General features: G+C 38.7%; 1 protein-coding gene and 1 pseudogene across 4 annotated transcripts; both read left to right on the top strand.

Moving 5' to 3' along the window:
• The first annotated feature begins 358,374 nt into the window (after positions 1-358,374).
• LOC141582719 (large ribosomal subunit protein uL30-like 1 pseudogene) lies at positions 358,375-374,377 on the top strand (annotated as a pseudogene).
• A 44,027-nt stretch (positions 374,378-418,404) lies between these two features.
• On the top strand, positions 418,405-914,125 carry AFF2 (ALF transcription elongation factor 2). 4 transcript variants are annotated; one of them, XM_010349738.2, is made up of 21 exons: positions 418,405-418,771; positions 572,835-572,955; positions 583,263-584,123; positions 735,002-735,046; positions 761,141-761,227; positions 764,188-764,224; positions 764,923-764,956; positions 809,287-809,383; positions 828,867-828,904; positions 876,703-876,862; positions 878,729-879,739; positions 881,471-881,592; positions 885,723-885,945; positions 890,544-890,833; positions 891,385-891,448; positions 895,123-895,259; positions 899,578-899,649; positions 900,002-900,095; positions 902,392-902,444; positions 909,846-910,036; positions 913,678-914,125. In XM_010349738.2, the coding sequence occupies exons 1-21, from the start codon at positions 418,725-418,727 to the stop codon at positions 913,797-913,799; spliced, it is 3,906 nt and encodes a 1,301-aa protein (XP_010348040.1). In that variant the 5' UTR covers positions 418,405-418,724; the 3' UTR covers positions 913,800-914,125. The 4 variants fall into 4 exon arrangements, with proteins under 4 accessions (XP_010348040.1, XP_074248240.1, XP_010348042.1 ...); XM_074392139.1 differs by having other exon boundaries at positions 572,835-572,967; XM_010349740.2 differs by lacking the exon at positions 761,141-761,227.
• Positions 914,126-1,153,433: the final 239,308 nt, after the last annotated feature.

The raw sequence follows: 1,153,433 nt of genomic DNA, 5'->3' as shown, positions 1-1,153,433 counted from the left end.
CTGTTCAAGAAACCCATTTTTCATGCTGTTGATCTTCTGTGTTGTCGTTATTTTAGTATCAATTTCATTTAGTTCTTCTCCAATCTTTATTATTTCTTTCCTTCTACTAATTTTGGGATTGCTCTGTTCTTGGATTTCTAGTTCCTTGAGGTACATTGTTAGGTCATTTATTTGAAGTTTTTCTTCTTTTTTAATTTAGGTATTGTTTCTATAAATTTTTCTCTTAGTACTGCTTTTAATGTATTCCATTGATTTTGGTATGTTGCATTTCCATTTTCATTTTTTCAAGATTTTTAAATTTTTCTGTTAAATTTTTTCATTGATCCTTTCATTGCTTTGGAGCTTGTTCCTTAAGCACTGTATGTTTGTGTAGTTTCTGAGATTCTTTTTGTTATCCATTTCTAATTTAGTTCCATTCTAGTCAGAAAAGATACTTTATATGATTTCTGTTTTAAAATTTGATGAGACTTTTTTTTATTTTTTTGGCTTAAGTTTGTTCTATGTGCTAATGAAAGAATGTGTATTCTGCAGCAGTTTGGTGAAATGTTCTGTAAATGTCAGTTAGGCTTATTTGACTTAGTGTGTAGTTTAATTCTGATATTTCTTTGTTGGTTTCGTGTCTGAATGATCTGTTTGTTACTGAGAGTGGAGTGTTGAAGTATCCTATAATTATTGTTTGGCAGTCTGTCTCTCTCTTTAGATCTATTCATGTTTGTTTTAGATACTTGGGGCTCTAGTGTCAAGTGTGTAAATATTTACAATTGTTATATTCCCTTGTTGAATTGACTTGTTTATCATTACATAGTGATTTTCTTTGTCTCTTTTACTAGTTTTTGACTTTTGGTTTATTTTATCTAGTACAAGTCTAGCTTCTCCTGCTCTGTTTTGGCTTCAAGTTGCGTGAAATATCCATTTCCACCCCTTCAGTTTCAATTTACCTGTGTCTTTATAGATGACGTGGGTTTCTTGTAGGCAATATCTAGTTTTGTCTTGTTTCTTTATACAGCCATTCTATGGCTTTTCATTGGATAACTGAGACCATTTGTATTCAGGGTTACTATTGATAAGTATAGACTTTTTACTGTCATTTTGTTGCTTATTTCCTGGATATTTTGAGACTCTTCTCTTATTTTCTATCTTTATTACTGTCACTCTTTGTGGTAAATGATTTTCTCTGGTAATATGCTTTAATTTGTTGCTTTTTATTTTTACTGAATCTATTATAGATTTTTGCATTGCATTTACCGTGAGGCTTACAAAGAACATCTTTTAGATATAACAAGTTATTTTAAAGAGATGACAACTTAGATCATAAAGAAAAGAATGGAAACAAATAATCAAAGAAACAAACAAACAGACAAAAACCTGTTACACTTTTAACTCCATTTCCCTTCCCATTTAGACTTACAGTTGACTCAATTTATATATTTTTATATTGCCTATCTCTTAACAGGCTGTAATTGTTATTATTTTTGACAAATTTGCCTCTTCAGCTTCATAATAGTTATGAGTGCATTGCATATCACAATTGTAGTTTTAGATTTTTCTGGGATTGTCTGTGTATCCATGTGTTTTATATTTATTTTATTTGTCAATTTAAGTATTTGTTTTACCAGCATGTTTTATACCTTCATATCCTTTTTTTTTTTTCTGCATGTTAGTGGGTTTTGCTTTTTTTTTTTTTTTTTTTTTTTTTCCATTTAGATTGAAGTGCTCACGTTAGCACTTCCAGTGAGACAGGTCTGGTGGTGGTGAATTCTTTGTTTTTGTCTGGGAATGACTTTATCTCTCCTTCATATTTGAAGTATAAACTTACTGGATACAGTATTCTTGGATGACAGGATTTTTTTTTTCTTTCAGCACTTTGAAAATGTTGTTTCATTCCTACGTGGCCTGTATGATTTCCATTGCAAAGTTTGTTGCTAGACAATTTGGAACTTCTTCATATTTTATTTGCTTATTTTCTCTTGCTGCTTTCGGGATCCTCTTTTTGTCCTTGACTTTTGTGAATTGTTTAATTAAATTCCTTTGGGTAGTCTTATTTGGGTCAAATCTGTTTGGTATTCTCTGAACTTCCTGTACCTGAGTATTTATATTTTTCTCAAGTTTTAGAAACTTTTCTGTTATTTTTTTCTTTAATATTTTTAACTGTTGTCCTTGCTTAGCTCCCACTTAAACACGAATGATTTTTAGATTTTGTCTTTTCTGGTAATTTTCTCTATCTTATGAGTTGTCTTTATTTCTTTTGGTTCTTTTTTTTCTTATTTCTCCCTTCATTGTGTATTTTTAAATTGTCTATCTTAGAGCTCACTAATTCTTTCCTTCACTTGGTTCATTCTGTTGTTTAGAGCCTCTAATTAAATTTTCCGTTGAGCATATGTGTTTCTAAGTTCCAATATTTCAGTTTTTTACGTTAATTTTAATCTCTTTATTAAATTTTTCTGAAAGATTTATCAATTGATTTTCTGTCTTACCTTAGTGATGACTGAGTTTCCTTAAAATTGCTCTTTTTAATTCTGGTTCCTTTGTCTGTTTTGGAGAAATGATGGTTTCTTTTGCTGTTGTTTCCTGAGAACATATGTCTATGTCTTTGTGTTCAAGGATTAGTTTTTTATTCTGTATTCTTTGTATGGCTAGGTTTTTATTTATTTTCCACTAGGTCACTACCTCCTTTTTGTCACTAGATGGCACCTTGATCTCAGATTTGCCTCAGCGGTAGTGAATAATCAGATGCCTGCCTGTCCTGAAATTGGAGAAGTTCCTAAGGGGATATCCTGGCAGTGTGGCAAGGCTGGCTAGGGATTTGTGACCAGGAAACCTGTGGAATGGACTTCCACAACCTAATGTTGCTGAATAGCACCTTTGATCTAGTGTCTCTTGGCCAACTAACCTTTGGCCAAGTTACCAAGAAGAGTTTCCAGGGTTGGGGATGATAGTCTGACTTCCCCCTTTGTCTTTGGCTCTCTTCAGAGATATTTCTCCTTTCAGGCAATCATGATGTTTCTTGTGAGTTGAAGTAGGGACAAGTGTCTTTCCAGGGAGCCAAAGGTGGTGGGGTTGCTGGTTGTCTACCTTGATCTTACTTTCCCCTGCATTGAAACTGAATTGGGGAAAAAAAATTTCATGTGCTTGGTGCTAAGTCGATTGGGGTGAGGAGCATGACAGATATGGAAGGCCTATTCTCTACTGTCTGTTTGAAATTTTTTCACTTCTCTATGGTCCTGGGAACTATCTCAATCTCATATTAAACTCTCAGGTATTGCTGATGACAACCTTGTCACTGTATACTTGCTTTTGGTTTTTTATTGGGGAAGGGGAAACTGAAACAAGCTGGCTTCTACACTGCTATTTTGAAATAGAAAGTCCTATAACATTTTATTTCCTAAAAAAAGCAGAGAAAGTTCAGAAGCACACGTGGCAAGATGTTGACATCTGTTAAATATAGGTGGTGAATACACAGGTGATGTTATTTCCTGTATGATATAGATATTTCATAGACAATAACAAAATACTGTTATATAACTAAAAGAGTATGTTGAAGGAATTCAGGACACCAGCCCCAGTATCTAACCTATAGTTTTCACTCAGACAAAAGTTGAAGAGTGTAGGATTCCCCTTTACTTCAAATCAGCTCAGAGTTACTTCCTGTGGTTCCATCTCCCTCTGTGGACCAAAAAGAGGGGACATGCTTGTTAACGCCAAAGCAAAATCTAGCCCAAACATTCATAAAACCCCTCCAAAATAATGCGCAAAGACTTCCTAAATAAATGTCTATTCAATCACATTTCATTCTCTCTGATGGAAATGAGGGCCGAGTCAAAGATCTTATGAGTTGTTTAAAATGGAGGCATGGCATTCTGAAGCTAAAAATGCTTAACCTTTTTATTGGTGGTTTCTTGGCAATTGCAGTGACAAATCACGTGAGGGAGCTATAGGCAAAGGGAACAAAAAGAGAGTGCTGGGGAAGGATATTTTGCCCTGGAGAAGTATACAAGAATTGCCTATCTAACTGCTTCTCTTAGGACATTTGCTATTTGAGCAAGGACAAATGCTTTATTGCATCTATATAGCTGGTCTGGAAATAGAAGGGCAATAGGAATCTCCTATGAATTCCCAATCCCAAACTCAAACCAATGCAAGTCATTCGTGAAGTAGGAACAAAATCCTAAATTTTAAGAAAAGGCATTTTCCTCTGTAATTAAATCTAGGGTGATTTCACTATGTGGTATTACTGGCCAAGAGTCGTAGGATGTGTTAATGAATTCTGAAGCATAGCTATTGATCAACAAATGTAATAATGTTAAAAGACAAGAGTACAAACCCAAAGGCCCTATAAATAGGCAACCTATTACATTTTGTGCCTAATCAGTAGGTTTTTCAATATTATTAATTACTTGATAATTTCCAAGTATTACTCAATCATTAATTAATTATCATAATCTAGTAAACTGGTGAGGAGTTTATTGTGGTTTCCCAACCAAAGCCTAATCAATGCAGAAGTCATCTTAATTTAGATAAAACCACACTCACATGGAAATTTTCTGCTTTACAGATATTGCCATGTCAATTCACCTCCCATTGCATTTCACAGATCAGATAAATCTATCAATATTAAGAACAGAAGTTAAATTTAAAAAGGATTTCATCCAGTCTTCCAAACTAATTAAGCAGCAAAGATTAAAATAGGAGCTCTTCATTTCCCTGTCTCTAGAACCCAAACACAGCAGAGGGCTTTGTCCTGGTTACAAATCTGACCACATAGGAGAAATTTGCTAAAGTGGCTTTCGTACATGCAGTGGCATCATTGGGTCTGGCCACTGCTGTGATTCTTTGCCAACAACTGCTATTGAACATTTGCCACCTTTCCCACTGCTACTGAGGCTCAGGATTAGATGCAGAGAGGCCAGCAATCCTCACAACTTCATCTGTTGGCACAGCAGGCGGGAGCCAAACAGCATGGCAGAAAGAGAAGAAACCTTTGAAATAATCAATTTGAAGGCCCTGACTCAAATTGGCAAGCATGAAGGGGAGGGAAGTGAATAGGACTCCAAGTCAAAGGGCCAATGCTGGCTCCTCAGAGAGAGAAAGAGAGAGTCCTTTGGGAACAGGTTGGGTTGAGTCACACTCTTCTCATGGGGAGCATATAGGAAGCAGACAAGATTTTGTTACTTTAGCACAAGGTTTCCTAACTTGGACACTATGGGAATTTTAGACAGGACACTTTTTGTTTTGGGGGTGGGGTGGGCTGTTCTGTGCATTATAGGATGTTTGGTAGCATCCTTGGATCTTACACACCAGAAGCAAATAGCACACCCGTCCCCATGTTAGGACAATAAAAACGTCTCCGGACATTGTCAACTGTCTACTGAGGAAAATAATCACCCTGGTTGAGAAGCATAGCACATAGTGGCCCTTTTAGCAGGCTACATTTTGGATTTTGTTGCATCAACTGTGGCCTAATCACTTGTTATTCATTGAATTGCAACTTCTCCTGAAATATATTGAAGTCCTAACCATCATTACCTCAGAATGTTACCTTATTTTCAAATAATGTATTTGTAAATGCAATAAGTTAAGATGGGGTTATATTGGTATGAGGTGGGCCCCTAATTCAGTATGACTGATGTCCTGATAAGATGGCCATGTGAGGACAGAGACACACCCAGGGAGAATGCCATGTGAAGACAGAGGCAGAGATTGTAGTAAGCACCAAGGATTGCCTGCAACACCAGAAGTTAAGAGAAAGGGACATTAAGAGAAAACTACCCTGCCAACACCTTGATTTTGGACGTGGAGCTTCCAGAACTGTGAGACAATATATTTCTGGTGTTTAAGCTGCCCAGTGTGTGGTACTTTGTTATGGTGGCCCTAGAAAGCTAATATACCCTCCCTGCTAAAGTTGATCTGTTAATAGTTACTTTGCAGGGAGACATTTTTAGGACAAGTACATTAAGCTCCAGCCAGGGATTTAGCCTTCAGGAGCAGCTCATCAGAGGCCTGCTAGGTCTCCCCCAGCTAAGTCAGTTTACTCATCTTTTTTTTAAATTCAGTTAATCCTTGAAATGAGGTTGAGAGCTGCTTTGAAAGGCCTCAGGTTAAAGGGAAATGGCAAACACAACCAAACCCCTGTGGTGTGTCCATTCCTATCCTTCATCCGTCCCTTGGATCTCCTTTGATTCTTTCACTTAAAAACAAGACTCAGGGGCAGTGGAGAAAGCATCCCATGTTAATCTATGAGAAACTAAAAACCCATCCACTCTTCCATACTTACTTGTCAAACAGTGGCAAAGTTAGTTAGGATCTTGAGCTCCTGGCATGTCTTCATTCTTTCACCGGCTTTCCTCAAAAATGCAGCTCACAGCAAAAGCTATGGTTCCCTTTCCTCCACATCTTCACCAATATTTGTTATTTATGGCCATTTTGATCTCTTAGCTATTCTAATGCATGTAAGGTGGTGTCTTATTGTGGTTTTGATTTGCATTTTTCTACTGACTAGTTATTTTGAGTATCTTTTCATGTACTATACAACGTAGCCATTTGTATATCTTCTTTGGAAAAATATCTATTTATGTTCTTTGCCCCTTTTAATCTCACTACTCAATCGATATCTCAAGGAAATAAAATCAATATGTTAAAGAGATATCTGTACTCCCATGCTCATTGCAGCGCTATTCACAAAAGCCAAGAAATGGAAACAAGTCCACCGACAAATGAATGGTTTTTAAAAAACGTGGTACACACACACACACACACACACACACACACACACACACACACAAAATGGAATATTATTCAACCTTTAAAGAGAAGGAAATCCTGCCATTTGCAAGAATGTGGAAGAATATGGAGAACATTATGTTAAGTGAAATAAGCCAGACAGAAATACAAATACAACATAATGTCACTTATATGTGGAATCAAAAAAGTTAAATGTATGCAAACAGAGAGTAGAATGATGGTTACCAGGCCCAGGCGTTGGGGAAATGGGAAGATGTTGGTCAAAGGGTATAAACTTCAGTTCTAAGATGAATAATTTCTACAGACATGATATACAGCCTGGTGAGTGTAGTTAATAATATTACGTTGTATACTTTCATTTGCTAAGCGAGTGAATCTTAATTGTTCTTACCACAAAAAAATAGTAACTATGTGAGGTGATGAATATGTTAATCAGCTTGATTATGTTAATCATTTTACAATATGTATGTATATTAACACAGCTTTTTACACGTTAAGTATATACAATCTTATTCGTCAATTTTATCTCAATAAAGCTGAAACAAATTTTTTTTTTTTTTTGAGATGGAGTTTCGCTCTTGTTACCCAGGCTGGAGTGCAATGGCATGATCTTGGCTCACTGCAACCTCCGCCTCCTGGGTTCAAACAATTCTCCTGCCTCAGCCTCCCAAGTAGCTGGGACTACAGGCACGCGCCACCATGCTCGGCTAATTTTTTGTATGTTTAGTAGAGATGGGGTTTCACCATGTTGACCAGGATGGTCTCGATCTCTTGACCTCGTGATCCACTCACCTCGGCCTCCCAAAGTGCTGGGATTATAGGCATGAGCCACCGCACCCGGCCTGAAACAAATTTTTAATAAAGACAAATGAAACGAAAGACGAACAATAAGTCTGGGGACTTTGGTATGTTCAAAGCTTCCTTAGCCCTTGGATTCGGCGTCTCCCCAGGTCTCTCTACTGGTTGGAGGTCTCTGCAGGTTTGAGTGCCAAGTCCAGGGAAGGCAGACAGAGGAAAAGGGAAGAAGTGGGACGCATTGGACCCTTGGAGCTGACAAGTGTTCCCTGTCCCCACCCAGCCTGTGACCCAAGTCCAGCTGCTTTCTTAATTTAACCCTTAGTCTGCCTTGGCAGAGTCTTCTGGGCACATAGCCAAATTTATTGTTTCAAAGTGAAATAGAAATGGTGGTAGGAGAAATTATGTGGCTCAAAAGCCTTACTTTTTTCCATAAAAATTAGGGGGTGTGAATGTGTAACAGCCATCATTGCATATGTCCCTTTGATGTGCCAGGTGCTTCACAGACTTACCTCACAGAATCCTGGAAACTATCCTTGGGAGATGGAGGTTTATTAGACCTGTTTTCAGGAGATGTAACTGATCCTCAAGTAGATAAAGGAGTTTTCCTGAAGTTTTCACAAGTATAAGGAACAGAAGCCGATTTGAATCCAAAGCTTTCCCTGTCAGCACACTGCTCGTCTCCAATGAGCCTTTGCCTCTATTGCAAGGCCTGGATGTCCCCAGGGTGTGGTAGGTGTGAGATGGGAAGCCTACAGGGTACCTGGATGTGGTAAATAGAAAAATGCCTCCACCAAAGATGTCCGCATCCTAATCCCTAGAACCCAAAAACATGTTACCTTACATGGCATAAGGAATTGAATTGTGTCCTCCAAAAAGATAAATTGATGTCTAACCCCAGGTACCCTAGCAAGTAAACTTATTTGGGAATAGGATTGTTGCAGATATAGTTAAGTTCAGATGAGGTTATACTGGAGTAAAGTGGGCCTTAATCCAATATGACTGGTCCTTTGATAAGAAGAGAGAAATTTGGACACAGGAACATTTAGAGAGAAGGCCATGTGACTATGGAGGCAGAGATTGAAATACTGCAGCTTCAAGCCAAGAAAGACCTATGGCTATCAGAAACTGGAAAAGGCAAGGAAGGATCTTCCCTCCCCTTTGGAGGGAGCTCAGTCATATTGATACCTGGGTTTTGGAGTCCTAGCCTCCAGAAGCATAAGATAATTAACTTCTGTTGTTTTTAGCCTCCCAGTTTGTAGTACTTTTTCATGGCAGTCTTAGGAAACTAAAACACATGGCAAAAGGGACTTTGGTGATGTGATTAAGGGTATAAACCTTGAGACAGGGAGATTAACCAAATTTATCAGGGTGGTGTCAGTGTAATCACAAGGGTGTCATAAGAGGGAGGACAGAGGGTCAGAGCCAGAGAAGTTTGAAGATGCTATTCTGCTGGCTTTGAAAATAAAGGACGGGGCTGTGAGCCAAAGACTATGGGTGGTCTTTAGAAGCTACCAAAAGCAAGAAAATGGATTCTCCTCTGTAGCTTCCAGGAAGAACATGGCCTTGCCAACACCTTGATTTTACCCACTGAGAACCATTTGGACTTCTGACCTCCAGAACTGTAAGCTAATAAATTTGTATTGCTATAAGCTATTAACTCTGTGGTAATTTGTTATAGCAGCCATAGTGATTAATACACTAGAAAACCTGGCAGCCTCGCCTATGAGTAGCATCCAGCATCCAGCTGCTCTCTTGGACCCTAAGGTTATAATGCAGACCTGCACTATTTCACTCACTTGTCTCTGGGTATATACTATCAAAAAGAATCAAATGAGTTTCCAAATCAGATGTTTCTTCAGACACTGATATTAATATCAAAAAATGTGAGGAAAGAAAGGACAGTATTAGATGAGTGAAAATAAATGTGTAATTGTTAGTAAAACTTAATATGTGTAAAGGGCTTTACATTTTACAAAATACTTACTTTTTTGAGACAGGGTCTTGTTCTTTTGCCAAGGCTGGAGTACAGTGAGGTGATCATAGCTCATTGCAGCCTCCTGGGCTCAAGCTATCCCTCTGCCCCAGCTTTCTGAGTAGTGAGGACTACAGGAGCATATCACAATGCCCAGATATATGTATTTTTATTTTTGTAGGGATGGGGTCTTGCTATGTTTCTCAGACTGGTCTTGAACTCTTGGCCTCAAGCAATCCTTCCTCCTTGGCCCCCACAAAGTGCTGGGATTACAGGCATGGGCCCCTGCACCTGGCTCCAAAATACTTTCTTCTGTTTGATTTCATTTCGTTTTCATAAGGGCACAAGGAGAAAGGACAGGGATCAATCTCATGGATGAGAAAACTGAGTTTCTGATGTTAAATTACTTTCTCAAGGTCACAAAAGTAGTAAGTGGCAGAGCTGGGGCTTGAAGACAGAGGTTCTGATTCTAAGTAGAAACATGTCCTACTAATTCTTGCCTTCTCTCAGCAATTTAGTAATGTTTGTTTCAAAAATGAGTGTATACTAGATACAAATGTTATAGCCCATAAAACTCACTTGTACAAGTTACTTCACTGTTTCTATAAGTGAACTTAGCTTTTTTCTTCAGTCCTGAATCTGCTGGTTGGCACAAAGTGTACTCCTGGTCATTTTCAGGTCACCTAAGTGATTTAAGGTCTTGGCTCACATTAGAAACCTCTTCTGCAGTCGCTTCCATGTACTGTCCCTCAGTTATACAGAGTTTATAAAACTTCATGGTGTATGGAAAGGGAGGATGATGGCAGCCTCTGCTGCAATGTACACCATCCCCTATGGTTGCTCTCACCTCCATGGAGCATCCTCTGAGACAGTTGTATTTCCACCTTGCCTCATGCCCTGTGGTCCATTATCACTTTATCCAGCCTTGTTCTCTTCTCACAACCACATGACTCTTTTGGGCCTACCAGCTGATACTTTTCAGGAGTAAGGGGAAATCTTCCTGTTGTCTCTTTTTCCCACACTATTTGGGGCTGTCTCGGGGCCCAATTTTGTCCCTGACATCTCCAGTAGTTATCTATACTGTTTCCATGATGTGATGGTGCAAGGAACGTCTGTCAGAATGACCTTACTATCATTATTGATTCCTTGTATTCACAAGCTGAAATACAAAAGGAGAACATTTATTCACGTTTCTCCTTTCTACATCTCTTCAGTAAGAGTCCTAACCTGAAGGCAGTGTGTGTGGAATGCTCTAGCTCTTTGGATTTGTGGTACAAGGTTGTGTTGGTGTGGGAAAACATCAATGAATAATTCAAAATATTCTTCCACCAAGTCATCTTAACTCAATTATCAATTATGTGGAAATGTGTTAGAATTCAGAAAATTTTGCCATGACGTGAAAAAAAATATGAATCTCAGAATAACTAAGTAGGTTATGTTGTACACACATAACTTAATGACTGTTACATCTTGGAGAAGTTACTTAATTTTACTTAATTTCACCTCATTTGCTGTCTATAAAATGGGAATTATCAGGACCAGATCCAGGTTTGTGGGGTTCAAAACTTATGCCATTTGGGGGTCCCTCTAGAAGAAAAATTTTAATTACAAAACGGAATTAAGTATAAGAAGGAATATGTGCTTAACTGGCACCCAGCTAATCCAACTCTGGGGCCATAACAACCTCTGAATACAAACCTCAGAATTGGTGAGGAGCTCAGAGGTAATGGATGGGAGAGTGTTTTGTAAACTGTGAAGTGATATGGCTACACAATTGGAACTAACTTTAGAATGGTCAGTTTGGTGTGCTATATAGACATTCTTGGTTTAAGTAACTGCATGTAAGAAAATTTAAACTATCTCTTTTCTAAGGAACATTCTATGTTTTTCTTGAGAATTATAATTTGAATATAAAAAAGGAAACCAGTTAAAATGAGGCCTTTGAGCTAAAGGCTTAAAAGAGATTGAGCTGAATCTAAGCAAAATTAGACCATTGTAAAATAGGTATAGTGACAAGAAAAATGAGCAGGTTTGGGAAGGTGTCAATGTCTTTTCTCTGTGTAATGAATCCAGCATTATTTTAGGATTGGAATGTGATGGAATGGGCCTGGAATTGAGGGGTGGGAAAATTAAGTTAAAAATCTATCTTTGCCCTAACTCACTGTGTGACTTGGAGTTGATGTCTTATCTGATAAGGGTCTCATTTTTTTACATGTAAAATGAAATGATGATACTAGATAGTCCCAGTGTTACTTCTTCATTTTTTTTTTATAAAGTGAAAGCAAGTTTATTAACAAACTAAAAGAATAAGAGAATGACTACTCCATAGGCAGAGCAGCCACTTCTTCATTGTTTTAAAAAATATTATAAAGATTACTTGAATTGTTTTGGTGTAAATGATAATTTCTAATTATAAATAATTTAAAGATACAACAAGGTACAGAAAACCTTTATGGAGAAAATCTCCTTAAAAGTCTGATATTTCAAAATAACCATGTGAATATGAGATGAACATCATCTCAAATGACTCTCCTATACATTGAAGGATGGAGATACATAGAAAGCCCTTATAAAATGGGCTCATATTCTACATGCTGTTTTTAGACAAAAACTACTATACTTAATTTTATTTGTATTTTACACAAAAGAGAAAAACTGAAATGAAGCTATCTTAACTCTGACAATAGGTACGGGGAAAATAAAAAACCTCATGAGAATTTTTAATCTGGTAGCACCTGTGTTTTTTTCAGGCTGAATTCACTCCAGATGTGTGGTCTAAAAAAATTCAAGCAGAGAATTTTATCAAATGTGCCTCCAATTTGGTAGCACTCCAAGGCAAATGGTAGAACCAAATACAATCCTTTATGGAGAAAAGTGTCAATGAACTCCCATAGATAAAATTTAAATGAACAGCTCTCAGTAAACAAACAAGCAACATGAAACAGCAACCAAAAAAATAACAAGAAAATCATAAAATACACAAGGAAAGAATGCACTGTAAACAAGGACCAGCAGCAGAAACAAACAAACAAACAAACAAAAAACCCAGAAACAACTCCTAAAGGGTTTTAAATACTGGTATTAACATACTGTGTTTAACATGTTTAGGGTAACAAAAGTGAAGATTGAAACTAAGAGGAGAGAATAGCAGATTTTAAAAGGAATTACATGTAATTTATAGATATCAACATATGATAACTGAAATTTAAAACTCAATGACTGTACTAGTTAGCAGATTAAACACAGCTGAAAAACAAATTCATGTAATGGAAAATGGACCAGAAGAAATTGTCCAGCACATAGTTAAAAAAGACAGAGATGGGAAATATAAAAGCAAGCACCAGAGATATGGAAGATTGAATGATAGATAGGTCTAATGTCAGTGATGCATCTGTTGGAGATAACAGAGGAAAAGCAACATTAAAGAAGTAATTGCTGACAATTTTACAAACTTACTAAAAGAAGCCAGTCTTCAGATCCAAGAAGTCAAAATGAGTCCAAAGCAGAAAAAATAAATCTTTATCTGGAGGTACTGCAGTGAACCCAAAGAATATCTGTTTTCAAGAAACAAGATATCTTAGAAGCATTCAGAGAGAAAAGACAGATTACCAAAAAAGGAATAGCAATGATGAATGACATTTCCATAGCAATAATTGAAGTGAGAAGACAGTGGAATGATAGTCTCCAGTAGACTGAAAGAAAACAATTGTCAGCCTAGATTGTACACACAACAAAAATATTTTTCAAAGTGAGGCAATTAAAGATATTTTCAGATAAATGAAAATTGGGTATCTATTACCAAAAAAACCCACTAAGGGAAATTTTCAATTCTATACTTCAGATAGGAGAAAAAGGACTGCAGCTAAAATGAAACATAATAATGTGAGTAAAGATATTGGTTAATATGTGTGTAAATCTAAAGGGACACAAATAACAGCAAACAACAAAAACATTTCTAATTTATGAAGTTAAAAATTGTCCAGAAGTAAAATATTGGACAATGATATCATTTAGCATTTTGAACTAGTATGAGCTCTTGATCCCTATACTTTCTGGATTTAATAGTCCAGATAGAGGAATATCCGAACTGCAGGTTGGGACTACTATCTGTTGCTAGGTGTTGAAATGATAGAAAACAGGAAAGACTTGCGAGACTGGCCGCCCTTTGAACCCTGGGCATGGCTTTAAGCTGAGCTGGGCAGTTGTGCTTACATTGCAGCTAGCCTAGCATTTTATCTTCAGTGTTCTATAACTAAGGCTAAATGGAAGAATGGATATTGGATTAGAAACCTACAACTCTCAACCACAGCTGTATACTTACATCAAGTTGTAGCTGTGAAGGGTGAGGCTCAAAGAGGTCACAAGGCTGATGGCTGACAGTAAAGGGGCAAGAGTTTAGTTTTACTGACTCTGAGTTTAGTGTTCTTTCCCAAGGGCCATTAATCTCTGTTGTTACAGCACTTATTTTCCATTCATAACTCTTTGCAACAGGGGTGTTTAGTTAGAGCACGCATCCCCAAACTACGGCCCGCGGGCCGCATGTGGCCCCCCGAGGCCATTTATCCGGCCCCGCCGCACTTCACGAAAGGGCACCTCTTTCATTGGTGGTCAGTGAGAGGAGCACAGTATGTGGCGGCCCTCCAACTGTCTGAGGGACAGTGAACTGGCCCCCTGTGTAAAAAGTTTGGGGATGCCTGAGTTAGAGGATAGCATTTGGATCTGATGTCAGGCACCTGTCTGTGGATTACTGTGTCGGTTATAGCCACCTGAAGGAGGATTAACTCAGGATCTCTGAGCAGATTAGGCAGTTTGAGATTCCAACTTCATGACTTTCAATCCACTGTGAGGGGAGTCTTCAATAAACTGGGAAGTTGTTTCCTTTCTCCCAGGAGTCACTTCAAACACTAGCTCTCAGAAGTCTCAGGCCCTTGTCTGAATGGGGCTCATCTGATCTTGGAGTAACCCAAGACTGTAGTTAATTAATTTTCAACAGAAAATCATTTTAAGTTTATGTCTTTGTGGATGTAGATCGCTTATCTGGTATAACACTAAAGCAGGGTAGCCTTGAAATTTTTAATAAGAGAGTTGACATTTTTCAGAGAGGAGAGTGAGAAACTAGTTGGGGCCTTAGGCAATCAAAATAACAATGAGAATATGGTGGTTGCAGGAGTAGTTTCTGCTGGCTTGAGGCCAGAAAGCTGACTACAGAACTTATAAATAGGCCACATGCAGATTTATCTTCTGGGATTTCAGGAAAGGGGTGCTCTGAGATGCCAGAAATATGACTGGCACATTTTGGAGATAATCAAATTGTCTATTATCTTCATATTAACAACAGCTTGTTGGAGGAAAGAAAAGACTCCTCAAAAGAAGTTGACATTCTGATAACAGGATTTGCTTACACTACTCAATTTAACTCTACATTTTAATATAATGTGTGAATTTTTACTTAAAACAGGTCTTGATTATATATGCTTATTCTTTTAAAAAATCCTCTTGCTGATTATCTCTATTTTTCTCATATTTAGCTTAGATGACACTTCTAATAGGAAGTTATCAAAACTTCATATCATGAGAGATGTCCCTTTTCTGTGCTCACACAGTTTCCTACATTACACACTGTGATGTAATTGCTTATTTACTTGTCCATCCATATTCCTAGTGCCCTACACCTGGCACATAGCAGACTTCAGTGATTATTAGTTGAATGGAATGAATGAATGAATGTAAGTATATTTTTGTGAGGGTTTGTAGAAGAAAGAATTTGTATCTGATTGGGTGAAATATACTCTCTAAAAGATACATCATTAGAGATGTGTTTAAAAATATATAGAGTTTCATAATTTGGGAAGAGGCAAGAAGAATTCCAGACAAAGCAAAAGAAACATCGTGAATAAACCACAAACACAGGAGCAGTAAAGTACAAGTATGTAAGTTCAGATTGGCTAGATCAGGGATTCTCAAACTCGAACACACATTAGGATCTCCTGGAAGGCTCATTAAAATCCTTAAGTTACTGATTCAGTAGGTCTTTGTGAGCCCCAATAAGCTGCATTTCTAACAAGTTCCAAAGTTATGGTGGTCCAGAGACTTTGAGAACTATTGAGCTGCAGATTTGAAAGGAGTGTTAGTAAATAAAGATAGAAAGATAGACTGCGGCTAAACTGTAGAAGGTCTTTAAATGATAAGTTGAATATTTTGTTTTTTTTTTGGTAGGTGCAGGAGAGTGATTGGAGAGTCTTGAATGTAGAAGTAATTTAATCAGAGCTATTTCTTTCTTTTTAAAATTATACTTTAAGTTCTGGGATACATGTGCAGAACATGCAGGTTTGTTACACAGATATACACGTACCATGGTGGTTTGCTAATTTAATCAGAGCTATTTTTTTCTTTTTAAAATTATACTTTAAGTTCTGGGGTACATGTGCAGAACATGCAGGTTTGTTACATAGATATACACGTACCATGAACCCATCATCTACAGTAGTTATTTCTCCTAATGCTATCCCTCCCCTTTCCCCCAGTCCCTGACAGGTCCAGGTGTATGCTATTCCCCTCCCTGTGCCCATATGTTCTCATTGTTTAATTCCCACTTATGAGTGAGAACATGTGGTGGTTGGATTTCTGTTCTTGTGTCAGTTTTCTGAGAATGATGGTTTCCAGCTTCATCCAGGTCCCTGCAAAGGACATGAACTCATCCTCTTTTATGGCTGCATAGTATTCTGTGGTACATATGTGCCACATTTTCTTTATCCAATCTATCATTGATGGGCATTTGGGTTGGTTCCAAGTCTTTGCCATTGTGAATAGTGCTGTGATAAATATACGTGTGCATGTATCTTTATAGTAGAATGATTTATAATCCTTTGGTTATATGCCCAGTAATGGAATTGCTGGGTTGAATGGTATTTCTGGTTCTAGGTCCTTGAGGAACGGCCACACTGTCTTCCACAATGATTGAACTAATTTACATTCCCATCAACAGTATAAAAGCATTCCTATTTTTCGACATCCTCTCCAGCATCTATTGTTTCCTGACTTTTTAATGATCGCCATTCTAACTGGTGTGATGTGCTTTTTTTTTCATATGTTTGTTGACCACATAAAGGCCTTCTTTTGAGAAGTGTCTGTTCATATCCTTTGCCCACTTTTTGATGAGGTTGTTTGTTTTTTTTTCTTGTAAATTTGTTTAATTTCCATGTAAATTCTGGATATTAGCCCTTTGTCAGATGGATAGATTGTAAATATTTTCTCCCATTAATCAGAGCTATTTCTTTAGAAAGTAATCTTGCAGTGACCAAAAGGATGGCTTTATGGGGGTGGGCAGTTGGGGGTTGGATGGAGAGATTGGAGGTGGAAGGCAAGTTAGGATGTGACTCAAATAATCCAGGTTTCAATAAGCCATTCTATATTGCTGAGCTTTACCTTTTAAAATATTAATAATTTTTAGATGGAAATCTTCCTAAAATATGTTACATACTCTCTGCTTTCCTACAGAAAGAACCCTGAGCATAATGCATCCTTTTGATGACTCCAAGTTATCATTCTGAACATCAATGATTTCACTGGGTTGTAACACATTGTGCTCTCATGGGTATGGAAGTGTAAAGAGCTTTTTGCTCAATTCTAAATGCCCTGAAACTACTGTGAATTTTTAGTTTTGTGTCTTCTATTGATAGCATTTCTGACTCTCCCTTGGCAGCTCCTCTCTCCATTCTAATTGGCCGATTCTAATCTGCAATGGGCTGGAAAACCAGATATAATTGTGTGTAATGTAAGAATAAATAGAGTATGGGTGAAGTACTCCTCTATGAATAAAATCTATAAGCTTTGGGGTGTGAACTCTGCAGCATTTATTTGAGCTGCTTACAGGTCTTTTGATGTTCTTTCAATTTTATGGCTCAATTCCAGGTGCGTGAGAGTGCCAAGAAGACGAGAAGTAATGTGTTGTCAGTAGGAGTTTCATGTCTTTTCCTTCCAAATGAGAATACTTGGAAGACTTATAAAAGCCATAATTATGAGAAAATTCACTTCCAGAAAAAGAGAAATAGCATTTTAAAAGTCACATGGATTGTTTTCAGATCACTCTCCTCCATCTCCCCTATCCTGATAGTCATTTGAAGTTAGACTATAGACCACAAATTGTTTGTTATTCTTCTTGAGAAGTCACCATAAAAGGTACAGAAAGCTGTCTAAAATATGAGATGATAGTGTTTATTAAAGTGATAAGATAAACTCTTTCCTTGGAAGACTGTTGGGAGGTAGGAAGACAGGGGAAACCCCATTATGTGCATAGCATATTAAGTCTCCAAACAGCCTGCCTCTTCTCAAAGGAAGCAGAGTGCCACAAAAATCTTCAGGTAAACTGCATGTGAGCCCTGTGGAGTTTATTAACTTGTTTTTCAACAAAGTGTAAATGTTGCAGATATAAATACAGTTAGGGGAGGGGAAGGAAAGAGAGTGTACTAGACCAAAATATTTATTATCATAGTCACATTATAAACCAATTAGAAAACATTTACTCATAAGTTTGATTATGTACGTATATATGCCTGTGTATATATGTGTGTGTGAATATATATATATGTAATATAAACTATTGACAGAAAAAACTGCTTACGAAGTTGTCAAATTTTAATCTTAAAAGAAAGAGCCAGAAAACAAGACCACGAATGACAAAATATCCTAGTTAGAACCCAGATGGCTGCATAAAATAAATAGCCATTTCCTTGATGGAAGCATAGGCAATTTGGCTTGTGAAGCGGCAATTCCAGCAGAGATCCTTGAAACAGATGTTGATATTGCTTGTGCATCAAAACTTTCTCAAAGAGCAAGATGTTCAGGTAGCATGAGAAACAAATAACTGGTACCTTCAAATTCTTGTTAGGGTCACAGTGAGACAGTGTTCCCCCAAAAGGAGATTACCTCAAGATATCCAGAGCAGAACACACAAGCACAACAACTGGAGGAAGATGAATTTTTTCTACGTTTCTGTCACAGACTAAAGCAGCTCCCAAGTCTCCATTTTGCTTATGTTCATTTTGATTCTTCCATTCTGCCTCCCTGTATAGCTCTGTCTCTTCAAAGTCATGACAGAGAGAATACTACCTTAGCTGTTCCTTTGGGGAGGATGAAAGGTGTATAGGGAGGAAAGTGAGGATGATTAGGATTCCGGCAGATGGTGATAAATGTCAACAACGTTACAACTGGAGAGAATGGTAGAAACAGAGACCATAGTTGGAAAAGAGTATGATGCATTCATGGGCTGGTGGCCAGAGAAATATGGCTAGAATATAGGGTTTGTAGAGGGAAAGAGAAGGTTGAGAAGAAGCATGAGAAAATTGAGTAAAAAATAATGACTGGGGAACTTTAAATTCAACAGTATTTCCAGAAATTTTGTACTAGTAATAATTTTCTTAAAAATTTCCTTCTGATACCTTAGTTGAGAAACAACACTTGGATTTCAGTAACTTCAAAAACATTCACCTTTAGACTGGACACAAATATCAGGAATTTTAAAAGTAAGATATTTAGAAAAATTTCAGTTATAATAATAAAAGGGTTTTTTTTACAAACAAGAAAATATCTTATGTTTTTATATCTGTCCTGTAAAATATTCATCAGCAGCAATAAAAAAGATGTCACTACAGATGCCTTAGATATTCAGTGATAAGAAATTCTTATGAACAATTTTGTACCCATAAATTTGAAAATTTAGATAAAATGGACAAACTCCTAGAAAGTATAGCAAAATTAATTGGACAAGAGTTAGAAACCCGAGTAGTTCTATAACAATTAAAGGAATTGAATCACTAATCAGAAGTCTTTCCACAAAGAAAACACTAGGCCCATAAGTCTTCACTGGCAAGTTCTACCAAACATTCAAATAAGAAATAATTGCAGTTTTGCATAAAATTCCAGAGAACAGAGAATGAGTGAACATTCCCCAACATTTCATGAGATGAACATACTCCTGATTCTGATGGACAAAATCAGTAAAATCAAGGAAAAATATAGAGGAATATCATTTATTCAAATAGATGAAAAAATTCCAACCAAATAACATCAAATAGAATTCAGCAACATATAAATAGGATAAATCATTATGGCGGTCTTAGTCCATTTTGTGCTGGTATAACAGAATACCTGAAACTGGGTAATTAATAAAAAACAGAAATTTATTTCTTATAGTTCTGGAGACTGGGAATTTCAAGATCAAGGAGCTGGCATCTTGCAAGGGCCTTCTTGCTGGATCATCTGATGGTCAAAGGTAGGAGGGTAAGAGAGGGAGAGAAAAGGGACTCAAACTGTCCTTTTATAATAAACCCACTCTGGAGATAACAGCATTAACTCATTCATGAGAGTGGAGTCCTCATGGCCTAATCACCTCTTAAAGGTCCTACCTCTTAATACTGTTAAAATGTTAACTTTATTTCAACATGAGTTTTGGAGGGGTCAAACATTCGAGCCATAGCCATGACAAGGTATAGTGTATCCTAGAAATACACGATTACTTTACCTTTAGAAAATCAAACAATGCCATTCACCATATCGACAAATTAAAAGAGAAAAATCACATGATACTCTCAGTATTGCAAATAAATCATTTCTTAAAATTAATCATTTTTGTGTTAAAAATCTTAGCAAACTAGCAATACTGGAAAATACTTTCATCTGAAAAGGGTATTTATTGTTAGAATTATACAGGAGAAGTGGAGATGTCCAGAAGGGAAGAGTAAGAATCTCCATAAATTTATCCCTCCATAAAATAAGCAAAAATGCTGTCCAGAAAATATATCAAAATAAACCTTTTCGGCCCTCTATAAATTAATCAAAGGCTTGAAAAAGTAGATGGGTGCTTACATAAGAAGCACTGCTAAAACCCCAGTAAGAACAGCAAGGACTGTGGCTTTTAAACTTCCCCTATTCCCAACTTCATCTCCCCCACCCTGTGGTAGACTTGAAAACCAGTACCTTCTTCACAATGACTGGGAGCTATGAAAACTAGTATTCTTGCAGCTACTGGAGAGACACATCAGTTTTATAGCTCCTCAAAAAATCCCATTCTCAAGAGAATTGCCACTGTTTGAGATCTCTAGAAAAAACTCATTTATAGGACTTGTCATTACTTGACCTGACTCAGTGCTTACTCCTCAGAAAAAGTCTCTTCCTAGGACATTTGTTGAAAATAACCAATGACAATTCTTCAACATCACAGCTACATGAGGCTATGATACCAGTTGAGGAAAACAAGAACATGGGGGGAAAAAAAACACAAATGGAAGATCTGGGAACTGCATATTAATATGGGGCTTTGAAAGCTGTTATGTATGTTTCAAATCTAGAAGAACAGACACGTGCTGCACTGTGAGAAATCCTGAATTCAAACAAAATGATATCACTTTTAGTGATAGTGAAAACAGGTATGATTACTTTGGAAAACAATTTGCCATTTTCTATTCCAGTGAAAAATGATGTATAACAATGACTTAGAAAGTTTACTCCTATGTATATGCTCCAAATCAATGCATGCTTATGGTCGTAATAGAATTATTCAAAATTGCCAAAAACTAGAAATAAAACAAACGCCCATTAGTAGATTGTATAAGGAAATTATGGAATATTATATGACCATAAAATGAATTAACTGCAGCCACACATAGCATAGATGAATCTCATAACCATTATACTGAGTGTAAAAAATCAATCCAACAAAGAAACTTGAAGTGATTCAATTTATATAAAATTCAAAACCAGGGAAAACTATACTGAAATATTTTAGACTGCGTATATATGTTGTAAAACCATAAAGAAAGGCAAACAAATTGTCACTATACGATTCAAGATGGTGACATCCTTTAAGGGATTATAATGGTAGGGAGGGAAATACCTAACGGGCTGTTAGGAACCAGCAATGAACTTTTTTGTGCCTGGGTGGAGGTTACTTAGGATTCTATTTTATTGTTATTTCATTTTCTTTATAAACTCTATATTTCACAAAAATATAAGAAAAACTGCTCTTAAAATTTAGCAAAAAAACCCCAATAATTATTTATTGTAATATTAGCTTAAGCAAAATAGAACTAGTGAGGTAAGTTTGCTGTTGAAAAAGTTACATAATAAGGCATGTTTTCCCTTTCTCTTCTCACACGGCCTATATACTATATTTGTATTCATTAAATAATACATAGCTATATACCTATTAATTAACATATTCTATGTATATATTCCAAGATGTATAGTGAAATAACAGAAGTTTTCAAGGCATATGTTATACATACGTACATCATCTTCATTATATATCTGGTGGAATACACATACACATACATGTATACCCTATAAAGTTAAACAAGGCACTCTAAGTGTTGTTATTTTTATTAGTTGAACGTGCACTGATATATGCAATGGAAAAGGCAACTTATGAATACCAAGAGAAAATATAGAAGCTAGAGATAAAAACTTGATAAGAACTTACAGAGATTTCCTTTGAAAACTTACTTTTTAATAGTTTTCTTGACAACACTAAAATGTTCTGATGGTTTTACTCAACTCAAAAGTCCATTTATGTTATAAATAACTATGCTATTTATAGTTCGTTTGACAACACTAGAATGTTCTGATAGTTTTACTCAACTCAAAAGTCTGTTTATGTTAATCATTTACCCCATCAATTGCTCATGTTCTACTTTTGGTTCAGTGAGTTTTCTTGTCAGTGGCCCAGAGGACAATATGTTCAAAATGTCTGCTGGTTTCCAGGAATTCTGCAAAGAGAGAAAAAGGCTTGATTGCAGAACTTTTCTACTTAAGAATTAAGAGACATGGGCTGTCCCTGATTCCCTAGATGGCAGTGTAGACAAGTCATACTCATAAGTGAGGACTTTTAATGAAGGGATCATGTTTTTTAATACATGCAACCATTGCACTCAGAATCCCACTTGTAACTCTTCTGATTTCTAGTACAGTTAAAACAATTTATAAAATGCTCTGAGGGCAGCCAGAAAGATTGCTGGAAAAAGCATGGGCATTTTCTGCAGCAGTCTCAAGGGATTCTCAGGGAAAAGATGTCTTGGTGTAAAGACATTATCTTTAAAACACTGGCTTGTACTACCTATCTGATTTGCTGTTTCTAACATTCATAGTTGTAAAACGTTCAACTGCACGTAATGTCTGCCTTTCAGTTTTTTATCTTCAGCTACTAATTCAGTCCAGGAGACTGAAACACAAATTAAAACACATTTTTTCACCATGCAAGCATCTCACCAGGCTTCATTTTCTCAGTAACCAACCTGGCAGAAGTTAAGTGTCTTTGGAGCATAATTTCATTATCATTCCTTCTTTTTACATTCAGAGAGAGAATTATCTCTGGGTTCATGTGAAGGATCTCAAACTATCATATATAACCCCTTAAAAATCTGTACATCCATAAGTTTTTTCCTCTTGATCTTCCGATAGGCACTGATTAGATATGTGATGGCAAGTAACAGAGGTATGGACATGACCATGGACAGATATAAGATATAGAGGGCCAATCAACGAACACCTTGTAGAATAGCTTCTAACTGCATACAATGCAAGTCACTTAATGGAATGCAAATGATCAAACTGGAAGAAAGACAGGTCCTGGGGTCAGCATATATTCTTCATATCCATCATGGCTAGTCACATTCTTGCTCCCATTATTTTTCTTTCTGGGAAAATGTACGTGGATGAAAATGAATCTGAGATCCCACACAAAATATGCTACCTTCTTTGCTGTTATCTAATATTAGTACTTTGCTTTCTCTACTTCTTATTAAAATCTACCACAGAATTATAATGTGGTAGATTTGGGAAGGATTACAAGGATTGTGATGATTAATTTTATGTATCGACTTGACTAGGCTAAAGGATACCCATATAGCCGGTGAGAGACATTATTTCCAAGTGTGTCTATGAGGATATTTCAGGAAGAGATTAGCATTTGAATCAGTAGACTGAGAAAAGATCAGCTTCACCTATGTGAGTGGCCGTCATCCATTTCATCAAGGGCTTGAATAGAACCAAAAAGCAGAGGGTGGACAAATTTGCTTTCTGCTTGAGCTGGGACATTTATCTTCTCCTGCCCTTGGACATCAGAGCTCCTAGTAGTTGGGCTTTCAGATTTTAACTGGGGCTGTACACCATTGGCTCTCCTTGTTCTCAGGGCTTTTGGCCTGGACTGGAAGTATAGCACTTATTTTCTCCCTCTCCAGTGTGTAGGTGGCAGATAATGGTACTTCTCAGCCTCTATAATTGCATGAGCAAATTATTCATAATAAATTTACTTCTGTATATCTGTATATGTACTATTGGTTCTGTGTCTCTGGAGAACCCTGACTAATAATGGGATAGCCGAATCCAGTGGTTTTCCAGTTGTGCTCTGGAGAGACTTCTCTGGGCCACCACAGAGGGGACTTGATCTCCTATTCTAGTATAATCAACACAACTCTACTTCATTCATTTATTAATTGAGGAAATACTTTACATGTACTATATGATAGTCATGCAGTGTGTGTGTGTGTGTGTGTGTGTGTGTGTGTGTGTGTGTGTGTGTCTGTGTGAAGATCCAGTGGCGAGAAAGAAAAGAACTTGAATCCTTGGAGGCACTGAAAGGTGGGCCACCTATGAGAGAGTATAGAGGAGGGATAGGAACAGTGAGAGAGTGATGGGGCTGGAGGAGTAAAGGTCTGTTTTTTTTTGTAGCAGATCCTGGGTTTCTGGACTCAGCAGATGCCCTTTTCATACAAAAGTGTGTCTGCAGATGCTATGCTTTTCCACATGTACCTCGATGGTCCATTCTCTCAGATGGCAAATATATTGCTAGCCTAATTCATATGGAAGAATACCTAGAATAGCATGAGATGCCTTTGATAAATGTGCTTTTGAAAATGAGGTGGTGGTGAGTGAACAGGAAGAGTACTATAGATCGGTATCTTACAAGTCCTTGCTTCTAATAATCTGGATTGAAAAATAATTAGTGAAAATCTACCTGTTATTTCTAGAGACTCCTCATGGAAATAATGTGTCAATGTGGAAATATGTTGCTTTGGAACAATAATACCTGTCATCCATGTGTTCTAGACACTTGGCCAGAATGATTTCATTTAATCTTCATAATAACCCTATGAAGTAGATACTTTTATTATCCCAATTTTATAGATTTTGCAGAGATTAACTTACCCAAAGTCTCATAACTAGTATGTAGCAGAGCAGGAATTTGAACTTAGGTGGTCTTGGCCCTAACAAAGAGAAAAAAAATTAAAGATACTATCATTTCAAAAATATGTTTCATTGAAACTCATAACATTAACTATGTTAGAAACTCTCTAACTGCAGATCATTGTGCCTAGTTTTTATTTTTAATTTCAATTTTATTTTAGATATGGGAGTTCATGTACAGGTTTGGTACATGGGAATATTGAATGATGCTAAGGTTATGGATACCAATCCCATCACCCAGGTAGTGAGCATAGTACTCAATGGGTAGTTTTTCAGCCCATGCCCCTTTCCCTCCCTCCCTGCTCTAGTAGTTTGCAGTGTGTATTGTTCCAAAATTTATGTCCATGTGTGTTCAGTGTTTAGCTCCCACTTAAAAGTGAGAACATGCAGTATTTGGGTTTTTGTTCCTATGTTAATTCACATGGATTACAGTGTCCAACTGCATCCATGCTGCTGCAAAGGACATGATTTTGTTCTTTTTTATGGCTGCATAATATTTTATGGTGTATATATACCACTTTTTTATTATACAATTTACCATTGGTAGTCATCTGGGTTAATTTCATGTCTCTGGTCTTGTGAGTAGTGCAGTGATGAACATATGAGCACATGTGTCTTTTTGGTAGAATGATTTATTTTCCTTTGGGTATATACCCAGTAATGGGATTGCTGGGTCGAATGGTAGCTCTGCTTTAGGTTCCTTGAGAAATCTTCAGGCTGCTTTCCACAGTGGCTGGATCAATTTACCTTCCCACTAAAGGCGTCTAAGTATTCTTAGTTCTCTGCAGCCTCACCAGCATCTATTGTTTTTGATGTTTTAATAATTGCCATTCTGACTGGTGTGAGGTTTGATTTCATTGCGGTTTTGATTTGCATTTCTCTGATTAATGATGCTGAGCATTTTTTCTGTGTTGGCTTCTTGTATGTCTTCTTCTGAGAAATGTCTGTACACGGCCTTTGCCCAGTTTTTAATGGTTGTTTGAGTTTTGCTTATAAATTTGTTTAAGTTCCTTATAGATTCTGGATATTAGAGCTTAGTCAGATGGCACAGTTTGCAAATATTTTCTCCCTTTCTGTAGGTTGTCTGTTTACTTTGTTGATGATAGTTTCTTTTCCTGTTCAGAAGCACTTTAGTTTAATTAGATACCATTTGTGGTCTTTTGTTTTGTTGCAATTGCTTTCGGCATATTCATTGTGAAATCTTTACCAGGTTCTATGTCCAGAATGGTATTTCTTAGGTTGTCTTCCATAGTTTTTATACTTTTAGCTTTTACATTTTAAGTCTTTCATCCATCTTGAGTTGATTTTAGTATATGGTGTGAAGAAAGGGTCCAGATTCCATCTTCTGCATGTGGCTACCCAGTTCTCCCACCACCATTTATTGAATATCACTGCATTTTTGTCAACCTTGTTGATGATCAGATGCTTGTATTGTGCAGTTTATTTTTGAATTTACTATTCCTTCCCATAGGTCTATGTGTCTGTTTTTTACCATGACCATGCTGTTCTGGTTACTGAGGCTCTGTACAGGGTCTCTGTTGAATTTTTACCCTTTGTACCACAATGGGGAGAATCAGCAGTGTTCTTTGGTATTGTAGCTTAGGCTACGATCCAGTAGATGGCGCTGGAAACTAGCGGGCAGTAGATAGGCTCTTAGCAGCCTGGCTCCTTTGTGTATCTTCCAATTTGCATTTGTGCTCTGCAGTGCAGAAAGGAGAGAGGTGACTTTCTTACCAGGTCCACTCCTGGGCGTTGGGGGAGCCACCTCTGATCACTGGCACTGTGATTGAGTGTGTGTTGTTTGCTCGTCAGATGTTTCAGGCTATGGGATCCCCTGGGGCAGAAGTCCAATAGGGAGATAGGCCCTGCCCTTGCCTGACCAGCCCTGTGGAGAGAGGCACATCCAGGTCCCACACCAGGCCACGAACCGGTGCCACTCACCCATCTCAGTTTTCTGAGACTGTGGGATCCTTCCCTTCTCAACTGCTGGTCACACATCCTGGCTGGGCATTCCCAAGCCATGGGCTACAGCTCTGGAGCACCAGGACCAGCTTGTGACTTCCTCCTCTGGACTCATGGGGTTGGGTTCCAAGTGTGCTGGGGGTATCCACAAGCCTCTCAGGCTGCCAGAATACACTCAGGTGGAGCAGAGCACCCAGCCCAGGCAGCAGAGGTTGTACTGTTGGCACATTCCTGTGGGGTGGCCAGGCAGGAGCCCTGGGAAGGGCAGGAAGGCAAGTGGACCTGCAAGACAGACATGACCCAGTCCCACAAGAAAGCTAGCCTTGCTTTCTCCCCATTGGCCAGAGGCTCTCGGATGAGACCGGGAGTCTAAGGGAATAGGTGCCTATGGCCAAGTTGCACTGGAACTTTCCTGTGCACAAAGGTCCCTGACTCTGTACCTGCTTGTATTAGTCCCTTCTTATACTGCTACAAAGAACTGCCTGAGACTGGGTAGTTTATGAAGGAGAGAGGTTGAATTGACTCAGTTCTGCAGGCTGGGAAGGCACCAGGAAACTTACAATCATGGTGGAAGGGGAAGCAAATACGTTCTTCACATGGTGGCAGGAAGAAGTGCTGAGCAAAGAGGGAAAATCCCCTTAAAAACCATCAGATCTCATGAGCAGTCTTTCACTATCATGAGAAAAAAATGGGGGAAACCACCACTGTGATTCAATTATCTTCCACAGGGTTCCCTCCCACGACATGTGGAGATTATGGGGGAAGGGGGGCTTAGCCAAATCAAATCACTGCTGAAGCCCTATCTCTGTCTAAGCCCCAAGGAAATTCCCCTGTTAGCTCAAATGTCTGTGGTGGGTGTAGGGTCCTCTGCGGCTGGGATCCCAGAGGTCTATGGCAAGAGCAAGCGTCCCCACAGTCCCTTCACACATTCCTTCCTCAATACCCATTCAGGGCTAGGAACCAGCTCCAGTGTTCAAGTTTTCCATGAGGAGTTCCCAGCTTTCACCCTCTTCAGCCTCTGTGTCTGAGTCTTTTCTCCATCCATGTTTGGCATTTTCTCTCTGAAGATCTCTTCAAATTATGTTGGTTTAGTCAAAAACGTGGTATCTCTCTTAGCAGGAGCAGCACTTTCCGAGACCATCTTGAAAAAAACAAACACACACCTAGGTTTTTTTTTTTTAATGTTTTGTTTTTTTAACTTGTAAGCTCAGGCAAATCTTATGCTCTGAAGTCAGTTGCAGCAACAGAAAGATGTGCACATGGTGTCATTGCCTGAAAAGTATTGGATAGACCTGGCTGAATTCTCATGTCTGGCATTCTCAGACTGTGTGGCTTTTATCAAGCTCTTCACTATCTTAATCTCAGCGTCCTCATTTGTAAAATGGGGCTCACAGTAGTGCCTGCTTCATATAGGTGCCTTAAGAACTGAATTATGTAAAGTGCCTAGCATGGTTAAGAGCAGCACTGTCCAGTGGAACTTTCTGCAATAATGAAAGTGCTCTAGGGCTCTTCTGTCCAATTTGCAGCCACCAACATGTGGCTATTAAGCACTTGAAATATGGCTAGTGAAACTAATGAGCTAAATTTTAAATTTAATTTAACTTACATTTACACTTAAATAGCCACATATCAGCTACTAGCTACCATATTGGATAGTGCAGATCTAGATACAGAGCTAAATTCTCAATACATGGAATGGTTTTATTATTGTGCAGATATTTTGCCTAAATTACAGATCTTTTAACTTAGGGTCCTTACTTCCATGGACTGTGAACTGACTCCTTTCGTGCATAGATTGATTTACTCTTGTCTGCCTTTCCTGATTTGTCTATGTAATCTTTTAATCACTGAATTATAAGACATATCAGTCTGCCTTCTGTGACCTGGCATCCTTGATGTTACAAAGCATACATCCTTGAATGTGGAAATGATATGACAATTGCGAATTCTGGACTCAATGTTCTTTGCCTTCACATGACTTTTTCCAGAAGTTCCTCAATAGTTTCTATCAAAGGAAGGTGTTATAATTGTCTGTCTCCCCAGTGGACACTCAGTAATGACAAGTTGTAAAAGGGCCCAATGGAGACTGCAGGGATAATCATACCATTTATCTCTTTGAAATAGAGTTTTTGGGTTTTTGATTCATGTCATGAGAAACTGATTTTTAAAAGTTTCTTGTTTGTAGTAGATACAGTGTTTGCTACCTGACAAGGGAATGAAAAGGTAAACAGGAGTCAGGAATCTGTCATTTGTTGATTTATTTGTTAATATCTCCATTCAGTCATCCATCCATCCATGCATTTAACACATACTTATGGAGTCTACTAAGACTTTGTGACTTCTCTTAAGGAGCTCACAAATAAATGTGATGCAATAATATTACACACATCGGAGTGAGTGTTCCCAAATTTTTTCCTTTCCCCCAGCCAGTCAGAGAAGATCATGTACATGCCAACCCAGTTGTCTCTGTCTTTTGAGGACAGTTTATTTCTTTGTTGACTTTTTTTTTTTCTTTTTGTAGAGAACGAGATCTTGCTATATTGCCCAGGTAGGTCTTGAACTCCTGGGCTCAAGCTATCTTTCTGCCTCTGCCTCCCTAAGAGCTAAGATTACAGGCATGAGCTGCCATGTCTGGTAAGGACAGTTTATTTGTGCTATGATTTTGGGATACAGAATAAGAGAATGGGAAAAAGAAGACAAGATGGAAGAAAAAGCAGGGAAGGACTTAGCCTATTTAACTAAAAGCATAAAGTCAATCTATAGATAAAATCTCTGGGGGAGAGAAGAATGGAGAAATACACGGTAAAAGTCAAGGGTAGAGGGCAGAGTTCCCTAGCAAGGGGAGAAGGAGGTTGGTGAGTGCAAGGTATAAAGAGTGTGAAGGGCAAGAAAAGTAGGGAGGAAAGAAAGATGGAAACCAAGAATATTCCTTTACCACTAACTTGAGAATTTTGATGGGATCCTAATTCAAGTCTTTTGAGAGACTAAAGTAAATAATAGAATTTTTATACTATTATTTCTGTGTAGTTTGACTATACTTTCCACTATGTAGTGATGGAGCTACAGGAATCTCTAATTTAATAGAGTTGCACATGTAACATGCCAACTGCTAAATGAAGTAAGCACAGGATTTCAGGAAAGCCTTCATCAAGGAGTAGATTGTTGAACTGAATTTTAAAAGGTCAGAAGTGAGTCAGGTAAGAAGGATGTTCTAGGCAGTGGCAGGAAAGGGTATACCAGTGTGTGCAACAGTGTGGACATATGATACAATGTGACTGAGTCAAGGAATTATAAGGAGCTTGGAATGGCTGATATGGGTGGTATCAGCCCCATGAGGAAAATAGAAAGAAATGAGACTGGAGGGGTGGTAAGGACCAGATCATGAATGGCCTTAATGTCATTGCTGAATTTTATTCTGTAAGCCTAAATTGTATGCTGTAAGCAACAGGGAGCCACTGAAGTGTTTTAAGCATGGGAATGACACAATCAGGTTTGTGTTTCCGAAGGAGTTCCATGAATGTATGGCGAAAACTATTTTGGCTGCATTCGAGAATGGTAAGGCTGGATGCAGAGAAAACAATTATGAGTCTGGAGCAATGCTGTACATGAGAGTTCTGTTTTGGGCATATTCAAGTCTATATGTCTCTGAGACAAGAAAATAGATATATCTAGTACACCATTGGGTATTTTGACAGAGATTTCTAGTGCTCACTCATATCTGGCTCTTCAAACCTTATGAGCACATTGGAGGAGTGTACTTGAAATTAGATGAAGACTTGTGACTTGTTCTAGCCAATTTGCTGTGAGTGAAAGTAATATAAGTCACCTCTGGGCTAAAGCATTTATTTAGCAGTATAATTCTTCAGTCTCTCTTCCCCTGCTCTATTGAACAAAGAGGCTGTCTGTCCCATATGGTATAGATATGAGATAATAGCACTTCTGTCACCTGACTGCTAGAGGACAGTGTCTTGAAGTGTTACCTAGATCTAGATTTTACATACAGAATAAGTGGGAAGCAAACTTTTATTTTTTTGAACCAATGAGGTTTCAAATTTTTAAGACCCAGTCATAACTTATCCTATTTTGACTAAGACATGTCTGAGGCTCAAGAGAGATATGTGAGCTATATATGGTGATTTGGAATCACTGGTATGTAGATGTAACTGAAGCCATGGAGATGTATGGGACTGCCCAGGGGTAATGGCGTAATCAAAGATAAATGGGCCGAGAATAAGAACCAGAACTCCAGAAGCAAGGTGAAATGTAGAAGAAGATAACCCTACAAAGAATTAGAAAGAGGAGTCAAAGACATAGGAAGAAAGACAAATGTGGTGCCAGGGGAAGAAAGTGAGGAGAAGTGTCCAGAAGGGTAGCTAGTAGAATCAAAGGTAGCAGGAAGGTCAAGTCTGATGAAGTCCTGTGAAGCATGCAAATGATTTTTCAGCAAGGAGATAGCTAGAGGCTTTGTAGATACTAGTTTTAGAGGAAAGCTAACTGGCAGAATCCAGGTTATATTCAACTGGTGATTAAGAAGTAGATATGAAAAGAAAGTAAACATAGATTATTATTTAGAAAATTTAATTTCAACTGAAAAAGGGGAGTTTGACAACAAAGAAAGGAGGAGAGGGGAATAATGTGACTTCAATGGCTAGAGGAGGATGTAGGGAAGGATAAGTTGATGATACTGTGATTATTGCTTATGGGGACCTGCTAGTATTGAGTTTGGGGCACTAGTCCAATGTGGACAGGAGAGGCCCCCATGGAGAGTGTTCTTGAACAAAGAGGGAGAGTTCACAGCTGGGAGGAACTGAAATCTACAGAGGACTGCTCATTACCAAAAAGATGATCTTCACAAGGAAAGAAGATCTGCCTGTCACAAAAGTGGGACCAACGTTTAAGGCCCTGGGTTGGGAGTCGGCAAGTAATGCCAACAGTAAGCTCTCTTCAAACGAAACTGAAGGGCTAGAGTGGGGGAAGATGGCTGACTAGGAACAGCTCAGGATTGCAGCTCCCAGTGAAAGCGCAGAGGGTGAGTAGATGCTGCATTTCCAAACGGATTTTTATTGCCCACAAACCAGGAGATTCCAAGCCATTTATGCTAAAAACCCTCAATAAACTAGGTATTGACAGAATGTACCTCAAAATAATAAAAGCTATTTATGACAAACCAACAGCCAATATCATACTGAATGGGAAAAAACTGGAAGCATTCCCTTTGAAATCTGGCACTAGACAAGGATGCCCTCTCTCACCACTCCTATTCAATATAGTACTGGAAGTTCTAACCAGAGCAATCAGGCAAGAAAAAGAAATAAAGGGTATTCAAATAGGAAAGGAGGAAGTCAAATTGTCTCTATTTGCAGATGACATGATTGTATTTCTAGAAGACCCCATCATCTCAGCCCAAAATCTCCTGAAACTGATAAACAAATTCAGCAAAGTCTCAGGATACAAAATCAATGTGCAAAAATCACAAGCATTCCTATACACCAATAACAGACTTAAAGAGAGCCAAATCAAGAACAAACTGCCATTAAAAATTGTTACAAAGAGAATAAAATACCTAGGAATACAACTAACAAGGAACATAAAGGACCTCTTCAAGGAGAACTACAAGCCACTCCTCAATGAAATAAGAGAGGACACAAACAGATGGAGAAACAGTCCATGTTCACGATGAGGAAGAATCAATATCGTGAAAATGGCCATACTGCCCAGACTAATTTACATATTCAATGCTATCCCCATCAAGCTACCAATGACCTTCTTCACAGAACTGGAAAAAACCACCTTAAACTTCATATGGAACCAAAAGAGAGCCCACATAGCCAAGTCAAATCTAAGCAAAAAGAACAAAGTGGGAGGTATCACACTACCGGACTTCAAACTATGCTACCAGGCTACAGTAATCAAAACAGCATGGTCCTGGTACCAAAACAGAGATATAGACCAATGGAAGAGAACAGAGACCTCAGAGGCAACACAACATATCTACACCCATCCAATCTTTGACAAACCTGACAAAAACAAGCAATGTGGAAAGGATTCCTTGTTTAATAAATGGTGTTGGGAAAACTGGCGAGCCATGTGCAGAAAGCAGAAACTGGATTCCTTCCTCAGACCTTACACTGAAATTAACTCCAGATGGGTTAAAGACTTAAACATAAGACCACATACCATAAAAACTCTAGAAGAAAATCTAGGGAAAACCATTCATGACATAGGCACAGGTGAGGACCTCATGACCAGAACAACAAAAGCATTGGCAACAAAAGCCTAAACAGGCACATGGGACCTAATCAAACTCCACAGCTTCTGCACGGCAAAAGAAACAGTCAGTAGAGTGAATCAGCAACCAGCAGAATGGGAAAAAAATTTTGCAGTCTACCAATCTGACAAGGGGCTGATATCCAGAATTTACAAAGAACTAAAACAGATCTACAAGAAAAAAATAAACAAGCCCATTCAAAAGTGGACGAAGGATATGAACAGACACTTTACAAAAGAAGACATACAGGAGGCCAACAAACATATGAAAAAATGCTCATCATCACTGGTCATCAGAGAAATGCAAATCAAAACCACATTGAGATACCATCTCACACCAGTTAGAATGGTGATCCTTAAAAAATCTGGAGACAACAGATGCTGGAGAGGGTGTGGAGAAATAGGAACACTTTTACCCTGTTGGTGGGAGTGTAAATTAGTTCAACCATTGTGGAAGACAGTGTGGTGATTCCTCAATGACCTAAAAATAGAAATCCCATTTGACCCAGGAATACCATTACTGGGTATATATCCAAAAGATTATAAATCATTCTACTATAAGGACACATGCACATGAATGTTCATTGCAGCACTGTTGACAATAGCAAAGACCTGGAACCAACCCAAATGCCCATTGATGATAGACTGGACAGGGAAAATGTGGCACATATACACCATGGAATATTATGCAGTCATCAAAAATGATGAGTTCTTGTCCTTTGTAGGGACATGGATGAACCTGGAAACCATCATTCTCAGCAAACTGACACAAGAGCAGAAAATCAAACACCACATGTTCTCACTCATAGGCAGGTGTTGAACAATGAGAACACATGGACACAGGGAGGGGAGCACTACACACTGGGGTCTGTTAGGGGGAAATGGGGGAGGGATGGGGTGGGGAGGTGGGGAGAGATAGCATGGGGAAAAATGACAGATATAGGTGAGGGAAAGGAAGGCAGCAAACCACACTGCCATGTGTGTACCTATGCAACAATCTTGTGTGTTCTTCACATGTACCACCAAACTTAAAATGCAATAAAAAAAAATAAAAAATAAAAATAAAATAAAATAAAATATAGTGGGGGAAAAAAGAAAAAATGCTCATCATCACTGGTCATTAGAGAAATGCAAATCAAAACTACATTGAGATATCATCTCACACCAGTTAGAATGGCGATCATTAAAAAATCTAGAGACAACAGATGCTGGAGAGGATGTGGAGAAATAGGAACACTTTTACACTGTTGATAGGAGTGTAAATTAGTTCAACCATTGTGGAAGACAGTGTGGCGATTCCTCAAGGATCTAGAAATAGAAATTCCATTTGACCCCGCAATCCCATTACTGGGTATATATCCAAAGGATTATAAATAGTTCTACTATAAGGACACATGCACACGAATGTTCATTGCAGCACTGTTGACAATAGCAAAGACCTGGAACCAACCCAAATGCCCATCGATGATAGACTGGACAGGGAAAATGTGGCACATATACACCATGGAATATTATGCAGCCATAAAAAACAATGAGTTCATGTCCTTTGTAGGGACATGGATAAACCTGGAAACCATCATTCTCAGCAAACTGACACAAGAGCAGAAAATCAAACACCACATATTCTCACTCATAGTTAGGTGTTGAACAATGAGAACACATGGACACAGGGAGGGGAGCACTACACACTGAGGTCAGTTGGGGAGAAATAGAGGAGGGACAGTGGGGGGTGGAGAGTTGGGGAGAGATAGCATGGGGAGAAATGCCAGATATAGGTGAAGGGGAGGAAGGCAGCAAATCACACTGCCATGTGTGTACCTATGCAACAATCTTGCATGTTCTTCACATGCACCGCAAAACCTAAAATGCAATAAAAAAAACAACTGAAGGGCTGCAGGATCACACAGGATTCAAATTAGGACAAGTCAGCCTGTGGAAGGCATACTGGACAGGTTGAAGAGCTGAAACAGCAGAGCCTAACAAACAGATGCCAGAGGTGTGGCAGGAACCTAACTGAGGGTGCGTGAGTCAGAGTGCAGAGCAAAAAGCAGGCCAGGTAGAGACTGGAAAGGCAAGTGGTGAGTGATTCATTGGCAGGAGATTTGGAAGGAGAAAGTGTTCTCAGTTCTTCCCTTTTTGGTTCTCAAGGTAGTGACTCCAGATGCTAGGGCAGAAGCTACAGGATAGAATGTGCTTGGCATCCAGCAGGACTGTGGAAATTGGGAACTCAGGTAAAGCTTTAGCATTGACCACTAAATTATAACATTTTCCTCAAATGTAGAGTATTCTCAAAATAATAAACAATACACTATCGCTTTGAATTTCAGCCAACTTGATAATATAAATTTGATAGATTTTCTGACTAGACTACCAGTTCCATGAGGACAGAGTTTTTGTCCACTTGGGTTCACCACTGTGTCCTCACTGCTAGGCATAGAATGTGGCTCCAAGTAGGTGCTTAACAAATGTCACATGTATCAGCAACATGGCTGAAACTTTTTAAAATAAATAAAGGGAATTTGAGGAAGTAATGTCAATAGAAGATGGACCAACTGTTGTGGAAGATATAGGTGAGCAGCAAACAACTATAGCAAAGTCTTTGGAAAGATGCTGTGGAAGAAGGTAGAGTTTAAGATCAGGACCAGAGAATGGTAGAGTCTTCTGGAACACCTTAAGACTAAGAGCAACAACAGCAGCCTAAACAGACTAGAGAGAACACGCAGATGCAGCTAAAGCAAAAACGAGTACCTAACATCCAGCCCTCTCCAATAAACTTTGCATATTTCAAGTACCATCATGAAACTGATGCAGCAGGATTGTGGGCCTTTTAAAAAATCATCTCCTGTTGCCTGATTGCTCTGGCTAAGACTTCCAGTACTATGATGGATAGGAGTGGTGACAGTGGGCATCCTCTTGTCCCAGTTCTCAAGGGAAATGCTTCCAGCTTTTGCCCATTCAATATGATGTTGGCTATTGGTTTGTAATAGGTGGAAATGTAAATTAGTTCACCAACCATGGAAAGCAGTTTGGAAATTTCTCGAAGAACTTAGAACTACCATTCAGTCCAGGAATCTCATTATGGGGTATATACCAAAAGGAATATAAACCATTCTACCGTAAAGACAAATTCATATGTGTGTTCATTGCAGTACTATTCACAATAGCAAAGGCACGGAATCGACCTAAATGCCCATCAACAGTGGCTTGCATAAAGAAAGTATGGTACATATACATGATGGAATAATACACAGCCATAAAAAAGAATGAGATCATGTCCTTTGGAGAAACGTGGTTGGACATAAAGGCCATTATCCTAACTGAACTAACACAGAAACAGAAAACCAAATACCACATGTTTTTACTTGTAAGTGGGAGCTAAATGTTTTTACTTGTAAGTGGGAGCTCAATCACATGTGATATGATTTGCCTGTGTCCCTGCCCAAACTCTCATCTTGAATCGTAATCCCCATAATCCCCACGTGTTACGTGTGGGATCAGGTGGAAGTAATTGGGTTGTTGGGGCAGTTCCTCCATGCTGTTCTTGTGGTATTGAGTTCTCACGAGATCTGATGGTTTTATAAGCGTCTGGCACTTCCCCTATTTATTCATGCTCCTTCCTACCACCTTGTGAAGAAGGTGCCTTGCTTCCACTTCACCTTCTGTCATGATTGTGAGTTTTCTGAGGCCTCCACAGCTATGCTGAACTGTGAGTCAATTAAACCGCTTTCCTTTATAATTACCCAGTCTTGGGCAGTTCTTTATAACAACGTGAAAATGAACAAATACAGTAAACTGATACTGAAGTAGTGGGGTACTTCCATAAAGATACCCAAAAATGTGGAAGAGACTTCTGAACTGGATAGCAGGCAGAGGTTGGAACAGTTTGGAGGGCTCAGAGGAGGGGGGAAAGTTTGGAACTTCCTGGAGGCTTGTTGAATGACTTTGACCAATATGCTGGTAGTGATATGGATAATGAAGTCCAGGTGGAGGTGGTCTCAGATGGAGATGAGGAACTTGTTGGGAACTGGAAGAAAGGTGATTTTCGCTGTGTTTTAGCAAATAGATGTGCCGCATTTTGCCCATACCCTAGATATCTGTGCAACTTTAAACTTGAGAGAGATGATTTAAGATATCTGGCAGGATAAATTTCTAAGCAGGAACGTGTTCAAGAGGTTACCTCAGGGCTCTTAAAAGCATTCAGTGTTATGCATTCACAAAGAGACGGTTTGGAATTGTAACTTATGTTTAAAAGGGAAGCAGAGCATAGAAGCTTGGGAAATTTGCAGCCTAATGATGTGATAGAAAAGAAAACCCATTTTCTGGGGAGAAATTCAAACCAGCTGCAGAAATTTGCATTACTAATGGATAGCCAAATGTTAATGGCCAAAACAATGGGGAAAATGTCTCCAGGGCATGTCAGAGTCCTCCTTGGCAGCCCCTCCCATCACAGGCCTAGAGTGGGGGGTGGGGATGGTTTCATGGCCCAGGGCCAGAGCCCTGATGCTCTGTGCAAGAGCAGCCTTGGGACCCGGCGCTCTGCATCCCAACCTTTCCAGCTCCAGCCATGGCTAAAAGGGGTAAGATACAGCTCAGGCTATTCCTTCAGAGGGTGCAAGCCTCAAGGCTTGGCAGCTTTCACATGGTTTTGGGCCTGAGAGTGTGCAAAAGACAAGAACTGAGCTTTGGAAATCTCTGCCTAAATTTCAGAGCATGTATAGAAATGGCTGGATGCTCAGGCAGAAGTCTGCTGAAGGGGCAGGGCCCTTGTGGAGAACCTCTGCTAGGGCAGTGTGGAAGGGAAATGTGGGGTCAGAGACCCCACCCAGAGTCCTCAGTGGGAAACTGTCCAGTAGAGCTGTGAGAAGAGGGCCACTGTCCTCTAGACCCCAGAATTGTAGATCCACTGAGAGCTTGCACTGTGTGTCTGGAAAAGCCACAGATACTCAATGCCAGCCCATGAAAGCATCCAGGAAGAGGGCTGTACCCTGCAGAGCCACAGGGCAGAGCTGCCCAAAGCCATGGGAGCCCACCCCTTGCATGAGGGTGACTTGGATGTGAGACATGGAGTCAAATGCGATTATTTTGGAGCTTTAAGACTTGACTGCCTCTCTGGATTTTGGACTTGCATAGGGCCTATAGCCCCTTCAGTTTGGCCAATTTCTCCCATTTGGAATGTGTGTATTTACCCAATAATTGTACCCTCATTGTATATAGGAAGTAACAAACTTGCTTTTGATTTTATGAGCTCATAGACTTGCCTTGTCTGAGAAGACACTTTGGACTTGGACTTTTGGGTTAATGCTGGAATGAGTTAAGGCTTTGGAGGACTGTTGGAAAGGCATTATTGTGTTTTGAAATGTGAGGACATGAGATTTTGGAGAGGCCAGGGGTGAAATGATGTGGTTTGACTGTGTCCCCACTCAAAATATTCTAATCCCCATAATCCCCACATGTCAAGAGCAGGACCAGGTGGAAGTAATTGGATCATGGAGGTGGTTTTCCCCATGCTGTTCTTGTGACAGTGAGTTCTCATGAGATCTGATGGTTTTATAAGCATCTAGCTGTTCCACCCTCACTCTCTTGATCTCCTTCTGCCTTGTGAAGAAGGTGCCTTGCTTCCCCTTCGCCTTCTGCTGTGATTATGAGTTTTCTGATGCCTCCCTAGTCATAATGAACTGTGAGTCAATTAAACTTTGTTCCTTTGTAAATTACGGAGTCTCAGGCAGTTCTTTATAATAGTGTGAAAATGGCCTAATACAACATGGAGACACAGAAAGGAACAATAGACATTGGGTTCTGAGTGTGCAGAGTGAGAGGAGGGTGAGGATTGAAAACTACATATTGGAAACGATGGTTATTACCTCAGTGATGAAATAATATGTACACCAACCCCCGTGACATGGAATTTATCTGTAGAACCTATCTGCACATGTACCCTTGAAACTAAACAGTTAATTAATTAAAATATAATATACTGGAACTTTGGAGTTGGTGTTCTTAAAGAAGAGCACTCTCCAGGGAGAAGTCTTATACTAAGCAGAAAAGGTACCAAATTGTGTTGACAAATGAATGAGTGGCTGCACACTACTGGCTTTCCAGGAACCAAAGAGGATCATACCAATATTAGCCTTTGAGGTGGCAAGGCTTGCATACGTTATTTCTAATTCTCTCAGCAATCCTCCAAGGTGAGTGTCATTATCCCTGTTATACGGCTGGAGAAACTGAGTCTCAGAAGGAATAAATGTCTTGCCTAAGGTCCTGTATTCAGAAGAGCTTGGGCTCTCAAATATAGCACTGTGCTCCTGCCTTATATCCAGACAACTGTCCCTCCAAGAAGGAATAGAAATAGCTGGCATCACCTCATGTATTTACCTTATACGGGTTTCTGATTATAATTGTCATGAACTTGTACTCCCTTTTGAAGACACACAGGTCTTATGCCAGACATCCCCAAACTATGGCCTGCGGGCTGCATGCGGCCCCTGAGGCCATTTATCCGGCCCCCCGCTGCCCTTCAGGAAGGGGCACCTCTTTCACTGGTGGTCAGTGAGTGGAGTACTCTATGTGGCGGCCCTCCAACGGTCTGAGGGACAGTGAACTGGCCCCCTGTGTAAAAAGTTTGGGGACATCTGTCTTATGCAGTGATTCAGGGGCTGTGGGAGCAAATACTCGATTAAAACTTCATGACCCCAAGGGAGTCTTTCCTAACCTCTTGTCCCTCCACGGTGGGGAACACTGGTGCCACACAGCATATACATAAGTGAAAAAAGCAACATAAATACAAAACTTCATGCATTCACTTCATACAGTTGAGGATTAGATGAGCTAATACATGTGAAGCATTTAGAACAGTGCTTGGCACTAGTAATCCCCCATAAACGTTAGCTGTTCTTGTGGCGGTCCTTGTGATAATCATCATTATCATCGTGATTATTATCATTATCACCATGGCTAACTAAGCACAGTGAGCAAGGCTGTACTGTACTTATTTTTTTTTTTTTTAATTGGCATCTCCAGCAGGGATTCTAATTGACAGGAGCATAGGCTTCTGTGAAAAAAATTAAGAAAATGCCTTTGGCAATGTAAGGAAAACAGCGAAAACAATGGCACCACGCCCAGTGAGAAGTGGTGGAGTGAAACAGAGAGCCCTGGGCAGAGAGTGAGGACATCTCATGGCCCTTATCCTGGCTCTGCACCAGGAACTTGTGTCATCTTGGCAAAGGTTCTAACCTCTTCGATCCTCAGTTTCTTCATCTGTAAATTGGAAATAGTTATTTCGAATTATCTCTGCCCCTTGAAATTATATGGTACAGTTACATTGTGCATAGATAATAGCAAGCCAGATTTGATAACGAAATATGGCACACTCCTTGTGTTTGAAACTAATGCATTGCTAGAGACTGACAAAATAATCTAAATTATTGATTAAAGAAGCTGATTTTGTCAAAGGGCCTGAGGAGAATCAAACTGAAAAAAAAACACAATTATGATGTATTACATTTTAAAAATGTTTTATAAGTGGAATAATGTATAACCTTTTGGGACTGGCTTTTTTTTTTTTTTTTTTTTTTTCTCTCACTAACCGTAATGCCCTAAAGTTTCATCCAAGATGTGTGTATTGCTGAGTCGTATTCAATGGTATGGATGGACCATAGTTTTTAAAATCCATTTATCTTTTAGATAAAAGATATCCAGGGTTTTCAGTTTTGGGCTATTACAAGTAAAGCTGCTATGAACAGATTTTTGTGTGAACTTAAATTTTGACTTCCTTGGGGTAAATTCCCAAGGGTGCAGTTGCTAGGCTGTGTGATAACTGCACGTTTAATTTTATAAGACACTGCTACTCTTTCTTCCAGAGTGGCCGTATAATATTACATTTCTACCATCAGTGGATTGTATAAGTGATCCAGGTTCTCTGCACCCTTACCAGCATTTGTTGTTGTCAATATTTTTTATTTTGGCTATTCTGATATCTCATTATGGTTTCAATTTGCATTTCCCTTGTGGCAAGTAATTTTTAATATCTTTTTATATGTTTGTTATCTGTAAGCCATATTTCTTGAAATGTCTCTTTATGTCTTTGCCAATTTATATATTCTGAAGAACAGATCAGTGGCTGCTAGGGATTAGGAATGGAGGTGTGAGGGAAGGTGATAAAGGAGAAAAAGGGGTATGGTTTTAAATGGACAGCACAAAAGATCCTTGGGTTATGGAACTGTCTTGTATCTCGATTGTAGTGGTAGTCACATAAACCTACAAGTTGATAAAAATGCATAGAACTAAATACACGCATGTGCACACTCGCACAAGTGAGTACAAGTTAAACTGGTAAATATAGATAACTGGATTGTATTAACATTATCCCATTTTGCCATAGTTTTGCAAAACACTACTATTGGGGGAAACTGAGCAAAAGATATCTGAAACCTTTCTGTATTGTTTATTACAACTGCATGTGCATCTACAATTATATCAATAAAAATTCAATGAAAAAAGTAACTGGAGACAGTATCTGTCTTAAAAGCCTTGCTCTTTTATCCCGTAAGACATCACCTTCTCACTGAAGACTGGTAGATAGATAATTCAGTATGCTGTGGATATTTACCACAGCCTATATAGATATACTGGTGGTAGGGCCAAGCAGAGTACAGATAACCATCTGTAACGGATCCAGGAATCTTAGGCACTGTGAATAATGAATTCATCATGCAATTTGTTTAAGGTCTGCTGTATGGTTTGGATTTGTGTCCCCACCCAAATCTTATGTTGAATTGTAATCCCCAATGTTGGAGGAGAGGCCTGGTGGGCGGTGATTGGATCATGGGAGCAGATTTCCCACTTGCTGTTCTTATGGCAGTGAGTTCTCATGACATCTCATTGTTTGAAAGTGTATAGCACCTCCTCCTTTGCTCTTTTCCTCCTGCACTGGTCATGTAAGACATGCCTCTTTCCTTTTCACCTTCTGCTATGGTTGTAACTTTCCTGAGGCTTCCCCAGCCATGCTTCCTGTACAGCCTGTGGAACCATGAGCCAACGAAACCTCTTTTCTTTATAAATTACCCAGTCTCACGTAGTTCTTTAGAGCAAAGTGAGGATGGTTTAATACACTTTGTCTAACATAGCTTTATGTGTGCAAAGCCCACATCTGCATATTTTACTTATTTATTGCCTGCCTATACACAACTATGTGCTCAATAAATGTTTACTAGATGGATAAATAAATTAATGAACTGATGAATAAATGCTGTCCCAAAGAAACTTGTCAAATGCAACGAGAACTTCCAGAGGACAATGGAGCATGGGATTAGGAATTACAATGAGACCAAAGTTGTCTGTGGCCAAAATAACTAGGTTTCATTTTTCCTATATTATAAAAGTAATATGTACTCATTGCAGACAATGTGAAAAACACAAAATGCATAAAACTATGAATAAATAATTTAATAGTTTGGCTGCACACAGTGGCTCACACCTGTAATGCCAGCACTTTGGGAGGCCAAAGTGGGTGGATCCCTTTAGGCAGGAGGTTGAGACCAGCCTGGCCAACATGGTGAGACCCTGTTTCCACAGAAAATAGAAAATTAACTAGGTGTGGTAGCACACACCTGTAGTCTCAGCTACTCAGGAGGCCGAGGTAGGAGAATTGCTTGAACCCCTGAGGTAGATGTTGTAGTGAGCCAAGATCATGCCACGTCACTCCAGCCTGGGTGAAAGAACTAGACTCTGTCTCAAAAAAATTAATAATCATTTAATATATTAACCACTAAGAGATACTCACTCATACCTTGACAAATTTCATTTTAGTATAATGTATCTATATCATACACGTGTGTGCATACAAATACACAGAAACACATTTTCTCTTTCATGTATTACTATACCTGTCCTTAATCTATTTTTCCATTAAGGTCATAGCATTTTCCTTTCAATTTGTATTAGCTCTTTATATATTAGGGTGATAATCTTTTGCTGCACTTATTACTAATAGTTCTCTAGTTAGTTATTTGCTTTTTACATTTTATTATGATTTTCAGCATTCAGGAGTGTTAGATTTGCATGCAGTTCATGTGCACCTCTTTCTCTCAAAGAGGCAGTGCAGTGAGAAGTGTCACTTTCAGATGGAAACTGGACTCTGTGCTAACTGGGGGATGCTGAGCCACCTGTCTTCTCTCTCTGTGACTCAATTTTATTCCCTGTAAAATGTGGACAACGATACCTATATTATTGTTCATGAGGACTAGAAATAATGTCCTCATTGGTAACCTGAGGAAAATAATACATTTCTATTTGGTAACTTTGATATGAAGATTAAATGCGATAATGCATATAAAAAAGTTAACACAGTACCTGGGATGCAGTAGTGCTCAGTGTTCGTTATTAGTCCTTTACTGCATTTAGCTATAGAGATGCTTTTTCATTCAGCAGAAAATACTCATCCATATTTTCCATATGTATATTGCCATTGTCTCTTTGATCCACTTGCAGTTTGTATTGGAATGAGACTCTGGTTCTGCTACATGAAGTACTTTCCGTACACAGTTTATCAAACAAATGTTTTTGGTTACTTGAAAAGAGGCCCTAGATTCTTAGTCAGTTTCGAGAATCTGATACTTTTTTTCAAAAGTTGCTGCTGTTGTTTGTCAGAGCAGATCTGACTCTGGTGCAGGTACAGGTTTGTTATGAGGCCTTCATAATGTCAATTTCCTACAACATATCTCCATAAAATGGTTGTAAATGGTACAGTGTTTACTGTTTACTCAGAATTGTTGCAGAAGCATTTGGGCTTGGCTAAGCTAGAACCCTGCAACATCAGCATAGTGTGGGGCTTGTTAGAAATGCAGAATCTCAGGCCCTGCACCGGATCATCTGAATCACAAACTGTATTTTAATCAGAGCCCATGAAAGTCTGAGAAATACTAATCTAGATCATATACTTGAGCATATATATATAATATGTGTATATACTTAATATATATTATATAGACTATGTGATATTATATATCTATATATTATATATATAATATATAGAATATATATTATATAATATGTAATACATATAATATATATGATATATATGTGATATTATATATCTATATATCATATATAATATACAATATATATTATATAATATGTGATATTAACACATTATATATAATATATAGTTTATATTAAGTATACATTTTATAATATGTATATCTGATGCATATGTATGCATATACACACACATACACACTTTTTTCTTGCAAAGTAACGGATGTTCACTGTGTAATATTTGGAAATTGTAGTAAAGTTTAAAGAAATAAAAATTATATAAATTCCAACCACCTAGAGATATATTGTATATACTATATATTCTAATATATGATACATTATAACATATAACTACTTGTTAATATTATGGTTGTTTTTCTAGACTTTTATTCATGATTTTATTTTTTTACTTTGGCATTATAGTATATTTTCGTATATCCAGATTATTACCTCAGATTTCCACACATACCAAATATTTTCCTTTTTCTTTTCTTTCTTGAGATGGAGTTTTGCTCTTGTTGCCCAGGCTGGAGTGCAATGGTGCATGCGATGTCTGCTTAGCACAATGTCTGCCTCCCAGGTTCAAGTGATTCTCCTGCCTCAGCCTCCCGATTTGCTGGGACTACAGGCATGCACCACCATGCCTGACTCATTTTGTATTTTTAGTAGAGATGGGGTTTCTCCATGTTGGTCAGGCGGGTCTCAAACTCATGAGCTCAGTTGATCTGCCCACCTCTGCCTTCCAGTCTGCTGGGATTATAGGCATGAGCGACGGCACCCGGCAATATTTTTCAAAATCATAGTTTTTATTGGCTGCATGATAATCCACCTTAGGGATAAAGCTTAGGCATAACTCCACTGTTAAATAGTCAGATTGTTTCTAACTCATTGCTAGAATGCTGTGAACATTTTTGCACATGCATTTTAAACAACTATCTGTTTAACTCCCAAAGATACATTCCTACAGGATTAAAGAGTAAGAATTATTGTGGGAATCTTAATTATTGCAATAATCTACCTTTCACAGCAGTATTCAAACGTGCTTACTTTGGTATGTTTTCTGGGCAGTATTTTTCCTAATTATTCATGTTGAATTAATTATAGATTTATGGCATGTTGGAACAGTAGTAATAGAGTCTCTTGAGCCCTTCATCCAACCTCTACAATGGTGCAATCTGACGTAACTGTAGTACAACATCAAAGCCAAGAAGCTGATATTAGTGCACTATTATTAGACTATAGACCTTATTTATATTTCACCAGTTTTTATATACACTCTGTGTGTGTGTACACACACATGTCTAGCTCTAGGCCATTTGACTTATCTATAAATTTGTGCAGTAACCATCACAATCAAGACACAGAACTGTTCAATCTCCACGAAGGAACTCCTCTGTGCTATCACTTTATACTCACATCCATCTCCTACCCTCATCTCTGTCTCCTGACAACCACTAGTCTATTTTCCATTTTTGTGGTTTTGTCATTTAAAGGATATTAAATAGTATCATATATTATATAAATGCAATCATATAGTATGTAATCTTTTGATATGGGCTTTTTATTCACTCAGAATGATGCACCTGAATTCCATTCAAATTGATGCACATATTAAAAATTTCATTCTGTTTTGTTGCTGGGTAGTATTCTATTACAGATATGTACCAGAGTTTGTACCAGGGATATTTTAGTTGCTTTCAGTTTTCAACTACTTTGAATAAAGCTGCTTTGAAAATTCATGTACAGGTTTTTATGTGGATGTACGCTTTTTTTTCTCTGAGATAAATGCTCAAGAGTGCAATTGCTGGGTTGTGTGGTAAATGGTTACGCAGTTTTGTAAGGAACTGTCATACTCTTCTGAAGTGGCTGTATCATTTTACATCCCCACCAGCAATGTGTGAATGATCCAGTCTCCATGTTCTCCCCGGCATTTGGTGATGTCACTATTTTCATTTTGGCCATTCTGATAGGTAGTTAATCATGTCTCACTGTAGGTTTAATGTGTGTTTTCTTGATGGCTAATGTCAAACATAGTTTCATGTGCTTATTTGTCATCATAGCTTCTCTTTGGCAAAATGTCGATTCATGTCTTTTGCACAATTTATAGTTATATTGTTTTCTTTTTGCTTTTGAGAGTCCTTTATATACTCTGTGTTAAGGTATGAAGTCGATTTACCAGCGTGGTACCAATTTAAATACCCTGCTTTTGATTTGGTAATATAGTTATATAAGATGGCATCATTTGTAGCAAAGTTGTATGTCAATCCAGTGGAGACTGAATTAAGAGTTCAAGGCTCTACTACTGAAGTAGTTAACTTTTTCAGATATGGGTTTTGCAAGTATTTTCTCCCAGTTAAGTTGTTTTTGATCCTCTTGACACTTTCTTTCACAAAGCAAAAGTTTCAACAGGGTTTAGTGAAAAGAATAGATGAGAAGTAGCAAATGGAAAATGGGCGGATACAAAGGAGCACGACTGCTTACCGATTTGGCAGAGTTCTTTGTAGTTTCAACAAACTACAGTAGTCATATGAAAATATTTCTCGTCACCTTAGCGGGGTTGCACTGATCTCCTCCTCTCTGCTCTGGCCCCATCTCCTGCCTCTGGCTGCAGGACCCACTATGTTGAGATTCTTACCTTTGGCAGGAAATAGATAAAGGGCCTGAGCCACAGAAGGACTTTGACTTCTTGTCCAGCTCCATTATTTCTGTTGGATCTCTTGGTGTATGAGCTTTCGGCCTTGCATCTTGCTTCTAGCAGCCTGGTTTCCCAGCCTCTCGTTGAGGGCTTGCACTAGCTCAGTGATCATTCTCCTGCATGTGCCTACTCTTGTCATGGCTTCTAACACACATGCTTTGTGGTACCTGCTAGTCTGAATGAAAATCACAAAAACTTTTGTTACAAGTAGTTACACAGACGAATAAAACAGTAATTTTAATGCTAGAGACCTGAGGATGGGCAAAATGTCAAGATCATGTTTAAATCTATTTGAAGGCAAAAGATGAGGATGGCACCTATGCCCCACCTATTAGTGACCAGGGATGAAAATGCAAAGGCTGTATAGACAAAGCGCTACAACTTGTAGAGTCCTGCCCTTCTGTACTTGAGAGAAGACAAAATTATGAGAAAGGCAAGAGGGTAAAGGGGAGACAATGTTAATTTTTATTGTTTCTGAGTTCAGGTATCATGAACCATATCCAAATCCAGAATCTGTTTTGTTATGTACATGATTAATCTTACAGATAAATATTTGTTGATGAGAGGAAATGGCATTCCTCTTGCTTGTCTTCCAATTCCAGACTTAAAGTCGTTTTGTGCATCTAAGCAATGTCTCATGAGCACCAACAGTGTACTGGAGCTAGCTCATACCTTTTTGCGAGAACTCATTATGCACATCTCTTCCCAACTCTGTGTTAAGTGACATAAAATTGCCAACTTGAGATCAGCCATGGTGGAAACCTTATAGTTAGGTTCTGAAGTATAAGGGTTGAGAGCCACTACACTAGGGCATATGCTTACCCCCTAACAATCAGCTAGCTCTACTGGGTTCAAATACTCAAGAAGTTCCGCCATGGGCAGTTGGAGCTTAATGCAGTTAGGTATTACAATCCTATGCTCACAAGGGGCTCTGTGATTATTATCATCCTTATTAACAATATTAAAATGGATTAATAAAGAGTTAACACTTATGTAGCACTATGTGCCAGACAGTGTTCTAAGTGCATTACATAAACATACATAAATTAAGGCGTTTAATATCCATAACTTTATGAGGTAGGGACTACTTCTCTTACCCTATTTGGGAGAACCATCTACCATCCTTGTTTTCAGATACAGAAACGGAGACACAGAGAAGATAATAGCTAACTTCACTACCACTTACCCTCTGCCAGTTTCTAGCTTTAGTAAATTCCCCACATGCATCTGATTCTCACAACACTTAATGAGTACAGTGAGGCCTCAGTGACGTAGGTCCTTTTCTAAAGTTCATGCTGCTGGTCAGTGGCATTGCTTGAACAGTATCCCAGGTCTTCACTGATCTAAGAGTCTGTGGGATCTGGCTGTCAAGATAGGTTAGTAGCTTTTTCTTTTAATAGTATGGATATAACCTCATTATTATACTGACTTTATAGATACTTTTATGATGAATTAAAGGAGTTGGGAAAGAAAGCATTCTTTGAAAAGCCTTTGGAAGCTCTCTCTTGATGTAAGTGGGAGATATATGTTTGAAACAAATCCCCCTAAGTGTGGATCTAATAAGTTAGGGTGGGAACTCCTCTCGTTCCTACCTCAATTGACTATGGATTTTTCAGATAATGAAACAGTAGAGAAGGGGTTAGTTGTAAGGGTGCCCTGGCTGAAAATATTTACCCCCCTCTTAAATCTAAGAATGTTCTGAAACAAGCCTCAGAGCACATGAAAAAGATATTTCTGATGCATCTAGATGTGAGAAGCAGTATCTTGGGTGAAAAAACACTGATTTTAAGGAGGCATTTTTGATGGCTTAAGGAGACAGAAAAACCTTGAACTTGGAACTCTCCTGGAAAATCTGTTCACTATGCACTAGCTGGGAGGCTAGTCAAGATGAGAAAAATTTTAACCTTTTCTTCTAGGAATTATGTGTTCTTAGAGACAAGACAGGAAAGCTCTTGCTATAGTTCTTTTAATTGCCTAGGAGACTAAGAATATTGTTCTATTGGGCAGAGTTTTGGATTTCTCCAGCTTTGGATGGGCAGCTGTATTTTGGGACTAGAAGATATTTTTCAGACTCACAGGGTATAAAGAACTAAATAATTTATTTGGAGTGCAGGAATTTCTTATTTTCCAATAAAATCAATGTTATTTTTAAAAGCACAGATAATAATCAGCAATAAGAGATAAATAGATATATGGAAAAGCACACAATAAATAATTTGTCAATGTTTAGCAAAAGAAGAGAAATGTAAGGGTGAAAGGAATAAGTATGCTGACAAAAGCCATATCCATCTGTAGTGACAAATATGGGCTCCTTTACAGGAACGAGTAGAGTATTTTGGGGATAGGGTAAGCATCTTGCTACTCAATACATGATCTGCAGACGAGCCGCATGAATCTTACCCGGAAGTTTGCTGGAAAGGCAGAATCTCAGACTCCATCACAGATGTGCGGAAACGACATTGCATTTTAACAAGCTCGGCGGATGATTTGTTCTGACATTAAACTTTGAGAAGTACTGGGATAGAAGACTGATTTGAAATCTCCTTTTATTTGCTGCTCCATTTTTATGTATTCTTTAGGAGGAAATCCCTTTTGTTTGAGGGGAAAATGTCTCTACTGAGTGGTGAATGTAGAGATCAACCTTGGAAAAAGCCTGGAAGCATGTTATTGTCTCCTTCTCTGGTCCCGACGACAGTGAAACAAAACAAAACAAAACAACCACAAAGCAACACCTAAGCCTTTCTATTTACAATACTCTATATGATTTAAATGAGAACACAAAGATAATCATTACCCTCATTCTCCACACACATACTCATACAGGGCTTTGTAGATGTGACAGTTACTTGGTTGTGACAGTTTTGTTCAGGGTTGAAAAGTACTGAGAAGCATCCCTAAATTGACTTCAAACTTGGGGTAGGTGAGAAATAGCTGGGGGGAGTTGAATGAAGTTGGTAGAGATTCATTCTGACAGGACAGCTATTAAGACTAAACACTTGTTTGATGGTGTGGGAGCCTGGAGCACTGGCTGTAATTGAAAGCCTGAATCTCCCTTTTGTAATACAAGTTGACAGTGAAGTCTGGATAGTTGAAAGTATTCTAAAGTTGTTTTCAACATATATTGGGATTTTCTCTTATAATAAAAGACATCAATATAAAACCATTTGTTTTATTAAGCAGGCTATTGACAAGTGAGATCTTTGTCACTTTCTCATTATGGAACTGAATAAAGAACAGTTAAATGGTTTGAGTTCTGAATGTGGTAAATATACAGTTTAGTAAAAAAGAAACAGCCAGAAATAACAAGGGGTAACTACCCACTAGTGGTGGAAATACAGCTGTACATCTAAATGTAATACTATTATGGAGGACTTCCAGGGACTAAAGGATACCATGAAATATTATTTATGTGGATGTATCCATTGTCAAACTGAGGCAGTTCCTAAACAGAGTCTACAAATAATAGCTAGATCTTGATTCCTTATCAGCAAAATGATCAAGATCATTTTGATCTTGCTAAGTCTATGACTTCTAGCTTTTCAGCTGAGGTTGCAGTTCCTTAGGAGTCCATTAGGAGCCAGGTGTGGTGGCTTTTACCTGTAATCTCAGCTATTCAGGATTACTGTGGTTCAAAACTGCAGTGAACTATGATCTTGGGATCATGCCACTGTACTCCAGTCTGGGTAATAGAGTGAGATTTTGTCTGTGAGAGAAAGAAAGAAGGAAGGAAGGAAAGAAAGAAAGAGAGAAAGAAAGGAAGGAAGAAAGAAAGGAAAGGAAAGGAAAAAGAGAACTTTGGTGGAAAGAGGCAAGGGAATGATATCAGTAAGACAGCTGAATAGAAGTGCCTGGTGCTGTTCCCACCCCCACAAGAAGATCCAAAACAACTACATTTGGACTAAAGTGTGTGAAGGAGTGTGCCAGAGTACAGAAAGGGCATGGCTGAATCCCTGTGGAACACAGAAACCCAGGATGGTAGCATAGAGAGGTGAGCAAAGCGTCACACCTCTGCTACCCTGTCTCCTCCACTGGAATCAGCTTAAAGCCAGAAGGAATTTCTTCTTGTGGGGAAAACATAAGCAGGAGTTTCCCAGTAGTCCCCACTCCCACTGCACATACCTTCATTCCTTACTACGGGAGAATCTTACAGTCCTTACAGGCCCTGAACCCAGTTTGATAATCTTAGATTTTGCACAGTAACATTGCTCCAGAGTATGATCCCAGGTTGTGCATCACCCATTCCCCATGACCCAAGCTGCTGTGGAACAGCAACCTCTGCTAGAGTGTGTCCTCACCTAAGCATCATTAGGGATGTGTGCCTTCATCCCTGAGGCTCCATCACCATTCTACTATGCTCACACAGGTGGCTGCAATTCTGCTACTCCAGCTACTTGTAGCCTAGGCCCAGAGAAACAGCCCTGACCCTTGTGCCTGAAGCCATGTGGTACCCTACCTCTCAAGAAACAGGGAGTTCTGCATAGTGAGGAAGCCAACCTTGCCTAAGGGATCTACCATGCATGCACACCCACGGCTGAAGAACCATCTCAGTGGCACCACATCTGGTGAGCCTAGCTCCAAACCAGCCAACCAGCTGCACATGTGTACCCTTGACCTGAGAACTAGCAAGCCAGCCCACCCTCACAAAGCTACATCACTGCCACAACAAACTCCCATAGCCCAGGCCACTGAAGCACTCACGGGCATCACTGACATGCATTACACATGAAGAAACTATAGACTATACTATTGTATTTTCCCAGAGCCATAGCCAAGATACAATATCCAACCAGCATTCTGGGAACTATCTACAGGAAAAACCTTTCCTTATAAAAGGCATTCCATAAAATTGGAAGAGGCAACTGTTCCACCAAATGTACAGATGTCAGTGTAGGGACACAAGAAATGTAAAAACCAGGAAACATGACACTTTAAAAGAAGCACAAAAATTATTCAGTTAACAAGACAAAATAAAATGCCTGAAATAAAAGTAAAATAAAATGCCTTACAAAATGCCTGAAAGGCAATTTACAATGGTGATCTTTAGGAAATTCAATGAGATACAAGAGAATATAGATAAACGATTCAACAAAATCAGGAAAACAATTCATGATTTGAATGAGAAATTCAACAAAGAGATAAATATAATAAAAAAGAAGCAAATAGAAATATTGGAGCTGAAGAACACAATGTATTAAACAATACTATTGAGAGCCTCAACGACAGACTAGACAAAGTAGAAGAACAAAATTCTAAATTTGAAGGCAAATCTTTTGAAATAACACAGTTAGAGGAAATAATAGAAATAACACAAAAGGGCCGGGAGTGGTGGCTCATGCCTGTAATCCAAGCACTTTGGAGGCCAATGCGGGCTGATCACTTGAGGTTGGGAGTTCAAGAGCAGGCTGACCAACATGGTAAAACCCCGTCTTTAAAAAATAAATAAATAAAATAAAAATAAATAAGACAAAAGAATGAAGAAAGCCTATGGGACTTATAGGACACAATTGAGTAAATAAATTAAAAATTGCATTATGGGAGTCATGAATAAGAAGAGATAGAGAAAGGCACAGAAAATGCATTTAATATAAATACTAATTGAAAACTTCACAAGACTTGGGAGCGATATGATCATTCCAATTCAGGAAGATCAAAGATCCTTAAATAGATTAACCCAAAAAGGTCCTCTCCAAGGCACATAAAATCAAACTGTAAAAAGTCAAAGGCAAAGAGAGAATTCTAAAAGCAGCAAGAGAAAGGTGTCAAGTCACATATAAGGAAATCACCATTAGATCCTCTGCATATTTCTTAGCAGAAACATTACAGGCCAGGAAAAAATGGGGTGATACAATCAAAATGCTGAAACAGAATAGCCTGCTAGACAAGAAAACTATATATGACCAGGTGTGGTGGCTCATGCCTGTAATCCCAGCATTCTTTAGGAGGCCAAGGTGGGAGGAATACTTGAGACCAGGAGTTCAAGACCAGCCTGGAAAACATAGTGTGACCCTGTCTTTACAAAAAATAAAAAAAAAATAGCTGGGCATGGTGGCATGTGGCTGTGGTTCCAGATACTCAGGAGGCTGAGGTGGGAGGATTGCTTTATCCCAGGAGGTTGAGACTGTGGTAAGCCATGATTGCACCACTGTACTCCAGCCTTGGTGATAGAATAAAACCCTGTCTCAAAAAGAAAAAAAAAAAATAGAGAATACTATACCCAGCAAAGCTATCCTTCAGAAATGAAAAAGAAACTCCCTCTCAGACAAGCAAAAGGTGAGAGATTTCATCACTACTAGATTGGCCTCATAAGAAATGCGTAAGGGAGATCTACAACTAGAAGTGAAAGGGTGATCATTACTATCGTGAAAACACATGAAAGTATGAAACTCACTAGTAGAGATAAACTCATAATTAGGCTCAGATTATTTTAGCACTGTAATGGTACTATGCAAATATTTTTAGCACTGTAATAGTACTATGCAAATATTTCAAACCTGTAGATGAAGGTTAAAAGTAAAAATTGTCAAAAATAACTATAGCTGAAATTAGTTGTTAAGAAACACAATATTTAAAGGTCTAAATTAAGGTAACAAAAATATAAATTGGTGAAGAGAGTAAGGTTTAGGGTTTTTACGCAACCGAGGTTAACTTGCTATCAGCTTAAAACATTCTATTTGTTGTAAATACAATATTCTTTATGTTATCCCCAGAGTAATCACAAAGAATGAAATTGCAACAGATACACGAATAAGAAAGAGAAAATAATTAAAACTTGGAATCACAGAAAACTGCCTTGCTACAAAGGTAAACAACAAGAGAGGGAAAAAGGACTGAAGGATCTACAAGACAACCAGAAAACAATGAACATAATGGCAGGAGTAAGTCCTTATCTATCAATAATAACCTTGAGTGTAAATAAATTAAATTCTTGAATTAAAAGGTATAGAGTGGCTGAATGAATTAAAAAAAAAATAAGACCCAACTATATGCAGCCTGCAAGAGACTGACTTCACCTATAAGGATTTATATGTGAAAATGAGGGGATGGAGAAAGATATTGCATGCAAACAGAAACAAAAAGTGCACAGGAATAGCTTCTTATATCACATAAAACATACTTTGTTAAAAGCTATAAAAATAGACAAAGGTTATCATATAATGTTAAAGCAATCTATTCAGTATGATAATATAGCAATTCTACATATATATGCACCCGACACCAGAGCACATAAATATATAAAGCAAATTTTAGATCTAAGGAGAAAGATAACACTGCAAAACAATAATGGCAGTCGATTTCAACACCCCACTTTCAGGAATTGACAAATCATCCAGACAGAAAATCAATGAATAAACATTGGATTGAAACTGCACTCTAGACCAAAAGAACCAAACAAACACTTATAACACATTCTACCCAACAGCAGCAGAATACACGTTCTTCTCAACTACACATGGGACATTCTCCAGGATAGATTAAATTGTTTCAACAAATTTAAGAAGATAGAAATCATATCAATTATCTTTTCTGACAACAGTAGTATAAAACTAGAAATCAAGAAGAAGAGGAACATAGGAAACCTAAAAATTGCAAGGAAATTAAATAATATATTCCTTCGTAACCAATGGGTCAATAAGTAAATTGAAAAGGAAATTAAAAGCTTTCTTAACACAATTAAAAATGAAAATGCAATATACTAAAACCTATGGGATACAGCAAAAACTGTTTTAAGAAGGAAGTTTATAGCAATAAATGCCTACATCAAAAAAGAGGAAAGTGGGGAGGATGCAGAGGGAGGTGGCTGAATAGAACTCGCAGAGTGTAGGAAAAACAGTCTGAAGCTGCTAAGGACACCCCTCTCTATCCTCAGATAGGCCAGTGTGGTGCAGAGAATCTATGTGCTTCTGAGAGAGAGAGAAAAGTGACTGGGATTTTGCATTGGAACTCAGAGATGCCCTATCATAGCAGCATTTGGCAGAAAGATACTTGATATGATCTTTATCTTCCCTTTGCCCATAAAGGGAGCACTTACACCAGCCCTAGCCAGAAGGAAATTTTCGCTCCCAATGGTTGGGAGAGATAATGCCACCTGGGAGTTATAAACTAGGTGGTTGTAAACTATCAGTTAGGACCCAGGAAAATACTTGCTGGTACTGTGTTCAAGATAAACAGGGTGTTGAGAATAAGAGCATAGGCTCAGGCAGACCTGCGTTCAAACTGTGGCCAGTGACACTTGTTCTTTATGTTTGTATTTGTGTGTGTGTGTGTGTGTGTGTGTGTGTGTGCATTTGTGTGCATTTTTGTAATCTTTAAAATATGTATGTATACCTACTTTAGAAGCTCTTGTGAAGATGGTTTGAGATATCACATAAAAAGAACTTCAAACAGTACCCATAACATAGTAGTGAATGAACAAACTGGGATTTAGTAATAGTAGCAGTGCCATCAGGAGTGATACCAAAATGGTAGGTGTGTAGACATTAAATATTAATAATGATAAATTCATTAACTAATAATAGTAAATCTTAATATTTCTGAATAGTGTGGCCTTTATTGGTTGATAGCAATGGGGAGCAATGGATCCTTTTCCTCATGAGTGGCATGAACAGGAGAGGTACACAGGAAATAAATGAGAAAAATTTAAAAAATACACACACACACACACACACACACACAAACACACACACATACACACCTCCATATGGTTTATCCTACAAATTACTTGCTATTCATATTGTGCCATCATTTTTTTTAATCAAGCTCTGTGACCCTGAATGGGAAGTGCTAAGTTACTTTGTATTTAATTGTTATAATTTATTGCTTTTTTTTGCCTTCAGCAACTGACTGTAAATTTTTGTAGAGAAACAAAATCGTTTCCTGTTCTTGACACATAAAGGCCTTTCCCCCCGCCTAGTTATGCTCATAATTTTATGTTGGATGACCTTTGTTCCTGTGGCTTGGTTTTACGTTTTAAAAACGGCTTTGGATGACAGACAGTTCTGGAAATGATTTTTTTTAAACCAATGCAAATTGCCTGAGCCCACGACGTAATGCTAGTTCCTCTCTTTATATTTCCTGTTAGCATTACTAGCGTCATGCCGCCGATAAATCAATTAATCTGCCCTTGATGAGAAGCACAAGGCCTGTGAATATATTGCTTGAAAAACTACCTTTGTCTCTACCGACTTTTATTCCCAACATGAAATTCATGTAAAATCACATTAAGGCAGTTGGAAATTAAAAGCAATCTGCTTGTTGTTGTTGTTGTTTAGATAAAAGGTTTGGTTCTGATATATAACACAGTCAGTTTGAGTGAAAGAAGAATTTTTGTACTAAATATCTTTTTATTGTGCCTGAAGCTTTAACCTCCTTCTCTTTCCCTGCTATGTGTAAAGAAAAGTAAGTATCACAGGTAAAAAAGACTACATTGGTATGCACAGCCCCCATTGGCTTTTGGTTGTGAAAGCAAGGCCAAGGCCTGAGCATCTTGTTGACTTATTTGAACAGATGGAAAGCATGAAGATTCACCCTTAACAGCAGGTTGGAATTTGGCAACTTGAATTTATGAGATTTAATATGCACATGAATAAATAATAAAGAGAAAAACATTCATCTCCAAAAAATTTAAATAATGTTTCTTCACAAAAATCAATAAAAGCAAAATTAAAAGAAGTATCTTATTTCCTCATAAGCACTAATGAGCAAGGGCACAATGGCTCTGGACTTGGAAATATCACTTGTAAGTCTCATTTAAGGCACTATCACCCATGACCCCTTGGGAGACCAATTTCCTGTTGAAATTTGTGGAGGATTCACACACTTTTGAAGGAGATCAAGTCATGGAGAAACTTCTGCTTGTAAATCCATTCACTTCTCTCTCTTTTTCTGGGACATTGATTACAATTATCAGTGGTCCTTATGATTGGAGCCATTTAAGAGAAAATACGCTTGCAGATGATAAAGGATGACCATGTCCAGTAGTGAAGTTATTGAGGTTATCTCAAAGGCCTTACAAAAGCATGGTGCTAACCTGTATACAGATTCATGGGAATTTTGTGCTTATTTCTTTACATATTATCCACCTACATGGAGAACAAAATATGAGAATAAGGAGGCAGAGCACACATTAAGAGGTGGAAAACATTTTCGTGCAGTATCTTGTTAGCTTTCCAGTATCCTCTGATTTATCAAGGCACAAATACTCACAGCTGGTGCATATTTTGATGCCAGAAGACTGGCATGGCTGAAACTGGAAGTCACCATGCCTCCCTGTTTCAATTTACTGTCCTCATTGCCCCATGCAACTTAACATAAATTTGGATTTTGGAAAGAGTGTATTTTTTGAACTGTGGGCTTTTTGAAATTAAGTGTAGGCCAAAGGGATGCATGTCTGAGCAGTTAAATGCAATCAAAATCCTGCTAAGTGCCTGCCTTATTTGTCAACCAGGAGGGAAAGGTCTAAGGCTATTGGCGAAATTTCAGGATCTTCCGAAACAAGAGCAATCTACCAACCCAAGAGCCAAAAACAGCAAAGGAAACATGTGCCAGCTTTCTTCCTATATTGGCCCATTGGGTTTTGGTCACCCATTCTTAACAGGGTCATTTTCTGGCTGCTAATAAAAAGAGCAGGCCCAAATTTCGGGTTCTTGGGGGCCATTAGGAAGACAAGGGAGAAATTACAATACAAACGAGTCGTTGAGACAGATGCAGACAATGGAGTTGTATCTATCTGAGAAAAGATGTTCTACATGTCTGTGATTCTTGGTATGGGTTTGAATAGTGGGAATGAAAACAAAGTGATTTGGAAAGTTTTCAAGTCACATATGTACCAATATGTGTGTGCACATGCACACATGTGTGATGGCTGTTTGGGAATGTGTGTATGCGATGTCATGATGATACCATCTTTTGGAATGAAATATTTATTTTTGCAGCTACCTATGAGAGTTTGAAGGCTTAAGTCCAGTCCAGTTTCTGAGCCTCTTCAGTCTGGGCAGAGTCAAAAATCCCAGTGGTTACTGAATCCTGAATTCATCTCATTTCCATTGACCAAAAACACCTAGTGTGCTTGGTGGTGTTTCCTGTCGCTCATGTGCTTACCAAATTGTGCTTACCAAATTTTTCACAGACTAATAACTTGTGATGAATAATTTCCAAAATGTTACAATGCAACTTAAATAGGTTTTCTAAATATCCAGAAGAAGTGAGGAGTGGCCCTACCTTCAAAACCTACCAGATTTGATTATTTGGGATCTCCTTAGGAACTTCAAGCAGGAAAGGTTGTGAGGCAACCCCAAGTACATCAACACACTCACTTGTGCTGTCTGCAAGATATCTTTCCTGCAGACCTTGCAATAAAACTCTTGATACACACACACACACACACACACACACACACACACACACACTCATATATGTGTATATATATATATATTTGTCCATGTTGTTGATTAAGAGAAGCTTAAATTCAAACGGGCTAAAATTTCAAGCTGGCACATGTTGCTGAACATAGAATTGTACACATGAGGTTATTACCACAGCACATGTGTGCTGGGCTCAGTAATTAAATACAAGGTGCACACTTTCCTTCAGATGCAAGAAGCAACTATATAATAAGAAGAAGGGGATGTGGCATTCATCTCATAGTGACAACATACCATTTTCTTGGTTAGTGCTGAGGCAAGTTTGGGATTCTTTTCTCTGAATTTTAATATGCAGAGGAAACTAATCTGGCAATAGATGTTTCTAAAGTTCCTAAGATTATGGTTGTAGTTTTAGCAATGACAAGAAACGCTAAAGCTAGATTCATTATGGAAAACAAAATAAATTTGCTGGTTTTGAAATTTCCAGAGGCTGCCTAAAAAATAGGTATTGATGTATCTCACATATTTTTTCCAAAATATAACTATTCACTATTAATTTTTTTTATTATACTTTAAGTTCTGGGGTACTTGTGCAGAGTGTGCATGTTTGTTACATAGGTATACACGTGCCATGGTGGTGTTTTGCTGCATCCATCGCCCCATCATCTACATTAGGTATTTCTCCTAATGCTATCCCTCCCCAATCCCCCCACACCCTGCTATTCCTCCCCTACCCCCTACCACCCAGGCCTCAGTGTGTGATGTTCCCCTCCCTGTGTCTGTATGTTCTCATTGTTCAACACCCACTTATGAGTTGAGAACATGCAGTGTTTGGTTTTCTGTTCTTGTGTTAATTTGCTGAGAATGATGGTTTCCAGTTTTATCCATGTCCCTGCAAAGGACATGAACTCATCCTTTTTTATGACTGCATAGTATTCCATGGTATATATGTGCCACATTTTCCTTGTCCAGTCTATCACTGATGGGCATTTGTGTTGGTTCCAAGTCTTTGCTATTGTGAACAGTGCCACAATAAACATATGTGGGCATGTGTCTTTATAATAGAACAATTTATAATCCTTTGGGTACATACCCAGTAATGGGATTGCTGGGTCAAATGGTATTTCTAGTTCTAGATCCTTGAGGAATCACCACACTGTCTTCCACAATGGTTGAATTAATTTACTCTCCCACCAACAGTGTAAAAGTATTCCTATTTCTCCACATTCTCTCCAGCATCTGTTGTCTCCTGATTTTTTAATGATCGGCATTCTAACTGATGTAAGGTGATATCTCAATGTGGTTTTGATTTGCATTTCTCTAATGACCAGTGATGATGAGCTTTTTTTCATATGTTTGTTGGATGCATAAATGTCTTTTTTTGAAGTGTCCGTTCATATCCTTTGCCCACTTTTTGACGGGGTTGTTTGTTTGTTTTTCTTGTAAATTTGTTTAAGTTGTCCGTAGATTCTGGATAGTAGCCCTTTGTCAGATAGGTATATTGCAAAATTGTTTTCCATTTCTTTTGGTTGCTGGTTGGTTCTATTGATAGTTTCTTTTGCTGTACAGAAGCTCTTAAGTTTAATTAGGTCCCATTTGTCTATTTTGGCTTTTGTTGCCATTGCTTTTGGTGCTTTAGTCATGAAGTCCTTGACTATGCCTATGTCCTGAATGGTATTGCGTAGGTTTTCTTCTAGAGTATTTATGGTTTTAGGCCTCATGTTTAAATCTTTAATCCATCTAGAATTAATTTTTGTATAAGGTGTAAGAAAGGGATCCAGTTTCAGCTTTCTGCATATGACTAACCAGTTTTCCCAACACCATTTATTAAATAGAAAATATTTTCCCCATTGCTTGTTTTTGTCAGGTTTGTCAAAGCTCAGATGGTTGTTGTTTTGTATCATTCTTTCTGAGACCTCTGTTCTGTTCCATTGGTCTATATCTCTGTTTTGATACCAGTACTGTGCTGTTTTGATTACTGTAGCCTTGTAACATAGTTTAAAGTCAAGTAGCATGATGCCTCCAGCTTCTCTTTTTTTTTCTTTTATTTTTTTGCTTAGGATTGTCTTGGCTATGCAGGCTCTTTATTGGTTCCATATGAAGTTTAAGGTGGTTTTTTCCAATTCTGTGAAGAAAGTCATTAGTAGCTTGATGGAAATAGCATTGAATGTATAAATTACTTTGGGCAGTATGGCCATTTTCACAATACTTGTTCTTCCTAACCATGAGCATGGAATGTTTTTCTGTCTGTTTGTGTTCTCTCTTATTTCCTTGAGCAGTGGGTGTAGTTCTTCTCAAAGAGGTTCTTCACATCCCTCGTTAGTTGTATTCCTAGGCATTTTATTCTCTTTGTAGCAATTGCTAATGGAAGCTCACTCATGATTTGCCTCTCTGTTTGTCTATTATTGGTGTATAGGAATGCTTGCAATTTTTGCACATCGATTTTGTATCCTGAGACTTCACTGAAATTGCTTATCAGTTTAAGGAGGTTTGGGGCTGAGACGATGGGGTTTTCTAAATATGCAATCATGTCATCTGCAAATGGAAAATTTGATGTCCTCTCTTCCTATTCAAATACGCTTTATTTCTTTCTCTTGTCTGATTGCCCTGGCCATAACTTCCAATTCTGTGTTGAATAGGAGTGGTGAGAGAGGGCATCCTTGTCTTGTACCAGTTTTCAGAGAGAATGCTGCTGTAGTGTAGCGGTTATCATGTTTGCCTCACATTTATATTTTTCAATGATATGGTCAAAAGAAGACATATTAGAAAAGTAATTTTACCAAATAGCAAGGGTTGAGAACTCCAAATTTAGCATGTTCTAGTTAAGAGTTTCTATCAGTTGTTATATGTTTATGATTCAATTTCCAAAAACAAAGAAACAAAAACATTTCTTCTGTGGAAGGCAATATGCTGAATTGGTTAAGAACACAGGTTCTGGCACCAGATTTAGCTGTGTCACCTTGAGTAAATTTCTTACTCTCCTTCTGTTTCCATCTCCTTGAGTAAACTTCTTACTGTTCTTCTGTCTCAGTTTCCTTTTGTGTAAAAAAAAAAAAAGGCCGGGCGCGGTGGCTCAAGCCTGTAATCCCAGCACTTTGGGAGGCCGAGGCGGGTGGATCACGAGGTCGAGAGATCGAGACCAACCTGGTCAACATGGTGAAACCCCGTCTCTACTAAAAATACAAAAAATTAGCTGGGCATGGTGGCGCGTGCCTGTAATCCCAGCTACTCAGGAGGCTGAGGCAGGAGAATTGCCTGAACCCAGGAGGCGGAGGTTGCGGTGAGCCGAGATCGCGCCATTGCACTCCAGCCTGGGTAACAAGAGCGAAACTCCGTCTCAAAAAAAAAAAAAAAAAAAAAAAAAAAAAAAAAAAAAAAAAAAGGTGACTTTAGATGCAATTATCTTATTTGGGTACTTATGAGAATGAACTGAGTTAATATACACACACATATATATGAACAAATTAGCAATAAAAAAGCAAACAAGCAAATCAAAAAATTGGCTTAAGACATGAATAGACAATTCTCAAAAGAAGATATAAAAATGGTCAACAAGCATATGGAAAATTGTTCCACGTCCTAATGATCAGGGAAATGCAAATTGAAACCACAGTGTGATACCACTTTGCAAAAATGGCCATAATCAAAAAATCAAAAAAATAGTAGATGTTGGTGTGGATGCAGTGAACAGTGAACATTTCACTGCTGGTGGGAACGTAAGCTAGTACAACCACTATGGAACACCGTGTGGAGATTCCTTAAAGAACTAAAAGTAGAACTACCATTTGATCCATCAATCCCACTAGTGGGTATCTACCCAGAAGAAAAGAAGTCATTATATGAAAAAAATACTGCACACACATATTTACAGCAGCATAATTCGCAATTGCAAAAACATGGAACCAGCCCAAATGCCCATCAATTAACAAGTGGATAAATAAACTGTGGTATATATATATATATATATATATACATATATATATACACAATGGAATACTACTCAGCCATAAAAGGGAATGCATTAACAGCATTCACAGCAATCTGGATGAGACTGGAAACTATTATTCTAAGTGGAGTAACTCAGGAATGGAAAACCGAAGAAAGGGTGGGAAGGGGATTAGAGATAAAAGTCTACAAATAGGGTGCAGTGTAGTTGGGTGCACCAATAATCTCACAAATCACCACTAAAGAACTTATTCATGTAATTAAACACCACCTGTTCCCCAATAACCTATGGAAATTAAAAAATGAGTTAAATACATGAAGTCTGTAGAGAAACATCTGGTATTTAGAGAATATTTATGAGCAGTAGATATTATTATTACCACTTACTGTTCAAGCTTCTGGATCATTGTAGTTGAAGAATATGTTGAGATTTCTAAGCAATTAAAAAATATATTATTTGCAGAATTTGTGTGTATGAATCATAATTTTTCTGATACTAGGCAAACAAAGGAAGTCCAGAAATAAATTAGACAGTGAGACAAACGTCAGTGCAATTGATAACCATTATAGCAGATTTCAAAATTTCATGTCTATCCAGACAGTTTCATTCTTCTCATGAACCAACTTGATATTATGTAAATATTAGGTTGGTTCAAAAGCAAGGACGGTTTTTGCCATTCCTTTTAATGCCATTACTTTGAACATACTTCATATGTTTTCCATTATTTTTCTTACCATTTTGCTGGTTACCCAAATTTGCTGTATTTAAATACATTTTCCCCCATTCCTTTTAATAGCAAAACCACACTGACTTTTGCACCAACCTCAATAGTTATATATTTGAAATTAACCAACAAAACTCTTCCGATATAATCTGTTCTATCTATTAAGGTTCTATGTAAGATTATGTTTTTAAATGTCCATCCACTGATTAAGAGAAACTAAAAAGCTTTAAAGTTTACTGATCTAAAGAAAATAGTGTTTCTTTTACTGTAATGATAATGCTAGAAATATACTTCTTATGAAGTACTATCTTATCTATGATCTCATTTGTTACAACAACCCAGCAATACAGGCAGGGTTGGAATTATCATTCATATTTTACTGAGGAGAAAATAAAACCTCAAAGAGGTAAAAGTGACTTTCTCAGAGTGACAAGGCTATTGTGATGCAAATCCAGAAAGTATTTTAGTCCAATTCTTGATTCCTCATTCAGTTTTTTATTTGACCTGCCTCGCAGCCGAGAGGCGTAAGTGTTCCTGTTCCAAAGCTGAGGACCTTTTCTCCTGGGCACTCCTGATGCAATGATTTGTAACAGAGGTGTGGGGTCATTGCCTTTCTGACTCCTTCCAGGAGGGAGGTTTTCCGTGCATCTTGGCTTTCGATTGCCCTGTGTAGTGAAGTTTGAGGTGTCATGGTGGCCTCACATGGTAATGTGAGCCTAAGATGAGAAGTTAATTAGGTCTTGCGATATCTAATGAGGTTTCAAATCATTTATCACCAGTAGAGAGCACTATAAGATTAGAATTAATAGCAGGACTTGCATGAAGAAAGTAATGTTCCTATCATGAATCTATTACAAAGGCAGAGTTAAAATGATTGATTTTTAAGTAAGCATGATCTGCCCTTGTAATAGATCATTTCCATCAGTTGAATCTTTACAAAGCAGTCATTTAAAACTTGCATTTAAATGTAATAGCAATATTAAAAGAAGTAGGCGTTGCTTGCTTGTTGAAGTTACATAGAAGAGGTTCAATTCTGAATCATAACCCAGGCTTATGTGCCTTCTACTTGAATACCTTGCTTCCAAACCACTGTTGCAATGTTTATAACACAGAGTTCCTTCTTTCTTCCTGACTCCTGTGTTTCATATGGGACTCCAGACATACAGAATAGGTTCAAAGATCTCATGGGGCTTCATGCTGATCCCTTTTATTTTTCTTACTTGGGATTTGTGGCTGTTGGGCTTTCTTAAGCCTTTTTTGCTGGTTGTAGATATAAACCAAGCTTCACTTCATAAGTAGCCTTCAGTGTATTTGTATTATTTAGAGACATGCAGTAAATACAAATCTGCCCACAGTCTGCAGACTGAAATAGTGGCATTTAGTTGCATCACAATTACAGTATTTTACTAGTCTAATACTCAGATGCATCACACAATGACTTTCATGCTGTGGAAAGCTTTGGAATGGATCTGCCTTAAAGATAGGTGCATTTACACTTCATATGTTTTTCATCATTTTTCTTACCATTTTGCTGGTTCCCCAAACTAGCTGTATTTAAACATATTCTTCCCCCACAGCCATTTTGTTCTCTGATTTCACCCTGCTGTGAAGGCCCAATGCAAAATTGGCAAGAGCAGGATTGATCATTTAGCTGACAGCGTAATCACGAACACAAGGTAGAAACTTCACTTCACATCCAGTAAGAGGAGAAGCTGGAATGCAAAGGTATTAAAATACAAATATCTCCCACGGAAAACAGAGGAAACATGATAGGTTTCATGTTTGAATAAATCTCCCCTATTGCCCCAACCCCAACCACTGATAAATGTGCTCCCTCTTCAATCTTGTTTCAGTATTCAGATTTTCTCATAAATAGTTTATTTATTGAAAAAAGCCCTCTCCGTTTACTCTGTCCTCCATCACAACAGTAAAAGCACCCGCCCCGCCACCTCTTGCAAAAAGTGCCTGTGAGAACGCTTTCCTCTGAGGGCTCAGCTACTTGTTTGCCTAAATGAAGAAAGGACATGTCTGTAGTAATACTTGCATGTTGGACAAGCCCCACTCAGAAGAAAATCACAAGGAGGTTTCTATTTATACAGGTGCTGTTAGGGGTACTTACTGTCACAGTTGTAAGTTAGCTAGCTAAGCAGGCGCACCGCACATGGAGGTCAAAATTCAGATTTTAAAAAATGCAAGGAAGCTAACGGCTGGCACGAGGATTGGGTCTCCCAAACATAGGTTCTATCATTGTAGTTCCCCAAAGGAGCTCTACATACACTTACAGCAGTATACTGGGCCACTATCCCTACTGTTGCTGTTGAATATAAAGTCCATTTTATATACCATACCATTCACAAAGGTTTGTATGGCCTCAAACAGGACTTTTAATTGGGGGTTATTGCTTTTATTTTTGCCCTTTGTGTAGAATTGGCACTTTAGGGCTACTGCTAAAATTAATTTACTGACAGTGACAGCATTTATGAAATATATTTACCTAGAAAATATTAGTATGAATATACATATATCAGAAGAATATATTATAAAAAGTTTCACATTACTTCTGTTAAATATTCGATGACATAATAGATATGAACACATTTGATCTAGAGTCTCATCACAGTAGGGTAGCATTTTTAATATTACTTTTTGAATCTTATACATTTTAAATTTATTATTTGGGGCTTTAATTTTGTGTGTACGTAAGTGTCTTGTAAGTGAAGGAATGTAGCACAGGTTAACTGATAAACTGAAACGGCAGATATGTACTAGGTACTCTCACTCAGCTTGTGTGAAAAAAGAGGTCAAGGAAATGAAAAAAAATACTACAAGATTTTCTGCAAATTACAGAACCCTTACTCTTTCCAAGCCTTTGTAATTCTCCTTTCCTCTTGTTCAGTCATTCAACAATTGCTTATTATTTTTGCTTTGTATTTGAAGTATTATCTTATTTTCATAGTTGAGCTTATAAATGATACATATAAAGCATGAGCAGAGAAACTGATCAGAAGCTTCCATCACTGAGCAGAAACTCTCAGATTTGGGATGTGATCCACTTGTTTCTTTAATGTAGCTTTTGCCTTCTTTGCACCCTAGCTTTATTCTCCCGAGAACTTGTGTTGTTTTTCTCAGTATTTCCTTATTTCGGATTCCAGTGATACATATTATGGGGCTTTAAAAAAATCATTCGTGTACCATGTCCTCTTAACTTATAGCTAAAACTCCTGGGCATCAGAAGCAGTAGGCGACACTTGAGTCAAATCATTTTTTTTTTTTTTCTGTTTGAAAGATCCGTATTACACAACAATAGTAAAGTAGATGGTTTGGAAGCAGGACATGACATATGGTCCTCCAAACATCATGCAACCTTCTCTATGCATGGAACTTGGCATAACACACCTTGGACCAAATCCAATGGCATTCAATCACTGGCAATGCTAGAAACTCTCTGATGAATCATGGACTCACTATTACCAAACAATTTCATGGCCCTTTGCTAGGGATGGTGTAATAGTGGAACTTCAGTATATTATATAAAAAGAGAAAAAAATACATATGCAAATGTATGGAGTAGTCTTGTCTATCTCTAACCTCTACACACACACACACACACACACACACACACACACACACACCCACCCCACAATGATGTCAACACACTCTTCTCTTTAGTACTTCCCATTTGTCCATTTGCCTACTAGTATTACTGTTTTCTTCAGTGACTATATATATGACTCTTAATTCCCACTCAAAATCAATTGCAGGAAAAAATTCATTGCATAATTTTGCCATCACTGGCAAGGCTACGTAATAGGTACTCAGTAAATATGCATTTGAGTAATGAATGACTGCATCTGTCAAGATGAAAATAAGGATTTCCAAATTAGAACTATTTTGTTGGTCTTTCAGCTTCGGTGCCTCTAAGTTATTTTTGTTCTTTGAAAATTTCATTGTAAACAATATTGTTACCATTTCTAATTTTAAAATCGTTGACTCATATTAATTGAGAAAATGTATATATGAAGTGTCTTGCACAGTTCTTGATGCATGGTAGGCAGGCAGTGTTAGAGTGAAAATTTGTTGAAAGTAATGTGATAGGTTCAATTGCATTAAATAAAATGAAAACATTAAAAGGTTACTGATTATAGCACCTACGAGTTGTAATGCAAACAAAGGAGTTGTAGGGATACAGATTAACCTTATAGCATATAGAATAAAAAGTTAAAGGGAAGAAAATTCAAGATGAAAGAAGAGAGGGAAGAGGATTGCTTAAACCTCCTCTCTATTAAAATATTGAACAAAAATAAATGTATTTTATAATCCTTTTTATTTAATATTTGAAAAACTGTGATAAAATATACATAAAATTGACAATTTTAATCATTTAGAAGTATACAATTTCGTAGTATTTATTACACTCTTAATATTGTCCAATTATCACCACTATCTAGTTCCAGAACATGTTTATTACCCCAAAAGGAAACCCCGTGCCCATGAAGCAGTCACTCCCCATTTTACCCCTCACCCAGTCCCTGGAAACCACTCATTTGCTTTCTGTCCTTGTAGATTATCATGTTGTGAATATTTGATATAAATAAAAACATATAATATGTGTCTTTTTGTGACTGACTTCTTTGACTTAGCATAAAGTTTGTGAGGTTCACCGATGTTGTAGCATACTTAGCACTTCACTGCTTTACAGGGATGAATGATACGCCACTGTACAGGTAGACCACATTTTGTTTATCCATTTAGTACTTGATGGACACTTGGGTTGTTTCCACATTTTAGCTATTGTGAAAAGTGCTGCTACGAATATTTGTGTATAAGTTTTAGTTTGAACATCTGTTTTACATTCTTTTGATTAATATACATAAGGAGTGGAGTTGCTGAATATGATAGTTATTTTTGTGTGTCAACTTGACTAGGCAAAGGGATGCCCAGGTAGCTCCTTTACTAATACAGCAGATCATATGATAATTAGATGTTTGGCTTATGAGAGAACTACCCCAGTGTTTTCCACAGTGGCTTCACCATTTTACATTTCTACCACCAATGTAAGTAAGTTCCAGTTTCTCCACATCCTTATCAACAATGATTATTTCTCATTTTTATTGTAGTCACCTTAGTGGGTGTAATTTTCTTACTCTATTTTTTCTCCCATATTCCACAATGGAAGTACGCAATATTGTACAGGACAGACATGAAGTGTCATATACCATTAGTGCTGGCTGAGGGCCAAATAGTAAAGGAGGTGCGATTGGACTTTCATGCCTCTACATTCCCATTGTGTATCCTTCCTTTATCCACCTTTGGCTGTGTCACTTGTTTTTTCAGGTCCTTAGTGTCTGCCTTGCTCAAGATCCGATTTATTTATTTTAAGAGACCTGTATAACATCTCACTCCTGTTGGGAGTATACATATTTTAACAGACTAACTAAACTTCTGGAATTGCCAGCAATTAGTGGGCATGTATTTTAGGAGGCACAGGGTAGACAGTAGCCTTGCTGTGAGTCTCTATCATAGATAATGGATGTGAGCACACAGTCTGTTGACTGATGCCCAGTGTGGACAATGTTCACATAATAAGCACATGAAAAGGAGTCAATTGGTCAACTCTCAGGAGAGTAGTAAGTCATTCATTTGATAAGAATTGGTCAAATGATTATTTTGCATCAGGCACCGGGCATGGCACTGTGGGTTGAATCTGCACTGCATCCTAATTTCAAGGAGCTTATGTTAGAGTTGTATTTACAAGCGGTAGGCTTGATGTTGTGGGGATTCACATTATCCTCTGACAGGACTGCCTTGTGACTAGTGGACAACATATATGCAATAGCTGACCAGGCATACAAATATAGTCTGTGCTCCTGAAAAAAGCAAAATGAACTTAAGAATGCTCACCATGCTCCTGTGACACATACACTAAAGGTTTAGGCCCCCGTTTCCCACATCCTGGACCTACACTGTCCAATACAGTAATCATATGTGACCTTCAGTACCTAAAATGGATAGTGCAACTGAGGAACTGAATTTCAAATTAAAATGAATTTTGATTAATTTATATTTTAAAACTGGTACTTGCTTCAGTTATTGGAAAACTTTCATGTTTGGAACAACTTGGGCATATGAATCTGCTTTGTCAACTAGAAATGTAATGATCTCTAAATAAAGATAAAATATTTTTAATGAACATTTAGCATACATATTGGGGTATGCTAGAAATATACACCAGGTTTTACAAAAACAGACATATGGACCAATGGAACAGAATAGAGAACTCAGAAATAAGATCACACACAACCATCTGATCTTTGACAAGCCTGACAAAAAAAAGCAATGGGGAAGGACTCCCTATATAATTAATGTTGCTGGGATAACTGGATAGCTATATGTGGAACATTGAAACTAGACCCCTTCCTTACACCTTACACAAAAATTAACTCAAGATGGATTAAAGGCTTAAATATAAAACCCAAAATTATAAAAACCCTAGGAGAATATCTGGGCAATACCATTCAGAACATAGGCATAGGCAAAGATTTCATGACAAAATGCCAAAAGCAATTGAAACACAAACAGAAATTGACAAATGGGATCTAATTAAACTAAAGAGCTTCTGCACAACAAAAGAAACTAGCAACCTACAGAATGGGAGACAATGTTTGCAATCTATCCATCTGACAAAGGTCTAATATTCAGGGGCTACAAGGGACTTAAACAAATTTACAAGAAAAAAAACAACCCTATTAAAAAGTGGGCAAAGGACATGAACAGACACTTCTCAAAACAAGACACATATGTAGACAACAAACATGGAAAAAAAGCTCAACATGACTTATCATTAGAGAAATGCAAATCAAACCCACAATGAGATGCCATCTCACACCAGTCAGAATAGTGATTATTAAAAAGTCAAGAAGTATCTGTTTATAACCTTTGCTCACTTTTTAATGGGGTTGTTTTTTTTCTTGTAAATTTGTTTAAGTTTCTTGTAGATTCTGGATATTAGCCCTTTGTCAGATGGATAGATTGCAAACATTTTCTTCCATTCTGTAGGTTGTCTGTTCACTCTGATAACATTTTCTTTTGCTGTGCAGAAGCTCTTTAGTTTAGTTAGATCCAATTTGTCAATTTTGGCTTTTGTTGCCATTGCTTTTGGTGTTTTAGTTATGAAGTCTTTGCTCATGCCTATGGGTATTGCCTAGGTTTTCTTCTAGGGATTTTATGGTTTTTAGGTCTTATGTTTAAGTCTTTAATTCATTTTGAGTTAACTTTTGTATAAGGTGTAAAGAAGGGGTCCATTTCAGTTTTCTGCACATGACTAGCCAGTTTTCCCAATACCATTTATTAAATAGGGAATCCTTTCCTTATTGCTTGTTTTTGTCAGGTTTGTCAAAGATCAGATGGTTGTTGTTTTGTGTCATTCTTTCTGAGACCTCTGTTCTGTTCCATCGGTCTATATCTCTGTTTTGGTACCAGTATCATGCTGTTTTGGTTACTGTATCCTTGTAGTATAGTTTGAAGTCAGGTAGCATGATGCCTTGAGCTTTGTTGTTTTGCTTAGGATTGTGTTGGCTACATGGGCTCTTTTTTGGATTCGTATGAAATTTAAAGTAGCTTTTTCCAATTCTGTGAAGAAAGTCAGTGGTAGCATGATGGAGATAGCATTGAATCTATAAATTATTTTGTGTGCCATTTTCATGATATTGATTCTTCCTATCCATGAGCATGGACTGTTTTTCCATTTGTGTGTGTCCTCTTTTATTTCCTTCAGCAGTGGTTTGTAGTTATCCTTGAAGAGGTCCTCCACATACCTTGTAAGTTGTATTCCTAGGTATTTTATTCTCTTTGTAGCAATCGTGAATGGAAGTTCACTCATGATTTGGCTCTCTGCTTGTCCAGTATTGCTGTATAGGAATGCTTGTGATTTTTGCACATTGATTTTGTATCCTGAGACTTTGCTGAAGTTGCTTATCAGCTTAAGGAGATTTTGGGCTAAGATGATGGGGTTTTCTAAATATACAATCATGTCATCTCTAAACATAGACAATTTGACTTCCTCTCTTCCTGTTTGAATACCCTTTATTTCTTTCTCTTGCCTGATTGCCCTGGCCAGAGCTTCTAATACTATGTTGAATAGGAGTGGGAAGAGAGAGGATCCTTGTTTTGTGCTGATTTTCAAAGGGAAAGTTTCCAGCTTTTGCTCATTTAGTATGATATTGGCTGGGGTTTGTCATAGATAGCTCTTATTATTTTGAGAAGACATTTACTCAGCCAACAAACATGTAAAAAAAAAAGCTCCTCATCACTGGTCATTAGAGAAATGCAGATCAACACCACAATGAGATACCATCTCATACCAGTTAGAAAGGTGATCATTAAAAACTTGGGAAACAACAGATTCTGGAGAGAATGTGGAGAAATTGGAGTGCTTTTACACTATTGGCGGGATTGTAAATTAGTTCAACCATTGTGGAAAACAATGTGGTGATTTCTCAAGGATCTAGAACTAGAAATACCAATTGACCCAGTAATCCCATTACTGGGTATATACTCAAAGGATTATAAATCAGTCTATTATAAAGATACATGCACATGTATGTTCATTGCAGCACTATTCACAATAGCAAAGACTTGCAACCAACTCAAATGCTCATCAATCATAGACTGGATAAAGAAAATGTGGCACATATACACCATGAAACACTATGCAGCTCTAAAAAGTTCACGTCGTTTGCAGGTACCTGGATGAAGCTGGAAACTATCATTCTCAGCAAACTGACACAGGAACAGAAAACCAAACACTGCATCTTCTCACTCATAAGTGGGAGTTGAACAATGAGAACACATGGACACAGGGAGGGGGAAACATCACACACTGGGGCCCATCAGGGGTGTGGGGCTAGGTGAGGGATAGCATTAGGAGAAATACCTAATATAGATGATAGGGTGATGGATGCAGCAAACCACCATGGCATGTGTATACCTATGTAACAAACCTGTGCATTCTGTACATGTATCCTAGAACTTAAGGCAAAGTTAAAAAAAATCAAGAAACAACAGATGCTGGTGAAGATTTGGAGAAAAGTAATGCTTTTACACTGTTGGTGGGAGTGTAAATTAGTTCAACCATTGTAGAAGTCAGTGTGGTGGTCTTTCAATTATATTTCAAGCAGAAATATAATTTGACCCAGGTATCCCATTACTGGCTATATACCCAAAGGAATATAAATCATTCTATTATAAAGATACATGCTTGTGTATGTTCATATAGCACTATTCACAATAGCTAAGACATGGAATCAACCCAAATGCCCATCGGCGATAGACTGAGTAAGGAAAATGTGGTACATATATACCATGGAATACTATGGAGCCATAGAAAGAAGGAAATAATATCTTTTGCAGGGGCATGGATGGAGCTGAAAGCCGTTAACCTTAGCAAACTAATGCCGGAACAGAGAACCAAATACCACATGTTCTCACTTATAGGTGGGAGGTGAATGATGAGACCACATGGACACGGTGATTAAGGAGGTGGAAACAACACACACTGTGGCCTGTTGGGGTGGCAGTGGGGGTAGGTAGAGCATCAGGAAGAATAGCTAAGGGATGCTGGGCTTAATAATTTGATGATGGGTTGATCTGTGCAGCAAATCACCACGGCACATGTTTACCTATGTAACAAATCTGCACATCATGCACATGTACCCCAGAACTTAAAATAAAAGTTGAAGGGGGGAAAAAAGAAGTATATATCAAGTTTCAGAAACTTAATTTAAAAGGGCTCTTTAAAAATTTATATACAGATTACATAGTGCTGAGATCCAGCAAATGGCAAAGAAGTGAAGAAACATCTAAGAATTTCTCACAGTCCTCTTTCTAAATACATTTTTTCCCTTTCAGTCCATGACCAGGTTCACTTATAATTCCAATACACTCAAATCTTGCTCCCCTAGGCTTTACTTAAGTGACAAAACCCTCTAATAGAGTAATTTACACTAAAATGATCTTAGTTTGATATGTTCTTCCTCTCAGGGGTATTTGTATGTTAAAATTTGTTGCCTACAGGGAACAGCCGTTCACTCAAAGGGAAGAATTTAAGAGTGATATTTTGAACACTATGACCAGTAAACTTGATCTAGTTTCCTATTTATAAACAAAACAAACAGGAAAAAATCCTAGGTCTTCCTCAATAGATTCTATTCCTGTTCCCCACTTTTTCTCCATGAGTATGTAGCCACTAATAGAAAAATGATCCATTGCTTTAGGTAAATTTTTCTGTTTAGTACCATAAAGTGAAATATTTATGACCAATCAGAGGTAAGGTTTGAAACAAATTAATGTGCCTTTTATTTCTTTTTTTGTTCTAGATGTGATAATAATGAGCAGTTTCTCTTTCATAAGACTGTCAGCTCCTCTAGGGTTGGCTGCCTGAAATTAAAAATAAGAAATAAATGTTCAGTCAATTCATTTGATTTTATTATGAGCTCATTTAAAAATACACCCAATCTCAATAAGGCACAACTTATTAGCCTGAAGAATCCAGCAGAAGGTATTGGTTTATTTTTTAGTCTTTCTAAGGGGATTTATAGCTGAAAGAACTATAAGACTGTTCTACTGTATAACATATAGCATGGGCCTCTGTTTCTTTATTTTACTAGGAAATATTGAATACATTATCTTAAGTATTAGAAAATGGATGTTTCTCCCAGTGTAAGGATAAACATGTAATCTAATTATGTTTATGAATTTTCTTACGTCCTTGAAATCTTCTCTTTTGGTAGAAGAGTGATATGTTGAATTGTTCTCTGAAAGTCTACAGGGAGTGAAAGAATTTAGGCTCCCCTTCTTTGGACTGAAATGGAAGGACACCTTTGAACTGGAAAAAGAGGAACTGTCTTAGGAGTTTGTAAATATATTGTACCTATTAAGAATACAAGAATGCGATTTTGGAGTATCCTGGAGCCTGCTTATTTTACCGCCCCAATGCCAATGGAAAACTTGAGACAAAATAGGGTTAAGCAGTTTCTTCGTGTTCCACAGTAAATTGGCAGTTGAATTGGGATTAGAATCTAGGTCTCCAAACCTTGGGGACTTCTCTATTAGCTCAGATCATGTACGGCTCAGCAGCTTCTTTCACAAGATCCTCCTGACATGACACATGCCATCAGTCTTATTTTATAACAGATGTTTTGAGGGTGGAGCAGATGGTCTCTTCCCTTCACCCTCCCAGCCCTTGACTCCAGAGAGTCAGAACATGTCAGATATGGCACTCATACGGTTCTTTCCCCAGGGCTCGACTTCCCTTCTGCTCATCCTTCTCATATGCTCCTCTTTCCCATAATCAAGAAAATACTGTTCCTATGGTTTCCTTTATTGATGAGGCTATGTACTTTTCCTATAAAGTTTATTTTGTCATTTATGTTCTTGTTGCCCCGACTCTCCTTTAATTTTTGTAGAAGACAGCATTGTCTGGTTTGTGGGGAAAACACTGTCCTCTAAGACACTGGGCTCCACAGCCCATTATGACTCTTAATGTAATTGATGACCTATGTCCAGTTGCTTTCTACTTTTGTGTTGTGTACACATTGGACTATTTTTGGTCCCCTGGAGTACCCCTATGGATGCCACATGGGGAGCCACTGTCCTAGAGTACTTTGAAATTCAGAGAAAAAAAACAATGCCTTGTCAACAAGTTACAGATGCTCCACTGGCTTTGACATCCATGGTTTACATGTAGCTAACTCTCTGTAGTACCATTTTTATTCTTCAGTGCTTCTCTACTGTACCTGGTTAGCTTTTTCTAGCTAACCAGATAACTTTATGACCTGAGGGAACCCAGTGTTAGATGTGTATGTGTGCATTTACATGTACACACGTGTGTGTGCCTACATGCACGTGTGTTCATGCACTTCTGCCCATTTCAGTAAATTGTATTTAATGGCAGAACCATTGACTCTGGTGTCATAGATGCTTTTATTTCACAGCCTTGACATATACAAGCTGTGTGACTGTGGCCAGGTCATTCTACCTGTTCTGTGTAGATATCCAGGAAATCGCTGCTGCTGTGGAAAAGCAATTAAATGAACAACCTGTGTTAAAAACAATGAAAACCAAAAAGAGGAAAGAAGGTTCTTCACTGGTGAACCATTGCCCCAGGGATGGAATAACTACCAACTGACCTATCCCCTTGCCTTAAAGTGAGCAGTCCTGAGTAGATTGAGCAGCTAGGTTCATGAGAATTTGTTTCATTCTGGGAAATCCTCTAAGGGAAACTAGTCAGGTTTTCTTTCAATATTGCAGACAAACAACCTCATTTACATTTTAATGCAAGAAATGAATGGAAATGATGGCCATTTGCTTCTGACCATAGCCAGAGTCATTGACTTTTAAAAAAAATTTTGCTATGTTATTACTAACAAAACAACGTTATAATTAATCCCAATGTACTTTTCTGTATTGGGTTGAATGGGTATAATCAGAATGACAATGTAGAATCATAAACCTAAAGATTCTTATTTTCCTGGCGAGTCTATCATGAACTCCACTGTGCCCTTTTGCCATAACATAGTCTAACGCTTTTATCTGCAACCAGAAACAGGCCTTGTTTCTATCTTCTGTCCTAAGTTGGGATTCAGTTGCCTTTTACTTTCTGTTTATCTCTGTTTGAGGAAGTGCAGAATGCAGATGAAAAATGTTGATTCTCCTTGGACATAACCTTGAAATTGGACCCTAGAGGGTCCTAGGAATTTTCCAATTATTTATTCCAATGTTAACATGCTTTATGATCTCTCTGGGCTTTTCTCTGCTCACAGTAACTCTGGTTAGGAGATTGGATTAAGTGACCTCTCATTAAGTGAATACCATTGCCCTTGGTTTCTTAATTTGGCCACGAGCCAATATCTGTCCCTTTCTACTTTGGGGTCTAAAGTCTCTCATCTTTATTTCCAAAGATGATTCTGAGATTATTCCAAGTAAGAAAAGTCCATTTAAAACAATTGAAGGGATCAATTTGTTTTAACATTTCATCTTATTTGGTCATTGCTTCATCTACTTTTCAGTCTTTTAAAATAAATACTGGTGTATTGCCAGCAAAATCTTGTGAGAATATCATCTCTCCTAAATCTACAACTTCTTTGAAATATCCTGTCTTTTGTATTGTCCTAGAACTAGAGGAAATTTATGAGGTCTTTGAACCCAGCTCCTATTTTTTAAGGCTTCTTCCATGATAGATGATTGCTCACTAGGGGTGGAAATTTTTATAATAACATTTGATGGCCCATTCCAATGTCTGGACAGTTGTTCAGTGGATGCTCCTAAGACATTGCTGTGTTACATTGAAAATCACATTAGACTTTTGCTCTTCTAATTTGCCTGAGTTTACAAAACACCAGCCAATATTCTATTCACAGAGCCTCAGATGTCAGGGCTGTAACATCTATCACCAGAGTTGATTCACATGCTCTAGCTGACTAGAAGGCTGTCCCCTTCCTCTCTCACTTCTCTGCACTCAGCCAAAGAGGACAACCTTTTCAGATACATACAGTGTTATTTGTATACCAATTGTAATGCCAATTGTACCAACTGGTAATTGGCAGCAATACCAAGCAAGGATCAGCCTGTAAGCTTGAGTTCACAAGAGTCATTATGCTACATTAGAATATCCAAGGGTTTGGGTTCTCATAAGCACCAGAAGGGCTGCATAATGATACTGTCCTGCCTATGTTGACTCCTGTGGAATGCATTCTGCATACAGTTTACTAATGATGCTCTGGGGACTTTCCACTCCATCAGTCCTTTGGCACCTTCTAATATATTTACTGATTCAGGACATGCCTCAATGCCTCCCAAAAGGGTTAGAATTGGTTTCCATGGGCAAGGCTTCTTGGTGGGTAATTTAATACTCTGAGAATTTTTCATGCTGGTTCTCTGTTAATTTTTACAACTTTCAATGTTCTCTGTGAGTGTCATCACAATGAGAAAAATTGAGTGAACCTTGAACATTGCTTTATTTCTTCCACATTCTTGAATGTGGAGAAAATAAAAAGGTGGTTGGTTGTCCCAAACCTGGATTTGGGTCACTGGGTCCCTATTTACTTCTATAACCTCTTCTCTTTACATTTCTTGCACCCTGGGCAAGAAATCTTCCCACCACAGGGTTTCACACCTGTTTTTTTTTTTTTGTTGTTGTTGTTGTTGTTTGTTTGTTTGTTTCTCTGTTTTTGATGCTTTTCTTTTCCTTACTACTTGGCAATTCTCTCATTTGCCCTGCTAGATCCATGGTTTTTACTTAAATGTCACCTCCTCAGAGCTGCCTTTCTTAATTCCAGTGATTATGTCAGGCCTTTCTGGACCATTTATCTCCTTGGTTGCATTTGTCAGAGAGGAAAATTATACCTTTACTTGTAATATCACTTCACATGGTGAGCAATAGATCGCAGCAAAGCTACCATCAGAGGCAGATGCTCATTTAGGCAAAGGGATCTGCTTTTCTGTAGCTCATGATATTAACACATATTTCTGGATGTTTATTGGGTCACTCAAACCTGGCATTAAATCCATGAATGACAACAGTTTTGAGGGTCTGCTTTAATCTTGAGTGACTTTAATCTTTTAATGAGAAATTGAGGAACATTTAATCCATTTGATATCAAATAAATTAATGATCATTTACCAAACACTCATGAGTAGTACTATGCTAAGTTCCTTGAAGTAAAAACAAAAGAATAGAATATGCTATCCACCTTGTGATCCGGTTGTGTACGCCTGTGATCTGGTTAAGATGAAACAAAATTCACACTCAAAAAATTAGTAACTTTTTCTCCCCTGGTTATTACACAAGTCCTCTCTTCTTGAATATGGTATGACTTGCTTCTAACCAATAGAATATGGCAAAGATGACAGGCCCTACATGATTACATGTATGTGATTGCATAATCTAGACTGTATTGCTGGAGTCTATTTTTCTGTTGCTGGCTTTGAAGAACCAAGCTATGATAAATACCATGGCCAGCTTCAAGGAAATGAGTTCTTTTAACAAACTGAGAGACACTGAAAGTAAGTCCTTCCCCAGTCAGGATTTCAGATGACATTCCAGCCCTTGATAGCAACTTTGTGAGAAACCCTAAGCAAAAAGTCCAGGGAAGCTGAGCTGACTCCTGATGCACAGAAACTGTGAGGTAATATGTGTGTGTCATTTTAAGCCATTGAATTATTGGTCATTGTTACATCTCATAGAAAACCAACATTGCTACCTAATAATTATTTGGATGATCAGAGTCAAATGTTTATCCCCCACATTTTATGAGTTCCTTATGCACAGGAACCATGTCTCTCATTTATTGCTATATTGTCTATGCATATTGCAATGCCAGACAGAGATGTCATTGTATAAATATTGGTTGAATACATTTAAAAATAAACATATAAATTGGAAAGTCAAACTTAATTCAGGGCAGCACATGTGGAGATACATTAAGCAAATTTTAGGATCTTTAGTGCAAAGCCACGAGAATTAAGGTGAGAGGTGTGGAAAGCATGGCCTGTGAGGAACAGTTAAGACAATCACAGATATTTGACTGAGGAAGTAAGAAAATCAGATGAGAAGTCATTACTAGGGCTCAGGCATATGAAGATGTGTCCCATGGAAAAGAAGCTGTGCTCATGCACTGTTGCAACCCCATAGGTTAGTTGAACTGGGAAGCCAATAAGTGGGAGATATTGGAAGACAGATTTTGCTTGGTGTAAGGAAGAGTGTATGTATGTATGGTGGTAGCAGGGTTAAAAATTATAGGTGCTTTTTATTCCACAAGGTAGTAGTGAGTTCCACTTCACCTGAGGTGCTTAATCAGAGAAAGGCAACCACTTTTTAAGGATGTAGTAAAGAGGACCTCTTCATTTAAAACGCTTATTATCCAGTTGGGAAAGAGGGCAGAGACAGAAGATGCATATTAACAAGACACTATGCTAAATGTCAAATGAGATACAGATGACAAATCAAATATACACTATTTTAGAGAAAGAAGTGGTCCTGAAAGGCAAGCAATTAAAGGGGAGTTTGTAGAAGAGACTGTATTTGAAAGAAGAGTAAGTCTTGGTTAAGTGAATCCAGTAAGTGTGGGATATTTCACACGTAAATAATAGCATGGACAAAAGGAAAAAGTACATTCCAATCTATGAATTACTAGGTCCACCTAGCCATCTCCTGTTTAAAATCACAATGAGTTGCATTCTCTATCTTTGCTTGCCAAGTATTTCTGCAGATGCTTTGCCAAGGTACCTCTCATCTTTGTATTCATACACCTCAACTTCTTTTGGAGCCTAGAAGTGCATAAACTACCAGAAGCTATTGGTAGATGTGTGTGTCTTTGGTTTTTTGTTTTTTTTTTTCCAATTATAGAAGAGATTATGTCAGAACACCTACCTGAAAGCAAAGTCATTAGTCATGTTCTTTCCCACCCTAAGCAGTGAATTAATGTGAAATTTGAACACATTTCTTAGCTTCTTGATTTTTAAATTTCTGCTACAAAATGATAATGCTTCTTCATTTCTCATTGAAACCTCAGGGTGCCAAATATTAACTAAAGAGAAATAGCAGTTATTGGCACATTCTGTGTTTATTCTATTATAAAGATGTCACCAACAAAAATGAATCCTAGACCTTCACTCTCATCCACCATAGTGGGTTCTTTAAAGAAGAATTACCACCTTCATCAATTCCGGGGTGTGAATTGATGAAGACTAGTGATGAAGTATTACTTCTTCAGATGAAAAAAGAGCTCTTCCCATTTCAGAGTAAATTCTTGCCTTTTAGCATTAGGTAAGTTACTGATTTATGGAGTGGTTTTTGAAAACACTGAGGCTTAAAACTCTCTTCACAGCATGGTTACCAGCAGCCTGAACTTTTCTTTACCCTATTTCTAGGAACTTTGACCCCAGAGGACCATCCTCTTTCTCTCCAAAAGGAAACACGTGTTTCATTTTATGCTGGCAGAACATGTTAAAGCTAAATGATGTAATTTAATATCACCTGTTTGGAAAAATATCCATTTGAGTAACAGCCAGGTCTTTCTTACTATATCATTTTTCTTACTGATTTAAAATTTAGAGCTGTCTTTTATTGAGGGAGAGGGACACTGTGTCTGGGCCCCTAAATGAATGGCCTTTATTTAAAACCCTTCTTTGTATTAACTTCCTTTAACTTTTATGTCAATCTAGAAGACTTCATGAAGTAGTTGTTACTGATGTTTATATTTTTATCCCTGATATCAGGCAGACTCCTTACATTATCTTAACTTAGATGAGGTAAACTGCCTTAGTATCATGAGCTATTTTTAATGGAATGGGCTTCAGTCCCATAGAATAAACACAATTGCTAATTGAAGACCATAGGGATATTGCCACTAAAGGCAAATGGGGAGGTCCGTTCGAGCACTACAAAACAAAGAGATGAATATAGGTGGGCCAATAGTAAGAGAGTCAAAATTCAATCTCTACTATTTGAGCTAACCTAAGTAAGTTTGATCTGGCAACACCTAGACTGGCAGATAGATAACCTCCTACTAGGTAAAGCATGGATCTTCAATGATGAAACACTATTCTTTTATATACATACATATATATATATATATATATATATATATATTTTTTTTTTTTTTTAATTGCATTTTAGGTTTTCGGGTACATGTGAAGAACATACAAGATTGTTGCATAGGTACATACGTGGCAGTGTGGTTTGCTGCCTTCCTCCCCATCACCTACATCTGGCATTTCTCCCCATGTTATCCCTCCCTAACTCCCCACCCCCCACTGTCCCTCCCCTAGTTCCCCCCAACAGATCCCAGTGTGTGATGCTCCCCTCTCTGTAGTCTTTAGTATTGAAACAATAGCACAGAGGTTAATGAGTACAGACATACAATTAAATAGAAGGAATAAGTTCTAGCATTTGATAGCAGGATAGGGTGACTATGGGTAAGAGCAATTTATTGTGTATTTCAAAATAGCTAGAAGACAAGATATGAAATGTTCTCAAACATAGAGAAAAGATAAATGTTTGAGGTGACGGATATAATAAATATCCTGATTTGATCATTACACACTGTATGTATCAAAATTCACATGTGCCCCGTAAATATCTATAATTATCATGTATCAATAAAAAATTTAAAAATTAACATGGCAAATTTTACATTATGGGTTTTTTTGCCACAATTTTTTAATGCAATTTTAGAATGCTACTGCAAGTGTGCTATATCAAATCTCTTGGATAAAGGGACTGGGAATGTGCATTTTAACAAGCTCCCTGGGTATTCTCAGGCACACACTAAGATCTGAGAAGAGCTAAGCTTGGCCCTTACAATTCAGAGCTCTATTCACCCATATCTTGTCATTTAACACATACCAACTCTGTAGGTGAGTATTACTGTAATCACTATTTTACCAATAAGGAACTTAAGGCTTAGAAAAGCTAAGCAAATTGCTTTGGATCATAGAGCTAATAAATGGTGGAGCCAGGGTTCAAATCTGGGTCCACCTGGCATCACATTTACTTTGTTTCATTGTGTATTCCGACTTGTTTCTTATCCATGGATGTGAAAGTTAGACTGAATCTGTCTTCACGTGTCTGCCGAAGTATTAAATGTCTCAAAACAGTATTTGTCTGATCTTTTGTGGTTATTCTTATTAGCATTTTTAGCAGGTGCTCATTCTTATTTAGTGCTGTCTGATTTGTCACTCACTTTGATGCCCAGGTAGTATTTGAGTGAACCTAACCAGGTTTTTCTTCTATTTGCATCAGTGCTCTATATTTTTGGTCACCCTATGTATGTACCTTGTAAAATTCCCTATGTGGATTCATCTGTGGTTTTCTGTATTTATTTTCTCTAATTTTGAGATACAACTTTGAATTCTGTTGATATGTCTCACAAATAGTTTATTTAATTAATTAACGTTGATATTCTGCTCACAAATCTTTAGTGGCTCCTGAGTACCACATTGTTTACTGAGTAATGTCCAAATTCCTTAACTTTGTACATGAGACCTCTATAATCTGCTCTCAAGCTATCTTTCTAGCCTTTTCCCTCTACAGGCCTGATAATACATCCAATTGTATCAAGAGTATTTGTCACTTTTGAGTATATGCATTGGACTTTTCTAACTTCCTGCTTTTGCTGTTGTCATTTCCAAGTGTTGAGAATGCCTTTTCCAACCATATTTACCCATCTTTAGAAATTTGGCCCAATTCTTTCAATTTTCTGCATGATTTTTTCTGCATATGATCCCACCCTAAAGTGACTTCTCATCCAATGTATTTTTAAGGCATTTAATTTGTTCTATGTGTAAGACACATTTTCTCAACTGCCTTGTATTACTGCAATTTGCCTTTGTGGCCAATTTGCCTATTACATTATAAGGACTTTAAGACAGACCATAAACTTGTAGTCCTTAGCTTAACATTACTTTTGAACCTATGTGTGTCACCCACTCATCTAGGTGCAAGGACCAGCGAGATAAAAGACAATTCCAGCCTTCATGGGGCTCACAGAATAAAAGAGGAGAGAGAGAGGTGAACAATTTTATACGCCATGTAACTCCTTGGGTTCACCCTAAGAATTGCCACTCTGTATCTATCTTTTAAATTCAACAGAGTGGTCAGCAATCTAATGTCTTTGATAATTAATGACATATTTCAATCAGATCAAAAACTACTAGTCAGCAATCACTTGACTTCTGAGCTAAAATAAAATATAAGTGGAAGTTCACATAAATGGCCTGAGATAACTTAATTCATGTGTCTGAACTTGGATGGGACCTGCTAATTCCTCTTCAATAGTCAATAAACTTTTACAATGAAAAATAAACATATGACAGTGATTTAGTCAGTGTTTCTTGTGTCAAGAGAAGGCTGGAGGTTTTGTGTTCACTTACTTAGTGGAGTTTTCATCGTAACCTATGATTATACTCATCTGTAACTATGAAAAATATTAATATAGTATTGGCTTGGTCTTGGATGGGAGGGGCGTGGATTGGAGAATAAGAAAATATCATACACGAACACAGTTACTTTATGATAAAGAACTACAAACAGAAAATACAGGGTGATCAAGCCTTAGAATGAAACTGAAATTATTTCTGCATGCACTTGGCATTCTGTAGTATTTATAACAAAGTTTAGCAAAGCCTTTCTTAGCCCCATGGACCATACACTTAAGATAAAATGTCCACCAGTTGAGGAGTATAAGTGTATTCTAAGTGATGAAAAGTTTATTGTAACCTAAAATAACAAGAAGCACGGAGCGTTTGGGGCCACTTGTTATTGAACAGGACAATAGGTAGTATTCTTGCAAGTTACCTTGATTTTTCTTTAGAAAGAGCAAAGGCGTCATTTGGGCTCCTGGCCCTCTGAAGGAGATTTGCTTAGCACTCCATGCTGTCAAAGCCCTTTCTTTGTTCACCTGCTGGCTATGTCAGATGTATTACTGAGATGTTTTAAGTCACAATTCATTGGTTTATTTCCATTTTTGGCTCATGATTAGTGAGATTAGATGGAATTACAAACAGAGGCTGGGTTTAGGATCACAATAATGCCTCTAATTAATGGAGCACCTTGGCAAACAAACGCTTCAAACACAAAGAAAGCTGTATTTTGTGATACTCTTCAGTTTGCTAAAACTCTCTTAGAAAGATTTTCCCAGGGAAATGGATTCCTTTTTAGGTTTCCTTTTGTCAATTTCCATTTGGTTTTTCACTGCTTTGTTTTAATTTATGAAGTTTAAAGTGAATGAGTGATGAGTAAAGATGTTTTCTCACGCATTTTAACCCACACATAAATGTACAAGTCTTCATATGCATATGCGTGCATATACATACACCTCTTTTGTTTTGGCCCCGGCCCTTCAAACTCAGCGAACCCACCTACATGCCCCATATCCTGAAATTGTGGAAAAGCTTAGAGGATTCTTGATATTCCAGTTGCTGCCTAGGCCTTCTGCTTGCCTGCTCCCCGTTTGATCTTGATCACGGCTCTTCTCTCCCTTATTCTGTACCCTGCCTCCATACGTTTCTCTGGTCACCTTTGGTTTTGTCATTCTTCCTTTTAGATGTTCCTCTTACTTCTACATATCGTGGATTTCACACAATGCTCTAGTCTCTGTGCCTCTCTTGATTTTGGTGTTTTTGTTGCCTTGTGAAAGAAACTCCTTACTCTAGAATTTCTGGTTGAACCAGATCCTGGTGTGAGAAAATAAGACAAATAAAGGGTGGAAAAAATATGGCATTTGACTTTGTGTGAAATTTGTATTTAATCGTTGAGAAAATATTTAGTTGAATGACCATATGCAGTGCTTTCCTCCTCCCTCCAGTCCAAGTCACAATTCTTTTGTCTGAACTACTTCAATATGACTGTCCTCTGAGTTTAAACCTTTGTTCCCTACAATCCATGCACCATACAGCAATGGAATGATCCAGTAACATATAAATCAGATAATGCCATTCATCTGGGTCAAAACTCTCTCCTGAGAAACTGGATAAAAGCAAATTCTTGACCATGGTCTATGAGGCTCTGTATGATATTGGCCCTGCCTACCTCTCTGCCTCATCTCCCAACCTCTCCCTTCCCTGCTCCCCCTACTTCCTCTGCTTCAGCCCCATGGGCCTTCTTACTGTTTCACAGAAACACTGCACTTGAAGGCTTTGCACTGGGTCTTTCCTCTTTCTTTAATACCTTGATCCTTGATCACACAAACTGATTTTTTCTTGTCATTCAGATTTCAAGTCAAATATCACCTCTTAGGATGGTTTGCTGGCCTTGCAATTGGATGTGTCTCCCTGCACTCTCCACCATATCATCCTGTTTTATTATGAGTATATGTTCTTGCTCATTCATATATTAACTGTTTACTGTCTGTCTTCCCACCATTAGCATATGAATTCCATAAGAGCAGGGATCATATCTGGCTTGTTCATTTCTGAAAACCCAGCAACTAGAACAATGCCTGGCATTCAGTGGAACTATATAAATATCTCTTTATGAATATTTTAGCTTTTGAGTGAAAGCTAGAGTATATATATATACTTTACATATATTAAGTAAGTATATTAACGCACAACATGTATTCATTCATTACTTCTCACAATGGCCTTATCAGATAAATAACATAATCTGCATTATATAGATTAAAAAACAAAGGTCCAAAGTATAAAGTGACACACATATAAGAAAAGGTGATGCTAGTATTGGACCCCAAGTCTATATGATGCTATATCAATCTTCTGTTGCTGCATAACAAGTTATCACAGCTTCATAACTTAAAACAACATTAATTTAGTATCTCACAGTTTCTGAAGGTTAAATATCCAGGCATGGCTTTCCTGAGTTCTCTGCTCAGGGTGACACAAAGTTCCAATCAAAGTACTATCTGGATTGTATTCTCGTCTGGAGGCTTGCCTAAGGAGGGAGCAACTTCCAAGCTCTCTCAGATTGTTGGAAGAATTTCCTGTGGCCATAGAATTCGTGGCAGCATGCTTATGCATATCCAACAATGGAGAGACTGGTATGAGAAAATAAGACGGATAAACGGTCCATTGTGAAAGTCTGCTCCTTTGAGTCTCTGACTTCCAGGAAGGTCTAGATCCTCTTTTAAAGGATTCACTGGATTAGATCCAGCCCACCCAATATAACATCCATTTTTGATTAACTAAAATGCAATGGATTAGTAACTTTAATTATAACTGCAAAACAAGTCCTACCCAAACTCAAGAGAAGAAGATTATACAGAGATGTGAGACATTAGGGGTCATCTTAAAATTTTGCCTGTCATATGGTACCAAAGATCTTTCTATTTCTACTTTAACCTACTTTGGGTGGAAGATTGGGTGTGAGATCCTTCAGAGTTTTAAGATACTATAATTTCATAAATATGTAAAAGAAGGGATAACTCCCAAGTGAATAAATGGTTAAGAAGAGATTACCCAAACCATTGTGCTTGAAAATACAATACAAATCACAAGAAATAAATGGAGCATTGTATGTGATCAAATCTGAGATTGACCCTCATCTCTCATGTTGGATCACAGTTTGTTTTGCAATTCTCTGCTCCTCTTGGCCATTCCATTTTGTCATTCAGAATGGAGGCACTGCACTTGAAAGGTGAACTCATGTTGTCAGATATGTGCCTTACTGAAGCAAAAACATGTCTTTCTATGGAAAGTGAACAGATTTAACCAGGCAGTTGCATTAAATACATGCCTTTGAATTGCCTTTTTGAATTTTCTGCTTTGGAAACTAGGAAAAATGGATAAGCTGCATCTCAAGAGTCTGCATGTATTCATTCACTGAACTTCTACAGAGCGTCTACTGGGTGCTAAACTCCATGAAGCCTAGGCACAGAGGCCCAAAGATGCACAGAAGAGGATTCCTACCTCAAAGGGCTTAAAGTTTAGTGGAACAAATAGACCGACAAGCTGAGTAGTATGAAGATGTGTGTAGGCTTAGGCTTGGAGTGGGGGTAGAGAGCAACCACTTCTGCCATGCTGAGAAAGAGTTTCCAGAGGACAAGCCAGATCATGAAAGATGCATAGGTGCTCACTTTATAGTTTAAAAGGGCAGGAGCTTAAAGGACATTCTAATAAGGGGGAGCAGCATGTGCAAAGGAGTGAAGATCTGAAAGGGCATAGCATTTGGGGTCTGTGTAAGATTCAGAGGGAAGAGCACACAGTGAGTGTGGGGGCCAGGTGAGCTGAGGTGAGAGACCTAGTTACACTATGGGTGCAGCACTGTGCTTGTGCTGTAAGTGGCCTCTCACTCAGAGGTAGGCAGCCTGATCAGAATGGAGGATATGATGTGGTCTGCCATCGTATGCCTCTCCAAGCAATATTTGATAATGTCAGTATCATAGTGCAGACCATAACAACGGGTGCTCTGTAGAGGGTATACGGTATCTAGGACTTTCCTCTAGAAAGTTAGTTAGTGAAAACCTGAGAAACTCCCACTGCTTCTTTAGTTTTTCATATTATTTTAATGGAAATTATGCAGTTGATTAATCCTAAATAACCAACAATGAATTTTATAAAATTGGAGTGTATGGGAAATTAAAAATTCATTTTGTTTTTCTTTTTTTTACCCAATGAAGACCAAAATGTGTCTTTTAAAACTTGTAATATTAAATTACTTTCAGCATGACTATTTTTATATTAATGTGAAGTATATGAAATTGGTGCAAAGAACTGTAAGAACGAGCAAGTCTCTTGTATGCCTTTCAGTTCTCACAAGGTGGTTCTCATGGTAGCGCTGTAAGTGAAGTGCCCAGTTGGTGTGTAGAGTGTGGGTTTAAATGATGCTAGAACCAAAACCCAAGAGGCCAATTGCCTTGGTATATGTGTGTGCATTTGCAGGGGTGGGAGAGGATAGCAGAAAAGTTGAAAGAAAACTCAAAATACACAGCTCTATGATTTATAAGTAACATTCCACAAGGATTACTTTAATTTTTATTTCTTAAATACTAACTCACACTTTACAGATAACTTTAAAATCTGATAAGGCCAGGATTTGGAGCTAGCCAGATATGGATTCAAAGCCAGATTCACCACTTTGTAGCTGTGTTTATTTGTAGATTTGGGTGTGTTGGTCACCTTCTCCAAATTTCATTTTCCTTATTTCTAAAATAGAAACACAGTAATTAAATTATCTTTTTTATCTTTTTTTGAGATGGAGTCTCACACTGTTGCCCAAGCTAGAATGCAGTGGCACAATCTCAGCTCACTGCAACCTTCATCTCCTGGGTTCCAGCAATTCTCCTGCCTCAGCCTCCTGTAATCAGCTGGGATTACAGGCACGTACCACCATGCCTGGCTAATTTTTTTTTTCTTTTCTTTTTTTTTAGAGACAGAGTTTTACCATGTTGGTCAGGCCGGTCTCGAACTCCTGACCTTGTGATCCACCCACCTCAGCCTCCCCAAGTGCTGGGATTATGGGCATGAGCCACCACACCTGGCCCTAGTAATGAAATTACCTTGAAGTTTTACTAAATAAATTATGTGAGAGAACAAATATAAAATGCCTAACGTATCAGGAGCAAGAGATAGAGATTGGGTCATGGAAAGGCAGCATGTACAGTGGTGAGAGCACACATTTTGGCGTTATTCCTTCATTCAATAAGAACTGATAGAGTTAGACATTCAGTAAGTGCTAGGTATTGGGTTAGGTTATAGATACATAATGATAAATATGTTTACTTGATCTGACTTAGAGCTTGACCCTGGTGATTAAAACAGCATCTCTGCCGCTTCCTAGCTGTATAAGCTTGGTAAGAGCCATTGCTTCTCTCTGAGCTTTGGTTTGCACATGTGTAAAGTGGGAATTATAATACCTGTCTTGCAGTATTCTTGTGAAGTAACATATGTAAAATATTAGGCTTATGGTAGTTGCACAGTAAATCAAGGCAATAGATAGTCATCACCATCATCAGAATCTTATTATTGCCAAAAGAAGTTTAAAGTAGTTGGTTCACTGACAGATATCTGGAGCTGAAACTACAGACTCTTCTGGATTTAAGCATGTTCTGTGGATTTTCTGATGCCTTTCCTGGTTTTGCAGCATATTGAGTCCCCGCCTCCCCTACCCTGCCTTCAGTCCATCTTTGCTTGGGCGATAAACATTAACTTCAACATTATAAGACTGTATAATTGCACAAGCTTAATCCGGAATCTGTTTCAAGCTCCTTAACTGACCAGTGAAAATAAAGGCTGGTTATTGCCATTCAGGAGCAAAGCCTAGCTTTTCTGACTCTAAGTTGAATGCTCCTTCTACCTTACTATTGCTGCTCACAGAATTGAAAAAGCAACGGGGCAAATGTACCTGCCAACTGCACATAACATGAAGCAACTTGTGTCCTAAATGTAACTGACAGTGGACAAATAGCTAAAAAGAAGATGTGCTTTCTAGTGGTATTTTTGTCATCAATATTATTGTGGATGACAACTGCAGTTTTGTAGGTGCTGTGTTGGGAAGGTCAATATATAGCCACTTTTTTTTTTTCTGTGTAGTTGTTGGGTTCTATGATACAACAGAAGTCTTTTTTAGGATTAGCTGATTTATATTTTATCCTGCATATTTCACTTTCATCTTTACTTGTAGAACAGCATCATGGAAATACAAAGGTTCTGGAGCCACTGATAGAGCTGGTGTTAAATCCCAACTCTGTCACTTATTATCTAGAGTGACAGAGGCATGAGGCATGCCACTTGACCTCTTGGAACCTCAGTTTCCTCATAAATAAAATGACAGTAATAATAGTCTTTATACTGCAGGCTCATTGTGAGGATTCAATGAGTTAATCTGTGTAAGATGCTTAGAGTATTTCCTGATACCTAGTATGCACTCAGTACATAAAAGCTATGTAAATTTATTTACAATATTACATATTGTAATATATGTTCAAAATCCTATCAGTTGGCAGTTGCTACCATCTTAGATTGTATGCAAATATTGAGAAGCCTGAGACATTTAAAATAACTTCCTATGGTATCACCTTATACTTGGATGACAGATTAACTTTCTAGTCTTTTAATATATTAATAAATATTGATTGAGAGGTTTTTCTGGGCCAGGTACTGTTTTATCCCAATGAAAGAAGCAGGATCACTATGAGTGTCTCCATCTGAAAAAGGAAAAAGCACATGTACATAGAGGTTAAAGTATTTGCTTAGTGTCATGTCCTCCAGCTTTATTCTGCTACTGTGTCTGGTGCAGCAGGCCTGGCCAGGGGCATGCTGAGTGAGTAGCAGGAATACTCCTTCAAGAGGCAGTGCTGTGTACTTAAAGAGGAAACTGATTTTTTTTTTTTTTTAAATCGGCTAGGAGGCACCAAGAGCTAAAGGAGAGTCCAAAATCCAAAGTTCAGGAGAGAAACAGAGTTCAGATCAGCCGGGAGCAAGCCAGTATCAGGAGCCCACTGAAGGAGCATAGCAAGGTGCAGCCCAGCACTCATAGATGGCTTAGCTGACTTGAGTGCGCTCCCTGTCTGTGTGGCAGTTTTTGTCCTGGGGCATCTTCAATGCAGCACTGGGCTTCTGTTCCAGCCAGCCTCTTTCTTTTCCTTGAGATATTTCTCTGCATGAAGGCAAACTTTTTCTTTTCAAAAGTGATAATATACACTAGCATCACTGTAAATCAATAAAGCGTATTGTAACAGGTAGTCATGTAAGTGCAGGAACTTCAAACCACTTTAGCAGAAATGATGCTTGTGGGTGAAGTTTAGTGTGGGAAGTGGAGAAGACAGCAAAAATGAAACTAGGCTCTTCTGTTTATACCAAGATGGCCCTCCTGACTCCTGGTCATTACTCCTTGGCCACAGGATGGATTTGCACTGGTCTAGCCACGTTTTCTCCTTGACTCTTATTGTGACCAACAGTGCCATCTGCCAGGTCATTCAATGGGTGGGAGGAGAGCATGGGGCTATGACATGGTCAAGTTAACTGATCCATGTGGGAACTGGACTGATAGCCTTCACATGAGGCTTCCAGAATCTCATTTCATATAAACTACAGCATTAAACAAAAGTTCATGTAAACAAATGAAAACCAGTTGACTTTGGAGTGAAGAAACGGCATTTGTTCTGACTTGTAATCCTCATCCAGTTTTTCAGACAGATGTCTGGGTCTAGGAGTTTGAATGAAGACTTAATTTGAAAATGACAAGGCACTGATATGGACAACAGGAAGACTTTGGTACCTATAAATTGCTGGTGAGAATGTACTATTGGCTCTGAGCAGGCAACTTTAAATGTTAAGAGTTTCAGGAGTAAAGGGCTGAATAGCCCCTATATCAGAGTCTCCAAATCTCAAGATCCGCAGTATGATTGATCTTGATCTCTAGCACCTCCACTGAAGAAAAGTACTAGCTTTAAAGAACTCCTTGAATTTCCTGATGTATACATTTTTTTTCCAGGTTGAAAGTTCTTTTACATTTCTGTGCTTCGAATCTATGGAAGTATAAGAATCAAAGTTAGATCTAAAGTCGTGCGTAAAGTTCAAGTTCTGCGTTTGCTGCAAATAACGAGTCGAACATCTGACAACGCTGCTTTGCAGTTACCTCTGGCTCTTTCCTAGTCACACTGTTAGTATTGTGCTAACAAAACTGTCAGCACAATTTTTAGATTTTCTGTTGTGTCAGCCTCTGTCTCTCATCACCCCCCTCCTCCTCTCCCCACACACTGATTTGCAAGGGTATAGCCTGTTGTTGAAATACACTTGTTCTTCCATTTCTATCAATAATTTTCCCCCTTTCCTCCTCTCCATTGTCTCTGAATCCAGCCTAATTTTTACAGTAAGGCTCCCACCTGCTTTCAGTTGCAGAATGACCTTGGAATCTTTTGCTGGGAGAGATCTGCTCTCTTGCCTTCTAGCTAGTAATTAGTGTCAGATGATGTAAACTGCATGGGTTACAAATAGAGCTACGGAATGTGATACATGCCTATTGGTTGAAAATATTCACATCATAGAATTGTTGGAAAACTTGAGTGTTGAGCCCTTGTATATATTATGTGTGTGTGTGTGTGTGTGTGTGTGTGTGTGTATGTATGTGTGTGTGTATATAATTTGTAATAGGATGTGGATGGAGTGCAACTCCTCACTCTCCCGATTTGGAGCTGAGTTTCTTTACACTGCAGTATTCGTTTTGATAACCGTGCAGAGACAGATGGCATTTTGTCCGCCTTCCAGAACAGAGGAATAGTTTGCCGAGCTATAGCTAGTATAATGAGAAGCCATGTAAGTTGAAGATGAGGTAAAACCAGAGCATCTGTCAGTCCTCGCGTGCCAGATTGGAGATGCTGCAGACGAACTAATATTTCAACAAAAAGTTGAAGCGAGTATAGATTTGTGACCAAAATGATTGCATTTGATAACAATGCCATAGCAGATGTCCTAGAGTTCATACTTGGTTTTTATTACTGCTCTGTGAGTGTTTTTGGAAGCGAGACCTACCAGCACAGCTTGTACGGAGCGTGTTCGTTATAAAATTTTATTTTACAGAAGACAATGAGATGGAAAATTTGTAGCTAATTTGGTATTTTCCTACTCTATCATGCTTCTTTACTTATTATTTGGGGAAAGGTTCTATTCTTGTTTGATTTATATTGGCATGTTCTAGCCTAATAAAAGAATATCATGTTAATTCAAGGTAGACAATGAAAACCCAAGTTCACTTCCATTATCTATGATTATGTTTTTGGTTGCAACATGGGAAGATACATCTGAACCTACCTGGGATCCTCCTTTCATCTATTCTCTCTTATGTTTTTTGTTACTTAAGGGTAATTTTGAAAAAGTCCTTTAGGATTCCTGATTATGAGAGAAACAGGAAATATAAGTATTTCAAAACATCATGTCATACATGATAAATATATACAATGTTTATTTGTCAATTTAAAAATTAATTACCGGCCAGACGCGGTGGCTTGCGCCTGTAATCCCAGCATTTTGGGAGGCTGAGGCGGGTAGATCACGAGGTCAAGAGATCGAGACCATCCTGGCCAACATGGTGAAACCCCGTCTCTACTAAAAAATACAAAAATTAGCTGGGCATAGTGGCATGCGCCTGTAGTCTCAGCTACTAGAGAGGCTGAGGCAGGAGAATTGCTTGAACCCGGCAGGCAGAGATTGCAGTGAGCCGAGATTGTGCCGCTGCACTCCAGCCTGGCGCCTAGCGACAGAACAAGAGTCTGTCTAAAATAAATAAATAAATAAAAATAAAATAAAAATTAATTTGTTAACTTTTTAAAAAGAAAGAAAGAAAAGAAACAGGAGAGCCATGGTTTGCCTGCTAGCATCTTTCTTCAACAGTTAGATTAGTAGTTAGTATTTCCTTAAGAAAGTGATTGCTTTAGACTTAGATAAGTTCTTTACATGTTGTGAAGGATGTGTTTCTAAGCGTGCGTGATGCCTGTTTGGCCTCAATGCTATATAAAGCAGTGTTAATGTGACTCGATGAAAGAAAACCATGGGCTCAGAACCCAATTCGCACCACATGTGCCTTATATGAAGGACAACTTCTCTGGGTTTCAGTGAAATAGGAAATAGCTATATAACCTGATTGCCTTAAAACATACCCTTATTGAGAGAAGGCAATTATTTTCAAAGGTTGATGTATGTTAATAAAAGATTACATGTAATAAGTCAAAATGTTACCTCATCGAGTTTACACACAGATAGTCCCATTAGTTACAAAAACGTATCCTATTATAGAGGCTGTTAGGACTATTTCTCTGCCATATCTTATGAGCAAATCATAGTTAAGGACAAGTGTTCCTGTCTCCCTGCAACTCAATGGCTCTTGGGAAACATATGGCTTCACTTCTGGCACTCCTCTTTTTGCTTCCCCTCAAGGTCTTATCTTAGATTATTCCATTTCCTAGAGGTTTGTGGTGTTGGAGCCTTTGGGTTACATGGAAACCAGTAGCATGGTTTTAGGTTTGCCTGCATGGGTTGATATCTGCAATTGTTTTGTAGAGTGCTAAGCCACAGTCCTGGAAAGTCTCCATTTGAATTAAAAATGTTATGATAGAGTAACACACTAGTGTGTTAAAATAGCTATGTGTGTAATTAAATAAACATGCCTAAGCCGAAAGAAGAAAAAGAACCTATTCAATTTACTCTCATCTACTTAAAGGCAATCTTGCTTGTCTGCTGTCCTTATATTGCTTGTTTTCTCAATGCTCTTTTTAAAAACATCTTTCCTATTTTTAAAGGAAATCGAATTTCATATTTTTAAAACATCAAATCTATTATAAATAATTATGAGATAATCTGATATTCTGAATAGCATATCTGAGTTATTAGGCTTCTGAGATTTTAAATTGATTAAAATGTTTTAAAAAATATGTCCATCGTATTGGACACAATTTTAATTATGCTGAAGAGAATCTTCTCATGCATCCCTCTGAATTTGATCACATCACTTCCTTGCTTATGAATTTCCAAGTTTCAGGAGAGAAACATCTTTGTATGATGTTCCAGGTCTTTCATATGCCTTGAGATCCAGTCCTGTCTCCCACTGCTCTCCCTACTCCTTTCTTACACATCACACACTGAGCTCTAACCCTCAAAACCCAAGACACACCAAGGCTTCCTTGTGCTGCTGTGCCTTGGCATATGCTGTAGCTTTGAGTAAAATACTCTTTTATTGCCCACCTTCTGTTTCTTCTTTTAATTGTCCCTGTCAGGCATGACATTCATATTCTGACACTAAAATTATTGAAATTGCCAAATAGGTATGCTATAATAATAACTCTTGCACGTCATTCTACATGCTCAGGGTGCATATATGCCTATGACTGTCATTCATTCCCATTAATTGATCAAGTTCCCACCTGCTCATTGGCAGGAAATACAGTATCTCTCTCGACAGTCTTCTCCCACCTCCATGACATTTCAAGGAACTCTAAGACTTCCCACAGTTCAGAGAGGATGGGCTTCTCCACTCAAATAAAGGAGAAATTGGAATCTAAGTTTTCTCTTGCTATTGCCATACAGGGATGCTTTGAAAAACTGGCAATGGTTGAAGGCTTCGACATGATTTTTCTTGTAACTAACACACACACACACACACACACACACACACACACACACACACGATATATAGTAATATACTTTATATATATGCATATATATACAATATATATGTATATATAAAACTTTTTCAAAGCATCCCCAATAGATTCAATCACCTCTGACACTGGAATAAAGAAAAACACACATTTGATTTCCATGAATTGCCCTCTGCCTTAAAATTTCAAATAGGAAGTATTCAAATGACAAAATATTTGTATTTTAATAATAATCAAAACTTTACATTTGTATAACACTTACAAAGTATTTTCATATAATATCAATAGAGGAGATAGCGTTGCTGCTTGTTATAAATGAAAAAACTGAGGCTCAGAGAAGTTAAGCAATGAGCTTAAAATGACAAAGCAAGAGCCTGTTTTTGACTCTGCCTTTCCTTGAGATTTCTTTTGCTTCTGCATTTTGGATCTCATTTGTTCTGGCTCTTTGGCTGCTGGCTGAACTTCTTCTCAAGGCTTGGGCCTATACAGTGGGCTTTCCCTTCTTTGAGCTACCTGAAAGGGACGCACCTTTAGGCCAGCACCTTGAGATCCAACCCTGAACACTGGGACCAGGACAAAGTGAAGGAGGGAAGAGTTTAGATCCCTTTTAGGCCAAAATTCTTCCTATATGACTTTTCATGTTAGTTTCAAATAAGCATCATGTTTCTTTTTTCTCACTTTTACTTTAATTGACCATCTTAGCCGAAGAAAGGAAAATAGTTTTTACACTGTATCCACCCACATGTGAGTGTGCAACTAGAAACTATGGTGACTTTTCTATGTCCATATGGACAATTACTTTACTCTGGATCTCACCATTTGAATGAATTTTGTTATTGTGCTACTTATTAAGTAATAAAATATGCTAATTTAAAATAAGAAATCAGATGACAATTTGTGGAAGAAGATCTGAGGAGGGAAGAGAGAAGATTGTACTGAATGTATATTCTATCAAGGTCAACAGTCAGACACTGTTTCTTATGAGATAAATAAATGACTTAGAAACAAAGATGACCCAGGAAAACAAGTGCAGCCTCATTTCATATTCTGATCATTTTATCCTGTACATAATGCTAAACTCAGACACTACAATGATGCTTATGCAAAACCAGGACTTGTTTGAATTTCAAATGAACAATGAAAGAGCAAATTAAATTACAGAGTTAAAGAATTATTTGAATCCCTTTTTGGTCAAAATTGGCATATTCACATAAAAATTAAGCTCAATGAGTATAAGACAGTTTACAAGTCAGTAACTGGGAATAATCTTATCAGGGCTTCTCTCAATGTAACTTGTGCGAGCCTAAGATGCTCCTAGGAACACTGTAAGAGATGGAGAATTTAACAAAAAAATGGGTATTAGAACTCAGAGTAATATACTAAGTTATGATGAGTCTTTTTTGGGGGGGGGATGGCGGAGGTAACCCTGAACTATGTACAAAGATGGTGCTACAAGTGAGAGGTCGTACCTTTAATCTGTGTTACCTTTCTTCAAAATCCCTGTGCCTTAATAGGGTGACTAGTGGGCAGTAGCAGAAGAGATTTCCTTAGATAGATGAGCGTTTTAGACAAATATTCAGATGACTAATTTGCATACTGCTGACTTCAGATAGATTGAATATTTTCCTTGCACCAAGTATGGCTTTTCTACATTTTCTCTGTGCTAAATCCTATCTTTAATGATTATTTTCATTAGTGTCCATTGAAATAAATTAGTCTGTTAGGTCTGGAACAAAGGCTTTAACAGTGTTTCCAACAACAAATATGTATCACACACATCTTCATATTTGTGCTTAAGAATATGGAGTCATGAAAATCTGTACAATCTGTGCAAATCAATGGAGAACCATAGGATGTACATATATTTAATGTAAATTGTTACATACTTCATAATTACTTCTGTAATCTAATCATTCAAAACTGAAAAAAGAAAAAAATGGTTACAGGCTTATTTTCATGTCAAAAAAACATCACCATCTTTTATTGGCTGCTTTGTACTACAAGACGTAGCAGCTGTATGTTAATTTATTTAACCTGTCTACTACTAACGTACATTTAGATTTCTTCCAGTTTTTTACTATTATAAATAGTGCTACAATAAACATTCTTATACTGTTTTTTGTGTGTAAATTTTTTTAAAAAACTTTAATTTTAGATTTGAGGGTACATGTGAAGGTTTCTTACATAGGTAAATGTCCCGACCTGCAGGACAACAACAGGAGCTCGAAGGGAGGGAGTGGGGATGGATGGGCAGGAGACGCGAAGAATGGAGACAAGACAGGAGTCTGATCAAGTCTCGTTTATTGTTGCTGAGCTCACAGCTTAAATAGGCCAGGCAGAGAGGCGGGGCAAAGGAAGCTTGCAGTTGGGAAATTCCGGCCTTCCTAAGTTTAAAAACTGAAACTTATCAGCAGGAAAACAGGAACTGAAACTTAACTTGTGCAAACTGCAACAGATCACAAAATGGCGGCTATTGCTGCCCACAGGTAAACTCATGTCATGGGGGTTTGTTGTACATATTATTTCATCACCCAGGTATTAAGCCCAGTACCCAATCTTTTCTGCTCCTCTTCCTCCTCTCACCCTCTACCCTCAAGTTGACCCCAGTATTTGTAGTTTCCTTCTTTGTGTTCATAAGCTCTTAACATTTAGCTCCCACTTATAAGAGAAAATGTGGGTTTTGTTTTTTTTTGTTCCTTTGTTAGTTTGCTAAGGATAATAGCCTCCAGCTCCATCCATGTTCTCTCAAAGGGCATGATCTTGTTCTCTTTTATGGCTGCATAGTATTCCATGGTGTATAAGTACTACATTTTCTTAATACAATCTGTCATTCATGGTCATTTAGGTTGATTCCATGTCCTTGCTATTGTGAATAGTGCTGCAATGAACATTTGCATGCATGTGTCATTATGGTAGAATGATTTATATTTCTCTGGTCATATACTCAGTAATGGGATTGCTGGGTCCAGTGATAATTCTGCCTTTAGCACTTTGAGAAATTGTCATACTGCTTTCCGCAGTGGTTGAACTAATTTTCATTCCCACCAACAGTATATAAGTGTTCTCTTCTCTGGGAAAGTGTTTATGTACCAGCATCTTTTGGCAACTTTGCCAGAATCCATTAATAATAGCCATTCTGACTGATGTGAGATGGTATCTCATTGTGATTTTCATTTGCATTTCTCTAATGAGCAGTGATATTGAGTCTTTTTTCATATGCTTCTTAGCGGCATATATGTCTTCTTTTGAGAAGTGTCTGCTCATGTCCTTTGCTCACTTTTTAATAAGGTTGTTTGTTTTTCTCTTATGTATTTGTTATGTTCCTTGCACATGCTGGATATTAGACCTTTGTCAGATTCATAGTATGCAAAAATTTTCACCTATTTTGGAGGTTGTCTGTTTACATTCCTGTACACCAATAACAGTCAGAGAGCCAAATCTAGAGCGAACTCCCATTCACAATTGCTACAAAGAGAATAAAATACCTAGGAATATAAATAACAAGGGATGTGAAGGACCTCTTCAAGGAGAACTACAAACCACTGCTCCAGGAAATAAGAGAGGATGCAAACAGATGGAAAAACATTCCATGCTCATGGTTAGGAAGAATCAATATTGTGAAAATGGCCATACTGCCTAAAGTAATTTATAGATTCAATGTTATCCCCATGAAGCTACCATTGACTTTCTTCACAGAACTGGAAAAAACCACCTTAAACTTCATATGGAACCAAAAGAGAGCCCACATAGCCAAGACAATCCTAAGCAAAAAAACGCTACAAAACAAAACAAAAGAAAAATAAAAAGCAAAGCTGGAGGCATCATGCTACTTGACTTCAAACTATACTACAAAGCTGCAGTAATCAAAACTGCTATGTTGATAGTTTCTTTTGCAGTGCAGCAGCTCTTTAGTTAATTAAATCTCATTTGTCGATTTAAAGTTTAATTAGATCCCACTTGTGGATTTTTACTTTCGTTGTAATTGTTTTTGGCATCTTTGTCTGAAATCTTTGCATGTTGCCATGTTCAGGTGGTAACATCTATGTTGCCTTCCAGGGTTTTGGTAGTTTTGGGTTTTTCATTTAAGTCTTTAATCCATCTTGAGATGATTTTCATATATGGTATAAGGAAGTAGTCCAGCTTCAATCTTCTGTGTATGACTGGCTTTGTTCTTTTTGCTTAGGATTGTCTTGGCTATATGGGCTCTTTTTTGGTTTCATATGAAATTTAAAGTAGTTTTTTATAATTCTGTGAAGAAAGTCATTGGTAGCTTGATGGGCATACCATTGAATCTATGATTTACTTTGGGCACTATGGCCATTTTCATCATGTTGATTCTTCCTATCCATGAACATGCAATGTTTTTCATTTGTTTGTATCTTCTCTTATTTCCTTCAGCAGTGATTTGTAGTTTTCTTTTAAGAGGTCCTTCCCATCCCTTGTAAGTTGTATTCCTAAGTATTCTACTCTCTTTGTAGCAATTGTGAATGAGAGCTCACTCATGATTTGGCTCTCTGTTTGTCTACTATAGGTGTATAGGAATCCTTTTGACTTTTGCACATTGATTTTGTATCCTGAGACTTTACTGAATTTGCTTATGAGCTTAAGGAGATTTTGGGCTGAGACAATGGGGTTTTCTCTATATACAATCATGTCACCTGCAAAAGAGACAATTTGACTCCCTCTCTTCCTATTTGAATATGCTTTATTTCTTTCTCTTGCCTGATTGCACTGATCAGGACTTCCAATACTATGCTGAATAGGAGTGGTGAGAGAGGGCATCCTTGTCTTGTGCTGGTTTTCAAAGGGAATGCTTCCGGCTTTTGTCCATTCAGTATAACACTTGCTGTGGGTTTGTCATAAATAGTTCTTATTATTTTGAGATACATTCCATCAATACCTAGCTTATTGAGAGTTTTCAGCATGAAGTGGTGTTGAATTTTATCAAAGACCTTTTATGCATCTGTTGAGATAATCATATGGTTTTGTCATTGGTTCCGTTTATGTGATGGATTACATTTATATATTTGCCTATGTTGAACCAGCCTTGCATCCCAGAGATGTAGCCGACTTTATAGTGGTGGATAAGCTTTTCGATGTGCTGCTGGATTTGGTTTGCCAGTATTTTATTGAGCATTTTTGCATCGATGTTCTTCAGGGATATTGGCCTGAAATTTTTTTTTGGTTGTCTCTTTCAGGTTTTGGTATCAGGATGATGATGGCCTCATAAAATGAGTTAGGGAGGAGTCCCTCTTTTTCTTTTCTTTCTTTTCTTTCTTTCTTTCTTTTTTTTTTTTTTTTTGAGATGGGGAGTTTCACTCTTTTTATCCAGGCTGGAATGCAATGGCGCGATCTTGGCTCACCGCAACCTCTGCCTCCTGGGTTCAAGCAATTCTCCTGCCTTAGCCTCCCGAGTAGCTGGGACTACAGGCATGCGCCACCATGCCCAGCTAATTTTTGTATTTTTAGTAGAGACGGGGTTTCACCATGTTGACCAGATGGTCTCGATCTCTTGACCTCGCGATCCACCCGCCTCGGCCTCCCAAAGTGCTGGGATTATAGGCATGAGCCACTGCGCCCGGCCTGAAATTCCTCTTTTTCTATTGTTCAGAATAGTTTCAAAAGGAATTGTACCAGCTCCTCTTTGTACCTCTGATAGAATTTGGGTGTGAATCTGTCTGGTCTTAGCTTTTTTTGTTTGGTAGACTATTAATTACTGCCTCAATTTCAGAACTTGTTGTTGGTCTGTTCAGGGATTTGACTTCTTCCTGCTTTAGTCTTGGGACGGTGTATGTATCCAGGAATTTACCCATTTCTTCCAGATTTTCTACTTTATTTGCATAGAGTTTTTTATAGTATTCTCTGATGGTAGTTTGTATTTCTGTGGGATGAGTGGTGACCTCCCCTTTATTATTTTTTATTGTGTCTATTTGATTCTTCTCACTTTTCTTCTTTATTAGTCTGGCTAGCATTCTATCTATTTTCTTAATCTTTTCAAAAAACAGCTCCTGGATTTATTTAGTTTTTGAAGGGTTTTTCGTGTTTTTATCTCCTTTAGTTCTGCACTGATCTTAGTTATTTATTGTCTTCTGCTAGATTTTCAATTTGTTTGCTCTTGCCTCTCTAGTTCTTTCAATTGTGATGTTAGGGTGTTGATTTTAGATCTTTCCCACTTTCTTCTGTGGGCATTTAGTGCTATAAATTTCCCTCTAAACACTATTTTAGCTGTGTCCCAGAGATCCTGGTATGTTGTGTCTTTGTTCTCATTGGTTTCAAATAACTTATTTATTTCTGCCTTAATTTCATTATTTACCCAGTAGTCACGCAGGAGCAGATTGTTCAGTTTTCATGTAGTTGTGCAGTTTTGAATGAGTATCTTAATCCTGAGTTCTAATTTGATTGCACTGTGGTCTGAGAGACTGTTCATTATAATTTCCATTCTTTTGCATTTGCTGAATGCTTTACTTCCAATTATGTGTTCAATTTTAGAATAAGTGTGATGTGGTGCTGAGAAGAGTGTATATTCTGTTGATTTGGGGTGGATAGTTCTGTAGATGTCTATTAGGTCTGCTTGTTCCACAGCTGAGTTCAAGTCCTGAATATCCTTGTTAATTTTCTGTCTCGTTGATCTGTCTAATACTGACAGTGGGGTGTTAAAGTCTCCCACTATTATTGTGTGGGAGTCTAATTCTCTTTATAGGTCTCTAAGAACTTTCTTTATGAATCTGGGTCCTCCTGTATTGCGTGCATATATATTTAACATAGTTAGCTCTTCTGGTTGCATTCCTTTACCATAATGTAATGCCCTTCTTTGCCTTTTTTTATCTTTGTTGGTTTAAAGTCTGTTTTGTCAGAGACTAAGATTGCAACCCCTGTTTTTTGTTTTCTTTCCATTTTCTTGGTAAATATTCCTCCATCCCTTTATTTTGAGACTATGTGTGTCTTTGCATGGGAGATGGGTCTCCTGAATACAGCACACCAATTGGTCTTGACTCTATCCAATTTGCCATTCTGTGTCTTTTAATTGGGGCATTTAGCCCATTTAGATTTAAGGTTAATATTGAATACTAGTGATTTTGGTACATTGATTTTGTATCCTGAAACTTTGCTGAAGTTATTTATTAGCTGAAGGAGCTTCTGGGCCAAGGCATGTTTTGGTTATCTTAGAGTTGGTCTTGTTCAACTTTGCTAATCTTTTATTTTCTCATGTCATAAGGTACCCTTTGCCATTTTTCTATTATAACCTATTTTTGTTCTTTTAGAAAATTCTTAGTTTATAGGAGTTCATTGTATATTAATAATATATTTTTATCTTATCATATGTAGTTCAAAATGTTTTCCACAGTTCGTCACTTTTTCAAAAATTAGTTTGAGGTGTTGTTTGACTAAATGTTATTTTTAATTTTTGTTTTTTTTTTTATATTTAAATTTTCCAGACCTCAAGTTTATGATTTCTGATTCTTATGACATGAGAGGAATTTCTTACCCTAAGATTTTTAGAAAAACTCAACTAAAGTATATTTTATAGTCTTTATGGAATTGCTCTTTTTAATTACATTTTAATATACCTGACTTGAATTTTTTTTTTTTTTTTTTTTTTTTTTTTTTTTTTTGTGACGGAGTTTCGCTCTTGTTACCCAGGCTGGAGTGCAATGGCGCGATCTCGGCTCACCGCAACCTCCGCCTCCCGGGTTCAAGCAATTCTCCTGCCTCAGCCTCCTGAGTAGCTGGGATTACAGGCACGCGCCAACATGCCCAGCTAATTTTTTGTATTTTTAGTAGAGACGGGGTTTCACCATGTTGACCAGGATGGTCTCAATCTCTTGACCTTGTGATCCACCCACCTCGACCTCCCAAAGTGCTAGGATTATAGGCTTGAGCCACCGCGCCCAGCCTACCTGACTTGAATTTTGATATAAAAAGGTAGAATTTCAACTAGTAATGTAGCTTTTGATTTCATTCTATACATAAACTAGTGTTAGTTAGGGTTGAATGTTTCTAATCTTGATCTTTCTCCCAAGTTGATATCTTGTTGAACAAATATCATATATTAAATACTGTTTCATTTTTTCCCAAGTGATTTTTATCATATGCTAAATTTCCACATATATTAAGTTCTACTTCTAGATTATACCTAAGGAAATACTCATATTTGATTTAGAAGGCTGTGTCACATATAGAGAAAGTATAACTTTGAGGCCAGATCCACGTAAGGGTATGAAACCATTTTGAGGAGAACTTACCTTTCATGAGCATCTACACTTTGTTTAGTACCTTAAATATAACTCTATTATTTCCAAGCTTTCTGATCTTTAATTAAGCACTTAATGTCTCCTTTCTTCTTCACCTGTGTAATTTGTTCTGTAGGTATTTCCTAGGATTTTGGTGGGTTTCAAATGAAATTCTGTAAGGCAGTCCATGCTTTTCGCAAGAGTGCACTTCCATAAAAATGACCATGTAAGGTGAAAACATGTACAGTGGTCCCATTGATTATTGAGATAAATCATTGTTTTGTGTCTTTTAAAAATTATGTCAATATGTCATCAGAAACTCTGTTAGTATTAAATGTATAGGGGAATGTAATAAAATGATAAAAGTAATATTTACTCATATACTATAATTTAAAACATTAGAATATTGAAAATCAAAGTGTTTTATATCTTTGTAAAAAATGTTGTATCAGGAATAGTTTGAATAGTGTTCACCTTGGCTTACAATAACTTTCAATATGGATCAAGAATCTTTTCTTTACCTTGGTGAGTTGTCATACTCTTTTCCATGTTTGAATCAGCTTCAATATTTTATCATTTGCACTGTCAATATTGTGAAATATCTCCAAGAATTTCTTTAATGTGAAGATTTTTACTAGTGTCATTTCTTCAAGGACTCCTCTATCCTTTTCTTAGAGTGACTTTCCTAATTTATGTTGATTAGCTCATCTTCACAAAGTTCCCTCTGGCTTTATATCTAGAGTCTCCTGAATGATGGCAGTGTCATACTTTCCATTGTCGATATTTCTTCTATAAGTCTGTTTATGTTTGATTCTGATTTCACTTTCTTTGTTATGACTTATTGTTTCATTGCTTCTCTTTGCCTTTCTTGGCCAATTCCCTGTTTCAGTCATCATTCATTTATTACATTCCATACACAAACTAGTGTTAGTTGGGGTTAAATAATTCTAATCTTTATTTTTCTCCAAGTTGCTATCTTGTTGATCAAATATTAAATACTATTTCATTTTTTCCCAAGTGATTTTTATCATATACTAAATTACCACATACATTAGGCTCTACTTATAGATTGTATTTAATGAAATATTCATATTTAAAGAGGCTTGTCACATATAGAAAAAGTATAACTTTTATACATCTATATCTATGTTCATAAAATGTCATGAATGTGTCACTGAGAGACCAGGGGACAACACAGCTACACCTTTTGCCGTGTGTGTATGAACTGAATAACAGATGCTCAGTGACCAATCACTGGCAAACTTTGACAGAAGTGGTTAAATAGATCACTAGTCATGATGTACATCGTTATTAATAGTAGTTTTGTAGACTGAAGAGCCAGCAGTGAGGTTTGTACTTGATGCAATCATTGACAGTTAGTATACTGTGAGAACTGAAATCTGAACTGTGCTGTCAGGGGGCTAGTGTTCTCTAAATAAACTGTGGAAACTGAAATATATGTATATCAGAATTTCAAAAAGTTAAGAACTAGATGCAAAGTATATCCTACAGTACTGGACGCAAAATAGGTGCTTATGAAAGTAAAGTTTCTTTTTATTTTCCCCTTTAGATGAATCTAAACATGGCTATACAAATTTTAGTGCTAATTGGGGTTAGTCATTGCGCCCTTCAGCTACCACTAACCTCTTTACACTCCATCCTATAATCATGGTTTCCTTCTCAGTTTGGGGCTCTGGTTATACCTGACATTTTCAAGCATTATTTATAAATATGTGAGTTTTAAAATTAAATGTTCACCCTCAAAAAATGTTCACAAATCGCTTAGACATTGATAATGGAACCAGTGAGTTTTATTGATGAGAGTAGCTTTAGGTAGGTGACCAAGCAGAAAGTTCATTTAAGGGATGATGTTTTAAACTTTTACTTCTAATGATGTTGAATTTGAATTATTTATTGGCTCTAGAAGACTAGGATGTTAAATTTATTGTAGAACCTCTAAAAGTGTTACCTCCTTTTGCTAGCACCTTAGTACCAATGCAACATTGTTGAAGTGCCACTTCCTCTCTGAGAGGTCTTCATAGAGTATGTGAAATGACTCAGAAACACCAACTTCAGACATGCCCATTTTGAGTCATAGTTTGTCTTTCGCAAAGGTAGACCACCATTTTGTCTTTCTTTAGCAGATGCCAATTGCTGTTAAGTTAAACTTGCTATAAACAATTGTAGTTCTCTGGCATGATGACGCTTATGGCCATCTGTTAGGGTGGCACTGTGCCCACCCATAGGGTGGCATGCCAGTTTCAACAGGGCACAGGTGCCAGCCAAACATAGGTTTGGAAGGATAGCCTGCAAGAACTCAGCAAGGAGCTTCTCCAAGTAGTTAGTGATGCCAAATTAGACCCACATGCTTCATTACAAGGGATCACATCTGTTGATGCTTGTGGGCATTATATTGTCAATTAAGGCTTTTCTTTCTGTTTCTTTATTCATTCCAACTTCAGAATGGGAATACAGAAAATCAGGAGCACAATTACTCCTTGGCCAGAAAAAATAATCAGTATTTCCCATATCATTCTCTGATGTCTGTTTTCTGCAGTTCCAAACTTTATTTTAAATTATGTGAAAATCAAAAGACGCATGATGCCAGCTTATGATGCTCTATTATTAAAGATGATATTTAGGAAACAGTCAACTAAATGTATCTCTGATTATCAATAATATTTAAAGAATTTATCTTCTGGAAACAGATTTTGATCCTATTTAAGTGTGTGTCTCATGTATCATCTGTTATTTCTTTATTAAAGAATTATTTTCAACCAAAGACAAGATGGACCGCAATGAGTAATTTATTATCTAGTGTTTTCTTTCATGTCTGGGCTACAGTGCATAGCTTGACTCCAGAATAGTGTTATGACACCTCTGTGTGTTTCAAACTACACTACAGGTTAGGTATATGAGACATGAGGGAAATACAGCTACCTATGCCACATAGAAACATGGAAAGAGTTTTTGGAAATTTAGGAGCAGAGGCAGGGCTGAGGTTAGAGATCTTTCTTCTTGTATAATAGGTAGTGTCTTAAATATGGGATGGTGTTTAAAAGTTCACATCAGCCATTTTCACTTCCCCCACATGTTTATGCACCTAGATTACAGATACATTCATGAAGAATTAATAATACCATAGGTTGTCATTTGAAAGAACCTAGAGGACTTTGGAATATATGCTTGACTTTTATGATTGCTAGCTTAACATGTATATTTTCCCTCTCTCACTATTTTCCCTTGATAACACTAACATGAACAGAAATCAAAATTAGGCATTCTGTTCCATCCCAGTATATTATTTCCTCATAGTACTGAGCATTCAATCTATCAATACTAATTATGAGGCAGATTAGAAGTAACCAAAGCAGGATATATCCCACAGAGGCCCAGAAGTTATAGCATGGAAACAGCATAAAGGGATGTGGGTGATGGTGTGGAAGAGGAAGAGAGTAGAGTGGTGAGTGCACAAGCGTTGAGGTCACAGAGAACTGGGTTTGGATTCCAGCTCTACTCCTAGCTCCTGTTAATACTACTAGTTAGTACTAGCAGATGCGTAACCTTGGGCCAAACATTAAACCTCTCTTATTTTCATTTTTCTCACCTGTAAAATAAAGACAATCACGCACACACACACATAGCTACTGGCACAGTGGGCACGCGGCAAATTGTTATCAACAATAGGCTATTATCGTAGTGTAGAGTCAAGGAAAGGAAGGGGTGGCAGAAGAACAATCTTATTTTGTCAGCATAATCACTCAGAAGGTCCACCAGGTGCTTCTTCAGAATTATTTTGGAAAGCTAAATGTATTATGATTTCCCAGCGTACTCTCCAGAGTGGCTGCCCTAAGTGCCCATTATTCTCTCTCAGCCTCTAATCCTATCATAATGCCTTCACCAGGCACAGCTGATCATCCTTCCTCTCTACATAATTAACCTTTCTCTCTTTTAGAATTATATTTAACACATACATATAAATATACATACATACATATATAAATATATGTATATATATATCTATCTATCTATAAATATAATTTTTGTTGTTGTTGTTGGGGGAAGAAACCAGTGCCCTGCAGCATGTGGTTTTCATTTTTTATTATTATACTTAAGTTCTGAGGTACATGTGTAGAACGTGCAGGTTTGTTACATAGGTATACATGTGCCATGGTGGTTTGCTGCACCCATCAACCTGTCATCTACACTAGGTATTTCTCCTAATGATGTCCCTCCCCTTACCCCCTACCCCCCAACAGGTCCCGGTGTGTGATATTCCTCTACCTGTGCCCATATGTTCTCAATGTTCAACTCCCACTTAGGGGTCAGAACATGTGGTGTTTGGTTTTCTGTTCTTGTGTTAGTTTGCTGAGAATGATGGTTTCCAGCTTCATCCATGTCCCTGCAAAGCACATGACCTTATTCTTTTTTTATGGCTGCATAGTATTCCATGGTGTACATGTGCCACATTTTCTTTATCCAGTCTATCACTGTATTTAATTTTTATATTGGGTATAAAGAAAAGTGTGATGAACATGCATATACCCACCCTGAAGCTTAAGGATCCAACATTACCAACACCACTGAAGTTTCCTGGGTACCACCCCTCCCCTCATTATGCTCCCTCCATCCCCAGGAGGGTAAACACTATTCTGATTTTATCTTATCTTTTTCATTGCTATCTGTTATACTTTTATCACGTATGGGCCAATACTTAAATAATACATAGTACTTTTGAGCATTATATGAATGGTGTCATACTGACTGTTTTTCCCTCTGCAAGTTGCTTTTGTCACTCAATATTATGGTTGTGCAATTCATGTTGATGCATATTTGCAGTTCATTCATTCTTGTTGAAATAGTGTTTCATAGAATGAATGAAACAATTTATTCACTCTTCTTTTGGTAGCCGTCTGTGTTGTTTCCCACTTTTTGCTGCTAATGAACATTCTTAAGCTTGTCTCTTCATATACATGTGCAAAAGACTATTTAGGTATATACCTGGGAGGGAAACTGCTAACATTTAGGGTCTGTTCACCTTCAACTTTTCAAGACAATGTATAACTTTTTTTTGAAAAACTACATTAATTAATATTCAAACCAGCAGTGTACAAAATTCTCTTTGCTCTACATTCTGACTAGACCTTAGTAATATCAGACTTCAAAATTTTTGGCAATCCAGTGGTACAAAACTGCACTCCATTGGTTTTAATTTGTGTTTCCCTTATTAGTAACGAGAGTGGGCATCTTTCCATGTTTATTGGCCATTCATGTTTATTATTCTGTGAAATCTCTGTTAATGTGTTTTGGCTGTTTTCCTCCTGACTTGTCTGAAGTGACCCACTTTATCTTAGTAACACTTTTTGCCTTAAAATTAACTTTACCTAATATCAGTAAACAATTTCAGCTTTTTTTGAGGTAGTATCAGCACAATAAAGTTTATTATTTTCTATTACCTTCAACCTTTCTGTTATCCTATCTTTTAGGTGTGTCTCTTATAACTAGCAGATAAATGGATTTTTAAAAATTCAGATAGACAGTCTTTGTATTTTAACTGGAACATGTAGCTCACTTATACTTAATGTCATTAACTACATATTTAAATCTGCTGTTCTTATGTTTTCAATTAGTTCTGGCTGTACTATTTAATTTCCCTTTTGTTAATTGTGGCCTTTTAGAGCAATCACATGTGTTTTTATTCTATCTCCCTTTCTTGACTGGTTCAGAAGTTTTATATGTTTTATTTATTATTTCAATTATATACTTTATTCCTATTATTTTCATTTATAATGTGCATACTTACTAAAGACTAATGGCAAGAAATACCTTTACCGTTCTCCTTGGGAGTACAAAGAATTTAAAACAGTTTTACTATATCACTCTTCCAACTTATATTGCTATTAAATAATTTTATTTCTGTTTTTTTAAGCCTACCAGATTTCCTTACTACAGTGTTTAAAAATTGATACATCATAGTTGTACATATTTATGGGGTACATGTGATATTTTGATACATGAATACAATGTGTAATTATTAAGTCAGGGTAATTGGGATTACTATGGTTTTATACAATCAGTGTTCATTATATTTGCCTACACATTTACTACTACTTTTTAAAAATACTTCTTGCATCTCAGACCTTCCATCGGTGACTACTGTCCTTCTGCTTGAAGTATACCTTTTAAAATTTCCTTTAGTGAGGTTCTGTTGGTGACAAACATTTTTTGTTTATTTTTATTTTTAAATGTCTTTATTTCCTCTTTGTTCTTAGGATACACTTTATTTTTCTGAGTATAGCATGTTTCTTTAGCATATTGAAATTTTTATTTTACTCTCCTCTGGCTTCCATAGTTGGTATTTCTCTACTCACTTAAAGGCTTTCTCGTTGTCCTATGATGTCTCTGGGTATAGATTTCTCTTTGTTTTTTGTTTTCCAATTTAGGAATTATTGTGTTTCTGGAATCTGTGAATTAGGATTTCTTAGTTCTGGAAAATTATCAACCATTATTTCTTCAAATATTGCCTCTATTTTCCCAGTTTTTCCTTCTGGTTCTGATTAGACTTATGGGTCTGATTAGACTTATGCTAAACGTTTACATACTATATTCCATATCTCTTAGATTCTCTTTCATATTTTTATCTGTGCTCCAATCTAGGTAATTTTCTTAGATACATACTTGAGTTCACTATTTCTGGCTTCAGCTATGTGTATTCAATTTGTTGCTTAAGCCACCCATTAAGATTTAATATCAGTGGTTATATTTAAGTTGTTTCTATTCTTTTTTTTTTTTTTTTTTTGAGACGGAGTTTCGCTCTTGTTACCCAGGCTGGAGTGCAATGGCACGATCTCGGCTCACCACAACCTCCGCCTCCTGGGCTCAGGCAATTCTCCTGCCTCAGCCTCCTGAGTAGCTGGGATTACAGGCACGTGCCACCATGCCCAGCTAATTTTTTGTATCTTTAGTAGAGACGGGGTTTCACCATGTTGACCAGGATGGTCTCGATCTCTCGACCTCGTGATCCACCCGCCTCAGCCTCCCAAAGTGCTGGGATTACAGGCTTGAGCCACCGCGCCTGGCTTCTATTCTTAATTCTCAAATATTTATGTACATTGTTTATGATCTCTTGTTTTCTGTTCATTTTTCTTTTATTTCTTTGAAGATCCCGATTATTGTGAATTCTATTTCTTATCAGTAACAGTTAAAATTCTTGGTTGGGCACAGTGGCTCACGCTTGTAATCCCAGCATGTGGGGAGGCCTAAGCTAGAGGATCACTTGAGCCCAGGAGTTCAAGACCAGCCTGTGAAACATGGCGGATCCCTGTCTCTACCAAAAAAAAAAAAAAAAAAAAAAAAAAATTCAAAAATCAGCCAGAGGCAGGGGTGGGAGTTGGGGGGTGCTGGCGCACGCCTATAATTCTAGCTATGGGGAGGAGGGGATGTTGCTGAGGCCAGAGGGTGGCTTGAGCCCAGGAGGTCGGGGCTGCAGTGAACTGAGATTGCATCACCACACTCCAGCCTGGGTGACAGAGGAATGCCCTATTTCAAAAGAACAACAACAACAACAACAAAATACTTAAAATTCTTAAACTTTTAAATCTGTTCTTTCTTGTTTCTTCTGAGTCTTATTCATGTTAACTTGTATTCCTTTTGTGCTTAGTGATTATTATTGTGTGCTTCTATTTGGCTAAACAATCTGTGGAGCTCTTACAGGTCTGGGTTGAGGATGCTTTATTTATGTGCCTTTGCTGGCCAACAGGGATGCTACTGTACTGAAATAACTTCTAGGCTTGTTGTTTTTTGACCATGCTGGTTGAATAAGTTTAAATCCTGGTTTCTTCTAAAGGAGACCTCTGGAAACAAATTTCTGTGTTTAGGGTGTAGTAGAGATTCATACTATTATTATTAGTTTGTGTTCATCTGCAGCTGTGGTGAAGAAAAGTCTCCTTGTGGGCTTGCTCTGACGGCTGACAGATTTTGTTTCTGGTCTATTTTTCACTGATAATGTAGCACCTTCAAGAGGGCCAGATGTACCTGATGATCTCATGTACAGCTTCTCCATTTGCCTAGGCCCAAGGATTAGGATTTCATTTCCAACTTCCAAAACTCTATGTTACTGGCATGAATATTTTCACTCTGGGTTTTCTAAAGTTTTATGTTGTTTACTACCCTGTTCTGGTTTCAGCTTGTTTCTCCTTCTTTATCTACCTCCTACCCCCACTTCTGTTTTTCCCTCCACCACTACCTTTGATTCTTCTTACTTTCTTCTGAGCTCAGCAATGCATTTAAAAATATATTGTTATAAGTCATCCATAGCATTTAGAAGTTTCAAAGTTGTAGGGCTATTTAGAATATCTTGTTCACAATGTTACCAAAACAGGAGTTTTCCCTTCTCTTAATTTCTAACTCTCAAACTATAGTGTCTTTTTTCTTGCAAATCAATACCTTTTTGTGTGTTCTTGATCTTATTTCTGTCCACCTCCTCCAAAACCTGGTTCTATTATTTGTCCTGTTCATCTGTTTCATCTTCAACATTTTTCCCTTCTGTATCCAAATACCTCTGGGTCCCTTCCCTCCCAAGAAAATCTTCCCACAATCCTAGTAGCTCTCAACCTACTATTCTATCTTTCTGATTTCTGCAACTAACCAATCAAATAAATATTATCTTTCTATGGCTCACACCTGTAATCCCAGCACTTATGGAGGCCAAGGTTGGGTGGATCACTTGAGGTCATGAGTTCGAGATCAGGCTGGCCAACATGGTGAAACCCTGTCTCTACTAAAAAAAACAAAAATTAGCCAGGTGTGGTGGCGCATGCCTGTAATCCTAGCTACTCTAGAAGCTGAGGCAGGAGAATTGCTTGAACCCAGGAGTCTAAGGTTGCAGTGAGCCGATATCGTGCGACTACACTCCAGCCTGGGTGACTCCGACTCAAAAAACAAAACAAAACAAAACAAAAAACAAATAAATATTGTCTTTCTAATCATTTCTGTAGCTGGCAACATTCTTTGACACCAATCCTTTTTCTTCTCTGAATCTTGAAAGCCTTGGACTCCTCTCTCACTTTATATACAGGCAGCTTCCCAGTCCTATATGATAGGGCTTGCTCTGGGACATATTTCTATCCAGTTTTTCCTGTCCCAGGACACAGCCCCAGTTAATTATTGCAACACTCTCTAACCAGTCTCTCCAGCTCCATCCTCACCAAAGCTGTGTCTTCAATTCAGTAATGCTCAGCCTAGATTTTCCTTTAAAATCACCTGAGGTGCTTTAAAAAATGTTAATATCCAAATCTCATCCCCAAGATTTCTGATTTAATGAATATGGTAGGGGGCTGTGCTCATCAGGCTATTGTTAAAACTCCCCAGGTGATTCTAATATGCAGCCAAACTTGTGATCTATGGTTCTAACCCAGTGGTTCTTTCCTGTCATAGTGGATCTGAAGCCACTGGAAGGCTTATTCAAAGTGAATGCTGGGCACCATCGCCAGAATTTCTAATTCAGTAAATAAGCAGGCCTGAATGTCTCACAAGCTCCCAGGTGAAAATGATGCTGGACCAGGGATCACAGCTCTAATTCTATAGCCATAACTAAACAACAGGTCTCATAATATCACTGCTCTGCTCTAAATCCTTTAAGGGTTCCCTATTAACTATCAAAATAAGTACAAGTCACTTTTTATATGGCCTTGAAAGCCCTTTACCATCTCTTCCTAGATTTCTAATTTCTGCTGTATTTTCTGTTACTTTCCCTATGCGCCAACGAAGTGGGACTACTGGTTCTTTTTTAAATACAACTAGTATCTCTTACTTTCATATATTTGCTCATATTGTTTTGTTTGCTTTTTAAAAGTAAACTTTATCGTGTATATTTGAAGTATATGGCATGATGTTTTATATATATATATATATATATATATATATATATATATATGATAATGGTTACCACAGGGGAACAAATTAACATATCTATTATTCCATTCTTTTCTTTCTGGTAAGAGCAGCTATAATCTACTCAGGAAAAATCCCAAATACAATACACTATTATTAACTATAATCCTTATATTGTACATCGGATCATTCAACTTGTTCATCCTACATGTTTTCATTTTGTATCCTTTGATGGACATCTCCCCATTTCTTCCCACCACCCTACCACAAACCCCTAGAAAGCCTGTTTTATTCTGCCTCTGTATATTTGACTTTTTATTTTTAAAAAAAGTTTCTAAGGAATGCTGGGAAGATGGCCGACTAAGAACAGCTCAGAACTTCAGCTCCCAGTGAAAGTGCAGAGGGTGAGTGGATACCGTATTTCCAGACGAATTTTTGTTGCCCACAGACCAGGAGATACCCAGGCAGAGGGGTCGCCAGCGCCACTGTTCTGGCTGGTGCAGCTGTTTTGGCCCCCATGAAGCTGATTTGGCCCACGCGGCTGCTTTGACCACGCCCTGTTGCAGCGGTTCTCCGTACAAAAGTCACTGGTCTGGGAGCCCTCTTAGCTGGCGAGCCCTGAGATGGCAGAGTTGCCGATTCATCTGAAATAGCGAGCGAGGCCAGGAGATTCCTAGGCAAAAAAAAAAACACCAGGAGCCTTGGCGCCACGGTTTGAGCCGACTCAGTGAGTCGCAGCGCGGCAGATCCCGGCGCCTTTTCAACAAGCGACTGGAACGCTGGGTCGTTCAAGAACGAACTGTCATTCACAATTGCTGCAAAGATAATAAAATACCTAGGAATACAACTAACAAGAACGTAAAGGACCTCTTCAAGGACAACTACAAGCCACTGCTCAATGAAATAAGAGAGGACACAAACAGATGGAGAAACATTCCATGTTCATTGTTAGGAAGAATCAACATCGTGAAAATGGCCATACTGCCCAAAGTAGTTTACAAACTCAATGCTATTCCCATCAAGCTACCAATGACTTTCTTCACAGAACCAGAAAAAAACACCTTAAATTTCATATGGAACCAAAAGAGAGCCCGCATAGCCAAGTCAATTCTAAGCAAAAGGAACAAAACAGGAGGCATCACACTACCAGACTTCAAATTATACTACAAGGCTACAGTAATCAAAACAGCATGGTACTGGTACCAAAACAGAGATATAGACCAATGGAACAGAAAAGAGGCCTCAGAGGAAATACAACATATCTACAACCATCCGACCTTCGACAAACCTGACAAAAACAAGCAGTGGGGAAATAATTCCCTGTTTAATAAATGGTGTTGGGAAAACTGACGACCATGTGCAGAAAGCAGAAACAGGACCCCTTCCTGACACCTTACACCAAAATTAACTCCAGATGGATTAAAGATTTAAACATCAGACCTAATACCATAAAAACCCTAGAAGAAAATCTAGGCAAAACCATTCAGGACATAGGCATAGGCAATGACTTCATGACCAAAACGCCAGAAGCAATGGCAACAAAAGCCAAAATAGACAAATGGGACGTAATCAAACTCCACAGCTTCTGCACAGCAAAAGAAACAGTCCGTAGAGTGAATTGGCAACCAACAGAATGGGAAAAAAATTTTGCAGTCTGCCCATCTGACAAGGGGCTGATATCCAGAATCTACAAAGAACTAAAACAGATCTACAAGAAAAAAACAAACAAGCCCATTCAAAAATGGGTGAAGGATATGAACAGACACTTTACAAAAGAAGACATACAGGAGGCCAACAAACATATGAAAAAATGCTCACCATCACTGGTCATTAGGGAAATGCAAATCAAAACCACATTGAGATACCATCTCACACCAGTTAGAATGGTGATCATTAAAAAATCTGGAGACAACAGATGCTGGAGAGGATGTGGAGAAATAGGAACACTTTTACACTGTTGGTGGGAATGTAAATTAATCCAACATTATGGAAGACAGTGTGGCGATTCCTCAATGACCTAAAAATAGAAATCCCATTTGACCCAGCAATCCCATTACTGGGTATATAGCCAAAGGATTATAAATCATTCTACTGTAAGGACACATGCACACGAATGTTCATTGCAGCACTGTTTTCAATAGCAAAGACCTGGAACCAACCCAAATGCCCAATGAAGATAGACTGAATAGGGAAAATGTGGTACATATGCACCATGGAATATTACACAGCCATCAAAAACAATGAGTTCACGTCCTTTGTAGGGACATGGATGAACCTGGAAACCATCATTCTCAGCAAACTGACACAAGAGCAGAAAATCAAACACCGCATGTTCTCACTCATAGTTGGGTGTTGAACAATGAGAACATATGGACACAGGGAGGGGAGCACTACACACTGGGGTCCATTGGGGGGAAATGGGGGAGGGACGGGGGGGTGGGGAGGTGGGAAGAGATAGCATAGGGAGAAATGACAGATACAGATGAGGGGAAGGAAGGCAGCAAACCACACTGCCATGTGTGTACCTATGCAACAATCTTGTGTGTTCTTCACATGTACCCCAAAACCTAAAATGCAATAAAAAAAGAAAAGTTTCCACATGTAAGAGATATCATGCAATATGTTTTTTATTTCTGCATCTGGATTATTTCATTTAGCCTAATGTCTCCAGATTTCACCAATGTTGTGGCAAATGGCAGGATCTCTTCCTTTTTTAAGGCCAAATAATATTTCATTGTATACACACACACACACAGACACACAGACACACACACACACACACACACACACACACACACACACACAGTTTCTTTACCCATTCACCCATTGATGGACATCTATGTTGTTTCCATATCTTGCCTATCGTGAATAATATTGCAATGAACATGGGAGTGCAGGTATCTTAAGTGTCGATTACCGCCGGGCGCGGTGGCTCAAGCCTGTATTCCCAGCACTTTGGGAGGCCGAGGCGGGTGGATCACAAGGTCAAGAGATCGAGACCATCCTGGTCAACATGGTGAAACCGCGTCTCTACTAAAAATACAAAAAATTAGTTGGGCATGGTGGTGTGTGCCTGTAATCCCAGGTACTCAGGAGGCTGAGGCAGGAGAATTGCCTGAACTCAGGGGGTGGAGGTTGCGGTGAGCCGCGATCGCACCATTGCACTCCAGCCTGGGTAACAAGAGTGAAACTCCGTCTCACACACACACACACACACACACACACACACACACACAAGTGTTGATTTCCTCTCCTTTGAATATATGCCCAGAAGACGGATTGCTGGTAATTGATTATGGTAATTATGATAATCATATGGTAATTCTGTTTAAATTTCTTTAGGAAATTATGTTATTTATAATATATCTATACTATTTTTACAATGGCTGAACCAATCTATATTACCATCAACAGTGTACAAGGGTTTCTTTTTCTTCACACCCTCAGGAACCCTTGTTATCACTTATCTTTTTGATAATAGTTATTCTAACAGGTGGGGAGTGGTATCCTATAATGATTTTGGTTTGCATTTTCCTGATAATTAGTGATGTTAAGCACTATTGGTTAACATCATATTGTTATCCTGGCTGGTGCTCTTATCGTCATGTGTGCACCTGTCAAAATTCTATCCAACCTTCAACGTTTATCTCACATACCTCCCTCAATGATATTTCCTTTTCCTCACTCAACTCCCAATACATACTCATACTTGCTCACTCACTCATTCATTAACTCACTCACTCCTTTACTCAGTATCACGGTTTTCCCATCTGCCAACAGGGTCTCCCCAAAATCTTTCTATTATCACAGGCTGCCCAACATGATGCACCTCATATTATATTTAGAAGTCTTTATGCTTAACCTCTTCCACAACTTATCCATCTAAATTATAAATGTCTTGAAGACAAGGAAAGTATTGTATTATTAATACCCTATGTCCTTGCTATTCGAAGTGTGGTCCAAGACTAGAGAGCATTTACATCACCTGGGTGCTCAATAACGATGTAAAAGCTCAGGTCCCACTCCAGAACTTTTGAATTAGAATCTACATTTAAAGAATGTGCAGGTGACTTGCATGCACATTCAGTCTTGAGAAGGAGTCTGTAGTATGTAGAACAGTGCTTGGCAAATAGTAAGTACATGTATGTGCAGCAGAATGACATTTTGGACAATAATGAACAATATATATGACACTGCCCCCATAATATTATAACACTGTACTTTACTGTATCTTTTCTATGTTTGAATATGATTAACTACACAAACACTTATTATTCTGTTACAGTTGCCTGCAGTATTCAGTACCGTACCTGCTGTACAGCTTTGTAGCCTGGGAAGAATAGGCTCTACCATATAGCCTAGGTGTATAGTAGGCTACATCACCTAGGTTTGCATAAATGCACCCTAGGATGTTTGCACAATTGTGAAATCACTTAACGATACATTTTTCAGAACATGTCCCCATCATTAAGTGACACATGATCATACGTGATAAATATATGTTGACTTGAATGATTTAGAACAGGAAATACAGCAGAATAGATCAATGTTTTTTTTGTTTTGTTTTGTTTTGTTTTGTTTTTTCTGTCCTGCCTCAGGGATACAAATCAGATTGCATCCTGTATCTTTTTTCAATAAACCATAGGATTCACTGAGTCAAGATTGAATCAGAAAACAAGGGTAGGTACACAGAGACAATATCAGGAAGTAAGAACACTTCTGTGGAAGAATTTGTAATCTAACTCAGCAGACTAGACAGACTCACTGAGAAGATAATCTCAATTTGGAGTGACTAGATAACAACCTTGTTGTAGAACGTTTCTGCTGAAATGTGCAAAGCCCTCACCACTTGTGGGGCAGCAGCACTGTGAGGATTGCTCAGTTCCCAAGAGTTTCTCTCATTCCTTATGGAGTTTTTGGTTCTTTCACTCTTGAAAATTTTTGACTTTTTAGTTTGAATCCTAAGAGAGAGAGATTGGTCAGGAGTATTGCCTAGTGCTGTTAGTCACTTCAATATAAGAGACCACCTTGGATTAGTGCACAGGTCAGTGAATCATGATTATCTGGCAGACATTTTATTATCACATACTTGATGGTATCATTTGTGTATATATCCATTACTACATTCACTGACAGGACTTAAGTGATCATTTATCAATCATAATTTTAAAAATGTTTACTTCACACTTCATTCTGCAGAGGATTTGAGGCCATTTACAGCATTTATATATACACATGAATCAGATATGGGGGAAATATAAATCAAAATTTTAAAATATTAAGATTTTAGAAAGAACAACACTAGTACCTAGAGAAAAAAGATCAACAGAATTGTCATCACTGAATTTCAAATTTGCTTATGAGCTCCCTGGGAGCTAAAATGGAAAAGGGAGGCATAAGTTCTACCAGTTGTTTTTGCAAATTCAAATAATGAAAAGTGATTTTTAAGGGAAAAATAAATTACCACAAAACTTCTCTGTTAGGCTAATTACTCTTAGTATATTGTTGTCATACTATGGAAAAAATAAAAGTGAACACAAACTTCTCATGTCTATGATCTTCAACAACTATGAAACTGAATATATATAATGTAAGCAAAACTATAGAACCAATGACAGCCAAAATAATTACATGAATTTAATGGACAGATGATGATGTGCTGAAACTAAATTTTGAATGTTAGGCCAAATAGAGAAAAGATGTTATTGTGCTTTATTTTCTGCTTGTTTGTGGACTTGATATTTTAGTGTTTTGCATGATGGACCATCATTCGGGTCATCATTGTCATAATGGTCATTATTTTTCCTCTTTAACAAGGAATTCCTTTTTTTTATTTTTTTGTTTTTTTATTTTTTAAATTGCATTTTAGGTTTTGGGGTACATGTGAAGAACACACAAGATTGTTGCATAGGTACACACATGGCAGTGTGGTTTGCTGCCTTCCTTCCCCTCACCTGTATCTGTCATTTCTCCCCATGCTATCTCTTCCCACCTCCCCACCCCCCCGTCCCTCCCCCATTTCCCCCCAATGGACCCCAGTGTGTAGTGCTCCCCTCCCTGTGTCCATATGTTTTCATTGTTCAACACCCGACTATGAGTGAGAACATGCGGTGTTTGATTTTCTGCTCTTGTGTCAGTTTGCTGAGAATGATGGTTTCCAGGTTCATCCATGTCCCTCCAAAGGACGTGAACTCATTGTTTTTGATGGCTGCGTAATATTCCATGGTGCATATGTACCACATTTTCCCTATTCAGTCTATCTTCATTGGGCATTTGGGTTGGTTCCAAGTCTTTGCTATTGTAAACAGTGCTGCAATGAACATTCGTGTGCATGTGTCCTTACAGTAGAATGATTTATAATCCTTTGGATATATACCCAGTAATGGGATTGCTGGGTCAAATGGGATTTCTATTTTTAGATCCTTGAGGAATCGCCACACTGTCTTCCATAATGTTGGATTAATTTACATTCCCACCAACAGTGTAAAAGTGTTCCTATTTCTCCACATCCTCTCCAGCATCTGTTGTTTCCAGATCTGATCTTCGACAAACCTGACAAAAACAAGGAATGGGGAAAGATTCCCTGTTTAATAAATGGAATTCCTTTTTTAACCACCTAACCATTTTGTGTTAGGCAAGGAAATTTAACAGTGCATTCAAAAATCCACAACTGATTTCCCAACAATTGAATTTAAAGTTACCACTGCATTTTTTTTTTTTACAGCACTTACAGTGAATGAATTTGGAGAGTGGATGGAGTACATACTCTCCAAATATACTGCACTATGTGCCGTGGCATAATGCTGAAAAGCCAGGGTTTGAAGTGTCAGGAGTAGGGTTGAATCCTGCCTCTAATATATATGAGCTGTGCAACTTTGGGGATATTGCTTAACTTTTCTGGTCCTCTGTTTCATCATCCGTAAAATGGAGGTAATGGCAATACCCTATTATTAAGACTGTTGAAAGGAATGAATGAGATAATGCATGTAACATGCTTGTATCAGTCAAGATTTAACCAGAGACCAGAACCAGCAGGAGACATATACTAAGAGATTCACAGAAAGGAATTGGTTTGCATAACTGTGGGAGTTGGCTAGGCAATTCGAATAAATAGACCAGGCTGTTAGTTAGGAAGGGCCTGGAACTCTTGGGCATAGGCTGAAGCCGTGGCCCATAGGCAGCAGAATTTCTTCTTCTTCAGGAAAGCCTCAGCTCTGCTCTTAAGGCCTTTCACCTAATTAAATCAGGTCCACCTATATTATATAGGATAATCTCCTTTACTTAAAGTTAACTGATTATGGACTTTAAGCACATCTGCAATACATCTTCACAGAATGCATGAGTTAGTGTTTGACTGAATAATTGGGGACTGTAACCTAGCCAAGTCAACACACAAAACTGTCACAGTGCCCAATATGGAGAAAGGCTTATACTGACTACTCAGTAGATGGTAGACAGGGATACTGTTGGAATGCTACATGACCATGGGCAAGACATAGAAGTGTTCTGAGAAGTAGCCTGGGGTAAAACATGAGATTCGGAGCTGCACAGACCTGAATTCAAGTCCTATTATAGCAATTTACTAGCCATTATTCAGGCAAATGACCTCTTTTCCAAACCCTTGTTTACTCATCTGTAAATAAATTTGAGATTTGAGATTTTACTCCTGACAGCTACCCTGTGAGGTAAGTGTTACATGAGATTAGATAAAATGCCTGGAATGTGTAATAATTCAACAGTGGTAGAAATTCCACCACTTTTCCCATTTGTTTTCTTTCTTTTGTTTTTTTTTTTTTTATAGGGACACATAGATTTTTATTGTTTTTGGACTGGAAAAGACTTCAATGTTTTTATTTATTTTTTATTATACTTTAAGTTCTGGGGTACATGTGCAGATCATGCAGGATTGTTACAAAGCTATACACATGCCATGGTGGTTTGCTGCATCTATCTCCCCGTCATCTACATTAGATATTTCTCCTAACATTATCCCTTCATAACCTCTCTGGTCATCTGCCTTCTCTTCTATAGCATGAGAAAAAATATAATACCTACACATAGTTTTGTAAGAATGAAACATAGTTTTGTAAGAATGAATGAAATAATGCATTAGATGTTTAAATGTTGCCTGGCACATAGTAAGCACTCAATAAAAGTTAGCCATACGTATTCAGATTACTATTCTCTAACCATCACTTCTTGCAGTTGGGCTTCCAATAAGCAAAGAATAGCAGATAGCTTGAGGTTGTCCACTGAGAAGCCTGGAATCAGGGACTTCTATGTTGCTGGTTGAGGGCAGATCCATATGCTTTAGGGATCTAATCAAAAGTTTGTTTTCTTATGTGAAATTGGTGATCTGCCTTCAAAATTGTAGATATTTTACCTCCTTGTATAGTATCTGCAGGCAGAGTCAGATTTTCCCTTAGGAAGTAGTTAGGAAGTTTCCTTTAGGAAGTAGTTTAAGTGAGTAAGTTTTTAGCGTTAAATCACGAAAGTTGTATGTCATGAAGCTCTTCCCAAACTAAGGCACAATATCATATTGAAATGAAACCGATATTTTGCATTTTGCATATTAACCATGCATACCAAACCTGAAACCTCCTCTTCCCATCTCTTATTTTAAATCTATTCCCAAGTCTTGTAGACTCTACCTCCAATATATTCTGAATCCAACAATTTCTCAGCCCTGCTGCTACCACTGTATTCCAAACTCCCATTGCCACTGACCTAGCTGCTCTCTGCCCTCCACTGTAGCCTCATTCTAATCCATTATTTACAAATCAGCCATAGGATCCTCTAGAAATATAAGCCTGATTATGTCACTCGCTCTTTCTGCTCAACAGCCTCTGCAGGTTCCTTATGATACTTAGGATAAGGGCTGAAGTCCTTTATGACACAATACCCTTCATGGTCTGATCTCCGCTAACCTGTAGTGGACATTGTTGGTTTGGATCAGCTCAATATTCATTCTTTTTTCCTAACTACATTCCAATTTTTTTTAGGAAATAACTTCTTTCCTATTGGATACAGTCTGGGGGGACCATCAGTCAGGCACTCTGTCCTCCCCTAGGTGGGGAGCAAGTTCATTTTGAAAACAAGACCATTAGGATCCTCCAGGAACTGGAGCAGAGGGACTAAGAAGCAGAAATTGGTTAAAGTTTATTCACCCAAGTGGGTAGCTCCCAGATCTCTGGCCATTTGTATGATGATATTCTTCCTGGACTTCCTACAGTCTAGCACTTTGAAGCTTTTCCAATATCCTTCCCCAAACTGTTTCTCTTGTGTCATTTTTGTCACTTTTCTGCTTTCTTACTCTGATCCAGTTATATTGCTTATATTAGTCTGTTCTCATGCTACTATGAATAATACCTGAGATTGGGTAATTTTTAAAGAAAAGAGGTTTAAATGACTCACAGTTCTGCATGGCTGAGGAGGCCTCAGGAAACTTATAATCATGGTTGAAGGGGAAAAGGCACATCTCACATGGCAGCAGGCAAGAGAGAACATGTGTGAACACAGGAAAAACTACCATCTATAAAACCATCAGATCTTGTGAAAATTCACTCACTATCATGAGAACAGCATGGGGGAAACTGTCCCCATAATCCAATCACTTCCCTCCCTATATATGTGGGGATTATAATTCAAGATGAGATTTAGGTGGGGACACAGAACCAAACCATATCAATATGCTATGTTACCTTTGCTCAGAATCCTCTTTTCCCACCTACCTTAGTCAAGTACTCACTCTCAAGATCTGAGCTCAAAGTTATTTCCTTATGATGTCTTCCCTAATTTCCCTCATTAGTTCAAATCCTTCTACTGGAGGTCTTGTGGAATTCTGCTTCTTCTCTACATAGCTCTTAATGCAGCTGTATTTTACTGAGCTGTGTGAAATTTTGTTTCTCTTCCCTCTAGATTGTTAACTCCAAGAAGGCATTGTATCCATTTTGTTTACAGATGCACCCTTGGTAGTGGGGAAGTGCCTACCATACGCAAGCTATTTGCATAACAATAAATATTTGTTAAATAGATGAAAACAAAATTTGTGTGGAAACTTAAGCCAAAGTATGATACTTCTAAAACAATTCATGCTTCTTGTGAGTATAGCCATAGGAAAACACAGTCAGGCTTTTCTATAGCCAGGGGAATCTTAGTGGAAAAAAGACAACTGCTTGGAGATTATGCCTGCAGAAGTCACATTTCTTCATTCATTTACTCATTCCTTTATTTATCTACTCATCCATGTAGTCAATGAAAATGTATTTAGAATTCAATTACTGGGGCTCCAAAGATGAATAATGAGAACAGATAAGCTTTGAATATTAAATATATGTTTTTTTGTTATAAATATAACCAGTTAATATAGAGAAAATATAATTTAACTAGTTATTTAATGTAGATATGGATATACTACCGAGACCAGCTTGGCCATAGAGACCCCCACATAGGAGGTGCTGAAGGAATTGAGAAGCAGACACCCAGATAGAATAGCAAAGTGGGTCTATCTGGGGAGCCAACAGCCTTCCAAGCTGAGAGCCTCAGGTGCTGACAGCATTCCGAGCTGAGGGCCTCAAGGAGACTCTGACCCATGCATTTATTCTCTTTGAACAGGTGATGATTCTTAACAACAGATGTGCAGTATTTTCTCATAATCCAAAAATATAAAAAGTAGGCAGCAGGCACCTGCTTACCACTGATCACAGACAAACTAAAAAGTATTCTCCAGGAGGGAGCCACAGGGGCAGGGTCAGATGTCCCATGCTTAAGGAATTGTTTTAACCGCTGTATGATATTTATATATCGTCCTGTCACTTAAGAATGCTCCAAGTAGTTTTCTACATGGGTAGGGGTGGGGGCGGCTAGGTTTTGCTTGCTATTGTTCTTCTTAGCCAACAATATATTTTATCATACACTCAGCATTTCTCAGCAACCATACAGTTAGCATTTCTCGACAACGTACATATTAACTGATATTTTTTCCTAAGATAATTGCCCTCACACAATCATCAAAATAATGTTCATTGGTTTACTGTTTTTACTTTTACTTTGAAGATGACCTTCCTAATTATTTTCCCAATGTTGTGGATCTTTATCTCAGTATTAGCAGAGACATTTCCAACTTTCATTTCCTGATATTCCCAAGTGTCTCCAGCTAGCTGGTGGAACATTGTGATGATTTTTACTATGTTCATGGTACATAACTAATTTTCAATGGCTGTGTTTCTTAAAAAAAAAAAAAGAAAACCTACATATTTTAAGAGAGAAGATAAGTAGAGAATCGAATAAAATAACAAGATAAGGTTCTATATGCAAAAAGATTGGAAATTACTTGTTATAAGAGTCAGCTTCCGTCCATGGTTTTCTAGTCTCTCTCTCTCACTCTCCCTCCCTCCCTCCTTTCCTTCTTCTCCCTCTCTCCTAGAGTTTAAATAAAAACCCAGCCCAACTCTGTCCATACACAATAAACATGTTACTCTGAATTCAATAATATTTCAGTTTTTAAAAAAGCATAAGCGATTGCTTCTTTGTTGTTAATCACTTGCCCTACTTAATTCATTCATTATACTCAGAGGCTCTGAGATTAAGCCCCCAGGCTGGAGAGCTTCATATGAATCCTTTCTTTTTTATCTATTCCAAGTTAGATTAAGTCTGGGTCCTGTTTAATGAGGTGCCACTGCTGGGTTTTCATGCAGAAAGAATTCCTCATCCTCAGTGGTATGTATATACCAAATAAATTATTTTTTATTTTTTGAATCTCCGACTACGCCTTCCTGTATGAAAGACTATGATTATGAGCTCCCTGGGATCTGGACAGCTGGATTTCTTTGATATGGATTTTTTTCTTTTCATCAAAGCCCTATCTTTTTATTATTATTATATTTAGGATGTGTGAGATGACGAAGAGTTTTCTAGACAGAACCAAGTGCATGCCATGATGAATTGAGTCAAGTTATTGGGTTAGGACTCCCCATGCTCTAGTCAATTTATATCCTTTGGTATAATCTGTTTATAAATCAGCAAAACTACTTTATGTTTCTGCCACAAATCTTATTATGTGTGTATGTTCACGTGTGTTTGTGTGTGCTTTGGTGAGAGGAGTTGCTGTTTTTATTTTTCATGCATGGTTGTGCACACAAATTCAAGTAACTTAATTTCCCCTTAAATACTGCATTTTTCCAAACATTCAGTTTCCAGGTTAAAAATGCAGATATGGGAGTGTTTGCAGTTTGGACTACATTCCGTTGAAGACTAGTTTCACAAGGCTCTCTCATCACAACTAAGAATTGTCATCCTGGCACTACTGAAGTGTTCACTGCTGCTGCTGAGATAACAGTACTGCTTTCCCATGGGCCTGCTTGGATAAACTAGGACTCAGCAACCCCATAGTAAGGTTAGGAAATAGAGAGGCAAAGAAGGCAAAAAAAAAAAAAAAAAAAAAAATAGAACAAAAGGGTGGGTGGTGGAGGTAGAAGGGAGGAGAAGTTCCCATGGAAGGCAACAGGACATCAGTACTGCCAGCACATTACCCCCAGTGGCACCATTCCCAGCCCACTGTAAATAATCTGGATCCACTAGTCTGCCTTTTGGGACAAATTAATGTGTTTGGTAAGAACCCACGAGTAATGAGGCCAGTGTCTTGGGTGATATTATCATACGATCCACTTGGCTTTGTATAGAGGAAAAATAGTTTCCACACACTCTTACTGCTGCTAATTACCAACAAAGAAAACCAAGACAGAGAGTAAATAGCAGAGTACAGATTACTATCAATAACCACACACCAACTGCTGCAGCAGGTTATGTGTAACTGCAGCCTATCCTCACGAAGTCAATTATAAAAGAACAGGTGGATTTTACCAAGCTTAATATTTTGCTAATTTAGAGCTGTGTAGCAACAGTATGCCAGAGCAGTGATTCTCAAACTTTTTCACACCACGCAGCAACAAGAATGTCTGTCCAAACTCCTTGGACATGAACCACATGAGTCTGTTCATGATTAGAAGCTACAGATCTGGGGGCTCCAGCTGTCCCAGGTCTCACCCAACCAATATGAGAACTGAAGGAATGAATATAGGGCCACCCATGTATCTTACTAGTTAGATGATCTCTGTTCTAGAGATTTTCAGCAAAATGGGATTCTACCATTTCATTTTAAAATCAACTTTGGTGGAACTACTCTAATGAGCATATTTATCTATTTAAACTCTTGGATATGTATGTACGTGTGTGTGTGTGTGTGTGTGTGTGTGTGTGTGTGTGTGTGTGTTTGTGTGTTTCTGTGAAAGCATTTCTTTTTGTTTGTTTGTTAAATCATTTCTCTTTCAACTTTACTTCCAAGACGAAGTCATAAGGCTTATTGCCCCAAGCGAGGAGAGGACAGAAACTGCCCCAAACAAAAAGTTGTTGATCAGTTGTAAGTCTTAAAAATTGACTATTTTGAGACCATAGAAAGACCATTGTCTTGAAAATCCAATTCTGTTGACAGATAAAATCATTTGCTAATTTTTTTAGTTCTCATTTAACATATGACAAACTGGGCACAGCTGACTAGGTCATCAAGATTTACTATATTCTTAAAATAGATAAAACTCAGGAAGTGAGAAAAAAAGTTGAAACTGTTTCGTCTGATCCTAGTTAGTAGGGGAAAAAGAGAGAAGAGGGAGGGAGAAGGAAGAGTTGACATGCTGGGATGTTTGTTGTCCCTACTGCTGTCATACTTTGGTTTGGCCTTGGGACTTGGGAAGGCCCACACAAGTCCACATCCAGCATGCTTCAAAAGTAATGATACAGGATGAGCAAAGTAAGGAAGCTGGCCATATGTGTTGAAGGCAGTGCTCAAGGATCCCCATGGACTGGATAAACTGGAAGATTCATCATATCCTCGTGAGGGAGTGAGGAGGGGCTGAAAATGCCTGTAGTTGGAACAAAATTGTCTCTGTAAATGAGGATTTCCAATCTGAAAAAAAGTGATTAACACTATGGACCCCAGTGCTGAGTGTCAGCTGGTTGCCTCGAAAGGTCAGATGGAACTCATTGAAACTTAGATGTCACCAGTCCAGGGGGAAGAATACAGCATGGAAGGCTTCCCTTATCCCTGGTTTTGCTTTCTATAGTTTAACTTATCCACAATCCTGCACAGTCTAAAAACATTACAGTATTTGGAGAGGGAGAGACTACATTCATATAACTTTTATTACAGTATATTATTGTAATTGTTCTACTTTAGTATTCGTAATTGTTGTTAATCTCTTAGTGTGCCTAATTTATAAAGGACAGCTTATCATAGGTATGTATGTATAAAAATGTAGTATATATTGGATTTTATACTATCTGCAATTTCAGGCATCAGCTGGGGGAACTACCATAGCCGTTCTGTTATAGACACCAGCTAGGATCTAGGAAACATCATGTGGATGGACTCAGAGATACTTTCTCCTCTGCCACTCTAGAGCAGAAAGATTCTAAGGTGGCCTTTTATGATCCCCAGCTGCTGGTGGTCACAACCTTGCATCATATCCTCTACTTGATTATAGGCAGTACCTGTGACTTGCTTCCAACCAATGGAATGTGCCAAAGGTGATAAGGTGTTACTCCTGTGATTACATTATGTCATATGTCAAATATGAACGGGTCTCACTTCTGTGATGATTTTATATTATACAACACTGTCTTGCTAGCAAACTGTCTCAAGAGTCTCTTATTTTCTGTTGCTGGCTTTGAAGAAGCAAACTGTCATGAATCCTCCTGCCACAAAGAAATGAATTATATCAAGAACCTGAGTGACCTTAAAAGTGTATCTTTCTCCAGTTAAAACCCACTCTTGCTCAATCCCCTCAATTGCAGCCTTGTGAGACCCTAAGCAGAAGGCCCAGTTAAACTGTGCCCTGATCTCTGACCCACAGAAACTTTAATACATATGTGTTGTTTTAAGCCAAGAAGGTTGTGATAGTTTGTTAAGCAGCATAGAAAACAAATATACCCAAGGTCACATAAGCCTCAGCCCCCTTATACCTGCAGACCACCTTGAGAAAGAGAAGGAGGAGGAGAGACTCTGAAAAAGAAAACATATGCCCAACAGAGACTGCATATTAAAAAGACCATTAAAAGCAGAAGACACTGAATTGGACTGAGTTTACTCAACTGCAAGACATTTTTCCTGATATCCAAGAGTGTGGGGGTTGCCAAGCTCATGTGGATGTTCTGATAAACTGTGGAGAAATAAGGTACTTTTTGTATGTCTGAGTCTAGAGGGAGTGGGAGTAGGTTAGTGATACACACATACTGGCACACACAAATGCTTCAACCACACTATCGTGGTTATCTTGAAATTTACGTTTGGAATCATTTTTGGGAGTTTCAATTCTTCTTGGATCTAGAGCATTCATGTCTATGATACCTCTTTACATTTAACCTGATATTAAATCGAGATCAACTTCTGAACATCGAGGAGAACAAAATATATTAATGAGCCCAATAAAGATACTATTTCTTTCTTTCTTTTTCTTTTTCTTTTTCTTTCTCTCTCTTTCTTTCTTTTTTCTTTTTCTTTATTTCCTTCTTTCTTTTTCTCCCTGTCTCTCTCTTTCTTTCTTTTCTTTCTTTCTCTCTCTCTCTCCATGTCTCTTCCTTTCCCCTTCCTTCCTTCCTTCCTTCCTCCCTTCCCTTCCCTTCCCTTCCCTTCCTTCCTTCCTTCCTTCCTTCCTTCCTTCCTTCCTTCCTTCCTTCCTTCCTTCCTTCCTTCTTTCTTTCCTTCCTTCTTTTTCTGAAGTGGAGTTTCCCTCTGTCACCCAGGCTGGAGTACAGTGGCACACAATCTCGGCTCACTCCAACCTCCGCCTCCTGGGTTCCAGTGATTCTACTGCCTCATCCTCCAAAGTAGCTCGGATTATAGGCATGCGCTATCACATCTGGCTGTTCTTTTTTTTTTGTGTGTGTGTGTGTATTTAGTAGAAATGGGGTTTCACCACTTGATCAGGCTGGTCTTTAACTCCTGACCTCAAATGATCTACCATCTTAGCCTCCCAAAGTGCTGGGATTACAGGCGTGAGCCACTGCACCCAACCTGATCCTGTTTCTTTGAACACAGTTCAATGAAATGAATAAAGCCTAGTATCTGTGACTTCTGTTTGTGGAGTTTGGACTGCTCAATACAATGAACCCTCATTTGGGAAACTGCAAGTCCATCTGTAAGAAACTTTAAGATACAGAGGAAGCATTGAAATGGCCCAATTGATTAATTATACTTGAATGGAGTTCAGAATTGTTTATGGCAATCCATCTGGGAAACACTAGCCACTGTCAGAGTTCAGGTGTCCTTCAACAGTCACACGACTTGTGTTGACAGTGTGAAATGAAAGGTTTGCATTCTGACAGGGAAACTGGCAAGGATCACAGGCAGCATCCAGGATATTGCTCACTTGAAGTTCCCTGAGTGGACTCAAATCTCTCCAAAAAGACAGGCACTGATGAAGATTGTTAGATTCTGGGAGAATGATGGTTGGCACAGTATTTGTCTTTTTTACCCAGCTGTGCCAGAGCCAGTCCTTCCTAAGTAGCTGCTCCGCCATCACTTTATAGTAGAGGAGTTCCCTTATTGGGTACCAGATTTTCCCTGATCCCTTACTCAGTGTACACAGGACCCGCTGAATTTCCATCCATTTGATACCTGAGGAAAGATTCATCTCTACAGTCCTAAAGTGAGGCTAAGAAATGCCTCTGGACAAGAACAGACCAGAAGGAAGTAAAAAGATATACTGTTTTCCTTCCAGAAATGGACATGAGTATGGCTGTAGAGTGACCCATCTTTGAGAGTGAGGTCTTGGCAGTGGTCACACAAGCAGCTGGCCACTCCAAGGGGTTGGCAAGCTACAGGTGCAGCCCAGGGCCTTAAATACAACAATGCTTACAGTGCAAGAAGAGAGGACAATCAAACTGCTGGTAGTGTGGTGAGGTTCTTCCTCTTCTAGTCCATTTTCAGTAAAATGAAATGATCAACTGCTCATTTGATTTATCTCACAAATGTATATACCACTAACAAAGAAGTTACGGAATACAATAGATCTGCACTGAGTTCAGTGAGTTATGCTAATTTCCTCAAAAATTGTGCCTTTTGATAGAGAAAATAATCGTTCTTGAGACAGTATGGTGGTATGGAATAACTTCCTTTAATAAATTTAAATCTATTTTTAAATATAAAGGTTTAAGTTGAGTAGAGTGGGCATGCAGATAGGGAAAAGGGAGATAATTACTTATGCCCATGAGTTCATGGGTGTGATTGTTTTCTTGAAACAGACATGGTGGCTCGGCTACTGCCCCATCCATATGTTATACTTCCTAGAGCTTAAGTAGTCTATTTTTTTCACTAGGAATGGCAAACAGTGTGCATTCCTCTGCATCTGGGTACTATATTGGGGGCACTGAGCAGGCGGCCTGTTTCCCACTGGCTTCTTTGGAGAAAAGAACAGTAACATTTCAGCTACATAGTGGGCTGTTATCAAATATTTTGAACTATAATCTTGTAATTGCTATCAATGTTGCATTAAAAGATTATTTAATGAAGGAGATCATGCCGAGAACAAGCATGGCTCCAAGCAGCCTGCCTCCCACATACCTGGAAAAATTCCCTATTGTAGAGGAAAGTGAAGATGAGCACTGCTTGCCAGTTCTAAAAAATAGCCTTCCCAGTAGAATTATTAATACCTGTTGCTTTTGTTATGTTCTGGCACACATGTACACATGCACACACACACATATACCCCTCATAGACAAAAATACAAAATTGATACCAGTGGCTCACGACAAGTCGAATGGAAGTTTCTAAACTGCAGTATTTCATCTGAGATAGTAGGGGAAGAACTTCATATAGTGAAACTCTGTGCAGTCAGCTTTCAAGTATGTTTTATGTAGAAAAATACTTCCTCTGCCCATCTCTCCCCAGTTTCTAGGTCCTCTTTTCTTTTGTAGCCAGGTTTTCAGAGGGTTGCATCTAAATCTGGAGGAAAAGCCATGTAAGAAACTGGGTGGCAAAGCAGAAGAATTACCTGATTGCAAACTAGTGTACACACTAGTGTAGGTATTTCTTTGGACAGAAATTAGGTTCTGCATGGGGCAAAATAGCTTTTTAGGACACACATCTGGTTAGTGTGTTTTACAACCCTTGTTTTGGAAAGCTACTTTAATCTTCACCTGTGTGGAAAAGCAAAACTGAGACTGAGAAACAAAATTTCTGTAGGGCAAACCAGAGTTTGGCTTCTGGAAGCAAGCTCTGCAAACACCAAGAGCTTGTCTGTAGTTACCAAAGAAAATAAACGATTCTTTATTGTATTTTTGTCATGCTCCAGTCTTTCAGATCAATGCCACATACATATCTGACTAGGGCAAGGTTTCCCAACCTCAGAATTATCGACATTTGGGACTGGAAAACTCTATTGTGACAGGCTGTAGTGTGCCTTTTAAGATGTTTACCATCATCCCTGGCCTTCACTTACTGGATCCCAGTAGCACCACCCTCCCCCCAGTAATAACAACCAAAAATGCCTGTAGACATTGCTCCATGTCCCTGGTGAGGAGCATATTTGCCATCAGTTGAGACCCACTGCTTTAGTGTGATCCTCAAATTCTATGTATCAGGTGTGGCAGAGGTCCCAGGTCCTTCTCTTCTGTGGTGTCTCCAGCCTATTAGGTGATGAGAACAGCAGAGTGGGTGATATGGTTTGGCTCTGTGTCCCCACCCAAATCTCATCTTGTAGCTCCCATAATTTCCCACATTTTATGGGAGGGACCCAGTGAGAGTTAATTGAATCCTGGGAGCAGGTTCTCATGATAATGAACGGGTCTCACAAGATCTGATGGTTTCTAAAACAGGAATTTCCCTATACAAGCTCTCTTCTCTACCACCATGAGAGACATGACTTCCACCTTTTGTGATGATTGTGAGGCTTCCCCAACCACGTGGAACTGTAAGTCCAATCAAACTTTTCTTTTGTAAATTGCCTAGTCTCAGGTATGTCTTTAACAGCAGCATGAAAACAGACTAATACATTAAATTGGTACCAGTAGAGTGGGGCATTACTGGAAAGATGCCCAATAACGTGGAAGTGACTTTGGAACTGGGTAACATGCAGAGCTAGGAACAGTATGGAGGGCTCAGAAGAAGACAGGCAAATGTGGGAAAGTTTGGAATTCCCTAAAGACTTGTTGAAATTTTGTTGGCTTTGTCCAAAATACTGATAGCAATATGGACAATAAAGTCCAGGCTGAGGTGGCCTCAGATGGAGATGAGGAACCTGTTGGGAACTGCAGCAAAGGTGACTCTTGTTATGTTTTAGCAAAGAGACTGGTGGCATTTTGCTCCTGCCCTGGAGATTTGTGGAACTTTGAACTTGAGAGAGGTGATTTAGGGTATCTGGTGGAAGAAATTTCTAAGCAGAAAAGCATTCAAGAGATGACTTGGGTGTTGTTAAAGGCATTCAGTTTTATAAGGGAACCAGAGCATTAAAGTTCAGAGAATTTGCAGCCTGACAATGCAATAGAAAAGAGAATCCCATTTTCTGAGAAGAAATTCAAGCCAGCTGCAGAAATTTGCATAAGTAACAAGGAGCTGAATGTTAATCCCCAAGACAATGTGGAAAATGTCTCCAGGTCATATCAGAGACCTTTGCTCGAGCCCCTGCCATCACAAGCCTGGAGGTTTGGGAAGAAAAAGTGGTTTCCTGGGCTGTGCCCAGGATCCCTGTGCTGTGTGCTCTGCATCCAAGATGCTCCAGCTGTGGCTAATAGGAGCCAAGGTACAGTTTGGGCTGTTGCTTCAGAGGGTGGAAGCCGCAAGCCTTGGCAGCTTCCACATGGTGTTGAGCCTGCAGGTGCAACCTTTCTTTTGTAAATTGTCTAGTCTCGGGTATGTCTTTATCAGCACTGTGGAATCGGCTTAATCCAGTAGGCCTGAGCATCTGTTTGGGGCCATCTAGGAAGTACATTACTCCACATGTTGACACCTGAGTTTCTGTCCAAGCTTTAAAGGAACCAGCACTAGATTTATGGCTGGAAGCTTAACCTAAGGACCTACCCCAGAATCGTTTGCTTCACACTCAGCAGTGACCAGTATCATCATCATCATCATCACAGGAATTGAAGAGATTTCATGTTTGGAAGATTACTTCTTTTCTAGAGCTAGGTCTCGTCTTTCTGGATGTCTGGGTTTTACCTAGAGCCAAATGGAAAGAAAATGAGTGAAGCACCAGGAAGGTTGGGTTCTAATCTTGTGTGACTTTGGACAAACCCTTGCCCTTTTCTGGACCTCATTTAGACATGTGTGCAAGGAGAAGGTTAGACTTTATTATCTTAAAAGGCCATTTCAGTTCTGACATCTTATAAGAGGGCTTAGCCAATATTAACTGTAAGTTTTATCAGGTGTCCTTGGGACTCAGCGTTACTGGCCTAATGCCTATGAATTTGGTAAATAGCTTGGAGAAGGCTTATTGAAAACATCTCAAAAATACCTTCCTTCTGCAGACTTAGGAAGACCTAGGCACAGACTATTTCTGAGAGGGAATACTGAGAGGAAAATTCCTTGTCATCGCTTGTAAAAACATCACTTGTAGAAAACTACATTTTAAAAACCACCGCCATCAACCTGAGGAAATGCCACTGATTTGGCATCATGAAAAGATTAAAAAGACTTTTGCTCACAGTGCTATGGCTTTTATTAGATTTCTGGGGAAAGTACAGCAAAGCATTCCTTATTACATATCTTCAGGTCAGAACTGTATTGCTTTTGGCCAAAAGCCATTGCAAGACTTATAGAGCACAGGGTAGATACAATGTGATTTTTAGAAGAAATTGTAAACATCAGAACAGAACTAAGTTAGAATAAGTCTCTAAGTGTTAAGAATTGGCAACATGATAGCATCTTTTCCTAAAAGGAATAATCATTCTTTGCTGTTTGAACTAGGGTCTACAATAGCTTATGCTTCAGTATTTGAATAATTCAATGTAAGTAGACACTTGAAATAAATGTCTGCAAAATGCCATATGTGGTTAAAATTAGTCCCCAAACTTTTGAGCTATATTCAGAAACACATGACTTTTTGTATAACCATGGACTTAGCCCACATGTACACATTTCCCAAACTAGGATGTTCTGGCTGGTTCTCTTTAATCATGAAAGTCATCATGCCTTGGAAAAAGAGTGTCAAGAAGCACTGGTTCTCCACCTTGGCTGCACATTTGAAACACCTGAGAGAGCTTTAGAAGATACTGTTGCAAAGGTCCCACTACCCAGGATTCTTACTCATTTGACCTGGCATGTGGCTTGGGCATTTGGGGTTTTTAAAAGTCCTGCAGCTGAATGAGCAGCTGAAGTTAAGAACTGCTCTGTAAAGGCTTTTCTGGAAGCTACGTTTTTCAAAGTGATTCCTTTTTACTGTCCCACACTATGTGGGAAATCGTGTGTGGGAATAATAATGGTTTTGGGCATGCAATAAGTACTCAGTCAATGTGTGTTCAATATGAACCTGAATCAGGAAGAAATATGCCTTTAAAATAGCCAGGCCATTAAATGGAGTGTCTGATCAAATATAGTTTTCCATAGATTCTTTTTGCCTCCACTTCTCACCTCAACTCCAGGTCTATACATCCAGTTGTCCAATGGACATTCCTTACATGTCCCATGAGGACCTCATTTTCCATACACTTATGCCTAGGCTTGTGCTTGTCTTTCACCAAACCTGTTTCTCTTCCTTGGTTCTCTCTATATTGGCAGTGAATGACCCCCATCTAACCACACAGCTAACTCATCTTCCTTCTCCTCTCTCTTCCCCACATCCACTCAGGTACAGCCCTTTAAATTCTATGTTAGAAGTTTCTCTTTAATCTGCCTCCTCCCTCCTTTTCTCCTTTTTTCTCTATCACAATCATCACTACTTTAATATAAGGACCTCTCATCCCTTATTGCCTGTCAGAGTGCCAGGACATTTCAATGCTGGCTGCTCAGTAGAATCATCTGGAGGAACTTTGAAAATATCCTGATGTCTGAGATCACCTTCAGATACTGGCTTCAAATATTCTGGGATGGGTCAGCATATAGACTATTAAAAAGTAAACCCCTGCTTTATAATATGTGGCCAGAGGTAAGGATCTGCATCTTATGAACTTCTCTTAACAACTTCCTGCCTCTAAACATATGAAATCTGCTACCTGCTGACATAATCTTATGAAATTCCTGTTTAAACCTTTAGTCGTTCCCTATGACCTCTATGGTAAAGTCCAGGGTCCTTTGGAAGGCATTTGTGGTCCTTGGAGATCTGATCCCAACTGACTTTTATGCTCCATCCCTTACCAAGTCCCTTTTGCATGTTACTCCATCGGCTCACATCCCTTGAGTTTGTTCACACTGCTTTCTCCCCTGAGTGCCTTTTCCTCCTTCTCTGCTCAGCAATAATTCATCTTGTCTTCTGGGATCCCCGAGGTACATTGTTCAATCTTTGTTCTAGCACTGATCACGTTGTAAACTAATCAAAATTGCTGAAGTGTTTGTTTCTCCACTTCACTCTACGTCAGATGGATTGTTATCTCTGAGGTCAGAGACCATATCATATTCATCTTACATCCCTAGCGCCTGGGTCATTGTGTATTGTAAAGATTCAATAAAGTGATTAAACCAATAGACCAGTGCCTACTTCAACCCTGTACATCAAAAAGAATAAAATCAACACAATACAAATTATTAATAAAATTTGTTCTTCCTATTATGAAGCTGAACCCAATATAAGTTTGATATCTAGTTCTCAAGGGAAAAAAAATGACAGTTTCTTCAGGTCTTTTATTATGATCTCAAAAATACAGATTCTGATGTGAGTCCAAAATGACCACATTAGTGATTCCAATGTACTGGAGAGGTGAGGGTGAGGGTAAATAAAAGAGTGCTTTTAGAAAACACTTTTGTAATGTTTCCAGGTTTGCACTCTATTATCCCAGCCCCATTCCTTTATTCAGATAGAATTTGGGTCACTGAATTACAGTATGGAAGAATTTTAGAGGAAGATCGATTAAGTGGCCCCCTTTGGTGCAAGAGAACTTCAGTCTGGCTTCTATAGCTTTAGTAACTTTGGCCTTTACTATCTTAGCATGTCATTTCCAGGAAAGTGCTTAGTTAAGATAAATACCTAGCTATTTAAATACCCAGTATCAATCAATTGCCTGACAATATGGAGCCCATCAAATTGCCATTTGTCCCTCTCCCAATTATCAATTTTTTGGGTAATTAATATTTCATGATGATTAAGTGAACTATTCTATGCAGATATATATTTAGGCTCCTAGGTGAGTATTTTTGTATGTATTTCTGTTATACCTCATTTCACAAAGGAGTTAAGGCAACTTCTAGGAGGACAAAAAATTACATAAAAATTAAGAAAAAATTCCAGGGTTATAACAGTTACAAATTTTTGTAAAATATTAGCAACTGCAGGGATAGAGGTTTCTGGGGTCACTCGAGGGGGTGAAAATAACTGCACAAGATAGCTTTTGAAATTTTGATATTAGATTGTTATTATAGAATAAAAGTAAGGCATGTACTTTATAAAATATTAATATAAAGGAAAAAGTTTCATGACTGCTTATTCTGTACTTTATTGATTTTTATGTTAAAAATATAAACCAAGATTATCAGCAGTATTTATTACATGTATTTCTAGGACTCTGTTATCACGTAACAAACTGAAACATTATCGAATAATACCTCAGTAGGACAGGCCAGAGCCCAGGATTACTCCTCTTTAAAAATGACAGAGAATGGGAGGAGAACACAAGTATACAAGGAGAAATGTCCCCAGGGACAGCCAATACAGTAAATAGACAGAAGAATAACAACAGGCCCAAAACTTAAAGTTTATTACTTGCACACAACAGCGATTTAGAATTTGTACAGAAATAATGAAATACCCTCTAATCAGACTTCCAGATTCAGTGTGTCATTAAGGTGAAGGTTGACTAGAAGCAGGACTCAGATATGCCCATGCTTCACTCATGGTCAAAGAATTGGAAATTCCTATCTTTATTTCGTCTGGGGCGCCAGTGAGAACCTGCTGAAGCAGAACTAAGAGACGCCTATCTATGATGAGGCAAGGCCATTTGCTCAGAGCTGATTTCTGGTGACAGAGCCAGAGGCTCCAGCAAAATCTACAAATGCAGCAGGATAGTGTTTAATAGGGCTTCATATACTTTGTTGTACAAAATAACAAATACTTGTTTTATTGTGTGTAAAATTCTTTGTGCACTGAGAGCAAGTCATACTAAACTAAATGCCTTAAACATCTATTTAAAAAGAGTTTTCAAAATCTGTTACTAGACTCCTTTGATCACGAGAGTGTTATGGATGTAATACATCTGGTTTTCTGCAGTGTTTGATATTTACTCATTCAACAAATATTTATCAAATAGCTGCTATCTGCTACTCCATGCCAGGCAGTTCTCTAGGCACTGGATAAAGAGCAATGGACAAGACAGTTAAAAACCCAGGTTTCTTGGAGCTGACATTCTAGTGGGAAAGAGAGAAAACAGTCAAGTTAATAATATAGTGTGTTTGCTGATTGTCAGTGCTGGGGGTTAGAGAATACTTGGCCACTGGGGCCTGAGATGGGATGGGGGATATTATTTAATATAAGATAATCAGGGCAGACCTCCCTAATAAAGTGACTATGAGCAGAGACTTGAAGGAAGGAAGGGAGAAAGTCATGTGGCTGTCTGGGTAGAGTATCCCAGTTGGAAGGATCAGCAAGTGCAAAGGTCCTGGAATTAAAAGGTTAGTGTTTGAAATGTGGGGAGGAGGCCAGCATGACTACAACTGCTTGTGCTAGGAGGAGAGGGAAAAGAGAGAGGAGGAAAGAGCAATGGCAGGAGATGAGAGGAAGGGACACATAATGTTGCTCAGTCATAGTGAAGACCTTGGGGTTTACCGGGAGCAGAAAGGGATGCCATGTTCTCTTCTGGCATCTTGAAGATGGAGAAATGAAAACTGAATAGAAGTGAATTCCTGGTTGATGAAGCCATTACATCTGATGTTGTGATTAATGGATCAATGCAACAATGAAGCAAGCTATTCAAGTGGCCCATCATGGAGTTCTGCACGTGGTTGTACCATGATATGCAATTCCTGACTTGGATAAATAATCACGATTATATTAATAATAGCTAATACATAAGTAGACAACTAGAACTGCAAGCCAAGCACAGTTCTAATTGTTTTACATGCATTCCCTCGTTTAATTCACACAACAGCTTTATGATTAAGTGCTATTATAATCATTATTGATAAAGCTACAGAAACACTAAGATGCAAAATAAAGTGCCCTGCCTGGTCACAAGGCTAGCATGATGGTGACCTGGTTCCAGAGACTGTCCTCACAATCATCATACCACACTCTCAACATAGAATACATACATGGTCACCAAATTTTCAGATAAAACAAAGCTGCCATAAATGGTAATATGTTAGCTGACAGAAGCAGAGTTCATAGGAGACACATTTTTCCATGGTGATCTAGAACATGAACACACACACACACACACACACACACACACACTCATAGACAAGATTTATATAGCAGTATTCTCTTTTACTATGAGTTGTATCTATCTTTTCTTTTTCTAATTTTAATCTTTTTAAATAGCACATGACAGCCAAACAAATTTTACATCTCAATAACAAGTCCCAGCCCTCAGCTTGAAAAATAGTTATCTAGAACAATGTATTAGTGAAATCTAGTCCTCCCAGAATGCAAGGTATCACTTATATTTATCACGCAACCCACCTATACACATATGTATACCCCCGTCCAGATATTCTCTGGTAGTTGCACTCTCTAACTGAAAAAAGAAGAGCCTATGAATCGGGGATAATAGTATTCTGGCTATATTAGAAAGTTGACTGACAAAGTGAAGGCACAAGCACCCAGTTTTCTCATTAGGGAAATATCACATAACTGAATTGATGGGCAGATAGCAGGAAGGCAAGTTCTATGTCTAGTTGTATAGCATAGACTAGAGCATGGAATATATCATCCACTGATGTGTCAATGACTTTGTGGTTGCACTCGAAAGAAATTCCCTATTATTTTGGCAATAGGTTTGTCATTGGCCCTAGTGTTCTGTGAGTTTCATTTTTCTTGAGTGTCTTTACAGGTATTTTAAGATAAAAACTGCATCAATAGCTGATAATCTTAACCACTATGTGGTAGATAGTTTTTGCTAAAATTCAAATTTTACTGTTGAATTTAATAGTAGAGAAGATAAATTTTATGTTTTATAATCCCCTTCTTTCCTTCGTGTCTTTTTTTTCTTTTTGAGCATAACACACTATCATTTGGGTCCTGGTCATCTATTGTCACTATTTTTCATTTTTGACAGGGAACTGGATCTTAGGTGATCATTGATTTATTTTATGAAACAGTAAATTTCATATCCCTAAATACAACATTGAAAGACAAAACTACCATTTAGGCCAGGCACAGTAGCTCACGCCTGTATTCCCAGCACGCTAAGAGGCTGAGGTGGGTGGATCACAAAGTCAGGAGATTGAGACCATTCTGGCCAAATATGGCGAAACCCCGTCTCTACTAAAAATGCAAAAATTAACTGGGCGTGGTGGCATGTGCCTGTAATCCCAGCTACTCGGGAGGCTGAGGAAGGAGAATTGCTTGAACCAAAGAGTTGGAGGTTGCAGTGAGCCAAGATTGCACCATAGCACTGCAGCCTGGCAACAGGGTGAGACTCTGTCTCAAAAAAAAAAAAAAAAAAAAAAAAAAAAGAAAGTAAAAGAAAAAACTATTTAAAGAGAAACTCATCTTTACATATTTAAACTACCATTAATTTAATGACTTGGTAGGTACATATTTTTGCAATATGAGTTGGTCTGTCCACTGTGTCACAGGCTCTTGAGAACTTGCCATGTCTATAGAACAAAGACTGCATGTCATCTCTTTTCCCCTCTTTGAATTATTCTCTTTTCTTTTGATCTTTCATGATAGCATTTGCCCTTTACTTGGTACCAAAGCTCTTGTATAAAAATGCACCTTCTAAAAGTTATATTAGCATTTAGTTACAAGGTGGCCATTAAGTTACAAAGTGATTCTTTTATAATAATAAATGAAAATATAAAATGAAATAATTTTTATAAAACTTCAAGATCCCTGAACGTTTGTCATTTGGTTCCAGTTTGAGAAACATTGAGTTACACAATTGATATCTTTCTAATGAAAGACGCTACTATTTACTCAAAGGAAATTAAGTATTTTCTGGTGGGAAATGTTAAGTTTATCCTGTGGCTTTCCAGTGAAAACAGTAAAAACAAGGTTGCTGTAATACAGTTCTTTCTCATGACATTATGAGCACACCAAAAGTGACTTTGATGGAGCAAAGGCAATGTGGTTCAAGTGGGCACCATTCTGGTAGACAGGCTTGATCCCAGGGAAGAGTGTAAAGAAGCTAGTAAGGTGGCTAGTGGACTACAGGTCCTTCAGGTTGGTGTCTGGTGTAGCACTGTGCTGAAGAGCATAGGCTGCCAAAAAAAAAAAAAAAACAAAAAACAAAAAAAAAACAGCCTGCAGACTTACAGATCTGGCTTTAAATCCTGGCTCCATATCCTAGGCTGGTTTCTGTTATTTTCTCATTAGCCTGAGGTACTTAAAATATTTCTAATTGGCAACTGTGTGGCTGTAAACACAAAAGCCAATATGGGCACTAAAATCACAAAGCAGTGCCCAGCTATAAGGGGGTCATCCAGATGGTTTCTAAAATTCTTACATTGATATTAATATTTTAGATCTTCTATCAAAGTTAAAATCCACATTTACAACATTCTTGCGAAACTACAGAATCTTGAGAATATAACACGGGAGTTTAGTTTAAGAAAGAGCCTTAAACTTACTAGACCCAGGAAAGTTGGGTGACCAGCATCTAGCTGTAGAACTGAAAAGTGGATTTAGTCACCCTGAAATGTATTAGAAGTGGGTTAAGGGAATATTTTTACACTGTTGGTGGGAATTAGTTCAACCATTGTGGAAGACAGTGTGGTAATTCCTCAAGGATCTAGAACTAGAAATACCATTTGACATAGCAATCCCAGTACTGGGTATGTACCCAAAGGATTATAAATCATTCTATTATAAAGACACATGCACACATATGTTTATTGCAGCACTGTTCACAATAGCAAAGACCTGGAACTAATGCAAATTCCCATCAGTGATAGACTGGATAAAGAAAATGTGGCACATATACACCATGGAATACTATGCAGACATTAAAAAGGATGAGTTCACGTCCTTTGCAGGGACATGGATGAAGCTGGAAACCATCATTCTCAGTAAACTAACACAGCAGCAGAAAACCAAACACTGCATGTTCTCACTCATAAGTGGCTGTTGAATAATGAGAACACATGGACACAGGTACATTACACACCAGGGCCTGTTGGAGGATGCGGCACTAGGGGAGGGATAGCATTAGGAGAAATACCTAATGTAGATGATGGGGTGATGGATGCAGCAAACCACCATGGCATGTGTATACCTATGTAACAAACCTGCACACTCCTGATATGTATCCCAGAACTTAAAGTGTAATAAAAAATGAATTAAATAAAAAAAGAAGTGGGTTAAAGGAAGTCTCAACATTCTGTAGTAAACCTTTAGTCGGATTAGACCTTGCCTTATTTGAGGATGAAGTAACTGAGCATAAGATGTAAGAAAACAATATATTTAAACAGGACTGAGAGAGAATGAATGTACCGTATAGCCTGACTACTCACAGTGTAATATGCATGACAATCCCAGTGTACTTGTAAAATGCAAATTGCCATTCTGTAAGACTAGGCAGGCCTAAGATCATGCATTTCTAACTAAGCTTCCAGATCATGCCATGCTATTGGTCTACAGAGCACTCTTTGAGTAGGAAGGGATTAGAACTCTGATTCTCAAATATGGCTACACATTTGAATCCCCTGGAAAGATTAAAAAAATACGCATGCCTTGGGCCCACCTTCTGAGATTCTGATTTAATTGAAATGGAGTCTGAGCTAGGCATCATGGTTTGAAAAGCTCTCAGGGTGATTTTTATTATACAGCCACGTATGAGAAGCACTGCTTTAGAGACAGCACCCAGAAGTAGTTGAATAGAGGGGTGGAAAGAGGTCTAGAAATCATTCCACATAAGAGACAGCTGAAAACAACCCAGGTTATTTAGCCCAGATTAAGAGAAGTATGTGTGTGCATGTGTGTATATAAGGTCTCTGTGTTCTTATATTTGATGGCAGATGAGTAGACTGAGTGTGACTGTTGCAGAGGATACAGCTGGGGCTGAAGGATGAAAGCTACAGATGATCCTGATTTCAGCTTTCCAGTTCAGCCCAAGTTTGTGCTTTCTGTCCTATTGGGCTGTCCAGTAAGGGAACAATCTCTCTGACAGAGTAGTGAGTTCCCCATCCATCAAAGTGTACATGCAGAAGCCAAGTGCTGATCTGCTGTCTGGGTTTCAAAAGGCTCTGTATTAGTCTGTTCTCACACTGCTATAAAGAAATACCTGAGACTGGAACATTTATAAAGAAAAGAGGTTTACTTGACTCACAGTTGTGCATGGCTAGGGAGGCAGGCCTCAGAAAAATTCCAATCATGGTGGAAGGCGAAGGGAAAGGAAGCACATCTTCACATGTCAGAGCAGGACGGGATTGGGTGTGAGGGGTTGGTGGTGTGAGGTGGGTGGGGAGTGCCACACTTTAATACCATCAGATCTTCTGAGAATTCATTTACTATCATGAGAACAGCAAGGGGAAATTCCACTCCTGTGATTCAATCACCTTGCATCAGGCTCCTCCTCCAACACAGATCTGGATTAGATTTGTGGGATTACCGTTTGAGATGAGATTTGGGTGGGGACACAGAGCCAAACTATATCAGGCTCACTGCAAAGGTCAGGAGTTTGAGCTATCCAACCTCAAATTTCCCTCCTGAGGGCCAGAGCTCTCAAAAGTCCCCTGATTGGACCCCAGTGCCTACCCTAAGCATGTCAGGTTGTGACTCTGGAAGTTACATTATTCTTCAAAAGTTTGAGCAAGTGGAGAATAGATGCAGCCAAAGAGACCTCATTATATGACTAGGACTTTAATTATAAGATGACTTTTTTCCTTTTACATTTGAATAGTACATCATTTTTATGCAGTTGATTAAATAATAAACCTACCTTTTCACCTTTACTTGTGATTGCATTCATAAGCTATGAATAATTAGAAATAATATTTGAAACAAAGGTCTTCTGGGCTTATCTCATGAAAAAAATAATTAAACCATAATGAAATTTCATAAGAATAATCAGCTTCCCTACCCACATTCCCAAAGACCACACACACACACACACACACACACACACACACACACACACTATTTAATATTTCTCAAAAGTAGGAGAATCACTGTGGGTTGTTTGTTCTTCCATGTGCTTCAGCATAGTGCTCTGTGTGTGTGTGTGTGTGCATGCATGTATGTGTGCAGTTTTAGGATGATTCTCTTTATCCCTGTTAGATTCACACTCATTTTGTGTTGACCAAGTGGTCAAATTCGAGACCTCTCAACGGAGGCAGTGTGGGGAAAGCAAATGGGCTTGGGAGTCAGAACAGGAGTCAATCCTGGAGCTGCTATTTCCTAGCTGCCCCATGATCTTGGGCGAAGTGCTCTAAGTCAAGGTAATAATGCCTTCCATGTAGGGCTGTGGCCCTGATCACTGAGATAACACCTTTTAAGTGCCTAGTGCAGTGCAGTGCTGGGCACATTTAGGGGCTCAACAAAGGGCAACTAATATTGATATACCGCCAGTATGATGTATAAGCCCCTGACTCCCAGGCCCTTCATACATATAAATGAGCAGTATGTAATAGTGAATGGGCAGTTGACATTCCACAAAATGGCAACTGTTTTTTGTTTGCTGATCCAGAATACCTGAAAAGTGATTTACCTAAAGACAATGCAATTTTTGGACAAATAGGGAGAAATAACAAGTCCAGATGTCTAGGATTCTCTGCCACCACGTAGTCCCTTCTAGTTTCGACTGTCACAGAGGGTAAAAATGATACTAATGATGACCTGAGCAGCAGCAGCTATGGAGATAACATTTCTTAAGCTCTTACCATTGTCAGGTGCTGCTCAAAGCTTTCCATGCACTGGTGTTTTAATATGAGGTAACTATTGTTGATTTGATTTTACAGGTGAAGAAAATGAGGCTCAATGAGATTGGGGAGTTGCCTGGGACTACTCAACTGATATGTACCTGAAAGAATAGGTTCACAATCTCTTGTCTGTAATTATGAAATCCAGTATGGATTAGAAACTGAATTTTTTTTTGCAAGTTTCCAGCAAACTTCTTTGGTGTCCGAACCCCTTCAGAATTGACTGTGTAGGTATTTGCAGCCTATTATTCTACTTAAGCTGAGTCTTAACGTGTTTCACGCCAGAAAATTACTGTCTTGATTCTAGGGTGCTACTCCTGACTTCACTAGTCGTGTTACATCACATACAATTACGTACATTGTATTACATTTCTAAGACCTAAACAATTCTGATTTTTGAAACATTAGGCACCAAGTGTTTTGGGTGAAGAATCACGATCCTGCTGTTGAAAAGACCCATATTTAAGTCACATGTGTATTAATTAACCATTTGTGAGCTCGACTAGTAGGCTTACCATGGAAGGGATTGACTTACTCATGGACTTCTGCAACATAGCCCTCTAAGCTTCTGCCTATAAAACCCAAGGAAGAGAAATTGTCAAAGCCCTGCCCTCTGTGATATGCTGGTGCTATTTGGAGGAAGTGCCTAGAAGGATACAAGGCTAAGGAGAAGGAAACCTAACTTGAGAACAGCTGGAAACAACAATCTAATTTTCATAATACATTAAATGAGACATTTGGGAAAGGTGGGAAGCACAGTTTCATTCCCCAGCTCCTTGAAGTACTTTCACATTTCTCTTTCTCTTTTGCCGCCATTGTTGGTGTAGAAGCTTGCTGATGTGTGTTGAGAGGAGGCCCCAGAGCTGTCCTTTATCCTAGGGCTATAGCCGTTCCTCTGCTCATAAACAGCTGGTTCTTGGGGATTCTTCAGTGCCTCCCCTTGGATTGGCACTAGGAAAATTCACTGCTGTGAGTTGCCACAACCTGACCACAGCTATCCTATATTTATGCTTCTACTGTGCAACCTTAAAGGTAAGTGTTTGTTTGAAGTACGCAGACTTTTTAAGGGAGAGGGAAGGCAGCACATAGAGGAGGGGCAGCACAGAAAAGACATGAGCAGAAACGTCTTCCTGATGATTGATCAATCCTCCAAATGCAGACGGAATTCTGTATTTTCCCACCACAGGTGATATTTCCCACCAAAATAATTGCTTTATTTAGCTTTTTTCTCTTATTTTTTTCCAATGTAATTTGGCATGTCTCAATTTGTGTTTCACATGACAGGATACAGAGGACTTAATGACCTTCGGGAAAATACAATAAAATCAGAATGAAAATTGAATATGATTTCTTGTGGTGCTCAACCAAAAACCAATATCCTTAGTCCGTTCTGGTACATTTTTTTCTAACTTTTTAAAACATAAAAATAGCTAACTTGTATTTGTGCTGACCATGTACCAGGCACAGTACTTGGCATTTAATTAATTTATGCCACACAACCACCTCATGTGGTGAGGCAGTATTTTTTTTTTTTAACTTTTGGGTTCGGGGGTACATGTGAAGGTTTGTTACATGGGTAAATTCGAGTCACGGGGGTTTGTGGTACATATTATTTCATCACGCAGGTATTAAGACAAGTACTCAATAGTTTTCTGCTCCTCTCCCTCCTCCCACCCTTCACCCTCAAGTAGACCCCAGTGTGTGTTGTTCCTCTCTGTGTGTCCCTGAGTTTTCACCATTTAGTTCCCACTTATAAGTGAGAACATGCGGTATTTGGTTTTCTGTTCCTGTGTTAGTTTGCTAAAGATAATAGCCTCCATATTCATCCATGTTCCTCCAAAAGACAGGATCTAGTTCTTTTTTATGGCCTGAGACAGTATTTTAAAAAACAGAATTATTGAGATATAATTCACATACCATAAGATCCATCCATTTAAAGTCTACAATTCAGTAGTTTTTAGTGTATCTACAGATGTGTGCAACAATCACTGCAATGAATTTTAAAGTAATCCATCACTCCAAAAAGAAACCCCATACCCATTAGCAGACATTCCTTCTCCCCTCAGTCCCTGGAAATCTCTGGTCTATTTTCCATCTTTATGGATTTGTCTATTCTTCGCATTTCATATAAATGGAATCATACAATATATGGCTATTTATGAGTGGCTTCTTTTACTTAGCATCATGTTTTAGAAGTTATCCATATTGTAGCATGGATCAGTACTTCATTGTTTTTGTTTTGTTTTGTTTTGTTTTGTTTTGTTTTGTTTTGAGACAGAGTCTCACTCTGTCACCAGGTGCCAGGCTGGAGGGCAGTGGCGCGATCTTGGCTCACTGTAACCTCCACCACATGGGTTCAAGCAATTCTCCTGCCTCAGCCTCCTGAGTAGCTGGGACTACAGGCAGGCACCACCATGCCCAGCTAAATTTTTGTATTTTTTTAGTAGAGACAGGGTTTCACCATGTTGGCCTGGATGGTCTCGATCTCTTGACCTCGTGATCTGCCCACCTTGGCTTCCCAAAGTTCTGGGATTACAGGCATAAGCCACTGTGCCTGGCCAGTGCTTCATTGTTTTTAAGGCTCAATAATATTCCATTGTGTGGGTAGACTTTATATTGTTTACCCATCCATTGAAGGACATCTGGATTTTTTCTAGTTTGGAGCTATTATCAATAATACTGCTGTAAACATACACATATTTGTGTAAGCATATGTCTTTATTTATTTTGGGTATAGACCTAGGCGTGGAAGAGAGAGTATGTATATTGTCCTCATTTTACAGGAGAGGGAACATAACCACTATCATCATATGTCTCTCGTTCATGAGAAAGGCAATGCATTCAGTCACACTGATCTAGTTGATCATAGTGGCTTTAAAGTCACACTGATGTGGGTTCAACTTCTAGCTGTGTGACTTAATCACTGTGTGACCTTTGGTTAGTCAGTTAATCTCCATGAATGTTGGTTTTCTTTTCTGTGGAATAGCAGTGAAAACAATAGTAGCTATATTATGAGTCACTGTTATTGTGAAGATTAAAGGAAATATTACACGTGACTTACTGAACATAAGACTTGCCTAGCACACAGTGCTGAGTAGATTTTAGCTGCTATTATTATTAGCCTCTCCTGGAGCACCTAGAATATTACTGATAAAACCTAGGTCAACGTGACATTAATAATGAGTTCTGTGGTATATGAGTTGTCATTGAGTCCCAGAAAATGGTGAGACTCTTCAGAAATAATTGCAGAAACGAAGCATCTTCTAAGCTTAGAGACTGACATTTGGAAAGGCATCCATGACTCAGAGTCAGGCTGACCCAAGGGCAGAACAGCTCATGACTACACTGTCTGGAAGCAGCACTCCAGATGGATTTAGTGGGCATGAACAGGACCAGGAAGCCAGCTCTGCAGCCATCATGAAGGCTCCCTCCCTGCAAACCAATGATTCAGGAGGTCCAGGCACATTAGTGAGATTTCTCTTATATATTAGATATGAGTGAGGTTGTATAGTGCACTGCCTAAAGGTAGAAACCCTTACACAAGACCGCCTGCATTTAACCCTGCTTTATCACTTACCGACTATGGGATGTTGGACAAGTGACTTAATCTGTCTGTGTCTCAATCTCCTCATCTGTGAAGTCACTAATAATAGCCCCTACCTCACAGGGCTATTATGAAAATTAAACGAGTCCATATACATAAAATAGTAGGAACAGTACCTGGAACAGTATAAGTCCTATCTACAAGCTCATTGTTGCTGTTATACTATTGTCCTCTTGTCTTGTAGCCGGGGGTCTTTCCAAGGGCCTGTTGACCCACAGAAACGATGCTTAAGTGGGTTGCTTCTTATTTCTATTATTGTTGCATAACAAATGGCACCAAAACATAGTGACTTAAAATAACAACCATTTTATTAGACTCATTTGCTCCCTGTGGCATCAACTAATGTCACTCGGTAATATTCAACTGGTATATGGGCTAGTATGAAGAATTTAAGATACCTTATTCCCATATCTGGTGGATACCTGGGGATGACTCAAACATCAGGACTACCAGCAGAGGACTTTCACCTGGCCTGTTCTTGTGGCTTGGGCTTCCTTAGAGCATGACAGACCCAGGGTAGTCAGCCTCCTTCCATGGAAATTCAGGATTCCTAATGCAAATGCCCCAGTGGATGGGCAGAAGCTACATGACATCCTATGACTTAGTATTGGAAGTCTTGCAGCATCATTTCTGCCACAGAGCTTGTAGGGAATTAAGCGAGGATTGAACCCAGGACTGTTTGTCAGCCAAGTTTGTGTTCAGAATGAGTCTTTCTCCTTGTTCTGGGGCAAAATGGGATGTGTAGAAAGATGTCTCATTGGCACAATACAAAGCTAACTGCATATGGCAATTTTCACTGAAATTATTCATTTGGTTTCCTCCCATGGTCACTTTATTACAAATAAATACAACTGATGTCTCCGCAGCATGTGATATGATTTTCTGAGAAGGGAAAGGAAATAAATTCCTTTTTCTCTAAGACAATCAGGTTTATTCTTACTCTCAGAGAACTCATAGTTTTCACTTGACTTAAAAAGGAAAAAAGGAAAAGTACTAACCATGAGCCAACTTGAGGCAGCAGCAGTTGGGAGCCATGAAGACATTTCTCTGAATTACCAAGTGTTGTGTGTAGGGGGAAAATGGATTTATTTAAATGCAAAAATATACAGTACATGTTATGCTGAAAAGTGCCTATGTTGTAATTTAAATTTCAGGACGCTATAAAAAATGTGGAGTAGGGCCACTTTCTCTACATTCAGATTGAGTCTGCCCTTAATATAATAATTACAGTGACTATGCAGTCATTGTTTAAAGGGATCAATGATTTTAATGTGACTGATGTCATATGTAGCATAGTCACTGGAAAACCTTATGCTTGTGAATGCAACAAGGCCAAGAACTATTGAAATTCAGATATAGGCAGCTTTCTTTGTTTCATTAAGATGGCCTTGTCGGATAACATGGAAAAATGACAATTCATATCATCTGTTCCACTCTCTTAGTGCTTTTGATTATGAATGTGAGCTTTACCAAGCCCTCAGGAAGAAGAGGGCTGAAAATTTAAGGGCTGAAAATACAATAGTATTTTCTTAGGTTACGGTTCAAGAGAAATTCTCAGTAAATTCAGAATCAGGTTACATTTATTTAGTTCCATTCCTGTCCCCGGTATCATGCTAGGCATTTTTACCTCACATTTGCTTAATTAATCTTCCTAACAAACTGTTGGTGATCAAGATCCTTAGCTCCGGTTTTATAGATGAGGCAACTGAGACTACAGCCCCTTTTGGAGGGAGGTATACTTTGGTTTGTGCTCTGATCAAATTTAACTCTACCAGTCTCGTTCTACCCTTTCCCCCTCTTCAACTGCTTCAGAATTCTCAGTTTTTCAATGTACTCTTCATTTTCAGTTCTTAGCTTTGGACCTGTGGTTTTCTCTGCCTGGAAGACTATTCCCATCTTACAGAGATCCTTTAAGTTTCCATTTAAAATGACCATTGTCAAAGCCCTTCTCTGGTTCCTTAGATGGAGTTAGACCTATCTTCTGTCTGCTTCCAGAAAGCTCATGCTCCATATTCATTCTGGTCCTTTACAGACATAAGTATTAAAGTATCTGAGTGATTCTTTAGTTGTTAGTTTGTTTCCTGCGTTAGCATTGTAACTGTAATAAGGCAGGGGGTTTTGTTTACCTTGCGCTTCACCATATCCTTGTACCTGGTTTATTTCCTGGCACATAGTAAGTTCTCAATAAACATAAATTGAGAGGTTGATCTGGAGAAACTATTGACTTGCCCATAATCACATAGCTGGCTACTGTAACAGGGAAGAGCAATGAGCAAATTCATGATTCATTCTCCTGTTTATACTCTAGCAAACAAGCTAATAGTTTTAGTATTAGATTCTGCATTATCAGAAATATGACTGGAAATAGCACTGGCTGAGTTAGATTTTCTGCATGAGAAATTGAAATAAAATTTACCTTTTAGAGTTATTCATAGTAGAGCACAGTCTGGAGCACAGTTTTTGGAGCCAAGCTGTATTGGTTTGAATCAAATGATATGTGACCTCAAACAAGTTACTTAAACCTCATTGTACCTTACTTTCCTCATTTGTAAAATGGGGATAATAATAATGGCATCTGTCTCATAGAAAAATTGTAAGGATGAAGTGATTTAATACAAATAAAATGCTTAGAAACATGCCTGGCACATGATAAGTCCTATGTAAGTTCTCTTTGTAATGCATAGTATCCCTCAGAAAAATCAAGTCCACCTAGAACCTCAGAATGTGATCTTCTTTGAAAATAGAGTGTTTCCAATGTAACTAGCTAAGAACCTCGGGATGAAATCATCCTGAAATTTAGGATAGGCCTAGCATTCCGTGGTTGGTGTTCTCATAAAAAGAGGAGAAGACACATGCACACAGAGATGAAGGTCACGTGAAGACAGTGGCAGAGATTCGAGTAATACATCTATAAACCAAGGAGTTCCATGGATTCTCAGCAACCGTAAGATGCTAAAAGAGAGGTATGTAACAAACTCATCCCAGTGAGGGTGAGAGAGGCCAGAGTGCCATGTGGTGACCTGAGGCCAGGTGCTTCCCATGTTACCTCAGTATCCCTGCCAGGGCCCAAATTGTGGACCTCTCTGGCCAGAGGTTGACTGCCCGCTTTTCTCAGCAATCCTGCTCTGTGTTCCCTTCCCTGCTTATCATTCTATGGTGACTTTCCTTCCAACGTTTCTTCCTTAGGACGTTTAGAAGCCTCGTCCTGAGCTTAACTATTTTTCTTATCTAACATCCTTAACTAACATCCTTCACAGAACGTTCTGCCCAACTCCTATCTTGCTTCAAATCTGTCTCCAGTGCAGGCTGCTGGTTTTCCATGAGGATAGGAGCACTTTCCTCAGACCCCCATTGACACTTGTTTCCTATGGCAGCTGTAACTAAGTCGTACCAACTTAAAGCTTAAAACAAAAGACATTTATTCTACAGTTCTGAAGGCAAGAAGTTTGAAATAGGTTTTACTGGGCCAAAGTCAAGGTGTCAGCAGGCTGGACTCCCTCTGGAGGCTTTCAAGAAAAATCCTTTCTTGCCTCTTTCAGCTTCTGGTAGCTGCTGGCATTCCTTGGCTTGTGGCCACATCACCCCAACCTCTGCCTGAGTGGATGCATTGCCTGCTCATCTTCTTTGTCTCTCCCTTTGCCTCTCTCTTATAAAGACATTTGAGATGACATTTGGGGCCCATCTGGATAATCCAGCATCATCTCCTCATCTCAAAATTCTTAATTTAATCACATCTGCAAAATCTGGTTTTGCTAAATAAAGTCATGTTCAGAAATTCTGTAGATTCAGATGTAGATATGTCTTTGGGATCCATTCTCAGCTTCCCAGAATCCTTCTGACCCTCCTCTCCTCCTTGTGAAAGATGTCCTTACCTTAGTAATAGACCACCTTCTGACTGCAGTCACTGTGGTCCCCTTCTCATGCCCTCACAGCTCATTGTTTGGGGTCTTCCTCTCCATTATAAGGTCTGCCAGCATCCTTCCTGGGTGGCTTCAGTGTTCTTGCAGAAAGCCCACCCATCACCCTGGTCTCACAGCTCTCAGGCCCCTTTTGTTCCCATGACCTCTGTACTCCAGAGGCTTCCATCTTCATGGTGAATTTCTCCTTTGAAATTGGAAACTTTAATATTTCATTCTCTTGCCACAACTATCAAACTATTCTGGTTTCTCATGTCCTCACTTACCTCTTTCTGCTTTTATGATCTCAATTTGATCTCTGGTCCACTTATCCCTCTCTAATATCCCTTCACTGCCTTCCCTGTTCAGAAGTGGCCTAGCACACCAGTAATCCATTTACCTGTTGCCACCCATGTATTGCATTTTTTTCTTTTGTGGCACAGAACTCCAACTCTGGGAATCTGAACTATCTGGAAGTTTTATACATCAGAACCCTTGACCTCACCCATATCTGAGCCTATACTGTCTGTAGGCTTTAGATATTCTTAATAGTTTTAATCTTTCCTAATGTACTTTTTATAAGGAGTGTTTATATTTTTTTCCAGTAACCTTCCCATTAGCCTATAGAGGAAAGTAGCAAGTTTGTCCCATTAAAATACAAAACAATGAAGCTGAACTGTGTGATATTTGAATGCCAGCAGAACTTGGGTAACGCTTCAAATACTTTGAATCTAAATTGGGATGCTTAGTCTGTCCTTTTTTGAGAGGAGAAAAGTAAACATGGTTAGAAAATGGCAGCTCTGTTTGAAAATAACTTTAATGCCATCAGTAGGTTCTTCTAGGTTGTGTTTGAAATATTTCCAAAGAAAGATAGTTTCTTCATTTTGCAACCTCATTTTACTGATAGAAAGAGAAGTCAGAATGTTGGAGTCTAAGCAGTTTTCAGTGCCATGTGAACAATGAAGGGCCACAATGTCATCCTCTGTCTCTTTGTCCCACCTTTACTACTGTAAGTGGCGTTTTGAAACAGCCCATGGCAGTTTCATTGAATAATCTTGTCTCATCCCTTGCTATCCCCATTCCTTGACTCACACATGGGGACATTCCAACAAATAGGACAAAAATAGCCCAAAGAATCCCTGAGACAATAACATCAGGCATCCGAGACCAAGTTGCAAGTTTGTTCCCCTGGCATTTAATCCACCCTGCCCCTTCCCTTCATCCTGGGGCTTCAATGGTAGCTCCTTTTAGAGCTTCACTCCAGGATACAGATTTAAGTGTCTGTGTTGGGATTAGGACTTATCTTGTGCAAAGTCTTGAGTTGGGTGCATAGAGGTAATTGAGGGCACAGTATCTTCCTTCAGGGAGTTTACATGGTCGTGTGGAGAATGGAGACAGTAGCATGCTGGAACTGCCTTTAAAGACATTATAAGGGCTGAACATTACATTTTTAAGAATTTTGAAAGCTGGTTGTTAAACACAATCACTATTAAAAATTAAATCATATAAACATGTAATGAAAGGAATTTTATTTAAAATAAAGGTAGTTCATTAATTTCTAATTATTTTATGATATTTTATTATTTGCATAATTGAGATTATTTACATCTATTGGTGTAGTGGAAACAGTATATAATCATCAACTACTGTGCAATCCTCACAACTCTACATTCAGTGGCATCATACTGGTAATTTGAAATTTACCATGGAGTCATGCTAGGAGTATTTACACCATTGAAATCAGCAAGCACTATAAATCAGGACTTTTTTTCCAGAGAGTCAGTTGTTCAATGTTTACAACGTCACTCCTGGATTGGGCAGGGAGGGAATGGGTATAGAACTTCAACCGAGTTCTCTGTTTGTGTTGAGAAAATGCTTTAAAATGGTGACTATATTTGAGAAAGGCCTTGAAGGATGAATCAGATTTTATCAGGCAGAGATTGATAGATATGCTATCCTTGAAACAGAAAATAATGAGTAAGGTCACAGCAGCGATAAAGTATTGGACATACTTGAGCAATAGCCATGAATGTATCTGGCTGACATACATGACCTGTGTAAGGCAGTAATGAAAATGAGGATGAGCAAGTCAGTCAAAGACTAAGCGCAGAGGGTTTAAAAGCCGCAGTTAGGAACTTGAACAAAATTCAGAGGGAAATAAGGGGCCAGGGGAAATTTTAGAGTGGAAGCATAACATCTTGAGAGCTGTGTTTTGGAATGTTACTATACCATGAGCATACAATAGGGCCAGAAACAGGAGGCTGATTAGGAAGTCACTGCCTCCATACTGTGGAGCTAACGAGGACCGTAAAGTGGGATTCTGACTCAGGAGAAAGGAGGCCCCTGATGCAAGAGACATGTTGAATGTATATTTCACAAATCTTGGCTAAAATATTGATTCTCTCTTTGAATGTTTCTAATGCCAGCTTTTGTATAAGTTTCTACTGTTACCTGAGTGGTCTCTTAGCCATGTTATAAAAGAAAAAATATATAGGTAGATGTAAAATTCATGCTTTTAATGGCAACAATTGACAAGTGTTTCACTAGTTATCTTCTGATTCAACTTCCCCAAAACTGTGCCTGATATCTTCAATGTGCATTCAGGAGGATAAATAACAATATTTTAAAAGTTTTATGTGGCTAATCTAATTATAGGAGCCAATAGCCAATGTAGTAGGCAGCTTCTGTGACAATGGTTTTGTAGCTTGACCTTTAGAAAATTAGTATGGAAAAAGATTAAAGATTTTTAAAAAGATTAAAAGATTTTTTTCAGGAAAAAAAATCTCTGTCTCTCTGTCTCTCTCTCTCTCCTTCTCCCTCTCCCTGTCTCTCCCTCTCTCTTCCTTCCTCTCCGTCTCTCTCTTCCGTATCTCCTCCCCTCTCCACTTCCCTTCTCTCTTCCTCTCTCATTATCTGTGAAAATTAAATCAATATATTTTTTCATTAGCAATACTCATGAAATTTTGTTGTGGAGATATGGAATTCCAGGAGAGAAATTTGGTTTCCTCACCATAGTCTGAGAGGGAGAGCTGCATCAAGTATGAAATGTTTCTATCTAGGAAGGATCATTTAGAGACAGGATCTCTTTCTCTCTCTCCCAGGCTGGAGTGCAGTGGCACCATCATAGCTGGCAGCCTCAAACTCCTGGGCTAAAGCAACCCTCCCACCTCAGCCTCTCGAGTAGTCAGGACTACAGGCATGCTACCACAACCAGCTAATTTTTAAATTTTTCAGAGAAATGAGGTCTTTTTTGCCCAGCTAGTCTTGAACTCCTGGCCTCAAGCAATCCTCCTGCCTTGGCCTCTCAAAGTACTGGGATCATAGGTGTAAGCCACACAAGTCCCAATTATTATGTCTTTCCCTTCTCTCAATCACCTATTTTTTTTTGAAAACCCAGGATTCTCAGTTGTTTCAAAAAGTGCTTGAAACTTTTGCAAAGTAGTAGTTTAGAAAACTCATAGACTTCAGCTGACTTGAAGTTAGCACATCAGCCACCCAACCTTCAAAAAAACCAAGTTCACACCTCACTTCTGAGATTTCTTAGAAAAGGCAGATCCCTGTAGTTTTCCATCTTGAAATATAATGGAGATAAGGCTGCTGCTGACACCAATTTATGGTGGTTGTGATTAAACTTGCTGGTGTTTGTATGTGGAATTTACATTCACCCTGGGGGATGAGAAGAGTATGTGGCAACGCTGCTTTTCAGTTGGAGGCGGTCTTTGAAAATGCTGGGTGGGTGGGAACAGGAATAACTGAAGGTATTCAGAAGAAGTAATGGGAAAGATTGGAATGGGTGTTCTAGAGGTAGAGTGGATAAGAACTGGAGAAGAATAGGTTGGATGCAGTGCGCTGTGGGTGATAAGGGCCTGTGGTGTGATTAGAGGCATGGGGTGTGCAAGCATGCTGTTCAGGAGGCAATTAAATAATTGCTTTATTTATCAGAGGCAACCTTTTGGATGTGATACTGGGAAAATGCTATGAGAATGATCTGCTGGCCCTGGACATGGTTTTACTTAGATAATTAGTCATTTATAGAAGATTACTCTGGGAAATAAATTGAAGGAAAGATAATAATGGGTGCGGGTATAACAATTGGGGAACTATTTGTGACAGTTTTGGTGAGACATAATGGGGACCTGAAGCTCTTGTGTTGATGATGCAATGGAGAACCCCAAAGGTGGAAGGAAATTGTGAAGAGAGACGCTAAGAGGCATGAGGAGAAAAGAAATTTAGAATGAAATTTTAGAAAGAGAGCCTCTGATACATTCATTTGGTGCCAAAAAAGGGTCAGCTTCAGACAAAAAGCTGGGAACCATGGCACCAGAATGGAGTGATTTGGGATAATTACTACTTCTCAGTTTTGGTCTCTGACTTTCAGAGTTCACAGGCAATGGGCAATATTTGAACCCCATTTTCCCCCGAACTCTTCAGGAGCAGATGTGTTTCCAAATGTTAGTCTCTTCTAGAGTAGGCAATAACCTTTTCCTCTTTGTGTGTGTGTGTGTGTGTGTGTGTGTTTTTCCAAAACTGACCCCAAGACCTCACTCCTCATTGTTTTCTAACCTCCTGACCTGATCACCTTGGGGCTATTGCCCGGAGAGGCCCAGAAAGCCTCAGCTGGAAAAAAGAGAGGTCTTTGATTATCAGAATCCCAAGTACAAAACACCTTGTCTTCCATTTGTATTGAGCTGGCTTTGGTAGCTACATGCTAACTTCCATGGACAATTCAAGAAAACCTTTTTGTCCATTATTTTCACAGTTGACCCAGTGACAAAATTCTCTTTCCCTGAAGAAAGATTTGTGCCTATTGTCATTGTTTATAATTCAAAATGCAAGCTTTACACCTCTGATTCTCAGAGTAAAGCACACATTGCAATGGAAATCTCTATATGACAGTATTCCCAAGTCTAATCAATGGCACACTTATTTCAAGTAGCAGTTGATGTGATTGCTCTTGGGACAACAAAAGCACTTGGACAATGTCTAGGACTTCTTAATAATGAAATTGGATATAAAATAATTCCCCACTGTGTCAGACCATGGTTCTAACTGGGGGCTAAAAGGGATGTCTGTGAAATTCTGTCCTTAAATTATAACTACTGTATGAAAGTTAACTTTTTCCAATGTTACATTAAACAATGGAGATAGTTGCCAAGTAGTCTTTAGTATATCCTACAGCCAGACCTTGGACTTGCTTGTGTTAGTCCAAGGGTAACAGCCAGGGAGCAATGAGAAGAAAAGAGGAGCTTGGCATCAAGCACTGTTAGTGGAAATTTTCTCCTGGGCAGGAGTTGGGAACAAAAAGAGGGCCTCTAAAGGAATGTGTGTTTCTTGATCCTGGACATTTCAAAGACTGGGAGCCAGGCAAGCCAGTATTGGAATTCTTATGGTGTGACCAGAGAGTCCGTTTTCTTACCAATAGAACAAGGATATGACATTTTCTCACAGTGTTCTTAGATATCCCCATCCCATCCCACACTTATTCTTCCCTCAGTGCCTCATTGCTGCCCATCTCAGAAAATGATACTACTGTCCAATAAGTTGCTTAGACCCCAAACAATTTATTCCCTTCTTGTCCCTCCACCCACATCAAATTCATCAGCAAGTCCTGAAAATCCCACCTCCAAAGCATAACACAAGTTAACATACTTCTCGTGAAAGAGCTATATAATGAAAACTATAAAACACTGATTAAAGAAATTGAAGAGGACACCAAAAAATGGAGAGATTTCATGTTCATGGGTTGGAAGAATCAATATTGTAAAAATGTCTGTACTACCCAAAGCAATCTGTAGATTCAATGAAATCCCTAAAAAAATACTAATGACATGCTCCATAGAAATTAAAATAAAAAAATCCTAAAATTTATGTGGAACTACTCACAAAAGACACAGAATAGCCAAAACTATCCTAAGCAAAAAGAACAAAACTGACTTTAAATAATACTAGAGAGCTACAGTAACCAAAAGAGCATGGTACTAGAATAAAAACAGACATATAGATGAATGGAACAGAATAGAGAACCTACAAGCAAATACATTAATCTATGGTGAACTCATTTCTGACAGAGGTGCCAAGAGCATATACTGGGGAAAAGATAGCCTCTTCTATCAATGGTGCTGGGAAAACTGGATATGTATCTGCAGAAGAATAAAATTAGACCCCTATGTCTTGCCATGTACAAAAATAAAATCAAAATGGATTAAATACATATAAGTCTATGATTATGATACTACTAGAAGAAAACATTGGGGAAAGTCCAGGACATTGCCTAGGCAACTTGAGCAATGCCTCTCAAACACAGGCAACCAAAGCAAAAATGGAAAAATGGGTTTACTTCAAGTTACAAAGCTTCCACACAGCAAAGGAAACAATCAACAAAGTGAAGAGACAAACCACAGAATGGGAGAAAATATTTTGCCAACTACGCATCTGACAAGGAATTAATAGCAACAATATATGACGAGCTCAAACAACTGTAGGAAACCTAATAATCTGATTTCAAAATTGGCAAAAGGTTTGAATAGACATTTCTCAAAAGAAGACATACTGAAGACAAACAGGCATATGAAAACGTGCTCAACATAATTGATCATCAGAGAAATGCAAATCAACACTACAGTGAGATAATCATCTCGCACAGTTAAATGCCTTCTACCCAAAAGAAAGGCAAGAGCAAATGTTGGCGAGGATGTGAAGAAAAGGTAACTCTTTTACACTGTTGGTAAGAATGTAAATTAATACAACCACTATGGAGAACAGTTTGGAAGTTCCTCAAAAAACTGAAAATAGGGCTACCATATGATCCAGCCATCCCACTGCTGGATATACACCCAAGAGAAATGAAATCAATGTATCAAAGAGATATCTGCACTCCCATGTCTGTTGCAGCACTGTTCACAATAGCTAAGATATAGAAGCAACCTAAGTGTCCATCAACAGATGAGTGGAGAAAGAAAATGTGATACTTATACACAATGGAGTACTATTCAGCCTATAAAAGAACAAAATCTAGTCATTTGAAACAACACAGATAAAACTGGAGGACATTATGTTGCATCAAATAAGCCAGTCACCGAAAGACAAACTTCACATGTTCTCACTTATTTGGAGGAGCTAAACATTAATACACTGAACTCATGGAGATAAAGAGTAGAAGGATGGTTACTAGAGGCTGGGAAGGGTAGTAGTGTTCTGAGGTGGAGGTCGGGGTAATTAATGGACACAAAATAGTAGTTAGAGTGAATAAAACCTAATATTTGATAGCACAACAGGGTGACTATGATCAATAATAATTTAATTGTATATTTAAAAATAAGTAAAAGAGTGTAACTGGATTGTTTTTAACACAGAGGATAAGTGCTTGAGAAGGATACTCCAGTCTCCCTAATGTGATTATTATGAATTGCATCTGTGTATCAAAACATCGCATGTGTCCCATAAATATATATACCTACTATGTATCCACAACAATAACAATTTTTAAAAACTTATTGTAAACGAACGTCTGCCTACTTTTTAAAATCTCCAGCCATACAGTATCCAGTCCCTGGAAATCTCTCACCAGGTCTTCCACCTTAACTGTTCAGCAGTCACCCACTCTTATTCCCCTCCAATCTATTTTTCAGAGTAATCTTCTAAGGATTCAAATTGATTTACAATCCTCCAGTGGCTTACTGTTGTACTTAGAGTACAATCCATACTCCACACACTTTTCCATTAGTTTCAAGGCCCTCACCAATCAGTTCCTGCCTGTCTCTCTGGTTTCATCTCATGAACACTTCCATCTGGCTCGCTAAGTTCCAGTCACCCTGGTAACATTCTTCCAGTTGCAAGAACACAAGGGACTCTTCCCTATATCAAAGCATTTGCCTGGCTATTCCCTTCACCTAAAACACTCTTGTCCCTACACCAGCCCACCTCCCATCTTGGCATGACTGGCTCCTTCAGTCCTCAACTCAAATATAACCCTCATCCGTATACCCTCTATTGCAGGTGTCCCCAAACTTTTTACACAGGGGGCCAGTTCACTGTCCCTCAGACTGTTGGAGGGCTGCCACATACTGTGCTCCTCTCACTGACTACCAATGAAAGAGGTGCCCCTTCCTGAAGTGTGGCGGGGGGCTGGATAAATGGCCTCAGGGGGCCGCATGCAGCCCGCGGGCCATAGTTTGGGGACGCCTGCTCTATTGAAAGGAACATCTGTCCCCTGACACAATCTATGGCATCACCTGATGTCAGTTATATTCATAGGACTTATCCTTTGTACATATTTTTATTTGTGTGATTTTTATGTTTATTGCTGGCATCTGCTCAGACTATAGGCTGTATGAGAACAGGGACCGTACTTGTCTTATTCTCATGGCTTTTCCAGCATCTAGAATGGTGCCTGACACATAGGAGGTACTATATACGTATTGGTTAGAAATGAATAAATGAATGAATATAACTATGTGTAAGATGAATAAAATTTTGTGAGGATCAAGTGAAATAACAGAGGATGGAATCATCTGTAGAGTGCCACATTTTCCGGTTATTTTCCTTAGTCCCATTAAAATCCTTGCACCACCTATTCTCAATAGCTCTTCTCCCCGGAAGATGGACAATGGGAAATTCTTTGCTACTGCTCTCTGCCTTATGCATTGACCACACAGATGCTGTTCATCTGTTTGGTGAATTTTCAGTAGTTGCTTCTTTCGTGCCCCAGCATATCCAATATTTATTTTGGCTTAATGATCCATCACCCCATTTTATATTTCTGAACACTGTAAAGCCTGAATTATTAGGTAAAAGAATTAGAATTTACCTTAGGGGATAGTTTCTCCATTCATAGTGGTTTTCTGTCCCTTTTCTAGATAAGCTGGTTTAAAGATGCCCAAGGCTCATAAACCACAAATTTTAAGATGAGCTGTGTCAACAGAACCTTTTATTCTTCGATGATTGAAAGTGACCAGTTGATTCTCTCTGTTACAGAGGGTCTTTGGAGAGTAACTTAAAGATAAAATGCTGTCATCTTTGTTCAAATAAATATTAAAAGTCCTAGGGCTCTTCTCCCAAGGATGCTGCTTATGCCTCTCAATTGTGTCCTTTTCCAAAGCATGGAACAGAGTACGTCCAATTGGTTGCAGAGTCACCTGCTATGGGCCTCTCCAAATAGATATTCTTAGCTTGCTTTATCAGCCAAGCCAATTCCTAACTCCATACCTAAAGGCACTGGTTGAGACAATGGCTGCTGCTGTCCTGAAACATAATGAGGGAGGCTGAGCTGCCTAGCAGACTGAACATCAGCACAGAGGCAACAGTGACAGTGCCATGTCATCAATATCACCGAGAATCTCATGTGCTTTCCAAAGCTTTCCCATAAACCAGATTTCCTCAATGACAATTGGAAGAAGCTGCCTCCAGAATAGGATAGCTGGGCTGTTTTCTGCCTGCACAGTGTATCAGTAAGGGAAACTAATTGCATATTTCCTAAAGCCTCTAACCTTTGACTATGAGAAAAATCTGGAAATTCTAATTTCCAGCACTCAGGTGTTTGCTGCTCAGGGTACAAGATTATTCTTGTTGGCCTTGAATTTCTGTTTACATTCCTCTAGATACGTTTGTCTCATTTGTTTGAATTCAGATGTGGCTCTCAGGAATTAGATTTTCTTTTGCCTGATTCCTTTGGTGTTTGTTGTCGTTACCCATGGTAAGCCTTACAGAAAGACATAATATCAATTCCAGGATTGTGTTCATTTTCAATGAAATAAAAACAGAGAATAATATCAAACTCAGGCAGCCCATGATGTGAGCTTAGAGCTACAAATTTCTCATAATCTTAATTATGATCTTTTGCATTTTTCATTGTTTATCACTTTTCAGATTACATTGTTAAATCAATGAAGACTCACAAGTACTTAAACATTTAAAAATCTCATTCTCTATCTGAAGAGACTGACAAATGACTTCATTTATTCTGAGACCCGACTGAATTTTGGCTTCTCAGCCAACATATTTGCAACCGTCTCTTGCCTTTTCACTGTTAATTTTAGGGATTACCATAGTTAGCATTCTGCCAGTCTTCACTAGAGAAATAAATGTCCCTTGTGAAAGCGAAAGTGTACACTAAACTGGAAACTGCTCCCTAGCTATAAAGATTCTGAGGGTCAGGGGAACAAAACTCCAAATCTTTGCTAAAGCAAGCTGTTCTGATCTATTGCCATGAAATCTCTCCTCACTGTTTCCTCTTAACCCCAATCTTATATATCCCTAAGTCAAACGCCTCATTGCTATGAAAAAAGAAATTCTCTTTTATAATGTGCATATATCCTAGCAGTCAGGAGAGAGCCTGGTCTGGCTATAGCTGCAGGGGCCTCTACAGGGTTGAGGTTAGTGGGAGGAATGTGTCATGCCCTGAGTATCTGGGACTAGGGAAGTCAAGGAATGGTAGCTGGGGTCAGTATACTAAAGGGAGTAAACAAGTCATCAAAAGAGCAGAAAGGTTGAGATACTACTGTGAAGATAGAGAAGAATGGTGCTGGGGAGAAGAGGATTAGAGGCCATGGGTTGAAAGCTATTTGAATGAGTGGGCCTGGGAACATTGTTGGTGGCAGAGGTAGTGGGCTATGACTTGCATCTGACTTTTTATTTGAATTCCTTGTTATGTGCATGGGAGAACCTGATCTACTGTATCTTGGACTTGGCAAGAACGTGCCTTCCTCTAATGATGAGCAAACTTTTGTGCATAGGGAAGAATTATTTTTGGAAATAAAGATATTCATTAACCTCTTTTCCCCATTAAAATGAAAATTGTTATATAGTTATATAGTCTTATGACAAAAATGCCAATATAACTTAGATTAGCTACTTTATTGAAGAACTTCAGTGAGAAAATTGGCATTACTTTTAGTCACTGAAATTAATATCTAGTCATATCTGAGAAATAGCACACTAGGAGGCAGTCTTCTAATATTTTCTCCTAAGATGGGAGAACACATCACAGTAAGGACACAAGCCCACCGTGGCCTACTGCTCCTGAGTTGCTCATCACTCTTAGGTATACTACAAGGAGTGATGGATATACTCTAAAATGGTTCCTGACTGAATGTGGGGACATCCAGTGTTCTCCAGAGCTCTAGAAATTAGATCTCATAGAGCAGGTGACATTTGAGAAAAGACTTACAACAAGTAAGGAAGTGAGTCAAGAGGTTATCTGTGGAATATCTGAGACAGAGAGACCAGTAGGTACCAAGGTTTTGAGACAGAACCTTGACTGGCATGTTAGAGAAACAGTAAAGAGGCCAGTGTGATATGTCCCCCAGGCATTATTCAGGTAGATGAGAGTGCTGCCAAGCAGGAAAAACCTTTGGCCAAAACTACTTTTCATTGCTGTCAGTGGTACCTTCTGAGGCCCTCAGTGGATGAGAGATGGAGGACTCTAGAGATCGAGGGTGACAGTTAAAGGGAACATATATAGAAAAATGGGATAAAACCCAAAGGCTTTGTAATTTTTTAAGTTGCTCTATAAAAGACACTGTTCGGAGGATGAAAAGACAAGCAAAGACGAGGAGAATATATTTGCATGTCACATATTTGACAAAGAGCTGATACAGCAACATACAAAGAAACTCAACAATAAACAAAAAAGAGGGCAAAATATTTAAACAGACACCTCACCAAATACCATATATAGATGACATATAAGCACATAAAAATATGCCCAACATCATTTATCATTATAGAAATGTAAATCAAAATCACTATGAAATACCATACCTATTACATTGGCTAAAATGTAATAGGTATGGTATTACATTATAGAAATGTAAATCAAAATCACTATGAAATACCATACATACCTATTACATTAGCTAAAATCCCCAGCACGGACAACACCAAATTCAGATAAGGATGCAGAATAGCAGGAACTTTCATTCACTGCTGGTGGGAATGCAAAATGGTGTTGCCACCTTGGAAAGCAGTTTGACAGTTTTTTATAAAGCTAAACTTTGGTCATTTTAGTGTTACTTCAGCAATCACACTTCAAGGTATAATCCATGTGAGTTGAAAACACATATCTGCAGAAAAACTCATGAATGTTCATAGCAGTTTCATTCATAATCACTAAAAACTGGAAGCAGTGAAGGTGTCCGTCATTAGGTGAATTAATAAACAAATATGGTCTACCCAAACAATGACATACTATTAAATCAGTCTGAACAGAATGAATAAACAAATATGGTCTACCCATACAATGTCATATTATTAAATCAGTCTGAACAGGTGTGATTCCATTTATATTATACTCTGGAAAAGGTAAAATTTTAGAAAAGGAAAACAGATTATTGCCTTCCAAGGGTTGGAGAAGTAGGGAGGGTTGAATAAGTGAAATGCAAGAGATTTTGTTAGGCTGGGAAAATTAATGTGTATGATACTGTATTGATGCATTTGACACTCTGTACATTTGTCAAAACCCACAGAACTTTATGGCATGAATAGTAAACTTTTATGTATACAAATATTAAAAAATCATTTTGGAGACCAGAGAATCCCAGAATGGAATACAGAACATGACAGAAGAACCCAACTGTATTACAAATGTATGAAATATCCTCACTGAAGGGGTGGGGGAAAAGGTGCTGCCCTAAGTAACAATGAAATAGAGTCTTTAAGACTAAAGGCAAAATAAACTGTACTTAAGCATTAACTTACAGTTAATAAAGTCATTCCCTATAGAAGTGTAGATGAACAATTATGACACTGCTATCCACATGCACTTTAACAACTAAGTAAATTTATGGTAGATGATGGGAACCAGGATTTTCAGTATTGGAATGGGAGCTTACAGATAAGCAAGGGGAAGAAGCTAGAATGATCCATCTGATAATGAAATGGAGTTGGAGACACGGTATGAACTCATGTTTAGCTTAATTTAGATACAAATGGTTACATATAGAACTCTATGTAGATAGGTATATATACAGGTGTTAGTAGAGAAATATAATCCCTTTCTCTGCTGCGAGTGTCAGTAAGAATGAGCATACCTAGTACTCATATTTCAGTTTCTAATACTACCCTCCAATCAAAGGAACCCCGAACTACTTGGAGAGACAGCTAATTCTAGAACTGGGACAGAAAATATCTAAGGTGAACCTGGGACATTTTGTAGTAACAAAGTAAAGAAATATTTAAACTAATTTGATAGGTCTATTTCAAAGGGGCACAGAGGCCCAATGAAAGCACTCCTATTAGCTAAAGCCAGAACAATATAGCCAACAAAATAATGCTGGATTATAACTCAAAGGGTAAAGTAAATATCTACCCATGCCGATCAAAATAAAAGGTTGTATAAATAAATAAATTAGGGAGAGAGACAAATCTCCCATGTAGAAGAATTATTTAGATACCCTGTTCTCCAGAAGGTGGAGCATGACTACCCACTCCCGCAGTGGGTAAGGAGTGGCCATACAGTAGAAAAACTTGATATCTACATTAGCCAGGTCATCAAGGTTAACATCAACACTGATAAATCATCTTCACAATATGTTCCATTGATAGGATGTGATAAGAATGGCACTTTACCTCTGTGGTCTTCCTCCCAAAAAACCATATACCCAGTCTACTCATGAGAGGAGCATCAGACAAATCCCCATTGAGAGACATCCTACGAAATACAGGATTGATACTCTTCAAAAATATCAAGGCAATTAAAAAAATAAAAAAGAAAGCTTGAGAAACTGTAACAGCCGAGAAGATCCTCAAGAGACATGACCACTAAATGTTATGTGGTATTTTGGATAGGATCCTGAAACTGAAAAAAAGACTTTTAGGAAAAATCTAAGGAAATCTGACTTAAATTGATTAATAATAATGTTGTGTTTTTACTAGTCCATTAATTGTGACAAATGAATCATACTAATGCATTTGGCAAGGTGGGTATTGAGGGTGGGTATACACAGGAACTCTTCATGCTATCCTGGCAACTTTTCTGTAAATCTGAAAATATTCTGAAGTAGAAATGTTTATTTAAAACAACAACAACAAAGCCCACATACAGCTTGCGGAGTCAGATTCACCTAGGTTAAGATCCTGCCTCTGCCACTTACTAGCTCTATGAACATGGGAAAGGTACCACATCTCACTTGGCCTCTGTTTCCTCCTGCATAAAATAGAATATGAAAATCGACTTGATAGGGTTGTTGTGAGAAATGTCATGAGGCAAGTGTGATGGCTAATATAATGCACATGGCTATTAGGAAGAACTCAGTGAATGGAAGGTATGATTAAAAGCCATGAGTGCTTTTGCTACCTGGTGGGGAGGCAGCAGCTTGCAGGGTTCCTGGAATATGGCAGAAGAAATCATTAAACTTTAAAAAATTTCTTAAGCCAGAAAGAGAGCCAGCCAGGAGCATCTACCAGGAGCCAGAGTATGGAGCTAGGAAATGGGAGTGCAGTGAGATGAGAACAAGGGGCATTAAGTTAAACGGGTTCTCAACATGAGGCTGAGCTGTTACCCAAGCCTCATTTTGAGTTTCTCTCCATACTTTCAAACATGGGAAAGCCACCTGTGTTTAAAATCTCTCAAATGGTGTAAACCATTTGAGGCAAACCCCTTAAAGTGGCACTATCATTATCTTAATTGATATTTCTCTCACCTGCTCCTCTCTTTCATTATTGTTCAATCTTTTGGTCTGATTCAATTTTATGCCAATCTTTCTAAAGGGATGAAAATAAGCCATGGGTTAGAGATCTGGAGATATGTTGCTTATTGATATTATTTGAAAGGAAGTGTCATTGACTATTATCCAGTCCCATCTTGGGAAACAGTAGAAAGTTTCTCAAAGGTACATGGAGGCCAGGATCCAAATCTGCATGTATAGAGTTACTCTTTGAAAATTACCTCTAGTAGTCCCTGCTTCATTAATTTTGTGGTGTTTACTTCATTAATTAATTTAGTTTTTGCTTCATTAATTTGCTCAGAATCATTTTAACTTTTTAAATGCCAGTAGCAGTTCCTCTTCCACAACTATACGATGAAAACGTGTGCTTATAGTTCCCCTTTCCACTTACTCTCTTACTTCTGCAATCTCATATGCACGTCATACTTGATTTTCCAATTTGCTAATTATCCATGGGAAATATCTGACCTCATCTTTATTCTCACTCTCCCTAACACAGGCTTCTAGTGGTTTTTATTCTTTTCCTTCTTTTTTTAGTTTTCAACACTCAGGGACAGAGCCTAAAGAAGATCTAAAATGCTTTGGCTTTATGATCGAGATCAACACCTCTCAATTAGAGGTTTCTGAGACCTTTGAATATGGGTTCTTATCTCTTCTAAGAAAAGAACTGTGACATACTGCTCTTTTGAATTCACACTGTGACAACCATGTAATACATGCACAGCTACTACACAACAGGCACTAAATCCTACCATCACAAAATCCAAAGCTAACTAGTAATGGAAGAAGGGAATTATAGAAAAGCTCAGAGTCTGTACTTGAAAATGATGTGCAGGTTCTACGATTTTCTGTAAAATGTATGACACTGGGCATGGCTAAGAGAAGATACAAAATAGTGAAAAGTCAGTTGTACAAGTTCAGTGCTGTGTATCTATATGGACTCTCCCTGTAAGACAATAGCTACTCTGGAAAATATGCTAGTTTATTAGTCCGTTTTCACACTGCTGATAAAGATATACTCAGGACTGGGCAATTTACAAAAGAAAGAAGTTTAATGGACTCACAATTCCATGCAGCTGGCGAGGCCTCACAATCATGGTGGAAGGTGAAAGGCACATCTCACATGACAGCAGACAAGAGAAGATAACTTTTGCAGGGAAATTTCCCTTTATAAAATTATCAGATTTAGTGAGACACATTCACTGTCACAAGAATAGCATGGGAAAGACCTGCCCCATGATTCAGTACCTCCCACTGGGACCTTCACATGGGAATTCAAGATGAGATTTGGGTGCGGACACAGCTAAACACTATCAGCTGGTATTCTTAGCTCTCAGGGGATTCAAGTTGCCTACAAGCAACAAGAGTTCCCATTTCTCTCAATACTGCACAGCAAATGCTTTTCAGTGATGGCAGAGCTGAACTACGAGAAGCCTCAAGATCTTCTTCAGTGGGCCTTCATAATTTAGATTTAATTATATACTCTTCATCAGTGCTGCCTGTTTTGTTTTTATTTTTTGAAAGAACGTTTTTTGATGCAACCCACACCTGAAATCAAAGGCTCAATTTAGCATGTTTCCAATGAAATATCATATATTTGAAGAAATTACTATGGGGAAACCCCAAATAACAGAGACTATTTTTCTGACAAAGCAAGGGCTTCAAAATAGCCCACCGTAATGTGTGTTTCTTGGCAACACTGTTGTCTTATTTTTTTAAAAAACAGTACATATACGGGCACTCAATCTTTGAGGAACACATGAAGCTATCATAGAAATGTGTTTATTACCTATGCTACAGAAATTGGAATATTTTTTAAAGTTTTACAAATTTGCATCCTAGCTAAAGACAAATAAAGGAATAATAAGTAGAGGAGTAATATTTTCTTTATTTTCTTTCTTCAACTTTTAAGTCCCAGGGTACGTGTGCAGGATGTGCAGGTTCATTATGTAGGTTGACATGTGCCATGGTGGTTTGCTGCACAGATCAACCCATCATGTACGTATTAAGCCAAGCATCCATTAGCTATTCTTCCTGATGCTCTCCCTGCTCCTACACCCACCTTCCAACAGGCCTTGTGTGAACTCCAATGTGTGTTGTTTGCCCCTATGTTTCTGCGAGTCCTCATTGTTCAGCTCCCACTTATAGGTGAGAACATGCATTGTTTGGCTTTCTCTTCCTGCATTAGGTAAAGTGATAAATCTCTATCCTGTGCAAGTGAGAGCCTGTGCTAAGGACAATGATAACTGCTCTTAATGATAACTGCTTTATTTCCTAAGTAAGTTTGATCATCGCAAGTCAGGCATTCATAATCATGCCAGGATCATCCCATTTTCCTTCAGTTTAAGACATTTTATAAGGCAGAAGAATATAATTAAACAATGATTGACCTTTGGACTAGGATTAAACTCACAAACAATGTGAATTAATTCAAAAAATTAATTTGAGCATTTTCCTGCTGTGGCTAATATTTGACATTTGGTACCTTTATTGTAAAGTTATCAATTCCAATTTTTTACTGAAAACTGAAATGGCTATTTTCTTTTTATCTTATTTTATTTATTTTTGTACTTTAGGTTCTGGGGTACCTGTGCAGGTCATGCAGGATGGTTGCATAGGTACATACACAGCAAGGTGGTTTGCTGCATCCATCCCCGTCACTTATATCTGGTATTTCTCCCCATGTTATCCCTCCCCAATCTCCCCACACTCTGCTGTCCCTCCTCTAACTCCCAAGACAGACCCCAGTGTGTGATACTCCCCTCCCATGTCCATATGTTCTCATTGTTCAACACCCACCTATGAGTGAGAACATGTGGTGTTTGATTTTCTGTTCTTGTATCAATTTGATGGTTTCCAGATGCAGCCATGTCCCTACAAAGGACACGAACTCATCATTTTTTATGGCTATATAGTATTCCATGGTGTATATGTGCCACATTTTCTTTGTCCAGTCTATCATTGATGGACATTTGGGTTGGTTCCAGGTCTTTGTTATTGTAAACAGTGCCACAATGAACATACATGTGCATGTGTCCTCATATTAGAACGATTTATAATCCTTTGGGTTTATACCCAGTAATGGGATTGCTGGGGCAAATGGAATTTCTATTTCTAGATCCTTGAGGAATTGCTATACTGTCTTCTACAATGGTTGAACTAATTTACACTTCCACCAACAGTGTAAAAGTGTTCCTATTTCTTCATGTCCTCTCCAGCATCTGTTGTCTCCAGATTTTTTAATGATGGCCATTCTAACTGGTGTGAAGTGGTATCTCAATGTGGTTTTGATTTGCATTTCTCTAATGACCAGTGATGATATGTTTGTTGGCCTCATATATGTCATCTTTTGAAAAGTGTCTGTACACATGCTTTGCCCACTTTTGAATGGGTTTGTTGGTTTTTTTCTTGTAAATCTGTTTTAGTTCTTTGTAGATTCTGGATATTAGCCCTTTGTCAGATGGATAGATTGCAAAAATTTTTTCCCATTCTGTCAGTTGCTAGTTCACTCTAATGATTATTTCTTTTGCTGTACAGAAGCTCTAGAGTTTAATTAGATCTGATTTGCCTATTTTGGCTTTTGTTGCCAATGCTTTTGGTGTTTTAGTCATGAAGTCCTTGCCTATGCCTATGTCCTGAATGGTTTTGCCTCGGTTTTCTTCTAGGGTTTTTATGGTGTTAGGTCTTATGTTTAAGTCTTTAATCCATCTGGAGTTAATTTTGGTGTAAGCTGTCAGAAAGGGATCCAGTTTTTGCTTTCTGCACATGGTTAGCCAGTTATCCCAACACCATTTATTAAATAGGGAATCTTTTCCTTATTGCTTGTTTTGGTCAGGTTTGTCAACGATCGGATGGTTGTAGATATGTGGTGTTGCCTCTGAGGCCTCTTTTCTGTTCCATTGGTCTACATCTCTGTTTTGGTACCAGTACCATGCTGTTTTGATTACTGTAGCCTTGTAGTATAGTTTGAAGTCAGGTAGCATGATGCCTCCAGCTTTGTTCTTGTTGCTTAGGATTGTCTTGGCTATGCGGGCTCTCTTTTGGTTCCATATGAAGTTTAAGGTAGTTTTTTCCAGTTCTGTGAAGACAGCCATTGGTAGCTTGATGGGGAAAGTGTTGAATCTATAAATTACTTTGGGCAGTATGGCCATTTTCACGATATTGATTCTTTCTAACCATGAGCATGCAATATTTTTCCATCTGTTTTTGTCCTCTCTTATTTCCTTGATCAGTGGTTTGTAGTTCTCCTTGAAGAGGTCGTTAACATCCTTTGTTAGTTGTATTCCTAGGTATTTTATCCTCTTTGTAGCAATTCAGAATGGGAGTTCACTCTTGATTTTGCTTTCTGTTAGTCTGTTATTGGTGTGTTAGGAATGTTTATGATTTTTGCACGTTGATTTTATATCCTGGGACTTCGCTGAAGTTGCTTATCAGTTTAGGGAGGTTTGGGGCTGAGAAGATGGGCTCTTCTAAATATACAATGATGTTGTCTGCAAATAGAGACAATTTGACTTCCTCCTTTCCTAATTGAATACCCTTTATTTCTTTTTCTTGCCTGATTGCTCTGGCTAGAGCAATACTATATTGAATAGGAATGGTGCGAGAGGGTATTCTTGTCTATTGCCAGATTTCAAAGGGAATGCTTCCAGTTTTTGCCCATTCAGCATGATATTGGCTTTGAGTTTGTCATAAATAGCTTTTATTACTTTGAAATATGTTCTGTCAATTCCTAATTTATTGAGAGGTTTTTGTTTTTAGTATAAAGGGCTATTGAATGCTGTCAAAGGCCTCCTATGCATCTATTGAGATAATCATGTGGTTTTTGTCTTTGGTTCTGTTTATGTGGTGGATTAAGTTTATAGACTTGCATATGTTGAACCAGCCTTGCATCCCCAGGATGACGCTTACTCGATCATAATAGATAAGGTTTTTGATGTGCTGTCGCAATCTGTTTACCAGTATTTTATTGAAGATTTTTTTATCTGTGTTCATCATGGATATTGGCCTGAAGTTTTCTTTTCTTGTTGAGTCTCTGCCAGGTTTTGGTATCAGCATGATGTTGGTCTCATAAAATGATTTGGGAAGAATCCCTCTTTTTGTATTGTTTGGAATAATTTCAGAAGGAGTGGTACCAGCTCCTCTTTATATGTCTGGTAAAATTCAGCTATGCACTTTTCTGGACCTGGACTTTTTTTGGTTAATAGGCTATTAATTTCTGCCTCAACTTTGGCCCTTATTATTGGTCTATTCAGGGTTTCAACTTATTTCTGGTTTATGCTTGGGAGGGTGCAAGTGTCCAGGAATTTATCCACTTCTTCCAGATGTATTGGTTTAAGTGCATAGAGTTGTTTGTAGTAATCTCTGATGGTGGTTTGTATTTCTGAGGAATCAGTAGTGATATCCCCTTTATCATTTTTTATTGCATCTATTTGATTCTTCTCTCTTTTCTTTTTTATCAGTCTGGCTAGTGGTCTATTTTGTTGTTCTTTTCCAAAAACTAGCTCCTGGATTTATTGATTTTTTTGAAGGGTTTTTTGTTTCTCTATCTCCTTCAGTTCTGCTCTGATCTTAGTTTTTTTCTTGTCTTCTGCTGGCTTTTGAGTTTTTTTTTTTTTTTTTTTTTTTTTTTTTTTTTTTTTTGAGACGGAGTCTTGCTCTTGTTACCCAGGCTGGAGTGCAATGGCGCGATCTCGGCTCACCGCAACCTCCATCTCCTGGGTTCAGGCAATTCTCCTGCCTCAGCCTCCTGAGTAGCTGGGATTACAGGCATGCGCCACCATGCCCAGCTAATTTTTTGTATTTTTAGTGGAGACAGGGTTTCACCTTGTTGACCAGGATGGTCTCGATCTCTCGACCTTGTGATCCACCCACCTCGGCCTCCCAAAGTGCTGGGATTACAGCCTTGAGCCACCGTGCCCGGCGGCTTTTGAGTTTTTTTGATCTTGCTTTTCTAGCTCTTTCAGATTTGATGATAGGGTATCAATTTTAGATCTTTCCTCAGTTCTCATGTGATCATTTATTGCTATAAATTTCCGTCTAGACACTGCTTTAAGTGTGTCCCAGAGATTCTGGTACACAATGTCTTTCTTCTCATTGGTTTTGAAGAACACCTTTATTTCTGCCTTCATTTCATTGTATATCCAGTCGACATTCAGGAGCCATTCATTCAGTTTCCATGAAGTTGTGCAGTTCTGAGTTACTTTCTTAATCCTGAGTTCTAATTTGATTGCCCTGTGGTCTGAGATACTGTTTGTTATGATTTTCATTTTTTTGCATTTACTGAGGAATGATTATGTGGTCAATTTTAGAGTAGATATGATGTGGTGCTGAGAAGAATGTATATTCTGTTGATTTGGGGTGGAAAGTTCTATAGCTGTCTATTAGGTCTGCTTGGTCCAGATCTGAGTTTAAGTCCTGGATATCCTTGTTAAATTTCTGTCTTGTTGATCTGACTAATATTGACAGTGGAGTGTTAAAGTCTCTCACTATTATTGTGTGGGAGTCGAAGTCTCTTTGTAGGTCATTAAGAACTTGCTTTATGTATCTGGGTGCTCCTGTATTGGGTGCGTATATATTTAGGATCATTAGCTCTTCTTATTGCATTGATCCTTTTACCATTCTATAATGCCCTTCTTTGTCTCTTTTGATCATTGGTGGTTTAAAGTCCATTTTATCAGACACTAGGATTGCAACTCCTGCTTTTTTTTTTTCCTCTCTATTTGCTTGTCTTCCTTCATCTCTTTATTTTGAGCCTATATGTGCCTTTGCATGTGAGATGGTTTCCTGAATACAGAACACTGATGGGTTTTGACTTTTTATCCAATTTGCCAGTCTGTGTCTTTTGATTGGGGCATTTAATCCATTACATTTAAGGTTAATATTGTTATGTGTGAATTTGATCCTGCCATTTTGATGCTAGCTGGTTGTTTTGCTCATTCGTTGGTGCAGTTTCTCCATTGTATCGATGGTCTTTACCATTTGGTATGTTTTTGGAGTGGCTGGTACTGGTTGTTCTTTTCCATGTCTAGTGCTTCCTTCAGGAGCTCTTGTAAGGCAGGCCTGGTGGTGACAAAATCACTCAGCAATTGCTTGTCCATAAAAGATTTTTTTTCTCCTTCACTTATGAAGCTTAGTTTGGCTGGATATGCTATTCTGGGTGGAAAATTCTTTTCTTTAAGGTGTTGAATATTGGCACCCACTCTCTTCTGGCTTGTAGGATTTCTGCTGAGTGATCTGCTGTGAGTCTGATGGGCTTCCCTTAACCAACCTTTCTCTCCGTCTACCCTTAGCATTTTTTCCTTCACTTCAACCCTGGTGAATCTGATCATTATGTGCCTTGGGGTTGCTCTTCTTGAGGAATATCTTTGTGGTGTTCTCTGTATTTCCTGGACTTGAATATTGGCCTTCCTTGCTAGGTTGAGGAAGTTCTCCTGGATAATATATTGAAGAGTCTTTTCCAGCTTGGATTCATCCTTCCCATCACATTCAGATACACCAATCAAGTGTAGATTAGGTCTTTTCACATAATCCCATATTCTTGGAGGTTTTGTTCTTTTCATTCTTTTTTCTCTAATCTTGCTTTCTCATTTTATTTCATTGAGTTGATCTTTAATCTCTGATATCCTTTCTTCTGCTTAGTCAATTCAGCTATTGAAACTTGTGTTTGCTTCACATAGTTATCATGCTGTGTTTTTCAGCTCCATCAAGTCATTTATGTTCTTCTCTAAGCTGGTTATTCTTGTTAGCATTTCATCTAACCTTTTTTCAAGATTCTTAGTTTCTTTGCATTGGGTTAGAAGAGGTTCTTTTAGCTCAGAGAAGTTTGTTATTACCCACCTTCTGAAGGCTACTTCTATCAATTCATCAGACTCATTCTCCATCCAGCTTTGTTCCCTTGCTGGTGAGGAGTTGTGACCCCTTGAAGGAGAAGAGGTATTCTGGTTTTTGGTGTCTTCATCTTTTTGCACTGATTTCTTCCCCTCTTCATGGATTTATCTACCTGTGGTCTTTGAAGTTGGTGACTTTTGGGTGGGGTCTCTGAGTGGATGTCCTTTTTGTTGATTTGAAGCTATTTCTCTCTGTGTTTTAGTTTTCCTTCTAACAGTCAGGACCCCCTGCTGCAGGACTGCTAGAGGTCCACTCCAGGCCCTGCTTGCCTGGAAATTACCCACAGGGGCTGCAGAACAGTAAGGGTTGCTGCCAGTTTATTCTGTTATCGTCATCCCAGAAGGGTACCTGCCAGATGTCAGGCAGAGCTCTCCTCTATGAGGTGCCTCTTTGGATATACATGAGTCAAGGAACCACTTGACGAGACAGTCTGTCCCTTATCAGAGCTCAAGTGCTGTGCTGGGAGCTCCATTGCTTCATTCAGAGCTGCTGGGCAGGTATGTTTAAGTCTGCTGCAGCGGAACTCCTAACAACCTCTTTTCCCAGGTGCTCTGTCCTGGGAAGGTTAGGCTTTATTTATAGGTCCCTGATGTGCTGCTGCTTTTATTCAGAGATGTCCTGCCCAGCAAGGAGGGACTCTAGTCACAGTCTGCCAGCAGAGGCACTGCTGAGCTGCCGCAGGCTCTGCTCTGCTGCTGTGTAAACTTCCTTGTGGTTTTGTTTATGGAGCTACAGTTAGAAGTGTTGGGGAGAGATAGCATGGGGATAAATGCCAGATATAGGTGATGGGTAGGAAGGCAGCAAATTACACTGCCATGTGTGTACCTATGCAACAATCTTACATGTTCTTCACATGTACCCCAAAACCTAAAATGCAATTTAAAAAAATCACCACTCTAAAAAAAAAATTACCTTAGTAATGGCAGACTGCCTCAGTAATGGTGAACTGCCTCGGCAATGGCAGACAGCCTCAGTAATGGCGGACTGCCTCAGTAATGGCAGACTGCCTTGGTAGTGGTGGATACCCTTCCCCTCACAGAGCTCAACCATCCTGGGTCAGGCTAAACTTGTTGCACTTGCTGCAAAATTCTCAAGCCAGAGCATTTCAGATTGTTCATCTTTGTGGGGGTGGGACCTGCCAAGTCAGATCACCTGGCTTGATGCTTTCGGCCCCCTCTTTTTCAGTTGAATGGGCAGCTCTGTCCCCAAGCATTCCAGGTGCAGTTGAATTGGCTGCCCAGCTTTGTATGAGTTTCTGTGCAGAAACCTGCAGTCCTAGCTGAAACAGCCATGCTGGAAACTCATGGTGCTTTTCAGCCCTGGAATCTACTGATCTGTGGGTGGTAGAAACTGTGGGAGAAGCGCAGTATCTGAACCAGAGTGCTGGAGTGGCTGGAAAAGCCCCTGATGGCCTCCGTTAGGTAGGGAGGGGTGGTCCTCTGGGGATTGCACTTCCTGGGTAAGGCAGTGCCCCACCCTGCCTTGGCTCACCCTTCTTGGGCTACACCCACTGTGCAACCAGTCCCATTGAGATGCACCTGGTGCCTCATTTGAAAGTGCAGAAATCACTCACCCTTTGCGTAGCTCTCGCTGGGGAGCTTCAATCCAGAGCTATACTATTCTGCCGTCTTGCTTTTCTCTACCCTCTTTTTCTTTTTAATTTTAAACAAATGTACCAGAATTATTTTATTTCTAAAAGAGTATTATCCTTCAGACTAATCTCATCAGTGAAAATATACTCATTCCAGTATTGTCCCAATTGGTCAAATCATTTTTGTTGCTCCTCTCTTCATTCATTTATGTCATAAGTATTTGTGCCAGGCACTGGGTAGGTCCTAGAGACAGAGTGGAGAGCAAGGCCTGGCCTCGGACTTTCCAGAGTTTTCAGTCTAGTCTCATGGTGCTGCCCTCAAGACAGTTGTGATTCTCGTAAGAAAACCACTCATTTAATACTTTCTTTCTCTTGTTAGATCCTTCTGTCAGCCTGATTACACACCTGGTATACATATATCTGCATGGGTTTTTACAAATCAAGTAAAACCAAACCAAAGCAAACTGCCATCTTAGTAGCTTTACTTCTATCCATTAGCCTTCCTCTCCTGGGTTATCCCCACTGGTCTACCTGCTCAGTATCTTAATCCACTACCATTTAACACCCTTTAAAGATTTTATTTCTTCATTGTTCTTAAGAGAGGGCCAACACTACCCTCCTGATTTCATCTCTTGCCTCATCTTTTCATGTTTAGTAATCTAGGTGACTTCTGTAATGGGATTTCTCAGGCTACTCTTCTGTTGCTTTTACATGTGAAAGACAGCTTTGCTGAGTCTAAATACTTAGGCCACTGGCATTCTCCCTCAAAACGTTATAGACATTGCTCCATTGTCATTTGCGGTTTTTTGTTGTTGAAATGAACAAATCATAGATAATTTGATTTGAGTCTTGTTTGCTGCTTGAATGCTAGCAGGAATCTTTTTAATAATTTATCAGGACATATCTGGATTATATATTGATCTTAGTTTGAAAATTTTGTTTGAAATATGGAAAATTGCAATCCTCTCCAAATTCAACTTCAGACAATTTTTCTGAGCTAAAAAGTTTTCTTTGATTATGTTTGATTGCTATTTCTAATCCATTTGCTCCATTTATTTCCCCAAAAGCAACTGGTGCTGGCAGGTAGAATATGTCACCTACTTTCCACAATGATTATTTTGTTCTCTAATCCCTACCAAGCATTTTAAAGATGTTTTTCCGTATATTTCTCTGTTTCAATGACTTAGCTTTCTGTTGTGTCAAGTTTACTTCTTTTGATTTATTCTTTCATCTCGATTATTGTATTATTTTGTTTGGTTGCATCATGGGAATCTGGGATGGGAGATTGTATACATTCCTAAATGATCATGGAATATGTTTGCTCCTTTATTTTCACTTTCATTGCAGAGAAACCTCATTTTTTTTCTGATTGTCTCATATCTGTGTTAAAGACAATTTGGGAGGATTTCTGGTGACCTCACTAATCTCATTGTCTTCCTGGAGGATAGACATATGCATTTAAACAATATAAATGCGGACTTCTGTGAAATTTTTTTAGCATATCTTTAAAAGCACCAGCCTGTATTTACTGCATTAGCCATAACCTGGATAGGTCTCCCATATTTTGTAACTATGTTCACAGTCCTTTTCTATAAATTGTAGTAATTTACGTTGATTCTGGTTTTTAAATTTAAAGATGCATAAAACTTATTTTTCCTTTCCATGTTCTTGATGTTTTCTTGTTCTTTCCATGGCTCTTTACCATGTCTCTTAGTAAACGTAGTACCTTATGTAGTTTTGCTAATAGCTCAATTAAAACACTGCATTAAATTTTGATCATTAATTTTATTTCTTTCAAAATGAAGACTTTTTTTCGATCACAAGAGTAATACACTATAAAAACTCAGGCAATATAGAAGCAGTTCATGTGTTTTGAAAAGAAGTTCATAGAAGGGAAAAATGATACGGGTGATGATGGTTCAAATTCTAGGGAGAAGTTGATGGAACTAAATTATGCCACCCGGGAAAGAAGTAGTTAGATACGTATATGCTATTTTATTCGTTTTATGAAATTCTTAAGATAATGTCCAGGCTTTTAGAAAAGGAAGAAAATCTTTTGCCTAATAACTCTCGGAAACTGCTAAATACTTAGGAAATACAGTTATGCAATGCTCAAAGAGTATGTAGTTCAACTATCCATTTAAAAATCAGATGCTATACATGTTTCTAACTGTCTGAAATGCCTGCATGTTTATGATAGAGGGAGCATTTAATGGGGTTGGACAGACTGGATTTCCAGACTCCAAAATACAGATGATGAATTGCAAATTCCTTCTACTTTATCCCTATGGGTTATGGCTTCCTCCTTAAAAGCTGTATTTGAATGATATATAGTGGCTGGTAATAGCATCTAGCTCCAACCTTGGAACTCCCTTTGGAACTCTGTAAAGCTTATGGTTTTTGTTCATATTCCTTTCTTTTAAAAGAATAGACACCATGTTCTATTCTGAAGGACTGTTAGTCAGAGCAGCAATTAGTTGAACTATTAATAAGTTCTTTCAAATATAAATGTGTATATATGGAGTTCCAGATGTGACCGTAACTGTGAAATGTATATATAAATAATGTGTATTTTCAAGAAAAATGCAAACTTTCCTTTTTGATTTTTTTTGAAACTAATAGATACAATTGTACATATTTGACATATGCAACATGATGTTTTGGAGTATACCTACATTGCGGAATGACTAAATCTAGGAATTTAACATATTTATTAACTCACATAGTTATCATTTTTGTGCTGAAAACATTTTGCATCCACTCTCTACATTTTTCAAGAATATGTTATTAACTATAGTCAACATGTACAATAGATCTCTTGAACTTATTTCTCCTATCTAACAGAAGTTTTATATCCTTTGACCAACGTTTCCCCAGCCACACTATAGCCAACACAGCCCCTGGTAATTACCATTCTACTATACTTCTATAAGATCAACTTTTTTAGCTTCCACATATGAGGAGAATCGTGTGGAATTTGTCTTTCTGTGTCTGGCTTATTTCACTTAAGGTAATATACTCTAGGTTCATCCATGTTGTTGCAAGTTACATGATTCCTTTTTTTCTTTTATGGCTCAATAGTATTTGTTTGTATATATACCACATTGTCTTTAGATAGTCATTCATTGACAGACACTTAGGTTGATTCTATATCTTGGTTATTGTGAATAATGCTGCAATGAATATGGGAGTATAGGTATCCCTTTGACATACTGATTTCATTTCCTTTGGATATATACCCAATAGTAGGATTGCTAGATCATATAACAGTTTTATTTTTAATTTTTTGAGGAACCTCCATACCATTTTTCATAATGGCTCTACTAATTTACATTTCTACCAACAGTGTGCAGGTATGTCCTTTTCTCTCATCCTTTCCAACACTTGCTATTTTTTGTCTTTTTTATTATAGCCATTCTAACAGGTGGAAGGGGATATCTCACTGTGGTTTTAATTTTCATTTTCCTCATCATTAATGATGCTGAGCAATTTTTCAAATACCTCTTGGCCAGTTCTATGTCTTCCTTTAAGGAGTATCTACTCAGGTCCTTTGCTCATTTCTAAATTGGGCTACTTTTTTTTTTTTCTATTGGGTTCAGTTTCTCTTATATTTTGTATATTAACCTCTCATCAGATACATAGTTTGCAAATATTTTCTCCCATTCTATAGATTGTCTCTTCACTCTGCTGATTTTTTTCCTTTGCTGTGCAGAAGCTTTTTAATTTGATGCAATGCCATTTGTCTATTTTTAGTTTTGTCACCTGTACTTTTGAGATCATATCCAGAAATTATTGCCCAGAACAATGTCGTGGAGATTTTCTCCTGTGGTTTCTTCCAGTAGTTTGATAGTTTTGGGTCTTTCATTTAAGTTTTTAATGTAGGTTGAGTTAATGTTTATATATGGGGTGAGACAGGGCCTAATTGCATTCTTCTGCATGTGAATATCCAGTTTTTCCAACAGCATTTATGAGAGAGACTGCCCTTTCCTTGTTTTATGTTCCTGATACCTTTGTGAAAAATCAATTGGCTAAATGGATGGATTTATTTCTGGGTTGTCTATTCTGTTTCATGTGTCTGTTTTCATACCACTCCTATGCTGTTTTGGTTACAATAGCTTTGCCATATATTTTGAAGTCAGGTAGTGTCATGCCTCTAATTTTGCTCTTTATACTGAAGATTTATATGGCTAATCAGGGTCTTTGCAGCTCCCTACAAATTTAAGGATAGTTCTTTGTATTTCTGTAAAGAACATTATTGTTATTTTGATAGGGGTAGTGTTGAATCGTTGAATCTGTAGATGACTTTGGGTAGTAAAAATGTTTTAAAAATGTTATTTCTTCCTATTTGTGTACAGATGATATCTTTGCATTTATTTGTGTCTTTTGTTTCTTTCATCAATATTTTATTGCTTTCAGTGTACAGATGTCTTACTTCCTTGGTTAAATTTATTCCTAAGTATTTTTGGAGCCATTGGAAATGGGATTGTTTTCTTGATTTATTTTTCATAATGTTTGCTGATAGTGTATGTAAATGCTACTGACTTTTGTATATTATTTTGTATCCTGTAACTTTACTAAATTTATTAGCTGTAACAGTTTTTTTTTTGTACAGTCTTTAGGGGCTTCTATATATAAGGTAGTATCATCTGCAAACAGGTAATTTAAATTGTTCCTATCTAATTTGAAAACTTATATTTCTTTTCCTTGTTTTATTGCTCTAGCCTCAGACCTCTGTTACTATATTGAATTAAAATGGCAAGATTGGGCTTCCTTTTTTGCTATGATTTTGCCCTGTCCCTACCCAAATCTCAACGTGAATTATAATTTCCACAATCTTCACTTGTCCTGGGAGGAACCTGATGGGAAGTAATTGAACTGGGGGGGTGGTTTCCCACATGCTGTTCTCATGATAGTGAGTTCTTGTGATATCTGATAGTTTTATACATGTCTGGCTATTCCCCTGCTGGCACTTCTTTCTCTTGCCACCATGTGAATGAGGAAATGTTTGCTTCCACTTCTCCCATGATTGTAAGTTTCATGAAGGCTCCTCAGCCACGTGGAACTATGAGTCAATTAAACCTCTTTTCTTTATAAATTACCCAATTTCAGGTATTTCTTCAAAGCAGCATGAGAACAAACTAATACAGTAAATTGGTATCAAGATAGTGGGGTGCTGTTATAAGGATATCCAAAAATCTGGACGCGACATTGGAACTGGGTAACAGGCAAAAGTTGGAACACTTTGGAGGGCTCAAAAGCAGGTAGCAAAAAGTGGGAAAGTTTGGAATTTCCTAGAGACTTAGAGGGCTCAGAAAACAGAAAGATGCAGAAAAGTTTGGAATTTCCTAGAGGCTTGTAGGATGGCTTTGACCAAAATGCTAATATTGATATGGACAATGAATTTCAGGATGAGATGGTCTCAGATGGAGATGAGGAACTTGTTGGGAACTGGAGTAAAGGTTACTCTTGCTAAATTTTAAGATATTGGAGGCATTTTGCCCCTGCCCTAGAGATCTGTGGAACTTTAAACTTGAGAGAGATGATTTAGGGTATCTGGCAGAAGAAATGTCTAAGCAGTGAAATGTACAAAAGGAAGTAGAGCATAAAACTTAGGAAAATCTGCATTCCAACCATGCAACAGAAAAGAAAAACCCATTTTCTGAGGAAAAATTTAAGCTGGCTACAGAAATTTGCATACAAAATGAAGAGATGAATGTTAATCACCAAGACAATGGGGAAAATGTCTCCAGGGCACATCAGAAACCTTCATAGCCATCTGTCTCATCAAAAGCCCAGAGGCCTATGAGGGTAAAATGGTTTCATAGGCCAGGCCCAGGGCTCCCCTTCTCTGTGAACACTAAGGACATGCTACCTTGCATCCCAGCTGCTTCAGCTCCAGTGGTGGGTAAAAGGGGCAAAGCTACAACTTGAGTAATTGCTTCAGAGGGCACAAGTCCTGAGCCTTGGTGGCTTCCATGTGGTGTTGAGCTTCTGGGTGCACGGAAGTAAAGAATTGAGGTTTGGGAATCTTCACCTAGATTTCAAAGGATGTCTATAAATGCTTAGATGTCCATGCAGAAGATTGCTACAGGGGTGGAGTCCTCATGGAGAACCTCTGCTAGGGCAATGCAGAAGGGAAATGTGGGGTTGAAGCCCCTACACAGTGTCACCACTGGAACACTGCCTAGTTGAACTATGAGAAGTGGGCTACTGTCCTCCAGACCCCAGAATGGTAGATCCTCTGACAGCTTACACCATGCACCTGGAAAAGCAGCAGACATTCAATGCCAACCCATGAAAGCAACTGGGAGGGGGGCTTTACCCTGCAAAGCTACAATCCCCACAATCCCCACAGAGGCAGAGCTGCCCAAGGCCATGGGAGCCCACCTCTTGCATTAGGGTCATCTGGATGTGAGACATGGACTCAAAGGAGATCATTTTGGAACTTTAAGGTTTCATAACTGCTCTATTGGACTTTGGACTTGCATGGGATCTGTAGCCCCTTTGTTTTTGCCAATTTCTCCCATTTGGAATGCGTGTACTTACCCAATGCTTGTACCCCCATTGAATCTAGGAAGTAACTAACCTGCTTTTGATTTTATGGGCTCATAGGGTGGAAAGAACTTGCCTTGTCTCAGATGAAACTTTGGACTTGGACTTTTGGGTTAATGTCAGAAGGGATTAAGATTTTAGAAGACTGTTGGAAAGGCATGATTGTGTTTTGAAATGTAAGGACATCAGATTTGGTAGGGGCCAAGGGCAGAATAATATGGTTTGGCTCTGTCCCCACCCAAATCTCATCTTGAATTCCAATCTCCACAATCCCCACGTGTCCTGGGAGGAACCTGGTAGGAGGTAATTGAATCATGGAGATAGTTTCCCCCATGCTGTTCTCATGATAGTGAGTGAGTTCTCATGAAATATGAGGGTTTTCTAAGTGTCTGGCATTTCCCCTGCTGGCATGTCTCTCTCCTGCCACCATATGAAGAAGGATGTGTTTCCTTCCCTTTCCACCATGATTGTAAATTTCCTAAGGCCTCCCAGCCATGTGGAACTGTGAATCAATTAAACCTTTTTTCTTTCTTTCTTTTTTTCTTTTCTTTTCTTTTTTTTTAGACGGAGTTTCACTCTTGTTGCCCAGGCTGGAGTACAATGGCGCAATGTCGGCTCAGTGCAACCTCCACCTCCTGGGTTCAAGCAATTCTCCTGCATCAGCCTCCCAAGTAGCTGGGACTACAGGTGCACAGCTAATCTTTGTATTTTTAGTAGAGATGGGGTTTCACCATGTTGATCAGGATGGTCTTAATCTCTTGACCTCCTAATCCACCCACCTCAGCCTCCCACAGTACTGGGATTATAGGCGTGAGTCACCGAGCCCAGCCAAACCCTTTTTCTTTATGAACTACCCAGTCGTGGGCATTGATGACAGCATGAAAAAGAGCTAATATATTTTCTTATTTTGAATCTCAGGGGAAAAGCTTTCAACTTTTCCCCTATGAGTGTGATGTTAGCATATCATATATTACTTTTATTATATTGAGGTATACTGCTTTTATATCTAATTTGTTGAGTTTTTACTATGAAAGGATGTTGAATTTTTTTCAAGTACGTTTTCTAAATCTAATGAAATGATATGTTTTTTCCTTCATTCAGTTAGTGTGATGCATCACATCTATTTATTTGCATACGTTGAACCATTTTTCATCCCTGGTATGAATCCCACTTAATTATGGTGGATGATCTTTTTAATGTGCTGTTGAATTCCATTTGCTATAATAGTATTTTGCAGAATATTTTTGCCTCTGTGTTTCTTAGGGATATTGGTCTGTAGGGTTTTTTTAAATTTTTTTGCAGTGTCTTTATTTGACATTGGTATCAGGGTGATGCTGGCCTTGTAAAATGATTTCGGAAGCATTCCTTACTATTTGATGCTTTTAGATAATTTGGGAAAATTGGTATTTAAAAACAAATTGGTAGGATTCAGCAGTGAAGCCATCATTTCTTGGGCTTCACTTTAATGGGAGACTTTGTATTGATTCAATCGCTTTACCCACTGGTATGTTAAGGTTTTATATTTCTTCACAATTAAGTCTTGGTAGGTTGTATATATCAAGGAATTTATCCACTTTTTTCTAGGTTATCCCATTCACTGGTAGATAGTTCTTCAAAATAATCTCTAATGATCCTTTGTGTTTTCATGGTATCAGATGTAATGTCCCCTTTTTCCTTTTTTCTTATTATAATAAGTTCTGGGATACAAGTGCAAAATGTTCAGATTTGTTACATAGATATACACATGCCATGGTAGTTCGCTTCAACCATCAACCCATCATCTACATTTAGTATTTCTCCTAATGCTATCCCTCCCTTAGCCCTACACACCCTGACAGACCTCTGTGAGTGATGTTCCCCTCCAGATGTCTATGGGATTTCGTTGTTTAACTCCCACTTATAAGTGAGAATATGCAGTGTTTGGTTTTCTGTTCCTGTGTTACTTTGCTGATAATGATGGTTTCCAGCTTCATCCAGGCTCCTGCAAAGGAGATGAACTCATCTTTTTATGGCTGCATAGTATTCCATGGTGGTATATGTGCCACATTTTCTTTATCAAGTCTGTCATTGATGGACATTTGGGTTGGTTCCAAGTCTTTGCTATTGTGAATAGTGCTGCAATAAACATACATGGGCGTGTAACTTTATAATAGAATAATTTATAATCCTTTGGGTATTGCCCAGTAATGGGATTGTTGGGTCAAAATGTATTTCTCGTTCTAGATCCTTGAAGAATTACCACACTGTCTTCCACAATGGTTGAACTAATTTATACTCCCATCAACAGCGTAAAAACGTTCCTATTTCTCCACATCCTCTCCAGCATCTTTTGATTCCTGAGTTTTTAATGATAGCTATTCTAACTGTCACGAGATGGTATCTCATTATGGTTTTGATTTGCATTTCTCTAATGACCTGTGATGATGAGCTTTTTTCATATGTTTGTTGGCCACACAAACGTCTTCTTTTGAGAAGTCTGTTTATATCCTTTTCCCAGTTTTTGATGGAGCTGGGTTTTGTTTGTTTGTTTGTTTTTTCTTGTAAATTTGTTTAAGTTCCTTGTAGATTCTGGATATTAGCCCTTTGTCAGATGAATAGATTGCAAAAATGTTCTCTCATTCTGTAGGTTGTCTGTTTACTCTGATGACAGTTTCTTTCACTGTGTAGAAACTCTTTAGTTTAATTAGATCCCACTGATCGATTTTGGCTTTTGTTGCCATTGCTTTTGATGTTTTAGTTATGAAGTCTTTGCTCATACCTATGTCCTGAATGATGTTGCCTAAGTTTTCTTCTATGGTTTTTATGGTTTTAGATCTTACATTTAAGTCCTTAATCCATCTTGAGTTAATTTTTGTATAAGATGTAAGGGGTCCAGTTTCAGTTTTCTGCATATGGCTAGCCAGTTTTCCCAACACTATTTCTTAAACATGGAATCCTTTCCCCATTGCTTGTTTTTGTCAGGTTTGTTAAAGATCAGATGGTTGTAGATGTCTGGTGTTATTTATGAAGCCTCTGTTCTGTTCCATTGGTCTATATATCTGTTTTGGTATCAGTACCATGCTGTTTTAGTTCTTGTAGACTTGTAGTATAGTTTGATGTCAGGTAGTGTGATGCCTCCAGCTTTGTTCTTCTTGCATAGGATTGTCTTGCTCTATGGGCCCTTTTTTGGTTTCATATGAAACTTAAAGTAGTTTTTTCTAATTCTGTAAAGAAAGTCAATGGTAGCTTGATGGGGATAGCATTGAATCTATAAATTACTTTGGACAGTATGACCATTTTTACAATATTGATTCTTCCTATCCATGAGCATGTAATGTTTTCCCATTTGTTTGTGTCCTCTCTTATTTCCTTGAGCAGTGATTTGTAGTTTTCCTTGAAGAGACCCTTCACATCCCTTGTAAGTTGTATTCCTAGGTATTCTATTCTCTTTGTAGCAATTGCGAATGGGAGCTCACTCATGATTTGGCTGTTTGCCTATTATTGGTGTATAGGAATGCTTGTGATTTTTTGCATGTTGATTTTGTCTCCTGAAACTTTGCTGAAGTTGCTTATCAGCTTAAGGAGAGTTTGAGCTGAGATGATCGGGTTTTCTAAATATACAATCATGTCATCTGCAAATAGAGACAATTTGATTTCCTCTGTTCCTATTTGAATACCCTTTACTTCTTTCACTTGCCTGATTGCCCTGGCCAGAACTTCCAATACTATGTTGAATAGGAATGGTGAGAAAGAGCATCCTTGTTTTATTCTTGTTTTTCTAATTTTATTAGTTTCTTGGGGTGTAACATTAAGTTGTTTATTTAGTATCTTTCTTCTTTTTTGATGTAGGTGTTTATTGTTATCAACTATCCTTTTAAAACGGATTTTGCTGTATCCTATAGGTCTTGATATGTTGTATTTCGATTTTCAGTTGTCTCAAGAAATTTTTTTAAATTTTATTTTAATTTTTTTCTTGACCCATTCATTAATCAGGTGTATATTGTTTAATTTTCACACATTTGTGAATATTTCAATATTCTTCCTGTTATTGATTTCTAGTTTCATACCATTGTGTTCAGAAAAGATACTTGATACGATTTCAGTATTCTCAAAGTTGTTAAGACTTGTTTTGTAGACTAACGTATTACCTATCCTGGAGAATGTTCCATGTACAATGGATAAGAATGTGTATTCTGCTGCTATTGTAGTGAATGTTTTGTATATATCTGTGAAGTTCATTCAATCTAGAGTATAATGTAAGCCCAGTGTTTCCTTATTGATTTTCTATTTGAATGATTTGTTTCTTGCTGAAAGAAGAGAGTTGAATTCCCTTAATATTGTTGTATTGCAGTCTGTGCTCCTTTAGATCTATTGTTTGCTTTGTATATTTAAGTGTCCAATGTTGCATGTGTATATATTTACAATTGTAATATTCTCTTGCTGAGTTGGTGCCTTTACAATTATATAATGGCCTTCTTTGTCCCTTTTTACAGCTTTTTACCTAAAGTCTGTTTTATCTGACACAGGTTTGGCACTCCAAATCCAAAAATTCTAAATCCCAAAGTTCTCCCAAACCTAAAACTGTCTTCACACCAACATTATGCTCCAAGGAAATGCTCATGGTGGCATTTAAAATTTTAATTTTTCAGATTGAAGATGCACAGCTAATAAGTATAATGTAGATACTCCAAAAGTGGTCCCAAACATTTTGGATAAGATATATTCAACCTGTTTAACTAGATCTACTCTTGTAGTTTTAAATATGTGTGCACCCAATGATGTAATATATTTTCTTATCCCTTTACTTTTTGTCTATGTGTATCCATATAGGTGAAATGAGTTTCTTGTAGGCAACATATAGTTGGGTCGTATTTTTAAAAATCTGTTTAACCACTCTGTGGCTTTTGATTGGAGAATTTCATCCATTTATATTCAAGGTAATTATTGACAGGAAAGTAATTACAGCTACTATTTTGTTAATTGTTTTCTAGTTGTTTTGTAGATTCTTTGTTTCTTTCTTTCTGTGTTTCTGTATTCCTTTGTGGCTCAGTGATATTCTCTAGTAGTATGTTTTGATTCCTTGTGTATCTACTATAGGTATTTACTTTGTCATTACCATGAGGCTTATAGAAAACATCATATTATAACTGATTATTTTAATTAAGCTTGTGACACTTTAACATTGACTGCAAAAAGAAAACCCACCTTTACACTTTTAGTGCACTCCCTCTCCACATTTGGCATTTTTAATGTCAAAATTTACATCTTTTTATATTTCATATATTATAACAAATTATTGTAGCTATTATTATGTTTAATAGTTTATTTTTTAATTTATACTAACAATATCAATGATTTAAAGACCACTATTACAGTATTAGAGTATTCTGAATTGACTGTGTGCTTACTTTTACCAGTGTTTTATACTTTTAGATGTTATCTTATTCGTTAGTTTTATTTTTCCTGTAGCTTGAAGAACTTCCTTTAACATTTTTTTGTAAGACAGGTCTGGTGGTAATGAACTACTTTAGCTTTTGTTCATCTGGGAAAATATTTATCTCTCATTTCTTAAGAACAGCTTTGCTGGATACTGTATTCTTGATTGGCAAGTTTTTCTTCCCTTCAGCAATTTCAATATATTATCCCACTCTTTAGTGGCCTGTAAGGTTTCTACTGAGAAGTCTACTGTTAAACATATTGGATATCCCTTATGTCATTGGCTTCTTTTCTCTTGCTGCTTTTAGGATCCTTTCTTTGTCTTTGATCTTTGACATTTTAGTTACAAAGTCATGAGTTAGTCTTATTTAGATTGAATCTTATTGGAGACGTTTGATTATTATTTACCTCAATATTTATAATTTTATTCATATTTGGAAAGTATTTTTTCTATGATTACTTCAAATAAGCTTTCTATTCCTTTATTTTTCTCTTCTTTTTATGACACCTATGACTCAAATATTTGTTCTTTTGATGCTCTCTCATTAATCCTTACCCTTTCTTTATTACTTTCTACTTTTTCCATTTATTTTCAAATAACCTGTCTCTGAATTCACAAATTCATTCTTCTATTTGATCAATTTTGCTGTTGATGCTCTCAATACAATTTTTCATTTTGTTCATTGTGTTTTTCATTACCAGGATTTCTGTTTGATGTTTTTTATCGTTTCAGTCTGTTAAATCTTTTGTTCTGGTCACTTATTGCTTCTCTTTTTGTTGAATTGTTTCTCTTTATTTTCTGGAATTTTGTTGAGCTTCCTTAAAACTGTTATTTTCAATACTTTTTCAGCACTTCATACATCTCAATTTCATTAGAGTCAGTCATTGCCCCCCTCCCTTTTTTTTAATCCATTTTCTGACATCACATTTCCTTGATCCTTGTGGTTGTGCATTGATGTTTGTGATTTGGAAGAGGAAAGTACTTATTCCACTCTTCACAGACTGGCTATATCTGGAAAAGTCCACTTGCAAATATGTCACTGAGGTGCATCAGAAGCCTGGGGCAGCTGCAACCAACACGGCACTGCCAGAAACTTGGGACACCCTCTGGAAGGCTCAGCACTGGGTTGGACCAGAAGCCCAAGGAAGATGCAGCTAGCATTAGACTGGGACACAAATGAAGCCAGCAGCCAGTGAGGCCTGCCTACTGCTGAAGGCTGCCTGCAGCTGAGGCCTGTTGATGATGGCCCAGCAGTGGAATAGGCTACAGATTGAGTTTGCCATGTAAGGCTGATGCCTGTAGGAGCCGTGTGGCACTGTCTGGCACTGGGGCAGGTCTAGGGGCTCAGTTTGTGGGTATTGGCCTGGCATATGGAGCCATGAAGGTCTGCCCAGTGCTGGGTCCCTCTGCAGCAGTCCCACTTTTGGGGTCCCAGATAAAGTCCTGCACTCACTGACCTATCTTTATCTCAATCAAAGGGTATCTCTCTTTATATTGTGCTGCCTGGCACTGGGGGAGGGTGACATGGGCTAAGGTAAAACTGTCCTCCCTATCCTCTTCAATGTGTGTTTTCTAATTATTGTGGTAAAACCAGGTACAGGTACTCTGATATCTCACCTGGTTTCCTTAACTCTTGTGAAGGTTTTTTTGTGTGTTTGAATAGTTGCTTAAATTGATATTCCTGCAGGGGGGCAATTACAAGAGAGTACTACTCCATCATCTTGCTCTGTCCCTTCTCAAACTTACCTTTTACTAGTCAAATGATATCTTAGTACTGAGCAAGTATCCAATAAAACCATTCTTATTTTCATATAAATTGATATCTTTAGTTACGTGGCTGATTATTCATTTCCAAGAACATATACTTTACTGTGGAAAAGTTATTTCAATACTCATTCATTCTTTCACTCATTCACTATCATTCATTCTTTCACTCATTCACTATTTTATTGAGAATCTGTTGTATATCAAGTATTGTACTAGTTTCTAGATAAATAAAAACAAAAAGGGAAGAAGAGGCTTTATTTTCTTTGAGCCAATAATGCTCCAGTGAAGTCTACAGATAATTATAAAATTATACGATACATACAAGGGCAGAAATGGCTACATGCTGCCAGTAGAGCACATAGTAGAGACATCTTACTTAGAATGATGGACTAGAATGTAAAAGGCATTTTAATCAATGGCATTAATTGGCTCAGTTTCTATCACAAGGAGGGTTTCATGCTGAATTCTGTGTATTCAAGAGGTATATGATCTCAATGGTCTTAAGATCAAATTGGTGAGGAGGAATATTTACATATTTAGGGAATAACAAGAAGACAGAATTCTTGTGGGACAGGAGTAGGAAATAAAGTTGAAGCGGTAGTTTAGAGTCATGTTGTAAAGAGCCCTGAATGCTACAGTAAGAGGTTTTACAATTTATTCAATGTACTAACAAATAAAAAAGGGCAGTGAGGGTTTGTAAGAAGGCATGAATGAAAATGTCTAACTTCTCTGCTATAATATAAGCTCAAAGAATCCAGGAACTGTGCCTCCCATGTTTGACACTAAGGAAGATAACTCTGACTGAGGTTAACAGCAAGTATTGGGTGGCAGACTAGAGTCAGATGAAAAAAAAAAAAGTTTGGCCATTCTTGAGTAAAGTAATGAAGGTCTGGGCTATAGAGAGAATAATGGAAATAAAATGAGGAAATGCTTGCAAGGAAGAAGTGGGTAGCACTTAATGATTGGATAGGTTAATAGGCAAGGCAAATGGTGGAAATAAGGATTATTTTAAGGTTTTAAGAGGATAATAGAAAAGAGCTGTTGGCAGAAATAGGGGAGTCTAGCAAGGAAACTAATTTGGGGAGAAAAATTATGAGTATGGGCTTTACAAATATACTTGTCCAAAAATTTTCAACTAATTTCTAATAGACTGTGTCTAATAGATTATAGACAACCAATTTTGTGTGTTGTTACACTACATAGTGGTTATGTTCAAGCCATCAGTTATAGAAATGGTCTGATGCCAAGGCCATGTTATTTTCCACACACATCAGTAGGCAGAAATTCCACTATGCCTTTTAAGATGGAAGCTTTCTGAATGTGGAGTGTCTTCATCTGTTTTGTGCTTTTAGCATAACGGAGACTGGGTAATTTATAATGGATAGAAATTTATTGGCACACAGTTCTGGAGGTTGGGAATTCCAGGGTCAAGATTCTTCTTAAAGGGCCTTGGCAAGAGCCTTCTTGTTGCATTAGCACGTGGCTGAAGGCAGAAGGGCAAAAGCACAAGAAATGAACCCATTTCTATGAGTACTTTTTATATAAGCATTAATTCATTCATGAAGGTGGAGTCCTAAAGACATAAACATCTCCCATTAAGCCTTACCTGCCAACATTGTTGCATTGAGAATTAAATTTCCAACATATGAATTCTGGGGGACACATTCAAACCACAGAATGGAACAAATGAATCAAATGAAAGTGTAAGTGACATCCACAGCAACTCAATAGTAATAATAAATCATACAGAATTTTTAAAATACCTAACTATTGAAACACTATCTTTTGAAATTCAGTACTGCAATTTCAAAGTCCAGTTTCATTAACTAGTATACTGAAAAAATAATGGTATGTATGTCCTTGCAGAGGACAGGCAGTTGAATGGTGTTTAAAAAAATAGTAACAAAATACAATAGCAATTTACTAAGCATATGTCATAACTTCGATTATGCAAAAAGTGAAGTGGAGTGTAGTGAATTTGAGGTCAACTTTTCAAACAAGTCATCAGGGGGAAAATAAGAAAAGTGGCAAAGAGCTAAATATGCATGAAGCTGCTATTGAAGTTTAATGGAAAAATGGGGCTCTTGTCAGCTAGCTGAGTACTTAATAATGTTAACACCACTACAAACAAGTTGTGGTTTATTGCTTCAATTTCCTACATACTGGCAAGAGAATTAACAAGACTGATGCATTAAGATCTTAGATTTCAGTCAAATTAGGTGACTAAGAGGGTGATGAAAAAACACTTGTTCTTGAAGGGAACACAACTCTATCAGGAACTTGTTACATTCTGCATCAGATCATTGGATAAGCTGCTGATTTAACAGTTACACTGAAAAGGAAAACCTTTAATCCGTCCTTTCTGTACGAGAGTTACTAGGTGTTAGGTTATTTAAAGGAATCATATGCAGAAGTAGGAAGTGTAAGTACATCTTTAAATGTTTGTGTATGAATTCAGAGATGAATAAAATACAATGCCTTTGTGAATATCCCTGATTCATTCAGAGTGTAAGATACTAGTGAAGTAGACTTTTTAAAGGTGAATATACTTTAATTTTTCTTGTAATTTAATGGACGCTCTCCAAGCAATTAAATGGCTCATCTGCAATGTCTTAGTCAAATAGAAACTTTCTACTTCAAGCTCTTTCTCAGCACCAGTATGGATACTACCCAATGGCAATCATCACTGTTTTTATCTACTTTTTCTAGCTCATAAACCAGATTGAAAAAAGAGACTGGTCTATTACAAAATAGCATGTACAGGCCAGGCACGGTGGCTCACACTTAAATCCTAGCACTTTGGGAGGCTGAGGCAAGTGGATCACGTGAGATCAGGAGTTCGAGACCAGCCTAGGCAACAGGGTGAAACCCTGTCTCTACTAAAAATATAAAAATTAACTGAGCGTGGTGGCACGTACCTGTAGTCCCAGCTACTCAGGAGGCTGAGGCAAGAGAATCGCTTGAACTAGGGAGGTGGAGGTTGCAGTGAACCAAGATCGTGCCACTTGCACTCCAACCTGAGTGACAGAGCAAGACTCCATCTCAAAAATAAATAAATAAATAAATAAATAAATAAATACTTTTTTTTTTTTTTGAGACGGAGTTTTCGCTCTTGTTACCCAGGCTGGAGTGCAATGGCGCGATCTTGGCTCACCGCAACCTCCGCCTCCTGGGTTCAGGCAATTCTCCTGCCTCAGCCTCCTGAGTAGCTGGGATTACAGGCACATGCCACCATGCCCAGCTAATTTTTTTTCATATTTTTAGTAGAGACGGGGTTTCACCATGTTGACCAGGATGGTCTCGATCTCTCAACCTCGTGATCCACCCACCTCGGCCTCCCAAAGTGCTGGGATTACAGGCTTGAGCCACCGCGCCCAGCCAATAAATAAATATTTTTAAAAAACAAAATAGCTGGTACATATGGCCTCTTTAGAAATGAGTGAAACAAGAGGTAAAAATAGCAGACCAACTGATGAAGAGCTGAAGATGTTGCTGAGGAAGTATCGCCGCAGCTTCAGCTTATTCAGTGAAAAATACCCATACTGTATACAAACTGACTCAAATAATAATAGTAGATGGAGAAAAAAACACACTCTCATTGTTTAAAATATTAAGTTTCTCCATAGAATATGGGAGGCTTTTTAAATTTGCAGGTTGATTTTTTTTTACTTTAAGTTCCAGGATACATGTGCAGAATATATAGGTTTGTTAACAGAGTTACATGTGTGCCATGGTGGTTTGCTGCACCTAGATTTTACAAAAAACATTTTTTATTATACCTTAACTTCTGGGGTACATATGCAGAACGGGCAGGTTTGTTACATAGGTATACACGTGCCATGGTGGTTTGCTGCATCCATCACCCCTGTCACCTATATTAGGTATTTCTCCTAACGTTAGCCATCCCCAACCCCCCTACATCCTGTGCTATCCCACCCCTAACCTCCCACCCCCTGACAGACCCCAGTGTGTGATGTTTCCCTCCCTGTGTCCACGTGTTCTCATTGCTCAACACCCACATATGAGTGAGAACATGCAGTGCTTCACCTAGGTTTTAAGCCCCACATGCATTAGGTATTCATCTTAATACTCTCCCTCCCCTTAGCACCCAACCCCTGACAGACTTCCGTGTGTGTTGCTCCCCTCGCTGTGTCTATGTGTTCCCTCCTTGTTCAACTCTCACTATCAGTGAGAGCATGTGGTGTTTGGTTTTCTGTTTCTGTGTTAGTTTGCTGAGAATGATAGCTTCTAGCTCCATCCATGTCCCTACAAAGGACATGAGCTCATTCTTTTTTATGGCTGCATAGTATTCCATGGTGTAGATGTATCACATTTTCTTTATCCAATCTACCATTGATGGCCATTTGGGTCGATTTCAAGTCTTTTCTATTGTAAATAGTGCAAATTTATGAAAAAAAGAAAACCACATCAAAAAGTGGACAAAGGATATGAACAGACATTTCTCAAAAGAAGACATTTATGTGGCCAATTAATATATGAAAAAAAGCTTATCATCACTGATCATTAGAGAAATGCAAATCAAAACCGCAATGAGATACCATCTCACGCCAGTCAGAATGGCAATTATTAAAAAGGCAGGAAAGAATAGACGCTGGCGAGGCTTTTAAGACATAGGAACACTTTTACATGCTTGGTGGGAGTGTGTATTAGTTCAACCCTTGTGGAAGACAGTGTGGTAATTTCTCAAGGATCTAGAACCAGAACTACCATTTGACTCAGCAATCCTATTACTGGGTATATGCCCAAAGGATTATAAATCATTCTACTATAAAAACACATGCACATGTAGATTTATTGATTTTTTTTTTTTTCGGATTTACCTGGTTTGATTCTTTTTTTTTTTTTTTTGAGACAGAGTTTCGCTCTTGTTACCCAGGCTGGAGTGCAATGGCGTGATCTCGGCTCACTGCAACCTCCGCCTCCTGGGTTCAAGCAATTCTCCTGCCTCAGCCTCCTGAGTAGCTGGGATTACAGGCACGCGCCACCATGCCCAGCTAATTTTTTGTATTTTTTAGTAGAGACGGGGTTTCACCATATTGACCAAGATGGTCTTGATCTCTTGACCTCGTGATCCACCCGCCTCAGCCTCCCAAAGTGCTGGGATTACAGGCTTGAGCCACCGCGCCCGGCGGTTTTATTCTTCTATTGGAGTAGAGGTTATAGATTCATTGACTTATAGGTTATTAGACCTTAGAAGTCCAGTAGTTTAAAAATTTTAGCAGCAGAATTATTTTTTAAGTGAAATCTTATGTGACACTCCATTATAAATATAAATATGTATGAAAACAGAGTTGCCACACCAGCTGCCCCCATTATCTCTGCAGCAGCAACTCCTAAGGCACATTAGAGGATCCCTAGAATAGTAGGTGTGATTAGAAAACCCATAAATTTCACAAATGATAAAACAAATCTCAGGGTTAATAAAATGACTTGGCCAAGGTCACACAACCAACAAGTCAGAGGTAGTATTTTGGTATTCTAAGTACTTTAGAAGTATTTAGTCAAAATACTTAGCTGGGCTAAGTCAAGATGTTTACAGCCACCCACTGGATGTTAAAACATGGCTTAACTCATCAGACCTCTCAAATTCTCACTTTTTGGCAATTTTTAGAAATAACACAAAAGAAAAAGTTACATTAATTTTCTTCCCATTAAATAGATGGCTTAAGAGTAAAAGGCAAAACAACTTTTGTCTAGTGCTTGGTAGCTCTCAATTCCATGGAGGAAGGAAGAGGCTAGGCACAGTCGTTAGGAGGGCTTCTTACAGAAGCAGAAGTTGCTTGGGAAATTATAGAACAATTGACTAGAATACATCAAGTACAAAAGGGATATGTAATAATAGAAAATAGTTATGCACCTAAGTCCTGAAATGTGGTATTACATCCATCCTGAGAGGTAATCACTCCTGTCATTACTAAGCTCTGCAATCACTCAGTTTAGCATGATAGATGGCTTCACACTCAGCCCCATCACAGGCAGATCTTGCTTCAGAACCCTGGGCTCTTATGGCTCAGCTGTGGTTCAGGCAGAAGAGAGAAATAGCCACTCTGGCAGTTTTTCACTAACCTTTAGGTATTGGTTATTGGCCTACTTAATTAAAATAAATGATTTTTTTTCATTAGTGCTTTATGGAGCCATTTAAAATTATAATCTTTCCTGTCTCAGAATTAGTTTAATATGATCCACTATGATTGCCTCTAATTGTATTTAATTTAGATTAAAATGTTTGAGCTCATATAATAGATAAGGCTCTATTGCAGTGTGTGTGGGGAGGGGGACATGTGGGTATACATGCTTAAATTTCAGGAGATGGATTTCTCTTGCTATTGACTGCTGCAGTTGTATGTTACTAAACTCTGGACTAGCAAACAGTCAGAATGTCATTTTACTGCAAAAATAGTTTGTCCTTGTTGAAAGTTGTAGTTAGAGAACATAGAGTGTACTGAAATTCTATCTTGGGAAGGAATAAAATAGAGCTATGCTATTTTCTTCTATTCCCTCCCCCAACTGCCAACCCTAAGTATATGCTGCAACTTTTGCCCTAAAATGTGTATTTTTACCTATATATCTCTCTAAAGCTCTTGAGGTTTGGTTGGCCATCCGTCTTGTGAATACTGAAGAACCCTTGTTAATAGGCAAAATGGTAAATGGCATAAGAATTTAATTCAGGGAGTAATCATGGTAGAAACAGTCTAGGGCTCTAAACAATAGATAAAACGTTACTCATTGTGAAAGAGTGGGGGCTGATGGCTGGCATCGCATGAGAGCCCATTGCCAGCACCTAATAGTGGTATTTGCTTTCTGCTTGCTTCTATGTCCTGAGTGGATCCTTGTTTGTGTCTTGCTACTTCCTTCCTCCATTAGGGCTATAAAATGACTTAGTTCTGCCATAATCAGGTGACTAAAACATTGTGGTACTTTTCCAAACATGCATTTTTAAAGCCATTTACACAGTGACACTGTGTTTTAAGAGCTCAGTGTGTCTCACCAGGGGCCTGGCACTTGCAGCTCACTAATGCACTGGCTTAGTTCCCTTTCTAACAGGAGGCACCAGTTAAAAGCCTGCTCCCACCTCAGGCCCATTGAGTCTGAAACCTGATTGGCCCAAAGGAGGCTTACTTTAGTGATTAAGACTTCAGATGGATTACCCTTGATTTGAATGCTGTGGATGGATTTGGTTATCACAGTGTGCAGATTTAAGGTTGCTATTGAGAACCACAGAGATGAGTTATCAGAACTGTTCCCTGTAAAACTGGAAGCATTATATACTGACTAAACATGTGCATGAAACCCAGAGAGGGTAGGAGAAGCAAATCTATTTCCAAGCCTGATGAGCGGAATGCCTCTTTCCTCTGGTTTCTTTCCAATCTTGCCTAGCATTCTGGGAGCTAGAATTTACAGCCTTGGGAACCTATTAAAATGAGTTTCAGAATATTATGGGATTAAAAAATGAGGCGTTAGGAAAATTTGCTTACAACCAAGCAAATTTATTAATACTTGTATTCTCTTTGATTTTGCTCCACCTTTAAACATCTGAGCCAGATGATACAAAGTGGTAGAAACATTGACTCATCAGAAAAAGTGAGATGCTAACAACTGAGAAGATGACCTTGATAACCCTAAAGGGGGAGTTGGATGTTGGTGCTTCCTCTTTTATCCTTCAAAGCTTGAGTCCCCTTAGAAACTGTTACTCTTGGGGTGAGACATTGATTATAATCAGACTTTCCACTTGACTATGGGTTGTTATGTTCTTGTTGAAGGATAGACAGGAAACATCAAGACAGACACCATTGTTGTCAAGAGGACTGGGTAATCCCCATTCACTATCAAGAGAAGGAAGGAAGTCCAATTTTCATTTCCTTCTGTGAGATGGAGTATACCACAAATATGAAACCCATCAAAGAATCTATGCAGGCTTCTGTTTCGTCTATAGCAAGTCTCAATGTGAAGGGTAAAGATATATCTTCAGTAATTCATATAATTTAATAAAGCAGCTCCTGAGGAAAATAAATGTGAGGAAGTGTGATGCGAATCTTAATAGAAAAGAGGAACTAGTAGCACAAATAAACAGTTTTCTGGATTGTCAGGACCCCTCCATGTTCATGTAAATCCAATCTAGAATATGAGCTAGGGACTCTCAACTCTCCTTTAGCGGAGATGCTCTCTTACTTAACAGTCTCATGTCCTACCCCCATTCCTCTGAATACAAGTAGTGAATGACATTTGTTTGTTACGTTTCAGATTAAAGTGAGGATGAAATTATTTTTAATGAGGGGTAATATAATTTTACAGTGCTCCTTAAGATCACTGGGGACATTCTGAGGTGTCACAAAACCAATATTGGGAAACTAAACTAACTCTTCCGTTAAATTTGGTTTAAAGAGTTGGCAACTTTCAAATGTGTAATAAGTATGTTTAGAAATCATGAGGACAAACTTCCTTTTGGTTTTTACCAATTTCACCTTTTACCACAGCTCTTCCAACTCTGTGGCCATCTGTTTTGAAGTGGGGACTGATAACTCCCACAGGAAACTTTAGATTCTTATCTATTCTTACTGATGTAAGAGACATCTTAACTTCAGGGGAATTTTGTGGTCTAGTTCTTTAAATAAGAGCATCCATATTAAAATTAAAATGTACGTTTGGTGATTTGGTGCATCTGAATAGACAAAATAAGAGGCTACATAGAATTGGTTGATTGTTAGTACAGCCAGCCAAAGAGAGCACAGACAGCAACCTACTGTAATTTTGGAAAGGGTGAAAATAGCCAGTGCAAGCTGTTATTGTCTTTATTATTATTATCATTGTCATTGTTATAAAATAATACACATAAAAATATAATAAATAGTATAAAATTAAAAGTAAAGTTTTATTCTCTGTCCCCTCAACTCCAGTCCCATTTCCTAGAGAAGTTGCGGAAGCAGAAGGAGGTAGCCTTGGTGTGGGCCTTGCTGGCGTCAACCACCACCAGGCCTTGGTCCTCTGTGAGCGCCAGGTACCGCCCGGTGGTGACATGTCGGACTCGGAGTGGCTGGCCCCAGCGCAGGTGGCTCCCACTCCAGCTGTGGAGGATGAGGGCCAGGAGAGTCAGAGGACCCTCAGTTCTCCTATGGACATTATAGTCTTTTCTTTTTTTTTTTTTTTTTTTTTTTTTTTGCGATGGAGTTTCGCTGTTACCCAGGCTGGAGTGCAATGGCTCGATCTCGGCTCACCGCAACCTCCGCCTCCTGGGTTCAGGCAATTCTCCTGCCTCAGCCTCCTGAGTAGCTGGGATTACAGGCACGCGCCACCATGCCCAGCTAATTTTTTGTATTTTTAGTAGAGACGGGGTTTCACCATGTTGACCAGGATGGTCTCGATCTCTTGACCTCGTGATCCACCCGCCTTGGCCTCCCAAAGTGCTGGGATTACAGGCTTGAGCCACCGCGCCCAGCTTTTTTTTTTCTTTTTTAATAGAAACCAGGAATTGATATATTGCCCAAGCTGATCTCGAACTCCAGGACTCAAGCAATCCTCCCGCCTCGGCCTTCCAAAGTGCTAGGATTACAGACTTTTTAAATGATTCTAGAAGATCATAATGCTAAAATATGGTGATATTTCTTGATTTTTCATTGTTAGTATAAATTGACAATATTTTCTGTTGCTCTTATAGATGAGGAATTTAGCAAACTACACTCATTGTTTTCCATATTTCATTTCAACTTTCTGATTTTATTTGTTATATTATTTTTAAAACCACCAATGATTTCATTTTCAAACTTGAATAATGTATATCCAGCTCTATTTCTTGTTTCATCAAATTTTGACACTATTTATTTATTCCCTACTTTGTAAACAAAATAAATTAACACATACACACATTCTACCTCTCTGTGTCTCCCTGTGCCTCCTGTCATCTCCTGTATCATTACTCATGTTGTCAAGGTTTGTAACATTTATGACGTATTCTGTAACTACTGATTTTAACCATATGAAATTGTCATTTATGATAGTCAAAACTAGTCAAATATCAGCAATTTTATGTGGTCCATTCCATGTTTGCAGATGATATAATCTTATATTTGGAAAACCCTAAAGACTCCACCAAAAAACTATTAGAACTGATAAATTCAGTAAAGTTGCAGGATACTAATACAATTATATTTTCTGTGCTTGCCTATAGCTTGATTCTCAATATTGAAAGCCAATAGACATTCATAATATTAGATATATGTATGTTTCTCATGACAACAAACTTTCATAGGATCCACGGTTTTAAATAGCATTTAATAACTTTCATAAATAAATTCCCAGTCTCAACCTCTTCCCTGTGGTAAAGGCTGATATCTAACTACCTACTTGTTACCTATGCATTCTAAAATGCTATCTCAAACTTCACTTGTCCCAAACGTCTCTTTTTTCTCTTTAATTTTTTATTTATAATTTTGTGGGTACGTAGTAGGTATATATATTTATGGGTACGTGAGATGTTTTCATACAGGCATGTAAAGTATAATAATCATGGTCTGGGGCCAAGGTGGCTGACTACAAGCAGCTATAGTGCGTGACTCTCATGAAGAGGAATGAAAAGGGCGAGTAAATATGGCACTTTCAACTGAAACACCTAGGGACTCAACATTGGGACTGATCAGGGAAAGAGCTCAACCCACAGAGAATGGAGAAAAGGAAGGGAGGATGACAGCCCACCTGGGAGTGACATGAAACCAAGGAAATTTCTGCTGCCCATAGAAGCAGTGAGTGAATGTGCAATCCAGGGAAACTATGGTTCTCCTATGGATCTTTGCAACCCGTTGGTCAGGAGAACCCTCTCCTCTAGAACCTTCAGTCTGACACACAGAGGTGCATGGAGTCTTGGCAGAACAGCCACTCAGGCATGTGTGGAAGCCCAGGAGCTTTATCTACTCTGGCTCTGGGCTTCCCAACAAAAATGACTGCCACTCTGGCAAGGTAGGAGGTTAGACCTCCATACATACCCCTACATAGGAGACTGAATGCAGGAGATGGAGCAGTGATGGTCTGCAGGCCCCACTTCCACTGTGCCCTGCAAGATAAGACCCACTGCTTTAGAATTCCAGCCAGCCACCAGCAACAGTATTGCACCTACCTGGGATGGCGTTCCGAGTTGGGCAGAGCAGGAGGGCCACACTGCCATCTTTGCTGTTTGGGCAACTCAGCCATTCTACCCTGTGGGCTTTAGAGAGTCCAAACCAACTGTGGACCAAAGGTATCTCACGACACAGCACAGCTGCTCTACCTCAACATGCCTAGACTGCTTCTTTAAGTGGGTACCTGACCTTTTCCTCCTCATTGAGCAGGGCCTCCCAACTGGGACCTCCTGTCACCCCCATTGGTGTTCTCTGACTGACAGAGATTTGAATTCTTCCTGAGATAGAGTTCACAGAGGGATAGGAAGGCTGCCATCTTTGTTAACTAGGCGACTTAGATATTCCAGCCTGTGGGCTTTGGAGAGCCAAAGCCAACTGGGGTAGAAGCAATACACTAGCATAGCACAGCTGCTCTACAAAAGTGTGGCCTTCCTTAAAAGGGTCCCTGATCCCATTTCTGCTCACTGAGAGGATCTCTTAACCCGGGATTCTAGTTACCCCTGCCAGTGTTCTCCTGGGATGGAGTTTCTTGGTGGAGGGATTGGCCACCACCTTTGCTGTTTGGGCAACCCAGATGTTTCAGTTTGCAGGCTTTGGAGAGTCCAAACTGATCAGGGTTGGTAGAGATCCCCCATCCCCGCATAGCTGCTCTACTAAAACATGGTCAGACTGCTTTTTAAAGCCTGTTGCCAATCCATTCCTGCTCACTGGGTAGGACCTCCCAACTGGGGCCTCCAGCCACCCCCACTGGTGTTATCTGGGTGGCAGAGATTTTAAAACTTCTTGGACAGAGCACCCAGAGAGAGGGGCAGACCACCATCTTTGCTGTTTGGAGAATTCAGCCATTCCAGCCTCCATACTTTGGAGAGCCAAAGACAACTGGGGGCAGAGGCAGTACCCCAGCATAGTGCAGCTGTTCTATGAAGGTGTGACCAGACTGCTGCTTTAAGCAGATCCTTGATCCCATTCCTCCTGACTGGGCAACACCTCCCAACGAGGGGCTCCAGTTACTTCAACAGGTGCATTTGGGCTGGCAGCAAGTTCATACCTCCCTGGGCTGGAGCTTCCAGATGGGCTTCCATATTTCTTGTTTTGCAGCCTTCACTGGTGATACCTCCAGGTACTGGAAAATCCAAGGCAACTAGGGGCTGGAGTGGACCCCCAGAAAATGGCATCAGCACTACGGAAAAGCAGCCAGATTGTTAAAGAAAACAAAAGCCACCCAAAGGTCATCAACCTCAAAGATTAAAGGGAGATCAGCCCACAAAGATGAGAAGGACTCAGTGCAAGAATGCTGAAAACTCAAAAAGCCAGAGTGCACTCTTTTCTCCAATGACCAGATCACCTCTCCAGCAAGGATTCAGAACTGGGCTGAGGCTGAGATGGCTGAAATGACAGAAGTAGAATTCAGAATATGGATAAATACAATCTTCACTGAGCTTAAGGAGTACATTGTAACCCAATACAAGAAAGCTAAAAATCATAATAAAATATTTCAGGAGGTAACAGACAAAATAGCCAGTATAGAGAAGAATGTAACCAACCTGATGGAGATGAAAAACACAATACAAGAATTTCATACTGCAATATAAGTATTAATAGGAGAAAAGATCAAGTGTAGGAAAGAATCTCAGAGCTTGAGGACTGTGTTTTTGAAATACGACAGGCAGATAAGAATAGAGAAAAAGAATGAAAAGGAACGAACTAAACCTCCAAGAAATATGGGATTATATAAAGCGATAGGATCTACGACTAATTGGTGTGCCTGAAAGAGATGGGGAGAATGGAACCAATTTGGAGAACATATTTCAGGATATTATCTAGGAGAACTTCCCCAACCTAGCTAGACAGGCCAACATTCAAATCCAGGAAATGCAGAGGACCCCCATGAGATACTCCATGAGAAGATCATTACAAAGACACACAATTATCAGATTCTTTCAGGATGAAATGAAAGAAAAAAAGGTTAAGGGCATCTAGAGAGAAAGGCCAGGTCACCTACAAAGGGAAACCCATTAAACTAACAGCAGACCTCTCAGCAGAAACCCTTCAAGTCAGAAGAGACTGGGGGCCAATATTCAAAATTCTTAAAGAAAAGAAATTTCAACCCCGAATTTCTTATCCAGACAAACTAATAAGTGAAGGACAGATAAGATCCTTTTCAGACAAGCAAATACTGAGGGAATTCATTACCACCACCAGACCTGCCTTAAAAGAGATCTTGAAAGGAGTACTAAACATAGAAAGGAAAGACCGCTACCAGCCACTACAAAACACAGTGAAGTGCATAGACCAGTGACACTGTAAAGCAACCACAAAAACAAGTCTGAAAAATAACCAGCTAACAGCATGATGACAGGATCAAATCCACACATATCAACACTAACCTTAAATGTCAATGGACTAAATGCCTCAGTTAAAAGACACAGAGTGGCAAGCTGAATCAAGAACCAAAAGCCATTAGTATGCTGTCTTCAAGAGACCCAACTCACATGCAATGATACACATAGGATCTAAATAAAGAGATGGAGGAAAATCTACCAAGCAAATGGAAAACAGTAAAAAGCTGGGGTTGCAATCCTAGTTTCTGATGAAACAGACTTTAAACAAACACGATAAAAAAATTCAATGACATTATACGATGGTAAAGGGTTCAATTCAACAAAAGAGCTAAATACCATAAGTGTATATGCACCAAATACAAGAGCACCCAGATTAATAAAGCAAGTTTGTAGAGATGTTCAAAGAGAGTTAAGACTCCTACACAATAATAGTGGGAGACTTTAACATCCTCTAACAATATTAGATCATCAAGACAGAAAATTAACAAAGATTGTCAAGACCTGAACTCGACTCAGGTTCACATGGACCTGGTGGATATCTTCAGAACTGTCCACCCCAAAACAACAGAAATATTCTTCTCATTGCCACATGGCACTTGCTCTAATATTGATCACATAATTAGAAGTAAAACCTCCTCAGGAAATGCAAAATAACTGAAATAATAGCAGTCTCTTAGACTACAGTATAACCAAATTAGAACTCAAGACTAAGCAATTCACTCAAAACCACACAATTACGTGGAAATTGAATAACCTGCTCTTGAATGACTTTTGGTAAATAATGAAATTAAGGCAGAAATCAAGAAGTTTTTGAAACTAATGAGATGAAAGATACAACATACCAGAATCTCTGGGGCACAGTGAAGGCAGTGTTAAGAGGGAAATCTATAGCACTAACTTCCCACATCAAAAAGATCTCAAGATAACAACCTAACATGGCAACTAAAATAATTAATGAACCAAGAGCAAAAAAAATTCCCAAAGCTAGCAGAAGACAAGAAATAGCCAAAATCAGAGCAGAACTGAAGGTGATAGAGACATGAAAAGCCATTCAAAAGATCAATGAATCCTAGAGATTCTTTTTTGAAAAATAAAGAAAAGAGAAGATTCAAATAAACACAATCAGAAATGAAAAGGGGTATATTACCAATGACCCCACAGAAATACAACCAACCATCAGAGAATATCACAAACACCTCTATGCACACAAAAACTAGAAAATATAAAAGAGATGGATAAATTCCTGGACACATATACCCTCCCAAGACTGAACAACGAAGAAACTGATTCCCTGAAAAGACCAATAATGAGCTCTGAAGTCAAGTCAATAATAGTCTACCAACCAAAAAAAAAAAGCCCGGGACCTGATAGATTCACAGTCAAATTCTACCAGATGTACAAAAAAGAGCTGGTACCAGTCCTACTGAAACTTAAAAAAAAAAAAAAAAAAAAAAAAAAAAGAAAAGAAAAGAAAAGGAGGGACTCTTTCTAACTCATTCTATGAGGCCAGAATCATCCTGATACCAAAACCTGGCAGAGATAAAACAATAAAAAGAAAACCTTAGGTCATTATCCTTGATGAACATTGATGGAAAAATCCTCGATAAAATACTGGCAAGCTGAATCTAGCAGCACATCAAAAAGCTTATGCACCACAATCAAAGAGACATTATCTCCAGGATGCAAGGTTGGTTCAACATATGCAAATCAAAAAGTATGATTCATCACATAAAAAGAACTAAAGACAAAAACCACATGATTATATCAATAGATACAGAAAGGTCTTCAATAAAATTCAACATTCATTCATGTTAAAAACTCTCAATAAACATGGTACTGAGAGAATGTACCCCAGAAAAATAAGAATCATGTGTCAAACCCACAGCCAATATCATACTGAATGGGCAAAGACTGGAAACATTTCCCCTGAAAACTGGCACAAGACAAGAATGCCCACACCACTCCTATTCAACATAGTATTGGAAGTTCTGGTCAGGGCAATCAGGCAAGAGAAAGAAATAAAGGAATTCAAATAGGAAGACAGGAAGTCAAACTATGCCTGTTTGCAGATGGCATGATCCTATATCTAGAAAACCCCATCATCTCAGCCCCAGAGCCTTTTCGACTAATAAGCAACTTCACCAAAGTCTCAAAATACAAAATCTATGTGCAAAAATCACTGACATCACTATATACTACCAGCAACCAAACTGAGAGCCAAATCAGAAATGAACTCCATTCACAACTGTCACAAAAGAATAAAATATCTAGGAATACAGCTAACTAGGGAGGTGAAAGATCTCTAGTAGGAGAACTACAAACCACTGTTCAAAGAAATCAGAGATGGCACAAACAAATGGAAAAACATTCCATGCTCATGGATAGGAAGAATCAATACTGTGAAAATGGTCCAACTGCCCTAAGTAATTTATAGATTCAGTGTGATTCCCATTAAACTACCATTGACATTATTCACAGAACCAGAAAAAAACTATTTTAGAATTCATATGGAACAACAACAACAAAAAGCTCAAATAGCCATGGCAATCCTAAGCAACAAAAATGAAGCTGGCAGTATCACACTACTTGACTTCAGACTATACTACAGAGTTACAGTAACCAAAGAGCATAGTACTGGTACAAGAACAGACACATACACGAATGGAATAGAATAGAGAACCCAGAAATATGACCGCACACCTACACCTATCTGATCTTTGACAAACCTGACAAATGCAAGCTATTAGGAAAGGATTCCCTATTCAATAAATGGTGCAAAAGATTGAAACCGGACCCCTCCCTTACAACATATACAAAAATCAACAAGATGGAATAAAGACTTAAATATAAAACCAAAAACTATAAAAATCCCAGGGCACAACCTAGGAAATACCATTGAGAACATAATCACTGGCAAAGATTTTATGATGAAGACACCAAAATCAATTGCAATAGAAAAAATTGACAAATGCGATCTGATTAAACCAACCCCTGGACTGCAAAAATAAACTATCAACAGATTAACAGACAACCTACAGAATGGGAGAAAATTTTTGCAAACTCTAATATCCAGCATCTATAAGGAACTTTAATTACAAGAGGAAAAGCAACAACATCGTTAAAAAGTGGGCAAAGGATATGAACATTTTTCTAAAGAAGACATACATGTGGCTAACAACCATATGGAAAAAAAAGCTTAACATCACTTATCAGTAAAGAAAATTCAAACTACAATGAGTTATCATCTCACACCAATCAGAATGGCTAGTATTAAAAAGTTAAAAAAATAGCTGCTTGCAAGGTTGTGGAGAAAAGGGAACACTTACACACTGTTGGTGGGAGTGTAAATTAGTTCAACCATTGTGGAAAGCAGTATGGCAATTGCTCAAAGAGCTAAAAGCAGAACTACCACTTGACTCAGCAATCCTATTATTGGGTATATACCCAAAGGAATATAAATCATTCTTTTATAAAGATACATACACAGGTATGTTCATTGCAGCACTATTCACAATAGAAAACACAGGAGTCAAACTAAATGCCCATCAATGATAGACTGGATAAAGAAAATGTGGTACACATATGCCATGGCATACTATGCAGCCATAAAAAACAACAGAATCATGTCCTTTGTGGGGACATGGATGAAACTGGAGACCATTATGCTTAGCAAACTAACATGGGAACAGAAAACCAAATATTTCATATTCTCATTTAGCAGGAGCTAAATGATGAGAATACATGGACACCAAGAGGAACAACATACACTGGGGCCCATTGGAAGCTGGAGGGTGGGAAGAGGGAGTGGATCAGGAAAACTAATGTGTACTAGGCCTAATACCTGTGTGACGAAATAATCTGTATGACAAACCTCCATGACACACATTTATCTATGTAACAAACCTGTGCATGTATCCCTGAATTTTATTTTAAAATAAACATATATTTAAATATGTGTGTGTGTATTAATCACATCATGTGAAATGTGGTATCCATCTCCTCAAGGGTTTATCCTTTGTGTTACAAACAATCTCATTATACTCTTATTTTAAAATGGACAATTAAGTTATTATTGACAATAATCACCGTGTTGTGCTATCAGGGTTGTGTTGATCTTATTAATTTCTACCTCAAAAAACTATCTCTCGTTTCTAGTAAAGGATGCCACAAGCCATCAGTTGCTCAAACCCCAAACCTGGGAGTCATCTCAGATTCCTACCTGTTTTTCACTCCCTAGTCTATCTTCAATAACATCTTCTATTGTCTCTTCCTTCAAAACATGTTCTAAATTGATCAGTTCTCAACCCCTCTAATATTACCAGCCACATTCAAGCCATTATAATCTCTTGAATCATATTCTAGCAATAGTCACCTAACTGGTCTCCCTGTTTCTATTCTTGATCTCATACCTACAGTCCATTCTCCAGAGGGTAACCAGACAGATTTTAAAGCAGAGTCTGATCATTTCCCTCCCCTGCTTAAAACCCTCCAATGGTTCTGTTGTATTTAGAATGAAAGAAGAAAACCTTCTGCATGGCCTGCAAGGAAGGCTCTGCATAATTCAGCTGCAAACAAACCTCTCTGATCATGTGTTCCATCACTCATGTCCCTCATCTGTGATCTTTCAGCTGTAGTGGCCTTGCTGTTTCCGCCACATACCATGATGCTTTCTACATTAAGGCCTTAGAATGAACTGTTTTCTCTGCCTTCAATACTCTGCTTTCAGGTATTTCCATGGTTGGCTCTTTGCTGTCATTCAGGTCTGAGTGCAAATATCACTTCCTTGCCTGATCACCCAATCTTAAATAGAACATACCGCCCCATCATTGGTCACTCATAACCTGCTCTACCACCTACCCAGTTTTATTTTCTTCATAATATTTAGAAGAAGTTGAAATTTTCTTGTTTATTTATTTGTTCATTATTTATCTTCCACTATCTGAATATTTGCTCCATTACGACAGAATATTTTTTCTGTTTTTGTTCAGTCATGTATCCCCCGAACACCTAGGACCAATGTCCATATGTAATATGCACTCAAAAAATTATTAAACAATATACTTTGTAAAGAAAGATGCCACATTTAGTTTGCTTCACCATTTGAAACATAGCTCTTTTGTGCAGCTTTTGTTTTGCTTTTTGTGCCAGAATTTCTAATTGCCTTTTCTTCCCTCCATCTCACCCTCCCTTCCTTCCTTCCTTTCTTCTTTCCTGTCTCTGACAGAAGAGGCACTTGCTACTATTTCATCACTAAGAACCTCAAAGTTCTTACACATACAGTTTGTGGGATAGATTTATTTTCTTCTTAAAGATATTTTTCAAGCATTCCTCTAACTTCATGTTCAGACTGAATGAATCAATTACGTTCTATCGTTCTGGGATACATTTTTGTTTCCCACTTTAAAAGTACATCCTCAAATGTCCCCCCGCCCCACCAAAAAAAAGAATGAAAATTAAAATTTCCAAATCTTTTATGTGGAAGATGGCTTTACTTTGTTCTCTCAGTTTATTGTTTTTTCTAGAGATAAAATTTCAGGTTTAAACTTACTTTCATTAGAACTTTAAAGACATTGTCCTTTACAGTTTTAGTAATGAGAGTAACATCAATCTGATTTCGCTCCTTTAGAGATGACTGATTTAATTGGTTTTCTTTTTATATCAGGAATCTTTTCATTTGCTCACTCATTCCACAAATGTTTATAATGTATCTACTATATGTCAGGTAGCATTTGAGTAAATAGATTTATAGAAGTAAATAAAGCATTGTTCATTGTTTTGTAGGCTAAAATCCCTCCCTCATGAAGCTTATTTTCTAGTAGGTAAAGAGAATAAAAAGTATATTAAATTTGTGGTACATAAAATGGTGATAAACCCTAGGTAGACAAATAACGCCTGGAGGGATAAGAAGCAGTAGGGGAGGCTGGGCACGGTGGCTCAAGGCTGTAATCCCAGCACTTTGGGAGGCCGAGGCGGGCAGATCACGAGGTCAAGAGATCAAGACCATCCTGGCCAACATGGTGAAACCCCATCTCTACTAAAAATAGAAAAAATTAGCTGGGCGTGGTGGCATGCATCTGTAGTCCCAGCTACTCAGGAGGCTGAGGCAGGAGAATTGCTTGAACCAGGGAGGCAGAGATTGCAGTGAGCTGAGATTGTGTCACTGCACTCCAGCCTGGCTGCTGGTGACAGAATGAGACTCTGTCTCAAAAAAAAAAAAAAAAAAAAAAAAAAAAAAACCGAAAAGGAAAAAAGAAATACTAGGTACTCGGGGAGGGAATTAAACTTAGATAAGATGGTCTAGGAAGTCTTCAGTTGGAAAATGACTTTTGAGTAAAGATTTGAAGGAAACATGAGGATAAATCATGCCAATATCTGATGGGAGTGATTTCCAAGGAAAATGAATAGTCATAAAAGCTCTGATTTTAAAGCCAGTCAAGTTCATTTCAGAAACAGTGGGAAGGTCAGGTAGATCAATAGATTCAATGAATGAGTAGTGGGAGATGAAGTCATGGGCAAGTCATGAAAGATGTGATAGGTTAGAATAAAGACTTTAGTATTTACTCTGAGTGAGATATGAAACCACTATCAGATTTTGAAGAAAGTCTTCTGGATTGAAAATAGATTACATGTGGGCAAAGGAAGAAGCAAGGAGACTAGTGAGGAGGCTATTGTAATAATCCAGATAAGAATGATGATGGTTTGGGTCAGGGTCGTGGCAGTTGAGGTGGTGAGGAGCATCTAGATTCTGGATATATTTTGAGACAGACAACAAGGTTTTCTGGATCTGAAACATGGGCGAAACAGACGAGTCAAGGATAAATCACAGTATTTTTTCTTAAGCACCTAAAAATACGGCGTAATTAAAGAATGTGAGGGAAATTATAGGAAGGTATTTTCTTTGGGTGGGGTGGGTGTGATATCAGAATCTCAGTTTCATATATTAATTTTGAGATGTCAAGTAGGCAGTTGGATATACCAATTTGGATTCAGGGGAGAAATCCAGGATGAAGATATAAAGTTAAGACTTATGAGCCTGTAACTGGTATTTAGATTCATGGCACTGGGTAATTCCACTTAGGAAGTAAGAAGAGATAGAAAAGAGGACCAAGGCCAGGCTCGGTGGCTCATGCCTGTAATTTCAGCCCTTTGGGAGGCTGAGGCGGGTGGATCACGAGGTCAGAAGTTTGAGACCAGCCTGGCCAATATGGTGAAACCCCGTCTCTACTAAAAATACAAAAATTAGCTGGATGTGGTGGTGTGCGCCTGTAGCCCCAGCTACTCAGGAGGCTGAGACAGAAGAATAACTTGAACCTGGGAGGTAGCGGTTTCAGTGAGCTGAGATCGAGCCACTACACTCTAGCCTGGCAAAAGAGTGAGACTCTGTCTTAAAAAAAAAAAAAAAAAAAAAAAAAAAAAGAAAGAAAGAAAGAAAAAAAAAAGATAAAAGAAAAGAAAAAAGGACCAATAAACAAGTCCCGGGTTGTTTCAATGTTTACAGTCTGTGGAGATGAGAAACCGAAAAGAGACTAGAAAAGAATTACTTGCTATCAGGAAGGGAAATCTACAGTGAATGATGTTTCCTGGAAGCTAAGGGATTTTTCTCTTTATCTTTCATGAACTGAAATTTCAACATGAGTAAGTATGGGCCTTTTTGTAAATTCTGTTTGGCACTCAAAGGGTTCTTTTTATTTTATCACCCAAGTGTTCACCATAGGACTTGACAAGGAGTTTTTTGATCCTCCCACCCTCTACTAAGTAGGTCCTGGTGTCTGTTGTTCTCTTCTTTGTGTCCATATGCACTCAGTGTTTAGCTACCACTTATAAATGATCTCAGGATTATCTATTTCCCCTCTAGGGTCATTTTTTTTTTCAATTTGGGGTGGTCTTTCTCTTTCATGGTGTTGTTTTTCCTCAAACATCTGACTATCTATTGATCATTTATGGATGAAGAACTATTTTGATTAGAACAGTTGCTGGCACAGGTTTCTTTTACGGGTATACATGTACATAACTTCAAAAAGCTACTCTCTAGATTGATACTGAATATTGAATGTAGACTCTGTGGAAATGGCTTGACAGGCTTCTTTTTAGGATTTCTTAGTGGGAAGTGGGCAGGCTGCCTCAAGTCTCCTCCATGTAAGTGCTAAAGTAAGGAAGTTTCTACTTTGGGAGTAGAGTAATTCAGAGTTCATTTTAGAAGTAGAAGACTTTCATGTATTTCACTCCTTGGTAAAGTTAGCTTTTCTTGTTTTTGTTGTTGTTTTTAGCTGAGGCTACAGGTGCATGCCACCATGCCCTGCTAATTTTTGTATTTTTAGGAGAGACAGTATTTCACCATGTTGGCCCAGCTAGTCTGGAACTCCTGACTTCAAGTGATTCACCCGCGTTGGCCTCCCAAAGTGCTGGGATTACAGGCATGAGCCACTGTACCAGAATTTTCTTTCTTTTTTTTTTTTTCCACTTCTTATGAGGTGTAGTGTCGCAATACTCTGTACTCTGCCTCTTTACATAGCTACAATATTCATACTATTGGCCTTCTCTAGGAAAATATTCTACTCCACTTAGGAAACTGTTCTTAGAACTCCAGACAGGAATAAATATTATAGCTAGCTACTTTGTATGCATAGAATAGGGGGAAGAGACAGCTAGCCTTATTATCCATTGGCAGTTTCCAATGTGACTACTCTGATTTCTCTCCTACAGCTCATTTCTGCACTTAGCACCTGCTGATTATGAGCTTGATGCCTTTCAGGGTCTCTGACAAGTTATCTCCACCTCCCTGAGCCTTCTTCCATATGTATTTTGGATGACACCGGGCAGTATGGTTCTGATCAATACACTATGCTGCTTCCCAATATGTCTTGTCTTTGATTTGGTTGGATCTACGAAGAATGGGGAAGTAAACACAAGTGCTCAGTCATCTGGAACCAGAAATCCTGAGGCTATTTTCCAACTTTCAACACTAACTACAGTACTTTACTCACTTTTCGGTTCATTTAAAAAAATGTTTGTAGTATTAGACAGCTATGTATGATACACTCCTTTCAACAACCTGTTCTTATCTTCCAGATATCCTGCCACATGCTTACATTTTCTTCTTTTACCTGGTGGATGGAAATGGTAGCTAGGGAAGGGAAGAAGACCTAAGATACTTCATTTAATATCCTTTACAGGTTTATGAGGTGGATAACATTCACATCTTACAGATGATAAAGCAGAGGCTTAGAGAATACAGTAACTAGCCCAATGCCATTTGCATTGTCAGTAGTAGACTTGGTATTGGAATCCAAGTCTATTTTACTATAAACGTATATTTGTGTTACAGCATGCTCCCTCTCCACCTCTCTGTCATTGTCCTCTATCATAGAAAAGAATTCTGCCCAATTTAATGAAAAATATTTGTAGGCATGAAAAATTTAAAATTTCAGCGTGGTGTGTATGAGAAGCATTGTAGTTATAGGACTTAATTGGTGATTAAGTGATTTAGTGATTTATAATCTTTTTTCTTTGTGAAACACATGTTGCTTTTCAAATGTTAAGCATTCTTTCTCAGTGGGAAAGCTGATACTTTGTGCCTTTCATTTCTCTCATAAGTTTAATTAATAACCAGTAAAATTCTGCTGGAGGTAGTGGTTATGTGAGTAATTTTTGTTGTTCATGGTCTGAGTTTGCATTTCAGGCAATTGCTCATTTTTTCTCAATCAGTCAGATTTAATAGAATAGAAGAGCAGCTATCCTGAATGCAGTTGACTCTTACTGTCCGGCTATAACAGCTAAATCCCATAGGTATTTACTCAGTTGTAGAGCTGTGAATGCACCTGATAAACAAAGATCTGACCTGACTGAGGGAAGTATATTGGAGAACTCAAGGAGCAGGCTGGCTGTAGCAGGATAGACCCCCTCAAACCAGGGCCTTAGTGAGAAGTTTGTCACTCCTTTCATTTTACAGCCACTCCTCCACTGACTGTCTTAGTCCATTTTGTGTTGCTATAAAGGAATACCTGACTGGGTAATTTGTAAAGAAAAGAGTTTTATTTCACTCACAGTTCTGTAGGCTGGGAAGTCTGAGAAGCATGGCACTGACATTTCCTTGGCTTTTGGTAGGGCCAGGTGCTAGGTCAAAACATGGGTGATGAGGTCAAAAAGGAAGTGGATACATGCAAAGAGAGAAATCCATTCTCAAGGGAACTAATCCATTCGCAGGAAAGTTAGAGTTAATCCAGTCCCATGAGAGTGAGAACTCACTCACTACTGTAAGAATAGCAACAAGTCCTTCATGAGGGATCTGCCCCCGTGACCCAAACACCTCCCACTACGTCCCACCTCCCAACACTACCACAATGGGGATCAAATTTCAGTATGAGTTTTGATGGGGACAAACTCAAAGCACATTAAAACCATGGCAGACTGCTACCATATAATCTGCAGTTCAACATGCAGGAACACCAAAACACAGGAAAGCATATTCTAGTTACAATAGCGTCCACTCCTAGCTACTAAAAAAGTACACTTGGGTTCTGGGGAGAGTGCATCTGACCCTCTTACCCTCTGTAACTCACTTTCCACCCCAGCTTTTCTGTCCTTCAGTGAGTTTGCAGAGCTCAAGTATGATGTTTTCGTCTATGTACTGGGTCACCTTATGATAAAAACATTCAACTGCTCATCCCTTGTGTGATGTCCTGATACCCATTCTTAGACCAGAGCACTTCAATCTTGATTCTTTCAAGGCTCATTGGACTTTCCCCCCCACAAAAAATTTGATTATTACTAAATGCAGAAATAAAACTCCTTTCATTATGAGAAAAATACTAAAATGTTTATGAAGACAGAATCTGATAGGCCTGGAATTTGGGAGAGGTGAAAGAGATGAGCCTTGCAAGTTTTGGATCTGCTCTCACCAAAATGTTTTCTTAACATTTGAAACAAGGACAAGAAAAATTGCTGTTTTGCTTTTATCACTTCAAATGAGAAGTACAAAAATGGGTTCAAAAGGTCTTAAGAGTGATATAAATGCAAACTATGACTATGTAACTAAGTCTGGTTAATTCTTTGACTCACTAAAGATTTACACTAATTTGACCCTTTTTTCCCCTAAGTCATATAGAAAACAATAAGGTAGCAAATATATGCCACAAGTGTCACTGCAAGCAGAAAGAATGTGACCTGCTACTGGCGAGCATTCAGTTCAACTTTCCAGCCTTCCTTTGTTTTCTTAGTTGCCATTTACTTAGAACACAAAACAAAGAGAAACGCAGTGTCCAGCTCCCAGTCACATTTAGGGAGATGCCTTTTACAATCCCGAACTGAGAAAGGATAAGATGGCAGTTGCATTTTATAAGCAATTAGAGGAATTTCTGAATTTCCACACACTCTATGACTTGGCATCATGATAGAATCTAAAAGATTTTAATGTTAGTCCTGAAAGATGATAAAAGTCATGTCTTGTGATGTAGAAAATGGAAGTTTCCTCCAAAGCTACATTAATGAGCCTATTTCCCTGAACCTCATTAAGCCAACCATAGATGCTGTTCACTTTCAGCCTATCTTACAGTTATTAGATAATGTCACAGTGACAAAGATTTAGAATTTACAAGTTAAGACTAAGTGTTCAACTCTGGCCTTTGAACTACCCTGAAGTTATCTTCTAATTTGATTAAAGGCACATAACTAATTCAATAAGCTACACATATCCTGGCTTGGAGTACATTGCAGGTAGTCTAGGAAGAGAAAAGAGGAATAAAGAATACAATGTAGTACAGGTGTTACTGGCTCCTGGAGATATTTAATTCCCGTGAATTAACAAACCAAGGTTGGAATTTGAGAGAACCATAGAAAATTACAGATTCAATCATAGTAAAATAGAAAAAAAAATCTAAATCCAATGTAAGAAATTAAACTCAGTGAAGGTGTTCAACTGTGTGTGTGTGTGTGTGTGTGTGTGTGTGTGTGTGTCTGTGTGTGGTTGGCCTAAAGGTACAAAAGAAAACTTGCACCTTAACTGGGGTAGCTCAAGTTTTTGTCTACAGAAGCATGATGTTTTTCTGTCCTCTTTCATATGGGATTGCCTAGGAACATTCAGAAGGGAGGATGAGAGTCAGCCATTTGACATTATATCAGTTGCTGTTTTAAGGAAGCCATCTCTTAAAGGTGCTCATTTCTATGTCCAAATTTAGGAATAAAATAAATACTACAAATATCCATTAAAACAATCCCATTTTTCACACTGCTTTACAGTTTATGAAGCACTTTGATCTCCCATCATTTAATTTAACATCTGAGAGGCAGGAAAGTAGCATAGTAGAGAGTTTGGACTCTGGGTATCTGCCTAGCAGCTGTGTGCTCTTGGAAAAATAAAATGCCATGCTGAGCCACCATATCTTCACTTATCCTAAGGGGATCACAGCACCTACTTGTGAGAGGGATTGTGAAAAACAAACGAATGCATGCCAAGTGCCTGGTGCTGTCCTGGCACAGAAGGAAGCCCTCGCAAACATGAGCTCTCGTTGTTAATACACCAAAGACCCTATAAATTGGACATGATTATTTCTAAATTACAGCTCATAAATCCAAGACTTGGGGAGGTGAAATGACTGGCCAAATTAGCAGAAAATGAATTTGAACTCAAGTCTTCTTATTCAAGTTTAGAGTATACTCCAATCTCTATACCACAACAGCTTACCTGGTGTTTTTGTTTCATATGGCTTCTGTAACCAATTACAACAAACTTCATAGCTTAAAACAACATACATTTATTCTCTCACAGTTCTTGAGGCCAGAAATACAAAATCAGTTTCACTGAGCTAAAATCAAGGTATCAGCAGGACCCAATTCCTCCAGAGGCTCTACAGGAAAATACGTATTTTGCCTCTTCAGCCTCTAATGGCTGCTTACGTCCCTTTGCTTGTGGCTGCATCACTCAAATCTCTGTCTCTGTGGACACATTGCCTTCTCCTTTTTTGTGGTGTTAAATGTATGCTGCTTCGCTTTTATAAGGCTACATGCGATTCGATTTAGGACCCTCCTGGATAATCCAATGTAAACTCACCATCTGGAGATCTTTAACTTCATTACATCTGCAAAGTAACAGAGACATGTTATAGGGATTAAGACATGGATATCTTTTGAGAGCCAGGTATTCAGCCTACCACAGCTAGTATGGAAAAATTTGTCTGGGCAACCTGTTCCTAGCTTGGTTTCTACCCCATGCCAGTTTATTCAAATGCAAATTCATCTCTATTCTCCCACTGGCTTAAACATCTGGAGCCCTGCCAGCCGCCAACCTGGTCCCCTAGCCTGCTTTTGCATAAGCCTAGAACTTCAAAAGTCTGATTCCAGCTTCATCCTCAAGATCCACAATTGCTTTTCTGCTTGGGTCTGACTCTTACTGTTTTGTCATGCCTCTCCCCAACTTATGACCTGTACGCCCAAGGAATGCTCCTAAAAGTCAGGGTAATTTCATCTCATTCAACAAGGGTTGATGTACATTTTACAGTTAGAGAAGGAGATAGTGGTGGAAGGTTCTAATGCACTCAGATTGACTGGGATGTGAGTCAGGAATTTCAGGACCTACAACCCTAGGCACCTTCTCTAGGATAATGATGCTCTGAGGAAGTTCTGGAGGCTACTGCTCCATGGCCAGTGCTGACTGCTCTGTAGGCCCCTGTATAATTTTACTGATGCTTATCGAAATACACACATACACACACAACATACATGTATATATGCACATGTGTATATGTGTGTATGTATAATATAATCATATATACACACGTAGGATAGAGTATTTTGATGAAAAGTACAGGATATATGCATAAATATATAAGTATATATATATATATATATATATATATATATATATCCTATACTTTTTGTCAGAATAGTTTATATATTTTAATTCACATGACAACTCAAATAATACCATCAGTGGTTTTCATGCTTCCATTTACTGAGCACCTCTTCCATGCCAAGCCCCTTTGCTTGGGGTTAGGGATACAGAGGTGAATCTCCTGTGGTCTGCACTCTTACAGTCATCACAGTTTGGGGAGTAGACAGATTTCGATACGAGTCACTAAAAAATAGAGTGATTGTTGATATTAGACCATGCAATCCTGGGATCAGGGTGAGGTGAGTGAGGTACACACGTGGGGTACAAAATTTAAGGATTCTCCAAAATCTCAGTAATCAATGTAAATCACATTTACTGCAATTGTTTGAAAAAAAAAATTAATGGAAAACATCCATGATGAACAAAAGTGCCTTCTTTTGCCATGTAAGGTAACATATTTAGAGGTTTCAAGAATTGGGTTATGAATATGATTGGGGAAGGAACATTATTCAACCTACCACAAGTACTACCATGTAAACGAGTGGAATACTTTGAGGAATAGTGCCTGTAAAAGGGGAAGTTGGGAGAAGGGTGGCAGAAGTGAGTCCACCGCCCACATTTATAGTTACCTGTCTTCCCATTGATTCTTGTAAGGGTTTGGAAGGTGTTGGCAGTAGCTGAGCTTTGGTAGGATCTTTTGCCTTGCCAAAATAGACTAGGCACTGGTCTATTTGGCAGTTGCCGCTCTAGGAAATCAAAGCAGGAGTTTGAATAGAAATGTTCCACCTTAACAGGGTGCTAGCCAAACTTGGCATTATGGCCACCTGGAGAGATGACTAGTGATGGAGGTTCCATATGTGCTGGAGGGTGTCCGGCCTGCCTGGACCACTTGTTTGCTGAGACCCCAGGAATTAAGCCAATTGAGCCAAATGGAGCCGAACGAACAGAATGTTTAGGCTTTATTGGAAAAATCCCCGGGCGGACTGACTGGACCCGTACCCGTACAGCAGGGGAGAGTCAGCAGTCTCGCGCCAGTTTTCTTTGTTCCGTGTTTTTTATAGAGATGGGGTAACCGGGAAGTGGAGGAGCTGATGCAACAGATGGTGATTGGTCAGTTTGACCATCAGGCGGGAAGTCAGCGAAGAGCCGGTGAGGCGGTCGGTGATTGGTCTGATCAGTTGCTGGGCAGAAGGTTGCTGAGTCACCCAGGGTTATTTGTGCTTGGGGCTAGGACGCTGGGCAGGGTAAGATAAAGGATTTCCACATGGTGAGGTTAGATATTTTCCACATGGCCGGGGCCTGGGTGGGAGCAAGAGGGGATTTAAGGGTCCTCTGCCAGACAGAGGGAATATTTTTTTGTATTGGTCAAAGCATCGACTGCTGTGGTGTCTGCAACTAGCAAGCTTGAAATTTGTGAGTTGATCAGAGCTGATGCCTTCAGGATGACATCCTTGGAATGTTTCACCAAGCAACTGAGGGTTACAATGGACAAAAGAGTTAGTGTAATGCAAATGTTAGAGGTAGCTCCTAATAGGCAGCAGATCAACTTGAAATCTCTAAGCATATTTTGCTTGCATTGGAGAGAATTTGTTCTAGCCTGCTTCAACTTCAAGATAAGAGCCAGGGCAGTGCAAATCTTGATTAAGTTAATGCGAAAAAAGAAATCGAATACTTAGGATCAGAAAGTACAAGAAGGGCCAGGTTTACTAGCCCACATTATACCTCTCCTCTCCTGCCCCCACATTTCATCCATGTAGCATCTACCTGTTACAGCTTCCTCTCAGAAGGTACGTGTTTCATTTCTCAAACAGAAGCAATTTTCATAGTCTTCTAGCAGATCTTCAGTCATATTTCTGTTTCCAAGTCAGGGCTATATCATGGTCAGCTAAGAAATATATCTTGTTTTAATATAGTTTTTTAATTATAAGAGTAATAAATATTCATTCTGAAAAGTTAAGAAAGTATAGGAAAATGAGATAAGGGGAGAAATCATATAATCAGATCCCTGAAAATTGATTATTGAAGCATATTTTCTTTCAGCTGTTTTCAATGAATAGTGACTTTTCTATGCTTAGTTATATACATGCCTGTGGATATATATATATATATATATATATATATATATATATATATATGTGTGTGTGTGTGTTTCCATGTAGAAATATGTGTATGTGCATATATATGTGTGTGTGCCTATACAGGATACACACACATCATGTACGCATACATACACACACACATACATATATATTATTAAGAGTTTTTACAACTTTTACAACTTTGTACTCTGGTTATTTCTTTGTTCTCATCTGTTTTAACCTGATGATCAGCATCTGCCCACACAGTCAACCACTTCCTTCTCAAAACACTTACTTCCCTTGGCTTTTCTTTTTTTTTTTCTTTTTTTTTTTTTTTCCATTTGAAGGATAAATTGGTCTTTTTTTATTGCATTTTAGGTTTTGGGGTACATGTGATGAACATGCAAGATTGTTGCATAGGTACACACTTGGCAGTGTGGTTTGCTGGCTTCCGTCCCCTCACCTGTATCTGTCATTTCTCCCCATGCTATCTCTTCCCACCTCCCCACCCCTGGCCCCTCCCCCATTTCCCCCCAACGGACCCCAGTGTGTAGTGCTCCCCTCCCTGTGTCCATGTGTTCTCATTGTTCAACACCCGCCTATGAGTGAGAATATACGGTGTTTGATTTTCTGCTCTTGTGTCAGTTTGCTGAGAATGATGGTTTCCAGGTTCATCCATGTCCCTACAAAGGACGTGAACTCATCGTTTTTGATGACTGCGTAATATTCCATAGTGTATATGTACCACATTTTCCCTATCCAGTCTATCATCGTTGGGCATTTGGGTTGGTTCCAGGTCTTTGCTATTGTAAACAGTGCTGCAATGAACATTCGTGTGCACGTGTCCTTGTAGTAGAATGATTTATAATCCTTTGGATATATACCCAGTAATGAGATTGCTGGGTCAAATGAGATTTCTATTTTTAGGTCCTTGAGGAATCGCCACACTGTCTTCCACAATGGTTGAATTAATTTACATTCCCACCAACAGTGTAAAAGTGTTCCTATTTCTCCACATCCTCTCCAGCATCTGTTGTTTCCCGATTTTTTAATGATCGCCATTCTTACTGGTGTGAGATGGTATCTCAATGTGGTTTTGATTTGCATTTCTCTGATGACCAGTGATGATGAGCATTTTTTCATATGTTTGTTGGCCTCCTGTATGTCTTCTTTTGTAAAGTATCTGTTCATATCCTTCGCCCATTTTTGAATGGGCTTGTTCCCTTGGCTTTTCTATTACCGAACTCTCCTAGTTTTCCTGTGATTCACTTCCCATTTGTTCTCAGAGTCCTTTGTCAGCATGGCTTTCTTTATCTGACTACTGTATGTTGGAATTCTTCTGAGCTAAGACCTGCTCCTCTGTTCTTCTGGCTTTGTATTTCTGACCCAAGTGGTTTTTCCCATTGTCATGATTTTAAATACTATTTGGATGCAGATGCCTCTCACATTTCGATCTCTAGTATGAACTTCTTCTTTAAAATCCAGGTTCACACGCCCAGCTGCCATACTTGATATATCTACTAGACTGTTTCACAGGTGTCTCACACTCAACAGGTTTACACGGAGCTCTTGACTTCCCCTTCCCACACCTGCCTCCTCCAATCTCATCCATTTCAGCAAATGGGTGTGGTTCAATCCCAAAATGAAGGAGTCACCTCACTTTCCCTTGCCTCTCACATCCAATCCATCACCAAGTCCTGCTTAGCCTATCCCACATTAGGCTTTGAATTGACCCATTTCTTTCTATCTCCATTGCTATCCCTTGGGCTTAGCAAATAGCTAATTTTATCTGACTGTGACAACGGTCTCTAATTCTCGCCCCTTCCGATCCATTTTTTACACAACATCTATAATCATCTTTTAGAAAATAAAATATGTGATAAATATTCTTAAATGTCTAGCTATTGACCTGATAAATGAATTACAGTATAAACATATGATGAAATACTACACACTTATAAAAATGAATGAGGAAGGCAGCTATGTACTGAAATTGAAAGATCTCCAAGATATATTATTAGATGAAAAAAATCAATACATAGAGTAGCATATAATAGCAAAAGTTTTAATTCAACCATTGTGGAAGGCAGTGTGGCAATTCCTCAAGGATCTAGAAATGGAAATACCATTTGACCCAGCAATCCCATTACTGGGTACATACCCAAAGGATTATAAATGGTTCTATTATAAAGACACATATAAACTTATGTTTACTGTGGCACTGTTCACAATAGCAAAGACTTGGAACCAACCCAAATGCCCATCAATGATAGACTGGATAAAGAAAATGTGGCACATATATACCGTGGAATACTATGCAGCCATAAAAAAGGATGAGTTCATGTCCTTTGCAGGGATATGGATGAAACTGGAAACTATGATTCTCAGCAAACTGACACAACAACAGGAAACCAAATACAGCATGTTCTCACTCATAAGTGGGTGTTGAACAATGAGAACACGTGGACACAGGGAGGAGAACATCACACTCCAAGGCCTGGGGGGTGGGGGGCTAGGGAGGAATAGTAGGGGGTGGGAGGATTGGGGAGGGATAGCATTAGGAGAAATACCTAATATAGATGACAGTGTGATGGATGCAGCAAACCACCACCATGGAACGTGTATACCTGTGTAACAAACCTGGACAGTCTGCATATGTACCCCAGAATTTAAAGTATAATTTTAAAAAAAACTGACATAAAAAAAAAGAAACAGAGATAAAACAACAATATCCATTTGTATCTCCATTGCATTCTAAAAGCATTCAGAAGAAACTAATGAAATGGTTATTTGTAGATGGGTAAGGGAAATATATAGTAGACATGCCACAGTAAACCTTTTTTATATTGTTCGGATTTTTGAACCATGTAAATGTATTTCCTATTCAAAAAATAAAACTAGAAATAGCTTCCCATTGCACTTAGAATAAAACTAATTTTCCCTGCCATGGTCTACAAAGCCTGTGCCCACCCAGCCCCAATTCCCTACCCTTCCTATCACTCTCTCACTGTTTTTCAGTTCAAACGATCTTCCTTAGTTAATCCTATACATTCCATCTCAATGCCTTTGGGCTTCCTTTTTTATTTGCCTTGACTGCCATTTCACCTGGTCTTCACATGGCCAACTCCATGAAATCTCTGTTAAAACATAACTTCAGGCCAGGAACAGTGGTTCATGCCTGTAATCTAGGCACTTTGGAATGCTGAGGCAGGAGGATCACTTGAACCAGGACTTTAAAATCATCCTGGTAAATATAGCTAGACCACCATCTCTAAAAAATAAAATTGGCCAGGTGTGGTGGTGTGTGCCTGTAGTCCCAGCTATTGGGGAGGCTGAGGCAGGAGGATCTCTTGATCCTAGAAGTTTGAAGCTTCAGTGAGCCATAATCATACCACTGCACTCTAACCTGTGTGATAGAGTGAGACCCTCTTCCCCCGAAAGAAAAAAAAAAAAAGGCCACATCAGAGATCTTGTCCCTGAGGTGACTTGGTAGGTTGGTTCACTGCATCCTACCTTTTATTTATCTCAATCACAGTACCTTGGTCTCTTACTTCCTAGCACACTCCACTGTTTTTCATTATTTTGTTTAAATAAATAATTTATTTGGTTGTTCATTATCTATATCTTCCACTAGAACCCAAACTTCATGAGGATGTATATCTTTTTCACTCTTGCATAGCCAGCTTCTACCCTCTCTGCCTGATGCATAGTAGATAATCAGTGAATGTAACAGCATGTGTGAATGCTGATGCTTGTCATAAGCATTTAAGCCACATCACTATAATTTTTTCAGAATATCTTTGTAACAATTGTATAATATTCCATCCAGTTGCTACATAATAGTTAACACAGCCATTTTCATGTTGACATGTAGGTGGTTATCAAAAACATATAAAAATATGCTTAACCTCAACATTGTCAGTATTGCATAGTCATGTTTAAACTTTTTTGATTTATGTGATAGTTTGAGAATTGATAACTTAAAATTTTAATTTTTATTTCTTTATTACTTTATTTCTTTATAAAGAAATCTACATTATTAATTTCTTTATTACTTTATTATTTATTTTATATTACTTTATTTCTTTATTACTGATACAGTATTACATGCTTTCCATATGACTCACTTGCATTTTTTTATGGATTGTCCTAAACATCTTTTGAATTATACCCTTCTCTTACCCCAATGCTAATGTCTTAAACCCAGGTCTTATCATTTCTAGCCTATATTGTTTAGTAGTCTTCCTACAAGTCTTGTGACCTCTAGCCTCACTGCCTTCCTTTCAGGAGAATGTATCCTTTCCCCTAAAGCCAGAGTGTTTTTTTGTTTTTTTTTCTAAAATGAATATTGTTTACAGTATTTATAGTATTACTCAGAACTCTTCATCCCATTGCCTCGAAGATAAAGACTAAGGTCTGCCAGGTTATAGCTCATAATTATAGTTTCAACAAAACCAGCTAGAAGTCTTACCCCATCCAACATCACATACTCATATGCAAACCCCTGCCACACATACACATCATGTTCATGTCTAGTTAGGTTGCTCTCTTTTTGTGGAATACTCTTACATCCCATCTTTCATCCAGCTGGGAAATATCTGCTCATCTTTCAAGATTAGATCAAGTGTCAGTTCTTCTATGAAGACTGAGTCTCCCAGTCTTGGTAAAACTGACCACTATCTTCTTTATGTTCCACTTATACTTTATTCAGATTTCTATCATAGCAACTGTAATACTTGTTTGTGCTCCTTATTTCATGTATAATTCCTAGTAGATTTTAACTACTTTAAGAGACAGACCATTTCTTATAAACTTTACCTTCCTCAATGCCTAGCACATTTCTTGAAATACGTAGTCTATATCCGATGAATATGTGTTGATAGTATTTGCCATTATTTATTAGTCTTTTCCTTTTAGTTTTATATGAGTTATTTATATGTAAAAGATAATTCTTTGTTTTACTTATGAAGTTTTTTTTACCAGTTTACAAATTATTTTTTAAGTTTGATTATTATAGGCTTGAATAAGTTCGTTGTTTTATAGGAGTTTTATATCTGTAATAAAGTCAAATTTATTATTGTTCTAAGATTTTTTCCTATATTTCTAAGTTTAGAAATTCCTATTCCCATTAGAGATTTGATAAATATTTATCTCTGTTTTCTTCTGGTTTTATTGTTTGCATTTTTTATATATTTAACTCAATAATCTGTCTGGAATTTACTTCATGGTTTATAATAAGTATTTCATCTATTTTTCCCTAGTTAGTTAACTACTTGTCCCAATATCATTTATTAATAAACCCTTTTCCCCCTTGATTTGAGATACTTTCTTTGTCATATATTTGTTATAAACTTTGCCTTCCTCAATGCCTAGGATATTTCTTGAAATACATAGTCTATATCCAATGAACATGTATTGAGAGTATTTGCTGTTATTTGATTATTAATCTTTTCTTTTTAGTTTTATATGAGTTATTTATATGTAAAAGATAATATGTTTTACTTATTAATATTCAACTTATTTAAGCACATAATAATCAAACTTTAGACAGATAGATAGATAGATAGATAGTAAGATCACCATGGGCAATATACATGATTTCATTCCGTTGTGTGTCTACATTTGTTCTACTACCCTAATGCTTTAATAATTATAGATCTATAACCTATATTTCAAATGCAATAAGGTATAAATAAAATTCTTAATATCTGATATGATGAATTTCCATTCATTACTCTTGTTTTTCAAAGTTTTTAGTCTTCCAACTCAGAAACATGGTGTTGTCCCCTACTTATTGAAGTCTTTTTTTAATATATTTTTCAATAAAGTTTTAGAGTTCTCTTTTGTAGGTCTCACATGGTTCCAATTAAATTACTCCTAGGCATTTTGAATTGCATTCAGAAAACCTCTGGTATGACTGAAAATGTTAATGCAACCCATTGGTAAATCTAAACCAGAATATTGGGGCCAATATAGTGTAGTGGTTACGTTTATACCCTTTGGTGGTCTGATGGCAATTGAGGCCACATAGTGTAGTGGTTACATTTATATGCTTTGGTGTCTAGATAGATGTGATTCTGAACCCTGGCTGTCCCTTATTACCAATGTGACCTTGGGCGAATTATGTAATCTGTGGTCTCAGCTGCTTCATCTAGAGAACAGAGATACTAACAGTACCTCTCTTCATAGGGGTTTGGTAAGGAACATGCAGGATAATAAAAGTGAAGGCTGAACATGGTGCTTCAGACATAATAAGTGCTCAATAAATGTGAGCTATAATAGCAGTGCTGATCAATGGTGACAATGCAGTAGAATTGGAAATAGAACTATCTTGAAAATATCTGATTGCCAGAAATCACAGGAAAATGGAAAAAAATACCCAAAGGAAATTGAAGATAAACAGGGAGAGGAAGATGGGGAAGGAATAGGTGCTTGTGTTAGGGAGTTATAAGACTCCCTCTTCTGGTTTGAAGAATATGGGAAAAGGGCTGTATCATTATTGGAAGTAGCAATAAGAACTATGCTAGAGTAACTACTGGAAGCCAAGGAGAGGAAAAGGGAAGCAGTGGCATGCATGGTTCGTTATTCCTCACATAGCTACTCTCCTGCCTATTCAGCTGGGCCCTAGACCCAGGGTGAAGACAGAAGATGACCTGAGAACCACTGTGTTGGCAAGATTTAGTCCAGTGGTCATGGGAACCCCAGGCACCAGATTTTCTACTTACAAGAGATGCTTGTTCAGGACACTGTAGATCAAAAAATGAAACTGAGTGATTCTCTGGGGGTGGCTGCAAAGAGAAGTGAGCATGGCCCTTGGTCTTTGGAAAGAGATGGAAAAATGTTTGATAACCCAACCCCTTGATCTGGGGGTTTTTTGGCCCTAGATTTGATCCATCATTTTATTAATCACAGCATATTTTGTTTGAGAATGTCAGTAGCATTCAACTAGAAGGACAGATCACTTTTCAAACGTGGATAGGCATGGAGTAGAGAATGGAGAGGATGGAAAAGAGGGTGGCAGGGAAATAAAAGAGAAGAGAGGTTGGTGCTTATATGTGAATGCCTGCATGAATGTATACTTAATTATGCCATGTGAACAGCAGAGTTTCCATTTTAATCTGGAGGTGATTTGGCATGGTCCGCTGCAAGGAGGAAACTATTGTGTGTGACCTTCTTTGGGGACAAATCAAATTAGCATCCTTAATTTTAATCTGAAGTACAAACAGGAAGCTGAAGGCTGAGTAGCTCTGTAAAGAGAATAATGGGAAAGTGGCATGTTGCCTAATGGTTCCTGTTCTAACTCCTTTCTATTCTCAGTAATATCCCCAAGGTGCAACTCAGCAATGATATTGATATGGTTTGGCTGTGTCCTCACCCAAATCTCATCTTGAACTGTAGCTCTCATAATTCCTACATGTTGTAGGAGGAATCTGGTGGGAGATAATTGATCATGGGCGCGGTCTCACAAGTCTGATGGTTTTATAAGGGGAAACTCCTTTCACTTGGCTCTCATTCTCTCTTGTCTATCACCATGTAAGATGTGTCTTTCACCTTCTGCCAGGATTGTGAGGCCTCCCCAGCCACGTGGAACTGTGAGTTCATTAAACCCCTTTTTCTTTACAGATTACCCAGTCTTGGGTATGTCTTTATTAGCAGCATGAAAACAGACTAATACAGTAAATCGATACCAGTAAAGTGGGACAATTCTGTAAAGATACCCAAAAATGTGGAAGCGACTTGGAAACTGGGTACCAGGCAGAGCTTAAAACAGTTTGGAAGGTTCAGAAGAAGACAGGAAAATATGGGAAAAGTTTGGAACTTCCTAGAGGCTTGTTGAATGCCTTTGACAAAAATGCTGATTATGATATGGGCAATGGAATCTGGGTTGAGGTGGTCTCAGGTGGAGACAAAGAACTTCTTAGGAAGTGGAGTTAGTTGCAAACATAGCAAACGTGACTCTGGCAATGCTTTAGCAGAGATTGGTGGCATTTTGCCTCTGCCCTAGAGATTTGTGGAACTTTGAACTTGAGGGATATGATTTAGGGTATCTGGTGGAAGAAATCTCTCAGTGGCTAAACATTCAAGATGTGACTTGGGTGTTGTTAAAAGCATTCCGTTTTAAAAGGGAAACAGAGCATTAAAGTTCAGAAAATTTGCAGCCTGATGATTCGGCAGAAAAGAAAAACCCATTTTCTGAGAAGAAATTCAAGCCAGCTGTAGAAATTTGCATAACTAACAAGAAGCCAAATGTTAATCCTCAAGACAATGGGGAATATGTCTCCAGAGCCTGTCAGAGACATTTTGGAGCAGCTCCTCCGATCGCAATCAGCCCCTCCTATGCTCCTCAGAGGTTTAGAAGGAGAAAATGGTTTCATGGGCCAGGCCCAGGACTCCACTGCTATGTGCAGCCTAGGGACTTGGTGCCCTGCATCCCCACCACTCTAGCCATGGCTAAAAGGAGCCAAGGTACAGCTCAAGCTGTTGCTTCAGAGGTGCAAGCCCCAAGTCTTGGAAGCTTCCACATAGAGTTGAGCTTCCAGGTACACAAAAGTCAAGAATTGAGGCTTAGAAATATCCATCTAGATTTCAGCGGATGTATGAAAATGCTTGGATGTCCAGGCAACAGTTTGCTACAGGGGTGGGTCCCTCATGGAAAACCTCTCCTAGGGCAGTGCAGAAGGGAATTATGGGGTTGAAGCCCCGACACAGAGTCCCCACTGAGGCACTGCCTAGTGGAGTTATAAGGACACCATCCTCCAGATCCCAGAATGGGAGATTCACCAATAGCAGGCACTGTGTGCCTGGAAAAACTGCAGACACTCAATGCCAGCTCGTGAAAGCAATGAAGAGGGAGGCTATAACCTGCAAAGCCACAGGGGTAGAGTTGCCCAAGACCATGGGAATGCAGCTCTTTCATCAGCATGACCTAAGACATGGAGTCAAAGGAAATTATTTTAGAGCTTTAAGATTTGACTGCTCTGCTAGATTTTAGACTGCATGGGGCCTGTAGCCCCTTCGTTTTGGCCAATTTCTCCCTTTTGGAATGGGTATATTTATCCAATGCCTGTATCCTCCATTGTATCTAGGAAGTAACTAACTTGTTTTTAATTTGTACTGGGGACTTTTGAGTTAATGCTGAAAGAGTGAAGACCTTGGGGAACTGTTGGGAAGGCATGATTGGTTTTCAAATGTGAGAACATGAGATTTGGGAAGGTCCAGGGACAGAATGACATGGCTTTGCTATGTCCCTACCTAAATCTCATCTTTAATTGTAGCTCTTGCAGTTCCCACACATTGTGGGAGGGACCTGGAAGGAGATAATTGAATCATGGGGGCAATTTCCCCCATACTGTTCTTGTGATAGTGAATAAGTCTCACGAGATCTGATGGTTTTATAAGGGGAAACCCCTCTTGCTTGGCTCTCATTCTCTCTTGTCTTGTACCAGGTAAGATATGCTTTTAACCTTCTGCCATAATTGTGAGGCCTCCCCAGCCATGTGGAACTGTGAGTCCATTAAATCTCTTTTTGTTAATAAATTACCCAGTCTCAGGTATGTGTTTATCAGCAGTGTGAAACAAACTAATACATACATATTTTAGCTACAAGGTCCATTGTTAAATATAAGATATCCTAGATATTCTGCAGTATCATGGTATCCTCTAACATTAGTGCTGTAAAAGCCCTTCAAAACCAACGAATCGAAGAGCTTCATTTGAGAGATAGCATCACTAAGGCCCAGAGGAGGGAAGTGACTCATGCACAGTTGTGTGGTGAGCTAGTGGGCAGAGCTACAACTGACAAAGATCTCCTGATTCACAGTGCCTTTCTTTCCACCATAACACAGGGGCTGCCTATTTTTGGAAACCCCCTAGGACATCTATCTCTCAGAATGTACTCATCCTTTGCCCTGGGACCTTCTGGTGCATGTAGGAGATGTTTTACAAAAACTTACCAATGTCATTTTCTTTCTTTTGGGGACTAGGGTTATAGGAACATAGAACAGACCACATATGGAGAAGGAAGAATATTTTCCAGAAGCTAAATTGTATTTTTATCTTTTTTCCCTCTAGAGGTATTTCTGAAAAGATTTTTAAAATTTTAAACATTCTCATTTCATAGCTTGAAAGGCTGGCCTGCCTGGGCAAGGTGTTCAAGATAGGCTATGCCAATTCTGCTTCCCTTCTAGGCATCCCAGGGGTCTTGAACATATCTTCTGATATTACTTATCTCACTGTGTAGTAATTAGGTGAGTTGACAGCACTACAGCACTCTTTCTCTCCAAGGTTAACTGTGATCTCCTCCAGGGCCAGGACTAGGCCTGATTTCCTACTCAGAGTGAAGGGCAGGAACCCAGGGAATCTCTATGGATTAAATCCAAGGAGCAGAGAGGGTATGAAAGAAAAGCTCGGATTTTAAGCTCTGGGCTTCTATTTTACTGTGTGACCTAGAGTCAGTCAACAAAACACTCTCAGCATTGGTCTTTTTCGTATAAGGAGTTGATGATGATAATAGTGCCACCACTACCTCCCAGAGGATTATGATGAAGGAGGTAATTATCACCAAAGCTCTTGGTGACCTGAAAAGGACTATAGAAAAAGCAAGCATCTGAGAATAATGGCTAATATTCATTGAGAACTTATGGTGTGCCAGGAAGCACATTCAACCTGTACAACTCTACTAGGAAAGGGCTACTGTCATCTCTATTTTACAGTGGGAAAATTAAGGCAAAGGGAGGCTAGACAACTTTTCCAAGATCACATATACCCATGAAAACACAGAACTAAAATTCAGATCTCTTGTTTCAGACACTACTCTTTCTATTGAACTTATTGTATCTTGTCCTGGGAATATCATCCCGAGTATCTCCTACGGAAGCATGCTTGGAGCATAAGACTGCTGCTTTGAATATGTCCTCTCATCTGGGGAGAAGGTACAGATTGTGGAAATGAAAAGTTCTCCCTAAAGTTGGAAGATTTCAAATTATGTGTCAGTTTTCAAAATGGGTTACTGAAGGGCCTGGGAGAGTCTGTCATCCCAGCTGGGTCGTTGAAAGTGAATGAGTACGGACCAATCTTGGTTTAGAAATATACACATTACTATCTCTTCTATATTTCATCCCAAACAATCTAAATCTATATCATATATATATATATATATATATATATGTGTGTGTGTATATGTATATGTGTGTGTGTGTGTATATATATATATATATATATATATATATATATAGAGAGAGAGAGAGAGAGAGAGAGAGAGAGTGCACTGACTTGCTGAAAGGTTGTTTAAAACAACTTTTTTAGACTTGCCGTCTTGCTATGTTGCCCAGGGTGGTCTCAAACTCCTGGGTTCAAGCCATTCTCCCTGCTTCAGCCTCCCATGCAGTTGGGACTACAGGCATACACCACCACACTCAGCTGTGAAAGATAATTTTTATTTATTTTTTAATTTTATTTTATTTTATATTTTTATTTAATTTTTTATTGCATTTTAGGTTTGGGGGTACATGTGAAGAACATGCAAGATTGTTTCATAGGTACACACATGGCAGTGTGGTTTGCTGCCTTCCTTCCCCTCACCTGTATCTGTCATTTCTCCCCATGCTATCTCTTCCCACCTCCCCATCCCTCTCCCATTTCCCCCCAACGGACCCCAGTGTGTAGTGCTCTCCTCTCTGTGTCCATGTGTTCTCATTGTTCAACACCCGCCTATGAGTGAGAACATGTGGTGTTTGATTTTCTGCTCTTGTGTCAGTTTGCTGAGAATGATGGTTTCCAGGTTCCTCCATGTGCCTACAAAGGATGCAAACTCATCGTTTTTGATGGCTGTGTAATATTCCATGGTGTATATGTACCACTGTTTCCCTATCCAGTCTATCACTGATGGGCATTTGGGTTGGTTCCAGGTCTTTGCTATTGTAAACAGTGCTGCAATGAACATTCGTGTACATGTGTCCTCATAGTAGAATGATTTATAATCCTTTGGATATATATCCAGTAATGGGATTGCTGGATCAAATGGGATTTTTATTTTTAGGTCATTGAGGAATAGCCACACTGTCTTCCACAATGGTTGAATTAATTTACACTCCCACCAACAGTGTAAAAGTGTTCCTATTTCTCCACATCCTCTCCAGCATCTGTTGTCTCCAGATTTTTTAAAGATCGCCATTCTAACTGGTGTGAGATGGTATCTCAGTGTGGTTTTGATTTGCATTTCTCTAATGACCAGTGATGATGAGCATTTTTTCATATGTTTGTTGGCCTTCTGTATGTCTTCAGACCTAACACCATAAAAACCCTAGAAGAAAATCTAGGCAAAACCACTCAGGACATAGGCATAGGCAAGGACTTCATGACCAAAATGCCAAAAACAATGGCAACAAAAGCCAAAATAGACAAATGGGACCTAATCAAACTCCACAGCTTCTGCACAGTAAAAGAAACAGTCAGTAGAGTGAATCGGCAACCAACAAAATGGGAAAAAATTTTTGCAGTCTACCCATCTGACAAGGGGCTGATATCCAGAATTTACAAAGAACTAAAACAGATTTACAAGAAAAAAAACAAGCCCATTCAAAAATGGGCAAAGGATATGAACAGACACTTTACAAAAGAAGACATACAAGATAATTTTTAAATAAGATATGACACAAATGTAAGTTGGCCAACAGTCAGCTCCTTTGTAATACAATCAGACATTTCTAATAAGTACCTAATGGTGTGGGGCTTATTACTTGCCCTTTGTGTATGAAACTAGGACATTTTTACTGTTTCCAAATGCAAAGTCCACCATTCAACACTAATCTAGAGATCCTTTAGGCACCAATAAGTAAGTCCATATTGTGTACACATGTCTGGGCCACCTACTCTGTACGTGTGTGTGTGTGTGTGTGTGTGTGTGTGTATGTGTGTGTGTGTGTGTCTATCTATGCGTTAATGTATGTCTCTGTGTATCTTTGTGTCCATGCTTGTTTATATGTGTTGAGAATACAAGGAAGGTACATACAGTCCCTGTCCTGTGAGAGTAAAATGACTTACATCTACAGAACACTAGTTTTCTTCAAAGTATGTAATAACAATGATAATAACACTTACAGAACCCTTTAGAGCTTTTAAAATGCATACATACTATTTTAAATAGCTATATTATGTTTCTGATTATACACCTTCTTGCTCTTTAAAAAAATCAAAACTATAGAAACATACATTATAGACAGTGTGCTCCATAATCTTATACCACTGGAGATAGTTATAACTGTTAGCCATGTAGTGTCTGTTTACTATAGACCTTGTAGTCTACATATATAGATGTATAGTTCATTTGTATTACAAAAGGAAACACCTAATAAAAAGAGTTTTGCACTTGATTTTCTTCACCTCTTTTAGTGTGTCCTGGATACCTTTCTATCCCCATCTATGTATCTTATTATTTTTAATGGACATGTAGTACAGTTGATCCTAGAACAACATGGATTTGAATTATGTAGATCCACTTACAGTTTCTTCTACTTCTGCCAGCCCTGAGACAGCAAGACCAACTCTTTCTCTTCTTTCTTTTCCTTGACCTACTCAACACGATGAGGATGAAGAGGATGAAGAACTTTATGATGATTCACTTGCGTCTAATGGATAGTAAATGTACTTTCTCCTCCTTATGATTTTCTTAATAATATTTTCTTTTTTCTAGCTTACTTTATTTTAAGAATACAGTATAGTGGTAATCAACTGTTTATGTTATTGGTAAGGCTTCCAGTCAACAGTAGACTATTAGTAGTTAAGTTTTGGGAGAGTGAAAGTTATACATGGATTTTCAACTGTGCAGGAACTGATGCCCCTAACCCCTAAGTTGTTCAAGGGTCAACTGTATTCCATTTCATATACATATACATATGAAAGGTAGTAGAAGGTAATATATATATATATATATATATATGAAATGGAATACAGTTGACCCTTGAACAACTTAGGATATATATGAATAAAGACCTGGTTGTGGTGATGTGTGCCTGTAGTCTAGAATACTCAGGAGGCTGAGGCAGGAGGATTGCTTGAGCCCTGGAGTTTGAGAATGCAGTGAGCTGATATGATGCCACTGCACTCCAGCCTAGAAGACAGAGCAAGAGCATACCTCCAAAAAATAAAAAGGTGGGATGCATTGGATTTGATAGATCCATGAGCTTGAAGGTAGGAAGAACATTCAGTGGAGTGAAGAGCAAGAAAAAAAAAAAGTTGGAAGTGTGATGCCCAGATGAGGAGGGAACAGGAGACTGGAGGCTCTCTAGAGAAGGCTAGCCTAGTGGAGAGACCTACTCCCATTAAATCGGTGGTTTGTGTTCTGGGGCAGAAAGGGGGATAAGAAGCCACTGGCAGGGCTATAGGCAAAGTGGAATGGGAAGACCAAACATGTGGAAAAGGTTAAATGCTTACCTGCTTACCTTAGTTAAACCAGTATTGGCCCTTCCCCTTCCTAGCTGAGCAATTTCAGCTGAGTCACTAAACCTATCTGAATCTCCCTTTCCTCATCATAGGATGGGAATAATAATGGCATAGCCTTTCTGGTGAGTTAAATACTTTTAAAGTGATTAGAGCATTGCTCAGCACTTACACAATAAATGTTAGCCACTGTTATCTTTGTTATCATAATTTCTTTTCCTATGACATGGTGCTCTTATGATTGCCATTTTACAGATGATGAAATAGAGGCTCAGGGAGTTCACATGACTTGTCTAAAGTCTCACAGAGAGTACGCTAGAAGAGCAGGTTTTGGATCTCCAGTGAGAGTTCTTAAACACTCTACTCCAGGCTTCTCCATCTTCCACTTGCAGATGGATCACCAGAGTATCCTATTAAAATGCATACTTTTAAGTCTGCAGATCTGGAAAGGGGCTTGAGATTCTGCACTTTTGAGGAGCCACCAGGGGATGCTGCATTGCTGGTCTTTGGCCACATTTTGAGGAGGATGATTCTATTACCTTTCTATTAGACACCTAGGTCTTCAACTGGGGCGATTCTTCTTAAGAATGTCTGTCTGAATTTCTCAACTCTCTCCTTTTCTTTTGTTTTTGTTTTTCACCTTAGATATGAGTCTCACAAAATTCAGTGTCGTTTATTCTATAACTTGTCATCATTTTCAGACACATCATTTGAATCAGCAATACATAAACACTCACCAAGTTATCCTAGCTTTGACAGCTAATTGCTTTTAGTGCTTATCAAATCAGTTTCTGAGATGCCAGTTTCATATTGTTAATGATTACCTTTTTACTTTTATGAAAGGTAATATATTTTCTTTGGTTCTTTTCCTAACCTTCCATTCAATAAATATATATTACCTCCTTACCATGGGCTAGGCACTGTTGTGGACACTCAGCATAGAAAAATGAACAAAAACTGGCAGCTTATCCTCAGGGACTTGAAAACCTGTTAGAGGGAGAATAAAGAGAAAAATAATCTGGTAAGCTAGCAAGTTGTTGATAAATTACAATAGAGAGGAGTAAATCCAGGCAGGCGGGCAGGGGGAAGGTTGGGGTCTTGGGGGGTGAGAATGGGAGATGCCGTTTTCTGTAGAGTATCTAGGAAAAGCCACACAGATAATGTGTCCTTTAAGCACAGCCTTCAAGGAAATGAGAGCACACTATGTGTCTATCTGGGGAAAGAGTATTCTAAGTAATTATTTGGAGAAAAGCCAGGAGGAGATTGTGGAGTCAGAGAGTAGAAGGTAGTAGGATTAAAGTTGGAAAAGTCATGGGGTGGCATTGGCTAGGGATTACCTTAGAGAGCTGTGGAAGAACTTGGGCTTTTACTTCCAGGAGATGGGATCGGTGGCAGAATATTGAACAGAGGAGTTTTTACAAGATGACTCTGGCTTTGCATAAAGAATAATGAAAGGGGAAGGATTAGGGTCAGGTAGGAATGGGATGTACACCAGTTAAGAGGTTGGAAATGTTTGCTTTACAATATGTTATGATATAAGTAAGTATTTAACCACTGACAAGTTTACAGAGGTGAAATCTGGCTAAAGAATCAGCAATAAGGAGGACAAAAACTACAATTGACCAAGGATCTACTCTGTGTCAGGCACTGAGATAAAGGCTTCACATGGTGTGATCTCACTGAATCCTCATCACAACCCTGTCAAATAGGTCATGGCCATTTTCTGAGAAGGAAACCAAGGTGCAGAGAGGTTAAGCCACTTGCTCATGATCACACAGCAAATAAAGGGCAAAGTCAGGATTCAAGCTTAACTCTCTAATTTCACAATACTATCCTTCCTCCCATAATCAAGGATCACAATAAAGATAGATCAAAATTACTGTCAACTGTAATGTATCTTTATTCTATCTTTATCAATATGCTAACAAAATTCTGCTATTCCATGGCTCTATGACCAACTTTTAATTTGGAACAATGCAAAATAAAACTATTAGTATAAGGTCCTAGGCTGATAAATTGGGTCCAATTTTATCAGATGCCTCTCTTGCCAAAGGAGAAAAGAAGTCTGTTCTTAGCTGAACTGTCAGCTTTTCAAAGCTTTTTGAGACAAACTCATTTTTGAGCCTCTTTTCCTCTAATTCTGACAGTTTCATCAGCTACTTGTATTAAAGGGAACAGCTCAGTCTCCCCTTTCCAACACTGCTGATTAGTTTATGCTGGCGGCCATTTTACGTGCTTGGTTGTTTAGGATGTCTGGCCTCTGTGAAATGGCACTTAATGCAAAACAAGGTTTTAAAGGCAAAACAAGGTTTATATTGCTCTTCAACCCGGATGTTAGAAAAGCCTCTACCATGGATCATATGCTCATTGAATTAACTGCAATTTTTTAAGAACTTTACAGTGAACCTACTGCATCTTGGAAATTCAATTTAGTAGCCAAAAGACAAAGTTTTTGCTGTAATTTTTAGAATCATATTACGTTGGAAACACTGGAGTAACTTAAACAGGGGAAATATATTTGACTTCTAGGTAAAACAAATCTACTAATAGATCCATGTAACTCAGTGATACTACCCTTTCATTCCTTCCCTGCTCTCCTAAACATGTATGCACACTCATGCTCACACATGCATATATACACACACACACAGGAAAGGCTGCAAGCTGTCTTTATAGACTTTCTATTGCTTCAGAAGCCACTTCCTGGCCTGGTCTTTCATCTGAAATCTCAGTATGACATCTCAGCACTGAAGGCAGTTATTTCTGTTGGTCTCTGGTTGAGAGATAGGCAACGTCCCATCTCCAAAGCTTCATTCTGTGGGTTGGGTAGCCATGCTGCCCCTCACCCTCTCCCCACCCTGCTCCCCACCCAACATCCAGGAAAGAAGATGAAACTCTGATGTGTAGACTTAACAATATATTTTCAAAGACTGTAAATCTCTACTATATCTTGTTAGCAAATAAGCATCCTGTGGATTCACATATATTTTCTGGCAAATGCTCAGGGATACATGGCCAGCTGTTCCCCAAATTAAAGGGCATAGAGGTGTTCCCTGTGAGCAAAAGTTGCAAGAACTTTATCTAGAAACTGTAAAGCAAATCTTAAGGCTTTGCCACTTAACTGCCACATGACCACAAGCAAGTCACTTCAGCTCTCTGAGCCACAGGGTTCTCATTTATAAATGAGGTAAATGGCATTTCCTTCATTGCCACTTGCATTGGCCCCCGTTTGCCCCAGTGCAGGTCCTCTGCTTTGGTGGTGCATTGTTTTCCCATCTAGATGCTCTTAAGCGCTGTTTCCAGGTAATGGGAAAGCAGAAAGCCCCAGGTGAGAACAGAGAGCTAATTGGCCACATTCTCCCTATTAACCCCGTGGGAATCCTTACGCACATTCCAAATACTTTGGCCAGAATGCAGGCCACCTAAGACCCTGCAGGGGCTGAGGGACCAGCCTTTGGGAGAAGGGGTGCTGCCTCAAGAGGCGTAAGGAAAGAGTGGCTAGAATGCCATCTATCAAAGGGAAAGAACAGAAGTTATGTGACCTTGAAAAGTACCTGGAGTCTCCTCTGGGACCGCTGGGAGATATTTTGAACTTAGCAGGTTCCAAACTGAAATCCTGATATTCCCTACCCCCTTCCCAAACAGGCCATTCTTACAGCTGCTCTGGCCAAAAGGCCTGGAGTCACCTTTGACATCTCTCCTCATGTCTTTGACATCTCCCACGTCTGAGCTATCAGCAAAATATATCCTCCCACCTAACCATTTCATCCCTTCCCACTTCAGCCATTCGGGCCTGAGTGGATCTCATCTCTCCCGTCCATCACTGCAATCCCCTCTCGGTTCCTGCTTGTCCTTTCCTTTTCCCATCTATATTTTATTCCTCCCAGAGGGAGCCTGATCACATGTGAGTCACAGCATAGTCCTCTTCTTCTTAAAACCTTCCCATGGCCATTCAAGTCACTAAAAGTCTCCATAGTGGCCTCTGAGGCCTTGCATGGTCCAGACACCCTGTAACTTCTGAAACTTTCTTATTACTCTCCTTTGGCTTCTCTCTTTTTCTTCTTTTTTGTTAAACTTGTCACTGACTTGATGCTCAACCCTTGGCTATTCTCATCATTCAAACTACACTGCCCACATAGCTGTTCCAGAAACAAACCAGACTATTCCTACTTCAAGGCCTTTGTCTTAGCTGGTTCCTATGCCTGGACCATGTACACTCTTCGCCCAGATGTCATCAGGGCTACCCGACAACTCCCACAAAGCAGTGGCTTAACATATTTTGTTGAATGGGTATTTACTGAATGTAGAAAGTTGGAGATAGAAAGCCAGTGAATGTCAGAGATGAGGAACTAAGGGCACCAAGTCATCCAATTCACGCTGAGACCTTAGTCCCTGCCCCCAGTGCATTATAATTTATAGGTTTGCATGCCTGAGTAAATCAAGGTTAGGGTAATTATTAGGGACAGGGTTAACAGTTGCTCTCTAGGACAGGGACCCATATGCGTCATTTTTGAAACTCTAGCTACTAGCATAGCTATTAAGGCATAGTGAATGCTGAGGAAATGTTTATAGAGTACATGAAGAAATAATGGGTGATAAAAACGCTGGTGAGAGAGAGAATAAACATCCTTAATGACAATAATAGCAAACAGTGTGCAGCATTTACCCCATGCCTGGTACTGTTCTAAATATTTTATACTTGTTAACTCATGTAGTTTTCACGTAACTTTCTGAGGTATATATTTCCCCATTTTTCCAATGAAGAAATGGAAGTACTTTGAAGTTAAGTAGCTTGACCATAACCACACAGCTACATAAATTTAAAGCTGGGATTTGAACCCAGGGAATCTGATCCCAAATCCATGGTTTTAACTCTGACATTATACCAAATCTAGAATTTAAGATTATTATGAATGTCTATTTTAATATGCTGAGCCCTGGTGAGAAGATTAAGGAGAGAATAACACTACTAGAATTCACTATTGTCCACTGTTTTTGAACCTTTATTAGACCAAACTCTTAGACTACCTCATTGACTAATGTTTAACAAGTCATATTTTAGTGTATTATTTTACTTGTTTTTTTAAAAGCTCAATGTAATTTATGAGTTTGCATACCTATATGAGTCAGCTTTAGGATAATGATTACAAATGAGTTAGGGGTTTCCCCTCAAGAGGAGAACCTCATATGCTTCATTTTTGAAACTAACTTTTAGCCCAGAGGAGATATTGTTCAAATAATATAAAAATAAAAGGTTTTGCTCATGTGCTCTACTAAAAATATCATGGCCGGGGCATGGATTGGGATGACTTTGACCTGGGCTAGAATGCCATCTATTAAAGGAAAAGAACAGAAGTTATATGACCTTGAAAATTGCTTTGACAACCAAAGAATAAATTGCTATGGACTCATTCTACAGGAAAGAACTCTGCCAAGATAGGTACATATTTATGCCAAGCAAGCAGAAATTAATGTTGGTTTCATTTTGATTATGTTCTTTGAACATCCTGGGGAGATAGGCTAACAAGATGTTTGTGTGTGTGTACATACATATGTTTATATACACACATATATATTCATATATATGAATATATAAAAGGCCTTTAATATATATGAATGTATGTATATTATTCATACATATATTTTTATATGTATATATATTCAAGAGCTTTTAAACACCTATCACTATTATTAGAATGACAAAGAGACTTAGAACTGTTCGATATTGTTATGTTTAGATTACATTATTTAACATATGGGATTTCAAAACTATATTCCTATTACACTGTTCCTTTCAGCTAGTAAAAACATTAAACTCTCAGTGAAAATTGAGTCAATGAGATCACATAATATATACTCAGCTGCACATCTCTATTGACAATAGTCAATGAAAACGTAGTTTTGCCGGGCACGGTGGCTCAAGTCTGTAATCCCAGCACTTTGGGAGGCTGAGGTGGGTGGATCACGAGGTCAAGAGATCGAGACCATCCTGGTCAACACGGTGAAACCCCGTCTCTACTAAAAATACAAAAAATTAGCTGGGCATTGTGGCGCATGCCTGTAATCCCAGCTACTCAGGAGGCTGAGGCAGGAGAATTGCCTGAACTCAGGAGGCGGAGGTTGCGGTGAGCCGAGATTGTGCCATTGCACTCCAGCCTGGGTAACAAGAGCGAAACTCCGTCTAAAAAAAAAAATAAAAATAAATAAAAATAATAAAAAAAAGAAAACGTAGTTTTATATAGATCTTGGTAGCTCACAGGAATAAGTAGATTCTTAGACATTTTAATACATTTTGTTAAATATATGAAGACAACAGTGAACTATAGGTCCAGTAGATTGCTACCTATGTTTTGTGATACAGTCTGTATTAGTGGCCATCTGTGTCCCAATATAATTAAGTTATTGGATCAGGTGATTCTGACATGGGGTGACCTATGCATCAATTTGATGGACAAAAACAACAAGAATTGAATAATCTTCTTGGATAGTAGTTGCCAAAACTTGCTATGGTCTTGCAGTATAAGAGAGGGCTCTAGACTTGTGAATATACTCTATGAGCTTGGCAGAATGCATTTCTGTAACATGCAGTCCTTGATGCAGAAGTAGTCATCATAGGGATGTTGGGGAAGGACAGTGACATCATTCAGCATCATTCAATAGCCATTCACATAGTACATGCTGTGTGCCAGGCCCTGAGGCCTGGGGACACAAAGATGAAGAAGTCATAGTCCTGCCCCAATTTGTAGCATTCCCTTTGGCTTTAAAATGGTAGCTAATAGCTTTAGCATTCAATGGGAGGTTTATTGTGGCATTGGAATGTACAGGTTTTGTTTGCTTTGAGAATGCAGGCTTCATCAGGTTGTGCTAATTCAATTACTTGACATTTTCTCTTTTACTTTTCAACAGGGAACAATGGATTTCTATGCAGAAATTACATGGGTTGCCAGTTTGTAATTTGGGTGATTAGGATTTTCCTTCAAAATGTGGAGCTGATAACAGCTATAAATAAAAGTTTAACTATTCATAATTAATTTAGTCGTAGTTTATGTATTACTACAAATGTTAGTAGCATCACTTGTAAATATATCACTGACTTGGAAATGAGAATGACTTACTGAATTTTCTAGTCCATTCTCTATTAATGCAAAATTTTTCCCTCCTGTAATTTTTTAATTGCTTAAGCCAATCTGCCATGTTTTTAATGACTTGATATGCTAATAAATTAAGGTTTGGGGCCAACAGAGGGGAAATGTATATACATATTACAGTTGATTATGTTCCTTACAGGAGGGTTATACTCTTGCCAATATAAAAATTATTTTCTTTTTAAAAAGAAAACAAAGGAGACTTAAATTTTTCAGAGAGAATTTTGAGCTCAATATAAAGGCTAGCAAGAAAATTATAGTTATTCATAGGCCTTCTATTTCAGTAAAATGATCACAATTTAATATTTAGCTTCATGTATTTTGAGGTTTTCCTTAAATGTCCTTAAAGAAATTAATGAACAATTGACTCTTTTGGCACCAGCTGATTCTTTATCTTTAATACTCCTGCTTTTATCCAAGACACAGTAAGCTCCAACTTTTTCACATTTCTCCTGCTGTGAACTCCAATATCCTATATTTTTACCTAGAAGCACAATTCTGTTGTGTCCTCTAGTTACCAATCCCTGCAACCCCCTTATCTCTCTCTCTCTCTCTCTCTCTCTCTCTTTCATTTGAAATGTAGTTCCCTTCTTTCAGTACATTTTTTTCCCTTCCCAAACTAGTGCCAAAGGTAGAAAAATGACATGTGATTGGGACCAATGAAGCAACTGTTACTAGAAATCCCAAGAACTGGGCCAAAAAGGAAATGAATAGAAAAGCAACAATTAGACTTGAGTATAATTTAAAAAAAATAGAAAATACAAATGAATTATAACACTTTTTGTCTTTTTAATATGGAATGCTGTCCAATAGCCCAAATCACTTAACATTTATATGTGACTTTGTTTTCACAGACCCTTCGAGTAAAAAGAGTTTTGTGAAAATTAGTTGGTTATTTATGTTCATGTTCTGTGTGGGAGTTCAGCGTTATATCAAGATCTCCTTTACATCAGGGGAACTTGAAGATGACTTAGGAAGGCTGAGCTTTTAGCACCACTGACTCATGGAAAGTACAGAGGAAACCAAGAACAATGCTAATCTAAACAGCTCCACCTCCCAACTTGGACATGGTTCTCCTTGGGATCAGTAATATAGAACCATTTATTGTTCATTTCTTGAACTAAGGAACAGGCAGTTTTTTCCTTTCTTGAAGTTTGAGATGGGAGACTTCATATTCATACATTCAGATTCATGATTACAAGATTTTTACTTAATTTATCTTACACATATATCTTTTTTTTCTCATGGTGAAAATTTCAGTAATTTGGAAAGAGGCAGGTGGAGTCCTGGCAGAGTTTATAGAATGGAAAAGACTGGAATTCACTTAAATGCTGGTAAGTAAGAGGCATCAAATTTGGAAAAGTTGAACATTTTAAAAGGAAGAGATAGTCAATAGTGTAAAATTCCAGGAAGAGGGACACTCTATCCAGAGTATTACTAGGCCACAAGCAGGGTTCTAGAATACCGGTGGAGGAATCCTGCAAAGTCCTTGTCACTTGGAATATCTCTTCCTCCTGGATTCTGTAGGAATGTATGTCTTGCTGTAAGTTGATCTCGTCATGACCATTTAGGTTTAAGAGATGGCGTCATATATTGGTTCTCTACTGTCCATGGCAACACACTTAGGAAAAGAGCTAGCTTAGATTCCCAGGCCAATGTTCTTTCCCTACATTACGCTTTTGTTGTTGAACATAGTGTTCCACAGTCTTATGCTACTTATTACCCTTTGAAAATATCTTGTTAGGTTGTTTAATTGTTTATGATCTAATTAACTCCTCACTAGACTTTGAGCTCCTTGAGGATATAACATTTCTTTCTTCTGGTGCTATGACCATACCCCATGTTCTAAACAGTGATCATCACACAGAAGGCCTTGGATAAGGCCATCCTAGAAGTTTGTGAGAATTTCATATTTGTCTTTTCCTCTAGAATAGAATTTGTAATAGATAAACACTAAATTCATTACACGAAGTCACTGCAATAAGGTAGCATGTGTTTATTCATTCATTTTTTGATCAAATATTTACCAAATTACCATTTTGGCTATGCACTGGGCTAGGTGTTTAGAATACAACAAAAATAAGGTGTCGCTCCTGCCTTCAAAGAACATATAGTCTAGTAAAAGAAACAGACATGTAAACAAAAATAGAAATATTGGGTAAAAAATACTATATTCAAAGTCGATAAAAATCATCTCTTCCCTCTCTACCCTGGCTTCACTGGAGTCATAAAGGGATATTTTAAAAATACTGATGCCTGAGGGAAGTCAGACACAAAAGGCCACATATTATTTGATTCCAGTTATGTGAAAATTTAAAATATGCAAATGAATAGAGAGAGAAAGGGATTAGTGGATACCAAGGGCTGAGGGGTGAAGGAAGGGAAGAAATGGGGGAGTGACTGTTAAAGAGTATGAGGTGGTTTTTTTTGGAGTGATGAAAATGTTCTAGAATTGGATAGTGGTAATAGTTGTGCAACCTTGTAAATAACTAAAAACCTCAATTTTATACTAAATGAGTACATTGTATGGTATGCGAATTATATTATGTATCAATCCAATTTTTTTAAAATCTGATGCCTGACTTTCACTCCTAAAGACTGTGATTAATCAGCCTGAGGTGTACTGTAGGCATTGAGGTTTTCAGAGGCAGATCTGGGGACCTAGGTTGAGGACCATTGGTCTGACTACAGTGGTAGGACAGAGAAGGCAGGGATCAACTGTGTTTAGATAAATTAGAAAGACTTCTAGTGGCAGAAGATGGAATTAAAGGATAAACAAGTCATTTGACTTTCATAGATCTAAGACTTGATTCGACATAGAAGTATTCTGTTAGTTCTAATTTGCCAAGATTTCATCAATATCTAAGCATCAATTTAAAGTAGTGTCACTTTTCAAGTCTTCATTACTTACAGTCAACCATGGTACAACAATATTAAATGTAAAATTCCAGAAATAAACAATTCCTATGTTTTAAATTGCACACCATTCTGAGTTGTGTGAACAAATCTTGAGCCATCCAGCTCCATGCTGCTAGGAACAAGAATCATCCCTTTGTCCAGCATAGCAACGCTATGGATGCTACTCTCCTATTAGCCACTTAGCAGCTGTCTCAGTGATCAGATTGACTGTTGTAGTATAGTAGTGCTTGTGTTCAGGTAAGCCTTGTTTTACTTAATCATAGCCCCAGGACACAAGAGTAGTCACGCTGGCATATTGTTAATCACTGCTTGTGTTTAATTTAGAAATTAAACTTTATAATAGATATGCATCTACTATACAGGGGAAAACACAGTATATATAGATTTTGGTACCATCCGTTTGGTTTCAGACATCCGTTGGGGGTCTAGAAACATATCCCTCAAAGGAAAGGGAGTACTACTGTGTTTCTGCAGCATTGTGAATATGGCTTCTAGGTGGTCAAGTAGGTGAGATTTCTTCCCTTCAAATGTAGAAAATGGAATTTTATTTTTCCATATGTAAGCAGTCATACATATTCTGCTTAAATATGCATGCTGACCCTGATGTAGCAAAGTTTTTGGAATTTCACAAGGGAGTTGATGAAGCCAGTGAGCATAATACATTTTGAATAACTTGGGATCATAGATGATTCACTGTTTGATCAGAGAGCTTTCTAAAATTTGGTGATTTTCTGCCTCATAGCTGGTAAGACAGTAGACATACAGAATCAGTACAATTTACAAAGGAAATTTCTTACATATTAGCCTCCATTTGTGCTATTTTCAAAGTTACCTTAAACTACTAAAACAACACTAGTCAAAAGCTGTTTAATTTTGATTATTTTTAGAACAGAAAATGGCAATTTGCTCAAGGGGAGAATTTGGAAATTTGTTATGAGTTAGAGTCACCACCCCACTTCATATTTTACAACCTAAAATTTAGATGACAAGGCTGAATTATCCAATTACTGACTACAAATTCTTATCATCTCAGATGTTGATTAATGTTCTTGTGCTTCTCTGCCTCCTGTTACTTCAGCGTTTAGAACTTGATTATAGTAGACAAGAGCTTTCTTGTTGGCTGATGATGACTATAGAAACTCCACAGGAGCAAAACCGTTGGGAAAGATGACAAGAAAGAATAAGAGAAAGAGGAACACAGAGAAGGTGGTAAAGATGGCAGAGCTACCGAAATGCAGATTAGCAGTGGCAGCTCACAGACTCACAAGGCAATAGATGACCACTTCCAAACCTTTGTACTTATCAACCTGACCTTTGTCCTTATTAAAAACACAGATCTCTGGTCCCACCACTAGAATTGAGCAGAAGATAAAGGGTGAGGCCCTAGAATCTGAATTTTTATGGTCTCACCCAGGTCCTAATGGTTCCCAGCCCACACTTTGAGAAACCCCACAAGAGAGATGACATGACTGATACTAGTAACAAAAACCATGTTTTGTAAATAGAGCATTTTCACTGCATTTTTATTTTTGCTTCTCATATGATCTTAGAAGGTAGATCAGGTAGATATTGTTTTCTTCATTTTAAAAATGAGTACACTAAAGTTCTAGGAAGTTTAATTATCTGAAATCCAACTTTTTCTACTCTTAGAAAATTCCTTTTACGAAATCAGGAAATATTCACTAAAATAATTTAGTAATATAGAGTCATTCAATGTAAGGGCAAGCCTGACTCATTAAGAAAATGGTCTTTAATGCAGAGTACTATTAAAGGGTAGAAGATAATAGAATCTATTGTGCAAAGTTGTTTTAAAGTTTTAAAATGTCAAAGTTTAAGATACTTCAAGTGCTTCCTTTCTTTAGTTTGAGCCTTCACTAACATAGAATCATCTAATGATATATTTATTCATTTATTCAATAAATATGTCACATAATCAAGATATTACTTGGATAATATTTACACAGCTTTCCATTGGTAACCCTTTGAAAACATCTTCACTTTTATATATATTATTTTATTCTTATTCTCCTTTATTATTTTAAAATGTATTTGCCTCTTACACATAACGATACTGTGATGCACGTGTAAACACAATAAGCACATAAGCAGCATTCAGCAGTTCCTCAGTAAGTCAGCACTCTTCCACACTTGTTGTCTTCCTACTTCATCTGCTACTTTAGAAGATGTGGGTCACCCATTCAGGTGCTCACTTTTTGTTTCATCCACAAAATTGTAATTCTTTGTTTTTGATTCTCATCCCTTTACTCCATTGAATAGGACCCTATAAGCTTTCTTTGTGGCCATTAACTTGTTTCTTCATTCGTCCCCACATAATCTTGGCTGAAAGCCTCTTGTGTGGCACACTGTGAACTTATGTTGCTACATGGACTGGTGGGTTGGAGCTAGACTCTGATCATTTTCTTCTGCCTTCATAAACTTGAAGAGCTAAAACATGAAACTATAGCATAATTCTGTATTGATCATGTTCAGCCCTCCCTCCTCTGGTGACAAGCTGCCTTCTGCCTGTAAATCAAGAAGGCTACGCCAACAGTACCTCCTGGCAGGCCTATACATTTTTAAGGGAGCCATGAAATGAACAGAAAACTAGTGCGAAAACGTTCTTGATCATTCATGTTATTTCTTAATGAAAAACTCCCAAATCCTTCAGATGGTCCCTTCCTTTATTGATGTCTTTATTGACATGAACCAATTTCTTTTAACATCTTCCCCTTCAAACAATTGTCAAAAACCCTGATGAGCCTTTCTTCCATCTTTCTATTTTAAACCCTGGCTTTTTTTTTTTTTCCCACTTGAGCGCCTATGTTTATAGCTTTATGCTTTGCTTCATGAATTTTGGCTCCTACTTCTTAAGCTTGCTCTTTAGAGATGTTTAATCCATGCTGCCTTTCATCTGCTTCTTTTGCCAAAGTAATATAATACGTCATTTGTATCAGCTATGATTGGTGTGGTTGGCTATACTGGGCCCGACCAAAGAAAGCCCCCAAATGGACCAAACTGTAAGACTTTTAGTCCAGATAATACTCATGCAGAATGGTGGAGCTATCCCATCAAATTCAGAAAAGCAAGTGTTTCAAGTTTTCAAAAATGACAGATATTGGGCCCAGACGACATGGCTTTCTGAATATTATATTATGTCTCATATAAGGTGTTCCTGGGTGCCGAATACTAAATATCTTAGTTCACACTGCTATGACAAAATGCCACAGGCTGTATGGCTTAAACAATACAAATGTATTTCTCACAGTTCTGGAAGCTGGAAGTTCAAGATCAGGGTGCCAACATGGTTGGATTTCATTGAGGCCTCTCTGCCTGGCTTGTAGATGGCTGTTTTCTTAGGTGTATTTGAATGACAGGGAGGAAAAACAAAAGATAGAATATGAATGCAAGCTTTCTCTTGTCTCTTGTTATAAGGAAAAATCCCAATCTGAGGGTCCCACCTTCATGACCTCATCTAACCCTAATTACCTCTTAAAAGTACCATCTCCAAAGACCATCACATTAGTGCTTTCACATACAAATTTTGGAGAAGGGGACAGAAACATTCAGTCCATAACACAAAGGATGGGAAAGACAGCAGACTCATTTCCAATATTTTTGGTCTGGTGGACATCTCCATGTGAGCTGCCAATACTACAGAATTCAGGGCATGCCTTTGAAAGATGTAAGGGAAGCCTGGGAAGCTGAACCCATCCTGGCATCCTTATCTCATTTGATCTTTGGTACTGCTGATCTTCTGCTTTGATAAACCAAAGTGAAAGTGATCTCAAAACTGGACCAAACTTCATAGTTTAGTCTCCTGCAAATGTAATCAGCTATTCCTTTTTTGATCCCCATTGCTCTGTAGACCTTATCAGCAGGTCCACATAGAGGAAGAGGCTCTGGGAGAAGCTTTGCCTTACTCTTCACTTTAGATTCATTTCTATTCCCCACCCCGTTTTTTCTAACTTTTCTAGTTATTCATCCTGACCATGTGATTGCCTTGACTTTGAATAAAATCATTCTTTAAATAATTTAAGTTCCCACTGTGTGCCAGCTACTGTTCTAAGCACTGAATATACAACAATGAACAATAGAGATAAAAACTCTGCCTTGATGATGCTGACATTAGACAGAATATTAGATGGTAAGACGTACCAAGCAGGGAATGGTGATAAGCAGTGCTAGTGGCCACTTCAAACAGGAACTTGAACAAATTTACAAGAAAACAACAAAAACCTCATTAAAAAGTTGGCAAAGGACATGAACAGACGCTTCTTAAAAGAAGACATACATGCAGCCAATAAGCACATGATAAAAAGCTCAACATCACTGATCTTTAGGGAAATGCAGATCAAAGCCATGTTGAGATATCATCTCATGCCAGTCAGAATGGTGATTATTAAAAAGTCAAGAAACAACAGATGCTGGTGAGACTGCAGATAAATAGGAATGCCTTTACACTGTTGTTGAGAATGTAAATTAGTTCAACCATTGTGGAAGACAGTGTGACAATTCCTCAAAGACCTAGAACTAGAAATACCATTTGACCCAGCAATCCCTTTACTGGGTATATAGCCAAAGAAATATAAATCATTCTATTATAAAGATGCATGAACATGTATGTTTATTGCAGCACTATTCACAATAGCAAAGACATAGAACCAACCCAAATGCGCATCAATGATAGACTGGATAAAGAAAATGTGGTACATATACACCATGGAATACTATGCAGAATATATACCTTCTCTGTAGAATCTGATAGAAATGTAAGAAGATCATGTCCTCTGCAGGGACATGGATGGAGCGTGAAGCCATCATCCTCAGCAAACTAACACAGGAACAGACCTCATCTTATAAATAGGAGTTGAACAATGCAAACACATGGATACAGGGAGGGGAAAAGCACATACTGGAGCCTGTTAGGGTGGAGGCTGCAGTGGGAGGGAGAGCATCAGGAAGAATAGCTAATGTATGTTGGGTTGAATACCTAGGTGATGGGTTGATAGGTGCAGCAAACCACCATGGCACAAATTTACCTATGTAACAAATCTGCACATCCTGCACGTGTATCTCGAAACTTAAACTTTAAAAATAAAAAAAAATTAAAATTAGATAGTGGTAATCATTCACAACTCCGTGAATGTACCAAAAACCACTGAATTTTGCAATTTATATGGATGAATTTTATGTGAATTACATCTCAATAAAGTTATTTAAAAAAAGAGGAAGGCCTGGCCAACAGGACCTCTAGAGCTCTACTTGAAGTAATAGATTGTGAAAACTCAGCATGTGATACATGTGAAGGGCCCACTCTTTAGGAAAAAACATGGAGCACACTGAGTGGTGAGAGAGTGAGTGAAAGAAAGATGGTAAGTGTTTCATCTCCCCTCCCCCACTCCATGTTAATAAGGATGGACTCTGTGGGGAAATGGAGGTTTGACAAAAATATTTTTGGAAAAGTTGCCAACAGAGAAGATTCATGCCATCTTCACTGTCTGAGACTCTGGAAGATCACCTTTAAGAGTGTCCCTCATCAATAAGGAGTGATCATAACAGAGGGGAAATGGATACAAAAAGGAAGACCACTTCTTCCATAGCTCCTACCTGGCATAGAGGGATCTAGATGTCTCTATATGCTCCCAGTGGGGGACATGGAAGGTTACTGAATATTGAGAGCCAAGGTGACTCCATGGCAGAGATTATAGATGACCAGCCTAATCCAGGGGCTGATAGAAGGGTATGGCTGAGACTCAGAGGGCCTCAACAGCAATTATAGGCTAAGACAGGCCTTACTGGGCAGGATGGAAAGCAACATCATGCCTGGAATGAGATGACAAAACAAGTGGTATTTCATTAGCCCTATACCTCATTGTTAGATGCTAGAACGGTGGAGTATCTCAGGATATTACTGTAGAGGCCAGTGAACATTTGAACAAGGATCTCTTTGCCAACCTCTGTTGTTAGCTTGGGGAAAAAGGGTTATAGGGATGGGCGGTGAAACTCTGGACCACTGAGAATTTACCTAAAGGGACTAAGTTGAAACAAAAAAATACTATTTTTGATGAATGGAGACTACATACCCCACTAATTAGAAGATTTTAAGGTACTCCCCATCACCATCACTTATTGTAATAGGGACTTCAGATAGAGGTGAAAACACTTATCAGAGTTTCTTGACCAATCATTGACACTCTGGTTAAGATAATCCTTTGTTATGCAGGGTTGTCCTGGGCATTTTAAGATATTTAGCACCATCTAAACCCTCTACCCACTAGATGCCAGTAGTCACTCTCCCCTCCATTCTGGAAGTCACAAAAACCTCTTCACTCAAGAGTAAAATTGTCCCCAGCCAAGAAACATTGCATTTTATGCACCCTATACATATCTAAGAACAGAGGGTTCATTTTCCGGCCCCTCTCTCTACCTACATGTTCTAGCTCAGGCCTCAAATATTCTACATCATGTGAGACAAGCATGCTTCCTCTCTTGCGTGACTTCTTCCTCTTGTTTAACAATGCAAAGAGCCTGAAAGCCATACCCTTTCCTGCATAATACATGTCCTTCTTTGTATTCAGCTTTGTTTCTTATACTAAAATTACATCCTGTTTCTTGGCTCTCAGAGTCCCACAGGCTGTGTCTTGAGTTCCTGTGTTCTGATAAGATTGTATTATGTGTTCTAAGATGTGCTTTCTCCACTCATGTGATTATAATTCATCCTTCCAGGTTTCTTTCCTTTGCCCTCCTGCATTTTATACCCCTTCTGCACTGCCACCCATAGCTGCTACTCTTACCTCTACACTGCTCTTTGTTTCTTCTTTTTTGAGTTGGGTTCATTTCTCTTGGCTCTACTCAGCCCTTTTTCTCTTGGTTTATTTTCCAATGGATTCTGGGAGGTGCCCATCCCCTGCCTGCTCCACTGCCACCATGCTGATCTCCTCTGTAGAATTCGATTAGCCATTGCTACTGAATGGGGAAAGGCTTGCTTTCCATTTCCCCAACCGACATTCCTTTCCCTGGAACCTCTTTTTCCTCCATAGCTTCTATCTCTGTTTTTATTCTTTGTTTCTTGTCCACTGCAAGCTGAAATTCAGCTTTATCCTTTGTTCCTCATCTCACCCTTTCTCATGGAGGGCTAATGAGAGATGCCACTGACAGTGCTCCCTTTTTACCTCCTCCCTTATCCCCGTTATTTTCTTCCTCTTGCCTCCACCCTGCTGCCATTCGTCAGACGTTTTTCTTTTTCCTCCGATTATTAAAGTTAATTTAATCCTGCTAGATAAATTGAACAGGTGGTATTAGCTCCATTGACAAATGAAGAAAGAGTGGCACATTACCACCATTGTTCAAGTCATAGAATGGCACAGTACTGCTGGAATCTAGATTAGAAGTGAAGGTTCCGCCTCTGAGCCTTTGGATTTTGCTCTTTGTCAAAGCCATATTGACTTCAAACAGTGTCAGGGATAGCATCAGTGGACATTACCAATCTCTACAAAATCTGAGATATGTTATGTTTTTATCATTAAAGATTGCTACCCATAATGAAGAGAGGATTCATATTTGTCTCTCTAATACTTCTGTGGAGCAGTGTTCAAAATCATTAGTGTTTTACCTCCATATTTGTCATTTGTTATTTCAAAAATTATGTATGTAAACAGGAAACAGTAACTACAAGTTATAGCACTTGAAATTTACAGTCATTTTATAACCCATGGGGTTCATTTGCATCCTCAAAACAATGTTGCAAAGAGTGTATTGTTAACCCTGTTTTACAGATCATGAAACTGAGGCTCAGAAAACTTCAATAATTTAATGTGAGACACTCAACTAGGAAATGGCAGAACCTTAAGTTGGAAATTTTCTTCTTGATTTCAAAGCTCATGCTCTCAGTTTGAGCATTTTATGCACACATGAAAGGGCTGCATTTCTAAAACCGATTTAGCTTAGTTTATAAATATTTATTCTTAAGAGTAGAAATGCATCAAATATACAGACAAACAATGTAAAGGCAAATCAGTAATATTATGTTTAGCTATTGATATGAGATGAAGTTGCTTGCAGAATTAAAATTCATTACAGGCAATAGATCTTTTTCATAACTAGGCTCTGCTAGATCTTATTTTGTAAATAGCATCAAAATAAAGGAGTTGGGTTTATTAGGGTAATTAAACAAGTTGATTTAGTCCCCAGTTGAGCACAGTGGGCTAAGTTTCGCCTGACTGCTCACTCACAGTGCACTAAAGGTCTGTGATAGGGCATCGGGAAAACGCTGGGCTTTGCAGAGCTACATGTGAGTCACCTGCATTTTCAGCATTGGGGGCTTGATCAGGCTTTCCATAATGAAGTTAGAAGACAGCAAGATCTGAGACTAGATTATACAGCTTAGTGAAAACTCAAAGTCTGTTTCTATGAATTATTAGCACAGATTTAATCCCCAAGTTAAAATGGTACATGCCTGAAGTCATTTGGTACAGGGAGATGAGGTTCCCTTTCAGTCTTGGGTTTGCAGATGGACCAGATGGGCTGTTGATGCCCAGAACGTCAGGTGACACATTGAGGAGATATATGCATATGCACATGTTTTTGCATAGAGGTTTTGTAATTTCCATGAGCTTCACAAAGAGGGCAGAGATTGTTTAGCCACTGATAAAGAGGGCAGTTGATGCCTTGGGAGTGAGTAAGTCCCTCTGGAGGGAGTGGGGATAGAGGAAAGTCCCAGGCAGAACCTAGAAAATCGACCAACTATAATACATATCAGGCATTTTAATAAAAATATTCTCAAATAATGTCACATAAATTACAGATAGTGTGATTGGATATCAGGTCACAATGATAAAGGTGGTGGTGATTACTGGTGATTTTTAATCTCAAGCATATGGATGCATCATATGTGATGCATAAACCCCTTCAAATTGAATGCGTAACTTTGTGTGTATGTGCATATGAGCATGTATAGGGAGAGGAGCTCTAGATCATCAAAGTCTTAAAGAGGGTACTTGACCCCTTTGAAGGTTGGGAATCGCTGTGAGGCGGGGAGCAAGATGGCAGAATAGAAGCCTCCACCATTAGTCCTCCCCAATGGAGCAACAAATGTTAGCAATTATCTGCACACACAAAACCACCGTCACAAGAACTGAAAATTAGGTGAGCAATCACAATACCTGGATTTGACTTCATATTACTGTGAGAGACATTGAAGAGGGCAGGAGAAACATTATTGAATCGCCAGCACCACCCCTTCCCCATCCTGCAGCAGTGGCCAAACAGCACGGAGGGAGAATCTGCACTGTGGGGAGGGAAAGCACAGAGACTGGGGGTTTTTACATTGAAATCAGTGTTGCTCTGTCATAGCAGAGAATAAAGCCATGCTATGTTCAACTAGCACCTGTGCATAGAGGGATCATATGGAAAAGACCTGGCCAGAGGGGCATCACCCATCCCAGGGGTTTGAACTTGAGTTTCTCGGCAAACCTTGCCACCATGGGACGAAGTGCTCTGGGATCCTAGGTAAACTTGAAAGGTAGTCTAGGACAAAAGGACTGTAATGTCTAGACAACTTCTAGTGCTAGACTGGGCTTAGAGCCAGTGAACTAGGATGGCACATGAACTGGGGAGACACCAGCTGGTATGGCTAAGGGAGGGCTTGCACCATCCCTCCCCCAACCTCAGGTAGTACAACTCACAGCAACAGAAGTGACTCCTTCCTTCTACTTAAAGAGAGGAGAGCAAAGGGTAAAGAGAACTTTGTTTTCCACCTTGGATACCAGCTCAGCCATAGTAGGATAGGGCACTGGGCAGAGTTGTGAGGCCCCCATTTCAGGACTAAGTTCATGGATGACATTTCTAGACACACCCAGGGCCAAAAAAGAATCTGCTGCCTTGAAGAGAAAGACCCAGTCCTGGCAGGATTTATCACCCAGTGACTAAAGAGCCCTTTGGCCCTGAATAACCAGCAATGATGCCCAGGGAGTACACGTGGGCCTTGGGCTCTAAGACCCGCTGACTACAGGTGGCACTCAGCACATTCCCAGCTGTGGTGACTGTGGTAAAAGATTCCTACTGTTTGAGAAGAGTAGAGGGAAAAAAGTAAAGGGGACTTTGTCACTCACCTTGGGAATCAGCTTGGCCACATTAGAGTAGTGAAACAAATAGGCTCTTAGAGTCCTCAAGTCCAGACCTAGGCCCTTGGACAGCATTTCTAGACCTGCCTTTTGCCAGAGGGGAGCCCACTGCCCTGAAGGGTGAGTCCCAGGCCTGGCAGCATTCACCACAAGCTGATGGAAGAATCCTTGGGCTTTAGGTGAATATTGCCAGTATTCCTGTACCAAGATATCTCATGTACCCCATAAATATATACATCTACTATGTACTCACAAATATTGAAAGAAAATAATGTTTTTAAAGATCGCTACGGTGAAAGAACCATTTGCGCAGAACCTCCATCAACTGGTGGTGGTGGTAGCCACAGGCAGAGGCTCCTCTACCTGTGGAAATGCGAGGGCAAAGTGGGAGGGACTTTGCATTCTGCTGTAAGTACCAGCTTAAACTCAGAATAGAACAGTAGGTAAACTGCTGAGGTTTTTGACTCCAATACCTAGCTCTCAGACAGCAGCCCTGGACATGGCCAGTTCCTGAGGGAATGTACCACCTTGAAGAACAGAGCCTTGGGCAAGGTCCTGTGCTGTACTGGCCTCAGGTCTTATCCAGTGCAGTGCAAGTTGTAGAGGACACAGGGGTACATGCATCACCACACCCTCAGCTCCAGGTGGACCAGCACAGACAGAGAGACTCTATTTGTTTGGGAGAAAATAAGGGAAAAGAACAAGAGGCTGTTCCTGGAAATCCAGAAAATGCTTCCAGATCCAGACCACCAAGGCAGTACCTCCACAAGTCTGCAAAAACCACAGTATATAATTGGATTGCTCGTAACACAAAGGATACATGCTTGAGGGATGGATACCCAATTTTTTAGGATATGATTATTATACATTGTATTCCTGTACCATGATATCTCATATACCCCATAAATATGTACATCTACTATGTACTCACAAATATTGAAAGTAAAATAATATTTTTAAAGAATCACTATGGTGAAAGAACCATTTGTGAAGCTTTCAACTCTGACAATAACAGTGATTCAGGCTTCTTCCTATGTCAGACTCCCAGATTTACATAATCTGTTTTCCATCGCTCTCTTTTTTGTTTATTTGACAAAGTAGTCCATTAATTGCAGAATAATGCAGTCCAATCTGAATACATAAGAGCTGACAGGGGATATGTGAAAGGAGTGTGTCTGAAGGGATTACTCCATGAAGACTCCCCCAGAAGATGTCTCTCTTAAAGTGAGATCTAACAGGTCTTTTTGGCATGTGAATCTTGAACTGGCATGCAGGAAGAAGGCTGCTTGGGCAGAAAGGTTTGGACAAGAGGGCTTTGGATGACCACATAATTGAGTATTGAGTTCACATGCAAGAAAAGATATTTCCTTTTTGATTGTGTAAAACTCTATAAATGAGGAAAGTCATTGCCAGACAGAAAACTTATGGGCTCTTTTTCATTATAAAGTGGGCAAAAGAAATTGACTGACCTAGTGGCTTAATCAGAATTGTGAGCAATGGCTTCATTAAATGATAATTCCGTGCATGAGATTTACATAGCCCTTGTCTTCATTAACAATATAAATATTTCTTTAAAATAACATTTTGGAAAAACATAATAAAATAAAATAATTACATTCTGGAATTGAACACAGTATGGTAATAAGTTTCTTCCCTCCCCAAGCTTCTAGCAATTGATTCCTACCTAGTTGTGTAGATGACACTTAGGCTTTAGCCCTCTTAAGAATCAATCATGAGACATGAGTTACTGTGCTGTAATTCATATTTTGCCAGGGTTTCTAGATTTTATAAAGGAAGCTGTCCTTGGCATCAGTGGGAAATCTCCAGGAAGAGACTGGATCTGTGAGAGGATAGCCTCAGAATATTCTGGAATACAAATGGTGCTCTTGAGCTCCCCAGTTTATTCCCAGCAAGAGGCTGAGGCTGTTGCAGGTATACCTCCATTTATGTAATGGGTGTGCTTCTGAAAATCACGGTGGAAACACACCCACATACCTAAATAATGAAGCTTTAAATTAACACAATATGGTCACTATTGAAGACCAAGTTTTTGTAAAGTGAAATGTCTTTTTTAGTGTGAATAGTATCAGTGGATTTATAAGCATGGTTTCTGGTAGATTCAAATTCTTTGGAAGTGAAACCTATTCATGTGTGAGCCCAGGGAACTAGTAATTGCAGTCTTCATGTGTTCAGGCTGATTGGGTCAATATTTTTACAGGGTCTCTCTAATTCTTTTAAGCTGGGAGCAGATGGCCCTATTACATGAATGATAAATTGTGAAAATTCAGCATACAAGAAGAAGTAGTATTAAAATCAAATAAAACTTGTTACAAAGTTAAAATGAGATATGTCTAATGATTTGTGTGGTAATTGGGCCAAAATATTAAGTGGTTTCTGTAAATGGCTATAATTAGTATGGCTCCTGAAGGCTAGTCAAACATTTCTAGGAACAGAGGATGTTGATGAGAGTGTTAAATAAAACTGACCAGACCTTTTTGAGAACCCCTAGAGTCATGACTCAGAAGGACTCAGGGCTTTCTCTCCTTCAGCTAGGCATGCCAATAGCCCAGTTTTCAAAGAATTCCTGATTGACAGAGATTTATTGTTGTCAGAGCCAACCCTGTAAGACCAAACCAAGCAAATCATACTTATTGTGGACCACTTGTTTCTCAACTTGAGCATAAGTCAGACTCCCCTGGAAAGCTTGTTAAAGCATACATTACTGAGACCCATTCCCAGTGCTTCCCATTCAGTAGGCCTAGGATTGGGCTCAATAATTTATATTTCTAAGAAGTTCTCATGTGATGCTACTGCTTGGGGGAAACACTCTTTGAAAATCAGTGACTTAGAGAAAGGGTGCACATCTTAGTCTGTTTTCTGCTGCTGTAACAGAATACCTGAGACTAGCTAATTGATAAGCAGTAGACATTTATTTGGCTCATGGTTCTGGAGGTTGAGTCAGCATCCAGTGAGGGCCTTTGTGGTACACCATTCCATGGTGGTGGGAGGAAGGGCAAGAGAGGGCAAGAGTAAAAAAGCAAGAGAAGGCTGAACTTGCTTTCATAACAACTGATTCTCACAATAACAACCCACTTCTGAGATAGTGATATTAACACATTCATGTGGGTGGAGCCCACATGGCCTAATCACCTCTTAACAGTCCTACCTCTTAATATCATCTCAATGGCAATTAGCATTCAACATGAATTTTGGAGGGGACCTTCAAACCATAGAAGTGCCACTGCAGGAACCTCAGGAACAAACGGCTAATCAAGAGAAGAAGCCCAGTAAGTTGTCATTTTTACCTCATGACATGGAGAGAGAACTGGGTACAGGGGTGGATGGGCTTCAAGAGCTATCAACGCTCCTCAGAATCCCTCTCCCCATAGTCTTACTTGCATTAATGGATTCATTGGAGACATATCAGTCATGGGAACTGCAGCAAAAAACATTACAGTTCAGAGATATGGTGAAATGTGCACACTGATGAGAATCTAAGTTGACAATGCTATGTGCATACAGTAGGTACAACTCCTAATACAACTATACTTTTCTGTTTCATTCCCCTCCTGTTCTCCAATATGACAATTTCCCACACTCCCTCTCCATAATCACCCAACATATCTTGATTCATTCTCATTTGGGGGATGACTTTACGTTTTATTTCACCAAAAACACTGAAACAATCGAAATAATTTTCATAAGCTTCCACATCTCCCCAACCACCTTCACCTGAGCCATGTATCTGGTCTTCTATTTCATTACACTTGGTTAATTAGAGTTCTCCAGAGAAACAGAACCAACAGGATGTGTGTGTACAACACTATATGCATAGATGATAGATAGATAGATAGATAGATAGATAGATACATAGATACATAGATAGATACATAGATACATAGATACATAGATAGATACATAGATACATAGACAGATACATAGACAGACAGACAGCTGGATTTTAAGGAATTGGCTCACACCATTGTTAGGGCTGCCAAATCTAAAATCTGTAGGGCAGTTTGGCAGGCTGGAGAACCAGGAAAGAGTTGATGTTGCAGTTCAAGTCCAAAGGCACTCTGGAAGTAGAATTCCCTCTTGTTTCGGGTACCTCTGTTTTCCTTAAGGCTTTCAACTGATTGCCTGTGGCCCACTCATATTATAAAGAGGAATCTGCTTTACTCAAACTCTACTGATTTAAATGTTAATCACATCCAAAACACCCTCAAAGAAATATCCAGGATAATGTTCAACCAAACATCTGGGTAATGCAGCCCAGCCAAGTTGGCACATAAAATTAACCATCACCCTAGGTAAAATGGTCATGCTCTTTCCTGGGCCAGTCCTTCCAGTGGTGCCCTACCTTGATCCCATGCTCCTTACACATTTCTGAACTTCTTTCCTGCCATCTGACCTTGTTTTCCTTCCTGATCAAATTTTTTCTGATACTTCTTGATCTTTTTCATCAGCTATAATAACTGTCATCATTATAATTTTTTTCTTGACCCCTATATCCTGCTCTAGCTACTTCCCAGTGGTTCTGCTCCCTCCTTTACAGCAAAACTCATCCAGAGAATTGTCTATAACTGCTCTCTCAATCTCTACTCCTCCAATTATCCATTGAACTCACTGCAGTGAGTTCAGCTGAAGGCCTTAAGTGAAAGTAGTCAGGCTTTCATTCCCAAAACTACACTTGTCAAAGCTACCAGTCACTCCCTTGGTGTCAATGTCAATGGATGTTGCTCAGTCCTCATCAAGCAGCAGCATTTGGCACACTTGGTTTCTTCATTTTTCTTCAAATATATTCATTACTTGGCTTTTAGTACACCACACTCTGGGTTTTGCTCTACCTCATTGACCACTAATGTATCAGTCTTCTTTGCTGGTTTCTCTTCATCTTCCTGATTTCTAAATATCAGAGTACCCTTGGGCTTAGTCCTTGGCTCTCTCATCTATTCTATTTGTATTCACCTGCTAGGTGATCTAATGTGGCCTCATGACTTTAAATACCTTGGATATACTAATGACCTCAAAGTTACTCCAATAAACGTGTAACTGCATGCTGGAATCAATGCAATGAAGGAAAGATATACTATGCTATGATATCACATACCAGGGGTTCTTGTCCAAGTCTGAAATAGGTGTTTGCAAGCTTTGGCCTGCAAGCCAATATTCAGCTTGCACATCTGTTTTTGCCAATGAAGTCTTATTGGAACAGAGCTACACCCATTGTGTACTATAAGGTTACTTTTTACACTACAATGGCAGAGTTGAATCTTTGTGACAGAGATTATACAGCCAGCAAACCTGAGAATATTTACTGTTTGACCCAGAAGTTTGTTGACCCCTGGCTGGGAGATCAAGAAATACATGATGTTTGAACCGAAGTCAGAAATATGAATAGGAGCCATCCAGGCAAAGGAGAGACAAGATCATTTCAAGCCACTAGAATAGCACTGTACAAGCCTTGAGAGGGACAGAAGCATGGGGAATCAAAGGACCTAATAGAAAGCTAGTATGCCTGGAGAATAGATTCAGCATACCAGATAAGGCTGATTTAAGGTAGAGGCAGTTCTCTACCTCACAAACACTGCCTAAACCAGTGCTTCCAATACTTTAGTATGTATTAAAATAAAAACGCCTGTTAAAATGCAGATTCTGATTCAGTAGGTCTGGGATGGGGCCTGTGATGCTGCATTTTAAGCAAGTTACCAGGAGACACATAAGTGGTGTGTCTCCAGATCACATTTTGAATAGGAAGCCATGCTGAGTGGTTGGATAAGAAGCATGGGCCTGGGAGGAAGGAATCAAGGATGATTCCAAGTTTCTAACTTGAGAAACTAGGTAGTGCCACTCATTGGGATAAGAAGACTGGGGACCAAGAACGTTTGAAGATGGAGATGATGAATTAAGTCTTGGATCAGTTAAATTTGTGGTGCCGATGGGACATTTAGGTGTAGACCAGCAAGTAGTTGAATATTGAAAGTTGAATTCAAAAGGGGAAATTGGTATTAAGAGAGGGCTTTTCAAAATTGAATGAATGAGACTTGAGCATTTTGATAGGCTGAGAGAAAGGAAGGTTTCATGAGGATGTATCCAGAGGAATCACTCCCCTTGGACAGGAGGAGGTGGGGGTGTGAACGGTAAGAATGTTTGTTTCTGTAGATGTGGTAGGGGGAGGGGAGCTTGAAGGCATCTCACTGTTTGGCCCTATTTCCCTTGTGAAAAAGGTAGCAAGGCCATCTGGTGACAATTAAGAGATAGAGTTGAGAATAGAATAACAGAGACACATTTATGGTATGTGTGAGTATATATGAAATGTCAATAATTTGCATCTTCAAATAAAACTGTATTTTATTTTAAGCATTGTGGCTATACAGTGTAGTGGAAAAAGCCTGAAACTTGGAGAGAATTAAGGAACCAGGGTCTTAGTATATGCCTTAATATTGACTTACTATTTGACGCTTGACAAATCACTTTCCCTGTCTGGGCTTTAATTTCCTCATTTATAAAATGAGAGGGGTGGGAATTTATCCCTAAGGTGCCATCCAGTTTGATAGTTCTGAGTCAATACCAAAAAGTTTAAGTTTAGCATATAAAAAAGAAATATTTACATTATATATAGGATACTAATGAGAAATACTCAGTATGTCAAGAATTGGATGAAATTCAAATACACATTTTTATTTCAAGTCACCCTAAAGGTAATTGATGCATTAAAAAGATACAAAATTCTATAGAGATTTAGGTCTGTTAGGATTTCTGACTGAGGGTTTGCAATAATACGTAACACTTATAATCTTGAAACTGTTTGGTAGTCATAAATCTATCTTCACAAAATACCCTGGGAGATTGTTTCCCTTTCAAGATGGTACAGAAACTTAGGCAAGGCAATTGTGACTTGTCGAGAGCCTCAGAAGGAATCTTGCAGTCCTGTTCATTAAAGCCAGGACATGAGAAGGGTCATATTTGGCTAGTTTTCTTTACTTGAAGTGAAACTGCTCTGGAGGAAGCTGGTAGGAAAACTGGGTCATGTCACCTTCACCCAATGACATGAAGCATATCGTATCAACAAGATTATCTTCTTTTAAGGGATATTTTAGAAGATTCTTGAGAGCAGAAAACTATATACAACCTGTCTAGATATTTTTTACAGTTTCTAGAACACATAGTAGGAACTAATTAAGTAGCAGTTGAATAAGATTTTCTTTTCAAGCATTGTGTTTTGGAATGAGAAAATTAGACTTTTCCCAGTAATATCTGGCTGTAATCAGAAAAGTAACAGCTGATCCTCAAGGTCAGAGTTTTGCTCACAGACAATGTGGTTCTGATACTTTGTTCCTGGCAGAAAATTGTTTCTTGCCAAACTTACTCTCTGGAATGAGAAAATGTGCTTTGGCCTTTTACTAAGTTGCTGTGTGCCAAGGTAACTGAAATTTTGCTTTACTGTTTTCCCATCTAGATGTTCAAAACAATGGTGCCTCTTCCTATCTACCCCAAAGGTTTCTGTAATGATTGATCTTCAGGACGATGAGCTCTTAGAAAAAGGTATTATGTATATGAAAAGTATTATCATATACCCAACAGATACTTTTTAGCCAAGATATTTTATTTTTTTGTTGTTGTTTTGAGATGGAGTCTCCCTCTGTCGCCCAGGCTGAAGTGCAGTGGTGGGACCTCAGCTCACTGCAACCTCTGCCTCCCTCCAGGCTTGAAGTGATTGTCCTGCCTCAGCCTCCTGAGTAGCTGGGATTACAGGCACGTGCCACCATGTCCGGCTAATTTTTTTTTTTTGGTACTTTTAGTAGAGATGGGGTTTCCCCATGTTAGCCAGGATGGTCTTGATCTACATTTTAAAACCAAAATAAATACAGTTTCTGGAATGTCAGTTAATTAATATAAATGAATATACTAAATTTATCTGCGTCATAGGGGAACTGAAAGAAGCAATTGATGCTTATAAAAAGTCTTTGAATTAAAGAGTCTAAAACTTGTAAGGTATGATTACCTTCCTTATTATAAAGTTATAATTAATACACATATTTTTCAATTCAGATGCATAGCTAAGACTTGTTTAAAATGAACAAACACTTTAAAATTAATATCCGAGGAGGTAGCCTCTATTTCCTCTAGAGTTCTGACTCATTTGGCTGGCCACAAACTTACACAGCTTCTAGTCTCACCCAAGTACATTCTGCCACCTGAAACGGAGCTTCGCTCTTGTTGCTCAGGCTGGAGTGCAATGGCGCAATCTTGACTCACTGCAACCTCTGCCTCCTGGGTTCAAGCGATTATCCTGCCTCAGCCTCCAAAGTAGCTGGGATTACAGGCACATGCTACCATGCCTGGCTAATTTTTGTAATTTTTGTAGAGATGGGTTTTTACCATGTTGATCAGGCTGGTCTCAAACTCCTGACCTCAGATGATCCACCAGCCTCAGCTTCCCAAAGTGCTGGGATTATAGGTAGGAGCCACTGAACCCAGCCCTGCTAACTGTATTTTATAATTTTAGTAATTTGCCTTGCTCTAATGGCAGGAAAAACTTAAATAAGCCTGTGTTATCATTTATTTGAGCTTCACAGAAATCAGAAGCCAAATAAGAGGGAGGAGAGATATTTCTACATTTAGCAAGGTTACTTCAGATGGCTTGATGTTCTCTGTGACATTTGCTTTAAAACATTCTTCCAGTTTCATTAAACTGTTTTTGATTGATATCAACCATATATTCCCTGTAGTCTAGATTTTCACATTCCTAAATGATTGGCATTAGAGTTAGAAGGGGAGAAGGGATATATGAGTAAACGGCCTGAGATGGGGGACAGACAGTTGGAAGAACTTATGGGGCAGGGCAAAGGAGTGACCACTAGTCATTAAGCAACAAAAACCTCTGGAACTTTTCAGAAGTATACTGTATTTTCATTCATTTGCTGAGAACATAGATACAATTTGTTCAGATTACAAAGGAATGTCCCACTTAAGTGCATACTGTTCAGAAGGACAGAGAACAAAATGCTTCTGCCCAAGCTCACTTGGTCAGGGTGTGCTAGGGAAAAGATTAAAAAATTACCATTTTAATAGTTCAAAAACACTTGAATAGTCTCCACTGTAAAATTCTTTTAACATTGCTGTGGATTTCAATTTTCTACAATAAAATGTCAGAGAAAAAAATAGAAATGTCTCTTTGCTCATATTCTACTACCACCCCTCCCTACTCCAGACATCAAGCACATAGAATCAGAACTCGCTGAATCTATTTAATTATTTTGTAAATTATATATTCTAGAATGTTCTTTGCCATTCTAAAGTGAAATTTAGGCATTTCTCTCTCACCACTTAAGGAGGCGGCAATAATATTATCAGAGCCAAACTATAGTAAGAGGCCTTTAAACACATTGAATCATACAGGACATAGAAAAGTTGATAATGACAGACCCATACACACACATTAATACCAAGTAGCCAGAGGTGATCTGTGGTTTTCCTCTTTGGAGTTGACAGACCGAGAGGTACCCAGGGAAATAGTTCACAGTAAAAGAAAAGAAAAGAAAAAAGTAGTGGTCTTCGTTATGTGGTGTACCCTGAAGGTTCTTAAAAAAAATGTGGATTGACTATTTAAAAAGTGAAGTAACCAAATCTCATTGTTCAATTACTGTTGCAATTATGAGGATTGTAGTTTCCAAACCTAAAACTGGGACACACACTTTGAAACTAGGACTGCCTAGAAAATTCAGAATGTGTGATATATCCAGCAGTCTGATTCTGGTCTCTTCCTTTGTACTCCATAGAACTAAAGGAAAGCATTTCAGATAAAATTCTATGAAGGTTTGTCATGAATCTCATTTTCTGTTAAGGGACAATTGGCATTTTTGAATTGGAGTCCTAGGGCTGAAAGCACATGTGCATAATGTAAATACCTTAATTATCATTCATTATCTTCAAGAGGTACATTATTATACATAATTATGCATATGCCTCTAAAGAGGTATGATTTCTACCTACAGTGACCACAGTTCTCAAACTAAGAAGCATAATCAGCTTGATTTAACAGGAGATTGGATTTCTTGAAATCTGGGCTGTCCTGAAAAAGCTCAAATATCCCTTGGCAGTATCTGTGTCAAATATGCATGCACCTTTTAACTAAGGCAAGGCAGAATAGGCCTGTTGTTCAGAGGAAAAAGGTCAGAAGAAGGTCAGGGCTGGGTAACCTTGGAGCCATTTGGTCATATCTCTTTTGCAGCTGAGAAGAATGAGGAAGGTTAACGGCAGAAGCTCTAAGAAAAAAAAAATAATAATAAACAAGGTCTCCATTTGGCATTGGAGTGAAAGAGCATTTCACATTTTGAAGGGCAGGCAGTACCGTGGGAGGATTCTCTCCTAGGCTGCGGACTTGGACCCTGGGCTCACTGTGTGTGAGCGTGTAAGCTGTGATGGGCTGAATTATATACCCGGAAACTTATATGTTGAAATCCTAACTCCAAGTACATCAGAACGCGACTGTATTTAGAAATAGGATGTTTAAAGAGGTAGTTATGTTAAATGAGTTTAATTGGGTGCAACATAATCCAATCAGACTGGTGTCCTTATAAGAAGAGATTAGAGCACAGACACACACTCAGGGAAGACCGTGTGAAGACACAGGGAGAGGACGGCCATCTACAAGCCAAGGAGACAAGACACCAAAGAAAAGAAACCTTGATTTCAGACTTCTAACCTCCAAAACTGTGAAACAGTAAATTACTGTTGTCTAAGCCACCCAATCTGTGGTACAATCAGTCTTCTTTTCCATGGGTTCAGCAGGTGCAAATTCAATCATGGATCAAAATTTCTAAAACGAGCAATACAAGAGTAAAAATAATAGAAAATGTAAAAATATACAGTATACCAACTATTTATATAGCATTTACATTCCACTAGCTATTATAAGTAATCTGGAGATGATTTAAAGTATATGAGAAGATGTGTGTAGGTTATATGCAAATACTATGCCATTTTATCTAAGGGACATGAGTCTCCAAGGATTTTGGATACCAAGAGTATCCAAACCTCCATGGATACCAAGGGATGACTGTACAAACTAGCACACCAACATAATGTTGATGCAAAGCAGGTCCTCCAACAGAAAGGGAACCATGTGGGCCTGGAAGGGAATACGTCCTTTGGAAATTTCTTGCCCTTGGTGTTGTATTTCTCTGGTTCTTGGAGCAAGCCCCACAAAAGAAACTTAGAAAATGTGACACGCTCTGAGACCTATAGTCTGTGAGTTTTCTACCCCTGTTTCCAGCCTCTCCACAGTGATTTGGGCATTCTGTGTAACCAGTATGAGGCTTTACCAGGACTTAGATGAAATCAGCTTGCAAAGACCCTAAGAAGGCTGGTATCATCAAAAAGATTCCTGATAATAACACTGATGGATGTTACCCTCTAGTACCCCTATAGAGAGTTACAACACAATGAGATGGCATTATCTTCAACTGACACCTCAATAGCTATGTGAATTTGATCATGCACAAGGACAGTATTTGGTTGTAGTTGTTAAGAGTGCTCTGGGTTATTGTGATCTCCCAGGATAGAAATCAAGAGAGATCACCAAACACCGCAGCAAAAGAAAGTTTATTCAGCTTATGCAGAGGGAGTCATCACCAAGAAGGGAAAAAGGAATGGCTGCTTCTTGAAGGTAATCTGTTGGTTAGGGCAATAGGGATTTTGTAGAGGAAAGTATTACATCAGAGCATGTATAGGAGTAGGAGCATTTTTCTAGTGCTTGTGCATTGGCTCAGCATACTCTTTCATACATCATATGTAGCATTAGTATTTTAAATCTCCACCTGAGGCATAATTTCTGGCATTAAAATGAGGAGGCATTAACTATTGTTGGGAGTTTAAGACTAAGTGCACATGAACAGCCCCAGGGAAATCCCTAGCTTCCTGAAGTAGAAACTTTGTACTAATAGCTTCTTGGGTCCTTTGTTACTGATTGGCTTAAAGTTAGGTAAGCTTCAGCTTGAGTATTAGACTCTTGTTATTTTCCTTCAGACCATATTAAAACGTGAGTAATTCATGACCAAGAACCCAAAAGCAAATGCAACAAAAATAAAAATAAATAAATAGAAACCAATTAAACTAAAAAGCTTCTGCACAGCAAAAGAAATAATCAGCAGAGTAAAGGGACAACCCACACAGTGGGAGAAAATCTTCACAAATTACACATCTGACAAAGGTCTCATATCCAGAATCTATAAAATCCAAATAAATCAGCAAGAAAAAACAATCCCATCAAAAAGTGGGCAAATCCCATCTTCTTCCAAAAGAAGATAGACAAAGGGCCAACAAACATATGAGAAAATGCTCAACTTGACTAAAAATGCAGATTAAAACCATAATGAGATACCACCTTCAAGAACTGTCATAACTAAAAAAATCCCAAAATAGTACATGTTGGTGTGGATGCGATAAAAAGGGAACACTTTACACTGCTGGTGGGTATGTAAACTAGTACAACCACTATGGAAAACAGAATGGCGATTCCTTAGCTCAAAGTAGAACTACCATTCAATCCAGCAATCCCATTGCTGGGTATCTACCCAAAGGAAATGAAGTCATTATATGAAAAAGACACATGTACACACACGTTTATAGCAGTACAATTTGCAATTGCAAAAATATGGAACCAACCTAAACACCCGTCAACCAACAAGTAGATAAAGAAAGTGTGGTGTATATACACCATGGAATAATACTTAGCCATAAAATGGAACAAAATCATGGCCTTTGTAGCAACTTGGATGGAGTTGGAGGTTAGTAATCTAAGTGAAGTAATTAAGGAATGGAAAACTAAATATATGTTATCACTTATAAGCGGAAGCTAAGCTATGAGAACACAAAAGCACGAGAATGATATAATGGTCTTTGGGGACTCAGGAAAGGTGGGAGGGGGTGAGGGATAAAAGACTACATATTGGGTATAGTGTACACTGCTCAGGTAATGGTGCACCAAAATCTCAGAAATCACCACCAAAGAACTTATCCATGTAACCAAAAATTGCCTGTTCCTCAAAAGCCTTCTAAATTAACATTAAAAATAAAATAAATCAAGGAGCCAACCAGCCTGCCTATCTCATTCCTCCCTGGGAGATTGTATCCCCCTTATTCTTAAGGAGTTCTGCATGAATGTCTTTTTTTCTGTAGCTACTTTCTGCTGAGCATGAGCATATGTCCTATCTTTATCCCTGGGAGGAACAGTAATCTCTCATAGCTTGGTAGAGGGACCAATATGTTTCTGGGCTGGTGGCCTCCAGAATTGGCTGGAAGCCTTGTATGACCGCTAACTTGACATAAAATTGTTCTCATCCGGAACACAAAAATTTTACTACTAGGTGAAACAAACATTAAACAAACAACAGCCCAGAAATTAAGAGAAAAAGCATGGCCAGTAAGGGCCCCAAGAAGGGAAGAAACCAAGTTATATAGGGTAAGGCTGATTTTACAGCATTCTATATCAAGTCAGTTATTGGATCCCCTTTACCTAATAGTGTGGCCAAAGACAGTGTCTTTGGATGTTAACTTCTACTTTCCCTGTAGTATTTATCCAAGTACAGCAGGAGGTGTTGGCGACTGCTCACATGTCTCTTTGTTCTGCTGATAGATAGTCTAGGTCTAAGTGTTACCCCACAACACGTTAGCAAGGAAATTGAGGGAGGTCTTCAGAACTTCCAGAGCCTTTCCTGTCTTGTCTACTATATGACCAATCTGTCATGTCAGATTATATAAGTTTACCTCATGGTAAGTGAAGACTCTGCAAAAGGCTAGTAGTCCAATATTTAGGCCTATTCCCACTGTGACCATGCTGAGGTCTGACCTTGTTCAAATAGAGGCCTGATGTTGGCAGGTAGAGTTACAGAAGGTTATTTCATTTATCGTTTTCAAGGCACATTTACCCAGGAATTGTGTATTGTCTATGCAACAATAGGCCTGAGCCAATGGAGAAAATGTGTAAGACAAGCAGGACGTGATCCGTGGAAGGTGGTTATTATCATTATTTGCATATATATGGAAAAACAATTCTCAGAGGAGTCCAAATACAAATGTCCTCCTGGGTATTATTGAGAATTGTGAGGTTTAGGTTATTAACTGTGCAATTCAGGCCTTGATAATTGTCTGTGTATTGTTCCATGATTTAAGGTATGAGGTGGTCAGGGATGACCTTTGAGGTGTCTGGGAGTGTGGCAGATTTGCCCCCATGGCTCAGCTTGTAATTTACTGTGAATCCTTGGGGCAGTGTAAAGCCATATTTCCAAAGTGGTGGGATATTACCCTGCTGGTATTCACATTGCCCTGAGTAATCGGAAGGCATTTTGCTAGAAGGTTTGGGCCCATATATTTTTAATAATTCTATAGGGAACCAATGAATTAACTTATATGTGCAGAATTTTAAGTGATGGGTGGGATACCAAGTAAAATAATGAGAAGGAAAATTGCAAGGACTACATCCTGCTCAGGTATAGTTTAGTTCCTCATTTCCTATAGTGAGAGAATCGTTTTTAGCTGTGGGAAAGGTATAACAAGGAACTTGATGGTAGGAAGCAGTCTGACAGTTAAAGGATAGGGTTTAGAAGCTGACTATCACTCTATTTAAGTGATATATATCAGATTTAGGATAGACAGGTTTAAAGGATCTGCAAAATGAACACCCAAAGAGAATCGAGGGTGCCTGTGACAGATACAGCAGCTAGAAAGGGATCCTCCTCTACTGATGATTTTAGAGAAGTTGACCAGACTATTGCGATTCCAGGGGCCTTGCACCCAGACTAAAAGGAAGAGGGAATAATGAGAGCATGATTAATATTCAAGGCGGGATATAAGTTTGGTTAATAATTATGCACTTGTAAGCGACTTGATTCTAGCTAATAGGGAGCAGACAGAGGGATGCCAACCAGTAGATTATTAAGAAAACTATTAGGAGCAGTAAGCACACCCGTATCAGTTATTTATTTAAGAGTATTACTTAGCTTTGGCAGCTTCCTAAACAAATACTTGAGGTCCTCTGCACAAGTAGACTGTTTCCTCCGAGAAGGGCTATTCATCAGGAAAAGCAAAAGGTTTTATTCTAGAGACTTGGACTCAGGTTAGAAGTCCTTCCAACTTTATGACTGTTGGAGTGGACAAGATAAACTGGTAAGGACCCTTCTGTTTTTCAATTAACTGATCTGCCCGGCTTCCTTCTCACGGTGTCTTGAGTAGTACCTATGAACCTGGTCTAACACAGAAATGATCTGAAATCCCCTTTCCTAGCTGAGGTAATCTTATTACTATACTAAATGATTGCCTGCTGAAGTCGTCCCAAGTTAATGATGTATTTTAGAGCCTGATGTAAATCTTCATCTAATAGAAAGCTTGTTTTGAGAAAAGGATGCCTATAGATCATTTCAAAGGGGCTGAGCTTTATGTTTCCCTTCGGGACAGCTCTTAATCTTAGTAAGACAATAGGGAGAAACTTAATCCATGATTCCTGGGTGTTTTGGCCTAATTTAGCCAAGGTTTTTGCTTGCTTGGTTGTTTCTTGAAGAGTTTGGTTTATTCTTTCAACCTTCCTGGAATACTGAGAATGATGGGTGGAGTGAAGTTTGTACTGGATGCCAAGACTGCTAGACAGTCCTTGGGTGACCCAGGTGATAAAAGATGGCCTGTTGTCACTTTGTAGGAAGGCTGAGAGCCTAAACCTAGGAATTATTTTTTTTAAGCAGCCATTTACAAACTTTGGTTGCCTTCTCTGTTCACATGGGAAAAGCTTTCTCCCAGCCTGTGAAAGTGTCTGCCAAAAATAAAAGAGATTTTAATCATCCTTTGGGGCATCTGTGAAAAATTAGTTTGCCAATCCCTCCAAGATAGGTCCCCCAATGTTGTAATAGAGCACTCAGAGGTGGAGCTGGTAGATGGCCTTGGAGATATTTCCAAGACAAATTTATATGCCTGAATTACCTGATCCACTGTGATTTTTAAAGCCTTGCCCAGTAGGAAATTTTGAATTAAATTTCATGGTGAGCCCCTCCCATAAGTTTCCTCATGAAGGCCCTTGATGATTTTCCACCAGTCAGCTTCTGGCAGGAAGAGGCATTTTTGCTAATCTTCTGGACATTCCTGACCATTTAAATTGTATCCCTCCTCCTCTGCCAATTTTGAAATTGGCTATACTGGGAATTTGAAGGCAAAGTAGAGGGTCCGATTACAAGGGCCAAAGTGTCAAGTTACCCTATGCATGCTGCCTGTTTGGCACTTTATCAGCCTGGTTGTTTCCCTGGCTGATTAAAGAACTGTCCTTTTGGAGACCCTTAAAGTGTATAACAGCTATTTGGTCAGGGAGTTGAACTTACTCAAAAAGGGATAGAATAACTTCCTTATCTTTTATCGGGGACCTCCTAGCAGTCAATAGTAACTGCTCTTTCCAGACGACTGCATGAGCATGGAGCACTAGAAATCTATATTTAGAGTCAGTAGATACATTAAGTCTTCTTCCTTTCCCAAGTTGAAGAGCCCTGAGTAGGGCTTTGAGCTCTCTTCCTGAGCTGAAGTGCTCAGGGGAAGTGCTTTTGTTTCTATGGCTTAGTTTAGGCTGATAGCATAGCCTGCCTTCCAGACTCCATTCTCTACAAAGCTACTGCCATGTAAATTGTTCTCCATCTGGATTTTCTAAGAGGGAGTCCTGCAGGTCCATTCAGCTAGAATAGGTCTTCTCTAAAGTCTTCACACAGGTGCGTTCTGGTGTCCCCAAAGTAAGCTAGGGAAACAAGGTGGCAGGATTCAAGGTCTGGCTTACCTTTAAGGTTAAGTCTGGACTATCCAATAGCAGGGCCTGATATTGAGTTAACCTTCCCCCAGTCAACCAGCGGTGCCCTTTTATTTCTAACACATCCTGGACCTGGTGGGGAGTACCAACATCAAGGAGTTGCCCAAGTATAAGTTTGGAGACCTCTCTGACCAGGAGGCTAGTGGCTGCCACTGCCTTAAGGCAGCTGGGCCACCCCTAGGCTACTGGATGTAATTGCTTTAAAAAGTAATCCACTGGCTTTTGGACAGGCCTTTGCTTCTGAATTAGGGCTCCCAGGGCTTGTCAGGCCTCTCATGTACAAAGAAAATGAAAGACTTCCACAAATCTGGGCATCCCAAGATAGTCTGCCAAAACTCAGACTTTAGCATTTCCTATGCTTGCTGGCAGGCCTTTTCCCAGTGGAACAGTTCTTTTTCTCCACACTTGAGTACCTCATAAAGGGGTTTAACTGTGAGGTTAAAGTTCGGGATCCAAATCTGGCAGAACCTGTCCATCCCAAGAAATCCCCACAGCTCTCTTATATTAGCAGAGACCAATAGGAAGCAATTGCCTTTCTGTAGTCTGGGGTGAGCATTCTAGCTGCTGCAGTAAGTATGAATCATAGAGAGTAAACCTGTGTCTTGGCGATCTGAACCTTTGAATAGGAACTGTTTTATCCCTAGTCAATCAAGAAACTTAAGGTTTTAATAGTATTTTGTTGAGAATCATGGAAGTCCTCATGGGGAGCTAGGGGAGGACAGAGGAGGGCAGGGAGGCTGGGAGGGAAAACACTGGGAGAAATGCCTGATGTAGGCAACGGGGGGATGGAGACTGCAAACCACCATGGCATTGTGTGTACATATGCAATAACCCTGCGGGATGTGCACATGTACCCCAGAGCTTAAAATACAATAAAAAATAAGAAAATTATCCACATATTGCAATAAGGTACCACTTGTAAGTTTAAGGTCTCAGGTCTTTTGCTAGGGCTCACATACAAAGGTAGGAGGTATCCTGAAACCCAGGGGGTAGGATGGTCCAAGTATATTGGAAAGTTTCCTGGGTCTGTGGATCCTTCCATTTAAAGGCAAACATGTAGATGGAGTCAAGATGCAGCAGTATACAAAAGAAAGCATACTCTAGATCCAGCACAGTATAGAAATGAATACACACAGGGATTTGAGAGATAAGTGTGTGTGTTTAAGGAGCTGTAGTATAATGGGGACAACTGAGTCATTCACTGCCCTAAGGCCTTGAACAAAGTGGTACTTTCTATTTGTTTCTTTCACAGGCAGGATTGGGATATTACAAGGGGGCTGGCAGGGCTAAATTAGCCCATGCTGTAGGAATTTTTCCAGAAGGGACCATATCCCCTGTAGGGCCCTTGGCATCAAATGGTATTAAGGCTTGCATGGGTAAGATATAGTTGGTTTCAGCCCTATTTTAATAGGCTCTGCAGTGATGACTCCTGCCGGTATACTGGTATCCCACATGGACTTTGCCACTCAAGCCAATGTCTCTTCTGAGACACAGGGCAGCTTCTGATCTTGGGGAGCCAAAAGGGTTAGTTAATAAATTTCCTTAGTATGGTATTCTGCCAGAGGGAAGGTGAGGCTCCAGGCTTGTATAATAAATCATGACTTATTAAAGGAAGAGGACTCTCAGAGACATATAGAAACGAATGAGTAATAGCCTTATATCCAACTTAACAAGTTGAAGGAAAAGTAAGCTGTCTAACCTTTGGCCGATCACCTATTCCTGTCACCCTAAAGTCAGCATTAGAGAGAAGTCTGATAGGTTGGGTCAGCATGTCGAGGGTGACCTGAGGCTCCAGAATGGTGATGATGACTGGAGCGAGATGAGCAGGTCCCGTTAAGCAGATAGGGTAGCCTACTCATCTGAAAGGCTAGCAAGGAGAGTAACAGGTTGCGGAGAGTCATTCTGTCATGGCTTCCTATGACAGAATTGACAGTCCCTTTTCCAGTGCCCCTTTTTCTTACAGTAAGTGCACTGGTTGCACACCATTTCTATTGCTGTTGGTTGAGGTCTATTTGTACCTCATCCAAGGTTTTTCTATTGCCTAGGGTTGCCTCAAGGCAGACCTATAATTATGGCACCCAAAATGTGTGCTTTTTTTCATTCTCTCATCCTTCTATCCTTCTTTTCCTCCTCTGTCTAGTCTCAATTGTTAAAAGCCTTTAAAGGCCTAAGGAGCCTGGGGGTCACATTTCAGTTTCTGAAGCTTTCTCTGAATATCTGACACAGTTTGAGTTATGAAATGCATGACCAGAAGTGTTTGACCCTCATTGGTCTTTGGTTCTATATTGTTAATAGCGTGTTTTCTGAACATTTCAGAGAACCTATTAAGGTACACAGCTGGACTTTCAACCTTTTTCCCGAGTAATTTATTTTACTTTGTCATAATTTGCTGGACTTTCTGGAACTTTCTTGCTCCCTCCATCTTGCAGTTGAGAAAATGACCTTCCTTTGACTGTTGTCTTCTATCTTCATAAACCCACTGGGAGTTTTGTTCTGGTACTACTTCGCTAGATTTATGGTAAACGACATGACCAGAATTAGATTCTGCCATCTTTTCTGCATATTAAAAGTGGGTCAGAACTATCATAACATCTTGTCAAGTTCAAAAAACAAAAAAAGATTAGATCCAATTTAGTAAATTCTTGACTTTCCAAGAACCAGCCGAACCGCTCCTTGTATTGACTTATAGCTGACATTGAAAAGGGCACAGGGGAACGGCCAAGATGGACAACCAGAGGAGCTAGTGTGAGTGACTTTCACAGAGAGGAATGGAAAGGGCGAGGAAATACATCACCTTCAACTGAAACATCCAATAACTCGCATTGGGACTAATCAAGGAAACAATTTGACTTACACAAAAGAAAGAAAAGCAAGAAATGACAACGGCCTACTCAGGAGCAACATGAAACCAGGGGATCCTCCCTCATTGAGGGAAGTGGTGAGTAAATGTGCAACCCCAGGAAACCATGCTTCTTTCACAGGCTTTACAGACTCCAAACCAACAGGGGCAGAGGCAGTTCCGCATCACGACACAGCTGTTTTGTCAAGGAATGGCAAAACTGCTTCTTTAAACAGGACCCCAATCCACTCCTCCTCACAGGGCAGGTCCTCCCAGCCGAGTCCTCCCAGCCAGGGCCTTTGGCCACCTCTGCCCATGTTCTCCCTGGGACCACAGTCTAGACTAATTAAGAAGAAGGAGAAAAGATACAAATAAGCACCATTAGAAATGACAAATGAAATGTGACTACTGACACCTAAGATAAAAACAAAAATTACTACTAATACCTCTATGCACACAAACTAGAAAACCTAGATGAGATGGATAAATTCCTGGACATGTACACCCTTTCAAGACTAAGCCAGGAAGAAGTTGATTCCCTAAACAGATCAATAATGAGCTCTAAAACGGAATCAATAACAAATAGCCTACCAACCAAAAAAAAAAAAAAAAAAAAAATGCCTGACACTTGATGGATTCACAGCTGAATTCTACCAGATGTAAAAATAAGATCTGGTACCATTCCTACAGAAACTATTCCAAGATATTTGAGGAGGATATACTCCTCCACAATTCATTCTATGAGGTCAAAATCATCTTGATACCAAAACATGGCAGAGACACAACAAAAAATGAAAACTTGAGGCCAAAATCCTTGATAAACATTGCTGCAAAAATCTTCAACAAATACTTGCAAAAAAAATTCATCACCACACTGAAAAGCTAAATCACCATGATCAAGTAGGCTTCATCCCTAGGACACAAGGTTGGTTCAACACATGCAAATCAATAAATTTGATTCATCCCATAAACAGAACTAAAGACAAAAACCATGAGTGTGTCAGTAGATGCAGAAAAGGCTTTAAATAAAATTCAACACCCCTTCATGTTAAAACTCTCAATAAATTAGGTATCGAAGGAACATACCTCAAAATAATAAGGGGCATCTATGACAAACCCACAGCCAATATTCATACTAAATGGACAAAAGCTAGAAGCATTCCCATTGAAAACTGGCACAAGACAAGGATGCCCTCTCTTACCACTTCTATTCGATGTAGTATTGGAAATCCTAGCCACAGCAATCAGGCAAGAGAAAGAGATAAAGCACATCCAGATGGGATTAGAGAAAGTCAAACTATCTCTGTTTGCAGATGATATAATTTTATATCTAGAAAATAACATAGTCTCAGTCAAAAACCTCCTCCAGCTGATAAATAACTTCAGCAAAGTTGCAGGGTATAATATCAATGTACAAAAATCACTAGTATTCCTATACACCAACAATAGCCAAACCAAAGCCAAATCTGAAAGGCAATTCCATTCACAATTGCTACAAAAGGAAGAAAATACCTAGGAAAACAGCTAACTAGGGAGGTTAAATGTCTCTATAATGAGAATTACAAAACACTGCTCAAAGAAATCAGAGAAGATACAAACAAATGGAAAATCATCTCATGATCATCGATAGGTAGACTCAATATCATTAAAATATCTATACTGCCCAAAGCAATGTACAGATTGAGTGCTATTCCTATTAAACTACCGAGACCATTCTTCATAGAACTAGAAAAAAAAACTATTTTAAAATTCCTACAGAACCAAAAATAAGCTCAAATAGCCAAGACAGTCCTAAGCATAAAGAACAAAGCTGGAGGCATCATGTTACCTGACTTCAAATTATACTACAAGGTTACAGTAAGGAAAACAGCATGGTACTGGTATAAAAACAGACATGTAGACCATGGGACAGAATAGCCTAGAAATAAGGACATACATGTATGACCATCTGCCCTTCAACAAAGCTGACAAAAACAACAATGGAGAGAAGACTCCCTATTCAATAAATGGTCCTGGGATAACTGGCTAGCCATGTCCAGAATTGAAGCTGGAGGCCTTCTTTATGCCATACACAAAAATAAACTCAAGAGAAATTAAAGACTTAAGTGTAAAACCCAAAACTCTAAAGAATTTGGAAGACAACCTAGGCAATAGCATCCTGGACATAGGCATGGGCAAAGATTTCATGATGAAGACACCAAATGCAATCATGACAAAATCAAAAATTGACAAGTGGGGTCTAATTAAACTTAAGAACTTCTGCACAGCAAAAGAAACTATCAACACAGTCAATAGACAACCTAGATAGAGAGTGTGGGAAAATATTTGCAAACTATGCATCTGACAAAAGTCTAATATCCAGCATCAATAAGGGACAACTTTACAAATGAAAATCAACCTCATTGAAAAGTGGGCAAAGGACATGAACAGACACTTCTCAAAATAAGACAGTCATGTGGCTAACAAGTACATGAAAAAAAAAAACCCTCAACATTATTGATCATTAGAGAAATACAAATCAAAATTGCAATGAAATACCATCTCATGCCAGTCAGAATGGCAGTTATTAAAAAGTTAAAAAAAAAATAGATACTGGGAAGGTTACCAAGAATAAGGAATGCTTTTACACTGTTTGGTGGGAGTGTAAATTATTTCAACAATTGTGGAAGACAGTGTGACCATTCCTCGAGGATCTAGAAGCTGAAATACCATTTGACCCAGCAATTCCATTATTGAGTGTATACCCAAAGCAATATATATTGTTCTATTATAAAGATACATTCATGTGTATTTTCTTTGCAGTGCTATTCACAATGGCAAAGACATGGAAGCAACCTAAATGCCCATCAGTGACGACATTGGATAAAGAAAATGTGGTACCTTGGAATACAATGCGGTCATGAAAAGGAATGAGATCATATCCTTTGCAGGGACATAGATGGAGCTGGAAGCCATTATCCTTAGCAAAAAAAAAAAAAAAAAAAAAAAAACAAAAACAAAAACAAACAAACAAAAAAACCACAGGAACAGAAAACCAAATACCACATGTTCTCACTTATAAGTAGGAACTTAATGATGAAAACACATGGATACATAGATGTGAACAACACACACTGGGGCCTATCAAAGAGTGGAGGGTGGGAGGAGGAAAGGGAAAAGAAAAATTAACTATTGTGTACTAGTCTCAGTACCTGGGTGACAAAATAATATGTACATCAAACCCCCATGACATGTATTTACCTATGTGACAAACCTTCATATATACCCCAAACCTAAAATAAAAGTTAAAAAAAGATATTAAAAGACACACCACAGACTGGTAGAAAATATTTGTGTATTATAAACTTGCTAAGAATTGTACTTAGAATGTATAAGTACCTATGCAACAACCCTGAATGATCTGCATATGTACCCCAGAACCTAAAGTACACTTAAAAAAAAAAAACTCATTCAACTCTATAATAATATAAGTAAAAATCTATTTTTTTTTTTTAAGAAAAGGGTACATGTGTCTGAACTGTTTTTCCATTGCCATCTGTTACTTCCCAGAGGGGAAAGCAGCTCTGAGCTGGTGGAGAAGTAAAGGAAGGTGTAAGCTAGGAGCCTGATCAGAGCCCCCCAATGGGGATAGCACTGGGGGTTGTTGGGAAGTGAAAGAGGAAGTCCTCCCTGACCTAGTCCAACATGGAGGAGGCTCCGAGTGTGAGGAGGAAGGACCCACCAGGACAGAAAGACTCATTGCTCCTGCATGCCCCTGGAGAGGTGTTAAGAAAACAGCCATTTACAGGGTCAAAGTCTGAAACAGAAATTGGCTCCTTTTTCAATTGTTTAAGAGATGCCACACAGACTCCATAGGCGTCCCACAGTTTTGAATCCTGGTTTAATTTTATAAAGACCAGCACATATGAGATCTCAATGCATTTATTAGAATTTCTGCAATACAATTTCAATTGTAAATAGGGTAATAACTCAAAGACCCCATTCCTAGGCTGTCTCTTTGTTCCCCAGTGGATTCCAAAGCCAAGCAACATTTCAAAGAAACATCAGCTTCTTTTTCATTAGAGTATCCAATTCTAATTCATCTCAATTACTGAGGATGCATCCTAGGGAGGAATCTTTTGGTATGCCTGTAGTGTTTTCCATGGTAGAGCTGGTTTCCTATGATTAAGTAGCCTGGAGAAGGATGGATCCCTTGGCTCTGATGAACCACTCTTCTTCCCATCCAACCCAGACCTTCAGAAACCTGGTGAGAACCAGGCAAGACAAGGAGGACAGAGGGAAGGGAGCTGACTGAGAGAGCTTGAGATACTCTAGCTCTCAAATTTTCTGCCCACAGCCCTCAAAATAGCGTGTAGGTTTTGCCCCAGCTCTAAGCAGAACCTACAATGTATTTACATTCACCAGCACTGACTCTATACAAAGCTAAAGTGATGGACAAACAAAAAGTGTGAAGTGGCGATCTGGTCTAGTGAGTAAAGCCTTCTCCCAGGAATTGTGAAGCGTCAGGCTCACATGCAACAAGGACCATTAAAGGAAGTACATTTTCACTTAGACAAATGGCAAAACAAATTTCCAGCTTCCAGACCCCACAGAGAAGACAAACGTTGAGGAAAGTACTGAGAAATTTCAAAGTCTAAGACAAACGAGAACTCCAGGTTGCTGACTGCTTTTTAGTCAGCTCAAAACCAGGGGACAATTGTTACCAGCGTCATGCATTCTTGTGACTGCCCAGGATAGAAATCAAAAGAGATAACCAAACATAGCCACAAAGGAAAGTTTATTCAGCTTGTGCACAGGGGGGTCAGCACCAAGAAGGGTAAAGAAATGGATTGCTTCTCGAGAGTACTCTGTGAGTTAGCTTTATACGAGTTTTCTACAGGAAAGTATTACATCAGGGCATATCTAGGAGTAGGAGGGATTTTTTTAGTGCTTATGCATTGGTTCAACATGATTCTTCATGCATCATACACAGAATTAGCATTTTACATCTCCACCTCTGGGCACGATTTTTAATGTTAAATAAAATAAGGAAGGGGCAAATATAGTCTGAAGTCTAACTGTACATGCGGAACTGTGAGGAAGTCCTTAGCTCCCTGAAGCAGGAATCTGCGGTTAATATCTTCTTGGGTCTTTTATTACTGATTGAGAGTTAGATAAGCTACAGCTTGAGTAGAGAGCTTTCATTCTTTTCCTCCAGACCATATTAAAACAGGGAACCAACCAGACTGCCTGTCTCATAGCTAGTTTGCTTTTATCTATTCCCAGCTTACCTGCCTTTTCCCAGATGAAATGAGACTCAGGTTAACCAAAATGCCATCCCATCTTTTTTGCCCTTTGACTAGACACATTGTAGAGCTTTGGATTTGTTAACCTGGGATGGGAAAGGCTGAGAGGGAAAATGATCCTGGGTATGCTAATGAGAAGAAAAGAAACAAGGATGGCATGGATACCTCTCTCTCTCCCTTCTACGTGTGTCCTCTAGCTGTTGTACATTCATATGAGGTAGGTATTAATGTAACCTACCCTTCGTAGGTGAGGAAACAGGCTCAGAGAGTGAAAGGGAGTTGACCAAACTCACAGAACCAGTGAGCGACAGGGTAAGGGAGAGAAGCCATGTCTGCATGACTCAAAGTTTATATCTCTAATTACCCCACATACTACCCTGCCGCCTTTGCAAGTTATAAATAGGTCATGCTGGATTTACTCATTAAGTCCTGAAAAGTGAAAGAACTTTTCAGGACTTAATGAGGAAAGTGAAAGAACAGCTTTCTTCCCAGTATGCCTTGTATACATCCTGAAACTGAAAAGGAAGCACTTTAGAACAAATTAAAGACAGTCATCTTCTGAGTCTTAGGGAACAAAAATACTAAATGTGTTTTTAATCTCAAGTTGTAGAGCCTGAAAAGATTGGCTTGAGAAGGAGCCTAGATCGTTCCCTGTACACCTAGAGGTCTAGAGGGCATAATAGAAGTTCACAAGTTTTTCTCAATGTGAAACAAACAACAATCCTCTCAACCAGACAGACAATTTACATATACTCCCTTTAAGTCTGGGCAGGCAGCCAAAGGCACAAGTGCTTTGACTTTGGGCTAGGATTCTGTCAAGTCCATCAATCCTTTAACCTCACCTTCACAGCCATGATAGCCGACCCTGACTGAGCACTTTCTGTGTGCCAGCCACTGTTCTACTTCCTATACTCCTCATAACAACCCTGAGGTTATGACTAGTATCACCTCTAGTTTGCAGATGAGAAACTTGAGGGCATCTCATACTGACAAGAAACTGATTGGGAGTTATCTGATCCTTTCAATTAATTCTTTACAAGGGAAAATTTATTTAATTATGACCTCATAAATGCAGGTGGCAAAGAAGACTACTCAAATAAGTGCAGTTTGATATGGCAAAATATTTCAAAATGTGTCATCTCCAGTGGGGAGAGTTCTTTATTATAAAGGTGGCCTTGATGATGAGAAGCTTTGGGCTGTCGATTGCTTTCGATTATACAATGAGTACTAATCTTACACAATTCCAGAGAATTCCAGGAATTCTAACGTAAATCTTAACCTTTGGGGGCCCATCTCGGGAAGATCAGTGACCGTTCTTGCTCAAATTCATCACTTAGAGCCTCTGGGCTAGGTCATTGGAATGACCCATTTCATATGTAAAGGCTTTGAACACAAGAAATCAGTCATCTTGTACCACTAAGACAATTCAAAACCCCCAAAAACATGCAAGAAGGGACACACATGCACAATAAATCTGTGGCTTGGGCCCCATTTCTACACTAAAATATATCGCTCTTGCCTTCTATTCTACTTATTGTCACTGGCTGCACTTTGCTAGAATGGTCAGATCCACTGGGGGTAGAAATCCCAAGCATAGCAACAGTGTCCAAGCAGAAGCAGCAGTCAAATGTTTTTAACTAGCAGAGGAAAGGCCTGAGTACCAATAATCAAACTCAGAAGCCAAATCAAAGTGGGTTCCACTGTAGCAGAAATGAAATTGGGTAGAAATGACAAGGACGGGCAGGCGGGCCCTATCTTTTAGAATTTTGCACCAGATCTATGGAAATCTCGGTTCAGCAAAATGTATCTTAGCAAGCTAGAAAAACCCGGGCTGAAAGTTTAGTGGCAGAAAAATGTGACCTTATTTTCCTCAGAAATAATAATGGTCATTGAGTGATAACTGACTACATGTCAGATACTATTCTAAGTGTATGTTATCTCATTTGATTTTGTAAAGGGATACACAGCAACCCTAGATGGCAGGGACACTTACTATGACCCATTTTGCATGGAGGGAAACTGAGGCTCAGGAAGATTCAGAAAGGTGACACAATTTCAAAGTAGCTGGGCTAGAATTCTAATCTCAGTGTGTGCAAATTCTAAGCCCATGAATTTACCAACTAGACCAGGGAATAGCAAACTTTTTCCGTAAAGAACCGTATAAATATTTTCAGGCTTACATGGTCTCTTGGACCATGTAGACAGACTGCATGGTCTCTCACAATGATTACTCTGCTGTCATAGTGCAAAAGCAGCAAAGGACAATACATAACTGAATATGCATGACTGTGTTCCAACGAATCTTTATTTTAAAACACAGGCAGTGGGTCAGGTTTCACCGTAGTTTGCCGACCCCTGAGCTAGGCTATAACACTTCCTTAGTTGTCTGAAGCAACAAGTTGTCCTGCTCTTACACTTAAGTGCTCTGTAATCAGAGACAGTGGGCTATTGGAGGGAAAGGGAACTGAGCTTTAGGGTTTGGGCTTGAGCCTCAAAAGTGTCACGTTTTGTGGGAACTTGGGCAAGTTATGAAATGCCTTTGTGCCTTAGTTTTTCTATTTACAAATAAAAATGAGACTTACTCTTCTATGTACCTCACTGGAATATATGTTTTCAGGAAGATAGGGAAAACATGGATGGCCTGCACCTTGAAAAATGTAATTACCATGTAAATCTTATGTGCTTACTTTTCCTTATACCAGGGAATGGTTATCTGGAGCCCTGTTGTCTTTGGAAGGAGGAGACACCCCATAGATTTTCTGCAGAAGCAGGTGAGTCAGGGGCAGTTGTATGCGCCTGTGAAACTCGATGCCTATGGCAACAAGCAGAATCAGAAGCAGCTCCCACGCTGTGCAAAAGAACAATGGGAAGACAGCAAACTAGGAAGGGAAAATCGCACAAGATATGGAATTGCAAGAAGAGTCAGTTAAGCTCATCTTAAGTGGCTAATGCTGATACCCAAATAAACTGCTGATGTTGGTAATGTACTGTCACTCTCAATGATACGGATTGTTTACATTGGGTGAGAGAGCTCTTGCCTTGTTGAAGTATGTGTTTGTGACACCATTAAACAGTTAAATAATATACTCCTTCCTGATAAGGTGCTTCTCAGTGCTCTCACATCTGGGCACTAGGAAGAAGCTTTCCAATTAATCCCAGAAGCTTCCACCCCTAGCAAGAGGCTGCAAGGAGGCTGAGTGCACTTAAGCTAAAATGGCCTATACAGATTATTTGCTCCAGCTCATCATGCTTCCAGGAGGGAAACAGACCCAAGAGGTGGCCAGCTGAAGGTCCTTAGATGTAAATAGCAAGAACTGCACTAGAACTTGCACAAGACCTAACTCGTTTGACCAATGAGTCATCCCATATTTGGAATTTGAAATGTCTGCTTCAATACACTGCTATGTATTACCATTATTTTCATTGAAATATCCTGATATTCACAAATGAGCCTAAGGCAAGAATTTTCTTACTATTTTGCAGAACTTCAGTTCAAAGCCAATGACTTGGCCTCCTTCATTTCAAAGCAATAAAGAGCAAGGCCTTCTACACCTCTGTTTTCTCATGCAATAGTTTAAAAAATTAGGAGGTAATCAGTAGCTTGCTCTTTTCTCTTAGTTCTAGTCATTATTACTTAGGGTCACATTGTAAATAGTTAATACTGATTTTCAACATGTTTTAAGAGAACAAGTGGTACCTATTTTAAGACAACTTTTTTTTTTTTTTTGAGACAGAGTCTCTCTCTGTCAACCAAGCTGGAGTGTATGTAGTGGCATGCTCCAGGCTCACTGCAACCTCTGCCTCTAGGGTTCAAGTGATTCTTTTGCCTCAGTCTCCCAAGTAGCTGGGACCTAAGGTGATCCTCCTGCCTTGGCCTCCCAAAGTGCCGGGATTATAGGTGTGAGCCATTGCACCTGGCCAAGACAACCTTTTTAAAGCTTTTCTTTACTAATAATATCTAGACCCAATCAGTGTGTATTATCTCTTAACAAATATTTTGTAAATTTTACCCTTAAAGTTACCAAAAAATAAAATATTTTATTTTGTTAATTTTTATGTATTTTGTTTTTTATGATGCTTTAAGTTCTGGGGTACATGTGCAGAATGTGCAGGTTTGTTACATAGGTATACACATGCCATGGTGGTTTGCTGCATCCACTGCCCATCGCTTACATTAGGTATTTCTCCAAATGTTCTCTCTCTCCAATCCCCCTAGCTCCTACTATCCCTCCCCTGACCCTCCCACCCACCGACAGGTCCCATTGTGTGATGTTCCCCTCCCTGTGTCCATGTGTTCTCATTGTTCAACATCCACTTATGAGTGAGAACATGCTGTGTTTGGTTTTCTATTCTTGTGTCAGTTTGCTGAGAATCATGGTTTCCAGATTCATCCATGTCCCTGCAAAGGACATGAACTCATCGTCTTTTTTTATGGCTGCATAGCATTCCACAGTGCATATGTGTTACATTTTCTTTATCCAGTCTGTCATTGATGGGCATTTGGGTTGGTTCCAAGCCTTTCTATTGTGAACAGTGCCACAGTAAACATAAGTGTGCATGTGTCTTTATAATAGAATGATTTATAATCCTTTGGGTATATACCCAGTAGTGGGATTGCTGGGTCAAATGATATTTCTATTTCTAGGTCCTTGAGGAATCGCCACACTGTCTTCCACAATGGTTGAACTAATTTACACTCCCACCAACAGTGTAAAAGTGTTCCTATTTCTCCATGTCCTCTCCAGTATCTGTTGTCTCCAGATTTTTTAATGATCCCCGTTCTAACTGGCTTGAGATGATATCTCATTGTGGTTTTAATTTGCATTTCTCTAATGACCAGTATTGGTGAGCTTCTCTTCATGTTTGTTGGCCACATAAATGTCTTCTTTTGAGAAGTGTCTGTTCATATCCTTTGCCCACTTTTTGATAGGATTGTTTGTTTTTTTTCTGGTAAGTTCTTTGTAGATTCTGGTTATTAGCCCTTTGTCAGATGGACAGATTACAAAGATTTTTTCCCATTCTGTTGGTTGCCGGTTCACTCTAATGATAGTTTTTTTTTTTTTTTTTTTTTGTTGTTGTTGTTGTTGTTGTTTTGCTGTGCAGAAGTTCTTAAGTTTAATTAGATCCCATTTATTTATTTTGGCTTTTGTTGCCATTGCTTTTGGTGTTTTAATAGTCCTTGCCCATGCCTATATCCTGAATGGTATTACCTAGGTTTTCTTCTAGGGTTTTTATGGTGTTAGGTATTATATTTAAATCTTTAATCCATCTGGAGTTAATTTTTATGTAAGATATAAGGAAGGTATCCAGTTTCAGCTTTCTGCATATGGCTAGCCAGTTTTTCCAACACCATGTATTAAATAGGGAATCCTTTCCCCATTGCTTGTTTTTGTCAGATTTGTCAAAGATCAGATGGTTGTAGATGTGTGGCATTACTTCTGAGGCCTCTATTCTGTACCATTGGTCTGTATGTCTATTTTGGTACCAGTACCATGCTGTTTTGATTACTGTAGCCTTTTAGTATAGTTTGAAGTCAGGTAGCATGATGCCTCCTGCTTTTTTTTTTTTTTTTTTTTTTTTTTCCTTAGAATTGTCTTGGCTATGTGGCTTTGTGGACTCTGTTTTGGTTACATATCAAGTTTAAGGTGTTTTTTTTTTTTCCAATTCTGTAAAGAAAGTCAATGGTAGCTAAATGGGAATAGCATTGAATCTATAAATTACTTTCAGTAATATGGCCATTTCATGATACTGATTCTTCTGAACCATGAGCATAGAATGTTTTTCCATCTGTTTCTGTCTTCTCTTATTTCTCTGATCAGTGGTTTGTAGTTCTTCTTGAAGAGGTCCTTCACATCCCTTTTTAGTTGTATTCCTAGGTATTTTATTCTCTTTGTAGCAATTGTGAATGGGAGTTCACTCATGATTTGGCTCTCTGTTTGTCTGTTATTGATGTATAAGAATGCTTGTGATTCTTGCACATTGATTTTGTATTCTGAGACTTTTCTGAAGTCATTTATCAGCTTAAGGAGATTTTGGTCTGAGACAATGAGGTCTCCTAAATATACAATCATATCATCCACAAATAGAGACAATTTGACTTCCTCTTTTCGTGATTGGTTACCCTTTATTTATTTTTCTTACCTGATTGCCATGACCAGAATTTCCAATACTATGTTGAATAGGAGTGGTGAGAGAGGACATCCTTGTTTTGTGCCAATTTTCAAAGGGAATGCTTCCAGTTTTTGCCCATTCAGTATGATATTGGCTGTGGGTTTGTCATAAATAGCTTTTATTATTTTGAGACACGTTCCATCAATACCTAGTTTGTTGGGAGTTTTTAGCATACATGGCTGTTGAATTTTGTGGAAGGCCTTCTCTGCATCTACTGAGATAACCATGTGGTTTTTATCTTTGGTTCTGGTTATGTGATGGACATTACTTTAACTTTACCAGTCTAGGAAAACCTCAAACAACAAAACCTTCATGTGCTTGGATTTGAAACTTAATTTTTTCCTTAATTAGCTTTTAGATATCTGCACCTATTTGCAGAGAGCTTTGTATTTATATGACGTTTTCAGTTAAGGCATTTCCTCAACATTGCCAAAGTATTTAATTTTATCCTATGCATTGTACACATGAGGAAACATGGGAGCAAGGAGAGTTTAAATATAATGGTAAAAACATGGGATTTGAAGTCACTGAAATTCAAGTCATAGCTCCTTTATTTTCTAGTTGTATGATCATGGGATAATTACGCAAACTCTCCATCCTCAGTTTTCTCATCAATAAAGTAGGGAAAATAATGGTACCTGTCTCCTAGGATTGAGTTCCAGGTGAAATGATCTAATGCAAGCATGCTTGGCAAAGGTATGCTTAATAAGTGTTAGCCATTATTTCCTTGGGGATCCTGGGACGTTTATACCACTTACTTTTTATGATACAGGAAAAAAATGTGAAATATTTATTTTGAAGCCATGAATAATGTTAGAGAAAAATGCAGAAATGCCAATTGTTAGTGCTGACATACATGCACCTTCTGTGTTAAACCAACTTAAACTCAATTTCTTCTTCAAAAATTCTGTACTGTGAGAAAATTTTTTCTGTCACCCAAATGCTTTCCCATTTTGAATGTAACTGGTATGTTTTATTATTGCTACATAATTTCCCACTGAACCGTTTTTCCTCCAGAGCATGTGATGTCATTTATAGCTACTGGCACACACATTTCTTCCATATTTTGTCAATTAAGCATGTCATCGAATTTAATATTTACAGTCTTGTATGGTTCACTGAACTAATTGAGGGAAAGAGAAATAATAACATGGGGAACAAAATAAGACATTCTACTTTCACCAAACAACAGGGATAGAATCCTACCCTGTTGATTTCATTAGTGAATATTAAATGTAATTATAAGCCTTATAATGAACATACTAATAACTTTGTTAAGCATTTCAAAGAACAAATTAATATTTAAATATTTAATATCTGGAACTCAAACTTTCACACTCATGCTTGCCAATTCTCTCATAACAGACAAGATTTGCCTTAGGAAGCAGATGGTACAGCATGTTTGTGGAAGGTAATGTTGCTTGTTGCCAAAACCTAGATAACACAGAGGCAAACTCATTTGTGTCAGTGAGATTGGTATGGTAATATGCACAGGTCACAGAAATTTTTAGTTTTGGTATAAGCAACTATGAACAGAAATGTGTTACCCCAAAATTCCTATGATGAAGTCCTAACCCCAGCTACCTCAGGATGTGACTGTATTTGAAGGCAGGACCTTTAAAGAGATAATTAAGGTTAAATGAAGTCATAGGTGGAAGTTCCTAATCCAATCTGACTGATGTCCTGATAAGAAGAGATTTGGACACAGACACACAAGGAAGACCATTTAACGATGCAGGGAAAAGGCAGTCATCTGCAAGCCAAGGAGAGAGGCTTCATAAGAAACCAACATTGGTGATACTTTGGTCTTAGACTTCTAGTCTCCATTAACTATTAGGAAATAAATTTCCATTGTTAATGCCAACCAATCTGTGGTGCTTTGTTATGGCAGCCTGAAGAAACAAATATATAAGTCCAGTTATTGATGACTTGATCCCCTCAGCTGAGGCAAGGAATCATAGTAAGTTCATATATGTGTATCCTTCCACCTTATTGACTCAATGAGTGAGGAGCAAAGCTGTCAGTATATCCAGAAGGCCCTGTCTGAAGGTCTGCTTCTTAGGTAGCAGAAGAGCTGGAATTTTCAAATAGAAGTCAGGCACGGGCCACCAGAGTACAGTCAGGGGTTCAGAAACTGAAGTATCCAAAGCACAGGTTAAAGAGACAGCAAAGTGTCAGGAGCCATGACAGACAGAAAGGCCATAATACAGGCCAATAATAAATCTAAGCTAAAGTAAACGTATCAATGACCAAATGCCAACATGTGAACCTGATTCAGACAGTGATTTCTGCTTTTGCAAATGGTTTTCTATATTCTCTCTGTAGATGCATGAACAAGTTCTGAGATGGTTAATGTTGAGCTGGAAGAAAAAGCATGGTACAGCGAAAAGGACATTGGGCCTCCAGTAAGTAAGTCTGATCTCACATTTCTGGTTTCAAATTATTCTGGCAATTCATTGTTCTAGAATATGTTAGATATTTATTTACAGTGTGTCAAGTGCTGAGCAAGGTGCTAGGGACAGAGAAGAATATGCCATCCAGAGGGAGAGAAGAAGGAGATAAGGGAAATTGCAGCAGAGGTTAATTATGTTATAGCTATAACAAAGCATGTGGTGAGGACTTTCATTTAAGTTTCATCAGAATAAACACTCTGGTGACAATTCAGAATACTGGATGAGGAAGGGGCCTCGGTATAGGTAACTAGATGTATCTGGTACTTGCCTTTCCCATGGAGAGAAATCAAAATAGTCATTAGATAATCACATTTTGAGTATATCATCTAAGAGAGAACATTTTAGTTCAACAGAGAAGTGATGGGAAGCACTGAAAGCAAGGAAGGAGAAGAAAACCAGGCAGCCTGTTTGACTGGAATTGACAGAGGGTCTGGAGAGGTTCCTCAATGTAGGGAAAGGGTAGAGAGACCCACAGCAGTCCACATTTTCTCTGCAGATAATCTTAGCCACAGAAAAGCACCTCTACCCTCACAGGCCCTGAGACAAACATAGGGATCTGCCTGGAGACCTTGTGAAGGCATTGCTCCAGAGAGAGAGCTCATGCTGGGTCCCACAAACCCCTAAGTCCTAAGCAGCTCCAGCATGGTACCATTTTGAGAGATCAGTCCTCACTAGACAGTGTTCTTCCCTGGGGCTCAACAGCCCCTGTATCTCCACATCCCTGGAGCCCCGCTGACATTCCCTACTCATAGCCACCACCACAAGGATTGAGATGAGACCCATAGTCAATGACTCCAAACCCCACAGCAAAGGGGTGGCCACACATTTTCACATACTCAAAGGGCAAATTTGGAGTTTGCTCATGCCTTGGCTCTACACTGGTGACAAAGCCCATGCCCTCAGCCACCTGCCTACCTCTGTTCTCACTTAAAGTAACACTGCTCTCCTCAGTAGTGAGGCCACTACACAGCTGCTGCTACCTTTACCTAAGCATTCTGCTCAGGACCTGTGGATCACCCATCCTTGCCAACCATAACCAGTGCCTATACACACCAACAGGGACTCTGAGGACAGGTCTGTTTGGACCAGCTTTACCCATTCCCAGTATCCAAGCACACCATCCAGGGGTTTAGAGATGACCTAGCCCAGTTCACCACTGGTGGGACCTGAGCACACCTCCTGGTGTCTGACGCCAGACCCATCTAACCTGCTGCTACCGTCACAGATGAAACTCAACTGCACAGGCCATGTGGAGGGCTGGGGAGTGGCCCACCCAAGACAGACATGGGCAACCACCAACCCCAACGTGGACTGCTTGTATGCCAGAACATGTCTTACTACTGCCACTGTCATTGCTCAGGTTGCACCTGCTGCCCAAGAGCTGGAAAACTCTCTCACCTACTTAGGCCCCTACAGCCACTCCTGGCACATGATCAAGCCATCCAAAGGCCCCCAAATCAGCCCACCAAGACTTGCTAACAGAGGCGGTAGCATATGCCCCTGGGACCTAAGAACAGGAATACATAACCCACTATTGCCACCACTAGGGCCCAAAGACTGGTGTTTCAGTCCCCAGGAAAACATCACCACCCCCTTTATTAACAACCATGCCCTAAGCCATGAAGGAAATCACAGACACCACTGGCACCATTTACAGCTGAAGAAATCTTACAAACAACACACTACTGTATGTGTAGAATCAAAGCCAAAGTGCCCTCCCAAACCAATACCATACATACATCTTCAGGAAAACGTCCTCCCCTGCAAAAATAAATATAAAAAAAATAGGAAGAAGTGACTGTTATACCAGATGTGAAGATATCAATGTAAGGACACAGGATACATAAAACAGCAAAGAAATATAACATTTCCAATGGATAATAATAACTCTCTAGCAACTGATCCCAATCAAAAAGAAATTTACAAAATTTTAGAAAAAACTCAAAATAATCATCGTAAAGAAGCTCAGTGAGATACAAGACAATTCTGGATAACAGCACTAATGAATTAGAAAAACAATTTATGATATAAATGAGAAATTTACCAAATATATATACACATCAAAAATGAACCAAACAGAAATGCTGGAACTGAAGAATTTATTGGATGAAATACAAGATGCATGTGCTTCAACAATAGACTAGCTCAAGCAGAAAAAAATCTCATAACTTGAAGATACTTCATTTTAAATAACCCTGTAAGAAAGAAATAAAGAAAGAATACAAAGTGACCAAAACCTTCACAACATATAAAACATCACAAAGAGACTAAGCATTCAAATTTTGAAGGCAAAGAGTAAGCAAAAGGATTAGAAAACTTATTTAATGCAATAATAGATTTTAAAAAAATTCCCAATCCTAACAAGGGACTCAGACATCAAGATACAGAAGATACATATCAAAAAGGACTTCTCCACAGCACATTCTCAAACAGTCAAAAGTCAAAGAGAAAAAAAATGTGTAACATTACTAGAAAAGCATCTAGTCACTTATAAAGGAATCTCTCTCAAACTAACAATATTTATCAGCAGAAACCTTACAAGCCAGAAGAGAGTAGTGTGATATATTCAAAGTACTAAAATTAAAAACAGACAAACAAACAAACAAACAAACAAAACACCTGCTAGTCAGTCAGGGATCCTATACCCAGGAACATTATCTTTTATAAATGAAGAAAAAACAAAGTGTTTCCCAGACAAGCAAAAGCCCAGGGAATTCATCACAACTAGACTGATCCTACAAGAAGTGTTTAAGAGAATCTTATAGCAAGAAATGAAAGAACAATCATGAAAATATAAAAAAAATTGATACAGCAACCACTAAAAGAAGGAAGAGAAAAAACTGAAATGTTACCATGACAGAATGCCACCAAACCACAATGATAAACAAAAGAGAAAAAGAAAGAAATAACAGAAATAAAAAATAACCAGAAATTAATTAGTACAATGAAAGGAATAAGCACTCAAATGGCAATACTAACCTTGAATGTAAACAGATAAAACTTTTCTCTTACAAGATATAGATTGGCTAAATGGACAAAAAGTATTACCAACTATATGTTGTCTACAAAACCTCATCTTACCTGTAAAGACACATATAGACTAAAAATAAAGCTATGGAAAAAGATATTCCATGCAAATGGAAACCAAAAGCAAGCGGCAGTAACTAAACTTATATTGGATAAGGTGAATGATAAGTCAAAAACAGTAACAAGAGACAAAAAATGTTATTATATAATGATAAATAAATTTATCAAGATGATAAAACAATTGTAAACATAAATGCACCCTACACTGGAGCACCCAGACATATAAAGCAAATATGATTAGATCTAAAGGAGAGATAGACTTCAAAAATACTTGGGGATTTCAACATCCCACTCTCAGCAGTAGGCAAATTCCCCAGACATAAAAATTGACAAAGAAATGTTGAATTTAAACTGCATATTAGATAAAATTAATCTAACAGATATTTACAGAACATTTTATTCAATAGCTACAGAATAAGCATTCTTCTCATCAGAACTTGAAAAGGTCTTCAGGATATATCAAAAGTTAAGACACAAAACAAATCTCAACCAATTTAAGAAAATGGAATCATAACAGGTATCTTCTCAGACCATAGTGGAATAAAACCAAATATTAATAACAAGAGAAACTTTGAAAATTGTACACATACATGGAAAGTAAACAACACGCTTCTGAACAATCATTGGATAAAGCAAGAAATTAAGGAAGAAATAAAAAAATTGGGGGAAAAATAAAAATAAAAATACAACTTACCCGATTCTATAGTATATAGCAAAAGCAATGGTAAGAAGGAATTTTATAACAATAAATGCCTACACCAAAAAAGTAGAATGATTTCAAATAAACGACCTATGAATATACCCAAAGGAACTAGAAAAGCAGGAGAAAACAAAATCCCAAATTAGAAGGAAAAAATAATAAAAATCAGAGCAGAACTAAACAAAAAGTATGCACTAACAAACTAGAAAACCTAGAGCATCTGGAAATAAGTTTAACCGTTTCTCATAAAACTAATCATACAGTAAGCATGCACTAATCAGGCAAATCATCACTTGCACTCACGGGCATTTACCCTAGACAAACGAAAACTTATACCTGCACAAACAGATATATAGGAATGTTTGTATAGACTTCATTAATAAGAGCCAAAACTAAAAATAAAATTTACATGTTCTTCAACAAGCAAATCATCAAACAAAAGTCCTGTGATATATCCATACCACAAACTGCTAGTCAGCAATAAAAAACAATGAATTGTTGATGCCCAAAACAGTTTTCATGGATTTAGAGGGATGTATGCTACATAAAAATCCAAAGGTTACCTGTTACATGTACATTTTGATGACATCTTTGAAAAGACAAGACTAAAGCTATAGTGATAGATAACTAATCAGTAGTTTTCAGGGGTTAGTGGTAAGGTAAAGGGACAATTCTACATTTTTATTGTGCTGGTGGTTATATGAATTTAAACATGGGATAAAATTCATGAAACTCACACCAAGAAGTAAAATTTACTATATGATAATTCTTAAATAAATAAAATACCTACATCAAAAATAAGTTTACTTCATACTTTACTGTATATTGTAAACTCATGGAAAAGTGAAAGAATTTTGTTCATGGTGTTGTGTGGATTAATAGCTTCTTCCTTTTAGTCACTGAGTCGTATTTCATTGAATGGATAAGCCATAGTTGATTTATTCAGCTATTGAATGAGATCTTGGTTGCTTCACGTTTGGGGTAATTATAAACAAAGCTGCCCTTAAATATCTTCATACAGATTTTTGTGTAAACATAGTTTTTCAGTTCATTTGAAAATACCTTAGAGTGACATTATTGGATTATATTGTAAGCATATGTATGAAGTTATAAGAAACAACCAAACTCTGTTACAAAATGACTATATCATTTTGCATTCCCACCAGCAATGAGTGAAAAGTATTTTTGCTCTGAATCATTGCCAGCAATGTTATCTTTTTTGGTGTTATCTTTTTTTTAATTTACTTTAGCCCTTCTAAATAGACATGTAGTGGTTCTTATCAAGGTTTGATTTCCATCTCCCTAATGACTAATTATGTTGAATGTCTTTTCATGTACATACTTGTTTATATCTTCTTTGGTGAAGTTCTAGTTCGAGTTCATTGCTCTTTTTACAATTGGGCTATTGTTTTCTTACTATGGAGTTTTAAGAGTTTTTTTTATATATTCTAGATACAAGCCATTTGTCAGATATGTGGTTTACAAATATTTTCTCTTAATCTGTGGTTTATCTTTTCATTTATTTGACAACGCCTTTAACAGAACAAAATCTAAAAATTTTTGGAAGAGCAATTTATCTCGTTTTGCAGAATTATGCTTTGGATGCCATATCTGAGAACCTATCTCCTAACCCCATGTCATAAATATTTTCTCCTATCTTATCTACTTAATATCTTATGATTGCACATCTAACATTTAAATCTATCATCAATTTTGAGTTAATTTTACATAAGGTGTGAAGTTTAGATAAAGAGCCATTTTGTTGTTGTTGTTGCTGCTGCTATTTAGGGATATCTAATTGCTCCAGCATCATTTGTTGAAAAGACTATTCTTTCTCCATTGAATTGTTTTGGTACCTTTGTTATAAGTCAACTGGTAATAGTTGTTTGGGTCTATACCTGGGTTTCCTATTCTGTTCCATTTATGCATGTGTTTAGCTCTCAGCCAACAGTAAACTGTATCAAATACTGTAGCATTATAATAAGTCTTAAAATTAGGCGAAAGAATTGTTCCCAAGTTTATTCTTCTTTCAGTTTTTGTTTGTTTTTCCTTCTGTTCTAATTCCTTTACCTTTCGATATATATATTTTAGAACTGAACTGTCTGTATCTGCAAAATGATCCTGCTAGAATTTTGATAGGAATTGTGTTAAACCTGTATATCAATTTGGGGAGCACTGACATATTTGCTTTGTAGAATCTTTTTATCCATAAATATAGTATGTTCCTTCATTTATTTAGGTCTTTGGTTTCTTTCATCATGTTTTTCTGGCTTTCAGATTACAGATTCTGTGCATTTTTCAATTGTTTCTTCTGTAGAGGTGGGGTCTTATTATGTTTCCCAGTCTGGTCTCAAACTGTGGCCTCGAGCAATCCTCCCATCTTGAACACACAACGTGCTGAGATTACAGGCATGTGCCATGATTCCAGGCCTCTGTGCATTCTTTAAATCGAATGTATACCTAAGTATGAAAAGAGCAGGATAATGAAGTCAGGGATTGTAATTTTAAGTAGGGTAGTCAAAGTGATAGTTGAGAAAAGACCTAAAAGACATGAGGGAGTTAGTCATGCTAATATCTTGAAGAAAAGAATTTCCAGTACTGCCAAAACTCTACCATTGAAAAAACCTTTAATGCAGGAGCATTCTAGAAATAGAGAGAGGAAGGAGACTAATTGACTGGTGTAGGGCAAATGAAGGGGAGGGTAATAGGAGAGGAGTAAGAAAGACAGAATAAATGGACAAGGCTGTATAGGACCTTGTAGGTCAGGCCTTACACAAGACTTTGGCTTTTATCCTGAGTGAAATCGTAAGCTACTAGAGGAAACTGTACAGAGAAGGGCCATCATCTTGTTTTGATTTTAAGAGAATCTCTTTGGCAGCTATGTTGAGAACAGACAATAAGTGATCAAAGACAGAAGAAGCCAGGCCAGCTTAGGTGACTATTGCAGTAAAACAGAAGTGGTTGTATCTTAAAGAATTTGTTCATTCAACAAATAAACATTGAGTAATGGTGGAGGTTGTGGGAAGTTGTCAATGATGCCACCAAAAGCTCAGGCAGTGATCTGGAAAGTGACAACTGTGAAATCAAATTTGGAAAAGAAAAATATATTACAACAGCATGAATAAACCATCTAATTACAAGTGTTAAAATCTAATTAGTATTCAGTTTATAACACCTAAGGTGCAAACAGCAGTGTGTGGGAAGCCTGGGATGCTATTGGACTCTTCCTCTTTGCTTCAATGAACAGTCTCTATTATCTACAATAAGTCTCCACAGAAATATGTATGGCATATCTACCAGCTTTGCAAAAGTTATAAGAACTCAGTGTTAGGAATTGGGGAATTTGATACAGCTGAAATGGTACTACACGGTAGGTTTATTTCTTAAGGAAACCAAAACTTGAATTAAACTGTCAGTCTTGTTGATTGGGGAAGAGAAGCAGAATTTTACTTAGTGTTGTTTCTGCTGCTCAGCCAATAATATGTGATCCCGAGTCACACTTCTGTTTTTTGATGTGTGCATTCATAAATGTTTGTCATGGGACCTGATATAATTAAATGGATTTTCAAATGTTTTTCGAGGTACATTGCCCTCCATCCTCAGAGTACTCTGGCCATTATACTGTAGATCTTCATTAGGCAAAGACTTACAAGTCTTTAGTGACTTCGTAAGGTTGGATTAAAAATTAAATTGGAGTCTTTAATGTTGAAACTTATGAGCTGTTATTTTATTGGGGCATATTTTATTCCTCCTACTGCACATATCTGCAAATAGCATATACACTTTGTATAATCCCAGTACTAGTTACAGACTGTTTACTTGTTTTAAAAAGTAATTTAAACTAGAATGAGTAACTATGCCCTAGTTGATATAAAACAGGTTGAAGTTATTTCTTTGATTAGTTTATCCTTTTTTTTTTTTTTTTTTTGCATGGGATTATCCATAAGGTGACCTATAACCTAATGGAAGCCTCCTGAAGTCAATAATAAATATAGATCTTCTAGCTTGTTATAAAGTCATCAGGTAATATCATCTTAGAGGTAGAAGGATCCCTATTTTCCAAAGGAGGGAATTCGCTCCCCCACTTCCCTAAGAATTGGTTGTTGAGCCTCTGCTCAGTTTCATCATTGGGGAGCTCCTTCATTTTGGATCAACCCAGTTTTATCAAATCTGTCTCTCCAGCCCTTTCACCTACTGGTCCCACTGGAATAAATCAGAACTGGTCTACTCCCTCTTCCACTTGAGAACCCTTCAAATACTTGAATCTCACTGTCCGTGTCCTCTAGACCTTTCCCTAGTCTGGTTTTCTTCCTTGGGATGTCTATATTCTACTTGTCTATTGACATCCTTGGTTTTGAATACCAAACACCTTGCCATCCCAGCTGGGCCTTTCCTGGAGTCCCTCGAGGTTTCTGTCTCAGCTTGTCATTTACCTTAATAAGAAAAAGTTTTCAGTGTTTCTGCGTCAGAAGAGGAGTTCTAGAAGGGAAGAGAGCCCAACCATCTGTAAGCCAGACTCTCTCAGTCATACAGGACACTCTTCAAATGTGGTAGGGAGGCTAAATAATGCAAACATCATAAAATTTGGGGGTCATGCTACACAGTCCTGCTCTCCAAGTATAATCAGCCAAAGGGATTTGTTGGATTCTTCTGAAACCTCGCTATTCATTCTGTCTCCTCATACATTAACTGATTAGTTGTTAGCAGGTACGTCGGATAGTAGCAAATTAGTCCACTAAATGCCCCCATTTGATTAGTAAGGTGGTGTAATTGGCCCACAAATAGAGTAAGGTTACTCGGGATTTCTCAGGGGCCTACCTAGATCAATTAGTCAACCATTTGATCAACTGTTCAATGACTGACTACCAGAAGCAAATGCTAATTTGCCTGGATTTGGTTCATTAATAATACCTAATACTGGCTGGGCGTGGTGACTCACGCCTGTAATCCCAGCACTTTGGAAGGCCGAGGTGGGTGTATCACCTGAGGTCAGGAGTTTGAGACCAGCCTGACCAACATGGGGAATCCCCATCTCTACTAAAAATACAAAAATTAGCTGGGTGTGGTGGTGTGCGCCTGCAGTCCCAGCTACTTGGGAGGCTGAGACAGGAGAATTGCTTGAACCCAGGAGGCAGAGGTTGCAGTGAGCCAAGATTGCACCACTGCACTCCAGCCTGGGTGACAGAGTGAGCCTCCATCTCAATAATAATAATAATGATAGTAATAATACCTAATATTTATTGCTTATTATATGTAAGGCAGTGTGTTAAGCATTATGTAATTTAATCCTCATAATAACTTCATTAGGGAAGTTTCATCATCCACATTTTACAGATGAAAAACTGAACATCCATATAGCACAAGTGAGTTGCTATGGGTCACACAGCCAGTAAATAGTGGAGATGTGATTCAAATACAAACCTCTCTCACTGCAAAAGCCCAAGCTCTTGGTCATAATATTATTCTGTAGTGGTCTATGGAATGCAGCTGTGTAGTTGTAACATCAGGCTTAGGACTCATGATGCAAGCCTGGATGATGAAGATATGGTGTATGTGGTGAGGTTAGAAGTGTAAAGTTCTGGTGAGTAAGTAGGCCATTTCAGCAGAGATGCTGTTAGTCCATTATTATGTATGCCTTCATATTTATGCTCAATGTCATTATCCAGAAGTGGCCAAGGCCTCCTTTCCAATCCCTCCCACTGATTCCTGAACCTCATCCTTCACAACAAAAAAGTTATCTCTGGATTCCAAGGTGTCAAATATGTGATAGGATAGACAAATTCATCTCAATATGTGAATAAAACAAGACTAGAGCACCTATGCCCCAGAATATTTCTTTCTCTCTAGAGTGTTATAACATGTTCTCACTTAATGGAAGACTTCTGGGTGCATTCTTCTGCATTAGCTGTCAAACCTTGAAGAATCACTGAAATTATGGGAGTTTCAGAGAAACTCCTAGACAAGCAGGTGAAAGACACATGTTGGATAAAGTATAACGTTGGGGAACCTCATTGATTGCAGCTTTCTGTAGTTTATTCTACAGATGCATGATGAAGGCCATCAGTTAAGAATTCAGATATTAAATTTGCTTTGCATAATAACATACACTTCATAGGCAGAGTGGGGGCAATGTTGTCATCTGTAGTAAAACTGCTGATTAAGTCACTTAATTAGGTTAATCAGGTGCTATGCTTTCCTAACACAAAAAGTTTTACTGAATGGTAATACTAAATTATTGACAGCAATATCAAAGATAAGCTGGTGTGTGTGTGTGTGTGTGTGTGTGTGTGTGTGTGTGCATGTGTGTGTGTGTGTGTGTGTGATTAAATGCATTTCAGATAAGATAATCAGATTACTGTCACAATATTCTAGAGTATCTTGGCTGTAAAATGACATATTAAATATTCCTTTCCAATTTTCCATTGTAATGCAGGAAAGAGGTAAGCACATACTTTCATCAACAGCAATACAAAATGCAAATCTATTGTACTGATAATAACTACTTAATGTTAATTAAGAGAGAACTTTTTAAAGGAAATAATTTGGTGTTTGGAACTCTTTGATACCAAAGATCTGCTTCAGAAGTTTAAAGGTTATTTTTGCAATTGATCCCATATAGAGAATTGTCTCCCAGGACTGTTTTAATATTGTTCCAAAGTGAGCATAGAGGGAAATGTAGAAGCCAGGGATCAAAAGAAACCGAGCAATGTGAAAATGATAAAGAAGTGGGGCAGGTGGAATTAATTTACCAAATAGAAAATATGTTAGCTTGAGTGTCCAGTCTGCACAGTGGACATCTATAGATAGCTTATTATGAACAAACAATATAACATAATTAAAGTTTCATCCTAGTGTTTTGAGAAATGATGTGGTTACTCATTTGGGAGTATCCATCCAGAAGGGATTATTATTAGTCCTGAATTCTTAGACACAAGAGCAAAAAAGTTTGTTCCTTGGAGGACTAACTTTATTCCATAAGGTAATCCAAAGTAATGTTGTCTTTATTAGTTTCCTGGGACTATCATAACAAATGACCACAAATGTGATGGATTACAACAACAGGAATGTATTGTCACATTGTTCCAGAGGCTAGAAGTCTGGACTCAAAATGTTGGCAGGACCATGCTCTCTCTAGAAGCTCTAGTGGTCCATCCTTCATTGTTTCTTCCAGCTTCTGGTGGTTGCCAGCAATCCTTGGCATTCCTTCCAATCATTCCAATCACTGAGCCAACTGTATTAGTCCGTTTTCACACTGCTGATAAAGACATATCCAAGACTACACAATTTATAAAAGAAAGAGGTTTATTGGATTTACAGTTCCACATGACTGGGGAGGCCTCACAATCACGACGGAAGGAAAGGAGGAGCAAATCATGTCTCACATGCATGATGGCAGGTTAAGGGAGGAGCTTGTGCAGAGAAACTCTCATTTTTAAAACCATCAGATTTCATGAGGCCCATTCATTATCAGGAGAACAGCACAGGAAAGACTCACCCACATGATTCAGTCATCTCCCACCAGATCCTTCCCACAGCACATGGGAATTATGGGAGCTACAAGATAATATTTGGGTGGGGACACAAAGCCAAACCATATTACCAGCCTAATCCGGCATGACATTATCTTAACTTGATTACACCTGCAATGATCCTGCTTCCAGATAAGGTTACATTCACATGTATCTTTATTAAGACTTTAACATACCTTTATAGAGGACACAATTCAGTCCTTAAGAGTATTTGATAAAAGCACTAAATTTTTAAAAATCTCTTGATTAAAGGAAGAGATTCCAACTGACTACACTTCAGTGATGCTATATCTTCAGTACAGACTGTAGAAACTTGAATGAGTTCATTTTCACACTGCTGATAAACACATTCCCAAGACTGCACAATTTATAAGAGAACGAGGTTTATTGGACTTACAGTTCCACATGGCTGGGGAGACCTCACAACCATAGCGATGGAAACCATCAGATCTCATGAGAACTCACTCACTATCATGAGAATAGTGAGGTCCCTCCCTCCCATGACACGTGAGGATTATGAGAACTTACAATTCAATATGAAATTTAGGTGACAACACAGCTAATATGGTTTGGTTTGGTTGTGTCCCCACCCAAATCTCACCTTAAATTATAATAATCTTCACATGTCAAGGGTGGGGCCAGGTGAAGATAATTGAATCATGGGTTGGTTTTCCCTATGCTGTTCTCACAGCAGTGAGTAAATCTCATGAGATCTAATGATTTGAAAGTGGGAGTTTCCCTGCACAAGCTCTCTTGCCTGCCACAATGTAAAACATTCCTATGCTCTTCATCTTCCTCCATGATTGTGAGGCCTCCCCAACCATGTGGAACGGTGAGTCTATTAAACCTCTTTCCTTTATAAATGACCCAGTCTTGGGTATGTCTTTATTAGCAGCATGAGAAGAGATTAATACAATAGCTAAACCATATCATTCTGGGAAGCCGTTTTCCTATCTACCACCTCTGCTGCCTGATATATCCCTAGAGTTGGTGGGGAGGGTGGGTGGTATCTTCAAATCACACATCCCATCCCTGAACTTCATCTGAACTCCATTTCACACATCATTCTTGGTTAAGAGGACAGGCTCTAGAATCTTGTTTAGATTCAAATTTTTGCTGCACCCCCCAACCCCAACTGGCTCCACCCCTCAATACCAACTAACCCACAAATTGAAGGAGCTGTCACCATTTTGTTAGCTGGGTTTCTTACAGTGAAGTTGTTTAGTAAATTATATCATTTGATGTCAGACTCACTGCCACAGCCCTATTAACTTTGGAAATATTTTTTTAATGTTTTCGTTAAAAGACAAATATCCTTCTCGATGCATTACGTTATTTTATTCATACATAATTAGATATTTAGCTCTTCATTTTGAACGTAATGCTCATCGTGGGATTTGCTCCTTTGACCTTTATGATCATGTGGAAATCAGCATACAATATTTTCCGGGAGTTCTTTTTTCTAAATATTATTTTTGACAAGTGCTAGATCTTTTAACTGATCTTTGACTTAAACCCTGGCAGTTTTATCTTTTATGTCTTCCTTTGCTCTTGTGGATGAGTTAGGGTGGTTTTTATGAAAAGAATGTCAAAACACAGCAAATGGTTTAGAATAACTCTGTTTATATCTCTTGGTGAGAGGGGAAAGGTCTTGGGAGAGAATTAATAATATCCTATTGCTGCTCACAAAGCACATCAAACAAATTGATAGTGATCTTGTTTTCCTGAAAGATAGTACTGAAATTCATAAGGATCAACTAGAGCTGAAGAGGCTAAAGCCTGAACCTTATGAAAGGGCTATTCTGTGCAGGTCTGGGTTGTTCATTAGCGCAAGATGAGAATTCAGAGACAAGATGGCTGGTCAGTGAACTCAGAGGAGAAATGTATTTATGGATGGAATGAGGGTATAAGAATTCATAGTCAGAAGCAGTATATGTTTGCTTTTGTCTATATTGTAATATTATTCTGAAAATGTTTGAAAATCACTTGCTTCCATCTGCATCTCAAGGAAATTCTTCCAGGCTACAAGATCTCTCACTTTCTTCTCCACTGGGTATCAATGGGACAAATGATCACTCCAGAGCATCAGCCCATATATCAAGAATGAGAAAATCACTCTTTAATAAAGCTAGAAAACACCAACATTTTCTCAGAATAAATTGTAAATTTCATTTTTAATCTGCCTTGATAAAGTTGTTCAAGACTTAGGACTTTCATTTCTCTCAAGTCAGTAAGGCTCTTTCACTATTGTTTCTAGGGTTTTGCTGAAACCCTTCACCTCTTGGCCTCCCAAAAAAACCAAGCTATACCCAGGCAATCATATATCATTTATAAAGCACAACATGCTATGAAAGCTTGACTTCTAGGGCAGGAAGTGGCAAGAATATACCTGCAGTTTGATGCAAGTATTCTAGGAGAATAATAGTTCTCATTTACAACCAACACATGTACCCGGGAAGGGACAAATTTTCAGAGCCCCAGATAAGAAGGCAAGTGGCCAGGGATCCTGACTCAGCTGTCCCACAGACTCTCTGTGTGACCATGAGCAGGCAGCCTGCAATTTCCCCATGTCTAATATGAACAGGTTTGAATAAGTGAAACCTAAGAGACTTTGCTGCGCTAAAGTTGAGGTGCTTCCCTACACACTATGCAGCTGTGTCCCAATGTGGCTTTGGGGAACCATTTCTGTGTCCAGGCTCTTTCTCATGCTTCTGCACTATACATTTCTATTTCTTCCGTTCCTCTGCTCCTTACTTATCATTTTTCTTTTTCTCGTTGTTTCTCTAACCCCATTTCTTCCCCTTCTCCTCACCCTACATTAGGAGTAAATAAATTCCCTTAGGGATCTTTTTAACGTTTAAGTGGCATTTAGATGTTAACAAGGTTCTTCACCTCTGTTCTCTTAACAAATCAGCGTTTTTTTATTTTAAATCAAATTTTAAAAGATATCCAAGAAGTTCTTAATGCCCCCAGGTTATGATGAGGCATTCTAAAGATCTTGCAGTAATGCTGTTTCCACCTGGCACTCAGGGAATGTTTTACCAGGCTGCTGACAGCTTGCAGTCAGTAGTTCCCTAACCTCATTGTTCCCCCTACCCCAAGGAGTGTCCCAGGGCTAGAGAGACAAGCTGATTGTATGGGACCCTTCTGGAATCCAAGATGCTCTAACTTGAAGAGAGTACAGCTGTCACTTGGCCAGGAGCCACTCAGACAGTCTCAGTGGGCATCTCCACAATGTGACCCTTCTAGCCTTGTGTAGCCACTACTTTGAACAACGTGCAATGCTCCATCTCTCATGTGCATGTGGAGTAAATCACGTTCTTATTTGTTTTATAATTTCACAGAAGGTATCTGTAGTCCTTTAGGTCCTCAACAATCACAAAATATTCCCTCACCTCTGATCGGGGACATTGGGAAATTAGTATGAGCTAACATCTATTTACCTAGCACTGAGTCCCTCCTCACCGCAACTCCATGGGGGAGATGCTATTATTAGCATCCCTATTCTGCAGCTGAGGAAATTGAGGCATGCAGTTGTTATGCAATTTGCCAAAACATGTACTGTTAAGCAAGGAGCTGAGCTGGAGATCAAAGCAAGATAGCCTGGATGATAGCATAGGTACTTAACCACTATAACATATTCACATTTTCTTTTCCCTAGTTCCACAGCCAGTCAGTAGTGGGACTAGAATAAGAACCCATGTCTGTCCAGCAATAGAGCCCACATTCTCAGCCAGCATGTCCTGTGGAGGCATGTTGGGGTTATGAAGTGGGCTAACCACGATGTGCCTTCTTTCTTGTGATTCAGAGGCTGCAGTAATTGAAGTAGGGCAGGAGAAACACAACCAATAGTTGTAGCTATTCAAGCTTTAGAGTATCACTTTGTAAAGGAGAAACCTGAAACTAAATGCATACCATGAGAATTACAGAATTACCAAACTAAAATGCAGGGAAATAGTAATATCTAAAAATCTCAGCTTGAGGCAGAATCTAATAAAGAAGAGTGGAGGTTCAGTAAAATAGACTTCTAGCATTCACACAGTAAACTAATAAACTTGGCAATTGTCATAATATTTGGTTTCATTGAGAACACAGCCTGTTAGCAACAGGAAATAACTTAATCTGTTAATTAAATACAAATTTTAGTTCTCATAAAAGCATGATGATTAACCTTTTCTTACCTTAGGATATCTGCATCAGCAAATATTGGAATTTCTCAAGAAAGGAAATACGGGGGTACTTATGTCTGTAATGCTCACTATTGCTTTGCTGCTGTAGATTTGCAAGTTCAGCACTCAGGAGACTTTTGTTTAACTTTTAGACCCTTTTAATTTATTTACTTGCAATTAGTATATGCTACTACCTGGCAACAGTAGATGACTCAGTTAAATTCATGTTACTTGAGCTGTAAAAGATTCCTAAAGGAGTGCTCTGAATTTCTACTTCTTTAAACCCAACTAACTCTTCCACCCCCCAAATTCATTTTTAATACTGTAAGAAGCAAGTCAATTGATCATTAATTGGTATGGTAGAGAATTAAATAGAACAAGATTGAAGGGATTAATGCTTGAACATAGGGCCAATCTATCTAGAGTGGTGCAGTGGTTAAGCACCCAGGTATTCAGATAGACCTGGCTTCACAACCCAGCTTGTCCACTTGTTTCGCTGCAGAACCATAGCCCAGTTACCTAACATCTCAAAGCCTCTTTCCCTTGTTTGAAGTTAATGATATGTTCCTATTTCATAGTACCACTGTTGTAAAGATTAAACAAGACAACAAGATGGAAGAGCTTGGCCCAGAGCCATCTACATTCTCCCTTTGATGAGCTAGACTGGACTAATCTTGTGGTTTTCCAGAAGAGACACGCTCTCTCTAGTCTCTTTTAAGGGCTTAGAGTCCCCTTCACTTGGCCAGAAACACAACCTGCTGTGTCCATTGCCTTCTCTAGACCCCTCCTGCGTGTATTCCAGGCATGTATTCAGATGTGACTTTCCTTAAGAAGTCTTTCTTATTGTTACTGTGTTAAATGTGATAACAGTTCAACAAGTTTTTAAAGTTAAAGATGTGCAATAAAGTATGTATGGATGAAATGAAATAATGTCTGTGATTTGCTTTAAAATAATACTTCAGGAGAAAATGGGAAGAAGAAAATAAATGAAATTAGGTTGGCAAGATGCCAATAACTATTGAAGCTGGGATATGGGTACACAGGGGTTTAATTTACAATTCTCTTTACTTTAGGGCATATTTAAAATTTTCTATTAAAAAAATTAATCTTCCTTAAATCCCCTATTGAGCTGATTTAGGTATCCCTCCTAGGTAATCCTTAACAACAGTATTATATTATCCTCTAACTGCTACCCTAATTATCTGTTTCCTAGATGGTCCCCACTATTAGACCATGAAATCCTTGAAGGTAAGAATCTGTATATTATTCATTTATGTATTACCACACCAAATCAAAACATATAAATATAAGATGAACACTGTGAAAAAATATTCATTGAGTTGAATAAACATTTTGTTTAGAATGCCTCTTTCATGCTTTGAAGGCTTATTCTCTGAGGAGCTTGTTGTCAGGACCTTCCTAAAGCAGTCTTAGGTGCTGAGAGTTCTGTCCTATATCAGGCACTGGCTTTTAGAACTAATTAAAGGGAAAAGCCGTTATAACACGTCCTCGTGCTAAGAATAAAAAACTCGCTGTCACTAATTGTGTAGTTAGGAAGAGGTGAATTTCCACTTTGTCCAAAGACTGCAACATTCACTTTCTCTCAACAGCTTTAAGTTGCAACTTTGACTTAACAGATGTGTGCATAGCACTTTCTTAACAGCTCCCCAGTAATGACTGGAGCCTCCCAAACTATCATTACCTAAATAAATGTAAAGATGTTGTTGAGTCTATATTTAAGATATATTTGTGATAGCATTGATGTACTGCTCCTGTCTCCAAAACATTTACTTGCCTGTCACTTATAGATTATGTATACAGGTAAGAACATATTTTTAGAACATATGGTATGTTTCTGAAGATCAAAATTTGATGTTAGCATACGCCCCACTAAATTGTTAAAACTTTATAGCATGGCAGAGGTGAGCAGAGTTTGGAGAGATGTTGTTCAAATGATACTAAATTTTAGTTAAATAGGAGGAATAATTTCAAGAGATCTACTGTACAACATGGTGACTATAGTTAATAACAATGTATTGTCTTTTTAAAAATTGCTAAGAGAGTAGATCTTAAGTATTCTTACTGCAAAAAATAAATAAGTGAAGTAATACATGTGTTAACTAGGTCAATTTGGGCATTCCACAGTATATGCATATTTCAAAACAACATGTTATGCACAAGAAATATATACAATTTTTATTTGTCAGTTAAAATAAACAAATGTGTTTAAAAAAACCCACAAAACTTCATAGCACTATGCAGCCCAATCTTGAAGCACTGGGGTCATTCATCATCAAGTAATTAGAGGCAAGTTATTCATCATTCAATAAATATCTGTTATGCTCTCTTCATACGGTGCCAAACCATCATCTAGGCACTGGGAATACATTGAAGAACAAACCACATAACACTCTTGCCATCATGGAGTTTATATTTTAGAGAATTCAACTAGTCCTGTGTTAGAGCTGCAGACAACTAGTATAAGAAGTTCTCACTGGGAGCTATTCGCTGAGGAGCTTGTTACACTACACTCCTCCCGTCTCAGCTACTAATTGAGGGCCTTGTCCCTAATCATTCTCCTCTCTGTCGCCTGAGTCATCTCTTTTATTTTCTCTATTAGATCATTTTCACAAATGTATACACATATTATAATGTATCCCAATTAAGAAAAAATGCTCTTGGCCCCACATTTCTCTCTAGTTGCCACTCTACTTCTTTGCCCCTTTATAGAGTAAAAACTCCTTTAAAAGGTTGCCTGTATTGATTTTCTCTACTTTCTCTCTCCCTAAATGGTCATTTTGTCTCCTTTCATTCTCTCTGGAACCTGTTCATATCAAACGTTCCCTTCTACCAGAATTGCTTTTTTCAAAGTTACCTATGACCTCTACTTTGTTAAACCTAATGATCGACTCCTAGTCAGTATGTTGCCTGACATGTCAGAAGCATTTGGCTCAGTTGATCAATTTCTTCTCTTTGAAAAACATCTGGGACAGCACATTCTCCTGAGCTTCTTCTTCCCTCACAAGCCATTTCTTCTCAGTCTCCTTTGCCGATTCTCCCTCTTCTGCCCACCTTTTACCTTCACTCTATCTACACTCATCCCCTTGTTGCTATCGTCAAAATTCCTGGCTTTACTATCTATATGCCAATCAGTGCCAAATGTCTATCCCCAGCCTGGACCTCTTCCCTAAACTCTAGGCTCATACATCCACCTGTCTGCTCAACATCTGTACTTGACATCTTAAAGTTCACATAATCCAAACTGATCTCCTGATTCTTCAGTTCCCAAATATGCTCCTTCTAGAGTGTTCTCTTTCTCAGTAAATGGCAACTCTAACCTCCCACTTTCCCTGTCAAAAAATGTCAAGCTGTGCTTTACTACTGTCTCTCTCTTTTTTTTTTTTTTTTTTTTTTTCACCTGGCATACTATCGTCTAGCAAGTCCTTTCAGCTTCACCTTCAAAATTTATATATAACGGGATAACTTATTCTAACATCTACTGATCTCATCTTGGTCCAAGCCCCCATCATTTCTTGATTGTGTGTTCTCTGAAGTAGCCTCCTATATGATTTATCTGCCTCTATGCTTGCCTTCTCAGTATATTTTCTTCATAGCAGCCTGAGTAACTATGTTAGAATATGAGTCAGCTCCTGTCATTGTCCTCTTGAGATCTTTCCAAATTCCTGCAGCCACCTATAAGACCCCCTAAACTTGTTCCTTTGGCATGAAATAGTCTTCTCACAGATATCCAAATGGCTTTCTCCTGCCCCTCCTTCTGCTCTTTGCTCAAATGTCACCTTCTCAGTAAGACCTTCCCCAACTGCCCTATTTAAAACTACAACCTTCCTATTGCCCACACTCTACCTCTCACCTCTTTTGTTTTTACCAAAGCACTGGTCATCATTTAAATATTGTGTCTTTTTACTTTCTTGCTTATTGTCTATCCGTCTGCTGCTCACCCTGAGAATATAAACACTAAGAGAGTCAGGGATTTTTGTCTCTTTTATTCATTGTTGAATATCTAGTGTATAGAACAATCTTGGACACATGGTAGGCACTCAGTAACTGTTGATTACTTGAATGAATGAATAAATGAACATTTATTTTTGCACAGGTATAAGAGATACAGTAAACAAGACATGGTCCTTGCCCAAAAAAATTCACAGTGGAAAGAAGAGAAATAGAAAAGTTAACAGGATTTCTATTCAATGTGTTAATTGCAGTCCTAGTTATGAATGTCCAGAAGGCTCTAGGAACACATGGTAGACAATAAGTGCTTACCATACTTTAATGAATGATATCCAGTTAGTTTTACTAACAAGAGAAACACTTCTCTGGAGACACTGACAGTCTCCTAATGACTCCTGTCCTTTACAATCCCTAGGGAAGGACTGTAAGCTAAAGACAAACTGTTGATATTACAGTGTCTAGCTTTACCATGGGAAATGTAAAGCATTGATCTTTGTTACTTGTTAAAGTCACAAAGTAAAAATAGAGTTAAACTGAAAGCAAAAGGCAAAAATGTACCAGGATAGGTCTACCCCAGAGAATTGCAGTGAGACTTATTACCCTGCATTAAGATGTAAATTGCATAGTCCTCTGAGTCAATATTTGCTGATTGTAGATTTCCTTTAGCCAAAGGTGAGTCAGTTTGAGGAGTAAAAATAAAACAACAAAAGCATGAATTGCGGAAATGAAACCATCCCCCTGCTGCTAAAACTTTGCACTGACACTGTGTCTGACAACAAAGCAATAGATTGGAAAATGAAAAAGTGAGTCAACCAATTGTTCTGTCCACATGACACATATGCTTTTACTTCTTTACCCACTGAATTGATACGGTGTATAGATGGTTTGAAGGGTAGAAATGGGACAGCGGAGGGGAGGGTATTTTGAAAAGCATTTGGTTCCACGTCATTCTCTTTCCCATAATCTCACTTTTCCCGGGTGGTGAATGATTGAGAGTCAGCATAAACTATTCTGCAGCTATCCCAAACATAGTTTGCATACTGTGGTTAGAAAAACTCCTGTTTCATTTTTCTTCACATCCTGGGAATAGTACATTTTGATCTGTACTAGAAGCAGGCAAAGTCATCACAGGGGCCATTAGTAATTGGTACTGTGGAGTAGGTATGCTCACTCAAATAAGTGGAGTGCAGAGAATGAGAAAATCAGATCAAGGCTGGGCTCTTTGGAATCCTTACATTGAAGAACCCCATGAAAGAGAGAATGTGAGGGTGATGGTCAGATAAGTTGGAATAGTGGTCCGTTTCAGTAGTGAAGGAAAGAAAGGATTTATAATAGAGATGAGCAATGTCACATGCCTCTGAGAGGTCAAATCAGATGAGAACTAGCCACAAAGTGGAAGCAACCTAAATGCCCATCAACTGATGAATGCATAATCAAAGTGTGGTAAATCCATATAACATAATATTATTCAACCTACAAAAGGAATAAAGTACTGATATGTGCTACAACCTGGATAAACCTTGGAAAAAGTATGCTAAATAAAGGAAGCCAATTACAAAACACCACACATTGTATAAATTCACTTGGATGAGATGTCTAGGAAAACCAAATCTATAAAGACTGAAAGCAGATTAATAATTGCCAGGGGCTGAGGGAATTGGGGGGAAATGGGGAGATACCCTGCTTAATGAGAACAGGGTCTCCTTTTGGGGTTATGGAAATATTTTAGGACTAGAGGTGATCATCGTACAACAAACGAATGTACTAAATGTCACTGAATTATATACTTCAAAATGTTTATTTTACGTTAATGTGAATTTTACCTCGATTAAAAAAAGACAAGGACGGAGCATGGCCCTTGGATTAACAGGTCATTAAGATTTCCATAAGAGCAGTCTCAGTGGTACCGTGAGGCAGAAGTCAGACTCTGGTCAGTTGAGTAATGACTGGATATTGAGAAAGGGGATGTATGAAATATACAGAAATCTTTCCAGAAGTAGAAAGATAGATTTGAAGGGTTAAAGGAGGATACTGTTTATTCACTCAACAATGCAGGAGACTTAAGCCTTTGTATTTACTAAGGAGAGGCAACTAGAGGAGAGAGAGGGGCTGAGAATACAGGAGAGACACTGGCTGACAAATAGAGTGAGGTTCCTACAGAGGCAATTGGGATGGAAACCAGAGGTAAAGGGGTTCACCTTAAATAAAAGATGAAACTATGCCTCCTTTGAGAGGCAGGGAAAAGTGATGCTAAGGGAGATGAAGGTACGTAGAGGAAGTTGAAGATTTTCCAATCTATTCACTTTCTCTCTATGAGACTGGAAGCAAGAGTAATGTATAGAAGAATGATTAAAACTGGCTAGTGGAAATAGCCCCCATGTCATTGCCAGAAATTGACTGACTTTTCCTTTCCTATAATCCTTAATGAGGGAACAAAGACCGGTCTCAAGAGTCTTTCATTTTTAGTTATTTCAGTTGTCTCTATTGGGCTCATTTTAAAAAAAATTCTGTAACTTCTTACTTCCCCGCATACACATGAATTTAAATTTTGAATTCCCTTTTTCTAATGAGTAAATATATTTATAACACTAAAATAACAGTTAACCCAGTGAGCTCTCCAATTCTAATAATCTTAAAGTACAGTATCTGAGGAATCTAAAGTTCAGTACCTTAGAGAGTTAATTAAGTCAAGTTAATTGGAAAAGATCTAATCTCCAGATAGGTAACATGGTTGATTATCTTGTTTATGCTTAAACAGAATAACGGAGCTCATTACAGTACTTTTTAGTGAATTATTGATTGATACATAATTTCTTAATTAATTTTGATTGACAATATCTTGCCGCTTGAATTCACTGTTTCATCGGAATGTCCTTAGCACAATCGATCATTGAAATGATGATGATTTAGCAAATGATCATTTGTATAATTTAGTTTTAACATACAAAATACCCTGGCATTTGGCATTTTACTGCCACTCTGTGTAAGCCAGCACATTCATGCATATTTGTGACGTACTACCAAGGGACAAACTGAAAGTTTCTGGGAGCAGTAGAGGTACCAGTGAGTAGTTTGGACAGGATTTTTAGCCCCGCTTAATCTCCATAGATTTCTCCCACTTCGAAGCTACTTCAAGTAAACACATACTCTAGGTAAAAACTATGGGCTTGGTCAAGTGCAGTGGCTCACACCTGTAATCCCAACACGTTGGAAGGCTGAGGTGGAAGGATTGATTAAGTCCAGGAGTTTGAGACCAATGTAGGCAACATAGCAAGACCCCATCTCTACAAATTTAAAAATTAGCCAGGTGTTATGGTGCATGCCCATAGTTCCAGCTACTTGGGAGGTTGAGGTGGGAGGATTGCTTGAGCCCAGGAGGCTGAGGCTGTAGTGAACCATGATTGTGCCACTACGTTTCAGCCTAGGTAACAGAGTGAGATCCTATCTCTCAAGAAAAAAAAATGCATATTTGCTTGGCAAATACAACTTCAAGACAAGTTTTCTAATGACTTCTTCCAACCAGTTTGCAATCCTCAAGCCACTGCTTTATAAAAATGCTGGAGCTCTGCATAAGATAGTCATTTCTCAGAATGAAGCTGGGCCATGCTGCTTTGTGACTGGAAGGTACTGTAAGTAGGGGAATCTGCTCAAGAGACTGTAGAGGGAGTTTCTAGTTTCAGTAGAAGTTCAGACTAATATGATCTTCTAGGTGCATTTAATTATAAATTCTTAAATTCCAAGATTTGCAATAAGGTCAAACTACCAAAGAGACCTTGAACCCATTCATGTTTCAATTATATATGTATATTAACTATATATATAGTTAACATATAGTTAAAACATACATGTACATATATATACAAACATGTACATATGTATATATAGTATATACTGTATATATTGTATATGCATATTCTGTATATATGTATGTATATATACTACATATGTATGTATGTATGTGTGTTTGTACTGAAATACAGCTGTGTTTGCAATGTATATATATGTACATTTCACTGCAATCTCAGTTTTACAATATTACAACTATTAAAGTAGTTATCTATAACTCTGTATTTGTCCCCAAATATTAATTAACAGGAAACTTAGTTACAGCAGTAGCCATTTGTAAAAAGATACCCCCAAATAAGTTCTGAAGGCAAATTATCTTTCTTTTTTGCAATATTCCATAAATTAAGGCTAATGATTTTACAGCAATTATCTGGAATAAACCATGGGCTTTTAGAGAAAAGGAGCTCGTCTGGATTCTAACTCACTTTGGAGAATGTTCTCTTGCACATTTGTGAGTTACCGTCATCAAATGTCTACTATTCTGACCATTTTTGAAACATAAAAGATGGAGTTCAAAGGTTCAAACTGAAGAGAATGGAGAAAATTGACAATAATACATAAAGCAGCTGTGTTTAAAATAAATCTTCAAATATTCTCCACCTCACCACTGGCACAGCTGTAGGGGAAACTGCTGTAAATGAGCATGTTTTACATTTGGACAGTATAATGAATTTTCCCATAATACTTAAGCAATTAGCTAAGTGTTAGTGTTTTGCATAGAATTTTGTCCTTGTCATAATAATTTCTTGCATGTTTATATCACTTTAGAGTTTGTAGTGTTCTTTGATGTATATCCTTTCACTTTAATAAGTTACCCGACAGTTTCTCTGTGCTAGTCATTTGACACGTTCTACAATTTATCTCATTTAGCCTTCACAAAACTCCATACGGAAGGCCTGTGATGTCATCTTGTGGATAAGCAGACAGGCTTGGATTGAATACGTTATGCCTGCTGATGTAATTTCAAATTAGGATATGTAGCCTGGCTTCTACCTCACATCCAAGTTACCTGGAGCCCATGCTCTTTGCCACCATCCATTGTGGCTTCTGAACTTTGCCTTCTCTTTCTTCTTATTTGACTTTTACCTCTTACTTACCTGTGGTCCCACATTGTTTAAAACATTTATTAGTAGTCACGATGGGAAGTAGTCATAGAAGATAGAGCCACTAAACAATGCAATCATAACAATAACAATAATAGGAGTAGTTACTAATATTTAGTGAGCTAAACTGACTGTATCTGGCACAGACTAGGGGCTTTTGACTCTTTATTTCCTTGAATCCCCACATCATACCTATATTTCATTTAAAACTTAGTCCTGGGAGGCTGGCAGAACTGGTGTCCATATCTATGGTTCTCTAAGGCTAAGAGACACATCTAAGGTCACTCTGCTGGTAGGATAACTACCAGAATCTAGATCATCTCTCTTCCCATCAGATACTCTTACTTTCTCTATTACACACCTTACAAATACGAGTGATTGGCCACTATATACCCCCAGATGATACTATTTATGTTTGTTTTACCAATTTATTTCACAGCAGGCACTAATACTGCAGTAAAATTAATGATTGTGTTCCTCTTTAGTGCTCTTCTATTCAAATTACTTTATGCCCCAAGGATAGAAAAGTGATGGCCTCTCTGTGAATCTGTGTCTCTTTTTCATTTCATCTTATTCCTGACAACAAATTGAACTTCTGATGTGGATAGATAAGATTCTGACTCACTGAGCTGCAAGGCAGGAGTGACTCAGTAGAATGAATATGTTTTTACGGAATCCTAAAGAAGTGATCTTAGGGCAGAAAAGAGTATGTACTAAGAAAATTACGTTTATCTCCAAGATGAGTCATTGTGTCAACACCTCATCACAATTAGTCCACTTTGTTCTAAGTTCTGTGAAGCAGTTAGCTACTTTGCTTCCCTTGTCTAGAAGGAATTATGATATAATGGCAAGAGCATAGGAGGCCAGAAAATCGGGTTCTAAACTGATCTCTACCACTAACTAGCTGTAGGACTGCTTCCTTTCTCTAAGCCTAAGTCTCCTCATCTGCAAAAGGAGAATGTCATACTAACTCATCTATAAATGCCTTTTTACTTGAAAAATAATGATACCTAAATTTTGCAGAGGGCTTCATGAACCACTTCTATGCACCTTATCACATTTGCTTACAGGCTTGTCAGGGAACCATTTGTCTTTCTTCATTTTACAGATGAGAGAAGGACCGGGGCTCAAGAGCCTAAGTGACTGACCCAAGGTCATACAGCTAGAAGTGGTGGAGCCAGGAATCAAACTCATATATCTTTGATCCTGAATTTCATCTTATTTTCACTGCCCTACATCTACATTTGCTTATGCTATGTCTGTGTTAAACATTTGTCTGGTCCTTATTGATTGACATGACAGTCTCAGTAGTTGATTTTGTTGTATACATAGATTCTTTTCTCAAATGGCCGAATATTACCTTAATTTACTGATTTCCAACTAAAGTAATGTGTTATAAATTGTAGAGAAAAATAATCTTTTATGATGGGGTAACAGAGAAAGTAAATAGTTTCTTGAATAAAGTTTAAAATTTATAAACATGCCATTATATTTAGAGCTTAAACTTACTCAGAAACCAATATTTCCCCCAAATAATTTATCCTTCTGAAAGGCCAGCCAAGACCTGCTTCTCACTCTTTTACAATGTCTCTTTCCATACACAAGTCTGAGATAGATAGAGACTTTGGGTGATATGTGGCCAATCAACCACACCTTATGGCTGAGCCCTGGGGGAAGTAGACCTAACTCGAAAAACACCCAGATGGACTTTTGGCTTGGTTTCAGTAAGGGCATTCCATCTTCTCAGAAGCAGAAAACTGGTAAGTCTTTCCTTCTTTTAGGTATTTGATGCAGTCTGTGGATTTAAATGATTCTGTTTAGTTTCTGACTCAATAAGCATGCACTGATCTCCTAGAAGGCAAGCTTGTGCTGTGTGGGAAATAAGAAGAATGAATAAAGATGGATGGTTCCTATTCGTAAAGAGCTTGCATACAAGTGGGGGAGACAAGCAAATCGTGATTACTAATCCATATAGGATCCAGAAATAAATAGGAACAATAGATGGGCTATGGAAACCCAAATAAAATAAATCTGACTTGGTGGAGGCAGGGAGTGGAATTGATCAAATGATCAAGGAAGTCTTCACAGAGGAAGCGAGACTTGAGCTGTGACTTAAGGAAGGATATGATTGCAAGAGATGGAGAACTAAATGAACAGCAACCCAGGATGAGAGAACAACATGTGGAAAGTCACAAAGGCCTAAGTGTTTATATTGACATTTAAATTGTCTTGAATTCCATGCTTTATTCTGTAGGCATAAGGAGGCATTGCATGTTTTGGGGCAGGAGATAGATATGATCTGTCTGGAGGTTAAGTAAGAAGATGTAGGTGGTGGTATGGAAGGATGGATGCAGGGACAGGGGAGATACAGGATAAATTAGAGGTCATCATGAGGTTATGAAATGATGATCAGATATTGAGAGCCTGAATGGTGATACTGATGGAAAGGAAGACATGAATGCAATTTTTTGTAGTGTTTCCACACTGAAGAGGGAGAACTTGATCACTTGGATATGGAAATGATGAAGAAAGACGTGACCATCTGGTCTTCAATAAAGCTAACAAAAGCAAACAATGGGGAAAATACTCCCTATTTAAAAAATGGTGCTGGTATAACTGGCTAACAATATGCAGAAGATTGAAGTTGGACCCCTTCCTTACACCAAAATGTCAACTCAAGGCAGATAAAAGACTTAAATATAAAACCTAAAACTATAAAATTCCTGGAAGACAACCTAGGAAATACCATCCTGGACACAGGAATGGGTAAAGATTTTATGACAAAGACACCAAAAGCAACCACAACAATTGACAAATGGAATCTAACTAAACTAAAGAGCCTCTGCACAGCAAACAAAACTATCAACAGAGTAAGCAGGCAGCCTAAAAGAATAGAAGAAAATATCTGCAAACTGTCCATCTAACAAAGGTATAATATCCAGAATCTATAAGGAGCTTAATTCAACAAACAAAATGCAAATAACCTCACTAAAAATGGGCAAAAGACATGAACAGACACGGCTTAAAAGAAGACATACAAGGAACTAACAAGCATTTGAAAAAATGCTCAACATTAGTAATCATCAGAGAAATGCAAATCAAAACCACAATGAGATACCATCATGCACCAGTCAAAATGGCTATTATTTAAAAGTTTTTAAAAATAGCAGCTGCTGGCAAGGTTGTAGAGAAAAGGAAATACTTATACATTGCTGTTGTGGGGTGTAAATTAGTTCATCCATTGTGGAAAACAGTACAGCAGTTGCTCAGAGAGCTAAAAGCAGAACTACCATTCAACCCAGCAATCTCATTACTGGGTATATAACCCAGAGGAATATAAATCATTCTACCTTAAAAACACATGCATGCAAATGTTCATTGCAACACTATTCATAATAGCAAAGACATGGAATCAATATAAATGCCCATAGACTAAATAAAGAAAATGTGGTACATATATGTTATGGAATAATATGCAGCCATAAAAAAGAATGAGATGATGTCCTTTGCAAGGACATGGATGGAGCTGGAGGCCATCATCCTTAGTAAACTAACTCAAAAACAGAAAACAAAATACCACATGTTCTCACTTATAAGTGGGAACTAAATGATGAAAACACATAGACACATAGAGAGGAACAACACACACTGGAGCCTATCAAAGAGTGAAGCGTGGGAGGAAGGAAAGGAGAAGAAAAAGTAACTATTGGGTCCTCGGCTTAATACCTGGGAGATGGAATAATCTGTACAGCAACCTCCCGAGACATGAGTTGACCTATATAACAAACCTTCACATGTACCCCTAAACCTAAAATAAATGTTTTTAAAAAGCCAAAAATAAACAAACAAATAAATTACATAACACTTAACTGTGAGCCAGGCCCTGTTCTAAGCATTTTACATAAATTAACGGTTTAATCGTCACAACAACTTTTATGAGATGGAGACTGTCAACTTTAAACATCAGCAAATTAAGGGAACAGAGAGGTGATTTTCTGCCCAAATTCACACAGCTAGCTTATGGTAAAAATTATATCCTGTCTTTATCCCACATGGTTACAAATTCTAGCCATATTAACTACTCATATTTATTATAATGCAGTATGAACACTCATGTCTTAGCACATATTGCACCCTATGAATAGAAGGCATTTCTGTCTTATTCCTCATCTTCCTGGGAAATGACCCTTCACATTGAAATCCAGGCACTTTCGTTTTTGAAATTCATGTTTTTTAACAACCACCCTCAAAAGCCAATAGGTTTTGGGTGTGCCTGTAACCATATAGCCTTGTAAATGCTTAACATATTAGCATAAATTATTGTCAATGTAAGTCCAAAATAATACCTCATAATTATTTTAATTTATATATTTTTGTTAGTGATATAACCACTTTTGTATACTTATTGGCCATTTAAAATGTATTCTGCTTGTTTATTTGCTCATTTCCTTATTAGGATGTTTTTTCAGCATTGTAGAACTATTTACATATGAAGAACACTGCATCTTTGTCATATGTTAGGTTGAATCACATAAAGTTGCCAATATTTAACCACTTTTGACCTATAAAAATGTCAATTTCATATGGTTCAATGTAATGTATTCATTAGTCATAATAATAAGTGATATTTATTTAACACATGCAAAGCACTATGTTTTATTTGCATGTATCATCTCATTTAATTCTGAACACTATTCATCTCCATATACAGATGAGAAAACTGAGAGACAGGTTACGAAACTTGCTGAAGTTCATGAAGCAGTAGTAGTCAAGTATGGGGAGAGTTATCAGGATTTGACTATGGTCTTCCTGACTCAAAGGGATATGATTTTAACCACTGTGCTATATATTGTTTCACATGTTTGTTCTTCCAGATAACTTTTTACACACAAATTTCTCCAAAATTTTTTTGGTGGAATTTTAATTTGGATTACATTAAACTTATAGATTAATACATGGGGAATAAATATCTTTACAGTATTGAGTCTTCCTATTTAAAATCAAGGTATGTTTCTGTATTAATTATTCTTTTAGCCCTTTATAGAGTTTTATATGTTTTCCCACAGGATTATTCAAAATGATAATTCCAAGGATTTAATAATGTTCATCCTTTGGGTTTTTATCTTTTTGCTGCTAATGTGATGGAATTGTTTCCCATTATATAATCTAAATAGCTACTATTTGTATATAGAAAAGTATTGATTTGGGTACATTAATTTTGTACTTATTCATTTTACTGAATTCTTTCTATCCCTTGAATCTGTTCCCTTTTTTTCATCACAAGACCACCATCCTCTCTTACGTGGATGACCAGTCTCCTAACTGGCCTTTTTGCCTGCTAGCTTGCCCTGCTAAAATCTTTCTCACACTGTTGCCACAGTGAGATTTCAAAAGTACAAATCTCATGCTTGCTTTAATCCCTTAAGTGGATTTATCCCCATAGTCTTCAGGAAACATTTACTCCCCCTCACAAGGTTTCCAAGTCTCTGTGTTCTAGACTGATTTACTTACCTTTCAGTGTGTCTTGCTACTCACCCACATGAATACAACATTCTAGCCATATTAGCTACGCATATTTATTATAATGTAGTATGAACACTCATGTCTTAGCACATATCACATCCTACGAATGGAATGTATTTCTGTCTTATTCCTCATCTTCCTGGGGAGTAACCCTTCATATCTCAATTCCCTAGCTCTTCTTTGAAAACTTTTGAGTTATCCAGGCACCTTCTCCATGCCATTCACTGTGTTTCCACATCGTGCCGTTTATATGTCCCCAGTATAGCACTTACCATACAGCATTGACATGTTTCTCTACACAGATTAGTAGTTAAGATGACTTTCAGAGAGTTCATGTCCTTTGCACGGACCTGGATGAACCTGGAAACCATCATTCTCAGCAAATTGACACAAGAACAGAAAACCAAACACCGCATGTTCTCACTCATAAATGGGTGTTAAACAATAAGAACACATGGACACAAGGAGGGGAACATCACACACCAGGGCCTGTTGGGAGGTCGAGGGCTAGGGGAGGGATAGCAGAGGGTTGGGGGGGACAGGGGAGGGACAGCATTAGGAGAAATACCTAATGTAGATGATGCAGCAAACCACCATAACATGTGTATACCTATGTCACAAACCTGCCCAATCTGCACATGTACCCTAGAACTTATAATAATAATTTTTTAAAAAATGATAGCCTTTAGAACCAGACAGATCCAAGTTCATACCTCATGCAACAACTTATTACCTGTGTGACCTTGGGAAAGGTGTATGATCCCTTGTGGATAATAATACATACCTCAAAAGGAAATTGTGAGGATTATTTAGGACAAGGTGTGCAAAGTGCATAGTGTAGTATGAGGCACACAATTGATACTCAGTATTTTTTTGAATTTAACAATGCAGAAGATGAGAAGAGGCAAGACTAACCAGATGGCCAAGGCTTCAGGGACAGAGAGGTTGCTAAAGAAGATTTATGGAAGTTATGCCGGAGAACAGGGAGAGAGATAGCTTATATTTTATCCCTGAGGAGTAAGTATTGTGGAAAAGTGAGCAGCCTTCACTGAAGAGTATTGCTAAACAGTGACATTTTAAAGGAAAATCATGTTTTGGTTAAGACAATGATTGCTGCAGAGGAAATGTTTAAGATTTTCACTAGAAGTTACATATGATATCGTACCTGGAAACCCTCAACTCTCCTGCTCTGGAGAACAGGTTGCCCTAATAGGGTGAGGTAAAAATGTACTCGATGGTAGTTCATAGGAGGGATGCCAAGTGTGGAACCACCACAGATGCCAGTTGAGGTTCAATGTGACCAGCTGTTCAGGGTGCTTTGACAATCCAAAGGCTTGAAACTACCTAAAGGCTTCTTCTGAGTCAAGTATCAAAAAAATGGATTCCCAAATTATGATTCATAATAGGATTTCTTCAGATGCTCTTTCTGATAACTTTGTTTCCAATGTTGATGTCTGATGTTCTCCTAATTACTTTGGACGACTTTCTTCCTGGAAGGCTCTATATGGCTCTTATCATTGAGCAGCTGCTTTGCAATGAGGGTGGGAAAAGAGCTCCACTATCTTCTGTTATGATCTAAGACCCTCAATGATGTACACATTGCCACCATGTATCTTCTTGGGAAGGCCTTTCTGAGGCTTTGGCTGGTATCTTAATTCTTGTGGAATATACGTACTGATATTCTGGTGCTGTGATGTGTGGATATGTTGAGGTATTGATCATTCCCTGGCCGATGGTTTTCCTTTTGTTTATGTAGAGAGAGTCTCTGCTCTGGCAAAGGAAGAGATGAAAGGAAGGTAAGGTAGAGGAGGGGAGGGGAGGGCAGGAGAGAAAACAATTTTCCATGCATTTTTAAAAAGAGATCAGCCAATAACAATGTAAATTTTGAAGACAGACAGATCTATGTATAGCCTTGCCTTCATTGCTTTTAGGTCTGTGGTGTGGGGCTGGTTAATGTTTCTGAGCTTTAGGTCATCTGTAAAATGAAGCCAATATCATTTCATGTGCATGAGCAAATAGACATACAAAAATCTCTGGAATTTTTTTTATCTTGTTAAACAGAAACTTTTAAGCAAAACCAGACTCAGAAGTCGTCTCACTGATAGCACAATGAATTTAGGACCCACCAAGTCCTGGGCTGGAGTCCTGGCTTGTGTGACACTGAGGAAGTCACATTGCATTTCTGAACCTCAATGGTGTTCTGAGTGTTAAACTTCTTAAATTGTGTTAAAGTCAATATAGAGTGCATATTGAAGTGCCTAGTGCAATTTCTGAAACATAATAGGCTGTTTTAGTCAGAGCTCTTCAAAGAAACAGAACTAATAGCATATATATATATATATATATATATATATATATATATATATATATATTTATAAGATTTCTTAGGAAGAATTGGTTCACATGATTATGGAGGATGAGAAGCCCTCCAATCTGCTGTCTCCAAGCTAAAACCTAAGAAAGTTAATAGTATAATTCCAGTCTGAGCCTAAAGGCTTGAGAACCATGGGAACCAATAGTGCAATTCCTAGTCCGAGAGCAGAAGATAAGATGAGATGTCCCAAATTAAGCCGCAAAAAAGAAAAAAAAAAAAAAAAAAACGCAAAGTGGGGGCTGGGAAATTCCTCCTTCCTCCACCTTTTGTCCTATTCAGACCCTCAATGGATTGGGTTATACCCACCCATATTGAGAAGAGCAATTACTGAATCTCTCTAACTGCTAATCTTATCCAGAAACGCCCTTGAAGATATACTGAGAAATAATGTTTAATCTGGGCACCCCGTGACCCAGTCAAGTTGACACATAAAAGTGACCATCACATAGGCCCTTAGTAATGTTTAGCCATTGTTATCATCATCATCATTATCACCAACGGACATGTTTACTTTTCTGATTTTGAGGTCAACAGAAGCAACAAACGTTTATTTGATACTTATTCTGTCCAAACAGATATCCTTTCTTGCTTATCTCAGTTGTTACTTAAATTTTGAATAGCCTTGAATAGTGGAAGCCAAAGCTATGGTTTTGGTGGTAACATCTAGTCATCACTTATCAGTATACACACCATACTAAATTTAGAAAGCCCCTAAAAGTTCTTCGTCGTCAGACACAGGCATGTTCTCAGAGTCACAGGGAAAGATAGAGTGCTCTAAGGTCCTGAAGCAGTTGCCATGTATTTTTCGTTCCTACATTAAAGTGTTTTTTTTTTTTTTCTCTCTTCTGTATGTACATGTGTGTTAAGTGGGATGGTGGAAGTAAGAGATCTTGAGATTGAAAATGTGCTAGATTGTCTACTTTCTTTGCCATTTAAGAAAGTGATTCACCTTTCCATTTTGGGACCCTTTCCATACTAAGGGGTACCTTCAGCCAATTATGACCCACTTTTCTATTTTTGTGTTATACATTCAGATTTGAAACGTTATACAAATGCAATTTTGATTTATGTTTTCTTAATAGTAATGGTGACTAAAACTCACTATAAAATCAAAGATCTTTGTGAAAATGTCACCAAAATGGAAAAAGAAACCTTTTATAGAAAAAGAAACCTTTTATATGTAGTAGCAGTTTACTCTCATTTAGCAATGCCAAGGAATTGAAAGAATTATCTCGAATATTTTTTAAAAATTGATGGGCTTAATTTTTTACATCCTGGATTGTTAACAAAAGAACAATAACAAAAAATATTTTAATAGGCAGACATGCACACACACCTGGGACCAATTAAATCTTTTTCCTTCATCTGAATCAGAACTCTGGGGCTCCTCTCTTTCATAGTAGACCTACATTTCTCAGTTTTGAAGGTTTTCTTTTCTAAATGCAATTTTTAATAAACCAAATATACTGATATTGAGGGTTTGTTTAAATCAAATAAATTGCTGGTTTTAATGGTAGTAATGATATTTCACATTTGGATTGATTTTACAGGTTTCAGATTACTTCCATACATTATTTTACTTGATCTTTACAACAGATAACAGTCTTATAAGTTAAGCCAGCCAGTCTATATTCCCATTTTATAAATGAAGAAACTGAGTCTTACACTAACTAGTTCAGGATCATACGTTAGCATCAGATCCAGAGTCAAACTGAGGTCATACGTTAGCATCAGATCCAGAGTCAAACTGAGGTCATCTGATTACTTAACCCAGCGTTCTTCCAAATGCACTGTCCTACTACTCAGCCATTCTTTGTTTCCTTTGTATTCCTTTAAAATGGCATGAAGAACTCTATTAGTTTCCTGCAGCTGCTGTAACAAAATACAGCAGCTGCTGTATTTGGTGGCTTACAGCAATAGCAATTTATTCCCATATAATGCTGGAAGCCCGAGTCTGAAATAAAGGAATCAGTAGAGCCATACTTCCTCTGAAGGCACTAGAGGAGAATCCTTCTTTACCTCTTAGCCCATCAGTCCTTGGTGTTTCTTGGCAGGTAGTTACATTACTCCAATCTCTATCTTCACTGTCACATGGCCTTCTCACTGTGTGTCTCTGTACCTTTGTCTAGATTTTTGTCTTCTCATGAGGATACCAGCCATATTAGATTAGGGGCCACCCTATTCCAGCATAACCTCATCTTAACTAATTACATCTACAGTGTAACATGACATACCTGAGATACCTGGGATTAGGGTTTTACAAATTATTTTTGGCACAATTCAACCCATAACAAGTACAAGCCATGGCCTTCTTTTCCTGGGTATAATTTGATAAATTACACTAAAAAAATGTTATCACACCAAGCATCAAAAGACATATATAAATATTGACAGAAACACACAAAATATCTTCATCAGTGGTATATTATTTGGTGATTTCTATCTTTACCAAAAATGGCTGGTGGGTTGAGTTTTATGTGTATACTTTTGAGGCATTTTCTTGTGAGTGGGCCTGTGTTCTCCCATAAATAATCTCTCATTTTTGAGGGATACCAAAACCTCTTAGCTCCTAAGGGGAGGGGAAGTTACTAAGTCTGGACATTTTTGGAAAATATCTTCAGGTATATATTGGTGACTTTCATAATGTGGATCTGGATACCATAAGAGCTGGAATTGGATCCATGTTTGAATGTGATTCTCAGGAGCAGTTGCTTTTGGAGGGTACTTAGGGATATTTTGTGATTAGAGAGGAGTCGTCAGAAGGCATTTCCTTTCAACTGGGGCAAGAGTATAAGTTTAGCTTTGGGGAATGGCCTTGTTCAGTGCTTTGTAACAAAAAAATATCCCCATTACTTTCATAACAACAGGGCTTGCAGGAGTAAATAATGGGTTCAACGTAAGGAACATTTAGTGAGCAGTTACTCCGTGCAAGGTCCTTTATTATGTTCGACACAGAGTGGAGTCAATCATTACACTCCAGGGAATCTAGCATAGTTGTTCGAGTAAAAATAATACTGGCAGCCTACTTTGTGCAAGGCACTGTAAAGACACTGGTGATATAAAGGGGATGGAGAGGGGAAGGAGATGGAGGAGGTAGAGGAGGAGAAAACATCACGGGGGCATTTAATTTCTAGTGAAAGAGGGAAGGCAAGTAGCAAGCCTTATATAATTCTGCAGATTCAGGCCTCTGGGAAGACAGACAAGGTACACCTAACACAGCCTGGGACTTCAGGCAGGACCACCACATTACATGATTCTGAGGAAGATTAGTCACATAACTTGCAATATGAGGTTCCTGTTTCTGGGAGGAGGTGCTGCTGCCTTAGCTGATTTAATAGTGAATTAGAGTTGACCAATAAAATATGGAGAACAGATCCACCTGCCATTCATACTGTTCCACAAATTAGACAAAATACCCCTTTCTCTAGGTGTGTGCAGCCTTGCAAATAGAATATAAGAAATTTGGACCTGATTCTGCCAGTGAGGAGTGGGGAATTGTTGCCTTGACTGTACTGGGCAGAGTATTCAAGTAGCAACATTAGAATGGTTGCTAAGGTAGCAATACAAAGAGCAGTGGACGGGGAAGCGTGTGGAAGCAGTGAAGCCAGTTAGAGGCTATTACAAAGGTTCAGGAAGAGGAGGATGCTATCGTTTCTGACCAGGTCAGTAGCTTGGTCTTCTCATTCCTTATCTAGTACTGCTACAACCTATTTTCCACCCAGCAGATAAAGTCAGTGTTTTAAAGCATAAGGCAAATCATGTAATTCCCCTGCTTACAGCCTGTCAGTGGCTTCTTATTGTCTCCTCGTATCACTGACCTTGATATCCAAGGCGTGGAGATGGCATAGTGTCCCTCTTCAAGGTTACCCCATCCCACCCTTCCCTTTGTTTTCTGGGATCTAGCCAAACTGCCTTCTTTTCAGCACTTGAAACACAAAAGCTCTTAACTGCTTTAAGACTTTTGCATGGACATATTCCTTCTGCTTGGAAAGCTTTTCCTCTGATCTTCTTATCATCCTAAGCTTTCAGAGCTCAGATAAAATGCCTTCTACTCAGAGAGATTTTTATTACTCGATTTAAAACATCATTTATATTACTCTATCTCCTCATCCTACATGGTGGACACTGTTAATTGACTACATAGCATGAATTCCCTCTTCCTGCCTGAATGGTACACTGCTTGTGTTCATGTGTTTAACTGTCTCCCATTGAACTCTGCGTCTTAAAGGGAGCTGATGCTGCCACAGTGGCAAGAATGGGCATGCTAAGTATACAGGTAACAGTATTTTACTTGCTAATTGTTGGTTGAGGAATGGACATAAGACCCAACTTTAGACAATTCATTCATTCACTCAAGAGATGTTTTCTGCACACCCTCTGCCTTTGTTTGTGCTGCTATAATAAAATACTATAGACTGGCTTATTTATAAACAATAGACATTTATTTCTCATAGTTCTAGAGGCCGGGAAGTTCAAGATGAAGGTACCAGCAGGTTTAATTGTCTGGTGAGGGTCTGGTCTCCGCTTCCAAGATGGTGCTTTGAGTGCTGCATCCTCTGGAGGGGAGGAAAGCTATGTTTTCACATGGCAAAAGGTAGAATGGTAAAGGGGGTAAACTCCCTCCATCAAGCCCTTTTATAAAGAAGACCTAATACTACTCACAAGGGAGGACACCTTATTGCCTAATCACCCCTTAAATGCCACATCTCTTAATGTTACCACATTGGCAGCATCTGAATTTTGCAGAGACACATTCAAACCCTAGCACCTTCTGTAAGTATACACTTCTATGTCCTGGGGATGCAGGAATAAGAAAAGCAAATTTTAAAAATCTGCCCTCATGTATTTTACGTTGTAGTAGAGAGAACAGGCAAGGAGCTAAGGCAGAAATAGGGAGAGCAGCTTATTTATCACAATAATCCAGGTTAGAAATGGTGACAATGAATTGGTGAGAAGTTGTATGTCTCTGTATATATTTTTAAGGCACAATCCAGGTGAGAGATGGTGACAGTGAAGTGCTGGGAGGTTGTATGATTCTGAATATATATATATATATATATATATATATATATATATATATATATTTCAGGTACAATTGATAGAATTTCTTGGCAAGTTGAATATGAAGTATAAACAAAAGAAAGAACAATCCTGAAGATACAAAGATTATTTTTCCTAAGAAACTGAAAGAATGGAGTTACTGTTAACTGGATTAGACAGATGGCAGGATAAGCTGGTTGAGGGGGGTGGTCAGGAATTGAATTTGGATCATTTAAGTTTGAGATACCTGTTAGACACACAGATGGAGATATCAAAAGACAGTTGATTATAAAGGTTCATGGGAGAGGTAGAGATTGGAGTCATAAATTTGAGAGTCATAAGCATATAGATGATCTGAGTCTTGAGACTGGATGTTATAATCATGAGACTTGCTGTAGAAGAAAAAAAAAAAAAAACAGTAAGAGAAATGAGAAATAAGACCTTTAGCTGAAATCTGCAGAAGATGAGGAGAACCAGCAAAGGTGACATGCAAGGAATAGTCAGAAAAGTAGGAAGAAAACCCTAAAAATATGGCTTCATCAAAGTCAAATGAAGAAAGTGTTTTAGGGAGGATAGAGTGATCATTTGTGTCAAAGGCTATAGAAAGGCCAACCAAAATGGAGTCATGAGCACTGGATTTCGTCACATAGAGTTTATGATCATTTGGGATTGCAGGCAGTGTGAGTCTGATTAGAATAGGTGGAAAAGAAAAAAAACAAACAAGCCCATCCAAAAGTGGGCAAAGGATATGAACAGACACTTTTCAAAAGAAGACATTTATGTGGCCAGCAAACATATGAACAAATGCTCATCATCATTGGTCATTAGAGAAATGCAAATCAAAACCACAATGAGATACCATCTCATGCCAGTTAGAATGGTGATCATTAAAAAATCTGGAGACAATAGATGCTGGAGAGGATGTGGAGAAATAGGAACACTTTTACACTGTTGGTCAGAGTGTAAATTAGTGCAATCCTTGTGGAAGGCAGTGTGGCTTTTCCTCAAGGACCTAGAAATAGAAATACCATTTGACCCAGCAATCCCATTACTGGGTATATATCCAAAGGATTATAAATCATTCTATTATGTAGACACATGCACACATATATTCATTGTGGCACTGTTTACAATAGTAAAGACTTGGAACCAACCCAAATGCCCATCGACGTTAGACTGGATAAAGAAAATGTGGCACACATACACCATGGAATACTATGCAGTCATAAAAGAGGATGAGTTCACGTCCTTTGCAGGGACATGGATGAAACTGGAAACCATGATTCTCAGCAAACTGACACAAGAACAGAAAACCAAACACTGCATGTTCTCAGTCATAGGTGGATGTTGAACAATGAGAACACATGGACACAGGGAATGGAACACCACACACTGGGATCTGTTGCAGGTGGGGTGCTAGGGGAGGGATAGCAGAGGGTGGAGAAATTGGGAAGGGATATCATTAGGAGAAATGCCTGATGTAGATGATGCGGGGATGGAGACAGCAAACCACCATGACATGTGTATACCTATGTAACAATCCTGCAAGATCTGCATGTGTACCCCAGAACTTGAAGTATAATAACAACAACAACAACAACAACAACAAAAAAAAAAAACTAGAGAAAAAGAAATTGAAGACTGCAAACATAGCTCAATCTTTCAAGTGTTTTGCTATAAACAGAAGGAGAGAACTTGGGTATTAGCTAAAGGAGAAATCTGAGTCAATAGGTTATTTTACTTAATTGTGTCAAGATAAAAGAAATAACAGCGTATTTATACACTCATGAGAATAATTCATGACAGAAGAAAAACTTGATGATGCAGAAGAAAGAGATTTATTAGTCCTTGGTTAAGTGAGAGGTGATGAATTGTACTGCACAGTACATTCATAGAAATGGGAGGAAAGGCAGGCTGTGTGTAAATGCAAGTAGGTGTGAGCTCATGGAAGGTTTCTTCTGTTTTCTCATTAAAATAGGAAGCAAGGTCATGAACTGAGAGTAAGGTGGTGGAGGAAGAGTTCAAAGCATGAAAAAAAGAAATGAACGTATATTACTCAAGGTTCTCCAGAGAAATAGTACCAATAATTTATATATAGATTATAACTTACATATATATAAATAATATGTATATATATAGTATATATGTAGTGTATATAGAATGTATTATATAGTATGTATTTATAGTTATATGTATAATATTTAAATGTATATAATATATAAATTAAAGATTTATTATGGGAATTGGTTCATGCGATTATGGAGTCTAGAAGTCCCATGATCTGCCATCTGCAGGCTGGAGAACCAAGAAAGTCAGTGGTATAATTTAGTCTGAATCCAAAGGCCTGAGAACCAAGGGGCCTGCTGGTTTAAGTTATAGAGTCTGAAGGCCTAAGAACCAAAAGCTCCAATGTGTGAGAAGATGAGCATTTCAGCTCCAAAAGAGAAAGAATAAATCCCTCCTTCCTCCTTCCTCCACCTTTGTGTTCTACTCAGGCACTCAACAGATTGCATGATGCCCACCCACACTGGGGAGGGCAGGTCTTTACTCAGTCTAATGACTCAAAGGCTAATATCTTCCAGAAACACCCACACAGACAAACCCAGAAATAATGTTTCACCAGCTATCTGGACATACCTTAGACCAGTCAACTTGTCACATGCAATTAATCATCACAGATGTTATAAAATAGTTTTCCAGAAGAGTAGAAGAAAGAATGGACTCAGGAAATCTGATTGCATGGCAACATTAAGAGTTCACCTAAGGCAATGGCCATTAATTTCAAGTGAGACCAGTTCTTACAGGGTAAGGTTATCTCTTGGCACATTCAGCTGAATGGGTAGAGACATGAGTAAAAGATGGATATAATGAGACATAAGGAAAAGCCTTTTGCAGAATTTCTGGGAAGACTTTCCTCTCATTTATTTGAGTAGGAGTAGATCCAGATCATGTGGGAACTGAAGTGTTTACAGTTTCAGTGGAGTACTCTTTGATAAAAGCAATTCAAAACTGCAAATATAAAATTGTTTATGGAATTTCATACTTAAAACGAGAACATAAATCATAAGTTATAGCTTTTTAAAATCTGACATCACAGGTTTGGTAAAACAACGTATTATTTTTATCAGCTGCCTTGCAGACTGTTAAATATTTTTCCCTAGACTTTTTGGCTGATATTCTTTGATCACCACTTTTAATGACAATGATTTTATAATATTTTCTACAGAATGATAAATCAGTATTTCCTCTAACATGGTTGATTAAAATTTTATTTTTTTATCATTGGTAATTTAGAAGCATTACTTTGAGCATCAAAACTTGATGTTAGTAATATCAGATAGATTTTTAGAATTGTCAAATTTGGGGAAAACATTTATCAAAGTTCTTTCATAAATGATGAAAGAAATGTTTTTAAGGTCTTCTTGTGCAAAGATTACTGTTTGAATTAAGACACTCATAGACCAGTTTGTGGAATATCCTCCTACAAATGGCAAAATCAATTTTATATTCACTGTCAGTGTCATTAGTTCATGGCAAATTACAATAAAATTTAATTTTTTCAAATATGTTTATGTGATTCACTTCTCTTCATTAAGTGGAATATCAAAAAACCCAAGTCTTTCTATTGGATGTTTGTAATTATGCTGATATAGGAGAATTTTTTTGTTTTGATAAGTTTGAATGAGAACCAAAATTTCCCCTTATAATCTTATGTTTTAATAGTTGGAAGAATTTTTCACAGACTAGCTTCTGGCTCTGATTGTTTCAAACCTTGTTTGTTTTTCAATTCCACATATTTCTGGTGTCAGGCATGGTACTGTAATATGATCTCTGTCCAGCACCTTCATTTCCCTAAAGTTCCCAGTGCAACCCGACCCAAGGGAAAGTATAACAGAAGAGATTTTGGAGTAGAAAGAGAGAGTGGCTTTAACTGAAAAGGTTAAAATCTTATCTTTTCAAATTTTATGAAAACTTATGACCATGTGAATACATTGCTAGCCCCTACCTAGAGCTTTGAAAGGAGCCTGTTCAAGTGAAGGACCCTGAATCTTAATTAATCTTCATCACCATAACAATAAGGTTTCCCCTGTTTTGTGAGAGGCTCAGGAGAAAAATGACTTTGTTGTATCTTCAGGTGATACCTAAAATTGCTGCAGCATCTTGCTCCCAGGCTGAGGATGAAGCTAGTTTCAAAGATGGCAGAGAAGTGATGGAGACTTCTTGGATTCTTGGTATTATTGAGCCATTATTGAAGCAATTCTGGAGCCTACCTTACCTCTGGATTTTATTCTTTAAATGACTTTGAGTTGGAGTTTCTACTACTTATAGCTGAAAACATCCAAATTTCCTTTGTCTACTATCCTTTCCTGCAAGTACTTACTAATTTCCAAAATAATCTTTTGAGTTTACTTGTTTGGGGCTTTTCTGTCTATCTAAATGTAAGTTTTATAAGACTTTATCTTGTCTACTATAGTATCTACAAAACCAAAACAGTGCCTAGCTCATAGTAAATATTCGACAGTATTTGTTGAATTAGATGAATGGAATGAACTCAGTATGGTGTTAACAGTGACTGAGGCTGGCAATGAATCCTCTTTCATTATGTTTTACACTCTCAAATATGTACACTACAGGAAAGAGCCGGTTTCAGTGAAAATATTCACCTGGTTATTGTGGTTGCTACGCTGAAGCACTGCCATTGCAAACATTTCTCCATTCTACTCAGGACCAATGGCCCACTGATTTCCTCCTGCCAACAAAGGCCAGGATGCTCTGGGGACTGAATGTGAAAGCCCAAGGGTTGTATTGTCTTATTTCCAAATGTAGTACTAAATTGTGGCCTATCCAACTGTTAAAGAAGCTAGACCTCTTGGTAGGGAAAAGAAATAAAACATTTTCTTTGGAGAGTAACTTTTGGCTCCTAAGTATGCTTTGTTCTTCACAACCCATCTGTCACTATGTTCTGACATTTCTCTCAACAGAACATCATGTGTATTTGCCCTTGTCTCTTTATTCCCTGAGTAGGCTTCTTCCTGGAGTTATCTGGTGTCCTCAGCACTTTCACAAATGTTCTTCAACAACCCACTCTCCATCTCTGGCCAGTTTTATCCTTAATTTCTCACTTTAATGACTGCTTTCTACCACGGAGACTTTAGTGACTTCCTGGGGTCCTGGAGGTCAAGGCTGTATTAGATTCCTTGGATACAATTGGTAACTATAGTCTTGGTGCTAGTGACAGCAGCCAATTCCTATTAGAGGATTAGCAAGGCACAAGACCACTCCGTAAACTAGAAAAAACTGCCTAGGTACTGATTCATCCATTTACTCTTTCTTTTCTTTCTCTTTCTTTCTTTCTTTCCTTCTTTCTTTCGTTTCTTTCTTTTCTTTCTTTCTCTCTTTTCTTTTTTCTTTCTTTTCTTTCTTTCACACTTACTGTGTACCAAACACTATAGTCAAAGCTGGAGATACAGAATCAAGCACAGTCCTTGCCCTGAAGGTGCTTACTGTCTGGTGGAGAAAACAGACACATAAACTGATGTTTACATTGCAGTGTAATGCAGGTAGATTCAGTGTTAGAAGAGCCCTTTGAAGGGTCATCTAGCCCCCTCATGATGACTCAGGGAGAAGAATCCTATGGTAATCTAGCAAGGTTGAATACAAATTAGCCCTTTTTGATACAGTATTGAAGTAAGATATTCCAGAAAAGGGAAGAGCATGCACAAAGGCCTGAAGGAAAGAATGTGTGTAGCACATTTAAAGAATGAAGAAAATCAGTATAGTTGGTGAAAGCTGTGAGAATAGGGTTAGTAGACAGAAGAAGCAGGACAGGTAAGAAAAACAAACAGAGCATGAAAAACTATTAACATTTTAAATGTATCTTTAAGAATTTAGACTTTGCCTCAAGACTTTGCTGCAGCATCTTGCTCCCAGGCTGAGGATGTATCCAGTTTCAAAGATGGCAGAGCAGTGATGGCGACTTCTTGGATTCTTGATATTATTGGGCCATTATTGAAGCAATCCGGGAGCCTACCTGGTAGAGAAAACAGACACGTAAACTAATGTTTATGTTGCGAGTTTTCAACACGGGAGTGGCATGATTACATTTGCATTTCAGAAACATCACTATGGCTTCAATGAGGAAAACTGATTAGAGAGAATTCTTGTCATAGGGAGCACAGTCAGGAGACTGGTACAGCAGCTCAGGTGAGAGATAATGGTGACCTGATCTATGATTTTAAAGGTGAATATGGAAAACATGAACATATTTGAAATATATTTTGGAGGCATAGTTTACAGGAATTGGTGAGTAGTTTAGTTGTCTGGGAGTTGAAGCATGGGGAGAAATCAAAGTAGCGATGGGGGTAGGCAAGAATTTTTTGAACAGAAAACAAAAACCAGTAGAAAATGAAATTTTAATAAAGATACCTCCATTGACTTTATGTTTTATTAAGAACTTCTGTTTGTCAAAAGATACTATGCATAGAGTGAAAAGGCAAAGCAAGGTCTAGGAGAAGATAATTTGAACTAATATCTAGACTATATAAAGAAATTATTTACATTAAGAAGAAAAAGCCAACCCAATTTAAAATTTGGGTAAAAGACTTGAACAATCACTTTACAAGAGGATTTCTAAATGGCCAGTAAGCATATGAGAGGGTGCTCAACATTACTAGTCATGTGGCAAATTTACATTAAAACCACAATGAGATATTACTACACTCCCAGCAGAATGGCTAAAATTAATAAGGCTGACAATATCAAGCCTTGGTAAAGATGTGGAACAATTAGACCTCTTGTATACTGCTGGTAGGATTATCAATCGGTATAGCCAGTTTGAAAAACTGATCAGCAATATCTAGTAAAGTTAAACATATGCCTATACTGTGACTCAAAAGTTCAACTCCTGGGATAGAGGACTATGCTTACCAAAAGACAATATAAAAATGTTGATGCCATTCTTTTTTTTTTAATTGCATTTTAGGTTTTGGGGTACATGTGAAGAACACGCAAGATTGTTGCATAGGTACACACATGGCAATGTGGTTTGCTGCCTTCCGTCCCCTCACCTGTATCTGTCATTTCTCCCCATGCTATCTCTTCCCACCTCCTCACCTCCCGTCCCTCCCCCATTTCCCCCCAATGGACCCCAGTGTGTAGTGCTCCCCTCCCTGTGTCCATGTGTTCTCATTGTTCAACACCCGCCTATGAGTGAGAATATACAGTGTTTGATTTTCTGCTCTTGTGTCAGTTTGCTGAGAATGATGGTTTCCAGGTTCATCCATGTCCCTACAAAGGACGTGAACTCATCGTTTTTGATGGCTGCGTAATAATCCATGGTGTATATGTACCACATTTTCCCTATCCAGTCTATCATCGTTGGGCATTTGGGTTGGTTCCAGGTCTTTGCTATTGTAAACAGTGCTGCAATGAACATTCGTGTGCACGTGTCCTTGTAGTAGAATGATTTATAATCCTTTGGATATATACCCAGTAATGGGATTGCTGAATCAAATGGGATTTCAATTTTTAGATCCTTAAGGAATCAACACACTGTCTTCCACAATGGTTGAATTAATTTACATTCCCACCAACAGTGTAAAAGTGTTCCTATTTCTCCACATCCTCTCCAGCATCTGTTGTTTCCAGATTTTTTAATGTTCGCCATTCTAACTGGTGTGAGATGGTATCTCAATGTGGTTTTGATTTGCATTTCTCTGATGACCAGTGATGATGAGCATTTTTTCATATGTTTCTTGGCCTCCCATATGTCTTCTTTTGTAAAGTATCTGTTCATATCCTTCGCCCATTTTTGAATGGGCTTGTTTGTTTTTTTCTTGTAGATCTGCTTTAGTTCTTTGTAAATTCTCGATATCAGCCCCTTGTCAGATGGGTAGGCTGCAAAAATTTTTTCCCATTCTGTTGGTTGCTGATTCACTCTACTGACTGTTTCTTTTGCTGTGCAGAAGCTGTGGAGTTTGATTAGGTCCCATTTGTCTATTTTGTCTTTTGTTGCCATTGCTTTTGGCATTTTGGTCATGAAGTCCTTGCCTACACCTATGTCCTGAATGGTTTTACCTAGATTTTCTTCTAGGGTTTTTATGGTGTTAGGTCTGATGTTTAAGTCTTTAATCCATCTGGAGTTAATTTTGGTGGAAGGTGTCAGGAAGGGGTCCTGTTTCTGCTTTCTGCACATGGCTAGCCAGTTTTCCCAACACCATTTATTAAACAGGGAGTCCTTTCCCCATTGCTTGTTTTTGTCAGATTTGTCGAAGATCAGATGGTTGTGGGTATGTTGTATTTCCTCTGAGGCCTCTGTTCTGTTCCATTGGTCTATATCTCTGTTTTGGTACCAGTACCATGCTGTTTTGATTACTGTAGCCTTGTAGTATAGTTTGAAGTCCGGTAGTGTGATGCCTCCTGCTTTGTTCTTTCTGCTTAGAATTGACTTGGCTATGCGGGCTCTCTTTTGGTTCCATATGAAGTTTAAGGTGTTTTTTCCAGTTCTGTGAAGAAGGTCATTGGTAGCTTGATGGGAATAGCGTTGAATCTGTAAATTACTTTGGGCAGTATGGCCATTTTCACGATGTTGATTCTTCCTAACCATGAACATGGAATGTTTCTCCATCTGTTTGTATCCTCTCTTATTTCGTTGAGCAATGGCTTGTAGTTCTCCTTGAAGAGGTCCTTTACGTTCCTTGTTAGTTGTATTCCTAGGTATTTTATTCTCTTTGTAGCAATTGTGAATGGCAGTTCATTCTTGATTTGGCTCTCTTTAAGTCTATTACTGGTGTATAGGAATGCTTGTGATTTTTGCACGTTGATTTTGTATCCTGAGACTTTGCTGAAGTTGTTTATCAGTTTCAGGAGATTTTGGGCTGAGATGATGGGGTCTTCCAGATATACAATCATGTCATCTGCAAATAGAGACAATTTGATTTCCTCCTTTCCCATTTGGATACCCTTTATTTCTTTTTCTTGCCTGATTGCTCTGGCTAGAACTTCCAGTACTATATTGAATAGGAGTGGTGAGAGAGGGCATCATTGCCTATTACCAGATTTCAAAGGGAATGCTTCCAGTTTTTGCCCATTCAGTATGATATTGGCTGTTGGTTTGTCATAAATAGCTTTTATTGTTTTGAGATACGTTCCGTCAATACCTAGTTTATTGAGGGTTTTTAGCATAAAGGGCTGTTGAATTTTGTCAAAAGCCTTCTCTGCATCAATTGAGATAATCATGTGGTTTTTGTCTTTGGTTCTGTTTATGTGGTGAATTACGTTTATGGATTTGCATATGTTGTACCAGCCTTGCATCCCCGGGATGAATCCTACTTGATCATGATGGATGAGCTTTTTGATATGCTGTTGCAATCGGTTTGCCAGTATTTTATTGAAGATTTTTGCATCTATGTTCATCATGGATATTGGCCTGAAATTTTCTTTTCTTGTTCAGTCTCTGCCGGGTTTTGGTATCAGGATGATGTTTGTCTCGTACAATGATTTGGGAAGGATTCCCTCTTTTTGGATTGTCTGGAATAGTTTCAGAAGGAATAGTATCAGCTCCTCTTTGTATATCTGGTAGAATCCATCTGGACCTGGGCTTTTTTTGGGTGGTAGGCTCTTTATTGCTGCCTCGACTTCAGACCATGTTATTGGTCTATTCAGGGTTTCGGCTTCTTCCAGGTTTAGGCTTGGGAGGATGCAGGTGTCCAGGAATTTATCCATTTCTTCCAGGTTTACTAGTTTATGTCCATAGAGTTGTTTGTAATAATCTCTGATGATGGTTTGGATTTCTGTGGAATCTGTGGTGATATCCCCTTTATCATTTTTTATTGCATCAATTTGGTTATTCTCTCTTTTCTTTTTTATTAATCTGGCTAGTGGTCTGTCTATTTTGTTGATCTTTTCAAAAAACCAGCTCCTGGATTTATTGATTTTTTGAAGAGTTTTTTGTGTCTCTATTTCCTTCAGTTCTGCTCTGATCTTAGTTATTTCCTGTCTTCTGCTAGGTTTTGAATTTTTTTGATCTTGCTCCTCTAGCTCTTTCAATTTTGATGATAGGGTGTCAATTTTAGATCTCTCCTTTCTTCTCATGTGGACACTCATTGCTATATATTTTCCTCTAGAGACTGCTTTAAATGTGTCCCAGAGATTCTGGTATGTTGTGTCTTCGTTCTCATTGGTTTTGAAGAACATCTTTATTTCTGCCTTCATTTCATTGTTTATCCAGTCAACATTCAAGAGCAAGTTGTTCAGTTTCCATGAAACTGTGCGGTTCTGAGTTAGTTTCTGTATTCTGAGTTCTAACTCGATTGCACTGTGGTCTGAGAGACTGTTTGTTATGATTTCTGTTCTTTTGCATTTGCTGAGGAGTGATTTATTGCCAATTATGTGGTCAATTTTAGAGTAGGTGTGATGTGGTGCTGAGAAGAATGTATATTCTGTGGATTTGGGGTGGAGAGTTCTGTAAATGTCTATTAGGTTTGCTTGTTTCAGGTCTGAGTTCAGGTCCTGGATATCCTTGTTGATTTTCTGTCTGGTTGATCTGTCTAATATTGACAATGGGGTGTTACAGTCTCCCACTATTATTGTGTGGGAGTCTAAGTCTCTTTGTAAGTCATTAAGAACTTGCCTTATGTATCTGGGTGCTCCTGTATTGGTTGCGTATATATTTAGGATCGTTAGCTCTTCTTGTTGCAGTGATCCTTTTACCATTATGTAATGTCCTTCTTTGTCTCTTTTGATCTTTGTTGCTTTAAAGTCTATTTTATCAGAGATGAGAATTGCAACTCCTGCTTTTTTCTGCTCTCCATTTGCTTGGTAGATCTTCCTCCATCCCTTTATTTTGAGCCTTTGTGTATCCTTGCATGTAAGATGGGTTTCCTGGATACAGCACACTGATGGGTTTTGGCTTTTTATCCAATTTACCAGTCTGTGTCTTTTGATTGGGGCATTTAGTCCATTGACATTTAGGGATAGTATTGTTATGTGTGAATTTGATACTGTCATTTTGATGCTACCTGGCTGTTTTGTTGGTTAGTTGATGCAGCTTCTTGATTGTGTTGATGCTCTTTTACCATTTGGTGTGTTTTTGGAGTGGCTGGTACTGGTTGTTCCTTTATATGTGTAGAGCCTCTTTCAGGAGTTCTTGTAGAGCAGGTTTGGTGGTGATGAAATCTCTGAGTGCTTACTTGTTCACAAAGGATTTTATTTTTCCTTCACTTATGAAGCTTAGTTTGGCTAGATAGGAGATTCTGGGTTGAAAGTTCTTTTCTTTAAGGATGTTGAATATTGGCCCCCAATCTCTTCTGGCTTGTAGGGTTTCTGCTGAGATATCTGCTGTGAGTCTAATGGGCTTCCCTTTGTGGGTAACCCGACCTTTCTCTCTGGCTGCCCTTAGCATTTTCTCTTTCATTTCAACCCTGGTGAATCTGACGATTATGTGCCTTGGGGTTGCTCTTCTTGAGGAATATCTTTGTGGTGTTCTCTGTATTTCCTGGATTTGAATATTGGTCTGCCTTGCTAGGTTGGGGAAGTTTTCCTGGATAATATCCTGAAGAGTATTTTCCAGCTTGGATTCATTCTCTTCATCACATTCAGGTACACCTATCAGACGTAGATTAGGTCTTTTCACATAGTCCCACATTTCTTGAAGATTTTGTTCATTCCTTTTTGCGCTTTTTTCTCTTTTCTTGCCTTCTCTTTTTATTTCATTGAGTTGATCTTCGACCTCTGATATCCTTTCTTCTGCTTGGTCAATTCGGCTGTTGAAGCTTGTGCATGCTTCACGAAGTTCTCGTGTTGTGTTTTTCAGCTCCATCAATTCACTTATATTCCTCTCTATGCTTTCCATTCTCGTTAGCATTTCGTCCAATCTTTTTTCAGGGTTCCTATTTTCTTTGCGTTGGGTTAGTACATGTTCTTTTAGCTCACTGTAGTTTCTTACTACCCACCTTCCAAATTCTGATTCTGTCATTTCATCACCCTCCTTCTCCATCCGGTCTGGTTCCCTTGCTGGTGAGGAGTTGTGATCCCTTTTAGGAGGAGAGGTGTTCTGGTTTTGGGAGTTTTCATCCTTTTTGCGCTGGTTTCTTCCCATTTTTGTGGTTTTATCCACCTGTTGTCTTTGTAATTACTGTCTTTCAGATTGGGTCTCTGAGTGAGCTTCTAGTTCATGGATGCTGAAGTTACTTCTTTTTTTTTTTTTTTTTAAGCTTTCCTTCTAACAGTCTGGCCCCTCTGCTGTAGGACTGCTGAGGTCCTCTCCAGGCCCTGCTTGCCTAGGAATTACCTGCAGCAGCTGCAGAACAGTAAGGGTTGCTGCCAGTTTCCTCTTCTGCTATTTTTGTCCCAGAAGGATGCTCGCCTACTGTCAGTCCGTTCTCTCCTTTATCAGGTGAGTCTTTGGATCTATGGGTGTCAGGGAGCTACTTGAGGAGACAGTCTATCTTTTATTGGGTCTTAAGTCCTGAGTTGTGAGCTCCGTTGTTCGTTCAGAGCTGCTGGGCAGGTACGTTTAGGTCTGCTGCAGCTGAACTCATAAAGCACTTTTTGTTCCCAGGTGCTCTGTCCCAGGGAGTTGGAGTTTTATGAGCCTGCCTCCGTAGCAGTGGAGAGTCTCAGTAATGGCGGAAGCCTCTCCCCCACCGAGCCGGACCATCCCAGTTCAGCTGTGCTTGGTTTGAAGGGCGCAACCCAGAGGGTTTCCAGTTACTGTTTTTGTTTTCGTTGTTGTTGGGGGTGGAGGGGTGGGACCAACCGAGCCTGATCACCTGGCTCCCTGACTCAGAGTCTTTTCTTTTAAGTTGAACGACCCCACGTTCCAGTCGCTTATTGAAAAGGCGCCGGGATCTCCCATGCTGCGACTCACTGAGTCGGCTCGAACTGCGGTGCCGGCTCCTGGCGGATTTTTTGCTTAGGAATCTCCTGGCCTGGCTCGCTATTTCAGATGAATGGGCAACTCTGCTGTCTCAGGGCTCTGATCGCTAGCTAAGAGGGCTCCCAGACCAGTGGCTTTTGTACGGAGAACAGGAGAACCGCAGCAACAGGGCGTGGTCACAGCAGCCGCGGGGGTGGAATCAGCCCCGCGGGGGCCAAAACAGCCGCACCGGCTGGGACTGCGATGCTGGCGACCCCTCTGCCTGGGTATCTCCTGGTCTGTGGGCAATAAGAGTTCGTCTGGAAATACGGCGTCCACTCACCCTCTGCACTTTCACTGGGAGCTGAAGTCCTGAGCTGGTCTTAGGCGGCCATCTTCCCAGCATTCCGCCTGATGCCATTCTTATGAGCCCCAACTGGAAACAATGCAAATCTCCATGAATAGTAGAATGGATAAACAAATTGTGGCATATTCATAAAATAAAATACTACAGATAAATTAAAAAGAACAAATAACTGATAGATACAATCACATAGATACATCTCACATATATAATGTTTATGAACAACAAATGAGTAACTACAATATGATCCCATTTATCTGACCAGGCACAACTAATAACTTATAGATGCCAGAAAAGTGATTATCTTTAGATGCTGGTACTGACTGGGAAGCAGCACTAGGCAGCCTTTTGGGTGCTAAAAATATTCCACATCTTCATAGAAACAGTGTTAACGTGAGTATACCCGCATGCAAGTATTCATTGAACTTTACACGTAGATTGTTTGCACACTGTTTGAACATAATTATAGTACATTGGGGCAGGCCTAGGGGTTTTAGGGAAAGGATAAGGTCACATTTGGACATTTTGAGTTGTAAGTACCTAAACACATTGAAATATACCAAACCAAAGCTTGGGAGAGAGATCTAGACTTGATTCTTCAACTAGAAGCTGTTTTCTACACACAAGTGTATATTGAGGCCATAAAACAAGATAAAAGCATGCAGTTCATAAGATTCAGAATAATGAGAGATCTTTGATTTTAGAAACCCATATGCAAAAATATAGTGTGGAATAATTAATAACATTGTTAAAATATAGATCACTTGATGGAGAGTCTTAAATGTTAATCTGGAGAGTTGGAACTTGAGTAGTGGGAAGCTTTTGTGGGTTCTTGAGCTTGGGAGGAAGAAAATTAGCATGCTTTTAAAAGTAGATAATTCTTGTGGCCATCGGAAAGATAAACAGGAGCAAACCGAGTGTATTTGTTTCATTTCCATGTTGCTGATAAAGACATACCTGAGACTGGGCAATTTACAGAAGAAAGAGGTTTGATTGGACTTACAGTTCCACGTGACTGGGGAAACCTCACAATCATGGCAGAAGACAAGGAGGAGAAAGTCATTTCTTACATGAATGGCAGCAAGCAAAGAAAGCTTGTGCAGAAAAACTCCTTATAATAACCATCAGATCTCGTGAGACTTACTATCAGGAGAACAGCACAGGAAAGACCTGGCCCCATGATTCAATTACCTCCCACCAGGTCCCTCCCATAACACATGAGAATTCAAGATGAGATTTGGGAGGGGACAGAGCCAAACCATATCACCAAGTCTGATGAGGGAAGGGCCAGTGAGGAGGCCAGCTGCCATCATTTAGGCTTGAGGTCAGAAAGTGCTGGCCAGAGAAGTGCCAGTGAGAATGAAAAGGAGAAGATACAAGACCAAGAAAGTATCAAAAAGAACCAACAAAACTTGGTGGCTAATGATGTATGTATATGAAGGGTAAAAATATAAAAGCCTAGCTCCAGCTGAAATAATATGAGTTAGCAGACTTCTTCAAACCAGCACTTAAACCTGTTTCATAGTTATTGAGTGCATTTAATGAGGCAACATGTAAAGTGGTTAGCACAGTGCATCACACATGCTAAGTATTCAATTAAGTTGGCTGCTATTACTCTATCCACAGTTGCTCACTGCTGGAGAAATTTGTGCAACCAGGTAGACTGATTCCTTCTTAAATTCCTGGTTACCAACCTCAAATGAGTCCTTAATGCAGCTTACTCCTTCACCCACTGTACCCACTGTTTTTAATCTTTTTACCCTCCTCAAGCACCTTGCCCTGCTTCACACTTTCTGTCTAAGCATGACCTCACCTGTCACATTACACAGAAAATAAATGCCATCAGAATATCTGTTGACCCTCTCTTCACAGTTCACCACCTTAGTCTACATATGTGAGTGTTTCTTCCCCATCCTCTCCTCACCTGCTGTTACCATGAAGGCGTGTGCTGTATCAAAGACCAGTACTCTAGAGAGCACCACTTCTTCTTCTTCTTCTTTTGTTATATATATTTTTTTATTGTACTTTAGGTTCTGGGGTACAAGTGCAGATCATGCAGGATTGTTGCATAGATACATACATGGCAATGTGGTTTGCTGCCTCCATCCCCCCGTCACCTATTTCTGGCATTTCTCCCCATGTTATCCCTCTCCAACCTCACTACCCCCCACTGTCCCTCCTCTAGTTGCCCCCAACAGACCCCAGTGTGTGATGCTCCCCTCCCTGTGTCCATATGTTCTCATTGTTCAACACCTGCCTATGAGTGAGAGCATGTGGTGTTTGAATTTCTGTTCTTATGTCAGTTTGCTGAGAATGATGTTTTCCAGGTTCATCCATGTCTCTACAAAGGACACAAACTCATCATTTTTTATGGCTGCATAGTATTCCATGGTGTATATATGCCACATTTTCCCTGTTCAGTCTATCATTGATGGGCATTTGGGTTGGTTCCAGGTCTTTGCTATTGTAAACAGTGCCGCAATGAACATAAATGTGCATGTGTCTTTATAATAAAACGATTTATAATCCTTTCGATATATACCCAGTAACGGGATTGCTGGGTCAAATGGTATTTCTAGGTCCTTGAGGAATCGCCACACTGTCTTCCACAATGGTTGAACTAATTTACACTCCCACCAACAGTGTAAAAGTGTTCCTATTTGTCCACATCCTTTCCAGCATCTGTTGTCTCCAGATTTTTCAATGATTGCCATTCTAATTGGTGAGATGGTATCTCAATGTGGTTTTGATTTGCATTTCTCTAACGACCAGTGATGATGAGCATTTTTTCATATGTTTGTTGGCCACATAAATGCTTTCTTTTGAAAAGTGTCTGTTCCTGTCCTTTGCCTACTTTTGGATGTTTTTTTTTTTTTTTTTTTTTTTTTTTTTTTTTTTTTTTAATCTGTTTTAGTTATTTGTCAATTCTGGATATTAGCCCTTTGTCAGGTGGGTAGATTGCAAACATTTTTTCCCATTCTGTTGGTGGCCGGTTCACTCTAATGATTGTTTCTTTTGTTGTACAGAAGCTCTGGAGTTTGATTAGGTCCCATTTGCCTATTTTGGCTTTTGTTGCCAATGGTTTTGGTGTTTTAGTCATGAAGTCCTTGCCTATGCCTATGTCCTGAATGGTTTTGCCTAGGTTTTCTTCTAGGGTCTTTATGATGTTAGGTCTTATGCTTAACTCTTTAATCCATCTGGAGTTAATTTTAGTGTAAGGTATGAGGAAGGAGTCCAGTTTCTGTTTTCTGCACATGGCTATCCAGTTTTCTGAATACCATTTATTAAACAGGGAATCCTTTCCCTATTGCTTGTTTTTATCAGGTTTGTCAAAGATCAGATGGTTGTAGATATGTGGCATTGCCTCCGAGGCCTCTTTTCTGTTCCATTGGTCTATATCTCTGTTTTGGTACCAGTACCATGCTGTTTTGATTACTGTAACCTTGTAGTATTGTTTGAAGTCAGGTAGCGTGATGCCTGGAGAGCACCACTTGTAACCCCCACACCTGTCTCTTTAACATCCTGATATCTACATCAGAGAAGGTAAAAGCAAGGGCTCTTACTGCTTGGGTTTGCATACTGGCTTTGTCATTCACCAGCTGTGGAACAATGGGTAAGCCTCTTAACCTCTTGGCACTACTACGTCCTCAACTGTAAAATGCGGACAATAAATGTATCATCTTGTAGGGTTTCTGTGAGGTTTCAGTGAGATTATACATAAAAAGTGAGGCTTCAATGAGATAATACATATACCAGTCTATGTTAGCTAATGATAATATGTATTGCTCCTTGAGTCTTTCTATCAGAATTCTAATATTCTCAAGTGTATTTCATCTTAAAAACAGAAAAGCTCCCACATAGTCTTTCAACTATTGCCTTATTTATTTACTGCAATGTAACAACTGAACAAATAATCTATACACATTACAGTCATTTCCTGTCCTCCACATTTATTCTTCAAATTCTTCCAAACTTGTCAAGGTCATCAATAATTAAACTGTTGCAGGATCCAACAGACACTCTTCTGTCTTCATATTATTTAACCATTCAGCAGAATTTCCATGGCTTCTTGGGCATGACCTCATCCATTAACCCCTCACTGCCATTGATTTTAGGACTCTCAGTGATCTTGGTTTTCCTCCTGCCACTTTACCAGATATTGCATAATCTTCATTGACCAATCCACCTCTACCTGAACTTTAGTTACCAATTCTAGACCCTCCCATAACTTCAATTACCACCTGCTTTAGTCAGGATGAGCTATTATACTATGGTCACAAATTATTCCTGTAATATTAGAGATTGAAAAGAAAAAAAAACAATTTATTTCACACTCGTGGCCAATGCAGGGACACTGGATGACATTTTATCATGTCCCAATCTCATGATATGGCTTCATTGTCCACAACATAAAGGAATCTCGAACATGGAAGACTCCCACTCCCCCCTTAACTGCTTCCAACTTTACAGTGACAAGCGTCACTTTCAGAGCCAAAACTAGATATATTATTCGAATTCACTTTAAGGGGGGCTGAGAAGTCATATTATGTGCCAAGTAAGGAGAAAAGAACCAATTAGGGTGAGTTCTGTGTATTTGCAGCAAACCATGTATATGCCAATTAACTTGCCAAATGATATGTCTAGCTCAGACCTCTCTTCTGACTTCCAAATCTATTTAAGTTGGGATTCCTGGTTGCAAGTAATAGAAATCTAACTCAGATGATTTATGGATATAGCATAATTTGTTTTCCAGATTATTCAATTGTCTTGAGAAAGCTAGAGTCTGGGATATCTGCCAGAAATGAACTGGAACCAAGAAAACAAGAACCCAAGAAGGATTCCGTCTATCTAGTATTGTATTCCTCGTGTGTGCATCTACTTCATGATTTCCTTTTGCTTATACCCGAATGTTTCTGCTCCTAGTCTGCACTTCAGGACATGGTCACTGCCATCCTTTGGATTTCCAAGTCCTCTGTTTATCTGGCAGAAGAGAGTGTGACTCCTCTTTATCAGCTCTGTCTCTCAAATGCGAGGAGAGAATGTTGATTCTTTCAGCCTAGGCTAGATGCCAGCTCCCTGGCTGTGTCACTGTGTGTAGGGGCTCTGTAACTAAGTTAGTGATGGGGGAGTCAGCAGCAGAAGGGCAATTTGCAGGAATCAAGGACAATTTGGGGGTAAACAAGACAATAGATGTCAAGCAAAGAACTTAGTAATGTGTTTAGCAAAGAGTTCATGAAAGTCTATTATACACCCAATCCTGTTCTAGGCACTGGTCATACATTACTGAATGAGATAGAGCGCCTGTCCTCAAGGAGCTATATTCCCATGGAGGAGAATGATAACAAAGAAATAAATAACATAATTTGAGCTGACAAGAAATACTAGAAAGGAAAATAAAATGAAATAAATAGAAAAATGAGTGATAGGTACTGCTACTTGAAATAGGATAATGAAGGACACGACTTCTGAAAAGGTGACATTTGAACAGAGCCATGAAGGAAATATGATAGCAATGCATAAGAATATCTGGAAGGGAGAGTGTTCCAGGCTAAGGAAAGAGAAAATACAAAGGCCCCAAGGCATAAATGAGCTGGAGGTGTTCTAGGAAAAACAAGAAGAGCAAGCGAGGGTCAGAGTGGCAGGAACTGAGCTTGGAGAAACAGGCAGGGTCATGTTATGTCTAGTTGGCTCTGTTAAGGATTTTGAATTTGAATCTGAATGCAGAGGGAAGTCTTTGAAGAGTTTTGAGAAGCGGGAAGATATGATTTGATTTACATTTTTGAAAGATCATTCTGGCTGCACTGTTGATTAAAAAAAAAAAAAAAAAAAAAAAAAAAAAACCTCTAGTGAAGTGAGAGTAGTAGAGGGCTGTGGCAGTTGTTCAAGTGAGAGACCACAGTGACTAGAGATAGAGGGATCACAGTAGAGGTACTGAACAGAAGTGTTTAGACTGTGGATGCATTTTGAAGAAAGAGCTGCCAGAGCTACCAACATATTAGATGTGAGGAGTGAGAGACAGGGAGGAGACCCATAGGTTTTCAGCTGGAGCACCCAGATAGATGGTGGTGCCATTTACTGTAATGAGGAAGATGAGGAGAAGCTGTTCATTCCTGCGGGAATGATTCAAGTTATGCTTCTTTGGATAAATTAAATTTCAACAGATGGATATTATCAATAAGGTGGGAGCCATTGGCATATAGATAATATAAATCCAAGGGACTCAGTGTGTCACAGGCACACCAAAAGGTGGATGCTTGAAACCAAGCTCACAAGCTTCCCACACCCTCACGCCAACCTGTGTCTCACCCAGTAATCCCTAGTTCATTAGAATGTATCACCACATACAAGATTGTTCCTGTGACAAAACCTGCACATCATTGTTACTGTTTTCCTCTTCATACCCAAACACCCAGTTTTCACCAAGTTGTAATTGATTTCAAAAGCAAAATTTTTCTTAAATCCTACAATTTCTCATAAAAACAATTATGTTTTTCCATGCTCAAAACCATTTGAGGGCTTCTCACTGCTTGAAGAAAAATCCAGACCCTTCCCACAACTCACAAGACTTTCAATGAGTGAACCACTGTGGTCCTCTCAAGCTTTATTTTAGATCTCACATGGTTCTTCCTGGTGCCCTCCACTCCTGTCACAGCAGCCTTCTCTCAGTTCCTTGAACATGCCATCAACTCTCTCCTGCAGACCTCATTCATTGTTCCTGAAACACTCTTTCTCCGCCTCTGTGTAAGTTAATTTCAATAGACATTGTAGCATAATGGTGACAAGGACAGGCTCTGCAGCTGCAGAATCTTGGAGAATTACATAAACATGCTGTGTGCCTCAGTTTCTCCATTTGTGCAATGACGATCACTGACTTTTGTGAGGATTAAGTGGGTACAATCATGTAAAGCCTTTCAAATATTACCTGGCATGGAGCAATTGCCCGGTAAACAGGTGCTCTTATTCATTCTTCCAGGTGCAGTTTCAATGTCCTTTCCTCAAAGAGGTCCTTTTATGATGCCAGCTGCCCCAGACACGCTTAGGTCTCCCTGGTAGATGTGCCTATGGTCCACTGTACATATCTATATCTCTCTTATCACGGTTATAGTAATTTTGTGTAACCGTGAAGTTACAGCTCCTCCAATCCTGGGCAGTCTTGTTCTATCTTTCTCTAATAGTTAACCACAGTGTTTCAACATATATAACTAAACAAAGTAATACATATGTCACACACTGCTAAACATGGGGATTCAAAGATATCATCATACTCAGTAACACACACAGATACTGAGCTGTTAACTGAGTTCTAACATTCATCATTAATGTAGTACATGTAAAAAAGTAATACTATGTGAAACATAGTGTCTCACACAGATATTCCTATAGTGAGTTATACACACACCTAGCTCTGTTAAAATAGTTTCAACATGCATACCTAAAGAAGTCTACATGTAGTATATGTTGCTAAACAGTGTTTCACACAGATATCACTGTAGTGAGTCATTCATGCACCTAGCTGTGTGGAGCAGTTTCAAATATGCCACTAAAGAAAGCGATACATGCACCCACACTGCTAAATACAGCATTTCACAGATATGTCGCTGTACTTAGTAGCACATGCCTCTAGCTCTGTAAACAGAGTATCTTTTACGGAGCATATTTGGGAAGGTTAGAGTCAGTCTATTCCAGAGGTCACCGTGACTCTCTCTTGATTGTGCCTTCTTGCTGCTCCCATTTCCACTTCATTTCACAGCCTGCAATTCCTGTGGACCGTTTCTGTAGTGCAAGGGGTGAACACACATGCTCTCACAGGAAATCTACTTATGGGTTCACTCCAATGCTTAATATTTTTTATTGCCCAGGGCCTAGAGCCTTGCACAGCCCCAGTCTTCACAGAGAACATCTCCACCTTCACACCTTCTCTGTACATATTCCCATTCAGCTTTAGGGAAGGTCCTCAGAAGAATCCATTCCTTTCCCTAGGACCTCCAGCTAGGTTCTGACATTCCTAAGTCCCTTTCCTATCCCCCTCTGTGAAGGACTCACAGGCCTCTCTTTCCAGGTGATCCAATGGGAAATTATTAGGAGACAAGGTCTCCATGTGAACATATCTGCAGCTCCAAACAACAAATATAAATTCTTCAAACAGGGTTGTTTGAGACCTTTTTAAGGGAGAGAAACACTTCTTGACTCCACAGCGATCAGCCCAGCTGACCCAGGATGTACAAAATTGTGCTGGAGGTAGAATTTTGCTCTGCCCTGCAGTGCTGTGTCAGTTCCCTTTTGTTCATTTTAATGCTTTCAATACTGTGCCCAGGGAGCCTGTAGGTGTGTAAGAAATGGGAGCCATTACTGGGCAGTTGGCCTTTTAATAGCCACTACTTAGCTACACAAACACCTGGCAGAAGCTTTGAAATGAAAGGGTTTCCTTTGTTTTGCCTTGTTTGAATGTGGTCACTTTGCTAGGCAGGATCCTCAGCTGTAATCTCAGCCTGATGAAGGAGGTCCAAAGTGAGGACTTCGTATTCTCTAAGAAACTGCCTGGGGTAGAGATGCTGATGGGACAGCAGAGAGATGCTTTTGAATTTACCTATAAAATGATTTGAATAACTAACATTTATTTTTGCCTCCGACTGGAAGCTCTGTTTGTCCCCATATCCTAGTTCCTGGCACATAGTATTTGATGAATATTTAGTGAAAGAATGAAACTTCCAGAAGTGTGATTAACTGCTCAAGTACTTAGATAAGTTATGAGAGAATTCAGAGAGCTCAAGTGGCAGATTACAATGTGGGCAGAAAGTACACCAGCCAAGTTCACCATACATTAAGGACGATGCAGTTAAGAACCCTAACTAGGAGATGAATTTGTATAGTTTGTCTTGCCGGTTACCATTGGTTCAGATGGGAAGTCACTGTCTTGAGGCAGAGGGCTAGAACCCAGACAAAAACAGTATTGTGAAGTGACACCATTCCCAGGGATCACATAGGGGAAACAGGTGAGTTCTAGAGGCCTACATAAGCACCCTGGTAGGGAAAAAGTCCTGAAGAACATAGAGGTGGAATACTGGCAATGGGAACTTCCTCTGCTCAGGGCAATTGGGCAGAAGGAAGCAAACCAACAAATCTCAATGAACTCAACAACAGAAGTCACCTCTTTACGTATCCAGAATATGGATCTGAAACACAAAAGTATGGGGGCTGAGTAGCATGCCAGCAACTGGCAGGAACATTTGAGTAAATATCATTTTAAGACAGAGGCTCTGCACTCAGTCTAAGGCCAGAACAAGGCTCCAAGCATTGATGGGCTAGAACCCACAGGTGGGTTCAGGAAATGGACTTGACTCAGGGAAAGTTTACAAACTAAGGTCTGGATGCCAATCAGTTCCTGACAGCAGAGGGTGGTGATGGAATTAAAAAGAGTGCCTGCATGATTTTGACCTCCTGGACACAATCCCTTCATTCCTCTTCATGTTCCTTTGCTTTTGCTCTTCTTTTTTCTCCATTATCTCTGTCAATTCCATTCTATTATTTTTATCATACTTTTCCTCCTCCTCCTCTTCTTCTCCTTCTCCTTATTCCTATTCTTACTCATATTAAACAGATAATATCTGAATACCTTTTCTTTATACAAGATTCTCACATTACCATTATTTATCTGAAGCCCAATTCAAGATCCAAGACAAGTATGTTCTAAGATGTCTTTCTGATCCTGATACCATTCTCATGTTTAAGTGTTTCTCTTTGAAACTTATAATTCCTTTTTTTTTTTAGTCCCATTGACATGACCTCAATTACTGACACATTCTAGAATTCATTTATGCCCATTGCAAACTTTTAAGGACAGGGTGTATTTCCTTCTTAAACCTTATCGTCCATTCATTCATTCAAAGCATCTGTTGAGTGCCTGGGCTGTCTAGGTGCTTGTATAATCTATAGATGAATTGCTTTCAGAAAGGGAAGCACAGAAAACATATTTATTAATAGCATCTTAGTCTGTTCAGGCTGCTGTAACAAAATACCTACAGCAATTTACTTCTCATAGTTCTAGAAGCTAAGAAGTCTAAGATCAAGGGATCTGCAGATTCAATGTCTGGTGAAAGCCCACTTCCTGGCTCTTACATGGCACCTTCTAGCTGTTTCCTCACATGGCAGAAGGGGTTAGCCAGTTCTCTGAGGTTTATTTTATAAGGACACTAATCCCAATCATGAGGGCCCTGCCTTTGTGACCTAATCACATCTCCAAAGGCTTCACCTCCTAATACCATCACTTTGGGGGTTAGGATCTCAACATATGAATTATGGGAGGACACAAACATTCAGACCAGAGCAGTCAGATATCTTTTAAAAAGAATGAAAAAGGACAATGTTTAATATTCTCAATGTTGATTAAGCAACCAAACACAGTGCAATTTTATTTTAGGACTGATAGTTGGTCTAGCCTAACTGAATTGGCCTTTTTCCAGCTCTTTTTGCACAGCCTCAACTTTAGCCTTCTGATACCTTTTCAACTGACAAGGAACTTAGCTCTTCTTGCTAAAGGTCATCATCATTGCAAGCTGCTGTAGTTTATTGCTCTTAACCTGGGAGAATTCCCTTTAACAGGTTCAATTTTCATAAAGTCTTTTCTGCTTTTCTGGAGCAGCCATAATTTAGTGTCCCCAATTAATTGAGGGAACTAAAATTTCATACATAGTTAACTATATCTTCAATCAGTATTTGGTGCCTAGAAAATCAGTCCCCAGTGGACATTTGCCCTGGCAAGTCATGTTGCACAGAAAAATTGGTGCCTGTTCACAGACTGTTTCTCCTTCAAATATTCAAGTTCAGCAGTGATAGCAGTCAGCTAAGTAGACAGTGTTTCTAAGAAAAAAGAGTGCTTAATGCTCCTCTGGGGTATCTGACAAAGAAATGGAAGTGACTTTAACTTCCTCCAAGTAGATGAGTCAATAGTTATGTTATTCACTCTCCAACCCATGTTAAATAAATGAGGGTCCCCAAGAAGGTATACATTCTCTTCCAATGGGTTGTTACTGTTGTGTAGAAGCAGTCACTCAACCCAGTTGCTGTCAGCACCTCACCGATTATAGATGGTTCATATCTGGCAGCTCACCCTGTACCCTCCTCCAAATCCCTGGAAGAACATCTCTGAAGGGTTTGCACGGATTTCTGACTGGGATGAGCACTTCGGCAAAGGGATAGAGTCCTGGCTGGAGAGTCAGGAGGTCTGAGCTCTGGACTCAACTCTGCCATTGATTCCTTGTATAAGCTTGCACAGGTCCTTTCCCCAAATCCTGCATCTGTTTTCCCCACTCCAAATCTTTGATTATTGCCTGCTATCACTACACACTGCAAGAGAATTAAAATCTGGTATCTACTCAACAAATGTCCATAGAATCATTATTCATAATAGTCCCAAAATAGAAACAACCCAAATGTCCATCAAATGGTGAATGAATAATCAAAATGCAGCATGTCCATACAATAAAAACTTATATAACCAATAAACAGGGATGAAGTACAGATACATGCTATGGTAAAAATTAACGTTGGCCGGGCGCGGTGGCTCAAGCCTGTAATCCCAGCACTTTGGGAGGCCGAGGCGGGTGGATCACGAGGTCGAGAGATCGAGACCATCCTGGTCAACATGGTGAAACCCCGTCTCTACTAAAAATACAAAAAACTAGCTGGGCGTGGTGGCACGTGCCTGTAATCCCAGCTACTTAGGAGGCTGAGGCAGGAGAATTGCCTGAGCCCAGGAGGCGGAGGTTGCGGTGAGCCGAGACTGCGCCATTGCACTCCAGCCTGGGTAACAAGAGCAAAACTCCGTCTCAAAAAAAAAAGAAAAAAAAAAAAATTAACCTTGAATATATTATGTTAATTATGCTTATTGAAAGATGCCAGAAACAGAAGGCCATAAACTATATGATTCCATTTATGTTAAATGTGCAGAATAGACAAATCTATAGACACTGAAAGGAGATCAATGGTTGTCAGAGGCTAGGGGAAGGAGAATGGAGAATGACTGCTTCATGAATATGGGGTTTCCTTTTGGGGGTGATGAAGATGTTCTTGAATTTGTTAATGGTAAGAGTTATACAACCTTGTGAATATACTGAAAACCACTGAATCATGCACTTTAAAATAAAAGAATCACCATAATAGCTTGTTTGAATTATGGATTCCAGTCAAGAGTGCAGACCAGATAATCTATATTTTTAACAAGTGGCCAGGTAACTCTAACGGTCACACAAGATTATAATGACTTTTTCCTAAGGGCCCTATCCAGTCTCTACTATTTGATTTCTTGCTGTTCAAATTATTCATTTGTTCTTCCATACACCATTCACTGTGTACTTGAATAAATGTTTCAGACAGCTCATGGGAAAGATATGTGGAATAGACAGTTCTCGTCCTGTTGAAATGTACATCTAGTGCTTTGGTTACAAGAAATGTTTCTAAATGCCTTTTACATTTTAATTCACATTCTATCAAACACCCAAACAAACTACTATAGAGAGCTCAGCTCATCTACTTAATGAAGTATTTTTTTTAGGTGGAAAACAATCATGATGTTAAAGAGTGGCTTCTCACCACATTACCCTTATTGGAGCTAGCCCTGCAGGGTCTATGACTAACTTCCAGAATCCCTTTGGTTATATTAATAATCAAACCACTCCATGGTCTTTCGGAGCACAATAACATGGAAGACTCTACACTGAGATATCGTTTCTGTGGCAGCTCTAGTTCATGGCAACACAGAAGGCTGAACACATTCAAGGTTTGGGAGAAAGCCTTTCTAACTCATGAATTAGGAGGGTGCCTCACAGTAGATGCCTCTCTTGGCACTTGGAAAAAAGCTGCTTCTCACACAATCACTTGCTGTCATAAAGCCTTGACAATTCTGTGATTGGCCTTGAAAAAGAAATAAAATGGCTATACAATGGTGTGACTGAAATTTCAAAAAGGGTGCCACACTAATTAGTGCTTATGATTTGGAGACAAATTGCCTGAAATGATGCTGATGTTTTTGAATGCAACAGAAAAATGTATATTCTAAATCAATAGTAGACTCTCCAAAAGGTTTTTTTGAACTGAATTGAAGAAGACAGGAAGGTACATAAAAAGAGGTAGCAGAACAAGATTCTCCCATGCACACTTTTAGAATTCTGGCAGATTCTGCTACTGCCTATCTTCTCTGCATTTGGGGTGCTCCAATGTCTTCAAAGTCATCTCTTCATACCAAGAGGAATGAGATGTAAGGAGGAGGAAAGAATGATGCAACCAAACCATTCACTTTTTGGCAAAAATGTTTCTACTTTAGATACAGATAGAGAACACCATCCATTATTGAAAAATAGAATGCTGGGAGCTTCATGGGACTCTTTTGTTCAAGCCTCCAGATCTCTTAGCACAACTAGATAAGGCAAACCAGAAACAGAAAGCCGTCTCTAGGGACTTCTGTCTATCTGGCTGGCTGCAGCAGATACTCCCACTTATTTCTTTCCTCCTCTTTTTCCTCCCCTCATCTATCCTCTTCCCTTTCCTTCTGTTACCCTTTGTCTACCCTGCCTCAGGCTTTGTTCTAGGTTCTATGGAACCAGAAATAAGTTACCCTTGTTCTTGTCCTAAGGGAGCTCACAGCCAGTAGGGGGAAAAAGCATGAATATCAGGCCCCCCCCCAAAAAAAATGCCATTTCAGAGGTGTGCATAGGAGGGAGCAAGTACTGGTAGGTTTACTCAGTAGTGGTGTGGCAGAGGAGATGGGCAGGGGCCAGCCAGGCTTCTCTTGGAAGAGGAGAACTGATGAGGCAGATGCTATGATTTCCTGCAGAAGAGAGGTATATTTTCAGTGCAAAGGGCTTTGGCAGTCCACATGTTTGTGGGAAGGTAGGAGGAAGTCACATGAAACCTGGCCATTTATGTGTTTGGATGGGCCTTTTCAGGAGGGTGGGGTGCAAAGGCTGCTGACGTCCTGATTCCCAGTGGGGATGCCTGGTTTGTCTTTTTCACTTCTGGTCCTGCAATTTTGCCATTTAGTTGCAGCAAACATCCTAGGACGCATTGTTTGTGGGAAATTTATTAAATATTTCAAACTAAATGTGGTGAGTGGAGGATTATAGAACATTTACTTTAGTTAAGGGGCAGGGGAGGATCTTTTTTTTTTTTTTTCTTTCTTCTTTTGCAAAAGGCTACCCTGATTCTCAGAACCCCATGAAATAAAATAAGGGCACCTGTTTCCTTCATTGGAGGAAATACTTTTTAAAAAGTAGGACCCCTTCCAGATTTCTAAGGGCTCCCATGTTCTTGGATGCTTATGAAATAAATGTTATTTTCAGGATAGAATGTACCTGCTAAAAATCACAGAGCAAGAAGGCATCTCTCTGCCTACTAAATACTTAGGCTGTGGTGTAGTGGACATGACAGGCTAGAATTTTAGGATGGGAGTCTCTCTTTCCTTCTTTCTTTTGTGCTTTGGGATATAACAGTGCTGGATAGCTTGGTTATTCATACACCAGTCTTGTGACAAGAAGATCATGCAAGGGTAGCTCAGAGTTTACATTGATTAATATTTGTTCAGATATTATCTAATGGAATCAATGATTTTGTAAAATGGGAAAATTAGAGAAGGACAAGTTTGTTTGTTTTGTTTGGAGACCAGATCATCTATATTTTTAACAAGTGGCCAGGTAACTCTAATGGTCACAGTTTCTTTTTGGAATCGAGGCTGTCTAATATGCCTTTTATGTCTAGCTGAAGTTCACCATGCATCATTGCTTATATATACATTATTATTTTCCTCTTTAGTGTATAAAATCAAAAGAGATGGTAATACAGCCATGAAATATTGTTAAGTAATCTGGTGATGAGAAAAACAGAGACATATTGCTTATTTCTCACTTTTTTCTCATGTTACTGAATGCCCTTCCCTCCTCTAGTTGTTTCCTTGTGATTTTGTGCCACAGTTTAACACTGCACATGTCCTAATTCTGCAAGACGGTTTGCTGAGTATCTCTAGGCGTGGAGAATAGAGCTGAAATAAAATGTATTTTTAGGCCATGGTTAACTCCTGCTTGCTCGTGTACAGAGATGTGGTGCTGAATAGGACATGGGCTTTGGAGGGAGCAGAAGTTACGTGAGATCCACAGGCTTGCCCTACAGGTACCAATACTCATGGATAAGCTGCCACTTTTCACTTACTAGATAAGTGAACTTGAACAACATGTTTAACTTGCCAAACTATGGCTCTGTCATCTGTGAAATGGGAATAATCACTCCCATGCTCAAACCCCTGCACCGTCTTCCAATCACACTCAGAAAAATATCCGGGGCCTTTACTATGACCCTAGGCAGGACTTGCAAACTATCCTAAAGAGAAGAATCACCCAGAGTTTTTGTTAAAATTTTCGATTTCCTGCCAGAAGACATCTCCCCTGTGACATGTTGTAGTCCTCTTCTTCCAGTCCTGTGATCACTTCCCCTGGTTTCTTTTTTTTCTCCTTTGATGATTTTAGCTCCTGGATCACTGTTATTCTCTCGAATACTAGTCTTATATTAATTATTGGTGACTTCAACACCGATGTAGAAGAAATTCAAACAGCTTGGCCTTTCAGTTCCTCTTCTTCTGTGACCTTCTTCCCTACCCCCTCGGCCAGTCACTCCCATGGCATGCCTTAGTTGTTCACATTACCGGTTACTGCAACCCCTACAACCTCAGTGTCATGTGTTCTACTCTCTTTCTACCACTTCCCATCTTTTTGCCTCATTCCATCTAATGTGCTATCTCCAGTCATCCCTTTAACCATGGTGGATCGTACAATCCGTTGATCCTACAAACTTCATTGTGATGTCCCCTCTTCCCTCCTTAATTGCATGGACAAGCATTTTAATTGCTTCCTATATATAGCCTCAACTCCCTTGCACCCCTTATACTTTGCTTAGCAAAACCACAATCTCAGTTAAATCTATCTCTATGCCTACTCTGTGCTGTACTTGTGCAGTCAGTCATGACTGGGCAAAAATCCACAACTGTGCTGGCTGATATCACTCTAAATTCATGACCATTAACCTTAAGTGGACCCTTGATGTTGCTCAGTAATTGTGTAACATTTGCCAGGTTCTTCTACTCTCCCACTCTCAAAGATGATGATTATATACTTTTTCCTATTCATCAAGCTTCCACCTCCTCCTTTCCATATTCATTTTCAGCTGATAAACATGCTTCCTATTATTCACTGAGAAAATTGAAGCAATCAGAACAGTTTACTCACATTCCTTCCACTATAGCTGCCAACCTGCCTTCCCTCCTATTAACTTAATAAGCTGTTAGTGCTCAACCTAATGGTCAGTGCATTGTTTTCCTCTTACTTGATGTAGCAAGAGCTTGTTGGCACAGCCGACCATTTCCATCTCCAGGACAACTCCAAACTCGTGGTTACCTTCTACTTCGCTGATTGCTCCCCACATAATCTCCTTAAGCTCTTTGCTGGCTCCTCCTCACCTCCCTATTCTCTAAACACTATAGTTGCAGAGTCAGTCCTTAGACCAGGCGTCCCCAAACTACGGCCCGTGGGCTGCATGCAGCCCCCTGAGGCCATTTATCTGGCCCCCCGCCACACTTCAGGAAGGGGCACCTCTTTCATTGGTGGTCAGTGAGAGGAGCACAGTATGTGACGGCCCTCCAACAGTCTGAGGGACAGTGAACTGGCCCCCTGTGTAAAAAGTTTGGGGACGCCTGCCTTAGACCTTTCTATCTATACTTATTTCCTTGGTGATCTCATCCAGTTTCATAGACTTAAATTCATCTATTTGCTGACAACTCTCAAATTTATATCTCCAATCCAGACTTGATCATCCTATATAAAAACAGTGCAGCCTAACTGCATCTACAGCACTGACAATTCTACTTATGGGGTTATATTTTGTTTGTTCTTCAGCATGTAGCAATATCTAACATACCTTGTCATTGTTTAAAAGCCAGAATCTTACTCTGTCATCTAGGATGGAGTGCAGTTACACTATCCTGGATGCCATTGCTCTGTCATCCAGGATAGTGTAATTACAGCTCACCGGAGCCTCGAACTCCTGGGCTCAAGAGGTCCTCCTGCCTCAGCCTCCAGAGTAGCTGTGACTACAGGTGTATAAAATCACACCTGGCTATATAATTTTTAAAGATGTTTATTTTCTGTCTTCCCCTACTAGAACATAAGCTCCATTGAGAATATAAGCTCTTTTGTTTGTGTGTGTGTGTGTGTGTGTTTTTAACTGATATGTTACTAGTGCCTAAAATGCTATTTTCCATGTAGTAGGTTGTTAGGTAAAAGTAGCCCATCCCCATATCCGGGGCCCACATCCAGCAGGCCGCCTCTGGAGGTTGGTCTGCCCAGCAACAGGACTAGCCAATCGCTTTCCTGTGTCAGCCCGCCAAAACCCGTACATGCCCCGACAGCAGCCCGCCAAAACCTAGCCACAGGGCTCTTCCCTCTTCTTTGTTTAGCCTCCACCAATCATCTCACTTTAGCCCGCCAAAGCTAACCCAACCCTTGCACACCACAATATTCCCACTACGCCCATGTCCAACCTCCACCAATCACTCCACGACACCCCACCTATGCGGGCCCCCTCCCTATAAAAACCCTCTCTGGCAGCTGCTGGGTGCAGCTCTTCCCTCTCCCGCTCGAGTTGCCTGCAGATCCCAATAAACCTGGACTCGGCTTAACAACTCCTCGCTCTTATTTGCTTTGGGAAGGGTCTCTGCGGGTCACACATTTGGTGCCGAAACCCAGGAGGTGTGGGCGGCTGGTCCACCAGCGGCCCCCTCCCTCCGGCGACCCCCTCTTCCTCTGAATTGGCCTCCACGCTCCGGATAAGGTAAGTCCATTTACTTGCCTATCTTCCCCACGGTGCGTGTGGTGGCCTCTTTTCCTTTTGCGTCTCCCACTCCACGGATCCCTCGCCAAGCGCCAGCCGGCCCAAGAGTCAGATCCTCCAACCAGGCTCCAGGAGCCTTGGAAGTGATCAGACGAGGGACGCCTCCTCTGGTCCTTCCCCCACTTCCACTTCCACCATAGGAACGGTCAGACGGGGGGATGCCCTCTCTGACTCTTCCTATCACCCTCTAGAGGGCCTGTGGGACAGACGGGACGCCTCTTCCCACACCACTCTAGCCCAATCACGCTAAAGGAAAGGTCCTGCCACACGCGCCATGGGGAACACAGAGTCTCAAATTTCTAACAACACCCCTCTCGGGTGCTTACTCCTCAATTTTTCTCGGCTAGGCTACTCCCAGATCCTCAAACGAAAGAAGCTTATCTCTCTGTCCCAAGTGGCCTGGCCCCAATACCAGCTTGATAACCAGTCACATTGGCCTCCGACTGGTACTTTCAATTTTAACATCCTACGAGACCTAGACCATTTTTGTCGCCGTACTGGCAAGGATCGCGAGGTGCCGTACGTCCAGGCTTTTTGGGATTTGCGTCCCCACCCCGACCCCTGCTCCTCCTGTTCCACTCACCAAGTTCTCTTAGCTCGCACCCCTCCCAAGGTCAGCTCTCCCCCTCCTTATGAACCGCAGGAGGAGCTGCCTGACCACCTATCCCATCCCCCTCCTACTCACCCCAACCCCCTTCCTCCGCCAGTTGCAGACCCTGCCCCCACTCCCACAGCTCCTCCTCCTCCTCCTTCCTCGTCCCCCTCCCCTCCGACCGTAGCGGCGCCGCCCCCTTTAAGTTCTCCAGTTGCAGCCCGTACTCGTTCCCACCCACCAACTGTCCTGGCACCACTTCGTGAGGTGGCCGGGGCAGAAGGTCTCGTCAGAGTTCATGTTCCTTTCTCCCTCCAAGACCTGGCTCAAATCGAACGCCGGCTTGGATCTTTCTCGGCCGATCCCTCCACCTATATTAAGGAGTTTTGGTACCTTACTCAGGCCTATAGTCTCACATAGCATGATATCCATGTCATTTGCACCTCCACTCTTTCCGCCGAAGAGCATGAGCGCATCCTAGCAGCAGTTAGGCATGCAGCTAACAGGGACCATGCTATAAACCCCAACCAGGTCCCCGTTGGAACTGAAGTTCTCCCTAGCACAGACCCCCAGTGGATTTATCAGGAGGGGCCAGGATCCCACATCCCAGCTCGTGAACGCATGCTCCAATATCTCCTACAGGGCATGGATACTGTCTCCAATAAGGTGGTAAACTATGACAAACTCAGAGAAATAACTCAAAGGCCAGATGAAAATCCCGCTCTCTTTCTCGGCCGCTTACAAGATGCTCTTGTCCATTTTACCCGGCTGGACCCCGCGTCCCAAAACGAGGCAACTGTTCTCGCCTCCCATTTCATCTCACAGTCTGCCCCTGATATCTGGAAAAACTAAAAAAGGTTGAGGATGGGCCGGAAACCCCCATACAGGACCTGGTAAAAATGGCCTTTAAAGTTTTTAACGCCCGGGAGGATGCGGCAGAGGCAGCCCGCCAGGCCCAAATGATGCAGAAGGTCACTCTACAAACCCAGGCCTTGGTGGCAGCTCTGCGGCCGGCAGGAGGTGGGAAATCTGGTGGCAGTCAGCGGCCCCCCCAGGGAGCTTGCTTCAAATGCAGAAATGAGGGTCACTGGGCCTCCAACTGCCCACAACCCCGTACGCCCACTAAGCCTTGCCCCCTTTGTCAACTCACGGGACACTGGAAGTCAGATTGCCCCAGTGCGTCCAAGGCCTCGGCCGCCCTTGGCAGAGGGATTGGATCACGCGGGGCAACTCTGGATGATCCGGTTTCCGACCAGAGTGCACGGAAGTCGAATTCTTCTGGGGGTTTCTGTCCCGAGTTGCTGGGGCTCTTAAATGACTAGAGAGGCCCTGGCTCCTCAACCCCAGTTACCCTTGCCTAGCCCAGGGTGTCACTTCAGGTAGCAGGTAGAGTGTCCCCTTCTTACTTATCACAGGGGGGAAGGGGGCTGCCCGCCCCGCACCTTTAACCGTGGCACAGCCCGTCCTTCCCAGGTTCCTGTTATGGCCGCCATAGTTCCCGCCCACCTCCAACCACCCTCTGTAACCACAAGCACCCCTTCTGTCTCTCCCTCTCTCTCTCTCTCTCTCTTTCTCTCCACTTCCCCCTTCCTCTACTCATCGTTTAGCCCACCATCTAATCTAAAACATTACCTCCCACCATCTAATCTAAAACATTACCTCTTGTTTACTCCCAAAGTCACTAATGCTGCCTCTACCTCCCTAGGAGTCCAGAAAAAACTCCACGCTGCCTACCATCCTCAATCTTCTGGTAAGGTAAAGCAAGTCAACGGGCTCATCAAGGAGCAGCTCACCAAACTCTCCTTAAAACTCCAACAGCCATGAATCCCCTGCCTCCCTTAGCCCCTGCCAGACTGCGGGCACATACTCGGGTCCACCTGTCCTAAGTAAAAAGGTGTCCTAATGCCCCCCCCCCCCCGTTAGGAGTGTACTCCTACTGGCCCTCTATCTCTCAAACTTACCAAAACTTAACTCCTCTCAGTATGTCTGGAGATTCTTCCTTACTGAAAACTATACCAAAACACATCATATCTGTAACTCCTCCCCTTACTCTCACAACCGTCTTTTAGCCACCTCTAACTGCCCCACAACGGGGTGCTCACACTCCATCCAGCTTAACTTTTCTCATTTTCATAATTCCCTGGTCACCCTCCCCGTCATCTGCCTCCACTACAAACAGTCTAAAAGCTGTAAAACCTCTTCCTGGCACTCTTGTCTGGGCTGTGTCTGGTCCTCCTATACCCTGGATAAAACAACACCATACCCAAGCGGTAAAACCCGTTCCTCACCTTTAGCCAAAACTCCGCAACTAAACGCCCAGGGCACCCCTCTGGAAGCAACCCAATTCACCCTAACCATCTCTGACCCTTGGGACCAAAGATGGACCAGCCCCCAAAAGGCAGCACTCTATGACTTCCCAGGGCAATCGTACCCCTCCTCACACCTTTACATATGGCACACTTATGTGCTCACCTCTGTAAGCGCCTCTATACAAAAGCAGGAACAAGAGCTAACCACTCAACTCCAATCCCACAATACTCCCTTTTCCTGGATTGCCCTCCTCAGGGAGGGGTTAGCACTTGCTAACCAGTCCGGACTTACTAATTTAGCCTCCTGCCTTCTGTGTGCCACTCTTGGGCAGACTCCTCTCGTTGCGGTACCGGTTCCCTTTCCGCGTAATGCTCCGGAATCATCTAACCCCTTTACTCCCATTCCTAACGTACAACTCTATGCCTTACCTGAGTCTCAGCTCCCGGCCTGCTACTCCCTAGGCCACAACTATTCCTATTGTAACCACACCAAGCGGGTTTCAACCAGCCTAACCGCTCCAAGGGGCATCTTCTTCTGGTGTAATGGCACCCTAACAAAAACCCTGTCTTCCAGCCAGCCTCCAACCCTCTTATGCCTTCCAGTCACCCTAGTACCTCGACTCACTGTCTACTCTCCGGCCGAGTTCCTCCTACTACAGGTCCCACAGGCTCCGTCTCATCGCACCCGAAGGGCGGCCTTCCTCCCGGTGGCTGTAGGCCTGTCCCTTGCAGGCTCTGCGTTGGCCGCTGGATTGGGAGGAAGAGCATTGTTCCATTCTCACCAAGCTCTGGCTCGCCTTTCCTCACAACTTCAGGCAGCCATCGAGGACTCAGCGGCGTCTCTAGCATCTTCCCAACGACAGATCACCTCGGTCACCCAGGTAGCCCTACAAAATCGGAGGGCGCTGGATCTACTTACAGCGGAGCGTGGAGGAACCTGCATCTTCCTACAAGAGGAATGCTGCTACTATGTCAACGAATCTGGACTGGTAGAAACGCAAATCGAAAATCTCCAAAAAATCAAAACCAGCCTCCAGAATTACAAGTTTTCAACAGAGGCCTCCGCATGGTGGTCGTCTTCCATGTACACCCTTCTATCCCCACTACTTGGTCCCTTACTAATTATCTGTCTTCTTCTGCTCATTGCTCCTTGTTTTTTCCAGTTCCTCCAATGCCGGTTTCAAGAACTAACCCGAGTTACCATCAACCAAATGATGCTACAGCCAGTCTTCCCCCTCCCGGAGCCGAACTACAATAGCACCGCACCAGCGCCTGTTCCCCAGAACAACTACACCACTTCCCCACCAACCTCCCCAGAAAGCTACGCCCTTCTGCCCACTTCTCAGGCTCCCTAAAAATCAGATCCCTCCGCCGCCCACTTTCAGCAGGAAGTAGCCAGAATGACCTCGTCACCCTTTTCCTTTTTTAGGGAGTCGGGAATGTTAGGTAAAAGTAGCCCATCCCCATATCCGGGGCCCACATCCAGCAGGCCGCCTCTGGAGGTTGGTCTGCCCAGCAACAGGACTAGCCAATCGCTTTCCCGTGTCAGCCCGCCAAAACCCATACATGCCCCGACAGCAGCCCACCAAAACCTAGCCACAGGGCTCTTCCCTCTTCTTTGTTTAGCCTCCACCAATCATCTCCTCACTTTAGCCCGCCAAAGCTAACCCAACCCTTGCACACCACGATATTCCCACTACGCCCATGTCCAACCTCCACCAATCACTCCACGACACCCCACCTACGCGGGCCCCCTCCCTATAAAAACCCTCTCCGGCAGCTGCTGGGTGCAGCTCTTCCCTCTCCCGCTCGAGTTGCCTGCAGATCCCAATAAACCTGGACTCGGCTTAACAACTCCTCGCTCTCATTTGCTTTGGGAAGGGTCTCTGCGGGTCGCACATAGGTAAAGAGACTATGGAATCAGAATTTTCAAGGAAAAGCCCTGGCAATTTGTACATGTGACATGGGTCCAAGGTCATTATTCCCCTTATATTGGGGAATTTAGAGGAGAGAGTTCTGGCCTAATCAGCCTTTCCATTATCTCCTTCCTCCTCATCAGCTCGACCTAATTTTAGCTACTCTCTGTACTTCCCATGGTGTTTTACCACACTGGTCTTTTTAGGATTCTTATAACATGCCAAATATCTTCCGAACTCAGCACCTTTGCACTTGCTGTTCTCCATGCCTGGAATATTCTTTGCATGACTTGCACCATCAGTTTATTCAGGACAATATTTAGTTTATTTGGTTTAATTTGGTTTATTCAGGACTGATAAATATTCGGGGTTGTGCTTAAAAGACCGTCCAAGAGGGATTTCGTGCTCCCATCATTGTCAATCCTCTACCTTTTTTCATAACATTTAGAACTACCTGGAATTAGATAATCCTTTTTTTTTTTTGTCTGTCTGGATTGCTATGTGAAAGTAGTAATAGCTAACACTTGACACCTGCCAGATACTATTAAAAGTGTTTTGCATATAATAATTGTTTTAATATTTACACCAACTCCAATGTTGTAATTTTTTCATGTCCATTTTGTATACATGGAAAACTGAGGCGCATGGAGATTAAGTAACTAGCCCAAGGTCATACCACCAGTAAGTAGTGCAGCTTTGGCAATCTGGCTCCTGAATCTACCTCTTGTTACATGACTTGAAAATAAAGAGGTTTGTCTATTTTCTTTACTGTTGTATCTCCAGGGCTTAGAACAGTGCTAGGCACATAATAAGTGTTTCATAATAGTTAAATGTCGAATCAACAGGGCTTGTACTAGTCTTTTAGGGCTGCTATAACAAAATACTGTTTTTTAAAATACATCAGGCTGGGTGTCTTACACATCAGAAATTTATTTTCTCACAGTTCTGGAGATCAGAAATTCAAGATCAAAGTGTCTGCTGGTTTGGTCTCTCTTGAGGCCTCTCTTCTTAGTTTACAGATGGCTACCTTCTCTCTGTGTCTTCACATGGCCTTATCTCTGTGTGTGTCTGTGTCCTAATCTTGTCATTTCATCAAGATACCACAGTCCTTTTGGAAAAGGGCTCTACCCTTACTTAAGGCTTCATTTAACCTTAATCACCTCTTTAAAATCCCTATCTTCAATTACACTCACATTAGGCATTAAGATTTCAACATATGAGTTTGCGGAGAGGTATATAATTCAGTCCATAACAGGCTGAAGCTCAGTTCCTAAAGAATCGGGATACCAAGATCAGAGTCACTGCCTAAGACCAGATATGCCAGGGAAGAGAGAAATTCATGTGCCATGTACTCTATTGGTTTTCAAAGTCTGTGTGTGTGTGTGTGCGTGTGTGTGTTTGTGTGTGTGTGTGTGTGTGTGAAAGAGAGAGAGAGAGAGAGAGAGAGAGAGAGAGAGAGAGACTGAATCCCTTTCTCAAAAGAAATCTTCCATCTTTTATGGAAGCCTATTATAGCGAGCATGGAAACAGGGATTCACTCACTGTTGGGACCTGAGGTGGAAGCCTGAGTGGACCCCAAGCATTCACTGGGGACCCACAGACCCTGGAGGTCTCTTGACCAAAGCCCAGCACCTCACTTTACAGAAAAGACTTTTGAGTCTGTAAAGGAGCTAGAACACTCTGCACATTCCTCATGTCTAGCAACAGGGTAGATCTCAGCTTATAGAGAAAGCCAGAATGTCTAGTTCAGCATTCATGGACTCCAGCAGGAAGCCTGAAAGCTTTGGCAGCAGGAACAAGGCCAGGCCTTAAACCAAGAGAGTTTAAGTTTAAGGTGGCCATCACAACTATGCCAGATATAGTTGAGGAGGCTCAACCCCACCTCAGTCAGAATAATGTCCAGGCTGCTGCTGCCTTTGTATTATTGGCAACTAATCATTTTTAATGAGAGGTTTAGGCTATTTGAATGAGAAAAAATCCTGCAGTTAAAGTTCTCTGATTGTATAGATCTATATTGCCTTCCTTCTAAAGCACTGGGACTGTTGAAAACCCTATAAATCACTCCCGAGTGCCTCAATTCAAATATTATTTCAATATGCAAATTACAGTCATAAAGCATAATGAAGCACATTTGAATATCAAGTACAAAAGTAACCATATAAATATGAAATAGGAATGAATGAATGTGGTCAATGTTTTATTTTATAAATGCAATTTGCCTCCTGAATACTTTAAAGAGCCTCTGACCAATATTTGTGTGTCTATGTGTGTGTGTAATTTTGTCTTGTTCTCCATATTTCTCCATACTATCTTATTTTTAGGTAGGCTGTCTGGCTTGACCACTCCTTGCCTCAAGAACTTTTACAGGTTTGAAGTCAGATGTATGCCCTGGACTACCTTCCTACGAAAGGACTATGAGGATGGAAGAACTCAGGGAAATGGCTGCAAGTGTCATGTAGAAGAGATGCCCTACTGAAGAAGAGTAAGGGCCTCAAGTAACAGAGCTATAGCCCTGAAGGGCCCATGGGGACTGAGACAATATTTTTGCTAGGAAAAACTAGCTTCATGACCTGGAGTTCTCAATGCTTTGGTGTTTAAGCCCCTGGGGTTTTTGTATAATCACTGGTGTGGTAGAGTCCCCAACGATGACTATATTTAGACAGTCTACCATTCCAAAAGTATAGGACCTCAGGAGTAGAGTTAAGATGGTTTAAACAGACTGTCAAAGAAATATTCTCTCTGTATAATATATATAGAATAATAAAATTTCCCTATAACATATAACACATAGAATAATATTTCTACATATAGAATAATATATATAGAATAATATTTCTATATAATATAAATGTAGAAATATTATATATATATATATATATATATATATATATATATATATATATATATATTTGACTATCTGACTTTAACCCAAACCTGTGTCCAGCCCAGAACATGAATGGGAATGAAGGCCTCATCTTTGTCAAATGCATTGCTTCTGCTCTTCTCTTTTTTTCCTTCTTTTTAACAGTTGTGTCCCATCATATCTTTTAAATTACGTAGATAATACAAGAGTACATTTTTGTTAAGTAAAATTCTTAAATTTCAATTGCTTCAGTCAAGATCCAGTTCAAGATTTCTATTTTGTAGGAAGTCTTTCCCATCCTTATTTCTGTCTAATGACTTAACTCTGTCTTATTAGAACATCAGATATTAGTTTGTTTCTCATAAGCAGGACTCATTATTGATTATTTAAAAAATATTCTAGAATTTCGTTTACATACATTTTATCTGAGTAGATTACCATCTTCTCAGGAGAAAGGGTTATATAAGGGCCTTTATTTCTTTGATAAAACTCATGCTCAATTCAATAACTCAAAGCATTTGCAGAGTGCTAACTTCTATGCAAAACTATGTATCAGGGATTTTAAATTAATGAGCAAATTAATTGCTTTTGGAAGGTGAAGTTCTGACCAGATTTAGAAGAGAAGAATCTCAAAGACATAAGCACCAAAGCTGCATAGCCTTCACTGACCTTGTAGTCACTCCCTTTGCACTTGGATATGAAACACTGTATGGTTCTCAGCTTAGGAAAGCTACTCATTCCTGCCCTGTTCTCTGTCTTTTTCTATTTGTCTGAAACCAAGTCTCTGTACATTGTTAAAAACAGCCCTATCCATTAAGAAATGTATCTTCACTATTTATTTTAGTGTATTGTTTGGGTCAGTCTCTCTAGTATAGATTTTCTCAAAATGGGGCAGTCCTCCTGGGTGCTTGATAGAATGCAGATTCCTTGGCACTAGACCTTCCAAATAATATTTGTGATGGGCCTGAAAATCTGTATCCTAACATATCTACCCCAAGTGGTTCTAAAGCACAGCAGTATCTGAGAACGGTATCTCTAGTACCTCTGTGGCCACTGTGGTGAATGCCATCTTGGCTCTCAGTGTCTTCACTTCATCTCCTCTTCCTAAATCACACAGAGAAGACTGTCTTCTCTTTCTGAATGACTTTCTCTAGATTTAAGAGTCAGTTCTTACTCAGATGCAAAGCAGATCTGCCTAACAAAAACTGAACTCAGTAGCCAAGCCAGCTGATCATTTATATAACTGCTTCTATTGTCCAATTTTTGGCAATTCTCCACTAATTTCAGAAACTCGATATCTTCAGGGGCATGGTCTTCCATAAACTTTCATAATTTGAGCTATATCACAATACTTTAAATGAACATTAGTAGTGATGTAGGCAACAATTCCACCAATGGAAAAGGAAGTTATGTGTACATTCAAAGTGATGTACACACATAGAAGCTGTTTCCCACATACTCAAAGTATTAAACCTGTGTATCAATTCCAGTGGTATTTATGTCATAATTATGTCACATTTTGAGTGGATTATGGTGCTCTTTATTGCTCTGAAAAAGACAAAGCATATAACATCTGGTGGTAGTTGTGCTGAGGACCAGAAAGCTTTAAATTAGATATATTATAGTTGACATGTTCTATGAGAAATGCAAGAGTATATTTTGACATGTAAGCATAAAATTCAGGGAAGGACCAGGGCTGGAAATACAACATTGGTAGTCATCAGCCCAGATGTTGGCTAATTTAAAATTCCTGGGAAGAGAATGTGGATAGAGAAGAAAGAGAAACCAAAAGCTTAACAAACATTTTTTTGGAAAATACACTCAAATGCACTAGTTATCTAGGAAATATAAATCAAAACAAGAATGAGATCATCCAATGGACAGGTAGACTCAGAAAAGTGAAAAATGTCAAGTTTTGGTGGGGATGTGGCATCAAAGAGCCCTCATGTACTGTTGTTGGCAAGTGAATACTGGAGCAGCCATTCTAGAGGGCAACCTGGTAGTACTCCCTCAAATTAAATATACTCCATGACCTAGCAATTCAGTTCCTAGGACTGTAGCTCAAAGGAATATTCACATGGGCCAAATAGGGGACACAAACAAGGATGTTCATGGAAATGTTGACAATCACAAGGTGGTGGTAAGTTGGAGATAATTTGTGCATCTACAACTGAAGGACAGAATGGGCAGGATGTGGTGTGAGTGCTATGCAATGCTCAGTAATGGACCAAAGGCATCTAACTACTGCTTGGTAAAAACAGCCTGCCACATATTATGCAAGTTAAAATATATGTCTACGGGTAACTATGTGAAATGATGGATATGCTAATCAACTTGATTGTGGTAATCATTTCACAATGTATACATATATAAGATATGTTGTACACTGTAAATATATAGAATTTTTTGTCAATTATACCTCAATGAAACTGGAGAAAAACATGCATACGAAATGACTCTCTGTTTTATAAAAACACTACAAACAAAAGGATACACATTGACTATATGAGAATGGTTATCCATGAGGCCAAAGGGAAATGGGATTGGGAGTTGGTGATGAGTGGGAACAAATTCGTAAATAAAGCAAGAGAAGGGCCTTGTGCAGTCCAATTATAAGGGCCATGATTTGAGAACAAATAAAAACCAATACACCTGAGGTCCAAGTCAAAAGGAAAGAGATGAGAAAAGCAGGTAGTAGACTGAAAAGAACCAGCATTTAGAGGTTAGGTGAGGTGAACACCTGAGTCCACCAGGTAGGCTTTGTGTGCACCATGACCTCAGAATAGATGCAAGGTATATTCACATATTTGTTTTCTGCTTGACCTCAGAGATTCTCTCTTCTTGTTGTCAGGAACTTCAATCCATCCCCACCTCAGCAAAGGTTTTGTAAGTTTTAACACTGGACATATATAACACATAATTAAGAATAGCTATTTCTGATTTGTTTCAGGAGATACTTTCCTTCAACAATTTAGGAATAAAAGGGGCTACAAAAATATATTGTTTCTCAGTTTTTTTTAGATATGAAATGGCTATCATTTGGTTTTCATCAACTTGTGCCTGATCTATATTGTCAGCCTCCTGATTTCCTTGCCTGAGAGCTCTCCTTCAGTCCTCCCTTTATGTTGCCACAATGATGTTTATAAACATAAAAATGGGATCGAGTTATTTTCCTCATTAAGTGTTGCATGACTCACCAGTGTCTTCAGAAATATATCCCCTGCCAGGAGCAAGGCAGCATGATGTTGGAAGAAGCTCAGGGGCTTGGGGGTTAGACAAACAGTTTGAAAATTAACTATCTATATGATCTTAAACAAGTTACTCCACCCCTGAGTTTAGTTTCTATATCTGTAAAATGTGAACAATAATTATCACCTTACAGGAGAGTGGTTCTCATGATTTAGTATGTATTAGAGTTACCTGGAAAACTTGTCAAAACACAGAGTGCCGAGACCCACCCCTAGAGCTTCTGATTCTTTAGGCCTGGGGTGGACTTAAGAATCTGCATTTCTAACAAGTTTCCAGGTGCTGCTGATGCTACTGGCCACTTGACTACACTATAGAACCATTATTACAGGGTATTGTGAGGATGAGAGATTATGCATATCGAGTACCTGAAAGTTGCTATTGTTTTTTTCATGTCCCTCCAACCACTTGGTCTCTACTTCTCCAGTTTCATAGCCCACTACCAGCCTGCACACATCCTGTGTGCCAACCACAGCAAACCACTCACTGTTTCTGGAAGCTCCAATGTCATTTTGCCCTTGGGGACCTATGCCTGTACTTGTCTTTCTCCCAAGAAGTTCCCGGCCCCTCCTCCCACTACACCACCACCACACTTTGGAAGAATTTCCTCCTCTTCAGGACCTAGGAAGTTTCTGTAAATCAAATGCCCAGGAAGTTTCTGTACATCTTGTTCAGTTGAAATTAATTGGTCATTCCTACAACACTGCACCCATCTATTTATTTATTCATTAGGTAAATGTTTATTGAGTATATGCTAGGCTATGTTTTGGCTGCTGGAAATGCAATGTTGAACAATACCAGATATTATCCATGTTTTAAAGGAACTTAAAGTCTTTGAGGAGAAAAGAATTGTTACTCAAATAAATATAAATGAATGTAAAATTACAATACTGACAAGCAACAAAAGAGGAAAGAGCAGGATGCTTTGAGCACTTTTAACAGAGAAGGATTTATAGAGGATTAAAATTCCTCTTTTTCTATATGAATTGTTTTACTCTGTAAGGTTAGAATGCAAGAACAATACAAAAATCACTTGGGTTTCCATAGCGCCTTTTATAGTGAACTTATATTTCAACCCACTATGGAGATAATTTCATTAATTTTCATAATAGCAAAATATGCAGTCTCACAGCTAACATATTGAGTACATACTAAGTTCATGCAAATATTCTAGCTAGTATCAGGGGCTGTCAAAATAAATAAGATGTGGCTCCTACTCTCAAATTGCTAATACTCCAGTGGGAAAGGTTATATTGCACAGAAGTCTCAAACCCAAAGCACAAGAAAAAAGTATAGGTAAAGGCATAATCATCTAGTTCTCTCCTCCGCCGCCAGAATGCAGATAGTGACACTTTCTCTCTTGTGTACCAGTGTTGCCCAGGATCAAGACCAGTGCCTCGTGTATGATGGACATGCAATATCTGTTAGGTGAATGAATACATCCCCACACTCAATGTGCCTGTTCAGGCTTCCATCATAACTACACTGCTACAACCTGACCTTCCTGACTTTAGGCATGCCACCTTCAAGTCATCCCCCTTACCACAGCAAAAACAACAACAAAAAAAAACAACAACAAAAACCACCACTGTGCAACTTGCAGGTCTTCTAACTCCTATTTAAAACCTGCCGGTACTCCCTCTGCTATTGGGAAAAGTCCATTATGTCTTATGTGGGCTATAAGGCCCTTCGTGATCTGGGTCTGGTGTATAGCTTCTGCTTTGGCTGCTGTCCAGCAGCACCCCCCCACCAATGTGGTCCAGCCAGAGTGTGATACTTGTGGTTACTTGAATGTGCCAAACTCCTTTTCCTCCGGAAACTTCATCCCCTCACTTCCGTTCCCACTGCCCGCTGTTGATGAATATAAGCTAAAAGTTAAATTTCCCAACTTTGAGATAAACCTGCCAATGACTTCTTTATATCCCTTCTTATATCCTCAGCTTTCTATCTGAGGGTAGGAGGATGAAGTTAATTATTAATGATGATTAACAATTGAGATAGAATGCTAATGGTTTTACAGAACCCCAGACAGACACTTGTATCTCCTGACCTAACAGCCCTATTTTCTAATTAATTTTGGGTGAATATGTGATTGTTGGATGAGTGAACACAGCAGCTTTCACAGGAAATCAGGTTAAGTAATAGTGGCCTGTCTTTAAAAACAAGCTCCCCTATTTTGTTAATCAATGAGGGACTAAGAGTGTTATTGCTTGTGACTCTGCTAGGAACAGATCGTATCTGCACATTTTCGTTTTCCTAATTTACAAATTGAAAATTAATATGTCCTTATCAACAGTGCTTAAGGACTCTGGATGGGTCTGCCCCATAGATACAAAGCATAGTAAAGAAAGGCAAACTGGAGGCCATAGCCCAATCACATGGCTGCTCCTCAAGGGAAGCCTCCAGTCTCTTAGGAATGTCTGCATCCTCTCCGGCCATGCTGTTGACTGCTAACACCTGGACTTTCAGTGCCATCAGAAGAGACTTCATTAAAATATTTTGGCACTTCTGCTTTTAGTAAAACCAGAAAGCCATGAAGCATGCAAACAGAGCATGAAAATGAAACATACCCTGAGGATGGTTATGAAACTTTTTCAGACCTAAGAAAAGTTTTACTTCAGTCTGCATTTTGGTTTTGGTGGGACTCCATGATTTCCTTCACTTAAAGCTATAGATCCATGCCTATTTTCTAACTAGCTCTTTCTTGGTTACATGGCTAATTGTCTTCCACAGAGCCAACGTAGGCAATTCTAACGAGGTCAGGCAGTGGAAATGTCCAGGCACAGATAGACCTCTGGTGCCCATTGCCCATTGAAAAAAGTCAAAATGTGAAGGCTGATTTGTAGATTTCTGAGCAAATGGTCACTGAGCTGAAACACCCTGGGAGACCGTGACTATATCCTATGAGGATCCTCAGGCACAAATCAGTTGTTCTATAATATAGTTGTATGCTTAGCTTCTCCATAAGCATGTGACTATCTGTAAGGTGAGAATTCTGATCAATCTTCTCTTTCAGTCTCCCTTTATTCCCTCCCCCATCCTTCTCCTGAACATGTGTACAGCTTCTGACACAGTGCCTTACAGGACTTCAGAAAATTTCTTGAATCAATAAATGGCTTATATTCATGTTTGTGGAACTAAGCTATGCTAACCTCTCACCACAGTTCAACCCATGTTAGTTGAATGCCCTAGACAACTTTCTGACATCTCACCCTTCTGGGGGGTTAATACTGAATTTCTAGAAGACTTCCCAAAGCACAACTCTGAATCCAACAGAGTAGGGAGGTTTATAAATAGCAAACTTACGCCTTTTTCTGATAAAAGTTGCTTTTCATTCAATTAGTGAAAAAAAATCAGTGTTCTCTTTTTCTTACTTTCTTTTAATGATAAAAATATGGCCATCATGTTATCCTTTTATATGTATATTGCTTATTAAATATCCTGATTGTTATTTTTCTGCTTCCTGTCATATCTGAATCCTATTTATGAAGTCAATTCATCTAAAAGGAAATCACCCCTGCCATTTCTCAGTTCCTGCCTGTCTCTCAGGCGATATATGAGTTTTTGGATACATTCAAGTAAGACCTGAAAGTATAGAATGTTCCAGGGTTGTAAATAATGCTAGAAAACCATTCTGCCACAGTCCATGGGGACAAGTAAAAGAAGCCCTGGACACTGCCGTTCTGCTAAGCTACTGGCAGTTGAAATGCACACAACCTTCTGTTCTCTCTGTTTCTAAGAAAGGAGTTATAAACATGAAAGGGCAAACCAAAACATTTGGATGCTTAGATGACTGTATCTCTAATGAGAACCCATGCTGTCTAAAAGTAGGCTAGGAACTGGTTAAATGAAGAGGTCCCAGAGATTCCCATTCAAGAACCCTGGAAGGACAGCATGAGTAATTTTAATCTTAACTATTTATTGTTGCTGTGGATACCAAAGGCCGTTAGTAAAAACTAACACAACAGATTCCTAAATCATAAAGTTGAGAAATTGTTGGCTCAGGCCTGAGCTGATGGTTTCTATTCTGACTAGATCCCTTTCAAGTGAAAATCATTTGTCATATTTCAGCTTTCCATTTTCTCTAGCCAAAAACCTTGGAGTGATCCTTGAAGCCTTTCATATTCCAAATCCAAACCATTAGAAAACCTTATGGGCTTTACCCTCCAAATTATGTGTAGAATCTGACCATTTCTAAACAACTCCACTGCTAACTACTCCAGTTTAAACCACAATTTATTCTCACCTAGATAATAAATAGCCTCTTTCTTTGATTGTGGGTTTATATTTTTTATCAAAATTGAAAATTAATTGGCTGTTTATCAAACAGGTTTTCTTCCCTCCTTTTCTTCTTTTTTGAAGACTTCAATTACTCATGTATTAGGGCACTTGAAGCTGTCCCACAGCTCACTGACACTATTTTATTGGTTTATTTTTTAATTCTTTTGTCTCTGTGTTTTACTTTGGATACTTTCTATTTATATATATAACAAATTTATTACTTTTTCTCATGCAATGTCTAATCTGCTGTTAATCAAAAATCCAGTTTATATTTTATTTTAGTCATCATCATTTTCATCTATAAAATTTCAATTTGAATCTTTTTGTATTTTCCATCTTTACTATATTCAGTCGTTACTCTAGCTTTTTGAGCATATGGAATATAGTTTTGATATTTTTACCTATAATTTTATCATCTGTGTTAATTCTGGATCAGTTTCAATTGATCGAAATTTCTCTTTAGTATAGGTGGTATTTTTCTCCTTTGCATGTCTGATAATTTTTGATGAAATGCCAGATTTTGACTTTTTTTGTTTGTTTGTAGGGTATTGTACATTTTTATTTTCCTGTGGATGTTCTTGAGTTTTATACTGAGACATAATTGCGTTATAACTTTTGGGGGGACTAAATTTGTGGCCACTAACCTTCATGGTACCCATAACTTTGCTACTAGACAACTTATGTTTCTGTGGAGTTTGGTACTTAGAAACAAATGTCTACACACTACCTCATGAGGTCTCCTTTGATATTCATATATAGTGCTCCTCTGTCACTTTTCACATCTTGAGTTGGGAAGACTTTATACTGCTATTGACACTACAGTAAGTCCTCACTTAATGCCATTGATAGGTTCTTGGAAACTGTAACTTTAAGCATAATGACGTATAGCAGGTTTTCAAGTAATATAATTTCCTTCAACACTGTTTCCTTATAATGTGGATTTTAAAAAATTGGTTTGTTATATGTAATTTCACTTGAAGTCAGTTTCCAAGAACTTATTGCCAATATTAAGTAAGAACTTGCTACAGTTGCCTCATCTCATTTCCATCTTTGTCTCTCCCTCACCTTGTTACACCGATTCACACCCCAGGCCTACTGTCCTTGCAATTGTTTGGAGCCCTGGCCTATAATTGTTAATGAGAATGGCTAAGGGCCTGTCTAGATTTAAACTCTATGATACTGTACATGTAGACATCTGATAGCCCCTAATGGTCCAATAATATTAGAAGTCTCCTTTTCAATTAGAAAATTTAAGGCATCATTAAACAAACAAACAAACAAAAAACTTGATGTGGACATGTTAATAAAAAGAAGATCATTATAAGCAGGATTTTCCAAATTTCTAGTGAAAATCTATTTTGCTTGCTTCTGATGCATCTATAATATAGCATAATCAGTATTTTTAGTATGAATTACAACTGAAATACATGTCATTTTCAAGTAGATGCAGATCATGTTTGTTAAGGGAGAAATAAATGATGACAAATGGAATTGGACCATAGCATTTCCTGAATCCAGACTATTGAAATCTGCTCTAAAGTGTTAAGAATTAGGTGGTACAAATGTATTCCCTTTTGAAAAGCTTTTGTTGCATAATTTCTATACAGGGGAGAAAAGAAGGATAGATGACAGCTAATATATTTTTGTAAATGAAAACAGCATTTAGAGTCTGCCTGAGGAGAAATTGTCTATGAAGATCATATTTCTGAATAAAAACAGGATTTTCTTTGTGATTTAATTCAATGAGCAATTATGGCAAAACATCATTAACTCAAATATACTCATTTTCAAAATGTGATCTTTTGGACACAGTGGACAGACGGTTACTTCTGTCTAGAAAATTTCTTCTTCCTTTTTAGAAGATAATTCTTATCACTGCCATTTGTTTGGCCATTACCCATAACTTTGTCTTATTAGGACCCATCTTTCTTTGTCCTGTTTTGCTTATCATCATCCCAGCTACCCACACTTTCATGAAGTTCATTTGTGGCTCATGTTCTGATCCTGATCTCACAAAGCATCAACCCCATGACCTAACTGGGTAATGATCTTTTACCTGTGTATAGCACTTCTCGCTTTATAAAGACTTTTATTTTTATATTTCATTTAATCTTCATAAGAGGTCATTTTTCTCCCATTTTACAGATGTGAATATTCAGGTTCAATGTAGCAGTCATTAATACTGCTCGCCACATGTTTCTACTTCTCCCCTCCTATACAGATGCTAAGATGACACTTCCTGGCTTCTTTATGGTTTTGTGGAGCCAGATGACTGATACCAATGAGTGGTTAGTGGCAGTGGCATGTACCACTTCTGGGCAGACAAATTAATTGTCAATATCATACCCTCCAGAACTCTCCTTTCTATTTGCCACAGAGACTGACAATTGCTATAGCAGCTGCTAAGTGACTACAATGGGCATGGAATGTGAGCTTTGCTGGTATTTTCAAAAATGTCCTTGAGCTAAAAGAGTTAATTTTCTGCACCACCGTTTGTCCAAGTCACTAACTACCAAGATGCACTGCGAATCTGCAAGAATAAATTGTATGCAAAATTTTCTACAATTATTTTACCAGAAAAACAACAACAACTATCATTTCTTGTGTAAAAACTTGGAGGGTTAGCACTGTGCAGAACACACTTTGGGAAGCCTTGTACCCTTTTTCTGCTTCTCTTCATGCATGCTCCTTCATCCTCCTCGGGTTAAGGGCCTTGGTTAGAGATGTAGTTAGGGAAGTTTGGTGGAGGTCTAGAGGGAAATTAGAATTAGATTGAAGATCTCTTACCAGCAATATCAGCATAAGCTAGGCAGGAGGTAGTGGCCATTAAGAGTATCTAAAGAAACAAGCCCAAGGCCAGCTGTGGGTCCAAGCCCAGTGTAAATAGTGAAGAGGAAAAAAAAAAAAGGCAGTCGCCTAGAGAAAGGGACAGTCAAATGAGCCTCCAAAGGACATGGATGGTGGAGTAATCCATAGATGAGCCAGACTGCTGAGCAGGAAGTGAACACGAGAAAGGCAGAGATACAGCCTTACTAACAGCTACTGTAACAATTATTAAATCTTACAGAGAACTCACCAACTGCTAGGTAATTTGGTTAGCACTCTTTACATTTTCCTCACTTAATCCTGTAGGCATTATTAGTATCCCTACTTCATAGGTGAGGGGCTTGCATAGTGTTATACAAACATTAAGAAAGCAAGTTGGGATTTGCATCCATATCCCCTCAATTTCAAACACCAGGTTTTTAGCTACTATTCTCTACTGCCTCTCTATAGCTCATGAGGCCTACCTCTTAAGAAATATTTCTGTGAGTAGCTTCAACACTAGAAAGAGCAAGAGCAAAGAAAAATCCCTTTGGTTCCAGAAAATCTCCTGGAAAAGAGGAAGGCTTATCAAGCCCTCAAAGCCACCCAGGCAAAGCAGGCACTTTTGGCAAAGAAGGGGCAGAGGAAAGGAAAAGGGCTCAGGTTTGAGTGACTGGAATCATTCCTATATGATTCTTGGTGGCAGAAATGTGACAAGCTGTGTCTCAGATGACTAGAAGTGAAACCTCACGCCTTGAAATTGCCAGATAAGCATTCCTTGGCCTTTGTTGTACACATCAAAAGGATCAACGATGTGAGTTTACTGGTGAAGAGAACCATTGCAAGACTTCGGCTAAAGTAAATTTTTAGTGGTGTCTTTATAAAAGTCACTTCCTAGAACCTAAAAATGCTGCATCTTGTGGAACCTTATGTGACCTGGGGATTTCCAATTCTGAAGTCTGGCCTGGAAATCATTTTGAAACGTGGACAAGCCAAGGTCAAGAATAAGACCATCCCTCTGACAGACAACACTGTGATTGAGGTGCACCTGGGGAAGTTTGGTGTCATTTGCTTGGAAGACCTCATTCATGAAATTGCCTTCCCAGGGACGCATTTCCAGGAGATCTCATGGTTCTTGCACCCTTTCCACCTCTCAGTGGCCCATCATGCTACCAAAAATGGAATGGGCTTCCTCAAGGAGATGGGCACACCTGGCTAGTGGGGTGAATGTGTCAATCAGCTCATCCACCAGCTGAACTAGACCTAGGTGCCAAACTACAGTACAATGTTATCAATGAAGTGGAAGCATGTGATTTTGGTGATTGGGTATTTTTGTCAAGTATATTCAGAGAAGAATATTTACTGCTTTATCTTCAAAAACTGGAAAAGAAGATTCAAAGAAAAGACAGTAGCTCATGTTCATGACAAACACCACTTATCACAGTCCAGCTCCAAGGAGAACTTCCCAACATTTTCTACATTGGCCGCTGCCCACCTGAAATCAGCACATTCCATGGAGTAAGGAGACCTGCTTTGTTGCCTCTTCTATCCTAGGGTTTAATGTTGGTATATGAGTAACTCTAGCATTTGTATAACGCTTCCTAAGACTACTGCAGCAGTCGACCAAGTCCAGGGACATAATTGAATCTGGAGATTCCTGGGGCCTTGTTTTGGAAAAGACTTGAAATACACATAGGAATAAAGACCCCAAAATAAATGTTCACTTGTCTCTTCAAAAAAAAAAATACTTTCTGCTACATTGACTTTTCTCTTTACTAGCCTAATTAGTGAGATTTGAGTGTATTACCAATGAAGAATCTAGAACAGTAGACCTGTGGGATATAATTTTAGGGGACTTCCATGTTTGTATAACCAAGTATTCCAGTTATTTTCTCAAAAGTCAATCTCATAGATAAATCATCTTCCAAAATGGTCTTAGTCAGTAAACAAAAGACTTTCAAAACATCTTAATAACTAAAATCACTTTCTAATATAAGGCAACACCATTTTTTTTTTTTTATTGCATTTTAGGTTTTGGGGTAAATGTGATGAACATGCAAGATTGTTGCATAGGTACACACATGGCAGTGTGCTTTGCTGCCTTCCGTCCCCTCACCTGTATCTGTCATTTCTCCCCATGCTATCTCTTCCCACCTCCCCACCCCCCGCCCCTCCCCCATTTCCCCCCAACGGACCCCAGTGTGTAGTGCTCCCCTCCCTGTGTCCATGTGTTCTCATTGTTCAACACCCGCCTATGAGCGAGAATATACGGTGTTTGATTTTCTGCTCTTGTGTCAGTTTGCTGAGAATGATGGTTTCCAGGTTCATCCATGTCCCTATAAAGGACGTGAACTCATCGTTTTTGATGGCTGCATAATATTCCATGGTGTATATGTACCACATTTTCCCTATCCAGTCTATCATCATTGGGCATTTGGGTTGGTTCCAGGTCTTTGCTATTGTAAACAGTGCTGCAATGAACATTCGTGTGCACGTGTCCTTGTAGTAGAATGATTTATAATCCTTTGGATATATACCCAGTAATGGGATTGCTGGGTCAAATGGGATTTCTATTTTTAGGTCCTTGAGGAATCGCCACACTGTCTTCCACAATGGTTGAATTAATTTACATTCCCACCAACAGTGTAAAAGTGTTCCTATTTCTCCACATCCTCTCCAGCATCTGTTGTTTCCCGATTTTTTAATGATCGCCATTCTAACTGGTGTGAGATGGTATCTCAATGTGGTTTTGATTTGCATTTCTCTGATGACCAGTGATGATGAGCATTTTTTCATATGTTTGTTGGCCTCCTGTATGTCTTCTTTTGTAAAGTATCTGTTCATATCCTTTGCCCATTTTTGAATGGGCTTGTTTGTTTTTTTCTTGTAGATCTGCTTTAGTTCTTTGTAAATTCTGGATATCAGCCCCTTGTCAGATGGGTAGACTGCAAAAATTTTTTCCCATTCTGTTGGTTGCCGATTCACTCTACTGACTGTTTCTTTTGCCGTGCAGAAGCTGTGGAGTTTGATTAGGTCCCATTTGTCTATTTTGGCTTTTGTTGCCATTGCTTTTGGCGTTTTGGTCATGAAGTCCTTGCCTACACCTATGTCCTGAATGGTTTTGCCTAGATTTTCTTCTAAGGTTTTTATGGTATTAGGTCTGATGTTTAAGTCTTTAATCCATCTGGAGTTAATTTTGGTGTAAGGCGTCAGGAAGGGGTCCTGTTTGCTTTCTGCACATGGCTAGCCAGTTTTCCCAACACCATTTATTAAACAGGGAGTCCTTTCCCCATTGCTTGTTTTTGTCAGGTTTGTCGAAGATCAGATGGTTGTAGGTATGTTGTATTTCCTGTGAGGCCTCTGTTCTGTTCCATTGGTCTATATCTCTGTTTTGGTACCAGTACCATGCTGTTTTGATTACTGTAGCCTTGTAGTATAGTTTGAAGTCCGGTAGTGTGATGCCTCCCGCTTTGTTCTTTTTGCTTAGAATTGACTTGGCTATGCGGGCTCTCTTTTGGTTCCATATGAAGTTTAAGGTGTTTTTTTCCAGTTCTGTGAAGAAGGTCATTGGTAGCTTGATGGGAATAGCGTTGAATCTGTAAATTACTTTGGGCAGTATGGCCATTTTCACGATGTTGATTCTTCCTAACCATGAACATGGAATGTTTCTCCATCTGTTTGTATCCTCTCTTATTTCGTTGAGCAATGGCTTGTAGTTCTCCTTGAAGAGGTCCTTTACGTTCCTTGTTAGTTGTATTCCTAGGTACTTTATTCTCTTTGTAGCAATTGTGAATGGCAGTTCGTTCTTGATTTGGCTCTCTTGAAGTCTATTACTGGTGTATAGGAATGCTTGTGATTTTTGCACGTTGATTTTGTATCCTGAGACTTTGCTGAAGTTGTTTATCAGTTTCAGGAGATTTTGGGCTGAGATGATGGGGTCTTCCAGATATACAATCATGTCATCTGCAAATAGAGACAATTTGATTTCCTCCTTTCCAATTTGGATACCCTTTATTTCTTTTTCTTGCCTGATTGCTCTGGCTAGAACTTCCAGTACTATATTGAATAGGAGTGGTGAGAGAGGGCACCCTTGTCTAGTGCCAGATTTCAAAGGGAATGCTTCCAGTTTTTGCCCATTCAGTATGATATTGGCTGTTGGTTTGTCGTAAATAGCTTTTATTGTTTTGAGATACGTTCCGTCAATACCTAGTTTATTGAGGGTTTTTAGCATAAAGGGTTGTTGAATTTTGTCAAAAGCCTTCTCTGCATCAATCGAGATAATCATGTGGTTTTTGTCTTTGGTTCTGTTTATGTGGTGAATTACGTTTATGGACTTGCGTATGTTGAACCAGCCTTGCATCCCCGGGATGAATCCTACTTGATCATGGTGGATGAGCTTTTTGATATGCTGTTGCAATCGGTTTGCCAGTATTTTATTGAAGATTTTTGCATCTATGTTCATCATGGATATTGGCCTGAAATTTTCTTTTCTTGTTGAGTCTCTGCCGGGTTTTGGTATCAGGATGATATTTGTCTCGTAAAATGATTTGGGAAGGATTCCCTCTTTTTGGATTGTCTGGAATAGTTTCAGAAGGAATGGTATCAGCTCCTCCTTGCATGTCTGGTAGAATTCCGCTGTGAACCCATCTGGACCTGGGCTTTTTTTGGGTGGTAGGCTCTTTATTGCTGCCTCGACTTCAGACCATGTTATTGGTCTATTCAGGGTTTCGGCTTCTTCCAGGTTTAGGCTTGGGAGGTTGCAGGTGTCCAGGAATTTATCCATTTCTTCCAGGTTTACTAGTTTATGTGCATAGAGTTGTTTGTAATAATCTCTGACGATGGTTTGGATTTCTGTGGAATCTGTGGTGATATCCCCTTTATCGTTTTTTATTGCATCAATTTGGTTATTCTCTCTTTTCTTTTTTATTAATCTGGCTAGTGGTCTGTCTATTTTGTTGATCTTTTCAAAAAACCAGCTCCTGGATTTATTGATTTTTTGAAGAGTTTTTTGTGTCTCTATTTCCTTCAGTTCTGCTCTGATCTTAGTTATTTCCTGTCTTCTGCTAGGTTTTGAGTTTTTTTGATCTTGCTCTTCTAGCTCTTTCAATTTTGATGATAGGGTGTCAATTTTAGATCTCTCCTTTCTTCTCATGTGGGCACTCTTTGCTATATATTTTCCTCTAGAGACTGCTTTAAATGTGTCCCAGAGATTCTGGTATGTTGTGTCTTCGTTCTCATTGGTTTCGAAGAACATCTTTATTTCTGCCTTCATTTCATTGTTTATCCAGTCAACATTCAAGAGCAAGTTGTTCAGTTTCCATGAAGCTGTGCGGTTCTGAGTTAGTTTCTTCATTCTGAGTTCTAACTCGATTGCACTGTGGTCTGAGAGACTGTTTGTTATGATTTCTGTTCTTTTGCATTTTCTGAGGAGTGATTTATTGCCAATTATGTGGTCAATTTTAGAGTAGGTGTGATGTGGTGCTGAGAAGAATGTATATTCTGTGGATTTGGGGTGGAGAGTTCTGTAAATGTCTATTAGGTTTGCTCGTTCCAGGTCTGTGTTCAGGTCCTGGATATCCTTGTTGATTTTCTGTCTGGTTGATCTGTCTAATATTGACAATGGGGTGTTAAAGTCTCCCACTATTATTGTGTGGGAGTCTAAGTCTCTTTGTAAGTCATTAAGAACTTGCCTTATGTATCTGGGTGCTCCTGTATTGGGTGCATATATATTTAGGATCGTTAGCTCTTCTTGTTGCAGTGATCCTTTTACCATTATGTAATGTCCTTCTTTGTCTCTTTTGATCTTTGTTGCTTTAAAGTCTATTTTATCAGAGATGAGAATTGCAACTCCTGCCTTTTTTTGCTCTCCATTTGCTTGGTAGATCTTCCTCCATCCCTTTATTTTGAGCCTTTGTGTATCCTTGCATGTAAGATGGGTTTCCTGGATACAGCACACTGATGGGTTTTGGCTTTTTATCCAATTTGCCAGTCTGTGTCTTTTGATTGGGGCATTTAGTCCATTGACATTTAGGGATAGTATTGTTATGTGTGAATTTGATGCTGTCATTTTGATGCTACCTGGCTGTTTTGTTGGTTAGTTGATGCAGATTCTTGATTGTGTTGCTGCTTTTTTACCATTTGGTGTGTTTTTGGAGTGGCTGGTACTGGTTGTTCCTTTATATGTGTAGAGCCTCTTTCAGGAGTTCTTGTAGAGCAGGTTTGGTGGTGATGAAATCTCTGAGTGCTTGCTTGTTCACAAAGGATTTTATTTTTCCTTCACTTATGAAGCTGAGTTTGGCTGGATAGGAGATTCTGGGTTGAAAGTTCTTTTCTTTAAGGATGTTGAATATTGGCGCCCAGTCTCTTCTGGCTTGTAGGGTTTCTGCTGAGAGATCTGCTGTGAGTCTAATGGGCTTCCCTTTGTGGGTAACCCGACCTTTCTCTCTGGCTGCCCTTAGCATTTTCTCTTTCATTTCAACCCTGGTGAATCTGACGATTATGTGCCTTGGGGTTGCTCTTCTTGAGGAATATCTCTGTGGTGTTCTCTGTATTTCCTGGATTTGAATATTGGTCTGCCTTGCTAGGTTGGGGAAGTTTTCCTGGATAATATCCTGAAGAGTATTTTCCAGCTTGGATTCATTCTCTTCATCACATTCAGGTACACCTATCAGACGTAGATTAGGTCTTTTCACATAGTCCCACATTTCTTGAAGATTTTGTTCATTCCTTTTTGCGCTTTTTTCTCTGTTCTTGCCTTCTCTTTTTATTTCATTGAGTTGGTCTTCGACCTCTGATATCCTTTCTTCTGCTTGGTCAATTCGGCTGTTGAAGCTTGTGCATGCTTCACGAAGTTCTCGTGTTGCGTTTTTCAGCTCCATCAATTCACTTATTCTCCTCTCTATGCTGTCCATTCTCGTCAGCAGTTCGTCCAATCTTTTTTCAAGGTTCCTATTTTCTTTGCGATGGGTTAGAACATGTTCTTTTAGCTCATTGTAGTTTCTTACTACCCATCTTCTGAAGTCTGATTCTGTCATTTCATCACCCTCCTTCTCCATCCGGTCTGGTTCCCTTGCTGGTGAGGAGTTGTGATCACTTTTAGGAGGAGAGGTGTTCTGGTTTCGGGAGTTTTCCTCCTTTTTACGCTGGTTTCTACCCATTTTTGTGGGTTTATCCACCTGTTGTCTGTCTCTGTCCCAGGGAGTTGGAGCTTTATGAGTTTCCGTTGCACTACTGCCTTTTTTGATTTTTTTTTTTTTTTCTTTTTTTTTTTTCAGGTCGGACCCGCCCAGCTAGCAGCACGCCTAGCCTCTGCCTGCCCGCAGGGGCTTTGCTGAGCTGCTGTGGGCTCCGCCCAGCTGTCCTGAGCTCTTCCCTGTAGTCCTTTTTATATGGGCTTAGTTAGAACTGTCTGGGCAATGGTGGCCCCGCCTCTGTTATGGCGGACTCTCTCTGTTGTGGCAGGTTGCCTCGGCAACGGCAGCCTGCCTCGGTAGCGGTGGAGAGTCTCAGTAATGGCGGAAGCCCCTCCCCCACGGAGCCGGACCGTCCCGGTTCAGCTGTGCTTGGTTTGAAGGACTCAACCCAGAGGGTTTCCAATTACTGTTTTTGTTTTCGTTGTTGTTGGGGGTGGAGGGGTGGGACCAACCGAGCCTGATCACCTGGCTCCCTGACTCAGAGTCTTTTCTTTTAAGTTGAACAACCCCGCGTTCCGGTCGCTTGTTGAAAAGGCGCCGGGATCTCCCGTGCTGCGACTCACGGAGTCGGCTCGAACCGCGGCGCCGGCTCCTGGCGGATTTTTTGCCTAGGAATCTCCTGACCTGGCTCGCTATTTCAGATGAATGGGCTATTCTGCCGTCTCAGGGCTCTGCTCGGCAGCTAAGAGGGCTCCCAGACCAGTGGCTTTTGTACGGAGAACCGCAGCAACAGGGAGTGGTCACAGCAGCCGCGCGGGCGGAATCAGCCCCACGGGGGCCAAAACAGCCGCACCGGCTGGGACTGCGACGCTGGCGACCCCTCTGCCTGGGTATCTCCTGGTCTGTGGGCAATAAGAGTTCGTCTGGAAATGCGGCGTCCACTCACCCTCTGCACTTTCACTGGGAGCTGAAGTCCTGAGCTGTTCTTAGGCGGCCATCTTGAAAGTCCCGTCCCATTTTGATATTAAAATGAAACTGTTGTGTTTTGTGACAGGCAGAAACTGGATACAGACTGATTTCTTATATAGAAAACTGGAGAAATCCATTTCAAACTGTTAAGCCTCTAAAAGAAGATGATTTCTAATTCAGAAAGTTTCTTTTTTTCTTGCACTGCTCAAAGATTGGATTTGGATCATTTCATTTTCTCCTCTGTTTAGTTTCTGTGATTAGGTCCACAGAGTTCAAGAGAAATGAGTCATAAACTTTGAAACACAAAGACCTCTGATTCATCTAGATTTCTTGAGTAGATGAGTCAGTATATTGATTAACTTGAGTGGCTACTGACACTTTTCCCTTTCATTACTAGTCATTCAGACACAGAATTGTTGCTGAGATACTTTTTTATACTTCTTTATCATCAGACTTTGTTTTCTGTGGTTTGCTAGCTTTTTTTTTTCTTGGTTATCTGTACAGAGATGAAAACCAAGCTATAAACAAAAGCATTGATTGAGCCTGAGTTGAATCGCTTCATCTTTAATTATGAACTACTTGGAGACTGTTAAAATTTCATGCAGTCTTGTATTCATAGTGGTACAGGTTTAAAAGTCATTAAGAAACAGCATGACCAGCTTAGATAATTAATATTTGGCTTGAAAAATGAAAACATTGCAATTATGAACAGCATGACCCATGGTCAATTATCTATCACATTTTTCCCAAGTAAAGCCTATAATCCAAATAATTTTATTATTAAATTAGCCATTCATTCATTCATTCGTTCATTCAACAAACATTTATTATTCTTAACTACTGGGTGTCAGGAACTCTGTCAGAAACTGTCAAGGATCAGAGATGAAGAAAATCCCATTCCTACTCTCAAAGAGCTTATAATCTAACAAAGGAGTTAATACCTCTGCATACAAAATGGCCTTTAATACAAGATATATGTAGAAAATGAGCAATAGAAACATCAAAGTAATTCAATAAGAGATATTATACTTTCACTGGAGGAATATAGGAAAAGCATCATAGAATACATAGAGTTCTGAAGAGCAATAGGGAACAGAGAAGGCATGATCAGAAAGTAAAATGTTATGAAATATAAGATATATTCAGGGACTGAAACTAGGATATTTTAACAAATGCATGACATAGGGCACTGCCTTTCAAACTCTATCATTTGTAAAAATCATTTGAAAAGCTTGTTAAATGCAGAGTATTTTTGGTAGGTCTAGGGTGGGTTATGAGATTCTTCATGTTTAGCTAGCTCCCAAGTACTGCCCATTCTGTTGGTCCATGGGCCGCATTTTGAATGCCACTGTACTAGAAGTCAAAGACTGAAGAGTATTCACAGTCAACAGTGTGATACAAACAATAAGGGCTATAGGATCTTACAGGAAGGTGAAATCAGTAAGCACTGGAGTAGTTATAAAATGTTTCTTAAAAGAAGTAGAGCTAGAACTAAGATGTGAAAGTACAGAGGACTCACTCAGTCAAACATGTTGGAGAGGCAGAGATTCTAGGTAGGTAAAATATGGTGAGCAAATATGCAGAGGAATGCATATAGTCTGTCCAGGCAACAATAAGCAGACCAGTTTGTCTGGAATGGAATTTTTTTGGAGAGGATTAGTGGGTTATAATGCTATAAGCATAGGGTTAAGACGAGATCATGGAGGTACTTAAGAGTCAGACTAAGATGCTTAAAAGTCAGCTTGAATGCAGGCTTGGCATGATGGAGATACAATACTGAAAAGTCAACAACAGCAACAAAAACCCCACAAAAGCACCATCCTGTCACTAAGCCCTGTACCCAGTAGCACTGGACCTCCCTGAAAGGTGCACTTTTAAACTTTTTGTGCAGAGCTGCCATATGGATACGTGGCAAGGAGGGCTGGTCAAGTGAGCGTCTCACTGATTGTAGCTTCCATAGAGTATATATTTACTAATGTGTAATGTGTAGTACTACTGTTTACCAGGAGGAAACATAAAGAATCAAAGATACTTAAAAAACTAAAAAGGTTAAGAGGATGGTCAGGTGGAAGACTGAGATTTGGAAGGCAATCATTTCAGCACTGGATGATGGTAAAATTGTCCAAGGAGGAAGTATAGACCAAACATTAACATTTTCTGCAGGGTACTGGACTCCTTTGCAATTCAATTAAATTATGGCCCCTTTTACTCAAATGCGTAAATAGGTATACACACAAAATACAACTTGTCATGGACTTACCAAGATTTCCTGGAACCCTCAGAAGTTTTTCCATTTTCTTTCTAAGACTAGAAGCCTTGCTTCTAAAGAGGGGGAAAGAAAAGGTGAAGGACAAAGTTTTGGAAGAGGAAGTAGTGAAGAAAAACGAGGAGCCCTCAGGTAAGAGGAGAAACCACACATTTCTGTATAAGATTGCCTGAGCCAAGGGAAAAGAGTTTCTAAAAGGAAATGTCAACATTGCAATAGGTCATAGTTCAATGAGGAAGAGCATGTTGATGAAGAGCATGATCCATCATGGTTGCTTGCAGAAGAGAATGTTGAGTAGCATGTTTAGAATATAAACCCTAAGTTCAGGAGTAAGTAGACAATGAGGGAGTAGAGTTGGAAAGAAAGAGAATTGTCAAAAGAGAAATGATAGAAGAAATTAATAAGGTAAAGAGGAATTTTAGCATGAGTGAGAAGAAAATTGAAGAAACTAATGTCAGTAAATTAAGGTGTGAGGTTGCCAACTCGGGAGGGTTTGTAGAGTTGGAACCTTGATGAAATGTTGGAATTGACTGTCATGAACATAGGGAGTCCAGAAGGGATGAAATCAAGATCTGTAATCCGTATTTGATATTTGATATATTACTGATGATGAAATGTATGAAGCTTTTGAGCTTACAGTGTTTCTCTCTGTCATCATTCCCCAAGGATTGACAATTTATATTTGACATGGTCAATTGCTGGGCTAAATTCTTGAGACAAAATGCTGGATGTATCTGCTTCAAGTCATAATCTTCTCATGCTACTGAAAAGCTGTTTTCTGTAAACAAGTTTCCAAGAGTGGTTTACGTCACCCATCATATGAAATTTCTCCCTTGAAAAGGCAGTGTTACCTGTATAAATCCACTGGAACAGGCAGCCACTGACAGTAAAATAAATTAAAAACTTCATTGAAATTACTGTACACACATGCATATGGGGAAGAATTTCATGTTAAAATGTGAATGTAAATCATGAATATGAAATATATAACAGTTATTGTCATACTACCCAGGGTAGTGATAGCCCACTGGAACATTTGTGATAGTGATAGTGAGAGTGTGATAGTGTGATAGTGATAGCCCACTTGGAACATTTGAATACAGGAAGATTTTAGTTTCCTCTGCTTCCTGGCAAGGATCTAAAGGTCTTGAGAGGAAAGTTATATGGATGAAAAAGAACAAAGACTGATCCAGGGGAGCATGGTGAGACACAAGCACATTTTGAAGGCAAAATGTGTTGCTTGTGTCTGCCACAACTGTGATTGGGTTTGTTAGATGGATTGAAATGTAACAACTACCTACACATTAGGCAGTCCCAAAATCATCCAATTCACTTTTATCAGGTCTGATATATGGCATCCATTGAGATTACAGGCATAAAGTACATAGTACATAGTACAGAGTCTGGTATGCTTAGTAGCTTGTCAGAGAGGGCAATTTCCCCTTTTTCCTTTTGAATTGGTGATTGCAGGGAGGAAGTGTTGCTGTTTTGATAATGACACTGAATCTAACATTTAAGGTTTCTACCCATGGCAACACTTACATTTAATTTTAATTCATAAATAGTTAGATTTTTGTGCCTCCACATGAATTTTGTCGACATTTGTCCACATTACAAAAATGCAACACCAGATGACACATTTTGGCACTGCATTTAATCTCCATTTGAAAGACAGAGAATTGTAATGGAGAGTTGGCAGAGGTGTGTATCTGCATTTCTAGCTGGTTGTGGCATTCTGATTCTCTTTGAAGCTCTAAAAGTCATCACTTTTCATAAGCTGCATTAAAAAATGGCTGGACTCTCTGAGATGTCAATATTTTACCATTGTCAATTCATCCAGAAGCTGAGAACACACTAATCAGTCATCTCTGGCATTCTTACAAAATAACCAAACCAGAGAGCTATAAATATAGGGTCACAGCCCACCAGCCACTCAGTTATTATGTATAATGTGTAGGCAACATCACCTCCATTGAGAGACCTTTTCTAAAAACTTAACTGCCCTTCTGGGGTTATTCTAAGAAAAGAAGGGCATAGAACCCTAGCCTTTGAAAAGGAGGACATGAACTCTGAGCCCTCAGAAGTCACAAATATCACACAGTGACAGTGGAGCACATCAATGAAGAGCAGAAGAAACATGCTCAGCCATGCATGACCATCCAGTCAAGCATATGGCAAGAGCAATTTTCCTATTTGGCATCTTCCCTGCTTTTGGGCATCTCACAATCAATCAACCACTATTTTTGAAGGCCTACTACGTTCAGGGCCTCATGCTTGTATCTGTGGTGATCTACCAAACTGGCTGGATTCAGAAAGAACAGCACAGAGGCCTTTGCTGTAACTTGTCCTCCTTTCACCAGGTTTTCCAAGGTTTCTGAAGATTTAAGTGTAACAAGGGGGGCAGGCTTAATGTTTTCTTTAATTGAAATACAAATATATAAAGGAAGCAGAATCTTGTCATTAGAAATTGAATATTAGGCCGGGCGCGGTGGCTCAAGCCTGTAATCCTAGCACTTTGGGAGGCCGAGGCAGGTGGATCACGAGGTCGAGAGATCGAGACCATCCTGGTCAACATGGTGAACCCCCGTCTCTACTAAAAATACAAAAAATTAGCTGGGCATGGTGGCACGTGCCTGTAATCCCAGCTACTCAGGAGGCTGAGGCAGGAGAATTGCCTGAACCCAGGAGGCGGAGGTTGCGGTGAGCCGAGATCGCGCCATTGCACTCCAGCCTGGGTAACAAGAGCGAAACTCCGTCTCAAAAAAAAAAAAAAAAAAAAAAAAAAAGAAAGAAATTGAATATTAATGTTAAAACATTTTTGTGTAGAACTAAGTTTTGTGTGGAGCAAATTTTTGTTCTGAGGACAAACTCCATGATGCAGAAGTTAAAGACAGAGATGGGAACTAACTTATCTGTGCTTGAAAAGTGTAGCAGAATACCAATTATGAAGAATTAGCTGCTATCCTCCTGACAAATGGGACACATGTTGTACTGCGTTCCCATTCTGTTCTTTTCATTGCCACGGGGAAAGGATGCTACAACAGAAATGAAAAGGAAATGAGAGCCAAATTCATGGCTTGTGCATTTCAAATGCTGAGATCTAGAATGTTCAGGCATGTGACCAGCCTGAATCAGCCTCCTCACCCACTCCCTTGGCATATACTCTCTGAGGGGACTGTAGTATCATTATCAAAGCGTGACCATCACAGACAGGTTGCATGAATGAAAATCCCAACTCCACTGCACACTAGCCATGTGATCTTGGGCAAGGCCCTTAACTTCTTGGTGCCTCAGTTTTCCCACCTGCCAAAATAGTGCCAACAGTAGTACCTGCCTCACTGGGTTATTCTGAGGTTTAAGTCTGTAAAATGTTTAGAACAATGCCTGACGTGTAATAATAGCAACCACTGGTTAAATGTTAGTTGTTCTGAGGGTGAACTCCATGATATGAGCTCACAGCTTACCCTGTGGGGGAAATGAGAGAGAGTGAGTGGAAATAAGAGCTTATGTCTCTGAGAAGAAGCTGCCTATAGCCCTGAGGTTGGGGACAGAGATAATGATATGGTTTGGATGCTGTTTCTCTCCAAATCTGTTGTTGAAATGAGACCTCCAACACTGGTGGTGTGCCTGGTGAGAGATGTTTTCATGGGAGAAGATCCTTCATGAATGGCTTGGTGCCATCCCCATAGTGATGAATGAGTTCTAGCTCAAGTAATTCACATTAGAGCTTATTGTTTAAGAAAGCCTGGAACCTCCCCACAACTCTTGCTCTCTCTCTTTCCATGTGGCACTCTGGCTCCCTCATTATATTCTGCCATGATTGTAAGCTTCCTGAGGTCCTCACAAGAAGCAGATGCTGGCACTATGCTTCCTGTACAGCCTGTATAACTATGAGCCAAGTAAACCTCTTTTCTTTATAAATTACCCAGCCTCAGGCATCCCTTTATAGCAACACAAATGGACTAACATGGGAAGGGTTGGATTACAGGAGCTGTAGGCAGGTTCTAGGGATTCAAGAAGAGATGTGACTTGTGCCACACTTTGCAGGTAGTGGAACAGGCAGTAGTGAGCCTCAAAGACCTCTCTGTTGAAACCCAACATGGCTCAGGAGCAACAGATTTGAAAAGGATGAGGATGTACCTAGGCTAAAGATGCAGAGGTAGCCTCTCAGCCTCTTTCAGTCTCAGAGCAGCAAGAAATAGGAGTTGGATGGTTTCCCATACACCAGAGATGAAGTCCAGAGCTGAGAAAGCCAGAATGTGGAGAGAGCCCACAGTGGAGAGTGAGGTTCAGAACAGTGACAACTTGTGTGGGTGTGCTGCGGTTTGAATGGTTTTCACTTCCAAAACTCATGTTGAAATTTAATTGTCATTGAAACAGTATTATGAGGTAGGGCCATTAAGAGGTTATTAAGCTATGATGGCTCCATCCTCATGTATGGGGTTAATGCTGTTATACAAGGGCAAGTTCAGTTTCTTTTTTGTCTCTTCTTCTGCCTTCTGCCATGTGAGGACGTAGCAAGAAGGCCCTTACCAAGCCTCTATAATTGTGAGAGAATACATTTCTGTTCTTTATAAATTACTCAGCCTCAGATATTCTGTTGTAACAAACAAAACATACTAAGGCAGGATGCCAACATGACAAGATGGTGCCTGCTGATGATCAATACACTTGATTTGGGAACTCCAGAGGTAAGTAGAAAGAGAAAGCCCCTGACCTGACTGAGATGGTATGTCTTCCATCTAGCAAAGACCAGTAAAAAAGGATGATGTCAGCACCTTGACCTTAGACTTCCAAGCCTCCATAAAGAAATGTTGTTTTGTGTTTTCTGTAGTTTATAAGACTCTCCGAGGTATTCATGCACAAGACTAAGCAGGCATAATTTTCACCTTTTGAATATAGTATAATAGAATCAATGCCTGATTATCCATATGTACTGTATTCTTTTTGTGAATTGTTTGCATTACTTTTTAATGCCTCTATCAGCTTCCCACAACCCCATGCAACATTCCTCCAAATCAACTTCCCCCATTGACTGGAATTATTTACATTCTCATTTGCTGAAAAGACTGACTTACAAAACACAATTAGGAAAGTAGGCTTAATTAAAAGACAAAGTATTCTAAGCTAAGCTAGAGAACACTTCCAAAGTCAAACAAAAATGACTTTAGGTTTTTTGGACTTCTTGAGTTATCCGTACTACAATGCTCCTCTCTTTTATGGGTTATTGAGAGTTGGCTGTAATTTCCATTTGGTGTTAAATCATGAACATATGAGTAGACATAAGCCAAGAAGCATGTACATCATCCATATGGAGCTGTTACAGAAAATACCCTGCTGATGCTGAAACAGTGAAAATAAGAAGCCAATCTTGCTGGAACAGTAAAAATAAATGTGAAGATTGTGAAGATAAAAGACCAGAGTATAGAAAAGTTGACCTTTATTTTCTTATTTTTTCCTATGCTATTCATTGTTTTAACTATTTTTTCAAACAAAATTGCTGTTGAATACAGAGATTTGGATAAAATTCATGAAAAGTTGCATTCTAGATGGCAGAGCAAGAGAGCTTTTCAGCATAAGTGCACATATTTGTATCTCTCAGAATAATTAGTCATAGTGAACCCAGCATATTATGTTTTTACCATGGTGAACATTGCAAACCATTATTCATTTATCTGTGAAAACCTCAAGTGCCCTTTTCAGAGACTTAAAAATAGAATAGTGAAGCTGTGTATTTGAGAAAAATACAGATAAGAAGATGCTATGTATTGTCCAAGTAAATTAAGTCTTAAAATAATTTTTCTTGAAGACTAAGCATATTTTGTAAAATTATACAGACTTAAAATGCAATAAGCTCATGTTTATCCTAGAGAAATTTGGAAACTGATGTTGGTTGTAAATGTTGGCCAAATTTATTCTTGCTTCTTGACTGGGTCATTTTAGTAGTTCATTTAAAAATTATTTTAAGTACAGTATTATTTGCATTATTAAGGAGAATAAAGGAGAAAATCAAACAGTGAAATATATATTTTTCTATCACTGTTTTATTTGACTTTACATGGCTTACATGGCTGAAATATCAAGGTTGGGTTTTTTTTTGCATTATCTGTTTATCTTTCTTTTATAGGTAAATAGTGTTAGGATTGTGCTATTGGCAAATCAGCTCTTGCTTTTCATCATGGTACAAGTTAACTCCTAGTTTATGTCTAGCTGGAAAAAAAATGGAGACTAGCATAAGAATGGCAAATGCCTTATTTATTGACAGAAACAGTGGACCAAGACATTTGAAATCAGTTAACTCCTCTGAAATAGTGGTCCCACGTAGACCCAGATTTGAGACTTCAATTCTATTTAGCACAACAGGGGTATAAACTACTCAGAAATATATTATTTCAGAAACCTGAACTGCAAAGCGGTCCAGGAAACAGCCTGCAAAGGTGGAAAGAGCAATGGATGAGGACTCAGGAAACCTAAGGTCAAGTCCTGCTACTTTCCCTAAGAAGCAGGGAGACTGTGGGCAAGTCACTTCCCCTCTCTGCGCCTATGTTTCTCATCTGCAAAGTAAGGACAATAATACGTCTTCTGCTTTCTTGGGAGGATCAAATGAAAGTTTTGCAAACCATAAAATGCTATAGCCTTGTACTAGATTCTCAGTATTGAGAAAATTTATTTCTATTCTCTTATAAGAATGAATAAACCATTGGTTGTTTATCTTTATGTCATGCGTAATATGTAATTTGTTGCTGTTTAATAACTATATAGAATGTTCACATTCCACTAGAATGCCAGCAGGCATAGTTTACGCTGAAGTCAAAACAGATAAATAAGGAGATGAATCATATCAGAATGAATAGTGGAAGCATTCATAAGTGTTATATGTTAATGGTTATGCCCAAATCAGTTTCCATACCCAATATTTCCAATTAGGAATTTATGAAAAGTGATTTGATGTCTTTGAGCTTCTAAATTCCATTTGGATGCCTTGTTGTTCCCTAATCCTAATTCCCTCATTTTGAAAGCCTGTAAGTCACCAACAGTCTTTACAATTCATTGCCTAGAACATGTAGAGCGTACTCTGGATAATGTCACTACAGTGACATTATCAGTCTGTTAACCACTCAGGTCAGACAAAGTCACCATCTCCAAGCACTGAGCAAGCTGGCAGAGCACTATAGCTATGTAGGCTGTGCCTTGCTTGCACACTCCCTACAATTCCACTGAGTACCCCACACCATCTTTCCAAACACTCATGCAAGTAGGGCTTTGTACCTATTCCTTAAGCCAAAGGGCATAAGTACAACAGAATGGTCAGAATGAGGAAAACTTTAACCACCATATCTTGGTTATAATAAATAGCCTTAAAATGTCAATGACAATCATTGTCATTTAGAAAGTATTTGGACTAGAAGTATTCCTTGATGTCTTTCCTAGAACTGCTAGTGGCACCACCTAACTATTTTGGAATCATTGGTGTACACATTGTTGGCTGGCAAATTCAAAAGCCATTTCCAACTCTCTTCTCCCTGCTTCCTACAAATGTTGGAAGGCTAGGCACTTATCGCTAGGTTTGGTCAGAATTTGTTTGGGACTTGAGAAAATTATTTGTGGTTTCCAGATAACAAAGTACATGTGTCCTCTCCTTTTCATTCTTTCTGCTAAATCGAAGACATAATGTCTGATGCTGTAGCATTGTTGCTATAGCAGCAACAATGTGACCATAAAGTGATAAAACCTTATGACCACACACACACACACACACACACACACACAGAGAGAGAGAGAGAGAGAGAGAGAGAGAGAGATAGGCAGGTCAAAACTTTGAGTGTAGCAGAAAACAGAGATGGAAAGATCCTGAATTCTTGAAGATACTGTTAAGCTATCTGCTTAACGATGAGACTACCTTACTTCATACTTCTTTTAAGTTCATAGTGAATAACCTCATAGATTCAAACTATACTCATCATCAGGTATTAGTTACTTTCAACCTAAAGCATTCCTAATGAATACAAGAATGTTCATAAGGAATATTAACAGTTTTAGAAAGGCAAATAACATTTTTCCTTAGAAGTGCCCATGCTGTACATCACTTAGATTGGAAAAGCAAAAGATCACTAAAGTATATTTGAAGGAGGAGCCTGACAGAATTTTTTATTAGACATCATTTTTGTATCTAAAATTTTGAATTTTCCATTGCTAATGGGCAGTCTCTCACCTGAAATTTAAATTTTATATTTTAATCTCTATTGAATTATAGTAATATTTTTGTTATTTTCTACCCTCCATAGAAGGGAGTAAAGTTTGTATTTACAATATTGTGAAAAAGACAGCCTTAATTCTCTTTTAAAAAGATAAACATAAACAGACATCTAGTAGTAATTGTAGTACAGCAACCTGCCTCCTACTGTAGCCTACAAAAATGCCAAAAAAAGAATGAAAAAATGAATCAACATAAAAACCATGTCCTTAGCATAGCTTAAGGACAGAGAATGCCCAAACTTCAAAGTAACTAACTGCAAGTGAAAAGAGAAAATTCACCAATTCCCAGAGAGTGATCTCTCATGGCCCTGGCCCATGCCTGTCCTTCTGTAAGGCTATGACCAGCAAAGGCAGACTTTAAACAAACAAACAAACAAACAAACAAACACCAGCCTGATGTGAAGACAAATCAGGGAAGCTAGAAAAATGTGCTAAGTTTATTTTAAAGCTACTTCCAGAAAGACTAAGTCCACTTTAATCCTGAAAATATTAAAACAAAAAGTTTCTAGAAAGATCAGAACATGAACTGTAAGGAGAGAACTTAAAATTATACATAATCAAAAGGGGCACATATGATTTAAAGGAGTCAGGCACTATTTAAGCAGGCAGGCATGATGTAACAGGAATTGGCTTCAAAACACACAACTTTGGCAGGGAGAAGAAAAGTAAGAAGGAAGGGAAAAGAATCATTCAGCAATTGGGTAGTCATAAGGAATACAAAGGCAAAGAGGGGAATTTTACAGCCCTGCAAGACAAAAGAGAACCACATCTTCTAAGCACTTACAACTCCATCATTATAACCAAAGTACCTGGTCCTTGCTATACTGACAAAAAAAGATGGCATTTAATTTGGAGTCTTATAAAAATAACTCAATACCATAAAAAAGAACAAAAGACAAGTGAAGTTAACAAAGCTATGGCAGAAAATTAGGAAACAAAATAACATACATATGAACTGAGGAACTCCCCCTCAATGAAATCCTGTGAATCAAAGAAGTAAGTCAACACACCAAACAGAATTAAATATATTTAAACAAGCCCTTGAGGCTATAAAAAACTACCTTGAGTCATAAAGTCAAAAACTAAAAGTAGAAATGGACTAAACAAAGGAAAAAATAAAAAGACAGATGAGTAAACTCTGCAAATAAATGGAAGAAAAATACAAAATTATCTTAGGAGAATAAATTATAAGGGATCCAAAGGAGAAGGAATAGGTTGAAATGAAAATGTAATAAGGGGCACTGGAAAAGGCAGAGGAAAAAAACAATAAGATTAAAACAATAAAAAATAAGTAAAAAGAGTCAAAAAGAAGGTAGTAGAAATGGGAGAGAGGCAAAGAAGGAATAGTATTTGTATTATTGGAGTCCCTGAAGAAGAAAATGCAGTAACACTGAAACAGGGCTAATATTTAAAACTATGAAACAAATATCTGCCCCAAAATACAAAAATGTCTACATTCACCCATGAGTCCTTAGGGAAATTAACAAAGAATTTTCAACTCTAAAACAGACCTGGTAATATGAATAGATTTAATAAATAAAAGTAAAATCTTCAAGGCCACTAGGCAAAAAGATCAATTAACTTACAAAACAATTAGATTGGCACAGAATTTTCATAATCAACATACAAGCAGAACATCAATGAAGCAGCATTTTGAAAAATAAAACACTCAATGAAAGAAACTATACACCAAGAATTCTGTATATTAACACAATCAGGCTGTCTTTCAAGTTTCAAAACTAGAAAACCAGTTTTCAACATTCAATAATTTAAGGAATTTGGTATTCATCAGGTTGTTCTGTGGAGTACACTGGGGGATAACCTTCATCCAATCGTTACGACTGTGAAACTTCTGTAAAATAATTTATGATGACATATTAAAACTATAAAAGTACAGCTAAGACAAAAAGTATGAATGAAGGTGACATATACAGGCATAAAAATAATCAATTGTGATAAAGTGGAAATAATGTAACTAAAATTGGAAAATTGGAAGGGGGAAGAAGAGTAAAAGAAAAAAATACAGAAGGGTCCCTGCTATGTAGGCGATAGATGTATACTGAAGAATACAAATTAATTTTCTCTGTTGTTATTTTTTTAATTGAATAGATCTTTCTTCTAATTTTTATTACTTCCTTCTCTTAACTTTGGGCTTAATTTGCTCTTTATTTTCTAGTTATTTAAGGTAGAATCAGGTTACTGACTTTGGATCTTTCTTCTTTTCCGATGTGTACATTTAATGATATATTTTTACCTCTGGGCACTATGTTAACTGCATCGCACTGATTTTGATATTCAGTATCAAAATGTATTCAGTTCAAAAGACTTTTTAATTTTTCTTCCAACTGCCTCTTTGATCTATGTGTTATTTAAAATGTGTTTATTTTTCAAACATCTGGGTAGTTTACAGATTTCTTTTGTTATTGATTTCTATATTAAGACCATTATAGTCCAAAAATGCACTTTATTATTTCTATTCTTTCAAATGTGTTGAGCTGCTGTTTTATTGTTTAGAACATGGCCTACCATGTGCACTTGGAAAGAATATGTATTCTGCTGTTGCTGGGTAGAACATTCTATTAATATCAATGAGGTAAAGTTGGTTGGTAGTGTTGTTCAGATCATCTGTATACGTTCTGATTTTCTGCCATCTTGTTTTATCAATAACTCAAAGAGGAATATTAAAGTCTTCCACTCTAAGAATGAATTTACCTATTTCTCCTTTCAAATTGATCAGTATTTTTGCTTCATGTATTTTCAAGCTCAGTTATTAGATGCATATACATTTTCTAATTGTTATGTCTTCTTGAAGAATTGGCCTTCATCATTATGTAGTTTCCCTTTTCCTCCCTAATGATATTCTGAAGTTGACTTTGTCTCAAACTAATAGTTTCCTTTTAGTTAGTGTTTGCATCATATATCTTTTTTCAGCTTTTAATTTTAACCCAACAATTCATTTGTATTTAAAGTGGGTTTCTTATAGACATAAGGATACATATTAGTGCTAAAAGTCATAATTTATAATACAAATATATGACTTATAAATATTTATGCACCAAATAAGATAGCAACCACCTTTATGAAGAAAAACTACAGGAGATGGCATTAATAATGGGAGAGAATAATAAGCCAATTCCAGTACAAGGCAGATCACATTGACAAAACATAAGCAAACAGAGAGAAAATCTAAACAACACAATCAAGAGTGTATTTTATGGATATGTATTGAATTTCCTTATAGTAGCAAATACACATTTTTTTAAATCAATGTGGCACAGGCACAATACTGATCAATACTGGAATCTAAAGTATAGGTATACTGTTTTGGTTACATTCAGAAAAAGCTATAACAATAGTTTCCGTGAAGTAAAAATATTGCATACAATACTCTAATCACAATGGAATGAAATAATACATTGTTTTTTAAAAAGCCCAAAAATAGAAAAGGATCTTCGACTTGAAATTCAAAAAAATATTCTATTAAACAACTATTTTTTTTTTAATGGAGTCCTGCTCTGCTGCCCAGGCTGGAGTGCAGTGGCATGATCTTGGTTCACTGCAATCTCTGTCTCTCAGGTTGAAGCGATTCTCCTGCCTCAGCCTCTGGAGTAGCTGGGACTACAGACGTGAACCACCACGCCTGGCTAATTTTTGTATTTTTAGTAGAGATGAGGTTTCATCATGTTATCAAGGCTTGTCTTGACCTTCTCCTGACCTCAGGCAGTCTGCCTGCTTCAGCTTCCCAAAGTGCTGGGATTAGGGGGGTGAGCCACCACGCCTGGCCAACAACTCTTGAATGTAAGAGAAAACGTAAATTGATGTTATAGAATTAAAACATAAAATAATGACATTAAAAATATTTCTTATCAGAATCTATGGAATGCACTCAAAACAGTGAATTAGGGGATAATTCACTACATTGCACACTTATTGATAAAAGTGAAAGTTTGAAAATAAATAAAATGTCCAGCTCTAAAAAAACTAAAACAAGAAAAACCAAAAAATAAACAACAAAGTAAACAAAACAAATGAACAAGGAAGAATGTAAAGTTAGAAATTAATGAAGCAGAATATAGAAAAAGTAAGTCTAATTAATCAATAAAAAAATTGGGGATTTTTTTCTTAATGTTACCAAAACAGCAAAATCAGTAACTAACTAAAGAAAGAAACAAAGAAGAAAGTAAAATCATACAAAATAAGAGCTGATAAGAGGGAAGAAATTTGAATAAAATCTAAAGATAGTACTTTTCAGACGTCTTATAAATACATTGAAAACCTAGAAAAATAGATAATTTTTAATGAAAACCCATGTACTAAAAATAAGTTCATTTGATTTAGAAAATTTAAGCAGATCAATTTTCATAGGAATAAAGTTTTAAGAATTTACCTTGTATTTTAAAAAATGCCATAATCAAATGGTTTTATAGGGGAATTCTACCAAACTTTCAAATATCAGATTGTCCCAATGCACTATAAATTCTTTCTAAGCATTGAAAAGGAAAGAAAACTTTCTAATTACTTTTATGAGGCAAGTTTAACATAAATAACTAAATCAGATGAATATAATATTAAGAAAGTAAACTAGAGAATAGTCTCACCTATGATTATAATGCAAAAATACTAAATAAAATATTATTTAATTGATTGCAATCTCATATTATAAAAATAATATGCCATAATCATGTGAGATTTATTCGAAGCATATAAGATTGGTTTAACAATAGAATATTTATTAAGATACTATATTGGTAAATCTAAAAAAATGCAATTATCTCCATAGGTGCTAAAAAAAAACCTTCAACAAATGTCATTATTAATTTATAAAAATGAAGAAAATAATAATTTATGATGAAAATGTTAAGTCAAGAAGGTAGGATGGAATAAAGGACTTTCTCATAAGTAGTTCTGGAAAACCTGGGAAGCCAATTGATGGAAAAGAAAAGATTAATTACATCCTCATTTCACATAAAAGACATTAATAGACTCCAAATGGATTGGGATCCAAATGTGAAAAATACAACCTTACAAGTACTAGAAGAATACTGAGAGAATTACTCTTTAACCTTAAGGTAAACTAACTAAGACCCAAAATCCAGAGCCAAAAATGAAAAGGTTGATGAATTTGTCTACATACAGTTAAAAGAGACCTGAAAAATATTACATAGAAAGTCAAAGACATCTGATAAGCAGGGAGAAAAATATTTGCAACATACACTACAGACAAATGGCTTATATCCTTATTATATAAAAACTCTTAGAAATTGAGGAACAAAGCTTCTATACAACAAAAGAAACTATCAACATAGCAAACAAACAACCTACAGAATGGGAGAAGATATTTGCAAACTATGCATTCAACAAAGGCCTGATATCCAGAATCTACAGGGAACTTCAACAAATCAACAAGCAAAAATAATCCCATGGAGAAATGGACAGTGGACATGAACAGACACTTCTCAAAAGAAGACATACAAATGGCCAACAAATATATGTGAAATGCTCAATATCATTAATCATTAGAGAAATGCAAATCAAAACCACAATGAGATACCATCTCATATCAGTCAGAATGGCTATTATTTAAATGTAAAAAGAAAGAAAGAAAAAAAACAACAATAGATGCTGGCAAGGTTATGGAGGAAAGGGAACATTTATTCTTTATTTATTTATTTATTATTTTTTATTGCATTTTAGGTTTTGGGGTACATGTGATGAACATGCAAGATTGTTGCATAGGTACACACATGGCAGTGTGCTTTGCTGCCTTCCGTCTCCTCACCTGTATCTGTCATTTCTCCCCATGCTATCTCTTCCCACCTCCCCACCCCCCCGCCCCTCCCCCATTTCCCCCCAACGGACCCCAGTGTGTAGTGCTCCCCTCCCTGTGTCCATGTGTTCTCATTGTTCAACACCCGCCTATGAGCGAGAATATACGGTGTTTGATTTTCTGCTCTTGTGTCAGTTTGCTGAGAATGATGGTTTCCAGGTTCATCCATGTCCCTACAAAGGACGTGAACTCATCGTTTTTGATGGCTGCATAATATTCCATGGTGTATATGTACCACATTTTCCCTATCCAGTCTATCATCGTTGGGCATTTGGGTTGGTTCCAAGTCTTTGCTATTGTAAACAGTGCTGCAATGAACATTTGTGTGCACGTGTCCTTGTAGTAGAATGATTTATAATCCTTTGGATATATACCCAGTAATGGGATTGCTGGGTCAAATGGGATTTCTATTTTTAGGTCCTTGAGGAATCGCCACACTGTCTTCCACAATGGTTGAATTAATTTACATTCCCACCATTAGTGTAAAAGTGTTCCTATTTCTCCACATCCTCTCCAGCATCTGTTGTTTCCCGGTTTTTTAATGATCGCCATTCTAACTGGTGTGAGATGGTATCTCAATGTGGTTTTGATTTGCATTTCTCTGATGACCAGTGATGATGAGCATTTTTTCATATGTTTGTTGGCCTCCCGTATGTCTTCTTTTGTAAAGTATCTGTTAATATCCTTCATCCATTTTTGAATGGGCTTGTTTGTTTTTTTCTTGTAGATCTGCTTTAGTTCTTTGTAAATTCTCGATATCAGCCCCTTGTCAGATGGGTAGGCTGCAAAATTTTTTTCCCATTCTGTTGGTTGCCGATTCACTCTACTGACTGTTTCTTTTGCCGTGCAGAAGCTGTGGAGTTTGATTAGGTCCCATTTGTCTATTTTGTCTTTTGTTGCCATTGCTTTTGGCGTTTTGGTCATGAAGTCCTTGCCTACACCTATGTCCTGAATGGTTTTGCCTAGATTTTCTTCTAAGGTTTTTATGGTATTAGGTCTGATGTTTAAGTCTTTAATCCATCTGGAGTTAATTTTGGTGTAAGGCGTCAGGAAGGGGTCCTGTTTGCTTTCTGCACATGGCTAGCCAGTTTTCCCAACACCATTTATTAAACAGGGAGTCCTTTCCCCATTGCTTGTTTTTGTCAGGTTTGTCGAAGATCAGATGGTTGTGGGTATGTTGTATTTCCTCTGAGGCCTCTGTTCTGTTCCATTGGTCTATATCTCTGTTTTGGTACCAGTACCATGCTGTTTTGATTACTGTAGCCTTGTAATATAGTTTGAAGTCCGGTAGTGTGATGCCTCCTGCTTTGTTCTTTTTGCTTAGAATTGACTTGGCTATGCGGGCTCTCTTTTGGTTCCATATGAAGTTTAAGGTGTTTTTTTCCAGTTCTGTGAAGAAGGTCATTGGTAGCTTGATGGGAATAGCGTTGAATCTGTAAATTACTTTGGGCAGTATGGCCATTTTCACGATGTTGATTCTTCCTAACCATGAACATGGAATGTTTCTCCATCTGTTTGTATCCTCTCTTATTTCGTTGAGCAATGGCTTGTAGTTCTCCTTGAAGAGGTCCTTTACGTTCCTTGTTAGTTGTATTCCTAGGTACTTTATTCTCATTGCAGCAATTGTGAATGGCAGTTCGTTCTTGATTTGGCTCTCTTGAAGTCTATTACTGGTGTATAGGAATGCTTGTGATTTTTGCACGTTGATTTTGTATCCTGAGACTTTGCTGAAGTTGTTTATCAGTTTCAGGAGATTTTGGGCTGAGATGATGGGGTCTTCCAGATATATAATCATGTCATCTGCAAATAGAGACAATTTGATTTCCTCCTTTCCCATTTGGATACCCTTTATTTCTTTTTCTTGCCTGATTGCTCTGGCTAGAACTTCCAGTACTATATTGAACAGGAGTGGTGAGAGAGGGCATCCTTGTCTAGTGCCAGATTTCAAAGGGAATGCTTCCAGTTTTTGCCCATTCAGTATGATATTGGCTGTTGGTTTGTCGTAAATAGCTTTTATTGTTTTGAGATACGTTCCGTCAATACCTAGTTTATTGAGGGTTTTTAGCATAAAGGGTTGTTGAATTTTGTCAAAAGCCTTCTCTGCATCAATCGAGATAATCATGTGGTTTTTGTCTTTGGTTCTGTTTATGTGGTGAATTACGTTTATGGACTTGCGTATGTTGAACCAGCCTTGCATCCCCGGGATGAATCCCACTTGATCATGGTGGATGAGCTTTTTGATATGCTGTTGCAATCGGTTTGCCAGTATTTTATTGAAGATTTTTGCATCTATGTTCATCATGGATATTGGCCTGAAATTTTCTTTTCTTGTTGAGTCTCTGCCGGGTTTTGGTATCAGGATGATGTTTGTCTCGTACAATGATTTGGGAAGGATTCCCTCTTTTTGGATTGTCTGGAATAGTTTCAGAAGGAATGGTATCAGCTCCTCCTTGCATGTCTGGTAGAATTCAGCTGTGAACCCATCTGGACCTGGGCTTTTTTTGGGTGGTAGGCTCTTTATTGCTGCCTCGACTTCAGACCATGTTTTTGGTCTATTCAGGGTTTCGGCTTCTTCCAGGTTTAGGCTTGGGAGGATGCAGGTGTCCAGGAATTTATCCATTTCTTCCAGGTTTACTAGTTTATGTGCATAGAGTTGTTTGTAATAATCTCTGATGATGGTTTGGATTTCTGTGGAATCTGTGGTGATATCCCCTTTATCATTTTTTATTGCATCAATTTGGTTATTCTCTCTTTTCTTTTTTATTAATCTGGCTAGTGGTCTGTCTATTTTGTTGATCTTTTCAAAAAACCAGCTCCTGGATTTATTGATTTTTTGAAGAGTTTTTTGTGTCTCTCTTTCCTTCAGTTCTGCTCTGATCTTAGTTATTTTTTGTCTTCTGCTAGGTTTTGAGTTTTTTTGATCTTGCTCCTCTAGCTCTTTCAATTTTGATGATAGGGTGTCAATTTTAGATCTCTCCTTTCTTCTCATGTGGGCACTCATTGCTATATATTTTCCTCTAGAGACTGCTTTAAATGTGTCCCAGAGATTCTGGTATGTTGTGTCTTCGTTCTCATTGGTTTCGAAGAACATCTTTATTTCTGCCTTCATTTCATTGTTTATCCAGTCAACATTCAAGAGCAAGTTGTTCAGTTTCCATGAAGCTGTGCGGTTCTGAGTTAGTTTCTGCATTCTGAGTTCTAACTCGATTGCACTGTGGTCTGAGAGACTGTTTGTTATGAGGAAAGGGAACATTTATACACTGTTGGTAGGAATGTAACTTAGTCCAGTCACTGTGGAAAGCAGTCTGGAGATTTCTCAGAGAACTTAAAATAGAGCTCCTATTCAACCCAGCAATCCCATTACTGAATACATACCCAGAAGAAAATCATTCCACCAAAAAGTCATATGAACTCATAAGTTCATTGTCGTGCTATTCACAATAGCAAAGACATGGAATCAACCCAGGTGCCAATCAATGTTAGATTGGATAAAGAAAATGTGGCACATATATATCATGGAATACTATGCAGCCATAAAAAAGAAAAAAAATATCATGTCTTTTGCAAAGACGTGAATGGAGCTGGAGGCTCTTATCCTTAGCAAACTAATGTAGTAAAAGAAAACCAAATACTGCATGTTCTCACTTATAAATGGACACTAGCCATTGAGCAAACGTGGTCATAAACATGGGAATAATAGACACTGTGGACAACTAGAGGGTGTTTGGAGGGAGAGGATTGGGTTTAAAAACCACCTATTAGGTACTATGATCACTACCTGGGTGATGGGATCCAAACTCCAAACCTCAGCATCATGTAATATTCCCATGTAACAAACGTGCACATATACTCCCTGTATCTAAAATAAAATTTGAAATAAAAAAAATTGAGGAACAAATGACCAAGACTTTGATAGAGATTAGAAAAAAAGACAAGAACAGGCAATGCACAAATACACACACACACGTGCACGAGCGCGCGCACACACACACACACACACAGACACACTTCCTACTTCTGTCTGCTGGAGACCTAGGAGCAAGAATACCCCCCTAGCAATGAACACATCCAGTGCCCACATCTCGGTCTCCAAACTCCTTGCTTCCATAAAGGAAACCAGGAGCTCTCAGTGAAGTGATTGATTTTGGAGATGGGGCAAAGAAAATACAAGATGATCCTGGAATATCTTGTGGTAATCAAAAATAAGGAGGTGCTCAAGAAGGATGGAGGCATATCAAAAGAAAACCACATTCTTAAACTAAAGAGCTTTTGCATGGCAAAAGGAACAGTCAGCAGAGTAAACAGACAACCCACAGAGTGGGAGAAAAATCTTCACAATCTATACATCTGACAATAGACTAATATCCAGAATCTACAATGACAAATTAGCAAAAAACAAAAACAAAAACCCAAAAACATCAAAAAGTGGGCTAAGGACATGAGTAGACAATTCTCAAAAGAAGATATATAAATGGCCAACAAACATATGAGAAAATGCTCAACATCACTAATGATCAGGGAAATGCAAATCAAAACCACAATGCAATACCCCTTACTCCTGCAAGAATAGCCATAATCAAAATATCAAAAAATAATAGATGTTAGCAAGGATGCAGTAAACAGGCAACATTTCTACACTGCTGGTGAGAATGTAAACTAATACAACCACTATGGAAAGCAGTGTGGAGATTTCTTAAAGAACTAAAGTAAAACTACATTTGATCCAGCAATCCCACTACTGGGTGTCTACCTGGAAGAAAAGAAGTCATTATACAAAAAATATACTTACACATGCATGTTTATAGCAGCACAATTCACAATTGCAAAAATGTGGAACCAACTCACATCCCCATCAAGCAATGAGTGGATAAACTGTTACATATATATATATATATATATATATATATATATATATAATATATATATATATAATATATATATAATTATATATATTATATATATATTATATATAATATATATATGATGGAATACAACTCAGCCATAAAAAGGAATGCATTAATGGCATTTGCAGTGACGTGGATGAGATTAGAGACTATCATCTTCATCTTAAGTGAAGTAACTCAGTGATATACATATATATATGACATCTGTGATGGAATACTACTCAGCCATAAAAAGGAATGAATTATTGGTATTTGCAGTGACCTGGCTGAGACTGGAGACTATTATCTTAAGTGAAGTAACTCAGGAATGGAAAATCAAACATCTTATGTTCTCACTCATATGTGGGAGCTAAGCTATGAGAATGCAAAGGCATATAAATGACACAATGGACTTTGGGGACTCAAGGGGAAAAGGGTGGGAAGAGGGTGAGGGATGAAAGACTACCGGTTGGGTGCAGTGTACACTGCTCGGGGTGATGGGTGTGTAAGAATCTCACAAATCACCACTAAAGAACTTACTCAAGTAACCAAACACCACCTGTCCCCAATAACCTATGGATATTTTTTAAAAAATCTTAAAAGAAAGACAGAAAACCAGATTCCAAAATGACAGGACTCCCAATGGCCGAAAATGGAACAATTTGGAAATAAAATACATAATGATGGTATTGAAGTATAATTTGTAGAATAAAATTAACATCCATGAATCCATATTGATATAAGTAATCCAAAAAAGGAGGAGAGGGGTTAGGTAGTTCAATCTAACAAAAGAATGCCAATTGATAAATGTAGAAGGAACTAGAGAAATAGAAAATCACCACTAAAACATCACAGTAAGCTAGGCATGGTGATGTGTGCTTGTAGTCTCAATCACTTGGGAGGCTGAGGCCTAAATACTGCTTGAGCCAAGGAGTTCAAGGCCAGCCTAGGCAGCATAGCAAGAGCCTATCTGTTAAAACAAACAACCAACATAGTAAAGAAGTCTAGATGACCTAGAGTTTGATGGTGATATTTTTAGATATGACACAAAAGGCATGAAAGAAAAAATTGGTGAGCTGGGAATGATTAAAATAAAAAAATTCTGCTCTGTGAAAGACACTGTCAAGAGAATGACAAGACAAGCCACTGGTTGAGAGATAATATAACTGAACATACTCTTATCATACGATCAAGCAATTGTGCTTCTTGGTATTTACTCAAAGGAGTTGAAATCTCATGCCCACACAAAAACTTGCACGCAGATAATGTATTTATTCATAATTGCCAGAACTTAGAAGCAACTAAGATGTCCTTCAGTAGGTAAATGGATAAATAAACTGTAGTATACCCAGATAATGGAATATTATTCAGTGCTAAAAAGAAATAAGCTATCAAGCCATGAAAAGGTATGGAGGAAAGTTAAATGCTATTACCATGTGAAAGAAGCCAATATGAAAAGGCTACATATTGCATAATTCCAACTGTATGACATTCTGGAAAAGGCAAAACTATGGAGACAATAAAAAGACTAATGATTGTCTGGGATTAACTAAGGAGGGAAGAATGAATAGGCAGAAGACAGGGGATTTGGGGGCAGTGAAACTACTTTGTATGATGCTGTAATGGTGGATGTACGTCATCATACATTTGTCCAAACCCATAGAATGTACAATGTCAAGAGTGAATCCTAATGTAAACTATGGAACCTCGGCAATAATGATGTGTCAATATAGGTTCATCAATTTTAACAAATGCACCGCTCTGTGGAGGATGCTAATAATGGGGAAGGCTGTGTATGTGTGGAGACAGAAGGTGTGTCAAAATCTCTGTACTCTCTGCTCAATTTTTCTGTGAAATTAAAGTGTTCTAAAGGATATACTTTGTTTAAAAATAAATAAGTAAATAGCTTTGGGCATATATCATTTAAAAAAAAGAGAAATACTTGCTTATCCCTAAAACAGGAGATGGTGAGAGCAAGCATGGAATAAGCAGAGAAGGAAATTCAAATCCACAACTATTAGGTTGGCACAAAAGTAATTGCAGTTTTTGCCATTACTTTTGATGACAAAAACCCCAATTACTTTTAAGCTAGGCACTGTTACAAATTTAATAGTCATTTTCCATTTCAACATCTCAAGAACCTGAGTCGATATTTTGTAAGTGAACAAAAAAAGATGTTAAAAAATGTGGAGTAACTTGCTCAAGGTCACATAGCCCTTAAATTGGAAGATTTCTGGTAATACTTATTTTTTATGTTTATTTGTATTTTCTACGTTTTTCTAGATAAAACATATATTTTGTTGGGGAATTTTTCAAGCATCAAATAAATATTAAATTATTTGAATTCGTTTAGGTCTTTTAAAGCAATTGTTTAAATATTCCTAGAGTACTATAGAAAACTTGCTGATCAAGCTATAGTTATTTGCAAAAGGTCAGTGAGCAGGTAGAGCACTACTGCATAGATGTAGAAAAGGAAGGGATTGGGGATTCCAGTTGACCCTTGAACAACATGGAATTTAACTGCATGAGTCCACTTATACACGGATTTTTTTCAGTATATTACATCTAGTGTGCCCACCTCCCCTGCTTTCCCTTCTATTTCCTTCGCCTCTTCTGTCTCTGCTACCAATGAGACAGCAAGATCAACCCCTCCTCTTCCTCTTTTTCCTCAGACTACTCAATGTGAAGATCATGAGGATAAAGACCTTTATAATGATCCATTTCCACTTAATGAATATTAAATATATTTTATCTTCCTTATGATAGTTTTAATAATATTTAATTTTCTTTGACTTATAAGAATGCAATATATAATGCATATAACATGCAAAGTATGTTAATTTATTGTTTCAACTATCAGTAAGGTTTCTGGTCAATAGTAGGCTATTAGTAGTTAAGTGCTGGGGGAGTCAAAGTATATGTGCAGATATTCAACTGTGCCAGGAGTTGGTGCTCCAACCCCTGTGTTGTTCAAGGGTCATATGTACTTTGAACCAGCTTAGTCCTCTATCATAACAGCCCCTCATAATGTAAGGCCTCCTCAGACTTGACAAACATGATCTTTAGGTCTTAATCAAACCCACTGATTAAAATGTTAAATTTGAATACAGAGTAGCTAATAGTGATCCCAGTATACCTCACCATAGGATATTTTTAGGTCCTGTGAAGAGCTACAAAATCCTAGTCATTTTTTGTTATCAGCAGATAGTAAACTCAATTGTTTGTTCAAATCCCTCCCCTTCTAATGGTTCATTTGGTACTGACCCTTGGCTCTCCATTGGAAAACATACTTAGGGAGACTGTGGGTAAAGGACTAGCTATAAGGAGAGATTAAGCCGAAATCTTCCAAAACAATGTGGTGGAAAGTGAGCTGTCAGTAAACCCTGGATATTGTGTCATCCCAGCCCACTTTGTGACTTCAGCAAGGCTTTTGCCTTTTTTGAGTCTTCTCACTTTCTAAATGGCGGATGTCCAGGAAAGGAGTGGAACGTTATAGAACAGATCTTGATTTGAGTGTTAGCCCTGTGACCTATCAGCAGTGTGATATTGAACAAGTTAATGAAGTTCTTCAAGTCTCAGTGACCTCACCTGTTGTGATGGTTAATTTTACATGCCAACTTGACTAAGCCATATGGGTAAAGATGTGAGGAGAAACTGATTATTTTCATAGTCTCAAGGCATTGGCCACAAGGTATTTATTAATTACAAGGAGAAAACTACAGTGGAGATAGCCAGCAGATACTTTATCAAGGTTAACATTACCAATGATAACATCACCAAATCCATGATGAGACATACTGAGAAAGTTACAGTATTACTTATGTGATATTCTTGTCAAAAATGCATAGCCTCAATCTAATCATGAGAAAACATAAAATACACTCAAATTGAAAGACCTTCTAAAAATAACTGACCAATATTATGAAAATCAGGGACAGACTAACTATTTCAGACTGGAGAAGACCAAGGTGACAGGACAACTAAATGCAGTGTGGGATCCAGAACTGGATCCTCAGGGGGAAAAAAAAAAAAAATCATGAGAGCAGAAAGTAGTGACATTGGATAGTTTATACAGTTTAGTTACTAACACTGTATCAACTGTAATTTCCTAGTTTTGATAAGTTGTATCAAAATACAAACAAATTTTATGATTATATAAAATATTTACATTAGGGGAGGCTGTGTGAAGGGTAAACAGCTAATTTCTGTATTATTTTTGCAACTGTTCTGTGTGTCTGAAGTTATTTCTTAAAAAAAAAAAAATTAGAAAGACACAAAAGTACCTGCCCTTCTGAAGCTATCATTCTGAGGGTGGGAGGGGGGGAAGGAAAATAAAGAAAAAGCATAATTATATAAGTTAAAAAAAACAAAAACTCTGAACCTATCCACCAGGAAATATAGTAAAAACCTGGGGTAAAGTACAGCCTTAAGCTTTCGAGGGGGTAAATACACAAGCATAGATTCTTACACTTTCATAGGTTGTTTGATGACTTGAGATGCGGTAATGGTTCTTTTATGGTTTCTTGCTGTGTTTTCAGTATTCGTATGAATATGTTTGAATCAGGTGTAACAAAAACATCATCTGTGACTTCCCCACCCCTTTCAATTTCTTTCAATGGTTTTGTCTCCAAAATAGATTGTCTTTTCTACTTCTTCACAGGAATATACCTTACTGAGAAGATTTCTACTAATTTACATGTCTTAGATAACATAAGGCAGATTTTTGTGACCCAGTGGGGATTGGCCTTAGGGAACGTCTGTGGATAACCTATCCCAATCTGAACGCAGAATTAACCATTTTTTATAAATAAAATAAAATATATAGGTATAGATTTCATTTAAAAGGTAATACAGGAGCATTATAAAAATTTTTGGAAAACACAGAAAAGTAGCAAAACAAATCACCCACATCTCCCTCCCTCTCCTCCAACTGAAGACTATATTTACTTTTTGATTCATTTGCTTCCTTCCAGTCTTCTTCTTATGCATCTGTTTCATGTATGTTTCTTATGTTTATATGATTTCATAATATACATTTTCCCTTCATAATAAAACATTTTTTCAGGTTATTACAAACCTTTTGTAAGTATAACTGTAATGGCTGAGTAATATTTCTTCATGTGGCTCTTGATTCAGTCACTTCTCCCCATTTTTTGATATTTCATTTGATGGAATGCCTTGATAGTTTATGTGGCTTTAGGAGTTGTGCTACTCTTCTAGGGGATGCTGGCTACTGGTGTGTTTTCAGAAAAGGCATTGTGATGGAGAGGAATGAGCTCTAGGTTTGTAGAAAAAGACATGGGTTCAAATTATGAGTTTTTTATAAAGCTTTTAAACTTCAATTGCTCATTTTTCTTTTCTGATTCATTTCCTCAATTGCAAAATGCCATAACAGATTCATAATCTTCAAGTTTCCCTTGAGCTGTAACATTCTATGATAAGATTATGTTTTCCTATCGACTTGTGTGAGTTCCTTATATATTCTCGTTATTAAATCCTTGTTGGATGGATAATTTGTAAATATTTTCTCCCATTCTGTAGGTTCTCTTCACTTTCTTTGTTTCCTTTGTTATACTGGAGCTTTTTAGCCTGATATAATTCAATTGTCTATTTTTTTTTTTAAGTCTTAGTAAAAAAAAAAAAAAAATTGTTTTTTACCCAGACCAATAAATATCCTGTAGTGTTTCCCCAACGTTTTCTTTTAGTGGTTTCATAGTTTCAGGTCTTAGATTTAAGTCTTTAATTCATTTTGAGTTGACTTTTTTATATAATGAAAGATGGGGATCTAGTCTCACTCCTCTGAATATAGATTTCCAGTTTTCCCAGCACCGTTTATCAAAGAAACTGTCCTTTGCCCAAAGTATGCTCTTGGCACCTTTGTCAAAATGAGCTGGCAACAACTCAAAAACAAAACCAAATAATCTGATTTAAAAATGGGCAAAAGACCTGCATAGACATTTCTCAAAAGAAGACATACAAATAGCCAACAGGTATGTGAAAAGATGCTCAACATCAGTAATCATTAAGAAAATGCAAATCAAAACTACAATGAGATATCCTATCATTCCAGTTAAACTGGGATTTATCCAAGAGACTGTTAGAATAGCTATTATAAAAAAAGACAACAAATAGCAAATGCTGGTGAGGATACAGATAAAGGGAAGTGCTCATACACTGTTGGTAGAAATGTAAATCAGTACAGCCACTATGGAAAGCAGTATGGAAGTTCCTTACAAAACTAACAATAGAACTACCTCATGATCCAGCAATCCCACTGTTGAGTATATACCCAAAAGAAAGGAAATCAGCATATTGAAGAGATCTGCACGCCAACATTTAGTGTAACACTATTCACAATAGTCAAGATACGGCATCAATCTAAATATCTATCAATGAATGAATAGATAAAGAAAATGTGTTTTATGTATATATATATATATATATATATATATATAAGCACACACACACACACAAAATGGAATACTATGCATCCATAAAAAATGAAATCTTGTCATTTACAGCAACATGGATGAAACTGAAGGGCATATGTTAAGTGAAATAAGCCAGGTACAGAAAGACAAATACTGCGTGTTTTCACTCATATGTGATAACTTAAAAAGTGGATCCCATGGAGATAAAGAATAGAATGGTGGCTACCAGATGTTTAGAGGTAAGGGGAAGTGAACTATAAAGAGAAGTTGGTTAATCGGTACAAAAATACAATTAGAAGGAAGGAATAAGTTCCAGTATTCAATAGTACAGTTAGGAGACTGTAGTTAACAATAATATATTGCCTATTTTAAAATAGTTAGAAGAATTGGAATGTTTCCAACACAAAGAAAAATATTTATGTTGATGGGTATCCCAATGCTTTGATTTGATAATTACATATTGTATACAGGTATCAAAATATCAAATATACCCTCAAAATATATACTAGTATTATATATCAACAAATTTTTAAATGTTTGTAGTCAAAAAATTTTATTCCGTTTTCAGCAATTTTTAAAATTTTATATACCAGTGAATCAATATTGATGTTTACAATGTTAATGCTTCAACATTTATAGAAGACATATTTATATAGTTCAAAATGCCAGAAAATGCTACCTACATTTTTTGTCAGTAGGCATACTCCTTGGCATCTGGGACCTCTAAATGAACTCTACAATTTTTCTATATTACCCCAGTTTGAATAGAAAGCCTCTGTTTACATGTCACAATGACCTACATACTCTGAACCAAATTAATTGCTGACTGAAGTACTGTTGGAGGTCCAAGAGGAACCCTAGGCCCTTGCCTAATGAACCTATTGTAAGAAGTTTCTTCCTTATTTTATGGTTTTCTTGTAAATCTCACAGAGATTATACACTTCTTCTTCCTATAAATAATCCTGATGCCTGTTCAACCTTTAAAAAATGTTAACTATAAACACAATTACTGCAGAAAGTTTCTATCATCTTTTTATCAGTGGACTTCTAGAAGCTACACTTTGGTGAGTGTATGTAATGGTTCTAACTGGCTGCTTGAAGGCCTGTAATAGAGGTTAATGCATCGAAAAAAACAACTCATTTAAAATGTGCTTTTGGTTAAAAGCAGATACCTTGACCAAAACTGGGGCATGTGAAAATGGAAAGAAAATACTAGGTAACATTTCCATTCTTCACTAGCTCTCGAATATTAGATCAAAAGATTTTCTTCACACTCACATTTGCCTCTGATGTATTCGAGGTGAATGAGAAAAGTAAGCAAAAGTTTTGTGCGCTTCAGAGATAGAATATGGTTTCCTTTCGACCTAGGTGAAACATTTTCCTATACACAATTCAGCAGATCAGAATGAGGAAGGAAGGATTCTATCATGAAAGGAGATTTGGGGAGACAGAAAGGGGGCTGCATGTAGGACTTTACATATGCTATGTAAATGATACCATGTTGGAGAAAATACACATTACAAATGAGGATAATAGAAAATAAAAGTACAGCCAGAACTTTTCCAATCCTAGAGCCTGTGGCTTTATTTTTGGTTTTATTCTTTAACTGAGAATTACTTTGGCACCTTACACTCAATAGAGCCAGTATAATTCATTCCAGGAAGGCATGCTTTAAATAAAGAGAATTGTATGTGCTTTCCAAGTAGAACTGACCATTTTCTCTTCCAAATAAAGTGTCTACTTAACCTTGGACCTTAAACTGGGAGCTTAATGAGCACTTCTTAATGATAGTTGATTACAGAGATAATCAATCCTCAAAAAAAGTAAATCATTCTTTTACAGACTATTGGACAGAATTTTCTTTTTTCTCCAAAGTATAAAGTTTCCTTAATATATAGTTAAAATGACAAGTATTTTATAACATAAAATGGTATAAGATGCAGTGGCTTAAGATTTCAAGACTGCATAATTTGACTTAGGAGACCTGGTTATGGTTTTGATTCATATGGCTAGCTGTGTGATCTTGGTGAGTAATCTGGGCCTCCATTGGACTATAGATAATCAATAGAGTTCCTGGTAGTGCTGATATTCTATTATATATATATTTTAAAAACTCTAAATGCTGACAGAAAAGAAATAGGCTGTCTTGGGGCCATTATTCTGCTGAGAAATTTAAATTAAAGGACTAAAATGTCATGATCTGATAAGTAAAGTCTCAAAGTATGGCCAGTTGACCTAAGGAGATGCTGTTGAATGAGGCTCAAGTGTGACACCTGGAAGTGCAGCTGGGTGAGGGATATGGCCCTCCTCTAAGCTGCAGTCTCTCAGAAGTTTGTGAAGGCTTTTTGGTCTGAAGTACATCTTTAAATTGGATCCCTCATAGCAATGCAAAGTAGACTGTGGGGTGGAAATGGGTGGATACTTGTTTGCCCATTCATAGTAGATCCCATTATCATTGGTGGTGGATCCAGAGACGTCTCATTCATTGAGGAGGTTGCAGGTTTATGGAAGAAAGAGCCTAAGTAGGGACCACTGGGATAGTGGTGGAAAGTCTCCTCGGCTATTTAACTGTTGCAATCCAGGCCAACCCTGGGTCATCCTGATCATCCAGATTTGGTTTGATTCCTGTTAAAGGAGGAAGGACCAACTACCTAGTGGCAGGGAAGCATGGCCTCTTTGGAACAGCAATTCCCAGGAGGTGAAGTGATTAGGCAAAAGTTCTGGAGGCTGAGGCCTCTGCCCTCCTTTCACCCACAGAACAACATAGCCTAATTGTATCTCTGATGGCCATCACTGAGCCCAAGCATCAAAGCTTTCAAGAATAATTCAGAGCTTGAGGGGTTTACTGCATTTCATTTTCTGAAAATAAAAAGGCAGAAGCAGCTAAAACTTGACTTTAGGCAGTCATTTCATTTCTATTAATGACATTGCCAAGGATTTCGTTGTTAGCAACTTATTAGAAAAATAAGTTTCTCATGATGCTAATAACCAGGAGGCTTTAAACAAAGGCACTGATTTCAAACCTTTTCAGTGTTTCAGTTTGAAAATCAGTGATCTGAACTCCCTCCAAAAAATGATTACCAAGTAAAGTTTATCCATCTTAATAAATATTACTTAAAAAGCATGAAAACTTGCAACTGGAACCTATGCCTGGTTAATATATGCCCTTTTGTAAACAAACTAACAACAACCCAAAAAAAAAAGCCACCTAGAATTAAACATCCAAGTACAGCTAGTACACTTAGCACTGCTGATGTCACCTGATGGAAAAGCCTCTAAGACAGGCGTCCCCAAACTACGGCCCGCGGGCTGCATGCGGCCCCCTGAGGCCATTTATCTGGCCTGCCACCGCACTTCAGGAAGGGGCACCTCTTTCATTGCTGGTCAGTGAGAGGAGCACAGTATGTGGTGGCCCTCCAACGGTCTGAGGGACAATGAACTGGCTCCCTGTGTAAAAAGTTTGGGGACGCCCGCTCTAAGACATCAGCTCTAGGGATGATGAGAGCACATATTTATCTGGGGCTTTTTGCCATTTACAAAGCACTTTCATATACATTAGGTTTCTTCTCTGGCTGCTGTGAAAATGCTTGACTTCCCTCTGGAATCTAGTCCTTCAGCCCTGAAGAGCTGGCTCCAGGAGGAGACTCTTGGCAGCCATGCTGCTGAATGGGTTGATGAGCACAGCCCAGGGATAGCATTTGGAGCTCCAGGAAGTAGATTTCTCAATCACCATATCAGACATGGAGATGACTGATCAGGGCAATTGAGGTGACTCTTCAGTTTGCCTCCCTCATCATTATAAATTCCCAATCTGCATTTTGCCATGGACTGGAGGTTGTATAAAGGGACTTCAAATCAAGGAGCCATAGAATGTCAGAGCAGGACTGTTTCCAACTTCCTTAATTTATATACAAGGACATGGAGCCCTCAAGAAGTTGGGAGAGCGAGCCATGGATTCGTCATTGTGTAGCAACATAGTCATCTTCAGAAGATAACTCCCTGTGGACACCTTATAGCCACCCCACCATGTGTTCCCCAACAGTTGGCCAAAGAGGTTTCTTAGCCCTAGATTTATAATCTCCAGGAAAAAGGCCCATCTGAGTCTCCTTAAATGATGAAGCAAGAATTGCTCCACCGTATTCTTGCTTCCTGTTGCCTATTAGATTGACTTTCTTTAATACAAGGGCATGGCTAAGTCAACTGCCTTCCTCCAATTCAGCCACAGTTGAGATCAGGGAAATTGCACCATGAGAATTTATTTTCTAATCCAACAGTTAACTGATGCCACTTCAGTCCCAAACTTCCAGGGTATTATAGTTCATCAGGGTGACCCTGAGACTATAAACAACAACGTGGTAAGTAGAACAAGCACTGGACTTCATGCACAGCCTCTGCTGTTCAGCTGTCCTACCATGTGCCTTTGGTGAAATCACTTTAACTTGTTTCCTCTGCTGTCAAATGCAGATTATGTTAATTCTTTGTTTACCTCTCAGAGGTAAAGTGAGATGAAATACTTTGTGAATGCAGAAAGCGGGTAGTATGACTGTAGATTAGTACATGGGCTTTGCCAGCAAACCAACTTGGTGACAAAATCTGGCTATAGCACTTAGGAGCTCTGTGACTTTGAGTAAGTACTCAGATTCTGTGAGCCTTGGTTTCTTCCTACAAAATAAGTAAGTACAATACTAGTATCTACCTCAGAGAATTATGCTGAGGAGTAAATGGAATAATGTATAGACAATGCTTAGAGCAGTGCCTAGTATATAGTGGCTCAGTCATGTCATCTGTTTTATTGTTATGCTAAATATGTACAAGGAATTACAGAAACATATAATCTAAAATCAGAATAACATGAACTCTCAAGTATCGTAAACCTAATTAAGCAGATGATCGATGTAAGGTCAGATGGTGTTTGATATTTAAGACCTAATAGGAATCCAGAGCCAGGGACTTAAGAAGAGCTCTGAAATGGGATAGTTTTCTATGATAACCGGAAAACTCAAGGGTAGGGTCTTTCAATCATAATACATGATTGAGATCCAAAGTATAACGTGATAGAAGAGTTGTGGAAAAGATTACATAAGCATATTCATGAAGTTCAGAGAATTGTCCTGACCCAATTTGAAATCAACTCTTGAGATTGCTACCTACACAGAGGATGGTTAGAGAGATCCTGGAAGGGCCTACTATGTGTCAGATACCATCTTAGGCTTTGATGACATAGACTCAGGCCCTGCCCTCATGAGGCTTACAGTTTCTGGGGAAAACTGAGATTGAAATAGGCTGGGCACTGTGGCTCATGCCTGTAATCCCAACACTTTGAGAGGCTGAGGTGGGCAGATCACTTGAGGCCAGGAGTTTGAGACCAGGCTTGGCCAACATTGTGAAACCCCATCTCTACTAAAAAATACAAAATATTAGCTGGGTGTGGTGGTGCATGCCTGTAACCCCAGCTACTGGTGAGACTGAGGCAGGAGAATTGCTTGAATCTGGGAAGCAGAGGTTGCAGTGAGCCGAGATTGTGCCACTGCACTCCAGCCTGGAGTGGGACTCTGCCTCAGAAAAAAAAAAAAAAAAAAAGTAAAGAAAAGATTGAAGTATCATTCCGGATGTTGCAGCCCATGTGTAGAAACAGCCCCAAGTTCAGAACCTTGTCAGTCTATTCTAAAATCAGGGCGGCACCAAGTGGTTCTGTCAGAAGTGGAGCCACAGTCATGAAAGGTGGTAGTCCCCATGGTGCCCATGGAATTCTTTCCAGCAAGCTTCCCCAAATGAACTGTAACTTGGATCGTAGTTTCTTCCTAGAAAGTAAATAGGCCTGACAGCATACCAGGTCAGAAACAAATGCTTAACATTTTAAGTGGAAATCTGGTGTGACATGATGACACGTATATCACATGCTGTCAATTTGTTCATTTCGTGTAACTGATATGCACAGTGCAACTTTCTTAAATTAATCCTCATTTTTAGACACTATCTACTCTAACCTGCATGACAGTGCCTTTAGCACAACTATGCAAATGGAGGATTTCAAGTTCTTTAAAACAAGGATTAGTACCCGGAGACTACAAATTAAACTCCTTTAAAAGGAACTCAAGCCAAAAATCTCACTTTAGAAAATCTGAAAATCAGCATTTCTATAAAACCAATATCTATTAAAATCAATTTCTAGTTTTATCTCAATGGATTGTGTTGTGGAGTCTCAGTTTTGACCCTTTCCTGTCTGAAAAGATGGCTTTCTATTGGCCCAAGAGTTCTCCCAGTAGGTTCTGTTTGGTTGGGGTTTTGTGACTAGGGGAAATTGATGAGGTACTGGCAGGGGTGGGCAAGGCAGTCCGAATGGGAGAAGGCAACAGAAGGAGAAGGGTCAGAGGGAGAGAAGGCTGTTCCTGCAGTTTCTGAAATATTGGGGTGAACTGAGAGTTCAGAAACTGGGGCCTGAGGTGGGTTTTGCTAGGTAAGAAAGGAGCTTTTCCAGCCAAAATCAGGGCAACAGGCTGGTGAGGAAGAGTATTACATCTTAGCTAAGATGTCATAGGGAGTGCAATGAGAGGGAAGCAATTCGATCCCCACCCCAGCCTAGAGGACAGCTAGATGACCCCAATGTGACAGCAGCAATGGGCCCGCCCTCCAGATACCCTTTTAATTTCCTCTTGCTACTGCCCTCCATGCAAAGTGCTTTCTCCTCCCTACTGCTAGCTTTTTGGTGGAGGAAGCATGGCTTGGATCCAGCATCCTGCCCACATATTTGAGGGTTCATTGAAGAGCTGAGTTCTAGAGTCCCTGGCCCCATCAGAGCCAGGGAGGGATGCACACGGTGAGGAGGAAGAGAGAAAGCACCCCTTGGATCAGAGAAGACAAAGCTACCTTGCTCAGTAGCTGATGCTCAGTGAGCATGTGCCAGGCCTGGGCCAAGAGACCTCAGGAACAGCCTGGCCCCTTCAGTGTTGCCTGTCTTAGCCTCATCTCTGTTTGAGGAGAGTGGCTAGGAAGTGGGGGCTCTTTCCACCCAACCCAACCTTCCTGCTTTGTTTTTGATCTCAGGAAGGGAAAGCCCCTGTCCCTCTTTTGAAGCAGCAGCCGGCACCACTTGTCTCTTCTCTCCTTCCCGCAGGCACTTCTGTTCAGAGTGCTGCCTCTTGCTGGCTCCTTCTGCTTCTGCTTGGTCCTCCTGCTGATTGGGAAGAAAGTGCACCAGTGGGGTGATGGGGGGTTGGAACTCTTAAAGGAGCAGCTTTATTTCTGTTGAAAATTTGTTTGCCTAGCATATTATTTTTTCTACCTTCCCCCAATAAATACAATTTTGTGAGAAAAGTAAGCCAGAAATAAAGTGACCATAATCACCATTTAAATGTTAATAGTAGATGTTCTGGCTTTCCTTGAAGGATTTTCAAGCAGATCAAGTACTAATGCTGGCAACAATCATTACTAGCAATCAAATCCAATTCGAGGATCATTTACTGAGCGTAGAAAGGTTGGGAGCCGCAGATCTGAGCGAGGCAGTCCCTGTTGCTTTAAGGGCTCACGGTCTAGGGCTGAATACTAGAATTCCTTGAATAAACAAGGCACAGAGATAATTTGAAAATCGGCAGCGCCATTTTTGCCAATAGCTCTTTCGCCATAGCCTTTTTGACCAGAGAAGTTTACAGGTAGCCAAATCTACAAGCCACTTTGAGATGTAGTCTCTCCTTGGCTGCCCACTTGTTGATTTTCCATCGATCAACCACTATCTGTTGAGGACTTGGTACCATGCAATATAAATAGACATGTAAACAAAGCCCTACTGGATGCTTGAGTTGCGGAATCATAGAACCTTGTTCCTTTATGTTAATGTGCTTTTGTTTTGTTTTTCCATAAAAGAATGTAAAAGAGACCAGACCTTGGCCCCTTGTAGCTCAAATGCCAAAGTCATTCATGGTTAGAGCTGAGGCACCTTCTACTGGCTCCAGCCCTGGAAGAGCTTCCCAGGTTCTAGGTTCTAATCTGGAATCCCTCTCTCGGGGAAAAGTCAGATCTTGAGCATTTTACTGTCTTGGGGCCCCTGTTTCTTCTGGAAAAAAAAAAAAAAAAAAAAAAAAAAAAAAGAAAAGAAGTTAAAAGCTATTTGGATGATTTTGACAGTATGAGATAATACTGTAGAAGCATAATTCAGATAGAAGGGAGAATGTCAGAGCAGTATAAACCAGAGGGCTGCTGGGTGTTTTATGGGGAAACTGAGGCCCAGATAACTGTGACTTGCTTGGAGTCACACAGAGAGCTACTGGCATCCTGCTCTGACAGGGCTCAGTCTACTGTCCTTCCTAAAAGAGTTCTAGCCTTAGAATTTGAATAATGTGCCAATACTATTCCCTCTGTATAACGACAGGAAGAAGCCAAATTAGATGCCTCGGACTTCAGAATGCTCAGGTCCTGATGTGCCAGAAACTGGTCCCGCCCCTTCCCACATGCCTTTCTCTGCAGGGAGGCCAGGGAACCTTTCCCTCCAGGGAATTGGCAAAGGGATCTACCCCTTCCTGGACCAGTGGGGGAGGTTGAAGGGAGGAGGAGGCTCGGTTAAACCCTCCACGTGCAGAAAGACAGAATTTCAGGCCAGAAGGGAGACGTGCAGCTGGTGCGTGGGATACTGGGCATATACCCAGTGGTTTTCCCATTTCTCAGAGGAGGAGCGTGCAGAAGTCTTTTGCTCAAGGCACCTGGTAACTGTGCAAGGAAAGCGACAGTGGAACCCAGTTTAACGGTGTCCCAACCCCGAACTCAAGGATCACACAAGGGCATTCATTTCTGCCTATCCTTGCAGCCCACTGAATCCAGGGCCTACAGCTTGCTGACCTACTAGGTGCTGACCTACTAGATACCTGGAGGATCTGCGTGCGGGCACGTGGGGCAACGGGGAAGGTGAAGGTGACCGCTTTCTCATTTCTGCATCCGCGTGCTGTGGACTGCAGACCTAAAGGGTGCTTGGGCCCCCAAAAGTTTGCACCGTTACTGGGGGGCTCAAGGATCTGTCTTTGGACAGAGACTATTTCACGTGGCAGGGGGTGACCTTCAACCCCACAGCAGTTTTTGGTGTCTTTTCTAGTTCCAAACAGTAACTGTTAGCGGTGGGGGGCGGGGTGGGTCCTATTACCCAAGCCCGCGTCCCGGTCCCGCCAGCCCACCTCTGTATCCCTGCCACAGCCCCTGCGTCCCGACTCCGGATCCGGGTCAGGGTCCTCAGCTCTGCGGCCGCTCGCACTAGCTGATTTTGACAGTGGAGGGTGAGGAGGGGTTCCCGAACGGCGGGGGCGGGCGCTGCGAGCCCCTGCCAGATCCGGGGATGATAACGTGCCTGCTCCATGTCGCGGCTTCGAGCTGTCCAGGCTCCGCCCCCTGTGAGTGTGTAAGTGTGTGATGCTGCCGCGGCCGCCGCCGCCGCCTGTGCAGCCGCTGCCACAGCCGCCGCCGCTGCCGCGCCGCGCCGCGCCGCTGCCTCTGCCCCGGCCGCCCCCGCCGCCCCCGCCCGCCCGCAGCCCGCCAGGCGGGCGGCCCAGCCCGCCTGAGCCCGCAGCGGCTACCACCGCAGAGTCGGGGTGCTGGGTGCGCGGACTACCGCTGACCGAGCGGACCCGAGTGGGCGGCCAGGCGCTTGCCCGCCGAGTGCCACTGCAGCCACTGCCTCTCCAGAGCTTAGGACCAGGCACCTCCAGCGCCCGCCGCTGCTGCCGATGCGGTCCGGATACTTTTAGCTGGGCGGGAGGACTGGAGAGACGGGTCGCCGAGAACCGCCTGCGAGCTGTGCGGAGAGCCGCGCCGACCCGCTGCGAGCAGGGACAGGCGCCTGCCCGCCACCACAGCCCGGCCGCTATGGATCTATTCGACTTTTTCAGAGACTGGGACTTGGAGCAGCAGTGGTAGGTGTTGATTTTTGCCTTTTCCTTTGATGAGCGAGTCCCCTAGCGAAGTCTCAGGTTTTCGCCTTTGTTAAGAGAAGCTGGAGCTGTCGTGGGGGTCGCCCCGGACTCCCTCCCACTTGCTCTCAGCCACCTCTGGCCCCGGCCGCGCGGACTTCTAGGTCGGATGCTGGGGTGGGGGGAGGTGTGGGAAGAGGGAGGGATGCGGACCCGAAAGCGTCGCTTTTCGCTCGTAGTCTAAAGAGTTGCATTTGGCTCACATCGAATTCGGTGCCGCCGGAGGGCTGAACCGCACGACCTCCCAGGATCTTTTCTTTTGGAGCGGCTCGCGGATCTGGCCTCCCTCAACCCCAGATGCCGCCCGCTCGAAATGCCTCAACTTTCCAGGTGCCCAACGCCCGCGGCCAGCCATGGGGGAAAGACAACGGCCAGGTGCCTCCAGTAGCCCTCTGCTTCCTCGGTGGCCACCGCCCCCGCTGCCACAACCTCCATCCCTGCGCTGCGCGGCGCGCACACCTTTCCTTCTGTTGACTCACCCCAAGTTCCCTGCACTCCGGGGTGGAGCAGCGGCTTTGGGGGCCACCACACAGGGGACCTCGGTTCGGGGCCGACTTCGGTGCTTGGCTTTTAAGACTCAGGCTTTTTGGAGTTGGCCCCCAAAGTCCGCTTCTCTTGTCAGTGAACATTTAATTACCGGCTGGACCCACTTTGGGCTCCCACTGGGAGGCAGCCGTAGGTCTGTGTAGTGGGCACGCAGCTCAGATTCAAAGGTTTAGTCAGCTCTTCACAAAATACCCTAAACTTGTCGTCAAGACATTTTGAAAGATGGTAGAAAGGTGACTGGGGAGCCGGAAAGTTGTTACTCTCTTAGAGATGTGCATGCGCGTGTGCATAAATACTGATATACATACCTATTAACTTTTCAAAAACTTCACCTACTGAAAACCTTATCACTGTTAATTTGTCATAATATTTAACATATCCGTTCACCCCAGCCCCTGCAGTCTAAGAAATTAGATTCAGGGGAGGGCCCAGTGGTAACCACTTAAAATTGCACCCTTGGTTATTCCCTTTTAAAATGTAGTTAAAACGATCTGTAGTACCTACCAATAGTGGGAAATATTTTGCAATGTTTAACTACTAGCGGCCGTTGGTTATGAATGCTATGTATTTTTTACAAGGATTTCCCCTGTTGATGTGATATTTTAGGCAATTTCCTTCTTTAAAAAAGGGTCATACACTTAGCCAGCAGCTTCATTATGCCAATCATGACTCCTTTAGTTGCAGATCCAAGATAATCAGAACTTAAATACATTTTATTTTACAACAATTCCGGATAAATCCTTGAAACACAAATTAGGCTGTATCAGTATTAATCTATAAGGCGTTTTTGAAACCACGTTTTTATCAGCTTTGCAGAAATAACATTGTTACATTTAAAAAAAATCATGCTGTTATTTGAAAGTAAAAATTACAATAAAATTATTGCTCAATTAGATATTATGTTCCTGCACACAGTCTTTACTCTGTTTCCCTATTTTATTTTGTAGACAACTGATGATAACCATAGCACTACTATTTGCATGCAATTTGCCTAATATACGGTGTGGGTTACATCGTTAATTTAACAGACATTGTAATAATTAATTTCATGGGTATAGTTCAAATGTTAAACATATACGAGGTATCAGGTTTTTAGAAACATGCTTTTTATATCAATTCTGGTTTCATCTTATGCACATGCAATTGCATATTTAAAGGGAATGCACTCTTTTATGTTTGATTTCTTTAAAAAAAAAAAATATGCTCCCTCACCCCTTGTGAGAGGCTGTCTTTTCTTATCTTAAGGAAAATGCAAAACCTTTTTTTCCTCCAGGTCCCTAACTGAGCCACATCAGTTAAGAAGCATAGACTTGGACACTTCGTGAAAACTATATGAAATACTGATTAATTACTGTAATGCATCTGCATAAATAAGCCTGTCCTTTCCTTCTGTACATGATCCAGGAAAATTTCTCTTCTTACTGCTTGTGAGTGGCACACTTCATTATGCATCTCTGTTTATAAACATTTGTAATGTGGTTGTGCTTCTGTGTTTTGTACGGCTCCACAGAGAAAAGGAACATAAATGTGACAATAGTGGATGAACTGAAAAGCTTGACATTGTCTTGAGTAGAAATTGGTACCTTTCCCACTTCTCTTTGGAAGTCCAGACCATGCCAGTTATATGTTCATTATATATTTACTTCTCTTCCTTGGGAGTAAATAGCTACTTAAAGTGATGGCCTCCACTCCCCACACCTCCAACCCCCAAGGAGGACCAAGTAAGGATAAAAGACCAGCAAAGTTAAGGATCTTATTTACCTTGAATTTATTCTTAACATTCACTTGTGGAACAGTAAGGTCTGAGCTATCTCTACTGAAACCCTAGATGTCTGACAATAAATGGATCAGGACAGCTTAAAAACAAACTCATTTTCCTAGACATAATGAAGAAAGACTTTATATACACAGGCATATGTGTTATTTGCAAACATTTGATTGTAGTAAACAAAAAGCATGTGGCCATTTATAAACATGCATATTTGTTAGGACAAATGGAAGTGGAAAAGATGGGATACTAATGATGCTGCAGTGTTCATGTTACGTGCAGTGTTTGGGAATGCTCACGTGCCTAATGCAACATACCACTGGATTTCACAAACTGCTAGAATAACTTAATGGGTCATGCTCTGGACTCGATTAAAGGGCCAAAGCTCAAGTTCTTTAGGATTCCCGGATGAATGAGCAATGTTCACCTGAGTTTGAATTTAATATAAACCATTCTGTGAAAGAAAAAAGATGGCACAGATGTGTCTGTGTGTGTGAAAGACATCACTTGCTCTTAAAGAAAAAGATAAATTTTAAAACTCAGATTCTTCATTTAAATCATTCCATAGACTTGTTTTTGATAACCAAGTAAATGAATTCTTGAGGTGACTGAAGATCATGTAATGATGTCATTTATCCCCAGTTAAGGGTGGGGAGGGGGTGCAGAACAGATTCAGAGGGCCTACAAAGTGTACAGCCTTTCATTTCTGTTAGCACCTCCCACCCAGTATTGATTAGGCATTGCTTTGTGACACGCCAAGGTTCTTTGTGGGGATGCTTACCTTTTCTTCATTGGAAGGAAGGAAAGGAAAGAAAAGAAAATACAGAAAGGGACACATTCTTAAAAAGAAGAAAGAAGAAAGGAAAACCACCATGATAGCAAAATCAAAACGTTCAAAAGCCTAGTTAAAATTGTAGCTAAGTGATTGTGACAGTGGCTGGCTTCTCACTGCAAGGGACAGCATCAATTGTTTGTAGTTTTTATGTGATGTCTCACAAGTAGCCTAATTAGGGGCAAGCTTGCAAAGGGGCAGTTATACAGGAAGAGACTTAAACTCACTAAACTGTTATATAAATAGAAAGTTCAAAGGTCTGTGTGGGGCTGTCAAGGCTGAGAAGGGGCCATGTGCCGGCCAGGCTTCTCCTCCTCCGGTAAAGGCAGCCCCCAGGGCCTGCCCAAGCAGTCCGAACTGCACTTTCCCCAGTTTTCTTCGACCTTGCGGGGGCGGGGCGGTGCCAGAGAGGGGGCGGGGGGGCTGCTTTTCAGACAAAAGTGAACTGTTTCAGCTCCAGCCAGGCATGGCCCATGCACTGCAGCAACCGGCTGCCTCCTCCTGCTCTGTGCACACAGGTCTTCCGAGGCCTCGTTAGCTACAATCCTCCAGAAGAGCGGAACAGGACTGTTTATGGATGGGAAGGTGTGGGAGATGGGGGGAATACAACCTTTGCCAAGTTGGAGATACTAGGACTGTGATGGGATGGGGGGAGGGGAAGTCCTGTTTTGACTAAGGCTTAGAAATTCCCAGCATTTCTTGTTCTCTACCTCCATCCATTTATCTTTTCCCTTTTCCCTCTGTGGTCTCTTAAAAGGGAGACTGCCTATGGTCTGTTTTCTTTGCTAGTATAATATGCATTCTGCTGTGTGTTTGAACATTCATTCAACAAACCATTTTGTGTTGTGTTTCTTAAGGGAATGTGTGGGTAGGAGAGATTTAAGTCAGTGAAATTCGCTAGTAAGATCTCTTCTGCAACCCCACCCCCAACCCCTCCAAAGAATAAAAGCTATCAGTAAATCTTAAAAGGCACATCTTTTGGACAGGGAAGAAAATTATCTTATGGTAGAAATCACTTTAATGATACATGAATTGTTTTGCTAATGATTCAGTCAAGCATTTAACAACTTTAAAATATACAAATCAAGATAGAAAATGACTGCCTGGAAAATGAATCCGTCATTATAGACATAAATGAGATTCTATACACTTAAGCGTGCTGTAGATGGCTAAAAATTATATTGTATTTAAACATGCTAATTATTGTTGAATAGAAATGGCTTTGCTGTGCTAACCTTTAACATAAAATTAATACCCATTATTCGTAGCTAATATTATTTTTGCTTGCAAAATTTGCACATGTTTAACATAATTTCAAAACTTTGGCAGTCCAATGAAGTGGCCTTCTTTGGAACAATGTAGAGCTGTGGCCTTAAGAGCCTGTAACTGTAGGTCATACCTCAAAGAGGAAAACTGACATATACTTGATTAGCCTGTCATTTAGACAAAACAATTTTTGCTGCAGTGACTACATTTTTCACTTTTAATTTTTTCTTTTTCTGATTACTGTTAGGTAAACAAAGATTTGAAAAGCTTGCTTACTGATAAATGGAAAGAAATGTTACTGATTAAAGAGCTCAAGACCAAACTTGGAAAAACCTTTTTGAGTGATGAGTGTGAGTGTGTGTGTGTGTGTGTGTGTGTGTTTCACTTCTGATAGAACTCATCATTATCATTGCTGCTATAATTTGGGTGTTTACTCTGCTACAAGCTTGGATGAAATTCTGTAAAGACTCAATTTCGTTTAATCCTTCCAGCAACTTTCTGAGATAGGACCTCTTATGATCTCTGTTTTACAGATGAAGCAATGGAATCACACAGCTACCCACTCATTGATGCAGTCCAAGTTTCAGCCTAGACGGAGCTGACCCCATAGCTTGCATCATCAACTTTGTCTGAACCTTTCCAACATGTGGAACGCTGTTTCACATGCTTTCTCATTTGATCATTGTGAGTTAGAATGTTCAGGTATTCTTCCCATTTTGCAGAATGGCAAATTCAATCCTAGAGAGGTTGTGTGACTCACCTAAGTTCACACAGCCTATTGGTAGTAGAGCTTGGTCAGAAATCCACATCTCCCTATTTACGAGTCAGGTGCCTTTCTACAAAAGCTCATTGCCTATTATGTGTTGTGTGGGTCCGAATATTTATTTAGCCATCACTGAAACAAATGGATTGGATTGTGTACGTTGTAGTTGTGGATAAAAATCTGTGGAATTGCCATGTAATTTGACCAGGCGTGGAACTCTGCTTTTTCCTTTTAATTAGAAAGGGAACAGTCTGTATACTGATACAGTCTTTTAGCACATCATTTGTGTATGCCCCTTTCATGAAAATGTGAGAATGGAAAAATTATATGTATATGAGACAAATCTCAAGTCTTTGAGAATTGTCCATTTAAATCTGAATGCCCAAATTTTGAAGATTTGATACTTGAACATAAAGAGGACCTTGGTATTTTTTTTTTTTTTGGCTCATTTGGAGCCTCAAAACTGGAGGTGTGAGGTTGATAACAATTCTTTCCAAACCTTTCTAATTTTCCACATGTATTGATTGATTTGATCCTCACAATGACCTTAAAGGTTTGTTAGATTTGGTAGTTTAGCTTCATTTTGTTGATAAGAAAAGGGAACTTCAGAGAGGTTAAGTTACTTGCCTGAGTTTACACAGTAGGTGGATGGTCTTAGGATTTGTGTGTATTGCTCTTTTTGCTGCATCACCACTGTTGCATTAAGTTGTTCATGTTTAAATATTCACATTGCTTCCTAGAGAATGGTGTCTCACCCTCTGGCATAATTTAGCACGGTGTTTTTCCATCACAGGTACTCAATAGACATCTGTTGATTGATGTTATAGTCAAATTCAACTCAAAGACTGTTCCATGCAAATGCAGGTCTCTTTCAAGGATAGTTGTTTAGTAAATCTTAGTGATAATACTGTCCCTCTGCCTGTGTGATCGTGTTTTAATTATTTGTAATTCTTTCATTTCACTTAGCCAGTATAATCTCTTTTGCAGAAAATAAAGAGAATAACCAATGGTTACAGAAGAAGATTAATAGGAAAAGGCAAAAATAGAACCCATGTAATTGGCGTGATTTACAAAAATAGAATTTCTATGAATTCCAAGATATGTTTAGCACAGAAAAAAAAAAAAAAAAAACAACGAGGAAAGAATATCCTTTAAGGTACAGCACTATAGGAATTAATCGACTGGTATTGTGTCTCAATCTGCATTGAGAATGTTAATGAAGAATGTGTAACAAAAATCTGAGGAAAAAATGAGTGGTCAGAGGGTTGGGATTCCTCCAGCTTTCCTTGAGTTTCAGCCTTTTTGACTTGTATTTCATCATGAGAAGGCTGTTTTTCTACTTAACTGTAGCTGATCCACACCATAAATTATCATGACTGTTAAACAAAGGTCCAGCCCTGGGTTCTTCTAATGTAAAACTTTTATGTTACACTTTAATGAAATTTTATATGCATGTTCAAAGCAAGGCACACTTTACACCGTAGAGAGGGCGATGCTCTGAATTGTTGAATTTATTTTATTTTAAAGTAAATCTTTTAGATGACCTTAGCTTCTAGCATCTACCTACTTACTGAGCTGAGAAAAGTTATCTGAGAACTGAAAAAAATGGCATGATTTAAGCAGAGCTGACAATAGCACTATAACTGGAACCTGATTTTGATTATGGATTGCTTAGTTTATGAGATGCTGTTTCTCAAATATACCTGTGTATTTGCTTCATTTGAAAAATAAAATTGGCTAACATTTCAAAGTAATTTTTTATTTGGTTCTTCAGTAGGTACGTTCTCTTATATGAAGGTGTGAAAGCCACACTTTGAGGAATAAGCTAAGGAAACAGGCTTTGTTTTCATTACAAAATCAGAATCACTCATCTGTTTATTTTTCAATGTTTCTTTTGTTGGAGAAGAAAAGAGACATTACTGCTATCCTATGAGGAACATTTTGTTTTGTTAGATTTCCAAATAATAGTTCTCGGTGTCATCTACCATCTTCAATGAAAACCAGATCTCACTAGCAGATACTGGTTCACTTGGTGACCTTATTAAACCATTTTCCCGGAGTCAGATTTTTTTGTTTTGTAGGCAGCATTATCTCCTGGAAATAAATAGCTCTGAAATGATTTCTTTTTTATATAAATAAAAAATAATATGCTACTTGTCTTGTAGTGCTGCTGAAATTGAAATCTTAGCAACAATCATTGGAGAAAGTTGTTTGCTAAAAAGTGTGATGTCTTCTTGGTGTTTAGGTTTCTAGCATGGTTTGATGAAACCAACCAAGCAGATTGAACATGTTGTTATGAGGTTACTTTAACCTTTAGAGTATGGCAATATGTACATGACAACCTGACTATCTGTTGAACAATGAAAAATGCAATCACGTAGGCTTCATTTCCCCCTTCAGGACATCAGTCAACTAATTTTTTAATAAATTAAATTTTCCAAAGGGACTGATTGTTTTCATGCCAGGTCGGCACAACCATAGTGACTAAATTAGAATCAGCGTGATGGATGTGTCTGGTGAAGTGCCATGGAGAGGTCTCATCAATTCACTATTATTTATTTGCTGGCAAAGTGCTTGGCTTTGGTGTGTAGACATTAATCAGTTCCTAGAAGCTAGAGTTTTAAGGCTGGAGGGCCCCCTTTGGATCATGTGATCCAACATCCTCATTGTGTAAGTAAGGACACTGAGGCCCAGGATGGGAAAATGACTTGCCCAAGGACATCTAGTCAGTAATTGGCAAAGCTGAGTCAGGAGCCCTTGTACCCTAGTTCAGTGTTTGTCACCTGTCAAGAGCTGCTTGTATTGCCTACCTACTCTGTGCCCAACACTTTCCTGGTCAGTCCTTTTAGGGAGAGGTGAAAGGACTGTAGAAGATGACCTGTGGCCTCATTTTACATTGGAATGTATAATTAGAATTAGGAAATAGTATGACATGGACTGTAAGTAAAATAGGAATTCTGTGTGTGTGTGTGTGTGTGTGAGAGAGAGAGAGAGAGAGAGAGAGAGAGAGAGAGAGAGAGAGAGAGAATGAAAGCTAAATAGGCAAACCAATCCTGGTCAAGGACCATAAAACTGATTACTATTAGTGCAGTTCAGAGTGAAATGCCAGAAATTTTGGTTGTTTGGGGGACCGGGAACATTGAATATTCAACATAAGACAATTGACTTTGGACCCTGAATTATCTGGTTTGACAGTAGCTCACATTCATCACGTAATTGCCTGAGTCCTCTTTTGCTGTGTGAATGAAGTATTCTCATTAACACTGACCACCATTTGCTGTGGGGCAACCACAAAACTATCCCAACAATTATTTTTACTGTCTGAGCTATGGAAACATTTATGCAAACATTCTTCAAAGAAATGCCAAATGAAAATGTGTTTTTTTCCGAAACAATTGAAACAAATGTTTGTAAATTGGCCCAATTGCTAGCAAAATGGCTGTTTTTCAAAAGAAGTTTATTTCGTAGCTCTTGAGACGTTCACAAATATATTGCTTTTGCTTTTTCTCCTTTTCTAAGAATATAACTGATTATTTTGTTTGTTAGGTGTGTACCAATATTTTACCATCAGTATTTCTTTTTCCTTAAAAGTGTCTCAGTACTGTGTGATTGGTGTTGACATCTGTGTTTACGATTAGCTGTTTGGCTACCAAGTAATTCTTTGTCTGGCTATGTCGTTGTTCAAATCCCAGCTCTATCTTTGGGAAGCTGCTAGCGAGCAGCAGACCTCCTGCCTCCTCCACCCCTCAAACTCCCATGCTCCTACCCAGTCTGTTCAGATGCCTCTCCTCTGTGCTTTCATACCTTCCTGAGCTGACTTCTGCCTTTGCTGGATCCTGCTTTCTCCCTCCCCCAACTCCTCCCATGTACCTTTGTTGTTGTGAAAGATGAGAATGTGTCTTTTATTTTTGTGTTCCCAGTGCCTGGCCCAGAATAATAACCTAATGCTGCCAGTTCAGAGTGCAGCATCATTCATTTATTCAGTTCATTCAGGCACTATACTAGCTCTTCATAATATTAAATCTAGGTGAGGAGACCTAAAAGCAGTATCAATAATAGTAATAATTTAAGCTAATAATTAGAGTTAACATTTCCTATGTGACAGGTTCTGATTTGTGCTATCCGATTTCTCTATTCAACAGACCAGGAAACTGGGACAGAGGGGTTCAGCGACTTGCCTAAGGCCACACGGGTAATATGTGGCTGAGCTGGAATTAATACACAGGACATGTGAATCCTTAACTTTTCTGCTCATCTATAAGGATACCCTAGGATAGATGCTATAACAGCAGAAAGCTCTGCTTGTGCTGAGGGCTCTGTAGTAGGCTGGGCTAATGAGGACTTTGCCCCCCCATCCTTAGTATTTACAAATTGGGTTTAAGTGCATTACCAAATATGAGGCATGACTTTCCAGATATCCACTCCAGCAAGAGACACACAATTCCATTCCTCTTTGGTGTAAGTGGCAGATTCTGTGCTTGGGAGGAAGGTATACTGGTCCATAAACCTGAACTTAATTCAAACTTGACGAGAATGTGAGCTCATTGAGGGTGGAGTTTTGTTGGTTTTATTCACTGCTGCCACTGCAATGCTTAGAACAGTGTGTGGTGCATAGTAGGTGCTCAGTTATTTTTTGCTGAATACATAAATGGAATGATTTAAAAAAACCTGCTTTTAATGCTTTGTGTGATCAAATTTGTGAAGAGATGCCTCAGAGGTATAAGAATGAGCACTGAGAGAAGTGCTAAAAGCACGATGGGTGGACAGGTAGGTACAGGTAGGTGTGTTGCCTAGCCTTCAGTAGATATGATTTCTGAAATGGCATGCTTATTGAAATGGTGTAAATTAAACACTCTTTGTGTGCATCTTACTTGCCAGAGATACTGTAGGGAAGTCTTTGTTGATGAGTAAAATCTTTCCCAAACAGCCCTAAATTTATCAGATTTGTGTTTGTGTCCAGCATTTTTAGATTTTAGATTTTTGGGTAGAGGATTTTCTTTTCATGAGGTGTACCTACATTGAATACCTGCAACAGTGTTTTAAGGGTAATTGTGAAGCCTTTAAAAAAAGGAGTAGTAACTTGTTACCATCCCTGAATTGTAGTTTTCATCTAGTACAAAGGGGGAGAACATAACTTCAACATTTGTTAAGAGTTTTTCTCTGCACTTTTGTAACATTGTCTCCTCTTAGCTAGCTAGATATCTTGTTTAATAGTTCCTGCTTTGGAGGTTAACCTGGGATTTGGGTTTTCCTACCACGTTTTTACACTGAACACATTTTCTATTTATGCCTCTGGAGGATTCAGATTACAATTTCATCCCAAGAATGTGCAGCGAAGTTTCCACGTGTGTTGATTTTTGAGAAATCCGTAAGATAATTTGGTAGGGAAGGGGGATTAATTAGCATTTACAGAGCATAATGGCATATAATTTACATACATCGCCTCATTGAATAAGGCTCCTACAAGGTAAGTGTTTTCACCCCCCATTTTACAGACAAGAGAGATGAGGATCACAGGGATGCCCCCCTACCTTTCTCAAAGTCACACAATTAGCCAATAGCAGAGCCGCAAGTCCAACTCAGGTTTCTTGGGCCCAAGGCCCACATCCCTTTTGCTACAACCTGCCTTCATAGAGTTAAAGATGATCTGGTAATAGAGTTTGTTGGGTACCTTCAAAGTATTACAAGTAATCTGGAAAAACACCCCTGAACATTATTTTGTTATTTTCAAATTGCAAAATTAAAGGTGGTGGGATGCAGGTCCAGAAGATACACAGAAACATGAGATGACAAAGAAATTTAGGAAATTTTAGTGAAAATGAAACATCCAGTCAGTTAAATGAACCAGAGTTTAAGGTACATACTAGGAGGACAGACAGTAGATAATTGATGGGTCTTTAATAAATTTGGTCTCATAATGAGAAATGAAACTTATCTGAAAATTAATTACAGATCCAGAAAACATGCAAGAGCCATGATGGGTCTTTTTAAAAAATAACAGTGAAACGTTAATTATATCTCTTTTGCTACAATTAGGCATTTTGGCCATTTAACTTTGAAGTTCTGTAACAGTTTAAACTTCAAAAGTGCAAATATATTCAGACTGTAAGTAGTAAAACTTCATGTCAAGAATGATGAAGACCGTTTTCATTGGATTCTGATTAGCATCATACTTAGAAATTACAGTGAAATGCCAATGAGCACTCTAATGCCATTGAAAAAGGACATCCATGACACGTCTGCCATACATACTTCAGTAAACAATTTCAGTGACTCATATATCTTGAACAAAAAATAGAAATTCGATCAACCTATTTCAAAAAGGTTGAAAGTTAAAGCGAATTTTAAATGTGGATTAGTAGCAAATGATGACAGTCAAGCCAGCATTACCTCAGTTGATTAATTTATAAAGATACTGGTCAATGATTTTACCCAACAGCTAGGCATAGTAGAATCCTAATGGGATCCGTCTGTTAAAATTACATAAAGTAGGGCATTTGATTTATTTCATATTTTCTCAGGACTCAATTTTAACTTCATACAAATAATGCATTAGTCACCCAGGATAAATGACATGCTGAATAAAGTTGTGATTTTCTCTGCTTCTCATAAGCAGATTTAGCAAAGGAATACATCTGTCTTCCTAGTTTGTTCCTATCCTAAACATTTGTAGGTAGAGTGGGATCTTTACATCTCTTGTTTCGTATCTCATAAGATGACATTGGACCATCCAGCCCTTTCCCTGCCTCTGGGTTTCTGGAGTGTATAAGGAACATTCACTGATTTAGGGGTAGTACTAAGAACTACCACATCTATAGTGAGGCACACAGAAGGATTTAAAGACATTGTTACTCTAAATATGTCATTAAGAGTATATTTCTATCTATATATTGCTGCACTATTTTATTTCATTTTTGAGATTTGGTTACATTCTTAAACCTGGAGTACATATTGTTATAAAGCAAAATCAGTAAAAGAACACCAAAATCACTCAAATTCACTAAAGTAGGTGAAAATGTGGGGATCACCAAACTTTGCCTAGGTGCCTACTCTAAACCATCATCTCTAGTCATGCCCTCACCCTTGACCCTGGGGTTGGAAGTCTTTTCTCTGTGCTGTGAATGCTGCAGTGGCTGCTCCAGGGATGTATATCTCTGAGCCCTACAGTGTCACCCCAAATATTACTTCAGTGCCAAGAACTGGCTGACTTTTATACTCTGATCACTGTTATTTCTGTCTTTTAGTAGCTTCATTGCCTTAATGGAGGATGGAAAGGTGAGTTTGCCCAACTGAAGAACTTTGAAATCTGTTCAGCCTACACTTGCACACCAAAATTAGAAGAAGGGGGAGGTTTTAAATTCGTGGCTGGCTGGAAATATGTGGGTTTGTATTTTTAAGATGTAAAAAAATATGATTAGGAGAAAGTTCTCAGAACTTCATGGACATCATGTAACTCTTAAAAAGTAAGGTAAATGATAAAATATGGGATAAGTTTCCTTAAATTGAACATAATCATAAAAATTCAAGGCAAAGCAACATATTCTGCAAAATTTATGAGATTTGAGGGTGGGGGAGAGTTTGCAAAGCTTGACAACCTCCAGTGCATCTGACCTGGCACATTCCTGTTGGTAATGAGAACCTTATGGGGTGCTGGGCCCTGGTTTTCTTAGGCAGGGCCTGCTCCCCAAGGGTATCATAAATGATATGCAAGTCAGGAACTTCATGGCTCATGGTATTTCTCAGGGATGTTTTAGTTAAGCTATCCCTCCCAGCTATGGTGGCAGAAGTGGGGAAGAGGGCCCACACATAAATCTTTATTGAACATTAATTAATTAATTAATTAATTGCCATTGTTCATAGGAATTTGAAAGGGAAAGACATATTGAATGACCATGCCTATCTGACTTTATAGAAATGGTCAAGGTTCTTGGGGTTAATGTGACTTTTGTTACTTGGTAGGCACACATTTGTTTAACAGTGAGAATAACCAGAAAACCACAGAAGTATAAATACCAATAATGGAAAGTTTAATGTAAAGAGGAGAAAAAAGAAGAAAAAGTGCTTTGCCAAAGTTAGGGCTATTTCTTCAGGTGTTTTCTTGTTTCGTCTTTCCTTTTCTTTCCTTTTATTCCCACGTGCTGTGAAAGTTTGGAGGTGGCCACAATCTTATTTGTGAATTCTGGTCTTCTACTGTAGGATGTGTAGGGTGGTAGCTTATGAAATGTGTATTTGTAAATGCATGTTTGTTCAAACACATTTTAACACCCAGATTTCCTGAACCTAGTTCTGATATGGCTTTATTCTCAAAAGACTTCCAGCAATTATTCTGCATTTTTTTGGTGACTTTTGGAGGCAAGGAAATGTCCAAATTGAATTGATCTAATGATGTTGATCCTTTAACTATGAATGTTTACTGCCTTCCCTGGGAACTTGGAGCTTAGCCGACCTGAATCCGGAGCAACTGTTGCAAAGAACCAATGGGAGACAAGCCATAGGAGACAAGCCTGATGTTGCTTTTAAATACACAACCCTCAGATCGCTGTCACCTACACTCCTCTTTCACTATCTTTTAAATCTTTAAAATTCCTGACATTTATCATATAAACAGTTTACTGTTTTATTCCATTCCTTGAATAGGGCTGACAGCATTTGGAAAAAGACAGCTTATGACGTGGGCATCATGGTCTTACTTCATTGTCTTCCTTTTAATCATATTACTAACAACTAATAAATTTTCAGATTTTTGCTACCCTTTATTAGTGATCTAGGATACTAACGGCAGTGTTCTGAAAGGTGAATAGTCTACCACTGCTTTCTGGGATCCGCTTAACTAATTTTTTATAAAGACTATTGTGCATTTCATGAGTAAAATGTTTAAAACGTTGATGTGAATGAGACAGCCTACACTGAGTGACTGAGGAGACTGGACAAAAAGAAACCTTGTTTTAAAGGAAAAATAAGCCATTTTTACCTTCTATGAGTTTATTTTGAAAGGGTAATAAGCAAATTGTTTCCTCACTGGAAAAAAGGGATGAAATAACATATTCAGGAGACAGAAGCCGTTAATATCTTGCAAGCTGTTTTACTGTATTCTGATTTTCAGATGCAAAACTGTCATAGCTAATGTAGATATATGACCCATCATTTTTAAAAAATCCAAGGAGGCATCTGGCATTTAAATTGTTGAATTATTAGACCTTAATTTTTGATGAAATAAAAAGACACTGGAAATTTTGGCTGTTTTGCTTTAGCTAATATAGCCGTACTTGTTTCTATTTCCTGTGTCTTATTTCCAGTAAGACTGAATTTTCATAAATAGACAATGGATAAGCAAGCCTTCTTAGCTTTAGTACTAATACTTTGTATCACTCCATTATTTATTAACAGGACAATTAAGGCCCTCTGTGAGCTACATTTTTTTTCATAATGATAGTCTCCCATTTAAAAATAGAAATATAAAAATCATAAAAGCTATAACAATATAAAAAGAAATGTGATCAATTTTTATGAATCAGTATGAACTAATTTCAGTGGTGTGCAGGCAAAATGATAAACGCAGCTATGGCTCAATTCTCATGCAATGTGTGATGTGTAAAGAAGAGAGGAGAATCTCCCATTGGTTCTTTGCAACATTTGCTCCTGATTCATGTTCCAGCAGTGGTATAGAAGCTTAGAACTTCAGATCTGTAAAAGTCCTTAAGGGAGATGAGAGCAAGGCCAACCCCTTGCTCCCCACAAGTCGTTACCCAGCTTCTGGTAGTCAAAAACCAAAACCAAAAACAATAGGAGAATGAAACTACCTCCTATGGTGGCAAATTTCTTCTTTTTTGGATAGGTCAAAACAAATTCCATTGTATGTGGGCAAATAAGCCTTCTTTGAACTTCTAGTCCTTGGTTGTAGTTCTGCCCTGGAGACCATACAAAATAGTCTGAGCTCTTCAATTCACGTCAGAACCTCCCAAGGTCAAAGGACAGCTTGCCTATCTGTGTTCACTGTGTTTTCATTTTTTAGGTCAGAACGTCCCAAGCCACGCTTGGAGAGACTTCAAGAAACTCTGTCTAGATATGTACGTGAGAGGTGGCTGGGTCCTGAAGGCTGTAACTCTACTTTTAGATTAGATAGAGCAGGGAGAGGCCTCTTTATCTCCTGCATATAAACTTTTTCAAGGCAACTTGGGCTGAGAAGCAGATATTCAACAGCCTTTTCCCAGGAAAACTCCCCTCTGAATATCCCTTCTCATTGCAACACTATGAGAACCCCAAAGGATCAAAAGACTAGCAGGAATGTTTCCAGGAGGAATCAAATAACTAATGTGGAAGCCTGATACTTCCTGTGCAACCATACATCTCTCACTGTCACCATATTGGCATATACTTGGCAGATGACAATGACCCTCCGAGTTTAGCAACTACTGCACATCAGACTTTCATCTGAGCACTTTCCATACGCAGACCGTTAATACTTCCAGTAACCTTGTGAAGTAGTAGGCAAGCTTATCACCATTTTTATGATGGGGAAATTGAGGCCCAGGAAGGTTGAGTCACTTGCTTAAGATCACATAGATAAGTAGTAGAGCTGGGATTTTAAGCCTGGCACTGTAACACTGAACAGTGATATAGCTTCTCAGAGATCAGTCCTGAGATGTTGCTCAATGTGGCCCCCTCTGAACAAACTACTACTCCAGATGTTATGAAAAGCCAGTCTTCTGGCTATAACCATCACTCCATCCTGTAAGGTCAGATTGGGTCCTAGTATTATTTATTCCATTCTGATACCACATCCTTGAATAGCTACATTCTCTTTGCCGTCTATTTGGTAGCCGAGCACCAGCTTTGTGATGGGTGAAATCTTAAGCGTCGTGCCTCCTGAAGAGAGGAATGGACATTCATTCATTCCTTTATTCATCAAATATATTCTGGGTGTCTACCATTAGCCAGGCACTGGGGATATCACAGTAATCTTTGTGTAAATGGCCCCAGGAGTCAGACCATTAAATACTTGAAGTAGAACAAGCATTGGGCAAAAGTCCAATGTTTCTCTAAGATGTCCCAGATCATATCTGAAAATCCGAGACTGTGGCACTTTAAGATGACAAAAGCAGATACCCATTGCCCAGTCCTACCCAGCCTTCCCTTCAGTACCACTGCCCTGGTTGATTCATGATGGAGATTTATGTAAATGAGATCAGCATAAGAGATGGAATTGGTCAAAGCCACAGCAAACCCATTTCCAATGAAAGGGCTTGAGTCATCTGTCATATAACAAAACGCATGACCCAGGGCATCAGGCTTTCTTTGTGGCTGCCAGGATGCCAAGTGGACGCAACACTGCCTTGAATGATTTTTTGTGTCTAGTACTCATTTTTTTCACTTGCTGTACAAGAGGCATCTTAAGTCTAAATCTAGCCTTTATTACATTGTACCACATTGTTGAGTACTGCAACCTTTTAGTCATTATTCAACAAATCATTTCTTGTACTGCACTATTGATTAGTTATTATAAAACCCTGAATTCAGCTGTACAGTACTGGTTCTTTTTGCCAGAGACTCTAAATTAGAAAATAATTTTGTCAAATACTATTGTCACAGCTATTAATGGGGCATCCCGAGAGGAATAGTTTCTTGCTACCAAATACTTTTTATAAATATTGAGTTTAGAATTGATACTAGAGATTCATCTTGACTTGAGGGGAAAAATCTATTAAAGATACTTTATATTTCATTTTGTTTTGGTCTGGTCTTCGCACAAGAGTGTGGATTTTGCTAATAAGACTAAACAGAGTCAGCTGTTTTCTTCCAGAGAGCCACCTTGACTCTCAGTGTGGGTGACGGAGGACAGCCTTTGTGGTGAGAAGTTTTTGTATTTAATCGGGTGGTGGTCTGTAGTATTCACAGAGCCTCATTGGCATGGTGTCTCACTTCTGCAACAGAAGTTATCCACGACCATTTGTCATTTACTGTCTGTCAGGTGAGACCTTTATAAACCAATGCCTTTTGTGCTCTGCCCTGAGTAATGACCCCCACATGTGACTGAGCTTTTATGGAGAAAGGAAAGAGTGGTGTGTAGTGTTTGGTAACTTTCCACTTGAGTGGCGGTTACCTGGTAAAATTTAAGGTGGAAGAATATGCCTGTCTGTGTTTAAGCAAAGACTATATGACCCTTATTAGGAATGCTGCAGAAGGAATTCCAGCATTAGATAAAGGTTGAACTAGATGACCTTTCAGGTTATTTCAGCTGCTGAGTTTTTATGGTGCTTTAAAATCCCTTAGGAGAAAAATGGTAGTATAGGCCATTGGCTGTGAATCCCAAGCTTGATATTGTCAGAAAAAAATACTCAAATCAAATCACATTAAATTCACATCAAATTTTAGAAATATATGACTTAAAATATTTTGCCCGTTGTTGGTTGGGTTAAGGGGGAGAATGGGAGGAAGATTATTGCAACATAAAATACAACAAACCATGAAAACGAGATCATACTTCAAAATTATTTTTTTTTCAAAAAAACTAAAAGTACTGGGAATTTATGACCTATATATTGCCTTATTTTTCTTGGCTAATTTGTGAGCTAAACAATTCGAGCCTATTAATTACTGTTGCCTCATATTGGCATTTTAATGGCACCTTATAGAAGTAGAGGCAGTGAAGCTAGTTGCTACTCTCCCAAAACTCCCCATATTTTGCATTGCTGGCTTAGTGCAGGGACCCTTCTCCATTTGGTTATTGGCATGCTTGTTGCAGAAGTTGGTTAACTGTTCTTCAGGTCAGAAGTGAGATGATAGCATTCTCACAATAAAGAGTGTGTGTTTATCTCCCTCTTATCTACTCACTTTCTGTGTGTTCTTAAAATAAAACCTAACATCTTATTCTTCTTTGTTCATAGCATAATGGAGTAAATATTACAGTCTGTGAACACATTCTTAGTGAAATCACTCGCAGCTTTGTACTAGATGTCTCCCACTCATGTAGACACGAAAATAATGTGAAGCGGAAGAAACTACAAATGAAAAAAGAAAACCAAAACGAGTGTTTACAAACTCAGAGAAGAATCGAAACAATTCCTGTGCTTATGCTTTAAGGGCACATACTATTCATGTGACATCATGTAATGACATTAGAATGTACCATTCAGACACCGGAGGAAGTAAGTTAATAAGAATGTTTACCTGTGCATATATACAGTGTGTATATATACACACATATGCACTTACGTGCACACTGTATATGCATATATATTCAGCATGTATATATACATATGTAATTATATATATGCTGTATACATATATACAAACACATACATGTATATATCCATACATATGTACTGATATAGATACTATATATGCATATATATACAGAGTGTGCATATATACATACATATGTACTTATATATACAACGTATATACACACATATACAAACACATACATAAGCTAGTTGTAGGTCTAGGCTTTTGTGAAACTTGAACTCTTAAATATATGGTCCTAATACCCCATCCCACCTCTTCCCACTCCATATACACAAATAATCTTTTTTACTCCATTAGCCTTTTTGTCTGGTTGAAGGCTGTTTTGTCTAAACACATTATAACATTTTATTTTAAACATTTTTTAGAATAAAATCATTAATGCTAGCTGCCCTGAACATTTGTGCATTTAAAAGTAAAATAAAAGCATATAAATCTAGTTTATATCTGAGAAGCTTCAAAGAAGGACTTTGACTAGCTAACCTGTAAAAAACTTACAAAATCCCCTTAATGTCCAAGATGGACACACCTAGCTGTATTCTGGTCCTGCTGCTTATCTAGAACTATTTTCAAATGCTTTTGGATTCAGTGAAACGCCAAATGCATATTGCCTCAAGCCCTTTTTCCCTCTTTAACTTTGAGACCCCTGTGTATTTGGAGGGAAGTGAAATACATATGTTTCTGATTCATTTACACTTAACTCATCAAAATGTTTTGTAAGACCACTTGATGTTTTAAAAGCTTTTGTGAATTTTTGAAAATAAACTTTTGCAAACCTTCCTCACCACCCTCACTGCTGCTTTCCATAAGAAACTAATATTTCGCTGAGGGTAAACAAATTGAAATGCCCTACAGGGTTGAGTTCAATTCTTTGTAGGTTTGGCAGAGTGTTCTGGGGTCTCCAGGTGGCAGGCACTGGGCTCCTACGTTTTTGTGCTAGTGTAACTGGGCTCAGCAGGTCACAGTACTCTTCTGGTTCTTCTTAACACTGGCCCAGCTATTCTTTGTTTTGGATGCAATAGAAAGAATTTCCAAATAGATTTAAACTGAACAGAGAATTGACTCCTGTAACGAGAACTTTCATTGAACTCTTCGTAGAAGAAAGGCCTTTATCCTTATTTGTTATGTGAAATAAAATGTCTTAAGTGGGAATAACTTCCATGTCTCACAGTGCCTTGTACTTTAGACATTACAGCTCTGTTAATAATTTTACTCGATACACCTACAGTTCCTTTTTGAAAAAAAATTATGGAATCTCATATACAATAATCAGAAACAGTTTTGATCAATCTCTTTCATTGTGACTGGTGGCTCTCGCCTATTTTTTAAAGTAATTTGTTTATTGTTAAAATTTCAAAACCCTCTAACAGCCCCATTCTATAATGACCCAAACAGTGCCTCTGAGAAGAAGTCTTTGTGTGGAAGTCAAACAGGTTAGTGGAACATAAAGACAGCAAACATTGCCAAGGCCAGGACAGCCATTTATCAGTGCATGGCCTCCTATGCACTGAAAATGAACCTTAAGTCTGCTTCCTTCTCACAGGGGTTGCAGTCATATCAGTGTGTCAGTGGGTCACCAGGTACCATTTGCATGGAGCCTCAGATAACGTCACTGTCACCATTCTTGCACCTTGTGACAACGCAGAGGACTGGCCAATTACAAACCCAATACAGCCTCTAGTAATTATTCAAATTCACGGTACATTCAGGTATAACATCCAACCTGAATGTACCACATTCAGGTTCCACAGATACCTGAAAACACACACACACACACACACACACACACACACACACACACACTCACACTTTTGCCTTGATCTTGCAAAAGGTTACCATGAAAAATAATATGTCTACCTTTGATGGTAACTAACACTGCCGTACCTTTCGTAGGAGGTAGTTTTGGTTATCAAGATATACCCCCCTCTATCTCATAAACCTTAAGAAGGTATTAGAAACAAATTACATTTCACAGTTTATATATGGATATCTCCAAGGATTTCTATATGTCAATAAAATGCCAATCATCAGATTTGTTCTGATGTGAAAGTCAGGAACAAAATGACCACCTAGCTTCTCAGTTGAGGCTACATGGAATTACCTATGGATATTCAGATCAGATCAGATCTGATCATAAACTATTTTTGTAGCATGCGATTATGTGGATAATGTGTAAAAAAGGAAGTCATAAGTCCAATGTGTTGCATCTGAGACTCTCTTGCACTGAGGTTGAAAGGGCATTGCATCCATGAAGCAGCCCTTGTGCTGTATACAAGCACTGCTCCTTTCTCCTCAGTTGCATCAACTTTCTGTGGGGCTCATACCGTTGCCAGATTAGGGCAATCAACAGGGGCAGAGAACTTCAAATGAAACTTCTGCCACAGTACAAGCATTTGTCACCATATTGCCAGTGAGCCAAAACATTTCCCCTTTGTGCTGATGGCTACACAAGAATGCTCTTCACAATCTCCTTTGTTGTTCTTTTTCTAAGTGTGCCCCGAAAAAGTTCTGATGCAAAATAGTCAAATCATGGCTGTATTTGCTTGCCACCTGTCCTGATGACAAGAGGAAACATGGGTTGCCCTTACTGGACCTAAAGTCTTCACTTCTTCTCCAAGGATTGCAGGTGCACAGCTTGCTATATTTAACTATGTGGGCTGTCCCAGAGGCAGTTAAGAGGGCTTGTGCATGCATTTGCATGGGGCAGAATGATCAACTCTTGCCTCCAGTCCATCTGGTGATAGGGACAGTTTCATATTATATGTGTATTTTCGGGAACATTTTGTATTAAGAGGTGAGAGCGGACTTTCTGGGCATGTAATTGTTTATGGAAACAGGTATACATTGTGTATACAAAGCAATAGGGAAAAGGCTTTGAGGGAAAACTTCAGTCTCTTCTTGCTTGGGGAATATGCTGTGGGGACCTTTTAAGTCTCCTATTCACTATTTTACTATTCTAGATCTGCATTAAGTGGGATTAAATTTTAAATGCACATCAGATCTTTGCGAAGACTTTTAGCATACAGTTCCTGGTACAGTTGCTCATACCATTCTACAGTTGCACAATAATTACTTATGATTGATGTGTATTTAGATTGACTTTGGCTAGGCAAGAGTGCTATCACAAAACCATGTTCCAATTTTGAGAAAAAAACTACTTTATTAATATATTCCTATCTTGTTGATATTGTCATATTTACACATTTGTTTCTTGCAACTAAAGCCTTCTGTATTCTGATAACTTAGTATAAAGGTCTGCTCTACATGGTCACACACATGGGCATGCAAACACTAATAAAAGCAAAAACTGAGGCAAGGAAATCATGCAAATTTCCTGGGCTTAAATCTCGCATTGGTGATAGTATTGAGAATACATCTTTAAAACTGGAATTCAACTCGAGTGACTAAAACACTTGCTGTCTGTACCATCTTTGTGAAATGCAGGGGTGATATATATGCATATATATCATCTTTATTAAGAGCAAAGTGAGATATTTATGGTAGCTGCCAGTGTTAATATCAATTTTCAACATTAATAACAAAATGAGCAGAATGAGGCCAATAGATCCAGGTCCTGTGTATGATTAAATTTATTTATTTTCATTTTAAGTGAAAGTGTTAAATCAATTGCATGATTTCTTTTGAATTTGTAATAATGACATTATAAAACATATACATGCACGTATACCCCATTCATATAATTAAACAGATTTGTCAAACATATTGTTGAAGAATCCTGGAAATGTGTGGGACAGAGGATTAATTAACTCAGAAGCATGTAAACTCTAAAAAGTTTGTTAATCTATTTTCATTATACATATGCTCTTTCATGTATGATTTGTGACAGCTTAAGGACAGATGGCCGAGTAATTTACAACTCTGACTTCAATTATATACCATGTTGTTCAAGTGAAAATAGCTCTCTTGCAGCACAGATAGAGATGTTAGTAACCATTTATAAGAAGTATTTGGAAATTAGGATGAAAGACAAAGCCTGCTTTGTTTGATTTCATGCAAAAAAATTTAGAGGGCCTGTTCATAAAATAATTTTCAAATATTAATCTTCAGCCCTTGACAGTTTTAAAATTGTGCAAGGTTAAAAGGGAATTATAACTGCTTTTCTTTTCTCTCTCATGTAGTTCGTAGCAGATATTTTGACACTGTCAGTGCTCCAGAAAATCCTTGGATCCAGTTCTTCCAGACTGAGAAAGGAATGACATACTCCTTAGGGTAATCATGTAGGCAGGGATGAGGAGAATGGTCGAAGAGAGAATTCTGTGTTTTGACTTGTAAAGGCACCCACTCCACCTTTGTATTTTCAAAGTGGCTGTTAGATGTCAGACAGTGTGATTCTCATTCAAAGCCTGGGATACCACAGAAGAAACTCTGCGTCTTGCCACTTAAACTTACTGTTAGCACTTTAGTACTGATGTACAGCTTTGGATGAAGTCTGTCTGTCTGTATCTCTCTCTTTCTCTCTTTCTCTGTCTCTTTCTATATGTGTGTGGTGTGTGTGTGTGTGTGTGTGTGTGTGTGTGTGTGTGTGTGTCTGTGTGTAATTTGAAAACTGTATCACCCTTTAGATTATAACCTAGTCTTTTAATGTGCATGAGGAGGGTAAAAGTAAATATATGCCCCTATAGAGAAAAGGAGGTAATTTATTTATTGCTTTTCCATTTTTAATCTGCCCATTCTAAATAATGTTCCAGAAGGATTTGTATGACTTAATACGTTCCAGAAAATATGCTATTTTTGTAGGCTAACGGTTCAGTTTACTTCTTATTTCTTCATTGCCTTTCAGATAAGTACTTCCACAGGAACTTAGCATTAAAATTTGCCTTTTCAAATGTACCATATGGAATTCCCAAAGGAAATTATTTTTAAAGTACCAATCTCACTCGTTAATTTGGCTGTAGAACTGAGTTATTTTCCTCTTACAAGCCCCCTCCCTAATTTGAAACACTTTCATAAACTCAGAAACAGAGGAGCCAACAAAAATCTCTGGATCCATTAACATTTAGACATGTAGAATTTCTCAGAATATTCCCATCCTAAAGGGAATGTAGAGACATTTGAATGGATGACATTATGTGTGTTTCAGAAGCCAGGTGTAAAGAGCACTTCCCCATACATTTTGTATCTGAGCTACCAATGCCCCATCTTCCAGAGCGCAGGCAGCAGGCATTATGTATGTCTTGGGACACTGAGCTTGCCTTCCTTTACTAAGGGCTGTAACCGCCACATCACCATTTGGAGTCATGACTTATAAAGTGCTCAGTCTTCTTTGTTGACAACTGTTGTGGGCACCTCTCCCTTATAAGTGTTCTAAAGGAACAAGTTTTGAGAAATTAGGTCAGCTGAATTTTCTAATATTTTTGGAATGTAAATTAACTGTACAAAAAGCTTCAACTGCAGTTGTAATTGTAGCTTGTTAAAAATGAAAAACAGAGATGTCAGAATTCTATTAGGAAAAAAATAATAATTCTGGTACTACTTTCCTGCTATATTGACCCTGCTAATTGTATAAAAGGAAGTATGTTCAAAATTTAACTTATGTGTGCATATGTGTGTGCATGTGCAGTGGGGTGGGGGTGGAGAGAGAAAGAGAGAGAGAGAGAGAGAGAGAGAGAGAGAGAGAGAGAGAGAGGTGCTAGAGCCACCAGTTTGCTGAATATGTAATAACTTTCCTTTTCTTCTTTTCTGTAACTAAGCATAAGATATTGAGAGCTTTGACATAACATTTAAAGTCTAAACTCCAGCCAATGTCAATATTATATAGCAAATATTGACTTTAATCAAAAAGGTCTGACTGATGTTAAAGCTTGTAAGAACAAACAAAATTGTAACATTTATCACTAAATTACCAGTATATAAGTATGTAGATGATAATCTCCGCCCAGTGAATGGGCTGATTCTCCATAGATAATGGTGATATTAGTCAGATGTTATCATCTAGCTTATCTATATTACTTATGAATAGTTTTTATTTAAATAACCAGAATAGAAGACTTCATAAATACACGTTAGGTTTTGGGCTATAGATTTCAACACTATCTATCTAGAGATAAAGCTATAAATAGATAAATATTAAATATGTTAATTTGACACTTAACTAATTGTATGGTATTATTAAAAGGAATCACACTTGAGCCATTAATTGTAAGGATTCAAAATGTTAGAAAAAATAATTGTGAAATTCACAGAGAAACACAGGAGGAACATTCTGAACATTATCTATTTTGGAGCTGGAAAACAGCATTTGCTTTCACGTATATATAATGTATCCCATAGTACAGACCCAGTGTCTGTGGGCTGAGATGACATACAAGGAATTTGGAAGTTCTGACTGCTGTTTGTGCTTAGAACCTCCACAGGGTACCAGACTTTACCAACTTCAGGACTTCTACCAGTCTGAGTAGCCAAGGCACCCCAGTCACAGCTTAAAGACATACATTCTTAGCTTTGTTGAAAATACCTGTTTCTGAGAGAAATCATAGTATAATCATTTTGACTCAATCAAGTGCTCTTCAGTGAGCAAGAAGATTAGTTGGCAGAAATGGAATAGGAAATGTGGGCCAAAAAATTGGCACTTCACTATAAGAAAGAACTTTACCTTTGTTAATTCATGTAATCAGTGGATTCTTATTTAAAGAGTTGTAATCCATTGCTATCATCATTTATTTATTTATTGCTAAATTTTGAGATAATTTTAGATGTGTACGCACTTGCAAGAAAGAATATGCTGAAGTCCTGTGAACTTTTATCCAGTTTTCCACAATGATAATATCTTGCAAAACTATGATACGATACAACCTTGTTATTTTTCTGATGCACAAATTTTCCCAGACTTGACCAGTGGGAGGCATTTCAAGCTGGATTCTGTGTCCTTTTGATTTTTAGTCACTTCCTTAATTTCTGGAACAAAATACTTCAGGTTCATCTGGTACTTTCTCTGCTTCAGCCCTGGAATCATTTCTCTTAGGAGCCTAATTTCCTTCCTGGAAAATGGTACTTATAGAACAAGATGTGGGGGATAGGTATACTTTTACTACCAGAGTGCCATTATTTTTAGGCCATCTCAACAAATAGAGCTAGAAAATATATACATGTGCATGCACCATACACATATATGAACACACATCTCTTTCTATATCTGTTCATCTGTATATACAGTACATTAAAATATCATGAGGTTATAATGATCTCACCAATTCCAATCAAACACCACATTCCATTCTTTCCTGCTTTCTTACTGGTAACTCCTTTCTCTACAACTGAGAAATTTAACTTACATGATCCACAATATACTTAGTCATTTGCTCAATCCAAATGTGCTAACCCCTACCACTGTGAAAAATCAGATCAGGTAAGAGTCATCAATGGATTGTAAAAGGTGGGTGAAAGTTTGAGGAGTAATGATATATTTACATAATTTCTAACTATTTTCTTGCAAAAGATTTATTAATTGCAAGGGGAAGAAATAGCAAATTGGCAGTGGAGAAACCTGGCAGACACTACCTTAACCGACTGATCAAAGTGAGCATCATCAGGAATGAGACATGAAGACCTCCTGCGCCTCCTGATGAATTGCACTGAGGGGAACACTGTGGTATTTCTGCCAATAGTGGATAACTTGGATTTAACTGTGAGAAACATCAGACAATAAACCCAAATTTAGGAACATTCTACAAAATAAGTGCCCTTTTTCTTAAAAAAAAAAAAAAATTCAAGATAGTGAAAAACAGAACTGGAGAACTGCTCCAGGGTAAAGGAGGCTAAAGAAATATGACAACTAAATGCAAGGCATGAATCTAGATTGGATCTTGAAGCTTTTCTTTCTTTTTTTTTCTATAACGTATATTATTGAGACTGTTAGGAAAATCTAAATAACGTTTTTAGATTAGATAACGGTAGAATATCAACATCAATTTTCTGATCTTGATAATCATATTGTGGTTATGTAGGAGAATGTTCTTTTTTTTTAGGCAATATACAACGTTGGGTTTACAGGTAGAGGGCTGTCATGACTGCAACTTAACACTACGTGAAAGATATATAGGCTCTTGTTTTAATATTCTTGCAGCTTTTCTGGAAGTCTCAATTTTCTTTCAAAATGTTTCAAAAAATAAATGAGAAGTGTACCCCTGCCACCTCATTCTCATCGTATGCCTTGACCTTTGTCATTTCCAGGACCAGTAATTGGGTCCCTTCTAAGTCACCTGAAGCCTTCTTGTTTGCTTGCCCTAAGTCTAGTACTGGCTCAGGTGAGCCCACCTCTGTACCTCTGTATCCCATTTCTCCTGTTGATTTCATTCTTCTCCTGACAGCAGAAAATTATCTGAAGGACAATGTACAGATTATCCTTTCTCTTCACTCTTTTTACTAGCTCTCCAATGACCATTTGTTTTTATCTGACCCAGTAAAGTGATGCTGCTCCTAACCATAGGTAGTGTCCTGTAATTGCAGATTTCAGCTTTTTTTGATATGTTCAAGATAGCCTAAGGCAAGTAACAATCTGTGATAGGAGAAGAGCAAAGATACTGTAATTCACTTTACTTTTTAAATTTACCTCTGGAAAAGAAAGAACAAGAGAGCCAATAAAAACTTGAGGGATTTGTTAATTTGTTAACTTGGTATTTGATTTCCTCTTGCAGGTATACCTCACCGTATAGATATTTTTCTACTTTGGGAACACTTTGGCACATTATTAAATTATACACTATTTTAACTTACTGAGGTGAGCTTCTCATTTAAAGAGCAACTGAGAGAAATTCTTTTGTAAAATCAGTCATTATTTCCTACTCTTGTTAAAGGAAATATTTTCTATGTTCATATGTCTTTAGGTGTGAAGTGCATGTATATGTTATAGAAATTCCCATGGTGTTCAGCCTTAGACCTTTGACAAACTCCTGGTCACATGATCTCTTGACAGGCAGAGTGGAAACTGGGGCTAGGCATGATGTTATGGCAATCATCTGGCTCAGGAAAGCTTCTGGAACTGGGGAGGGAAGTGCCTTCCCAATTACGTTTTGGATTCATTCCAGTTCACATTTTGGATTCATTTCAGTTCATTAATTTTTTTCCTAAGCACTATAATACTTTAAAATAATAAATATTTCTAAAAGAAACCATCCGTCCTCAACTCACTTAAACCAATGTATTCAAAAAGCCATGTGAATGTTATTTTCATTCAGAAAATTACACATCTGGGTATGGAATTTGCTTCAACTTCAGCATGTTGAGTATAAGTGGTCCCTATTGTTTTTTAAATAAAGGGCTTTTCTGTAGTGATCTGAGCACAGTCATACAAATATCTTTCAGATAATTAAAGTAAAAAATATGAGTCATGCTGATTAGTTATTTTAAATACCTTTAGGAACAGCTTCCATTTTCCTGCTGTGCTCGTAAAGTTGATAATCTTAACTTAAAATTATATTGACACAAATTTTGTCCCAGATTCCAGATCTGAAATATCACCAAACATAAAGATTTATACACACACCGTTAAAAAGAAGTCCATCTGTTTTCTACTCCAAGGGTGCCAATGTTAATTCTGAATTAATTCTATGCATTGAGATTTCTTAAGTCTGATGGCAATTCTTGTGAATTTGCACACCAGTGTGATGTCCAGGACATTTTGTCTGCCTTCTTAATTAGCGAAAAAATCTGTGGTAGCCCTGTGCTGGCTTTGGTAGGTTGACGGCGTGGACTGTCATGCATGAGCCCATGTCCCTTCCCATTCCATTGAAACTTTTCTTCACCCATGATGACATGAGGCAGTGTGTTATCGTTCAAGGAACACTGAGAGCTTCTGTCAGGCACCTTTTTTGCTCTTATGAAATGGGGCTTTTATATATAAAAACAAAGTATAGGTAAACACAGCTACAGCAACTGGCTAATCAGTAAATGAGTAGATTGTGCTTGTGTTGATACTTCTGTTCTCAACCTAATCATTTGTTTGTTTAGCTGATAGTTGTTAACAAATCAAAATTAAGCTTGAGAAAGTGATAAATTGGATGCATATTTGTACAGTTGTCTCTGATACAAAATATTTTATCAACAACCTTTTGATATGCACAAATTCTCCGATGAGGTTCAAGGAATAAATAAATTATTCTGAGGGCAGGAATACTCCCACCACATGGCAACCCATTTTGAAGTTTCCAGCACCCTCATGACCAACTTACCAAACCAAAGAATGAGGCTTCTTGAAAACCCACCCATATTTTAATAAGTATTACCGGATGGTTGTAACAATTATTAAAACAAAATTGGAAATGTTTTTCCTCTACTGTTGGGAATGAAGTGACATAAGTGACTCTGTTGGAATGGCTGAATTGATGAGGAAGCAGCAAATGTGTAGTCAGCAGTTGCTGGAGGCACACTATTGACCATTTGAATGTTAGCTTAACCATGTCATCCTGTGATTTTGGGCAAGTCACTTCCTCTCTTGGTGCCCTTGTTTCCTTATCTGTAAAAAAGGGTGGTTGTGCTTATCAGACAGGTTAATATGTGAAGGGGCTGAGAAGAGCGCCTGACATGTGATCATACCTGTGCCTACTTGGTGGGGCAGTCAGGAACATTAGATTACTTCATACATGTCAAGTATCCAGGATGGTGTCTGACTCATATTGAACATCCAAGAAATGTTAGCTACTGTTATCATTATTGTCATTCTCAGGTCCTCTGTGGACAGATTTGCCAGCCTTTTCCATTGAAGAGCAGATGCTTGATATATAGTAGCTATTCTTAATATTATATAATATTATGTTTGGCACATAATAAGTGCTCAAAAAAGTATCAGAATGACTACTATTTAAAATTGTTATTACATCATGAAAATGCCCAGGAATCTTCCATTTGGTTGAATTAAAACATTTTCCAAGTTAGGTGACTTGGCAAGTGTTGCTTTGGGGTAATTCTTGCAGTCTGTTCATAACTTCAGTATTTAATTTCCATCCTATGCCTTCCTCTTTTCATATGAATTAATTCTATGCATTGGGATTTCCTAAGTCTGGTGGCAATTCTTGTAAATTTGCTCCTTTTTTTTTTTTTCCTCCTGCTTGCAATGTCTTATATAGTTAAGCTGCAATTCCCCACATCACCAGCAGGTGCTGACACATAATATGTTTCAGTCTCAAAATTTTGAAGATTGGGAAGCTTGGAATTTAGGAAAAAAATTAGTGTTATACTTAGGAAATGAGAATATTGGAAATTATATAAAATATGTTGGTCTACAACAAGTAGATCCTATAGGTATGGTACCCTGACTATTCTTGAGAGAGAATTTAAAGCTTAAGACATCCTGTTTTTGTCTGTTTAGTTATTTACATTTAGCACATATCTGAGTGGCTCTGCCAGGTGCTCAGCTGAGTGCTGTGGGACCAGTGATGAGGAAAAAATGGAAAACAGACATTAGCTTTGCCCTGGCTTTCTCTCTCTCTCTCTCTCTCTCTCTCTCTCTCTCTCTTTTTAGGCATTCAGATAGTGAATTGTTCATTAAGAAAAATAGAACTTCTGTTTATTAAAATGGACTTTCTTTATTACAAGTATATCAGAAAGATTAAAGCAAAAAATATATAGTAAAGCATGAACGTAATATTCAAAGGCATCTTGGGATGATGAGGTAGAGACAAACACAATTCTTTCCCTATCCCCTAGCTGACATAGTCTTCACTATGCACTGTATTTGCAAGGAGGACTGAATATTTGCTTCACAAAAGAAGGCAATAAAACAGCACTCATCCAAATAAAATGAAATCTCATGTTCCAGAATTCTGAGTATTTATTTTAGGTACAAGGTAAAGAGCAGGTTGGAAAAATGTGGCTTTTTAAATCATCATTTCATAGAAGATACAGTAGGAAAACATTCAGCATTATGGAATATGAGATTTCATCTTCAGGAAAGTTACCCTGAGTTCCACTGGAGCAAAAGGAATGTAAATCTGTATTCATTTATGCATGATTATTTATTACAGGTAATGCATAAAGTAGAAGGAGGAGCATGGGACCTCTCTGAGCCTCAGTGTCTTCATCTGTGTAATGGGGTTGTTGTGAGGCCATCTGTGTTGGGGTATAGTGTAGGTGAAAACATTTGTAGACTATTAAACAGTCTACAAATCTGGAACGTGGTTAAGGGGTTAACATGTTTCCAAATATTGAATTTATGTTTGTAAGTGTATACAGCATCTGCCTTTCTACATATTAAGTTGGAAATATTTATATTTTTATTAGCAGGAATCAGATATTTGACTGTGTTAACAGCTACACAAGTCAGCTGGATTTCCTGAGCTTTTATTTTTATGTATTTATTTATTTTAGAATGTGTATGTATGTGAGAAGAATAAGTATTGATAGGAGATCATTAATTCTATTTTTTTTTTAAAAACCCAAGACATTGAACTAGCTCCTTCCTGTCATATATGTTCAAGTGTTATTAACATTCTTTAATGGGGGACTTTTAATCAGTTCATCATCACCACCAAAAGTATATCACTGAAATCTAGATTTAGTAGCACAGCAAAGGCAGAACATACTGATTGATATTTGTATGTTTTCTTGATTCCCATTTTGTGCAACGCTAACTGAAGATGTCAGTGACTCACAAAACATATTGTTTAAACATGTTCAGATTGCTAACAGACCATACTGTTATGCCTTTTAGATTCCAATAAAACATATGAAAATGCTAATTATTGAGTCTACATTAATTTGTATAAATTATGCAAATTGAGTAGCAATTAAGTATTACTGTAGTTGAGGTGGATTCCATGCCATTTTTTAACTTAATGTTGGACTGACAGAGACACTGTTCACTGAAACAAATTGTTTTATTGTTGAGTGTTTACAAAGCAATTGCTGATGGTAATTGGTTGTAGATGACACTATTATGTATTTCAGTAAGATTTATTTAACCATATGCACCACGATGAAAACACACAAACACAGGAAGAATGGTCAAGGAATGGCTTTAGACAGTTCGTTCAGAAAAAATAGAGTTTCTGTCCATGAAAATAGGCATTCTATAAGAAAGTTATTTTAGGAAGATGAAAATGGACAAATAAGATAAAGAAAATCACTTGGAGAGATGTAATTAAAGAACATTTGAAAGAAGTAAAATTTAGCAAAAGGTCAAGCCATCACATTCAGTCTTTTAAGCAGGATATTGGGAAGTAATTATAATTTCAGCTGCATCCACAGTATATGGATGAATAATTCAGCCCTGATTTGTTCAAACTAATTGTGTATACTTTTGCTATGGCACACAATGGTTCTGTCCAAATTATTTAGGCATACACAAATATTCAAACCAAATAGTGAGCCTGGATATGGTGTGTGTGTGTGTGTGTGTGTGTGTGTGCGTGTGTGTGTGTGCGTGTGTGTATTCAACAGTGGGTCAAACAACATCTTCATACTTTATCACACATTAGCTAAGTTATGAAGTGTTGGCATCTTGGGAGCAGCTTAGCCAATTTTTAGTGATGTTTCATAGAAGACTAATTCTGGGAGTGATCATTTCAACCCATTTCCATGGAAACCAGGAATCTGTAGTCATGCTCTGTCATCACTGAATGGAACTCAAGGTCAACTATCTTCTGTCTCTGGGATTCAGGGTGGGTTTCTTAAATGTAAACGTTAAGCACATTGATGCAATAATTATGAAAGGAAAACAAATCCTTCTTTCACCAAAAATTGTTGTGTTAAAGGGTGCATAAATTATGATTCACAAGTGCAGTAATGGCTTTAATGTTGAAACATGGTATCCAGGTGTTAGTAGATTTTGTCAGTCTTTGGTCATTTATTTTATGTTCATTTGTCTAATCAGTGGTGGATGTGGGGAATCTGGATTCATGACAAGTGATCTTCAGGAAAATTGAACCAAAGTAAACAGAATATGTTATGAAATTTCTACTAGGGTCACATTTATGCCATCATTCTAGTAAGAACTTTAGTAAGGCAAATTGAAATTGATTAGTTTTACTGGTTTCATAAATTTGTCTTTCATAGTCTCCAACCCGATTTTCATTTGTTTTGGCTTAAAATATATCAGCATTCTGAAAATTTTGAAGAGTGAATCATTACATTCCATATTTATTACTTAATATCTTAATAATAAATGTTAAATCTCCTAACAGACTGTATTTCAAATAGAGCTTACTAAGTCCTCTGGTTTTCTTTTAAAAAACATGCTTCATTGTAATCCCCCATTGCCACTTTTGCCAGGCATTCCATTTCCCTGGCAAATCCAGGGAGGAAAAATGAAGTTTTAAAGCAAGGTCTGTGCTTGGAAAATTGAATTCACAGTAACTCACTAGGTCACTTAGACCTAAATGATTCAAACAGAATTCTATCTACAACAAAAGAGTGGAAGCTGTATGTAGAGATGTGAGTGAAAGCCTTGCCGCTTTTATCAGATAGGATGATTGGGTACAGCAGTGGGCCAGCACTTAGCCATGAGTCTGACCACCCCTACCTAGGACCAGCTTCGTGGCTCTAGGCAAGTTGTCAAACTCTGTGCATGGGTGTTCTCATCTGTGGCTACCATGAAGATCAAATGATATGCAAATGTGAAGGTTCTTTGGAATATGAAAAGGATGTATACATGACAAGAATTACGGCTTACTTAATAGGGCAAGGCATTTAAAATCTGCCATCACATGTTGATTTTGGCTCAAACTGTGGCACTGCATAGTCTACATTTGAATTCCAGAACTACCCCTGTTGAGCTGTGCAACCATGGACATGTCATGTAGTTTCGTAGACCTCAATTTCCACCAGTGTGAATTCATTAAAATAACGGTATCCACCTCTTAAGGTTGTTGTAATGGTTAAACAAAGTAATGTCTGTCCCAAAAAGTGACTTAATAAAGGTTAGATGTTACTACCGGGATATATTATATTAATGATGACAGAAAGAAAAAAAAAACACTGTTCTTATTTTGCAAGTAATAGAAGATGTCTGACTAAGCTTTATTTCTTTTTGTATTCATTATCCTCCTACTGGAAGTTTTAGTCCTCAACACTTTATTGAATTATCACAAGTAGCCCACATTTGTCCATGTAGTTTTGTTTCATTTCTGAATCACATATCCAATCTTGTTAACTGTTTGCTCAATAGACTAGGATGTCTCCTTAAATGACACCCTGAGCTATTGTATAAGGAAACGATAAAAGGTGTGGCTTTGTGGTCAGAGAGACATGAATTTGAATGCTAACTCTTCCCCTTACTCATCACGTGGCCTGGGAAAATTTACTTAAATTCTCCATGCCTCAATTTCATCATTTGGAAAACAGAGATAATCATAGCACCTAAGTCATAGGGTGCTTGATTGTGAGGTAATTTACACAAGGACTTGGCCCATAAGAGTCAGTCAGTATGATAGTTGCTGCCACCATTACTGTGGTTGTTATGATGATTGATTATTATGATTATTAATCCAAAACTCTTGAGGCTGGCACTTAGAAGCACTCTTTAATGTGATCTACCTTTATTCTTTTCATTCTTCATGCAACAGTTTTTTTTTTTGAGTATTAATATGGCCCAAATATTGCATGAGGCATACTTATATTAGCTAATCATTCACTATGTATCTGAAATTCAAATTTAACTGGGTATCCTGTATTTTCATTGGCTAAATCTGCCCACCCTATTCACACATCTATACCTCCTACCAGTACCTCCACCTCACCTCCTGCCAGGGGACAGAAAGTCTTCCAGAAAGGCAGAGTTTCCTAAATGTACCCATTTCTGGAGTCTACTCAATGCGGCATTCAGGCCCTGTGCCAGCCATTGTAACAAGAAATCTTTGTTATTTCCCTTTATTTATTTTTATTAACATTTGTTAATTCTTACTTGCCAAATGTGTAGTGTATAGAAGATTGGTGGGCCCGCTTACTGTCCCCATGGCTGTAGCCTTAGTTACTCACCCCATTCACTGCCCTGCTCTGCAGCTCCCTAATTCTCACTGTGGTTCTCTGCTCTGGCTGCATCGTAGCCGGTGGCATCAGATTTTATGATGGTATGACTCAGCATTGGCATGCTGTAAAAAGCTCCCCTAGGCAATGCTGATGTGCAGGCAGGGTGCTGAATAATTGCTAAGCTTCTGCTTCAAGCTGTTCCTTCTGCCTAGAGTGCCCCCCTCATTCCCATTCCCACATTTTTTCCTTTAAGAATTTGACCACCCATGTAGATCAGATCCTAAACCATATCACTTTATTCATCTTCCCCAGACTCAACAATATCTGCCTTCCATCAGCAGGCAATCTTCTTGTGCCTAGCTATTGGTCCTGCAAGATTGGGAATTCTGGAGGGCTGGGGGTGCCCGATTGGATTCAGTGTCCCTCGCCCCAATTCCCAGCACAGTACTCTCAGCATCACTGACAAGCCATTGAGGGCTGCCCAATTGAATTGACTGTGATATAGAGGCCCAAACTTTCTATGAAGCTAATAGAGATAGAAACTCATTATAGCTTCTTTAAGTATATGAAGAATCCTATGCAGATATCTAGTAACCATTTTATCCCAAATTGAGATAACTATTAACTACCTGTATTGAAACTTTAATACAGAGAATGCTAAATATCTTCATAGGAAACATTAACTATTATCAAGCTTTGGTTTTTAGTTTTATGTTGCTATCAAAAGTCCAGTAAGGTTATTTCAAAACCCAGAGAGCAGACATTGAAGTGGCTTAATTATTTAGCAGCAGTGAACTTTGGGAATTTTGGTCTCTGTATGTGATTCCTAGACACCCATTGTGATATCCGCATTTTTGTTTAAAACAGATTAATAAGCCAATAGATTTTTTAGAAGATCTTTTCCCATCTCAGTGAACAGTGAAATCTGAATCTATAGCTTGCAGTTGAAGTTATTTTTCCCCAAAGCCATTGAGGGCTTTTGCTCAGCCTGGTGTAAACAATTTATTGTTAAAGTCTTAGAATATTTGCATTTTAATTAAAGAAAATTTTAATTAAATTCTAAACTTTGCTCAGAAAAGGCAAGTTTGGGCAGCTAATGCATGCTAAGGTGCCTATTCAGAGATGACTTGAACCTCCGGAATTCTATGTTTGGTGCCATTTAAATAGCAAAATGGAATGTGTGTCTTTCTTGCTTAAAAATATTTTCCTGATGCCTTTGGGGACCCTCTCCAGGAGCAGACAAAGGGTTTGGAAAAGCTATAGACTGGCTAGATGTTGAGATGTTTTAGACAGACAGATGGATACAACAGATTCCATGGTCGTGGAGGTGGGGAAAGAGTTGGTGGAAGGTGTTGCTCAGGAGACAGGTATGTATGAATAGGTACAAACATTAACTGAACACCTTGGATGTGCTGGTACCAAGTTACCCTGAATTCAAAGATGAGTTTTGCCAAGATGATCTGCATGGTCCAGTTATAAGTTGTTGAGAGTACCTGCTCTGTGACGGAAGCTTTGGTAATGAAAAGGAAAGGAGGAGAAACTTATTTCTAAATTGTGATTTTTTTTAAGTTTTTTTTCTTTCTTTCTAGCTAATGCTTATATAATTGGAGCCTCCTGGATCCTGCCATTACGCTCTAGGGAAAATAGTTTGCAGTGTATGTTTTTGTTTATTTCCAGGACCTTTTACTGAGATCCATTCACTGTCAATCCCCTGGCTGCATGTGTTGCTTTTCCTCCCTGCTGCTTAGCTCATGGCTTCAGATAGAGCTGCTTCATTTTGGGAGGTCAGGATAATGATGCTGCCCCTTTGTTCTGTTCTCCTGAAATGAAGCGCTGATAGCGGAGGGTAAAAGGCAGTGGCTTAGGGAGAAGCAGAAATGGCCCCATCAGTCACATCAAGATTAAACAATTCTCTCATCTAATGGTAGGAAATGAGGCATTTTCTGTGAGCCAAACCCTGATAGCTGTGTCCTTGTGCCACACAGGATGTGCGGGGGTGTAGGTACTTTGTAATGAAGCAAGTTAAGAAATAGACTCAGACGTGGGCCATCCTTCCCCTCCCATCAAGGGCAGACATCAGTGCCGTTAGACCAACCTCCTCCCTAGTAGCAAAACCTCTTATTCAGAAACACTGACGGGTATTTGACTGAATCCAAGAAAATCTGCTGTTTCTAATCGTGTAACTGTTTATCAAGGCATTAAGCAAAATTATGGGGACATACATTAAATGTTTCCCTGCGTATAAGGCATTGTGACTAATACCATTGTTCTCAGGTATAGGTAAGCATTGGAGTCACTGGACTGTTAGAAGCATGCAGACTGCTGGACCTCACCCCAGAGTCTCTGCTTCAGTGTGTCTGGGGTGGGACTTGAGAAGCTGCTTTTCTGACAAGTTTCTAGATGAAGGCCATGCTGCTGGTCCCTGGACCGCACTTGAAGTATGAGGTTGAAGGGCAACATATGAGGTCAATGCTTTCAAAACGTTAATGTACACAGAAGTCATCCAGGAATTTTGAGGAAATACAGATTATGCCTCAGAATATCTGGCAAAGCAATGACTAAATTTACCTGAAAGTTTAAGCAAAGCCTGTGATTTATTTGCCTGAGAATTTTAATTTATCCAAAACAATATTTAAAAAGAAAATAAGCCTTTGATCACAAATAGCTACTATTTCCTAAATCCTTACTATGTGCAAGGTCTTGTGCTGAGTGCCTTGCATGTCTTATCTTATTTAGTCATTCCAATAACCTTATTAAAGTGAAGACAATCCCCATTTTACAGATGAGAAAACTGAGGGCTCAAGAGAGATTACTCAAGTCATACAGCTAAGTAAATTACAGATTCCAAATCTGAACCTAGGTGTGGCTGACTTTGAAGCCCTGTGACTTCTCTTTTGTACTACACTGTTTCTTTTAATAGCTACCCGATAGTATCCACTCTGAAGACATTAATTTGATATTTAAAGTGTCTACCTCACTGTCAATCATGTTCCTTGCTGATTTTTCTTTGACTTGTCCTCTACTGAGCAGAGTGTTTATGGCTTGATGCAGATAAGCAGACAGGCTCTGCTAACCAGAAATTTAAAAAATTTTTTCAATAATCAAATGATGGGTTATAGAGTTGTAATTTTTCTTACACTTTGGGCAGCCTTTGAATGTAGTACGTCCTGCGAGAGTTATAGGAAGACAACGTAATCTAATTCACTAAGCACGTATTGTGTACCTTGTCCTTTAATATCTTTTTTTATCTTGTAACTCTCTTAACCATCTGGAGGGTAGGAATTACCCTCCCCATTTTATGGATGGCATTAGAGAAGTTTACTAACTTGTTTAGCATCGCAGAGCTAAAAAAGAGACTTGAATTGTGATTGGAATCTGATTGTGTTAGATTTCTAAGCCATGCTATTTTTGTAAGGTCATAGTGTTTCTTGGTTTCCTCATCTGCTCATCTGTACAATGAGGAGAATGATACTCATTACACAGGCAAATAATAATGTTTGACATAGATCAGGTGTTCAGTACACTGTACCTGCTTATTATTTTTATGAGAATCAACAAGAACTGGAAGCAACATAGATCCACAACACTCTACCTCCTCATTTCACTTTCTTTTGCTCTTCTGTCCTCTCTATTGTCCTCTCCCCCTTTCCCTTTTCCCCATCCAACATTCTCTAAGATTGAATTATCTTTTTTTTTTAAAAATGTAGCATTGAAGTAACTCTTTCCTGTCTTATTTGTTCAAGTGTTGTTAACATTCTTTAATGGGGGTTTTTAGTCAGTTCATCATCATCATGAAAAGCACATAATTGAAATACAGATTTAGTAAGCCCTACTAAGCCCTGCTTAGGCTGCAGTTTGGACACAGGGATTTTCAGATCAGTAGTGTTCACCTTGACCCTCACAATTACAAAGAGGAGTGCCATTAGATTTCCTATTAATTAAGGGCAGACGCTACCTGTTTTGGTGTTAGAGTATGTCTGTATCTCCAGTTTAGAAAGACATGATCTAAGTTGCTAGATATAAGATGTCATTTCTTGTCTCTTCTGCTAGCCCTAAACACCAGCTTGCTTTCATTAGAAATAACTGTAAGGCATCTGCTGAAAATATGTGCACTTTCATTAATCTAGGGTTACTCAAGAGAATGGCAAAGGGGTTTCTATATTACATTTGCTAATAAAGAGAAATGTTAAATATAAACAGTATTTCAAGATGAGAACTAAAATGAAATACCTAAAACCTTACCAGGTCCAGCTGGTTCATATTTACATTGCCAGAAGGAGGGATTAGGGAAGCACTGCAAATGTGCAACACCTTCTGCATTCTTAAAATTAAAGGGACAAATCGTTATCTGAAATGAGCTGGAGGCCAGAGGGGGGAAAGATAACAATATCAGCAGGAACAAAGGTTGTGGCTGACCAGCTAAAAAGTGACCTTTTTAAAAAAAATTTTTCTCAGAATCTAAAAATGAAATCCCATTAAAATGCATTTAAAAAATAGAAATAAAATATAACACAAAAAAGCCAATGCAGTAGCAGGTGCTAAGTTTACACTTCCCACAACAGAGATTGTGCTTTAGTGTCATTCCCATCAACCCATCAACCCATCAACCCAGCTTCCCTCTAAACAGACACCACTTCCTGGGAGTAAATGAAGGATTTGGGGAGCTGCTCTCCCAGTTGGTCTCAGGCCACTAGGGTCTCATTCAGTTGGTTATTACTTCAGGACACTTACTGGTTCCCTAGTGGCCCCAAATGAATAATTGCAGCTCCTAAAACATCCTGACTTCCGGAAGTAGCTTGTGCATGAGGAGAATGTGCAAAACTCATCCAATGAGATAATTCTAAAGCTTCCAGAATCCTGTTACATCCAGTATAAAGCTGTGAAGTAGCCATCGTTGGTGCCTTTCATTAGCCAAAATCATGAGCATCCTTCACGAAAGCAGAACTCTATCCTCTCACTGCTACTTTCCTTCTCCGTAGCCAAGACAGGAGAAAAAATAAATGTCTAAAAACTAAAGATCTTTCAGCTACATGAGATGTCGTTGAAAAGAAACAACTCAGTCATTCAAACAGCCTGATTTTATGAGGTGACATTTTAGATTATGATATGACATTGCAGATTTGACATGATTGTGCTAATTGTGAGAAAATATGCTACTTTGATCAAACTAGAATGAAGGAAATAAAAAGACACTGTGGCTCAACTTGTAATAAAGAGCAGCTCATCCTCACAGCTTTTTGATTGTTGCTATAGTTATCTCTTCAACATGGGGTGCACAATACAGTTAACGTTTCATTACCAGTAGCCTGTTACGTGCTTATTGTTAAAAGGAATTTAACATACAAGTTTTTGTATGAATTGTTCGCCTAATTCCGATTCCTCGTGCTGACTGGCATGAGACAGGGAGCTGGATTGTATTAAACTGGTTTTATTGTGATGTGACTATGATGGATGTGACAAGGGCCTCTATTATTCGCTGGGGAGTGTGGCCGTTAATGAAGCCATTAGCTGAGCTAAGGCAAGTGAAGAAAATAGGGGAATTACCATTATTCTGAAGCCATTAAGTTGTAATCCACCACTTTCTCTCCTTATTCAAAAAGGCATCTTCTTTTTAAGGCCTCCCTGACTGTCCTTTAAAGATTCATTAATTCATTAACTTTCCAAGGAGATGGGGGCGGATAGCACAGTTGAAATTTTAATCAGTTCAGCGTATCATATTATTAACATTATGGCAGCGTCTGTGCTCATTGCTGGACCACATCAGGTTAATTTTAAACAAACCACATTATAGCAGATGTCTTTCTGTTCTATGCATAACAGAAGAGTTTCCATTTGTAGACTACTTTAGATTTCAGCAAGCTCTTTGATGTTTGGTAGATACCAAGGGCAGGCACTGTATATGCCCGTTATACAGATGCATGAACTGAGGCTTAGTGAGGCTATTAACCTGAGGAATGAAGGTCAGCCAGATACTAGATGGGCAGAAGTGGGTTGCAGCCTTAAATTGTCACTGAACCTTTGTATTATGAATTGTGCTTTTCCCATATATAGTCTTTGCTGGAAAAAAAGGGAAACCTCTGGTGAGCAACTTGTGTTGTGTTCTGTATTAAATGTTTAAATATATTTGTTTAGCTAATCAAGGCTTTGCATCTTTTTAAACCATGGTGATGTGCTCTGTGTGAGTCATACATGTTACATACTATCCTATGGGTGGTTTTAGTTTACTCATAAAACGTTTAGGCCAGTCAAGTTGAGTGAAGTCTACTTCTCGGCAAAGCAAGAGTGTTCTTAAAGATACAACCTTTGGCTCCACAGCCCTTAGAAAACCAACATTTTCCAAGCAGAAATTGGGACAGTTTTTTCTTTAAAGGGATAGTGATGTCAATAATCTGCTCAATCCTTGCCATGCTAAGAAAATTTGGGACCCAGAACCAGTAGCTCATCCCCAAATTGATGCATCTTCAAACCTATTTGTGTAGGTATGTTGCACATATAATTGTTATTACCTATTGCGAGGTCCAAATGGGTAAAGGATACACATTTTGATATTCTACACTAGGATATTCTTGAGACCTCCTAAAAGGGAGCATGAGGAACTGAGGCTTGGCTGGCCCCTGGGCAGACCACTTTGCTTAGCAGCCATCCATGCAGACAGGTGCCCACAGGCTGAAGGGCTCTCAGGGGAAGGCAGTCACAGGAAGGAAGGAGGTGGGATAGGAAGTGAAACAAAGATTATTTCTCCTCATATATTTATGAGTTTCTCTAGGTGGGCTAGGGCCTAGAGCAAGGAGAAACTCACTATGTAGTGTTAAACAGAATGGATAAAAGGAAAGGGACTGTGGCTTAAGAGTTCGTTCAGCAGTCTGTGATCTTTTGGGCCATCCCCATCTTCTTCACAAGTAAGTCCACACTTGGAAATGGAACTTTTTCCTCCAATCCAGAGTGGATCACCGGGGAGACAGCTGTAATGAAATCTCTGTTTCTGAAACCAGGTGGCCTTACTGTTTCTGTGTGTTGGTGTTAGCAAATGGTTGCATGAAAACCTTTCTGATGACTTCACCCTCTAGAGGGCAGAGGCAGGACTGGATCCAGGCCTCCTAAATTGTGGACCTGGGTATTCAAAAGGGGGTCCATGGAACAGCAGCATCGGCCCCTGCTGCTATAACATGTTGGAAATGCCTAATCTCAGGTGCCAGCCAAAACTTCCTCAATCTGAGTCTGCAGTGTCAAAAGATCCCCAGGGAATGCATATGCAGAATAAAGATCAAAGAGCCCTGCTGTTGAGCTCACACTGCTGATAGGCTTGGTTCATTGAAATGTGAATCTTATGTGCAATGAGTAAACATTGTGTTCTTTTGCCTTACTTTTACAAAAGAAGAAGAAGGGAACTGATCTTGATTGGACCCCCTACCCTGTGCCAGTAACTGAATGTGTCTGGCATGCTATATTTCTGCTTGTTCAACCTTCACAACTACCCTGGGAGATAAGCATTGTCTTCCTGATCTTATATACAAGGAATTCTAAGCTGAAAAACAAAGCATCTTGCCTAAGGCCACAGGGTAATTGTCAAGGCTGGGGTTTGAACCCTAGTTTGTGTGATTTCAGAGCCTTCCGAGTGACAGCATGCTGTAGTAGAAAGCACAGAGAGAAAATCTGGAAGAGATGAAATTGCTTAGTTCCTCGGGGAGCATCTCTAGAGGATTGATTTTATTATTGTTGTTCAATAACCCTAATTATTTGGGTATATTTTTTATGGTGGCTTAAAGCCTCTCTTGATAAACATGCAAGAATTGGTACTTGGCAGTATTATGAAAAATAACATTGGGCTGTAACAGTTTTTTAAGTTTAGATATTTTATTAACAGAGTTAAAGTAAGTGAACAACTCTTCTGCTGCTCCCATCCAGATCGCTTATTTATTTTTGTCCCTCCATGTTCTGTGAAGGCAGAAGTCTTTTTTTTTTTTTTTTTTTTTTAATTTTTTTTATTTATTTTTTTTTTTAATTGCATTTTAGGTTTTGGGGTACATGTGATGAACATGCAAGATTGTTGCATAGGTACACACATGGCAGTGTGCTTTGCTGCCTTCCGTCCCCTCACCTGTATCTGTCATTTCTCCCCAGCAGAAGTCTTTTAAATCACAACAGCTAATTACCTCCCCTGGGAGAAAGATGGGAAGACAGGAAACATCGGAAAGGTCAACTCAGTTTAAGCTGGTGATTTGCCACAACGTGAGGTGAGGTGGTCACTTTCGAACTTGGAGTAAATGGTCACTAAGCAGGGACCTTGCCAGACAGCAAGATAAGGAACCTCCCAAGGCCACCCATCTGTTTCAGGCCTTGTGTTTTATTTCATAGCCTGCTCGAATTCATTATATGGTTACATTTTTCCCAAACATAATACTCACTGCTTAAATATAAACCAATCCTTTCCAAGTTGAAGTAATTTTGGTATTTGCCATTTGAATTACCCACAAGACTTCTTTCCTATATACTCATGACTGCTTCTTAAAAGTATCCCAGTGGGGAAATGATTTTGCTGCCCTAAGAAAACAAGGCGGGTTTACATACCCCCGCCTCACCCCCGCTTTCTCTTTCTCTCTAGTTTCTTCTATTCTTCCACGAGGGCCAACTGAGAATCCTCCCAATGTGTGAGTATGTACACACATGTGTGAGTGTGAGTAGGTACCTATGAGCAGGTACACATATATCAGTTTGCCTCTGTTTTAGGGATTGGAGGCTGCTGTAAAGCAGCCTTATAACTGGCAGGTTTTCCTACATGTTGATTGTTAATGAGATTAATATTTTCTCCCTTGTTATGTAGGGCAATTCTGTATTAACAACCTGTCATCTTTTTCTTTTTGACTGTGGGACTTTCTCAGCTGTCATGCTATCAGGCTCATGAGCCTTTTGTGAGAAAGACATGGTCCTCTTATGAGTCCACTGAGCTCAGTCCACATGAACAGCCATTGCAGTCACTGGCAGAATTTTTGGTACTCTGTTAAATCACCACAGTCATGAGTAAATTTGAGAGGAGATGCAGTGAGACTCTGCAGATATCCCATTGTTTCTTAGAGCTTCACCCACTCATTTTAGCATCAATTGATTAAAGTTGCCTGGAAGAATGATTATTTTGGTATTCTAATAATGATTTTCTATTTCCCTTCTTCCATCAACCTTTATTAATTGGAATTATTCTGTGAAGAATCCCTTCTACTTTATGCGTTATTCAGTTTCTTTATATAAGTTGGGACTCATGGGTATTTATTTTATTCTATGAGTTATAATCACATACTGTTGTTATTTATTTTGTTGCTCAAATATTTCTAGCTGTAGCTGGGGGTTTTGCACCCTCTACATTTCTGGTTGAGGAACAGGCTGGAGAGGGAAATGTCTTGCCCAAGATCATGCCTTTGGAGGGCGTGCCAGGATTAAAACACAGATCTCTTTTTGAACTCACAGTTCAGGCCTGTCTCCATTATATTGTGCCATTTTATGAAACATTAAAAAGTATCTAGGTACACACTCTCACTTTGTTGTGTTTTTTGTTAATCTTTTGATTAATACAGTTTTGATTGTCCTTCAGAGTTGGGAACAAGAGGAACTTTTGGGTGTCAGCCTGCTGGGTTGGAAAGTCTTTTTGTCACAGACAAATAACTTCACTAGCTTAATCTACTGTAGAGTGGAATTTAAAATAAAGGGGATGCCTTTTGTATCCCTTTTAGGTTGTTATCCAGTAATAAGGCAGCATAGGTAGGGTGACCGTGCATACTGGTTTGCCATGAGTAGTCCTACTTAGTACCTGTTTTTCAGGTGTAATCATCAGTAGTACCTTTTCCCCCTCAAAAGTGTGCATATTTAGATAATCAGTTATATGGTCACCTCAGTCCACTGGTTCTCAAACTTTGGCTCCACATCAGCGTTACCTGGAGGGCTTAAATAAATTTGAAAAAAAAAAAAAGGGTCACCTCAAGGGCTTGTTAAACTACAGACCTCTGGAACCCACCCCCAAAATTTATGATTCCTTGGGTCTGGGGCGGGGCCTCAGAATGAGCATTTCTAATAAGCTCTAAGGTGCTGCAGGTGCTGCCTTTTAGGGGACTCTGCTTTGAGAGCCACTGCCCTAAGCATTGGACATACACTGGTTAATGCACAGGTGAATAGTTCAGCAAATCAATAGATGAAGGGATGAATGAATCTATTGGGTGCTCACTATGTGACAGGCAATGTGCTGTGCTAGTTGGTGGAGATAATATTCAGTCTAGTGGGAGGAGATAGACAGGCAGTTATCTGATGATAGTGGAACTGCAGGGTGCTCTGTAGTTAGACATCAACAACACTGCATAGATTTGTGGTCTCTCTTTCCAGACTCTGAGGGTAAGATTATATTGGGGTTTGAGTATCTTGCTAAATCATGTTTTTCTTAATTGATTATATAACCGTAGTAATAATTCAATTAATTGGACACCATCTGAGAGTCTAAATAACTTTTCTACTCTTAACCTTTTTGGAATTCAAGAGCTAAGGAAACAACTGCTATCAGTTTCTGATAAGATCAGAATGCACAATGCATAAGATCTCAGATGTAAGAACAATAAATACATAAATAAAAAAGTACTCTTTAGATTGAATTGGATTAAATTTCCCAGATATGTCATGGCCTTAGGATGATTCATTCCAATCTACTATTTGTATCTACTGGACTGAATAGTGTTCAGTAAGGACCTGAATCCCTGCAGAAGGCAGAATGCTATATGCCTTATTACTATACTTAATGAAAGTCAGAAATCTGAAGGGATATGGCCCATTGCCAAAGGAATTTTAGAAATAAGAGAAGAAATAAAATATTTTCCTTGAAACCTCAACCAGAAAGTATACTTCATTGGAAACTACCTACCAAACACTTTAGTACAATTTGGTTTCCTTGAGTGTTCATTGATTGTGTATAGTGATATGGGTGCTTTGTGTTTGCTTTAGCATTAGGAAGAATCTTACATGGACCAACCGGTCTAGCTATGGATGTTGGCCAATGAGAGTCTAACCTTCAAACTCTGGTCTCAACCTGCTTTAAATCTGTGTTGGAATCTGACAATGAATGTGGTTTATCCTCATATAAGCTGGTTTCCCGACGTAGTGAGAGCTGAAGCTGATGCCATAGCTGTTGAATGTCTAGACTTTTGCTTGACATTAGGAACATTGCTCTGCTTTTTTCGGGCTAAGTATTTTGCCCTGGCCTCCATCCATGTCATGTTGAACCAGAATTACCAACAGATATCCTGGGCACTGTGCCATATTTTTATAGCTAAAATGTAAACAAAAGTGGTCTCATCACCTACAGAGCTAGAAACATACTGCATGATTAATGTGTTGATTAACATCAATAAATTTCATAATATTATAATATTTTATACCTTGAGATGATGCTATGGAATAGATTTATATTGAAGATTCTTTACTTTTTCTATCTAGTAAATTATGTTTATAGAGAGGTAGTTACTGACACAAAGGTAAGATAGTAGTAATAGCACTGGTAATCATATTGCTGTACATAAAAAATGACATCACTATTATCAGGTACTGTTAATAGTCCTAAATGCAGTTGGATATAGTAAACTTTGATTTGAATATTCCCTGTAAATCTTGCTGAATCTTTTTCTTCCCTACAAATTTTAAATTTTGCATAGGCTCCATAGCAGGGGTCCCCAAACTTTTTACACAGGGGGCCAGTTCACTGTCCCTCAGACCATTGGAGGGCCGGACTGTACAAGGTGTAACACCCTTCACAGCCAGCGCTGCTGCCTCCACTGTCCCAGACAGCGGTATACAGCGTCACAGGCCCAGCAATGCCTCCAGTGCTGTATACAGGGATGGTGGTGATCAGCCTGTGACACTGTGTATACAGCGTCCTGGACATCTGCAGCTGTGGTGAGCCTCTTCTGTGGGAAGCCCACTGCTGCAGGTTTCCCCATTATAAGACACCTCCTAAAAATAAGACAGCCCCCGTCTTTTGGGGGTAAAATTAATATAAGACAGGGTTTCATAATAGAGGAAACACGGTGTGTAGTAATGTGGGGGGAGACTTTTGGGCAAAGGGAAGTTATAGGGGCCATTATGTTGTTGTACATTTGGGGTAGTATGGGGACCATTGTACTGTGTAGTAATGGTTATAGTGCTGTGCCTTTCTTCCTACTTCTGCTGTTGTTTCACACTGCTTCCAGTGATGTGGGGAGCCGCAGCCACAGACCGGATGTGCGTCATATGATGCACTTCCGGAGCCATGACGTGTGCATCCCACGTCACCGGAAGTAGTACTGTACATGAGTGACGCCGTGCTTTGCGGCACCGCCACATACAGTACTCCAGGTACTGACCACCAGTGAAAGAGGTGCCCCTTCGTGAAGTGTGGCGGGGGCTGGATAAATGGCCTCAGGGGGCCACATGCAGCCCATGGGCTGTAGTTTGGGGACCCCTGCTCCATAGTTTTTATTTAAAGAGAAATGGAAGTGGTAGGGGAGCCAACATAATTTTCCACTCTTTGTAACACTGACTTTGGGACAGATTGACACCTGCGCAGGTGGAGGACCTTTTTGTCTGATAGGCTAAGGGCATAAACTGACCTCATGATATGCTCTTTCATATAAAGAAGACACAAAACATGCATGTGTGCATGCAGACACACTACCAACTATGATGATGACAACAAATTTCCTTTTTTTGCCTTCTCTTGTTACAAGCCAAAGTTCAACAGTGGTATCTCCGGCTTTTTGGTGACTGTCATAGGCTTTCTTTCTGCATCAGTTCCCCATTTTAGTAGAGGAGTATGCATGAATGCCACAGTGCAAGAACTGAATTTGAGACCAAATGTGTATCATTGTATCATGCTGTGTTTCCACGTTGTTATTCCCCTGACAGTTCATTAATATTGTTTCATTAATACTACTTCAATAGTATTATAAACATAGCTCATTTTCTTGTCTATGCTGGAGAGAATCTCTTGGATGGGTACATTACAGTGGTTCTAATCATGTAATCAATAGTAAACCAAGTCTTGAAGCTCTGTGCCTCAGTGTTTCCTTCTCTGTAGGCCAATATATTTAGTGTTTTGGTAGTATTTGGTTTAGATGTATGATACTGCTTTGTATTTGCTGTGGCCATATGCAACAAGATATTACCATTTTAGCACTGATTGGTCCTCAGTTGCTTGTGTGTCATCAGCCATGTATTTAACTGAGCAGCTACTATGTACAAGGAGCTGTGAGAAATAAACATGAAGCCAAGATATTGACATTGCCCTCAAGGAATTTACAGTCTTGTCAGAGAGGTAATCCATACCCACAAACACCATAAAAAGTAGACAGAATTAAGAAGTATGAGAGCTGCACAGAGAACATGATGCAAATTCAAAGGCAATACTAATCCTTTATTACACTGAGGGGTCAAGAGTGGCTTTGAAGTTGATTTTGTACATGAAGAGAGGAGAAAGGACAATCTACGTAGAAGATACAGGAGAAAGACGCAAACAAAAGAATGTCCAAGGAACTATTTGCAGATCCTTTGGTCTTGTTGCATGACACGGAATACAGCAGAAAGCCATGAACCAGCTGAAAATAAGAAGGATTTGACTGTCTGCAGAAAGGCAGCACCAAAACTTAAGGGCATACTACTTCACTGTGGGCCAGTTACTACACTAGGAATCTTATATACCTTCTCTCATTTCATCCTCAAAATTTCTCTGAGGAAGGGAGTGCTTTTATTTTACCTTGTAGTAAGGCCTGTGAATATATTTCAGGAGCGGAGCTTCCAAATTACTTCCAATAAATATGTGGGAGGGTTAAGCAATGGCACAACAAATTTAGTTGCCATGACCTAGGTCTGTCCAAAGGCCCCTCTAGAATTCAGAAACTCTCAGGAGATAAATGTCAATTTCCCAAGTGTCCAGGTTTAATAACATTTGAACAAAGAAAAAGCTCTTCCTGAGAGACCTCCAATTTACCTGGAGGTATTTCCTTTCTATTCGTTCTACCTGTCTTGTCTATGTGAGTACCAAGAAAAGGGTCACATTTCCCCTTCATCCTGCACCTGTCACTTTCCACTGCTCTCACCGCTAAGCTCTTTCATCACCCGACATTTACTTGTGATTTAACAGAGGCCGTGTGCTAAGCAGGACGTTGCAGTATTTGGCTGGCCAGTTTGACTCAGCTGTCTCCCCACTGCAAGTCAATTGTTTTTGCCTGAAAGTGTTTCAGCAAGCTTTGTGCTGCAGCTGTGTCACACTTTTGGCTAGTTTGTGAATGTAAATGCTCCTTGTTAGTAGGAGTAGGATCAATTCCCGCTCCACCCACCCATGGACTTTGGACAGTACCCTGTACCCAGTGGGTTTCACCATTACACATTTTGTGGTAGGCATATTGGCAAAAATATTTGACTCCCAACCACTACTTCCCAAGGTTTTGCCATGCACCTAGCTCTCCTTATTTGCACACTGGGGCTTTCTGCAACTACAATGTCCATCCATGTCTAAGGATGCAGCCAAATAAAGAAGCTGCTTCCCGTTTATTTTATTTTATTTTTTTGAGACAGAGTCTTACTCTGTTGCCCAGGCTGGAGTGCAGTGGTGCAATCTTGGTTCACTGCAGCCTCCGCCTCCCGAATTCAAGCAATTTTCCTGCCTCAGCCTCCCGAGTAGCTGGGATTACAGGCACGTGCCACAACGGCCAGCTAATTTTTGTATTTTTAGTAGAGATGGGGTTTCGCCATGTTGCCCAGGCTGATCTCTAACTCCTGACCTCAAGTGATCCACCTGCATTGGCCTCCCAAAGTGCCTGGATTATAGGCATGAGCCACCACGCTTGGCTTGTTTCCCATTTACTTTAAAACATCTGTTCTAGTCTTCCAGTGTAGGCATGGTCATAAGGCAGGGATACCTTTAAAAGTTAAAGTGGATTCTTACCAATTCGCTCATGAGATTAATAGAAGATAAAAATGTAATCTTTTTAGTATGTGTGCCAAAATAAATACTGGCTAGATACATCTTTAATCATTTTTAAAGTCTTGAAATATCATCTGTCATGAAAATAACTCTGCATTGCTATAAAATATTTGTTATTCATGACGTTTTTGTTTTAGTTAAAAAGAGTCATACAGCTAAAAGGAACTTCTAAAGGTCATCAGATTTGTTCTCATAATCTAGCAATCAGCCATTCTAGGCAAATGAAAATGTAGTTTGCTTCTAACAGTGTCCTGAAAAATAATTTTTCAACCTTGAGGTAGGACTATGTCAACTATTTCCATATCCCATTCCTTGCCTGGAAATAGTAGAGACTCAACAAATATTCACTGATTAAGTGAATGAGCCTTTAAAGGAAATGCATTTAGGTAGAAAGCAAATTCTGAACACTTATTTGTAGCGTGGATGCATGGAAGAAGTAATGGACAGACAAAGCACTAGTAAATTTTCTGATATAGCTAACGTGATTTTCCCATGTTACAGAGGAAATCAGTTTCTTCTCATTCAGTTTGCACAGTGTAAGTGAGTTTCTTCAACTAGTCATCATACCCTCTCTATTTGAAGGAAGTTGTTAATTCTTCCCACAGTCCTGTCTCTTCTGGCTGTGTAATCAGAGCCTCGTTTACCTTTCCTCATAGGTTCATCTTTCCAAGCCTGTGAGAGTCTCTGTGGCTCTCTGATCCTCAAATGCATCATAATCTTCTCTCTGTTGTAGAGCCTAGGCCTAGATATGCCAACGTGAGATTTACAGAAGGATTAGTGAATATTTTGTATCTAAACCTGGATGATGACAATCACAGACTTCATTAGTGGATGAAGAAAACCGTAAGACAATAGGGGTTTTGTTGGATTTGTGGTGAGTTTGTTTTCAGAATTATGTTTGACCAAACTTTGCTCTTCTTTCCCCCAGTTGCTATTTATAGAACTCAACAGTTGTGATTAGACAGCATCAGTAAAGGAGGCTGCTACCTTTCACTCTTGGTTATTAGAAACAATATGTCTATTAGTTTATTACATATTTTCAAAGAGCTTACTCTAAAAACTGGAGAAAGATTTCTCCCATCCCCATACAATTCTGTGGCTCAAAGATTGTCTTTTGGCTAGAAATATTGATTTGCTGTTGTTTAGCCCCCAATGGATTACTGCTTATCTCTAAGACTGGATTTTTGTTAGAATGAGAGTTGACAGAATTCAGATTTAGTCAAGTGATGTATGTCAGAGTTGGTTAAATGTTAAAGTTTGAGGACAGATTGGATATTAACCCAGGAAATTTTGTGTGAATTCTATCAAAAGAAGTGATTTCAGGAACAGGACCCTTGTGGTGTATTTTTGCAGAGAGAAATTATTTAATTGCAGAACATAATAATTCAAATGCCTAGGTCTCCTTATGGGGGAGGAGAATGAATTTCCACAGATTTGTTTATATAGATTTAGTCATAAAGTAAATCTGAAATGAAGAAAAAGTCCAAATTTTGAACAGAGAATTGCATCACGTTTGGTACATTCGTTTACTGGATGATAATTAATTTTTCTTCTTTGTACTTTTTTGAAATTTCTAGTTTTGTTTTATAATGAACCTGCATTACTTTTATACATGCTCATGTAACAAGTAAAAAGAGACACAAAAATATTTCAAATATGACTCCCATTTTATCAAATAAAAAAATATACAAATACTCCCCCATCAAGCTATGATTTTTTGACCTTACAGTTGTTTGAAAGTGGTAAGCATTCAGTAGAAACCATACTTAAAAGTAGTAATTGAAGTGCATTTTCAGCTTACAATATTTTCAACTTACGACGGGTTTATCGAGGGGCATCTGTGAATACATACGTGCAGGAAAAAAACTAGAAGGAAATATACCAAAATGTATCGTGTTAATGGTTATTATCAATGATTGCTAAGATTATAGGCTGCTTTTATGTATTTATTCTCTGTATTTTTACAGTTTAAAGAACATGTATACGTGAATCAGGATTTCTTAATCTTGGCACCACTGACATTTGCAGCCAAGTAACTCTGTTGTAAGGGGCCATCCTGATCAGAATCCTGAGTTTCCCTCATCTCTACCCACTAGATAACAGAAACACCTATTCCTCCATAGTGGTGACAACCAAAAATATCTTCAGACATTGCCCAATGTCCCCTGGGAGGGGCAAAATCAGCCCTGTTTGAGAACCACTGATATAAATTAAACAAGTGTTTCTTTAGTAAGAAACTTTCAAGCCATATAGAAATAAAACTAAGGCTTACATAACTACAAATAAGGTAAGCAACAGTGTGGCTCCCCCATACTACTCTGTTCTCTTTCCATTCTCCGTAGAATGTGAGCATCGGATAATGGCCTGGTGAAAGTTTCCAGAGTTTTCAGGTGATGAATGGTTGATAAGTCACCAATTCCCTCCCCATAAAATAAATAGATGACATAAAACAATGTAAGCATAAAGATTTCTTATATGTTTAGGCACACAATTAGCACTTAATGCATGTTTAATAATAAGCAATGAACCTCTTACCATAGCAATGGAACTTATGGTCCTTATCTACTCTAAACTCTCCTCCAGATGCTGAGAAGTGAAAAAGAAAAAAAAAAAGAAAGAAAGAAAGAAAAAGAGGTTGGGCAAAAGTCAAGGTGCTCTCTGCCTGTGATCCTTGGAATGACAACTCTGAAAGTTTGTTCTGGAGACCCCGTGTATTGCAAAGGTCCCATTCAGGAAGAGAACTTCTTTTCCTTTGGAGAGCACCTTGCAGTAAAGGTTGACTTAGCAAGCTTGGAGTGTTCCAACTCTGCATATTCCAAATATAGGGCCAGTCAGGGGCTTCTGGGAGAGAACCTTTAGGTCCTTGAAATGTTCTGCCTGCTGAGAGGTTCTTTGTATACCTGGGGCCTTGAGCCACACAAAATAGTTTATGTTAACAATGTGGGTTACAATAGGGACCTTGGGCCACTGTTTATCAGATTGACTTCTGTAGGGCCTGAAGTCTGAATAGCTAAAGTCAGGCATGTGGGTGCTTCATAACTACTGACTAGTCCTCAGTAAAAATCTGAACACCAATACTCAAGAGAGCCTCCCTGGTTGGCAATATTTTGTACATTTTGTGACACATCATTGCTTGGAGAATTAAGCACTGTCTTTACTACTCTCCTGGAAGAGGAAAACTAGAAACCTGCACTCAGTCTCTCATGGACGCCACCATGTGTACCTTTTTCCTTTGCTGATTTTAATCTGTATTATTTCACTGTAGTAAACCATAACCATGAGTATAGCACTTTCTGTGACTTGAGTCCTTCTAGCAAAACATACTTGAGGGTGGTCTTGGGAATCCCTGACACAGCTGCATGTCCTTTAACTCACAGAGAGTGATGGGGAAGTGATGGGTTCAAGTGTGATGTGAAAAACCCTAATCTATGGCCTTGCCCAGTGTGTGTCAACTCTGACTTGATGTATAGCTTGAACTGGTTATTTGGCCCTCTAATAGGCACGGTCTTCACAAGCCAGGTGAATATTGGAACTCGAGGACCTGACTGGGGGACAAGCTGCATTTCAGAGCTGGGGGGTTCTATCCACCTGGGGAGGATATTGATCAGTATCCCATTCTCTGATAATCAGACACGTGTGCATTTGCCAGGGTTTCCTTTGCCAGGCAAGCATAGCAGAGGTGTGGTCTTTAATTGCCTTTGGTTCTCAAAGTGTTCTGAGCAGTGTATCCGAACCACTATGCTTGTTGGTTTGCTCATTTGCTGTTTCGGTTTTTGAGTAGAGGGAACAAGTTTAATATTACAAAACAATTCTTGGTTTCATAGCACAGATATGCTCCTTTGCATGAAAGAAAAAGTCAAATCTGGGAGAACGGAGAATGGAAGGCCTTATGGTTTTATGTTTTTCTCTAACATGTTTCATTCAAAGCCTGTTTACCTCTGGATGTGGAAATTGGGGACATTCTTTACTTAAAGTTTCTGCAGTGACAGCTGCCCCTAAGTTAGTCAGGGACCCAGCTCCACTTTAGGTATTTGTTGCTTGGTGGGAAGAAAATAAAAACAGTAAGAAATGAGAGGTTTTTACCCCTAGTAGTTTGATGTGGTGGTAAGATAAGGGAATTCCACCAAAGATCTGAAAAATGGTGGGGATTTAAAAAATTCTAAGGGTGGTTCTCCCTTCTATGTCAGAACACAGTATTTGAGGCTAAAAAGAGAGGATGCTTTTCTGTATGTAATTTTTAAATTGAGCTATAATTAACACAGTAAAATGTGTGAGTTTTGACATTTGCTTACACCCAGGTGACCAATACCCAAAACAAGATACAGACCAATTCTGTCCAATAGCAATATAATACAAGCCATATCTATAATTTTGAGTTTTCTAGCAGCCACATTAGAAAAGGGAAAAAGATACAGGTAAGATTAATTTTAACACTATATTTTCAATCCAGTATAATTGAGTCATCATTTCAACATGATTAATATAGAAATTATAATTAAAATTCACATTTTCTTTGTAACAAGTCTTTGTTATAAGCATATTTTATACTTATAACACATTTTATTCAGATGCCAACATTAAAAAAAAATGCGGTAGAAAACACATAACAAATGTACTGTGGCCTTCTCTGAAAGGGGTATAAAGTTCTTAAGCTGTGAATGAGTAGAGACTTCTGGAACAGAGCACTCTCCTTCACTTCTCAGTGACTTTGAATCCTGGATCCCTGTGGTCAGAAGGCAGACTCAGAACTTGATCTGAAGACTGAAACTATACCTGAGCCTCCATCTGTGCCCTCAACTCATTCTTTGCTGTTTGTTTATTTCTTCCATGTCCCTAAACACTAACTTCCGTCCACTAATATTACTGAGAATTTGCCAATGCAGGACAATCTACACAGTTCTCCCAAAAGACAACAGCATTGCAATCCCTGGAAGAACTTGTAACTCAGTACAAGAAGACACTTGCAGACACCATTTCAAGCTATGACATAGCTCTCATACTAGAGGAAGCCTATGGTTAGAGGAAGCTTCCTCGGGTTAGAGGAAGGTTCAACCTGGAAGTATGGTTAGGCGTTGAGAAGGCAAAGAACAGGGTCTAAGAATGAATATAGTGTGGATTAACTGTCAGATGGCCAGCTCTACCATTTACAGGCTGTGTCACCTTGAGCCAATTGCTTCATCTTTTTAGACTTCTTTTCTATTATCTGCAAAACAGGAATAATAAACATATTTACCATAGCTGTCAAACATGAAACAAAGAAGAATATTAAACATTTGTTTCAATTACTGACTCATTTACTCACTCATTCATTCAATAGATATTTTAAAACATCAACCATATGCCAGGTGCTGGGCTAGCTGCTGGGGATGGGGTACAGCAGTAAAGTGAGGTAGGCATGGTCTGTATTCTCTTAAAGCTTGACATCCAGTTGAGGAGTTTAATTAACAGTATTTATTATCATCAGGAGAGGCAGACATGAGAAAGACCATGGTGCCTGGTGCAGTTGAGGAAAAGTGAGGGGCTTAAATCAAGTTTACCTGTGCCTGTAGGGAGACAGGGCTGGAGGTTAGCAGAGGGTGATAAAACTGAAGGTGTTACCTTGGGCTCCCCATCACAGCCTCAATCCTGCTGCAAAAAATTTGGAAATCTTCAATACATTTTCCAATATTTGAGATTATTCAAGTATTTGAATAAAACTAGAATAGCATATTATGTTTCTTGTGAGGATAATGAAAGACACTTCAATTGAATTTGCATTTGCTGTGCCTTACCGTCCAGATTTCAGACTCCTTAAGATTAGGGAGCATGCTGTACCTGAATCTTCCACCCAAACTGCTTTTGCAGTGTAGCTTAGACTTAGATTCTTCTTGACTCTTTGCATGTGTTGGCCAGAACTAGGTCTGGTGCAGAATGAATGTTCAATAGATGTGTGTTGAATGGCTAGATGGGAGAATGGATGGATGCCCAAGACATTGGCAGAGTCAATCTGGCTATTCCAGGCTCCTCCCACAAGTCAATCGCTGCAGAGAAGAGGCATCTTTCCACTCAACAGAAGGAGCCCTGTCCTAGAAATTAAGATATTTGGGTCCTAGCCCTGTCCGTGCCATTCATTTGCATTGTGATCTTGGGCAAGTCACTTAACTCCTCTGGGCCTGTTGCCCAACCGCAAACCTAATGGGCTTTGACCTCTGGGATCTCTTTTGTGTTTCACATTTCATGATTTTCTGGCTCCCAAGGTTCATTTTCTCCTGTCTCCTGGCCCCTGACACTCACATGTTATGTAAGCTGCTCACTAGCCTATGTTTTGTGGAACTGAACTCAAGCCAATTAAAACCAGAGTACATTAACAAGAGTTTCAGTGAAGATGTCTGATCCTATTGTTGTTGCAAAGGATTAGTGAAGGGGCTGTGAGAGGATTATGGTCTCTGTTGAAACCTGTGTTTAATTCTTCTTACCTTTCTCTGTATTTTCATCATATACTCACTGAGTACTTGACCATTGCTGTGTGTGAAGAAGAGGAAGAATTAACCATCATCTGACCTCTATTTAAATGATACATTTTAGTTTTGACATAGAGTGATTCTAAGTTCTGCCCTGATAAGGCTGGTTTCTGCTACCTTTTTGATCTATAACATGTTCTGCTTCCTGGTTTGAGTATCGGACTTGGATTTTTCAAGACATGCCCCTCAGCAATATCAGCATTTCTTTTTTTGGACAGTTACTGATTAAGCTCACAGCATTGGGGAGAAAGAGCCGAACAGCTAGAAAGATGACAGCCAATGACTATAGGGTTCCCATCCCATTTTAGTCATCCCACACAAAACTAAAATCACCATAAGAAATCTTTCTGCATATGTAAGAGTCTGTATTTTCAGCCTTGGAATATTCATTCAGTTTTTATGCATCTGATTATGCACATACCAATAGCCCTCTAATTTATGGATCCTTGCTATTAGGTTTTGTTTAAATGAGTTCCTTCCAAAAGGAACCAGCCTTCTGTTCTAAAGAGACACATAAACCACATGAGGTGAATTTTTCTGCAACCGATTTCAAACGTGGAGTTTTCAGGGTGTAATTTAGATGTAGCTGTGGTGGTTTATGGCCACAAAAAGTGTACGTGTGTGGGTAGGAGGCGACATGGCACTTATGAATGACTGGAAACCAGAGAGCAGAGGGAGAGAGAGCCAGCGGTGAGGATTTTAGCTCAGTTTCACATCTCTACCCTAAGGCATTAGATGCTGCTAATTCTTCAAAAGCCAAAGATTTGTTTTACAGAAGAAATTCTGATTTGATTAAGATATTGCTTCCAGACCTAATGTTCCTTTAGCAAAGCATGCCTACATCCATGATTAGAAAAAAACTGCATGTTATCTAAGCATAGAAAAGCCACATGATTTGAAAGTATTCTACAGAAGTAATATTTAGTGTAATTACAGTACATTTAGATTAATTATAGCCCTGGTTCTGGGCGCCACCATACTTAAGGTCGTATCAGCATTTTTGTTTTTGACCCTGTGTGGAATAAGTTTATCTTCTGGCTTCATATTTTTTTTTTCCTCTAGAGAATATTTGAGTTCCACATAATGAAAGATCAAAATTGAATGGCCTTTTCTACTTTTAGGCTAACTTTAAAAAGATGTGCTGTTTGTGCACAGAATCTCAAAATAGGAAGAGATTAATTTTGAAAAAAAATTGGAAATGGTCACGATGCTTAGATAGGAAGTTGACTTGCTATAAATGGCTTGTGTTTCCCTTGGAAAGGCCTTATAGAATTAGCCATAAATTAAAAAAAATATTTAATTGCCATGTCCATCCAGAACTTACCTGTCTGACCTGAGTGTGTGTGGCTCCATTCAAATTGGGCCCTTAGGGAGTCACTGTCATATTCCAACAGTTGTACCTTAGGTAACAGTTTGAAATTCCATCTTTATGAATGGCTTTTGGAATCTGTGGCTGGTTCTTTTTTAGTATCCTTTATTATAAGCCTCAGATTTTCATTTCTTGATGGTAGTGGTGATTGTGATTTGTTTTGAAACAACCAGAAAGTAATTTGGAGCCAGATTTGGTGAGTAAAGAGGCTGATAAGGTCGAATACAGGTTTTACTAAAAAATAAGCTATGGCTCTAAGATAATGAATCTCATTTTCATGCATGATTCACAATTGTAGCTGAAGGTAATTCCCCCAGAGCAGTTCTAAATGTGGTTGAAGAATGCATGTCTCCTTGAAGGCGGTGTATAGTTTCCTCATAATGTTTCTTCTAAGCGTCAGCATTCATTTAAATGTTAAATGTCTGGTAGTTTCTCTTATGAACAGTCTCGTGGTCTTATGGTTATACGCTATGTAAAGAAAGGGAGATTTCTTTAAATTCTAAGTATTGGACTGTAATGACACTAAAAATTGTTATGACTTATGGCCTTATTTGGCTGTTGTTATCATAGAATACCAGAGAATGGGTGATCTGTAAAGAACAGATATTTATTTGTTACAGTTCTGGAGACTGGGATATCCAAGATTAAGGAGCTGCATCTGGCAAGAGCCTTCTTGCTGTGTCCTGCCGTAGCAGAAGGTGGAAGAACGTGGTTCATAGCTGTTGCTGAAGATGATTCCCTCAGAGAAAGCATGCATGAAAAAGAGAGAGAAAGAGAGCAAGGTGGGAGCAAGGAGAGGGCTGAAGTCTTAAAAATCTCACCTCTGCCATGTGGAGAAAGCAGAAACTGGACCCCTTCCTGGCACTTTACACTAAGGTTAACTCCAGATGGATTAAGGACTTAAACATAAGACCTAACACCATAAAAACCCTAGAAGAAAACCTAGGCAAAATCATTCAGGACACAGGCATAGGCAAGGACTTCATGACTAAAACACCAAAAGCATTGGCAACAAAAGCCAAAATAGACAAATGGGATCTAATTAAACTCCAGAGCTTCCATACAGCAAAAGAAATAATCATTAGAGTGAACTGGCAACCAACAGAATGAGAAAAAATTTTTGCAATCTACCCATCTGACAAAGGGCTAATATCTGGAATCTATAAACAATTAAAACGGATTTACAAGAAAAAAGCAAACAAACTCATTCAAAAGTGGGTGAAGGATATGAACAGACACTTCTCAAAAGAATACATTTATGTGGCCAACAGACATAGGAAAAAATGCTCATCACCACTGGTTATTAGAGAAATGCAAATCAAAACCACATTGAGATACCATCTCACTCCAGTTAGAATGGTGATCATTAAAAAATCTGGAGACAACAGATGCTGGAGAGGATGTAGAGAAATAGGAACACTTTTACACTGTTGGTGGGAGTGTAAATTAGTTCAACCATTGTGGCAATTCCTCAAAGATCTAGAAATAAAAATTCCAAACATTGTGGCAATTCCTCAAAGATCTAGAAATAGAAATTCCATTTGACCGAGCAATCCCATTACCGGGTATATACCCAAATGATTATAAATCATTCTACTATGAAGACACATGCACATGTATGTTCATTGTGGCACTGTTCACAATAGCAAAGACTTGGAACCCACCCAGATGCCCATCGATGATAAACTGGACAGAGACAATGTGGCACATATACACCATGGAATACTATGCAGCCATTAAAAAACGATGAGTTCGTGTCCTTTGCAGGGACATGGATGAATCTGGAAACATCATTCTCAGCAAACTGACATAAGAACAGAAAATGAAACACTGCATGTTGTCACTCATAGGCGGGTGTTGAACAGTGAGAACACAGGGACACAGGGAGGGGAGCATCACACACTGCAGTCTGTTGGGGGGAAATAGGGGAAGGACAGTGCAGGGGTAGGGAGGTTGGGGAGGGATAACATGGGGAGAAATGCCAGATATAGGTGACAGGGTGATGAAGGTAGCAAACCATATTGCCATATATGTACCTATGGAATCATCCTGCATGATCTGCACATGTACCCCAGAACCTAAAGTACAAAAATAATTTAAAAAATCTCACCTCTCAACACTGTTGCATTAGGGATTGAGTTTCTAACTTTGGGAGGCACATTGAAAACATAACAACCTGTCACATATGACAAAGACATTTCCTAAAATCTATTATCTTTGTACAAATGAATGGAAACATTCTCAAAAATATTTGTTAATGCTAGTGAATAGTTGGCATTTTTTTGAACACTTATTATTAGGCAGTGTGTTTCCCATGGTTTAACTGGTTTACTTAAGACTTTTTGAGAACCTTAGAGAGCAATCCTTTCAAAAGTTGCCAATTATGTTCACAGAAAGGTTAAGTAACTTGTCCAGGGTACACCGCTTGTAAAATGCTGAGCTGGGATGAGAAGTAAGGCCAGTCTAACTCAGAGTGTGCACATTTTGCCCCATCTGATACTTCACTACATTTGATAAACACATGCATCCTGAGCAGAGCCACAGATTACTGCCTTACAGCATTCTAGCTGTTCTTTTTGTTGATCCAGGCAAAAATAAGGACTGTTCAGCCATTTTTTTAACAAAGCAAGTTATATTAAATGAACAAAAGAATCAAGGCAAAAGCAGTTAATTTCTCCATTCCTCACTTGTTTTTATTTTTCTTTTCCCTTTCTATTTTGCTCTGCTAGGTTGTATTTAACCTTTTTGTGGTAGAGTTGTGCAGGTGAGTGGCTCTTATCAGGAACAAATGATGCCATAAATCTGGGATAAAATCAATGAGTTTATGAGCTCTAAGAGTGACATGCAGTTCTGTGGGCCCAAGTGTTTTCCTTTCTTAACATGGTGCACCTTGGAAGCCAGAAGGCAGAGGCTTGGGTGCTGTTCTACAAGCGGTTCGTTGTCTCATTTACAGACCTATATATAGCTGCTGTGCTACTGAGCTGGGTGCCCAATACCCATCTTCCCATTTTAAACAAGAGGAATTTCAAGAAGAAATAATGGAGAATACGTATGCTCTCATGCCTGTCTCCAAACATATAAGAAAAGAGACAGAAAAGGATGTGCCAAACAAAACCACCTCTTGGTAATAACACTGTAATGTAAAAATTATAGCCTGGAATTCTTGCAAATGGCTTCATCTCTCTCTTTCTGGGAGCGACTGGTACCAGCTCTTTAGCTTTCCTCAGCTAAAGGGAACTGATTTTCCAGTGCCAAATGCATTACTTTAGTAAGAAAGAGAAAAATAGCAATGAATGCCATTCAGTTTTCTGATGACTGGTTGTGGCCATTTTCTGAAGTACTGATTTCACTTAGAGGAAACCCATTAACAGACACTGGGTATCCTAGGCAGTGGCTGTGAATGAGAAACATCACACTCAAATGCTGTGTTTTTCATTCTCAGCTGTTGGTGTCCTTAGTGTGTGAGATAGTGGAAGGGTAATAGGAGTGACCATTGAGATTTCCATTCCAAAAAGATAGGTTCAATCCTGTGAGAGTAACTAGTTTGGCAGTTGGAATTGGCTTATTCTAGTTGAAAAGGTGGGAAAATGGGCTTATTTTCTACTTCCTCATCACACAGATTTCTTGGCTTGGGGAAGGGCCATTACTAAAGTCACAATTTTTTTAAAAAATCAGTAATCAAGATGAATATTATTTTAATATGCTATTTGTGAAAAATAAAAACCCATGCAGAAAAATCCACAATGGGTAAAATATCTGATTTTTGTTGTTGTTGTTTGTTTGTTATACTTTATGTTCTGGGGTACATGTGCAGAAGTGTAGGTTTGTTACATAGAAATACACGTACCATGGTGGCTTGCTGCATCCATCCCCTCCGTCATCTACATTAGGGATTTCTCCTAATGCTATCCCTCCCCTAGCCCCCTACCACCCGACAGGCCCCGGTGTGTGATGTTCCCCTCCCTGTGTCCATGTGTTCTCATTGTTCAACTCCCACTTATGAGTGAGAACATGGAGTGCTTGGTTTTCTGTTCCTGTGTCAGTTTGCTGAGAATGATGGTTTCCAGCTTCATCCATGTCCCTGCAAAGGACATGAACTCATCCTTTTTATAGCTGCATAGTATTCCATGGTGTATATGATCCATATTTTCTTTATCCAGTCTATCATTGATGGGCATTTGGGTCGGTGCCAAGTCTTTGATATTGTGAACAGTGCTGCAATAAACATACATGTGCATGTGTCTTTATAGTAGAATGATTTATAATCTTTTGGGTATATGTCCAGTAATGGGATTTTTGGGTCAAATGGTATTTCTAGTTCTGGGTCCTTCAGGAATCACCACACTGTCTTCCACAATGGTTGAACTAATTTACACTCCCACCAACAGTGTAAAAGTGTTCCTATTTCTCCACATCCTCTCCAGCATCTGTTGTTTCCTAACTTTTTAATGATTGCCATTCTAACTGGTGTGAAATGGTATCTCATTGTGGTTTTGATTTGCATTTCTCTAATGTCCAGTGATGATGAGCTTTTTTTTCATAAGTTTGTTGGCTCATAATGTTCTCTTTTGAGAAGTGTCCACATTTTGATGGAGTCGTTTGCTTTTTTCTTGACTTCAAACTATACTACAAGGCTACAGTAACCAAAACAGCATTGTACTGGTACAAAAACAGAGATGTAGACAATTGGAAAAGAACAGAGGCCTCAGAAATAATGCCACACATCTACAACCATCTTATCTTTGACAAACCTGACAAAAACAAGCAATGGGGAAAAGATTCCCTGTTTAATAAATGGTGACGGGAAGCTGGCTAGCCATATGCAGAAAATGGAAACCGGACCTCTTCCTTACACCTTATACAACAATTAACCAAAGATGGATTAAAGACTTAAACGTAAGACCTAAAACAATGAAAACCCTACAAGAAAACATAGGCAATACCGTTCATGACATAGACATGGGCAAAGACTTCATGACCAAAACACCAAAAGCAATGACAACAAAAGCCAAAATTGACAAATGGGATCTAATTAAACTAAAGAGCTTCTGCACAGCAAAAGAAACTATCATCAAAGTGAACAGGCCACCTACAGAATGGGAGAAATTTTTTGCAATCTATCCATCTGACAAAGGGCTAATATCTAGAATCTACAAGGAACGTAAACAAATTTACAAGAAAATATATGATTTTTAAGCAAAGACAGGATCTGTAACAGTGCCATTGTTAGCCGTATTGAAGCCTGAGGCAAAAGGAAAATATAAGACATTTTGATGTTTAACAGTATTGCATTAAAATTTCATTTATCTTGATGACAGTTTTCTTCTGAGCAGGGGTCACCTCCTGTTCTTCTCAAAGTTCAGCTCTAATGCTATCTCTCTGGGGTTTCACCTGATTTTTCTCTGTACCCCTCATCACTTCAGCGTCAGTATATTTCACCTCTGGTCATCCAACAATACTTTCTGCAGATCTCCTTATGGTTTCTGCCTTGGTAGGCCATATTTTTTATTTATTTGAAGTATTTGCATCTGTCATATGACAATGGCTTCCTTGAGGATGAAGTCTATGTCTTTTGCTTTTTTATCTATAATGCCAGCCAGACATTTCATAGATACAAAAAACATATGTGTTGATTGGTAAACAACAAAAATAAATGAGTGAATGAATGAGTTAAATGAATAAATGAATATAATAACCTTTGAGATTTCTTTTAGTACTTTATTAATGGCTTTATATGTCAACAATTATTCCTAAATATAACCTTGGGTCAATTTTGACCCGAATTTGGGAAATCAAAGTCACAGGGAAAGAACTGGCTCTAGGATATTTTCTTTTATAACCATCAGGCAGGGAGTCTTGTTTGCTAAATGGGCAATGATAAAGTCATCTTCATGAACCCATCCCAGCATTGAACTCAATTTCATTACATAGAAAAGTCAAGATCAATTCAGCCTCAATTTAGCTAAGTCTTAGGACTGAGATGGTATTTTGTTGAATGTCAGCTTTCAGTTGATGCTTTAGTAAGCCTTATCTGACTCTTCTAGGGTGTGGTCCTTATTTGGGTCCCTGCCTGAGGATCAGGGGTGGGGTGGGCTTCTTTTTCCAGATGCCAATCCATACTTGTACCTTGCCTCACTCCTACTGAGCCAGGATCTCTAGGGGTTGACTTCCTTGGTCCTAGAAGGACTGTGGTGGAATATACCACAGCCCTTACTAATTTTACTTAAAAGTTCTGTGTGGCCAAGCTGTTTGGAAGCCTGCTTTACTTTTTTGAGAGCTACATTTTTTAACCCATTTTTATGATAGTGATTCAGTGGTAAGTTTCTTTTAACTGAAATAGTTCAACCTAGAGGAAATAATCTTTTTTTTCCTAAAAGGAAAAAAACCAGAACCAGAGTGGAGCAAGTTATACAATATTCATGATCACTTCAAATTAGAGAAGGAAAAGTCAGTATTGAAGTGCCCTTTGCATGTGGAGCTATTATGATTAGGATTCAGGGTCTGTGACTTCTAATGCGAGTTGCAGGACACTGTGAAATTATTGAACTTATATATTGGAAAATGTTAACGAAAGTGATAAGTTCCCACCCCCAACATTGCTACTTGTTTTAGAAATTTAATACAACAGAGTCATGCCAGCAAATGACAGCTTTGTTCAGTCTACCTGATGTCGAATGACTGGTCTGACTGATTTCTTTTTAAACTACTTTTAATCGGTTGTCAAGTTGCTTTGGCATCATACAGACACAGCCTGTGCTGTGCTGGGAGCTGTATATTGATTTAGTGTTAAGAAGCCATAGCTGAATGGTGAGTAAAAGTCATGCAACACCAGAATACAAACCATGGAAAGAATGGAGACTCATAATCGCAGACACTGCTACTCAGCCTTCCCAAGTGGTTCAGAAAAGTACCATCTTCGGTGTCTCCCCTGGGCCCCTTGTTTTCTGCAAGCCGCTCTGCAAAAGACCCTAAACCTCACTCATAGCTACAGTAACAAGCCACCCAAGGGCCTCAGGTTTGTCTTCTCATGTAGGGTGTTGTTAAAACAATCTAACCATGCCTCTTCCTTTCCTTCCCCAAGCCCTCTGGAAACCAGGGCTAGAGACATAGGTCAGCTGAACCATTCCAAAAAGACCCAAACAAACCTGAAGACAACTAAGTTCAGGTTGAAAGGGATTTCATTGTTATTCCCAAGAATGATAGATGTCACTCTTCCTCTCTCTTTCTTCTTCCTCTCTTTCTTCTCCTTTCTTGGCGTTCTGCAAGGGGCCTGCCAGACTGGAGGCCCTGAACTAGCTACAAAGGGCTCAGTGGGGAACGGGGAACTTGATGCCTGGTTGCATGGAGTTTACATTTCAGTCAGGGTATGCAGACATGAGAAAAGCAACTAAGAAAGGCACAATCCAGTTTCAGATTGCAATACGTGATCAGAGGAAACTAAAACAGGATGTTGTAATACAGTTACAGAAGAGGAAGAGTCTGACTTTAACCTGGGTTTTCTGAGAAGGCCCTGTTTGAGCCAAGGTCTGCAGGATGAGAAGAACCTGGTCAAGTGTGGATCTTGGGAGAATTTCAAGAAGATAGCAGTGCAATTACAAAAGGGCCTGAGGCAGGGACATGTCTGGCTTGTTCACAGAATAAAACGAGCCTTGTTAAGGAAGGTAACTTTATAGAGGATGAGGTCAGCGAGGTAGGCAAGGATCAAATCTGTGAGTACTTCAAAGGCCCAGATAAGCAATTGGAATTTTATTCTACCTATAATGGGAAGCCTTTGGAGGAGTTTTAAGCGTGGGAAGGGGGATTGGATTTACATTTTAAAGGGGCGTATTGGCTGCTATGTGGAGAAAACAATTTAGGAAGGCAAAGAAGGCACCAAAGGCCAACTGGGAGGCTGTCATTGCAGTGGTATGCACCAAGTCAGTGGCCATGCGAGGTGAGATAGGTTGGAGGTGCAGTCCACAGAAGTTACTGATGGATCCTGTGTATGTGTGTGCATGCTGGGGGCGATAGAGGTGAATGAAAGGGAGGAGTCTAGTATACCTTCTTAATTTTTGTGTTGAATGGCCAAGAGGACAGTAGTGCCATTTGCTATGCTTTATGCTTATGTAACTAGGACAGTCCATTGAGACAGTTTTTCCTGAAGGACTAATCTTTGCCAAGTAAGTTTTATCTTTGCTGAGACAACAGTAAAATAAACTAAAACTATTTGCAGTACTCAAATAGTTGTCTTTTACTAGCAGATTCACACATTCATTCGTAGAATTTCCAACATCTGGGGACTGATTTTCTGCCTGGGTTATCTTCCAGACTATGAGCTACTTGAGGGTAGATAAGGCACCCTATCTTATTTCTCCTGGTAATTCTAGTGTAAATGTCAGTGACCAGCACATGCCAGGTGTTTTATAAATGCTTGTTGAAAGGAAGAACTTGACAGTCTTTTATTTCTAATGCTTATCATGACAATGAAGAGGATACAAAAAGTAGAATAAAATAAGGGCATCTCTGCAGATAAGGAAGAAAACTTCAATAAATCCTCAAGGGAAAAATATGATAGAACAAAATAAACAGACATGCTGTAGATCAGTTCTTTCCTCATGGTTGAAATATTTGATAAATCTCTAGCAGCACTTACCTGTCTGGCCGTATCTTAGTAATTAGGACTAAATTTCAACTCAGCTGATCCTTTGAATTCAATCCCAGGTAAGTTTTAAATATATGTGTTGTTCATGTCTGAGACACTTAGGATGACAGATATATTATCATTTGGCTATATTCAGTAACTAATCAAGAAATTATTAAGAAAGGAAAGTCCAAAATGCCTATGTAATTATAGAGGAGCTGCCTCATTCATTTGATGCAATAGAGTCAGTGAGCTGTCTGGAAGAAAAACTGTTTTCCTCCAAAGCATTTGTTAGTTCCTTCTTGATTCTGGAAAAAAAAAAAAAGTCAACATTACTCTGCCTGCCATTTTGGAGGCATTTTGACATGGCCAAAACCTGCCTTTTTTCATCCCAGCCTGTGCTCTGCTGTTTTACACCATTTTCCATTTTTAATTGCTTACTCTTCTGTGCCTTTACTCTTGCTCTTCTAGTAGTCAGAAAGGTATCTCCCTCACGTTCTCTACTTCAAGTAGCCTAATTATCCTTCAGTGCCCAACTCAGATGCAGTCTCCTCTAAGTAGCCTTCCTGGATTTCCCTATGCTGAATTCATACCTTCCTGCATGTTTCTCTGCTTTATATTATGTGCAGTTTTTATGGATGTCTCCTACAACTACATTGTATTTGCCCTCCACAGTTCCTACATGGTGCATTCCACACCGTAATACTCAATAGAGTTTTATTGAATGCCTAAGTGGAATTGCAGTAATGTCACAGTCCCGTTTCTTACTGTCTTCCTCTGCATCAGAAAGAGGATATGTAGAACTGGCTGCGTTTTGCTTTTTACAGCAGGTCAAAATAAATGCAAGCCCTGACACATTACATGGAATTGAAATTAAGAAGAAAGAGTATGATGCTTGTTATCAGTGGAATCATGGGCATGGTGGGGAAAAATTACAACAGTGTCAGGACTGCTAGTCTCAACCTAGAAAACTGGCATTGCTTTGCTTTGTGACTGCAGGCAAAGATTATACCACAGTATGTTAGTTGAGTGGTTGAATATATATCTGTTTTTGTAGGAACAGTATGCAATTCGTCTCTGGTTTTTTAATATATTTATGATAAGAACGCTATTTCCCTTGTATTTTATTTTTCTTAGATTATTAAAAAAACAACTACTGACATCTTTCAAGCATTTTACTCAATAGTCCCCCAAAGGCATTAGCAGGAAAAATTTATGAATATTTTTATTAGAGATGGTTTGGGTTTTATTCCTGAAAAACAGAGCTAGAAAAATTTTATGGTCATTAGCCATAAGAGTTTTAAATACATAGACATTTGAGTATCTCCCTCAGATAACATAATGTTTGAATATGTTAGTTTTAGCTTCTAGGTTCTCTGGTATCTTTAGCTTTTCTCATTTTAAGTTAATGATGATAAAAATAAATTTCATATTTACTAGCTTTTTTCATCCTTAAGGTGTTTAACAAACTTTAGGGGTGTCAATATAATGTGTAGCAATCCATATGCTTGCTCATAGGTTTATGGCCCTAAGAACATCAGTTGATTACAATTGTTTTTGTTTCACTGAAATTCCTCACAATCAATAGATGAATTGGGTCCTAAGTTACTGGAAAAATAAAAGTAGAAACCCTCGTCTACTCAGTTAACATGTCTTTGAAGTTAATATGTTACATTAATACCAAACCTCCATATTTTTAGAATCTTAAGTATATGTTTATTTCTATTCTTCCTTCCTTTCAACAATCCTTTGTTACATAACAGCTATGTGTTGGGTTCAGAGCCCAAGACTAGAAGTATAAAGATCAACAAGGTTGTTAGAAGTTCATACATATGTGTGTGTGTGTATATATATATATATGAGTTTATATTTATATGAATATATATATATATATACACACAAAAAAGTTAGGCTCAAAGTGTATACAAATATGTGTGTGTAGTTTTATATATATATATATATATATATAGTTCAAAGTGTATATAAACATGCATGTGCATAGTTCAAAGTATAGATGAGAAGTACATTGTCAGGTGTGTATACATATCCTTAGTAATTTAAATTTCCTGAGTGTTTACTCTCTGCCAAGCACTGTGCCAAATAGTTCATGTGTATCATCTCATTTAATACTTGCAACAAGTCTGAGAAATATCATTATCCCATGGTGTAAATAAGAAAACCAAGACTCAGAAATATTAATATTACCCATTTTGCACAAGTCTACCAGCTAATAGTTGTCACAGTCAGAGTTGAAACCCAAGTGTGTCTGACTTCCAAGCTCATGCTCTTTCCCTATGTTTATAAGTGTGTCTCGCTGAATCAGATGCTGATTTGTTCCTAGAAGTCTAAATTCAGAATAAAAGAAACAAAAGAATGAAAGTATTAAAATGGTTGCTTGAATATCAAAACTGGATGATCGTGAATACCAAGTATCTATTTATTTTATTGTATACATGCTTTGGCAATCCTGAATTGGAGTAGAGAGTCAGTCCTCAGACACTAGTTCTCTATTTGATTCAGAGCAATGAAATGCAGCAATTCAGTGACTGTTGCATTCCCCTTCCATTGCCCAACTGAAGACCACCTTCTTGCTGAATTACTTAATGGTGTAGTCCTTTAGGTACCTCAGTAGCTAAGAAAGTGTTTTCAGATTAATAACATGTTTAAATACCAGATGATTCATCAAGGAGTATGCAAGGTCCCTATCCTTAAGAATCTCCATGTTGAGAAAACTGTTCAACCTAGAGAGCTGAACCATTCACCTCTTGGGATCATTGACAGTTCTGTGATTTTGCATGACATGCATGCTTATCAAGTTAATTTCACCTTAAGCCAAAATCTACTTCATAGTTCTTTATAACCAAAGTACCAGCAAATCAACAAGGTGTCTCTGACTCCCTTAAGCTGGATTAGACTCTCTATCAGGCACTTGCGGTACTTTGTTTCATAGTATTTCTTACCCTTACAGTTCATTGATTATTTGTGTAATGCCTGTCTCCCATGCTAGACTATGAACTCTAGTTGGACAGAGACTGTATTTTTAATGCTCAGTACTCTGCCTTACCTGCAGTGCTTAACCTTGTGGCTGACAAATAGTAGGAAGTCAATAAATATTTATTGATGGAAGAATAAATGAATGAAATTTAATAGAAGACTAGACACATACAACCATGCAGCGGATTTAGTGTTGATTTATGCTGCAGTGATTCCATTCTTAATTTTTAAGCACGCCCCTAGTTCAATACCTCTTTCATGACCTAACAGCTCTAGGGGTTTTATGTGATGGAGGGCAATTCTGTTTGCTTGGTGATTACAAGAGGACAGATACAATATTTACTAGCTTTAGCAACTCCTGAGCAAATGTGGTCCCTGGAGAAGGGCACACAGTAATAAAGCAGGGAAACCTAGCTGTTATCTTGAAGCAAAGCCATCAAGGCTGTGGCTTGCATTCCTGTGGTCAGGAGCTCTGGAATTTTCAAGGATTATTTATGGTGACACTGATGAGACACTTCATTTAAATACTGGAACTGCTGAAGTATCCCAGAATGAAAATGTCAGCTTATGGTGGAGTAAACACCTCGCTGACTCTTTGAACTCTCTGTCTGATATACCATCGTTTCAAGGATTTACACTAAAATACTTGAGTCTTGTACCCTAAAATGACCGAAGAGAGATAAACTGACCATGGCTGCCTCCTTTACATAGGATTTGGTTTCTTAAAATGAAGCTCGCTCTTATCTTTACTCAGCCCATTGTTCTTTGATTGGTTAAATGACGCTATAAATGGAGGACTTTGATAGCAAAAAATAAATGTTTTATACATTGTTAGAAAAAGCTTTAGGGGAAAATTTTAGCAAAAGAACAGATTCTTTCTTGTTTCTATAGAAACCAGTAGCAATCAGGAGAAGCAGAGGAGTTCTTTTAAGTACAGACGTTAGTAAGGCCAGCTCAACAGTCTCCAGTATAGTGGAGAGCTGGAGTCAGAGACCCGCTAGCTGGGGGAATGCCTCTGTCTGAGTCCTTTTGATGTCATTGGGAGTTGGGGACATCTTGCTGGAAATCCCTGCTTCCTCATAGGCCGAGTAGGGTTGCAGTCCACAGTCACTCAGCATCACAGAGCCAGAAAGATTTTCAATAGGAATCCCCTGTCAAAATGGGGAGGAAAAAGATAAACATAAGGAAAGCTTTAATATCAGATGTCAACAGGCCTTTAAACGTGCTCTTTACCACTGAGCAATAAATATCCTGGTTGTGTCCTGACCAGATCACTCATAAACTGTTCAAAGTATGCATTTGAATCATTGGATTGTTGGATTGTATGACGATTTGTTGCCCTTTTGATTTGTCTACTTCCATAAAATCTTTTAAAAATAAAATTAGAATTAAATGTCCCTTTTTAAGTTAAATTTCTTTTTTTTTTAAGGTGGGGTTTCACCATGTTGGTCAGGCTGGTCTTGAACTCCTGACCTCAGGTGATCCACCTGCCTTGACCTCCAAAGTGTTTGGATTACAGGCATGAGCCACCACACCCGGCCTTTAAGTTAAATTTCTAGAGCTGTTACATTCCTGACAAGTGAATGTTGGACAAGAATTACAATCGAATTCCAAAGCAAATACTTTTCTAAAGCCTAATCAATACTACAGCTTTCAATGATTTATCTAGTCTTTTAAATGAAGTTTAGGATGTAATGACAGGATGAAGCAGATGCATTTTACTTAAACCTGACATGCCCCAGAAGGTAAGAGAAATATCTGGTAACTGACAAAAGAGTTTTCTGTTTGCTTGACATTTACTTTGTGTGTAAACAATCCAGTATATTGGCATGTCAATGTATTAGTTGGTGGTTGTCCAAAACATGATGCGAATTTAGATAGTATTTCTTTCTGCTCACAAACACATACTCTTGATCAGCAAGAAAACATTATTGCAATCTTGCCTTGCAGTTGGCAGAGCAGAATGAATCATTTTGAAATATAAACTTCCTCAGATCTAAAATATATCACAGGAAAACACAATACATAAGGGGGATGAATTATGAAATCAAAGGAGCATATTTCATAGTCTATAAGTTATAACCATTAAAGATTGCCATTAGTAAGATGATGGGCTACGACTAGATTTGGCGAGCAGGTATGAAAAGCTCATGAGTTCCTTGAAACTTTTCTTTGGAGGCAACAGTGCATTGTAGAATGGTAAGAAGTGGCCCCTTACTGGCTGTGTGACCTTGGGTAAGTCACTTCCCCTCTCTGACTTCAGTTTCCTCATCTGCAAAATGGAAGTAGTAAAAATGATAGTGATGATGGTGATGATGATGATGAGGAGGAGGAGAAGGAGGAGGAGGGGGAAGGAGGAACAGAAGTAGGAATATGAGGAAGAGGATTTCTCTATCTAGGGTTGTTGTAAAGTTTAGATAAGAAAATCTAGAAAACTCTGCATATAGAAGATGTACAATGTGAGTCATGTTCCTTCCTACCTTCCTTAAGAACAAACCATGTTAGTACTTCTAACATCTCTCTTTTACCAAGCTTTCAGTAGTTGTTTCTCTGCTGTTCAATGAGAACTGAAGTTTTGCTAAAATATGCTTTGGGAGAAAAGTAATCAAACATCTCTTAAAAAAAATACAAGGAATGAGAAATATGCCATATTTTCTAAACACATTTTATTTCAGATTTTTCCCCTAGGTGTAAAGTTAGAGTGCAAAATCTATTAAATTCTTCTATTAATTTTAAATTAAGAAATGTGGAGATTTGCTATGCTAGAACCAAAGTTTTTCTGAGTCTCTGAGGAGAACTGTGTGTGTGTTTGACCTCTAGGGCTGAAGTCATGATGTCAGCATCATGTGACATTAGTGTTCAAAAGCTCTTTCTATGCATGGATGAATCTTGGTTTCCTAGCACAGGGCCTGAAACATAATGGGGCTCAATAAATATTTGTTGAATGAATAAATGAAAATATTATAAAATAAAATTAAAAGTGTAATGTTTACCAAACTATTCTCAGTACATTTGTTTTAGTAATTTTTTCACACAATCATATGTGATATCAGACCACATGTGATATATATAAAGGATAGCTGTCGGTAAAATGGAAAGAATCTTTGTCTCAATCTCACTGGCTTTTTTTTTTTTTTTTTTTTTGAGACGGAGTTTCGCTCTTGTTACCCAGGCTGGAGTGCAATGGCTCGATCTCGGCTCACCGCAACCTCTGCCTCCTGGGTTCAGGCAATTCTTCTGCCTCAGCCTCCTGAGTAGCTGGGATTACAGGCACGCGCCACCATGCCCAGCTAATTTTTTGTATTTTTAGTAGAGACGGGGTTTCACCATGTTGACCAGGATGGTCTCGATCTCTCGACCTCGTGATCCACCCGCCTCGGCCTCCCAAAGTGCTGGGATTACAGGCTTGAGCCACCGCGCCCGGCCAATCTCACTGGCTTGATTGATAAATACTCATATCCAATATTTCCTATGGACAGGCTGCTATAATTAATTTGATTATTCTTTCACAAAATTTTGACTGGATCAAGATGCAGACGATTTACAATTTCTACCAATCCAAAGTGTACAGTGTATGTTTGTGTTGGTCTGTAATCTCTAAACAGCCATTGTCATCATCATCAGCCCTACTTTGAATGTTACTAGCTACATAGTATCACATCTACATAGTTATAGACCCTCAACATGCTTAAGATGAAATTTCATATCACTCAATAAGAAATCTTCATTATTTATTAAGAACGAGTCAGGATGAGAAAGCAGTTGTGATTTCTTGGCTTATTTCACTGACAAGCTCTTCAGTTTGAACCAAGCAATCATTACTCTTCTTTTAATAGAAACCACACACATAGGTGTCCCAAGAGCTGTAGTCTCATAACATTTAGTAAAGTAGAAATACGCATCTTCGTGGAAGAAATGTGAAATGTGTACTTGTAGTCTTCCTTTTCATTTCAAAGATAATGCTGCTTACAGCACTGATGATCTAGGCATGCAGATGTGACTGAAAGGGTCAGTGTAGAATGTTACAAGCCTTCTACTTGAGACACAGAAAGTTCTCCCTTTGCAGAAAGGAAGGAAGGGTCTTGTGTTTTGTATTGGTTTCTTGGAGCTGCCGAAACAAAACACCACAAATAGGTGTGGCTTAGAACAATAGAAATGTTTTGTTTCCCAGTTCTAGAAGCTACAACTCAAAAATCAAGGTGTTTGGAGGGCCATGCTTCCTCCAAAGTTGCCAGTAAAGATGTGTTACATGCTCTTCCCTAGCTTCTGGTAACTGCACACCGTAGACATTCCTTGGATTGTTGATCCATCGCTCCACTCCTCCACCTTACATGGCCATCTTCTTCCTTTGTCTTCCCATTCTCTTGCCTCTCTCTGTGCCTATCTCCCTGTCCCCCCTCCCCCAAAAAACACAAAACCCCACGCTTTTTATAAGGAAACTACCCATACTGGATTAGGGCTGACCCTAAGACCCTCATCTTAATTTGATCACCTCTGTAAGATCCCATTTCCAAATTAGGTTACATTCTGACATGCCGAAGGTGAAGACTTAAACATATTTTTTTGGGGGGGCGGCGGTGGAAACAATTCAATTCATAACAAATTTTGATACCAAAGTGTGTTATTTGCAACTGTACCTCTGGTGCTTGTGGTATAGATGAAGCATTAGCTCAAAAAACCCAACTGCATTCTTTGGAGCTGCTTTTCTGGGCAAGCCCGTGGACTACTTAATTGCCACCCAAGTTCTACTATTAGGCCACTTGACTTGAAGCCATGCTTCTGAGGATTCTTAAAGATGACACTTCTGCCCTTCTACCTGTGATTACTGTGCCTATGCCTAATTAGCTGCGGCATTGCCTTCCAAATATTCCAAAACTTGGAAGTTCCAATAATTTAACATGGACTGGTCTCTACTCTGCGCCACGCCCCACCCCCAACTGCAGCTCATCTAGGTTCGTAAGTTTAACTGGGTCTGAAAGATATCAAGAAAATTTAAACTTTTGGACACATTTTAAGGGAGAAAACAGATGGAATAGGTGTCTTGGAGTGTAAAGTAAAAGATAGTATTGATTAAAGAGAGGAATTCTAAAAGTCTTGCAGCTAAACTTACTCTTGTGGAAAAAGCTGGTAACCGAAATCCTCCTAGACAAACAATTAAAAAAAGCACTGAGTTCACTGGCTTAAAAGCAGCCATTCTCAAGATAATATTATCATTTTAAAGCTTCTAAAAGCTTTCTGGAAAGCTTGAGCAGGTCCATTGTCCTAAGGACAGATGGACACCTGATAAAGTATTTATGGCCCGGTCGAACTAAGGATCAGCACAGTGTCAGAAGGCCAGTGATAATAGGACTAATATCTCTACATCCACCTACATATAGGAAGCACTTTCTAAAAGTTACGAGAAAAAAGATTATTCAGCCTGAGGCATTAGCAACTATTTTGATTAAATATTGGTAGGAAGCTTCAAAGGCCATCATCAAGTAAGTGAAAAGACACATCATAGAATGAGAAAAATATGTGTACACCGTAGATCTGATAAGGTACTAGCATCCAGAAAATACAAAAAAACCTGTTACAAAATAATTCAATTAAAAATTGGGAAGGCATCTGAATAGGTATTTATTCAAAGATACACAAATGCTAATAAATACATGAAAAGACACTGAATATCTTAGTCATCAGGGAAATGCAAATATTAAAGAAGACATAATGAGACACCACTTCACACCCACTAGAATCACTCTGCCCAAGAAGATACACAATAACAGGTATTGTTGAGGATGTAGAGAAATTGACACGCTTTACTTATGGAAATGTATTAAATAAAATGATGCAGATACTGGAAAACAATTTGGGAATACCTCAAAAAGCTAAACATAGAGTCTTCATGTGACCCAACAATTTCACTTCTAAGTATATATCGAAGAATATTTAAGACATACGTCCACATAAAAACTTGTACGGGAGTGTTCATAGCAACACTATTTATCACAGCCAAAAGTGAGAGTGACTCAAATACAAACTAAATGTGGTCTATCTATACAAAGAATATTACTCAGCCACAAAAGGAACGAAGTACTGATGTGTGTCACAACTTGCACTACAATTTGGATGAACCTTGAAAACATTATGCTAAGTGAATGCTAAAACAGACATAAAAGGTTACATATTATATGATTCAATTTATATATACAGAATAGGCAAATCCATACAGTGGTTGTCAGGGGCTGCTGGGAGGGAGAATGGAGAGTGACTCTTAATAGATACAAGATTTCTTTTTGGAGTAATAAAAATGTTCTGGAATTAGATAGTGATGTTTGTTGCACATCTCTGAATATAAAAGGACCACAAAATTATCAACTTTGAAATGGTAAATTGTATTATTGATTAATTATATCTCAGGAAAGTGTTTAGGAAAACAGTTTAACTAACTAGCATTAACATTCACTGATGATTCTTTGAAACAGCAACTAGATCTATTGTTTACAACTTAGACCAACAATTTTTATTTTGGAAAAGAGTATTTTATCACTGGCATTTAGAATTGCTGCTGAGTGGTGGTGATAAATAGCAGACAGACTTAAAAAATTGTTAGGGAAATTATGTTGGACAACATTAATCACTCTAGTTTTGTAAGGATTCACCCAGCTTCCAGAAAAACATACACAGGCTGGTTTCAGTGTTGAATCAGCCAGCAACGACAGTCAAAACGCAGTAGTTTGCTGGCTTTTCAGTTGTAAGGTCAGCCATGTACTCCTTGAAGCCTCTGGGACCCTGATCCCCAGCGCATCCACTAGAGGGGGAGCAAGGGAGATAGAAGAAAGATGCAATGAGTGAGGTCTTGGGGTGGCTAACAGTCTGGGAGAAATGCTATATGGAATGGATAGGAATTCGAACTTCTAGACCAATGTATTGTTTCTTGATATTGTGAATGTCTGTGGAATGCAATAATTGATACTAACCTCTTGCTATTTAAAATGGTGATAAAGACAATTTTTTTTTTCCTCAAGAATCACATGGAAAGCACCTTAAAATTAGAATCTGTTTGCATTAGGCATCAGGGATATTTTAAAATTACATTTTAAGAGAAAACATATGTAGGAAAGTTAACTTTCATGTCAACAACACTTGAAAACCAACTGTAGGCATTTAAGGTTAACATATGTACTATTCCCACAACACAGGCAACTTTACTGTTTTTTGCAGTCATGGAAACAAGTTTGGGTTAAATGATATAGAGATTTGAAGCTTTACTCTGTGAAGTGAAGCTAAAACACAGAACAAATGGAATATTTCTTGTATTGGGGAGAAATAAAAATCATGATTCCACAATAAAGTTAGTATTTGTGGGGCAAATATTCATTTCTGAGACTCCAAACTAAAAAAATCTCAGAGCTGGATTTTTTTCCCCCTTCGCATCATGTACTCTGCCTTGATAAGGAGATTGTTGATAAGCCAACAATCTTAATTTAAGATAATAAATATAGAAAGATAGTTGAGATTTAGCCCAATCTATATTTCTCACAGGAAAATCAGGGGTTTGATGACCTGAATCATCCAAAGGAAGAATAAATATTTCTCAGTAAGGATTTAATAACAACTAAATTTTATTATTGTCTGAGTCATGAAAATCAGTAATCCTTGTCTACAGTGTACTGATGGCTCTTGAAAATATTCATTCTCAACAGTACATAGTCAATTCCCACCAATGCTAAAAGCAGACTATCTAATATGTAGATTATTTCTGGCCCTTCCACCCTAGTGACAAAGAGAAGAGTCGGGCCTTTGTGAATGGATGTGATTAAATAGCTCTGTAAGTGTTGGTGTTGACAGAAACGGCAAAGTTAGTGGATTCTTCATTATGATTCATGGCTTCTTGTAGGCAGCAACACCCAGCAAACTGAGCCATAACCACAGCCCTGGGTTTGGTTGCTTTGATCTTAGTCAATGACCTGGAAATCTGCCTTCATCGTAGGAGCACACGGATTCATTCAGTAGCACAGCAACTTGTTTATTCTTGTTTGGGTCAAATTGTTTAGGGCTGGGGATGTGACTGAGAATCTTGCTTCTGGAGGCAAGGATGGTAGGCTGAATTTATGGTGCTTTTTCCTGCCCTGCCCTTATGCTTCGTGAAGATAACTGCACAACAGCTGTGGCTTTAGTCTTTACCCAACTGCTAATATCTAATAATAGTAACTACCATTTACTGGGTACTGGACTATGACTTTTACTTACCTTGTCATTTAATTCTCAAGAAAAAGCTAAGAAGTACATTATTGTTTCCATTTCAGTGATGATGAAAATGAGAAATCTGTGTGTATAGTATCAGTAACTGCTTTCACTGGAATATTATGCCAGTTCATAAATACATGCATATGGCTGGTGTGTGTGTGTGTGTGTGTGTGTGTGTGTGTGTGTGTGTGTGATCACTGAACACTGGACACTGTGCCTGGGACAAGAGAAGCACTAAGTAAATGAGAGTCGCACTTTGTTTGTCCGACAGAGCACTGACTATTTTGCCAATGCCTACCTAGCAGATTCAATAGATAATGGTTGAATTGAATTAAAATCTCACTAAATAGATTTTTCAAGTTGGCTTTCCTTCTGGAATTAGCTTTCTTACAATTTAAGTGGTAATTAGTTGATAGAAAGAATGATTAATAATAAAGGTTGTTTATTTGTGGAGTGAGCATTAATCACTGTTTTCACTTTTTTCCATCAGCCTTTAATTCACAAAAAGGAGTATAAGTTAACTATAGAGAAATTATATTATTAAATATTTAATAGCAATTACAATATATGATATGTTTTCCTTTTAATTAGCAAATGGTTCATTATGTTTTAGATAATTGTTACATAGCACTTGATTTTATTTCTTTATCATTTATGGCAGGTGATTATGTTTCCAAGGGTATAATTTTTAATCACATTATTTTGAAATTTGATTGCAAGATTATTCAGTACAGAATTCAGTGTATTCAAATCACCCTCAATCTCTCACATTCTTTGCTTCCTGAAAATTTTCCCTTCGTTCTTCTTCCCTGAATATGTAGGATAAGCAAGAATTCAAAATTAATGAAGCCCAGTACTGGTGTAAATTTCTCTAAATTGCCCATATTTAGAGATCTTTGAACTTGAACTCAGGAACTTCAACTTGTGTCCCATTGCAATAGCTATCTCTTTTAAAATCAGTCCTTTTTCTGCGAATAAATGCAAATAATATGTAAATGCAAATAATAATTATACAACAAAATAGAATGTAATATATAATTATTACCTGATATTGTAATATTATATATAATAAATGCAAATAATAGTATCTCTGACCCCTGAAGAAGCTAAATAGCATGTAGTGTGTCACTTCTAGCTTTCCTCTCTCTGTCTTTCAGTAATTGAGCTGACCATGCCCCTTGTTGCTCTGTTATGGGATTAACACTGAAAGTTTAGCTATGACAAGAATTCAGTAGGAGTGCATGGATTGCTTGAACACAGACAGACCTCCCTGCCTCTGCTTTGATAATGTTTATAATAAGGGAAAGATCATAGGCAGCAGCACCTATTAAAATTATTGTTATATTCAGGCATTGGCAGATACGGCATCCAGATGCTTTGTCACAGTTTGTGTTAATAACTGGATTCTCTGAGTTCCTACAGGTTCTACAATGGCAGCCTTTGAGGGAAAGTTTTGTAGACTGAGCAGTGTTTTAGGCAAGGCAGCCAACTTGGTTTAAAATAAGATTCTATCAGAGGAGTGAGCAGAGTCTACAATTATAGGTCATACAAAGATTGTGATGACATTAAATGTGAAGCAAAACTCTTTCATTCCCTTATTTCATTTTATTCTGAGTTGAAATAATATTGCTAATGCTATCAGGACAATGTTAGTACTTCAAGGGAATAACTTTCCTATTTAGACTTGGTCATGCAATCTGTTTAACAGCTATTTCCTTTATAATGGCATGTTGCATTTCCCAGCATTCCTTAGGGCATGCAAGGAGAATGGCACGGACCTCTTGAATAATTAATATGGTTTTCTGAGCAGTAGTCATGGAAACCCAAGCAGTGTCACATATTTCGATTATAAGAATTAGGCACATTTCGAATATAACATTTAACCAAAAGGGTGGCTACCCACCAAAGAGGAAAGCCTTCTTCCCAGTTCCCCTAGTTTAGTGACATGAATGTGGTTTGGGGTGTGTGTGTGTGTGTGTGTGTGTGTGTGTGTGTGTGTGTGACAGAGAAAAGCGTCCTTGCTTCATAATACAATTATTTTTATATTTTTGTGTTTGAATTGCTTCATTGGTTCTCTTTCCTCTATTTTTGAATCCTCTGTTTAATTGAAATGTTTTCACCTGCAAGCTTGTGTTTTCGTACTTTATCTAGGGCTGCTCAGTCACAGGTTGTTACTTTTTTATTAAAGAGAAAATGTAGAACTTAATTTACAATAAAATAGCATAGACCATTCACTGTCTTGAGTGTCTCTAAGGTATCACATCCTTTCTAATGCTGCCCCAAACCTCTGATGTTATTAGGTTGTAAGATTTTCAAGTGTATTAGACAATTGCTATTCATGAAAATGCCTAAAGTGTTACTGCGAAGTTTCTAGACCTGCTCTATTAGACCAGTTGTATGTATGGTTCTTTAATTTGTCTCCAAAAGTATCTCTTCACAATCAATATCGTCATTACTTTGGATGTCTGTGTGTGTGTGTGTGTGTGTGTGTGTGCGTGCACACACATGCGTGCACGTACGTACAAGTCAACCAGGCAATAGCAAAAAGCTATCATCCAGTCTTCAGTAATAGTGTACGTGAAAAGAATAAGAATAACTGGAAGTTATTTATAGAGTGTAAACCCTCTGGTTTCATAAACCATGTATGCTGTTATTTGCTCAGTTTTATCCCACAAACAACTGCAGTGCCTAAGCCTCCCAAACCTCTGCTTTCCTAGACTGATGAAGGAAGTGATTAGTAACACCATTAACAACAGAAGAGTAAAAAGAATACAGGGAAGCAAAGATTTCTTTTTGTTACTACTTCTAGTTTTATGCTTACTATTTAAAATTGTCTTCTCACAAAAATTTGCCATCTCATGGAAGCCTATACATGTTTTAACTGTTTTGTTTTGCACTCTTGTTTGTTATATGTGCTTAAATAGTGGGGATCTTCCCAGAGCTCCAGATTTTTCTCTCATCTTACATTGATCCTTTCTCCCTTTCTCTATGGTGAATATGCTCCGTGGTATCGTCTTTCTTCCCCCGATGCCTTTACAACAAGGCATTACTGTGTCTCACTTGCATTAGGGCCCACCTAGTTTTCACCTCTGAGGCTGCGCCTGTGCTTTCATTAGGATTCCAGCTGCATCACTGGCCCAGCTTCCATCCATCTGTTGGTAAGTTGTAGCTCCTCTGCGATTCTTTTTGGAATTACCAGGCAGAATCTGGACTGATGCTTCAGCAAATCCCCAAATTCTTTCTTCATTTTTATTTGGTCATTTGTTAGCTCTTGGCCTTTAACTTTTCTGTGAACTGATTCAGTCAGAAAATTCCAGCTGGAGGTGTCTTTTCTTATTTATTTATTTATTTATTTTTGAGACAGAGTTTCGCTCTTGTTACCCAGGCTGGAGTGCAATGGCACGATCTCGGCTCACCGCAACCTCCACCTCCCGGGCTCAGGCAATTCTGCCTCAGCCTCCTGAGTAGCTGGGATTACAGGCACACGCCACCATGCCCAGCTAATTTTTTGTATTTTTAGTAGAGACGAGTTTTCACCATGTTGACCAGGATGGTCTCGATCTCTTTACCTCGTGATCCACCCGCCTCGGCCTCCCAAAGTGCTGGGATTACAGGCTGGAGCCACTGCGCCCGGCCTTTGAGGTGTCTTTTCTTACATAGTTTTGTTTGTGCTTTTAGGTTTTGGAAATTTGCAGTCCTGTGCTTATGAAGTTTACCTGCTTGCGAGGGCTTGTTGACTTATTCTCATATGTCTCTACTTTATCCCTTAGGCTCTCTCCCTGACAGTTCCCTTGGTTGTTTCTTGAAGGCCAAACTGTCATTTTGATACCTTCCCAGCATCTTTCTTCTCTCTCATCATTTTTTTCTAGATTAACGCTTGCAGCACTCCACTTAAGAGTCATTTCTTTTTTCACTTAAGAGTGAAAAAGATGACTCCACTTAAGAGTCATTTCTTTTTTACCAGCCCCTCCCAGGCTGAACCAAATGCTTCATGTGTAGAACATGGCATGACACTAACAGGTATGTTGAAGGGATCTGCTTTTATGTTTGCCCTGCTGCCCCAAAACTTTGAGGTTCTTGAAAACAAACACCATATGCTGTTTCGTTTTCTATCTTCAGACCTCTGTACATAGTTAATCACATAGTATGTGCCCAATACATGTTCCTAGCAATGTTGGTTCCATGTTAAAGATCGTTAGGCTGCTTCTTTTTCTTACTTCGGATAATTTTTGTTATCTATAGATGTGTTCTGTTTGTGGGGAGAAAAACCACATCATGGGATACTTGGAGACACGGTGTTTGTCACTTAACTAGCACTTTGCAGGGCAAAAATATTTGAATATGAACTTTGAAACATTGGTTTAACGAATTATTTTTTTTTAATATCTGGATGGCATCCAGGGACATAAATGTTAGACTCTAGCCTCTTAGGCAAATGTTTTAGAAAGACACCCCTCCTCAATGAAAAAAAAAATCACTATTGTCACCTTAATTAATTACAAATAAAAAGGTCTTACCTTGAGGTGGGATTCACTAGAAAGGATGCCTTTTCCCAGAGGCTGAGCTCGGTTGCAGATTTTGTTTCTAGGCTACACATTAGCCATACCTGTTAGCATGGCAGTTAAGCTGTTTTGAAGCGTCAGACACCAGGACTCTTGTTAACTTATAGAAAATGTGTCTATGATCAGGAATGGAAGCATTCTTTGAGTGATCCAGCAGCAGACGGAATCAAATAGTAATTTGGAATAAAATAATTTTTGTTGTGATAATTAAGCACCATTGTTCGATTCTATACACTGAACTGAAAACCCATGTATGTCTGTAATTGATGGCTGAAATGGCTGAATATAGCTTCTGATTTTGTTACCAGATTGGCTCCAATATATTTGGTCTGTAAATAACATTGGATTAGTACACATCTATAGGGAGCTAAATTTTACCTGAGATACACATGCACAATTTTCTTTGAGTTCAATGCAAGGCCAAACACAATTTAGTTTGGTGACTAACAGGCTTTTATCAGCAGCATGTATATCACAGCTACACATGTTTTGAAAAATAAAGTGATTGTTGTCATTTGCCATAGTTAAAGAGAGTTGTCTGTAGTAATATATTTAAATGATGCTGTTAGTCATTTATGCCCCAACGTAAATGCTGTTTCATGTTTGTTTTATTAAATATAGTAGTATAGGAAGAATATTTTGTTGCTCAAAGACCTACATGAAAACTGGACTAAATAAAATTAAGGAGCTATCACTGCATGCAGTGTGTGGAAACAAAGTAAAAATAGTTTGATGTTTTGTGACTGTGACTGGAAAGCTCATCATGATACTGCCAGCTGAGCTTTATTAAAGCATTCAATGTGCAAGGTGGCCAAATAAATATGACAAAGTATGAGGATTTCTTTAGATTAAATAATTTGAGGTGCTATGAATGACATGGAAGAGAGTGGCAGAATTCAGCCTGTAGTTCTTTTTTTTTTTTTTTTGAAAGAAAGAAAGAGGGGAGAGAGAAGAACAGGAGTCTTGCTCTATTGCCCAGGCTGGAATGCAATCTAAAAATAGGTATTAAAAACCTCTTTTATGCCGATAATTGTGCTTAACAGTGGAGACAGGAAGGAATAAGGGAAGAAAATAACAGCCAACCAATATTTCATTTAAGTTTGTGAAATGCTATGCAAATGCTGAAGAGTGATTTACTTCCAATTATGTATGTGGTCACTTTCAAAATAGGTGTAATATGATGCTGAGAAAAATGTATGTTCTGTGGACCTGGGGTGAAGAATTCTATAAATATTCACTGTTTACTTGTTCCAGGTCTGAGTTCAAATCATAGATGTCCATGTTAATTTTCTATCTCATTGATCCGTCGAATATTAACAATGTGGTGTCAAAGTCTCCCGCTATTATTGTGTGGGAGTCCAAGTCTCTTTATAAGTCATTAAGAACTTGTCTTATGTATCTGGGTGCATATATATTTATGATCATTGACTCCTGTTGTTACATTGATCCTTTTACCATTATATAATGTCCTTCTTTGTTTCTTTTAGTCTTTGTTACTATTAAAGTCTATTTTGTCAGAGACAAAAGTTACAACTCCTGTTTTCTTTTTTTCTCTCTCTTTTTTTTTTTTTTTTTTGCTCTCCATTTGATTGGTAAGTCTTCCACCAACCCTTTGTTTTGAGTCTTTGTGTATTCTTGCTTATGAGATGGATCTGGTTACAGTGAACCGATGCGTTTTGACTTTTTATTCAATTTGCCTGTCTGTGTCTTTGATTGGGGCATTTAATCCATTTAAATTTAGGATTAATATTGATATTTGTGAGTTTAATATTGTCGTTTAATGTTAGCTGGCTATTTTGCCCATTAGTTGATATAGATTCTTCATTATGGAGATACTCTTTACCTTTTGGTAAGTTTTTGAGATGATGATAATGGTTGTTCCTTTCTGTGTATAGTGCTTTTTTCAGAAGCTCTTGTAAAACAGGCCTGGTGGTAATGAAATCTCTGAGTGCCTGCTTGTTCTTGAAAAATTTCATTTTTCCTTCATTTATGAAGCTTAATTTAGCTGGATATGAGATTCTGGGTTGAAAATTCTTTTCTTTGAGGATATTGAATATTGACCACCACTCTCTTCTAGTTTGTAGGGTTTCAGCTGAGAGATCTGCTGTGAGTCTGATAGGCTTCCCTTTATGGGTAACCTGACCTTTCTCTCTAGCTGCCCTTAGAATTTTCTCCTTTATTTCAACCCTGGTGAATCTAATGATTATGTGTCTTGGGGTTGCTCTACTTGAGGAATATCTTTGTGGTGTTCTCTGTATTACCTGAAGTTGAGTATTTTCCTGCCTTACTAGGTTAGGAAAGTTTTCCTGAATAGTATCCTGAAGAATATTTTCCAGCTTGGATTCATTCTCTTCATGACACTCAGGTACACCTATCAAACGTAAATTAGGTCTTTTCACATAGTCCCATATTTCTTGGAGACTTTGCTCATTCCTTTTTACTCTTTCTTCTCTAATCTTGTCATCTCGTTTCATTTCATTAAATTGGTCTTCGACCTCTGATATCCTTTCTTCTGCTTGATCAATTAAAGTGTTAAAACCTGTGAATACTTCTCAGCATTCTCGTATTGTATTCTTCAGTTCCATTAATTCACTTATATTCCTCTCTAGATTGTCTATGCTCATTAGGATTTCGTCAAACCTTTTTCCAAGGTTCTTCATTTCTTTGCATTGGGCTAGAACATGTTCTTTTAACTCACAGAAGTTTCTTATGATCCAGCTTCTTAAGCCTAAATCTTAAGCCTAAATGGAACGCACTTGTTCTCCATCAGGCCTTGTTCCCTTCTTGGTGAGGAACTGTGATCCCCTGTAGAGGGAGAGGCATTCTGATTTGGGGTATTCTCAGCCTTTTTACCCTGGTTTCTTCCCATCATTGTAAATGTATCCACCTGTCGTTTTTGTAATTACTGACTTTCAAATTAGGTCTCTGAGTGGAATTCCCAGCGCCGGAATCTGAGCAACCCACTGTGCTGGTCAAAACAGCGGCGTTAAGATTCGTGGTGCTTTTCTGCCCGGGAATCTCCGGTCTAGCTTCCTTCTTGAGTCCCCTTTTCAATCAGCTGAATAGGCGACTCTGCCTTCCCGGAGCTCCAAACGTCCACCAAAAGGGGACCCAGTCCCATTTACTCTGCACCAAGAACCACCTCGCCGGCCAAAAGAGTCACGCTGGCAACCCACGGGGCTCCTCCACTGGGAATCTCCTGGTCCGTGAGCAAAAAAAATTTGCTGGAAGAGTGGCGTCCTCTCATTCTCTGAGCTTTCACTGGGAGCTACAATCCTGAGCTGCTAGTGATCGGCCATCTGGGATCTCTCTCTGGAGTTCTTGTGTGTATTGAGTGAAAGGAGGAGGTAAGTCAACATCTCTTTTGCAGTCCCATTAAACTAATTTCCTTTGGGTCCTGCATCATTATTATACATTTTAGAGATAACATGTAACTTTGCAAGCCCCTTTGCTGCCAGGTTCGTAAGAGCTCAGAGACTGCAAACTGAGCTGAACATGCTATGCTGTTTATAAACCAAGGTGCCTCTGTGGAACTAGTATTTTAGTTACTTGTCCAAGTAGTGCTGGATTTGCCTGGATACACTTGCCCATTCATGTCCAGGGGCCTTGTGCCTGTCCTCCTGTTTGCCAGATGGCTGCTACTGGTTATGAGTCAGTGAAGCCTGTGGTTATCAAATTGAACTCAACTTCTAGGAGGCTCTTAGGGGGCTTATCCTTGGAACCAGCCCATCTACCTTTTGTAAAAGAACCCCAAATAAATATCTGTCATTGGATATTTCTTTAAGGGGAAAATAGGTAAAATAAAATGAAAAATATTGTCTTCTTATTCTTTTAGCTATGCCTGTTAGCATGGTAGCTAAGCTGTTTTGAAGCATCAGGTATCAGGGCTCTTGTAAGCTTAAAGGAAATGTGTCTAGGATCAGGAATGCAAGCACCCTTAGAATGATCCAGCAGCAGACGGAATCAAATAGTAATTTGGAATAAAAGCATTTTTGTTATGAAAATGGAGCAACATTGTATCATTCAGATTAAGTTGTAGCAAAGACCAAAACAAATTTTTAATGAAAATTATTTGAAGTTAGGCACATTTTTGAACAAACAAGTTCATAACAGTTATATATATATGTATTTTTAAAAATAAACTCAGATGAATGGGTTGAAATAAAACAAATTTAGTTCTTAATGTAAATAAATCAACCTTATACTATTATTATAGCTTTTAAAAAACTTTTTATTTTGACATGTAGAAAGTTATAAGAGTCATGGAAAAAATTCTCATATCCCTATTACCTAGATTCCTCCAGTGTTGGTATTTGTACCACATTGCTTTCTCCTTCCCTCTCTCTCACAAATATATACCTATATACACCTCTCACACATACCTATATGTGTAGATATACACACACATGTATATACGTATATGTATATGTATACACAAGCACACATTTTTCCTGAATGGTTTGAGAATAAGTCAAAGACATATTGAACATAAAATTCAATGTATATTTACTAAACACAAAGATTATTTTACATAAGCACAGTATATTGATCAAAATCAGGAAGCTAACGTTGGTACTAATCTATCTAAAGACTTTAAAGGCTTTATTCAGATTTTGCCAGTTGTTCCAATAATGTCCTTTGGAGGAAAAGAAAATCCAGGATCATGTGATACATTGGGTCATTATGTTTCTTAAGTTTCCTTTAATCTGGGAAGTTCCTCACGCTGTCTTTGTTATTTCATGTCCTTGATATTTTGAACACTTTTTTTTTTTTTCAAAGTCTCCTTCATTTTGGGTTTGTCTTATTAGTTTTGTCTTTGTTAGTTTTCTGGTGAATAGAGTCATGTTACGTGCTACTGGGAGGAATACCACAAAAGCGAGGTTGTGTTCTTCTCAGTGTGTCATTTTAGGAGGGACACTGTTGACTTGTCCCATTACTAGTGATGTTTAACTTTAATCATTTGCTTAAGGTGGTAAGGTGGTAGAAAGCTTGTCACGATACTGCCAGTTTTCTCCCCTATAAAGTTAGTATGCTTTTCTTTCCAAATAGTAAATATCTTCTAGGGCATATTTTGAGACTATATAAATGACCTTGCTGCTCATCAAAATTTTACTCACAAACCAATTAAAAAATAAGAGCATATGAATATGCTCATTTCTTCAAAGAGCATATACCAATGTCCAATAAGCATATATAAAGATGCTCAACATCATTAGTCATCAGGGAAATGCAAATCAAAACCTCAAAATCAAGACCACAGTGAGGTACCACATTACCATATGCTAGAGTATGCGCAAGAAGACACATAATAACAAATGTTAAAAAAGTGGAGAAATTGGAATCTTCATACATTGCTGCTGAGAACATACAATGGTATAGCCACTGTGGAAAACAGGTTGGCAGTTCTTTAAAATGTTAAACATAGCATTACCGTGTGACCCAGCAATTTCACTCCTAACTATATACCCAAGAAAATCGAAAATACTTGCTCACACTAGAACTTGTAAACAAATTTTTGTAGTAGAACTAATCACAGTAACCAAAAGGTAAATACACCCCAAATGTCTATTAACTGATGAATGCACAAACTAAATGTGTAATATCCATATAATGGAATATTATTCAGCCACAAAAAAGAATGAAGTACTGATGCATATTATAACTTGTACCTCAACTTGGACAACCTTGAAAACGTTATGCTAAATGAAAGATGGCAGACACAAAAAGCCACATATTGTATATGATTCCACTTATGCATAATGTGCAGAATAAGCAAAGACACAGTAACAGAAAGTAAATTAGTGGTTTTAACTGTTTAGTGATGGAAAGATGGAATGCAACTGCTTAATGAGTACAGGGTTTCCGTGGGGTTAATAAAAAATGTTCTGGAATTAATAATGGTTATGGTTCCATAACCTTGTGAATATACTAAAAACCTCTAAAGTATACACTTTAAAATAGTAAATTGTATGGTGTCTGAATTGTATCTCAGTAAAGCCATTACAAAAATGAAGTTTCCCTCACTAGATTTAGCATTCGTTGACAATTCAGCTGAATCAGTTATTATCATGGTGGATGCCGAATGGTGATTGGTAAAAAATTGACTTTATTTTTAAGAGCATTTTTAGTTTCATAGCAAAATTGAACAGAGGGTACAGAGATTTTCCATATATACCACGTCCCCATACATGCATAGCTACCCACCATTATAGTATCATGCATAGTAGTTTCACTATCCCAAAAGTCCTCTGCAAATACTAAGTCCTCTTAACTGATAGTTAGAAAATCTATGTGTATACATATGTGCATATATGCATACGCAGATACATCTATTATATATTTTTATCTTTCATACAGACTTCAACAAAGACAAAGACACACACTAAAAGCCAGAAGCCTCATACCTCCAATTCCCATCTGACATAACAAGGTTCATTCTTTCTTTTTCCCTTTCCATATTTATAACTCCCTTTTCTGACATTGAGAAACCTGAGTCCAATTATTCACTATATATTAACTATATTCGCTCAATTCTAGAACACACAGAAAAGTACTTTCAGAATTGCTAACCCATGACACAATGGAAATAATACTACTAACTAGTGTACAACATTTGCTCAGAGTTCTTTTTGTCTTTAGCCTAAGGACATACAGATTGAAGACTGCAAAAATCACTTGGGTTAGCTCTTAGTCCTCTTACACCGCCACCCTCACTGTGGTTATGTTATTCATTTGAAGTATACTTAAGTTTGTTCATTTCTGTTTGTATTCCTTTAAAACTTTTGTTTCCTCACTTTCATTTATTTATTTATTTATTTATTTATTTATTTTTTAAGAAAAGAAACACCACTGTGAAACATTAACATGCTTTCAAATGTTAGAACTTTTTCATTTAAAAAGGTATCCTGGATCTTACTTAACATCAGTTTATAGAGAGCTACGTCAGTTTAAAGCTCATTTTAATTAAACAAATCTCTAGTAGAGGATTATTAAATAATGTCTTACTCTCTTTACAAGAAAAAAATCATTTTATTTTCTTTTTTGAATTTTATTTTCCAATTCCTGGATCTGGGAAACTGTTAAAATGTTGACAGAATATGTCCAAGGAAACATTAGCATTCAAGAGAGGAAACTGGGAAAATGACTGATGTAGTAATTAAATAATCAAGGAAGGTATCGAAAAACTGAATTTTATTATGTCTGCTTGCCAGCTGTTAAAATGAGGAGCACAGGTCAGTTTGATCTATTTATTTGGCCCTGGAGTTAAATGAAATATTCTTCTTCTTCTTTTTTTTTTTTTTTTTTTTTTTTTGAGATAGAGCCTTGTTCTGTTGCCCAGGCTGGCATGCAGTGGCACAATGTCGGTTCACTGCAACCTCCGCCTCTTGGGTTCAAGCGATTCTCCTGGCTCAGCTTTCTGAGTAGCCAGGACTACAGGTGCATTTTTTGGGTATTTTTAGTGGAGACGGGGTTTCACCGTGTTAGCCAGGATAATCTTGATCTTGTGACATTGTGATCCACCCGCCTCAGCCTCCCAAAGCACTGGGATTGCTGGCAAGAGCCACCTCACCCAGCGTTAATTATCACTTTTTAACTGAATGCCCGCCTAGTGGCAAGTGCTATTTAGGACATAAAAGAACTTGAGATTTGGCTGCTGACTTTATAGAACATCAGATCTAATTGGAGAAACCAACTGAACATATACAAAAAGAAAATTAAATCTTTCCAAATTCAGAAAAATAGAGGTGCTGTTCCAGGATACTAGATAATTACTTGATTAGTGGATTGTCCCAGCTTCCAAGGAAGTCCTGACTGCTCTGAGAGTAGTTCAAAGGTGAAGTGCTCCGAGAACTGGATTGGTCAGGGCATGTCTGAGGATGAGTTGGGGTTGAGATTATTTTTCAGAGAACACTTGGGTAGGTGAAAGGAACCAGGGGTCTATTGCAGAAGTTAGGACAGCTACTGGGTACAAACATAGGCAGGACTGTCCCGTGGTTTTGAGGAAAGAGCCAGAGCTAGACTCCCTGGATTTCACTATGGTGGCCCTGCCATTTATTAGCCCTACAATTGTGATCAAGTCACTCATTGTTACAAGCATCAGTTACCCTGGTCTATAAAATGGAGTGATAATAGTACCTGCCACCTAGAGATCTTGTGAGACCAAAATAGGATAATCCCTGCAACTTTTAGCACAGTGTTTGGCATGGTAAATAATTGCTATTTATGGTGCAAAAGCATGAGGGCAAGGAAGCACAAGATGTAATTTAAGAAGACTGAATAAAGCAGCCTGATTGGATTAGAATGTTCAAGATGGGAGCAGTGGGAACGTACTGGATTGTGGAAGGAGCAGTATCGTAGTTAATATTTATATAAGACTTACTGTATGCTTGGCAGTCATCTATATGTTTCTTAAAAATATATATCAGTCCATTTCTGCCTCTCGTCAATCCTATGAGTATTATTATTATCCTCAGTTTACTGGTGAGGGAAAATTGAGGCACAGAGATGTTAAGTAACTTTTCCAAAATCACACAGCTTCTAAGTGGAGAATCCTGGGTGCCAGATCAAGGAGTTTGAATTCTGTTACATAGGTAATGGAGAGCTATTGGTAGATTTTTATTTTATGTATAGGTATGTGGGGGTTATTCATATACAATTGTTTGAGTTAAGTAGCCACTAAATCAGCCTCTATTACATGAAGAGAGAGAGGGAGAGAGTGAGAGAGAAAGGCATCAGGGCCAAGCAAATAGATGAGTAATGACAGTTCCCCACTCCTGTTCACCTCCTTTAGCATGTATAGTGGTGTATAATGGCGGAACTACCTCATCAGAACATAGTTTACAATTGCGTGTATATCAAGAATTTAGTTTTGGTATATGTGCATTCAGATGAAGTATATGATATTAGAATATTTTTTTAAACTTGGGAAAATACTATTTTCTTTTCAAAGATTACTAAATTTGTACGCTGAAAACTCACTAATACTGAATGTGAAGTCACACAAATATTCCTGTGTATTGTAATATAAGTACTAGCTCAGTAAATACTCAGTGTTAACTAGCCTTGATAGGGTTTTATAGACACTTGGAAAAACTTCATGACCTCACATCCAGAAGATATGAATATGGAAGTGGAAGAATTAGTGGCAACAGTGACAACATTTATATTACCAGAAGATAATCTCAGCCATGCCATGATGGAAATACACATTAGGCTTTTAAAATTTGAAGAGATTAATATTCCAGAAGTATTCATGTCAGGTGACATTAGCGTTCTTTCCTCTCATAAATATACATTATTACAAGAGGATAATACTCAGATTGTTGAATTAGAGTGGTGATAAGTGTTTTACTAAACCTATGGAAACACTTCTCAATCCGAGCTCTGCCAGTCTGCAAATTAAGCAAATATATACCCAGTTCATCTTTTTAGTGTAGTTTAAATATTTGAGACAAATAATTCTTCAATGTTTAGAGAATAGGACAGATATTGGACTAATAAGGGATACTCCCCTGAATACTCTTACATATTTCATTGATGACCAAAGAGCTTTTTTATTATCTATATTATAACTGTTATAAATGGACAGCTTAAACCTAGGATCACAGACTTACAGAGCAGGCCTTTAGAAATTATCTACCTCACGCTCTTCATTTGATATCATGGGGTAGGCTTGGGTAGAGTCAATTACTTGCTGAAGGTCACACACTCAATACAGTCTTTCTTCCTCTGTTCCCTCCCTCCCTATCTCCTTCCTTTTTGGCTTCCTCCTCCTCTTCCTTTCTCCCTCCATCCTCCTTCCCCCTTCCATATTTTCTTCCAACAAACATTTGACTTGGACACATTCTAGGTGCTAGACCCAATTCTCATCAATGGGGTCCCAACAGTTTATGAGGTATAAGTGTTCTGTGCTCTCATAACTCTAGCCCAATACTTTTAATAACTACTTGTAGACTAGAGCGTATACACTACTCCATTATTCTGCTAAGGATTCACTGGCTTAGATGGTTTAGAAGGGGGGATACTTCATGCATTAAACAAAAACAGTTGTAACATACAGCCAGCATTTTGCATATTTTAGGGGATATGTACAAGAAGGACTATTATTTTTACCTTGATTCTAACCATGTTTCTTTCCAAGGACTGTTAAGGAGCCAACCACTCCAAAATTGAATGACCAATTGGAAATTACTTTTAAACATATTACTCATGATGAAAAAGCATGCATTTTAGTGTATGGATATTTTATTAAGCAAAGTGCCTGTGACTAGCTCCAGAATTTTGTAATACTTAGCGTGAAATATGTAACAAATTGCATAATTGAAAAAATAAAGGTGATTACAAAAACATCGCTTAAGGGGCTAATAACTCCTAGAAAGAGCACCCCAATGCATAACTGCTTGGGCATTAGAGTACTATATCTCGAAAAAGGCCTGTAGTGAAAGTTTGAGTTGAGCCCTTAAAAGGAAACATCACACTAAAGTTACCTTCATCTCTTTGCCAAAGGAAAGTGATTGATTGTTGAAAAGTGGCTGAAGTTGATTGTATGGTCTGCCTGGCCCTAAAGTACCCTTGCAAATGGGACCGAAAATCCAGAGTTATATGCCCTCCAACTGAGAAAGCATATTTGTTGACTTTGAGATGTATCTGTTTTTCAGGCATGCTTAGAGATCTACTCTGTTTTCTTAGGTACTATTCATTCTGTTTATCTTCAAGTCTCGTAATTTCCCAGACACTCTGCATACACTTTGCCCATAGTAGGTGTCACATGTAGGTTTGCTGATAGCATTGATTTTGCATGGGTTTCAGCTTCCCCCAAAAGGCAGTCTTTGAGCTCCTCTTTAGGGAGCATCATGTGCTTTTAACTGGTGGCTTCATTAGTCTTGGTCCCTTCAATGTTGTTAGTGGATTTTAACCGAAGGAAACTAGCCTGCTTCATTACTCTCTCCAGCAGGGTTCTGATGCAGTACATGCATTCACATGGGCTTTATACATAGCACAGCTTTCCAAGTGAATGAAATGTCAACGGTAATCCAGAAGCAGTGATATTTGTTCATATGTGTAAAATGTAGACATTTCTAATACAATTATGTGAGTCTGTCAAAGGAACTCCTTGAAATGATGGTGTCTCAGTAGTGTCATTGCCTTAAGGTTGGCACTAACAAAACTGGCAGAAGCCATAAATGTGTAGTAGACAGTGAAGGTTTCACGGTTGTTGCCTTATCAGGTCTCTACTTTCTTAGTTCCTCCAACAAACCAGAGGGAAACTGTTTATGGAGGGCAGAGATGGGACTATCTTATGAATCCTGGATTCCAATAAAGATCATACTGAGCTGGTGGAGTTGTTCAGTGATTCAACTTGCAGAAATTATCATGTAAATTATATTTATCCAAACCAATCATTCCTGTTCATGATTTTTAAAAAACTTCGTCAAAATCTGGGTCTTTCCTGATTAGTATACTTTCCTTCTACTGTGAAAGTTGTCCTTTAAGTAAAGGCAGCAATATCAAAACATTATGCAATTTGTACTAGCTTTCCAGTGTAGTCATGTTTGTTTGGTCATCTGCATGCCACTGTCTTCTTCTTTCTGATCATCTGCTCTGGATTGTTTGAGAGAGCTTGAACTAGGCTAAATTAAAGTGAGCCACAGCACTCGTCTTTCTATTGTGAGTCAGCATCAGAACTTGTGGAACTGCAAGGACGTACTCAGACTTGTTCATGTTCACTTTGGAGATCACATGAGCCACTGTAAGTTATTGAGTAAAAAAAACTGAATCTATACCATGGATCCACATGGTATATGGACAGTTAAGAGCTGAAATCGGTTGGCATTTGCAGCAGAAGAGTTGGAAAACTGTCCTGGTCATAGCTAGCCCAGCAGGTCTCTCAGTGCAGTGACAAGACAATCAAATTGATAGGCTTTGAGAACTTTCCTCTTTCAACATAAGTGGCGGGGAGCGGACACAGAGGCAGTGAGAGCCATTTAACTGTGCTGATGTGACTTTTTAAATTTGCTGTCATTGATGCCATGGACGTTAATTCTGACAGGGTTAATTATTAGAAATTAAAAAGCTGCTCTGAACAGACTGTACCCTTCGCACTCTGATAGAGCAGACTCTGACATGAGAAAATCTCTTCATTAATATCCGTCCCCAAAGAGCTGCTACATGCAGCATTTGGAATATGAATCCTGAACTTCCAGTGACAAGGCAGGACACCAGGGATGTAGGGTTCAGAGAAGAATGGCTATGCTTATTTCACATTTTCAGGAAAACACTGCAGTGCCTGCCTGGAAATCACCTAGCTGGTGACATTTGGAATGGAGAATTTATTTGTTTGCTTGTTGGCATGGTGAAATATGGTTTTAACTTCATTTCATGTAGACCCCACTGCATCAGGGTTCTCAGTGTTTCTGTGTCATCCATGCAAACAACAACAGGTAGGCTTACTGAAGCCTTGTAACTGTTTACCATTTAGTATGTCACCCAAGTGGCTCTAGGGTATGCATTTCTTTCTCAGGAAAATTTCACCAGCTCCTCACACTAGGCACTATTCCATCAGCCTAATATATTATACTAAATAGCAATCTTGTTACACCAAATACATTGCAGAAAGTAAACTGTGAACAAATACCTATATAAATTGTGCAGCTGTAAGGCAGAAGGTGGGGAAAAAATAAAAGCTTTCCTATACAGTATGTTTAATATATATTATTGTAACCTGAAAGGCCATGTTTTGAAGGAAACTCACCAAGAAATGGAAGTAGGTAAAACAGTCAAATGCCATAGCAGTGTTACCTTTCAGCAGAGATAAAGCCCTATTGTTCAATGGATTGGGAACTGAGACCGGTCACAGAGCAGCTCTTCATGTTAAAGCTCTGTTCCAGAACACAAGTGTAGTTCCCCCTCAGTAAGGGCATCTGCTAATCATTACCACCAAACACGCAGTTGGAAAGACATTAAAATACACTACCTTTTTATACTGCAGAGCTGGCAGTGTGAACACAGAGCTGTTCTTGGATTTGCTGGCTCTCTGAGGAGCTGACAGCCATTGGCTGTTAGAAAAAACAAAATATGAAAATCTATCAATATGTAATTATTTCTTGTCTTTTGTCTGAAGATCATATTGCTCAAAGGGATATAATAAGGCACAACACTGTTGTTTTCTGCCTCTGCATTCTCTTTCATGCCTTTTCCTTCCTAGTGAGTGGGCACCTACCTACCTAGGCCTTGCTTCTGAAAGTCCACTAAGAGCTATTTTCATAGCCATGGTATCTGCATGCGTGTAGGCCTCCCTCCCTTCCTTCCTTTTAAATTTCTCAAGCCCCTGAAACATCAGTGGTTCTCTTTGAGAGGCATCCTCGCTTCTTTACATTCTTAGCTAGGAACTGGGAGTTAAACCCCAATGTTGCCTAATTTAAGACCTCAGGGCATCATACTACATGGAAGTGTTCTTGGTGGCACCCTAGTGGCTTTAAAAAATACCCACATACCCTTCTAGAAGAACCTGAGAATCATGAGAATAAAATAGAAAGGAGCCCAGGGGTTGCTAATTTTCAAAACAAGGAATTGCCTCATTTGTTATATTTGTTTTCCTCAGGAAATGTTTCCTACTCCCAAGATCCAGTAAAATGAATATTTTTCATTATGATTTCATAGAAGGGTAAACACAGAAGGGGAAAGAATCACATGTGCAGAATAACTGGATCATAGCTACTCTTGTGGTTTTTCCATTCAGAAAATACTTGTACACAGAAACTCATTGGGGGAGGAAGGTTGTGGTTTATTATATAATCCTGGTCTGCAATTTCCTCAGAAACACAAGATGGTTGTTTTTGTTTCTCTTTGAATTACCCATGTTGTCCTCTGGGTATTACATAAACGATAAATTTCTATGTTCATTGAAACATTAACAATCTTCACCCAAAATGTTTGGTATAATTTTTCTTCGTCTTGAGCTCATTGCTCTGGCTGTGCTGCTGTCACTGGTAGTGTCATCCAAAGATAATGGACCTAAACGCCATCAGCAGGCATGAGCCACAAGGAATAGGAAATAGGTGGGGGACATATGTCATCATAATTATGTGAGATTTATTGGGCACTGTTTACATGGAAATAACACTTGATGGTGTGTGGAAGCTTGTCTACAAGTGAGCCCCCTAGCTCAACTCTAAAGAGTTCCAAAGCTCTGGAGGCAGAATACCTGGGTTCCAGGCCCAGCCCCGCTACTGATTCATTCTGGGCCTTTAAGTTAATTAACCAGCAAAAGCCTCAGTTTCTTTCTCTCCTTCTGGAATAGAGATAATAATCATTTATGTTCTGCTTTTGTTACTAAGGATCAAATGAAATGCTATACAAATGCTTTAAATATCAAAGTGCCATGCATATGCTGGTTATTCTTGTAGCTTGTATATTATTATCTAAGTTCTTTATTTAATGGCTTCCAGCCACAGTCAACTCTTTCAAGGCATGGACTGGAGTTATTCCATCATTAGTGAAGAAATTTTCTTTTCTGAGAGGGCCAAGATTACATTTTGTGTAATCTAGCCTTCCATAGAAGTGACCACTGTCAAGTACTGAAATGCACTTGAGCATTGGGCAAATGAAGTGAAATACTTTTTTAAAAAATATCTTTTCTTTTGGGACAATTGTTGCAAAACACTGATAGATCATTTCTCATCAGGGTAAGGATATGCACTGTTTTCAACTGCATTTCTTGTTTTCATCAAAAATGCAGCTCATTCGAAACTTGTTCCTGTCTAAGGAAAAGGCTTGTGCTTGCCACATTTCCTCATTAGCTTTGCCTAAGACAAACTCCTGTGTCATGGCTGATGGAGTTCTTATGAGCTTTTTAGCCAAATGACTTATGTTTGCTTCGTTATGTCAGATCTGAGGGCACTCCTGGCATCTCTCTTTATTCCCTGTCTAACACCATCAATCGAGCACTGCTGTGCACCCATGATCAGGCTGATTATGAAAATGTGCTCAGGAGCCTGACAACTCTGAAGAGGCCAGTAGATGCTGGCTAGAGCTTATAGTTATGTGAACAGCAGATTTTGTTCTAGGATTAACAGGTGACAGTCACTGGAGCTGAGTCCATAGCAGCTAGGTGAGGGCCATGAAAACTAGCATTGGTTTATTGTAGAAGAAGCTCCTAGAAGGACTGGTTTTGGACATTTTAGTCATTTTCCCATTCATCCCTTAGAAAATTTTTTTGGCCTTTTCATTTTGGTTTCATATCCTAGACAAGTTTATTATTCTCATGACCATAGGAAAAAAGCTTTTTAAGCCCAAGGCCTGCTAAAAAAAGAGTATTTTTTTCCTAAGTGCACTTTTTAATGAAGATAAATTCTTTTTTATGGGACACATCAAATTTTAGCTGTACCTTCATGAAGTTTCCCTGAATATATGATGACAGGTTTCATTTGCTGCTGAAATTAAAAGTGATCTGTGACCTTCTCTGATCCTGGGAATGCTACTGGCCTGGTAGAGTGGTCTGCAAATGATAGGGCTTGGGCTTCATTAGGGAACTGGCCTACTCCTGTGAGCTAGCTTGATGGGGTTAGGCCCTGAGGCATGTGATGTGGCCTTTGGATGGAGCTCAGCTAAGTGCATCATCAGCAGAGAGTCAGCTCTATAACCTCCCAGCTGAGCCCAGGCAGTATGAGGTTGAAGCAGCCTATTGTTTTTCCTCTTCTAGGCTCTTTTCCTTACCCAAAAGTGAATGGGGATAACAGTTTTTACATTTGCTTAACCCTTTTTATAATTAGTTTATCATGATTGCATTTCTCACTACTGACAAGGGGTGTAGAACATGGGTGTGTGATAAAATACAGTTCGAGGCCACCTGGAAGTGAAAGAGGAAGTTTGGTAAAGAATATAGGTTTTGAAACCCTTGTCTAGTGTTAGAATCACCCAAGTAGGGTTGAGAACAAACCCATGTCCAGAATCCACACCTGAACGTTAAGTCATAATCACTTGGGTGGACCCTACATGGGAATGTTTTCAAAGCTTCCCATGTGATTTGAGTGTGCATGCAGCCAGAGATAGAACCACTGGTGTGGTAGAAGCAGCATGAACTTCTAAGTCAAAGATGAGAGTTTGAGCCTTGTCTTATCTCTGTGCCTTATTGGTGCTGTGGATTTCAATAAATCATGTAACATCTCTGTACCTCAGGATTTTCATCTGTAAAATGGGAATCAGAGTAATAGCTGCTATTTATTGAGTGCTTTCTTGTACCAGCGATTGTGCTGAGCGTATTACACGCACTCTTGTTTAATCTTCACAAAACTTCAAAAGATTTGAGAAAACTGTAGTTATCTCAATTTTACAGATTTAGAAACTGAAGATCAGCGTGTGAATAATTTGTCCAGGTCATATGAACAATCAGCATGGAACCAGGACTCTTACCAGCTGATGTTTACTCCAGGGTCCAAGCTTTTAACCATGATTCTACAAAGTAAGAATGACCACCACCACCACAATTTCTTGACAGGCATATGAATTAAGTGAGTTAATATATGTATAAATCCTCTGTAAACTGTGCATGGATATACATGTGGAAGTTGCCTATTAGTAGTGGTAGGAGTAACAAGAATAGGCTGGGAATTTTGGTTTATGAAACATCGGTGTCAGTTGAAAAGCTATAGACATGCAAGCAGAAGTGAGTGGCATGCGGCTAAGCATTTGCGGGCTCTTGTGGCTTGATTAGAATTACAAGACAGCTCTTTAGAACTGCTTAGTCTGAGCTAGTCAGGACTTACTCGGGTCTGGAATCAATTCAGAAATACATCTGGGACAGCCTCCTGAGGACCTCTTTATCTTATGTTTATGTCTACTAAATTTCAGGTTCTTTCTCAGTTTACAGAAGTAACATCAGGCACATAATTCATGTTTTAAAAGAAGAGAGAAAGAGACATGATTGTCATATGTGAATTAGCTGCTTTGGGTTTTTCAATAGTGGACGGATGACATGCCTCTAATTTAACCCCTTTTTAAAACCACACCAAGACTATGATAAGGAATTTTTTTTTAAAGACATAAACTCAAAAGGACTGGAGATATGGGAGAGGAAGTAGCCAAATTTCAGAAGCTGGAAAGCATTTGAGCAAATATTAGCTGATTTAGCAGATCTGGAAATCCAAATCCTAACAGTGGGAAAGCTAAGAATCAATACAATTCACATTGCAGAACCTTCAAAAAGCACGGGAATTGGTGATAGCAGATATCCCTTGGAGTGGGAGTGAAGAGGGTATAAAATATAGAGGACTGATTAAAAGCTGTGTCAGAAGTTGGATCTCTGATTCCTCTCCCTCAGTCTTACTGCTCTTCCTTTCCCCATCCCTGCAGAAAATTGAACTTTATTTTTTTGGAGAGGGTAAAACAGAGGGTTGTTGTCCTGAAGTACTTTCCTGGAAACAAGGACTTCTAGCGAACAAATACATACACCACCAGCTAGACACAGGGACTGCCAGTTTGCTTCCACTAGAATGCCGGCAGTGAGGACTCACTGTGACATTCCAGAAAATAAGGAGATAAAGAGAAAATTCCAAAAGCCTCAAGAAAGAAGTAGGAAGAGAGGAAGGTAAGAGAGAGAGAGAATAGGTTATCATGCAATGGGAAAGTATGCCTTTGGATTTCACAGCAACAGTGGAAACTCAAAGACGATTCTGAAGGAAATAACTTCCATTTTAATATTTCTACTAAGCAGGTGATAGTTACAAAAGAAACAATGAAGTCCAACAGCAGAAAAGCAAAGCCTTCTTCAAACTTTTATTTTGAAGGAAAAACCATCAAACATCAATGAAATGGGCAGTAGTGCATCTGAAGGAACAAGAGCGCTGCCCCCAACCACTTCATGGCCACTTGTGCCTTGGTGTGATGGCCTAGCCAAGGGGTCAGGGAAGCTGCACAAAGACCCTTTCATCTAGCCAGGTCTCTCTCCTTAATTGCCTGAAAATCCAGTAGAGCTAACCCAAATACAATGAGTACTTGAGATGTGTCTGAAAAAAAGCATAAAGTGGGGTGACTATGTTCCCATCTCCTCTGGCTGCAGGAATCAGAATTTCCCTGGAATTTCCCACGAGCCTCACTTTTTAGTATTTCAGCTCTCCCAATTAGGCCAAGTAGTGATATGCTGAATGCAGGGGCAGATTCTAAATGTCAGTTAGCGAGGTTTAATGAAAGGGAAAAGCTCCGTGCATAGGAAAGTTATATTAACAGATATTTGTAGCTATTTGCATAATTGATATGACTAAATAGTTTAATCAGGAGAATATTGGAAATATCTGTTACACTTTTAGTCTCCTTTTGTATTGCTCTAGGATAAAACCTGTGGAGATAACTGAATGTATTGACGAACTCCTCAGGGCATGTGATACATCTTTTGACAATGAAAACTCCCAGTAAACTCTTAGCACTACTAAGCAACAACTCAATGGACCCTGTTAACACTTCCTGTATGTCACCAGACAACCACCAGGGGTTACTATTGCCAGACTCTATACAGAAAGAGTTAGAACATCAGCTGAGGGGCAGATGAAGGCATTTGGGTTACCCTATTTTCTGTGGTGAAGCTACAGTCAGTTAATTTGAAATGAATAGTGCCTTAGTGGAGTTTACCAAAACCCTCTGCTTGTAGGGCCTTGCAACAAAGAGAATGCTTAAGGTGAAAAATGCTTAATATCTTTTAAAATCTCAAGCCAGGTTGTTTTTGTGTGTTACCTTATGAAAGGCCCTACAAGGAGGTGGAGAAGCTGAGGTGGGCAAACAGGGGAGTGTGGTACTCTCGAAGAGCCGGGTGAACTGGACAGCGATTTCCTTTCTCTATGCCAGGTAAAATCAGCACAGGAGCCCTTAATCGCTTGTTGTTCTAGGGTATTATTAAGTGAATACATTTTTCATGGCCCACCTGCTAGTGTAACTAATTAACAGCCATTCTCATTAATTACATTGATCAGGATCATAAAATAATTTCAAATTGCTGAACATGATCAGCGGGAGTAAAATGGTTTCACTTTAGTCCCTTAATGATTTTTTCATGATTAATCAAACAAAATATATGTAGTTATTTGATCCTCTTTTTTCATCTTAGAACTGCAACTCAGGGCAATTATAGTCGACATAAAGTTGATGCAAACAGAACTACATTTCATGCAGTAGCTAATTAAGCAATAAGACACAATGGGATGGGGGTATCTGATTATCATGAGTTAATCACCCCCCTGAGGAGTCACAGAGCAAAAGGTACAGTTGAGTACCTCTGCTCCCACAGGGCTGTGATTACCTTCCCATAACCATGTATCCCGCCAGCGCCTCATTGCTAATCGGAAACTCTTTTCGTTTTACAAAGAAATAAATTGAGGAAAAATGACTTTGATCATAGGAGATGGCTCACTGCAGTATAAAGGTTTCATCTATTAATAGTGACAATATTAATGCATACTTTGGAAGGTTAAATAATCAATCATGCTGTTCTCACATTATCAATGGGAGTTGTGGGATTTTAAATTGATTGTTTACACTTTGAAGTGTACATACATCTGGTGGTTTCGGTGTGTGAAATGTAGTCTACAAATGCTCATGCATCTAATAATTAATGTTTGATTTAATTGGAAAGTTTTTGCTTTTAAGGTACTAGACATTTTTGAATGAAATTGTAAAAGAATAGTAAGGCAACTCATTTCCAAAGTCTGAAAAAGAGAAAAAAATACATCTGCTAAATTTTGGCCGTAATTTCTCAAATCACTGCCAGCATTAAAACTTTCACACCATCTTCCAGCCAGCAATAAAATGTGACAATGGGAACACAAGGCCATTTAGGTGAAGGAGGTAGTTCTGGCTCTATCTGAGACATGGTTCATCCCCTTCCACCTCCCCATAAATGAATAAACAAAATAAAACCTAAACAAAAACAAAGTAAAATGACCTTGGCCAGGTGGCAGAGTGAGAAGGCCTTGTTCCTACAGTACCACCATCCCAAGGCAGTAGCATTCTCCTATCCTCGCCTGCACACTGTATGCCGTGGGAAACCTGAATTAATTCCAACCACCAGACTTAATTATTTCTTCATCTAGAAACAATAATGGTGTTAGAGTAGGGGTCACACAAAAGAAAAGCAAAATAAACAGACAAAAACCCACTACCCTTACCAGCAACTTCTAAACAATTTACGAGTATAGATAAAATCTAATGGTTGACAAATATACCTTTGGCTACCTTGGCTGGGTAGCATTTGCATTTAATATCTTGAATGATTTTGTTCTTGTTAACTATAAAGAGTTGTAAACTTTAATGATATTGATAAACCAAATTTCCCTTTTTTTATGAAAAAATAACTATATGTATCTGGGTTATGCCTAAAACAATCAGATATATTTCATTTCATATTTACCTCCTGTTGGGTTAATAATTATGGCTTTTTTGGTCTATTTTAACTCTAGAACAATAACAGAGTAGATAAATAGTTGTTAGCTCTTGAAGAGGTTCATCCAAATTTGCCCAAGACTGTTTCAAAATTAGAATGCCTAGTTGACCATCTATGGACTTCCTGAAGGAAATGCATTCGTGTACTTATTGTGACCGTGTGAAATGAGTGTAAATTGTGTCATATGCAGGATCCATTACTGACTTTATGACATGCATATATTGAAAATTGAGTATGTCATATATATATAAAAGCATCCTTCAATTTCTTACGTTTTTAACGTAAGTTGGGTAACAACGTGATGAATTGAAAAATATGTATGTAAAACAATTGGACACCAGATGCAAGAATTTTCAATAATGTGTTAAGTGCTGTTTTTGAAAACAAGAGTCTCAGTTTAACCTTGCTAAACATTCAATTCAAGCCATATGGCTTGATTAATTCAAACTTTTGACTTGATGTGCCTCTGCTTGGTATGGGTTTCCCTACCATAGTGAAACACTTTTTGTGGTCAGCGTTATGAATGACCAAGACTCTACTGAAAAACAAAACAGGCAGAAGATATAGGCAATCGATATGATCTTGAAACATTGGCTTCATACTGAGTCTACTGGTCTCTCGGCTTATCTCGGGTTCACAGCAGCACTCAAGCTTACATTATATATTACGAAGAGGAAATGTCAGTTATTAACTTAAGTAGCAGAGGTACGAATTGTAAAAGGGCTTTTAAAGTGCCAAATGGTGGAAAAAGGAAATTAAATGTAGTTATTTATGATGGAGCTTTAGAAATACTTAGATTTGTTCTTGGAAGACCTGGCATTTAGATTTTAAATCATGTTCAGTCCTCAAACATGAACAACTCATCTAAAAATAAGAATATAGGCATCTTCCCCCATAATCATCTAAGTGCATATATGTTTGGCCATGATTTCAGCATCCCCCTTTCCCCAAGCAATCAACCATCACAACTTTCTCCTTCAATAAAATGTAACACTTTTTTCTATCTGGTGAGTTGAAATGAGGACAGGTGAAAAAATTGACAACTTGATAAGTGAAGGACATTTGTATACCTCTTTCGATTGAGATTAATTTGTGCGAGAGTGTGTGTGTGTGTGTGTGTGTGAGAGAGAGAGAGAGAGAGAAAGAGAGAGAGAGAGAGAGAGAGAGAGAGAGAGAGAGAGAGAGAGAGAGAGAGACTCTTCCACATTTGGTGGAGATTGTCTACAGAGATCTTTGTTCTTGTAAACATTACAGGTGTTTTGATCTTTCCAAGCTAAGGAGACTTGGCAGTCTTGTGTGGAACTTAGCAACACAATAGGTCTTTAGATTGATAGTCCACATGGTATCAATGAGGTGCCATTTAGGAATTGTTCATTGGCCCAAACAAGTGGGAGGACAGCTTGGTGAGACAGATGGAAAGGGCTACTTTAAGAAGGGATCAGAAAACGCATTGCTCCTCCGCTGGCCTAAATCCACTAATCTGATGTTATTATTAGCGATAAGGAGCAGTGGCCAGAAGAAAATCTCATTCTCTGCAAATGTCATTTAAATAGGACTCTGATATTTTCTGGTCAAGTCAACAGGCGTTATTAAAATACTGAGCACTTTATTTGTAAATGCAATACGGAAAGTAAAGCTTCAGTTCAGCAGTTCTTAGGATGTCAGCTTACTAGTATTGATTAATCGTTCAGTAGTGGCAGCTGCTTCTTTATTAAATGTGCAGCTCACCATACAAAAGATATCAGGCGTAGGAAGCGTTTGTTGATAATTCAAATTTTCTCACAATGTGGCAGAATCTACTCTTACTTGTTCAACTCCTGTTCCTAGGAGTTCACCTCCTTCCATATCCAGATGCCTGCCCCCCCCCCCCCGAAACTCCCTGTACCAGCTCCCAAGTCAGTTAGTAGGGTAAGCCTCCATGAAACAGGCAGTGACTGCAACATTTAAAACAAATCTCTGAAAATATTTTTAAACTGTCCCAAACTAAGTGTACAGCAGATGCAAAGGCTCTGGATATGAATGAGCTTGGCAAGTTGAGGGAAGACAAAGGAGGCCATTATTGGCCAGAAGAGAGTAATTAAGTTGGAGAGTGGCATGAAATGATACAAAAGAAGTAGGGAGGACAGATACTGTGGGGCCTGGAGGCCATGGGAAGAAGTTGCATTTCATTCTGAGAGCATTTCTTTTACATTTCCTTTTCTTTTCTTGTCATTGTTTTGCTCTTTGGAAAGATCTTGCTACTTAAGTACTAATTTCAATTATAGATGTAGCACATATATTGCTAATGACTTGTATTCTCAGAATTGTGAAGCTATTTCTTACCTGTGGAATGAGGCATCTTAAGAAGCTGAAAGACCACTACGGGTACTGTTTAGCAAGTTATCTGCTTCACAATTGTACCCCAGTGAGGGTGATTATTTTCTGAAGTTTCCTAAAATATCTCACAGTCAGAGGTGATTTTACACTTTAGGAGAGCCTGGCATATATGTAAATCTTCAACGGGTTTATCTCAAATGAACTTTTAAGAAACAAAAATCCAATAAAAAGGCTTTCTTACTCTTTCCTATCCTTCAAGATCAATTTTAAGTTCATCTTCCTTTAGTATTCTTCAGCTCTTTAAATTTTCTTGGCATTTAACTACAGTGGCCCTCACTTGGCATTCAGTATAAATGAAATGTGCATGTATTACAGGCATATCTTTTTTTTTCCCCCTCCAAATAGAAAGTAGGAATTTCTTAAAGTTATAATTTTAGTACTTGAAATCCATATATTGTGAATTTTTACGAACAATTTATTATAATAGACTTTAAGTTCCATAAATCACCAAAATGTCTTACAAATTTCAATATTTTAATATCCCAGTGACAAACTCTAGATGCCTCTTTCTGCAAACAGCATAAAAATGTTTTGTTAGATCCTATGTCTCCATTCAATACTGGTATTTTTCTGGTTCATCAGGAAACATGGCCAATATATTGATTATTCTTTCCTCATTAAATAAATTTCTTTTGAGTTGTTACTGTGTGCTGTATATTCTGGATACTTGAGGATACAATAAATAACTAGACCAAACGACAATTGATACTGCTATGAATTAAAAAGCATTGGCTAATAGAATAAGGGTGCATGGGGTAAAGTGATGGAGTGAGGGCATTAGCTTTAATAGGGTGCTCAGAGGAAGGCTTTTCAGAGGAGGTTCCATTTAAACAGAGAGCTTGGAGAAAATTGTCCCATGCTAAGTGTACAGCACATGCAAAGGCTCTGAGGTATGAATGAGCTTGGCAAGTTGGAGAAAGAGAAAGGCCAGTATTGGCAAGTAAAGAGTAATTAAGTTGGAGAGTGGCATGAAATGAAATAAAAGAAGTAGGCAGGGACAGATTGTATGGCCTGGCCGACCATGGGAAAGAGATTTCATTTGAGAGCAGTGTGAAGTTGTTGGAGAATTTAAGTCAGGCAGTGACAAGATATGATTTATGTCTTATTAGTAAAAATGTAGTCCTCTTCCACATGGAGGATGGATTGGAGGATGTGGGATTGAAGGGGGTGATTATAAATAGAGGATGAGAGAAGAATTGGGTGTTTATTATGGCAGTTTTCTAAGTGAGAGTTGATTCTGGCTTGGGCCACGATCATAGAAATATAGATGGAGAGCAAGGGAATACATTTTGGAAGTTGATAGATGAAACTTGCTTGTGGAGTTGAGTAAATAAAAAGAACCAAGAAATGACTTGAGAGTGGTTGTTGAGGCCATATAACAAGAAAAGGCTGAAGGAGAAGAACAGGTAATGTAACAGTTAAGAGCTCCAGTTTTGTCATGGAGCAGCCTTGGTTTTGATCCTTGGACATATTCTCTAAGCTTCATTTTCCTAGTCTGTAAAAGGTGAATAATAGTAGCCACTGCAAAGTTTTTTTTTTTTTTTTTTAATGGAATCTGTAAGGACTAATGCAGGTAAAATACTTAGCACAGTGCATCATAAATAATAAATGCTTAGTAGATAATTAAAAAGGAGTCTTAGAAGAGAAACAACTTTGGAACTTCATATAAGTATTTTAGTTAAATAACTGATGGAACTTCTCCCTCTTCCAATACGAAATTTCTGATTTGACACATTAAAAAGTCAAGAATGTGTCTAGTCAAGCATAATGTCAGCAGCACAGCTGGCTAGCTTGAAAGATTTACCTCCATAAATTATAAGAAATAACAATATAGGAAAAGTAAATTCTACACAAAACCAAATGCTTTCAGCATAATTTGAAGACAGACAGTGCCAAATGTGAAATCACTACGTTGTAAAGAGGAAAAAAAATTACCAAATCTCATTGTGTGATTTCATGATTCTGCTCTGACTCTGCTCAGATAAAAGACTTTGCAGTCAGCAAGGGGAGACAGAAAAACTTCAAAAAGGGCCCATATGTGCAGAATTCCCTAAGTTCTTCTATGTTGAAAAGTTTTATTTTCTCCTATATTGGTATTTGAGTAACAACATGGCTAGATATAAAATCTAGCCACTTTCTTGCATTAGGTGTTTTTTAAAAATTATTATTATTATTCCCCATCATTGCCTTGGTTTTAAAAACTCTGATGCCAGTCTAATTCTTTTGCCTTCTGTAGCTTATTTGTATTTTGGGGGTAGGCTTCAAGAGGTTTTTCATTATCTTTGAAATCTACTAGTTTTGCTACCAAATGTGTTGAGCTGATCATTCAGGATACTTTTTCCAGATATGCAGTGAGCCATTTTAGTGGGTTGATTCAGATCTTTTTCTATTTCAAGAATTTTTTTTTGTATTATAATTTTAATTATTAGCTCTGTTCCAGCAGTTTTGTTTTTTTCTTTTCCAGGGACCCCAATAATATAAATGTGATTTGTTTTTTGCCCTTCTTCCATTTACAATACACTCTTCCTGGCTCTTTTTGAATTTTTTATTTGTGTATTTATCTTGGTTATTTTCCTATCTTTCTTCAACTAAGATTACTGACATCTTGAACTCCCTAATGTGATGCACTGAGAAAAGTATGATAACTCCAATATTACTTCTGTGGTATTTGCCCAAATGCATAACTCCATATAATCATGATAAAACATAGGACACATACAAATTGAGGAAACTTTTTCAAAATAATTTAGCAGGATTCATAAAAGTCTGATGATCATGAAAGATAAAGAAAGATGAGGAATTAATTGTCACAGATTGGAGGAAACCAGGGAGACACAACTAAATGCAATGTAGAATCCAAGAGACGCCGGGCGTGGTGGCTCAAGCCTGTAATTCCAGCACTTTGGGAGGCCAAGGCAGGTGAATCACGAGGTCAAGAGATCGAGACCATCCTAGTCAACATGGTGAAACCCCGTCTCTACTAAAAATACAAAAAATTAGCTGGGCATGGTGGCGTGTGCCTGTAATCCCAGCTACTCAGGAGGCTGAGGCAGAAGAATTGCCTGAACCCGGGAGGTGGAGGTTGCGGTGAGCCGAGATCGTGCCATTGCACTCCAGCCTGGGTAACAAGAGCGAAACTCCGTCTCAAAAAAAAAAAAAAAAAAAAAAAGAGACGATTTTGTATAAAAAGAAGAACATTAGAGGAAAATCTTTGGAAATTAGAATGAATACTGTAGTTTAGTTAATTTTGTTGTGTTAATGTTGATGTCCTGTGCGTTTTTTTTTTTTTTTTAATAATTCTATTAAGGTAATATAAGTTGCTAAGACTAAGGAAGGGTGGACAGAGGTTACACCTAAATTCTCTGTATTAAGGTCTAAAATTGCTTCGAAATAGTGTTTTGAAAAAAGTCAAGTCAGCCTTGTGGATAGATTTGTAAAATTTTCTAAACCCAACCCACTTTTTAGTAGCCAGTATATTTTCTATGGTGTTTCCCAGCCTTGTATATGCTATAGCATGTGAAGGCTATATGCCAGAGTTTTCCTTTTCTCTACCATGCAGGAATTACCAATTTTCAAATGATCACTTAGAACTAAAACTAGATTGTATATAACTGAATCTTTGACAATTCAGTAGTCACTTCAGGACTTTGCAATACCTCTGGATCATGATTATGAATGTCAAATTATGGTTGTACAACATGGAAAACTCAAAAGAAGTGCCAATTAACAGATTCTTGATTGATACAATGCCACAAAAGTGAGTGTTTTCCCAATTCAGGCCTGAATTAGTGAAAGTGAAATAAAGAACTTGTTCTCCTTTTTTAAAGCATTAACTCTAAGCTCACTTGAGCTTATTTCTGGGGCTTATACAGCTCTCTTTCTCTAAGGCAACTATTAAGAACTTGGCTTCATGTGCCATGTACCATGTTTAGGGTCATAGATGTTAAGATGTAAAGCAAGAACATTGAGATGTTACTATGGGCTGAGTACTTCAAGATGAGAAAAGAGAATCTCATAAAGGTAATCTAACTGGCTCCCATGCTCATTAAGCTAGTAAAAGCTTTTGCCCAAATTTTCCAGATTCCAAAACTCAGGTTCCTTGAATTAGCCAATATTGTCTTTAGTACAGAGGTATAAAATCATTTGAGAACTTGGCCTGTGATATGTTTTGTCTGTGTCCCCACCCAAATATCACCTTGAATTGTAGTGCCCATAATTCCCATGTCATGAGAGGGAACTGGTTGGAGGAAGCTGAATTGTGGGGGTGGGTTTTCCAGTGCTGTTCTCATGATAGTGAGTAAGTCTCACAAGATCTCATGGTTTTCAAAAGGGCAGTTCCCCTGCACACATGCTCTTGCCTGCTGTCATGTAAGATGTCCCTTTGCTCCTCCTTCACCTTTTGCCATGATTGTGAGGCCTTCCCAGCCATGTGGAACTGTGAGTCCATTAAACCTTTTTTTTTCTTTAGAAATTACCCAGTCTTGAGTATTTCTTCATTGCAGTATGAAAATGGACTAGTCCAGGCACAGTGGAGTGGCTCACGTCTATAATCCCAGCACTTTGGGAGGCTGAGGCGGGTGGATCACCTGAGGTCGGGAGTTTGAGACCAGCCTGACCAACATGGAGAAACCTATCCCTACTAAAAATTCAAAAAGTTAGCTGGGTGTGGTGGCACATGCCTGTAATCCCAGCTACTTGGAAGCCTGAGGCAGGAGAATCGCTTGAACCTGGGAGGCGGAGGTTGCAGTGAGCTGAGATCGCACCACTGCACTCCAGCCTGGGCGACAGAGCAATACTCCATCCCAAAAAAGAAAAAAAGAAAAGAAAATGGACTAATGCAGGCTACTACATTACAGGGCAACATCAAAGGAGCACACAACCACTCTATACAAATCCTGTAGGAATATCATTTCTCTTATCATTTGAAAATTTGTATCAATTATTTTATGACAAAGAAACTTGATTTTGTATTTAATTATAAGGAAACAAATCCCTTTACAAATGGTTCTACAAATCTGTTTTCTATTTTTTTTTTTAATCAGACAAGCTGTATACCGGCAGGCCCTTGCTATCTCATCAGACCAAAAAGAGGGTTTGCACCCAAAATGTTGCCTAAGCTGCAATGTGCAGCTTTTCAACAGAGTAATAAGATGAGTATTTTGAGAAGTTGATGATGCCTTGCCATCTTCAGAACTGCTGCTAAAAGGGAATATTTAATATGTCATGTAAAGTGGCAGTTGTGTTTTGGATACTAGAAGTCAGTGTACAGCTATAATCTACTTCTGTTGCATTTACAGAGGTCCAGTATAGAAATGTTCCGTGAGAACAGGGTTTTCTGTAAAAAGGGTCAACAAAGCCATGGTCATGTATTGGATTATATAGTCTGGGAAGATGTATTACAGAACTTAACAGACTGGTTTTGACATACCCCATTGTGTCAACTATTTTTTTCCAAATGGTGTTATGAAGCTATCATAAGATCCTCAGAACAAAATTAATTTTAATTAGCATACACACAGTCACATAACTATGCAGTACTTCTATAAAGAAATGGGAAGGATTTCATGAAATATAAGAAGCACAGATATGGAATTGCACCTTCCCAATCCATGGAAAACTCTGGCTACCTGACTTTTGTGTAGTTGCTTGGCTCTAGAGGAAGCTAAGGTTTGTATTCTATATTGGTAGGGGAGTCTGTGGAATACTTTATTTTAATTGATTAATTATTTTTTCAGGGACAAGGTCTCGCTCTGTGACCCCCACTGCAGTGACATGAGTGTAGGTCACTGTAACCTCAGATTCTTTGGTTCAAGCCATCCTCCCACTTCAGCCTCCCAGGTAGTTAGAACTACAGGCACACACTACTAATGCCCCCATGCCGGCTAATTAAAAAAAAAAAAAAAATTGGTAGGAACAGGGTCTCGCTATGTTATCTGGGCTGGGATAAATATTTTAAATACTTCTTCAGACATCCCCAAAGTTTACATTTTGCATTCTTGTCCTGAAATCCAATCTTAGTTTGTAATGGCATATATGTGTAAAGGTGCTTTTAACAACACGAATGTTTAGTGTGGCATAGAAAGTCCTTGAGCGAAATCCTGCCTTCAATGTGAACTTAAGTTTCCATTAAGGGAGAGTGGCAACTGAACTTATAGAGCTAAGGGTAACATTTGAACTCTTCTGTAAGAAATCAGAGTACTAGGAACTAGGATATTGAATTTCACTTTTCCCCGTGCTGACATTGACTTTCCTCTGGAACATCACCAACTAGTGAGATCTAGTTCAGTTGTGTGATTTTTTTGTTTTTCTTCAGTAACCAAAATCCAGAGATACAAATGTAGGGCTTAGGGGGCTCTCATATAGATTTGCCATATTCCTGAGGGTCTGTGGGAGCTTAATCACTGTCATATTTTATTTATAAAGCAAATGTTCCATGACATTGAAACATTAAATGTATTATACTCAGTCATGTGCAATGTATAATTTTCTAAAATCTCTGATTAATTTAATATGGGTGATTTTCCTTCTTTGATATGTGGCCTTGGTGTAATTTATAGCAAGCTATAAATATTTGAAATGCCATGAAAATGTGGTTTAGGGAATAGTATTAACACCTGCCTTCTATTCTAGTTGAGTTATATTAAGCTCTGAATGTACGTGGGTATGTTTCTGGGATATTATTTGATCTGTGGTCTGTCTGAATCTGTGTATGTAGTGACTGGATGAATTAAAAGGGGCTCTCACTATTTTCTTAGCTTTTGATCTGAAACCAAGTCTAATTTTGGGAGTTTTATAGCAGCATTCCTCTTCTGTACTTTTTAATTCCTTGTAAAATCAGAAATGCCAAAGTACTTTGCATGCTAACTCCTCTCCTTGTTACTCCACACAGCCTTCCCAATTCAGTATGTACATTATAAACAGGAAGTAAATAACATGATCCCTGTTAAAGCTTGTACCCAGAGACACAAACATTGGATATGGTCCTGGTGACATTCGTCCTGTCATAGTATGGCTCAGCCAACCTGCCAAGGGAACTACAAGGATAAGGATTGTTCTGGAATCTGATCCTTTCCTGCTTCCTTGGGAAGGCAGGTGAAAGGGGCAGCGTCTGATACTGCTCTCTGAGCTCAGTGCCCTAAGATTTGCCCCTCCCGCATCCATCTTGTTCTTAGGAAGGGATAGAGTGAGTGTCAAGCAGAACCTGTGAAAGCTTTTGGCTTTCCCTAAGCACTTCCTGGACTCCACTACTGAGTAATCTCAATCTCATGAGCCTCACTTCCCTTATCTGTCCATGATGGGTGATAATAGTGCCTATCTCATAGGATTGTTTTAAGAACTAGAGACTGAACATGTGAAGAGAGAGGGGGGCAAAAAGGGTGAGAGCACTCATGCATACTTGGTACATAGTATGGGTGTGTTGTTATTATCACTGTATTTCTTTCCCCTACTATTAATAATTCTAACTGTAAATGACTTGGCATTGAGTCACAGGTGGTGAAACAGCCCGTTTGTTGCTCACTTGGCAGTTAATGGCCAATCCAGTAACAGAATGTGGGATTCCTGACTCCTACTTCAGGGTTTACTCTACCTGATCATGATGCTCTTTGCTCTCTTAGTATTCCATATTTAATGATATCTATGTTTTGTACATTTTCGTTCAAAACAGTAAAAACCAAAGTGAAGCAAAACAGAAAACAAATATTCTTGCAAATAACATTTAGTGAGGGCAGAGGAAATTGAACTTCCCTTTTCTGTGTTTTCTCCTTTCATTCTGAGTGAGCCATAAAATTACACGTAAAAGTTATGTAGCTGCTTCTTTTTTCTTCTACAAGATGAGTTATTTATGATTTATGGAATCAGCTGGGGATTTACTTATGCAAGTAAACTTCTGCCATTTTAACTGCATTTCTAGTGGGTGATGTGCCTGGAGAGGTGTGGGGCTTGGTGTTAAGGCTGCTGCTACAATCTGGCATTTGGGAAATGGCATCAGGTTATCTCCACTTTGTGACATGGGGCTCAACTCATCTTAAGAGCCTTTCCAAAGACTTCTGAGTAATATTTGAGGGTCAGAATAAAACATATTTTAAAATATATTTTATTTCTCTATATAGGCATTACAATCCCTTTAAAAGGTATTGAGGGAGCTTGTTAAATGGGAAATAAAGCTAAGGAGGAAACAATGAATGAATTATATTAGCTGACATTGAAAGCAGTAACTTATTAAAATAATATTTTATAATTATTTTACTTAGCCCAATGTTTTTCAAATATTATTCTGTCTTTCCAGTATTCCTATCAGAGAAATGGAAAACAGGCCCATTTATCAACTATATGATGTGACAGTCAAATGGAAAGTTGGGCTAGATTTTCACTTGTGTGAATTTACACCCTGGAAGTTGGACATTCATGGTCAAGTGGTCTGGCAGGTAGAGGAATCCCTGGGTGAATGGTTGTTGTTTTAGTCAGTGAGATATTTGGAAGGTAAGTTTTCTCTGGAGAAGTTGGCTTTGCTGTCTTGTCTCCAATTTGTTGAAATTAAACGGTACGTTCAGGCAGTATGGTCTAATGTTTACAGTAATGTTTGTGAGGATGAGAACTGTATTTGTATATACATAGCTATATTAGTTTCCTATGGCTTCTGTAACAAATCATCACACACTTAGTGGTTTAACACAACACAAATTTATTTTCTTACAATCCTGAAGGTCAGAAATCTAAAATGAATTAGCAGGGTTACGTTCCTTCTGGAGGCTCCAGGGGAAAAATCCATGACAGCATCCCTTCCCCAATACTTTCCCAAACTCATCTTCCTTTGCTTCCTTAAAATTGCTCTTCCTTCAGACAGGCCCTGCGTGGGCTGGGTGGATTCCTATCTTGGAGCCTTACATAGTCACCCTTCTTCATCCCGGGAGGCTCCAGTTTCAACTCCTCCATGAAGCCTTGCTTGCCCACTCCAGCCTCAAGGATTTCTCCTTTCTTTGAGGCCACCCGTAGTGGGCCTACCCACTCATTTGGCATTTGTCAGGGAGTGTCTACATCAGTTAATTGTCTTTATATGTCAATAGGTCTTATTTCTCCAAATAATTATAATCTTGAGAACTGGGATCATTCCTTGTGCATTTGCGTGCTTTCCACTCAGCATTTAGTACACAGTAAGCCTCAAATAGATATTTCTTGATAACAACGTGTGTGAATATGGATTAGCTTCACAGGGCTTTTGTTCTGGGATTTATTTTCCTGTGCTATTAATCAGGTACTTTATGCCATTTAAATGTATTGACATTTAATTTCTTAGCTTTCACATAGTGGAAACCCCATCAGTCTACCATAGAGAATTATGTACTGACTCATTTTCATGACTGTGAAACTATATAAAAGTTCATGTAAGTTTTGTGGTAAGCTAGACACCTTTTATAGTTCTGACAATAGCGACTTTTCCTAAGCTTCAGTCCATGTATCAGACTATGCCTATTTAAAAAGAGTTTTAATCTATGGAGATTTTTCCTCCCTGCTTAAGATGTCTGAAATCTCTATTAACAAAGCCCTCTCTTCTTGTGCATTATATTTGTAAGGCATAATCTTTGTAATTTCCTCCAAGGATTTACTCAATATGAAAGAGTAAACTGTTTTACCAAAGCTATTGAATATACATTGCTTTTCCAATAGGATATTTTCCACCTGATGGATGCTGCTGTTCCTGCTGCCAAACTGAGAAGTATATGCATGTTAGCAAATGAACGTGCTTCTAAAAACAGACACTGCATATGTGGGAAAAACATTTCTAGAGACTTTCAAGGTAGAAAGGAGAGTTGATCACCAGACCAGTACTAGGTGTGTGGTTTATGTATGACCTGGGTTGGTAAGTTAGTTATTTACTTTGTGGCAGCCCCGTAACTGGAAGAAACAAGCAGTGCTAGCTGAGGCCAGACATTTTGTACGAGAGAATTTTCTGATTGGTAAGAAAAGATAACCAACGTGCAAATATTTATGATCCAGCTGTTGAAATTTCCCAAGTGGTTTGAGACCTTGGAGAATGTGGCCTTCATGAAGTCTTTCGTTGGTTCTCTCTTTCCCCCTTTTTAAAACTTGGCTCTTGAAAAGGAGGAGGAGGGAGGGAGATGGACAATCTTTTAGAGAAGTTACAAAATAATCACTGTGTTTGTGTCAAAGCTGCCTTTTGAGACTATAATAATGATCACATAATAGATTTTAAGACAGTCACAGTTTCTAAATTGGAGAGGCTGTTTTCACTCAGTTTCTGAATTGGAGAAGCTGTTTCCAGGAGACTCAATAGTGACCATAAGTATTGTTGTTAGGCTTCATTACAGCCTGTTTCCATTTTATACCCCCTAATATATTACACCATAGAAATCAGAAGTGTGAATTCTCCCTTTCATTTATGATTGCAGCTCACCACTTACCTTTAAGGCCTTAATTTTGCAGGCTCGAGTGGGCCTCTTGTGCTGGCAATTAGCCAATTGCAGGTGCAAAATCTTGATGCTATCCATGGGGAGGCCTTGGTGGGAATTGTCTGAAGAAATGGATCCCTCTTTATGCACTTGGATGTGGAATTTATGAGGGGATGGGTGTAGAGAATATTAAATGCATAACAGATGACCTCTCAGGAAAATATTGCAAGTGAAAATAAATGTGAAATTGCTTGTCTACAGATTGACCTTCTTTGGTTAGGCAAAAGAGACCCTTCACCCTAAGCCCTTTGCAATAGAAATACCCAGGGTACAGTGGGAATGGAGACATTTAAAGGTGTACTCCATCCTTAGATGGAGTATAATTACAAATACCATAATTACAAAAATGACGTCTTACAATGGCCATCTGCCTAAAGAGTTCAGTAATGGGTTGGCCTTCCATGTCTTTCCATCCCCATTCAAAATCAAGGCAAAATGTTAGAGCTTGGAATGTGAGCACCAGCACAATTTAGTCCCAGCTTTATCTCCCGTCACAGGCCCTCATGAGCCCTGTGCTATAGTATCCTGGTGTCACCTGAGCACGTGCACTCTCTCTCCCTCTCTCTCTCTCTCTCTCTTTCTCTCTCTCTCTCTCTCTCTCTCTCTGTCTCTGAAATTCCTTTCCCTGTTTTATATACTTTAACTGATTTGTAAAGACACGCATCAGCTCCTCATCACTTCTGAGAAACTTTTCTAGATCATTCTAGCCAAAGATAAAATCTTTATTCACCACATTCCTGCTACATTCTGTATCACTGTTTTTGTACTTACCCTTGAATTAGAGTAATTTATGTTTCATGGATTTGTGTGCTCCTATAAAACCTAGCCTGGTGCTTTGGCACCAGTTCATTAAATTAATAACAACTGTATATTCAGTTTAGGAAAAACTTGACATAAGAAAATCTGAGCACATTCTTTTAAATAAGATATGTAAGAATTGACAACCCATTAATGACTTAATTGAGAGGCTGGGTGGGCCTTCAGAGACAGAGAGCTGAATTGTTAGGACAAACTATCAATTGATGATCAATTAGAAATGAAAACAAATCATTTGTAAAACCATAATCAAAGAGAAAGTGGGAAGTGACTGATGGTAGTTTAATTTACACACAATTTTGTGTACCTACAAACGTTGCTGTTTTTTTTTTTTTTCTTTTTGCCTGCTACGCTTTTCTGAAATGTCTTCCATTATTGTAAAAGTAGGTGGAAAGCTGAATTGGCCCACTGAATGAGAGCAATGTCTGTTAATACCATTTATGAATCTAATGCTAGAGGCCAGATTGAAGAAGTGAGATATAGTATTCTATTTTTCAACCTCCTGCACGAGTGATCCCTGCTTGGCAAGGTGAACATATATGAGATGCATTTTTGCCTCATCATAGCCAACAGGATTTGAAAAGACCAACCTTCAGAGTCAGCAGATTCAAAACTACTATAGCAGGCCACTTCATCCGTATGTTTTCCTCCCTCCCTCTCTCTTTTTCTTTCTCTCTTTCTTTCTTTTCTTTTCTTATTTTTCTTTCTTTCTCTTTCTCTGTATTTCTCTCTCTTTATTCTTCCTTGCTTTCTTTTAACTTCTTTCTTTTCTTCCTCCCTTTCCTTCTTTCTTTTTCAGCCTTATGTTTCTTTACAGGCAAAGATAAAGGACTAATTAGTTTTCTTTAATGAATAAATGATTCCATGCAAGAGAAAGGGGAAATGATCATTTAACTTTACATTATTTCCCCACACCTCCCTTCTTTCTTTTCTTCTTCCCTCCTTCCCTGTCTCCCTCCCTGCCTCCCTCCCTGCCTCCGTCCCTGCCTCACTCACTGAGTTCCTCCCTGCCTGTCTCTCTCCCTCCCTCCCTCCCTTCCTTCCTTCTTCCCTTCATTCCTTCTTGAGACAGAGTCATGCTCCGTCGTCCAGGCTGGAGTGCAGTGGCACGATCTTGGCTCACTGCACTTCTGCCTCCCAGGTTCAAGCGATTCTCCTGTTTCAGCCTTCTTAATAGCTGGAATTACAGGCGCGCACCACCACACTCGGCTATTTTTTGTGTTTTTAGTAGACACGGGGTTTCAACATGTTGGTCAGGCTGGTCTTGAACTCTTGACCTCGTGATCCACCTGCCTTGTCCTCCCAAAGTGCTGGGATTACAGGCGTGAGCCACCGCGCCCAGCCCAAAATGAACTCTGTTTCTGTTGACTGGTGTAATTTTTTGCCCTGTTCCAAAATGTTGTCATCAACTATTGAAGGTTTTCAGGTTTGCAGCAAGTTTAAATGTCTTTTGTCACCCAGTACAATTCATGCCTGCTTTTTCCTCCTGTGACTTCCATACTAAGGAAGATTAAAAGCCCATTTTAGCCTAAGCAAAACAAAGTTTTAAAATATGCAGCATGTAGATTAAAGAAATGCAACAGTGCACTCAGAAACCAAGGGCTGAGTCTCCTCAGCTAATGCATTATTTCAAGTCTCTGTCACTGGCCTTCTTACACATAGAAGTTATGTGATAAGTTTGGAGAAGTTATAATGGAATTTTGCATTGACAATGTCATTTTGGTGGTTTAAAGTTTAGATGGAGTTGTCAAACCATTATCATGGCTCTGTGTTATAATCCCTAAAAGAAAATTACTGTATGTGAAATTAAAATGAATAGTTTCTGATTTTCCCATCTCTTTTCTATTTGTGCCTTTAGGGGGCCTTTAAGGACTAGAAGGCAGAATATTATGAAAGGAGATAGATATATTTATTCTACTCATGAGAAGGCCCAATGCTCTTGGCTTCACCGCCTGTGAATCATCATGTCTTTCCTCCCTTGAAGGATAAATATGGCATTCATTCCAACCCATTTAGCCCATTATTCTTTTGTATATAAAATAGGTCCAATTAAGACATTCTTGTGTTAATTTCTGCATTCTACGTATGGCTAGAAAGAATTTAAAAATATCCATCACAGCAAATGTCTCAAAATGTTTCATGCATACTGAGCATACCACTCGTGCCCCCCTCTTCAACCCAAAGGCAATAATTCACCCAATCATGGAGATTTGTGATTTTATGTTTTCCACTTACCTACATTAAGGCTCTGTGTATGCACAATTCAATGTTTAGATGAAGCCATATATTTGTAAATATCTGGCGTTTTTACTGAAAGTTTCCATTTTCATTCAGATGTCTGACATCATAGAAAATCAGTCTGAGTCTGCTCTTCATATATTAACTCACTCATGGTTACTCAACCATACAAACAGAAACAGACATGCTTACCATGTTCTCTGCATCCCCTGACCCTCCTTGATCATTGAGAAGGTGGGATCATCACGTTCTAAAGTGTCTAATTAAAACTTTATTATATGTCTTTCACGGGTCACGGCAATTCGTTAGACAAGCCACTCTGGGCTCTAATCTTCCACCATTTACTAGCCATGTGATCTTGGTGAAGTCATTGAACTTCTCTTTGGAGCTGGCTTCTTTAACTCTTAGAAATGAGAGGAACCCAGGGAAGAATTGGGATCTTATAATTGCTTCGACGCCATTGCAACCCAAAGTTCTGTGAATTTCTTTAGTTGTACCTTGTATGAAAATTAACAGTAAATGAATATGATTGTGAAGGTGTCCCATGTGTAATAATTTAGCATACTTTAAGGTGATGTTGACATCTTGTGTGTAAGTTGGTAGAGGAAACAATAAGCAAAAATGGTGTTTTCAAAATTTCAGAATAAAAGGGCAACGTTTTCAAAGACCCCTTGAATGTTGAATGCTGCATATTGATGCAATTCACACTCACCTCATGTTTACTTATTGTAAAATCTTTCCTGTTTATACCTCTTCAATAAAAGCAGCATGTAAGAATCTCATACAAAATATCTATCCTCAAAATTCTATAATATTTGGTTACTAAAAAGATTCATTTCCAGAAGAGATACAACAAAGCTCCTCTGAATTATGATGTAAAACTTTGAATTTCAAAATGTTGCTTTCCATTGAAAGGTATCTTTCCACTAGGGAAAACATGATAGATCGTTACACAAGAATGACATCTGGGGAGAAGATTGAGGGTATATAGACAATGAACCATACTTATTATTTTTTTTTCCTCTCTCTCTGAGTGTATCTGTACATTTATATTTATGTGTGTATATATTTATATATGAATATCTTGTTTATATTATTATAAGAAGTTGAAAGTTATTTATAACGTGAATTATGTTCTTTCTGTGACTAATGCTTTAAAAATTCTAAATATCTGTTTGAGTCATTAAAATAAAATCTTATTTTCTTACCTAAGGGACACCTGAGGTTTATAGCCTGTGCTAGTCTGTTCTCATGCTGCTATAAAGAACTGCCTGAGACTGGGTAATTTATAAAGGAAAGAGGTTTAATTGACTCACAGTTCCACAGGGCTGAGGAGTCCTCAGAAAACTTACAATCATGGTGGAAGCACGTCCTTCTTCATGTGGTGACAGGAAGGAGAAGTGCCAAGAAACGGAGGAAAAGCCCCTTATAAAACCATCAGATCTTGTGAGAACTCACTCACTATCACAAGAACAGCATGGGGGTAACTGCCCCCATAATTCAATTGTCTTCACCTGGTCCTGACCTTGACACATGAGAATTATTATAATTCAAGGTGAGATTTAGGTGGGACACAGAGCCAAGCCATATAGCCTTGAGATTGAATGGATCTAATTTAAAAGATTATACCATTTCATTCCTTTATAAATATTTTCCTTTATGATGACATTAGCAGAAATTGGTACAAGGCGGATTTTTATAAGAGGACTTCATGTTAGCTGGGACATATTTAGGCATGGCGATCATTTTCTTATGAAGGAAACAGATTGACCAGACAAAGGGATTCTGCTATTTTTAGAAGTGAGCAAGTACTGAGCAGGGAGAAATTTCTAGTCAAAATGGATGCCTACTGAACAATACTTTTGGAACTGAAAGAGTATGTTGCATCTTTTGTCTTGCTTATTAGGCTAGACCCCACTGCCTGATAACTACCAGAAGGAAAGAACTCCCTATGCCACTGAGTGAAGTTATGATGCAATCTGTTCAGAGGCCAAAGAATGTTAAATTGGGAACACCCAAGGACACCAGAAAAATTGAGATCAACATTCTTTTCTTTCTGTTCTTCCTCTGCTTCTTATATTCTATTTTCCTTCACTATGACCTATTATTCATCTTCAAAATCCCTCAAACTGGCAGTTTTGAAGGATTCCACAAATAGCCTTGCATACAGTCCCTCATGGCTTTCATAAAGACCCTGTCATTTGTCCTGCATGAGTCCCTCCTGACCTCTCTTATCCTGGGGCTACAGACTTTCTCCAAGATGGCTCAGGTGCTAATGTCAGCAAAACAAAGCTGAGAATGGTTGGTACTGTGTGTGGGAGTGCAGTCTGACTATTGAAATAGCACTAGAACAAAGACTTTGGGCCAGATACATAGCTGAGCCCTGAGGTTGCATTATAAAAATGAAATTCCCCAACTTCCCTCCCTCACACACTTCACCTCATTTTGTTGGATGGCTCCAATGTCATTGATGAACATATTCTTTACCAGAACTCTTAACAAATAGATTGAGAAAAAGTGGGTTTCATCTTTCATTCCTGCTATTAATCTTCCAAAAGGTAGTAAGACGTCCAAAAGATGAGAGATTGTTGGAAGGTGGAATGCTGTATTAATTTAAGACTTCTCTGTGTTGATAGAATATTCCACATATGCCTACTGTAAACAACTGTGTGAGAAAGATTTATCATAGTCCGGGTATCTGAACTCCCAGTTGCATAAAGTACATACAGAAGTCAAGCGGATGATGTGTACCCAAATATATAACAATAGTTTTTCTCCATCTTGTCTCCCTAGAGGACTTTCCCAAGCCACCGTCTTGGTGACTACAATTTCACACTTTGGCTATGTGATTTTATGAGTTCTGCATGATCTACCAGCACATTTTTGTTTGCTTTAGCAATTTTGCCAAGAAATATGTAATTGGGATTATTGTCCTGACAAAGCATTTATATCAGTGTGATTAGAAATATGTAATTTTAGACAATGATAGTAATTCCCACCCCAATGCAGGCAGTTTTGTGCTTAGCTTAGAGTGACTAAGTTCTCAGAATGCTGATAACATGAGCATGCAGATGTAGTCAGCATTGTCAAACTCTGGAGTTCAGTCTCAACAGAACTGTCACCAGGACTTGAGTCACAGGTGTCAGTTTTTCTTGGGGAAGGGTGTCTTGTGCCATTGGTTGCATAAAGTAAGGCTTGTCTCTCATTGCTACTCAGTGGTCTAGTAAGTTATTTTCTTAGGAAATCCATACTTTGTGGTTTGTGGCTAGCAAATGTGAAGGGAATGAGTTAGGTGGCAGGAGAGCTGTGTTTGTAATAAAGATTGTTTTCATTTTTCCAATAACTTCACCTTCATACCATTGTTATTCATAATATGTGCCATAGAACTCTCAAAATGTAATGTAAGGACCTTTTAAAATATATCTTAATTCACTCATTTTAGAGAAACGGAAATGTACAAATTAGTGCATTTTGTCTCTGCTGGTTAATTTCCGAATCACTCATTATGCCCTGGGTTCAATAAAAAATATATGTATATCCTTGTTACAGTGATTTTTGGGTTGTAACATAGACTGAGCTTACTCTGGAAAAGACATTCTCATCAGGAGAACGGGATTCCAATCTCTCTAATACTTTGAGCATGCTTTGTGATTTTGAGCAAGTCTTTTTGCATATCTCTATCTTATCTTAGCTACTTTTCCCTAGGGGGCCTTTTAAATTTTTTTCCCCTCTAGTAGATTTCTGGACTTTGTTGTCCCCAAAAGAAAAGCAGTGCCTCTTTAACCTCCAATTTTTAGCAACCGTAGCAACCATCCATTTCATGAAAACCTTTTATCAGAGCTGCCAACTCATATCATAAAGGATGAATTAGCATTTTTCAATTCTTCTATTTTCTGGTCTGCCTTTTGTTGGTAATTTCAACGAGTATCAAAATAGAATCCTTGCACAAGTATCGTAACTCTCAGACAGAAAAATAATGATAGAAAACACTCTCAAGGGAGAGCTGTCCAAGGCAGTGAAGGCTTGTGAGCCAAACAAGTACCTGAGTTCAGAAGAGATGATTCCTCAGAGCTGTCCTGCTCTAGCAGCCATAGCAGAAGTGATGGCAGGAGCTAAGGACATATCGATTTTTTTGCTTTCCTGAATCATAGGATCTATGATTAGAGCAGAAGCCCTTTTATTGGACGAGCTTGGGACAAGTTATTGGTTGACTAATCAAAAAGTCATTTCAAGCAAGGAGTTATTTAGAAATTTTAACACATAAAGTATTTTGTTTTAATGTGTATAAAACATATATATTCATTTTCTAATTTTTGGTGGTCTTTTTTAGAGTATTGGATGGCTTATTGAAGTTCCATGTTGATTTTTTTTTTTGCATAAACTATGCCAATAATCCATTTCCAGTTTAAGTTTCTTTAAACTGGAACAGAATTTGCAGACACTTAGGAAATGATCTCAGCAGTTTTTTTAGTCATACATTTTAATCAAGTTTCTCCAGATATTCAACTTAGTTTTTATAGAAACAGTAAGTCTGTTTTGCATTCATATGTAGTCACTTTATCTTATATTTGTTTCAATTATGTAATCATAATAACAACTACAACTGGCATAAACTCTTCTGTGGTAAGACCGCAACTCAACTAACAAGAACATAGCATTCAGGCACTGTCGAAAAGCCCGTTAGTTGTGGATATTTAGCTTTTTTTTGAGTCAAATGTGTTAGGATCATCCATTCATTTATTCTATTTATTGAGCTGCCTACTATGTGCCAGGTAGTCTTCTAGGTGTTGGGAATATGTTGGCGATGCATTAAAATGCCACTGACCAGGAGCTTATATTCTAGTGGGTGAGACAGAAAGTAAATAAGTAAATATAGCTATCGAGGTTTATCCTATTTACTTTAGTCTAATATGCATAATTTGTAAGTACTAATTTATGATGTTAACATGTTGAGAGCATTAGGAATATACCGCTAATTTACCCTTAGTTACTTTAACATTGTCAATTGTTTACTTGAAATTCAGCTCCTGAGTGATTGAAAATTTACATATTCTCAAGCCTGAAAGAGTCAGTGAAGAGGGGCATTTTTGTTGTGTCATAACCTCTGATGCTTATAAAGTAGATGCAAACACCAGTTGAGGCAGCCCTCCCTGAGAGCTCTGACAAGGATTTCTATTCATTAGTGCATATGGGTTGAGACTGCAATTGTCAGGGTCCTTCAGTGAAAGAGAACCAGTAAGGAGATAGTGTAGATAAACAGAGGGAGAAAGAATTTTAGTTTAAGGGATTGACACACACAATTGTGGGAGCTGGTACATTTGAAATCTGTAGGAAAGCCAAGAGGCTGGAAATTCAGTTAAGAGTTTGTGTTGCAGTCTGAAGGCAGAATTTCTTTTCTGGGAAACCTTAGCTGTTGCTTGCAAGACCTTCAACTGATTGGATGAGATCCACCCACATTATGGAAGGTTGAATTTACTTAAAGTCAGCTCATTGTAAACATTAATCACATCTACAAAATCCCTTCCCAGCAACACCTAAACTGGTGTTTGACCAGCCAACTGGGGACCATAGCCTGGCCAAGTTGGCTTCTGCAGTTTACCCTCACAAGCACCTACTCTGCAGGTACAGTACTCAGTCCTGGGAGCTGACAGGCTGTTTCCGTGCTCAAGAGCTCTGAGTCTTGTTAAGTCAAGACTGTCTGCTGTCAGTGTCATAACTGTACAATGTAGTAGGGAGTCAGTTGCTAATGTGTTTTGTGATGTAGTCCCAGGCCAACCTGTGCCAGATTTCTGGCATAGGCTGTTTGCCTGTTCTTGCCACTCTCCTTCCCATGCCACGCTCTCATTCACTTGCTCCTTGAACTCTGCATATGATTTGGTAGCCATGGTTGAATGGCTCCAACTACACTGTAAGCTCTTCAGGGACATTATGTGTTGGCCTCCTGGCCAGGAGGCTGATGAAGATGAAGCAGGGGCTTGGAAGGAACAATTCAGGTGCAGTGTGTTCCCATTGATTCTAGCAGAAATTGCCCAGAGCCCAGAGATTAAGAAATAAAAATAAAAAGCCAACAAATTAGTTTTAAAGGCTATAAAGATGATATCATATAATATAAAGAGATCTACATGCTGTTTCTTTCTGGGCAAATCATTGCTGTTTGCTGACCCTTAGTTTTCTCATATTCAAATGAAAGAGACAGATGAAGTGTTCTCTTTGCTCTAAAAGCCAGTGATTTTAATTGCTTCCATGCAGAAGACCATGAATGTTATTTAGTATTGAAAGAATGGCAAACAGTTGTTTTTCTAAACCTTTGAAAGACTTAGAGGTAGAAAGAAATTGTTCTTCTTCTTTTTTTTTTTTTTTTTTTTTTTTTTAAGACGGGGTTTCACCATGTTTGTCAGGCTGGTCTTGAACTCCTGACCTCAGGTGATCCGCCTGTCTTGGCCTCCAAAGTGCTTGGATTACAGGCATGAGCCACTACGCCCAGTAAGAAATTGTTCTTAAGATCTGTATGAATTGGTGTACCTTAAAAAAGTGAATGTGTGTATCTCCCATTCCACTGTGCCTAGCTTAGTGCCTGGCACCAAGGAGGTGCATATTAATGTTTGCAGAAACTGACTGAAAGCAGAACTTAAATAGTGGAGGGTTTATTTTAGTCCTTTTTATATGAGTGCATTATATAGTTCATATATATGTCCCATTCAAACATCTGAATACATATGTGTTTTTTCACTTGGTATAGAATTTAAACCACCTCAAATTATATGAGGAACAAGAAGAGCTCTATCAATAAATATATAGGTAATTAAAATAAAAACAGATAATCTGTTTGCATGGAAGACCTGTGTAGTTTTTAATGTGTTAACGTAAAATAACCACAGGCTTTCAAACTGCATCAAGCTAGAAGGGCAATACCAGATTCATAGTTCCAAGTGTGAGCCTCTCCTATCCCAGCTCTTTTGAAAATTCCTGCCTCTGTTAACATGACGTTTCATAATTTGGCCAACACATGTGCCTTTAAAGCCAACAGGGTTAGTAGAAGGTCTGCGATAAGCTGGCAGTTTTGTTATTCAGATAGTGATTTTTTAAGTGCAATTTGACCAAAGCTACACATTTAATTTAATTCTTAAGATGTTGCTAAACCAGTAGCTCTACACATAGCAAGCTAATGACAAATAGCATAGGCTTATTTTTTAAGGGCCAAGTCGTTAACATTTCTGACTTACTGGGCAATTTTGAAGTGCTGAATGATGCATCTTCTCAGTTAAGCTGCTTTGAATTGGCAGCAGTTCTGCAGTCCGCAGCCCCTTCCCCGTCGCCACGTCTAAACTTATCACCAGCCACGTTTTGTTTTGAATTCCTCTCCTTTAGCAGCTAATTTTGTCATTCTGGACATAAAAAACTATAATGATCTAGGTTAAAATGTATTTGATTGCAATATAACTTTTAAAAAAGCTTTCTCAGGATTTATCAGCATTGAAGTTGCTCCCACCTTTTAAAGCAATAGAGCCATATTACCAGTGTTATTTTACTTTGTATACCTGCTTCAATATATGTCTTATATTGCCTGTGCAGATCATATTTAATTTGCTGATCATAACAAAATGAGTTTTGAATGATTTATGTATATTTTTTTCTTTATGTATAGATATACTTCTTATTGAACAATGATAACCAGAAGGAAAATAAGACTGGATTGTTGAAAAATGAATATAATTAGTATTCATTTCCTTTTACATTTCTTTTTGCTTACATGTCATTAGTATTTATAAAGCCAACATAATATTCACCGTTACTTTCAATATAAGAGAAATGGCCACTCCCCAAAACCAGACTCTAGGGCACCCAAAATCCAGATGGGAACTAAAATTTCTGTCACATATCTAATTTTCCCCCATATGGTAATAGTCCTTTTTATACTTGGACATTATCTGCATCCTAAATATGTATTCAGAAACATTAATGCATCTAAGAATGGAGTTATAACAATTGTCTGAAGATGTCTGAAATTTAGTTTGTACTTAGCCCATAGCAAAATGAAAGTGAACAGAAGAAAACCACTTCTAACATTTTGAGTCTCTAGTCATGAGCTCCATTTTCTCCCTTGTTCTTACCCTTTGTATGCTAATCAGATGAGTTTTCTCTTATGAGTCTATCTCTGCGGGCTTCTATACTATTTCCTTGTATCTGTGAGGGACCTGTCACTCTTCAGTGACTTCATCTTAATAATTTGCTTTCCCTGTGGGCTTTGCTTTTCCACAGGGATTAGCTACTCCAAAGAAGGGTTACCTAACTTGAGGCTCTAAGCTCAGCAGCAAGACCCTGTCAATAGCTGTGAATAACTGACTTCTGGGCATTCAGCTGCACATGAACTTCCAGAAGTGCAAGACTAATGTGTCCCCTGCTGGCTTAGCATGCTGGTCTGTCCTGAGACTTACGTGACTTGTAGAATTGTTACCTTGTCACTGACAGATTTTGCTTCGTGGTGTTGACTTTCGACCCCTTACCCTCCCGCTAAAGAAAAGGTCAGTGCAGCAAAAGAAGTCTTCAAAGGACAGGAAAGTGGTCACTCTTTCCAGTCAGAAAGAATATGTAGCTCAGTCAGCCTCATTGTCTATCACATCTGGCCTCCCACCAATTAGAGGACACTTCGTTTAGTGATCTGGCACTGCCCGTCCCTTCCTCCTCTGGATTGGATGGACATCAAAAACTTCAGATACCAGTTACCTTTCTTTCATTTCTCCAGTCTTACTAATGTGTTACTTAAAAAAAGTCACACTTTCTTTCCTCCATCGGAAAAATGTCTTTGTTCCTAAAGATAGAGGATTCTTCAGCCATTCTGACTTAGAAGGAGAAGTTAAAATGCATTCGTTCAATTTAAACACCAAAGACTGTTATCGCCAATGACCTGTTTAAGCAGGGCGTATCACAAGGATTAATGATAGACTCAAGGGAGCTGATGACCCACAGCAAAACCAAAAGGCCATTAACCCCCATCAGTCATTTAATTCCTGGGGAAAATCCATTTGGAGGTAACTATTGCTGTTATAAACTGGAAAAGAAAACCAGAGGTGCATGAGTTATATTAATGAACTGATCATTTTATTTTATAATTCTAGTTCAATAAATAAGTAAATATTTAAAAAAATTAGTTTCCCTATTTAATTTCTAAGGAAATGCCCCTTGGGAAAATTTTGTGGTGGCAAGAAAGGCCCAGCAGTTTGGTAGACTCTCCCCCTATTCTCTATCCAATTCTTAGTCTCAGACATGCTGAACTAAAGAGACATGGATGTCAGGTGGCAGAGAGCATCATCTCTCTGCCCTTTGCTCCTTATGGTTATTTGTGTTAATATTTAGCCAGACAGGCCTCTGCTTGCACCCAAGCTATTTTACTCTCCTAGTGCGAGTTCAGGTCTCTTCTTCACTCCCTCTTCTACTCCCACCTTTGTTCAACCATGTTTAGCAAGAATGTACTATGTCCAACGTGCTGTTTTCTACTGGGGGTAGGTGACATGGATGTATATTTTATATAAAAGACAAAGAGGCTAGATTAGGATTTCTGAGATAGAAGGGGTGCATTAGTGTGATAGGACTGCTGTACCAAATTGCCACAAGCTTGATGCCTTTAACAATAGTATTTTTTTTTCTCTTACGCTTCTGGAGACCAAAAGTCTAAAATCAAGGTGTCCAGGGTCACACTCATTCTGAAAGTTCTAGGAAAGAATCCTTCCTTGCCTCTTCCAGCTTCTAGCGATTCCACGTATTCCTTGGCTTTTGGCTGTAGTACTCTAATCTTTGTCTCTATCTTCACACGGCCTTGTCTGTGTCTTCAGTCTCACTCTCCTTTCTCTCATAAGGACAGAAGTCAATGGATTTAGGACTCATCCTAAATTCAGGATGATTTCATCTTGAGATTCTTCATTTGCTGTGCTGCTAAATTCCCTATTTTCAAGTAAGTTCACATTCACAGGTTCTGGGGGAATATATATTTTGGAGATCACTATTCAAAATACTATAAGACTGGACGTAGTGGCTTATGCCTGTAATCTCAGTGCTTTGGGAGGTTAAGGCAGGTGGATTGCTTGAGGCCAGGAGTTTGAGGCTCCAGTGAGCTATACTATGATCCTGCCACTGCACTCCATCCTGGGTGACAGAATAAGATTCCATTTCTAAAAACAAAAACAAAAAGCCAAATGCTACAGGAACCAAATTCCAGGCAGGATCATTAGAAAGGACTTAATGGAAGAAGTAGCCTTTACATATACACATGTTTCCAGGTGGAGAGAATAACGTGAGGCCAGAGACACAAGACAAAGGAGGTATTGTGGCAGGGGTGGAGTTGCAAAAGGATTGAATGGGGGTCGGCTTGCCTGGGCACATAATGTAGATGACAGAGGAGTGAGGGACAAATTTGGGAGATGGGCATGGGCCATATCATAACCATTGGCCTTGGAAAGACTGAACACTGTAAAATAAGACAGTAGGCTTTGGAAGTGCTTATAAGAAAAAGGTAATAAAAACTTAGGGCAGTAGCAATAGCAATTGATAGGAAGGATTGGATTTTGAAGGTAAAATGAATGTTCTGGAAGCTTGTAGATTTCACAGATGGATGAAGTAGTGTAAACAAAGAGCAGTGAAGGAATGGAGGCAAAGATAATGTCCATATGTCATACGTGTGTGACTGAGGGTTTGGTGAAATTGATTAAAGAAATGAGCAACACAGGACAAGCAGCAAGTTTGAGGAAAAATTGGTATCATATGAACTTGGAGACATTGGAGAGCCAGGCAGAAACGACCCTCTACCAGGTGAGCTTTCAAGGCTTGAGTTCAAGTGGGTATCACAGGTGTCTTTTATGTAGATTTGGGTGTCTTCTGTAGAGAGCATGCTTCAGAGCTCTAAGATTGGCCAAGCTGGCCAAGGGGAATCTTATGGTGTTTGGGAAAGAGCAAGCACAAAGAGAACCTTGGGGACTTACTCATTTGAAGGAGGAGAAGCAGAAGGTGGGAAAGGAGATTGTACAGGAGAAGCCAGGGCAGCAAAATTCAGAGCTGATGAGCCCCATTTTCCTGAAGCCAGGCAGGAAGGTGTCAGGAAAGTGTGACTGCTTTGAAGTGAGAGACTGGTGATGGGTGGACAACACTGTAAATGCACCTAATGCCACTGAATTGTACATGTAAAAATGGCTAAAATTGCAAATTTTTTACTCTATATTTTCTATTATATATTAATATATTTTATTTTGAATAGAATATTAATGTAATATACCAGAAAAAAGTGGAGAGGATCAACAATGTCAAATACTGTGGATGAATCTATGGAGATAACTGGGAAGAAAAAGTAACCTGCTTTAAAAATATTTTTCAGATACTTTTAAAATATTTGCCAGAGAGAACCAGCCATGATTAGAAAGGTCATTTAGTTGTCCTCAATCATCCTGGTTATTTGGCACTTTGAAAAACATGTTAGCATATTGGGTTACTTCTTGTGTTGCACACTTGGCATTATAAAACCAATAGATGACCAAAAAAAAAAAAAAAAAAAAGATTCATGGTGCTGTGAATGCATGGCTCACTTACAGTCAAAGTGGTCATACAAATTGGAGCAGAGGAAGGTAGCTATGAGATTTGTTTCTAGAAGTAAAATCCCAATTCTGCTAGTTAATGATATGCTAATTGCTGTAAAGATATAGTGGCAGTTTCGTCAAGACTTTGACACCTTCTCCCGATTGATGTAACAGCCGCACTATATGGGAAAGCTGCATTCTGCCTTGGCAGATGAATGCTGGCAGTCTCCAGCAGGCATCTCTCATGGTTTGCTGAGATATCAGTTTGACTCTAACTTTTTTTTTTATGTGTTGGTTGGCATTGCCCATAGGAATGAGCATTTGCACCGTAAGTAAATGTGACTTTTATGATAGTACTATTAGATATACTGATATAAAATATGTATTTCCTGAAGAGTATCTCATCTTAAAGTAATTATTCAAGGAAAATAGAAACCTCATAAAGAATATTAACTGGCCTCAGATGCATAACAATTATATGACAAGAGGGGTGTGTGTGTGTGTGTGTGTGTGTGTTTGTGTGTGTGTGTGTGTTCTGAATGATCAGGGAGGTTGGAGGAATAGGGGGAAGAAGATGATAATCTCTCTATGTCTCAGCTTTTTCATCTATAAAATGAGGGGGCAGAACTGATTAGCCTCTGAAAGAGTACTTTCAACTGTAAATATTATGTTCTTCTAATATTGTGAATAAAGCAGCAACAGACATACCTAAAAGTCTGAGATAAAGCTTTATATGCTTTCAACTGGCAAATTGTTAGTTTACTTTAATGAATCCAAACTTTACGAAGTCAAATATTTGATTAATTGCATCATTAATCTGTTTCTATTAGCTGATTGAAACAAATTCTCTATTAATTTCCACTTGGTAATATGTAAATTTATAATTTAATTAAAACCTCATTATGTATTTTTTAAGACAAAAGGCACACTGATACAGAGTTTGATGAGTGAGACACAGACAATGCTATAGAATCAACTCAGCTGCAATAAAGATAATTCGTTACCAGACTCTGTGCAGACGAAGAGCTGGGCCTGGGGCCAAGCTACTGGGCTCTCTTAGAATCACGGGGAAGCTTTTTATAGAATGTGAGTTCCCTTTAAACACTGACATCCTTCCTCATTGAGTCTGAAAATTAGAACTTTAGAAGTGAGAAGGCTTCTTAAGATTATCAGGCTCTCGTCTGGCTACCTGTCGGGTATTTGAACCCACAACTCTTGAGCCCGTTCAGTGGGTCAAGCAAAGTTTGCCTCCCTGTGGATGGAACCCAGCTCACCTTCATATACCTTCTTCTCTGTGAACCCCCAGGAAATATGCTTTATCTTCCACAAGCTGTGCTTCAGAGATTGAAAGACAGAGCCCCTGTGTGCCCTGAGACTTATCTTTTTAAAGGCAAAATATACCTAGGTTTTTAAAGAAGTGTCTACAGGACAGCATTATGAGCCCACTCTGCTTCCCTTCAAGCTATTACGTTTCATTTTGCCTAGTTCCCCAGAGAGTACCAGATCCCACAGAAATGCCCCCTGTGAGCCCTGTGAGGAGTTTTCTCTGGTCAGGGTTACCAATTAAAGGTATTTTCCTTAGAGACCTGCATGCAGGTTAGTGAAGCATCTTGATGAGGGAGGAGGTTTCTCACACAAATGGCCAGGAGGTAGCCATTTTTCAGTGGGGATTAAAGTCCCTCACTGGGCTGAAAAATGTGCAGCGACCTACATCTTGGTGATTTGATTTTGATTTTCTGGGTAAATTTGGGGAGCAGTATGGGGGAGATACAACATTTGCCTTTGCCTTTGTAGCATAATTATTGACCATTTGTGGAAATATTTTTATTCTTCGTTTTCCTCAAATACTTCCCTGATTCTTGCAGGTAGGAAACACTGAAGGTCACCTGGGTGCACGTGCCATTGATGTTTCCAAGGTGGCGGACAGCTTGCCTCCGTCCATTGCCCTCACTACTGCCTAACAGTAGAACGTTTAGAATGTTTCTTTTGGGCACTTCCCTCCACTGGAGGAATGGATGTTGCAGACGAGTAACCTCTCTTGCCACTCCTGTGTCCATTCCTGTCCCCAGCCAGCCTGCCCTCCTTTCTATGTTTTATAACTTTTCTGGGCAGAAAGACAAAGAAAGCTGCTGCTGGAGTCCAGAGAACATTTTCAATCTTGCTAACCTTTACAGGTTCCTCGCTCACGACTGTTCGTCAAATACCGGGTTCAGGCTGACCTGTTCTTCACAGTTGCCATTCCATACCTTTCCTCTCTCTGTGAGTTGAGGTCCTTACTTACTCCAACCTGGGCAGATGCATTCACCTTCTGTTTCTCTAAGGAGATCAAGGTCATTTGTCCATTTACATTGAGTTTCATAATCTTTCTTCCTCTCCATCTGTCGTAGTGATGTTCACTGCTTCCAAGTATTTGTCAATCTTCAGCCCCTTCTTACTTTCCCCCACAGAGTAAGAAATATCCTGATGCCATCCCAAATTGGTCCATCATTCTTCATTCTTCCAGTGCTTTTGAGCACCCACGAACAAAGGGATGATTTTTTCTCTTTAGGTAGGTTCAACGTTCCAGAAGACTATATTTGTCTAAAGACTCAATACCAGAGAAGATACAGCCCAAATGAAATGCATCCCTTGTCAGTCTAAGAGTGTAATGAAATTATATTGAATAAATGATTTCTGATTCAATCTATGAAAGGAAAAAAGTTATCAATTTTGTATAAGATTGCTTTAAGAAAGTTTTAGAGAGAGGAAATATATATATATATATATATATATATACACATATGTACATATATATATACATATGTACATATATGTGTGTATATATATATATATATATATATATATATATATATGACTGTCAAGTACACACATAGAAATACAAGGCCAAGGCACAAGCCTGACTGATTGAACTGGGAGAGATATAGCAAGAAATATTCAAATTCAGACAGTTTGGTACCTACACAGACAGCAAAGAGAATAATAAACCAAAGAAGCCAGTTCCCTATTATCCTTTCCCCACACAACAAGGACAACAGAAAAATAAAAGGGGCCAGATGGCTGTAAAGTGAGTTATAGAATACCTCGTTGCTGAGGACATCATTCCAGACTGCAGCTAACTGACATTTTTACTCAGCTCCATTGAAAGGCATGGGGAGGAGGGCATGGGCCAGAACCCAGGAGTTGATGAGAAACTGGCTCATAACAGTCTTCCAGAGAAGTTAGGGAGGTAAGTGGGAGATAGCCTCAGAAGAGCTCTTTTAATAAAGGCCTGACATCCTCTCGTGTTTGGGGAGATCACAAGGCATCCCACAAAGACTCAGCTCAACTATGGTTCAAACTTCTGCTTCTGTGGCTACGTGCAGGGTTGCCAGGGTGCCATGCCAGAGCCACGCCCCAAGAACACTAAGAAACCAGGTAAGGCACAGATGAATAACGTGTATCTTGTGTCTATTTTAAAGCCTACCTCTGTGAGAAGAGGGATTCCACTGAAATGCATCCATCATTTTGGATTTCACTGGTCTATGAACCCGGTAGTGAGAGACTAAAAATGAATTTTTGTTGAACTTGAATGTTAACTTAATAATCAAATAAATACCTTCATGTTTAATGCTTAAGCAGAATTTCATTAAAATTTCTTTGACGTTAAGCCAAATTTTGAAGTGAATTGGAACTGGTTTGCATTTTTTAAATTGGTCTTTCTTTGGAAATAATGAAAAAGTGTTAGAGTCTTGGCCGAATTCCAATGACTGTGACTCAACTTGTTAAAGTTAAATTTTAATATTTACACATTACATAGTATAATATTTATACTAGGCAACAGATTGGGTGTGTAGAATTCAAAATAGGATACACTTTGACTTGGAATTGCAGTGTGGTAGTCATTACACCCAGAGAATTGGGGTTATCAAATGAGAGTGAGGCAGCCCAAGCAAAGGAGTCTGAAATATAAATACTGCTAAGTGTGCAGTTCCAGCTTGTACTTATGTGTTGATTTTCATGACAATGTGTGCTTTGTACTCTGGCTGATCATTGATTTGACTGTTATTGAGATACTTAGGGGAAATCTAGCTTGTACATGACACCATCTACAAGGCTGGATGACAATGAAGTCAGTGAGACTGTCAGTGACCTCCCCTCAGCATGACAGGAGCCAGGCTGGCTCTCTACTGGAAACTAGGGGAACTTATGTAAAGATGAATGTAATCATAGAATTCCAGAGCATAAGAATTACTTAGCACACTGGAAACTTGCCAGTACAAACTCCATGTTTTACATGTAAGGAAGCCGAGACCCGATAGGGTCAAAAGATCTGCTCAAGATCACTGAGCTAGTTAGTGATAGAAAGATGGAAACCCAGGTCTCCACCTCCAATCCATATAGATTAGCTACCCATGAACAGAAACTCACATCAACCTGAGATTGATCTTTTTGAAGACAGAGAAATAAATAATGGAGAAACTCCTGGATCAAACATCCCTAGATTTTTTGGCAATGATGTTGTAAAAGGCATTTAAGAGTCATTTAGAGTGTAGAGTGCAACTGGATGCTGCTGCAATTCCTTTCAAAACTCAGGGTTCCAGGAGTACTGTGAAAAAACAGCAAATACAAGTTGGTGTAATACTAAGATCTCAGGTCTAGGGCTTAGAGGGCAAGGGACTCAACACAATGCCCTTTCTCGCCCACGCGCAATCATACACAAAGGGATTACTGGGCCAACTTGTGAGGTCATTGGCACACTGAAACTGATCTTACCACTTGTCAGAAAGAGGATGTGACATACTGAGTGGAGCATGGGGCAGTTTAACTCCATGACTACACACAGCCTCTCCTACTCTGTGGTACTGTAATGTAAATCTGCCTGCCTCATCCCTAAATCGTGGATGTGCATATGCATGTGCACACACACATACACACTCACACACATACACACGTACACACACACGTACACACACATACACACATGCACGTACACACATGCATAAACACACACACGCCTCATTAGCATTCACTGTACCCTAATACTCAGCCATATCATTGGCTTAATAGTGTCATGTTGTCCCTACAAGATAAAATTGAGACAGCCACTTACAAAGAAAGCATTCCATTCTGTCAGTCACTTGGCCGTTTAGTCTCCACATCCTTCTTTATTTAATAACTCTTTCTACCTTGTGCCAAACCATGGGCTTTCTTTGGAAGGCTTCCAAGTTACTTTTTTCCTAAGCTAATCCCACACAGTCTGGAATATGACAGCCTTTTCACATAGACTGGATTGCTTGCAGACACTATGTCCTGTTAAGTTTGTAGTGATTCATGAGCATTTTAAATGAAACTTCCAAAACTCATTTTCTGTGTTCAGCCTCCTGTTTACAAACCACAGGACTAGAGGAATGATCTTTTTGTTGCCTCTTTCACCTTTACTTTCTCCTATGAAAAAGTGAACTAAGATCAAGGGTCAGAATAACCCAAAGGGTGGTAGAAAGAAAAAAGCACCAAATGAAGAGTCAGGATACCTGGGTTCCGGCCCAAGTCATGCCACTGACCAGGTGGATGACATTGGGCAGCCCATTTCCCTTTCTTGTACTTGATCTTCCCTATAATGGAAAATGACGGGCATGATCTCAATACCCTCTAATAACCCTTTGATTGAAGGTTGTTTCTGCACTCAATTTTCCTCTGTTTTCATGTTCCTGATTTGAACTACAATAAAGTGTTTTGCAGGTGTGTCATGTCTTTCAGGGTAATTTTCCTTCTGTTGAGAGACGTATTGTCTCTCTATTATTGCAATGTCACTGAAACTCCTTATTATCAATAAAATGGATGGGTTAATATGTTAGGTTTTATAAATGAATAACCACAGGTTTCATATGACTGTAATATGTAAACATGACAAATCCATCTTTGATTGTTGTGCTCAAGTGAAATGTAGGAGGACAACTGTGTCCCCACTTATCTAGAGCAGTTGAGCATCTAGTTATTCGAGGTAATTTAAATGCCTTGTGTCAGACTTTTAAGCTACTTGCATATGAATAGAAAACATTTCTATGGTCACTTTTGGATGGTTACTTTTACTGAGTTTTACTGCATAATAATACCTTACATCTCTATGTAAGTGAGACCTGTTCCCTCTTCTCTCCCTCTCTCAAAGATCTAGTATCTCTTCTCTTAGAAATAACAAGCATAGAGATAAATAACATTTATAAAGCAACTTATCTTCAACAGACATTTTCACATACCTTATCTTGCTTGAGGGTCACAGCAATCCCTGGAGATACTTCTGTTGAGAAGAGTCAGCCTTGCAGAGCTGAAGTGGCTCACCTCAGCTCTCACGGGCATTAAATGACAGAGCAGGTGTGGATGACACAGACCTTCAGGCTCTGCCCTGCTTCCCCCAGTGGGCACTCTTCATGTGTGAGGTGATTCTGAGAAGAGACATTTGAAAGCTTTCATAAATAATTTTCATGCATTCATTTACCTCAGGAAGAATTTTAAAGCCCTATCGTATGTCATGTAATGGTTTGAGACACTAGGATGACCACAGTGAACAAACTGTCATACCTATGTTAGGCAAAATAATAACCCACCTCCCCCAAACTGTCCATGTCCATATATATATATATATATATATATATATATATATATATAAAGAAGTATGCGAATGTATTACTCTACAAGGCAAAAGGAACCTTGGAGATGTGATTAAGTTAAGGATCTTTAGCTGGAGAGATTATCCTGGATTATCGTGGTGGGCCTAAAGTAATCATAAGGGCTCTAATAAAAGGAAGGCAGACGGGTTAGAGTCAGAGAAGGAGATGTGATAAAACAAGCAGGGGTGAGAGGAAGAGAGATCTGAAGGTACTATGCTGCTGGCCTTGAAGATCCGGGAAGGGCCACCAGCCAGGCAATAAAGGTGGTCTCTGCAAGCTGGAAAAGGCAAAGATAGGGCTTCTCCCCTGGAGCCTTCAGAAGGAACGCAGCTCTGCCAACACCTTGATTTTAGCTCAGTGAGACCTATTTCAGACTTCCTACCTCCAGAACTGAAAGAAAATAGTGATTTGTTTTGTTTGAAGCCATTGCATTCGTGCTAATTCATTACTATAAAACTGAAATAATACATGTCTCTAGAAACTCATCATGTATTTGGGAGAATCACAAATAAACAGCTCCATCAGAGAGGAATAAGTGATGCTGAAGAGAAGCTGCACAGTGTTGGGGACTCAAGACTCTGAATGCAGCCTGAATGAAAGGCGCAAGGCTTCCTCAAGGAGGCATCTAGGAAGATGAATCAGAAATGTTCCGGCATATCAGGAACTAGTGACTGGGGCACATTGTTTTATATGTCACTGTGCCCAGTATAGCGCCACTCCAGAGGGAAAGGAATAATAGCCTAAGGATTCAATTTACATTTACGAGTGGGTAACAGAGAAGTAGGGGGCACACCATTCATAGGATTCTGTACCCTGGCTCAGCATTGGTAGAGTTAGCCTATCTGCTTCCATGGAATAAGTAAGCCCACAGTGTGGGCTTCAATTATAGATCTGTGTGAAAACTACATATATGCAATATATAAGTGTGTGTGGGGGTGTGTATATATGTGTGTGTGTGTGTGCGTGTATATGTGTGTATGTGTGTATTTATATGTTTTCATCTATAAATATATATACATATATATATGCTGCACCCAGCATATATATCAGCATAATATTCAACATCCATTAACTTAGGGACACACTGTGGAATTTAAAACAGCTGAAGCTTTAAGTAGATCATCTCCTTTCTTTCCAGTCTGTGTTGGACGATACATTACGATGAATAGAGGCAATTATAGGCAGATTCAATGACAGTGCTGTCATTTATTGGAGTATAATTCCTCTAGCCAATCAGTGCTCTAAGTAACAATAAATTATGTTGAACTTCCAATATTACTTGAGCATGTCTAGTGCTATGGATCAATGGGTATTTGATACTTGAAAAGCTTCAGCGTTCAGTACTTGTTGAATCTGTAATTAACAAATGAAACTAAACTAATCATAGTAAATTGTTTGTTTGGTAACATTTTTGTTGTTGAGCACACTGTGTACTGAGAAACAAAAATGTGAAGTGCTGCAGGGCATGGGCCTGCACTTTTGTATGTCAAAGTGCCCAACAGCAAATGAATGCATCTATCAAGGCATCCAAATGGTGAGGTGCTGTGATAAAATGATTCATCCTTGCAAGATGCTGATTTATCTGGCTTGAACAGTGTGTGTTAATCAAAGATTGTTTTACATTAAAAGGCAGAGTTTAATTTTGATACAGATTGGCTATCAATTTTCCAAGAAAATATCAGTAAACTGAGGGGGTTCTAAAAGTTATGTGTGAAATGTATGTGAAACAGGTAGAAAAAAAAATCCTGGTGGCTTATGTGAATCAAAATCCTTTCCAGCTATTATAAGTACCTTGGGAAAAAAAAGACATAAAAGGCTTCAAAACTGTACAGTTTAGATTTAAAGACACAGTTATTGGTAGATTGCCCCACTCAATTATTTAGGATTTTTAGCTTCTATGCCTGAAAAATGACTTCATCTTGTAAAAGGCAATTTACATTAATCCCAGAATAGTGCTTAGGATCTTCAGATATTTCGGAGAAGGGCATGCACTGGTTCCCATATACCAGCATAGTGTTTGTGATGTTCATTAAAAATATTAGGGACCACGATGTTCAAAAACTACTTAGCATAATTTTGTTTTACTAGTTAACTATGCACCAGTGATGCTCAATTGGGTCTTAGCATTAATACGCTCATAAAATACAGTGCACTGCCTCCATATGGTACATTGGATAGAAGCATATTAAACATATTACACAAACAGAGCTCGACACCTCGCATATTATTGATCAACAATGCACCAATTAGACAATACAACAGTCATGAAAATAAACTCTGGCATATGTGTCTCAGGTCTAGATGAAAGTGGATTGATGGGGAGAAATAAAATAGAAAAGGGGAGATAATTAAACAGGATAGCATAAGACGGCATAGGTTAGACTGTTACAACAAACCCAAAGGCACTGTTTTTTATTGTCCTGAGGCACAACACTAAAACCAATATTTTTTAAGCTGTAAATGGCTTATTAAGTAGACCTAAAAAGTTTCTACTTTTAGGCTAGTGCTAACCAATAGAAATATAATGTGGGCCACAGATAAAAGCCATATATGTGTATAAGTTTGAATTGTAGTCACATTAAAAAGGAGTATAAAGAAACAAATGAAATTAATATCTTTTAACTCAGTCTATGCAAAATATTTCATAATGTTGTCTGTATAAAATTATTAATGCTATATTTAATATTGTTTACATATTAAGCCTTTGAAATCTGTTATATATTTTACACTTACAGTACATCTTAATACAGACTAACCACATTTCCAGTGCTGAGATTGGTTAGTGGCTCAGATTGGTTAGTGGAGTTTTGGATTATTTCATTACAATTGTATCTTATCCTCCCTGTTTATTTTATGCTGCTTTGGATAACTGGGTTTTTTTGTTTGTTTGTTTGTTTGTTTGTTTGTTTGTTTGTTTGTTTTTGAAGGCTGTGAGGGTGGGGTTGAATGTGTTAACTGCAGAGACAGAAATTCAGAATAGTCCAGGGACTTGCCCCAGGTCACACAATCTCTAAGTAGCAGAATCACTTTCTGAGGTCTTTCCACCACATGACCTCCTTCTTCTAAAAGTCCATTCTGTGTATGTTCATGCATATCATTGTTTGCCATAAAAGCACAATCATGATCTATTAGCTAGTCAATTAATAATGATGACTCATTCTATTGGTCCATTATTGTATTGCTGTAAAGAAATAGCTGAGACTGGATATCTTATTCCATTTTCATACTGCCATGAAGACATTACTTGAGACTGGGTAATTTATAAAGTAAAGAGGTTTAATTGACTTACAGTTTTGTATGGCTAGAGAGGCCTCTGAAAAGTTACAATCATGGTGGAAGGAGAAGGGGAAGCAAGGCGTGTCTTACATGGTGGCAGGAGAGAGAGAGTAGGGGAAACACCACATGTTAAAACCATCAGATCTTGTGAAAACTCCCTCACAATCACAAGAACTGCATGGAGGAAACCACCCCCATGATCCAATCACCCCCCACCAGGTCCCTCCCTTGATGCTTGGGGATTACAATTCAAGATGAGATTTGGGTGGGGACACAGAACTAAACCATATCGCTGGGTAATTTATAAAGAAAAGAGGTTTAATTGGCTCACTGTTTTGCAGGCTTTACACACATGGCTTGGCTTCTAGGGGAGGCCTCAGGGAGCTTCAACTCATGGCAGAAGGCAAAGCAAAGGCAGGCACCTCAAATGGCAAAAGCAGGATCAAGGGAGAGAGGGGAGTTGCCACACACTTTAAACAACTAGATCTCATTAGAACTCTTTCACTATGGCGAGCACAGCACCAAGCCATAAGTGATCTGCCCCCATGACCTAAACACCTCATGAGATTTGGGTGAGGACAGATATCCAAACTATAACACCTGTAGAAAGGTACTCTCTTAAAAACCTTAAAATAATGCCCCTTTGCTCTAACACTTAGGACCACTTTCTATGTTCTATGTGAACAGAATTTGAAAGCATTTTACAATGAGAGCAGGGCGTGGTATAGAAGAAAAAATAACTGCACTTGGACTCAGGCCATCTGCATTCATATTCTGGTTTTGCCCCTCATTACCTCAGTGACAGTGAATGCTAAGTAGTCAGGCCTTCTGGGTCTCAGTGCCTTCATCTGTGAAATGGGAAGTCAGAGTGCCTGTCTGGCCTATTTCTCTAGATCGCTGGAAATTTTGTGTAAGATCTTATTTCTGTAAGGAAGTGCTCAGTAAAGTGAAAAGTACCATGCAAATGTAAGAGTCTGTTGCTTTTCAAAAGAGAAACATTTTAAAATCCTGGTATGCCCCAGATTTATTCATTTATTTATTTATTTGATAATGACATCAATAATCTGTAAATTTACTCACCTTCAAAAAAATTCAGCCATGACAGATAAAGCGAATATCGTCTCAATATACACCCAGCTCCACCCCTTACTTGCTTAGCTACCTATTGCTAGTTTGCTTGATAAAAGCATTTTTTCAAAGTGAGAACCTTTGTATTAAGGCCCAGTGCTGTATAGGAGACAAGCAATTGGTGCACACAGAGTTTTGAATGGAAGGCTGAGCTGGTGACCCCAGGTAAGCAGAGGCCTTTCACCTCCACAACAGAACACATTTGTAACAGTGGAATTGGTCCTGTGCTGCCAAATATAATGTGTTTATTGTGTGTGTAGGGGTGTATGCATGTGTGCGTGCAGTGCCAAGGCTCAAGAATGAATTACTGACTAGTGGGAAAATCCACTGGATCTACACAAAAGGCAGAGGATAAATGTGGCTCACATTGAGTCAAAAAGAAACAAGAAAATCAAGCATTCTCTGTTTTATATTAATTGGTAGAAATGTGGTCTGTTAAATCCCATGTCGCAGTATTTGGTGCAGAGAATGTTTTCTTTATTCAATGAGGATAGTAGAGGAGAAGACAAATCTGCCCCAAACACTATCATACCACCTTAAGTAGTACTGAAGTTAAAGATTCTAATTATGATAGAAAAAGGAGCTGCTATTTGATCAATAAGTTTTGTTTAAAATATGAAATATTAAAATATTAAATTGCAAGACACTGTCCATTTTTATTCACTGTTCTTCCAAGAGCAAATGCAAGGTGACAGAAGAATTTTTTTTTTTTTTTTTTGAGACAGAGTTTCACTCTTGTTACCCAGGCTGGAGTGCAATGGCACCATCTCGGCTCACCGCAACCTCCGCCTCCTGGGTTCAGGCAGTTCTCCTGCCTCAGCCTCCTGAGTAGCTGGGATTATAGGCACGCACCACCATGCCCAGCTAATGTTTTGTATTTTTAGTAGAGACAGGGTTTCACCAAGTCTAGAGACAGGGTTTCACCAAGTTGACCAGGATGGTCTTGATCTCTTGACCTCGTGATCTGCCTGCCTCGGCCTCCCAAAGTGCTGGGAGCCACCGTGCCCAGCCCAATAATTTTATTAAAAATAGCATGCATACCTAGAAGAAGCATTGTTAACGAAATTACTATCACTGATATCATTTACATGTGTCATGTTTTAAAAGAAGAGTGTGTTGTTTTAATTTGCTTTTCAAACACTATAACAAGGTCTCCAAACATTTAAATAAAACAGAAACAGTTCATTAGAACAGAAGGAAACTAGCTGAATATATTGGTCACAACTTGCTTGCAAGCATTTCTGACAGCACCCCTCTGTTGAAGAGAGAATTGCACAAATTGCCAGTTATTATCATTTTTAATAAATAAGCCTTCTACTTTCTCCCTCCCTCCCTCCCTCTGGCTTCTATGTGATTGTGTTCAACAAGCATATTTTCAATGGGACCATTTCTATTACCGAGTGATTGAGCTCTGATTTACACATCAATTACCCACCTTCATGGAGATTTTCATGCTCCCCTAGCTGACATCAATGAAGCATAACTGCGTAAACGCTTTATTTCATACCAGTTTTAGATAACTGAGACTGATAACTAATCATATCGAGAGACAATGTGCTATAATACACTAAACAATAAATGTTTCTCTTTTAAAATATCATCTATTCTTTATGAGCTAACCATTCACATGCTTATCTCAGTTGTCCATTTCTTTCTACAAAGATCTTCCTGTCACTAGATATCTCAAATAAAGTTAGGGTTTTACCCTAGAATACAAGCATTTGCAAAGGCCAAATTACCATTTTCCAGCTTCCTCAAGGATCAGAAAATCTTACTGTTTTCTTTGCAGTGTGGTAGACCAATTTTGCCAGCTATCTCATGGACAATACACTGCACTAGACTTGGCTCTATCTAATCTCTTGTTGACTCTTCCATGTTTGTCCCATGGTATCATCATTAATACCACTTCATTCATGTGTACTTGAATTAGCTGAAATGTTCAAGTCCCAGCTGGAACACAGCTGGCTGATTTTGTTTCCTACCTGACGCCAACCTGAGAGTGCTCCTATGGCACTTACCTCATAAAGTTGTAACATGTGTTAATCTGCACTGCAATTGTTTTGGAATGAATTTTCCTCTCCTTCTGGGTTATGAATTTCTCAAAAGCTTTTATTATTATTATTTTTTCTGAGCACTAAACATGATAGTTGGCATGACGTAGATATCCAGTAAATGCTTGTTGATTAAATAGACAAATTAATATATTAATTAATACCTTGTCGATATTTGCCACTGAACTTGGGCAGAAAAAAATATGTTTGCCTGTCATTTGTTCATTCATTTTGTTGAAAAATATTTATTTTGAGCTGAACACTGAGCTTGGCATATTTCCAGATAAATGGGAAGCAGAAATGTGTTATTCCTCCCTAGTGACAGTTTCATTTAACACCCACAAGTTCTTTCAGACATAGCAGGAAAGGGGGGAAAGAAGAATGAGTTGGGAAGCCAAAGGAGTTGTGCTAGAGTAGAAGGGACAGGACTAGCATGGATTGAATACAATATAGAGTAAAAGAGGCAAAGTCTAGATGATCTGCGTGCACTGTGAGGAAGCCAGGAGATTTCATTGTGAACTGGCTCAGGAATGCAGTCTGCAGGTGCATGCGTTTGGTAGTTTGAAATCAAGATGCTGGCAGGGTTGGCTCCTTGTGAGGGATAATAGGAAGAATCTACTAATTCTTCCTAATACTCCTGAAGTTTGAATGAAGTATGAAGTTTCTGGTAGTTTGTCGACAATATTTGTCATTCCTTGGCTTGTGGAAGCATCACTGTGATCTCTGCCTTTACCTTCACATGGAGTTCTCTCTGTGCTTCTGTTTGCACGTTTTCCCCTCTCATAAGTGTGCCAGTGACATAGTATTAGGGGCCCGCCCTTGTCCACTATGACTTTATTTTAACTAATTACATCTGAAATGACCCTGTTTCCAAATAATGACATATTCTGAGGTACTGTGGGTAAGCATCTCAATATAGGAATTGTGGCTTGACACAATCTAACTCACAACAGGGTTACCCTGATTCTAGTCAGGCACCTTGTTAGGGCAAGAGGGAGAAGTGTAACCTAGGGGAGAGTCAAACCTGTAGGTCCACATGAGAAAGCAAGCCTACGGTCATGACAGTTTGCTGCTGCCCTACTCTCATAGTCAGACCAGGGCTCTGCAGGAGCGCATAGTAGAAGGAGGCAGGGCCAAAAGGTTAAGCCTATAGGGGGTTGAATTCGCCTGGGTAAAAATTAGTTCGTGCAGGTGGATCAAAGGGTTTGTTGAGACATGAAAACAGAGTCAGCTTAAAATTGTCAATTATAAACTGCTCCTTAAGGGCATTAATTTCCTTAGTTTAGAAGTAATTAAGAATACTATTTCTGAGAAAATATTGTTTTAAATTAAGTAGTTATTGAAATTGCCTTGCTTATAGCTAAATGAAAGTAAAACACCTTTTAAAAATGTCATTTATGAGAAGCTAGAAGGTTATACTAAGACTTTGACTTGGAAAAGAATTCCTGATATTTAATGGGCATAGAGAGGAAATACTTCAGGTAGCTTTTTCCTAATTTGAAAGACAGAACTGTTCTGTGTAAGTTGGCTGCAAAAGCAACTAATATGGAGCTTGGGACGTGGCACATGAGATGAAGCCAGGACACACTGGAATGGGACAAGGGCTCAAGAGCAGAGGGCCAAGCTAAGCCTTGAGCCACTGAGCAGGGCACTATGCCTGCCTCACTACGGCAGGCAGGCCTGAGGAAAGAGGAGGAGGAGAAGGTGAAGGAAGAGGAGAAAGTGGAGAACCTCATTGATGACATCAATTGTGTACTCCTGAGCAGTACCGTAGATTCCATAAACTCAACCTTGCCTCAAGCCAGAATTCAAATAAACCATGAAGTACTTCAGTGCCACCGCAAGTATTCTAAGTTGTCACTGCCTCTCTGCCTCCTTTCTCATAAATCCATGGGACCATTTCTGGTTGTGGAAAGCATCCTCTTGAAGTAAATCAAGAATTAGATCTAGTAGCTCTTTAAAGCTCCGCATTAGTATCAACTTTGACTAATTTAGATAGGGAATTATAAATGAGATTGGTTCAAATTGACAGTAAAGGGTGAATGAAAAAATATTGGAAGAAACATAGACAAATGGGAAATTTATAAAACAATTGTTACCTCTGATTGGCAACAGGGAACAGGGTGGATGCTGATGAGTAGAAGTGGGAATGTGGTATATCAATTTGATTTTTATGTATAGTAGTTTAAATTTTTGATCCTATTCAAAAGTCATAAAATATAAATGAATACATTTACTATATTCACTATCTGATTACATATTTGCTTGGTTTTTGACATCCAGTCAAGGCCCCTACTAGTCTTCAGGAAGTATTTTTATAAGCTTCCAAGTCATGCAGTTGTCTGCAGCTCTCTTGCTTTGGCCATATTGAGTGTGAGTCACTGTAAGGCATTGGTTTCTGTTACAAATGGGTCAGTGACCCATATGAAGTGATAGTGAAGCCTCATTTTTAATTAATAGGCCAGAACTAAAGTTATTTTAAAATGATTTTCTGTAAAAACGAAAATCAGGCATGTAATCTAAGAGCGTGTTATAAGAGCAGAAAAGAAACTCAGGGATCCTTAGATATCTGTTGTGCAACGGAGCTGTAGAAGGATAACATATATATATATATATATATATATATATATATATATATATGTGTGTGTGTGAAAAAAGGACAAGGAAGTGCTAGACATGAGATTTAAGGACGTAAAGGCAGACAGTCCATAGTTGTGAAGGGATAACTGACACATTTTGAGCTGCTTGGGAGAAAAGGGAAGTAACACTTGTTGAGGACATAGGTACACCTCTCAAGCAGTCAGGGATATTGGACCATATCTCTTAACCAGCAGTTATAGTGTATAAGGACAGAATAATTAATTTTCACTCGAGAGGTTGCTTTTAGAGGACTTTTAATTGATATAGAAAGTGGTTGATATGCTGAATACTGCTGCAGGCAGATGGGAACCTTTGGGTTGTTGGAGTCATGGTCATTCTGTATAAAAGTCGCATTTCTATTAAAATGGAATCCCTGAAAATGGAATTTTAGTGCACTCTTACAATATTTTTCATAATCAATATCCATCTGAGTTTCTACCTGTGCTTGCTGTTTTGAGAAGAATGTAAACCATGCTCCCGTAGCACCTTAGAAGCCTAGATATTCTGAAGAGAGTTAAAATTTTAGACACACCTTCTGGATCAATTGCATCATGCATGTTGTGTGAGCAGAGCTTAAATATGTGGATGTGCCTCTCTGTGAGTAGAGTGCCCTTCTCTTCTGTGAGGAAGACCGGAATCTTCTTTATGACCAAGTGGGTGGCCTCTGGATTCTGACAGACTCAGTGGTTATTGTGTTTGTACCACCGGCTAATTGTATGGTGGTGAGTATGTTAACCTCCCTGTGTCTCATATACATGTCTCAGCTTCCTCATCTGCAAAATGAGGATGGTGTATAACTTCAGAGTTTGTGTGAGGATTAAATAAGATAATACTCATAAAATTCCCGGAACAGTGGCTGGCATAAACAAGGAGTCAACAGATAGTAACTATTAGTGTTATTGTTCTTCTGCACAAGTCTATTCTTGTAATAATTGCTTTCACGTTCAGGGCACTTTTCCCAACATATATCAGTAATATATATTTCTACATAATAGAATGCATTAGTTCTGTAAAGGTGTCTGGTCCTTGATTTTCCTTCATAAAATGAAGAGATAAATGATCTCTTCAGATTCAGTTTGTCAGATTTTGATACGCCCAAATGGGTCAAATAAATAAATTTATCTATCAATATAAATGACTGTATTGTGTGAAAGACTACGAGTTATTTTCCATGTGATGCCTGGGGCTTACACTGTGAGATTCTGATGCAGTTGGTCTAATGCAGGCATCCCCAAACTACCGCCCGCGGGCTGCATGCGGCCCCCTGAGGCCATTTATCCACCACCCCCCCCACCCGCCACACTTCAGGAAGGGGCACCTCTTTCATTGGTGGTCAGTGAGAGGAGCACAGTATGTGGCGGCCCTCCAACGGTCTGAGGGACAGTGAACTGGCCCCCTGTGTAAAAAGTTTGGGGATGCCTGGTTTATTTTCATGTACAAAGGAGGAAACTGAGGCTTAAATGTAAAGCAATTTATCAATGAACAAGAAACTTGTAAGTGAAAGAGACAGAGCCTATCCCAGATCATCTGAATCTGGATGCCATCTTTTATGGACACACTATAACATTCCTTTAAGCTTTCTACCTGGGAACAACAGAATCTGTTTCTTCGATTGGTGTCAGGTTAGGTTTTTACTAGGGTTTTACCATTTCTAAGTGTATTAAATATCTTTGCAGTTTGAGTATTTGGTATTTGTTAGAGAGATGACATCTTCTTGAGTTTTTGATAGGCCGGTCAAAATAATTTTGTCCAAAGCCTAAGCCACACACTTTTTTTTTTTTTTTTTTTTTTTTTTTTTTTTTTTTTTGCAAAAAGCAAATATGTTTTCCTCATGACATTTGCATTGGCCATTGCTTGTTTATGTATAGAAAGGTTATTTGTGTTCACTTGGAGGATGCAGTGACTTAAAAGCCTCTAATAATAAGAAGGGAAAAGTCTAATTGGAAACAGAGAATCCTGGTTAAATCATTAGAAAAAAACAAGATTAAGCCCTCTTAATGCACAATGAAAGAGGCCATGCACAAAAGACCACATGTTGCATGATTCCATGTATATGAAGTATCTAGAATTGGCAAATTCATTCAGAGAGAAAGTAGATTAGTGGTTGCTTAGGGCTGGGCTGGATGGTAGGATTGCAGGGCAGGGTGATACCTAAAATGTGCAGAGCCTCCTTTTGAGTTGATGAAAATATTCTAACATTGTATCATGGTGATTGTTTCAAGACTCTGTGAATATGCTAAAAACCACTGAATTGTACACTTTAAATGGGTGAAATTGTATGCTATATTAGTTATATCTTAAGCTGTTATTAATAAAATGAGAGGACTAGAAAGAAGCAAAGCAGGGGATACAGAAACAAGGTAGGAGGGATGGCTCTTGGAGGGTCTGCCTGACTTAATTGGAGGATGATTAGACAGGCTTTGCAGATGGGCTGAATCTTTGCTTCCATTTTCAGAAATGGAGAGGATGAGATAGTCCCAGGGTGCTCCGACATTGAAATATTAAGCCTGTTTCTGCCAAAGAACACAGATATAAAGGAAAATCAAAAACAAATTGGAATTATCAAATGGGCAGCTCTCTAGAGCTAAAAACATGTGTATTTCTCATCTTTTCCTTCTCTTCTTGATTATTTTTCATGATAGACAGTGTTTGTAGGGAGACAGCTCTTTTGTTGGAGAGAGTGGTTGTATGCAGAGCTCCTCATGAGCCTTGCCATTAAATATGGCTGAGGAGGTTCTACTGATTTTGGAAGTTCTTTTCTAAGACCAGTCACCTTCTATTCTTTTGCACGCCTCCAGATCCAATGTTGTTGTGTTATTACTCTATATGTGTAAAATATTGATGGCCTTATAGTAGAATGATTTATAATCCTTTGGATATATACCCAGTAATGGGATTGCTGGGTCAAATGGAATTTCTATTTTTAGGTCATTGAGGAATCACCACACTGTCTTCCACAATGGTTAAATTAATTTACACTCCCACCAACAGTGTAAAAGTGTTCCTATTTCTCCACATCCTCTCCAGCATCTGTTGTCTCCAGATTTTTTAATGATCACCATTCTAACTGGTGTGAGATGGTATCTCAATGTGGTTTTGATTTGCATTTCCCTAATGACCAGTGATGATGAGCATTTTTTCATATGTTTGTTGGCCTCCTGTATTTCTTCTTTTGTAAAGTATCTGTTCATATCCTTTGCCCATTTTTGAATGGGCTTGTTTGTTTTTTTCTTGTAGATCTGTTTTAGTTCTTTGTAAATTCTGGATATCAGCCCCTTGTCAGATGGGTAGACTGCAAAATTTTTTTCCCATTCTGTTGGTTGTCAATTCACTCTACTGACTGTTTCTTTTGCCGTGTAGAAGCTGTGGAGTTTGATTAGGTCTCACTTGTCTATTTTGGCTTTTGTTGCCATTGCTTTTGGCGTTTTGGTCATGTGTGTACCTATGCAACAATCTTGCATGTTCTTCACATGTACCCCCAAACTTAAAATGCATTAAAAAAATAGAATAAAAATAAAAATAAATAAAAAATTAAAAAAAAGAAAATACAAAAAGACTGTACAAAAAATATTGATGGCCTATTTAAGCTGTTTTTATAGTTTTGATTTAGCACTTTACTAAAGTTAAGTTTGAGTTTGAAGATATTGGATAGCAGATATTTTCTTTTCTTAACAAAAAGAAGTTACATAGAGATTAGATCAGTGTCAAATTCAAAATACGACTAGGTATAGAAAAAGTACCACCTGAAACTCTGGAACATGTAATATGGATAAATATCTACACATGTTATAGAAGGCAGTGATTCATTCAGAAGAGCCATGGAAGTGAATGATAGCTTATGTTTGTCCTTTGAGTGGATTAAATATGTGTTTTTATGCTTTTGCAAAGACATTAGCCAAATAAAGTGTTAAGTGCAGTTGGACTGGAAAACAAATGAGGCTGAATTATTTACCTTCATGTACACCATTGCTACAGTAAATCATATAGTAGCAGTATTTTAAAACAAATTTGTCATTTTAAAATATCAATTTTTAAAAAGTTTCCCCAAGTAGCTTTATAAAATAACCAAATTAGGTAAACAATGAGTATTAGACTTCATGAAATATATGAACCAAATGTGCTGAAACTGGTTTATACTCTCCCTCCCCCAGCTCTTCCCTACAGATTCAGTTAATTTTTACAATCCCTTTAGGGTCTGTGCATTTCGATATAAGGAAACTAATGGTTTGTCTATACTCGAATCCAAATTAAATTCCTAAAGTTTTTCCCTACTGGCAATTTCTAATAAAGTGCAGTCCTAAGAAAAGGTGATAAATGGAGTGCATGTGAGGCTCATCTTCATTCTGGAGTATGATGGAAACACAGGAGGCAGAAGGGATAAACCATATAGCATGGGAATATGAAAGCCTGAGTTCCAGCCTCCTAGTTCTCGGACAAGCCTGCTGTGAGGCCCATTACCTTTCCTTAGTTCTATTTCCTCATCTGTAAAATGAGGGCACTGAGACTAGATGATTGCTAAATTCTCTTCCTGTTTTAAACAGTCTTTGTTCTAAAAGACTAGCCTGCATTGTCAGCCTGCGTGGACTACCACTGTGCACTAATGAATATGGCATAACTGAACTTTCTAGATCTCAGGGAATCTACATGTACCCTGTGTTTTATTGTCCCACCAATGTACCTGAGGCTTTTTTTTTTTTTTTTTTTTTTTGAGACGGAGTTTCGCTCTTGTTACCCAGGCTGGAGTGCAGTGGCACGATCTCGGCTCACCGCAACCTCCGACCTGAGGCTTTTAATGAGCAAAATGAGAGTTATCTACATACAAGATAAGGTTCAAGTGTCTGAGAAAAGGAGAAGATATTACTTGAATTTGAAGATGGAAGAAACAGATTCAGACCTTCCTTTGCCACTAGCTTTATGATGGCTTGAGAAAGCTCCCTCTCTTCATTTTAGGAGGGCCTTAGTTTCCTCTTTTGTACATGAGGGCAGTTCATCTGTTTGTGGAGGCCAGGGAAGCATACAGGTGGGTGAAATCATAGCTAATATAAAGGTTCCAGGCCGGGCTCTATGGCTCACGCCTGTAATCCCAGCACTTTGGGAGGCCAAGACAGGTGGATCACCTGAGGTCAGGAGTTCGAGACCAGCCTGGCCAACATTGTGGAACCCTACCTTTACTAAAAATCAAAAAAAAAAAAAAATTAGCCAGGAGTGGTGACTGGTTCCTATAATCTCAGCTACTTGGAAGGCTGACGCATGAGAATCACTTGAACCCGGGAGGCAGATGTTGCAGTGAGCCGATTGTGCCATTGTGCTCCAGGCTGGGCAGCAAGAGGTAAAAACTCTGTCTCAAAGAAAAAAAAAATTATGTGATAGAGAGAAGCTTCTCACCATCATGCCTTATACCAGAATGATTAACAAAGTAGTTTAATTGTAATTAGTCTTCTTTCTGACCTTTTCCAGTCAGCTAGTGTGGATATCAATGAAACAGAGATTCAAAAAAGGTAACCTGGAGAGAGAGAAACCTAAGGCCTTTGGATAATTCATAGTAAATTTGGTTTTGAGTAGTCAGTTTTTGTATTATCATAATGTGACCAATTTTATTATATCCAGGAGAAAAAAAGTTGGAAAAACATCTCAACTTGCTAAGAGTGGTGAATACCTGAGTTGAGCTTTTTGGCTTAACTTCTCAATATGAAGATGAGTTTTTATGCTGCTTGATAGGATCAGTTCAGTTTGTCCTGTCTTCATCACGGAGAATAAACTTGAATTGTTCATACCAATGATACGATGATTAATTCAGGTTTTTGGCTTGAGCATTTCTTTGTGGACTATGGAGGAGGCTCTTTTTCCTTTGGAAAGCAGGCCTGGGTGTATACGATATATCAAATTATCAGGGGACAGACATATGCTTTCCTGCAGCCTCTGCAGGGCTCACAGGTTCAAACACAAACTGCCTGAATCATAAGAAATGTAATTGAGTAGATAAAGAGGTCCTCATAATTATAAACTGCAGTAGGTATAACAAGAGGCTAAATACATAGCTGTGGTTTTAATTAGCTGGTGCTTCAAATTAGTAATGTTGGTTTCAGTCAGAAATCAGTGGCGTTATAAACTGAAAGCCTCATCACCGTGTACTTCATTACTCATTAGACCTCGCTGCGTGAAGCCTTCAATACAACGCCATGCTGAGCAAGAAAGGAAAAAGTTGGAGATATTTGGTTGCCTTCCAAGAGCAATGGAGCTCTGTGGAGATTAAATTCACTCTTGCCAGAGATATGAGAATTAACTGTTCTTTGTTGGATGTGTTAAAAAATGCAGCAGGCAGTTTTGCTTGCAACAGATAACACCCGTGTGCACACTCAATCTGCTATTCAAATTTGTGTCTGGAATTTGGTAGCTAATGAACTGATGCAAAATGCAGCCAAGAGCCTCCTAACAAATCAAAGCTGGAGCTAAAGCACCGAAAGTGCCCTTACTGCTGGTCGTTTGAAAGGTTGTCATGCAAGTTGAAGCACAGTTCCTTTTCTTCTCCTTCTCCTTTATTTTTTTTTTTTTCCTTCAGGGTTTTAATTATATCTTTCCCTCAGAGGAGAAAGAAGGTAGTTTGCAAAGCCAAGAGACCAAAGCACTTCAGTTCTCTTCACGGGAGAATTAAATGTGATGTATGGGCCTGTCATTCTGAGCTGTCAGGTGCACAAAATGAACAGATAGCTAGAAAACTGACATCTCACTCACATTACTCAGAAAGAAAAGACTTTGGTTCTTGCTTGTGTGTAGATAATAATCCGCTATGGAAAGCAAAGAAATTAAGTGCCCTTCTTCTTTGCAACAACCCCACCCTCACTAAAGATCTCTTTAACTTGTTACTCTACTCCCACCCTAACACCCAATCTTTCTTACATTTGGACACATTGATGGGATTGGACTACACACAGCCAATTTATGTTGTTGAGGTACAGTCACAAGCTCCCCAGTTAATGGACTGAAGATGTTACTGTGCCTGATTGTGTCCATGTCAATCTCCAATGTGAAGACATTGAGACACACAGCAATTGTTTGGGGTTCTGATTTCAACTTGTGAATGGAAACCAAAGATGATACTAGAAAACCTGATACATGTGGAGGGCATCTGAGACTACAAATGGTAGGCTGGTTTCCAGTATCTGGACATGGCATCTTCCTTGACCAGGCGAGGACTAGATGTGGGGCCCTGGCTTTGGGTAGAACTCTGAAGGTTTTCTTTGCTTTGCTCAGGCAGTGATAACATTTGTTGAATATAGTCATGAGTGGCCTAGTGAACTTTAATGTATCTGACATTGTTTTTATTATGAAAGTATAATGTGCATTTAAGCATCCTATAAATGTTGTCACTGTTTTTAAATGGAGAAATGAGTGCTCTTTATCCAGGAGGTGAAGTTATCAAAGTCACTTTGAACTTGACAGTTCAATGATTTCTGGGAAGAAAGGTGGAAGATTAAGTATAGTGGGATTGTGTACACTCCATGTTTATCAACAACTAGTTAAGCTGTGCAGATAGTTTATGTTCTAGGTTCTTACTTTGTAAATTAAATTTATGATACTCTGAGCAAACTAGCCTACAATGATGGATATTAAGATTTGGGATATAGTCAAAGCCTATCAACTGTACTTTTATATCAGTAAATCTCTTGTAATTCCTTTAGCTATTATGTTCATTTGCATGACAATTATCTAACTAAGTCTTAACATGGGAATATTAACATGGGGAAAAAAAAACAACATTTATCCAAGATCTGCTAGGCATTTCATGGACATTTATGTAATTTAAATTTGCCCAATATATATGTACCCTGGGTAAGGTTAACACCAAAAGCATGAAAAAAGCCCAATGAATAAAATAAAAGATACACCACTGCAAGACTTATAGATTATGGTTTAATTTGCAGTCTTGCATGATGAAGAAAATAATTGTTTCCTTAGTAAACAAGCAATCCATTCTGTAAATCCGAAAGGCCCAGAATGTATCTTAAATGTTGTTTAGAAGCTTTTGATCCTCCAATTGGAAAGCCTGAAATGTGATGAGAGTCACAGGCATTATAAAACATTTGTGCATTAAGGTCATTAAAGGCTTTTGACACCTTTTTTTCATCCACAGTTAGTCATTTGTTAATTCAAGTCAGATCCCCTTTTTTGTGAAGAGTTTCTCAAAAAGGCTTCCATTCACCTTTGAAGAAAATTATGAGAAGACCAACACCACAACAACCAAGCAAAAAGAAGTGTAGGTGATTTTTTTGTGTGTGGACTTCTGAAAATGTACTTAAATTCCCCTGTGAGTTCATTCAAACAGGCTCACTTTGGCCATGGGCTCAGGACAGAATTTCAGTTTATCTGTAGCTCCACACTTTAATAATTCCTTTCCCTTAGGACTTGGTGACATCTGTGGATTCTGAGCTCTAGGTAGTTGGCAACACAGTGCAACTTTAATTTAGTACCTTTCTGCACCGTGGACTGACTTTTGGGGAGCATGTAATTGCTTATAATAATCAAACAAGGACAAGGGAAGAATATTTTGCTTTACTTGCTTGTCATGAGTATAATTTCAAATAAGCAAGTGTCTGCTTTCTTCTTCATTCTGAAGAACTGGTCAGCATCTTAAACTCAATAGCTGTAATGAAAAGGATTATCTGCTCTCTATGCAGTGTCAACTTGGGCAGCAAGTTGACTTGAATTTTTTTCTTCTTATTGACAACAAGGGGAATGTAAATGACTTGCCTGATTAATCTTTTTCTCTTTTACTTTTCATATCAGCCACTATGAACAAGACCGTAGTGCACTTAAGAAAAGGGAATGGGAGCGGAGGAATCAAGAAGTCCAGCAAGAAGACGATCTCTTTTCTTCAGGCTTTGATCTTTTTGGAGAGCCATACAAGGTAGCTGAATATGTATGTACTTTTTCTTTCTGGAAAATGGTTGCTTATTACATTTTTGAACTGACTAATCAACATTTAATTTATGTTTAAAGTATCCAACTCATTTCCAGGGGAATATATTTTACAAGTCTTCAGAAACAAATTTCATTTTCTTTGGGGAGCACAGAATGATTGAAGAGAGGCTTATGAGACTTCCTGTTTTGAATGAGCCCCTCTCTGCCCCAACACTTCCTACAGCAAGGAATGCCCCCTTGACACTTTCTACTGCTGTGATTGTCAGTAGGCAGCTCCTGAAGACTTCATCAGAATGTCAATGGAGATGTCTATTTCTTTTCCCAATCAGTATCATCCATCGCAAGGCCACTGTTTTTCTTTGCCATTTTGGGCAGCTCTTCAGTGGTTTGAGTGCTCTTTGAAAATCACTGTTCTAGAATAAAGGAAAAAGCCAATCATTTCTCCTGGTGGTTAATAATCATGGGTTAGAAGATTGTCTCAACCAGAGGTGGGTAATATAGCTAGGTTGAATTTCTAGTGGTATTCTGGCTAGTGTGTAGCTCCAATAATCACCAAACTGCTGTGTCTACAAGTATTGATTTTACAATGACTGCTTCTTAACTTTCTATTTGGGGTAGAGATGAGAGGTGACTGAAAAGAGATTATGATGGAAGAAACTTATTGAATTGCTGGCAGCTGGTTCGTTTTTACTGAGATATAGTAGCAGTATAATTTTCTGTAATAAAACAAAAATGATGTAAGAAATACAAAAATGGAGAAAATTTTCAAGAGTTGTGATTTTGGAAGAGCATCCTTTAAGGGACAGTGACTTTTGGAAAAGGGGAGCTCTTAAGGAAGACAACATAGGCACAAATATTACTTTGGGGTGGAGAGTAAGCTGTTTGGATTGGTGACTGGTGAGAGGAGGGTCTCATTGCCTTGTTTAGAGCAAGTAAGGAACTCTTGGTTGAAACATTCCAGGAACTTTCAAGTGTGGTAAACCTGCTGAAGAAACTTAGGTCACCTACGCTTCTGGTTTTCAATCTGTCAGTAATAGTATGATCCACAGAAAAGCAGTGTTGCCATATCAATAGGTTAATTTTTATACTAGTTGGAGGTATACATTTAGACATATAATTAGTTAAACAAAGATTTTTGAAGGCCAACTGTGTGCTAGTCACTGCCTTAGACCTGTGTACAAAGAGAAGTAGCATAGTCTCTGTTTTCAAGGAGTTAGAGTCAAGTTGCAGAGATCATTTGAACCAGTGCTATGGCATGCCTCCATGGTGACAGAGAGATAGCAAGGGAATGATCAGTGAAGACTTTGTATTCAAAGTCATTCTGAGGAGTATGAACATAATTTTTTACATGATGAAAAAAAAAACCACAACATTACATTATTTAAGTCAGGGTATGGCCAGAACAAATGAACAGTTTAGAATGATGATGTTGGGCAGTGTGGAGAGTTGGTTGGAGGGAGGGAAAACTAAGGGAAGATAAAGAAGCTACTGTAATTGATGAAGGGAGCTTATGTCAGGAATGACTTAAGGTAGAGTAAGGAAGTTGAAATGATGGAATTGGGTATCTAATCGCATGTGGGGAGCATGGATTAAGAATTAATCATACCCAAATTTTTTATTTGAGAGGATGGTAATATCATGAACAAGTTGTTCAAGAGGAGAACAGGGTTGGTGCTTGTAGAGAAAAAAATAATTAATTTAGTTTTGAGCATGTTGGCTTTGAGATGCTAGGTAGTTATCAGGGGAGACCTATTCAATAGTCTTGAATATATGGGTCTGAAACTCATGGGAGTGATCAAGAAAGAAATTTAGCTGTTACTGTCTTGTAGGTGTCAGTAGAAGCTGTGAGAATGACTACCATCACTGAAGAGACTATGGAGTTAAGAGGAAGTACAAATAATTCTTGAGAGTAGCACCATTTAAGGGGTAAAAGAGTTGGCAAAAGCAGAGACCAGGAAAGGAAACTTCAAAGGAATGATCGGTGTGGTAGGAAGAGAACTGGAAAAGAAATATTTAATAGAAACCTAGGGAACAAAGGATTTTATGGAGGAATGATTTGCTGTGCCTCAGAGAGGTTAGGAAAGGTAAAAACTTTAAAGTGGCTGTTTGGATTTGGCAGTTAAGGAGTAATTGATGACCTTAGTGAGAGTTGTTTTATTTGTAGATGGCAATGGTCATTGTAGGATGCCAAACTGCCAGGGGTTGGAGAATAGATGGGAAGTGGTTAAGTAAAGAAAGTGAGACAGTCAATGTAGATAAGATCTTGCAGAAAAGTTTTGCATAGAGGAAAAAAGAAAGATAAGTTAGAAAATAAAGAGAGGAATTATATAAAGGGAAGCTTTTTAGAAAAATGAGATAAACGTGAACATGTTCAGAGATTGATGAGGAGCAAAAACTTCAATGGAGAAAGAGAAGATGGAAGATACAGGAGAGAAGGGTGAAGCTAAGTGGAGCAAGGGACCAATGGAGATTAAAAATGATACAAGATGGAGAGCAGTTGAGGAATCATGAGGTATGAGGTGGAAGGTAGATACAGAACATTAGAATGAGAACAAGGCAGGAGAGGGGAAGGAAAATTACGGAAGTGAAAAAAGTCAGGGCTTCTTGCATTTTCTCCAAAAGATGGAAGAGAGGTCAAAGAATGGTAAGTGCCTTGTCCTTTCTCAAGGTGAAGAAGGAACAAGGAGATAAGTTTTACACGTTATCATTGGATGGGTTAGAAAAATGAGCTTTACTCAAAAGGTTTATTCTTAAAATCCAAATCCATACTATCCTTGACACTATAATGAGGTGAAGAACTCCTGATTTATTCTCCCTTCATAATTTTAAGTCATGATGAATTGATGGTCTTGTACTTTTAAGGGAAATGCCATCTTTTCATAAGACCTGTTATATGTAATCATTTTTTTTTTAAATGTTAGCAGTGTATTTTTGAGTAGGCAGTTGGAAAAAAAATCTGTTTACGAACATTTTCAGTTTTCTTTTTTTTTTTTTTTTTTTTTTTTTTTGGGAGATGGAGTCTCTCTCTGTCACCTAGGCTGGAGTGCAATGGCATGATCTCAGCTCACTGCAACCTCTGCCTTCTGGGTTCAAGCAGTTGTATGCCTCAGCCTCCCTAGCAGCTGGGATTAACAAGCGCCCGCTGCCACACCTGGCTAATTTTTGTATTTTTAGTAGAGACGGGTTTTCACCATCTTGGCTAAGCTGGTTTAGAACTCCTGACCTTGTGATCCACCCGCTTCAGCCTCCCAAAGTGTTGGGATTATAGGCGTGAGCCACCATGCCTGGCTAACATTTTGAGAAGCTTTCAAAAGTCATCTGTCTTGATATTATAAGGATACATCAGGTAGAGACATTGATGGGAATATTTAGCATAGTGTCGGGCAGGGCATATTGTGTGATTAGTAGCTTGTTACCTTTGTGCTTCCTGATGGGGAAAAATCTTTGTTATTTTTTATTTTTCTGAGATGGAGTCTCGCTCTGTTGCCCAGGCTAGAGTGTAGTAGTGCAATCTTTTTTTTTTTTTTTTTTTTTTTTTTTTTTTTTTTTTTTGAGACAGAGTCTTACTGTGTTGCCTAGGCTGGAGTGTAGTGGTGCTACACTCAAGAATTATTTGTACTTCCTCTTAACTCCATAATCTCTTCAGTGATGGTAGTCATTCTCACAGCTTCTACTTACACTTACAAGACAGTAACAGCTAAATTTCTTTCTTGATCACTCCCATGAGTTTCAGACCCATATATTCAAGATCTCGACTCACCGCCGCCTCCACCTCCCCGGTTCAAGTGATTCTCCTGCCTCAGCCTTCCTGCCTCAGCCTCCCAAGTAGCTGGTATTACAGGTATACACCACCATACCTGGCTACTTTTTGTATTTTTAGTGGAGGCAGGTTCTCACCATGTTGGCCAGGCTGGTCTCGAATTCCTGGCTTCAGATTATCTGCTCACCTTGGCCTTCCAAAGTGCTGGAATTACAAGTGTGAGCCACTGTGCCTGACCAAAACCTTTGTTCTTAAGTCAAAACTGTGAAGGAAAAGAATAATGCTAGTGCTTGCTGATCTAATAATTATTTTTCTTTCACCCTTGCTTTGATGATTAGTTGTCATCTTGTGCTACATCCACATTCCGGGTTCTCTAAGAGAGCACTGAGGAGTAAGAGAAAAGTAGAACTGATGTTGCACCTCCATAAGGCTCCCCAGACCAAGACTGGATACTGGCATATCCAGTGGTCATGGGAGTCCTAGAGCTGGCTTATGGTCCACTGGTAGAAATGAACACATACCACAGCTCTTCCCTAAGGTGGTAGTGGGAGTGCTTATCAAATTTAGAATAAAAATTCCTGATGGTGGATCAAAACTTTCAGGAACGTTCTTGCTATCCTGAAGCCTAAAACAAGGTCCAGTCACCTGTCCAAAAGCGTCAGTGGTTCATAAATTAGCCAATATGAACACTGATCTTTAGGACCTATTATTCATTTTTGGCAGAGAGATAAATGGTGACCTCTCATGTTCCTGGCTGATTTCTTTCCCTTCTTTGCTTTGCCTCTACCACTGTCAGAATGGAGAGAATGCTGACCACCCCTGGATTAGGTTGTTGATAGGAAACTTCTTTCTGGTCTGCTTTTGTAGCATACGATTTTTAAACTGGAGTTTGTGTTATGCTGCTGAGAAGGATGTCTTCAAATGTGCCTGAAAAATGTGAAACCATTTGACTTTTCTATGTTAATGCAGTAAGTTTGGTGAGGAATGGGCATGTACCAAGTGGATGCCAGCTTAATGTGTGCTAGGCATTGTTCTAGGGTTTTATGTATGTGTTCATTTAGCCCTTAAAACAACTGGAGTATGTAATTTTCCCATGTTTTCCATGAAGAATTTTAACTCAGAGAAGTGAGATGGCTCTTTGCATTTTTATATCCTTATACGTGGCAAATTTAGACCTTGCATCCAGTTCTGTATGATTCTGTATCTGTAACAGGAAGTTATTAATCCTCTGACAGGAAGTCAGAAAACTTGATAAGCTTACCTGCTGAGGGACGGTGGAAAAGAAACTCCCTTTCTCTGATCCAGAGGTTTTCTTTTTCTTTTCTGAAGTGAATCATAGTAATTAATAAGAATAGTAACATTTTATGGCTCTTCATAGCCCAATGAGAATGAGGAAACTGAGGTGCAGAGATAATTATTAAGTGGCTTACCCAAGGTCATTTGTATTGGAGCACATAGAGGTAGAGGCCAGATGGAGGCCAGAGCTACTCTGCTGACTCACATGGTTGTTTTAAGGATCAAAGTGAAATAATCTGGGAAACCTTGCTTTGAAATCTGTAAAGTGCTATATAAATTCAGTTATTATGGTTAGAATTAGGATAAAAAAAAACAAATAGGAACTTAGAGCTTAGAGAGATTAACTGCAAAAATACTAGAATTAGAGAAAAACAAATTGATAAATCACATGTTAGCCACAATAAAATAAAAGAAAAAAAATGAGCTTCAAAACATAAATTATTTTGCTACTTTTATTAAAAAGAAATACTATGGCACAATAGCTTCCTAGCACATTAGTCTTGCATGCAATGAAATTATACTACTTATTTGTAGATAGCATTAGAAGCAAACTGAAGGAAGTTTGCATTTCTTGAAGTAATGAGAGGCAAAAAAGCTTAAATGAAGAAATGCTGTTAATCATGAGCCACAAACCAGACATGTAATTTATGCTTGAAAATACTTGGAAAATGCCGGGCGCAGTGGCTCAAGCCTGTAATCCCAGCACTTTGGGAGGCCGAGGCGGGTGGATCACGAGGTCGAGAGATCGAGACCATCCTGGTCAACACGGTGAAACCCCGTCTCTACTAAAAATCTAAAAAATTAGCTGGGCATGGTGGCGCGTGCCTGTAATCCCAGCTACTCAGGAGGCTGAGGCAGGAGAATTGCCTGAACCCAGGAGGCGGAGGTTGCGGTGAGCCGAGATCGCGCCATTGCACTCCAGCCTGGGTAACAAGAGCAAAACTCTGTCTCAAAAAAAAAAAAAAAAAATACTTGGAAAATGCATTTCTTGATGATAGAGAAATTGTGATTACTTAGAAAATAATCGCTGCAGAGGTTACCTTTAAAGAATCAACCAATTATCTAGACCGGGAAGTAAATAATTGGCCAAATTGAAAGAAGCATATCATTGACTGAAATGGCTGAATTTTATTTTTGTCATGTTTACAATGTTCAATCAAGATTACCAAGACTATTTTGCTTCTTAATAGGATTACTAAAACTCTGGAGAGTGAAAAAGAACATTTAGTATGAATCTGAAGTTGCTATGGTGTATAATGAGAGTACATTGTGTAGGTGTGTATAAATGTATTTCAGGCCCCATTGGGTTTTCTGTTCAGTGGTTCTCATATCTCCATCTTGAGAAATTTTAAAACTGATTGACAGTTACCTACCTCCAATGGTGGGAAGGTGGAGTGCTTACTCTGACAACCTGGACTGGACTGCTAATTATGTGCCAATTGTCAAATGGTGAACTTCTTGAGGCTCTGTGTCCACGCATCCTCTGTGCATAACCCTGCCTCAGGTGGGTCTCAGATTTACCAGTGTCTGTCTTAAGAACTACTACGATAATTCTTATTTGTAGCCACAGAACATCTGTTATGCAAAGCATATGGATCTTCCTTCAATCAGCAACTCAGAAAGCATCATCAGTGAACTCAACCTTGAATTGTGTGCTATGCATTTCCTGTCACAAGTCCTTCTGAGACAATTGCTCTATGATGAAGCTAGTCTAAGGGAGATGACATCCCTCTATTTCTCCAGGTTATCACAGCTTCACTCCTGTGTCATTAGTGTGCAAGAAACCTGCACTCCTGGATTGTATTAGCCTAGACCGCTAAGTCCACATGCAGACATACTTTCACTGAGTTAGTCATCATAAGAAAAAGTCACATGAATACATCTTTGTATCATCTTGGAAAATGAGGCCCCAAATATTGTTTTATTGCTCAAATGTTCTTGTAAACATATCAATGAGAGGAATTCCTTTTCACATGTTATTATCATACAGCCATTTGTCTCATTTAATGAATTAGGATATGCTTCTTTCCATCCAAGATAATTCTGTAATCTACGAGCTTTTCCTTTTTGCCTTAGCTACCAGGAAACTCAAAGTTCAATTTAATGTTGAATCATAGTAACCAAGTTAGCCTGATTTTTGCCTTCTATTTATGTACCTTTGGCTCTAGCTATTGCAAAGTCTTTATTTTGATATAGACAGGGTATGAATTTTAATTTACCCTGTTCAATTCTGTAAAATTTATTGAGTATTTGATAAGCACAAGACATGGTGCTACATCTTGGGTATATAAAAATAAGTAAAATGTGGTCTCTGACCTTTAAGATCTCATAGTTTTATTCAAGAAAATATATCATGAATGTAGTATACACTTTGTAGCAAAGGTTGATTTGCTAGACGTATTGAGAGAAATTTCAATTTTCCTCTAATTTTGTTCACATAGACACAGTTTTAGACATTGGCCAGTTTAGAAGTTCTCTTCATTTCAAGCATATTTTTAAAACCTAGATATGGAAAAATATATCTAAGATTGCTTTAGTAACCCAGATCATTATAAGTAAATGTAAATGAAGAGAGGTTACAAAGTAGGCAAGGTTCTCCCTACTGAGGATAAGATGAACCTCTTTTATTTACTGCTGAAACAAGAAGAAGAATTTGACTAGCTTGCTTGTAAGCAAATGAGGTTTGACGTTCTTGGGTCCTGATTATGTTTCCCTAAAGAGACTAGAATGACTTCTCAGGGCATAGAAGTGTTACAGTGGTCTCCCTGACACCTAGGGACAAGGTTCTGACTTTGCAGAGCTCTGTTTCTGTGAAAGCCATATAATGAAATGAAGGCATTTCCAATGGGAAGTGAAATGGTGCTGTTTTCCCTTGTTGGGTCAGATCCTTGAATATGACCAGGTATCACTATTCATGAGGCAAACATCTGATCCAAGAGGTAATCTGTTTGACAGGCCAAAACAGCCTGCAAATGTTTAAAGCTTGCATCAGATTCTTGTTAGACCTTCAGCACAATGAATTTTTTTGTTTGTTTGTTTTAAATTTAGAGACTGAACAGAGAGCCTGGTTTTGGCTGCTGTCCATGTGGTTCATTGTGCAACTCAGTTGAAGGAGACCACTATATACAAAGAGTTTGTTCTTGTTTGTGCTAAAAAGTAATTCCTGCCATTAAAAATGACAAACCTAGAGACTTCTAGGAAATAAAAGTGACTTCTACCCATCTATAAGTCTTAAACATGTCTTTTGGATGTACTTCTGAAAACAGAGTGATTATTCAGCTGAGGATTATATGGAATGTTAATTGTTTAATCACTACTTCGGTACCAAGGTTGCATATGATGCAATATATGATTGGAAGATAAGCAAACTAAAATCGACATAGTTATTTGATTTCTAAAAATCCCTGTTCCTGACAGAGCTCCCTTATCATATGTTGAGCATACTTTTCCTTAATCTTTGATTTTATATGTCTCCTGGTGCCCTCATTTCTTTGGAAGTGTATCATATGGTTTCACACACACGGTATGAGTTAGATACTTTATGTGGTATATTGAGATGGTGCTAATAATGAGGCCAAGGTTCCCAATTGGATTCTGTCTCTCTCTGATTGTTTCTTCTTGGTATCGTTGGCTGGCTCCTTTTCTCTTAGTCTCTTAAAGGTTGATGTTTCCCAGGGTTCTCTGCCAGTCTCCATCTTCTCATTCTACATTTTATTTCCCCAGGAGATTTCACCCATTTCTGGCACTTCACCCTTTATCCATTTGTATATCCTCCCATCTTCACATACAGAGGAAAACACATAGCCATACACCCTAAGTTTACACTGAGATGCTAGACCTAGATAGGTATACTTCCTGTGTATACCAGGAGACTGGGCTATGTTAAAGTCATGCAAAAAATCTTAGATGTTAAACAACTATCTGCAGCAAAGAGTATATCAATGGTTAGATGGTCACTCCCTCCTGTGCATGGAAAGTGTGCCCACGGCTCACTTGAAGGGGACTTGAAGGTCACATAGGGTGGTATCTTTCCCATCTAGTGGCCTGGTTGGCAGATGGCTCCTTGAATACTGGTAACTTTTTATCATTGCAACATCCTGGGCCAGGATAGTGCAGCCTAGGTACAAAAAAAGTCCTTTGGCTTTTGGAATTCAGCAGCTTGTTTTGATTACCTCTTTAGCGAGAATAAAGCAAGCCGCTTTTGGGGATGAACAACTGAGCTTTCATCAGTTATTTCCAAGTATACAGCTAATCACTGTTTTTAAGTCATGATAACTTTGCTTTCTGTATTACAAAACCCCATGCAGGAACACAATTATTTTAAAAATAATCACAACCGTTTTAACAGGACTAATACTACAGGGGGTAGTGTAGCTGGTATACTCATTGTCCATAAAATGATTTAGTTGCCTCTGTAACTGTCATGCATTAGGCTAACATCACTTTGAAAAGATAACTTTGTTTTGGTTTACTTAAATGACAGTTTAAACACTTGAAGAAATTTTCCTTAATCATTGAAAAGACACAGAAGGGCTTGAGTCACTGTTGATGAACAATTGCACCATTTCAAAGTAAATGAGTATGAATCATCAATATGTAAGCACAGTCATTCCAGAATATATAGGCAGACACTAGTAATTCATACAGTTCTCTGATTGGAAGAAATCAGATTCACTTTAGTCATAAGATAGCTCAATTAGATGCTGTTTAATTACATGCCTTTTCTAAACTTAGTATAGTCATGGTAGCACAATTTAACTGATTTTCTTGTCCAATAGTCTAAGCCTTTTTCATGGTATAATGTGGTGTAAAGGCTGATATTTCAAGAATATTTATAGGTAGAACATTCCATTATAACTCCAATGATTGGTAAGAAGAAGTTAATCACAGTGTAGAATGTAGCAATTCAGCTCATCTGACACAGAATAAGTTATTTTTCTAATAAAATTAATAAATGATGTAATTTAAAACTTTTTCTCAATGAACATGTTTAAGGACTGGCTAGGGAGTATACAAATGTTAATCATACCCACTCATTCCAAGAGGCTTTTTCAATAGTGTTATTGATTTTTTTTTCTTACATAGCACGTGAAAAGCATGAAATTAGATGGCAGCATGACAATTTTAAAGAACCACATATGCTAGTCTACTTAGGGCATCTGTTTGAAACATTAACATTAGGAAACACAAACCTATTCATTCTCTCTCCTCCCACCCCCATCTTTTTGTTATTTTAGACAAACAAAGGTGATGCACTTGCCAACCGAGTCCAGAACACGCTTGGAAACTATGATGAAATGAAGGATTTGCTAACTAACCATTCTAATCAGAATCATCTAGTGGGAATTCCAAAGAATTCTGTGTCCCAAACTCCCATCAACAAAAATGAACCAAGCTTTTTTCCAGAACAGAAGAACAGGATAATTCCACCTCACCAGGATAACACCCATCCTTCAGCACCAATGCCTCCACCTTCTGTTGTGATACTGAATTCAACTCTAATACACAGCAACAGAAAATCGAAACCTGAATGGTCACGTGATAGTCATAATCCTAGCACTGTACTGGCAAGCCAGGCCAGTGGTCAGCCAAACAAGATGCAGACTTTGACACAGGACCAGTCTCAAGCCAAACTGGAAGACTTATTTGTGTACCCAGCTGAACAGCCCCAGATTGGAGAAGTTGAAGAGTCAAACCAATCTGCAAAGGAAGACAGCAATGCTAAGTCCAGTGGAGAAGACGCTTTCAAGGAAATCTTTCAATCCAATTCACCAGAAGAATCTGAATTTGCCGTGCAAGCTCCTGGGTCTCCCCTAGTGGCGTCCTCTTTGTTAGCTCCCAGCAGTGGCCTTTCAGTTCAAAACTTCCCACCAGGGCTTTACGGCAAAACAAGCATGGGGCAGCAAAAGCCAACTGCGTACGTCAGACCCATGGATGGCCAGGACCAGGCACCAGACCTCTCTCCAACACTGAAACCTTCAATTGAATTTGAGAACAGCTTTGGGAATCTGTCATTTGGAACACTCTTGGATGGAAAACCCAGTGCAGCCTGTTCAAAGACTAAACTGCCAAAGTTCACCATCCTCCAAACAAGTGAAGTAAGTAATTTTTAAAGTTTCGTTTGGTTTCACTTTTTTTTAGTTCTCTGCTCTAACCTCTATAATCCAGTATTTACCAGCAGCTCTCATTTACCTTATTGAGCTGTATAGGATTCTCTCCAAGGTCAGAGTCTGAATTTTTTGATCTTCTGTCACTTGTGACATGACTGATTAACATGCTACAAATACAGTTAAATCTCCATAATTTGGAATGGCAAAAGACAAGGTTGGTCTGAGTGAATGAATGACAAGTTGGAGTTATAAAATAGTATCATAAAATACAGTTGTGGTAGTATTATATACAAATTAATAGCATTTGAGATTATAATTGGTCATAAGTAGTATGAGGTTCATGAGAAGATTGTGAGTCACTATAAACCTTCACTACTCAGTATTCTAAACATATTCTAAACTTAAAACACAGAAGTTCCTTAAAGTACAAGACTGTGCAAGTGTGGTTTGCTGGAATCTGAAATAGAAGGCATTCTTTAAGAATCTTAGTTTCTTGAGTTATTACAGGGCTATTCCTTGGCAAGATCTTAATGTTATCTTCCGTATCCATCAATCTTCCCTTCTACATCGCCTTCCTCCACAGGTATCTACATAGCCCTTTTATTCTGCCTTCATCCTTTCTGTCAAAGCAAAAGACATTACGATCAACCAAAACCCCACTGGTTTAGAATGACTATCCTACCCATCTCAGGAATCATTGCTTTGTAAAAGAGAAGTCCAGAGGGACCAAAGCCTCTTCCAAGGAATGAATCGCTAATGATTGGATTCCAGGCCTTGTGGCCCCTGGGTGGGGAGCATATATGGTGCTGCCTCTCAGACACCACCATGTAAGCGGCTGTCTACTGCATCTCAAGAGCTTGATTGGAAGAAGCCACTGCTTTTAGATTGGATTCCTGTCACTGGTGACTAAAGGCTTGAAATGACACAGAGGAAGAAAGTAGGCTTAAAATCTTACTCGATAGGAGTGACAGGCAGTCTGTCTGAATGGTTACAGATTCCAAGTTAGTGGTATCTAGAGAAGTCTGATCCTATAAGCCCCTGAATCTTCCTTTATTTATCCTCAGCAGATGCAGTGATTTCAGAGGACAATGGGAACACAAAGGGAGGGAGGCCTGGGCTGTTGGCTGTATTTTCTGAATGTATGTTTTTAATATTGTTTCATTTCTGAGGCGATTTTGCTTTTTGTGTCATCATTCATCAAGTCTTGTCAAGCTTCCTCTTAAGTATCTCTCTAGTCTGTCACCTCTACCCCCACTGCCTTTGAACCACCTGTGAGCCTTCAGTGGACTGCTGTGAGAGCCCCTCCTGACTGGTCACCTTCCCTCTAGTCTCACCTCTCTTCCAAACCATCCATGCAGGCTCATCTAACAGGCAGATCTGACCATGTCACTCCCTACTTTTGATTCTTCAGTGCCTTCTCATCACTTCCAGGTAAAGTCCAACTTTCTTAGTCACACATACAAGGCTCTTCACCCTTTAGTTTCATACTCCCTTTCTGGCTACATATTTCACTACTTCTTCATGTGCAGTTGAAACCCCAGCCATATGGGACTACCTGTAGTTCCCTGTCATGTCATGCTTTATCACGCTTCCTTGCTTTTTGGCCTGCTGTCCCCTCAGCATCAAATGTCTTTCCCCACCTTCCCTTGTCTTCCTGGTAAAGTCCTGTTTCTCTTTCAGGTCTGGTCGTTTGTCACCTTCTCTGTGCAAGCTTCCCCCATCCTCCCCAGCTTAAAAACCCCTTCCTCTGGCATCCTCTAGCACCTTCTATATGCCCTGATTGGCACCGACTTCATTGTATTTTAGTGATTTGGTTATGTTTCTCTTTCCTTACTAGACTGTGAGCTCGCTGAGAGTAAGGAATATCTCATTCTCTCTGTATCCCAAGCGCCTAGCAAATATCTAGCACATAGTTATATTTAATAAATGTTTGTTGAATGAATGAATTTCAAAAATGGTTACTTGATTACATTTTCCAAGCCACAGTGTTAATCAACTAACATGTACAAAGGTAAACAACTGGTAGGAAATCCACTATGAGTTATATCTTTTTCAGTTGTATTCCGTCAGCCTGTTTCTTACTCTGCTCTACTCCTGTTCAGTCATTGAGAAATCTTAGCCATGATTTCTACTGGATGACTTAATACAGGCTTTAATACTTAAAAACCAAAAAGAGATCTGCTTTGAAAAAGTATAAGTATAACGGGTGGTGGGAATATCATTCTTGTTTCTTCTTTTGCCCTGGTATCTGCTGTTGTTTCCTCCTTGTACAGCCAGAACTGATCTGGAAATAGCACTGCCCCATAAAGCAGTCAGTCAGCCTGTTTCCATACCTCATTAGTGGAGTGACAGATCACAGACCCAGTGAAATCTACTCTGTTGTAATTCTCTCTCTTATGCATTCACAAAATGGCTGACCCAGATTCAGAAATGACTTCATGCTTTCACTCAGTGCTCTGGCACACCAATGAGAGGTACATTTTCAAAGATAGTCTGAGCTGTCATCAGATCTGGAGAAGATTATCCAAGGAGCAGCCTATGTGAATGCAGCCTTTGGTAATGGTACAAACAGACCTGGTAGAGGTCTGCATGAAAAATGGGCCAGGTGCAGTAAAGTCATGATAGGAGATCAGTGAAGAAAGTACTTATTTTAAAATATGGGGTTCAAGGAAGGATTTGACAGAAGAGTAGAGAGATGGTTAAAGCCCTAAAGGCAGGGGCATACATAGAACCCAAGGGTAATGTGAAAACCAAAAATAGGAGGAAAGGAAATGAGAGGTTAGACAGCCCAACAAGAGAGCTTAGGAGGGTGCAGATTAAAATGCCAGCATAAATATAGACAGGGTGGAGCATTATGGAGCTTTGAACCTAATGGAATTTATGTGGCTAAAACTGACCAAGTCTGAAAATTCACCCTATTAAATCTTGATGCACTTTTCAAAAGCACTTAGCATTAGAATTCAACCCCAGTTCCTGGCGCCAAGAAGTTCTGGGCACTGAGTTCTGAGTCCATAGTCAGTGTAGCTCTCTTTGATGAGTGGTAGCATTACTCTGAGTTACTACCAAAAGGGCTTATCCATGGAGCAATCACAGTATTTATTTGAGCATTCTCAACTTTTTCCCTGTCTCCAGTGACAGGAGGTTGATGAGTGTTAGTTAAGTGCATTTGTAGGGAGGGTTGAATGGCCAGAAAACAGACAGCATTCTAAGATGTACAATTAAGCAGATAACATTATATTTATGAACTGAGAGTTCACAAACTACTATTGAATTGTGATGTGCAAGTGTGCATGCCCATGTTTGTTTATGTGTCCACATATTGAGTATATAGTGGGGAAATTTTTATTTTTTATTCTTGAAACATTCCATGCTTCTTAGAATTCCTGTATCAACAATAAGGATATTAGAAGTATAACCAACTTTTTTGCAAAAGGTCAGCTTTTCAATTGAGGCATGTCATTTTAACAAATAATTTGCTTAAAAACTTCATGTCAGCAGGGTGCGGTGGCTCATGCCTGTAATCCCAGCACTTTGGGAGGCTGAGGCAGGCAGATCACATGGTCAAGAGATCAAGACCACCCTGGCCAACATGGTGAAACCCTGTCTGTACTAAAAATAGAAATATTAGCTGGGCGTGGTGGCACACACCTGTAGTCCCAGCTACTTGAGAGGCTGAGGCAGGAGAATCACTTCATCCTGGGAGGCGGAGCTTGTGGTGAGCTGGGATTGTGCCACTGCACTCCAACCTCGTGTCAGAGTGAGACTCCATCTCAAAATGAATAAATAAATAATTAATAAACAAAACTTCATGTCACAGAATTTATCAACATTCCTGGCAACGACAATAACAAAAGGCTGACGTGTTCTGCAGTTGGGTTTAGAAGAATTTTCTGAGAACTGCATCTGAAAACAGTAAAAGGCCTAATTATATCAAGTGGAAACATAGGGTTGCTTGCAGATGGTGTTTTATTAGGAAATGAATTTGTTAATAAATGTAGCTTTATACATGATTTATTTACAGATGTTTTTGTTTATTTTTACCTTAGGATAAAAATCTGCTGGTGTAGACAGTTTTGCATTTTGGTGCAATTTGTTATTAGTATAGTTTGCCAAGTAAATATATACACATGAAAAGGATTGATATTGCATATTAAGTGTCTCCATCCTAAGTCAATAAGCTTTTGAAATTATGAAGCTAATGTGTAGAGTGTCATATCCCTAAAGGGTCATTTGCTTTACATGCTGCTCTTGCCTATGATCTAAGGCTATCTGAGGCTCCAATTGCTGCAAAACTTGATGCCTTAGAAAAGTTTAATAGAAATTATGTAGGATTTGTCTGTAGCTTATTTTAGTGGTTAGCTTTGTCAACCAGCTGAAAAATTATTGCTGACATTTGTGATTGTGCCTGTTTTGTTTTACATCCTGTGCAGTGAACACTGGAAGTACAATTACCTTTATTTATTATGAGATGGAGAATAAACTCAGGTCCCTTCTGTGACAACTGCAGAGAATACTGGGATATTACCATTGGTGTTCTAGATATGTCCATGCAGCTACACAGAAATGAGACAGCTGCTTCACTGAATGGAAGGCCATCCAGTTGCTATTTATAATTCATGCTAAGAATTTTTCACTTGATGTATTAGTCTGTTTTCATGCTGCTGATAAAGACATACCTGAGACTGGACAAGTTACAGCAGAAAGATTTTTAATGGACCTACAGTTCTACGTAGCTGGGGAGGCCTCACAATCATGGTGGAAGGTGAGAGGCATATTTCACATGGTGGCAGGCAAGAGAGGAGAGCTTGTGCAGGGAAATTCCTCCTTATAATAGCCATCAAACCTCATGAAACGTACTCATTATCATGAGAACAAAACAGCAAAGACCTGCTCCCATGATTCAATTACCTCCCATTGGATTCCTCCCACGAAGCATGGGAATTGTGGGAGTTACAATTCAAGATGAGATTTGGGTGGGGACACAGCCAAACCATATCAGTCTGCTTCAGCCCCACCCAAACCTCATGTCCTCACATTTTAAATCCAGTCATGTCTTCCCAACAATACCCCAAAGTCTTAACTCATTTCAGCATTAACTCAAAAGTCCACAGTCCAAAGTCTCATCTGAGACAAGGCAAGTCCCTTCCACTTATGAGTCTGTAAATTCAAAAGCAAGTTAGTTACTTCCTGGATACAATGGAGTAACAGGCATTGGGTAAATACAGCCATTCTAAATGTTAGAAATTGGCCAAAAAACGGAGGTGGGGCTACAGGCCCCATGCAAGTCTGAAATCCAGCAGGACAGTCAATCTTTTTTTTTTTTTTTTTTTTTTTTTTGAGGCAGAGTTTCACTCTTGTCACCCAGGCTGGAGTGCAATGGCACGATCTCAGCTCACCGCAACCTCCGCCTCCCGGGTTCAGGCAATTCTCCTGCCTCAGCCTCCTGAGTAGCTGGGATCACAGGCACGCGCCACCATGCCCAGCTAATTTTTTGTATTTTTAGTAGAGACAGGGTTTCACCTTGTTGACCAGGATGGTCTCAATCTCTTGACCTTGTGGTCCACCCGCCTTGGCCTCCCAAAGTGCTGGGATTACAGGCTTGAGCCACCGCGCCCGGCCAGGACAATCAAATCTTAAAGCTCTAAAACGATCTCCTTTGACTCCATGGCTCACATCCAGGTCATTCTCATGCAAAACGTGAGCTCCCATGGTTTTAGGCAGCTCTGTCCCTGTGGCTTTGCAGGGTATAGCCCTCCTCCTGGCTGCATTCATGGGCTGGCATTGAGTGTCTGTAGCCTTTCCAGATGCATGGTGCAAGTTGTTGATGGATCTACCATTCCGGGGTCTGGAGGATGGTGGCCTTCTACTCACAGCTCCACTAGGTGGTGCCCCAGTAGGACTCTGTGAGGGCTCTGACCCCACATTTCCCTTTCACATTGCCCTAGCAGAGGTTCTCCATGAGGGCCCTGCCTCTGCAGCAAACTTCTGCCTAGACATCCGGGCATATCCATACATCCTCTGAATTGCAGGAGGAGGTTCCCAAACCTTAGTTCTTGACTTTTCTGTACCTGCAGGTCCAGAATGTGGAAGCTCAACATCATGTGGAAGCTGCCAAGGCTTGGACCTTCCATCTTCTGAAGCAATAGCCCAAGTAGTACCTTGGCCTCTTTTAGCCATAGCTGGAGTGACTAGAATGCAGGGTACAAAGTTCCTAGGCTGCACAGAGCAGAGGTCCCCGGGCCTGGCCTGCAAAACCATTATTTCCTCCTAGACCTCCTGGCCTGTCATGGGAAGGGCTGCTGTGAAGACCTCTGACATGCCCTGGAGACATTTTCCCCATTGTCTTCAGGATTAACATTTGACTCCTTGATACTTAGGCAAATTTCTGCAGCTGACTTGAATTTCTCCTCAGAAAATGGGATTTTCTTTTCTATCACATTGTCAAGATGTAAATTTTCCCAACTTTTATGCTCTGTATCCCTTTTGAAACTGAATGCCTTTAACAACACCCAAGTCCCCTCTTCAATGCTTTGCTCCTTAGAAATATCTTCTGCCAGATATCCTAAATCCTCTCTCTCAAGTTCAAAGTTCCACAAATCTCCAGGGCAAGGTCGAAATGCCACCAGTCTCTTTGCTAAAACCTAACAAGAGTTACCTTTGCTCCAGTCTCCAGCAAGTAACTCATCTGCATCTGAGACCACCTAGGCCTGGATTTTTTTTTTTCTGTATCATTATCAGCATTTTGATCAAAGACATTCAACAAGTCTCTAGGAAGTTTTAAACTTCCCCACATTTTCCTGTCTTATTCTGAGCCCTAAAAACTGTTCCAACTTCTGCCTGTTACCCAGTTCCAAAGTTGTTTCCACATTTTCATGTATCTTCTCACCAGCACTGTACTCCTGGTACCAATTTACTGTATCAGTCAATTTTCATGCTGCTGATAAAGATATATTGGAGACTCTGCAATTTACAAAAGAAAGAGATTTAGTGAACTTACAGTTCCATGTGTCTAGGGAGGTCTCACAATCATAGCAGTAGGTTAAAGACACGTATCTCAAGGCAAGACAAGAAAGGAGAGCTTGGCAAGGGAAACTCCCCCTTAGGATAACCCTCAGATCTCATGATACATACTCACTATCACAAGAACAGCACAGGAAAGACTTGCTCCTTTAATTCAATTTGGTCCCACAGTTTCCTCCCATGAAGTGTGGGAATTGTGGGAGTTACAATTCAAGATGAGATTTGGGTGGGGACATAGTTAAACCATATCACTTGATATGTATCACCAGTTTATTTTTGATGCATTCTTATGAAAATAAAATCGTATTCAGTCCAAGGCTGTATCTGGACTATTGCCAACCCCATCAAAATGAAGTGTATCTTTATATTTTGATATCTTTATACTTTTAGGGTGCCAGAAAAGACTCTTGAACTACTTAGCATTTGTTTTATAGCTGTGTGGAATCTAGAAAGCTTTGTATCTTCTTCTCTGCTAGGCCATCCCCTGATAGTTGCATTTTGTTTATGCTTTTTTCTAACTCTTCCAACTCACTGGTCTCATTGGTGTTCAAATTCATTTTCTTATCATATTCCTCCTTTCTCTTCATATTTCCCTTAACTTTAGTGTCTCCCTAAGCTAAGTGAAGTGGTCTCCAACTGAGCATGTGTAGTTGATAGTAATACAAGCAGAATGCCTGGATTTGCATTCTTTGTGATGGAAAGGTTGAAGATGCTAGGAAAGGAGTGATTAGGAAAGGTGTCCTGAAGAGAGGAGACTGAGACCATTCTCACAATAGCAAGAATGATTTGTCAGACAGGGACACGTAGATGTAACCAGCGAGGATTTTGCAGAGAATGAATGGGAAGTTTGTTTTGAACTTGGCCTTTAATATTGGGTGGTAATAGAGTAGTTCAAGAGGCATCTGGAGAGCAGTTCATATGTGTATATATTAGTGATGGATTGAGATAATAGCATATACAAAAAAGAGAAGTGAGAAAAATGTGAACTGTATTATAAGGATAGGCCAGTTTATCTGCAGCTGTGGGCATGTATGACCAAAGTGAGAGAACTCGAAAGCCAGACTGTCAGTTCTCTTGAATTTGTAGGCAATGTGGTAACCAAAATGTTATGCTGAACTTGACACTTTACTTTGGCTTCATAGGAGACTAGGAGTTCTCTCAAGACAATTGTTTTCATCAATTCAAGCAGTAATTTATGAGCTTTTCCAGATTTGTTCTCTATTTCCCTACAAGAAAGGATATCTCATTTCTTCTCTTTTAAACATCCAGTCTTTTCCAGTGTGCTTTCCCAAGGATCTTTCTAAATTAATGCTGAACTGGCTATTTTATATGATACCTTCCTTCCCTTGAAATCTCTGTCCGCCATTCATTCCCTTTCCCCTTCCTTTTTTTTTATTTTTTGAGATGGAGTTTCACTCTTGTTACCCAGGCTGGAGTGCAGTGGCACGATCTCGGCTCACCGCAACCTCTGCCTCCTGGGTTCAGGCAATTCTCCTGCCTCAGCTTCCTGAGTAGCTGGGATTACAGGCATGCACCACCATGCCCAGCTAATTTTTTGTATTTTTGGTAGAGACGGGGTTGCACCATGTTGACCAGGATGGTCTCAATCTCTTGACCTTGTGATCCACCTGCCTCGGCCTCCCAAAGTGCTGAGATTACAGGCTTGAGCCACCGTGCCCGGCCTCCCTTCCATTTTTTTCATTAGCATTAGTCAAACTCAGAGATAGATCTCAAGGAAGGTTTCTTAAAGAGTATGCAAGTACTTGCGATTTCTTTTCTTCCTGTTTCCTCAAGTCCTCTTCTATCTCATATGTATTTTTTTTTCTTTTCTAAGGCTGTATGCAAGTGGTTCTAGCCATCAGCATCCTAAAACAATGTCAGTGATTTTAACATCCCATTTTCTAAGTCTATCAAGAGTATTTGGTTTCAGTGCATCTTTCTTGGCGCTCTTTGCCTTTAAAGCCCTTGTCATTTTTTTTTTTTTAACGCTTTTTTGGCTGGAAAGAAACCAAAAGATTGACTTATTCTTACTCTGTTAAAAAAAAAAAAAAAAAAAAAAAAACAACTTTAATTCTTATGTTATACACATTTCTGTCATCATTATTAATAATGGTGCAATTTAAAACAGCACTATTTGATAATTTTAGTGATTCTTCATGAGACAGCTGAAAGTAAATTTCTATGTTGGAACATGTGAAATATTACAAAGCACAGCTGTAATGAAGTATACTGAAATGTGCATTTCACTTCTGGCCTGGACTTGGTTTGTAAAATTAAAAGAGTTATTTTGCCTTTCTAGGCCTCTTGTCGCATGAGGAGATTAAACTAATTCATTGGTGGGGTTGTTCACAGCTCTAAATCTTCTCTTGGTGATTAAGCCCAAACCCACCTTGCTTGTATAGTAATGTCAGCCATTATCTCCCCTACCCATAACCCTCTAGGAGTATCCACACTACAACAGCATGAAGGGATCTAAGCCCTGCCTGTACACATTCAGAACAGTTTGGGACTTTGTAAGACTGAGTAAATATGGGCAGACCCAAACTGGATGTTTTTAGGGATTGACTACCAGTTCAGCTGGAGTATTCTTATATTTCACCATTTTTTTTCAAGGTAACAACTATATGCTGCATTTTACCAGAAAGTACCAAACTGTAGACTCAGCAAATAAGCTCCTAATCCTTTTGTCACCACCTACTGAAATAATGAAAGATAGAGAACTCCTATTTTCACATTACTTCTAGGAAAATATTTTGACAGATTCAGCGTGTGGTAAAGTGGTAAGCTTTTGTTATGTGTGTTCCAAATCATCTTGTTATCACTGTATATATCGATTAGTTCAGTACTTTCTGAGCCAGTCATAAAAAAAAGACCTCATTCTGCATTAAAGAATGAGAGAAATTGACAGGTAGATAACCATATTGATTCAACCCAAATAGTAAATGCAAGGGGCTTTAGACGTAAGTTATAAAAATCTTTATGGGAGTTCTAAGTGTGTTTAGTGTTTTCTAACTGAAATGAGAGAAAATAATCTCTAATTAACCATCATTTTAAAGTGAACTATGCTTTTATTTAAGTTTATAGTATAGGTGCCAATAACAAAAACCTATTACTTTTATACTTTATAGTTTGCAAATGCCTTCACATACCCTATCTTATTTTGATCCAGTTCTAACAGGGTCTGGAATTATCATCATTTCCTTTTTACAGATGCAGAAACTTAGTCTTGGAAAGGCTAAGGGTCACTCGCCTGAAGACACACAGCCAGCAAGTGGCTGTGGTAGGACCAGAACCCAGACTTTTAGTGACACTTCCACGTGGCATTTGGTGCATGGCGTGCTACTGTATATGTATGGGTTAATTTTCTAAAAGTAGCCCCTCTACTGGCACATAAAAGCAAGAGGATAATGAGCTGAATCCAGCTTAAGTTAAAATTCCCTTGTTTGGTTCATATTTCAAAAGTCTGGGACCAAACACACCAAAAGAACAATTTTTCTTGTGGTATTACAAGTTACAGTCATGTGTTTTTCATTTACAAATATGGTGAGAAGTAGTGTTTCTGCAATATTCCTAAATGAGTAACATATGATATAACTTGTTAGAGGACTTTCTCTTGGTTCATAAAGTTTCTGAGTTTTGTGTTTTTAGTGGGATGACTTTATCAGAAATGCTCAGACAGCACAGCTAAAATATAAATTTATGTGGTTGAAACACAGCCACCCTCAAGATAAACCTTAGATGTAAATGAGATGTCAATAAAAAGTGGGTATGAAACTAATTGCCATAGAAGGAGTAAGACTCCTCTCAATTGTTTGAGCCCCTGAAAAATAGATTAATTTTTAAAAAACTTTCTAGAATCATCAAATAGCAAAAGTAGTTAGCAAGGAACAGAAAGAATTTGTGACTTTTATTGATAGACATTAAATGGATGAGTGTCACTCTATCTCAGCAAGAAAATGCAGATAGTCTGCAGACAATCTACTTTAGAAAATTACTGTGACAACAAATGAACTAAGTAGCTGTGAAACTTCCCTGAAAAGCGAATAAGACTCTGCAAATGGGAGGTGTATTAGTTTCACTTAGCTGCAACAGAATATCACAACTGAGTGGTGGCTTAAAACAAGAGATTTATTATCTCATACTTCTGGAGGCCAGGGGTCCAGGAGACCAGGGGGCCAGGGGTCCAAAAAGATGCCACGCATATTCCAAATACTCAAGAGGAGAATATTTCCTTGACTTTAAGTAGATACTAGTGGTCCCAGGCCTTTCTTGGCTTGTGGCAGTGTTATACCAATCTCTGCCTGCATCTTCACATGGTCTTCTTATAGGTGTGTCTCTCTGTGTCCTCTTCTTCTAAGGACATCAGTTATTGGATTTAGGGCCCACCTTATATCCCAGATGATTCATGTTTAGATCCTTAACTAACTCCATCTGAAAATACTATACCTACATCCAAAAAAGGTCACATTCTGAAGTACTGAGTGGACACGAATTTTTAAGGAATAGTATTCAACCCTATTTAAGAGAGGTCATTCTTCCCACTTTTCAGACTAAGAATAGAGGTATTCCATGCTCTATTCATTGTGAAAAACTGAAGCCAGTTATTTGGAGGGAGGTGGGCTTCCCCAAGTCAGAACTGACTTCAGGTTTAGTCCACAATGCTTCTGAGCCAAATCTTTAAGCTGTTTGTCTTCACTGTGACTGTCACTATGACTTCGCTCTGAGTCTTGGACTTAGACACAGTGAAAGACAATGGCTGTAGGTAAACTGTTGAAATACGAGTATGCAAAAGTGAGATTTGAAAATCTTTTAGGGAAGTATAAAGTTTCTTTTCACTTAGATAATAGATTAAAAAAAAAAACACTTTTTGTTACTACAATTGACTTTTGTTGTGAGCTATAGCCAGGTGGGCAAAACTTTTCTGAAAAATAATTATTTTCCACTATATGGGCTATATGGTTTATCTGTCACAAACACTTATCTCTGCTGTTGTAGCATGAAAACAGCCAAAGACTGTACATAAACGAATGGGTATGGGTGTGTTCCAGTAAAATTTGATATATGGATACTGAAGCTTGAATATCACATATTTCCATGTGTCATAAAATATTCTTTTCCTCTTTTACAAACATCTTACAGTGTAAAAAATACTCAACTTGGGAGCCAAAATACAACAGGCAGTGGGCTGGATTTGGCTGGCAAAACTTAGTTTGCTGAACCTTGGGCTAGATCTAGACAAAGTTTCAGACAGCAGACCACGTTTTGCTTCTTATGCCTGTTATCAACAGGAATATAGCTTTGAGAAAGTGGGGAAGGTCAGTCTTGTTCTTGTACAGAGCAGAATCCTAGAGTCAGGAGAGGTATCTTATAGTCAAGGGAGAACTACCCAATGGAGTGGTGGCTCTCCCAGGCCTAGGCCTACAGACAGGTGGATGTAAATGTTGTATACCCAGGATTTGAAATACTCTTCAACACGACAACTCTCACCCTCCATTCAAAAGAATCTTTTTTCTTAGTTACTCATGGGTTGAAGGTCATTTTGCTTTTTGCTTCCTTAGAGTTTCTGGACTCCCAAGGCAGGAAACTATTTGCATGTCCAGTCTTGGACTCAGAATCACAAGATGTAACAGAGGTGACCACAGAGATAACTGCTAAAAGGAAGCCAGTCCTATTATTTTATCTAGGGAGAAGGTGACCTAGGCCAAACCCAATTGGCATTCTGCCATCCTTTATGGATCAGGAGGACTAAAGCATGTATTTGACTTGGGCATGGGAGATAGCGATTTCTAAGATTCGTGGAAGAACAAATCCTCTTCTATAGCCTAAGATTTTGAGTCAAATTGGGTGAAAGGGTTGATGGTCTGTGGCAGTTCCTAAAGGCTTTGCATAGCTGATATGTAGGGGTGTTTTTGTATGTGTGTGCACATATGCATGTGTTAGGTGTCCATGTGTCTTTTTGCGGGGAGTGCTGAGAAAGCCAGTGGACTTCTGGGTTAGAAGGCTAGAAATTATGGCATTCTTAGTACTTTCTGAAGTTTTTACCCAGCATGCAGGGAGATACCTAAGTTCCTAGGTGATGTAGAATGAAGGAGCGATAACAGATGGGATCTGTTTAGTTAAGGCTTTAAAGATGAGGTGAGGTTCAGCAAGGACTTTGGGAAGCACATGGATTGATGGAAAGTAAGAAAAAAAGAGGAGGCGTATCTTAGATGCAATGAACTGCATAAAAGCTTGGAAGTTAGTGGAGCTCTAAGGTTCATGCTTACTATGAACTGGATCATGCCACTCATGTCTTAAAGTAGGTATCATAGAAGAATGCTCCAGTAATGTTGCCGTTTCATGAAGAAGTTTCGTGTTGGAAGTAGCTGCCATGCTGTATGGTTTCAAGGTCACTGTTCTCACAGAAAACAGGGTGAATTGTGACCCCTGGAGTCCGTTAAGGAGATGGCCCCAGCCAGCTCTAGATTGAACTTGTTCTTTGGCCTTTCTGCTTGTCAGGATCTCTTATTCTTCCAGATCTTAATGTGAACTTACCGTGGAAGCTGATTTTCTCTGGGACATCCAGAAATGCTTTCCTTGGGCATCTGCTGGAGATGCAAACCAGGATGCTCATCCCAAGTGGGGTCTGACCAAATGTTCTCTCTCGTGTGTTGAGACCCCAAAAATGCCTTTCTGCAGTTCTACTCTATTTAACTTGAAAAAGTATGATCTTTACATTCTTGGGAAGATGAGCTCTAACTTCCCTTCCAGTCAAGATTGATGTATAAAAAGGGCCCACACCAGAGACATAAGCCTGAATCCGCAATCCACATAAATTATAATAAATCTGGAAGGCAGTGGTCTTGTTCAATACTGGAAGGAAGCATTTGGCTCAAGGACAAATGTTTTAAAAAACCTAGTGTAATATTTTGAGTAGTTCACACTGAGTTTGATACTATGAATTGTGATTTTTTTTAACTCTGAAAAATGTGATCGTACAGACTGTTGGAAACATTGACTAGATGCCTGTAAAATCTCATACTTTCTTTTTTCATTCATTCATTTACCAAATTTGCATTGAGTGCCCATTTGTGTGCCAGGTACTATGCTAGAAGCTGGAAAACTGAGATGATGATATGTTGCCTTATCTTAGGTAGCTTAAGTCTGGGGATATAGACACAAAAACAGAAAAGTCACAATGAAGTATAATAGAACAGTGGTATTCTCTTTAAGCAGAGAAAGAATAGATATGTGTCGTGTTTAGAAAACTTTCTCGGGGTAGTAACTTGCAGCTAGCTCTTAAAGTGTGATTAGAAGTTTTATTGGGGAAGAAGTGGAAATATAGGCATTCTCTGCAATGTAAACCCACATTAAATTGTAAATTGGCTTGATGGCTTCTGGGATTGATGAGACAAAAGAGTCAGCTGCGTTTGGAGAGAGAAGGGAAGATTGGTTGGGAAGACTGGGGGCTTGGTATCAGCTCTACATGATGGGGAGTCTAAAATCATTAAAAGGTATAAGGTATAAGCATGATAGATAATGTTTTAGAAAAGCCATCTTGACAGGGTGATTGGCAGGGGAGTTGGTGGAAGGGAGTAACATGTTAGGGCTCGTGAGATTCGAGGCAGAAAGATTGAGCAGGCTGTTGAAATATTCTAGGCCAGAAATGCTAGCAATTTGAATTAGGGTCATTTTTGAAATAGATTTTTAAGTCTGATCCAGTGGTATTCAGTGATTAATTAGATAAGCCATTGAAAGAAAGCCAACAGAGAGGAATTTAAAATGGTGCTGAAGTTTCTAGCTTGGGCAAGCCGTAGATGGTGATACCATTACCCAAGATTCCTTTCTTTCACACTGAGAGCTTCACAAAGCAGGTAGGGTTTTCCTTTTATCTCTTTTATTGTCATGCTGTCATGATATAGGCTTTGAATATAATGATATTTGATTTATGTTTGCACAGTGCTTCTTGTTGTAAAGCTATGTTTAAAAAATCATGATTATTTTCCTATACCTCATTGAAAGATTTATTTCCTACAAATGACCTTTTTGGTTCACCACTTAAAAATTAATATTTTACCTCAGAGAGGTTTGATAGTACAGAGAGCATGGGAAAATATGCTGAATATTTTTTTTAGAAATCATAGAAGTGATCATTTTCTATTAGTTATGCAGTATATTAAATATTAAATTATGTTTTGTCTTTTGTAGTTTTTGAAGTCCGATTAACAAATTACCAGTTGAATTTATCTTGTACTGATAGCTGTGGACTTTTCTATGACACTTCCTGACTTTGTTTCCTTTATACTGAAGCGGGCTACACAGTGAACATGTTTACAATGGGGAGTGGGAATGGCTTTGCATTCCATACTGCTCTTCTCTCCCTCAGCCCCTATGATATAATCTTGAGTGAGAAATGATATCCTTTGATTTTGCTGGAGTTGGTGTAGAGTTGTTCTGACTAACTGTCTATATGAATTGTTACCTCAAAAACTGTTCAACTCAGCTCCCCTGCCATTATTTGGTGGACATGGACATGGCCTTTTAGTTAAGATCAGTGAATTTATGGTAGTGGAAGCAGGAGGAAGGAGTGGAATTGAGTGTACAATATTTTTGCACTCCATAGTTTCTAGGATTGCAATTATGTTTTTTTCAAATATAGAGAAATTAGTCATAATATATTTATTTGACTTTACTTATCTAGTCCTTCTCAGTTCTCAACTATTTGAAACTCTCTCTGTAACTGCCATGTACTTTTGTATTTTGAAATTACTGTAAACAGAGACTTTGAGACCTGAAAGCTTCACTTCTTACAATGAAGAACATAGAAGCTTGGCAAGAGGAGGTCTCAACAAGTGCCTCACCATGGCTAATTACAGAACTGAGCCTTGAACTCTCCACCCATGAATCTGGGCATTAAGTGAAAAGGAAAAAATAATCAACATTTTGAAGAACACTTATATTCTATTAATGCACGTGAATTAAAAGAGCTATACTCTGAGAAAACAGAATCATTATTTTCTTTGAGTGGGGGCCAAAGAGTGGCAATAAAACTGTGGATGTGATAGTGGTACTATTTATAGAATTACAGATTCTTGATTCTGAGAGAGCTCTGCAAAGCCAGCCAGTCCAATTGGCTTAATAGAAACACGTTAGTCTGCTTTTAGGCTGCATATTCCTTGCTCAGGAATGAGAAAGTCCTGAAAGGCCACAGGTGAAACCTTCATCTGAGAGAGCTTGCATAAAAAATAATCAAGTGTAGCATGAAACTTGGCTGTTTCCCATAACCCAAAGATACATATGAAAGTTCCTTAGTTGGTAGACTCCAGCAAACATATTAGGCATATAAAAAAGCAACATCTAACTTCTGTATTTTGAATTATGAAGGAAAAGCCCTCCCTGTCACATAAATATGTCCATTTCACCTACTGTAGGGAAAAGAAAGGAAATTATAGCTACACTGTGTTATTGAATCTTTCTGAAATCAGCCTTTAGAGTTTGGGAAGATTGAAAGATTGACTGCCAATGCCTTCCACACACAAAAACCAAAAAGGTATTATATGTTTCCATCAACACAGGTTCAATGCTGAAATACAACTAGTCAAAATCCATGTTAAAATTTTTCATATATTATGTAACACCACTGTATAATACATTAAAAGACATACCGGGTTGGGGATAAATTACTGAAGAAATACCAGATTTAGTTTGTAGGTTTTAACTGCAACGTAATTCATTATGTGATTTACATAGGTAGACATAAGTACATGTCTTTCCAAATTATATAGCAGTATACATACAAAAGCTATAAAATAAAAGAAGCAAAACCATACTAAATGACTGCTGGGAAAAGATGACTGTTAATTTTTTTAAGCAGCAATCTAATAGTAAAGTTAACGTGATACAGGAGAAAAGGTTTTACTAATAGACATTTAAAATTATGTCTTCATAAATCAAGAGGATATAGTACTTAGAGCTAGAAATAACAATGTTGTGATTCCTGTTTTGAATAAACCATTATGCATTTTTGTCTTTGCATCCCTATTTAATTTGTATAGTGTTATTTATTTCAATAATTAGTGTTAATTTTTCTTGGCAGTAGGCGATATAATTACCTTTAAAATTTAAATGGGATAAAAATGCCTTGAGAAGATGGTTTAGGAAAATTCTTAATATTTATTTTCACTTGCTTCTTTAATTACTCATTTATGTAGTATTTCAAAGAAAGTCTTGAAAAATGGAAGGCCATTGACAGAATTACTTCCTAGATGAGCAGACTTGGTTTTTCTACTTGGGTGACATTCTGGACTGCTAAGGCATTAGTGATGCCAAATTGAAGCTCTACTACCCATTCAACATTGCAAGTCATTATTTAAAATAAGTCATTATTCTGAAAGTAAGCCATTCACATGACTTCTGATTTCAAACATACATATGCAGGTGATCATTTTCCCAAATATATAAATTAATTTGAAACTAGTTTATAATCTTAATAAATGCTGTAACTCTGAATAAGTATACTAGTCTTCAAGAAAATCAATGTTTCAAAAGACGGAAGGGATAAATCTAGCCTGTTCTCAGCCATTAAAAATACACAAGCAATGTCAAGATAAGGTTTACAGTATTCATTCATTTATTATGTACTGAGCACATCTACATGCATAATATAGTTTTAACCTTTATAGAGGGATCTAAACACTTTAGAAGAATAGATGACTGGATTTTGGCCAATTCCAGTCATAATACCTGGCACAGAGCAGGTGCTCATTAAATACATTCTGAATAAGTGAATACATCCCCTGCAGAGCTGAAGAGTCCATAGCATATCTGAAGCAATTAGACAATGATAATAAGGAAATGTATATGCAGTTGTGTGATAACAAGTTATAAAATACGTAAGGGTATTGCATATGCAGGACTTTCTTGAAGATGACAGCTCAGAGATTGACCAGAAACAATCTGACACTTGGGGAAGTTAGCCTTCTAGGTGATAGGAATTAGATGACAAAAGATCAAGAGTAGGAGTAAGCATGGTTTTGGTAGGTAACAACCAGTCACTAAATTAAAAACAAAACAAAACAGAAACCTCTGTTTGATGTTTATCAAGCACTTATCATATGCAGAGTATGGTGCTAGGGCTTTGAGAAACACAGTTTGAAAAGATTGTGATCTGCCTTCAGGTAACTTATCTCTAGAAGAACAATTGTGATATATTCACAATAACAACAAAGCAACACAATGAAGTAAAAAAAATCTGGGTTGCAAGAATGTTTAGAGTACCATGGGAGCCCAGAGCAGAGAGAGGTGCAGACTGGCAGGTAGATCTAGGATGACTCTAGGGAAGTATGGTATTGGCATCTGCACTAAACCCTACAAGACCCTGGGATGAAATGGGCATTCATAAACTTTTTGGACCTTCACCCTTTGTGAGAAGCTGGTAAAATCTCTACCTCCATGTCTCAGAAAAATGTGACTTGGAAATACTCAAACTATTTTTTTATGCAATTGCTTAGGCATCCTCAAGTCAAACTATGAACCTCTAAGGAAATTCACGTATCCAGATTTGAAACTTTTGATGGAGTGAGAGAAAACTCGCTTTGGAAAGGGGTAGAGCTATATTCAAGTTGCAGCTGCCATCTCTAGCTTTGTGATTTGGACAAGTTTCTCAAGTCTTCAGAATCTCAGTTTCCTCATCTGTAAAACAAGGATAATAATACTTACTTGAGATTATTTTAGCATAGAACAATTTAACAGAAATCACCTGATCACACCAGGCATCAAACACATTATACTTTTCACAATACCATGGGGCTGATTATGTTTTATTGAGAGCAGGGGAGTTGGCTGCATAGCTGGATTATTATCAAGTGCCATCATTTTTCTTTCCTAACAATCAACAGATTATTTGTATTTTAAAATAATCCTCAATATGCATAAGTTTATGAATACACAGGGCAAAATTAACTGAGAAATATAATCCCTCACTGGATTCTTTTTTTTCTTTTTTTGGGGGGCGCTCCTGTGGTCCGAGCTACTTGAGAGGCTGAGGCAGGAGACTGCAGTGAGCTCAGATCACACCACTGCACTCCAGGCAGGGTGACAGAGCAAGACTCCACATGTGGATAATTTGGACTCACAAAAAGGGAGTGATTTAATTCAATCCCTTTAGCATATTTGCATTGTAACAGAAAAGGAAGTGCCACCAGGGTCTGCTTTTTTATCATTATTATTTTTCTTTTCTTTTTTTTTTTTAGAAAGAAAAAAAGAATAATAAGAAAAAGAATAAAGAAGAGGAAGAAAGAGAAAGAGGGAGAGAGAATGGGGGTATTGCTTTGTTGCCCAGGCTAGAATGCAGTCTAAATATGGGTATGCCTATAATTGTCCTTAATAATGGAGACATGAAAGAAAATGAGGGAAGAGAATAACAAACAAGGAGCCAACCAACATTTCGTTTAAACTTTTAAGTTGATATGATGTGGTACTGATAAAAGTGTATATTTTGTGTAAAATGGAGAGTTCTATAAATGTTAATTACGTTTACTTGTTCCAGGTCTGAGTTCAAGTCCTGGATATCGTTGTTAATTTTCTGTCACATTGATCTGTCTAATATTAATGTTGAAGTCTCCCACTATTATTGTGTGGGAGTCTAAGTCTCTTTATAAGTCTTGTATGTCTGGGTATTCCTGTATTGGGTGCATATATATTTAGGATCTTTAACTCTTCTTGTTGTTACGTTGATTCTTTTATCATTATATAATGTCCTTCTTTGCTTCTTTTGATCTTTGTTGCTTTAAAGACTATTTTATCAGAGGCAAAAAATGTAACTTCTGCTTTTTATTTGTTTATTTTTGCTCTCTGTTTGGTTGGTAAATCTTTCTCCATCCCTTGTTTTGAGTCTTTGTGTATCCTTGAATGTGAGATGGGTCTGGATGCAGCATACCAATGGGTTTTAGTTTTTTGTCCAAATTGCCTGTCTGTCTTTGAATTGGGGAATTTAGTCAATTTAAATTTAGAATTAATAATGATATATGTGAGTTTAATACTGCCATTTAATATTAGCTGGCTATTTTGCCCATTAGTTGATGTAAATTCTTCATTATATTGATGTTCTTTACTTTTTGGTATTTTTTAGAAAGGCTGATATTGTTTGTTCCTTTCTATGTGTAGTGGTTCTTTCAGAAGCTCTTGTAAAGCAGGCCTGGTGGTGATGAATTCTCTGAGTGCTTGCTTGTTCACAAAAAAACTTTATTTTTCCTTCACTTATGAAGCTTAGTTTGGCTGGATGTGAAATTCTTGGTTGAAAGTTCTTTTCTTTAAGGATGTTGAATGTTGGTCCCCACTCTCTTCTGGCTTGCAGGGTTTCTGCTGAGAGATCTGCTGTAAGTCTGATAGGCTTCCCTTTGTGAGTAACCTGACCTTTCTCTCTGGCTGCCTTTAGTATTTTCTCCTTCATTTCAACCCTGGTGAATCTGACGATTATGTGCCTTGGAGTTGCTCTTCTTGAGGAATATCTTTGTGGTGTTCTCTGTATTACCTGGAGTTGAATATTATCCTGCCTTACTAAGTTGGGAAAATTTTCCTCAATAATATCCTGAAGCGTATTTTCCAGCTTGGTTTCATTCTCTTCATCACATTCAGGTACACCTATCAAGCATAGATTAGGTCTTTTCACATAGTCCCATATTTCTTCGAGACTTTGCTCGTTCCTTTTTATCCTTTTTTCTCTAATCTTGTCTTCTAGTTTTATTTCATTGAGTTGGTCTTCGACCTCTGATATCCTTTCTTCTGCTTGATCAATTTGGCTGTTAAAACTTGTGCATACTTCATGTAGTTCTCGTATTGTGTTTTTCAGCTCCATCAATTCACTTATTTTCCTCTCTAAATTTTGTATTCTTGTTGACATTTCGTCAAACCTTTTTTCAAAGTTCTTAGTTTCTTTAGATTGTGTTAGAACAAGTTCTTTTAATTCACAGAAGTTTCTTATTATCCACATTTTGAAGCCTGCTTCTGTAATTGGAACACACTTGTTCTCCATCAAGCCTTGTTTTGTTGCTGATGAGGAACTGGGATCCCCTGCTGAGGAAGAGGCGTTCTGATCTTGGGTATTCTCAGCCTTTTTTGACTGTTTTCTTCCCTTCGTTGTAGATTTATCCATCTGTGGTCTTTATAGTTACCGTCTTTGTAAATGGGTTTCTGAGTGGATGTCCAACTTACTGATTCTCAGCCCCGAAATCTGAGCAACCCACTGCGCCGACTAAATCAGCGGCGTTAAGATTGACGGTGCTTTTCTGACTCTGCACCAAGAACCGACGCTCCGAGGCGCCGGCAAAACCACCTCGCCGGTCACAAGAGTCACGCTAGCGACCTGTGGAGCTCCTCTGCTGGGAATCTCCTGGTGTGTGAGCAATAAGAATTCATGTGAAGGTGTGGTGTCCTCTCGTTCTTTGCGTTTTCACTGGGAGCTACAATCCTGAGCTGCTAGTGATCAGCCATCTTGGATCTCTCCTATTAGGATTCTTAAGTTAAAAACACCAGAAAATGAGCCTAAATGTTCAGTTGTGATGTTGATGATTGCAGTGTGCTAAAAGATGTGTGTCTGTGTGTGAGAGAGAGAGAGAAAGAGAGAAGCAAAAAAAAAAAAAAAAAAAAAAAAAAAAAAGAGAGAAATAGAATATTAAAAGGGAACTTTGGTGGTATCTGTGTTTTTATGTTCCCCATCAGAGGGCTTTGGGATTTCGTAGGCCTCAGGTATTTCCATCTTCACATATTTCCCCATGGTTTATTTTGAGTTACTGATGGATGGCTGAAGATTTTGTTGGAAGCATGCATACTCACAAAGAAACACACAAACACACACACAGACATGCATAGAAGCATATATAATAACAGAACAAAAGCAGCAGGTGACAAATACATACTTTAGCTGTTGTACAAACTTCTAATGTAGTTTTACAAACATGATTTTGAGAAGAAATAAAAGGAGTTCAGTGATGGGTGGTTGGGTTTAGAATCAAAAGTTACTCAGCTGGCTGTTATACAGGTGACTCAGTTTGGCTTTGTATACAGTGCACGTTTTTATTGCAGGACTTAAAAATATGTAATCCTAATTTTAAGAAAACTAATGGAATAAACACTCATTATGCACACAAAAGCCCTTCCATTCAGCCATTCTTTGCTTTGCAGTTATTTTCTCCAAAATAGAATGAGTAATTATTTGGAAGTACTTTCAGCACATGCACCATGTGGGCTAAGCTTGTTCTCAACATCTACAATCCTTTGAATTGAAGTGCCAAAGGCCTCCTGCCACCATGGGCCACAGCCAAGTGTCATGTGAACCTGAGTCTCACAGGTTACATGGGAAATAAAGGACTGCCAGACCAGCCTGCTTCTGGGAAAGATGCGAAATGCAGGATCTAGAGAACAGCGAGAACAGCGAGAACAGGGAAGAGGTGTTTCTGGACACTAGGCACCAAATAGGTATATCTTATGTGTAAGGATGGGTGGACAGGTGGATGGATGGATGGATGGATGGATGGACATTTCAAGCAAACCTAAGGACATAGCAAGTTTAGAATCGACATAATGGCTCATCAGGGCATGGTAATCTACTTAAAGGAATCTTTTTCAAAACATGATACTTGTGATTTGGTTTACCAATAGTTAACATTCTATATTTTTAGCACAAACTTATACAAAGTGTTCCTAACATGTATGATTTCAGTGATTTTTTCTTGTTCTGAGAAATTCCAAAAAGTTAGGTTGCATAGATAGTAATACCTAAACCTCAGGTCTTTGGTAGAGTATATTCAGAGATTTGTGGTGCTCATTAAATGGTAGGTATTATTATTCTCATTATTATAATTGTTAGAAGGATAAATAGTTCTAGAGTGTCAGGCATTAAGAGTGGATGCAGGTTTTGCTATACCACACTCTTGTCTGAGGTGACCTGAGTGGAAAGATCAACAGAGAACTTTGCCATCATCTAGCTGATGAGTTGTGTGGTCTTGAATTTTTGTGTATTGATTACACATACACTCAGCAAGTTGCGTCTACCCTCTGAGCTGACTTTCTCAACTGTATCAGAGGGAGAAGTAATCTTTGATTTTTACTTTCTTTAAAAGGCTGCATAAAAATGTCCTGAGGTATGGATGTGTGAGTGCTGTGTAAACTGTAAAGTGCTTTGTGCTTGCAAGATGAGGGCTTCATACATCTTCAGTAGAGCTCCCCAGATACTTTTATCTGTGCAATTGGAATTACCTATGTGTTCTTTTCCATTTCTATGGTTGCAAAAATGAATGTATCAGTCTACATAGTGCTCAATGACAGAATGTATTAACTTTTAAAATACCATGTTTTGAGCTCTAGGTTTGGATATTTATGAACTTCTGGAGTTGTCCATGTGGATGTGTCCTGTGCTACTCTGCTTTCTTGTGAATAAAGAGGTTTGAAATGCTGCTGGAGTACTTCTATGCCAGTTTTGCTTATGTGCATTTAACATGTTGGTCTTACATGAAAGACATGCCTTTTTAAGTATAAAGCACATATTTCTGGCCTTTTTCTCCCTTTTCGATTGATAAGTTGTAACTGCAGTTTTTGTTTGTAACCTTTCCAAGCCTGGTGATTTTTCATCTGATTTAACTTTTCTCTTGACAGAACACCAGCCTCAAATGCTTTGGCCATTCATAGTCAAGGATTAGACTTGTGCTCTTCCCTAGGGGCAAGAGACTTTAGTTGGCTTGTTGCCTCTCAGAAGAATACTTTTATTGGATCACTGACTTTTTTTGGCTTTGGAGGCTTGGGGAACTATTTAGAGCATTTCTTTTTATGAGGCTGCATTACCCAACAGAAAGTTACTTTCTGTTGACTTTCCATCATTAAGATGGATTTGTGCCTGGTATACATTAATTTCACCCATACCTAATTTCTCAGAAGTTACCCTGTGAGAGAGCCTGTGCAAACATTTTAAATGAAATAGGTCTATGTACAATCTAGGTCTGAAAGACATTAACAATTGTTCAAGTGTTGTCATTGGAGAAGAAGCTATGGAGGCTACTTTTGATAAGTGTATGACAAAAGACATGTCTTTCACATAAGTCCCACATGTTTAGTGCACAGGAGCAAAATTAAGAATAGATCATTACTGTTATAAATTAATTAAAGCATATCATTGGCCTTTACTAATCAGAGGCTTTCAAATTAGAAATAGTCAGCTCTTAGATTTCTGACATTTTTGAGTTTAGCAATGTTCAGCAGTCATAATTTTGAAGGAAGCTATTGGTTGGCCTTTAAGTTTGTACCTTCAGCTTCAAATTCAGCATGTTCATGCAATATTATATGGGAGCGTCAGTAGATTTTACTGAAAATGTAATACATTTCTTCAAAAATATTTTAAAAGGCAATTTCAAGTTTGATTGATAAAGGAAGTACCCATAAGTTAATGAGGCAGTCCCAATTTCTAACTGGGCCCTTTATTATAAGCACAAATTTCTGTAACTGCCCAAAATAGCACATAGGCACTTAGAACAAATATACATCTGGCCCACCTACACACCTGTTTGATTTTCTAAATGTTGGAGCTAAGCTGTTAAGTTTGAAAAGGAACCTCAACAAGCAAGCATCAATTGAAAGAATAAGCACCCCAGTAGCTAAGTTGAGAAATGCAATTGTAATTATTTGGTGAAATAGAAATCAGGTCATTGCAGCTGCACATTGTCATAGAATAAGCTCAAGAGGGAAATGTCTTCATTTTGACTAACACTGCCATATTTTAACTTTGGGTTTGTTATAACTTGTTTTCTGCAGGCATTATCTGTATTATGTATGTTTAGGAACCAAAGTAGTTCTTAGGCTCCAACAGCTAAGTAGAAATAAATGTGTGTTGAAGAGCTTTTCTAGTGTTTAAGGAGAAAGCAATGCTTTTCTGATTTAAGTACCGTAACTCAGACTTGATTCCACAGTAGACATCCTTGACTATAGACATTTCTGTAGGCACTTAAGTGCAAATTAAGCATGCTAAAACCCAAATTAGAGTCAAATCTGTTGTGAGCCAATTGACTCTGAACCGCAGTCCTGGAGAGTGAGAAGTGATCTGCTAGGTTGCTGCTTAGCTTAGATATTCGTGCTGCCTCCACTGGGGAGGGAAGAAAAAGGGGAGATGGAAGGAAGAACACTTACCAGTGGCTGAAGATAATTTAATAATCAGCTTTCCACACTGGTTAGTTTGTGCATTATTTAAACAAAACCAGAAATGTTCTCAACCTAGTGAATTATCCCTGCCCATGGCAGGAATTATTGGAGGATGCCACAGGAATATAAAGGCTATTGAAAGCATCTGCTTAGAGCCTTCAGAGCTTGAATCATGATAGCACCAATGGTGACTTTATTTTTATATGAATTCAAATTCATATAAAAATTTAATTTTTCCTTTTAAAAATATTCCACAAAGCATTCAGTATTATCAATAACAAAATGAATTCCCAAACTCTAGAATGGGAGAGTAAATTCTCAGTGGAGAAATCGCTATTCTTATACATAATCAACAACAACAGTTCTGGTGAAATGTTATTGTAGGTAGGAACCATTTAAGAACCAACATTCATGTATATGTAATAGTTTCAGAATATAATGTTCAAAATTTCCAAATATCTCCCTTTTCAGCATAGCTACCTTCTAGCCCCATACCAAAATATCACTTAATCTTCATTTTCTTAAAAAAAAATTACTGGTCTATTTATCTCTTTTGTAAATTTTCAGGACTTTGACATAGAGTGTGTCCAGGTGAAAATATATTACCTTGTCTCTTCTTTTTTCTCTCTCTCAATCTATTTCTCTCACACACACACATAAACACACAGTCCTATCTGTAACCATTTTTCTTATTATTTTTTGCTTCTCAGGAGATTTTAAGCAAAAATGGCCATTAATTTTTCTATTTAACAAATACCAACGTTGACTTCAGTAGTATATTAGCAGTGGAAATGACTTCAGTAGTATATTAGCAGTGGAAATTTTGAAGTCTGTAATTTTTTTTTTTTTTTTTTTTTTTTTTTTTTTTAGCAAAGCCTAAGTAATTGTGTGAGAGCTAATGAACATGATAACAAAATGTTGCATCTCTTTAATGGTTAGTATTCTGACAAATTCCTTATGATTTCATATATATTTGAAGCAATGCAGAAATCGAGGAATGGGGTGAAACCATTGATCTTATTTTACGTATGCTGAATGAAAGACCTAGGAAGAGAGAGATGCCACAGTTGACAGCAATTCTTCTGACTCTCACATGGATGTATGCAGCAGCAGTGACCCTTGTCTTTTACTCTACCTTCAGTTAGACTGAGTCAGTCCATCAGCACACATTGATTGAGTACCTACTCTGTGCTAGGTAGTGATAGAGTGACTGTATGAGTTATTGTTCTAAGCAGGACAGATTTTAAAGTGAAAGGTGGCATAAACTAGTGAAACAGATGCCCGACTCCAGCTGAGGAACCTTTGACAAGTTACTTAGCCTTTCTCTGTCAGTTTCCCCAACTGGGGACGCTGATAATATACATATCAAGTGGCATGTGTATAGTGCCTACCAGTACCTGCTACACACAGTAGGCCCTCCAGAGATTTTGATTTCTTCATTTTTCCTGGAAGCATTTCCACTTCTGGAATCTTGTGTGTTTTTGTGCAATACTTAGTAGCATTTACTGAACGCTGCCTCCTATTGGGGTCCTTTGCGTACATGCCTGTGTTCTCTTAGTGCTGTTTAGACCAGAATTTCTTGGAGAGCTGGGTCTATGTCTTTTTATTTTTGCATTTACTCTGATGCCGCTAGTTAATTAATTAATTCAATAGCTATTGATTGAATACTCTCATTTAGCAAATAATATATACATTTAAGATGAGTGTAGAAAGATAGGCAAGTAAAACAAACCTGTGTCAAATGAAAAAATAAGAACCTGTGGAGCTTAAAGAGTTGATACCACCTCTCTAGATACTTTAATGCTTAAGCAGTGGCTTGTGACTCTAGGGGAATATTCCTGACTCCATTTAGATGTACAAATCATCAGTTTTATTGTCATATTTGTTGGCATTTTCATTGGAACGAGAAGATAATAAATACAAATAACCATCTCTGTATCACAGAGTTAAAAAAAAAAAAAACAAATTATTGGGTTTCAGTTTCAACTATTAAAACAATATTGCCATTAAGTTATTTTAAAACCTGTAATTTTGTCAATATTGAGATTTATTTGAAAGTTTTTAGATGTCCAAAAAATAATTTATGACGATTTCAAAATTTAGTTTTCACATAAAGGTATTCTTGTTTATTTTTAAATAAAATCAATTAGGTACATATCAATGTGTTGATCTGGTAGCAGAAAACATAATATGTCATACCTTTCATAGTAGAAAAAAATGTTGAAAGACATATTTTCAAATGTCATTTAGCTGATGAGATTTAGAGTTTTCTACATATTTACTTCTTAATGTTATATTGGTACTTAGGTAAGAGCTCATTACTTAAAGCCTTTGATTTCCCTTCTGCTGGATCCTTTTGTGAAACCAAAAGTTTGTGTCTCTAACTTCCTAGTTTCTTTTTATGCCACGTCATTTGTGTGTGTGTGTGGGGGGGGAGCACAACCAAGGATGCCAGGAGGTGTGCTGCTTTCTTTAATATGCATCAGTGTTTACACATTTAAACATTACTAAAGAAAATCCACTGGCAAATAATTTAGACTTATGTATGGTAAGTAATTCCTTTTTCCTCTTTCTCCCCCTATCCCTATCTCTTTTCCTTCTTTCTGTGTTGGATACCTACTATGCACTAGGCATCAGATATGTATATGCAGCTGCCTTGTACACATCTCTATTTAGAGGTTCCTATTGGGACCTCATATTCATCATAACTAATGCTGACACAGTTGATGATGTTAGTATCAATGCCCGAAGTCTGGAATCACCTATGATCCCTCTCCGCCTCATGTTGCATAGCCTATTAATCATCAAATCCCACCTGCCTCATTTACTTTGAAACTGTAGTTCTAACACTTTTGCCATCGCCTTACAATAGGTAAGCAACACGACTCACCTGATTTCTGCTGCTGGTTTTCTTACCTCTGGCCCCACACTGCTGACTTCATGCCTTCTCCACATTGCAGCCAGACTGATCTTTTAGTGCCACCCATTGCCTAAAGAAAGAAGTCAAACCTCTGAAGATCCCCTTTTGACCTGGCCTTTGCTGCCCTTGCCAGCTTCTTCTAACATACTACCCTCCATCTATATGAAGTGTGCCATCATACTTTTACCTGCTAATCTCAGTTTACTCTTGATATCCTTTGGGAAGACTTCTCAAAGCAGGTATTCCTCTTTTCTTTTTCTGCAGTTTATAGTCCTTACGCCACTGAAACTCGACTGACATTCTATTTTGATTGCCTGTTTACATATGTTTCTCTCCCAATAGCTTGGAATCTCCTTGAGGGCAGGGAATGTAGTGAAATTAATTTATCATTGTATCCATCGTGCCTAGCACAGAACCTAGCAGTTAAGTAGGGGCCCAGTAAATATAGTCATGCATCACTAAGCAACAGGGATGCATTCTGAGAAGTGCATAATTAGGCAATTTTATCATTTTGTGAATATGATGGAGCATACTTACACAAACCTAGATGGCATAGCCTACCACACACCTAGGTTGTATGCCATATCCTATTGCTCTTAGGCTACAAACCTGTATGACATGCGACTATATTAAATACTGTAGGCAACTATAACACAATGATAAGTATTCGTCTATCTAAACATATCTAAACATTGAGAAGGTAAAGTAAAAGTACATCATTATAATCTTGAGGGCACCATGATGTATGTGGTTAGTTGTTGACTGAAATGATTGTACTTGCTGTTGTGTTTCTTGTATTAGTTTGCTAGGTTGGCTATAAAAGATTCTGTACTAAAGCCTGTGTGATTTAAGCAAGATAAACATATATTCTCCCAGATCTGGAAGCTAGAAGACTGAGACAAAGGTGTGGGCAGTGCTGGTTTCTTCTGAGGCCCCTCTCCTTGGCTTTTGGGTTGCTATCTTCTTTCTGTCTCTTCACATAATCTTCATCCTGCGTGAGTCTGTGTCCTAATCACCTCTTGTAAGGACACCAGTCAGATTGTGTTAGGGCCCACTCTAATGACCGTGTTTTTCTTTAATTACTTTTCTTAAGGCATTATCTCCCAAAACAGTCACATTCTGAAGCAATAGGGGTTAGGACTTCAATATGCAAATTTGAACTTAGGCGACACAAATCAGCCCATTGCACTTCCCTTTCAGATATTTGCAAACTAGTGCTTGATTGTCACTAAGGTCTGTCTTACGAGATGTGAATAGAAATGTTTGGAGTGGGACTTTCACAATGGCCTCCTGGAGTGTCTGTGGTACGGAAGGCTCCAAGTTCTAAGTGTGTTTGGTCCCCAGGACCACTCCTGGGCAATGAGTTTCTCTTTTTCTAGTTCATGGATTCAGATGGTTTGATTGCTTGAGCAGCAATGATGATAGGCTGTGTTTAGGAAATCAGAGCTGAAAGGATGTCTTTTGGTAATGCTGGCTGTACTGCCAGATCCGAGGGCATTTCCTTTACTTTCAGGGTCCAGTGAATGATATTGTAACTATTTAGAATGTGACTATGATCAGAAACATGTTTCTGTGATAAAATTTAACTACTCACTTTTTGTAAACATATTTGAAAAACTTTACCCTTAGTGAGTTGACTTACTACTGTTAAGGCAAACTTGGATAGTCAGAAAGTATTTGGCTGGCTTTGTTGCATTTTCACCTTCCTGATGAATGGAATCTATTAGTTATTTGCTTATTCAGAAACATGTAAATTATCTATAGCATGCACTAAGCTCTCTTAGTGTATCTGAATCACTGACATTGTTTACCATCTCTCAAGTATTCTTTGTGTATATAAAATCCCGGACTCCCGTGCAGTTTAAATATAAAATTAGAATGTAACCAAAAGACTCAGGTATTTTCAGCTTGGCCTGACAGCTCATCTCATGGAAGGCCTGTTGGAGCTGATGGGCCCTTGATGTTAGCAGACCCAGACTTCTGAGGTCAGAGGAAAGAAAGTGTCTAGGATCACAGATCTTCCAGAGGACAGGGGCTACTTGCCTGCATGGCAGTTTGTACTGAGGGACGGTTGTGATCAAATAATCAGGAAAGAGGATGCCTCAAATTGTCAGAATGTGTAATCATTTTATGCCAAGTCAAGGATAACTCAGTAACTGAGCAAAAAGCTTTTCTTTTCCAGTTAACCAATTAGTTACAACCCACTCTCTGGCAGTGTGGACCATAGAATCATAGAACCACAGAGAATGTAGCAGTAAGTACCCATAGGAACCATCTAGACTAAACCTCATTTAGACATTTAGGGAAAATGAGGTCCAAAGAAGAGAATGAACTTACTCAGGACCATGTGCTGGGCCAGAGACTGAGCTGGCACCTGAATTTAGGTCTCCTGACCCTCAGTCCAGTCCCCTTTCTTCATTATATCAGAGTGTTTAGGCCTCTGCCAGCCCCGTCACCATTTAGACGCACTATGGCTTATCATCTCAGTTGAGAGGCAAAAAGGTTTAGCAGTTAACAGCATGTGCCCAGGGACTAAACTGCCTGGATTTGTATCCCATACTAGCTCTATGACATTCACCAAGACACTTCCTGTCTGTATAAGTTCTTAGCATTACCAGAACAAAGTGCCACAGACTTGGTGGCTTAAACAACAAAAATTTACTTCCTTACAATTTTGGAGGCTAGCACTCCAAAATCAAGGTGTCTGCAGGGTTGGTGTCTTCTGAGGGTCTCTCTCCTTGGTTTGTAGATGGCCACATTCTCTCCATGTCTTCATGTGGTCTTCCCCTGTGTGTGTCTTAATCCCTCGTTCTTAGAAGGGCATTAGTCATTTTGGATTAGGGCCTGCCCATATTACCTCATTTAATCTTAATTACCTATTTAAAGACCCTATGTCCAAACATAGTCACAGTGTGAGGTAGTGGAGGTTAAGACATTAATATATAAATTGGAAGGGGGTACAATTAAGCCCATAGCCATGTGTCTAGGCCTCAGTTATTGTATCAACAAAATACAGATGATAATAGAGTCTACCCCAAAAGGGTGGTGTGAAGATTAGATGAATTGGTCTAACATAGAGTGCTTAGAACAGTGGTAGTGTGTAGACTGTTAATTCATCAACTGACAACAACAGAATCTAGGATTTTCATTTCATTCACAAGTATGAAATGTAAGTGTTTAAAATGTCAAAACATTTTTTTCCTGCTTTCATTTCCTTATTCAACAGTTGTTTATTTTATATCTGTGTATCTTATATTCTGGTAGTTGCCATTTCTCGTCTGAATTAAATAGTAGGCTGGCAGAGGCCTAAACACTGTGATATAGTCTAGAGCAGAGACTCTTGATTGCAATGTGTACAAAGTGCAATGAAATATCAGCAGGGAGCCACTAAGAAGAACTAATTTGACCTAGGAGAATCTAAAAGGCTTCCTGGAGGATGTGAGTGAGGAGCTAAATCATAAAGTGTGAGTATGAATTGGTCAGCAAGCCAAATGCAGGAAAAAATTTAGACTTAGGGCAGAGCGTGAATAAAGGCTAGGGAATGTAGTGGTGAGTGGACCCACTGTAGTTTGGTATAGCTGGAGTATCGGCTGTGTTGGGGAAAGTAGTATGTGATGAGACTGGACATTTTTTCATGCTCAGTAGCTTAGACTCATATTCTGTAAGTTGAAGCTGGCTAATAGTGATGGCTGACATTACTAATTGATTGCATCACTCATTCTCACTGATCCTGATTGAGGGCTTAAAATCCATCTCAACACAGCTCTTTAGGCAGCCATCACCACTAACTGGAGTTGGCATCTATTCCAGCTGTTGACAGTGATAATTATTAATGAATAAAATTAAGTCAGAAATATTCATTTTACCTAAAAACTACTAGACTTGAGATTATTAGTTTAAAACTGCGTATTTTCTTAGGTTGCAAAAAGGTTTTTTTTTTTTTTTTTTTTTTTTTTTTTTTTTTTTTTTTTTTTTTTTGCCTGATTTGTAGATCCAATAGGACCATTCCTTGAAAGAACTGGAATTAGATAACATACAGTAAATTGGGTTTACAATGGTTTTGAAAAAAAAAAAAGGAAAAAAAAAGATAAAATTGTCTCACATTTTGATCTGAATTTATCAGGCTCTTGAAGTTCTGTGAAATGTTCAAATACATCATCATATCATGACCATTGGAATCTTGTCCTAAAACTCAGCATTGGAAAGTTTCAAGGAATGATACATCTTAGTGTTTTTGCTTTTACTAAGGGATACATGATTTTCCTCAAGAATGCAAACAAAACAAAATCTTTAAGATTACCCTCTATTGTAATAAGGTAAGCATTTAGGACTGAATGTATTGGTCAGCATTACTGATTTATATCACAAGATCCACAATATTCCAGAAAACTTGACCTGCTTTTCTGTGTGCCATTTTAATACTTACATTTTTGTTCAGAAAAGAAGAGGTTCCTGTTAAGGAGGTAAAATAGACTAAGATGATTATTCTCGGTTTTGGTGAGTTTTATACAATTTTTATAAATCATGTGCTATTCATTTCTGGCAAGATAAAATCATATTTACTTTAGGGTCATACATGTAATTGTATAAAAGCAAATTAAACTTAACATGTAGTTGCATGTTCTATTTGCTTTCTTAGGTTTTCTCTTATATATGTGCAGAGACAAAGGATGGTATCAATGAAGCCATCTCAGGTCAGTTTCTTGAGGAAGTTGATTCTGAAATGAAGGTTTTTGCATGTGGGCAGGTTCTTGTGGAGTGCATTTATAGTCAACACTTCTGAAAGAGTAAAGAAAGTAAAATGACCCTTTAGAGTTGTCCTGAATTGAGGCAAGGTGCCAGGCTTTTAAACCCCTGCTTCAACTAGTAATTCGATGTTGGCTGCCCAGGAAGTCCGCACAACCTTGAGTCAAGAGCTCTCTTAGGGTAAGAGAAATTCTTGGAATGGTAACTCAGTGGTGGTCAGCCAGCAGCCCACTCTCCCAGCAGATGAAAGAGTTAGTATTTCTGCTCAGAAAGAGACAGGGATCTGGGACACCTGGGATACACCATGAACATGTTCATATGGATACACCATGAACATGTTCATATGGACTAATATGCACATCCTTTGCATCTTATGGAAACCTGTCTTTACATTGATGGTGGTATATTTAATAGATGTTTAGCTTATGACTTCCCACATCTAATTTTAGTTCTTCTACCATTTATCTCCAGAGTGGTCTGATATATGCTTCTTTTGCTTACATCTTCTTCAACTGAATCAATTCGATGTCTGTTTCTGGCCTCCTGGACCAAGCCACTTAAGAAAAGGCCATCATTTGCTATATATTAATATAATTCTCCCTTCTGTACATACCGGATCTTGTCTGCCCAAGGAAAGGAAGTTATTAGATTGCCCAGAAATAAGCAGTTGTTTCAATGGAATGCGTGTTCCTGGCCTCACCTGGCAATAAGTTATTATTTGGCATAAATTTACAATGATTTCAACTTCTTTTCCTCTTACCACACTTCAAAGTGAAAGTAAAAAGCTGAGTCACATTTGAGAATGAAACACCAGCAGACAGGAAGCTGTGCAATTGTCTAGGACCAATTTATTGTTGATGCCTTATGAAGAAGGCTTTATTAGGTGGAGAGGACTCTCAACTTAAGGATGTGGGACTATTGCATACAATTTAATGTTCATCAAGTTTGCTAGTTAGGGGATGGAAGAGAGGCAAGTGGAGTTTATAAAGTTCAATAGCTACCATAAGCACATTTTTTTAGTGTTTTCAGTCTTAAAATAAAACATTGCTTTGTTGTGCCCTAATCACCTGCGGCTCGTTTGCATGTTTTGCTGCTTTAACTCCAAGAGATAAATGCACATAAGCACTATGTATACATCCTGTTACTGTCATTTAATTTAATGAACTTAGAAAAATTACTTGATTATAGTAAGGGTTTTAAAATTTTATGTTTACATTTTAAATTTGAAAATAAAATAATCTGTTTTAAACCGTGAGTAAGGTATCATAAAGCACATTTAAAAAAAATTTTAAGATGGAGTCTCACTCTGTTGCCCAGGCTGGATGGCGCACTGCAACCTCCACCTCTCAGGTTCAAGCGATTCTCCTGCCTCAGCCTCCCTAGTACCTGGGATTACAGGTGCTCACCACCACATCTGGCTAATTTTTGTATCTTTAGTAGATACAAGCTTTCACTATGTTGGCTAGGCTGGTCTCGAACTCCTGACTTCAGGTGATCCACCTACCTTGGCCTCCCAAAGTCCTGGGATATAGATGTGAGCCACCACACCTGGCCTCCTAAAAGCGTATTTTTAACTACCACCCAGCCATTCCAGTTACCATATGTGTGAGCTAGGTTTTACTTCTAGCTTCATTTCAACTTCACCAGTAATCTTTTGAGAGCCTATTAAATACAAATTGCATTTGTATGGTCAGGCCCCATCTGGTGACAGGTAGGAAGACTATGTATTTGGATGTTGCTGACACCTGGTCATGATGGAATCTGTGCCATTGGAAACAGAGGCCCAAGTATGTCTGAGATAATGACACTCTAGTGTAATGCATGTATATAGAATCCAAAGACAGGCTTGATGAATAACAATACCATCTGACAGCAAATAATCAACGCAGGAAATTTAGGCCACAACAGCTTGCTTGCTCTTTACACTGTCATGGTTGATTGGTTATTCTCATCACCCTTTGTTTAAAATCATTTCAGAATTAATTGGCATTCATTAACGAAAGTCTTTGCAGTGGAATTGCAGAAATAGTCATTAATGTAGCTAATAAACATAAAAAAGAAAAAAGGTCCTATTACTGGGTCCCTACAGGCTGTTAACTAACATTTTGAATAAGAATGCATAAACATAAATTAAACATTTTTCAAACTGCTAAGAATGTGAGAATTTCACATGGTGGTCTGTAATAATGCTTTGAACTAATTTGTTCCTTTTTTAACATGTAGTTTAGAGAAAGTGATTCTGTTTAGAAATTATCATCTTGGGTGATCTCTTAGAGAAGCCAGGGCAAAGCCAAACGCAAGCCACCATATCAGCTAGCAGATTTTAACTAAAAGTAGAGCACTCAAATGTCAGTATGACAATAACAAAGTCTGACATCATGAGGTTATTTGATCACTTAGTAGGTAGGTTTCTAAGGTATGAACCTTAATGAGATTTAGAAAAACACTCATTCCACAAGACAAAGAAACAAATCTTTCTTTTCAAGAAGTAATGCTTTATCGATCAGGTGCCTCAGTTGGTGCATCAGTGTTGTATAATGTTGAATCTTCTACCACATGCCATTAGAACAAACTCCAGGGAACATCCACATCATTTTGAAAGGATGAAATAATGCCAACTTCTGTTTCAGTTCAAGGGCCTAGGGCTTATAAATTTTTTTAAAATTAGCTTCTGACTCACATCTTTATCTTCATATACATAGCTCCGGTTAACTCCAAAACGTGCACCATTCTAGCAGTGATCTGCAGCCTGGGTAGATAATCCATCATAATTTCGTATTATTCTGTGACATGACTAGGCATTTCTAGTTATCCAAAGTGAAATTGGAAAAAATGGCACATAGTTTTAAAAGCTTACTTTCCTATTTAAAGGATATTTGTGTCACATGCCAGTGTTGTGTTTTTAAGAACATAACAAGGTATGGAGAGAATCTGTGCTCTAACACCAAATACAGTAGAAACTCCCTTAACTCATTACCCAATTCAAAATTTGCAAGATTAACCAACACTCTGTAAACCCTGTGGGAAATATGCTGGCTGCTCCCCATGACATATACATTGTTGGCCAGAGGCAGCTTTTGGATACACTGCCCCTTCTGCTCCCAACAGTTGAATTGGATGGCTAGTGGGGATTAGCTGTGTTTGCTCCCACCCTATTAATGCCAGTCATACATATTATTGTATTTAATGACATTTAGTATTGCATAAACCAAAGAAAAATGAGTGAATAAAAGCAAAATTGTTTCTCCTATAAAATGAATGTTTTGGAAAAATTTAGTGATATGTTTCCTATCTCTTCTCAAGTGTCTTTAAGTTCCTACTCCACTTTCAGGAATCTCAAATGAGCAATCTTAGAGGTGTGTATGTTGTAGAAATCCAGTCAGCGATCTGTACTCGAAGGCCTTAGCCTTGGGTTAAAAGATTTACGATTTTATGGATGAACTTATAATTTTTAATATACCAAATGTTGTGATACCTCATTTAAATAAACTCCTTTGATTTGATGGCCAACTGAGGGTTGTAATCAATTCCAGTTGAAATAGCTTCTCTAACTAGAGAGTATCATCATTGTAGGCTGAGATTTACTGTCTCATATGAATAATCAGTATTGAGCATTATAGATCTTGCCTTTATGTCCTGCTACAACATCTACAGCAGATGGGTCAAACCATTTACCAACCCAGTCTCCTCAGGCACATTTCTTTCTCTAGGCCATTGTTCATACCATTTTTCCTTGTATACAGTGCTCCTTCTGTTCCCACTTTTTCGATCTTTCCCCTTACTCTTCAGCAGGAGACATTTCCCTTATTCCTTGTTCCCATTAGAAAAAAAGAGCCAATTTAAGTAAATTTATCATTCTGAACTTTGTTAATTTGATGTATCATCTTCGTACTTGAGTAGCTTAGGCCATAGGCCTGCAAGGACCTGGTGCGGTTGTTGCATATAGGGTGCAACAGAGTCCAGCCCAGGGCTCTGAGCCTTTTCTATACTGAAAATGATTTTACTGCATTTATAAATGATATGACTGTGGCTGGTTTGAAATATGTGTCATAGCTCTAGCCTAGAAAAATGTTTTGTTAATGTATTTGAACATAAAATACCAGGACAGGTAATTTATAATGTGATGTTGATACACTTTTAGTAAATTCCAGATCTCCTCAGAAGTCCAAATGCTGAATGTATTGCAACCATGCATAATTGTATTATGGCAACAAACATACACGTGTGTGTCTAGAGTACCCATGTCATTGCAGGTGACACAGTACAGTGGATTTATATTGAACTCTTAGCTATGACTAAAGTCAGTCCTGATTTCATTTAAAAAATTGTGTTAACCTTTGGTAATTAGAATAAAAAACCAGGAAGACTCAAAATTGTTAGTCTAACTTTTGTTTATTGACTAGAACATCTAAATGGCTTTAGGCATCACAAAACTATAAAAAAATGTGGCTTCCTATTGGGTCTTTGATCCATTTTAATTTATTTTTGATGCTGTATGCAGTTTCTGAATATCTTTTGTGGCTTGTAATAAAATAGCTGCAGTGCAATTTTGCATGTATGTCAAGCGACGTGTGACCTGCTATGCAAATTTAATACCAAGGTGCCAAAGCTGAATTCATAATGTTTCCCAGCCACAGAGCTGTTTAAGGCAGTTTAGAAATCAATGAATATGTAATACGAAGGTGATAAGACCTAAATAAAAACCCTATTTATCTACTATGAAAAAGTATTTATACACAGAATACTTAGCACAAGCAGAAAACGGACAGAGTTTCCAATTATATGGTTTGCATAAACAAATGTTAAACTGCGTGCTCTGAATAGATAATAATGTAGCCAGTCCCTCTGCATTGTGCTTTAAACTTCGAAAATGTTTACAGATGTGTTTCCCCTCTTAAGATATAAATAAAACAAAATGTGCAGCTGAAGCAGTGGATCTACTCTGAGTTCTAGCGTTTTTTTTTTCCATATTTTATATTAGCCTAGATTCTATACTTGATATAGGACTGATCTTCTTTAATTCCAGGGTAAGTAGATATGTGTTTCATGAAGTCTTGTGCTTTATTTTGCAATAAAAAAGATCAACTGACAGCAATTGATGAAAGTGAGAAAATTCCGATAACCCAGGTTACTGTAGAATGTGTAATATTATTTGGATCTGAACTTCTGATATGCCACTTTTTCAATCTATATGATGCTACCGTTTCTGTTGGAGTGGTTATGGCTTAATTCTAGTAAACATTTAAGGAGTTTGTGTAGTAGCTGACGACAATGTGGGAAGAGATTAATAGGGAAGACAGGGCTTGATTGATGGGAATCAGTCCTGGCTGTTTATCATGGGAAAAATATATTCGTATTTCTCCCTAGAGAAAAGGAGAAAGCAAGTGAGTGTGTTTTGGTATGTGCAATGTGTGTGGATACATGCATATGTAAGTCTGCATATGTATACATGCACATACATGCATACACACATATACTCAATCTGTACTGTTTATGATACCCCTGCCAGTGATTCCAGACACATTTATATCTACTGGTTGAGAGTAAGCTGCTACAATAATGACTAATAGTGTGTAGAGCAGTCAAGGAAAATGTAGGGGTGAGATTTGAAAATAGCATCTATAATGCCGTCTGGGTGGTGCTGATACTTAAAAAAGCATGAAATACACATATCTAGAGGGCAAGTGCTGTCATAACAAAGTCAGAAGAAAGTCTGTATGATAGGGGAAGTTATGACTCGTTAGATAATGATGAACTTTCACTCAGGGTCTGTATTTAGGTCTTTGAAGGGGGATAGTCAGTTTCTAGAAATTTAGCTTAGTTAAAGCCACAGTTGGTCCTTAGATAAGCTGCCAGAATAGACACCACAGCTAGAAAACTGGTGGGTCCCTGTGTTTGAATTTTTACTCACCATATGTTTCTTTTGGAAAGCAGCATACTTAGTAAGGCAGTAATTCTAAGGAAGGCCAAAATAAAGACCAAGTATATCAGATGAAATGTCAATGTTTTAATGTTAAATCTTATTTATATTGCTTTGGACCATTGTATTTTCTTCTAAAAAGCTTAAGCACACAGTAATGTCTGCATTTCACCTGAAGGTTACGTAACACTTTATAAATGGGATGTGATTTCAGGCACTGTTCATCCTATTTAAGAAATGGGGAAACTGTCAGGGTATGTGATGTGATTCTCAAAATATCAGTGATATATTTGGGTTGTGGAGACTGGTGAAATGGAGATATGGCAATTACCAGGGTCATTTCAACAACATAGACAGCCAAACTTGATAATTCAGTCAAAAAATAACCTACCTTGGCCACTTTCATTGAGCAAATGAGCTGAAAAATTGCCAAATCTCAACTTCCTGATGCTCTATTCAAACAAGCCTTCTCTGCAACAGGACAAGGCAAGCAGGCTGACTCCCAGCGCAGGCTCTTGTTCTTTTTAGCTTAATTAAATGTGCCAGACACCCGAAGTGGTGGAGTTAGCCAACGGAGTATTTGGGTCCCATATTGATCCAAAGGAAGGGAGCACTGTTGAAGAGTGCATGAGAGTGTGTGTGTGTGTGTGTGTGTGTGTGTGTGTGTGTGTGTGTGTGAGACGGTGGGTGGGGGGTGCTATTCTGAAGTACCCACCATGTTTCTAAAAGGACCTCAGTCCTGACACTGAAGCACTCCTTCCTCCACAAGGCCCCATCTCCTGATATATTCCTTCCAATAAGCTCTTCTGTCCTTGGCTTTTTGCAGATGCTTCCGGGAAGAGGAAGTTAATAATGGGTGTTTTGGAATATAACTACAGAAAAGCATTAAAAATTGTTGTTGTTGTTGTTTAGAAAGAACATCTGTAGACTCGATTATTTTTCAAGATTCTAATTTACTGCTGTGCAAACAACAGGCCAAATTATATTATCTGTATTTAGCCCTACTCTGTTGCTATACTCCTGAGGATTTAATTGGCAAGCAAATGTCCTGTCAAAATGCCTTCTGTGGCTGGAAATCTTTCTAGCTCTTAGAGATCATACGGATCAAAATTAAATAGGATTCCCCTAATAAAATTTCAGTTGATAATTTGGGGCCTTTGCCCTTTGTATTCTGTGAGAACCTTTTTGGTAGGTTTGATGAGAGAGGGAGAGAGAGAGAGAGAGAGAGAGAGAGAGAGAGAGAGAAAGAAATATCTGTGTCTGTGTTTTGTGCCATGTGCACATGTGCCCACACCATTATGGTAAAATGCCTTGGTGGATTCCACTCAACTGTGTAAAAATCTGTAATGCTAGCAGGAACAATTATATCGTATCCATAATATTGAAATAGACCTCCTAGATTTAGAGAAAAGTGGTTTCGTGCAGGCAAAATTGTGTTCTGAGTGATGTGCTAGTAAGCATTTTGATGAGTAAAAGCTTATGTGTGGAAAATGTTCGACCCATCTCTCAGCGCCTGGTGGAATACTCACTAGTTTTAAGATTTAACATGCTTTTTAAAAATGACACTTTGAAAAATTTTATAGGGTCTTCCATCTGTTTTGATATCTATTCCTTCATAGATAAGAAAAATATCTTCATTGTTCTAGCATTCATTGCCATGATAAATGACAAAACTTCCAGGGAATTTATGTAATGTCCAAATGAAGAAAGCTAGTCCAAGAAGAATCTGCATTGAAAATATAACCATTATTTGCAACCATTACCAATGATTTTGGATGTTCAAAAATAGCAACAAAATTTTGGAATTATTTGAATACTCTACAAAATGGCACTATTTTTCTGAAGAATAATTTTTCTAGACTCGTCACTTTAGAATGTAGTTTTCAGTGCATCTTAATTGGGAAAACCTTGTGGTAAACTCACACACTCAGTTTTAACACTGAAGTGAAGTGTAATTTACTTAGCACTTAAATTGATTTTATTTGTGGTTGTATGTCTGTGAAGTAGTCTGTAACTTACTGTGAAATTTGTCATCTCTGCCATGACCAACCCATGAAATTTATCATCTGTCTCTCTGATTTACATAAAACTCCATTTATAATCATTAAACCCAATTCACAAGTGAAAACTATTAAACTGAAATACTGAACATTGAACACTTTGACATTGTATTTGCTGTGCATTGAAAAGGTAAATTACAAGTGTGAACCATGTATACATATTTTGACATTTATAGTTTTAGGTTTCATTTGATTTTAAGTGTGCCATTATTGTGAATTCATTTGCTATTACTGGAAAAGTACTTAATATAATGTATTCATTTGGTATCCACGTGGATGTCACATTTTTAATGTATGTTCTAATATGGTTTTATTTCAGTTCCACTCTAGAATTGGTTGATGGACTGTCTCATAACTACAGTTCATTTCTAAAAATCTAAAACTCCTAACTAAATTTTCTCATACTTAAAATTGTTTAACTATATGACTTGGAAATAGAAAATTTTATTTGGTCCTTGTCAGAAATATTGAGTAATGGCAGCTCTATTACAATTACATCCATTGTTGATAACTGGGAACAATGTGTTGCAAATGGTGTTAAAGAGACATTGGTGAGGAGGAAAACAAAAGAAATGCCATTTTCATATAAGTTTTTCTGCACTCTTTTCTTTTTTGATAAATACCACCATCCTGAGCCCTCACTTGTTCTGTTCTTTTCTTAATGTTTTATCTATTCCTTCAGTGCCGCAATCAGGCACAGGTGTTTCCCTTCACCAAGTGAATGAATATTTAGTGCTGTCAGGAGTGTCCCATGAAAGCCCTTCCTGATATTCCCAAACTAGGCTGATTTGTCATTTCTGAGCAGGGGATTCCTGTTGAGTCACTTCTACACTTAAGTGAAACCTAACCAACAGAATTACTAAACACTGCAGTTCAAACCCATACGATTAGTGGTGAATCTTCCTAGGGCATTTTAAACAAAAGTGGCTTCATATCCAATTATACTGGAAAAGGTAGACAGTCTGCATCAAAGCTTCAGATTGTTGAGAAACAATAGCATATAGTTATGATTTTGGCTTGTTTGTACAGCTACAGTGAGCTATTTTCTCGAGATTCGATCTCGGGTAAACAAGCCCCTCTAGACTCACTTTGAAAAGTGAACAAGCTCATTAAAACTCTTGGCCTGTTAGGCTCATGAAGAAAATTGAGGCTGAAATCTGCCAATGTTTATAATAGAGTATTTGATTCAGTTGTTTTATCTTATAGTAAAATCATTCAGAAGAGACAAAGAATTTGAGGGATCAGAAGAGACAAAAGCACATATAAAGGTATGTTTAATAAAGGCATAGTGTCAAAGCATTTAGACCTCTCTATCCTACAGTCAGCATTTCCTGTTACCTTTAACGATGTGGTGATTATCCACTCTAATATCAAATGCAATCTTCTAATTCAGGAATGAATTATATACGAAAGTTATTTTCATATCACAGGGACATGAAGGCAAAGGAATGCCAAGCCTGGACCAAGATACTCAGATTATAATTTGTTTTCTTTTTCTCAATCCTCACTAAACACGAACCACTTCTCCCATTCATGGACTGGTAACAGGTGTCATGCCAAATGATTCCTTTAAAAATAATACCTGTTTCCCATGTTGCAGGTGTGTGTCTATCTCAGGAAAAATGATGGTCATGATTTATATGGATCCCCAAAGTACATTAAACTTGGATATTAAAACAGTAGGTTTGTTCTAGGTGACTCATGGATTAGAAATTTAGTTTTTGCTATAATCCCAGCACTTTGGGAGGCCGAGATGGGTGGATCACGAGGTCAAGAGATCAAGACCATCCTGGTCAACATGGTGAAACCCAGTCTCTACTAAAAATACAAAAATTAGCTGGGCATGGTGGCGCATGCCTGTAGTCTCAGCTTCTTGGGAGGCTGAGGCAGGAGAATTGCCTGAACCCAGGAGGCGGAGGTTGCGGTGAGCTGAGATCACGCCATTGCACTCCAGCCTGGGTAACAAGAGTGAAACTCCGCCTCAAAAAAAAAAAAAAAAAAAAAAAAAAGAAAGAAAGAAAGAAATTTAGTTTTTATTTCAGAGTTTTTGAGAGTAAACCTCTTGCTTTAGAATTACTGATGCAGTGGAACAGACAGCATAACAATGGTTGATTCTAAGGTAATAGAATTTGATAGCGTTCACTGTATGGTTCACAACCTTTTCCTCTACTCTGTTCTTGCAACCTATGTTAATCATTCCCAAATCTGATCTCCCGTACACTCAGATTTCTAACTTCATTTTATATTTTCACCTGGATACTTCACACATACTAAAAATCCTACTAATTTTATTCTTAAAAGTTTCAGTTATTAGTTATAATTATTAATGGAATCCTAAATAAGCCAAAAAGATAAAACTCAATCTTCTTTTTTATTGAGACAGGATCTTGCCCTGTTGCCCAGGCTGGAGTGCAATGGCACAATCATGGACCCCAACATGTTGGGTTCAAATTATCCTTGCACCTCAGCCCCAGCCTCTCAAGTAGCTGAGACTACAGACTACAGGTGCGTGCCACCACACTCAGCCAATATATATATATATATATATATATATATATATATATATATATATAGAGAGAGAGAGAGAGAGAGAGAGAGAGAGAGAGAGATTCTCATTCTGTTCTCATTCTGTCGTGCAGGCTGGAGTGCAGTGGTGCAATCTCAGTTCACTGCAACCTCCACTTCCTCGGTTGAAACAATTCTCCTGCCTCAGCCTCCTGAGTAGCTGGGACTACAGGTGTGAGCCACCACACCCAGCTAATTTTTGTATTTTCAGTAGAGATGGGGTTTCACCATGTTAGCCAGGCTGGTCTCGAACTCCTGACCTCAGGCCATTCATGCTCCTCGGCCTCCCCAAAGTGCTGGGATTACAGGCGAACCTGGCCTGCAATTTTTTAATTATTATTTTGTAGTGATGGGGATTTCACTGTGTTGCCAAGCCGGACTTCAACTCCTGACCTCAAGCGATTCTCCCATCTCGACCTTCCAAAGTACTGAGATTAGAAGCATGAGCCACTGTCCCTGGCCCCCATCTTCTTTTATAACATGATTTGTTTCACACAGGCACCCAAGTTCAAAACCCTACCTTCAACAGCCAATCCAAGACTGCCTGATAATTTACCAATTTGTGTTGCATTCCTCTTTGGATCTTTTAAATATTTTAATCATAACATATATCACACTTCAATTTTTATTATGATACTTCTATCTTTTCTCCTATAATGTGTATTCCTTGAATAGATCCTTTGTATTCATCATGGTATTGCCACTCCCCAACACAGTATCATTTACACAGTAAGTACTTCTTCAATGTTTGTGAATCAAGTCAAATTGAATCAAATGGAATCCAAGTATATAATTATAGAAGGTCAAGGTGCCACACTTAAGACTTCATAGCAGAAGCATTACACATTTTAGTGGTTAACATGGGATGTGGTGATCAAAGAGCAAACAGACTCTTAACCAGGAGGAAGTGTAGTATCTTCCAAAGGGCAGTGATCACATTTCAGTTGACTCTATAATGTTAAGACTGTATCACAGGAGTTTCACTGAGGACTGGGTGCCACCATTAAAGGGACTATGAACTGGAATGAGTAAAGAGGAATGGGAGCAGAGGACTTTGAGCTTCATCATGTCAAGCCAAGTCAGATAACTTAGGGAACAACAAAAGTTCTCATCACATATCTGACAGTCTGTTGAATGGAAGGGAAGAGGATTATGGCTCGTTCTATGTGGCTGTAAGGAATGGAATCCCCATCAACTAATGAAAACTTCAGAAGGCCAATATTGGCTGAGTGGTCAATAATGTATGCCTCATCTTGAGTTAGAGGAGGTATGAGTTTCCTGTCACAGAAAGTGTGTAAAGAGAGGATAGAGAGGCACTTAAGAGGGGATGATTCATAGACGCATCAAGTATAAGATGAGGATCCTCATCAACTAGAGGTCCACAATAAGGAGATCCTTCTAACTGCAATCCTGGGGCTTTCAGCATTTGGGAGGGTCATCCTTATCATCTCATAAAATATTTGTCTACTTAAGTTTTACTTGTACATTTTGATCCTCTGTCAATCAGCTGGGCTTCTTTTTTTTGTTTGTTTTTTGTTTTTTGTTTTTTGTTTTTGAGACGGAGTTTCGCTCTTGTTACCCAGGCTGGAGTGCAATGGCGCGATCTCGGCTCACCACAACCTCCGCCTCCTGAGTTCAGGCAATTCTCCTACCTCAGCCTCCTGAGTAGCTGGGATTATAGGCACGCGCCACCATGCCCAGCTAATTTTTTGTATTTTTAGTAGAGACGGGGTTTCACCATGTTGACCAGGATGGTCTCGATCTCTTGACCTCGTGATCCACCCGCCTCGGCCTCCCAAAGTGCTGGGATTACAGGCTTGAGCCACCGCACCCGGCCAGCTGGGCTTCTTAAACCCCTTAACTTAGTCTAGCTTCTGATGTCACTCTCTTCACTTTAGTGCAAGAATAATTTGTGCTCTCCAGTAATTAACTCCAAAATCTTTCTCTCAGAGCCTTGCTTTAAAATTGCAACTTCAGAGTTGAGTGCTTCTGGTAGCCATTCTAGCTACAGTTCTTCCTAGGAAACTATATGGACATGATGTCTGCCATTTGGGAACCTGTCTGTTCAGCAAGAAAACAAGTGATTCACCTTTGCATATGGAGCAATAGGATTGTAGGTCAGAGGAACTGTTATAGCTTCTGTGAAGAGTTCTCCCACCATTGAATCCACCAGCATCACTATTGCCAAAAAGCTATCTGCCATGGTAAACTCAGCTATTTAAAACTTTGAGAAAGCCCATATGCTATACGACATTCACGGCACATGCTTCCACTATTGTAATGCCTTCACTTTATTGGAGTTGTCCCAGATACGTTTAAGTACCTGTGTACTTCCTTTTCCAGATCAAGAATGTTCACATTAGGATCAAGAGGGTGTGTGGATGTGATAGCGTGCACCAGAATGTAAGGATGCTCTTTATTTAAGGATTGGAATACAATGAGAGAGATCACTTGAAATGCATATGGCTTTCTATGACCCTATTTCAGCTTCACTGACCATTTGCAAGGGTGATCCATAGTTCATGAATGCAACTCACTTTTGTAGTGAGGAAAAATCATTGGCCAATTTAAACAGTCATTGTCTGCAAATATTTCATCAGAGTTATGCCTAAACAGAAGATTCTCTTTTTAAGATAGTTACCATTCTTTCATCCTGTCTGCTGTTAGAGCCAAGCTGTTTCTTTCAGTAGTCTATCATTTCTCTGAGGGCAGAAATTATGTCTTGTCTTTCACTGCATAAACAGAGCCTATCAGAGTCACTTGTACGCACAGTAATGGCTTTGGACCCATTTACTAGATTGAAAGGTTTGAACTGAATTTGGAAAGTTGTGATCTGTTCTAGTTTTTACTTCAGTTTTAGTTTCAAAACAATAGCTCTGATTTGCAAATTGGAAGAATCTAGACTGTTAGAAGACTGTCAAAATAGAATGTGACTGTACAGAAAGTCCATCTAATTCTTATTTCTGTGGACAGTAACACAGTGACCTCTAATGTTGCCCTAAATATATATCTTTGAAGAGTTGAAATCGTTCTGCTTGCTGTATTTGTACAGAGATATATTTTATTCAGTTTTATCTATTCATTGTAGAGAGTAAAATATTTGTATTATAGGCATTAACATATTAATCTTTTTTAGTTCTCCAGAATTGAATCTTTTTGGCACTTTCATGTTTGGAAATTATATCTCATAATTAGGCATATTATCACTTTATAGAAAAATAACTGAAAAAAATATGTATTTATATGTATTTTCTTTTTTGTCATTTGGGGGAAGGAAGGTGGTTTACATTGAGTATCTCTTATATACTAAAAAGTGTGTTAATTTTTTTGTATACATCATTTCATTTATTTTTTGTGATTCTTTGAAGCAGGTGTTATCATCATCCCAATTTTATTAATGTTCAAACTCAGTCTCCAAGGAATTAAAGTGTGTGGCTTAAGGTCATAGAATAGAGGATTTAAACTAAAAATCTATCCAGTTTCCAAACCAATGTTTCTTTAAACTACAATGTATCTATGCAATTGGGCTTGTTGTCTATGGCATCATACTATGTATTACTGTTTTACTTTTGATCCAATGTCATCGTTAAAATTTTGCAATGCTTCTCATTTATTCTAAGAATACCTAAGATTTAAAGAAATGCAGAAAGAATGACCACTCAAATTTAGTGGTGGTAATGTTAGAGGACAGAATTTCAAACAAGTCATTACAAATATAAAATAAACACATAAAATAAAAAGAACAAAGTATACTGTTGGAATTACTCTGCAGCCCCCTAATTCTTTTAAATCCTACTAACTTGCAACCACAATTGTGGGCTTTTCCTTGTTAGTACTCCAGCATTTTGATTGTCATTTTTTTAATGCTTACTCACTCATTGTTGCAAAATGTTCTGTTAATTGGATATTTAAAAAATCTTCAGATTATTATAGATGAGCTTGTTGGCAAATGTGCACATATTACAGTCTGAACTGTGCACTTTAACCATCCTAGAGATATTTAAAACATCCTAAAAAGTTGTGTCCTGCAATAAAAAAGAGCTAAATCAAAGATTTAAGCTGCCTCCTGTCACTCCATTAGAGACAGCTACTCACATGTCCCATTGTGGTCTAAGTGAAAGATAAATCTTAAAAATGATAGCCTTATCCTCATATTCTTTGATCAACTGAACTCATTTGGATCTATACAAGCAACAGAAAACATCCCCAGCAGGTTAAAATTTGCCTTCCTTCTAATCTAAATGAAAATATTACAGTTACTAGAAATATGGTAATATGATGCAAAATGGATCACTTCAGATCAAGATTTCATGGGTCAGCTTGTTTGTTTAAATTTTCAGCTAAATTTTGGATTGACTGCCTTGTCAAATGTGCCACAGTCATTTAACTGCCTCCCTGACCACTTTTAACTAAAATGGGAAAAGATAGGATTAGAATGACCGTTTTCAAGGATGTCTCTTATATACCGTTGGCACCTAGAACAGTGGTTGGCCAACTGTTCTAGGTGCCAAGGATATATAAGAGACATCCTTCAAAATAGTCATTTTATTGAATGTCAGTGTATTGAATGTATAGTGTGTTTAATGTGAGTGCCCACCAAGGGAAAATGTCAGTTTATTGAATGTATAAATTAGTGTGTTTAATGTGAGTGCCCACCAAAGGAAAAACACAATATGTAATTTGTCACCTCTGCAAAATTATAATTGTACCTATCTCATGGAGTTACAGTGTAAGGATAAAATTATATAATCATGTTAAATCCTTCGAGTAGTGTATGAGACATTGTAACCACTCAATAAATATTAGAGTATAAGGGATATAGTAGAGGATTTGCTTTTTACAGTGAGTTTGCTGTTTGAACTGTGAGATACATATATACACGCACTTGCAGGCAAGCTCACACACATAGACTGTGGCATGGTAGAAAAGGTATCATACTAGTGGTCAGGAGAAATGGATTTGAATACATATTGCAAAGTTTGCATGTTCTCTGAAGTCATGAAGGCGTTATTACCTATCTCAGTTGTCTGGCCTGTAAAATGGGAATTGTAATACTTGAACTGCTTAAAGGCAGAGGTTTAAGATAAACTCTCTTTAGAGGGCTTCTCAAAGGTACTTCATGGCCCTGAGTCAATGATAAAGCTAGTATAAATTGAGAAAGCCTAATAGAATAGGTTCATGATCTATAAATACTTAATCTAAAAATCATCACTTAATGATAATGATCATAGAACCAAGAATAGTTATGGATTATTTAAAACTGGAAAGATCCCTTACTCAACAGATTAGGAAATGGAGACCCAGTTAAATTAAGTAAATTGCACAAGCCCAGACACAATTTCTAAGAGGAAGATTCCAATTAGAAATTACACATTCAACTAGTGATGAAATTGATCAAGTTACTCTGATTGCATCACTGACTTGGATTAAAAATATGGCACAACAGAACTGAAGACAAATAAGGCTCTTAAAACATATGCAGTGATAAAATGGATCTCTTTCAAAATGGATGATTCTCTGTACCCTTCCTCTCTGCCTCCCTAGATAGCAGTTTCCATCCATCATATAGCAGGCATCCCCAAACTTTTTACACAGGGGGCCAGTTCACTGTCCCTCAGACCATTGGAGGGCCGCCACATACTGTGCTCCTCTCACTGACCACCAATGAAAGAGGTGCCCCTTCCTGAAGTGTGGTGGGGGACCGGATAAATGGCCTCAGGGGGCCGCATGTGGCACGCGGGCCGGGCCGTAGTTTGGGGACACCTGATATAGACAATATAGATTTGAGAGCAACATTTGTAATTTTTCTAGGCTTTTGCTCCATCTTCCTGCATAGACGAATGGAAACATTTAAATTCTTATGATTTTATAAATAACATAGCATTACATATTTATTCTTGTGGAAAAACATATATAGCATGAAGTTTACCATTTTAACCATTTTTAGTATACAAATCAGTGGCCTCGAGTTTATTTTTGATATTGTATAACCGTTATCACTATTTCCAAAATTTTACTTTTTCATCATCTGAAACAAAAAGTCTGTAATCTAAAACATGTTGAGAAATAAAATATATGCTGATTTTTGGAAAGTCTGTTAGACTAGTGCATTAACCTCATGTAGATAATTTGCACAATGGGTTTATGTTTCTTTTTCTGTTAAATTCAGTTTAAACCACAATTTTATTTGCTCTAGGTATTTGTCATAGCCCTTGGAGGCAAATTTCATGTTATTTGATTCTGTGAAATATTATCAGTTTCATAGGATGGGGTGAGGCACTGGCTTCAAGTCAGTTGACTGGATGAACTGTAAGAATTATCTATCTTAAAAATAATGGCTGGACCGGGCTCATTGTAATACTCTTACTGATGACGATTTTCGTTTATTGTTTAATTATTTAGAAACCTTTTTCTGTAATGAATTACACCTGATTAAATTACTTGCATTACCATGTGTTTAAATGTGCCAACAATAGTGAAATATTATTATTAAAATGCTTAATTTGCCAAGTATAGGGTCAAGGACAAATGAGTAAATAAAGGATGAAGTAATTTTTTCTATGTCGAAACTTTTTTTTGCTTGAATGTATCATAATTAAAATTTTTTCTAATAGAGAACGAAGGCTTCAATTCAATTCAGCCCTGGAAAAAAATTATTTTGTAAAATGGATAAACTGCCATTTTTCTTAGCCAGTCATTCATCATGTGTTTCTAAATTCTGGTAAGAATTATTACAAGTCTTTTCTGTAGCATTATTTGAAAATCTACGTTATTATGTATGACAGACCATGTCAAAATAATTGTGTGTGGGACTAGTCTAGGTTAAGGGGGATCATATTTGATGTTACTAATTTTCACATTATTTCACCTATAAAAATTCTTCTAGCAGCAAAAGTTTTATTGCACTGTACTTCAGAGTCTCTAATTTATTCATGGGATAAATGTTTCATATAATGAATTTTCAAGTAAATGTATTCTGAAATTCATGCAGAGCCATGCCTGCTCTAAAACTATAAAAATCTGGTTAAAATCGAGACATTTTCTTATTCCCCTTGGAAAGCATATTGGGAAACCTGGAAGATTTTATGCTAATGAAAGCAATATTGTTCCGCTTTCCTTTTAATCCAATATATTTATTTTATTCAGTTCAAGCCATTGTCTTAATTAATAACTTTAAATGGAAGCACTTAATTAATTGTATTGAGGCACTACTACTGCTTAAAAGGTAGTATGTGCTAAGTCCACCCTGTGTAATTTAACAAATGTCTTGTGATAGAGAAATATGTTCTGTATTTTCTTTGGAATATTTTGTGTAGTTTAAGAGCCCTCTGCCATTTGGTCTTGCATCTGCCTTTCTTCCCTCACTTACTCCCTGCTTCATCTCCTTCTTTGGATGTTTGTTGTGGTGGTAGTGGTTGCTCAACTCGATGTTGTACTACAGTCTGTGGGCATTGGTAAGAAGCATCTCTCTGGCGTGATCCACACACAATAAACAGACATGAATACATGTAATGAATTAAAGCATGCAGTCACATCTGCCTGTATCTTCACGTGAAAGGGTGGTCTCGGGTTATTTTGGCAGGATTTTATTAAACCATTTGTTCAGTTTACCAATGTCAGAGATAAACATAGGATTTGGAAGTAGAGAGTCTGTGTTTATCCTCAATACCAAGAATTCTTGTGCCTTGGGAATGTTGCCATATGCCAAACCCAAGGTACTATATTTAATGATTAAGTTCCTGAAAAACCCTGATTTTCAAAGAATAATATTATATTGCATTTGAAAAGCTGTAAAGTAGAATTTCATAGTTTAAAAAATCTGTTATTCACTCCCCTCAAGACAGTGAAGAAGGTCATTTTTCCTAGGGAAGAGAACAACACAAATCTTAAAAGATCACATAGTGTATGTTTCTCTGACTAGACAGCCTCTTTGGTTTGGAATCCTTCCCTGAAAGATAGGCAGTGATCAGAATGGACAACCCCTCCCTTAATTAAAAATAAAGAAAATATCAGGCTACTATGTATACTTTTTAATGGGTATAAAACTCAATATGAAGTAAATTCCATATACAATGAAATGTCAAAAATTTGACTTACAATGAAATGTCTCATTTGAAGACAGGGGCTGTTGTGCACTTATACTCACTTATTCATTCAGATATTCAGTGACATTTACTGTGTACCTACTATGTACTGGTCACTTTTCTACATACTAGAAATATAATAATAAATCAAGTCAGGACTCTGCCCTCTTCTAACTTGCATCCTTGGAGGGGTGGGAGATGGGTGACAGAGAATAATCAAAATAAGTGTGTAAAATACAAAATATGTAGGATGATGACAAGTGCTATTAAAAATATGAAAGCGAGGAGGGGGTTAGAGAATGGCTCAGGGGCTCAATTTTTAAGAGTGGTTAAGAGAGGCCTAACTGATACGACATTTCAACAAAGACTTGAAGGAGGTGAGGAAGCAAGCCATGGACTATGTGTGGGAAGAGCCTACCAAAAAAGGGAGAAATATAAAGCACGTCATAGGGGCTGGAGCAGAGTGCTCAAAGGAGAGAATGACAGCAGATGAAACAAGGAGGGGAAGGTTGTTTCCCTTTTGGGTAGGTAGAGAACAGGTTTTGGAGCATCTTGCAGACCATTTATAGGGGCTCTGCATTTCACTTTAAGTGAGATGGAGAGCCATTGGAGGGTTTTGAGCAGCACGAGCGAGGCACCCTTGCATGGCATTTTGGTGTTTATAGAAATGCATCAAATTTAGTCATTTCCCTTGATAGGAAACTTTGATAACGGGATTTTATAAAACTCATATCTCTTAGGGCTAGCACCTCCAGTGGTGGGGGAGGTTGGTCTTGCAGTGAAGAATGTATAATGTGCCTTGATTAACTAATTAGCAATAGATTTTACAGAAAATGCCTTCAGTATAGGATTTCCAGTACTTCCTATTCCAGCCAACATGTAAAATTTCTGAAAATAAATTGTGTTCAAAAACCACTTGCAGTCAGCCTAATTATAGGCATCTCTATCTCTTCTGTCCATTGGCAGGAATAAACTTGAAATGTCTGCCCAGTTATTGACTCTTGATTCCAAAAATCAATGTGAGATAGTCAGTTCTCAAATAAAAGACACTGGGAAGAAAGCAGAAAGAGGATTGAAAAATTGGCCTCCTCAGAAATGCACAAAGGGGACATCTGCAGTCTTAAGGGGCATATTTTCTAGTAGCATGTCTTGTTATGGGCCCTACTGAGGTAAATGAGTTAATCTTAGTCTGTTTAAGAAGTTCCATTATATTGTAAACAGTGCTGCAATGAACATTCGTGTGCACGTGTCCTTGTAGTAGAATGATTTATAATCCTTTGGATATATACCCAACGATGATAGACTGGATAGGGAAAATGTGGTACATATACACCATGGAATATTACGCAGCCATCAAAAATGATAAGTTCACGTCCTTTGTAGGGACATGGATGAACCTGGAAACCATCATTCTCAGCAAACTGACACAAGAGCAGAAAATCAAACACCGTATATTCTCACTCATAGGCGGGTGTTGAACAATGAGAACACATGGGCACAGGGAGGGGAGCACTACACACTGGGGTCCGTTGGTGGGAAATGGGGGAGGGGTGAGGGGGTGGGGAGGTGGGAAGAGATAGCATGGGGAGAAACGACAGATACAGGTGAGGGGACGGAAGGCAGCAAACCACACTGCCATGTGTGTACCTATGCAACAATCTTGCATGTTCATCACATGTACCCCAAAACCTAAAATGCAATAAAATAAAATAAAATAAAATAAAATAAAATATAATATAATAAATAAAAAAAAAGAAGTTCCATTATAATGGTTCTTTCAGGGTATTAAAATGCAAAGAAGTGACTCTTTCGACCACGAGAAGCATGGGAGCATGTTTTAAATGGCTGCAATGTAATTGATTCATGCTGCCATCAGTTGTGACCCAGGTAATAGTGCAGCTAAAATAATTTCAAGTGGGTCAAGATATTCCTGGAGTACTTCCTGCAGTGTTACAAAAATCTCCCAGCAATGTGTCTTAAGTTCTGTAAATCATGTTAAACTTAATGAAACCTTCTAAAAAAGCATTCCATTTCTATGATGCATCTAACTGCAGTTGTTGACATGTTGTATCTTGATTGAAGAAATATGTAAACTTTTGATTAATTGCTGTGGTACTAGGAAGGTAAAATATATCAACCATTGTTTTTCTAAGTAAGATTTAGGGTGTGTGTCTTTATGTATAATTCATTACTCCCTAATTAATTAAAATATGTTCCTTTAGACTTTGTTTTCTATCTCAGACTAATATTTGCATTCCTCTGTTATGGATTTAGTTTATGATGCTTATTTTTTAAGACAGAAAACTCTGAAACTCAAGGCTGAACTGCAGTATGTTCATCACGTTTATTGTTACTGCTTTGGCACAGTTGAGTTTGATAATAATAATGCTAGTTGAGTTCCACTGGATTCAGTGCCTGTGGAGTACCTACTCTGTGTAATACTGTCTTTTGTGAAAGTCGTGCAGTGTCTTCAAAGTGAACAAGTATATACCATGGTTACAACACAAAAAATTTACTGAAAACCAACAGTTTATGCCAATGGCCTGTTGATAGTCTCCTTCCTTTCTAAGATATGGCCTCCAGAAGGTCAGGAGCTTCCTTGGTCTCATTCACTTCTGTATCCCCAGCTAGATTGACTCATCAGGTTAACCATCACAGTGCTGGACACAGAGTAGGTGCTTACTACCTATTTGTTCTCACATGAATAAATGTGAGAACAAACATTTACTGTATACCTACTGTGTACAGGGATCTGAGCCAAGTAGGTCATAGTCCCTCCCATCAAGTAGTTTAAAGTCTTGATGACATGAGAAATGAGGCTGAAGACAGAAATCAGAGAAACAAAAATAAAGGGAAGAGGAGAGTGAAAGTGCAGAGATGAGTTGACGGTGTCTGCCCAGAATGAAACAGGAATGCCGTCACTGCAGAGGTGGGGTTCAAGGAAGCATCTCAGGACCTTGAACAGCACACAGGATGAAGGGTAGTCTGGCTGGGAGAATGATGTTAATAGAAGCACTAACAAAGGAAAGGACACATTATGTTTGCAGAGCAGCAAGTGATCTGAGTTTCTTATCAAGCAATTTATAAAAATGTAGGCATGTTCCTTATCAAGCAATTAGTGAACATGTTCTTCTAGCACCTTTCATGTCACTAGATTTAGCTTCTGGTTAGGTATACAAGCAAAGGAGAAGTTCAGCAGTTAATCCATCAAGAAAGCCACAGATCAGCACATGTATGTACACTGTCCCACTCCCATGAGTGTGTCCTCACTGGTACACACAGACATGCATACACACACACATGCATGCCGTGGATGATTCTAGCATAGCTCCCTCCTGTTGCCGCCAGACTTGAGCTCTTCTAATGGTGGGGAGCAGACCATAGAGAAGTCTCTTGCACACATCCCAATGTGAGGATGACCGGAACCATGTGAACACATGTGTCCAAAGAGAAACTATGAGGTTTTAGTTGTGGTCAAAAGTATTCTACATATAGACTTGAATCCAAATGGATGAATTCACTGGTCAACAGCATAGGTATGAATTTGTTTAATCAACTTCCTAAGAGCCATGTCAGGTTCAGATACAATTATTTTGTAGTCTAATTTTCTAGAGGCCCCAAAATTTTAACAAACATCTTCTCTGATTTCTCATAGGAAATGATGATCTCATACATCTGAAATGTTTTAATTACTCAAGGAATACACGAATACATTATTTTTAAACACAAACACTACAGATAAGCCTCAATTGCCCTTTTGCTTCTGTCTGAAATTCTTGTCTCTTCTGCTTTTGTAGGTAAAAACTGCTATGAATTTGGTGCATACAAGGCATCATTTCTCTGTGTGTGTATTCAAAACCACACCATATATATTATTTTGCATAGTTGCATTTTACATAAATAGTTTTACGTATATACATATATATATATATATATATATATATATATATATATATATATATATACACATACATATATGGTAACTGTTGCTGTTTTCGCCTAACTATATGTCATAGTAATCTACTGGCTCTAACTCAATCCATTGACCAACTGTCCCAAATTCTATGCTATTGAATATGATAATGCACTGTTTATTGGGCCCTCCCCTTGTTGAAGGACAATGAAGTTGTTTCTAGTTTTTTGGCTGTTGGAAACACTGCTACACTTAACACATTTTTATTCTACTCCTAGTGCTCCCATGGAAGAATCAAAAGAATGTTGGACCCTACAACTTAATTTTAAACAAATGTCTTCCCATAGAAGAATCTAAGCCTTTGTAAGATTAGCTTCCTTATTTCCTTAACTTCTTATTTTGGGTGATATGAACAATCTTGGTTGGGGGAGTGTTTCTAGATTTGCCATTGTTGGTCCTACATATATTTTCCCATGGCATACAGGGTGGCAGGCCATTTTCTCTCTGAGTTTACTATGGATGGCTCTGCTGCAGTGTTTTGTGGTGTTGAGATTGTGTATCAGAGGGGAGTTCTAAATGCGGGGAGCCCATGTCTCAGATACCTTATCTATAGATACTCTTACATAGGAACAGTGACTTACTACTTGGTCTCCTCACTCACCACAGATGCCTCTTGGGGTCTCTCTCTTCCTTCTTTCTCTCACAAATAGTTCTTGGGCATCCTTATGTGCCACACACTATTTTAGATAGTGGGGATCCATCAAGGAACAAAACAAACTAAAATCTTGCCCATGTGGATGTTATATTTTAGAGGGAGGAAACAGATAATAAATGATAAACACAGTAAGGAAAGTATAGTATGTTCAAGCATGCTAAGTGCTAGAGGATAAAAAAGACAACAGTCTGGCAGTTCTGCAAAAAGTTAAACATAAATATATCATATGACCCAACAGTTACACTCCTAGGTATACATTTAAGAGAATTGAAAACATATGTCCACACAGAAAAATTGCCCACAGATATTCATAGTAGCATTATTCATAATAGTCCAAAAGTGGAAACATCTCAAATCTCCATCAATGGATAAATGAATACACAAAATATGGTCTATCCATATAGTGGAATATTATTCAGCTATGTAAATGAATGAAGTACAATTACATACTATAACATAAATGAACCATAACAACATTAGGCTAAGTGAAAGAGGTTGGAAACAAAATGTCACATATTATATTATTTAACTGATATAAAACAGTCAGAAATAGGGAAGTCCATAGAGAAGAAAGAAGATTAGCAGTTATCAGAGGCTAGGGGATGGGAAAAACAGAGTAACTGCTTATTTTGTAGAGGCTCTCCTTTTCAGGTGATGAAAATGTTTAAGAATGAGACACTGGTGATGTTCACTCAACGTTGTGAATGTACTTAAGGCCACTGAATTACACACTTAAAAATGGTTGGTGTTTAATTTTATGTCTTATAGTGTTACCTAAATTTTTTTTTTTTTTTTTTTTTTTTTTTTTTTTTTTTTTTTTTTAGACGGAGTTTCGCTCTTGTTACCCAGGCTGGAGTGCAATGGCACGATCTGGGCTCACCGCAACCTCCGCCTCCTGGGTTCAGGCAATTCTCCTGCCTCAGCCTCCTGAGTAGCTGGGATTACAGGCACGCGTCACAATGCCCAGCTAATTTTTTGTATTTTTAGGAGAGATGGGGTTTCACCATGTTGACCAGGATGGTCTCGATCTCTTGACCTCGTGATCCACCCGCCTCGGCCTCCCAAAGTACTGGGATTGCAGGCTTGAGCCACCGCGCCTGGCTAGTGTTACCTAAATCTTAAAAAATAGAGGAGGTCAAGGAGGACCTGGATTGCAGAATAGGGCTGCAGTTTCGAAGGGTATCACTGAACAGCTGCCATCTGAGCTGCAAACATACCAGGTAGTAGCGGCAGCCATTCAAAGGGTTGTAAGGAGGGGCACAGCCTGGTGTGTTCAGAGGACAGGAAAGAAGCAATGTACCTGGATGTGAGTAAAGGAAGGGCAACGGGAACAGAGGCAGTCTTGGTCTACCTCATTCACCTGCTGTTTTAGACACCACTGGCCACAATTGTCCACAGTTACTTACCTGTCTAAAGTTTGCAGTGGTGATGGTACTGGCAGTGGTGAGGAAAAGAAGATGGAAAAAGGAAGAAAAATCACTCCAGATACTTCCCAAGCCCCAGAATTTGATCATACATTATTTCCTTTGACTATGAGGCTCCTTTACATGATACTTCCCCTATGAGTACAAGGTATTTTTCAATAACACCTTATCTCATGTAAAGGAATGTGGACTTACCTTTTGTAACATCAGTGAAGAAAGGTTAAAGTTCCCCAAAATTTGAGGGGATATTATTTCCAGGAATCTCTATGTAAGACTAAATCAACTAAGACAGACATGCAAAAGAAAAAGTGAATTCACTTAGAGAGAGATTGTGTCCCTCTTTCTCAGATGCTTTTGAAGAAAACATAATCATGGATAATCATCCACTGTTGTATTCTCAGGTCTCCTTTGACCCCACAAAATGGGCGTAGAGTCATCATTTCCTTTTCAGAAATACTTATAAATGAGCGAGGCAGTGATGTGAACTGAGAATGTCGATGGACCTAGGACTAGAAGTGTGTATTTGGGGCCCAACGCATGTATTTATAATTTGTACAACCTTTGGCAAGGCACTTAGCTTCATCTTCAAGCTAGAAATGATATCTTTCCTACCTATGTAACTGCGTAACTATAAGGTTCATATGAATCAAAGGTATATAACTGCTTTGAAAAGTACAATTTCATAAATCAAAAGTATTACTATTAGTCATCAAACATAAAAGCTGTTATTAAGAAAACCTAAAATCTCACTTCTTCTGTGTGTGCTTGCATATTTATATATTTTTTAATTTTATGATAGCACACATGTGTAGACTCTCAGCCCCTTGAGAAAAGGGAAACCTGTTTATTCTGTATCCCTGGCACTGAGCATAGTACTATACACACAGTAGGAGCATAGTTAATCAGGCTAGGTTGAGTGAATGGATAAACAAACCAACTGTATTTTGAATTATTCTCATGAGGTAATGGTTTACAGTGTCCCACGATTTACCATGGGCACTGTTTGATAGTTTGAGTGCTCAGGTGTCTAAAAATAGATGGAGGAAGCTAACGAAACAGAATTGAAATTGTGATGATGTCATAATTAGCTTATTTATTGTGACTTAGAATAGGTAAATAAAATAAAATAAAATAAATAAAAGAACATGGTGAATCCACAACAGTTTCGGGGCCAATAAAAATTGGCAGTCTGGGATATTAAGGTGAGATTTAGTTGTAGCAAGCCACAGGAGAGTTGTAATGGCCCATCTATCTGTCCCAGATGAGAGACATGCTTTACCCCTCCTTCTTGGTCCATGAAGTTCAAAAGGAGGCACCAAGCATTTCAGTCCTTCTTGAGGATGAAAGTAGGCAATATAAGTTGGCTGTAGAAGGTCTACAATCAGCCAATGGCTTAACAAGTAGCTTTTCTCCCTCTTTGCAAATGAGTCCTTGATCATAGTGAGGTATTTCCTTTGGCTTAAGGATATCCAAAGCACTGATTAAAATGCAGTTCCTTAGTGGTAAAATTGTATGGATTTTCTTCTCGCAACATGGAGAAACTGAGACAAATACTAGTTAAAGGCTTCAGGGTAGTCAGAATGCTTGGCTGACTGTCCCTTTTGGAACTAAGGACAAACAGAGCATAATGGACTGGATCTGAGATTCTCACATCAGAAAGTGAATAGAAGAAACTGAATGTCATTCTGAGACTTCAGTGTAGGATCATGTCAGTTTTCTCATCTGCCAAATGGGGATAATTATCTGTACCTTACTAAGTGGTTGTGGGAATCAAAACAAAAATAACAGAACAACCTAATGGTCTGCTATTTAAGTGTTCACATGTTCCAGAATGGATGGTGCAAGCCAACATGGGGTTAAATTTGAAGTCAGAATTAGCATATTTATTGTCAGCTAGATTTGTTGCTTTCTAACCAGCAACAATGACGACAAAACTTAGCATATGGAAAGGCCTAGCAGAGTTCCTGGCACATAGTGGATGCTCACTGAATATTAAGAAATACAGACCCCTTAATGAGGGATGCTTGGCATGGGTTTGTAGAATGCTAGAGATAACCACTCACTTTGCCTAGTTACATCAGTTACACTATTGTTGCGATTTGCACCCCCAGCCTCTTCTCTTCCTCCTACTCAACTCTCTCCGCTCCCTCTGTGTTCTCTCATGTCTTTCTCTAATGTTTTTTTTTCAACTCTCACTTTTTTTCCTCCCCTATTTTTGTTTTGTTTCCTCAGTGAGATCTATGAGCACATTACACTCCAACTGCAGTAATTCACCTTGCTGAAGTGGCTGCTGAGTTTTGCTTTGAAGCAAATTTATTTTTTTAATTTTGTTGAGAGAAGTTGTGACTGGACAACTTACAGAAATATAGCTCTAGTTTTCTGGGAATATTTAAAGAAATCATGCACCAATGTGCGTTGTCTTCCTCCCTGTCTCCTTCCTTCCCTTTCTTTCTTCCTTTCTCATTCCCTTCCTCCACCTTTCTTCCTTTCTTTCTTCCTTCAGTTATATATCCATATTCATATATAGATATGTATTTTTTTTTTGCTTGTAGATCTTGTCAATTCTATCTTCATTTTTCTCCTTTGGGCTTATAAGTATCTATAGTCGATGTTCCATAAATGTTTATTATGAGTAACAATGCTGATACTGATAGAAAGAGCAACACGTGCTATTTCTCAGTGCTTTTTGTCTCATGTACAAAGTTAAACACTAATGTTGCCATCAGTTACTCCCAAAAAGTTGGTGGAAGCATATTTGTTAGTAATATTTTTGATAATAACTATATAAACAGATATTTGTCTTGCTTTTCTGACTCCTACATCTTCATTTACAGAAGAACATTTTATTTACATTGTCAAGTAAGAGAGTGGCAATTTAAGTGAGACTTGCAATTTATCACTTGCTTTGCTTTCCAAGGCAAGTCCTGGGAGTTGCATTTTTGAAATGGATCTAGAATCATTCTTTTCTAAATGTTTTCAAACATACTCAGAAGGATAAAACAGATATCTATATCTATATCTCATACCTCTATGGAGGACTCATAGAGATATTTGTCCTCCATAGAGATATGAAATACAGATATTACCTCCATTTGCACCCTGGGACATTTTCCTTGTCTCAGGTACTTTAGTTGATTCAAAGCCACCAGGCTTTACACTATGTCTGTCTAACTGCCTCTTGACATTATAGGCTTAAAGTCTATGTGTGGAGAATCCACTTGGTGGAGGGCAACTTTCTTCTGGATGTATATTTTACAATCAAAGTGAGATGTTCCAAAATGCAAAGGAAAATGTGTGCACAGGAAGTAACATAAAACTGAACAAAATTGGAGAAGCCTGACAAAAAATAGGTGTGGATAAATGACAACTTGAACCTAGCAGTGAAGAGCACATGAGTTAGAGTGGGGCAACACTGGCTCTACCACTTACTTGCTTTGCAACACTGGGGAAAGTCCTTCTCTGGTCCTCAGTTTCCTCACATGTAAATGGAGATAATAGTCTCTACCTTATGGTGTTATTGTGAATCACAAATGAAACAAATGCATTGAAAATCATTGTGAAGATAATACGAAATAATATTTATCTAGTGCTTATTGGATAGATAAGAGCACATGATAAATAAGAGCAGCTATCACTATTGTCCTATCAGACAGGTTGTCTCTGTCAGCCCCTCATTAGGATGGCATCATCTGCTTAGGACCAACAGTGGAGGGCCATGAAGGATTATGGGGTAATGATTGTTTTCTGACCTTTAAGGATGAATAATCTCAGAATCTTCAGGTTTGAAGAGACAGAATAAGCTTCATGAAGGAGACATGATTTTATTTTTACTATTTCAATTTGTAAGTGTATCAGATTGCTAGGGCTGCTGTAACATAGTACCACAAAGCAGGTGGCTTAAATAACAAACATTTACTGTCTCATAGTTCTGGAGACTAGAAGTCTGTAGTGATGGCAGAGCCATGGTCCATTGGAGGCCCCTAGGAGAAGATGCTTCCCTGCCTTTCCCAGATTTTTGTTAGCCCCAGGTGTAGCCATAGCACTTCAATGTCTGTCACCATTGTCACATTATATTCTCCTTGTGTGTGTGTTTTGATGTCCACATTTTCCTCTTCTCATAAGGACATTGGTCATACTGGAATAAGAGCACACCCTAATCCACTAACAGTTCATCTTAATCTCACAAATTACATCTACAGTGGCCCCATTCCAAAATAAGGTCATATACACAGATATCAGAGGTTAGGACTTCAACATGTCTTTTGAGGGGTGAGGATGCAGTTCAACTCATCGTAGCAAGTATCTGTTAAGGTCTTATAGTGTACTAGGTGTTGATCTTGATATGGAAGGACTGGTCAGAAGGGCAGAGGAAAGAGGGATTTAAATGAGGGAAATTGTGTGAGTTCTGGTTCAGGCACAACACCAACAACAACAAACCCACAAGATTTTGTTCAGAAAGTAACACTGCGTTGATTGTCAGAGTACGGATTTCCCAGTGAGCATGGTGGGTAGAGTTGCTGAGAAGACAGGCTAAGTGACACATGTCCACACCTTCTGATATTTGGGGTCATGCTGGCTGTTTTTTGCCTTATTCCCCCACTTAGAGAATGGCCCTTCCCTCCACTCAGGCTTGCAAGAACTTTACCAGCGAGACCTTGTAGAATTCCTCCCTCTTTTCATCTTCATGTGAGATGTCCTCTTTCATCAATCACTGCAGGCAATCAAGCTGGCCTTTGCTTGCGTCATTACTGCTTAGAACATGGCAGTGACTTCTTTTCAACTTGTTTTTCTGTTTCCAGTCTCTTCTCCTGAGTTGGTCCTCCATACTACTGCAAATCTGAACATGTCAACACCCTGCATAAAACTCCATCAAAGATTGTCCAGCACTTAACATGATGAAATTCAAACTCTTTAGTTTAGCATAAATGCCTAATGTGCCTATTCCCTCACTTCCGATGCTTTCTGCAGTGCCATTACAATGAACTACCAATGTGGCACATCAACTGCTCCAAATTGTGTCATGCCTCACTACCTTTCTATACCCCATCCCTGAGGACAATGTTCTCTTCCTTTCTCTCCCTGTACCATCTTGCTAGCTGTTTCTCAAGTCTTCACCACTCAACTTAATTATCACATTCTCCAGGAATTGATCTCCCTCATTGATCTACTGTCTAGTCTGAGATAGGTTCTCATTTTTCTCATGCTTCATGAGTATAGAGCTATGGTCAATCCTCTACCTTGTCATATAGCACAGTGTACCACAATCACTAATTACTGTGGTTTTCCACTCCACCACACAATGAGGAGTGTGGCTTGAAAACGCTTGTGGCTCATGTCTCTCTGTAGCCCCCATGCTGAGTGCTGGGCATAGCCCAGGGCAGAAGGCCAATATAAATGTTCACGGGCTGGAGAGTAGAAAGGCAGCAGGCTAGCCAACCCAATGACTTGGGAGTTACCCCTGAGATGATTGGTTCTCTGATGTCCTCTGACAAAAATGCAGATGAAAATATATCTTCTACCACCTACAAATGCTTTGACAAGGGAGAAATTTAATGCAACTGAGAGATAAGGAGACAAACTTTCTAATTATACAGCTCATGGGCCTAACGTTTGGCAGGGATCATGTGAAGCACTGATTTTTCTCTGTTTTAACTCACCATTTCCCAAAGTCTAATTATTGAGAGCACATTAGGCAGAAGATGAGGAGTGAGAATTAAAAAAAAAAAAATAACTTCAGTAGACAATCACCTTGTAAACATCTTGTGATGAGGCTGGCTGTTAAACAGGAACGTTCGGTACCAACTGAAGCTCAGGCGAGTTTAGCCAAGCAAATCAATGCAAGTTAATCTTTCAGTGTCAGCTGGCTGAGTTTTGGACTAGTGATGAATGCCTTGACTGGAAAGATGAAATGCTGGAATGCCAGCCAGTGTTCTGACAGCTACAGATGGTGCCAATTACTGCCAGTGGAGCCTGTCCTGCTGTGAGCCCAAGATGTCTGATTTGTGGCCACAGGAAAATGAAGAAGAGCCCTTCCAGCTGGGCCTGTCACCTGTCCTTTATTGTTCTGTAACCAAAATTGTATTCAGGTGTGAAAACCATTTTTTTGGTGATGGTGGTGGGGGCACTGGGCATGGGGAGGGAACAATGTTACTCATGTTAATTACCCAGCCATGCTTATTGCCAAGCATATGCCTAAGGAGGTAAAGCAAGTCACTACCAAGGTTGGTTATTTCTTCCCATCCCATTCCTAGCAAACAAAATACTGTCAATTATCCTGAAACATGGAAAAAGGCAAATGAAAATATCCCCAAGGCTTTTGATTGCCATGGGATTTTGTACACACAAGTATGATCTATTGTATCGTTTGAGGAGGGTGGTTTTGCTAGGAGGATTGCTGTGCCTCTCTCCTATGGCAGACCTCAGAACTGGGCTCTCCTTGTGTTTAGGCCGTGGTAACAAATGAACTCAGGTATATATTTCGAGTCTGACACGCAAAGGCCCTCTACTGTGCTCCTCCTTTGAGAGAATAGGCTGCACTCAAACTTTGGAGGCCTCCAAGAATGATATGTTGGCATAATTTGCACCCTCACTGTAAGAGTAACAATACATAAAAATAATGACATCGACAGCAGTAATATCTGCCATCACATTCATTTATTGAGAGCTTTTGATGAATAAAATATTAGGCCACATCTTTTACCTACTTTGCCCTTAATCTTAACCAAATTGCCTGAGAGATATTACTCTCCCATTTTACAAATGAAGGGACTGAGTAACAGAAAGGTTGAATGGCTTGCCCAAGGCCACAGAATTACTGAGTGATGACACCTAGATTTGAACACAATTCTCCAAATCTTACAAGGGAATGAAACCAAAAAGAGAAAAGAACACAATTACTTTAACGTCACATAGTTAAAGAGTAAGGTGCTCAATTTATGTTGAAATGAGCATAAGGGAGCTAACTATAAGCTCTTTGGTAGTAGTGGGATAGCAATAGGAAGAACAGAAGCAACAGCAGAGATAGTAATTAGTACATCAGCTAGATTTTTACTATTATTACTGTTAGCCAAGTTTTGCTTCCAGTAGGTGGTCGCTAAATGTAATGGTTCCAGTCCTAGATAATGGATAGATAATACTAGGCACAGGGGTAGTTATTTTGTGAAGCAGGCAAGGACTGCCCAGCTGTGGTACCCAGCCTGAGTTAAGAAGAGACAACAGCCTAGTGTGGTTGTAAAGCCTTAGGGTGGCATTCGACTCTTACAACACACCTAAAGAAAGCCATTCCAGACAAATCCATCAATTCCATCAGTCTCTGGAGAACCCTTCAGAGGCAATGTGAAGAATGGAAAAGCCAGTCCCAAAAGCCCCACCCCTAGGGGCCCTGCAGCAGTGTCACTCCTGCATGGCCCGCTCTTCCGCTCTACATCGGCTGAGCCCTGTCAGCCTGGATGTTGTCCTCCATCCAGTGTGGTTTCCAAGGAGGTGGAGTGGGTTCTGGGAGCATCTTATCAGGATTTGGTCTAGAAGATCAGGTACTCTAATAAAAGACCATTCCCTCCTTTAATAAAACATGGAGCATAAAACAGGCTCCAGTGCCCTCTGGGAAAATCTCAAAGACTTAACACAGTGTCTTAAAAGGCACTTCCTCTAACTTTGTAGGCAAGCAGAGATTAGAGTTTGGGTCCTAAGAAAACTTAGCTCACTAAGATGTGGCTGGTGCCTTGAGAACATTTTTACTTCTTTGACATAATGTTCATCTTTGATCAACTTTCAGTGCATTTATCCCTTTTCCTGTTTTCTTATTCAACACAAATCATTATTGACTGCACTTCCACGTTTCTGTCTATCTTTGTCAAGACATCTGTGATCTCTAATTGATTTCTTCCCCAAAAGACAATTGATTATAAAAACTTAAGTGACTCAAAATTATTTTACTTGTAATTCTTTAAATTATCATGGACAGTATATCTTGACCACTTTAGTTTGCATTCCTGGCTTTTCAAGATGGTCAAGAGTTTCTTGAAGAACTAGCAACAAATCAAATGACTTTGTAGTTTTGGAAGAACTTTATATTAAAAAAAAATAGAGTGTTGAAGGGCTATTGGCCAGTTTTCCTCAGTAATTTCCATGTGGCGATTGTTTAGGGCGTTTCCCAACACCACCCAGTATTCACTGACTTGCTAGAAGGACTCGTGGAACTTAACATGCAGTCAAATTCAAGACAGAGACACAGCGAGAATAAATATTACAGCAAGAGCAGTAAAGGGAAATACACATAAAGAAGAGCCTTGAGGAATCCATGTGCAGGCTTTCTATGCTCTATCCCTGCCATGAGCGGCAGCACAGCAACCTATCACCATAGCAACAAAAATGCAGCAGCACACATGCAATGTTTCTTCCCAGGAAAGCCCATTTGAGACTTAACGCCCAAGGTTTGTATTGGGGTCTGGTCACATAGGCCCACTCTGCCTAGCAACTACCAAAATTTCCAATTCCCAGAGGGAAAACCAATATTTAGCGCCCCAGGTGGGCAAAACAGCCTTATCACTGAGGGGAAAATTCTTATCAGTATAGGGAACTGTTTACCAGTCAAGTGCCCAGACTTCAGCCAAAGACTAACCTTGTAAGCAAGCCTTTCTAAGGAGAGCAGTCTCAAGCCTGCTATGTTACCTCTGTTTTTGCACATACCATCATTTTGTTCATTGGCCAAAGCATCTTTATAACAAAAGCACTATTGGTATGACCCCATTTGGCAGGGTAAGACCAACCTGCAGTATTGATCTCAGTCATGTCTTTTAGGGGTCATGGATTTAGCCAGTTGAAACAAATCCCACCAATCATAGAGATCTTTGTTAAAAAGCCAGGTGGCTTCCTTCTTAAGTTTTCGTGTGAACCATTTTGACCTGGCCTAGGGTATTGATTCAGGTGTAGCACAGCTCTGGCAGTGTGTTGGCAGTTGACCCAAAAACCTTGCAGGCCTGAAGTGGTATCCTGATAGCCATGGCACACACAAGAAGCACAATGCCCCAGTGCACAAATGGTCCCCATGCAGATACACAACTTACAATTGTTAGGGCATCCTGGGCAGTACAGATTAACAGAGCCCCTACTGTGGCCTCCCATCCAAAAAAGATGTGGCAGGCATCCTTTTTCTTGTGCTTTCTGAAAGGCAGAAATAATGCTTTATAGTCAAATTTTGTCATTTTTTATTTATTTCAAATTAATAATGACCTGTAGTCATTGACTTTATTTAAGCATAATAAAATGGGGATCTGCTTTTTTCTCTTTGGAATTATCTGACTGGAATAACCTAACTGCTAATAGCTTCTAAATTAAGACGGACAAATAATTTTTTTCTCATTTTATTAAATATGTCCTATAGGAATTGGGCTATTTTTATCTCAACTTCAAATATAAATATTTAGGAAATTTTAGGATACATTTAACAATAGAATTATACTAGCAGACAAATAGCCTTATAAAATGACCATCTAAGCATCTGGGAAGCACGTTAGAGTTGTGCATGTTGTATTTCCACCATATCACTTTGCAGAATTGATAGTTTCTGCTCCAAATGACTATGAATGCTAAATTACAGTCTCTTAAATAGGAAATTGGCTTTTACATTAGAACTTTTGGAAACAAAGATAAATGGAGAGAGTGAAAAAGGGGTCAATGATAATACAGCGCTTTACAGTTTGCAAAACACTGTCCCATTGATTCTCACAATTGTCCTCTGATGTTGGCATTCTCATTGCCACTTTACAAGTAAAAAAATTGAGCTTGGAACATGCTGAAAAACACTCTAAATAAACAAGTGGCAATCTATGGAATTAAGCACAGATATTCTGACTCCCACCTCTACTTTTTGCACTGCTATTAATACCACAAGGCTAGCTTTTAAGCCTTCAGCCTCTCGCCTTGCTTCACCATGGAAAAAACGTACAGGACTAGAGGAAGCCTACCCGACAATTCTAAAGTGTTCTTTGTAGCCTTGTAGCGTCTCAAGGCTGATGTTTCTGCTGCAGATGTTCCTCACTTTTTTGATTTAAGATCAATAAACAGAGTTCCTATATATAAAAATATATTGCATTTTGTATGTTTTTGATAATTGATGATGTCTTTGGTATTAATACATGAGGGCTTCTGAAGAGCCATTGGAACAGATAAAAAGATGGAAGACACAAATCTCAACTTACCAAACACTATTCCGACTTGCATAACTAGCATAACTAGCATAACTAGCTGATTTGCATAACTAGCTGAGCTTGGGTATGGCATGCAATTCTCACTCCAAACAGAGTTGCTGTCACAGCCTCATTGGGTTTACTATCCATTTTCCTTTGTTGTAGGCTATTTAACAGCAAATCTCTAGCCTTAGCCTTTCCAGGGACTGGCTTCTTGTTAAAGAAATCTCTGCTGTCTACTGAACTCATTTTCATTTCCTGCCGGCAAGAAGAGAGGGGATAAAACTGGTGCAATCCATAGGCCATAGGCCCCAAGTGGACAGTTTTCTGTAGAGCTGGAGCGGACGATGGGTGGGTTTATGTAACATAAAACCCAGGTGGGTACTTACCCACTTTGCCTTGGTACAGCATGTTTTGGACTTGGCACAAATGAGTGTGTTTGTCTTTCATTCTACTTGGCCACTCGCCAGCAGGGACACTCTATTTTCATTTTGAAATTTCACTTCACAGATCCTTAAAAGTCACCAGAGGACTTTTCCTGAGTTATAAAAAACAACTTTTATTGAAAACTAATTATTTTTTTCAGTTGAGTATGCCAGCTGTTTAAAAATGCTGTGGTCATGTCAAAGCATATTTTAATAATGTACTTGCAAATGCAGATCCAGTTGTGAAGTGCTTTTTGACAGTGACTTGTAAGCACCTTGTTCCAGTGTACCTCTATGTCTAGTTCCATGCAGGTCTGAAAATCTGATAAATGCCAAAAATATCCACTAGGTGAGTGAATCAGTTATTTGAAAATGGGCACATATTATAAAATTCACTATGTAACTAACAGGTTCTTCCTGTTTAGGAGTGAAGACTGACAAAAGAAATGCATACATTATTCATTGAGCAATTCTAAGCTTTTAGAAGGAAGTAGGATCGAATGACTTGGGAAGGTTTCTGTTATTCTGTGTATACTTGGGTTTGTGTGTCACTCTGCATTTTTGGCTGTGTCTACACAAATAGTTGTGTATTTCCTGTGTTCTGGGCTCCACACTAACCACTGAGATAATGTATGAAACACCAAGATGAATTAAACATTGTCTTTGCCTGCCAGGAATTTACAGCTTCATGAGGTGAATCAGAAGAGAAACAAGAAGAGAAATGTGAACAAGACAGAATTATGCACTTGTGAAGGGCTGTCTTGGACTGACACAAAGCCTGGTGCACATTCTGACTCAAGGGACCAAAGAAGAGTGTGATAATAGAGGTCTCATTTGAGCCAGGTCTTGAAGGATGAAAATCACAACGATTAGTGGAATGTAGAGAAAGGACATTTTTCATTCATTGAAGGAATAATAACAAAGACACCAAAGAATAAAAGGGCATGGTCTAGAAGGGAGAATATCAAAGGAGATGAGGCTGGATGGAGCAGATGATAGAAAGTCTCGATGTGACACTACAGAGGTTATTTTCTTTTCTGTATAGATTTGTAAGAAAGGGAATGGATTTGCTCTCTGTTGAGTGTAGACTTGTGGGAACAAACCTCGCATACACAGGCTTTGTTTTGTTTTCATTCTGGTGAAGGGTAGAGAATGAATTGGGGAGTCATAAGACTAGAGACAGGGAAATAGACCAGTTAGGAACTATTACAATCTTTCATGGAAAAGAGGACAAGGGCTTGAAAGGGCCATTAAAACAATTATCCAGTGAATTTAATCAATGCAGAGAGTGATCTGGCTAATTCAGGGGGATAAGAAGAAGGTACTTTACTCTCAATTACTTGTTTTTATTGGCCTGACTTGGTCAGATAATTGTCTCAACTTTCCACTTTGCTATGCCTGTGTCACAGCCATTGTATGGTTTGGACAAACTGCTTAGTATCTCTGGGTTTCATTTTCACCAGCTGTAAGATAGTGATAATAATTCTTGCCACCAATTGTAATTGCCTCATAGGAATGTTCTACGCATTTGTGTCAGTGCTAGCATATCTGTGGCATGCAATAATCATTAATAAGATTTCTAATATTTCTACTAACATGCTTCAAGATCTTTTGAAATATCAGCATGCCCAAATACTAAATATTTTAAATTCAAGGAAACATTTGAAGTGATAAAAGTGTGACATCATTTGATTAAGCAATAACCCCTATGGCTTCTTTCATTTGTAAATCCTCTCTGATTTATTTTCATTTAAAAACTTCCTTTTATAACATGAATGTAATATCCAAAGTTGTCTTAAGAACCTTTCTAGGATTTTTGCAGCAGATTGGAGGCTGCTTTCCACCAGTTCCAAAGCTGTGCCAAACACCAAAGATTTCCTAGACGATGAGTTTGCCTGTCTGTCTGCAGGGGACAGTTGAAGTCCATACGTGTTGTAGAGTTTAGCAGTGGCCTTTACTGATGACCTAAGGATCCAGTGACAGAATTAAGTTTTGTTATTTTTCTAAATCATGATGAAAACTTTAAGAAAAATATGCCTTGGTTGACTGACCTCAGACTATTGTAGAGTGTTAAGAAAATTAGGGGAAGATTTAGATCACATTTTCTTTCAAGAAGTCATCCTACTCCTCCCCCAACCTCTACTCCATGAAACAAGACAAAACTGCACATTCATGAGATGTACATGTGTTGACATTATCCAAATTATGTTTTTCAGAACGTCTGGGGTTAGTTGGCCAGTAGTAGCAGTACTTACAAAACAAAACACCGAAAGCCAATGCTGCCTGTCAGTTCTACTACTAACAAACAAACTAGTGAAACCATTCCTGGGGCTTAAAACTAGTTCAGCAGGAAATTCAGGCAAGTGAGAATTGAACTGCCCATTGCCAGTGCAGCTTTCTGATGGTGGTGTGGTCTCAGGAAGCCAAGGTGTGGAAGAGAGAAACTCCACTTCAGCTACTAACCTTCTAGATGTCTAGATGTTGAAGCATGTTATTCCAAGATGAGGTATTTGGCAGCCAGGAAGATTGTGTACATAAATCTGGGCAAGACTCTAAAGGCCTCTGTCTCAGATCAGCTCTTTCTGACAAGTCATTTCAGTGATACCATTTCAAGGTATGGCATCTGGTTCCTTGAGTCACCTAAATCTCCCAGAAGCTGCTCTACCCCCAAAAAAGATCCCAAAGATTTCATTTCTATCTATGCGTTGCCAAGCATCTTAGACCAATTTATAGAGAAGGGTTCTGCTCCACTTGTGCATACCTCAGGGCTTAGCAGTAGCAAGCCAGGTTGTATCTTTCCCAGCTGGTCTTGGTGAAAGACCCATCCCAAAGGACCTAAACTGAAGTGACAATGTTTGATCTACCTAAATGAGTTGCTTTCATAGGAATGGGAAGATTTTTTCTGTAAGTGTGTGGGGCTGGCCCTGACTTGATAGCTGACTATGGGTTCACTTTTCATACTCCATCCCCAAGCATCTGAGAAATTGCATTTTCCTTCAGATTGCAACCCCTACCTTTGCTCAGAAATAACAGAAGAAAGGAAGCACTTATTTTTGAAGGTAGAAAACTCTTCATTTTTAGAAGGAAGAGTTTAAAAATTACTGGATACAGAGTTAAAAGGCTCAGGTTCAAGGGGAAATTCTGCAATTTAAAAAATTACTGTGATTTTGGGGTAAGTCACTTCGGTATTCTGATCTTGTGTAGCTCTTACATATAGAATAAGACTACCTAGGACCTGCTTCACCAGCCTCTCAGCATTGCTTAGAGGGCCAAAGGAGGTGATCCATCTACTCATAACTTGAAAATATAAAGGATTGCTTATTTGGAAGTTTCTGTTTGGAATGAGGCATGCTTTATGAGCAAATAGCCGTAATTGTCTAGGTTAATTACCTGTCACTAGAGGCAGGAATAATTCAACAACTCAGCGGCCTACTTTCTTATTCAAGCAACACTGAATGATGTGTTGTAGCTTCCTTTTCCTTGTATATAAATCGTACCAGCTTCAAAATGATTTGATCTTTGGTCAAGAGGTTATTACTGACTCTGATTTAGAGATACAATTAACTTCCCATCAATAACTGTATTCAACCTAAAATATAATTATAATAATTATTTTACCTGCAAGATTGTTGTCTGGAGGTAAGGTTCACTATTTTACCCTTGTAAATGAACTGCTGAAAATGAAGTAATAAAGATTAGTTATTTTGACTACTCATGCAACATTGCCTGCCTGCTTGACATTATGTGTCAAGAACATTTAATTATGGATGGGTGAAATTGTCATTCATTGTTTATTAAAATATTTGTGACACAACACCCACATCTCCAGTACTGTCATCTTAGGTACTAAATGCAGTAGGATTTTTCAGCCTGCAAACATTGTATCCCTTTAAACCTAGTATACTTTTCCTTCTTTTGTGCATTCATTCATTCAAACTTTCATTTATTCATCTCCTTGATAAATATTGGGATGAACCCTTTTTCTGTCTAAGAAACAGTGTGGCTGGGCGCGGTGGCTCACGCCTGTAATCCCAGCACTTTGGGAGGCCGAGGTGGGTGGATCACGAGGTCAAGAGATTGAGACCATCCTGGTCAACATGGTGAAACCCCGTCTCTACTAAAAATACAAAAAATTAGCTGGGCATGGTGGCGTGTGCCTGTAATCCCAGCTACTCAGGAGGCTGAGGCAGGAGAATTGCCTGAACCCAGGAGGCGGAGGTTGTGGTGAGCCGAGATCGCGCCATTGCACTCCAGCCTGGGTAACAAGAGTGAATCTCCATCTCAAAAAAAAAAAAAAAAAAAAAAAAAAAAAAAGCAGTGTTAGTGGTCTGGAAGTTGGAACTCAGTAGGTTGTCTATGATAAGATACCTGACACAAAAGAGACTATAAAGTAATTTTTATGAAAAAGAAAAAATTAAAATATTACTTATGAGCAAAAAATACACATTTTATCAAAGCAAAAGCCATACTTCCTGAAACTCCACAATTTGTGTTTTTGTGCTTGCAGGTTTTACTTTTTTTCCTTTATAGTGCTTCCACTGAGTTAGCATATCAATAGACGCAGGACCTACCAGTGGATATAATTTATGCTTGGAAATTGCGGCTTTCAGAAAGTCCCACCAAACACAGGAAAATGTCTTAATTTGACTATGGGTCTGACCAAATGCTACTTTGTTTGGAAAGACAAAACTAGCCAGTTATGCAGTGTATGGTCTGTAATCTGACAGAAGGAGACTAGAACCTACCTACTTATTTCCATCCAGTGGCTTTGGTTCCAACAATAGTGCCATTCACAGCAAGACTATTAAATATCCTTACCTGGCATCAACTTATATAAATATAGTGGTGAGGGACCAGAAGCCTAGGGACAGAACATGTGCTGCAGCCCTCTGTCCGCCCAGTGGGGACCTTCCAGGCCACATTACACTCACACAGGGAGGGTGCTGAAGTGCTTGCTCTGCACTTCATTTGCCTCCAGTTGTCGATGGATTCCTTTCCTGTAATAGGCAGTTATTTGACTACTGTACTTGAGCTCTTGTGTGATTTCAGCTCAAGAGTTTGGATGCAGTAGCCAGGGAGTATTACAAAGGTAATAGTGTGAGACTAGCCATTGAAAATGGAAGAGAAAAGAAATAGTTACTAGACATATACTATGTGCTTGGCACTCTGTTAGACCTTTATGCGCATTATCTCATGTGTATCTCACAACAACACTACGAAGTAGGAACTAGTATTGTATCCCCACTACGTTGCAGAGAGAATAGCCACTATCCCAAAGCTACACAGTAAAGCATGGAACCAGGATTCCATCCCATGTCCATGTAGGTTACACAGCCATATGCTTTATTCACTTTGCCACACTGACTACTACTTTATCTTTCTTTGTTGAATTAGGAGATGACATAGATGATATCTACTGAAGATGGGTCGTTCTCTTATTTGTCTTAGGCTAACCAATGTCATGATTGTGAATTTGTTAACTAAAAACATTTTAGGAATTTTTAAAATTCTACCTCAATATTTATGAATAAGAATTCCTCTTCCTTACCACTTCCACCAACAATAGAGGCAGTGAAACCCAATGTTTGCCAAATGGTTCTTTGTAAATATATTTTTCCATAAGTTTTGTGCATTTGTATTTTTCATGTACCTTCAACTGTTTTGAGTATGTTTGGAGACACAGGTGTGAGAACTGGAAGAACATTGAAAGATCATCTAGCATGTTTGACAGATGCATAAATTTAGATCCAGAAAAGGAGACTGTTATTCTCTCCAAAGTCACCCGGCAAGCAAATGAAAACACTAGAACCTCACCTTGAAGATAATGTCATTGTGTGCCTATAGCTATAAATTAGACCACCCAGACTTATTAGGCATTGATTCATATAAGAATAGACTCCTTAGTTTTGCAGAGGTTTGACAGATATGCACTAGTGGCTTGTATGGGAATTACATGTATCTCAGGCATTAAAGCAAGAGATGGCACATTATTTTTGATGCTGTAAAGACCAAAGACCTAGGAAAATAATTTTTCGTCCAAGAACGGGTACACAAATATTATCTCAGATTCTCTGATGTTCTCTTTGAGAGTCTGCATATATATTTATGTACATATCCACCTTTAGTTATTCTCTCTTTCAATCCTATGTTTAGCTTTTTGGAATGTAAACATAGTGTGAAATTTTTGTTTTGTTTTGTTTTGCATTTCATTAAGGCACATGAAGACTATGTTGGAACACTTGGGCTAAAATGCGGTAATAACATATAGTTTATCAATTTTAAACAGGCCAAATATTCGTACATATAATATTAAAATGTGTTGTTCTAGTACCTCCATCTTTTTTCCTGCTTATGTAAAGAAATAAATGCAATTCATTGAGACTTCTTTATTGTAAAAATAAGTGAACAGTACAAATAAGTTTCCTTTTTTTTAGAATACCTAAATATTTATTTTATTCTATTTTGCTTTCAGTTTTATTGGGGTACTGGTGGTATTTGGTTGCATGAGTCAGTTCTTTAGTGGTGATTTGTGAGATTTTGGTGCACCCATGACCTGAGCAGTATGCACTACAGCCTATTTGCAGTTTCTTATCCCTTGCCCTTGTTCCATCCTTTACCCCAAGTCCCCAAAGTCCATTGTATCATTCTTATGCCTTTGCATCCTCATAGCTTAGCTCCCACATATCAGTGAGGACATATGATGTTTGGTTTTCCATTCCTCAGTTACTTGACTTAGAATAATAGTCTCCAGCCTCATCCAGGTCACTGCAAATGCTGTTAATGCATTCCTTTTTATGGCTGTGCTAAATATACACCACAGTTTCTTTATCTACTCATTGGTTTATGAGCAGTTGGGTTGGTTCCATGATTTTGCAATTGTAAATTGTGCTGCTACAAACATGTGTGTGCAGGTATCTTTTTCAAATGACTTATTTTCCTCTGAGTAGATACCCAGTAGTGGGATTGCTGGATCACATGGTGGTTCTATTTTTAGTTCTTTAAGGAAATCTCCACACTGTTTGTCATAGTGGCTGTACTAGTTTAGATTCCCACCAGCAGTGAAGAAGTGTTCCCTGTTCAGTGCATCCATGCCAACATCTACCATTTATTTATTTTTAATTTTTTATTATGGCCATTTTTGCAGGAGTGAGGTGCTATCACATTATGGTTCTGATTTGCATTTCCCTGATCATTAGTAATGTTGAGCATTTTTTTGTATGTTTGTTGGTCATTTGTATATCTTCTTTTGAGAATTGTCTATTCATGTCCTTAGCCCACTTTTTGGTGGGATTGTTTGTTTTTTCCTTACCGATTTGTTTGAGGTCGTTGTAGATTCTGGATATTAGTCCATTGTCAGATGTATAGAATGTTAAGATTTTCTCCCACTCTGTGAGTTGTCTGTTAACTCTGCTGACTGTTCCTTTTGCCATGAAAACTCTTTAGTTTAATTAGGTCCCAGCTATTTGTCTTTGTTTTTATTGCATTTGCTTTTGAGTTCTTGGTCATGAAATCTTTGCCTAAGTCAATGTCTAGAAGGGTTTTTCCAATGTTATATTCTAGAATTTTTGTAGTTTCAGGTGTTAGATTTAAATCATTAATTCATCTTGAGTTGATTTTTGTATAAGGTTAGAGATAAGGCTCCAGTTTCGTTATCCTACATATGGCTAGCTAATTATCCCAGCACCATTTGTTGCAAAGAGTGTCCTTTCCCCACTTTATGATTTTGTTTGTTTTGTCGTAGATAAGATGGCTGTAAGTATTTGGGTTTATTTCTAGGTTCTGTATTCTGCTCCATTGGTCTCTGTGACTATTTTTATATTGGTACCACACTGTTTTGGTGACTATGGCCTTATACACAGCTTGAGGTCAGGTAGTGTGATGCCTCTGGATTTGTTCTTTTTGCTGTCTTACATTGGCTGTGCAAGTTCTTTTTTGGTTCCATATGAATTTTAGAATTTTTTTTTTATAGTTCTGTGAAGAATGATGGTGGTATGTTAATGGAGATAGCCTTGAATTTGTAGTTTGCATTTGGCAGTATGGTCATTTTCACAATATTGACTCTACCTATCATGGGATGTGTTTCCATTTGTTTGTTTTGTCTATGATTTCTTTCAGCAGTGTTTTGTAGTTTTTCTTATAGAGGTCTCTGGACTCCTTTGTTAGGTGTATTCCTAAGTATTTTATTTTGTAACTTGTAAAAGGGGTTGAGTTCTTGATTTGATTTTCTGCTTGGTCACTGTTGGTGTATAGAAGAGCTATATATGTGTGTGCATTAATCTTGTGTCTGGAAACTTTGCTGAATTCTTATATCAGTTTGAGGAGCTTTCTGGAGGACTCCATAGGGTTTTCAAATGATCATATCATCAGCAAACAGTGACAATTTGACTTCCTCCTTACTGATGTGGATGCCCTCTATTTCTTTCTCTTGTCTGATTATTCTGCCTAGGGCTTCTAGTACTATGTTGAAGAGAAGTGGTGACAGTGGGCATCCTTGTCTTGCTCCAGTTCTGAGTGAATGCTTTCAACTTTTCCCCATTCAGTATTATGTTGGCTGTGGGTTTGTCATAGATGGCTGTTATTACATTAATGTGTGTTCCTTGCATGTCGATTTTGCTGAGAGTTTTAATCATAAAAGGATGCTGGATTTTGCTGAGTGCTCTTTCTGCATCTATGGAGATGATTATGTGATTTTTGTTTTTAATTCTGTTTATGTGGTGTATCACATTTACTAACTTGTATATGTTAAACCATCCCTCCATCCCTGGTATAAAACCCACTTGATCATGTTGGATTATCTTTTTGATATGCTGTTGGATTTGGTTAGCTCGTGTTTCCTTAAGGAATTAAGCATCTATATTCATCAAGAATATCAGTCTGTAGTTTTCTTTTTTGGTTGTATCCTTTCCTTGTTTTGATACTAGAGTTCTGCTGGCTTCATAGAATGAATTAGGGAGGGTTCTTTATTTCTCTATCTTGTGGAATAGTGTCAAAAGGATTTGTACCAATTCTTTGAATGTCTGGTAGAATTCTGCTGTGAATCCATCTGGTCCTGGACTTTTTTTGGTTGGTAATCTTTTAATTACCATTTCAATTTCACTGCTTGTTATTGGCCCGTTCAGGGTATCTAATCTTACCTGATTTAAGCTAAGAGGGTTGTATTTTTCCAGGAATTAATCCGTCTCTTCTAGGTTTTCTAGTTTATGTGTGTAAAGGTGTTGATAGTATCCTTGAATAATCTTTTGTATTTCAGTGGTGTCCGTTGAGATATCTCCTGTTGCACTTAGTGAGGTTATTTGAATTTTCTTCCTTCTTTTCTTGGTTAATCTTGCTAATGGTCTATCAGGCTTATTTATCATTTCAAATAACCAACTCTTTGTTTCATTTATCTTTTGTATTTTTTGTTTTGTTTTGTTTTAATTTCATTTAGTTCTGCTCTGATCTTGGTTATTTTCTTTCTTCTGCTGGGTTTGTGTTTTGTTTGTTCTTGTTTCTCTAGTTCCTTGAGGTATGACCTTAGATTGTCTATTTGGGCTCTTTTAGACTTTTTGATGTAAGCATTTAGGGCTATGAACTTTCCACTTAGCCCTGCCTTTGCTGTATCTCAGAGGTTTTGATAGGTTATGTCATTATTGTTATTCAGTTCAAAGAATTTGTTAATTTCCATCTTGATTTTGTTTTTGACCCCATGCTCATTCAAGAGCAGGTTATTTAAATTCCATGTATTTGCATGTTTTTGAAGATTCCTTTTGGAGTTGATTTCCAGTTTTATCGCAGAGTGCTTGATTTAATTTAAATTTTCTTAAATTTATTGAGGCTCAGGTTATGGCCTGTCACATGGTCTGTCTTGGAGAAACTTCCATGCACTGTTAAATAGAATGTGTATTCTGTTGTTGTTAAATGAAATGTTCTGTATGTATCTGTTAAGTCCATTTGTTCCAAAGTATAGCTTAAATCCATTCTTTCTTTGTTGACTTTCTACCTTGTTGACAAGTCCAGTGCTGTCAGTGGAGTTTTGAAGTCCCCCACTATTATTTTTTTGCTCTCTATCTCATTTCTTAGGTCTATTAGTCATTTTTTTAAATAAATTTGGGAGATCCACTGTTGGGTGCATATATGTTTAGGATTGTGATATTTTCCTGTTGGACACGGCCTTTTACTATTATATAATGTCCCTCTTTGTCTTTTTTAACTGCCATTGCTTTAAAGTTTCTTTTGTCTGATAGAAGAATAGCTACCCACTGCTTGCTTTTCGTGTCCATTTACATGAAATGCCTTTTTCCACCCCTTTACTTGAAGTTTATGTGAGTCCTTATGTCTTAGGTGAGTCTCCTGAAGGCAGCAGACGGTTGGTGAGTTCTTATCCATTTTGCGGTTCTTCATCTTTTATGTGGAGCATTTAGGCCATTTACACTCAATGTTAGTATTGAAATGAGAGGTACCATTGCATTCATCATGTTCTTTGTTGCCTGTGTACTTTTTTTTTTCTTTTTAACTTGTATTTTTGTTTTATAGGCCCTGTGTGATTTGTAACTTAAAGAGGTGCTGTTTTGATGTATTTCCAGAATTTGTTTCAAGATCGAGAGCTCTTTTAGCAGTTCTTGTAGTAGAGGCTTGGTAACAGCAACTTCTCTCAGCATTTGTTCATATAAAGAATACTATCTTTCCTTCATATATGATGCTTACTTTCACTGGATACACAATTGTTGGCTGATAATTGTTTTGTTTGAGAAGGCTGAAGATAGGAGCCCAATCCCTTCTAGCTTATAGGTTTTCTGCTGAGAAATCTGCTGTTAATCTGATAGGTTTTCCTTTATAGGTTACCTGGTTTTTCTGTCTCACAGCTCTTAAAATTCTTTCGTTCGTCTTAACTTTGGATAACCTGATGACAGTGTGCCTAGGTGAAGAGCTTTTTGTGATGAATTTTCCAGGTGTTTTCTGTGCTTCCTGCATATGCGTGTCTGGGTCTCTGGCAAGGCTAGGGAAGTTTTCCTCTATTATTCCCCCAAATATGTTTTCCAAGCCTTTAAAATTGTCTTCTTCCTCAGGAACACTGATTATTCTTAACTTTGGTCATTTATAATAATCCCAGACTTTGGATGTTTTGTTCATATTTTCTTATTCTTATTTCTTTGTCTTTGTTGGATTGGGTTAATTTGAAGACCTTGTCTTTGAGTTCTGAATTTCTTTCTTCTGCTTGTTCAATTCTGTTGCTGAGATTTACCAGAGCATTTCACATTTCTAAAAGTGTCCAAAGTTTCCTGAATTTTTTATTGTTTTTCCTTTAAGCTATCTATTTCCTTGAATATTTCTCCCTTTACTTCCTTTATCATTTTTTTAGATTTCCTTGCATTGGGCTTCTCCTTTGGTTTCTCCCTGATTAGCTTAATAACTAACCTCCTGAAATCTTTTTCTGGTAAATCAGGGATGACTTCTTGTTTTGTATCCATTGCTGGTGAACTAGTGTGATATTTGGGGGGTGTCTAAGAGCCTTGTTTTGTCCTATTACCAGGGTTGATTTTCTGGTTCCTTCTTATTTCGGTGGGCTCTGTCAGAGGGAAGGTATAGGGCTGAAGGCTGTTGTTATTCAGATTTCTTTTGTCCTACGGGGTGTTCCTATAATGTAGTACTCTCCCATCTTTCCTGTGGATGTGGCTTCCTCTGAGGTTGTTGTCCCTCTTCTGGTTCTAGCTACCCAGCTCCAGGCTGGTACTGGGGGTTGTCTGCACAGAGTGCTGTGATGTGAACTCTCTATGGATCTCTCAGCCATGGATACCAGCACCTGTTCCAGTGGGGGTGGTGGAGGATGCAATGGACTCCATGAGGGTCCTTAGCTTTGGTGGTTTCATGCTCTATTTTTGTGCTGGTTGACCTCCTGCCAGGAAGTGGTGCTTTCCAGAAAGCATCAGCTATAGTAGTGTGGAGAAGTACTGGTGGTGGGCAGGGCCCTAGAACTCCCAAGAGTAAATGCCTTTTGTCTTCAAATATCAGGGTGGTTGAATAGGGAAGGACCATCAGGTGAGGTTGCGGTTAGGTGTGTCTGAGCTCAGACTCCTTGAGTGGGTCTTGCTGTGGCTACTGTGGCGAATGGGGCTGAAATTCCCAAGTCATTGGAGTCATGTACCTAGGAGGATTATGGCTGCCTCTGCTGAGTCATGCAGGTAGTCAGGGAAGTGGGTTAAAGCTGGCAGTCACAGGCCTCACCCAGCTCCCACACAAACCGAAGGGTTGGTCTCACTCCCACCATGCCTCCCCCAACAGTCTCAAGTCTGTTTCCAGGCAAAGGGCAAGATGGGCTTGAAAAGTTGCCCAAGGCTTTCCACCTCTCAGCTGCCAAAGAAAAGGGCTTTATAGTTCTTCCCCCAGCCTGTGAAGTTGGCTTCCTGGATTTGCACCCTCCCCTGAGTTCTGGCCAAGAGGCTTCTCACCCCGTTCAAATTGTTAGAAAGTTCAGCTAGAGAATTCCTTCTCCCTGTGGAGTTTTACCCCCTGCTCCTCTGGCCACCCTCCCGATGGATCCCTGTGGTGTCAGGCAAGAATGGGCTACTTGGGGACCCAGAGACCTCTCAGGGCCTTTCTGCTGTTTCCTCTACCCCTCTGTTTCACTTGGCTTGGCTCTCTAACTTGACTCAGCTCCTGGTAAAGTTGGAAATGTCTCCTGAAAACAGACTTTCAGCTTCTCCTTTGAGAGTGTGTGTTCGGTAGAGGAGGGTCTCCCTTTCCCACTTCCACTGTGGGACACTCACAGTGTTTGGGTGACTCCCAGGTCTTGCATGAGCAGTTTGCTTCCTTCAGAGGATCTGTGGATCCTCTCAGGATTGATAGTATGTTCTTGCATTTGATCTGGAGCTAAAATTCACAGTGCAAGCCTCTGCGTGCTACTCTGTCTGTAGCTGCAATTTAGTTCTGCCTCCCATCTGTGATGATCACCACAAATAAGTTTCAATTACTGACCATGAGTTACAATCAAGATAACTCTATACATTTCAAGTCAAGACTTCTATGAATTTTTTTATATATTAAAATATAAATCATCATTTAGCAATGTTTACTGAACATATTTCTGCAAAGAAATCTCTCACTACTTGCTGGATGAAAATTATACTTGATGATCTGTGTCTCATCAAATCTTGGACTTACAGATTTTGTTAAAATGGGAAAGGAGAAAGTAAAATTTTGGCTTAATCGTTACATTTTATATGAGTTTTAGGAGGTATTACACATTATCTGTTTGAAGTACAATAAAAAGCTCTAAAATAAATGTAAGCATTTTAGTTTTAGTTTGTTGAGGACTATAGCATGCTATAGTGGAGTAATTACCGCATCAGAGTCAGAATCCATTGGAGTTCTGTTTTTCTGTCTATAAAATAAAAATGGGACTAATAGAGTCCCTAAAATTCTATCACATTGTTGGAAAACTTGCATGTGCTTTGTAAGTAATGGATTTAAGATTCATATTTGCTGTAAAAAATGTGAGATGAGTATTATTTTTCCACAAGAACAGGATGACCAGTTGCTAAATACCAGTGGGTTATGTTCTCTATTCCTAGACTTCCCATTTCCTTCATGAACTCATAATCAGTCCATTTTTCTGCAATCACTCAAGAGGTCTGTATTGCTTTCCAGATTTCTTCTCTTGGCTTCAGAAATTTTATTTGGGTTTTGTTCCAGCCTACATTTTATTTATTTATGCAAAATTTGTCTCCTCTTGCTTTTCCCTTCTTTAGGGTCTTTTATAAAGACTCTGTTTGGTGGTCAGAATAGGGTGTAGTAGTTATTTTATTTAAAATGAAGTCCTTAATGGCTTCTATCACTGATAAATTCTGAATTGATTATGAGAGTGTAGAATGCTGGCAAGGAATGGAGAAAACTGTCAAATACAGACTGGATTTATTTGAAAGCCTTTTAAAAGAGGGGGCAGAAACATAAGTAAATATGTGTATATGAAATATGTAGAAGGAAATGGGTAACTGTGTGCATATGTTACTACTTTCTAGGATGCCGGCATTTCTATATGGAAACAGCCCAAGGAATCATATCTCTAATTTTTTGTACATGTTATGTACCCAAAGAAAGGTGTAATTAATGGTGCTAAGAATCCAAGCAGATTGCATTTATATTTTTCAATTCTCTGCATTTTATCTCATCTCATTTAGTTCTCACAACAGGCCTGTGAGGTAGAGGCTCCTGTTAAGATAGAGATCCTGAATCTCAGCATAGTTAAGTAGCAATCTGCCTTGAATTACACAGCCAATGAGTGGAAGGGCTGGGGATAAAACATGGGTCATAACCAAGTGTCCTGTCTATTTTTTGTAATAAAGTTTTATTATTTAAAATGATAATTTAGTTAAGAATCTTGCATGTATGTAAATGTGTGAAGAAGAAAACAATGTTAAGCATAATGTCATCACCCAGAAATATCAACTATTAACGTTTTGGTTTATTTCCTTTCAAATACATGCATGCATAGATAAAAGACGAGAATTGAAGTTATTATTGCAATCAGAGTTTTGCGCCTTGTTTTTCTCCTTGTAATACAATATGAACTTTTTAATCATGTCATTAGATAGTCTTCAGAATTATAAAGTTAAACTCTCAATTCCTTTCTCCTGGTTCATGCCACCCCTTTCTAAAGGAATTCATCCATCATTGGTGACAGTCCAAAACAGAAAGATGACACATGCCAGCAATTCTAAGAGCCTTCCAGTACTCATGATCATATTGTCATGTGGATATGTTACTTTAGTGAGTTTTGTTTTGTTTTTGTTTTTTGTTCTGTTTCATGTTTTTTAGGGCAGCAGGGAGAAAAAAAGCCTCTAAACTGTTAGGTTTTAAAGCAGACCCTGCTTCCATTTTCAATCCTCAACTTGTCATGATCATCTCTCTGTGATTTATCTATGAAGTAGGAGTGCCCCTCACTGGTGAGGGAAGGATTGAATGAAGATTCAGGATCCCTTAACATGTAGGACTTTGACTGAAGAAATAAGGGATAAGCTAGGATTTTCCAAGCTGTCTCTACCATGGCACAGGGAATAGTGAGTCTTGTGCCTGGCTCCCGATTTAGGTGGACATGTTGGTGGGTTATTGTTCTTGTAAATATTCTGCTGTATATATATTTTGGTAAATTAACAGGTGGTCAGCACTCCTAGGTTTCCATGTTGCTTTAATTCTCATTGCCGGGTAACTCTGAGCCAGTCATTTCCTCAATGTGGCTTCATCTCTAAAATGAAGATGTTGGGTTAGCTGATCTCCTTATTCCAACAAGTTCTAAAATTGTTATACATCTATTATATACTGTTCTGCAAATGGATGATCAGACATGAGCCCTCTAATGCAGCTCCACAGGCAGTGATGGGGACGTAGAAAACATTTTCTAATTTCTGTTAACCCTTTCCCCCATCGATTCCATCTGTGGACTTATTTTTTAGAAGCCAAGTGCTTCTTGACTTTTTACAAAACAATATTTTGATGAGTTAATTTAAAATAGATCAGCAACATATGGACTCCATTTTACTTGAAATGTCCACTCTTTTAAAAATGAAATGACGATTTTGGCAAATGTATTTTAAAGTATCTTGAAACTTAACCCAGACTTTCTGTGCCTGCGCCTTTATAGGAATGTGATCATTGTTCTTGTTTCTTTAAATCCTGAAGCCTGTAGTGTCTATTACAATTACATGTTCACTAAAGAACAAGTAAACATCAGCTGACAATCATACTGCACTATTATTATTATTGTTGTTATTTTTTTATTGTACTTTAGGTTCTGGGGTATATGTACAGATCATGCAGGATTGTTGTATAGGTACTTACATGGCAATGTGGTTTGCTGCCTCCATGTCCCCATCACCTATATCTGGCATTTCTCTTCATGTTATCCCTCCCCAACCTCTCCACCCCCCGCTGTCCCTCCCCTAGCCCCCACAACAGACCCCAGTGTATTGCTCCCCTCCCTGTGTCCATGTATTCTCATTTTTCAACACCTGCCTATGAGTGAGAACATGCGGAGTTGTGTTTTCTGTTCTTGTGTCACTCTGCTGAGAATGATGGTTTCCAGATTCATCCATGTCCCTACCTACAAAGGACACAAACTCATCATTTTTATGGCTGCATAGTATTCCATGTTGTATATGTGCCACATTTTCCTTTTCCAGTCTATCATCAATGGGTATTCGGGTTGGTTCCAGGTCTTTGCTATTGTAAACAGTGCCGCAATGAACATATGTGTGCATGTGTCTTTATAATATAATGATTTATAATCCTTTGGGTATATACCTAGTAATGGGATTGCTGGGTCAAATGGAATTTCTATTTCTAGGTCCTTGAGGAATTGCCACACTATCTTTCACAATGGTTGAACTAATTTACACTCCCACCAACAGCGTAAAAGTGTTCTTATTTCTCCACATCCTCTCCAGCATCTGTTGTCTCCAGATTTTTTAATGATCACCATTCTACCTGGCATGAGATGTTATCTCAATGTGGTTTTGATTTGCATTTCTCTAATGACCAGTGATGAAGAGCATTTTTTCATATGTTTGTTGGCTTCATATATGTCTTCTTTTGAAAAGTGTCTGTTCATATCCTTCACCCACTTTTGAATGGATTTGTTTGTTTTTTTCTTGTAACTCTGTTTTAGTTCTTTGTAGATTCTGCATATTAGCCCTTTGTGAGATGGGTAGGTTGCAAAAATTTTTTCCCATTCTGTTGGTTGCCAATTTGTCTATTTTGGCTTTTGTTGCTGATGCTTTTGGTGTTTTAGTCATGAAGTCCTTGACTATGCCTATGTCCTGTATGATTTTGCCTAGGTTTTCTTCTAGAGTTTTTATGGTATTAGGTCTTATGACACTAAAATTAACTCCTTAATCCCTCTGGAGTTAATTTTAGTGTCAGGTGTATGAAAGGGGTCCAGTTTCTGCTTTCTGCACATGGCTATCCAGTTTTCCCAGCACCATTTATTAAACTGGGAATCCCATCACCATTGCTTATTTTTGTCAGGTTTGTCAAAGATCAGATGGTTGTAGATGTGTGGTGTTGTCTCCGAAGCCTCTTTTCTGTTCCGTTGGTCTGTATCTTTGTTTTGGTACCAGTACCATGCTGCTTTAATTACTGTAGCCTTGTAGTATAGTTTGAAGTCAGGTAGTATGATGTCTCCAGCTTTGTTCTTTTTGCTTAGGATTGTTTTGGCTATGCGGGCTCTCTTTTGGTTCCATATGAAGTTTAAGTTGTTTTTTCCCAGTTCTCTATGTTATTATTTTTAGAGTCTCATTCTGTTGCCTGCACTGGGGTATAGTGGCACAATCTTGGTTCACTGCAACGTCTACTTCCTGCATTCAAGCAATTCTCCTGCCTCAGCCTCCTGAGTAGCTGGGACTACAGGCGCCCACCACCACGCCTGGGTAATTTTTGTATTTTTAGTAAAGTCAGAGTTTTGCCATGTTGGCCAGGCTGTCTCAAATGCCTGGCCTTAAGTGATCCGCCTGCCTCAGCCTCTTTACTGCTGGGATTACAGTTGTGAGCCACTGCGCCCAGCCCATAGTGCATTACTGTAAGGGAAAAATGCCTGCATAAAAAAACACAATGTAGCTTATAAATTAAAAAAAATAGTAGCCAAAGCAAAAAGAAGAAATATCAGTTGAAACAGCTACTTTATTAGTAGTGTGTGATGGTGCTATAGGCAGACAAGTAGCAATAGTCTTCTACTTACATATTCTTAATTAATCTTGAATCACTGACAGGCTTTTCACTGAAAATTCCATTTTGCTCCTTTCGATATCAGATCCTGTTTGTAAGATGCTATTTAGTTTCTCATACCTTTGGTCTAAGATTTTCTCTCTCAAACCTTTTCAAAATGAATATTTCATAGCATCATGTGCCTTTCTTTATAACTAGAGTGTTTTGGAAGGCTACAAATAAGAAAACACAGGTTGTAAAGTCAGGCAGAATCCTTCCTCTTACTTCTATTGTATAAATCAGAATGTTGGTTTTTCTAAAGGGATCAGTGCCATTTATCTGTTGGAGCACATTAAACCCCTGCCTAAAGGACTTAGGCTACTGCTTTCTCTTCCAGAAAGGAATTACCACAACCATACAAGTAGGCATAGTAAGAAGCTAAGAACATTTTATCAATTCTTCCATTCATTCATTCACTCATTCTGCATTTCCTGCAACTTCCTATCCTGGGCAGGAGATAGATAAGTAAATAAGTAGTGACAATACCAAGCTCTCTAATAGAGGGGTGATGCAAGGAGGGGCTTACTGCTATTAGGCAAGTCTTCACAGAGTCAATTCCCTTCTGGCAGACTGACGACCAGTTCACTGGTGGAGACTAGTTGAGATTGACATCCGAATGAGGGAGACAACCATTGTACTGAAGCATGGAAATGCAGAAGGATTCAGCCCACTTTGGAAAGAAATTCAGCCTGTGTAGTCATTGACATGCTGGCAGCGAGGTAGATGGACTGGGAATAGTGTTCCTAGCACAGAGAAGCATTAGGTATTTTTCTCTAAGAAAAATACAAATAATTTTCAAGTATGATCCTAAGATTTCTACTTGGAGCCCTCCTGATTTACACAGCCAGAAACATTTATATCAATAAAAACTATTGTTGGCAGTAACCTAAACTCCTCATGAACTCCTGCTCATCCTTCAAGACCTAGCTTAAACATCACTTTTGTAAGGAAGCCTCCCTTGATTCTAACTTCATGTCCCTCTCAGAGCACTGCTCAAACATCATCTTTTGTACTAGTCTGATTTGTCTGTATTGTTCACCACCGTATCTCAATGTTCAACATGCTGCCTGCCCCTAGAAGGAGCTTGACAATTTTCGAATGGACAAAAGAATATACATTATGCCCACTAAAACTCTATGAAGGCTACAGGGACAACCTTGAGCACACATGCAAAAAAATATTGTAGTTAAAATAGTAAAAGGAAGGAACACAATTTGAATTTTTATCATAAGACATTTAACTTGAAAGCACCAAGTTGAAAGTTTTTGGTTTTTGATTTGTCTTTCCAAGTCCAGAGTCACTTTCCAAATAATCTGCCTGGGACTATTTTGTCGTTTACACACCTCTTTTTTTTTTTTTTTTTCTGCTGTTATTTTCATTAACAACAAATACTTTTAATATCATTCTAAACTGAGCTATATTAGATCAACTCGAAATCTTTTCAGCTGTCAAAAGCTGGGCATTACATATGCAAAACAGGACCTAATGTTTCAGAGCTTCATATTCTACTATAATTATATGGTTCAATGCAAGTGATTATATCTCTTCTTCAGTAACGGGCTGAAAAGTTTTGGTTTGCTGGTTCCCTCATAATTTACTGCCTAGGTATAATAGGCCAGTCTTGTGGAAAAAAAGATGATAAATGATGCTGGCTAGGAATCATAGATTTATTAAATTTCTATCAAACAGTGCAACAAAAAAAATCTGCTTAAGTTAGAAATGGGCTCAAATTTTTTAATCAAAATTCATGAGTCCTGATGCTTGGTTCAGTAGGTCCAAGGAAGGCTTGAATTGAAGACTGATTAAAGAAAATAAAAGGCTTATTTGAGGTAATTTTTCAATGACGGCTTTTAATTGGATGTTAAATCAAATTCTTATCTGCCTTTCTGCAGATAGCACATTATATAAAATACAGTTAGCAGCACTACCACTGTAACGGATACACTGAATAACAAGTGACTTCTCACTTTACACTGAGAGGGTAGAAGGGCTGTGTTTGTCAGCCTGTCAGAAATTAAGTATGTAAATTAATGCTTAAGTGTATGAATATGAATATGGTTTACAAGAGGCTTGGAGTATTGTTGGGGAAAATACTGAGATTTCTCTTTCCCCTTCAAGGTTAACAAGTGCTCAGTGACCTTTACAGACAGCATGCAGCCATGGGTGTGTTAGTGTGTGTACTCACGTGTGCATTTTGCCACTGTGCTTGGGCTGGGAGCGGGAGCTTAAATACTCCCGAAGAGCAAATACTGGACTCATTCTCTAATGTCCCTTTCTGCCATCCATGAATGTCAGCCCATAAAAGCAATTTCATTAGCATTTCCTCATTTTCCAATATAAGCAGTCAGTGTGGTACTAATAATGGGTCTTTATCCATCCTTTGCAGAGGATGAGTACTGTGCACTGTGGAGGGAAGATGGGCTACCTTGACTGGGGGGCTCAGGGAGCACCCTGGCCAGCAAATAGAAGCACTTGAGATCCTGTTTGGGAAAAATGGTTGGCATTCCTGAAAAAGTGCTTGCCCTTTTGCAGGCCATACTGGGGACGGGGGTGGAGCAAATTCATCTTTCACAGCTGACTGATACGAGGGTGGTTTGCAAGACTTAGTGGAACTTTTGTAAGTGCTGAATTAATTCCCAGGATAGCATCTACAGATTGAAGGAATGGAGTTTGCATAGACTGGTTTTCTCACATACGTTTTTAATGGTAGATCTTTAGTAGACATCTCATTAATTTCATGATTCTTTATTGCCAAGAATAATATCCTTTAGGTTTGGGAAAATTTTCTCCCATTTTTGTTCTAACTTTTGGAGGAACTATAAAAGCTGTGCTTTACAGAATTTAAAAAGGGGAAACCCCAGTACATAGTTTAGTTACAAATACATATTAGTTTCTCTGTTGCCCTAAACAGAATACCTTCTGTGTTGGCTTTCCATGTTTGACTATACACAATATCATCATTTTGCTGATTGAGAATTATTATTTAAACCAGTAAAATTTACATTGCCTTCCTAGTCTTTTTTTTTTTTTTTTCCTAATTTTAGAAACAGAGTCTTGCTCTGCCACCCAGGCTGAGGTGCAATGACATGATCATAGCTCACTATAGCCTCAGACTCTGGGGCTCAACAGATCCTCCCACTTCAGCCTTCCATGTAGCCGGGACTTCTGGTGCATGCCACCATTCCCAGCTAGTCTGTTCCATTGCATATTTTCTTTACCACTTGAGTAAAGTTATTTTAATTGACAAATTCTAAATTGCATTAATAATAATAATACCTACATCTGCTGTATATTGAGTGACTCATTTGGGTCAGGCTAGTTACTTGATATTGATGGTTAACAGTCGCTTGTGGTGAGTGCTATAGCACCTGATGAATATTCCAAGGCCATATGGTCAGAAGTGGCCTATTGACCCCAGACCCTACGTGCTACACCATAATGTAGTGTGCTTCTCTCCATCAAATCTTCACAGGACTTACAAGGTAGGTGGAATTAAGCATCTTTTACAGTTGAAGAAACTGAGGCTCAGGAAGGTAAGTAATGCAGAGCACAAGTAAGTCTTGGTGAGAAATTTGAGCAAAAAGTATTTCCATTTCCACCCTTCACCCACTGCCACCTCCTCACCTTACACTGAGCACTTTCTCCACCATGATGCTGAATGCCTTCACCATCCACCTTTTTCATTAGATGGAGTTTCACTCTTGTTCCCCAGGCTGGACTGCAATGATGCCATCTTGGCTCACTGCAACCTCCGCCTCCCAGGTTCAAGCGATTCTCCTGTCTCAGCTTCCTCAGTAGCTGGGATTATAGCCTTCTGCCAACACACCTGGGTATTGTTTTGTATTTCAGCATGCTGGCCACGCTGGTCTTGAACTCCTGACCTCAGGTGATCTGCCCTCCTTGGCCTCCCAAAGTGCTGGGATTGCAGGCATGATCCCCCACGCCTGGCCGCTTGCAACCTTAACATTCATTCAGAGACTCCTGTGCAGTAGTCCTTTCTGGAACCTCATCTTTGTTGCTTTTATTTTTTTGTGGGGATTAGCATTTGACATTTCCCCATCCTTCTTTTGAAGACTCTTGACTTGACATTGTATTTTCTTGGTTCTCATCCCACCTGTCTGTCATTTGCTGTTTTTCCCGTCCATCCCTCAGCATGAGGTATCATTTTAGTACTTTAGCATTTAGCCTTTTTAGCCATCAGCTGTAGTCAGTCTCTTATCCAGTCATTTCTAACTGTGTCATCTCTCCCAGACTGCTGTCTCACACTTCTAGCCATGCTCTGCTTGTGTCAGATTTGTCTTTAAAGCTGGATCCTGTGGAACCCTGGAAAAGTTAATGAACATTTCTATGTCTCTGTTTGTTCATTTGTAAACTGGGAGTAATAATAGTTCTTCATAGGGTTAAATGAAATGCAGTGTTTATAGGGTTAAATCATTCTTGCAAGGATTAAACAAATGAGATAGTGAAAATAGAGAACTGAGCACAGTGCCTCGCACATAATAAGCACTCAGCAAATGATAGCTCTTGTTCTTGTTATTAGCATCTACCTTTGGGTCATATGGCACAGGTTGCCTTGCATTGTCATTCTTAATGGCCATATCTTGTCTCCGTGAGAGACCATGAGCATTTTGAAGCTGTAGATATCTATATATCATTCTGCCTCAATAAAAAGGCATATTCTTGACTTTTCTTTTGATAGCAAGCATTTAGAATGGTTTTCATTTTGTGAGCTGAGTATAACAATTTATGTTTATTTCCAAATTTTCCAATGTTTGCTGAATATAACTGAAACTACGTAAAGATACTATGTTTAAATCCCTTAAGTAATAATTCTGTGCTAACAACATTTTTGAATATTTCAAGGAAATTGCCAGTTTATCCAGAGAATTGCTAGTATTACCAACATTTTTGGTGAGGTTTCTGTCTTGGTTTGTTTACTTTTGCAGCCAGTTTGAAACCCTGGATGTGGACTGCTGTGGACAGTGTAAAAACCAACAACAAAGTTCTCCAGCTGGTTCATTAGCTTTATTATGATGTACGTGACAGCTAGATTAGCCCCTCTATGCAATAGTTGTATTTTCAAAATGAGGTAGTTGCTTTGGGAATGAGGGACCTGTGGTATTTCCAGAGCATTCAAGATTTCCAGATTTGTAAACAATTAATGTACAATTTTATGCCTTTCTCACCATGACAGAGAACATGTGGACACACTGGTCTTTCTGTAGGAAAAAGCACATTACAAGATAAGAATGTGCTGAACAACCTCTAGTAGATAGGGCTTGTTCTCTGGGGAAATCTGCCTATTGTGATTGTGTGTGCATGTCGGTGGACATGAGGAGTTTCTGATTAGAAAGCCCATCTTGTCTTTAGTACAAATAGAAGGTGCTTGAAAAATGGTGGTATTGGCATCCATCACCATTTCTTAACTAGGCCTCATGGATTTTGCCTGGTTAATTTACCTGCTTTCCCTGACATGATTTGTTTGTTCACTTTCCATGCATGTTGTCTTATTTCAATTGTGGCTGCTATAACAAAGTACCACAAACTAGGAGGGTTATAAACATTAGAAATTTATTTCTCACAGTTCTGAAGGCTGAGAAGTCCCAGATCACAGCACCAGCAGATTTGAAGTCCTCTAACATTCATAGTATCTTCTTCTGGCATCCTCTTGTGGCAGAAAATGCAGAAAAGCAAGGCAGCTCTCTGAAGCCTCTTTTATCAGGGTACTAATCCCATTCATGAAGGAGAAGGCCTCATGACCTAATCACCTCCCAAAGCCAACATCTTGTAATACCACAGTATTAAGGGTGAGGATTTCAACATACAAATTTGGGGGAATGTAAACATTCAGACTGTAGTACATGTACCAGTCCCACTGCCAGGAATACCATCCTTTTTTCTCTGCTAATAATCATCTGCACCTTTGACAACAGAGCAAACAAGTTGTAATATGAACTTTGTTAGTCATTGTCTTTTATCTACTGCTAGGCTTTCCACCTACCTTTGTATCCAGTACTCACCAGGATATCTTGAACCCAGGATGAGTTCTCTTAATGTTTATAGAAGTAAGGAAGAGAAGGGAGAAGTAGGCAATTTAATCAAACAACTTGTTAATAATCCCAATTATGGAGTTTGCCCATCTAGTTTTAATCCTGAATAGCATCCCAATTTAAAAAAAAAATGGATTTCAAGTGAGAGAATGTCATGGTCACATTAGTATTGAATGAGACACAGCACGTCCCTAATTTAATTATGTTATGTGAAAATTTAAGTGATGATGTAAGAACATATCCCTTTTGGAGCATTTGCTGTTTTTTAATTTAACCTTTGTAGCAGCAGAAACCATCTCCTCAGTGAAGACCCCTAATGAAAGCTGGTGGAAATCCATGTTTTTGTTTTAACTTCATGGAAGAAAAATAATATGTTACTTGCAGAGATATGTTTCTAATTATAGCTTTTCCGTTATACTATTTTAATTGTCTTCTTAAATGCAATATTTGACATGCTGCTAGGAACGTCTCAATGACTTCTTCATTGAGCAAAGGGTTTTTAGACATCAACTACATTTCTTAAAACTGTACACTTTTACAACATTAAATCTTTTCTCCCAGAGTCACGTTGCTGCTTGTATTCCTCCCTTCCCAGGACACATCATCCCCCTCTGCATAAATGTGAAGGGTGAGGCAGGAAGAGCTTGAGCAGCCATTTGTAATGCTCACTTCTTTTTAAGCTCTAAGACCTTGGGGATGTTGTGATGATATAGCTGTTTGTCTGTGGGGGAGGAAATAGGATTAAATGAAATGAAACCATACCAGAATCACTCAACTCCACATTTTTATAGTATGCATAATCTGCTTTTTTTCTGGAAGTGATGAAAGAAGTTCTTTATTTCTTGTTTTACAAAAATAGCTGCCTCTCGGTATTGATAATACTAGTTTAAATTCTTCAAAAGAATCCATGAATTGTAACTGCTCTGATAGTTCTGCAGCTATTTTTAAATTTGTGTTTTTTGCTGAGAAAATTATAAGCTGTGGCATAAATTTTAAGTGCAATTATATACCCCTGGAGGAAACTTTTGAGACAATATCATAAATGGACTTATGGGGCAACCTCCTGATGATATCGGACAGCTGATTCCGTAACATATGCATCTGGACTTATATGCTTTGGCACATTTTTCATTTTTCTCGTTAAACCCATTCTGACACATTTTTCATGTAATAGCTTTTCTGATAACTTTGGTTTGTAAAACATTAATATTGTATCTTTTGGAGGAAGACAATGATGTCTCTGGTTTAATCTCCTGTAGCTATGATGTGTATCCTACACTTTACAGAGTGGCAGAAGGTGCAGCTTCTCACCATTGATTGTGACTGGGATATGCTGTTGCTGCTGAGATTCTAGCCAATGTCCTGAACTGAAAAGTTTTCCATAGACCAATGACAAAAAATAGGCCATGGAGTCTGTGTTCCTTCAGTTTAGTTCTACATTCCATGAAAGCCACTGATACCTGGTCTGTTGCTTAGCCTTTCAGACATCTCTCCCATTCCTTCTGAATACATAATTGGCTCTCAATCTTAATAAGTATGTCTAGGTAAGATGTACAGAATATGAACTACAGAACCTCCTAATATTTAAGCAAATCCTTTTGCACTTGAGGGAGCAAGGCGATAAGTGGGGGTTTGTTTCTGATCAAGAGCTTCCCCTCCAATCAATCATGGCTATGATCAAGAGTAGACCACAAAAGAGGAAGGCATAAATATAAGCTTCCCAAATCACTGCACTTAGTAAAACTATGTTCCAAATCCTATTAAAAGAAGACTAACATACAATACACATTTATTATACAATAGACCCTATTATGTCACATACAATATGCAACACACACAAGTAACCATCCTATATTATACTTTAAAACTCTATTAATCTAATAAGCAAAGTGTAACAAGCCTTAATTCAACATTAAGTACCAATAAGTATGTTAAACTTGTTAGAATCTTAAGAAACTTTGGGGGATTGATTTGGTCTTCCATGTATTTTTAAAGCCTTTTTTTTTTTTTTTTTTTTTTTTTTTTCTGGGAAACGTGAGCTGATAACGGTTTTCTTCATGTCAATACATTTCTCTGTAGCAAAGACCATCAGGAAGGCATGAAGAGGGTGAAGAAAACGTATTTGCTTTGAGGATCCAGAGGCTATCTATGGGCTCCTTCTAGGGATCCAAACATCTGACCTTTCTCAATCTCAACTAGCGGAATGAGTCACCTTTCACCTCTTCTTACTTTGTGGCCCCTCCCACTATTCCCTTTCCCCACACCAGCAGGATAGAGCTTTGTTGCAGAATCCATTCAGTGTTTGAATGTTGATTATACATGGTTGAAGGAGCGATTAGCTATTGTTAAAGGGGGATGTATAAAGTGCTGAAAAGTGGTAACTTGTGATTAGAGGCGTTCCCCTTCTTTCTTGTTGAAAGACTGTTCAATTTAACTATGCTATTAAAGAATACAAGAGGAATAACACACATAACCCCTGCCCTCCAGAGGCTCATAATCTATTATGAATACTAAGAGAAAAATACAAAGTATTACAATGAAATAAATAACAGGGTTCTTCCTCATAACATCTTTAAGGATTCTGAATAAGTCTGATGAAGGCATCAACATACTGATTGAGTTCATGCTCTCATAGATGGGTTTTTCATGTTGATTATCATGGTGATTACGTTTTGTAACTGTCATAGCTAGTGTAGGAGTCTAAGAGATAGATTAATATTTGAAACTTCCTGATTGCTTTCCATCTTGGCATCAGGTTATCATTTTACTTGCACTCATACCAGAAACTCCCACGTTCAATCACTTCCTTCCATATTATATATTTAGCTTTATCTTGATTACAACTGAAACTGCATTTGTCACTTTTGTTTTCAAATCATCATGATGTTGAGACAGTTCAATGCTTTGTCTGTGCTTAATTATGATATTCAGTTACAGAAAAATGGTTCCGTTTTTTCCAATTTGCCTTAATCAGGGCCTTAAGTCTGACCTTCTAACTCTGAGTCATGTTGTGTTTGCCCCTCAACAAAATAGCAGAGCAGTCCCTGTTCAGGTTACACTAAAACAGAAAGTGATGGGGAGAAGGTGGGGTGACAGGTTCTGCAGCAAGTTAGAGTCGCATACTGTTAGGTTTTTGCCAGTATGGGCCAAATTCTAACAAAAAAAAGAAGAAAAAGAGGAGATCACTGCATATTTCCAGATACTCTGAAGTGAAATCATAGCATTAGAGTGACAGTATCTTATTCTTCAGGCAAAGGAAGTATGTAGAATTTATTTATTTATTTATTTATTTATTTATTTATTTATTTTTTTATTTTTTTGAGACTGAGTTTCGCCCTTGTTACCCAGGCTGGAGTGCAATGGCGCGATCTCGGCTCACCGCAACCTCCGCCTCCTGGGCTCAGGCAATTCTCCTGCCTCAGCCTCCTGAGTAGCTGGGATTACAGGCACGTGCCACCATGCCCAGCTAATTTTTTGCACTTTTAGTAGAGACAGGGTTTCACCATGTTGACCAGGATGGTCTCGATCTCTCAAACTCGTGATCCACCCGCCTTGGCCTCCCAAAGTGCTGGGATTACCGCGCCCGGCGGAAGTATGTAGAATTTCTAATTAGAAAATCAAAAATACTCAAACATCATTTAAATTATCATACGGTAAAATATCCAGAGATCATCTCTTCTCTCTCTCTTTCTCTTTCTCTCTCTCTCTCTCTGTCTCTCTGTCTCTCTTTCTCTCTCTCTCTCTATCCATTCATCCATCCATCCATCCATCTTTCTGCTTCTGTTTACTGAGCCATCATATGGGGTGTTTCATAAATTTTGCTTGGAACACCCACATAGCTTCCCTGAAACAACATGCTGTTGGTCATCTGAGCCCTTTGCTCCTTCAAGGAAAATTAGTGGAACAGAACAGCTTAAGTTGAAACACTGGCTAGTTTTAATGTTTATAATTAGCGATTGTTTACAAGCTTCATGGACTGGACTTGAGCCAGGAAACTATTAAAAGAGACTGGGCCCGGCCGGGCGCGGTGGCTCAAACCTGTAATCCCAGCACTTTGGGAGGCCGAGGCAGGTGGATCACGAGGTCGAGAGATCGAGACCATCCTGGTCAACAAGGTGAAACCCCGTCTCTACTAAAAAATACAAAAAATTAGCTGGGCATGGTGGTGTGTGCCTATAATCCCAGCTACTCAGGAGGCTGAGGCAGGAGAATTGCTTGAACCCAGGAGGCGGAGGTTGCGGTGAGCCGAGATCGCACCATTGCACTCCAGCCTGGGTAACAAGAGCGAAACTCCGTCTCAAAAAAAAAAAAAAAAAAAAGTAAAGAGACTGGGCCCATAACATTGTGGAGCAATGTAGGATAGAGGATTCATATAAAATAGGCTTTAGAATATAACAGTCTGCATTCACATTCAGGAACTGTCTCTTTCTAGTTGTAGGGAAGATACTTAATTGTCCTGAGTCTCACTTCCATCATCTACAAAATGGGAACAATAATAATGCCTGCCTTAGAGGGTCGTTTAGGATCACATGAAATAAACCATGTGAAGTGCTTAGCACAAAAATTGCCTGTGCTGTATATCTGCTAACATTTATATAAAGCTGGTTTGGTGGAAGAATAGCACTGGCTAAGATTGGTGAAAGGTAAGAACAGTTAGCAAATTAATATAGTGGGCTTCTCTCCTTGTGCTGTGTACCTTGAACTGGGAATGATCTCATATGAAAGAGTTAACTGTGTTTTCCTTTTTGCTGGCAAATTATGAGAATTCTGAACTTTATGATTTTGGAATGTGAACATTTCATTTGAGAGTGGTGATTTGTGTCCTTTATAATCTGCAAATAACCTATTTATTTGAAATCAAAAAGAAGACAATTCAAAAATTGACTTATTTCCCTCTGACATCTCAGTAGCAGTACATTTGAATCTTCACTCATTCACCATGTCTAAATCGTATAAACCTGCCCAGGCATGATGAATGAAGGTATAGTTTTGAATTTTTAAAAATATATGAAACATATTCGTAGCAAGCTTCCTCACTTTCTGAATAATTAGATATAGGTGGTGTGGACTGAATATTTTAAGGGCTTATCTGGCAGCTTAAGCACAATGTGCATGCTTGTAAGTTAGCAACTAGAATAAAAGAAGTTGAGACACATAAATGTAGCAAGTGAATGAAAGTGGTAGTTTTTGATTTATCAAGCCATTACATTTGGCCTGTAGACCCCTGGTCAGGGTGGGAGTTCATAAATGTCAGAGAATAACAACATAGCATGAGCACATGGAGTCCAACAAAAGGATCAGGAGGGGAACATAATATGAGGAGGGTGAATTTTAAAATCGTAGTCAATTTAAATTCATTCTGATACATTTAGGAAATGTTCAGTTCTGTAACAATCCTACCTCAAGGTATAATATGGTACTGGCCACCGTACCCAGGACTATATTAAAGTTCCATTTGGTATAGACCAGGGGTTTACAAATTACAAATGCCTGTTTTTAAAATAAAGTATTATCAGCACACAAATATACCATTCATTTACATACTGTCCATAGTTGCTTTTGCACTGCAAGGGTTGAGTTGAATAATTGTGACAGTGACCATATAGCCCACAAAGCTGAAAATGTAGTATTTGGTCTTTCACAGGAAAGTTTGTTGACTGCTATTTTAGAGGAACAAGAAAAAAAGCTATCATACATGTATATGCTGTATGTGTGTCTATGTATATGTGTGTGTATGTCCGTATATATGTATACAATTTAAAGCACCATATATACACATTAATTAGAAAATTATAAAGAGTACTATAACATGCTACTAGCATGGTAATTGACTCTCAGTAGGTGCCAGATGAATGAGAGTTATTAGTAGTAAAAATAGTCTGCATAAAAAATAGCCTAGATTAGATCTTTAAAAAGTGTTTTGGACAAGCAAGGACTATTTTATAAAGAAACTGAAGAGCAGAAAGACTTGTTCATTTTTGGTAAAATGAGAGCTAACCCCAATCTTTACTCTTTGCCAAAACTGAACACAATCATTGACTTAATAAGACTTAAAAATCCTCAAACCATTTTTAAAATTTATCTTTCACTCTTCTTTTTGTTCTTATGCTTTATAATTATTCAAAAAATTAAACTCTCATGCATCTCTGTGCTTTATAAGCTTGGAAGAGAACCAGCAATATCAAAAAAACAAAAGTCTGTTCACATAGTAACTGTAATTTTGTCAAAACATGCAGTCCTAAATACTACCGTGGAGCTCATTTGGAGTAAATTCGCATGTTTAGATGAGATCAGGTGACATTGATAACTATCTGAGTAATTCATTTTACATTTGGCCTGCTATTATTAAAAAGTACATTTTTGCATTATTTAATATGATCTTATGTAGAGCAAAGCCTCACATTGAGCAATCTGGTTGATTCCAGTGTATTGTATTTGAACAAAATACCATGTAGGTAGGGACAGAAACCAAGAAAGCAGAGTATGAAGCTCTTGAGAGTAATGTATAGAACAAGACTTTGTGAGGCCAAATGTTAGCTTGGAAAATTTCAGGGAAGAATTTAACTGTTAATCTAAATGTCAGGTTATTTGAAACAACATGATTCTTAGGACACAGAAACACGTTTCTCAAATATTGGATAGCTGTTTTTGTGATTTTGCTTGTTTAGTTTTAGGGGTGGCACTTTGGCAGACATTTCCAATAACTTGTTTTAATAAAAGTGATAGAAGTTGATTGTGGAACATTGGGAAACTGCAGAAATGAATAAAAACTAGGATGAAAATTACCCATAATCTCATCAACAAGCAATAACCACTGTAGATAGCTCAGCGATATCTATGTCTCTATCTGGTTATCTATCTCTCCAGAACAGAATCATAGTATGTATATGGTTTTCTGTCATGCCTTTTTGAGCATTTTCACTTATCATTAATTTTTAAAACTTGAAGGAAGACCTTCCATATAATGTTATGGAACATGATTACATATTTGATTTAACCTTTCCCCTTTAGAAATGTCTAAAAACGTTTAGACATTTCCATTCTTTGGTATTGTAAACAGAGCTGCAATAAACAGCATTTTGCATGAATCATTTCATATGTGTTTAGCTTTTCTCCCTTAGGATAAATTCCTATGAATGGAATGATTGGATCAGAGAGTATGAACGTTTTTAAGTCTGTCGATACATACTTCCCAACTGTCTTCCAAAAAGGTGGTAGCATTGCACCTAAATCCCAGCAGAATGAGATTCTCTCCTCCTCCTTGACAGTGCTTGGTAGCATCACTTTTAAAGTTTTGCTATTTTGAAAGTTTAAATTTCTCATTTTGAAATGTGTGTTATGAAATATTTGCCATTACTTACCTATTGGCTATCATGGAGTCATTCAGAAACATAAGGCTGATTCTTTGCTTTTCAGGATACTTTTGTAGGAATAGTGTCTCTAAAAAGTAGGATAACAGTTTCTCATTTTATTTTTGCTGCCTGAAGCTCCTGAAAAAGTGTGTGTGTGTGTGTGTGTGTGTGTGTGTGTGTGTGTGTGTGTATGTGTGTTGAGACAGAGTTTCACTCTTGTTGCCAGGCTGCAGTGCAATGGTGCAATCTCGGCTCAGTGCAACCTCTGCCTCCTTGTTTCAAGTGATTCTCCTGCCTCAGCCTCCTGAGTAGCTGGGATTACAGGCATGAACTACCACACCTGGCAAACTTTTTATATTTTTAGTAGAGACGGGGTTTCACCATGTTGGCCAGGCTGGTCTTGAACTCCTGATGTCAGATGTTCCACCCACCTCAGCCTCCCAAAGTGCTGGGATTATAGGCATGAGGCACTGTACCCAGGAAAGAGTATGTTTTAAGGAATACCAACAACAGTCCTGAATTTTCAGTGCAAAACTTGGCAGTCCTGGGCACATGAGAACAGTTGGTCATTCTATTTTGCTTTGTGTCACCTGGACATAGGACTTAAATCCTGGAAAATGTCAAGACATTGGGTTTAGAATTTGAGAGAATCTTTACAGAAAGCCACAGTTCTGTGGGAAAGTCATTCCTTTAGTTCACATGATCCTTGAAAATATGTACACAATTATAAACCATTCTACTTTCAGAGCCCTGAGGTTTTTGTACTAGACTTAACTATTTCCATGACATTAAGTGTTCTGGATAATTTCTGATTTCTTTTGAATTATGAAATAAACACATTTATATTCCAAATAGAAAGAATGAAGAGTTTTATTTCTCAAGAAATATTGTAGAACGAGTTCTTACTGAGATAAGAAAGAATGAATGCAGTGTGACAATGAAGACCCAGTGAATTCAGAGAAGCAAAATGATTCTGAAAGTGACATTTTCTCACATAGTCCTCTCCACTGACATTATTGTAACCACTGAATGCACAGTGCAAGCATGGTGTTGATTTTAAATCACAGTCAGAGAAATAGGGGCTGGCGAAATTTTTCTTTATGTTTTGAGGATATAAGGATCATTATGTTATCCTACAAACAGTTTTGTTAATAGAAATGCCTCTGATTCTCCCTAGATGTATCATAAATAGATTTAAATAGCTTCAGCGATATTGATCCTGTGCTTCACTCCACTTCCACGATACACTGTGATTATGACAATGCCTGAACTGTGTCTGAGAATTGTAAGTTACATTCAGCCTGGAATAAGAAACTATTGTCTTACCAAGTAAATCCAGTAATGCCATCAACTTTTTGGCACACTGTGAAAGCAGTTGTGAATTAATACTTTTGCTTTGAGCCATAGTAGACGGAGTAGAGAGTGGAAAATTCACCTGAAAGAGTTTTTTCACTTTTCTAACAAATATATCTGCCCAAAAGCCATTTTGACTGTTTCCATAATAATAATGTTTTAAAATAAAAAAATAAAGCATTGAAACTTAGCCATTTGTGATTTTCTTTGTTCCAATTTCCCATAGTTGGAATTTTCATCAGATTGGAAAAATAATTCACTCCCAAAGTAACACTTACTATGCTAGGTTTAATAACCGAGCTTCAAACCCACCCAAATCAGGATTTAGAATGGAAACAGTGACACACTTCCTGAAGTCTTTAAAATAGCATTGAGTGGAGCTGCTTAAAAGGCCAGAGTGGAGTTTTCTATGGGCCTCCTTTCAAAGACCTGCAATCTCTGCATGATTACAGAAGGCAGTGTTCAAGACAAATAAGAAATGCTACCTTTCTTCTTTTCAGACAATTCACAAAAATTTCCTCAAGCTTTCAACAGTGTCTCTCTCAGTGGCTCCTCAGGAAGAAGGATAGCCTTCAGGCATCCTCAAATATTCACAGGGAAAGAGGCTTTTTTTTTTATTTTTTATTTTTTTTTAAGAATTGTGCCAACTGCATGCTCACAGCTGGACTGACTCAATGGGTTATGAGACAATGGAAGGGCAAGATGTTAGTGTTATTGAGAAGAAGCAAAATCACTAAAAATAAATTGGAAATTTCCCATTATTGAAAGAGCGAAGTATGCAGAGGTATAGAAGTGTGTGCCTAGAGTTTGTATCGTTCATCTGTTTGAACACTTACAGCATTTTCCATGTGCCTTACGTGAGGCAATGTTGGATTGTATGTCAATATAATAAATAGTATATACAGCTTTTATTAAAATATGAAGGCATGTTCTTAGAATATAACTATGTACGATTTTAACGTATTCCTGTGTTAAACTGGCATTCAGTGCCAAGTCTAAAATTATTGAACATAAACACCTCTATTTGCCAATAGATTGAATTGCAGCTCTTCTGCATGGGGCTCTTTCCATGTTACCTCATTTATTTATGTGTCCTTAGAAGGAATGTGCAAAGAAAGCATTCTTACATTCAAGAACATTATTCATATGTATTCTGACTTCAGTTTCCTTATATGTAAAATGAACTTTATGTCTCTCTACTGTTTCATGAATTAGTTTTAACAATCAAGGGTTATAATCAAGATTGACATTGATCCTGTGCTTCACTTCACTTCTACAATGTATGAAAGTATGGCTGGACAAAAGTATGGGCAGGTATAGGTTTGACCAGAGTGGAAATATTTAGCTATTTGGAAACATTGAGAGTTTTTTCTATTTTTTTAAATTATTTTAAACTATTATTTAGAATTATTAAATAACATTTTGCAGATAGAATAGTTGGAGGAAAAAGTCACTGTACTCATCGCTTGGTCCTGTGTTTGTATATGAGGAGGTCGTAACAAACTTAATTACTAAAGAGGTAGCTGATTTTGATGGCATACCACTCAACTGTCCTTCAAATTTCATTAAAAAATAAAAATAAAAACTTGGTCCATTATTTCACCAGTTGAAAACATTCACAATCCAGTCTACCTTGATTTTCTGGTTCAACTCCCTATGGCTGACTAGATCTTTAGACTGCAAACTCATTCATTTATTTATTTAAGAAATGTTTACAGAGTCCTGACTCTATGTCAAGCATGATATTAGGTGGTGGTACTACAACAGTGAACAGAGCATACACCTTCTCTATTCTCATGGAATGTGAGTAAGCTGTGTGTCTTTTCTGTTGTGGCTGCCCAAATGCCTAGCATAGTGTCTGCTGCATAGCAGATCTTAGTAAGAATTACTAATGGGTGATAGATGATAGAGTGAATTAGTATATTATTTAAAAATTGAGTTACAACACTTCCCTGCAAGTGTAGACTTTGTAAGCCCCAAGCACTATTCTCTGCCAATAATGAACCTCACTATATACACACCACACACACACACAAACACACACACACACACACACATATGGAGAACTATTGATTTTTTTTTACATTTTTAAAATTTCAGCAGGTTTTTGGGGAACAGGTGGTGTTTGGTTACGTGAATAAGTTCTTTAGTGGTGATTTCTGTGATTTTGGTGCACTTATCACCTGAGCCGTGTACGCTGTACCCAATATGCAGTCTTTTATTCTTTTATCCCTCACCCTCCACCCTTTCTCCTGAGTCCGCAAAGTTCATTGTATTATTCATAAGCCTTTGCATCCTCGTAGCTTAACTCCCACTTATGAGTGAGAACATATGATGTTCGGTTTTTCATTCCTGAGTTACTTCACTTGGAATAACGGTCTCAATTCCATCCAAGTAGCTAAGAATGCCATATTTGTTTCTTTTCATAGCTCAGTTGTATTCTATGGTATATATATGTGTGTGTGTGTCTGTGTGTGTGTGTGTGTGTGTGTGTGTCTGTGTGTGTGTGTGTGTGTGTGTGTGTGTGTATCACATTTTCTTTAAACACTTGTTGATTAGTGGACATTTGAGCTGGTTCCATATTTTTGCAATTGCAAATGGTGCTGCTTAAGCTAGATCTGCCATGCATGTAACATCCCACTGTGAAGATCCAGGAAACCAAGTTCCCTCAGATCTCTGAGGATAGCTGACTGATTTTCATTTCATATAACCTGTGCATCTTATAACTTCTCAGGAGCCCCTCTTTACTCTGGCTGCTAGGGTAGCTGCCCATTTTTACCCACTTGGACTAAATATCCAAGATTCTTAAGAAAGTACTTGTGCTGTTTAATCTTGACCTGATCCCGCCATCCATATTTCTTCCAGTTTTAAATATCATTGTATTTTGTTTGTGTCCACAAACTGCCTCACATCTATTCTGTGGCAGAGCAGGATTGAACATGTAAAATATAAAAGTTCATGTGGCATGACGTCGCTGATCTTACAGCCCAGGCTGACAACACTCTTTCTGAATAGTTAACTTCTTGAACTCTTTGCTCCCATTGCTGAATTACTTTATATTCTAAAATAAATGTACCACATCCCTTCTCAAAACAACAAATATTGATTTCAAAAATATTTTTTAATTTTGAGAATCCCAAAGTATTTCATAGTTTAAAGATATCTAGACTGGACCATACTTTTCTGCTAAAATTTATCCAGCAGTACTTGGCATTGTGTTGGGGACTGATAAAGTATTTAGTGAATTTAATTATACTCCATATTTTTCTTTCTGGGCTTTTCCATGTGAGTACAAATCAAAATAAAAATCATAATCTTTATCTCGGAAATATGTGTAGAACATGGTAATCAAGTGTTAAACTTCAGGTTGACATTCATCTCTGCATCCTGGGACCAGTATTCATTTTAGGACGCTGTATTCCAAACACTTTCTACTTTGAATGAATGGGAAGAGATTGCTACAGGGGTAGTTTGTTATCTTCCACCTGATTTTTTTTCTCTTTTTTAGAGAAGTAGGTGATACGGCATGGTGACTTTAGTTATTAACAATGAATTCTTGAAAATTGCTAAGAGATATTGTAAGTGTTCTTACCACAAATAACTAGCAAGTATGTGAGATAATACAAAAAAAGAAAGAAAGAATAGAAAGGTAGGTGGAACATAAAAGAACAACAACCAACACTGAGGAATATAGAAATCTACCTGATTAATTTTATGAAGTGGCACGGTAGAAAAGTAGTAAGAGAAATTGAGGATGAATGCAACAGTTCTGGACCTCCAGAAGGGCAGCTTTGATTATCAACTGATTTTTATTTCTACCACTGTTTTTATATTGGTGCCAGTTGGAAGTATAGCATGCAAGGTGTCACCAAATAAACGAACTTACCCAGGGAATAAACTAACAGCAATAACGTTTTCCTGGAAGCTAAGGGAGTAATTAGAGCAATAACTTTTAGAGACATCATTTCAAAAAAGTTCATGCTTTAGTATTCAAGTAATTACATTAATCTGTAGATTAGTCAGCTGAAATATTATTATTATTATTTTTGGCACGAGCTTAATGAAAATTGTCATAACGGTGCCAGAAAGAAATCTTATGGTCGCCTTCTATATACAAAAGAAATTCTCCATTGTTGTGCTAAAATACAGATGTGGCTTCGAAAGAAACTTGCATGGTGAGCAAAAATAGAATATATAATTAGAACAAAGAGGGCTTAAATCAAATTAATCTTCATCTGACAGGAACAGTTACATTTACATCATTGAGTGCAAAGTCATAGCCAAAATTGAAATTAGAAACAGATAATTATGATAAGAGAGGACACTTATGCTGACTTTTCTCATGCATAATTGGAAAGCATACACAATGCAATGCTTGTTCTAATTAGAATTAGCATTAAAACATGCCAGTTTTGATTAATTCTGGATTTTTCCATAAAATAAGTTGTCTAAATAATTAAACTATGGACATGCAAATTTGTTTGCCTGTTTGTTCAAGATACAACTTTAATAGTATCCATAATATGATGTCATTAATTTCTTTTGTCAATGGCATATTGTAATTTTGTTGGCTTTGTTTTATTTCTATTTTTTCTTGAAAATCTGATTTTATTCTTAAAACTCTGCTATTCATTTCTTTTGGCAGTCTCTTTTCGTATGTGTACTTACATATACACATGTCTTATAAAAACAGAGTCTAATTTTTCATTTGGCATATACGAAAAGAGTGTGTGTGACAGTTTCAGAAATGCAGATGTCAAAAGACTGTGATACAATCCTGCTTTTTTCACCTTGGGGTTCAAATGTGCTATTTCTGAATTGTCATACTGAAAGAGAAAATGAGCATCCCATTGACAAATTCTTTTTGGAGTATTTCTTCCTGAATTCTTTACTAGAATTGGTCTCTTGACTGCTTGTCTTTTCCAGCGATTCTAGCAGTTGAGAGAGGCAGGGACAGATGTTGGCCATCATCTTGGGGCTTCATTCACTGCTCTGTAGTCTTTGCTTTTCTTTTATTGTTGTCATTTTAAAAAACTTAATTTATTTATAGAGATGGAGTTTCGCTATGTTGCCCAGGCTGGTTGACATTTCCTGGGCTCAAGCGATCCTCACACCTCGGCCTCCCAAAGTGCTGGGATTACAGGCATGAGCCACCGCGCCTGGCCAATCTTAACCTTTCTTGATCTCTTGTTCTGTTACTCTTTTCTTATTTTCCTTTTTCTTCTTCTCTTTCCCTTCTCTAAGGTGAAGCTTCCAGTCTCTACAGTAGTAGCAGTGGGTCTAGTTGTTTAAATTAATCTCCAGGGGCTCTTGGGAGCAATTTCATTCTTTTCCACTAAATTCATTCTGTCATACAATGATGCATATTATTGTAGATTGTGAAATCCCTGATTTCATTTTTCTTGGAAATGCATAAGTTTCTTTCAGGAGAGGTGGACCCAGACCAACCAACGAAAATTCATTTCAAAGCTCCTTATTTCTTGTTTTTGGATAAAGAGTTTTTCTCTGCATAAACAAAATGGATCTTAGTTGTATAGCATACAGGGTTTCTGGTTAGGGTAACATAGAATGCCTTTCCACCTAGGGCTGTTTAAAAACTTGTGAAGGATTACTAAGGGAGGTTGTAGATTTCCTCCCTAAGAAAGTCTTTATAAGCAAGGAAGATTCTGATCCCTCAAGGATTATTTAGAGTGATGCTGCCTGAGGTTTCTCTAATTCTATGATCATGATCATTATCAGATTTCTTCCTGGTTTACTGTTCTCTCAAAATTTCCCAGTACTCAGAAATGCCAAAGAAACATCAAAGTGTAGATTCTCACTTGAATCTTGGTTGCGGTATCTTTCCTTAGCATTCACACTTCTCTTTGAATTGTGTTTTTGTTTGTTTAGTTCATTTTGGTCTAAGGGCTAAGGGTAAAGAACAAAGGAGAAAGTCATCAGTATTTTATTTTAAGGACCACAGTAGAATGATACTTGAAATGCCATTTTAATATAACTTGCCAAATAACTGTATTGTACAGGTAAAACCATTGTTGCCAGGATTAATTATATAAATGATTCATTTATTGTATATTATGTTAAATAAAGGCAACATGGAAGAGGAAAAGGATTTTCAACACCCAAGCAAAAGAAGCTCCAATTTGTATTGTTAATGTGGTTGGTTGATGTATGTTAAATAATAATTGATTCAAAGGTAGATGTAAAAGCTAAACAGTAATAACTTATTAATAACAGGATTTTATTTGAGAAAATGATATCACGAAAGAGAGTGTGATTGTTATGTAACAAGTGGCATCAATGTGACCATCTCAGGAAGATTTTTGCTTTTAAAAGGCAAACAAAACATTTCAAATGATGGACTCAAAAGAGCATTTTCAGTTGAGAGGTTTAGTCATATAGGCTGATTTGCTTCATATAGGCTGATTTGCTTCAAGCTGAATGCAAGGTTTTTCAGGGCATTTGACCCTGAAAGCCACTAGCAGCCTAAAGCTCAATCTTAAGACAGCAAGGCATCCTAAACCCTGTGATTTCATAATATCCTTGCAACCACATGCTGAACAAACTAATTTGCTAAGAACTTAAAAGGGTTGACAAACAAATTACAGCCATCTTGATAGGGGGTGATTATTGGCATTACCGACTCAGTTGGGTATTCTTAATGAACTAAGATAGCTTTATTTTCACAACTTGCCTTGAAATGTAGGTGAAGGATATTTAATGATTTTTAAATTAGCAATATTATGTAGTTACACAGCACTTACATTTGCACATATCATTGAAGTGAACTCTTTATTTTTCCTTCAAAGGCTTCTAGGAAGTAGGTCAGGATAACCAGGCCCATTGTATGTAAGGCGTAATTATAACATGTGCTCTATCTGATGAGCCTTGCCTATGTAGATTGAACTCTTATATACTAATGGCCATTGGCCCTGGGAGGCTGACTGGTGCCTACCACTAATTTATGCCTCCTCCATGCTGTCACTTCTGCTTGGAATACTTGACTGTTGCCACTTACTTCCTCTGCCTGGTGAACTTTTATTCATCCTACAAGAGCCTGACCAAACTTGTGTCTCTTCTGAAGTTTGCTCTGCCCCTTTTTCAGCCCCTTTCCCACCCCCACGTTCACCCTCACCTGCATCCTTAGCAATTAGTCCTTCTCTTTCCTAGTTCGAACTCCCTCTGTTCTGTTCGTATGGCTACTATAGCATCTATCACGCTATAATATAGTGATCTCATCACATATGCTTCCTGCATTTGACTGGTGATCCCCTGTGGTCCCTACATCTGGGACATGTGTCCAGGTTACCTGCAACTGTCTCCTCTCCTGAAGAAATAGGATCCAAACTAAGAGTCCTTAATTAAATGCAGTTCACACCTCCTTGACTTCACTTCCAGGTCTTCAGAGGTGAGGCCTGCTGTTAATCACTCCTGCTGTTCTTGCTGACAATTTTATAGAGGATCTTTAAGGGCTTTCACACTGGGCCAAAAATATGTGCATATGCGCACATGTGCGCACACACCCACCCACCCCCAACACACACACACACACACACACACACACACACACACACACATATTTGCAAGTTAATATGACCTGCAAGAACTTTCAGTTTGAGAAGAATAATGGCTTCGGCTATAGAGAAACTGTCTCCATAGGTCTCTATGTCTTTATTCTCTATGTCTAACATAGAGAATAAAGTTACCTTCTAAGGCACAGGTTAGGGAGGAAAAAGACAGCATTTTGGGTTTATTGACCAAAAGGTCTTTGCTGTGACAGAAAGTTATGAGGACATGTTTTTGTTCATTGCTCTTCTCGTTTGTCGTACAACTGGCCATTAAATTACAGGTGGATCCTCCCAGCCAACAGTCCCATCTATGTCCTGGATGGTGGCAAGTTTGTGATGGTTCAAGATCAAGTTCAAGATCTAGATTAAGAATCAGATGTTGACAAAATGTTACTTCTTTTTTATTGCAAATTTTCTCATTCAGTTCCTCTTTACAGCCCTTTGAAGTAGTTGTAATTCTTTCTCATTTAAAGGTAACAAAATTGAGACTTTGAAGGGACAAGGAGCTTGACATGTGTACAGCTAGTTTTATGCCTGTTGGACTGAGCCTTGAAATTGTGCAGTCTCTCATTTCTTCCCACTGAACACAGCAGGAACCCTGCTTGAGGAAAACTTTGTAGATGAAAAATCATATTACAAGACAAGTACATTTGAATTTTTACTTTTAGAAGGATTACTATAGAAGTCTTTACAATTTGGACGTGCTTTGTGGAAGGCAAGACGTGCCTTCCTTCTGAAGAGGTTCTGTTGAATACATTGGGTAAATGGCAGCTATGGTGTTATGAAGGCTGCCAACAGGCATGAAGTATGAGTGGTTTTCATGAATAGCAAGAATACGAACCTGTGACAGAAGAAACTAAAGTTACAGGGTAATAGGCTGCACTGACAATGATGTATTTTTGTTCCCTGTTGATAAACTGTTAAAACACTTTTGTAATACACCTTTCTTTATGTTCCTCAGAATGTGTCATGGTGAAACTCAGTTAGAAATGTAGAGCCATTTCTTAGTACGTAGTGGACTAAGACCTCAGCCTTGCCCCTTCATCCTGGATTTGACTCCCATTTTGCTCTGGGGTGGGGGAGGGGCGGTCTTTAGTTTCAGTGAGAATCCAGAACAGACATTCTGAATGTTTTAGGAGAGAGCCAGAGCTGCTGGAGTAGTATGGAAAATGATGCTCCTCCGACACAGGACTCTAAATTAATAGAAGAGCTTCCAAACCCAGATACCTTCTCATTAACTTGTTATTTCAGTCTGATTTTCAGAAAGAATCCCCAGATTTGCAGCTGTTCAAAGGGGCAGTTATATACATGTGCATTTTGCAAACCAGTAAAAATGGTTTCATAGCATTGTGATCTGTGCTGCTGCAGGGAGAGCTTTCCATGGAGAGATATGCCTTCTTTAGAAGTCCAGTTATCAGCAATTTCACAGGGACCAATTCAAAGCCTTTCCAGATTATTCAGTCATCCATCCATCTGACATGTTTGCTGAGTGCCTGTTATATGCAAGTACTGTGCTAAACATTGGTGATATGTCATGGGGGAAAAACTGGAAAGGACAAAAATCTATCATGATTGGATTAGACACTGCCTTGGTGTGGCATGATATTCACACAAACATCTGTAGCTCAAGGTAGAAATTGCTAAGAGGTATAGATTAACTCCAGCCAGGGTTACTGGGGATGGCTTCAGAAGCAGATTATATCTGAGAAAAATCAGGAGCCCATTTTGTAAGTGGACATCCTGAATTTGAAAACTGATATTTTCTTCTCTCAAATGACACAAAGAAAATTGTTACTCCTAGATACATTGTAATCCAGTTTGGTGGGGTACCACACATTTGAAATATCAGCGAGATTTGTAATTGTAAAGCTGGGGGGTATCATTTTAAGAGCAGGAGGTACTACAAATGGAGGAGATGTTAATAAAAACATGGACAAAGGGGTAAAAACCCACACAAATTTAAGTCACATAATAAGTGATATTTCACAGTAGTCCATGATCTTTTGATAACTGGGAGAGATTGTCCTGGCTCCTGTAGTCTAGAAGGGCCTCACAGAAGTCTTCAATAGAATATATTCAGAGCTGGGATAAAGCCTCTCACTCCTTCGTGCGGATGGTAAAACATGTTTTAATGCAGATACTTCCTTGATCTGCTTATGATGACCTTTTAGTTGCTGAAATTATTTGCAGCTTAATATGGTGTAAATGTATTTCACTGCAGGAGTATTGGTGCTGAATAGAGTTAACATTGCAGTACTGAAACTGCAATTTTCTGAAGGGCCTGCTTACAAGGTTGGCCTGTGGCTGGCCTCTGGGAATATGGCTTTGAAAATGTTCCTTAACTGAAAAATGTGGCTCACTGTGTCTCAATTGTTTGTACAAATGTTGTGATTCATGGTGAATACCTGCTTTCTTTCACAGAGTCTGGAATTTTGGTATGTGCTAGGCAGAAGCGGCCTATGTGGCTAGTCCCAAATGAAAAGATTCAGTGCTAATTCTATAATGGGCTTCCCCAAGCAGAACTTCTCACTAGATGGAGAGAACACCAGGAAGCCTGCATATGGGTTCCTCCAGACTCTGCCTATTTCTTTTTTTCTTATTTTCCCATCGTAAGCCTTAGCCTTAGTCGTGAGTGAACTATATGTTGAATTCCATGTGTGTTTCTAGTGATTCTCCAAATGTGTGGGTGGTCTTATGGACTCTGCCAAACATAATTAAAGTGTATCTAGGAGTAGCTATCTTTCTTCTTTGTGTTGTTTGAGAGAATAAAATACCAGTTTTCAAATTCAGGATGTCCAATTATAGAATGTGCAGCAGATTTTTCGCAAACAGAACCAGGACCTGCATTTCCTCCGTATATTCATTTCTCTTTCTCTTTTCCATGTGTAACTGCAAGAGAATGGCCCCTGACTTTTGTATTGAACTGCCTAATAATGATCATTCCTTCAACACACTGAATTCTCTGAAAAGAAGCTACCTTTCAGGCTTGTGACCACTTTGTCTGTGTTGTGATTGGCAGTAATCCAAGTAAAGACAGTAGTAAATATGTTTTCTCCTCTCACACCAGGTGATCCTCAGTCAATCTGATTGTTGACTTATTTGCTCTCTCACTGTAACAGATGTTGCTTTTGGAGATGGAAATCAATGTTACAAAGTATTAACAAGGGGAGAACTTACAGGAAAGTGAATGTAAATGATTCTTTGCTGATTTAATACAGCCTGATCTTGGCCTGTTGTTATGTTGGATTTTGCCAACTTATTTTAAAGGTGTAATTTCAAGTAGGAAGTTAGTTCTGTGAAGTGTATATATGCATCCCAGAGAGGCAAGAGTAGTGAAAGTAGGTAGACAAGACCCCAATTTGAAATGTAAAGACAGATCAAAAGTTTACTTGAAAAAGACACCTGCAAAATTCATGCAAGACTGGATGTAGGCAGGAGACTATTGGCCCTACAAATGTGTTTTTTGACCCATAATAGGTTACAGTCTGATTTAATAGGTCACATTTCACTGCTTTTATGGGCATCCTTACATCTTCTTTTCAGGGTAATTATCTCAACACACATCTGATGTGGCAGTGTAATTGACTCCTGCTTTTGTACAGTTATAGGTTAATAAACCAGACTGACTTTTTTAGTCCAAATCACTCATGTTTTGTTTTTGAAATGAAATAGAAATGTATTTAGAAGGTGATGTTTGATATATTAAAAATTCTCAGATGGCTGACAACTTTGATTTCTCATCCTTTATGCATCACAGTGTGTAGCCATGAAGAAAGGATTATAGAGGCATCTGAAAGCAGCTTGGATGTTTGAAATTTAGAATCCAAGGGGAAAGAATGGCAAAATGATGTTTTTGATGCGTTAACGTTGGCTGTATAGAATACCATGTGATTATTATAGAAGAGTGGTTTACATTTTCAAAGTTTTCTTTTTTTTTAACCAGAGCCCACTATTATTTTCAGGTATAATATGTGGTTACTTTAAATTTTCCGTTAAAATTCTTTCCAAAAGGCTGTTTCAGATGTAATTTGTTTGTTCTCTGATGAAGCTGCATAAAGATTTCCTTATTAATAATTTCTAAATGGAGGCAATAAAGATATAAAAGATATTGAAACTTAGAATTGGGATTGAGAAAACAAATACCTTATCATTTATTTTACATTGTCATGGAGTTAGTCCTGTGGAATCTATAACAACAAAAATGTGTAGCAAATAATAACTAATAATTCAACCATTGATCAAGAAGCAACTCATTATTTATAGCATAATTATTTTTGTTTAAAAATGCTTGAATAACATGGACACAGAGAGGGGAACAACACACAGCAGGGCCTGTTGGAGGGGTAGGGTTGAGGAGAGGGAATTTAGAGGAGGGGTGCAGCAAACCACTTTGGTACATGTATACCTATGTAACAAATCTGCACATGCCGCACACGTGTCCCATTTTTTTTTAGGAGAAATAGAGAAAAAATAAAAATAAAATAAAAATCAAGATAAATGATAAAATGATAATAAAAAATAAAAATAAATCAAGATAAATAAAATAAACATAAATCAAGAAAAAATAAAAAATAAAATGAAAATAAATTGCATTTGATTAATAGAAAAAAAACACTTGAATACAGAAGAAATACTAGAAGACCATATGCCAAGATGTTAAATCTAGTAATTTCTAGAAGCCATGGATTCTCCTTTTAAATATATTTCCTAAATTTTATATAGGTATCATACGGGTTTTGTTATAAGATGAAAGAAAATTTATGTATCTCTTTTAAAAAGTAATAATTAGTGTGGGGAGTTCTGAAAGTAGTAGGCACTATATATTTGATTGTAGTTACATTTTTTCCCCCAAATCTTCATGAGAAGAAAGTAATCCTCCAAAGAGGTCTGTTTCCAGCTCTTATTAACTAGCCTCTTATAACCAATCAAGGGCCAGGGCAATTTCACAAGCATTTGTGAAGAGGGCAGCCTCCTGAGTAGTAAATGAGATTCATCTTGGAAATATGCAAAATTGGGGAGAGAATTAATCAGAGTGACAAATGGAAACGCTCAGTATGTTATAGAGATGTAAAGCTGCTGTTCAAAAAAAAAAATGTCAAAGGTTTGGTGGTAGAATTAGCTCTCATTTCAGGAGCCCTTAAAGCTGGGAAGAAGAGGACTCCAAATGCACAGGAAACTGGGTCTCTTATAGAAAATCTGAGCTAGTAGTTGCTCATTTTGCAAAAGGTCAGAATCTAGGAGAGGTGTGACCACCATGCTCCAATAAGTTATTTCATAAACATTCTTAAGATTTTGGGAGAACACCACCAATTCCAAGCATTTCCTCTGAATGAAGAATTAGGATTTATCTTGAGTTATTACAAATACTAGCAGTCCATACTTGTCAGAAATGCCAAGTCAGGGTGACTGCCTATATACTATAATATTTTTAGCTCACTTGCCGTTATTAGTTTACATCCCACCTTTTCCAAAAATGAATCAGGTCAGCCAAAAAGTTAAAATGAATGTCAGCAAAGACAATTCAAGCAAATGATCAAAGAGTTATAAAATTATTTAGACCAAGAAGGAAGAGACATACCAGGAACCTCACCTACAATCACCATCCACAATTGAGTACTTAATTTAGCGCTGGTAATCTTTTTAGTGTGAGATAGATGTCATATTCTCCTTGTATGAACACAGACTGACATGGAAGGAAAGAGTCTGGAAAGATTTGTCTAACACCCTGTAGATCCATACTGGTTTCCTATACTTGATGAGCACTTTAATAATTTTATGTCTTCTTCTCCTTTTCCCTCTTCCTTCCTACTCTGCTGAATTCATATCCTACATTTGTCTCTTATTCACCAGCCTTTCTGCGTGTTTCCCCTGAGATATACATAATTTGGCTCCTGCTATTCTAACATTCATGGCTGCTCCTCTAAAAATAATTCCTAAGAGCCACCTGTGCAATTCTTCCAGAATATCCCTCCCTCCTTCGTACTCATATTTTTGCGAAGATGTTGCTTTTGCTTGAGGAAAATGTTGTTTCTTTGGGCTCGGATCAGTAGGTAGGGACTGCAGTTTATAGCTAACTCAGCAGGCTGTTCTCTATATAACAATAGCCCAATCCTGTGCTTGTTCTTTGGTCGAATGGCAGAAAAGATAAAAATCAGTGAGTGTTTCCTCATGTAATGAACTTATGTGACCTTTTGAGAGATCAAAATGAGTGAGGTGGACTTTACTGGACTTGAACCTGTGGAGTAATTCTATTGATTGTATAGTTCAGCACTTTTGCTTGATTATTTGTAATTATGCACAATCAACACATCCTTATTTTGAATGTTTATTCGTGTAAATGAATACACTTTTAGTGAAAAGCTCTACAGAGTAGTATAGCCCTCTTTCTTCATTTAGATGCATTTGATAATCAGGGGATACATTTGTTATATAAATTGATTAGGTGGCCAGAAAAGAGTCTCATTTATTTTGGTTCATAACTTCTGGCAAGTTTTACCTAAAAGTTCTGTAAAATATGATGTTCTGCTCAGATATCTGAAAATAGCTTATAAAATTAGAAATATCGAAACAGGCAAGGTGGAATAATAATGACCCCTGTGCTGACATGCACTTTGCCTTCTTTGACAGCACTTGGTAAGTTTTATGTAAGTGTTAGCCTTTGTTGTTTTTACTTATTTGTAAAACTTTTCAAATTGAATCTGTGAGGTAGGCATGGTTAGCCTCCTTTGTTAGTGAAGCAAAGTGAGGACCAAAGTTGTATAGATTCTCTATGGCAGGTATAACAAATTACCAAACACTGGGTAACTCAAAATAATGTAAATTTATTATCTTGTAGTTTTGAAGGTTAGAAGTCCAAAATCAATGTGGCTTTAGAACTTTCCAGAAGGCTTTGGGGAGAATCTTTTCTTACCTCTTTTAGCTTCTGGTGGCTGCTCGAAGTCCTTGAATTGTGACCTTATCACTCCAGTCTCTGCCTCCATCTTCACAACGATTTTTTCTCTGTGTGTTTTGTGTGTCTTCTGTTCTTCTCCTTGTATCTGTCCCCAGACTCCTTCTGACTCTCTCTTATAAGGATATGGTTGATTATATTTAGGGCCTATCCAGATAATCAGATAAATCAGGATAAATGCATCCTCTCAAGATCCTTAACACACACATACACACACACACACACACACACACACACACACACACACACACACTTTAAGTTCTGGAATACGTGTGCAGAATGTGCAGGCTTGTTACATAGGTATACATGCTGTGCCATAGGGGTTTGCTGTACCCATCAACTCATGATGTACATTAGATATTTCTCCTAATTCAATTCCTCCCCTTTCTCCCTACCCCCAACAGGCTCCTGTGTGTGATGTTCCTCTCCCTGTGCCCATATGTTCCCATTCTTCAACTCCCACTTATGAATGGAAACATGTGGTGTTTGGTCTTCTGTTCCTGTGTTAGTTTGCTGAGTATGATGGTTTCCAGCTTCATCCATGTCCCGGCAAAGGACATGAACTCATTCTTTTTTATGGCTGCATAGTATTTCATGGTGTATATGTACCACATTGTGGTTTTGATTTGCATTTCTCTAATGACTAGTGATGATGAACTTTTTTTCATATATTTCTTGGCCACATAATTGTCTTCTTTTGAAAAGTCTCTTTTCGTATACTTTACCAACTTTTTTATTTTTATTTTTTCTTGTAAGTTTAAGTTCCTTGTAGTTTCTGGATATTAGCCCTTTGTCACATTGATAGGTTGCAACAATTTTCTCCCATTCTGTAGGTTGCCAGCTCACTCTGATGATGGTTTCTTTTGCTGTGCAGAAGCTCTTTAGTTTAATTAGATACCATTTGTCAATTTTGGCTTTTGTTGCCATTGCTTTTGGTGTTTTAGTCATGAAGTCTTTGCCCACGCCTATGTCCTGAATGATATTGCCTAGGTTTTCTTCTAGGATTTTCAAGGTTTTAGGTCTTACATTTAAACCTTTAATCCATCTTGAGTTGATTTTTTCATAAGGTGTAAGGAAGGGATCCAGTTTCAGTTTTCTGCATATGGCTAGCGAGTGAGTTTTCCCAACACTATTTATTAAATAGGGACTCTTTCCCCATTGCTTGTTTTTGTCAGGTTTGTTGAAGATCAGGTGGTTGTAGATGTACGGTGTTATTTCTGAAGCCTCTGTTCTGTTCCATTGGTCTATATATGTTTTGGTACCAGCACCATGCTGTTTTAGTTCCTGTAGCCTTGTAGTATAGTTTAAAGTCAGGTAGCATGATGCCTCCAGCTTTGTTCTTTTTGCTTAGGATTGTCTTGGCTATATGGACTCTTTTTTGGTTCCATATGAAACATAAAGTTGTTTTTCTAATTATGTGAAGAATGTCAGTGGTAGCTTGATGGGGATAGCATTGAATCTATAAATTGCTTTGGATAGTATGGCCATTTTTCATGATACTGATTCTTTCTATCCATGAGCATGGAATGTTTTTTCATTTGTTCGTGTCCTTTTATTTCCTTGACCAGTGGTTTGTAATTTTCCTTGAAGAGGTCCTTCACATCACTTTTAAGTTGTATTACTAGGTACTTTATTCTGTTTGTAGCAATTGTGAATGGAATTTTGCTCATGATTTGGCTCTCTGTCTATTATTGGTGTATAGGGAATGCTTGTGATTTTTGCACATTGATTTTGTATCCCGAGACTTTGCTGAAATTGCTTACCAGCTTAAGGTGACTTTGGGCTGAGACGATGGGGTTTTCTAGATATACAATCATGTCATCTGCAAACAGACAATTTGACTTTCTTGCTTCCTATTTGAATATCCGTTATTACTTTCTCTTGCCTGATTGCCCTGGCCAGAACTTCGAATACTATGTTGAATAGTTGTGGTAAGAGAGGGAATCCTTGTCTTGTGCTGGCTTCCAAAAGGAATGCTTCCAGCTTTTGCCCATTCAGTATGATAATGGCTGTGAGACTGTCATAAATAGCTCTTATTATTTTAAGATATGTTCCATTAATACCTAGTTTATTGAGTGTTTTTAGCATGAAAGGGTGTTGAATTTTATGAAAGGCCTTTGCTGCATCTATGGAGATAATAGTGTTTTTTTTTTTTTCATTGATTCTGTTTATGTGATAGATTACATTAATTGATTTGCATATGTTGAACCAGCCTTGTATCCCAGGGATGAATCCAACTTGATGGATAAGCTTTTTCATGTGCTGCTGGATTTGGTTTGCCAGTATTTTATTGAGGATTTTCGCATTGATGTTCATCAGGGGTATTGGCCTGAAATTTTCTTTCTTTTTTTTTTTTTTTTTTTTTTTAATGTCTCCACCAGGTTTTGGTATCAGGATGATGCTGGCATCATAGAATGAGTTAGAAAGGAGTCTCTCTTTCTCTATTGTTTAGAATAATTTCAGAAGGGATAGTATCAGCTCCTCTTTGTACTTCTGGTAGAATTTGGCTGTGAACTGTCTGGTCTTGGACTTTTTTTGGTTGGTAGGCTGTTAATTACTGCCTCAATTTCAGAAATTGTTATTGTTCTATTTGGGAGTGGGATTTTTTTCCTGGTTTACACTTGGGAGAGTGTATGTGTTCAGGAACTTATCTATTTCTTCTTGATTTTCTAGTTTATTTGCGTAGAGGTGTTTATAGTGTTCTCTGATGGGTAGTTTGTATTTCTGTGGGATCAGTGGTGATCTCCCCTTTATTATTTTTTATTGTGTCTATTTGATTCTTCTCTCTTTTCTTCTTTATTAGTCTGGCTACCTGTCTATCTATTTTGTTAATCTTTTCAAAAAACCAGCTCCTGGATTCATTGATTTTTTGAAGGGTTTTTCGTGTCTCTATCTCCTTCATTTCTGCCCTGATCTTAGTTATTTATTGTCTTCTGTTAGCTTTTGAATTTATGTGCTCTTGCTTCTCTAGTTTTTTTAATTGTGAAGTTAGGGTGTTGATTATAGATCTTCCTCACTTTCTCTTATGGGCATTTAGTGCTATAAATTTCCCTTTAAACCATGCTTTATCTGTGTCCCAGAGATTCTGGTATGTTATGTCTTTGTTCTCATTGGTTTCAAAGAATTTATTTCTTTCTGCCTTAGTTTTGTTATTTTCTCAAAAGTCATTCAGGCGTAGGTTGTTCATTTTCCATGTGGTTGTGCAGTTTGGAGTGAGTTTCTTAATCCTGAGTTCTAATTTCATTGCATTGTGGTCTGAGAGACTGTTTGTTATAATTTTTGTTTTTTTGCATTTGCTGAGGAGTGTTTTACTTCCAATTGTGTGGTCAACTTTAGAATAAGTGTGATGTGGTGATGAGAAGAATGTATATTCTGTGGCTTTGGAGTGGAGAGTTCTGTAAATGACTATTAGGTCTGCTTGGTCCAGATCTGAGTTCAAGTCCTGAATATCCTTGTTGATCTGTCTAGTATTGACAGTGGGGTGTTAAAGTCTCCCCCTATTATTGTGTGGAAGTCTACATCTCTTTGCAGGTCATAAAGAACTTGCTTTATGTATCTGGGTGCTCCTGTATTGAATGCATATATATTTAGGATAGTTAGCTCTTCTTCTTGCATTGATCCCTTTACCATTATGTAATGCCCTTCTTTGTCTCTTGTGATCTTTGTTGGTCCAAAGTCCATTTTATGAGACTAGGATTGCAACCCCTGCTTTTTTTTACTCTCCATTTGTTTGGTAAATCTTCCTCCATCCCTTTATTTTGAGCCTATGTGTGTCTTCGCACATGAGATGGGTTCCTGAAAACAGCACGCTGATAGGTCTTGACTTTTTATCCAATTTGCCAGTCTGTGTCTTTTGGTCAAGGCATTTAGCCCATTTACATTTAAGGTTAATATTGTTATGTGTGCATTTTATCTTGTAGGTATGTTGCTAGCTCGTTGCTTTGCCCATTAGTTGATGCAGTTTCTTCATAGTGTCAATGGTCTTTACATTTTGGTTTGTTTATGCAGTGGCTGGTACTGGCTTTGCCTTTCTATATTTAGTGCTTACTTCAGGAACTCTTGTAAGGTAGGCCGGGTGGTGACACAGTCCCTCAGTATTTCTTGTCTGTAAAAGATTTTGTTTCTTCTTCACTTATGAAGCTTATTTTGGCTGTATATGAAATTTTGGGTTGAAAATTATTTTCTTTAAGAATGTTGAATATTGGCCCCCACTCTCTTCTGGCTTGTAGGGTTTCTGTAGAGAGATCCACTGTTAGTCTCATGGGCTTCCTTAGTAGGTAACCCTATCTTTCTCTTTGGCTACACTTGACATTTTTTCCTTCATTTCTACCTTGGTGATTCTGGCAATTATGTGTCTTGGAGTTGCTTTTCTTGAGGAGTATCTTAGTGGTGTTTTCTGTATTTTCTGAATTTGAATGTTGGCCTGTCTTGCTAGGTTAGGGAAATTCTCCTGGATAATATCCTGAAGAGTGTTTTCCAACTTGGATCCATTCTCAGCGTGACTTTCAGGTACACCAAACAAACATAGGTTTTATCTTTTCACATAGTCCCATATTTCTTGGAGGCTTTGTTCATTTATTGTCATTCTTTTTTCTCTCATCTTGTCTTTACACTTTATTTCAGTAAGTTATTCTTCAATCTCTGATATCCTTTCTTCCACTTGATTGATTAGGCTATGGATACTTGTGTATGCTCCATGAAGTTCTCGTGCTGTGTTTTTCAGCTCCATCAGGTCATTTATGTTCTTCCCTAAATTGGCTATTTCAGGAAATAACCTCTAACCTTTCTTCAAGGTTCTTAGCTTCCTTGCATTGGGTTAGAACATGCTCTGTTAGCGCGAAGGAGTTTGTTATGACCCACCTTCTAAAGCCTAATTCTGTCAGTTCCTCAAACTCATTTTCTGTCCAGTTTTGCTATCTTGCTGGTAAGGAGTTGTGATCCTTTGGAGGAGAAGAGACATTCTGGTTTTTGGAATTTTCAGCCTTTTTGTGCTGTGTTTTTTCTCATCTCCATGGATTTATCTACCTTTGGTCTTTGCTGTTGGTGACTTTTTGATGAAGATTTTTGGATGGTCTTTTTTACTTGTTACTGTTGATGCTGTGCTTTCTGTTTGTTAATTTTCTTCTAACAGTCAGGCTCCTTTTCTGCATGTCTGCTGGAGTCTGCTGGGGGTCCACTGCAGACCCTGTTTGACTGGGTATAACCAGTGGAGGCTGCAGAACAGCAAAGGTTGCTGCCTGTTCCTTCCTCTGGAAGCTTTGTCTCAGTGGGGCACCTGCCAGATGCCAGCCGGCGCTCTCCTGTATAAGGTGTCTGTCGACCCATGCTGGGAGGTGTCTCCCAGTCAGGAGGCATAGGGGTTAGGGACCCACTTGAGGAGGCAGTTGGTCCCTTATCAGAGCTGGAGTGCTGTGCTGGGAGATCCACTGCTGTCTTCAATGCCTCCAGGCAGAAATGTTTAAGTCAGCTGAAGCCCACAGCCTCCCTTTCCCCCAGCTGCTCTGTCCTAGGGAGATGGGAGTTTCATCTATTAACCTCTGACTATGGCTGCTGCCTTTCTTTCAGTGATGCCCTGCCCAGAGAGGAGTCTAGAGAGGCAGCCTCACTTTAGTGGGTTTGTAGCACTGTGGTGGGCCCCACCCAGTCCAAACTTCTTGGTGGCTTTGTTTACGTTATGAGGGGAAAACTGCCTACTCAGGCCTCAGTAATGGTGGATGCCTCTCCCCCTCCCCCAGCAAGCTCCTGCATCCCAGGTCAACTTCAGACTGATGTGCTGTTGGCAAGAATTTCAAGCCAATGGATCTTAGCTGCTGGGCTCGGTAGGGGTGAGATCCACTGACCAAGACCACTTGGCTCCCTGGCTTCAGCCTTCTTTCCAGAGGAGTGAACAGTTCTGTCTCCCTGGCATTCCAGGTGCCACTGGGATATGAAAAAACAACCCCAAAGCTAGCTCGGTGTCTGCCCAAATGGCTGCCCAATTCTGTGCTTGAAACCCAGGGCCCTTGTTATGTAGGCACCCAAGGGAATCTCCTGCTCTCTGGGATATGAAGACTGCGGAAAAAGCATAGTATCTGGGCTGGATAGCACTGTCCCTCATGGCACAGTCCCTCATGGCTTCCTTTGGCTAGGGGAGATAGTTCCCTAAACCCTTTCACTTTGCGGGTGAAGCAATGCCCCACCCTGCTTCTGCTCACCCTCCATGGGCTGCACCCACTGTCTAACCAGTCCCAATAAGATGAACCAGGTATCTCACTTGGAAGTGCAGAAATCATCTGCCTTCTGCTTTGGTTTCGCTGGGAGCTGCAGATCAGAACTGCTTATATTTGGCTATCTTGCCCAGGAATCTTTAAAATCCTTAACTTAATCATGTTTTCTAATATAAAGTAATAGAAATTAAGGTTCATAGATTCCAGGAACTTGACGTGGAAATATCTTTTAGGAACCATTTTTTGGTCTTCCACAAAGGATTTACACCAATAAGTGACAGAGCTGAGACTGACTGCAATGTATGTATCTTGATAGCCAAGTGTGTGTTCTTCTAATACTCTAGAAAACTACCCCATCTTTGCTCTAGAATAAAACTGGAGACCACTCAATGTTACGTCTATATTTTGGAAGTTAGGAATTGAGTCCCCAAGAGGAAAGATGTTTTGGTATATGGTTAAGAAATAACTATAACAAACATAAAAACAAATTAGATTCACAGTTAATAGAGCAGAATGGTTTTTCCAATTTCTCTATAAGGAAGTAAGGATTTTGCTTGGCATATTTTATTTGAAAGAGTTTTGTATATTATGTGGACTAAACTAAGCTAAAAAGAATATTTTATTTTAATATGCATTTTAGTTAGCTTATTATCATAATATGTTTAGCATAAAATTTATTAGTGACATGCCCTTTAATTTAGCCTATCTAATTGGTGCTAATTTAGTTAGATTGCATTAAATTATGTCATTTAATGTAGCTATACATGGGTCAAGAAATTTATTTCAACAAGTTAGGTAATTTTTCATGCAACTGAACAGTGAAAATGACATTTAGGTGGCTGAAAAATGCACTGTTCCAAAATAACAGTTTTCCTGAAGCCTTGTTAGAAAGGCACACAGATGTTATCTTTCAACATCCCTACTCATTTTCCCAACCTGTAAAAATTGGCCAAAGTATAAATCAGTATAAGGGGACTGATGCTTGTAAGGATACTGGAATCTTTCCAGACAATCCTTGTTCTAGCCTTCATTTCAGATTCCCTATGTTATGGAGCAAATAACATTAAAAAAGAAAGAGTCTGTTTTCTATCCTTGATCTTTATGCCTTCCTATTTGGATTTTGTTGGTTAGGGGATGGAAGTATGATGCTATTGATATTTCCCCCTCAGTGGTATAAAGAAAAAAGTCAATTGATATTCAGAAAACACATACACAAAAACAAAACACGTTGCCAGTGTGCAGCCTGAGCCATTTTCTCAGACTCTGTTTTAACCACTGTGAACCACCAGGAGGTTTGAGTGAGGTTTTATGAAGACATAAAGATCAAAGATGGGAAACAACCATTTTTTTTTTTTCTTTTCTAATGTTATTTGTTCCATAACATAGCAAATCAGAAATGAAGGCTGGGAGAAGGTTTGCTTGTAAAGTTCCTGGTACACTTACAAGTGTCGATCTCCTTTTCCTGATTTGTGTTTTAGTTCATTTTTACAGATTGGGAAAATAAGCAGAGATTGTCTTTCAGGGGATCTTTTCTTGCCCACTTTTGTCACTCATTTCTGTCAACTCTGTCAGTGCCACATGTCTCCAATAGACAACTAAATGGATACTTTAACACTACAGGAGCTCATTCTAGAACTTAACCATCCCAAGATGTGAATTTTTTTTAGCTTGTCTCTAGAAGGAAGCATTGCCTTGGTCTTGAGGGGAGGCGGATCTGCAATAATCCTAATTAGATCCATAGGTGGCTTGCAGTTTGCTTTCAGATAGCTAAAAAACGAAGGCAGACTTGCAGAAGTATAGACAGATTTGACAGAGACTGTACGCTTCTCTTAAGGGGGTCTGTAGAGTACAGGTGAACCAAGCATCAGATACCGCAGGCCTTTTGAACTAAGGGGGCATCACACAGTATTAGCCAGGCATCCCCAAACTATGGCCTGTGGGCCGCATGCGGGCCCCTGAGGCCATTTATCTGGCCCCCCGCCGCACTTCAGGAAGGGGCACCTCTTTCACTGGTGGTCAGTGAGAGGAGCACAGTATGTGGCAGCCCTCCAACAGTGAACTGGCCCCCTGTGTAAAAAGTTTGGGGATACCTGGTATTAGCAGTAGCCCTGGGTCTCTCCGTGTGTTTGCAGCACAACTCAGCTGCTGCCTCTACTCCTTAGCTTTCTATAGTTCTCGGAGCAAATGACCCACAACCCAATTGGTTTTGCCATTTTGCAAGTTAGAAACTCAAGCCTTCACTGAATGTCCTCTCCAGTGGCTGAGGAGATACCAACATGGCCAGGGGGTTACAGGAGTGCAGAGTAGATTAAGGAAACTTCCCTGATGCCAGAAACTAGGAATGTGTGCCAGCCATTGCTCCAATGTCCAACAATGCTGCCACCCCTAAGTAGCCAGGCTGTGAGTACCACTTGGTTACTGCCACTGCCTTTTTGGATCTCTTCCTTGCAAGAGGCAGCTGAGGTGATGTCTTTGTTCAGCCCCTAGTGCTGAGCTCTTGGGTTGCTGAACCCAAGACTCACGAGAAATGGGACTTAATTAGGAAAAGCTGCAGGGAGCCAGAAAAATGTGAGCAGCATTTTGAAGGAGAGACAAGAGAAAGTTTGGGATATTCTAGACTTGAAAAGGCCAAAGGAAAATGTACAGGCTGGCAGCATTATGGCTGGGGTGCCTTTATTGGCAAAACCCCAGAGCTGAATACCTTGATGAGGTGAAATCTTCCCCAGTACGTAACGCTACAGTGCTTAAGGATGAGAAAGTCCTCACTGAGTACTGTTCCTTCCAATAATAAAACTAATTTGACCATTTGGAACAAGATTTAGTAATGGGCCTCATCCAAGCCTCTAAATATGCATATTCCACTTTGGAACTGTACATAATTGCTCAATTGCACCTGTAAATCATGTTTTTAGCTCACTAATTATTCAAATAGTGGGGGCAATTCCACAATCGTGTGTGTAATTGTGTTAATTGTTAATGCAGTTAGGTACAGGTGCACCGTGACTAATTACACATGCAGAAGCCGCTCCCGAACGGCCCACTGTCTCCATGCAGGGGCTGCCCCTCTCGGAGACAGACATAAGTGGGTGACACAAACAAAGCTATAGGCCATCAGTGGGGTTCCATCTGGCAAGGCTTTCACTTGGGAGCTGCATATACATCTGGGAAACAATCAGGTCTTTGACTGAATTCAGCTGTTTTTGCTTTGGTTCTCTTGTTCCTCCCTTCCCCCGAGGCAGTGAGAGGCTTGGGGCGCTGGGCGCCTGAGCTTGTGTGCACGCATGCGCATGTACACATACACAGAGTCACACAGAAACTAGTTTGTAGGGCTTGCTTTACTCATCTTTTTGCTGATATTCCCTTGCCTGGTGAGATCAGCTTTTAGTCAGGGATTTTATTACTATCTTTATCATCCATATGATTTCAGGAATCATGCTTATCTGTGCCCAGTATCAGGATATTTTTGCCATTTTCAGGGTAAGAGATGCATCCTGGGAGGTGAAATTTAGGTGATTTCTGGGACACTCTTCTGGCTTATGTTAATGGGAGCAGAATAGGGACTGCTGCCACATTCATACTTCACCCAATTCCTCATCTCTTCACCCAGGTCGGCCTCATTTTGTGGCTTGGTGCACGACCTTCCTGGCTACAAGACATGTATGATAAGTGGTGAAGTGGCTTTTCTGGGTCTGTGGGTCAGGGGCTGGTTGCATATCTCATGCTGTGGAAGGTATGCTGTAGATATGTTCCCAAACTTTTAAGACTGACCTTATGTCAAATAATCTGCCCGGTTGTCTCACAAACAAGAAGTTTTACCTTTTGATGGATCACCGGGTTATTCTGAAATTTTGATCCAGAAGATGCACATAGGCACACATACAAAAGTTTCCATATGATTTCAGACTCCCTGAAGCTGATTCATAGATCTCAGTTTATCATCCCCTTCCAGAAACCCTCACGATTTCAACACCCAACAAAGTGCCTGGTTCATAGAATTGATTTGATGGAATGAAATAAATTATATGAAGGCATTCTCATTTGATGTATATGATATCTGAATGAAGTTGGTAAAAATTACAATGCAAATATACACAAGTCACATACAGACACACACAAAGAACTTTAAAATGATAAATCCTGCATTTTTTTAGGAAAGACATGGTCAATGTAGCTATAGGCTTTTATTATTGTCACAACTATTAGTTTCACGACATAGGTGGTAAATTTAAAAATGGGTATTTGTTGCCAAATATGCATTTGATGATCTGGAAAGTGTGCACTTAGGAGGGAGAGAGGGAAGGAAGGAAAGAGAGGAAGAATTTGGGGAGGGTTGCAGGTAGAAGTATATGGACTTTTGTAAACATAGACCCTCTTCTACATAGGACGTGGGACTCCCAGGCTACACATGTGCATTGCACCTTGGGCCCTTCTAGCCATCAACATGTCCTTACTGTTTTGACTCTGCGCTCTGTAAGCTTAGCTCTGAGGAGCTGGCTCTCTCATAAGAATACCCTCCCTGCTGTAAGGAAGGCAGATCAGCTGTAAAAAAAATTATTAGCACTGCCTTGGAAGCTCAATGCCAAGAGGAAAATAAGCCATGCGTAAGACAAATCAGTCTGTGACTGAAAAAGGAGAACCTTTTGAAGGAACACTGAAGTTAGGGTTAAGGGAACTCACACAAATTGGCCTCATACTGGTAGAAGCAATTCACTTTGCATCACTGCTACACAGGGCACAGAATTGACCCACTTCATACCCAAGTCTCTGTCCCAGCAAGGTGCCCAGTGTAACATAGGAATAATGTAGAACTCACATCACAGGATTGTTTTGAGTGTTAAATGAGATAATCTTAGAGGCTGAGTGTGGTGGCTCATACCTGTAATCCCAGCACTTTGGGAAGCCAAGGCAGGCAGATCACAAAGTCAGGAGTTCAAGACCAGCCTGGCCGACATAGTGAAACCCCATCTCTACTAAAATACAAAAATTAGCCAGGTGTGATGGCATGCGCCTGTAGTCTCAGCTACTCGGGAGGCTGAGGCAGGAGAATCACTTGAACCCAGGAGCCGGAGATGGCAGTGAGCTGAGACCGGACCATTGCACTCCAGCCTGGGTGACAGAGTGAGACTGTCTTAAAAAGAAAGAAAAAGAGAGAAAGAGAGAGAACCTTTGTGGGGCACTTAGCACCATGCCTAGTCCATATTAAGTATTTAGTAATTGTGACTGTATCATTACTATCATTATTGCTGTAATTATTTCTCCTCTTGTCCTTTTACTCTACAAATATGGGAAATTAACCCTGCACTGCTGTTGCCTCCCACCCCACCCTGATCAGTCTCTGCCTCCTGCCACTGAGTATTGTTCATGCCTTCCTCTTGTCATTTTCTGTAGTCTGACTTGTAGTACAGGCATTCATGTATTTGTCTTAATCCACTAACTAGGCTACATGACTGAATTGATTTGCTAGGGCTGCCATAACAAAGTACCACAAACTGGGTGGCTTAAACAACAGAACTTCGTTGCCTCACAACCTGGAGGTTAGAATTCAGAGGTCAAGCTTTGGCAGTGTTAGTGCCTTCTGAAGACTGTGAGAGAATCAGTTCCAGATCTCTCGTTTGCTTATAAGATGGCCAACTTATCAGTTCTTGTGTCTTCATATCCCCTTCCCTCTATGCATATCTTTGTATAAATTTCTACATTTTATAAAGCCACCAGTTATATTAAATTAGGTCGCAGCCTAGTGAACTCATTTTAACTTTATTACCTCAGTAAAGGCCGTATAACTAAATAAGGTCACACTCTGAGGTACCTGGGATTAGGACTTCAACATGAATTTTGGGGGCACTCAAATGAACCCATAATAATCACCATTAACAATATAGTCTGCATTTTATTTGTGTTTGAAACTCCTACAACAGTGTCCAATTCAGTGCCTGGACTATATTTGAAGAAGCAATGGGCCTGCTGTGATAGAAGCCAATAGGCCTGGGTTCTAATCTCTTTTCTCTCCACCCAGGGGCCAGTTAGCCAGTGTGAGTCTACTTCCCATCTAAATGCAAGGCTCCTCATTCCAACTTTAATGGGAGTAATAAGCACTAATGATTTTACATGTATATCTATGCAAAGTACCTGCACATAGTAGATGCTCAATAAAGTTAGTTATTACTCAAATTTTTGCTGTGTAAATTAATGAAAAAATAATGTCTGCAGGGGTGATTGAAAACAATGTTATCTAGTCACAACTGTTGGCCAGAATTAACTTTTAAACATCTTTGTTAGATTGGCCTCTTTTTCATTTCCTTTCATGTTTTTTTGCCCAGTCCGTGTGTAATGGAAATAAATTAATACACTGGTTTGGAATGGTGTGAGCAGCCAGCCAACTTCCTGAACCAATTTGGTAAAGAATGATCGACATTGTCACTGTGCGTGTGTGTGTGTGTGTGTGTGTGTACGTAAGTTTATTTGGGCAGTCCAAGTTGCCTTTTTAGGTGTGATATTTAATTTGTGGATAGAAAAAGCCAGTTTATCACTTCAAATTAAAATGTCTCTTAAATTTCCAAAATGTATATAATTGTGTTAGAAAATATTCCCAATAACAATAATGTATCTAAGGCCATGATGTCCGGTAGTAAGGAAGCAGAAAATAGGCGCTTGTCCAGAAAGGAGGAAAATTCAAAGTTCACATTGACATTGTTCTTCATTATAGTTTCAGTTCAGTAACACAAGAGTGTCAAAATCAAATTGCAATTTCCTTTTGCCTGCTCATCTTCACATGGCAACAATGGCTTAATGTGCATTATTTGCTACTTGGTTGACATAGATGGGAAAATCAGTAACACCAAAAAGCCAACCTCATAATCACTGATTTTTTCACACTGTGTCAACTGCAGTAAATCACAGAAATACAGATACGTGTAGTTGTCATGTTGAAGGTGATTAAAAGATGTTGAATCTGTAATCACTACAATGAAAGAGATTGTTATCAATAAAGAGACTCTAGAGCAAGGGAGTTATATTGATCTCAGCATAGGAATTTGTACACTCTCTTAGTATCTTGCCCTTCAAGAACTGTAAAAGATATAGTAGCACATTTTCTGGAAGAAGGTTCATATTTTAGTTCAGAGTACTTTGTTCGTTTTCAGCTTCCAGGTCCTAATGTGGACCTTCTCAGTGGATGGCTACATTGTCATTCTTGTTATCTAAAATTTGATATATATATCTCCCTACTAAGCTCAGCTTCAGTGCATTTGGCAGCACATCCTAACTGGGTTAGGCATCATGGAAAAATCATTTGGAGGAGAGAGAGAGCTATATAGACTGTTTATTTTCATTCAGAATTATCCACTGGCTGCAATTGGTTTCCTACTAATTCTATAAAGCAGTATAGAATTGTGAGTAAAAATGCATATTAAACAACCTAATGCAATAAAAATGAAGCAAGAACACTGTACTTCCATTAAGTTTTCTCTTTTCAGCAGTTACACAGAGCCATGTATCAAGAACATGTGTCTGTGTGGGTCCCCTTTAATATAAAACTTGCATTATTGCAGGTCAGAGCAGCCATCGCTATTTATATTGGGGCCTAAACCAACATTCTGTGTGCCGAGTCTATGCACCTTCCTACTGTCCTGCCGCTGTTCTCACCACCCTCTTCTTTATGCTTGCGTGGTCATATTTTGAAATTTCCCCAGGACCAGTTTATCATGCGGTCACGTTTCTCATCACATCTGAAGGATGTTGTGCTTCGCATGGTAATCAGGCCCTCTTTGTTTCAGCTGCTGCACTGCTCTCAGTAACTCCCATCAGTTCCTACAGTCTGAGGGCTAGTGCTGTGATGGTAGTGTGTGGAGGGTCTCTCAGGGAAAATAGCTCACTTATTACTTGGTTAGGTTTTCAAAAACAGATTTAAATCAGTTGCAGGTTTTAAGCTGTTATGTTTACTCTGTTTTTTTAATGCATGAAAACAATTTCTGAGCATCAGTTGCAAATTTTGTGTGGTTATGTTTGTCCAGATTATTGTGCCCATGTATACAACTTACTGTATGTTTATAAAAGAGGCTGAACCAAGTCACCGACACTCACTTGAACATATTCTAAAGAAAGAGATGACATTCTTGGATGGCATTAATTTATTTACAAATGTATTAGCTGTGATAGTGTATTTCTCACCAGAACTGCTGAAGAATATTATTTTCTGTCTTCTTTCAAAATGATTGTTATTTGGTTTCAAATTGCTTTAAATTGCATACAAAGAACATGTTTCCTCCACAGAGATATAGTCTGTCAATTTTATAAAATACGTGCCCATGCCTTATCTCAGCTAATTAAGCATCTAGTCCTGCAATCCTTATCTACACCCTGGGAAATTATGAGAACTTGATGCAGTAAAAGGATGACAGGATTGAATTCATTTTCCCAGTAGCTGACTATACCATGATTCCAACAAAATCTATGCCCTCTTAATTTGGACAGAAATACTGGCTATTACCAAAAATAATGATTTCACTCTAAAACTCCCTGTAATGTTATGAATCATACTTGTAAACATAACATAAAAGCCAGAATAGACCAAACAGGCTAGAGAGGGACTCAGGCCCCTTCATTTCATAGTGTAGATACTTTAGCCCAGAGAGCAGAGGTGATTCAGTAAAGACACACAGCTAGGTAAATGAAATTTTATTTAAAAAACGAACCCTAACTGCCAGAATAGAGAGGGATGATCCCTGTGATATATTTTGAGGCTGTCAAAGGTTGCCTTGACAAAATGGAGAACATCCGGCAGATTAACCCTTACCGAGTGTTCTTGATGAAGGAATACTATGTTCTCCTGAAAGCAATAATCAATTTTAGAGTATTATTAAATGACTTTCTCTTGCCATTGTTAATTGGTATAATCAATACATTTGATCTCAGTTTACATATTTACACTTTTGGGAGGTGTGCAAAACCTGGAATACCTGCTTTTCCAGCCTCTTCAATTAATAGGTGAAGAACCTGACAGAGATCTAAAGAGAGGCGAATATATTCAGGATATTCTGACTTCAGCTACAGGGCTCTTTATTATGGGTCATCCGTCTTCTTTCACAGTGAACCAAACATTAAAAAAAATTTCCTCTCTGTTGTTGGTATATTGTAATCTCACAATTAGGCAAACCCATTATGAGATTTATTTATTGTCCAACTTAGCACTTTGAAAACAGAGAGCTATAAGAGTAAGTCCATTGATATGTTGAATTGCCCAAACAGTGGTACTGGTTGTCAAACAGTTAGCTTGGCCATGCCAGTCAGAATGGCAATTATTAAAAAACAAGAAGCAACAGATGCTGGCCAGGTTGTGAAGAAATTGGAACACCTTTACACTGTTGATGGGAATGTGTATTTGTTCAACCATTGTAGAAGACCGTGTGGTGATTCCTCAGAGATCTAGAACAAGAAATACCATTTGACTCAGCAATCCTATTTCTGGGTATATATGCAAATGAATATGAATCATTCTATTACAAAGATACATGCATGTGTATGTTAATTGCAGCACTATTCACAATAGCAAAGACATGGAATCAACCCAAATGCCCATCAGTGATAGGCTGGATAAAGAAAATGTGTTATGTATATACCATGGAATACTACACAGCCATAAAAAGGAATGATATAATGAATGTCCTTCGCAAGGACATGGATGGAGCTGGAAGCCATTATCCTCTGCAAAGTAACGTAGGAGTAGAAAACCAAACACCGCATGTTCTTATAAATGAGAGCTGAATGACGAGAACATATGGACACAGGGAGGGGAACCACACACGTGGGGCCTGTTGAGGGCAGGGTGGAGAAAAGGAGAACATTAGGGAAAATAGCTAATGTATGCTGAGCTTAATACCTAGGTGATGGGTTGATAGGTGCAGAAAATCACCATGGCATATGTTTACCTATGTAACAAACCTGCACATCCTGCACATGTACTCCAGAACTTAAAATAAAAATAAAAAAAAAAATGATTGAAGGAGTATTTCAAACAAGACCAAACTTCAAGGTCTATGCACTCTGAAAGCTTTGGGTGGTAATGGAAAAAGCAGGTTTTCTCTCACTATAGTTAAATGGAGCCAACCAACCAATAGTGAGTCCATTCCAAAAGAAATGACGCTTTTGAAAAATTAGGCTTTGAAATTCCCATAAGGAGGACCCATTTTACCATCAGTTGTCAATTGCAGACCAATATGTATTTATTCTATGCACACTCCCACATAGACGTTCACATATTCAGAGAGAAACTCTAAAGTTGCTGTATTACTCTGTTCTCATGCTGCTAATAAAGACATACCCAAAACTGGGTAATTTATAAAGGAAAGAGGTTTAACTGACTCACAGCTTTACACAGCTGGAGAGGCCTCACAATCATGATGGAAGGTGAATGAGGAGCAAAGTCACATCTAATATGGCAGCAGGCAAGAGCATTTACAGAACTCCCCTTTATAAAGCCATCAGATCTCATGAGACTTATCCACTATTGTGGGAACAGCATGGGATAGACCTGCCCACCATCATTCAATTACTTCTCACCAGGTTCCTCCCATGACATGTGAGAATTATGAGAGCTGTAATTCAAGATGAGATGTTGGTGGGGACACTGCCAAACCGTATCAGTTACAAATTCAGAAATCCATAGCAGGTCAATTAATTGTTTTAAAATTTTCATTCTTGAATTACTTGTCTTTATTCAACAGCCTCAAGATAATCTTAGCTTCTAGTTTAATTTGTTATGCAAAAAATGACATCAAATCCTCTTATGGCTGTTTTAGTCAGTTGCTTTTTGAGATTTTATAAAATGGCCAATTGAGCTCCACATTGTATTTTTCTATGATTAATCTGAAGTGATTATATTGGCCATAGTGGTTATGAATGCAAGAAAATAATAATCTTATCTTGTTTATGATACTGAACTGTGTTTATATAGCTTTATACTCATCAGAACAATGGGCAAATTTGGCTCATTAAACTGCAACTTATATTTTTATGTTCATTCCATTATATTACATTAGTACAAAAAGGAATTTTGCAAAATAAAAATAATGAAACAACTTATGTTTTAGTAGTGACTACTTGACTTAGATATACATATAAATATAAACCACTATTTGATAATATAATTGAGAACTAGTCTTTTTGTACACTGCTTAAGAACATGGGTTCGAAGTCATACAGACATGGTTTTGTATCTTGGCTTTATTACATATTAACAGTGTAACCTTGGGAAGATTACTGAGCTTTTGTGAACCTCACTTTCATCATCTACACCATGGAGATAATAATGCTTATAGCATAGAGTTGTTATGTAGAATAAGCAAGAGGAAGGATAGGTCTGGCACATCTAAATGCTCAACAAGCATGTCCTATAAAAATAACCATTTATGTACAAAAATTAGCCAGGCATGCTGGCATACACCTGTAATCCCAGCTACTTGGTAGGCTGAGGCAGGAGAATTGCTTGAACTCAGGAGTTGGAGGTTGCAGTGAGCTGAGAGCGTGTCATTGCCCTGCAACATGGGTGACAAGAACGAGACTCTGTCTCCAAAAAATAAAAATAAAAATAAAATAACCATTTACGTGTCTGTTTTAATACAAAAGTGATAACAAAGACTTTGTTGACACAAGTTATTTTCATTTTTGTACCTTACCTTTAACTCAGTATACTATTAATCATTCCGTTGGGAAAATAATTATGTAAAATGTCAGTGCTAAGAGGGTCTTCATATAGAACTCTGTGTAAAGTTCTATATAACTTTGTGTTATATAGAACTTTGTGTTCCTCAGAGGCAGTTGTGATAGTGTTTTCTCTAGTATAGATGGACTTGGCCTGTAGATTACTGTTAGGTTATGATTTGGCTGATGGCATACACCACAATGCCTAATTAGGGAGCCCCAGTGAAAGTGATCATTTTCTCTTTGATGTGACCCTTCCATTTAAGGGTTGAATGTTAGGGTTATGTTAATCAAACTAGACAAGAAAAAGAAATAAAGAAGACAGGAAATTTCCAAAACTTTCAGAAACACAACTCATAGACACCCTTAGAAAGGAGGCATGCCTGAATCCTTTACAGGAGTGGGGCATTTGCAGCTGCTCTAATGCATATCTCTCCAGAAACTAACAAGTATTCTTATTTTCCACTCTTAAGTCATAATTTACAAAATAGGTTTATTCATCCAACTTTCTCTTCTAAATAATTCCAAATTGCTAGCATTACATTTTCTCATCTTCTTTTGAACTTGGCCGTGACATACTAGCTAACCTCACCTCTACAGCCAGACTCTAAAGAGGAGCTGCAGCCCTTCGCCTAACATAACATACCTGGTGCTAGGCAAAGCTGGATTCTGACTTCCTGATGGTCCAGCCTTTGGCAGCATGGATGGGGGAGGGCAGGGCCTACACTGCTGGGTAACTGGAGAGCAAACGCATCAAAAAGGTGCCCACAGACTGCCTCCCTTTTATGTAACTTCTGTTCCTGCTTTCACACTGCTTTTTTGGACATCTTTTTGTCACAGCTTTAACAATTACCCTATCATCACAGTATTTAGAACTTTTTGAAGAGATACTACGTTTGAATACTGTTTTCAGGAGTAAGGTGGGGCATACCTCGTCTCCTCTCCTCCACCCCTGCTGCTTCCCGACAGGATACAGAAGAGACTTTGTAGATCTTCCAGTAGAAGCAGTTTGATGAGAACTTCATGAGTTGCTTCATTAAATTGCAATCAATTCAATAGAATCATGAAGTAATGAGTTCCCTGTCATGAGATTCATGTCAGCAGCACTTGTATGGTAAGATGAAAGAACTTGGCTTGATCAGATGTTTTAAGGTTAATCCCATACCTCCCATTCACAGAGTTATGTGACTTTGGGCAAATCATTTTACCTCTCTGCACTGCATTTGTCCTCATCTTTAAAATGGGACAGAAGGTAGAAGACTGGAGTGTATAACCCCCAGGGCCTTTTCTCTGTCAGGAGCCTGTATAGGAGATGAGTATATCAACTCATTAATGGACAGGCAACTCAGAAGTATTCCACTGAGAATGGACAAGCAGCATTAACTCTGCATGTGAATGATGGCAAATTTATTATCAGATTTATTTCATTTATCACCTGTCCTTCCCCTCCCTGTCTTCCAATAGATTTAATAGATCTCAGTCAGTTTTAATGCTTTGGGCCTCTGCTGTACCTGTAATATCTGCCTCGCAGCCTTTTTTCAAAGTCCCCATCTGACTGTAAGTAACCAGAATTTCTAAGGACGGAAGGGTTGCCCTTGCCAACTCTATTTCACTGTTTCCCTATTCCTTGAAAGGAGGAATGAAAGGGAGAGGGTATGCCATGTTGAATAAGCATCTGTCTACCTTCATTCCAGCCTTGGCAAGGCTCCAGTAAGCTCATTTTATCACAAATTTATGACTCTTAAAATCAATACTGACTGTAGATGTTCCAGAGAGGACAGTTTTCAGGGCACATCTGGATTACCAGTGAACGCACAGGAATTCCTTTCAGTTGGGTGAAAAATGACCAAGAAACAAAAGATAATGGAGGAGTCAAGGACTACAGCATCAAGGTGCTGAACTCAGTGTTAAACCTGAGTCCTTAGTGCTTAGCAACACTGAAGTCCTGGATGGAGGAAAGGCTTGATCTGCTTGTGATAATAGCAGATGCTTTCCAAGGTACAGACTGTCTGAGTCATTATTATACAGACCAAGTTTTCAATATGTCGTTTTGTAGGTTCCTTTTTAGACTATCGGTGTTTTGCCTTTGATGTTGATGGTCAGTTTGGAATTTGTGAAAACATTATTTACCATAGAACAGGGATAAATAACGTTTCATCTTGCAGGGAGGGGGTTCCTGGCAGTTTATCAAATTGGCTCCTGGATTGCTATGGCTCTGGAGGGAACTACATGAATAAATCTATGTTAAACAATAGCAGCATGAAATAGTGGAAGAAACACTGGATTGTTTAGCCAAAAACCCAGGGGCTAGTTTCCATCACTGACTAGCCACACAACTTCAGACAAATCATCAACATTTTGAAGCCTCGCCTCTTTTTCTTCTTAAAAACCAACTCACTGGTCATTAGAGAAATGCAAATCAAAACTACATTGAGATACCATCTCACGCCAGTTCGAATGGCACTCATTAAAAAATCTGGAGACAACAGATGCTGGAGAGGATGTGGAGAAATAGGAACACTTTTACACTGTTGGTGGGAGTGTAAATTAGTTCAACCATTGTGGAAGACAGTGTGGCGATTCCTTAAGGACCTGAAAATAGAAATTCCATTTGACTCAGCAATCCCATTACTGGGTATATATCCAAAGGATTATAAATCGCTCTACTATAAGGACACATGCACACGAATGTTCATTGCAGCACTGTTTACAACAGCAAAGATCTGGAACCAACCCAAATGTCCATCGATGATAGACTGGACAGGGAAAATGTGATACATATACACAATGGAATATTATGCAGCCATCAAAAACGATGAGTTCACGTCCTTTGTAGGGACATGGATGAACCTGGAAACCATCATTCTTAGCAAAGTGACACAAGAACAGAAAATCAAACACCGCACGTTCTCACTCAGATGGGTGTTGAACAATGAGAACACATGGATGCAGGGAGGGAAGCATCACACACTGGGGTCTGTTGGGGGGAAATGGGGGAGGGACAGGGGGTGGGGAGGTGGGGAGAGATAGCATGGGGAGAAATGCCAGATATAGGTGAAGGGGAGGAAGGCAGCAAATCACACTGCTATGTGTGTACCTATGCACCAATCTTGCATGTTCTTCACATGTACCCCAAAACCTAAAATGCAATTTAAAAAAACTCATTTTATCTCATTTGCCTACTTCAGAAGATTGTTGTAAGCAATGAATGATACTGGGAGGGAGATAAGGGATAGAGAGGATGTGAAAGGACTTTGTAACCTGTCACGGACTCTAAATTTCCAAGGAATGATTTGTATTAACAATGGTCTTAGCAGCAGTAATAGTAGAAGATATTCTTAATATCATCCTGATTTAAATGCCCTCATTCCCCTTTGTTTTTATATGCCACCAGGATGCTATTCTTAAAGTTTCGAATTAAGAAGTTAATATCTTCACTTTAAGGATTTAGAAGATCTCTCTCATGGGGTTAGATTATCATTTATGAAGAACAGAAACTGCGGATCTTGAAAATGCTAATTGTAAAGCTTACCGTTACAGAATAGATGTTAGATGCTGCCCTAAAACTTTGTAGCATCCTAATAAGGTGTCATGCTTTCCTTTTGAGCAGATTGTAAAATGAAGGGTAAAACATTTAGAAATTAATAAAGCATATTTAAAAAAATACAACTGGCAGGGCGTGGTGGCTCACACTTGTAATCCCAGCACTTTGGGAGGCCGACGCTGGCAGATCACAAAGTCAGGAATTCTAGACCATCCTGGGTAACAAGGGGAAGCCCTGTATCTACTAAAAATACAAAAAAAATTAGCCAGGTGTGGTGACAGGTGCCCGTAGTCCCAGCTAATGAGGAGGCTGAGATAGGAAAATCGTTTGAACCCAGGAGGCGAAGGTTGCAGTGAGTTGAGATTGCATCACTGCACTCCAGCCCGGGCAACAGAGGGAGACTCCATCTCATATATATATATATATATATATATATATATATATATATATATACACACACGCACACATATATACACATATATATACACACACACCACAATGTGTCAGACTACATAATTCCAATTAAATACACACTAAGTATTACTAATTGCAATATTTAAATTGATATATTATTTTAGGTTTAGAAGGTCCCTCTTCTTCATGTTAATACATTTTCAGGAAGAAAGACCTTAAAACTGATTAAAGGATCTTCAAATAACACATCATAGTGTACTCTATGTTGGTGAGTTTAATTTATCTTGAGTTGGGAGCTTTTATGGATTCCAGCTATATCTTCACCACAAATCTTGTTTTTTTGTGCTCATGGCATGAGTGAGAATAAATGGAAGTTGTGGAGTCTGTGAAGGCCACTGGAGGGAGATTTCTCAGTCTCCTAATATATCAGTGTCTCTTCCTGTCTGTTTCTGATGGGGTCCTACAGCAGGTCAACATCTTTAGGTAAAGAAAAACTTCCTAAGACTGAGCAGCAGTCATTGAAAGTAAATTAATGAAACACAGCATCTGTTGATCTCTTTGACAAGAAGGAATTCTGGCTGCCAACATTTAGAAACCACTAGAAGTAGTCTCCATTGGAAACCAGGTTTCGACTTTCTGCCCTGGGCTGCCAAAGTATTACAGTAGAAAAATGTGAAAGTAAGTTGAACTTTGAATTATAATTTCAATGACTGTCTAGCGAAATGGATTCATGATCTGGCACTGAACCTTTGAGGCTTTGGGTTGATTCATATAAGATAAAAATCTGTCTGGCCTGACAGCTGAAAAGGTCAAAGAACACTTGAAATCTGATGGTCTCAGCGTATTGCCAAATCTTGATTAAAATGGAAGAGTTAGGAACAATTATGTTTTTTTCCAAAATAATATTTTCAAACAGAGTCATTTCTACATGTTTTGGCTTCAAGTTTATTGACTTAGACAAGTATAGGTTATATTTTCACTACCATTTAGTAATAACCTCTTACTTAACGTGAAGCTCTCACATAATTGAGATACTTTGGCTTTGGGCCAACACATTATTTTTGAAAATGATATCTAATTGTCAATATCATAGGTCTGATATTAAAAATGGAACTGTCTACATTTTAATGCTTCCACTGTAGCATGTTGCCTATCATCTGTTTTCATTATGAAAATACATTTTTACTTCTGTAGATCTTACAGGTTCTGTACCCGTGAAATATATAGCTTTTAATTTTAGATTAGAGACTTCTACTAACTAGAGATTAGCTAACACAAGTTGAAACTTTCAAATTAATATGCTTTTGGACCACAGATTGATAGGCTTAACAGACAAAAGTCACTTTAAAGAATGGATTCTAAGCCAACCCTCTTGTTTTACATCTGGGAAAACTGTGACTTGCCGAAAGTCATACAATTTGTCACTGAACCAATAGAGTTTTTTCAAGACAGTGAATTTAACTATATTAAACAATATTTCATGAAATACTAAAGGAATCCTGAGGGCAAGGACAAAGTGTTACATATAGATGTCCACCATACTCAGAGAAACTCTATTCAGATTAATCTACCATATTTTCTGTTCTTAGCCAATTACATTTGACTATGACAAAAATAAGGTGCTTTCAGGAAACTAATTTCTATCTTTTCCAAATGTGAAAATCACTCTCTATCTGAATTTGTTCTCTTATTCAAAGTTAAGGTCATGTCTCACTTCCTTGCTTGACTACCCAGATCCACGTACAGCTTTTTTTTGTTTGTTTTTTCTTTTGTGACTTTCTATTAAAGTTATTGTCAGAGGCATGCATCTAGCTTTTTAAGATAGGATCACTACATAAACTAGGATTTTCAGGATAGCCCTGATTTCAATTCATTCTCCCCGTAAATCAATATTCTAGAAATTCCCATATTTGGCCATGTGACTCATGTCATGCAAGCTGCTTTTGGTACCCACTGAAAGATTTTTTTTATGCCAATGTGCCTCATTTAGGGATCAAAAAAGATATCTGCTAATGCACTGTAATTCATCACTTTAGATATGCAGGTCTTGTCTGCTTATCTACAGGATATGCTCCCTGTCTTAGTCTGTTTTGTGCCTCTGTGACAGAATACCTGAGACTGGGTAATTTATAATGAACAGAAATTTATTGGCTCCCAGTTTTAGAAACTGAGAATTCCAATATCAAGATTTCAGCATCTGACACAGGCCTTCTTTCTATATTATAACATGGTGGAAGGCATCACATGGAAAAAGTTGGGGTTGGGGGGGACAGAGACAACAGAGTGACAAACTTGTCTTTTTATCAGGATCCCACTCCCGTGATAATGGCATTAATCCATTCATGAGGGCCGAGCCCCCATAGCCTAATCATCCCAAAGGGCCCCACTTCTGAATACGGTTACAATGGTAATTAAATTTCAACATGAGTTTTTGAAAGGACAAACATTCAAGCCGTAGCACTCCCTGTGGACAGCCATTATTTATCATGTACTCCATTTCACATAATGCTTAGCTCAGTGCACTGTGCATTGTAAGGGTGCAATGCGTATTTGTCATTTGAGATTATTTACTTTACATGAACAGATTTTCCAAATCCCAAATTTAGAAGTACTTTAACACATTGATTCTGGTCAAGAGTAGGTTTGGTTATTTCATTAAGAATTTATTTGATCAGTAATGTGTTGTGCTTGTACCTGAAATTATAAATGCCTGCCAGGTGTCTGTTAATCCTACATACTTCCACAACTCAGAAATAATCAATACCTTGTTTTCATGTGTATGTGAGACAAGATAGGATCATCGGTGCTGTGTATATGCTGTCCACGTTAATTGGCATAGACTGTTAGGCTTCATAAACCATGGTACACCATGTATCACTCCTTTGATCTTCAACATAAAATTCAATGGGCTCGAGACGCTCCACAGAGCTGGCCCACGCTTAATGTCACAGAACCTTTATGACACACACTATGTCTATTTCAGGGGTCAGTTTTTGCAGAGTGATTTTCTGGAAAAGTGCCATGCCCTTCCATGAGCCAAGAATATCAAAGTATCCTGTAAATGGTGGACAGACAGGGCCTTGGGGCCATCTCTCCAGCTAACAGAAGATACTAAGTAAGGCCCAGGGGAAGTTTAAGAAACAAATTCTTATGTTTGTTCTATTGATTTTCCTGCCAACAAGAAGTGTAACAAATTGTGATGTTTTCAAATAAAAAGCATCAGAAATAAGCTCCAATTTTATTAAGTGATTTCCTAGACCTACATGGCAGGTGCATTTTAGAAGAGGCTTGATATAGCCAGAGATAGATAACAAAGCCAGGTCACTTAACATAGCAGGGAACATAAGGACCACGCCTGCAAATCATTATTTATAATGAAACAAAATGGTAATTTTGCCAACACTCCCTTCTCAAATATCAGACCATCATCCTAGTAACCAAATTATTACTCTGACAGAGTTTACTTATCAGGAGACGAATCTGAGATTGATGACCTGAAAATGGAGCTTATCTTTCAATTCATTTGAAATGCAAACCAAGTAGACAACCTATAGCTACTGTGGCATATTTTTTAAGCACAACCAGGCACCTACATTGACCTCCTATTTACATTTCTTTGAGGAGAAAAGAAAATCACATAAAAGCTATCAAGAAACACATTTCACAGCAGGCCAATTAATTGGTTTTACAGTATTTGAATGGAGGGTTTGTCAAATAAAACATGCCGTGACAGTTAATAGTGTCATTTAGAGCCAGAAAATTATTGGCTTATTTGTTATTGGATAAAAGGAAAGCAAACATTTTGTATTAGAAAGTTTTAATGTGTTTAAAATCCTCATTAGGGATTAATGGACATGCTTGCTTAGCATAGCGCCTCATTAATTTGAGGCTAAACAGTTACTTCTGTGTTTCAATCTCAGCATTGTTTCTTAACATTTTTTTTTTTACTTCTCTTTAATTAGATCTTGCGTTTGAGTTTGGTCTCTACACCACTGGAGATGTAGAATTAATTAATGAGATTTATAAATCTAATAAAAGTAAGTTATTCTTAGCTATCATTTCATTTTAGTGAGCAGTTAAACCACATGTAAGTGGGCGCAGATCTAAGAGATTTCAGAAGTACAGAAAAAATGTGAACTTTCCTGAATATATTTAGCTGTGTCACTTGGCATTAATAGATAAAAGTGTTTTAATTAGAGTTATAAATAATAGGGGCGCTGGCGAGGATTCAGTTCCCATGCACATGGCTTGTTCTTTTGGATCATCACTGTCAAAGAAGAGCAATTGTAACTCTGTTTCTGTGGAATTTCTGTGTCATCCACTGGCAATTAAGACCAGCCTAAGTGCAGAGTGTACTCAATAAGGCGCCGCGTTCCTTAGAGGTTAGCCTGAAAGTGTAGCCACTTTCTATCAAGCGCATTCTGTTGTCACATTTCTATTGAGGACATCTGTGGATACAATTTATAAAGTCTATTCCATTTACATTGCTTTAAGTGGAATTCAGTTAAAGGGAAAACTGAAATCTGAGCTTTCAGTTTTCAAACAGACATTTTAATCATTAGCTATTTATTTATAAGAAGACCATTATAGTTTCTTTAGAGTGAGGAATTGTGAATGTCACAGTAAGACCATTTTTTTCTAAAGTATTTTCAAAAATAAGAGCCAAAGATACATATTTAAAAGCTTGTTTTCTAAATGAGGTTATGGAACTTAATTTAAGACCCCATAATATGCCCTTGGCAATGCCTTCAGAGAGTACCAGAAAAGCCTGAACTCCCCCTTTTTTTCCCCATGAGGAAGTCCTTGTATTTTAAACACCATAAATGATTTGAATAACTTGTCAATTAAGACATATAAAAGATAATATTTTTAAATACTTCATGATAGCAATCACATATTAAATGTGTAAAATGCTTGCTTGAATACAAAATATTTCAATGATTAAAAATAGCTCTTCTTTAAACAATTCAGAAACTCCTTCCAGTTTCTATAGGAATGACTTCTCTAAGGAGGACATGAGTTAGTCAAGTTCTCTCTGCCCCCAAAGAGACAGAGTAGCATTCAGTTAGGCCCAGAGGAGATCCTCAAGCCTTGGGGCTTATATTTGGCCCTGGGCTTAGTTTCATCCAGCCTTCTGGATAATATTACAGGAGTCACTACTATGGAGTACTGGTCATTAGTCCTACTCCTGCACTTTCTGCTATTGCAGTCAGAATGAAACCTCTTCTAAATTAGAGCAGTTGGAGAACTGTGGATAATTAGTGTTGGCAAGTGCAGAGGCTAATAGTGAGGAGCAGTGTCACCTTTGTCCAAATCGTCAGAGCTACTTGGCCTCCAACTCCCTTCTTCCCACCCCCACTACCCCGCCTCCTTGTCCCTTCTATTATATTTCCCTAGCAAGTCTATGATCCATGTTTCTGTTTTCCAAGACAACTATTCCAATCTTTTCTTTCTCTTCCAATTTCCAATAACCACACCCCGTGCTCAGCTGATGACCTTGTCATATATTTCATAGAGAAAAATAAGACACAATCAGACAAGTACCATTTCATCTTCTTATCTTTAATTTCTCCAACCCAGCTGCTTCTGTACCTAGGCACTCTGCCTTCCTTCCTGTTACAATGGAAGAAGCGTCCAGAAGTGTCCATGCTCCTATTTCAGGCCAACCTCTTCAGTTGTGTCCTGATCCACTCACTCCTTCTCAAGGACTTTGCTTTTATAATCATCCACCTTCTCTTTTGCAACACTTTTCCCCTCTTCACTGAGTTCTGTGTGCATCAAGTATATAAATATGTCTTAATATCGTCCCTCTTGTAAAAACAAAACCAGACAAAAACCTTGAACCCACATCACCACTTCCTATTTCATTTCTCTACTCCCTTTCACATTAGGAATTTTTATTCACTCTCTCCACTTCTGCCCCTTCCACTCTCTCTTCAGTACGCAATCAGATTTACATCCCCACTATGCTGCTGAAACAGCTTTGACCAAGGGTACCAATGACCTAGAAATTGCTAAAGCCAATGGCCTATTCTGCAGCCTCATCCTTATTAATGGCCACTTTTTCCTGGAAGCACTTTTTCTTCTAGGCTTTTGGGACCCCATGCTTGTTTCTAAACACACTTTAAGAACTCATGTTTGGCTTTGGAATACATGATATGTGATAGATAATATGCCACGCTATATGGAGTGTGGCCTCCTAGCAAAATGACTATTACATATAGCAAAATACATAAAATAAGATAGAATAAAGTAGGGTGTTAACATAATCGAATCCAAAAGATGTCTGAAAGAACACATAACCTGGTGACCAGTCCAAAGTGAAGGTGTTGTTATTCTGTGACAACACAGGAAATATAAGATAATTGTGTGTGTTGATGTTAGCATAAATTTAACTGTTCGGTATTTTGAACAAACTGGCCTTTATTCTGAGATTATGCCTTATTAACGTTTTGGATGTTATAATTAAAAAAAAATAATAGTGTCAGTGGTTGATTTTATTTTGTAATGCCCTTAATTGATAAAAGAAAAAGTTGTTAATATTGTATGTATCCCTCATTATTTTTGTACTGTTATGTGAAATACAAAACACTGGGTAATTATAATATACTCCCATGCCTTTGCTGTATAGGCTGCTTAGGCTACAGGCTGAGAGTGAGGAAGTAGATTGTCCCATATTACACAGGTAATTTGTGGCAGAGCTTGGACACATAACTACTGTTTCCCGTCAGGTTTTTTCACACTTTATAAGATTTGTTATCTGAAAGTGAGATGCCTGCTTTGCACTTGTTTACTTTCTCTGTATTATGAGAGCGTTCTATGATCATTGAAGAGGTCAAGAGCATACTACAACTTTAAAGCTTGTAACATTTACTTTTTAGTTGATAGAATTCAAAGGTGAACTTGCCTCCTGATATACCTTTTTTACACATTTAAATAATGTGTTCATTCACTCCAGTTTGTACATCTCTAGTTTGCAGTCTTCTCTTTTATTATGAGAGATTATTATGGGCCTGCGCACAAGACAGTCGTTAACATTAATGGGAGTACAGTAAATAGGGATTAAGTGGAATCTAGATTTTGATCCTAAATGGTCTTTGGTTGCAGTGCTAGAACTTTGGGAGAGAAGTGGTTACCCTTCAGGCCCTGAGGAGTTTGCTGCTTACCTAGAAATTTCAAAAGGAAAGGACTAGGGCCAGAAGATCTGTGGATTGTAAGGCACGGACCAAAAGAAGAAAGAAGGTCAGGAAGAGCATAGGCAAGAGGGGGCAAGCAAGTGAGGTGAGAGTCTTGGGGGATGGAAAAGAGAAGTAGGAGGAGACAGCTTGAGTCTGAGCCCAGAATGATGGAATCATGGCAAGAAGCCTAGAGACTCTCTAGGTTAGAGATCTGTCCCTGTGAAACTGGGCTTGAAGACCCTCCTCAGCTGGGGCATGACTGGGTAGCTGCAGCAGTAGCAACCAGAATGACCTCTTGGCTAGCCCAGGGGACTTGAGGCAGGGCATCCTTGGGGGAATGTGGGCCAGGTAGCAAGGTGCTTCCAGATAGATTATTGATTTCTAACAGTAATATTTCTATATGTTTACCTTGTTTTTCTCTAAGACGGTAACATACCCTCACTCCCCCTCGACCCCTTTTATAGCTCACTCTTCTGTAGAAACTAGTTATTAGAGCAAATAAATGAACAGTGAGCTAATGGCTATTCAGAGCCCACTGAATTAAGTACTCTTCACTTGAAATTCCATCTGCCATTAGGTACTCTCAGCTGATGATGGGTCTTTCTGCATATGCATTCCACTGTTGCCCATACCTAATATAATCAGTGAAGAGATGTCCTCATAATGAAGCGTGTCACCCGCCCCTCCTCCACCTTTCTCATCCTCACTCTCTCTTATCTCTGTTGTCATACCCACTCAAGTCCCATCTCCAGCCTCCCTTTTCACCCTTAGTGAGAGCCAACAGATGGAGAAGCAGCCTGAGACTTTTTACACACTGGGATCCTGAATAGGATTTAGTTATTAGCAACATCCATAAGATATCATGGGAGCCAGTTTACACAGCGACCAAACTAGCTCCTCAGTGGTTCCAAGGCTCAAAGTGCTGACACCTTTCTAAGGACCTTTGAGATAACTTAGTATACAAAGTGCTGATGGAGACAACATGCACCCCCTACTAGGCTAAGGTACTTTTTATATACTTCACTTCGACCTCACAAAAATCCTAGAAGTGGATTCTTAATTTTTTTCTCTTACACAGATAGGGATACGGAGGCTCAGAGAAGTATAAGTGGCTTGCCTAAGGTCATAAAGCAAGTTACACTTCAGAGCTGGGATTGAAATCCAGTTCTATGGAGCTTCAAAGACCAGGCCCTTTCCACTGCCGCTTGAAGCCCCTAGAAAATATAGTAAATTATCTCATTCGTTTGCTCAAAACAATAAAAGTTCATGGTTACCTTTTAGTTTTATGTTCATGTATACTTCCAAACAAAGGGTCATTTTCTGCACTTTGCTAAAAAGACATATGTTAAATTCTTTTGATCTTCATGCTCTACTTTTTTTTTTTTTTTTTGGTGCATATTAGCTTGTTTTACGTGAAGTATTTTTACCATGACACTTACTTAAAATTTGGCTGGAAGCAGTATTTTAAAGTAAATATCACCTCTTTGGATGCCCAGAATTTTTGCTGTATTAAAATGAAATTGGAAGATGAGTTGGTAGGCTGGACCATGTAACTGTTATGAAATTGTTTTTGTTTTGATTAAAGTTATATTACCCGAGGACTTCTGTCTACAGCTTATGCAATATTAACTGTTCCCATTTAATCATAGACTCATGAATACAAACTAGAATAGGGACAGTTAAGGTGAGGCAAGAAGCAAGAGACAGACAGATCCTAATGTGAACTGAGTTTGTAGTTTTCCAAATTCATTTTGGAAAACTGGGACTCCCAGGATGGAGACATAAGGGATTTCATAATGCATGCAAATAAGAAGTCCTCTGTTTTTACAAATTACCAATGATGGGACTAACAAATTTTATAAAAGATTGAAAACTCATCTGATAGTACGATATCATAACCTAGGTCTTTATTTTATTAGTAATTCTGTGTCAGGGGACGTCTGTGTGCCATAAATCAATCACGGGGATAAATGGGGAAGTTTGTTAATGAAAGTACAAAAGGAATTAGTTTGGAAGCCGCCATCAGTATCTGTTGTGGATATTGGTTAACTGGACCCAGTTATTTAATTTGCAATTAAATTTCTGTTTCTAAGTTTCACTTTGAGAAAACGTTTGTCAAGGTGGAATATACCTAGACTAGTGGACTTTGACTGCCAGGTATTGTAGGACCACCCTCAGAATGATTTTATGGAAAAAAAAAATGACCTCTCTTCCCTCACAATGCCTTAGTAATAACATACTCAGAAGCATTCATTGAGCTCCTGTGGATTAACCATGTGATGATCATTATTTTATTAATGTTTTACATTAATCTCCATGTTTTCTATTAGTGATGGCTGCTTCTTACGTCTCTCAATGCCACAATCAAGGTGTTTTTGATATCTTGTATTAGCCTAATCGCTAAGAAGTAATGGTCCAAACTGATTAGTTCCAGAATGATTAAAACATCCTATGCAATTCATTTATTGTTGCTGTGGTTAATTGAATATTTGATGATTTAAAGGTACCCTGATTATTTCATAAGATATGTGTTTATCACCAGGCAGATAATCCATTTGTGGTCTCCCTGTGGCTACATGTGGTGGCAGCCTGCACTGTCAGATGCAGAGAGGGTAGGCACTTGTGAGGGTTCTCAGCAAACTCACCACCTGCCCGATGTGCACCTCCCTTTCCTGGCCCTCGGAGGACCACATTCGTGCCCAGCACAAGAGGGTCGTCTGGGGCCAGGAGTGAGAGCACAGCCTCCCCTGTGTGTCGTGCAGCTTGCTTTCTGCTCCAGGAGGAGGGGGCGGAGAGGGGGAATGAGAAAGGACGCTGCAGCTCTGAGTGGCTAACTTGCGCTTTGTGGACTATCTGAATACTCAAGAGTGGATTTAAAGAGAGGAGAAGGTGCCTCCGGAATTAAGCAGCAGCTTGGCACTCAACGGGCAGCAGTTCTAATCCCAGTGCCACCACTAGTTCTCTTCCTCGGTCTCTGTCTTTCACACCTGTCCAAGTAACTCCTCCAGAATTACTGCAAAGACGTGTGGGTGTTTGTGGGAGAGAAAGAGAAAGAGAGTACAAGAGAATAGAATTTGGGGCTGAGCCCCAGCCTTAGCTCAGCTTTCTTCCAGTGTGCAGAGTGACCCTGGTGCATCTCCGCAGGGGGCTCAGTGACTGAAGTGGCCTCAGGTGGCCCCACCACTTCTCAGTCATGTCGAATCCTTGGCCTCTCACTCCCATATGGAGCGAGGACTACAGTGGGGACCTCAACGGCTGGGAGCTTCTGTCTGACATGGCGCTGTCGGTGAACCCGGTAGGTACCATTTCCCTGGCACTTAAATCAGACCTCCTGTTTGATCTTGTCTGTTTCCCTGTAAATGCTGTCTCCTCAATTTGCGTGGAGTCTTGAAGGCAGACATGATGATGTCTTCAGTGTCTTTAAATCCTCCCTCTTGGCACCATCCTGAGCACAGTGTGAGCTCAATCAGGATTTGTTGTCTAAAGAAATAAATGAGAGAGCTGATGAATAGACGGACAGGCGAATGAATGCGATCCTATTACCCTTGTCATGACTACCTTACAATGTATGTCCCAGTGGGTTTCTAATTGTTTGTTTTCCTATCCCATCTAGACGTTTAACTCTGAGAGAAAGAAGCCGAGACTCAGAGTGATTTGTATTACCAACTCTCCATGCTTTGCACTGTACTAGGCACGTAGGAAATATTTGCTGGTTAATTAAAAAGCATTTGCAGGAAGGAAAAGCACTTGCAGCTCAAATGTAGTTGTCTTACGGAGAAAACAGCTGCGGGCCTTGGCTAGATAAATTTGTGGAACTACTGACTTCATGAGAATGTTGGATTTTAGTGTTTTCTAAAGAAAAAATATCTAAACACTGAGTGTGGATGCATATTTGTTTCACTGCTCTTGTCTTTAGAGTTCTCTATCCTGAGTGCTGCCGACTCCAATAGTCCGTCATTATTAGATTTGCTGCAAAGCTCCAGAGTCCACACCACTTTTTTTTGACAGTATTTTGTCCCATAAAGAAGCGGATATTTATATTGTGAAGTGTAGAGATGATATTTGCAGTTGGCAAGAGTGAGTCAAATCTTAGTTTGAAAAGTTAAGAAGACAGGACTTAAGAAAAATAAGGAGAACAACAGGACGAGCGGTAATAACCTAATTCATTGTAGGGGGCTTTGCGGGTTACAAAGCACATTCACGACACTTACTTCACTAGATGCTCACAGAAACCCTGTGAGATTTAAAAAAGATGGATATTACTATTCTTTGCTTTTCTTTACATTTAGAAAAACTGGAACTCGGAGGGATACAGTTATTAAGTCCTGTTCCCAAGTGGTAGGGCCAAGACTCCCTCCAAATTCTTTTGACTCATCAGCAGGTGCTCTTGCTGTGTCTGCATATCACTGATATATTTTCACTTTAATTTAAAAATTAACACTGATGTGTTGTTGTGGGAAAAGGGGAACAAAGACCTTTTCATGAGACCCGGCCATACGTTTTTTAGCGTAGGCTGCCCACTCTAATACAATGCAACAATGATATTGAAGATTTAAGCCTTTCTTACAATCCTTTGACCTTTGTATTTGGGGAATGTATTTGTTAGAAGTTCAAGAACTCTCTTGGAAAATACAGTTTCTGGAGCACTGAACAACGGAATGAGATTATATTTGCAGTTAAGAATTACCCGTTTAGTCGTATAATCATATAAACATGTTAGACCAGCATCTTCAATTGTATGTTCTGCAAATATTCATTTTGTGTAATAGCAGTAGTTATTAATTGAAAAATAAAATAACAACAACAACAAAAAACCTAAAACTAAAAACCCAAGATTTAAAGGTCAAGGAAGTTGTGAAGGTACTTTATTAAAAAACTTAGACAGGTGTCTCATAGCTTTTTGTTTGCATCATGGATCTCCAAAAGGGGATACAATATGGGTTGCAGCATTTCCCACACTTCTTTGGACACAAAACCTTTTGTTTTGCACAACTAGTGTCCATGGGATGCTCACCTTTGTAGCACTTCCTCACAGCTTATAGTTGTGCATTAACTGTGTGGTTCCTCATATTCACCTTCCCGTTGAGCCTGTAAATTCCATGAGTGAGGAAACTGTGTCTCCTTTTGCTTCCCATTGTACTCTGCCTAGCACCGAATGTTACAGTCCTTGGTTCTCAAAAATTATTTGTTGAATGAATGAATGAACTGTGCTACACAAAATTGCCAGTGGTTCTCTATCTGAAACCTGTATTTAAGATTCTTTACAAGGTATGCCCGGCCAACTTAAGTCTTTTCTTCTACTGTGTCTTCTACCCAGTATCAGAGTATTATTGTTGCTGGAATAATGAGTGTATAAATTTGTCATCCAAACTGGGATATTTTTGAGAGGGAAAGGGAATACTATCAATAAGTACACAGATAACAAGTGTAACCTGATGCTGTACTGGACCATCTAGAATTGATAGCCCTGCTTATAGGTGACAGTCTCAGGCTGTCTTTCCTCTTTGGGATCTTAGGCCTCTTGGAGCAGGGACTTTTACATGTAGAAGGTCTTCAGTAAATACTGGTTGTAATTAATACATGTACAGAAGTGACTATAATGCTGTTTGAAGATTTGCTGTATTGTTTAACTTGTAGTTTTTACAGGTGAGGAAATCTAGTGCCATAGTCTGTTCTTCATTATTCCAAGTATAGTTGAGTCCGTACTGAAGTCTGTTGGGGAGTAAATAATTCTCCTTGCAAGAAGCCTGGGCCATGTTGATGTTATGGTAGTGCTCTCTTCTTAACAGGACTGGGCTTTCATCTATCAAGGCAGTGAATGATAGACCCTCTGTTCTTGCCAGAACAGGCAGGAAGCAGATGTGATCAGATTGCAATCCTGGAGAGGGTAAAGGGGAGTTAGGAACATTTGGGGGATGCGTAAGACCTGCACAGATGATGTGGTGATCAGCAGACATTTTTCTAGATAGTCATCTGACTCTCAAGTTCCTGATCATACACTGTCTTGTAGCTGGTATCTTATTTTGTTATTTCACTTCTTGCTTTCACTAATTATGAAGCACCTGCACAAAAGGGCTATAGGCCTGACATGGAGTAAACCCTCAGTACATTTCTGCTAGTGGCTTGAATCTTGATTCATTAGGAAGGTGTCATACTAGGAAAAATGATCATGAGATTCACTGAATATACTTTTGAGACTTTCTGTAACTGCCAAGGCAAGCATGCAATTTACACAGGCCGTTATCCTTACTGTTTTGTAGGCATCTAGTTGGACTCCCAAGTTGAAAAAGAACTCAATTTAATCACGAAAGTGTTTTATTTAGGCCTCATATTTTTAATAAATAACCTACAAACTATGCCAGAAGGTCAAAGAGGTCTTAAAGATCATGAGATCAAGCTCTCTTTGGATAGGTGAGCGAAGAGAAGCCCCAGGGGAGGAGGGATGGGTCAGTGTCTCAAAGCAAATCAGTGACAGAACAAGCAGTCACTTTCTGTCTGCGCCATACACTGTGATCGTACCGCTTCATTAAAGTAAAACAAAATTAGTCATTTTCAGATACTCTTTTCTATTTAATAGGAAAACAATTGATAGCTAGATTTTCTTGCTTTACAATTTGTCTTACAGAGTAAACTATTATACAAGAAAATTAAGTAGATTGTGCCTAATGTTTTCCATTTATTTTGTTTCAGGTAAGCCTTCCCAGTGATCCAAGCTGTGTTGAAGAAATCTTGCGGGTGAGTTTAAACCTTTATTTTTGTACCTTTTGATAATGAAGCAATCTATCTGCTTAAGCTGTTTAAAGTAATTACTGTTCTGTTTCAAGGAGTTTCATGATGGGGAATCCTGGCATTCCACTTCAAGACCATTCTCCTTATTCCAGTGGTCTCATTTCTTACCTGCCTTCTTTCCATTTTGTAATCAAGCTAGTCTTCTAATATCACTAAGCTTCTGCCCTATACATTCCTACATCCTTCTTGGACAGAGACTCACCACCTCCTTTAGGAAACTTTCCCTGTTCAAGCACCATACCCTAAATTTTTGCCTTTTACCTTTCTGGGATCTCAACTCAATCTCACTGCTGCCATGCACTACATGGAACAGGGTTATCAAGATTGATTGTGGCCAGGCGCGGTGGCTCAAGCCTGTAATCCCAGCACTTTGGGAGGTCGAGGCGGGTGGATCATGAGGTCAAGAGATCGAGACCATCCCGGTCAACATAGTGAAACCCCGTCTCTACTAAAAATACAAAAAATTAGCTGGGCATGGTGGCGAGTGCCTGTAATCCCAGCTACTCAGGAGGCTGAGGCAGGAGAATTGCCTGAACCCAGGAGGCGGAGGTTGTGGTGAGCCGAGATCGCACCATTGCACTCCAGCCTGGGTAACAAGAGCGAAACTCCGTCTCAAAAAAAAAAAAAAAAAAAAGATTGATTGTGGCCGATAATGAGGGGAAGAGATGTGGGAGTGGGAGAGGAGGAAAAGATGACAGACTTGAAAATGATGGCATGTTGTAGGAAGTGTTACTTATGGAAGTGAAGCTATGTGTGTGAATGCCGTGGGGGCAGAACAAAGTTGAAAAGAGTAGCTATAATCTCTCCTCAAGTAAACAATTAAACTAAAAGAAGAAACAAAAGTTAAGCCAGAAAACCTTATCTGTCTACTATCTCTGGCCATTGGCATCATAAGGCAATGTGGAATCTCAAGAATAGGAGTCATGGTAATGAGCTCCTGTCCCAGCTCTACCATTTGTCATTTCTGTGACTTTGGACAGATGACTATGTCTCTGAATCTCCTTTTCTTGTCTGTAAAAGAGGACAATAATACCTGCCCTAACTCCCTTATAGGCTGCCAAGTGGTATATAAATGCTTGCTATTCTGATAAATGATGACCAGTGTAGTCATGTGAAAACTATGAAGGCTTTCTATCTGGTAAAGAAAATAATCTGTGTGCCAGTGAAAATTCTGCACTCCCTTTCCTCACTTACCAAAGTCACTCCAACTCCCTCCTGATCCCCCTCTCCCAGTAAGTGCCTTCTCAGCAGCCCAGTGTTTGAAGCAAGCCCTGAGAAAATGCAGCCAAAGGAATAGTTAAGAGCCAAAAGCTGTTTACCATTGAATTGGCTTGCCACCCGGAGTGTGCCTGTTCTGAATATTCCTGCACCGGTTTCAGCCCAAGAACATTGTTCTTGACTATTAAAGAAATGAGTCAGTCCTATCGCTGTGATCAGAGTTGGGACTATATGGATTAAGGCAAGTGTTCCCAATCCCCAGGCAATGCACTGGTACCATGTGTTCTTTATGAGAATGTAATGCTTGCTGATCTTAGGAGGAACAGTTTCATCTGAAACTATCTGCCCACTCCTACTCCCACTCCCTACCCCCTCACCCATGAAAAATTGTCCTCCATGAAACCAGTGCATGGTGCTAAAAAGGGTGGGGACTGCTGGATTAGGGCTATGCTGACTACCTTTGTAAGATAGGGACCCAGCAACCCTTCAGTCATCTGTCTCAGGGGTCCGATATCTTGGGTGGAGACAAGGCAGCTGTTATGAGAGCCACAGAAGGAACACACCCTGGGAACTCAGCTGCTTGTTCCTTTCCCATTGAGAAAATACATTCAATCCTTGCTCATTTGTCAACAGCCTTCCTTAACAGAAGGTAACAACATTGAAGGAAATGTCTTACTCTGCTCTAGATAGTAACCTTGTTATTCATTTCTTCCCCAAGTCACAAGCATAAATAATGTCAGTAGTCTTTTTCTTAACTCCCAAAGGAATGCCAGGCATATCTGAAAATCTCCACCTAATTTGTCACAACTGAAGTTACCTACTTAAAAGCAACTCGGCCCTGGTGCCTAGGTGGTTATATGACTAAATTCAGGAAGTAGGGTGAACACCTGGCAGAGGCTGGTGACACCAGTCTCCTAAAGGAGCCACTTAGAGAAACAACGAGAATTTGACTTACACATGAGAAAAAAAAAAAAAAAAAAGCAGGTTGCCTTAGTAAGCTCAGAAAAGATAACATGCTTTGAGAAAATAACAAAAGTCCTGTTATTCTTAAAAGAGAATCGAGAGAAATGTCTCTTTTCCTGAAAGGCTGTAGCTTGTATAGGATTCTCTCTTTTTTTTTTTTTTTTTTTTTTTTTTTCAACAACACGGTTAATGAGGGGGCTTTCCTGTATTAAAGAATGAATGTTTCATTCTCTGTGCTTCAAATAAAAACAAGCTTTCTGAAATTTGCGTCCCCAATTTTATGGCGAATTCTTAAATTTTTATAGACCACATTGCATGTCACAATGCTTGTTTGGCTTTTGGTTTTAATCACACATTGATGTTCCTTTTGCTTTGAGGGCCTTAGAAGCCTGTGAAGGTTTCCTTACTAAGTTGGTCACCTCATTCCCCACCAACCTCTTTCTTAGGGAAAAGTATATTTTCTATTTCTCTCTGCCTCTCCTGGCCCCGCTCAGTGCTTCTCAAACTAAGCATAGGCTCAAGCAAGGTCATCTCTCCTCACTGAGGGGCGCTATGCAGAGGAAGGACCGCTAGCCCCAGAGTGGAGGAGCTGGCTTCCAGTTGCTCATGAGATTCCCTTATTTCCTAGCTGTGTTGCTTTTTGGTGTCTTCATGTAGAAGCATGGGTTAATTATTACTCCCTCCATCTCACTGCCCACCTCCAATGAAGGAATATTTAAATTATACACATTGTTTGCATCTGCAGCATGAAAATCTGAGTCCGTTTGCTCTCCCAACTTTCCCACCTCCCTGATCCCCTTTTTTTCCCTCCACAGCCTGGCAAGCAGACACATACAAACCCACTTCATCTCACTTGGGGACAGACTTCTTTTATTAACCAAATGCAACACAGCCAGCTTTCCCCACTCTAAGCCCCTCAGTCCTCCAGGCAATGGAAATGCTTTTGCCTCATGTGTTTTGTTATGGCCCCCTTTCTCAAAATGCTGTCCAAATTCAAGTCAGTTGGTTTATATTGAAAGCCCCTCTCACCATTTGTCTGACAATGGTCTCAGCTCCCCTTCAGACCAGCGGGTCCACTTTTTTTTTTCTTTGCTCCCCTGGGCAAAGTGCTATAACATGCTGGAGCCCACTTTGTCTGTTCTTCCAGCAATTTTTTTTTTTTTTTTTTTGCCCTCATGCCCTTGCAGATGCAATCAGATTACAAAAGGCTAACTTGACCTGATATGGCGACCTTATTTTCCTATAGCAGATGACGGCTTTTAGAAGCATTTTTACCTCATTGTCTTATTTTGGTCATAAGGAGTAAGGTAGTTTCTTATTATTTCATGAAATCAAGGTCCAGATAGGTTATATAACCTGTAATCCACAGTGGGGCTAGTATTTGGCAGAAGTAAAATGGTATCTGGCCTTTGTTTTCTCTATCTAGTGATCTTTGCACTATACCCAACTCTCAATCACCCTGTCACAAATCTAGAGTGAGAATCTCTGGATATTAAACAAAATTGCTTCGTATAGTAGCTGACATTTCTAATATCTTTAAGAATACTAGCAAACCGACATAATTTGAACAGATACTTGAAATTAATTCTTCCTTTTTGTCATTCTTTAATATTTTTTAATTTCATTTCAAATAATAATAAAGCAATAGCAAATTTGCTTCTAATAATAAAAGTACTAATAGTAGTAATGTGTTGTCTGTTGCATGCCAGCACAGTTCGTAAGCACATTATATCTTTGAGCCTTTACAACAACCTTCAAAGATTGTATTATTAGTCATGCTTTACAGAATGGTGAAGAGTGAAAGTCAGAGAGGTGAATTAATTTGCCTCAGGTCACAGTTCTCCAAGTCTCTGAGGAGTCATGCTATCCATTCTTCTAGTCCTGTTGGCTTATCTGAATCCATTCTTATTTAACAGGCTGCAGTCTGCTTTATGATTAACATTATAGTGGATTCAACCAGTAATTCATTTCAGCTTCTGTCCTTTCCTCAATTTGTACAATTCAGTTATGCCAGAATAATTTAAGTAGGTTTTTGAACAAACTAAAATTCTTCAGCCTACAACAACATTCCACCAAACTGACCTTCTCCCACAAAATGAGCTACACAAATTCAGATGTATTTGCTCATTTTCAAGCATATTACTGCTTATTATGAATTTTACAAATCAGAAGCTTAAAGGCAGCAATCTGTGCAATGCATCCCAGCTTGTACACTTGCTTCCGTAAGCATGCTGTTTACTCTTTAGAGTCAAGCTACCCTCATGTGCAAATGGAAATGAAAAATATAATAACAACTCTGGCCACAGTGATGGCATTTTGCAGTTACAATTCATCGATCATGTGAGGCATTCTTAGGCTGCTCATCTGTAATAATATGGGCACCAGCAGCAGCTTCTTTTCTGAGCTCTATGGGGTTTTATGGATCCTAGACTAATCATTTCTGGAAGAGTTAAGCCAAGGAGAGCAGCATACTCTAAATGCTACTAGCTAAGGATGGATGCTCAATGATTATTTGTTCTACAGTAGTATGATTTATTTGTTCATAGCAAGAATTTGCTTTTAAAAATCAACAAACTATTACATCCTTTCTGGAATCAAAAATGCAGATAGAGCATTTCTTTTAGATTTGATGCTGAACAGATTGTCTCTCCTAGCAAAGCACCTTCTGTAGTTGATAATTTCATAGGCAAACATCTGTAAGGGTAATTCAATGTTTATGAGGGATGCTGAATTTGCTAGCTAGGATTTAGGGAACTTGATTTGATAAGCTGTATCTTCTTTCAGATTTCTCCCTGCCATATGGATCAGGTTGGTAAACACCTACTTGGGCACCTCTTTTTGATTACAGTATGATCTGTGTTTACAGCATTCTAAATTATGGCAATTCTACTTATTAGGTTGGTGTTCTAGTTAACAGTTTTAGCATGGAAAAAAATTACCAAATATTTACAGGGCAGTGTTGGTTATTTTATTTTTATTTTTTAACAGAGAAATAAATGAAAAAGCCCATATTGCAAGTAAGAACAAAATGGATCAGGGAAAAAAAACTGGTCAGGCAATTATGTCTGAAAGGAAATTTCATTATATTGTCATAACTGTGCAGCATAATCAAGCACCTTTCAGTAGAGTTTCTTTTATAAATTTAACCAATGATTAGGCAATTGATTTTATATCCTGTGAAATTAATGTATAAATAATGTTCAACTTGGATTCATGCAAATGATTTTCTATATAGCTGTCTTAAATAGACATCCTTCTGGAATGTTTCAGAAAGCATGTATCTTATTTGGGTGTGGACTTTTAAAATCATAGTTTCTTGAAATAATAATATAGTGTTGTACCCAAGAAAGACAAATGCTAAATATAATTTAGACTATAATTAATGTTAACATTGATGAAGTAAAATAAATGTATTAACTAATGATTGTGCCCTTTGCTAATCTGATGACTAGTTCTTACCTAATGGCACTGGGAAATATGTGAATTTGTCAGCAGGTGAAAATGCCCTTGACTGGGTAAATTATCTACAGTATTACCTTTTCTGAAGCTAATTGAAAGCACTAATGGACTTAATACATAGCATGTATATGTGAGGTAAGCTATTCATGGAACCAAATTAGCTCATAAGAGATAGTATCCATTGTTTTCCTCCTAGTAATCATTTCCTCTTTTCTCAAACACAAACCAACCCAGAAGAAAGATGCTACATTTAATTATAACAACTATTATGTGAACAGTGTAGGTAAGCCATCCAATGTGCTTCCAAATGCACTTAGAACATGTCAAGCAGTGTAAATATTTTCATGTGGAATCTGGGGGTTTGCAGCTAGTATATGAGGTGAATTTTAAATGATTTTACAGACGTCACTGGGAGAGTGAGTAATATGAGTAATGAGGTGACTGGGCCAGTGAATCATGGGAACCTGTCAAACATGGGGAGATGTCAGAGAAGAGATGATGTCAAATAGCAGTAACTTAGCAACCAGCATTTAGCTGTCCAGAGAGTGAGCAACAGTAGCCCCTTTAAAATAGGTGAGTAAATATATGAGTCGCTATATATCTTAGGTATGCTATAAAAATAAGTCTGTTCTCTGTCAACCTGTTTCTTTTTGGGGATATGGTGATTTATGATTTTCTATTGAATTGGATGAAAGCAGGTGAGAATTTAGGCCATGTGTAGAATTTACACCTGCTTTCTGTATCTTGATTGTACAGAGAGGGTAATGAAACAACGTATTGGTTTGCCAAAAAGCATTCTAAGTTTATCTGAAAGAAGTAATAGCTTCCAACTGTTGTCTGAGAAGCAGCATTTTTGTCCTAGTTTTACTAGTGGGATTGGGCTGGGGAAAGGAGAGGTAATGCAAGGAAGTTAACCATTCCACTTGCATCTGTGTAAAGGTGAAACTCGCATCTCTGGAAAACACATTGAGGAAGTAGCCTCTTGTAATCAGTTTGGTAGGCATCTCCCAGTTTTGAAACGAAAGAAGGAAAGAATAAAACAAGGCTTGTCCTTCTCTTGTTTGTCACTAGAAGCATTTGGGAGAATGAGAAAAATAAATTTAAACTCCGTAATTGATGTAACCAAAGGGTATCCATAAGCCTGACTCACAATTTATTCTGTCAAGGTCAGAGAGGAAACCAAAAGGTGATTCCCATGATCTTAGATTTGTGGCATAGCAGATGAAAGAAACACTAACGTTCATGATAAGCAGCACATGATGAAAAGCAAAAACAATATTAGAATAATAAGAATGGATATTTAAGTTGGAGATGGGTGCTTCCATGGACCAAGTTTGGGACACAGTCTTGAGAAGTAGGGAAGACAGGACTGAATGAGAAGTTACATAAATAATCCATATTTGTGGAAGTCACTTTGTTAGTGATGCAGGGTGGATGAGTGAGATGCTGCTGTGCAAGTAGCCTGTAGAGCTGATGTCTGTTGATACCAGAGAAGTAAAGGCTGAAAGCATTTGGGCACACAGCATTGTATTCTGAAGAGAATTCCTGCTAGTCTGGAATTCAGCCAACAGCCCTGACTGGTCCTGGAAGAATTCTTGACAGGAAAAAAAAAAGCAATTAAAAAAAAGAATCACCACAAGATCTATGCAAAAATGTATACACAAAAAAAGCATGTGAGAAAAGTTCACCAGAAAAACAATATTGCTATGGAAAAAATTAAAGCTGTGACCAACATAGTGGCATGAATTTGTTAAAACCATGAAGCAATTTTATCTAAAAAGACAAGAACAAAATCAGGAATACAGGAAATTAAAGATGGTATTTAAAAAGCAGATAAATCAAGAGGTGTGAATTAATGTATTATGAACAGAACATCATTATAATTAATAAATTCAAGATCATTTTCCCAAATAAAACAAAAACATGATAAAATAGATACTTGGTTACCTAACCTCATCAAGAAAAAAGGGAAAACACTAATACATAAAACAAGAACTAATAAACAGAAATGACCTCAGATACAGAGAAAACTAAGACAATCACGAGTAGCAATTTTCTTAGCTCTGTACAAATAAATATAAACAGGTGGATGAAATGGGTGGTTTTTCTAGTGAAATGTAATTGACAGAGACTAATTCCAGAAAAGACAGAAAATCTAAACAGACTTATAGGCATCAATTAAGTGAATGCTCTCCCCACCTCTTAACAAAAGCATCACTCCCAGATGGGATTTCATGAGGAAATTCAACTAAACTATCAAAAAATATCACAATATAACTTTTATACAACATAGAACAAAAATAAAAATTTGCAAAGTACTTTTTAGAAAAGCCAACCTAGCTTTTATATTGATACTAAAAACTGACAAAAATAGAACACAAAAAAGAAAATTACATAATGATATCATTTATGAATAGTGTTGCAAAGCTCCTTAATGAAATACTAACAAACAGAATCAGACAGCATTTTAAAGGATATACAGCATCACCAAGTGAATTTTATTCCAGGAGTATAAAACGAGTTCAGTATTAAGAAATCCATTTGTATGATGCCTTTTACAAAAGGAATAAAAAAAATTACACAGTCATCTTCATATAGATGATAAAAGACACTTGACAAAACTGACCACACAGTCTTGATAAAATAGAAATAAATTGAAATATCTTTGTTGTGATAAAATATATCTACCTTAACCCAAAAGCTAGTACTGCATTTCATGGAGAAACTCTCAAAATATTCTTATTATAGTTAAGAAAAAGACTAAATGTTCTTTATACGACTATCATTTTATGTTTTTCTGGAGGTTAGCCAAGACAATTAAACATGGAAAGAATAAGAGGGATTAAAGGGAGAAATAATGCTTAAAATGGTTATTATTTGTATATTATGCATATACTGTTTTCTTGGAAACTGGAAGCAAATTAACTAAAAACACTATTGTGAATAATACACAAATTCAGCAGTATTACTGTGTGCAAGACAAATGTATGGAAATAGTCTTTATACATAAAGCAACCAACTATAAGATATAATAGGTAAAAAATCCATTTATAGCTTATGAATTGATTTAACAAGAAATGTGTCAGAGAGCTATATAGAAAAACTAAGTCACTATGAGAGATGCCAAAGAATACTTAAATAAAAAAGCATACAATTCCTGAATTGGAAGACAATGTCACAGACGTTTACGTTCTCCCTAATTTAAACTTGGATCCTTACCTCATGCCATACAAAAACATTATTTCTAGATATTTTAAGGATTAAAAACAAAAACATAAAAGATTAGAGGTATATATGGGAGATTTTAGTTTGTTTTTAATTTTCAGGTCAAGTCTCAGAATTAGATGGCAGGGATAAGAAGCAGTCAGGGGAAAGTTCAGAGGTTAGAGGAGATTGGAGAATGAAAGAGTAATTGAAAGAGAGAGAGATAACTCTCTCTCTCTAAGGGAATGTAGTAAGATTATGAGGCAACAAGGCTCCAAGTGATATTGAAGATATTATATTTATACAGGTTCCAATCTGTAGATTGTATAATTTCCTCCAGCAGTGCTTATTTCATTACCCAGAGACCACTGGCTAATGGGTTGATGACAGCCTGGAGGCCTTAGAGAGGTTGAAAATTGCCCCTAATCATATATTAATATAGTTATGAAGCAGTTGGTACAGAATTGGAACTCATGTTGGCCTGAATCCAAAGTACACACTAATAGTAGTACCACTTACCTAGCAAATTTTTATACCTGGCACTTTTATAAGAATTTCACATATAGTAACTCATATAATCACCATATCAATGCCAAGAAGCAAGTACTACTATCATCCCCTTGTTAGGTAATGACGTAGAAGTACTCTGAGCTTAAGTGACTTTCTAAATTCAACAGCTAACCAGTGGCAGAGCCAGAATTTCAAACCAGGCAGTTTTTGGTGATTGTGAATAATGTGGGTATTAATAATTGTATAAAGATTTGTGCATGAATACATATTTTCACTTATTTTTTGAATATACCTAGGAGTGGGATTGCTGAGTCATATGCTTAGAGTATGTTTAAATCCATAAAAACCATACTAAATTGCTTTTAGAGTGGCTGTACCATTTTGCATTTACACCAGCCAAATAAGAAAGACCCACTTGTATTGGGAGCTGAAGTCCTGAGCTGTTCTCAGGAGAAATGACAGATACAGGTGAGGGGAAGGAAGGCAGCAAACCACACTGCCATGTGTATACCTATGCAACAATCTTGCATGGTCTTCACATGTACCCCAAAACCTAAAATACAATTAAAAAATTAAAAAAAAAGAAAGATCCACTTACTGAGCATCCTTGCCAATATTTGTTCTTACTACTATTTTTATTTAAGCTTTTCTAATATATGTATACTGCTATATATTGTGATTTTAAATTGCATTTCCTAAATGACTAGAGATGTTGAGCATCTTTTCATGTGCTTATTTCCCATTTGTGTATCTTTTTTGAAGAAGTGTCTGTTCAAATGATTTACTCGTTTATTAAATCAGGTTGTCTGTTACCTTATAAATGAATCTTGAGTGTGTTTATTTCTGGATATAAGTCATTTATCAAATGTGATTTGCAAATATTTTTTCTCAGGCTGTGGCTTGTCTTTTCATTCTCTTGGTGGTATCCTTCTAAGAGCAAAATTTCTTAATTTTGATGAAATCCAATTTATCTTTGTTGAATGTTATGGATTATTATTTTGTTGTCAAGTCTAAGGACTTTTGGTTTAACAAGGTCAAAAAATTATCTCCCATATTTTATTCTAAGAGTTTTATTTAAGTCTTCATTTTGGATTAATTTTGATATGTAACGTGAGGTATAGATTGAGATTTACATTCATTGTGTTCCAGCACCATTTATTAAAAAGATTGTATTTAACCTTTCTCCATTGAATTGCTTTTGCATTTTTGTAAAAAGCCAGTTGACCATATTTGTGTGGGTCTATTTCTGGACTCTCCAGTCTCTTCTACTTGTCTTTGTTCCTGACTTTTCACCAATACCATAATGGCTTAATTTCTGTAGATATTGTAAGTCTGAAAATAGCATAATATGAATCTTCTAACTTTGTTCTCTCCTAAAATGGTTTAGCTACTGTAGTTCCTTTTCCTTTCCATATGAATTTTAGATATGTCATTTATATTTACCAAGAATTTTGCTTTAATGTTGGTTAGTATTGCATTACACGTATAAGTAAATGTTAAGGGAATTAACACCTTGCTGTGTTGCATCTTTCAACTCATGAAGGTGTTCAATGTACCTCTCTGTTTATTTTGGTTAGCCACTCCATTTTTAGAGGGACACTGGTAATATATAATTCCACTTTAGAGAATTAATGGTATGAGAAAAATCGAAACTGCTAGAAAAACTATGTGACCAAAGTTTTTCATTACTTGATTCTTTGTAATAGCAAAAAAAAAAAAAAAAAAAAAAAAAAAAAAAAAAAAAAGTTACTATATATCTAACAATAGGAGACACATTCAAAATCATAATCAGCCATTAAAAAGATAGCTTTGCTGATGATACAATGACATGAGGAAAAATTACGAGATAATGTTAAGTAAAATAACCAGAATATGACATTTTATGTACTTAATTATTGTATCTCTATAAAAATATGACTAAAAAGAAACTGAAGGAAAATATTCTGAAATGAAAGTTCTTATTTTGTTAGAATTATGACTTCCTTTTTTATATTTTCTCAATTTGCATAATTTATATTACTTTCATAAAAATATTTAAGAAGCAATTTACTCATGTAATGAACCTGCACATTTACCTCCTGAACCTAAAATAAAAATGAGAAAACAATTTAAGAGGTATATTGCTGAACTAAAATTCATTTAGCAAAGTAACCAAGACAGTGGGTAGTTTCCAAACTAGAATGAGTAAAGAGATAGACTAGATTAAACAGCAGAAAGTTGAACTAGAAGAGGGGGCAGGCTGTGGCTGCATGAGAGACAACCTTGTGGGAAGCAAGAGGCTCAGTGGCTGCATTTGGGATAGAAGACCTCTAATGGTGGAATCCAACTTTTGAGGGGCAGTTATAGACATATAAGTGTTAGGTCAATAAAAGCAAGAATGTTCTATGGGGGCATCATGTTTACAGCAGTAGAGCTGGACTTTTCTCAATTGCTGAATGTTTTTGGGTAAATTAACCATTTTGTATCTCATTTACAAAAGTGTGATAATATGATCTAATTCTCAGAATTTTGGGACAATTAAGTGAGATGGTGCATATGAAACCTCTAGAACAGTGCTTGGAGCACTTAATTAAAGTCTTCCTTTCTGCCCTGTTCTAATTGGCAAATATGTCCAAGGATAGATGGAGGTGAGGTCTTTGTCACTGAAAGTCTTCAAATAGAGGCACTGTGCTCCCTCAGTACCTACAGGATAAACTTCCCAACCCTGATCTTGGCAGTCAAAGTCCTTCCTATATGTCACCACTCATGCCTATCTCATGTCTTGCCAATTCCCCCAACTGTGTGCCCTTTTCCACATCCATTGCAGACTTCTCTCCTTTTATCAAATGGGCCATCTCCTCCTCTGCTTCTGTGTGCTGCCCCCTCCCTCTGCCTGGGATCTCATCAACTCCTGTCTTTGACTGATGACCTCCTGTTTACACCATGTAAGATCCAGCACAGAGATCACAGATATTAATGAATTAATTTCTTGATCTATCTTCTAGGTCCCAATAGAAATTTTTATATACCTACACTTGCCTTTGTATGTGTGTATGTTGGGGGGTTGCCTCTTATGGCAGAATGTGAGGTCCATTAAGGCAGAATCTGTGTAGAAATCCTTAGTCTGTCTCTTTGGCAAATTCCAGGTGCCCCCTACTTAGATGCACACAAACATGCCAAGTGTAGGAGCATAAAAAGTGCATAGAGTAGTTGCAATGTGTTTATTAAATGAGTTACATTTATAGAGGAATGATTAGAGAAATGACCTCATAGTGTTATTTCCAGTCAAGGTACAATAACGATTTGATTTTCCATGAAAATAGTGTAAGATAAAAAGCAGATAATAATGCTTACTGGATAGAATAATTATACAAACATTAGACATTTTAATGACTCCATTTCTTATTTCTCCGAATGATATATTTAGCACCATTTTTGTGCTTTCTCCATTGCCAGTTTCTTTTTTAAGAAGTGCAAACACACACGCAGCTCTAATCATTTAGATGTGTCTGGATTATTGGAAACTTGACTACCCTATGTTCTCCAGCAAATGGACCTTGAGAGCTTGTTTGGATGTTGTAGCAGGGAAGCACAGCTGTTCCTATACCTTTAACCTAAGAAGGGTTCTCCCCTAAGGAAAAGCAGTGATAAGAGTGGAAAATGACACCCATCTAGCAAGCCAGATCAGTTGAATCAATCCTAACAATCAGTGGGTTAACAGATGTCGCAGCCAGACAGTCATCACATCTTCAATTGCCAATTATTATTTCATACCATTGTTATAGCTCATTTTTGATATTGTTCCTGAAAATACAATAATGTTGGCATTATCACTTTAAACAAGATACTGAATAAAGACAGGGCCCCATATGCTACTACAGTGGGAGAGATTTTCAGATCTCTCAAATAATGTTTTGGCACCATTCACTGTGCTTATTATTTATCATTGTGATCACAAGAAAAGAGCTTCCACAAGATGTGTTTTCTCCTCTAAAGTGATTCCTCTAGGTTTTTGTTTGTTTGGTTTTTGGCAGATAACCTGTATGTTGCTTCTATTAAACACTCCCTTCCTCCATTCCCCAAAGCCCTTCATTACTGGAATGAACACAGTAACACAAACAGACTCATCCTGCTCTTTTCCTGGCAACATATTAGTTGGAAATTGCAGAATCATAAAATAAATAACTAAGGCCAATCTAAAAACTAAGGTGTAAAAACCGCATCCTGGCTGTCTGGGCCTCTGATTGCTTTCTGTTCAACTCCCTTACTACTTCTCAGGCTGTGTTGGGTTTAGAGGACACCTAAAAAGCTAGTCCATCCTTCAACTTTGCAGCCTCCTCACTGCTCTTTAATCCAGGAGCCCCAGCCCATTCTCACACCCCTAGTGCTTTTGATGCAAAAGTGAATGGCAGGTTTGATACCTGGAAAATCCACCCTGATGTCGTCAGAGCCTGGTCTGTTAGAGTGGAGACCATGCAGCATCAGCCTTTGAAAGAACTGGAATTAAGATAAAAGCAATGTGCCAGTGACACTGGACTGGAAAGAGACCTCAGAGCTAGTTCTGATCCTACCACTACTTTATTATGTGACCCTCGGCTAGTCTCTTAATCATGGTGTGCTTCAGGTTCTCCATCTGTAAAGTGTTGAATTTTTTGCACTCTCCAGTACAGAAACACCAACCACATGTGGCTGGTTATTTGAATTTAAATTAATTAAATTTTAACAAAAGTTCAGTTCCTCATCCATTTCAAGTTCTCATTAGCAACATATGGCCAGTGTTTGCCATATTGGACAACACAAAACTCAACATTTCCATCACTGTAGAAAGATACAGTGAATAGAACAGCCCCAGATTATCTCTTCAGATTTGCTCTAGGTTTTTATGCTGAGTTTTATCAGGAAATCAAACCAAATCTTGTTTTACCTTCTAGACTGTGTATTCTAGACTGTGTTTAAAGCATATCTGACCAATTTATTTCTTCCTGAGGCTTATTTACAATACATTGATCAAATTTTACTCTAGTTCTGAGCAGTGCCCCTACTATATAAGATGGAACAAAAAATAAGGCTAAGTAGGTAGAAAGAGATAAAGCAAGTATTCCCATAAAATAGAGAAAAGTAGAGACATTTCAGGCATACACCTGGTTTGTTGGGCAATGCGTGGACCCATATATTTCTAATTCAGGTCTCAGGCAAAGTGTCTTTCCCTATGTTCAATAAGATTGATAATACTTTCATACCTAGGCTCTGGAAATAAGAGGGTACATCAGACCCTTGAATGGCCCTTTTAGGAGAGAAATTGTACTATAAAAACCCAAGACTTGATTCATATTTGCTTCCTCTCTCTCTCTCTCTCTCTCTCTCTCTCTCTCTCTCTCTCTCTCTCTTCCTCTCTCACTCTTTACTGCACTCTTCAGCTTTTCCATGGAGAGAGAGAGAGAGAGAGAGAGAGAGGAGAGAGAGAGAAAATGATGATAAAGTAGTTCTTATAACCACCAAAATATAATGGTCATCCAGAAAGGTGAAGGAGCCTTGTTCCCGTTACACGATTGGAGTGTTCCCTTTTAGAAAACCCGTCCTACAGAGCATGGTGGTGCCCAAAACCTAGAGCTCAAAGCCAGACACCTGGGCAGAGGTCCTTGAGCTGTATGATACTGTCTCCAAAACTCACTTATCTGACCTGTGAAATGAGAACAATAAAAACTACTTCTCTGTATTCTTCAATGGATTAAATGTGGTTACATAAATGAAACAGTGAATTCTAACCCCTAAATACATACAAGCTCCTATCGGATTGTTATTGTGACTCTTTTTGTTGTTCAGAAATTCCAAATATTTTCAAAGTATAACTTTGAATTTCATATTTCAACCCTTCACAAACTCTTTATCTGATTTGGCCAAGCAGTTTAGATGGCCCCTGTGATTTTCTTTAATATTAAGTATGTAAGCTCCTTTCCTGTCTTTAGTAGAGTGGATTTTTTTTTTCATTTTTGACCACTCCATAGTTCATAAGGCACATTGCAGCTTTTCAGATTGTCAAATTTGTTTAATTAGCCCAGGACCCTGCCAGGTTGGTTTTTGTCAGCTGTATAACAGCCTCTGTGGATGGTTTGCAAATCTGTGATCGGGTTTTTTTTTTTTTTTTTTAATAATTTTGCAAATTTCTTTCCATCTTTAATACAACTGAAGGAGAGAAAACTATATGAGCAGGAGGCAGTGGTGGCAGTGGGAGTAGGAGGGTAACAGGCTGCGGCATTGGAAAAAGAGATGTGAGTAGAGCCGAGTATGAAACCACTGGTTGGCAACTGGCTTTCGGACCAGAGTTACAAATTGATTACAAGTAACGGTTGGAATCCCAGGTCTGAGAGATCCAGGTTTATGTGTGTGTTGAGGATAGAGTACAGTTCTCCTTGAGCTGCTTATTTACTTCAAGACCAATGTTTCACTTGCACACCAGAACCTTCCTAGGTAAAGATTTGACATTGTTCCCTTTGAATCTTCTATTTGGTGCTTTGCTAAATGTATAGCCAGGAGTAGAAGTATTGATCTGGTTACCCCAGGAGATATTTTAGGCCAAAAAAAGAAGTTTAAAGAGGATTTGGAGACATTTATGGGCAGTTGATTCTCGGAGGGATATTAGGGAAGCTTGCAAGGAAGGGTGGGGGTAGTTGCGATGCACCCCTTCCTTATGGTTTGTAAATGTTTTGAAGTACAAATGTGGATGCCCTAAAAGATGCCAATGGGAAACTATTAATGAAATAAACTTTTATAATAGTCTCCCTGTGTGATTGTTGCCTTTTAATTTTTTTAAAAAATAAGACTGTAGTAAAATCCAATAATTAGATTGGATTGATGTTTAACAAATACTTAGTATACAATATCTTCCACATATGAATCAATAGCTACTTGTGCCTTATACTGACAAGTGGCTATTTACACCGGGGCACAGAGGGACCTGCTTTCCTGGGTTTCACTCAGGATTGAAGCTTTATAGCACGCCTATGGGGCCACATTTTTGTACATACCACTGGCCCCCAGTGTGAGTTTAGAATATTCTCCTTCTTCATCAAATATCCTTTTAGAAAAAGATATGCCTCTCACTTGTGCTGCATTTTTGCCATTGTTAATATGGAATATAGATGCTATTTATTTTCCATTATTTGGAGGAATTGCAGAGAAAAACGAATCTGGGGAGATGAGTGACTCTCCAGGCATTCAGAAATACTCAAACTATTAGGGGCTTGGAATACTTGGAGGGGGCTTTCTGAATCAATTTCACTGTGACTTAGTAGTGGTTTTTATGTTTTTAAATTTGGGCTACTGCAAAGAATTTGATACCTCTGTTGGTTTATTTTTATTTTTATTGATGGGTGTCTGGTGTGGGGGGCTGTAGAGAGGGCCTGTGTTCAGTAGTTAGTCTGATATCTTGTGATAGATTTGTTAGTTAATTTCATGTGAATGGGACAAACCATTTCTCTTTCATCCTCCCGTGCTGTGATTCTAAGATTGAAATAGCTGTTTCAGAGGAAAGACAATTCCATGTAAATCATATTGGATGGAGTTTCAGTTGTGTTAGTGGCCTGGTACCTTACGTTTACTGAGCTCAGGAATAATGAGAGAGCAAAGCTTATAGACAAGTTGTTCACTGGAGGTTTCTTTAATAGATATTACTTCTTTATTCCCCAGCAATTGAGCCTTTGTCCCTTCTAAAAGCAGTTGTCATGAACTCCGAATTACATTTTTCTTAATGTGGTAGGTGTAAACTACAAGAGAGTTATCATGTTCAAAAAGCTATAGCAGCCCTTAGAAATGGAATACTAACGCCTTGTGTAATTCTTTGAAAAGGCTTAAACTGAGGATTGTGTAAAATGTATCCTCCTGCCCACCTTTGCCTAGAGTTGTCATTCTCTGGTACCTTTCACTTATAGCATAAGCTTGCTTTCTAAAGGACTGCTGTGTTGACGCATCGACAACGTGTTTCTCCAACAATGTGAAATCAACAAATCTTTTTGGTAATTTCTGAAGCGTGTTAACAAATTGTACATTATTCTCTTTAAAAAATAGAAAAAAATCAATTCTGATAGGGTTATTTTAATTCTACATTGAATGGTAACTGGTAATTGTTATTACTTTACTCTCATTCCAATTATGAATACTCTAGTTACCTAGAGTACCACCAGACCCTGTACCTGGACCTAGTCTAGCTTCCTGGCTGATAGATGCCTTGCAGGGAGTAGACACTCAATAAATGTTTTCTGATTGAATGAAATTAAATATAGATTATTAGATATGGTGCTGGAGGAGAAGCTAATGAAAGTGTGTGAGTTTTATTACATTGGTTTGCCTGAGCTGGTGCTAAAGGAGCAAATTGGAAGGTAACCACTGAGAAACATCTCATGCTGTGAGGATATAGCATGCCATTCCATCTTGTGAAGTGACTTTGAAAGAATAAAAAATTATGGCTGTAGTATTATGAAAGCCTAGCGAATTATCTCAAATTAGTATATTTTAAGTGATGGTTGTTGGATGTAGTTGATGGGAAAATAATTTGAAACAGAAAAGCTAGAAAGTCAGTAGTGGCAGTTAAAAATAACTTTTGAAAGGAGTTACAATTATCTGGTGTCAAAATTAGCCTCTTTTTAAGAATGTAAGAAACAGCTTCATCATGTGTATACCTCCGTAACAATCCTGCATGATCTGCACGTGTACCCCAGAACTTAAAGTATAAAAAAAGAAAAATATACATAATTATTGTTTTAAGTTATGATAATAAAGCTCTCAAGTGGAATTTTTTTTAAAAAAAAAAAAGAGTGTAAGAAACCATTTCAAGGGTTAGAAATGTTTAGAACTGGCCCCCAAGAAACTTCTGAACCCTGAGATACCTGAACTGGACCACTTAGCAAAAGCCCTCTATCTTGATTCCCTTTTTGCTACTGCTCTTTGCAAAACAGTTTCTCAGTGGCCACTTCTTACATTTCTAACCTTTGAACTTGTGTTAATTTTGCCTGTATTGAACAAGGCAAACAATTCAGTGTGTTCAATCTGATAACATTTCCTAGTGAGGTGTCTGGTCTTCTATTCTGACTGGTTCAACATATTTTACACAGAGACGAAGGCCATAATAAAGATTAAAATTGACAAGGCATTCATGTGTTTAGGGAGTCAAATCCGTTTAGTTAGATGGGCTGTGGCCTCAGGTTGCTGCTGCTGAAACCTTTTGCCTAACTAAAAGTCTGGTCGAATTCTGTCCAGTATATCACTATAGTATAGCGTTCTGTTCCCCTGTAGTTACCTTTGGAGACCTTTCTTTGCAGTGTCTGAATGTAGAATGCCCAAGAAGTAACTTGGCCAAAAAAAAGGTGCAAGAATAAGTCCTGCACATGGTCATATATGTTCCTGTTGTATTTAGTGGGTTAAATGGAATTGATTGCATCTGACAATGGCAAGAAGATAGCTTGATTGATTGCCTGATTGAGTGCACAGTGGAGATTCAGAATACTGATCACTGTACTTCCCAATTGTACATTATAATTAGGGCTCTTTTTAAATGGAACCCTGGTTTGGGGGCTGCCAGGATGAAGGCAGCCAATGTGAGCTGAACTTTTTGCATGTACAGTCCTGGGTCCGAAGAAGAAAATGTCCAGATTCCCTTAAACAACTGCCAGCACTAAACAGTTTGAATAAAGAATTCAATTATTTATTTGAAGAAACATTGCCAGGGTTTTTATACCACACCATTGAAATAATAAGTTATTGTTAGAAACTTTTAAGAGAATTGCATTTTGTGTTGACCCATTGTTATGCCATGATTGAGAAGTTATGTTTAACTTAACAGTTGGTTTTACACTTCCTCTCTATGAGCACTTGCATGGAAATTAGAGGAGCAATCTCAGGAGACAGTCTTGACAGCATTCCAAACAGAGGAATATTCATTCAATTGAATGGAACAGAGTTTTGACCACTAGAGAAGCTTGGCAGGAATGGTTAGTGATCAAGCCCAGGAAAGTCTGTGGTTCCACTGTTGTTAGACTTTCTAAGAGCTGAGCAAACAATCAGACAAATTGGGCTGTTAGCTGTCTCACTGTGAAACAATAGGCTCCCCTCAGCGTGTTCCCCCCACCCCTATTCCTGGGAGAATGATAACTTTCCTTAGCCAATTTAGTCAGCTGTGTTTATATGTCATGCAAAACAACTGCTCCAGATTTAGTATTGCATTTTCTCATATGTATCTGACTTTACAGAGATAAAGTATATAATTATCTGATTAGGTAAAGCAGTGCAGTTGGTTCACAATCCCCACTCCACCATCTTTTAGGAATCCCTTTTCACTGTTATAGGAAGAGGCCATTTCACCTTCAGAGACGAACTGCTCACTGCTTTCTAAGGCAGTAGGCTCCATGGTTGGAAAGTTCACATGATTGGAAATTCTTAGTTTGAGCTAAAATTGGTCCCCTGACAACTTTACTTATACAGCCAGTCTTAACCTCTTGGTCCACAAAGCAGTCTCAAATCTCTTTCACATGAAAGCCTTTCATGGATTTAAAGACACTCCTCACTCTCCCTTTTCTGTGGACTAAACTTTCCCTGTTTCTTTAATGTGTATGTATATATGAGATGAGCGTTCCAATCTGTTACCATTCTGGTAGCTGTCCCTTAGAGATACTGCAGTATTCCCATACCCCCACTGAGATGGGACATCTAGGAGAGCACTCTGAGAGGGCTCAGAGAGGAAAAAAATCAGCAGCACTTCCCACATGCCCTACTTCCTTCCAAGGGGAATTTCATTTGGAACAGCCAAGCTCCCTGACCCTGGGCAAAGGGCCCCTGTCCTTCAGAAGCCTGCCTGAGGGGCAATAGCAGAGAAGCAGGCAAATTCCTGTGTCTGTACAGGCTGCACAGCAGTGTGACTACACTCTGGTACACCACATGGGGAACAGCAGCCTGTGCAGATCACATCCAGCCTGTGAATCCTTTTACAAATGTGTAGCTCCCTCCATGGGCCCATCATAACCCTACTCCTGCTATTGTTGTCCATTTCCTATTAACAGCCCCACTGCTGCTACAGATAAGGGTGCTAATGCCCCTGCCTGGCTTTGCTCTCCTATCAGGGAGAAGCAGAATGTCCTACAGGCTGGTTAGCAATTGATAGCAGATTGAGGGCCAAGGAAGGATTTGATTGCTGCTCTCCTGAACTCTAGCCCCAGGACCGCCCTTTCTCTGCATCCTAAGGGCCCTGTTGCCTTATTCCCTCACAATCTGGTGTTCAGCTGCTTCATTCCTCCATTTCTGGCTCCTCACAGAACTGTCAGGAACCATGGATACAAAGGTCCTAATTCATTCATTCAAACAAATTAGGTTTTCTGGTGAGTCATTAACGCTGCCCCCCACCCCACACACACACGGATCTGTTTTTGTAAATGCATGAGGGTCTTTAGATAAAGAAACAGATTCAACAGTCTAATAAGAAGGCCTCATTCACATACATGGGACATGTGGATTAAACGTTTTCAGGTTTACTTTAGTTTTGGAGAAGGAAAGATGCTGATGTTTCTTCATCCTTAGTCTGTGATGGCTTGTAAAGCTACTCAGTAGGATGCTTCTTGGGAGTATGCTATCTGGAAAACAAAACTAAAAAAGAAAAGAAAGAAAGAAAAGAAAAAAAGGAAGGAAGGAGAGAGGGATGAAGGGAACAAGGAAGGGAGGGCCCCTCCAATGGAAATCAGAGACCAAGGTTAATTATCATGACTCAGTTACCATGACTCGTCAGTTATGTACTTCTGATTCCCTGTGAAAATATTAATAAACTTGAACCGATTTTGCAGATGTATTCTTCTATTCAACCATATTTTTATTTGAGCCACTCAGCTGTTCCCATCTATTCTTAATCACAATAATTTGTGAATACTTTCAAAATTGTGTTTATTACGTTCTTGGTATTTCAGTAGAGGGAAGGGAGAAAGGTGTATGCAAGCCGCATCTTGAGCTTTGGGCAGATCCCAAGCTGCCTGGTTGCTGAGCCAAGGCATGCAGGCTTATACTGGCAATGTACAGCCATACCTGTTGGGCTGGTAGCAATGAGCTTTGAATGTGTACAATACTATATGGTTTCCAGAGCCCTTGCAGACTTATTAATTTGCTTTTCCTTATGTCAAGCCCCTGCAGTAGACAGAACACATAGAATCAGAGATGAACAGTCCTAACTGGAAGCACTAGAGGCCATCCAAGCAAAGGCCACATGTTATAAGCAGGAAAGCTGAGGCCCAGAGCAGAGAAGCAACTTGACCAGAGCTGCCTAGATAGCTTTTTGCAGAGCTAGACTTGAATTAAGCTCTCCCTATCTTAATACTTAGTCCAGGTTGCTTTGGGGGCTCTTTCTGACTGTAACAACATCAATGAAATATGTGAACTATCATCATCATTTGCCTTCATTAAAGTGGCCATTTGAAAAATTGCCCTAATCATCTCTTCAGTTTGAGCTCTTTTACGGTAAGTACCTTAATATTTATGCTTAACCCAAACACATTATTTGAACAGCTGCTATATGCCAGGTATAATGATAGCCCCTAAAAGGAATACACACACACTCACACACACATGTGTGCCCACACACACTGGTCCTCTCACTTCTGGTGACTTTCCCCACTACCTTGTTCTCTGCATCTTTGCTCATTCCCCTCTCAAGGTGATTTGCTTGTCAGGCAGTGAGCTCTTCAAAGAGAGGTACTTGACTTTATCATTTCTGTGTCCCAGTGACTGGCTTATAATGGCTACACATTAAAAATTACTATAACAAATGCAAAGAATCCACCAAACAGAGCTGCCATTTGCTGTATGACCTTGGACAAGTCACTTTACCTCTTTGTGCTTCAATTCCTCATCTGTGAAAAGGGTGTGAGGCTAATCCCTGCCTGTTTAGTTTTTGGTACAGAAAGACTACACACTAAGGAGGAGAGATGCAAAGGTGAATAACGTAAGGCTTGTGACAACATATGAGTTACTTGAGATAACAGCAATTCAGGTAGCTGTATGTTAGGTGAGTACAGAATCCATTTCAGATTAGCAAAGCCTGGAACACAGACTGTCTTCTGCCCTTTCGCCTGTCACATACCAAGCTTTTGTGTCTAAATTAGGCAAAGCGAGGATACCTGAAAGTGGTTCTGGATTTGTTTTGAGTCCTAGCCATGAGCTATGGTATAGATAATATGGTGGAAATTGAACCTTTTGTGATTTTGTGGGGTTTGACTCTGGGGTCTTCATATCATATTAATATAAGTGTCTTCTTATTATTAGAAATTATGTAGAATGCTCTACCACTTATGAAACCTATTATTTGCCAAATACTAAAAGATTAAACAGTATTCCTTAGTCTTTTTTTTTTTATTATCCATGTTAGTCAGTCTTACAAAGTGGGAGACATATTTCTTATAGTGGAAAGAGTATGCACTCTTGCACCAGTAGCCAACCTTTACTTACTACTAAATGTAAGGCTGTGTGTAAGTGACCTCAACTTGTGGAACCCCCATTTCCTCAGTTGCCCATTGGGAATATGAATTCCTTCTCTCTCTCTCTCTCTCAAAGGATCAAAGGATCCCAAACATGAAGTAGCGCTTCTTTGTGGAAGTTCGGACTAATCTCAAGTGTGTGTGTGTGTGTGTGTGTGTGTGTGTGTGTGTGTGTGTTTGTGTGTCAACTTATTTTTGTTAAAAGAGGAGTGATTCTTGGTATTGTGTACAGGTACTCATCATTGGATCCTATTGGTAAAAGCTGTAGCAACATTTTGGGAGCAGGGGCTCATCCCTACCTGATTACTGGGTGAAGGATTAGTAAAGTTGGGAAATAATGCATAGGTGTTCTTATCTTAGGAACAGCAAGAACAGAAAATGTATTAATATTCAAGTGTTAATGAAAAGGATAACAATGGAATATCTGCTGTGAGTGTGCCGCACTTTACAAGTCTGACTCATTTTGAGAAGTGAAAGAGCTTGCTCCAAAGTCTTTTGCAGAATATATTCTTTCAGGAAATTATATTCCTTTAACTACATCCTGCTACTGTAATTAAATGCATCATCAGTAACATGGACTCAGTGTGCTGTTTCATGAAATTTCACAGTTCCAAATACTGTTTGAAACTGTTTCAAATACAGTTTGAAATCAGTTGTAATTGAAAATGCAAAAGTTTGTACAGTTTCATGTGGATTGGCCAACAGGGCAGTATGCACCACTCGTAATTCAAGATAATCAGATTCTGCCTCAGAGTAAATACGGAAATCTAAGGGAAAAGCTACACCTTTGAGAAGTAACTTTATTTTTCCCTGTGTCTGAAACACCTTTTAATAAACCCAGAGGTACACCTCTAAAATCACTGGTGAAACCGGATAAAACTAAGCCTCTAATCAACTTAGGCATATCCAGTAGTTTCTGAAAACAGACAACACTCCTTTTTCAGGCAGAGGCTTGCTGTTTTTTGGCTCTAACTAAATATGAACTATATTTTATTTATTTTGAAATAAGTATATTTTGACAAAAATCATATATACTTACAGGGTAAAACAGGATGTTTTGATATGTACATACATTGTGGATTAAATGAAGTTAATTAACATATTCATCACCTCACATACTTGTTTATGGTGGGAATATTTAAAATCTCTCAGCAATTTTCAAGTATACAGTACATTATTACTATTAATAACTATAGTCACCATGTTATACAATGGATCTCCAGAACTTACTCCTTCAAAATGAAACTTTGTATCCTTATACCAACATCTCCCCCATCCCAAGCTATATATTTTGAATGATCTATTTTGGAAATGAGCCTTAATCAGAAAAAAAATCTAAATTTTAAAAGACATCATTGAGGATTTTAAAAACTCATAATAATTAGAATTCAGCTTTAAACTGTTGTCACATAGAGATAATTTGGGGGCAGTTTTGATGAATACATAAGTAGGATTTGTCATAAATGTTATCAATTGGCTACAAATGCACAACTCAGAAACACTTGGAAGTAGTCTATCTCTTAAGTAGGTTAAGCATCTCCTCTAAACTGTGTATGCATTTTTAATATACTTTCCTCCTCCTTTTTAAATAGTGCTACGTAAAATTCCATCTTTGTCAGAATAATACTTACAAATTCTGCTTCAGCAGTGCCACTGTGAATGAATCTGTGAAGTATCTCTTTGCATTACAGCTCTTCATACATCAAAGACTCTTTTTGAACTGGGTAATTATAGAAGGAAAAAACACCTTGTTTTAGTGCTACTTGAGAGTTCTATTATCTTTGAAATGACTAATTATGTTACTTATGAAGACTGGAAAAAAACAAGTATTATGAAACTTACTCATTTAAAAAGACTTCCATAAACTTGAATCCCTTCATCCCTCCCCAAATCCCTCCTTTATTTCTGTCATGACTTTTGTTTAATACTTAATGTTTATATATGAAAATGATGACTCCAACACATACTGACTCCCGCCTTCTTCACAAAACTTATCATCTTTCTGTTGCTGGGATTCTGAGCATGTGATTTAATTATCTTTGTTCTTAGGGTAAAGCATATTGGCCACGTGCCCTCAGACTCAAGTAAGATTTGAACAGCACCTCTTCCAAACTCAGTATTTGTTTTTTTGTTTTTTGTTTTTGTTTTTTTCCAAACTGAGTATCTGAAAGAGCTGCTGATAACAGAGGGTGGGAGCCTCAGGGGCTTTTCCTGTTTTGAGACTTGAACTCACAAATACACTGTCTGTGTGTGTGGCTTTGTGAAACCGAGCTACAAATCACATAACAGTCTTCTCTGTGAATGAGAAAGAATTCTTCTCAGCTGCTTCATCTTTGCATTGGAAAACCCACAATATGTGCATCATGTGTCACTAATGGTTGGACTGTATCAAGAGAAGATGAGTATCAGAAGGCAGTGACAGTACTGTCCTCCCTTGAGCTGACAGATCACAACTGGAATAGGACACCATGAGTTAGAAGTGCCCCAGGCAATCTGGAATTCCTCCTGGAAGCCCCAAAGATAGTGACAAGAGTATGGAAATTGAGCATTAGAAGAAAAGTTGAAGGTTCCCAATAAATGACTGAAGAAGCTGAGAATGTCTCAGCCTGGTGAACAGATAGATAAATTACCATCTTCCAACAGCTGAAATCTTGTCATTCAAAAGAAGGAGGAGATGCATTCTGTGCAGCTCCAAAGTACAATCTATAGGTAGAAGTTCCTGGGTGACAAGTTTTTAGCTCACAACAAGGAAGAGCATCTGCTGGATGGTCCAAATGACTTTAAAATCACCTTAAAATTTAAGTCAATTGGCCGGGCATGGTGGCTCACACCTGTAATCCCAGCACTTTGGGAGGCTGAGGCAGGTGGATTACCTTGGCCTGGCCAAGATGCTAAAACCCCATCTGTACTAAAAATACAAAAATTAGCTGGGCACGGTGGTGGGTACCTCTAATCCCAGCTACACGGGAGGCTGAGGCAGGAGAATTGGTTGAACCTGGGAGGCGGAGGTTGCAGGGAAGCAGAGATTATAGTGAGCCTAGCTTGCACCACTGCACTCTAGTCTGGGTGACAGAGCAAGACTCCTTCTAAAAACGAAAGAGTAAATTAAGTTAGTAAATTTAAAGGACCTACTCTGTTTACTGCCAAGAAAGGGCTTGATTTTCTATGTGCCCTGAAACAAAGTTGCTTTATTTTTCCCCATCAGGAGATGACCCATTCCTGGCCTACTCCTCTCACTGCCATGCATACTGCTGGACACTCTGAGCAGAACACATTTTCCATCCCAGGACAGGTCAGTTCTCCTCCTTCCTGCATTTTTCTTTGTGTTATTTTAATTATACCAGTCTTCGAACTGTATTCTCAGTGACAGAAATGGCCTTGGTCTTCTAGTACCATAAAATCTAGACACACTCTCTCTCACCCTTCAATATAGCAATATGAAGATCATTTTTATTGAAAGTGAATCTTTAAGATAATATACACACAGATACTGGCATGCATATCTTACTCCATAGGGTATTGTCCAAGTCACTGTACCTAAAACGGATGAATCAGAAATTGAAGGACTCATCCCTTAAGAAATATCAAATAAATGATGGAACAACAACATTCAAGATTTTAAAGTTACAAAACCTGTATTCTTTAATGAACTGATTTTCATTTTTATCACTTTCCAGTTCTTGCTCACAAGAAGATGGATCTTTGCAAAACACTACATCACATTGACAGAGCTTTTTCTTCTACAGTTCTATTGTTAAATGTTTAATAATATTTTTATTTACTTTCTCCCAGTAAGATTTGCTTCATTGCCGGCAGTTTTTAAAATGCATAGACATGGCTATTCTAACATGCTTTAAAAATATATATAATGTCTTCCTTTCTTCACCCATTCCTTTCTTCCTTCCATCCATTTATTCAGAAATAATTTGCTGAGAATATACAATGGAGTTAAAGTTAGGGGTGAAGAAAAATCCTCTAACATGTTATCACATAGATCACAAAACAATGTAGTAAGTGTCTTTATAGAGAAGATAAGACTCAGAGTATATCTAACACTTCCCTGGGGAGTTGAAGAAGTGCTCACCACTGATGTGGCAGCATTTAGAGGATAATTAAGATGCTGATGGGTGAAGAAGGGCCCAAGAGAAGAATATGGCATGCAGAAGACTAGTGTGAGCCAGGTCATGGGAGATGAGGGATCATACTGTAATGCATGGTGATATAAGGTCTCAAGTGACAGAATTAAAATTTGTGTGATGAAGGGTGGAAAGAGAGGAAACCTGGGCAAGTAGGTGCATCTTTGGAAAGTGCCTCAGATACCACCTGACAGAGTTTGGACTTTATTTGTAGAAGGACAAACACCCAAAGGAGAAACCCTTGGGTTTTAGGGTAATGATTTTGACAATAACACTGGTCCAAATCTTGATTAATGATCTTCCTTCACCTATGAAAGAGGTCAGAACTAAATGAACAGTGAACTCACTCTCCCTGTATGGGTGTATGCTATTCCTTTTTGCATTCCCACTCACCCTCTTTAGACTTCTGTGACTTACTGTCCTCCCTAGCATCTCCAGCAAAGGGAGCTCTCCATCCAGTTCAGGTCCAACGCTTGGACAGCAATTGCAATGTTTTCAGCTGGGTTCTCCAATTTTGGAGATAATTTGTGCAAGTTGCAATTTTGACATTTACAAGTGTATACAATAGAACTGTTGTTTAAATGGGCTTTTGTAGTAAGTGCACAATTTAGAATCAGGCACAATTTGCATTTTCTGTCAATTGTCTGTGTTACCATCAACCCCATAATAAAGGTAGAAGCAAGTGGGCTAAAATGGTGAAAGCAAGAAGTCTATATACTCACTCCTTTTTCATTTGATTCCTGCCAAAATGTTGGTTTGAAAGAAAAGTACGTTGTAAATAACAAGCAACACATATAATGGTACCATGTGCCTCATGTCATCATTTTTTGTGGACTCCTTTGCTATTGGTTTTCACCTGTCAATTTTCTCAGCGCCTGTGCCTCTAGAAGTGTTTCCCCTTCCTTGCCACCTGTGATTTGCAAATTAGTGGGAATCAAGTAGTCTAGCATTTTAGAGTCCTTTGTCAAAAGACAATTCTCTATCAGGAAGATCACAGAAGCGCCTGAGCAGCAAACTATATGGGCTTTGTGACAGACAGCTCTTTCTCTAAGAGGTCTTTTCTGCCTCTTAATGAGTTTGTGGTAGTCTTCTGGAGTGGTGATCTTGCCAGAAGACAAATCTCTTGAGCAACAGAACCATAGTAAATACACTGGAAATTTCACTTTTGATTAAAGCAAAGTGTTATAGTTCTTCCTTATTTTTTATAAAACATAAAGAATACTGTGAGCCTAGTTCATTTACAGAGAGTCAACATTAGGCTTAATAAATAGATTACTTGGAACAATGATTGATAGAACTAATTCTTGTATTTACTTGAATTCCTTGTCTCCAGTTTTGGAATACCTGCCTTGTGGTTTGTACTGTTTCTCTTCCATCCATACGGTGCCATGTGTGCCCTGAACATTACTGTAATGCTTCTGCCTTCAAGTTTTGTCAGTATCCACACAGGTGTGCCAGACTCCCAGCAAGGCAGTAGGTGCAAATCTGAATTTCTCAAAACAGTGAATGAATTGTGTATAGCGTGACTTTCAAATCAAATTTAACTTCCTTTAAATAACACAGTCCACCAACATTTGACATTGCTTACTGTACTTCGACAGACTTGCAATGCAGTTTTAAGAACAATTCTTATATACAAAATGAGGTACATCTGTGCAATGTGTCATAGAAAGTTGGATCTGTTTCTATAAAAGGGAAAAACTGAGCAAATCTATTAATTATGATCTTGTTTACGGTTTTAAAACAAACACGATTGTTTGACTCAAGCCCTCTTTACTCTTTTAGAGACATCGTTTTCCAGCTAAGTGAGAAATTAAACACTTTAATTTCACACATATGGGTCATTTGTTCCCATGTTACACACAGTTCCAAATAGATACACGTCTTACTTATAATTTTGATTAAATGGCAGTTATGATCATGTTGCAGCATGTTTGGCTGGCAAGTATTTATCCTTCAAATAGAACTATAGACAGAAGCCTAATTAATGGAATTGTTAACAGCAGTTTCCTATTTGCAAACATTAGTCAACTATATCTTCAGCAATGATTAATATACTGCTATTCTCCTTGTGTCATTTAACTAATGTTTGTATCATATATGTTCTTCCTTATAGGAATCGCAGCATCTGACCCCAGGATTCACCTTACAAAGTAAGTGGTTTTGAAAAATCCTTCTTAGTCCAAACATCCATGTCCTCTGCTCCCTCACTTTTTCCTTTTTCCTACTCAAAATCATTAAAACATGAAAGAACAATAATAACAAAAAGTTATTTTAATTGTTAATTTTTAGCTCTCAGAAGTAAGTGAGGCCGGGCAAGGTGGCTCACGCCTGTAATCCCAGCACTTTGGGAGGCCAAGGCTGGCAGATCACGAGGTCACGAGTTCGAGATTAGCCCAGCCAACATAATGAAACCCCCATCTGTACTAAAAATACTAAAATTAGCTGGGCATGGTGGTGCACACCTGTAGTCCCAGCTACTCGGGAGGCTGAGGCAGGAGAATTACTTGAACCTGGGAGGCAGAGGTTGCAGTGAGCCGAGATCACATCACTATACTCCAGCCTGGGCAACAGAGCGAGACTCAATCGCAAAAAAATAAAAAGAAAAATAGAAAAAAGAAAAAAAGAAGTAAGAAGATGCAAAGTTTGTCTGTCTGTACTTGGCCTTTTTCACTTAACATAATGACTTTTATTTCCATGATAGATCTAATTGGTTCCTTTTTTTTTTTTATCTATTACTTATCACAAGAAGGTAACTTGGGGGATTACATGTTTGGAGATTAATTTAATTCAGAATAATCATTTGACAGTAGAAACATGAACAGTAATTGTTTATATCTTTTGTTTTCAGAGTGGAATGACCCAACCACCAGAGCTTCTACAAAGTCAGTATCTTTCAAATCGTGAGTGGTTGGATTTCCAAATCAGGCCTTTTGGGGGATATTTGTCAAGGAAACAGTGCCTTAGTGTTGAGCTAATTTTGTTCTTTCCTCTGCACCTTGGAACTATGAACCTTGACTCATAACAATATGTAGTTTGGTTGGGGTGTAGGGAGAATCAGATTTGTCATTGTCTTAGTCTGCTTGGACTGCTTTAACAAAATACCGTAAACAACATGCCTTATAAACAACAGAAATTTATTTGCCACAGTTCTGGAGCCTGAGAAGTTTGAGATTAATACACCAGCATAAAGGGCATCTTGTGAGGGACCATTTCCTCATAGAAAGCTGTTTTCTTATTCTAATCCCACATGGTGGAAGAGGCAAGGAGTTTCTCTCGGGCCTCCTCTTATAAGGGCACTAATCCCATTCATGAGGGTTCAACTCTCATGTTATGATCCCCTCCCCAAATACCCACCTTCTAATTCTATCACTTTTGGGGTGAGGATTTTAGCATATTAATTTTGAAGTGATTCAAACAGATTATAGCACCCATAATAAGTAACAGTAAAATTAATGAGATCACCATTAGGCTCTCTAAATGTGTAGACACACATGAGGTTGATACCTGAGATATGAAAACAACTGTGATTTCAGTGAAAAAAGAAATCTCTAGATGGTTTGTTTCCCACATTTTAACTAGTTGTTCAAACACTGTATAATTTCAGCTAAAGACATTATTTTTACAAAATATTCAGCCACCACTGACAGGGATGAACAAGGGACATAGAATCTAAGTAGCCATGATTGCACATGAAATGTTGAGTGAATTGCTATGGCTAGTCGGCCCATGACCTCGCTATTTACAGGTTATCAGGTGCCTGTATATTAAAGACAAACAAGGGCACCCAGGAAGAGCCCAGAATAAGATACTACATGATGGTGGGTTGAAGTTCTGAAGCCAGGGCCCTGCAATTCACTCAGCACTGTCTTCATTTTTTATTAATGCAAACTGAAGGAGGGGCTTGGAGAAACCAATTTCCTCAGATTAACTATTGTAGATTTTCTAATATCCATTTGTCCAGGAGAGTATCAAGGGAGTATTTCTCTCACAACTTTTTTCGTACCTAATAATAGAAAATGGAAGTCGACTTTTCTGTGTAATAGGCACATATTTGCAATTTTTCAAAATGAAATAATTTATGACATTAGTGGCCTAATGGTACACTTGAAGTGAATTGCTCACCTTATGGAAGATCATGAATAATTACATAAAACAACTCGGAATGACTCCCAAATAGACTGAGGATTTGAGAAAATCAGTGGCATTTCTAAGTTCCTGGTGCAGTGCAGTAGCAAAGCCCCAAAGCCCTGACCCCATCACTGGTCCATTTATTTGATTTTCTAGACTGATCTGTGCTTTCTAAATCGAAGTTCATTTTCAACAACCAATAATTCTCAATTTTAAGAAGCAAGAAAAAACAAAAGAAGGGGATAATAAAACCATAATTTTGAATTAAGGACCAAATTATATGAAAACACAAAAATCAAAGTCATCTTTGATACTGTAAATTTCAGCTTTTCCTTTAATCACATTTTGAATTGCCCTTCCCCTTGTTATTCTAGGAAACAATAGATCTAATCCTCCCTGCCATCCCTCGTCCCTCCTGCCTTACTTCATCCCCATTAAAAAGTCAATAAGATTCACACAAACACACACACACACACACACACACACACACAGGCACACACACACATTAGAAAATCAACACATTTCCAAACTTAAAAAATATAAAAATATATTTTCTAGTGTAAAATTATCTTACTCCTAAAGCAAGAGTATTAGGCTCCTACTGTGAAATATGCTGCTTTCTGTATATATCATAGAATACAATGTTTCAGCAGTTTGTAACTAACAGAAATAAACTCATCAACTGTGGCTTATAGTTAGAGACTGCATTTCCAGAGAACAGCACTTCATAGCAGAGTTCTATATAGTGTAGTCAATACGACTAAAATACCCTATAGGAAGCATCACTAAAACTAGAAGACGCTGAGTCCATTTTATGAATGAGCTCCTCTGTTTTTGTCTGTTTGATCTAAAGTCCAAGCACTGCCCATCAGATTTTAGCTGGAAAAAGTTCCCTTCTTATGATAGGGTATGGGTTTAACATGGGACAGATCAGAATTGTAATAAAGTTATATTTGTTTTAACTTCCAAATTATCTGCTTAACCATTACTATCATTCTCCCATATTTAACTGCAGTGTGCTTTTTAAGCCAACTCCTAGGATTTTCCATTTGGCAGAGCAATCCTCCCAGTGATTAAGATCATTCTGAGTGTAGACAGACTGCTAATGCCTTCACCTTGGTGAGAAGCAGCCTGTAAGTCAGCCATGCAGCAGAAAAGACCCAAACCCAGAAAGTGTCCTAAGCACACTCCTGACACTTAGTGCAGTCAAGAGAGATTAGAGTCTTCTAAGGCAGAATCCCTTAATTATTGGGACACTTTATAACTTTTCCTCATCTTGGCCTGTTTTCCCTGGTTGACAAAACACAGATCTTCCAATGGAGTATGCATTGTTTATAAGGACTACACACATGGGCACCAGGTCTGAAAACATTGAACAAAGTATGCCTGAGTATAAACTTGGAACTAGCCAGTCTCCCTCTTTCTTTCTGACAGTTGCTGCTCTGTGTGAGCCTGACCCCAACAATATGACTGGCTTTTTGGAACACTGGGTATTTTCCTGCTCAGTATACTCCATTGGCGTACAGTGCTTTTTATCTGTATCCATTCATGCTGTGACATCCTACCCACTTGAGCTGGAACTCTGAATGCTTATGAGGCAAGAGTACTGAACTGGAGAATTTTGGAGACCTGGGTCTCCCCCTTTGTGTCAGTTGGTGGTATTGGCAGGGAAAGTACTGACCTAAGATCCAGAAGATATGAGGTTAAATCACAGAATTTATTTTTGTTTCAAAGTATACAGATAGAGTCTCTTAAAGGAAATTAAATTAATGAGTGTATGTGTCTACACTTGCAGGTATACCTACAAACATTTGTCAGTGTTCAAATTTAAGTAGTTATACTCTTTAGTAATTAAATCTAGCAACATAAAAATACATTTAACTTTAATCATGAATACTTTCTGGAGGAGAAAAGACCAGAAGCTGGTCTCCCACCCCACCCCCTCCCTCTAGCTTCTGTGAATCTGAGTCATGTTACGGTCTTGAAACAGCCCACACCTAGGTCTTCTAAATCAAATGGAGTTTGTAACCTCCCCAAAAAGATGTCTCTGTCCCAAAAAGAGGGTGAAGCATGGCATAAGAAGGTGAAATTGCAGTTCTCAGGGCTATGGAGTTGTATTTTACACAGTAATATGTCTGTCTATTCTGTCTCAAGATCTGTTTATTTCAATGACAGGATTCAGGCTCTGAATGGACTCACCAATCATTGTGTTACTTTGTAGTTATTTAATGAATTTATTAATGCACAATGAGGAAGAAAAACAGAAACCAAACTGAAGAACTTGGATTTTCTCTGTTCAGTTGGACTGATTTATCCAGTGGATTATAATGTCTTGCCACTTACCTGTCAGTTCAGTGGCCTTCCAAAATGCATAACCTTGTTGGTCTTTTATGGACCATCATAGGTAGGAAAAGATAAGATGTATTAAGTCACCCTGAGAATGACTTTCAGGCAGCTTCCATGAACTCAAGGGTGAACATCCAGTTAGTTCTCAGCTTCAGTTTTGTGAGTACTGTCGAGGGGATGGCAGCTCCAAATATCAAGTTCCTTTGTAAAACTTGGTTGTTATCATTAGGACTATGTCCAGGTGGAAACCATTCAGGCACCCATTTAACTGAGCAGCTCCTATGTTTTAAACCATGCTTTCGAGTATGGCTGGATAGTTTTCATGTAATCTTAATATAGCTATAATGCTGTTTTTTCTTTCCATGAAACCAGTTCCCTAACTTATGGTATTAACTATATGTTTTAAAACGTCCCAACTCTGGATTCAGAGAGTTGATGGAAGGTCTTATGGAGACAGACTGGTTTAGGCCAGCCTGAGTTTACATGTGGGTGGTGGTTATGCGTGTCTCATGAAGATATCCTTGATTCCTGCACTAGTTAGGAAGAAAGGGCACTATACTATCACAGGAATGGCACACACAAACAATAATTATTGTGCTGTTGAGAGCAGGTGCCACATGCTTTTATGTACATTGCCTTATTAAGTGTGCCAGCCATTGTGGAGGTTCTACAAATTATTTCCATCTTACAGATAAGAAAAGCAAAGCTAGAATAACAGTCCTTCTTCCTGAAGTGCACCCAGTCCAGTAGAAAGACAAACTGGTCGTGGCCACTTATTTTGAATGGATATTTTGGCTATAAACCTACAGAAGAGCCCCCTGAGTCACAGTGCTCCTTAGTGAGAAAGTTTGAATGCAGGCCAAGGTCCCTGTGAGTTCAAAGTGTCCTTTCATCCTACTGAGTTTCCCTTCCCCACGGGATTTGATAAGTTCAGGGATTTAGTATGCCAAATTTGTCCTTTTGTACCTGGACACATCATTCCCACAACCTGGTGGAATATAGTCCCACAAGAAATTATACCTCTCTGTTTTCAGTGGGACAAAACTGAGTCAAATTGTTTTATTTAAATAAAATGCCATTATTTCTAAAGTTTTCTGTAATGCTATGCAAATTTCATTACCAAAGAGAATAGAAAAACTGTGAGAATGTTTTCCAGATTGCTGTAACCAATACCAGAACTACATTATTTCTTAGATAAATTTTGAAAATATTTTTGCTAAAAGAAATAATTCATATTCATTACAACCCTGGCCATCCTTTTACCAAACCTTTCATCATTGAAAATGTTTCCTTTGAGATTTTGATTTGAAATTTAAGAACCACAATGCATTATTGCAGAGCAATAACCCACTCTCTAGCAATTTCATATATTCTTCCCCATGTAGATGTTTGATCTGCTACTTAGATGCAATTTTGGTGGCAAAGTGACTGTGTAATGGGGCAATGGAAAAAATGACTGTTATTTTCTTAATCAGATTAATTCTTAATCAGAATTTATGATTTGGTACTTGGAATTTAAAAATACTACTCATCAGTTTGAGACTTATAATAGCCAAACAAACTCTCCTGATAAAGTGGTAATCTTGGTAACTTTACTAGTTGCAGCCATTCTGGTTTTTAAATAAGAAGTATACCAACTCTTGCTTTTAACTTGTCTTGTATGCTTTGCATCTCTGAGCTTGCCAACTTTTCCTAAGGACTTAATATATATTTGGAAGTCCTCCACTGCATCAGGGGCAGCCACCTGGGAGCAAAGAAAACAAAATTTGGCAGCCTGTTCAAGCTGTGAATTAAAGGTAATTCACAGTTTGAAATGAATCAGCGTGAGGTCCTTCAGAAGGGTAATCAGACATCAAGAGGATTTTATTTTGAGGATTGTATATTGGCTAATGTGACAACAAGCAATATTGGCATTTTGAATGTTTGCATCAAGAACTCTGAAGCTGCCAAGGCTCGATGGGTACCAAGATCTCAAATGGGGGCTCCCATCAAAGAGAGCTATAGATTTACATTTCTATCACAAAAACTGAAAACAAAGATAAGTTGGCTCAGCCATCATAATTGAAAGATTAGATCTGATATTTCTGATGCTATGATAGGACCTCAGTCTATCATAGGATTTGTCTATTTCAGATGACTTTTGAAACACCTGTGTAATTGAAAGCAAATGTAATTTCTCTCTCTTTGTGTCTCTCTCTCTCTCCCTCTTTCTCTCTCTCTCTCTCTCTCTCTCTCTCTCTCTCTCTCTCTGGGAAAAGTGAAGCATTTCTTCCTTTCTACTAAATTTCATTTTTTTTTCAACAAATATGCATTTAGTACCTACTATACGTAAAGCTCTGGGCTAAACACTGGTAAATCAGGGTGAAACACTGCATATCATTGTCTCAAGGAACTCACGGTCTAGTGACGATCAAACACTGCATATCATTGTCTCAAGGAACTTGGTCTAGTGACGATAAGACTTGCACCAACAATGCCGTCAACCCAACTAACTCATACTTATTGAGTGCCTACTATGTGCCAGGCACCTCCCATGTACTTTTTTCCTTACAAGCAATCCCATGGGGTTCATCATCATTATAGTGTATGGAAGTAGAAACCAAAGCTCACAGACATTGAGTGAGTTGCTTAAAATGTAACAGTAACAAAGAGGTGAGACAGAACAGGACTGACTCCAGAGCATATGCTTTATTTTGTTTTATTTGAGACAGAGTCTCGCTCTTTCCCCAGGCTGGAATGCAGTGGCGTGATCTTGGCTTACTGCAATCTCTGTCTCCTGGGTTCAAGCGATTCCCCTGCCCCAGCCTTCTGAGTATCTGGACTAGAGGTGCGTGCCACCATGCCTGGCTAATTTTTTTTTTAATTTTCTTAGAGATGGGGTTTCACCAAGATCGCCAGGATGGTTTCAATCTCCTGACCTCGTGATGCACCCACCTTGGCCTCCCAAATCCAGAGCATATGCTCTTAACTTACACTAAGCTATCCCATGAGTCATTTGGAGGTGGCTTTACTGATTTGCAGTCAAGTGTGTTCTTACCCAGGCACTAGGCCAAAATATACTAATGGCAATGCAAGCCAAAATGGCATTGCCATTTTGGCTTAAAACAGGGGAAGTGTTAGATCTAAATATAGCTGAGTTAGGTCTTGCATATACTACACATGCTGACATGGACACTGAAGACAGATCTACCCTCAACTCAGGGCATCCAGATTGTGTCACCAGGACTCTAGAATGTTCCCTTCAGTGAGGCTGAAGGATCTATTCCTGCAAGGGACTTAAACCATCACAAAAAACTTCATGTAAGATTGATTTTGGCAGCATATCCCTTCAGAAATGTCCATTGTGCCACATTAAAATGAAGAGAAAACTGATATTTGGGTCTGTTTTAATAAGAGACTCATCCATTGCCTTTCGTGCTTGCCAACTTGTTTGATAATTAAAAAGTGGCTTTATTCCTCATGGTGAAATAATTTTCAAAAATATCCCCATCTGTTATCAACCACAGTGGCATATTTCCAAATTCTTCTCTGCATTTTTAAACAGTACCTGGAAGTGAAGCAAATAATGCTGGTGGAAGGCACTGAATTTAATAAGACCAAAGTTAAAAAAAATTCAGTTGTGTAATTGAATGTAGTGTTGTGACAGAACACCCACGCACACACACATGCATACATATGCTCTGTATCCCAGAACAGTAGGTCACTCTAATGTTGTCTGATCTAATGAGATGCACACATACACATATGCACACTCTTTTTTCAGTTATTAGATTGTAAAGTGCTATGACCAGAGATATTTTTCATGTGCATAGCAAATGACAATTTTAACACACTTTCACACAATACATTAGCCCATGTGAGTGGCACAGCAATCCTGTTAGATAGCCAATTGAAAATAAACCAGGCATAAGGAGGGGAAGAGATTTTCCTAAAGTCCTCCACGTAGGCAGTGGCAGGGCTGGGACTAGAAGTCAGGATTCTGCATTCTCATTAGAATATGCTGCCTTGTCCCCAGATTCCACAGATGGCTGCAGGGCCAGAACTCATCAGAACCCTGACAAGTCTTCTAGGCCCAGATGAAAAAAATATAACAGCAGTGTAGACAAGCTCCATGGGTCATTCTTATAATTTAAAAAGAAACAAACAAACAAAATCCAACTGAGATTGGAGTAGAGAAGAAGAAATATCCGCTTCTGAACTATTCATTCTGTTTTTCTGTCTCACAAACAGCCAGATTCTTTACCACAATTATGTTATTGAGAATGTTAGTTTAAACGGTCTGCCCTTGACACCTTCTCAGAGTTGCTAAAAGCGCTTCCATTTTACACTGATGAGTAGGGAGCAGTGTTGGCAGAATACCGCAGATGCACACACAATTACAGCTGTAAAATCAGTTGAAAAATCTAACAAATGCCTTTCTTTGTGGTTCATCCATCCACTTTAACAATGAGGACCAAAAAAGGAAAAGGTCTCAAAGCTATTTGATTGACATCTACACATATGCTGCCAAGACTGGGACAGAGTGGGTGGGATGGAGTAGATGGGGTTAGGGTAGGCCTTCTGAAAACCAAATGAACAAAATTTATTTTCTTTGCTACCCTGTGGGATTTTGACACTGAAGATCTACCAGCACAACCCCATAGTACACTGCCTTGTTCTTGTCAAAGGTTCTTGTGTGCCTGAGAGAGCAATGAGGGAGAGAAAAATATCCAGAGAGGAGTAGAAGCTAATGATTTAGCAACCTATAACTCTGACAGTTCCATTGCCTAATTTCTGGAGTTACTTGTTTTGTCATAAGAAACCCATGTTTTAAAAATCCCAGATAGAGATCTCAATTTTGTAACTACATAGAATGTTTCTTTTATTTTCTTTTTTTAATGTTTAGGTTTTGGGGTACATGTGACATGGGGGTTTGTTGATACATATTGTTTCATCACTGAGTTTTAAAGCCCAGTACTCAAATTACCTTTTCTGCTCCTCTCCCTCCTCACACCCTCTCCTCTCAAGTAGACTCCAGTATCTGTTGCTTCATTCTGTGTGTTCATAAGTTCTTAACATTAGCTTCTACTTGTAAATGAGAACATGCAGTATTTGGTTTTCTGTTCCTGCATTAGTTTGCTAAGGATAATAGCCTCCAGCTCCATCCATGTTCCTGCAAAAGACATGATCTCGGTTTTTTTTTATGGTTGTGTAGCATTTCATGGGGTATATGTGCCACATTTTCTTTATGCAGTCTGTCTTTGATGGACATTTAGGTTGATTCCATGACTTTGATATTTTGAATAGTGCTGCAATGAACATATTTGTGCATGTGTCTTTATGGTACAATGATTTATATTCCTCTGGGTGTATAACCAGTAATGAGATTGCTAAGTTGAATAGTATCTCTGCTTCTAGCTCTTTGAGGAATCGCCATACTGCTTTCCACAATGCTTGAACAAATTTACACTCCCAACAACAGTGTATAAGTGTTCCCTTTTATCTACAACCTCACCAGCAGCTGGGTTTTTTGTTTGTTTGTTTTTTTGTTTGTTTGTTTGTTTTACTTTTTAGTAATAGCCATTCTGACTGGTGTGAGTACATAGAATATTTTTAAATTTTTCAAAAGAAAAATCTTTTAAAAGTACCTATTGCTCAAAGGGTCATCCTAGGTTCCTCCAAAATAATTTTTGTATATCGTATGATACAGAAAGAAAGGAAGGAAACAATCTGGATGTAAGTAGTATTCTCGGGTAATTGCAACCACCACTTTTGGCACCTACTATATGCCTGGTACCAGGGCAAATATTTTACAAACATCAGCTATTTTATGCTCACAACAGCCTTGTCAGATGGATATCACTATCTCCATCGCCATCATCACCACTATCATCACTCCCAGGATTGTCCCCCCAAGGGCTCAGAGAGAATGTCAAACACCTGTGGCCACACAGTCAATGCTGGTACTCACATTTGAGGTCAGGCGTACATGGTGCTCTTTGCCTGTGCAATTTCACCAGTTCACTTGTTTAATCACCTTCCAGCCTCATAATGTCTCTGAGAGGTTGATAAGATTAAATGGATTTTAGGGAGAAGGAAATTTCATCCCAGAACAGTTAAATGACTTGCTCAAGATCACATAGCTAGTTGTTGAGGGAGGTTAAATTTCACTTCAGAATTCTTGGATCACAATATTCAAACCTTTTTTAATACCCTATTTGCCTCACTCACCTAAGGTTTAAATTGAACTGTTATTAAATGTTAAATACAAAGGAAAATAACAGTATAACCTTAATACTACCACTACTTTCTAGTTCTTTGGCATTATGTGTTTTCTACACATATTGTTCTTTTTTTTTTTTTTTTTTTTTTTTTTTTTTTTTTTTTTTACATTTGGTCTTTACTCAATTTCTGGAGCAAGGATACAGGGGAGGGAGCCAGTATTGTCCTAGAGAGGTCACAGATGTGGGGCATCTATTTCCGGGTGGCTTAAATCCCAGCTCTCTCACTCCCCTGCCACGTGACTTGATGAATTTACTTGGTGAGTAATTTTCTGAGCCTTTGTTTCTTCATATAATAAAACAGAGATGATATATTACTATTACTCAGACTCTGTAGCAAACTGTGTTGTCAACAGATGAGTTCATGGATGAACTTTGCAGTCAACTACTCTCCTTGGTTCTCTCTCCATGTTAGAAGTGAGGAAAGTCGTGCCCAGGTGACCTAAGTGAGGTGTCCCAGCTCACATAACTAATTGTGTTGCCAAAGCTCAGTACTGTTTTTTGACTCCTCGTTGAGTGATATTTTTGCTAATATTGGCAATTATTTTTCAAAAGTGTTCTGTCAATGCAATTTGAATCAAAAGATCAACTGCCAATGCTGTCAGAGAGGAATAGACTAAAAATCAATAACTACGTGTGCCACTCCTCTCCTAATTAGATATCCCCTGCATGTTTCTGGATGTTTCATGCTGCTGAGAAGAGTGAGTGCATTTTTCCACTCAATTATACCCAAGGAAACATTGTTCAATTTACTAATAGTTTTAGCATCTGTAGAAGAATTTGAAAACCTTACAAAAATCTCATGTTTTATAATCTCACTGTGTCATAGAGAATGGAATTTGGGACTAGGTCCACCCTTTATCTTCATGCTTTTATGCACTGCTTTAAAATTTTGATATTGAAGAGGGCCTGAAACTGGTGACCTGTGTTGCCCTTTACTACTGGATTAAAATTTCAAGTTGCTACTATGGTAACCGTACCTTGAAAATTAGATCCTGACAGAGTTACTAAGAAATGTAAAAGTGCACTGCTGCCATGAACTTTGAAGAAAGGTTGCACACAATTGTTAGTGACAGCCTCTTAATTGAAATAATCTGCCTTTCCCATCTGCTAGAAAGAGTTTGTGTGTCTTGGGGAGGGGGGACAATAGGATTATATCTTGATGGATTTTTAACACAAAAATGTCTGTAGTTCGAAGCAAAGCTGTTTTCTGCATGAAATTTAAATCAACTTCAGCTCAATTTATACTATTCAGAAAGAACTGTGATACTCAGTATTCATGGTGGCAAGAAGCCAAGATGCACAGTAAAGATGTAACAATACTGAGAAAAGATACTGCTGGGGATCTATCCTAGAAAAACTCCAGTGGCCCCAGGGTCCAAATGGCAACCTCTTTCAAACCACAGATCTCTGTGCCCAGGCCTCCGGGAAGTTGGGGAATGCAGAGCAGCCACATGACAGACTTTCACATCAAGAGGGCCAGCAGTCAGTGATTTGCTTAGTGGCATAAAATCTGAAATCATATTGATGCTTCCAGAGCCAGGGAAATGAAACAAGCAACATAGGGTCCCTTGGCTTTCAGGACCATGAGGGATTGAGGCACTTGCAATTTCAGGAATTCCTTTGTGCGTGTCTTTCCCAAAGCAAGCACATCAAGAGGTGTCTGGCTTTATAATTAGTTGTGGCTGTATCTGTGGTTCCATAACAGGATTTTTGTTGTTGTTATTATTAGGCCTTTTTCTTTTCTTTATTTTTTTTCGACATTCTCATAAAAGGATTTTGATGTGTGGTACTAATGCCACACATAGAAAATGACTCTTTAACTCTCTGAAGGACAAAATTTCAGACCAGAAGTGAGGTTCTCCGAGAATGTTGGTATACTATTTTGCACACAACAAATATCAAATATTAAACCTGTTGGACAATATCAAGTAGTTAGGACTGAGGGATATGAAGCCATGGGAATTCTCATCACCCAGTGGTGGGACAGTACCTTGAGTGGTAGTTCTATCTGAAGACTTTGCATAGAATCGCCTCTCACCTTACTTACGAGTCTCTTCATTTTGGTTTGGTCAGTGTGGGTACTAAAGAGACTCTGGTAGTAATGATTGAATTGTGATATACCTCCAAAACCAAGGAATGCTGCGAAATTCCGACAAACACATATCACCAGTCTTCTACCTGTCAGGAGTGTGAATCCACATATAGCACGATGTTTGACTCTCCTGACATAATAGTTGCACAAATCTATTTACCTGAGTGGAAGGGGTGTTAACCACTCCCCTATTTCTTCAGCAACCAGTGGTGGAAGAACCTACTACACAACAGATAACCAGAAAACATTCTTGAGTGTAAAGTGAAAGAATGATCCAGAAGGTGTCACTTGCTCTGAATTAATATTATTTTATTCTTATATTTGTTAATCCATATTTTAAAAGTAGTATTGTAAAAAAAGATATAAATACATGCATGTGTGCATATGTGTGTGCATATGTATGTGGCTGGAAAGCAAATACAATGCAGAACTTGAAGTGGACAGGCTCTGGAGCTGGAATGCCTGGGTTCAAATCCTGGCTCCACCATCTTTTAGCCATGTGATCTTGGTCAAGTTACTTAACCTCTCCATCACTCAATTTCCTCATCTGTAAAGTGGTGGGTAGTAATAGCACCTACATCATACAATTTAATGATTGAAGCGCTTATCACAGTGCCGGGTACTTAGAAATTTTTTGATAAACACTTTAATTAGTCATGCTCATGATTATTGCGATCATCATCTCTGAGTCTTTCGAGTGAGTACTGTTTGTACTATGTTCCAATCTTTGGTCACTTGGGAAACCTTTCACTCTGTTCCCTGACTTGTCCCAGGGGCCCCCAGTTGGAGAAAGACTTCTCCAGAATGAGAAAACCTGGACTACACTGAATATTTTGTCAGCTCTCCTGCATACCCCAGTGCCAGAGGTTAAAAACAAAGAATGCCTAGAATGTCTTAAATATGTACATATTGGGTAATAGGCACAGTCTTCTCATTCTTGGAGCTCATCACAACAATTTATCACAGCCGTAATTGTACTCTTAGTTTATGGTTATTTCTAAAAATAAAAGCTAGGACTTATGTGCCAGGCACTATGCTGAGTGTTTTATATCCACTAGCTAATTGACTATTTACAACCCAGTGAGATGTAGGCACTCTTGTTACCCACATTTTACAAATGAAGAACTGAGGTTCACAACTTGAAGCTGAATTTTTATAACCAGTAACGATGGATTCATTACTTGAATTTATGTCTGGTCGACTCCAGTAAGAGACTCTTTAACCCTGGCCCTCCTGCCTACCCATGGACTCTCCAATCTCAGAGTCCATCAGGACTTGATTGTCTTGGGAAATGACAACACCTCCTCAGAGGTAGTGGAGCAAATACAAGAATACAAGAGGGAGGGAACAATGGAGGACAGGAATTTGACCAGAGACATTCTCTGCTCCTGAGTTCCAAAATAGCCTCTCACATTTTGTAAAATCACCACTGGGATAATTTGCTGACTCATTATTGATTCTGTGGTTCACATATATATGAAAAACTACTTTTGAAATATATAACAAGCATGTTGGCAATTTTCTAATCAGGTAGAACAAATTCTTCTCTTTATTCTCAGTTTTTGCATGCGTAAAGGAAGCCGTCTGAATAAGGAAACATGTCAATAAAATTTCATGGAATAACCTCTGCCATTCTGTGAAATAAATATTCCATTCCTTGCCCGGGCAAATTTTTCCTATTGCTGTGTAGCTACTTCTGTTTCCTTGGTCTAAAAAAAGACACTTCAGACTCTGCCTTTAATTATGATAAGGATTGACTATTAACCCTTGACAATTAAGCCTTATTTTTGCTGGGAGGGAAGATAAAATAACATTTAAATTGGTTTAAAAAATAAGACTGGAATCTCAGAAGACACACTAATGAAGAATACACTGTGTATCAAAATATATAAGTACATAGTTGTAAGTTGTAACAGTGGCTTAGTAAACACATTGCTGAGTGAACTATGAAAAATAATTCACCAAGGTACTATTTCCCGTACTCCTAAGAACTGAGCTAAGAGAGTAATTCCGTAAAGTACATATGCACTGTTTAAAAATATTTGTGTGTTTTTTAAAGAATACTTCCTTCAGACCCAATAGACTAATCATTTTTTTTCTTCTCTAGCAATAAAGTACACTGTAAGGAATTTAACTAAGTGGTATATTACGTGAGGATCTAAAATAGAAGATAACAATTCTGAGCAAAGAAATGTCTTCAGTAATTTGATTCTGAATGTGACGTAAATTAACTTTATAAAATAGAATTAGAAGAGGTTCAGTTATAGCTTTCCATTTTATCATATAATTTAGCATTTCAGACTCATTGTATTTGCTACTGGCACCTTTATTATAAAAGCCTGAAACTTCAGGTCAGTTGAGTACATATGGGATATAAGTAAACTGATATTTGTTTTCCAGAGAGAGATTTTTCTCTGGACAACGTGATTTATCCCAGTTAAGAGATTACCTCTATGAAAGAATAACTCTCTTGAAGACCATTCTTTACATAAGGTTTTATGCAAAACTCCTAGAAACCTGTTCAAAAATTATAGACTAATAGGATGTGTTCCTAAGCTTTCAACCCTCCAATGCTCTTGCTTAAATTTTGGATCTCCACTAAAGTAGCTTGACTTTTGAAATTATGTTTCAATTCAGGTTTGTTGTCTTTTAATTTCATATAAAATAGTTTGATGAGATTATGATGAGAAGAGGGAGGAGATGATAAGGCAGTTCATTATGCACATCAGAGCGTTTCAAAACATTTCTGGTTTAAAACCATTAAATAATCTCCCAAATTTGAACCTGTGGTATAAAATTCTTTTTATGTCTAATCCCAATAATGTAAATGGCATACATGTGGAAAGGCTTCAAAGCAATATTTCTTATAAATAAAATTTCAAGAACTTCTCCTTTTAAAAAGAAAGCAAGGAATAAAGTGGATGAATCATGACAGCCTCCCATAATGAGAAAACTGAGAAAATGCTCATTCACATGCCCACCCTATTACAGTGTAGTTTGGCTGCATGATGGTTATTACTGAATGATTATAACACACAATTTTACATGGGAGAGAAAAAAGAAAATCATATATAGATGTTTTCCCACTTGAAGCAAACCTGTCACAAAAATTCTAGCGTATATTTCCAAACAGATAAAAAGGTAGTTTTTCACCCTTAAAAAGATTCCTTCACTTTGAAAATAATTCACTGCAGTTTCCCTCTAAATAGTAAGCTCATCTCTTGCATTTACAATATGGTTTGATTTTCAAAACATCAATTTACAATCACTTTCCAATAACAAATCTATTGTGCCAAGTGATGCTTACTTGTATAAGATAAAAAAGCAAAAGTATTTTTTAAAAATTTGACTCCATGGTTTATAGTTTACTTGTCTTTAATATTAACTATTTATAGTCCAGCAGATTTTGCTGTCACAAGTAGAGATGGAGATGTCACTGGCTGCCTCAAAGGTAGTTCTGTAATGCTCATTCATGATCATCAAAATGCCGTATTTCAGCAGCAATCAAATACAACCTTGTTCTTGTTCTCATGGGAATCTAATCCTTGAGTCCCTTCTTTCCCATTAAATTTGTCTGGTTCAGAGACAAATTCCATGAGCTGAAAATCTAACAATAAATTAATGAGAAAATTAGAGCAGTTTGCATAACATTTGAAAAGGAATGTAACCTTTGTGTGTGCAATATTCACAGCCAAGGTGAAATGGACAGATCAGTAACTGGAGGTGTGGTGTAATACCTCACAGAACATGAATTCTCTAAAGAACCCTGGCAACCCATGTGAAAATTTTACCTGGAATCATCATTTTGAATAGAGCAAAATGCCACTGGAAAAGAGGCTAGCACTGAGCTGTGCAGCATCATTTGAGATCTGTGCATATAGAAACTATAAGCACATCTCAAATACAGAAGATGCACCTCACTACTTTAACTGTAATATTTTAAATAGTATGCTGGCTGGCTTTGCTTTTTAAAACAAATGTCTTTAATCTTTATTAAGGAGAGAGCCAAACCACACAGGAACATTTACAGCAATATATACATTGACATTATATGGATTTTGTACTCTCTTAAGAAACTTTATTAGGGAAAGTCACCCTTTTCTGCATAAAAAATAGCAGCCCCTAAAATATATCAAAGCAGTTAAGGCTTCACCCCAATAGCTTCAGTAAACACATTTTTTTTAACTTTCCCATGGAATTCAACTCTGAAGGTTTTACATGAGGTAATACTGAAATGGTTGTACAGAGTTAATCCTGAGTCTTTTATTTATAAAGCATTAATTTCAGACTTTTTACAAAATGTAACTGTCTCAGATAATTTCTAAGAACAAATTGAGCTTCTGCAATTTAAAAAAGAAAAGGTCCAATTCTGTTTATTTGTGGCCACCAAGCAGGTCAGTGAGAGAATCATGTATGTGTCACTGAGTGATTATTTTGAGAAATTGAATATACTGACTGTGATCTTCTAACCAAAAATTGGGTTGCTGCTGTGCTTTTTAAGAAGTTACTTATTAATATGAGACAACTTTCCTTGGAAGCTTTGGGCTATATGGTTTTATTTATGCCATGTAAATGATGCGAATAGTTGAGGCAATAAAATCAGAGGAAAAGAAAATAACCTCACTTTTCTGTCAATTATGTGGATGTGTTAGGCAAAATTATTTTAGGAATGAAATAGTTAGATTCCCTTTTTCTAAATTCTTTATTATGAAGTAGTTACTGTGAAATATTAACTGGTATTCAGAAAAAAAAAAAAAGAAGAAGAAGAATTACATGATCTAACATATTTGGGAAACAGTGGGTTAAAAACAACCTAACAAGTCTTTTCATTGTAGGAATTCTTTGAGCCTTTAATATGCAAATGCTCACTGTGTTTCTACAAGAGGAGTGTAGAATATGAAGTGTTTTTCAAACTAACTTGCCCATAGAATTTTTTTTTTCCCAGAATTCCTACCAACATGATGTGGAATAATTTGCGCCACTCCAATCTAGATAACTACACCATTATAGAGTTCTTTGTGCATATGTAGACTCAGCTTCAATCTCTACCTGGAGTGTGGATGCTCATTATCTTTTATCTTAACCGTCTTCACTCCACCTTTCCTCTAGTTGCCCCACCAAGTCAGAAAACACATTTTAAATCAAATATCCCTTTTAGGCAGCTTAGTGAAATTACAGATAATTTGTATTCCAAAGTTATGAGGGCTTTATTTTTGTATTGATAATATGGAGGGTGTTCTGAAATTCCACCGACTCTCAACCAAAAGATTTCTTTTGTGAGGAGTCTTTTGTCTGTTTTTTTTTTTTTTTCCCGCCTCAGACCACCTGCAAGTGTAACTTGTCTCTGGGTGGCTGGCTGGGATCATCTTCCTTCACTGTGAAGAGAAAAGCTGGCTGAATAGAGACAGAAACACTGCATACTCACTGAACATTCTTGGGAGATAATTTGCTGCCATGTTTTATAAAACCAGGGACTGGATATGCTTAAGAGCTTTTTATTAAATATTGCCAAGAGAGATAATAGTCCTATTATCCGGGTGACTTTAGAGACCATTCTGAATGCTAGTGTTATTGAAAATGCAGTAATGAAGTCAACTCTCAGATCTATGCATGTGGATCATCCACTTCAGACTGTGTCTTCCCCAGCTGCCTTGCTGAGGTCACTTGGCCCACCTCTGGCCTGCCTTCCCCTGCCCTCTGTGGGAATGTGTTTTGAGAACGCAAATGCACATAATGTGAGAATGAGAAAAGATGCAATTAAGAAGATATTTTTTAAAAATGTTGGGAGGGGGTGATGCATTATACACAATCCAGAGTCTAAAGGAAAGGACTTCCCATTTTGCCATCATTTTCTGTGCACTGATTGGCTGTATTAGCGCCAGTAATCCAGAGCTGATGTAGTCCCTCCTAAACAGCCAAATCATATTTTCAACAAGGCCAAGAATGTGTCATTTATTTAAGCACTTTTTTGATGACTGATCTCCTATTATGAGAGACATTTATACATAGTTAAGCTGGTGCAAACTAGAATTTCTGGTTTTCTGATCTACACACTTAGAGCAAAGATGTTTCTGTGTACACAGTACTTCATTTAATTATCATTTTAATTACTTTATAGACATTAGTATTGAACACATTTTACAATAATGAATATAACATACAAGCAATTTATAATTTTAATTATATCTTATCTCATTCATATTATCTGAAGCTTGATAGCAGATAATTAGTTGATTGAATATGAAAACACCCAAAATATTGATGGGTAGCAGCCATGAGCTCCAGTTAGTTGACTCTTTCTTCCCTCAGCAATTGCATATTATTCTTTATATTTATTCCTGGTATATACTCAATATTTATAATATGCACATTTGTAATTTGTACAGAGGGAGGTGGCTCAGTGATTGTATTTGGACTATATGGTAACAGCTACCTTATAATATCTATGAACACAAATATCAAAATTTTTATTTCTGGAGTTAACCTTTTTACTTCAGAGTTTCTCATTAATTACTACTTTTGTTTACTTTATATATGGTGTTAGAGACCTGGTTTTGAAAATATTTTTTCTCAGCAAACTGGTAGGGTTAAATTTAGAAACTTGACAATAGAAGAACTATCTACAGAAAATAACAAAGATAAAAATGCAAAATGCTGAGAGGCTCAGACAAAAGTAGAGTTTACAGGACTGTACTGTCCTTGAGGTTGGAATTTGCTGGAGAAAAGTGGCTGATGATCTCGCAGCTAATCTAGCTAAACTCACTTTCCATGCATCAAACTCTTCTTTACATTTTCTTGGTTACCTGCTCTATGAAGTGGCCATTCAACTTTATTTAATGTTTGCAAAATCTGGCTGATTGATTGCCTATTCACTGAGGTTTGGGGAACCTCAGATTGAAACGTTATCCAGGCAGTAGCAACATGTACTTTTTCAAGGACATTTAAAGGAATACTAGTACACTTCCAGTGGGTATTCTAAATCTAGGTTTATAGTCATTCTTTGAGGCAATACCAAGAGTAAATAGAGATACCTAGCTTATCTTGTAAAGTTGAGGTAATCATTTCTTAGGGACACTTTTCACTGTTCGTTGAGCCTTCCCTTACTGTTGCAATTTTATTTGTCCACAGTGAGAAAAGGGATGGGAGGGGAACGATGCTGAGAATCCAGGTGGCAGTGTGGGAAGAAATGTATATTTTCATCTACAAAGAAAAGATAAATTAATTCTTAGAAGTCAGAAGATTCTTATGTTTGCTATAAATAAATTTCTGCTGGCAAATCCACCTCAGGTGGACCTGGTTTTGGGGTGGAAGGTCCTTAATTTGCTTTCCTCCCCAAATTGTGATGAAAGCCAAGGGAAAAATCAGTTAACCAATATCAAACCAGGGCTCAAAGATGTCCTGATGCTGCACTGTATGTTCATTGGTAAGCCCCAGTGTACTGTGGGCAAGTCTTCATCATTTGGTGCATGGCCAATGAGAGACACTTAACTCTAAGAGAAGTGGCATGGCATAATCACTCAGTTTGATTCTGCCAGTTGACTTCCCCTGAAACCCAAAGTGGATTGGCTTCAAATGGTGAACTGGCAAAGTTTTCAATAGAACATTCTCCTCCAACTGGTTGGCAGTCCAACTCAGTGACTTGAGATTAACTGAAAGATAAAAAGGCTTCTCCGCGTCTGTAACTTCTGCTTTAGCAATGAATAACTAGGAGTCCTGTTGGTGGTATGGTTAATATAGATAACAGGCATTTCCTTTGGGGAGGAGAGCCTTGCTATTTGAGGTAAAGCCCAATGGCTTGACTTTCCCCCAAATTCCACCAACACAACAATATAAACAGATTTTTTTTCCATGAACTCCATTCCAGTATCCTAAAAACAGGTAGATTTATGCAGATTAATTTGACATAGTATAACAAATTGCTGTTGTGAGATATATCATAGAATTACTTCCTAGCTCAGGCTAGCTAATGGCTAGAATGAAATAAAACATAAAAATACATTTACATGGATCGTTTCATAAGTCAGATAAAGCTTTATTTTACCTACCATTGGAAGTGGACGTGTTTTTGCAAGCAACATAAGGGTTGTTCATGTAATACTTTCATTATTTCCAGCAAGTGTAAAACAAAATAAAAACAAGAACATTGAATTTAGCTACCATTAATTAACTACCATTAACTGTAATTTTTCCTGACAAGCTCTCTCTCATCTGATGATGAGTGAAACGCTGGGAAAAGTCTACTGAAAAATTATATCAAGGTTGATGAAATATGCCCTTGTATTTTAAGCATGCCCAGTTCAGACATTTAAAATAGAGCAATTTATAATGTGTTAGCAGCCAGAACTCCATCATGTTTTAAATAAATTTATTTTTCTACTTCTTGTGAGACTCTAAGTCACTCTAAGAAGACTCATGACATTTCACTGTACAAGGCAGGTCATAAATTGAATAATGTGAAATAACTTTATTAGAGAACTGAAGAAAATGATATGGGAATAATGTGTTTTACAGTAAAATTTGATAGCCCTCTAAAGATCAATGAGTATGTTTGTTTACTTTGAAGTGAAAGGACAAAGGCTTCAAATTCAGAGAAATGACTGAATTAAAGGCATCGTTGCCAGATAAAATGGCTTTCCTTGTCTGTGGTGAATTCAGAAAACCTACCACGTACTTTGTAGTAGAAAGAATAGCCTAGGTACTGTCTGTGATAATATGTCATTATAAAGCTGCTCTGGAATGAATGAAAGTCCTCTCGTGTGGCCACACAGAATAAAACAAGCTGCAAGTCACAAGGTTCTTGTCCTGTCCCAAACATTGATTGAAAGGGCACTTTATAAAGGGAGAAAGAAACAGCGGGGGCACCCTCATTTGCATCACCAAGCCCTAATGATGGAGGCGCTTTTATGGACACACTGTGTACATAGAATAGGTTCAATTAAAAAGAAGCCATTTTACACTGGCCTTTAACCCACTAGGATTTTTAAAAAAAGACAAAACAAAGACCATTTATCTGGGTAACAATACATTACTTTAAAAAATGAGGCAGAGTGTAGAACATAGGGTAAGCAAGAGGCATGGGTCTCCCATGGTTTTATCTTTGCCACTTCTTTTCTTAACCAGTGCACTGTAGACGTCATGAAAGCATATTTTTGTCAAAATAAGGTAAATATGAATGATGATTAGAGTAGGCAGGAATCTTGTAGCTGGCCCTAACTAGGAAGAGCAAGATTGAGAACTTCACGTGAGTTTAAAATGAAGCTCCATTAGCAGGGACCAAAATGAATTGCTGTCTGATATTTTTGGCCTCGATAAAATGAGTTGGGGGTTTGAGTTCAATGCCTGTGGACAGATGTTCCACAGACAAAAAACGCGGCTCTTAATTGGCACTAATTAGCACCCTTGATGGCAGAGAGAGATTGACAAGGTTATTTCTATGACACTGCCCCTGCTGACTCCCATAGTTGTTCTTTCCAGGATAAGGGGAAAGCAATGTAACTAAACTTATGGTCTTAGCCTTCAAGGATTATTTGTACCCCCAAACAAAGAGAGTCTTCGCATTTTCAAGCTGTCAACTTAGTAAGATTCTTTGCCTAGGATATACATTGGCTTTTATTTTTAATTAAATAAAGTGTAATTAGTAGGAAACAATCAATACGGTAGAGTGACAAGCACTTTTATGTTGGTTTGTTTGTCCCTGCTTAAAGAAGCAGAAGCAAAGAGAGAAAAAGAAAGAAGCTGTATTAAGGATGAGAAAAACAATCTAAGCACATTATAGATGTTAACACCAGTAGAGAACATAGAGGATGTTTTGTACTGACACAAATCCCTGCAACCTGCTGTGCAATACATCTTTTCAGTGCTTTGTTTATAATCACCTGCATCTGTAAAATGGGGAAATGGCACCAGCCTCCTGAAAGGGCTAAAGTCTGTAAAGAACCTGGATGTCCTGGGGCATAAAGGTATCTTATAATTATAAGCTAACTCTAAAATGAGTAGCATGATGAAGGAGCTGTGGCTGCATTCTAATATACATTAAGCAGAGCTATATGGAAGTATGCTTTAAGTTTCTGCAAATGCTTTTCTCTCTATAATTGCAAACTTGAGAATTATGCAAAAGTAGTCAGTTTGCATGTATTCAATTTAGTGCTAATAAGGAACTCAAAGAATGGATTAAAGTCATTTTTAGTAACTTGACAGATTTTTGTGTACTGCAGCATGATGGCGTACATTGCTGAAGAGCTGGAGAGGCTCTTAAATGTAGACTAAGCCTATTTATTTTTCCAGGAAGACCGAGGGATTAGATATCCAGAACTACATTCAAAGAATGTTCATCAACAAGACCCAAAGGTGGTAGAAATCCTGTGTGGGGATGGGGTAGCTGGATGGCAGGGCCCTGAGAAGCAGAGCGTGACATGGCATTCCTGTGGATGAACTTTAAAGAAAAACAAAACTGTAAGGAAGTGAAGAGAACAAGTTAGATGGTAGGCTTAGCTGCAGCTTGGCTTCAGCTTGATCCCATGAAAAGTTCTAGAGCACGAACCAAATCACAGAGTTGTCCCACACTGAGGCAAGATGGGAAGATGGGGACAAGCATTTGGCTGGATACTGGCTGAACAAATTCCTGTCATTTGGACAGGGGTTTCCTATCTGAGAGCAAAGTGGCTTTCCTTCTGCCAAGGGCAGGTGTCTGGGGAAGGGTCCATGTGGAGGGCCCCAGAGAAGGAACCACAACAGCTAGAGTATCTGTGCACCAATATGGTAAGAGATGAGGAAAGGACCATGCTACTTGCCTTCATTACAGGACTAAGGTTGGTAGAGCCAGGTAGCTTCTCATCTAAGCAAGACCTTTTGTTTCCTGAGCAACTTTCAGAAGACCATGATATTGACTGAGCAGAATAAAGCTCATCCTTAGATAGTGAAATTAAAAAAAAAAAAAAACAAAAAAAAAATTGTCATTTGATAATTAGCAACAGTATGCACATAGATGAGCTAAGCAATATTTTCTTTAATGTGAATAGTCCTTGAAGTACAAGGAGACAACACAGATGTTAATTTGGGTTTTCATGTGTTCAGATACTATGAACATAATTCCCTGTTCCTCAAACTCATCCATACCTGTCTAACTTGTATGTGCCTCCTGTGTCATGACTCTGCCTGGTACATCACAATGCCAACCAACCCTCAACCACCCCTTTTACATACCCTTAAAACAACCACCTCCAGATGCCCCCAGCTCTTCTTCCCTCAAGGCCACAGAACTCTGCAGACCACATGCATCCCAGCAGTGAGTTTCAGAGACTGTGGCTTCTGTTGCTCTTGAAGGATCCTAATTAGGGGTATTGCCTGGCCAAAGTTATGCTTTAGAATGATTATTTAGGCCAAAGTGAGAGATTCTGAAGGCTTGAAATAAGGTATGGATAGAGAATAGAAGACATACTGGAGAAGGATATGATATCTGTGTTCCCATCAATGGATTTGAGTAACTGACAAGATGTGTGAAGTGAGAAAGAGGGTAGAAGTGTTAAAATGATCAAGCTTGCTTGCTTGAAAATTTTGGTAAATGGTAATACACTAGAGATATCTTAGTCCATATATACTGCTCTAACAAAATACCTAAGACTGGGTACTTTATAAAGAAGATAAATTTATTTCTCACTGTTCTGGAGGCTAGAAGTTCAAGATCAAGACATCAGCAGGTTCAATTGTCTGATGAGCACCTGTTCTCTGCTTCCAGGATAGTGCCTTGTTGCTGCTGCCTCAGGAGGGATGAACACTGTATCCTCACATGGTAGATAGAACAAAATAGCAATAAGGGCTTAACAAGTTCCCTGCAGCCTTTTATAAGGCACTAATCCCATGTATGAGGGCAGAGCCCTCATGGCCTAGTCACCTCCTAAAGGGTCCACCTTTTAATATTGTACTAAGGATTAAATTTCAACAAGAATTTCAGAGGAAATGCAAACATGCAAACCATGGCAGATGCAAAAATAAAGCAGAGGAATTAAGTTCTGACACATGCTACAACATGGATGAAACTTAAAAAACTGTGCTAAGTGAAATATAGTATGATAAAAGCCACATATTATATGAGTCCATTCATATGAAATGTATAGAATAGCCAAATTAATAGAGATGGAAAGCAGATTAGAGGTTGCCTAGGGATGGAGGGTGGAGGGGATAGAGGGATTGGAAGAATGATTGTTAAAAGTTACAGGGTTTCTTTCTGGAGTGGTGAAAATATTCATCAAGTAGATCAAGGTGATGGTTGCACAACACTGTGAAGTTACTAAAATGCACAGAATAGTCCATTTTAAAATGATAAATTGTATATGTATTTTATTCACAAAATAAGTAGATAGATTAAAAATAAAACAAAATAAATGAATGAATGCATATATACATACTTAAACCAGTAGGAGGGACATGCAAGAGATGATGAGCTCAGTTTTAGCTTTCTTAGGCTTGAGGCATTTGTGAAACAAGGTGGTGAAACTGGATTTAGGTGCCCGGAGCTCAAAAGAGCATTATAGTTGTTAGGGCTGTGAATACCCCCATTTTGGGGAGCTGGGAAGGTAAGAACTGGGGCAAAGCCCTGTATTAGTTTCCTGAGGCTGCTATAACAAAGTACCTGATGTTGGAAGGCTTAAAACAACAGGAATATCCTGTCTTCCTAACTTCCAGATATTAGAAGTTCAATAACAAGGAGTTGGTTCCTTCTTGGGATTGTTAAGAGATCTGTTCCAAGCCTCCCTCCTTAGCTTGTAGATATCTGCTTTCTCTCTCCCTGAGTCTTTTCACATTGTCTTCCTTCTATGTGTGACTGTGTCCAAACTTCTCCTTTTTATAAGGACACCAGTCATATCAGATTAGGGATCACCCTAAGGACTTCAAGACCTTATCTCCAAATAAGACCACATTCTGAAGTACTAGGGGTTAGAGGTTCAACATATGAATTGTAGGTAGGAACACAATTCACCCCTAACAAGCCCATTTCCTGAATTTCCCTTTTCTGAATGGCAGCAATCTTAATAGTCCTCCAATTACAGTAGTGGTCAGCTGCACAGTTCTGTCCCATCCTAGGCAGTGAGAATTTGGGGGTGCTTTCCCCAGGAACCACTCTGGAGCTTCCTTTCATTCTTCTGTACTCTCTCAGAATAACATGGACTTAGGGAGTTGACTCAAGAGTCATCTGCATGCAGTCATTTTCAAATAACATTATTACTGCAATTACCAAGTTGAGAAAAGCTTACTCAACCACTACTTGGGCAATTGATAAGGTAATGAAAAAAAAAAAAAAAAAAAAAAACAGATTTACTTTTTTATGTGAAGACAAAATATTTGTAGGAAGCAGCTCCCACATTCTTTGTAAGTAGCTCTGCACTGGGGATTTTTTCAACATCTTTGACCAAGCCTGGCTTCTGACCATTTTCTTTTCCTTTTCTTTTTTAATTGTACTTTAAGTTCTGGGGTTCATGTGCAGCTCTTGCAGGATTGCTGCATAGGTACGCACATGCCATGGTGGTTTGCTGTCTCCATCTGCTCCATCACCTACATCAGCTATTTCTCCCAGTGTTTTCCCTCCCTAACCTCCTTGCCCCTCAACACACCCTAGACTGTGATGTTCCCCTCCCTGTGCCCGTGTGTTCTCATTGTTCAACACCCACCTATGAATTAGAACATGGAGAGTTTGGTTTTCTGCTCTTGTGTCACTTTGCTGAGAATGATGGTTTCCAGATTCATCCATGTTCCTACAAAGGACAGGAACTCATCTTTTTTTTAATGCCTGTGTAGTATTCCATGTTGTATATGTGCCACATTTTCCTTTTCCAGTCTATCATCAACGGGCATTTGGGTTGGTTCCAGGTCTTTGCTATTGTAAACAGTGCCACAATGAACATACGTGTGCATGTGTCTTTATAATAGAACGATTTATAATCCTTTGGGTGTATAACCAGTCATGAGATTGCTGGGTCAAGTGGAATTTCTATTTCTAGATCCTTGAGGAATCACCACACTGTCTTCCACAATGTTTGAATTAATTTACCCTCCCACCAACAGCATAAAAGTAGTCATATTTCTCCACATCCTCTCCAGTATCTGTTGTCTCCCGATTTTTTAATGATCGTCATTCTAACTGGTGTGAGATGGTATCTCAATTTGGTTTTGATTTGTACTTCTCTAATTACCAGTGATGATGAGCATTTTTTGATATGTTTGTTGGCCTTGTAAATGTCCTCTTCTGAAAAGTGTCTCTTCATATCTTTCGCCCACTTTTGAATGGCTTTGTTTGTTTGTTCTTTGTAAGTCTGCTTTAATTCTTTGTAGATTTTGGATATTAGCCCTTTGTCAGATGGGTACATTGCAAAAGTTTTTTCCCATTCTGTTGGTTGCTGGTTCACTCTGATGATTGTTTCTTTTGCTGTACAGAAACTCTTCAGTTTATAATTAGATCTCATTTGTCCATTTTGGTTTTTGTTGCCAGTGCTTTTGGTGTTTTAGTCATGAAGTCCTTGCCTATGCCTATGTCCTGAATGGTTTTGCCTAGGTTTTCCTCCAGGGTTTGTATGGTGTTAGGTCTTATGTTTAAATCTTTAATCCATCTGGAGTTAATTGTAGCATAAGGTGTCAGGAAGGGGTCCAGTTTCAGCTTTCTGCACATGGCTAGCCAGTTGTCCCAACACCATTTATTAAACAGGGGATCATTTCCCCATTGCTTGTTTTTGTCAGGTTTGTCAAAGATCAGATGGCTGTAGATGTGTTGCATTACTTCAGAGGCCTCTGTTCTGTTCCATTGGTCTATATCTCTGTTTTGGTACCAGTACCATGCTGTTTTGATTACTGTAGCTTTGTAGTATAGTTTGAAGTCAGGGAGCATGATGCCTCCAGCTTTGTTCTTTTTGCTTAGGATTGTCTTGGATCTATTGGATCTATGCCAGCTCTCTTTTGGTTCCATATGAAGCTTAAAGTGGTTTTCCAGTTCTGTGAAGAAGGTCAATGGTAGCTTGATAGGGATAGCATTGAATCTATGAATTACTTTGGGCAGTATGGCCATTGTCACGACGTTGATTCTTCCTAACCAGGAGCATGGAATGTTATTCTATCTGTTTGTGTCCTCTCATATTTCCTTGAGTAGTAGTTTATAGTTCTCCTCAAAGAGGTCCTTCATGTCCTTTGTTAGTTGTATTCCTAAGTATTTTGTTCTCTTTGTAGCAACTGTGAATTGGGAGTTCACTCATAATTTGGCTCTATGTTTGTCTGTTATTGGTGTATAGGAATGCCTGTGATTTCTGCACATTGATTTTGTATCCTGAGACTTTGCTGAAGTTGCTTATCAGCTTAAGGAGGTTTGGGCTGAGACTATGGGGTCTTCTAAATGTACAATCATGTCGTCTGCAAATAGAGACAATTGGACTTCCTTTTTTCCTAACTGAATACCCTTTATTTCTTTTCCTTGCCTGATTTTTCTGGCAGGAACTTCCAATACTATATTGAATAGGAACAGTGAGAAAGGGCACCCTTGTCTAGTGCCAGTTTTCAAAGGGAATGCCTCCAGTTTTTGCCCATTCAGTAAAATATTGGCTGTGGGTTTGTCATAAATAACTTTTATTATTTTGAGATACGTTCTGTCTATACCTAGTTTATTAAGAGTTTTTAGCATAAAGGGCTGTTGAATTTTGTTGAAGGCCTTCTCTGCATCTATTGAGATGATCATGTGGTTTTTGTCTTCGGTTCTGTTTATGTGATGGATTACGTTTATAGATTTGCGTATGTTGAACCAGCCTTGCATTCCCGGGATGAAGCGTACTTGATCCTGATGGATAAGCTTTTTGATGTGCTATTGCATTCAGTTTGCCGGTATTTTATTGAAGATTTTTGTGTCGATGTTCATCATGGATATAGGCCTAAAGTTTTCTTTTTTCAGTTGTGTCTCTGCCAGGTTTTGGTATCAGGATGATGCTGGTCTCATAAAATAAGTAAGAGAGGATTCCCTCTTTTTGTATTGTTTGGAATGGTGTTAGAAGGAATGGTACCAGCTCCTCTTTGTACGTCTGGTAGAATTCGGCTGTAAACTCACCTGGACATGGACTTTTTTTCATTGGTAGGCTCTTAATTGCTGCCTCAACTTCAGACCTTGTTATTGGTCTATTCAGGGAGTCAGCTTCTTCCTGGTTTAGTCTTGGGAGGGTGTAAGTGTCCAGGAATTAATCCATTACTTTGGTAGTTCATTCCCTGGCTTTGTAGTGGGACATTATGCCAAGAGAACTCGCTGGAGACAAAGAGACAGATCACACTGTTGTCCCACACTTTCTTTCCACTAAATCACAGTTTTCTTCGAAGGGAAGGTGGCTATTGTGAAGCTGTCAAACCGAGGCATGTTAAATGGGTTGAAGTGAAGGCTCCTATTAACAATAGCAGCTATCTCTGTCAGATTCAAGCTCTGCAGACAGTTACAAGGCAATTTGGCCCTGATTGGTGGACTATTAAAAATAACCAAAAGCAAGAAGAATGAGAGAGGAACATGCCTTTTACTTTCTGGTCTGAAAACCAAGGGGGCAACTGAATATTCCACAATTGGACCTAGCCTGCAGTTAGTGTGGCCTTCATAATCTCACAGGGACAAGACATCCTCTCTGTCTGGGTATTTTTCTTTATCCAGGGCTGGAATGGAAGGTGGCAGTTGGGGAGACAGCAACAAGGTCTCTATCAAGTTCAAGGTGACCAAAGATTTCTGTATCTGATAATGATTGGAAACAGTGTCACTGGTAAGGGGAGTGTGTATGGTGGGGGTGGGGTGATGATGCCCTCTGCATGAAAAAGAGCAGTGTGGACAGTTTTACAGTGTCATATCTAAGACTGAGAAAGTTAGACTATAGACAACTGGAAGAAGATTAAAGGGAAATTATCTCTCAGCTTAAGGGATCCCCAACCTAAATTGAATTTTTGAGTTAACTTTTGCCTTACTGTAGGAGTTGCACACCAGTGCAGGGCCCTGATAGGAACCCAGCTACCTAATCTCACATGTTAAGATTTGGTAAATCAATTAGCCAGCTAAGGACCAGGCCTTGCATGGACTCAGCAAAGGAAAAACTGCTGCAACCCAGGCAGTCTGCACCTCTGACCAGCAAGAATGGACACCTTTTTCTCTCATTGAAATAGATTCAGAGTCCCATTTTACCTTTGCTTAATGAATTCATACACAACATGATCCTTACCCCAGCTTCTTCTGTAATCACTAAAATGTGAGCCTCCTTCCATCAACCCTGACATTGTATTAGAGCAACTCATCCAAACTGGCAGACCACTTTAACCACATGCCTTCCCGTAGGTTTTATTAGGAGTGGGGGCAGGTGATTTGTACTGTTGAGAGGGACATTGCAAAGAGAGATTCCTTCTTTACTAACCTCAGGTTTAGAAATTCCAAAGTCAGAGAAGAGAAGAGTGTTTGCCCACAGGATCTTGGCTTGGTCCCCACCTCTTCCAGTCAGCTGTCTCTTTAATGTAGTGCTTTGTCTCTTTTGGAAAAGACAAAGCCCTTTTCCCTTGGTGAGGCTTCTGCTGGTGGTATCAATTGCAGTTTTAATTTAGGAAAAAAAGTGCAATGAGAAAGAGATTAGGCAGGAAAAAAATAGCTCTTTTTCTCTGTGTTTTTGTCCGCAGATGTGTCTAGAAATGCACTGGAGACCTTCTGCCGTACTTCGTTTTACAGGACAGTAAGCAGAATGGTTAGGGACATGAGCTTTGGCATCATGTGGATTTCCATACCAGCTCCACCTTCTTCTTTTGGCCAGCTGTGAGACTTAAAAAAAAAAAATAACAGCTGTATTTAGATGCATATAACATAAAATTTACCATTGTAATGTATACAATTCAGTGTTTTCTAGTATATTCACAGAATTGTAAAATCATCATCACTATCTAATTCTAGAAAATTTTCATAACCCCAAAAGAATCTCCCCTTGCCCCATCCCCCCAAGCCCTGGCAACAAGTCTGTTCCTGTCTCTACAGATTTGTCTGTTTTAGACATTTCATATAAACGGAATCATGTGATATGTGGCCCTTGGTGACTGGTTTATTGCACTTAGCACATTATTTTCAAGGTTTATTCACGGTGTACCATGTGCCAGACTTTCTTCCTTTTTGTAGCTGAATAATCTTTCATTTCATGCATCTATCACATCATGTTTATCCATTCCATCAGTTCATTGACGTCTGTGCTGTTTCTACTTTATGTCTATTTCCTGATGGCTAAGGATGTTGAACATCTTTTCATCTGCCTATTGGTCACTTGTCTTTCTGTATCCATTAGTCTGGGCTGCTGTAACAAGAATACCATAAGCTGGGTGGCTTAAACAAGAAACATTTGTTTCTCACCTAAGTAGCTATTGGGAAGTCCATGATCAGGGTGCCAATATGGTTGGGTTCTGCTAAAGACCCTCATCCTGATATACTCACATGGTACAAAGAAAGAGAATGAAGGAAGCAAGCTCTCTTAGGTCCCTTCTTAGAAGGGCACTAATCCCATCATGAATATTCAACCATTATGACCCAATTACCTCCTGAAGACTCCACCTCCTAATACCGTCATATTGGGGATTAGAGTTTCAACTCTGTATGACTTTGAAGGAGGAAGACACACAAGCATTCAGTCCATAGTGTTATCCTCTATGGAAAAATGTCTATTCAGATCCTTTGCTCACTCTTTAATTGGGTTACTTATCATTTTATTGTTGAGTTTCCAGAATTGCTTATAAATTCTCGATACTAGATCCTTATCAGATATATGACCCACAGATATTTTCTGTCACTCTGTGTGTTGTCTTCTTAACTTTTCTAAGCCTGAATCTCCTCACTTGAACAGAGAAAATATAAGTACAACCTCCCCAATTTCTTGGAAAGAGTCAATGAGACGATCCATTAGAGCACTTAGACAAGTGAATGGCTGGCATACATTAAGCTTACCTCAGTAAGTCTTAGTTATTATTAGTTAGTATTTGCTGACTTGGATTTATTGTGAAACAGAGGCAAGGTGCAAGTCCTCAAGTCATAGTTGTACATCTGACAGGTATGATGTGACAGGTTCAAAGTGCTTTGATTATACTAACATGTTATTCCTAGAATGATTATAGCAATTTTATTTGAGAGACTACATTTTTTATCCTAAATAGATTTCCTTGTTCTAGATATTAAAGGCTAACTTGGCCAGTATTGTGCTTTGCTATTCTCCACGTATCTATATTTATAGTTCTTTCTGATTTTTTCTAAGTAACTAGTTACCTAGCTATCAAAAATGTGAGTCTATGAATAACAGGATAGAAATAGGCAAGTTCTGTGCAAGTATTCAGAATTGCCACCCTCTTGCCTGAAGCCAAATCAGGAAAGAATAGATATCCAATTTAATAAAATGTTTATCTACTGTATGTAAAACCTACTCTCATGTCTCTCTGTTGTTGCTTAAACTGCTTTCTTCAACCAGAGACCTGGTGATTTCCTCTACAGTTACTCTTTTGAGGCTGCTTCTAAATATATAGATATAAGAACCAGGTTCCCATTTGTCTTAATATCAGTAGTAGTGGAAACGGTGGCATTTATCAAGTGCTCACGATGAACTCTTTTCACATCTTAATTCAGCTAATCTTTACAACAACCCTGAAAAGTTGTCATCGATAGCCTCATTTTAGATATAAAAAAAAAAAAAAAAATGGCAACTCAGAGAGGTCAATTAGTTTGCCCAGATTTGTACAGTTAGTAAATGCAAGAGCACAGGCTGGACCTGTAGTCTATCCAGCACCCAACTCCTTGCTATTTCCTTTATGTATTGTTACACCTAAGGATATTGAATTACAGAGCCTTTGATTGTTAGACACCTGTGTTATTTCTGTGTTTCAGAATTAGAAAGCCAGTCTCTTCTTATTCATTTATATATGGTAATACAGAACAGTTTACTGTAACCCACAAATATTGTGGGCATGTTGTTTGTTGACAGTGGCCCTCCCTTTTCTTGTGAATCCTCCTCTCTGGTTCAATTTTTCTTTAGGAGTCAGTGGTAGTGCTAAGATAATGGCCTTACATGTGTTCAGCGGGATCACAGGATTAAGAAACACCCATAGTGTATTGGTGAGACACAGAAAATTTATTTGCCCTAAGTTACAATTTGGAGAGAGTTGGCCAAAATGACTCAACCTGATTGGCTTTCCACATCAATGTAATTGTACCATGTGCTATAATTTATAGTGTAAACAAGTTTCCTGCAAAAGCTAAATAAATCATGCAACTCATTTAACATGCACAGAAGGAGCCGTTAAATTATTTCAGTACCATTACTCAAAATGTTCAGCAAATTCCTCTGTATTAGAGCCAGTGTAGGATTGGCTCTGCAGCCAAGTGCATCAACATAAATGTTGAATTCGCAGAAGAAAATGCATACCTCATACTGTTACTTAGGGAAAATATATGCCCAGACATTGTGGAGCCCCTTCTAAAATAATTTCATTTTGTTAAAACAGTAAGATCAAATTTTCAATCAGGTTATAAGGCATCCCTGCATTTATAAAGCTTGCAGACAATTGTGAATATCAATAAAAAGGTGATGTGTTTTTAAAGGATACATAATTTATGAAACATGGAAATGGAAACTGAGGCTTTTTATGTCATTTTCTTATTTTGTCTTTACCTACATGGAAAGAATGCCTTGTGAAAGCCATATGTGATGCCTTAAAACTGTTTAAATTGGAGTAATTATCAGAACAAATGGTGTCATTGGATGATATTAGTCTATTTGTGTTCCTTCTGTCTACCCAATGAATCAACATTAATACATATTTTTTAAAACATTTGAAACATGGTCATCTGTGATTTTGTTTTCATTTTAAATTATATGTTTAAAATTGATCTAACCCTCCATATGTACTAAAACATACCTTAGATTGATAGTTTCAGTTACATATTTGTTATATAACTTCCATATCCTTCTCTACTTAGCTGTTAAAGAGTCTGGATAAGGAATGGATATAACATTTTATTAAGTTTATTTTTGGCATCTATTGAGGTGATCGTCTGGTTTTCATCATTTTATTTATTGATAATGTGTTATAGTCTATGAATAGACATTTCATTATCAAAATGTTTTAGCACTCCTGGAATATACTAGATTCATATTTTATGATATATAGTTCAGTTACATTTTATCTAGGTTTGAATTTTCAAGACTTGAAAAAGTTGATACAGTAATATTAAAAAAATATTAAAAATATCATTATACTAAAACTATGATCTACTTCTGTTTCTGGCATGCAAAAGCTACTTGTGGCAAAGATACAGTTATTTTCCTTCTTTCAATTTTTACTTTAACACGAGAACACATTTCTCTAGTTGCCTTGTTTCCAAATAAAATGACATCTGATGTGTCAGGATAATTCAAGCTGAACTATCTTGAGCCAATAATCAGAGATGATAAAAATTGGGTGATTCCTATGTGCTAGGGGTTTGAAGTGAGATACCGCATTTAATAGTTACAGCAATTCTGTAAGGCACTCAGAAGTTCAAGGGATTTGGTCTGAGATGATACAGCTAGTGAGAGTCTGAACTTGGGTCTGACTTGTGTGTGACTACTAAGTACAGTAGCCTGCCCTGTTGCTACACTGAGCTCTTCACCGTACTCAGTAGTCACACACAAGTCAATTAGCTTTGCAAAGTGGAAAGTTACTGGTCTCTATGGACTCTGAATATTGGCTAGTTCTTATGGATGTGTGCCCTTGGACCTGACATGTTACATGATGAGCTCTGGCTAACTTAGCTTACATGCATCATCCCTAACAGAGAAACAAGTCCATTAGCTATTGTTCTGTTTATGGTAATGATACTACCGGCCTTTGTTAGAATTTAAATGTTGGCAGCACATTCACAATGAGACATTAGTAAATGAGAGTTATGTTCAGCAGGTCACCAGGATCTGAAACATGTCTTGTAAGAAGTAGTTATCAACTGACAAGAATATCTCGTGGTGTAGGAGAACAGTTTTACCATGGCATCCTGGAGACCTTCAGGTATCCAAACAGGCCACATAAGCAGAGGCTTAAACCACAGCTAATCTGAGCCTTCGTGGAACACCCAATGATCCTCCCATAACAAGAGAGGACAAGAAGATCGTAAGATCTACTTTGAGGCCATCTTCTACTCACCTCCCTATCTCCTTTGGGATGCTTTTATGAGACAGTTTCCCATCACCTCCCAGATTCTGTTGAGTTTTCTGTCCTGCCCTCCACAGAATAGAACTCTAGCCTATACGACTGCTAAGCTGAAGTCTAAAATTGACTCCTCAACCACAGTGTGTCCTATAATTTGGTCTTCAGTCATCTGGTCTCTTTTGTTTTGGTTGGTATCCTTCTTGGTGTGTGGACAACAGTTGGGGATTAGCTGGCACCTTTGGTAATTCTTCTTTTATTTCAAGCTAGTTTAGTAAGTACTAAACTATCTGTATCTAAAAGTGGACCTGTATCTTTATTGGTTGAATTAGCCAGGCCTTGGCCTTGACCTTGCCCTGTCTTATATGTGTATGTAACAGGTGGTACTCATATTCATCTGCTGGAATGCTCACAGGACTCCTGGGCTATATGTGCCCATGAAGATCTATCCAGCTCTACAGAGTTAAAATACTGTCAATATGGGTTAGAAAGCAATCTACTTCTTACCCTGACCTGGAGTGTGGAGAGTGATTTCAATGCAGCCAAAAGAGCTGAGCATATAAATCAGGTGGGATTTTTATAAATAACTGAGCAACGATGCTGTCAAAATTTTATTTGGGTTTACATTGTCAGGCTTGAATATTTTGCTTAAACGATCTGAAATAAAATGTGAATTCTTTATGCACCAGCATAAGGGAAATCCTATCTGCTGTGTCAGTTCAGGTAAATAGACCTTCTTGACAGCCTTTCTCTAGAAATGGGTTTGAGAAATGGTTTAAAGCATTCCAAGCTAAAGTGTTCTGTTAGCAGCAGCTGAGAATTTGCCATGCATCACATAGGACTAAGAATTGGTCCTTGTCCCCATTGAGTTTAATGTAAGACACAATGGATGTCAGCAGGTATGAGTTGTAGTGCACTTAATAGTGACTTAATATTTCAGTTGTTTTGGAGAGTGATATTAATGGATTAACTTCATATAGGAGTTACTTCCTTAATCTTTTGATAATCAGGAGCTGATGTGAAGAGATGGGTAATAAAGTACCCTTTGTGATTGTACTTGGAGGTAACCACAGGGGTTTCTTATATCTAATCTGCTGTAGATGCTCTAAGAAGCTAAAGGGAGACTGAGAGAGACAACTCCAAAAGAAAGCCTTCTTGGCAAGAATTCTGCCTTTCCTCACCACTTGAGAATGGAAGCTAACCAGTGACTGGGTCTGTCTTTAAAGAGAAATGCTGAAGACTAGAGACAGCCTTCTGCCTGATAGAAAGAGGTCTACCATAGGTCCTCACTCGGCATCTGAGCCTTATCAAAATTAAGAGACATTCGATAGAGAGGCAGCCTAGTGTGAGGGATGGCTTTGATGTCTGGTGGAAATCTTGATTTAAATTCAGTGTTCTCAGACGACCTTGAATGTTAGGAACATCAGTGTCCAAATTCAGTTGACTCTAATTCTGAAATGTCTCTAGAATCTGGTCTCCACTATCTCCACTGTCTGTGCCCTGACCCAGGCCACCAACCTGTGTTACCTGGAGTACTATGATGACGGTCTAACTGGTTTCCTTGCTGCCTCCTTCTTTCAGTCAGTCTATATTCTTTACTTCCTACAATCTCACCCACAAATACCAAGCATAGTAAATGGTCTTGAATGAATTGCTATTGCTCCACTTAAATGACTTTCCATGTCACCTAGTATGACTCAAAGGAAATTATTTCAAGAGGACTTGCACTGCCCTACCAAAGAGCAGAACATCAGCTATCAGGGTCCATGCTTGACATTTTTTTTTTTTAAGATAAAAGATTCTGTGTTCTTCTTTGGAATTATCCCAGCATTTGTTTTCAGGCCTAGGTTGGTCTACTGAGTTATGGTCTTCTCTGGGGCAATTCACTCTTAGATGTTTTAACACACATACTTCTAAAAAATGATGCAAGAGTGTTTTGTTGTATGTAACATTTTCTTGAAAGCCATCTGAATTCTATTAGGCACTCTGTCATTTGCATGATACCTTGAGTTCCCACATTGGGAGGAAATTATATAACTCAGAGAAATATACCAAGAAAATGAAAATCAAATCCAAAATAATGACAGTGGAGCAGAAAACTGGTATTGTGCTGAATTTATGTGATCAATTCTAAGGAATTCCAAGTTTGAAGAGGTGACAATTTGATTCGAGTCAATAGTCATATATACCAGCGTTCACACTATTAGCTTTGGCTTTTGTATGCAATATAGATGTAAATTCATATGTACCACATATGTGTCCAGACAAAAGGATAGTTACTCTACTTTTCTCCTGCTGTTGTTTATGAACTCAGCACTCTAACCTGTCAGACTATGTAGTACTTTCTGAATCTCTGAGATACATATTATTTTTATTCCCATTGCATAGAAGAGAAAACTGAGGTTTGGAGAGGGTAAGTAAATTAAGCTCAAGTTCTCTTATTAAATCATATGCAATATCCATGAAGCCTCAACCATCTCCATGAAATGAGGAATCATAACTAGATAAGTTGTTTTTCTGCATTGTTCCTGCAAATCCCTGGGAGTCAACAAAACAAACCACTTTAATCTTATTTTGGTGTCTTGTAAGGTTTCATTTGGCTACCCAAGAAAAGATATTTGAGTTTGAGAGTTTGAAAATTGCTGACCTAAAGCAAGGATCAGCACACTTTATTTTCATAAAGACCTAGGTAACAAATATTTCAAGCCTTCTTTTGGTAGCAGCTACTCCACGTGGCCATTGCAACTCGAAAGCAGCCATGGATGCGATATAATGAGTAGGAGTGGCTATAGTCCAAAAACACTTTATTTATGGGTAATGAAATCTAAGTTCCATATAAATTTTATGTGTCATGAAATATTATTCTTCTTTTGATTTTTTACACACTTAAAAATGAAAAAATAAAAAGCTGTTCTAAAATCATAAGCAGTACAGAAACAGAGGAAGGCTGCTTTGGGCTGAGGCCTTTATGGCCAATCCCTGGACCAGATGATCCCTGAGGGAACTCCTAGTTCTCATACTAAGGAGCCCAAATAATCTTATGAAATACCTATTTTCTGAACCCCCAGAAGGCCATCAGCTACAGAAAACAATCTTTATCAGGCCCACATGCCCATAGCAGGGTGCATGTTTAGATCCTGCCTGTGGGCACAGTGGTTGACACTGAGCCATGGGTCCCCACCCAATAGATCCTGGAGATTTGTTCCTATGGAGTATAATACAGATTTTCAAACTCGTCACTGCCACAGCCCTCAGACAAGAATTTCGTAGGATTCTCAGTGAGGTGGTGGCCAATGAATCAGAAACTTTTCTTTTTATTGTTATACTTTAACTTCTGGGGTACATGTGCAGAATGTGCAGGTTTGTTACATAGTTATACATGTACCATGGTGGTTTGCTGCATCCATCCCCCCGTCACCTACATTAGGTATTTCTCCTAAAGTTAGCCCTCTCCAATCCCCTCACACCCTGTGCTATCCCTCCCCTAGCCCCCTACCCCTTGACAGGCCCCGGTGTGTAATATTCCCCTCCCTGTGTCCATGTGTTCTCATTGTTCAACTCCTACTTACAAGTGAGAACATGCACTGTTTGGTTTTCTGCCCCTGTGTTAGTTTGCTGAGGATGATGGTTTCCAGTTTCATCTGTGTCCCTGCAAAGGACATGAAATCATTCTTTTTTATGGCTGCATAGTATTCCATGATGTATATGTGCCACATTTTCTTTATCCAGTCTATCATTGATGAGCATTTGGGTTGGTTCCAAGTCTTTACTATTGTAAACAGTGCCACAGTAAACATACATGTGCATGAGTCTTTATAATTGAATGTTTTATAATCCTTTGGGTATCTACCTAGCAATGGGATTGCTGGGTCAAATGGTATTTCTAGTTCTAGATACTTGAGGAATCGCCACACTGTCTTCCACAGTGGTTGAACTAATTTACACTCCCACCAACAGTGTAAAAACATTGCTATTTCTCCACATCCTCTCCAGCATCTGTTGTCTCCTGATTTTTAATGACTGCCATTCTAATATACCATGGAATACTATGCAGCCATAAAAAAGATGAGTTCATGTCCTTTGCAGGGACATGGATAAAGATAGAAGCCATCATTCTCAGAAAACTAACACAAAAACAGAAAACCGAACACTACATGTTCTCACTCATAAGGGGGTGTTGAACAATGAAAGCACATGAACACAGGAGGGGAACATCACACACCGGCGCCTATCAGGTAATGGAGGGGCTAGAGGAGGGATAACAGAGGGGTTGGTCAATTGGGGAAGACGAACATTAGGAAAAATATCTAATGTAGATGACGGGGGGATGGACGCGGCAAACCACCATGGCACATGTATACCTATGTAACAAACCTGCATGTTCTGCACATGTACCCAGAACTTAAAGTATAATAATTTTAAAAAAGAAAAAAATCGTTTCTGATTCAATGGCCACACCTCACTGAGAATCCTGCAAAATCAGAAACCATTAAGTTAACACCTTGTGAAAATGAAATGTAATTCCTCCTAAGCAGGGTGGGGAAAGCCTGAGGACCTTTACTGCAGGGAAGTGGAATGAATTCTCTGAAAAATATCACCTCCCCTTCCTTATCACCTGCCTTCCTAAGAACAAATGATTCAGTGCTGCAGAGACTACAAAGCACTAGATAGGAAAATATATAATTCCCTGAGTAATTCTAAGCCAGTCATGTTTTATTTCTTTTAGCTTACTTTATAAAGAGGAAGTGCCCTTTAAGGAGTCAAGAGGGCTAAGTTACTATTCTAGAAGAGGGACCACAGTATTCATTTGGGCCATTAGAAACTTACCTTGATTGCCATGAACTCTGGGGTATTTAGAAAGACAGTGATAATTTAAACCAGTAACTAGAAGACTCCAAACTCATTGGGCCAGAAGTTATAGCTCTGTGTTTTAATTAAAAGCTCAAAACCTCAGTAAATGGCCCCCTCCCTCTCTACATGACAGAGGTGGCAACACTGGTTCCATCTTCAACACCATTGCAAATCTAGTCTCTGAATGTGGACTATAGGGAACAAGACTCAGCTGCAAGGTAGAAGGTACAGGAAAGCACATGGTAACTCCTAAATGGCAGATCATTCTCACCATTAAAGGTACTGAACAATAGAAAGGTATTGCTAGCTACCTATCAGAGAAAACATGTGTGACCATATGTTAGGGATGTTGAGGTTCTCTCCACTAGGAGACACAGTGACATGTGAAAGAGATAGCACTCACAAGTACTTTCAACTGGAAGCGTACATCTGAGAATCAGTCATCAGCATTGCAGCTAGCACCATACATACCTTGAAGCTGGGATCTAGCCGGTATCAAGTGCTGCTCTCTGCCAAGAGGAAAACCATTTTGTAGTTCACAAAAAGGCTCTGAGTAGGTTTGCAAGCCCTGAGAACAACTCAGTGGTCCCAACAGTTGTTTCTGAGCAAGAATTCTGGATCAACTAGCAGCCTATTATGCCCAGTCTTATACACAAACTTCAGAGCCAGATGTGTGTAGCAACAGCCTCCTGAGAGTGACAGGCCCAAAGACATGGTGCTCAAGGTGAGCACAACTTCTAGTGGGGGTCACCCTTGATTCATTTCTCTGGATCTGCAGGTAGCTTCCCAGGTATAAGGATTAGAACATTGGTGTCACTCATTTATTTCTGAGCTCTCACTTGACACTGTCTGGATGTTTCCTCTTGCAACTGGCTTTCAAAATTTCTGGGATATTTTAAGCACTCCAAGAGAATCTAAGGAAACCCAAGACAGAGCTGATGGGTTTAGGCCATTTCTAGAAGAGTAAACCAAAACCCTGAAACTTTCCAAACTCTTTAATAGTCTTTGAACCTCTCCTTATTTGGTCAAGGGTTTCCAATGATGTGTGGGGCCTGATATTTATGCCAACCTCTGGGTTACCACCTCACCTTTTAAAAATTATTCTTCCCACCTCTAAAAATTTCTCTGCCAATAATAATAACAATAGCAATAGTAACTAAGATGAAGGTGATAGCTGGTAGCTATATTGGCTCCTTGGCAATTTATATAAACTGTATTTTCTAATTCTAGAAATTGTACAGAGTAGGTATTATTATTGCCCATTTTAACGTATACAAAATTGAGATTTAAAGGATCTTATTTGCTGGATCAAGAAAACAAATCCATTAGGATTCCTGTGTTTGAACTCAGGTCTGCTTGACTCTCTAGGCCTTGCACTTACGTCCATGCTGACTCAACCAAGAGCTTCTTCCTACAGCCTTCTATAGTAATGTTTCAAGCCCTCTATTTTTTCCTCTTCAAAATCCCTTAAGCATTCAACTATGTAAATCAACAAGTTTTTGGAGAGTGATCTTATGATTTTATGGTTATGATTCGCATGGGGCCTGTCATGTCATAGTGCACTAGAATGTTTCAATGCAAAGAACCCTTGGAGGCCACTAGGTTCAGCTTGAGGCTCAGAAAACCAAGGGCAATGATCCTCTTTTGGTCCATTCTATCTCATCCAAATTTCACTATCTGAGCTTTTATAGGATCATCTTCTCAGGGCAAGAACTTGGTTTTTTTGGTCACAGTTTTATAGAATATTCTGTGTCTTAATGCTACAAATAATAGGTTATAGTAAAAATGAAAAACAGCATTTTTGCACCAAGATGAACATTATGGATGACTAGACCCTGACCAAACAACCAGCTTCACTAAGGAGGTCTAATTGGTTCTGTTTTCACCTAATTGAAAAGTTGAAGAACGATGTCTGTTTTTTAAGATCTCACACACACAGGCATACGTTTATATGAGCATTCTTTTTCACATTTTTGTGATAGCCAATGTGTGATGAATTTGCCTATGGAATTATAACCTCATGAAAAGAGATTACCATTTTTCTGCTGAGGCGAACTTAACTGCAATGGGTGTGAATGGTGCTGCTATAATAATTAAATCTAAAATCTTTCATAATCCTACGCTTTCCCTAGAGTAATGTTCAGCATTAGCTAAGGATGAAAATGCAAACAAGTACATGTATATTCAATAGTAAAGCTTAATAGGTCAGGGAAGAAGTGGAATGAAATGAATGCCTAGTGCCTCCAGAGATAAGTAATAGTGATTTGCCTTCCTAGTTACTTTGTTGACTTGTGTTTACTGGAACTTAAATATATGCATCAGATTTTCTGTTATTAACAACCAAATCCATACCAAGCTTGTTGCATGGTGGGGGTAGGGGGAGGCAGTTTAGTGTCAATCACTGTGTAGATTGGCTGCCTATTTCCAGAACTGTACATTTCAGGACATTTCATCTCCATGTGAAAATCATATAATGTTGATTGGAGAGTAAAATAACTGCTGAGTTCAGACCTCTGTGCTCTGACTCTGGATATGCTAGTTCTACCTGAAGGAGAGAAACTTGAAGACCATAAGCCCATTTCTACATCTGGCCTTGAGATGCCCTTATACATTTCCCAAGACATCATGGATTACCTTCAGATTGTTCAGAAAATTAAAAGGAGCGGGGCAAAGGCACACAGAGACTTCTGTTTCTGATTGCTTGTTAATAGTATTAATGAAGTCCATTATTTCCAACTGAGATATCTTTCCAGACATAATGGTGCCCCGTATTATTAGTTCTGTGCTTTCATAAAGCACTTTCACATGCATTACCTCCTGTTATGCTCACCACCACCCTCCTGTGACAGAAAAGTATTATCCCATTGAGCAGATGAGGGACACAGATGTACCTCAGAGCTGGTGAATTACCCCAGATATTGGGGTTTGCTTAGCCAGCAGTTGAATCCAAGTATCTTGACTTCATGTTAATATGTATTGTGAGATTTTTGTTGTTGCCATCAATTTTATTGAATATACCATCTTTTATAAGTTGTACCCTCTAGGAAAACCTTGTATACTCCCGATTCTGGCTGGAAATGATCTAGGTTCTATGCTTGCCTCCGTGATTTCTGGCTGTTTGTGTGTGAGCAAACACCTTAACCTTTCTAAACCTCAGAGTCCCCATATGAAAAATGCAGCTGTAACATCATCACCTTCATAGATTTATTGTGAGGACCAAATTCCATGCTGCTGATCAAATACTTAGCACTTTCTCTGTCTCAGAGCATTGACCATCTAAATGCCGGAATTATTTCCCATTTCTTTTGTTGATTACTTGAATATAAATTAACACATAGACATTCCCTAGATGTATTGAGATACACACAGACACACACACACACACACACACAACACACACACACACACACACAAACACACACACACACAGAGAGAGAGAGAGAGAGAGAGAGAGAGAGAGAGAGAGAGAAAGTAAAGCCATTTATAATAACAAGCATAGGTAGTTTTAAATATTTGAGTTCTATAGCTTATGAAAATGATGCAGTCTTCATTTCCCACAATGTGTTGTAGAGAACTATTTGTTCAGAATCATAAGCCTGCAACTGCAAAAGAAATACCAACATATATTTTTCTCCTTCTCTAAGATCTTCAACACATCCTTTAGTCTCTTGAAGGACAGTCATAAATTCTGCAAATTTAGTTTATCCGAAAGCAACTCTAACTGTTGTCCTTCCCACCAATCATTCTTTATATCAGTCTTTGGTTTGCAGACCTCAGTGTATACATTCTAGTGTTATGTGGCTGAGCATGAAAGTGGGGGAACCGTGCTTTTTTTTGGAGAGTTGTTGGATACCCACTCTGCCCTGAATCTCTTTTCAATATTTGAACATAACCTCTGAAATAACTTTTCCCCTATTTATCAAATTAGAAGCTTCCTCTTTCCTTCTGGCTTCTCCTCTGTAAAAACACCCAGGTGGGATTACAGAGGTGGAAATTTTGGGATTGGCTCTAGCATTAACTATTAATAGCTGTGTGACCTTGAGCAAGGCAATTCACCTCTCTGAATTTTTCCTTCCTTGTCTGCAAAATGAAACCAGTAGACTCTTATCATTTCTGGGAAGGTGCTGTGAAGCACAGTAAGGTGAAAATACAGCACCCTCTGCCCACATGGGCTTTCGGGACTTGTGGGGAGACATTCCGTGGAAAGCTGTGCTGTGATCCAGCTGGAGCTGAGAGTTGGGCAGAGGAAAAAAATATTCTTCCTGAGATAGGGGTTCTTCTAGAAAGCTTTTGTAGAGGAAGTGGGATCACTGGGCTACAAAGGATAAATAGGATTTCCAGAGTTGAGAAAGATAATTCTAGCCCTGGAGCTGAGACTGATGTAGAGCCTAGATCCAAGAAAGAACAATGTATGCATAGGAAACAGTAATTGGTCCAGAGAACCTGAGACTGTCCCCTCTTGAAGCCTAAGGATGAGGCATAAAATTGTATTTAATAAATAAAAATATGAACACCAATAGGTCTTTGAAGACAGTGTAGGTGAATTTTAAGATAATAAGCTACTCTTCCTGCTGTAGCTCACACTTGGAGATAGAGGGGATGCCACTGGAATTAATATCCCCATAGAAACAAATGACTCTTTGGCTCCATAAACAATTTTGAAAGTGCTGGTTCATCACCAAAATCCAGACCACTCATTTTTCAGGTGCCTTGCCTTAGGAGAGAAAGATTTCTTATCCACATCATGGGCTTACATCTCTCAGATCAAATTTTACAGGAAGAGATCAGTCATATATCAGAAGGTTAATGACTAGTCATTTCTCTCCCAGCTCTTTTGTGGCCATGTAGCTACCCAGCAGCAGAGGGCACTGAAAGACAGTGCAGGTTCACTGTGCCTTTTACCTCTGTCATCCAGAGAGACCCAGCAAGCTTTGGCAATAGTCTCTAGAGCTAGGGACTGTAATCATACCCCTCTTCTTTCATGGGAGACTCCAAGCACCTTGTCCTGTAGAGATCCAATGCCACATCCCACCTACACAGTGATTGATCACTACGTTTATTGCACTTTTAGTAGTAAAAATGTATAGAATCCAGTCATCTCTGGAGGTGCTGAAATAGTATTTTCCCCTTGATTTAGGGGAAAGTAGAGAGGGAAGATGTGTGCAGAGTATGACATAAATATAAGAGCTCAAATATCTAATTAGCTGAAACAATCTTGGTTCCCTCTACACCTTTGAAGGATTTGCAGCTGTCAGATTATAGCTTCAGTATTTTATTCTCATTGCAAGATGTTTCTGAGGATGATTTAGAAAATATGCTTTTTAACTCAAACATGACTCTGATTTTGTAGGATGCTTGAGGATGACCTAAAGCTGAGCAGTGATGAAGATGACCTTGAGCCTGTGAAGACCTTGACTACTCAGTGCACTGCCACTGAGCTCTACCAGGTAAGAAGAGCTTATGGCTTTGTTTTGGGACTAAGCAGGGAGCATGAGGAACTGGAACACCTTTGGCATGCTTTGACATGCACAAACTTTCCCATGCTTTATCTCTGGGCTTTGGAGAGAGGGAAAGAAGCAAAGATGAGCATATTGTTCTGGAACAAGTCAAATCAGCTCAACTTACATTAAAGCTGTAGTAAGGAGATACAGACCTTTAAAACTGCTTTCAGCCCCCTCCCATCTCTCTCTCTTTTCCATACACAAATTATGGTCATTAGTAAGCAATAGAGATTTTCTTGCCCTCTCTTGGAGTACTTAATGTCTTGGGTGATGTATAACTTTTGTTTGGTGACTCCGACTTGAGGTTTCTAGCCCATACCCATTAACTTACATATAAATGTGGTGCTTCATTCACCTTTCCCAGATGCACCATTTCAGAATGCAGCTGAGAATCAATACGCAACATCTTGCCACTTAAATGAACCCTCAGGCAAAACGCATTCTGCAAACACTTGTTGCCGCCCGAGTCTCCTTCTATTCCACATTTTAAGCATTTACAGTACTTTACCACCAAATGAGATGGCAGAAATGTGTGTTTTCAGCATTTCATTGAGACTGGACTTTACGATTTGAAAAGGCCAAGTATAATTTATGACTCATAAGAACAGCAACCTAGTGTGTGATGTCAATGATGCTTGCACATTTTCTCTTTGAGAGAGAACTGTCTCGAATGTGGGGTGTTTTTGGGTGTGCTTGTCACCTCAAATGAGGAATGCAGAAGGATTGCCTTTCTTGGAATCCTGTATCTGACCAAGGTCTTCCTACAGTGAAGTCTGCTACATCATAAAACTGAGACTGTTTAAAGGAATGCCTATGAACTAGTATTTCAAGAGAGTTAACAAACATGGAATTCCATGTTCATTAAGCAGTTCATGAGGAAAAGCCTGCGAAGAAAAGCTTAGGAAAAATTATCAAGGCTCACCTACTCTATTCTCACCCACAGTTGTTTATCGCTTTAGAACTCCTACCATTCTGATATACTTTAAAAATCAAATGCATCTTCAAAGTTATGTGGCCAAAACTTTCATCTACTTTACTTTCTCCATTTTTGTGCTTGAATTTTAATAATATATATTTAAAAATTTGCATCTTTGCAAGTTTAGTGCTTTATCAAGATCAACCACAGAGTAAGTGCAGACTACACAGTGCTGGCCTAAGCCATTTGCACAACTGTTTCCCAGGGGCTTGTTGTACATTTACTGAATGCAGGCTGTCTCTCTCTTACTTGAGTTGGGCTTCATAGCAAATGTGATATGCACACTTAATTTTCAAAAACGACATTTCTGCTTTCCACATTTAATACACCAATGACAGGAGCATCATATTTATAAGTAAAAGAAAAAGAAAACCAAAAACATTCTAGGATCCTTGATTTTGATCGATAGAAATTTACTTTTTAATGGAAATATTTAAAGTAGAAATCAATAGTAATTGAAAGTAGAGTTTGCACATGGACTTCCTCTTTATGTAATTATATGAATGTAATCTGCTTTTTAATTTATAAAGTTATTTTCTGTACTTATGTTAAAATTGGCAAAGGGTCTCTTGACCTGAATCATCTGGGTTTTAGGGTGTATTCATTGACTTTTTGTAAGTGCCAAGACTCTCAGATGATCAGGATTGGTGGGTTGGAACTTTTTTATGACATGCTACCCCTAGTCATGGTATCCTCCTCAAAAAGGCTTAGGTTGTCAGTAAAAGTTGATGAGGAGATTGAAATGGGGGCTCTAAGTTGAGGCAATATGACAACTTATTCCCTCTAGTTGAGTCCTAGGAACCAGATGTAAGCACAAGGTTATAAACATTTACAAATGCACCCTCCTTGTAGAGTTTGAAGACTAGTTACAAGGCCTGGAAGCGTACAGACAAAAAGAGAATGCTTGTGCAGTAGTGGCTGCAGTAATAATAGCAGTGTTTGCAGAGCTCTGCCTTTAGGATGCATAATGTCCTTTTGCAGAAATAAATGGGTTGAAATAATTTTCTTTTTTATTGTGGCAAAATTCACATAACATAAAAGGCACCATTTTGAAGTGTACAATTCTGTGACACTTTATACATTCACAAAGTTGTGCATCCATCATCAGTTCAAGAATTTTTCATCACTCTGAGTGGAAACTCCATACCCGTTAAACAGTTACTCCCCATTTTCCCCTCCCCCTAAACCCTGACAACTGGTAATCGACTTTTTGTCTCTATGAATTTGTCTATTTTATATCATTGGAATCCTACAATATGCAACCTCTTTTGTTGGCTTCTTTCACTCACCATAATGTTTTCTTGGTTCTTCCACGTCGTATATCAGTACTTCATGTTTTATGGCTAAGTAGCATTCCATTGTATCAATAAACCACATTTTCTTTTATCCACTCATCATTTGATGGGCATTTTGATTGTTTCCAAATTTGGCTATTGTGAGTAGTGCTACTATGAAGATTTGTGTACAAGTTTCACATGGTTATGTTTTCTTTCTGGTATGTACCTAGAAGTGGAATTGATGAGGCACATGGTAATTCTACAGTTAACTTATAGAGGAATCACCAACATCACTTTCTTTAAGATAATATAGTGCCATGTAGCACATGTGTTTATTGCGGCACTGTTCACAATAGCAAAGACTTTGAACCAACCCAAATGCCCCTCAGTGATAGACTGAATAAAGAAAACATGGCATACATACACCATGGAATACTATGCAGCCATAAAAAGGATGAGTTCGTGTCCTTTGCAGGGAAATGGATGAAGCTGGGAATCATCATTCTCAGCAAACTAACAGAAGAACAGAAAACCAAACACCACATTTTCTCACTCGTAAGTGGGAGTTAAACAATACACATGGACACAGGGAGGGGAACATCACACAACGGGGCCCAGTGGGGGGTTGGGGGGGCTAGAAGAGGGATAGCATTAGGAGAACTACCTAACATAGATGATGGGGGGATGGATGCAGCCAACCACAATGGCATGTGTATACCTATGTAACAAATCTGCAAGTTCTGTACATGTACCCCAGAACTTAAAGTACAACTAAAAAAAAATCTTCAAAAAAAGAAAAAAAGATAATATAGTGCCATGTTGATAACATAGTATTGTTCACTCATCTTTGAATTGGGACAGTTGTACCTCCAGCACTATCATAAGGACGAGTACTGAGACTACCATTTTTGGAACCACTCTTGCTCTGTACCAGGCACAAGTTAGATGTGGTGTCTCATTTGAACTTCACAGCAAACATTACCAGTAGGTTTGGGCCTCCTGGCTGAGCAAAAGAGTGCAGAATCATTCCATTTGTGGCAAAATGAATGGGGAGAAAGCCATACAGACAAATGCATCAGTCCATAAAACTGTGCTCAAGGGCTCAGACAACACTGCTGGTTTCAGCAGACATACTAGTTAGAAATGGCTCAGATGCCAGTGGCTGCATTCATGCAGACATAGTCCAATAAAAAAGCCATTTACTTTCTGGAGACATCCCCAAATCATAGCATCCATAATCATTACACCTTGACTCATTTGAAGAAAGTCAGATTGTCCAGGTGTAGTGAGTACATAGGAATCTTTTTCAAACAGTGTCTAAGAGCTTATACTGTGGGCTTAGACCATAAACATCACCAAAAGAATACATTTCAAATACATGTATGAAATTGAAACACAGGATCAAGTTGTGCCAGCTCCTAAATTGGCATTTGGGTACCGAGTATCTTACAATCAGAACAGCCTTCCCTTTTTCTGCCACTTCCACCTTCCACAGCAGTATTAGCCATGCCGAATCAGCTGACAGGTCCTGTGCACGAACACAAGCAGAGCAAGTAGGGTATGTTTAAATGCTAAATATTATTCCCTCAAATGGGAAAATGGAACATGAGGCCAGAATGGGGGCATTATAATATAGAAATTAAAGATGCCAAGTGGTCATCCACAGAGACTCATGGTCATATAAAAACATTTTTAACAGAAGATTTTACCTTCTACGGACCCTTTAAATTCAGTGATATATAATCACACGTGTGCATGGCTTCAATGAAGAAGCAATAGTGATTGCAGCCTGAAAATGTCTCTTTAAACTTTCTATTTTCTCTTCAGTCCCCTACTGCATTTGACTTTCTTGGTTGGGACTATTTGGGCAGCAGACATGTTCAGCTGTATTCTAAGGTAGAGGGAAAATGCTGGGACAGTGAAGGAGACTGTGTGAGAGTATAGCTCTATAGTCAGACAGACATGGCTTTGAATTCTAGCTCTGCCACTCTCAAACTGGTTGACCTTGGGCAAAGATCTAAGTACCTATAAAATAGAGATAAAAATAGCAATTTCTTCATTGGGTCATATGGGGGATTCGATGATTAAGTAAATCAGTACAGACAAAGGCACCTGACACTATGCTTAGCACATAGTAAGTACTCACCACTTTATGTGATAATCATCATCATCGTTATGAGTGCTACTAATGATCTTAAAAGCTTCTTATTATTTGAAATGCTACATATATTTCCTTTCCCTTTTCTTGTCAGGAAAGGGATATTAAAGACAGCTTCTGGGTTATCTATCCTGTATGCGGCAAAGTTGAATGAAAAAGTTCTGTCATCCTAAAGTTTTTTACTGGTGTGCCTGGCCGTTACTAATTTTAAGTGTAGATATTAAGAACATAGTTTTTTGAATAAAGAATCCTTGGGTTTAATCCTAGGCCTCAAATACTAGCTGTATTGCATTGGGCAAGTTGTTTAATGTCTCTGAGTCTCAGACCTCTCACTAGTAGACCGGAGTAAACCAGTCTTATCTGGTTTAAACCATAGGAGTATTGTAAGGATCAAATGAGGACAATGTATAAGAAAATGTTTTGAACTACAAAATACGTGGTTATTCTTTCTTGCAGTCCTTTTAGACATTAACTGGCAGCCCTCTCTTTATGATCCATAGGGAAATAGACATAGGCCTTCATTTTGGCCTAGGTATCCATAGGGATCTGTTAGGAACTGCACTGCATGTCTTAACTGGGCCCCAAAGGCAGCCATCAGATATGAATGACCTTAACTTTCCTCTAAGCTCTGACAACTTTTAAACTAGAGATCCCAGGAAGAAAGGCTAGGTTGCCAATGGTCTGCACCAAGTCCTCCAGGAAATTATGTGTCTCTAAAACAGTTTTTCTTCCAAGGATTTGTGCAGGTAGAGAGTTGATTCATACCCTTCTATTGCAGTTCTTACCTTCTCTTTATGAGCTCATGCTGTGCCCTAGAGAAAGACTTGAAGGCTCTTCTAGGATGCTGTACTCACCTTGGTTCTCTCTCAGGAGCCATCCCTGAATGGGAGATAAATAACTATTTCAGGTTGACATTGGACATTACAAACATCCAGAACAGAGTTAGAATTGGACATAGTGCTTTGTACTTGTGTCTGAATAAACATATATGGTGCAATGTGTTTTTTAAGTTTGATGTCAATGGCATAGGTGAGATTTCGGGGCCACATGATACCCATTACCCAGCTGATTGCATTTTGTACTTCTCAGCTGCCACTGTTGACATCATAGATATAAAATCCAACCCTGGCCTTCCCCATGCAACATTTATTGAATTGCCATTTTCAAGCCAGCCCTCTAGGCAGGAGGTGATGGCCACTGGAGTTTGGCTAGGGAGTGGCTTGACCCAGAAGGACAGATATTTTGGGAGTGAGAATATGTTATGTTCTCTGTATGCCCCTACCTCATACCACTAAACCTTTGGTTTTTCATTTTTGTAAGTTTTTATTTTCATTTTTCTCGGGGTTGAAGGAACCCCTGAAAATCAGGAGTTAAATCTGGAATCAATTTTCATTTACAGCTGAGAAGCAGTTATTGATGCTGTGCTTGCAGTTCAATAAAAGATCTAAATATATAGACCTTGTGCTTCTCTTTCAATATAAGCAGGCTAATCAGTCTCAAATGTTTTTTTAACATAGAAATTGTATCGACAGGTTTATTAAAATCGCTGTCTTTAAAGTTTTAAACTCTCCGCAATTTGACCTATTCCAAAGGCTTCTAGAATGTGTGGTAGGCAAACTCCAAAGCTCCCTCCAGCACATGTTTTTAGAACCAGGTGAACATCTGCTTAATGTTTCATTGAGTGATATTATGATGTTTGATTTCCACAGCTCTAAACATGTAGCCTGTTGTCCACAGGTGGCAGGATGGCTTGTGATGCCTGTGTTCTGAAGCCTGCTGCTTCTAATGCCAGTGTGAGATAACTGAGGCATGAGAGAGCCATGCCCAGATCTAACTAGGCTTCAGAACTCAGGCATCACAAGCCATCCTGCCACCTGTGGACAATAGTCTACATTGGCTCAAGCCTGTAATCCCAGCACTTTGGGAGGCCGAGGCGGGTGGATCACGAGGTCAAGAGATCGAGACCATCCTGGTCAACATGGTGAAACCCTGTCTCTACTAAAAAATACAAAAGTTAACTGGGCATGGTGGCGAGTGCCTGTAATCCCAGCTACTCAGGAGGCTGAGGCAGGAGAATTGCCTGAACCTGGGAGGCGGAGGTTGCGGTGAGCCAAGATCACGCCACTGCACTCCAGCCTGGGTAATAAGAGCGAAACTCCGTCTCAAAAAAAAAAAAAAAAAAAAAAGAAGCAGCAGGCTTTAGAAATCTAAAAGCCATAAAAGAGATGGGTCTTGTTAGAAACTTCCTTTAGGGCATTATAACATTAATATCATCTATTAATACAAATTAGATTGACATGTTAGATGACTTCATTTACCCCAGTTAGAAGTTCCGAAAACAATCGATATGACTAAAAATGTTCAATTAATGACCAGGTTCACTAAAGACTCTAGATAAAGCTTGGAGTAGTATGCTAGTGCTAAAAGAATAACTGAACCATTAAAAAAATTTTTGAGCACAAAACATTCTAATAAGCTGTGTCTGGGCACATGATTATGAGTAGCTCCAATGTACCCAATTTTATCTTCTTTTTCTGCCAAAGAAGTACCCTGGTATTCTGTGAAATATTCACTTAATTGAAAGCATGTTAATTACTGGAGATGTATGGACTTTTCAACTAGACACTAGTAACGGAGTTGCACCTTAAGCTTATGACTGTTTACAGAAAACAATAATCTGCTTAGATCTTCCCCTCCACTTCATAGTTTTGCTTTTTTTAATCTTCAGATTTCTAATTACCTAGCACACACACACACACACAAAAAAAAAAAACATTTCTTTTAATCAAGATTCTTGATTTTGGTCTTATATTTGATCCATTTTGGTTTGTTTGTTGTTTGGTGGTGGTCATGTCATGGTTGTTCTTGTTGGGCGAGCTTACTGGCCTGGTTGGTATTCGAGAATTTCAAATGAAATGAATTACATAGACGCTGAAGACTCGACCATTCTGGCAGCTTTGGGATGTGTTCCTGATACCTGTGATGCACACTGAACTTTTAGAACCTAGTAGCCACGTTAAATTGAAAGCCCGCTTTTATATTTTAAGTTTGCTAATGAAAAGGATGCAATAAATTTCACTCCAGCTATCAGCTGGCTCTTTTGAAGTTGGTGCGCTGTAGAGAATATATTAGTTGTGACAACAGATACTCTTCCCTGCTGTAATCGGTCCTATTTTGTAGCCACAGTTCTCCCTCATCATACTGAACAAGTTGTTACCTCCCCAAGGTTTCTCTGCATTTCCATTTACTGTGTTATCAGCAGAAAGGCTGGGGAAAGCCTCTTCGGTAATGACATCGATACAGCACACACAGCAGGAGAGGTCAGCCTGTCAGAGCTCTAGAAACAGCAGATGGATTAGGATGAAACTGGGTGCAAAATAACTTTAATAGAGTCTTTTAATGTAAGCAGTTTATCTGTCATTGCCTTTCATTGAAATCCCTCACAAAATGATAGTGTTTGGGCTGTTAGGTTTACAGAATATCACTGAATAAAATCCATACGTTGTCATACTCAAACTATCCACCAATTAGAGAATGAGAGAACATTTTAATTTATTCATTAAAGACAGGAAAGTAAATAGGGTAACATATAAGGTTAAATAGAATAACACTGGCCTTCATATTCCCAAGATTGTATTTCCCATTTGGCTATATTAGCATAGAGACTAGATCAATAAGAAACTGCTTAGAGCTTGTATGATGTGATTTTTAAAATATGCTTGAGACAAGTCTGTCACTGTTTAGAAACCTGTATACTGATTTTTTTTATTACAATTAGGTCTTCTCCTTTAGTACCAAATTTTTGGCTTGTAATCTACATGCGATAGAATGCTTTCAGCATACAGAGATGCATAGAAGTGTAATGTTTTTACATGTTGTGCTTACCACATGGTCAGTAATGACCAAATATGGGCTAATGTCTTTTACATTTTATGAATTATCCAACTATGAGCATGTCAGTTGCAAAGCCAATAGCTCTTTTGCTCAGCTTAACACTTTTTCAAAATGGTCTTAAGTCGGACACTGGTGAGGGTATGTTGCTTGCCACAAGTTACAAACAAAAATGGATATGATCTGTCATTTCAAAATAGATAATGCTCATGCATGACAGGGATGACCACAGCCTTTTCACCCACAAAGAACACACAGGACATATATGGTTCTGTAAAGAGTGTGGCAGTGAGAGTAGCAGCCACCTCTGGAAAGCTGGGTGCCACTAAGTACAGATTTCAGCTGAAGTGCTGGAAGAAAGCGTTCTCATCATGTTGCTCTTGTCACTATTTCTGGGCTGGAGGAAGTGGCTAGACATCATTGGTCCTTTCTTCACTCAAACCCCACCTGTGCTCTTTGGTCCAAGCACATTCTTTTGCTTAAGTCTCTTCGTCACCCCAATTTGGGTCCTAATTCATTCTTGGAGCCTGGAAGTTTCACTCTAGAGTTGTTCACAAATAAGTCCCAGGAAATGCACCATGTGTGCCTAACTTCATTGGTAGCTTCCAAGCCTTGAGTTTAATCAGGGTTCTACAATATACCTAGAACGGTATGCACAGCTCAAGCAAAAGCTGTATCATGAAACACTTTGCCACACTGAAAAAGTAAGATTTTGAAATTTGTATTCTTGATTGAAAATTTTACTGGGGCTTTGGTTCAGGACTCACGAAAGCTCAACGCTGTCCCCTCCCCCGAGATGTCTACTTTCTGCTACCATAGTCACCGGGTGGGCTGCAAACACCAAGGACCTTGTTCTCCATGGAAAACAGAATTGATAGTTTGTTAAGTAGCTATGTTTACTTTTATTTTTATTTATCAAGAGCAAAGAGCACAAGTATTGTAAGTGCACAGAAGAGTTTCCAAATTTGAGATTAACCAATTCAATATTAACCATTCAAAATACAGGTGGTTGGGCAGAAAAAGAAACAAAACTTTCCAAAATGTATGGGGCCACATAACTCACATTTCACACAGCAAAAATTTTGTGGGAATCTTTGGAACATTTAACTAAAAATGTATAAACTTGCTAAAGCTAGTTTCTTGTTAATGGCGGTGGACTAAGGTTTCATATTTAGCCCTGAATCATATTTGTGTGTGTGTGTTTCTCAAAAAACTAAAAATAGAACTACTATATGATCCAACAATCTCACTACTGGGTAGTTTTCCAAAGTAAAGAAAGTCAGTATATTAAAGGAATACTTACACCACCATGTCATAAAAGAGTATAAAATCCTGTCATTTCTGGCAACAATGCTGCAAAAACATGTAGGGCTTTAGTTCTTCCCCCTATGTAATCTGGATTCATGCCCCTCCCCAAGATTTCTCAGTGGGTTCAAATTGTTACAAAGTTTAGCTGGAGGTTTCCTTCTCCCTGTAGCCTTTTCCATATGCCTATGGCAGTCCTCCTAATGGACCCCTGTGAGGCAAGATGGAAATTGCTTACTGAGGGGCCCAGCAAGCCCACAGAGCTTTTCCCACTGCTTCCTCTACCCCTGTATTTCACTAGCAGGGACTCTGTGCTTACAATAAAAATGGCTTGGGTATGGTTCCATAAAGTAGTAGGGATACAGGTAACCAAGTTACAATTAGCAACATTTAATTCACTCAGACAATGAGGCAAAGAGAGACTAACACTGTATAGACCAAATGTGTTAATACCCATGTAATTTTTATTTGAATGTTGACATAAGTGACACCTACCACCACCTTAAACACACACATATAAATGAAGTGTGCAATAACATCCTTTTGTCTTATTGAAAACAAATATGGCCATGCTACTATATGACTGTATTTGTGATATTTTTGCTGTGAACAGTGTACTCTGTGAGTATGTGTGTGTGTGTGTGTGTGTGTGTGTGTGTGTGTGTATGTCTAAGAGAGAGAAGGAGAGAGACAGAGAGAGAGACAGAGAGAGAGATAAAGAGATACAGAGACAGATAGAAATTCTGTGCATTACTAATTGGTACACCACTGCCTTCACCTATGGATGTCTGTTCCAATCATATATGCTCTGTTGTGTTCCTCTGTGAAGAGAATGGTGCATTGGTACTTCTGATAATTCCTCAGAAAAGCGGAAGAACCTGGCCTCTTCTATCCTCATCTGCCCTTTTCCCTCTGTGTCTTCTCACTTCTCCTGTACACGTATTCTTACCTCTGTAATATTTCTCCCAGCCCTCACTTGGAGCAGAATTGCAGCATGAGCACCAGTTCTTGAAGACAGTGATTTGGTTTCCCTTCAAGCCTCTGAGCCACGAGCTTGCCTGGTAACGTGGAGAAAACTTTATAGTGAGTGAGAGCATCCCTATGACCAGGCATGTCCCAGAATCCCCGAGCCTGTCTTCAGAACCCTCTAGGCATAAACATGGACTCAAGGTCATTACGTCTTAGTAAGTCTTTATTCCTTTTTACTGCATCTGCAGAGAAACGCCATGCTAGATCTAACTCCTTAGCTCAGGGGAGCAGATGTGTTATGAAATGATAGGAAGGGAACTGTCCTGAAGAGAGAGGAATCTGTTTGGGGGATGGTGTTAATTCAGCTTCCCTCGGGAGTCATGAAAACATTGATTTTGTACCATTAGGTCTTCACAATGTGACCATGAAACTGTTCTCAGCAACTTTTCTGTTTTAATATATTTGTATAAATCCTGATGTAGTTTCACAACTGTTACAATTGATGCTTCAAAAGATGAAGGAGAAGACATCTAAAATAGATAAATTAGACTCTGTGGCACAACTCTGTTTATTGGCAGTGTGCATGCCTGCAGATAATGGCAGCAACTTTCTCTCAACCCAGCAAGAGTCTCCTTTTTAGTTTATAACTAATGGTGAATAGATACAGTCTTTGAAGAGAGGCTTGCATGTGTTTCAGCTCTTTTGGCAGAAGGTGAAGAAAATTCTACGTTTTCCTGATAAAACATATTATATTGTCCCTTCCAGCCAGAACAGAAGTAGCATTTCCTGAAAGGCTCCCTTCCTGAATGATGATAGGGTAGACCTGATAATACAACCAGGACATACTATAGAGCATGGTTTTCCTGATTATAGTTAGAAATAGACTGGGGGAAAATTGAGTACATTAGACAAATAGCTGGTATTTTTTTGCCTTCTTAAGTTTAGTCCATTTTGAGTTATTAGCACAGAAATAGTAATGTCATCCATGGTCCAAGAGAGATTCTGGTTTGATCTGCCATGTTCTTGTGTTCATTACTTCTCTTTTGATTGACAAGAAAGTAACTCCCTAGCTTCCTGTTTCTCCCTCATTGTGTCCATCTTCCTTATTATATCCACGTTTGTCTTCCCAAATTAAGTCTGACTCTATCCAATTTTTTTTTTTTTTTTTTTTTTTTTTTTTTTTTTTTTTTTTAAGACGGAGTTTCGCTCTTGTTACCCAGGCTGGAGTGCAATGGCGCGATCTCGGCTCACCGCAACCTCTGCCTCCTGGGTTCAGGCAATTCTCCTGCCTCAGCCTCCTGAGTAGCTGGGATTACAGGCACGCGCCACCATGCCCAGCTAATTTTTTTTTTTTTTGTATTTTTAGTAGAGACGGGGTTTCACCATGTTGACCAAGATGGTCTCGATCCCTTGACCTCGTGATCCACCCACCTCGGCCTCCCAAAGTGCTGGGATTACAGGCTTGAGCCACCGCGCCCGGCCTCCAATTTTTTCTTAAAATTCCTTCCCATGAGTCCTACATTCTCCATTGTATACTACAGAGTTTATGTAATAAAGGATAAACAGCATTGTTGCCAAAGTCCTTCACTCAATATCCAATCACACATATATATGATTCAGGGCTAACCCTTGGTCCACTATATATAGATAGATAGATAGATAGATAGATAGATAGATAGATAGATAGATAGATACATAGATACATAAATAGATAGATAGATATAGATATGCCATATATATATATGAAATACTCCTGCGTGTGTACTAAAATATAGAATACCAGACCTTAAAATGACCAAAGAGAGTTTTTACTCCAGCTTTCAATTTTCACAATAAGAAAACTGAGATACAAAGCAGTCAGTATTTAGTATATAAATTAAAATCAATGTAATCTCATCACCCAAAGTATAATGCGTTCCAAAGGGACAAGAAGCCTGATCTCATTAGTAGCTTAAGCATAAAGATATATTACCAGTATTTCTTGCCAATTAGGTTTTTGAATACATAATTGAGTACCTACTATGTACTAATAATACACTTCCCATTTCTTCTGGTTACACATGGTAGGGAGAAAGCCTCCATTAGGCATTGATTGTCTCTCACTAAAAGACACACGTCATTTTGTGAGGTGTGCCCCCTTAGCATCAGGGGCAAGGGGGCTCAGATTGGCTAGGGGAAAGAAAATTGAATTTTCAAACCCACAAACCCCAGGAGAACAGAGTGACCGAGTGCCACTTACATTGGGCCTTCTGACTGGGGAAAATAAACACCTCAAAGCAATACTGAAATGCTTGCCTGGAGTCTTCATATTTCCTCCACTTAGAGAATGATATGTAAACAGATGACTTTTATGGGTGAAACATGCCTCTTCACCAAAGACAGTACATTTTTCATTAAGTTACAATAAACCAAACTTTAGTTATAAAGGAAATTTCCAATTGACAAATGGATATTGCTAAAGGATTTTCTATGCAGCAAAATAGCCAGACTGAAGGGAACAAATCATTATGGAATGTAGGCACTTCTGAATGCTGTTATCACATCACCTTTGGGCCAGACACTCACAAAACTCTGGCTGTCATGGTAGTGAAATACACATGCAGGTACAACTAACTAGCACCTGCTACACTGGTTGTGGCAGGGTCTTGAATGGCAGTGTGGGTGAAATTGATATTTACTCAATGAGCAGTAGGAAACCATGAAGGATTACGACAATGAAAGCAATGTGATCAAAGTGGAGCCTTAGGAAGATTCGTCTTGCAGTAGAACATAAAATGGATTTAGGATAGGGAGACCAGTAGAGCAGTGAGGTGGCAGAGGCCATAGTCCTGGTGAGAGGCAGTACAAATCAAGTTAGGCAGTAGCTGCAGGAAGAGTAAGGAAGCCACAGGTAGCTACAAGCCTTCTTCCAGAAAGTGGTACGGAAAATTCACCCTGTGAATGCTGCTCCAGACTCCGTCCTCTTTGGAGTGTAAACAAGAGCCTTACATTCAGTTGCAGGATGAATTTAGATGCACATCAGCCTGGAGCTCAGTTTCTCCTCCAGAGGCTTCTTTTTCCCTCCATAGAGAGCTTAGAGTCCTCGGGTACATTTTCTTTTTTCTTTCTTTTCTTTTTTCTTTCTTTTCTTTTTTGAGATGGAGTCTTGCTCTGTCGCCCAGGCTACAGTGGTCCAGTGGTGCTATCGTGGCTCACTGCAACCTCTGCCTTCTGGGTTCAAGCAATCCTCTGCCTCAGCCTCCCAGTTAGCTGGGATTACAGGCACCCACCACTGTGCCCAGCTAATTTTTGTATTTTTAGTAGAGACGGGAGTCTCGCCATCTTGGCCAGGCTGGTCTTGAACTCCTGACCTCGTGATCCACCCGCCTTGACCTCCCAAAGTGCTGGATGAGCCACTGCACCTGACCTTCTTAGGTACATTTCCGTACCCAGAGCACAATGTCCAGGCCTCTGAGACTGCCTAGTCATTCCTGATTCATTTATCTCATCAATGTTTATTAAGTGACTATTAAGTGCAAGACATAGTTCTATCCACTTAGAACAATTTTTCCCAAACTCTGCCTGTCAAAATTCTATTTCTGCCCGTTATGTATAGCACAGACCTATTACATTGATTATTAGAAAGGAATTAATAAAGTTAAAATGTGGAAAGCCCAGTGATCTAAAGATCGGTAATGTGGTTTTGCTTCCTAGAGGTTCAAGGTTCAAATACAGGATGTTTCCATGTACGTTTTCAGGCACCCATACAGAAGGTTAAAAATAATGGGTAGTGTTTTCCTAAATATTATAAGCCCTGTATGTAAAGTCAGAAATTCAGGCAAATATCCAGGTGTTGCAATATGTTGAGTGACATTTTGTCCTCTTAATCTGCCACCCTTGGCTATGTGTGCTTTCTGCCAGCCGAAACCCCAGCCTACAGGATACATTGTCTTTTGCCATTTTACTCATTCCAGTGAAATCTATTTAAATGCTGTAATTAAGCGATTCAATTTTATATTTAAGCAAGTGCTGTCAGTATATATCTCTTCAATTGATTTAACCAATTCTGTACATATTGATTTTAGATCATCTGAATACCCTAATGATGAGTTCATTTGTTAAGAGAAGGGTTTATCTTCTGAACTTAGGCAATCGATGCAATTTACCAATACATGCCGGTAGGTTAGGGTATAGCTGTGTCTCACAGAACAATCATGTAAAAAAAAATTTAAATCCAAAACAAAACAAACACAAAACCAATGCAATTGTTTTGCTGTCTTTTTCCATGTTGTTGAATATCCAGTTATTTGAAATTATCTGAATGACTGGGTTTTCCGTTTTGATTAGAAGTTGTAAAAACCCAGTTTGGATGTATCTGCTAGTAGAATATAAGGAAAATGCACATGAAATAGGAAATGTAAGGCATATAGAGAAATACTAATAAAATAACATTTATGCTTGACTGACAGCATTATTATTGATTATGGAAAAAAGCAACACCTGAGTCCACTGCCACACTATCTGTAAGCCATCCAAGTGTTCACTTTGATAGTCTCAACATACATACAGAAAACATATTGCATTAGATTTGTTTTCTGTAAAAGGCAGGGAATAATGTTATAAGTCTGACTGTAGCTATTCAGGGCATGCTTCTTATAACCCTCAAAAGATTGTCTACATTTTCTGTAAATATAGTATACATGTCTATTGGACTAGAAGAGCAATTAATGGAGTATAATCTCTGGGACAGAATTACCTTGCTAAAGAATTTTGAAGTCATGTGATCATTATATAGAAGATGGCTGGCAAGTTTTCTAAGCACTTTTTATGTCATATTTTATCCCTAAGGAAATATGATATCATGTATACCATGTGGATGGGACTCAAGAGACAGCAACTGTCTTTCCTTCCTTCTTTCCTTCTACCTATGTTTTTTTTTTTTTATGATAGTGCTACATTTTATGATTTATGTAATTCAATATGGTTCCTGAGTTACTTGAGCTTTAGTGCAGCACAAGTATTCTCTACATAAAAGAAAGACAAGGTTCTTATTTTCAGGAGCATAGGTTTAGCGAGTGAACAACTCTGAGCCTGTCTGTAGCCACTTCATCCCTCCAAAGGAAATAAATTTGCTGATAATGAGAGAGGAGTCAGCTCAGAAATGCTTCTTGGAATCAGAGAAGTGCTTTCTTCCTTGCATAGAAATTCTCAAGCTACCCCATGACAGAGGGGGCCTGGGTAGAATAGGAGCTTCATGGCTTCCCCATCCTCAGGGTCCAATGTTAATAAAAAAGTAAAGAGCCCCTCTGTTGGAGTGAAGTGTGGAAGGAGGGGCTACTAAAAGACGGATCAGCTGGAAAATATGGAATCATCTTAGGCTTCCTTAGAAACAGAGAAAGAGAGAGAAAAAAAGAGAAAGACAAATAGAGTGTCAGAGAGAAAGAGATCTATACAATCTAAACATATCAAAGTCTTCTGTGAATAGCACTTTCCAGACAGAAGAATTCTGTTCACTCCAGAACCACTACTGATATGGAGAGTAAAAGATAGAGGTTCCTGTAATCCACATTGGAATAACTACTTAGGTTTCATACTACAACATGGCCTTTACTCAGTAAGCCCAATAAACTATCTGGCTGTAAAAATCTACGGATGAACACCTGTGTAGAAAGCAGTCACAATCAAGATGCACTGCATTTACGTAACATGCTGCAGCTTCCAGAGCACTTGTCAGTGTTGGCTACTCACAACCACCCTTGCTGTAGAAAAGGCAGAAATTATTATCTTCATTTTTTAAATGAAAAAACTTGCTCAAAGGTGTTTAGTACTTGCCAATAGCCTAAATGGCAAAGCCGGGACTAGAACCCAGGATTTTAACATTTCTGGCACAACACTCTTTCCACTCTAGCCTATTACCTCTCATCTTACCATACTGGAGTATATTCTTTAACATTTTGATTTCTTTTATTGTTTTTAGTTATACTAGAGCTTCCTCAATAGTGAGATAAGTATCATGATAGGAAACCATGATACAAAATAAGAGAATATAGGTTTATAAAAGCTAGAGATGTTATCAATTAAAGCAGCAGAGCTGTTAACTCTCTAGCCTCCATTTTCCAATCAGTTTAAATTAATGTGTGTTTTTAAATGTAAAATTAGCTGCAATCCCAATATGTAACTATCTTGATGTTTAGTAAATTGTGTTGTTTGATTTCCTTTTAATTTCCCTTCTTTTGCAGTGTGTCTTATATTCCGGCATGTGTACCTGGAACTTGGGATTGTCTTCTTATGTTCCATCATTTCAAAAGGGAAATTTGCTCTTCGTGTATTTTGTAGAATAATTCTTCTACCTTAAAGGCACATATCATTGGCACATAAATAATTAACTTAAAATGTTTTCCTCAAAGTCTCTTAATATAATAATTCCTCATAGCATGCCTAAAACAACATCAAATTACAGTGAAAGCAAAGTAACAAATTGAGAGCTGTTTCTCGTATGGTGACATTCTCTGCCATCATTTACTTGAGAGATTCAAGGTGATGAGCACACAAGAGGATGACATAAGGACATCTGACTAGAGCTGTTGGGACATCAGAATGATCACAAGTTAATTTCCAAAGAAAAGAGAACCTCTCCACATAGATATTTTCAATCAATAAGCAAGCAACCAAGAAAAAATTAATTTGAAGGAAGTAATTTTCCTATGTTGACTCTATAAAAAGATAAATGTTTCAAAGAAACTGGCCTCAAACATGATCATGTTCCTTTTGATCAGAGACAAATAACTGGATCTAATTGACAGTTCGAAACCATAGAGCAGAGAGGGTATTTTCAAAAAAAAACATGCTTCCAAATCAAAGGGAGGTTAAGCAATGTCACTTTGATTTTTCCCTCTCCCTGTGTCCTGCCAGTGTCATGCTCAGCCTGTCACATCCAGCATGTTTTTAAAGGAAACCACTTGAACATAGCATCCATTAGTCTGTGATAACCTGAGTCTTCTAGAACAGACTTAACTGTTCTAAAAAAGTGGATTCACATGATTTCCACAGTGACATTTCTTCAGCCTACTACTGTATCTTACTGCAAACCAGCCAGGCTTGGGAGAGAAAAGGATGTTTTTTTTTTTGTTTTGTTTTGTTTTTTTTTTTTTAAAAAAAAAAAGCAGATGTGAGTGTGCGTGTGTGTAGAGACCGGGTCCTGCTGCTGTAGTAAAGGTGCATGGCAGTCCCCACTCCATGCCAGCACCACCTCTCCCTTTGTTCCTCTGACCTGCCAGAACCTGCAGGGTCAGTGAAATTCACATCCTCTGTACATGGACTGAAAATGGACAGGCTTTCATATCTAAGATATATGTGACAGGTGAGTTGGGCCAGCCAGACACATATGTCTTCTTTTCTCATTTTCACCTCTTACCTCATTCCTTAACTTTTTTCCTATTCTAACACTTGCCAAAATTCAACCTCAGGCACAGATGGTGAGAAAATGGTTTTTGCCTACCAAGCCATAGAAAGTGCCCAAATATTAATGGTTATTTATCTAGAAACAGAACCTGCGACTTAATAAATGGAATCATGGATTTCTAGCACTAACATCTAAACTTTAGAAGTGTTTCATTTATTTTTAAAAATACTTGTAATTGCCTTCAGTTGTTATGCATAGAGGGTTTCACTCAGAGTGTCAAGTCCAGAGTTAGATTATACGTTGTCTCTGCTAAAAGTGGTAGCTTCTGCGTTTTAACTTACAGCAGTATTTTCTTCTCTATAGCCCTTACCCCTGTCCAAGATTCACAAATATAAAGGTCCCCAAAAAGGTACGTTTTTAAAGGATCGGAACAACCCTGAGGTTGTCAAATGGCTGCTTCAATGCTCTTTTATCAAACATAATTTCTATAGCCTGAAAAAGTCTATAGGAGTACAAGTTTGGTTCTGATTACATAATTATGCTACAGAAATATGAAAAAAAAATCATCATTAAAACCCTCCAGGTGCTTAAACAGTTTGATAGACTGTAGCCATTCTGCCATCAGCACCCCCAGCTGTGTTGCTTAGCAACATTTTAATTCCAGAAGAATCGAAGGAGATGAAATCCCTGTGGAGAAGGAAACAGAAATAAGAGGGCTGTTGACAGATGATCTGAGTTGTTTCTTCTAATATACTGTGAAGATCACTAGCTCTTTTCATGAATGATAAATGGACTGTACACAGATCAATGGGTTCAGCACTAAACTGGAACCAGGCTCCATGTCTAAGGCAACGCAGGCTGAGAGGCCCAGAGTTTTCCTCATTTCTATGATTTGGTGTGTATATTCTTAAAGTTTCCACAGGAGGAAATTGATCTGAGTACTGTCTTTTTTTGCCCTTTAATGGTGTTGGCTAATAAAAATGATTTTGGAAATGGACACTCGACTTTCTGTCATGGTGTGAGTGTGGCCAGGTTTCAGTAGTAGTGTTAGGATGAACAGTTCCCTACCACAAATCTAAAACTCCAGGATATGCCCACGACCATCCCCTCTGCATCTGTTTCCCCTATCTGTCATTACAACCCAATCAGGTCCAAAAAGGGTAAGATTAGAGTGAAAGGTTGGAAGTCAGGCACCCTAGTTGTGCACCCAGGAGTCCACTTTTATGGTCCCTGATGAACTTTCTAGGCAGCCCTCACAATGCCCGCCTGCATTGGAAAGCTGCACTTGGACAGGTAACCATGTTTCCCAGGAGAAGAAAATTGCTTTCTGAGTCTCCAGTCTGCTTATCTACAGCACTGGTTAGCTCCTTATGTTTCTGAAGAGCATTTTATATTGCTTATTGTTTTGGTAGCTAGCTGCAATGATTATGCCTGCTAATGTCATCTAATTGCCTATTTTCTTCTGTTTACAGGCTGTTGAAAAGGCAAAACCTAGGAATAATCCTGTGAAGTAAGTTATTATTTTTATTAGTTGCAAATGTTAATTTTAATGGACTCGGTGCATGTGAAAAAATAATGTCATAAAAGAGATCTTGGATTTTGAGTTAATCTCTATTCATGACAATTTAAAGACCAAAACAAGCCAAAAAAAAAAAAAAAAACAAAAAAAACCTCCGGTGAGCAGGGACCAGCTTATATCTTTCCCTGTGTTCCTGATGAAGAAATGCCCCAAGTTGTACCCAGTCTACATAAATTAATATGTTCACTCCATGAATAGCTGCCAAATACTATTATAATCATATTCAATGCGTAGTACTTCAAGCCTTTGGGTTTTGCACATACTAGAAAGATTACATTTTTAATTGCAAACCTTGGACCTATGACAGAGACGTAAATGACTGAAAGTGTGCCAAGTGATTTCCAGACACGTGGGGAGGTTTGGCACCTTGGCATCAAGGCCTCAATACTCTGTTAATGAAAAGCTCATAAAATATACTTAACTAAAGGCTTTTCTTTTTTGTTTTAGCTAACAGAAAGCAATTCCCAAGGTATTTTATGAGATACTCTTAAATCATAAACAGGCTACACAGCCCTCTTTTAAATATAGTACATCTTAGACATCCTGTCTCTTCCAGAAGGGAGACTTTTAAATTAAGAAGGATGGCTGTCTTGTCATTTGGGTTTGTAACATCTGATTGCAGTGTTACAATGCATACTAGTCCTGCCAGCTCTGTGGCTGAGGGAAGACTTTTTATATTTGCTGGGTTATTTTAGGTCTAGTAATATCACATCTTGAGGAACACTATGTGTTAATTTATTTCGGCTGACTTCCATTACAGTTGGTACCAAATACAGAAATGGAGAGTGCATTGATTATTAAGTTTCTGGGAGAATGGATAAGCTAATGCCAATGGCAAGAAGCCTGTTTATCTTTTGTATAATAAAATAATTAACTTTTCCAGGGCATCAGGGTAGCATTTAGCATACCATTAAATCCAAGCCCTAGTACACTTTTCCAAAAGGTGTTGTGTACTTTGCTTTTAAGTTTCATTTATCTTAGGCCAAAGAATATTCCGTATCAGGCTCTGTAACATATAGAGGGACATCTGTAGTCTAGAGATATATGGTGTTTTAGTCCTATTGAAGTATTTGTAGTAGCTGAGGTTTCGTCTGGTTGTTCAGTTGTGGTTGAAATCTCTGCAGCCTGATTTCTTTTCCGTATGAATGCCCTGAAGGATCCTCCACTGTGAGCCTGTGGCTGGCAAGCTCAGAGAATTAGAGGATGGTGCTAATGAGGCCAGGGTCAGAGCTTTTGTCCCTGGGTGGGCGATTAGTGATCTTCTTTCCTGCAGTTCAACTGCACTCCTCCTTCCAGTCAGCCTGCATGCAGATGTGTGCCCCAGGTTACAAAGCATGGGGCTAGGGCTGGAGGAATGTAAATCGAGACCCTCTATGGCAAATGTCTCCAAGCTCCAGCCCTCCCAATAGGAAGTGATTCCCAAGCTGCATTTTTGCAATTCACAGAGTAGCCCATTGGCATGTTTGGTGTTGCATTTAATTCTATTCTAATGGCCTAGAAGTAGGACCAGTTTTCTCTTTGCTCCTTGTGAGAATTTGACCCTACAGTAATTTTATTTTTTATGAGTTCTTATTAATTCACAATGCAGACTCTATCTAATGTCTTGCATTTTGAGGAATGTTATAAAGAGAAGGCAAGGAAACTAGAAGAGTCAAAGGATTATTGAGCTTTGTGCTTTAAATGTATTTGAAAATCCACTTAGTAATAAGCCTAAGTCACAACCAACTGATAGGTGTTTAAAATTGTCTTCTAATTAAATAACATACTATTATCAGGGTGAGTTTGGGTTCATGATACCAAACTCAGCACTTGAAGAAGAGAGACTTCCTCAGGACCTCAGCTCAGAAACAGAAACTTCACCGCAGGGTTCAGTTGCACTGCCTGACAGAAGAACAGAGTCAAAGGTTTTAAAAGTTGTATATATAATGGTCCTTTTGCCATTTCTGATACCTGCTGGAGAATTTCAGTTACACACAATGCACTGGAATCCCAAATAAAGGTTCAATACATGTTTTCTGAATGAATGAACAAGTAAACAAATTGCACATATCCCAGAAAACAGGGATTCTTCCAGAAAAATAAGTTTCTTCCAAGAACCTAGCCTGCAGGCTTGATAAGGCTGGTGGCTCTCCTCTAGTAGAGTGCCACCATCGTGTCAAAAGGACATGTGTATTTGTAACTAACCAAGTGGCCCAATCCCTGTTATTCTTGACTCATGCCACATGTAAACATGTTCCTCTGTTGCTCTGGTTCTTTCTAGCCGTTTTGTTTCTGACCAGTTCCCCATTTGATCTCGTATCAGTAATTAATATTTGATTGTCTTTTTGAGCATAAAATGTGGGTACAGTTTTGCTGGAAAACAGGCCCAGTGGCATCATTTACAACTCAAGTTTGAACACAAATTGGTGAATATGGCCATGTATGTGATTTGGTATAGCCCTTTGGTGTAGAGTTTGGCAAATGGTTGAAAAAAATCAGAAGAACATTTCTTGACATGTGAAAATTATATGAAATTCAAATTTCAGTAAGTATAAATAAAGTTTTATTGGAACACAGCCACACTCATTCATTTCCATATTGTCTGTGGCTGCTTTTGTGCTACAATGGCAGAGTTGAATAGTTGTGACAGAAACTGTATGTAGCCTACAAAGCTGAACACTTTTACCATATGGCCCCTTATAGAAAGTTTGCGGATTCCTGCTCTAGTTGGTAAGGTAGAAAAAAGCATTAAGCTTTTTTGTGATGCTGAAGGTTAAACTATCAATTCTTTCTCCTTTGGTGTTTAAAACAATGAGTAGATATTTACTGAGCCCTTATTGTGTGTTTAGGACTTTCTAGGGTTGATGTGCCATTTAATTCTCATTCAGAGCAAAGAGACTCTCTCTTCACTCACTACCTTTGAAAATCATATGGATACAAAATCCAGTGACAGGGCATTGATGTCTCAGAAACCAGTGAATACATAGAACACATATCTAGAGCATACTGCTAGTCTTCCAAATTGTGTATAGATGAATTTATTGCAAAGGCATAGGAATTTTCTAAAATTCTGTCACTTCCATATCTAACTAAGGCTAAATAAGCTTTCGGTTATGGTGATGGTAAATAAACTTATTGGTGCATGGCTAATAAGTTTCTAAAAGTTTCACCTCCCCCTCCCTATTTCTCAACCACTTGTTCAATTTATTTTTAATACTTTCATGGTTGTAAGCTGCTTCTTTCATTGCCATAGGGAAACTGTGATGATACACACTAATTACACTCCATATAAAAGAGAAATTAAATATATGCCTAGTGAATATAAGCACATATATACCTGGATACACTAATACCATTCCCTTGAAACATTAAATAGTACCTCTGAGGGTAAGACTCAAATATGAGTGTTCTTAAGATCAGTGATCCAGAACAAGAGAAACCTGGTGTATTTCTCACTATATTGGAACCATACTGGTATCAGAGCTTGATTAGTATGTTCAAATTATGGCTCTTTAATGTATCAGAAAGTCTTTCACATGTATTTTAATGTTCTGTAGCTGTCATCTCCAAGATTTCATTGTGACAGCAAAGCCTGAGAGATGTACAGATTTCTTCCACCATATGTGACTTATCACATACATTTTTTTCAAAAACACATTTCTGTTATTAAGACATATGTGATAGTACATTTCTGAAAATGTGAATTGCTTTTGGCTAAAAGCCATGCACTAATAAGTTGAACTGAATCTAACCAAGGTTGACATCTGTTACCGAAAGAGAGAGAGGAAGAAACAGAGAGAGAGAGAGCATGCACACACTGTTGTCAAGCATAAAATTCTTTCCTGCTTTTACACTTTAACAACATTAAACAATGTGATGGTTGTCTTTCCCAATTCGGGATCAGAATCTACTCTGCTTAGGAAATTACACAGTTTTTTTTGTTTGTTTGTTTGTTTTGTTTTTTTTGGGATTGATTCATTATAGACATTGTGCTTTCATTAGTGAAAATGACAAATAGCCACAAAAGTTTTCCTGACTATGATGTTTGTGCATTATTCATTTATTCACCTGATGAATATTTATTTAGGTTCTACAACATTCTGGGAACTGTGATAGATGCTGAGGGAATTAAAAGTAAATCTGACACAGATCCTACCCTTGAGGAGTTTAGAGTCCAGCAGAAAAGATAAAATCGGGTTGTAAAGAATTAAATACAAGATATATATAGAGAGAAATGTTTAAGTGGGGAACAGATAAAGTACAGGGAAGCTCTAAGGACAAAAAGTGCTTCTAGTTAACACTGTCAAAGATGGAAGGGATGATGGGGGAGGAGGAAACATTTGCACCAGGATTTTAAGGACTGCTGGTTTGCGACACCAGTGCTGAGGTATGGCAAGGGGAAGCAAAGGAGCCCAGGATGCCTGATGGGATGCAGTCAGTGAAAGGCCAGGATGGAAACCAAGGCTAAGTAGAAATGGAAGCCTAGGGCCCTCAGAGCTTATCCAGATGAAAGAGATTCACACGGTAGAGTCAAATGGCATTGAAGAGCTCTTCACTAGGCACCGAATGTGAATCATCAATCACAAAGAGTTACTAAACACAAATAGTTGATAGACCTGAGTTCTAGTCTTGAATCCGATATTAGCTTGTAGTATAGAATTGCACATGTCACTTCCTTGGTATAGGCCTCAGCTAAATGACTTAGACAGATATTCCACTTCTTTTAAAAAGCCAAAGCTTGGAAATCTGTTTTATAATTTTACTCATTTTAGAACAATATTAGCCCTGTTAATTTGATGTAGATTCATGCATGAACATAAATTATATATGTGTGTATATGTGTGTATAATGCATCTGTGTTTAACTCCACACACACTCACCTGCAGACACACATAATGCCTTTGCCCGTCATTTTTACCTTTTACTTTTGTGAAATAAAGTACAAAAAGCCACATCATTAGAGTTTTAAAAAGATATCTTAGGTAGAAAATAAGTGTGGCTCCAAAGACATTGGGTAAAGCCTTTGAAATGGCCCCCTAGGACCAAAGGTAATTTCGCAGTTGGAGTCCATGTCTCTTGTGATGTTCTTGTATACATGCACATCACAGACATGCAGAATGTCAGTCAGTTAAGCTACCATTCTGAATGATGAGACAGCAGAGCCTGATTTGTGTTCTGCCAACCAAGTTTTGAGGGATTGTCTCCTTTAGAACAAAAGGTTCCAGCACCATGAAGTTTTGGCATCTTCTGTACTATCCCTTTCCTGGAGCGTCACTGTGCATAATCACATAATGTAGGCTCAAAGAAAAAGTTCTGTTTAGCTTTGTCTTACCTAAGGATTCCCAGATGTGTTTGGCCAGATGATATCTTGTCTGGCAGGGCAAATATTTCATGAAACACAGAATTGGGTGTTGCTGCTAAAAATGAAGTACCGTAGTTCCATTTAAAATTGTTTGATTCCACATTTGTTGGCAAGGTTACAGAGAAAAGGGAACACTTATACACTGCTAGCGGGAGTGTAAATTAGTTCAACCATTGTTGAAAGTAATGTGGCAAATCCTCAAAGAACTTAAAATAGAATTACCATTCGACCCAGCAATCCCATTTTTGGGTATATACCCAAAGGAATATAAATCATTCTACCATAAAGACATATGCATGTATATGTTCATTGCAGCAGTACTCACAATAGCAAATACATGGAATCAACCTAAATGCCCATCCCTGGAAGACTGGGTAAGGAAAATACTGTGTATATACACCATGGAATACTATGCAGCCATTAAAATAATGAAATTATGTCCTTTGCAGCAACATGGATGGAACTGGAGGCCATTATCCTAAGCAAAGTAATGCAGGAACAGTAAACCAAATACCACATTTAAAATATGTATATTACTTTAAGTTCCAGGATACATGTGCAGAATGTGCAGGTTTGTTACATATGTATATGTGCACCATGGTGGTTTGCTGCACCTTTTGACCTGTACTCTAGGTTCCCTCCTCTCACCCCACACCCCCCAACAAGCCCTGGTGTGTGTTGTTCCTCTCCCTGTGTCCATGTGTTCTCATTGTTCAACTCCTACTTATAAGTGAGAACATGAATACCGCATATTTTGAGTGGGAGCTAAACAATGAGAACAGTGGACACTACAAAAGGGACAGCAGACACCTGGGCCTACTTCAGGGTGGAGGGTAGGAGGAGGGAGAGGATTAGAAAAAATATCTATCAGGTACTATGCTTATTACCTGAGTGATGAAATAATCTGCAAATCCAACCCCATGACATGCAGTTTACGTATATAACAAACCTGCACATGTACCCTGAACATAAAGTAAAAGTTTTTTTTTTAAAAGAATATGAATTGGCTGTCAATGCTCAGATTTATTTCTGGGTTCTCTATTGTGTTCCATTCTTCTGTGTGACTCCTATGTCTTTTTTACAGTGTCACACTCTAAATTATTTTTATGGATTGTAAATGTCCTGAGACACAGTCCCCAATGACGGTACAGGAAATGTTGGGGTGTGTCCCAGTGAGTGAATTACATGAAGCTGAGTAGTCCCCAGTGAGCTTCATCAGATCAGTGAGCAAAATGCCCAGTCCACTCATTTCATTATAATAAGGCACCCTCAACAATGCTCTTCCTACTGCCTCCTCAGACCTCTAGTCAATCTCTAACTGGCTCTAGCCATTTTAAGGACAATTAAAATAACATTTCTCTCTAAATTACTGCATAAAATAAATTGGGCTCTTTATGTTGTCCAGATAGATATAATTGGATGCAACAGGTTCCAGCAATCATTCTGTCAGGTAGTGAAATTTGCACAAATTTCTGGACACCTTCCTTTTCATTGGCATTTGGAGTTATACCATCTAGGCCATCTCAGATGAGAAAACTGAGACCCAAAGAGCAAACTGCCCAGAACCCCAAGTTTCCAGGAACTGTCCAGTTTTTACCAGCTCCCTCTCAGGATATACGTGTCCACTTTCAATGCCTAGAAATGTGTTATTGGTTTTTTCAGTTGTATTATGTAACTTTATTTAACAATTTATTTTCTTAGAACATGATACCAAATGTGTCAAAAATTTAAAAATCATCAGATTTGCAAGTTCTTTAGCAATTATGTCAACTTCAATTATATTAAATTTATATCTATAAGGATAAGTTTCTTCAAAACTTCAAACACATTGGTTGCCTCATTACCATCACTCATCTTTGAAAAAGTTTTATGAGAACCTTTTCTCTTCAGGTGTTAAATTAATACTCTAATAACCATGGAGATGAAATAGAACCAGAAAGCACCCATTTATTGATGAATCTGATGGACCTCAACTAAGCCAGCAAATGTGGAATTAAACCATTTTAAAGGGAACAAAACCACATTATTTTTAGTAACAACATTCATAAAATACTGCCTGGTCCACGTGTAAGTTTTTTAGTTCTGTCCTTCTTAGTGTTTGCTGCTTAGACAATAATAGACAACTCTGTCTAATCTACCCACACAAGTCAGCTCAGTTTTTGATACATAAAAGTCACACCTAGAATTTTATTTTAATGTTGCCATGCAGTGATCTTTCAGTAAACTGTCAAAAAGTTAGAGTTACATAGCTAATCTGCTAGAATTCAAGCAAATCACATTTTTGCTCCTTTAACAGACAATAATGATGTCCATACTATGTGACAGTCTCCGTCGATAGAGAGATGAATTAAATGAGATCTCTGTTCTGAGAGTCCCCATACAGTGGCAGGGAAAGACAAAGCCATTATACTACAGAATAGGTTGTTTGTATGATCGAAGCATGTGCAGCATTCTATGGGGCAGAGATGAAGGAAGGAGCAACTGCTGAGAGTGGGCTCTCCCTATCTCAGCAGGAGTCCTCCAGTGAAGGGTGGGGAGAGGCCATTCAAGAGAACAGAACAACACTTTCAAAAGGCACTAAGAGAGCTGTGTTGTGAGCAATGTCTGTACTTAGAGTCAGCTTAGGAGGGGGGTCATTTTTCACAGTAGCTGAAAATACCAAGTGTGTGAGCTACAGGATAGAAAAGAAAGGAACGAGTTGTTGCATGTGCCAGGATACCTAAAGCATCACACTGCCACATATTAATACTTGGGCTCCACTTTTGGTATTAGGAGGAGAGCAGTGCAGTATGGGTGAAACTAACAAAATGCTGGAAAGGATTCTTTTATTCTAGAAAGTTAAAGGTTAGATTAGGGAGAGATTATAAGGCACTCTTTTTAAACTGTTTGCAAAGGAATAGACACATCAAGTCCTTTCTGATTATATCTAGCTAATCCTTCTCTATGGACTTGGATGTAAATCTCAGCTCATACAGAGTTCCCGTAAGTATTCAGCTGTTCCCTTGTGGCTTCATGAACCCCTGATTATTTCTTACATTTTAAAAAATGTTTCTTTCATACAGTTCCTTTCACATTACTCAAATGTCTACATTACACTAAGATATAGTATTTTAGGCATGACCAAAAACACCATTATTTTAGCTTCAGTTTCTGAATTCACTTCACAGACATAAAATTTCTTGCTGAATGTATTTTTGTCAGCCCAAAACATAAGCACAGTAGGGCTGTTTTTATTTCTAGGGAAATGATGTCTGCCCCCATGGTGACTATACACAAGGCTCCAAACAGTAAATCAGTCCTCTGCCAACCACAGAATTCATTCAGAGTCAAGAGCCTGAGGTAGTAAGTTATTATTAGTTGACTACTAGTTTAGGGGAACTGAGAACTATAGAAATGACTCATTTTGGCCAGGAACTCAAATAGGAAACAAATAGTATTGGCTTTCTTAAAGCTTTTGCCTAAAACAACAGCAGTTAACTAGAGAGCAACCATTAAAAAAAAAATAGTAAATCATTCTTCTATAAGAAAATGTTTTTATTTGTAAAATTTATGGCATAAGGGTATATTACATGCCATTATAATCCGGTTTTTATATGCACACGTGTTTATATACTCTGCATCAGCATACCCTGATGCACTATGGTAATTTAAATCCAAGACAAAATTGTCCCCCTTGTTGGGGCAGGCAGAAGTAGCCATTGCTAAAAGAAGGTCTCAAATCTTTTTTCTCATTTCTCATTCCTTTTCCAATTTTTTGACTGCCTTTTGCCTGTCTCACCACCGTACTGTCACAACAAGTGCGTCCCACGTACTTAGGGAAAACATTTCAGAAAGCTCTTGTGACCTATATTCCTCCACGGAAGTCTGGCAAGGGAGCTCAGGGCAGCCAGAGAGCTCATTTGTACTCATTCATGTTTGCGTTATCAAACACTGTAGTGTAATTGCTGGGGATCTGCTAATAATAGCATCTACATCTAAAAACACATTCATCTCTCCAATGAGCTGGAGATGTGTGTTACTTCCAACACTGGCTAGGTGAAAGTTTAGCTTGACTCAAACCATGATGCAAGGGTTTAATAAGCAAATTAGACATGTTAGAAAACTTGCTTTAAATATATATGTGGATGTATATATACACTCTCTACATACACATTGTACACACACATATAATTTAAGCTTCACCCGATTCCTAAAAGGGATGTAACATAATTAAAACAAGATTGTAGAGGAGAATGCTTAAAGAAAACGGAAGAACCTCCTATTTCCAAACGCAACAGTAACATCTGTTTACATATGTGATGGAACTAGAAAAAGCTATGTGTTTTTAAAATCAACACCCGAATAAGGACTGCCCAACCATGACAGAGCAGAGCACAGCTGTGCCCTTCCTGCAATGATGCTGTTATGGTGCGCAGCCTGTTGGGAGATCTTCTTGGAGAGTACAGTCAAACCATGTATGAGGATCTTCTCCTGGTTTTAGTGATGGGTAATAGACTTTTGAATGTAGTTTTAACTTTTAAAACTAACCTACGATGGTGATTCAGAGCCATGGATGTTGAAAAACAGTTGTCAATCAAAGCAGCTAATGTGATTCAAAATAAGAATGATTTCCTCTTGCACATAGTGAATGTCTTGAAGAGGAATTTTACAAGGCTTTGAACAGGAATAACAATATTGGACCACTGCTGTATACAAAATAGCATACAACAAATTCACTTTTGCTCTCTTTACCCTACTTCATTTTTTCTCTTATCATCATTATTCTCTCTCTCTCACTCTCTCTCTCTCTTTCTCCATGTTTTGAAGTGTCACCTCCCACAAGAATGTAAGTTTCATAAAAGTGAGAATGTTGTTTTAGTCACTGCTGTAACCCTGGCATCTCAAATAGTAGCTGTCATATAACGACAGCTCAATATCTTGAATGAGTAAGTGCAGGCATCTAAGGATATGACTTTAAAGTTCAACCGTCCTTGTTTAGTTTGAGTATGAGCTTAGTCTTAGAATAAGTATGATTTCATGTTGTCCATTGGAAATCATACTGAACTAATTATTAGCCATTGGGTAAATTATTAGCTTTTCTTAGAAAAGAATAGAGTTTTATTTTATAATCGTCTGTATTCCATATTAGCTTTACTCTGAGCCATCATAAAGCTAGTTTTACCCTTATTAATAGAACTAGAATTTGACTTTCCAAGTGATTCTTCTGCTGTATATCCACCTTCCTACTTTTGATGAATTCCCTCTATGAATTTAAAAGAGGAGGCACAGCAGTGAAGATGTAGGCCTCCCTATGAATGGGGGTAATGCAAGCATAGTTATATTTGATGTATGTAATTAGGCATTTTCAAGAATGACAGAAGTCAAATTTTCATAACATGGGACAAGGTAACAAAAATGTCATTAAGCTAACAGTTGAAAACACATGCAATTTTCTATTTTTGAAAGGCATCATTATGCTCAGAAATTAGCAGGATTGGACACACAGCAGCCAATTTCAGAATCCACACACTTGTCCTCTTCTTGGGAGTTATGGAGTCTGAGATACATCTGATACTTCCCTTTTCTCCTTTATGCAATACTCCACTATCACAGCACTAAGAAGCATTCAGCAGCCTTTCCCGTTGGCCAATAGTTGCAGAAGTTGGATGGCTCCAAAGTTTTAAGGGAGCTGCCCTTAAGCAAGGCTTAACTCACATTCACAGATGTTTCTAGCCACAAGGCCTAGGCAATATCTCTGCAAAGTGGTTAAACTAAACAAGCTTTCTTTAATGTTATATTCTTCTCATAAATATGTAAGTCATTAAATCATTTGTTCACGTCCCAGTGATAGGGGTAAAAAAAAATCCTCACTTAATATTGAAGTGTACAAAAGAAATAAACAAACGAACAAAAACCCAAGACCATGTTACAGGAAATAACATGACTACAAGGTTAATTTTGCCTCATACAGTATTTCCTAGAATTGAATTGCCTGATCTCCTCCCTTGGGGATTGCTCCAATGCTTGCAATAACCAAGGCTGATTTTATTGGAAAATCACCTCTAGATGAAGAACATACTCCAGAGGAAATTTTGCGTGGGACAAACTGATTTCTGGTGCCAGTGGCATGCTATGGCACTGTTTGAGTTCCCAATCTTTCTGTTCATTCAGGCAGCACATTCATTAGCAACCCTTAAAACAGGGTAGAATAACTAGACATCTTAGGGAATTTACTTTAAATTGTTTTCAAGTCTTATTGGCTAGCAGGCCAGCATTCAAACTGTAGCTCTTAACATGCACATTAAATGTTTTACTAGTAGTGGTGAGACTTGAGGTAGTTTTTATTTCAGATGCTTAACAGATAACTCTTTTACATAATATAGGACACTCAAAGATCCTGACTGACTGGGAAGAATTATGGAGGGTAGAATGAGAGGAGAGAGGATGATGATACTGAATAGTGAAGCTCTCACGTTACCTTTGTAGGCATGGCTTATTGATCAGTCACTTTCTGTTAGTTGGCTTTTTTAATTATAAAAAGAATCCGTAGTTATCTTGACAGCACAGCTTAGCACAACTCACCAGGAGACCCAAATTCAGAAATGCACTCCAGCTTCCAAACTTCACCAAGTGGAAAGAGAGAATATTATAAATGGAATACACTGAGCCTCCAGGAGGAAGGAAAAAGAGGAGGAAATTGATAGAGAAGCCAACACATCAGAGGAATATGGTGACCTTGTATGACATTAACTCTAGAGGCTAGAGAACAGATACTCAATAGCTGATTTGATTCAAGATCGGATAGTTGGAGACAAATCAGAAAGGATAGTTTTATGAACAAGAGAGGGAAACAGCATATATCTCATAAAAGTACAGACTGAATCTGATCCTCGAGCTTCTCAGGCAAAACCTACAATAAGAAGGAGAGAGATGACCCCCTGTCGTATTCCTTTTAAAAGTCTCTCTGCCTGGGCCACTCACCAAAGCACAGGAAAATTTGTTCAGAGACAATCTGCCTAATGCCTACTTCTAGATGTATAATAATTCAGACATTAATGTAAAAAGCCAAAATGTCTATCTATGCTGACTGGTTGGTACCCTCCCTTTATGAATTTTGTGTCCAGATTACTATTATTTACTCTAACTGAGAGAGGGAAAGTAAAACAATTCCCAAGATTCAGCAGTGACACAAAGCTTTTTAACTACTGATATAAGTGGCATATGGCTTAATACTTCTGTTTCTAGCAATCAAGAAGCAACCCTGTGCAATATCACCGTAGCTCAGATCCCAGTGGGCATAACAGAGATGATTAGATATATTGAGTTCTTTGTGTCAGTCAAAGAATAAAGAATCTCATACACATTGGTGTTAGCTTCCTCTCACTTCATTTCAATTTTCGATAACCAGTGTCATCACTTGTAACAGTTTTTTCATAATGAAACCTCATGTCGAAATGGATTTGTCTTTCAAGTGAAAGCATATTGGGAAGCCTTCTGAATCCTGATCCTTGGTAATTTTTACTACTACAAAAATTTTATACATATATATAATTCCCCAAGCAAGAATAATATAGAAAATGAATAACAAAACCCAAATTATGACATTTGAAAAAAAGTTATAGGTCCACTTTTCATATTTGACAAGTCTAGGGGAAGAAGTGCTCTGGTTAATCCAAATAATTTGGTTAATATAGCTACCACATATAGAGAGAATTATTTTCAAGGAATTAGAAGGCTATGTACCATTAATAAGAAACAATGGGACACATAATATAATATTTTCTTGATAATTCAGAAAGGCAATATAAGACTACCACTGTGAATAGTTTTCATTATGCCATTTGCACAGAAATTCTGGTTACTCGAAAGTTCTAGGTGTTTGGACACAATCATGCTCAGTCTCACCAGGTTATAAAATTATGTTCTTGGATTTGGTAGTTTGGTGTTAAATCACCCCTTTTCTCTATGTGGCCTCCTACCCCCTCAACAAAACTATAGTCAATCACACAGTGATGTAAAAAAAATATATATGGTAGTGTCTGCAAAAATTCTATAGTGTCCAGTTAAGTCAAGCATTGCCTAGACATTTTGTCTCCTACTTTCACAATATGAAGATAGTTGAATTGAGGTAGTTTTCCTATAGATTCGTGAGAGTGGAACTTCCCCAAGACTTTTTAGTGGTATAAATGACAGAAACCCAGACATATTGATCTTTGTAACCCTAGGAGCCCTGAAGTCTCTTGACTTCAAACCGTCATGTTAGTTTATGCTGACATACTATTCCAATTCTTTCCTTTGTGGGCCAAGATTTTTAAAAGGTTACAAATTACTATCCTAGGAATTTAGGTGTTGCATATCCATGTTTATTTTTTTCAAAATTAAAATTCTGTAAAGTAAGGTAAAGTACTCAGATGGTAAAAGCTTTAAAGTAGTGGTTCTCTCTTCCGTCAGCCAATTTGATGGTCTAAGTCAGCATTTCGTAAGGTATGGTCCCTGAGTGGTGTTTTGAGGGATGTTAATAGGTATTGTGAAGGACACAAAACAAATGTGTGTGTCTGTGTAGGGTGTGCGTGGTGTGTGTGTGTGTGTGTGTGTGTGTGTGTGTGTGTGTGTGTGTGTATTTGGTGGAGAGTGGTTAAATAAGTATGGGAAATGCTGAGGTTTAAACATTTTCTTCTAAGTTGAATTTTCGGCCCTTAGTATTACATTGTGCATCTCTAAGACGGAGGACATAGTTTATTGTTGTGTTTCCATAGTGTATTTGACTCTGGAAGCTTTTTGCCTATGGGATATCAGAATCAAGAGACATGCTGGAATGAATGAAGTTCAGTTGTGTTGGTGATTTTGACCCATCAGTGGGTTAAGGAAAGTCATTGTCATGTGAGGCTGCGCCCAACTGAGCCAGAAACAAAAATGCCTTTAGCCAATGTGTTTCTGACATATGGAGCCACTGAAGCAAACCGTGGAAGGTTCGCCAACCCACCAATGGGGCCACTAAGCTGGACAATGGTCCTAATAAGAGAGTATTTAAGCCACAGCTTCATTTCAAGCAGGTAAATTCAGCTAAAAAAAAAAAAAATCAGAGATTTATGGTTCAACAATTTAGGTGATTATGAATACTCATAGTGGCTAGGTCAGCATCCTTAGTAATGTCTTTCCCGCTCTTAAAACTTTCCCTGTGGTAGAAGTGTAAAGTGGGGGTTTTGAGATCATTACATGATTTTTAACAGGTTTTTTGAGATATAAATAACATCCATACAGTTCACTGATTTGTAGAATTCATTAGCTTGTATATACACAAATTTTTGTAACAGTCACCACAATGAATTTTAGAACATTTATTTTACTCCCCAAGGAAGCCCTGTACCTCTTAAGAATTCATTCCTCATTTCTCCCTCCAGGAAGCCTTGGCCAGTAAACTACTTTCTGTCCCTATGGATTCACTTATATTGGATATTTTATTTAAAAAAGGAATCATATACTATGTGGCTTTTGTGTCTGTTTCTTTCAATTAGCATGTTCTCAAAGTTCATCCATGTATCAACATGGATTAGAACCACTAGCTGACTCTAACTAGGGAATATTACTAGGAAAAAAAGAACAGTCTTCCTTTTTCTACATTCCAAATGTATAGCGAGAAGGAATTTGATGGCATTTTAAGAACATTGAGAGATACTGAAATAAAAGTAAATTAAAACTTGATGCATTCTGATGCTTAAGATAAAATGACTCTATTACGTGGATTGTTCTCAAAAGCATTGAACATCTTGCTGATTTACTTTTTAGTAAGCTGGTGTTAAGTATGAATGGTGTTCTTCAGTTCTGTAAACCATTCATCCTACTTGCAAAACAAGGAGGCGGTGTGGCTGTTGTATCACATGTCTGTGGCTTCCCAATCATATTCTTACATCTGGCAATTTCCCATAATTTTATGAAGTATTTTAATATGGCAAAGTCATTTCAATTACACAGTCATTATAAGTTTTGCCAAGGTTGAGTATGGATCGTTTTGTGTTCATTAGAGCACAAAATTAGAATTTTCATTGCTGCAACTGTAAACACCATTGGCACAAAAGATTTGAGCATTTTCTCATAAAATCTTGGATAACTGATAATTGGTGTTTTCCCTGTCTTTCAGCATATTTTAATTTTTTGAAATTAGTTTTCTGTTTTTCCTCCCCTGGTATATTTCTTCTGGCCTAGAAGTGATTCTTTTCCAAACGGATGGTATTGCACACAATGCATGAACTAGTGAACACAGAGAGCATCATCCCTAGAGTCAGGCAAAAGTGAATAAATTATTTTTTTTATTTGCTCAGCTTTAGGTGGTCCAAAGTCTGGCAGTTAGACCTGAGTAAGTCTGGAAAAGCCGTCTGGCATGCCTACATCTATTCTCACATTTGCCAATCAGGATTTATCAAAAATCAATGACTCAAAAACACGAAGCTCTTAAGAGGTGCTAATCTGTAGCTAAAGAATAATTCAAATGCAGCACCATTTGATCTTCATAGAATATAGTTTTGATTTTGAGAAATTCAATGACTGTTTCATCTTGCTCTCTTATATTTTCTGTTAAAAGAAGAAAATCTGGAAAGTAGTTCTAATCTAAGGACTTTATTTTCCAGACCTTAGTTTCTTGGGAAATTTGGAATAACTTTGCCAATGGGATTTAGATACCTTGGTGCTATTTATTTATTAATGGTCACTCATACATCCCTGATCTCTTCCTGATGTTCTCAGCAGAACACCAACACTTGATTGTGTTTTTCCCTTACCATCCTTTTTCTCCAACCCTCTGCCTGATATTCTAAGTCAGTCACCTATGAAGAAGGTGACTCCCATTCTTCTCACTCCCAGGCAGCAAAGAGGAGATAACATTCATTATTCATTGCAATGTTTCTCCTTTGCCAAGATATATTCTCTTGCTTCAAACTCAGAACAGCTTATTGGCTTGTGGGAGTTCAACAGCCATGGGTGGAGGAAAATGTTCATTAGAGGAAGCACATGACTCTGCCAGATTTAACTGACAGATTTTGAAGCTGGAGCAAGCAATTGGCTGACACTCTTCAGGCATAAATGTCCTTTGACTTGTGCTGTGTTCATTTTTACGGAGGTGCTCCTTATAAAGTACATGGACATTTCTAAGTTCATAAAACCAATAATGTCATTCACATACCAAAAACTGTAGGGAGCTTATGCTTCCATGCCAAATTTGAGATGGGAGCAATCTATACTATAATGTCTATGTATAGTATGTATACATATGAATGATGCATATGTAACTGACTAAATTATACTTTGATACAGTTAGATTACGTTTATCAGACTTTGTAGATTTAAAGATTAAAATTATTTGCTTTTGAACCTCATATGCTTGGGACAAGAGGCTTTGTCTCTGAAAGCGAAAAGCTTCTTGTCAAAAGGTAGCTTCCTTAATATTGCTTCTAAGGTCAGCTTTATGACATGAGGTCTAGTGTATAAACATTAAACTCGACTACTGTTTGCCAAAATTTTGAAACGGAAAGATACCAAACCATATTTAGCTCACTAGTAAGTAAAAACCAAAGTGTGTGTGATAGATAAAATATGGGCATGTGTTAAAAAACCATGGTGTATATTAGCAGAGTTGAACTGGGTCCCACAGATACAGCACAAAGAATTGAAAAATACTTCAACCTCTAAGAAAACACTCAGTTGTTTGCTTTGTAGGATGTATATAGTTTGCCTAGAAGAGTTTTATTCTCTGTGAGGGAATCTACAGTGTACCAAATATTCCCTCTTGCAGGATCACAAATCACTTTCTAAATCTAACCAAAACCTTCTCTGATTGCATGTATTTATGAGGCTGGTGAATGTCCAGGCCCTTGAAGAAGGAAGACTGTTTGGATATATTTGTTACAGGAAAAGGAAGTTATGGAGGTTTCTCTAGAGCTGTTTATCTTTTGTGAAAAAGTAGAATATGTCAAAATAGAGTCACAGCTAAAACTCTGGCAGTTGCCAGCAAATAAACAAGGCCTAATTATATTTAAGACTTCAGCTCTATTTACACCAATAATAGTGACAGAAGCGACCACCAGATTTTTAATTTTTCCATAAAAAGTGAATTGAATGTCAGTTTCATATAGTTTGGATGAGCTTCAAGCATCCTTAGAATAGAAGAGCAACTATAGGAAATCAAAATGTAAAATCAAAATGTGGACTTTGATATTCTTCAGGGACATAGTTAACCACCAAAGATAATGATTCAACCTATCAGCTAATGAAAAGAGAACAGTGAGATAGTGCGATTTGTAGAAAACCCATCATGTATATGCATGGGTTTGCATGTGTGTGTGGTGGGGTTAAGTGTTTGTATACACTTTAAGCAAACATCAGTTTTCTTTCACTAAAAGTGAATCTGCCTAAATTCAGGGTTGTTACCTGCAGCCTGTGCCTTCCATGTTGATGAACAATGCTAGACGTTATGAGATTATGAAAAATGGAGATTAACTTGGACAATTAGTACCTCTTCCAAGGAAAACAATCTCCTTAATTTGATGCACGTGAATGGTAATGTGTTGAGCCTCTACTCTGGTAGACACAGTAGGGAATTCCAAAATGAGGAAACCAACACCTGCCTGTAGGGGGATTAGGGTTTAGGTGGGGTGGGAGTGGGGAAAGGAGGCATTCATGACACATAGCTCCTTCAACTTACAGATAGATGCCAACCCAAGTATGACACAGAATAATTTTCAAAATATTAGAATCAGGCCAAAATGCCCCCAAAATCCTTCTAGTTTCAACAATGTTTGGGTAATATAGGCTTGCAATGCTCTGTTCAGTTCTAATGTCTACACACTTTATCTCAGATTTTGCCAGAAGGTTTTTTGTAGGCTGAATATCAGCAGACAGCCCAGCCAGATCTACTCAATAAGTGCATGCATATAACAAGACACTTGCACACACATCTAAGTCTAACCATTCCATCAAACAGTAATAAAAAGTAAATCTGCATGACATGAAACCAGATTATTTTAATGATTTCCTTTTAAGAGCAGCTGTCCAGTTTGCATACATCTCCTCTTGAATCAAAAGAAGGGTGGATATGCATGAGCACTATGGCTCCACACAGCTCTAATCCTGTCTAATCTGTGAATCCTTATCTGCTAGTTTGTAGCTTCCTGCCCGTGGATAGCCATAGGGATAAATTTAAGAATATCCAGTGGTGTTACTCCAAATCTTAAAGAAACCATCATACTAATAAGATGTTATCATTTTTATTTTTAGAGAAAATTTTAAAGACCAGAAGATAATTTGAACTTTTAAACCAGCTTATAGAGTTAGTGCCTAGAACACAGTAGGCATTTAATATTTGTTTCAATGATTGAATGCAATAAATATTAAAGAAAACCTCAGCCTTTAGGACAATGTATCCACAGGGTGTTACAGGCATACTTGTCCCGAGGGATGCTAAGAGGTCAGCAGTTTGGTGTTCCAAACAGTTACCTCCAAAGAAGAATGCTGGCCCATGGCTCTGGCCTTGGGAGTCCAGGCCTCCTGTAGGGCTTTCAAAGAACCTAAGTTACAAGAGGCATAGCCTGGAGTAATGAGGAACACAGTGTTTGGATTCAAATCCCAGCTCTGTCACTTCCTCACTGGGTAGTTTTGGGCAAGTTACTTTACCTCTTTTTGTTTCCCTTTCTTCACCTGTGTAATGGGGATAATGGTAGAATGTGCCTTATAGGGTTGTGATGGAGATTAAATGAGTTGATTTGTGTAAGGCACCTGGAATAGTGTAGTTATGCAGCCTTTGGTATGATGTGCATTCCAATATTGGATAGCCTTCCAGCTGGGTTCAATGGCAAGAGATCCATACCTGGTGTAAGAAAACCTACATTTGAAATCTGGTTAGCTTTGTGGCCTTGGGCAATTTCTCTAATTTTTCTCAGCCTTAGTTTCCTTGTTTCTAAATTGACATAATGCTTCCTGTAATTGCTGTGAGGATTTAAAAAGATAATTAAATGAGATTCTATGTGTACAAAAATCGCTGGCATATGGTAAGTGCTGGATAAGTATCTTCTGAGTCTCCTGGATGAGGGTCCTTAGAGCAGTGGCCCTCCACACCCAGCCACACTTAAGCTGATCTGATATTCCTGGTATTTTTCTTGCCTTATCTTGCAGCTCTACTGCTTCCTATGTATTGTGCATTATGTAGAGAGTAAGTCCAGAGATGGGGAAGCATCAAGGCTGTACTGGAAGTTCCATTTTAGGCCAAGGCTTGCTATGTCATAAAAGAAAATAACAAAGTATGTGTTGGTATCTTTTGCCAAGAGCAACCTAAACACATCAAAGCCTGACAGTTCTATTTATTTGCTCTCTTCTAAGATGAAAAGGGTGAATGGAAATCCTCACACTCCACATCACACTGGTTACATGAGCTCCCTCTCCACCACTGACAGTGGCCAACTGTTGGTACAGTTTAGGAGGGAGATTCTCCCTCCACCTCAGTCATTACTCTTTTTCGGGATCTGTGGGAAGTCAATTTCATTGCAGAGCAGAAATGGAAGTTGCCGTGAATGCCATAGTTTCTAAATGAAGACACAGCATATGGAGAATACAGAGTGGAATTTCTAGCTCATAATTACAGAGGATATGTGATTGGTCAAGTCCATCTTTCTGGTGTTCACAGCAATCCACTCCTGCCCACATTAAAGCACTGCCAAATTACAATAACCCCCTGGCTATTTTCCCAGTGATTGAAGCTTGCACACCACTTCAATCCATATTCGTTGATTTTCATCAATCAAATGAAAGCTTATTGGTGGATCTATTTGGGTGACCTCTTGGAATAGAAGCCTCAGTGTCACATAGAAATAACAGCTTATGAATTCCGCTCTGAGGCTCTAATTGAAAGATATACAAAATATTTAGCAGGTGCCCACCTCGCTGCTCTACTTTTTCCCAGATATTTTCAGATTCTCCGACACTAAGACCTAAGGCGTCACTTTCTCTAGTAATTGTGTTTGAGGATTTTTTAGGAATTCTCATCGTTGGTTTACCTCTTGGTGCCACTCTGAGTAATGTTAGGATTTTTTCTTATGGTATGCCTGAGACTTAAAGTTTTCAGTTTATCCAGAGAGCTAATACATTTTGGAAAAAAAGATAAATTGGGACCTTAAGCATGGACATTTATCAGTAACTAATTCGGTGACTAGTGAATTCTTTAGAGAGAGGGAGGGAGTATGGCTAAGGCAGGGTTCAAGGCAGAGAATATGTATTGGCAGAAACCTTATGGCAGCCAGACTAAATAAGCTTAATAATTTTCTTTTCTTATTTAAACAAATAACACTTTTACTGTAAATCAATCCTCCCTGTTTTCTTCTCTCCCTTTCTCTCTTTTATCTTGTTTTTCCTTTTTGCTGTATGTCTGCCTCTTCGTCTCTTTTCTGTTTCCTCACTGTCATCTCTTTCCTTTCCTTTTTTTTTTTTTTTTCTGTCTTACACTCTCACACTCTACCTACCAGGGCTCAAACTCAACTGTGTTCTCATTAGACTATAGTTTACAGAGGGAAAGTAAAGATACCTGGAGGCTAGGCTAAAGGGAAGGGTCCTCCAGTTATTCTCTTGTGCTTGGTTATGATTTTGAACACTAAACAGCAATTCACTCACAGGCAAGAGGGATCTGGAATTCTGCATTCTACCGATATGTTGACTGCTTTCATGGAGTGCCATGAAAAATGTTTATTACCAAAGCACTGCCAAACTCCTTATTTCTGGAGATGGGAATAAATGATGTTATAATGTTTTTACACATTCACTACTGAATTGTACTTTATTTAAATGAAACAATACTGGGGAAGGAATTACTAAGTAGACCAAACTGTCATCTTTCAGGTGGTGTTTCCATGTGCTGAGTTTCTGAAATGAATGCAAAGACGATCAGGGATTTTCTTTGTATTCCTGAAGATACAGATGGTATTCAACATACCCTCAAGGAAAGCTTTGGCTCTGTTTTTCATGAGGTTCCCACTCTGTTCATATAAAGAAGTGTATCTTAAATATAAACCTATCATCAAGTTTAACAAATCAATACCATAAGAGTCTGAAATGTTCCCCAGAACTCTCTACAAGGGCATTTCACAGTAAAAGCAATTGGAAAAGAAGCTGCAATGGAATATCTTATGACATAGCCATTTAGATCACAAAAGGGCCATAAAAGTCACAAGCAGTTTGTGTGAAGCAAGGTTCATAATATAACCATACAGGACTTGCTGGAAAGAAAGAGGAAAATTGCAAACCAATTTGTGGTTATAGCTTTTTCTGTCAATTCTACTGGGATTTAAAACTTGTAAAAGGTAGCAACTTCTGCCAGTGTACATTATGTAGAGAGACTGTGACAACCATAATCACAGTAGCCAAACAAACACCAATTATTTGAATCCAATAAAGTCTTTATTAATTTCAAAGCAATTAGTGCTTCTTGGACTTATTAAGCCACAGAATGAGAAGGTGCCACCCAAGACCATTTGTCAGCAACGAATTTGGGAGTCATCTCAGGATGCTTCATTTACATCTTTCAAAATGGTTTTGCAATTGAAGGATGAATAGCTGTAAAATCGAGTAGAAGAAAGAGTGACTCTGCTTTGGGGAGCCTATAGAGGCTCTAAGATGGCACTCAGAAGCAGGCCCTGCTTGATATTTAACACTATCAGGCAACCTGCCGTGTCCATCATTTCAGGCTTTGCAGACCCGGCCAACTTTCTCTAACCGATTGCAGTAGTAATTGCTGTCTTTACTGAAGGCCTGCTGGACACCACAATTTCTATATGCATCATCTCTAATCAGTTCATCAGCTCTGCAAGGCCCTTATTCTCGTCTTACAGATGAGGAAACTGAGGCTGAGAAAAGTTAATTAATAGTAGTTGAGAATGGAACCCGAGGTTGCTTGGTTACCTTACCTGTGATCTTGCCAGGTTCCTCCTTCACTTGATGAGTCAGTTGATGGCCAGAGCCATACCACACATTTTTCTACTTGGATCACCTTCACATTACCAAATTCAGACTTAATCTTCATTGTCGGGGACCATCTGGGACGAGTAGGCACGTCTGCCGGGGGTCTCTCGACCTGCAAGAGGGTCCCAATACCTGGAAGAGGGAGTGTGCCTGGAAAAATAGAGGGTAAAGACAGAGAGAGAGAAAGCGAGGGGTCTGGAGGGCTGATAGGCTGTGCCTAAACAGCAAATTTTATTTTTCAAAGGCCAGGACTAAATACACTTTCTTGGCTCTGGTTTACGTCATAGCAAGAGGAAATGCAAATGTATACCTTACATGGCCTATACAAGAGAGAAATCAGATACACAATGGTTGCAAGAGGAAATGCAAATGCATACCTTGCATGGCCTATACAATTGAAAAGTCAGATACACAATCAGTGGTTGTAAAAAGGAGCAGAATTTCTTGTGATCACAAAGCTTGTTTACATCCAGACATTATTCCTCCTGGCTGCAGATATCTCTGGTTTGATCTTGTTTTAGAACTGAGATGTGAAAAGGTTTTTTGGTTTTGCTCATCAGAATATCTTTTAACCGGATTCTCCTTTGTTTACTCCTGACTCAACTTATCTCAACTTCCCCATTCAGGAGTCTCTGAGTCAGAAATCAAAGCCATCCCTTATCGTGGCATTTGCTTTGCAAATATCCCGACAGTTAAACCATTATCTAGGGTATGGCAGTCAGGTAAGTAAAGAAAAAGGTTTAAAGCCTATTCTTAAAGAGTCATAAAAAGGTTAAAAGCAGGAACCGGTTGCCGGTAGGGGGTCACTCGGTCTAGCAGCAACACATAGTTTTAGGCCCAAACGATATTGTGGTTGATATTAGAAACTGATCATTCATCTTTAAGTTCCTATTTTTCCGGATAGCTCGACTGCCTCCAGTAGGAAACTGTGTTTGGGATCAAACTCATCGTATAGTGAGACTCATGCCTTTTGGGGGTCTCACACGGGAATGTTCCCCACACTTCATGTCCTCTTAGACTAGAGCCAGGAGCTGACAGATCTCCTGGCTATATGTAATTCTGTATTTCTTGCTCTAGCTTTAAATTAATCTTTCCCGAACAGTAAGAAAACTAATAAGATTACAATTGCAAGTCTTTTAGCATGAATCTTTATGATTCACTGTTGATTACAAGCTGATGCACAGCCAGTCTGTCCAGGTCTTTATTTTCATCTGAGCAATAAAAGTGGTTTCTGGTTTCCCTTCAGTTAACATTTCTCTTTAAAGAGCAGCATTCCATTAATGAAGACTTGTGAAATGAAATTTCATTGCTGCTATACTCAATCTGATTTCTGCAAACAAATGAAAAGTTATACTGCCTCTTTTAATATCATTAGGAAACCTGACATCTCATAATTATCTTTAGGTTGTAGTATATCTGAGGCAAGAGTCCTCGTAATTTCTTCTAATGGCAAAACAGATTGCACTGGTACTCTTGTCATCTGTCTATGTAGCCTTTGAGACCAGACAAAAATGTCTATTTCTGTGTTTGCAAAATCTTTATTCACCTCAAGAATTTATGCCTATGGAGCCCTCTCAGCTGGTCACTCACTAGTCTTAGCTTAGCTAAGAGTCTGGGACCCAGTAGGTATTATCCCTTTCTTGGCTTATAAAAACCAGAGATGAAAGGAAACCCAGATTCAAGTTGTCCAGAAGAGTTCTGGAAGTCCCCAGGACTCAAAGCCAGCTCTGAAAAATCCTACAAAATGAGTCACACTCTAGTACATGGAAGTTGGTGGGCATCCACTACTTAGTAAATTTATGGACAGAAAGTTAGCACACTTTGTCTGAGTGTGTCCTGCAGCATCATAGCCTCAGGCAGAACCATGGCACAAGACGTCAGAGATGAGACAGACCTGAGCCATTCTGACATTGCTATGTTCTAGCTCTGTGGCCTCAAACTAGTCTAGTTTCCTTCAAGAGAATCATGATTTTTACTGGCAAATGGGAAGAAGTAAATGGAAGTTATGATCTCTGCACTGGCTCCCTCACAAGGTCACTTCAAGGAAGGAAAAGAGGGCATTCTTTGTCCAAATTATGTATAAATGATAAGAACCTATAAATTAACATGAGATTATTCTCATCATACAGTATCCAAAGGAGTAGGTAAAACATCAGGTCTCAATATACCCCTGCCTACAGTAGACATTAGAAAATATCCTATGAATCTGAAAAATCTTTCACACTGAACTATACCAGCTTCCTTCATTAAAGGGGAAGCAAATGCCAAAGGGGAAGCCCTCGTGGGGGCTGAAGTTGTGCAGGGCACTTGCTGTTTCTACACTGGAATGGAATTACTCAGGAGATAGCAGAAGCCTTCTGTGTTCCTGAGCCAACCTAGGCCATTGTGAAATGTCCACTGTCCCACCATTACCGCCCTGGCATAGAAACTAGTGATCACCTCAAATAGCTAATGCCAATTAGCAGCAGAGCTTTGCCCACAAGCCACTACAACTTCAAATGCCCTGTTCTCCATCCCCATTCACTATTGGCATTCTAAATGTCTGATTTCAATTGCACTGGTCCCAAACCATGTACGTGTATCACAAATAAAGCAAGGACTCTTTGAGGCCTCTGGCTACTCAACCTGGAAAGATATCTATCACCTTGCTAATCACTGACCTCAAGCTGATGAGGGTTTAAATAACACAGTGCTCCTGGTCCCATGGCCACTAAGACGGTGCTATTTCAGCAGCTTCTCCTGGCTGACTTCAGATAGAGTCTTGGGATGACTGATATTTTTGCAAGCAGCAAATGCCTCTGAGTAATGGATTTCATTCATTTCATCAAAGACCACATTTTACAACTTGTTGTGCTAAGTGGACATTTAAGAATTCATATGCAGCTGGGTGCAATGGTTTGTGCCTGTAATCCCAGCACTTTGGGAAGCCGAGGCTGGCAGTTCACAAGGTCAAGAGATTGAGACCATCCTGGCTAACACAGGGAAACTCCATCTCTACTAAAAATTTAAATAAATTAGCTGGGCATAGTTTCACATGCCTGTAGTCCCAGCTACTCAGGAGGCTGAGGCAGGAGAATCACTTGAACCCAGGAGGCGGAGGTTGCTGTGAGCCAAGATCACACCACTGTACTCCAGCCTGGGTGACAGAATGAGAGACTCTGTCTCAAAAAAAAAAAAAAAAAAAAAAAAGAGAGAGAGAATTCATATGCAAGCCGTGTTTGTGATTTGCATTCTCAACACTGAGTTATTTCACAGTATCTGTCCATTGCAGTACATTGGTATTTTAAATAACATCTCTGCTTCTTAGAGTAAATATTTTTAAATGTGAAGGTTATAACCATTATAACCCATTTATCAGAGTGGTACAGCTATAAATTGTACTGCTCCAATTAATTTGTGACTTTAGTTATTATAGAAACACAAATCACACCAAATAGCATCTTCTTATTTCCATGTTTTACACCATTTTTATCAAATATAATGACTTACATTGTAGAAATAGATTTGTTAGTGTTACTCAGAAAGACAAAAGCACACTATCTTGTTTTCCCTTGTAACTGTTAATAAGGTGAAGGCTGAAATGCATGTTTTTATTCTGCTGTAGGTATTATGTCATATTTGGAAAGGAGTGGGGTTCTTTTTCTGAAAATGCATTGGGAAATTCTGGTTTTCAGCTGGGTGAGTGCTAGAGAACTAGCTCGGAACACCATTATGGGAAGAATGGACTCCACAAAGAAGGGAGTGATGATCAGTCTGTTCAGCCTTAAATCCAATAATTTGGACTGTTCATTTGCTACTTTCATGTAATTGAGACTTCATATTTTCTTTGTTGCTATTGCTGCTACTGCTGATATCAGGAAACATATCCTAGGCTAACGTCATCCTCAGTATGGCAGATATATAGTAGACTCCACTGGGAGCCAAGAGACTAACACTCTCCCACCAAATCTGTCTCCAACTCAGCATTTCTGCTGTCAAGTCCCTTCCCTCTCTGGGATTCAATTTATGCTCCTGTTGAGTGGAGGAATAGATGAGACATTCTTCAAGTTCAATTCTAAAAAGTTTGGTGGAAAATTTTATAAATTTGGATCTGCTTCTGAGGAGGAATCATGTAACTGAAGGTACCAGTTTGGTTGACATGAGGTATGGCTTGTGCAACTTAATCTTCTGAGAATTTCTCAGATTAGAAAAAAGTGAGGGTTATTCTGGATTTCCTGAGGATTCACCAGAAACTACAGTCCTGCTAAGAGGCTACTGCTCCTCTGTGGGTTTGAAAAGAATTATTTGACTGGGCATCTACCACTTTATTTGTTGTTCCCTTTTGCATAATAGGAAGAGCTTTGGACTGAGGTCGACATAGATATGACTGCTAGCTTTTCCAATTACAGCTACACACTAAGAAGCCTTTCTTGCCTACTTTTCAGCATCAAACTCATGAACACAGTCTCTTTCCAGTTGGGTTAACTGGGTTCTAGCATTATTCCCATCTCTTTAGAGAATGATCGTGAAGATTGAGAAGACTTGTGTGAAGTATTCAACCCCTATCACTGAACAGTTGCTCAGTAAATGGGCACTTTTATTCCTATAATCTGTTATTAGGGGTTCACTTTGTCAGTTGTTGAAACGATCAAGCTTACCATAATTTTGAAAACACATACTTTTACAATTATTCATATTCATTTCATTTGTGTACTAAATATTTATTAAATGACTACTAGCTGTCAGGGACTCTTCTAAGAACTAGAGATACAGGAGGAAAAAAAAATCCAAAGCTCTGCCCTAGTGGAGTTTATATTCCCTTGGGTGGAGACAGACAATAAACAACATGAAAGTATAATGATAAAATATATTAGAAGGTGATAAGTATTATAGAGAGAAATAAATCAGGGGAATGTGCTAGAGATGGAGCTGTAGTTTTAAATGGGGTGATGAGGGAAGGCTTTCTGAGAGCTGCATCTGAGCAAAGTCCAAAAGGAAGTAAGGGAGTGAGCCCTGCAATGATTGCAGGGAAAACATTGCAGGAAAAGGAATAGCACGTGGAATGGCCTTGAGGCAAGAGTATACCTGGTGTGCTGTAGAAACAGTAAAAAAGATAGTTCAGCTGAAGCAGAGTAAGCAAGGGTAAGAATGTTGGAGAAGGAGAACAGAACTTGCACTGGGAATTAGACTGTACAAGAGCTGGTAGGACATTGGAAAGACTTGGCTTAGATTCAGTGAATTGGGAGCTGTGGGAGAATTTCAAGCAGAGGAAAGACATGATCTGAATTATGTCATAAAGGGATCACACTATACCTATTGACAAAGGACTATGAGAAGGGAGCAGGGGTAGAAACATAGAGAACAATAAGGAAGCTGTTACCATAAGCCAAATGAGAAGGATGGTGGCTTGTATCAGAGTAGTGGTGATGATCGGTAGAGTGGATATATTAGTGATGTATTTTGAAAGGAGAACAGATAAGATTTGCTAATGGAGTAATTGAATAGGGATACAGACAAAAAAAAGAGAAGTCAAAAACAATTCTATGAATTTCAGCCTGAGCACTTGGAAAGGTGCCATTTGCTATTATCTGAGTAATTTAGTATACTTGTTATTTACAGGTAGCATGATAACAATAAGACCATATGGAAATATTTGAATAATTTTTTTCAATAAACGAAGTAGGAGAATGTTAGCTTCTTGTTATCTATTACCAATATTGAGGGGGAATGTCCAAAATATGTGAGATCATTTATCCTCATACTGACCAGTGCTTCCCCCTTTCCTTCCCACCTGGTCATTCCTTTGATTGACTTTCATAAGTCCAGACTGCAATTACATGCACCAAATCAGTGGTTCTCAAAATTGGAAGTCAACTATGGAGCTTGTTAGGAAATCCAGGTATGAGATCACCCTCTCACATTCATAGAATCTGACTGGTGAAGCATAAACACACAGCAGCCACACACATCAAGTTTTCACATATTTTTACACGACTGAATTGGTCAAATACCTGGTTTGTGGCTGATCACTAGTCAGCTTTCAAAGTAAAATAGCTGGGTGTTTTAAAGAAAACATTTTTTCTGTCCAAGTTATCTGTACTCATCAGCTTCTGTCTACCACCAAAGTAAAATGGCCATAACTGATCATACCCAGATGGGGGTTTAGGCAGTTGATGGACCCACTCCTGTGACCTTTAGTTCCCTGAACGCAGTTTTGTTTGGCCTCCATTCCTGTTCTGACAGTTTCAAGAGATGAATTAGTGAATCTCCAAGGTATTCTACACCCATGTGATTCTATGATACTGCAATTCTTCTGTGTTGCTATGAACTAGAAGGCCATTTACCTCTTACATCTGGATATTCAAAAAACTAGAAACCAAAATGATGATGATAGATATTTTATTTAAATTTCATATAAGAATTAATTCCAAGTTAATTCAAAGTAACATAGTAGTAAAAGATCATACAGTCTTTGTGATTGGAAAGACTCTCATTCAAACTTTGATTCAAGTTGCTTACCCTCTCTACACCTCAGTTGTTTACTTGTAAAGTGAAGATAATAACAGCATGTGCACCATACTCCTATTATGAGGGTAAAGTGAGGTTTCATGAAAAGTAGTTAGCACATTACTTGACACAGACTATGACTCATAAATAGTAGCTATCACTATCATCATTTTCATCATCATCATTGCTATTAACTGAAGAATAACAAACATGCCATTTCCAATTGTCATTGAAAGGCATAGAGAAGGCTACAAAAAATTTTATGAAAACATATGTTTGAAGATTTTAGCACTAGCTCTTCAATAGGTTTGTCTGAAAATACACATATGGATGGGTGATTGGTTGAAATAGAGCAGAATTTTTCCAAGTGTGTTTAGGCAAAACAGACAAACAAAAACAACCAAAAAGCATACTTGTTTTTTTCTAGCCACTTACTGGCTGTGAGACCTTGGACAAAGTTATGGCACATATTAAGAACTCAGCAAACAAAGTATTATTGGTATTACTATTTTACACACACACACACACACACACACACACACACACAGAGACAGACATAATGGTGGCAAAAGAACTATGCTGGACAAAAAGTATTTATATGCATGATGGCCTAATAACTTCATTGGGTCTTACAATCAAGCATCAAACTCAGAGAAGAGAGGAACATATTTTGAAATTAGGTTTATATAAGACTTTCTCTTTATAAGCTACAGATTGTTGATAGGCAAGCAATAAGCTTAAATTTTTGTCATTTGAAACTGTATATTACATATATGAATCTGCATTCTTATACAATTCCATGCCCACGTTTCATATTCCTATTATTCTTTTCTGTATGAGTAGCTCAATTTCAGAGAAAATGTTATTGGTCCTCCTCACTCTCATGGACAAGTTAAGTCCATATCAACACATACCAGACCTTCCTGAAGCTCTCAACGCACCTCCAACTTCGTGATCCTTGTTTTCATGTGAAATTGCCTCCTCCTGAAGGCCAGACAGGAAATGAGGACTTTGAATAAGCACAGATCTCCAGCTCTGCTCCTGCCTTGGCAATTTCAGTGTTTCATAATAATTGCTATGTTTTTTATAAGAATGATTAAAAGGCAGATATAAAGGCAAATATCAAGAAGACTTCCGGCTGACAAAAGCAGAATTCAGAAAGAAATGTGAAAATAGCAACTTATTTCAGCAATAAAGGGAGTATATTTTATACTCTAGGTTTTTTTGTTTTGTTTTGTTTTGTAAAATCATGACTTTCTAGTAAATGACATCCTAGAAGATATTTATCAAAGCAGGAAATCTGTGGAAAAGAGCACCTCGCATTCACTTTAATATTTTGCCTTTTCTTTTGACATTTTCTTGCCTACAGATCTAATTCCATTAAATATGTACCCTTTTTTTTTAGCTGGAAGTCTTCTTCGTGTATCTTTCAGATAAATCTTAAAAGTACATAAGGTCTGTAGGCCAGCTTTTTTTTAAGTGCAAATGAGACACACAGTAGAATATTGTCTATGAGGGTTTCCAAATTATTTATATTCCTGCAGAACTTTACCTTGCATTTTCTGTGATAATGATGAGGGAAAAGGTAAAATTCCAATATGCCTTCTGGGAGCACTGTCAAACCATATTAGTCCTATTTAATATCTGACATGCAGGAACTTACTTTGGTTGATCTCCACTTTGATTGGCTTTATTTGGCATTGTCAGAACTAACTTAGCCTGATGGACAAGGTAAATAAAAGTGTAACCAAGTGTCAAGTTAGCAGTGCACTGGGTAATATTCCATTATGCCTTTGCAAATGGACATGGCTTCACTACTCTGCTTCACCATAACACTTCCCTAGGACTTTGAAGTGAAAATGTTTGCTAAATTGGAATAAAACATTCCAGGTTCTATAAACACTGTGGGTGAATTGGAATGTCTGTCTCCTAGTAGACTTCCAAGCATATACTGTTACATCCATAATTTCTTCTGTTGCTTTTATTTCTCATTCCCTATGCCTTCAACTATTTTTCTGTATTCATATGAAATCAAACTCTCACCATAGAATTCACAAATGTTTGTTTTTGAATGTCACATTTTATGATTTGTCACTGTGGGAAAAGGGGCTACAGTTGAGGGGATCTAAAGTTGGAGTTGAGGGTAGGAGTAATCTAGATTTGGGTTATGTTCTGCAGTGGAACTACCACTTCAATTACTACATACCTTCTCGGTGTGATCTTTTCAGGAGGTAAGACCTTCACTATATCAAGGGAAAATGCAAAGTCATTGAATAAAGTGAGTAGGAGCACTGGGAAGCTACTGCAGGGCTGAAACACTCAGTGACATTACTCAGAGGCTCAGAAATGCAGTGCAGTCTCCAGCCTTCTGCAAGCCAGCTCAATTGATGGCTGCAGGCTAGGCTGGTAGTCCTACGGGATAGGAGAGGATACTACAGTTAAGAGTAGTTTTTCCTTTGCATTATAAAGGCAGAAAAAATGTCTCCGTGATTATAAGGTTCTTTGCTTCCAAATGACCCATCTATGTGACTAAAAACTATGAGACTAGACATTAGAAAGACACATATGAGAACCCAGAAGAAAGGAGAAAAGAAAGGGAAATAAAGAAAAACTTCCAGCCCTAAACACAACTAAATCACATCCCCAGTTCACCTCAGATCTCTGGTTTGTTAAAGACAACTTTCCATGAGAAGAGTTGATTCATTTTTCCCCCACATATGTCTTACAGCTTCAGGTTGTCTCCGGTCATTAGATAATTGTGGTAGCTTTACACAAGTAATTTTCCTATTGCCAAAGATAAACATGTGTTGGAATTTTTGCATGGTGAAGGAGACAGCAGGAATGAAGGGAGAGCACAAAATATGTTGCCTTTGCAAAATTGTCATCGAAAGGATAGCCAGAACATAAATGATACTGTTTTGGCTTCAAAAGGGTAAGCAGGTGTCTTCAAAGTCCCAAATGAGCTGTGTACAAGCTTGTACAAACAAGCGCAGAATCAGGCCTGTTTGTTATTCACACAAACAGAGTGTAAACCATGTGAATTCCACAGTTCCCAGGATTCAGATGGTGCACAATGGTCCATAATGAGCAGCACCTGTGCTTACCTCAATTACCAGACAGTTCTCAACAGCAGCAGAAAGGGTGCACTAGAATTGTTTTTCAATAATAGATTTAGTTATGTCTTTCATAATTGGATTCAAAAGCTCAAAATTTCATTTTGCAACTTGTTCATAAAATTTGTATGAAAAAGTCTGGCATTTATTCAAAAGAAAGAGTCTACGAAGAAAAAATTGCAAAACAGCCAACCGCTGGTAACTAAGCAGCCAAATTGTAGTCCAACCACTTGGCAAATACACCATCTTTTTATTATTTCAGTAATTGAATTTCTGTTAAAGCATGGAGCATAATTTAACATGAGAAATATATTTATAATACAATAATGCTTCAGTAATAAATGCATTATGATTGTCACTTTTAATGGAGTCTTATGTATTCCCTCTGAGACTGTGTGGCAGACTTTGAGACAGCCACTGCACCAGTGTTGTTTGTAGACAATTGAATTAATTGGAGACAGGGTCATTAACTCGACCTGAATACCTCTGATTGCTTCTGTAAATAAGGTTAGAGAGCAAATGGCTAATCTTCTTTGTCATTATAGATTCCTCTTACATTTTCACACTGCCTTGTATATTAAGATCATTTTGCTAAGCAGCTTTTCAGACTCTCCTTATATTTACAGTATGGTCTTGCGTGGCACATAACCATAATTGTATCAGACTTATATTACATTCTCCATATCTTTATAAAGCACGATACTAGGAAAGAACCTATGTTGAATCACAACTCGTAAAAACCATCAGACCAATAAATAAATAAACCACAGTGTATAAACCATCATATTAAAGGAAAGTAAAACCACACAGCAAAAGTTGCTTTGGTCTCCTCTTGCAGATCCATGTACAATTTGGAAACACAATTAACACAGGATGGGCTCCCAAAGATGCAATCGCTAAAGAAAGAGCACAGCAAGGGATGCATTGATTTAAATATCTTTATGTTTCAGTTGATGTAATGCCCTTTCTTGCCCTTCTGTAACAACATTAATAACGTGGAAATCAGAGGAGGTTAGATTCTCTCTCCTTGTTCATTCTAGAGTGGAGTTAAATAAGAACTATTTCAAATACAGATATTAAAAACATTTAAATATTTGACTTATAGTGGTTTTTTGTAGCTTTATCCTGTTATAGGCATGCAAAATATTTAGAGGGGATTTGAAGAAAAAATCTTCTTCCTTTATGTCTCAAATATTTCAAAAAGTGCATATACTGGAAACATATCTAAAAATGGACTTTCCAGTCATTTTATAATATAAATCAGAAATATTATAAAGGAACATTAAAAATGTTGAATAATGAGACATTTACAGATAGGATACCACAAAGAGATGAAAAAGAAGGAATAGGAGGAGCAGGAGGAGTATGAGGAAGAAGACAGGAAAGAGGAAGGAGAAAAGAAAAGTAATTATGTGCTTTTTTTTTCCCCTTGGCAAGATTAAAATATACTGAATATATCAAAGAGATTATTTATACTATATCTGTATAAATTATCTATACTAATAGAAGAGTAGATCACTTCCTCATTGTTGTACCAAGCCATTGTAAGCCTATCAGTTTTCATAACATGGCTAACTGAAAGTGTTGACATTTTCTTTGGATATTAAATGGGTCGTGCTCAAAAGAGGAAAATAACAACCATTTCAGTTATTTCAGACTTTTTGTCTTTATATATTCTTATTTTAACACTAATCTTTGTGCCTATGATGAAAATGTTACATTTGACTCTCATACATATGAATGTACATATGTGTATCCTAGTAATCGTGGCTAGAACCCAAATGTGGGTTGTTATAAACATTGGCTGGCAGCAATAGCGTTTTTAATAAATGACTAATGGCTAACATGTGCTGCAGAAGTCAACATCTCTGTCCTTAGCCAGCTAATAGCAATGTTATTTTTAAATTAATGTTATGCACACCATTTGAAGGATGACAATTCTCTCAATGTTTTTACTTCTTAGCCAGCCATCTCAATTAATGCTGAAATGATTTTACTTCCTTGGTATTAGCCATCTTGGATTTTAACCAGTAGATGTACACACACTCACATATACACTCACTCAAATGCAGACTTGCACACATACATACACACACATGCATTCATCCATTAACAAGGCACAAATACTTATACACATGCACACACATATCACCTCTTATTTGAACACCTTGAATTTAGGCATAGTTATCTGAAATGCATATTGAAATATAATTATAGTCAAAGGGAACATTTTCACATATAACCTTTCTGGAAAATATCTCTCTGCCAGTGTTTTGCCCAGGTTTCTAACTGGCATAGTAATGTACCCAGGCTTTGTCATTAAGAAGCTGTAGTAGTACGGGACTCACAGAAACTGCACCGGATTTTGAGATGTTGATACCATCAGACTAGAAATTACTCTTATCTCACTAAAAGTATATGTCTCCCATGTTTTGCAAGTGAGAATATTTTGTTTGTTTGTTTGCTTGCTTGCTTGTTTGTTTCTTTTGGACATTTAAACCCCGCCCCCCAAGTTGTCAAAACCTTGTCTACACTATAATCCCTCAGATGTGCATTTGTTTGAATTTAGTTGGTAGGGACCCTGTAGCATTGTGATTTGCTGTCGACATACTAAAAGGGCATAGGATGTAACCTTCGGAACATGCAAATTCCTAGATTTTTCTGATTAAGTGACCACAAATGTAATTTGTTTAACTCCAGAAGGTATTTTAACTCCAGGTTTTAAATCCATTTTATTCTAAATTCTGACTTCTTTGAAACTGCTGCATTTCCTAAATTCCTCTTAATAACAAAACCAAACACCCTGAACTTGTTACTACACCTGTTTGACATCACCACAAGTCCTGCCAGTTCTTGGTGAAATGCCTAAGTGTGTTTCCATTTCTTCCTGTGTCAGCATTTAATAGACTCTGTGTTCATTTGTAACACAGGATTGTCATTCCTCTGTTGACCTGGTTGTAAGCCCTGCCATTACACATACAGGAGTCAGTGTTGAGGAAGGCTGCCTGTACTTAGCTATCTTATCACCGGTGGCCATGTAGAGACTTCTTGACATCAAAGGCAGGTTGGTTACAATATCAAATGAGTTCCCCTAGCATGGGGAAAATGTGGTCCTCTTTTCTTCTCCCATTTGCACTTGGCCTCTTTCAATTTACCATTGATGAGAAGGAAGACTATTAGCTAGAAGGTAAGATTTTCAGGCAGATAGCGTTAAGGGACTAAAGATCCAGTATTTCCTATGCTGTCATTCAAATTAACAGGCATATGAACTTCTGCTTAAAATAGCTGGGCTTTTTGACTAGAGGGCTTTTGTGTAGAAGATTGAAGATGTCAGCTTTAAATATGACATTGGTAGTCTTTGGCGAAGAATGGGAGTGAATATTTGTAGAAACTGCCTTTTTTTCTGACTGTTTATTAATGGTCTTTGTGATTTATAGTAAATGCTGGGGAGGATTTCCAGGGCCATTTATCACAAGAAGGGAACACCTTTTTGTTCTTAAGGTGACTGTGTCATAATAAGCAATGCATGTGTGCCAGGAGATTTAGTTCTGTCTTTTCTGAAAGTCCTTCAACCTCGTATTTAATCCCAAACTGACTGAATTTTTTTTTCTTCTTTGAGGAAATTAAGTATGCCACTGGAAAAATCATCAACTAGAGAGGGAGTTGATAAAAGGCACAATGTAGGCTGGGTTGGCTAATGTATCAAAATGACATGATTAGAGTAACTCACATCTTAGACAAATTGGAATAATGGAGTCATCATTCTAATTAAAAACAGGAAGGTCTGTTTGTATGTAGCATTCATTTTCAGTAAGAGCCACACCATTTGTTTTTCATGTTCATGCATGTTTGTACACTCTGTGACCCATCAATGGCTGTTGCTCTAAATACCAATTATGTTAAAAATATCCATCCAGATACTTTGCATTTTGTCAATGGAACTGAAGCTGAAGAAGGAGCTGGGCACTGTGTCATATGGCCAACATCCATAGAGGCAGTTGAAAGGTTACAAATCCATCATCATGCACCCTATTTGCCTGATTATTTTCATCAAATTAACTTATACTTCAGGATGTTTTTGTGTTCCATAGGCTGGCCTAAGTACTGGCTTCTGTTGATAATCAGCAACACATAGACATTTCACAGTTAAGTATTGTTCTTAACCAGGTGACTTTGTTTGTGCTTCATTTGTATATATTATAAGGCCATTTAAAGTATTTTTTTATAACAAGAAAACTATATACAGTTTATCATGCCAGTCACCCTGGGATATGCAAAATGACTTTACAATCTGGTCGCTGCCATTAAGGAATGTACAGTTAATTGTGCAGGTTAGCACAATGAAATAAAATCATCTGAGAATAATGAAATGATAAACTGTGATGCCAAACAGGGAAGTATTCGTAAGAATTAAAAAGCGATTAGTGATGACCTCATATTATTTGAATTTGAGCTTGAAAGATAAAGATTTAACCAAACAGAAGAGAGGGGAAAAGTGTCACTGTAGATGGAGCAAACAGGATAAGCAAAGGCATGGAGGCAACGTGGGAGCAGAGAGGAGACAAAAGTTGCAGTTGGGTTGGGAATAAGTCAAAAATAAAACTGACACAGAGGTGGGGTGTAAATGGAGATCTATCTCCGAAAACCTTATAGCAAAGAGTATATATATCTGCCAGAAAGTCATTATGAATTCTGAAATCGAGAGATCTCATGATATAACATATTGTCACAGAGGGTGAGTACAAAAGAGTAAAGCTTTTAGTTCACCAGGGAATGAGGTCAAGGCAAGTAAGAAAAGAACAGTGGATTTTCTGCTGGGCATGGTGGCTCATGCCTATAGTCCCAGCACTTTGGGAGGCGAGTCGGACAAATCACGAATTCAGGAGTTAGAGACCAGCCTGGCCAACATGATGAAACCCCATCTCTACTAAAAATACAAAAAATTAGCTGGGCGTGGTGGCAGGTGCCTGTTATCCCAGATACTCGGGAAGCTGAGGCAAGAGAGTCGCATGAACCCAGGAGGCAGAGGTTGCAGTGAGCCGAGATCATGCCACTGCACTCCAGCCCAAGCAACAATGCAGAGATTGCAGTGAGCTGAGATCATGCCACTGCACTCCAGCCCAGAGACTACTACTCAAAAAAAAAAAAAAAAAAAAAAAAAAAAAAGGAAAGAAAAGAATACTGGATTTGCAATGATGAGTCAGTAAGAGAAGGGTTGTTGTTGGCAATTAAGAAGTAGTTTAGCCAAAAGAGTTTTAAAGCCTACTTATTAGGCATGAAGATATTTCTAGTGGTGAGGATGTGGAACCAGTAAGTGTTGACCTTGACAACATCTTTAAGAAGTTTTCATGGTGGAAGACAGTCAGTGACTCTTTCCTAATTAGGAATATATGGGCTAGTCTGCATGACCACCCAGAAGGGCTGTCTGTACAGCATCCACTTTTGGCAATGTGTTGTGTTGCTGCCTCTTCCTCTTGTGAGGGTTAGACACAGCAATCTTGCAAGTTTCCATTATTGCCATTCACTTAGATTTCTAATGCTCATATTCACAATGCAATTATGAAGTAAGATTCAGTAAGGAAACTATGTGACTTCTATTTTAGAAATTGTGTATGTGCTTTAGAATAGGCCAACTGCAACAAGGTTTTCGTAGCACACAGCGTTGGTGTCCTTCAGTGTTTTCAACACCAAATTGTTACAACTGGTTTCATTAGATCACTAGAAGAAAACTTTTGGATTAATTCTGAGTCTTACTTCTTTCTGATATGATTAAAAAGATGGGTTTTATAGTGCATTTTGATTGTTTTCATTGCCTCAAGCTTGCCAATGTTTAGTTCATGGTCACAGTAGCCTAGTGAATAGGCAGTCTAGAAGGATACCTGTTCCTTCTACCTTCTAGTGTTCTTGTGGCAATCAAATCATGGGAGTTAACTTGCTTGAAATCTATCAAGGGCTCTGCACATAAAAAGCATTCTGATCTTATTGATCTGATGATGATGATAGCCTCTTGGAACAATAGGATCACAGAGCAATAGCGATGTTAAGTGCCTACCCAAAAGCAAAGGATGTGTTTTGGGACAGTCCTCCCTGAGATCTATAAAGAAAACTTCTTTATGGCTTTACTCTAGGGTATATTAAGCACACTAAGCATTTTACAGAATATGTGGTTGATGAAGTCTCTGGCCTTCGAAGCTTACCTTCTAAATCAAATGTCTGTGATACATCAGGTAACAGATCCGACATGAAGGGAAGCAGACAATACTGATAAGAAGGACGGCATTGACTGACATCACAGAAGAGATGTAGTCTAAGGGGAGATTGGAAGAGCAATGCCCACTTCCCAAATTGAGCAGCAGATCTAGGTACAATGAGTAAAGAAGACATAAAGCAGGGAAGAAGGCAGAGGCTTATGCTAAGCCACCATGAGACTATCTTCATGAAGATCTGTACCTGAGCATGCTTTGTACTTTCCTAGGGAATTCAGCCTGCCAACTGCTTGGATTTTCCTGACAAGCAGTTGGGCCCCATCTTCAGGCCAGTTTTTGGAACATAGTGGAGGAGATTCCTCCATGGAAGCAGTTTCTGGGTTTAAGACACCCAGTAAAAGTACACACTCTGCTCCACCTAGGATTCGTGACTGATATGATTCTTTATTGGAAGGCCTTGACTTTGTTATAGACTCCTGGAGGCTGGCCCTTTCTAAGTTTCTTGTGAATGCAAGCTGCCAGTCAATCATTCATTCTCAGCTTTGCAGAAGCCAGAGCTCACGGTAGTCAGTGTTCACATACACTTCCTCACCTTTCTTCTCTCCTTTGCTCCCATTATTAAAAATGGACTTTAAAGGCAAAAGGTACAAAAATACTTGGCTTTATATGATTTTTTTCCCCACCTGTTTGGCTGTTTGATTGAAACAGTTCTGTCTCATGCCAGAAAAGTCAGTGTGATTTTTAAAAATTATTTCCATTGAAATTGAAATATCAGTTTATTCTCCCATATGCAAATTGCAATGCTTTCAAGACATAATGGCCCTTTAGCCAATGCTGGCCAGTCTTATTGGGAACATGCTGACATCCTTCAGAGTGTCATCTCACCACATGCCATGGTAAGGTTGAATCCAGGCTCCTTTTTTTCATCCAGGTTGAATCCAGGTGCCTTTTTTTCATTCATTTGAAATTGCATATTGAAATTAATCTCATAGTATCCTTAAAACTATTTTTCAACTTGATGTGGTTTGGTACTGCATCCCAGTATCCTCAGCTGCAAACTGGAAGTAGTAAGAGTATCTAATTTATAGTATTGTGGTGCAGATTAAAAGAGAAACTGCAGGGAAATCGCTCAGCAGCCCAGTTCCTGGCATATGTTCACTAGCACTACCAGGATGAATTATGCCATGGATCTTCACTATGGCCATGGATACAGCCTGCTATGACCCTGACCATTGGTTGGGCAGTGGGAAGCCACCTTTGAATGTCATTAGTGATCCATAGGACATATTCACAGGAAAGAAACATGCATTCAGTGAACTAGTGGCATGGGCAAGTAGGCTCAGGAAAGTGGTAAACTGATATCCCAGCTTATCGGAAGGAATCTGATAGAAATTGTTAAGGAACAATTGCCTAAAGAAAGCTTAAATTTTATCAGGTCAGATTAAAAATGACACAAGTAGATAACATTCTCTGTTGCTAAAGGAGAACAGAATAATTATGAAAAAATGAAAATCATAGTTCACCTCAAAATTGGGTTTTAGCCTTTAGTTTTAGTTTTGTAACTCACCAACTTCTTTTTCTCCTAGTAGCTCCCATCTTAATAGCCCCATGTAGATATTAGCCTTGCCACGCTCACTATGGTCCACTGGGAGTTATCTGCATCACCTGTGATTGTATTGGAACAGCAGAACTCAGACCTTGCCCCAGGCCTACCTCATTAGAATCTGCAGGTTAATAAGATCTCCAGGTGATTCTTATGCACATTAAATTGGAGAAGCATGGGTTCATGAAGCTCACTCACCTAAATTACCTCATCTAGCCCTCTTAAAAACCTGTGTGATATATTGTCCCCATTTTACAGTTGAGGAAACTGAGGCCCTTATGTTAAGTGCCTAGCCTAAGGTCATACAATGATGAAGTATCCAAGGTGACATTCAAAGGCAGATCATCTGACTTCCAACCGTATGCTCTTCTCCTTGTACTAAAACTGACTCTTTAAAACCAGTAAGGAAAATGCAGCTATCTGGATATGTGGCAGTGAATTGAAAATGGGAGACAGGCACAGGTCGGAAAAGCAGAGGCCAAGTGCCTGGGTCTGGTCAGTCTACAGAAAGGACAACCAAGCCCTGATTAGTTGTAAGTAAAACATAGTGCTGAAAATCCATTGGCAAAATCACTCATAATTATCACCTCAGAAAGGAAGTAGGGATTAAGTTAAAAGAAACAGGCACCAACAGCTGGTGATCGAAAAATGTAAAAAGCCAGTCATTTACAGTTTTCATAAAAGTTCCAAACAGTCTGTTTGCAGCCTCTCTGGAAGATGTAACCTCTCATTGCACCATTGATGTGGCATTAATCTACTAGCGTCTTTTTTATTCAGACATCTGTTTCCCAGCACATCAGTTAGCCAACAAGGTTCCCTTTCCAGGGTGGCTTTGTATGTTTGGACTTCGCTGAAGGGTAACTAAATTTTACAAATAACCAAAAAAAAAAAAAAAAAAAAAAAAAAAAAAAAAAAAAAAAAAAAAAAAAAAAAAAAAGTTCTGTTCAGGTATAAGAAGCTGCACTCAAAATTTTAATTATTTGGATTTTGTATTAGCTCCCTATTGCTGCCGTAAGAAATTATCTCAAACTTAGTGGTTTAAAACAACACACATTTGTTATCCTAGAGTTCTCGAGTCAAAAGTCAGTTGTGAGTCTCGCCTGGTTAAAATCAAGGTGTCAGCATGGCTGTGTTTCTTTCTGAAGACTCTAGGGAGCAAACGGTTTCCTACTCATGAGTTACTGGGAGAATTCAATTCCTTATGGTTATAGGACAGAACCCTCCATTTTCTTGCTGGCTGTTAACTGAGGGCCACTCCCAGTTTCTAGAGGCTGCCACACTCCTCAACTTTTGGCTGCCTTCTTCCATCTTGAAAAGCCAGCATAGCAGATCAAGTCCTTCCAATGGCATCACTCTACCTCTTCTTCTGCCTCCGTTTTTCACTTGTAAGGATCCCTATGGTTATATTGGGACCACTTGGATAATCCAGGATAATCTCCCCATTTCAAAATCCTTAATATATTCACATGTGTGAAATCTCCTTGGCTATATAAGGTAAAATATTCACAAGTTCTAAGAATCAGCATATGGACATCTTTGGGTAAGTCATTACTCCCTCAACCAAAGATCACTTCAGTCATTCAGGGCTTTAAGCAGTGTCATGTATAGTAACTTGTCTGAAAAAATGAATAGATGTGGACCTCCTTATTATTCTTTGCAAATAAATTGAGACTATTTCAAACAACAGGATGATATAACAGGACAACTTTCTTAGTGTATACATGTTAGGCAAAGATTATCTTTTCTTGAAGTTACGTCAGAGTGTGGCCCAGATCACAACTGGACCATGACCGACTGTCGCTCATCAATAGCATCAGAAAATTAGCAGAAAATATGTTTCATTGTGACTTGCTTGTGATGATATTGGGATATGAATTATTTTATTTTCAAATTGTGCTCAGGGGGCATCGTAAGGAGGCTCCCTCCCCTCTCCACATCTCTTTTTTCTTGTTTCCACTAGGGCAGCTCTGCTTTTATCAGTTTTATATAATATACTTCTGTGTACACTTTCTATTGCTTTCTATTTCTGCATACACTCTTTGTTGCAGAAATGGGCTGAGTGGATTTTCAGGGAGCAAGGGAGATGGGGGAAGATTTCAAAACTGCTGACACAGACAAAATGGATTCTTCCCACTCTCTGGCTAGAATAGGTTCAGCGTTCAGAATGTCTGCCTCCGGTGACCTAATGTGATGAGGCAGACACAGTGCTCCAGTTCTGGAACCCAGAGTTCAGAGACGAAAATGAGGGAGGAAGGGAGATAAGATCAGCTACGGATGTTGATTCCTTTGTCTGAAGTTCATTTCACTACAGCTTAATGATGAAATCAAATATGAAACCATTCTAAATTATCTAGTAGACAGACATTTGATCCCAGTAAAACTGGAACACAGTCAAGTTGATGAAATTCATACAAGTCTTAACTGAGGAGGAGGGTTTCATATAGGACTTTCCCATTAAACATCTCATGCTCCATGTCTTTGGCAAGTTCTGGGCCTTGTGAAATGTGTTGCCAAGATCAATACCCTGCGGACTTGCTTATAGAATCTTCCCATGTACATTTCCCATACATAGTGTGGATGCCCACACAGCTTGATGGAGCAGAATGGTCAATTCACCATCTCTGTTTATCTCCAGAGAAAGGGATTTACAGTTAAATTAGAATTAGACTCAAACAGCACTGGTGCAGATGTTTGTCTTTCTCGAGGCCGTTAATCTGAGTTAGTAAAAAGTCTGACTTACAAAATATCCTTACAGAGGTGCAGTTTTAATCCTGTAAGGTTTATGCAATAACCCTATGACTGATAAAGTATTGTAGAGAGCAGGACATTCCTAGACTTGCCTTAAGGAGCAGATTGGATTGCACAAACGTCTCCTCACAATTGTTCTCACAAAGGCCATGAACAGCCTCACTTGAAATCCCCAATACACTTTAGGTTCATAGGGATTATAATCTTTGAGTTGAAAGACACCTAAAATGTTGTGGGTAGTAACTATCTGTGGATAGTGATTATCTGGTAGTGCCAGTGGTGTAAGTGGCAAAAGAATTTACCAAGACAGTTATAGGTAGAGAAAGGAAGATTTATTAAAGTATGAAAATATGTGGCAAGGTTGCAACAGGCAGCACAGCAGAGAAGGAGCTGTCTGCAAAGAGGCAGGGGTTGGAGGGAAGTTTGATAGGGTTGTGCCAGAGGAGGCTATGTGCAGAACAAAGTCATTTTGCCCGTAAAACAAGGTCATTGTACCTGTGTAATGAGGTCATTTTTTGGGAATAGCCATCTCTCAGAACAAGTGGGTCCACTTTCTCATTGTTGTTTACTTATCAGGACTCCCTTAACAGGGATCATCCAACCCCATTTCAGACCCACAATAGGGATTTTTCTCCCACATTCTTTATAGCCCGGTGGCTATCTGGTCACCTAAGGTGCAGGGTTCACTGGCATGTAACACAGTGCATTATTTCTGTGGTCAGCCGTAAAGTTTTAAAAGTATTTCCTGGTGTTGAGTTAGAATCTTTCTGACTAGATCTCCAACTCACTGATTTTGTATTTACCTTGAAATTTCATAACAAGCCCCCTCTTTCCCCACTGCCAATGTGCCCCTTCCCCCACCCCCAATCCAGTGTATTCTTCAGGCAGAATAGTCAGTTTCTTTAATGTGGCCTTTGGCTTCTTCATCTTTTCTGCATCTATTCATTAATTATGGTGCTACACATTAATCCCTTTATTGCAGAAGAGTCTGGATAGTAAGCATGGAAAGACTATCGCTTATAGAGTCTAGGGTGCCCGGACTATCTCTTAACGCCCATCTTTTCCCCTGGTACTCTCAAGCTTTCCACCAGGGCCAACCCCGTCTGGAGAAAGCATTTTAAATGCCTCCCCCAGCTTCTCTCCCATGGGCCTACTCTTTGATCACCTTCCCTAGCTTTGGATTCCCATGCTAGTGTCACTGACTTGCTAAGCCATCATCTCTGCCCCCAGTCTGGGCTATGATCATGAAGACCTAATGAAGGGATTTGGGATTAAAATGAAGCTTAGTTCCATGTGCAGTAAAGATGGCTCACTCTGATGAATATGATAGCAAAGTCTGATCTTTGAAGAGGTTAAGCAGTTGACTTTGAAGTCATTACAAATGTGGGTCCTTTGTGAAGTTTATCACATTGTAGTGAAGTTACTGAGTATACTTTTAATATTTACAGACTATAGAATAGATGGTTTTATATAGCAATGTTAATTATTTTTAGTATCAGACATTATGTTTGTTGTGACCACTAGCATTCTTTTTAAAAGGAGCTTATTAAAATATGAAAGTAATTGATGTGTGAAAAATAACATTAATACAGTCTTAGTGAATGAAGAATATATAAATTGTGCATTCGTTTTTCATCTCCTAGGCAGAATCAAGTGTTACATGGGCTAGCTTTACTCTACAGCCACTTTAATATACATCTGGAAAACAAATTAGCAATGTATGATAAATGTAGCAGAAGTGGAAATTTAACTAGCTGAACAGCTAACAGATTTCAGTAAAGAACCAAAAGTGACATATTATGATGCTTTGCCAACTTGAAAGTTCCGTGGTGTATTCTAGACAAGAATGTGGCCTTAGGCCAATGATTCCGGTATTGATGTTTGACGTGCTTTTAAAGACAATGTTTCAGTTTTGTACTCACTTTTTGTCCCTGGGAGCAGTCCCAACTGGGAGCTAGGTAGGCCCACAGGAAATGAGGCCCAGACTCAGATGTGGAACTTACATTCCTTAGCAGACTGGGTGCAGCTAGTTTCCAGCAAGCCCATGAGCAGAAGATAGAGAGTAGAAGCACAGGAAAGGTGCTGGTAGGAGCAATTTTGCCTCCATTTAAGTAACGGTTATTCCCTTCCACAAATGCTGACTCTCCATTTCCAACCGTGCAACTGCCCAGAGAAAGCAATTACTTCACATTAATAACTGAAATCCTTCAGCCCTAGTTTGAGTTTTCATGGCGCCCTCCCTGAATTTAAGTCCCCCTTCCTTCTTATCCCCAAGTCCGTATGTCTGAGTATAAAAAGCTGATGTCCTTCTTCATGTTCTTCCCATACTAATTTCTTCTAAGTGTTCATTGTCAAAATTGACTGTCCATGAGGTCCCACCTGAGAACACAGAAACAAATTTAGGTATAAAGTTTCTTAAGATAAATAATTTCAGGTCTCATTACACTGGGTCTCAGTCAAGGTTGCCCTTATGTTTAAAACAGTTTTAATTCCACATCTTTATTTATATCTACTTATAAGTATTGTCAAATTTTCATATATGGTTTCTATTCACATCCATACTTTCTTACAATTCGGAAATTCAAAAAGTTCTATGAACCATCATTTTTTCTAACCTTGAGACAAATTCATTTGATGATAAGACTTAACCTAAACTGCTGTAAATATATTTATGTAAAACATTTATGTATTCCTCTTATTGTGAATGTTACTTCAGCAATAGTAACAAGTTTTATTAAAGGGTGCTTATCCAGATTCCACTGAGAATATTATATATGATATATTCAGCATATTAGTTTTTAAAATTGAAAACATCTGAATACTCAAATACATCTCTCCTCAGAAGGGCTTTAGATAAGAAAGATCTATACAAAACACACACACACATACAGCCCAATTTCTACTAAATCCAAGAAACTTTGATTTAGCTGACAAATAAGTTGATTTTGGTAAATAAATAATCGGTGCTTCATGTGCATCATCTTAATGTATTTGGTTGAGGGAGTAATCCCTGGGATTTTTTGTTTCTTACAGAAGTTGCTAGAAGATCATCTAGTAAGTGGAACTCTATCCAGAAATATTCTAAAGTCAACCTAGAATCTATTTTAGCTTAATAATAACAGGATGACCAGCTCCTTATTGAAAGCCAGAAATGAATGCATAGATGTGAAATGATAACTAGGAAACAGCCTTTTCACTTAAGAATCATAAATGTAGATACAAATTAGATTTATCCCTCAATCTACCACCCAGTATTCTGTGTTGCAGATGCTCTGTGTTATATTTAAAACTTCACTTGGGGGGAATTGAGGCCAAGTTAGCCTAATCTCTGGATTAGTCTCACTTAGATTTCTGTTCTCTCAGTCTTTATTTAGTAACCAAAGACAAAAACAATTGATTAGATTTAAAGAGAACGTTGCATAAATAGGGTATCATTACTGACAAGAAAGAGAGATCTACAAAGGAATGCAGGGCAAGAAGAGCCCTGTTACAGGTCTCCTCACTTTACCCCCATGGCTGGAGGAAGGCACACAGTTCTCAGGAGATACAGTAGTCTCCTTATTTCTTGTTATTATTATTTAGTCTTCTTATTTCTTATTATTCCCTAATCTCTAGATGTACTTGACAGAGGAACATACTTGTAGTTAGCATTTACTTAGCAAATAGCAGTTCAAAATGAGCTTTCCCTGTATGAAAGAAAATGTCTACCTGGGAAATTAAAGGGCCAGTCTTCAGGGACACAGGGCACAGGAAGTGGAAAGGCTCTCTACACTGAGTAGTGACTGATGAGAAGCCCATGCTGGCTTTGAAGGGATCCTATTCCTTTCCAAGCAGCAGCACAGTATGGCTCCAGCTCAGCAAGTGAGAGTTGCAATGTTGGAGAAGAGGCTCTAGTGAGGGCGTGGGGTGGGGACATGAACTTGTTTGGGTTCAGGCAGTGAATAAAGATCTATGCTCCTTGAGTTGGGGGCTGGGAAATCCTGTGGATCCTTTTTCTCACATTTGAATGAGGGGCCACAGGACCAGATGACCTCCAGGACCAGACTGGGCTCTCTTGACTGAGCTGCTGCTTCAGATTGGGGGAATGCAAGGGAGACAGCAAGTCAAGTTGCTGCGGCATGCAAGAGGCTGCGAAGATCAGGTAGATGGTAAACAGACAAACAGGCCCCCAGCACCCCCCTCCCCAGGAGCTAAACTGATTTCCAAAGAGAGATTAGGCTGAGACAGGGGGAGATTAGTACCTTCCCCCAAATTTAGAGACCCATTTCTGAGAGAAAGCAAACTTCAAAGCGACAATGAGAAAAAGATAGAAAGGTAATCGCATACCCCAGTTTGCTGAGATGCAGCTGAGGCTAATTTGTTATGGGGCACAGAGAGCAAACGATCAGTGAGGAGGAGTATTGATTATCAATAAAGGCAGAGTAGCTAATGGTGTCACTTTCCAAACACTTTGCTTGGTCAGCTTTACAAATTTAAAATCAATCATTACAGCTGGTTGGTCTCTTATGATTATAACTCCTGGTAAGAGTTACAAAGAGGTTATAAAAATTAGGGTGGAGGAGGCCTGGAAGTGTGTTATCTCATTCTCTCATTCATACACCCAACAGACAGCAATTGAGGACCAACTCCAGTCACTTTGGGAATGAGCCCCAGGCCCTCAGCAATGAATACGCTCAGCATAGCTAGTGCCCTTTGAGGGAGATGGGAGGCCAGTGTGCTAGGTAGTAGTCTTGGCTCTCCAGCTAGCTGAAAGAACCTCAGTTTCCTCCAATTAAAATTATAATTGAACTCACTCCTTGGTAATAGAATTATATACCATGTGTTTAACTAAGATCAGAGCCCCTTGACGAACCTATGGGGTGTTGAACAAGGAGGGAACAAAAAATGAAAAATTATCTTAACTGAGAAAAATGGGACAGTTTAACATCTAAAGCTCTATATCTGTATCTACATCCAGAAGGCATGCAAACTTGGCTTAAGGTTTTTCTGTTGAGGTAGGGTGGCAAGGCTTTTCTGGAAGACAAGGCAGTGTGATGGAAAACCAAGGAACGTGGATACACACAGGCCTGGTTCTTATCAAACCTTTGAACTTGGGCCAGTCACTGGGCCTCCTAAGCCTCACGTTTCCTGTCTGTAAAATGGGGACAGTAAACCCCACTCTGCCTGTGTTTCACGGATCATAGGCCCTTCTGCTGAATTGGGCTGTTTTCCATCTGATTTGAGACTAAATGAGGCAATGATTTATGTCATTTTTCTTTCAGCCCACCCTTGGCCACTCCCCAGCCCCCACCTGCAATGCAAGCCAGCGGGGGTTCTGGCAGCTCCAGTGAATCAGAGAGCAGCTCTGAGTCAGATTCAGACACTGAAAGCAGCACCACTGACAGCGAATCTAATGAGGCACCTCGTGTGGCCACTCCAGAGGTGAGTGAAGGAGCCAGGACCCTAACCATGATCTGCCTGTCCCCAAGGCATCACCCTCAACACACATACACACACACACACACACACACACACACACACACACACACACACACACATATTTTCAGCACAATAATTAATTTAGCACAATAACCACTTCAGAAAAGTATCCAGATGTTTAAAAGTATTTTTAAAAAACATATATTCACAAATCCTAACATGCATAAATTTCTTGCCGCGTGACTGCTTTGCTGTGTAACTCACTTAGCTACTCTTAGCATAGTAAAACTAGCATAGTAATGACTAGACTAGCAGCTTGTCTTCTGAGAGGACCAGTGAAGCCAGTCAGGATCCAATTCTGGCCTTGGGCACACTGACTCTTATTCTAAAGTGTGAATTGTTACTTGGCAAGTAAGACCCAAGAAGTTTGACTTTTCTTAAAGGTAAAATGACCATTTAAATGTTATAGGTTCTTTATTTTAATATGCATCCTTCAAGTGTGTTTGATGATAATTCACAAAAACATTTAACACAGCTCCATGAAATACTAAACTAATAATCTTGAAATAAAAGAATTTGCTTCACATCCTCTGATTCCAGGATGGCTGCTCAATATTCCTGAGCCTGCATTTGGTAGAGCAAGTAAAATCCACCCCCAATACCTGGCTCTTCATAAACTTGTTTATCAATAATCTGAAAAGAAAAAAATAGGAGATAATAGTAATATTTTTGCTATTAATAATAGAAACTCCTGTTGAACATGGACCATGCATGTTCCAGGCACTGCTGAACCCTTGACTTGCATTTTCTCACACCATCTTTATAACAACCTTTCAGAGTACTTATTATTATCTTCATTTTACAGATGAGAGAATAAGGTTCTAGGAGGTTCAAAAGAATTTTCCCAAAATCTCACAGACAGGGGGAGACCCAGGACTGAAAACCCGGGTCCATGTGTTTCCAGAGCTGATGTTCAACCCGAGAGCTCTGCTGCCCACAGTGGCAGTGGATACAACTTTCTCAACCCTTGCCTGTCATTGTGTTGTGCAGGTTGCAATCACAACTGCTCAAGTGTTTTTAATTCTGTCATCCTCTATTGGCTGGTACCATAAGCTTCTGCTGATGGTTTTCCAAAGAAAAGCTCTTCTAATAAAAATGATGGCTTTTTTATTTCAGCTGGCAGACCTAAGAGTTGGGAATCAAGGACCCGAGTAGTATGCATCATTGTCATGGTTTAGTGGAAACTAATGTCTGCATGCATGTCCCTATAAATTGGTTATTGCCCATACACCAAGAAAAGTGCAGTGGTTTCTATTTTTTGGAAGTCAAATATTTTTTACCTTCAGTAAAAATACAAAAGGCTTGCTCTGTTTTCAGTGAAAGACAGCATCACATAGAAGGCACTGGCATTTTGGCAGTTGGAAAGCGTTTCCTTTTGAATTATACTTGAGGTGCGCTTACATTCCTCTCAGGATCAGTGCCTCCTGGTGAGAGGTTGAGTGATGCTTCCCACAAAGGATTTTGGAGACAGATTTCCCTCATGGGCACCCCTGCTAAGCCACTGGAACACCTCTCTGTGAATAATTCTTTTCTTCCTGGCCAAAGTGGAGAATATTTTCAGAGAAAGAGTGGAAATAAGTTTAAATAAGTAGACCGCAGCTGGTTTATATCTGGCTATTTAGGTCATTTGAATATTGTGGACAGTGGGTGTGTGCAGGGGGGTGTATGTGTGTGTGAGTGTGTGTATTTGTGTATGTGTGAACAGTCACTTAACATCCAAAGCTTTTATTAGTAGTCTCTGTACTGAGGGTTCTCCTGAATCCTTCCCAAGTGTAAAAATCTTTCTTGATGCTGTTTCTCAATCTGCAGCCTGAGCCACCCTCAACCAACAAGTGGCAACTGGATAAATGGCTTAACAAAGTGACATCCCAGAACAAGTCTTTTATTTGTGGCCAAAATGAAACACCGATGGAGACGGTTTCTCTGCCTCCTCCAATCATCCAACCAATGGAAGTCCAGATGAAAGTGAAGACAAATGTCAGTCAGGTCCCGGCTGAACCCAAAGAAAGGCCTCTCCTCAGTCTCATTAGGGAGAAAGCCCGTCCACGGCCCACTCAGAAAACTCCAGAAACAAAGGCTTTGAAGCATAAGTTGTCAGCAAGTAGTGAGACAGTGTCTCAAAGGACAGTTGGGAAAAAACAGCCCAAAAAGGTTGAGAAGAACACCAGCATTGACGAGTTTACCTGGCCCAAACCAAATATTACCAGCAGCACTCCCAAAGATAAAGAAAGTGTGGAGCTTCCTGATCCACCAAGAGGCCGCAACAAAGCCACTGCCCACAAACCAGCCCCTAGGAAAGAACCAAGACCTAACATCCCCTTGGCTACCGAGAAGAAGAAGTACAGAGGGCCTGGCAAGATTGTGCCAAAGTCTCGGGAATTCATTGAAACAGATTCATCTACATCTGACTCCAACACAGATCAGGAAGAGACCCTGCAAATCAAAGTCCTGCCTCCGTGTATTATTTCTGGAGGTAATCCTGCCAAATCCAAGGAAGTCTGTGGTGCCGGCCTGACCCTCAGCACCTTAATGAGCAACAGTGACGGCAACAACAACTTATCCATCAGTAACGAAGAGCCAACATTTTCACCCATTCCTGTCGTGCAAACTGAGATTCTGTCCCCTCTGCGAGATCATGAGAACATGAAAAACCTCTGGGTGAAGATTGACCTTGACTTACTCTCTAGAGTACCTGGCCACAACTCCCTCCATGCAGCACCTTCCAAGCCAGACCACAAGGAGACTGCCACAAAACCCAAGCGTCAGACAGCTGTCGCCCCTGTGGAGAAACCAGCCCCTAAGGGCAAGCGTAAGCACAAGGTAAGCAGTCCAAAGTGGCCTGCCAAGTGCTTGTGAGCAGTAGCTGTCTGTTGTTTGACTTGATCTTGAGCTTCATTTTAAAGGAAGCCAAGGCAGTGCATTGCAGATTTTGGTGAAGGTGATGATGCTTTCTATGGGAAATGCAGTATTTGACATAATGAGAGAGGAAATACTAGGAATGATATGTAGCCAGTGGCAAGACTGTTCATTATGGCAGATGAGGGCTTATGATGTGTGAGAAAGAAAAATACGAAGAAAGTCTCCTTACTTACGCAAGGCACCCAAGTGCCCCCAATGTCTAAATGCATTTTCTAGGGCTTATTCAATTCTCTGGACAAACATTAGCATCTCCACAGCCCAGTTACACTCTGAGTGTCCGGGGTCCTACCAACCACATGTTCTGCATAGCCTGCTGGGATCACTGACCTATGTGGTAGGCTTGACTTGGGAAAATCTTACCTCCAGAGGTTTAGGGATGAATTCCAAGGCTATAAATGATACTCATAAGGGGAAATCCAGAATTGCCCTTTTCATCTGAACTATTTCTAGAGAGATGGTTTGGTATACAGTATGCTCATTCTGTTGTACTTCCACATCTCAGGATAGTTTTTTTTTTTTTTTTAGAGTGACATCTCATGATGATGATATTCAGGTAATCTTATTTCTAAGACTGTCACAGTGGCTAGAAAGGAGGGTCCCAGTCCTCCTTTCTTCTGTCCCTTTCCAGGAAAGACTTAAGATTCCTCACTGAGTCACAGCCCCCACTGTGGCCAGGCCATCCTACTGACTAGGATGCTGCAAGAATGATTGCAGTCATCATTCAGCTTGACTTTACAAATTCCAAAACAAAGGGTATTCTCTCTGGGTTGCATACGAACATACCTAATGAGAGTAAAGTTTGAACATCCCAAATCTGAAAATCCAAAATCCAAAATGCTCCAAATCTGAAACTTTTTGAGCATTGACACGACACTCAGGAGAAATAAATGTTCATTAGAGCATTTTCCGATTTGGGATTTTTGAATTTGAGATGCTCAACTGGTAAGTTTAATGCAAATATTCCAAAATTCCAAAATATTCAAAATCAGAAACACTTCTGGTCCCAACTATTCTAGGTAATGGCTACTCAACCTATATTCCAATAGGGACTAAGAAGTCAAAGACCTTTGCCCTACTACTGATTCTCCACATTTAGTGATGACAACAGTACAACCAAGCTGACAATGTACCTTCAGAACAGCACATGCAAAAGTCCAAAATTGTGCTTTGAACGTGGTTCATTTCCTTACATGGTGTTCATTGTATAAGTAACCTTTAGTTGTCAGCCACCATCCCCATGCTGCTTGGACAGGGTTTATGTCATGTTCAAGTTACAATATTAGTTTCTAAATTACTCATTTGTGGGGGCACTGTTGATGGGAGAAGTTACCAAAAATTGTATTAATATATTCTCTTTACTGTTGTTGTGAGAGTACCATGCCACCCAGTCTTTACAAGAGGTTCAGATCACACAGTTCTACTCTCTCAAATGCCAACTTCTTGGTAGGACTAGGCAAGACAAGGTTGATTGCTTTTTTGTCTAATCAAAGGTGCACATTTAACCTTTCTACCTAATCTAGAGGTTAAAATAAAAGCAAACTATGTATCTTGCTCATTTTTTAGTGTATAAAACGTCGTTGTCTGAATGGTGCCATGTATTTCAAGCCCTGTGTATTTTTTTCCCTGTTAAAGCCAACAGAAGTTGCAGAGAAGATTCCTGAGAAGAAGCAGCGCCTGGAGGAGGCCACAACTATCTGCTTGCTCCCTCCTTGCATCTCACCAGCCCCACCTCACAAACCTCCCAACACTAGAGAGTGAGTCTGCCCTGTCTCTGTATGATGGCTTGGTATGATTGTTCAGACTCCTAAGAAGTCCTAATTGAACCTGTTTAGGGGATCCTGCCCCAGAAGACTTTAAGTTAAAAAAACAGCAGTCTCTCAGTCAAGGCCTGACAGCTGTCCCTGGCCACTGGTTTAACAAGGGTGTGATAAAGAGTGGAACATAGGCTGCCAGGTTTGGAGTGACTCCATGGGCTTTTAGCAACATTTCTTTACTCCAAGTCAGATTGATCACTAAAATCAGTCGAAACAAAATTTGAGTACTCAGTAAAGGGTAAAAGGAAATAAAGAAATTAAGAAGCACCAAGAGAATCTCTATCACCTGCTTCTACCCAACCTTCAGTTCTGATGGTTATTACTCAGTTTCCCTTCAAAGGCAACTCCCTGATCTTGACAGGATGAGGCAGCTACTTCCTCTTTGATGTCATTACTTAACATTGATATGAAGCTTGAGGACCAGTAGCTATGCCTGGAGTGCCACAGAAGCCAGGGGAATGAAAAATAAAGTTGGCTTTCCCTGACACGGAAGTGCCCCAGGAGGAGGGCCACTCCCAGACAGCTCATCTCTCTGGGCTCCCCAAACATGTCATTCCAAGGAGGTGGCACCTTGTCTCCCTTCTCTCTCTGTGTGGAAGTTTCCAGATTCCAGCAGGAGGCCTCCAGGCACCTCCTCAGTCCAACAGCTTGAGTCAGCTCCACAGAAGTCCTGCCTTCTGTTTCTGCCAAGCACTGTGACCAAGTTCTTTCTGTCTTATAAATATCACTTAACTAACAATGATGTCAGCTATTTGAACCATTCTGTCTGAGTAATTATTGCCATAAATTCATTCAACGTTAAAGATTACTTTCATCAAAGCCCAGTTTTGGAGCCTATTAGCAGCCCAGAGCAGAGAGCAATCTGGCTAACTGCTGCTAACAATTGATTTCACAGATTACTGTTTAACATCAGTGATATGGCATCAATTTGCTACAGATAAGATGTCAGAAATAAGTTATCAGCTTACATTTGTCTGAATCTTTGTTGTTTTGAGATGAAAGGAAGGAAAAGATCAATTACCACCAGATCTGGTTTAACTAATAAGGAGATTTGGGTCCTGGGCTGCCCCGCTCCCTGAGGATCAGTAGCTATTGGTGAGGTATATCTGTATTCTCTGATATAACTTTGCTCTGAAACATCCCTTCACATACACACTTGGAGTTCTGAGAACTAGAGACCCTTCCAGTGGAGCAAGCTGACCCCTTCACTTCAGGGTGGACCAGGCATGTGAGGAGGCATGCTTCCCTGATGGTCAGACATGGTCATTCCAGGGCCCTCCTTTGTTTGCGAGAAAGAAGGACCTGTCACAACCGTCAGTCCCCACTGCTACACTCTCTAGGTGACCAGTAGCCTGTCGCTTTCCCCAGTTTATAAAAGAGAGATGACCAAGTATTACATGAAGGTCTCGTCAGTTGAGTTGGTTCTTACCAAATGTCATGCTCAGGATTGGGGCCCAGCCCCAGCTGAGATCTGAGGGGAGTGGGTGGATATGGGACAGGGAGCTGGAAGAACACTCCAGAGACAGCAGGTAAATGAGGCAAAATTTTATTCAGCAGCTCCTTCACAGGGTGAGTGTTATATCTATACACTATACAAACAGTAGTTGCTGAGAGCCAGGTGGTAAGCTTCTCTATGTTATGTCTACATGGCTATGATTATATAAGACATGGGACTGTGCGCTTGTGCCCAGATCCACTGAGTCATCGAGGCTGCTTACCTCAGCCTATGCCTGCTGCCTTGTGCCTGCTTGGCTTCAGTACAGCCATGTTCCTTACACCAAATGCTGTCTTTAATCCACTGTCTTTACAATGTCTTTACTTTTCTTGTAGGTGGGAAAGCAGTGTTTCCCTTGTAGCATTTATCATTCAGAAAGGGCCTCAATCAGTTTCTTATGCCCTCCAAACAGATGGGTTTTCTCTGGAAAACTTTCTGGAGTTGAGGAAGAATGAAGCAATGACTGGCCTCTTAGGGGTCTACTCCTGGGAACCCTCTCCCCAAGCTTTGCTCCATTGTGCTTTATTAACTTTTTAAACAAAGTGGTAATCAACGTTTATTTTTCTAAATGACATTTTTAACCTAATAAAGATGCCACATCAGTTTGTGACAGCTATAATTCCCCATAGTTCCACAGAAGGACTCTCCTAAATCTCCCCTTCTTCTTTAGAGCTGGTACCATCAGCAGGGCCTCTGAGGAATTCAGTACAGGTGGTGATGCCCTTCTTTTGTCTCCTATTCTCCCTTGGCCTATTGCTAGAGGTACCCAAAGAAGCAAAAGCTGTTTTTTAGTTGGAAGTCATAACAATGACAGAGTGGTCTCTAGAAATGACAAAGGCTCCCTGGGTGTCTTTCACCAAGGAAGTCTTTCAAGACTCCATGGTTCCAGGTCATGACCAGGCAGATGTAAAGGGGGACAGGTCACTGGTGCTCACTGTACAGAATGCACTGAATTCCCACTGGTTGTTTCAGTGGCAGATGGGCAGGCATTGCGTGACTGTAGTTGCCAATGGCAAATTAACTGCCTCTTACAAGCAGCTCTTTCCCCTGCAGCCCCAGGTTCCTTCTCGGGCAGCTCAAGTAGTGGGGGAGTAGTTACAGCTAATGAACCACTGTTCACCTCCTATAGATACCACAGCAATTCTTGACATCTGCAGATACAAATTCCCAAAAGCCTGGTGCCTTTGTAATTATTACACTTAATGTGATCTGATATTTGTGGAGATGCCTCATGGACAAGAATCTTAATCCGTATGTTCACCATCATTTCAATCAGGCATCACTGCTATTGTAAAATGGTTATGCATCTGAAAGCAGTTTTTAAAATCCATTGGAAAGTATCTTTTAATTAATTTTAATCAATTGAGGTAATGACAGAAACAGTTGTGTTTTTTCAGTTTCGCTACACAACAAATATTAACATAGGGCCACATTTATGAAACAAAAGATGGAGAAGATGACAGGTATTACAATTAGCAAATTTGCCACAATGGAGGTGGGACAAGGAGGCTGCATTGGCTTCTATTCCAGGGAATCAAACCACTTGAATGCTTGCTCATCTTTGATTTGTTGCTTTGAGATATTGTAAATCTATATTTCTAGACACTGACTGAAATTGACCAAGAGGAAAACGTAAATTCTTATTGACTTAATCTGCTATTGAAAATTGTAGTCAATAATCATGAAAAGTAAATAGCTGCACAGTGCAATATTAGTTGTCTAAGAAAAGATTAAAATTCAAGTAATCTTCATTGATTAGTCTAAGACAGTAAGTAAAATGAAAATCCATGACCCAATTACCATGTTAAGCAGCTAGCATAAGGTTTCAGTTTTTCTGTTTTATTTGAAGTCTCAGACTATTTGATGATACCCATTTAATGAACAGATAAATCAGTTTGAAAGCATGGGAGCACTTTTAGAATTGCAGATGTCTAGTAAGAATATGACAAAATAATATTTTTCAATGGAGTTTTGTAAAGTGGAGTACATCAGTACTTCAATGTAACAATTTAAGATTAGAGGCTCATTATGCCTCGGCGTTGGAGTAGAACATTCTGTATATACAATTTGCAATGTGTATCGCAATACTATTTAGTGCATTATTTATTTCTAAGCAATGTATAAGCATAATATTTCTTAAGAAAATATTCTTACACTGATTGTTTATTGTGCCATTTATTGCATGATTGTGCAGTTAAGTCCTAGGGCCAAGTAAGTAGGAACCATCCTGAAAAATGATGGGATTAAAGTCTGCATTGTATTTTCCATAAAAATCTAATTAACAGTAATCCTGAAAAGTTGAAAATTTCCTACTGTAGCACACTCCATTAGACATTTACATTTGTCATGGAGTTCCACTTCAAAGACATTAGTTTATTCTTGGATACATATGTATGCATATATCTACATTTATGTGGAAAGATATCTATATCTATATGCATTTTTATATATACTCTTCACCATAGGTTGAGGGACAGCAATTTATTACTTCAGCTGACAGTACTAGCATCATAGGGAAAATCAGAATAAAGAGAAATAAGACTTTATGACACACTACACTTCTTGTTTTCCACAGAAATAATTCATCCAGGAGAGCAAACAGAAGAAAGGAAGAAAAACTATTTCCTCCTCCACTTTCCCCACTGCCAGAGGATCCTCCACGCCGCAGAAATGTCAGTGGCAGTAATGGTTCCTTTGGACAAGACAAAAACATCTCCATGACTGGACAAATCACATCTACCAAACCTAAGAGAACCGAAGGCAAATTCTGTGCTACTTTCAAAGGGATATCGGTAAATGTAAGCATCTTGGAAGAAATATTATAATTGTCAGGTAGCAATGAATTAACCCTGCTCATCTAACTTGATCATTTAGGGATGTTGCAGGAGGAAGGGAGGAAGAAGCAGAGAAGAAATATGAGAAGCAGGTGTATACAAATACACAAACTCCATTATTTCTCTTCGTATAGTGCCTTGTATATTGTCACAAATAATTAGGTATTATAAATAATACAGATGTTATTATGACAATGATAATGCTTAAAAGAATCTGCAAAGTCATTTTCACAAGGGCTAAAATCTCCTGGGGAAACATGATAAATATATAAATATTTGCTCCTAGAAATATATCATACTTCTTAGGGAAATCACTAGACTTCTCTGATAGGAGTGAGCAACAATGCTTCTTCTTAGGCCATTCTTTCTTTCTATTAATGATTTCAAATCTAGGAAACTTGTGGTATAATTTTTGCCTTAGCCTGTGAGTTAAGACACTTAACTCTTGTAGGGCCAGCACTGCATCAGATTTTCTCTGTGACTCTGGGCCAATCATGAAACATCTCTGAAATCATCAAATGAGTGGATTTGACTAGATGATCTATAGAGCTTCTTCTAGCTCCAAAAATGTTTACAATTTTGTACTCACCGAGTCTTCTCTATTCCATTTAGGCATGAAGTCCTGTTTATTGACTCAGTGGATGAGTGAGTGTCGACAGATGATGTGTTTATATAACTGATATGATCATGGCTGAATTTAGCCATTTCCAGTCAGATGTGCCAGGATTGACATCAATGCCATGTGTGGTCGATGTAATGTTTCAGGGTTCTTGCCACATATCTTGGCCATACAGACAAATGACACTGTCTTGGGCTGATCTTACTGTTTGGTCTAGGCCAAGCTGTCTCTGGCAGTGGAGACATGGAGCTGGCTTACAAGTTTCTTATGGCTCTGTTTTGTGTAAAATGTTTGGGTTGAAAAAAACTCTTCATTTTCTTCATATCCATCATAATAATTTGCAGATGCCTAGCTTCTCAGCACATTTATCTCAGTAAGATCTAGGTGGTAAGACTTATTTGGTATTCAGAAGGTCCAGGATCAAGTGTAAAAGATCCACATAAATATAAGAAATACATTTCACATTTGGCTTTTATCTTTAAAGTGACCCTGTTGACTCTGGCAAGTATCCATGTATGTGTGCATGCATGCACTCAGCAAACACTGAGGGTACTGGGCTTTGGGATGGAGGGACAGTATCATAAATCAGAGCTGGCTCCAGTGCTGAAAGAGCTCTCAGTCTAAAGTGAGCAATGAGACATGTGCTCAAAGGGCTAGAATATAAAATAGCTGGTGGCTGGTGTCTTAGGGCAGGGATAGAGATAGGTCTCTGAATGGTCCAAGGAGAGTTAAGACACATCTGCACTTCTGGCTGTAGGTATAAGGTAGTTCTCCTGGTGGAGGAGGCATTTCTTGAGTTAAGTCTTAATAGATGAGTAGGGCTTAAAAATGAAGGGAAGTGGACAAAGAAAACATGGTCTATTGATACAATGTAATATTATCCAGCCTTCAAAAGGAAGGAAATCCTGTCATATGCTACAACATGGATCAACCTTGAAGACATTACGCTAAGTGAAACAGGCCAGAGATTAAAGGTCAAGACCATATGATCCCATTGATATGAGGTCCCTAGAGTAGTTAAATTCATATGAGGTCCCTAGATTAGTTAAATTCATAGAGACAGAAAGTAGAATGGGGGTTGCAAGGGGATAAGGCAGAGGGTAAATTTGGAGATATTGTTTAATGGGTACAGAGTTCCAGTTTTGCAAGATGAAAAGAGTTCTGGAGGTTGGTTGCACAGCAGTGTGAGTATATTAACACAACTGAACTGCACACTTAAGAATGATCAAAATGATAAATTTGGCTGTGTGTGGTGGCTCACGCCTATAATCCCAGCACTCTGGGGGGCCAAGGTGGGCAGATCATGACATCAAGAGATCGAGACCATTCTGGCCAACATGGTGAAACCCCATCTCTACTAAAAAATACAAAAATTGGCTGGGCATGCTGGCACACACCTGTAGTACCAGCAACTCTGGAGGCTGAGGCAGGAGAATTGCTTGAACCCGGGAGGCGGAGGTTACAGTGAGCCAAGATCATGCCAGTACACTGCAGCCTGGAGACTGGCGAGAGAGCGACACTCTGTCTCAAAAAAAAAAAAAAAGAAAAAAAAAAAAAGAAAAAAAAAGAAAAAGAAAAAGAAAATTTTATTATATATGTACTTTACCACAATTTAAAAAATTTTTTAATGTGATAAAAATAATAAGTGGAAAAAACTATCACAAGTTAGTAAAAAAAAAAAAAAAAGGAAATAAAGGCTTTTTGAAATCTTAAACTTCACGTGTACCAAATCAGGAAAGTGAAAAAAAGCAGGGGCATGTTCAATTCAGTTGAAACTAAGGTTCATGGAAGAGAACAGTTGCAACTGGGCAGAAAGCTGCAGCCAAATCAGGTAGGGCTTTGAATGCCAGCAAAGGAGCCTCAGCCTTGAGTTTGCATTTGAGTGCGGGACAGAGAGATGCTAGTAACTTTGTTCAGAAAATTACTGCTAGTAGACAGCAGATTGAGGCTGGAGGGAGAAGCGAGCTCAAGGGTTGGGAGTCCAGCCAGGAGACTCTGGTAGTCTCAGTGAGAAGCCATGGGGGGCTGCATTTTGAGGCTTTGAGGAAGAAAGGGACAAATTCGAGAGATGTTGGGGAGATACATTTAAAAGGAGTAATTAACTGTAATTAACTGGTAATGTTGAGGAAGAAAAATGACAAATAGAGCAGTAGTTTTCAAAAAGAGTTTTAGGAGGATTATCATTTTTCAAAATGAAGTAATTTACACAACTTCAATATATAAAGCTGATTAAAGCAGAGCAGCTCAGATGGAAGGAAAGGTGGGGAGTCCTTAATTTGCAGGTTTCAGTGCCCCTAGCCCAGATACTACTGCAATTCCCTGGGTAACTGTGCCAAACTCAGTTTGGAATTATATTTTATTTTTTATTTATTTATTTTTTATTTTTTTGAGACAGAGTCTCGCTCTGTCGCCAGCCACCAGGCTGGAGTGCAGTGGTGCAATGTTGGCTGACTGCAACCTCTGCCTCCCAGGTTCAAGCAATTCTCCTGCCTCAGCCTCCCGAGTAGCTGGGACTACAGGCATGTGCCACCATGCCCAGCTAATTTTTGTATTTTTAGTAGAGACAGGGTTTCACCATGTTGACCAGCATGGTCTCGATTTTTTGACCTTGTGATCCACCCGCCCTGGCCTCCCAAAGTGCTGGGATTACAGACGTGAGCCACCGCACCCAACCCAGTTTGGAAATTTTTTATCAATATGGAGAAATTCTGCTTTGATGACTAGGGAATACCATCCTGCCATCAACAGGAAGAGGGAATTGGTTTAATTGTTGATTTGATTTGTGAAAAATTTGAGGTGCTAATGGCCACATTGGTGGAATTGTCCTAAGATGGTCACTGTGGGCTGGAGCTTTGGAGATTGGGTAAATTGAGGTTTCCATTTGGGTGTTACCTACTTATTGTCGAATCTGTGCCAACAACACACAAGATTCACAGGTCATATCAAGAAAGAAGAGAACTGAGAAGTGAACTTGGGGAACGCCAACCTTAGGGAGATACCAACTCAGAAGGGCAGAAGGAAGAGGAGGCACCTTGGGAAGCATGGTCAGAGAGAGAACAGTCAGGAGAGTCCCACAGTTGCCAGGGGTGGAAGGGCACAGTCGGCCACTTGAACACAGCAGGTGATCTCGTGATACCACACTGTCACATAATCTTACCACCTTCTTTCTCCATCTTCTCTATAGCAATGACAGTTCAAAGCAAAGCCCTTGTAAGGCTCTTACTCATTTGATTTTGGACCTGGCAGAAAAGAGGCTTCACCGTCCCAAGATTTCAAAGCAAAATGGAGACAAACTCACATGACATTCACTTAGCCAGAAACCAATCAAGCGCCTCACATGAACAAAAGGGCTGATTCAACCTCAGTTCAGTCAGGGCAGGGATAACTAGAGTACAATTTCCTGATATTTTCTGAACTGTATGTGGTATTTTTCAGAGTGACCTGAGGATGTTACTTACCCTGAAGAAAGCTTCTGGGCTGGTTCCCTTATCACAAATACCCACATCAGGGTCAAGGGCTTTATTTAATATCTCTATGTCTCCCTCTCTTTGTCCATGCATCTCTTCCTTTCTCCCTCTCTCTTCCTCTCTCCTCTATATTATTCCTTCCCTTCCCCCTCACATTTACCATTGGATTTAGCCCTTTGCCATGGCTGTCTTAATGGTGGAACTGTGTAATCGCAGCATCTGATTAGGTTGGTGTTTGGTATCATCATAGAACAAAATCTGTTGATTCATGGTGTTCATAAAATATCCAGGGTCACCTATTTATCCTCAAGCTGTGTGAATTATTTTCTTTTCCTTTTTTTTTTTTTTTTTTTTTTTTTTTTTTTTTTTTTTTTTTTTTGCCTTTTTTCTTAACGTGCTTGACATTCAAAGCATTTATGAAAAGATGTTTCGAGAAGCTGGAACTAATGGAAACTATTTGTCCTCCTTTTTCCCAGGAGGGAGAGACTCCAAAAAAGGCAGCCTCTGCCACCGTCACTGTCACCAACACTGCTATTGCTACTGCCACTGTCACTACTACTGCCATTGTCACCACCACTGTCACAGCTACTGCAACCGCCACGGCCACCACCACAACTACTACCACTACCATTTCCACCGTCACCTCTACCATCACTACTGGCCTCATGGATAGCAGTCACCTGGAGATGACGTCCTGGGCGGCTCTGCCCCTTCTTTCCAGCAGCAGCACTAATGTTCGGAGACCCAAGCTCACGTTTGATGACTCGTACGTTGTTCCTGATTATCATGGACAGTTTGGAATAGTAAACGGGGGTGGGGGCAGCATGGATTTTCTAGTGCTATGTATATGTTCCCCTAAATAAGACCTCATCATCAGCTCCTATACCCTTAAAAGTATACCCCTCTCTCTGCTGCATACACTGTCCCCACCAAGAAATGTTTTGGGCCTATTTTAATCATGCAGCATTGTTACTGTTCCAAAGCAGGTGCAAATGCAGATTGTTTTATCCTTTCCTATCCGTGTCCTCACATATAACCAACACACGGATTTATAGCCAGGTTTTGTTTGATCTATTTGGACAACTGTAATGGTTGGGGTTGGAGGATATGGTTATTTATCCTAATGGGCCATTATGTACTTCAGATTTCATTTACAGTATTAATTTAAGGTTGGTTATGATATGAATGGCAGCATTAGTCTGCCTTTTTCAAGGCATTATATGGGACTAAATTTATAGCTGAAAAGGTTTGATGATTCAGTCTTTTAATGAAAAGATGAAGCACTGGTTTCTGAAAGACCTCCTTTTGTTTATTTAGGGTTCACAATGCTGATTATTACATGCAAGAGGCTAAGAAGCTGAAGCACAAAGCTGATGCACTGGTAGGTTTCCTTTTTCTCATCACTTTGTTTCCACTAAGGATTTATGTTTCAAAAGAAAACACAGAAAGTACTTTTCCAAACAGATTTTCAGTAGCACAGCCCACACCTGCCTGGCAACATATTGCTGCCCTGGCATAGATAGGTTGGAACTGGTGAATTACTTAGCTCTGTAATTCCCAAAGTTCTCAGGGCTGTGTTAGCTTGTCATTTGTTTTCCCACTGTTCTTCCCCTTACCCCAACTTCAGAGGCTAATGTCATATCTTTCAAGTGAATTTGAAATGACTTATGAAACTTCCCTGGAAAGGATGCTCTCTTTGGGTTCAGTAAACCAGAACTTATCTGGGAATGGGAGAGTTGTTGAGAGCTGTGTATGTGTCCCCAAAAATTGGCTTTGGGAAAACTAGGCCTGAGGAAAAAGTCAACTCCTTGCTGCATTTGATGACATGTTTTCGGAGTGAGCCCCATAGATAAGCTGGGACCCCAAGCAGAGAAAAGAAATGCTGTCATCTGGATTTCTCAAGATACTTTGCCCAGCTGTCTCCAAGGGTTTTGGCCACCTAGATCAGTGATATGCTCAACATTTTGAGTTGTTTGATTTGGTTGAGGCTCCTACCAGTGGGTCTCAACCACACATCACATTGGGAAGCTTTAGAATAACTCTGAGGCCTAGCCCATACCCCAGACCAATGAAATCAGAATTTCTGGGACCGGGACCCAGGAATGAGTATTAAAGCTCCCCAGGAGATTCCCAAGTGCAGCTATTTGAGAACCACTGTCCTAGGGAGTGCCTAAATCCAGGCTTCTCACTTTGACTAAACCCCATTGGGTTAAAAAAAATAGCATCCTCAAACATTGCATTGTGTCCAGCTAGGACTTAGTTGTCCCAGTAGTGTTTACTATTGGGAATGCTGTGATGAAATACCATGACTGCTGTGTGGCCAACATCAACTGTCCATGGTTCTTATATCTGTCTTTTCTCTGCTTTCTGTCATTTCCCCTCCTGGGGCACAAATTGCTTAGCATCTGCAGCTAACCTTTCTGTGGTGTAAATTGTTCCTTAGAAACAATTGTAAACAAAAGTGACAAGGCAGGCTGGGTGCTAGCTCCATTGGAGATGCCAGGACAACTGTGCCTGTGACCATTATATGGGCAATAAGAGATTTGAAAGGTATTGGATGCCAATGCTGCTGCCTCAGAGACCAAAGGTGTTCTCTAAATGCCTTCAACTCTGTGGCACTACAGAGCACTCCAGTGCTCCTAGGGTTTTCCCTCTGTCAAAACTGGGGTTAGGGAGTATGCACATGTTCCTTTGACAAGCTGTTACATAAGCTGATGAAGACTGGGGTGTACATCGGAGACTATGTAGATGAAATGCTTGAAGAACTGAGAACGCTCGGTGCCACAAATATATATACATATGATTATGAACTAACATCACTCTACATTCCAAGGTTGTGTTTATATATATGTCTTCCAAGAGATCACATTTGGCCTAATCCATTTAGAGGATGCACTCCCAGTTCGGGAGATACTGCCCATATGAGGGCAAAAATTGGTTTCATAGAGGAGATGAAAAGGTCTTAGTTATTGCAATGGGGTGTGACCCTCCAAAGGGCCACAGGGCATAAAGAGAAGATAAGTATATTTAATGTATTAAAATTTCATTGGGGGTGCGTGAAAAAATAGAGTGATCCCTCTGTATCCATAGAAGATTGGTTCCAGGACCCCCTCAGATACCAAACTCCTCAGATGCTCTAGTCTCTGATAAAAAATGGCCATTTGCATGTAACCTGTTCACATCCTCTAATATGCATTAAATCATCTCTAGGTTACTTATAGTATCTAGTAGAACATAATGCTATGTGAAGATTTGTTATACTGTATTGTTTAGGGAATAATGACAAGAAAAAGTCTGTATGTGTTCAGTGCAGATGCAACCCCATTCATTTTTTTCTGAATATTTTTATTTAAGGTTGGTTAAATCCATGGATGCAGAACCCTGAATACAGAGGGCTGACTGTATCTTAAAATTTCCTTAGTGGGGGAGGTGGTATTGAAAAAAAGATTGAGAAACACTTAGAGGAATGATATTTTTGCTAGGCTTATGCCTATATTAGCCTGGGAAGCAGCCACTCATTTTATGGATGGGGAAATAAGCCAGGGGTGGGGCATAACTTGGTTATTAATTGGCACTATGGCCATGTAATTTTTTTGTCTGGACATCAGCTACTCCTAGGGAAGAAAGGGTTTAGGCTAGGTGATCTTTCCAGATCTTTCCAGCTATAGGCTTATGAATGAAAAGCCACTTTCTGAAATCAGGATCTAAGATTAATTTCCAAATGCGAAAGCCAGTGGAGCCAGATGACCTAAGGAAATTATCTTTCAAGGCAAAAGAGAAAGGACCTAGTTTGCATATATGTACACAGGGCTTCATGATGTCAGTTTGAATTTGATTGAAACCGGTATTTCTCCACAGTAGCTTACAGAAAGAAACCCACAGAATTCCTGCAGTTCGTAAAAGCTAAAGAACATTTATTCTAAAAAGTCATTTACAATATTCTGCAGGACCTATAACTAATCATTTTATAGTTGTACTTAATCATTTGCTAGAGACATCCACTCTGCCATTTAGAGAATTGAAACTTTCACAGTTGCATAGAAAATATTTTGATAAAAGGTATACAAGAAAATTAAAATAGCTAAATCTGCATTATATTCATTCTTTTCCATAAAATGCCATATTAGTGGAATTCTTACATCCTGCTATCAAAAATTGAAAATGTTAAATCCTGTTATAAAATACTATAAAAGTGTCATATATAATATTCATTACACATAAAAAAGAAATCAGTATATCTAAGTCAGTTTAATCGTGACCATTATCAGGGCTAAAACCTTTGCAATAAAATTTTACTAAACTAAAACATTTAGTGGTACTATATTTTTTGGCTTTTTGACACACTATTTCAAACCATCATTTACAGTGAAAGTGATGTGATTATTGTCAACAGTCATACTATAGCTTCCTGATTTTCATGACAATATCATCAATTTGTTAATCCTCTCCTGAGGGTGAGGTTGATGTGCTCACAAGGAGTTCTGAAGCAAAAATCTATGTGTTCATTGTCCATGAAGCTTATAAAAAGCAGCCTTTAGTTGCAAGTACTGTCCTATCGCACTACAATGACCAGACAGTAAATTTAGTGAATAGAAACTACTTGAGGCAATGATTTTGATTCAGGTCCACCAGAAAGATAATGATAACAGCAACAACAATGCCACAAACCACATATGATACCCTGCCTGCGTTTTTCTCCTCTCAACTAAGCTTGGTGTCATGACAATAGAAACATTAGCCAGTAACTTCATTGTTAATACCAATTCATACATTGTCTTCTAGATCTGGGTTTCTTAGCCTGGGTACTGCTGACATTTTGGGCCAGCTCATTCTCCATTGTGGGAGCTGTTTGGGGCATAGCAGGAAGTTTAGAAGCATTTCTGGCCCCTGTTCACCAGATGCCCCTTCTCCCCAGGGGTGACAACTAAAAGTGTCTCCAGACATTCCAAATATTCCCTGTGGGAAGGGGGCAAAACTACCCCCCAGTTGCAAAGCACTCTTTTATATCAAGGAGAAAACAGAGAATCATCTTGACGAGTCATCTTCCTGTTTCAGTTCGAGAAATTTGGCAAAGCTGTGAATTACGCTGATGCCGCCCTATCCTTCACTGAATGTGGCAATGCCATGGAACGCGACCCTCTGGAAGCAAAGTCGCCATACACCATGTACTCTGAGACTGTGGAGCTCCTCAGGTGAATGGCCTTTCTGCAATCATCTTCCTACACTGGTTTCAGCTAGAATTAGAAATTGTGTTTTCAAATATATATCATTTCCACTTATTAGTAATTTGTCCAAGGCATCTTCTTAGAAGTCATAATTAGTTCTTGCCATTTTATTAATATCATGAAAAATTTATAATTGATGGACACTGATTTTATAAATTATCCCCTTCAGAAGTTATAATGTGAGTGTTATAATTTGCAGTATTCATAACATTAAAATGGAAATGTAGTGGGTAGAAATAAGTATAATCATTTTACCATTGAGTATCGACTTGTATTCTCAAAGGTGCAGTTTTATAATTCAAAAAAATGGTGCTATCAGGATTTCTATTACATATCATGTTGTCTAAGAATTTTTATCTTGGTTATTAAAAAGGGAGGGGGAACTGTTCCAACTCAAAGTTGGCATTTAAGGCCACAGGTGTGGAGTAGACTTTCCATGCATCTGGAATTAGGAAAATAGATGAAGTGGTAGTAGGGGCTTGTGGTACAGATGAGACAATGAGAATAGGAGAGGGGATATTAACTGCACACATTATTGGTTTCATCTACATTTTAAATGAAATTTTCTGGCTGTTGATCTTGGTGGTGTAGAATTTCTGGGTTATAAAAACATTCATAGGAGAAGAAGAAGAAAATGTAGAAGAAGAAATAATCCATTCTGATGTTATCCAGTAATTTGCAGATATTTGTACAATAATTGAATCCACCCCTGAATGGTGGATAGGCACCGTCATTCACTAGATGAACTAAATAATCACTTTTGATTGATTAAGTAAACAATTTTTTACCTAAAAGGTCCTTATGTCCAGTCCCATCTGGCTTGATTAATCAATAATGCCAGGACTGGTTTATACTATCTTGCTTGTATTTGCATTAACTGTTACAAATCTGAGGATATTTGTACCTAAATCTTCAGACAAACATTGGACAGATTTATTGTGTGTATTTTCCCAGTGACACATTCCAAAAGATAAAAAGAAGAGAACTATTTTTTTATTTTTTATTTTTTTAAAAAAAAGCAACTCTCCTCACATAGAATCAGACGTTTACTTAGAGCCACAAAAGTAAGGTGATTATAGGGGCAGCTTTAGCCTTGCCTGCTGAGTCAATCAGCCAGCTTTCTCTTTGCACTGCTCTGAAATGTGGGCACCAAAAAAAGTGTCAGGTATTTCTCCTTGACTTACTTTATATACGGTGGAAGGCACCACTACCATTTTGTAGCTTTCAAGAAGAAATTGATTGCTTAGTGTCTAGTCAAAACTACCTGTGATTTTCAAAGATACACAAGATGAACATACTGGCAAAAATTGTAAGGATTCAAAATTGAGGAGAAACATTAGTGAACAAACACAGGGATAATTCATGCTCTACATTCATTCAAAAATGCAAATTAAAACAAGGCACTTTTTAAATGAACAAGAAAATGCAACAATATTAATACCTAGCATTAAGAACTACAGCAAAGGCTGGGCGTGGTGGCTGACGCCTAAAATCCCAGCACTTTGGGAAGTTGGGGCAGGTGGATCACGAGGTCAAGAGATCAAGACCATCTTGGTCAACATGGTGAAACCCCATCTCTACTAAAAATACAAAAATTAGCTGGGCATGGTGGCACATCACTGTAGTCCCAGCAACTTGGGAGGCTGAGGCAAGAGAATTGCTTGAACCCAGGAGGCAGAGGTTGCAGTGAGCTGAGATCGTGCCATTGCACTCCAGCCTGGGTAACAAGAGTGAAACTCTGTCTCAAAAAAAAAAAAAAAAAAAAAAAAAAAGCTTGACAGTGAACTAGACCTCTCCTATGAAGCTGATGGGAATAGAAATTGATTATTGTAAATTGAGGGCAATTTGGCATTGTGTAGGAAAAGCCATACAAATGAGTATTCATATCTTTTGATCCAGTACCTTAACTTGTAGAAATCCGAGTTTTCTCTCTTGATGAAAACAACTGTAAAGACTAGAACAAGTAATCAGTATGATGTTCAATTTGACATTACATATAATAGCACACAATTGGAAGCACACCAAATAATAAAAGAAAAACAATTACATAGTAGGACACTCAACAGAATACTTTGCAGCCATTGAAACACAACAATGACAGAGACTATGTAGCCGTACAAAATGTATTTATAATATGATGTTAAAATAAAATCAAACTGTAGAATAACCTGCACATTACAATTATGATCATTAAAAGTTTGTATATGCATCTTAATCAAACTGGAAGGGAAATGAGATCCCACCTGTAATAGGTGAGTGAGATTATGAGTGTTTTCCCTTTCTACATATTCTTCTTTCTTATTTTCTTTTAAGAAAACACATGCTGTCTTAAAAATATAAAAGTAAAATACAAATTTTATTTTATGGTAAAAGTGCAGTGTGAATCATTAAGTAATTTTTCTTTAATTATTCACAAAAAAGTTATTTAGGGAAAAAGCATGATTTATGCTTTATTATATGATATTTTACTCTCATAGAAGTTTATTTCAATGAAACCTGAAAGTCAATGGAGAATTTATGGGCATTCATTTTAAAGTTAATGTTCTTAGACTTTATTTTGAGGTAATTGTAGGTGCACATGCAGTTGTAAGAACTAATACAGAGAGTTCCTGTGTGCCCTTCACCCAGTCTCCCCCAATGGGAACATCTTGCTTAACTACAGTACAGTATCACAGCCTGTACATTGACATTGATATACTCCACAGACATCATTCAGATTTCATCAGTTTTATTTTGTTTTGTTTCCAACTTTGCCATTTTTTGCATGTACTCATTTATGTCTTCTCAATTTTTAAATTTTTTATACTTTCTGTAAATTACATGTGTGTATAATATTTTTTAATGAGAGGAATTTCAGTTGGGACTAAAATGAATTAAAGCAACTAGGTCTTCTGGTCCATTTAAGCAATTGAAACTCCACTATCAAGTCACTTCAAATGTGGTTGCAATTAGAGGGTGACTGTAATATCAACATAGTTTTTAGTAGCGCAATATTATGTTGAAGAGACTTTTATTACTCTTTCCCCAACAGTATGCTGGCTACAGAGGGAGAGCCCCATTTTCTTCATTCAAGTAATTATAGTTGCTCTGAGCTCTGGGAATCTGCAATAGAAATGTATTTGTAAAAACAAGTGGGGCATCACAATGACTTGACATTTCAGTGATCCAACTGTCAAAGAAAGTTAGATTTATTACATAATAAAAATCTCTTTGCTTAATATTGCAACAAAAGAAAGGACTCACATTAAGTGTACAGGTTCCTTTCCTGGAAAATGTTCACTCAACAGAACTGGAGCCATAACCAGGAGAGCAAGGTGGCTACAATGCTGAGGAGGCCGAGTCTCAGAGGGTGAGCCTAGGCTCCCCAGTGTTCTGCTGGGCAAGGCTGCAGTAATGGAGGAGTCAAGCATGCCAGCTCAGGGGCTCTGCAGGCTTTCCATTGCCTTCTTATAAATGAGAACTTTCAACTTCCTTCTGGCACACTGAACTCCATTACTTATTCTACCACAAGTACCTGTGAAATTGCATTAAAGCTCAGACAATATTTTATGCAATGAATTGATTTTCAAGAGTCAAAATGCCCTGAATGGAATGTACTTGGCTAGAAGAAAAAAAAAAAGTGGAAACTACTCAACCTTTTATCACCCCAGTGCAGAACAGTAACAATTAAGGAGAATAGAAAGACAAAATATACAGGCATCATAAATTAAGGGTGCTTAGACCTCAAAATGCTGTGAAATCAACCTTCCTTCTAAAAAAACTAAACCACTTTCAATAGGAATATATTCAAAACCTGAGCCATTAGAAAAGACCTTTTAACTGTGTTATTGAGGTCTTGCTGTGCTCATGTCAGACATAGTTGTATATTATTTACCTAATCTGTCATAAAGTGAACTGAAACTGACATTCTTGTCCACCTCTCATTGAAAACCAATAATGTTGTTTAGCTACAGTTTTCCTAGAAATAGTATTTTATCAGCATTTAGATACACACACACACACACACACACACACTCGCAGTAATTGCACAGCATTGTCCTAAGGCTCATGATTACACTGCTTCCTCCAGAGATCAACTCTGTATTTCATGAGTCCTTTTATGACGGTTTGATCCCCATTTTGTGTACGTTTCGGGAAAGCATGCTTTTGCCCGCATGCACCAGTCTGTCTTGTTGCCCAGAGCAAATGTGGGAATGACTCATTCAGGCAATCAGAATACCAATGACTTTGGGCATTTTTGAGGCATAATACAGATTCCACTTCAGCTTTTCCTTTCTCTTCAAAGGTATGCAATGAGGCTGAAGAACTTTTCAAGTCCCTTGGCTTCAGATGGGGACAAAAAGCTAGCAGTACTATGGTGAGTCCTGTGGAGGCCACGAGGAAAGCGCTGAAATGTTATAGAAGGATTTGAAAACTCTAGATCAACTTAAGCTGCTTACCCCAGATCATTAGTCTTGTTTTCCATTAAACTATTAAAGGATAACTAATAGATTTCTTCAGTCGCTGACTAAACATTTACTCTCCTAATTTCAACCCTTATCAAAACGGGATTTTCATGCTTGCCCATTCTCTTTTTAGAATTTATTTACTTATGTTTCTCAATCTAACCATAGGAGAGTAACTGCAAATTGTGAATCAGCATTCTTCTTAACAGTTTATAAAATTCATTAAGCACTGGCTCTAACAGAAGACTTTCCTTATCACCACAGCTACCGATGTTTATCACTCCTCTATTTGAGGATGTTTAAGCTGAAGAAGGACCATGCTATGAAGTACTCCAGATCACTGATGGAATATTTTAAGGTAATCCTTATTTTATGTAATTTATAGGTACAGGATGATAAGATCGCTAATAAGACATGACATGCATGTTATCAAATGTCAAATCCTGCCAAAGGCTTAACCTCTCTCCTCCCTGCTGGCCATGGCCCTCTTACCCCTCCTTAAGGGCTCAGCAAGGAGTTTATGTCTGATTTGATTCCAGAGAGAGAAGGCACGATAGTGCAATCCCCTGACTATTTTCCAGACTTACCAAATGACCCTTGACGGCCTTCTGGTTGCAGTGGGGAGTATGTCACCTTTTGTGCTGCTCCGTGAGGTGGGCACAGCTTGTGGCTGTAGGTATGTCCAGTCTTTTGTTAAATAATAGGCCAGCCTAGGAATCTGTCAGAAGTGAGAGAAGTCACTGCGGCCACCCTGGCTCTGTGTGGACACCCACACCCCTAGAAGGCCTTTGGCCATGGGGAGTCTTGGAGTGCAGTAGTTGTAATTTAAAAGAACTGATTGCTTTGGTTACCAAAACAAACAAACAGGGCCATATTGTAGGGAGCTGGGGCTTTTAACTTGCAAGCACAAAAAAGATAGGTAAGCACAAAATGCAATGCTAAAATTTGAGAATGAGTCCAGGTAAAAATTGCAAGTAGCAGCCTTATGCTTAGTATGCTAAGCCTCGTCACTGTACCCTCTAACACTAGTCATGATTTAAAGTTAGTGAGACTCACTGTTTTTCTCTTGTGCAGGTCTAAAAAGAAAAGGACATCATTTTTTTCTTTTTTTGCCAAGTGCATGAGACTTCATGGCTAAATCACACCAGAGTAGTTGTTTGAAATGAGTGAAATTATGGCCTTACATGAAACATGCAGTGAGTTGAAGTGCATAGCTTTATGAACACACCGTGGCATGGTTGGGAAAAAGAGCAAGTTCCCCAGCTATTATGTGGTGTGGCCATAATCCCATACAGCTAGTATTCATGTGAGTAAAAGGGGGTCTCGTACAACAGGCCCTCTTCCCTCCGTATGTCTGCGCTCTCAACCTCTGCTTTAGAAAGTTATTTCTTGAACTTCAGTGGGCATCAGAATCCCCCAGAAGCCTTGTGTAACAAGAGTGCTGTGCACCAGGCCTTGGGTATCTCATTCTGTAGGTCTGAGGCAGGGCCCAAGAATTTGTATTGCTAATAAGTTTCCAGGTGACGCGGCTGCTGCTGTTCTTGTGATCACACTTTGAGAGACACTGCTGTAATGTTTGCCTTCTTTGACCTGTCCTATATCGTTTGCAGGGTATTGCAAAACTCCAAACAAAAATTAAATAATTCATTTATCTAGTTGTGTTTTGAGCTTTGTTGAAGTTAAAAACTGGAGTCTGCAGAATGCATCATAGGTGTGGGTCTGCAAAGCTCCAGAGAAATATTCCATTCTCACTGGACTCCTGAAAATGCTGACTCTTTCCCTGGCACTCATTTTACAAAGGGGGCTGGGCTGGCTGCAAAGAGGCAGAAGATGAGCATCACTGGGGCTGTAACTGCTGAGAGCAGGTCTGAGTCAGGCACAGTGCCACAGAGTTGTGGCCATCTATGCTGCTTAAACTTCAACTTGGGGAGGCCATTACAATGAGCCTGATACCTGTCCTCTAGTGGTAATGCTGAATGTCAGGTTTCCCTCTGATCCACAAGTGTGTGGCCATGAAAATAAAAGGAGGCCCATCCTTTAAACCAGCCCAGTTCCATCAGAGGAACAAAAGTGTGTTTAGCATTTGATTGCAACGCAGACCAGTCACTTTGTTAAATAAGGAAGCTCTTTAACCATGAGGGTTTGCATGTAAATATAGCAAATCAAGGTGATTCCTGAAAACAAACAAACAAACAAACAAGCAAACAAACAAATGAAAATGCCGCTTGGCTCTGACACATTCTTGGATTATTAGAAATTACAGCTCACTATGAATCCCAGGGAAAAAGTTTGCAACTGGAGCTAAAGGTGAAAAGCTTACTTCTACTCCGAAGAGCTTGTTTTGCAGAATAAATTTCAGATGATGATAATTAAACCACTTCTTGGAGAACTGAGTCTGATTTCACTGGGCCTTTTAGTATATAAGATCTTTCATCAAGTGACTTTCATGGTCCTGATTGGAGCCCACTAATTATCCTAACCAGCTATTTTCATCGAGTATGCGTCGTGGTGTGCTGACGTGCACATACATCCCCGCTCTGCATCCCGAAATGCTGCAATCAATATTAATGTACTCTAAATCACACTTCCATCTGTTTCTGAATTAATAAAACACAAAATAGATGTCCTTATTTCCCTTTCTCTCTCTCTTTTAGCAAAATGCTTCAAAAGTCGCACAGATACCATCTCCATGGGTAGGCAATGGAAAGTAAGTATTTTATGAAAATTGATTTTTCATGACAATGAGTGATTCAATAGACCCCAAATATTTTGCACTGACAACTCAGGAGTGAAGGTCAATTCTAAAACTGCAGTCACTTTTGTGCACACAAAATTCTAGCCATTAAAATGATGTGGTTCAGAGTTATTTCACTATTTGATCTTTAAGCCAAATTATAGCCATAAAAATGTCTGCTAATAAGATGGCAAGCACCATGCCATTTTAGGAGGCAGGATAAAGTTAACTCCACTGCAGTGATTTGTCAATGATTCACTCAATAATGAAAGACCAATGAAATATTCATTCATATATGGTAAGTGCTGTTTAATAAAAACCAAAGGCATAATAGTGCTGAAAATGTGAAAGCACTTGGTCAGGCAATTATCCAAGGCTTCATGATAATTTTTATATTAATACCAAAATGCCCTAACCTAAGATAGAAAAGCATCTACTATAATGCTGATCGGAGACTCAGGGAACTCACCTGTGCCTAGGCCTTATTTAGAGTTATATCTGCTTGGGACAGCTCAGTCTTCACAGCAGTGGGGTAGGGTCGCCAAAACCGTCGACCTGTTGCTGAAGTTGCCCTTGGCTTACAGGGTAAGCTAAGAGGGTCCTTGCCTCTATCTGGGCTTGTGCTTTATCACTAAAATGAAGGGTTTGGACCCAGTGCCCTCCAAAGCCCATTGAAGAGATATCTCCTATGGAGAGTGAGTTCGAATCCCAACTCTGTCTCAGCCATGAAGTTAGATAACTTTCCTGGGCATCGTTTCTCCTCTGATTCTCAATCCCCCCTCACCAGCCCAAGCCAACACCCCCCAGTAATGGAAACTAGATGACTGCACATAGGACATTTTACAACTCCAAGCTGCTTTTTCAGTGTTTCATCATTTCAGAGTTCCTGATCTCTAATCAAAAGAATTTCTTCAAGAATGAAACAGTCTCTACTGCCACTTCATAAATATCTACAAAACATGCTCCAAAAGCAATGGGACAATGAACTCTACCTTGACATCATAAAAACCCTCAGTGCAAGGGAACAGCTCCATTGAAAACTACACATTAACTCAATTATTGCATTGAAAGGAAGCACTGTTTAAAAAGTTGAATTAGGTCTTACTCTTATATTGATGAATAAAAGGGAAAGAGTGCTTCTCTCTTAAGAGAAAAAATAAGTTCAGAAAATAAAAACCCAGAGAAAGCTGTTTTCTCTGAGCACAGAGTAAGGAAAGGGCAAGGTCAGGTAAGCAGCTAGTAAAGGATCACTGGGGAAAAAATGCTTTTAAAAAAAAAATTCTGAAACGAAAGAACTCAAACACATCCTAACCTTGTGAAGTCGCATGAAAAACCTCCTGAAATGATTTTTTAGCAGCTTCTGCATAAAGAAAGCCCATTCCCTTTGGTAGGCCACAGAGCTTTTGAGTAAGGCAACTCAAAACAGTCACTCAGGGGTTATGTCCCGTTCATTCAGCTAATGCTGTGAGTATATCTGCAGCATGAGGGGCTGGGTACAGAAAGCTGATTTTGGTGTGGCCCCCGCACTCTGGAAGCACTCAGTCCAGTGGAAGGAGGTGACAGGTATGGACAAGGAAGGTGCCGTGGAAGCCTAGGAGAAGGGTCTGGGGCCTCCCTGCGTGGCCAGGAAGGGCTTGCTTTTTGTTTGCAAGCAATATTATGGCCTGGTTTCTCTGTAAATGAGGGTAGTGTGCCCCTGGGGGGCCTCTCACAGCACCTTCCAGCAGCATCCTCTGACTTCAACCCCTCGGAGGCTGGCTAGCAATTGGGGAAGTCAGTTGCCCAGAAGTGGTTAAAGTATCTGCAGGAAATTATATGGAGAAATGAGCAGAGAGTTGAGAACAGACATTCAGTAATTCCTTCCAAGGAAGCTGGGGAAAGAAAGTGCAAAGAAGCAATTGGAAGAAGGAGCAGAAAAATCTGCTGGGTTTACAGCAGGGGCCAGCAAACTTTTTCTTTAAAGCACCAGATGCTACATATTTTGGGCTTTGTACCAAGAGGCAAAACCAAGGCTGCTATTTAGAAAAATATGAGAGAAAACAAGTTTTCACAAAATTTTTCCTGATAAGATTCAAAATATAATAATATAAATTTTGAAGTACAAGTCTATTGGTAAGATGAATGTAAATCTTTTTTATAACATTTTGCTTAATTGGGGTTCAAAGTTAGTGTTCCCTCTCAACAAATCAATTGCAAATGTTCATCTTTTGCAAACTACTCATAGCTCACAGGCCATACAGAAATAGAAGATAGGCCAGATTTGCTGACTCCTGATACAGGGTTCTGGAATCCAAATTGTTGAGAGTTTTAAAAGTCTGAGCAACAATTTCAAATGTTATCAAGAGTTAATAAAAAGACAGAAGGCTGTCATGGTGGTACATGCCTGTAGTCCTAGCTACTAGGGAGGTTGAGGTGGGAGGGTCTCTTGAGCTTGGCATGTTGAGGCTGCAGTGAGCTGTGATCCTGCCACTGTGCTCCAGACTTGTTGACAGAGCAAGATTCTTTCTGGAAAACAAGGCAACCAGGAAAGCTATAGAATTTTGGAAGAAGACCATTTGAGGCTTTCAGATGAGCTTTTTTAGTAAGCAGGTAGATGTGGAGTCCATATGAAAAGAGCCAGTGGCCAGGCATGGTGACTCACGCCTGTAATCCCAGCACTTTGGGAGGCCGAGGCAGATGTATCACGAGGTCAAGAGATCGAGACCATCCTGGCTAACATGGTGAAACCCCGTCTCTACTAAAAAAACAAAAATCAGCTGGGCGTGGTGGCACACGGTTGTAGTCCCAGCTACTCGAGAGGCTGAGGCAGGAGAATTGCTTAAACCCAGGAGGTGGAGGTTGCAGTGAGCCGAGATCGTGCCACTGCACTCCAGCCTGGAGACAGAGTGAGACTCTGCCTCAAAAAGAAAAGAAAAGAAAAGAGCTAGAAGAAGGGATATTTCTACCTGTTTGAGATGTTAGCAAATTCAAGGAATGTGAGGCATCTGGTGGTCACTGGAGAAACAGTCCAGATCAAGAAAAACCTTCCTTTAAGCTTGCAGAGGGCTGTTCCTATATAAACATAGGTGAGACACCTATAAACCTGGAAAGAGGAGGAAAACAAACCATTGTGGATGCAAAGATGAGGGGAGAAGTAGATACTCATATCAAGTGAAATCTTTAGTCACATGGATGGCAGGACTTTGAGGTAACACGGTGGAACGGAAAGAGAATGAAGAGAATGGGCTTTGGAGTAAAATGGACCTGCTATCAGATCCTGGCTTTTCAGCTGTTTAGGCTCTATGACCCTCAGGACAGAGCTGAACTTCTCTGAGGACAGAAGCAGTGGCAGCAGAACTTGCCCTGCAGAGTTGTGGTGAGGCTTAGACAGAATATTGGTGAAGTCCCAAACTATGCTTGACACACAGAGAATGCGCAACAAATGATGGCTGCTGCAGCTGCTGTTAGCATGATTATTGTTGTAACTGTGACCTTTTTAAGTTAGAAAGCATGGTGATCCTGCTTCTAGAATTCCCACAATACTTGGTTAGCACCCCAGTTTTGGCACTTACCCTAGATTGCCAGAAAAGAATGTATTTTGCTCCTGTATTAGACTGTTTGCTCTTTGCCATAAGTAGCCATTTATCCTATCATTCACCAAATATGTATTGAGTACCTACCTTGTGTGAGACACTCTGCCAGGCTCTTTGTAGACATATCCCCTATCCTTGTGCTATATATGCTGTTCCTCTTCTACCTTCCAGAGCACTTTATCTGTAGTAGATACTAAATAAAGCATGGAAGCAAGTCATTAATTTATTCAACTGGTATTTATTGAGAAGATATATGCCAGACACTGTTCTAGATGGTGTGGTATGGCACAGAGTGAAATAGGAAAAAAAAAAAAAAGAAAAAAAAAAAACCCTGCCCTCCTCGAGGTCATATTCTGTTGAAGGAGAAAGGTAACAATGAACATGTGACATACTAGGTGATGGGAAGTGTCATGGAGAAAACTGAAACAAGGAAGGCAGGCAGAAAAGGCTGCTGAGGATAGGGAAGGAAGCAAGAGTACCATGCTGAATCTTGGGTAAGGACGTTAGAGAAGGATGATGATAGAGCAAGCCATAGCAATACTGTAGGTGTTTCTTCCAAGCAGAGGGATGGCAGCTGCCTCTGAAGCAGGAGGGAGCATGCCTGACAGGTTCAAGGAACAGCATGACAGGGCGTGGCTTACAGGTGAAAGAATGGTAGGTTGGACCGAGGTGGAAGTGGCGGAAGTGGTGAGATGCATGCGCTTTTGTGTGCATGCTCATTTGCATGTGCTATGGAAATGTGGAGAAAAGGGGGAGATCTGCAAGTAGGTACACACCAAGAGCAGGAAGGGAAACCTTAAGCGGTGATTAGAGCTAAGTCAGTGCTGGAGAGCACACTGAAGTGAGAGAGCCTGCATCGGCCCTCTCAGCCACAGTCACAACTTCTTAGGCAGGTTTTCATTTTTTCATTTAATGAGCACAGTGTGGTGTGCAGACATGCCCATCAGAATATGTCAGACCTTAGAGCCGAGTGTGAGAACAGTAACAATTGAAAGCAGACACTTATCCTAGCTCTTCTTTCCTCCATCACTGAGTATTTAAAATAATAGGGAATAGTAGGGGAAAAAGCCCCCAGTGACACTTCAGTGTGATAAAGTAAAAAGGGCTTTGCAAGATTTATGTGGTAAAGAGAGATGATTTGGTTTCCCTTGTGACTTCTGGACATGATTGGAAATCATTGAATCGAACCTTTTCTTGAAGTCAAAAAAAGTAAGACTGAGCAAGGATAAGGGATATGCTCAAGGGCACACAGCAATTCTATGGCAGGGCCAGGGCGAGAATCCACATCTCCTAGAATTCCAGTACTTTTTTCCCTGTACCATGTGGTCTCTCTTTCTTCCCCCCTCCTTTTTTTGGGAGGGAGGGTTTGTTGTTGTTGTTGTTTTTTGTTTGTTTGTTTGTTTTTGTTTGTTTTTGTTTTTGTTTTTTTTTTTTGGAGATGGAGTCTGGCTCTGTCACCAGGCTGGAATGCAGTGGCACCATCTCAGCTCACTGCAACCTCCGCCTCCTGAGATCAGGTGATTCTCCTGTCTCAGCCTCCCGAGTAGCTGGGGCTACAAGCGCATGCCACCAAACCCAGCTAATTTTTGTAGTTTAACAAAGATGGGGTTTTGCCATGTTGACCAAGTTGGTCTCAAACTCCTGACCTCAGGTGATTCACCCGCCTCGGCCTCCCAAAGTGCTGGGATTCCAGGCTTGAGCCACTGCACCCGGCCCTTTTTTTTTTTTTTTTTTTTTTTTTTTTTTTTTTTTTTTTTAATGATACAGCCTCACTCTGACTGCAGGCTGGAGCATAAATTGCACGATCATGGCTCACCGAAGCGTCAATCTCCTGGGCTCAAGCGATCCTCTCACTTCAGCCTCCCGAGTAGCTGGAACTACAGGCACACGCCAGGTGTCTTTCTAACTTCATTTAATATTTGTGGCACATGACAGCTTTGTCATTTTTTCTAAGAATTACAAATGAGAACACATTCCTTTCTTGTCATAAATTGACATTTAATAGTTAATGACTACCACTGGGGAAAAAGACTAGGAAATAGCTTTTGCAACATACCACAACAAAGAAACCCAGCTTTCACTGCCTTTTTGTTATTTTACTGCCTTCTGTGCCTAGACCCCTTAGCTTGGACATCTCCTCATCCCACACCTACCTTGAGAATAAATCTTTCTCTCAGGAAGTAACAAAATCATTCAGAAATTATAAACATAGCAGGACCACTCTCAAACCCACTCACACCAGACAAGCACAGAGCAAGTATGAGGACCAACTTGCTCCCTCAGACCAGACCAGAACATACCAGAAAATAGACTCTGTTTGCAGAAACAGTCCAGCTCTCTCTATAGCTGTAGACATAGCCTGTGTGAGTCTCAAGAGCATTGCTGTCGTAATTGTTCCCAGATCTAGTCAGCAGTATTTCAACATTTTGGTACACTGTGATTACTGTTTCCCCAAGTCATCTATATGTGCTGCCCATCAGGGTGCACATCTGTTCTGAGAGCCACCCTGGAAAGCTAGAGTTGCCAACAATAGCAACTGTAAGGGGATGGGGGTGGGGCATGAGACAGAGTTCCTTGATGGTATGATGAGTTATGTTCAGAGGAATAAGGAAGAGATTCTTTCAAACATGCAGACTCATGGAGTCCCAAAGACATCTTCCCCCCATTTTTTTCCTCTCTCATTACGTTCTGTCCTGATAAGCTGATGTGTTTGCCTGGGCAGGTGTTCAAAGTGTGCCTAGAGGAGGATAGAGAAGCCGAGGGGCACACGGAACCTTGCTTTAGTGACTATTCCTGGGCAAGCTTGCAGATTCCTTAGGTAGCCTGCCCTAAGCCTGGGCCCCAGAGGAAAAGTGACCTCCATGCTGCATGCAGCCAGCAGATGACTCCTTGTTGCGAGTATTAAAGAATGTAATGAAAATGTGTGTCCAAACAGTGGTACTGTCTGAAGTGGAAACTCTGAAGACTTCTTTTTATAAATTGGCATGCAGGTGGCTAGTCAGCAATTAACAGCCCATCTCTGTAGCATGTCTTAAAGAATCCTAAAAAAGAGAGAATACTACTTTTCTCAGCTTCCCGAATACTGCTCCTTGGGAGGCTGTAAGAATTGCACTTTGCTTATTGTGGTAACTGTATTTAGAGCAAACTGGCATTGTGGTTTCCACAAAACACTTTGATGATAGACCAATATTGTACATCAAGTGTTTTCTAACTGCTGATAGCCATTCCGGCAGCAGATAGAGAAATCATCATAGCTCTGAAGTTTCTTTCTCTGAAACATCACAACACTTGTTATATGTATTCAAAGGAAGAGCTATATTTGTAGATAGAATTAATGCCAGAGAAATATCCACCAAGCCCTGTCTGGTATTTGAAGACAAAAGCAATGCTGTGCAGGGAGCCCTCAGTAGTTGTCAAAAGCAGTGGAGACCTTGGTGTTTAATGTTAGGAAACAAGGAGAGTGGGCCTCATTCTATAGCATGGTACTGTAGTCCTGGGTGGCTTGGTCAGATGAGGCGGGTATGGGATGGTAATAATGTCCATATCCACTGGAGCTTCTGGAAAAAGCTATTGTGTTGACAAAAGCTGTTGCATTCACAAAAGCTGTACATGTACTGTGAGAAGAGTCAGTGGGATGTGGGAACAAGCGTAGTCTGATGGGGCTTCACATATGTATACTATGCTAAACTTCACTCTGGCAAATGGCATTCTGATGAGATCCCAGCATGATGGGGGAAGACTAGGACCCCACTGCCACTCTTTCCTACCAGCCTAACAAGACCTGTCTCTTTCCATTCCCCAGGAACACTCCATCCCCAGTGTCTCTCAACAACGTCTCCCCCATGAACGCAATGGGGAACTGTAACAACGGCCCAGTCACCATTCCCCAGCGCATTCACCACATGGCTGCCAGCCACGTCAACATCACTAGCAATGTGTTACGAGGCTATGAACACTGGGATATGGCCGACAAACTGACAAGAGAAAACAAAGGTATGCTCATCTGTTCTACCCATATAGCTCACAGACCATGATGAAATTAACTTCACTTCGAAGGACTTGAGTTATACTTGGTGGCCTTATATCTTTGTGTCTCTCTGATTTCCAGGACTTAGATAAGGAAGACAGAGTTCACTCAGGGCTGACACAGTGACCTATTATTTTTGAGAGAATAAAAAAGCTCTGGAATGTTTTTCTCCTTTAAAGCTTAAACTAATTTGAACTGTGATGTGTTTTGAATTTCATTCAGTGGCAAAAATCAACACAGCGAAACAGAGGCAAAGTCAAAAATAATGATTTGCAAATTAATTAAAATCCTATTGGCTCCTGTTATTATTTTTTTTTTTGAGAGGTGACGTTGAACTAAGGCCTTCTACCTTCATTATAATTATTAGCTCCAGTTAAGAACATGATAATGCAGCTTGCATTTGGAAGCAAAGGCCAAAGCTCAGCTAGTACTTTTCACACATTTGACAGCTGGGATGAAGAATCAGGGTGCTGTTCATAATGACACTTGAACTTTGCTACAAAACAAATGCAGAAAGGATCCTGCTTAACCAGAATGAATCTGTGGTCTTTGGTGACTCATGCTGACATCTGTGACCTTAGCTGTCATTGAGGATCACAACAAAACCTCACTATCCTAATGAAGGTGGGAAGTAAAATTAAACTGTACGTTGTTCCCAGCCACTCTTTTGACTTGGCTGATTCTGACCCAGCAGTCACAGACTGCTCCACACCAGTCAAGGTGGGGACAAATGTGGGCTACCCATTACTGCTGTATTGCTGAGCATGTGGGGAAATCATCTCATTGGAATAGGAATAGTGCAGATTTTGCAATCCGATCATTTAAGTTTGAATCCTACCTGGGTCATGCATTACCTGGGCAACCTTGGCAAGTTAGTTAAATCTGTGAGCTACTTCCTAGCTTCCATTTGTATAATGGACATAGCAATGATGATGATGGTGAAACTTCCCAGGTGGATGATAGAGATGAGTAGAATTAAATAATAGGTGTAAAGCACCTAGTATAAAATTCTGAGTTCAAGGTAGAAATTCTACAGATGTTTATTATCTTTCCTTACTCCATAATATTATGTATCTATATAACTCAAAGATTTTGTGGCTCTCTAAGCACACTCCATAATTTGATACCTCACCTCTCAATGTAGCTATAAACTTACACTGACCCCTAGGAATATGTGCATGTATTGGTTCCACAGGTTTGAGCAGCAATTTCTATATGCCAATAACTCTACTATTGCTTTATCATTTGTCTCATTTATCCTTATTTTATAAATGAGGAAACTGAGGCTCTATGAGATTAATAAACTCACACATATTACAGCTCTTGCTTGTTAGAAGCAGGAATTCAATCTAGATGTGTCTGACTCCAGAGTCTCATCTCTTAATCAATAGGCTACGCTGCCCATCCAGACAGCAAGAGTAATGACAGGTCCTCAGAGACCTTTGGTGAGATCCCAAACCATTTATCTGAGCAATGGATAATTATTAAATTGTCCACTTTTTTATACCTCTGGAAATCCAGAGGCAACTGGCCTATGCAACCAGACCCACCCAGGGGTTCTAGAATTGCAAGTGAAGACAGACACATCTTAAGATGTGCCTAGCATGTCAGCCTCTACTATTTCTCTGTTATTTTGTATCAGTAACTGGTGGGCAGTTTAATATTTATGGATTTCCTTTATCATCGCATCCATTTTCAAAATCTGTTAAAGTATTTCCTTCTAAAAGAACTTCAGAACTTTCCAGGAGCCATGTGGTGGCTGTGCTCTTAGGGTGAAATGGTATTAATCCTGTCATTAGCACAGTGTGTCAAGGAGTTGCTAAATTCCCTGTGTAATATTGAATGAAAACAACTCTGTCACTCAACCAGCAGAGAGAAAATGTGTCCTGCTAATGCTGTCATTGGGGTTTTCAGTGGACTGGGGAGAGGACTAATGTGAAATCTTCTGCTCACAGTCTTGAGTTTCGTACCTTGTAATTTCTGATCTACTTAGCTGTGGGGATTCTCTTCACATCTACCTTGTCTATATAGAAACAAGGGAAGTGAGGAGCTTCCCTTTTGGTTGCAGCTCTGCATCTCACCGGAGACAACCATGTACTTGTACCTTTTTTACCCAGTGGAGGTGGGTGAAGCTGGTTCTCCCAGTGAAAGGTCTCCAATCCTGCCTCATGCTGCCCACCAGCTACAGCTGCAGATGACTTATAGTAGAAGGTTCTGGCTTCTGAAACAAGCCAACGGGGCTTATGCTACCCTCTGGCATTTGGTCTAGAATCCTACCTGCCCAGCTGCTTATACTGCTCACTTGGAGCAGTTATTAAAATGGCGTCTAATTAAGAATGCCACAGAGAGCTTTGTACAGAATACCCAGGGAACATCCTGCTCATATGAGGTTCACATTCCTTCAACAATGACTAAGTCTTTGAATATTTTCCTTAATACTGTATTACATAGGAAAATATTTTAGATGCCAGAAATAATTTACTCTTTCATCAGCAGAAATTATTTTTATTGCATAGTACAGGTTAAAAAGTATCACATAATCAAATGAGGTTGATACCTAGAGGAAGATCCCATATGTTATATATAAAATGAAGAATAAATGCATTGTTTGATGAAATTCCATCTGCTGAGCAATCAAGCACATATAACCCATGCATGGAAATCTCTTTCCAAAAAGGCAGGGCAGCATCCCCCATTAGGGCAGTCCCCAGTCCCATCCACTCACCCGATCCCCTGACCCAGATTCCTTGCTCCCAGCTAGCACATAGCTGAGGCTGCCTCCTTTGCCAGAGAGCTCTCTCATAACCAAGTGCCAGGAAATGAATTCATATGTGAAATGGGAATACCTAGCTAATTTCAGAGATCATATAGTTTTTCCCACATACTATTTCTGTCCCCTAAGGCAGAAATTCCAAAACTCCAGTCACGCTGGTTAGTAGTGTAGACTTTGGGCTGCCCCCTTTCCTAACTGAGCCAAGGGGAAATCAGCTGGGCATTCTTACGTTCATGTCCTAGGTCAGGAGCCGGAAAAGTTGTTAAGTGACAGATACTTGCAGGCCATTTTCCATCCCCAATGAAACTGGTAATAAGACTTACAGAATCAGATTACTCCTAGATGCGTATTTAGCTGTGGAGGCTGATGGCTAGTATTAATATCCAGATTCATGGGCCTTGTCTACACCATGCCAAGAAAACTCAGTAAACTCAGTTCATTTAGACAAAAGGAAAAGACGATATTTTCAATTCAGTAACACATAAAATAACAAAATAACAGCTTGACATTAGATAGACCATGGCTCCCTGAAATTTGGTATAGAAATACCTTTTTCTAAATATAAATGTATAATCTATAAAAACACAAATTTATTATGTGCTGCAGAGTTTTTGGAGCTCACTAAAGATTAACATAATAGGGCCTGATAAACTTACGGAGTTTTGGTCTCCTAGTAGGCACTCTATAAATGTTTGCTGAATGAATGAATGAACAAATGAATCACGTTTTCAATGTCCATGTGGTTGTGGTGTTGTGTGAAGTCAGCTTCTCCATGTGGTGCATGTTTTCATGATATCATATAAAGGTCTGACTGAGGACTGCTCTGTTTTTCAGAATTCTTTGGTGATCTGGACACACTGATGGGGCCTCTGACCCAGCACAGCAGCATGACCAATCTTGTCCGCTACGTTCGCCAAGGACTGTGTTGGCTGCGCATCGATGCCCACTTGTTGTAGTGGGTGTTTTCCCATCTCTAACATCACGACCCATCACTCTACCTCTACCAGCGCACTGATGGTCACTGGTGGAACTCCACTCACTGGGAAAAGTTCTCTTTGGTTATATTTGTTTTTATGCTTCTTTTGTTATCTGTGAAAAACAGAAGTCATTGTAAGTTGACACTACACCTAAGAGGAGTGTACGTTTTATTACCTATTTTTTAGCATTTGATATGCATTTCTCAGGACCCACCATCTTTTTGTGCTTTATGGAATGACAGTCCTACAATATTGTTTTAAGTCCACACTACCCAAAACAAAGAATGGGAAGCACTTGTGATAAAGACAGGCTCCTGAGAAATGCAACAACTGGTCTTACATATACATTAGAATTTACACACAAGGGACCATCCCCCGAACTATACACTTATGTCCAGAAAAGAACAAATTTCAGAATCTATCGTTAAACTTTTGTGTATCTCACAGATTCAATCTTCAGGTGAGAATTTTCATTGTTAAAACCCACTGGTTAGATGTTGTAGCAACATCATAAAATCAAAAACAAATCAAAAGCATCAAGGAAATAAATGAGCTTAGCATTGCTACTCTAAAAAGATTCTATGCCACACGACCAGAGGACTTTCTTGTTAACATCCCTTTCCTGATTCCCTATTTTGTTAATTTTAATGACAAAAAGACATTTAATAACGTCAAAATTTTATTTTGACAACTTTTAGACATCAGCCTGCATAAATATTTTTGAACTCCATTATTTGAAGTGTAAATCCTCACCTGGGATTCTCTGTGGGCAAAGCTCTCCTTTTGAGGAAGAGTTTGGTCGAGACATGCCTTAGTACCTAAAATGCTACAATCTAGACTTAGAGTTGGGAGTTAAGAGAAGTCTGGAAAGTGTCCAAAAGGAATTCACACCTCTGCCTCCCTTGCAACATTTACACAGTTGGTAAATGGGTCCATAACTGGCAGGATTTTTAAATTGTATTTTGCTCAAATCTATGGAAACAAAAGTCAAGTTACCACTATCTAGAAGTAATAATATATAGTTTTCTTCCTAGTGGCTTGAAAATCTGAACTTCCTCAATTATTATTCACATTTTCTCTCTTATAGGGTTTCTTTTTTCTACTTTCTTTTTTCTCTCATCTGTGTTTCCTTTTCCTTTGTTTGGCTCATTAACTTTTGACTGAATTACAATTACTGATTTTATTAAAGTCCATATTATCATGAACTATTTCCATGAAAATTCCTAAGGAAATTCTAAACTCTAAATAGTAGCTAGCTTTTTTTTTAATGAGTCTCGGGGTAGTGCTTCATCCTGAGATGCTTTGAAAGAGCCCTAAACATAGAGAAAAATTCACCTAATTTGGAGACATTTCCCATTGGTTGTGACTACCCTGTTATGATTCTTTACATTCATTTTATGTCCCTAAACATCACAATGTAAATACCATTTTTGATGTTCCAGCTCACCAGAAAATTCTTACACTTGTAGTAAACACTACCCATGCATTACTTACTGGTAATTACCTGCTGGTATATAATTCCATGTAGCCTTTAATATGCTGAGTTATCGAATTCTGTTCACTGAGTTATGACCAGGTAAATAATAGATATGCACATGAAAGATGCAAACTTGTATGATTATTAAAGCAAGTCATGCAGGTCCATGATAGAAACAGCAGGTGATCACTTGGTACTCTCATTGTCAAGGTTAGATATATCCCCAGTTGCAAACAGCCAGACTTGAGCTGTGCTCTGGTCATCTTTGATTTTAAGGCCCTTTGTTGTATAAGGCTGTGGAAGTTGTACTCCAATGGCTGAAGCCATGTTGTTAATATGGCTGATGGGAGCATCTCAGCAGCTGAACCCGGCACTTTTTATGCTCCCACTGTGATTGAGCTTTATGTTTACAGTCTCAACAACAACACTTATGCATGTACACACACACACACACACAAATGAAACCTGAAAGAATCTTTTCTGAGCCTCTTAAAAGAGGAAAATAGTAACATTAAAGACTGAACACCCAAGGTTGGTGTCACATATAAAAATTTAGCTGATGACTTTGCAATGACTCAAGTTCTCTCTTTATCATGGTTTACCAGGTAGAGTGCCTGGCTATTACTATATAATGAAGCCCACTAACTTGACTTGTGGCCTATATCACAGTCCTAGACCATCATGGATTTAGGAGTAGATTCTTCTTGAAATCCCACATCCAGAAACTAGACATTAGAATGTTAGGTCAGTTTTCCAGAAAAACAACCATATTGCATCATGGATGAAAGACTTGTAGTTCTAGTTTCAGTGACTTGTTATATCTATTTACATACAACAGGGAGGCAAGAGGACTCTCTGTCATCTCTGGTGACTGAGTGTAAAATATGTGCCAAGTCTGTAAAATATGTGCACAATGACCAAATCTGATAATTGAGCTCTGAATCACCACTTGATTATTTAGTAAACTCATTTAGAAAGCAGCTTAGGAACCAATTAAACATGGAGGATGAATTACCTTCCTATCCTTTGAGATAAGACATCTTTCGGTTTCATGATTAAGGATTGTTGCTGTTTTATAGGTACTCTGTTAATTACAGTGTAAATGGTGATGTGTGCCGTAGGTGTGCAGCTATTTGAGAGATTAAGGGATGGAGATATTCTGTCAAATGAATCTCTTCAGTATACCAGTTTGTGGGAGGGATATGAGACATGTGGATGGCAGTGAGAGATAGTGCCTCTAGATCTTGATGGAGGCTTGGAGAGACACACTTAAATAAGCACATGGAGGTTAGAGGGCAGAGTAAAAGGAAACTCCATCTGACCAAGTACACCAAATGATCTCAGCCCTGCAACTTGACCCAGGTAGGGCCACCCACTACGCCTTCACTTGTCACCCAAGCTCCAACCACAAAGAGTTTGACAAGTTTGTGTTATGATGTTGGCTTGGCTTTGTATTTTTAATTAACTTTGGATTTTTAGTGGTTTTATCATATTACTGTCTGAGTTTGGTAGGTAGGATTACTTTGAAAAGAGTTTACTAGTGTGGTCCTCCGGGTAGAATTTAGCTGTAAGCATGTTTTTACCCAGCCTGTAGACTGTTAATTACTTAATAATCTCATTGGGAAAATACTAGTAGTTTTATATTTGGATGACATAACTGGAAAAGCAGATTAGCTGCTACTACTTTTAAAGGACTTGAGGTTGGGATGCCTTTTGTCCATGTAAGGAAATGAAAAGATCAAAATCTTCACACAATAAGCAAGTTGAAAAATTAGAAACCATTGGCTAAAATGTGTTTTGTTGAGTTTCCAAATGGATGAATTTTCATTTGGACATTACATCACTAAATGCATTAGATTTTGTCTGCATTGGAAAGATTCTTCTAGCATATCTTTCCCAAAGATATCTAATTTGGATTCTATTTTATGCAAATTTGCATCCCGGAGGTTGAAGTTGGAGTTTGAGGTTGGAAAATATTTTTGAAGGCAGAATCAATTGAGTTGTGAAGGTGAAGCCCTCACATACTTCTCAATAGACATGATAAAATTCACCTGCATGAGTTGGCAGGTGGGAGAACCAAACTGGATCACTGGGTAAGACTACTCAGTAAAGCAATGAACTGCTTGCTTAGAGAAGCATCACTGTCCCCATTGAGAAAAAAATGTGTGGCAAGATGATATAGCTACACAGTATCAAATGAATGGGTCAATTCAGTGCCCCCAAATTTAATTATTTGGGGAAAAATTATTGAGCCAGTTGTCAGTGTTCTGTTACACAACTGGCAGACTAAATTCTTCATCATCATTGTTATTGTTGTTGTTGTTTCTCATTTTCACTCAAACAGCCTTATTCTCATAATTAAAATCTGATTCATTTTCTCTTTAGTGTTAGCAGACTCCAGCAGCAGAAGTGGCATCTGTGTATTCATAATCAGCATTTACCCTGGCAGGAGACTAATCAGATAGGCCGCTCTCAGACATTAATTCTACTATCTGATATTTTTGGTGAAGGAAAAAGTGTTAATTTTCTTTCCCTTCTCCTCCTCGGAAATATAGAAGACCTCTTTACCAAAACCATCACATTTTACTCTGTAATCTACCAGCTAAAAGAAAATTGCATTGTGGGGAAGGTAGAAAGAGGGTGTGGGTGGGGGTGGAGGGTGGGGAAGCCCCACAAAGCCAGATTGCAGTTCTTGCTCCTTTTTGCTTCTGACATGAGATGTTAAAGAATTATTCATAGTGCTCACATTGGGTTAGGGGACACTGAACTGCTTTTTAGATCCATGATCAGTCATCATTCTTCTAAGAGATTGGAGCTTTGCTGTTTCATTAACTGTGCAGTGTAGACTAATGGTGTTTAATAAAAATCATTCAAAATTTCAAACTCTTTTGCCAGTGACCTCAATTTTGTTGGCTCTTTGATTTGTATCAGACTTTGAGGAGGGAAGGGGGAAGTGAAGGAAGCCTGCTTCCAGGCCCCTGGCAGGATGCCGCAGTGGCAGACTCAAACTCGCCTGCCTGGCAGCAGTTGCTGGTGAGCTGCAGCATGCAGACCAGCTGTGGGAAGCCTCCTGAAGAATGCCCCAGCTGATGCTTTCAGCTGGGAATAGCTTGTTCCTATTGGGGAACTCATTGTTCTCCATTCTCTGCAGCAGGAAGCCAGCTGTCATATCCAGAGGGAATTTCAGATGCTTTACCCTTTTGGTTTTGTCCTGCATCACTCATGTGGCTATGAAATAGAAATGTCTCTGCGAGTAGAGCCCGATGTGGTGACAATGGGTAGTCAAATGCATCCCAGATGCTCATGCCCTCTTGCGGTTCTGCAGTGCTTATGAAATTGGGGGGGAGCAGAGACCCTGGACAGTAAGCAAAATTGGAGAAACTCCAATGAGGTTGAGTTGATGCCATGTTGCCCAGACTAAGAGCTAGCTTCTCATTTGGTCAGCCTAGCATGTAACCAGTGGTGTGCTGGTAAAATGTTTAATGAGCTCACTGAGAATAGAAAGCACCTGGTTTGCACCATTTGCCAATCTCCATGGCATAAATACTACCACTTTAGATGATTTTAAGCTACCAACTGTGATGTCACTGAACACATGGTTGGAAAGAAATGCACACAGTTGGCTCTTGCATGCCTGGGCAAAAATACTTTAACACACTACTGGATGCAGCCAAAGAGGATTCATATTTCATACATGTGTTCATGTGGACACACAGAGACACATAGACAAACTCACCTTCACGCACACACTTCAATGACTAAAACAGTTACATAGTCTTAAGTTATGAATCAATCTGTGAATGTAGAAAGTTTATGATAAGACCCTAGAGATATGGGCTGTCCTGGAAGCCTAGGTTTTAAGCAGGGGAATAGCTGAGAAGAATGAAGCCATCTTGCATTGAAAGGAGATATGGATCAATGGAGATGGTTTCATCATCTCCCTACATATCTTATAGGTAAAATGGGCACTTAGAAAACCCTCATCATTGATTTAAAAAAAAAAAAGTGTTTATTATTATTATCATCATTATCTTGATTTACACATGTTATTTTTAACTTTCACATGTAACTAGGGTAAAGCATTTATGGGAACTCTATGGAGAATAACACAATCCAGAATTTAATGTATTTTTTTTTTTTTTTTTTTGTAACGTGGAAACTCAGTAATTCTCCCATCTTCACATTGTTGTTCATAAGATTTTTACTTTAGTTATTAGGGAATTTAAGATTTTTGTTAACATTTGCTTTGAGTTAAACATATCTATTTACTGTTTTAGCTCTGAATTCAAACCAGGATGTTTCTGTATCAATTACATGACTAGTATTCAGCAACAATCATCCAAACTAAAATAATTCTCTTTTCCACCCAGTCAAAGAAAACTAAGCTCACTAACAGGAAGGCATACTAAAGTATATAGTGAAGCTTTCATTAAATACACACACACTCTCTCTCACATATACATATAGTTTTTAAATTAGGCTTCCACACATAAATCATCTTGAAAGTAGAATAGAAAATCTCAAAGAATTCATTCCCCTGGTCCTATGCATCTTCTACAGTTAATAAGAGGTTTGTATCTGGAAAGATTGAAGAACATGTTCTAAAATCTTATTTAAAAAAAAAAAAATCCGTTTTCTATCTGGGCCTGTGTCTGTGGTTGAATGTTAGCCCTGGAGGAGATCCATGTCTTGCTCTTTCTGGCCCTTGCCTTTTGCCTTTGCAATTCTTTCTGTAGCTGGCACAATAGCAGGGACTGGGGGTCTATCTTTTCCTGGTGTTGCTACATTTGTTCTTACTGGAAAATGGTAACATCCGGGGCTGATTGAATGGCATTACACACACAGGGACTCTGAGTACCCCCGTCACCACACCAGATGGTGGACAAGTTTTCACAGCTACAAAGAGTAGAGATGTGTTTAACATCATTCAATGCATCCCCTACTTCAAAATCATCCTAATCAACCATATTCACCCACAAATACTATAAATGAGATTGATTCTGTCTCAAGACAATTTGTCAAATACTTAGTTTTCTTCCTGGATGACTCTACTCACTGGATATTTTAGAAAGAGAAATATCTGAGATAAAATCCCTCACATTTACTCAATTCTACAAATTGATGTTTCTATTCCTATTCTGAGTAGTGCTTCTGAAGACTTTCTTGTAGTGTTGTCTTTGATAAAATTAATGTCAATAGTGAGGCTTTTATAGATACCATGCTCAGAAATCTTCCTGGGGATCAGAAGATACCTAAATTTCTCCCTCTTTGCCCACTTGGTTTGATGAGTGACATATTCTTTGAATCCTGCAAAGAAGAGACTGGTTTCTTTTCTTTTCTGGTGGTGGTAGTGGTTGTAGCTGTGGCTGTGATGGTTGTTGTTACTTGTCTCTCTCTCTCTGGCTCTGGCTTTTGCTTTCCTGCTAGTGTTCTTTCTCTTTCAAACCTAATAGTTAAATTAAATGTGAGCCTCTGAATTGTACTTGTTTATGCTTTTAAAACATAACAGATTAATAAAAATAGATGTGTCCTGATTTAAAACATGCCCCCTGGAAAGGCATGCTGTATTATGAAATCGTGATAATATAACTGCATTATTACACAGCAGTATAAATATTAGTCTCTTGAATTCATTTGTCCAGTTGTATAACTTTGTGGAGCAGTGTTTTGACCTTTGCTACATAATTTTGGAGCAAGTGGAGTGGTTGCAGGCAGATGAGACAGTATTATATCAGGATTTTTCAATGAATTTCAGTTGGAGGCCTGGCAATGACAAATATCTTCAGATGTTTCTGGAACCATTAGAAATATGAAAAAAAAAAAAAAAAAAAAAAAAAACTCTTCAAAAAATTTCCCAGAGTATTTCAGTGAAGACATTTTAAGTACATCTTTTTTCTTTTTCCTTTTTCCATTTCCTTTTCCATTATTTTTGGAGAGGGGGTTGTTATCAATGACTGAAGAAATATTTTGATTCCAAGTCTCTCTCCTCTCTCTCTCTCTCTTTCTCTCTCTTTCTCTCTCTCTCTCTCTCTCCCCCCCCTCTCTCTCTTCCCCCCGTCTCTTCTTTCTTCCCTCCCTCTATCCATCTCCCTTCATTAAAATATTGAAATCTGGAGTCTTTGATAAATCTGCATTAGACAAGGCTATATGCTAGGAATGAAATCTAGGCAAACATCAATGGGTTTTCAAAGAACATTCCATGTTCACTGGGCCCTTTCACACCCACGGTGATAAATGAAAAGGATAGATGTAGTTTTTGCAAAAGGGCACTTTGATGATATCTTCTGAGATCTAATGCAGTTTAACAAATGACTCCACCTATTTTTCCACTAAGTAAATTGACTGAGACTTGCAAAATACCCCTGAGAGTTGTTAGGGGTGTCTTCTGCCTGGTCTGTAGTGTGTGTGTTTGCTTTGTATCTAACAGGCACATTCACGTCTCGTGTGCTCATATGAAGTATTTCCTAACATTCCCATTAGCCTGTACATAAAAACCAGAAAGATAATCCCAACATGTTGTAAATGAAGATGTGACTCTATAACATTTCTCTTCTTCTTGGAAAAAAAAAAAAAAAAGACATTTTCATGTGTATTTTAAAAAGAAACTTTGTATATTTAAGTGTCATGGAAAATATTTATTGAGTAACTGGGATACAAATGGGAATTTAATTGTCATCATATGCTTCATGTGTGGGGATGCTCACTAATACCATGTTGCTGGACCATTGTGGCAAGCCATAACTGCACAAAGAGTACATAGTGTGTGTGTGTATGTATGCGTGCACGTGCACGCACACGTGTGTATGTGTACCTGCATGTACAACATGTCTAGCTTGCTGTCCTTCATGGGATTTTAGCTTTCCCTTCTTGAAAAACATTATTTTACAGTTCCAGGAGGCCCTGGTTACATTACTATATGAAGGCAGTGATTTGAAATGAAAATTTCTTTCCTCTTGGAAGCTTTGGTCATAATATCATGGTTCAAAGAAATGGATTCCACCGGCCTTTGTGATGGAAGAGGCTCTGTTTAAATCCAACTGAGTTTCCCAGAGGAAGCTGTAGGCCAAGATGGATGAAAGGGAAGACGGAGGCCACCTCAGCTGCAGCAACATGAGCTGAGTTGAGCCCGCAGTGTTGAAGTTGACTTGCTCCAAGCTGAAGTCCAAAACCCTGGGGCCCATGCCTGGCCTATGCTCCCTCCCCAGTAAGTAGAGGAGCAGAACCATCAGGAACAGCCTGCCTGGCTCCTAAGAAGAAAATTACTTGTGGTCCTGTCCCTAGAGGAAGACCCTTTCCCCAGGGGCACCCCAGGTAGCCATTAATTTGTGATGATCATTAACAAAGTGCCCTCTTGGCTTTATGAGACTCCAGTTAGTCTCTTGAGCCACCTTTCCTTGGGTGCAGATTTCCAATATTCATACTCATTGCAGATCCACCAACTGTCACTGTTCTTAACAAGCATGCTTGTCTTGTCAGAATTTCAGTAAGTTCCATTATCCTGTACAGACCAGGGTAAACTGTTCTAACATCAATCAATTAATGAAATGTTATCTGGTTTTTAAAAGCTGGTTTCATGTGCTTTATGTGTATAAAACTATATCTGCCTGTGTGGCTTTGCATTTCAAATGTGTGGCACACAAACCTTTTGTTGGTGCTTTGTTATCAGTACAGTAACTCTGTGTACAAACATTCTAATGTGGTTTTGTTGTTTTCCAACAAGATGTCTCTGTAAAAATGGTATTGGCTGAGCTGGTGCGTTGGTTTCTCTCATAGAGGCATTAACTATACTGCCAATGCATTGAATTATTTAAAAATGCAAAATAAAATTTTTATGAAAATCTCATTTTAGACATGTAGATCATTCTGCTTAGAGACTTTCCCAACCATAGTACCTTGTCATCAACTCTTCCACATTATAATACATAGCCAGTGCCTCCACTTACATCAACAGCCATAACACTGACAGCCATAAAGAAAGTAACTCTCACAAAGCCAATCCATTTTGTAAGAGAGACCCTTGGACCATCATTCAAAGCCCATTTAAGAGAAAATTGTAATATGTTTAGTTATCTGTATTCCTAACACACAGCAGAAAACACTTGCGAAGTATAAAGTTATAACTGTAGCAGATGCTGACAGAAGAGAGAGAATTATGATACTAGACTGAAAACTTAAAAACACAGCTGGAAGTGGCCATTTACTGCAGGGGTATGCAGCCACTAGCTCTGGGAGGACAGCACAAGCAATAATTTCGGGTCACAATAAGTGTCTGAAAGTCATAAGGAAAAGGTTAAGTATACTCTTAACTAAGGCAGAAGCTCATGCCATATATTTTAGAACTGTTTCCTTCAAAATGTTAAACACTTTTTGTACAGCTGAAGAGTAGATTTCAGGTATCTAGAAATTTCATTTACTTGGACTGTATTCTCTGGCCATGTAAAGTGAGGAATTGCAATGCTAAGACTACACGGCACGAAACACCTGTCAGTAAACACAATATTAACAGCTTGGCTGGATTTCCTGTGAACAAATGAACTACATTTGGCTTGACCAGATATTTTGACTCTAAATAATCATAATCATAGTCCAAGTGTGAACATGAATGTAGCTAAATGTGATTAAACCTGATAGTTGTAATACTGTCACTAAGAAATCCAAATCCTTTCCAAAATGTAAAACCCACAGTATCTGTAAATACGAACATTTTTATTGTGAGATGATGGGGAAATACATGAGCTGAGTAAAAAAGAGCTAAATGGATTATAAATGTTTTCTCAAGCAACAGAGTTGTTTTCTACTTCTCTCAAAACAAACAGATACTATAAATGATGACCATGCCTAGGTAAAAGTATGTACACATGCAGAGAAAAACTTAGAGGAAATATGCAGAATGACATTTAAAAAAATTAGGGGTGCTGGGATTATGCTAATTGATTAGTTGCCATGACATTTACAAGCACCAGTAAGGCGCTACTGTCCAGGCACTGTTTTAGCACTTTCTTATATATTAATGCATGTAATTATTTTAAAAGCACTATGAGATAGGTACTAGTAGATCTCTGTTGTATAGATGACAATATGGAGACACAAAAAAGTTAAGCAAGTTGTCTGACGTCACACAGCCAGGTGGCCCCAAAGGCTTTAATCTTAACTACTACCCTCTACTACCTGTTATTATTAGTAATGCTATTGATTCTCTAGCAAATATTATTTACATTTTAGAAACAAATGTAAAGCAGGACCACAAGCCCTCAGGAAGTGATTTCCTCTCAGTCTTTCCAGAGGTCTCTAAAGGAAAGGCATTGGGCCAATCTTCTAGGAACACCTTTTTCTATGAAGAGAGACCAGGGCACAGGAGGAGTCAGCAACTCAGGAAACATTTGATGAGGCAGGGCCCTTTAGTCTTGGAAGTAGCAAATAGAAGAAGAGACGACACCACCTTTCAGGCTAGTCAGTCTTGCTGAGATAAAGGTCAGGCCTTGGATTGCTAGAGCTATTTATTTATTTATTTATCTGAGACAGGGTCTCACTCTGTTGCCCAGGCTGGAGTGCTGTAGCACAATAACAGCTCACTGCAACCTCCACCTTCCGGGCTCAAATGATCTTCCTGTCAGAGGTGTTTGATCAAGAGCAGCTCCATCTTGAATAGGAGCTGGGTGAAATAAGACTGAGACCTCCTGGGCTGTATTCCCAGGAGGTTAAAGTATTCTTAGTCACAGGATGAGATAGCAGGTCGGCAAAAGATACAGGTCACAAAGACCTTGCTGTTAAAAGAGCTTGCAGTAAAGGCCCGCCAAATCCTGCAAAACCAAGATGGCAATAGAAGTGACCTCTGGTGGTCCTGACTTCTCATTATATACTAATTATAATACATTAGCATGCTAAAAGACATTCCCACCAGCACCATGATGATTTACAAATGCAATGCCAACCTCAGGAAGTTACCCTATATGGTCTTAAAAGGGGAGGAACCCTCAGTTCTGGGAATTGCCCACCCTTTTCCCTGAAAACTGATGAATAATCTACCCCTTGTTTAGCATATAATCAAGAAATAACCATAAAAATGGCCTTCCAACAGATCCTGCTACTGCTCTGCTTATGGAGCAGCCATTCTTTTATTTGTTTACTTTCTTAATAAACTTGCTTTCACTTTATTCTATGGATTCACCCGAATTCTTACTTGCATGATATCAAGAATCCTGTCTTGGGGTCTAGATCTGGACACTTTTCCAATAACATTCCCACCTGAGCCTCCAGAGTAACTGGGACTGTAGGTGCAAGGCAACATGTTCAGTTAATTTTTGTATTTTTAGTAGAGATGAGATTTCACCATGTTGCCCAGGCTGGTCTCTATTTCCTTAGCTCAAGTGATCCATTCACCTCAGCCTCCCAAAGTCCTAGGATTACAGGTGTGATCCACTGTGCCCAGCCAATTGGTAGAGTTTTAATATCAGTTTACTTTAATACAGGCCCAGACCTGCCTTAACTCCTACTGCTTGCCTCTGAGGTGCAGCGAATGGTTCAGAAGGGAAGTAGAACATCCCAGGAGAGTGAGTCCCCTAGGCTTTTGGCAGGATTTTAAATGAGGTTCTCACTGCCTGAGTTAAGTGAGATATGTAACCTTTTTGTGCCCAACTTTCTTCCTCTGCAAAATGAAGTTGGTCATATCCACCTTCTCCCTGCTACCCAGAAGTGAGCAAGATATTATCTAGAGTGCTGTTTCTTACCTACATTCTCTCTTGGAAACCCTGAGAATTTTTTTTTATTGCATTTTAGGTTTTGGGGTACATGTAAAGAACATGCAAGATTGTTGCATAGGTACACACATGGCAGTGTGGTTTGCTGCCTTCCTTCCCCTCACCTGTATCTGGCATTTCTCCCCATGCTATCTCTACCCACCTCCCCACCCCTCCGTCCTCCCCCATTTTCCCCAACAGACCCCAGTGTGTAGTGCTCCCCTTCCTGTGTCCATGTGTTCTCATTGTTCAACACCTGCCTATGAGTGAGAACATGCGGTGTTTGATTTTCTGCTCTTGTGTCAGTTTGCTGAGAATGATGGGAAACCCTGAGAATTTTGTTTTTCCAAATAATTTCTTCTGACACACTGTCATTCACAAGGCCAACAGACTTAATCCTCTGAGGGTGTAAGAGTAGTGAAGCAACTTCAAGGTTGTGTGTCTAGCAGAGGATATGCCACAAGTAGGCTGTGGCAGAATGTATCACACAGAGGACTAGGAATGCACTGAGCCTTATGCTTTGGGGAAAGAGTATGTTTAGCTTTGTGAGTTTCTCTAGGAAACACATTTTAGGCTTTGGTGGGAGATTTTGTTTCATCCCCCTTTTAAGAAAAGAGAATAAAATAGTAAAAATGATAGTTGTGATATAAGAGGGAATCTGTATAATTTGGTAAGGGAGATTTGGCCAATAAGTTTCAGGTATTGGCATTTGAAATTGACTCACGGTGTCAAAGCCCTTTGCAATTATGCAGGTCATGCGCTGCAGGGTTACTGGGATTGACAATTACACAAACTAGTGTGTGAGTTCAGTAGTTCGGGGAGAGACAGGAAATGACTTTCAAACCCTGTGCTCCTAGCCCTGGGACTCTCCACCTTGAAGAAATACAGGAGGACTTTTAAAAATGCAAATGTCAGGCCTCCTCCTCAGAGATTCTGATTCCATAGGTGTGTGTCAAAGGTCTCCGATAACTGTATCTTTTAAGGCTCCCTTGTTGATTCTTATGTGAAACCAGTATGAAGAACCACAGTTCTAGGCTTATCAGAGAAAAGGCCCAGTTTCCCATTTATCCCACCCACCTTCCTGGGGGAACAGGAGATAATGGTGCTTCTAGTGCTCTAGGAAAAACATCTCACAGGAATCCAAGCTCTGAGTATTCTTCTCTAGGGAAGGAATTTCTTTTCATGCTTTTATAACTCTCCAGGTATTTTCCAGTTAGTTCAAACCACAATTCACTTGAACATATTCTCATTTCCAAAATAAGATAAACCCTGCAGCAGGCCAGAGATGTGAGGGGAAATTGATGAGGAAGGATGTATCTCTCTGGAAACAATCCTCTTCAGCATGAATGGACCTGGGCAGAGGATTGTGGTATGGATCTGAGGTTCTCCCAGAATTCTCAACTCTGAGGACACAGAAATGAATGACCAGAAAGGATCCAGAAGGAACCTTCTCTCATAGAGGTTAATTTTAAAAGCTCTCCCACATCCTTGCTGGGCCAAAGCATTTGCAGGACCAAAAAAATAAATAAATAAAATTAAAAAAATAAAAATAGAAACCACAGACTAAGCAGTGGGAGCAAAGCTTCCTGAGTTTATCCTAGTGTTATAAATGGTCTCTGTATATGGGTCCCTATGTTGTTTACGTCTTCACAGCAGGCCAGGACTGGTTAGCTCAAAAGCCCTGGGGACAAAATCAAAATTTTACACATCAAATTGTTTTAAATATAGCCCGAATAAGCAGATTTTTAGCAGTTTAGAGCCTGTTTGTTTTGCACACCTCATGAAGCTGTACCCAACATCTCTTAGGCATAGATCAGATAACCTTGGGGATACAAGACCATGGCTACCCTTCAGAGCTGTCTGACCCAGAGACTCCCCATTGAGTTACTGAGCGATATCAGCTAGACATAGAAGTCCACTCTCGCCCCACTACCAGGTTCTTAGCTCTCTTCCCCTTCCTGGTGGTGGCCTCTGGACCCTAGCACCTGGAAGATCTTATTCTGTGAAGGACTTCTCTCACCCCTCCACATGCAAATCTGTCAGTGTCACCCAAATAAAGCTTGTTGTGTGCTACTGTCACCTCACAGTGATATCCTTTTCCCTGATGAGCTCCCAAATTTCCTCAAACTCACTATACCAGGAATCAAAAAAGGGCCTTGAAAGATCAACTGACAGGGGGAAGGGGCAAGCTTTATTTGGGATTTTCTCCTGGAAGCCCGAAAGCATCCTGGTCACCTCCCTAAACTGACCAAGTCTTGGCCAAGAATCACTGAACAAGTCCTGTGATAGACACCAAACACATCTAAAACATTGCCCTCACTGAGAAAGAGCCAGCTCCTTCAAAGTATGGCCCAAACACCTCCAGTACCCAGTTGGTATATCCTTGCTCTGGACTTTAGGCCCAGCTCATCTCCCACACTCTGGCACAGAGCACTTTCACCTTGGCTGAGCTTCAAATCTTACCAATTCTGGGAGCTCATCTCAGAAATTCTGATCTAGTTGATTTGGATACTACTCTCTACCTCCAACCCTCAACTTCCACAAATGGGTAGTTTATAAAGTTTTCCAAGTGATTCTAATCTGCAATGAGAACAAAGAATCCATTTTCTAGCCAAAGCTCCTTCATCTGTGATTGTACACTGTATCCCCCACCAACCTCAACCCACCACCAGTGTCTGGCAGTGGTGGACTGGATCCTTGAATACGACCAAATTTCTGGGCCCATAGCCTGTCTTTGGTAGATAATCAAAGGTCATTTCCAAAGCCGTCGGACATCTGGGCTTGGGAACTCATATTCAAACCCCATGGTGTATACTTTGGATCCCAGAATATCCTTAAAATCCCTGTATAATCTGTTACTAATGGAAATAGTCATCCACAAAATGATTACAATCTTTGCTAACTAAACTGTCAAGTGTAAATTGTAGTCCTTTATGAACTAAGCATGCCAGTGCCTTCTGAGAGTATAACCTTTAGTTTGGGGCAGAGAAGAGACTCTGTTTTGCATCTAAGCTTTGGGGAGACCTGCACTTGTGTCCCATGATTCCAGCAAATCTTTGAATGAAATAAAGGCTCTAATAGAGACAACATTGTTCAGGGCACATCTGGATACAGGATGACTGAGAAAAAAATTTCTTCCATTTAGGATTTCAGATTTATATTTGACTATCCAGTTGAATCCATAGTCTTAATCAGCTCTGAACACAAAACACAACATCTGCAAGGTACAGGTGATGTCTTTTGTTAGCTTCTGTTATTGGGTAACAAAGTATTTTCACAAACGTAGTGGCTTAAAACAACGTATGCAGTTACGACCTCTCAGTTTCTGTGGGTCAGGACCTCAGGGGCTCACAAGGGTGCAATCAATGTGTTTGCCAGAGCTGTGATCAGCTGCAGCTCTGGGTCTCCTTTTAAACTTCCTCGTGTTGTTGGCAGAGGTTTTTTTTTTTTTTTTTTTTTTTTTTTTTTTTTTTTTTTTTTCAGCTGTGAGGTTATCTAGCTTCCTCAAGACCAACAGAAGACGAGGCCTGTCCTCTATACTCTCTTTCAAAATCTCCCTTAAGTCAGACCCACCTAGAATAATCACTGTGCTAATGTACTCAAATTAAACTCATGAGGGACCTTAATTACTTCTGCAAAATCCCTTCACCTTTGCCATATAATGTAACGTAGTCACACAAGTGACACTCACCTTCACAGGTCCTGCCCACACTCAAGGGTGTTTATGGAGGATGTGTATACTGGGGGCATGAATCTTATGGGCCATCTTAGATTTCTGTCTACTCCATCCCCTTAGGTACAAGAAGACTTCACATCCTGCACAGAGGACTCTTCTGCCTTCCTATTATCCCTGAAGCAGTGGGCCTGGAGCTACTTAAACTATGGCCCTGCCACCAACACCATCCTTTTCTCTGTGCCTTAGTTTCTCCAAGCAGAAAATTATTCAAACAACGCTTACTTCTGTGCTGCTTAAGGGAGCATTATAAATTAATGAACTAATTGTGTTAAGCTCATTAGTCAGATGAAAGGTGCTATAGAAATGCAAATTATTGTTATTTTGAAGTCTTGTGGCTGTCATCACAAAGTTTGCACTTAGCTATTAGACACAGTGCCTTTGCCATCTATCAGCCCCCAGTTCACTGACAATGCTCATATTTTGCTTCAAACCATTAATTTGGAAATAACCACCTTGATGCTCATGATGTGCTGATGAGGAATTATCTGCCCTGGGAACTTGCCAGCAAGAATTATTAAAAAAAAAAAAAAAAAAAAAAAAAAAAAAAAAAAAAAAAAAAAAAGATTTGCATTAGCTGAAGCTGAAAGAGGAGCTCCAATGAGGAAGAAGGTAGAATATATTCCCACTTTTTGTTTCTCTTACCCTCCAGTGATTGCAGAATGGCTTCTAACATCTCTCATACCCCCAAGGAGCCCAATATCCTTATGGGAGAGGTGCAGATCGACTCCTCTTTCCTTTTGACTATAGCTGCCGCTGCCCTAACATGATGTAAGGTTTCCCGCCCAGGGGGCTTGCCAAGGACAACTTCCTTTTCTGGTCTCACTTTCCAAGCGTTTCTGGAAGACCTAAGCCCTGCTCCCACATAGCATCAGACTCTTGAAGGGGCCAAGCTTTATTTCTCTAAGCCTTTGTCTACAGCCCCTGCCTACTTCCACCACTTTCCCTTGAGCTTTACATATTCTCCTGAGCTGTTTCCTTGCAATCGACCCTGCCCTTGTTGGTCATGGGGGAATCTCTGATGTGCAGGCATCTCCTTTATCTTTTCAGGAAAGCCCTGCCCTGTCTCCAACCCTAGAGAGTCCTCTTAAATCCATTCTCTTTAAGAGCACCCCTCAAGGCCTAGCCCAGCCTCTGCCTCTCTGTCCTGCTGTAGGAGGCAATGGATAGAGAGAAGATTGAGTGGGTGGGAAGGGAGAGGAAAGCAGGCCGTGACCTAGAAATACCCAAATCTGACGCCTTGTGTTTGTGCTCATCCCTAGCTGGTGCAGTACCTCTCACTCACTGTGCTAGCCAAGGGCTGGACCCCAACTGCTCCATACTCTTGGGGTCATCCAGCCCTCTACTAGCTTCAGGAGACTTCCATGCAGCCATTGGTATCAGGGCTGTGCAGGTTAGCTGTAATCCTCCTAGGGACAGGCTTACTGGATTTGAATGTGCAGAGTTGTAGGAGCCAGTTGGGAACTGACCTGCCATTCTCCTTAGCTCTAAGCTGGAAGAAAGTTCTAACTGCTTGCCATGGAGAAGTCTGAAGAATTTCTGCCCTTTGGTCAGTTGTGCCTAGTTATGGGTTGAATCCATGTCAGAGTCCTAACCTGTAGTACTTCAGAATGTGACCTTATTTGGAGAGAGAGTCTTTCAGAAGTAATCTCAAGTTAAAATGCAGTCATTACATTAAGTGCTAATCCAGCATAACTGGTGTTCTTAGCCAAAGGGGTATTTGGAGACAGACTCACATAGAGAAAGAAGGCCATGTAAATGTGGAGGTGGCCATCTATAAGCCAACGAGAGATGCCCAGAACACATCCTTCCTTTACAGCTCTCAGAAAGAACCAACCTTGCTGATGCTTTGATTTTAGACTTCCAGCTTCTAAATCTGTGACACATATGCTTTATACATGTATAAATATAAATATATATGTATATATTTGGAGATGGAGCATTGCTCTTTTTGCCCAGGTTGGAGTGCAGTGGCACAATCTCGGCTCACCGCAACCTCCACCTCCCGGGTTCAAGCGATTCTCTTGCCTCAGCCTCCTGAATAGCTGGGATTACAGGCACCTGCCACCATGCCCGGCTAATTTTTTTTGTATTTTTAGTAGAGACAGGGTTTCACCATGTTGACCAGGCTGGTCTTGAACTCCTGACTGCAGGTGATCCGTCATCCATCAGCCATGGCCTCCCAAAGTGCTGGGATTACACGTGTGAACCACCATGCCTGTCCTTACTTTATATTGTTTAAGCAACCAAGTGTATTGTACTTTGCTGTAGCAGTCCTAGCAGATTAATATAGCACTCATTCCTTTATTTGCTAAGTAGTCATTATGTGGAGAGTATGAGGTTCTAGTACCTCATGGGGAAGCAAATCCAGATGCTCCCCAACCCTCATGGATCATATGGTCCAAAGGAGAGAGAGCCATCCAGCAGGTATTTACACAAATGAATAGGAAGTTGCAAATAAGAGGAATATTGTGAAGAAAAATCGCTTGCTGCTGTAAAAGCCTCACGTGTAATGGGAGGTGGGTGGCAAGTCAAAGAAGGCTTCACTGAGGAGGTTTCACTTGATCTGAAACCTGAAAGCTATGTAAGCCTCAACTAGACAAGGAAGAGAGGGAAGAGCAGTTCAGGCCTAGGGCATACTAGGTACAAAGGCCCTATGCCAGAACCTGCTGCAGGCCCCCACTCAGATTCTCGGATGGCCCTCAAACATGCTGTCACCCTTACAGCCCATGAGCCATTGTCAGCTCTGTGAGGGCATCCCCAAAGAACCCTCAATGGAGGATATCCATCATTCAGGGAGGAAGAATTCAGATAAGAAGAAGGCCTGGGAACTAAAGCAAGAACAGGCTTACCCAAACACTGGCTCCAGTTCTCTGTGTCCATGACATATGCACCGAAGACAGTACAGGTGTCCCAGGAAGGAGCCATGAGAAAGCTGGGCTTGGCTGCAATAGTCAATCTGCCACTGTCCAGTCAACTCATCATTTAACCTTTCTATTTTGATCTTTTCGAAAAACCAGCTCCTGGATTTGTTGATTTTTTGAAGGGGTTTTTGTGTCTCTATCTCCTTCAGTTCTGCTCTGATCTTAGTTATTTCTTGTCTTCTGCTAGGTTTTGAATATTTTTGGTCTTACTCCTCGAGCTCTTTCAATTTTGACGATAGGGTGTCAATTTTAGATCTTTCCTTGCTTCTCATGTGGGCATTTATTGCTATATATTTTCCTCTAGAGACTGCTTTAAATGTTTCCCAGAGATGCTGGTATGTTGTGTCATCGTTCTCATTGATTTCGAAGAACATCTTTATTTCTGCCTTCATTTCATTGTTTATCCAGTTAAGATTCAAGAGCCAGTTGTTCAGTTTCCATGAAGCTGTGTAGTTCTGAGTTAGTTTCTCAATTCTGAGTTCTAAGTTGATTGCACTGTGGTCTGAGAGACTGTTTGTTATGATTTCGGTTCTTTTGCATTTGCTGAGGAGTGACTTACTTCCAATTATGTGGTCAGTTTTAGAGTAGGTGTGATGTGGTGCTGAGAAGAATGTATATTCTGTGGATTTGGGGTGGAGAGTTCTGTAAATGTCTATTAGGTTTACTTGTTCCAGGTCTGAGTTCAAGTCCTGGATATCCTTGTTAATTTTCTGTCTCATTGATCTGTCTAATACTGACAATAGGGTATTAAAGTCTCCCACTATTATTGTGTGGGAGTCTAAGTATCTTTGTAAGTCATTAAGAAGTTGCTTTATGCATCTGGGTGCTCCTGTGTTGGGTGCGTATATATTTAGGATCGTTAGCTCTTCTTGTTGCATTGATCATTTTACCATTACATAATGTCCTTCTTTGTCTCTTTTGATCTTTGTTGTTTTAAAATCTATTTTATCACAGACAAGAATTGCAACTCCTTTTTTTTTTGCTCTCCATTTGCTTGGTAAATCTTCCTCCATCCCTTTTTATTTTGAGCCTTTGTGTATCCTTGCATTTGAGATGGGTTTCCTGGATACAGCACACTGATGGGTTTTGGCTTTTTATCCAATTTGCCAGTCTGTGTCTTTTGACTGGGGCATTTAGCCCATTTACATTTAGGGTTAATATTGTTATGTGTGAATTTGATCCTGCCATTTTGATGCTAGCTGGCTGTTTTGCCCATTAGTTGATGCAGTTTCTTCATTGTGTTGATGCTCTTTACCATTTAGTATGCTTTTGGAGTGGCTGGTACTGGTTGTTCCTTTCTCTGTTTAGTGCCTCTTTCAGGAGCTCTTGTAAAGCAGGCCTAGTGGTGATGAAATATCTGAGTACTTGCTTGTTCGTAAAGGATTTTATTTTTCCTTCACTTATGAAGCTTAGTTTGGCTGGATATGAAATTCTGGGTTGAAAGTTCTTTTCTTTAAGGACGTTTAATATTGGCCCCCACTCTCTTCTGGCTTGTAGGGTTTCTGCTGAGAGATCTGCTGTGAGTCTGATGGGCTTCCCTTTGTGGGTAACCCAATCTTTCTCTCTGGCTGCGCTTAGCATTTTCTCTTTCATTTCAGCCCTGGTGAATCTGACAATTACGTGCCTTGGGGTTGCTCTTCTTAAGGAATATCTTTGTGGTGTTCTCTGTATTTCCTGGACTTGAATATTGGCCTGACTTGCTAGCTTGGGGAAGTTTTCCTGGATAATATCCTGAGGAGTATTTTCCAGCTTGGATTCATTCTCTCTGTCACATTCAGGTACACCTATCAAACGTAGATTAGGTCTTTTCACATAGTCCCATATTTCTTGGAGATATGTTAATTCCTTTTTACCCTTGTTTCTCTAATTTTGCCTTCTCATTTTATTTCATTGAATTGATCTTCGCCCTCTGATATCCTTTCTTCTGCTTAGTCAATTTGGCTGTTGAAACTTGTGTATGCTCCTCGAAGTTCTCGTGTTGTGTTTTTCAGCTCCATCAATTCACTTATATTCCTCTCTAAGTTGTTTATTCCCGTTAGCATTTCATCAAATCTTTTTTCAACATTTTAAATTTCTTAGCATTCTGCTAGAACATGTTCTTTTAGCTCACAGAAGTTTCTTATTACCCACCTTCTGAAGCCTGATTTTGTCAATTCATCACACTCACTCTCCATCCAGCCTTGTTCCCTTGCTGGTGAGGAGTTGTGATCCCTTGTAGGGGAGAGGCATTCTGGTTTTGGGTGTTTTCATCTATTTTGTGCTGGTTTCTTTCCATCTTTGTGGACTTATCCACCTGTCGTCTTTGTAGTTGCTGACTTTCAGATTGGGTCACTGAGTGGGCATCCAGTTTGTTGATGATAAAGTTATTTCTTTCTGTTTCTTAGTTTTCCTTCTAACAGGCCCCTCTACTGTAGGACTGCTGAAGTCCACTCCAGGCCCTGCTTGCCTGGGATCACCTGCAGCAGCTGCAGAACAGTAAGGGTTGCTGCCAGTTTCTTCTGCTATCTTTGTCCCAGAAGGATACCCGCCAGATGTCAGCCTGAACTCTCCTTTATGAGGTGACTCTTTGGATATATGGGGGTCAGGGAGCTGCTTGAGGAGACAGTCTGTTCTTTATAGGAGCTCTAGTGCTGAGCTGTGAGCTCCGTTGTTCATTCAGGGCTACTGGGCAGGTACATTTAAGTCTGCTACAGCAGAACTCATAACCCCACCCCTTCTTTTTCCCAGGTGTTCTGTCCCAGGGAGTTAGGGCTTTAATTATGAGTTTCTTTTGTGCTGCTGCCTTTTTTCAGGTCTGCCCTGCCCAGCGAGGCAGCAGCCTAGTCACTGTCTGCCTGCAGAGGCTTTGCTGAGCCGCTGTGGGCTCCGCCCAGCTGTCATGTGAACTTCCCTGCAGTCCTGTTTATATGGGTATAGTTAGAACTGCCTCGGCAATGGCAGCCCACTTCTATAATGGCAGACTCTCTCTGTAATGGCAGGCTGCCTCAACAATGGCGGAGTACCTCCATAGTGGTGGACTGCCTCGGTAATGATGGATGACCCATCCCCACAAAGCTGGACCATCCCGAGTTCAGCTATGCTTGCTGTGAAACTCTCAATCCAGAGTGTTTCAGATTGCTGTTTTTTTGTGGGGGTGGGGCCAGTTGAGTCTGATCACCTGGCTCCTTGCCTCAGAGCCCTTTTTTTTTTTTTTTTTTTTTTTTTTTTCAGTTGAACAGTCAACTCTGTCTCCCAGGTGCTCCAGTCACCTGTTGAAAAGGCACTGGGATCTGTGTGACTTCTTGTGTGGTGACCCACTGTGCCAGCTGAAACAGCCACACTGAGATTTGTGGCAGTTTTGTTTTCCTGGCCTGGCTCCCTATGTCAGTCCCCTTTTATATCAGTTGAATGGGTGACTCTGTCTCCCAGGAGCTCCAATCATCAGCTAAAACAGCGCCTGGACCTCTGTATTTTGTACGGAGAACTGCCATGCTGGGTCGCCAGCCAAAAGAGCCACACCAGTGAAAACAGCCACAGGGGCCAAACCAGCCATGCCAGCCAAACCAGCTGTGCTGGTGACCCATGGGGCTCCTCTGTCTGGGAATCTCCTGGTCTGTGGGCAATAAAAATCCATCTGGAAATGTGGCGTCCATTCACCCTCTACGCTTTTGCTGGGAGCTGCAATCCTGAGCTGCTCCTAATTGGCCGTCTTGGATCCATCCCAACCTTTCTACATTTCATTTTTCTCACCTATAACATGGAGACAATAAAATACCTCCCAATCTTAGCTCCATATAAAGGGTATATATAGCATAGAAGAAATACTCAATAACTACTACAATTAACCTAGCAAACCTGCCCACATTCTACTCCTCTACATTCACATATGGCATTGGGATTGTTTCTGGAAATAGAGAATGGTACACACACTACACCCATAAGATTGACCTTCCATAGACCCCTTAGGAGAAAACAGGTGGTAGGGTATGAGAAGGCAAGTCAAGCAGGTTGGGCCCCATGAGGAGAAGTCACCTCCAATCAGGCCAAAGGCCAGTGGGATGGAGATGTAGTAGTCAAGGGGAAGAGGCAGGGCCAAGGGAGCTGATTCCTAGGCCTCTCCCCAACCTCAAATGTTCCTGGCCTACCACTTCTGGCCATGTGGCTATATTTCCTTCCTGACTTTCAGGGACTGTAATTTATGGCTTGGCAAACTATGACTTCTTTGTAGTGGAGCCATTGTGTTTGTTAGCATAATCATTTTGCAGAAAGAATGTCAATAAAGGCTGGGGAGTGAAACACAAAACCCCTTACAACCCCAACTGCTAAATAATTTCTGGAATGAGTTGTCAGGAACCTTTTATTTACTGATTTTGTGCATTTCATTTATTTCTGGCACAGGGCCAACCTTCCTGACAGTTAAGATTTATTGATTTAATTGCCTAGGGTAACCATGCAATAAAATCATCTCAAAGATAAATTTTCATGGCACTGTGCAGCATGGAGGTAATTTTTCAAATGCTATGGCTATATTTCTGCAGGTTACAGGTGCAAAATTTGCTTAAAGCTGGGATGTCTCATTATTGCAGCTTGGGAACACTGGGGGCCAGCTCTTCAGTGGAAATTCTATAGAGGAGAGAGTGAGACACACAAAGAAACAGAGAGAGACAGGGAAAGAGCGAGGAATGAGGAGGGGAGAGAGAGAGAATGAAGAAGACAGCACAGCCCTTTCGGGAAAGAAATGATATTTCCTTAATTGTTTCATATATTCAATGCCCATGAGAAAGTGGGGCTTCACTTTAATTAGGAATGGGCTTGGAGGTTATTTACAGTGTTCTGTGGAATCATTTGTTTCCAGCTGTGCGATGCTTTGTATGGCATGAGCCTCACAAGGTAGATGATTGCCACTTGTGACATTCGCATTTATTGCTTCTTTAGATCTTTTTATTTACCCTGTTAAAGTACTCATATGGCTTTGAACAACGGGTAAATGAAATACGCTGATTAACTCCTAGGTTAATGGTAACATTTTGGGAAGTCAGAAATAGCATAAACTTTTAACAATGTGAAATCTTTTCTTATCTCTTTTGATTTATTTTACATTGTTTTAGCTTTGATTGCAGTTTTCAGATGGTGCCATTTAATAGCTTATTAAACTTGCAGCCTAGCAGGTCTGCTGTTTGGATGAAATTTTATTTTTGCTCAGGTGTAAACTTTTGGAGCAGATAGGTGTTTTTTTGTTTTTTGTTTGTTTGTTTGTTTGTTTGTTTGTTTTTTCCCCCACCTTATTGAATTCCAGTGACCAGGGTTTGGCTGATTTTCTTAGATGTTCTTTGTGTGACACAGGACCATGCAGGAACCAATCTGAAATTGTTGCCCGTTAAACTTCATCCTTGCCCATAGTGGAGAAGGATGACAACCTGGGATGGGAAGGGGAACTCAGGCTTTTCAGATGAATCTGAACAAGGAGCCAAGAACTATTAATATGTGCTATATTTAAATCAAGCCCCAGCCTCCTTAATGCTCAGATGGAGAAACTGAAGCACAGAGAGTTAGGTGTAGGGCTCCTAAAAGCAGATCTGCAGATGCTCAGAGCAAATCATCTCATCTTTGTACTACCTATGCTGCCCTATTCATGTTACTCACTGTAGTATAGTCCAAGTGCACATTAGCCTGGGTGACTCATCCCTCTCTGTACTTCAATTACTGTTTATAGGTAAAGAAGGTTGGAGTAGATGCTCACTACTTGCTCACCCACCTCTGACAGTCTGTGGTTCTCAGGACATGTGCATATCTAATCAGTCTTATTCCCACCACCTGGCCATTAATTGAACTGACCATTCTTCCCATGAACCATTAGACTTCATGAATTCAATATGCACATGTGCCAATGGCGCAGACACATCATCCACTGTTTCGTGGTTACACATTCCCTCCCAATGGAGTAGGCTTTGCATAGTTCATAGTTTGGGATTTGCAGAACTACAACAAAGTGAAATTAGACTCTGACTAAAGAGGCAGCAATGGAAATTTGAACTAAAATGAAGTAGTGAGCACAGCTGACCATGCAGACATTTCTCCCTGCTGGAGCCAGTGGCTGGGTGGAAACTAATCTGATGTCGGGGTGTCTGCAGCAAGTTTCTGAGGGTCAGTGCCAGGACTGGTTGCTAGCCACTGTGTCTGTGTGTGTGTACATTCACATAACCCACCCAGATGTGGGAAGAGACCATTCTAACTAGGGTCCTACACAGGAGGGAGTGTGAAGAATGAGAGGCCATGTGAGCATTGAAAGGACATACCTACACCCGGCTCAGGTGTCCTGACTGGCCCTGTCCAGCAAACTAAGGTTTGGGGTGTTACATCTTTGCACCATAACAACAGCCTCTTATGTTTCTTTCTGCTTCCACTCTTGCACCCTTTAATATACTCAAACAGCAGCCAGAGGCACCTTTTTAACATGTAAATCTGATTATGCCAATCCTCCATTTAAAATTCTTAAGAAACTCACCATCACTCCCGGGATAAAGTCCAGAAGGCTTGGTTCGATGTGACAAGACTTGGATGTCCTGGCTCCTGCCTTGCTCCCCAGCTGTCCTCTTCCAGCCCATTACCAATTCCTCTAGAGCTTCATTGAATGGGCCAGCAACCAACCCACGTGCTCAAATGAAGCATGTGCATGCGTACCTGTATGTGTTCACATACACTCATGTACACACACACACAGAGTTCTCGATTTTCTCCTTTCCATAATCACTTACATCCAATCCATCAAGAAGTCCTGTCAACTCAACTTCTAAAACAGATTCAAAACCATCTCTTTCTTTCACCTCCACTGCCTCCATACTGGTTCAAGCAATGATTATCTCCCATTTGTTCAGTAGCATATTAAAGAGTCTTAAAAGTCTCCTGAAAAAGGAAACTTTTGTTTCCTTTTGAACTATGGTTAACCCTCAAGTTCCCAAATATATTTGACAATGACTTTTGTTGAACAACTGTTAACATTCATTCAGCAACTATTTTTTGAGGGCTTTATGTTATAAATTGTCTAGATGTTGAAAATATATCATTGAAAACAAAAAGACAAATTCCCTGCTCTTGCAGAGCTTACAGCCTGGTGAGGAAGACAGACAATACACAAAACTAACTCTACAACACCAGGTAATAAGTGCTGCTCAACTGGGATGAGAGGATGACTGGAAGGGATTCAAATGAAAATGCAGAGGGTTGGCTCTCCACAGGAGTACAGACAATTCGTCCATTGTGACAGAAGGGCAGTCAGAGCACATTGACACACATCTGAGAATGAAATGTTCCAGTGTTCCGGAAACTGCGCAGGAAATTATACCTACAGGATAAGTGCCCAACTCAAGAAACTTTTTGCTCTAGCTGAGTTTTTCACTATATCTTAGCTCTTGCAGCACTGACCCCCTCATCCTCCCTTCCAACACACTCATACGCCTCTCCACTCCAGCAGCTCCCAGCTACTTTCCAATTCCCCCGAAAATACCTACTGACTTTCTTGGTCCACACTGCCCTCTTAACTTGAAGTACAGACTCCCCTCTTCTTTGCCTGGAAAAATCAGATTTGTTTTTGCATCCCTTATCTCTTTAGCAGTTAGCACAAAGTCTTGCCTGGAGTTGATGCTCTGAAAATGGTAACTTGAATTGTTCTACCTTACTCTTTACTTTGTTAACCTTTTCCTTCCCACAGCCATACCATTGCCATTACTTTTCAAAGGAGAAAACTAAAGACTCACCACAAGACTTCCCAGGCCAACAGCATGTCCCATTTGGACACAAAAGGATGTCTTAAGGCCTCTCGCCCCCAATGCCTCAGATATCCCTAAGAGGAAGCCCTGTATGAAGAATGGGAAGCTCAGAGTTGCTCTTTCCCACCCCCTCTATAAATCCTGAGAGTGAAGGCCCAGCCTAAACCACCTTCTGAATTTCTGATTCTTTCCACTTGTTCCCAAGTTACTACAAGGGGTCATGTGAAAGTAATCAATTTCCTTCCCCAGGCAAAGAAGACAATGGCCAATAAATGGCTAGTTCTTGCCAAGAGAGTGGTTTGGGGACCATAGAAGGGCAAGGCAGAAAGCTGATCCCTTGTGAACATTTCTAGGAGCTTGTTAGGACCCAGTTAGTCCAAGGTAAGGGGTGGAAAAATGAAGGTCTCCCTCATATGGAAGATGTTAAGATTATAAGGCAGGAAGTTCATGGTAGGGAGGATATTAAAAAGCACTCATTTGTGCTAATTCGAAAATAGTCATTTGGAAGAGTGTACAGGAATGGGGCAGATCTGGCAGTGCTCTCTGGTATAGAAAGCTGGGGGCGTATTTCTCAATTAATCAAATTTCTATGGACATCAGGCATACTTCTACTCCTACCCCATCAAACACCAGCCGGAACTTAAAATGTACTAAAGCTTTTATAGCTCTGCATTAACAATTTAAAGTCCACTGGGGCATTCATATCTCTCTAATTAGAAAACTTTCATTGTCAGGGGTTCAAGGCTTCTGGCCTGACAGAACCTCTAAGGACCTTTCCAATATAGTGGCCTATGTGCACCTGTATGGAATGAATGGCCAGGTTTCTTGGCTTGTCTACGCAGGGGACTTACCAATGAATTTGGCCTGGTGTACACTACAGTGACCATTATAATGTAAGCACATGTACATTCAGGCCAGAAGGGTTTAAATAAACTGCAATGGGTAGAATATAATGCCCTTACCGTTGCTGAGCAGGTTCAACTCACAGGCATGTGTCCATGAACACTCTGCTGATTTGCTCACTTTCATGAGCCTGATTGGTGTGCTGGCGGCAGCCAGGTTAAAGCACATTTCCCATTGAATCAGGTCATTGCTATGGAGCCAAGCAAAACACATCACTTGAGGTTTCGTCTACCTATAGCACTCCTTCCCCAGGGTACCTGTGTCTTAGCATGGCCAACTGGATCGGCATGAGAGAAGCCAGGGCATAAGCCTTGACAGCTGGTTCAACAGCAAAGTAGAACACTGGAAGAAACTGAACTGGGTCTTCAGAGATCATCTCATTATATCCACCTAGGTCTGACTTCATATTGAATTAAGCTGCTCTGCCTATGTCCCAGCCCCTATCTTCTGTGAAGCTATCCAGTATCTCATTTATTCATAAGCTCATGAGCTCAATAGTCACTGGACACTCACTATGTGCCAAGCACTTGTGTTAATCATTAAGAATACAAAAATGCATGTGACAGGCTCCCCTCCTCACGGGGAGACAAAAGGCTCCCACAAAACCTGTGCTGAGAGACCTGTGGGTGGTGATGAGTACATAGCCACATGCCACTTTCTCTACATCAGCAGATGTCAAGCTTTATATTCTTAGTAACTACCGAGAACCCCAAACAACTTGTATTTATATGTATTATGTCTATCAGTATCTACCACATTAGAAGGTAAGACTAAGATATTAAAAATATTAATTTGTTAAATAACTATAAAATTAAAATATCAACCCAGTACATGGTATTGTAAACAGCACATTTATGAAAAGTAACTATATATTTTCAAAACAAAAAATATTTACTTAGAAGAGATGCATTGTTTTACAGTATTGCAAATGTCTAATCTCTGTCTTGATGAAAGATAGACAGATTCTCCTACTTTTACATTGAATCTGTTATATTGTTTGAACTATGTGAAGAAAATGCAAATAGATATGCATTTAGAAAAAAGAAAATTACTTTAAAAGACCAGATAGGTTTGAATATTCTTCACTGATGCAACATGAAAAATCTCAACAAAAGGGACTTTTTAAAAAGTTTAGTAACAATAAATATCTAAAACCACGTGAATGTTTGTACTCTCCTATATTAAAATCCATTGGTTTCTCTATCACTCTGAATGGATTTTTAAGCAGTCATGCTTTTGTAACACTGTGCACTGGTCATTTGGAAAATATTATTGACCTGAGTTGTATCTATCTTTTAAATGATGATACCTTTCATTATGTAATACCTCAAAGCCACGTTTGTTAATATCAACACTAATCTGGTGAAAAATGTTTTTGGATACTGGGGAGCTGTCAAGCTCACAGTGGTGAATTTACATTTCCCAAAATTCTAATTTTTGCTTGAAAGCTCAAATTTTGTCACTGGCAAAAAAGTTAATTTGCTTTTTAATTTTTGAAGTGGCAGGCTCACTGTGTTCATTTTTGAGATGTTTACTAAATACTTAAGTCTAAGTCACCATAGATTGTCCTACAAAATTTCAAGTCAAAATGGGATTCTATGAAAAAAAAATTCAGCCAGTTCATCTCACAACTCAATTGCACAAGTGGTTTTCTTTGAGTCAACCATTGTATTGCAGTGTATAACAAATGCTTTATACGTAATTCCCATTTTGGCACACAGAATATTAAAAAGGCTTGTACTCAAGGCTTGAGCTTTAATAAAATTAATAATGTTTTCTACTTCTTTAAGGACATTCTTAAATGAAACTTTTTTTAACAGCAAATGTGGCAGTGAACAAGCAAAAACTACTAGAACAGTTTGGTTCTACTGGTTTGATTTGTACCCAGGTGCCAGTAGCTTTACCCACTGCTGCTTTTCCACCGTCAGTGCAGATGTCAACTCAGAGAAGGCAAATGATGGAAATAGTTTTTACTTCACAGAATCTCCAAAAGAGTCTCTGGATACCCATGAGTCTATGGATCACACTTCAAGAATCATTGCTCTGTTTCATTTTCATGCCACTCCCTTTAAATAGGTGGCTATGGTCCCCAGACTCTGAGACCTGTGCCGTTGAATCTGCCTCTATGCATAAAACTCATCCAGTCTGCAAACTTTGTGAGGATGGGGTTCTGCTCATTGCTGTATTCATGTCACCAGGCACAGGGTCTGATATGTGACAGGACCTCCTTTAATATTTGCTGAATGAAAAAATGAGTGAATGAATGAATGAATTGCTTGAGAATGAAGCTGAATATAGCGTACTGTAGCAGGTTCACCAGGAGGTGGCTACTCTGCTCTCTAGTTCATTTCTTGACCTTTCTGATTTCTGTATAAGTAAGAATGGACTATACCTCTCATGGAAGAGTGGTGCTTTCAGAAATGAGCAAAAACTACATTTACAGAGCCTCCTCTGCAGGGAGTGTTTGCAGAAGTCCTAAAATTGCTCACTCAATGGGAGCTTAGCGAGAAAAATGAAAATTTCACTCTTTTTCTTGCAAAGGCTATTTCATTTTCCATTTTAAGATACTGATGATGCCGGCCTAATGGGGTCTTATTGAGAGAGGAAGATGGAACCAGGAGGCCCCTCAGAGAGAGACAGCTGCACCTAAAGGACAGATTGGAGTGAACCACAATAAACCACATAAAATTGGTCTTCTGAGCCACTCTACCGAGAGCCTTAGACATGAGAGCCACATTTGAAAACAAATTCCACATTTAAAAGGTAGCTCACAGAGATCACAGAAGAAGCAGAAGCTGTGTGCAAGAGAGACAGCAACCCACAGAGAAGTTTTCTCCTGTTCTGAGTTGTGTGTGAATGAGTGTAGCAATCATGACTGTGAGAAACCTTTCTATCTTGTTCACTGTGGATTAGGACATTGCCTGGCCAATATGAAGAGCTCGATTGAATGAATGAATTAATGAATAAATGAATGAATGCTGAGAACTATGTAATCCAAAGAGCACATTTTACTACAACAGATTGCTCCTCTTTACAGACATCTGCCTTACCTGCTTTGGTTCTGGTTCCCACAGGCTGAAATGCTATTCTTTGTCAACATCAATCTCACCCTCCTCAGCCTTGAGTCTCCATACCAGGCCAATCCCCTATGAAGACACTGTCTTTCTCAGGCCCTGACTCCACGTGCCGTGGAAGAGTTGACCTTAACTAGGAGTGCACACAAGATTTTTTTCTTTCCATTCTATAGTTTAGAATAAAGCTGGAGAAGGGGTTGTCCAGACAGACAGAGCTGCCCCTGGAATGTGCAGGGTACTAGGCAAATATTTATATTTTTGTGGGCTGTTCTCCATGTGAACAATTTAATGAAAACATGTATTGCCAAATTCATGAGCCCACATGAGGTATAGTGATTTGTTAATGAAGATTTAGCATAATAGGGGGAGAGGAGGTACTTAGCTGTCTATTTACTATGCCATCAGTGCTTGTGAAGGTTCCCTGTAGGATTCAGGTTCTATATCTTCTTGCTCAGGCCCAAGAAGCATCTCTTTATGTTCCTTATTGTCTAATGCAGCACACATGGCAAGCTCATATTTCCCACTGAGAGGAAAAGTGAACATCACTGTTGTTGCTCAGAGTACCATGGCTTTTGAGCGCCTGGTTGTACTGGAACAGTCTAGATCTTCTTACTTGTACAGGCCCCTGACACCTTTAAGTTCATGCTGGCTACACCATGACCCATGACATTGCCATTATCCACATGTGATATTCACTGGTGCCTGTGAATATCAGCTCCCAGGGGACTCTCAGACATTGTTACTGTGTATTGATGATGAGCACAAATGCACACCTTCCCCAGAGTGTGTAGAAAAATGTGAACAATATGTCATTTTATGGTCATGTTCAACATACCATTTGGCACTTTACAGCATATGTGTAAAATGACACGTCTTCCAACCATGGCCTCATTTGAACCCCAGAGGCCATAATCATTGCATTCCTAGGATAGGATGTCTTTCCATGTTGACTGCACCCCTGCATTCTACAAATGCCACCACAAGCAGAGAGGATGAGTGGAGGGCCCACTGGCAGAGCATGAAGAGTGATCTCATTCACATAAGGAATGATCACGACATCATCACATGAGCAAAAGCGAAAGAGGACATTCATCAGAAAGGCCCATTGGAAAAGTAAGACAACAATATCAGAAGCTCACAGAGGAGATAGAAATAGTTAACTCTATATGACTGCTTGACAAGGGCCACAAAGTCAATAGATAGAGTAGTGTCTTGGGTGTTGGTGACAGAAGTCATATCAGGTAAAAAAATCCTGCCATAACCTCCACCTCTGGTGCTATAGACTAGAAGTGGGTACACAGATGGCCAAAGACTCATGCATAGGTTCACACATGTAACTCAAGCCCAGCTGGTGCTGGTGGACTAACAGGATTCTAGGGTGCTGAACCTGTCCTATGTCAGTCAAATCAGCATGTCAGCATTATTCTAGCAGCCCAATCTTGCACAATTTCCTGAAAGAAATGCCATACAACACACTGGAACAATTTACAGATATGAGTCCAGGAGCTCCTAAGGGGATCTAGTTGACCCCATGATCATCTGTGCCCTGTGAGGGCACCACAGAGGAATAGGTGGAGAGTACTCAGAGAGAAGAAATGGAGACTAGAACCTATGTGGGTCCCTGTTTGGGCTCAGGGTGCCCTGTCAGCTGGCACTGCCAGTCTGACTGGTCCCTCTAACTGGAAGGGGACTTAGAAATTTTCAAGGAAGGATTTTCCAGTGATCAGGACCTATAAAGGACCCAGTCCAGACTGGCAACACCCTGCCTGGATGGTACTACTGGTCCTGGCTAGTCACAGGTACCAGATGGAGTCTTAGAAAATTTTGGAAAGCATTCCAAAGCAGGGGACCGCTGTGGAATAGGGACTGGATGAGAGGACGTGTTTGGTCAGGTCTGAGGGTGGAATTGCAGTTAGAGACTGTATTTCTGAGCTCTCCTTGAATCTAGGTAGAGTTGTAAGACTAGTTCTCACAATGGAATGTGAGTGTGAGTGAAATTAATGTGGACTCCTTCCAGGCCAAACTAATGAAAAACCAGAAATGATTTATCCATCTTTTATTTCCACTTCTGCCCACTGGTAAGTGAGTTCTCTGAGGCCTTAGTTGTGGCACATACATAAGATGGAAGGACCCAACGTTCCTGGATCATATGTGGAGGAAAGGCTGCCAACCAGCAATTTCCATAATGCATTGCCACCTGAATGAGAAATAAACTTCTATTGTGTTAAGCTACTGACATTTGGGAGGTTTATTTGTTAGAGAACCAAGTGTTATTCAAAATGTAAAGTTCAAGTTTACATGGGGCTTACATTAAGAGTGGGCATGATACAGTGTTAAAGCTCTCCAAATGTGTCCTCTAGCCTTCTGATTACCAGCAACCTCATTAAGTCTGACATAGCTTGGGACTCAATGGGACTGCAGCAGGTGAAGATACAAAATGCTTGGAGGTCACAGCTCAGGAGAGAAGAATTAGCAAAAGGGATGGGTCTGTCTTTTTTATTTTTTACATTTCTAGCTGCACTCTGCAAACTGACTCTTACAGGTTCAGACAACTGTATCAGAGCTCTCTGCAAAAATTCTCCAATGTCCAGGAGCCCTTGTAGACATAAAGGATCTAGGTTAACCCTGGAGCTAAAAAAAAAAAAAAAAAAAAAAAAAAAAAATGGAAAGGTAATGAGGTTGATTTGTGCTCCATGAATTTATTAGGCAGAGCTTTGATTGACTACATGATGCCATGGTCCTTCATAGTCTTCATTTTTCTTTGAAATATAGCATATAGAACACTAATAATAGATGATATTGATTTAATGGGGAATTCTCATGAGGAATAGATTTTTATGAGATGCAACAGTACTTATTTGAACCATAGTGACATTTTTAGTGCATGCTGAGCAGCTTCCAGATTTACGGGCTACAGCCTTATGATAGAAAAAAACGACAATGAAGATCATTAGGCATCCTAAATTAAATTAGAAATCTTTAAGAACTATAAAGTTTTAGTCAGAAAGTAACTGTCAAGAGGGTCCTAAGTATTAACTCTGGGATTTCCAGCTACAGCAATCATGCCTTAGAAAACAATAGAAAGCATAGTTCATTTTTAGTTGTTTTAATACAGACACTTATCCCGATAGGAAATGTCTTGGCTTTACTCCAAACATGGGAGTTTTTAGCAAGTATTATCTCTTCTTTTATGGTTACCCTTCTATCAAAGCCCAAGAAACACTGCGTAAATAAGTGATGGAGTTATATGAGCAAGACAGAGAGATAAAGACAGCGTGAAAAGCAACATCTCCATCATCAACTAGTTGTCAGTTTCTAAATATATCACTAGTCCCTTGAGGGTTGAAACATTGTCAGCTACTCATCTATGTAAATTATTCCGAGCAATCACACAGTAAGTCTAATCTAATAATGTGCACATAGTAGGAATCAAAGGTCACTTATCTATTGACTTATTTACTCATTAAGTGTATATTTCCTGAAGCCTACTCGGTGCTGAGCCCTGGGGATGCAGAAATAGATAAACAAGGTTTAACTTTAGGCTTTCAGTTTCAGAGACATACCATATCTAGTAGATTAGCACAATCTAATTTGATCCACATGAACAGAAATGTACTGTTGTAGGATATTTAATGATGTGTAGAGTGTTCAAAATATAGCAGATTACAAAAGAGAGATAACACTACCTTATCTAAATAATAATTTACATAATAACCTTATCTAAATAATAATAGATAATCATCATTATTTTTGTATAACACTGAAACAGTGTTATAGTAACGTAAGCACATTTTTGCAAAGAAAAAAATTGGAGACTTCTAATTAAGATGGTATTCTCAGTTCGTATTCTGAACCATATCCTACCACATCACCCTTTCTCCCTCCCTCTTCCCTTCCCATTCTTTAGACATACATCGCTGTTAGATAGAATGTACAGAGAAAATTTTAAAAGAAAACAGCCACATTCAGAGACAGAATAATAACCCTTAATACAGAAAAACAAAGTAGCACACAGGATGATGTGTCCAGGAAGGTGTACAGGACACAGTTTTAAAAACAACCAGATGTGTATAGGAGTTTCTGATGTTTAATGAGGCACAGAAATACACTACACAAGATGGAAAAGATGCAAGGCTTGTTGCTCAGAATGAGGAATTGGGATGGTGCCCCACTCAGACATCTAAGCTGACAGCCAAATCAAGAATGCAATCCCATTCACAATAGCACACAGACACACAAAAAAAATACGTAGGAATACAGATAACTAAGGATAAGGAAGCAAAAAAGATACCTACAAGAAGATCTACACAACATTGCTCAAAGAAATCAGAGATGACACAAACAAATGGACAAACATTCAAGCATTCCATAAACATGTACAGGAAGAATCAATGTTGCTAAAATGGCCATACTGTCCAAAGCAACTTACAGATTCAATGTTATTTCTCTAAAAATACTGATGACATTCTTGACAGAATTAGAAAAAAAAAAAAAAAAAAAAAAAAACTCTTAAAATACAGACGGAACAAATAAAAGAGCCCAAATAGCCAAGACAATCCTAAACCAAAAGAACAAAATTGAGGGCATCACATAACCTGACTTTAAACTATGCTACAGGGCTACAGTAATCAAAACAGTATGGTACTGGTACAGAAACAGACACATAGACCAACGGAACAGAATAGAGAACCCAAAAATAATGCTGCACATGTACAACCATCTGACATTCAACAAAATTGACAAAAACAAGCAATGGAGAAAAGACTCCTTATTCAGTAAATGGGAATGAAATAGTTATGGTTATAGTTAGAATGGTTATGGTTATAATAGAATGGTTATGAAATAACTGGCTAGGCATATGCTTAAGATTGAAACTAAATGCCATCCTTACACCATATACTAAAAAAAAACTCAAGATGCATTAAAAACTTAAATCTAAGCTCAAAAACTATAAAAACCATGGAAAATAACCTAGGAAATATCATTCCGGACATAGGACCTGGCAAGGATTTAATGATGAAGATGCCAAAAGCAATTGCAGCAAAACCAAAAATCAACAAATGGGACCTAATTAAACTAAAGAGCTTCTGCACAGCCAAAGAAACTGTCAGCAGAGTAAACAGACAATGTACAGAATGGGAGAAAGTATTTACAAGCCATGCATCCAAAATATGCTAGTATCAGCATCTACAAGGAACTTAAATCAACAAGCAAACAACAAATAACCCATTGAGAAAAGGGTAAAAAACATGAACAGACACTTCTCAAAATAAGATATACAAGCAGCCAAGAAACGTGAAAAATGTTCAGTATTACTAATCATCAGATAAATGCAAATCAAAACAACAAGAAGACACCATCTCACACCAATTAGAATGGCCATTATTAAAAAGCCAAAAATAACAGATGCTGGCAAAGTTGTGGAGAAAAGGGAATACTTATGCACTGCTGGTGGGAATGTAAATTAGTTCAACCATTGTGGAAAGCAGTGTGGTGATTTCTCAAATAACTTAAAATAAAACTACCATTTGACCCAGCAATTCCATTATTGGGTATATACCCAAAGGAATAGAAATTGTTCTGCCATAAAGACACATGCATGTGTATGTTCCTTGCAGCACTATTGACAATAGCAAAGGCATAGAATCAATGGTAGACTACAAAAAGAAAATGTGGTACATATACACCGTGGAATACTATGCAGCCATAAAAAAGAATGCAGTCATGCCCTCTGCAGCAACATGGATGGAGTTGGACGCCATTATCCTAAGTGAACTAACTCAGGAACAGAAAACCAAATACACCATGTTCTCACTTATAAGTTGGTGCTGAACAATGAGAACACATGGACACAAAGAAGGAAACAACAGAGACAATGACCTACTTGGTGGTGGAGGGTGGGAGGACAGTGAGGATGGAAAAACTACCTATTGGATACCAAGCTTATTATCTGTGTGGTGAGATAATCTGTACATCAAACTCCTGCAATACACAATTTACCTATATAACAAACCTGCACATATACACCCAAACCAAAAATAATAGTTTAAAAAAAAAGAATCCAGATGTGATTGACCACACTTGGGGCTACAGCTTATCTAAAGCTGCAATGCATGTTTAGGCACATGGGAGGAAGCAGACCAAACTCCTCATCTAGGTACTAGGCCATGCTGCTGATGGTCCTTTTGTTGGATCTATGATATTCCTGGTATCATGGAGGGGAGGGAAATGCTATGCTGAACTGGGGGCCTGGGATGCTGAATGAAGGCACATTCTGAATGACTAGACAGAGACTATCAAATAAGTATGTTTATAATCCTCAAAGAGGTAAGGAAAGGGGTAACAAAATGAACAATAAATTATGAAGCACAAAAGCTAGAGAAATGAAATAATTAGAAATTAGAAGTACTGAAAATTATACACACATGCATATATATATGTGTGTGTTTATATATAGTGAGAGACTGAAATAACAATAAATGTGAAAATTTTAGACTAGAGTCAGAACAAATGAAAAAATTGAAGCATAATACTGGATAACTCATAAAAATTAGCACAGAGAAACAGAGATTAAAGTATATGAAAAAGTATCTGTAAAAAGAATGATAAACAGTTAAGAGACATAAAGAATGCATGTGATAAGAGTACAGAAGTAAAGAAATGACAGAAAAAAAACATATTTGAAGAGTTAATGACTGAGAATTTTCTAGAACTAAAGAAGAACATGGAACACATCAGATTTCACCTAGATTATCTCTTTGAATCTTAAAGGCAAAACAAGAAAATCTGTAGAAAATAAAATAGTGGATAATATAAGAGAATATCTTCATGACCTTGGAGTGGGCAAAGATGTTTTAAACAAGATAAAAAGTTACTAATCACTAAGGTAAATATTGCAATTTGGACTGCGTTAAAATTAAGAACTTGTCTTCATCCAAAGACAAAATTAAGAAAATGGGAAAGCAAGAAACAAAGTAGAAAATATATTTGTAATAAATATCAAGAACAAAGAAGTTGTATCTAGAATATGAAAAGAATTCCTGCAGTTCAATAAGAAAAAGATAATTTATACAAATGGGAAAAGGACATAAGCAGACACTTTATAACAGAAGTTATCCAAATGGCCAACCCAACAATCATATGAAAGGTGCTCAACCTCAGTAGTCATTACAGAAATTCAATAAAAAACACAGTAAGATATTACTACATGTTTGCCAAACTAGTTTCTTAAAAAGACTTACAATAATATCATACATTGGTGAAGATATAAGAGACCCAGAATTCTCAAACACAAGTGGAAGGAACATAAATTTCTATAGCTATAGTGGAAAAAGTCAGTATCTATTAATGCTGAGGGTACACATACCTTATGATGCAACAATTATACTCTAAAGCCAACAGAAAAATGTACATAGTGCACCAGTATATATACACCAAGATGTTTATAGCAGCACTGTTTTCTTCTTTTTGCATTAGTTATTTTTAATGTTTTTCATTTCTAATTATTATGGATACATATTGGATGTAAATATTAAGAGGTACATGTGATATTTTGATAGAAGCATACAATGTGTAATGACTAAATTAGGGTAATTGAAGTACCCATTACCTTAACAATTTATCATTTCTTTGCATTAGGAACATTCCAATCCACTCCTTTGGTTATTTTTATGTATTTAATAAATTATTTTAACTATAGTCAACCCATTGTGTTAGCAAACACTAGATTTTATTCCTTCTATATGTATTTATGTACCATTAACCAACCCTTTCTAATTAACTCTCTCTTAGACTCTGGTAACAATTATTTTACTCTCTACAGTCATGAGTTCAGTTTTTTTTAGTTCCCCCATATGAATGAGAACATTCAATATTGTCTTTCTGCATATGGCTTATTTCACTTAACATAATGTCCTCTAGTTCCATCCATGTTGCTTCAAATGACAGGATTTCAGTCCTTTTATGCTGAATAATATTCCATTGTGCATATATACCACATTTTAAAAAATTCCATTCATTCATTGGTAGACCCATACGTTGATTCCGTATCTCTGCTATTGTGAATAGTGCTGTGATAAAGATGTGAGTGTGTATATCTCTTTGACATATTCTGATTTCCTTTCTTTTCTGTATGCACCATGTAGTGAGATTACTAGATTGTATGGTAGCTCTAGTTTTAGTCTTCTGAAAAACTTTCATAATGTTCTCCATAGTGGCTGTACATTCTCATCAACAGTGTACAAGGGGTCTCCTATCTCTACATCCTCGCCAGCATTTGTTATCACCTGACTTTTGCATAAAAACAGCCATTTTCACTGGGGGTGAGATAATATCTTATTGATTTGAATTTCTCTGATGATTAGTGATGTTGAGCATTTTTTTTTTTATATGTGTTGTCCATATGTTTGTCTTCTTTTGAGAAATGTCTATTCAGGCCTTTTGCCCAATTTTAAATCAAATTTGTTTTTCCTGCTGAGTTTTTTGAACTTCTTTTGTATTTTGGTTATTAGTCTCTTGTCAGATGGGTAGTTTGCAAATTATTTTTTCCCATTCTGTGGGCTGTCTCTTCACTTTGTTGATTGTTCGATTGCTGTGCAGAAACTTTTTAGCTTGATATGATCCCATTTGCCCATTTTTGCTTTGGTTTTCTGTGCTTTTGAGGTTACACTCAAGAAATCTTTGCCCAGACCAATGTTCTAGAGATTTTCCTCAATGTTTTCTTCTAAAAGTTTCATAGTTTCAGGCCTTAAATTTGATTTTTGTATATGGTTAGAGATAAGGGTCTAGGTTTATTCTGCATATAATTGTTCAGTGTTCTGAGCACCATTTATTAAAGAAACTGTCCTTTCCCTGCTGTATATTTTTGGAGCCTTTATCAAAAATGGGTTGACTGTAAATGCATGGATTTATTTCTGCATCCTCTTTTCTATTCCATTGGTGTATGTGTCTTTTTTTATGCCAGAACCATGCTGTTTTGATTACTATAGCTCTGTAGTATAGCTTGAAGTCAGGTAATGTGATTCCTCCAGCTTTGTTCTTTTTGCTCAGGATTGCTTTGGCTACTCTGGGTCTTTTGCCAATAAATTGGAAATCCTAGAAGAAATGGATATATCCCTAGACATGTTCAACCCACCAAGACTGAACCATGAAAAAATCCAAAACCTGAATATACCAATAACAAGTACCAAGGTAGAAGTCATAATAAAAAGTCTCCAATCAAAGAGCATCCCAGGATCTGATGGCTTCACTGCTGAATTCTAGCAAATATTTAAAGAACTAATATCAGTCCTACTCAAACTATTCCAAAGAAGCAGCACTATTTTTGAAAGCCCCAAACTGGAAAAAAAAAAAGCCCAAATATGTATTAACAATACAGATAAATAAATTACTATACTGCAGTAAGAATGAATGGTCTACTTCTATATGCAACAACATGGATGAATTTCACAAACAGAGGTGAATAGAAGTATCCAGATGCAAATCGGTAGAAAATGTATGATTCTATATGTGTTTAAACTTTGAAAAATAGGCATATTAATCTAAGGCAATAGAAGTTAAAAATAATGGTTATCTTTGAAGAGGTGGGTGTGGAAAATGATTGAGAGGGTACAAGACAAGGGCTTCTGGATTTTAGTAATGTTGTATTTCTTGATCTAAATGGTACTGACATAGATGGATTCACTTAGTGATTTTTTTTTCAAACCATACCCCTTAGAATTTATGGACTTTTATGCATGTAGAAAATTTACAATGGGCAAAAGACATCTAAAATTGCTAAGTGAAAAAAAAATCAGGGTAGAAAAAATGTATGTTCTAATTTATCTAAAAAGGGGAGGAAGCGAATGCATACGAACATACACACACACACACACACACACACACACACACATATCTGTGTGTCTTTGCTGTACCCCTGCCCCCTCCACCCAAAAGGCATGGAAAGATAGCCATAACATTTTTAAAATGGCAACTTACAGGACAAATTAAGAAATAAGATGAGAGTATGGAGATAAAAGTCATGTCTCCTGGGGATATTTGGATTGTATATTATACTTTGGAATGATACGAATGTGTTACATAATTTTCAAGGGTAATTGAATGAAAATGAGAACAAATCCACTCCTATAAACTGGAAACAAAATTAAATGAATGAAACTGTGTATTAAGTTTGTGGCAGAGTTACACAGAAATAGATTATTTCAACTGTCAGTAATTGAACCATTCATCCTTAGCAGGATATACCCTGGGACAAAAAAAATGCCAACCAAACAATGACAAAAAAATTAACCAAACCAAGCTCAAAACCCCACAACAACAAAACAAAACAAACAAGCAAATGAGAACTGGAAAAATTTTAAAAGTTTTTAGTAACATTGGTGATAAAAATTATTATTCTCTCTCTATATATATACAATTCTATATGTATAATTTATATTATAATTAGAGTGTATTTAAATAATTAAAGTGTGTTTAAAATTCAAAATACATATGTACATAAATTATACATATAATTTATATACATATATATATATTTTTTCATTTTTTTATTGCATTTTAGGTTTTGGGGTACATGTGATGAACATGCAAGATTGTTGCATAGGTACACACATGGCAGTGTGGTTTGCTGCCTTCCGTCCCCTCACCTGTATCTGTCATCTCTCCCCATGCTATCTCTTCCCACCTCCCCTCCCCCGCCCCTCCCCCATTTCCCTCCAATGGACCCCAGTGTGTAGCGCTCCCCTCCCTGTGTCCATGTGTTCTCATTGTTCAACACCTGCCTATGAGCGAGAATATACGGTGTTTGATTTTCTGCTCTTGTGTCAGTTTGCTGAGAATGATGGTTTCCAGGTTCATCCATGTCCCTACAAAGGACGTGAACTCATCGTTTTTGATGGCTGCATAATATTCCATGGTGTATATGTACCACATTTTCCCTATCCAGTCTATCATCATTGGGCATTTGGATTGGTTCCAGGTCTTTGCTATTGTAAACAGTGCTGCAATGAACATTCGTGTGCACGTGTCCTTGTAGTAGAATGATTTATAATCCTTTGGATATATACCCAGTAATGGGATTGCTGGGTCAAATGGGATTTCTATTTTTAGGTCCTTGAGGAATCGCCACACTGTCTTCCACAATGGTTGAATTAATTTACATTCCCACCAACAGTGTAAGAGTGTTCCTATTTCTCCACATCCTCTCCAGCATCTGTTGTTTCCCAGTTTTTTAATGATCGCCATTCTAACTGGTGTGAGATGGTATCTCAATGTGGTTTTGATTTGCATTTCTCTGATGACCAGTGATGATGAGCATTTTTTCATGTTTGTTGGCCTCCTGTATGTCTTCTTTTGTAAAGTATCTGTTCATATCCTTCGCCCATTTTTGAATGGGCTTGTTTGTTTTTTTCTTGTAGATCTGCTTTAGTTCTTTGTAAATTCTGGATATCAGCCCCTTGTCAGATGGGTAGACTGCAAAATTTTTTTCCCATTCTGTTGGTTGCCGATTCACTCTACTGACTGTTTCTTTTGCCGTGCAGAAGCTGTGGAGTTTGATTAGGTCCCATTTGTCTATTTTGGCTTTTGTTGCCATTGCTTTTGGCGTTTTGGTCATGAAGTCCTTGCATACACCTATGTCCTGAATGGTTTTCCCTAGATTTTCTTCTAAGGTTTTTATGGTATTAGGTCTGATGTTTAAGTCTTTAATCCATCTGGAGTTAATTTTGGTGTAAGGTGTCAGGAAGGGGTCCTGTTTCTGCTTTCTGCACATGGCTAGCCAGTTTTCCCAACACCATTTATTAAGCAGGGAGTCCTTTCCCCATTGCTTGTTTTTGTCAGGTTTGTCGAAGATCAGATGGTTGTGGGTATGTTGTATTTCCTCTGAGGCCTCTGTTCTGTTCCATTGGTCTATATCTCTGTTTTGGTACCAGTACCATGCTGTTTTGATTACTGTAGCCTTGTAGTATAGTTTGAAGTCTGGTAGTGTGATGCCTCCTGCTTTGTTCTTTTTGCTTAGAATTGACTTGGCTATGCGGGCTCTCTTTTGGTTCCATATGAAGTTTAAGGTGTTTTTTTCCAGTTCTGTGAAGAAGGTCATTGGTAGCTTGATGGGAATAGCGTTGAATCTGTAAATTACTTTGGGCAGTATGGCCATTTTCACGATGTTGATTCTTCCTAACCATGAACATGGAATGTTTCTCCATCTGTATCCTCTCTTATTTCGTTGAGCAATGGCTTGTAGTTCTCCTTGAAGAGGTCCTTTACGTTCCTTGTTAGTTGTATTCCTAGGTACTTTATTATCTTTGTGGCAATTGTGAATGGCAGTTCGTTCTTGATTTGGCTCTCTTGAAGTCTATTACTGGTGTATAGGAATGCTTGTGATTTTTGCACGTTGATTTTGTATCCTGAGACTTTGCTGAAGTTGTTTATCAGTTTCAGGAGATTTTGGGCTGAGATGATGGGGTCTTCCAGATATACAATCATGTCATTTGCAAATAGAGACAATTTGATTTCCTCCTTTCCAATTTGGATACCCTTTATTTCTTTTTCTTGCCTGATTGCTCTGGCTAGAACTTCCAGTACTATATTGAATAGGAGTGGTGAGAGAGGGCATCCTTGTCTAGTGCCAGATTTCAAAGGGAATGCTTTCAGTTTTTGCCCATTCAGTATGATATTGGCTATTGGTTTGTCATAAATAGCTTTTTTTGTTTTGAGATACGTTCCGTCAATACCTAGTTTATTGAGGGTTTTTAGCATAAACGGTTGTTGAATTTTGTCAAAAGCCTTCTCTGCATCAATCGATATAATCATGTGGTTTTTGTCTTTGGTTCTGTTTATGTGGTGGATTACGTTTATGGACTTGCGTATGTTGAACCAGCCTTGCATCCCCGGGATGAATCCTACTTGATCATGGTGGATGAGCTTTTTGATATGCTGTTGCAATCAGTTTGCCAGTATTTTATTGAAGATTTTTGCATCTATGTTCATCATGGATATTGGCCTGAAATTTTATTTTCTTGTTGATTCTCTGCCGGGTTTTGGTATCAGGATGATGTTTGTCTCGTAAAATGATTTGGGAAGGATTCCCTCTTTTTGGATTGTCTGGAATAGTTTCAGAAGGAATGGTATCAGCTCCTCTTTGTATGTCTGGTAGAATTCAGCTGTGAACCCATCTGGACCTGGGCTTTTTTTGGGTGGTAGGCTCTTTATTGCTGCCTCGACTTCAGACCATGTTATTGGTCTATTCAGGGTTTCGGCTTCTTCCAGGTTTAGGTTTGGGAGGATGCAGGTGTCCAGGAATTTATCCATTTCTTCCAGGTTTACTAGTTTATGTGCATAGAGTTGTTTGTAATAATCTCTGATGATGGTTTGGATTTCTGTGGAATCTGTGGTGATATCCCCTTTATCGTTTTTTATTGCATCAATTTGGTTATTCTCTCTTTTCTTTTTTATTAATCTGGCTAGTGGTCTGTCTATTTTGTTGATCTTTTCAAAAAACCAGCTCCTGGATTTATTGATTTTTTGAAGAGTTTTTTGTGTCTCTAATTCCTTCAGTTCTGCTCTGATCTTAGTTATTTTCTGTCTTCTGCTAGGTTTTGAGTTTTTTTGATCTTGCTCCTCTAGCTCTTTCAATTTTGATGATAGGGTGTCAATTTTAGATCTCTCCTTTCTTCTCATGTGGGCACTCATTGCTATATATTTTCCTCTAGCGACTGCTTTAAATGTGTCCCAGAGATTCTGGTATGTTGTGTCTTCGTTCTCATTGGTTTTGAAGAACATCTTTATTTCTGCCTTCATTTCATTGTTTATCCAGTCAACATTCAAGAGCAAGTTGTTCAGTTTCCATGAAGCTGTGCGGTTCTGAGTTAGTTTCTGCATTCTGAGTTCTAACTCGATTGCACTGTGGTCTGAGAGACTGTTTGTTATGATTTCTGTTCTTTTGCATTTGCTGAGGAGTGATTTATTGCCAATTATGTGGTCAATTTTAGAGTAGGTGTGATGTGGTGCTGAGAAGAATGTATATTCTGTGGATTTGGGGTGGAGAGTTCTGTAAATGTCTATTAGGTTTGCTTGTTCCAGGTCTGAGTTCAGGTCCTGGATATCCTTGTTGATTTTCTGTCTGGTTGATCTGTCTAATATTGACAATGGGGTGTTACAGTCTCCCACCATTATTGTGTGGGAGTCTAAGTCTCTTTGTAAGTCATTAAGAACTTGCCTTATGTATCTGGGTGCTCCTGTATTGGGTGCGTATATATTTAGGATCATTAGCTCTTCTTGTTGCAGTGATCCTTTTACCATTATGTAATGTCCTTCTTTGTCTCTTTTGATCTTTGTTGCTTTAAAGTTTAATCAGAGATGAGAATTGCAACTCCTGCCTTTTTTTGCTCTGCATTTGCTTGGTAGATCTTCCTCCATCCCTTTATTTTGAGCCTTTGTGTATCCTTGCATGTAAGATGGGTTTCCTGGATACAGCACACTGATGGGTTTTGGCTTTTTATCCAATTTGCCAGTCTGTGTCTTTTGATTGGGGCATTTAGTCCATTGACATTTAGGGATAGTATTGCTATGTGTGAATTTGATACTGTCATTTTGATGCTACCTGGCTGTTTTGTTGGTTAGTTGATGCAGATTCTTGATTGTGTTGATGCTCTTTTACCATTTGGTGTGTTTTTGGAGTGGCTGGTACTGGCTGTTCCTTTATATGTGTAGAGCCTCTTTCAGGAGTTCTTGTAGAGCAGGTTTGGTGGTGATGAAATCTCTGAGTGCTTGCTTGTTCACAAAGGATTTTATTTTTCCTTCACTTATGAAGCTTAGTTTGGCTGGATAGGAGATTCTGGGTTGAAAGTTCTTTTCTTTAAGGATGTTGAATATTGGCCCCCAATCTCTTCTGGCTTGTAGGGTTTCTGCTGAGAGATCTGCTGTGAGTCTAATGGGCTTCCCTTTGTGGGTAACCCGACCTTTCTCTCTGGCTGCCCTTAGCATTTTCTCTTTCATTTCAACCCTGGTGAATCTGACAATTATGTGCCTTGGGGTTGCTCTTCTTGAGGAATATCTTTGTGGTGTTCTCTGTATTTCCTGGATTTGAATATTGGTCTGCCTTGCTAGGTTGGGGAAGTTTTCCTGGATGATATCTTGAAGGTATTTTCCAGCTTGGATTCATTCTCTTCATCACATTCAGGTACACCTATCAGACGTAGATTAGGTCTTTTCACATAGTCCCACATTTCTTGAAGATTTTGTTCATTCCTTTTTGTGCTTTTTTCTCTGTTCTTGCCTTCTCTTTTTATTTCATTGAGTTGATCTTCGACCTCTGATATCCTTTCTTCTGCTTGGTCAATTCGGCTGTTGAAGCTTGTGCATGCTTCACGAAGTTCTCGTGTTGCGTTTTTCAGCTCCATCAATTCACTTATACTCCTCTCTATGCTGTCCATTCTCGTCAGCAGTTCGTCCAATCTTTTTCAAGGTTCCTATTTTCTTTGCGTTGGGTTAGAACATGTTCTTTTAGCTCATTGTAGTTTCTTACTACCCATCTTCTGAAGTCTGATTCTGTCATTTCATCACCCTCCTTCTCCATTCGGTCTGGTTCCCTTGCTGGTGAGGAGTTGTGATCCCTTTTAGGAGGAGAGGTGTTCTGGTTTCGGGAGTTTTCATCCTTTTTGGGCTGGTTTCTTCCCATTTTTGTGGGTTTATCCACCTGTTGTCTGTCTCTGTCCCAGGGAGTTGGAGCTTTATGAGTTTCCGTTGCACTACTGCCTTTTTTGATTTTTCTTTCTGGTCGGACCCGCCCAGCTAGCTGCAGGCCTAGCCTCTGCCTGCCCGCAGGGGCTTTGCTGAGTTGCTGTGGGCTCCGCCCAGCTGCCCTGAGCTCTTCCCTGTAGTCGTTTTTATATGGGCTTAGTTAGAACTGTCTCGGCAATGGTGGCCCCGCCTCTGTTATGGGGGACTCTCTCTGTTGTTGCAGGTTGCCTCGGCAACGGTGGGTTGTCTCGGCAACGGCAGCCTGCCTCCCTAGTGGTGGAGAGTCTCAGTAATGGCGGAAGCCCCTCCCCCACCGAGCCGGAACGTCCCAGTTCAGCTGTGCTTGGTTTGAAGGGCTCAACCCAGAGGGTTTCCAATTACTGTTTTTGTTTTCGTTGTTGTTGGGGGTGGAGGGGTGGGACCAACCGAGCCTGGCTCCCTGACTCAGAGTCTTTTCTTTTAAGTTGAACGACCCCGCGTTCCTGGTTCCTGTCGCTTGTTGAAAAGGCGCCGGGATCTCCCGTGCTGCGACTCACGGAGTCGGCTCGAACTGGGGCGCCGGCTCCTGGCGGATTTTTTGCCTAGGAATCTCCTGGCCTGACTCGCTATTTCAGCTGAATGGGCAGCTCTGCCAGTCTCAGGGCTCTGCTCGCCAGCTAAGAGGGCTCCCAGACCAGTGGCTTTTGTACGGAGAACCGCAGCAACAGGGAGTGGTCACAGCAGCCACGTGGGCGGAATCAGCCCCGCGGGGGCCAAAACAGCCGCACCGGCTGGGACTGCGACACTGGCGATCCCTCTGCCTGGGTATCTCCTGGTCTGTGGGCAATAAGAGTTCGTCTGGAAATGCGGCGTCCACTCACCCTCTGCACTTTCACTGGGAGCTGAAGTCCTGAGCTGTTCTTAGGCGGCCATCTTCCCAGCATTCTACATATATATTTTAACCTAGTTAGGGAATTAGGTTAATAATGTCCTTAGCAATGAGGTTTTCCTCTCCACAAAAGAAAAGAAACAGAAACAGAAAATGAAGGAAGTTGACTATAAAGTTTATGAACCTGATTTTGATTTAGAAGTATTACTATAAATTGAGCATGTATTTGGACTCTGATTTGAATAAATTAAGTGTAAAAAATTAAGAAAATTTGAAAATAAATTTGTACTATTGCTGAATATTTAATAATATTGAAGAATTATCATTTTTATTGTGAAATAATCTGTAATAAAAGTTTTTAAAGTGTGTTTAAAATTCAAGGCAGTGTAAATAAAATGAAACCCTCACCATCTACATCTAGACACATCATAATAAACTTTAGGTTCTAATGTGAAGGAAAAAGAAAAAGTCTTAAAAACTACTATAAAGCAATGTATTAGTTAGCTATTGCTGCATAATAAATTATCCAAAAGCTTAGGGGCTTAGAAAAACAAACATTTATTATCTCACAGTTTTGGTGAGCCAGAAATCTGGGTGAAGCTTACCTAGTTGGCTCAACCTTAAGGTCTCATACAAGGCTACAATCAAGATGTTAAATGGGACAGCATTAGCATTTGAAGGTTGAACTACCAGAGGTTTTGCTTCTATGCTTACATATGTGAGCATGGGAATGTTCACTTCCTCACTGGTTGTTGGACTAAGAGTCTCAGCTCTTCTCTAGCTGTTGACTAAAGGTCTCCTTCAGTTCTTTGCTACATATAACCCTCCATAGAGAAGCTCACAACAAGGCAGCTGACTTCAGAACAACCAAGTGGGAGTGGAGTAGAGGGCATCTAATATTTTCTCTGATTTAATCTTGGAAGTGACATCTCATCACTTTTGTCATATTCTGTTCATTAGAAGAAAGTTACTAGGCTCAGCCCATACTCATGGCAGGGGAATACACAAAGGCATACATACCAGCAAGTTGAGATTCTTAGGTGCCATTCATTTTAGACATTGCCTACTACTGGCAGATGAAGAAGTAAAAGCTACACACACAATAGATTTTTCAACAGCAATAATGGATTCTAATAATTCTAAGATAATGTGAGAATATCTTCCTAATGCTGAAGAAAAATAGCCACCAACCTAAAATTTTATTCCAAGCTAAATTGGGCATAATAAAAGAGATGTTACTTCAAAAGTCAATATTGTAAAAAGGAAAGTGTGTCTTTTAAAAAGATAATAGCTCTGGAGTAAGCATGAGCATTCAATATACCTAGGATTCTATGTCAAGATTAATTTGGTATAGCATTCAATAATAAAGGTAAAATAAAAGATTTTTTTTTTTACAAAAAATAAGAGAGTTTCTCACAACTACAGCAGATATATTTCAGCAGAATGAAGAAAAGTGATGGAAGAAGGAAACAGTGGGATCCAAGAATCAACAGAAATTATAGGAAGTAATGAAACGTGTCATATCAGGGTGAAAAGGAAACCAAAAAGAAGTCACAGATGACTTTTTTGAGACCAAAGAGAATCATAAATTTGATCCAGCACCTTGGGCAGCAGTTTTCACTCCAACTTACCAACGAAAGAAATCAAAGCACTTGGTAGGTTACATGACCAGCACATGACGCAAGATAAAGTTTCACCCTTCCAGATGCCCCTCCTAAAAAGACCTTTGGGTAAGTCACAGGAAATAGTTGGAGACCATTGATATAAATACTACTGGAATTATTCCATAAAAGGTGGCAAATTTTAGCCAAAGATACTTTTTCTTGACTTATAGATATTTCACTATGAGCTTCCCTTCTTGCTCCAAAATGAGAACGGGAAGGAATCAACATTTTCTGAGTGTGAGGGATCTCTGGAGCTACCAGAGGGAAAAAGACTAAGGAATGCAAATGAAAAAGGCCAGCAAGTAGGGGCTATCTCAAATTCCCATTCAAGATAATGTATTTTTAGACTTAGGAAAGGATATCAAAAATAGGACAAAACAAGATAAGATAAGATTGTAAAGCTATACTTCCAAATGTTTACAATGATTATGTCTGGGAAATATACATATGAAAGTATGTATGTGGAAGTATAGTAGTCTCCTCTTACAGGCGGATGTGTTCAAAGACTGCTAATAGATGCCTGAAACTGCATATAGTACTGAGCCCAATATATACTATGGATTTTTTCCTATATACATGTACATAAGATAAAGTTTAATTTATAAATTAGGCACAGTACTCTTCCACTTTGTGATCAAAATAAAATAAAGATTACTTAAACACAAGGACTGCAATACCAAAATAGTGTATCTGATCACCAAGATGGCTGCTAAATGACTGATGGGCTGCAGGTAGTTTCTATAGTGTGGAGACACTAAACAAAAGACAGGATTTGCCTTCCAGACAGAATGGAGCCCGACAACACGAGATTTCATAACACTATTCAGAAAAGTGCACAATTTAAAATTTATGAATCATGTATTTCTGGAGTTTTCTATTTGATACTTTTGAACTGTGGTTTACTATGGGTAACTGAAACCATGAATGAGGAGAGACTGGTTTCAGTTACCCACTGGATAAGGGGACTACTGTACTGGTGATTTTAATTTTCTTTTTTTAATGCATTTTCATAAGTTACTACTATAATAACATATTTATTATAATAATAAATCTCTTCAAAAATGAAGGAAAGATACAAAAACATTTTTATCTTTCCTGTGTTCTGAAGGTTTGTCACAGCATGTTAGAGATGGAGGAGTTGAACATGATCCAGGGAAATATTGTAAACCTGTCTTATCCCAGCCCTCCACCAGCATCAGTTAAGTATTGCACCAAATTGCATATAACTTCTTGTGAGAGTCATTAGTGCTAATCACCCAATATTCATGCCTCTCTGTCATTTAGGCACATGGTAGGATTGTACCTCCCCTCACTTCTTTGAAGTTAGGTTGGAATGTGTGACTTGATTTACCCATAAATAGGAGTACAAGTTACACTGTCACTTCTGGATGCAATTTGCTGCACAGTATTCCACCTTCTGAGTTAATTGTGAACTCACATACTGAGGTGGAACATCCAGAAGTGTGGGTTTCTGAATGGCTCCTATGAGCAGAGCCCCTCTACTGACTCATGTTGGATATATAGCATGAGTGAGAAACAGACCTTTCTTGTTACTCCACCGAGATTTGAGAGTTGTTTGTTACTGCAGCATCTTCTAGTCTGTCCTGACTGATATACTCTCCTCTGAGGCTCTGGGAGAATCAAATTGGAAGCCAGCTGTGTACTTCTCACAGCTCTATTACCAAGCACCTTCAGCAAAATTAATCGTGCTTATCCTAGAACATTCTATGAAACCTAAGACTTAACAATTCTTACGTATTTCTCATATGATAGTCATCTTGCAATCAACAAAGCAGAATGATATTAGTCCCCTTCCCCACAATTTGTGGCTCAGGATTTAACCTTCTATCTGTAGTGATCTGTCCTTGCAGAGCTGTAAAGAACTACTGGAGGCCAGGCACGGTGGCTTGTGCCTATAATCCCAGTACTTTGGGAGACCAAGGTGGGCAGATCACTTGAGGTCAGGAGTTTGGGACCAGCCTGGTTAATATGGTGAAACCTTGTCTCTACTAAAAATACAAAAAATAGCCAGGTGTGGTGGCATGTGTCTGTAGTTCCAGCTACTCAGGAGGCTGAGACAGGAGAATCACTTGAACCTGGGAGGCAGAGGTTGCAATGAGCTGAGATCACACCACTGCACTCCAGCCTGGGTGACAGAGCAAGATTCTGTTAGAAAAAAAAAAAAAAAAAAAAAAAAAAAAAAAAAAAAAAAAAAAAAAAAAAACAGAACAGAACAAAAAAACTACTGAAACTGAGTAATTTATAAATAAAAGAGGTTTAATTGGCTCATGGTTCCACAAGCTCTGCAGGAAGCATGGTTCAGGAGGCCTCAAGAAAATTGTAATCATGATGAAATGTGAAGGACTTCACATGGCCAGGGCAATAGGAAGAGAGCAAAGAGAGGTGGGTGCTACCCAATTTTAAACAACCAAATCTTATGAGAAATCTATTATGAGACAGCACTAGGGGGATGGTGCTAAACCATTAGAAACCACCACCATGATCTAATCACCTCCAACCAGGCCCCACCTCCAACACTGGGAATTAGAATTCAATATAAGGTTTGGGTGGAGACACAGAGGCAAACCATATCATATCACAGGCTGGATGTCAGCTGAATGAACTTGGGAACTAAAGGGGCTGAAATCCATCAAAATGGCCTATAGTAGATAAAATGTAGACTATGGCATGTGGCAATAACAAACTACGTGAGGTGATGAGGACAGAGATGAGGTAGCATAAATCAAGCAGCCATTTTTTCATGGAAGTACAGGGCCAATGCCTGCAACAGAGAAAAGTGACAAGGATCTTCCCAGTATTAACAATAGAGGCTTCTTGGAGTAACAGAAGGAGTATTGACTCAGAAACCAGGAGACCCAGGCTATAGCCTCTGATCTGCCCCTGAGTCACAGTGTAGCCCTGGGCAAGTCCCTTAGCTTCTCTGTCTCCCCATTTGTAAGATGAATATGTTGGGTGGACTCTGGGCTGGTAACACTCAAGTGCCTTCTGGAACTAGGCAGATAACACAAATATATTATGTGCCTCAACTGAGCCTACTGTAGTGGTAGGAACTTAGGTGAGCACATGCTCTGCCTAAAGGAATCAAATTCAAGTTTTTGAAACATTATGGAAGACAGAGGAAAGGTATGTGTGGGTCTCATTTGACTAGTACATCTCTATGATTGACCACTGGTTAGTCTTGAAATATCTGTCCAGGTGATACTGCATTGTTAGGGCTTCCCATTTTTTCTCCTGACAAATTTTAAAACACAATGAACCCAGTATTGGCCTCCCAGAATGTCTTCCAAATGATAGGCTTAAAGTCACCTGATGACTTCACGTTTAGCTTTTAACACTTCATAAAGTTTTAGAATCTTAAAAGATTGGCTCCAATAGCCAGGGCTTCAGAGGGATCTATTTCTGTTATTTACTCATGAAATGTCTGTAGTACTCACTCAGAAAAAAAATCTCAGGATTGCTGTCCATTATGGCCTTCTTTTCTCCACACAAATGACTAATTGCCTTGGAATCCCAGAGGCAGTGCAAGGCAGAGGGGAGAGGGAGGATAAAAGAAAATTGCTTTAAATGGGCTAAATATACCTATGAAGAAAAAAAAGCAAATTTTACTACAAGGTAAGTGCATCAATTAAAACTTTCAATGGAAAAAATGTTACTTATGCTCTCAGAATTAGTCTGGAATATATATTACAGTACTCTATTTACTCCTCTAATTAATATAAATGAGTGGTTACCATAGCAATTATTGCATTATATGATGCACGTAAAACTCTGGCTATGCTTAGAGCTAGGGTCAGTATTTTAAGTCACTCTTGACTCATCATGAATCAAATATCCCTTTCTGGATATTCCAATGCATGAAGTTTGAGCCTTTATTAGTAATAATGGAATGTGGAATTAATGTAGCACATTTTATCTTCAAAGTGTTTTAACTAAATTGACTAGCTAAATTCCACAGCATTCTCTTTGTGAGCATCTGTCTCTTCCACCTTTCAGATGGGGAACCAACATAACCACAATGGAGGTCTGTTGAAGGGCATTCCCTTAGAGGGGAGTGGCACTCTTTTCTATGGTTTGGAAATTCAAGGTACAGAGTTTTATTGTCTGTTGTAGGAATGACATAAGAAAGAATTTACATCAAATCAGAATTCACAGATGCCTTTTGGTATGTGCCTGAGGAAAAGTGTCTGAGGAAATGTGAGAAGCCTGGAGTGGCCAGGTAGGGAGAAATGGGGAGGGAGTGGAGAAAGGGAGTGGGTAAATTTGGTCTGACAGCCTGATGGCCTGAGACATGCCAGGGAGGGGGATGGATGTGCAGCTCTCCTCTCTCATGTGTCTGTCTTTCAGCATCATTTTCTGTGGCAAATCTATTTCCCAGGCCCCTGATGCCACTTGGCACTTACTATAGCCTGGAACTATGCTCCCTCTATTGACTGACTGTCTGCTCCTCTGGGGCAGAGGAAGGCCTAATTCCTCTCTGTACTCTCTCAGCAATGAGTACAAAATCTGGCACATAAGAGATGCCCAGTCAGGGTCAGCTTCATGGGCATGCAGTCAGGGTAGCTCCCCAGGGCCCCAAGCTCAGAGCTCACAAGAGTCTTGTGCTTAGTTTAATGCTTCGTGGTCAATGTCTTGAAATTCTTAATAATTTCATTTGAATTTGTGTTTTATAAATGAAATCTGGTGAGACAATAAGGCCTCAGCTCGTCTCCCACCAACCCCCTACCTCTCTGGAATAGGTTCTTGGCTACTTGCTCCCCTGACCCTGGTATTCTGGAGACCACCAGTCTTTTCCCACCACATCATCTCCCAGAGACTATAGCTGCCCTCTATCCCTAGCAAGGGCCTGAGCATGCAAATCAGGCACACGGGCACTGTGGAGTGTCAGGATGAGCATATTCAGCAACTCAGTAGGGATGAGTCTTGCATCTACCCCTGACCCAGGCACTGTAGATGTTCTGGAGTGGAGATTGCAATTGCCAGCAGTCTCCTGTTTGCTGTGGGTTGGGGTGATCATCCAATGAGAAGAAGAGATGCTTGGCTTGACTTCTCTGCTCTCAAGCACTCAGCCAGGGCTGTGTGTATATATGTCTGGAAGCTGGCAGGAGGGAGAATCTGGCTGCTGGTGGACCTTGTGGTGCCTCCTGGGTGTCTCGGAGATTTGTACTTGCCTAAGTATCTCTGTGCCCAACTGAATGTAACACTAAAAAGCAAATAAAAATTGCCAGGACAGATCCAGAGAGAGAAGGTGGAAGAAAAAAAAAAGTTTTATATTTTAGTAACTTTAACAGCATTTTCCCCTGAATTTTGAACACGGGAAACATATTTTACTTTTGTACTGGATCCTGAAAATTGTGTGGCCAACTTGTGTTCAATGAAGACTCATTAATAATAATAGATATGATATACTGACAAATGTTCTGACTAGGCACTATTCTAAGTTTGCATTAATCTTTTCATCTAATCCCTATGACAGCCTTATGAGGCAAGTCAATTTCTTACTATTTCCATCACTTAAGAGATTGTGTCCATAGGTATGTTAATCATCTTTTATGTGCCTCAGTTTTCTCATCTGTAAAATGGGCCATATTAGGTTAAACTACATGAAATTGTCATTTCGTATATGAGAAATGGTTAAATATTGGCAATTGTGTATGATTCCATTCCTCCTAGGAGTGCAGGGAAGATACAATGACATAAAAGTAAGGAGAAAAGTGCCCAGCCCATAATTATCACTTAATTAATGGTCACTATAGTCAACTTTTAGTCATAGAAATGATATTTTTAGTAGTACATGATTCTTCTTTTTATACATAAGGAAACAGGGGCTCCTAGAAGTTGGGTGACACAGCCAGAAAGAGGTAAGTCTTAGATGGGAACTCAGGCCTTCACTGCTTGAGCTGAATTGCCTTGCTTCCATGGGTATTTGGAGAAAGCACTAGGTTCCTTCCATCTTGGTACAACCTTGGCCCAAGGAAATGTGCCCTGAGCTGCAGCCCTAACAGGTCTCCGTGAATCTACCCTTAACGAGTTCCTCAAAGCCCTTACTAGCATTGCTTTTTCTCCATCTCTAAAATGAGAGAAATTTCCTCAGCCTGAAAATGCAGTGCATTTATGTGCATTGACAGCAAGAGAGTAAGAGGGCAGCTTGCCATCAAGGTATTGTCTAAAGAGAATGAGTGTTTTCTTGTATTTAAATCTAGTTTTCCAAGGACGGACACGTCTCAAGATTTGTCCTCTCTGATGTCTTCTTTCTTGGAGGACTCATCAGGATTATAACTGCAATTGACTTCTTTTTATTAGCTGATGATGAACTGTAAAAGAGTAAAGGTTCATTTTGGATAAATCCTCAAAAGTTCGGAAAGCTCCCAAGACTCCTGCTGAACTTTCTTAATCTCTCCACAGCTTTGCGTTCTGTGTAATTATCCACATTTGTGAAGGGTAAACTGCTCTTGGCTTCTTCATCTCTGTCACTTTCAATTGCTTACTGGTCCCAGAAGCACCACTGCTCTTCCATGAGAGTCCCACAGTGCTTTCTCCTGAGCCCACACAAGGTCAGTATTGCCTGGGAAGGTACAGAGGCAGTTCTTCCCTAAGGATCCCAGGCCTAGCAAAGTGGATTCCATTTAAATCAGAAAGCCAATAGTGAGGGGCCAGTGGGGAAAACGTCCTGAAATTAAGAATATTTAAAAAATGAAAGGTCCTTCGGAAATGAATGTGTTACTAAATCTTCCTGGGAGGTAAGACCTTAATAATGGTTCCCATTTCTCTTACTCACTGAAGAGTGAACAAAAAAGTCTCTTCCACTCTCATTTCCAAGAATTTCCTGAAAAGGTCATTCCAACAGTCTTTCTGAGGAATTTTGAGAAATGTTGTTTAACCCCAGCTCAGTCTTAAGACAACATTGCCCCTGACGAGTGAAAGGAGAATGTAGGTAAAGTGACCTCGAAATGCTTTACATCCAATCCTGTCCTTCCACAGGAGACCGTCCCAGAAGTTGCAAAGCTCACAACACCATCTGAGAGTTAGGAGCCCTCAGTTCATGACCTGGCTTTGCCACTCACCCTCAGGGATACCTTGCCCCAGCCATTTCCCTTTTTGGCTCTTGGTTTCTTCACTAAGAAAATAAGGGTTTGGATGCAATCTCTAAAGAATCCTTCAGTTTCAACACTCTACTTTAAAAATTTAGTGATGATATTAATGGCAGTTACCTAATAATACTATCTATTATTAAAAATCTATTATGTCCAATGCCACTTAGTAGCTAAGTGAATTTAGGGCAAGTTACTTAAACTCTTTGTGCCTCTGTTTCCTTATTTGCAAAATGAGGATAATAAGACTCACTTCCCACGTAGGATTATTGTGAAAATGAAACGACTTAATTAATCTGCATAAAACTCTATATGCTTGGCACATTGGAAGGCCTCAAGAAATGTCATCTGTGACATTATTACTATCTTCTGGGTATTATGTTAGGTAGTTTGTAGAAATTACGTGGTCTGTGCACCTCCTTCAAGGCTAAAATTACTACTCAAATTAGCTCATCTAGAGGTGGGGTTATAGGTTATCTGGAGTGATGGAAGTAACAGAATTAGTGAGAAAAGTGGTAGATTCGTTCCATGTAAAAAATTATGATTTTTAACTAAATGTTTTAAATGTCTTTGTTATTTAGTCTATACTCAAATATAAGTGTCCATGTGAACTGATGGAGTTCTCACAATAATTCTAGGGATTCACAACCACTGAGGTCCATGTTTCTCCCAACAGGAACAGCTTACCAAGACCATATCAATTACCTTCCCACTCTAGCTTCTTTGAGGGGCCTGGGCCAGGCCTAGGTTGTGAAGAAAACACACAAGTGTCCTGGGTCTTCACCCTAGCTCTGCTAGTCTCTAGTTCTGGGCCTGAGAATGAGGCTAATCTTTCTGGACCTTGTTTTCCCTGGTATAGAAAATGAGAAGTAGACCAGGCAGATGGTCTTACAGGTCAGTTCTGCCACTCTAGTATTAAATAGTGCTAAGTGAAATTTTATCCACAGCTTATATTGATGGCTCTGTCTACCTGAAGAAAATTACTACCTTCCTAAGTAAGATAAAGTTTATATACTTCAAGGCTAACAACCTCATGTCAAAGGGAGATTTTTGAAGTGAGAAGGTCAACTTTATAAGGTGTACCTTGCATCCTTACCTAAAACCAGCCCCATTCATTGTATGGCCTCTCTGATTCCAGATGTGGCTCAAGCACTAGTGTTATTGGAAGTAGAAAGAGGGTATGGTGATGGAGGTAGCCCCACCCTGTTACTCATCATTCTGGCTAGAGTGTGGACATAGGACTTTGCACTTTACTACTTCACAGCTTAATGGAGACATGGCTGGAGCATTTAAGTAAGATTTTACTAAGGGTATGAAAATAACAACTGGAAAATTAACCAAAGTGAGCTAAGGATCTATATAATCTGCCTTGCAGGCTTAGTTTTACTCTCTAGGGAGCCCCTATTTTCTGTTCCATCCTAGCTCATGGTCTACCTACAAGCACAACAAAAGCAATCTTGTTAAGCACACAGAGGTACTAGCTCAGAGATTTGTACTCCCTAAATAGTAGACTGCAAAAATATCAATTTAAAAAGAAGTCAGGTCCCCGTCCCCTCTCCTGGCCTCCTCAAGACCACCTGCCTAGCTGTAGTTGTCTAAGAATCCACCTTTGTTAATTATAGACCCTGGGAGTCAGAACAGAGCACTACCATGGGCTGCCCAGACAAGTTGAACTTGATTGAAATGTAACATAGTAATAACAATTCTCATAGCTGCACCAAGAACTAACATGTTTGAGTATCTATTCAAGCACTGTTCTAAGCACTTTACATGGGCTAATTTACTTCTCACAACAAGGTTATGAGGTTGATACAATTATCCTCATTAACAGATGAGGAAACTGAGGAACATAGAGAGGAAATAACCTGCCCAAGACCACAAAGCAAATTCCAGCAGAGTTGGGAATCCAGCCCAGGAAGTCTGACTCCAGAGTCCCCATGTTTAACTGATGCCCTATGTGTGAGGTACATCCAGAAATAGCCAGGACTAAGCAAGTCTTGAAATGAATTGGTGAGAACAGTTCTCAACATTGAGCAATATGCTCAGATCTAGTAGGTGTTAGAAAAATGACCATCTTTTGAATAAGTGCATAAGGAATTGCCTGAAACTGCTAACAGGCTAGAGGAGAGAGACAGGCACATAGACAAATAATGGTATAATACCATGCATACAAAGACGATAGTTACTATTTACTTTTCTATTGAGTTCAGTATAAAGTATGAAAGAAGCAACTACTAGGTCCTTCTTCCAGGGCAAGCTTGCCAAGTGTCTCAGAGTGTACTGCTTCTATGAATACATAGAGGATGTTGCTCCTTGTTGTTTTGATAGGCCACACTTGATATGTAAAATATGTAAGACATTATTACAGAGCAAAGACAGAATTTTAGGATATATAAATGTCTTCTCATCCATTAGGATGGCTACTACCAATAAAACAGAAAATACCAAGTGTTAGATGTGGAGAAATTGGAACTTCTTGGCACTATTGGTGAGAATGTAAAATGTGATACAGCTATCATAGATTACAGTATGGCAATTCCTCAAAAAATTAAAAATAGAACTACCATATGATCCAGCAGTTTCAATTCTGGGAATATATCCAAAATAATTGAAAGCAAGATCTCAAAGAGATATTCGCATATCCATGTTCATTGCAGCATTATTCACAATAGCTAAGAGGTGGAAGCAACCCAAATGTCTATCAATGGATGAACTGATAAAACATGGTTCACACATACAGTGTAATATTATTTAGCCTTCAAAAAGAAGGAAATTATGTCCTATGCCACAGCAACTTTGAGGACATTATGCTTAGTGAAATAAGTCAGTCACAAAAGACCAATATTGTATGATTCCACTTATATGAAGTCCCTAGAGCAGTCGAATTCGTAGAGACAGATAGTAGAATGATAGTTATCAGGCATTATGGGGAGGGAGAAATGGAGATTATTGTTTAATAGGTATAGAGTTTCAGTTTTACAAGATGAAAATGTTCTGAAGATTATTGCAAACAATGTGAACAGAGTTAACACTACTGAACTATACACTTATAAGTAGTTAAGATGATAAATTTCATGGTATGTATATTTTACCTCAAATTTTAGAAAAGCATATACATAAATCATGGCAGTTGTGCTATAATCCTGATCAAATATAAAGGAGTAATTGTGTGGTGATGCCCAAAGTATTGCTGACTCCTAAAAATCTTTGTTCACACTGATGCGACCTTGATTTCTAAGCATAACATGAAATGGCAGCCAGATGCACCTCGAATCCACAAATGAAATCCACTTTGCCATTTTTTCTGTCTCTGCAAGTCTTTTTTTCCGTATTAGCACATTATTAGCAACATAACATGCCAACTGCCTAATTGAGAAGATGCAGCCACAGCATAATGATCAATGTGTTCAATAACCATAACAATATTTATTCTGCAAGGGATAAAGACCATCAGAGTCTTGTAACAGGCCCCTAACATGGAAACTATTGTATTCCTATTTAAACTGAAAAGAAGAATCCACACTCTGTGCTGCATGTTAAAGAATAAAAGCCCATGAAAGGCAATGAATAGCCCAAGGCAGTAAAGACTGGGATACCTCAGTGCCTGGCTACAGCAAGTCTTGTTCTCCACCAGTGTCTGGTCAAGGGGTCTTTGGGATAAATGGAGCCCAGGAGGCTTCTGAAGCACTCACTCAGCAAAGGCAAGCTTTGTCTAATCCTTCCATCTGACAAGTTTGTCAGTCACCATGTACTCACTTGGGTGGGCCCCTGAGAGAATCTCTGATTGAGCTCATTTTTAAGAACTGTTTAGTCCCACTGGGGAAGACTTAACATGCAGCTTTTGAGTCCAAAAATCCCAGATTCAAATTGTAGCTCTTCCATTTAGCGGGAGTGTGATTAAAAAACTTGTTTTCCTCTGAGTTTCAGTTTCTTCTGTGAAATAAGAATAAAAACACTATTGGACTCATAGAGTTGTTGTGAGGATTGTACATGTAAAATACAACCACAGTACTTGGAATTTATTAATAATTCCATAATACATTATTGCTGTTGATATTATTGTTATTTTAATATTGTGCTAAAAAAACAGAGTGTCCAATGACCTTCCTGAGGTATTTCTGTGGCTTAGAGTTCCTGGAAAAGAGAAGGGGGAATATCTTCAGTATTTGCTACATTGGGACATGGTTCAGTCAGTTAACAAGTAACTCCTGAGGACTCAGGGGGCTATAGCATAGCATTGTACTGGAACACTGCTGAATCTTTATCTTGGTCTTCTCATTAGCAATATTGCTGTGCATTTAGTAGACTTTGGTAAATGTGGCTGCAAGATGTCAGAGCATGCAATGCCATGGCTCGGTTCACAGATTTCTGCTGTGTCAGCAGAGCCCTCAACCACTACACCTCCCTACCACCAACACAGCATCTGCCAAGTAGCTTGGCTCAGAGCTAGCAGCAGAAAAACCTGAAAGCCCAAGTCTTCCTCCTAGAGCTAGTGCACGTGTTGATTGATCAGCCTTGAATGGCCTGACCACCAGAAATGCCCCCCTTATGTCATAGAGATTAGCTTCTCCTCAAAGAATTACTAGAGTTTCCACATACCAGTTAGGCAGTTATTTGAGGGCCCATGAAGGTAGGACACTGGCAATCAGCACAACCACTGGCTAACATAGGCTCCAGGCTACACCTGGTAGAGACCAAGTCTTAACTATTTCTAACAATTTTACATAGAATATCTCATTCTGAGAGTATTTATCACATGCTTAGACGTGATTCTAAACACTTTACATGTATTCACTTAGTTAATGCTCACAAGAACCCTATGAAGTAGATGCTCAAAGAATTCAAGTCTTCTGACTGCTTTCCATAGATCTCAGCTGGAATGAAGCTCCTGCAGCTGCTTAGTTTCCATCTCAGTTCATTTTGTGCTGCTACAATTGAATACGTGAGACTGAGTAATTTATAAGGAACAGAAATTCATTTCCTCACTCTAGAGGCTGGCACGTCCAATATCAAGGCACCGACATCTGGTGAGAATCTTGCTACTGTATCGCCCCATGGCAGAAAGCAGAAGGACAAGAGAAAAACAGAAAAAAGGGCCAAATTTGCTGTTTTATAACAAACCCACTTCTGCAATAATGGTATTAATCCATTCAGGAGGGCAGAGTCCTCATGGCCTAATCCACCTCTTAAAGATTTTATCTCTTAATACTGTTACAATGGCAATGAAATCTCAACCTCTTAGAACAAACATTCAAACCACAGCAGTCCCTTAAAGACACAAATTACACTATATAGAAGATTCTGGTATAAAACCATAGTCCCTATCCAAACAATCTGCTCTTTACCTGTGAACTGAGGACAGCCAAGGTTAAGGTACAAAAAAGGAATCAGAAGTGTTACTTTTTTTTTTTTTTTTTTTTTTTTTTGAGACAGAGTCTTGCTCTGTTGCCCAGGCTGGAGTGCAGTGATATGATCTTGGCTTGCTGCAACCTCCACCTCCCGGGTCCAAGCTATTCTCCTGCCTCAGCCTCCCAAGTAGCTAGGACTACAGGTGCATGCCACCATGCCCAGCTATTTTTTTTTTTTTTTGTATTTTTGGTAGTGATGGGGTTTCACTGTGTTAGCCAGGGTCTCAGTCTCCTGATCTTGTCATCTGCCTGCCTCAGCCTCGCAAAGTGCTGGTATTACAGGCGTCAGCCACTGTATCCAGCCAGAAGTGTTACTTTTAAAGTGAGTAAGGGAAATGATTTGGAGTTTCAGCACTGGCACTATAATACTAAGATGATATATGTGGAGTAGATTAATAAATGAATAAGTCATATGAATTGTTTTTCAGCAAAGATTTATATTAAATCACCCAATAGCTAAACAAACAAAAAAATACATAGGTAAGAAGAGACTTTTCACTTCTATTTTGTGGGGCCTAGAGCTCAGGAAACATATAAATAATTCTATTGGTTTCCAAACCTCTGCTATGTCCTGACATGGAAGTGGTAGAAGAATGGAGAACTCAGGAACAGGGAAGCATGATGCTTTGGACAACTGGGTAGTGTGTATTCAATGCAGTAAAGGTGGAAATTGGCTTTTTTCTGTCAACCGGAAGAGACCCTTGCTGACTCTTTCTGCCCCACTGGGTCATTGAACATGAAGTTATGAAATGACTGCAGCCCTCCCAGGGCCTTTCATCTGGCCAGAAACCCACTGAATGCCTGTCTTAATGTTATTTCCCAGGGAAGTACCTTTACAGGCAACTCAACCCAGCCCTGCACTATTAGCTTCAGATGATCTGGGCAATGCAGATTTGTCATCCTTAATCTAGTCGTTTAGTCTGATCCCCAGGAAAGGGCTTTGAATCCTGGTTTCAGTAAACATTTTCTCTCTAATCTGTAAGCTATTTATCAAATATGAATGCACTTTTTGAAATGAGTAAGTAATTTCCCTGGAGTTTTTGTTCCAGAAATAATTGAAAATGACAATACAAAGAATTACACATAGAGTTGAATCATCATAAAATAAATATAAAGTTGGAACTGCCCTTGGAAGCTCACTCTTGTGCAGCTTCCTCTCTGAGGAGGCACACATACTTCCATAGGCAGATCTATGTTCCATTATTGATTAGCTTTTAGACTCTTGTTACATATTATTTTACAACGGTTCTGTGAATAAACAGTCCACCCATACATATAAACATCTTATGAAAGAGCTTCTAACTTTTTTTAAAAGGAAACGTCATTTGGGCAAAATTTGACAAAGTGACAGAGGACATTAAACCCATGTTCTAGGTGATTTCTTACCTTTTTGTTCTGCTCTTTTCAGAAGGAAGCCAAAGATCACATTTACCCAATTTAGCATGTAGGTACACAAGTGTGTGTGTGTGTGTGTGTGTGTGTGTACATGTCTGTGTTTATGTATCCACCACTTTGAGCAGCAATTTGAAACTAAGGCATCAGATGACATTCTAAAGGAGAATAAATGATTTATGAGACCATTCTTTATGATTAGCCATTAAAAGTCTAAGGTTGATGTTTAAAAGGGGATGCAAGTTCAAATATTCTTGAGTTCAGCCAAAAACATCTGGCAGCAGTCTTTCTCCTGCTTCCTCTCCCTCTCCTCCTCTCCCTGAATTTTCCTTTCTTTTTCATGTAAGTGCATCTGCCTCAAAAACTACATGGACAAGTAACCAGTGAAACTTGGAAAGTTGTGTTGATTGCCAAAGACAACCCACTGAATGTGGACCACTTTATCCAGAGCACTATTTTGGCATTATCCCAACTACAAAATCCTGGTTGCTACACTTAACTCCACTTTACTCATTCTAGAATTTATGTCCACTTCAGGCTGCCATTGTTGTCCTTTAATAGAGAAAATAACCTTCCTGACCAGGCCCTTGTTGATCAATATCTGAGCTTGTATATGTTTTATATTGTTGTTGTAACAAATTACCACAAACTTAGAGGCTAAAAACAACAGAAATTTATTGTCTTACAGTTGTGGGGATCAAAAGTGAGACATGGATATAAGAAGTCTAAAGTCAATATTTTAGCAGGGCTGTTTCCTTTCTGGAGGGAGAATCTGCTTCCTTACTATTTCCAGCTTCTAGAAACATTCCTTTACTCATGGGCCTTTTTTCCATCTTCAAAGTCAATAGTGTCACCTTACTCTTACCCTTCTTCCATTGTGACATTGCTTTCTGATTATAGTCAGGAAAGTTTATCTACTTTTAAACACTCGTGATTAAAGTGAGGGTCCACCTGGATAATCCAGTACTATCTTCCATCTCAAGGTCATTCACTTTAATCCCATTTGCAAAGTTAACTTAGCCATGTAAGATAATAGATTCTGGATTTAGGGCATAGATATCTGTGGGGGCCATTATTTCTGCCTTCTGCAGAGCTCCATTATATTTTTTCCCCTTGTGATGGTGGTAATACTAGGAGAACCTCCCTACTTCCATTGGATCTGAAGAAAACAACAGAGTTTATTCAACCTAAGAAACTAAAGAAAGAGGCTCCAGTGTTTCAACCATCATGGTGGTCACTGAGATGCTCACTGTCTACAGCTTTTCAGCAAGATGAGAAACTCATCTAGTTGGCTCAGATGAACCTGTACACTCAGGCCCTCTGGTGTTTGGGGTCCATGATACAACCTGGCTACTTAATAGCTCTTCCTTCCTGGAATGAGAAATTGTTTCTGCAGAGATGAACATTTTCGACTTCTATAAAATTGTACTTTTATTGTTGTCTGTTGTTCACAGATACATAAAGTATGTATACTTCTAACAAAAAAAACCACACATTTTCTTTTGTCAAATTAGCACATACCATACTTTTGCTTTCACTTGATAAATATCTATTTTTATTTAAATTCCTACTAAATAGCAATGCAATTGTACACTGAAGGGAATGGAAAACTTACCTGAAATGCCATAATCATCTTTTAAGTCAAATTGCTAAGCTTTCATTGAATCATGATTCCATGGCAGTTAAAACAAATGTAGGCGGCTGATGCTGAGAAGATCAATTGCATTTTTCAGCACAGGGGAGTAATGTATTTGCCCCCCTCAAAAAGTGTTTAAGTAATAAAATATTTCACAATGTAAATGGGCTGGTGAGGTAGGGGAGGCAGTAATTTCCATTGAGGTTTGCTGTGGGAGTTGATTCAGGCACTACAACTCACACAGACAAATCCAGGCTGCCAAGTCTAGAGCATTAGCAACGTCTTACAAATTTGGGCAGTTCAGAATGTATAATTCAGCCTGAAAAAATAAACAATCCCTTTCTCCCCTTCACTTCCTGTGTAATTAAGGAAAATACTGACTTAGTTGCCTGGATAATTACAGGGCTGTAGGCCTGGCCTCAGGCAGTTTACAGAAATGCCAATAATACCATCTGAAAAGTGAAAAATATCAGGCAATCAACTGTTGGCTTTGTCAAATAACTGGTTTAAATGATTTCCTTACTCCTGTCTGTTTCGAATTGAAGAGAAAATGTTAATCTGCCTGAGGGGTTCATCGCATACACACTTGGACTATGGAAGATGCTGACAAGGACACTCGTGAATGTCTGCTCTTTTATACAGTGAGCTCTCCTATTTATCCAGTGACTCCCAGCCTTAAAACCAGAGACAGCACCGATTCTCTCCTGTGTTCCTACTTCATCAAGGAAATTGAGGCCAAGGGGAAGCCAAGGAAATTGAGGCCAAGGCAGAACATAATCTCAATGTTCTGCCCTCTTCCCATCTGCTAAAGTATTCTCTATGCCCATTCGTACTTCTCTCCCTCTTCTTAGTTGTATGAACTCGAGCAAGCCATTTTACCTCTATGAGCCTCAGTTTGCTCCTCTGTAAATAGGGAAGATTGAAAGGCACACTACGAGTGCTCTAGGGAGTATGAGTGAAGATGATGATGGCAATGCATTACTGGTGACTCTGCTGTGTCTCCTGAGGGAAGAAGGAGGAAAATGGAATGAGACTGGGGAGTTGCCTGCCTTGGAAGATCTCTGCTTCTGCTTTTCTCTACCCCTCACTTCTCTATCTCATCTCAACTCACTCAGTTAAGGGCTTAGATGAGAGAAGGGGGAGGGTAAGGATATAATACATCTCTAGAACACACAATGGTGAACAGCTCTGAGAGAGGCCAAGTTGCCTTTTGTGCTTCTTCCTCTCTTCTGGGAGAAGGAACATGTACAAAGGGATAAGTGGAACCAGAAGCACAATCATAAATTTCCTCATCCAAACATGCAAACAAAACATGATTTATAATCCAGAAGCATTTCTCTACTACCTGGATTCCTTTCAGTTTAGTGGGTTGTAGAGGCAGGAAAATCATAAGATGTGGTTTCAAGTTTTAGTTCTTCATGTACAAGTCTTTATAATACTGGGCTACTTTTTTTATCTTTCAAAGCCTTGGTCATCTTACTTTGACAATGGGAATGAAGAATATAGATGTCTTAGTCACTTTTAAACATATGAAACTCGTATAAGAGCTATTTTTTGTGTTTTTAAAATAAGCTTTCTTAGAACAGTTTTAAATTTACAGAAAAATTACAAAGATAGTAAAAAGAGTAATCATGTACTCCATATCAATGTTCTCCTATTGTTAACATCTGATATTAGTATGACATATTTGTCACAACTAATGAGCTAATATCAATACATTATTATTACTAAGGTTCATATTAATTTTATTAGGGTTTTTTTATGTTTTTTGTTTGTTTTTTTTGATGGAGTCTCTCTCTGATGCCCTGGCTGGAGTGGCACAATCTTGGCTCACCTTTGTCTCCCAGGTTCAAGCGATTGTCCTTTCTCAGTCTCCCAAGTCTTAGTTTTTACCTAATGTTATTTTTCTGTTACAGGATCCCATCCAGGGTTACGTTTCATTGTCATGTCTCCTTAGGTTCCTCTTGGCTGTGACAGTGTCTCAGGCTTGACTTATTTTTGATGACCTTGATGGTTTTATGGAATACAGATAGTCCCCAACACAATGATTTGACTTAAGAATTTTTAAATTTGTGATGGTGCAGAAATGGTATATAGTCAATAGAAGCTATACTTTAGTATTCAATAAATTACGTGAGTTATTCAATACTTTTATAAAATAGGCCTTGTGTTATATGATTTTACCTAACTGTTGGCTAGGATAAGCTATGGTGTTCAGTGGGTTAGGTGTATTAAATACATTTTCAACTTAATATTTTGAACTCTTGGAATATAACCCCATCCTAAATTGAGGAGTATCTGTATTGGTCAGGTATTTTGTCAAATGACCATCAGCTGGGAATTGTCTGATTTTTTTTCATGACTAGATTGGGATTATAGGTTTTGCAGAGGAAAGCCACAGAAGCAAAGTGCTATTTTCATTACATCATATCAAAGGAACATGCCATCACCATCTGCCATCCATTACTTATTTTTTTCAATCCCATTCTACATGTACAGTGGTTTCAGATTTTTTCCTCCATACAGTAAAAAACAACTTCACCAATACAGTTCTTTTTGTCTTTAGACTTAACATCTCCAATTATTTCTAAAGTTACTTAAGTCAGCAACTTTTCCCCCACACCTTTTAGTGTGGTTATGTCACACATTTCTATTACAACTAGATTATTTTGTCACAGTCTGCCAACTTGGGTTCATAATCTCCCAAATGACTTTTTAAATGTGCATACATTAAGATTCATACTTTGTGCTTGTGTGGTTATTGACAAATACAATTTCATGTACAATCACTATAATACAGAGCAGTTGCACCACCCTAAGGAATCCCTTATGCTTCACCTATTCAATCTTACTTCCATCTCAAACTCCTGGCAATCGTTGGCCTGTTTTCTGACTTTATTTTGTCTTTTCCAGAATGTCAAATAAATGGAATCATATTGTACATATTCCTTTTGAACTGGCTTCTTTTACTTAGTCAGATGTATTTAAGATTCGTCCATGATTTTGTGTGGCCTGATAGCTCATTCCTTTTCATGATTGCATAGTATTCTATTATATGGATGTACCACAATTTGCTAATTAATTTGGTAATTGAAGATACCTTGGCTGCTCCAAGTTTTTGGTGATTATGGTTAAAATTGCTATAAATATTCATGTACAGGTTTTCTATGTAAACATAACTTTTCAAGTCAGTTGGGTAAATACCTAGAAGCACAATTGGATTTTATGGTAAGACTATATTCAGCTCTGTAAGAAACTGTCAAGCTGCCTAGCAAGTTTGCTGTACCAGTTTGTATTCCTACCATCAGTGAATGAGAAGATCTGTTGCTCCACATCTTAGCCACAAATTGGTAATATCTGTTTTTTGGATTTGGACCCTCTAATATGTGTGTAGTGGTATCTCATTGCTGTTGTAATTGGCAATTCCCTAATGACAAAAGAAGTTGAGCCTCCTTTCATAAGCGTATTTGTTTGTTTTGTCTTTTTATTGTACTTTAAGTTCTGGGTTACATGTGCAGCTCTTGCAAGATTGTTGCATAGGTACACACATGCCATGGTGGTTTGCTGTCTCCATCCCCTCCATCACCTACATCAGCCATTTCTCCCAGTGTTATCCCTCCCCAACCTCCCCACCCCTTACTGTCCCTCTCCTGGGCCTCCACTCCCCAACATATCCCTGTGTGTGGTGTTCCTCTCCTTGTGTCCATGTGTTCTCATTGTTCAACATCCACCTATGAGTGAGAACATACGGTGTTTGGTTTTCTGTTATATGTACATCATCTTTGGTGAGATATTTTTTCAGATGTTTTGTACATTTTTTCTTTTTTCTTTTTCTTTTTTTTTTTATTGCATTTTAGGTTTTGGGGTATATTTTTAAGTTGGGGGTTTGATTTCTTATTGTTGAATTTTACGTGTTCTTTATGTATTTTGTATAGAAGTCCTTTATCAGTCTATGACTTGTCTTTTGATTCTCCTAACAGTGTCTTTTATGGAGTAAATTTTTAAAATTTCAGTGAAGTCTAACTTATGCACATTTTATTTTATAGACCATGTTTTCATGTTATATTGAAAAAATTATCACCAAACCTAAGGCCATGCTGATTTTCTCCTGTTTCCTCCTAGAAACTTAAAGGTTTTGCATTATGAACTTGTCTTCTCATTTTTAAAATGTTTTGCATTTTACATTTATGTCCTTGACCCATTTTAATTTTATTTTTAAAATTTAGGGTGTAAGGTCTGTGTCTAGGTTCTTTTTTTCTCCTTTTTGCTTATGAATCCCAAATTGTCCCAGCTCCATTTGTATTTTTTTAAACTGGTTTCTTTTACTTAGCAAGATATATTTAAGATTCATCCATGATTTGTATTCTTTCTCCATTTGTATTCTTTATCAAACTGCCTTTGAGCTTTGGAAAAAATCAGTTGACTGTAATTATGTGGTTCTATTTCTGATCTCTCTATTCTGCTGTATGGATCCATATGCCTATTTTACACCAATACCACATTGCGTTGATTAAAGTTGTTCTGTAGAAAGTTTTGAAATTGGGTAATATGAGTGATCCATCTATGTTTTTCTTTTTCAGAATTGTGATAGTTATTATAGGTCATTTGCTTTACATATAAGTTTTATAATCAGTTTGCCAATATGTTTTTTAAAGAAGCCCTTTTAAGAGTTTTATTGGGATTGTGTTGAATTTGCAGAGCAAATAGGGTAGAACTTGGTAAATCTTTACAACAGTGAGTCTTCTATTCATGGATTATCTCTCAATTTCTGTATATATTTGATTTCTTTCATCAGTGTTTTGTAGTTTTCTGAGTTCAAATATCATACATGTTTTGTTAAATTAATACCTTAGTATTTCATTTTTGCTGTTATTATAAGTAATATGTTTTAAAATTAAAACTCCAATTATCCATTGTTGATGTATAGGAAGGCATTTGACTTTTGTATATAGACTTGTATCCAGTAATCTTGATATACTCACATTAGTTCCAGGAATATTTTTTTATTTGTTTTGGGTTTTCTACATGTATCTTCAAAGAAAGACACTTGGGTTTTCTACATGTATCATGTATCTTCAAAGAAAGACACTTTGGGATTTCTACGTGTATCATGTATCTTCAAAGAAAGACACTTTCATTTCCAATCTTTACACATTTTATTCCTTTTACTTATCTTATTGCACTAGCTAGGACTTCTAGTTGTCTTAAGACTTCCTATTCCAATGTTGAATATCAATGTTGAATAGGAGTGGTGAAAAAGGATACTGTTGCATTGTTACTTATCTTAAGAAGAAAGTATTCAGTTTCTCTCTATAAGATATGATGCTAGCTATAAGTTTTTCATATATGCTCTTTATAAGAATGAGGAAGCTCCCTTCTTTTCCTAGCTTTTGAAAGTTTTTCTATGCATATGTATAGAACTTTGTCAGATGCCTTGTCTACATCTATAGTTACATCCTCATTGTTTTTCCTATTGATGTTGTTAATATATTGATTTGCATTGACTGATTTATTAATGTTGAACCAGCATGTATTTCTGGAAGGAAACCCACTTGTTTACAATGCATCATCCTTTTTATATATTGCTAGATTTTATTTGCTAGCATTTTCTTTAGAATTTTTGCATCTGTGTTCAGGAGAAACAGTACGTAATTTTCTTTTCCTAAATGGCTCTGCATAATTTTTGTATTAGAGCAATTCTGGCCTCAGAAGATGAGTTGGGAAGTGTTTCACCTGCTATTTTCTGAAAGAAATCATGTCAAATTGATATTAAATCTTCCTTTTTTCATAGCATTCACAAAAAAGGACATCTGGGCTAGGTGGATTACTTGTTTGTTTTGGAATGTTTTAAACTACTAATTCAATTTATTTTCATAGATTTAGCACTTCCAGGTTATCCATTTCTCATTGAATAAATATTCTTTGTTTGTGTGTTCCAAAAGATTCATTCATTTTATCTAACTTATCCACTTTATGTGGACATAGGGTTGTTCAGTGTTCTTATATTATCTTGTATAATATTCACAATATCACTAGTGATGAAGCTTCTTTCATTCTTGATGTTGGTTATTTCTGTCTTCTCCCTTTTGTCTTCATTGGCCTAGCTAGAGGCTTGTCAATTTATTGATCCTTTCAAAGAAGCACCTTTTGGTTTTGGCTGAATTTCTCTATTGTTTTTCTGTTTTTTATTTCATTGGTTTCTGGCTTAATATTTATTATTTTCTTTCTTTTGCTTACTTTAGTTTATTTTTTAATTCATTCTCTATTTTTTATAGTAGGAACTTGGGGTTATTAATTTTGGATAATTTTTCTTTTCTAATATTTGCGACTAATTCCATAAATACCTCTCTGAGCACTGTTTTAGCTGTATCACACAAATTTGAGAAGATACATTTTAATTTTAATTCAGTTTCATAAATTTTTAACTTTCCCCTGACACTTCTTTTTTGACCCATGATATATTTAGAAATGTGTAGTTTAATTTCCAAACATTTGAGACTTTTCCAGCTGCCTTTTTGTTACTGCTTTCTAGTTTAATTACATTTTTGTCAGATAACATATTTTATATAATTTTTTATTTATTTAGATTTGTTAAGGTGTGCTGTATGACCAATAATGCTATCTAGCTTAGTGAATGTTCCTTGTATACATCAAAAGAATGTGTATTCTTTTATTGGATGAATTCTGCTATAAATGTAATTTAGATCAAAGTTATTGATTGATAATACTGTTTGGGTCATATACATCATTACTGATTTTCTGCTTCCTGGATCTTATAATTAATGACAGAGAGGTATTGAAGTCTCTAACTGTAATGGTGGACTATCTGTTTCTCCTATTACATTTATTTTATAAACAATATGTACTTTGCCCTTCTATTTAAAATTTATTCTGACAACTTATGCCCTTAACTGGCATATATAGAGAATTCATATTTGGAATGGTTATTGATTGATCTAACATTTTTGCAAATTTTTAAAAATTTCTTTCTTTTTCTCCCTCTCTGTTTTCTCTGGTTTTAGGTGAGAATTTTATACGATTCCAATTTATTCATTTTATTTGCATATAATTTATACATGATTTGTAAAAAATTTTAATGTTGTCCTACCGTTTACAAAATACATTGTTAAATAAATGATATATGTCCTCAAACAACACTATATTAGTTCACATAGAACACAGGTATTTTATAGCAGAGTATCCTCATGTTCTTTGTTCTGACTCTTATGACATCCAGTAATTCACTAAACTTACCCATTTGCTAAAAACATTCAATAAGTTGCTATTATTATGGTTTTAAACAAGATATATCTTTTACCAATTAAGAATAAGAAATTAGACACTCATCTCACAGTATATATGAAAATGAACTGAAAATTGAATAAATATTTAGCATAAGACCTGAAACACTAAATCTACTAAAAATTACATGACATTGGGAAGCCATTTAGATTTGATCCCCCAAATTCAAGCAATAAAAGCAAAAATAGACAAATAGAATCACATCAAATTGCTGGACATGGTGGCTCATGCATGTAATCCCAGCACTTTGGGAGGCCAAGGTGGGAAGATTGCTTGAGGTCAGAACTTTGAGACCAATCTAGGCAACATAGTGAGACCCTGCCTTTACAAAAAATTTAAAAATTAACCAGGCATGGTTGCACATGCCTTTTGTCCCAGCTACTTGGGAGGCTGCGGTAAAATGATTACTTGAGCCCAGGAAGTCAAGGCTGCAGTGAGCCATACTCAGAGCACTGCACTCCAACCTGGGCAACAGAGTGAGACCATGTCTGGAAAAAAAAAAAAAAAAAAGGAAGAAAGAAAAAAAGAATTATATCAAACCAAAAAGCTTCTTCAAAGGAAACAATTAGCAGAGTAGCAGATGAAGAAGGGTGTAGCAGTGGGGAAAGTGGTCTGAATTCCATGCAAGCAATAAAGTAAAGCATTTTCTGTACAGGGCTTTTTTTGTTTGTCTACAAACATAAACCCTGCAAAAGTTCTTCTTCTTTTTAATTGTTACCGTTTTACTCAAAAATTTTTGAATAATGTCAGATATCAGTCATTAATTACTCTCTACTCCCCACAAAGTCTTTTGTTGGTCTAAGTTCTGGAAGTTTGGTATAATTTATGTTGTATGCGTATGCATGTGTATGTGTATGTGTATGTGTATGTATGTGTCTGTGTACATGTGTGTTTCTGTGTGTGTATATATATGAATGATTTTATTTCATGTTACCACATTGCTAGCACTTATTCCTTAAAATCCAGCATATTCTTCAATGGAGTTAATTTGGAGAGCTTCCTGTTATACAGGTTGGCCCCCAACCCTGGCTGACAGTAACCATTGCTCCTTTTATAGTAAGTTTCTGATAGTTTGGAATTGCTTTAGGTCACTTTTAGTGGAATCCCAGTCTTCAATTCCTGTATTGATGTGCGGAATACGTATATATTAGGTTGAAAGAGTCAATTTTAAACAAACAATGATAGCAGAAAGATTGTAAAAGTTTACACTACCGTGTTAACTTGTTTTTATTTATTTTTATTTTTTTATTTATTTATTTTTAATTGCATTTTAGGTTTGGGGGTACATGTAAAGAACATGCAAGATTGTTGCATAGTTACACACATGGCAGTGTGATTGCTGCATTACTTCCCCTCACCTGTATCTGTCATTTCTCCCCATGCTAACTCTTCCCACCTCCCCACTCCCCTGTCCCTCCCCCCCATTTACCCCCAACAGACCCCAGTGTGTAGTGCTCCCCTCCCTGTGTCCATGTGTTCTCATTGTACAACACCTGCCTATGAGTGAGAACATGCGGTGTTTGATTTTCTGCTCTTGTGTCAGTTTGCTGAGAATGATGGTTTCCAGGTTCATCCATGTCCCTACAAAGGACACGAACTCATCGTTTTTGATGGCTGCGTAATATTCCATGGTGTATATGTACCACATTTTCCCTATCCAGTCTATCATCGATGGGCATTTTGTTTAAATCAGCAAAACAGTGTGAACTCTGAGGTGCAAAGTTTTGTTCTAGAAATCCAAAATTTTCCTGTATTTGAGCATTTTATATATATATATATATATATATAATTTTTTTTTAGATGGAGTCTGCTCTGTTGCCAGGCTGGAGTAGGCGTGATCTCAGCTTGTTGCAACCTCCGCCTCCTGGGTTCAAACGATTCTCCTGCCTCAGTCTCAGTATCCCAAGTAACTGGGACTATAAGCTTGTGCCACCATGACCAGCTAATTTTTGTATTTTTAGTAGAGACAGGATTTCACCATGTTGACTAGAATGGTCTCGATCTCTTGACCTTGTGATCTGCCCTCCTCAGCCTCCCAAAGTGCTGGGATTATAGGCATGAATCACTGTGCCCAGCCAACATAATATACTCATCTTGAAAAGTGTCTTCATTTTTCAAATATAAAAACATAAAGTGGAATTTATTATTATTTAATTGTCAGTTGCTTATTTTAAGACTATAGAAACAAGCAAGAAAATAAAGCATTACATTAGTTGTGGTTACTTAAATCGTACCCTTTGCAGATGTTTTGGTTGCCTTAAAATATTTTTACTGTCAGAATTATAAATAAAAATCAATAAAACAAATCTTAAAATATGTATATATTCCAAGCATTATTATTTTCTTTATATTATTGAAAATTTGTTCTATTGAGGAGGGAGTGTTAAAAAATACTACTTTCTGGTATGGAATACATTATGTATGCTGCTGGTAGGAGATTTGTTTTTGCCAAAATCTTTTTAAATTAAGCTGTAGTGTCTAGGCTTTATTTTGTATTTTTGCTGAGAACTTTCCCTTCTATTCCTACTTTGCTAAGAGTTTCTGTAAGGAACACTTGTTGGATTTTGTTAAATGTTCATTCTGTATCTATTGTTTTCTTTTTGGGTTTGTTAATAAAGTGAATTACATTGATTGGTTTTGAAATGCTTAAGCAACCCTAGATTCCTGGGAAAAACTTCACTTGATCATGATGTATTATTCATTTTATATATGGATGAACTCTGTGTCTCATTCTAGGTGGCTTCTACTGCTATGTCTTCAAGGCACAGAAAGCTTTCCTTCTGCTGTGTCTAATTTACTGTTAATATTATCAAATGCATTTTCCATCATAAATACTAATTTTTATTTCTATAAGTACAAGCTAGGTGGTTTTATGTCTCCCATGATTCTACTACACTGTTTGAACATATAGAATTCAGTTTTAATAACCGTTTTAATATCGTTGTCTAATTCTAAAATCTGTCAGTTTGGAGATAGTTTCCATTTCTCAGGATAGGCTTTTAAAATTTAAATTCAATTTTCCTTTTAAGTTAGTCTTAGTTTTCTCAGGCTACTCTAAGAAAGTGCCATAAATTGGATGGCATATAAAGAACATATATTTATTTCTCACAGTTCTAGACACTGAGAAGTCCAAGTTCAAGGCAACAGCAAATTTGGTGTCTGTTGAGGGCCTGCTTCCTGATTCGTAGTCAGCTGTATTCCTGATGTGACTTCACATGGTAGAAAGAGCAAGTGGGGAATCTCTTTCAGGCCTCTTTTATAAAAACACTAATCCTATTCATAATGGCTTCACCCTCAGGACCTAAACACCTCTCAAATACTCCACTTCTTAGTACCATCACCTTAGGTGTTAAGATTTTAACCAATGAATTTTAGCGGGACACACATATTCAGTGTATTGCACTTAGTGAGGTTAAATAGCTTTAAATACGGTTAAGAGCTATTTCTATACTTACTTATGAATTGTCTGCTCATGTCTCTTTCATATTTTTCTATTAGGTTTGGGTCAATTGTCCAAAAAATTGTCAAAGTCTTTACATATTAGGGATATTAGCCCTCTAAGCTACACATATTTGTAATCCTCTACAGTACAATTTTTTCCCCAATTTGTCAGTTGTCTTCTGATTTATTTCATGTTGTTTTGTTCTCCCTTTTAAAATTTTAAGAAATGTAATGCATTTTGAGTGAGTAGGCAATCAGTGGGCACCAGGAAATAAGTGCTTTACAGGACACCCAGCAAAGCCCCCCTATACCAAATAGGTGTGTGCTCAGGTGAGGACCACAAAATGGTTCAATTTGCCAGTCAATTAGGAACCTAAGGCCTGGGGTAAACCCCACCATGCCTTTCCTCCAGATCCATAAACCCAAATGAGAGATCTTCTATCTGCAGAGCTATATGGACAGGACTCGATTACACAGTGACTCCTTCAGGAAGCTGGAAGCTTGTTATAACCAGAGCCAACTTTGCAAGTATGCAACCTACGCACTCACACAGGGCCTGAAGCTTAGAAGGGCCCTATGTTCTTGGTTTAATGCTTGTCTTGAATTTTGTAATAATTTTTGAACAGGAGTCATATTTTCATTTTACACTTGCCTTGAAAATTATGTGATTTGTTTCTTCCCCACCCTCAGGCTTCTAGACTCAGGATTCCTGTGGTGAGCGCTAGACCTAGAAGTAAAAAGGCTTCAGTCCCATTACTTTACAACTTCCTAGTTGCAAACAGTTCTGTGACTCTCTCTTCCTACTTCACATGGGAAAAACATAAAGACACAGACAGAAAACAAATATGTTTCTCAAGATAATCCTCCCAGCAGGTCCTCATGCTGGCCTGCTGGGACTTCCAAATCTGGCATGCAAAACCAAGACATCAGCGGCATCAGGAAAACTCATGGAACTTGTTCTTTCACTTTCCAGTTGAACTTACACCTTGAAACCAAGGGCAACCTGGCAAGTAGGCAATATGGACTGACTCCCGGAGATGAAATCCTTGAATACTCTTCACTTCTAAGTTCTCAAATGAGGCCATGATCTACTGGATCATTGTGGTATCCTTTGCCTCTGAGTCAGAAGAAAGGAACTGGCCAAGGCTTTGTAGGTTGTCAAGACATCAAAAGGCCCTTATGACCTTTTTACAGTTGTAAAGGATTCAGCAAGATTTGTATGAGATTTTGCCTCAAGCACTCACGAATTCTAATACATGGAAAAGGTGATGAACAAAATATATTGATCAGAGGTCAAAAGCAGCAGACTACAGATAACCCCAGATGAAACCTCACTTTTCTTGCCCAGGTATGCAAGCCAAACGAGAGTACTTTATCCTTTTCAGAAACCTGGATTTTCACCATCTGGTCCAGTAGTCGTGGAAACCTGAGAAAGCAGATTTTAAACGCTAGTGACCACATATTCTGGAGAATGATACATTCAAGGCACCACAAGCAGCTAGCTCCTTTCACACGTTTGTTTTCTAACTTGTTAGCTAAAAGAGTTCTTGCCTGCCATATAAGCCATATCATCTATATCTTTCATAGATGTTTCAAGCTGATAGTGACCCAAGTACAGCAAAAGGGCATTTTGTACCTTTTAGGAATTGACCCTGGAGGCGTTCTTTTCTGCATTGCATCTTCTGCTAAGCTTCTTCCAGAGCTGAAGATGAGCAAGATGGTCCCACTTCCTACATGTCTTGTGGCATGACAGCTCCAAGCCATACCAGAATTCCCATGTCCCCTTACATTTTGGCAATTAAAAAAAAATGGGACTAGCAGGAACTGCCAACATTTGGAAGGAGATTGATTGCATCCATTCTGTGTAAAGTTTAGAGATGAAGCATCAGAACAAATGGGGTTGGCAGTTGTGGGACAGGTACCTACCACTGCCAAGACACTTCAATTCTGACCTGTGACAGAGTTCTTGGGATAGCTAGCTGAATCAATCTCCCAGGCCTTTGTTTGTGACATGTAGTTATAGAGGCTCATTTACAGGTGACAAAGATCTAAGCATGCTTGGTGAATGGAGTACTGGCTGGTCTGCCATGTGAAAAAAAAATGGAAGCAATCATTTTTGGGGTGCTTTAACTCTTTAGACCCTTATGACATAACTTGGTGGTTACCTGATTTGTGAACCACTAATGTCCTGATTTGTCACCAATACAAGTAGACCACTTATTTTGAAAAGACTGCTAAATACTGGTTATCAGGCAATGATCTCTGAGGCAGGCTGCACCAGTAGCAGTTCCTAGCCCTCATTCCAGCTTTTTCTTATTGGAGAGATCGGTATCCAGAAGTATACGACTGTCTGAAGTGATGCAGATTCTAATCAGAAATAAATAAACATATTTTGTTTTAGCAAATAAAAATGTTTCAAACTGAGAAGGCAGAAAAACAAACACAATTCCCTTCCAAAGACAAAGCCTCCAAATTGAGTGGTCCACATTGGTGTCTTTAAAGGTTTTGCACCACTCCTGCACTGCAAAAATTTTTTACAATTACAATCCAACTCACACCCATTAAGATGGCCTTCAAAAAATCAAAACTAAACTAAAGAGAAAATAACAAGTGTTGGCAAGGATGAAGAGCAAAGGGAACACCTGTGCACTGTTGGTGGGAAGATAAATTGATACAGTCACTGTGAACAACAACATGGAGGTTCTTCAAAAGCTAAAGATAGGACTACCCAAGACTCAGCAATCCTATTACTGGATATTTATCCAAAGAATATGAAATCAATTTGTTGAAGAGATATTAACACTTTCATGTTCATTTCTGTATTATTCACAATAGCCAAGAGGTGAAAATAATGTAAATGTTCAACAAATGAATGAATAAAGGAAATGTGTTACATTCGTGCAGTGGAACATCCAGCCGTTTTTAAATAATGGAAGTCCTATTATGCTACAATATGGATGGCACCTGAGTACATTAGACTAAATGGAAAAAGCCAATTACAGAAGGGTAAATACTGCATGAATACAGATATATGAAGTATTTAAAGTAGTCAACCCATAGAAACAAAAGGTAGAATGGTGGTTGCCATGGGCTGGGGGTAGGGGGAAAAAGGAAGCTGCTGATCAATGTGTATACAGTTTTGGTTATGCAAGATGAAAATGAATTCTATAAATCTGCCATATAAAAATGTGCATATAGTTATTTATACTGTACTGTACATTTCAAATTTATTAGGAGGGTATATTTGATGTTATGTGTTTTTCTTACAAAAATATTTAAAAGTAGTTTATTTGCAGAGGCATCAACAGTAGCTGCAAGTGGTTGGCTGCAGTAGGGTTGTGATGGTCCCAAATGATGCTCTCCAACTCTGAACAACTTGGGGGATATAGGGGACCCAGGGCCATTCTAGGCACCATTCTTACGATGCTTCCAACTTCACCCATTTTCTCATTATTTGTTAGGCTACATCACTCCTCTTGTCAAATGAGAAAAATAAGACTACATGTCTAGCAACATCTTGAAAGACCACTTAAATAACCTGTGTCTTTAAACACAGTGCAAGTACAACATGGGCTCTGACAGGCCATGAGGAGTGGTACTGGCAAGATAAGGTCTGGGGATGAAGCAAGTAGCCAGGTGTCTCGGTCTATTGAGGTAGCTGTAACATAATACCATAAGTAATAGAAACTGATTTCTCGCAGTTCCAGAGTCTGGCAGTGTGAGATCAGGGTGCCAGCATGGTTGAGTTCTGGCCAGGATCCTCTTCTTGGTCATGGAATGCTGTCTTCTTGTGTCCTCGCATGGCAGAAAGATAGCAAGTAAGCTCTCTGGGACATCTTTTATAAAGGCACTAATCCAGTTCAGAAGGGCTTTACCCTCATGACATAATCACACGACTCCCACAGGCTCTATTTTTAAATACTATCAAATTCAGGGTAGATATAGCACCATATAAATTTTGTGGGGGCACAAATAGTCCACAGCACAGGGCTTTGAGCTTCATCAGTGAGCCTCACAGGTCATTGATTCTGCTGAGTCTGGGGCCAGTAGTGCTCAGGATAGCTTCCAGCTGCAATTGATCATGTTTGATAAGGAGAGTTCAGCATTTCAGAGCCAGAACGGTACACTTGACTGATTTTATTTATCTGCCATTCATAATTGTGTTATTCCATTCTCACATTGCTATAAAAAAAAAAAAAAACCTACCTGAGACTGGGTAATTTATAAAGAAAAGAGGTTTAATTGACTCACAGTTCCACAAGCTTTACTGGAGGCATGGCTGGGGAGGCTTCAGGAAAGTTACAATAATGGCGGAAGGCAAATGGGAAGCACATCTTACCATGGCAGAGCTGGAGAGAGAGAGCTAAGGGGAAAGTGCTATACACTTTCAAAACAACCAAATCTCGTGAGAACTCTATCACAAGAACAGAAAGGGGAAAGTCTGCTTCCATGGTTCAATCACCTCTTGTCAGGCTCCTCCTTCAATATGTAAGAATTACAATTCAACATGTGATTTGGGTAGGGACACAGAGCCAAACCATATCAATGATTCTGTCCCCTCGCCCACTTGCTCAGTCATTCATAACACACACATTTTCATGCCTTTTGTGTGTCTGACACTGTTCTGGGCCCTGAGGGACTAGCAGAGAAAGGTGGCCAGAGATGCAGAAGAGAGAATCTTTTGGCCTGGGCTCTAGACCAATACTTCTCCATCCATAAAACCATGGATCTTTGAGGGGCTTTGGAGTTAATGAAGAAGCTTCAGCATGGGAACAAGCACCAATTCTGGGTTGAATAAATAGTATAGGTGCTTCATAGAGGTTCTATAGTATAGTAGTCAAGAGCTGGGGCCCCAGAGCCAGACTGCTTGAGTTCAAATCCCAGTTCTGACACTTGGGTAGTTTCTTCATTTGTCATGCTCTGTTTCCTCATTTATATAATTGAAATAATAATATTTATCCAAGTGTTAGCATATGTGAAGCATATAAATATTTGATTATTACATGTGTGCCACATTTTTCCAAATGTTTCTACATGCCATTATAATAAATTAAATATAAATTTAAAAATGTAACCTAATGTACCTTATGGTTATTCCACATTTTCTCAATCAATTGATGCTGAAAAGTATAAATAGTATCAAGTGAGGATATTATGATTTATTTGTGTGTATGAAGCAAAAGATGACATACCTCCTTGATGCTGTTGCCCTATGATTCTGGTGCTTTCCAGCCATTTCCTTACATAGACAGAGTCTAAGATTAGGGACTGGCTGGGTCCAGTTTCTCATCCCAGCTCTACTCTGTCAAACATTCAAGAAACATTTATTAAGAACCTAATTATACAAGGCCAGGGGTGAAATACTACCTCTTACCTGCAAACCCTGTAACAAATTATTTCATCAGCCAAAATATAATTTTTAATCTGTAAAGTTGACATCTAACTTCCAGTTTGTTTTGAAAATTAGAGGAGTAATACATGTAAAATAATCTAGTGCAGTGCCTGGCACAGAAAATATGCTCAATAAATGTCTATTTTGTCTCTAACTCATGATATGACAGTTTGAGAAATGGCTGTGTTACCTGCCAAATCCTCTAAATATGAGAAATCATATTTGGTTTCATGATAGTCACCAGAGGTGAAATGTACCCTGCTCTCTTCAAGCAAGGGTTGGGGAAGGTATAAAAATGAGATCCCATAAAGCCTATCCTGGCTAGGGGCTGCTACTGCCCTTTACGGAAAAGAACCTGGCACGCAAACACTGGTTAGGAGAGACTCTAGCCTAGAAATGCTCAGTGGCTTAGAATTTAATCAGGTTAGGTGTCAACATTTAGTTATGAATATGGCTCGTAAGGGTTTCAAATCTATATTAATATCCTTTAAATAAACATGGAGCTCCCAAAGCCAAAGGGAGTAGGAGCATTGCTCTGAATTATAGGATGAAAGATAGGAGGATGGATAGGGAACATTAATTAACCCCAATTTTGGAACACTCATTTGTAATTTCATCCCTGTGGATTACATGGCACTAGAGTCTATGCATGAAGAATACTGCAGTAATGATAAATCCCTACCGCATCAGGGATCAGGACAACACATGCTATGAGCTTCCTGGGAAAAGGTTACATATCCCCCAACCTGGCATAGAGGAAACAGTAATGAACAAGTTGGAAAAAGACCCTTTCCTCATGGATCTTACAGTCTAGTAGAGGGACAAATAACAAAGACATGAATATACAGTATCAGGTGGTGCTAAGCACTATGAAGCAAACTGAATCAGGACAAGGGGTCCATGACTGACATTTGGGGGCAAAGGGGCTTTTTTAAAATAGAGAGGTGAAGGAAACAGTCTCTGAGGAGGTAGCCTTGAACAGAGGGGAGTATGTGGTAGGAGAGGAAGCCTTGTGAGGATCTGGGGAAAGTGTTTCAGTCAGATGGCAAAGCAAGTGCAAAGACTTCAAGATATGAATGGGCTTGGTGAGTCCAGGAGTAGCATGAAGAACAGCATGGAGGTTGTGAGTAAGAAAAAGTGTAGAAGACGAGTTCAGAATGGTAGCCAAGATACGACCACTTGTAGCCACCTCTATCACTACCATCATGGGCTAAGCTACCACCATATCTTGTCTGGATTCCATATAGTCTACTTAACTGATTTCCCAGGTTCTGCTCTTGATCTCCTTCAGTCTATTGTACTGGTTCCCAAATTTTGCTCTGCATTGGAATCACCTGCAGAGTTTTTATTTATTTATTGTTAATTCATGTTTTTGAATAATATCTGTTCACAAGTGGCAAAGCATTCCAAAGGCTAGTAGTGACAGAATCAGGTTTTGAAACAATTCAATTATTTCCAGAGTCTCCTGCACCATAGCTATTATAATTTACTTCCTACCTGCAAAGTAAAGATGCTAAATAGATCACAATTACACAGTACCTTCTATGTATTGTTAGTCACTATTTTACAGATATTAACTGGTTCAATCTTCATGGAAATCCTATGACATCAGTTTAATTGTTAACCTGTGATAAGGTTGAGGAAACTGAGGCTCACAGATGTTAATACTCTTTAACTAAGTTCACACAGCTAGTAGGTGGTGAGTTTGGTATTTAAACCCATGTCATCTGGCTCTAGAGCATTCATTTTCAACAGAGTCCATATCACTATCAAAAGGACAATAATTTTTTTTGGCAGGATGAAAAATTTTTACTTTTACATAGAAGGCCCAAATATACATACAGTACCTAAATAGTATATTAGTCAAGTTTTTCCAGAGAAACAGAACTATTAGGATATATGTATATATTTGTACAAATATATAGTTATTATAAGGAATTGGCTCATATGATTATGGAGGCTGTCCAAAATCAGCAGGGTGGGCTGACAGGCTGAAAATCCAGGAGAGTCAGTGTTAAGTCTGAAAGCAGCATTCTATAGGACCAGAAAACACTGATATTGCAAATGAAGTCTAAAGGCAGTTTCCTGGGGAATTCTTTCTTGCTTGGAGGCGGCTGGTCCTTTTTTTTAATTCATCCATTGAACTGATTAGATAAAGCCTACCCACATCATAAAGGGTAATCTGATTTACTCAAAGCTCACTGATTTTAAATGGTAAACCCATCCAAAAACAACCTCACAGAAGCACCCAGAATGATGTTTGACCAAAATATCTGGGAACCTTATGACCCAAACATGTTAACACACAAAACTAACCATCAAAAATAAACATACAATATATCTGTGGTATTAACATCTCATGGGGAAGGAAAATTTGATTTTTTTTTTTTTTAAATTTGAAAGGTTCCTCGATTGGAGTGTTGTATGGGCAATAATGAAAAAAGAGATTGAGAAACACAGTGCTAGAGTGTGCCTTAATCATCACACAGTTTAGGACAGTCAATCTGCTAGAGAAACCACATAGGTGGACAAATGGCTTAGTAATTATAACTGACAAACTAATACTTATTGCTAGCATGTAATGTGCAGATACTACGGTTACATTTTTACATGCATGTGCAGGGAGTATGGCTAATCAGTGTCATGGTTCCAGCTTGCTCTATTTAGCTCCTTCCTCCTGCTCCAGAGGTAGGGTAGGGGCTCCTACTGGTGTAGGGGCTACATCTACTACCCAAATCCCCCTTCTTTGAGATCAAGGTATCATGGCCATTATGGGCTGGTGTCCACTGAGCTAATAAGACAAGGACTGAGAAAGGCATGGCTGGGCAACTCTCCTGCTGGAGTTCAGAACCCCACCCCTAATGTACAGATAGAGGTGGTGAAGGGATTATAGGCTCTGGGTGACAAGTTCATGGCAAGCAAGACTGTGACTCATGAGCCCTTTAAGACAACTTCGCTGACATCAAATCCCAGGATTTTAGGCCCCACTCCAAAAACGTTCTCACTTGTGCCTCACTGGGGAGCTGTTAAAATTTCCCATTCCCATGTCACACACTTAACTGAATCAGAAGGCCTGTGGGTAAGGCATCAGCATTTTGTAACAATCCCCATGTGATTCCATTGTGCAGCAAAATTTAGGAGTCTCTGACTTAATTTCAACACTGCTGCTAGAGTTATCTTAAAAAAAAAAAAAAGTCTAATCATACAATTCTCCAATGCTTAAAATCTTTCAGTGGTTACCTAGTGTACTTTAAGTCCACCTTTTCATGTGACCTATAAGCCCATCTCCCCATTGTTATATGAGTGCATTCCTCCCCCACTTACTATGCTTTAACTGACATGTTTTTGCTCCTCAAACATGCTGAGCTTGTCTTCCCTTAGAGCCCTAGTACCTCAAAATTGGAGCACTCTTCCCAACCTTAACTCTTCATGTTATTTAGACCTCAGCCCAAATATCACCTCTCCTAAGATTCCTTCCCTGACTCTTCTAGATAATTTTGTGCACAGACATCTTTTAAATAAATATTGTGATGTGTGATTGAGATTCAAGGGGAATCTCAGCTGTTGAGAAAGGTTTCAGCACTTGACTTTGGCTGGAAAGACTGCACCTTTTTAGGTGCAGTCTAAATCCAGTGACTTGTCATCGGCAACGTTTTTGGGCACAGACACCTTGCTGTAACGTGGGACAACTCTGGAAGGCCATCTTAGCCTCAGCACTCCCCAACAGGTGACAAAAGCCTTGGTTGAGAATATATCACAGCCTTAATTCTCCCCTGTCAAATCCTGGTTCTTCCCCTTGCATAGCTATTGATCCAAGAGCATTTCCCAAGGATATTTCTGTACACTAATTTACATCTCAGAGTCCAAGGTAACTAAAACTGCAAAGGTTGCTGCCAGGAGTAATCTTAGAAAGCAAATATTAATATGGCATTCTGGAGCTGGAACACCTGCCAGACATTTGGCACTGTGAACCCCTTCGTTGCATATAGGTGGGACAGAAATAGCTCTGGCACAAGGAAACAACTAAATTGTTAACACTTTTACCTGTGGGAACTGGGATGTGATGCTTATGGAAAGAAATTCACTAGCAAGGGTAGAATTGGTTGGCCTGTGTTAAGCATGATTAATGCTTTGGAGAAAGGTAGCAAAAGGCTACAAGTGATTAATGTAGAAGGTAAAGAGGTTCTCATGTCTTGCATCCAGAGAGCAGAGAAAGCTAAGACCCAGGCTTAAAAATGAATCACCTAAGTAACAAAGCTCCAAAGATTTTTAAATTCCCAACCAGGCCTGTTAGACCAAAGCCAGGGCCCTGATTGGGAAAGAATAGCACCCCAAATCATAGTGTGGGGACACCTTGGTTGATGTACCAGCAAATGTGGAATTCTCAGTTCCCTCAAACCTTTTGCATATGCAGAAGAGACCTACTCTTTCCTAGAAATGTGGTTTCCTTTCCTGATGATGATGCAGAGGCCTCTCCCTTGAAAATTACACTTGCATCTCAGGGTCTGCCTCTGCCTCTTCTTCTGGCAGATATTCTAATAGAGAGGTTATATCACAATATAACCTGACTGGGAGAAATGATGGGCCTGCTAAGGGAGGAGAGAAACGACCTCAAAGAAGCTGCTGGACCTAGTGAACCTGAACCAGAACAGCACGAGCCAGGAGAATGTTTATGGGACCAAATTCAGAGGGTACTGGATCAAAAGGAAGTCAGAATATTAAACTGCATAAAATATATTTATATGGGAGCACCAGTAGACACAAGATTTAACACTCTGGCAAGGACTCTGGGAGATGATATGAAAATGCTGCCTAAAATTACACTTAGAAATATGGAAAAAACACTAGTCTGCACCAATTAGGGTAGAAATGCCAGAATTGTTGAAACAGGCAGCAGTAAAAGGAATGAAAGGCCCTTGGAAGTGAGCATACTACAATAGCTATCCCATGGAAGTCTGGAATTCCTACTGAATGAATATATTGTACAGCAGGGCACGGAGGATATACCATTTCCCAAGGCCATTGGGAAAACATAGAGGAGAGGAACACCAGCATCACTAAGGTCAGTGGTGGATCTCCTCTGTAGGACAGGGCAGATTGTAGTAAAGAAGATCATAGAGATGAGTTAACAGATCACAATAAGAGTAGCAATAGAGGCCAGATGATAATATTTTACCATCAGAAGCAATGAGTGTAATTACTGTAATGAGCTGAAAAATCAAAGTTGCCACGAGCACCTGACCCACAGAGAGCTATGGCGATAGTTCACACACACACACACACACACACACACACACACACACACACACACAGTATCCCTACGGTCAAGCTAGATGGGCAGCCAGCAAGTGTAGCATTCAATCTATACAATCAAAAGAAATCAAAGACAGGTGAGCAAGAGGTTGTGGGCAGTCACACTGACAAAAAGTCAAAATTCCTTGTTTAGCTTCTAAACCTGAGCAAATTTTCAGATCTGGAATCCACTGAATGAAGGAAAGGCTAGGTCCCTGGGAGAAAGGATCCCATAACACCAGGCAAGTATATATGGTAATGGTTCCTTCACATGTTCGCAAAAGGGACAAATGGCCATTTACTTTGGTAACTGTATAGTTGTGAAGGAGATTACCCAAACATTTCACAACATCCAGTTTTCTACTGATAACCAAGGACTTGAAGCATCATTGACCCTCCATTATAGCAGGGGCACATAAAGACCAAGTAACCAATGTAGTCCTGGCCCAGATCTGGCTCAACAATATGTCTACAGAATCCTCAGATCCAACTGACAATCACTGATTCCTCTACAAATGGATAATTGAAATTGACATACTTGGTAGTTGACACATGACCTGAATTAGTTCCTTGGCCTGAGAGATAAGAGGTATAATAGTGGAGCAGGCCAAATGAAGCCCCTGTGTCACTTGGGTTAATGGCAATCCAAAATAGGAGAATCACAACAAAGATTTCTAGGGCTGACGAGGAGCAAGGCCATGCCATCTACGGTGAAGAATTATATAACTTTTATTAAACAGTTCCTGGTATCCTACCAGGCTCTGGGAGAGATGAAGCGTCTGATCATGAGTCATCAAGTGACCATGGAGCCAGAGTTGCTATATGTGAGCTGGGTGATTTTAGACCCACCAAGTCTTAAGGTTAGGTATACTCGGCAGCAATACATTGTAAGACCAGCTGATGGAGGAGGGAAAGCACAGCTTCTTTCTCACACTGGCTGAAGAAACGGGAAGCAAGCTGATGACATACCATAGCTGCATTGCAGCCCACTCAGGGGTGACCTTAAAAGGAGCAGTGAAGATAAGTTCTCCCAGTGGGCAGAGCTTTGGGTGGTGCAGTTGTTCATTCACTTTATTTGAAAAAAAAAAAAAAAAAAAAAAAAAAAAAGATACCCTGAGGTTATAATATGTAAGGAATCACAAGGAATCACCAACAGATTGGTTGGTCAGAGGCCTGCAAATAGAAATAAAAGATTGAGGACAAGGAGGTCTGAGATATGTATGAATTTGCAGAATTGAGTATGAAATGTGAAGATCTTTGTATATTTCATGATAAAAATCCATGAGAGAATATCTGCTGTAAAAAAGGCACAAAAATCACAAGGTGGACAAAATGACTAGTCCAAATGATGTCAGTGTTATCCCAGTGCTCACACAATAGACACACGAAAAGAGTAACCATATGGCACAGATAGCAGCTATGCATGGGCCCACTGGCATGAGTTCCCACTCACCGTTGCTGATCTAACTACTGTCATAGCAGAATGTCCAACTTGCTAGCAACAGAGACCAACACTCACTTTTAGTCCTCAATATACAATATATTCCTAGTTTGAGGAAATGACCAGACATTTTGTGGCAAACTGATTACATGGTAACTCTTCCATCTGAGAAGAGTGATTCATTTGACAAGTGGTTCATTTTGACAAGAATAAAACTAAATTCTAGAAATCACCTCAGATAGCACAAGAATATCTGATTCACTAACTGGCATAAGATTATATATAACATCACATCAAACCAAGGAATGTACTTTATAACCAAAGAGGTGCTGAAAAGCATGCATGACCATTGGATCCACTGGTTATAGCACACCTATACTACTTAGAAGCTGCCATCCTGACAAAGTACAGTCTGATGAAGGTACAGCAGAGGTGACAGTTCAAAGGGACAGTTCAAAGGGAGTTACCCTCAAGGATACAATGTACACTATAAATGAAGACCTTTATATGGTTTTGTGTCCCCAGTGGGTAAAGAATACATTGAATCTAGATTCACAGGGTAAAGGCAGGAATGGCCCCTCTTATGGGATTTGTGTTTACTGTTTTCACTCAATGATCTTTTGGAGAATCCATGTTTCCTGTCTTCACAAATATGAGCTCTATGGGTTTAGAGCCCATAGTTCCTAAAGGGAAAACATTTCTACTAGGAACACAGCAAGAGACCCATAGAGCTTTAAGCTACAACCCTTTGCAATGGGACCAGCAGCCAATAAGAGTCACCATGCTGGCAGGGTAATTGATCTTGATCATCAGGAGGTGGGTGAGATGCTATTGTAGAACAGAACTAGGAAAAAATATATGTGGTTGTCCAATTAGTTGTCTAATCCTGATTGTGAATAGATGAGATTAGCAAACATGGACTGAAAAGGTGAACAGGGATTCAGGCACTTCAGAGATAAGATCTCAGTCATGCCACCATGTAAGCCATCAAGACCAGTTAAAGTACTAACTGAGGAAAAGAAGAATTTGGAAAGGAGACTAGATGAGAGAGATATTGAGTGTCAGTTGTGGCCTCAAAGCTAGTTGCAACAAGAAGGATTATAATTTGTCTTGTAAATCCTCTTACAAATTTTTCCCCAGGAAAAGAAACTTACCAGAGTTCTGGAGTTGCTGCTCCCAGAATTTCTATAAAGAAGAGGGTCCAAATGGTAGAAGAGATGGACTGTAGTGGATGTTAAAAACGTACCACCCATGCGTGCCTGTAATCCCAGCTACTCAGGAGGCTGAGGCAGGAGAATTGCCTGAGCCCAGGAGGCGGAGGTTGCGGTGAGCCGAGATCGCGCCATTGCACTCCAGCCTGGGTAACAAGAGCGAAACTCCGTCTCAAAAAAAAAAAAAAAAAAAAAAAAAAAAAACGTACCACCCAAATCTGACTTCAGGACTGAAGGATTTATTTCCCTAGCTTCTAGGGGAGCTACTGGGCTCATAGATTTTAGCTGTCAGTTCTCTTTGAAAATTGCCTTTAGCTGGACCTCTCCCAAGCTCATATCACCCTTCTTAAAATCATTGTTCCACTAGACTTAAAATACATAAACTTTTCCTATGCACTTTTTGGTTGTTTATTATCTGTTTCTTCTTCTAAACTTGTATGCCAGAAGTTCAGGAACCTAGTATTGTATATTTACCATGACATACTGTATCCTTAGTCCTTCCTTTGTACATATATGTAAGGAACATGGCTGCACTGCAGATAGGCGGGCATAGGCTGAGGTAAACATCCTGCATGACTCAGTGGGATTGGAGTTCAGGCACACAATTCTTTGCATTATATAACCACAGCTATGTAGCCATAACATGGGAAGGCTCATCACCTGGCTCTGAGCCACTATTGTCTGTGAGGCGTATAAATGCAGCACCAGCACTGCAAAAGAGCTGCTGAATAGAGCACTGTCTCCTCTACCTGCTTTCTTCCAGCTCCCTGGCCCCTGTGCACCCTCTCCTCTCAGACCTCAACTGGGGCTTGAACCTGACATTTGACATAGTCAAAAGGATAAGGTGAGTAAGTCTTAAGCCCCTGAAGCTCCTGGGTCAGCTATGTGACCGCAGCATGGGTTGTGGCACCCGGTGGTAGCAGTGCTGCTAGGATGGGCCCCAGTGGAAACATGGGAGGCAGTGGACGGGTCTCCTGTGAGTGTGGAGAAAGCACTGAAGCAGCCGGAAGCACACAGCATCGAGAAGGAATCTGCCTTTACTGGCAGAGTCAGATGAGTCTTTCTGACTCAACTGCGGGAAGTATGTGTTCAGTCCCTGTGGGATGCTGCACAGAAGGGATCTTCAAGCACAAGCCACATGCCTGGGGATCCAAATACACAACTTGGAGAGAAACCTGGTGATAAGGGACCTCCAGGTGGAAACAGGGCACTTAGAGGCCCAGATAAACATCCTAGAACAGGAGTTAGAAACTGCTGTCAGTGGGACCTTGAGCCCATCCTCCTGGCCAGAAACTCCTGTTCGATCTGATGCTGAAGAGGAGGAGGCTCCCCTGCTGCAGGCTCACCCCGTGATCCATCAGAAGGTAGAACATGAGCAACCGATGGGGCCTCAGGGGCGGGGTCAGGTACCCCTTACCATGGTGGAAGAGATTTCCTATAGTGCCTATCCCCCTGCTGAGCTGTGAGAGTTAGGCCAGCAATGTCTGCAGTGTCCAGGGTAGCCCCTCCCTGCTTGGTTACTCTGCCTTTGGGACGAAGGAGCTGACAGCATTTCCTGCCCTGCCTCTGAGATGGAGAAGCTGGCTTCTATTACAACTCAACCCTCCCTTTGTCGGTGGTTGTAGCTGAGCCAACAGTTACCACAGGGGCAAGGTGACCACACTCTGATTGAGTGGCTGATGGCAGCCATATAAATTTTGTGGAATGATGCTGGAGAAATACCAGAAACTGAGTTAATAGCAATCATATACAGATTTGGTGCAGATACTCCAGGAGATAGGTATATGGCAGGCCATGGTGGATCTGAGTACCCAAGGGCCAGATGATGAATGTTTTACCTCCCACATGAGGTATCTTGTGCTGGGCTCAGTGCCCCTGAGTGCTTTTGGCTCTCTGGTCACTGTCCTCACCCTGTATGTGGGGCATCGCATACATGAAGTCACTACTGCTATGGCAACTCTCAGAGAGGCAGAAGGCCATTGGCGGGACTGGGGAGTCCATGCCATAAAAAAGATGCCCGCTCCACAGGTAACCACCCCACGAGATCAAAAGGGGCCCCAGTGGGTGACTTACATGTAGATGTGGATTGATTAAACCTCAGCTGGCGTTGCTCAAGAGAAAATTGGCAGGCAACCCAATGGAAAGCTGTCGGCTCTGTGGAGGCGATTGTCCCCAGAGCAATAATTCCTGAAAATGCACAAGAAGGGGCAAAACAATGTTGCTCAACCTAATCCCACAAGGACGCTTCAACTCAAAGACTATTTGCAGATGGGTGAAGATATGGAGACTTTCTTGTTTGATTAGGAAACTGGCCAAGGTGCCTGACCAGAAGCCATATATGGAGCTGGCAATCCACTGGTCCCCCACTAACATACAGTGGGTGCTAGCACAAGTAGATACTGGTGAAGATTGCAGTCTTGTTTATGGGAACCTGGATAAGTTTCCAGGCAGACCTGCATTTATTAATAGTTATGATGGCCGGTCATTGAAGGTAAAACCTGTCTCTCTGCATCTTGGCTTTGGCTGCTTGGCTCCCCACCTATACTCTATGTATGTCTCTCCCATACCTGAATATATTTTGGGGGTGGACATTTTGCATGGTCTGAACTCACACACCATGGCTGGAAAATTCACACTCCAAGTCTGTGTAGTAAAGCCAGTACTGCACGGACATATTATATATCACTGGCCTCAAGTTGTGCCACAACCCCGACAGGTTACTTCCACTCAACAATACCATTTGCCAGGGGGGCATATGGAGATAACTGAGACTATTAAGAAGTTACAAGGTCAGGCACAGTGGCTCACACCTGTAATCCCAGCACTTCAGGAGGTCGAGAGGGGAGATCATGAGGTCAGGAATTTGAGACCAGCCTGGCCAACACAGTGAAACCTTGTCTCTACTAAAAATACAAAAATTAGCTGGGTGTGGTGGTGGGTGCCTGTAATCACAGCTACTTGGGAGGCTGAGGCAGAAGAATCACTTGAACCTGGGAGGTGGAGGTTGTGATGAGCTGAGATCATGGTATTGCACTCCAGCCTGGGCAACAAGAGTGAAACTCCATCTCAAAAAAAAAAAAAAAAAAAAAGAAGTTAGAGGAGGTGCAAATAGTGCGTGACACCGATAGCCCCTAAAATTCCCTGGTATGGCCAGTCAGGAAGTCTGATGGGACTTGGCAGATGACAGTGGATTATTGGAAACTGAATAAAGTAACACCCTCTCTGCATGCAGCTGTACCTTCCATCATGGATTTGATGGACCACTTGACAATGGAACTGGGACAGTACCACTATGTTATAGACTTGGCTAATGCATTAGTCTCCATTGACATTGCTCCAGAGAGCTAGGAACAGTTTGCCTTCACATGGAAAGGACAGCAATGGACTTTCGCCATGCTGCCACAGGGCTATGTGCATAGCCCCACCATTTGTCATGGTATTGTTGCCATGGATTTAGCTACCTGGAAATGTCCAAAATGGGTCCACTTGTTCCATTATATTGATGATATGTTAATCCCTGATTCTCTTGTAGATTTAGAAGAGGTGGCACCCCTCTTGTGACAACATTTGGCAGCATGTGGATGGGCCATCAATGAATCCAAGGTCCAAGGGCCTGGATTGTCTGCCAAATTCTTGGGAGTTATTTGGTCAGGTTAAGACAAAGGCCATACTAGAGACCATCATTGATAAAATCCAGGCATACCCTCAGCCCACCACGGTGAAGCAGCTGCAGACTTTTTGGGGCCTCTTGGAGTACTGGCCAGCATTTGTGCCCCTTTTGAGTCAAACGATAAAACCATTATACTGGTTAACAAAAGTGGGGGCTACCTGGGATTGGGATGATGAGGCTGACACAGACTTTCTGGTAGACAAGTGGGCTATTCAGCAAGCACAGGTCTTACAAGTGATTGATCAGGGGTGCCCATTTGTACTTGAAATACATGTGACTACAGATGGTTTTGGCTGGGGCTTATTGCAGCACACAAAGCTTTTTTGAACACCAGTAGGCTTTTGATCCCAACTGCGGAAGGGAGCAGAGCTCTGGTATTCATTGATAGAATGAATTAGCTGCTGCATATGCTGCCCTTCAGGCCTGTGAGAGCATGACGGGATGGGCTACAGTCGTCATATAGCTGGCTTACCCAATAGTAGGGTGGGTATGCTTCTCAGCAACAACCCCCCCATTGGGATGACACAAACACCCACTTTAGCCAAATGGAGTGCCTACTTGGAACAGTAAAGTACACTGAGTACAAGTCCCTTAGCAGCAGAGTTACAAAAGGCCTTGGGGCCTATAGTCCTAATGTAAAATAAGGCCATGGGGTCTGAGGCACCCCTAGACCCTGAGCCATCACTGTTAAAGGAACAGCATTTCCCCATTTTTGATGGGGCATGGTATACGGATGGGTCCAGCCAGGGCACTACTGCTGCCTGGACTACTATTAAAGTCCAGCATAGTCCTAACACTGTATGGTTTGATACCAGCTGTGGACAAACCAGCCAATGGGCTGAACTCAGTAGTGTGGATGGTGATCAGCAAAGAGGAGACACCTATAGTAATCTGCACCAATAGTTGGGCAGTCTATTGACGCTTAACTTATGGTTGACTACCTGGAAGTTACAGAATTGGCTTGTAGGCCGTCCAGTCTATTTGGAGCCAAACCATTTGGGAAATAGATCATCAGAGAGATGTAACTGTCTATCACGTGTCAGGCTATATGCCTTTGGCAGCCCCCAGTAATGATGAGGCAGATGCCTTGGCCAAATTCCAATGGTTAGAGTCAGCATGAGGTATGGCCTTGTGGCTACACAGGAAACTGGGATGTGCTGGGGGTTAGCTGATGCAACAAGTCAACTGGTGGTGGAGTCTTTCTTTGCCCTAGCAGGACATTTGCAAGGCCTGCCAGAAGTGCCCAGTGTACTGTCAGGCATACCCTAGAGAGAGACAACTGCCCAATGTAACACAAGTGACAGTAGGGTGGATGCCCTTGACTAGATGGCAAATCGATTACATAGGGCCATTGCCAAAATCGCAGGGCTACACACATGCACTGACTGCTATAGACACTGCCAACAGCCTGTTGTTCACCTACCCTTGCAGGGTGGCCAACCAGCAACACATCATTCAAGCCCTGCAACACTTAATGTGCCTTATACAATTGTTCCCTGGCCATACAAAGTGATAGAGGAACACATTTCACTGGACAGCAGGCACAACAGTGGGCACAAAAGGTAGACATACAATGGGGGTTTCATGTTCCTTATAACTCATAAGCTGCTGGCATAACTGAGTGATATAACAGATTCCTGAAGAATGGGTTACATTTGCATGTTTCTCCCCTGCCTTTGTGGGGCTGGAGTTCCAGGCTGGACCTGGTGCTCCAAATCTTGAATGGGTGGCCACAGAAAAGTGGCCCAGCCCCAGTAGAGGCACTGTTACACTGGGACAGTACCCTATCCAGCTACAGATACATACCAAGGATGACCTGCCCAACCAGGTATGGGGACAAACGGTAATCTGTTGTTGCCTACCCCAATGCCCCTGAAGGCGGAGAACAAAAAACCTGGTGTTGGCCATGTACCCTCCAAGCCCCAATTGCAGATAGTTGGCTATCATAGCCCCCTGAGGGGAGGGCCTTCAGTATGACTTACATTTTACTCCTTGGGTATTTAATGTGTGGCTTCCACAGTTGACTGATCATAAGGGAATAGCTAGGGAAGGGACCCTTGTCTGGGGCACATATGTGCTGTCTGTGTGGCCTATCATGAGCTCTCCTGTGACCCTGACATGGGTATGGAACCTGAAAGAACCATGAGGAGCTGAGAAGGTGTGGTACCACGGCCCAGGTCAGAAGTCCTTGGTAACTGCATTCTTATCCAGAGATCAAAAGTTGGCCTGTATCTTGCCTGAGGGATGTGATTTGCCTCTGTTAGTATTTGTGCCTACTTTGTCCTTTGGGCCATAGGTTGGCATGCTCCAACAGCACTGTGGACTGGGCCCACTCCTATGCCAAGGTGACCAATGTTTCCAACTGCACTCTCTTTACAGCAGCAGCTGCAGATGGCTTGCCCTGGCATGTACTACATGCAGCTTCTGTGAAAAACTAGATGTAGCTAGAGATTTGGGGGTCCCATGGACAATGGCTAGGATGCAACATGGCAAACTTTGGTTGGATAAGGGGCATTGCAAAACCCATGGCATGCCTGCCCCCTGGCTGACCCATAGCGTTCATGATAAATGACGCTTGCTAATGGGAGAACATCTGGTGCCTCCATTGCAGGTTCCATGATATATAGATAAACGCTGGGGTAAAGTAACTGTAGGATGGTTGCCCACTGTGGCCTGTAAAAACATAACACATGTCACCACACCAAGGCTGTGGTGGAACAAGAAGCAGCCTTACTGAGGCCAAGCCCTGATGGACTTTGTTCTCCCTGGGAGTTTATGGGTCTGAGGAGACACTGGATGGCCATATCTTCCAGCCAACTGGACTGGATGCTGTAGTTGGGAATGCGCTTATGTGCCTGCCACTCTACTTCCCATATTGCCTAGGCACCTGCACAACTGGGAGGTGCTACATTCCTGGTTTTTGCAAGTGTGGTGTGCCCCTGGTGGCTCTACCCCTTAGCAATAACTATCCCTGGATCAAGTTTCATCACTGTGGAAATGCAGGTTACAGCCCTTGCAGAACACACAATTCAGGCCCTGAATTACACCTGAGTTGCCCTCCTGTTAATTCATGAGGTTGATCAAACCAGGAAGGTGATGTTGCAAAGCTGGACAACCTTAGACATAGTAAAAGCTGCCCCAGGTGGCACCTGTGCCCTTATAGGGTCACAATGTTGTACACATATCCCACAAGGGGTGTCACAGGAGATTAAGGGATTGAGCGCCTTATTGATGACCCCCTACAGAGATGGTAGGTGTTTCTGGGCTCTAACCTACATTGGGCCCTAATAATCATGGGTAGTAATAGCAGGAATATTAGTGAAAGGTTGTTGCCCCCCATATTGTTGCTGTGGCCTATGGGTTCAGGGTGCTGCCTTATGTGTACAGGTCTCCACTAAGAGGACTCCATCGGCCTAGGGAATGGCGTGTAAGGAACATGGCTGCACTGCAGCCAGGCAGGCATAAGCTGAGGTAAACATCCTGCATGACTCAGTGGGATTGGAGTACAGGTGCACAATTTCATGCATTATATAGCTAACCACAGCTATGTAGCCATAACATGGGAGGGCTTATCACCTGGCTCTGAGCCACTATTGTCTGTGAGGTGTATAAATGCAGCACTGACACTGTGAAAGAGCTGCTGAATATAGCCATGTCCCATCTATCTGCTGTCTCTTGAGTGTTCTTCCAGCTCCCTGTCTCCTGTCCACCTACTCCCTTGGGACCTCAGCCAGGGCTCAAAAATGACAATATAGTTCCTTAATAAATACTTTTTAAAAGAATAAATGAACATATGAATGATGAAAGAAAAATAACACTATTTTAGAGGTCTGAATTATGTCTCTTGCTTGTTTCTAGGGGCTCCTCAGTGTTGATTTGGTTGAGGAAATGACAGATGTGTGATGGAGAAAAGGGAGTACCAGTTAGGCTTAATGAGAGACTGATAGCTTTCTCCACAGATTTCTGCCAGCAAGTGAGCAGAACAAAGTCAGAGTTTATGAATTAAAATTAAGCCTCAGGAATGGAGGAAGGTGTTCAAGTCCCTTGAAGAGCAGGAAATCTGAAACAGCCTGTGTGCTGGTTATTGTTCATTAGCCACATCTCTATCTATACTTCACTCCAGAAGATTGATCTCTATGAACTTCAGACCCAGGTTCCTTGATTATGTCTAATGGATGGGTGGCTGGTTAGGCAATTGGAGAGAACAATATTGGCATTTTTATGACGAGGTGTGGAGAGGTATGTAAAAGGACATCTCAGAATGGGCACAGGGTGTCGAAATAAATGTGTCTTAGGCAAAGCCCAATAGACAGCCAAAAAGCTGAGTGCCTAAAGTGTGAGTCAGGGAAAGCCCACCTATGAACACACATCCTTTCTAGGGAGCCTGAAAATCTAGATCACGGAAGAAGGATTTAACCTTCCCTAGAGCTGAAACAATTTAGAGAGCTGAGCAAAATATAAAAGAAGCAGCAGCAGGAAGAGCCCTTTAGGCACTCCCAGACCCCAAAGAAGCCAATGAAACCCATTTCTGACTTTTTGTCACAGAGATTTTTTGGGAGGCTGTCAGTGGAACTAGGGAAAGACTACATGGAGAAGGAAACTTCCAGCTGAACTTTATAATAATTTTAACTGGGTGTGAATTTTCCAGGGCAGAATTTGTGGGTGCAGAGCAAATGGGAAATGCAGATATGAGCACAGAAGCCATGTCAGGGAGCGGGAGGGGGTAAAGCCTGAAGATCCTGTGGGGAGGTTTATAGCCTGGGGCAAATTCCTAGCCCTGCTCACCAGCTACCTGCATATAAACTCAGTGCTGTTGGGGTAGCAACACACGAATGAGATTGGCCTTTCTGGCTGTATGGGAGCTGGGTGAAACCTGTCACTGCTAGTTTTCCCTCACTTCTGTTGTGGCATGTATGAGGCAGCAGAGGCAGCCATAATCCCCCTGGGAATATAACTTTATTGGCCTGAGAAAACAACCCCATCCCCCACAGCACCCACAGCAAGCTCTGCTCAAGGAGACTCTGAGTTCAGACAGGTCTAACCCTTTCCATACCTGATGGTCTTTCTCTACCAACCCTGGGAGCTAAAGACAAGATATAATCTCTTGGGAGCTCTATGACCCCATCCACTGCCTGAGAGGTGCAGTATTTATTCAGGATACCCGAGGGCAAGCTTGTATCTTCCCTATACTATCATGGCTGATGCTTTCCTGAAAGCTCCACCTCCTGGCTGGAGGCTAACCAACACTAACCATTACAGCAACTCATAAAACAACAATTCAGCCCCAAGAAAGGAGAAAACAACAGCTAACCTCACTGCCTGTAACATTCTGGCTAACCAGAAGTTCTGAGTCTGTCTACATGACAAGTTTACTGCCAGTACAACCAGCATTTGAGAAAACTGGCACATTAAACAAAACTACAACCAAGGTCCCACACAGAGTCCACTTCACTCCCCTGCCACCTCCACTGGAGTAGGTGCTGGTATCCACAGCTGAGAGACCTGAAGATGGATCACATCATAGGAGTCTTTGCAGACACTCTTCATTACCAGCCTGGGGCCCAGTAGCTCCACTGGGTGGCTAGAGTCAGAAGAGAAATAACAATCATTGCAGTCTGGCTCTCTGGAAGCCCCATCCCTAGGGGATTGGGGAGAGCACTACATCAAGTGAGCACTGCTGGGACAAAAGATTCTGAACAGCAGCACTTGAACCCCAGATCTTTCTTCTAACATAATCAACCCAAATGAGAAGAAACCAGAAAAAAAAAAATTCTGGTAATATGATAAAACAAGGTTATTTCACACTTCACAAAGATCTCACTAGCTTACCAACAATAGATGCAAATCAAGAAGGAATCGCTGAATTGCCAGAAAAAGAATTCAGAAGGTCGATTATTAAGCTACTCACAAAGACACTGGAGAAAGGTGAATACCAATTTAAAGAAATTTTAAAAATGTTACAGGATATCTCCAGAGAAATAGCAAAAAAAAAAAAAAAAAAAAAAAAGAATACAACTTCTGGAAATAAAAGACACACTTAGATAAACGTAATACACAGTGAAAAGTGTCAACAATAGAACTGAACAAGCAGGAGAAAGAACTTCAGAGCTCAAAGACAAGGCTTTCAAATTAACCCAATCTGACAATGACAAACTAATAAAAATAAAAACAAGTGAACAAAGCCTCCAAGAAGTTTGGGAATATGTTAAATGACCAAACCTAAGATTAATTGGTGTTCCTGAGAAAAAGAGAAATCTAAAAGGTTGGTAAACATATTTTAGGGAATAATCTAGGAAAACTTCCCTGGCCTTGCTAGAGATCTAGACATCCAAGTACAAGAAGCTCAAAGAGTACCCAGGTTATCTAGAGTCAAGATGAATGAAATAATCTTAAGAGCTATGATGGAAAAGCATCAGTTAAGCTATAAAGGAAAACCTATCAGATTAGCAGCAGATTTCTCAGCAGAAGCCCTACAAGCTAGAAGGGATTGGGGTCCTAGCTTTAGCTTCCTTAAACAAAACAATCACTCACCAAGAATTTTGTATCCAGCAAAACTAAGTTTCATAAACGAAAGAAAAATACAATCCTTTCCAGACAAGCAAATGCTAGGAGAATTTGCCACTACCAAGCCAGAACTATAAGAACTGCCAAAAGGAGCGCTAAATCTTGAAACAAAACCTTGAAATTCACCAATATAGAACCTTCTTAGAGCATAAATCTCACAGGATGTATAAAACAACAACACGATTTAAAAATAAAAGTATTCATGCAACAACTAATGTGATGAATAGAGTAGTGCCTCATATCTCAATGCTAATGCTGAATGCAAACGATGTAAATGCTCCACTTAAATGATACAGAATGGCTGAACGTATAAGAATTCACCAATCAAGAGTCCGCTGTCTTCAAGAGACTCACCTAATACATAAGCAGTCACATAAAATTAAAGAGGTGGAAAAAGATATTCCATGCAACTAGACACCACAAGCTAGCAGCAATAGCTATGCTTACATTGGACAAAACAGACTTTAAAGTATCAGCAGTTAAAGAGACAAAAAGGTACATCATATAATGATAAAAGAATTAGTCCAACAGGAAAATATCACAATCCTAAATACATATGCACCTAACACTGGAGCTCCCAAATTTATAAAACAATTACTACTAGACCTAAGAAGTGAGATAAACAGCAATGCAATTATAGTGGGGAATTTTAATACTTCACTAACAGCACTAGACAGGTCATCAAGACAGAAAGTCAACAAAGAAAAAATTGACTTAAACTATACCCTAGAACAAATGGACTTAACAGATATATACAGATCATTCTACCCAACAACTTCAGAATATACATTATTTTCATCAGCACATAGAATGTTCTCCAAGATAGACCATATGATAGGCCACAAGTCTCAATAAATTTAAGAAAAACGAAATTATATGAAGTATTCTGTCAGACCACAGATCAGAGCAGAGCTGAATGAAACTGAAACAAAAAATACAAAAGATAAATGAAACAAAATTTAGTTCTTTGAATAAACAAAATTGATAGAGCAATAAACGATTAACCAATAAAAGAGCAGAGAAAATCCAAATAAACTCAATTAGAAAAAAATGGGAGATATTACAACTGTACCAAGAAATAATAATTCAAGGGTACTATGAACAGCTTTATGCACACAAACTAGAAAACCTAGAGGAGATGGATAAATTCCTGGAAATACACAACTCTCCAGGATTAAAACAGAAAGACATAGAAACTCTCAACAAATAACAAGTAGCATGATTAAAATGGAAATTTAAAACTTGCCAACAAAAAAAGTTCATGACCAGATGGATTCACACCTGAATTCTATCAGACATTCAAAGAAGAATTGTTACCAATCCTCTTGACACTCTTCCAAAAGATAGAGGGAATCCTCCCTAAATTATTCTATGAAACCTGGATCACCCTAATACCACAACCAGGAAAGGACATAACAAAAAAAAAAAAGAAAAAAAAAAAAAGAAATAAATAAATAAAACTACATATAAAAAGAAAACTATTGGTGTACCGCTCCGCACCTCATGGGGCATGTCCCACCACACGCTGGGACTGGGGTCCGGTGCGGACTGCCCCTTGTCCTGGGTAACGGGGTGTGGCCGGAAAGGCGGCCGTCCCCTTGCCCGTCACACAACGCACGTTCACGTTTGTGGGGAACCTGGCGCTAAACCATTTGAAGACACCCTGCTTCTGGGTCGGGGTTTCAAATGTAGCAGAGCAGCTCCCTGTCTGGGATCTATTGGAAGTCAGTCCTCGAAACAAGGGTTCATAAAGAAAAGAAAACAAAACAAAACTATTTTATATGAATCCTGAAATTCATAAGCAAAATGCCTAGGTAGCCAAAGCAAGACTCAGTAAAAAGAACAAAACTGGAGGCATCATATTACCTGACTTCAAACCATACTACAAGGTCATAGTCACCAAAAAGCATAGAAATAGGCAGTGACATAAAAATAGGAACACAGACCAACGGATTAGAATAGAGAACTCTGAAATGAATCTAAATACTTACAGTCAACTGATCTTTGACAAAGCAAACAAAAACATAATGTGGGGAAAGGACACCCTATTCAACAAATGGTGCTGGGATAATTGGCAAGACACATGTAGGAGAATGAAACTGGATCTTCATCTCTCACCTTATACAAAAATCAACTCAAGATGGATCAAAGAGTTACATCTAACACCTGAAATCATAAAGATTCTAAAAGATAACATTGGAAAAAGCTCTTCTAGACATTGGCTTAGGCAAGGACTTCATGACCAAGAACCCAAAAGCAAATGCAACAGACACAAAGATACATAGATGCAACCTAATTAAACTCAAAACCTTTTGCACAGAAAAATAATAATAATAATCAGCAGAGTTAATAAACAAGCCACAGGGTAGGAGAACATCTTTGCAAACTATCCATTTGACAAAGGACTGATATCGAGAATCTACAAGGAACTCAAACAAATCAGCAAGAAAAAAAAAAATATCAAAACTGGACTGAGGAAATGAATAGACACCTCTCAAAAGAAGATATACAAATGGCCAACAAACATGAAAAAATGCTCAACATCAAAATCCCTGATTTGGTCGGGGAAATGAAAATCAGAACCACAATATGATGCCACCTTATTCCTACAAGAATGACCATAATAAAAAAATTGCAGATGTTGGTGGGGAGTGGTGAAAAGGGAACACTTCTACACTGCTGGTGGGAATGTAAACTAGTACAATCAATATGGAAAACAGTGTGGAGGTTCCTTAAAGAACTAAAAGTAGATCCACCATTTGATCCAGCAATCCCACTCCTGGGTATCTACCCAGAGAAAAATAAGTCATTATACAAAAAAGATACATGCATATGGGTGTTTATAGCAGCACGATTCGCAATTGCAAAAATATGGAAACAGCCCAAATGCCCATCAATCAACAAGTGGATAAAGAAATGTTGGTATATACATACCATAGAATACTACTCAGCCATAAAAAGAAATGAAATTATGCTATTTGCAGCGACCTGGATGAAATTGGAGACCATTATTCTAAGTGAAGTAACTCAGGAATGCAAAACCAAACATGTATATTTTCACTTATAAGTGGGAGCTAAGCTATAAGTACATGAAGGCATAAGAATGATAAAATTGACTTTGGGAACTCTGGGGGAAGGGTGGGAAAGGGATGAGGGATCAAAGACTACACTCTGGGTACAGTGTACACTGCTCAGGTATGGATGCACCAAAATTTCACAAATCAGCACTAAAGAACTTACACATCTAACCAAACATCACTTGTTTCCCAAAAACCTATTGAAAGTATATACATATGCATCTTATATGTGTTCTTGCCAAAGAGACTTGCCACTCCAGAAGATGCCATTGATAACCTGGTAGACAAGATGAGACTTTCCCCAACTATATCAATACTTGCTCAATATGCCTGTGTACAAAGTGGCAGGGTTGAAGACTATGCATGGGCTCCTTACACGGCCTTCTGCTCACTGGGCTTGACTTGGATACTATCACTACAGGGTGACAAGCCTATTAACTGAAGGAGCCAACGCTGAACTCCAACATGGTACCTCTCCCTTGGAATGCTGAGCTAATCACCTAGTGTCGGGTTTGTTCTGTACGGTCATGAAGGAAGCAGAAATTTGTCTTTGTGGCAACAAATATTTTTCTGAGTACTGATTTGTTTTTCAAATCCACAGCACTTCTTCTACCCTCACCATTTATGGATTTAGAGAATATTTTATACTTTACCTTGTTAGTCCCCACAACATTGCCTCCTTTGACCAAAAAATTAATTTTGCAGCAAAAGTGGAATCATTCGATTTTGCCCATGGAATTTACTAGTGTTAACTTATGTCCCCTCACTCAGAGGCCTAATAGAAGTTGGGATGGCCTACTGGAGACTCAGTGATAATGTCAGCAGGGAGATAACACTGCAAAATTGAGGTGCTGATCTATAGGAAGCAGTATATGTTTTAAAACAGTAGCCAAGATATGGTGATTTTCCATAGCCAGAATACACAGGTCCAGTAACCAAAGGGAAGAAATAAAAATGACTTCAATCACTATTATACATTACATAAGTGTCCTTCCTGTCTCTCAAGCCTTCAGGTTAATGGGTTTTGAAGTTCTAGCACCCAAGGGAAGCATATTTCCACCAGAGAATAGTTGTAATGGTTCTCATTGTCAGGAGCTTAGCTGAGCTGGGAGAGCTGGCTGAACTGCCAGGTGTCATTGTAGTCAATTAAAGTAACAAGTTACAAATGAGTTAAGCCTCTAATCACTTACTAAGATGGTATCAGCAAGAGTCTAAACCAGAGTGCCAACTCCTTATTTTATTCCCATCTATGGAATGGCACACAAGTTGAGGGCCCATTGGATCAGTGCAGACGTGGAAGTCACCTCACTATTGAAGGAGCCCTAAATAAAAGGCTCCAGTAGTTTTATGGGCCCTGGAATGGGGAATGGGGGAAAGAAGAGAGCTCAGAGTAAAAAAGTACTAGGTCCTGAGTCAGAGTGTGAAATGTCTTCAAGGTTTTCCCCTCCTCCTCCCATAAGAAGGTCTCAGCAGAGATGCATAAGAAAGGCCTCTGTCCAAGGCCTCAGATAAAGAAACCAGGAGATTGTCCAGGCTAGGAAAGTAAATATGTAAAGATCATGACTGGCTAGAAGAATCTAAGGCCTTGACTCCAACTCTGTTTCTGTGTACTAAGTCTAGAGTGAACAGGGAATATTTTTTATCTGTCAAGTAAAGTATTTGTAATTGCCTATGGTAAGGCCTAAAACAGAAACCTTCATACATAAGTTTCTAAGCAGGAGATGATGAATTAGAAGTTGACACTGCCGCCGGGCGCGGTGGCTCAAGCCTGTAATCGCAGCACTTTGGGAGGACAAGGCGGGTGGATCACGAGGTCCAGAGATCGAGACCATCCTGGTCAACAAGGTGAAACCTCGTCTCTACTAAAAATACAAAAAGTTAGCTGGGCATGGTGGTGCATGCCTGTAATCCCAGCTACTCGGGAGGCTGAGGCAGGAGAATTGCCTGAACCCAGGAGGCGGAGGTTGCGGTGAGCCGAGATCGCACCATTGCACTCCAGCCTGGGGAACAAGAGCGAAACTCAAAAAAAAAAAAAAAAAAAAAAAAAAAAAAAAAAAAAACAAGAAGTTGACACTACCTTCTGGTCACTTCAGGTTCCTCAATATGCTGAACCAAGAGGTAGAGAAGGAGGTGACCATGTTGAGTGGGGTGATTGATCCCGATTGCCAAAATAAAATTTAGTTACTGCTACAAACTAGCAGCCAGGAGGACTGAAAAGGACCCAGGTGATTCACTGAGGTCCTTCTAGCATTCACATTGTCAATAACAAAGATCAATGTAAGACTGATGCAATTCAGTAAGAGTGGACCAATAAGGACTTAGAGCCTGTGGAAATGAAGTTTTGGGTCATCATGCCATGTAAAAAACCTTGAAGTTATCAGAGAGTAGAAAGAAGATGGAATGAGTATGTAAACAAGGCAGATAGGATTTATCAATAGAGGCCTAATGATCAGCTACACAAAAGGAACTATAGTAGCCATGTGTTTTGTGTTATTTCCCTCCCTTCACCTTGTTACATTACAAGAAGAGTATCAGGTCCCCTTAATATTTCTAACTTCACAAAGTATGTTCTAGGTGGGAGCATGAATAAACATATATGAACTTGTGATACACTGGTTAATGGGACTCTGTGTTGAAGATGGGAGTTTCTTCATCTAGGCAAAAGATGAGACTAGGTGCTGCAAGGCAAAGTGGACCTATAGGGCTTATTTCCAATTATGCCACACCAAAATCCTTCATCCACCTCTCTCTGTTCTTCTCTGTGCCCCTATGAGATTGCATCACCTGGATTCCCTAGCTTCCGGTTGAGTTTGGTCAATTCAAGCAACAGTGAGATAGGAGAGTGAGAGGAAAGAGATTTGAATACTGATTCTCTTCTCACCTAGTCCCCACTGTGCCTTGGATTTTCAGCGCCTGCTTTCCTTTATCCATGGCCCAATAGGATAGCCCCTGTTCTGTGGCTTTAATTCTCACTGAGCTGTAGTAATGATGTTCCTACTCTTGCCTCTTTAGGCCTTAGAGATGTGGCAGCTTTTCATTGTTGCTAGCCTCTGAATGCCTCACTACTCAGGCACTGAAGATTGTCAGTTCCCTTAACCCTCCCCATATACTTTTATACACAGGTCCTTCATTAAACTGTTTTCAGTTAAACCCTTTTGCATATGCTGTCTCTTTGCTCTAGAATTCTAGCAAATACACATCAGGATGAGGATTTCTGTAATGTGAGATTTTATGGGGAGATAGGTTTATGGGAAGTTCTATGTTGAGAAAAGTAAAGTTGGAGAGGAATAGATGTCTAGAGAATAATGGCTAAAATCCCGCCCCCACCCCCCCCACCAAAGTTTCTTTTCTAAACTTCAGAAATGATGTCACTGCTTAGCTTTTTTTCTTGACAGTCATAGGCTAGGCTGGGAATAGTGTCTGGAGAGTTCTAGAACTCTAGGCTTGCAAGCTCCCTTCTTGTTCTTGGGTGGGAAAGTTGGAGTCACCAAACCCATCAGAGGGAGACTGTAACACTCGCTTTATTCTAGCCACCAGTACCTTGCATGGCCTCATCTTGGTTTGCTTTTATTTGATTATCTGCTGAAAATCAATCTAAATTATTTTACTGATGTCTTGCTATTCCAGTTACAAGAAATTATGAGGAAGTTAACTCAGTAAATTTCTAAGGTGAAACTCCAAGTGGTCTTTACGTTATAAATCGCTCACTGGGTACAAGTTTCAGTTTTTGTGGTAGAAAAGAAACAATGCTTAGTCCTAATGCCCACTTCCCAATAAACTAGTTGTACAACTTTGAGAACATTTTTTAATGTATATGAGCATCATCAGGTTTGTATACCTCTTACGGTTATTATAGGCTAATGAATATGGATCCTAGATAGGCCAAAAGTGAAAATGCCAAATGCACCCTTAGTCTTCAGAGAGAGTGTCAGCTACCACCTACTGAATAGCCAGTTGTTATATGAAATATTCAGTAAATAAATTTATTGAGTATATGCTATATGTCTGGCACTGTGTGGAGCAAGTTATACACATACCTCTCAAGAAATGAACAAGATATCCAAATGTGAACTGATTTTAAAATTCTTTTGGGTGAATTGTTTTGAAGGAATAGCTGGATTCTTGACCATATTCTTAATCACTGGGACTACTGGTCTCACTTTTACATTGAAAGGGTTTAACTACACGCTCTAAGCTACTGATGACAACTTATTCCCAGATAACTGGATCTATAATATACCTCTTCCAACATAAGTTCACATCATTAAAAGGATTCCAGAAGATCTGATATATACATATCATATCTGTATATAACATACACACACACACACACAGACACAGAGGTATATACACCTATATATGCATACAGGTGCCCATTTCATGCACACACACACACGCACACACACACACACACACACACACACACACACACACATCTTTCCACTCAGTTATAATTATTAAGACTAAAATTTCCTGATGACTTATCATGTGTTCAGTGTCATTCATCATGCTAGGTGTAGGTGACACATTATTTCATTTAATCCACATAAGCATCCTATGTAGTAAATTCTGATTCTCATAATTTACAGATAAGACTTAGTTTAAATGATTAACCCAAGAACACATAGATATAGTAAATGGTGGAGGTGGGATTTGAAATGAGTTTTGTCTGACTCCAAAAGGTGTCCCTGAACACCTCATTCTATTTCATTTAATAGATGTGTCTGTGTTCCATATCATATGACCCTCATCCTTCAGTGAGCTATAGTTTGGGTAAGGTTTGTTTGTCCCCACCAAAACTTGTGTTGCAATTTGATCCCCAGTATGGTGGTGTTGGGAGGTGGAGCCTAGTGGGAGGTGTTTGCATCATGGGGGCAGATCCCTCATGAATGGCTTAGTGCCATTCTCACAGTAGTGATTAAGTTTTAACTCTGACAGGATTGAATTAGCTCTTATGGCAATGGATTCATTTCCTTGATAGTGGGTTGTTTCAAAACTAAGATGTCCCTCAGGTTTTGCTTCTTTCCATGTGTCCACTTCCTCTTTGACTTTCTCTGACATGTTATGACGCAGCACAAAAGGGCCTAACTAGAAGCCAAGCAGATGCTAGCAACTAGCTTCTTGAACTTCTCAGTTGATAGAACCATGAGCTAAATAGACACTTTTTTCTTTTTTGTATAAACTATCCAATCTCAGGTGTGCTGCTACAGCAACACTAAATGGACTAATGCAGGGTATATGAAAAAATGCTCAATATCACTAATCATCAGAGAAACGCAAATCAAATCACAAATCACAATGAAATATTATCTCTTTATCTCTCCCCTGTTACAATGGCTTTTATAAAAATGACAGGCAATAATGGATGCTGGCGAGGATGTGGAGTAAAGGCAATCCTTGTACACTGTTGGTGGGAATGTAAATTCATGCAATCACTATGGAAAATTTTACAGAGTTTCCTAAAAATAAAAATGGAACTACTATATGATCCAGCAATCCCACTACTGGGCATATATCCAAAGGAAAAGAAATCAGTGTATCGGAGATGTCTGTACTCCTGTGTTCATTGCAGCATTATTCACAATAACTAAGATATGAAATCAACCTGAGTGTCCGTCAACAGATTAATAGATAAAGAGAATGTAGTATATATACACAATGAAATAATATTTGGCCGTAAGAAGGAAATTCTGTCATTTGCAATTATATGGATGAATCTGGAGGACATTATGTTAAGTAAAATCAGGCACAGAAAGACACATATTGCATGATCTCACACATGTGTGGAATCTAAAGAAATTGATCTCATAGAAGTAGAGAGTAGAATGATGGTTACCAGAGGCTGTGGTGATTGGGACAGATGGGGAGAGGTTGGCCAAAGGATACAAAATCACAGTTAGATAAGAGAAATAAATTCAGCAGATCTGTCTTCAGCATGGTGTCCATATTTAAAGATGATGTATTCTTCAAGTTTTTAACTTTTATTTTAGATATGGGGACAGATGTGCAGGTTTGTTACATGGTAGTGAGCATATTACCCAGTAGGTAACTATTTCAACTTATAACCCCCTTCTTTAACTCCCTCCCAACTCTAGTAGTCTGCAGTATCTATTGTTCCCATGCTTATGTCCATGGTGCTCAATATCTAGCTCCCATTTGTAAGTGACAATATGCAGTATTTGGTTTTCTGTTTGGGCATTAATTTGCTTAAGATTATGTCCTCCAGTTGCATCCATGTTGCTGCAAAAGACGTGATTTCATTCTTTTATATGGCTGTGTAGTATTCCATTGTGTATATGTACTATATTTTCTTTATACAATCCACCATTGATGGGCAAATGGGTTGATTCCATGTTTTTGCTATCATGAATAGCACAGCAATTAACACATAAGTGCATGTGTCTTTTCAGTATAATGATCTATTTTCCTTTGGGTGTATACCCAGTAATAGGATTGTTGAGTCAAATGATAGCTCTGTTTTAAGTTATTTGAGAAATCTCCAAATTGCTTTCCACAGTGGCTGAGCTAATTTACATTCCTACCAACAGTGTATAAGTGTCCTCTTTTCTCCACAGCTACATCAGCATCTATTTTTCTTACTTTTTCTTAAGAGCAATTCTGATTGGAGTGAGATGGTATCTCATTGTGGTTTTGATTTGCATTTCTCTGATGATTAATGATATTGAGCACTTTCTTCATACGTTTTTTGGCCACTTGTACGTCTTCTTTTAAGAAGTGTCTGTTCCTGGCCAGGCTCAGTGGCTCAAGCCTGTAATCTCAGCACTTTGGGAGGCTGAGGCGAGTGGATTACGAGGTCAAGAGATCGAAACCATCCTGGTCAATATGGTGAAACCCCGTCTCTACTAAAAATACAAAAAAGTAGCTGGGCATGGTGGCACATGCCTGTAATCTGAACTACTCAGGAGGCTGAGGCAGGAGAATTGCCTGAACCCAGGAGGCGGAGGTTGCAGTGAGCCGAGATCGTGCCATTGCACTCCAGCCTGGGTAACAAGAGCGAAACTCTGGCTCAAAAAAAAAAAAAAAAAAAAGTGTCTGTTCCTGTTCTTTTGTCCATTTTGTTTCCATGAGGCTGATTTTGCTCATTGATTTTTTTTTTTTAATTTCTTATAGATTCTGGATACTAGCCCTTCGTCAGATGCATAGTTTGCATTTCCTCCCATTCTGTAGATCATCTGTTAACTCTATTGATAGTTTCTTTTGCTGAGCAGAAGCTCCTTAGTTTAATTAGGTCCCACTTGTCAATTTTTGCTTCTGTTGTGATTGCCTTTTGAGACTTAGCCAGAAATTCTTTGCCAAGGCTGATGTTGAGAAGAATATTTCCTAGGTTGTCTTCTGTTTTTTGTTTTGTTTTGTTTTGTTTTGTTTTTATACTTTAAGGTCTTACCTTCCAAGGCTGATGCCTAGATTGTCTTCTGTGACTTTTATAGTTTGAAGCCTTACCTTTATATCTTTAATCCAGCTTGAGTTAATTTTGCATATGATGAAAGGTAAAGGTCCAGTTTCATTCTTCTGTGTATGGCTAACCAGTTATCCCAGCACCATTGTTTCAATAGCGTGTCCTTTCTGCATTGCTTAGTTTTGTCGGCCTTGTGGAAGATCTAATGTTGGTAGGTGTGTGTCTTTATTTCTGAGTTTTCTATTCTGTTCCATGTGTATATGTGTCTGTTATTGTACTAATACCATGCTGTTTATGTTACTGTAGTCTTTATAGAGTATTTTGAAGTTGAGTAGTTATATTCTTGAAAATGGTAAAAGAGTGGATATTAAGTATTCTTATCACAAAATGATAACTATGTAGGGCAATACGTTAATTAACTAGATTTAACCACTCCACAATATACATACATGTATATATATATACATCATATTGTTTAAGAAAAATATCTGCACTGCCAAATTTATTGCAGTGCTACATTATCTATAAATTTATAAATAGGTACATATGAACATTCTACCTAAAAAGTTTTACCCATCAAAGATTAATTTCTATGAAATGTTTAATAGAAGCTAAATGACTAAAACAGATACATATTTATCAATTTTTTCTCAAAAAGTTAAATTTGGTTTGTCATTCTCTGTGACCTGGGAAATGTTATACAAGTTGGATGAGCTAGCTCCACATTTTCACAGTTCTCAACTGTGAAAGCATAAATTAAAAAGAGTATTTTTCATGTATTTTTGAAATGAAGAATGTTAATGCAGAGAGAGTAAGCAAACTACTTCAAGACCCCTTCAAACAACCAAAAAAGGACTCAAGTAGTCAATTTCACTCTCAGGAAAAGAGTGAGGCAGTTGCTAACCAGACACTACAGGCTGACCCAGAGCAGAGACACCAATGCCTTTGGCTTTGCCAAAAGCTGCAGAGGTAGCACATTGGAAGAGAATATTGCAGCTACGTTGGAGTGTAGAAAATACAGTGACCTTACAGTGCCATTGTCATGCATACCAAAACACACTCACACATTTTTACACCTGAACATACATTTTCAGTAAATACACCAGTAAAAATATGAAGGAAAGTTCAATGGATAAAGAATGGCCCAGAGACTTCAATTTCCCTTTATGACATACTAGATTATTCAAACAGCCTTCCCACACTAAACAACAAAAGATTGATAACAAATATATTTTAGCTCTTAACATTTTTGAAGATGTGATAACAGAGTAAAGAATGACAAGGTGAAAATCTGAGGGGAAAAAAGTACACACGTTTGTAAAGAGGTCAACTGAGAAAACTTCTGCTAAAGGCATGTGCCAATCTTGTCTATTTTTAACTTGGGTTTTCTGAGGAGGCCAAAGGTTAAAAAAAAGGGCCTACCCAAAGTGAGAGACATCAGACAGAATAGTCTTTTTACTTTAAACTTGGGTTTCAAAGGGCTGCCTCTTCAGTGTAAAGGTAAACCATGTGTAAGCTTACCACTTTACCCCCAGATTACTGTAAAGAAAATTACCTTAGTACTGAGGGGCAGTTGACCCTCAGAAGTAGTAATCATAAGCTAAAATTCATAAAGATTCAAAGACCAAATGGCCAAGGCCTGCATGATCCCAAACACCAACAGTCACAAATTTAAATCAAAATGGTTCCAGGCTGCTAGTGACCCTGGTGTCTCGTGGAAGGAAATGCAATTCTACTCTAGAGAAAAGCTTCACTGCCATAGACATTAAACAATTTCTATAAATAATTTTTAAAGGACAATAGAATAAGCCTTCTAAAAACAGACAAAATATGGAAAATACAAAAAAGACTGTAAGAAACACAGAGGCTAGTGGAATAAGTGGGGGAGGTTTGGAAGACAAAGAAAGAAAGGAAGGCAGGAAGGAAAGAAGGAAGGGGGGAGGAAAGAAGAAAAGAAGGAAGAATATTGGAATAAATGAGGAGATGTACTATGTTCAGGGAATAAGAGACTCTGCATTGCAATGTATTAATTCTCCCGAAGCCAGTCTATAGATTAAATGCCAATTCTACTCAACAGGGGTGTGTGTGTGTGTGTGTGTGTGTGTGTGTGTGTGTGTGTGTGTGTGTATGTGTGTGTGTATGTCTCTGTGTGTATGTTTCTGTATGTATGTAAAACTGACAAGTTGATACCAAAATTTATATGGAAAGGTATAGGATCAAGAATATGCATTGAAGTACTGGATATAAACACTTGTTTTAAAACTACAGTAACTGAGACAGCATAGCATGAATACACAGGGAAATAAACAGACAAGGTGATTAGAATAGAAAGCATATAAATAGACCCACACACATATGGACTCCTTTTTATGTAAAGGTGACATTATACAGCACTGGAGAAAGAATAGCCTTTTCAATAAATTACATTGAATCAATAGGATGTATATCTGCAAAAAAAAGATGAAATTGGGACTGTTCCTCTTTCTATATATGAAAATCAATTAATTGTATCTTGTTGTGCTAAATATGAATGACAAAACACTAAACCTTTTAGCAATTAATATGAGAATATATTTATAACCTGAAGATAGAAAGAAAATTTTAAATGGAACACTGAAAACAATAAACAATAAAGGAAAATATTAATAAGTTGGAGTATATTAAATAACTTATTTTTATCCAAAGACTTTATTAAAAGAGACAAAAGGCAAGAAATGCTTTTTTTTTTTTTTGCTTTTTTAATGCTTCACTATGCATATAGGAGATAGTGTTTACTGAAAATATAAATCAGATACTATCACTCCTCACTTACAGCCTTCCAAACTTCTTACCTGAGCCAACACTTTGTCTAGTATCACTCTCCTTTGTCCATTATAATTCAGCTACACTCCAAATTTCTTTCCTATCTCTTGGACTTCATATATACTGTCTTTATTCTACTCCTCAAATCCTTCCTTCCTTCAGATCCTTTGGGTATCAGCCTAAATGTCTCCTCCTTAAAAAGCTGTCTTTGGGCCAGGCGCGGTGGCTCAAGCATGTGATCCCAGCACTTTGGGAGGCTGAGACGGGTGGATCACGAGGTCAAGAGATCGAGACCATCCTGGTCAACATGGTGAAACCCCGTCTCTACTAAAAATACAAAAAATTAGCTAGGCATGGTGGCGTGTGCCTGTAATCCCAGCTACTCAGGAGGCTGAGACAGGAGAATTGGCTGAACCCAGGAGGCGGAGGTTGTGGTGAACCGAGATTGCGCCATTGCACTCCAACCTGGGTAACAAGAGCAAAACTCCGTCTCAAAAAAAAAAAAAAAAAAAAAGCTGTCTTTGACCATCTATTCTGAAGTCTATTTCTACATTATTGTATCTTAGAACACCGTTGCTTTTTCTTTCATGGTACTTATAATATATTTTCATTATATAAATCAGGTATTTTACTTGTTATCTGAATTTCTGCCCTATCAGTCCTAACTTGTAAACATGTGTTGAACATAAATGGATAGATTGATGGATGACTGAACAATTCAGAATTTGCTTTTTACATTTGGTGAAAAGTCTCCATTTCCAGATTCCAATTCCAATAATTTTATTTCACTAAATATCTTTTCAGGTATACAAAGGATTAGTCATTTTTCTATCCACTTATTGATTCAATCATACATTCAACAAGTGTTTTTGAAAAGGCTGTTTGGGTAAGTGGATGGTGGGTAAAGCCATTGAATGACCACATTTATTAATGAAAAGAGAAACATAAGGGCATGGCGAGATTCTTACATACAAATACACTTTAAGGACCCATAGAAATATGATTTGAGGGGGAAGTTTTCTATATTTCAGTTGTTGACTTTGTTTGCAGTTGTAATAGTGAGATAGTAACATGCTCTGTAATGTCAACTACTTTTTATTCTAAAATTTGCAAATGAGTCATCAGTTATTTCTGTCAAGTTTTCTCAAGTATCACGTAACAGCTGTATTTTGGAAATTACATTGTTTACTGAGTTAACTATTATATCCTGTGGTTGTTTGAAAGTGTGAACACTTTTGGCACCATCTTCCAAGATAGTCTACCTCTTTAGTAGGCATAGGAAACAATTAAGATAAATTAAAATGTCTGGTGGTTGTAAAACATGACTGCAAATTGTTTGACTCTCTTCTCATTGAGTGATGGAGTCCATGCCCCCTCCGTTTGAATCTTAGTGGGTTGTGACTTCTTTGATAATTAGAATATGTCAGAAGTGACACTGTGTGACTTCCAAGACCAGGTTATGAAAGGCTTGGCCAATCCTTTCTAGTTTTCTTGGAACATGCAGTCTCTTTGAAAGCTTTATCTCAGGATGCTGTCTTTCAGAAAACAGCTGTCATATTGCAGGAGGCCTCAGCCATATAATAGGCTATGTATAGGTACTCTGGTTAACAGTTTGAGCTGAGTCCAGCCTTCAAGACATCGTAGCCTAGGCATCAGATAAATGAAGGAATAACCTTCCAAGTAATTCCAGTCTTCAGCTATTCAAGTTATCCCAGTCATAGGTGTTCCCAGCTGAGGCCCCAAAACACATGGAACAATCCCCGCAGTGTTCTGTCCAAATTTTTGACTCAAGAATCCTTGAGCATAGTAAATCAATGGTTGTTGGATTTGACACTAAATTCAGAGTAGTTTGTTGTGTAGCAATAATAATTCAAAAAAAGATGATGAATTGAAAATTTTGGCTGAAGCATTGAAAAGTGACAACATCTTAAATGTGGAATTAAAAAAATAAGTAAATGCGTTATAAGAATATTTCAAAGCAGGGTGGGAATGATAGTTTGGAGGCAATAGTCTCATCTTTCAAGGTTAAATTATTGGGCAATGTCCCTGGGTTATAGAATTATTCATATTTGATCCATAATTTAGGAAGGATCAAACACTCTATTAATTTAATTGTCTAAAGTTTAGTGTTCTGACATCCTCAGGCATCTCTAACATAGCAATCAATATAGAAGAAAAAAATATGTAGCCATAAACAACCCCAATAACAACAAATAAAATAGATTGGTGGATAAATAGAAGAATGAATAGATAGATACATACAGCAAGAATGGTGATAAAGTAAGTGTAGTAAAAGGTTAATTGTAGAATATGGGCATAAGGAGGTATATTATATCTATAGCTGTGTAACAGATAATTCCAAAAGTTACTGCTTTCAAACAGCATGCATTCATCACCTTAAAATTTCTGTGGGTAAGGAATCTGAGTATATTTTAGCTGGATCTTCTGGCTCTGTCTCTCACAATGCTTCAATCAAGGTGTCACTGCTGCTGCAGTCATTTTAAAGCCTGACTGTGGTAGATCCATTTCTAAGTTCAAGAGGTTGTTGAAAGGGTTTAACTCCTTGCAGAATGTTGGCTGGGGCCTATCTTAGTTCTTTGTCATATGGGCTTCTCTACAGGACAGTTTACAACATGGCGACTGGCTCCGTTTAGAATGAGTCAGCAAGAAGACAAAATAATGCTAGCAAGACAGAAGTTACAGTCTTCTGTAGCCAAAATGTTACTCTTATAGCATCAAGATGAACTTATGTTTACTCCTAAGATGGAAATGAAGCAACTAAAATGGCTTAGAAAGATTTCCAATTGAAAGAGCTCACATCAAAAGTGTTATTGAGTTGAAGGCTATAAACTATAAACTTCAGTTTTCTGAAATATTTCTTTATATGGAAGAGTGGCATTCTGCTGGTTTCCTGAAGAAGCCTTCCCTGACCTATGAAGATTCCATCCTTCCTTATTAAACCCCTGCATTTTTGCTCCAGAGTGCTTGCAACCATGGCAATCGACCAAGGCTATGATCCCTAACTAGGGTTACCAGATAAAATATGGAAATTGAATAATAATAATTGACATTCAGATAAATGATGAATACTTTTAAATATATATATCATGCAATATTTGGGACATGTCCTTTAAAAAGTTAGAGGGCATAAACACTTTTTAAAAGGCATGTCCCAAATATTGCATGAGATATACATTTAAAAGTATTCATCATTTTTCTGAATGTCAGTTTTAAGCATCCAATATTTTTATTTGCTAATTTGGCCACCCTTTCCCTCTAGATAGCTCCTGCTGAAGCCCCTGGACCTCCCACGCTCTCTCTCTTTGATTCCCCTGGGACTTTTCACCTTTCCACCTCACAAGCCTGAAGGAAAGAGAATACTGGGGGAGTCCAGGTTACAGCTGCCAGAGGCTAGACAGGGCTGTGGAATTGCTGCTGGCATCCATAATTAGGCCCTGGAGCGCATTTTCCCATAGAAACAATAATCTTAATGGTGGCTGGTTTTCTAGTGCTATGGGCCCTATAGTCCAGCCATATTCTTGGTTAAATAGGCCTTTGTGGACTGGCCTGGGAACCTTCTCACCATTTGTAACATTGTTTCCATGGGAAAAATGCTTCTCAAGTTCCAAACAACTGACTTACAAACAAACTTTTGGAACAAAACACTTTGCTAAATCGGAGAAGGCCTGTAGACTCTCCCAGAGTCATTCAAAGGCTGGTGACTTCACTCCAAGATGTTAGCAAAGTTTGGGCCTGCTTAGCATACCAAAGGGAGGCCACTGGGTTTGCTAAAGAAACTTTAATAAGCAAACAGACGAGATTGACAGATCCATAATAGACAAGCTGACTCTGTCTTTGATTGGCTACATAGACGAGCATTTACACTGAATGATTTCCCTTAATTAAACACATGCCTTATCTGGACAGGCAGGACACTTATCCAACTAAGTGGGTGGTTATTAAGGAGATGGCAGATATTCTGTATCTAATTGTACATTTAGCACCCTTTCACATACACCAACGTGCCAGAGGAAAGACAAGCTTATTCTTTTCCTCCATTGTCTGATACTTTCAGTGTTTCATTGGTTCATTCACCTTGATGAAAACAGAGCAATTATGCAGCTTTCATCTGTTTCTTTGAAAGGCATACGGAAAATTCTGCTTTCAGGAAAAAAAAATTATTAATTCCACAAAAGTACTTCAAGGCATTCTGAAAAGCGGTCTCCCATATTGCTGAAATTACATGCAGTGCTGCAGCATTTGCATAACAAATGTGACAGAATGGTTACTTAAGACACTAAAAGAAGAGGACTAAAATGTATAGAGATACCTCATTTCTCATTACCTATTATTCAAAATGGAATGTAATGCCACTAGCTATAGTATGCCAGAAGTAGAAGGATATATATCATCATGTATTTTAAAATCCTTACCGAGTATAATAATAATTAAGAAATTATGATACTACTGATCTTTTAGAAGCAATGTAGCCACCTGTTCTTTCCTCTATTAATCACCAATTTTATTCCTCTTTAACATTGCACAGTAAAGATTATTAAAGGGAAGAATACAAAACTAGAGGTAGGGAGAGATAATTTATATAATGTAGCAAAAGTATATTAAAATGTATCATTTTAATTAAGACTTTCACTAGCAGACAAGTCATATTTTTCGTCTGGTTTATAGCAACATATAATTTGACTTAAAAGAATAGCAATGCATATTAGTAGTTATTGCTGTTGATATTATTAATTTGCTTTAAAATTAGCTGTAAGTGATTCTTTTTTTCTCTTCTGAGCAGCAAGCAATCCCTATCATAAAACTGTGTTTACTGTGTGGTTGAGTGAGATGCATTGAGTCAGGGCTATAAATAGGAGGAAGGTACTGAGTTTCTCAGGAGGAAAGATGGGGCAGGGTGCTGCCTGTGCAGGAAAGCTTGGTCCCCATGTCCCGGTCAGCTGAGTTTCTGCCTTAGAAACTGGTGTGTGACCCTGAAAGCAACTGGGCAGACACTGATGCCACAGGGGGAAGCAACAAATGCCTGTTTAAAGATGCTGGAAAGGAAAGTGAAAACTAGAGTAACAAATCTCTATTCAAGTTCTAAAAGGGCATTTATTAAATCATGTAACCCTGAGCAAGTCATAATTACCTTTTTTTTTTTTTTTTTTTTTTTTGCAAAATCTTATCAGGCTTTATTAGAAATATCCCAGAAGTCTTGGTGGTTGTTTTTTAAATTATGAATTTGGAAACTGCTTGTTAACAAAATAAAGCAATCAACATAATCATTTATTCTGGTAATAATTGTTATATAAACATTAAATTGTTTTATTGGTTGAATTGTGAGAACTCTAGCTATCACTGGTTATTCACAGACTGGATTTTTAATTTTATTTTTAAAGTTAACATAAAGTAAAATTGACTTTTGGGGGTGTATAGTCCTATGCATTTTAACACATGTGTAAATTTGTGTAACTACCAACATGGTAAAGATACAGAGTAAATCCATCACCCCATAAAATTTTCCCCTGCTATTTCTTTATAGTGACAACTCTCTCACCGCTTTATAACGGCATGCTCTCACACCTCTCCCTGGCAACCACTAATCAGTTTTCTATCACTATTATTTTGTCTTTTCAAAAATGTCACATAAGTGGAACCATACAGTATGTCACCTTTTGAGACTGTCTTCTTTCACTCATCATGCCTTTGAGATTCATTTAAGTTGTTGTGCTTAGCAAAAGATCTCCTCTTTAATGGTTGTGTGGTATTCCATTTTATAAATATACCACAATTTCTTTAACCAATCACTTACCCATTGAAGAACATTTGGTTTGTTTCCAGGTTTTGGTGATTATAAATAAATCTGCTATGATCTGTGATTATGCATAGGCTTTTGTGTGAACACAAGCTTTTATTTCTCTAGGAAAGAATGATTAACTGAGTCATATAGTAAGTATATGTTTAACTTTATAAGAAATTGACAGTCTATTTTCTAGAGCAATTGTACCATTTTGCTTTCCCACTAGCCATATGTAAGAGTTTCAGTCGTTTTGCATTCTTGTCAGCACTTCATAATGTGAATATTTTTTATTTCAGCCATTTCAATAGGTTTGCAATGACATTTAATTGTAGCTTTCATTTAAATTCCCCTTGTGCACAATTGTATTGAACATCTTCATGTGCTTATTTTCCTGTGCTTCATTTGCTTCATCTGTATATTTTCTTCAGTGATGTGTTTGTTGAAGCATTTTGCCCACTTCTTTTCAATTGGATTGTTTCCTTAGTGTTGAGTTTTGAGAATTTCATATGTATTTGCATACAAATCTTTGCCAGCTATGTGGTTTGCAAATATTTTCTCCCTGTCAGTAATTACCTTTTAATTATCCTCACAGTGGCTTTGACAAAGAAAAATGCTTAATTTTGATGGAGCATGATCTATCTTTTTTTTCTTCTTTTATAGATTTTGTGTGTGTGTGTGTATTCTGTCTCAGAATTCTTTGCCTAAGTCCAGATTACAAAAATTTTCTCTGTTTTTTCAAAAAATTTTGTTGTTTTACATTTAACATTTAGATATATGATACATTTTCAGCAAATTTCTGTATAAAGTATGAAGTTTAGGCCAAGGTTTATTGTTTTACCTATGGATGTCCAATTAATCACCATCATTTGTTGAAAAAGCTATCATTCCTCCATTGGCTTGCTTTTGTATCTTTGCCAAAAATCAATAGGTACAATCTCTTACCTGGAACAGAGATCAACAAACTGTGGCCCACAGGCCAAATCTCAGTCACCACTAATTTTTGTAAATACAGTTTTATTGGAAAACAGACATATCCACTTGTTTATGTATTGTTTAAGGCTGCTTTCACGTGCAAGAGCAAAGTGAAGTAGTTGTGACAGAGACCATATGGCTTGCAAAGTTGAAACTATTTTCTATCTGGTCCTTTATGGATAAAGCTTGCCTTTTGTGTAGACTACTAAAGTAGTCCCTATAGTAAAATGAGCAGGACTATCAGATAATGATTTTGGCTGTTCATTTTGGATTGCCTGGAGAATGAAGTCGTAGGAGCTGGAGTTCTGAGTTCTCCTAGGGGAAGGGCTTGTACCAAAAGTCAAGTTCCCACGGGACTGGTGCCTTTTTCACTGCAGCAATGAAGACTAATATTCCATGGGCAACTGGCATTCCCAGACAATTCTCGTAAATCACTGCCACCTCAAATCCAAACTGCCTGTTGCTTAGCAGCTAGTATATTCCTTCATTGATATGACTGCTTCTTCACTTTACCCTATAAAATGGGGACCTAGCAATGGGGTATGTTCTCCTTACTTAGAACCAGTAGTGCTCTGGCTCTTGGTTTGCCTCTTCTTGGGATGACAGGAGGATGGAGGGTATGTGATTTATTTGTTGTTTTTTTCCTGGCCGTTCTGGACCTGCAAATTTTTATTTTTCTCAATAAGGCCCATCCCTCAACTCGTACTATGTGACTGTGAAATTCACCCTGAAGGGTTATGCATGACAGCTGATCACCCTGATGAGATCCATCCTGCATGCCAGCTAGGGCACCAGAAAGGCCCACTTACCACAACAGCCTCCTTACTCACCTCCCTGCCTCCACATTGGTTTTCTTTCCATTTCTTCTTCACTTTGCAGTTAGAGTGGGTCTTTCTGAACAAACCTGTTAAGTTACCCACTTTCACCCACCAAACCAATTTAAGACATTTCAGTGGGTTCCCATTGGTCTTAAAATAGAGCAAAATTGTTAAAACAGCTTAATAAGAGAGCATGATCTGGCCTCTACCCTTCTCTCCAGCCTTATCTTCCACAATTCTTTTTTCCTCTCTGATCTCCAGCCAAACAATATTTTCTCAGTCACTTACAATAAACATGTTCCCTCTTGCTAGTAGGCATATCCTGTTCCAACTAGCTGGAATGCTTTACCCTTTACTTCTCCTATTCTTCAGTATGAATCAAATGTTACTTCCTCAGTGAAGGCTTTTCTCAACTCCTAGTCATATTCTCAGAGCATCAGGAAATCTAGGAAATATTTTACACTTATTTTTATCAGTACATGGTTGCAGTCTGTTTTTCTCACTAGACTATAAGATCCATGTCTATTTTTGGTCACAAGGAGCCTAGTTGATATAGTGCCTGTAATAAAGTGGGTGTTCAATAATATTAGTTGAATATATTAAGTACAACATATAAAAGCCAAGCTTCAAAGATCATATATTGTATGATTCTGCTTATATGAAATGTCCAGAAAAGACAAATCTAAAAAGAAATAAAGTAGATTAGTGATTGCCTAGGGTTGGAGGTAGGAATGGTTATTAACTGTAAACTGGCATGAATAATTTTACTGAGGTAATGGAAATGTTCTAAAACTGTACAACTAGGTAAATTCATTTAAAAAAATCATTATATTATAAATTTAAAATTGGTGAATTCTATGGTAGATAAATTAAACCTTAATTAGGGTATTTTAAAAAATCAGTTGGCTATACATATGCAGAACTACTTCATTCTCTTCTGTTCTATTAATCTATGTGTCTATCACTTTCCTAGTGCCATGCTGTCTTAATAAGTTTGTCTTTATAATAAGTTATAAAATTGGGTAGTCTGAGTCTTCTAGTTTTGTTCTTCTTTTTTAAAATTGTTTTGGGTATCCTATGTCCTTTGCCTTTCTTTACAAATTTTTGAATCAGCTTGTTGAAATATATTTTTTAAAGGCTTTCTGGAATGTTATTTGCAACTGCATCCAATATGTAAGTCAATTTGGGGAAAACTGACAACCTTAGTATGTTGAGTCTTCTGATCCATAAGCACAGTATACTTCTCTATTTTTTAGGGTTTTTTTTTGAAATTTTCATCAGATTTTTATAGTAAAATGTAAATATTTTCTTTCATTTATACCTAAATATTTAATTCTTTTGGACTTAATATAAATAGGACATACATTTTTTAGAAATTTCAGTTTGCAATCGTTCATTACTACTATGTAGAAATATGATTAGTTTTGTGCATTGATGTTTTGTCTTACAACATTGCTGAACATACCTGGAGATATTTTGTTAGAATTCTAGAAATCTTCTTTATAAACAATCATGTAATTTGCATAGAGAGACAATCCTGTGTTTCCTTTTCAGTAATTTTTTTTCCAAGAGTCTTGCTTAAGGTTTAAAAATTGGATTAATATTTTGGTTTTATTGATTTTTTTCTATTTATTCAATGTCACTAATTTCTGCTCTTATTTTTATTATTTCTTTCCTCCTTGATTTAAGTTTTTCTCTAATTTTCTAGGTTTATTAAGGGAAGGCTTTATATTATTAATTTGAGAACTTTCTTCTTTTCTAATATGAGCATTTGATACTGTAAATTTTCCTCTAATTATTGCTTTAGTGGCATTTTAAAATTTTATAAGTTTTAGCTTTATTTACATTCAGTTTAAATTATTTTCTAACTTTTCTCAATACTGCATATTTGACTCATTGAATAAAAGTGTGTAGTTTAATTTCCAAGTGCTTGGATTTTTTCGTTCATTTTGTTGTCACTGATTGGTGGCATAGTGGTCAGAGAATATGCTCTGTAATATTTCAATTATTTTAAATCTGTTGAAGTTTATTTTATGTCACAGGATTTATTCTATGTTGGTGAATGTTCCATGTACACTTGAAAATAATGCACTTTTGGCTGGATTACTTAATAAATGACAATGAGTTCCTCTTGGTTAATGGTGTTGTTCAGTTCATCTATATTCTTGATGGTTTTTTGTTTCCCATTTCTATCAATTACTTAAAAAGAACTGTTGAAGTCTCCAATATACTTGTAGATTTGTCCATATTTCTTTTCAGTTATGTCGGTTTTTAACTTCTTATATTATAAATCTCCTTTGCTGGTGCATACAGTTTAGAGTTTTTATTTGTTCTTGGTGAATTCATACTTTTAGCATATTAATTATCTTCTTTACCTCTGCTAATCTTCCCTGTTTGAATTCTAATTTGTGTGACATTTATTTATTCACTCCAGCTTTCTTATGGTTAATGATTGATGGCGTATCTTTTTATTACATTTTTTGTAGCTATATTATTATAAATAACGTGAGTTTCTTGTATATAGTTAGGTCCTATAGCTTTTCAATTTTATTCTGACAATGTCTGTCTTTTAATATGTATGTTTAAACCACTTGTGTTTAATGTAGTGGCCAATAGGTTTGGATTTGAATTCATCATTTATTTGTTTCCTTTCGGTTTTCTCTATTTTTCATACATTTGTTTTCACTCTTCTGTCTTCTTTAGGTTTATTTGAACATATGATATTTAACTCAATTTATCTATTGTGCTTCTGATTACACATCTGTGATTCTTTTTTAATTTGTTACTCTAGTAATTACAATATACACGTGTAACTTTTTATAGTCTACTTAGAACTAATAGATTGCCACTTCAAAGGAATATAGACCTTTTACCATCATACTTGTTCTTTCACCCTCTCCCTTTTACATTACATTGAGTTGAGTTTTGTATTATACCTTTGTACATTAAAACCCAATCAGTGTTGTAAGTTTTGATTTCTTTTCTTTTCTTTTTCTTTTTTTTTTTTTTTTTTTTTTTGATATAGTCTCACTCTGCTGCCCAGGCTAGAGTGCAGTGGCATGATCACAACTGACTGCCACCTCGAACTCCTAAGCTCAAGTGATCCTTCCACTTCAACCTTCCAAATAGCTGGGACTGCAGGAACACACCGCCATGCCAAGGAAAATTTTTTAATCTTTGTAGAGACAGAGTCTCACTATGTTACCCAGTCTGGCCTTGAACTCTTGGACTCAAGTGATCCTCTGGAATCAGCCTCCCAAAGTGCTTGGATTATGGGTGTGAGCCACTGTTCTCAATACTCTTGATTTCAACTCTTGACTACATTTTAAGAATCAAGATGAAAATAGTCTAATTATCATTTATGTTGCTCTTCTTTCATTCCTGGTGTTTCATATTTCCCTCTGGTATCATATCCCTCTCAGAGCAAAGAACTCCTAGCAAATCTTTAGAGCACTTATACTAGCAATTCATTCTCTTAGTTTTCCTTCATTTGAGAATATCTGTATTTTATCTTTGTTTTTCCTGAATTATATTTCCATCTAGAATTCTGGAATGGTACCTCTTTTCTTTTGGAATTTAAAAAATGTTTTGTACTTTTATTCTAGCCTAAATGGTTTATGATGAGTGTCAAGCATTCCCTGAGCAGTAACATCGTAGCAACTGTTAGTTTGGCTTGTTATAGTTCCATAGATTCAGCTAGTAAGGAGACAGCAAGTCCAAATGGAGTTAGACAGTTGATTACTCATGCCAACATCATAAACAAGATCAGCATGGTGTCAACTATCTGCATCCCTATATCTGCAGAATGATGCTGAATGGGATGGATCAGATGATTAATAATATAAGCAGAAAATTGCTGTGTCTTAGAACAGCCAACTCTAGACTTTAGTTAAGCACCTTTATAGCATGAAGCTGTACACAAAGAGGGGAGGCAAGGTGGATAGCATCCTACACTTTACCAGAACCAGAGAGGTAGGATGAGGACCTTGCTCATGGCACCCTCTCAAAAAATAGGGAGGCAAAGTGAGAAAATTGTGATCACTTCTTACATGTTGCCTATCATAGCATGTTTCAGAAATATCACAGAATTAGGTCAAAGTATAGTTTAGCCTTGCCTGTGGAACCTATGTGGAAATGTGCAAGATGGCCAGAGTGCCATGGTAGAGCTCTTCCATTGTGATAAGAAATCCACAGACAGGCAAGTCATTGCTTCCTTATAACTATTGTATTATTTTTGTCTGGCTATAGTTGAGAATTTTTTCCTTATCTTTAGTTTTCAGCCATTTTATTATGATGTATCTGGGCCTGGATTTTTTTAGATTTAACTTCTTTAGATTTCACTAAGCTTCTCAGATCTATAGGTTTATGTCTTTTAGCAAATGTGGGCATTTTTCAGCCATTTTTCTCCAAATTTTACCTGCATCACATTTTTTCTTCTCAATCTGTGGGACTCCTATAACTTCAACCCCTCTTATCAGAAAATTAGATTTTCCTTTTGAAACCACTTTTGAAAAGTCTATGACAGTAAGAGAAATTCAACATGGCTAGCTCCTTCTTGCTTCTAGCCTCACAGGCTGGCCATCTTCACTCATTCCTGGGCATTGGTCAAGCTAACTATGCAAGGAATTTAGTTTATAGTTTAACTTGGAATTATGGATTATAATTCCCTTCCTAAAACTAATTTCCTCTATGTTTGGGGGCTGAAACTACCTTCATAAAACTAACAAAAGGCCACAAGATTAGGATTATGGGAAGGGCCTAAATTCTGCTAAAATATATGCATATTGTCTATAATCTGTTACTGCTCAAGAGTCAATATGGCCAGACATTATAAGATTTTTGACTTCCTCAATTGTTTCCATATATAATATCACTATTACAGAACCTCAGATTGGTCTTTTCAGATTTTTTCAGACTTTTGCATTCTGTCAACTGACTTACCCCACCCAGACACAAAATTCAACTTGTCCTATGGCTTCTACCACAGGTGGATTCATTATATGAAGATGATTTTCAACACCCCTATGACTGCAAAGAGACTTAGACTCCCACACAATAATAGTGGGAGACTTTAACACCCCACTGTCAGTATTAGACAGATCAAGGAAACAGAACATTAACAAGGATATTCAGGACTTGAATGCAGCCCTGTATCAAGTGGACCTAGTAGACGATTACAGAACTCTCTACCCCAAATCAACAGAATATACATTCTTCTCAGTGCCACATGGCACTTATTCTAAAATCGACTACAAAATTGAAAGTAAAACACATCTCTGCAAATGCAGAAGAACTGAAATCATAACAAACAGACTCTCAGACCACAGTGCAATCAAATTAGAACTCAGGATTAAGAAACTCACTGAAAACCACACAATTTCATGTAAATTGAATAACTTGCTCCTGAATGACTCCTGGGTAAATAATAAAATTAAGGCAGAAATCAAGACGTTCTTTAAAGCCAATGAGAACAAAGAGACAATGTACCAGAATTTCTGGGATGCGGCTAAAGCAGTGTTAAGAGGGAAATTTATAGTACTAAATGTGCACATCAGACAGTTAGGTAGATCTCAAACTGATATCCTAACATCACAATTAAAAGAGCTAGAGAGGCAAGAGCAAACTAATCCAAAGGCTAGAAGAAGACATGAAATACTTAAGTTCAGAGAAGTATTGAGGGACGTAGAGACACAAAAAACCTTCTGAAAACAACAACAACAACAACAACAACAACAAATCCAGGAGCTGTTTTTTTGAAAAAGTTAACAAAATACATAGATCAGCAGTTAGACTACTAAGGAAGAGAGATAAGAATCAAATAGACACACAAAAATTGATAAAAGGCATATCACCACTGATCCCACAGAAATACAAACTACCATCAGAGAATACTATAACATCTCTGCAAATAAACTAGAAAATCTATAGGAAATGGATAAATTCCTGGACACATACATCCTCCAAGACTAAACCAGAAAGAAGTTGAATCCTTGAATAAACCAATAACATGCTCTAAAATTGAGGCAGTAAATAAAAGCCTACCAACCAAAAAGGCCCAGAACCAGACAGATTCAGAGCTGAACACTACCAGAAATATGAAAGGAGCTGCTACCATTCCTTCTGAAACTATTACAAATAACAGAAAAAGAGGGACTCCTCCCTAACTTGTTTTATGAGGCCAGCATCATCCTGTTACCAAAACCTGGCAGAGACACAACAAAAAAAGAAAATTTCAGACAATACCATTCATGGCATAGGGATGGGCAGAAATTTTATGATGAAATCCCCAAAAGCAATTGCAACAAAAGCCAGAATTGACAAATAGGATCTAATTAAACTAAAGTGCTTCTGCACAGCAAAAGAAACTATCATCAGAGTGAACAGGCAACCTACAGAATAGGAGAAAATTTTTGCAATATACCCATCTGGCAAATGTCTGAGATCCAGAATTTACAAGAAACTTAAACATATTTACAAGAAAAAAAAAACAATCCCATCAAAAAGTGGGCAGAGGATATGAACAGACACTTCTCAAAAGAAGACATTTATGTGGGGTCAACAAACATATGAAAAGAAGCTCAACATCACTGATGATCATAGAAATGCAAATCAAAACCACAATGAGATATAATCTCACAGCAGTCAGAATGGTGATTATTAAAAAGTTGGGAAATAATAGATGCTGGCAAGGCTGCAGAGAAGTAGGAATGCTTTTACCCTGTTGGTGGGAATGTAAATTAGTTCAACCATGTGGAAGACAGAATGGAAATTCCTCAAGGATCTAGAACTCAATTGTTACCCAATTTCAGACTATACAATAAGGTTATAGTGACCAAAACAGCAAGGTACTGGTACAAAAACAGACACAAAGACAAATGGAACAGGATAGAAACCTCAGAAATAAAGACACACACCCATAACCATATAATCTTTGACAAGGCTGACTAAGCAAGCAATGGGGAAAGGACTCCCTACTCAATAAATGGTGCTGGAATAATTGGCTAGCCATTTGCAGAAGAAGGAAACTGGACTGTTACCTTTAACCATATGCAGAAATTAACTCAACATGAACTAAAGATTTAAATGTAAGATCTCAAACTGTAAAAATCCTAGAAGAAAAACCTTCTCAACATCAGCCTTGGCAGAGAATCTTTGGCTAAGTCCCCAAATGCAATAGCAACAAAAACAAAAATTCACATGTGGTACCTAATTAAACTGAAGAACTTCTGCATGGCAAAAGAAACTATCAAAAGAGTAAACAATCTACAGAATGGGAGAAAATATTTGCAAATTATGCATCAAAAATGGTTTAGTATAGAGAATCTACAAGGAACTTAATAAGCAAAAAACAAATTATACCATGAAAAAAATGGACAAAGGACACAAAGAGACACTTCTCAAAAGAAGATATACAAGCAGCCAAGAAACATGAAAAAATGCTCAATATCACTAATCATCAGAGAAATGCAAATCAAAACCACAAGGAGATACCATCTTACACTAGTCAGAACGGCTATTATTAAAAAGTCAAAAAACAACAGGAACAAACAAACAGATGTTGGCAACACTGTAGAGAAAGGAATATTTATATACTGCTGGTGGAAATATAAACTAGTTCAGTCACTGTGGAAAGCAATTTGGAAATTTTTCAAAGAACTTAAAACAGAGCTACCATTCGATTCAACAATTCTGTTACTGGGTATGTACCCAAAGGAAAATAGGTAATTATACTAAAAAGGCATATACACTTGGATGTTCATTGCTGTGTTATTCATGATAACAAAGACATGGAATTAACCTAAGGTGCCTATCAATGATGGATACTATACAGCAAATGTAACACATACACCATGGAATACTATGCAGCCATAGAAAAGAATGAAATCATGTCCTTTGCAGGAACATACATGGAGCTACAATCCATAACCCTAAGCAAATTAAGATAGGAACAAAAAAACAAATATAACATGTCTCACTTATAAGTGGGAGCTAAACATTGAGCACCCATGGGCATAAACATGGAAACGACAGACACTACAGCTTACTAGACGGGGGAGGAAGGGAGTGGAACAAGGGCTGTTGGTAATATGTTCACTACCTAGGTGCAGTATACCCATGTACCACCACTGCACATGTTGCACCCCCTGTATCTAAAATAAAAGTTGAAAATTTAAAAAATAAATAAATAAGCTCTTTCTCCACTGCAAAACCACAGTCTCAGTGAACTGGTTTTGTCCATAGAGTGAACAGGAAGAACCCATCAAGTAATTATACTTTCTCACAGTTTTAGGCACCTGAAGCCTTGCTGCCATCACTGTTATTATCACCACCACCACTGTGGGACTGTCTGGGGACTGAGAAGGAAAAGAAGATTAAAAAAGTAAAATGAATCCTACTCCCACTGAATATTAGTTATGCACTTTCCTGCTTCTTAAACCAGAACTATGTTTTTCCTCCAGTTCTGTCTAGGTTCCTACCTTGGACTCAGAACTGAAGATACTGGAGGAAAAAAATAGGAAACTCACCAACAACTAGTGGGTACTTCAGATTCCCATCTTCCTCTTCAATCTGTCTGCTACCACTTACTTTTCAAAGCCTTCACTTAGCTGCTCCATGTAATCTGTCTAAATTTTATAACTGTATTCCCTAAGAAAGACAAGGTAGAGTATGGTTATTCCATCTTATCTCTTAAAGCCAGGACTTTTTGAGCCTCAATTATGTCACCTGAGAACTGAAACAGTGGCCACACAGCATAATTTTATCAAGAACATGATCTTACTGTCTCAGGAAATTCTTATCTGGGAAGATTAAATTGTATATAATTTCTGGCTGTTTCAGCGACTTCCTAAAAATTCAAATATTTGAACAAAAGAACACTCATCTAATCCTCATCAGGGCAATGAGCCCTTTGTCAAATGGGAAAGTCATTCAGTGGACTTTTTTTTGGTTATTGTTACTCTTCAAGGCTTGGTTCAAAACCCTTACCATATTGTGTTCATCAGCAAATGATTGAAATATCACAAACTATTCCAATCCTAATCATGTTCCTGCATTAAATTATCTACTCTAAATCAGACTGCCAAAGTCTTATGCATATCTTATCATTGACTACCCCTTCCTAGACATTACTAAGACAGTCAAATACTGATATCTCTTATTGCAGTATGTGATAAATGGACTTAGCTTGATCAATCAAAACATTATTATGGTATGTGTACCAGTTAGGGGTCTCCAGAAAAAGAGAACCAATAACATATATATATATATATATATATATATATATATATATATATATATATTCTATGTTCCTGGAGAACCCTAACTGGTACATACACCATTGTATATACATATGTGTGTGTATATGTGTTTATATATATATATATATGTGTGTGTGTGTGTGTGTGTGTGTTTATATATATAAACACATACACACACATATATATGTGTGTGTGTACCAGTTATGTACCAGCATGTGTGGGCATAAAACAAGGAATTGGCTTGCATGATTATGGAGGCTAAGTGCCATAATCTGCTGTCTGAAATTTGGAGGCCAAGGAAAGTTGATGGTGTAATTTCAGTCCAAACTTGAAGGCTTAAGAACTGGAAGACTAATGGTGTAAGTCCTGGTCTGAGTCCAAAGGCCTAAGAATTGGCTGTGATGCCTGAGGGTAGGAGAAAACAGATGTCTCTACTCAAGCAGATAGGAAATTCTCCTTTTATCTACGCTTTTCCTCTGTCTGATGGATTGGGTGATGCCCACCCACATTAGCGAGAGTGAATCTTCTTTAACAATATATGGACCAATTCAGTCTACCACTTCAAATGCTAATCTCTTTCTGAAACACCCTCACAGACACACCCAGAAATAATGGTTTGCCAGCTATCTGGGCATCCCTTAGCCTACCCAAGTTGACACATACGATCAACCATCACAGGTGTGTGTGTGTGTGTGTGTGTGTGTGTGTGTGTGTGTGTGTGTGGTGTGTGTCTATGTGTGTCTGTGTATCTGTGTGTGTGTGTAGAAGTCAGCAATTGACAGATCAATTCAAAAATATTCTTGTGGAACCAATATAGAAATTGAAAACCCTTACCAGTTCCTCTACTTTCACAAAAATAGTTTAGACAAATCACTACATATCTTAGTAAGAGTTTATGTATCACAAATGAGACATGAAAATGAACCAATTTATTTACACCTGCCAACCACTATGGACTAGAAAGTTCCCTAGATCTCACCATCCCAGCATTGTCAATGAGAAGATTTTCATTTGTTTTGCTTTGTGATACATGATACCTAGAAAACAATTTTATGTTTCTATGCCCACTTTTATGTTCAAGAACTTACCTATATTAGAGTCATGTAGTTAGCTCCCATCTTCCCAGTCTCTCTTAAGCTCCCAGACACCTACCTCAAAACACTTAGCTTCTGTACCCTTTTTCTTTGAACCAATGTCCCTTGTTTCGTATGTACAAAACTATCACCTGTTCTGTAGAGAACCAAACCATAATTATTGGATATTTGAACTGTAAATGTCATACCACACACTAATGTATTAATATAGGTATGTGTGTAGTTAAATAAATATGTCTGAGCTAAAGGAAGAAAAATAACTTATTTGCCCTTAATCCAATTTATTTACAGGCTATATGACTTGTCTGGTTTTTGAAAATTTTGCCTAATATTTCAAAGGCTCTTTTCCCTTTTTTGCTTTTTATTTGAAACAGATTGACATTAATGTATTTAAAAGTATCATGTAAATATGTTATGCATTGTGTAACCCAAATGTGAGGCACTGAGATTTTAGAATCTGTGTCTTTAAAATTTCCCATTGCATTTTAGAAATATTTGCTGTAATTTGTCATATTGCAGTTTCCTTTGTTTCTACAGCTTCTTTTCACTACCCAAAAGTCTCCACTCCTGCTTGACCATCCACTCCACTCTTCTTTTCCATTTCCTCCCTCAAATCCCTCTTTCTCTAATTACTTCTATCAGGTTTGACACACATAGACTTAAACAGTGATTTGTTTTTGGTAAAGTATACAGAGATAAAGCTATGTACACTAGAATTTTGCTTGAGGGGAATTCACAGTGGGGAAAGGATTTGTATAATTCCATTTTTTCTTTGGGGACTTTATCTCTGTTCTCTGGGCTTCTTATCAAACCAACGCACAGGGCTCTTGTATATAATATTTGCATTTCCCTGTTTACAAATTACTTTGATATACATTTGATCCTCTCAAGAACTGCTTAAGACAGGGAGCAGCATTATTCTTCTTGAACATATTAGGAAACTGAGGCTCACCCAAAAAAGGGACACCGTGGGCCATGTGCTAAACTAGGCAGCTTTTCCATGTTTTTAAAAAAATTTACTCATTTATTTATTTACTCAGGAAATAGCTTATGCACTCTTAGACTGTGTGAATTTCTGTGTTAGGTGCTAGGCCTTGATCCTATATCACTTCCAGACTTCTGAAGTATACAGATAAGACACCTTCCTTTAGAATTTGGATAACAAAATCCTTTTGCTTATTGCCTTTTTTATTTCTAGATCAAACCCAAGTGTATTTCAGCTCAACCCAAGTTGAATTAGAAATTAATAAAAGGAGACAGAGACAACACTAAATTGGAACTCAAGAGATATTAGGTACCAAACCTTACTCAGTATTTCATTCCGAGGATGACCTTGGATGACTCCCTTTTTGTCTCTGAGCCTCAGTTTTTCCATCTTTAAAGAGAGACATTAGACTAGGGGTACTTACGGCTCTAAGACTCTGCCTTTAAAGATTCATATTAATTGGCTTTTACTATCTATTCAAAGCTCAGTGACTCTTAGTGGTGAGTGAAGACTACATTCCCCAAGGAGGGGATGTCAGAATCTCAGAGTGTGTGGAATTTGAAGAAATGTTTTTAATATTATAATTGTGTATTTTAAAAAGCGCAAAAAAACCCTATCAGTTTTGTATTGGAACTGCCAATTGCAAACTACGGTAAGACTCTAGACTCGTGAGCACAGACAACATAAATGCAATTTTTATAGTTAATTTGGGGTGAGAAGAATAGCATATTATCCTTTGACCTAAAGTGTCAGTAGGTTTTAAGAAGTATAAAATGCTCTGCTTAGCTTGCAGGAGTGGCAGGCAGGGCTGGGGCAGGCATCACAGACACTTTGGCCACCCTTAAGAATTTCTGTTGGGTTGCCTGCTGGGTGTCACTCCCTCCTCCTTCCTCCGGGTCCCTGTCTGTCTTGTGGGGTGGAGGCTTTTGCTGCAGTGCTCTCTCCTGGCCACAGCAGCTCCCCTTTCTGATGGAGCTACTGATTGAATTACTGCCTGCTACAAGCCAAGTGTATTATTTAACATTCATTTACCTTGTTTCACTGTCTTCCATTGTAGACAATTTAATTTTTGTTTAAATCTCCATATTGTGCTTTTTCCCTTTTTGTTTTGTAACTTGTTGATTTCAGCAAGCATGCCCTTGCTGCCCATTCCTCCCTTGATTTCATCTCTCATTTTCCTAACCCGTTTCTTTCCCTGAACACTCCTTCTCACTGTTTTGTATTTTTACTTTGCCAATTAGCACTTTGGTGTACACACCCTCTCCCAGCCTCATCCATAGCTTTCGTCTATCTAGCATTTAGCCATACATATCTTTCTGTCATATTCTTGCAGATTACTAGACCTGATGCATCAATTTTTCCCCTTTTTGCCTGAGAAAATAGATACTAGCTAGATGATTGTGCTTTTCAAGCCTCTTTTACTTGAAGCTCACAAATTATCATTGATCAAAGACTTTCATTAAGTGCATCATTAAGCAAACACTATTCTTTAACACACCTGCAACCTGTCTTTCCCAGAAGAAGAAAGCAAGGAGAAGACCAGGGTAATTCCGTTGCTAAGTTCTTCCTATGAAGATGGCGTGAAGAGCAGCCCTTCATCTCCATGGGGCTGCTCACGTCTCCACATGAGCATAAAACTGGCAGTGACATAAATCAATTTTTTACGGATTAACACAGGCTTCCATGCAGAAGACAGGCAGGGCTCCTAGTGACTTGCATCTGAAGAATGCTCCTGATTTCTTTTCTTGCCCCCTTTAAAATAAAATAAATACAGAGGCTTGGAGTTGAAAGTCTCCTGAATGCTAGCAAAGCTCTGTTGAACGAAACAAGTTGCCACGCACTGTTGAACTCCCTTTGCTCCCAGAAATGCCACTTGAGCCACCTTCCAAACCTCACCCTCTGTGGCACCCCTTTGAAAAGCCTTTGTTTCTATTTCAACTGCTAAATGTGGCCACTGACTCCTCATTTACCCCTTTGAAGCCCTGCAAAAAGGGGGAAATTGGAGGGAGGAAAGCACCTGGGAAAAGCCGCCCAAGAGCAAACATCAAAATGCCTACACCCTGCATGTGTTAGAAAAAAAAAAATCAGTGAAACCCAGTGGGAGCCAATAGCATGTGTTTCTTATTCTTAAAACCCCAGCAGGCTTCACTCTACCCAGACCAACTTTTGAAATGTAAAGAAGAAAAAAGAAAGAAGAGATGATTAACAAAGAAGAAAAGCCATGCTTAGATGATGATTTTATTTCCCAGATACGCCTTTCCTGCCTCATTAATATACTTCTGGAGTGGATGAAAGTACTTGGCATCCAAAGCAGGTAGTAATGGCCCATCAAGAGATACCACGTCAGCTTCCTTAATGCCTTATCAAAGGTTTATTGAAGAATGCAGTCATCTTTCTACTCTCACTGGTTTTAAAGACTCACATGAAGACAAACGAAATGCCCCTCTCCTTCATACATTTTCCCTCAACCATTTCTGACAACATCTTTCATGTATAAATCATTCTTCTCTGATAGCATTTGGCTGGGTCTATCATATTGACAATGGGATCAAGACGAGGCCAAAGGTCTGAGTAAATGCTTTATGTTCATTTAAAGATGCAGAAATGTGTTCACAGCATATTAAACCTCAGAGAGCAGTGGGTTGTTGTGCATGCTATGTACAATACTACTGGTGCTGAAACAACTTGGGCTTTGTAAAGTGGCAAATATATTATTGGAAGTCTCTATAGAGATGTAGTTGAGATTACATTATTAGTAACAACAAAATGGAAAAGCTATCTCTCACCAGTGGTTTTACTGAAATCAAGCTTGAATGGCTTTTGCCTGCATGCCTCTGTGTAGTAGTGGAAGCAGATTTATCCAGGTGCCCAAACTTGAGAGGGTCCACGTGCCAGACACTAGCAGTGGGTCTAGTCTCTTGTGTACAAAAGGCCAAGTCATTGGACCCAATCACCATCCTGCCATTTCCTCTGGTTCCAGGCTTTGAACCATATTTCGCCCCTTTCTCTGCATCTTATCAGATGCTATGATGTCCCATTGTTTCTCTCTCTTACAGAATCTTCTACCTCCTTCATCCTCTCTGGGGATGCCCTTGCTTAGCACCTCTTCACCTCTTGTTGGAATACTGTATTAATATCTCTGAGGGTCTAGATACCTGTGCTGTTCCACTCAAGGGACCATTGCAGAGTTTCTATTCCAAAACTCAGCTCTGATCACATGCCTTCCTGCTCACCACTCCTGTCACAAAACCTAAAAGACTTCAATTTGCTTGCATAAGAAAGTACTATTGCCTTGTCCTGGCATTTAAGGACATGTTCCATGAGAATCCAGAAGCTGTATTCATACCACATTTCCACGCCAATATTTTGCTACTCCTCCTCTTCATGTAATCCTCTCCTCCAGACAACTAAAATACTTGTTCTGCATACACCTAACAGACTTTCCAAGCCTTGGCTCATTGTTTAAGCCACTCCTTCCATATTTTACCCTTTGTTCCCACCCCATGCCTACATATCTAAATCTCCATCCTTCAAGATGTAGTTCAAAGGTCAATTCCCCCATGAAGTCTTCTGTTTCCCAAAACCAGAAGTGATTTTTTTCTCTTCTGACCCCCACTCAGAGTATTTGCTTTCTGCTTCTGTTGTGCTTTGTCACTCTCTAGGCCTGTATTTGAATAATCCCTCCTGATACATGTAATAGCAGTTTTTATTTTACAAAATTATTATATATATTAGGTCAATGTTCTGAATGTTTGTGTCAACCCAAAATTTATATGTTAAAATCCTACCCCTCAGAATGATGGCATTAGGAAGCAGTGCCTTTGGGAGGTGATTAGATCATAAGGGTGGAGCCCTCATAAATGGAATTAGTGCCCTCTTAAAAGAAGCCTAAGGGACCTAGGTCACCTCTTCTACCTCTATGTCTCTCTGTAAGGACACAGAGAGAAGATGCTATCTATGAACCAGGAAATGGGCTCTTATCAGATATTAGTTCTGCCAGCACCTTGATTTGGTCTTCCCAGCCTCCAGAACTGTAAGAAATAAATCTCTCTTGCTTACAAGTGACCCAGTCTCTAATATTTTGCTATGGCAGCCCAAACTAAGACTCTTTATACTCTTCTTAACAACTCTATCACATAGGTAGGTGTTATTATCCTAATTTTACAGATGAAGAAACAGGCTGAAAACGATGAAATGAGTTATCCAAAGACCTAGAGTTTGTGGCAGATTCAGGAGTTGAACCCAAGTTTATTCCTCCAGTTCCACGTTTATAACTCCTGTTTGTCAATATGAGGAAAAAATGTGGTTAAAAGTACTTTTTTCCAAAACCTAAAATGCAATAAAAAAAAAAAGAAAAATAAATAATTCACCCAGAAAAAAAAAAGAAAGAAAGAAAGAAAGAAAGAAAGAAAGAAAGAAAGAAAGAAAGAAAGTACTTTTTTAAATGGAGGAATCAGATTTTAATTAGGATGATAATTAGTTATTTGATTCAATTCATCCATTTATTGTCTACCTCTAATGATTTGGGTGTGTGGATGCCATAGGACAGTAGGAAGGATAAGTTTGAACCTGTGTTTTGCCACCTTTGTCTCTGGGCGTGACAGAACAATTGATTTCTGTAAGGTGGGAAAAAGCAAATAGAACAATAAAAAAAGCAGATTGCTTAACAGCAAGTTATTACCAGTCACTCTTCTTGTAAGGGTTAAAGAAAAGGGGATTTCGTTATCACACTGATTCAGGGAGATTGCGCTCTTTCTGATTAGTTGCCATAAATCTCCTGTTTTCAGGAAAAGAAAAAAAAAACTGGTCTATTTGGGGATCTACCTGCTTTTATAAAGTTTTAGTTTGATTGTTTGGCATTTAGCATAAGTGACTCCATTTTGGTTTGGTCTGATATGTTGGGGCCTAGTGTAGGAGACTAGTCCAAAGCAATGGCCTCCCATTAACTTTAGCATTACATAGTCAGAATTAAGAAGATAATGTATTTGCCAGAGAATTGGTCATCACCACCCCTTTACTTATGCATTCTGGGTGCTCCCTGTGGTATTTAAAACTGTTCTCCACACCCTATGGAAAACAGGGAGCACAGAGATAAGTACTCCTACCCCTGCCAGCAACTTTTACCTGACTCCTGTCCTAGGATAAATCAATGCAGCAGATTGTTTTCTGGCCTTTTCTAAGTGAGATGTGCTCAGCAGTATCCTGAAGAGCCTGTTTTGTTTTTCAAAAATAACTTCAGGGAAATGGTAAGGCAAGTATGCCCCGGATCCTGCTCTGCTCATAGCTCTACCCAGAGTCACCCAGGGTTGGGAATCAATCATTTGGAGGTAAAAGTAACCACGATTTGGTGCAAAAGACTAATTTGTGATAAGGCCACTTTGTGGTGACTGGACTAATTTAACTCTGTTTGCTAGAGCACAGTGCTCACAGGCCAAGGGTTTCAGATTGATCCACATGTGGACCACTTTACCCAGTAGCATGCTGTACCAGTCGTTCCATCTAGCCTCCAGGCAATTTGTCATAGGCTTTTCCTCTTGGACAGTTATTGAGAAAATGAGTGATTGATTCAAAGTGGGAATCAATAATAGATACAGAAATCAGAGGTAAATGTTAGGAACTAAAAGAAAACTAAGTAAACATAAAGAAATTCATTTAAAAAAATCATTTTTCAAAGTGATTCTACTCGTAGAACTCCACCCAGGTCAAGAGATAGAACATTACCTGGATCCCAGAAGTCTTCCTCATGACCCCTTCCAAGCATTATTCTCTTCTCCAAGGGGTATGAATTTTGTCAGAAAGCCAGATCCAGAGAAGATCAAACTTCTAGAAGGCAACCAGTATGGAAGACAAGTTACTGCACTTTGAGTTTCTCATATTTCCCAATTGTAGTATCAAAATGATAATGCTTTTCTTCGAAGGCTGTTGTGATAATTAAATGAAATCATGCATAGCTGTCCAAACGGTTCTTGATATAAGATGTTTCAACTTAAAATTTTTCAACTTTACAATGATGGTGCAAAAGTGATATTCATTTAGTAGAAATGGTACTTTGAATTTTGATCTTTTCCTATGCTAGTGATATGTAGTCTGATACACTCTTATGATACTGGGCAGCAGCAACAAGCTGTAGCTCCCAGTTAGCCCTAACATCATGAAGGTAAACAATCCATATTCTACAGTGTACTGTATTGCCAGATGATTTTGCCCAACTGTGGGCTAATCCAAGTGTTCTGAGCATGTTTAAGGTAAGTTGGGCTAAGATACAATGTTAAGTAGGTTACATGTATTAAGTACATTTTACTTATGGTATTTTGAAATTTATGATGAGTTTATCAGGACATAATTGCACAGTAAGTCAAGGAGCATCTGCATAAACTTAATAGGTGCTCAATTAATAGGTGCTGTTATTTTACCACCAGTATTATTGATGAGTTTAGATGACGCAGTGTAAGCCCAAACTCAAGGCATGTGCACTGTGCCATCTACTACATTTTAATGTACCTCAATAGTAGCTGCTGCAAGAGATGTAGCCTGTGGCTTCTCTCACTAACAGATACAAGGCCTGTTCCTACAAACATCACCGAGGTCCAGGCTGTGGATGCCCGAGAGTTCATTCTACCTGCTTCATCAAATAATTGATGTGTCTCTGGGAAATCAGGCCCAGTCTCAGTCCTGCCTCTTGTAATTAGTTTGAACTGCAGGCATAGGCTGAACAAAGTCCAGCAGCAGTTCTCCAAAGGAAGAGCTGCAGGAGCAGGGTTGGGGAATAGAACATGGAGAGTCTGAGGGCTGTGATGGTAATCTGAGAAAGAATAGGGCATTGTGTCCATAATTTCCTCAAACCATTTTTTTGTTAGTTTCTATGATCTTGTTACAGTCATCTTTTTTTAGTTGTGTGTATTCTAATGAGTTGAGAAATAGGTTACCTTTGCTGTTCTTCTAAAGAACAATTAGCAGCCCGTGTGGATGGTGATTGGTTAAACCTACTTTTAAAAATTATGTCAATAATCACGGCTTCCATGATCTTTTGCTCCAAACACTCAAAGGAAAAAAAGCAGTTGGTAATATCCAGTAGGATGTTTCTTGCCCTCAGGAGAAAGTAAAGCTACGGTCTGCTTTTTGGGCTTCCTTTTTGCAATGCCTGATCATCCTCCCATTGAATTTTGTCTTATCTTTGGGCCCATCCAATGCCTACTTCATGATTCGACCTGCTTTATCAAATAACTGATGAGGTAAGAACCCTACTGGCTAGGGTTCTTACTCTGCAGGGATGAACACTCGACTTGGGCTTTTCAGCCATGATTGCTCAAAGGCTTCTCTTTAGAAACTCTGGTATCCTGGGAAAACCACTGCTCTTTGAAGAGTCTAGATCCAGCTCATGCTTCTCCCACCTTGGGAAGCTTTCCTGGACGCACCCAAGCAGACTTGATCTCTCTCCTTGTTGCTACTCTTATAGGAACCTGGAGCTCAGCACAGACTCCTCTGCATGGAAATGTATTGTTCATTTCTTTGTCTGTGATCTCCCTGAGTGCTAAGGGCAATTTCCTTATTCTTCCCTATATCTTCAGCTTTTAGCCCATTTCCTGGCACATAGGGTAAGCAGTAATCCCCCAGATTGATGAATAAATGTTTGTGCTGACCATACACTATGAAAAAATCAATTGCCAGCTCTTTTTATCTACATTTTTCCTATAGAGTGATAATAAAGCAATAAAAAGTAGAAATTTGTTTTAGTGAAATATCTCCTTGTATTAAATAATAACAAACCAAGTTATTTTGTCCAGGCTGCCTTGTCTCTTGGCATGTTTACTTTTGCCTTTCCTTTCAGATTCCCCAGTTGATACTCAGATCTTCTAGGCCCATCACATTCCTCAACTTTAGGTTTCAGTATTTGACTGTAAATCTTGGGGACCTGAAGAGTAACATTCAACTCCCACTATAGCCAAGTATTTAAAGTTGTCCTACAGTTAGCTCCCAATCTGCTTTTTAAGTGTGACATCACAGTATCCCTTTGGAGTTTGGGTCACACTAGACTACTCCTGTTTTTGTTACATATACAATCACCTTTCATGTCTTCACATTTGAGGGTTGGTCTTGTTGAAATGTAATCTCTGTTGTTGGGGGTGAGGCCTTGTAGGACGTACTTGGAACATTGGGGGCAGATCCCTCATGAATGGCTTGGACTATCCCCTTGGTGATAAGCAAGTTTTCACTCTGAGTTTACACAAAATCTGCTCATTTAAAAGTATGTGGCACCACCCTTTTGTCTTGCTCCTGTTTTTGCCATGTGAGACAACTGCTCCCCCTTTACCTTCTGCCATGATTTTAAGCTTCCTGAGGCCTCCCTAGAAGCTGAGAAGATACCTGCAGAACCATGAGCCAATAGAACCTCTTTTCTTTATAAATTACTGTCTCAGTTGTTTATTTATAGTAATGCAAGAATGCCTTAATACAACGCTTCTGTTCAAACTGGTTACTCCTACAACTCCCTTTCCTACCCTTTTGGCCTACTGCCATCTTAATCAGGTTCACATTCAACTCTAATGTCATCTCCAGTATAAAATAAGTTGCCTCCTTCTCTATGCTCCCATAACTCTTTGTATGCACTTCCCTGATCACAATTATCATTTGTTTCTTACAATATTATTACTTGTGAGCCTGTCTGCTACCTGCCTAGTCTTCATAATCCCGTATATTCTCCATGTTAGTATCTATTGTACCTGCCCAAAGTGAGTGCCCAAAAGATTCATAATCTATCCGTCAAATGTCATTTTATTTAACATAGAATTAAAAAAACCTTAAAATGTGCTTAGATAAAATCAAACAGATCATAATTTGGAAAACAGGATTTCTCTATTAACTTTTCCTGAAAACAGTTTTACTTATCAGAAGACAGCAAACTCACCATAATTAAATGGGAATCCTTTTGTAAGACTTCTTAAATTAGTAAAGATGTCTTAGTTAGATCACACATTACTTGATTGTATGTGACAATGATTCCACTGTCATTACATAGTAATTAAAATGTTTTCCTGATGATCCTTATTTGAACATGCATTTTAATATGTATTGATGGAACTCTAATGAGGACTACAAGCAGCAGAGTTACCACAGATTAGAAATCATTTTTTCCCTAATGCCAATTATTGAGAGTCAATTGCCATTTTCATCTTGAGATGTGATTTTCAGGTACAACTGGCTCAGAATCGTGAGCTGAATGTGAAATACTTGATTCTGAAAGGTAAGTCACAGAAACCATGCAGTTTTGGGAGATTAAAAATGGTCTATTGCTTTCTTTGGGGTTGGTTATGAAAAGCAATCACCATATATAGAATTGCTTTGCTTTGGGGGAATTGCTTTTGTATTTTAGCCGTTAAACTGGATTTATTTTCCAAAATGAACTCTTCCTCTCAATAACTTCTGAGGGGTGAATGATGTTTGCACATTTGGCAATCAGTTGGCCCTTTCCCATTGTGCCACTGCTCGTTCACAACCTCCTCATAAACCAAGCAGTCAGGAGTCTCTTGATAAAAAAAAAAAAAAAAGAAAAGAAAAAAAAAAAAAAACGGAGAATGTACTGATGACTTGTCCTTCCCACCCAAGTTGGAAGGAAAGCCTGGTTGAGGTCCCTGAGCTGTTTTCTATCCATTTAGGTCACTTAACACCTTATCAAACTAAGTCATTTATTGAGCATTAAAATTAATGTCCAAGAACACTAAATGTAAGTGAACATATCCGGGAGATTTAATCACTCTGTCTAATCAACCTAAAGGCTCTAAAAGCTAAACAAGCAGTCTATGTGAGGAGTTACATCAGAAAGGTCAAAGGGTGCTGACTACCCTAGCACCAGATCGCTAGCTTCAAAACAAGGGCCAGTCAAAAGTGACAGATTCCAGCCGTGATGATGTATGGAGACCTTCTCGGGTGACCCGAGGTGTCAACTCAAAATGTAATGACTCATCAGTAAGGAAGAACAGTGAAAAGGGATTATGAAAACAGTAATCTGGTTATGACAGGTAATGCATGCTTAGAAGCAAGTGTCAATTTCACCCAGACGGCCTTTTTAGCCTTGAAAAACTGAATCAACACAAATGAATGGAGTTCTGAAAGTTCAAAAGGTTTTCTTTGAGAAAAAAAGAAAAAAAGATTGCTTCCTTAAAATCAAGCAATCACTCAGGAGACATACAATGCTATTACTTCCAAATGTCTCTCATTACCACTCAGAATATTTTTGTCTCAGATTTATGGCAGTTTGAGTTTGTTTTCCCTCAAATCTTTCTTTACCCAAAGAACCCCTTTCAATTTGTAACTTGGAAAAAAAAATAACTTCCCCACAGACATTTGCAGACAGCTGCTGCCTAGTATTGCAAATTCAGCTTTCAAATAGGATTCAATTTTTGCTCATTTTCAACCTGAATCCTTTTGTTCTGTACAGCAGAAGCATGCATTTCTATTTCCACTGCCTTTTGTACTTCTCTTGTTAAGACTTCTAGCTCCTGTTGAAAAAAATCAAGCTTTTTGAAGGCAAATTAATAAAAATCAGAAACAACAACTGATTTATGTTCTCAAGAACACACATAGCTACCCTGATGTCAACAAGAGCAGTGGGTTTTGGAGGCCAGATTCTCATTTGACAGACAAATGTATTTATTGCATCTACATTTTAGTCACTTGGGTTGAACAGGAAAACGCACTTAGCAATTCATTATTGCACCCAAATCACAAGGCTTGTTTCAAACTATGATGTCTACTGTGAGGGCAAAGGATGACCCTCAGGAAATTTCTCATGGCAGTGATTTTTGTAATGGCAGTGATGGCTGCATAGGTACAATCTTTGTGTTTGTTGGGAAGGTTTTAAAATGCAGTTTGCGGAGTAAAAATGCTAAGACAGAGTAGCCCTAGACAATCCCGTATAATTAACTTCTGCTGAAATTAAAGGCTAAGCGACGTTATCTTGTTGTCAATTTGAACATGATTGCAAGAGATTTAACATAAATCATGCTCTCCTCTTCCTGCACATAGCATTCCCCTTAACACACAAACACACACACATACACACACACACACACACACACACACACACACACACACACAAAGATGTATAGATTCTGTTTAGAGTAGGTCTGCCCTTCCGGTATCCTGCTGAATAAAATTTGCTACTTGTTTTAAAATAGCAACTGTTTTTAATCAGCTCAATATAGATGAAACCCGAACACCCAAGGAGCCCACATGAAAAAGTTTCCTTTGAGTTGTAGCTGATGTTGTTCTCCATATTTTTAAATTTAGCAAATATGGATCCAAGCCAGTTTTAGCTATCTCAAATTTTAAGGAGTATTAGAAATATTCCACTTTTTTTGGTGGGAGGAAGGTTATTGTATATTGGTTTCACTTAAGATTTGAGGCTTTGGCCGGGCGCGGTGGCTCAAGCCTGTAATCCCAGTACTTTGGGAGGCCGAGGCGGGTGGATCACAAGGTCAAGAGATCGAGACCATCCTGGTCAACATGGTGAAACCCCGTCTCTACTAAAAATACAAAAAATTAGCTGGGCATGGTGGCGTGTGCCTGTAATCCCAGCTACTCAGGAGGCTGAGGCAGGAGAATTGCCTGAACCCAGGAGGCGGAGGTTGTGGTGAGCCGAGATCGTGCCATTGCACTCCAGCCTGGGTAACAAGAGTGAAACTCCGCCTCAAAAAAAAAAAAAAAAAAAAAAAAAAAAAAGATTTGAGGCTTTGAAATTATTCCCCGGGTTCAATTCCAGGTTGGAGTAGAAGATGAGATGAGGATAGGAGATCTGTTCATGATAGTTTCCAATTCAATACTGTTTTAAGTAGAGAAACCTGATCCCACCTACACAGGGTTCACTGTAAGAGAACTTTGGTTTTTTAGGTTAGGGTCTCCAATTTCTTTCTTTCTTTTTTTTTTTTTTTTTTTTTTTTTGAGAAAACCTGGACTCAATCCATCTAAGTGAAGGGCAGGCCTTTTAGTTTATTTAAGTCTCAAATGAGAAAAAAAAGCCCCCTCAAACATAACCCTTTGGTTACAAATCTAGCGTAACCTTTTCCAGGCAAGTCACATTTTCCTCCCCAGTTTACAATCCATGAATAAGAAACGTGCACAGGAACAGCCATTTCTACATCACTAAAGTATAACGTTAGTTATTCCTCTATTAAATACTGACCAAGATGGCTTCCTTATTTACAAGATTCAGTATTCCTCCACCACTCCTACCACACACACTGCTAACTCTTAATGGATTTTTGTCCTTGAATAAGACAACCTGACTCATCTGTGGAATGATTCACTGCTCCTTAGAGCATATATTATTCCAATTCTCAAGAGTTAAAAATGTCCAGACAGAAGTGAACCATACAGAAGGTAAAGGAAAAGTGAATTAGTGGAAAATCATCATGCAGCAAAAGAAAATCTAAATTGCATTCTGCAGATGTGTGTATACTTGTCCAAAACATGGCAAAATTGAGCGAAAAATTGACTGTTTTTATTCTAAACACTGCATCAATAGAGGTTAATATAATACATTGCCACTATAAACATAGCTAAAAGCTGTGAATACAACCTGGAAAAAAATGACCATAGACAAAAATGACCACAGCAAAAATGAGTGCATAAGAGATTGACTGAAAGGTTTAAAGCATTGTGTCTGTCAAGTAGGAAGGAGAAGGCCTCTCTGAGGCGAGGGAACTGTTATATCATTTGTCAGTTGATACTGTTCATTTTATGAAGCGTGTGACAGTTAGGAAATAGTTTATGCACAAATGTATGGACAACAAATGAACAGATATAGTCATACCGTTTCTAAAGGACAGTATAACATTGGTTAGATGACTATTTCCTTACTAATGATGTCAACTTTAAAAACTGTTTCTATCTAGTACTGATTTTTATGAAGAGGATATTCAACCAGATCCATCCATATAACATATAATGCAAGGTAATTTTGTTGGAGGGAACACTGAATTGGCATAGATCTGACTTAGCATCATGCCTTCTTTTACCATGGCTGGTAAAAGACCAGAATGAGTATTTATACCACTGTGTCCCAAAGGACTCTGAAATAAAGTGGCAGTGCTTCAGACAAAGAATTCAGGCATTTTTAAAAGATAAGGCAGAGTCAGGCCGCCAAAGAAGGCAAGACATTGAGGCAGTATATCCAACTGCCTGGGTTCAAATCCTGACTCTACTACCACAACTGATGTGAATATGGTTGTGTTAATGTCTCTGAGCTTCACTTTCCACATCTGTAAACTGGAGATCACCACAGGGCCTACTTCAGAGGGTTGTGTTTTAAAAATAAAAGATTACCCATGTTAAACACTTAGAATGATGCAGAGTAAGCACTAACTGAATGTTAGCTCTTGTTTTTTGCTCATAAAGTATTATAGACCATTGCTGGAAGGTTTGACACACACGGCTGCCTTTGAGATTGTACTCACAAGTTACTACCGGTCAAAATATAACCCAGCCTCCATGTAAGAATAGGAAAAGAGAAGAGTGAGGACATAACTTTATAATTGGCACCTTCTCTCTGGGCAACAAGTTCTTTTAATTTCATTTATATATTGAGCAATAAGTATGGCTCAGGCACAAAGAACAGAACAATAATATAAGTTGCTGTGGTCGCTGAATGAGTGGAGCTTACTATCTACCCTGTGCTCACACTTGTGGGCCTGAGGAATATTGGAATGGCTTTTTTTCACCATGTGGAAACTCCCATATTTCTTCCTCTGGAAGCCCTATGGCTTAAGACACAAGTTATCAAACCGTCTGCAAAATAACACATGATCAGCTGCTTTCAGAATTTCAGGATTCGTAGTAAACATTTGTGAGAAAATGAACAGATTTGATAACTTCTATGATTTTTATTTATGTTTCTATGTTTGATATTTTTAATCTGCCTAGTTCCACAAAGGTTGTGACACAACATAAATGACATACTGCACAATAACAATAAAATAAGTGTGAAGGTTCCCCTCAACATAGCAGATTAAGCCTGCCCTTCCTTATATTATTAGAAAATACAGAAAAATATGTTTCATAGGGAAGTAATAAATGTAAAGAAGTGCTGACAAACAAGAAAGACCGTCACTCAGAGACTAGAAATCCCTGGAAGATAGAAAACAGATTGGACTGAAACTGAGGCCAATGTACACATAGAAGATCTCTTGAAGCTCACAATCAATAGAATCAAGTAGGTGAAGGGGCTCCAGAGTTAACAGCTAAGGTAATTAACTTGGGAACTGCTTCCAAGAAGAGTTCTAGTAAAACAAAAGAGAGAGAAGATAGAGTGAAAAAACTGTAAGAATGCTTAATATCTACTCTTTAAAAAATAGATATAGTCATCATGCTATATGTTAGCTTTCTAGAACTTACTCATCTTAAGTTTGTACCCTTTGACCAACAACCACGCCCTAGCTTCTGGCAATCACCATTTTGTTTGTTTTTGTTGTTGTGAGTTCAACGGCTTTTAGAGTCTACCTAAAACTGAGATCATAAAATATTTGTCTTTCTGTGTTTGGCTTATTTCACTTAACACAACACCCTCCAGGTTCATCCTAGTTGTCACAAATGGCAGGATTTCCTTCTTTTTAATGGCTGAATGTCATTCCATGGTGTGTATACATACACACACAATGAAATATATTTAATATATTCTGTTTTATATATATATATATAATATATTACGTTTTACAGAATTCTGTTCTGTATTCAGAACAGAATACAAAAAATTGAATATATATATATATATATATATATATATATATATATATATATACATACACATACAAAAAAATGTGAGATATATGTTTATCAGTGAATGCTTAGGTTGTCTTCACATCTTGGCTATTGTGAATAGTGCTACAATGAACATGGGAGTGCAGATACCTCTTTGACATACTGATTTCATTTCCTTTGGATATGTGACGAGGAGTGAAATTGGTGGACCACATGATAGTTCCACTTTTCATTTTTTGAGGAACTTTCATACTGTGTTCCGTAACGGCAGTACCATTGAATGATCATATCAACAGTGTACAAGGGTTCCCTTTTCTCTACATCCTTACCAAAACTTACCTTCTGACTTTTTTATTATAGCCATCCTAATGTGTATGTGCTGATATCTCATTGTGGTTTTAATTTGCATTTCCCTGACTATTAATAATGTTTAGCACCTTTCCATATACCTGTTGGCCATTTGTGTATTTTATTTGGAAAACATGTCTATTCAATTTCTTTGCCCATTTTAAAGTCGTGTGCATGTGTGTTTTGTTTTCTTTTCTTACCATTCAGTTATTTGAATCCTTACCACACAAATGGTTTGCAATTTTTTTCTCCCATTCTATAGATGGTCTTTTCATTTTGTTGACTTTTTCCTTTGCTGAGCACAAACCTTTTAGACTGATATAGTTTCATTTGCTTATTTCTGCTTACGTTTGTTGCCTATGCTTTGGTGTTATATGCAAAAAATGATTGCCAAGGTGAGAGTCAAGGAGTTTTCTCCCTATTTTTTCTTCCAGAACTTTTATACTTTCAGGTTTTACATTTAAGTTTTTAATCTTTTTTAAGATGATTTTTGTGTATGGCATCAGTTTAAGGTCCAATTTATTATTTTACATTTGGATATTCAATTTTCCCAATACTATTTACTGAAGATTTTTATTGAAATACTATTTACAAAGAATGCACAATACAATTTCCTATTGTTTATTCTTTGACAAAGATCTCTTGACTGTATATGTGTGGGTTTCTTTCTAGTACTGTATTAAACAGAACTGTGACAAGAGGGGGTGAACACACTTGTAGTGTTCCTAATCTTATGAAAAAAGCTTTCAGATTGTAACTTTTGAGTATGAGTTTAATTATGGGCTTGTTATATATAGCCTTTATTAAGTTGAGATACATTCCTTCCATAGTGTATTTACTGGGAGATTTTGTCATGAAATGATAGTAAATGTTGTCAAATGTTTTTTCTGCATCTATTGAGATGATCATATGATTTTAATCCTTCATTTTGTTAATGTAACATATCATACTTATTTATTTGTGTATGTTGAGTCACCTTTGCATCTCAGAGATAAATTCCAGGTAATCAAGGTGTTTGATCCTTGATATATGCTGGGGGATTCAGTTTTCTAGTATTTTTTTTGAGGGCTTTTGCATCTATGTTCTTCAGGAATATTGAACTTTCTTTCTAACTTTCTTTTCTTGTAGTGTCTTTCTCTGGATTTGGAATAAAGGTATTGCTGGACTCTTCTTCAAGAGAAGAAGAAGAAAGAAGACACATATAAACCAAGTAGAAATGAGAAAAGAAATATAAATACACATAGCTATTAAATTTTATAAATTACATGAGGATTTGCAAGCTTATTCTGATAATTTTGACACTCAAGAAAGCTTCCACATGATATAAATTGTTTAACAGCATTTAAGAACATTGACAGCTTACTTTCAAGTTATACCAGGCTACATTACCTTTATATTTACAAAAGATAAGTTCAGCACCAAAGGAAAAACTATAGGTAATCTCTTCTCTGGAAATAGATTTAACATCCTAAATAAAATATTGGCAATCAATTACTGATCAAGTAGGCTGTGGCAAAGATTGCCAGCTGCCCACCCATTATCCAGTCTCCTGTTTTTTTTTTTTTTCTTTTTAGTAGAATCTTAATTTTAATTTGTTGGGAAATTGTGCCCAGCTGAAAAGAAGGGGGGGGGGGGGGAAAGAAAAGTAAAGAACAAAATTTCCAATCCTGCCTGTAGATATATATGATCATGTAGCTAACTCAGTGCTGGCAAATGAGATGTAAGTAGAATTACTAAATGGAAATTCCATGAAAGTCTTTAAAATAGGTACATGCAATTAACCTAATCTCTTTTACCTTCTCTCTCCCCTGTAATGAATACTCTGCATTTCTTCCTCCAGAATTGCTCTATCCTCTTCCATTCTTCTCTGTGGGCCCAGATCAACCAGTATGGATCTCATGAGCAAGTGCCCTTGTCCTCTGGATTCTTGTTTGGGTGTAGCCAATGAGAGTCACCGGCAGGAGATTGATGATGGAAGGGCAGAGAAATCAAGATCTTTAGTACCTGGGTTCTCTCCCTGTCAGGCTACATGTTGACAGTAGCTTCTTATCTCTACCAAAGGACACAGCTCTGATCAGACAACCCTCTCTTACAACCATAGCTTCAGCTCTTTTTGGATTACTATGGTCATTTCTGTCCCTTTCCCATTCAAGGCAAAGAGTAGTAATGACTCACTATTGTCGCTAACACCTGGATTTCTTACCATCCTTTTTTCATTTCCCTCTGTCCATATAATTGTAAAAAGTCAATCCATTAAGTTTGACCAGTTAATTCATCTGTTTCCTGCCAGGATCCTGACTTATATGCTCATTCAGTCTCCTGTGTGGAACATAGATGTGTTACCTGGAGTTAACTTATTTTGTGTTTCCAATTCAGCTATCACATTATTTCCTAGAAACTGTGTAGATCCAAGTCAGTATGAGTGTATAAGGGCCATGTGGTAAATAAATGGATAGTAGGGATAGAAAAGATGTGAAATATTATTATTTCATGTATTGCAATGGACTGAATGCTTATGTTCCCCCAAAATTTATGTGTTGAAATCTTACCCTCCCAATGTAATGTTGTCATCAATTGAGGCATTTGGAAGGTGATTAGGTCATGAGGTTGGAACCCTCATGAATCAGATTAGTGTTCTTCTAAAAGAGACTTTAAAGACCTCACTTACCCTCTTTTTGCCATATGAAGACACAGCAAGAAGACAATAGTCTGCAACCCAGAAGGGTGGCCTCATCAGAACCTGACCATAACGTCACACTGCTCTTAGACTTTCAGCCTCCAAAACTATGATAAATAGATGTTTGTTGTTTAAACTACTCAGTCTATGGTCATTAGTTATAGTATCCTGAATTAAGATGTGTATCATCCCATTACATGCAATAATATGTCATCAGTTGCCTTCTTCCACAGGAGAAGATAATTAGCAAGTGGTGGGAAATAGTCCAACTCTTGAAGATTAAGCCACTTGACCCGGTTTGTTTTTAATAAATTTCTGTATCTAATCCTCCACAGAAAACATCATGCCAGCTTAACCCTGAAGGGGTCAGTTCCGATTCTTCACTGAAATTCCCCATTTGAGTAAGTACCTCAAAATCAGAATGGCCTTTACTGGCATTGTTTCAATGCAGTGAGGAAATCCTATCCTTATTTTCAAAATCACATGCAGCATCTTTCCCCTTGATAGTCAGCATACCTCACTGTAGAAAAGCAGAGTCTTAGATTCATTGCTTGATTCTTCTCATGGCAGCCTGAAAAGAAGTGTAATCAGAGCACATATTTTGATCATATTAGTTATTGTCATTATTCCTTTCAAAACTGAGACAAGATCAGGAGACTAGTTGTTTACCACTAGTTATTTTCTATAAACAAATCTATGTATGCTTGGACATTCAGGCATAACCTCTAATTTTTTTGGCAACACCCTTCCTTGATGTGCAAATTGCAGGTTCTCCATCAGTACTAATCTGGATGTACTGTTTTCCCCAGTTTAAATAATCACTCACAAAATAATTATTAAGTAAATTTAAAAAGCTCCCTTCCCTTCTGTACTCTCAGTTGTCAGTGATAAATATAATAATAATAAAAGTAATTGAATTCAACAATCATATATGTCCCACACATATGCCAAGAGCTGATTTATACTCTATACGTGTGTGGTTTTGTTTTGTGAAATGTATACTTTCATGCACACATGATAGTAATTGCTCTTTCTTTTCTTATTGATGTTTTGTAACATCCGACAGTGTCATTTAACACTTTTTTCTTCTTTATCTCTGAGCAGTATATTTATCATTAAATTTGCAATGCTATCACAAACTTCTTGGCAACCAAGTGACTTCACACCTAGGTATGAAGTCTGAGTATGTGTTTGGCTGCATGAAAGAGACCAAAATTAGCAAAGGCTTATATCTTTTATAACAGTCTGGAATTAGAAGATTCAGGAATGGCATGGAGGCTCTGCTCCAGGAAGTAATCCAGAGATCTAGGGTCCTTCAACTTATTGTTTTGCCTTCTTTTAAGTGCTGCCCTCACCTGTGTGGTTCAAGATAGCTCACTACCACATCCACAATTCTACAATACAGGCAGCAGATGGAAAAAAAAGAGGAGAGAAGGCACAATATCTTTTTCCTTTAAGAACACAATCAAATGTTGAATGGTTGCATAAAGGCATCACAGCCTGTTATTGTAGCCAGCAAAAAAGATTAAGACAGGAGAGTGGTTGTTCCTGTTATTTTATGGTGGGGCATGTATTAGGAATTTGGGAGCAAGAAAAGCAGAAAATCAGTATTATTTAACAAAATAATTTACCTTCATATTCATTGGCTAGAATTCAGTCACGTTGCCACACATAGCTACCAAGAAACTGAGCAATTACATATTTGTTATGATTGTCCATATGCCAAACTGAAATGTCAGAGTTTTTCTTTCTGTAAAAAAAGTGGAGCAGACATGGGTGACCCCTAGTAACCTCTGTCACTTCTTGTTATTTCTACGAGCAGCAAATCTTTGAATAATGCTCTTGTAGTTTGAACCTCTTCTTTGTGTTTAATTAATTTATTACTGGAAAATTTTATTGTGCACTTGCATAGAAAATATTTAATGTCATGTGTTTTGTTATAAAAGGGCATGGGACTGGGCATGGTGGCTCATGCCTGTAATTCAAGCACTTAGGGAGGCCAAGGAGGGAGGATTACCTGAAATCAGAAGTTCAAGACCAGCCCGACCAAAATGACCCCATCTCTACTAAAAATACAAAATTAGCCAGGCGTGGTAGCACTTGCCTGTAATCCCAGCTACTCAGGAGGCTGAGGCAGGAGAATTGCTTGAACCTGGGAGGTGGAGGTTGTGGTGAGCCAAGATCTTGCCATTGCATTCCAGTCTGGGCAACTAGAGTGAAACTCTGTCTCAAAAAATAAAAAAAGATAAAAAAAAAAAAAGACATGAAAGCTGTGATGCCTTTATGCAATGATTTAACAATTTTTAATATTTTGAACAGTCATAAGCATGTTTTCTAATCAGACTTTCATTTTTCTTTCTCCCTTCCTTCCTTCTTTTCTGCCTTCCTTTCATCCTTCTATTTTGCCTGCTTATATAAAATCATCACAATCACACATTCGCTTGTCCTAGAACATAGAGATACATGATCTGTTTGTACTTGAGTCCTGCTCACCATTTAAATTTACCACTTTGTTCTGAGTTACAATGTTTTAGTTACCATTTTAATAAGTTTTTTATACTTCATTAAATATTTTTAAGTCATTAGTCTATTTTTGAATTTAGTTTAAAATCAAATGCAATAACCAAAAGGAACAATAAAATATACTATACAAACCCCCTAAGCAATTACATATAAATGACATAAAAATATGAAAATGAAGAACTATGTTATAATTGATATTAGGCAAGAGAAGCTAATCAACTAAGTCCTTATAGTAGATATGCGATTTTTAAGACTGTAATGATTATTAAGAACATTAAGAAATTTCTGTGACTATCATAATTAATCTTGCATTTCAAATCTAGGGAACATGTGAATAACTTAATTTCATTGCTTTTTTCAATGAAACTATGGAATGCTTTTAGAATCACTTGTTATCCCATCAGAGATCTATGTTAGTGTTCTGGAGCCTGCACTTTGAGAAATACTATTTCATTACTTAAATTGGCGTTGGTGTGGTTTGTATATTCATTTGCTCCAATCAAACTGATCAGTTTCAGCCTGGTACTGCAGCCAGCACAAAAGATGAAGGCAGGAGAGTTGTTGTTCCCGTTATTTTATGGTGGGGCGTGTATTAGGAGTTTGGGAGCGAGAAAGGCAGAAAATCAATACTATTTAACATAATAATCTTATTAACAGGGATTTTAATATCTCTGAAAATTAGTGTCAGTCAGTGGTGTAGTGGGTTACTAAGTCACCTTTGCTACCCAGTGGTTGTTTTTCTCTAACTTCAGGAAGTTTTGGAGAGATAATTTAGATATACATTCCACCTGGACTCCAGTGATCCTTGAATATCTAAAATATCTGGCAACACTACTAATACAGTAATCTTTTTATCGCATTTTAGGTTTGGGGGTACATGTGAAGAACATGCAAGATTGTTGCATAGGTACACACATGGCAGTGTGATTTGCTGCCTTCCTCCCCTTCACCTATATCTGGCGTTTCTCCCCATGCTATCTCTCCCCAACTCCCCACCCCACACTGTCCCTCCCCTATTTCCCTGATATACAGTAATATTCTAAGACCAAAGTTCTTGTGAAAAATAGAGATCAAAATGATTGTCAACCCACCATTTACCCCGTGCAGACTTTGTATGATGGAAATTTTGAGTAGAATATAATCTGTGAAAGGAAATGTGTTAAAGCTAAGGAAAACATGGCTTATGGATGTGGCTGTAATCCAAGCACTTTGGGAGGCTGAAGCAGGCAGATTACCTGAGGTCGGAAGTTCAAGACCAGCCTGACCAACATGGAGTGAGCTCATGTGTTAAAGCTAAGGAAAACATGGCTTATGGATAACTTTTCTCTGGGACCTGGAAAGCTAAGCAGATCATTTTCCTTGACTTCATTCTCTTGATCTTCACTGGATCACAACTCCACTGGGCCAGTGTTTTTGGGAGCTTTCACCAAACTTATGGAGATAATAAAGTTGATATAGAGCAACAACATCACATAGTTAATTTAAAATTTGTAAGAAATATGAAAGATTTTAATGAACTGGAGTAACACTGATACTTGCTTTAAGTCATTGATTTTCTGACTGAACTAGAATTGTGAAAATTGATGGATCAAAAGGGATTTGCTTATTTCAAAAACTTTTTGCATCCTTTCATCAAATTGGAGAACATCAGGACTACAAGACACCTTAAATGGGCATATAAACCTTCCTATTTTATTCTATCTGCTAGTTATTATCCTATGGTACTGGTACTATGTAACACCAAATGATCAATCATTGTCTACTTTGTCTACATTAGTTAGATATTATCACAATAATGATGACTAACAAACTCCCCTCCCAAAATTCAGCACAATACAATAATAGGTATTTCATTTACATTCCCATGTCTGTGGATTGTCTACAGATCAGCTGATCAAAGGTGGGCTCAACTGGACTTTGCTGTAAGCTGTGGGTTGGATCCAGGTCTGCTCTACAGGTCTGTCATTTTCCTTGGGCAGTGGCTAAATGAGCATATTCTCATAGTGAAATGCAGGAATGCAGTAGAGTAACATAACTTCACAAGCACATTTCAAGCTCTGTTAGCATTAAATCTATTGATATTATATTTGGCAAGGCCAGAATCAAGGGGGCAGGAAAATACACTCTGCCTACCACAAGGTTGTAGCACAGATGTGGATGCATTAAAAATATTACAGGGCAGGGAAAAAGTTGGGAGCAATCATTTAGTCTAACACATTATCCCCATGCCCTTCAATTGTTTCTCATATGACACATTTTGAGATCTCTCTCCATCCTGGGAGCTCTCCTCTAAGCATGATCAGGTTTTTCCTTATTTCTTTGATGATGCACTGGGCTCATGGCTCTATAACATTTCAGGCATGGTTGTTAGTCAGTAGATACATACCAGAGGTATCCCTTTATGTTGGTTGTGGCATCTATTAGCTATGGTTCCATGTATTGCCGGAACTATACACAATAAAGCCAATTTATCACCACTCTCTTTGTGAAACTCTATTTTACATAACATGAGATTCTAGTGACTTTTTGGTATCAATATGTTGCCAACAAGTTATTAATTAGCCACTATACTCTTTAATTCTCTCAATTATAAAGTTTTCATTTCCATTTTCATGTTGCAGTAAGTTAATGCTTTGTTTAGGAAGAACACAACTTATAGAGTATTTTATATAATGTATTGAAGTAGCATGCTTTTGTAACAAACCAATCAGAATAGATTAGTGTGTGTGTGTGTGTGTGTGTGTGTGTGTGTGTGTAAATTCTCCAAATGAATGTTTTAAAGTGGAAAGTCATAAATGTACTAAAAATGTTTGTGAACATACTTTTGATTGTACAGTACATGCCACAGCAGTATAAAATCCATGGGCATTCACAATAGATTTAGATGTAGGTTCTTGGAGAATGCAGTTCTGCTTATATAGAAATAGAGTAAAGATCGCATTTCTTACTATTCTAATAGGCATATTGTTAGATCTTATGGAAGAAAATGAAAAAGAAAACTGTTTAGCATAGATATTCTGTAATATTAACACCATATACCTTTTTTTGGAGTCCTGAAAAAGTACTTAAGTTACTTTAAAATCCTGAAATAGAAAGTAACATCCAGAGATCAGTGCTGTAATTAAAGATTTCAGGATGGCTCAGCAATAATTTTAATCTATAAGCTTTTACACATTGCTATTCAGCTACCAAAAGATGGAATGTTTTCCCTCCCTTTGAACCCAGGCAGGCTTTTGTCACTGCCTCAACAATGCAGTAGAAGTAGCAATGTGAGGCTAGTGAATGAAAGGAAACCTGAGTTCCACCTACCCATGCCATTCCTCTCTTGATATGCTTGTCTTTGGAACCTAGCCACCATGATGTGAGGAGGACCAGTAGCCACATGGAAAGGCTATCTTTAGGCTTTAAAGCTAAAGCCTGGGCACTTTAGTCTGCTAGTTGACCGATGATGGTACCAGCTTCCACACAATATGAGTAAGTGAGCTTTCAGATGATTCCACCCTCCAGCCTTTCATACAACTTGCTGAGGTTGAGTACAGAAGAGTTGGGCATCCCTTTCAAGCCCTACTGAAATTGCAAATTGATGAGCAAAATAAATGTTTTTTGAGACATCTGTTATACAGTAGATAACTGGAGCAGAAGCAGGGCAGAGAAATCGAGCATTAGCTTGAGGGGTTATGGGGACAATTTATCATCTACTACATCTATTATACAGTAGATAACTGGAACAGAAGCAGGGCAGAGAAATCGGGCATTAGCTTGAGGAGTTGTGGGAACAATAGAGAGTGGAGATGGTAGGTAAAAGAGGGTGTTTTGAGAAAAGCAGAGGAAAAATAATGAATTTAGTTTTAAATATGTGATGTTTGAGCTGCCTGAGAGAGGTAAACAAGTAGAGCTGCCCAGTAAGCATGTGAATATAACAAGTTGAAAAGTTTGAGGAGTTATCCCTCTAAAGAGTACTGGCCTGGGAGGCTACAGACAGGATCGCTCCCTACTTAATCCCTAACTTACTAAGCGACCATGGGCAAGCCCTCTTCCTCTCTCAGAATCACATTGGACACATGATATTGTGCCACATGATATTGGGACTTGGTGTTGTCATTACCTACCCTGATATACACTGAGAGAGATGGAATTTTAGGGTTCATTTCTTCTCTAATAGCATGTAACAGTGTTTATTATCTGATGTGTATGTATTCCTTGTTCTGTCACAGAAACATAACACAATTGAAATCCTGGTGCTCTTCAGTAAGTTTACCATTCAATGAAGATAATTCAAAAATCAAATTTATCATCTAAGAGCTTCTGAAAGAAAAACTTCAAATTTAACTTGGACTTCTCAGGGTAGCATCTCCAAAGACCTACTAAGAGTCTCTTAGATACAGAATATAATTCACCTCAGAATTTTTGGGGTGTGCTGACCCTGTCACAAATAGAAATGGGGTACTTCTAACCAATCTTAACCCAGGCATGTTGGAACATGTTGTTACTATTACTTTCAGACAGATTGTACATAATTCCAACGTGGAGCTATTTCCAATGTCATGTGTCCAATGTGGTTCTTAATCTTGTTGGAGTTTCCATGAAAGCTGGGGAAAGTCTCTCTAGAAGAGACATTCTTTACACATACAGTCATGAGGAGTTTACAGACCTCTCCTCCTAAATTATGGACCAGCAGGCTAAGCACCTTCAAATTAAGACTGTTATATTCTCTTTACCAGTAGATTAACTTCTAAACAACACTTACTGTGTGATCATGGACAGTCTTCCCAAATTCCTTACCTACTCTGCTTTCTCATTTTATTATTTTATTATAATCTTTTTGAAATAGACTTTAGTTTTGAGCAGTTTTAGGCTCACAGGAAAATAATGCGAAGTATAGAGTTCCTATACATCTCATTACCTCACACATGCACAACCACCCCTACTATTGATATCCTCCCCCATAATGGTACATTTTTTGCAACTGATGAAACTGCATTGATACTTGATTCATTCTTACCCAAAGTCCACAGCTTATGTGATAGTTCACACTTGGTGTTGTACATTCTTTGAGTTTCAACAAATGTATGATAACATGCATCCAAATTATAATATTATACAGATTAGTTTCATTGCCCTAAAAATTCTCTGTGCTCTGTGTATTCATTCCATTAAAAATCACTGATTTTTAAGTGTTTTCATATTTTACCTTTTCAAAAATGTCAAATAGCTGGAACCATATAGTTAGTAAAATTTTCAGACTGATTTATTTCACTTAGTAATATGTATTTAGGTTTCCTCCATATCTTTTCATGGCTTGACAGTAGCTTATTTCTTTTTAGTGCTGAGTAATACTCCATTGTCTTGATATATCAGTTTGTTTATCCATTAACTGACTTAAGAACATCTTTGTTGCTTTCAAGTTTTGGCAATTATAAATAAAGCTGTTATATTCCTAGTTTGCTGATAGGTTGTATAACAAATGGGTGTTAAATTTTGTCAGATTCTTTTTCTGTGTCTGTTCATATGATTATGTGATTTTTCATTTTTAGTCTGTTGATGTGATGGATTATCATTTATTCTTTAAAGAGCAGTAAATTAAATAGCACAGAGAATAATATTTACCTTGCAGTGTCATTTTAAGACCTAAACTGACTAATGCATGTAAAAGGACTAGCCTCTCACCAGGCATGTAATAGTAGAGTAACTTACCATTTTCTTCTTTTTAATCCCTCCAGCAAAGGTGTAAACTACTGATACTCAAGCCATGGCTCCCAATCTGCTCCCAGGAAAGCTCTAAATCTCCCGCCACCAGATCACCCAGGCACTTGGGAGGATGCTACCACCATGTTGCTATCTCAGCCTTCTGATCCTTGCTAATTTATCAAAGGGCAAGTTTCACAGTGTAGTGCTCCTACAATATCTTCAAAACAATAATTACTAATATATCATTAATTGTAAACACAAAATCTGTCTGAAAATCCTAGTTTGCTGAAATATGAAAGTCATTTTTTGGAGCATTGATTTCTCCTCTGAATACATCATCACACACAGTTTTCTTATGCTTAGCAGTGTAAGTGCCTGCCAGATCATTGCATATTACCTGATAAACAGATTTTTTTTTGACCCTACAATCTGTGAAATATCACACCTGACACTATGGAACAAAAAGTCCATGGCTTAGAGACCATCAGTGTTTAATTCCTCCCAGAGAGTGTTTGGAGAGATCCAGATTCAGGTGAGTGACTTAATGGAGCTTCCAAACATGTTGACCAGAAACAGGACAGACTCTGGCAGGAGTATTGTCCACAGGAAATTACATGCACACTTTGAGAATTGAGATGGCAAAAGATAAGCATTTTCTTAGGCTGGCTGGCATGAAGTTCTGAAACACTTTGAAGATTAAGGCTTGTCTACTCTATCTTCTGTACCCCACCTCCCCAACTTTCTTGTATAAAGTAGAACAGCGGGATCATGTGAACTTGGTTAAAGCTGAGGTCTAGCAAAAGAATATGCTAAGACAGACATGGATCTTCCTGTGTGTCCCAGAGCCAGGCCTGCCTCTGGAGGAATCCTGCTAGAGGGCCTGTGTGGCTGTGGGTGTGGGTTTGGGTCTGCCGAATCATTGCTTTTTATCATGATTACAACTAATGAGGCTATTGCTTTACAGGCAATTTTGTGGGCTTTCCTGCAGTTTTACTAGTTAGGAATTAATTCATAACTATGAAGACTCTGCCTTCTTCCTAAGTTCATGGGCCTAGGGAAGGGAAGTGTCCTATGTCAGAGACACCAAATAAACTGCCATAGAACAAGTCAGTCCCATTCATTCCATGCAGCATCAGTCCCAACATCCATTGACAGCCCCCTTAGGGTTAGGCCCTGGGGTGGGGGTGGGAAGTTGGAGAGGTAGCAGGGATGAGTTGACATAATCCAGGCCTTCACAGAGCTTGCAGTCTCGTGGTGATAACTGACTTGCAAGCAAGTCATTCAAAAGCCAAAAGCAAAGCCAAGAGAGACCTGGAAAATCACCAGAAAGCACCTGGGATGCTGTTCAACTAAAAATCCCCAAATAAAAATGTCTTCAATATAGAAAAAGAAGGCCATTGCCCTATTAGAAAAAAAAACTTTGCACAGATCCCAGCAACTTAGAGAAAACAATTCAAACTTCAATTGTCACTTTCCATAAGCTGGCTCTATTCTACCTTATAACCTTATCTTCTCTGGCCAAGGCTTCCTTCTGTCCCTATGTTTTCTCACCCCTCTTCTGTTTCCCTTGTCTAGTGGGGTTTTAAGTAATTTTAAAATAGTTTTTATTATGAAAATTATACAAGCTAGTGAAAATAAGTTAAGCTGATGGTGGCGGTAGCCTATCCGGAGCAGCTGCTTTGAAGACACAAGCGGCAGCAGGGTAAGCACAGCCAGGGCTGTGCACTCTGTGGAGCCAGTGGGCACTGTAAACAGGTGATTCCAGTGGAAGTTTCACCAAGTTGGCATGGCAGGAGCCCATGCTCCCAGGTGCAGCTGTAGCCACCTAGCCATAGCTTCAGACCCAAGCAACTCAGCACTCTTGGGAGTCTGGGAAGTGCCTGCTCCTGTTCCCTGGCCTCTCCCTGCTCCTGTTGTCTGCTCCAGTGTGGAGCAATGTTGTGGTCAACTGGCTGGGTGTGCACATGCTTGAGGTGGTGTTGACATGCTAGCTTTCTGCTGCCTTAGCCCCCCTGGACTTTGGGTACTTACAAGCACAAGATGGTTGCTGAGGGGGCTGAGGGTGACTTGGCATGCGTATGTGGGCACTCCTCAGTGTGGAAAACCTGGGTACCATGGATAAAATGTTGATGGCAGCAGAAGCAGACAGGTTCCTGGGGGAAGGGGTTGGTCCCCAATGAAACCTCACCTTCAAGCCAGGGTCAGCCTGAAGACTTGGGCCCAAGGGCTGGGTTGCCAGTTCCAGGTGGAGTCCACCACGTGTAGTGAGAACTTCATTGATGCTTTTCAGCTAATTGGATGGTGCTTTTTTGGCCCCACCCATGGCCACCCATGGACCAATCAGCATGCACTCCCTCCATCCTGAGCACATAAAACCCCCTAGACCCAGCTACACAGAGACACTCATCTGGATGACCTGCCTGTGGAAAGGAGTTACCCACTTCGTGTCTATTGAGAGCTGTTCTGTTGCTCAATAAAGCTCCTCTCCACCTTGCTCACCCTTCAGTTGTCCACAAAACCTAATTCTTCCTGGACATGGGATAAGAACACAAGATCTACAGAATGGCTGGGGCAAAAGAAGCTATAATACATTCCTGATTGGCTTTCTGAGCTTTGGGTGGTGACATGCTCCTGGACTATGGGAGTGAAGAGTGGCAACCATTCTGGGGGACCAAACCTTGGGATTCCTTGAGCCAAACCTGCTGTAACACTATAGTCCTGCCCTCTGCCAGTGCCGGGCAGCCTACCCACATAACAGGAAACACCAGCAGAGCCAGGCAAGCCCAGCAGCCACCAGCTGGAGTGAAGCAGTAGGACTGATAGAGCTGTAATACTAATGGGCTGAAACACACCCTTCCAAAACACTCCACTGCCCTGCACTCACCACACTGAGGGCCACAAGAAGGAGAGAAGAGCTACAGCCCTTCTGGATGCCCAGACCTCAGTGCTCCCTGAGCCAGGGTTGTGACATGCTATAACACCCTCTTTGGGGTTCTCTGGTTCCTGGCATCGCTGAGCTTTCAGATGCCACCACATTTTCCATTATCCAGATGCTGGTGCCAGCAGTGGAAGCAGCTTGCAGTACATCTGGTCTAGCTGCAGCCTCACATGGAGCTAGGCTTGTGTGCCTAGCTGTGAGCAGTGGCCTGGCCCTGTGCTTGCTCATTCACACACCCCTTTTTGCTCCATGCCTGAATTTCCCTTGGCAGGCATGGAATCCAATCCAGTAGCACAAACTGAGCACAGCCTGCCAGGCCTAGTGGGTGGAATGAGCTCAGTAGACGTGAGCAAAACTCAAACAGAGATGCCACCAGCCACAGTATCTGGTTGATGAAGTGGCACCCTAAGGATCTTGTGGCAAAACCATCCAATGATGATACACTAAAAATGCTTATAATCTCCTTTTTCCCCATTTTTGGGATAATCAATGTAAAATCTGGTGCCTCTCTTCTCATGACTTTCTCTAGCCTTATATGAACATATATTTCTCTGTTTTGAAGGCCAACTCCTCTTGCTTCTCCCTCGTCATTTCATATTCAAATCCTACCTATCTTCAAAAGCCATTTTCCATTTCTTCAAAAAGTCTTTCCAGGTCTTCCTTCCAGTTGGAAGCAATCTTTACCATCTTCACGCTCAAACTATAATGATAACAACATAACGACAACAATCATGGCTCACGTTTTCTAATGACCAAATATGTATGTGCTCCTGATAACTGTATGTACTTATCTATTTTAATCCTCCCAACAAAAAGTGGACACTATTTTATCCCTCTTATAAATAAAGAACCAGAGGCTCAGAAGATTTTAAAAACCTTGTCCAGTTTCCCCATAAGGAGAGAAGCTGGAACTTGAACCCAGGTCTGTGTGTTCTGAAGACAATGCCCTTTGCATTCCACTCTACTATTGTTTGACAGATTTCATAGTTCCGCAACTGAACCTGAGTTCTCTAACGGAAAGATACACTGTGATGTGTAGGGTATCATGAGCTCAGAAACTGTTGTGGAATGCTTCTTATCTTTTGAAGATGGCAGAGTAAAGTGTAATCAGTAGCTCACATTTGATTAAAATGTCTGTGATAGAAGTGATTTTTCTCTACTCAGGACCCAAGATTTTAAATGTGAGGGAAAACTCTAAAAGTCCACACAAGTTAGATAAGTGAATTCTAGGTCTATACCTTATAACGGCTGTTATATAACACATGAGGCCATTGCGCAGTTCAACTGTGTTTCTGTTCCTTGAAAGTATCTTGGGTATTACATTCAAGTGATTTAAGGTGGGGGTTATTTTAGCAGCCATAAATTACAGTCTAGTTAAAGACTTAAAGACCTACTTGCTCTATGCCTCTTCTACTACCAATAATCAATATGCCAGTTCAGTTTGGGATAAGATTTTGTGACCATGTCCCAGAATTAAAACCTTCACAGGTTAAATGAGGTTCTCAGCTCGTCACCAGCAACCACAATGGTTTATCTGCAAATGGTCGAGTAAGTGCTGTCCTAGCATGAAAGACCCACAAATGGAAAGCAGAGACCTATTTCAATTCAATCTACTTCCTCATATTTTCTTATGCAGCATTCAGGCTAAGAATTTCTGAAGAAGGAAATACAATACTTCATAACATTAGTAAGTCTCTAGAAAAATTATAAAACTTTTATTAAAATAATGGTAATCACCCATTTTTTCTTTAAAGCCAGGGGATAGAATTCCTTTCTCATCTAAAATTAGCTTTGAAATTTTGCCTTTTGCATGCTGTGGAGAGTAAAAAATTTAGAAAGCCCAAGTAATCTGTTTTGATGATCTTGTTTGGAAATGTGAGATTTTTATTATAATTAGCTATAGAGAAATAACTACTATAACCACTCCTTTATTGTTTTACATAAAATATTATTGATGCATAATAGAATGGACATAGCTTTGGGTGCATGTGATAATTTAATACATTTATATGATTTGTAAAGATCAAATCAATGTACTTGGGTACAGTGGATGCTCAGAACTGACCTATGTGAGTGGTAAAATCGTCATTGCCACCATTTCAGGAAAAGATGGACATTTGATTAAAATTTAAAATATATGGATTTTTTAAACTATCACAATGTTTTCAATATTATATTCAATAACAAATACATTCTGGTTTATAAACATAAATTGTCTGTATAGCCTGGTAGTAGTAACTTTGGTACTTGTTAACTTTGACTGCAATAATAACAGCTCATACTTGAGAGTTTCTATGTCTCAGGCACTATTCTGTTTTGCAAGTTTTATTTCACCTAATCTTAATAGTAATTCATGTAAGGCAAATACAACAACAACAACTACTACTACTATTACTTCTATTACTACTACTATTACCATTGTAATCTGTATTTGACAGGTTAAGAAACTGAGCCCAAGGTGAATTAAGTAAGCTACCCAATATTGCACAACTAGTAAGTAGTAGAGAAGATTTTTTTTAATCAGTGTGCATTTAAGTTATGATTAAAATTTTAGGGAAATGATACTTTTATAAAACATTGAATCTTCCATTACACTCACATGTTATATCTCTATTTATTTTAGTCACCTTTAAAGTCTCTCAATAAATTTTATAATTTTTCTTGTATTTGTCTCACACAAATAAAGCAGATTTTAAACTTCAGCATTCTGACTCCTGAGGCAAATTTGTAACCACAGCATTACACTACTGTCTGACAATAAGGAATTTAATATCACTTTTCATTCTCTTTAGACAAGTAATAGAATGTTCATAACAGCACTGTTTGTCAATACCCAAAACTGCAAATTACACAAATGTCCATCAACAATAGACTGAATAAATAAATTGTGGAATATTCACAAAAAGAAATACTATTTTTGAATAGTATTTCTGATGCAACAACTTAGATGAATCTCACAAATAGAAACGTTTAGTGAAAGAGGTAAAACTTAAGAGAGTATATGATCGGGGGCCAGGTGCAGTGGCTCAAGCCTGTAATCTCAGCACTTTGGGAGGCCAAGGCGGGTGGATCACGAGGTCAAGAGATCGAGACCATCCTGGTCAACATGGTGAAACCCTATCTCTACTAAAAATACAAAAAATTAGCTGGGCATGGTGGCGCGTGCCTGTAATCCCAGCTACTTGGGAGGCTGAGGCAGGAGAATTGCCTGAACCCAGGAGGCGGAGGTTGTGGTGAGCCGAGATCGTGCCATTGCACTCCAGCCTGGGTAACAAGAGCGAAACTCCGTCTAAAAAAAAAAAAAAAAAAAAAAGAGAGAGTATATGATGTATGATTCCACTGATACAAAGTAAAGAACAGGCAAAATTTACTTATTCTGATAATGTTCAGAGTAGTGATTACCCTGAGGGTAGACATAGTGACTGGAAGGGGGCATGAAGTGGCATTTGAGATGCTGTTGTATTTATTGATCTCGATGCTAGTTACATGAACATGTTCAGTTTCTGAAAATTCATCAAGCCACAATCTTAAGGCCTGTATACTTTCTTGCTTGTTTATTCCATTTTAACAACAATATTTGAAATGTCAAACATCAACATGCCAAAATTGATTCTATATTAAGAAGAAATAGAAAGTTAAGCTTTTCCTATTTGGACATTATTCTATAAATGGACCATAACAAAGCACTGTTGCTGTCAAAAGAAACTAAGTGTATTATAAAGAATAATAAAAATTAAATAGTTCCTTGAAAATATTCATGCCTTTTTGATCAAAAACAACATTTGACTTTTTAGAATACAGTTATTTATTTATTCACTTATTTGACAAATATTTAGTGGGCTGTTGCTCTTGTTGGTGGCTGGGAAGCTTTTCCAGGTGCTATAGAGACAACAGTGAACAAGATAGGCAAGGTCCCTGCTCTCACAGAGCATACAATCAACAAAAGAAAAGCAGTTTTGTGGGGAAAATAATTTGGTTTTGAACATGTTGGATTTGGGACTTAAGTCAGTGAAGCATCAGATCGAAACGTCGAGTAAGTGCAATTCAATAGAGAAGATCCAGGCTATAGATAAATTTGGGGAGTCATCAGCATAAAGTCATTAGTTGACAGGCATGTATGAGCCCTCTTACAAGAGAAAAGCATCTAGGATTGAACTCTGGGGAACTATATCATTTAGAGGTTTAATCAAAATATATGAGTTATCAAAGCAACTAAGATAATACAACCACTATTATAGGGGAAAAGGCAGGAGTGTGGTGCAATGAACATTAAAAGAAGAGAAGACTTCCAAGAAAAGGAAGTAATCAGCTGTGTCAAACACTGTTGAGAAATCAAGATGAAATGAGGATTCAAAAGTGTGTTTTGGATTTAATGATCTTGGAGCTGCAGATGGCCTTTTCAAGAACAGTTTCAGTAAAGTGTCAAAGCTGTATGTTAAGACTGGGTTGATAAGACAATAAGAAGTGAGGAGATACAGACAGTAAATGTTGACAATTCTTTTCTGAAGTTTGGGTGTTGAGGGTGATTAGGCCCTATCTTAAGACAGGTATGATGCAAAGAGGTATCATGTTCCAATGTATTTTATGTCTCTATGAAAACAGATGCAAAAATTCTAAACAAAATACTGATAAACCAAGCCCAGCAACATATAAAAAGAATTATAAAGCATGAAGAATTGAGATTTATCCCAGAAATGCAAGGTTGGTTTAACATATGAACATCAATTAATATAATATACTTATCAGAACAAAGGACCAAAATCACACAATCATCTCCATAGACAAGGAAAATCATGTGGCAAAAATTTAGCATTTCTTCATGTATTAGTAATTTTGGGCTGCTAAAACAAAGTACCATAGATTGGGTGGCTAATAAACAACATAAATTTATTTCTCACAGTCCTGGAGGCTGGAAGTCCAAGATCAGGGTGCCAGCATGATTGGATTCTTGTGAGGGCTCCCTTCCTGGTTGCATATTGCCATATTTTCATTGTATTCTCACATGGCAGAAAAAGTGTAAGAAAACTCTCTAAGGTCCCTTTTATAATGACACTAATACCATACATGAGGGCTCCACCCTCATGACCTAACCTCCTAACACTATCATATTGGAAGTTAGGATACTTTTTTATTTCCAACTTTTATTTTAGGTTTCAAGGATACATATGCCCTATAAGTAGATTTTCAATCCTCACCCTCTGTATTAACCTGTTCTCATACTGCTATAAAGAACTACCTAAAACTGGGTAATTTTTGATGAAAAGAGGTTTAATTGACTCACAGTTTTGCAGGCTGTACAGGAGACATGGCTGGGGAGGCCTCAGGAAACTTACAATCATGTTGGAAGGTGAAGGGGAAGCAGGCACAATCTTCATATGGCAGAGCAGGTGAGAGAGAGAGTGAGATGGGAATAACTACACACTTTTAAAACAACCAGATCTCATGAGAACTCTATCACTAGATAGCACTCGGGGATGGTGCCAAACCATTAGAAAACAGCCCCATGATCAAATCACCTCCCAACAGGCCCCACCTCCAACACTTGAGATCACAATTTGAGATGAGATTTGGGTGAGGACACATACCCAAACCATATTATTCTCCTCCTACCCGCTACCCTCACAAAGGCCCTGTTGTCTATTGTTCTCTTCTTTCTGTCCACATGTGTTCAATGTTTAGATCCCACTTACAGGTGAGAACATGCAGAATTTGGTTTTCTGCTACCATATTAATTCTCTGAGAATAATGGCCTCCAACTCCATCCATGTCACTACAAAGGGCATGATTTTATTCCTTTTTATGGATGTGTAGTATTCTCTGTTGCATGTTGCATATGTACCACAATTTTCAAATCCAGTCTACCATTGATGGACCATCTAGGTTGATTCTATGTCTTTGCTATTGTAAACAGTGCTGCAATAAACATAGGCATTCAAATGTTTTTATGGTAGAACAATTTATATCCCTTTGCATATATACCCAATAATGAGATTGCTGGGTTGAACAGCATTTCTATTTTAAGTTCTTTGGGGAATCTCCAAAGTGCTTTCCACCATGGCTGGACTAATTTACATTCCCACCAACAGTATATAAGCATTCCCTTTTCTCTGCAACCTTGCCAGCATCTGTTGTTTTTAGACTTTTTAATAATGGCCATTTTGACTGGTGTGAAATGATATCTCAATGTGGTTTTGATTTCCATTTCCCTAATGATTAGTAATATTGAGCATTTTTATATGCTTGATGGCTGACATATGTCTTCTTTTCAGAAATATCTGCTCATGTCCTTTGCCTTTTTTTTTTTTTTTTTTTTTTTTGAAACGGAGTTTTGCTCTTGTTGCCCAGGCTGGAGTGCAATGGCGCGATCTTGGCTCACCACAACCTCCGCCTCCTGGGTTCAGGCAATTCTCCTGCCTCAGCCTCCTGAGTAGCTGGGATTACAGGCACGCACCACCATGCCCAGCTAATGTTTTGTATTTTTAGTAGAGACAGGTTTTCACCATGTTGACCAGGATGGTCTCAATCTCTTGACCTCGTGATCCACCCGCCTCGGCCTCCCAAAGTGCTGGGATTACAGGCTTGAGCCATCGTGACCATTTTTTAATGGGGTTGTTTGTTTTTTCTTTGTTGGTTTAAGTTCCTTATAGATTTTGGAACTTAGATCTTTGCTGTATGCATAATTTTGCAAATATATTCTCTCATTCTGTAAGTGGTCTGTTTAATTTATTTATTGATAGTTTCTCTTTCTATGCAGAAGCTCTGTAGTTTAATTAGGTCTCACGTGTAAATTTTTGTTTTTGTTATGATTACTTTTGGAGTCTTCGACATGAAATCTTGGTCAAGGATGATGACCAGAATGGTATTTCCTAGGTTATCTACTGCGTTTTTTGGTTTAAATTTATACTTAAGTCTTCAAGTCATCTTGAGTTGATTTTGTGTATGGTGATAGGTTGGGTTTCGGTTTCAAACTTCTGCATATGCCTAGCAAGTTATCACAGTCCCATTTATTGAATAGGGATTCCTTTCCCCATTGTTTGTTATTGTTGACCTTGTCAAAGGATAGATGGTTGCAGGTGTTCAGCTTTATATCTAAGATCTCTATTCTGTTGTATTGATCTACATGTCTGTTTTTGTACATGTACTATGGTTTTTGGTTACTGTATCCTTGTAAGTATAGTTTGACATTGGGTAGTGTAATGCCTTCAGTTTTATTATATTTGCTTAGAATCATTTTCTCTATTTGGAGTCTTTTGGGTTCCAAATGAATTCTAGAATGGTTTTATCTAATCCTGTGAAAAACATCATTGATAGTTTCATAGACATAACATTGAATCTGTAAATTGCCATGGGCAATATGCTCATTTTAGCAATATCAGTTTTTCCTATCCATGAGCATAGAATGTTTTTCTATTTGTTTGTGTCACCTGGGATTTCTTTGAACAGTGTTTTGTAATTCTCTTTGTAGAGATCTTTTACCTCCCTGGTTAACTGCATTCCTGGGTATTTTATTCTTTTTGTGGCTATTGTGAATGGGACTGCATTCTTGATTTAGCTCTCAGCTTCAATGTTATTGGTGTATAGAAATGCTACTGATTTTTACACATGGATTTTGTATCCTGAAACTTTGCTGAAGTTGTTTATGAGATCTTGGAGCCTCTGAGTAGAGATAATGGGATGTTCTAGTTATAGAATCATATTGTCTGCGAGGAGAGATAGTTTGTCTTCCTTTCTTCCCATTAGGATGCATTTAATTACCTACTCTCGCCTGATTGTTCTGGCTAGGATTTCCAATACAATGTTGATTAGGAGTGGTGAGAATGGGCATCCTTGTCTTGCTCAGGTTTCCAAGGAAAATGCTTCCAGCTTTTGCTTACAAAGTATGATATTGGCTGTCAGTTTGTCATAGATGGTTTTTGTTATTTTGAGGCATGCTCCTTTGATGCCTAGTTTGTTTAGGGTTTTTAATATGAAGGGATGTTGAATTTTATCAAAAGCCTTTTATTCATCTATTGAGATTATCATATAGTTTTTTTTTATTTTAGTTCTGTTTATGTATTGAATCACAATTATTGATTTGCATATGTTGATCCAAACTTGCAACCTCATTGACATAAATTTCACCATCTCCTTGACCCTCTCTTTGTAATTGTGGTCATTCTAATAAGTATGTAGTGGTATCTCATTGTGGATTTAATATGTGTTCCTGTTGAGAATCTTCTCATGTGTTTATTTGCCACCTATGTATCTTCATAGGTGTAAAGTTTATTTAAATCCTTTGTTCATTTGTTCATTCAAATGTTTTTCTTATTAGTGAGTTTTGAAAGTTGTTTATATATTCTAGAATTAAATCCTTTACCAGCTATATTATTTATATTCTTTGCAAATAAATTTCTCCAGTCTACAGCTTGTATGTTTTCTCTGACAGTGTCTTTCAAAGAACAGAAATGTTATTCTAATAAAGTTCAATTTATCATTTTTTTCTCTTCTATGAACCACGATTTTGGTGTTGTAGCAGAGAAGTCTTTGCTTAACTAAAGGTCACAATTTTCTCCTATGCTTACTTCCAGAAGTTTCACAATATTAGGATTTATATTTATGTCTGTGATTCGATTTGAGTTAATTTTCTTAAGTGATGCAAAGTGTGGAATCAAGTTTATGTGTGTGTGTGTGTGTGTGTGTGTGTGTGTGTGTGTGTGTGTGTTTCCTTACAGATCTCCAATTGCTCCAGCATCATTTATTGCAATGTGCTGTTCTTTCTCCACTTTATTTCCTTTGTTCTTTTATCTACATTAAATAGATCACATCTTTTGGTTCATTGATCTATTTTTCTATTTTTATGTCACTACTTTGCTTTTTGTAGCTTTATAATCAGTCTTGAATTTGGGTGGTGAAAATCCTTTGATTTTTTCTCCTTTTTCAAAGTTCTGGTTATTATAGGTTCTCTGAATTTTCATACTAATTATAAGACCAGTTTGTCAATTTCTTAAAAGAACTGCTGGAATTTTGAATGGGACTATGTTGAATCTGTACATTAATTTGGGGAGCATTGACACATTAGCAATCCATGAATATGTTACAAATCCCCATTTAGTTATGTTTGCCTTAATTTTCTTAGCATTATTTTATAGTTTTCAGTGTACAGTTATTTTGCATGTTTTATCAAATGTATATACTTTTAAGCTATTGTAAATGGTATTGTTTTTAAATTTCAATTATTGAATGTTCTTTGCTACTATTTGGAACTACAATCAATTTTTGTACATTGACCTTGTACCTGCTAAATTCACTTATTAGTTCAAATAGTTTTCTTGCAGATTCAATCAGATTTTCTACCTAGATGATCATGTCACCTACAAATAAAACTAACTTAATTTTTATTTTAAATCTAAATGTTTTTTATTGCTTTCTCTTTCCTTACTTGCGCTAGTGAAAACCTTCACTACAATGTTGAACAAGTAGTCTTTAGGAGACTAAAGAAGTTCCCTTCTATTCTTTGCTTACTGAGAGTTTTTATCAGGAATGAATGCTGGATTTTGTCAAATGTTTTCTATGCATCTTTTGAGGTGATTATATATTTTTTCATTTAAAGTCTGTTAATATGGTAAATTACATTGATTTTCAAATGTTAAGCTAACCTTGCATTGCTGGACTAAACCTCACTCTGTCATGATATATTATCATTTTATATACTGTCCAATCGAATTTGGTGAATTTTGGCCAATTTTTTGCATCTATGCTCAAGAGAGCTATTCTGTGGTTTGATGTTCTTTTAAATTTTTTTGTAACTTATGTTGGATTTTATTATCAAGATAATATTGGCCTCATAGAATGAGTTGCGAAATATCTCTGCTTAAGTTTTCTGGAAGAGTTTGCATAGATTGCTTTTATTTATTTTTCTAATGCTTAGTAGGATTCACCAGTGAATTTATATGGCTCCAGAGTTGTCTTTGTAGGAAGGTGTTTAACTACAAATTAAATTTCTGTAATAGATATAGCTAATTCAGATTATCTATAGCTTTTCCAGTGAGATTTGATACTTTGGGGCTTTCCCAGAATTGTACCAGTATATCTAACTTAGTAATATTATTGACAAAATATTTTTGGTAATAGTTCTATTTTTTTACCATCTAATATATCTGAAGAGATGCCACTTCTGTCACTCCCGGTGTTAGTAATTTGTGTTATTTCTATGTTTTCCTACTGGCCTGGTTAGAAGCTTATCAATTTTACTGATCTTCTTAAAGAACTATCCATTTCATTGATTTTAAAAAATATTCTGCTGCATTCTATTTCATTGATTTCTTCTCTAATCTTTATTATTTTCTTTCTCCTGCTTAATTTACATTTTATTTGCTTTTTTTAATCTAACTTTTAAATTTAGTGCTAATGTAATTTATTTGAAACCTTTTCTCATTTCCAATATGAGCAGTTTTAAGAAGACAAAAATACAGCTATTTGTTCTTTTCCAGTATGTTTTATTATTACTAAGGTATAAGTGTTTACATTGTTTGTGTAAGTCATTATTCTTGTTACCCTAGATTTATATTTTGTGCCACAAGTTAAAATCTCCCACAGAGTGTAAAACAAAATATAATTTAAAATATGATATCCTGCAAAAATTACAATGAAATTCACCAATTAGAATATCTTGCATCTAAATTTAAAACATGTTAAAATTAAAAAAATAACATCAACTTTTATTTTAGATTCAGGGGGTACATGTGCAGGTTTCTTACATGGGTATATTGTGCGATGCTGAAGTTTAGGGTATGAATGATCCCACAACCCATGTAGTGAACATAGTACCAAATAGGTGGTTTTACAGCCCTTACTTGCCTCGCTCTAACCCCTCTCGTGTAGTACCCAGTGTCTATTGCTGCCAACTTTATGTCCATGTGCACCCAACGTTTCTAATATAAACTTTCTTACTCTTATAAATTTCCCTCTAATGATTAGATAAGCTGCATTTTACAAATTTCATTATGTTGCATTATTATTTCTATTTATTTTTGGATACCTTATAATTTCTCTTTTCGTTATTTTTTTTTAAATTCTATTTTATTTTATTTATTTTTTATTTATTTATTTATTTATTTATTTATTTTTATTGCATTTTAGGTTTTGGGGTACATGTGATGAACATGCAAGATTGTTGCATAGGTACACACATGGCAGTGTGGTTTGCTGCCTTCCGTCCCCTCACCTGTATCTGTCATTTCTCCCCATGCTATCTCTTCCCACCTCCCCACTCCCCCGCCCCTCCCCCTTTTCCCCCCAACGGACCCCAGTGTGTAGTGCTCCCCTCCCTGTGTCCATGTGTTCTCATTGTTCAACACCTGCCTATGAGTGAGAATATATGGTGTTTGATTTTCTGCTCTTGTGTCAGTTTGCTGAGAATGATGGTTTCCAGGTTCATCCATGTCCCTGCAAAGGACATGAACTAATCGTTTTTGATGGCTGCGTAATATTCCATGGTGTATATGTACCACATTTTCCCTATCCAGTCTATCATCGTTGGGCATTTGGGTTGGTTCCAGGTCTTTGCTATTGTAAACAGTGCTGCAATGAACATTCGTGTGAACGTGTCCTTGTAGTAGAATGATTTATAATCCTTTGGATATATACCCAGTAATGGGATTGCTGGGTCAAATGGGATTTCTATTTTTAGGTCCTTGAGGAATCGCCACACTGTCTTCCACAATGGTTGAATTAATTTACATTCCCACCAACAGTGTAAGAGTGTTCCTATTTCTCCACATCCTCTCCAGCATCTGTTGTTTCCCGATTTTTTAATGATCGCCATTCTAACTGGTGTGAGATGGTATCTCAATGTGGTTTTGATTTGCATTTCTCTGATGACCAGTGATGATGAGCATTTTTTCATATGTTTGTTGGCCTCCTGTATGTCTTCTTTTGTAAAGTATCTGTTCATATCCTTCGCCCATTTTTGAATGGGCTTGTTTGTTTTTTTCTTGTAGATCTGCTTTAGTTCTTTGTAAATTCTGGATATCAGCCCCTTGTCAGATGGGTAGGCTGCAAAAATATTTTCCCATTCTGTTGGTTGCCGATTCACTCTACTGACTGTTTCTTTTGCTGTGCAGAAGCTGTGGAGTTTGATTAGGTCCCATTTGTCTATTTTGGCTTTTGTTGCCATTGCTTTTGGCGTTTTGGTCATGACGTCCTTGCCTACACCTATGTCCTGAATGGTTTTGCCTAGATTTTCTTCTAAGGTTTTTATGGTATTAGGTCTGATGTTTAAGTCTTTAATCCATCTGGAGTTAATTTTGGTGTAAGGTGTCAGGAAGGGGTCCTGTTTCTGCTTTCTGCACATGGCTAGCCAGTTTTCCCAACACCATTTATTAAACAGGGAGTCCTTTCCCCATTGCTTGTTTTTGTCAGGTTTGTCGAAGATCAGATGGTTGTGGGTATGTTGTATTTCCTCTGAGGCCTCTGTTCTGTTCCATTGGTCTATATCTCTGTTTTGGTACCAGTACCATGCTGTTTTGATTACTGTAGCCTTGTAGTATAGTTTGAAGTCCGGTAGTGTGATGCGTCCTGCTTTGTTCTATTTGCTTAGAATTGACTTGGCCATGCGGGCTCTCTTTTGGTTCCATATGAAGTTTAAGGTGTTTTTTTCCAGTTCTGTGAAGAAGGTCATTGGTAGCTTGATGGGAATAGCGTTGAATCTGTAAATTACTTTGGGCAGTATGGCCTTTTTCACGATGTTGATTCTTCCTAACCATGAACATGGAATGTTTCTCCATCTGTTTGTATCCTCTCTTATTTCGTTGAGCAATGGCTTGTAATTCTCCTTGAAGAGGTCCTTTACGTTCCTTGTTAGTTGTATTCCTAGGTACTTTATTCTCTTTGTAGCAATTGTGAATGGCAGTTCGTTCTTGATTTGGCTCTCTTGAAGTCTATTACTGGTGTATAGGAATGCTTGAGATTTTTGCACGTTGATTTTGTATCCTGAGACTTTGCTGAAATTGTTTATCAGTTTCAGGAGATTTTGGGCTGAGATGATGGGGTCTTCCAGATATACAATCATGTCATCTGCAAAGCTCATCCACCATGATCAAGTAGGATTCATCCCGGGGATGCAAGGCTGGTTCAACATACGCAAGTCCATAAACGTAATTCACCACATAAACAGAACCAAAGACAAAAACCACATGATTATCTCAATTGATGCAGAGAAGGCTTTTGACAAAATTCAACAACGCTTTATGCTAAAAACCCTCAATAAACTAGGTATTGACGGAACGTATCTCAAAACAATAAAAGCTATTTACAACAAACCAACAGCCAATATCATACTGAATGGCAAAAACTGGAAGCATTCCCTTTGAAATCTGGCACTAGACAAGGATCCCCTCTCTCACCACTCCTATTCAATATAGTACTGGAAGTTCTAGCCAGAGCAATCAGGCAAGAAAAAGAAATAAAGGGTATCCAAATGGGAAAGGAGGAGTTCTAACTCGATTGCACTGTGGTCTGAGAGACTGTTTGTTATGATTTCTGTTCTTTTGCATTTGCTGAGGAGTGATTTATTGCCAATTATGTGGTCAATTTTAGAGTAGGTGTGATGTGGTGCTGAGAAGAATGTATATTCTGTGGATTTGGGGTGGAGAGTTCTGTAAATGTCTGTTAGGTTTGCTTGTTCCAGGTCTGTATTCAGGTCCTGGATATCCTTGTTGATTTTCTGTCTGGTTGATCTGTCTAATATTGACAATGGGGTGTTAAAGTCTCCCACTATTATTGTGTGGGAGTCTAAGTCTCTTTGTAAGTCATTAAGAACTTGCCTTATGTATCTGGGTGCTCCTGTATTGGGTGCGTATATATTTAGGATCGTTAGCTCTTCTTGTTGCAGTGATCCTTTTACCATTATGTAATGTCCTTCTTTGTCTCTTTTGATCTTTGTTGCTTTAAAGTCTATTTCATCAGAGATGAGAATTGCAACTCCTGCTTTTTTTTGATCTCCATTTGCTTGGTAGATCTTCCTCCATCCCTTTATTTTGAGCCTTTGTGTATCCTTGCATGTAAGATGGGTTTCCTGGATACAGCACACTGATGGGTTTTGGCTTTTTATCCAATTTGCCAGTCTGTGTCTTTTGATTGGGGCATTTAGTCCATTGACATTTAGGGATAGTATTGTTATGTGTGAATTTGATACTGTCATTTTGATGCTACCTGGCTGTTTTGTTGGTTAGTTGATGCAGATTCTTGATTGTGTTGATGCTCTTTTACCATTTGGTGTGTTTTGGGAGTGGCTGGTACTGGTTGTTCCTTTATAAGTGTAGAGCCTCTTTCAGGAGTTCTTGTAGAGCAGGTTTGCTGGTGATGAAATCTCTGAATGCTTGCTTGTTCACAAAGGGTTTTATTTTTCCTTCACTTATGAAGCTTAGTTTGGCTGGATAGGAGATTCTGGGTTGAAAGTTCTTTTCTTTAAGGATGTTGAATATTGGCCCCCAATCTCTTCTGGCTTGTAGGGTTTCTGCTGAGAGATCTGCTGTGAGTCTAATGGGCTTCTCTTTGTGGGTAACCCGACCTTTCTCTCTGGCTGCCCTTAGCATTTTCTCTTTCATTTCAACCCTGGTGAATCTGACAATTATGTTCCTTGGGGTTGCTCTTCTTGAGGAATATCTTTGTGGTGTTCTCTGTATTTCCTGGATTTGAATATTGATCTGCCTTGCTAGGTTGGGGAAGTTTTCCTGGATAATATCCTGAAGAGTATTTTCCAGCTTGGATTCATTCTCTTCATCACATTCAGGTACACCTATCAGACGTAGATTAGGTCTTTTCACATAGTCCCACATTTCTTGAAGATTTTGTTCATTCCTTTTTGCGCTTTTTTCTCTGTTCTTGCCTTCTCTTTTTATTTCATTGAGTTGATCTTCGACCTCTGATATCCTTTCTTCTGCTTGGTCAATTCGGCTGTTGAAGCTTGTGCATGCTTCACGAAGTTCTCGTGTTGCGTTTTTCAGCTCCATCAATTCACTTATAATCCTCTCTATGCTGTCCATTCTCGTCAGCAGTTCGTCCAATCTTTTTTCAAGGTTCCTATTTTCTTTGCGTTGGGTTAGAACATGTTCTTTTAGCTCACTGTAGTTTCTTACTACCCACCTTCTAAAGTCTGATTCTGTCATTTCATCACCCTCCTTCTCCATCCGGTCTGGTTCCCTTGCTGGTGAGGAGTTGTGATCCCTTTTAGGAGGAGAGGTGTTCTGGTTTCGGGAGTTTTCATCCTTTTTGTGCTGGTTTCTTCCCATTTTTGTGGGTTTATCCACCTGTTGTCTGTCTCTGTCCCAGGGAGTTGGAGCTTTATGAGTTTCCGTTGCACTGCTGCCTTTTTTGATTTTTCTTTCAGGTCTGACCCGCCCAGCTAGCAGCATGCCTAGCCACTGCCTTCCCGCAGGGGCTTTGCTGAGCTGCTGTGGGCTCCGCCCAGCTGCCCTGAGCTCTTCCCTGTAGTCCTTTTTATATGGGAGTAGTTAGAACTGTCTGGGCAATGGTGGCCCCGCCTCTGTTATGGCGGACTCTCTCTGTTGTGGCAGGTTGCCTCGGCAACGGCAGCCTGCCTCCTTAGCGGTGGAGAGTCTCAGTAATGGCGGAAGCCCCTCCCCCACGGAGCCAGACTGTCCCGGTTCAGCTGTGCTTGGTTTGAAGGGCTCAACCCAGAGGGTTTCCAATTACTGTTTTTGTTTTCGTTGTTGTTGGGGGTGGAGGGGTGGGACCAACCGAGCCTGATCACCTGGCTCCCTGACTCAGAGTCTTTTCTTTTAAGTTGAACGACCCCGCGTTCCTGTCGCTTGTTGAAAAGGCGCCGGGATCTCCCGTGCTGCGACTCACGGAGTCGACTCGAACTGTGGCGGCAGCTCCTGGCGGATTTTTTGCCTCGGAATCTCCTGGCCTGACTCGCTATTTCAGATGAATGGGCAACTCTGCCGTCTCAGGGCTCTGCTCGCCAGCTAAGAGGGCTCCCAGACCACTGGCTTTTGTACAGAGAACCGCAGCAACAGGGAGTGGTCACAGCAGCCGCGCGGGCGGAATCAGCCCCGCGGGGGGCAAAACAGCCGCACCGGCTGGGACTGCGACGCTGGCGACCCCTCTGCCTGGGTATCTCCTGGTCTGTGGGCAATAAGAGTTCGTCTGGAAATGCGGCGTCCACTCACCCTCTGCACTTTCACTGGGAGCTGAAGTCCTGAGCTGTTCTTAGGCGGCCATCTTCCCAGCATTCCCCTGGTTAATTTTTTTAACCCATTGGTTATTTGAAAGTGTGTTGTTTACTTGCAAATAATTCAGGATTTTTCCAGTTATGTTTCTAGCATTGATTTCTTTTTTTTTTTTAATTGCATTTTAGGTTTGGGGGTACATGTGAGGAACATGCAAGATTGTTGCATAGGTACACACATGCCCATCGATGATAGACTGGATAGGGAAAATGTGGTACATATACACCATGGAATATTATGCAGCCATCAAAAACGATGAGTTTGTGTCCTTTGTAGGGACATGGATGAACCTAGAAACCATCATTCTCAGCAAGCTGACACAAGAGCAGAAAATCTAGCATTGATTTCTAATTTAATTCCATTGTTGTCAAAGAACATACGTTCATGTTCCAGAATATGCTTTATTTTGTTAAATGTTTTGTGTACACTAAAAAGTAATTTGTATTTTGCCGTTGTTGAGTGGAATGTTTTATAAATGTCAATTAGATTAGCTTGGCTGAGACTGTTGTTCAAATCTCCAATAATCTAATTGATTTTCTGTCTACTTCCTCTGTCAGTTATTGATAGAGGGGTGCTGAAATCTGCAACTGCGAATTTGTCTATTTCTCTTTGAAGAGAAGATATATATATTAGGCTGCTCAAAATTGTCACACAGCTCACTGATGTTTTGTTCACTTTTCTTTATCTTTAGTCTATGATTTTATTTTGGATAGTTGCTATTTCTAGTCTTCAAGTTCACTGATCTTTTTTGATTTTTAATTTTTGTGGGCACATAGTAGTGGGAGGTGGAGGAGTAGGGATGATTAATGGGTACGGAAAACAGAAAACAATAAATAAGACCTACTAGTTGATAGCACAAGAGGGTGACTATAGTCAACAATAACTTATTTGTGCATTTCAAAATTGTACATTTTTAAAAAAGAATGCAATTGGATTGTTTGTACCACAAAGGATAATACTTGAAGGGATGGCTTCCCCATTCTCCATGATGTGATTATTATGCTTTGTATTAAAATATCTCATGTCAATTGAAGGGCAAGATAGTCTACTGGAGACCGCCAAGAAGAACATCTACCACTGAGAGAGCAGGACATCAGGAAGATGGGCATATTACTAGCAGATCTTCAGAGAGAAGGCATTGAGAGTGAATGGAGGAAATACACAGATGCTTTAATGAACGGGGAGGCAGCTGGGAACCCTGATGGTGATAAAGCACACTGGGACTCATTTTTAGCCCCCAACAACTCCTGGAAAATGGTTAAGTTAAACAGACAAAGAACAACCCATTCTCACCACAGGCCTCTGGAATCCCAGCAGGAGGAGACCCTGTGGTCACCATGGGCACTTGAGTTGGTAGGGAAAGCTGCTTAGAGAAGTGTTAGGGGTGGAACTCCAGCTGGCACAGAGCCCAGAGGGTTTAGTGAGGGAGAATCTGTAGTGGAGCATAGCCAGGAAGACCCATCTGCCTAGGCTCGACTTGTTCCTGTAGAAGACTTTAGCCATAAGGGACCTATGATATCTGAACACTCCAGGGTAGTCCTGCCCAGGAGACAGGGCCAGTCCAAGCTGAGTACCTGTCAATCTGCTGTCAGTACAGCAGACTGACAGGACAAATAGTCCTCTCCTGGGACTCAGCCTGGCCATGCTTGCTTGCACAGCAGCCTCTGTTACTCAGGGGGTATACCCCTGAGGGCCTGCATCATAGCTCCTGAACTGGTGGACTATGCCTGACCAGCAGAGATCTTCTGCAGAATGGCCCCTGTGTACGTGCACCAGCCTGCCCATCCCCTCCCCTTACTGCAGCCACCCCCATGTCACTTGCCTGCATGCATTTGCCCACAGCCACCCTCAACATCGCTTTACCAATGCATGTTTGCACAGATGAACTTTGCCTTTCCTTCCCCATGAGTGCACATGTGTGTGTGCATCCTGTGGTGCCACTGCTGCCAATAGAAGTGCATCCCTGCCCCTCCTCCATCACACTGCTACTGCCGTTGGAGTATTGGTGAGACTGGTGCCCATCAGCCCTGCCCCTGCCAGCACTCCACCCCTACACCAACTAGGCCATAGGCATGAAACTAGTAAACAGTGGACTCACCACCTCCCTGAGCAGTCACTGCCACCCATGTGAATGCACACAGCAAACACACACAGTTTTATGCTCACCAGCACACTGGTCCCATGCTAATACAGCCACTGGCATGAATGCACGCACAGTCACCAGTGGGGGAATCCCAACCCAAGTCTTGCAGCCCTGTGAATACCCTTACAGAAGCCAGCACTCCAGCCCTGCTAGCATACTGCTCCAGCCAAAAAGTATGCCCCCTGCTGCACGGTCACTGCTACTTCTACTGCTGGCACATATGAATGAGGATGGATCCTGCTGCCACTGCCCTAAAAAGAGCTTTTTCTGGCATCACCCATTTGAGTGTTGTGACCAGTGGGTCCTGGAGCACCTCAGGGCCCTCCAGCACAGAGGGTGCCTAACCTTGAGTAGCCAGGGAACAAAGCTAGGGTAAATATCACTCCCCTGAGTTAGGACATGCAGTCTAAGATTCCTATGTTGAAACTTGGTCCCCTAAAATCTTCCAAAAACAAAACCAGTTGACTGAACCCACATTATATCGCAATCAAACCTTCAGGGTCATCAAATAGGACAAAGGAAATAAATAACTTCCAAAGGACAGCAACCTCAATGATTGATAGAACATCAGCCCATAAAGATGAGAATAAACCAGCACAAGAACTCTGACAACTCAAAAAGCCGTAATGTCTTCTTTCCTCCAACAACTGCACTAATTCTCCAGCAAGGATTTGTAACCAGGCTAAGATGGCTGAAATGACAGAAATAGAATTCAGTCTATAAATAGGAACGAAGATCATCAAGATTCAGGAGAATGTTGAAACCCAATCCAAGGAAGATAAGAATCACAATAAAATGATACGAGAGCTGACAGACAAAATAGCCAGTATAGAAAAATAATGTAAGTGATCTGATACAGCTGAAAAACATACTACAAGAATTTCATGATGCAATAGCAATTATTAACATCATAATAGACCAAGCTAAAGAAAGAACCTCAGAGTTTTAAGGTTTGCTTTCTGAAATAAGACAATCAGACAATAATATAGAAAAAAGAATGAAGATGAATGAACAAAACCTCTAAAAAATACTGGATTATGTAAAGAGACCAAATCTATGATGCATTGGTATCCCTGAAACATGGGGAAGAGGAAACAACTTGGTAAACATATTTCAGAATATCATCCATGACAACTGCCCCAATGTAGCTAGAGAGGCCAACTTTCAAACCCAGGAAATGTAGAGAACCTCCACAAGCTAATTCACAAGATCATCCCCAAGACACAATCATCAGATTCTACAAGGTTGAAATGAAAGAAAAAATGTTAAACGCAGCTAGAAACAAATGACAAGTCACCTACCAAGGAAGCCCATCAGGTTAACTATAGACCTCTCAGCAGACTCTCCATAAGCCAGAAGAGATTGGGGACCAATATTCAACATTGTTAAAGAAAATAAATTTTAATCAAAAATTTCGTATCCAGCCAAACTATGCTTCCTAATCAAATAAAATCCTTTTCAAGAAAGCAAATGTTGAGGGAATTTATAACCACCAGATCTGTCTTACAAGAGCTCTTGAAAGAAGCATTAAATGTAGAAAGGAAAGACCATTACCAGCCACTACAAAAACACACTTATGTACATGAGATAGTCACACTCTAAAGCAATGACACAAAGAAGTCTGCATAATAATAATAATTTGATGAAAGGATCAAATTCACAGATATCAATACTAACCTTGAATGTAAACAGATGAAATGCCCCAATTAAAAGATACAGAGTGGAGAGCTGGATAAAAAAGAAAGACCCAATGGTATACTCTCTTCAAAAGACCAATCTCACATGCAGTGACACTCACATGCTCAAAATAAAGGAATGGAAGAAAATCTATCAAGCAAATAGAAAACAGAAACAATGGAGTTGCAATCCTAATTTCAGGCAAAACAGACTTTAAATTAACAATGATCAAAAAAGATAAAGAAGGGCATTACATAGTGGTAAAGGGTTCAACTCAACAAGAAGACCTAACTATCCCAAATACATATGCCCAACCCAGATTCACAAAGGAAGTTCTTAGAGAAGACATTTAGACTCCCACAAAATAATAGTGGGAGACTTCACCCCATTGACAATGTTAGACAGACCATCAAGGCAGAAAATTAGCAAAGATATTCAGGACCTGAACTCAACACCAGACCAAATGGACTCAATAGATATCTGTAGAAATCACCACCCCAAAACAACAGAATATGCATTCTTCTCATAACCACATGGCACATATTCTTTTTTTTTTTTTTTTTTTTTTTTTTTTTTTTTTTTTTTTTTTTTTTTTTGAGATGCAGTTTCGCTCTTGTTACCCAGGCTGGAGTGCAATGGCATGATCTCAGCTCACGGCAACCTCCACCTCCTGCGTTCAGGCAATTCTCCTGCCTCAGCTTCCTGAGCAGCTGGGATTACAGGCACACGCCACCATGCCTAGCTAATTTTTTGTATTTTTAGTAGAGATGGGGTTTCACCATGTTGACCAGGATGGTCTCGATCTCTTGACCTCGTGATCCACCCACCTCGGCCTCCCAAAGTGCTGGGATTACAGGGTTGAGCCACCGTGCCCGGCCACATGGCACATATTCTAAACTCAACCACGAACTGTTACATAAAATAATCCTCAGCAAATGCAATAATGAGAACACACGGACACAGGGAGGGGAACATCACACACCGGAGCCTGAGGGGTGGGGGCCAGGGGAGTGATAGCAGGGGGTCGGGAGATTGGGGAGGGACAGCATTAGGGGAAGTACCTAATGTAGATGACAGGACAATGGATGCAGCAAACCACCACCATGTCACATGTATACCTATGTAACGAACCTGCACAATCTGCACATGTACCCCAGAACTTAAAGTATAATAAATAAATTAAAAAATAATAATATCAAGCACTCTCTCAGACCACAGTGTAAGAAAAATAGAAATCAAGACTGAAAAAGTCACTCAAAACCATAAAATTACATGAAAATTAAACAACCTTCTCCTGAATGACTTCTGAGTAAATAACAAAATTAAGGCAGAAAGAAAATGTTCTTTAAAACTAATGAGAACAAAAATACAACATACCAGAATCTTTGGGACATACCTAAGGCAGTGTTAAAGCAAGAGCAAACCCATCCTAAAGCCAGCAGGAAAGAAGAAATAATCAAAATCAGAGCTGAACTCTGAGAATGAAACCAGAAAAGACATTCAAAAAAATCAACAATCCAGGAGTTGGGTCTTTTAAAAAAGTTAATAAGATACATAAACCATGGCTAAAGTAATAAAGAAGAAAAAAGAGAAAACCCAAATAAATACACTTAGGAACAACAAAGGGGTTGTGACCACTGACCCACAGAAATACAGATAACCCTCAGAGACTACTATGAACATGTCTATGCACATAAACCAAAAACTATAGAAGAATGGATAAATTCCTAGACCAATACACCCTCCCAAAATTGAAACAAGAAGAGATTGAATTCCTGAACAGACCAATAATGACCTCCAAAATTGAATCAGTAATAAGTAGCCTACCAACCAAAAAAAGCACAGCACCATTTGGATTCCCAGCCAAATTTTATCAGATGTTTAAAGAAGAGCTGGTACCATTCCCACTAAACAATTCCAAAAAATTGAGAAGGAGGGACTCATCCCCAACTCATTTTATGAGGTCAGCATCATCTGATACCAAAACCTGCAAAAACACAACCAAAAAATAAAACTTCAAGGAAATATCCTTGATGAACATAGAGGCAAAAATTGTCAACAAAATACTAGCAAACTGAATCCAGCAGAACATCAGAAAGCTAATCCACCACGATCAAGCAGGCTTTATACCTGGGATGCAGGATAGGTTCAACATATGCTAATCAATAAATATAATTCATCACATAAACAGAACTAAAGACAAAAATTACATGATTATCTCAATAGATGGAAAAAGGATTTGAATAAAATTCAATATTGCTTTATGTTAAAAGCTCTCAATAAACTAGGTATGGAAAGAACACACCTCGAAGTAATAAGAACCATTCATGACAAACTCAAAGCCAACATAATACTAAATTGGCAAAAACTGTAAGCCTTCCCCTTGAAAATGGCACAGGAAAGGATGACTTCTCTCACCACCTCACCACTCCTATTCAATATAACACTGAAAGTCCTGGCCAGAGGAATCGGGCAAGAGAAAGAAATAAAATGCATCCAAATATGAAGAGAGGAATTGAAACTATTTATGTTTGCAGACAACATTGTTCTATATCTAGAAAACCCCATAGTATGAGTCCAAAAGCTCCCTAAGCTGATAAAGAAATTTAGCAAAGTTTCAGGACACAAAATCAACACACAAAAATCACTATCATTACTATACACCAACAACAGCCAAGCCAAGAGCCAAATCAACAATGAAACCATATTCACAATCACCACAAAAAGAATAAAATACCTAAGAATCCAGCTATCCAGGGAGATGAAAGATCTCTACAATGATAATTACAAAACACTGTTTGAAGGAATCAGAGATGACAAAAACAAATGAAAAAATGCTCCATGTTCATGAATGAAACAATCATCATTAAAATGACCATATTGCCCAAAGCAAGTTACAAATTCAACATTATTCCTGTCAAATTACCAATAACCTTCTTCACAAAACTAGAAAAACTACTTTAAAATTCTCATAGAAATGAAAGAGCCAGGATAACCAAGGCAATCCTAAGCAAAAGAACAAGCTAGAGACATCACATTACCAGATTTCAAACAATACTCCAGGGTTACAGTAATCAAAACACCATTGCACTGGTACAAAAAGAGACACATAGACCGATGGAACAGAATAAATAACTTAGAAATAAGGCTGCACACCTACAACTATCTGATCTTCAACAATGCTGGCAAAAAGAAGCAATGGAGGAAGGACACCCTTTTTAATAAATGGTGCTGGGATACCTCTCTAACTATATGCAGGAGATTGAGACCAGACCCCTTCTTTAAACTACACACAAAAATCAACTCAAGATGAATTAAAGAATTAAAACTCAAAATCTATAAAAACCCTAGAATAACATCTAGGCAATAGCATTCAGGACATAGGCACAGGCAAAGATTTCACGATGAAGAACCAAAAGCAATTGCAGCCAAAAGCAAATATTGACAACTGGGATCTAATTAAACTCTAGAGTTTCTGCAAAAGATTCTAGTAACAGATCAAACAGACAACCTAGAGATTGGGCGAAACTATTTACAAACTGTGCATCTGACAAAGGTCTAAAATCTATTATCTATAAGAAACCTAAACAAATTTATAAGAAAAAAAATCTAACAACCCCATTAAAAAGTGGGCAAAGAACATACTAGGAAGGTCAAGCCATACTAATGATCCATTTAACGATGATGATGAACAAACACTTTTCAAAAGAAGACATACCATGCAGCTAATAAGCATATGAAAAAGCCCAGTATCACTGATTATTAGAGAAATGCAAATAAAAACTACAGTAAGATACCATCTCACACCAAATGGCCATTACTAAAAAGTCAAAAAATAGCAGATGCTGGGAAGGTTGTAGAGAAAAGATAACACAGAACTGCTGGTGGATGTGCAAATCAGTTCAACCATTGTGAAAAGCAATGGTGATTCCTCAAAGAGCTAAAAACAGAACTACCATTCAAGTCATCAATCTCATTATTTATTATATACCCAAAGAAATATAAATTGTTCTATCATAAGGACACATGCATGCATGCATATGTTCATTGAAGCACTATTCACAATAGAAAAGACATGGAATCAATCTAAAAGCCCATCAATGGTAAACTGGATAAAGACAAATGTGGTACATATACACCATGGAATACCATGCAGTCATAAAAAATGAGATCATATCCTTTTCAAAAACATGGATGGAGCTTGAGGCTATTATCCTTGGCAAACTAACACAGGACACAAAACCAAATGCCACATATACTCACTTATAAGTGAGCAGCTTAATGGTGAGAACACCTGGACCCAAAGAAAGGAGTAACAGATATTGGGACCTAACTGAGTGTGGAGGTTGGGAGGATGGATAGGATTAGAAAAAAGTAACTATTTGGGTACTAGGATTAGTGCCTGAGTGATGAAATAATCTGTACAACAAAGCTCTGTAACATGAGTTTACCTATATAACAAATCTGAACATGTACCTCTGAACCTAAAAGCTTTTTAAAAAATATTTCATGTACCTCTAATAAATATATACACCTACTATGTACCCATAACTTTACTAATCTTTTATTCTGCAATGTCTGATCTGCTGTAAATAGAATAGCATTCATTGGATTGTTATTGTCAGACATTATTATTTTATTTCTAGACATTAGGCTTGGGTTTTTTCATATATTTTGTATCTTTACTTAATATTTTTAATATTTCCCTTGGATTCTTGAACATATAGAATTAGTTATAATAATCATTTAATATTTTGCCTATTAATTCGATTATCTGTGTCATTTGTGAATCTGTTTTTATTGATAAATTTTATCCTCTTTTTTCCTGTTTCTCTTCATGACTGATAATTTTTATTTTATGAAGACATTGTATCTTTTAAATTGATGTGTGTTACATATTTTTATGTTCCTATATATAGTCTCAAGGTTTGTTTGTAAATTTACCTAAATTACTTTGAAGTAGTGCTATCCTTTTAGGACTTGCTTTCTAGCTTTTTTAAGGAGACCAGAGCATTTACTTTAAGGTTAATTTTTCCCTATGATGGAGGTAAACCTCATCTATACATTCAATCTAATGTCCAATGGGCTATGAGATTTTCCACTATGGCTCTGGGGAACAAGCACTATTCTAGAAACTGTATGAACTCCATGGATCGTTCCCTCTATTCCTTTTTAGGGAGTCCTTTTCATGACCTTGGGTGCTTTCCTCACATGTATGGACTTATCAGTACTTGGCTATATACTCATGGGGGACTCTGTGCAGATCTCCAAAATTCTTTCTCTATGTAGCTAATCTTCTCTGGTATCTTACCCTGTGATCTCCAGCTGACACAGCCTACATGGACTCTCAATTCCTTCTTCTCAAATTAGGAAAATCATCTTACCTAATATCTATCTTGGAGACTTTCTCTAAATAGTAAAATGAACCAATTGTAGGCTAGATTTGTTTCCTGTCCCTCTAGGATCACAGTTCATTTCCTAATCATTAATGCTTTGAGAATTGTCATTTCATAGAGTTTGTCATTGTATGTTATTTCATGTGGAAGAGAAAAACTAGTCCCTGTGATTTAATCTTACTTAGAAGCAAAAGTCTTCAACAGTTTATTTAAATGGGATAGGTTGAGCATGTTTTAAGGCAAAGAAGAAGGTTATCATGGAGAAGGGGTGGTTTAATATTTAAAAAGAAGACAATCAGTGCTGCTTAACTGTTGAGAAGGCAGATATGAATGGAATCTAGAATACAGGTAGAAAACTGACTTTAAATGGGAGGAAGAGCAAATTCTGTATTATAATAGGAGGGATGGAGGAGAGGATGGGTGTAGATGTGGCAGGATTTTCTACTTAACGGGTTCTATTTTTCTATAGAAGAAAATTTTTCTGTCTTTTCTATGGAAAAGACATCTGTTGAGAATGAAGGAGGTAGTAGAGGTTACAGACATTTTAAGAGACACATGTAGTTTTAACAAAAGTTATAGAAAGAGGGAAATTACTTGACCCGAAAAACATACAAGGAAGGTCAAGCCATACTAATGATCCACTTAAGGCTGATGATCATAAATACATATTGGAACAAATCTAGCCTAATATTTCCTCTTGACAATTAATAGCTCAAATTCAACATATTCACAACTGAAAACATCATTTTTAAGTGACTACCTGACATGGTTAACTGGACAAAGAAAAATGACATTTGTTGAAATGGTTAGCATAGGAGGAGGAATAAGTTAGAACTGAGATGTATTTCGTTTTGGACAACCCAAATTTAGGAGAAGTTAGTGACCACCAAGACCACCCAACTTCAGCTTCACATAAGAGATCACACAGATTCCTTTGGCTGCTTTTTGTCCTTAGCATTCAAGATCATTAATAATATTGACAAAAGCCAATTGATAGTGTTTGGATATTTGACCCCTCCCAATTTCATGCTGAAATTTGAAAGTGGAAGGTATTCGGGTCATGGGGGTGGATTCCTCATAAATGACTTGGTGCCATCTTCATGGTAGTGAGTTCGTTTTTGCTTTGTGAGTTTCCACAGGAGCTGGTTGTTAAAAAGAGCCTAGCACCTCCTCTCCTCTGTCTTGACTACTCTCTCTCCATGTGATCTCTGCACACGCTGGCTCCCCTTCACTTTCCACCATAAGTAGAAGCAGCTCGAGGCCCTCACCAGATGCAGATGACAGTTTCATATTTCTTGAACAGCCGGCAGAATGGTGAGCCAAATAAACCTCTTTTATTTATAAATTACCCACCCTCTGGTATTTCTTTATAGCATCATAGAAACAGACAAAAATACCAGTTCAGTGAGTGGTAGCAGATGAGATGAGATGGTAACATCAGGATAAGAATAGAAAGAGGATATACAGACCAAAGAGCACCTTTAAAAGAGACAAATTATTTGAGCATGTTTAAACATTATTGGAGAAGATACAGTGTGAAGAGGAAAAAGGTGAATATACATAAGAAAGAAAGAAATTATCATTGCTGTATGATTTTGTGAAATTGGGCAGGGATGGGATATATAGCATATATGCAAATGTTGGCTTTATTATCTTTTACTGTCCACAATTATGCAGATATAAGCTATCAATAAAGCAAAGTACATGAGATTATCATAGACTCCTGATTATAAATGCCTCTGCAAAATGTGTGTGTTGTATCACTAAAAGAATCAGTGTCAGCATAAATGTTCCCCTGACATAACAGAAAATAATTTTCAGAGATAAAATAGAGGGCTGTATTTTACTACCTTTTTTAATTTGAGAAGTTTCCAAAGTAATTGGCTCTGGTCAAAACTGTAATTGTCTTTGTAGATCTTGTAAACACTCACTACAATATAAATGACAACACTCAGCAGGCAAACTTGGTCAGTTACTCCAGGGCACATTTGGCAGCCAACTTATCTTGGCAGATTTATATAGAATCAGACTTTCTGAGGAGTGTGAATGAGTGTTTTCTGTGGCTGAAGGGAGTAACACCCACTTTGAAATTCTTCTAGGCCAAGTGTATTAGTCCATTCTCACAGTGCTATAAAGCATATTATCTGAAGCTGGGTAATTAAAAATGAAAGAGGTTCAATTGACTCACATTTCTGCAGAACTAACAGGAAGCATGGGTATGAGGTCTCAGGAAACTTACAATCAAGGCAGAAGGGGAGGCAGACATGTTTTACATGGCAGCAGGTGAGAGAAGAGTGCCATCAGGGGAAATGTCAGATGCTTATACAGCCATCAGATCTCATGAGAACTTCCTCACTATCATGAGAACAGCATGAGGGGAACCACCCCCGTGGTCCAATATTCAATCACTTGCCATCAGGTTCCTTTCTTTATATCTAAGGATTAAAATTCAAGATGAGATTTAGGTGGGGAAACAGAGCCAAACCATATCATTCCAACCCTGACTCTTCCCAAATCTCATTTCCTCACATTTTAAAACCAATCATGCCTTCCCTACAGTCTCCCAAAGTCTTAACTCATTCCAGCATTAACTCAAAAGTCCAAGTCCCAAGTTTCACTTGAGACAAGGCCAGTCCCTTCAGCCTATGGGCCTTTAAAATCAAATGCAAGTTAATTAGTTCCAAGATACAATGGGGTACAGACATTGGGTAAACGATCCCATTCCAAATAGGAGAAATTGGTCAAAACAAAAGGTCACAGGCCCCATGCAAATCTGAAACCCAGTGGGGCAGTCATCACATCTTAAAGCTCTGATATTATTTCCTTTGACTCCATGTCTCACATTCAGGACATGCTAATGCAAAGGGTGGGCTCCCACAACCTTGGGCAGCTCCTTTACTAGCTGGTGTTGAGTGCCTGTGGCTTTTCCAGCCACATGGTACAAGCTGTCAGTGGATCTATCATTCTGGGGTCTGGAGGATGATGGCGGTCTTCTCACAGCTCCACTAGGTATTGCCCCAGTGGGGACTCGTGTGAGACTCCAACCTCACATTTCCCTTTCACACTGCTCTAGCAGAGTTTCTTCACAAAGACCACTTCTGAAGCAAACTTCTGCCTGGACACCCAGATATTTTCATACATCCTCTGAAATCTAAGTGGAGATTCCCAAACCTCAATTTTTGACTTCTGTGCACTTGCAGACCCAATACCACATGGAAGCTATCAAGGCTTGGGGCTTGGGCACTCTGAAGCAATGGCTGGAGCTATATCTTGGCCATTTTTACCCACGACTAGAGCTGGAATAGTTGGGACACAGGACACCAGTCCTGGGCTGCTTTTGCATGGAGCAGTGGGGCTCTGGGGCTGACCCACAAAACCATTTTTCCCTTCTAGTCTTCTGGGCCTGTAATAGGAAGGGCTGCTGTGAAGGCCTCTGACATGCACTGGAGACATTTTCCCCATTGTCTTGTCTATTAACAATCAGCTCTTCATTACTTACGCAAATTTCTGCAGCCAGCTTGAATTCCTCCCCAGAAAATGGGGTTTTCTTTTCTACCACTTGGTTATGCTACAAATTATCCAAACTTTTACACTTTGCTTCCCCTTTAAACATAAGTTCCAATTTCAAACCATCTCTCTGTGAACATACATAACTGAACACTTTCAGAATCAATCTGGTGACCTCTTGAATGCTTCACTGCTTAGAAATTTCTTCTGCCAGATTCCCTAAATCATCTCTCTCAAGTTCAAATTTCCACAGATCTCTAGAGCAGGGACAAAATGCCACCATTCTCTTTGCTAAGGCATAGCAAGAGTCACCTTTGCTCCAGTTCCCAATAAGTTCTTCATCTCCATCTGAGACCACCTCAGCCTGAACTTCATTGTTCACATCATTATCTGTATTTTGGTCAAAACCATTCAACAAGTCTCTAGGAAGTTCCAAACTTTCTCACATCTTCCTGTCTTCTTCTGAGTCTGCAAACTGTTCCAACCTCTGCCTGTTACCCAGTTCCAAAGTTTGCTTCCCATAAGTTGTGGAACTCCAGGATCTAAATGAAGTACCTGTCGGTCAAAACCATTCAACAAGTCTCTAGGAAGTTCCAAACTTTCTCACATCTTCCTGTCTTCTTCTAAGTCTGCAAACTGTTCCAACCTCTGCCTGTTACCCAGTTCCAAAGTTGCTTCCCATAAGTTGTGGAACTCCAGGATCTAAATGAAGTACCTGTCCAAGAGGTACCTGTCCAAAGAAGTACCTTTCCAAGAACATATCATTGTAGTAAAGGTATGAATCATGAAGTCGGATTGCCTGAGTTCAACCCTTGACTCTGCTGCTTACTGGCTGCATTATCTTAGTATTTTTTAAAGGTATCTGTGCCTTACTTTCCTTATCTGGGAAACAGGAAGGGGGAGAAATTATAGTACTTACTGCATAGGAAAAAGATTAAATGAATTAACCTTTGTAAAGAACTTAGTGTAGTGTCAGGTACATGGTAAATATTTAGTGTCTGCTAAATAAAAAGCAATATTTAAATTGATGAAGAACTACATTGTGAGAGAAATTCTGTCTGCAAAACAAACTTTTATCTGCGTGAAGATATCGGTCACTGTAGTCAACTGTAATAGCATCATCAACTTGTCTATTTGCTAAGTTATATTAATATTACCTTAATTGACTAACCAGGTTACCAGATATGTTAAACAGAGAAACAAAATTTTGAAGTGGATGCTGTAAAACTAGCAAAACTCTAGCAAAGAGGTGTAAAAGTTAAAGAAGTTTGAATATTGAACATGCTATTTATAGACACTATAGTTTGTCTCTGACTTGTTCTTTAAAGTGTTACTCCATGAGAAAAGTGGATAATTCAGCTAGCAGCTCCAAGCTGAGATAATCATTGGACTTTGGCATACGGAAGAAGTGCTTTTATATGAACTTCCCATTTTGTCACATGGAATATTAAAAAGACATGTGCTCATGGGTCAGGATTTAGTATAATTAATATTTTTTAATGAATCATCAAGGACATTCTTATGTGAAATTGGCTTTTTTTAATATAAGCGTGTGACAGTGAATAAAACAATGGCTACTAACATGTTTTTTCTGCAATTGTATTTGTTCACTAAAATCATGGTAAATAAATAAGTTATAAAAAGTGATATTTCAAAATTAAAATTTCAGACAAAAACATCCTCCTGAACTTAATCAGCACAACAGTTTTTAGAAAAAAAAATAATGTGTAACGAAGTTGAGCTGTGTGTTAAGTCTAAATGAACTCAAACATTTTCCTTGGCATACAAGTAAGAGAAATGAAGAGGTAGCTTCATTCTATTGTGCACATGAGCTATTTCACATATTTCAACATGGTCAAGTGTTTTGCCTTTATTTTCCTCTAAAGTTGATTTTCTGTTCTATAATTTTATTTTTAGATGCAGTATCAGTACAAGACAATCATAAGCCCCACCATCCCAACAAAGAAAGAGATCAAGATTAAGATGTCTACAGAAAAATAAAGTATAATGCACCCTGATTACTATAAATCTTATGTTCAAAATATATTTATTTTCATGTTGCTGTTTATTACATACATATACTTGTTTTCAGTGTTTGATTATTCAATTTTATTGTTCAGTATAGGTGATAATTGCTTATGTATCTTGGATTAAGATGAATGCATAGTAATGTTTCCCATTAAAATTAATAGAATTTTTTTGGATTCAACAGCTTTTCACTCAGCAGCAGGGTTTTCAGGAGCAAATAAAAGTCATTTAGTTAGGGATTGATATGTGCTATGTAGTATTTTAGTTATATTCGTCAAACATGTTGTTCAGGATATCTAAAACATAATATTGTTGGAAAGTGAAGTTCGCTAACTCTTCTTTAAATAAAAGTAATCAACTGACACATTAATGTAAGGATGACCCCCATGTTGAATGTGATCTTATTATCACTGTAAATCTTATTCTCAAATAATGATCAATTCACGCTGACATGTATGGTATGTCCAACTTTATTGATTTATATCTCTACACTTTTTCAAAAAGGTTTGCAGCAGCATACGATGACATAAATTAATCAAAGCTCATAGATCATTATCTGGAAAGCAATAAGCACTCAATAAATGTTTGCTGTTATTTTCATTATACAGATACACATTGAAATCAGTAGGATAAAACTGGAAGATCAATTATATGCAAATGCAAAAGGAAAATAAGCTAACATTAAGGGCTGATAGTTACAGTGATTGAGTGAGCATTACACTTCCCTTGGAGTTTCCAAACAACTAGAGAAAAAGGGCTATAGAAGTATTTTCTGACAGAAGGAAGTCTGACAATGCTTCAAAGAAATTAAACTTTCTCTTGGTGGTGTAGTTTTTATACCAGGGATTGTGAAAAACATAATGGACAATATCTTACATGATAGTTTTCTAGTAAAAGCAGCAGTTAATTTATGCATCCATTCATTTAGAAAATATTTTGTCATTTTCTTTGTGGCCAAGAGCATAACAAGAAAGCACAACTCAATTAGGGTGTCTCTATAGAAAGCTAAACAAATGAGGCCAAGTATAAAGCTTTTCAGAAATCTAAATTATGAAGGTTAGAATTTACATTACCTGGTATAACAATGCCTACTAACAAAAATCAATACCTACTAACAAAAAAAATGTTAGTAGCCATTGTTTCATTCACCATCACATGCTTGTAGTAAAAAAGGGCCAATTTCACATAAGAATGTCCTTGATTAATCATTAAAAACTACTAATTATATTAAATCTTCACCCTTTAGCACATTCTTTCTAATATTCCATGTGACAAAATGGAAAGTTCATATGAAAACATTTCTGCCATGTACCAAAGTCCAGTGTTTGTTTCAGCTTGGAGTTGCTACCTGAATTATCTGCTTTTCTCATGACACAACACTTTTACTTTGAAGAGCAACTCAGAGACAAACTGTAGTTATTCAGATTTGGGTTTTTAGCAGACATTACTTGAAAATGAACAAAATGAGGCTACCACTTCAAGAAAAACAACTGCCAGGCTGGGTGCAGTAGCTCATGCCTGTAATCCCAACACTCTGGGAGGCCCACGCAGGCAGATCACATGAGGTCAGGTGTTCAAGACCAGCCTGGCCAACATGGCTAAACCTTGTCTCTATTAGAAACACAAAAATTAACCAGGTGTGGTGGCACATGCCTGTAATCCCAGATACTTGGAAGGCTGAGACAGGAAAATTGCTTGAACCCAGGAGGCAGAGGTTTCAGTGAGCCAAGATCATGACACTGCACTCTAGCCTGGGAGACAGAGTGAGACCCCATCTCCAAAAAAAAAAAAAAAAAAAAAAAAAAAAAAAAAAAAAAAAAAGGAAAGAAAGAAAAAGAAAAAAACCACTGAGAGTATTTGTTGCCAATGTTAAAATTCCATCTTTAAAGTGAACATTAGAATTTAGGAAAATTTGAATCTACCATGAAAAATTTGACAGCTTCTTTCCAGTACTTAAGGATTTTTATGATTTGGGAGGGGGACATTAATGAATTTGAATTTCTGATGTTTCATATTGAAATATGTCAACATTTGGAAGATCAGCATAACTCAGTGAACCAGTACTTTACCAAAAAAATCCTAATGTATAACATTAAAAACTTATGCTTGAGTAAATGATTCATTCAAAGTATAAGCAAAACCAATGGATTTTGATATAACTGAGTATAAATGTTTCATTGATATGATTTCAGAATTCACATTTTAACTTTTAGAAAGCTAACTTTTGGTGGCTTGATGTAATATCATAGAAGAATATCCACAATTATAGAAAAAGCAGAAAAGAAATCTCACTTTTCCTACTATATATCTGTGTGAGGTTAGATTTCCTCTAACCAAAACAATATAATGCAACAGACTGAATATAAAAGCATATATGAAAATCCAACTATCTTTTATGAAATATTAGATTTCAAAAATATTAAAACGGTAGAATTCTTCTGACTAAATTGTTTTGTTTCAGAAAATATATTTCATAAAACAATGTTTTAATTATAGCAAATACCTTCTTATGGTTGTTCTAAAATAGCCAAATAAGTAAAAATACAATCAGCTTTAATTTTGAATATGGTAAATTTTGAGAGTTATAAACCATATAAAGAAAAAAATGGGGGGGGTTGAAAATAATTTTTAAGAGTGTAAAACATTCTTGTCCTTTGGAGGGACATGGATAAAGCTGGAAACCATCATTCTCAGTGAACTGACACAAGAACAGAAAACCAAACACTGCTTGTTCTCACTCATAAGTAGGTCTTCAACATTGAGAACACATGGACACAGGGAGGGGAACCTCACACATTGGGGCCTGTCGGGGGGGTAGGGGGCTAGGGGAGGGATAGCAGGAGGTTGGGGGATAGGGGAGGGATAACATTAAGAGAAATACGTAATGTAGATGACGGAGTGATAGACGCAGCAAACCACCATGGCATGTATATACCTATGTAAAAAACTTGCATGATCTGCACATGTAATCCAGTACTTAAAGTATAATTTTTAAAAAAGAAGAAAAAGAACAAAGGAGGGAGATTTAGCCTACTTAGTATCAAGACATAATTTTAAGCTACAGTAAATAAGACAGTGCAATATTGTCCTGGGATAAACAGATTAGTGCAACAGCTTATAAAGCTTTGAAAACAACTCACACATATATGGAAATATGGAAGTGCTATATGACAGAATAACATGGCAGACCATGGTTAGAAACACCATTGAAAATGTAGTACTGAGACAATTGGCCATTCACATAAAGAAAAATATAAAACTGAATCCCCATTCACATAAAGAAAAATATAAAACTGACTCCCTATTTCATAGCATATTAAAAATTCAGTTCTAAGTGGAGTAAAGATTGAATGTGAACTGTAAAAGTATTCAAACTTTTACAAATATATTTACAATACAAACTTAGAGTGGGAAAATTTTACAACAAGTTACAAGAGGCACACATTATACAGGAAATAACTAATAAATTCAAATACGTCAAAATTAAGAACTTTGGTTGATCAAAAAACACAATGAAGGGAGTAGCAAAACAAGCTACATCTGGGTAAAAATTTTTGTAACATGTAGTAGCTACAAGTAATTAGCATCCAAAATATATAAATGACTCTTATAAACCATTAAGAAAAATACACATAGCCCAATAGAAATATATATATATATATATATCACAAATACTGAATAGGCATTTCCCAGAAGATGAAATACAAATGGCCCATACACTATGGATAGATGCCTATTCTTGTTAGTAACCAGGGGAATGCAAATTGAAACCACAATGACATATCATTTTACACACAAATCATTGGCAACTATTAAGAGTTCTGACAAAACGAAGCATCAGCAAGGATGCAGAGAAACAGGAATTTGGTGCAGCTGGTGGGAGTGTGAATTGGCGTAGCTACTGTGGCAGCATAGACATGTACTGCTCATCTGCCTCTCTTTTCACAGGGCCAGACCTGTATTGAGGTCTGAAGGCACTTTTTGTCTACGCCTCTCTCTCCGCATTATCCTTCACAGCACTTCCCCAGTAAATCTCTTGAATATCGAATTCCATTCTGGCAGATGCTTCTTAAAACACAGTGGACTCAAGCACTTTGGAAAATATCTTTCCATTATCTGGTAAAGTCGAACCTGGCATATTCTATAATCCAGCGATTTTACTCTTAAGTATGGTCTAAAAATATTTATACCAAGAGAAATATACAAAAAATTTCATCACAGCATTGCACCAAATAACCAAAACCTGGAAATAAGTCCAATTATTGATCACTGGCAGGATAAGTAAATGAATTGTGGCTTATTCACACAATGATTACATCACAACCTGGGCTACTCTGTGTACGGCAGAACTCCAAGGAAGGGGGCATTCACACAGGTTACGGACCGACTACAGATAGATGCATCAACGTGGAAACTCTCAAAAAGGACAAAGTGAATAAAAGAAGCAAAGAACAGAAAATTCCCTGAGTATGATTTCATTCAAAGTCCCAAACCAGGCAAAACTAGACAATACAACTGCTCAGGAATGCCTGTATAAGCATAAAAACTAAGGGAGGAGTAGGGGTAATTCTATGATTTGGGTATCTTAACTTTTATCTAGAAGATGAAAAAAACAAAGAGCAAAGGGATGATCCATACAAATTCCAAAGAAAAGTTACAACTGGGGCAAGGAAGGAGGGTCAGGACATAGAGGGGGCTTCTAAATTACTGGTAATATTTTATAAGGTTGGTGGTGGGTAATTTTTATTAGCAGTAGTAATAGCATTTTGTGTGCATGATATACTTCACAATATTTTGAAGGGGCTGGCACCTCCGTGCCATAACAATTCAAAACAACCTTTTGGCTTATCTCTTCTTAAAACCATTTCCAATAACTTACAACATATGGTTTACTAGGTTGATGCACTAAACCTGATTTGGGGAAAGGAAACAAAGCAGTTGATAATGACGATGTTCGTATTTCTCCTTTTTACACAGTGTGAACATGTTCTCTGGAGAGCAGAGACAGTCACAACGGATAAAACAGGTGTGCTGCTCGATGCTTCCCTCAAGTCCCAATTTGTCATGCAGCAAAAGAAACACAAAATAAAGCAAGCATGTGTTTAAGTGGCTATAAAGGTAATTTTATAGAAATATCATGTGTGAATGCTTCCCTTTCAAAGTCAAGAGAATTTAAGAAGGTGAGTTTGTGAGGGAACTCTTTCACAAGACACGACTAGCAAAAACAACCCCATCTTTCTTCCTTCATTTTCACAGACGTAGTGTGTTTAGGTAAAAGTGCTGCTGCTGCTTTTTTTTTTTTTTTTTGGTCCGCATTTTTGCAAGCAGGTGGAAGTGCTTTTTAACCAACCATTGGGCATCAGTCTGGCTATGGCCAGATGTAGGAGCTTCGTAACAAGCCCTTTAACATTCTCACTGCTTTGGGGTAAAGATGCTCCAGGAAGGTCTACATCAGGGACAATAATTCCCTGCCATTGAATGAGAATGATCCAGAGTAATCCTGAAAAGATTGAATACATAGTTTCAAGCAGTCCAATGGCTCCAACTGCTGTAATCATAGGCTCTCCTGTTAACTCCATTTTCTTCGTAATAATACCAAGAAGGTATTTGCAGAATTATCCCATCAAAAGATAAGAAAACACAATTGTATTTCAACATATCTAATTTTGACAACAATCTCATGAAGCAGATGCTTATCATCCCCGTTTTTACAGGTGAGAAAACTGAGGCACAAGAAGAGAAGTGATATGCCCAAGGGCACTCAGCTTATGAGTGGTATAGATCTCCTAGCATTGGATCACAGAGCCCATTCACAGTCTCTGTCCCCTGCAGCATGCCACTTTCTGTCTTCAGCGGTCTGTGGGCCCAAGTCTCTCTTACCCCTCCCTCTTTTCCATTCCCACCTACACTCACTTCTTTCAATCGTATTGTCACTACTTTTCTACTTGATTATTTGAAGAACCTTTCGAAGCATCTCTTTACTCCCTGTCTCTGACCTCCTCTGTTCATCCATCACATTGTCCATTGACTATATTCTCTATGTAGCCTCCATGTATCCCCACACTCCATTCTCCTTCCCCAAGCTCCTGTGGCATTTTGCTTGAACCACTTTTGAGTAGTGAGTTCATGCAGCATTGTATATGGCACAACTATCTCTCACAATTATAATACTTCTTATAACATTCTAGCCAATGCAAATTCACTTTTGGCCTTTTTAGTATCAGTGTTAGTTTTAGTCTCAGTACACAGGAATTAGGAGTCATTCCTACTGGCAATAATTTGAAGGGGAAAAAAGAGGGAATAAGAGGTAGAGACATAAAAAAGGAAGTAAATGAAAAGGCAAAGAAGGAGTCAAGAGTCTTGTGGTGAAAACTGAGGAGTGAAAAAGAAAAGTTAAGGAAAGGTTAAACAAGGCCAAGATCAATACACTTGGTCTTGCTGGTTTCCCCATGCAGAGCCAAGGCCAACAAAGACAGTGGTGGCTGACCCTGCCAAGTGGAGCCAGGTATCTACTGATATAGTGCAGTAGTCCAGATATTAGGACAGTATATTAAGGAAGAAGCATGGGTAACCCCTCTACCACTGTAGAGTGTAGGGCAAATAAAGATTGTTCAACAGAGAAGAAACCCAGAGATGGAAGTCTCTATAGCCTTAGATCAACCTGGAGAGGCCCTGATCATGATTCATAACCTCAGTCCCCTTAATACTTTTTTTTTCATAAGGTCTAAATTTCTTCAGGGATAAAGAATTTTGTATAATAAATATAATAATAGAAGTACATCACATTTAATCTTTCCTGTGTCCCAGACACTAGACTAAATGCTTTCTGTACATTATCCTGTTAATCCTCATAACACAAATGAGTTAGGTTAAGAAAAAAAAATACCATTTTCTTCGTTTGACAACAGAAGTAAAATAGGTTTTACAGATGTAGTGCCTTGCCTAAGGCTACACAGTTGTAAGGGGGGAGTTCTGGGATTCCAACCTAAAGTGCTGTGACTCTGAAGCTGGTGCCTTCACCCATTAGTCTTTGCTCTTTCCCAGACTGTGCTCCAGAGAGACACTAGGGTGGTAATGGGGTACATTGCAAGTGTTATGGGAGGGAAGTAAAGGGAGAGACTGTTTCAAACTGAGTAAATCCATGATGACTTTGAGGAGGAGGTAGGCTTCATTGAAATACACTGTCACTATAGGGGAGCATCTGTACTACTGCACTGTTATCAGTAGATACCAGGCTACACTTGGCAGGGTCAGCACTGTCAATTTTCCTCCAGCCAGAGACCATCAGGAGCACAGCGTAGTTCAACAAATCAGAATTATTGACTTGCTGCAATAAGGGTGACCACACATCATGGGGAAGAATCGTATGGTGCTACAAGAAGAGGAGGACAGAAAGCACTTATAGGATTATCATAGGATCTGGGATTGCATTAAGTGTTTTAGGGGAAGTTTCAATGAAATGGGACTCTGTTATGGACTGGGTGCTATGAGGAGTGGGGGTAATTCTATGATTTGAATATCTTAACTTTTATCTGGAAGATGGGAAAAACAAAATGAGAATAAGTCTATAACTGGTTTTAAAAAGTAGCAGTTAGCCAGGATAGTGGGATTTTTTTTGGTCAGTTTTGTGATTTGAACAATCTTCTTGTTTATGCCCATGCTCAGACTTGTTTACAAGTAGTCTTGATCCATCAAAGCCACAGAATGGCCTTATCTGATGTTGATGTTCTGTGTAATTGTTCATGCTTAACCAAAGAACACGAAGGTCTAGCTGTGAATGCCCAACCAGCTCTCAGATGTCAGGGGTTGATTTTCTCTCTTTTAACACTTAACTTCTGTTCTTAGTCCTTGGGTCATGGGTTTCAGCTAGTTAAAGCCAAATAGGTACATTTAATGCGATAATACACACAAGGATGATAACATAACTTACGGAATGCCAGGTACCATTATAAGTACTCTGTACACAATGACTTATTTAATTCTATGCAATAAAGTAATGTAGTGTCAAATACTATTATCTCCTTACTTTTTAAATTATTGTGGTAAAAACATATGACAGAAAACCTCCATCTAAACAATTTTTAAGTACACAATATAATAGTTTTAACTTTATGAACATTGTTGTACAACAGATCTCTATAAAGTTTGCATCTTGCAAAACTGAAACTCTGTACCCATGGAACAACAACTCCTATGTACCTCTTTCTGTAACCCCTAACAATCAGTATTATACTTTCTTCTTCTATGACTTTGACTACTTTGTATACCTCATATAGGTGGATTAATGCAGTATTTTCCTGCCTGTGGTTGGCTTATTTCACGTAGCATAATGTCCTCAATAACATATCCTTAGCACAGTGCTTCATATGGTACAACTTGGATGAATTTGGAAGTTGTACCATATGACAAAATTTTCTTCTTCAAGGATGAATAATGTTTTATTGTATGTGTATGTGCCACATTGTCTTTATCCATTTATCGAGCAGTGGACACTTAGGTTGCTTCCACTTCTTGGCTATTGTGAATAATGCTGCAATGATCATGGCTATGCAAATATCTCTTTGATATTCTGTTTTCAGTTCTTTCAGATATAAATCCAGCGGTGGAATTGCTGGACCATATGGTAATTCTATCTTTAATGTTTTGAAGAACTTCTGCACTATTTTCCATAGTGACTGTATCATTTTACATTCCCACTAACAGTGCAAAAGGATTCCAATTCTTCCACATTTTTCTCAACACTTACTTTTCATTTTTAAATAGTGGCCATCCTAATGGATGTAAAGTGATATCACATTGCAGTTTTGACTTGAATTTCCCTGATGATTAGTGATGCTGAGCATGTTTGCATATACTAGTTGGCCATTTGTACATCACCTTTGGAGAAATGTCTATTCAAGTCCTTTGCCCATTATTAATTGAATTGTTTGGTTTTTATTGTTGAGTTGAGGAGTACTTGATATATTCTGGATATTAACCCCGTGTCAGATATATGTGCTTGCAAATATTTTCCTTTCTTTTTTTTTTTTTTTTTTTTTTTTTTTTTTTTTTTTTTTTTTTTTTTTGTGAGACGGAGTTTCGCTCTTGTTACCCAGGCTGGAGTGCAATGGCGCGATCTCGGCTCGCCGCAACCTCCGCCTCCTGGGTTCAGGCAATTCTCCTGCCTCAGCCTCCTGAGTAGCTGGGATTACAGGCACACGCTACCATGCCCAGTTAATGTTTTGTATTTTTAGTAGAGACGGGGTTTCACCATGTTGACCAGGATGGTCTCGATCTCTTGACCTCGTGATCCACCCGCCTCGGCCTCCCAAAGTGCTGGGATTACAGGCTTGAGCCACCGCGCCCGGCCTCCTTTCTTTCTTTTTTAAAAAATTTATTTTATTTTAATTTTAAGTTCCTGGATACATGGGCAGGATGTGCAGGTTCATTACATAAGTAAATGAGTGCTACAGTGGTTTGCTGCAGCTATTAACCCATCACCTAAGTATGAAGCCCTGCACGCATTGGCTCTTTATCCTGATGCTCTCCCTCTCCCGACCCTCCTAACAGGTCCCAGTGTGCGTTGTTCCCCTCCGTGTGTCCATGTGTTCTCATTTGTCAGTTTCCACTCATAAGTGAGAACATGCAGGTTTGGTTTTCCATTCCCGTGTTAGTTTTCTAAGTATCGTGGCTTCCAGTTCCATCCATGTCCCTGCAAAGGACATTATCTTGTTCTTTTTATTGCTGTGTAGTATTCCATGGTGTATATGTACCACATTTTCTTTATCCAGTTTATCATTGATGGACATTTCAGTTGATTCCATGTCTTTGCTATCGTGAATACTACTGTAATGAGCATACATGTGCATGTATTTTTGTAATTTAATGATTTATATTCCTTTGGGTATATACCCAGTAATGTGATTGTTGAGTCAAATGACATTTCTGGTTCTAGATCTTTGAGTAATCACCACACCATCTTGTACAATGGTTGAACTAGTTTACATTCCCACCAACTGTGTAAAAGCATTCCTCTTTCTCCACAGCCTTACCAGCATCTGTTGTTTCTTGACTTAGGGGAAGGAAGGCAGCAAACAACACTGCCATGTGTGTACCTATGCAATAATCTTGCATGTTCTTCACATGTACCCCCAAACCTAAAATGCAATTAAATAAAAAATTATAATAACCATTCAAACCGCTGTGAGATGTTATCTCATCGTGGTTTCGATTTGTGTTTCTCTAATGATTAGTGATGTTGAGCTTTCTTCATAGGTTTGTTGGGAGCATGTATGTCTTCTTTTGGTAAGTGTTCATGTCCTTTGCCTACTTTTTAATGGGGTCGTTTGTTTTTTGTTTCTTGTAAATTTAAGTTCCTTGTAGATGCCTGATATTAGATCCACATCAGATGGATAAATTGAAAAAATGTTTTCCCATTCTGTAAGTTGTCTGTTCACTCTGATGGTAGTTTATTTTGCTGTGCAGAAGTTCTTTAGTTTAAGTAGATCCCATTTGTCAAGTTTTGCTTTGGCTTGCAAATATTGTCTTCCATTCCATGGGTTGATTATCGTCTTTGCAGTGCAGAAATTTTTAAGGTTGATGTCATTCTCTTTGTATAATCTTGCATTTGCTTTGCTTTTGGTGTTGTATCAAAAAAAGTTATTGCCCAGACCAATGTCATAGAGAGTTACTCCTTTGTTTTCTTCTAGGAGTTTTACAGTTTCAGGTTATATGTCTAGGTCTTTAAGCAATCTTGAGTTACTTTTTGTACACTTTTGTATATGGTATAGGTAAGCATACAACTTCATTCTTTTGCATGTAAATATATAGTTTTCCCAATACCATTTGTTGGATAAATTATCTCTTCCCCATTGTGTAGTCTTGGCAACCTTGTTAAAGATCACTTAACTATATGTTTATTTCTGAGTTCTCTCAGCTGTTCTGTTGGTTTATATGTTTATCTTTATACTAGTATAATACTGTTTTGATTACTGTGGTTTGTAATATGTTTTGATATCAAGAAGCATGAAACTTGGAGCTTTCTTCTTTTCTTTTTTAAATTATACTTTAAGTTCTGGGGTACATGTGCAGAACACACAGGTTTGTTATATAGGTATACATATGCCACTGTGGTTTGCTGCATCCATCACCCCATCATCTATATTAGGTATTTCTCCTAATGCTATCCCTCCCCTAGCCCCCCAACCCATTGCTATCCCTCCCCTAACCCCCCCCAACAGGCCCTGGTGTGTGATGTTCCCCTTCCTGTGTCCATGTGTTCTCATTGTTCAACATCCACTTATGAGTGAGAACATGTGGCATTTGGTTTTCTGTTCTTGTGTCAGTTTGCTGAGAATGATGGTTTCCAGATTCATCCATGTCCCTGCAAAGAAAATGAATGCATCCTTTTTATGCCTGCATAGTATTCCATGGTGTATATGTGCCACATATTCTTTATCCAGTCTATCATTGATGGCATGCGGGTTGGTTCCAAGTCTTTGCTGTTGTGGACAGTGCCTCAATAAACATACACATGCATGTGTCTTTATAATTGAATGATTTATAATTGAATGATTTGGGTATACACCCAGTAATGGGATTGCTGGGTGAAATATAATTTTATTTCTAGATCTTTGAGGATTTGCCGCACTGTCTTCCACAATGGTTGAACCAATTTATAGTCCCACCAACAGTGCTGGGGAGAATCTCACTCATCTGGACTGCCTGGATCCCTCAGAGCCAGTAGGGGGAAAGACTAAGTCTGCTGTTACACAGAGAATGTGGCTGCCCATCCTCCCAGGGGCTCTGTCTCAGGGATATCAGAGGCCCTGGTGGCATGGTCTCACAAAGGGGAATTTCATTATCCATGGGTTGCACAGATCTGTGGAAAAGGTATGGTTTCACAGACAGGGTAGCATGATCATTCACTGCCTCCCTTGGCTGGGGGTGGGAGCTCCCCTTTGTCCATGTCCCACGTGTGCTGTCACTCCACCCTACATTTCCTCACACCAACCGCCTAGTCAGTCCAAATGAGATAACTTAGATACCTCTGCTGCCGGTGCAGGATTCACCTGCCATTTTTGTTCTTCTCTGTGGGGGCCTTCAACCACAGCTGTTTCTAGTGGGCATCTCTGTCCCTTGATTTTTTTTTTAATTCTGTTTTTGTGGTGTATCACATTTATTGATGTGCATATGTTAAACCAACCCTGCATCCCTGGTAAGAAACCCACTAGTCATGGTGGATTATCTTTTTGTTATGCTGTTGGATTCAGTTAGTTAGAATTGTGTTGAGAATTTTTGCATCTATGTTCATCCAAGTTATTGGTCTGTAGATTTCTTTTTTTGTTGTTATATTCTTTCCTGGTTTGGGGATTAGGATAATACTAGTTTCATAGAATGATTTAGGGAGGATTCTCTCTTCCTCTATCTTTTGGAATAATTTCAGTAGTATTAGTACCAATTCTTCTTTGAATGTCTGATAGTATTCAGCTGTGAATCTGTCTGGTCCTAGACTTTCTTTTTGATAGCATTTTTTAAAATTACTGTTTCAATCTTGCTACATCTCATTTGTCTGTTCAGATATTTTATTTCTTCCTGGTTTAAACTTAGAATGGTTGTATATATCCAAGAATGTATCTGTCTCCTCTAGGTTTTCTAGTTTGTACATACAAAGGTGTTCATAGTTGCCTTGAAATATCTTTTGTATTTCTGTGGTATCAGTTGTAATTTCTCCCATTTTGTTTCTAATTGACATAATTTGGATCTTCTTTCTTCTTTTCTTGGTTAATCCCACTAATGATCTATCAATTTTGTTTATCTTTTCAAAGAACTAGCTTTTTGTTTTATTTATCTTTTGTATTTTTTTGTTTCAAATTCACTTAGTTCTGCTCTGATCTTTGTTATTTACTTTTCTCTGTTAGGTTTGGGATTTGTTTCTTCTTGTTTCACTAGTTCCTTGAGGGGTGACCTTAGATTGTCTATTTGTTCTCTATCAGACTTTTGATGTAGGCATTTAATGCTGTGAACTTTCCTCTTAGTGGTGCTTTTGCTGTATCCCAGAGGTTTTGATAGGTTTTGTCACTATTTTCATTCGGCTCAAAGAATTTCTAAGTTTCCATCTTGATTTCAATGTTTACCCTAAGATTATTCAGGAGGAGGTTAATTTCCATGTATATGTATAGTTTTGAGAGTTCTTTTAGAGTTAATTTCCAGTTTTACTCCACTGTGGTCTGTGAAAGTACTTGATATAATTTTGTTTTTCTTATTAAAGATTTGTTTTGTGGTCTATGATACGGTCTCTCTTACAGAATTTTCCATGTACTAATGAAAAGAATGTATATTCTGCAGTTGTTGGATAGAATGTTCTGTAAATATCTATCCCTCTATAATTGTATTGCCATCCATCTCATTTCTTGGGTCTAGTAGTAGTGATTTTATAAATTTGGGAGCTCCAGTATTAGGTGCATATATAGGATTGTGATATTTTCCTGTTAGACTAATCCTTTTATCATTATATAATTTCCCTGTCTTTTATATATTGCTCAGTTCCCTGAATCCATTTCAGCACTACATGATGTTAAATACTTCTCCCATGATTTAACATTTTAGGTTCCCCAGTAGTGATGTGTGTTTAGATGCAGAATTTTTCCCCTCTCACTTGTTGGGAACTCACAGTTTTTTGGCTTTCTCATGGACTTTGCAGCAGCCAGCTGCTACTTTCAAAGGGTCTGTGAATTTCTGTTTTCTTAGTATATTCCTGTGATTGTTCTTGGAGCAAAAGTTCACAGTGTGAGTCTCTACGTGCTCTTCTGTCAACCCAAGTGTGAGCTATACATTAGTCCTGTCTCCTATCTGCCATTTTTCTGGTCCTCTTCTTTCATTTCTCATATTAGTTATTTGAGTCTTCTGTTTTCTTTCTTGGTATAGTTAAGGGTTGTCATTTCTTTTTTATCTTAACAAAAACTCTTAGTTCTATTTTTTTATACTTTTTCTACTTTCTATTTAGTTTATTTCTATTCTAATTATTATTTTCTTCCTTCTACTAACTCTGGGTTTCATTTTATTTTTCTGGTTCATTGAAGTATGAAGTTAGATCTTTGATTTGAAATCTTTATTCTTTTTTAATGTAAGCATTTATTACTAAGAATTATCCTCTCACTACTTGTTTTACTGCATTCCAAAAGTTTTGGTATGTTGCATTTTTATTTTTCTCAAGATATTTTGTAATTTTCCTTATGATTTCTTCTTTGACGCATTGGCTGTTCAACAGTGTATTGTTTAGTTTGCACATATTTTTGAATTTTCCAGTTTTTTTTCTATTGATTACTATTTTTATTCCATTGTGGTCAGAAAACATTCTTGGTATAATTTTAATTTTGTTACCTTTATTAAAAGTTGTTTTGTGGCCTAACATGAAATCCATTTTAAAGAATGTTCTATGTGTGCTTGAAAATAATATGCATTCTGTTGTTATTGAGTAGAGCATTTTGTATATGTCTGTTAGGTCCAATTGGTCTATGGTGTTGTTCAAGTCTTCTGTTTTCCAATTGATCTTCTGTGTTCTATCTGTTATTGCAAATGGGCTGTTGAAACCTCCTAGTATTATTGTATTACTACTATTTATCTCATTGTTTCTTATATTTAGCTACTCTGCTGCTAGGTGTGTATACATTTGTGTATAAATTTATATCTTCCTGGTGAATTGACACTTTTCTTATTATATAATGTTTTTCTTTGTTTTTTTTTAAATTATAGTTTTGGGCTTAGTCTATTTTGTCTGATATAAGAATAGACAACCCAGCTCCTATAGGTATTTTAGTTTTGGTTAACCTGGAGTTTACATAAAACATATTACAATGATAATAATCTATTTTAAACTGATAACAATTTAACTTCAACTACATATAAAACTCTATTTATTTATCTTTCCCCCTCCATTTTACATTATCAATGTTACAAAATAGATCTCTTTATATTTGTATTCATTAACATAGTTTTATAATTGTAGTTATTGCTTAAGCTCTTATATTTTAAAATTCTATAGCTGGATTAACAGTAATTTATGTACCATCATTACATTATTATAGGATTCTGTACTGATTTACTTATTTACCTTCACAGAACTTTATATTTTTGTATGCTTTTGTATTGATGTTTAGTGTCCTCTTGTTTCAATTTGTACAATTCCCTTTAGCATTTCTTATGAGGCAGGTCTGATGGTGAACTGCCTTCAGCTTTGTTTAACTGAAAGTGCTTTTTCCCCTCAGTTTTGAAGAAGAATTTTGTCAGATTTAGGATTTTTGGTTGACGTGTTTTTTGTTTTTTTGTTTTTTTAATTTCTGCACCTTAAATATATCATCCCCATGTCTTCTTGTCTGTAACAATTCTGCTAAGAAGTCTGCTGACAATCTTATGGGTGCTTCCTTGCACATGACAAGTTGCTTTTCTTTTGCTGCTTTGAAGATTATTTCCTTGTCTTTGTCTTTTGACAGTTTGATTATATTGTTTCTCAGTGTGGATCTCTTTAGATTCATCATAGTTGCAGTCCTTTGAGCTTAGATTTGGATATCTGTTTCCTTCCTCAGATTTAGAAAGTTTTCAGTTATTAATTCTTCCAAGATGCTTTCCTCCCCTTTCTCTTTCTCTTTCTCTTCTACTTTGCACTTGCACTTTTTAAGGGATGAGCAGTTTGAGGCCGAGAGAAATTAGATCAATTTCCAAAGATACACAGTGATTATGTTGCAGAATTAAGTTCTGAATGAAAGACAATCTGAATCCTGGACTGTGTTTAGAATCTGTACCCCATATTGAAGCTAGAAGGCAAGGAGATGATGAAGAACCATACAATTTGAGGCCATTCAGTGCAGGAGCAAAAAGGGCTACATCACTGAGTCAAATAGGAAAAGTCTTCTTTTCTACTTGGTACTGTATTTACTTAGGAAAATTAACATATAAGTAATTTTAGAATGGTTTACATTAAAATGCACATTTTATATGTAAATATGCTTTTAAAAATTGAAAAAAGATAAGCTTTAGTGTTTTAAAAATATATATATATGAAAGGTGCTTTTTAGCCTAGCTCTCTATGACTATCTCACCTTATAAGCTGAAGCAAGTCACATTGCTAGGAAGTGTTGACCTTGCATTTGAGCTTATGACTTCCCAGCCCTAATGCTCCTTTACAGAACAGAAGCCATGTGGCATTAAGCTTTGCAACACTTACATCATACTATAGCATGTGGTTCGGCACTTAACAAGCCCTGTATCAAAAAATGTAGATATTCGAAAGTTGGAAGTAGTCCTCTGTAGGACTTAGGTGGTCCAACTCATAAAGTATTTTCATGGCCGTAGTGGTGTTAGGAGCAGAGAGGATGGTGGAGTCCTCACAGATATTGGGGTAGAATAAGTCTTAGGAAAAAGGAAAAATGCAGAATGGGCAGAATGCCTGAAAGACAGGACCAGAGGAGTGGTGAGAGAGCTATCCCTACTTGCTAAACTGGTGAATCTGGAAAGGGGACATGTGAATAAGGATAGGAATCTCTACAACTTCTTGCATATTTCTCTTTTTTTCCTCTCTCTCTTCTTTCTTTCTTTCTATTTTTATTTCTTTCTTTCTTTTTCTCTGCTAATCACTACAGAGAAATAGATCCAGGGAGTTTACAAAAATATGAGGAAAAACATAGGGGGGAAACAAAGATTAATTTCCTTGCTAAAGGATGTCCCGAATCTCCATTATTCCAGTTATTTGTATACATTTAACATTCCTTACTTTTATAATAACATTATAATATTAATAGAAATCAAATTGTACCTGCAGTCCCACTAGCTATATGAATCAAACAGGATGTGATAATCAGAGACAATCAGTTTTTGAGTCCTGATATTGCCATTCCCTGGCAATCTGAAGCTGTTCAGCTTTACTAAGCTTCCACTGTGTTCATCTGCAGAATGAGCATGACAATAATGCCAACCACCCAGGGATTTTGTAAGCATTAAATAAAATAATGTGCATAGAAGTACCTCGTAACTGTAATTTACTGGGTACTTTGATTATAATTACTTTTGTCTTGTATATTCTCTTCCCACTCTTGTCCATAAGCATATAGGCCTTTCCCAGCTGTGATTGTTTTATATGGCAATTCATAACTTGTCCTTTGCTCTTATCATGGACTTGCTTGCTTGTTGCTATATCACCACTATCATCTTTTTTAAGGTTGTAGGCCTTGTTAAGTGGATGTGCCAAAATGCATTAAATCATTTCCTCCACTGTTGAGCAGTGTATCTATTCATGAAACGTTACTATATAGATAACAAAACTGAGCATCTTTTAATGGTTTGTAATTTTTCGAACATCAACAGGACATTTAAAGTCAAAGTCTATAAGGGCTTAAGAAGTTTTTCTTCTGAGTGTATAAATGGCCAACATCAGGCTTGGTGCCAATAAGGCTTTCATGAACCAGAGCTGCTCTGCCACAAAGACAGTACTGAAGGGCCCATAAATTGTGCTTTGTGCCCCTGCAAAGACAGGAAACAAAGAGTGCAGGGCCTGGGCAATGATTCTTCAATGTGACTGTGGGAGTTACTATGCATATTGCTGGGAGCAATTATTTGGGGATAGATTCAAACACAGCTTTCAAGCACCACAAGCTAAAGTCCTTGCCCAAAGAGGTTTCTAGTTCAAATCTTCAAATTTGATGTGAGAACAAAGAGCAAAGCTTCCCAGGCTTCCAGTCACAAAGAGTCTGGACATGGAATTAGTGCCATTAGAGGTCTTGCTAGGAGGCAGGTCTGGGGCACGTCAGAGTTGGAAAAGTAATCAGAAGGAAAAGAGGCCAAAGCCAAACACCACTCAGGTGGAAGGAAAGACTAGGAGAGTAGAGACAGTTAGGTAAAGCAAGAGAAATCATAATCTAACCCTTGGGGAAGAAGCTTTTTCAAAGCTGCCTCATTAGGAAAGACCAGGTAGAGTGGAGAGAAATGGCCTCTCCTTTCAATGACAAAAAAAAAGACAGATGATAACTGGCTTCATGAACAGGAAGTGGCCCCAAAGGACACAGATGCTAACCATCATATAAACCCAGGGAGAAGCCAGACTCCCTACATTGTGAAACATGGAAGAGGTGATGGGGGTGGATGCAATCACAAACTAATTTGACAGTGTCATCTCCCTGCTCAAGATCCTACAAATGTTCCCTTTTGCTTTTAGGACAAAATCTGATTCCGTGATATAGCTTACAAGGCCCTGAATGTTCTGAGTCCTGCCAACCTTCTCAGCCTCATGTCTTCTCCACTCGTTGTTCTGGTTCAAAGCTTGTCCTCTCAGTTCCTTGAGTGAATTTTGCTTTATTTCACTTTCAAAGCTTCTTATATCCTATTCCTTCTGCTTGCAACACTCTCCCTTCCCACTTTGCTCACCGAGCTAATTCCTATTCAGCAATAGTCTCAATTTAAATGTCACTTTTTCCTGGAAGTATATATAACATCCACTCCTTGGCATTCTGTGTATACTCTGTAGTGACACTTTCCACACTCTTTAGTAACTGTTTACTTTCCTGTCTCTGCATAATCTGTTAGCTCAAATGAACCCGATACTACATCTTTCTTGCTCATCACTAACTCCCTAGTGTCTGGCATAGAGGAGGTACTTGATAAATATTTTGAATAAAATAATAAATAGATGCAAGCAAATGGACCAATTACTTTTAGTTAGTTCACCACTAACTGAGTGCATAGTCTGTAGCAAACTTTGTTCTAAAAGTAGTTAACAAGACAGCATGGTCCCTTTCCCTATTTCAGCCCACCGTCTAGTCTACTGGGAGCATAGACAGGCACACAAACAATCCAAATATAAGTAATAATCTAAGAGAGATGCAGAGTGCTCTTAGTGAAGTGGGGGTAGTCATGCCAAAGAGAAAGAAAGAGGAAGACCCCATGGAGAGGAAAGGATTAGAGTTTGGTCTTGAAGGTCCAGTAATGGTTTATGAGACACAGAAGGGTGAGGAAGTGTGTTTCTGGCAAAGTCGTGGAACCAGGAACTAATTGGAAGATGTTCGGTGGACAGCAGGCAGGCTGGGTGGCCACTGTTAGAGATACGGACTTGGGCTGTGAGATGAGAATGGAAAGTAGACAGTGGCCAGATCACAGAGGGTCATACTTGCCAAGCTAAAGAAAATGGACTTTAGCCCATAGTCAATGGGGAGATATATATTGTGTTTGAGTACAGAAGTCACAGGATAAGAAGTGTTCTGTGCTTACGGGCAAACTGCCAGAGGACAACAGCCTGCATGATTTTGGAATCCTCATTTTGTAAGCACCAAGCCTGGGAGAAGATTTTCTAAGAAAAACCTGCATTTTATAGTTTATAGTATAAAATTGTATAAATGTTTATCAAATTACAGAGGCATAGAAAGAATGTTGGCTAAATCCTGGAATAATCAAATGAAATGGGCTCATTTGGGGCCAAACTTACCATATACCTTTACTTGGCATAGACCAACTAAACAGAAGGGCTGCGACATAGGCACAAGTGAGAGCTACAAAATGGGTGCAGTGGAAAGGACCAAGGACAGGAAGACAAGTTAGGGTTCTAACTCCAGCTCTGCCTCTGACTTGCTGTGCAACCTTAAGCAAGTTGCTTCTTCCCCTTAGGCCTCTGTTTTCTCTGCTAAGCCCTTTTCATTCTAATGTTGTAGAGTCTGATGGGAATCTCAGAGTTTAATTTCAGAAGATGTCCCATCCCAAGGGTACTGTTAGCCTTTGTGAAAATAAAAGAAGTGTCCCTCCCTCTAGACACTTTACTTATTTTAGTTAAATAACTTCTCTAAGAAATATACAAATATTTTCCATCTACTAAGTGAGGAGCATCCCCTAGGGCTGTATAGTGCACAACCTACACAATTGTCTGGCAACACTAGACTCATACAGTACTCATGTTCAAAAATAGAAACTGGGAAAGTCATTGGACTGGCCCAGTGAGACATATATTACTGTTTTAGGACCGATAAGGAAGAATGTGCCTTTGAGGTGAGCAAACTAGATTATAAAAAGCCTGTCATAAGCAAGATTAACAATGACTCCCACCAACAGGGCGATGGTGGCAGTTCTGCAGCCATCCCTTCTCCAACCACCATGCAAAATTTCTGAAAATGACTTTAGCCAGATGCTTAGAAGCAGATGTGTGGCTGTGGGCATGAGAATGAGGATTAGTTGAATAGCCCAGTTGATTTGGTGGCAGAAAAGAGATGTCTTTCTGGCTGGCCCCTATGCAGATGATAGCTATTCGAGCTATTCGAGCATGTCCTCTGAAACAAGATGTTCTCAAACTCATTTCAAAAGGAGCTTCACACTGTGAGGACTATCTAAGACCCTTCAGACACCCAGATACAGAGAGAAACAGCGGACTTGGCATGTAAGTCTACTGAATATTTTAAAGGACTGGTATTTCTTCCTCCACAGAATAAACCTTTGTAGAACATTTATCTGGGACTGACTTATTCACCAGTAACTAAAACATGAAATTAGCTAGTCCTTAAAGGCAATTTTGTCCTTCTCTGCCTGATGTTTTAATAAATCATCTCAATCAAGGTCGGCAGGCATTGGGGGAAGGTACCACATTTGCTTTTCATATTTTCACATTCTTTATGAACAATCGTTTTCCATTCAGGACCTGTGATGATACCCTTGAGACCATTTGCATGATCTTGTGATTTCTAGTTTCTGGGGGAATGGCCATGTATTTGCCTTGGCAGACTTTAGAAAGAAAACTTTCTTTCTTTTTTTCGTTTCAAAATGTAAAATCCTGGGAATGTTTTAGGAACAGAACTCTGACCAAGACAATGTTTCCCCTGTAATAGAACATAACAGGAAACGTTCTCATGAGCAGAATCCTTCTCCTTCCCTAGCCATATATATTTTTTTTAAAGAGTGAAAGGGACTTTATGTGATAGGTCGTATTTTCATCAATCTCTCCTGGTGCCATATGTATGAAACACGTTCCTCTTGTGTTGACACCCCAGAAGCCCCAGAAGATGCCATTTCTTTCTGCCAAATAGTAAACTTACATGCTTCTAGGAGAAAGAAGGGCTTATATAAGATGTAGATGGTCCCCGGGGTGAGAGAAGCCACAGCTAATGGTCCAGCAATGGTCAGTAATGGTGATGGTGACAGTCATACTAAGGTCTAAGATCAGAGGGATCTTTTCCCTGGGCTGAGCAGGGGGGAAGGAGGAACTATAAGGTGTGAACCATAGCAATCTACTTACAAAGATAAGCAATGTGCAATCTGGCCCACGGCTCCCAGTGCTAAGGTAGCCATGGGTCTCTACTAATTACCCCATTCTGCAATGAAAGTGGTGCTCCTGAGGATTTTAAAAACCAATAAGATATGAAAATCACACACTCCATTTAGGTTTTTGTTCCTCCTAGGTAGGCATTGTATTAGCTGAATCCAAATTTCCTCATTAGGTATTTGTATTTTCTTCAATTCTTATGCTGTAAAAAACAAAACAAAAAAAGTGAGCACCCCTGACACCAGGATATGGAAATGAAGCAGCACGTTAATAACTATCATGATCTTAGAGATCATTTTTTTAATTTTAAAATAATTGCTAAATTTGTTGTGATGTCTTCAATAATAATTTCATGAATCAAGCCACCAGTTATCTCATTTGATTGCTATTTCCACATTTTACCTGAAAAAGCAAGCCGTGAGGAAGCTCAAAATCTTGCTGTTACCCTATATTTTTTGCTTTTCCAAAAACATTAACTCTTTGTGATTCCTTTAACAGAAATGAAGAGAATAAAATTAGCTTTGACATTTTATCACAAAGTTAAGATATTAAAGGAAAATGCCAGAGTGCCTATTCTGGTGAGAAGGAGAGATGAAGAGAGAGAGAAAGAGAGAGAAGGATGGATCTTTGAACTTTGGAGCCTCAGTTTTTTACCCGTAAAGCAAAGCTGTTAACACAGGTGAATGATGGTGATTAGAACCAATGTATGGTACCTCTTCTTAGTGGCAGTCTGATTCATGATACCAGCTCTGAAGGAACCAATTAAAACAAAAAATAGTACAAGATTGACTAATGATCATCCCAGTCATTTTTTGAGGACCTACTATGAGTCACAAGCTGAACTGGGTATGCATGATCAAGCCCTCTAAAGTCCTTTACAGTCCAGATGAAAAATATTTAAAACAATTAGTACATTCTCTGATTGATGCTTCACATTAACCCCATGAAGTAGATACTATTATTTTACCCGATTTATGAATAGGGAAACTAAGGTTGAGGCGGATCAAGTAATTGGTTGGCCCAAGGTCACAATTTAGTAAATAGAAAAGCTGTGCTTTTAACCCAAGACCATGGAATGCCAGCTTATCTGCTTTTCCCAGAATTGGTATGATTAAAATTTTTCAGTGGTGTCATAGAATCAGAAATATCACAACTGGAAGAGTTGTCAAGAAATTACCTAACTCACCCATTTCTTTCCACAAGTGAGAAAATTGAAGTTCGAATTGAATAAGTGATGTGACCTCAGTCACATAGAAAATGATTGGCAGAGCTGGAAAAAGAATAAAAGTCTGCGGTTACAGGAGGGATGTTCCTTAGGAGAGCATCTCTCCTCCCTAAGACCACACTGTTCAGAAGGGAAAAGGGAGGGAACTAGCAGCCTAGGCTCCTGCCACCTAGCTCAGGGCCTGTCCTCTTCTAGCAAGGGTTCTTGACCTGCATACTGTGAACTTGGATTGGAAACAAGTTACGTTGTTAATTTCACCTAATTAATGAATATAGGTAATAAACCACAGCAGTATTAGCAGTATTTTTGACATGTTATCAAGAGAAATTATACATATTTTCAGATCACATTAGAGTTGTTGAACATTTCTCAAAATGGCATTTATACTCATTACTCTAAAATTATAGTACTTGTTCATAACAAAGAGTACATATGTTACTATATTACAAATTTGTTTGCAAAAACATTTTATAACTATATTTCAATATTATTGGTGTCTTTTGTAATCCCATTTATTTTATTACATTCATTTAAAGATCATTTCTGATACAGCCCTATAGGTTTCACCAGACCACCAAGGGGTCCAGGGTATCAATACAGGTTAAGACTACCTGCAAATAGTAAACCATGCTCTCATTCGGACAAGGCTAAACTCTAGGTTGGCGGACAACAGCAAAATCCTGTCCCACCAATAAATAACATTATCTTCTAAATCTCCAAATGTGTGTCTAGTGACATGCCCCAAAATGGACCTGAAAATCAGTTCTTCCCATGATTAGATTTCAACTTTATCCCCTTTCCTAACTGAACACAGAAGAAGGATCGTGATGAGCCAAGAACAGCTGAGGGACAAAGAAAGATTTTGCCCCAGCTACAAATACTTTTGGAAGGCACAGAGCTGGCTTTTCATCTTCAGATCACAACCTCACCAACAAGCAACAGAGTATACGTCCTCACTCCAAAGGTTCTGGAACACACAATCACTGGGATCACAGAAGGGAAAAATGGACTGAAGTAATTCTAAGGATTTCTCACTTGAGAGCACAGAAAATGAGCAACCAAGTAATTACGGGGCATATCATTGAAAGGTCCCTGTTAAACTTTCTCTCTGGAGTTACCACTGATTCTCAAGGCAGTCTAATACTAAAGATGGCCAGAATATACCTGTACATACTCAACTGTTGGTGCAATTATGAGAGCTAGCTGACCATCTCTCATTTGGGGAAACAACTGCCTAATTGCATCCTTAACTAAGTATTTGCAGATATTGTCAATACATGCAAAAGAGAAGGTAACTAAGAGCTATGACCATGAACCTCATTATCACATTATGAAATCCTTCTACAGCAACAGAGAGGAGATCCGGAAGCCAGCAGCTTTCCTGTGGATCAGTCACCCTGGTTGGACAGAGAGGAATGAAATAAGATAGGAAAAGATAACAAACTATGTTATTCTCCAAGGGCCCGAATCAGGCTTGGAATGGTCAGCCTCAACCAGGCTCATTTAACTGCAAGAGAATTGGCCCCACAGCATCAAGTGAGGAATGAGACAGGGAGGGCAGCTGGCTCCCCTATTTTCAGACCTGGCATGATACAATACTGGTTCAACACTTGTTAAAGTTGGTCAGACCCTCCAGAGCAATCCTGCCTTCATTAACAATGCATCACATTGAAATGTGGCCATTGCTCTGAATTGCTACATCTGCTCAAAGAGCTGACTGAAAATATAACTTTTTAAAAAACAACTGCAAAGCCAAAGATTTGGCTATAAAAGGCTTCTCTTCTCTTTTATAATCATCAAAGGAATTGGGGAAGGGTTTCACTTGTCCATGTCTCTCAGTACCATGATCAAACTCACCTGTTGGTCAGACAGCTGCTTCCTGTTCAACCTGACAAATCAGAGACTTGAGAAATGCCACAGGTGGGAGGGCCTTTGGAGAGCATGAAGGCTCATGCCTCAGGTATTTTTCAGATAAGAAAGTAGAGGGAGAGAAGAGGTTTGTTCGAGGTCACACAGAAAGTTAGGGACAGAACTGAGACAAGAATCTAGGCCTCCTGGGGCAGTGGCCAGGATACCACCTGATTGCCAATTGCTGCTTAATATGTAATGCACATAGATGACCCCTGAAAGTAAATAGTATGTGTGAAAGAACTTCAACAGAGCCAAGACAAGTCACTTCTGGCCTCCTCCCCCTCCTAAACCTGTCCCAAGAAACATTCAGCTGCTCCTCAATTCTGATTAATATCTGGAAGACAGAATTCCCTGTACCTGTGTTGTCCCCAAGATTTCCTAAAGTGATTGGTACTGGAAAAATGCATAAATTAGTGACAGTTGGAGATGGCAGAATCTTGTGGCAGGCAAAGCCATAAAAATAGAGAACAACGTTTTCTAGGTATAAATATTAAACTCCTCTGGGAATTTATCTGAAGGAAAAGTGTTTCTATAACACTGAGTTAAAACCTAATTATATTATTTGGAGCTATATAAGTGTGGACTAAGAAATAACACATAAAATAAAATGGCACTTTATGAGCAAGACTCATCCTGTATTTCAGGTATTTTCTCACTCTGAAATTTGTTATTTAATATGGACACTTTTTGCCACAAAATTTCTAGAGTTTATTCAATATATTTTATGTGCTTTACAAGATCATTAGAGAATTTATTTGCTCTTTCCCTTACAGATTGGAAGGTGGGCAGTGATATATGAGGTTTCACATTTTATTTATTCACCAAACTGTTCCAGATGTGATCCTATCATTTATCCACTGACACATCAAACCTGCTGGGTGCCCTGCACACTGACCTCCTCCCAACATTTGCTTTCAAGCTCTTAAAATTATAGCAGGGCTCACTTCAATGGGAAGACAAGAGAATTGCTATATGGGGAGAGATAGTGGCAAGAGGGAGATGATCAAACTTCAGTAATAAAAAATTTAATTGCTTGGCTACAATTTGGAAACAATATCCAGGTGGAAAAGTGACCCAATACCTTTCCTCTAAACCATTGCTTCCTGCTTGCCCTCCACACAAGCTGCATGCCTCAGATTTGGAATGCGCAGAATCTGAATAAATGAAATTGAGCAGGTACTAAATCATTTCCCCCTTCTCCAAGTGATTTGTCACCATAATAAGCATTCTGAGGGTGATAGACCTTTTATTACTATACACTGTTAAGCAGGAAGGAGGCTGCAATGTATTCCTGGCACTCTTTAGGAAAAACAATTACCCCATGCAGGCATTTTTTTAAATATTGATTTAACAGAAAGAGTTATATTTAAACCCAAGTGCTTATTTAGTACAAAATATGAAACATTGTATGTTTGCATTGGAGAAGACAGTGGTGACTCATCCTATGACACCACAATCTCTGAGATGCAATCCACAATTTCCAAAACAACCTCTCAACATATTTTGGTAGGGGCAAAGAGAGAAAGAGTCTTCCCAAAAGAGGGCTTCTCATTTGGGAAGCCTCTTTATAATGTCAGTTTTATATATATTATAAGTACATGCTACCATCTAATATTTGAAAAGCATTTTATATCTTGCTTAATGATGTCATATGCTTTATCCTGTTTGATCCCTACAACAGTCTTATGAGGATTTCAGGGCTGTTATTAGTTCCATATTCCAGAGTAAAATACTGAGGCTCAGAGAGACTGAAATGATAATGCAAAAGTGTATCATATATCTAGAACTGGCACCGTACCCAGGGTTTCCAAACTTAGTAAAAATAATTTAGCATATTGCATGAGACATAGCTGTACTGAAATATTATTCATTATTTATTTGAAATTCAAATTCAACTGTATGTTCTGTATTTTATCTGGCTACTCTAACTGTAATAGGGCACCAAAATGAGAAGCCCTAAGAAGAAGGGTCTTGCTCCCACCAAAAAAGAAATATATGAGTTGGTTAGAAAAGTGTGGGTGACTGGCCCACAGTCCCATGGTAAGTAAATGGCAAAGTTGGAACTTCAGATCATTTATTTCACCTCTTAGCTGAGTACTGACACTTGGTACCAGAGGCAGGAGAATGGGCACATGCTGTGGTGTCATGGACATCAACATGCTCAGGCCAACTGAGGTGACAAACAGTTCTCTCAGGCCATTGAGTTCCTATGCTCATCTAAGGCAATGATCTAAGGGCCACTTTTGCCTGGAATCACCCGCACTTATCTACATCCAAGCTAACCCAAGCTAACAACCACAGTACTAAAATGGAGGGTTCTCTTAAAGGGGGCATAAGAAAATATGTTCAGTCTCACCCCAAAATACAGAAATGTACATCAAAACAATGCAATGCCATTTTCTGCTTATCACATTGGCAAAACACTATGCTATATTATACATGGTGTGTATAAAAGGAGAGATACAAAAAGGGACCTCTTGTATACTGTTAGTGAGAGTATAAATGGAGACCACTTTTCCAGAGATTGATTTGGCACTATCCATGGCAATGTAAAACTCACCTATCATTTGACACAGTATTTTCATAGATATGACAACAAAAGGACAAGCAACTAAGATGGCTAATTATATGTGTCAAACTGAGTGGGCTAACAGATGCCCAGATAACTGTTTAAACATTATTTCTAGGTGTGTGTGTACGATACGGTTTGGCTATGTCCCCACCCAAATCTCATCTTAAACTGTAGTTCTGATAATCCCCACATGTCATGGAAGGGACCCAGTAGGAGATAATTGAATCTTGGGGGCAGGTTTTTCCCATGCTATTCTTGTGATAATGAATAAGTCTCATGAGATCTGATGGTTCTATAAAGGGCAGCTCAGCTGCACATGTTCTCTTGACTGCTGCCATGTAAGATATGCTTTTGCTCCACTTTTGCCTTCCACCATGGTTGTGAGCCCTCCCCCACCACATGGAGTTGTGGGTCCATTAAACCTCTTTTTCTTTATAAATTACCCAGTCTCGGGTATGTCTTCATTAGCAGCGTGAGAACAGACTAATACAGTAAATTTGTATTAGTAGAGTGGGGTGTTGCTGTAAAGATACCTGAAAATGTGGAAGTGACTTTGGAACTGGGTAACGGGCAGAGTTTAGAACACTTAGGAGGCCTCAGAAGAAGCTAAGAAAATATGGGAAAGTTTGGAACTCCCTAGAGACTTGTTGAATGGTTTGACAAAAATGCTGATAGTGATATGATCAATGAAATCCAGGCCGAGATGGAAATGAGGAGCTTGTTGAAAACAGGAGTAAAAGTCACTCTTGCTATGCAAACAGAAATGACATTTTGCCCCTGCCCTAGAGATCTGTGGAGCTTTGAACTTGAGAGAGATGATTTGGGGTATCTGGTGGAAGAAATTGCTAAGCTGCAAAGCATTCAAGAGGTGACAAAACATAAATGTTTGCAAAATGTGCAACCTGACAATGCAGTAGAAAACGAAAACCCGTTTTCTCCTTGTTAACATTAACAATGAGACAAATGTTAATAATCAAGACAATGGGAAAATGCCTCCAGGGCATGTCAGAGACCTTCATGGTCCAGAAACCTGGGAGGGAAAAATGGTTTCATGGGCCAGGCCAGTCCCTGCATGTGGAGCTTAGAAACTTAGTGCCCTGCATCACAGCCACTGCAGACATGGCTAAAAAAAGCCAGGTACACCTCAGATGGTGGCTTCAGAGGGTGCAAGCCCCAAGCCTTGGCAGTTTCCACATAGTGTTGAGCCTGTAGGCATATAATTGAGTCAAGAATTGAGGTTTGGGAACCTCCACCTAGATTGCAGAAGATACATGGAAATGCCTGGATGTCCAGACAGAAGTTTGCTGCAGGAATGGAGTCATCGTGGAGAACCTCTGCTAGGGCAGTGCAGAAGGTAAATACAGGGTAGGAGCTCCCACACAGAGTCCCCACTGGGGCACTGCTTGGTTGAGTTGTGAAAAGAGGGCCACTGTCCTCCAGACCCCGAATGTTACAGCTACCAATAGCTTGTACCATGCACATGGAAAAGTCACAGATAATACCAACCCATAAAAGCAACTTGGAGGGGAGTGGTACTCTCCAAAGCCACAGGGGTGGAGCTGCCCAAGGCCATGGGAGCCCACCTCTTGCATCAGAGTGACCTGGATAAGAGACATGGAGTCAAAGGAGATCATGTTGGAGCTTCACAATTTGAATACCCCACTGGATTTTGGACTTGCATGGGGCCTATAGCCCCTTTGTTTCAGTCAATTTCTCCTGTTTGGAATGGGAACATTTTACCCAATGCCTGTACCTCCATTGTCTCTAGGAGGTAACTAACTTGCTTTTAATTTTACAGGCTCATAGCTGAAAGGGACTTGCCTTGTCTCAGATGAGAGTTTGGACTTGGACTTTTGAGTTAATTCTAAAATGAGTTAAAACTTTGGGGTACTGTTGGGAGGGCATGATTGGTTTTGAAATGTGAGAATATGAGATTTGGGAGCATCCAGGGGTGGAATGATATGGTTTGGCTGTGTCCCCACCCAAATCTCATCTTGACCTGTAGTTTCCATAATCCCTGTGTCCTAGGAGGAACCCAGTTAGAGTTAATTAAAATATAGGGACAGATGAGATCAGGCTGTTCTTCAAAACCATAGAGAATGAAGACACAACATACCAGAATCTCTGGAACACATTTAAAGCAGTCTCTAGAGGAAAATATATAGCAATAAATGCCCACATAAGAAGCAAAGAAAGATTTTAAATTGACACTCTATCATCAAAATTGAAAGAGCTAGAGGAGCAAGACCAAAAACACTCAAAACCTAAAAGAATACAAGAAATAACTAAGATCAGAGCAGAACTGAAGGAGACAGAGACACAAAAAAATCTTCAGAAAAATCAATAAATCCAGGAGCTGTTTTTTTGAAAAGATCAACAAAATAGACCACTAACCAGATTAATAAAAAAGAAAAGAGAGAATAATCAAATAAATGCAATAAAAAATGATAAAGGGGATATCACCACAGATTCCACAGAAATACAAACCGTCATCAGAGATTATTACAAACATCCCTATGCACATAAACTAATAAACCTGGAAGAAATGGATAAATTCCTAGACACTTGCATCCTCCCAAGCCTAAACCAGGAAGTAGTCAAAACCCTAAATAGACCAATAACAAGGTCTGAAGTTGAGGCAGCAATTAAGAGCCTACCACCCAAAAAAGGTCCAGGTCCAGATGGGTTCACAGCCAAATTCTATCAGACATACAAAGAGGATCTGGTACCATTCCTTCTGAAACTATTCCAGATAATCCAAAAAGAGGGAATCCTTCACAAATCATTTTATGAGACCAACATCATCCTGATACCAAAACCCAGCAGAGACTCCACAAGAAAGGAAAACTTGGATGCTGGGAAGATGGCCGCCTAAGAACAGCTCAGGACTTCAGCTCCCAGTGAAAGTGCAGAGGGTGAGTGCACACCACATTTCCAGACGAACTCTTATTGTCCACAGACCAGGAGATACCCAGGCAGAGGGGTCGCCAGCATCGCAGTCCCAGCCGGTGCAGCTGTTTTGGACCCCACGGGGCTGATTCCGCCCGTGCGGCTGCTGTGACCACGCCCTGTTGCTGCGGTTCTCCGTACAAAAGCCACTGGTCTGGGAGCCCTCTTAGCTGGCGATCAGAGCCCTGAGACGGCAGAGTTGCCCATTCATCTGAAATAGCGAGCCAGGCCAGGAGATTCCTAGGCAAAAAATCCGCCAGGAGCCGGCGCCACAGTTCCAGCTGACTCAATGAGTCGCAGCACAGGAGATCCCGGTGCCTTTTCAACAAGCGACTGGAACGCGGGGTCGTTCAACATAAAAGAAAAGACTCTGAGTCAGGGAGCCAGGTGATCAGGCTCGGTTGGTCCCAGCCCCCCACCCCCAACAACAACGAAAACAAAAACAGTAATTGGAAACCCTCTGGGTTGAGCCCTTCAAACCAAGCACAGCTGAACCAGGACGGTCCGGTTCAGTGGGGGAGAGGCTTCCGCCATTACTGAGACTCTCCACCGCTATGGAGGCAGGCTGCCGTTGCCAAGGCAACCCGCCGTTGCCGAGGCAACCTGACACAACAGAGAGAGTCCACCATAACAGAGGCAGGGCCACCATTGCCGAGACAGTTCTAACTACGCCTATATAAACAGGACTGCAGGGAAGAGCTCAGGGCAGCTGGGCGGAGCCCACAGCAGCTCAGCAAAGCCCCTGCGGGCAGGCAGTGGCTAGGCGTGCTGCTAGCTGGGCGGGTCAGACCTGAAAGAGAAATCAAAAAAGGCAGTAGTGCAACGGAAACTCATAAAGCTCCAACTCCCTGGGACAGAGCACCTGGGAACAAAAAGTGCTTTATGAGTCCAGCTGCAGCAGACCTAAACATACCTGCCCAGCAGCTCTGAACGAACAATGGAGCTCACAACTCAGGACTTAAGCCCCAATAAAAGATAGACTGTCTCCTCAAGTAGCTCCCTGATCCCCATAGATCCAAAGACTCACCTCATAAAGGAGAGAACGGACTGACAGTAGGTGAGCATCCTTCTGGGACAAAGATAGCAGAAGAGGAAACTGGCAGCAACCCTTACTGTTCTGCAGCTGCTGCAGGTGATCTCCAGGCAAGCAGGGCCTGGAGAGGACCTCAGCAGTCCTATAGCAGAGGGGCCAGACTGTTAGAAGGAAAGCTTAAAAAAAAAAAAAAAAAGAAGAAGAAGAAGAAGTAACTTCAGCATCCACGAACTAGAAGCTCACTCAGAGACCCAATCTGAAAGACAGTAATTACAAAGACAACAGGTGGATAAACCCACAAAAATGGGAAGAAACCAGTGCAAAAAGGATGAAAACTCCCGAAACCAGAACACCTCTCCTCCTAAAAGGGATCACAACTCCTCACCAGCAAGGGAACCAGACCGGATGGAGAAGGAGGGTGATGAAATGACAGAATCAGACTTTAGAAGGTGGGTAATAAGAAACTACAGTGAGCTAAAAGAACATGTTCTAACCCAACGCAAAGAAAATAGGAACCTTGAAAAAAGATTGGACGAAATGCTAACGAGAATGGACAGCATAGAGAGGATTATAAGTGAATTGATGGAGCTGAAAAATGCAACATGAGAACTTCGTGAAGCATGCACAAGCTTCAACAGCCGAATTGACCAAGCAGAAGAAAGGATATCAGAGGTCGAAGATCAACTCAATGAAATAAAAAGAGAAGGCAAGAACAGAGAAAAAAGCGCAAAAAGGAATGAAGAAAATCTTCAAGAAATGTGGGACTATGTGAAAAGACCTAATCTACGTCTGATAGGTGTACCTGAATGTGATGAAGAGAATGAATCCAAGCTGGAAAATACTCTTCAGGATATTATCCAGGAAAACTTCCCCAACCTAGCAAGGCAGACCAATATTCAAATACAGGAAATACAGAGAACACCACAAAGATATTCCTCAAGAAGAGCAACCCCAAGGCACATAATCGTCAGATTCACCAGGGTTGAAATGAAAGAGAAAATGCTAAGGGCAGCCAGAGAGAAAGGTCGGGTTACCCACAAAGGGAAGCCCATTAGACTCACAGCAGATCTCTCAGCAGAAACCCTACAAGCCAGAAGAGATTGGGGGCCAATATTCAACATCCTTAAAGAAAAGAACTTTCAACCCAGAATCTCCTATCCAGCCAAACTAAGCTTCATAAGTGAAGGAAAAATAAAATCCTTTGTGAACAAGAGCACTCAGAGATTTCATCACCACCAAACCTGCTCTACAAGAACTCCTGAAAGAGGCTCTACACTTATAAAGGAACAACCAGTACCAGCCACTCCCAAAACACACCAAATGGTAAAAGAGCATCAACACAATCAAGAATCTGCATCAACTAACCAACAAAACAGCCAGGTAGCATCAAAATGACAGTATCAAATTCACACATAACAATACTATCCCTAAATGTCAATGGACTAAATGCCCCAATCAAAAGACACAGACCGGCAAATTGGATAAAAAGCCAAAACCCATCAGTGTGCTGTATCCAGGAAACCCATCTTACATGCAAGGATACACAAAGGCTCAAAATAAAGGGATGGAGGAAGATCTACCAAGCAAATGGAGAGCAAAAAAAAGCAGGAGTTGCAATTCTCATCTCTGATAAAATAGACTTTAAAGCAACAAAGATCAAAAGAGACAAAGAAGGACATTACATAATGGTAAAATGATCACTGCAACAAGAAGAGCTAACGATCCTAAATATTACTACATAACCCTTTATGCTAAAAACCCTCAATTAACTAGGTATTGACGGAACGTATCTCAAAACAATAAAAGCTATTTACGACAAACCAACAGCCAATATCATATTGAATGGGCAAAAACTGGAAGCATTCCCTTTGAAATCTGGCACTAGACAAGGATGCCCTCTCTCACCACTCCTATTCAATATAGTACTGGAAGTTCTAGCCAGAGCAATCAGGCAAGAAAAAGAAATAAAGGGTATCCAAATTGGAAAGGAGGAAATCAAATTGTCTCTATTTGCAGATGACATGATTGTATATCTGGAAGACCCCATTGTCTTAGCCCAAAATCTCCTGAAACTGATAAACAACTTCAGCAAAGTCTCAGGATACAAAATCAACGTGCAAACATCACAAGCATTCCTATACACCAGTAATAGACTTCAAGAGAGCCAAATCAAGAACGAACTGCCATTCACAATTGCTACAAAGAGAATAAAGTACCTAGGAATACAACTAACAAGGAACGTAAAGGACCTCTTCAAGGAGAACTACAAGCCGTTGCTCAATGAAGTAAGAGAGGATACAAACAGATGGAGAAACATTCCATGTTCATGGTTAGGAAGAATCAACATCGTGAAAATGGCCATACTGCCCAAAGTAATTTACAGATTCAACGCTATTCCCATCAAGCTACCAATGACCTTCTTCACAGAACTGGAAAAAAACACCTTAAACTTCATATGGAACCAAAAGAGAGCCTGCATAGCCAAGTCAATTCTAAGCAAAAAGAACAAAGCAGGAGACATCACACTACCGGACTTCAAACTATACTACAAGGCTACAGTAATCAAAACAGCATGGTACTGGTACCAAAACAGAGATATAGACCAATGGAACAGGACAGAGGCCTCAGAGGAAATACAACATACCCACAACCATCTGATCTTCGACAAACCTGACAAAAACAAGCAATGGGGAAAGGACTCCCTGCTTAATAAATGGTGTTGGGAAAACTGGCTAGCCATGTGCAGAAAGCAGAAACTGGACCCCTTCCTGACACCTTCCACCAAAATTAACTCCAGATGGATTAAAGACTTAAACATCAGACCTAACACCATAAAAACCTTAGAAGAAAATCTAGGCAAAACCATTCAGGACATAGGTGTAGGCAAGGACTTCATGACCAAAACGCCAAAAGCAATGGCAACAAAAGCCAAAATAGACAAATGGGACCTAATCAAACTCCACAGCTTCTGCACAGCAAAAGAAACAGTCAGTAGAGTGAATCGGCAACCAACAGAATGGGAAAAAATTTTTGCAGTCTACCCATCTGACAAGGGGCTGATATCCAGAATTTACAAAGAACTAAAGCAGATCTACAAGAAAAAAACAAACAAGCCCATTCAAAAATGGGCAAAGGATATGAACAGATGCTTTACAAAAGAAGACATGCAGGAGGCCGACAAACATATGAAAAAATGCTCATCATCACTGGTCATCAGAGAAATGCAAATCAAAACCACATTGAGATACCATCTCACACCAGTTAGAATGGCGATCATTAAAAAATCGGGAAACAACAGATGCTGGAGAGGATGTGGAGAAATAGGAACACTCTTACACTGTTGGTGGGAATGTAAATTAATTCAACCATTGTGGAAGACAGTGTGGCGATTCCTCAAGGACCTAAAAATAGAAATCCCACTTGACCCAGCAATCCCATTACTGGGTATATATCCAAAGGATTATAAATCATTCTACTATAAGGACACGTGCACACGAATGTTCATTGCAGCACTGTTTACAATAGCAAAGACCTGGAACCAACCCAAATGCCCAACGATGATAGACTGGATAGGGGAAATGTGGTACATATACACCATGGAATATTACGCAGCCATCAAAAACGATGAGTTCACGTCCTTTGTAGGGACATGGATGAACCTGGAAACCATCATTCTCAGCAAACTGACACAAGAGCAGAAAATCGAGCACCGTATATTCTCACTCATAGGTGAGTGTTGAACAATGAGAACACATGGACACAGGGAGGGGAGCACTACACACTGGGGTCCGTTGGGGGGAAATGGTAGAGGGATGGGGAGGTGGGGAGGTGGGAAGAGATAGCATGGGGAGAAATGACAGATACAGGTGAGGGGACGGAAGGCAGCAAACCACACTGCCATGTGTGTACCTATGCAACAATCTTGCATGTTCATCACATGTACCCCAAAACCTAAAATGCAATAAAAAAAAATATGAAAAGAAAAGAAAGAAAAACTTCAGGCCAATATCCATGATGAACATAGATGCAAAAATCTTCAATAAAATACTGGCAAACTGATTGTAACAACACATCAAAAAGCTTATCCATAACAATCAAGTAAGCTTCATACCAGAGATGCAAGGATGATTCAACAAACACAAGCCTATAAACATAATCCACCACATAAAGAGAACCAAAGACAACAACCACATGATTATCTCAACAGATGCAGAGAAGTCCTTCGACTCTCAATAAACTCTCAACAAACTAGTTATAGATGGAACATATCTCAAAATAATAAAAGCTGTTTATGACAAACATACAGCCAATATCATACTGAATGGGCAAAAATTGGAAGCATTCCCTTTGAAGTCTGGCACTGAACGAGGATGCCCTCTCTCACCACTCCTATTCAATATAGTATTGGAAGTACTAGCCAGAGCAATGAGGCAAGAAAAAGAAATAAAGGGTATTCGATTAGGAAAGTAGGAAGCCAAATTGTCTCTATTTGCAGATGACATGATTGTATATTTAGAAGACCCCATTGTCTCAGCCCAAAATCTCCCTAAACTGATAAGCAACTTCAGCAAAGTCTCGGGATACAAAATCAATGTGGAGAAATCACAAACATTTCTATACACCAATAACAGACGGAAAGATAACCAAATCAAGAGAGAATTCCCATTCACAATTGCTACAAAGAGAATAAAATACCTAGGAATACAACTAACAAAGGTTGTAAATGGCCTCTTCAAGGAGAACTACAAACCACTGTTCAAGGAAATAAGAGAGGACACAGACAGATGGAGAAATATTCTAAACTCATGGTTAGGAAGAATCAATATCATGAATATGGTCATACTGCCCAAAGTAATTTACAAATTCAATGCTATCACCATCAAGCTACCTAAGACCCTCTTCACAGAACTGGAAAAAAACTACCTTAAACTTCATATGGAACCAAAAAAGAGCCCGCATAGCCAAGACAATCCTAAGCAAAAAGAGCAAAGCTGGAGGCATCACACTACCTAACTTCAAACTATACTACAAGGCTACAATAATCAAAACAGTATGGTACTGGAACCAAAACAGAGATATAAACAAATGGAACAGGATGGAGGCCTCAGAGGCAATGCCACACATCTACAACCATCTGATCTTTGCCAAACCTGACAAAAACAAGCAATGGGGAAAGGATTCCCTGTTTAATAAATTCTGTTGGGATAACTGGCTAGCCATATGCAGAAAAAAGAAACTGACCCCTTCCTGACACCTTACACTAAAATTAACTCCAGATAGATTAAAGACTTAAATATAAGATCTAACACCATAAAAACCCTAAAAGAAAACGTAGGCAAAATCATTCAGGACATAGGCATAGGCTAGGACTTCATGACTAAAACACCAAAAGCATTGGCAACAAAAGCCAAAATAGACAAATGGGATCTAATTAAACTCCAGAGTTTCTGTACAGCAAAAGAAACAAACATTAGAGTGAGCCAGCAACCAACAAAATGAGGAAAACAAAATTGCAACCTACCCATCTGACAAAGGGCTAATATCCAGAATCTACAAAGAACTAGAACAGATTTATAAGAAAAAAACAAACCCATTCAAAACTGGGCAAAGGACATGAACAGACACTTTTCAAAAGAAGACATATATGAGGCCCAAAAACATAGGAAAAACTGTTCATCATCACTGGTCATTAGAGAAATGCAAATCAAAACCATACTGAGATACCATCTCATGCCAGTTAGAATGGTGATCATTAAAAAATCTGGAAACAACAGATGCTGGAGAGGATGTGGAGAAATAGGAACACTCTTACACTGTTGGTGGGAGGGTAAATTAGTTCAACCATTGTGGCAGATGGTGTGGCGATTCCTCAAGGACCTAGAAATAGAAATTCCATTTGACCCAGCAATCCCATTACTGGGTATATATCTAAAGGATTATAAATTGTTCTATTTTAAAGACACATGCACACATATGTTCATTGTGGAACTGTTCACAATAGCAAAGACCTAGAACTAACCCAAATGCCCATTGATGGTAGACTAGACAAGGAAAATGTGGCACATATACACCATGGAATACTATGCAGCCATAAAAAAACGATAAGCTCATGTTCTTTGTAGGGACATGGATGAATCTGGAAACCATCACTTGCAGCAAAGTGACACAAGAACAGAAAATCAAACACCACATGTTCTCACTCATAGGTGGGTGTTGAACAATGAGAACACATGGACACAGGGAGGGGAGCATCACACACTGGGGTCTGTTGGGGGAGGACTAGGGGAGGAACAGTGCAGGCTAGGGAGGCTGGGGAGGGATCACATGGGGAGAAATGCCAGATATAGGTGACAGCGGGATGGAGGCACTAAACCACATTGCCATGTATGTACCTATGCAACAATTCTGCTTGCTCTGCACATGTACTCTAGAATCTAAAGTATAGTAAAAAATATATAAGAAAAATATTTCAGAGTGTCCCCAAAAGCTGTCCATCCAAGCTGCACTGAAGTTGCTGGGGGCCTGTGTCCATCTCAGGGCTGCTGTGAGAATTACATGCAGCCATGAAGAGACAGTCGTTGTCCTCTATTCACATGTGATTAATTATTTTTATCCATGCCACTCATGCTATTGGCAAGATAAATCAAACTTTTAACTTTGGAAGACCAAAGTTGGTGGCATCAAGGAATACATCACCATGCTGTTAAACCCAGAGTGATGAACATCCCTCTCAGATAGCAGGTGCCAGATTCTGCAAGGGTTTTATCTGCTCAGAGCCTGAGACTTTTGATACATTTGATGACTGACCAAACCAGATGCATGTGACCAGCCTCCTTTGCCTTCTAGCCAATTTTGAGACCCATCTCACTTGAAACAGATGAATGATGATGCAATGGCTCAAGAGCAAACTGAATCAGATGGTATTACTTTTTATCCAATGATGAAATACATGTTTAGCAAGTGACATCGGGATACAGAAAGGATGATTCTCTAAAGGAAAATTGCAGGACCTGGATATAAGTGACCAATCTAGAACCCAGGTATAAGTGACCAATTCAATGTAGACAAAGGCCAGAAAGCCTTTTGCAATGCCAACCTGTCTCCTACCTTCAATAATGTCCCCTTATTGTCAGCTTTGTTTCCAAGTACAAGATATTGCAATACCCAGGTGGGAGGTAATGGTGGCCCCCAACTCAGGCAGCCAGCTATAGGAGCTAATGGGAGAGGAGCAATATGAGAACTATTATGAAAATCACAGTACAGGTCCTCAGTCCACTGTCCACATTGTCAGAATTTAAGTGTCTGAGTATGTAACATTTCTTCTTAACTAATTCTGTAGCAAAACCTGACTTGATCTGGCAGAGGGGTGGAATTTGTTTATTATTTAAATTTATTTATTAAACAAAAACAAATAGTCTTTATTCTTCATAATGTGAATATTCCTACTTATTCCTGCAGAAACATCATTTATTTGATTAGGAGCTGCTGCCTTTGTAGTATGTAATACACAATATATGTACTTTATTGCCTTTTTAAAATTTGAAATTTGTAAAGCTCTGAACCACACCTGCCTCCAAGACTTTCAGGTAAGGGATAGTGGACACGTGGATTATAGTGATTTAAAAGGTGAGCTCTGAAGCCAGACCTTCTGCCTCTTGTCTCAGCTTTACCAACTAATAGCTGTGTGGCCTCTGGTAAGTTAATTTACCTCTCTAAGCTCTGATGAAATAGTGGAACCTAGTTCATAGGGGTATGAAAATTGAGTGAGGGGATAAACATAAAGTGCTTGATATTAAGAATAATGATCTGGGGACAACTGACATAAACCTGGACTCCCCAGGAAGCCAGGCTCCTACATCCTAGGATATATCAGCCATCATCAAAGAGGTGAGCTTAGGGACTCTGACAATGCTGGTTTCTGGAGGAGAGTAAAAGAAAAAATTTACTGATAAAACTAAACCTCACTGCCATCACTTAGGGTCCCAATGTTTGAAAGTTGACCTGTTCTGTCAAATCTAGACTTGACTCTGCTATCAACTTACATTGTGAGCTTGAGCAAGTGACTCACCCTCTCTGGACCTTTGGATCATGAACGAGTAAATTAGATGATTTCCAAAGGCCATCCAGCTGGACCACATTGATTCCAATAGGAACATATAGCAGAAGAACAACTCTTGCTGGGGATTTGAAAACTTCTTGCTTGCTAATTCCTGGGGCCTAAGGAAACACAATCCTTGTTTTCATAACCCAGAGTTATGTCCAGGGCCAGGCCAGAGCAGCAGATGGACAGACTTGACTCCTAGTCATTTGTAATTGATCAGGACACACTGTAATGAAGTAATTTTCTTGTCTTCATTCTCCATGTCAGCAGGGGCCTGTCTGCCACATAGGAAGGGTGACGGAGTAATCTGAGCTGCTGCTGAAAACCTGCTTTTTCTCCACAGTTATTTAACCTGCCACGAGCTGTGGCAGGCAGTGGGAAAGAGTCCAGACAAGCAGGGGAATTTGGCTGCTCTCAAAATATCATACAGGAACGTTAAAAATTGAACTGATTTATGCTTTGTAATGCTTTCAATAATGTGTAAATGAAGTTAGAGTTTGAATCTGAATTTAAGGAAAAATTGTATGTTGCCAGACCTGAAAGGGCCACAGAAAAATCTCATTGTATGATAGCAATCCCTCTGCTGTACCAAGAATTGCACTTTGCATAAATGGTGAGTCCTGGGGTAGAATGTGTAACACGCATTACTTTTCAGCATCAAAGAATGCTCAGAATTACCTGGAAGTCTGAAAACTCCTCTGGGGCTTATGAATTCCTGAGTTCAGGCAAAGGCCTTACCACTGTAAATCTGGCTTACAAGCTCTCCAAACTCAAGCTGCTGCTATGGAAACTTGACACACACCTCAACCTTCTCAACTGAGATATGGGCATCACAGGCCCATAATTTGCCCCAACCCATACTGTGGATTAAGAAATAAACCAGTCTCAGTAGGAACCTATGTGTCCACCCAGGACACTCTCCACCCAGGGACACTGTGCCAAAGGTCAAGTTCTGTGACTCAGAGTAGCTGAGGCCCTCGAATGCCTCCCACACATACATTCTCTGAGCCAGTGGCCCATATTTTCCCCCTAAGGTTTTCTTGTCCTGCATTTTTTTTAACCTCAGAAAATTTTACAATAGCTAGATTTGGGACAAACAAAATAAACACAACTTCAGCAAAACTATTTGCATATGGTGTTGAAACAAAGAGGGACGAAAAATGCAACACAGACCTGGGTGTTGTAGCCCATTTGCTGGTATAACCCTCTCTGCCCATTGGGAACAGCTGGAAAAGCTCCCCTGAAACCCAAAGGCCCTGAGTTGCTCATAAAAATCCAGTTAATTTGTCTTCAGTGTGATTTGAGGTCAGTATAACAAACATCTCTGGGAGCATCATGCTTCTGCCTACCAAAATCTTCAGCACAGCGTCTGTTGGTCTTATGGCAACTTGCTAGTGGAGTCTGCTCAGCATATCAAAAGACAAAGGGAATTTGACACTTGCATTACTAAAAGCTTTTTCTAGAAGTAAGCATGATGGCTAGTTCTGAAGAGTACTAGATATTCCTTCACACCTGAAATATTGTAAGTGAAAACACTTTGTATAGTATCAAGTACTACATGACATAGAGATGTCATGTGGAAGTTCTGAAATTGTACAGTTTATTCCAGTTGGGCCACATCATGAAGCTGGAGAGGTGTGTTGGGTGCAGGATGAATCAGGACAGAGGAAAGCAGCGAAAAGGTGCAGCAGCCAGAGGAATGGGCCTTGGCACTGGGAGGGGGACACCTGGGCTCAGGCTCTAGATATGGGAAGTGTGGCTTTTTCTTGGCTGGGGCCAGTGGCAGATTAATAATTTTGTGTTACAGTAAGGACTAGGGCTCAGATTATTAACAACATTCTGGGGCTAACCCAAATCACCTGAGGTCCTGAAGCCCCAGTCTCATGACTAATGGTCTATTTTTACACACAAAGATTGTAGTCCCACTTACAGACAACCCATCCAGTGCTAGAATGGTGATTATTAGTATCATACAAGCCTGGCATAAATACATAAGTTGTGCTTTTCAAAGCATGTCTTCATCAATAAATTCATGTTTGCCTTCACTCAAAAACATTTTAGGTAAGTAAGGTGGTTGTTAATCTTCAACTGCATAGAAAGAGAAGGTCTTATCTAAGGTCACCCACCCACCCAAGGACAGAGTAAAGTGGCTTATCCTCTGATCTCAGAATTTTCACCAGTCTCATATCCTTTTTAAGGACTGACCCATGCAAATTTAGCCAGGTTTCAACTGGGGAATAGCTCATTTCCATAGGGCCTCCACGTTTTGGGCTGCTTAAGACCATGGCCCATCCATTTTCCAATAGGTCTGCAGTTTAAAAACTGGATTCTGATGAGAAGCATCTGGAGTCTGATAAAAGCTAATTACAGTTAAGAAATATGAAAATTGAGAACTCAGGAGAAGATCAGCTTCTACTACTGCCTGGGCAGAATAATCAAGAAATTAGCACAAAGTGATGGTGACCATAAAGAGACACTAGAGGATAATTGAAGTATTAAAATTAAAGACATGCTGGCAAGTGCTTTGTCCCTTGAGAATCCAGGCCATCTTCCTTGCTGCAGGATATAATACAACTGAAGAGCTTTTCAACAAGGCAATGGGGACTCTGTAGAGGGATTACTTCGTAAGCTAGGGCTGAGGCTGGGGCAGAGGGATGCTGGTTAATGAGTAGGCTTTTCTGCATGAAGCATGAGGACCCTGGTTGGGCCCCACACTTTCAGGGTTGTTCTAACAAAGTAAAGCAAGTACAGAGAATAGCAATCAGAGAGAAGGGTCTGAACTCACAGCATGGGAAAATCTTTAGAGATGGCTAGGCTTTTCATTGGTGAGGCAATGGCTTCAGATGAATACAGTTGGTATTTTCAGTTATTTTAGTGAAGACATCACGAGGAGAAGAGATTGTACGTAGTCTCTAGACTACCAAGGAATAGCTAAAACTACATTTAAAGCATTTTTAACCAAACATTGTTGAGATCCTTTCATGTGACATACAAGGGACCTACAGTCTTCATACATGGTCTCATTTAATCCTCAGGACCACCTGTGAATTAGGGCCTGACCTGCAAAACAAGGCATTATTCTTGTTTTATAATTGGTAAGCAGATGCTCAAAGAGACAAAGTGGCTTCCCCAGAGTCAAAAGAAGGAAGACTGAGTCTTGATTTTAGTTCTGTCCAGCACCACATCCCAGGCTCTTTCCACTACTTCACACAGATCTTAATTTGACATAAGAAACACTGAACATTTAGAGATATGCCACAATAGGACTCATGCTTCATGAGATAATGAATTCTCTATCATTTGAGACATTCAAACAGAAGCTGGTTAACAATATGGCAGATATTCAGATATTATGTACAGGTTGGAGCATATGACTGCTGACATGCCTACCAACACTGAGCCATTGGACTTAGCCACCTGTAAAGCATGTGTGAAGTGAGTGGGGTACATGCTGTAAATAAATCCCTCATTGATCCCCTGTAACTAGAAAAAAGGGAAATTGATGAGTCACAAATCATTCTAAATTCTTCTTTTAGCCTCCTAATCCAGAGGCTATTCACTACCCACTTCACAAAGTTCCCTAATTTGACAGCAGCCTCCTGTTTATTATCCTTTAAAATAATGTAGAAAAATATTCATAGAAGAAAACGGGGAGAGATGGGATGTACAGCTTAACATGGAGAATAGTTTGCAGAAAGGTCCAGGGGAAAAAAATAAGGTGGCCCACCATGACACAGTATTTGTCAGTATTTTCACCAGCTTACCATTTTTCAGAAGGCACAGGATCTTACTCAAGCTAATACGTTTTAATCTTCATCCTCAAGCTACATAATACGATCCTTAAGAAGAGCACCTTTCACTCTAGACTACACCTACCCCACCATCTAGTCATCCTCCTAAGGAATTAGGCTCCAACATTCCCATCTAATCTCTGGCTAACATTGACTCTGTGAATTTTGGACATGCTTACTGGCTGAGCCTTAATGTGCATTCTAACACAATATGATTTGGCAATATGATCAAAGCAGACACTCTTAAATATTTAACCTTGGGAATACAAGTATATGTGGAGAGAATCAATGTGTTATATCTTTATACTGCATCTATTTTTCCAGAAGGATTTTAGGCAGACTGAGTATGATATCTTAGCACCAATACAATACAACAAAATTATTAAATAAGAATAAAAAATAGAAGGGTCATGTATTAAGGAGTTTATTACATGGGAAGATCTGGGTCAGAGACTCCAAATGCAGATGTCTAAAGGGGCCAGGCAAGTAAAGTAAATGTGTCAGGCTAGGTTTGAGACAATTGGGAGAAGGAGGGCCTGTGGAATTGATGAATATATATATATATATTCATCTATATATATATATATACATATATATATATATATGCTTGAAAGCTATGTATACTCATGAGTCACTTAACAATAAAAATATGTACTAGAGTCCCTTAACGGTGGAGATATGTTCTGAGAAATATTTCATCAGACATTTTTTATCATTGTGCAAACATACAGTCTACTTACACAAACTTAGGTGGTATAGCCTACTACATACCTAGGCTATATTGTATTGCCTATTGCCCCTAAACTACAATCCCATATGGTACATTACTGTACTGAATACTGTAGGCAACTGTAACACTATGCTAAGTATCTGTGTATCTAAATGTATCCAAATATAGAAAATATAGCATAGTAAAAATATGCTATTACAACCTTATAAAACCACAGTCTTACATGTGGTCCATTGTTAACCAAAATGTTATGTGAAACATGAATGTTATTTTTTAAAACACAAAGGTAGCTGAATACAATTTATTGTTAGGCATCATTTGCACCCCAGATTATGACTCCTGATTCAGATGAAGAGAAACTGTTAAAGATCAGCAAAGATTTGACCCTGAAGTTCCTAGGAGACAAGGCAAAGGGGAACAAATGATGTCCTAGAGGATCATCAGCAGCTCACAGAGCAAGCCGACTAGCCTATAAAGAGAGACAACCTATTTTTTAAATTTCAGAACCCTAAGAAAAATTTTTTGCTTAAGTCTTTGGTTAAGGGAACTTGTACAACACAATGGACAGTATACCTAACAAGAGTTTTACCTAAGAAATGTACTGAGATTCCACATATGGTATCTATTATGTGGACCCTCAGGAAAATCTAAATGCATAATGTTAAGCTATAGTTTTGTAAAGGTGGTTCTACTGGGAGCAGAGTGATAGAGACCAGGTCTGCAGCTTCCTGGTGCGCTGGTATGAAAGGAGGATAAAGTTTTGAAAATTTGGAGGAATTCCGTAAAACTAGCACTCTTGAATATCAACAGCTTCCTCTGGGTTTTTGACAGGAACTGTAACACAGATAATTCAAACTAGTGGTCCCAAGAGAGGGATAGAAAGAATGAGAGATGCTCTTCAACGTTGGCAGAAAGAGGATCTATATCCAACTCAGTGTGGAGTAACCAGAATATCACCTGCTGGCTGAGACTATGCTCATCTCAAAGGAAAGTTTCATTTATATATTTGGGATGTAGTCTATCTTTCCCCAGTTAACCTTTGCTGTGACACATCTGCGCATACCTCAGACACACAAGGAGCCATGATTACATCCATTCTCATGACTTTAAATACCAACTTTAAACTTCATGCTCATGTCTTCCAAACTGGTATTTCTAGTCTAGATTTTTTCCCTGAGCTGCAGACTTGCACGGTCAACTGTTTTCTTTACATTTCTCCTTGGATGTCTCATAAGCATCTTAAATCCTGCATGGCCAAAGTGTAACTCTTGTTTTTTTTTTAAGGTTTTTTTTTCCAAGTTTTATTTTAATTTCAGGGGTACATTTGTAAGTTTGTTACATAGGTAAACGTGTGCCATGGTGGTTTTCTGCACAGGTCATCCCATCACCGAGGTATTAATCCCAGCACATATTAGCTACTTTTCCTGATGCTCTCCCTCCTCTCACTACCCACCCTCTGACAGGCCTTAGTTTGTGTTGTTCCCCCACATGTATTCATGTGTTCTTATTGTTCAGCTCCCAGTTATAAGTGAGAACAGGTGGTATTTAAATTTGTTCCTCTTCCACTCTTGTCCACCTCAATAAATTGCATCAACATCACCCCAACTGCTCAAAACAGTAATCTGAGAGTCATCACCCTTGATTTCTACTTCTTGAGCTCACACCAGGGCATAAAGGTAAAGAGCCTGAGCCTTGAAGTCCAGTGCTTGGGTGTGAATTCTAGGGTCATTTTTAACCAGTTGTATGACATTGAGCAAGTCATTAAAAACCTCTATGACTCAGTTTACTCATTTGCAAAGTTGGAATCATAATAACTCTTATTTTATAGATTTTAGGAGTACTAAATGAGAAACAGCATAATAAATTCTTATAATGGTAGACAGCACTTAGTAGTGCATGTTCAATAAAAGTTCCCTGTTACTATCTTCCCTCCTACCTTTTATTCTTTCTAGTAGTAGTTTTATTCCTCTGTGAAATATATTTTATACACTTTATATTACAGGAATATTTAGATGAATAAATGAGATAAAGTACATACAGCACCGTAGTGTGAGACCCTCGATAAATAGTGACATTTACTAGTGATAATTGTTATTTTTGCTGAGGCATCAAGGAATAGTAAAAAGAATTTATTCATTTGCTATGATTCAACAAATATTTTTCAAGCATCTACTAAATGTCAGGCATTATGATAGACACTGTGAATGGGGTGATGATATGCACAAAGATTTCTATATCCTTGCCTGTGTGAGAGTTTATTTTCCCATGCCTAGTGTAGGATTCGATTGTCCCCCACGTAAGCAGATAATCAATCAATAAGTGAAGTAAATAAGTCACTTATATAGTATCTTATCTGGTAATAAACTGCTACTGGGAATAATAATGCCAGGAAGGAAAATTAGGAGTTTAGAAGAGGGAGGATGATAGTTTTAAAGACAATGGCCAGGCAAGGCCTCCCTGAGAAAATAATATTTGAATAGAAACATATAAGAAGGGAGGAGAAAACCCTGTGAATATCTGAGGAAAGAGAATTTTAGGCAAAGTGAACAGCCCTTGCTGATGCCAAGTAAACCACATGGCCAGCTTGTTGGAGGAACAGCAGAGGGGAGTGAGGAGGGTGGTAGCAAATGAAGTCAAATAGGCAACAAGGGACAAGGGCATGTAGGGCATTCTAGACCCTTATAAAGACTGACTTTTACTTGGAGTGAGATGAAGAGCCTGTGGAAAGTTTCAATGATAGGAAAAACATAATGCATTTTGAAAGATCCATTCTGCCTGCTCTACTGAGACTATACTGAAGTGGCTCACGGTGAAGAATGGAAATAGTGAGTCTAGTTAGTTAGGAAGTTATTGCAATAAAGTGAACCAGAGAAGATGGCAGCTTGGACCTGAGTGGTTTCAATAGAGGGAGAGAGAAGGGTTCAGATTCTGAATATATTTTGAAGGTAGAGCTCACATGGTTTTGCTGACTGGCTATAAGGTATAAAGAAACAGGAGTTAGGGGTGTGGGTGAGGGCCAAGATGGCTGACTAAAAGCAACTGTGGTCAGAGGCTCCAATTGAAAAGGTCGAAAACAGGGTGTGAATCCTGCACTGGCATCTGAGGTAACCAAGTTCTGCCATTAGGACTGACCAGGCGGATGGTGTGACCAACAGAGAGGAAGAAAGAGCAGTGTCGGGCAGCAGCCCACCTGAGAGCCACATGGGGCAGGGGAGTCCACACCCCCAACCAAGAGAGGTGGTGGGTGAGCATGGTACCCAGAATAGGAAATTGTGCTTTTTCCATGGGACTGTTCAACCCAAGGATCAGAAGATCCCTCTCAGGATCCCATGCCTTCAGGGCCTTGTATCTTAACCATGGAGCCATGAAGATTCTCAATAGCCACTGGACTAGAATTGGCCTGAGCCTGCCAAATTTCCCAGGGGAAGGATGACCATCACCACTGCTGTGGCTGCCTGTGGTCTAAGCTGTCCAAGCTCCTTGGAGAAGGGGCAGCAGCCAACACCATGGCTGCAGGGTCTCTCTGTAAAAACTCCAACTCCAGCCAGGAGCTCAGGGACAGAACTCTGATCTCCCTGGTCCTGATTCTCTAGGGATTAATTCCTAGACATATACACCCTCCCAAGACTAAACCAGAAGAAGTCAATCCCTGAAAACAGACCAATAACAAGTTCTGAAATTAAGTCACTAATAAATAGCCTACCAACCAACAAAAGACCAGGACCAGATGGATTCACAGCCAAATTCCACCAGATGTACAAAGAGGAGCTGGTATCATTTCCTCAGAAACTATTCTAAACAACTGAAAAGGACAGACTGCTCCCCAACTCATTTTATGAGGCCAGCATGATCCTGCTACCAAAACTTGGCAGAGACAAAACAAAAAAAGAAAACTTCAGGCCAATATCCCTGATGAACATTGATACGAAAATTCTTAGTAAAATACTGGCAAACCAAATCCAGCAGCACATCAAAAAGCTTATCCATCACAATCAAGTCAGCTTCATTCTTGGGTTGCAAGACTGGAGCAACATATGCAAATCAATAAGCATAATCCATCACATTAACAAATCCAATGACAAAAAACACATGATTATCTCAATAGATGCAGAAAAGGCCTTGAATAAAATTCGACATTCCTTCAGGTTAAAAACTCTTGATAAACTAGATATTAATGGAACATCTCTCAAAATAATAAGAGCTATTTATAACAAACTTGTAGCCAATATCATACTGAATGGGCAAAAGCTGGAAGCATTCCCTTTGAAAACCAGCACAAGACAAAGATATCCTCTCTCACCACTCCTATTCAACATAGTATTGGAAGTCCTGGCCGGGGCAATCAGTCAAGAGAAAGAAATAAAGCATATTCAAATAGGAAGAGAGGAAGTCAAATGGTCTCTGTTTGCAGATGACATGATCCTACATTTAAAAAACCCCATCGTCTCAGCCCCAAAACTCCTTAAGCTGAGAAGCAACTTCAGCAATGTCTCAGGATACAAAATCAGTGTGCAAAAATCACAAGCAGTCCTATACACCAACAATAAATAAGCAGAGCACCAAATCATGAATTAACTGCCATTCACAATTGCTACAGAGAAAAAAATACCTAGGAATACAGCTAAGAAGGGATGGGAAGGACCTCTTCAAGGAGAACTACAAAGTACTGTTAAGGAAATAAGAGATGATACAAATGAATGGAAAAGCACTCCATCCTCATGGATAGGAAAAATCAATATCATGAATATGGCCTTACTGTTCAAAGTAACTTATAGATTTAATGCTATTCCCATCAAGCTACAATTGACCATCTTCACATAATTAGAAAAACTGCTTTAAACTTCACATGGAACCAAAAATGATCCCATATAGCCAAGGAAATGCCGAGCAAAAAGGACAAAGCTGGAGGCATCACTTTACCTGACTTCAAACTATACTACAAGGCTACAGTAATGAAAACAACATGGTACTGGTACCAAAACAGACATCTAGACCAATGGAGCAGAACAGAGACCTCAGAAATAAGACCACACATCTACAGCCATGTGATCTTTAACAAACCTCACAAAAACAAGCAATTGGGAAAGGATTCCCTATTTAATAAATGGTGCTGGGAAAACTGGCTAGTCATATGCAGAAAACTGAAATTGAACCCACTTTCTTACACCTTATACAAAAACTAACTCAAG

Source organism: Saimiri boliviensis, chromosome X (assembly GCF_048565385.1).
Source record: "Saimiri boliviensis isolate mSaiBol1 chromosome X, mSaiBol1.pri, whole genome shotgun sequence".
Lineage (NCBI taxonomy): Eukaryota > Metazoa > Chordata > Mammalia > Primates > Cebidae > Saimiri > Saimiri boliviensis.
This window is presented reverse-complemented; position numbering and strand designations above follow the sequence as displayed.

What these genes read in the sequence shown, in the direction of transcription:
- AFF2 (XM_074392139.1), top strand. Translation starts at nt 418,725, where the DNA reads ATGGATCTATTCGACTTTTTCAGAGACTGGGACTTGGAGCAGCAGTG. An exon ending in CATACAAGGTAGCTGAATAT is followed by an intron (nt 572,968 to 583,262) that starts GTATGTACTTTT and finishes TTGTTATTTTAG; the next exon opens with ACAAACAAAGGTGATGCACT. An exon ending in CCCAGGATTCACCTTACAAA is followed by an intron (nt 764,225 to 764,922) that starts GTAAGTGGTTTT and finishes TTTTGTTTTCAG; the next exon opens with AGTGGAATGACCCAACCACC.